The sequence below is a fragment of the Pholcus phalangioides genome, unplaced genomic scaffold (genome assembly GCF_987345545.1).
Source record: "Pholcus phalangioides strain wild (caught in Gottingen) unplaced genomic scaffold, Ppha-v1.0 ptg000011l_1, whole genome shotgun sequence".
In the NCBI taxonomy this organism is placed as follows: domain Eukaryota; kingdom Metazoa; phylum Arthropoda; class Arachnida; order Araneae; family Pholcidae; genus Pholcus; species Pholcus phalangioides.
Window position 1 is genome coordinate 44952985 of NW_028301604.1, and position 1029577 is coordinate 45982561.

Sequence of the window (1029577 nt, forward strand, 5' to 3'; positions counted from 1 at the left end):
TCGATGGAATGTTTTAGATACTTGAAAGAGTCTGATATGAGAGTGATGAGATGTGGCTTTGTAGAGGATTTTCGTCTTCTAGGGCAGAATGAAACAGCTTTTCGCATTGGAAGCGTGAAATGTTAAGCTTTCGGGAGTACAGTTTATGTAATCCATCTTTCTTTTTCATCTGTTGGGAATGGATGCCGTTTATCACCCACCACACCAAAAGTTCGAGATCCGCTTCAAAGTGATTTTTCGGTTTCTTCAGGGATGAGAAAAGGGTTATTTCATCGTGAAGCACTTCCCAAAGCTAAGGTGAAATGGAAATAACGCTTGTTGTAGGCATCGTGTATCTTCCTTTTCCTTCTCTACGGTAATGATTTTTTCAGATAATTCGTTTCTATTCGACATTTAAATTTTTATTACGAATCGCATCAAATAATTTTTTCTATGATATATTGCATATATACATAACTCTCTATTAGAATTTTAGTGATTTCGCTAAAATCAATTAACTCTTTAGCTCATTTATTTCAAGATTCAGGCGCCGCGCAAACTTTCATTCAAAGTAGTAATGGTTTTCCCTGTTGAGTTGTTAATGTTGAAAAAACTCTGCGGCGTTTAGTGATCTCACCATCAAATAGTGCCAAGAGGTAAAATATAAGAGAATCAGGGACCCTACCATCCCCCATCCCCCCCCCCCCCCTGCTTATAAAAGGATATCCGAGAGAAACTGATGTCTATCGATCGCGATTACTATAGATGTCCATTGTGAGTGGGATTGCGCATTAAAGATAAATAGATGTAGAGAATTGATATATTTGATTATACAAATGGCTAACATCAACTGTGGAGCAGTTGGCCAGACAACGACACAGAATAGTAAAAGCAACCAAACGATGGGAAAACGATGCTTGTTCAAGAAGTGGAAGGAATCACTGACTGATATTCGGTATTGCGGTATTTTACACTCGCGATAGCGTTTCGTTTGTGAAAAATTCATGTTTTTATTTATTTTTGAGAAAAATTATTATACAATACAATAACAAAAACCTCAAATACATTCATTTTACTATGCGAAAAGTAATAAAACGTGTGTAAGGCGGCTTCCCTTCACAGAAATCCCTCGCAGAAAGCGCATCGTAACCCCACACACCTCCGGAAATGTCAAAATGTTTAACCTTTTACCGGCCGAATTCAGATTTGGATTGATTTTTACAATTTTTTCGTTCTCTTTCCCCTTCGGATCCTTCAGTTTAGACATATTAATCAAAAAATTCATGAAAGAAATATTTCTCTATGTTTCTTGGACTTGCTTATGTCCATAGAAACAACACACATTAACATTAAAAACAGAAGAAATATTTTTTTTCTTTCTTAAAAATAGGTAATTGAAAAAAAATTGATAGTATATGTGTTGAAATGATTGAAATTTTTGCTTTGTAAATTGAGTTTGGAGTCTAACACGTTCATAAAAAAAAATATTTTATTTCTGATTAATAACAACAGCTCATGTAATAACAGATTTGAGTGCAAGATAATAATATATAAATAAATATAATCGTTCACAAAAAATTGAAGATGTAAGGTAAAACAGGGTAAAAAAAAGTTGCGATAAAAAAGCGGCAGAACTTGGATATCTTTTTATAAGCATTGGGGGGGGGGATGGTAGGGCCCTGGGGCTGTACTATCTGTTCATGCTTATCAGGAATCCGATCCGTATCCGCGCCGATTATGACAACATAAGAATAAAAAGGAAATTTTCGTACTATCCACGTTCCTCCTCCGAAAACAAGCATCGCTCTTCTACGAATATTCGGAGGAACATACGGATAGAGGAGACCTACTCTTTGAGCATCGGATGATCGTATTTTCTACTCGCGATGGCACCGGTTTAGTGAAAATTTATTTCTTAGACTTGGAAATTTATTACGATGACTTAAGTGGTGTTTTGCCTTGAAAGAAAACTGCAGTTTCGTTGTCTTTTTACAATTGATATGATTTAATTAGAAATGTACTTATTATTAAGTACAGTAAAACCTCACTACAACGATACTCGATATAACGATAATTCCCTCTACATCTATATTTTTTCGAGTCTTGTTTGAAAATGCTGATACTCTAACTGTTGCCTCTCAATATAAAAATATAATCTCTCTAAAACAATATATTTTTTTCTTGGTCTGCAGAGTATTGTATCGATTTTTTTTCACGGTATATTTCTCAATGATATAATTATATTATCCTAAAATAAATATATATAAAATAAATGAAGCTAAGTAATAATCATCCACGTCCATAAAAATAGGCATTAAAGGAGAACAATACATTTTTATTCAAATGTGATTTTGGTAGTTCCTTATGAAGTACGGCTTAAAGAACTTCATAAATTAATTAGAATGCTGAAATATCCTTCTGATTAATAAACTGAAGAGCCAAAAAAACTGGTCCAGGCATGCGTATGCAAATAAAGAGATATGAAACCAATCAGAGTACGGCGCTGTGGTCGGCAACCCCTATACAAAACAACATGTGTCTGGCGTAGTTGTTAGATCGGTTACTGCTGCTACAATGGCAGGTTATCGAGATTTAAGTGAGTTTGAACGTGGTGTTATAGTCGGCGCACGAGAGATGGGACATAGCATCTCCGAGGTAGCGATGAAATTTGGATTTTCACGTACGACCATTTCACGAGTGTACCGTGAATATCGGGAATCCGGTAAAAAATTGAATCTACGACATCGCTGCGGCCGGAAAAAGATCATGCAAGAACGGGACCAACGACGACTGACGAGAATCATTAAACGTGACAGACGTGCAACCCTTCCGCAAATTGCTGCAGATTTCAGTGCTGGGCCATCAACTAGTGTCAGCGTGAGAACCATTCAACGAAACATCATCGATATGGGCTTTCGGAGCCGAAGGCCCACTCGTGTACCCTTGATGACTGCACGACACAAAGCTTTACGCCTCGCCTGGGCCCGACAACACCGACATTGGACTGGAAACACGTTGCCTGGTCTGACGAGTCTCGGTTCCAATTACTTCGAGCTGATGGACGTGTACGGGTATGGAGACAACCTCATGAATACATGGACCCTACATGTCAACAGGGGACTGTTCAAGCTGGTGGAGGCTCTGTGATGGTATGGGGCGTGTGCAGTTGGCGTGATATGGGACCCCTGATACGTCTAGATACGACTCTGACAGGTGACAGGTACGTAAGCATCCTGTCTGATCACCTGCACCCATTCATGTCCATTGTGCATTCCGACGAACTTGGACAATTTCAGCAGGACAATGCGACACCCCACACGTCCAGAATTGCTACAAAGTGGCTCCAGGAACACTCTTCTGAATTTAGACACTTCCGCTGGCCATCAAAATCCCCAGACATGAACATTATTGAACATATCTGGGATGCCTTGCAACGTGCTGTTCAGAAGAGATCTCCACCCCCTCTTACTCCTACGGATTTATGGACAGCCCTACAGGATTCATGGTGTCAATTACCTCCAGCACTACTTCAGACATTAGTCGAGTCCACGCCACGTCGTGTTGCGGCACTTCTGCGGGCGCGCGTTGGCCCTACACGATATTAGGCAGATGCCAGTTTTTTTGGCTCTTCAGTATATATTTACACGCTGAAAAATATATTCTAATTATAGAAATAACTTCATGTACTTCTTTTGTTTTCCATCCTTCGTATTAAAAAAAAAATAAAAAAAAATATCTAGCCGGTAGCGTAAAGAATGTGAAAAAAAACAAATGTTCTGCACGTGCATTAAAAATGAATTGCGTTGCCACCGTCGCTGAACAAAAAAATCAGTAAATATATAGTAGTAGTTGTATATCCAAAGCTTAATTTTGATTGCTCAGTGGTCGATCGGACAAAGGAAAAAATTGCTTTTCCCTGTGTGGAAAGCGATTTCCCTTGATTTTCCCTCTTTCGTGCCACGTGACGTTAAGGAGTGACCCATAGGCGGATACACACTACATGACGTGGCGTGTTACCACACGTTAATGCGCGTGATATAAAGTTCCACCAATGAGTTTTCTGTAGGTACGTTCACACGGTGCTGACGTGACGTGGTAAAGTCTGTGATGATTTAATCTGGCATGACACGCAAAAATCCGTGTACACTACTCTGACGTGACGTGGGACCACGTAGAAATTCGTGCGATATAAATTCCACCCATGTGCCTCCTGTAGGTACGTTCACACTGTGCTGATGCTACGTGTGAATGTGTCGGATTACGAAATCCGACGTAACACGCCTTATTACGTGTCACAAAAAAATCAAATCGTTCAGATTTTCGTCAGCCGTGTGATGGCATGTGAAGACGCCATATTTGTTTTCCTCGTTTGATCATTTGCGTGTTTTGATCAATTTTGTTTTTTGTTCGCGTTTTGATTTATTTAATTTTTTTTCGTGTTTTCATTTAATTTGCTTTTTGCTCGTATGTTGATGATGGAAGAGCAACTGATCGAACACGTTCGGTCAAATTCTGTGCTCTATGACCCTACCCACTGAGAATACAGAAATCAAAATGCGCGGAGGAAGGCTTGGGACGAGATCGGTGAAAAACATGAAGTTTCCGGTCAGTAAACAAATTATTTATTTAGTCTTTGAAATTGTAAAATTTTACAAGTGTATTTGAATATGAGATAAATAAACATATACGTTACGGTAAATTTTATTTATGCGGTTATTATACATAATAACTGGTTATTATGGACTCACTAATCGTCTTGGTGAGTTTGATAAATTGCTCTAAATTTATCACTTTTACCGGTGATTATGCATAGTACCCAAGCATGATTGGTAAATTTAATAACTAATAAAAAATTTTAGCTTTTACTGGCGATTATGCATAATAACCATGCGTCGCGTCGTTGGTAAACATGATAAAACGTATTACATGATATACATAATAATTCATAAATGTATTCTATCATTATATCGGAGTACGATAGTAAAATTTATTATCATTATATCGGGGCAACTCATTTGGAATTTTTTTTTTCATATTCATAAAGGTCCCCAACTACACTAGGGAATTATTATTTTTTACATGCAAATTATCAAAAACAATATATTTTGGACAAAGGCGCCGACATGTAGAAAACATTTAGAGGAGATGAAAATCATTTTTCTTTTTGTATATATCGATCCCATACACGAAAGTGGCGAAATGGTGTATTGCATTGTACAATAATTAATTATTGAGGGAAAGTGGGGCTCACAGCCTCCTCATAAAACTTATTTGCGGAGGTCTCATATAGCTATAGTCCCCAGCTTCCAGCGTCTATGATTTTGAATTTTATTGGGGACTTGCATCTCGAAATTGACCTTCAACACAAGAGGTCGGTGATATAAAAAAGGTTGAGAAACGCTGCAATACGACCAATAAATATCATTAAATCGACTAAAACGACGACGGAAATCAGCTCCCCCTCCCTCCCCCCCCCCTCCGAAGAAATGGACAAAATTCGTCTTTGAGTGTGTTTAAAATTTCTGTTTCCCCTTTTTTTAGAGTAAAAAATGACGTCCAAAGTACGATTCTCGGCCGAAGACCACAGATTGAGGAATGCAGCCGACAGAATAGCAGAGAAGGGCCACGCTTGGAAGGCACAAACGCCTAGCGCAATAAAGTTGCACGTCATGTCAGAGACGTTGTGAATTCAGATTCGTGGAAATTCTGTGACGTGGGTATTCCACGTCACATAATTTGTACGTCACAGAATTTCCACGAATAAGATTTCACAAATTCGACATCGTAGTGTGTTTCGGTCTTAATGCATCACACGAGTGTGCACACCGTATAATGTCTGATATGATTACGCGCCTTAATCCCGGCCTTAAGCCCGGATTTTACTACAAAACTTACTATACTAATACACTATGAAAATTTTATAATAATTCTTTTAAAAATGCAACCAATAAGCTAATCGGTTGCATTTCCTCGAATGCAATCGATAAATTTATTGGTTACTTTTTTCAAGTTTTATAAAATAACTTTCATAAACCTTTTATAGTGAAATCCCATCCTCAGATTAGTCACTTCTGAAATATAAAATTTCATTTTTTCCAGTTTACAAACTGAATATCGTGTAAAATATACTTCTAGGTATCGGGGGAACCACCAAAAATATTCAAGTGCTTTGGGCCTTCAAACGTCTTAATCCGGCCCTGAGTGAACAATAACTGAGTGATAACATTGTTTAATAAAAGTATTTTTTTTAAGTTTAAAAAATTAAAAGATTAAAAATTAAAAAAAATAATAAATATTTAAAATATTTATATTTTTTAAAATAATTTTTAATATTTAAAAAGAAAAAAATTAAAATTTTTTAATTAAATTTAAAAGTTATTAAAGTATGTAGTCAATTAAATATTCGTAATAAACAGAACGGCTTATAATTTTGGTCCCGTCAGAAAAAAATTCAGTGCAAAGTAAGCTTTAAAAAGTAGCCAAAGATGCGGATGAATTCGCTCCGCATTCGCATCGTGTGAATAGCGCCGAATAAACCTATTGTCAAAACTTGTATGTGCGGATGCGGAGAGCCCGCACTTAGGTTTTGACACATGCGGGCGACGTCCGGACCCGCATGAACATTTCCTAGGTGCGGAGATATTTCGGCTCGTCTGCAAGGCTCAGTATATTCCAATTGTTAAAACTTCTTCCGGACCCGCATCCGCTCCGTGTGAAAGGCCTCTAAAACGTTATTACACGAGGAAAAAAATTCCAAAACGATAATTTAGGAATGACTCTCTGAAAGATCGCTCTCTTGATTTATTACACCCATGCTTCTGGCGCATGCGGTGGACGATATCAAGTTAGTACTTTTACAGGATGATTTGGGGTGTGAACATAGTGCGTCCGTATTTTTGATTCTGGATACCCGCGTCGTCTCCGATTGTTTGAAAACATGAATTTCAACATTTTTAGCTTGAAATTCGGGTTTTTAACCAATCGAAGACGACGCGGGTTTCCAGAATCGGAACTACGGACGCACCTGATCTCAAAATTATATATTTCTTAAAAATTTAAAACATAGTGCAGAATGATAAGTAATATGTGAATATACGGGGGGAAATGTGTCTACGTTTCATGGATAATTTTTTTTAATGGTCGATTACAAGTGTAGAATCATTTTCAAATCAAATGATTCTTTAATTAGAAATGACCCCTACTTTCTCTTATCATCATTGACTCATTATACCATTCGGCTGCGCAATACTTATCATTGAAGCTGCGACAATGGCTGCGGAAGGAGGTTATGCTGATCGGCTGCGGTGGGGCTGAACCGGACATTGCACATTCGTGATTCTGGCATGACGGAGCTGATATACAGGGTAATTCAGAGAAGATGGGAAAAACTTTAAGAGGTGATACTGCACACCAAATTGTCATTAAATAATGCATGGTATAACATGAAACGCGCGAGCGCGTCTCGAAACGGCCGCTCCGCAAACGTTAAAATGACATTCCTGCTGAAATTTATCGGGAGAAAAAGAACACCATGCATGCAAATGTAACCTGGGAAAGAAGAAAACGTATGCAAATCTGCGTCACAGTGAATAAAAGGTGCAGACTCAGTATTGCTAAAATGCACCATTATCCCGTAAGTTACAACTGTTAGAACGATTGCATGCTGGAATAATTCCACAGGGATGGTATCTATGGAAATATCACTGGCATAGAAAGTTGAGTGCTTACAAGTAGTGACTTGTTCATAGATAGCGTATATCTGACTCACGATAGCTACTTAAATTCCAGAGAACGGCTAAATATAAAGTTTATTAATTTGAAGAAACACACGGTACACATATTAAAAGAAACGAGAGTACACGGACACATAGAAAATGGCATCTTGTGTCTGCAAGAAACGAAATCCTTCTCTCTCAAACAGCGAAAGAGAAGTAAAAGAAAAGGCGTGCTCACGAAAACGATGTGTTGGCAGATTTATGATATTGCAATGATAACACCTACGCACCACCACACATCCGCGCCCTTTATTCACTATGACGCAGATTTTCATGCGGTTTCTTCTTCCCCAGGTTACATTTGTATATGAAGGATGTTATTTTTCTCCCGATACATTTCAACAGGAATGCCGTTTTAACATTTGTGGAGTGACCGTTTCGAAACGCGGTAGAACGTTTGCGTTTCATTTTAGACCATATGATGACAATTGTTTTTATTGGTGTGTACTATCACCTCTTAAAGTTTTTCCCATCTTTTCTGAATTACCCTGTATTGATTATTGTACTAGTAGAATTTGATAAAATTTCATTGTATGATGCATGGTAATTAGCTCAGCTGAATAAAGCATTCTTTAATTTTGACATATTTTTAAATAAAAATGAATTTTTTATTTGGAAATTTTTATTTTGGAAAATCTTTCACGACCCCCGGTGTGCTCACCACTGCTTTAGGCCGGGATTACACGATAAAAGTTTAATAAAAGTCCTGTCATAAAACTGAAAAAACTCGACCAATAAGATCATCTGTTGCATTTTCTAAAATGAAAGCAATAATTTTATTGGTGGCATGTTTCAAGTTTTATAGAAGTTCGTTTATAAAACTTGAAAAATGCAATCAATATGTGAATCAACTAGAATGTGACAGATGTGCTTATTGGTTAGATTTTTCAATTTTTACAAAATAATTTTTATCAAACTTCCGTAGTGTAATTCCGGCCGGTATTACACTATAAAAGTTTGATAAAAGTGCTGTTATAAAACTTGAAAAATGCAGCCAATGAGGTCAACGGTTGCATTTTGTAGAATGTAACCAATAACCTTATTTTTCAAGTTTTATAAAAGGGATTTTATCAAACTTTAAACTTTTATAAAAGTTCTTTGTCAAAGGTAATTTATAAAATAAGTTTGACCAAAAAATTTGATAGTGTAATGGGCAACTTTGATAAATAACGTTATTTATCAAAGTTTCTTTTACCAAAGTCAGCCTCCTCATCCACTATTTGAAAAAAGATTAATAATATTGATGCTTTCTATGCTGCAGTTTTAATTGCTCAAGTTTGCATGCTACACTCATTGCCATAAAAATTTGCGCACCCAGAAGAAGTCGTCAAAATGAAACGAAATTTCACACATGTAAGTACTACGTTGATATAAGTAAGTGATTAGAAAATCCAAGAAAAAGGATAATTTATTGCAGAAAAAAGTACAGATGAACAGAAGTTTTAGTACTCTGTTGGACCCCCTCTAGCGCGAATGCACGATGCGATACGAGCGGGCATTGAGGCATACAAGTTCCGTATGATGTCCTGAGGCATCTCGTTCCGCAGTTGCTGTAAATGCGCCTCTAGTTCGACCAACCTCGTAGGGTGTCCAACTTGCCGTCCCAAATGATCCCAGATATGCTCGATTGGTGACAAATCTGGGGATAGAGCAGGCCAGGGAAGGGTGGTAATGTGGCGGAGGCAGTCTTGTGACATCCTTGCTGTGTGTGGACTAGCATTGTCTTGTTGAAAAATGGCTCCTGGGAGCCCTGCCATGAGTGGCAACACATGTGGCTGAAGGATGTTATGGACGTACCGCTGGGCTGTCATTGTGCCATGGATCAATATTAGGGGTGACCGTGTATCGTAAGCAATGGCACCCCATACCATGACACCAGCTGTGGGAGCGGTGTGTCGCTGTAAAGCGAAGGCAGGATTGAAGCGTTCACCACGGGGCCTCCACACACGAACACGATTGTCATCACTGCTCAAGTTGAATCTCGATTCGTCGCTGAAGACGACCTGGTTCCATTCCGTTGCAGTCCAATCCCGTCGTGCTCGACACCACTCCAAACGGAGGCGTTGGTGGGTGGGTGTCATTGGCAGCACACGTAATGAGCGCCGCGATACCAGATGTCCTTCAACCAGGCACCTTGCGATGGTTCGGGAAGACACAGGAGCCCGTAGTGAAGCTGCTGCCTGTGTCTGGATAGCAGCCAATGAGGCAGTTGGCTCTACGCGTGCGCTTCGGATGGTGTAACGGTGTTCTCGACGACTGGTCTGTCGAGGGCGTCCTGAACCTGGTCGCCGTGTAAATGACGTCTCTTCTGTCCACTGGTCCCAACACCTCCTCACAGTAAAATCAGAACGGCCGAGCTGACCACCCAGCTTCCATCATCCCGATGATTCTTCCCCTATCGAACTCTGACAACTGCTCATATGGTCTTCGACGGGGGCGTAACGGCATGTCTACCTCAGCATTTCCTTTGCAAACGATTAAATACACTCCAGCAAGCTCTGCTTACCTGTTTTATACTCCAAGGAGAACGAAGTTCAACGCCCTCTAGTGGCATTACGCAATGCGCAATCACGCTGCATTTCTAATCATTTGCATATCTGCCCGACATGTACCTTCAAGCCAATTTTCGTTTCGATCCCACAATTATTTCTTGGTGCGCAAATTTTTATGGCAATGAGTGTATGTACTTTGCGATTTGATAAAGTAATTCAAAAATGAGTGGTAGGTATCAATTGGATATCCAAGTTTTCGTCTCGATGAACTGAATCAGTTCAAACGATTTGAACGGTATAAAAAAGTATAAAAATGATTTTAAATAAACTAAAGAAAAAAATATTTTTTTTTACTTCCATCACATACTGAAGTTAGTGGGAGCTACAAAGACCTAAATTCCCTATGTGAATAGCAGATTTGAATTTCTCTAGCTGAATGGAAAAAACAGAAACAAACGCGTTTGAATGCTTATCGGTTATAATGAATTCAATTCCGTCCTAATGAACCTGCAATACAATAATAAAATAATGTTGAAAATATCGTTATAACGAATGGGCATTTTTATATCTATGGGATATAAGGGGTCATCTTCAAGTAAAACGTCACCAATCGTGAGGGGGTTCGCATTTGCTGACTTTCAATGACAAGGTGGAGGGGGTGTTCAAATGATTGTGTGAGCAATAGAGGTAGGGAAACATGAAATTCGGGTATATGTTGGGCTGGTATATATGAAATGTTGGTATATATATTTGGTTGGTCTCAAGAGAAAAGGGGCCTCACAAAAATGAAATGCGGTTGGAATTTCCGAGAATTCACCACTTAGGCCTCAGAAAAATCATTTGGCTCGGGGCTCATGATGCTCTTAAGACGGCCCTGCTTATACTTCTGATATTTTCGCAATCAGGTAGTAGGGCCCCAGAACATCACTCGGCCTGAGGGCCTTATGATGCTCTTAAGTTTTACAGACATGGGTTATAGCAAGATCGGGGTAGGACGGGGCAGAGTCATGGTGACAATCTAGGAGTTCCCAAATTTTATGGAACGGGGGTTGTTTTCATGTTTTCCTTTGGGGAGCCACGCTGGTGGATTGATTTATTTTCATTGCATTAAGTTCCATAAAATCAAAAGTTGTATTTCAAGAAAAACCCCGAATCTCTGAAGTACTGCCGTTCTATTGCGAAAATCGGCTTCGGGTGTGTTCTGTCAACGTTATAGCTAGATGGCTATCTCTAGCTATAGATAACGCTGGTTCTATTCATTCCCAGAACCACTCGAAGAAGGACCGACATAACTACAGGTTTGTGTCAGAGGTCCTAAGTCTTTGTAAACCATGCACCACAGTGGTCATCGGCTGAAGTTGGTTTTCAACTTCGAGCCGTGAATGTGAGTTGATCTCACGTTAAAAGTCTCGCCACTGAGAGCTACAGGCCTACAACGGTTCAAATATTCAGTCTCATTACGCTTCATTCCCAATTTAAAATATTGATGTCAGCACTGCAATATCAGGCACAACACCTTATACGCACTGAGACTGTAAGGCACACACTCACAATCCCGGCACAACTCATTCGGTAGCAAATTCCCCCATGGCGATAGACCGGAGTTGTTCTCGGTTTGAAAGAATGTCTTTGTAAACGTCAGAACTATTTAAATATCGGTGACAGTTCGACGGACCACTTACATCCGTGATTTTTAAAATTTTTGCCTTCGATTTCACCGCAAAATACTTCAAGTAGCACTTCAAAGCACTGAACAAATCAATATCGACAGCTCGCCTCTGGTAAAGGTTTGTGACTACCCTAGAAGCTGCGACTCACACTTTGAGAAACACTGATTTCAGGTAAACGGGTATTAATTAAAACCCCCTACGTAAATATCTTTCAGGTTTGTGACACACATACATAAATAATTTTAATTTTCTCAAATTTTCAAGTCTGTACAAGGACCACCTGTTCCTCGTACAGACCCATCGCGAATAGGTTGAGTAGTTTTTCTCATTAAACTCTAATATTTATGGTTCATCGGTTTTCACGAATATAGGAAATGTCGAGTGTTTTCACGTTCCCGTGCGATTTGGTTATATCCGGGCTCGACTGTTTATGCATGACATCACCGGATTTGTTTGTTCATATTGATGATACATATATTTCATTATCATCTGAGATGGTTGACAGTGAGCAAATACATTACGTGAGGTGTAAAATCTTTTATCCAACATTGCCTCATCACCAATATTTGATAAAAGAGTTACGCTGATGCACATCCATTCTGCACTGTGACGTCCTGTTCTTCCTCCTCCTCCTCTCACTTGCCACTCCCTTCTGGCTCTGGGGAGAAAAAAAATTCTATCCCGGTGTGATATATCTTGGATTAAAAAAAAACTTGTGTTTTCAACAATAAATGTAATAAAAAAATCGGGAACGTAACTAGGCTGGGGCAACACATTGGGGCACTGTCCCAGGGCTCCGAGCCAAATGGGGCCCACGAAAATTTACACTAACCAGGGGTCTGTTCATCCAAAATTTGGGTCTGCTTTCCGGACCCTTCACGAAATAAAAAAATAATGAATCCATAAATTTTTGAAATTTCATTTCTTTTGTGATAGATCAACTAGATTATGTCACTTCCTACAAAATTATTCATTTCTCACAAAATTAATGACACATTTCACAAAAATAAAGAAAATTTTCAAAAAAACCGGACCCTGCAAAAAAAGTCTGGGCAGACCTCTGCTTACACCAAATAGAAGTCTGCCCCGGGCACCATAAAGGCACAATAAGGCCTAATAGGAAAATGAGTTTTGCGTCACCTGCAGCTCACTTGCCCAGTTCATGATTTTACTGCTGCTTCCCAGAATAGTTGAGCAGTGCCGTCTTAAGGCATGGGCCCACCTGGGAACGGCCCGGGGGCCTCAAGGGTAAAGGGAGCCTCACAAAAATTGGATCTGGTTGAGATTTTCGAAAATTTGCCTAGTAGGGTCTCAGAAAAATCATTTGGCCCGGGGCCCATGATGCTCTTAAGACGGCCCTGTAGTTAATTGGTGTTTTCAATAATAAAAGTACCAATTCAAGGCAAAAAGAGGCACAAAAATCAATATCTTCATCTCGCCGGGACGCCCCTAGAAGACACGCCCCACACTTTGAAAAACCCTATCATATCACATCACTGGATTTGATGGTTCAAATTAATGATACATTTATTTAATTATCATCTGAGGCAGTGGAGATTAAATTAATCTATTATATCATGAGTGGCCAACTTCTTTGTATTCGAAGGCCAATATAATGTTCAGTTGCTACATTCATTCTGATGTATATGGCACGGTTCAATGTAAAAGCTCGGAGACAATGTGAGATGGTAAAAGTCCGAAAAATGATGCAAACGTTTTTATTTGGGACTCATTAACAAGTCGAAGCCCGTTTTTATTCAGTCAATAAACCATCATTAACTTATTAGTTCTTGACGCTTATTAATTACTTAATAAATATACTAATTAAACAATTTAAAATTAAATTAATATTAATTAATTTTTATTTATTTTATTTATTCTCAACAGTAAAACCCTGTTTTGAATAAAAAAACGATAATGAACTTATTCGTTTTCCTAAATGCTGTCACCTATCCAGGTTTAGGTTCACTTGTACTCAAGGCTATTAGTTAGTGTCCCGACATCTCCAGAGGAGTGCGGGGTCATGATGCAATGCGTGGAGAGGCGGATCAAGGTCTGGACACACATATCCGCACCGTGCCCGACACGTGCGTCGGCCGAGTGTAGGTCATCACACGGTCAAAGAATAATTCTTTGCTAAGCAATGCAGCCGTTCACACATCTCCGCACCGTAGCCGAGCACCGTCACCGCACCGCGTCCGCACCGTCACCAACTAGTTTATTTTATATTTTTACGGTGACGGTGCGGTCTCGGGGGAGAGAGAGAGAGAGAGAGCGTAGATTTTTTTTATAAAAGAGGAGAGAGCTCATTTATTTTATGTCGCTTCTCAATTTTCATCAATTGCTGAATTATTAATTCCATTTATTTCTTGATTTTAATCAATTTATGCATTATTTCTTTTATTAATTCTGAATTTTCAGTGGTACTGAAATAATTTCTTTCAATTATTTTTAATCCATCGATTCTAAAGTTTTCCTTAATTTCGGAAATGGTTTCTCACATCCGTTTAAAAAATTACCTCCATTAATTTTTGTGTTAATTCACATTTGTGTAGTTATTATTTTTTTTTGTATGGGGGTATTTCTTAGCGTTCGCGTATATTCAGTATGCCGATTCTCTCTTCCCACAAAATATATGAAATCTTGTTAAAGAGAGGGGGTGTCCTAAACATTTTTCGTGCCCCGAAATTGTTTAGACGCACTTGGCCTCGCTTCTGTGGTACTAGCGTAATATGTAGAAAACATATGGATAAAAATTTTCACCACTTTGATGGGAAAACAAAGTTTAAAATTATGTTTCACATAGCATATAACGAAATTTTGCCGGGGAGATTTTTGTTAAAATAATAATGTAAACTTGGAAAACTAACTGGGTTTAATTTCCGATGCTCTATAAATGAATCATTGTTTTGGTTTTAACATAAATTATATATATAAATAGAAAACGGTTCGAAAATTTTTGGGTTTTTTCTTATGGGAAAATATAGGAGACATTTTAAATTTGGTACTCACATCAGATGCAACATGTTAAGCCATAAATGCTTAACCCATGTCCTGTGCTCCAAATGCGGCCCTCGGAAGCATTTGATGTGGCCCGTGACAACAAAAAACAAAACAAACCTCTCAAGTGGTCTCAAGCACATTTCAAAATCACTTGAGTGACTAGCGGCACACCTCCAGTTCACTTAAGTGGATCGTGATACATTTGCAGATTATCCTATTTGAGTGGTTAGTGGCACATTTCCAGATCTCTCGAGTGGCCAGCGGCACGCTTGCAGATCACTTAAGCGACACGTGCCACTTCTTTTTAGATAATTTTGGAGGATCGAGACTCATTTCTGGATAACTTAAGAAGCCCGCGAAATATTTCAAAACAATGAAGTGGCCCACACCTTCCAAAAAGTCGAGCACCTTTGTGCTAAATATCTGACAAAGGTGTTTCAGCGACTGAGACTTCGGCAATGAGTGCTTTAAATTACTATCGAATACTGGTGAGGCTTTATCATTGAATCAAGCCCCGGCAGACTAAACACCCCAATTGTTATTGATTTTAATATCCATTTGCCATCTGCAGAGGAGAAAATTTTCAGTTTAGAAGATTCCGCGGACACACACACACAGAATAAAAGATATGCTCGCTCTTTCGTACAATATGCTCCTACTGAGCTGAGATACACTTCTCCGAGGTGTTATCGGAATTTGACACCACCTGCCCCTACAGATGATTATATTTATGATGGCCGTTGACTCTGAATAAAAAAAAAACGAGTGTGTAGGTGAGGAAGAGAGAGTACCCCTCTCCCCCACAGATTGTTTTAATTTCTATATGGCTTTTTTCTTCTCTCCACTTTTATCACTCCGTAAATAATCTCCTCTCTCCAAACTATAAACAAGAATGCATATAGTCAAACTAAGCAAATGGCCGTCTTTCTATTTCCAGCTGCATTTAAAGATTCTATCCTTTTTTGCGGGTTTGTCACATACAAAAAATTTATCGGAGATCAATCCAAAATAAAAACAAAATTAAAATTTCTATAAAAAACACATGCACACACACATATACAGACAGATGAAAAATTTATATACATGTATAGATTATTTACAGAAATGTTTAGAACAATTAATTATTGTTAATTTACGCTAGGGCTATTATATCCAAATCACTCTTGATAATTAATTTACTGAATATTTTGATTACACCGAACCGGCTGCGTTAAAGACTTGAAGCAATCGACACAGCTTCGTAGTCAGCATACGGCAGCGACACGGGCAACACACGGAAAGGTGTGGTCTGAAGAGGAACGAGCCGAGCACGGCCAACTGACACCCGAGCTACGGTCCTGGCACGGTGGGGATATGTGTGTCCAGACCTTCAGTGGGTGAAGCGCACTCAGCACCCCCGTGCGTCAGCGCGCCATCATAACGAAATAAGTTTTACTGTTTTAAATACTTATTACTATTAATTCATTAATAAGTGTTATTCGCACTAGTAATTATAACTGTTGAACAATTATTAACTAATCAAGACGGGTGGGGAACTATTGAGTAAATGATGTTAAATTAATTCACATTTAAAATGTACTTTAACTGGTAGGAGTAAATTAATTAAAATTAGAAATGCTCTTGGTTCTATCCGAGTAGCGGTTGATGACTACAAAATTGTTGTCACAACCAGTGATACTCTCGACGACGGATTTCAAATCCAAGAGGAGAGGTGTCCACGGTTGGGCTTGGAGGGTCATCCTGGAAAATATATAGTTCAGTCCTGGGTCACCATAGCCTGCATGTTGACGGGGAATTGGATAACTTTTGTCACCAAACTTGAAGACGCATTCCTGACGCAGAACTGCATCGGGAGACTCCAGCGATCGTATTCGAAGCAGGCCGTTACTTTCCATCTTTTTCTAAATGAGACAACACATTCAATTTCTGTCCGCAACTCTCACAATGAATGAATGAATGAATATGAGAGAGAAACAGAGAGAGAGAGAGAGAGAGAGAGAGAGGGCTCATGCTTCAAAAGGAAACATTTACACATTGCAAGAATTTCAAAATAAAATTCTGAGAAAATTCACTGGAGCACCAAGATATTTCAAGGTGGCAGACCTTCATAAGGAATTAAAAGTGGAATCCATATACAAGTATGTGAAAAGAACATCTGAGACCTTTTACAATAGACTGGAGAATTCTAATGTTGATAATTTTCAAGAATTAGTCGCATACAACCATGAAGAAAGATTGAGACATCTAAGACCAAAAAATGATCTAATGATTCAGTATGGAAAAAAAAGAAGGGACACAGGGGAACAGAGAGACAGATACCGAGAGAAACCACACAGGTAAGTGGAAAACAGGACTTCATATTTTTTATTTGGTATTTTGGTAGCATTAATAGTGATTGCATTCTCATTTTTTAGAATAGGGAATTAAAATAATCGCTTTATTATGTTCGTTTGTAAATAATGTCTTTCAAAGTAGAAAGATAAAATTGTAGTTTTACATAATCTAGTATCAAGATTAAAACCAGCTTACTCATAAATTTAGTAAGTGCATAAATTGCTGGAATTATGTATTATATAATCGTATTTAACCACAGTCATTTAGTATTCATTTTGTATTTATTATAGATTGTAAATTCCAAAAGTAAATTGGAAAAGTTATAATTATGTTATTTCTGATAATAATCAGATAACTTTATAATTTTTATACAAAATTGCACAATAAGTTTTCGAAACTAATAAAAGGACTATATTTGTCTGATATTTCAATGATATATGAAATGAAAAAACGAAGAAGAGACAGCAAAAAAAAACAAAAAAAACAATGATATTAGAAGGGAGATATGAAGAAGATATTTTAAAAATATGTATGATAATTACCAAGCATAAAAGCAAAAGATATGGCAAACATTGCCTAACACGGATCTTACGTGCAATGACAGAGTGCGCAAGAATATAATAGTATTTGCAAATTAACTTGGTTTTCTAAAATAAAACGAGCTTTTCCTGGGAAACTGCATTTAGCAGTATTTTTTTTTTCTGAAAATTTATAAAAAAAATTTACCCATAATAATTCTAACTGATCACGCCATTAGTGGTCACCATGATGAAGGAGATGTTGACCATTTATAAAAAATGGGTCTGGCGCTCTATTTAACTGTTTCACGGTCACGGTCGGTCAGTATAGATAAGACACATGTATGAAACATCACCTCTGATTCACAACCGCTCACGATAAAAAGAAGCGTCTTCTTCAGACAATCTCTCATTTCGTTTTTTGATTTTGCCCAAGTTGAGTTTTCTCTTCTTTTTTTTTCTGACCATCGTGTCTTTTCCGTTCACGAATATCTTATTTTGTGTGTGTGTGTAGCTATGGCCACCTTTGTCCACTTCGGAATCAGTGAAGAGGAAATTAATTACTTACCTATTTATTCATAAGATCATATTAATTGTTTTATTAAGGATGAGTCGAATTTCATCCAGCAGTGTTTGAAACGTCCTGCAAGTGAAATGCGAGTGGAAGTCGAGCCAAGTGGATATGTGGAAAAGAAGAGAAAGATAAAATTGTAGTTTTACATAATCTAGTATCAAGATTAAAACCAGATTACTCATAAATTTAGTAAGTGCATAAATTGCTGGAATTATGTATTATATAATCGTATTTAACCACAGTCATTCAAAAAGGGTAGAGCTTTTTCATAGAGTAGAGCTTTTCCGACCCAAACATCTGGGAAGCTCCATCAAACCTTATAGTATTTCATGTCGAGAGTTTAATTCATTACGATTAAATTTTATTTCATGTCGCGAATTAAATTCATTTCGAACAATTTTGTTTCATGCTGCGAATAAACTTAATTTCATGTTAAATTCATTTCGAAAAATAGAATTCAAACGTATAACAGAAAAATTTTCTTCAGTTGTATATAACTACATCCGCAGACTCTTGAATCAATTTATACATTTGCGTACTGGTGAGATTAAAGGCTTTCGTAGTGGGCGCATTTCCGTTGAAATAACGTAGGTTTTATTACGATACGTCAGAAAAATATTTCCTCCCAGCGGAAGGGAGGAATTACATCTTTCAAAGTCCATTTGATTTTTATATGTTGTTGCTATAAGAGTGAATAATATAACAATCGGTATCGTGAATAAGGTGAACATTCTCATGTGTCTTATCACTTCTCTGTGGCTCTCCAATTCGTAGTTCGGTAAATCGAATGATCACATCCGTTTTCCATGTGATTCCCAGCTTTTGATCGTAGATCACGGCTGTTGTTGGCATTTCAAAGTTCTAACCGAATATGTTTCAAAAATGGGTTTTTTATATAATCTCTCGGAGCTCCGATTTCTTTAGCGCTTTCAGGAAAATCTCTTGACCCACCACGGGTGATTTTCTTAGACTGACCACGCTTAATATCAAATCGTGAATGTCGCTTCCTTTGATGAGTCTGCTCTTATAAACTAGCAAACCGTTAGAATTAATCTTTAATATGTTCGGATGCTTATTCATATGTGTGATAATTTTTTCTGAGTGTCACCTTTGCGATTTCTTGACAGAAATCAGAGCTATTGGTGATTCGTCAACTTTTTTTCTCTTCTCTTTCTCTTGTTGAGCAGATTCTGATAGAGTTTAATATTCATAGCTTCGGGCTCCTTGCTTCGCAGTATTTTCAACATCTCGTTGTCCAACTCAGAAAGCTGCTGTTTGTGATCACATGACGCGATAACAATTGTTCTGGAAGTAGACCGAATTTCTGTGCATGCTCCATTATCTCGTGAACAAATTAGCGAGGATTTGTATAGTGGCTGGGATGAAGAATACAACCACTTGTATGGTGTGCGTCTGCCTTCTCGCTGACGACAGGATCCGTAACCACTGCCACATAAACGGTGATTTTAGAGTTGTGCACATCAGAAGTGCAACCTTCTGTTCAGGTTGAGATGCCACATTCCAAAGATTTTTCACGACCTGCAAAACTACGACGCACATTTCCTAATGCAAGGAATTAAGGCGGATAAACACTACACTGACGTGGCGTGTTACCACACGTTAATGCGTGTGATATAAATTTCCACCAATGAGTCTTCTGTAGGAACGTTCACACTGTGCTGACGCAACGTGGTAAAGTCTGTGATGATGTAATCTGACATAACACGCAAAAATCCGTGCACACTACTCTGACGTGAGTAGTATAAAAAGGACAGTTCAAACACAGGGGGAGGCGCGGAGGCGCGCGCCTCATATCCGGCCCCCTCACGCGCCTCACATCCGCTCCCTCACACACCTCACATCCGCCCCCTCACGCGCCTCACATCCGCTCCCTCACACACCTCACATCCGCCCCCTCACGCGCCTCACATCCGCTCCCTCACACGCCTCATATCCGCTCCCTCAATCCTCTTATCACCCTAGCCAATGCACCGCGCCAAACAACGTAGACTTTGATTTTTGGGGAACAATTTCATGCAAACGGTAAACGCCAACTTGGCGTAACTCGTCACATATTTATTTAAACGCGCCGCTGTTGCACTGCAACCACTTCATTTTACTCAACGTTTCGCCTGTTTGAGTACTCTCAGTCTCTACACTCCACAGCTAGCATTACCTGTAAGTAAAGTATTTTCCTTTTTGAATCGTCATGTCTTGTGTGTTAGATATCGAAGGTTTTAGATTGAATTCACGTGAATTCATCGTAAAGGAATTAAGTTTTTCCAATTTGGAATCAAGTGAAACTTATCACACCGTTTATAAGCCGCCATTCGACGTACATGATTTATCAGATTGGGAATTAACCCAAGTTTCATGGGTGTATAGGAACATACATAACATAAATTGGTCTAAGGGGTTTAACCCATATGAGATGGTGACGGTTGACATTAACCGAATTAATGAGAACTTCAACACCATCTACGTGAAGGGCGAGGAAAAGGCAAATGTTTTGAAGCGGCAATTCGACCTTCACTCCTTCACGCTACTGGATTGTCCTAAATCTATTTCAAAGAGTAGGGCTTCATGCCCATATCACCCAAAGCAGAGAGGTCATTGCACTTTAGCCAAAGTTGCTGCATTCAGGGAATGGTTGAACTGCGTTCATTAGCAGGAGAAAAAAAAAAAAAATTCTTTTAAAGTAATAATAATAAAATAAAATATGTGCTAGCAACTTTTGTGGAGTGTAGAGACTGAAATCTAAAAAAAAAAAAAAAAAATTCATTCAATTAGCTAAATCCATGGACGTGAATTATCAAGAAAACATTCTGACTTCGCCTGATGACGTCTTCGAAAAGTTGGAAAGAGAAGTTGATTACCTACCTCCCGAACAGTCTCGAGTCACGGTTCAAGGAAAGGTTTACCAAATACCACGTCAGCATGCAGCGTATGGAGACCGAGGTGTTTCGTACAGCTTCAGTGGACTTACGTTAACGGCGAAAGAATGGCTTCCAGTGCTCCAAAAAGTACGAGACATTGTTCAATTAGCTACGGAGTGCAAGTTCAACTTCGTCCTCGTAAACAGGTACTCCAATGGTAAGCATCGCATCGGCAGTCATCGAGATGATGAAGACTCAACTGTTGCCACTATCTCCCTCGGTGCACAACGCAACATCGTCTTCACTCGCTCTGGATTCGAACCCGTGAACTATGTACTGCGGAACAACTCTCTTCTGGTGGTACGCCCGCCCACTAACCAATTTTGGTTCCACAGCATTCCAAGCGATCCCGAAGTTAAAGACGTTCGGATCAGCCTCACGTTTTTCAACATCAACACCAAACGCGCTCGCGATGTTGAAGTCTTCGATACCGTGAAACGTCCGCGAATTGACCCACAACAAGAGAATATTTTCCATGTGCACGACGGTGTCTACCTCTCTGTGAACATTTTCAAAAAGACTCTGCGAGTGCATCTGCGACAATACGAATACAACGAAGAGGGTTATCTAATACCCACCAAGAAAGGAGTCTCAATGAGCCCTTTCGTGTTCGAGTCACTGAGAGAATTAATTCCTACGCAACCACGAAAACGATTTTTCTTCACGGTGTGTCAGGATTTATTAGTTTGGTCTAACGGAAGTGAAGTGTCATTCCAACCCATTATGAAAAAGGACGATGGTTCCTACATAACGTGTAAGAACTTTATCTCCATCCGCAGTGAGTATCTCAATACTCTAACTGATTCAAAGTGCTCTTCTTACCTACGCCGTGTAATGTGCACCGACTTCATGCGCGAATGTATGGGGGTGAAAGAACATTTCGTGCAACTGCCTGATCCTGAAACCGAGTTCGCGAAACTGCTGTGTGATAAACTTGAACTATGTATAGGTGAAATGATCGAGTGCGATGGATGTGATATCGAAGCGGGGAGTCAACTCTCCCATGACTGCCTGCAGTTTTCTCACGAGACACGGCTTCTCAAGTATTTCGATCGGGCTTTTGTGAAGATAAATATCAAAGACGTTGCTAAGGACTTTAACGTAGATCCAAAATTTTTACATGGAATAAACGTCGACAAGTTTTTATCAGCGGTAAAGGAAATGTATGTAAAAAAAGACCCGCTGATGTCCTGGTTCACATTCTAAGATTAAATGTATTCTCTATCCTATGTTTGCTCCTCGTTTCGTTCTACGTATTGTTGTGACTTTATTTTTGGCAATGTATCGTATTGTTATCTGTGTTCAGATGACCCCAACGCGCCTCATATCCTCCCCCTCACGCACCTCAAAAATCCTCACCCTCATTCCTCAAATATACATCCCTCACCATGTTAGATAAGAGGGTTTAAATACTCGGGGTAAACCATGATAACCATCTCACTTTTAGTCGAGTCCACCTCAGTCGTTTTTTTTTTTTCGCTTCGAGTTTCTGCTTTTAACGATGTCGCAGTTTATCAACTTCGGAATTTCGGAACTGGAGTTCCATGATTTAACTGTTGATGATAGAGCATCAACCTTAACCAACTTCGGCATTTCCGAAAGGGAATTCGATTCAATATTTGAGAATTTGGACATGTCTGATGACTTTATGATACCCGAGTTGGAAGAAGATTTTTTTGAAAAAAATAATCAATTCATCTGTGTTAAAAGACCGGCAGAGGATTTGAATCCAACGGTAAAGAAGACGAAAGTCACCGTGAGTACTCTTTTTAAAAAAAAAAAAAAAAAAAAAAAAATCAGTTCGTGTAATTTTTTTTTAATAACCATAATTTCCGATAATTAAGTTGATAATATAATTCTCCCTCGTCGTGGTTAATTTTCGGTGCTCGTTTTCAGGAATGTGAAATCAATGTCGGGGCTAGTTGCTCAACTGCAGAGCAACCCGTAGGAATTGTGAGTGTTATTTTTTTTTTTAAATTTCATTTATCAAATTTTTTAATAACCGTAACGTACCCTCGCTCGCGAACATTGATAATATAATTCGCCCGAATGGTAGTTAATTTTCGGTACTCGTTTTCAGGTATGCAAAGGGGTTGATCGTGCGACCGTAGAGCAACCCCAAAGAATATGTGAGTTCTGTGCGAAGGAGTTTGCTAAACCATGCGACCTCATTCGTCACCGTAAACTCCACACAGGGGAAAAAAACTTGTCGTGTGGGGAGTGCGGCAAACACTTCTCAAGGAAAGATAACATGCGGAGACATGAACTTACGTGTTCAAGCATCCAACGGGGTGAAGGTGACAGACCCATTAATGCATCTCACCTTTGTGAGGTTTGCGGAAAAACTTTCCGAAACAAATATCACTTTAACAGGCATGTCAAGCAGCACACAGGTGAAAAGAAATTCGCGTGCAGAAAATGTGGAAGGTATTTCGCACGAGATGATAATAGGAAGAGGCATGAACTTACATGCATCCGTGAAACTCCAGTTGTAGAACAACCTCCTATAGTCGTGGAGCCCCCGCTTGCAGCAGCGGAGGTAGAACCACAACAAGAGGCGTTAAATACATTTAGCGTTTTTACGATAGAACCATCACCTGATAATCAGTTTGATTTGATAACATTTTTAAATCATACCCGGGGTCAGCTGCGGGATATTTTGATCCGAGAATTAGAAGAAAGGAAGGGTGTGAAGTTTTATATAGTGGTTAAGGTTCTATTTTCGAGACAAACCGAGTTGGGGGAGATAGAATACGCTGAACCATTTTTTAGATCGAGGGTTGAGGTTCTACTTTCAGAAGATGGGCTTGATGATAAGATAGACACCGCATGCAACAAAATCTTATCCTCATTCGACGAATACATCAATATGGGTAGCGGTTGGGTCTTCGAAAAAGTGTTGAAGTTAGACATCCATGTTGCGTCATATATACCCCTAGCGCCGGCCTCATATATTCATCTTCCTCCATCGATTGCGAAAAAGAAAGCTGTCATCAACATACAGAATGATGATAACAAGTGTTTCCTATGGAGCGTACTGGCCGCATTACATCCACAAACGGAAAACCCGCAGAGAGTGAGTAAATATAAAGATTTTGAATCACAGTTGAATATGCATGGAATAGATTATCCCGTGAAAATTCCACAGATAGAACGCTTCGAAAAACAGAATAACATCTCAGTGAATGTGTATACATTTGAAAAAGAATTGCTTCCACTGAGGGTGAGTGAGAAAAGTGGTTCTCCTCAACATGTTAATTTATTATACATGAGTAATGAAACAACAACCCATTATGCCCTGATAAAGAGCATAAGTAGGCTGCTTTCAACTCTCACAAAACACGACGGGAAGCGGTTTTACTGTCCGTATTGCCTTCACAGATTTTCGATTGAAGGATTATTAGTTGAACACAGGAAGTACTGCGAATTACACGGTCCACAACGTACGTTCATGCCACAAGGTGACGAGAAATGGTTAAGATTCACCAGTTACCAACATCAACTGAGAGTACCTTTCACGGTGTATGCAGATTTTGAGTGCGTGTTGGAAAAAATCTCTCGGTGTGCACTAGACCCAACGCACTCATCAACCATTAACACAGAGAAGCATACCCCCAGCGGCTTCTGTTACCTAATCGTTGGTCCGGAGAGTAAGCTACACAAACTTCCAGTGGTGTACAGAGGGGAGGACTGTATACCGATATTCTTACAGATGTTAATGAAGGAGAATGAAGAAATCCAACGGATTCTCAAAACTGCGAAACCCCTTCGCATGACGATAGATGACGAAAAGAAATTTGAAGAGGCAGCCGTTTGTATAGTGTGTGATAAACAACTCCGCGAAGATAAGGTTCGACATCACGATCATATATCTGGTGAGTACGTCGCAGCATTACACAACTCGTGCAACTTACAACTACGTCATTCCAGTCACGTACCGATCATTATGCATAATTTGCGTGGATACGATAGCCATATTGTTATGCAGGCAGCAGGTATGTTTAAAAGTGAAGACATCTCGGTGATACCCAACAACCTGGAAAAATACATATCTTTTTCTATCGGGGATCTACGTTTCCTAGATTCGCTCCAATTTCTTCCAGCATCGCTAGATAAATTGGTTTCTAATCTTTCCCGATCGGAGTTTCACCTAATGGATGACGTATTTCAAGAAGCAGATATGCTCGTGAGGAAGGGTGTGTATCCGTACGAGTATATGGATTCTTTTTCCAGGTTTTCAGAAATGCAGCTTCCACCCCGCGATGCTTTTTTCAGTAACCTGTCCGGCGATGCAATTAGCGAAGAAGATTATACCCACGCACAACTCATATGGGAGAAATTTCACGTAAGAAACCTTGGAGAGTATCACGACCTCTACGTCAAAAGCGATACTGTCCTTCTAGCTGATGTCTTCGAGCATTTCAGGAAATTGTGTATGACTAACTACAAGATCGACTGCTGTCATCTATACACAGGTCCAGGTCTTGCTTGGGAAAGCTGTTTAAGGATGACCAACGCGCAGTTAGAACTTCTCACCGACATCGACATGCATCTCATGTTTGAGAGGTATTAGAGGTGGTGTTTCGATGATTACGCAACGTTATGCTAAAGCAAATAGCCGATATAGCGAGCAGTACAATCCTGATGAACCAACAAAAGAAATTGTGTATTGGGATGCCAATAATTTATATGGACTCGCTATGTCTCAATATCTCCCTTATTCAGGTTTCCGATGGATGAGCGAAGAAGAAATAGCAAACATGGACTTTTCCTGCATACCCGAGGATTCACCGAAAGGATACGTTTTGGAAGTGGGCTTGGAATACCCAATTGAACTACATGATGACCACTCAGAATATCCTCTAGCTCCAGAAAACATGGAAATTACGGAAGATATGTATTCTGATCACATGAAGAGCATCTGGGAGAAAATTAACACTACGAAAAAACCGGTGAAATGTACGAAACTCACACCGAATCTATTCGACAAGGAAAATTATATAGTGCATTATAGGAATCTGCAATTTTATCTAGGTCATGGACTAAAACTGAAGTATGTGAAGAGAGTGATCGAATTTGAACAGAGGCCATGGCTTAAACCGTACATAGATTTCAACACCAAATGTCGCCAAGCAGCATCGAGCGATTTTGAAAAATCATTCTTCAAGTTGATGAACAACGCTGTATTCGGGAAAACGATGGAAAACCAAAGGAAACACGTAAATGTCAAGATTGTCTGCACTGAGAAAAAGGCTAAAAAGTTAGTTGCTTCTCCCGCCTTCGAAGCTTTCAGGATATTTAACCATGATCTAACTGCGGTTAAGATGAGAAGATTGAAGTTGAAGTTAATGCGACCCATTTATGTCGGATTTTCAGTTCTGGATATTAGCAAATTAAGGATATACAACTTTCATTACGGTTGGGTGAAGACGAAGTTTGGGAACAAGGCGCAACTTCTGTTCACTGATACAGATTCTTTGACGTACGCCATAGAAACTGATGACCTACACAGTGTTATTTTATCAAATATGGAAGAATTCGACACCTCAAATCATCCGTTGGATCACAGACTCTACAATGTTCAAAACAAGGCGGTGCTTGGAAAGATGAAAGATGAATCACCCGGAGATCCTATCCTTGAATTCCTAGGTCTAAGATCTAAGATGTACTCTTACATTACAGGAAAACAGGAAAAACATACAGCGAAAGGAGTGTGTAAAGCAGTCAATAACAAAGAGTTACGTCATCATCTCTACAGATCTTCCCTTTTCGATCAAGTGAGACATCGACATAACATGACGAAGATAACTCATTTCAAACATCAGCTCTACACATCAGTCATCAGGAAGATCACTTTATGCCCATTGGATGATAAGCGTTATATTTTAGGGGATGGGTGCTCCACGTTAGCATATGGACATTGGTTGAGTAGTTAGCTTGGGTTTTAGGTAGATGGATGGGATAGGGTCTCCCATTATTATTATTATTATTTTTTTTTTTTTTTTAAAGTAATTTTATTTTAACTTTAGATATAATTAAATTAACTTTTTTTTCAATGCTCAGATTTATTAAATTTTTAAAAATGTATAAATATATCTCATTTATAATAGCGTTGAGATTAGATTATTTTGAAATTGACTCATTTTTAACCTCATCTGATCTTTTAATTAATATACATAGGAATTTTTTTTTTTTTTTTTTTTTTTAATATTCACTGTAGGAATAAATTTTCTAATAGTCTCCTCACTTTTTTTTCTTTCTTTCTCACACTGTCACTGGCGAATAAAATTAAGTCAGAGTTTTCTTTTCTCCCTTAACCTTCAGACGTACGTAAGTTAAGTTAAATATGAAAATTGTGCAGTTAGCCACAAATCGGGAATGAGAGGTTAAAAATGGGTCAAGTTCTTTTTAAAATTTAACACATTGGACGGTTGTTCTACTTGGCGATGTCAGAGCTCGGAATGACACCGATTTTTTTTTTTAAACTATCAAGTAGTTTTATTTAAAATTCAATGTTTTTTTTTTTTTTACCCTTAATTATCCAGATCCAATTTTAGGGGAGGTTGGCGAAGGGGAGGGGGTTATACCATTAGGTTATCTTTAAAAAATTATTCTAAAGTAGATATAATTAAACATCTTTTTTTTAGTTATTTTATCTCCAATGCCGGGGTTGGGGGGGGGGGTTATACCTCTAGGCTATTTAAATTCTTCTTTCGATGTTAAGTAGTTTTATTTTTGAGCCGCAGTGACATCGACCAGGAGTGTACACAACCGGGGAACAAGACCGTCCACCGGTAGCGTCGGCCGGGAGGAGGTCCTACATCACCCCGGTTGTATCGGGGCTTAAAGATATCGATCTCATTCAGTTGTTTTAAGTAATTTTATTTTAACTTCATGTAAATGTTTTCTTTTAATTCCGCACCTGCAGTATTAGGGGGGGGGGAAAGGTTTACCTTTTAGTTATCTTTAAAAATTTACTGTTAAGTAGTTTTTATTTAAATTTCACTGCATTAATTATTAATCATCTCCCATGTTAGGGGTGCTTTGTGGAGCAGCATTGGAACCATTAAATTATTTAAATTCTCTTTCGACTTTTGCTCTTAAGTAGTTTTTATTTAAATTTAATTCGATATCACTCGGTGATAGCCCGATGGTGGTGTGAGTTATCAGCATCGACAACTAGGTGACGAGACTGTCCCAAGGATGGGAGTCTTGTGTGCGACACCTAGATAGCGTCTGCCGGAATTGCTATCAGTTACGGTTTCATCCTCAGTAAAAGGTGTCATTCGAGATTTGTAATATTAAGTAGCTTTATTTAAACTACGCTATATCTCGAATAGTGGGAGGGGGGGGGTTTATCTACAGGTTACATTTAGCTATTAAGTAGTTCTATTTAAATATCAATGTATTATTTTATTTATCCCCATTGTGTTGAGGGGGGGGAGACACCATTAAGTTATTTAAATTATTTTTTCACCATTTGCTATTAAGTAGTATTATTTTTACTCACGAGAGGATGTTATTATAGCTCGGCAGTGACGCAAGTGTAAAAGACACCCGGGTGGCAAGATGTCCAAAAAAAAAACAAAAAAAAAAACCCGGTGCGACGATAGCGTCGACCGGAAGGGACTCTTGTGTTAGGGGTGGCTGAAATGATGCCACCACGACTGGTCGTCACATCCAGATGGCGAGATGTCCAACCCGGTAGCGACGCCAAATGGGTTTGGATTCTCGTGTTACGGGTGGCTGAAATAATGCCACCACGACCGAGTCAATTAACACCTGGGTGGCAAGATGTCCAGATAACCCGGTTGCGACGACAGCGTCGACCATATGGGTTTGGGCTCTTGTGTTAGGAGTGGTGCAAATAACGTTACCGCGACCGGGTCGGTTGACATCTGGATGGCGAGATGTCCAAATACCCCGGTAGCGACGACAGCGTCGGCCGGAGGGACACTCGTGTTAGGGCGGCAGGTGCCGCAACGACTCGGTCAGCGGACACCTGTGTGTGCATGCCTTACTCTCATGCTCGTCAATGAGTGAGCGTGAGAGTGTATTTGTTTGCGTGATCGACTCTTCCCCTGTGTGGAGGTTGGATTTTACGATGGGATATTGCTCTACACCAAAGGAGAAGATGTCGTCGATGATGGTGGTTTTAAGAGCGACCCTTTTCCACCTTAAAAAAAAAAGTGGCTATGAGTTGCGAAAGGGTACGTCCGGTCGATTACTCACCCACATTCCGTGCCGTGGTTGTAGAGTGTCGATCACGGGCAACTCGGAAACGGAGGTGGCACTCCGGCTAACACCCTTGAATAACAATTCGTTTTCTTAGAAATTGAAATTATATTAAAACCAATGTTTTTTTTTTTTTTTTTTTTTTTTTTTTTTTTCAAGATAGAGCAAACCGTTGTCGTGATAAAACCGGTAGCTGTTGTGTTCCCTAGGATGAGGGTTACTCCGGAGCCATCATCAGAACCATCCGCTGATCTTTGGCCTTCCCCCACCCGCAGAAATGATGATGATGATGATGAAGGACCGCAACGCTCTTCATCAATCGACTTTTGGCCTCCTCCTCACCAGAGAGATGATGATGCACGATGGTCACCCCCTCATGATGAAGCATCAACGGAACCATTTCCAAACCACGGGGATCCCTCAAGCCCCGAATCGCCCTCAAACCCTGGATCACCTGGGGATCCCTCAACATCATCGATGCCTGAGATTGAGTATTTAGGCAGGTTGTGGTACTTGTCAGAAAGCGACGACGATTTTGAATAAATTTTTTATTCATTTCCAAATGTAGTTTATCAAGAGACGCAATTGTTTTGAATTCAATATTATCTGCGTTTTATTATTCACAAACATTCTAACATCGTATGTTGTGTTACAGTGAGTTAAAAAAACATTATCACCGAGCGGCTCGGAAACAGTACAGTTCTTTGATATCAGCACGATATGTTCAGAGACAAGTGTCACTACCGTTATCAGCGAGAGAAGAGAAGCCGCGGTTAACAGCCCTCTAAATACACGCAGCTTCACAGAGTCAACCATTTCTTCTTGAACTTCTTGTTTCTTATCAAGTGTTGCGGTAGGCGTATCTTTTGTAAACCATCTAAGAATTCTTTTTCGGCTGGAAGGCTCTTCTTTTTTTGTACACTAACAACTTTCGATATCAAATCGGAAATGTTTGAGTTTTTCATCTTCACACCTTTATATATGAGTCGACCATTCGGCGACCATCGGATGACGTCTGGAAAGTCTTTTAAATAATTCAAAATTTTTCCTGAAAAAGGACGGTGAGATTTCGGTATAGTCAGCAACGGGTCCGGCGGTTTGTCGAGATCGCGCACTTTCGGTTTTTCTTCTTCCTCTTCAATAAGCGAAGAAAGATTTAACGGTGAGTTATTCTCCAGCGTGGTGTTCCTCTTATTCAGAACTTGTTGATAAAACTTTATCTTAACATCGTCGGGTAGTTTACTGTTTATTATCTTGTCCATCTCGCGGTCAAGTTCCGAAAGCTGTGACTCTTTGACAACGTGACGATTTACTCTTTCTTCTGGGACGGTGACCACCATTTTTTTCGTGAATTCCATATCCTATTAGGTTGGATATCAACCCGATAGCCGCCGGTAATAGAACTTGTAAAAACCCACCCTTTTGTATAAGGACTTCTCTCTTTCTATACAAAGGTACCTTCTTCTCTGCTAACACTCGGAGTGTGTTCTTATATTTTCGAAGTTTCTCCTTCTCCTTGACCGATACCGGAATATTACCGTGCAGCAAGTTCAACGCACATTCACAAACTGTTTTAACATCTGATTTTGAAAGTCTTTTTAATAATGTCGCACGTTGTTTTTGAGGACATGCGCGTAACAACCTCAACACTTGTTGCTTTCTCGTAGACATGACGTTAAATAAGAAGCTCCGCTCATTGCCGCAGTCTTTTAACGTCTCGGTTGATATACGTATTGCACCTGCGTAGGTAACACGTTAGTGCGTAAACGCATTTTTTCATCGGTCTCTTGTCGGAGATCAATCAAGAGGTATGAATAAGCGGATTTCGTAGCATCTGCGTAACTTTCTTGGAAGAACTTAATTTTTGTAGGATACAGCTGTCTACCCAAATGAGTGACTTGGTTCAAATCTCTCCTATTTTTGAACAAAAATATATAATGTGAATTTAGCGTAATTTCCCGCAGCCCTTTATGAAAAAAGTTCTGAGTTATAAAAATCACTGATAAATTTCTATGATGACTGTATTTAGTGAATAGTTTAGACATCTTCTGCTCGGACGAAAGCTCAGACATAAGATCGTCAAAAATGAGCAACGCGTTATTAACCCCCTCAAAATCATAGTCGTCTCGGAATTCGACATCTTTAATTTCCGCGTGCAGTGGTTGGGATTCACCGTAGAACCATATTATTCGTTCCGGTAATGGTTTTATGAGTTTATCACGGTGTTCAAGCAACCCTTTCAGAAAATAAGTTTTTCCGCTGCCGCTTGCTCCGGCACAGACTGCCGTGAACGGGTGGTGTAATGTTAATGGTTCCATTTTGAATAATGACGAGAAGCGTACTATGTAAATCAGTTTTATTAGAAAGAAAAATATTTTCTTACAAAATTGAACACGCGCAAATCGTTGGTTACATTGAAGCGGGATACAATCGAATTCATGCTCTCTCCCAGACATTTACAGTGCACGTAATAAATAACGTAATGTCCACAAACTTGTGTATCAGCCGACTGTAGCGCCACATCGTTGTAGTTGAGTCGTTGATATCTTTTCAGGAATTTCGTTATGTTACCTTTCTGGAAATTAGAAGGCGGTCTTCCGAATGAATCGAAGAATTCTGCAGTCATGTTATCGTGGAGATAAATCGCCAACCAGTGTGTTCCGGGTTCAGTGTTAGTATCAGTGTTAACGATCAAAGCTGCTGGATACTTCTGTATTTTCAAGGGTAAAGTATTACTAGCGTAAACATCTGCAAATGTTTTCTTAGTTATCGGGTTTGTTCGAAGAGCACGTCGAATTTGATCGGAATCCATTAGCTTGAGAAATCACACAAGACACTTCTAGACTTTGTAACCTCTATTAGACTCTGAAATTCACCGTAAATGATTACCGAGATGGTTTTGGGTAATGCCTGTGCAAATTTCAGTTCCACACGTAAGTTACCCTGTCGGACTAAATGTAGGTGTCCGCAGTCACTTTGATCGGGGAGCAGCGAGAAACAAAAGAGGGTATAGCCGTTTTGGAATTCCTGTTGGCTTATATCGATGCCACGATCTTCCTCGATTCTGAATAAGTTGTTGTATGCTCTGACTGTGTTCCCGGTTTCAAAGTTGGGTTCCAGAGGTTTATGAGGCACCGGACGTCCGTCTACGTATACGGAGACAAAGGTGAGGTTGTAATGCTTGAAATCAAACGGGTTACTTGTAAAGGTACCATTGAATGCTTCGTTATCCACTAAACCAATTGTAACTCGACGCGGCATTGCACCGAGGTACACATTATCTTGCACGAATGACATGCTACCCTGAGCCACTGAATAGACTTTTGTGAGAACCCTATCGATGGGGTATTTGGCTGTGGTCTTCTCTAAAGCTTTTGCATGTCCGATGGCAACGGCGGGACTAACCCTTACTTTTCTTACGAAGAGGCTGGCATGTTCAATGATGATGTCATAATTGCTAGTTGCTGCGATTAGGAAGAACGAAGGTTTAGAACGCACTAGACGGACTTTCAAATCCACCAAATTGAGTAACAGTCTTTGTTGGAAGAATAAAGAGCAGTGAATTCTTCCCATCATATCGTAAGATCGGCTGTTTGCGATTTTTTTGGTTCTCTTCTTCATACCATCATTATTTGTTGCGTCGGCCATATGTCCCGCGGTGTCCTTGTGATAGCCTTCCATCGTGAGCGGCCCAATCTTCGCATCTCGACCGTAGTTTAATAAGGTTTCTATGTTTGCTCTATACGGATAGGTGTGAGACGAATTCGTGATGTTTCTCCCGTTTAGAGATACATCAACCTGAGAGAAGAGAGAATGTAGCGAGAGGTTAACGAGAGAGACCGGATCTTTATCCGGTAGAGGATTACCATCTTTCGTAACTTTCAACTTGATATACAGTTGTGTAGCTGATAAGTCGATGTAATCTTCAGTGCTTCCAGCAATATTAAACTCCAGCGGACCGTCTCTGATGCCTGAGAGCGGGAGAAATTCGATCCATTCACCTCCTTCAATAGCGGTTTGCGTGGGAGGTAAAGCAAACAAGTCCACTTCGCTTTTCAAGCACTCGGGTGAGTTTGTCATGATTAGAGTCATCTTTTCAATCAAAAATATCGTGTGTTGTTACTTTCCTCGCTTTCTTGCGAATGACGTTTCTCCTCGCTAAACGCTTTCTTTTATGACCTCCAAGCATTTTCTTTACCTTTGTTGACGCTTTGTCGCTCAGCGAACGACCCGCTTCTTTGGCTCTTTCCAGTGCTGCCGTTTTCGCATCTCTACCTTGCACGACATCGTTCGCAAAATCGACCCCGGATTTCAGAACCTGTCGACCTAAAACTTTTGCTCCTCTTTTCAGTAGCGGCATAGCAGATCGGAATAAGGAGCTGAAAATGGATCCAAAACCATAACCTCGTTGTAGTGGTATACCCTGATAATATCCAAGTCCTTGACCTGCCTGGTTGACGTAATAATCGGTAACGCTGGTTATACAGCAGCGGTATGGTTGATACGACATGTTTATAAATGTTTCAGTCTAAAGTGTAGTTTAACTATCACCTTCCCACGTTCAAATGACACGAGATAACCTGTATGTGTCCTTATATGAACGTGAACTGTTTCAAAACTCCTTCGGGCTAAAGGGATGTAGTGACCTCTCTCGAATGCAGCATTGACGATGTCGCCATCATGTCCTTCGGTTTTCACGATTCTTAGTAATGGGGCGAGGATGTTGCCAACAATCTGCGGTTCTACTATATCACAATAAACGTACAACAGATGAAAGTCCAGTTTCGGATCAGCCGTGAAAGGTCCTTCGGTCACCATTCCCTTATATTCACCGGGTTCAAAACCTAGGTTCTCTGCTATCCCTGTATGCAGAATTAACTTGGCACTTTTCCTCGTAAACACCTTTACTTTTTTCGTGGTTTTGTTGAAAGTCAAATCAATGTCTTCCTTTCTAAAATTTCTCGTTATCGCCTTAATGAGGTCGGTGGTAGTCTCGTAGAAACCGCAAGGAATGACACCTTTATTTAACTCACCATCTCCAGAATCAAATTCAAAGCCGTTAGACCGTTCCGTTATGTTGTGGAAAGAATGGGGAAATATCAGCTCCGAGAGAGCTACTTCCATGTTAGACTCGAGTTCCAATGCATTCGGGAGCTTTATGGTGAAGTTTGAGAGAGTATTATCGGGGAAAAAATTCATGCTAGCATCGCTGGGCAACGTGAGGTAGAAAGAAGACATGTCGATGTAATGAATCCAGATCATCGCGGAGTGGGGTATTTATAGCTCAACCCACATGTTAAATTTGTCACCGTAATGTTGAAATTTCACAAGATGTTCCGTTTTCCCATTCCGCTTTCTTTTCCTCAACACTTTTTCAATGGGGAACGTCTCATCCAATTTCACCTTCACCAACTCATCTGTATAAAAAGTCCCTTTAATTTCTTCACCCATTAAATCTTTCAACTTATATACGGGTACCTCTCTCTCGATACATTTATCCACTACGAAAATTTCATGGGAAAAATTAGACTCGTAACCTTTTTCGAATGGGTGTTTCGAGCGGGTAATGCGAACGTGGTCACCAACTTGAAATTTTTGGTAAACTTTTTTCCTATTCTTTCGCATGTATAGGTTCTCCCATACCAACTTCTCGTTTTCTTTATCTACTTCCGAAGGGGTCATCTTTATGCTGCTATGATGAGTGTTATTATAACTAAATATTAAGTCCGGTAAAACGTCGATATATCTATACGTGCTCTTCGCTGTGAAGTGCCGCCACATCTTAGATTTCAGGGTTCGGTTGAATCTCTCGACGATGGCAGATTTCACGTCATCGTTCTCAGTCGTGAAGAATTTTACGCCCTTCTCTTTCAGAAACTTCTGGAAAATCTTGTTTTTGAATTCGGCGCCTTTATCGGTCTGTAACACTTGCGGTTGTCTTTCCTGGAATATTTCCTGAAACGCTCCCACGACAGCCCTCCCCGTTTTATCTCTCAGCGGGATAGCCCAAGCATATTTTGAGAATACATCGATACAAGTCAGGATGTATCGCTGACCATCGTTGAATTTCTCTAGATTTCTCATGTCCACCAGATCGGCTTGAAACTGTTGGTCGATGGCACCTACCAAAACGGGATTCCTGGTAAATTTTTTCCTTCTCTGACGGTGAAGAGTGTAAGACTTTTCTCCTTCCAACCACTTTCTTATTTTTGCTCGTGTCACCTGTCCTTTCAACGCTCTGTACAACGCATCCACTCCACCGTAACTTCCGACGCTCCTCGGATTTTGATAAATATTCTCCATCGATTGGAGGGAGACAACGTTCAGCTGATGAGGGTTGGGTGAATGAGGTTTTGGATGAAGTTCACGGTGAGGGAGCGGATGTGAGGCGCGTGAGGGGGCGGATGTGAGGTGTGTGAGGGAGCGGATGTGAGGCGCGTGAGGGGGCGGATGTGAGGCGCGTGAGGGGGCCGGATGTGAGGTGTGTGAGGGAGCGGATGTGAGGCGCGTGAGGGGGCCGGATATGAGGCGCGCGCCTCCGCGCCTCCCCCTGTGTTTGAACTGTCCTTTTTATACTACTGACGTGACGTGCGACTACGTAGAAATGCCTGCGATATAAATTCCACCTATGAGCCTTCTGTAGATACGTTCACACTGTGCTGACGCTACGTGTGAATGTGTCGGATAATGAAATCCAAAGTAACACGCCTTATTACGTGTCACAAAAAAAATCAAATCGTTCAGATTTTCGTCAGTCGTGTGATGGCATGTGAAGACGCCATTATTGTTTTCCTCTTTTCTTTTTGCTTCGTTCGTGCCATTAATATTTGCTCTTCACCGACGTTACTCGATGTTAAACTGAATATCCTTAGAACAATAGCAGTCGATCGTGGCTACAGCAGCTCTCTCATATATATATATATTATATATTATTTTAATCAGTTTGCTGTGTAGATAATCTATATACATATAGATTATCTACACAGCAAACTGATTAAAATTATTCCAAAACCAAGCCTAAACCTGAACACAAAAACTTGATCATTTTCTCTTTCTTCCCAAAAACCAGCCAACGCATCGCTAAAATCCTTCGAAAATACAATGTTTTTGTGGTTTTCACCCCCGTCAATAAACTTCGATTCTCTAAACTAAAAGATCCCATTGACACATTCAACAACTGAGGCATCTACAGCATTTCATGCCAATGTGGATTATCATGGACAGGCCAAACTAAACGTGCCCTAATATACCGCTTAAATTAGCATAGAAGATACGTAAACAACCAAGACTTTAACCGCTCATCCATAGCCCAACACTGCTGGTTCTTTGACCATAAATTTGACTTCTCTTCTGCCAAAATCATCCAAAAATGCCCCTCACCGTCTGACTTGGATGTCTTCGAATCATTTCACATCAACAAAAACACAAACCAGTTGGTCGACGACCTATTTAGTACACCACTCTTCTCAAAAATCTGGCAACAGTTTCTACAATAATTATTCTTCTCCACCAGCATCACTATCACGTTCTCGGTTTGCGATTGGCTCCGCCATTTTTCTTTTTCCCTTCCCCCTCCTGTACTCTTTTGTAGCCGGCTCATTTTGAATTTGACTCTTGTCTACAACAGCGAGTAAAGGCGGATACACGCTACACTGACGTGGCGTGTTACCACACGTTAATGCGTGTGATATAAAGTTCCACCAATGAGTCTTCAGTAGGTACGTTCACACTGCGCTGACGTGACATGATAAAGTCTGTGATGATGAAATCGGACGTAACACGCCTTATTACGTGTCACAAAAAAATCAAATCGTTCAGATTTTCGTCAGCCGTGTGATGGCATGTGAAGACGCCATATTTGTTTTCCTCGTTTGATCATTTGCGTGTTTTGATCGATTTTGTTTTTTCTTCGCGTTTTGATTTATTTAATTTTTTTTCGTGTTTTCATTTAATTTGCTTTTTGCTCGTATGTTGATGATGGAAGAGCAACTGATCGAACACGTTCGGTCAAATTCTGTGCTCTATGACCCTACCCACTGAGAATACAGAAATCAAAATGCGCGGAGGAAGGCTTGGGACGAGATCGGTGAAAAACATGAAGTTTCCGGTCAGTAAACAAATTATTTATTTAGTCTTTGAAATTGTAAAATTTTACAAGTGTATTTGAATATGAGATAAATAAACATATACGTTACGGTAAATTTTATTTATGCGGTTATTATACATAATAACTGGTTATTATGTACTCACTAATCGTCTTGGTGAGTTTGATAAATTGCCCTAAACTTATATCACTTTTACTGGTGATTATGCATAGTACCCAAGCATCATTGGTAAATTTGATAACTAATAAAAAATTGTAGCTTTTACTGGCGATTATGCATAATAACCATGCGATAAAACATGATAAATTATACTATATGATATACATAATAATTCATACATGTATTGTATCAATATATCGGAGTACGGTAGTAAAATTTACTATCATTGTATCGTGGCACAATCGTAAAATTTGTTATCATTACATCGAGGTACGCTCGTCAAATTTGTTATTATATCGGGGTCCGACTATATTCATCAGACATAACTCATTTGGAATTTTTTTTTCATATTTATAGAATTCTCCAACTACACTGAGGAATTTTTTTTGTTGTATATGCAAATTATCAAAAACAATACATTTTGCAGGGCCGTCATTTCAACTTTTTCCAGGAGGGGGGGGGGCAAGGAACATGCACTCAATGTATTTATAATTATATATATATTGTGGTATATATACCACTTTTAGTGTATTTTCAAAAGCCAGGGAGGGGGGGGGGGTGCAACGGCCCCCCTGACGCCCCAAATGACGGGCCTGACATTTTTGACAGAGGCGCCGACATGTAGAAAACCTTGAGGGGAGATGAAAATCATTTTTCATCCTGTATGTATTTATCAACCCCATACGCGAAAGAGGCGAAATGCTGCATTGCATTGTACATGAATTAATTATTGGGGGGAGGGAAGGGGGTGGGCTCAGCCTTCTCATAAAATTTATTTGAGGAGGTCTCCTAGCTACAGTCTCCACCTTCCAGCGTCTATGATTTTGAATTTTATTGGGGCTTGCATCTTGAAATCGACGTTCAACACAAGAGGTCGGTGATATCAAAAAAGGTTCCGAAACGCTGCAATATAACGACCAATAAATATCAATAAATCGACCAAAACAAATACAAAAATGAGCTTTCTTCCCCCTCCCTCCAAAGAAATAGACAAAATTCGTCTTTGAGTGTGTGTTTAAAATTTCTCTGGTTCCCCTTTTTTTAAGAGTACAAAATGGCGTCCAAACTACGATTCTCGGCCGAACAGCACAGATTGAAGAATGCAGCCGACAGAATAGCTGAGATGGGCTACGCTTGGAAAGCACAAACGCCTAGCGCAATAAAGTTGCACGTCATGTCAAAGACGTTGTGAATTCAGATTCGTGGAAATCCTGTGACGTGGCAATTCCACGTCACATAATTTGTACGTCACAGTTTCTACGAATAAGATTTCACAAATTTGACATCGTAATGTGTTTCGGTCTTAATGCATCACACCAGTGTGCACACCATATAATGTCTGATATGATCCCACGCCATCTGAAGTCACGTGGTTACACGTCACATCATAGTAGTGTGTATCCGCCTTTAGTCTCTACCCGGATCGCAGGATCCAGGTGATCGGAAATAATATGAAGAAATTTATCTCCTTTTCTCTCGGTCGCCTGCGATTCCTCGATTCCAACCAGTTTTTGGCGGCGTCGTTGGAATATCTTGTGCAAGTGATAAACCTGGTGACTTCAACAACATGGAGAAATATTTTGGAAGCAAGAGCTATTTTCTCCTGCGGAAGGGATGTTATCCTTACGTGTACGTGGACTCGATCTAGAAGTTCGACGACCCGGTGCTGCCCCCAACGAGAGGCCCTTTACACCTCTCTGGGGGATCAGCATATAACCAGTGACGAGTACGCATACGATAGCCGGTTTGACCATCGTAGTGAATGTGTGACGTGTCCGAGCATAGATCCTGCCATCGACAGCGGAAATCTGGTGAATGCGCAGATCCAACGGGTGCTGAACAGAGCTTCGCGCCGCTAGCAAGCCTTGCGCCAGCTAGTAACGAGTAAAACTTCATATATACTGACGACGTAGAAATCTCACAGTAGACGAAGGGCAATTATAAAAGGTTTTACCCATTTTACTCGCGTGCTTGTCGCTTGGCTGCCGTATCGTGTATCGATGACTGGTGTGTTTCAGCGGCAAAAGGGTAAGTCTCGTTAAAAACACCCGCTTTATTTTGTCTCGCGTCTGTGTTAGCGTTTGATGTCGCGTGTAGTTATGGCTCCCGCACGAGTCAAGCATTGCTATATTCATACGAACATTATTCACGAAGACAGTGTTGATAGGTGAAAGGCGGTGAAGTATGTTCTCGACGAACACTTCACGAAATCCCCCGAAGACCAAATCGATGATCTTGACAACGCGTCCGCCGATTGTCTTGACATTGTGAAGACATATTGCCCCAACATTAGCAGAGCGGTAGAGCTCATTAAAGAGGATGGCGTACCGTGCGCCTTAGATGTACCGTTCCGTGAAGTGTTGGAACTAATGATAGTGGTAGAAGGGTGCACCACAGATGAGGAATTAGGCTTAAGCCAAATGGAGCTCATAGGAGCCCTTAGGTTGATGGTAGCAGAAAATTTCACCGTCTGCTGGTTTTGCCCCCACCAACGTGGCACAGCTGAAAAGCTTTCGAGGGCACTTCCCAAACAAGCAGATGGTATTTTTGCCAATTTGGCTGGTAGAACTGCCAAGAAATGCGAAGGGAATATACAACCTGGAACACCTGAACTTTCTAAAAATCAAAGTTGAGTTCTATCGCAGGCGACAGGGCGTAATCCAGTGCCACACGTGTCAGAAGTTTTGACACTTGGCGCGAAACTTTTGGAACGCGGCGCGCTGCGTGCGTTGTATTGGGGATCACCACACGAACGCGTGTGATAAAGAGAAAGGAAGCGAAGTACAGTGTGTGAATTGTCTCGGCAGACACTTGGCCTCGTACCGCGGCTGTATTTTTTGTCAGAAAATCAATAAAAACAATAGGGGTAACTCAGCGACGCACGCGGGCGAAACTGCGCGGGACGTGCCAAGCACTAGCGCGCGCTGTTGCTAACGAGGGGAAAAAAGATAAGATGATAAGAACGAGAGAGAGAGGGGGGGGGGAAGCGAAGAGGAGGGAGGCGAGAGAGTAGGCGGCAAAGAAGAAGTTAATCTAGATAACGAAGTGACGTCATGTCCCTACGAGCGGGGCTAACGAGGGCTATGGCACTCCGAGCAGAAACGACGATCACGTGACCAACTGGGTCCTAACTTTTTTTCCCTGTTCCCCCGTACATGGCTTTCTGGCAAAACATCCTCTGCAATAGCCAAGTTCTTCCAACTTTGCAGAACATTCCCTGCGATCTTTCGCAGCATATAAATACGCATTTTGTTTGCAAAATATGTTCTGCCCAAAGGAGTTTAAAGAGAAAAAATGATATAACACTCATATAACGAAATATTAAGCTTCCAAGTCTTTCTACACAAATTTGAATGTCATTTTCCCTCAAATATTGGATAGATCTATTTTCTTCTTACTAGACAATTACTGTATACAAATCTCATGGCCCCCACATCCTGGAGCAAGGCTCCTAGACGATATGGGGCCCCCAATGTCAAAGGTTGAGTCGACTGGTCTAATATATACATGCAATATATTATGCAAAAACCTGTGAATAAGAAATTTTTACCCTTAAAATTGGGATAACAAACTGCTGAAAATACACTGCACCGATTTACCCGCTTTTAATAGCTCATATGCACTTCATATAGAAATATCTCTCTAGAATATCTGGGAAAGAACCCTTCAAGTAAATTTTATCAGGTTCACTAAGTATTATATTCCAATGCATTTTCATAACCCTCAAATGACAATCTATTGGTCAAACACATACTGAAATAAAGTATATTTGCATTAGCGATTCAAGATCTATAGCTTAATTCTATGCAGTAAAATACAACTTTTTGCCCATTAAAGAAATTTTGTAAACTGCTTATTCACTGTGAAAAAATACTGAAGTATGAGAAAAAAAGGCAGATCTGTACAAAATTTTTATTTTTCAATAATTCAATGCATAATTTGTTACAAAGCTGAAGTTTCGCAGGAAATAAAAACCACCAAAGTGTTGAAGTTACCAAATACTACAAATGTAAACAACAATTTCGCAACAACCACAGTTGCTCCAATTTTCCTCCCCCCCCCTCCAAAAAAAACCACTTCTAGATTTTAAAATGATAGAATGCTGTCATTTTTGTCTTGAACATGGAGAATATTTATTTTTGTTTATTGTGTGCTGTTTTGCAACCTACTTTGAAAATTTTTCTAAACATGAGTTTGATCAAATATAATTTTTGAAAGAAAGTTTTTTCTAACTAAATTTTTCTAGAAATAAAATAATTTTGTGGGAGCATACTACCACCTTGATATCTTAAATCAGTGATTCTCAACCAGTGCTCCGCAGAAACCTTGGAGCTCCGTGTGCAATTTCTAAGGGCTCCGCAGCGACTCGAGGAAAATAAAATAAATCAGTAAATTTGATAGATGAATAAAAACAGGTCTACAGGGATCCGCCATAGAAATTATATACAGAAAAGCGAGTCACAAAAAAGGTTGAGAACCACTGTCTTAAATAATGCTCAAAGGAAAACCTATCTTAAAGCAGTTCTGTGTGTTTGGGAATTCCAAATTATTCTCTACTGAAACTACAGATTCTGCTTCATAAGCTCAAAAACCAAATAAGAGTAATAATAATCTTTCAAGTTGTTTTAATTATTGAATGAAAAATGCACACCAAAATATAGTATAATATTTTAACGTTTATAAACATGGATGAAAAATACAGAATCTTTTCCAGAAGATGGAAAACGTCAACTACCACACTTTCTTTCTGGAATAAACATTACTTACTTGAAATAAAGGGCCTTCAACTCACTTACAATAAAATGTCATCTTAAGAAAAAATAAAATGTCTTCTTAAGAAACAGTATCACAAAAAATGCAGATCACCGTAATGACATCAAGAAATTGATGTGCACGATTTGACACTCACAGGAATGAAATCACCACTCGAAACACTGGGACCAATTAGAAACGTAATACTTGGTACCACTAGAATGAATCTAAAACATCTTGCCATGCCCTAGTCGAAGATAGGGCCAGTGGGAATCTCGTCAATCAATCCATGCGCATCACTAATCAGATGACAAGGCATCAAGAGACCACAGGAGAGTCATAGTAACTCCAGCAGTTTAACCCGCACTCGATCACAGGCTCATCAGAAACATACAGCAACCCGTCAGCGAGAACAACTACATAGAAGAAACCAGCATATCTTTCTGACGAGACAAAACTATTCTCAGATGCTTCAAACCTTCAGAAAGTTCCCTAAAAAACATTAAAAATAAATTAAGCGAAATCTCCAGGATTTGTTACAGATGTTAAAACATTGTCATAAAAGATACAATACACAGCAGGAAACAAAATCAGCAGTGTTTTTCAACGGGCCCCCATGGGCCCTGTGACAATTATTTACTATTATTACACAAAGAACACATTTAATGCTGTGCAATTGTAATTTAGTACTTCAATTTTTTATATATATAAATTATTAAAAAAAACCACATTTTGGATTTCACGGGAAGGTAACATGGAATTTGCCCTTCGCTACAGGAGTCTGTGTTGTGTGTCTTGACATTCACTAAGGGGTCCACTACATCAAAAAGGTTGGGAAACACGCTCTACAGTACAAATACATACACTTTCAAAATGAACAAAGCATAAGCATATAAAATGTAGGCTAAGTTCTTAACAAAAACTATTCAAACTTATTTTACTGTTCATTAATAAATGATTACACAAATGTGTATCAATGAAATCTGCATGAATATAATACTTGAGTGTAACTTTTACAGGGCGTTCAATTGAAGCGTTGATGTAGTGCTCGCGAGCATGAAATCAGACATGAGCATTGAGCACCTTGGTTCTTCTGGGAGAAGACTGCTAATGCATAACATTTGCAAACCTGCTACACAACATTGCTGGGGCATTGTAATTTATACAGTGGATCCCGCTTATAAGGTTTTTAAAAAATCTGGCATTGAAAAATATTGTAAGTGGGAAACCGCTTTGAATGTGGGAAATCTTAGCACTTCTTACTAAGTAATTCTTATTAAGCATTATAAGCAAGAAAACATTATAAGCGGGATCGACTTTATACGGATAAACAGAAGAAAAAAAAATTTATCCAATGTTGAATTTGAAGGAAAATTGCTTACTTTTTTTACTGTGACCTCAGAGGCTCCTCGCTTGGCGAACAAATCGTTGATCACCAACTTGCCACATACATCGCTTGGGCATTGCAATGCATCTATAAACAGAAAAAATAAAAACCTATTAGCCAATATTGAATTTAAAGAAAAATTGCTTTTTTAGTTTCTTGAAATATGCAATAATAAAAAAATTATACACAATGCTAATAAAAAGTATTGTTCAAAGAAAACGATTGTACTTTCCTTAATATACCATTACATTTTAAATTGATAAACCCACTCATCTTTTAATATTCTATTTGCATTATACTAACCATAGCCATAATTTTATTTAAGTGATATGAGTGTATATGTGCATTTTATTTACATTATACTCTCATCATAGGCAAAAAATTTGCACCATACATGTGTATCAACGCTTTTCTAGATGATTTGAATAACAATTATCAGTTACGTTAGCCAAGCTGTTCATCATTTCGCAAATTTATTAAATTTGTGATTTAAGGTATAATAATTAAACTTAATTAATTATTATACCCCTACTGATTAGTTCAATCATGCAATTTCCATGCCAGAAATACGAACAGCTTCGCACGTGGTAACATACACAATTTCATTCACTTTATACAGACAAATATATTAAATTAATAATAACAAAGATGGTAAAAAATGTATTTAACACTCACCTGCATTTGGATGTTTCTCAGAAGCTAAAATTGGCAAAGATAAAATATTATAAAGCTTGAGATTATTGGATCGCATATTCGAAGCACTGAAAAAATGCCTTCCTCTCAGCTAAAGCAAGCAGCAACACGAACGAGCGACGAAAAAAAGTAGGACCCAGTTGGTCACGTGACTTTCGAGTGCCGCAGCCCTCTCTTTCTCGTTAGCCCCGCCTACGAGCGCCCTCGAAGAAGCCACCGGCCCGGTCCGAGTGTCCTACTCCTTCTCTTTTCGTCCCCTTCCTTCTCGTTCCCAGGCAACAGTTGCTATGATACAGCCTAGGGACGCGGTGAAACCGGCGAACCAATCACAGGCATCCAGGGGCTGGATTCTCCCCTTGTCCTTAGCGAGGTTTTTCTCCTTAATCCCTCTGTTTGTCCTTAATAAAGGAAAGGAGAAAAAATTCCGTATTCTCCGCTCGCTTTTCCTTAAATAAGGAAAGCTTTACTTCCTTACTCAAGGGCAAAGATGGCGCTAGTGGAGGAGTGAGGAGGCGCTCTCCTTAAGCTTGAGGACAATTACATTTCCCGTAATGGCGGCGGCGATGCGTGCTCTAATAGAAGATATATTCACATTCAAACAATTGTTTTCGTGTTTTTCGATGCTATTAATGCTTGATATATGCATTTAAGATGATGCAAGGAATTTAGGTTAACGAAAAATACAGTAAGGCGGCTATGTGAGGAGTTGCAGCGGAGATGACAAGACATGCTGATGAGCGGAGGGGTAAGTTAACGTGATGAAACCGAATATTTTTTATTCTTCGTAATATTTTTAGTCATGACATATCACTCACTTTGCATGTTAATATACATTAAATTAGTCGAAATTTTTGGGAGAAAAATCCTACTGACTCACTTCGTCATAAAATATGTGCTGGTCGCAAGATGATCTATGTGTCGTAAATAAATTCCCTTCATAAGTAGGAATAGCATGTATTATAGTAGTATATTATGTTTGACCTACCGATAATGCCGCATCTTATGTTTGTCTTATTAATGCTCATTTTCGGGCCGTCTTAATGACTGGAAACAGTTCAAGGCTCTCTAAACCCTATTATGAAAATGCCAATCGTATATTTTGGATGTAAAAGTTGAGATGCAAACGTGATACACACACTCGCTATGTGCAAAAGCGCTTAAAAATTCCTGTATAAAAATGTAATGCATCCTAAACAAACTACATACCACCCAGTCAGACCCCACTGTATATTTTGTTAAAAATTTATTCTTTAATTCAATGTAAAATGAGTGCCAAATTCTATATTTAATTCGCATACTTTCCTTAATTGCTGCAGGTTCATTATATGTATCATGATTTTGAATTTTTTTAATGGTTGCATATATAACATAGCTTATTAAGCACTTTATTAATGTATTGCATGAGTAATTAATTTTTATGAGTGAAACTTCAGTTTTAGTGGTATTAATGTTAATATTTTGTACTACAGAGCATGGAGAGTCTGGTGTATTCACATTCTAAAGGAAATGACAGGTAGATCTAGTATGATTTTTGCAAATTTCTTTAAAGGTAAGTCTAATTTTTCTACATTTGGTTTGAAATTTTTCTGTATCTAACCATTTATAATTTTGTAACATTGAACTTACATAGGAAATAGCGTTATAAAATTAAGTGTAATTTAGTTCTTGAAATAATGTGTATTTTATTTGAGGAGCATGCATTAAGGCGACTGACTACGTGTGAGGTACTTTTTCAAAAACGTCATTTTGGATGAAATGCTTGTGTTTTTAATTTGAATGTGGAATAAAACTAAGACATGTTTTTTAACATATGTAAACATAAGAAAATGTTTTTTCATTAATATTTTGAAGAAAAAAAATGTATATTTCCTCGAGTAATTATGCGTCTAATATTAGTATTTTCAGTATTTATGCAAAACATTGTGAAATACTACTACTTATATCAACTTGTTCTTCACACAGTATGTTGCTATAATATTGTTCTGTTCAATGAACTAAAAGTTTTGAAATATAAAAAAATGAAAAAAAAATTGAGATATGGTTGTTTACGTGAAAAAACTTTATTTAAAAAAACTCAATATTTTAAATTCAAAATCATGTAAATCAAAAAGTTTCAAAGATATTGCTTAGATCCTAGTTCATTGCATACTCATAGCTGTACAGAACCCCTGGAAAAAATTTATAGCTTGTAAAGTTTTGTAGGCATCAGGTTTGCAGCAGACAAGAATGATGTAAATCAGTTTCTCAGAAAATGCATTAAAAAAAAGTTTCACATACACTCCTAACATTCAGAATTCTCCACATTTGTATGACAGAACTTCCTTTGCTTCAAATATCTCTAATTTTGACTTTCTGCTTTTTTTTCCTTCTGGTAATTTTTTGCCAGTGTTGTATGATATCTCGAACATGTCACACTCGCATCGCCCAACCCAGAGTAAATAGACGCTAGTTCATCAACTAGGATTCCTAGATTTCAAGTACAGACAATATGCCTACATAGCCAGAATTAAAACGCACAACTGCAGTAGTCCCCAAAAGCATTGTTTGCAGTTCGATAAAAGTGGGATTAGAGGCAAAATTGTCCAAATCACACTGTTGTTCTGCAGCGTACCATGCAAGCACTTCGAAACAGGGATTGTGCACAAGGACTCATGTATGTTGGCTTTATTACATTTATGCTGTCATTAGAGAGGCCAGCAGGAGATTTATCAGTAATTTTATGTCATTCACATGCAGCTTTCTGATGCTTACACCAACTGTCAGGTCCTCTTGGACATTGTCCACTCATGCTCTTTATGACTGGATCAACAATGAAGAAATACAGCTGTAACTGCAGACTACTAATAAACCACACATGCACCTCGTCCATATTCCTTTGCGGATATTATGAAGAACTGGTACATGTTGGAATGTAGTTGTAGTGAAAGCTGATGTGGAGTTTGTTTCGGTGTTTATGCTTAGTGCTGCTATCTGCCCCTAGTTTTTCTAACTATGATTGAAGTGTAATGATTAAGTAATTGTATCGTTGTAGGCCTGTTGCTCTCTGTGGTGAGACTTTTTCAATGGGGAGATTGGCTCACATTTGCACCTCAAAGTTAGGAGCCACAAGAAACCAACTTCAGCCAACGACCACTGTGGCAATGGTGGGGTTCGAACCCGGGTGCTCATGATACGAGTCGTCACTATGACCACTCGACCACCATAGACACTGTAACTGCATATTTTTTAAATTTCCCACATTGCTACGAATAGCAACACCATAGTAATTTTGTAGTTTATCGGTTAATTTACCTTTACCACTTAGTCCTTTCGTGGTTTTCTTCAGTTAACTCAAATGTGCACCAACCATCTTCTGAACATGGCCAATGCATTCCAATTTAGGAATGTTAGTTTTGTGTTAAGGAAGGAAAATGTCGGATTCGTTTTCAATGACTGATTGCCACAATCATAATCACTGTCACTTTTATATATATTACTTGGTTTAATCATAATTTTCAACAATAAACATTATAATATCCACACGTCCTCCTCGCTTACAGCGAGCCTTTGAAACTACCTCCTGAGTCCACAGGAGCCACTCTCTAACTACCCAAAACACATCAAGCTTCTTTTCTCTTCACCGTTGAGGGTCTTTCTCCCCTACCCACGCTTTCTAATCCCATCATGCTCCTTCCCGATAGGGGGAAACCTTTCAGAAACTATTTATTCACTTTCCAACACACGCCAATCATGTTAAATTCCTTAGAGAAATGTGTATATGTGGTGCAGTAGTATAAGTGGGACCTTGATAACTCAACACTCTTATAGGATCGAGAAAATTGCCCACTTAAGCAGGTGTCAAGTTAGCAAGGTTTCCATTTTATCTCACCTTCAATGATTTTTAAAAACTGTTTATGTACGTCCCTGTTTATAATTATTGTGAATAGGCATCTTTAATTAGGCAGAGAAATCATATTTGGATTGTCTGAAGATATTTTATCTCTGAATGAGCAGTGCAATTGTCCAAAATAAGCAAAAACTTGCTCTTTCTCATTTAAAGTGAGTTTGGTCTAGCTTTCCCAAACATCTCCTGCTCAAAAAGTTTCAGAAATCATTCACCCTACCCAAAGATGTAGAGAATCTTTGACACATAATCAATTGTTGAATGAACATTGAAAAAAAAGTAATTGAAACACACAAGTGAGCAATTTTGTAAAATTTTTCGAACTAATCAACAAATGAACAATTTCTAGAAAGTACGCAGAAGGAAAATATAAGAGGAATGTGTGTGAAGTGCATGTATTAGTAGTGTTCCATCACTATGGATACATTGAAATATTATTTGTAACTATTTAAAATGTTTTTAGGTTTTTGACTTTGCTGAAGTGAGGGAGTTATAAAAAGGAAGAAATTACATTTTTCTGTTAACGACGTAGAACTCAGTGCTCATGAAGTGTGCTGATGGATTTAATCCATGAATTTCTCAAGTCTTCATTTTTAACTCTGTCATTTTTATGGCACACACACAAAGCTTCCAATATTCATTAATTTATCGATTTACCCACTTCCTCAATTTCAGGTGAAAATGGTGAACGAAATGACCTTTCAGTGCTGACTTGGAAGTTGATCATCATGTATATTCATACGTAGCACGATCATATATGTGCATGTGAAATGCTTTCGATGATACTGTATACAAGTGTCTAATAAATTTATTCATGAGTAGTAAATAGGTGTTTTCTGTTTTGTGATTACAATTTTTAATTCGAAAAAAATCTATGGATGTTGCTTTATTGCAGTGAATTTGACGCAAGAATCAGTTGCATAGGAAATTCACGTGTATTTTTAACAACTAGATGGAATAACATATAAAGTTAATCTATCCAAATTATAGTTACAATTTATTTTTTTATTAGATGCAGCTGAAAAAACAAAATGAACAGTTCTAAATAACCTTATTCTAATAACTCTGGTGAAAATAATAATAATAATCTCTGGTGAATACATTTCCCTGAGTGAGAGATCACACTTCTCTTGAGAATATAGTTTTTCCAACTGATCCGCTGATATTGCAAGGGCTCTAATTGTATGTAGTATTTGTTTAGGAATATGAGACGTAAATCCAAATATCTTTAACATTGACATTAAATTCATAGACTTGGAAAATGTACAACATCCCACCCCGATGATTGAACATAACTGCTGTGTCAACCTCTAAGTGGTTGCGCTATGCAGCATGCGTTACATTTTTTTAATGAATATAATTTAGGTGTCGTTGATTCCCTTGGGTTTTTACCTAAGAGGATATATACCTCCCTTATATATACCCTTACTAATTTCCTCATACTTCCTCTAAGGTTTTTATATCATAGATAAAACTCAACATTGTTAGTTTTACTTGGATTTTTCTTAAAACTCAATCTCTATAGTAAAAAAATTTCTATACAAAAAAATTGAATCTAAAAATTTAGTCACTTTCGTCGATATTTAATTTTTTTGTTGCGTAATCATTTAAGACCGGGAAATTTTTGAAAACGAATGTTTGCTAAGTATCTCACTCGCAAGGGTTAAAGGGATAAGCTGTTAAAATTTAATGGAAATAAAAAAATATACATAATTTTCAGGAAAAAACTAATATATCTAATGAAAAAACTCTGAAACTACTTATTCAAATGAAACCTAAAAATTACTACGTATGAAAGCAAATGGCAATGTAAAAAAATAAAAATTAGGGAGGGGAAAAATACACGCGAAATTAATGTAAATAAAGCAATTGTTGCCACTAATGTAGAAGAAACATTGATTTCCGATACGTATAGTAGTAGTTGTAAAATTTTTGCTTTACGTTGATTGGTCAAACGATGAGCTGAGCCGAAGAACCGAACTGAACGAACCGAAAGACTCGTTTTTTCTCCGCAACTAGTCACGTGATCCTAAGGATATTGGTTAAGGAGAAGGGGAGAATGCATCTCGGGGAATTCTCTCTGAAGCTCTCTGTTGAGCAGCTCCTTAAGTTAAGGACAAGTGCTGAGCGAGAGTTTTCTAAGGACAAGGGGAGAATCCAGCCCCAGTCCCTCCGCTGCGGTGGTCAACATGGTCCCCATGATGACGGGGGTAAACATAAACAACGACTCCGTAATCGACACTAGCGATACTACAGATGATTTCCCCATCGGGAAATTAATGGCCAGTCTCAGATTGTTTGTTAAAAATAGCTTTAGCGAAGACGAAGGAAGAAAAAATGAAAATATTCTTCAATGTTTTCATGAAAGAAATCCAGGTAATCCTTTTCAATGTTACAATTACAAGGATTAAGAACTTGACGATTGTGGCATGGAATGCAAGGGGCATTTCCAACGACATGCCTGAGGTTCGAGAAACGATAGAGCGGTTTGGCATTGATGTTTTGCTGGTAAACGAAAGATGGCTTAAGCCACACATGGTGATAAAAGTAGCTAACTGTCACATCATTAGGAAAGATAGGCTTTTTAGCCTGGGGGGCGGGGTCGCAATTATAATCAGGAGGCATCTGGCTTACCGTCTGGTCGACCTTCCCGATTCACGTGAGATGGAGGCGCTGGCTGTAGATATTCATACTGGAAGTAATAATGTAATTTGGCTCGGGGCCATTTACAAGCCCCCCCCCCCCCCCCACAATAAGCTTGACTACTCACTGCTTAATCAATTTTTCAGCTGCAGCCACCCTGTGATCCTCGTGGGTGACTTCAACCGTAAGTCAACACGGTGGAATAGCAGACGCTAGAACAAATATGGGCGTTTACTGAAATCATATTGCAGGAGCAAAAATGTTGTACCACACGGTACCATTGAGCACACCTACAATCTGGAGAACCCTAGGCTTAACTCAGACACATTAGGCATTGCATTGACGAAAAATCTCACAGCGGCTATGTCTATTGAAGTCAAGCGCATACTTTCGTCTGACCCTGATCCAATTTTGATCACTGTAGATTTCATGATTCCGGAAGGAGGTAAACCCAAGAAAATTGATGTGTCAACTGGGAATTGTTCAAGCGCCATCTAGCGTCACTTTCCTGCCCAAATCGATTGCAGTACACAGCAAGTGAAACCGAAATCAAGAACCTTGTCGACCAGATTAAAAATGTCACTGATTCTTCGACCAGGGTCGCCCCCCGAGCTGGGAATCCGCTAGCTTTGCCTGGGTGTCTCAAAGGTAAAATTAAAGATAAAACAAGCTATATATATATATATATATATATATATATATATATATACATATATATATATAAAACCCCAGGGATAGGCCTACTTACAGAGCATACGTAAGTGTGAAAAAACTAGTCTCGAAAGAGATAAGAGCCTATACCCAAGATAGATATGAGAGCTACATTAACGAAGCCAGCTGTGAGGACGGCACCTTATATAAGGTATATAAGCAATGCAAGCCAAAAAACGAAACCATGAAAGCCATTCATGGTCAGAACGGGTTGGCAGTGTCTAACGAGGACATAGCTGAGATCTTCGCTGACTCCCTGGAACAGCAATTTTGTCCAAACGACAACACGCCGGCTGCAGAAGTAAACAGAATAGACAGAAAAATAGAACGCTATTTCTCAGTTCCTAGGCTCGAGACCTACACAGCGCTCTATCCGACGGACGTTGAGGAAATCCAAAGTGCAATAAAAAGGCTTAAGAAAAATAAGGTGCCAAGCTACGACGACATCACAAACAGGGCCATCAAGGAACTTCCACCGAATGCTGTTAAAATATTAACGAGGCTTTTCAACGAGCTCCTGAAGCATCAAACTTTTCCAAAAAACTGGAAATTTGCAATAGTCAGACTTATCCCTAAATCCGGGCAAGACCTTACTTTCGCCTCTAACTGGCGCCCGATTTCGCTCCTGAGCTCCCTCGGAAAGCTATACGAAAGAATTAGAGGGGGTTAGGAGGCGTTTCCCCCCGGCTTTTGAAAATAAAATGAAAATGGTATATATATATACCAATATATATATATATATATATATATATATATATATAATTGTAAATACATTGAGTGCGTGGTCTTTGCCCCCTCCCCCGCCTAGAAAAAGTTGAAATGACAGCCCTGTGTAAAATGTATTGTTTTTGATAATTTGCATATACAACAAAAAAAATTCCTCAGTGTAGTTGGAGAATTCTATAAATATGAAAAAAAAATTCCAAATGAGTTATGTCTGATGAATATAGTCGGACCCCGATATAATAACAAATTTGACGAGCGTACCTCGATGTAATGATAACAAATTTTACGATTGTGCCACGATACAATGATAGTAAATTTTACTACCGTACTCCGATATATTGATACAATACATGTATGAATTATTATGTATATCATATAGTATAATTTATCATGTTTTATCGCATGGTTATTATGCATAATCGCCAGTAAAAGCTACAATTTTTTATTAGTTATCAAATTTACCAATGATGCTTGGGTACTATGCATAATCACCAGTAAAAGTGATATAAGTTTAGGGCAATTTATCAAACTCACCAAGACGATTAGTGAGTACATAATAACCAGTTATTATGTATAATAACCGCATAAATAAAATTTACCGTAACGTATATGTTTATTTATCTCATATTCAAATACACTTGTAAAATTTTACAATTTCAAAGACTAAATAAATAATTTGTTTACTGACCGGAAACTTACAACGTACAAATTATGTGACGTGGAATTGCCACGTCACGAAACTTCCATGTTTTTCACCGATCTCGTCCCAAGCCTTCCTCCGCGCATTTTGATTTCTGTATTCTCAGTGGGTAGGGTCATAGAGCACAGAATTTGACCGAACGTGTTCGATCAGTTGCTCTTCCATCATCAACATACGAGCAAAAAGCAAATTAAATGAAAACACGAAAAAAAATTAAATAAATCAAAACGCGAAGAAAAAACAAAATCGATCAAAACACGCAAATGATCAAACGAGGAAAACAAATATGGCGTCTTCACATGCCATCACACGGCTGACGAAAATCTGAACGATTTGATTTTTTTGTGACACGTAATAAGGCGTGTTACGTCCGATTTCATCATCACAGACTTTATCATGTCACGTCAGCGCAGTGTGAACGTACCTACTGAAGACTCATTGGTGGAACTTTATATCACACGCATTAACGTGTGGTAACACGCCACGTCAGTGTAGCGTGTATCCGCCTTTACTCGCTGTTGTAGACAAGAGTCAAATTCAAAATGAGCCGGCTACAAAAGAGTACAGGAGGGGGAAGGGAAAAAGAAAAATGGCGGAGCCAATCGCAAACCGAGAACGTGATAGTGATGCTGGTGGAGAAGAATAATTATTGTAGAAACTGTTGCCAGATTTTTGAGAAGAGTGGTGTACTAAATAGGTCGTCGACCAACTGGTTTGTGTTTTTGTTGATGTGAAATGATTCGAAGACATCCAAGTCAGACGGTGAGGGGCATTTTTGGATGATTTTGGCAGAAGAGAAGTCAAATTTATGGTCAAAGAACCAGCAGTGTTGGGCTATGGATGAGCGGTTAAAGTCTTGGTTGTTTACGTATCTTCTATGCTAATTTAAGCGGTATTTTAGGGCACGTTTAGTTTGGCCTGTCCATGATAATCCACATTGGCATGAAATGCTGTAGATGCCTCAGTTGTTGAATGTGTCAATGGGATCTTTTAGTTTAGAGAATCGAAGTTTATTGACGGGGGTGAAAACCACAAAAAAATTGTATTTTCGAAGGATTTTAGCGATGCGTTGGCTGGTTTTTGGGAAGAAAGAGAAAATGATCAAGTTTTTGTGTTCAGGTTTAGGCTTGGTTTTGGAATAATTTTAATCAGTTTGCTGTGTAGATAATCTATATATATATATATAGTAACGTCGGTGAAGAGCAAATATTAATGGCTCGCTTCACGTATGTGTAGAACGAGGCATACTTTTGTGCCGGAGGATGAGAATAGAGATTATGAGGGGTAGAGAAACAGCAAACGGTTTGCGAAAGACAGTGGTAGAGAAAGTTTGTTCGTGGCGAGTGACCAGTACGCCCAGGAATGCAATTTGGTTGTTGTTTTCTTCCTCTATATTGAAGTGAAAGCTGGGGTCAATGGAATTGAGAGTATTTAGAATATGGTCAATGTTGGCGTTACGGTCAAGAAGAACGAAGCAATCATCAACATATGTGACATAAAAAGGAAAACGTATTTCACGGAAGAGTTTTGTTTCAAAATAGTGCATGTAGATGTCACTAAGTACAGGACTGAGAGGGTTTCCCATGGCAAGGCCTTCAGTCATGCGATAGAATTGTTTGTTGAAAAAGAACGTATTTTGGTTGTGACAGACCCGAGTAAGGTTTAACAGTTCAGAGATTTCAAATTGGGAAAAATGGAATTCGTTAAGTGATGTATGAGGAGGAACACAACAACCAAATTGCATTCCTGGACGTAGTGGTCACTCGCCACGAACAAACGTTCTCTACCAATGTCTTTTGCAAACCGTTTGCTGTTTCTCTACCCCTTCACAACCTCTCTACGCATCCTCAGGCATAAAAGTATGCCTCGTTCTACACATACGTAAAGCGAGCGATTAATATTTGCTCTTCACCGACATTACTCGATGTTGAACTGAATATCCTTAGAGCAATAGCAGGGAATCGCAAGCTCAAATCAACAATAGATTATTTTCATAACATAGATCCCTCTATTTTACGTTCTTCACATGTAGAAAAATTAGTAGAGGAAGCCTTGTCAACATACTCCAACATACTTGATGTGATGAAGAAGACACGGCAAACAGTAAAATCACAACATACTTTCAGAAAACATCGCCAACAAAATCGCTGCACCCTCTTTTACTTTCCCTTTTACTTCCAAATGGTAATTTAATGACGATCCCTGAGCTTTGGAAGCTTTAATTTTCGTCATCTTAGCGTGTGCTTTAATTTTCTAGGGTGTTTGGAAATAAAAAGACGGCACTGAAAACATTTTAGGGGAAGGTTGATGTTGTTGAGACGGAATGAAACCTTTTTAGGTTCACATAAAAAAAGTTTTCCAAACGATAATTTAAGAAAGATGCCTTAAAAACTATAATTTGGGGAAAAAACTACGAACAGCAATTCAAGAAAAATCCCATACAAACGATAATTTGGGAAGATCCGTTACAAACATACCTGACGTCATCATAGTGTCATCTAGTGTCCCTTATCTTCGCCCTCCTCTTATCGCGTGGGAGCAAAAGGGAAAAGGTTGGGATTAAGTGGAGATGCGTGGAGAATAAATGGGGATGCCTATTGTGCACCAGAACCGCTAAATCTCCCCTACTACCAACGAATAAGGAAAATACAGGGGGAAAAAACATAAACTGCTAATGCATTGCGACACCAATGGGTGTCGTTTTCAGAGGAAAAGATATTCAATCACTTGTCACGCTGACCGCTTAAGATTGAATACCAAATCTTAACTCTTGGTTGCTCAGTGGAAAAAAACTACATCTGTCAACTTCAAACGTCGTGGTCAGAATGAAGCTACTACTACTACTAAACCCAGACATGCACCTCGTCCATATTCCTTTGCGAAACCTTTAACGAATTGGTACATGCGGGAATGTGCGTGTACGTGTAGTGAAACCTGATGTGAAGTTTGTTTCTGTGTAATGCTTGCTATGTGTAGTGCTGCCATCTTCTACCAGTTTTTCGAACTATGAGTGAAGTGTAATGATTGAATAATTAATCGTTGTAGGCCTGTTGCTCTCTGTTGCGAGACTTTTTAATGGGGAGATCGGCTCGCATTTGCGACTCGAAGTTGGGAACCACAGGAAACCAACTTCAGCCGACCACCACTGCGGTGACGGTGGGGTTCGAACCTGGATCCTCGCGACGCGAGTCCGTCATTATGACCACTCAACCACCGCAGCGGCTCAGAATCAAGCTGAGAGCCATCACATCAGGGCGCTGCATTAGTCTTAGTCACACGTAGGCTTTCAGCTTCATTCTCACCACGACATTTGAAGGCGTGTCAAAATGCATTAGGAGTTTGTATATTTTTCGTGTATTTGCCGTATTTGTCGGGGACTTATTAATATTCTTGGGCAAAGTTGATCTACTCTTCCACATTTTACTTAAATTATTGTCAATCATTTTCAAGTAATTTTGCATTGGCATATCGTGCATAAAGAGTATGTGTTTCTCTTTTTCCTCAGCTGGTGAAGGGGAATTCCCTCACGGATCGTGAAAATGGATGTTTGCCCATACGGCCCCCTCGGACATTCCTTAAATGGACGAGGTCCACTTTTACTCTAAAGCGGTCAGGTAGTCCAAGTTCCTGGAAACTTTCCGTTACGTAAGGCTCATTCAGCACGCTGGTGGTGGTTGTAAGTCCCGTTTCGAGAGTATTATTTTGGGGGTTTTGCTTCTCTCGAGGGGATTCTTGATAAGTAGAGCCCGGAAATTTAGGAATTGTAATGGCCGAAATAGGCAGTCAAAAAGACACTGAAAACGCCTAAAATAGGCAATAAAAAATACCATTTATTATTTTTGGAAGGAAAAAAAAATAAAAACAAACATATTAAGGGTCCAAAAAGTAGCGTGAAAAATTGGTTCCACTCTATCCGTCTATTGTTTTAATTATAGTTTATTATAACTGCATTATTATACAAGTTGGATTGATTTTAAGCCCAAAATAAAATGTTAGTAGATCTTCCGGATTAGGCCAATTCCAGGGCCACCATTACCAGAAACAAAGCCAGTAGAGAAAATGATCTGTGGGGCTCCCTCGAGTTGCGAATAATTCTAGTTGTATTATTTGAAATAGTCATTATCATATCTATAGTTGAAACATTGCCATCTTATTGTATTTTTGTAAAAATATTTAACTTCTTTTGTATTACCACATATGCGAGACTCCTTCAAGAGCGGGACCTTGTGTGGCCGCAACTGTCACACACCCTTGAAGGCGACTCTAATCAATTTAATCGGAAACCGAATATGCATGTTTAATAAATAGCCATGGCTGTTTACAGTGCATTCATGGTGCAAAAAACAAGATCAAAACAACGTGGGCCCAAGAGCCCCGTCTGCTCCTACCTCACCTTGTGTGAGACATAACTTCAACCGATGACCTCTTGGAACAGAGTCATGGGTACACTATACACATACAACGCAGTCCAATGCCTAAGCGAGACATATTATGTGATGTATGTGGAGACAGAAATTTATAATTTTCCTTTGCTTTTCTGACACGGGCTGCGTTCATGTGAAACAAATTCATTCACGTCTAATGCCATCCTGTCAAAGTTAATGCATGCAACACCAATTTCTCAGATCACTTAATTGCGTCTAAATGGGGCTTTAGGGGGGGGGGGAGGGCACGGAAGCATCCCCCCCACCGTCAAAGGTGGAGTCAACTCATCTAATGTACATGAGTATATATGAATTGGCATCATCACCATTGTGCCTCCCAGACTTCCAAGTCTATCTCCGCCTATGGGGTTTTCTGATGATAATAAATACTGAGAGTTGGAAAATTTTAATAGCAATTTAATTTTTTAGCAAGTTGTCTCAATGCACAAAATATTCAAGTTTTACAGATTATGACCTCGGAAATTCATTAATAAACTTACAACTATGTTAAAATAGGCATTTATGGCACAAACATTTCAAAAAAAGCATTTTTACCAAAAAAGTTTGAAAATAGGCAAAAAGGCATTTATGTCATTTTGCCTGAACTTCTGGACTTGATGAGTATTTCAAAGTGTGAAGATGTAAAAATTAATACTTGATCAGGACTGCAATCTCCTTTTATATTGTGGAATAATTATATAAAGACACATCGATGGCACTAGGTACACAGCAAATATGGAGTATCGTTATAATCTTAGGTTTAATTCTTTTATATATTATTATTATGTGACCATGGAGTCGAATAATCCTTTTTTCACAACGCAGATGTCCTTTTGTCATTAAGTAGTAATAAAGTTTTAAATTCTAATGGTCATAAAAAAGAAGTCTCGATTTCTTTTCTTGAAGTTTCTTTTCCATTTTTTCATGTTTTAAGTAACAAAAGTTATAACATAATCGCAAAATTATAATATAATTAAAATCGCAAAATATCACGAGTGCTTTGAGAACGTTCTTGGTCAATAAATTTTAGATTTAATTTAATTCTATGTTTTATATATACATATATAACAATTGATAATCAAACTTATTTTGTTTTTCCTAAGAAATAATTGCATGACCCCTTGAGTTAGCACTGTTCCGTCATATGTTGATTTATAACACACAAATGGGTTTTGATTTATGTTTCTGTGATTTTTCGTTTGATGATTTTATATTTTCTTCTGAGATTTATTGATTTATTATTTGAAGAGTTGTAGTTTTTCTGATATGAAGCATTTTAAATAAGAGTAGAGCAGGTTCATCGCATTTATCTTTTTTCCCATGGTACAAATAACGTGTAAACCACCAAGTTTAAATGAAACACGTCCACCACAACGGGCGCTACATAAGATCGGCGTAGCCTCAACATAATTGAAATAACACCACTCAGCTTAATTATAGTGACACTACCCTGACCTATGTAGCACCCATTGTGGTGGACATATTTCATCGAGAAACTTGGTATGTACCTTATTTGGACCATGGAAAAAAATAAATGCGATGAAACAGTGACACATTTTCACCTGGCGGTAACAAATTTAACTATTTTTTTATTGAAGCTTCCCCCCCCCCCGGTCCATATATCCAATATGCCAAGTTTTATCAAAATGCCTCTGTCAAAATAGGTGCTACATATGTCTGAGTGATGTCAGCTTATTTAAAACTACCCTGTAAAAATTGCTTAGTATTAAGAAGAATTTGTGCAAGAGTTGCGTATCTCATCCTGCCATTCAACTGATGACAAAAACTCACGGGAACAAAATTTTCCTTCAGCTAGATCCACAGTCACGTGTTATTATTGCAACAGACGGGGACACATGTCTCGAGAATGAAGATAAAGACAAAATCAGCAGAAATTCGAGCCCAAAGGCTCAGTCACCAAATCAAGGAGTTCGCCCAAATGTAAGTCAGGGAGAAAAGAGACACAAGTCAAACGAGTGACATTTGTCATGAGTAGGGGAAAAATGGGGTTTTCAGGACAATAGGCACTCCCCACCAGGGCAATAGGCACTCCCCACCAGGACAATAGGCAATCCCCACTTACGAGTGGATGTCCTCCGCTAGATGGCGCTCACATGTTTCCCCTCCCCCCTTAATTAAATAGGGGGATGTATATAAATTATCGTTTGTAATTTTTTTTTAAATGACGTCACTCATTAGAAAATTAAATAGGGATCGTACAAAAATTATCGTTTGTAATTTTTTTTAACACACTTTTACTCAAAGATGACTTTTCTAGAAAGTTTTCAACATATCCCCCCCCCCATTTTTTTTTTTCCAAGTTAGCTGTAAAGAAAAATAAACACAACGATAATAAATTACAGAGTCATTCTATATGAATCAAGTTTTCATTTATTTACATGATTAAAGATATATACATATATATATATATATATATATATATATATATATATATATATATTGAGTAATAAAAAAAATTTACAAGAAAGATAATATTTACAAGAAAAAATATTTACAAAACACTACGTCGTGGGGATCGCGTAGTGTCCATATGCATATGTATTTATACCATCACCGAGAATATATCGTTTGTCATCACGGGGGCATAGCGTCGTCTTCCTCATGACCACCGTCTGCAGCTGGTGATGTTTTGATGCAATTTTAATCATGTTATTTTTTATGGTGGCCTTGCTACTTAGGCAAGGATCAAACTTCAACATTGGATCCATACTTTCTTTTCATAAAATTATAATGAAAATCTGCCATGATGTATTTGGATAGGTCTAGAATAGTCACACCGGTATAGATTGGTCTATCCAAATGAATTTTGATTTTGTTCATCCTTACCACAGCTAGATCACCGGTGATTATACGAAAATCTTCGAACGCTGGGGATGATGTGAGCTTCCTCAAGCTCTTCTGGTTGTTGGCCAAACGGATGTCAACGTGCTTTCGCAGGTTTTCTAGGGACTTCCCATACACAGCGTTGTTGAGAAGTTTGTAAAAGTCCTTCTCAAACTCACACCGAGCTTGCTTTCGCTTCTCGGTGTTGAACGCTATGTATGGTCGAATCCACGGCTCCTGAGTAAACTCGATAGCACGTTGAACACCCGTCAGCTTCATCCCCAGCGAGGTGTATAATTTTAAACAACGGTAGTGGATGACGTATGAAGTTTTATTCATCAGATTCGGAGCGAGCTTTTTAGATGGTTTGCCACCGAGTCTCTGCACATACGGTGACAACATTTCTGGGGTTATCTCTATGTTCTCAGCTGCTAGGGGGTAACAATTGTGACTATCGTGCAGATTCACCGGGTATTCCATGCTGACCTCGAGTATGTAACCCTTGGCGGCGTTGTCGTCCACAGCTAAAAAGTCGATCTCGCTGATCTCACTCGGTGACAACCATCTAAAATCGCTCACCGGGAGAGACTCCATCATACATTTACCATATAAATTATTTACATCGAAATACATAATATAAGAAGTTGGTTCACTGGGATTATAACCGGATACGAGAGGATTATTTGCCCGCGCATATCGTTTGGAGATAACTGACACACCACCCCTCACAGCTTTCTCCAAAAAGAGGTGCATGTCCGGGTCAGTGATCAGCTCAAGCTTGGCACCGGTCATCCTCAGGCATGCATTGAAAGCCAATCCAGGGGATGTATACGTGTGCACAGGGTCTATCTTGAAGTTGCCTTCACACAGCCTCCTGAAACGCTCGAACACATCCCCGAGGAGAAGCACATCTGTCTTTACATACAGATCGTGGTAATCACCGAGATTAGCAAGCTCGAACTCTCTCCAAACGTCATGTGCGTACTCATAATCCTCATCGGAAATATGTTGATCCCCAAGAGAGGTGTAAAAGGCCTCTTTTGGGGACAGCACTGGGTCATTAAATTTACTGAACGAGTTCAAATACTCATATGGATATATACCTTTTCTTCGAAGGTAATGACTTTTACCCCCGAAGCATTTGGACAAGTTTAGAAAATCACCGGGCTCCATAGTCTTCACAAGGGATTCTAATGACGCATTGAGGAACTGGTTTGAGTCCAAGAATCGCAAGCGACCGAGAGAAAAGGAGATAAACTTCTCCATGTTCCTCCCGATCACTTCGATCCTTCGGTTTGGATATTCGCTCAAACCTTTCACCAGAAAGTGAGCATCATAGTTTTGCAGATTGTGAAAAATCACCGGTATGAATCTCCTAAGCCGCAGTTGGAGATTGCACTTCTGGTGGAGTGCGGCCCTGTACGCCCCAGTAATGTGACAGTGGTCACGAACCCTATCATCGCCCAGGGGTTGCTCACAAACCATGCAAGTGTAGGCTTCGCTGAAACTTTTTTGATCATGAGCAGTCATCCGCATAGGCACCGGGTTATCTAACTGGCTCATGACAAACCGCTCTTCATTGATGATGCACCGGAAAAATTCACTGATGCAATCCTCACCCCTATAAACTTTGGGCTCTTTCACATACAACCCATCGGGTCCCACAAGTGTATATGCAAAACCGCAGGGGCGGTGATGATGTTTCTGCGTGGTGTTGGAAAACGAGGGGTTCGGATCGCATCCTTCTACAAGTTCCAGGATTGCCTCGAAATCTGCATATATGATGTAGGGGACATGAAGTTGGAAATGGTGATTTTTGTAAAACATGATGTTATCCCCCTCACTAGGATAAGTGACGCGCTGCGGACCATGCTCGCGACAATGCGATATGTGTGCATTGTGTTTTTCACGGGTGGAGAATTTTTGAAGGCAGTAATTACAGAAATAAGAAGCACCTTTATGCTTCGTGGTGTATGATAGCAAACGAGACATATTTTTGATTAAACAATAATGGGCCGTTGTCTCGTTGCTGATGAGTAGCAGATTAATGATGGTCTGCGATGACGCCTCGCTTATCCTAAGAGGGAAAACTTCCATCCCCTCGCACCCAAAAACATTTATACGCAGAGAGTTCGACACTTCGAATTTACCAATCTGGTTTAGGGTCACCGGGTATTTGAGAGCTGTGGTATCAAGCTCGTTCTCAAACTGCGTGTATTGGTTCACCCTTTCGGGATGTACTTGCACTGGGTGTAGGGCAGCCAACACCGACCAGAGGAAGCATTTCTCGTCGTGGTTCTTGATGTTGATGATGGCTCCCCTGTTGGCTACCCCATTTGGCAATGTGATGTAACTAGCTGCACCCAGTGGTTGATACCTACTTGTGTTCAGCTCAAGCAAGAGCACCCGCTCGAGCACCCACCCACTCCCACAGCCCTCGAAATCCTCTGTCGCCTGCTTTACCTTATCGAAGGCTTCCTGCAGCTGTTCATCGATTTGCTCGATATCTAAAGTGGTGAGCATCTTGCTGCGGAGATACCCGCTGCAGAACTCGTCTTCCCCGTCACTACCCCTCCTCGAAAACACAGCAGTCGCAACTAAATTCCACTTTAATGATCTATGAGTGATCATATCTTCCCCCAAGCGCTGTGTCAATTCCCCTCTCACGCTGTCGAGGAAGGTAGTCATGTCCATCTCTGTGTCTGGTGTGGGGGTCAGTTCGTGAGTGGATAACATGCCTAAAGCACGCCTGACTTGCCTTCCTGCCCCTTGCTGCGGTGGTGCTCGGTGATGGTTCGATGCCCCAGGCTGGGCCGCTTCCCCGCCTTGCTGGGATGGTCCTCCAAGATGAGGTGGTGCTCGGTGATGGCTCGGTGCCCCTCCAAGCTGGGGTGCTCTTTGGGGGGCGTGGCCCATGTTGCGTTGGTGGCGCATGAGGTGACTATTGCGGTGAAAAGCTGCATCGCACTCCATGCACTTGTGCTGGCGTTCACCATGCGTCAACCTATGACGGTTTAGATTCCGACGCAGGGAAAACTCCTTGCCGCACGTCTCGCATAGGTGTCGCTCCTGAAAAACAAATAAAAAGGGAATGTAGGACACGTAAGTCTAACACAAGCAATGGATGAGAGATACAGAAACCCACGTCTTCCCGCTAGTTTCGGTGGCGTATCCGCCCTCAAGCGCGTGCTCAAGTCATCAAAGAAAAAAGAAATCAGAGATTGGTTGTCTGGCGAGAGAGCGTACACGTTACACAGGTCCATTAAAAAAGTGTTTCCCCGCAACAAAACAATAGTGGCCGGTCTGAGCAGTCAATTTCAAATCGATTTGGTGGACATGCGTAATCTAGCCATTCACAACGACGGTTACAACTATCTTTTAACATACATCGACGTCTTCTCCAAATATGGTTTCGTCATACCCCTCAAAAGAAAGACCGGTGACAACGTTGTCAAAGCTTTAGAAAGCATCTTTCAACAACGTCAACCAGTGGCGCTACAGAGCGATAAGGGGCGAGAGTTTATAGCCGCGCCAGTACAGCGTTATCTAAAGCGTCAGGGCATCAAGTTTTTCACTACGGAGAACGAACAGATCAAAGCCAGCGTGGTGGAGAGGTGGAACAGGTCGCTCAGAAACTGGATGTACAAGTACTTCACTGCCAAGAATACTTATCGCTACATCGACATGATCGAAGATCTCGTGTGGAGTTACAATCACAGGTATCACAGATCTATAAAAATGAGACCGGTCGACGTGAACCCCGGAAACGAGTCTGAGGTGTGGAACAATCTCTATGGGAATACATCCAAGAAACAAGAATGTAAGTTTAAAGTGGGTGATCACGTGCGCATTAGCAGATCGAAGCACACTTTCGAGAGGGGTTACGAGTCCAATTTCACCGAGGAGATATTCGTGGTGAGCGAGTGCGTTAGAAGGGAAATTCCCGTTTACCGACTCAAAGATCTGATGGGGGAAGAAATCAAGGGCACCTTCTACGCCGAAGAGATGATCGGTGTTAAGATGGGAGAGAAATTCCCGATAGAAAAAGTTTTTAAGAAGAGGAGAAGAAAGGGAATAGTCCAGTACCTCGTGAAATTTCGCGGGTATCCGAAAAAATTCAACTCGTGGGTAGTGCTATAAAAACCCGGAAACAGCGCACGCATCTGTCATTTTCGAGATGGCTTCTTTCTATCTCACTTTACCCAGCGATGCCTCCATGGACTTTTTTCCAGACAACACGCTCTCGAATTTCGTGGTTAAACTCCCAAACACCCTGGAGTTCGAATCCGAGATGGAAGTCGCACTGTCAGAGATAATTTATCCCCATTCGTTCCACAACATCACTAAAGAGACAAACACTTTCGAATTCGATGTCGGTAACAAGGTAATGAAGACCGGTCGCATAGCCCCGGGTTTCTACGAGACGACCCCTGAACTGATCAAAGCCATATCCACTCAAAATTTTCAAGACAAGATCGGTGTGACGTACAACAAAGTCACGAAAAAAGTGAAGGTGAACCTCAAGAAAGACGCCAAGCTCAGACTCAGACACGGCATAGCTGAAAACTTGGGTTTCGAGCCCGGCCTGATAGAGGGCCCGACCATCGTCGACGGCCCTTTCACAGCGGATCCTAAATTGGACTTTCATCTCTTGTACGTGTACTGCAACCTGGTTGAACCTCAGGTCGTGGGTAACACCTACGCACCGCTACTGAGAATCGTGAAAACTAGCGGTCAAGATGGGGATATAGTCAGCGTGTCTTTCGAACGCGCCCATTACATGCCGCTAGCCAGAAAGAGTTTCGACATCGTTCACATGTATTTAAGGACGCACATGGGCAAGTTTTTCACATTTCAACGTGGAAAGGTGATAGTGAAACTACACTTTAGACTGCGACATGCATTATAAGCCGTACCGGAGCTGTGCCCACAGCATCAACGATTACTATCTGACACAGGCTGGAAACGGACTCGGATATTATCAGGGTAGCGCTCTGCAAAGAGGTTATGGCCTCGGGTCCATATTCAGCTCTCTCTTCAGATCGGCCGTACCGCTGTTGAAGCGAGGTGCCAAGGCCGTGGGATCTCAACTGTTACGCTCGGGCGTAGATTTCGCCAACGACATCGTTCAAGGAAAAGACGCAAAGATAGCTGCTCGCGACCGTGCCAAGGAAGCCGGAAGGTCTCTCACGGATAGGGCGGCCAGTAAAGTCAAATCCATGCTCGGAGGAAAGAATAAAAGGAAGAGACTCGTCAAGAAAACTGTCAGTAAGAAGAGAGCTAGAAAGCTGTCGACATCCGATATATTCAGCGATGGCTTTAATCCACGAAAATTCTCATGAATGTTTGAAAAGCGAAGCCGATCTGTTCACGGTGCCACCCACGGAAACCTCTATAGAATCAGCCGAGTGGGTGCAGTACCATCCTATATCTCAAGTGCGTGATTCGGGGGGCCCCCCTCGAATTTCACGTGGCCGGTAGTGCCGAAGAATACATAGACCTTTCTGCCACTCAGCTGTATGTCAGAGTAAAGGTGACAAAACCAGAATCCGACGAAGCCGTATCGACGGCGAATAATTTCCTACACTCCCTCTTCTCCCAGATTGACGTCTCGCTAAACGGGAGAACGCTCACGAACTCATCACACACTTATCCGTATCGAGCTTACCTGGAAACACTGCTTAACTACGGATCGGATGCAAAGAGAGGACCCCTGACAGCCGAGGGGTACTACAAGGACACTGCAGGTCACATGTCTGACCTCACCAAGAACGAAGGGGCCAAGAAGAGAGCAAAACTCGCGGAAAATTCTTTTGAAATGATGGGCGTGCCTCACGTCGACATATTCTATCAACCGAAGCTGATGCTCTCTCTCGTGGACTTGAAGATGAGATTGGTTCGATCGAAACCCGAGTTCTTTCTGATCACTGCTGCTCAGGGTTGCGACGTGGTTATCGAGCAAGCGAGTATTTTTGTGCGCAAAGTAAGAATGAATCCTGCTGTGGCTGTAGCGTCAACTTTGTTTCTGTTTCTATCGATGGAAGACCCGTCCCCCACACGTCGCTACAACCAGACTTTAGGAACAGACACGTCATCAGAGCCTACAACACACTCTTCGTGGGCACCGGAAGGCCCGGAGAAGATAAAGGATGTGACGTGAGCAGAGAAGAATACGAAGCCGGCGGGTACATCCTCTTCGCTTTCAACCTGATACCCGACATGAGCGACTGCGGACACGTGCACCTACAAAAGCAGGGTAATCTGCGAGTGGAACTCAAGTTCTCCTCAGCCTTGACCAAGACCGTGTCGGTTATCATATTTGCCGAATTCGAATCGCTGGTGGAAATAACAAAGTCCAGAAGCGTCTTGTGTGACTTTGCGGGATGAACACTAAACAGATAGAGCGCGCCCTCTCGACACACCCCCACACACGAAAGGCTTTCCTAGGTGTTTTTGCGAGTGATAATTTACCCGAAAATGTGATCGCGTATCCCGCTGCACTGGTTGTGAACACGGACAGAGAGAACGAACCCGGAACGCACTGGTTGGCTATTTACATCGAAAACGAAGCGAGAGCTGATTTCTTCGACTCTTACGGGAACCCGCCCACCTATTTCAAGAAGGGACACATAAACAGATTTCTACGACGCTACTCGCGCGTCGACTATAATGACGTCATGTTACAATCAGATAAGACAACCGTGTGCGGTCACTATGTGATTTTTTTTATCTATTCTCGATGTATCGGCGAAAGTATGAATAATATTGTATCGCGTTTTAATATGCAAAACGATATGCGCGTAGCAAGCTTTGTAAAGAAAAATTTTTCTGTTAAATAAAAAATGCATTGTAATTTTTTGTCATTTACTATGGAACCTTTCAAGCTGACACATCCGAGCACCGTGCTCATTGCCGGACCTACCGGTTCGGGAAAAACATATTTTCTCAGAGAACTATTAAAACACAGAAACGAAATGTTTCGAGAACCTCACCCGAAGCGCGTTATATGGTTTTACGGCGAATATCAGGCCCTGTTCGAAGACATGGAAGACTACGTGGAATTTCGAGAGGGGAGCAATTTCGAAAGCGTGGAAGAAGACAGCTTGGTGATTTTAGATGATCTCATGAACGAGCTATCCGGCGAGAAAAAATTAGCAAACCTTTTCACAAAATACAGCCACCACAGAAAATTGACTGTGATTTTCATTGTGCAGAACGTGTTTCATCAGGGGCGGGAAATGAGAAACGTTTCTCTGAACGCACAGTATATGTTTCTATTCAAAAATAGAAGAGATGTCAGTCAAGTGACCCACCTGGGACGTCAGCTGTTTCCCAGCAAAATCAAATTTTTCAACGAGGTGTTCGAGGATAGCACGAAAAAACCGTATTCGTATTTAATGGTAGATTTACGACCCGAGACGGAGGAAGAAATGCGCCTGCGCACTAACGTGTTACCTGGGCAGACGCAATATATCTATAAACCCAGGAAATGAAACTTTCCATTTTTGAAAATGACGGCAGTGATAGAGGTCGAGGGTTTCCAGCTGTCGGATAGAACATTCATAATCAAGGAGTTGGCGTGGTGCTTCATGCATTCGAGAGAGAATTTTCACTCTGTATACAAACCGCCCAAAAAATTTTCGGAATTATCTCCTAGAGATAGACACCAATGTCTCTACGTCACCAACAACATACACGAAATATCGTGGTCGGCGGGTGATGTACCCTTTGAAATGCTGGAGCAACATTTGCAGCGATTATCAAAAGTCGTATTGTATGCGAAAGGCCACGACAAGTGCCGGATGCTACTGCAACAGTACGGGTTAAAGGTTTATAATCTCGATGCCATTCTCTGCCCCAATATTGTGGACTTGCCAGAAGTGAGCGCGAACTGTTGTCGCCACGAAAGCATGATAAAGCACTGCGCGCTGAAGAAGGCTATAGCATATAGCATATGGTTGGAATAAAAATACCGTTATTTAAAAGTATGGCATTGGAGAAGCAACAAGTGCTTCGTCTACTCTCTGCCTGTCCGAGGAATAAACGCAACGATTTGTTGAAGAAATTACCGAAATCAGCATTAAAGACAGTCTGCGAGTGCTCACTCAATATTTTGAAGGGTGTCATACCGTTATCCTCAAAACAGAAAAACAAACTGAAAAGACACAGAAATACACTTCGCAAACTCGCCTGCAAAAAGACGCCGCTATACGAGAAAAAGCGCGTGCTGATTCAGAAAGGAGGTTTTTTGTTCCAGTTAATCCCAGCCGCCATACAAACCCTCGCCACTTTGTTCACGAGATAATGGAGCACGCACAGAAATTCGCTCTGGTTCCAGAACAATTGTTATCGCGTCATGCGACCACAAAAGAGCAGCTTTCTGAGTTGGACAACGAGATGTTGAAAATACTGCGAAGCAAGGAGCCCGAAGCTATAAAAATTAAACTCTATCAGAATATGCTGAACAAGAGAATCAACGTCGCCGAGAATAATCCACCGCGGTTACCAGAACCGAAAATTCAAGAAGTAAAAAAAGAGAAGAAAAATAAAGTTGACGAATCACCAATAGCTCTGATTTCTGTCCCGAAATCGCAAAGAGGGCACTCAGAAAAAATTATCACGCATATAAATAAGCATCCGAACGTATTAAAAATTAATTCTAACGGCTCGATCGTTTATAAGAGCAGACTCATCAAAGGAAGCGACATTCGCGATTTGATATCAAGTGTGGTCGGTCGAAGAAAATCACCCGTGGTGGGTCAAGAGATTTTCTTGAAAGCACTAGAAGAAACCGGAGCTCCGAGAGATTATATAAAAAACCCATTTTTGAAACATATTTGGTTAGAGCTTTGAAATGCCAACAACAGTGGAAGCCGTGATCTACGATCAAAACAATAGAAAGCAGGGAATCGCATGGAAAACGGATGTACCGTCATTCGATTTACCGAGCTGCTGGTCCTACGAATTGGAGAGTCATGGAAAACTGATAAGACACAAGAGAATGTTCGCCATATTCACGATACTGATTGTTATATTATTTACTCTTATAGCAACAACATATAAAAATCAAATGGACTTTGAAAGATGTAATTCCTCTCTTCCGCTGGGAGGAAATATTTTTCTCACGTATTGCAATAAAACCTACGATATACGCTATTTTAGCGGAAATGCGCCCACTACGAAAGCCGTTAATCTCACCAGTTCGCAAATGTATAAATTGATTCACGAGTCTGCGGATGTACTCATATACAACTGAATAAAATATATTTTTTTCTATGTATTTGAATTCTTTTGTCGAAATAAATTTACCTCGCGACATGAAATAAAATAATGGATCGGAAAAGTTCTACCAATAAAAAAAAAAAATTAAAAGAAAACACTGACCTTTTTCTTCTTCTTCTCTGTTGGAGCATAACCACTCGGTCCAGCTTCGTCCATTATACGCTTATTCATGCTCATACATTGTTTGACGAAATTCTCCTCGTCTTCTACCAAAAATTTAAATTCACTTCCACTAATTAAATTATCGTTGAGACATTCATCAATGAAATTTTGTTCATCAGCAAACAACCTAACTAGATCTTCTTCATTAATCCCGAAATTCACGAAAGAACTCATACTTCCAATGCGAAAGAAGAAAGAAAGCTGAAATGAAGTTGACTCTATTGAGATCAAAAACGAAATGAGAGATCGTGTGAAGACGACACTTTTTATCGCGAAAGGTGATGACCAGAGCGTTATCGATGATTCATGTACAGCCGACGTTTCATCGCGGTGACACACATGCATCTGGGTACTCGTGACAATCTCACTCTACTGATTATTTTTGACTCAACTTGTGCACGCCAATACTGATTATTTTTGACTTACCAAATGTAGTACTGATTATTTTTTATACAGTCGAATGTTATACTGCGATTACTTTTTGGTGCTATCAAATCACCAAAGGGTACTGTTTATTTTTTGCGCTTGCCAATGCAATAGTACTGATTATATTTGACTCCAACATAGTATATCCACATACTCGCATATAAAAGCTGTAGGGTAGACAGATTTACTTCACTCACTCGCTTTGGATACGCTCTCTCTCCGCAAATCTCACTCGGTAAGAATTTTTTTTTTTTATAACTATGGCTTCTTGTGTACTTGATCTGGAAGGGGTAATGCTTAGAAATGGACTATATGTAGTTAAGGAAATGGCTTGCTTCAATTTAGGCACAGGGAGAGTGTATCATTCACTCTATCTGCCACCTTTTTCTAGCGATGAGCTTGCAGATGAAGATTTTAAGCAAATGGTTTGGGTTAGTAAAAATATCCATAATATTGGATGGGAAGAAGGTCTTTTCGACTATAAATTGATGAAAATTCATCTCGTAAGCGTAAATAATAAGTTTAGTCAAATTTATGTTAATTGCATGCAGAAAAAAAAATTTCTAGAGCAGCGATTTAATTTGAAAACGGTAGAAGTCTTGAACTTTCCTAAATCGCTAGCGACAAACAGCGTTTCTTGCAGCTTTCACCCTCTGCAAAAGGGTCATTGTGCTAGAGGGAAGGTCATGGCGTACGCTGAATGGTTAGATAGTTAAAATTAATTTCTAATTTTTTTTTTTTTTAATAATAGTTACAATTTTTTTTTTAAATTATTTGTTTATGCGTAACAGAAAAAAAAAATATTTCATTGGTTTGGGGAATAATTTTCATCTATTTTTTCTTATCGTGAGATTTGCGGATTGAATGTGTTGTCACTCTTCTCGTTTAGAAAAAAAAATGACAAGTCTTTGCTTTGAATACGCACAAAACGTTCTGGAACAACCCAATGCTGTGCTACGACAACTTGAAAGGGAAATCGTATACCGTCCGGCCGAGGAATGCATCTTCAAGTTCGGTGATAGGACTTATCCAATGCCCCGCCAACACGCAGCCTACGGTGACCCCGATTTATTCTACAAATTTTCTGGAATGAAGCTCCAAGCCCAACCGTGGACGCCTCTCCTATTGGATTTGAAAGCTGTGGTCGAGAGCATCACAGGTTACGACTACAACTTCGTTGTCATCAACCGATACTCTGATGGACAGAAGAGCATCTCCCCTCACTCCGATGATGAGGCGCAGCTCGTGAAAGATCATCCCATCGCTTGCCTCTCCCTGGGCGCTGAAAGAAACATCATCTTCTCTCGTCGGGAGCACAAGTCCGTGGACCGAATCCTCGAGCACAACAGCCTCTTGACAATGCTACCTCCAACTAACCAGCTGTGGCGTCACGCGATTCCAAAGGACTCGAAAGTCAAAGACGTTCGCGTTAGTCTCACGTTCCGGAAAATAGTCCAGACAAAGAGGAAAGCCGTGGCAGAATCACCACCAGCTAAGAGATCTCGCAGCAGTGGCTTCGATAAAAGCCAACTACCAACCAACATATTCCACATCGAAGAGAACTTTTATGTTAGTGTAGCGATCTTCAACGGGGAAGTGAAAGTTCACATACGCGAATACTACGAAGAAGAGGGACTCGTGAAGCCAGGCAAGAACGGTGTGACCCTTTCTCCATACGTGTGGCAATGCTTGCTAACTGAATTCTCCCGTCGCAGTATGTCTCAACGCGTCGGAAGAACATTCTTAGTGTCCGAGAATTTGATAGCGGATTACAGCGGTGATGCTGTGATCATTCAACCTATTCATCGCAACGGTGAAAAGTTTCAGTGTTTTGGAAACATCGTCAAGATGTCGTTTTGCGTAGCAGATAAACTTTTCTGGTGTGATGAAAAACAACAGCTTCATAGTGTTATCACCAAGTTCATCCAGAAAGCACTCTGCTTGGACTATCTCAAATTGTGTGTGCGCGAAATCCAGACTAAAGGGACAAACTCTTTGGATATTACAGATGTTCTCGCTAAACTGGTGAGTGAAAAACTTTCAGTTACCATTGGAAATGTTATTGATTGTCACGGATGCTCTATGGGCTATGCCAATCAGCTGGGCCATGAATGTCTGCAGGTAGATGACATGTATTACAAATATTCAGATCACGCTATAACTTTAATTGACTTTCGCGAAGTCGCAAAAATTCTTGTGGAAAATTACAATGTCGTAGAAAAATGTTTTGATGCGATTGATTTTGATGTTTTGAAATCAAAGATAGAAGAAAATTATTTGAAATAAATGAAAACTTCATTCGCATAAAATGGCTCTGTATATTATTGCTCCCTTGTTTTATTATTTTTTTTACAGCTAAGCTCATCTTGGGGATTTAATTTGTGTGGGAAGAAAACTTTTTACATTAAAAAAATTAAGAACGGTAAAAAAAGCGTTGGAAACTTCTAGGGACTTTTCTTAGCCAGACTTGGGAAAACTGACATAAAAAGTAAGAACGACTTGCATCGTAAAAAAAAAAAAACGATAATTTTTTATTTTAAAGTAATTCAAACCCTCATCAAACTTCTTTGAAAAAAAAACAATATTTTAGGATGCAATATAAGAAAGATCCCTGATGTGACATAAAATAAATTTAATTTGGGAAAGGTTCCTTGGTATCGTATTTGCTAAACTCGATAATTTTTTTTTTATTTTAAAAAAATAATTTAAGCCCTCATCAAACCTGTTTGAAAAAAAAAAGTAAGTTGGAGAAAACGATAATTTAAGAACGACCCCTAATGTGACATCATACGATATTTTAATGATGTTGTTCGTCATTAGCTTTCTTGGATGAAAAAAGTAGGACACAGTTGATCACGTGAGTGCCCCATAGCCCCCGTATACAGAGGGTGACATAAAAAATTCTAATTTAATAATGACTCCCAGGAAAGATCCCTGACGTGGCATAAAAATTTAATTTAAGAACGACCCCCAATAAAACAATTTGATTTAGGAAAAAAAAAAAAACAGTAAAGCGTCACCCCTCTTATCGAAGCATCCCTTATCGCGTGGGAGCGCCATCTAGCGGAGGACTGCGGAAAACATCCCCTCGTAAGGTGGGGATTGCCTATTGTCCTGGTGGGGAGTAAGTGGGGATTGCCTATTGTCCTGGTGGGGAGTAAGTGGGGAGTGCCGCAGTGGCGGATTACCGCACAGGCGCATGAGGCGCGCGCCTGGGGCCTCGGCAGAGCGGGGGGCCTCCAAATAGTTGTGTGCTTCATCCTACATATGAATTTACATGCGCATCAACAAATCTCTTGAACTAAGTACAGTATCTGCTCTCCCTTTTTTTTTCAACCGCAATTTTTTTTTATTTTTTATTTTTGTTATTTTTTGTATACTGTACGTATGAGTTATGGAAGAAAAACGGGAACTGAAAGAAAAGAACAATTTACAAGACGCAGCTCTCAAGGGCCAGTTCTTCCCCGACAAAGAAAGAAGAGACATTGTAAAGCGATCATTCAGGGAGGGTCATTTTCAAACAGTATTTCCCTAAGGGCACAAGCAGGAGGAGGGATGAGAACAGCAGGTCCTAATGTCTGTCCGAAATGAAAATTGTAGTGAAGGCATAAACAGATGTCTCATTCCACAGTATTAAATGCTTTCATGGGCGCCGATAATACGACAGCTTTGGTGTAAGCTTTTGTATACAGTATAATGGATGGCAAGATGGCTATCGGCAAGCGGCGACATCGACAGGAAGAGACAGTCGTACTAATTAAAATGAATGTAGTAGAGCTCTTATTGTGATTTTGTCTCCCACTTGTTTGAATGAAATACTATAAGCTGGTTCAAACAACATATACATTTGCAATCTATGACTGGAACCATACGACCATATGACAAAAGAAAAGTGGGGTTTGAAATGAATGCTGAATGACATGCATTCTGAATCACGTGATTTTTCTGTTGCTCTTTTAACAATCCCTCCCCGGCTGAAAAAAATCAAGGGGGTTTCTTTTCCTTCTTTCTAAAAAAAAGAGCTACATTTTTGGATTGGTCAAGGAGGCTTGGGAAGACAACATCTTTGTGTCAGACCGAAAAGTGTTTATTGTTAATGTAATTGTAATGTGTGTTATTGTAATGAAAAAAATTTTCATGCCGATCCTCAAGATTTCCTTTAGGATTTAGATTGCAGAATCTCCAAAAATAACGGTAAGCAAAACTAAAAATATATAAATTATCTGATAAATTTTTATTTGAGCATTTCAATTCAACTACAGTAGTCTCTCGAGAATTCGGTCGTGCTCTAATCCAGCACGTCCAGTAGTCCAGGATATTTAGGTGGTGTGGTGTCACTTTTCTCCTGATGCCCTAACCCCCTTAACACGTTCTAATATTTCTTAATTGCTGATCAAGTCCTGACTATGTCTTTGCACGAAATTTCATATATTATTTCAATGGGTTTCTTCAAAGTTAATCCAGCAATTTTGGTAAAATCTGGCACACCGTGGTGTAATACGTACCGGATTAGCGAGAGTCTACTGCAGGGGTCTTCAACCTTTGAGGCATAGCAGGCCATATTGAAACATTTTATAAAGTACGCGGGCCACAATGTTATACAGTGGCATTTTTCGTTATTAAACGAAACGGGGGGGGGGGGGCATAATATAGAAGATTTTTATTCACTCTGAATACAAATAATGCAAAGGCAAAGGCCACAACAGGCAGAGTGCCCAACGAGGTGGCTGAAAGAGAAAATAATAATAATCAATATAATAATAGTAAAAATAAAATAGAATAAACAAATAAAAATAATAATTTCTAAAAAAAATTTTTTTAATAATTTCTTTCATTGACAATAATTTTAATTCATTCTGAAATAATTTCTTCCATTAAAAATATAATTCTTATATTTACTCCGATATAATTTCTTCCCTCTATTCCCTCTATTGAAGAAATGTTTTTCTATTAAATATTATCAGTATCTTTATATCAAATCAAATATATTATATTTGAGATATTATCAAATCTTTATTAATCAGTAATATTAAATTACTAAAACTATGACGGATCTCCATTTTTGCCGTGTGGCTGAAGGCACCAGGACGGACATCTTAGATTACTAAAAATATGATGCAGAATTTTACTGTGATTTTTTTTTTTTAATGGGAGTGTGATTATTTTTCATCTAGTACCAGAGAATATCATTATATTTCCTTATCTTATTTTTGTGTTTATGGTTTTGGTGATGCAAAAATAAAAAAAAAGTTATGATTTTTGATAATATTGTTCATTTTAGTGAACCATCTCGTTCTTATTAGGGCCAAAAGGGTGCAGTGGTGGATAAACGCAAATTTGTGGGTGGGGGCGGTGGTTGTGACCATGTGTTCAATTTTTCAGGACGGTTCTGATTTCTTTTGGAAAAAATTCTGAATTTTCCCCTTTTTTTAAGCAAATTTATTTTCTTGGTTTGTTATTCAGTCAAAAACGTAGAAAACATTTTTCTTTCCATTTAATTTTTCTGATCTCGGGGGGGGGGGGGGGTGACAGCCCCTACCTTTAATCCGTCCCTGATAGGGGGGCCTCCAGATCAGGTTGCGCCTGGGGCCTCCCAAAATCATGATCCGCCACTGGAGTGCCTATTGTCCTGAAAACCCCATTTTTCCCCTACTGTCATGTTACGTATATTGATAGAGAGCACGATTATCATTACCAGTCATACAAATTTAGGTTCAGGATTCTACGTTAGCGTGTCGTATAGATACATGTGCTTTCGTGTCACTAATTTTAAAAAGATGCCGAGACCAATATGGGTTTCAAAATAACTGTGCGATTAATTAACTTTAAATAATAGACCAAATTCAGATCAAAAGTGTCTCAGGAATTCCCATTTTCATTAGTCAAAAAATAAAGTTGACGTTCGACATGGTGAATAAAACTCATACGCATAAGTTTTATGTCGTACACGAAAGCTTTTCACACATGTGTAAGGCTATACTGGGAATAGATTTTTTGGTTGCCAACAAAGGACAATTCAAATATTGTCTGAGGCTTTCATGGCCGGCGTTGAATGACTTGCAAGTCAAAGCACAATTCAGTTTTCCGATGACGGTCTCACCCTGAAATGCCCCAGAAAAATTTATACCCGTTATGCTGACAGCCAAAATGTCATCAGAATGTATATGATTTGAAAGAAACCGAACCTTGGTTCAAGTTTCCCATGTTACAAATGTATTTCACTGCCCAATTGACGAGAACATATATTCTATGAAAGTTATTAATTCCTCATGCAAAGAAGCTATTTTGAAACCAGTCACGGGTTTAGAAAAGAACCGGAGTAAATGTAAATAAAGTAATGCATGATGGCATTGTTAGTTTTGATGAAACTTTTATGTAGTTCAGTACTAGCCATTTACAAAGTAGTTTGAAAAAAAAAAAAAAAAAAAGAGAAAACTTTGCTTAAAAATTGTGAAATAAAACATTTCTCACACTCATACCCTGGAGAATTTTGAAACTTTTTTAAATTCATCTATTTTTATCGATCATAAATCGATCCTATGAATACTGAATAATGCACATTTTTATATACGCAGTGTAAGAGATCAAATTTTAATTTACTTTTATCTCACACACACACACTCTCACTCTCACACACACACACACACTCTCACTCTCTCTCACACACACACAGAGAGATTCAATAATTAACGAAATTGACGTCCTTGTTTTGTCTGAAGTATGGGCTTATACTGACGAGGTTGATCGTTACAAAATTTCAGGTTTTAACTTAATTTCTTGTTGCTGTGACTATAATGGATCTGGAGGTATTTTTGTGTATACAAATAAATCCTGCTCGTTGTTTATTCACGATTCATTAACCATTCTGACTGCCGAAATTATTGTTTTATCTCTAACTGAATTACAAACTACTATACTCTACTTATACAGATCTCACTTTTATTCAATAAACTGTTTTGTTGATGAATTAGATGCTATATTAAGAAATATTAAATACAAAACGCTATTTTTCTTGGTGACATTAATATTGATTTATTATGCTCAGATTCTAGTAATATATTATATATATTATTCGATATTACATTTATATGCTTTCTAGTCATGGTCTATCACCATTAATTAATGTTGTAACCAGACTAATATCTCAATCCTCTTTAGATCACGTTTTCATTTGTAATTTGAAAAACATTACCAACATTCATTCTTCTGTATTTACTAATGGTTAAAGTGATCACTATCCTATACTTTGCAAGTTTATATATTCATCTTCTAGATTGGCGGCTGCTTTGAATTGTACAATGAATGTGAAATTTACCGATAATACAGCCATTTCTTCCTATCTTTCTAAGCATAGTTTTCATTCTTATTCAAATGACCCGGACAAGGCATTAGATGATTATTATCTCGCTAGAAACAATTGTTAATAATCATTCCCGTTTTGTCACGTAGTCAACTCGCGTAGGATACCGAATAAATGGTTTACGAAAGGCCATCACGAACTGATCAAAATCAGGCAAAGTTGTATTTCACACAAAACCAAAAGATATCCATTAGATAATCTGATCTTATCTTCATACAAAAGTACAGTTTCTCATGTATTGAAAATCAAAATTGTCAAACAAAATTAATATTCCCAGCAATTTAACAGATGGAATTACCCAGATACGAAATGGAAATGTATTAATAAATTATGAGGTACTAATGATAAACAATCGAAATTGCTTTCTGAGCCAAACTATTCTCTACTAGCTAATAATTTTAATTCACATTTTATAAATATATCTCGTTCTAATGGTGCTGCCCCTTATGATTTCAAGTTCTTTCTTTCTTATAATCCAAACTCTATTTTTTCCTAATCCTCGTGAAATCCTTCAAATTATTCGAAAAATACCTAATTCTGCTTCCTCTGGTATTCTAAACTCCTATATTTTAAAAATTCTTCCATATTGTACAGTCGCCACTATGTCCAATCTTATCAATTCTTGTATTTCGGAAGGTGTTTTCCCATAGCTTCAAAATTGCATCAGTTATTCCAATTTATAAATCCAGTGATTCTAATAATCTCAATAACTACAGACCTATTTCTATCTTTAAATCTGCTTCCATACTATCTTAAACCATAACAAAATCTCTACTCTTCTCTCTTTCACATAAATCAAAATTTTTCTCTCTTAAACAACATGGATTTCTACCTAACAAAAACACAGAATCCGCTCTTCTAGATTTTACTTCTACTCTCTATGCTAATATTGATAAATCTCACAAAGGAGTTGCTGTATTCCTAGATATTAAGAAAGCTTTCGATAGCGTCTCTCATGAAATCTTGATTGAAAAACTTGGCTTTTGTGGTATAAGAGGTGTTCCTCTTAAACTTTTACGCCCTTATCTTTATAATAGATACCAATTTGTTTAATGTGGTGATAAATATTGCAATATTATGAAAATTATTAATGGTCCCCCCACCCCAAGACTATTCTTCGCCCCTTATTATTATTCCTCATTTTCATTATTGAATTTTGCAACCTTAAAATTGTTCGTAACATAATAACATTTGCTGATGATACAGTCATAATTTCTAGCACAAAACACTACGAAATTTTAACTAAATATAACATGATTAATCAAGATTTAAAGTGCGTAACTGGTTTTTAGCTAATAAATTAACTATTAATGTATCAAAAACTAAATTTATCTATTTTTAATTACTTAATAACCCACTACATAATATATATTAATCTTGTTTTCCATAATTCTAACTGCTCCCTTAATGATTGCCTTTGTAATCCTCTTGAACAAGTAAATTCTATCAAATATCTTGGTGTTTATGATGACTCTAACATTAAATGGAATTCTCATATCACAATACTTCACAGCTAACTCCGTTACTTATAGTACAAATTTTTTTAACTTAAATTTTGAGTTAATTCCTCTTTCCTTTTAGTTTGTATTACTCATTTTTTCACTCTCAACTACTCTATGGTTTAACCGTCTGGGGTAGTCACTACATTACTAACTTATATCCTTTGATCACTTTACACAAAAGAATAAATAGAGCGATAAATAACGGCTATAGTATTTCCTATCACTAGAACTTTCCATTCTCAAAATATTTTACCACTTCAACATTTCTTCAAATTCTTCAATATCCCTTCAAATTCTTCAATATCCCTTCAAATTCTTCAATATTCCTTCAAAAAAAATCAATACTCTCTCTTATTTTATTTAAAAAACAACACATTCTCTACCTCTGAACACCTTTCGTTCTTCTACAAGAATCAACTCCATCTATTTACTCCCTAGAATCTATAAAACGATTGGTAAAAAATATTTTTCATATCTCGTAACAAAGTTCTATAACTATAACTCTTTACCTAATCAACTCCATAAAAATAATACTTCATTACTAACCTTAAAAAATAATTAAAATTCTACTTGTTTTTCCTCCCTGAATAGTTTTTTTAGGTTAATTTTCCCTCCTATAATTTCCTTTTTTTCTCCCTTAATAATACATATGGACGTACCTAACATTAAAAATAAAATTTCCCTTTTTTTTCTACAATCGGAATATTATCACCAAATGTATGCTACATAGTGTCAATTTAGACGACGATCTTCCTGATTATATTGTGTCCTTGATATATGTTTTATAATGTGAAAAGTTATATAAAGACACATCGATGGCACTAGGTACAGAGCAAATATGGCGTATCGTTATAATTTTTGTTTTCTTTTTTTATATATTACTAGGGGGCTGGCCAACCCCCCTCCCCCTCCCTCTCCCCAACTTCTATTCACAAAATATCTTGTTTATTTCGTCCCACTTAATAAGCGTGCTATGGAAAGGGACGTGTGAAAGTACCAGCTTACTGAAGAAGCGAATTTTGCTTTAACAAAGCAACAAAAAACAAATGCGATTCATCAAGTACCCCCAGAAAACTTGCCCATGGGGTCACCAGACTCCAATTCGCTAAATTTTAGTGGGGGCCTTGACAGGATTTATCTCTGGCTACCGATGTGTTGCAAATTTTACAATGTTAAACAACAAAAATCAATGAGATTGATTTGATTGATCAAAATTCATGGGTGTGCGCAGCGGATTCATTGATTCATCATGGGTGTGCGCAGCGGATTGATTGATTCATAATGGGTGTCCCTTGAGGATTCATCAAGGGACACACAAAATGAAACCTGTCAACATTTCCATGGGGCCCCGACCTGGAGGCTTGTCGGACATCTCCCCGGTGAGGGGCCACGAAAAATTAGAATTTTATCAATTTTACAATGAATGAAATCCAGGGCCCCATCCATGAATGAATGAACGCCAGGGTCTCTGCCACCGGACTTACCCCGTTGCCGAGATCTCTTCCAGCCCAGCTTATGGCAGATTCTGGAACAAAGTGAGTGCGTACATCTAACAGTCTGAGTGTGTAGCTAGTGTTATGTATGATATTTCAGTGCTGCCATCTATACTTCAAATTGTGAGTGAAGTGTAATGATTGAATATTTGTAACGTTGTAGGCCTGTTCCTCTCTGTGGCGAGACTTTTTAACAGGGAGATCGGCTCGCATTCGCGCCTTGAAGTTGGGAACCACAGAAAACAAACTTCAGCCGACCACCACTGTGGGGTTTGAACCCGGATCCTCGCATCGCGAGTCCGTCACTATAACCACTCGACCACCACAGCGGCAGGGCCCCATCCAGTAGCGGGGACCCAATACTCAGATTTTTAGTGGAAAATCCAGACTATTTATCTCGGTATTCCGCTGTTGCAAATTCTACAATGTTAAACAAAAAAAAAAGAATCAGTTTCGTCCAGGGCCCCAAAAATGAAACCTGTAAACATGGGGCCCCGACTTGAGAGCTTGTCGGTCATCTCCCGCTGCGTGTCCCATGAAAAATTTTCATTTGTATTCGATTTACGAACAAATAAAATCCAGGGCCCCCAACCAATTATCCGGGACACCAATTCGCATAATTTTAGTGTGGCCCCAGACTGGCTTTATCTCGGGCTTCTGCTATTGCAAATTCTACAACAGAAAATAATGAGATTCTTCAAGGGCCCCCAAAATGAAACCTGTAAACCTGGGGCCCCCTACTAATACCTCGACATCGCCACCATATATAAACATATATGGAATACACTCGTGTCCCAGGCGCAAGGAAAAGTCAACAAGCCCCTCAAGAGGTTAAACAAACTGAATTCCCAAGATCTCAATCTGATCAAACTCCTCCTACGTACGCTAAAAAACCAGAGTGGATCGAACAGACCGCCTGACCAAAGGAGGACTTGCGCCCCCCAGTACCACCGCCAAAGAGACAAAGGGCCAGAATCACGAACAATGTAAAGAAACACAAACAGATGGCGAGAAACACAGTGAGACCACCACCAACCCCCTCGAAAAGACAATGAACCAAAACGACCAGCAATGCAAAGGTTCCCAAACAAAGGTCGAGGATCTCGGAGAGACCCGATTCACTCCTGTCAAAGAGACAAAAGGCCACTTAGACCAACAGCACATAGAAAAACAAACCGAGGGCGAGGAACCACGGAAAACAAAGAGAACCAACTCCCAGGATGCAGACTCTGTTAATTGCATGGAACCACCAAGGGCGGATCCCGGGTCCCTTGCAGAAGAGGGCAAGAAGACCGCGGCAAACGCAGCAGAGGACCCACTGCAGAGCTGCTGCCGCACCCCCGAGAGTGACGCAACCGCAAACGAATATGGGGCGACGAAATCAGACACTGCATCCAGGTTCTTCGTTGGAGGAGTGGAGGACCACCTTGAGGTCTCAGGAGAGGCAGAGGTAGAAGAAGTACGGGACCTCGTCAACGAACACCCGAAGAAATACTCAAAGAAAACATTCTTGGCCAAAAAAGATAACGAACACCAAGCAGTCACTAGAAACGTAGGGAAACGAAAGAAATCACCATGCAGGGAGGGAGACATGGCACAAGGGGCACTCACAGCCTCACTCTCGACCTCCCAAGAATCCACCACAGGAGCTCAGAGGCGAGATCGTACTCCGCGCTCTGCAAGAAGGAAGAGGGATATCGTGGAGGAGGAGGACCCCGACTGCTCAGACTCAGACAGAGACATTGAAATTCCTACGAACCAGGTTGATACAGACGAGACTCCAAAGAACTACATAGACGCTGACGAGGAGGATCCCGCCTACATAGAAAAAATCTTGAAAGAGCAGGAACAAATAAAGAAGCAGCACGGAGTCATTAACATTGCCGAAATAATTAGACAAGTTAGAGTCACCCTCCACCACTGTACCGGACGCAAATACGGTATACCGACCAAGAAACAACGCAGAGTGGACAAACTTCTGGACGTGATACACTTATGGGCCGAATCAATCCTAAAAGTGGCCAGAACGGCTGCATGTCAAACCGAAACATGCGAACAAACAGAGTCACTGCTACAAAATGAAACGCTAGCGAACCCTGAGGACTCATAAATCACGGTAGAACTGTTGCCTGCTGACCAGACAACTGAGGAAAGCACCCAGAACATCCAAGCAACGCAGAGGACAGACCGGATGGAACCCGAGGTTACCCTATCTAAAGGGATGGAAGTACACAAGTCAAGAAACACCCCCACCGACCAGCCAAAAGCCAGAGAAGACCAAAAAGGGCCGAACAGCCGACGCAACCCGGCTGGAAATAGCACGCAACACTCCCCCCCCCCCCATCCGGATCACCATCACCACTTCGGACGCATCCCGTCTAATAGAAGAAATTGTCCCCGATGGTACGAGAGAGGAAGGGTGGAAAACAGTCGGGCAAAAAAGCAAAAGGACCCCCATAGACCGTACACTCGAGCAATCAAGAGAATCCACCAGAAACCCGAATCAATACCGGACAATCCACCGCTACGATCAAAACCGTAAACAATCCCAGCGCAACCAACTAAACGGGAACAAACGAGGTAGCACCAGACCGAACCATCACAACCACAGGAACACATACCCAACCAGGTACAGCGGAGCAGAACGACAGCAAAGAAACACCTCAAGATGGAGGGAACCGGAAACCCGCCCCTACAGACCAAGAGATTCAAGAGCAGATTCCCATATGACAGCGAGAAGGAGACAAGCAGCATCCCGAGGTGCACCAGACTCAAGACCAATTCACAACGCCGTAAGGGGAGAAGACTACCGTCGCTACACAACCCCCGGAAGAGCTCGAATCATCCCGAACCCAGTCAGACCCGACAGATCGTTCTCCCAAGTAGTCAGTAACACTTCTAATCACACTATCCACACAGCGTTCACGGACGGATCAAACAGACACAGAACCAGGGGGGACCTGGTCGAGCAATTGTCCTATGCTGGCTTGGACAAATACGTCATCAACACCAAGGTGTCTCAGAAGGGCATCACGATAGTGTGCACGAATGCAGCGTCCACCCGCGGCATCATGCATGAAATATCCAGGAATTTTAAGCTGAAATTCCACTTGAGCGTAACCTCCACAACTCGCCACTACTGAAGACCAACTATTGATATCACAACGTTAACATGCACCATAATCCCACCAACCAACAAACAACCAAAATACTACAATTTAACTTCGACAGAAGCGAGGCTGCCATCTACTACTTAAAAAGATATGCGCAAAAACAAGCCATCGACATCATATTGCTGCAGGAACCGTGTGTGAACAAAGAGTCACTCAAAGGAATTCCCAGCGACTGGATGCAGTGGACATCCCAAAACCTCAAAGCTGCAATACTTATAGTAACAAAAGGATAACGGGAACGACTTTTTCAACAAGAACAAATAGCGTCACAATAAAAGTAGGGCTCAACCAACAGGAATATATCCTCACGTCAGCCTACTCCTCTCCATATGACCGTTTAAAAGAGACCACTGCAGAAATAAAAGACATACTCAAGAGGGCAAGAAAAACTCCAACAGTAATAGGCGCTGACCTCAATGGACAGCACACACTCCTCGGATACAAGAAAACGAGACCTAGGGGCGCCAAACTGCTCGACCTTATACGAGCAGAAAACTTAACAATTTTAAATGACGGAGAGCCAACATATGACCATGGAGGTAGAAAAGAAGGCCCTGATATTACCCTTACTAACGAATTCCTCAAGTCGGACCGCATAGAGTAGCAACTCGATGATGACATCAACCACAGCCTCCACAAGTACATCAATATCCTGATCCAAGACGGACCCGAAGACTGAGAGTGTAACAAAATATTCCAACTCCCAGAGGCGCATCAATAACTTTTTACAACTACTCAAACCTTCAACAAAAAACCTCATTAGGAAAATCAAAGCAGCCCGCAACGAGGAGGAGCTTGAGCAATCCGTGGAAGACACATTTGATGCTATCAAGAGCATCGGGGATCGCACCTTAAAGGTGGAAAAAGAAGTTCAAAAAGACCTGACACCATGGTGGACTCCAGAACTCGAAACCATGCGGAAAAAAGTCCGGGCACACAAAAGAAGGTATCAGAAATCGAAGGAAGAGGACAAGGTTAGAACCCTTGAGATATTCCGCAAGAACAGGGCCGAATATACAAAATCGCTCAAGAAAGCAAAACGTGCCAACTGGAAAATTCTGCACCGAAGCCTCGGACCCCTTTGGTGCAACGTACAAGGGGACAGTTAAAAGAAGAACACGAACACCCCAGCTTTTTATGGAGGACGGTGAGAATCACCCCATCCTTTACTCAGCATAACAACAACTGGAAAAGATGTTCCCTCTAGATGATACGCTCCCGGAGCCGGACTTCCAACAACTACTCGCATCTCACAAAGGCAAGGTAATAGAGGAGAGACCCATCACCCATTCCGAAATATCCAGAATCGTGAACAGACTCAACGATAAAAAAGCCCCTGGCCACGACAGCATTAATAATAAACTCCTAAAAGCGATTCATCGATCCTTCCCAAGTCTGCTGCTCTCAATGTTCAAAAAATGTCTAGACCTGGCCGTATTCCCGCAGCACTTCAAACTTAGTAAGGTGATTCTAATCCTAAAGAAAGATAAGGACCCGAAAAATCTGGAATCATATCGAGCCATACACCTCCTTCCCACAATAGGGAAAGTGCTGGAGAAAATAATAGTGCAACGTATAACTTACCACTCCGAAACTAACCACTGGTGGAGTGATAAGCAGTTTGGGTTCGGGCATGGCCGCTCAACGGAACATGCACTCCTCAAAATCATGGAAGAAATCGACAGGCAAAAGGAAGCCCAGCGAGACACAGTGCTCATATCACTGGACATCCGAGGAGCATTTGACGCTCTACAATATAGAACCATCATCGAAAATATACACGAAATGCCACTTTCATCTCACCTCTTCCATATAGCCTGCCACACACTTAGAGGGAGGAGAGTGGCACTACAAACGTCGGAGGGTCTTGCAATCCACAATCTTTCAAAAGGCTGCCCGCAAGGATCCTGCTCCGGGCCCAACTTTCTGGAACACGGTCCTTGACAAACTTCTAAAAACAAACTGGCCAAATAACGTGACGGTCCAGGCGTTCGCCGACGACATCGCGGTACTTGTCTCAGCACCCACGGTGAGGAAAACGAAGAATCTTGCTACTCAGGTCCTCGACAAAATCCACAACTGGATGAGCAGCCAAAATCTCAACGTGGCAATCGACAAAACCAAATTTATGTGGATCTCCCCAAAAAACCCGATCTCACTCAGGATGAATGGTTCCCTCATTCAACACGTTAAAGTGATCAAATACCTAGGGGTCCACATCGATCAAAAAAGGACGTTCATGGCGCACGTTGTCCAACAGGCAGACAAAGCCAATCGGTTGCTGGCTAGTCTCCTCAGCTGTGCGGGCAGTGGCTGGGGCATAACGAGCGACATGCGACGCACACTGTACATAACAGTCATCCAAAGAATGCTAGCATACGCAGCACCAGCATGGGGTACAAAGCTCTCTACTGATGTCAGGAAAAAACTGGACTCCGCACAGAGAGGCTTCTTGCTTTACATCACAAGGGCATACCACACAACACCGACCAACGCTCTTCAAATAATAACCAGTCTCCCTCCCCTTAGCCTCTGGGTCGAACACGAAGCAAGGGTCGGTCTATCAACAAGGCTCAAACCCCCAATCATAATAAACACGAACATCATCCACCCACCCCAAATACAGCAAAGGAGAGTAGGGTGGTCAAATCACCCGGTCGCAGAGATCCCAAGCCGCCAACTCACTCTGCAGCAGGATCGAACCGCTGCATGTTGTAACGCAATTGTTTTCATGATCGCCTCCTGCAGTGACTCGCATGTATCGCCATGTCTCCGCTCTACTCACATTTTTCAATTTTTGCATATGCGTTATATTTAATTACTTGCACATATTCATGCTTTCGTACATGTCCTGTTTTTTATCGTGTTGCATATGTTCTGTATAAATCATATTGGGCATTTTCCTGGTAAATACGCATTTACCCATATCTTTGATTTTGCACATACTCTATATATATATATATACACATATTCTTGCACATACTCATGCTTTTGTACATACCCTGTTTACACTGCCCTGCATATGTTCTGTATATATAGTACTGCGTATGCTCTGTAAATGTCTCGCTGCAGAAAATACTGCCTCGAACCTCGCAAATGCTTCACATTTTTCTGTTTCGCACATATCGCAATGTTTTTTTTATTCATGATCCCTCAGTGCTCCGAATTGCACTGCTATGTCTCCGTTCCGCACATATTTGTTCCTGCTCATGCCTGCATCTTGATTCTTGCACACATTCTCGCTTTTGCACATGCCTGTTTTTATTGTATTGCACATGATCTGTATATATTGTACTGCACATGTTCCGCACAAATTTTCTCGCACATGCTCTGTACATACTATCTTGTGCGCATCGCTCCGCTACCGCATGCATTTTTTGGTCATCCATTATATAACTGGTACTCCGCACATATTGTATATACTGTATCGCACCGTATAATTGTATCGCACTAATTGTCGTTTTGCACATGCCATGTATATATATATATTTCTTTCTCAGACATATCTGCTTTGCTCATGTTCTAAATATATTGACTAGCACTGGCTCAGTGTACTCTGCGTCCGGCATATTATTCTGCTTCGGCACATACTGACTAGCTGTTCCGTAGACAACTTGTACATCGCAACAAGTCAGCAACCTGCAGCCGCATCCTCAGCCCCTATACATTTACTGTACCCCATTCGTACATTTTTATTCCGGTACAGTGTTTTTTATAATATTTTGAAAATGTCCGCATTGTAACTGTACTGCACAAATTTTTCTCTTAACATATTGTCTGTATAATAAGTGCTGTATGATATATGCTATGTTGCTTTCAGAAATAAAACAGCCTGGAAAATCCTGGAACCGGGTGGCCGGGGCTTGTGGATGGGGGCGCCTGCGACCGAGGAGGAAAATTCAACCGACAGGTAACAGGGAACCGCCTGGAGAGGGTGAGAAACGTAGGGAGGGCAAGCAACAACACTAAGGGGGTAACTGGGTAAGGCCGAGGGGCGGGGGGGGGGGGGTTCGGGGCGAGCGCCTAGGGGATTTCGTCCCCTAGGTTCTCGCCGCGGCTCTCCCGTTCCTCTCCAGCGATACCCAACCCAATAGGGTAAAGGGCTTATATCCCTCAAGGGACAGAGCCCGGGTGTTGTCTGGACTTCAGGGGCCCCCCTACTTGGAAGGTTGTCGGGCATCCCCCGCTGCGAGTGCCTTGAAAAATTTTCATTTGTATTTGTTTTACGAACAAATAAAATCCAGGGCCCCAATCAATTATCCGGGACACCAATTCGCATAATTTTAGTGGGACCCCAGACTGGCTTTATCTCGGGCTTCCGCTGTTGCAAATTCTACAACAGAAAAGAATGAGATTCTTCCAGGGCCCCTAAAATGAATCCTGTAAACGTGGGGCCTCCGACTTGGAAGCTTGTCGGTCATCCCCCGCTGCTAGTGCCAAGAAAAATTTTCACTTTTATTCGTTTTATGAACGAATAAAATCCAGGGCCCGCAACCAATTATCCGGGAAACCAATTCGCATAGCTTTAGTGGGGCCCCAGACTGGCTTTATCTTGGGCTTCCGCTGTTGCAAATTCTACAACAGAAAAGAATGAGATTAATCAAGGGCCCCCAAAATGAAACCTGTAAACATGGGATCTCCGACCTGGAAGCTTGTCGGCCATCCCCCGCTGCTAGTGCCATGAAAAATTATCATTTGTATTCGTTTTATCAACGAATAAAATCCAGGGCCACCAACCAATTACCCGGGACACCAATTTGCATACTTCTAGTGGGGTCCCAGACAGGGTTTATCTCGGGCTTCCGCTGTTGCAAATTCTACAACAGAAAAGAATGAGATTCATCCAGGGCCCCTAAAATGAAACATGTAAACATGGGGGCCCCAACTTGGAAGCTTGTTGGTCATCCCCCGCTGCGAGTGCCTGGAAAAAGTTTCATTTGTATTTGTTTTACCAACGAATAATATCCAGGGCCAACAACCAGTTACCCGGGACACCAATTCGCATACTTTTAGTGGGATCCCAGACTGGCTTTAACTTGGGCTTCCGCTGTTGCAAATTCTACAACAGAAAAGAATGAGATTCATCTAGGGGCACCCAAAATGAAACCTGTAAACATGGGGGCTCCTACTTGGAAGGTAGTCGGGCATCCCCCACTGCGAGTGGCTTGAAAAATTTTCATTTGTATTTGTTTTACCAAAAAATAAAATCCAGGGCCCCCAACCAATTATCCGGGACACCAATTCGCATAATTTTAGTGTGGCCCCAGACTGGGTTTATCTCGGGCTTCCGCTGTTGCAAATTCTACAACAGGAAAGAATGAGATTCATCAAAGGCCCCCAAAATGAAACCTGTAAACATGGGGTCCCCGACTTGGAAGGTAGTCGGGGTACCAGTTTTTTTGGCTCTTCAGTGTACATATACATACATCTCGGCATGACACCCCCCCCCCCACAAGAGCCACAACGATTCTTATCACTTTTTGATTTTTCACACTATAAATTAGCCACAGAGGGGCCCCTGAAAAGATGGTTTGGGGGCTCGCCATCTAAATTCCAGCCTATGGGCTCTGCTGTAGTATGTGGGAGCCTCTCGGTACATGCACATAACATGGTCCCGATGGGTCAAATGGGTCCCGATATATGCTAGAGTTAAATGAATACTCGACCCAAAATCGTAACCGACTTCTTTAACACAAAAACATAACAGATTTCCGTCACTCAAAAACGTCACCCACTTCTGTAACATAAAATCGTCTCTAATTTCGGTTGCTTAGAAACAGGCCCTTTTCAAGTTTGTGATTTTATATTATAGAGTAGATTATTATGTAACCAAGGATGTACTAATTTTTTTTCACGACGCAAATGTCCTTGTCATAAAGTACAATTGTAATTATAAGTTTTTAAATTCTAATTGTAATAAAAGAAAGTTCCGATTTCTTTTCTTGAAGTTACTTTTGAATTTTTTCATATTCTAAGTCACAAGAGTGCAAACATTGTCGAAGCAAAAGCCATAAATTTTAGGATGATTGCTGACGTACACGAAAATAGCCAGTGAGCTGGCTGATTATCATTTAGAGTGGACTATTAAGGACGGCATTCACCAACATAGTTTAAACTATAGTCACAATCTTTCGATAAGAGATCAACATAGATTGGTTAAAAAACCTGAATTTATAACCAATCCATGTCGATCTCTTATCAAAACATTGTGACTATAGTTTAAAGCAGCGGTTCGGTTCTCAACCTTTTTTGACTCGCGGAGCCCTTTTTAGTAAAAAAATTCTATGGCGGAGCCCCGTAGGCCCATTTTTAATTATTCATTAAAGATACTGATTTAATTTTTACTATTTAAAAAAATTTATAATTATTTTTTTAAATTTTAATGGTTTTTTTTTTGTTTTCCTGGAGCGGCCGCGGAGCCCCTAGAGAGTGCACAAGGAGCACCGGTTGAGAACCGCTGATTTAAACCATGTTGGTGAATATGCTCATGCCCTTAATGTATTGTTAATTTCATCATTTTTATAGCACCACTGTCATTTTCTGCACACAAGGGCTAATTAGACCGGGGCCTACAATGTATTGCCGATTCCGAACGGCAGTCTTTTTTTATATCCACCGAGAGGTTGGTGTGCTAACCCCTCGGTGTGGGACTTCCTGCAGTAGCAATCTTTTTCTCTCATGTCTCGCGACATGACAATAGAAAAGACCTGTTGTACCCGTGTCAGGAAAGTTTCTGACAAGGATGAACCGGACATCGAACTCACGTCACCTCTAAACATCCTTTTGTACTTTTGGCGAGTATCTTATCGACCTGGGTTACCGCACCTAGAAAGGGAGTTTCTGGGTGGGGGGAGATAAAGGAAAGAAAGTAAAAAGTTCTTTATAGAGATATATCCAAGAAATGCGACAGGTGATAAGTAACCAACTGTTATCATTTTTAATAATTTTTTGTGTCTTTAATAATTGTATTTCGCCGATTATCTTTTATTTTTGTGCGTTACTATGTGAGACGAATGTACTTTAATTTTTTCATAATTTTTTGAGGATGATACCTTTGGACCCTTTTCTTGTCAGTTCGTTTTTTGTTATGTCTGAAATATGACATCTAAATGAAGTCCGTCTGTTAGTGTGAAATAAAATGTATGTCTTTCCTGAATCGAAACGTCACGCATACGGCAAAATGCTGAACCTGAAATGTTTTGATTAAAAGTTGTGATATTTTATCTAAGGAAAAGGGGCGCATCGCAATGGAAGTAAAATGTGCAGTTGAACACCGTCATGAACACCGGAACTAATGTTCACTCCTACCTGGTTTGTTTCCACCCACATTTTCATTCCAGGGACCTTTAGTCTACTAAAACTTTTCGAACGCTGTTTATCTTCCCATTCGAAGACAGCAGCGCTCGAAATTTCCGGAAGTCTACACGCCATGTTCCCCAGTTCCGTAACCACAGAATCCCTGATAATTACACGACTATCACTCCCACTACCTCTTCTACAACCACCACCCATTCCCCCCTCTGAATTGTCGTTGCTTCTGTGGAGATTTCTTCGTCGACGTTTGGCTCTGTTATCCCCTGAGTCTCCAACACCTCAGCTCTCTCCCGTAACGATTCGACCTGGAGATCTAACATAGCCCTTTTTAAACAACCCTCACATTTGAAGCTATCATCCACTATTCCCCTAGACCAGGAAAAAACGTCCGTCACAATCCCTACACAACACTAATCGAGGTATACTAATAATAATGCTAGTCTAGATAAGAAACTATAAAACTATACTTAAAAATAGGAGAATGAGAGAAACGTTAACTGGAAATTAAAATAACCCAAAGTCATTACAATGTAAAATATACTTAAAAGATTAATACGGGAAAATAAAGTAAAAAAAAAATATATAATAAAATGCTCAACACTTAATCACGAATAAGAAATATGTAAAAAAAATACAACACTCCCTCTTAAAATGTTTTAAGATACAAAATACAATTCATACTTATTAGTATTAGCTAATTACCTTATTTGCTAACACTAAAACAATTAGGCCACAGCAATATAACAAAAATTACTGAAAGTTCTAGACTGTCCCCTTTTAACACTAACGCCCAAAATTCTCTCTCCCCGCTTTATCCAATTTCATTCAGATGTGGGACTTGGATTGAAGCATGTAGCTATTTTTGTTGAGAACTCAGTTGTGAAGGAGATCATTGAATCATTTGATAGCAATGAAGCAGCCTCAATTAAAGTTGCACAAAGACTGCTTGCTAATCCTTATATCGCGGGTAACTTTTCCTACACGTAGTAAAATTTCGGTTTTTCATTTCGGACACAATTACTTCTTTAAAGAAATAAAGTGCTCCAAAATTTAAAAGAAAATGAAAGGTACAAAAAGTTGTTTAATAGCAGACGTACTATTAGAAAATATGTTTTTCTCTTGATGAAGTTTCTAAAGATTTTAAACCAAGTGACATATATGTTTTATCAAGTATACTCCATTTGTGTCAGTTCAAGTTCGTTTTCTCTCTTTTGTTTAAATCTTTTTTGGTAGATAATAGAAAATCGTTCTTTTGAAAATCTGCTCATGATCTTTGTTGTGCATTGAGCTCTGTGCTGATGAGATAAATTTTGTTCTACATTGAAAAAAACAAATAAGTAAAGTGTAATTTATATATTTTTTCGGTTTTATTTTTCTTGAGTGTCAGCATCAATACCAGGTACTACCTAAGTTTTTTCACATATAATTGGAGCATTCAAAAAGTGACAAGCCATTGTAAAATGATAAATCTTGAAAAACGTATTCTTAACAAACCGCGGTAAAGTAAAAACATTCCAAAAATCACAGTAGAAGCGTAAGAATTATTGTTGCTGGACAATATCTTCACCATTTTAGACATTTGGCTAACTCTGACAAGCTTTCAAAGTAGCCTATAATTTGAGTTTTTTTTTTTCTATACAGTAATTCAAAATTTGGCAGAGATCGGCTCGAAATTGTGGATTTGTATTGAGAACATGTACACACATGTACAAACACGAAATTAATTTTATACATACACTATAGATGTGTTTCAAACAAAATACTATCTAATCTATTTCTAGAATGAAATTTATAAATAAATTTGCATATTTAAAATTCAGTTATTATTTAAATAATGTTTTAGAAAGTAGAAACTTTTGGTTTGGTGCATAAACTGTAAAAGAAATAGAAAGCTATGTTATTGTTTCCGTGATACACATAGCGGTTAGTAAAATGAAGTGTTTCTGTTCATCTGTAATGATTTGAAATAGTTAAATTGTATGAACACTTTTCATTGTCATAATTATTTTGCTTAAACTAATTTTACCTGAAATAGGAAGACAAATTTTTTTAGGGCACGTTTTTCGTTTTATAGGGCATATTTAGTTTTTTAAGGGTATAAATGCATTTTCTATACAGCATTTTATAGAAGTGTTTAGGTCATAAAAATCCTAGCCCTACTGATTACCCCCTACTAGCATCATATGTTAACCCCCTTCTTGGTCGGATTTTTTTTTCGAATTTCCGATCCAAAAAAAGCATTTTTTTATTGCTGAAAACCAATACATGTTCGATCCTTAATTCGATAATGTAAAATGTTTTTGTCAGTGAGCAGTTTTTTGCTCTACCTACTGGTGGTCGTACATGTAATATCCCATTCACTGATCCCTAGTTTTTCCAGCAATGTACCCAAATTTTAAATTAAAAAAAAATATATATATTCTGATACTCTATATTTATCAAATCTATTGCTTTTTATGGGCAGGAAAAGTCCAGGCATAGGTGGTGATAGACTTGGAAGTCTGGGGGGGGGGGGGCACGATCATTATTTCTGGGGGGGGGCACGATGATGATGATGTCAATTCATATATACATATATACATTAGATCAGTCAACTTCATCTTTGACACTGGAGGGGCAATGCTCCCCCCACGCACCCCCGTATCTCCGCCCATGCTTTGAGGTATTTAAGATAAATATCTGCATAAAAATAATTATTAAAAATACGTAAATAAAGTTCCGGAAAATGATTTTAAAACCTAAAAATAATAGGACTACAGTTGCGCCATCTCTTAGCAAAAAAAATAATTCAGAAATACTTTTTTTTACAATTTTACAACTTTTCTCTTCGTCGCATCACATGCGACGCCGACCAAGAAGGGGTTAAGCGTATACTTCGATCAAGAAATCCTGGCATCAGGAATGGTCTAGGACCAAAATCTCGACGAACGTCATAGAAGTTGTACTTCAGGTAAACCTTGCAAACCTAGTATGGTAGATAGAAAAACTATCTTCACACAGAGAATACTCTACCAACTTACTTGAAGAAATTCTACATCACCAGCAGTAAGTACCGCAACTGTGGAGAAACTGGGGATCGCCTTTACTACAGTACTTCACCAGCTCTCAGTGGTGGCCACTGTTACGTATGGGAGACAGGAATGTTGCCGGCAGGGCCGTCTTAAGAGCCCCCGGGCCAAGTGATTTTTTTGAGGGCCTACTTGGCGAATTATCGAAAATTTGAACTGGTTCTCATTTTTGTGAGCCCTCTTTTCTTGAGGCCCCCGGGCCCATGCGTTAAGACGGCACTGGTTGCCGATCGGTCACGGAGTATAGTATTTCTCCGGGTCTTTGTGCAATATGCAATGCGGTAGACTAGCCCTGACAAGTGCTAGAGTCTTGTGGCTGTGTAGGAAATTTTTCGGCTGCTGAACTGGAATGTGATACTTGACGTCATGCGTTATAAGAATTCACTGTTTTTGATTACAGTAAGTGAATTAATTTTTGTTAATTCGCCATATGATTTCTATCTTACATGACACTACAAAATCTGTCACATTCAATTATGCTATTCATTCAGCTGCTGATTAAGCCAATCTTTTATATTTTTGTTTTCTGGCACGACGTGCTCTTGGGGTAACGGTAGTCAGTCCAATTACTGTATGAATTCGGAAATCTGCGTTTACTGTGAAGAATTCGGAACAAATAGAGATAGTTCCGTGGTACTAGCTGTGGAAGATGAGATCACTAAGTGTTCAGGATGGGAGACTGCCGAGAGCTACATTTGTGACTTCTGTAGTAAAAGCTAGTTATATGTTTGTTCACTATTATGCATTTTATTTTTTTAATACCATCTGATGAAATATTACATTTATTCCTATTAAAATTGGTATTTTGTCTTATTTTCCAAAATTCCATGTGATTTTAATGGGCTAAATGAGTAAAACTGCCAACCTCTACCATTCAACTCTGATTTTTTATTGAATTGTTTTTGTGAGAAAAATATACAACTGTTGTATTTTGAAATTTTGTTTTTAAAATGGTATAACTATATTATTATTTTTCTGATTCATATTGTTTCCTTAATTTCTCTTTCAATTATGTTCTCAAAATTTTTATTTTAAATAATGCGGAAAAATTTTTCTGAACTGATATAAATTTTAAGTATATCCACCCAGATATATCCATTTTTGTATTTTACATATCCACACGTGACTGTTCTCTTTCGGAAGACATGTTCTTCGCCTTGGTGAATTCTCTTTTCCCCTCTTCTCTCCAGAGCGATGAGGAAGAAGGCGGATCCGAAATAACGTAAACGGACCGAAGTTGGCAGTCACTTGATCAACCACTGCCAATGAGAGGACAGCAAAATCGCTAAGGCCGTGCACAAAGTGGGGCGACCAAGAGGTACGGGAGTATACAAGGATAACGTCACTCTCCGCTACCATACGAAGGTTTTAACAACTGGCTGTTGCGAAGATATTTCTGGTGGACACGTCAGCAGTTGTGAGCAGTGGCAGGAACGCATGCGGGTGATGTCACAGTCAACCTAAAAACAAACTGGAGAATGGTTAATGTACCTCATCCTCCTGTACTGATCCAGATTTCTCTGGAAGATGCTGTTTCACTGATCGAACCGACCATACGCACTTCTCCGAATGCATATCCATCCTGTTGAATCTGGTTTCACTCCTGACGCCACCAATATCTGGTCATAACTGACGCTAAAAGACATCCGTCCTGCTTGTATTTTTTCTCCCCGGGCCATCATCAGCACGTCGATGCTCAACAAAGTCATACTCACGGTGCACACCACCTTGGCTCTACACAAGAGGATCTCTCTCTTACACCTATAATGTCCACCCTCTATGATCCTCCATGCCACTCTCCACCTCAATGCACAGCCGTTTCCACCCTCTATAATTCCATGAACCCGAACTAATATCTCAAATTATACCGCTATTTTTGTGAGAATTTTTCTGATTATTTATTCAGTACAATGTGCTTGATACATATATTTAATTTGTTCAGAGCCCCCTTAAAATTCAGTATCATTCTAATTAAAATTGATGTTTTAGATCTATTAAATTAATTGTATGGATTGAAAATGCATTAGCTCGCTGATTCATTGTGTCTGATGTTCTTGAATTAAATATATTATGATTTTTTTGATACCTACACAGGAACCCGGGGTAATTTCGTATTCCCCCTTCAACTCATCAAGGCCAACCCTATCTTATTATCTAAACTTAGCATCATAACACAACTTTGAATAAAACCGATTAGGTTATTCGCAAAATGCGGCTGTGTGTGCCTCGTTAACTATCATGGACTTCAATAAAACAGCTTCCTAAAGTGGCCTGGGATTTTCCTTAGGTAGCCATTACCCCAGTCTGCCCTACATAGAGAAAGGGCGAGGGTGACTAGGAAAGGAATAAAGTCTTTATTACATCTCTCTCTCCTCAGGAATTTGTTTTCTCCCTGGAATCTTTTTTACCTTCATATTTTACGTATTAACAATAATGCCAATTTTTTGTCATTTACCCTTGCAAATCATCCAAATTTGTTGCTAAAAGCCCGAACTTGAAGGGTCTACACGCATATTTTCTTCCATATTTATTTGAGAAAACTATTAAAGAAAAACACAAGTAAATAAGAATTGTAATGAAAATATTCCAAAAAGATTAGACATAAAAATATTTTTGCCATTATATATGAGAATATTCACAGTTTCAATATAATTGTAACAAATTTAAACGTTTCTTTTCTCTACGCGTAATACTAGGTCGAAAAAAATCGCCTAGCATAAATCATATCAAGAAGGTGAGAATGAGTGCAAAAAGCAAATTCACTCAAATGTATATACAATGCATAAAATAGAAATCAAACTCAAATTTGCATTTCCACCAGCCTACAAAAATAAATAAATATGAATAATTCAAAAATCACAGTCACAGATGTTAAACAAAAAATCACAGCCATTTTATGTTCAAACCTAAGTGTGCTCCTTTAGACTGAAACTTTTCAGCAAATGCTCAGTGATATGATCAATAAAAAAAAATCACACATTAAATGTCATATTGCACTATCCAAATCGGCATAAATCACTGGGGGAAATAATATCTTGATTTAAGGAAGAGTTTAAGCTCCAATGACATGCAGTTTCTTCAAAAAGACAATAATGAGAGTATGTAGAAGTATAAGAAGATAAATAATAAAATTGAATGTACACGATTGAATATATTTCTGAGAGTCATTCCACAACAATAAATACGGTATCACATGCCTTCATTAATCATCATAAAAATATTTTAGACCAACTTAATCAAATTATTTGGTGAAGATGGTTCTTGTTTAATATTCTTTTGAGAGAAGGCGAGAAGAGTTTTCAAAGTGCTTTCAGTGTCATTGCTAGCTATGTCATCTTGCACTACCGAAAATGTACCACCACCAACATCGCTGTTCGATAAGCCATTTTTTTTGTTCACGCGAGCTGATCTTAAGCGATAGATCATCCCATTTCCACAATGAGTGTTGCCATTATCAATATTATCATTTGATGAGCAAACAATATGTCCATTTGGCCTCGGCACACCCAAGTTGTTACTAGATTCACTGCAATGAGTAGCTACATTTGTATTAGTCAAAATATAATCTGTATCCTCTTTAGGAGGACGATCATGATGCTTCCCTCCTTCAGGTTTTAAATGGGTTAGAGAATCATTGTCATCTTTAATTTGATTAGCTAATTCTTTGACAACACGTAGACCTTCATCAATAAGAGTTTCTTGTACAAGTTGCTTGGTAATCTGCATGTTTGGTTTTTTAACAGACCCATTTTTTGAACTACAATGTTCAGCACCTTGGAGAGAATTACATGTTTCTTGGGAAAATGAGTCACTTGTTTCTTGATTAAGGCTGGCAGATGATTCATAACTATAGACCGAAAATTGTGAATCTGAAAGTATGAATAAATATTATTTTCAGACTTTAATGATCATAAATCTAAAAGACACGAAAATAAAATTGAGCAACAAAATTTGATTGACAACAACTTCAATCTGAAAATAAAGTCAATTTACACTTACGACTCACTGTGCACTGTACTTAGCATATTTCTCACTTAGTTCGATTACATGTATTTTTTGAATCATTCTCATTAGTTGAATTACAGATATGGATTGTCCTATAAATAGGGCGCTGGGCGGATGGTAGTCAAAAACCGTAAATCTGGACATTTGTGCCATTCTCAGCTTCAGGCTACTTTCCTGTTGGTATTTGTGTTTCGAATAGTAGAGTTTTGGAAGATTAATCACTGTCTGTGTGATATTCATAATTCAAATTTCATTGAATCAAATTCATTGAAACTTCATTCAAAATAATTGAAAACAGGTAATAGATTTTTGAATGACATTGAAATTAGGAAAACATAATACAGTCAAACCTCGTTAGTGCGTCACCCGGTTAACACGTCACTCCGCTTATCGGGTCACTTTTTGCAAGTCTCAATTGTCCCAATGCAGGAATTGGCACAGCTATGACTTACTCCGTTTAACGAGTCACTCCGCTTACTAAGTCATATTTTTGCTTTCCCAAGAGTGACTCATTAACGAGGTTTGACTGTATATTGAAAATGATCACATTGATTTCTGCGCCATCTGTCAGAAATTATTATAAAACAATAATAAAGAGATACAACAGATCCCCCCCCCCCTAATTTAATCCAATACACATTCTTTGAGATAAGAAGGTGGGTGTCTGTCCCGTTGTGAACGGCGTAGTGCACCTTGACTTTGAACTGCAGGTGAATATCCCTTTGATGCCCCCTTTTACTTCTGTTCAACTTTATCGTTCGTGATATTGTAGAACCATGTTTATGGCATATTTATCTATAGCTTTGTCTTTTTTAATCAGTAGATGGCGCTGCGGCACGCGTGAGAAAGAATAAGATTAAGACAGAAGGATGGCAATAGAGTTTTCGGGGAGATGGTGCGAAACGTTACATTTTTTTATGTCTGTCAGTGTCTGTCAGTCTTTGAGCGTGAAATAAATGTTAAGAAAATTGATGTGATATGTGTTTTTTCCTCTGTGAAGAGCCCACAGAGAGAATGGGGCTTGCCTGCCGGAATTTGAATTCATCAAATTTGGATGCGATGGCGAAAATCGTCCCGATTCGAGATTTTAGTCTTTGTGTGAGTCATCCAGGATCAGAAGTTCCAGGATTGGAGGCGGCGCAGTGGTATAACTCGTCTTCCGGTATGAAGGTTTACCGTCCAGGTGTATGGGTTCGAATCCGGTCATAGAAGCATGTTCTTTACCAACCGAGCCTGGGGTAAACTATCTCTACGGTTCTTCACCGAAATCCAGCGGTTGAGCGCTGAATTGTCCTTAGCTAGCTCCCAAGTAGCACAAAGATATAGATCTATATCGTAAAATTTCAGTTTCCAATATAGATCTATATCGGGCCACGATATCGTTCTGGCTAAAAAAGGCATAGTCAGAGATAAATAGATCTATATCGTGAATGTGATATATTCAAATACTTCAAGTTTTGGACGATAGATGGCGCCCTTTCAGAAGAAATTTAAAAAAAAAAAAGTAATTTTCTGTAGGTGGGTTTGAACCCATGTACCCTCAACTCTAACTCCGGATCTTACCAACCCACCACTACAGCGTTGGCTGCAAGTTATTATAACATTAATTTCCAATATAATGGCTTTTTTAGCAAAAAATTTTACTCTCGACTTTAAATTTTCTCCAAATTTTTATTTGAAGACAATATTTTTATTTAAAGGCACACGATATGTTGATATATCAGCATATTGTGTATCTGATATATATCTTTGTCAGGTTCCCGATATAGATGTATGTCATGTTCAGAATATAGAGTTATGTCTTCTGTGATAGTTCTATATCAGGTCTATATCGAGAATCTGATATAGATCTTTGTCAGGTTCACGATATAGATCTATGTTTTTCAAACTATATTAAAATAATTTATTGTCCCAAGTTGTTGTCCTTCAAAGTAGAGATTATTTACATGGAATCAAATACATATTCAACTGAAAAATTAAAGACTCGATCAATTAATATCATAAATAATTTGCACCATATAGGACAAGATCATTCTATATCATAGTTATGAGACACCTGATATTCCTCTGACATTTCGATATATAACATTATGGTTCAGATATTGTAGTAGTGGTATTGGAACCACTTAAAGGCCAGTCGCGGTCCAGGCTCTGTCCCTGATGGGATGTAAGCCATTTACTATTGGAACCACTGGACCTTGACGGTAACCTTCATAGTGAAAGACGAGCATCGTTGCCACTCGGGCACACATTTTGATACTATCTCTGAGCTAAAGACTTTTTTTAGCTTAGGACCATAATTGAGAACTGCCGAGCACCAGTCGTTAAGCAGTAGTTCACGGCGGAAATCTTGGAAGCGAAGAAATTCCAACGATAAAATATTATTTTTTTTAAATGAATTAAACAATTTTATTCAAGAAAAATGACTGATAAAACATCGTTTGTATATTTGGTATCTTCAAAGTTGAAGACTTCATCGTTATATCCTCCTAAATCTGCTGTGGTATACATATAACTTGACATCGGCGACTGAAGCCGCGACGAAGTGCTAGCACGTTCATACTAAGGTAAGAATTATTTTGTTGCTATCGAACTTTATAGGAAGAGATTTTGAAGATATTCTTAATATTTTTTTTTTGACCGCCAAATGTGTTGGTTAAAAATATAAATGGCCATAATGTCACGCAATCGATGGGCAGTGAATCCCACTTGGTGATGCTGAAAAATATCAAATAGCTCATGTCTATTTTGGATTATATTGGACATATTTACATGGCAAATGAAATATGAATCTGCAATCATTGTGAAACTTTAATCTGATATCATATTCTGTTTGTTGTGCTATATTTAATTTTCTTTTTAATGAAAATTTGTGTCTATATAAACTGAGCATGTGTGTAAAAAAATAATTTTGAATATTACTCACATGATAAAAATTTGTACTTGGATGGCTATGCTATATAATTTGTTATAAATAAGGAAATCGCAAATTTGTGTTTTAGATTAATCCTCCTTTAATGCATAAAGTAACTGATAAGCAATAATTCATTGGTAATAAAATGTACCTAATTAATGGTGTACCTAATTGACAAAACTTTGAATTATTTTTTTGTGATAAGTAATGTTAAAATTTAAATATAGCCTGGTAATTTGTATATAGTAATGAAAGCATTAATTTTTCGGAAACTCATGCACAGAAGGATTAAAATCTTGATTTGATTATCAATCTTGAACTGTTCAATCATCTATGAACAATATTGTAAAACCTGAAAGTTTAACTTTCAGAAAACCAAATCATACAACTTCTTAAAGTAACTATATTTTGTAACTCTCTCTAAAATGAAGCATGTTTATTAAGGAATTATTATGTTGTTATATTGAGAGTGCTGTGATCTATTTCGTTAATATAGATGGCAGCATCTAACAGACTTTATTCTGTGCTTTGTTTATAATGTTCAAGTGATTTAAGATTGCTGTCTGTTCTGCTTCTGTGTCTCTCACTCTCTCGAGCATTCGCAATCATGTAGCCAACGCGTTAACATCTATTTATTTCGTGCTTCTTCCTTTATCATGCGTGTTGTGTATTAAATATAATAATTCGAAGCGTTCACTTCTTCTTCTATCGTCTGTTTACATGTAGTGTTTACCAAACTGATGCCTGAAGAGAGCTAGTATGTTTATTTCGACATTGCTTTTCCTAATCACGTTCGAGTTTCGTGGCACTTTTATCTATTTATATTGATGTTATAAAATTCTAACATGGCAACAATTGGGTCTATGCCTGAGTTCGATACCTCATGTTTGTGTGTAGCTGTAGTATTTCACATTATTCTTTTTCTCTGTATCGCCACTAGATGGCACCGCTTACACAATTATTATCTATGTTATTTTTCCCGCCTTTTGAGGCAGATGTTATTTTGTATCGGCTCGAGTCAGTCGTACCTTTGCTTCATCTCATTAATAAACGTTTTTCGTTATAATTGAAACCTTTGCGTTCTCCGTATATAACGGCGCGTTCGTCGTTCGTATACACCTCAAATTCGGGGTCCTGGGATTTATATATACAACACCTGACTTTTTTCTTGGAAGCAAATGCGATAACGCTTCCTGAAAAGAAAAGGGCTGCTCTTTTGGCTGTGTGCAGAACAAAAACGCTTGGGATTTTGCGTTCCCTTGTGTCGCCTCAGCAGTTTTCTGATGTGAGTTTTGATAATATGCTCGAACTACTGAAGAATCATTTCTGCCCAAAACCCTCTGAAATTTATTGCAGATTTCAATTTCATAAAAGAGTACAGTTAAACAATGAGTCCGTAAATTCGTATGTTACCAAGTTAAGAAAATTTGCTGAGAATTGTGGTGCTACTCTTGCTGAACGACTGCGTGATCAGTTGGTATGTAGATTACGAGATGAAGGAACTCAACGAAAGTTACTGGCAGAGCTAAAATCGAATTTTGACAATGCTGTTGCCAAGTGCCTTGCAGCTGAAACTGCGTTTTCACAATCAAAACAAATTCATTCTCAAAATTCTCAAGTTTCTAATTCAGGAACTTCTGCTTTCATTGATCAAGTGAAGAGTAAAAATAAATTTAATTCGAAACAAAAAAATGTTTCAAAGGATGATTTTTCTATTAACAGTTACGTATGTTTTGGTTGTGGTGAACGACATGACCGTTCTAATTGTCGTTTCAAATCAGCGACTTGCGGGCACTGTGGCAAGAAAGGGCATATACAAACTGTATGCCGAAACAAGGGTATTCAGAAGAATAACGCATACACACATGATACACATGAAATTAAAACCGAAAATGAATATTCGAATTCTGTAGTTAACTTTTCTGGTAGTTCAAACCACGCAGCTGTTTTCACGCAGTTCAAACAAGGTATCAAGGTTTTATTGAACAACCATGCATTAAAAATGGAGATTGAGATTCTGGATCTTATTATTCTATAATTTCTAAAGAAACTTTTGAAACTTTGTTTGGTTGCTGCAAATCTAAGATTAGAAACACTTTTGTGAGGTTGCGGGATTTTCAACGAAATTTAATTTCACTTTTAGGTTCATGCATAGTAGAAGTACAATTTGGGAATAAGAAAGACAGATTACAACTGCTAATTTCAAAATGCTTTGGGTAAATGCTAATTTCAAAATGCTTTGGGTAAATGCTAATTTCAAAATGCTTTGGGTAAATGCTAATTTCAAAATGCTTTGGGTAAATGCTAATTTCAAAATGCTTTGGGTAAATGCTAGTTTCAAAATGCTTTGGGTAAATGCTAATTTCAAAATGCTTTGGGTAAATGCTAATTTCAAAATGCTTCACAAATATTTTGGGTTTCTCATGGTTTGAGCCTTTGGGTATTTCATTGAATGGAGTTAAAAAGATTGAATCTAATCCTGTGGATTTAGTAATTCAAAAATACAGCGAGGTTTTTGATGCTGGATTGGGTACATTTGCAGGACCTGTCGTGTCTTTACCTCTTGATCCTCAATTTCCTCCCATTCGACTCAAGGCTAGGAATGTTCCACTTGCAATGAAACCAAAAATCGAGATTGTTTTGACAAAACTTCAGGATGAAGGAGTTATTGAACCCATTTCGAACCAAAAGTGGTCAACTCCTGTTGTTCCCGTTATTAAACCTTCAGGTGACGTTAGATTATGTGGGGACAATAAGGTAACTTTGAATAAGGCCATGAATGCTCACCCCTATCCAATTCCTGCTGTTAATCAGTTACTGTCAAACCTGAAGGGTGGAGGATAGAGGATATTATGCTAAAATAGATTTAGCTCAGGCTTACTTACAGCTTCGTGTAGACGAAACATCAGCCGAAGCCCAGACAATTGTAACTCACAAGGGTACTTTCAAGGTTAACAGATTACAATATGGTGTTAATGTTGCTCCTGGAATTTTCCAAAATATGATCGAAAATTTGTTTTCTAATTTGGAAGGAGTAGTTCCATATTTTGATGACGTCTGTTTTGACCAGGGCTAATTCTTTAGAGCAATTAGCATCAAGATTAGAATGCGTGCTAGACAAACTTGAAAATGTCGGATTACGTGGTAAAAGAGAAAAATGTCTTTTTGGAGTCACTGATGTTGAATTTTTAGGGTACCGTATCGATGCTGCGGGTATTCACCTTCCAATTCGAAAATTGAAGCAATACGTTCGACTCCCATTCCAAAAAACAAACAACAATTGCAGACATTTTTAGGACTGATAAATTTCTATAACAGTTTTTTTAAGGATAAGGCTACAGTTGCGGAAGTGTTGCATAGATTACTGGATCAAAATGCACCATTCAAATGGCCAAAGATTCACGATAATGCCTTCAATTCTCTGAAGGAATTGTTAAGTTCAGATTGTGCGTTAGTACCTTTCAATGAAAAAATTCCCATTGTGTTGGCATGCGATGCTGCACTTTTTGGAGTTGATGCGGTTTTGAGTCACGTACTTCCTGATGGTTCACAAGCACCAGTAGCTTATGCCTCGAGAACTCTAATTACTACAGAACGGAACTGTGCTCAAATCGACAAGGAAGCTTTGGGTATAGTATTTGGAGTAAAAAAGTTTCATCATTTTCTGTATAGTCACACATTCACTATAGTTACTGACCCCCAACCTTTCTTGGGAATTTTCAATAAAAATAAGCCCACGAAAGAGATTTTATCTCCGCGAATGCTAAGGTGGAGTTTGCTTCTAAACGCATATGATTTTTCATTAATTCATAAGCCGGGAAAGAAAATTGGTAATGCAGATGCCCTAAGCAGATTACCGAATGCAAAAACTCCCGAATCCATGGTCACTTCTCCATTAGAAGTGCTATTCATAGAAGAATTAGAAAATCCACCACTTCATGCTGTGGATATCTCAAAAATGACTATTAGAGATCCAATACTTTCTAGAGTGTTGAACTGATTACTAAAAGGTTGGCCTGTTGAGATGAAAAATTCGCAGTTCCGAACGTATTTCACAAAAAGGAATAAACTATCAGTGCATAAGAATTGCTTATTATGGGGAAATAGAGTAATTATTCCAGTGCCAGGTCGATCTTGAGTGTTAAGTGAATTGCATGTCGCGCATCCAGGCGTTGAACGCATGAAAGCTCTTGCAAGATCATTCGTATGGTGGCTGATATTGAGAATTACGTAAGAAGATGTATGAACTGTCAACGGACAAGGCATGCACCTCCCAGAGTTCCAATCCATCCGTGGGAAATAACGACAAAGCCTTGGTCCCGAGTTCACATCGATTTCGTTGGACCATTTCAAGGACAAAACTTCCTTATTCTGATTGACACTTAAGGCCCGTTTACACGAGACAAGTGCTTTAGTGGGCAACTTAATTTTAACTTACCGATTCTTTTTGAAAGTGTCCACACGTAAGTGGCAAGTAGATGCTCATTGGATAATTTTTACGGAGGCGAGCGCAGTTAACGCATTCGCGCTTCAGTCTACTCAAATCCATGGAGAGACAGACGCAACGCGCGGGAGTATAATAGTAATAATTTTTTAATAATAGTAATAATTTATCTGGCATTCACAGAGGTGCTTTTTTTAAAGCTCATAGCTTTCGTAACGATGGATGAAGATGATCAGGTAGAACTTACGAATACTATGATCACAGCCACATTATATAATATTTTTTTTAAAGAATATAAATTTATTTTATTCAATAAAAAAGGAGAAACTATATCACTTGCGCGAGAACACACTGAGCAAGAAGTAGGTCACGCAAGGGAAACAGTTCGCTTGTCCCCTTTTTTCGCCTCTGCCACCCACGCATCAGGAGGTGCACGTAAGAGGGACGAGAGATGACGCCACAGGGAAAAAAAGAATACACAACATATTATAAACTTATGTAAGTCATCGAGAAGAAATATAAGATTTCTCTATTTCTCCTGCAAGTTCTAAATATCGATTATATGATATTTTTATCGAAGTTGAAGAGATCAATTATGAATCATGTAAGCCGAAAATACGGGAGAAGATTCTTGGCATTCGTAGGAAATTCTAAGGGTTAAAAATTAAATAATAAAAATTCATTAAACAAAAATTATTTCCAAATTTTCGAAATCATTATTATTTTTTAATTTAATCTATAGAGATGACATCTTTATGTTAAATATTTGATCATGTATTTTTACAACAGATGGCAGCAAATTCGTTCTGGACGAGAGAAATATTCGAAACCCCCCTCCAGTTTTTAATATATAAATCCTCCCCACCTGATATATATTTTTGAATCTTCAAATTTTTTCAACTCCTGACATCACGTCGACAGAATATTCCATAGCTTTTTCCAACATCGAATAATTTTTAGCTTGTTTGTTAAGGTAATTTTCATTTCTATAGTTCAACAAACATTCATGGCGAAGATATTTTTCAATAAACTTGAAGGTTGTGTCCTCTGGCCACCTCACCATCCAATATTTCCGCGGAATTCCAGCGAAATTCAGGAGACGACGGAGTATGAACAGGTTCACGCTTGAGATCAAAATAAACCCCTCCGTGAGAGAGCAAAATGACCCCTCCAGCGCGGCAGGTCACGCCCACTGGCGCATGCGCATACGTCTACTTAACCGGAAAAAATAGAACCGTTCTTATCTGACTTACCAACTAAATCACTTCTGCACTTGCGCACTTGCCAACTAAAGCCGTGTAAAAGGCCCTTATCGTCTGCATACATTGTATCGTACTTGGCAACTAAAAATTAAGTTACCAACTAAAGCGCTTGCCTCGTGTAAACGGGCCTTTACTCCAAGTGGACTGAAGTACGACGAATGACATCAACTACGGCCACCGAAACCATCGATGCACTGCGCGAGATTTTCGCTACTCATAGTTTGCCGGATGTTGTAGTTTCCGATAATGGACCTCAGTTCACATCTAACAATTCTCGCCGTTTCCTAGAAAGTAATGGTATTCGTCAAGCACTGATTGCTCCTTACAGACCATGTGCAGAGAGAACTGTCCAGTTGGTGAAGGACTCTCTAAAACGCATCGTTTCAGGTTCCTGGAGAAAGCGTCTTTCCAATTTCCTACTTCATCAACACATCACGCCATCTTCAGTAACAGGGGTCAGTCCAGCTGAGCTGCTGGTGGGAAGGAGGCTGACTACTGTCTTGGACCGTCTTCATCCAGACTTGTTGGGTGATAGAAGGTGGAAACAGGAGCAAGACGCAGCTACAGAGCAAAGGCAACGAAAAGTGAGACGATTCGATGCCAAAGATGCTATCTACATCAGAAATTATAGCCAAGGTGCGTCCTGGATTCCGGCTACTGTTGTGAAACCAACCGGACCAGTGTCATACAAAGCCATCACCAATAACGAAGATGTTGTCCGACGTCACACCGACCAAATGATGAACCGTTATCCTACAGATCCTACAAGTTCAGAGATTTCCGGATCGAGTCCAATTCCTGCAGATGTGTCAACAGAGACTTGTGCAGAACCTTCAAGTTCAACGATTGCAAACGAGCAGATACCAAACGATAACGGAACTGTGGCAACAAAGACTCCGAGACCGAAACGAACAATCATTCGCCCAAAACTACTGGGAATCTACGACTTTCCTAACTAAGAAGGGAGGGGTGCTGTGATCTATTTCGTTGTGTTTCGTTGTGATCTATTTCGGTGGTGTGATCTGTAGATGGCAGCATCTAACATTCCTTATTCTGTGCTTTGTTTATAATGTTCAAGTGATTTAAGATTGCTGTCTGTTCTGCTTCTGTGTCTCTCACTCTCTCGAGCATTCGCAATCATGTAGCCAACGCGTTAACATCTATTTATTTCGTGCTTCTTCCTTCTATGCTATATAATTTGTTATAAATAAGGAAATCGCAAATTTGTGTTTTAGATTAATCCCCCTTTAATGCATAAAGTAACTGATAAGCAATAATTCATTGGTAATAAAATGTACCTAATTAATGGTGTACCTAATTGACAAAACTTTGAATTATTTTTTTGTGATAAGTAATGTTAAAATTTAAATATAGCCTAGTAATTTGTATATAGTAATGAAAGCATTAATTTTTCGGAAACTCATGCACAGAAGGATTAAAATCTTGATTTGATTATCAATCTTGAACTGTTCAATCATCTATGAACAATATTGTAAAACCTGAAAGTTTAACTTTCAGAAAACCAAATCATACAACTTCTTAAAGTAACTATATTTTGTAACTCTCTCTAAAATGAAGCATGTTTATTAAGGAATTATTATGTTGTTATATTGAGAGTGCTGTGATCTATTTCGTTAATATAGATGGCAGCATCTAACAGACTTTATTCTGTGCTTTGTTTATAATGTTCAAGTGATTTAAGATTGCTGTCTGTTCTGCTTCTGTGTCTCTCACTCTCTCGAGCATTCGCAATCATGTAGCCAACGCGTTAACATCTATTTATTTCGTGCTTCTTCCTTTATCATGCGTGTTGTGTATTAAATATAATAATTCGAAGCGTTCACTTCTTCTTCTATCGTCTTCCACTCGGACGAATGTTTCAGCGAGTACTGAAACATAAAAGAGAGATAAAAAATGAAATTCGTACAATGAGACTAAAAAACAAAGTTGGAATTTTCGGCACATTTTTTATTTTTTGCTAAAAATTGTGTTTGATTTTATGTGTATGGGCAAACACAGGGTTTACGGAAAATTAATTTTCCGTAAGGGTGAAGAACGATAACCGCTAGGAAAATTCACCGACTAACAATTCAATGACAACAGTTCGATGCGAGTCAGTAAGCGAGGGAGTGAGCGATTTAGTTACTGTCAGTGAGCGAGGGAGTGAGTGAGTGACCGAGCTACTAAATCCGTGAGTGAGAGCTACTGAGTGGCTGAGTGATCTAGTGAGTAAGTGGATGAGTTATCTTGTGATTAAGTGAGTGACCTAGTGAAAGAGTGAGTGACCTAGTGAAAGAGTGAGTGACCCAGTGAGTGAGTGAGTGACCTAGTGAGTGAGCTTAAAGATATGGTGGAAAGTTTTAATGACTTTATTAGAAGAAATTGAGATGATACGGAATAAATTGATGTTGCACAAGAGAATATATTCAATAATTCCATTAACTCTATATATTATTGAGAAACTTATAATGAAACGTTAAAAGTAATAATAACGGAAGTAAAAGATAATAAATTAAGTGGATACGCGATATATTAACCCCCTGAAATGTTTAAAATTATTTCCTGTTGTCACTGGTATCATGAAAGACATAGTTGATCATCAGTAACCAATGGATATTTTTTATGATGAACTAGCTGTTACCCGCGACTTCACTGTTGTGGATTCTGCAATCTCAAATTTACTCAGCGATGATTCCCCCTATACCACTTGAACACCTCATGATCCACATGGGTGATGAATTTTCAGAAATCCCGTCTGTAAAGTGCGTATCTACATCTATATACTGTACATAAAATAACATGCCCTGACTGATTCATCATCGCCGAGCCAAAACCGCTCAAGCTATAAATGCCAAATTTTCTGAATAGTTTTGTTTCACGACGTAAAGACTCACTAAGGAAGGGTTTCTCCACATTCGACCCCTGAGGGGGGTCATGGGGGGGGGGTTCAATAAGAGAGAGGGTCATACGCTGAAATCACGCCGTGTCGAAACCGCTGAAGCTATAAATATGGCATTAGGTCACAATATTGTAATATAGACAATATAATACAGAACAAACGGATTTTTCAATCATTTGTGGCATTACTAGGTTAAAACTAACTAATTAACTAACCAAATTGACTCACTCACATGCTCTATAGGTCACTCACTCGCTCACGAACTCAGTAGCGCGCTCACTCACGGACAGACTTACTCGCTTATTGACACTCAGTAACTCACTCACTCATTCTCTTTCTCACTGGCTCAGTAACTCGATCGCTCACTCCCTCGCACCGAACTGCTGTCGGTGAATTGTTGGTCGGTGAATTTTCCTAGCGGTAAATTTTCCGGCGGTGAATTTTCGGGACACGCCCCAATCTACCGACGATTCTCCATTTCATTTCCTCATTAATACGTTTGTGGCTACTCATTTTACCTGATAGCTCATAAAATTTACCAAACTTTTGAAAGAAACACAGCGAATGTCGCCGAGGAGTACGGGCACACGAATAGTGGAAAACGCCTCGTGTCCTTATCATCCCCTCCGTGATCACAGCTCTGCCCACACGCACGTGTACGATTACGTATTCGACACTGAAACTACTTTCTATAAATTGGGATATATCTCGATACCAAAAACTATCTGAAAAATTTATAATTGATCATAAAAATATATTAAATTAGAATAAAATATCTAAACATCAAATTCTGACAAATTTATAACAGATAACGTAGATAAATTAAATATGAAACTGGTCTCTACATATCAGAATTTATCTGAAGATGCGATTGAAAAACTTGATGGTGTGATAGATTGGGATGAAGTTTTTAAATATCAAAGAAATCTTTATTCACAATTTATAGTAGAACACATAGAAAAAATCAATGACTGTAGAGTGATGATGAAGTTACATCTTTCTGATGGAGAATTTAATAGGGTTTTTCAGACGTTGGAAATTATGGTATAGGACAAGAGAGTGTTTAAATAGCACATATGATCAAATAATATATGACTTGAAGACATTAAAAAACTAATCTTTAAAAAAAAAAAAAATTATTGAATTTTCTAATTTATTGTATCTGTTGCAAAAACAACTTTTCATAGTACCAATTTAAACTCGTTTGTTTTACAAGTTTTCTATTGATTTTCATAATTAAATCCTTCATTTTAACACTTTTAAAATTAAAGCTATTCAAAGTTCAAAATGGTCGTTATTATTGAAAAAATAGGTGATTTCCATCAAAATGGGGTGTTTTTTGGATGGTAAGAAAATTGCTGAAATATGAATAATTTTAAGAGTTTTTCAAAAATTCTTAAAACTGATGATTTTATAGTAAAAAAGTAGTACATAAAGTGCTAAAAATGCTTGAAGATCACAAAAATAATTGAAAAATTTTCATGATTGTAGGGGTGTGAAAATGCAAAAAACACACGATTTTTCAGTTTTTTTGAATGCTTTTTCGGTGTCCTCTGTTGGTATTTGATGTTTAGGGTATATAGATTCATAAAAAATAGTGGGTACTCATGCAGTAAGCTTGAGCAACTCTCAGAATTCAAGATGGCGGCCATCCCTAAATTGAATAATCAAGTTCTATGAAAATTTGTACGTATTTTGTCGTAAACATGTTTTCCTCGTATATTTATTGCTAATTTTAGTTTTAATTACCCCGAACAGACCTGAAACTAAACATTTTTGTAAGTAAAAAAATTTAACTTAGTGAAGGTAGCCATTTTGAAAGCCAAGTTTTTCTAAATTTATAAGAAATTTGCTAAAAAAGTAAAATTAGTTTTTTGTAAGTTTTTATTTTATAGTATATCGTAACATATTTCATTTAACTATTTTTGAAACATACATTCATACAAGTATTCTATTTAATAAAATATAAAATTAGTAGTTTTACATAAAAGGTGCATTCACAAGTGAAAAAAGTACTGTAGTTCAGTTACATTTTCAATAATATCTCACTGAAGACGAATGTTTGGTAATTGAAATCTAAATCAATTCCATTTGCTCATCACCATCTTATTGTGTAGCTGGTTATTTTTATTTAAATACCCGTTATATGTGCATAAACGCAAAACAATGTACAGGATGAGACTGTGTTTCACGCAACCACATTTTTGTACTACACTGTGTTTCACTATCACAGGATCATTACCAGGTTGAGCACCATTCGGAAATAATGTCAAGGTTGTGTTGGAGAGATTCTCTTGGTCGAAAACATTGGACACTGTTTTGTAGATGACATAATCATCAGCGAAGAGTCTGATACGGCAGTTTACGGCAGGCTATGGTTAATGAGGAAGGCCTCCACCTATTTTTAGTAGAAGTTTATTATGGGGTTAAATGCTTTGGAAAAATCTAGGAAAATGATATCGGATTGAAGGTTTTTGTCAATGGTGTCTGTTGAGTCATGTATGAAAAGTGTTAATTGGGTATATACATATAACGATGATCTAAATTCATGTTGGTTAGGAAAGAAAAAGTTAATCGTGTCGAGGTGGGTACGGATATTCTTAGCAATTATGTGTTCAAAGAGCTTGCAGCAAGAGAAGGTGATTGCGATAGGTCTAAAATTGAGAGAGTTTGACAGTGAACCTGTTTTATGGATGGCAATTATCTTATTAATTTTCCAGTCAGAGGATAGATTAGATGTGTTCAGTGAGATGTTGAAAATATATAATGAGGAGACAGTTGCGAATTTCATCAGCGCAGAATTTTAGGATATGATTGGGGATCCAGGGGTGGTTGGAGCTTACCTGCCGCCCGGGTGCGAAGCCCCATATGCCGCCCTTACTGGCGACGCTGACAGGCGGGTATATTTTGTATATGAAAATACACAAATACATCATAGAAATATTGTGTGGGGGAATATATACAATTAGGGATCACCCGTGAAATTTCGCTTAGCACCTTAGTCAGTGAGCAACATGAATACGACAATATGAGTACGCACGCGTGTTGTGGACATGAAATGCATGAAGAACTTGAATAGAGGAAAGAGAAATACACATATACACATTTATATACATATATATAACTGTCAGGTCGAGTCGCCTCATCCTAAACCTTTTTTGGTGAGCAATGTGGGCTTGGTTTAAATGGGGGGGGGGGGTGTTGTCTGAAGAGAGCCTTAGCTAAGGATCAGCTTAGGTCTTGTTGTTTTGGTTGATTCGCTGTGGCTGGTAATATTTATATTTAAAAAAATGAATATATATAAAATATAAACTACATGTAATGGTTATTATGAAACCATTCATGACCTCCCGCCTAGCACCCTCGCTAGAATAGCGGAATGAACAACACTTGTAGTTATCACATTTACATCATTGTAACAAGAATGTCAAAAAAATTCTTGTTCGGGTCCTATTAGTACATGCTATATCTTGTGCATGTAATGGTTATGTATTAGTAGTGGCAGTCATGTGGATATGTGATTTTTGTTGTTGTTTTTATCAATTTATGTTTTTCTCCCTCTTATTTTTGTAACATTTAAAACATTATTTTATAAATCTGGTGGACAGTTTTTTTGTTTTTCGTTGGCGTGTATATATCTGACAAGGATTGTAATCCTTGCTGCTGTGTTTTTGTTTTTGATTGTTTGAGTGAACCATTGTTTTCTATTGTTTTCGGAATATTTCTACATGTGTAGATGTTTTGTAAATTTGCACTCTGTTGCATCTCGCAGGCACATTTGTCTGCTCGGCGGCGTTTCCGTTCGTGCAGATATATAGGGAAGGGGCCATGTCCTGTTATGAAGATAGTCACCTCCCTATTCCAGTTTAGTGCGTTGTATGTGACTCGAGGGACAATTTCGTGCACTTTCTTAGCTGTTGTTCCTTGGCTGCCATTTCTAGAGGGTTGCTTGTTTAAGTTGTCGCTTCAGGAGCGTTAGTGCGAAAGGGTTATCAAGTTTATTGTCACAGTTGGTTGCAGCTTTGGCTAGAGAGTCTGCTCTCTCGTTTCCAAGATTACCTACATGGGCCTTGATCCAACCTAGGAAAATTTTTGGATTATCTAATAGATGTCGCCTCAATACCCGTACTATTGTGTTTCTATTTGTTGGATCTAGAAGTGCTTGAAGGGAGAAGCGGCTATCAGTTATTATTAAAGCTCGTTCGTCTGCTCCCGTTGCGTATTGTGCAGCTGCTTCTATCGCTAACAATTCTGCTTGGAAGTTACTATTGTTTTTATTTAGCGCTGCTTGCCACGTTTGCTTTTCTGTATTGTTTGTGGCTGCACAATAGGCTGCCCGGACGCCTTCATCGGTTTTGGAGCCATCTGTGTATATGTGGGTGTTTGCTAGTTTTATATCGTGGCCGTCAATAGAAATTTGATTGGGGATAGTTGAGTGGGGGGTGGTGGTGTCAGCCATGCTCCCGTGCTTCAAAGTTATTGGGGTCAAAGTCTAGAAGTTCTAGTTGAATGTTTTTCCTAAACCTAACTGTGTTTTTGTATAGACTGCTTCCATTTGGAGCTTTAGGTGTAGTGGGCAGTTGCCTGTGATCACCTGGAGTCCAAGCGTGGCTGTTGTGTAGGCGGCCCCGGTTATTGTTAAAAGAAATTTCCTCTGTGCGCTATATATATATATCAGCAAAGGCCTTGATATGGGCATCTTCCGGGAGGGGGATTTTTAAGGTTTGATTGGCCACAAGATTCCACAAAGCCGGCCCGCTAAACGAACCCTGTGGACAACCAATATCCTGTTTTCTAACCACCATATGTATATATATACAAAATCCCGGTTTCCCATTTTTCTATATATATATATATAAACCGAAAAATGGGAAACCGGGATTTTGTTGGGAACCGCAATTGGGTCTAATGTGAAGATTAAGTGTTTGAATATTCTTGTAGGTTCCAAGATGGTTTGGACGAGGTTAAATTTGAAAATGTGGAGAACTCTATTGTGTTGATACCATGGTTTCCCGACAGCGCTGCATTTTATGCCAATCTATACCGCGTAGATTTCAATCGCCGGCTATAATTAGAAGGTGTGAGTTATGAAATCGGTCCAGAATTGTTTCAAGTTCAATGAAGTAGTGAGGGTCCGAGGCAGTGGGTATGTAAAGAGAAAAAATTGCAACGGGAGTGCAGTTGGGATGATGCCATTCAGTACCGACAATTTCAATATTTGGTTCAAGAGGAATTTCAATTGGGGGGGGGCGGGGATAGAACTGTTGAAAACTAGGGCAGCGTTCCCTCTTCGGGTATTTCTATCTTTACAAAAGGCAGAAAAATTTCGTGGTAGAAATTCGGTGTTGCTGATATTACTATGCAACCATGTTTCTGTAACCGCTAGGAAATTGGGGTTATGAGCCAGCAGGATGGATTCGAAGGAAGAAATTTTATTGATTATGCTTCTTCTATTAAAAGTTCCAATTCTGAAGGGATTATTTCGGAGAGGAAAATGGAAAATTAAGGAGGTGTGAGTTCGTGGAGTGAGGACTTAAGGGAGAACGGGCGAAGGCAGAGGAAGGCCAGAGGGACGGGCAATACTGGGAGCGGTTTGGGAAAACGGGATAATGTCAGTAATGCTGGGATCCCAAATGTATTTCTAGAATATATATTTGTAGAATAATAAACTTGAACAAAAACCACGCTGTAACAGGCGAAAAAAAAAATTCTGGCTGATAGGTCACGAAATATTTATCGCTTATTAATTCCAATATGGTGGAAGACGCCATCTTGAATATTTTGAGTTGCCCAAGTGTACCAAAGAGGTACTCGGTATTTTTCGATTCCTCATACCCAGAACAAGCAATTTCAATAATAAAAAACTTACTGGAACAAAACCAGGTTTGGTCATGGCTGCCGGACTATGTGTGATGATCAAAAACCAAATGACCGGCATCACACTTTTCAACTACACTGTTCAAATTTCGCAAGTACTGTTGTGCAAGATCATCACATGTATGAACGTTGTCACTTATTTTCTGAACCAAAACCATGTCATCTATAAAATTATAGCTTTTCGGTTTCTTGGCAAATGAGGAATAGATTCTTCTCTCAGGGCCGTCATTTCAACTTTTTCCAGGGAGAAGGGGGAGGGGGGAAAGAAGGTACTAGAGCTTATTCTTATCATCGCAATGCAATAACGAACCATCAGTGTCAAACAATGCTCTGCATATAGTCGAGAATTCGTAGGTACCTACAGCAGCTCTTATGTCATTGTCTGTCTGGTCTTGATTTGGCAGCCATGGCCATTCTTGTAAATAAAGATCTGTACAGCTTTAATTCCAGAACGTTACGGTTATCTTCTTTGAATGGGCTACAGGTTTGCAGAACAGCTTGTAGTCTCCTTATATTATCATCATGATGTTCAGCAGCCATTTGTTGTTGTGGTGCTTTGATTTCCTGACACTGAAATAGCCGCACGTTGTTTTTGCATCTCTAGACAATCTCGAAAGCTCTCATGCAATAAGGAAATACTAAGTCAATGTCTGAGGATTTAATGTTTTGCCTCGTATGCCACCATTAACTTTCAAAGTACGATTTTTTTTGCTCCAACGCATGATCAACTTCAATACTTGTGAATGGAATGTCGCTTTTTTTTAACGCATAAATTTCCATGTTCAATTTCTTTTATACTTCTGGTTCTGTTGTTTCCAAAGAACGTATTTTAGCAAGGGACGAGCTCAGGGACAAAAAAAGCTGGACATATTTTATTCTATTTTAAGTGAAGAGAAATAGACAAAGTTCTTCAAGGGGAGCCAAATGCACAAACGCCACAATCCAAGCCGAATTCCCATTATAAACATCAGAAGATGTAAATTAATTTTCATATAATATTGGATGAATTTTAAAGTTGGAGACTTTTCAGATCTGATTCTGCAAAAGACGTTCAAATGCTTACTGAATTCACAATCCTCAAGTCTACTAATTACATTTTTATGAGATAATTGGATAATTTGGGGATCTTGAACTGGAAACGAACATTGAACTTGTTTCCCTACTTCTTGAACTTCCAGTGTAACAGCATGAGCACATTCACAGCTCTTTTCATATGCAGGAAAATATTATACCTTCCAGGATCATCTTCCAAGATATCATCTTCCAGGAAAATATTATATCTTGTGTTATCAAAAATTTAAAAATATTGGTTGAAGAAATAAACTTTGGCAGAAACTTTAAAAATTAGCCGATTGTTTTATTTAATTTTAACTCGCGACCTGGAAAATGAAACTGAAAATTTACACCAAACATTTTAAACTTCCTCTTGCCCTAAAGAGCCAATATAATCGTGGTGTAACTAATTCACAGAAATTTTTACTATATTACCTATGCCTAAAAGTCAAAATCCATAACAATTAACCAATTTGACCTTTCATTTAACCTCGTGATCTGGAAAATGTAAATTTACATTAAATATTTTCAAATTCCACTTGCCATAAAGAACCAATATCGCATGGTTGTAACAAATTTACAAAGTTTTTTACTAAATGACACATACTCTTGCACTAATGAGGGAGAAAACTACTGCCAGAGACCACTGGCAGACAAAGAGAGGAGTGGTGTCGATCGAGGTCGATGCAAGTGAAGAGATGCCACGATAACGGTGAGGGACGGCCGGGGGCGGGGCGTGGGATGTATATGCATATCCCCGACGGCTAGTTTCGTCCTTTCCCGTTTCATCCTAAAAAATCATTTCTAAAAAGGTCTTTTTCGTGTTGTCCTAAAGTCATACTTCCTTTTTTGCAGGAATTATTTCGTCCTGGACTAAAGTACTTCGTAATGTTTAGACCAGTGTTTCCCAAAGTGGGCAATATCGCCCCCTGGTGGGCGATAGAATGATCCAAGGGGGTGATAGAACCTACTGATTTAACATAGGATCCAATGGGTTTACTTGAGTTGGGGGGGCGATGAGAGGAAAGAAATTCTGATGAAGGGGGCGATGGGGAACAAAAAGTTTGGGAGAGTATGGTTTAGACCATACAGCCAGGGGTTCTATATCTATTCATATATAGTCTTGGTTGAGGGGGAGCAGAAAAGAGCTACGCGGCTCTTGTTGGCACACAAGGATTGAGCTATGGAGAGAGACTTGATTTCCTGAATATATTTACATTAGCGGAACGCAGGTGGTGTCGGGAACGGTGATGTCCCGTTTCGTCTTTTCCCGATTCATCGTTAGGTCAAAATATAGTCCCGTTTCGTCTTTTCCCGATTCATCCTTAGGTCAAAATATAGTCCCGTTTCATCGATCTCTTCTTTCCCCTCCCACTTCCCTGGATTACTGTCAATCAAGATAAAACACCCCGTGGTTTCACACTGAGAACAAAGGCCAGTGATTAAAATTCCAGCATAATGTCTGAAACAATTCATATTTGACCATATTACACAGGAATGTCCCGTATTTTTAGTGATATTCCTGTGTTTTTGGTCGTTCTCACTTTTTTGTACAATTTTCTATTTTTTTTTCTACGAAGCATATTTGAAGCGGCATTCTCTACTGAAATTATGAATGAAGATAATTTTCATCACTTGTAAATTATATTACGATAATTACGTATAAATATAAATATTCATCTAAACATATTTGTTGTGTTCTAAGTTTTTTACCCCGTGGACTACATTGCGATTTCCAGTAAATTCTTCATTGCCCTTTAATTAATAATTTATGAGGAATAACTGGTGATTTCGCTGTCTTTCAACCAAGTTTTTGGTGAAAATTGCCAATATTCCGTATTCTACAATATTTAAGCTCCAAATTCCCTGTATTTTCGGAATGAAATATGATGGGTTTATAATAAAATATACACCCACACACAAGTCACATAGTGAAATATATTCTATTGACATATATCTATTAAATTTTTTTTTTTTTTTTTAATTGCGATTTGTAGCAGCTCTTTACATCTCTGTCCTTCTGTAATTTTAGTAATAATTAGGTAATTCGTCGTAAATTGCAGTTTTATTATTACAGTTATGTCTGGTATTACGGATCGCAATTTCCCACATTTTTCTCGTTGAAATGTGTTTACCTTTAGCACAAAAATGTCTAATTTCCCATTTTAAATCACAATTCGAATATACATGGAAAATACATAAGTCAAAAACACATATAGGTTTGAAATTAAGGCAAACTGTATAATTTTCCTTTTTTTTATATATTACCCCTGTGTGGAGAGGAATTTATCTGGCGCCTAAACTTTATTTTTCGATTTGTCATTCCCGGATGTTGATGCCTTATTTCAATGAAAATTATGCTAATAGCACCATTTTACTTCCGTTTTTGTAAAAAAAAAAAAAAAGGTTTTCATTACGTTTTTCAAAGGTTGAATGACAGGGTTAAATAACTTTTGATTTAAAAAAAAGTTTATTTTTTAATTCATTTAGTACAATGTGTTTTTGACTTATGTATTTGCGATGTATATTTAAATTATGATTTAAGATGGAAATTAGAGTTTTTCGTGCTAAGGGTAAACACATCTCAACGAGAAAAATGTGCGAAATTGCGATCCGTAATACCTACATAATTGTAATAACAACACTGCAATTTACGACGAATTCCCTGATTTATTGCTAAAATTCCCGGAAGACGGAGGAGTAAGGAGCTGCTACAAATATTACCAGTTATTGCTCATAAATTACTAATTAAAGGGTAATGAAGAATTTACTGGAAATCGCAATGTAGTCCACGGGGTAAAAAATTAGAACACAACAAATATGTTTAGATGACTATTTATATTTATACGTAATTATCGTAATATAATTTACAAGTGATGAAAATTACCTTCATTCATAATTTCAGTAGAGAATGCCGCTTCAAATATGCTTCGTTGAAAAAAAATAGAAAATTGTACAAAAAAGTGAGAACGACCAAAAACACAGGAATATCACTAAAAATACAGGGCATTCCTGTGTAATATGGTCAAATATGAATTGTTTCAGACATTATGCTGGCCTTTTAATCACTGGCCTTTGTTCTCAGTGTGAAACCACGTGGTGTTTTATCTTGATTGAGAGTAATCCAGGGATGTGGGAGGGGAAAGAAGAGATCGATGAAACGGGACTATATTTTGACCTAACGATGAATCGGGAAAAGACGAAACGGGACTATATTTTGACCTAACGATGAATCGGGAAAAGACGAAACGGGACATCACCGTTCCCGACACCACCTGCGTTCCGCTAATGTAAATATGTTCAGGAAATGAAGTCTCTCTCCATAGCTCAAGCCTTGTGTGCCAACAAGAGCCGCGTAGCTCTTTTCTGCTCCCCCTCAACCAAGTCTATAACCAAGCTCCTATCCCAAAAGCAAGATTCCTTTAGTGTCCAACTCAATGGATTATCTGAACGTCTGAGTGTGGTAGAGGACAAATTTTTACCTATTGAGGATCTCCAACAACAAGTCTCCGACCTCTCCAAACTTCGTTCTTCTCTCGCCTCAAAGGTTATCGACCTAGAAGACCGCTCACGTCGGTCAAACCTAATTTTTCGCGGCATACCGGAGGAGACCTCAGACATTGAATCCACCGCGACCCTCGAATCTAAAATACTTAAGTGCTGTTCAGACCTCCTAGAACTTGAAATTTCCTCCTCCGACATCGACCGTTATCACAGAATTGGCTCTAAAAGAATCCCAGGCCCCAGACTTTCAATTATTAAATTTAATAAATTCAAAACCAAAACTGAAATCCTTAAAAATTCATTTAAATTAAAAAACACTAGCATCTCAATTTCAGAGGACTTTTCACCTGAGACACGCAGGCTCGTGGACAAATCTGGGGGGGCCTCCCAAAAATACCGTGAGTCCGGTCTGAAAGTTAAACTTTTTCATAACTTTGCTCTTATCAATAACATCAAATACATCTGGGATACCAGCCTTAATGATATTATCCCGCTTTCCCAAACCCCTCCCAGCATTACTCCTCCTTCTGACCTTTCCCTACCTTCACCTCCTCTCCCTTTAGCTCCCACTCCTCAAAACCTCACTCCTCCTTAATCTCCCATTCTCCTCTCCGAAATAATCTCTTCAGAATCGGAACAGTTAATACAAGAAGCATAATTAACAAAATATCTTCCTTCGAATCCATCCTACTAGCTCATAATCCCAACTTTCTTGCGGTTACAGAGACTTGGTTGCACAGTAATATCGGCAACACAGAATTTCTACCACCGAATTTCTCTGCCTTTCGTAAAGATAGAAACACACGTGGAGGAGGCGTTGCCCTTGTTTTGCACAGTTCTATACCCCTAATTGAAATCCCTCTTGAATCAAATATTGAAATTCTCGCTGCCGAATGGCACCATCACAACTGCACTCCCATCGCAATTTTCTCCCTTTACATACCCCCTGCCTCGGACCCTCACTACTTCATTGAACTTGAAACAATACTGGACCGATTTCATAATTCTCATCTTTTAATTTTAGCCGGTGACTGGAATCTACCCGGTATTGATTGGCATAAAATGCAGTCCCTCTCGGGAAACCATGGTATTAACAATAGAGTTCTCGACATTTTCCTAAAATTTAACCTCGTCCAAACCATCTTGGAACCCACAAGAATATCTAATCACTCAATCTCCACATTAGACCTAATTGCAGTTTCCAACAAAATTCCGGTTTCCAATTTTTCAGTTTTTGATGGCTGTTCCGATCACAAAATCCATTTTTTTAGATTTCTTCCTTCATCATACCATCCCTCCCTTTTTTCGCGCCAGAAAACTTAACTTCAACAAGGCCAACTACCCCCTCATGCAAAATATCCTTCGTACCCACTTTCCTGACTTCATCTCCTCTTCCAACGATGTTCAACGTCTCTGGAGTACATTCAAAGTTGTTATCGATAAATGTAAAGCCACTGTTCCTACCAAATGCTCTTCATCTAAAAGCTTCTTTAACCCTTGGATCAACCGTGACATTATCCATCTCAAAAGAAAAATTCGACGTGACGTCTCTAAACTCAAATTTAACGACTCCTCTACTCTCAGAAACAAAATCTCGATCTCCACCCGTAACCTCAAAGACCTTATTTCTCGCCACAAATCAAACTACTTATCCCACTCATTGCCTTCCTATCTCAAAACTAATCCCTCAAAATTTTGGAATTTTCTTCGCCCCAAATCAGCAGGTACCTCCTTGCTCAAAACGTCCAACTCGGATCTAACCTCTCCCCTCGATCTTGCCTCCGAATTTAACCGGGCCTTCTCTTCTGTTTTTTCCTCTGATCCTTCACCCCCCCCCCCCGCCAATACGTCTTTTTCGATTCACTTCATAACTCCTGTCCCATTTCCTTTTCTAAAGCCGGTCTCCTGAATCTCCTAAAAAACTTAAAACCCCACTCTACTGGCCCAGATGGGATCCCCAACCATATCCTAAAATTCTGCGCCAATGAAATTTGCAACTATCTCCTCATTATATTCAACGTCTCACTGAATACTTCTAACCTACCCAATGACTGGAAAATTAATAAAATAATTCCTATCCATAAATCTGGCTCACTCTCCCACCCTCTCAACTTTAGACCTATTGCAATCACCTCCACTTGCTGCAAGCTCTTTGAACACATAATTGCCAAGAATATCCGTACCCACCTCGATTCGATTAACTTTTTCTTCCCTAACCAACATGGTTTTCGATCATCGTTATCAGTATCTACCCAATTAACACTTTTCATACATGACTTAACAGACTCCATTGATAAAAACCTCCAATCCGACATAATTTTCCTAGATTTTTCCAAAGCATTTGACAGGGTGCCCCATAATAAACTTCTACTAAAACTTTCATACCTTGGACTAAATGTTCAACTGCTGAAATGGGTGGAGGCCTCCCTTATTAACCGTAGCCAGTTTGTCTCGTACAAGAGCCAGAACTCTCCTTTTCTTCATGGCAAATCTGGCACACCCCAGGGCTCTGTCCTCTCGCTTTTATTATTTTTAATTTACATAAATGATCTACCCGACTCCATAAACTGCCGCATTGGACTCTTCGCTGATGACTGTGTCATCTATAAAACAGTCTCCAATCTTTCTGACCAAGAATCTCTCCAACACAACCTTAATATTATTTCCAAATGGTGCTCAACCTGGGAATTACCCCTCAATTTCTCAAAAACTGTTTTTATGAAAGTGACCCGTAAAAGAATCCCTCACAAATTCCCCTATTCTATAAACGACTCTTTGATCTCTGAGGTTTCCCAATATAAATACCTGGGCATTATAATCTCTTCCGTTCTCCGCTGGAACCTTCACGTTGATTATATCTTTAATAAATGTCTCCAAAAACTGTTTTTCCTTCGCCTTAACCTAAAATACTCCACTCGTCATGTTCGTCACTTGTGCTACCAAACATATATTCTCCCTGCCCTCTCCTATGCCTGTGAAGCCTGGGACCCCCACACCCAAACCAACATGGACAAATTAGAATCTATCCAAAATAAGTCCACTCGTTTCATTTTCAACTGTTGGTCTTCACATGTCTCTATAACGGAACTCAAGCGACAACTCAATATCCAACCGCTCTCCTCTCTTCGACTTATCTCTCGTTTAACTTTTCTTTACAAACTCTCCTCCATGGGGTTTTTAATATTGACACATCCAATATTCTAATCCAACCTTCACATTTCTCTGTTAGACTCAATCATTCCAAAAAATTACAGCCCATCTTTGCCTCTTCAGATTGTCACAAATTTAGCTTTTTCCCAAGAACTATTATCGACTGGAACAACCTACCATCAAATATTGTAGATTGCCTTACGATCTCTGAATTTTCTCGTACCATCAATCGACATTTTTGCCATATATAATTCCGCATCCTCTTGTGTAGGCCTCGGCCAAACAATATTGTATAAATAAAAAAATAAATATATAAATAGGTATAGAACCCCTGTCGGTATGGTCTACTCTAAACATTACGAAGTACTTTAGTCCAGGACGAAATAATTCCTGCAAAAAAAGAAGTATGACTTTAGGACAATACGAAAAAGACCTTTTTAGAAATGATACCGAGCATTCTATTTGTTTTTTTGTTCACCGCTGGGCAATGTTCAGAAAACCTATGCCACTCGTCAATGAGAATTTACAAGTCGGTGATCCAAGTTGCATACGGGATATTAATATCATTCAACTCGTAAGTAAAACGGGGGTTGTTTGAACCAAAATAAGTAACCATGAACTTATCATCATTGAAATTTGTCCATGCTGCAATCATATTCTAGTTCGCCTAGAGCAGTGGTTCTCAACCTTTTTTTGTCCATGGCCCCCTTTCAACCATTTCTCATTCCTGTGGCACCCTTGCGAACATGAATAATTTTCTACCCCCCCCCCCCCGTTTTCCCATTAGACGATAGTTATTCAAAAATTGTCTGAAGTATAAATATTTTTGAATTTAATTTAATTAATTTTAATTTATGAAAATAACGAAAAAGCAAAATAAACATAATAGAATACAGTAAAAATAGAATAAATCCCTTGGGGTCACAAAGGGTCTCTATCGGTAATGTTACTTTTTGTGAAGTTTATTGTTTTGTGTTTTTCTCAGTTCGATTTGTATGTTTTATGTGTTGTGTCAGTCCAATTAAAAAAAAATATTTTTAATGAATGTAAACTCTGCGCTTGAAGACGGCACAATGTCATCAAGTTACTGTATTGGATGAAATTTTTATTATTTCCAAATTCGTTTTTTTTTGTGTAAAAGATTATGGTTTCATTGAGAAATGTCAGTTGTAGCTTCCAAAATATGCGTTCTTATAATGATAAAAATTGCAAAAAGTGGTAGCGCAAGCAGTTTTATTAATTTTATTCTCTTCATGCGGATAAAAGTAGTAATGAGGGAGTAGCCACGCAAAAGAATCACAACTGAAAAGTTCAACCTTTCACATCGTTTTCAACAATGATACATGTATCAAGGATATAGGTTCATGTTGTAGCCCTACTATGAATTAAAAAAAAAAAAAACTAAAATGCGTGTGAAAATTTTTTTAAATATTTGTTTGAACCATTCATTCCAGAGAAATCATGTACGTAGTGACAAAACTGTTCGTGTGAACATAATAATGATTCATTATCAGGATTTCAAGCCCATCGAAAAATATAAATAATCAGATTTTCAAATACGAAAATTATCAGTTTGTTGACTTCAATTTCGATACGGTGAAAATCTGATATTTCATTGGATGACAAGCTGCCTTCAAGTGGCTTTTTGGTTCATAATGTGACCGCTCTCTCGCAGGCGAACGAAGCAACGTGCGTGTTGGCTTAAACACAGGGCAATATTTCACATAACAGTCCGTACTATATTTAATATACAGGGTGCGTAGGTAACGGGGCATATGACATTTTACTGGCGAACCATTGGTCCTAGAGGCATACTTCCAGTTGGAAAAAGTACCCGAATAATGTGTAGTACTCAGATATTTTATTCATGTTGCCAGGGGTTACAGAGTTATTAAAATAAAAATTTTATGCGGACACCCTGTGCCCCAAAACCCAATTGGAAAGTTGTTTTCTGGTCTCCGACAAAAAAATTCAGCGTGTCTAAGTTCAAATTTTCACTGAGATATTCCAAGAAAGTTGGAAAGAAACAGCATTAAATGAGGGGAAACCATTTTACCCGTATTGAATGCTGTTTTTTCCCAAATTTCTTCAAGTTTTTGAATTCGCATATCTCGGTGAATCAATATTGCATTGAAATTATTTTAGTTGGCATCGGGAAAGACAGAGCAACAACTTCTTAATTGGGTTCTTTGGCACACGTGGACGGTATAAAGAGTTTTTTATTTTATTTTATAGCTATACAACCCCTTACAACATGAATGACATATCTGAGTTGGACACGTGATTTGGATACTTTTTCTAGTTGGGTATGTCTTTAAGATTAATTATTTACAGGCTCACCAGTAATGTGCCATACGCCGTTACCCATGCAGCCTCCAAATACACGTTAAAAAATAGCTTGAGATGAAATACAGTCAACTCTCATTGTGAAAAATGTCATTACAACGGGAAAAATATCGTTTTAACGAAAACTTTTCTAATCCCTCGGATAGGTTTACATAGGAACAATATAAAATTCTGGAATTCCTTTGTAACGAAATTTCGTTATTACGAAGTGATTTCTCGGGTCTCTTGGAGTTCCAGTCTAATGGGGTTTGACCAAAGCGTATTAATAAAGGGTCTTTAATACGCTTTGGGTTTGACTGTATTTCCCCCCCAAAAAAATCTGACAGTAAAAAATCTTTGCAGTAAAGTAATTAAACTTCGGCAATTTGATCTGAAAACAGTCCTTTTTATAATGATTGTCCTTTTTACTTTTATAAATTTAGGAAGGAAACAAAAGGAAGAAAGGGTGGGGAGAAAAAGAAAAATGGACAAGACGGGCTCGGTTGTGCGTAAATGCCTCGAAATTCCACTTGTGCGCAAGGGGATTCATGCCTCACTCTCAGTTTTATGACAAAATTTCACATTTATGAGACGTATGACTACGGGCGCGAGATTAATCTCTATATATATAGCTTTCAATATTAAAATATTCCATTTATACGAAGCACAATTTCAATTATTTTACATTTTCATTTTGATTCGAACTCCAAATCTTTGGCATTTAGACATTTCCAACTATCAAATCCAAGCAGTTTTTGCAGATTGTGAAAACGCGTCGCTGAATTGGTTTTGCATGCATATTATCAACACTAAAAACCATACATTTTAGGTTGACAGATACAAAGAGACGCATTAAGCGGGTTATGGACATTTCAAAGTGAAGACCTGCGTGAAAATTTATTTATTTTTTAGAAATCAGCAAATGCAGTGAGTCTCTAATAAACAGATTTAAATTGCTTTAAATGCAGTCATACGCCTTTTTAGAATTTTTTTTCTAATGTCCACAACATTGTTCTTGCAGGATAGGAAAATTGCATTAAAATTATTTAGGATGTGCTTCAGGCCAGTAGTAGGGCAGTTAAAAGGAAGCATTACAGTATCGATTAAAAAAACTTTAAAGATGTGGTGTCAATCTTGGAGGAAGTCCCAATACAGGGGTGGCTCGAGCTTACCTGCCGCCGGGTGCGAAGCCTCATCTGCCGCCCCTACTGGCGACCCTGCCAGGAGGCTGACAGGGATTCGGTGAAGGGCACCTGGAGATAAACCTGGTTTTTTTCCAGAAGAAAGCCGCACATAATTGTTTACCATGCAAAATGTGCGAGACCATACGTCCCGCTTTCTAAGTAGAATTTTTTTTTTTGTTCTAGAATTATTTTACCATTCTTAATAAATGCCAGATAACTTAATCCTTGAAAGGGCACTTATTTTTGCGAGCCATCATCACTTATCCTGTGAAGATGATATTTTACGGGGTAATTTTTATTAAGAAAAATTTTTCAAAGGTGTTTCTGGTGTTCCAGGGGCCGGACAAGTGAAAAACCAAATTTTCCTTTGCCTTCATTTGACTATTGTTGATCAAATTCTAAGTGAGGGTATGGGGCCACTAGGCTGGGATCTTTTGCAGGCCCTCTCATAGTCAGATTTCTCACGGCCCCTTCTATAGTTAATTTATAGCCTGAAAAAGCCAAAAAATTATGAGAATTATCCCGTGCTCTTGTGGGGGGCCATGGGTGAGGGAACCAAAATGGCCCTTGTAATAGAGTACAGGGGTGGCACTTGGCCACGCGGCCCATTGCGGCCACACGGAGCACCGCTTGCTAAGACCGGGGTGAATGGGTTAACAATAATTCAATTTGCCAAAGAAAACCAAACTGTCGGCTCTGGAGGGGCGCAAAATCGGAAATGAAGGGCCGAAAAGAAGGGGCATGACCTTCTAAGGGTAGGGTTGACAGGGCTCCAGCTTGAGGCCCGGGACTAAATCCTTATAATTTTTCTTTTTTCACTCTATAAATTAACTGTAGAAGGGGCCCCCGTGGAAAATCGGGCATGGGCCCTACGAAAGATTCCCTGACGCAGGCGGTAGAGGCTGTGGTGGGAGCAATAGGTAGGAGGTGCAAAAAATATGTCCCACACGGGTACATATTTTGTCTCGAGCCGCACAGATAGCTTACATTCTTGTTTCTGGTATTACGATCAGAGGCCTTGTCTATTTTCTCAACGTTTCCGTATTCGAGGTATAGTAGGACTCAAAAGCGTGATGTCGTGAATTTTTACTGTGTTAAATTTTGTTGTCTTAAGTAAAGTCTACGCTGCCGCCCCTTACACAGTGCGGTCTTAAGGCATGGGCCCCGTGTGCCGGGGCCTCAAGTGAAAAGGGGCTCACAAAAATGAGATCTGGTTGAAATTTTCGAGAATTTGTTTGGTAGGGCCTCTGAAAAATCAATTGGCCCGGGGGCCCATGATACTTTTAAGACGGCACTGCCCTTACAACCTGCCGCCCGGGTGCGCCACACCCCTTGCACCCTCGCTTAAGCCGTCCCTGTCCCAATACATTATCACAGCAATGTAGTTTTAAAAAATTTTAAATTTCGCGGGTATTTTTCCCCATATATGATTTGATCTCTTGGAGTTCGTTATAACTGAATTCGACTTTATTTCTTTTCAGCAGAGACAATGGATTGGCACCCCCTTTCAAAATTCATAAAAAATACCCCAGAGCAATCATTCTCTATTCGATTTTTATAAATATATTCCCCATCAGACCACTCAGTGCTGGCTGAAGATAGCTTTGTGCTAAACTAGATGGCTATCCGTCTGTAATTGCATGAAAACGATGGGTTTTTTACAAGCTTTCATTTTTCACCCATCTACTTCTTGGATTACATTTACTACCAGCACTCAAAAGAATGTCAATGAATGGTCAACAAATTTTTGCCTGTTTTCTTTATGGCAGCCCTCTTTGAATGAAAAGTCTGAACACACACAATTTTCTGTCTTTACAGTTATTCCATTTTGCTTAAACCTCTTCTATAGTTTGTGTCAGGGCCTACTGTCACCCCCAAGTCGTAAAACCACCGAGATTACATGAACCACTTTTTTTATTTCCTTCCTCATGTTAATGTTACTTGAATAGCGGAAAAATTACGAAAAATATATTCTATGCATTTTGTTTGAAATTAAATTTTTTTAGCCAGAGTGACTAAAAAATTTTAATGTCACAAATTTCTTCGTGGCCCCCGTATCAGTAGCCGTGGCTCCCCTTTTGCAAGATTTTCATCCGTGGCCCCCCTGGAATATCCTAGGGCCCCCGGTTGAGAACCACTGGCCTAGAGCATCTCCCTATCGCTTGGATTCCCGACTACCCCCATCAGCTTCACACATGTCACCTGCGAATTTGCTAACAATCCCGTTGATTCCCCAGATCGAGATTATCGGTTAAAAAGTATGAGCTCAAGGGGTTCATCAGCGTTTCTCAACTACCGGGCCCTATGATATATTCTTTTATTCAAAGCATATACTTCAAATTCAATGTTTAATAATATCCTGTTTGAATTTTGCTACTCTGCTTTGAAGGGCTGAGCGCAATTGTCGATTGAAATTTTTTTTTTTTTTTTTTTGTTTTTTTTTTAATTGATTGCATTGTCGATAGAATTTTTATTTTTGGTTCAATTGTTGACTGAATTTTTATTATGAATCATGCGTAGTTTGTAGATGTTGTCCTATACGCATAATTAAATTTTATCCTATTTCATGTATATTCACAACGCTTATGTTATATACTATACTATACAATGTTTACATCGTATCATCATGTATGTATGCTATATATCTTACGTTTCGTGGCATCGCTTTTTGTCTAGATCATTCCCAGAGCCCATCTGTTATAAAAATTCTGACATTGCACTTGGACACCTGCTTATAATCACATTATATAAACTTTCTCAACTGCTATACGAAACGCCATAATTATTGTTTTTCATCAATATATTCATGTATTCGAATGTATACCGCCTGTGAATCCACTAGTGCGCAACTGAACCTTGTATATTCAAGTGAACTTTGTACTTTCTCCGGACTTGATCTCGTCATTAGGTCTATAATATCCATATCTAAATAAGTCTCTAACTGGCAATGGAAAGTCCCCCCGGCTCCTTCAGCCTTGTGATATTATTAATACCAGCAATTGATCAATATTGATAATTCCCACTCACATATTTATAGTTCATTGGACCTGAATTTGTACATGTGTATCCCGTTTTTCATGTTCTATTTTCAGATTCGGACCTATGAAAAAAACCCTTCCAACAGAAGACAAGATGAGAGAAGTTGGTGTTGCAGATTGGCTGATGGTTGCGGGACACAGCACAGTGATGAAGGCGGATGGCTCGGAATGTTTTCGTTGGCCTCTTGCGGGCGATCCGCCCGAGCTCCATGGCGGGGGGTTTCCGGGGGGGGGGGGGTGTGATTTTTGGGGATGTGATTGCCGTGATTCGGAGGCGATGGGGGCCTCGGTGGGGTTGGGCCCTGTGGCTTACGGTGTTTTTTTTTTTTCCAGCATGGCCCAGCCGCAAGGTAGCCTGCTTATATCCCACAAGGGACAGAGCGGGGGCCATGTTTGGTGTTTGCGGTACCGGGCCCTGACATCAGTCAAATCGGGCCGTGAATAGCTCACATTCATTTTTACCCATTTATACCCCCCCCCCCCCATTAGGCATGCGTTTGACCGGGCCTTCCACTCACATAAAAGAAATCAACCGGGCCGCGGGCTTTCAAAGGTTGAGAACCACTGGTCTAGGTCAATTCGTTGCGTTCAATTTATCGCAGCGTCAATTCGTCGTGCTACAAACTCGTTGCGGTACAAATTTGTCGCAGAATCATTTCGTCGCTGTACGAAGTTGTAGCTGAGTCTTTTCGTCGCGACAAATTTGAATTGCTTTAAAATTCAAATGTTTGTTGTGATCTTATAAATAGGGTAGTTGCTTTAGGCGAAGTTGGAAATGTTCCCCTTTCCTATCTCTATTTAAATTTTTAACAAGTGAAGGAAAATATTAATTGAAGTCATCGAGGGACATTGGAACGTACATCAAGATAATAAATTGCGATTCAATAAATTTTTAAAATTTAATTTTCATCGTATAAGCCGCATTTCTGTCGGGATTTCCATTTCTCGCAGTGAGGGGCGTTAGGAGCAAACAGTGATAATAAATTGTTATCAAATAAATTTTCAAAATTTAGTTTCCATCGTATAGGCCGCACTCCTCGCTTTCTGTCGGGATTTTCAATTCTTGCAGTGAGGGGCGTCGGGGGCGCACATCAAGATAATAAATTGCGATCAATGTGGCCCCCTCACAGCACAATTTCCTTAATTCACTATTAAATATATCCATGCAGAAAATATATCTTTGAGGAATTTTTTTATCGACATTGTATCTAAGTTTTATGTGTAATAGCTGCGAAAAGTCTTATTTTCAAATTATTTTTTTCCAATGCAATGTACATTTCAAATTATTTTGTATTATCACACCGAAATAATATTGAAATACTCCAACCATAGGTGCCAGAAACTGTGGGGGCTAATGAAATTTGAGCCCCCCCCCCCCACTCCAATAACTGATGAACATACAATGCAATGCACCAATTAGCTTCCTGAGTACGGGTTTGAGTCCTTTATATACGGAATGAATGACGATTTTCAGCTCCCTCTCCTTCCTCAATGTTTCCTTCATGTCGGCACCTTTGACTGGCCTTTGAGGTGCCGGAAGTGTTTGGAACTTGTGGGTTTTTGATCTTTAAGTAGGAAATTTTGATTTCTGAATCATTTCTCCGGGTGCTCATACCCATTCTATAAAGTACCGAGGGTACCCACAGCATCCCTGTCTGTGACACCACTGCAAATGTCTATCGATTTTTTTTTTCAACTCTAAAGTAACAACTCTGAAGCAAAAAAAAGAAATCAGACTTGATTAGCCCATTCAATGTAACTTCATGTACATGACACTCATACGGCTCCAGTTAACGATTAGTAAAAATTTCTTCTTACTACACAAGCCAATTAACAGGCAATAAAGGATTATATCCAGATGTACATTTCCTGAGTGGGGAGGGGTATCCCACCCACTTTATCTCAAGAGGACAAGTTCAAGCGAAAGGGCGTAACCAAAACTGAGTAATTGGTGATCAAGAACACGAATTAGAAAGGGAGAAGGGAGGCAAGGTTTGAATAGCCCACAACAGGTGGAAAGGATATAAATCCGTCTATGATTATAGCCTACATTTATCAGGATAATTTTAATTAAAAAAAAATTCATATCGTACACATATAAACACTCCACAATATCTAAACCTTTATTTATTTTCAGTGCCTTTGAGTAACATTTTATTTAAACACTTATCTACGTGAATATCGCAATAAAAAACCGGATGATGATTAATAGAATAATAAGGGATGCTATTTTAAAAAAACTACCATAATTTTTTTTCTTTTTTTAATGATACGTAGGAGAATATTTCAATTTATCGCAATTTAAATTGAATTCAAACAATTTAATTTGAAAAGTACTACATTATTTTTTGTCATCCGTATAATCTGTATCTCTATTTTATGATACAACAAAAACTCAAATAAAGAAAATTAATAATAGGCTAATTCATTTTTTCTATTGCATTAAACGTTTTTCTAATTTCGGAACATGAATTATGGGGGAAAAACTTTTAAACACACACGCAAACCACCATATCATTTCCACGTTCGGTTTTGCAATATTCCATGTTTTGCCAACAGAAAAATGTAGACCAAGCACACCAACCTTGTACCAAAAACTTGGACGCTAATGAAAACTATGTGAAAATATTCAAACAAGCCAGCCAAAGACATGCGACTGACTATAGACATAAGACTAATGGTTATATTATATCTATGCGGCTGACCCATAGTTGTCTTTCTTATTGGTGATTATATGACCTTTGTCGGTGCTCATCCTGTGGGCATTATGAAAGCTTCATCGAATCGTCATTTATAACCACTGTACATTCTGCTTCAACTCCCTTCGCTGCGAGAAATAGAAATCCTAACAGAAAGTGTGCGGCTTATACGGTGAAAATTACATTTGCAAAATTTGTTGAATCTCAATTTATCATCTTGGTGTGCTCAACCAACACCCTTCGCTGCGAGAAACGGAAATCCTGACAGGAAGCGGGAAGTGCGGCTTATACGATGAAAATTAAATATTAATTTAATTTAATTATTAATTAAATATTTCAGGTTCTTATGGAGATACAGTAATGGAAGGGTTGGTGACTCTCGGAGGGGGGAGGGAGGAATCTCGAGTCCATGGGGCAGATAGAAGTTTAAAGTTAAAGAGAAGGTCCACTGTAATTTGGGTAATATCATACAAACCGAAATTTTTCCACATGAAATTGAAATTTTATCACAGCAAAAATCAATTATAAATCATTTCTAATTTTTATAACTGAATTTTCAAGTATAATTGAATTTTCTTATTCAGTTAAATTTTTCAATGTAATGTGTGTGGTATAATTACAATAATAAAATATCAATATCAATTGAAATTTTAATTTCGATGACCTTTCCGCAATGACAAAAAATATTTATTTTCAGTAAGCTGCGTGTACATTTTTGTCCATGTTTCTTATTAGAGACGTATAAGACAAAAACCTACATACAAGCTCGCGTGGAACATGTACAGTGAAGAACGACGATTCGACGCGCGCGAATTGACTCTGCAATAAATTGACGTCACGACAAATTGACACGACAATTTGAACCGCGATGATTGACTCTGCGACAAACTTGTATCGCGACGAGTTGCAGCTGCGACGAGTTTGTACCACGACAAACTGAGGCGTGACGAGTTGAGTGCGACAAATTGACCGGCTACGGGACTCAAGAATACTTGTTTGAGGAACTATCCTCAATTATGATGATCCACACCGACTAGTTAACGCTTTTAATACCAATTTCATAGATCGGGTGAAAAATTATGATGTAAACAATCAAGAGAGAAATTTTACACACATTGAAAATTCTAATATGTATTAATTCATTTGTTCTTCGATAAATTGATTTCACACAGCTTGACAATTTAATTAAAACGCTAAATAACAGAAAACCTGCGGGAAGTGATGGCTTAACACCCAGAATGCTAAAGATTGTCTATCGTCACCACCCATCGGCTATAATTCATCTGATTAACAATTTCTTAAGTACCGGAATTTTTTTCATTGAACTGAAAAAATCTATTGTCACACCCATATACAAAACGGGTAACAAAGAGGATTTGAACAACTTCAGGCCTATTTCCATATTACCTGCTATGTCGGAATTAATAGAAAAATGGATTAAACAACTTAATTCTTATTGAAGCTATTAGTTATTCCTCGCATTGCCAATTTGGTTTTAGAGGAAAAAATGAACAGTGAAATGGGTATGACGAAATTTATGGATTACGTAACAAATCATATAAATAATCATAAAAAGGTAGCAGCTGTGTTTATTGATATTACCATGGCATTTGATACAGTTAGTTGGGATATTTCATGAGAGAAACTAAGAAATATTGGAATAAGAGTCCTTCCCCTTGACTGGTTTAGATCACTTATTACAGATAGAAAACAGTCGGTAAGAATAAATAACAGTGTAAGTGATTTTTAAATAATAAATGCAAGTGTACCCAGGGATCGGTTTTGGGACCAATACTTTTCATAATTTATATAAATGAAACACATAATGTTGATATTTCTGGTCATTTGGCGTCATTCGCAGATGATATTGTCTTAATTTGTACTGCTGACATAACTGATAAAAATTTTATAAAAATACATTTATACTATAAATAAAATAATTAAAAGCTTTCGACTAAAGTTTAACGCAAGTAAAACCAAATGTATGCATTTTAATTTAATAAATATAAATACACACAGACAACTGAAATTAAATTTTACGAATGTGATGATTTTCATCCTGATACTATTTGTAATTGTGCTTATATATATAGAAAGAGTAATGAATTATAAATATCTTTGGATTGCTTATCTCGTCGAACTTCAAATGGAAAGATCACATTACTTTAATTTTCAATAAACTTAGAGCAATTATGAGTTTATATTTAAACTAAAATCTATTATTTTGTACAGAAGTTCGAGAGAAGTGTTCTATGCATGGGTATTTCCACAATATTATATGGATTAACTGTCTGGGAAGGAACATACAAAAATTCTGTTCTATCTAATGTATAAGTCGTTTATATGATTATTTTCGACGAGCTATTCTGCATATTAGCAATATTTTCTCGCAGGGCAATGTATTGCTAATTCATTTTAATGTACGTCAACTTCATTTATTTAAGTACTGCTGTTCATGGAAAAAATCGTGACTGGTATCCCAACACAGCAATTACACAAACAAATACTATAAGAACAGAGAATATCATATACCATTGCCAAGAAAAACAATTTACAAAAAATCTTTATGCTTTCTTGCTCCTAGGTTATGCAATGAGTTCAATGGTATCAATAGACAACAACTTTCACTTATGTTTAGAAAAACTATAATACATTGTGTATTTGAAATAACAGATATTAAACAGTCTAATTTAATTTGATAATTAACTAATAGCTGTAATTTGAGTAACAGGTGTAACATTTAAACATTTAAGTAATATTCTTAAAAAAAGAAACAAATTTGGGTATTGAGTATTATTGTTTATTGTGTTTTGGGTATTGAGTATTATTGTTTATTGTGTTTTTACTATCGAGTATTACTGTTTTTGTACAATTTGAAGGTTGCCGAGAAAATTGTCGCATATGTTTTACTGTTTATGACCCATGGAAGGATTGTATCCCTTGGGGTCAAACAGTGTTTGTTTTGTAGTTTTCTTTTTTCTTTCTGTTTTGTATGTTTTTGTCTAAGAAATAAGAAATAAATAAATAAAGTCCATTTGTCTCACCTGTCCAATCATATATATATATAAATATATATAATATACCACATCATAACCCATTGTGATTTCTCTCTCACTCCCACGATTTTATTCAATTCAACAAGTTGTTTCCAATCCAAATTTTAAGTAAATGCTTCAAGTGTTCACCATGTTGGACACGATTGAACGCCTTCTGAAAATCAAGATAAACAACATCGACGTTTTTGCCTTCTATCGAAGACTTAGTCACGTGATCATAGAAGTAAAAGAGGTTGGTTATACGTGATTTCCCCTTCCTGAACCAATGCTGATTTTCTGACAATACGTTATTTTTTTCTATCCCTTTCACCGACTGCCTTATGATAATAATTTACAACATTTTCGAGAGGGAGCTCGTCAAATTCATTGGATGATAATTCGACACAGTTTCTCTGCTGATGTTTTTAAATATTCAAACCACATTAGGAAGCTTCCAATCCCTGGGATGATACCCTTAGCAACCCTACTTCTGTAAATCTGTGCAACTGTCCCCAACAGTTCATTAGAACATTCGTTAAGGGCCCTACGATGAATATCATCTGCTCCTGGTGCTTTGCTCTTGTACATACCTTTTTTAAAAAGATTTAGGACTTCCAAATTTTCCACTTGAATATCGTTGAGGACTCTATCATCCCATGACACACCCGCAATTTCGATATCACCTTCCCTATTAAAACCGACGCGCGAAAGCACTACACTTCACTGTATTGCTCTCCTCCCTTGATTCTGCTATCGGAAGGGAGTCCCTTACATCCAGTGTTGACATACTTGAGAAATTTTGGGTCAGCGCCAGTGTCATCTGCCAAACTAGATTCAACTTAATTTGTACTTTCCATAATCACCTTCTTCAATGCCTTTCTTTTTTCAATCAAATGATGTCAGGACACCTAGTTCAGTAGTTAGTTAGATTTACGCTTGAATGAATCTAGTTATTCGTGTCAGTTAGACCTAATTTAGAAGTTTCATAAATACAAATACAACTCCCCAACAGGCAAAATGCCCAACGAGGTGGTTGAGAAAAAGATGCCCATAACAGATGGGCAAATGCTCACGCATTTATTCACTCATTTTTAGTGATGGAGACGTTTAGGGTCAACCAATTATCAAGCGTGTTGATGGTTTTAACACATTTATATTTTGAACACTATTTGCTTTTTGAAGCATCATTATTGTTGCAGCATTCAAATGCGACTGATTGGTGGAAAATAACAGGATATGCTTCATCATCAGCTGATGATTAGTGTAGCAACATATTTTTAGTAAAATACATTTGAATTTGCGGTTTTCTTTTCTCTGCCCAAGGCCAACTTTTAATCAATTTTAAAACTCTTTTTGAAAATAGGGAATACACACACACGTTGAGAGTTTCCAATCTCTCTCTCTCTCTCGTAGAGGGATTTATTTTCAACAACTTTACTGCTGTAAATATGTGCACTAGCATCAATAGTTCATTAGCATATTCCCTAAAGACCCTGGGATAAATATGATACTGCCCGGGTGCTTTGTTAGGGGAAACATTTTTTAAAGATTCAGAACTTCATTTTCTACTTGAATATCATTAAAGCACCGCACCGTCGGGTACTACAAATGTTCTGCTAGGGCTCCAGTAGAGCAGAAGTTATCTCACGACGCCCGGACTTCCTAAATTTGAGACGCTACCGATGCACTATATGACGATTAAACTTAGTGGTTTTAGACATGTTGGAATGTTCTCGAGCCGCTCCAATTTTGCATATGCGTTTTTGATGATTTTAAACTTATTTGTTATTCTCATGTCGCTATACATTATGGAAGAAATAATATTTTCGTAGTACTTCGCACCACAATTTTACATATGATGGGGACACCTATAGAACTTACTGGAACAAATTTAACGACACCTCACACCAGGACCATAACTAGGAATTCTTGAGGGGAGCAAACATGATTTTGTCACCCCACCATACTCATTTTCGTTTATTTCAACAGTGTTTTTGTTCCCAGCTAAAGTTTACTACCCCCTAAATTTGTCGTCCCAGTGCAGATGCCCCCTTTGCCCCCACCCCTAGCTCCGGCTTGCCTCACACCTCGCGCTACAGTCCCAATACAGCGCTACACTAGTTTTTGGAGGAGTGGCACCTTGATTTCAGTGCCTTGAAATAACAATATCGTTGCATCAGCTCCGATGACATCAGCACAAGAATAACTACCTATAACTAGTTTTGTTTAATATAGTATTGAACGCAATTTCATTCATTTATTTATAGTTTCATATAATTAGGTTTCTCGTATTCAACACTTTTCATGACACTCACAAGCTCATCGTGGTAAGCGGTTTCGAAAGATAACACGTATTCTATGTCAAAAGCGGAAAATTCACTGTTCCTAAATCAAAAATGAGTGGCTTCGACAACTGATTTTTTTCACAGCTAAAAAGAATAATGCTAATGTACGTTACCTGTATCATCGGTATCGACTTTTTCATTCTCCGAACAAGACGATCTCATTCCGTACCTACATTCCAAAAAATACCTAAAATAAAAGTAATAAATGTTATACGACAACAAATTTTCCATCGAAATTTTGATCGTTAAAAATAGTTCGCCATACAAACATGTAAACATTAAACAAGATACAACATGAATCAAACTGAAAGTTTATTTTTCTTTTGTTTTAGATAAAACAGAAACAATAGCTTTCCAATACACATTAACTTTCATAAAAAATGACTCAATCTCCTGCACTTTCTTCACGTTAGTGATGAATTTTTGTCAATATGATTGCATGATGCGCAGTTTTATTCCTTGTCGAAATTCTCCAATAGTAAACCTCATTCCATTTACTTTTTCTAGAAATTCGTTATAGAAGATGGAGATTTGGAGAAAAAATTGACTTTATATATTAGAATGGCTATAAAGAATTGCAGTGATTTGGAAATTTTATTCATGTTGAAGGTGTGTCATACATATTTGCACATCAAGTATATACTTATATTTCTAATAAGAAGTTTCTGTACTATCAAAAATTATTTTGAGTTCACAAATGCAATTTTTTAAGAGAATCTTCTTCAGCCACGGTAGAGTAATCTGACTCATTAAAAATTACCATCACAAAAAATGAAATGCTCCCATCACTCCATCTACACAACACAAGTCTCTAATAAATCGCAGTAAGTACATTTGATTGGGTAGTGTAGAGTTTCCACCTTTCATCATTATTGTGTCGATGACAATGGGTTCGCCCTCCGTGCGCTGGGTAGAGAAGGTATTCGAATCATTTGACTATATTTCAAACCCGAAATTGCGGGAGCCATCCCACTCTGAACGAGTGCAGTTTCACGTTATAACCGACGTTGGGCAATAATTCTGGAGTTCTTAAGCCTTTTAAATTCCCTTTCAACCAGTATTCTTGCGATGTTTAGAAATTTCCGAAAATTAGTCTTTATAAATCTTATTTCCGCTACTAGAAATCAGTTGTGTCACAATATAGCATAGTGTATTTTTGAAGTGAAACTTCTTTAACTATGTTGGAGTGAATTTGTCTGATGGAAAATATGCGTCAAAAAAAATTATAACGCTTCCACTATACGGCGTGTCCCGTAAGTCCTAATTAGGCCTTTATCTCATCAACTATTTGTCATATATGAAGGTTTAGTTCTAATATAAAAAATGCTCAAAATTTGTTCAAAAATCACTCTATCAGTTTCGAGAATGAAAATAGTGTATCATAAAATAAAAAATCTAAATTTTTATATGGTTCCCCTTGTCCTCTAATTTCTAATTAGAAAGCTGTTGTCCTGACTCTCCTGAGGCTAACAAAAAATTCACTTTTTTAAGTGCAATAATCATCGAGACATTTGAATTCTAAAAAGGGAAGAAGTTGGGAAACAATAGCAGAAACTAACGGACAACGTTTCTTTTCCTCGTTTATGCTTTTCTTTCCCATTTCTTTAACGATTTATGAATTCAAATATCTCAGCGAATTTTGCTCTTGGGAATATAGAATTTTTGTTTGCCTCAGGAAAGACAGGATAACCACTTTCTGATCAGTAGTTAGAGGATAGGGGGAACGTATAAAAATTTATATTTTGTTATTTTGCAACACACTGTATTTTGACTCTTGAGACTACTTTTACCGCACAACTCTTGAGACTGGCAGAGTGATTTTTAAACACATTTTGAGCATTTTTTAGATTAGACCATACCTCTACGATGAATAGTTGAGAAGATAAAGGCCGAATTATGACTTTTCTTAGGTACACGCTGTATACTATCCCACAAATGTCTCTCATAACAGATCGTACTAAGCATATGAGATGGTTTAATGGTAAGAGAGTCTCCATCTTCAATCTTTAACGTGCTCAATACAGTGGGTTCGAACCTAGGGCATTGAATACAAATAATATATTGTAATTATTCTGGAAGTCTTTAATATTAGTATGAATAACAATTTTTGGAAGTGAAACTTCTTTAGTCACGATAGACTGATATGTCTCATGAGAAATCAGCGTCACGACAAAGTAACGCTTCCATTATTCGACATACAACACAATTCTCAAGTATCAAGTCGCAGTAAACACAGGATATGGTGTAGTAGTAGAGTTTTCACCTTTTAAATCAGTACCAAGTCGTTGACAGTGGGATTTCACTCTGTGCGCTAGCTAGAATATCAATTAGAATCATTTCACTACTTCTGAATCCGAAATAACGAAAACCATCTGACTCTGAAGAGGTTAAATTCTAAAGTGTACATTGTAATCTGTGTAAAAAACCAGAAAACCAGTCTGGGTGATATTATTAGCCCTTGGAATTCCCGTTTAACCGTTATTTGCGTAATGTTAGGAAATTTCTGAATCATAAATCTGCATGAGTCTTATTTCAGCACTAATCAATTGTGTCATTCTCGGACTATATACATAATCAATGTAAATACATGATAGGGGAATATTTTATACTTTATTTAACTTGTATATATTGAAGTAACATTCGTCACCACGGTAAACCCCTACCCGCGTTTCTCACGCTGTTTTTGAAGAGAAATTTCTGAGGCACAGGGGCCCGTTTTGCAAAAAACATGGTCAAAATCTTTAAAATACACTGCATATACACATACTTGCCAACTACAATGGAACCTTCCCTAACGGACACCTCCCGTTAATGGACACTTTTATGATCCCCCAGTCCCGTGGAGTAGGACTTGTATTTCGTCTGCTACATTAGTCTTTGTAGACAAATGTATTTCACTCATCGATAGCGGACAGTAAAATCAGGCAAACTCTTTTTTTTTCAAACTCTGATGTATTAATTTTTGTCGTGCCGAGAAAATTCGCCGACAACAGTTTGACACGAGTGAAATTGGAGCGACATGGTGAGAGAGTGAGCTACTGAGTCCGCAGGCGGGCGAAACGGTGAATGAGGTAGTGAGTGAGCTACTGAGTCCGTGGGCGGAAGGGCGGATGAGTGAGCGAGCAGGCGAATTAGTGAGGGAGTGAGTGAGGGAGGAACCCTAAAATTATAAATATGTAAGGAATGAAAATCATGTGTTGAAAATTATTAATTAAATACTGTATGCTTTGAATGTGAAAATTACTAATTAAACATGTATGTAATGAAAACTGTGTCGAAAATTATATCTCCTTTAACATTGCCCAAAGAGAGTGATATTTTTTCATTTCGTTTTTTGAAGCTCTAGTTTCGTGAGCCAGTTTTTGATAATGTTTCTTGTCACTCAAGAGGTTTTATGTCCAAGAATTGGATGTTTAAAACGAGATAATTTCATACAGTTTTTGAACTTAAGCATATGGCTTTAAACAATAAGAGGCTAAAGGCGGATACACTACACTGATGTAGCGTGTTACCACACGTGAATGCGTGTGATATAAAGTTCCACCAATGAGCCTTCTGCAGGTACGTTCACACTGTGCTGACTCACGTGGTAAAGTCTGTGATGATGAAATCTGACGTAACACGCAAAAATCCGTGCACAATACTCAGCCGTGACGTAGGACCACGTAGAAATGCGTGCGATATTAATTCCACCTGTGATCCTTCTGTAGGTACACTGAAGAGCCAAAAAAACTGACACCTGCCTAATATCGTGTAGGGCCCCCGCGAGCCGGCAGAAGTGCCGCAACACGACGTGGCATGGACTCGACTAATGTCTGAAGTAGTGCTGGAGGTAATTGACACCATGAATCCTACAGGGCTGTCCATAAATCCGTAAGAGTAACGGGGGTGGATATCTCTTCTGAACAGCACGTATCAAGGCGTCCCAGATATGTTCAATAATGTTCATGTCTGGGGATTTTGGTGGCCAGCGGAAGTGTCTAAAGTCAGAAGAGTGTTCCTGGAGCCACTTTGTAGCAATTCTGGACGTGTGGGATGTCGTATTGTCCTGCTGAAATTGTCCAAGTCCGTCGGAATGCACAATGGACATGAATGGGTGCAGGTGATCAGACAGGATGCTTACGTACCTGTCACCTGTCAGAGTCGTATCTAGACGTATCAGGGGTCCCATATCACGCCAACTGCACACGCCCCATACCATCACAGAGCCTCCACCAGCTTGAACAGTCCCCTGTTGACATGTAGGGTCCATGTATTCATGAGGTTGTCTCCATACCCGTACACGTCCATCAGCTCGAAGTAATTGGAACCGAGACTCGTCAGACCAGGCAACGTGTTTCCAGTCCAATGTCGGTGTTGTCGGGCCCAGGCGAGGCGTAAAGCTTTGTGTCGTGCAGTCATCAAGGGTACACGAGTGGGCCTTCGGCTCCGAAAGCCCATATCGATGATGTTTCGTTGAATGGTTCGGACGCTGACACTTGTTGATGGCCCAGCATTGAAATCTGCAGCAATTTGCGGAAGGGTTGCATGTCTGTCACGTTTAATGATTCTCGTCAGTCGTCGTTGGTCCCGTTCTTGCATGATCTTTTTCTGGCCGCAGCGATGTCGTAGATTTAATTTTTTATCGGATTCCCGATATTCACGGTACACTCGTGAAATGGTCGTACGTGAAAATCCAAATTACATCGCTACCTCGGAGATGCTATGTCCTATCTCTCGTGCGACTATAACATCAAGTTCAAACTCACTTAAATCTCTATAACCTGTCATTGTAGCAGCAGTAACCGATCTAACAACGATTCCAGACACTTGTTGTGTTATATAGGCGTTGCTGACCGCAGCGCCGTACTCTGATTGATTCCATATCTCTTTATTTGCATACGCATGCCTGAACCAGTTTTTTTGGCTCTTCAGTTTATATCAACCACATACGCGAAAGAGGCGAAATGGTGCATTGCATTGTACATTAACTAATTATTGGGGGGGGAGGGAGGGGGGCTTAGCCTCCTCATAAAATTTATTTGAGGGAGTCTCATAGCTACAGTTCCCAGCTTCCAGCGTAAATTATTTTGAATTTTATTGGGGCTTGCATCTCGAAATTGACCTTTAACACAAGAGGTCGAAGATATCAAAAACGTTGGGAAACGCTGGAATATAACGACTAATACAGGGTTCATACAAAATTTACTAAATAAAAATTAAAGAGTTTTTAAGGAGTTTCAAGCAATTTTTAAAGAGTCATGGCGAACTTCATAACTTATAAGTTTTACAGCAAAAAAAGGGGGGTGGGGCACATATGGAAATTTATTTTTAATTTGCTAAACAAATTTTCCCTCTTCTCAAAAATATAGACGTGGAAGTGGTTCAGAAATTACAAGTTTTGATTTGTCCCCCAGCATCATAAGAATTCATAAAATAATCAATCTACATACATACTTTTCTGTTGTCACCAAAGTATTCTAAAACTTTCAAGTTTTGGTCAAAAATATAACTCATAACAGTATTACATAAATTATAAAAATTCTAAAAGTGATAGGGGTAATATGATTGGAGTAAATCGAGAAGCTATCCATACTTAGAATCAGACAACCATAAGCATTCTTTATGGGCATTGTACAGTATTTTATCATGTGTATATATTGATTATATTGATTATAATTTTTGTTACTTGCTTTTTTAATTGGGTTGCTATATATTTTTTTTAAATATATGACATCCATATTTTTATGTGCATCTTTTTCTCTGCTACCTCGTCGGGCATTTTGCCTGTTGTGGTGTTGTATTTGTATTCATTCCCCCTCCCCCAATTGTTCGAAATAAAAATCCACAGCTGACAAAGATTTTTCTTACAAAATTATATATTTGCAGCAACTCTTTATTCATCTCTCGCTCAAAGTGGATCAACACTTTCACAAATTATTTAAAATTAAGTTTTTCAATTTTCCTTCTTGTTTTTCCATTATACTCAGAAAGAAATTGTTGCAAAATGAGTGAAAATTTCAGGACATTCAACACGATGTTTGGCAATTTAGCATTTGTTATTTGGCGATTTAACACTCGTTATTTAGCGAAATTTACAAATTAGCTCTCATAATTCGGCGGACTAGCTCTTATTCATGAAATGAATTTTTTTTTCCCGGGTGGAAAGTCTACTATTTTTTAGAAACAGTTGGAAGGATTTTAAGGGGTTTTTAAGGGCCCTAAAAGGAAATGAAAATTAATGACTTTTTTAAGGAGTTTTTAAGCACCGTGCGAACCCTGTAATACATATCATATCATTAAACCAACCGAAACAACGGCGGAAATCAGCTTTATTCCCCCCCCCCCCGCCCAACGAAATGAACAAAATTCGTCTTTGAGTGTGTTTAACATTTCTCTGTTTCCCCTTTTTTAGTGTACAAAATAGCGGCCAAAGTACGATTCTCGGCCGAAGAGCACAGATTGAAGAATGCAGACGACAAAACAGCTGAGCGGGCCACGCTTGGAAAGCACAAACGCCTAGCGCAATGAAGTTGCACGTTCCCAACGACGCGAAATGGTCCCATGTTTACGCTGCACAAAACAGCCTGATCCTAGGAAAACCCGCTTTTACCGATTTTCGACCGCTCTTCCAAATCGTGACCAAATTGCACTATTATTTTTTATGCATGATAACTGGTCATTTATATAAAATGCTTGAGAAGTCGCCGCAAGCAGACGCAAATTTTAGAGTTCGTAGATTGTAAGAGAGAGAGAGAGAGAAGAAGGGAGTGTTTGTGGTTGTTTGACTTGGATTTTTTTATCACTTTGGGTCTCTATCAAACCTTCGACTGTAAACAAAAATATAGTAAAAAAGTAGCAGATAGCCGTCTTGTTATGTTCTGCTCACATCGAAAAAGCTGCACCATATAATTAATTTTCTAACGTGAGTTCCGCATGGGCAGGTTCAAGTAGTAGCTACGATTACACACTATAAAAGTTTGATAAAAAATACTTCACAGAACTTGAAAATATTGCATTTAAGTTTTATGAAAGAAATTTTCAAAAACTTTTATAGTGTAACCCGGCCTTTGTCAATAAATCTTCATTTTGAGAAAAATCAAAATAGTAGAAGTTATCAAAACAATAGTACGTATCACGACCAACGCACACAACGGCTACACTTCGACTGATGGTGTAAAGGCTGAAACACACTAAACTGACGTGGCGTGGTTTCACGTCATGTCGGAGACGTTGTGAACTCTGATTCGTGGAAATTATGTGACGTGGAATTCCCACGTCACAGAATTTCCATGAATGAGATTTCATAAATTCCACATCGTAGTGTGTTTTGGTCTTGATGCATCACATCAGTGTGCACACCGTATAATGTCTGATATGATCCCGCGCCATCTGAAGTCACGTGGTTACACGTCACTTCATAGTAGTGTGTATCCGCCTTAAGGCTTACTTTTACCGATTTTGCTGATGGAGAAAATTAAAAACTTATATAATATATTATATATATATATTTATTCTCTTTATTACATTACTTTTTTTCCAGCATCACTAGTAGGACATGAACTGAAGAGCCAAAAAAACTGGTAGGCATGCGCATGCAAATAAAGAGATATGGAACCAATCAGAGTACGGCGCTGCGGTCGGCGACGCCTATATGACACAACAAGTGTCTGGCATAGTTGTTAGATCGGTTACTGCTGCTACAATGGCAGGTTATCGAGATTTAAGTAAGTTTGAACGTGGTGTTATAGTCGCCGCACGAGAGATGGGACATAGCATCTCCGAGGTAGCGATGAAATTTGGATTTTCACGTACGACCATTTCACGAGTGTACCGTGAATATCGGGAATCCGGTAAAAAATTAAATCTACGACATCGGAAAAAGATCATGCAAGAACGGGACCAACGACGACTGACGAGAATCGTTAAACGTGACAGGCGTGCAACCCTTCCGCAAATTGCTGCAGATTTCAATGCTGGGCCATCAACAAGTGTCAGCGTGTGAACCATTCAACGAAACATCATCGATATGGGCTTTCAAGGCCGAAGGCCCACTCGTGTACCCTTGATGACTGCACGACACAAAGCTTTAGGCCTCGCCTGGGCCCGACAACACCGACATTGGACTGTTGAGGACTGGAAACACGTTGCCTGGTGTGACGAGTCTCGGTTCCAATTGCTTCGAGCTGATGGACGTGTATGGGTATGGAGACAACTTCATGAATCCATGGACCCTACATATCAACAAGGGACTGTTCAAGCTGGTGGAGGCTTTGTGATGGTATGGGGCGTGTGCAGTTGGCGTGATATGGGACCCCTGATACGTCTAGATACTACTCTGACAGGTGACAGGTACGTAAGCATCCTGTCTGATCACCTGCACCCATTCATGTCCATTGTGCATTCCGACGGACTTGGACAATTTCAGCAGGACAATGCGACACCCCACACGTCCAAAATTGCTACAAAGTGGCTCCAGGAACACTCTTCTGACTTTAGACACTTCTGCTGGCCTCCAAAATCTCCAGACATGAACATTATTGAACATATCTGGGACGCCTTGCAACGTGCTGTTCAGAGATCTCCACCCCCTCTTACTCCTACGGATTTATGGACAGCCCTGCAGGATTCATGGTGTCAATTACCTCCAGCACTACTTCAGACATTAGTCGAGTCCATGCCACGTCGTGTTGCGGCACTTCTGCGGGCTCGCGGGGGCCCTACACGATATTAGGCAGGTGACCAGTTTTTTTGGCTCTTCAATGTATATGTCCTATATTAAAGATATTAGAAGATTTATATTATTTAATCCTATATATAGGATTTTTGGAATTTTTGATCGTGGCAAGGAAATCTTTTGTACTGTCCCTGTAAAGTACTATATTTGACGTTGAGCATAAGCGAGCACCAAAATACCTGGAATTTTCCTAGCGGTGAACTATTTCAGTGAATTTTCCAGCGATGAATTTTCCGTAAACCAATTTATGGTCATAAGTCAAAAATTTATCACATCATATAATACGGTGATTATGTATAATCCCAAGCTCGAATCGATAGATATGATAATCCGTCAATTAATTATTTGATCAACTGAACATAACTATGGTCCGGGAAGCTGATTCCGAATGGTAATGTTGGTTTTGTTAGCACATTTTTTATTTATTTATTTTTTCGGTCATATATATTCTGCGGTGTTTTTTTATTTTTGTAGAACATCGTTGGAGTTGGCAGGTAAGTGTATTTTTTATTTTTCTCTCAATTTTTTTAATTTTCGTTGCGTATTTTCGATCGACTTACATTTTTTTTCTCGCTCTCATTTCATTTTCATTCTATTTTCGCCAGGTTTGTGTGTCTCCCGCTTCTTTGATATAAATTCGTGGGTTTTTTGGACGTTAGTGTTAGCAAACAGTGTATACTTTTTCCCGTGTATTCGAGCCACCTGTTGATGGAGAAGCAATCTACACAAACAACGACAGTTTAAAAGGCGAATGGGTGGTCGTGGATGAGGTAGAGGGGGATAGTGATAGGGGTTTAATCATCGGCGATTCTATGGTTAAGAAACTTGGGAACAGTGTGTAGGGATTTTCGGGGTTTCGAGTGCTGTTGTCTTCTTGAGAGGAAGATTAGCAACGTTCGAGACGTTTTTCATCGCCGAAAGGTGCCCTTGCGGGTGATTCTGTGGGTGGGAACGAATCAGGTAGGAGCGAATATTAGTGAGTCTCTGTCACAGAACCGGGATGTACTATTATCCGCTAGTGAGGGGGGGGGGGTTCAGATGTGGCAGTGATTCCAGTATTGCCAATGGGTAGTAGGGTGTATAGGACAAGGATTCACCAATTCAATATAGGCCTGAAGGACATTTGCGCGTCACTTGTGGGGTCACGTTCTTGGAGCTTCCCGCATTTACCGATAGGTGGCTTCGTTCGGATGGTATTACGTTTACGATAGTTTACTCAAGTTTCCCAGACCTCGTAGTTGGAAATGCGGATTAGTTAATGATAATCACAACAGTACTGACGGGGAATTACCCACCTGACTTGGATAGCTTCTCGATTGACACTAAACCACCGGGCAAATTAAAATGTGTGCTAATTAATGCCTGGACCTTGGGTAATAAGAAAGATTTTTTAGAAACTATGATGGTTGTGGAGGGGCTTGGATATTATAGCCATTACAGAATCTTGGGCAAACGATGGGATGAATCTTTCTTACACATCTCAGGATACAATGCTGTTTTGAGAAATACACTCATGTCCATAAATTGAGGATAATGCCAGCTCCGCAAATAAAGGTTCAGAAACAAAACGAACGTTACATATCCATAAAGCTTATTTATTAAACAAAAGATAAAGAACAAAAACGATGGTGTATGTATGATACCATTCATAAAAACTACGATTTTTGCTCCCTGGAGCAATTGTAAAAAATATCTTCTTTACAAAAACTTACTGTTACATGGTTGGTATGATGGTTAATACATTGTATGTCTCCCATGCGATGAAATACAGTCCGTACAACGCCTAGGAATGCTGAGTATCAAATTATCGATCTGATCTTGGGGAAGATCACTCCACTCAGCAAGCAATGCTCTCCGAAGTTCCGGTACACATGTAGGAGGTGGTTGACGGGCTGCAACTCGTCGGCCAAGCATGTCCCACACATGCTCTATCGGATTCAAGTCAGGTGAGAATGCTGGCCATTCCATACGGGTTATATCCTCAGATTCAAGGCATTCGTTTACGATGTTTGCTCGGTGAGGACGGGCGTTGTCATCCATAAACACAAATTCTGCGCCCATGGCACCCCTAAACAAACATACATGTTATTCCAGAATGATGTCCCGGTAAATTTGGGCTTTCATGGTTCCGGTTTAAACATGCAGATCTGTTCTGGAACCCAGTATAATTCCACTCCAAACGAGCAATGCTGCACCACCGTAACGGTGTCGTTCAATCATGTCGTCTTGGTGGTAACGGGTACCTGGCGTTCTCTATATGAAAGTCCAACGTGAATCAGACTGCAAGCTAAACCTGGACTCGTCGGAAAACATCACACAAGCCCACTGTGACGATGTCCACATTGCATGTTCTCTACTCCAGGCTAATCGCTGCCGACAGTGAGTTGCCGTGAGCGGAACACATCTGACAGGCCTGCGAGCATATAGACCAACATCTCCCAAACGTCTGTACACTGTTTGCCTTGAAACTGTGGTACCCGTGGCTGCAGATAGCTAACGAGACAGGTCGGATGCTGTGCTCCGTCTGCTTCTTTTGGCAGTTACTGCCGAATACCGGTCTTCATTCGGCGTTGTAACTTGGGGCGACCTGTACTGTAACGTCTACTGACATTTCCGTTATCTTGGAATCGTTGCCAAAGCCTAGAGATGACACTTTGGGCAAGTTCCTAGGATACTTCCATCTGAGTACGCCCACATTCCAGGCGGCCGATAATTCTACCACGTAAAAAATCATCCACATGTGCGTCCTCTGTGTCATAACTATGCTTATGGCACTGAACGCCTTACAGAACTCTTGTGAACAATTTCACTTCTTTGCCACCATTCCTTAATACCCCCCTCTTTCACACCTCGTCATTGTGACATACTATCGGCATCATCCGGTGGCTTCCTGAAATTTGCATATCATTCTTGCAGATGTGTGTGATAATTCTACAGGTGAAATTTTTACTTTAGATTTCGATTTCCGTGTGATTTCTGAATTATCCTTAATTTATGGACATGAGTATAGATCTGATATAGGAAAGGGGGGTGGAGTTTTGATATACGTGAAATCATGTTTGAAGGCTAAAGAATGTAACGTGAAGAGGAACCCATATTGAATATGGGATATTCTATATGGGTTGAGCTTGAAAACAAAAGACATCATAAACTTATTGTTGGGGGTTTGTCACAATCCACCGAATAGAGATTCAAACTACATCGCCAAACTTCATGATGAAATATCCTACATGTGTAAGCGTAAGAGGGTTATAATACTAGGGGATTTCAATTACCTGGGTATAGATTTGGAGAATCTTTCAGCTGGAGACCAATATGAAAGGGACTTTAAGTTGGTGCTTGATAATTTTTTGCATCAGCATGGATCAGAAGCCACTAGGGGTACTGCTATTATGGATTTGGTTCTTACTAGTTCTGAGGATCTTGTTGAACGTGTTTCGGTGGGAAATGAGTTTTCTTCCAGATCATTGATGAATTTTGTTGCACCACGTCATTTTCTGCACAGCATTGCTAATTAGACCAGGACCTACAATTTATTGCCTATTCCGAACGGCAGGCTTGTTTTTTATTCTCATCGAGAAGTTGGTGCGCTAACCCCTCGATGGGGAAATCCCCACGGTAGCAATTTTTTTGCTGCGGTCAAGTCACCGTTTTTTCTTGTACCCCTGTGTCAGGAAAGTTTTCTGACAAGGACGAACAGGGTATCAAACTCGCGACACCTCTAAACATGCTTTGGTACTTTAGGCGAGCATCTTATCGACCGGACTACCGCGCCCGTTTTCTTCCAGTCATCATCGTGTAGTTTTCTCTGTAGGTTTTCTTCGGGTGAGGTTGATAACAAAAGACTGGTTCCTTGTTTTCGGAGAAATAACTTTGATATTTTCAGAGGAAGGTTAGCGGAAGTTTTCAAAGACCGGTTGGAATCAGTGGAGGTGGTAAGTCAATGGGAAGAATTTAGTAGCTGTCTTTTTTTGAATGACATCATACCGTTTGTTCGAAAAAAGCGTGCGTAACCTTTATCTTGAAAAGAAAAGAGCATTTAGTGGTATAAAAGTGGACGAGGTGACCTATCATTGTTTACTGATAGAAGAGCGTGAAAGAAAGCTATAAGTGATAGTAAAAAGGAAGTTGAATCTAGGTTGGCAGGTAACATTGGCTCTGACTCTAAATCATTTTTAGATACATCAATAATGAATGTAAGGGGACAGTTGGCCCCCTCTCGATAGGAGGGTCTAGGTTAGACAGCAATGTAGACATGTGTAATGCTTTCAATCACTTTTTCGCGTCGGTTTTTAATGGTTTTTCTGAGCCCCTACTAGGCAAATTTTCAAAAATCTCAACAATTTTTGTGAGGGCCCCTTTTCTCTTGAGGCCGCCTGGCCGTGCCCAGGTGGGCCCATGCCTTAAGACGGCACTGCTTAACTATTCTGGGGAGCAGCAATAAAACCATGAACTGGGCAAGTGAGCTGCGGGTGACATAAAACTCATTTTCCTATAAGGCCTTATTGTGCCTTTACGGGGCCGGGGGCAGACTACTATTTGGGGTAAGCAGGGGCCTGCTTACATTTTTGACTTTTTTGCAGGGTCCTGATTTTGTAAAAATTTTCTTTATTTTTGTGAAATGTGTCATTAATTTTGTGGAAAGCGAAATAATCTAGTTGATCTATCGCAAAAGAAATTTCAAATTTATGGATTCATAATTATGTATTTCGTGAAGGGTTCGTTTTTTCTGATCCGGAATTTTGTGGAGGGTCCGGAAAACGGACCCAAATTTTGGATTGACAGGCCCCTGGTTAGTGTAAATTTTTGTGGGCCCCATTTGGCTTGGATCCCTGGGACAGAGTGCCCCAGCCTAGTTACGTTCCTAATTTTCTATCACATTTATTGTTGAAAACACAAGCTTCTTTTAATCCAAGAAATACACACCGGAAGAGAATTTTTTTTCCCCAGAGAAAGGAGTGGCAAGTGAGAAGAGAAGGTGAAAGAACAGGTTTTTGAAGAGTTAATACGTCACTGTGCAGGATGGAAGTGCATCAGCGCAACTCTTTTATCAAACATTGGTGATGAAGCAATGTTGGATAAAAGATTTTACACCTCGTGTAATGTATTGGCTCACTGTCAACCATCTCAGATGATAATGAAATAAATGTATCATCAAATGGAAGGCAAAATTTTAAAAATCACGGATGTAAGTGGTCCGTCGAACTGTTACCGATATTTCAATGAGGACCTCTGACACAAATCTGTAGTTATGTCGATCCTTCTTCGAGTGGTTCTGGGAATGAATAGAACCAGCGTTATCTATAGCTAGAGATAGTCATCTAGCTATAACGTTGACAGAACACATCTGAAGCCGATTTTCGCAATAGTACGGTAGTACTTCTGAGATTCCGGTTTTTTCTTGAAATACAACTTTTGATTTTATGGAACTTAATCATTGAAAAAAAAAATCGATCCTCCAATGTGGCCTTTTAAAGGAAAACTTGGAAACAACCCCCGCCCCCTAAAATTTGCGAACTCCTAGATTGTCACCATGACCCTGCCCCGTCCTACCCCCGAGCTTGCTATAACCCATGTCTGTAAAACTCAAGAGCATCATGAGGCCCCCAGGCCAAGTGATGTTTTGGGGCACCACTACCTGATTGCAAAAGTACCAGAAGTATAGGTAGGGCCGTCTTAAGAGCATCAGGGGCCCCGGGCCAAATGATTTTTCTGAGGCCCTACGTGGTGAATTCTTGGAAATTCCAACTGCATTTCATTTTTGTGATTCCCCTTTTCTCTTGAGGCCCCCGGGCCGGCCCATGTGGCAAGACGGCACTTCCAATATATAAGGCCTTCCAATTTACATATATGATTTCTGAAAGTACAGTATTTATCATTTCATTTATATATCAGCTAAACATACAACCCAATTTCATATTTTCCTACCTCTATAGCTCACACACAATTATCATTTGAACAACCCCCCTCCACCTTGTCATTAAAAGTCAGCAAATGCGACCCCCCCCCTCAGGATTGGTGACGTATTACTTGAAGATGTGTGACCCCTTATATCCCATAGACATAAATATGTCCATTCGTTACAACGATATTTTCAACATTAATTTATTATTGTATTAAAAAGAAGCAAAAAAATATTTTTTTCTTTAGTTTATTTAACAAAAAATCACACATATTTTTTTTTTAAACCGTTCAAATCGTATGAACTGATTCAGTTCATCGAGACGAAAACTTGGATATCCAATTGATATCTACCACTCATTTTTTAATTACTTTATCAAATCGCAAAGTATATAGTATGCAAACTTGAGCAATTGAAACTGCAGCATAGAAAGCATCAATATTAATCTTTTTTCAAATATTGGATGAGGAGGCTGACTTCGGTAAAATAAACTTTGATAAGGAGCGTTTTTTATCAAAGTTGCCCATTACACTATCAAATTGTTTTGTCAAACTTATTTTATAAATGATCTTTGACAAAGAACTTTTATAGTGTAATACCGGCCTAAGGCTGGTATAACACTATAAAACTTTGATAAAAATTCTTTTATAAAACTTGAAAAATGTAACCAATAAACACATCTGTTACATATAGAAACGTCCTCTCCACTTGTCAATACAAGATTCATCGAAAGACTGGTTACTTGTGGAGATGAAGATTACAAGGGTGAAAATTCATCACTCGAACCCCGGTCTCTCGCTTGCCGGACGAGTGCTCTACCATCTAAGCTATGGAAGCAGATAGAATATTTCAACCTTGGAGCGTATATATATGTTGAAAGGCACCGTACTTGGACGGTCTTTCGATGAATCTTGTATTGACAAGTGGAGAGGACGTTTCTATATGCATATGGCCATCTGGTTGGCCTTTGTCATACACGAGCTATTAGTTGATTGTTGACGCCGTCCATGTACGGTGCCTTTCAACATATATATACGCTCCAAGGTTGAAATATTCTATCTGCTTCCATAGCTTAGATGGTAGAGCACTCGTCCGGCAAGCGAGAGACCGGGGTTCGAGTTCCCGTGGGGGCAGTGATGAATTTTCTTGTAATCTTCATCTCCAGTAATAACCAGTCTTTCGGTGAATCTTGTACATCTGTTACATTCGAGCGAACTTAACTGATCCGCCTATTGGTTGCATTTTTTAAGTTTTATAAATGAACTTTTATAAAACTTTTATAGTGTAATCCCGGCCTAAGACAGAATTGTGATGTGAATATTTCTAAGCACAGACATTTTGAGTCTCCATCCCTTCCTTTCTACTTTCAAAGTCTTTGATATGATTTTTTCTGATTTTTTTTTTGGAACATCATTGGATGTTTTTGGAATTTTTCTTTCATATTTTTCCCCATCGACTACTTGTGAGGATCAGAATGAAGGCAGCTCTATACCCATATTCTATGGGGCTCTGGGTTACCTATGGGCACTCTGAATTAGGGATGGAGAAAAATAATTACAAAAATTGCGAAAAAATAGTTTTTATGTACGAATTTGAGTAGTGCTCGTGTGAAAGGGGCCTGAAGGCCCGTTTACACGCGGTAAGTGATTAAGTTGGTAACTAAATTTTAAGTTACCGATTGTTGAGAAAGGTGTCCACACGATAAGTAGTAAGTAGATGCTAATTGGATAATTTTTACGGAGGCGAGCGCAGTTGGCGCATGCGCGCTACATTCGACTCGAATCAACGGAGGGAGAGAGACGCACCTCGCGGGAGAATAATAGTAATGATTTTTTATATATCTGGCATTCTCAAAGAAGTGGTTTTTTTTTTCAAAGCTCATAGCTTCCGCAACAATGGATGAAGATGATCCGGTAGAACTTACGAATACTGTGTGATCAGAGCCACATTGTACGATATATTTTTTTAAGAATATAAATTTATTGGTTCACTTACACAAGAGGGCGAAAAAAAGAAAAAAATACACAACATATTATAAACTTATGTAAATCATCGAGAATATAAGATTTCTCTATTTCTCCTCTAAGATGTAAATATCGATTATATGATATTTTAATCGAAGTTAAAGAGGAGATAAATTACGAATTATGTAAGCCGAAAATATGGGAGAAGATTCTTGGCATTCGTAGGAAATTCTAAGGGTTAAAAATTCATCAAACATAAAAATTATATATTTCCAAATTTCCGAAATTAATTTTTTTAAATTTAATCTAGATGCTATCTTTATGTTAAATATTTGATTATGTATTTTTACAACAGATGGCAGCAAATTCGTTTTGGACGAGAGAAATATTCGAAACCCCCTTCCCCCATCCAGTTTTTAATATATAATAAATCCTCCACACCAGCACCCGATATGTTTTTGAATCTTCAATTTTTTTTAACTCCTGACATCACATCGACAGAATATTCCATAGCTTTTTCTAATATCGGATAATTTTTAGCTTGTTTGTTAAGGTAGTTTTCATTTCCATAGTTCAACAAATATTCATGGCGAAGATATTCTTCAACAAACTTGAAGGTTGTGTCCCTCTGGCAACTTCACCATCCTGTATTTCCGCGGAATTCTAGCGGGAATTCTAGTAGGAGATGACAGAGTATAAACAGGTTCACGCTTGAGATCAAAATAACCCCCCCCCCCGAGAGAGTGCGACAAGGCCACTCCCACTACTTCACCAAACACCAACTCTGGCCACATCGTTATATTGCAATTTACTGCCATTAGTGGGATGGGTTGGAAGTGAAGGCGCTGTCTATCGGTGGTCGCCTCGAGTTCGTTAGGGAAAATATCTTATCTATATCCTCCCTTGGGATCGAACCCGGGACTCTGACAACAACCTTCACGATTGTAGACGAGCATCTTACCACCATGCCACTCCCACTAGCGAAAGAGCGTAGGTCTACTTAACTCGAAAAAAATAGAACCGTTTTTATTTCACTTAATCACTTGTGCACTTGCCAACTAAAGCCTAAAACGTCCCTTATCGACTGCATACATTGTATCGTACTTGGCAACTTAAAATTTAGTTACCAACTTAATCTCTTACCGCGTGTAAACGGGCCTTTAGTTAGACGTTATCTTTGGGAAGGAAAAAATAATATTTTTCACACACAAAGATGGGTCAAAGCATTTTTGCCGTTGTGATTTTACGGTGGGTGTCAGAAGGATACGCTCTTCTCTCTTCAATGCTGCTCTGGAACAGAACATGTTTCCTCGCTATAGTCATAAAACAGCACATACTTCAAGAGTTTTCACTTTGCCAACATATATGTGCGTGTCTGGTTTCGAAAAGCCAGTTGAAACATCGTTTACAGCTGCGTTTTAGGTGTCTATAAGTAAGCAGCAAAAAATTTCGTTGTGGTAAACAAGATTTTTTTTTGTTCTTACCCCCGCCCTACGAAACTCGAAGGATAGGGGTGGGGGGGGGTACTTATCGTAACGAGTGCATTCGCAAAAACTTCGCAGTGCTGCTCAAACAGATCTCTTGAGTAGCACACTGTTTTACTGTTCAATGTATTTTTCCATTTTTTTTATCTTCCGTACATACGAATCGATTTTCGAAAATTAATTTTTGACTATATTTGCCGTTAAATTTTTACGTATCATTTCTGGAGTCTAATTTTAACCTTTTTCTTAATGTCGACGTAATTTTCTAAACAATTAATATGTCAGAATCTGTTCCCGGCACATCGGGCTTAAAACACCAGCAAGGTAAGCCACTGAGAAGTGCAGAAAAGATAATCATTTTGCATGTCTTTGAAGAGATCTCAAACTTCATCTGTTATATACTTGGAGAATATGACAGTAGAACTAACAGGTATCTGAAGAACCAGTGCACAGAGAACTCGGAAAGAGTTTGAAGACACCGGAACAGTTGTTACACCAGGTAAGAAAAGGAAAAAAGAAAACCCAGTGCTTGGTAAATGTGATGATTTTATGCGAAGTACAGTTCGGGTGGATGATTCACAAATATTTTAGAAGAAATGGAAAAAAAAAGAGTTACAACGTCGAATGATGACCGGTATTTGGCAGTAACTGCCAAAAGAAGCAGACGGAGCACAGCATCCGACCTACTACTACTTCACCAAACACCTACTCTGGCCATATCGCTATACTGCAATTTACTGCCATTAGTGAGATGGGTTGGAAGTGAAGGCGCTGTCTATCGGTGGTCACCTCGAGTTCGTTAGGGAAAATATCTTATCAATATCCTCCACCTTTGAGTTCGAACCCGGGACCCTGACAACAACCTTCACGATGGTAGACGAGCATCTTACCACCATGCCACTCGGGCACAGCATCCGACCTGTCTCGTCAGCTATCTGCAGCCACGGGTACCACAGTTTCAAGGCAAACCGTGTACAGAGAACATGCAATGTGGACATCGTCACAGTGGGCTTGTGTGATGTTTTCCGACGAGTCCAGGTTTAGCTTGCAGTCTGATTCACGTTGGACTTTCATATAGAGAACGCCAGGTACCCGTTACCACCAAGACGACATGATTGAACGACACCGTTACGGTGGTGCAGCATTGCTCGTTTGGAGTGGAATTATACTGGGTTCCAGAACAGATCTGCATGTTTAAACCGGAACCATGAAAGCCCAAATTTACCGGGACATCATTCTGGAATAACATGTATGTTTGTTTAGGGGTGCCATGGGCGCAGAATTTGTGTTTATGGATGACAACGCCCGTCCTCACCGAGCAAACATCGTAAACGAATGCCTTGAATCTGAGGATATAACCCGTATGGAATGGCCAGCATTCTCACCTGACTTGAATCCGATAGAGCATGTGTGGGACATGCTTGGCCGACGAGTTGCAGCCCGTCAACCACCTCCTACATGTGTACCGGAACTTCGGAGAGCATTGCTTGCTGAGTGGAGTGATCTTCCCCAAGATCAGATCGATAATTTGATACTCAGCATTCCTAGGCGTTGTACGGACTGTATTTCATCGCATGGGAGACATACAATGTATTAACCATCATACCAACCATGTAACAGTAAGTTTTTGTAAAGAAGATATTTTTTACAATTGCTCCAGGGAGCAAAAATCGTAGTTTTTATGAATGGTATCATACATACACCATCGTTTTTGTTCTTTATCTTTTGTTTAATAAATAAGCTTTATGGATATGTAACGTTCGTTTTGTTTCTGAACCTTTATTTGCCGGAGCTGGCATTATCCTCAATTTATGGACATGAGTGTATATATGAGTGTTTATATGCTTGTATATATGAGTGTCTATATGCTTGTATATATAGGTTTATATATCTTATATATGTGTGACTATAGTTCTATGTGGGCCCCCTTCGTGGCCTGCTGGCGACGTGCGTATGCACCTGCCCATGTAACCTCAACTTTTTGTCTACTTATCCGCTGGTGGTCTTTTGGTGCTTAGTGCTCCGGATATTGCACCGCTCTTCCACCATGGCCCGAACCCTCTGGGTGACCAGCTTATATCTCCTATGGGGACCGAGATGGGGCCATGGTCGGTTTCGGGTCCCCGCGATGACTACGGGAGTGGATAAGACTTTCGAATATGGGATACCAGCGACGCACCGGAAAAAAGCGAAGAAGAGGCTTGATATCCTAAACTGAAGAGCCAAAAAAACTGGTACCGGCATGCGTATGCAAATAAAGAGATATGGAACCAATCAGAGTACGGCGCGGCGGTGGGCAACGCCTATATAACAAAACAAGTGTCTGGCGTAGTTGTTAGATCGGTTACTGCTGCTACAATGACAGGTTATCGAGATTTAAGTGAGTTTGAACGTGGTGTTATAGTCGGCGCACGCGAGATGGGACATAGTATCTCCGAGGGAGGTAGCGATGAAATTTGGATATTCACGTACAACCATTTCACGAGTGTACCGTGAATATCGGGAATCCGGTAAAAAATTACATCTACGACATCGCTGCGGCCAGAAAAAGATCATGCAAAAACGGGACCAAGGACGACTGACGAGAGTCATTAAACGTGACAGACGTGCAACCCTTCCGCAAATTGCTGCAGATTTCAATGCTGGGCCATCAACAAGTGTCAGCGTGCGAACCATTCAACGAAACATCATTGATATGGGCTTTCGGAGCCGAAGGCCCACTCGTGTACCCTTGATGACTGCACGACACACACAAAGCTTTACGCCTCGCCGTAAGCTTTGGAAAGTCCCAACCACTGAAGCAAATGAATAACAAGACAAAAAAGTGGAAATGTAAGGACGGCTTAACGAATAAACAAAACAACTATCTACACACCACTGAGACTAAGGTGCCAATGCATATCACGCATAAGACAACTCCCAATAACCACACGCCAACGTCAATACAAGCATCGGACCAAAGAAGGGACACAGAAGATGATAGTGATACTAGCTCGTATGTTACCGTCGAAGAAGTGGACTATACAAGAGAAACTATGGATGAGAAGACTCATCAACATAGAACTAATATACAGCAAAGGCTGTATAACATGTCCCTGCAACAAACATCAAAAACCGGGAGAAATTTGGAAAACCATGGCAAACATACAGAAGATGATCTTGAGAGTGGTACATTAACCGAAGTACTGAACAAAAGACAAAAGCGAAAGCAACGGACCAGAACAAATGGAACCACAAGTGGTAAAACCTTCCCCCTGCTGTTGTATAGGAATGAAATTATGAAAAATTTACAAGCCACTAGTAATATAATTTCCCTTCATATTTTCAACAGCAAAATCAGTAACATCAGGAATATTAAAGGTGGAACTGCAATAGACTGTTTAAACCAGAACGATCGCCTGGAACTTAAGCGGTGATTTTAAATGACAAAATCCTCAGGCAACTTTATTTTGTCGTAATTCCAGATGATCATCTGCCACGACCTAATTCAGTGAAACAGGATCGAAGAGCGACACAACAAAATCAAGGATCCTTTGAAAGACAAGGAGGATGTCAAACCAGCAGGAAACAATCAAGAATTTGGACGTCAGCTTCTGGCCGTGGCACGATAACATTCCATTCATCGTCAGAAACTGCAGGTGGGATGATACCTAAACGTCGGCTGACAAATGGCACCACACTCTCCTATCCAAAGAGGACGGTCTCATATGCTGATGCATAGGAAAACATAAATAATTTCCCTCTGCATTTGAAATTCTTTGAAGATGATTACATCAATCGAAAAATCATCTTAAATGACTTCTTTGAACAAATGGAATATGAGCAACTATCTGAATATATATATGATATTATACCCAGGAAAAACGACATAGTAGTGAAATGCGCCCACTCATTAGCGGCTAAGGTCATCAGTGTCGCTGTTGGAAATAACTTCAAATTAAAATGTCATCTATCGGCAAAGGGTGCCGCAACTTATGTATTCTAGTCTATAACAGTACTAATGTCCACAAATCTTAAAATACTTCAGATTAACTTGAACAGGAGTGAAACTGCCACTTATACACTGGTGCATCATATTTCTGAGAAAAAAATAGATATAGCCTTAATCCAGGAACCGTGGCAGTATAGAGGAATGCTTAAGGGCCTTTCTGGTATGTGGATGAAATTTAATTCACAAAATTGTAAAGCAGCTATAATAATTCCGAATAACAGAATAATTGCATCAAATTTCTTGACATTTAGAAACAGTGTATCCGTAAAAATTTGTTTGACAAATAAAGAGCTTGTTCTGACATCAACTTACGCCTCCCCATCCCAAAAAATAGAAGACACTATCACTGAACTTAATATTATTTCCCAAACAACTGGCAAAACTTCTTAAATCATCGGTGCCGATATGAATGCTCACCATATACATTGGGGTTACAAGGACATCGACAGTAGGGGCCGCAAAATTTTAGATCTACTCAGGGCTCAACATCTTTCACTTCTCAATGATGGCAGCTGCACCTATAGTTGGGAGGATGCTTCGGGCAGCCCTGACGTCACGCTAACGAACGATGTAGAAATCTTTCGGAGAACGCACTGGAGCATTTCTGATGAAGACAGCTCGAATCCCCACTTCTATATACATCTAGCTCCGACCGAAAAAGCTAATTTACAAACCATCGCCAAGTATTCAAATTCTGAAAAAAGAGTTAGGAATTTTCTTCAAACTCTCGGTAGACAAATGCCCAATATCATTAGTGACATACATCATGCGAGAAATAGAGAAGAGCTAGACAACTCATTCGAATTCGCTTAATTTAATATCATCAATAGGCAATAGGTGGCTCAAAATAACCACAACCACCAAAGAAGCTGCACACTGGTGGTCAAAGAACTGGAGGTGTCGAGAAAAGCTCTACGGTCTAGCAAGCGAAAATTCTACGCTGCCACCGATCAGAATAGAGGTGTATTGAAAGAGATTTTCCATCGAAGAAGGGCCTTGCATAATAAGCTTATCAAAAAGACCAAACACCAAACGTGGAAACAATTTTGTGAGGCTTCTACTAATCCATTTTGCAAGGTCTTCAAGGCGGGTTCCGTTCACAATCCCGACAGACGAAATCCCGACAAGTCACAATCCCGACAGACGAAATCCCGACAGGTCAAAATCCCGACAGGGTCGAAATCCCGACAAGTCAAAATCCCGACACGGTCAGAATCCCGACAGGGTCGAGATCCCGACAGGTCAAAATCCCGACACGGTCGAATTTAAAAATTCAATTTCACCGTATAAGCCGCACTTCGCGAATTCTGTCGGGATTTGAATTTCTCGCGATGAAGGGCGTTGGGGCACCGATGAGAATGATAAATTGCGATCAAATAAATTTTTCAAATTTTAGTTTCACCGTATAAGCCGCACTTCGCGATTTCTGTCGGAATTTGAATTTCTCGCGATGAAGGGCGTTGGGGCGACGATGAGAATGATAAATTGCGATCAAATAAATTTTCATATTTTAATTTCACCGTATAAGCCGCACTTCGCGATTTCTGTCGGGATTTGAATTTTTCGCGGCGAGGGGCGTTGGGGCACCGATGAGAATGATAAATTGCGATCAAATAAATTTTCAAATTTTAATTTCAAATTTATTATGCATTGCAGTGTGCGAGAGGTGCTGTTATGTCCTGTATACAAAGCAGAGAAACAAAGTTAATTTCGAACAAGAACTCGCCTTAATGCTCAGTTTTTGGATTGAAAGATTTTGTGCTCTATTTCCATAAAGTAAGCCCATAGCTATCTCAACAGCGTCATCCCCCCCAGGTGAAACAAATTTTTCTGAGGCCCCTATCTATCTATACAGGGTGTCCTGTACGTGCTAGTGCTGCCTTTTCTTATCAACCGTCCGTCGGAGAGGTATAGTTTCAATTTAAAAAATGCTCAAAATACTTTTAAAGATTACCCTTTACAAGAGAGTGGAAATATTTTTTTTTCAACGGTTAGCCGATGCGGAGATGAATTTAGGAAAGGAAGAACAATTCAAAACTGTCTTTGCGGTGAATCGAATCCACTTTCTCTGACTTGCTGGGTGAGCGCCTTAGACTGCATTGGCAACGAATATCTCAATCTTACCTTAGAGCTTGTGTGCGCTGAACGGGACCGTACATGGACTGGTGGCAGTGTAACTGGCACCAGAGGCCTGAGTTAGGTCCAACCGTTCATCGCATTCAAGTTCCAAGGAAAAATTGATATTCTTTGCCTTTGTAGTCTAGTGGGCTCACCCAGAAAGCTCGAGAACGTGGGATCGATTCCTAGCAAGAGCACAGCTGAATTTTTCTTTCCTAACTTCATCTCGCATCAGCCAACCGTTGAAACCTTCGTATGGATAGCGGAAAGTGATATCATCCTCGGAAAATACAGTGTGTGGCTCAAAACAAAAAAATCTAAATTTTTCTTTGATTTCCTGTCCTTTAACTTCCAATTAGAAAGTTGTTGCATTCTCTCTCCTGATGCCAACAGAAAAATTGCATGTTTCTAAGTGCAATATTCGCTAAGATATTTGAATTCAAAAACTGGAGAAAAGTTATGAAAAGACAGCAAAAACTAATCGACAAAGCTCCTTCCCCACATTTATGCTGTCCTTTCCATCTTTCCTTCGAATTTTGAATTCAAATATCTCAGCGAACATTGTACTTGTCAACTTAGATTTTTTTTGTTGGTCTCAGGAGATACGGTGCAGTCACTTTATAATTAGAAGTTTTAAAAATTTATACTTTTTTTATTTTGTTACACACTGTGTTTTCACTCTCAAAACTGGTACAGGGTAATTTTTGAACGCCTTTTGAGCATTTTTTCAAACTGAAATCATCTCTACCATGGATGGGTGAGGAGACAATGGCCGTACTAACTCTTAAAGGACACCCTGTATGCAACTACACTACCACACAATTTGCATACTCTTTTCAAAATTTTAACCAGATCAAATTGTCACGAGGTCTTCCTGACACTCGAGGCTCCTCAGCAGCAGTGGCATCATAGATTGCTCGTGGTAAAATGATTATTTTCAGACCCAATTATTTTCACAGAACGACAATCATATACATTTTTTACAACGTACTTTATTACGTATTACACATACTTTCGATACAACGACCCTCTCACTATAACGTTCATTTTGAAGAGACGAGGGGGGTCGTTATATCGAGCGATGACTGCATATACGTATATATATTTATATATGTTACTGTCAAACCTTGAAGTTGGCCACTTCGCGAACTGGCCAGCCCAGTGGACCCGGCCAATGTCCGAATTACGGGCTTTCCCCAGGCCCTACATGTCGATCCCTATATATGAATCACAAAGATATCTATATTCAGATTCTTTCGACTGTTAGAGTTGCCACAGCTAACCATAATAATTACGATTAGCTATAGCTAATTATAAATGGCAATAATTGTCACAAAAAATACTTCAATTCGGCGATAACCTCGAACCATAGGCGTCGATATAGGGATACACACACACAAAAGGCTGGCCAAAGCCCGTATTTCGGACATTGGAAGGGTGAACTGGGCTAGTCAGTTTGCGAAGTGGGCAATTTCGGGCTTTGGCAGTAACATATAAACCGTTATTCTCCTCTCTGGACTGAATCCCCCCAGCTCCCACTGTGGGGCCATGGAAGCTGGGCCCCAAGAATGGGGTCCCCGCGATGCGAGTCCGTCACTATGACCACTCGACCACCACAGCGGCACTCGAGGGAACCTGTCGTATACGCCCGCCCTCTAGTGTGGAAGAGTTCCACTTAGTGGGCGAAAATGTGCACGCATCGTCTAGTCGTAGCAGTGATAGCGTTTGGATGCGATGTATATTGGGGCGTTAAAACTTCGTTATGGCTGACCTCACAGATTTCGAAAGTGGCATGATTGTTGGAGTCCGTCTTGCCGGGGCCACAGTAATGAAAACGGCCACCCTTGTTGGTATCGGGAGAAGTATTATGTCGATGGTAATGACAGCCTATAGCAAACAGGAAAAGATATCATCTACCAAGCATAACAGAGGCCAAAATTCGAAGATGGCTGATAGACCCAGAAGGGTTTTGAAGCGGTGTGTGCGTGTGCGTGCGGCAAGAAAGCACAAGACAACAGCATCTCAGATAACATCTGAGATGAACACACATCTACAGGAAGGTGTATCGACAAAAACTATCTGCCGTGAACTGCATGCAGCAAACATACACGGTAGAGCGGCTATTCCAAAACCATTGGTGACACCATGTAATGCCTTGAAACGACGAACATGGTGTCACGAACATAAGAATTGGACACAACAACAATGGGAGAATGTCATCTGGTCAGAAGAATCGTCGTTCACATTATTCCAGACTAACGGACGTGTTTACGTTTGGAGAACGCCAGCACAAGCCTATGACGTTGACGTTGATTGTCTCCTTCCTATTGTTAAGCATGAAGGGGGATCAGTGATGCTGTGGGGTGCGATGTCTCACCGTGGTCTTGGCCCACTTGTTGTCCTGGATGGGCGGGTTAATGCAGCGGTTTATGTCAGTATTCTGGCCGACCATTTTCATTCAATGGTGCAATATTTGTTCCCTGATTCTCGACCTGTGTTCCAAGAAGATAATTCACCCGTTCACACTGCTGGAATTGTCGGAGACTAACTTGATGAACACCATGATGAACTGCAACACCTCGTGTGGCCCGCTCGATCCCCTTATCTTAATATATTTGAACCTTTGTGGGGTGTTTTGCAGGTCAAAATGTGCAGTAGGTTTGCACATTCTGAATTAGTGGCCTTTTTACAGGAGGAGTGGCTACGTATCCCCATGACTGTTGTGCATGACTTGTACTTGTCCATCTCATGACGGATACAAGCTGTAATTAATGAAAAAGGAGGGCCAACAGCCTATTAATAAAGATTTTGTCTCATTTCAGAGGTGTTCATATTATTTTGTCCAACCCCTGTAATAATCTTCAACTAGCAAATTATTGAAATGCAGTAAAAAAATATTGACCCGTAAGTAAGTAATAAAGAACGGCAACAAAAAGGTAAATTATTCGTAATTTTATTTCGTAATGTATTTGATAGAATATTCAGCCCAGAAAATCATGTGTGTGAATTAGCTCGAAAATAAAATTTTAAAATTTTGATGGGGAGGGAATGAATAGAAAATAAGTAAAGGATTTCTCTTAGTATCTGCCGTAAAAACAGAGCCTCCATTAGGGGCGCACTTGGCCCCATGTTTTGAGGGGCCTCCCTGAACTTATAGTAATATCATGAATTCTTAATTTTCATCAATTCTGGAATTATTTCATTTATTCAGAATTTACATGGGGGGGGGGGGTGAGGTGGTTGCAGGAATCATCACTGTCAATTATTATTCTTATTTTTAATTCTATTCTAAATTGAAAACGTATCTCTTGGTGATACGAAACTTGGGTACTCAACTCAACTCTCTACAACCCTTATCCAAAGGAATTTCCCAATATCCTTTTAAAATACCGAGAGTATTCAAGTAAAGTGCCACTCCTGCTTTGTACCTCAACTCTTCGGAACTCTGCATTGGAAATGGGACCGCCTTACTAGCAGCGTTAAGTGTCCGATAGTCACAACAAAGTATTACAGTACCATTTTTCTTGGCCACACACAATAGGGTACACAATCTCACCTCTAGATGGTTCAATTAGACCCTATCCAACAACTCTCCAATCTGGTGTTCTACTTGAAGTTTCAATGCTTCTGAAACTCTGTAGATATGGGGGCTGTTTCCTGTTTCCTTGTTATCCCTGGTTTCAGCTCGATTGAGTGAGACCCTACTTGGGCATGTTTTATTTCCCCTTCAAACAATGTTTGAAACTTCCCGATAATTTGTTTCAGATAACTGGCCTGTTTTTCATCCAAATGGTTTAATTTGTCATCTCCGTGAGATTTTTCTAACAAAACGACGCTCTACGGGGACGTGCCGAATTTCGCCAAAGTCATCGTCTTCCTCATAGATTAAACCCACCGCCCGTATCGGCTGTTTTCATTGCGTAATTTGTTTTGGTGTAAATTCCGTACGTTTCCGTCAGGTAACCTAACAAAATATGAATAGGGACCCCTGATGTCTACGATCTCTCCAAGACAACTCCATTTCGAACAAAGCTTGTTTGTTGAATCTGGGATAAGAACTCTACCACCTCATCACCCACTTCGAATCTTTCATGCTTAGATCGAATATTATAATGATATACAGTACGCACTTTTAACCGAACGATGGCAATATCTTGGGTTCTAAAAGTTGTAGAATGCAGCGGTTTTCACCAAAAATTATGGTTTGTGATTTTCTACCCAACTATGTGCAATTCGTCTTGATGAGGGGTCATCTATATATTTATTATTGTTCAAACTTCAAAATCTTCAATGTAAACTCTTATTTTGTTCCATCTTATCTGATTTATCGCATTGCATTCACCCTAAAAATACAATTCCATTGCTGTAAGTATAAAAATGAGAGAGATATGAATGAAAATGTTTTGGGGACACTCTCAACATTGAGAAACTGAATTTGAAGGTTGATTACAGGGGGAAAAACACACCAAACAAGTTTCTAACGATAAATATTCCGTATGCTACGCGAGTGTTTGATTTAGTGCTGTTAAAAAATAGTTTTTATTTTATGGAGGTGAAAGAGAAACTTTTTTTTATTACTCTTCATTTTAGTTATTTTATATCCGTGACTGAACGAATATTTATACCATAATTATTTCAAACGATGTGTCACAAAGCAATTGTTTGTGACGACAATTTCATCAATTTAGAAAAAATATATAAAAGTTTTCCGTCAAACATTGCACTATTTTATATTATAATTTTGTTTCATTTTTTGCAATTCATTTTTTTGCAATGCTGTGGTTTTAGCAGGGTCGACTCCACCAATAGCCACTACCCTAACTTGGCGCACACTAAGATGATTTACGCTATTGGGACAACCGTTATTTATTGATTATTATCTCCATAAATATTAACATCAATATAATTCTGTGGTATTAATTTGTGAATTCTTTGCACATTATTATATTTACCATTTCAGCTCATGAATGTTGCAAAATGGATGAAACGAATTTTTGAAATAGTGAAAAGCTTCAAAATTTCGTTATTTGTTTGTTTACTCGAATACTAAAAAAGAAAAAAAAATATTTGAAAAACTGGATGGATGACTTATTTATCGTATCACCGTATACTTAAAACAATAATTTCCCATTTCAGTAAAGTTATGAGCTTCATATTTAAACATTTTCGCATCATTTTGTCACGAGAAATTTTTCAATGAGTTTCAAATTTATATCTAGTATATGGTCCCTAAAAGTAGTCATTTTCATATAATTGCTCATATCTTGTTAAATAGAGGTCAGATTAGAATGAAAATTGATTCTGTTTGGTTTTCGACTATGCTAATTCGAATGAAGTAAAAATTAATGTATATGCTTCTATTCATAAATTTATAAAATATGTTTTAATAATTCATAACTCATATTTTTTAAAAAAAAGCCAAATTCAAAATGAGTAATAAATTATGTTTGGCTCGTTAGAATCTATCATTTAAAAATAAAAAGTAATGAGATACCTATGTTATTTCAGCAATTATGCTCAAAAACAAGCTGTTTCTGTTTAACATTACGACACTCGTTTTTCAATAATTTATATTTCACCAACTGTTCGTTCAAAATTGATGAAATTTGATAATTCGGCATTTCTTGAGATACTGAAATCAAATATGGAAGAAAAAAATGGGGTTACCATTTTTAAAAGTTGGATCTAGTTTTAACATCTAGATGTGACCCCTTAAGAAAAAATGAACTTAATACACTTATGGAAGATCTTAAACGAAGAAGAATGCTGCTACCTTCTTTTTTTTTTACAATAGAACCCAAGATATCGCCATCGTTCGGTTAAAAGTTGTGCGTACTGTATATACTTTTATTATTGTTTATTAACATTTGCAGACACAAATTTTTCTGCTTCAGCTATATTTTCCCGAAGGGATTGCAAATAATTTGACACTGAACGTCCAATACCCTGTGGCAAAAGCTCATCATCTTCCCAACTAGACCTTAGTATGGCCAAAGGACCTATTTGCATATGACCATGCACTAGTAAAAATGGAGGTACTCCGGTCGTTGAATTGGGAACTTCTCGGTAGGCCACAGTAAAAACAATAATTGTTTATCCCACGCTGTTCCATGACTATGAATCTCGTGATACAGCATGTTTTCCATCGTTCCAACGAAACGCTCAACAAGCCCATTCGACCGTGAATAACCCGAAGTAGAGAACTTAGGGCAGCATCCCGGTCTATTCAACAATTCCTGTGTGAGACTCGCAGAAACATTTGTAGCATTATCCATCGCTATAGTTCTCAGTATGATAGTCCGCATGAAAACTTGGATAAAAATATCACAAGTAGTAAAGATTTAGGGGGCACAGTTTCCGGCCACCTACTGTGGTGGTCCATCATGCACAACACATAACTATGCCCTCTCGATGACTTAGGCTTCATGGGCCCTAACACATCCTCGTTGACCACATGAAATGGTAACTCTGGCCTTCTTACAGCTTCGATGGGTGCTCTATCTTTAACCTTCACTTTCCGACACATCTGACAATCATGACATGACTCACAAACATTTTAGCATCAACTAACAAGCCATCCCACCAAAATGACAAGGCTAACCGATCTCTGGTCTTCCTATAACCCAGATGACCCCCCCCCCCCCCACGAAGTTTCGTGAGCCAATTTGAGAATTTCCTTTCTCCAGGACTTCGTAATCACCAATATCTCTGGCCAGCTACGGACCCTATATGATATAATATATCAGTCTGCAAATAATATCCGTTCTTTACTCGCCTGGCTTCCTGAAACGCTCTCGTCAGGTATTCGCATCCTGCTTGTTCTTGCCTAAACATCTGAGTCTGAGATAATGGGTTATTATTACCTCCTTCTCCTCTTCCCGGGGTACCTCAACAGTTTCGCCTGCCACTGGACACACAGGAACTGCCAGCCTGACATCAGCACCTTTCCTTGTAACATCCGCTGATTCCGCCGTGACCTAACACCTTCCCGCTCCTTCAGTTCCCTAATTTCTTCAATTACTCTGTGACCACTACTTGGTCTGAAAAGAAATCGGTCTCTTCTCCAAATTACTTTATTTTTTGATCCTTTAATAATCTATACACCTCTGATGTTATCAATGCCATTTCATTCAGACTTTCAGCCACTACTACGTGAACATTCACAAAGGGACTTATTTCCCCCTCCTCCGTCCACAAACGTAAGGGCAATGTTACCAGTTTTGATTCTACTTGTGATCCAAAAGCAGGCCTCATCATAACATTACCAGCTGATTCGAGATACTCCTTGGGAACCAACATTGTCGTAACACTGAGATTTTAGCACCCTTATTCACAATGCCCTGAAAGTCTGCTATCTCGTCCATCAGTTCCATGGTACTTTTCACTAAAGCGCATGCTTTGTTCCCCCTTTTCATTGCTCTTGACTACAGATTTTGCGATCGCGTTTATTCTTGGGAAAAACTTCCGAATATGGCCTTACTGATTGCATTTGAAACACTTAATCTCTATCCTGTACTGTTTTCATGGATGAACCATGAAGATCAACAATCTTTCCAGACCTAGCATCAGACCTTCCTGGTCTACCCTTAATATAGTTCGACTACGGAGTTTTGCCTGCTAAAACCAAATTATCCAGTTCTCTAGCTAATTCATCACTCGACAACCAAGTTTCTGTTTCTTTCAAATAGATATGAGACTTCACCTTCCTTGGCAGATTATCCTTAACCCTATCTACTACCAACAGGTCCTTCAACATTTCTATTGTATCGACTTGTCTCGATTCCAAATACAGTTCTAACGCATGTCCCAATCTATTCACATACGGTGTATATGATTCGTTAATCCTTTTTTCACATCTTTCCAAGTTCTGCTTATGTTGTAAGGGGGTAATTGGGTTTTCCTTGAGCACCCAGTCTTTAATTTTTTTGTAGTTATAAAACTCACCTCCACTCAACATAGTACTCAATCTCTTTATCCTTCCATTTAGAGTGTACAACATAATCTTACCCTGATTCCAGAACTTTATGCAAATTAAACATGGTCTCTACCTGCTGAAAGAAAAATGGCCATTCCTCACCGCTCTGGTGGCTCCAGTAGGAATCCCTTGATAACCTTAAACAAATCCATAAAGTTATTGCCAGCCCTGTTCACACCGTTCCCAGACGCTGAAACCAAATTCTCTTGTCCCCTTTGAGCATTATTCTAATTGCCAAAATGTGCAATTTTTTTATCTTCACTATTAAGTCTAACTTTTTAAGGGAAGGTGTATACAGTGCGTACGTGTTTACTGCGCGATCATTATTTTACGTTGTTGTTTTAATCAGATTAAAATGTTGATCAATAAAATGGCAGTAGTTTTTTGTTTTTTTTTTTGAACTTTCATCGAAACTGTTACTTGTAAAAAGCTTCAACGAGGGATGAAAAAATGGTAGCTTGACGAAGGTGTGACTTAGTGGAAACAGTAAAATAATAACAACGATTCAATCAGAAACTTTTAATGAAACTTATTGCATTACGAATTAACGTATTCAAAATAATTTTTGGTTTTGAATTTTTCTATTGATATTCACACTATTCAACTCTGATTTTTTTCTCAAGAATAATTCAGTGGTTTTAGGGTGTTTTCGGAGCACTTATAGTTGTGGATGGCAGGAAGGAGTGACATCTTTTTATAAAAAATATATTTTATTTAAAATGTATACGGCATGACTTCAAGGTAAATTAATATCAAAACTTTCCTCCCTTGACAACAAGCTCGGCCATTCCTCAGCGCGTTCGTAAACCAACTAACTATGTCTCCTTGACGACCTTCATCCTGTGGTCGGCTTTGACCGATTCCCCTCAGGTAGTCCCCCGGCAGCGATAGCGAGAGAACTACTTGCAGGGCAAACTGAACCTGACCCGTCTCCCCGAGCGGGTGGTAATGAAAGGCTGGTCTTTTTCACTGGGAGTCTGTTGACTTTTTGAAGTTGTTGCCTGCTGATGCTTGGAAGTTGTTGTTGTTGTTTCCTGCTGATGCTTTGAAGTTGTTGTTGCGTGTTGATTGTTGGAAGGCTTGTGGGCATTGAAGGGCAGGTCATCACCACAGATGTAAGCCGGTTTGACTCTGTCTATGCTTACAGATACTGGTCGACCTTTTATTAGTATTTGGAAGACCTCTTCCGATCTTGACAGCACCTGGTAAGGTCCCTCGTACGGAGGTTCTAGGCCTTTCTTCACTCTGTCCGTGCGGAGGAAAACGTATGAGCAGGACAGCAGGTCCTTGCTGACGAAAACAGCGCGTTTTCCGTGACGAACAGTCTGTCTAGGGCTTAAATTTTCCATGTTGGTCTTTAACTGAACAACGAAGCTTGATGGATCTGGGTGATGACGACTAGGTACAAAAAACTCTCCTGGAAGTCGTATAGGTGCACCATACACCATTTCCGCAGTTGTAACTTGCAAGTTCTCCTTCAAGGCTGCTCGAAAATCCAATAAAATCGTAGGAAGTACTGTTACCCAGCGGTTAATTATATAAATCTTGATAGCAGACTTAAGGTCTCGATGGAAGCATTCTACTTGACCATTTGCTTCTGAATGGTATGATGTGGTCCTCTGGCGATTGGTTCCCAAGAACGTGGTAAGAGCCTTGAACAAAAAAGACTCAAACTGGACACCTTGATCTCAGGTGATTCTATTAGGTGCACCGAATCGAGCAACCCCTCCAGCATAGAAAACCTTGGCCACAGTGTCAGCAGAGCTATCCGGCATAGGGAAGGCTTCATGCCATTTAGAGAAGCGATCCACACAGGTGAGGCAATATTTTTAGACTTCTGATGGAGCCAAAGGGCCTACGATATCAATGTGGACGTGCTCAAACCTGGCATCAGGTGGTGAAAATTCCCCATGTGGGCTCTTTGGATGCCGACTCACTTTAGACTTCTCACAGTTAATGCATAAGGCTTCAGTGCGGGCCACACGAAACGCTCTTGAACTGGTTTCACAGAGGCCTTCACTCCAGGATGTGACAGTCCATGCAAGGCAGTGAATATGTCCCTACGCATCGAGGATGGAACCAGTGGTCGAATGCGACCTGTAGAGACGTCACAGTACAGCTGAAGCTTTGATTCATCAACAGGAAGAGAGTGGATCTTCAAGGAAGTAGATGAAGGATTGGTGAGTAGGTGCTGAATATCCTCATCTTTGAGTTGTTCCTCTGCCATTCGTTTGAAGTCGGTGGAAGATGGTGTCTCCATGGTAGATATGGATATCCGAGACAATGCATCTGCCACAACATTTTCTGCACCCTTGATGTGTCGGATGTCAGTGATAAACTGACCAATGAAATCAAGGTGTCAAAGCTGACGAGGTGAGCACTTGTCAGTAGTTTGGCTGAAGGCATATATGGGAGGCTTTTGATCCGTGTACAGGTCGAACGGATGGCCTTCAACCATATGCCTGAAGTATTTGATAGCAGAGTAAGCTGTCAACAGCTCTCGATCATAGGCACTATAATTCTTTTGTGCAGGAGATAACTTCTTGGAGTAGAACCCAAGTGGCTGCCAAGATCCTGACACACGTTGTTGCAAAGTTGCGCCCATGGCAACATTGGAAGCATCTACCACAATAGCCAAGGATGCTCCTGCCACTGGAAATGCCAAAGCTGTTGCACCTGCCAGATCCCGCTTAGACTTCAGGAATGGTTCATCGGCTTCTTTGGACCAAGAGATCGTCCTCTTATCGTTTCTCTTGGCACCTTCGAGAAATTTATGCAGGAGTGCCTGCGTCTCTGCTGCTTTTGGAACGAAGCGACGATACAAATTGAGGAGGGCATAAAATCATCGTAGCTCTTTGATTGTGGCTGGCTTTGGGTATTCTGCGATGACCGACACCTTCTCCTGAAGAGGTGCAACGCCGGTTGCAGAGATCATATGACCCAAAAATCGAACTGATGGTTGCCCCAGAACACATTTGGCAGCGTTGAGGCGAACTCCAAATTCGGAAAAGCGTTTGAATACTTGGCGCAAATGTTCCTTGTGCTCTTCAGCGTTAGTAGATGCCACGAGACAATCGTCAGAATACGGTACACAAAAGGTGAAACCCTGCAACACCATATGTATGAATCTCTGGAATGTTGCAGCTGCATTCGACAGACCGAAAGGCATGAAGAGAAATTCGAACAGCCCGAATGGTGATGTTACGGCTGTTTTCGGAATAGCCTCTTGTCTCACAGGGATTTTATGAAAATCTTTTCGACTTCTAGGCTGGAAAAAATTTGTTTCCCCTCTAGCACCTGGAGACAGTCCTGGATGTGCGGAACGGGATATCTGTCAGGGATAGTTGCAGCATTCAGTCTCCTGTAGTCGCCGCATGGTCTCCAATCTCCGTTGCACTTGGGTACCATGTGCAGTGGGCTTGCCCAGCAACTTTGAGATGGTCGGCAGACTCCTTGGGCAACTAGATGATCGAATTCCCTCTTGGCTGCACGCAGCTTGTTCGGTAGTAGCCTGCGAGGTTTTGATGCAACTGGCGGCCCTTTGGTCTCAATGCAGTGTTGGACGTCATGCTTAACAGCATTAAACGTTGCTGCAGTCTCAGTCAGTTCAGGAAACTCGGTTAGAATTCTATGAAATTCGCTATTGTCCCGGATGCATTTCACTGTTGGGGATGGTATGTCCGCACCAGCAGTCTTACAACGTGAACGAAGCTGAGTGAGTGGATCGATTAATTGACCACGCCGAACATCTATAAGCAGTCCGAAATGTCGCAGAAAGTCAGGTCCAAAGATTGGACGCGAAACGGCAGCAACGATGAATGACCAATGAAATGCACGACGAAGACGTAGATCAAGCTATAATAGTCGCTGACCGAATGTATTGATGACAGCCCCGTTGGCAGCAAACAACTGAAGCTTGTCTGGTTGACGTCGGGAATCTTCTTTGCGTAGTGGCAGTACAGATACATCGGCGCCAGTATCTATTAGAAAATGCAGGCCGGAGGAAATATCTGAGAATTGCAGTTGCTGAATATTTGATGTGCCGCGGACAGATGTGCTCTTCTGGACGAAGCTGCACGGCTTGAAGCATCTATGGGCACTGTTTCCAAAGCGTCGGTGATACCAGCACTGTCCCTCGATGAAACTGCGATTTCGTCCGCGAGATCGTGATCCGGAAAGGCGACGAGAGTTCTGTCGGTGAGGCTGGGACTGAACTTCTAAGTGGTCCAAACGCGAAGTGATTTGGTGCAGCATGTCCTTTAGCTGATGGTCAGTTGATGATACTGCTTGGACGGTGATATTGTTGTCGGATGCCGCGAGAATTCCATCGGCAATGTATGCTAGTTTGTCCAGCGTGTCATCGGAGATCGCTAATATTTGCTGGACGTGGGTTGGCAAGCGTTGCAGGAACAAAGTCTTTAGAAGGTCGTTTCCGATGTGAGCAGACGCTTTGCTCCGCATTTCGAGAAGCAGCCGAGAGGGCTTCTTGTCGCCCAACTGAATGCCGGAAATCAAGTCCTTGAGACGCTGAGCCTCGGTATCTGCGTACTGGGCACACAAACGATCTTTCAGTGCTGTGTATGGTGTCACAGCTGGAGGACTAGCAAGCATTTCACCAACCACGGCCAATTCCTCTGGTTCTAATGCAGCCACGACATGATGGAATTTTGTGATCTCCGCCGTCACTTTAGCGAGAGTGAATTGCGACTCGAGTTGCAGGAACCACACAGATGGAGTTGAACACCAAAACTGTGGGGATTTGACAGCTACTCGATTGACATTACTCGGTTCCTGATCCATAGTCAGATTTACGTAGAAAAAATATCAAAAAATATATATCGGTAGCGCACTATAAAAAATATTTGAGACTGACGACTAGATCACGTCCGCTGTAACCATTTACAGTTGTGGATGGCAGGAAGGATTGACGAAATCTTTTTATAAAAAATATATTTTATTTAAAATGTATACGGCATGACTTATACGGCGGCCATTCCTCAGCGCGTTCGAAAACCAACTAACTACGTTTCCTTGACGACCTTCATCTTGTGGTCGGCTGTGACCGATTCCCCACACACTTATTCTGAATTTGACATTGGTTTTATCAGATCTGGTCTAGTTTTTGAGTGAATGAAAGTTGAATTTCGATGGTAATACCATAAGCAAAACGCGTATCTATTTGGGGAGGGGGGGGCGAAGCAAAATGCGATAATTCATGGAATGCTCGGAACTTCTATATGATAATATTGCATTAAATCAATCCGTTGAAAATTACCTGTATCAACGTTTTTGATTAAATAACAAATTCAAGAAAACTTTGACTAAAAAATAGTAAAAACCACTACATTTTCTTAAATGTAGCCTGTACGGGGGGGGGGGGAAGAAGCCCAACCTCCTCTCCCAACAGCGAGCTCTCGATTCGCTCAGGTCATAAGCCAGCATGCAAAACATATTGGAACTGTACGCGCGTGCGCGCGTGTGTGTGAGAATCATTTATAAGCTTAATCATCATTTTATCATTTTTGTCGAACCACGGTCATTTTCTGCACAAGACGAGAGGTTGGTCGCTAACCCCTCGATGTGGGACTCCCTGCGGTAGCAATCTTTTTCTGTGGTCATGTCGCCGTTTTTGTTGTACCCCTGCGTCAGGAAAGTTTCTGGCGAGAACAAACCGGGTATCGAACTCGCGACACCTCTAAACATCCTTTGGTACTTTTAGGCGAATATCTTATCGACCTGGGCTACCGCGCCCACTAAACTTAATATCAATGCATGAAGATCATTGATGTCTGGTAATGATATAAATGTGATAATGTGTCGAATAAAATAGGAAAAAGAATAAAAATTGGAAAGAAAAATTTTTACGTAATAATTAGTGGCTGCAGACTACATTGAAATATTGATACTGTACCGAAACCATCAGCAGTTTTGAAATCAGCTAACCTAATATACCCCTAAAACCATTAAAATTCCCTTGGAAACATGAATTTTTTTTATTTTCAGGCCAAAAATTTTGATATTTTAATCACAATGTTTAATTCCCAAACGTTTAGTTTTATGGTAGTTATTAGAGCCAGTATTATTCGAAAATTTGAAGAATAATTTTATCACTCTCAACATTTTTTAAGGTCAGTTTGGTAAGAGGAAGTTTCTCTCAAACCGAACAAAACTTCGATCTATCGCTATGGCCAATTTATTACCGAGTGAGTTCTGCCGAGAATGTGAGTGTGTGTGCCTGACAGTCTGATTGAGTATCTAGCGTTGTGTCTGACGTTTCAATGCTGTCATCTATATTTCAAATTGTGAGTGAAGTGTAATGATTGAATATTTGTACCGTTTTAGGTCTGTTCCTATCTTTTGCGAGACTTTTTAACGGGAGATCAGTTCGCATTCGCACCTCGAAGTTGGGAACCACAGAAAACTAACTACAGCCGACCACCACTGTGGCGACGGTGGGATTTGAACCCGAGACCTCGTGATGCGAGTCCGTCACTATGCTCACTCAACCACCACAGTGGCTAAAAGGAAGATTTCATCTTACATTAGTAAGAACTCAAAATGTGCTCCGTCCATTGAGATACATGAAGAAGCACGGCGTGGGATGGAGAGCTGAACCCGCTCTAGCATGGACGGTCTCTGTTGTCACTGCCGCATACAAGGCGACTATGAGGTCTTCTTGCGAGTCAAGCGTATGCCTATACACATGCGCTTTAAGATGGCCCCATAAAAAAATCTAAAGGGCTTTAAGATCAGGGGATCTAGCAGGCCACTTTATTGGGCCAACGCGGCAAATCCACCGATTTGGGTATTCTTGATTTAACCACTCGCGGACATTCGATGCGTAATGGGACGTTACCCCATCTTGCTGCAGCCAAAGATTTCGCAAGATAGCCAAGGGGTCGTCAAGGAATTCTGGGAGGCAATCTCTCAAGAAAACGAGGTATTTTTCAGCAAACAGACGTTGTGGAAGCAGATATGTTCCCAGAAGATTGTTTTTTATAATGCCGCACCAAAAATTAAGTCCCTAACGAACCTGGTGAGCATTTGGACGTGTTGCATAGGGATTTGAAAAATCCCAGGTATGGCTGTTAGACATCTTTACGAGAAAATGTTGCTTCGTCAGTCCATAGAATCCTATTTAGGAAAGTGCTGTGATTGGAATGCTGTTGAAGCAGCCATTGACAGAATTCTTTCCTTCGCGGATAATATTCTGATGAAAGTACTTGTACTCGTACCCGTGTGTAATGATACGGATGCAAAAACTCATCGTGCAAAACGTTTAAGACCGTTACGTGACTTGAATTTAATTCTCGTGCGATCGCTCGACTGCTGGTCGTTGGATCCGATTCAACCAACGACAACACGTTATCTTCGAAAGCCGGTGTTCTTACGGACGATACTGGCCAAGCGTCTACGTTTGGTTGTGGTAATACACACCCTGAATCGCGCAATTGGCGGTCCAGTCGCAAAGCAAGTTTATGGTCTGGGTGCTTTCGCCCTGGATACCGTTGACTGTATAACCTTGCTGCTTGCAAGGCTGATCCGTGGCACTCACCTAAATATAAGGTGCATGTCACAATATTCTTGTGTGCTGAATTCCATAAAATTAGAAATTATAACAATAAATAATTTGACGCAGTACTTTCTGGAGAATAAAACAAAACGACTAACGAGGGCGTGGTAGCCCGGTCGATAAGGTACTCGCCTAAAGTACCAAAGGATGTTTAGAGGCGTCGCGAGTTCGATACCCGGTTCGTCCTTGTCAGAAAACTTTCCTGACACAGGTGTACAACAAAAAACGGCGACTTAACCGCAGCAAAACATTGCTACCGCAGGGAGTCCCCCATCTAGGGGGTTAGGGCACCAACCTCTCGATGAGTATAAAAAATAAGCCTGCCGTTCGGAATCGGCAATAAATTGTAGGTCCTGGTCTAATTGGCCCTTGTGTGCAGAAAATGACCGTGGTGCGACAAAATGATCAAATGATCAAAACGACTAACGCTTATCTATAACCTCTGTGAAGCTAGCTTTGTGAGATGCAAACAACCTGGTCTGACTTGTAAAAAAAGTTTTCTCTCTTTCCTGAAAAGTGTGAGGGAAAAAAACTGGTTTTTATATCTCTTTTGTTTTCTGTATAGCAGGGTTAATACATTTTTAGCATTGTCTAAAACGCCAAGTTATACATTTGGCGTACGTTTGGTAAATTTGGCCGAATTTTTAAGTGACGTCATCAATTTTTAAAGCGTTATAACTCATTAATTATGGGTCAGATCAAAAAACGGAAAACACTTTTCTATATTACACATTTTTTCACAAGGAATCACGTGTGTAATTATTGGGTGGTCGATAGTTACCACCCTATATACGCACACGTAATACTTCCGTTAAGCATGAATGCATAACAAATGGCTCAAAGAACAAAAAAGAAAGAAAGTATAGGGGTTCACTCACCCAGTGTATCATAGACTAAAGATATAAATAGACCGCGCACGCTATTCATAAAACTTGTCGAACGTGAAGAAAAGATAAGCAGTATTGTCGGGGAAAGAACAGGTTCTGCGCTATTACATTTGGCTCGTTTTCGCAGAACATAGTGATTTCGTGTTAATGCTAGGATGTTGTTGTAACGAAATTTGACTCGATCGAGTTGATGAAAACTTTCCTTCATTTGTTCAATGAATTTCATTCATTCTTTTGTAAAATATTTGGGAAGTATCAGATTTGAAAAAAAATCAATTCTATAATATAAACAAATATTGAAAAACGAAATTTTTTTATTTTCCAAAAGGGATAATTCCTAATAATTTAAGACTTTTGAGTTTTTAAATCCTATTATATATATAACCTATCTCTTATATATACCGCCTATTTAATTTATATTTTTAAATATTCTCTCCTCATTCACTTTGTCACTTTTAATTTCGAAAATTTATTTTAACTAGGGGTTATTAAAACATAAAAATTATCTTCCAAGAACATTAAAATTACTTTAATCATACATTCATTTTGAGTATATAATTATAATGCATCATATTATGTTATGTAATGTAACACATTCGCACTCATACCATATTCAGTCATGAAATATTTAAATAATAAGTAAAAGTTTCATTTCCAACATTCTTGAAAAACTTTTTATAACCTCATCACACAAAAATGTAAACGCTTACATAATATTTCAGGAATAAAATGAATTTTTCAAGAAAATTGCAAAACCACATCGTCAGTACTTTTCTAAATTATAAGAAATGAAATTTCGTGTAGCGTATATATGTAATAATTTAGAGTACGTAAATGTATGTTACATGTCACATATGTGTAACCTCTTCGCTCCAGAAGTATACATATGTGAATCTTCATTTTTTTTAGGCATTAAGTAGTTTTTAGAATGATTCTTTCATTCAGTTAACATCTGAGGTACACAAAGTGACTTCAGATCTTAACTCAGATGGTCCTAATGAAGATATTGACTGAAAATTAATTAATCAATTAATTAATTGATTTTTGTTATTTGAGGGCAATTTCACGTACAACAAAAACAAATTAATCAATAAAAAAATTTCTTTTCTGTAATAGTTTTATCTCAGGCGTGAAGAGAGGTAAAAATACTATTTTTAGAGGTAGTTACACATGCCATTGTCTAGAGGGTGCGTTTTCATTACATTCTATTTAAATAAAATATTTGACATAAATTCCTCATTCCGAAAAGCATATTTTCTTCAAGTTGAGCGAAACTCGTATAAACTCACTAGCTCGCCAAATCTCGCCAAATCTTGCAGAGACGTATATTTCAGTTAAAAGTTAATAAAACTCATTACTTCAATCATTTATTGCCAAAAATTCTATTAAAACATTTAATAATGGCTCGTGACATTTGAATTTTACCAAAACTTGGAACTTTAATTGAATTAAATCCAAAATGGAATCGTTAAAAACTGCGAATACGTCAGAAATCCATTGAATCGTCAATTTAATATTCCAATTTTTAATTTATAAGAAGGGGAATAAGCAAAAAAGTATTCCTTTGTGAAAGGATACTGGTCTCCCTTTCCAACACCGTTCAGAACATCCGAAAGCTGCGCAAGTGGGGATCATTCTAATCAAAAGTAAGACAGCATGTGGAGATCATCTTATGAACATCCATAAGGAAAGCATTGCCAGCGAGATTCCCTGACCAGCCTTTTGACCGGAGTCACGTGACTCCGATCTTTGCTTCACATTGTAACCCCTCGCGCGCTCTCTATATTATTCTAACTCTGTGCTGTGTATGAATGACCTTTGCTAGATATTGACTACTAGACATTGTTCTTTTCCTCAAGATTTGACGTAGAGAGTTATATTGTCACGTGACGGACGTTTACTCACTAATCACATCACCGACGATTGCTGACCATATACCATCCCGTTAATACAAGCACACTGGTCGGATATCATCACCGACGATCGCTGACCATCCCGTTGACGAGACCACCCTCGTCGCGCTTCAAACGACCATCAAACCTAGCGCGTCTTTCTCCCTGCAAATAGAAGCCATGAAACTGGAAACTCACTACGAAGATACAGCGTTCTCACGGAATATTTTTCCCAGATTGGTTCAAATCCATTGCGACTGCGACACTATGAACTCCTTTCTGAATCAACTACCAACCTGTCACTCATAAACTGAAGAGCCAAAAAAACTGGTACAGGCATGCGTATGCAAATAAAGAGATATGGAAGCAATCAGAGTACGGCGCTGCGGTCGGCAACGCCTATATAACACAACAAGTGTCTGGCGTAGTTGTTAGATCGGTTACTGCTGCTACAATGGCAGGTTATCGAGATTTAAGTGAGTTTGAACGTGGTGTTATAGTCGGCGCACGAGAGATGGGACATAGCATCTCCGAGGTAGCGATGAAATTTGGATTTTCACGTACGACAATTTCACGAGTGTACCGTGAATATCGGGAATCCGGTAAAAAATTAAATCTACGACATCGCTGCGGCCGGAAAAAGATCATGCAAGAACGAGACCAACGACGACTGACGAGAATCATTAAACGTGACAGGCGTGCAACCCTTCCGCAAATTGCTGCAGATTGCAATGCTGGGCCATCAACAAGTGTCATCGTGCGCACCATTCAACGAAACATCATCGATATGGGCTTTCGGAGCCGAAGGCCCACTCGTGTACCCTTGATGACTGCACGACACAAAGCTTTACGCCTCGCCTGGGCCCGACAACACCGACATTGGACTGTTGAGGACTGGAAACACGTTGCCTGGTCTGACGAGTCTCGGTTCCAATTGCTTCGAGGTGATGGACGTGTACGGGTATGGAGAAAACCTCATGAATCCATGGACCCTACATGTCAACAGGGGACTGTTCAAGCTGGTGGAGGCTCTGTGATGGTATGGGGCGTGTGCAGTTGGCGTGATATGGGACCCCTGATACGTCTAGATACGACTCTGACAGGTGACAGGTACGTAAGCATCCTGTCTGATCACCTGCACCCATTCATGTCCATTGTGCATTCCGACGGACTTGGACAATTTCAGCAGGACAATACGACATCCCACACGTCCAGAATTGCTACAAAGTGGCTCCAGGAACACTCTTCTGACTTTAGACACTTCCGCTGGCCACCAAAATCCCCAGACATGAACATTATTGAACATATCTGGGACGCCTTGAAACGTGCTGTTCAGAAGAGATCTCCACCCCCTCTTACTCCTACGGATTTATGGACAGCCCTGCAGGATTCATGGTGTCAATTACCTCCAGCACTACTTCAGACATTAGTCGAGTCCATGCCACGTCGTGTTGCGGCACTTCTGCGTGCTCGCGGGGGCCCTACACGATATTAGGCAGGTGCCAGTTTTTTTGGCTCTTCAGTGTATAAGCTCATGTTAACTCCATTCATGATTTTGACCACTAACAATATTTAATTATTCATTTCGCAAGCTGAGTAGAAAAAACGACATTCTTCCTCTCTCGAGCATACGCACACACAATAATAAGAAAAAAGAAAAACCCTCAGGCACTTCTCACCAGAGAAGCATCCTCTACGTATCTTCTTTCTCTCTTTCTCGGTGTCTCCCCCGCAGTCTCTTTTTTCCCGATCGGTTCTTTCTTGCAATTAAGGACCTTGTGTATGACAATATCAAAAGAACACGGAACTTTCAATATCTGGGAATCAATTTTGACGAAAAAATTAACTGAATCTACCACATTGATGAAAAATGTAATTAAACTCATAAAACACCCATAAAACACAGTCTTTCTATAGGTATGGGACTGCAGGCAGGGTATTGACAGGCTATTTAGAAATATCTGTTATGGAACCATCATCACATCCCCCAATTATCTTATGCGTCAAGTATTTGGTTTTCAAACCCCACCTGCCGAATGAAACGCAAGATGCTGACTGCTCAAATGCAATACTTACTTTTTGTAACGGGTGCATATAATACTACGCCAACTAATGTGTTACAACTTTCCACTGGAAATTTACCTTTCGTTCTCCAAATAGAAGTTATATCGAAAAGAAGCATATTAAGACACAATGTCATATGTAGGGTGCGGTAACCCAGGTTGATAAGATACTCGCATAAAGTACCAAAGGATGTTTAGAGGTGTCGCGAGTTCGATAGCCGGTTCGTCCTTGTCAGAAAACTTTCCTGACACAGGGGTACAACATAAACGGCGACATGAGCACAGAAAAAATTGCTACCGCAGAGAGTCCCCTATCGAGGAGTTAGTGCACCAACCTCTCGACGTGTATAAAAACAAGCCTGCCGTTCGGAATCGGCAATAAATTGTAGGTCCCGGTCTAATTAGCCCTCGTGTGCAGAAAATGGTCGTGGTGCGACAAAAATTATCAAATGTCATATGTAACGATTTCAGTCTACTAGCATCTGCATACGAAGAAAAAATAGCGTCGTGGCCTTATCATCCAGTCATAGATGTTCAAGATAATCAGCTCATCACTGAAGAAAAAGACATTCCAATTGCCATCAAAATATATACGGATGGCTCGAAAACTTCTAATGGAGTTGCTTTGGCTTTTGTCGTCTTTCACAACAACGTCATCATACACGAATGGTCACAAAAGCTCCAAAACTTCAACTCTGTTTTCCAAGCAGAATTGTATGCTATTCATTGGACCATTCTCTATATACTGCATAAGAACGAACCTATTCAGATTATATCAGTCTTTCTAGTATTTTTTCTCGCACTGAGAAATAGTTTTTCTCCCTCCTAACTTATACGAAAAATTTGAGCAAATCTAATTGACAAGCCCATCGCCTTCATCTCATGACCCATGTGGATAACCAAAGAAATGAATTATCAGATGCACTTGCTAAAACAGCTTCTTCATCAAAAAATATGAACTCTGATGTTCCTACTCCTTGGTCTCATGCCAAACACAAAATACTTTGTGCAGCGAAAGAAACTTGGCAGTCTAGATGAATTGATGATGATCAATGAGGCAGAAAAGTCTTCCAAATCATAAATAAGACCAAAATCTTCAACCAACCATGGATTAGAGAAAGGACCCCAGGGCCGTCATTTCAACTTTTTCCAGGGGGGGGGGGGGCGAAGAACATGTACTCAATGTATGCATATATATATATATACCATTTGTAGTTTATTTTCAAAAGCCAGGGGAGGGGGGCAACGGCGTCCCTGACCCCCCTCCAAAGGACAATCCTATATAATGAGCATGGCCCTGTTCAGTATTACCTAAGGAGATTTAAAATATCTAAAAATAAATTATGTGCTTGTGGGGAAATCGGTACATATTTCTCCTCAGTATATTTGGTCTTGCCATTTCACTGCATCCTACCACCAGCCCCAGATAAATCTAAATAATTTCCACGCCTGGAAACGTCAAATAATAAAAACTAAAAATCAATATCATTAAGCCGATATCATTAAGCTTATCAACTTTCTAGAGGAAAATCTGTCGTTACTGCATATCAAAACTGAAGATCTCCTCGAATCTGATGAGAGTAGTGAAGATCTCCCTGTCTTCACCATGGTGACCAGATCAACATTAAAACTCCAAATTTAATGACTACGCTGAAATTTTAATAATATAGTCACATTTTTGTTTCTCGCGGATTGTGACGTGCATTGTGCTTACCGCAGATGTTTAATTTTTGCATTGTTTTGTGTTTACCATAGTGATTTAACACTGATGTTTCCCTCCTACTCTATTTTTCATACATATTTACTTGGGTTATGACGTGCATTGTGCTTACCACAGCTGCTTAATTTCCACATTCCTTGTGTTTTCCATATTTGTATTTCTGTTGTTCCCTTTTTTATCTCGAAGTGTGACATGTATTGTGCTAAATGCACGATGCACGTCACAATCCAAGTAAATATGTATGAAAATATAGTAGGAGGGAAACATCAGTGTTAAATCACTATGGTAAACATAAAACAATGCAAAAATTAAACATCTGCGGTAAGCACAATGCACAGTCCGCGAGAAACAAAAATGTGACCATATTATTAAAATTTCAACGTAGTCATTAAATTTGGAGTTTTAATGTTGATCTGGTCATCGATCTGGTCACCATGGTGAAGACAGGGAGATCTTCACTACTCTCATCAGATTCGAGGAGATCTTCAGTTTTGATATGCAGTAACGACAGATTTTCCTCTAGAAAGTTGATAAGCTTAATGATGTCGGCCCAGTTTTTAGTTTTTATTATTTGGCGTTTCCAGGCGTGGAAATTATTTAGATCAGCGGTTCTCAACCTTTTCGGACTCGCGGAGCCCTTTTCAGTGAATAATTTCTCTGCCGGAGCCCTGTTTAACTCGAGGAGCCCTTTTTAGTATATTATTTATATGGCGGTACCCTTTAGCCCTCTTTTTTTTTTGTTTGTTTATCAAATTTATTGATTTATTTTATTACTCTCGAGTGGCCGCGGAGCCCCTGGGAAGAGCACCGGTTGAGAACCGCTGATTTAGATTTATCTGGGGCTGGTGGTAGGATGCAGTGAAATGGCAAGACCAAATATACTGAGGAAATATGCACCGATTTCCCCACAAGCACATAATTTATTTTTAGATATTGTTTTGTGTTTACTATAGTGTTATACAATTGATATATAACATATATATAACTGATGTCCCCCACCCCCTCTTTTTCATACATATAGACTTGGACTGTGATGTGCATTGTGCTTAATCTCTGCATTTCTTGTGTGTTTTCCATACTTAAATTTCTGTTGTTTTTCCCCCTTTTTCCTCTTTTTTTTTTCTCGGACTGTGACGTGCATTGTGCTTACCACAGATGTTTAATTTTTACATTATTTTGTGTTTACTATGTGTGTATTTTCATTCCTTCTCCCCACATACTTCGAAGTTTTTTCATGTTTGATCAGGTGGGATTGATAGATTGATAGGCTAAGGAGAGTGTTGCTACTTTTCCAGAAGATACCCTTTACATTAGAGGTTCCGTAGGGAATATTAACATGGGAATCTGGTATTTCAAGTCTGTCGTCAATGATGGACCTCTTACATATGTGACAAAAGATGTCGAAGATCTGGCACCGTTGACATCATCCATGTTTCTGATGGAGATGCGATCATCAAAAGTTGCTAACGTGGATGATGTGAATACTGAAAAGTTGAATAAAAGAGCCTTATACTGAGAGAAGTTGGAAAATTGTCTAAGACAAGGATTTCGTTCAGAATATCTGCGTCAGCAAACGTACCATAGACGAAAAGTCAAGTCTCTCTCGTGGTGATGTGCTTCTAGAAAATGACAGAAAACATTGATTCTGGTCCTTGGTCCGTGTGATAGATCTGATTCCAGGAAAAGATGGCCATATTAGAATTGTTCGAGTGAAAACGAACGCTGGTGAACTTCTGAGACCGATTCAGAGGATTTACCATATGGAGATTGAAAATAAACTGGAAGAACAATCGCCTATAAAGTTTTGAGAATAAGAAGCGGAAGAAAAGCGACAGCTCCTGAAGGTTTGAATTATAGTTACATTTTATTGGGTAATTTGTGATGATTTTTTTTTGTTGATTTTTTATGGTTTTTGATATTTCAGTACGCTATTCGGAATTTTTTATTTTTTGAAAGTTTATGTCATTATGTTTTCTGAAAACACTTTATCATATATTTTGTGCGGTATTTCGGTATATCTGAATATTTTTGTGAAAATTTTAGGCAATTAGTGTTCTGTTTATTTTGATCTGACAATGGTGAGTATAATTGATATAAACTCAAGGTAGGAGGATGTCGTGAATCAGTGTATGAGTGTATGTACGTAGGAAGATGTTCCTCTCATATATTTTGTACTGTCAGATTTGACCCAGACGATTCTGACGTCATTAACGATACCCGTGTTTTGTTTTTGAGAGCTTCCGCCTCGGAAGGAAGCAGTCCGTCTTTGAATGTGCTGAAGGGAATTTGTATAGTGTATCGTGTGTATTAAATAATATTTTATTTAAGTTCATCCTTCGAGTCAATAGACAACTGCGTTTGCTTCTGGGGTAGAGAGATACACAGTTGAAAGAATCTCAATGAATGAATGGACCCTCCATAACAACTACATCCAAATGATACGTTGAATATATTTTAATCACATTTTACGGGTAATTTTTTATCATATCTACTTGATGTGTTTTCTTTTTCTTTTTTTTTATTACTTCCTTTATTATTTCATCACTGGTTTCAAAATAAAACGTGGAATTAATTGTGTTATTATTATTTGTTTGTGTTGTACAATAATAATGTTAATTTTCTTCTACATCCTCGAAATTTCTGTTTATGAAATCCACATTGAATCTTTCAGCCATGTCTTAAGCACAGTGAAAAACTACGGCGATATTTTATTCTTTACATTTTTATATAAGATTTTAATTGATGCATTTTAATTGGTGGCTTTCATTTTTTTTTACAAGTGTTGAAGTTGTTCTTACTGTATTTCGGTTTCGTGGTTTTTATGAGTTCTTTTAATTCTCTGTCGTAGTTCAAGTATTCTGTTTCAAAGGATAATATATTTGGATATTTTTTGTGCATAATTTTTCTTTGTAGTTTACTCTATCTATGATTTCCTTGGTAATGCATTTTTTCTTGATTTTTTTTGAATTTTTCTAGCTGTTTTAGACAGTAGGTTCGAGTTCAATGTTATGACATCCATGAATCGTTTATACTTATTTTGAATATTACTCTATTCAATGATAATTTCTAAGTCCAAATTTGAAATAAATTTTTCAAATTTTTCATAGTTTATTATCGTTATTACTTCATTTGTTCTGTTAATTTTTAGATTATTTTCCAAAAAATTGATGTAACCTATTATTGTGTAGTGGTCACTGATTTGACTTTTATGAACTGTGAATTCTTCCTTGTATATATGTTTGTTTATTCCTATAAAAAGCATGGTCGATACATGTTTTGGTTCCATTTTCCTCCCTAGTTATGTTTTCGTATAATGGATGAAATCAATTTAACGAGATATTTAGATAGAGATATATATATTATATAGAGATATTTTGATCTTTCAAAAAATGTCTTCGCCATATAGATAAATATTTATAGCACCCCTATTATTAATGTATTACTTTTCGAATTTAACATGTATAACTCCAACACATCATTAAATTGTGTTATAGTATAACAATGTAATATATAGGTAAAATTTCTAATTCCTAATCAGGGAGAAAAATGCAAAGCTCTTCTGCTGTTTGTAAATTATAGTGGGGTTTTTTTTTTTGCATCGATCTAAATGCCCTGTTTATATACATAATTACCCCCCGCCCCCAGATCTATTATAAGTTCTACAGTTTGCTCTTGATTTGTTATTCTCAATATTCTTGACTTTTCATCTTTCCCGTGGATAATTTTTCTTTCTTTAACCCAGACAAATTTACAATCATTTGTATTTTTAAGTTGTCTTACCATAACAAAGACAGCTTTTTGTCTTCTATTGTTAGAGGTTCGTTGACGTAAATTGTTATCTTTGAAATTAGAATTGATTTTTTCTACTGTTAAACTGTTTTGTCCTCTAGCTTGCTGGATCCAGATAGTTTTTGATCTTTCACTCTGAAATCGCACAATAATTGGCTTAGGTTTTATATTGTTCTGTGTTGGTACTCGGTGTGCACTTTTTCTATTAGTTTCTTCTTGAATACCCAAATTTATTTTCTTTTTTTAAAGTATTTCATCAACACACATTTTCATTTTCCATTTCAGGAATTCCATTGATCTCGGCGTTGTTTTTTCTGCTTCTTGTTTCAATGTCATTCATTCGTTGTTTCAGTTCTTTAAGTTATGTTTTCAAATTTTTGTTCTTTAATTTTATTTCTTCGTTTTCCTCTGCACCACTATTTTTTCCATACTCCCTGAATTGAATTCGATTGCATTTATCACGTTTTGTATCTCATTCTCCAGATGTTTTTGTCTCTCAATAACTTACTTTGTTGCTTGTTGGATGGTTTTCACAGTTCTTGTCAAAATTTTTAAAGTTAACATCGAATTCCCGTTCTTGGATGGTTCTTTCATCCTCTTGATTTGCTGTGACACATTTGGAGCAAGGTTAATCAGTTTTCTTTTCTTTTGACAGTTTTTTTAATGTAGCTTCCTTAACACCTGCACGAACTGGATGTATATACAATTGACACTGTTGACAATAGAAAAATTATTTTTATCAATCACTTCATCCTCACAGGCACTACACTTTAAATCTCCCATTTTTTAAACAAGTAAAAAAATTAGCTGCTGGAGAGAAAAATTCAAAACAGAAAGTCACTATTGACACAGGTGAAGTTATTAGTTCCGAATGCGGTTAGTAGGTGGCAGCACGTGCACTACATAGATTATAATCACAATATTTTTGTGTGTTTATGTATCTTCAATATTTATTTTTTATTTCAGAAGCACGCTCCGCCATAAAAATTATACATCGAAAAGAAATCCACGAGTCAAAAAAGATTGAGAACCGCTGGTTTAGAGAATTCGAAAAAGATGAGAAGCATTTGACACGATGAGTGATTAGAAACGAAACATAAAAAAAATATACCGTACATACTCGTGTATAAGCCGAATTTTTTGTATAAAAATTCGTTCCTCAAGTGGGGGGGGGGGGTCGGCTTATAATCGGGTCAGTATTTGATGAGAAAATATCGACTCCACAATCAGTAATCATTTTTGTAGCAGTGTTCGAGAACCCCACATAACCGATAATGTCAAAGTTGAGGCGAAGAAATCGAAAACATCATTGTCTTTGATACCAGGTAGGCTAATGTCGATTGCACAGCCTTTAGATGTGAGCGTCAACAAGCCTCTCAAAGACTATTTGAGGAATTTGTGGATCGAATGGATAAGTTCCGATGATAAAGAAACTACAAAAAGTGGTGCCTTAAAGAAACCTGACATTGGCTTAGTGTGCCAATGGGCACATGAGGCGTGGAATTCTGTTTCCGCAGATCCTTCAAAAAGTGTTGCATCAGCAATGCGATGGGCGGAACTGAAGATGATAGTGACAATGGCGATGAGACAGGCCAGATGAAGATGAAAACGAAGATGCTGCACCCTATGATGATCTGATAGATTACGATGAGCTTGAAGACTCAGAAGAAACGGATTAAAAATTTTGAACCATTTCCTATGGTAAATTTACGTAAGCTATTCATTTTGCATGAAAATATAAGAATTTTTTTCTCTAAAATGCTCGGATTTTTTGGGGTGAGCTTATACACGGGATTTCAATTTATTATGTTTTGGGTGGTCCTGAAGTGGGGGGGGGGGGTCGGCTTCTACACGAGCATATACGGTAAATGAAATAAAAAATTCAATAAGTTCATTAAATTACATTTAAGGACAGTCCCGAACCATGAGAACTTTCGAGCTTATGCAAACTCGCCAACACAGTGATGAGATTCAAATACATAGTATTTATTTTTTAATATTTTATGTAATGTTTATGTAATATTTATGGGCAACACGTATGATGAACGCAGCTTTTCAATACGATTTAAGAGGAACTGCTTTCAAAAAATAGTTCTTGCCTTCTGTACTGCTCTATACAAAATCCAGGAATATTTTTATAGTGAGATCCAGAATGTTGTAGAAAACGTCTGTAATGCCACCTTCACCGAGTATTTTCTAGGCATTTGATCGTTACAACTACGATCGTTACACTTTATTGAATTGTATTGTGAAATAGTTTCTGCGTGTGTGGAAGCTTTTTGTGGCTACTACTGCCAATATCGAATGCCAGATGAAGCGTGCTGAGTAATGAAAAACTTATATATCGTTCTTTCCTTGATAAATTGTAATTGCGGCATCATTGTTCCATACAACAGTAGCTTCACTACCTTTATTGCGTCAGATAATATTAATTACTCTTCAATTTCGTCTCACCGTCTCTACTAAGCTCGTATTTTTTGGCTTTTAGCATTTGAGCCAGCTTCAGTGTAGTGAGGAAAGGTGTCGGTTGAGGCATTTCTACTCTTGTTCTCAAATGGCTTGATCAGTTGCATCATTATGTGCTCTGAAACAGAGATTCGTTGGACGCTGATACTCCCCAAGGTTTGGAAATCCATGCAAAACGTATTTGGTGCAAGCCAGCATTTTATTCCTTTTCTGTGACATCGTTTGCCTACAGAAATTTCTACACGTTTTTTTTTAGAGTTAAGCTTTTACTCTCCCAAAACCTTTATTGAGTCCCGTCAGAATTCCAGGTATTCAAGTTTACAAAGGAAAAAAAATATTTACCTCTACTTGCCATTCCTCCATTGAAAAAAAATAATCTGCTCTGATAATGAATTGGCCTTGACCTTGAAAGACCTTTATTCTTCACTATCTTCATTTACAAATAATTTTAGAAAGGGTAACCACTTCCAAGAAAATTCTACACCCTTTTTTTCCTATAGATAGTTCGTTGGGTCAAAATGACCCAAACCGCGGTTCTAGGTATAAGTGCTTATAGCTCTGAAACACGGAATGTGAAGGTGATACAATTTTCGCGAATTAATATTCATATGATATCATGAAAAGTCACGAAATTTTTTTTAACATCTGCGCCTAAGCTTTCGAGATAAATGAAAATGAAGTTTGATTTAGATCAAATCGACCCACTCTGCGATTCTAGTGTTAATAACTATAATATAATTGATTATATCTTATGTATAATATAATTCTAATACATAATATTATTATATTAGCTTTTTGCTAATGGCTTTTCGGAGCAGGTTATTTACTTCGTTAATTCGGCTATTTGTCACACTGAGTCTGTATAAAAAGTTAGTGGTTATATTTTTCATGTACACAGCCCCTCAAATTGTTATGACATTTTAAGTAACATCACATCATTTGAAAAAAATTTTGTAACTGAGAGTTAGTTTCTCTGAAGTCAGTGGTTGCAGAGATTATCTGCTGTGTGCCCTATTTGGGACATGTACAGACGTACATGCCTATATATATTATTATTTCACTATCAATGCACATGCGTGCTATTTACAAAATATATCAACTTACCTATCTAGTCGCCGTATTTGCCTGCTTAGCTCACTTTGTTCATTAATTAATTGATAATGTTGTGAAGCAAGTTGGTCAAGTTGTAATTCTATTTGTCCAATGTTTTTAGTATCTTGATTCTGTTGCAAATCTGCTTTTAAATCATGCTGTTGTCCAACTACCAATTTCAGCTGCTCTGTTACTGCTTCTAGTCGATCCTGAATCAAAGAAACCATCATTAGGCTCAACGAATCTATAAATATGCAACGATAGTGAAAAGAAAAAAAATTCAAGAATTTAAGTTTACTGATTTAAACTCAGTGTCACTACTTAGTGAGAAGGATTATTTCTATACTATGTATTCCTTCAAGAACGAAAAAAACGAATTTTTAAATACGAATATGGAGTCTTTTCCCTCTACAAGAAAGGAGTAGCGAGATTTTTTTTCATTCATACATGTGTCCTGGAAGCTTTATGAGATTGAGAATCTCACTTCAATCATTCATTTCCTCATGAACCGCTCCACTAAAGACAGACACTAATAGGATTCTGGGATTGGCGAATTTTTTTTTTAATTTTTTACACTGTAAATTAACTACATAATCAATATCTTATTGTCCAGTTCTATGGATCTTCTTCAAGATGAAGTAACAATATAATCTGCGTCTCATTCATGACGAATATCATTCTCATTTATCTTTCTGTTCAAAAATCCTCTCAAGTTATTAATGTTCGTAAGCGTATTTCTTTATAATTTAAATAAAAAGCTTTATACAATACGTTTTTCGAAAGAATACATGACTTAGTCTAATGATACCCAAAAAATCGTCAACGAATAATGCAAATACCAGGAAATACTAAAAAAATCCTGATGCATTTCGACTCACTATCGTTGTCGTGTTCAGAGGATAAGAGTATCACGCTGACCGAGTTTCCCACTTGGATCTCTATCAAATCTTCAATCTCGGTTGCTCAGCGAAACGAAACACAATACGTCTGTTCAAGTCGTTCCGCTGAGCAACCGAGATTGATGAAGATTTGATAGAGAGATCCTAGTGGGAAACTCGGTCAGCGTGATACTCTTATCCTCTGAACACGACACCCATAGCGTGTCGAAATTCATTAGGAATTTTTTCGTATTTCCCAGTATTTGCCTTATTTGTTGATGATTTTTTGAGCAAATGTTTGTTATTTGGGGGGGGGGGGGAGCAAATGATTTATTTATCCATTTATTTATTAAAAATTAGGTGCTTTTTCTGAAAATTTATGATTTAATGGAATTGTTTTTTTCATAGTCGTGGTTTCAAAGATGTAAATCATAATGAATGTCATAATATGTATCATAATGAATGTCATAATATGTATCATAATGAATGTCATAATATGTATCATAATGAATGTCATAATATGTATCATAATGAATGTCATAATATGTATCATAATGAATGTCATAATATGTATCATAATGAATGTCATAATATGTGTCATAATGAATGTCATAATATGTATCATAATGAATGTCATAATATGTATCATAATGAATGTCATAATATGTATCATAATGAATGTCATAATATGTATCATCATAAACTCAACTAAATAATTAAACTTGACTATAATAATGGCAAAATAATACTTTATTTGTGAAACAATGACCTATGGTAGAACCATGCAAGGAGATCATGCACAAATATAACATTCCAGACACATAAAGATCTTATCACAGAACATCGTGTAAATATTTCAAAAACTTTAATAAAACTTCCTTAAAAAAATCCCAAATTCGGATTCACATAAATTTGCTTTCAGAGAATAAAGTTATGTCTTGTGGGATTGCAGAAAATACACGATTCTAAACAGCACAACTGTTTGTTATAATTGAACAGTGTGCATTCAAATAATATAGACAAGGTTAACGTGAGCTATTCAGCCGAAAGAAGGAGGGGGGGGGGGGTGATAGACGAGCCCAAATGCAACATGAAACACCCTACCAACCCTGTTTTAGCCATACCGTTTTCGAGTTGTGGTGGATAATTGATTAATGAAAAGAAGTGCATCAAGTCTGAAAAAACATGAATTTGTGAAGTTCCTATGAGACCTACACGCAAACTATATAAGCACAAATTGAGAAAAAAAAATCCTATGCAGTGACACAAACTTCATTGAAATATCTGGAATTAACCCTTAACTGAATAAACGAGAGAATATTTTAATTCATGATAAAAGATACCATTCAAAATAGAATGATCAATTACATTTTTTATTGTAAATTATATTAAATTAATATTTTATAAAAATTTTTATTCGAAATTGTTTTCATCATTTTAGGGATCAGTCCATCATAGCCACTTGCTTTATTTTCATTTAGGTCCCTTATTACTTGTTTCAATTCTTCTTGATCCAACTCAGTACAATACATAGAGTTGGTCGAACTGGTTGATGTATTATTTTTTTTTGTTTGCAGTAGATGTAAAAACTATTTTGTTCAGTAGTGTCTGAATCCCTAGTAATGAAGTCGTTATTGAAGTTATTGGCCACGTAAACAGGATCCTGGCAGCGTTTCATGCCCAATGTTGTTGTTTAATATATTTTCATTAATGTATTTCCACTGTAGTCGTTTATTTTTCCCAGTTCTTTTTATAGTTATCTTTAATATATTCCTGTTTAATTGTTTTTTTATGCATTTTTTAAAATTTCTTTCATATTCTTTGTATTCTAATTTGTATCAGATAAGAGGATTTTTCGTATATTCTCTCTATAGTTTTTCTTCATATAATTTATTCTTTTTAATATGCTATTTCTTCATTAATCTAGTTTTTTTATAATTATTTTTTGGTTTTTTTTTCTCAGTGTTGGTCCATAAGTCTGAGTTCAGTGACAATTCATCAAGTGTTTATATTTGTTTTCGTCACAATTATCTACAATGTTCTTGAAATTAAACGTCGAGATAAAAGTTTCGAATATTTTATGATTAACAACTTTGTTTGCTTCTCTCACCAATACTGTTGATTTGTTTTTTGCAAAAAGTCTATGTGAATCCTAATACCGGATAGCGATCAGTAATCTTTGGTTTTGAAGAATTTTTTGATGAGAGTTTTGTTTTCATCTATAAAAAACATGATCAATAGATGTTTGCGTTGTGTTTTGTTTCTCTTGTAATTTTTTCATGTAACGGAAGTAATCCATTTGTTACCAATATATCAAGATACTGTGATGTTTTACTATTTCTGGTACATAAATCAATGCGTGTATCTCCAACTATTAATAGATTGGTCTTTAGTTTTTTTACATATAGTTCCAGTTCTTTGTTAAATTGGGTTATACTGTATGAATGAGACCGATATAACAGCAAAATATTTATATTATAATCTGGAAAGTTTGTGTGTAAATCCTCAGCGGAATTTAAATTTGCTTCTTTTTTTGTATTGATATAATATCATTCCTTATATAGATTATTACACCTCCTGATCTATATTGCATGTTCTACAATTGATCAATAATATTCATTTATAACTTCATTTGTGATTTCATAATTGAATTTTTCTTCATTTTCAATCCAAGTTTCAGTTAAGCATATCACATCAATTGGTTTGTTTAGAGTTGTACAGAATATTATAAAAAATTATCGAAATAATTTCTTAATGGTGAACTACAAGCGCTGAAAGATTGGCGAAGTTCAAAATCCAATTGTCAAAATTTTTAATCGCCGATTCCGCAAACACCTTTATAGCTACAATCGGACAAATTTACCAAAAACTTGTCCATTGCAACAGTTTCCGAAAGAGTATACAAAGAATTATATTGGTGTTACAGTACAAGATAAATTTAGCCTTTTGTTCGCAATACATAATTTGAATCAGCGATTGTCGAAGTAGATATTCAACGAAAATTCGGAACTGTCGGACACAGATTTTGGTGACGATTTGATTTTACAAAAAAATTATATAAGGTTACCTCTATCTACAGGATATTAATATTTAATGATGAGCTTCAAGCACTGAGAGGCGTAGTAAAAAATCGAATTGCCGCAAGAACCTTCTAAAGTTATTTCGGTGAATGCAGATTTCAGTGATGTATTGGAAAGACTAAATTTATCCTAAACTAGATCACCGATATGGTTTATTGTAAGCTATTTCGAAAGCGGGTACCTCCAGCCTGCCTCTCTTAATTGAAATCGCCAATTGAGATTCATGGCGTCGGATTCTTATCACTTTTCTGACTAGCAAATCCTAAATAGCAATCCTAAGACAGAGGAAAAAGAAAAAGCTTCACTTTCTAACTTGCCTGAGGTTATATTCTCCCATGCTACAGATTCGTTACCACAAATGGAACCTCGTTTACACAACGTTCAAGACGCCACGTCAAAACGTCGTATAAGCGTGAAAATCTTACAATTGAAACTTCTTTGGAAATTACCGCCCCCCCCCCCATCCCATAGACCTCACAGAAAATATCACAAAAATTCAATGGTTTCAATTGCATTTTGTTTGTTATATAATAATTCTTGAGAGAAATTATCTACAATAATAAATTTTTCAAAACAATATTATAAATTACTTAAATAACTAATTCACATTTCATCACCGTTCCTTAAATCCTGAGTATTGTTATATTGTTCTTCTGAAGATTTGAAAAACCCGTAACTTTTCACTTTTTTTGAAAAAGTTTGGTTTTGTTTTCCATATCTGAGCAAAGCAGATAATAGTTGCACATCGAGTCCAACTCTCTATAAGTTGTCTAAAATAGAAGAACCGAAATACTGAATATCAGTGTTTCTCAAAGTCTCTCAGGGGCATCGCGGCAAGCTGTCGACATTGCTGATTGATTGTTCAGTGCTTTAAAGGGATGTTTTTTTAACTATTCAGAGTAGGGCTGTAACCAGAGAGGAACTGGTGACCCGGGCGTCGGACCACAGGGGGCGAAAATTTCAGTCTTTAACTTCTCCCCCAACATTTAAAGTGGGGGGGGGGGGTCTCCTTAATGCGTGTTTGCCCCGGCTGACCAAGCATCTGGCTGTGCCAACAAAATCAGTCAATTAGTCGATCATCAAAGTTTAGGGCTTTTTAGGTGACAATATACAATGAAAACTAAGTGATACATTTTTGTAATCCACAATAATTACATCGATCAATTCAATAGAAATGATCATTCGCGGAAGAAGGTCTCCAGAAAGGCATGGACATTGACCTGCGTTTTTTTTCTTCCAATTATTATTATTTTTTTTGATGTTGAAAGAAAAGCGCAAGGGAAATTTCCCACGAGTGGCCATCATGGTATGTGGGTGAGTTCACTGAAAATGGCAATATTCCCAGCCCTAGTAATAACACATAATCGCTCTCAATGTCTAATCAGTGTTGGTCATGTAACATCAATGACAAGCAAACATTTAGCATGCTACAGGAAAACGGTCAATTGCTAAAAACTGACCGTCTTTTGACTTTCGTGTTTTTACTCAAGTTGGAATTTTTCGCTCCTCTGAGGCCACGATATCAGTTTGTGCTCTCTTTCATCACAAGGCAAGTGATACAGCGATTTGGCTGTAGTTTCGTTGTGTTCTTATTTGTTTGAATCCTCAGCTCGTCTTGATTTACTCTGTTGAAGCTTAAGAATAAATAATTTTTTTTCATATTCACTATAGCTGGTGCTGGTTTGGCACCCTGGGTAATGTTCACCCTTTCTCTTACTTTGACCACTCGTTCCACATTTCGGATGAGAATGGTGTATACAAGGATGACGTCACTCTCCGCTACCATACGAAGGTTTTTAACAACTGGCTGTTGCGAAGATATATTTCGGAAAGAGAGAAAATTCAACTGCCCCTGCGGGGAATCGAACCCACGTCCTTTCACTTTCCGGGTGAACGCCCTAGACCACTAGACTACAGAGGACGTCTGGTCTGGCCGTCCATGTACGGTCCCTTTCAGTGTACACGAGCTCCAAAGGAAAGATTGAGATATTCAGTGCCTCTGTAGTCTAGTGGTATAGGGCGTTCACCCGGAAAGTGAAAGGACGTGGGTTCGATTCCCCGCAGGGGCAGTTGAATTTTCTCTCTTTCCGAAATATATCTTCGCAACAGCCAGTTGTTAAAAACCTTCGTAGAATGGTGTATGCTAAAATTCACACTCAACCCATGACCAAGTACAGTGAGTAGAAATTTTTTCCTCTTGTTCTGTATTTTGTTATCAATATTATTTATCGTTAACGACAATTTCTTCCAGGGTAGTGACTACGATTTTTATGAGGAGGGGCAAACATGATTTTGTCACCCTCTCCCCTTAAATTCTGATGATTTTATAACGGTATTTTTGTTCTTCACTGATATTTGCCACCCCCCCCTAGGCGTCCGGGGCAGTTGCCCCCTCCCCAGTTCCGGCCTTGATTTCATCTATTTTTTTTTTACTAGTTTCTTGTTCTTTTGACAGTTTCTTGCATTTCGTGAATTTTAATGTCAATACTTAAAAGAGATATCAGTGATACTGTGACTAGTTGTCAAGATTAAAAAACCGTGGGTATTTGTGAAATACTAATTACATAGCAGTGAAATACGGTAGCCTAGGTCGATTAGATACTCGCGAACTATGCCACAAGAAGCTCAGAGATGTCATGTGTTCAATACCCTCTTTTGTCCTTTAAACTGCTTTTTATGATGATCGCCATGATGATCAAACAGCACATTGCTATTGAAGAAAGTATGCACACCAAACGTTTGTCGTTCAAACCCCTCTCGGTGAGAAACAAAAAAGCCGTTCGGGATCCGCTGTGAACTGTATAAGTAACGGTATAATTAGTTTATTGAAAATGAGAACAATGAATGTGGAGGAGAAAAAAAGATTAAATGGGCATGTTTTTTTTCGTTATCCTGAAGCTATGTGCATAACTAAGATGACCATATAAAAAAAAAACGGACATTTCCATGGATCCATAGCTCATGTCACAATAACGAATTCACGATTTAAAAATTTCAAATTGAGTTTTTTTAAATAGTTTGATAATTCAATAATTCTGCCCCGTGAAATATGGATCATATGATCACAGTATGTGTAACTCACAAATATATATATTTTTTGACACTTTTATCTACTGCAGGTGAGGATTCTTGTTTCGCTGAGCGAATGCAGACTCTTAGGACACCCTGTATATTGAAGAAATATTCAAAATTTGATAAGGGTTCCGTGGAATAGCCTCGTTACCATCAAGGATTCTCCGCGAGCTTTCACGTTGGTAAACTCTGCCCAACAGAGCCACTTTAATGATCTCTAATGTTTCACGGATCCTTCAAGTGCTCTGCAAATGTTTCCGGGACGCTTAAGTGCTCTAGAAATGTTTCCGCACATCACTCAAGTGATTCTTAATTATGCCACGGATCACTTAAGTAATCTGGGAATGTTCTGCGGGTAACTTGAGTGGTCCGTCAAAAACGAGGAAAACCTTTGGATAGATTGTGGTTGCCTGAAAACTAACATTCTTCCTAATTATAAATTCCTTACAGTGCCTCTTCAGCGATCTCTAAATGTTTCACGAATCCTTCGAGTGCTCAGGAAATGTGTCCTGGCTGCTTAAGTGCTCTGGAACTGTGCAACGTATCACTAAAGTGATCCGTAATTATGCCACGGATCACTTGAGTAATCTGGGAATGTTCCATGGGTAACTTGAGGGATGTAGAACCGCACTGTGAGGGCCGCTTAATTGCTCTAAAACTGTGCCACGTGTCAGTCAAGGGATCTCTAAATGTGCCACGGGCCACTTAAATGCTCTGGAATTGTGCCACTGGTCATTTAAGCGATTTGTAAATGTGCCGCTTAATTCGTTTTTACAAAATTAGGTTTGTGGGGAGCAAGCCAGATCAGATAACCTTCAGGACCACATTTGGTCTGCGGGTCAAGGGTTTACCATATATGGCTCAAAGGGTGGGTTGCAATGAATTTCTTAAAGAAAATTTTTGAGTTGTTAACCTTCAAATAGCATTGAAATTAACAGAAATCGATTATAATAACATATAAAGGTATTTTCTTTCGAAATTTCAATTTTCTTAAAAATATTTTTTGCATTCATTTTTTTTCCGTCTGGGAGGAGGGAGGTGCACGAGACCCCTATGCCCCTCCTCCCGCATATTCTTCTTATCCCACCAATATGCGTTAATAGGTAGGGGGCAGTGATGACGAAATTTTGCTGACAGGGGGGGGGTCAAAAATGGCTGAACATTTGCTTACGTAATACTTGAACGGCCCCAAATCTCGCTTCCAAGAAATATTTTTGACTTTTCCAGCTCTAAAACTAAGGTATAAAATACTTTGTAAAACGAAAAAATGATTTTTTTAAACCAAGATAAATTGCTGATTTTTGCCAAAAATACTTCTTAATTTTGGAAAATAATTGATAATTTTAAACCTAGAGGTTCGAATCTCAATAATGTTCCTACAGTAACATGGTACCAGTTATATTCAAATCTGTTTTCACCGAATAATAGCAATCAAGTACAACTTTTTCTTCCTATTTCGAGTCGGCTCTTGCACATAAGGATCCTATTTTGGACAACCCGTTTTCTTTGGAAGAACTTTTGTTTGCCCCCAAGAATATGAAAAGTGGAAATGCTCATGGAAGTGATCTCATAAAACCTGAATATTTGAAGAGTGAGATCTGCGAATCTTTCACGGCTTCTAAAAATCTTCAATGATATCTTTGAAAAATCATGTTTTCCAGTTTCCTGGATCGGGGTACAAGTCAATCCAATGTATAAAAAAGGTGACCCCCCACCCAAGCAGAGAACTACAGACCCATTTCATTGTTGCACTGTTTCTCCTGAGATAAACAGAAAAACGTCCATGTTCCTAAGTGCTCGGTTCCGTTCACAATCTCGACAGGGTCGAAATCCCGACAAGGTCAAATTGAAAAATTTAATTTCTCCGTATAAGCCGCACTTCGCGCTTTCTTTTCGGGATTTGCATTTTTCGAAGCGATAGAGTTTGGGGCGAACGATCATAAGTATTAAATTACGATCAAATAAATTTTCAAATTTTAATTTCGCCGTATAAGCCGCACTTCGCCCTTTCTGTCGGAATTTGTATTCCCCAGGAGCTCGGGGGTTTGAGGAGTCGATAATAATAATAAATTGCGATCAAATAAATTTTCAACGTTCGATTTCGCCATATAAGACGTACTTCGCGATTTCTGTCGGACTTTCCGTTTGTCGCCGCAAGTGGTTTGTGGCGCATACCAAGATCAATGGTGATCAATAATTTGGAAATTCATTTAATTTTCCGACTTAGCGAAAAGCAAAGTATTCTGGGTTGCCTTTTTCTGGCATTTATTGCTTTTTCTATCCGTCACAAACACTACGATGCCTTATGATTTTTTTGAGAATTTTTCGAAATTTTTCAAATAGACTTTAAATGCCAAATAATATTGCACAAAGTTAGACCGTATCATGAAGATTTTATTTTAAAATTTTAATTTATATATATATATATATATATATGTGTGTGTGTGTGTGGGGGGGGGGGTGCTAATTTTGCGAGAGTGTCATTGTTCTCACCTAAAACTGCTGCCCCCCTAAATTTTTCCGCCCGGGGCAGTTGCCTCCTCCACCCTTTGCTAATTCTGTCCCTGCGTCGGGCAAAGGGTTTTGTGGGGTCTTTTTTGGGCCCCACTTGATTAGAAACACCCAATAACCCATTTACATTCTGAATGCCGGAAATTTTGACCAGATCTCATTGTCATGAGGTTCTTCGGTATATTTTTTTCCATTATAAAATTGGCGAATTACTAATAAATGATGAAAATTCTTTCATTTTTATGATGATACACGTATCGAAAAAAATCATTTCAAAATTGACTTAAAGTGAAGAAATAATTTCAAACTAATAAAATGTCTTCAATTATTTTGGCCCTCTGATTAACCGGGTTCCCGCTGGCCCATTGTACGCCGAATTAAGCCGTTGTTTATTGCCGGAGTTGTTCGCCCGTGGGCTTTGTGGAAAGTTCTTGTTTTCCTCACAATGTTTGATAGGTTGAATACCCATGGATTAAACAGTTGAAATTTCTTTTCACATAAAACGGTAAAATTAATTTTTACAAACAGTGCAATTGGAGGATTGAGTTCAATACATTATTTATTGCTTTTTGCAAATACAGTAAAACCTGTCTTCAATGTAATCGCAAGGGACCGAGATTTTTTTCCGTTGAGCACAGGTTTCCGCTTAATAAAGGTTCAATTGCTATAACGTGTGAAATTATGTAATGATCTCGAAAGTAATTGAAATAACATAAAAATAAATTAATTGAAAATAAATAATTTAAAAATAGATGAGATATATTAGAATATATATATAGAAATATTTCTAAATGATAAAAAGCGAAAAACAAAATGGCGTACACAAAGAATTTATAACTTTACTTAGTTCCAATGAGAAGATATAAAGGTACATTGAAAATAATTTGAAAAATCAAATTTAATAGTTTGATACAGTATGATAGTACTCTAGTGTTTTGTTCTTATTCATAAAAAACTAGCGCGCATATATGCGCTTATGATGCAAATGTAAGGTTAATGCAGGTTTTTTAATGTGTATTTTGACAGTGAGAGAAATCATGGGACCACGAAATTTTTCCGTTGAAGACAGGTTTTACTGCATTTTATTTTTGCACTCATGGCGAAAAAAAAGTAAATCAGCAAGGTAAACGTGTAAGGCAGCTTAGCAATGAAAAGCGTCCATTCGGCGTAAACAAGTTGAATAGGCTTGCAGAATAACAGGACATAACGTCACCTCTCACCGACTCCACCGCTTAATACATTTGAAATTAAAGTTTGAAAATTTATTTGATCGCAATTTATTGTTCTTATTCACGCCCCAACGCCCCTCGCCTCGAGAAACGCAAATCCCGGCAGAAATCGCGTAGTGCGGCTTATACGACGAAATTAAAATTTGAAAAATTGCGATCAAATAAATTTTTAATTCTTATCGGCACCCCAACGCCCCTCGCCGCAAGAAATGCAAATCCCGACAGAAATGGCCAAGTGCGGCTTATACGGCGAAATTGAATTTTCAAATTCGACCGTGTTGGGATTTCAACGCTGTCGGGATTTTGACTTGTCGGTATTTCGTCTGTCGGAATTATGACCCGGACCCCTAAGTGCTATATTCGCTGAGATACTTGAATTCAAATAACAGTTATTTACCCCCATCTTGAATAATCGATTCGATATCTGGCTAAATGAGAAAGCCATTATTCCAAGGGATCAAACCGCATTTCGTTCTAATTTTTCAGCCACTGATCAAATTTTTATTTTGAATAACTTCATACAGAAATATATTTTTAAAGCTAGGGGTAAACTTTATGCTTATTTTATTGCTTTCAAGAAATCTTTCGATAATGCTGACCATTCCCTACTCTGGCATGTTCTGAGATCCATAGGAATCAGTGATAAACTTATCAAAATACTCTCTGACATGTATGCTAAGGCAAAAGTGAGAATCAGAACTACCGATGGGCTTGTGGCGGCGCTGCATTCCATATGCAAAGTGATGTGATCGTTTCCAGTCATCTATTGCCACTTCCTCATCCACTATATAAGAAAGCCACGCACTTCAATCATCGCTATAATATTTTACTGCAGTATATTTTAACGTTATGTTTGGTTAACTAATAATTTTTGTTCAAGTTTAGATAAATCACGAAGTTGGAAAGTTCGCATAGTTTGACGTTCTTGGATGTGCCTTGGTTGATACCTTTAAACCAAGTAAAGTTTTGACCCGGATATGATTCGAACACGTAACCTTCTGATCTGGAGTCAGAAATAAAGGATGTACTTCATCATCCGGAAAATATTTCGGTTGCATGTAATGTCTCCACAGGAAGTCAAGACCTTATGTCCCAGCAGAACTTCGACGTCAAGCATTCGATTCGGTACACGGACTGTCACATCCTGGTGTTCGCACTACGGTGAATCTGATGAAGTAGAGGGGTTCATTTGAAAATAACTCAAAAAGAACTGTGCAGAGTGGGTACTAGCGAGTATACCTTGCCAGAAAGCCAAAACTCAACGCCATACTCGTGCCCCTCTAGTAAAATTCTCTCTTGCAGACGATCGTTTCCGAGTGATACACATCGACATCGTTGAACCACTACCAACTTCTCAACGTTTTCGATACTGTCTAACTTGTGTCGACAGGTGGACTCGATGGCCCGAGGCGATTCCAGTCGCAGATCAATGAGCGGAGACTATAGCTGGTGCATACCTGGCTGGCTGGATATCAAGATTTGGTTGCCCACAAGTAATCGTATCTGACCAAGGTACTCAATTTGAAAGTGGATTGGTACGCGAATTGCCAACCTCCTTGGAATCGAAAAATTGCGTGCAACCGCCTATCATCCTGCCGCTAATGTTATGGTGGAACGATTCCATCGTGATCTAAAGGCCTCTATTTGTTGTCACGCTACAGATAAGTAGGTGGAGAAACTTCCTCTGATTCTTCTAGGATTCCGTTCCAGCTTGTGTGAAGATGTCGGATGTTCCTCAGTAGAAATGGTGTACGGAACTGTTTTTCGTTTACCAAGAGACTTCTTTCGTTTTCCGCCGAAAGATTTAACTGCACTAGACCGACACGAGTTCATATCTCACCTCCCAGAAATTATGAACAAGTTACGTGCTGTTCCAGTGCCTCATCATGCTCCTCATGGTAAAGAATCAATCTTTGTTCATAAAGAACTAAAAAAGTGCACACACGTGTTTCTGAGAACTGATTCAGTACGTCGCCCTCTTCAAACGCCATGCGAAGGACCGTAGTATAGACTGGTTCGACTCTGAACCACAATCAACATTTTCGCGTTTTGATATTCAAAAATTTCTTGATCTGACTGCAACCTCAACTACAAAAACTGGTTCTTCACTGAAAGGATGAAGACGGTTCAGACGTGATGATGTGATAGTCTGATAACAAAAAGTCGCCTACATTGCAGTCGGATGAAGAATTTATAGAATATCAAAACGCGAAATATATTTCCTTAATGTTGATTGTGGTCCAGAGTCGAACCAGCCTATACTACTGACCGTATCAGGTACTAGATGGAAAGGCAAGACCTTTTCACCTACAGATAAAGGTTAAGCCGGTCACAGTATCTGTAGACCGTGTAAAACCAACACCACATATAGAACAAGGCCTCCGCACGAAGCTTGTGACGTCAATGAAGAAGTTAATTTCTCCTATTGCCATTGGATATACTGCAGAAAAGGTAAAGACATCGGATGCGTCGGCCCCTGGATATTTTATTTCCCATGTAAACGGGGCTAGTCTTTTTTCCTGATTTTTTTAAAATAAATAACGTGATCAGCACGTTTTCCCAAGAGATCTTTTTTACGGGACTCGACCCAGACAACACCACCTATAGAACAAGGCCTCTGCACGAAGCGTGTGACGTCAATGAAGAAGTCTATTTCTCCTATTGTCATTGGATATACTGCAAAAAAAGTAGAGATATCGCATGTGCCGCCCTGCTATATCCAATGGCAATATGTGAAATGGCCTTCTTCAGTGACGTCACGAGCTCCGTGACGAGGCCTTGTTCTATAGGTGGTGTTAGTAAAACCCGCATTCTATGAAGCTTATCCTTTGCCGGAAAAGCAAGCTCCACCGGGTGACCAAAAAGTATTCACTCGATCTGGCAGACAAGTCAGATTTGTGCTCCCGCCTGCTCACTAAGGGGGGGAGTACTTAATGAACGCCAGGGGCTCTGCCAGTGGACTTATCCCGTTGCCGAGATCTCTTCCAGCCCAGCTTCGTGGCAGAGTCTGGAACAAAGTGAGTGCACCTAACAGTCTGAGTGTGTAGCTATTGTTGTGCTTGATATTTAAGTGCTGCCATCTATATTTCAAATTGTGAGTGAAGTGTAATGATTGAATATTTGTTACGTTGTAGGCCTGTTGCTCTCTGTGGCGAGACTTTTTAACGGGGAGATCTCGGCACGCATTCGCACCTTGAAGTTGAAAACCACAGAAAACCAACTTCAGCCAACCACCACTGTGGCGCCGGTGGGGTTCAAACGCCAACGGCCATACCATGCTGAAAACACCGGTTCTCGTCCGATCACCGAAGTTAAGCAGCATCGGGAGCGGTTAGTACTTGGGAGAGTGACCACCTGGGAACACCGCGTGCTGTTGGCATCACTTTTTCTCCCCAACGCGACCCAACCCACAAAAGTAAAAGGCTTATATCCCGGGAGGGACAGAGCCTGGGTCGTGACTGGTCTGTCGGTGGGGTTCGCATCCTCGCGATGAGAGTCCGTCACTATGACCACTCGACCACCACAGCGGCAAGAGGGGGAGTACTGTGAAGGTGCTGCATTCCATATGCAAAGTGATGGTGATGTGATCTTTTCCAGTCATCTATTGCCACGCTCTCATCCACTATATAAGATAGCCGCACACTTCAATCAGCGCTATAATATTTTACTGCAGTATATTTTAACATTATGTTAGGTTAACTAATAATTTTTGTTCAAGTTTAAATAAATCACGTTAAGTTGGAAAGTTCTCACAGTTTGACGTTCTTGGATTAATCGAACACAAGCGGTCAGGTTGAGACCTTTAAACCAACTAAAGGCTACTGCTGCAATAAATATTACTAACGGGGTTTTGCAGGGTGAAATTTTATCTCCCTCACTTTTCTCTATTTTTATTAAAGAACTCACAAGACCGTCTAAATTCCTTTAGTATTTCACCAGTTTTTGTAAATCAAACCATTGGTATACATGCACTTTTGTACGCGAATGATGCCGTAATTTTATCAGATTCCTCTAAAACTTGCAAAGAAAAATAGATATACTTCAGGGTTGTTATGACGATTTTTTGATTGACCTTAATACTAATAAATCTCAAGTTATTGTATTCAAAAAAATCAGGTAAATTCTCAAAATATGATCATTTGGGGGGCCCATTTTCAAGTTCCTGAAAATTTCATATGGCATACTTACATTTTCAGGCAAAGTCCAAAACAGCTATACCACCAGTAATAAAAATACTTAGAGGAGCTCATAATAACTCCTTGGTCACGGCCTTAAAACTTTTTGATTCCCTTTTGCTTTCAACAGCCTCATATGCATCTCCCATTTGGGTATTATAATTTTTATATATATATACAATCATTGCCATAAATTTTGCGCACCAAGAAATAATTGTGGGATCGAAACGAAAGTTGGCCTGAAGGTACAAGTCGGGCAGATATGCAAATGATTAGAAATGCAGCGTGATTACGCATTGCGTAATGCCACTAGAGGACGTTGAACTTCGTTCTCCTTGGAGTATAAAACAGGTAAGCAGAGCTTGCTGGAGTGTATTTAATCGTTTGCAAAGGAAATGCTGAGGTAGACATGCCGTTACGCCGCCGTCGAAGACCATATGAGCAGTTGTCAGAGTTCGATAGGGGAAGAATCATCGGGATGATGGAAGCTGGGTGGTCAGCTCGGCGAGTAGCTCGTCAACTAGGCTGTTCTGATTTTACTGTGAGGAGGTGTTGGGACCAGTGGACAGAAGAGACGTCATTTACACGGCGACCAGGTTCAGGACGCCCTCGACAGAGCAGTCGTCGAGAAGACCGTCACATCATCCGAAACGCACGCGTAGAGCCAACTGCCTCATTGGCCGCTATCCAGACACTGACAGCAGCTTCACTACGGGCCCCTGTGTCTTCCCGAACCATCGCAAGGCGCTTGGCTGAAGGACATCTGGTATCGCGGCGCCCATTACGTGTGCTGCCAATGACACCCACCCACCAACGCCTCCGTTTGGAGTGGTGTCGAGCACGACGGGATTGGACTGCAACGGAATGGAACCAGGTCGTCTTCAGCGACGAATCGAGATTCGACTTGAGCAGTGATGACAATCGTGTTCGTGTGTGGAGGCCCCGTGGTGAACGCTTCAATCCTGCCTTCGCTTTGCAGCGACACACCGCTCCCACAGCTGGTGTCATGGTATGGGGTGCCATTGCTTACGATACACGGTCACCCCTAATATTGATCCATGGCACAATGACAGCCCAGCGGTACGTCCATAACATCCTTCAGCCACTTGTGTTGCCACTCATGGCAGGGCTCCCAGGAGCCATTTTTCAACAATACAATGCTAGGCCACACACAGCAAGGATGTCACAAGACTGCCTTCGCCACATTACCACCCTTCCCTGGCCTGCTCTATCCCCAGATTTGTCACCAATCGAGCATATCTGGGATCATGTGGGACGGCAAGTTGGACACCCTACGAGGTTGGTCGAACTAGAGGCGCATTTACAGCAACTGTGGAACGAGATGTCTCAGGACATCATACAGAACTTGTATGCCTCAATGCCCGCTCGTATCGCATCGTGCATTCGCGCTAGAGGGGGTCCAACAGAGTACTAAAACTTCTGTTCATCTGTACTTTTTTCTGCAATAAATGATCCTTTTTCTTGGATTTTCTAATCACTTACTTATATCAATGTAGTACTTACATGTGTAAAATTTCGTTTCATTTTGACGACTTCTTCTGGGTGCGCAAATTTTTATGCCAATGAGTGTATATATATATTGATAGTCTCTAGAAATACCTCCGGGTACGCTGTGAGATGTGAACTTGGCCGCACAAGCCTGAGTGTTTCGTTTAAAAATATATATTTTAAAATTCTGGATACGTTTACTTGAAAGCAAACAGTCCCGTTTGATAGGAATACGTTATGACCAACTATCTCAATCTTGTAATTCGTCCACTAATAATAAAAAAAATTGAGCATTACAAGTTAAAAATATTCTTGACAGCGCTGGTTTTAGTTTTGTGTGGGTTCAACAAAATCCAAGTCTTGTAAAAGCTTATTTTCCACTGATTATCCAGAGTATAAAAAATCAGCGTATCCAAACTGATTTCTCCCGTATTGTAAATAGTAAAAATTTCTCACTATAAAGCATGGGCGGAGATACGGGGGAGGGCGTGGAGGGCATTGCTCCCCCCCCCAACGTCAAAAGTAGAGTGGACAAATCTAATGTATATATGAATTGACATCATCATCATCGTGCCCTCTCCCAGACTTCAAAGTCTATCTGCGCCTATGCTATAAAGATATAAAAACAACTTTCCTGATGGAAGAATATTTTTTCCTCTCTTTTCTATCTCACACAGTTAAGAGGGTTCTTGCCCACTCAGATTTAATCAGACATAAATTTTCGTTATAATGGTAAAACGTTTTCTATAGATACCATCAACAATTTTACTTAGTGCAACCTTTTAGTTTTTGAGGATTGGAATCATGTAATTTTTCACTGCCCTTTTTACTCCAATCCCGGATCTAAATATTTAAATCTCTCTTCAGGTCCCGTTAATATAGTTCAATTACTTTCGATCACTGATAACGTATACTCAATATATCTATTTATCTTGGGGTGTATTCGCCTACGCTCGCTCTGTTTGGACTGAATTCCATATACACTGCTGGCCACCCAAATTGCAACACCAAGAAAGACAAGAGATATCGCAACAATATTTATTTTGTAGATAACATGTTGACCAAGCATCAAATGATTAAATTTATAGACTTCTGTGAAGTGTGGTTCCTGCCAAAATCAGTAGCCAGAGTAGCCGCCATTGTTGGAGATCACCGCTGCCACACGCCTCGGCATTGATTCAAAGAGACTTTGGATGTGTTCTTGGGGTACAGTAGACCAAGCAGCTTCCACGCGTTGCCAAAGTTGATCTGGTGTGGCAGCTGGGGATGTAATCTGGGTCAATCGTTGAGCAACCATAAACCACATGTTTTCTATCGGCGAAACATCCGGAGAGCGAGCTGGCCAGGGAAGCAATTCAATCTGGCGATTGACGAAGAACCTTTGGACAATGCGTGACACGTGTGGTCGCGCATTATCCTGTTGAAATATGGCTGTGGGCAAGCCCTGAAGGTAAGGAAGGACAACTGGCTCCAACACCTCGGAGATGTAGCGCTGGCTTTTTAAAGTACCGGCAATGCGTACTAGAGGAGTGCGAGAGCGATATCCAATACCGATCCATACCATAAGGCCGAACACATACTGGGGAGTTAACAAAGAGAGCGATTTCAAAAGAGAAAATACATCGAGATCAGCATCGATGTCCCGTAACATACTGAGGAGGCAGAGGAGAGCGAAAATGACAGCAGACGTTCTGAAGGGTAAAGAAGAGAAGCCTTTGAGCGGGAAAAGTGACATCTCGCCAACTAGTAACCCTACCAGCCTGTTCATGCCAAATCAATCAGTTTGGCAATATTGGAGGACTCCAATAAACCAGCGGTTCTCAACCAGTGATCCGTAGAGCCCTTAGGGCCCCGTGTGAACTCCCAGGGGCTCCGTGGCCACTCGAGGAAAATAAATAAAAAAAACCAGTAAATTTGAAAAAAATAATTATTAATATTTTTGAATAATAAAAATAGGTCAGAAACTTTGATGAACAAATAAAAAATAGGCGTCCGGGGCGCCACCATAGAAATTACATACCGGAAAGGGCTCCGTGGGTCAAAAAAGTTTGAGAAGCGCTGCAATAAACCCATTAATCCTCAAAAGACTACAAGTCCTGATATATGTTTTAATGACTTCTTGTATCAAACCGTTGTTTCGAATATTATTGCATAATGTTATTATATTATAATATTATTGCATAATGTTATTATATTATAATATTATTGCATAATGTTATTATATTATAATATTATTGCATAATGTTATTATATTATAATATTATTGCATAAAGATTTAAATAATTATACTTCAATCAAGATAGAGAGACAACAGTATTAGTTAGACGCTGAATAGTAATGCATACCTATAATCCGCAGAAGCTAATTTCGATACTTTCTAAACAAAATATCACCGTTAATGAGATGAAGCGAGAAGTTATCCATACACCTCGATGACACAACCGTAATTTTTTTATGGCCACCGTATCATTATGAAAATGATTGTTATTAGCGATAAATGTATACGTGGTCGTTAATCACAAATTATCAGAGTGGATCCATTATTTATGACATCCCAGAATTATAGATTCCTCCTATATGCAGGGCCGTCTTAAGAGCATCATGGGCCCAAGGGCCAAATGATTTTTCTGAGGCCCTACCTACCAGGCAAATTCTCGAAAATCTCAACCACATCTCTCTTTTGTGAAGCCTTTTTTATCTTGAGGTCTCCCGGGCAGTGCCGTCTTAAGGCATGGACCCACCCGGGCACGGCCCAGGGGCCTCAAGAGAAAAGGGGCCTCACAAAAATGAGATCTGGTTGAAATTTTAAAGAATTTGCCTGGTAGGGCCTCAGAAAAATCACTTGGCCCGGGGCCCATGATGCTCTTAAGATGGCCCTGCTCCCTGGTCGTGCCCTGGTGGGCCCATGCCTTAAGACGGCACTGCTTTTGGCAGTGTTCTATACATAACCAATTTCAATGAACGCGCGGATGATGAAATAAACTGGTTTTGATTTTGTAAGAAATATAGAGATATGTATTGTGTGTGAGATGTTCATTATTTGTATCAGAAAAAAATCTCGTGTCTCTTTCATAACACACGGGATTCCAATTCAAATCCACGGAAATAACAGATATTCAGTACAATAAAATAAAAGAGAAAAAAACAGAAACAGTGTTTCGACAATGTTAGTAAGCGATGAGCAATCATCACGGTGTTTATCCGTTTTCCTAAAAAACGGGTTCTCAATCTCAAACATTTTCCACCCGCGCCGCCCATTTCTCTTATGAAGAGCCATTGGAGTACGCAAAGGGGGGATTTGGGGTTCTAACACTCCCCCCCCCCCGTTAAGCCAAGATTATAGTGTTATTTTGCCGGAAAAAACGTAAACCCCCCCAGAAGGAAAAACAAATCTGAACCCCCACCCCCCGAGAAAATTATGCGTACGTCTATGTGAAGAGCAGTTGTAAGAAAAGCATTTCTTTGAAAAACCTTTGTCAAGACCACTGCGAAGCTGCACCCCTGACAAAGGTTGGTGCGCACAGTTTGAGAACCCCTGCTAATCCATCAACGTGTTGACAAATACGGGGCCGTCATTCGAGGGAGGGGGAGGGGCTTTTGAAAATACACTAAAAATGGTATATATACATACGTATATATATATATATATATATATACTAGGGGGCTCTGCCCCCCCTGTCACCTTTGGCGACCAACCCCCCCCCTTTTCTCATCACAACATATCTTGTTTATTTTGTCCCACTTCATCAGCGTACTATGGAAAGGGGCATGTGAAAGCACCAGCTTACTGAAGAAGCGAATTTTATAATAAGAAAACAACAAAAAACAAATGTGATTCATCAAGTACCCCTAGAAAACTTGCCCATGGGGGTCCCCAGACTCCAATTCGCTGAATTTTAGTGGGGCCCAGACTGGATTTATCTCGGGCTACCGATGTGTTGCAAATTTTACATTGTTAAACAACAAAAATCAATGAGATTCATCAAGGGACACCCAAAATGAAACCTGTCAAAATTTCCATGGGGCCCCGACCTGGAGACTTGTCGGACATCTCCCGGTGAGGGGCCACGAAAATTTTAAATTTTTATCAATTTTACAACGAATGAAATCCAGGGTCCCCCATCCAGCAGCAGGGATCCAATACTCAGATTTTTAGTGGGGGACGCAGACTGAATTCTGGATTTATCTCGGGCTTCCGCTGTTGCAAATTGTACAATGTTAAACAACAGAAAAGAATGAGATTCATCCAGATTTTTGATGTGTTTGTGGGGAAGTCAGGATTTTTCCACCCCAGCGACTGCATAATGATTTATAGTGGTATATAACTTATGATTTAATAGTGGTTTTCCAGTTTCCGACAGAAATATGCCACCCTTTATATTTTGCAGCCCAGAGCAAAGGCGTGGGCATGAAAAAACATTGAGAATGCTGAAAGTTGCCAGTCGTCCCGTGACGAGCCTCGAGCTCGTATGTAGAAGGATGCAGTGCCCCGCTTTATTTATTCACTAATTGGGGAAGGGGGTTCTCAGCCCCCCAACACAAAATTTATTGGGGGGGGGGGGTTGAAACCCCCCCCCCCCCGCCATGTTTTGGTGCCTACGTCCCATGGCAGTACGTTTCTTATTAAAAGCTATTCAGAGACAATTGAAAAGATGAAATTTGAAGGATGGAATTGACGGGGGAAGATAACGGGGGGGGGGGGGGGAATTAATGCGTAAAATGCAACCACAACAATCGTCAAACTTTCAAATTAGGATAGACTGGGTTAAGCACAATGGGAATCCAAAAGAAGAGAGAGCGCCAAAAGTGAAAAAAAATCCGAAGCACTCCCTCCAAACCAAATGGGTGTGATGATGATGATCCCCCTCAGAAGTTCTCTTTTTTTTCCAAGAGAGGGAGGAGAAAAAAGAAGGGGAGAAATTGGTCAATCCCCAAATAGCGTCTGATTTTACCTCGCGATGAAAACAAACCGGCTTGAAAGAGTCGCGTACCTCTTGAGCTGCCTCTTTCTCCTTCTTGTCTCGCTGCCCGAGTATGTGAGGCGCAGAACAAAGCAGTGCATTTGTTTTCGCCGCTATTTCGTACCTCTCCGCTCACATCCCCAGTATGTGTTCGGCCTAATACCCGGTGCAGGACCAGTGTGGCGGTGCATAACGCAGCTGTTCAGCATCCTCTCTCCATGGTGTCTCCAGACTCGAATCCGACCATCGTGGTGTTGCAGACAGAAGCGTGACTCGTCAGTAAAGACAATTTTATTCCATTGTGCCGTCCACATCCTTCTTTCATCGCACCATTGGCGGCGGAGACGTCTGTGGTTCTGCGTCAAGGGTAGACGAAGCAATGGAAGTCTTGCGGACAGACCACTCTTCTGTAAACGGCGTCGAATGGTACGCGCAGACACTGGATGATGCGGTACAGACTGAATGTGCTGTGCTATGGTTCGTGATGTGGCTGAGCGATCCGTCACTGCCATACGCACAATACGCCTGTCATCACGTGAAGTGGTGCACTGAGGTGCATGCGATCGAACACGTCGGTCCGTCGTACCCTCCTGCATCCAACGATCACATATCCGCATTACAGTTGTTTGGTTTCGTCCAACACGACTATCGATTTCCCTGAAAGATAATCCACAATCTCGGTAGGCCACTATCCTTCCTCTGTCGAACTCGGATACTTGATCAAAAGATGATCGCTGTTTTCTACGAGGCATAATTGATCGTTTTTTTGAAAAAACCACAAGAAAAACACAATTGCCGTACTTCAAATCGTCGAAATCTCCAAGCCTTAAATAGCGCTTTGAAGTGGCGCCACAGGCGCGCGTGATGTGCGTCTGCGCTGAAATTCTAATCATTTGCATATCTCACCTCCGCTAATGCATGTTGTAAATTTCATATTATTTGCATGCTTCCTTCAGGGTGTTGCATTTACGGTGGCCAGCAGTGTATTTCTATTATTATTTTTTTTTCTTTTATTACTTGCTTTTTTGTCCGCTTAATATGTATGTTACCTATTACTATTATTACTATTTGTCAGTATATTATGATCTTGTTTATTCTGTGTGTTTATCATTCATTCATTTTTCTCCTTGCCTTATATTAATTGTACTGACACGAACATATATATGCTTCATTATATTCCCAATATATTGTATATTTTGCAAATATGGCTGTAGAAAGCAGCTACAACAAATTGCCATTCATTGAAGGACCTACTGGTCGAATCAATAAAAGTATTTATTATTATTATTTACATATCACTTCATAAAATATCAACCAATTAGTAATGTAACAAGGCTGTTGCATAATTCAATCAACTCTTTAACTTCTATTGACTCACTGGAAGGACTATCAGTCCCTAGGCGTCACAGAGTGTCTGTGTCATCGTAATGTTACTTTTTGTGGAGTTTTATTGTTTTGTGTTTTTCTCAGTTTGATTGTATGTTTTGTGTGTTGTGTTCAGTCCAATAAAAAAAATAAGACACGGAAGCTGGTGGATTTGCGAAGTGGTAGAAAAGCCATAGAAAGTCTATGGGTGTACAAAGCGAAGAAAAATACAGATGGTGCAGTGAAAAGATATAAGACACGTCTGGACGCTATAGGATTTGAACAGATACAGATACATGATGCGGATTACACTGAAACGTTCAGTGTTCAGTCCAATTGTTCGCTCTGATACTGTGAGAACAATGTGAATGGCGCTGCTAAGAAAAAATTCAAGATTTGCTCAGTTTGACATCAAAACATTATTTCTTCATGGAGAAAGAAGAAATCTACATGAACCAGCCAGAAGATTTCTAAAATGGTTCAAATCAGGTCTGCAAATTGATGAAGAGTACCTATGAACTGAAAAAATGCCCCCGGTGCTGGAATGAAACGTTTAGCAAATTTTAGAAGTATGGCTTAAAATCATCGAGTTCAGATCCATTTTTGTTTGTTAGTGCTGAGAAACCCTCCTTTCTTTTCCTTTACATGGATGATGCTCTGATATTTTCCAAGAACTTGGAAATGTTAAATATATTTTTTGACCAACTCAAATCTCAATTCGCAGTTGTAATACCAAGTACTTTTTGGGTTTGCAAATTGGTTATTTGGATGATGGATCGATTTTCATCCATCAGGAGTCTTATTGTAGACAAATCTTAACCCGTTTCAATATGACAGATGCAAATCCAGTAGGCACGCCTATTGAAAAGTGTTGTTTAACAGCAGAGATGTTTACTGCTCCAGTCCTTGACGTTCCTTACAGAGTTTCACATGTTTCTGGCTATGGTCACTCGACCTGATATAGCTTGCACACTTGGTGTGCTTTCTCGGGCGTTGGACAAACCTAAAGAATGTCATTGGAATGTTGTGGAAAGGACATTGAAATATCTGAAGGGTACTGTGAATTGGGGTATTTTGTACTCATCTGATTTCAAAGCTAGTGTTTTAGGATCATTCAGTGATTCAGATTATGCAGGGGATCCTGTGTCAAAGAGATCAACCTGGTGGCATGGTATTTTTGTGCAGCAGTGGCGCAATAACATGGAAAAGTCAACGTCAGTTCTCTATCTACAACTGAGGCTGAGTTTGTGGCGGCGAGTCAAGCAAAAGAAATAGTATGGCTTCATTACTTGGGATTTCAAGTAGTGTCCCTTTACTACAGGTTGACAACCAGAGTGCCATCAGACTCATAAAAATCCAGAATTTCCCTGCAGAACCATGCACATTGATGTGAGATACTAGTTCATTCGAGAACTGTACCAGAAAGAACAGCTAGATGTGCATAACTGTTCGACTCAAGAGCAAGCTGCTGACTTGTTCAGTAAGCTACTTCCTCGTGGAAGGTTTAATCATTTGAAAGAAATGATAGGGATGTGTAAATTGAAGAAGAAAAAATGATATGTTGCATTGTGTACCTTTATATTTTACCTTTTGTATCTGTGCTCATGCATCGGTTGTATTTTTTTGATCTGTTAGCATCTTTAATTTTAGGGAGAGTATTGAATATAAGAAAATTACCTGCTAACCGTTAACTGTGACATAGTTTAGTGCTGTATATGTGGCAATACATGTTTTGTTTACATTCGTTGTTTTGTGTTCGTTCAGATCGGACGGCATGTTTTGTGTTCGTTCAGATCGGACGGCATGTTTTGTGTGTCCATTAAACTTCAATTCGTTTCTCTGCTCACTTGTACTTTAATAATCTAACCACATAGAGAGTTATTTTACGTCCTATATGCCTTCAAGGGATTTAGGACCGCTTCGAAACAAAATCAATATTATGTAGTATATATGTATGTATGTGAATACATGAATGCGTAATTTACATTGAAGAAAGTAGAAATTGCACACAATCAACACACACACAGTGTGAAAAAATCAAGAGATATAAACATAGAGAATGAAGAAGTGGTTAAAATAACTTTTTAAATTTAAAAGTGCTTGTGTTACTATTCATTCCAAAAATATATACCTATGCAGTCGATTCCCGTTTTAAGTTATATTATAATACCCGTATATCGTTATAGCGAAAATCTCGTTTCGAAGAAAACTTTTCTAATCCCCCAGATAAGTTTACGTAGAAACAATGTAAACATCTGAAATTCTTCATAATGAAATTTTGTTATTACAAAGTGATTTCTCCTCTCTCTTGGAGTTTGTTATACCGGACTTGACTGTATAATAAAAGTTTAGAGAATTTTGAAGAAAAATACATGCCGCCTGGCAGTCCAGTGGTTAGCTTCTGACTATGCAGGTCTTTGTTCGAATTCCGGTTCGGGCATGGATATCTACTAACACACTACAAATTTTCTGGACAGATCGTAAATATCTCTTGGGAATACGTGATAATCACGTTAAGAAAGATAGAATGCATGTAAAATATTGAAAGTGAAACAGAACCTATCCAATGGGTCGTTCCATTAGGGGGAAACCCCCATGCATGGTTCAAAAAAGTAGGCGTTTCTGAAATTTCGAACCATGCATGGGGCTTTCTCCCAATGACGGCCCATTGCATAAGTTCTGTTTCACTCTTTCAATATTTTACATGCATTCCATCTTGTGTTTTTTGTTCAAAACTTCTCTAAACTTTTCAATTTTTTTTAGGCTGTTTCACCATAATTGATCGAAAGGTAGACAAACTCTGTGTGGTTCATTTTAAAATTCAAATGTGAACAATGATCAGATTTCAGATATAGAAATGTCTTCTCCACTTGTTAATACAAGATTCATTGTGAAAGACTGGTTATTTGTGAGATGAAGATTACAAGGAAGAAAATTAATCACTGCCCCCATAGGGACATTTCTATATGCATGTGGTGGCCTATGTCATTCACGAGCTATTAGTTGATTGCTGCCGCCATCCATGTACGGAGCCTTTCAACATATAGGGGAAAGTGACGTATAATGACATACTTTACTAATATGAGATACCCTTTATATCTTTTGTACGGTGATGACGTCTGTTGGTAGTGGCATGCTCTATTAGCCCGACGGTAGATGGAGCTGCCGACAACATAACCTAACTCATTTGTAAGCGACTCCAGCTTCAGGAGCCTATTTAACTGTGCAGCCTACACAAGAGTTTTAGAAGTTATTTTTGACGGGTTTTACAACGCACAATGTAAGTCATTTTTTAAAAATTTCGTTATTAATACATACTCAGCATTACATGTAATTTCATATTCATGTATCGATTTCACAATTGTTTTGCTTATTTCTTGATTTATTCGGTGATATATTTTAGCGATTGGTTGTGCCCATTATGAGATACAATGAAGTCCCTAATATGGGATATCTCATATTGGTACCTCATTTTGTAGACAATGCCCAAAGTACCACTTCTTCCCATTTATTTCCAGTGATCTTAAAGCAAATTAACATTTTTATTATGGCTCCTGTAAAGCGAAAGAAATAGTCCCGAGAAGCGATGGTGGAAGCAGTTAATGATGTTAAGGGAAAAGGATGGGTTACCTCAAGGATGCAAAAGAATTTGGCGTGCCAAAAGGTACAATTGAAAGGTATGTCAAAGATGCAAGATCGATCGAGGAACTCTTAGGAGTCAGCTTGGGGAGAAAGATGGCCTTGACTGCAGAGTTGGAGAAACAATTATCGCAATATTGCGTTATCATGACTGAACGCTTTTTTGGTTTACATTGTGCAGACATCAAACATATGGCCTTTCAACTAGCTGTGAGGAACGAAATTAGTCATCTATTTAACGAAGCAAAAAAATGCAGGGCAAAAATGGCTTCGTGGCTTTTTGAAACGGCACCCCAATTCGTCACTGGGATAACCTGAAGGGTTGTCCCATACTAGGGCCAAGGGGTTTAATACGGAGAGTATTAACGTCTTCTTCGACATATTTGAATCAGAAATTGAGAAACTAAATCATGCTCCACATCGTTTATTTAACGTGGATGAGAAAGGGATCACAGTGGTGTAGTAGAAGAAGAAGAACAAAGTGATAGCCGTAAAAAGTATAAAACAAATAAACACCTTGATTTCCTTGGAAAGGGGGGGGGGGAATTGATTACAATTGTGGCTTTCATGAATGCAGAGGGGTACATTCCCCCACTAATTGTGTTTCCTAGAAAAAGTATGCTCCATTCTCTAATGGAAGGAGCTCCTTCTGGCTCAGTTTCAACTTGCCACCCGTCTGGATGGATTCAAAGCGACATGTTTATGAGATGGCTCGAGCATTTTCTGAAAATGACCAAGTCCACTTCATCCGATCCTGTTGTTTTGGTTTTAGATGGTCACTACAGCCATTCAAGAAACATAGAGGTCATTGAATTAACGGAAAGAAATCATGCCTCTCTAGTTTGCCTACCACCCCATACAACGCACCGGATGCAGCCGCTGGATGTTGGTTTCATATTTCCGCTGAAAACGTACTACGCCAGGGAAATAGAAACTTACCTTAGAAACAATCCTGGACAAGTAGTTACAGTAACTATCGTTATGAGACTGTTTGCACTAGTCTACACAAAAGCCGCGGCAAAATTCAGTGAACGCCTTCAAGACCGGGCCATTTTCCGTGTGACCATCTCGTTTCTGATGCGGAGTTGGGTTCAGGCCTGGGAACAGATTTGTCAGCCATTCCAGGAGACGCAGATTCTCCATCTTCAACTTCTAATTTGGCAGCCATCCCTGGACCTTTTGGTGTGGCGGTGAAGCCGTTAGACATTAGCCCTGTCCCCTCAAGGCCTGGTACATCGTCCTCTTCACGTTCGGGTTCAGCAATATTGCAGGCCAACTCACCATACAAGAAACAGCTTGAAGAAAAATCGCGAGGCAAGCAACAAAAGGAACAAAAAAGGTACAAAGAAAACTGGGGCTAACAAGAGGAAAAGAGCAAAAGAAAGCCAAGAAAGAGTCGGCTAAAACCAAGAAGAAAAGACAAGATTCGAGTAAAGACGAAACATGCGATGGCGAAGAACCACCTCTACAGGACTCCGATGATTCAGATTTCAATTACGATGAGTTGGATCCAGAATGCATGTTCTGTTCAACCCGATTTTCAGAGGACACCCATGGAGAAAAGTGGGCAAGATGTATGTGCTGTCGATGGTCTCACGAAGATTGTGAAGAAATTAAGGAGATGGTATTTTTGTGCAATCTAGGTTATTCGTTAAAAAAAATTTAATTTGTTATACTATCTTTTCAATTTTGACGATTAGTTAAATTCAATAAATAACTTTTTTCATGCAAATGTTTCTTTCTCAGTGACAGCACAATATGAGATACTGTCTCATATTGAGCAACCTGTTCTAAAAACACCTGATTCGAACATTTTAATAAAATCATTTTTTGAGTATATTTTTTTTACACTTTATTTTTTGCACTTTGCTATATTTTTTTTCTGAAAATTCATTCAATATTTCGAATCAGATATATTTAAAGTGTACAAAATCAATTTTAGAATTACGAAATTGTTCATCAGGGAATTAGAAAAGCTATTTTAGAAAAAGTATTTCATTATAGGTTCACTTTCCCCTATATAGGCTCCAAGGTTGCATTATTCTATCTGCTTCCATAGCTTAGATGGTAGAGCACTCGTCCGGCAAGCGAGAGACCGGGGTTCCGGGCCCCGTTCGGACACATGAATTTCCTTCCTTGTAATCTTCATCTCCACAAATAACCAGTCTTTCACAATGAATCTTGTATTAACAAGTGAAGAGGACATTTCTATATGCGTAACTGAATGTATCTGTAATACTTGAACCTCCCAAAAAAAAATCATTATTGAGGGAAATACAAAAATTAAAATTTGCATACTGCCCCTATCTAAATAGAGTCAATTAGTAAATTTTGTGTTTTTTTCTCTATAAAACTCAAAGTAATTTACCCCGATAAATTTGGATTAAAATCTGCCGAGATATTACAGTTTTTCTCATCCAACGGTATTTGGGAGACTAACTAAGCGGCCGTTCAAGTATTACGTAAGCAAATGTTCAGCCATTTTTGACCCCCCACCCCCTTGTCAGCAAAATTTCGTCATCACTGCCCCCTACCTATTAACGCATATTGGTGGGATAAGAAGAATATGCGTGAGGAGGGGCATAGGGGTCTCGTGCACCTCCCTCCTCCCAGACGGAAAAAAAATGAATGCAAAAAATATTTTTAAGAAAATTGAAATTTCGAAAGAAAATACCTTTATATGTTATTATAATCGATTTCTGTTAATTTCAATGCTATTTGAAGGTTAACAACTCAAAAATTTTCTTTAAGAAATTCATTGCAACCCACCCTTTGAGCCATATATGGTAAACCCTTGACCCGCAGACCAAATGTGGTCCTGAAGGTTATCTGATCTGGCTTGCTCCCCACAAACCTAATTTTGTAAAAACGAATTAAGCGGCACATTTACAAATCGCTTAAATGACCAGTGGCACAATTCCAGAGCATTTAAGTGGCCCGTGGCACATTTAGAGATCCCTTGACTGACACGTGGCACAGTTTTAGAGCAATTAAGCGGCCCTCACAGTGCGGTTCTACATCCCTCAAGTTACCCATGGAACATTCCCAGATTACTCAAGTGATCCGTGGCATAATTACGGATCACTTTAGTGATACGTTGCACAGTTCCAGAGCACTTAAGCAGCCAGGACACATTTCCTGAGCACTCGAAGGATTCGTGAAACATTTAGAGATCATTAAAGTGGCTCTGTTGGGCAGAGTTTACCAACGTGAAAGCTCGCGCAGAATCCTTGATGGTAACGAGGCTATTCCACGGAACCCTTATCAAATTTTGAATATTTCTTCAATATACAGGGTGTCCTAAGAGTCTGCATTCGCTCAGCGAAACAAGAATCCTCACCTGCAGTAGATAAAAGTGTCAAAAAATATATATATTTGTGAGTTACACATACTGTGATCATATGATCCATATTTTACGGGGCAGAATTATTGAATTATTTTTTCATAATGTTCTGTTATTTCATGAAACAGGTGAAAGAATCGATTTCTGTTAATTTCAATGCTATTTGAAGGTTAACAACTCAAAAATTTTCTTTAAGAAATTCATTGCAACCCCCCCTTTGAGCCATATATGGTAAATCCTTGACCCGCAGACCAAATGCGGTCCTAACGGTTATCTGATCTGGCTGGCTCCCCTCAAACCTAATTTTGTAAAAACGAATTAAGCGGCACATTTACAAATCACTTAAATTACCAGTGGCACAATTCCAGAGCATTTAAGTGGCCCGTGGCACATTTTCAGATCACTGAGGCCTCAAAAATTACTTTCACATTCAAAGATCACCTAAGTAACCCGCGACACAGTTACAGAACACTTAAACGATCCGTGGCACATTTAGAGATCCCTTGAGTGACACGTGGCACAGTTTTAGAGCAATTAAGCGGCCCCCACAGTGCGGTTCTACATCACTCAAGTTACCCATGGAACATTCCCAGATTACTCAAGTGATCCGTGGCATAATTACGGATCACTTTAGTGATACGTTGCACAGTTCCAGAGCACTTAAGCAGCCAGGACACATTTCAAGAGCACTTAAGCGTCCCGGAAACATTTCCAGAGCTCTTGAAGGATGCGTGAAATATTAGAGATCATTAAAGTGGCTCTGTTGGGCAGAGTTTTCCAACGTGAAAGCTCGCGCGAAAACCTTGATGGTAACGAGGCTATTCCGCGGAACCCTTAACAAATTTTGAATATTTCTTCAATATACAGGGTGTCCTAAGAGTCTGCGAACTATTCGCTCTGCGAAACAAGAATCCTCACCTGCAGTAGATAAAAGTGTAAAAAATATATATATATGTGAGTTCCACTTACAGTGATCATATGATCCATATTTTACGGGGCAGAATTATTGAATTATTTTTTCATAATGTTCTGTTATTTCATCATAAAATTAACATTTTTAATAAAAATGTTAATTTTGTGGGAACAGGTGAAAGAAACATTGCTTCTTACTTATTGCTTAGAGCCACAACAAAAAAAGTTTAGATTTTGTTGATCGTATATTTTTTAAATGTTGGCTACATGTTACTCGTATATTCTGGAAAAGATCAATAAACAACGGAATAAATAAAAAGATGACCAAAATTCAGCCAGCAATTCTGAGAAAATTAGACATTTTGGAGGTTTAAATTATCCATAATTGAGGGAAAAGATCGAATTAAAAAGGTAATTTTTTACCATTGAATTTTATCGAAAATTCAAGGAGAACTTCTAAAATTCGAATTAATAATGCTCGAATTACTAAGGTTCACCTGTATTTGTAAGACAAAAAAAAGTTTATAATTTTTTCTATTCTTTTTGGCGTTCCAGACTATGTTACGAAGCTCGGCTGGAATAGATCTTGGCAACGGGATATGTCCGTCCAGCGGCAGAATTCCGGCATTCATTCATTCATTTATGTAAAACAAAAAAATAAATCATTTCAATGCGTTTTATCACTTTTTTGGGAACTAGAGAGAAACCATGCTTTTTGAAATACCTTATATGCTTGCTTACGCCTGAAATGTAACAAAATATGAACGATTCTATACATATTAATGTTATTTTATAAAAAAAATGCGCTCATAGTATTTAAAATTTGTGAAAAATCTGGTTAAAAAGGCAACGAAATTTGCAACTACGGTCAAAATGACCACTCGTTACTTCGAGGTTAAGTTTGAGTTATAAGTGGTGATCAAAGTTTGAAAGTGGTCAAAATGACTACTTGAGTGTTAAGCCAAGTCCACACTAATAGATAAAATCATTTGACTATCTACAGGCAAATCACGTATCATAGACCACGGGTGCATTACCTATGGCCCGTAGAAGTGGTTCCGGTAGAAATGTCAATGCACACGCCACAATAAACACCTAGGCTGATCATATTTACTTGCTAAAAGCATGGGAAATCGGAATCCATACTTGACATTCACCAATAATTGCAATAAGAATTGTTAAATGCAAGTAAAGTTGCTAATTACAGCTTAAAAATTGGCAAGGATAAGTGAAGTTGTCAACTATCGCTAAAAATACTGAAAAATTTCCAACGAAGGGCATTAGGTTACTGCAAGTTAAAACTGGTAAAATGTAATGAATGAAAAAAGGTATATGTTTGACAAATGTGTGAGATGAACAAATTTATATATGACTGTAATTAATTTGATGTCATAATTATCATAATTATAATTTATATGTCAGAAAATAATTTTTATTCTTAATTCCAAAAGTTCGAATAAGTCTCGTTGAAAATGTTGATCAAAAAACGAGGCATTTTATTAAAAAAAATCAAAATGGCTATAATTACGGAATGCCCCGTAAAATACAGGTCATTTTGTTACCTTATATACAGTGTACAAGTTTCTGACCCGCGAGCAGCAGAGACAACACATATATGGGGACGCAGACTGAAAAGGTTATGCACCCTTATCGTAGACAGTCGTGAATAACTCGCAAGACGGTCTTTCAACTTGATCACGTTCCACAACTACATTCATTCCACAGAACTCCGTGACATTCATCCAAAAGATGAGTTACCATAGACCTGCGATTTTGGCGTGTGCGGAAAATTCACCGCCAGCAATTCACCGACAACAATTCACCGCCGGAAAATTCACCGCTAGGAAAATTCACCGACAAACAATTCACCGCCATGCAATTCACCGCTAGGAAAATTCACCGACAACAGTTCAATGCGAGTCAGTTAGCGAGGGAGTGAGCGATTGAGTTACTGAGTGAGTGATTGAGTGACCGAGTGAGTGATTGAGTGACCGAGTGATTGATCCAGTGACCGAGTGATTGATCCAGTGACCGAGTGATTGATCCAGTGACCGAGTCAGTGAGTGAGTGACCCAGTGAGTGACTGAGTGAGTAAGTGATTGAGTGACCAAGTGAGTGACTGAATGACCGAGTAAGTAATTGATTGAGTGACCGAGTGAGTAAGTGATTAAGCGGGTGAGTGAGTGACCCAGTGAGTGACTGAGTGACCGAGTAAGTGATTGAGTGACCCACTGCGTGACCGAGTGAGTCAGCGATTGAGTTACTGAGTGAGTGAGTGACTGAGTGAGTCAGTGATTGAGTGACCGAGTGAGTGATCCAGTGAGTGGGGCACCCAGACACTGGATTTATCTCGGGCTTCCGCTGTTAAAAATTCTACGATGTTAAACGACAGAAAAGAATGAGATTCATCCAGTGCCCCCAAAATGAAACGAGACCCCTGACTCGGAAGCCAATCGGGCATCCCCCTGTGAGGGCCACTGCAAATATTCATTTTACCAACGAATAAAATCCAGCCCCCCCCCCCCCTCATGCAATTACCCTTGACCGAATTCGCAAATTTTATGGGGTCCCAGACTGGATATACCTTGGGCTTCCACTATCGCAAGGACCCCTGGAAATGAAACCTTTTAACTTCCCCATGAAGGTATATGAGCAATCCCCCGGGTACCCCGACCCTGTATGTTGGGAGCACTGGTGATATATGTATATTTTACGTATACATACCTCTCGGCATGACCCCCACGAGGGCAGGGCTGACAGGGGCCGGAACGTTTCTTAACGCTTTTTGATATTTTCACACTATAAATTAAGCACAGAGGGGCCCGTGAAAAAGCTGGTTTGGGGGCCCGCCATCTATTTCAGCTTAGGGGACCTGCTGTAGGATGTGGGAAACTCTGGGTACATGCACATTACTTGGTCCCGATGTGTCAAATGGGTCCCGATATATGCAAGAGTTAAATGAAAACTTGACCACAAAATCGTAACCGACTTCCGTAACACAAAAACGTAACAGATTTCCATCACTCAAAAAACGTCACCGACTCCCGTAATAAAAAAATCGTCACTAATTTCCGTTGCATAGGAAGTATATATATACGTATATAGTAAATATAGAATGAATGAATGAATTACTGATTTCATTCAGTAAATATAGAGTACATATACTAGATACGCACTAAGCGGGATTTCTGAAAGTTCATCACGTGAAATCGCGGGTAACAGCTAGTTCATCATAAAAAAAATCCATTGGTTACTGATGATCAGCGATGTTTTTTTATAACATCAAAGTGATAACAGGAGATGATTTTAAGCATTTTTAGGAAGTTAATTCATCGCGTATCCACTTACTTTATTATCTTTTAATTCTGTTATTATCCCTTTTAACATTTCATTAGAAGTTTCTGAGTAAAACCGAGTTAATGGAATTTTGTTGAATATACTATCTTGTATTGGGCAACAGCAATTTGTAATTTATACGAGGCCACAACAGGCAAAATGCCCAGCGAGGTGGCTGAGAAGAAGATGCCCACAATAAATATGGATGTCATATATTTCAAAAATACAGCAACCCGAATCCGTATCATCTGAATTTCTTCTCATAAAGTCATTATTTAAACTTTCCACCATATCTTTAGGATATGGCACTTACTCACTCAATAGATCACTCACTCACTCACGGACTGACTTACTCGCTCATTGAATCAGTAACCCACTCGCTCACTGAATTATTTACTCACTCACTCAGGAACTCAATCGCTCATTCCGTCGCTAACTGACTCGCATCGAACTGTCGTCGGTGAATTGCATGGCGGTGAATTGTTGGTCGGTGAATTTTCCTAGCGGTGAATTGTTGTCGGTGAATTTTCCGGCGGTGAATTGTTGGCGGTGAATTTTCCGTAAATCCGATTTTGGTATATGGGAAAGTTGATTTGTCGCACGATTATCAATTGACAAACAAGGAACATTGTCTATGAACACGTGTTGGGCGATTCTGTCTATGAGCATGGACATACCCTAATGAACTCACTGATACATAGCTTCTTTCAAAAAGTCAAACTAGGCGAAAGTAAAGGAAGTAAAGAAGATAATTTTTTTTTTCAAACACACATCATCTTTTTCCCTCCGTTTAAAAAATATAAAGAAAATCTGTCTCTTTCCTGGGTTTTGTGGGCACTCGTTTCTCGTAATTTCAAAGTCATGCGCCAAAGAAATGAAGTTTTCTGCAGGTCATGTGATGTTCGTCCAAAAAAGTGGGAGCCATGAGTTCATGAGCACAAGCGATACGTTCAGGGGAATAAATAAATTTTTCCTTCAAGTAATCGAAGACGTGCACTGCCTCCTTTAAACACGCAGTCAGTAATGCATCATCACCATATCTGCTCTGAATGAAAGGGTCTGAACCATGGTCCAAAAGCAGTTTCGAAACGATGCTTCTGAATCGCATAGTGTAAAGCAGTCTTGGATTGTATGTCTTGAGCATTTACAACAGCATCGTTCTTCAATGAGAAGTCACATAATGGGACGCTTTGCACAGAGTTTGTGAGACAGGTACCGCCATTATAATGGTTTCAGAATATCAGCGTTATGCTGAACAAGATAGACAACAATTTCATAAGAAACATGATAATCGCACGGGTGTAGATCCAGTGTCTGACATACTGTTCACATCAGCTCCAAGTTCGACTACACATTTCACGACACCCAATTTTCCAGCAACTGATGCACACCATAGAGGCGTCACAAAATGAATTGAACGATCGTCAGGAACTTCATACGTACCTCTCTGTTCAACACCAGCATCGCAGTAGGGTAAAAGATACTTTACTATCTCCAGTTTCTCCCTTTCTTACATGCAATGATAGGTGGAGCGTAACAGCCTTGGTGGGTTTTTTGTGCAAAATGGGAGAAAATTGAATTTCTTTTTTCCACAACCTCAAAATATGTAACTTGAACATGTAAGTACATCCTTTATGTTTACATCTTATATTATGTCTAAATATAGATTAAAACATAAATATACATGCAACGGCCCCATTTTCGTGAGTACCATTACTTTTTTTTTTTAATTAAAACGAACAAACAACAAATTACAATGTACAAATATATAATACAATATACAAATACAAACATATGTTACACGACACAAAACACACACACATATAATACATACACTATGTAGCCCCAAGGGACTGTGAAGTCCTTCCAGCAGGCTTTAATTACATGATTTATGATTTTGTCCCTCAGCAACAGCTCTTTCCTTCATTAGATGTATTTTAGTATATAATTAATATGCATTGGTGCAATAATTTATTTCAAAGTACTGCATTAATATCTGTGTTTTTGATCATAATAAAGACATTGTAATCTGTATTTTTATTACTATTTGGGTAATTACTAGAGTAGATGAAGTTCATTATTTTCAGTGCGGTGTAACAAAAACTTTTGTGAAATGATGTTTTGTTACTTTTAGGCACTTGATAGATATTTTTATATCTATTCGAGGTTCTATTTTCATTTTTTACTAACCATTCTTCGTTTTGATGATAAATTTATAAATTCTGTACATGTAGTTCTGTCTCAGTGTCAATATGTGGCACTGTATGTTTTTGTTTTCTATTGGAACATTTATTAATTCTCTTAATTTATTGTAAAGATTGTCTAGATTGCGCATGTTTTCATAATATGATCCTCCCCAGACACGTATTCCGTTATTTATATTTGAATAAACCCACGCATATAGAAGATATCTTTCAAGAAGTTATTATCAACTATGTATTTAAGTTTATAAATGACTCCTAAATACATTCTGAGTTTTTTTTTATCATTTTTTCACTATGTATGTTCCATTTTAGGTTATCTTGTAGAACTATTCCTAAGTATTCATAATTGAACACTCTACCTATTTCTTCACAATTGCATACTGATATAGTTTGAGATTGGCAGTGAGTGTGTAATTTTATGTGAATTTCTGTACTGTCATTTATATTTCTTGTTTTCGTGCACATAAATTTAGTGTTTTGTGTATTTATTTTTAATTTGTGTTTAATTAGCCAGTGATTCATTAGGTCCTTCTCTGTTCATTTAACCAAACTATCTGATTCTGTATCTTCAACATATAAAACTGTGTCATCTGCAAAAGATATAATGTTACCATTTAGATTTAGTTTACTCAGTTCATTTATGTAAATTAAAAATAGTATCGGCCCTAAACCGAGCCCTGTGGGACGCCTTTTTTAGCTTCTTGAAAATTGCTAATTTTTTTCTCTATTATAACAGCTTGTCGTCTAGTGTAGTAGTATGATTTAAACCATTCTAAGATATTTCCTCTTATACCGGCTGAATATAATTTCTCGGTTAAAATGTTTAGGTTCACATAATCAAATGCTCGTTTTAGGTCCAAAAAAACTACTATTGAATATTTATTTTTATTTATTCCATTGTTTATCAAGCCCGTTAATTTTAGAATTGCCATTTCTGTATTTTTGTTTTTTTGGAATCCATATTGATTGGCTGAAAATTTTTTTGATGATTCAGGAAATTGAGCAGTTGGTATTTCATACAGTTTTCTAGAATTTTTGGAAAAATCGGGAGAATTGAGATAGGTCTATAGTTGTTAGTATCATTGGAATCTACCGTTTTAAATATAGGATGCACGAGGGAATTTTTTAGTTCAGAATAAAATACGCTATTTGTTATTGAGGAATCCACTAAATCCTTTAATACATCTATATGGTAGTGAGAGATAATTTTCATCATTTTAGGTGTAATTCGATCGTAGCCACTTGCTTTATTTTCTTTAATTTCTGCCACAATTTGTCTCAGTATATGACTTTCAGTTTCGAGGTAGAGCATGGAATTTATTGATGTGTTTGAGGAACCTTCTTGTTCTATACAAATACAATTATCTGCGTTTTCATTTATATTTCTTGTGATAAATTCTTGATTAAATTTATTTGCAAGGTCTGTTGGATTTTCAAAATTTGGTAATATTTTTCTTTCAAATCTTTATTTAATACATTAGTACTTCTAATAAATTGCCATTGCAATCGTTTATTCTTTTCACAAGCGTTGAAGTTCCTCTGGAAGTATTCTTGTTTTACCTTTTTTATATAAATTTTCAAATTTTTATTATAACTTTTTTACTCATATAAGGCTATGTGTGGATTTTTTTTAATGTTTTTTATATAGCTTTTCCTTCAGGTTTATTCTGTCAAGTATTTCCTTAGTTATCCATTGTTTTTTATTTTTCTTAGGGTAATTTTTTGAAACTTTAGTCCAGAGATTAATATTTAATGTTATTATATCCAAGAGATGTCTGTATTTATTTTGTACTGGATTTCTTGATGAAAGCTTGTACGTGAAGTGGTCAAGGTGCTTACGCACGTAACAACAGGCATGTTCAATCTTTTTGCGCAAACGGGCTTAAGTTCCCTTTCGTCTCCACACGAAGCATCTCCACAACAGCAAGACTCTTGTTCACCTACTTGCTCATTCACTCATTTGCATAATTACTCATTTACTCATTCATTCCCTCACTCATTCTATCGACTTAGTCACTGACTTGCTCATGCACTCATTTGCATAATTACTCATTTACTCATTGATTCCCTCACTCATTCTATCGACTTAGTCACTGACTTGCTCATGCACTCACTGACTTTCTCAATTACTCAAATCGTCACTTACTTGCTCATTCAGTTACTCACTTGCTCGCTGAATTACTCATTTACTCACTCACTTTTTCAATTGCTCATTTACTCACTGACTTTTTCAATTGCTCATTTTTTCACTTATTTGCTCACTTGGTTATTCACTTGCTCACTCACTCACACACCAGCAGAGCTTACTGAAGCGTGAAGACTTATACGGGCCATACCGCATGATTAGGCTTGGGTAAACGCGGGACTTGAACGAGCATGCATTACAAAATTCGATCAAGCATGCTTGTAGAAAAAGATTACACATGCACAAGCATGCAGTTACGTGTGTAGGCACCATTATATGAAAACGAGTTTATATTCCAGTCAGCCCATGTTAATCACAACCAAAATCGCAAGTGTTATTTAACGGTACTATGAAGAAATTCAGATGTTCGCTCACTCAGATGCGTGGGTGGAGAGAACAAGTGAATTTTTTACCTTTATACGGAGCAGGGTCTTTTGGAACGCACGCTGCCGTGCTAATAGTGGCACTGCTCAAAAATGGTTGGCTATTCCTGTCATAAAGGTTGCAGTGCAGTAGCATACAGAATTTGGAATCAATAATTAGGGTAAATAATAATGAAAAAAGTTGAGAGATGTGAAAACAGAATTCTAGTACAAATTTTGAGAGGGAAGTTTTATATCAAATAATCCATGATAACAAAAAGTAATAAAAGTTTGAGAAATCCTCTCAAGTGTAAGGAGACAATTTCAAAACAAAAACACATATATAAACATTTTTGGTTATTCTATCAAGTAAAAAAACAATAAAAATAAATGGGAATTTGAATTTTTTACCTGTTTGCGCTTTCTTTCTTCTTCTATCTGATTTTGGTCTGTAAATCCAACGGGACTGCCATCAAGGCTCAATCTTTTGTTACAAGGCTCATCATCAAATGCTTTCACATAGCACTGAGACCTGAAGCGTCAAAATTCAATAATATCAATGCGAACATTGGAAAATACATGGTGTTTGTAATTAAACTGACTCTACTCATCTGGCATCGAGTAATCTGTTGCTTGATCTAACAAATGGAATAACGCAAACTTAGCAGGAAGACCAATGAAAATATGAGATGAAGTACTCAGCGCGAAAAAAAAACTACTTTGAAACAATAGGAAGAATGTTGTGGTGCTGTTGCAGAGCTTTAGTCCTGTGACCCGGGACAATTCTCATAATTTTTTGGCTTATTCATACTATAAATTAACTATGGAAAGTCCCGTGAGAAGTCTGACTTAAGGACTCACAAAAGATCCCAGCCTAGGAGCCCTGCTCCAGGAGGGGGAGTGCCATGCCCTCACCCAGAATTTGCTCCAGAATAGTCAAATGAAAGCAAAAGAAAAATTCGGCTTCTCACTTGGCTGGTTCCTGGAGTAACAGAAACACCTTTGAAAAATTTCTTAGTAAAAATAATCTCGTTACATATCATCGTTACAGGATACGTTATGATGGCTCACAAAAATAAGTTCTGTTTCAAGGATTAAGTTATCTGACATTATTAACAATGGTAAGATAATTCTAGAATAAAAGAAAGCAGAAAAAAATCCTACTTCCAAAGCGGGACGTATGGTCACGCACATTTTGCACAGTAAACAATATGATGTGCGGCTTTCTTCTGGAAAAAGAATCAGGTTTATCTTGAGGTCCCCTTCACTGAAGCCCCCTTTCAGTCTCCTGCAAGGGTCGCCATTAGGGGTGGCAGGTAAGCTCGAGTCGCCCCTGGGTTTACCTCACAAGTATACCTACGCAGCAATTGTTACCACAGCAAGTGTTATTTACGAAATTGTTTTATTTCCCTCGTTACAACGCAGCGGCAAGTGTTCGTGAGTTTAGAAACAGTTACAACCTGTTTGACAGTGCCCACTATCAAATGAGTCGGATTATATGATGTCGTGCTCTCTTTGCGCCAGTGGCCTGTGCTGCCAAGATGGATATCGTCGTGCCCTGAGTGACCAAATCCTTCTCCATTCTTTACTTGGGCAAATCGATTCTTTTGTGATGTTTTGGTAAAAAAAGTAATCTTTCGATTAAATTTCCTTTCTTCCTTTGTATTGAGCACCTTCGGTATTATCACCAATATAGGTAGAACTATAGGAATAAAAGTAGATACCGTTTATACGACCTTCTTGAACATAGTTTCCCAGGTGTACCGACAGTTCTGCACGGTGCATTTCCTCACATGGAGAATTTGGGGACAATTCCGCACAGTCCATTTCCACACTTGCGAAAACAAAGGTTGTTCTTGTCTTTCTTTTTCAGTTTTTCTTCCCGTCCCTTCCTTCTTTTCTTCCCTACCGTAAATGGACTGAAGTTATAAGGGGGCTGTATCTCCTCATGAAATTGTGCCACTGAAATCATCTTTGACATGGGTGAATATGCTAAAATATATATTCCCTTTATTTTTTACCCTAGATCAGAACAAAAAAACTCCAAATCACAACGCTTTTTTTGAGGCTTGCACAGTAGGTGCAATAAAATATCTTACGACCTTTTTCTTCTACGCAGTGTACAACATGAAATTAATTCTTCAATGAATTGTTCAATAGGCAGAAGGGTGGAGGTGAATAATTCGCCCCCACTTTCCCGTTCGAAGAGCTTGTATCCGGTTATGGCAATATCTATAGCATGCTTTCAAATTTGACACATGTACACTTTTCTCTTCAAATCGAGATGAGTTCTATTGCATGGCAGAAAACTTCAAACATTTATAAATCTGAAACATTTACTATATTAATCCGTACATGTACCTCTGAAACTGAAAATTTCACTGATATTTTAGGGGTTTTGATTTGTTTGCAAAATTTTTTGTAACAGACTCCGGCGGTGCGATAGTCCAGCCAGTCCAGTAATCCGGCGTTTTTAGGCGTGGTTTCTTCGTGCATAGATGAGGAAATCATGTCACTGCATGTCTTTGAAAAGAATTTCATTTTATTTAAATGGACTTTTCACTTAACTTCCAGTATTCGAGAGATTTCGGTAATCCGGCACACTCGGGTTAGATATGTGTTGGATTAGCGAGAGTCTACTGTATTTCAATTCGCAATATACAGGATATACAGGGAATATCTGCAAAAATTCGAACTACATCCATTAACGAAACTTGAATGGTTCGATAGTCGAAGACTTGATGCCGCGTCTCATCGAGAAATCTTGGGCTTCGGCGAGCACCATGACGCCGCTCGCGTGCAAAAGATTGAAGATGGCTGCTCTACAGTCAGTGTCGTACGCTTGTCACCATCACGTTTGCTATAGATTTATAGTATTTGCTAGTGACAAAGGCCGAAATGGTCTTCAAAGCTCCAAGAACTTTTTCGCAGATGGTACTTTTAAAAGTTGTAGTAAGCAGTTTTATCAGTTGTATACGGTTCATGCAGACATAAGTGGAATGATGAAGAAGTCATAATAGTGCCTATAGTTTTTGCTTTGCTTGAAAAAAAACCGAGTGTACTTATGGAAAGCTATTTACTGTTTTAAAATAAGCCAGGTGGAATCCTCAGTCATTGACTGTAGATTTTGAAGTTGCTTCAATAAAGGCTCTAGACAGACTCTTCCCATTAACCAAAATTTTCAGATGGAATTTACATTTCACCCTAGTGTCTATGGTAAGTGATTACAAGAGCAATGATGAAGTAAGATTACATGTGCGTATGTGTACAGCATTAGTACATCTACCATTAGAAGATGTAGATGACGGGTGTGTGAGGCTATATCCAGGAAAACTCTCCTCAACACCCAAAATTGCAAGAATTTTATGACTACTTTGTAAGAGAGTGGTTTGAAAATTCAGTGTTGAAAATCAATATTTGGAATTGTAATAAAAGAAAACGCAGAAAAAACAACGCCTTAGAAGGATGGCATAGCAGATTCAATTCCATTATGGGTATACCAAATCTAAAGATCAGAATGCTGATCCTGGGTATGAAAGAGGAATCGAAATACAGTGACTTATACATGAGTCGCTCAGAGGTTGGATTTAGAGGGCAAAAAAAGATGCGCAAGGTAAGCTAAACTAGACAGACGTATTTTACACATTCTGCTTAATTATGCAAGCACGAAAGATATCAAAAAAGACCCTAGCTTACATGGCAAAATTGGCATAAATTTTTGCAACAGAATTTTAGTATGTGTTTCAACATGTATAACCGGGAAATAAAAAATATTCAAGGAAAAATGACTGCAATACTCCATAGCTAATTAGATTTCATTAACCATGTTTCTCGTCTCCAACCGAAATATTCTTTATGCTTTTCCTTATAAGCACCGAATTATTTTAGAATTAATAAACGAAATATTTTGCAGGCAAATTTACGGTCATTATTTAATCATTATTTCTTATTTAGAGCTCTGCTTCTTTTTAATACATCATGTAAATGTGCTTTTGAAAAATTTTAAAGCGGCGTTTTTTAAAAATTTTGCATTTCACACTATTTTCAATTATAATATTTATGTTGAGGATTCAAATTCATTTTACACGCTAAATCAATAAGTGTGATAAATTTTAGGACGTACACCTCCGAACGATTTTTTCCAGAGGAAATGGGCGGAGGGACAAAACTGTTCATTTGAAGAAAGAAAAGGGTTCAAATATTTTGTAAACAATGATGATTCTTTATCAGCATAAATATTCAGATTTCAAATCGGTAAATTATTAATTTATGTTATGAGGTAATCCTGGTGTGCATTCAACATGGCTGATGTTCAGTTGGACGAAAATCTTTTTTTAATAAATAACATGATCAGCACGTATTCCCAAGAGATCGTTACGATCTGTCTAGAGAATTTGTTAGTGTTAGTAGACATCCATGCCCGAACCGGGATTCGAACGCAGATCTGCACAGTCAGAAGCTAGCTCCGTAACCACTGGACTGCCAGGTGATTTTTAAGGATGATTTGTTTTTCATGTGGCCTATCTCTCTCTCTCCTGCCAACGACTGAGGCATCGTGTGGGCTGAATCAAAGCATAGTATTTGACACGCACGGGTACAACGTAATATACCTAACATATATCTAACACAAGTTAAGGTAAAAGTGAAAAATTCGGTAATTATATACAAAGGCCACGACAGGCAAATTTGCCGGAAGAGGTGGCTAAAAAAATTATGCCCATAAAAAATATGGATGTCAAATATAACCAAAATACCCAATATAAAAGCATATGTCACCAAAAAAAATTTCAATAACATATAATAATAACATAATTATAATAACATATAGTACACTGCCTATAAAATGATTATGGTTGTCTTATCTAAGTATGAATAGCTTCTCGATTTATCCCACTATGTCTATCGTACTTCTTTTAAACGCATCAATTGTATTTAGAATTCAAAACCCACGGATGTAAGCTATTCCATTTCATTGACAACCCTATTAGAGAAAAACTCCCTGTGACAACACAACCTGGAATTTTTCCTTACTAAATGATATTGTGTCCCCTTATCGAAGCAGTTGAATAACGGTGTATTAATAACTGTAGGTCCATCCTATTCATCCCAATGAAAATTTTATAAACACTTCGATTATATATCCTGACACCAGCGTTTCTCCAATGTAAACATATTCATGAAATCAAGCCTTTCTTCATAGTTCACGCCTTGTGTACTAACAAGAGCACGGGTAGCACTTCTCTGCACCCCATCAACCAAGTTCATGTCTCTCTGTAGGTATGGTGTCCAAAACTTTGCGGCATACTCCAGTGCAAGGCGAACTAAGATTTGAAAAAGCGGAAGAATGATTTCAGGAGAACGCAGAGAGACCTTTTTGTGAATGAAAATTTTGATTTATTATGCATAACCATTTTGGTAAGTTTAATAAATTCTGTTCATATACCAAGACTTCATATTTATCGGTGATTATGTATATCTCTCAGTTCGTAAGGTCGTATTGGTAAATACAATAAAACGTCAATGAATTACTTGAATTTACCAAAAATTGTGCATTCGATCGGTAATGTTGGTTTTATTTGTACATAATTATGTGTGTGAAGAAAATCTGTCGACACTTATGTTAATTTAATTTTTATGGCAAAATAGGTGGCGTGGACATATCGCAAACTAATGAACAGGTTAAATGAAGACAACAGAAGTGACAATTTGTTTTACATTTATCAAATATACAGACTTCAACTAAGAATTATGGATAATCGCCGGTGAAAGTGATAAACACATTAAAATTCATTGAATTCGACGAGGTGATCGGTGATTATGTAAAATCACAACTGTAGCAAGTTTCCCGTAACATTTATGGGTAAAAAATAGTTTGAAGTGAAATATTCCAAAAAAATTCGACATTTTCGAGTGATAAAAATAGTTAAAGTAAATTACCAATGTGATGTGGATACAGCCCCTATACAACTCCTATCCACTTCAGGAAGGTATTAAAAGAAATTGGGGGTATAAAAAAAATATATATATTTAAGGGGCTTGATTGTGCGGAAATGTGTCCAAAATCTCCCCTATGCGGAAATGCACCGTGCGGATCTGCCGCCAAACCAGTTTTCCAAACTTTTTTTGTTCCATTCTGCAAAAATATTTTTCTCTCTTCCCACGACACAAGCAAACCCATAGGATTCTATGTCAGCCTCGTAGCTTTTATCGTCCCCCCCCCCCCGGACCATTCCATCGCACCAGGAAGCTATACTGCCACTTTGGGATAACACTGTTCTTGAATAACTCCTTCATGGGATTTTTACATTTATACGACGTATAGTGGGGTATTTTACCCGAAAACCTGGCCAAAATTACTTTTACATTTTTCGTGCACTATTTTAAGCCGAAATGTCGACTAGATTATCGTTAAAATACTAAAAGATATAGTTTTACGTCATAAATTATATAAAATATGAACATATGGAAACATATTTTGACATAAATTGTATAATTCCCTGAATGATGAGGGAAATTCCTCAATAAAGAAGAAAAAATCCAATTGATGTAAGAGAAATTCGCGTATATTGTTGGAATCTTGGACGTTGTGAAGATAAATTATTTATACTTATTGATTTTTTGATTTGATATAATTCGTTACGATTATTTATTTTTCAATATTAAAATGTGTCGATACAATTTTCTTCGTTTACATTTTCCACCATTTCTTTTGAATCTTGCATTATTCTCGAAATAGCTTGTGGTTTTTCATCTAGCAAGTTTATTTCCGCGAATACGCTATTACTGAGGAGATGTAGCACATTTTTTCTTCGATGTTTGTAAAATTTTGTTACAGGGACGAGTTTTAATTTTTTTATGAGAAGCTCTTGGATGATTTTCAGATAATGGCTTCAACAAACATCTACAAAGCTTCTAGTGGGAGTCAATGGTGTGATCTTTTGTTTTAAACTAGTTTGTTGAGTATAGATATTTCCTGTGTTATTTCGATCTTATCCGTAACTAAATCTTTCAATGATTTTGAAGCTTTATGATACAAAAGTATAACACTGGAAATAATGTCAACTCATAGTTATTAAGTTATGAAAATTATGTGTCAAAATTTTTGATGAAAATAGCAAATAAGCATTCAAGTGAACTCTGTTTAAAAAACAGAAAAGGCCGGGAATGTCCCGGGAAATACAGGACATATGGTCACCCGAATGGACATCAAAGATGCTTGGATTTGCATAAAAAAAAGAAAAAAAAGCAAGTGCAAAGGATGGATTCGAGGTTTCGAATGACGAAAGAACATGTAATTGCTGAATCCATCCCAGATCCTTCGTGTGTTCTAAATGTGGCGGAATTTGAAGTGAAAATTTTTTTATTCAGTTGTAAGAAGAGAATTCGAGAAGACCTTTCGCTCCCTGTCAGCACGATAGATGAAGAAGTTTCACAACCGTGAGGAAAAAGGCATGAGTTATAGTAATAGAAATTCCAAAATATGTAAAAAAACTTCAACATGGCAAATAGGCCCGTGATACACATGTTAGTAAATAGCAGAAAAGCATTCGACTTTCGTGCTACTTATTAGCATGTGTAGCACAGGAAATATGCGAGATGAACATTCTTATTTATATTTGTAATTATCGTATTGTAGTTTATGAGTTAGGAAGATAGTTTTAATACTTGATTTCAATGAATAATAAAAATTGAAGTTGGCTTGATTGAAAATGCGTAGAAAAAAACAGGACATTTTCCAAAAAGACGGTATGGTAAAAATTACGTTACGTGAGAATACGGGAATGTATCATCCCACATATATCAGCATAATTGAAAACTAATTTTAGTATAATACGTATGTAGAAGGCTACATGGCAAAACCATGGAAATGTCATTAAAAGTATGAATCAGCGTTTTTCAGCTTTGCACTAATTTGCAGCATATTATCACTAGGGTAAACATGTGTCCTGTATTTTACGGGATATTCTCGTACTTTCACCTAAATTTGGCCGTTCTGACTTCCTTTTATATAATTTTCCTATTTATTTCAACAACGCTAATTTAAATTTAAAATTTTTACTGAAATTGTCAATGAAGGTAATTTTCATAATTTATAAAATATTTAGATAATTATGGCTATAATTATTGAATTCTCACCGCGTGAATTTGCCATATTCAACATTTTTTCGGTTAATTAGAGTTCAATTCACTGCGATTTCTAGTATTCCCGTCAACTCGTATTTCTAGTATTTCGTCCCATCATCTCGTCATTTCTAGTATTCTCACACCTCGTTAATTTTTCAGAAATTTTAAAACAGTTGGTAATTTTGCCAACATTTTCAGTGATGCCCCGTATTTTTCTTTATAAAGTTCTAATTTTCCATATAATTCTAACGAAATATGGTCACTAAGCCATGATCAATGATTTTTTTTCCTGAAATAATTTTTTTACTGTGATTTTTAGTAGCTCAAAATGTCATTTGATCATTTTTGTCGCACCACGGTCATTTTCTGCACACGAGAGCTAATTAGACCGGGACCTACAATTTATTGCCGATTCCGCACGACAGACTCTTTTTTCATTCACGGGATTCCACAAAATTAAAATGTAGGAATGGAGGCTGGTATAGTTCCTTTTTCAAATTAGAACTTTTTTCCTGTTATTTTTTCCTTGAAATTAAAAAAAAAAAAAAACTCAGTAAGACATATTTATGTTGAGCTTTCACAAAACTGTAACGACTGTTAATTGTAATAACTGACCACTGAGTTGTTTCTATGTTATGTTATCTAAGGAAAAATGGCCTGTGGCGAAAGTGTTTGTGAAACACTGAACTAGTCATCGTCTCATCGAAATCGTCAAATCTGATCATATTATAAATATAACGGATAATAAATTTTCAACCTACTTTTCCATTCATTTTCATCAAGTTTTTATACTACCGCAACTGTCTTTGGAGGCTAGTGCAAGAACAGCTTGTCAAACGATGCGATGGGCTGATTTTTAAATATTGTGCTCTATACAGGAACGTTTTGGTGTGCGAAAATCCAAAGTTACAAAAATAATATCTGACGAAGTTAGCGGCAACCCTTTTCTGATCTATCCTAAGTATCCTAATGTGTCACGCGACACACCGTTTGAAACTACTGTCTTAATTGATATTACAGCCATACTTCGGTATAACATCCCCCCCTCGGAACCGAATAAAAATGACTTCATCAGTGGGGTGACTTAATAACAAATATAATTTTCTTACAAATTGTGCTAGCAGGACCAAAAAAAAATACTGACGCAATAGACGGGATGACGTTGAACGTGACCAACGTTATACTGAAGTCTTACTGTATAATGTTACTCTCAAAATCTGTCGTATCACCCTAAAATACAGCGGCTCCCTTTTTGAAAATCCTGTTCGTGTATTTATTATCGATTGGATATCCAAGTTTTCGTCTCGATGAACTAAATTAATTCATATGATTTGAACGGTATAAAAAATTTAAAAACGATTTCAAATAAACTAAAAAAAAATTTTTTTTTGCTTCCATCACATACTAAACGGTTACGTGCCCTGTGCAACCAAATCCTTTTCTATTGTTCACTTCCACAACAAGGGGCCACCTCCCATGTCGTGGCATTATAATTGAATTGCTATTCTATTTCTGTAATCAATCTACTATAGAGATTATACAACATATAGTTTAGTATGTGATAGAAGCAAAAAAATCTTTTTTTTTTTGGTTTATTTAAAATCGTTTTTATATTTTTTATACCGTTCAAATCGTAGGAACTAATTTAGTTCATCAAGACGAAAACCTGGATATGAATTGATAATAAATACACGAACAGGGTTTTCAAAAATGGAGCCGCTGTATTTTATTGTGATACGAAACATCTTGAGAATATCATGATCGGTAAGACTTTAGTATAACTTTGACGACGTTTAACGTCATTCCACCTATAGCGTCAGTTTCTTTTTTTTTTGGTCCTGTTAGTACAATTTGTAAAAAATTTAATTCGTTATTATGTCACCCCGCTGATGAGGTCATTCTTACTCGGTCCTGAGAGGGGCGACGTTATACCGAAGTATGGCTGTAATGTCAATTAAGACAGTAGTTTCCAACGGTGTGTGTTGCGTGTCACGTTAGGATACTTATAGATCAGAAAAGGTTGCTGCTAACTTCCTCAGATATTCTTTTCATAACTTCACATTTTCACACACAAAAAAATTCCTGTGTAGAACACAATATTTAAAATTCAGCCCATCACATCATTTGACAAGCTATTCTCGCACAAGACTTCAAAGTCAGTTGTGGTAGTATAAATACGTACTTGATATGAAACTGAGAAGAAAAAAAGGTCGAAAATTCATTATCCATTATATTTAAAATACGATCACATTTGACGATTTCGATGAGACGATGACTGTTTCACAAACACTTTCGCTACAGACCATTTTTCCTTAGATAACATAACATGGGCAAAACTCAGCCATTAGTCATTACAATTAACAGTAACACAGTTTTGCGAAAACTTAACAACTTAACATAAATTTGACAGTACATCACACCAATAGTAAGATGTCCATTCAATCGAAATTATTCAATTTTTACTTCTGTGAGCGTCGTTATTGATTTTTGTTTTTTTAATTTCAAGGGAAAAATAAAAAAAGTTCTAATTCGAAAAAGGAAAACATTCCTACATTTCAATTTTGTGGAAGCTCGTGAACAATGACCATTTGACGTGATTTTGACCATTCCGAATTTTTGGAAAAATTTTTCCATCTTTCTCTACGCATTTTTAATCAAGCCAACTTGAATTTTCATTCTTCATTGAAATCAAGTATTAAAACTATCTTCCTAACTCAAACTATAATACGATAATTACTACTATGAATAAGAACATTCATCTCGCATAGGGCGGAAACTCTCCTCCACGCCCCCCCCCCCGTATCTCCAGCCATATTGGCGTTCCACTCAGAGTCGACATAATTGAAGTTATTTGTCGTATAAATGAAAAATTTTAACATTAAAATCGACAGGGCGGAATTGTGACCTGTGTTATCAGAAGAAATAATTTCCAAGAATAATTTCACTCCTCTCCAAAATTTTAAGGAATAATTTTGTGTAGAGAGGAATATTTATTTTTCATTAAAATAAAAAATAAATTAGATATATGACTACCTTCCAATTTATTATAAGCATTTAATAACTATTTTTCCTTTAGTTTCTACAGGCTAATCGGAAGTCAAAATGTTGATTGGATATCGATTTTAAATTACTATGAAACACCCTGAAGAGACAAATATATTAATAATATGTTGTATTATTTCAAGAAACCTTTAACAGCTTATGGTAACAGCTCGACCTGGAGTATAAAAAAAAAGTCATTTAATGTTTCAAACGAAAGCACCAAAAAATAAAAACGAAGCAGTTAGGAAACCTTACAGAAAATTCACAAAACACAAAAAATAGCTTTTGCTGTATACAGGAATGACGTCACGAGCAGATAGCAAAAATAAACCTTCAAAATCATTGAAAGATTTAGTTATGGATAAGATAAAGATAGCGAAACATATTAGTACTCAACAAAGTAGTTTAAAGTAAAAAATCACACACCATTGACTCCCACTAGAAGCTTTGTAGATGTTTGTTGAAGCCATTATCTGAAAATCATCCAAGAGCTTCTCATAAAAAAATTAAAACTCGTCCCTGTAACAAAATTTTACAAACATCGAAGAAAAAATGTGCTACATCTCCTCAGTAATAGCGTATTCGCGGAAATAAACTTGCTAGATGAAAAACCACAAGCTATTTCGAGAATAATGCAAGATTCAAAAGAAATGGTGGAAAATATAAACGAAGAAAATTGTATCGACACATTTTAATATTGAAAAATAAATAATCGTAACGAATTATATCAAATCAAAAAATCAATAAGTATAAATAATTTATCTTCACAACGTTCAAGATTCCAACAATATACGCGAATTTCTCTTACATCAATTGGATTTCTTTGAGGAATTTCCCTCACCATTGAGGGAATTATATAATTTATGTCAAAATGCTCAAATTTTATTTAATTTATCCCGCAAAACTATTTCTTTTAGTATTTTAACGATAAATTAGTCGACATATCAGTTCAAAATAGTGCACTGGAAATGTAAAAATAATTCTGGCCAGGTTTTCGGGTAAAATACCCCACTATGCGTCGTATAAATGTGAAAATCCTATAAAGGAGATATTCAAGAAGGCCGTATAAACGATATCTGCTGTATTCCTATAGTTCCACCTATATTGGTGATAAGAGGGAAGTTTCAATACAAAGTAAGGAAGTAAATCTAATCGATAGATTACTCTATTCACCAAGATATTACAAAAGAAAGGATTCGCCCAAGTAAAGAATGGAGAAGGATTTGGTCGCTCAGGGCACGACGATATCCATCTTAGTCGCACAGGGCACGACACCTACTAAACTAAATGTTAAATAATCTCTGTAGTACATGGATTACAGAAGTAGAACAACAATTCAATTGTAATGCCACGACATCAGGGATGGCCCCTTGCAGAAATGAACAATAGAAAAGGATTTGGTCACGCAAGAGCACAACGATATTTAGGTATTTTGGTCGCACAGGGCACGTAACCGTTCAGATTACAGATTTGCCGGGGCTTCTCCTCCGCTCCTCCCGAAGGCTGGGTCGTGGGACTACGTTCCAATGACTAGCTCAAACACAGTCTCTCTTCTACTGCTATCAAAATTAGATCCAAGAAAGCTGGCTCCGCCCACTGGTTATTAATCGACAGGTTGGGGGGAGGGGGTGAAAAGCATGCTTAAAGAGGGAATGAACTCAGTACCTGCGCTCGTCATTGCCGAAATGAGATGGTTCTGAGTATCTTTTGATTAACCGAAATGCAAAGCATCAAGTTAGCTGAGGTATCTCGTATTTGTCGCTTAAAAGGTAAAAAAAATGGCTGCTCACCTAGAGTGTCCTTTAGAATACTGATAACCACTCTCTCTCACTACTTGTCTGGCTAAAGGAAATAACTCATCTCTTCTTGTCAGCAATGCTGGAACATGCTTACAAATCTGAGCTGCTGCCTCATTCACGGAAACCTAAAAATCATTACATTCAACAGTAATATTAAAATTTACTATAAAATTAAAACTAACAATAAAATTAAAATGATTAAACAATAAAATTAAAATGATTAAACAATAAAATTAAAATGATTAAACAATAAAATTAAAATGATTAAACAATAAAATTAAAATGATTAAACAATAAAATTAAAATAATTAAACAATAAAATTAAAATAATGAAACAATAAAATTAAAATAATGAAACAATAAAATTAAAATAATGAAACAATAAAATTAAAATAATTAAACAATAAAATAATATGATTTATCTCTATCATTGACAGTTAATGATAATTGATAAAATTACAGTCGGCCCCGGTATTCGCGGGGGTTACGCTCCGCGGATACGGAAAATCAGCAAATAACCGAAACCACAATTTGTTTCTTTGTATATCTCGTTTATTGAACATCATGAGAAAAGCGAAGTGTCGCAGAGGTAGAAGAATTGAATGTAAAAGAGGGTGCAGAGTGATTGTTGGCAATGTTTTCTAAAAACGTTGTGATCTCTGTTTGCCGTTTCTTCTTCATATCATCAAGTATGTTGGATTATCTTGACAAGGCTTCTTCTACCAATTTTTCTACATGTAAAGAACGTACCATAGAGGGATCTATGTCATGAAAATAATCTATTGCTGATTTGAACTTGCGAAGCCCTTCCATTATGTTACTCATGGCGAACTTGTCTTCTCTCTCCACTTTTTATCTTTAAATTCTTCAGGAACAGTCAGCTGCATTAATTTCTCCACGATCAATGCCTCTGAGTTGATATTAATTACCTTGACTTCTATATTCATATCATTGAACCCTTCTCCACCCACCTGTTTTGTTAACGTGACAATGTCTTTTATAATCTTTTCAGTTGGCTCTGTAGAAATGATTGCGCTCTGCAGTGCACATTATGGCCAAAGGTTAATCAAACTCGAGTTGACTTTTTTTCTCTCTTATGAGCTGCCACGGCTCTAGTGATGGCAGTAATGGAATTAGCGACAGTATAATTCTTCTATACCTTCAAGGCATTTTCTGCTTTTGCATCTTCTTCTATTGCATGCACAATTATCTCCATTGCGTGACGTGTATAGTGAGCCTTGAATGCTCTCATTACCCGCTGATCAAGGGGCTGAATAATAGATGTTGTATTAGGAGGCATATAAAGGACTTCGACATCATCAGCTTTGAACTCATTGACATCTGGGCGTCCAGGAGCATTATCCAGTATCAAAAGAACTTTGAATGGCATGTCTTCACTCTCAAGGTACCTCCTGACTTCCGGAACGAAACATAGTTTAAACCAATCCAGGAAAAGTGTTTTCGTAGTCCAAGAATTTTCATTGTTTATCCAAAATATTGTGGGAACTTTGACTTATCCCCTTCAATGTTCGTGAATTCGTAGATTTGAAAATTATAGTGGGCTTTCTCATGTACCCACATACATTTGCACAAAACAACAACATAGTAAGTCTATCTTTACTTGCTTTAAAACCGGGGGTGTGGGTCGCTTTTCTTCTTGGGCGATACATGTTCTTTGCGGCATTTTCTTCCAAAATAGTGCAGTTTCGTCAGTGTTAAACACCTGCTGAGGTGCATAACCCTTCCCTTCAATAATTTTCTACAAAGTCTTTGGACATTTTCTAGCTGTCTCTTGGTCGGCAGAAGCTTGATCGCCAGTGATTTTTACATTGCATAATCTGAATCGTTTCTTAAACCTATGAAACCTTTACTTGCATAAAGTTCTGGTAAATTAGACGTTTCACCAGCCCTTTATGGAAGAGTGAAATTTCTGTACGAGAAACACATGGATCCAGTAGGTGTTACAAAGTTTTCGCGTCCACAGGAGCAGCTACAGCCAGGGCTGATCGAATTTCAGATTCCTTTTTTCTATTCATATTTCAAAGAAGCATGAAAAGATGTATGTTAGATATCACTAGGAGAGAGAGAAAACGAATCACTTCGATAAGAAGCCATATATATCAACTCTATAATATAAAATCACAAACTCGAAAAGGGCCCGTTTCTAAGCAACTGCGAAAATTAGTGACGGAAGTGGGCGACGTTTTTTGAGTGACAAAAATCTGTTACGATTTTGGGTCAAGTTTCCATTTAACTCCTGAACACATCGGGAACCTCTTGACCTGTAGGGACCAAGTTTTGTGCAAGTACCCAGAGGTATGTATACATCACCAGTGCTCCCAACACGCAGGGTCCGGGTACCCAGGGCGGGACATTGGACAGGTAACCGTCATGGGGGAAATTGACAGGTTTCATTTTAAGTCGAGGATGAATACTTGCTTCTCATTGCGCATTGTGATGCATTGCTTATTGTCGCACTGCAAAAATAATGGTGCATTACTGATTGCGGTGCATTGCATATTATAGTGCATCGCGTGCTGTATTCCTCATTGTAATGCAGCGTTTAATGCGTATTGTGGTGCATTGCGTACTATAGTGCTTTTATTATTGCGCGATGCATCGCATACTATGCTGCATTGCTTATTTGTGGTGTACAATATTACTGATTACACATTATTGATTGTGATGCTTTACGTGTTGTAGTGCACTCAGTGCTGTATTGCTTACTGTAATGCAGTGCTTACGGCTCATTGCGTATTATGGTGCTTTGTTTAGTGCGACGCATCGCGTATTGTGCTGTATTGTGGTGCATGAAGTATTGTGCTGCATTGCTTATTGTGGTGCACTGTAAATATCGGTCAATTGCACATTGTTATGCATTACGTATTTTAGTGAATCACGTGCCATATTGCCTTTTCTAATGCAGTGCTTATGGTGTATTGTGGTTCATTGCGTATTGTGGTACACTGCATATTGTGGTACATTGCTTATTGTGCTGTATTGCCTACGGTGGCGGTGTATTTGTTATTGTGCTGTATTGCTGATGGGGAGTAAATTACGCATTGTGTTGTTTTGCTTATTGTGGTGTATTGCGTATTGTGCTTAATGTTGTGCACTGAATATAGTGGTGCATTGCTTATTGCGGTGCTTTAAATATGGTGGTGCACTAATTATTGTGCTGTATTGCCGATGGTGGTGCAATAAGCACCGTGCTGTATTGCTTAATGTGGTGCCCTGAATACAGTGGTGCATTGTTTTTTGTGGTGCCCTTAATGTAAGGCTGCACTACTTTTTCTGCTGCATTGCCTAAAATGGTGCATTGCTTACTGCACTGAATCGCCGATGGTGTGTCATTGCGTATTATGCTGTATTGCTTATTGTGGTGTATTGCAGCGCATCGCGTGATATATTGCTTACTGTAATACAGTACTTTTTGCATACATTACGTTTAATGCTGTATTGCGAGGCACTGTAAATAAATAGTGGTGCATTGCTATTTTTGGTGCATTGTAATGCATCGCGTGCTGTATTGCCTATTTTAATGCATTGCTTATTATGGTGCTTTGCTTATGTGATGCATTGTGTATTGTACTGTATTGTGTGCATATAGTTAGATAATGTGGTGCATCGCGTGCTGTATTGCTTATTGGTACGTTGCTAATTGTTATGCATTATAGTGCATCGCATGCTGTATTTCTCATTGCAATGCAGCGCTTATTGCGTATTGGGCTGTATTGCTTATTGTGGTGTACTGCAAATAGTTGTGCATCGCTGATTATAGTGCATCGATTGCTTATCGTGTTTCAGTGGTTATGGCGTATTATGGTGCTTATTGCGATGTATAGTGCTATATTGTGTATTGAGCTGTATTGCTTATTGTGGTGTGTATTGCGTGCTGTTATGCATTACATGTTGTAGTGCATCGCGTACTGTATTGCTTATTATAATGCAGTACGCACGCATTACGTATTGTGGTGTATTGCGTTTTGTGCTGCATTGCGTATTGTACGTACATCGTGTGCCGTATTGCTTATTATAATGTTGTGTCAACTGCTTATTGTGTTGCACTGCAATATGGTGAATGTGGTGTATTGCGTATTGCAGTAATGCATCAATGCAGTATGCGCATTGTATGGTGTATTGCGTATTGTGGTGCACCGCTGATTGTAGTGCATTGCATGCTGTATTGCTTATTATAATGCAGTGCTTATTCCGCATTGCGGTGCATTGCGTATTGTGCTGTATTGATTATTGTAATGCAGTGGTTATTTATATTGTTCTGTATTGCTGATTGTGGTGCACTGTGTTGCGTATTGTGCTGTATTGCTTATTGTAATGCATTGCGTATTGTAGTGTATCGCGTGTTGTATTGCTTATTGTAATGCATTGCTTATTGTAGTGCATCGCGTGTTGTATTGCTTATTGTAATGCAGTGGTTATTTCTATTGTTCTGTATTGCTGATTGTGGTGCACTGTGTTGCGTATTGTTCTGTATTGCTGATTGTGGTGCACTGTGTTGCGTATTGTGCTGTATTGCTTATTGTAATGCATTGCGTATTGTAGTGTATCGTGTGTTGTATTGCTTATTGTAATGCATTGCTTATTGTAGTGCATCGCGTGTTGTATTGCTTATTGTAATGCAGTAGGTATTGCTATTTTGCTGTATTGCTTAAGCTAATGCAGTAGGTATTGCTATTTTGCTGTATTACTTAGTGTGGTGCAACTGCAAATACAATGCTGATTTTAGTGCATCGCATTAGCATACTGTATTGCTTATTATAATGCAGTCCGATGCAGTTTGTATTGTGTATTATGGTGAATTGCTACCAGCAATGCATTGCTGGTTGTTGATTTGTACTGTTATGCAATACGTACTGTAGTGCATAACGTGTTGTATTGCTTAATGCAATGCAGTTCTTATTGCGTGTTGTGGTGCAGTGTATTATTGTGCTTTGCTTGATGCGATACGTCACGTTTGCGTATTGTGGTGGATTGCATATTATACCGTATTGCTTATTGTGGTGCACTGCAAATAGTGGTGCATTACTGATTGTAATGCATCGCGTGCTGTATTGCTTATTTTAAAATAAAAAATTATCATTTTTTTAGCCACTACGGTGAAAGTCGTTCCTAAATTAAATTTTTTACGCCACATTTTTTATAGCTCCAAGTTGTTACTCTGAAAGGGATCCTCATTGAATTATCGTTCGGAAATTATTTTATCCCCATGTTCAAATCTGACTTTCACCCAAGTGATGCGATTTTACACAAGAGGGGACTCGTTCATAAATCAGCTAGTAAAAATGCATTTAACAACACTTTGAATCTTACGCAACAAAATATTTGAATAGTAATATATAATCACCACTTTATTTTCGTATAGGTCCTTCCAAAATTATCGTTTTTACTAATACCATGACGTCACAACACACCATGATATGATTTTTTCAAAGAGGACCCCTCTTTGAAAAAATATGTATCGTTCGGAGAATTTTTTTTTTGTAAAATTTGTCACAACTCTGACGCCACATCCCTCGCTAAGGATCTATCTTTTTTTTTAATTTCATGCCCTAGACGTCAGGGGTCGTTATTCTATAAGTTTTTTTTTTCCACAGGCGTCGTTGTTGAATTATCGTTAACACTTCATTAATTTATCGTTTGGAAAACTTTTCATGCTGACGTGTTTTCACCATCCTGTTAACTTCTCTTGAAATATGAGTTCGTTTACCTAACTGAAAGAATGTTCTGAGCTGTAAAATGAAATACAAGGCCACAACAGGCAAAACGCCCAACGAGGTGGCTGAGAAAAAAATGCCCATAAGAAGTATGGATGTCATATTACTAAAATACAGCAACCAATTAATTAAAAATCTCTCCTTTAAAAAGTCTCGCCACAGAGAGCAACAGGCCTACAAACAGTACAAGTATTTCGTCCTTACACTTCACTCACTTCGCTTCTGAAATATAGATGGCAGCACTGAAAAATCAAACACTAGATACGCACTCCGACTGGTAGGTACACACACCTACACTTCCAGCACAACTCACTAGGCGCCCGATGGGCAGACTTCACGGACAAGGCAGAAATCACGGAGGATATGGTTTCGCAACCCGACGTCGACCATTGTGTCGACCTTGTGACCAGTTGTATGATCTCAGCAGCCAATGAAACAATACCCAAAGTCTCCTCGAAACTTCTTAAATTTCCTAAACCTTGGTGGAACCACGAATGTAATCTTACGATTAAAGCACAAAAGAAAGCATGGAGTAGGTTCCGGCGGTATCCTACCCATGACAACAAGTTGGCATTTTTAAAAGCAAAGGCGATAGCGAGAAGAACCAGGCGCCAGGCTCAACGCGAGTCCTGGCACAAGTTTACCACGGGAATCAATTCATCTACTTCATCTAAAGTCATTTGGGACCGGATCCGAAAAATCAATGGTCATTATCAGTCTTATCCGATCACTATTTTAAACACCAATGGCACTATCATCAGCGATGTGAGGGATATTGCGGATGCCATCGCCGCCCATTTCGCCACTGTCTCCAGTGATGCGAATTATCCCCCATCGTTTCATCCCATTAAATCATCGGCCGAACGTACATCGTACACCTTCCGGCCTTTTACACCGGAGGGGTACAATTCATTGTTCACCCTTCATGAACTGACGACGGCCTTGCAGCGAAGTCCTGACTCAGCTGTAGGGCCCGATGCCATTCATTATTCCATGATTCGGCATCTCTCACCAGAATCACTGTCACATTTACTCATATTATTTAATCGGATCTGGGTCAGTCTCTCATTTCCTGACACTTGGCGAGCAGCAATTGTTCTTGCATTCCCGAAGCCTGGCAAAAATCCTCAGCAACCTAACAGTTACCGACCTATTGCTTTGACCAATTGTCTATGTAAGCTCATGGAACGCATGGTCAACTATCGCCTTATGCACTACCTTGAGGTTAAAAATATTTTATCTAAACATCAAAGTGGCTTTAGACGGTTCAGGTCCACAACATGCAATATGCTACGCCTTGAGACATCAATAAGACAAGCATTCGTAAAGAGGGAGCATATGATAGCTATATTTTTCGATATAGAAAAGGCCTACGACCGTACTTGGAGGCACGGAATTCTTTCCGACCTCTATAATTGCGGCTTGCGGGGCAACTTGCCCATTTTCATTAAGAACTTTCTTGCTCGCCGCATCTTCCAGGTACGGATCGGAAGCACGTTATCAGCTCCCCAAATTCAAGAACAAGGTGTACCTCAAGGTAGCATTTTAAGTGTTTCACTTTTTATTTTAAGACTCAACGGGGTGTTGAACCAACTCCCGTTGTCTGTCACTGGCGCACTCTACGTGGATGATCTGTTGATATCGTATCAATCAGTGAATATGAGGTCAGCCGAGAGACAATTACAAACCGCACTCAACAAGATCAGCAAGTGGACTCATGATAACGATTTCTCTTTCTCCGCTGACAAAACCGTCGCTGTGCATTTTTGCCGGCGTCGTGAGCTTCATGATGACCCACAATTATTTTTAAATAATAGTCAAATACCTATTGTAGAGAATACAAAATTCCTCGGCATTACATTTGACAAGAAACTTACATTTAAACCTCATATTTCACAGTTGAGAACTCGTTGCATGAAGATGATGAACCTCTTGAAGGTCATCTCTTCTACATCGTGGGGAGCTGACCGTAAGTGGCTCCTTCACTTATATAAAGCTCTAATACGATCAAAGCTTGACTACGGTTCCATTGTATACGGGTCAGCACCTCGGAGCTATCTGAGTGTGCTCGACCCAATTCATCATCTCGCTCTCCGCATTTGCTCTGGAGCTTTCCGAACTTCTCCCATGGAAAGCCTCTATGTCGAATGCAACGAGCCATCACTGACATCAAGACGCCAACAACTTTCTTTGAAATATCATATCAAAATGAAGTCTTTGCCAGGTCATCCACTTCATAATGTCATTTTCAATCCGTCATTTCATAGACTTTTTGCTGCTCGACCTTCATGTGTTCCATCTTACGGTCTTCGTATGAGGGCACTTGTGGAAGAACTAGAATTAGACATCAGTCGTGTGGCCCCAGTTGCTTGGCAACTGGCACCATGGGAACAGTCTCTGCCAGATGTCTCTCTTTCATTATCATTATACCCTAGAGCCACCACAGCAGATGTCATATATCGACAGATATTCTTCAGGCACAGGGGTAGGTACAATAGGTACTTCCCCATATATACCGATGGCTCCAAGAGCCCTGGGCATGTCGGTTGTGCCTACATCTGCTGTGAGGAGACATCTTTCAAACTTCACGACACATTCTCTATTTATTCGGCAGAACTGTACGCAATCCTTCAGGCTCTACGTCATATACGACGCAAACGCCACCGACGATGCATCATTTATGGCGACTCTCTCAGCGCATTGCAAGCACCGTGTTCCTTCACTTTTCACACTCATCCACTCATTCATGCCATTTTTCATGAACTGCATCACGGTACCACAGTAAAATTTTACTGGGTACCAGGTCATGTAGGAATACCGGGCAACGAAAAAGCAGACAACGCAGCTTAAACAACAACTAACATTGATAATAGCCTTTTGGTACCTGCCAGTGACCACTTCTCAATCCTCCGGGAAGTGATGCATCGCCGCTGGCAGGATCATTGGAACAATCAAACTAATAATAAACTTCATGCCATCAAGCCTACACTTGGCCACTGGCGTTCGAGCTGCAGAACTAACCGAAAGGAGGAAGTTCTTCTTGCCCGGTTACGCATAGGACACAGTCGCATCACACAATCATATCTTTTACTACGACAGAGTCAACCGCAGTGCCGTCATTGTCAAAGTCCATTTACCATTGCCCATGCTTTTACTTGTTCGCACCATCGTCATCATTTTACGACCGCTTTTGGTCAGAATCATCTTTCACTTCGTGACATTTTATCTGACCATTGCGATGCATCTCGCATTTTTAAATTCATCAAAGCCATTGGTTTTTATGACAAATTATAGTTTTTACAATTCATGTCATTGTTTTATGTTTCATGTTGCTTTTTATCATGCACAGTTTTAGTTTTTGACATGACAAAAGGACATTTTTCTTATTTTTATATTTGTTTTGGCGCAGTTTGACCAAATTGGTCCTTGCGCCAATAAACCCAAAATCCAATCCAATCCAACTCACTAGGTAGTAAATTGTCCATGGCGATAGACCAGAGTTCTCGGTTTGACAAAAACCCAATTAAAAATTCAATTTAAAAAAATTATATATAATATATATATATATATATACATGATAAAATATTATACAATAATAAAATGTATTTATGATTGTCTTATTCTAAGTATGGATAGTTTCTCGATCTACCCCAACATGATTATCGTATTTCTTTTTAAACGTGTCAATTGTGTTAAAATTTACTAAACCCGGGGGTAAGCTATTCCATTTATCAACAACCCTATTAGAGAAAAATTCCCTGCGACACCATAACCTCGCATTGTCCCTTAACAATCGATACTGGTGTCCCCTTTTCACAGAGATCAAAAATCAAAGAATTAAATAGCATAACGTCATAATAATTTCCCTGGACATCCAGGGGGCTTACGATCACATCAATCATAATATCATCAGAGAAAAACTGCTAAATCTGTCTATACCATCTAATCCAACCAATATCCTGATAAGCATGCTCCAACACAGATCCAATACAGATCGAGACACCATTAGGAACAGTTCGACATTTAATGACAAGGGGATGCCCTCAAGGATCGTGTTCCGGGCCACTACTTTGGAACTTATTCCTTAATGATCTCCTCCTTAAGAGGTGGCCGAATGTCAGGGTTCAGGCCTACGCCGATGATATTACGGTAATGGCCTCGGGCCCTACTGTAGAAGGCACAGGTAGACTAGCCCCATATGTGCTGAATGAAATCCATCATTGGTTAGATCAACACGGACTCAGCATCGCTATGGATAAAACCAACTTTTTGTGGCTCTCTTCCAAAAGACCACCATCAGTAAAAATTGGCGACAAATTCATCAAAAAACGATCTAATATCAAGATTCTCGGGGTGACATTTGATGATCAACTCAATTGGTACAGCCATATCGCTACAATTTCGACGAAAATTAATGCCCTCATTCCACGATTATGGTGCTCTACCGGAAAGGAATGAGGCATCACCACGTCAATGCGAAGAATCCTATATATGGCAGTGGCTGAGAGGATCATCGCATATGGTGCCCCAGCCTGGAGTATCACATTTACGGAGGAACAGGGTAGACGCCATGATTCTATCCAACGTAGTTCCTTATTGTACATTCTCAAAGCTTACTCGACGTCACCAGCAAACGCCCTGCAAATCTTGGCTGGTCTGCCTCCACTAAGATATATCGTGGAGTACGAAGCTAAAATAGGGGCACTTCGGAACAAACGCAATATCCAACTACAAGATGCAACTCACATCAGTCACACTCAACTCTAAAGGAAAATCACCGGATGGACGAGACACCCGGCAGAATATCCTGATGATACACAAATATCTACAATCCCGACTGACACGAAACTATGTAAAAAATCCTATTTCGACATCTATACCGATGGTTCAAAGACGGAAGATGGAGTTGCGGTGGCTTTTACTATCATTCAGAAAGATGACATCTTCTACAGATGGTCTTGTAAATTGAATGCCAATAACACGGTATTCCAAACCGAACTTTTCGCTTTACTTATGGCTGTTAAGAACGCGGAAGAACTCCAGAAGAGAACATCTATCTTAACACAGATTCACTTTCATCACCCCATTCAATCAGGGATCCCCTGTCTCATCGCTAGGCAAATAAATCAGAGAGGTTCTGTGTGACAATCCTCAAATCAGTCTCAATTGGGTGAAAGCTCATACAGGCACATATCGGAATGAACAGGCAGACCAACTTGCCTAAGCTGCGACTGCGAGGGTGACGTCTGTCTTTTCGCTGCTTCTTCCTAAGTCATGGGCAAAGAACATCTTATCTGAGGCAATGATCCATAAGTGGCAAAATCGATGGCAGACAGAACGCAAAGTTGGTAGGAAAATTTATGACCTCCTTCCCACAGCTAAATACAAATATAGGAAATGGACCAGGGAAATGGTTATATTCTTTTCCGAACATGGTCCTTTTCTAGCATATCTGGCGAGATTTCATCGACAGAGAAAAGCAAATGCGGCGGGGACGGCATGGTCATTCACTACGCTAGAGCCTTCCCGTTGACCAAAGATTTCCATTTACAAATCCCTGTTGCTGATACACAGTCTTGGAAATTGAAGGTCTTCCAAAATCCTGGAAGTTATAATAAGATAAAAAATCTTATTTACTTTAACAATCAAGAGTTATACATTTTCCCGAGACCAATGGCACATCAAGACAGAGAAGATCCCTTGGACTCTGATTCGGACTCAGACTATGTACCTTAATTGCGACGTCTTTCCTAACCCCATATGTTATAAAATATATAGTGATATTTTGATGAAATTACCCGATCATTCGCGGTTGTCAGTGATGCCAATATTGTATTCTTTCCATGTTCATATATGATATATTATTTATCCAAAGCATATAATTCAGAGAGAGAGAGAGACATTCAATGTTTAATAATATCATGATTGAATTTTGCTACTCGGCTTTGATGGGCTGAGGGCAATTGTTAATTGAATTTTATTATTGATTGAATTGTTGACTGAATTTTTTATTGAATCATGCATAGTTTGTGGATGTTGTCTTATATATACGCATAATCAAATTTTATCTCATTTCATGTATATTTACTATGCATATGTTATATACTATACAATGTTTACATCGTATCATCATGTATGTACTCTATATATATCTTACGTTTCGTGGCATCGCTTTTGTGCAACAGAGTGCAAATTTACAAAACATCTACACATGTACGAATGTTCCGGAAGCAATAGAAAACAATGATTCACTCAAATAATCAAAAACAAAGGATTACAAGCCTTGTCAGATATATACACGCCAACGAAAAACAAAAAATCTGTCCACCAGATTTATAAAATAATGTTTTAAATGTTATAAAAATAAGAGGGAGAAAAACAGATATTGATAAAAACAACAACAAAAATCATATATCCACATGACTGCCACTACTAATACATAACCATTACATGTACAAGATATCGCATGTACTAACGGGACCCGAACAAGAATTGTTATGACATTCCCGTTACAATGATGTAAATGTGATAACCACAAGTGTCCTTCATACCGCTATTCTAGCTAGGGTGCTAGGCGGGACGACACGAATGGTTTCATAATAACCATTACATGTAGTTTATATTTTATACATATTCATTTTTTTTAAATATAAATATAACCAGCCAGAGCGAGTCAACCAAAACACCAAGACCGAAGCTGATCCTTAGCTAAGGCTCTCTCCAGACAATCCCCTATTTAAACCAAGCCACATTGCTCACCGAAATAGGGTTAGGGCGAGACGACTCGACCTGGCAGTTATATATATGTGTATATGTGTATTTCTCTTTCCTCTATTCAAGTTCTTCATGCATTTCATGTCCGCAACACACGTGCGTACTCATATTGTCGTATTCATGTTGCTCACCGAATAAGGTGCTAAGCGAGATGGCACGGGTGATCCCTAATTGTATATATTCCCCCACACAATACTTCTATTTTGTGTATTTACATTAAATCCACCGGAGAGAGTGAACTCAACCCAATAAAACTTATGCTGGCTTCTAGTTCACAAGTTATCAAACCCATTTGCTCACCAATAAGGTGTTAAGCGAGATGACTCGCTTGGATGAATATATATATATTTTATTTCGCAATAATATTCTCATTTCTTTTTCTTTTTATATCCTGTGTATATAATATGGCAAGTGTAAGATAAAAGATGAGATGGCCCCCTCCAATTGCTTTTAAAATATATCTCCATCCTAATATGTGTACATTCATCCGTCTTAACTAAACCCCGAAACTTTTCTGTAACTCCCAATCCCACATCTCGTCTGTAATCACAAAATTTGTTAATCGCGACAGTACCCAATTGTCCGGGGAAAATATGTTGTAAAAATGTTATATGTTTTTTGTTTTTTTTTGACACAAAATAAAGTGTTCCAGACTCTGCCATGAAGCTGGGCTGGAAGAGATCTCGTCAACGGGATAAGTCCAGTGGCAAAGTTCTGGCGTTCATTCATTCATTCATGGCATCGCTTTTGTCTAGATTAGGGGTCTTCATCGTTTTACGCTCGAGGGCTACATAAAAAATTTGTCGCGTTCCACGGGCCACTCATTAACGGCGGGGGAGAGGGGCTACCCCCTTCCCTTCCCTTCAAAGACGATCACAAACGAAATATATTTCAAAATATTTAAAAAAATTTAAACATTCAATTAATTTTAACAAATATTAATTTTGAATGATTTAAAAAAAAACATTCCAAATTAGTGTTGAAAAATTCTTTTTTTGCTGTATTAATACATTTCTGTTTCTTGAAAATGCTTTTGAAAATTGGTAACTCTATATTTATGTAGATTTCTTGTGCCTCCAATCAATCCCAGTGCCCCCCCCCTTCCCGGCGAAAGGTTGATCCCACGTACGCTGAGATACGACACATTAAAATGCGACGCGTACTACATATTTTATGATTCCATTATGTAGCATTTCCGTTTTAAAAATATTAAACAAAATTGGGGTAAGACCAATTATTATATTGTATTTTTTATATTGTATGAAGCTGAAGAAAATGTACGATTTTTGTTTATACATGTATATGTTGAATTAATAACGCACCAATTCAAAAAAAATCTTTGGCTAAATTTCGAATGCGGATGAATGTAATTTCTAAATTAATGCAAAATCTGACATTGTTTTTGCTTGACTAAAGCTTCAATGTTAGGTAAAATTTGTGTTGTTGCTATTCATAAAGTATCCTCCAAATGCCGATCAGTCAGACGTGTTCTAGTGTTTTTTTATTTTATATTCTTCATTCGACCAAACATCTAATATAGAAGACATGAAAATGCATGTTTGCGTATTTCTGGATACTTTTCTTTGGACACATATTTAGAAAAAAAATCAATTAATGAAGGAATTTCAAAAAACTTGCATTTAACTGCAGAGTCACATTGCATATCTGCAAATTCTAATTGCAGCACTGGTGGAACACTTTCGATATCGACTGAGAATGGTGAAGAAAACATTTTCATAGAAATTTCGTTCTCGCGGAAGTCGGAAAATCTGCTTCTGAATTCCATTCTCAGATTTGAAATGCACTGTACATAATCGTCCAGTTTCCAAGTTGTAGATCTAAAGTATTTACCAACTCCAATAATTTAGGAAAATGTATGAAGTTTTCGTTTTGCAATTGACATTCTCAAAGGACTAATCTAGTTTCGAACGCTCTCACGTAGTCATAAAGATTACGGACAAGTAGATCTTTTCCCGGTAAGCGGTAGTTTAGGTCATTCAGATGACCAGTAACATTAACAACAAATGCGGAAACTCTCTCACCAACCTTTTATCTTGGAACTCTCCAATAAGTTTTCCTTTGGATTTCATAAATTCATCAACTTCCTCCTTCAAGAAAAACAGGCGCTGAAGCATCTTTTCCCGGCTCAACCAGCGTACTTCTGTATAATAAATAACGTCGCCGTGCTCAGCTTCCAAATACTCTAAGAATTTTTTAAACTGTCTATGGTTAAGTCCTTTGGATCGAATGAATCACTTTCACTAAAACAGACATTACATGTTCAAAGTTGGAGAAAAACTTTTTGCACACGTTTTCCTGGTGTATGATGCAGTGGAAAGCCATCATCTTCGTATTTCCACATTTTTTCGGCATCTGACTTTATCAATGTGATTTCCCTTGTCGTGTGACCGGTCATAGAGGGAGCACCATCTGTAGGTATGGCAGATATGTTGTTTAAGTCCAACTCACATTTGGCCAATGTTTCTGCCAAACTTGAATATAAGTCGAAACTTCGTGTGGTATCCTCAACTGCAACGACACTAGCTAACTCAACAATTTTTAAGTTTTTGTCAATACCACGAATGAAAATGGCTGCTTGTGCGGTGTCGGTTCATCCATAGCTACTGAGTAAAACAAAAATCCCTCACATATGAATTTGAAGGTCTTGAATACATCTGTTGATAGATCCTTCACGCGTCTTGCTACTGTCACACCAGTTCGAAACAGCTTGAGCCTGTGATGGGCAAAGCACATCAGATGCAGACTCAAGACATTCTTTAACGAATTTTCCACCAACGATGGGCTTTCCACGTTTAAAAAAATTTTTGCTGTTATATAGCTAACACGAACACAATTTTCAGACTGTTCATTTCTTCCGAAGAATAATAACTGTTGACAGTTCAGCTTCGATTTCAGTTCATTGACTTTTTTCATTCGAAAATGTCCCTCTAATCAAGAATACTTCTCACTATGATTGGTATCACAATGTCTCTTAATATTGTATTCTTTAATCATGGCTACGCTCTCATTACAAATGAGACAAACTGTTTTAGCCTTCTGTTCGACGAAAAAAATATAGGAATGACCACTATTCTTAGAAAAATCTCGATTTTTCTTCAACTTTCCTTTTTTCGCTATTACACTCATTTAAAGACTAAAAGGCTTCTGACCAAAGGCTTCAAAGACTAAAAACACATGTAAGATAACTGTACCAATATTGTACAAATCCTTCTTCCAACCAATCAAGATGCACACATCCACCAGCTCGTTTCCCAACCATGCACCCGAGAAATACGATACCATGGAAATTCCGTTCATTTCTGCTTTCTCCCATTCCAGGAGGATGGAATGTACACGAAGTTACATGGTGAAGAAGTGTATGGTGCGGTTTCTTTTGCGTTTGAGGCCTTATTAAGAAGCTAAATACTGTACACTGTTCAGTCTGTCCTTATTATAAGTCTATATGAAGTTAGGTTACTTTTTTGCTGAAATCTTCGTTTTACCCTATTTTTGAATGATATTGCGTCAATCGATCGAAATGTTTTGGCGGGCCACGGGTTGAAGACCCCTAGTCTAGATCATTCTCAGAGCCCATCTGTAACAAAAACTCTGACGTTGTACCCGGACACCTTTATTTTATATCATACTTTCTCAACTGCTATACGAAACACCATAATTATTGTTATTCATCAATATATTCATGTGTACGAATGTATACCGCCGGGGAATCCACTAGTGCACAACTGAACTTTATATATTCAAGTGAACTTTGAAATCTCTCCGGACTTGATCTCATCATTTGGACTATAATATCCATACCTAAATATGTCTCTAACTGGCAATGAAAAGTCTCCCGGCTCCTTCAGTCACGCGATATTATTAATACAACCAATTGGTCAATATCGATAATTCCCACTTACACATTTATAGTTCATTGGACCTGAATTTGTACATGTATCCTGTTTTTATTTTCATGTTCTATTTTCAGATTTGGGCCTATGAAAAAACCCTTCCAACAGAGGACAAGATGAGAGGAGTTGGTGTTGCAGATCGGCTGACGGTTGGGAACAGAGTACGGTGATTAAGGCGGATGGCTCGGGATGTTTTCATTTTGCGGGCGATCCGCCCGGACTCCTTGGCGGAGGGTTTCCGGGGGGTTGTGATTGCCGCGAGTCAGAGGCGATGGGGCCCCCGGCGGGGTTGGGTATTGTGGCTCACGGGCCGGGGATGCCTGCCGGGCACGAACATCAAGAAAGTTTTTACCAGCATGATCCAGCCGCTAGATAATCTGCTTCAGAGCGTGGACCATGCTTGGGGTTAGTGTTTGTAGTCATTTGCGTGGGTCGGAGGTCCGGTGACACAATGGCAGCCGACGTTCGGCCCATGGTCTTGGTGGCTGGCAGGTCTTGTTTTTTTTCCAGCATGGCCCAGCCGCAAGGTAGCCTGCTTATATCCCACAAGGGACAGAGCGGGGGCCATGTTTGGTGCTTGCATAACTGAAGCCCACCCCGGTGGGGTTGAGTTCTGTTCATTACATGCCAGGGATGCCTGGAGGGTCTGGACATCGAGAGTGTTTTTCCAGCATGGCCCAGCAGCAAAGCAATCTGCTTTAGAGCGGGGGCCATGTTTGGTGTTAGTGTTGTGGTCCTTTGCATGGGTGGGAGGTCGGGTGACTTTCGACCTGTGGTCTTGGTGGCTGGCGGGGCTTTTTCTTTTTCCAGCATGGCTCAGCCGTAAGGTAGCCTGTTTATATCCCAAAAAGACATAGAGCTGGGGCCATGTTTAGTGTTTGCATAACTCAAGCCCCGTGTGCCAATAAGGACACGCGTGGCTCATCTTTGCACCCCTTCAATCAAGTCTATGTCCCTGTGTAGGTCTCTATAACCTTACAGCATACTTCAGTCCAGGACGAACCAAGCCTCGGAAAAACGGAAGGAGAACTTTCGGAGAACGTGAAGAGACCTTTCTGAATGGTATGGTCTCCTAAACATTACGAAATACTTCCTGTAAAAAAAAGGAAGCATGACTTTAGGACAATACGAAAAAGACCTTTTTGAAAATGAAACCGAGCATTCTATTCACTTTTCTGACCACCGCTGAACAATGTTCAGAAAACCTAAGCCGCTCGTCAATGAGAATTCCCAAATCGGTCACCCTAGTTGCATCCGGGATAGTGACACCATTCAACTCGTAAGAGAACCGTGGGTTGTTCGAACCAAAATGAGCGACCATGCACTTGTCAACGCTAAACTTCATGCTCCATTCATTTGCCCATGTTCCAATTCTGTTCAAGTGGGTCTGGAGCAACTCCCTATTACTTTGATTCACAACTTCCCCCATTAGCTTCACGTCATCTGCGATTGCTAACAATCCCAGCGATACCCTGAAGGAGTTTATCAATAAAAAGTGAAATGTATCGGGCCCAGGACACTTCCTTGAGGAACTCCACTAGTAACGTCTGTCCATTAATTACCCGTTCGCCATAATCTGTTTAGATCAATATTTCAACTAAGATTCTATCCATTTCAGCAGGTTTCCCCCAATCTCGTGTAAACGCTTCAAGAGTTTACCATGTTGGACCCGATCGGATGCCTTTTGGAAATCAAAGTAACAACATCTACATTTTTGTCATTACCCAAAGCCTTAGTCACGTGTCATAGAAGCAATGGAGGCTACTCACACATGACTTCCCCTTCCTGAACCCGTACTAATTATGTGACAATACATTATTTCTCTCCTATCCACTTCACCAACTGCCATTTGATAATAATTTCCAAAATTTTCGAGAGGGATATCGTCAAACTCACTGGACGATAACTGTGTACGCAAACTCTCTACTACCCTTTTTTAAATATCGGAACAACATTAGCAAGTTTCCAATCCCTTGGTACGATACCCTCAGCAACACTACATAGTCCTGCAAATCTGCACGACTGGCCCCAACAATTCATTAGCACATTCTCTGAGGACCCTAGGATAGATATCATCTGGTCCTGGTGCTTTGCTCGCACATACATTTTTTAGAAAATTTAGGACCTCCACATCTTCCACTTCAATATTGTTGATGATTTTATTACTCCATGCAACACCCGTACATTGAATACCGTAGGTATTGTTAAACACCGACGCGAAAAAGTCATTGAAAGCACTACACATACCTACATCGCTCTCCGCCCTAGACCCTCCTATTAAGAGAGGGACCAACTGCCCCTTACATCCATTATTGGCGTACATGAAAAATGATTTTGGTCGGAGCCAATGTTGTCTGCCAACCTAGACTCAACTTCCTTTTCACTATCCCTTATGGCTTTCTTCAACGTCTTTCTTTTATCAGTAAACAGACAGATTCTCGTCTACTTTTATACTCTCTGAATGATCTTTTCTTTTCAAGATAAAGGTTACACACACTATCTGTGAACCATAGGGGTCGCGATGTACAAACATGGTTTTTTCGAACAAAGGGAATAACGTCGTGCAAAACAGAAAATAGCTTTGTACTAAATACTTTCCATTGACTTACCCCCAGACTGGTGAATGACAACCAGTGTGAGACTATAAAAACATAGTGATAATAGAAGCAACTACAAGGAACAAGGGCCAAGAGTCTATTCCGAGTAGTGCGAAGAAATCAGGAAAAGAAAACAAGTCAGTCTCACACTAGCTGACCCCCACCTCCTCGTGGTACCCGTCGGGTAACGCTACCACCAGCTGTCACAGAAAAAGAGGAAAGGGCACAAGATGCAATATGGAGTATATAAAGGAAATTGAGGCAGTAAGAGTGGAGTTGGAGGCCCTGGGTCATCTCTACAAGATTAAGAAAGAAGAGATGTGGACTAAACTATAGGGTTTGTTGGCAGTGGCAATGGAGGCCGCAAGTGAGTGACCGAGGGCCTCGTAATGCAGAAGGACAGGGAGCATTTTGAAAGACTCCTACAGAACGCAAAGAGAAGGATCGAATGGGTAGAAGAGCAAAGAGATGACATCAAGGTCAAGTTGGACGCAATGAAAAATGAAATCGAATCCTGAAAAATAAGGACAGAGAAAATTTATGCTCAAAAAATGGACGATATGAGCAAAGCTCACGAGGAAAGTGAAATGAAACTATTTGTTAGAATGGAGGTACAGGATGACGTATTAGAAAATAATTTTAATCTCCTGGAAAAGACGAAGCAATTGCAGAGGGAGAGACTAGAATTTGAGAGTAGAGTTAGCGTTCTAGAAACTACGAGGGTGCATACTGTTGGATTCTCGGTAGAAGACTTCCCGGGGGAGATGCAAGAAGTACTACACGCAACAATAGTGGCCGATGTAGACGAGGAAGTAGGTGAAGAGACTTTGGAATTTCCAAATTTGCATCAATCGATGCGTGAGCTCCTAGATGGGTTGGAAGAAGTTGTGCATGAGAATAACTTGATAGAGAGAAAGAAGAGAGGCGGAGATGTTAACTCTTTAACGCCCAGATAGAAAACCTGGGAGGGTCGTGAAAATACCAAGTTTTTTGTGTTCGAAGTAGACTCGTCCAAATTTCGGTCACTTTTCCTCTCCCCACCCTTTCTCCATGAGTTTCTATTCATGCCGCCCTTTGCATTGACGTTCACCCCTTCAATTCAATGGATTTTCGGGAGATAATTTGTCTATATATATACTGACAACATTCCTTTCCTCACAATATTATCTCTTTGTAAAATGCATTGCGTACCCTTAGTTCATTCTCAAGGAACATTCTAGTGCATCAGTTTTTAAAATCCCATTGATAGGGCGTTGCAGTTGTCTTTCCCGTTCCCGCCTCTGACAAGACCTTTCATCTTCTTCCCCGTTGGTGACAAAAGCCCACCAAAACATACCCATACCCCCTAGCTGGGCCAACTTGAGGCGGTTATGGGCATTAACCTACTCGGCCGACTTCGGGCGATCTGGGCATTATAGAGTTAATGATAGGGCATGGGTGCTGCTATCTACGTATAGGAAAATGGAGTTGAAAATGACTCACTGGAATATAGAGACAAAGAGGAAGAGGCCGCCAGGACAAAAGGTGAGGCGGATTACTATTCAAGCAAAGGAGAAGGAAGCTTTGACAGTGGACCAGTTGAAAAAGGAAATTGATCTTGCCACATTGGGAAATAGGGTAAAAAAATTGACTGAGACTAAGAAAGGAGTGGTGGTGGAGCTCAAAGAAGAAGATGGGAAAAAACTGGTGAGTGAGATTGAGAAGAACCCAATATTGGGAGGAAAGTGCCAGATAGAAAAACCGTGTGATGTTAAACGAAGAGTTGTAGTATACAACCTAGAATCGCGTGAACAATTGCAGGGCAGATTGAAAGAACAGAATATTGTTAAGCAGTCAGTTACTCTGATTAAGGAGTTGAAAGGAAAGAGTGGCAGGAGACACGCGGTCCTAGAGTTACGAGAGGAAGGATTGTGCTCACCTCCTAGAGGATGGTGTATATTTAAACTGGAGGAGACACATGGTCAGAGAGTATGATGCACCATATCAGTGTTACAAGTGTCTGGAATACGGTCACAGAGCTAGTGTCTGTGGGAACGGTGAAAGATGTGCCAGATGTGGAGAAGAAGGCCATAGGAAGAAAGACTGCCAGGGAAACCAAAGATGTAATAATTGTAGGAAGAAGAGAAGAGGGGATGTATCCCATGGCGCAACCACTCATGCTTGCCCAATCTACAGAAAAGAAGCGGCAAGATCCAGAGAGGTTTTTAACTGTTTTAATTTTAACTTTAAAATTTTTGTCAACTTTATTTTTAACTTTAATTGTAATTTTAGCTGTTCTACATGTCTATGTTGTGTAGAAATTTTGTTTGTATTTTGCTTTTATGTTTGGTGGTGGCTCGACTTTGAGTTTGTTGTAAGCGCTGTTTGTACACAGTGTTTTTTATGAAGTAGGATCATTAAAGAAACTAGAATGCACGTTCGGTGGAAATATAGTGTCCTGACCTTCCATCCCTCCGGGCTGGACGGGGTTGGTGTCGTGTCGCCCGATCTTCATGGAGCCGTATAGACGGATGGGCTGGGTCGGCGTAGATATATATAAATCTTATCACCCCAACTGATTCCAACCGGTCTCTTTGAAAACTTCCACAAACCTTTCTCTCAAAACATCAAAGTTAGTTCTCCGAAAACAAGGAACCAGTCTTTTGTTTTATTAACCTTACCCGAAGAAAACCTACAGAAAAAACTAGACGATGATTACTGAAACAAAACTCCTCCCCCACCGAAACATGATCAACAAGATCCTCGGAACTAGTCCGTTTCATATTGATCTCTAGCTGAAAGATATCCCAATCTATACCCGGGTAATTGAAATTCCCTAGTATTAGAACCCTCTTACGCTTACATATGTAGGAAATTTCATTATGAAGTTTGGCGATGCAGTTTGGATCCTTATTCGGTGGATAAATCCCAACAATAAGTTTATGACGTCTTTTGTTTTCAAGCTCAACCCATATAGTTTCAATATCACCGTTACATTGCACGTTACATTCTCTAGCCTTCAAACACGATTTCACGTATATCAACTCTCCATCCTCTTTCATATCCGATCTATTTCTTAAACAAGTATCGTATCCTGAGATGTGTAATAAAGATTCATCCCCATCGTTTGCCCAAGATTCTGTAACGGTTATAAGATCCAGGCCCTCCAACACTATAATAGTTTCTAAAAGATCTTTCTTATTACCCAAGCTCCTGGCATTTATTAGCACACATTTTAATTTGCTGTGATTTATTGTCAATCGAAAAGCCATCCAAGTCAGAGGGGGGTAATACCCCGTCAGTACTGCTGTGATCATAATTAACTAACCCGCATTCCCGACTACGTGGTATGGGAGTAAAAAATTCTGACCTAAGCCTATCGTAAACCTCCCAGGCCCCCCTCCTATTTAGATGGATCCCATCCCAACGAAGCCATCTATCGGTAAATGCGGGAAGCTCCGAGAACGTGACCCCAAGTGAGGAGCAAAGGTCCTTCAGGCCTAAATTGAATTGGTGGATCCTACTCCTATACCCCCACTACCCCTTGGCAGTACTGGAATCACTGCCACATCCTAACCCCCCTCCCTTGCGGATAATAGTAAATCCCGGTACTCTGGGAGAGACTCACTAATATTTGCTCTTACCTTATTCGTTCCCACCCACACGATTACCCGCAAGGGCAACTTTCGGCGATGAAAAAGGTCTCGAACGTTGCTAATCTTCCCCTCCTTAGGAAGACAACAGCGCTCGAAACCCCGAAATTCCCTACACACTCTGTTCCAGCGATAGAATCGTCGTTAATCAAACCCCGATCACTATCCCCTTCTACCTCATCCACGACCACCCATTCACCCTCTAAACTGTCGCTGTTCGTGAAGATTGCTTCTTCATCGACAGGTGGCTTCACGACAGGTGGCCCAGTAATAACCGGGCCCTCTAAAACTCTAACTCGCTCCGCTCTCGTAACGCTTTGACCTCGAGTTCAAACCTTGCCCAATCCAAACACCCCTTACAGTTGAAACTATCAGCTACTATCCTCCTAGATCAGGGAAACCTCCCGTCACAAGCCCTACACAGCACTAATCGAGGTCGAGGCATTCTAACACTATTGCTGAAAACTAGATAACACTTAAGAAATAGGAAAATGAGAAACTTTAATAGGAAATTAAAATAACGCAAATTACATTACAATGCAAAATATACGTAAAAGATTGAAAGAAAAATTAAGTAAAATAAAATACTCAACACTAAATCACGATGAAGAAATATATATGTATATAAATAATGGAAGACACCCCTAAAAAAGTATTAAGATACAAAGTAAAATTTATACTTATTAGAATTAGCTAATAATCTATTCACTAACACTAAAAAATAGGACCCAAACTGAAAAAAAATATTACTGAGAATATCCGAGAAAAAGTATACACTGTTCGCTAACACTAATACCCAAAGAACTCACAAAATTATATCAAATGAAACGGGGAAAACACGAAAAATGGCGAAAAAACTGATTATCGACACAAACGGAACGGTCACAAACCTGGCGAAAGCACACTGAAAATGAAATGAGAGCGATAAAATAAAATTTAAATCGACCGAAAATACCAACGAAAATGAAAAAGTTGAGAGCAATAAGAAAAAACTTTTATCTTGCAAATTCAGCAATGGAAGTCCAAAAAACTCAGTGACAAAATTAAACTATACAGAATAAACTCACTATCTAGAATAATAAAGAAAACACCGCAGTGTTTGATCCAAAAAATAAACATGCTAAATAAAACTCACGAGAACGAAGAAAAACAGAAAATGCACACCGACGCCTCAGATTATCCTTCGGCAACGGTTTCGGATATAACTACCACTATTGGTCGGCTAGCGGAGCGCGATAAGAACGCGTCCACTCCATAGCACGGCCAAGACGAGGAGCTACTGCAAATGAATTACAAAGTCTTTTCTACAAATAAAGTTTTCATTTATTCAATTTTTTAAATACTTTTCTTCAAACAAAGCATTTCAAATTTTCGTAATTAATCAAACAATTTTCCGCGACGTTACGATTTTCCACTAGAATTTTAGCGATGTCATGAAAGCCAATTCAAGTCAAGGCATGATCGTAATAGATGTAATATGTTAAGTAATCATGCAACTGCAGGCAGTCGTGGCCCAGATGATAACCCATTGTGCATCTATGACTACTAAATATTTTTTCCCTACGAAATCATAACTTCTTTTAACTTCCGACTGCAGCATCGATAATGTAGAACTCGTGTCCATCACTTTAACTTTTTTTTTTTTCTTTTTACGCTAATTTCTATTATCTTTTCCAATGACATCCTCTCTAATAATCTGGTTACAGTAACATAACGTTGGTTTTTGCTAGAAACACTCTATAAATTATGAAAGGAGGGAAAGCTCCAATGCTTCTTCCATCTACTCTAAACCAAGATATCACTCTTAGTTCGACTTCTCTTTAACCTATTCTCCTACTATATAAAAACTATTGATAGTTCATTCTTTCTTAACAGTCAATGAGCGGACAGATTTTCTAGCTTTCATACAAAATAGCAATTTTTTTCGCATGCATTTGTTAATCTTAAAGAAGCCCCACGACGTGTTAGTGATCTCACAGTCAAGATAAGTAGATAAGACAAATATTTTATCCGAATTTATATGATTTCATGAAGTAACAAAAAATTAAAGGTTATCTTTCAACGAATAGTAGAGAATCACTTACCAAGGTGGATGCTAATTCATCGTTTATTGAGACTATGCAAAAAAAAGTTAGCTTACATCGTTTAGTACTAACTTCATCCTTTTTCCTGTAAATTTAGGCATTTATCATCATCGGGGAAAAGATAACAGCCAAGAAGAAGATGCTATAGAAACAATAAAATCAAAAATATAGTAGTATACCAAAAGGCTTTGAAATACTTTTAACATATATTTATTTTTATTGATTATTCTAGATAATTTCTTTTAATCGTATCATCTTCCACCCAACTCAGCATCACAATCATCATCATCACCGTGATTCATTTGTGGATCCCCATTGGATTTAGCCACAAGTTTCCATCCCACTCATTATCCTCATCCGTAAGAAGCTCTGGGTACAGCTGTGAATCTGATAATAATTGGGTTGTCGCCTCTGATGGTGAACTTGAGAATGTCGATTGAAAGGACTTCATTGGCTGATTCACGATTATTCGCTCAATCTCGAACACGTTGTTGAGTCTAAAAATGAAACATTTAAAAAAAAAAAACTTTAATTTTAAAAATAGATAAAAATAACAAAATTATTCTTTTTAGAGTTTTCCTACAAAAAATTTCAATTTTAGTAATGAGGCTTATATGGACAACCGAAGCAAAGAACTTTATTTATTTTTTGTTTCCCTATGATCACAAAACAGTTTGTGAAACTACGACGGCGAAATTGAATAAACCATGCTGATCAATAGACGTGTCACACTTCGATAGTATGTTTGAAATGTTGATACTAATAGGAAAACAACATATATTTAGCCTCGATTTTATTTCTCCATTGAGCATAAAAATAGTTTAAACCAAATTATTGAAGAATTAAGTGTCAGGAATGTTATGTTTATTACAAATGACTACGTTCAAGATATTTTGAAAATTAGACCAGTTTATACAAAACGTATGGTTTTAACGATAACTCAAAGATATTTTTGAGCTGTCACACATTATTTCCTCGAAATTAGCTTATTTTTATACTTACGCCGAACATTTTACAGTGAAAAACGAATGTATATAATCATTTTTATACACTACATGACTATAGCAGTTGTTAATGCAATGAACTAGATGTTCTAAGATATGCTAAACTTTTTCTGAAATATGTTAATTTTTATGAAACAATACATGAACTTTGAGAGAAAAAAGTTCAATATTTTATATTTAAACAGTTGTAAAATACAACTGAACATATAGCCAGCTCATCGCACAGTCGGTATCAGCTAATAAATGAAAGATGCACTTAATGCACTCCTTATTCTTACCTTTAAAACCGAAAACTATCCAAACTCTCTTGAATAATTTTAACCGCTTGATGGGTGTATATCATTCTTCACGCGTATTTAAAACGCAAGTTGAACACACCGATAAAGCCGACACCACCGATAATTTTTTTTTTTATACTCTTCTAAATTTTCAAGGCAAGAAAGAACTGAATTTTTTATAATCAGAGACTAATTCAACCTCAAGAGTCACAACAGGCAAAATGACCAAGACAGTCAAAATTAACAGGAAAACAATATAAAATTTTTTTTTGATTTCACAATAAGTATCGATAAAACGAAATAAATTGAAAACTACTTACAACAATTTTCCTCTTTTTTCGTTTACGAATTCCCTTCCTCAGATCTTTTTTGTAGATGACCGGGCATTCCCTTCCAGGGCATTACATATCTTATGTAAGGATTCTATGCTCATTTCAAACTAAGCGAAGCCATTGAGTAAATCACACTGTTGCTGCATATTGTAGAAAAGCCTAGAAAAATTCAGCTGAAATGTGATAAAAATCGTTGTCACAGTGAGGTGAGTATCTCGACGAGCCCTTGGTATTTAAACTCTCTTATCAATCAATGGCGCATCATGACAAGTAACGTGGATAAAAGAATGAATACGGAAAGCCGTGACGTGGAATACAACATAATTTCAATTAGCAACTTCTTATCAAAAATATACTTCGAATCAATTTCGCTGTCTTTTGAAAATGTCACTATCTTCAAAAATCCATAATTGAAGCACACAATTCAACCTCTCATAAGAAAGTCGCAAGCAGACATGAAAGAAAGTTCTTTCGACTCCATTCTTGAATTAGCATATGAAGTAGCTTGCATATCACACGACACCTGCGAGAACACCATGTATCAATCACATATTAACAGACATAGGCGTAAACTTGTATCCGGCCTATGGGCCCGAGCCCCCCCCCCCCAACATTTTTGAAAGCTCAGAAAAAACATTTTGACAAAAAATTTCTCTAAACAATAGAAATCATCTGCTCGAAATTTTATTTTTCTTTAGAATCTCAATGCACTTGTTCTGTGACAATAGTAGTCTTATCTCGCAATCACCCCGGCATCCATCCATCCTAAATTGCATCCTCCCAGAGTACTGCCTGAAGGCACCTCTGGAGATAACTTAAGGGAATCCTTTCTCTTGCTTGTACTGTCGGTAAACTCAAGAGCATCTCTTCTTCTTTTGTTGAGTGTGACCCTTGGGGATGGAGACATGAGACAACAGAAAAAAAGAAAAAAGTGGGAGGTGGTAAAGTGAACAACGATTAAGCTTATTAACAAGATCGAAGGCCTGAAACATTTTTCGAGCCTTCATAACAGAGGCGCCGACATAAAGAAATTAACATTGGGTCGGGAGAGAGCGCTGAAAGTTGCTGGCCGTCCCGTATATACGGGGCTGAAGCTCATACGCAGGAAACAGAGGGCGCACCGCATTCCTTTTCTAAAAATTATTGGGGGAGTCTCAGCCCCCTTACAAAATTTATTGGTGGGGGATCAAATATCCTCCACTCCTAGGTTCCGGTGCCTTTGATGAGGAATGAAATAAATAAGTAACATAAAATTAACATAAAAAAAGAAAATAAGAAATGAATGAAAAATTTCAAAGCCCCTGAGCCGGGTATCATTGCATTGTAATACTAGGAATATGAAATTTCTTCCTTACAAATCAGGGATTCCCAAACTATTTACGTTAGCATCACTCTTAGAAATTTTAAATATTTCAAGAAATGTTGAAGGGAGGTTAAAGGATGAAATTTTTGACCCCACTGGTCCGGCACCATGGACATTTGACAGTTGCAGCCCTGTTTCCAGTACCCCACCACTTAGGTAGCCAGGGCCGGAACTAGAGAAGAATGCAGTTTTCACAGGCGGTAATCTTGAGGTGGCTGCTAATTCTGCTCAGGAGCAGTCCCTTTCCAAGGGCGTAGCGACGGGACGGGACTTGGGAGTCTGGTCCTCCCCGAAATGTGAGAAAATGAAGGAAAAAAGATGGCCGAATCTATTGTTTCATCACTTTGGTTCCCCCCCTCCCGAAATGAATGTGGGCCCCCGAACGAAATTTCTGGCTACGCCCGTCCCATTCGCTTTGGTAACAATGCATGAAATGATTGTCATAATTAGACCCCGAATTTTCCGTTTAAAAATGGCAAAATATGAACTAAAACTGAGAAAATATATGTTAAGGAACAAATAACCACGCAAAAAACGCAAATACGTTTTTAAATTCATCTTTCCTATTTGTCTCGGGTGCATATTCATTTGCAAAAACATATTCTCATGCAAATGACTTCTACATGTATTTTATTTAGGAATTTCTAGTTACTAGTACTGTATCTTCTCTCTAATAGAAGAAAAAGTTGCTCGAAAAAGAAGCAAACTACACGTGCACACAAATAATAAAACATGAATAATGCCAAAAATGGGCGGATTTTTCTCCTGAGAGATATTATTTTTTACTTGAAAAAAAGAAATGACAAGCAAATAAAGCACCCAGGCTTCAGTTATGGTCCATTGTTGACAGATCCATATATCCATGGAAGTGAGCGTGATGTAATAGTTCAGACTTTTAATTGTTCAGTTGGTCGTCTAAACCGCTTTGATGATATGAAATTCTATAAAAAAACGTCTTATACTTTTAAAGAATCAACTGCTTTGAGATCAAAAATGAAATTCCATGACTAGAGTTCTGTTCATTCGCTAAGATTAGAACGAAATGATCTCAAAGACGTTCCAATGCAGATAAAACAGCAATTTTCAATAATTTTATGCCCTTACAGACTAAAAAGGGAAAATTCATTTATAATGAGAAGTACGTTGCAACGCAAATTTTTCTCGTGGTTGTAAGTTGCCGTTATAACAAACTTTTATTGTATTATAAGCAATATTAATCTGAAAAACTATAAAAATTTAATTAATTTTCAGCACAACCGAATTTTCAGAATAAGTGCATATTTTCTTCAATTACATACATTTATAAACACATTAATGATAAAAAGAGTTCAAAATATGTAAATGAAAAAAACAGGACTAATAAAAAATTTATTAATATAGTGCAAAAAAAATGAAAAATAAAAAGGTAAATTTCCCGTCCTCCGCTGGGTGACCTTTCATTAAATTAAGTTGTATAATTACCAAGAATGGCCACTAAAGCAGTGTTTTCCAAAGTGTGAAATATCGCCCCTGGGGGAAGGGGTCGATGCAATAGTCCAGAGGGTCGGTAGAAGTTATGGGTTTAGAATAGGATCCTATGAATGACCTTGAGTTGGGAGAGATGAGAAAGACAGTTTTTTTTAAAAGAAGGGCTATAGAACAAAAAATTTGGGAAACGTTTCACTGAAGAAGCGATTCTCGACCGGTGCTCCGTGTGCAATTCCCGGGGGCCCCGCAGCCACGTTTGGCTTCAGTTGCTATACATTCCTATACATTATCCCTGTATACAGGGCCTAATTTCTGCATGGGCAAATGAAGCCTTTATAATTTTGAGCCACCGAAATTCAAACAACATACATTCACTGACCTATTACCATCTTTGACTCTTGCAGCAAGAGCCTCTTAATTCCTGCTTTACCAACACACACACAGGACCCTGCCTGTATACTCTTCAGTTAATCAACGTTTTCACTTCGATTCGAACTCCCAAGTCTTTGGAAAACACCATTTCTATCAATCGAAGCACATAATTTTTTAATTGGTAAAAACGTGTCACTGAAATAGTGTTTCTCGGTTTTCAAAAACACATCATGAAGAAACGTTGTAAGCGGGAAAACTAAGCGAGATCGACTGTAGTTTCTCATGCATATTTTTTTTTACTGAAAAAGCCATAAAATTTAAGATGTTTGACGGGTTCAATGGCTTTTGACAGGTACTGAAATAATTATTGAACGGGCTGTGGTATGCTGATAGCCAGGGCCGTAACTAGGATTTTTGCCGACTGGGGCAAATATGATTTTGCCGCCCCCATATTCGATAATTTTGTGACGGTGTTCTCTGTTCCCACCTAAAACTGCCGTCCCCCTAAATTTTTTCAGCCCGGGGCAGTTGCCTCCTCAGCCCCCCTCTCTCTAGTTCCGGCCCTGCTGATAGCAAACATGTACACTATTAGTTCTTTCTTTAAGAGAAAAATCTTTCAACAACGGAACTCAATACTTCATCTACTTTTTGCTTAGATATAGAAACCAAAAGCAAAACAAACAAGTATAGGACGTTTTACGTAAGGTTTAAATAAATTTTTTTTCTGTTAAATCTTGAAATGAATACCGTAAAATTGCTTGAGACTTTAGCGACAGTAATGTTACGATAGTATAGATATTTCTTCTCAAGCATAAGGTTTTGAATCAAAACGACAGATTTTTGCAAAAAATTTTTGGAATGCGTCTGTAAAAAAAGGAGGGGGGGGGGGTAATTTTCGAAAAAAATTCCAGTTATACGGTTTTCGTATTTATACGACTCTTCGTATAAACGAGGTTCCATTATTTGGGCCTGCCCCCCCCCCCCCCAACATTTTCAATACGTTTACGCCTATGTTAAGAGACACTCGCGAAGAATGGTAATGAAAATTTTCACAACTTTGAATTTCAGCGTTAAGAAAATTCCTCTTCCATGCGTCACTCAGATCACTGTATAGATTTTTTTCTTCACATCTCTGTCTCTACACTCCATAAGCCAATATAGCACTTTTTTTAATTAATTATTTTCCGTTTTAAACTTTTTTCAATTTTTTAATATTTTAAAAATGGATAAAATGGCAATATGGACATGAAACCAGACTTTTCGAAACATTCATCGGGAGAATCTAATAGTATATAGGATCGAAGACCAATTTGCCGTTGCAAAATTTTTGCTTTTTCTTCGCCCTTCAAGAAAGTCGTATGATAATTTTCCGGGCAACGTCTCTGCTACAACCATCTCGTACGGGTTAAAACCAAAATACCACCCAATGTCGTGTATGCTTCCATAACATCCATGAAACCTGGGAAAATTCTCCATCACTCAAATCGTGAACACTAAATGGCTCCTTATAAATGCTATGATATGTCTCATCTGTTTCCAAGTTAGAAAAACTTAATTTCTTTAACAAGAAATTCTCGCAAACTTAACCAATAATCCTCAACATCTAACACGCATGCCATAGCAAACAGGAAGAAATTTACTTACTCGTAGAGTGTAGAGACAGAGATGGAAAATCCAAATACACTAGCTGTAATCAAACGGAAGAAATAAGGTGATTACAGTTTATCAGACACCCGTTCAAATATACTTAGATTAGGCCAAGTTGACGATTTCTGTTCGTATAGAATTATTCTAAAATATCAAAGTTCAACTAATTTTGGGGTAGGGAATGTGTTAAGCCGCGATTGTAGCCATAGTTAACATGGCAACCTGACTGACTCAGAATTAGTGCGTCAGTAACGTGAGTGTGTTTGAACATCCTCAAGTCTCTTTCTTGATTCATATATAAATGTGTATGATTTAATAAAGTTTAACCAACAGCTCCATAATATGCAACCCGGATACGGGTTCATGAAGTGAGTGGGTGCTAAACTGAGATAGTTGTAAATAGTCAAATTGGGTGATGGGAGGATCCAATTGTAAGAGTGAGTGGTTCATCTTACGGTTATCTCGAACGTACTCATGCAACCTTCTCCTCAGATTCCAACACACATGATGTGTATGTGATTACTAATGAGCTCTTTGCGAAAAACCGAGAGGGCATGATGAATAGTGCGTATAGAATCCTTACATGAGATGTGTGATGCCCTGGAGAAGGGAATGCCCGGTCATCTACAAAAAAGGTCTGAGGAAGGGAATTCGTCAACGAAAAAAAAAGGGAAATTGATGTAAGTAGTTTTCAATTTATTTAGTTTTATCGATACTTATTGTGAAATCAAACAATTATTTTATATTGTTTTCCTGTTAATTTTGACTGCCTTGGTCATTTTGCCTGTTGTGACTCTTGAGGTCACAAAGGTCGAAAGGTAAGAATAAGGAGTGCATGATGTGCATCTTTCATTTATTAGCTGATACCGACTGTGCAATGAACTGGCTATATGTTCAGTTGTATTTTGCTGTTTAATATAAAGTAACTGTTTAAATATAAAATATTGAACTCTTTTCTTTCAAAGTTCATGTATTGTTTCATAAAAATTAACATATTTCAGAAAAAATTTAGCATATCTTAGAACATCTAGTTCATTGCATTAACAACTGCTATAGTCATGTAGTGTATAAAAATGATTATATACATTCGTTTTTCACTGTAAAATGTTCGGCGTAAGTATAAAAATAAGCTAATTTCGAGGAAATAATGTGTGACAGCTCAAAAATATCTTTGAGTTATCGTTAAAACCATACGTTTTGTATAAACTGGTCTAATTTTCAAAATATCTTGAACGTAGTCATTTGTAATAAACATAACATTCCTGACACTTAATTCTTCAATAATTTGGTTTAAACTATTTTTATGCTCAATGGAGAAATAAAATCGAGGCTAAATATATGTTGTTTTCCTATTAGTATCAACATTTCGAACATACTATCGAAGTGTGACACGTCTATTGATCAGCATGGTTTATTCAATTTCGCCGTCGTAGTTTCACAAACTGTTTTGTGATCATAGGGAAACAAAAAATAAATAAAGTTCTTTGCTTCGGTTGTCCATATAAGCCTCATTACTAAAATTGAAATTTTTTGTAGGAAAACTCTAAAAAGAATAATTTTGTTATTTTTATCTATTTTTAAAATTAAAGTTTTTTTTTTTTAAATGTTTCATTTTTAGACTCAACAACGTGTTCGAGATTGAGCGAATAATCGTGAATCAGCCAATGAAGTCCTTTCAATCGACATTCTCAAGTTCACCATCAGAGGCGACAACCCAATTATTATCAGATTCACAGCTGTACCCAGAGCTTCTTACGGATGAGGATAATGTGTGGGATGGAAACTTGTGGCTAAATCCAATAGGGATCCACAAATGAATCACGGTGATGATGATGATTGTGATGCTGAGTTGGGTGGAAGATGATACGATTAAAAGAAATTATCTAGAATAATCAATAAAAATAAATATATGTTAAAAGTATTTCAAAGCCTTTTGGTATACTACTATATTTTTGATTTTATTGTTTCTATAGCATCTTCTTCTTGGCTGTTATCTTTTCCCCGATGACGACAAATGCTTAAGTTTACAGGAAAAAGGATGAAGTTAGTACTAAACGATGTACGCTAACATTTTTTGCATAGTCTCTCATGGTATCAACTTTAATAAGGCCAACTTTCACTTTAGCAAAATATCTTCCCACACATTTCCCTGATTTCGTTTCATCATTCGTTTCATTCTTCCTCAAATGATGTTCATATTCTCTTTAGTAAATTCAAAGCTGTTATCGAAAAATGCAAAACCTCTGTTCCCATGAAAAATACCTCTTCAAAATGTATCTTTAACCCCTGGATCAATCGTGATATTGTCCACTTAAAAAGGAGAATTCCCCGAAATGTCTCTAAACTTAAATTCAATAACCCCCTTTTTCTCATAAATAAGATCTCAGTCTGTACACGCACGTGACCTTAAAGATCTCATCCTTTACCAAAAAGCAAATTACGTAATTAACTCTTTACCTCAATACCTTAAAACTAACTCCTCAGAATTTTGGAATTTTCTTCACCCTTTAATTCTTCAACGTCTCATTAAACTCACCTAGCTTGCTATTTGACTGGAAAATTAATAACATTGTCCCAATTCCATAAATCAGGATCTCTCTCAAACCTCTTAATTTCAGACCAGTCACTATCACCTCTACTTGCTGCAAGCTTTTTGAGCGCAGAGTTGCCAAGGAAATCCACTCACACCTTGATTAAATAAACTTCTTTTTCCTCAAATCAACGCGGCTTTCGATCATCTTTATCAGTAACTACGCAATTAGCTCTTTTCATACACGATTTATCAAGCAGTACGACAAAAACATCCAAACTGATATAATTTTCTGGAATTTCTCTAAAGCTTTTGACAAGGTGCCCCACAATAAACTCCTATTTAAGCTCCAAAACCTTGGCCTATGTGTTCAACTGCTTGAATGGGTGGAAGCCTTCCTCAACAACCGCAGTCAGTTTGTCTCCTTCAAGGGCCAGATCTCCCCATTTCTTCAGGTTCAGTCTGCCACTCCTCACGGTTCGGTCCCTCGCCATTATTATTTTTGATTTATATAAACGATCTTCCTCATTCCATCAATTGTCATATATCAGACTCTTTCCAGATGATTGCATCATCTACCAAACAGTGCACAACGAATCCGACCAAGCATCTCTCCAAAATAAACTCAACATTGTATCGGAATGGTGCTCGTTCTGGCAATCACTCCTTTATTCTTCAAAAACAGCTATTATGAAAATTACTCGCAGAAGACTTGCCCTCGATTCTTCATGAAATTATTAATTTCAATTTTATTAATATGATAGATGAATGATAACAATACATTAGGTTAGTGATAACCACCAAGGAGACACCAAGGTTCCATACTGGTTGTTACAATGAAGTTAATTCAATAACATTTCAGTTATCATACAGTGTAAAATAAAGAGTCACTATGTAGTGATTTTTGAGATTGAAAACAAAAAATTATGAAAAAACATCAAAATAGAAAGGATGTTGGGGGGGAATGCGATTACACAAACACATATAATACATAAAATACAAATATATATATAAATAATGCAACGGTCACAGGGGGGTGCTTTAGTGATTATAAAGAAAACTATAAATCAACATACGATTATGTATTAATTGGACTGGCAGAGCAGTTGGCAGCAAGGGTATTTTAATAAATAATTCGACCGCGGGAGAGAGAGGGGTGAAAAGACAGTAACACACACACAACAGGGAGTGATTGAGAATCTGAGGATAAAATCAGAAATAATTTTCAATATTAAAAATTTTTAGCAAGTGTTTTTTGAGGTTTTTTCTGAAAACTGAAAATAAGGGGGACTGTACGAGATCATTTGGAAGGCTATTAAAAAAATTAGGAATGAGAAAGCTAAAATGTTTTTTGAGGATAGTTTTATGAACTAAAGGCATTGCGTAAATAAAATTGTGTCTATTAGATGTTCTTGTCGAGTTCAGAGGTAAAGAGAATTGGTTTTTTTTAATTATAAGTATGGATCGGTAAGAGTATAAAGTTGATACTTAAAGGAAGGATGTTTAATTGAAGAAAAAGTTCATTTATTGGAGTGATGTAATTGCTTGCCAAAATTCTAATAATTTTTTTTTGTAAATAAATAATGGGTGCAATATTGGTGACATAATCACCTCCCCAGAGTGGCAGACCATAAAGTAAGTGTGAATGAAACATTGAATAATAATAGGTTAACAAGAAAGATCGGTTTACATATGGTTTCAGGTTGAAGAATTTGTATAAAATGAAACGAAGTTTTGATTTTAAATAATTACAATGATATATCCATTTTAGATTTTGATCAATATAAATACCTAGGTATTTTACAGAAGATATTTGTTCTATACGTTGACAATCACGCGAATTATGTCATAGTGAATACGTGGAAAATTGTGTAAGGAAAAGTTGATAAATTTACTTTTGGAAATATTGATATGGAGATAATTAGCAATAAACCAATTACGAACTGTTAACAGATCGGTATTTGTATTGTTGATAAGTGTTGGGTAGTCATCTCCTGAATAAAAAATTACAGTATCATCTGCAAACATGATGATTTTACCATTGATATTTAAATTACAGAGATCATTGATAAAAATTATAAATAATAATGGTCCTAAATTAGATCCTTGTGCGACTTCTTTGATTATCTTCATGGCCTTATTTAAACAATTATTGCATTTAACTTTTTGAGTTCTATTAGTGAGATAAGAATGAATAAAATTAAAAGTATTTCCTCTAACTCCACAGGAATACAATTTTGAGAGCAAGATTTCATTCAAGATTTCAAATGCTTTTCTTATGTCTAGAAAGATACCTACTGTTTTTCTAGATTGGTCAATATTCTTGTAGACATATTCAGAAAAGTTTAAAAGAGCAGATTCAGTATTTCTATTCGGTAGAAAACCATGTTGATTATTAGAGAAGAAATTATTGTTATTTAAAAAAGAATAAATCTAAGTTTTAATAAGTGTTTCAATAATTTTCGAGGTAGGTGACAATATTGAGATTGGCCTATAGTTGCTGAGGTTATTCTGATTACCATTTTTAAAAATAGGAACAACTATAGCTGATTTGAGTGATTCAGGAAATTCACCCCTTTCAATGCAATTATTAATTAGGTCAGCCATTAGTTGATACATGCATTCAGGAAAGCTCTTTAGAATTTTAGTAGTTAAAGTATCATAACAAGATGCAGTGTCTTTAAGAGATTTTGCTATTTTGTAGACTTCAATTTGATCTGTGGGGGGCCAGAAAAATTGATTTGTCACTGCGAGGAATATACTGCTCAAAATTTCCATATTCATGGGTTTGTTGTGTAATATTTATGAAATGGTTATTAAAATCATTAGTCAGTGCATGCAAATTAGTTTCCGAAGGCAGAGTGTAGTTTTTTTTATCATATCCAAGTATTTTGTTAATTAGTTTCCAACGTTCGGATGATGTAGAGCAATTGGAAAAACAAGTTGAGTAATAATTTTTTTTTTGTCGCTCTAATTTATTTTTTGAGATATGTTGCGACGTTTTTGTAAGCATTTTTGACTATTTTGTCAAATGGGTATTTTTTTGTTTTCAAAAAAGTTTTTGTTTGATCTTGGTTAAGAGTACTATTGGCTAAGAGTACAACTATTTCAGAGGTAATCCAAGGTAATTATTTTTTTATTTTTCGATTTGATCTGTAAGTATGATGTATGATTGTTAATTATGGTTTCAAGTTTAAACATGAATTCATCAAAAACCAATCCTGGAATTTCGTTTGTAAAAACAAAGTTATAATGTTGAAGATAGGTTGAGATTCCAGATAACTCAATTTTTTTAAAGCGTTTCCTGTCAGTATTATCAGTTCTTGGATTATTCAATGAAAACTTGAGTTTACAAGAAATTGGATAATGATCGGTCAAATCTGTAGTAAATATAGATGAAGAAATTTCCTTGATTCTAGATGAGTTACGAATAAAAATATGATCAATACAGGAGTTAGAGTGAGGTTTTGTTATTTTGAAAATTAAAGGGGCAAATTCATGACTGGATAACATGTCCTGATAATCTGAGTGGGTACCAGAACCAGCTTTAAGGATGTCAATATTTATATCACCAATTAGTAAAACATCTCTATATATGATATTTTTAAAAAGTGAATCCAGTTCTTCAATACATTATTGAATTTATGGGAATGAATGTGATCTATACAAGCTGAAGATGGTAAATATTAATGTAGGCTCTTGAATAACTATCAATTTTCCTGTTTGCATTACTATAGAATCAAGTTCGAAAAACTGAAGGGACTTTTTTGTATAAACGAAAATTCCGCCTGAACTATTATAATCTCTGCGTCTCGTAAATACACTCATGTCCATTAATTAAGGATAATTCAGAATCACGCGGAAATCGAAATCTAAAGTAAAAATTTCACCTGTAGAATTATCACACACATCTGCAAGAATGATATGCAAATTTTAGGAAGTCACCAGATGATGCTGATAGTACGTCACAATGACGAGAGTGTAAGAGGGGGTATATAAGGAATGGTGGCAAAGAAGTAAAATTGTTCACAAGAGTTCTGTAAGGCGCTCAGTGCCATAAGCGAATAGTTATGACACAGAGGACGCATGTGGATGATTTTTTACGTGGTAGAATTATCGGCCGCCTGGAATGTGGGGGTACTCAGATGGAAGTATCCGAGGAACTTGAACAAAGTGCCCAAAAAAATCTCTAGGCTTTGGCAACGATTCCAAGATAACGGAAATGTCAGTAGACGTTACAGTACAGGTCGCCCCCGAGTTACAACGCCGAATGAAGACCGGTATTTGGCAGTAACCGCCAAAAGAAGCAGACGGAGTACAGCATCCGACCTGTCTCGTCAGCTATCTGCAGCCACGGGTACCACAGTTTCAAGGCAAACCGTGTACAGACGTTTGGGAGATGTTGGTCTATATGCTCGCAGGCCTGTCAGATGTGTTCCGCTCACGGCAACTCACTGTCGGCAGCGATTAGCCTGGAGTAGAGAACATGCAATGTGGACATCGTCACAGTGGGCTTGTGTGATGTTTTCCGACGAGTCCAGGTTTAGCTTGCAGTCTGATTCACGTCGGACTTTCATATGGAGAACGCCAGGTACCCGTTACCACCAAGACAACATCATTGAACGACACCGTTACGGTGGTGCTGCATTGCTCGTTTGGGGTGGAAATATACTGGGTTCCAGAACAGATCTGCATGTTCAAACCGGAACCACGAAAGCCCAAATTTATCGGGACATCATTCTGGAACAACATGTCCGTTTGTTTAGGGGTGCCGTGGGCGCAGAATTTGTGTTTATGGATGACAACGCCCGTCCTCACCGAGCAAACATCGTAAACGAATGCCTTGAATCTGAGGATATAACCCGTATGGAATGGCCAGCATTCTCACCTGACTTGAATCCGATAGAGCATGTGTGGGACATGCTTGGCCGACGAGTTGCAGCCCGTCAACCACCTCCTACATGTGTACCGGAACTTCGGAGAGCATTGCTTGCTGAGTGGAGTGATCTTCCCCAAGATCAGATCGATAATTTGATACTCAGCATTCCTAGGCATTGTACGGACTGTATTTCATCGCATGGGAGACATACAATGTATTAACCATCATACCAACCATGTAATAGTAAGTTTTTATAAAGGAGATATTTTTTACAATTGCTCCAGGGAGCAAAAATCGTAGTTTTTATGAATGGTATCATACATACACCATCGTTTTTGTTCTTTATCTTTTGTTTAATAAATGGGCTCTATGAATAAGTAACGTTTGTTTTGTTCCTGAACCTTTATTTGCCGGAGCTGGCATTTATCCTTAATTTATGGACATGAATGCAAATTATAATTTGGCAATCTATAGTGATCAACCTCATCCTCAAAAATCCTAACCTCAGACAAAACAAGAATATCAATATAATCAATAAATTCATTCAATAGGACCATCAGTTGGTCAAAATTTGCTCTTATGCTACGAATGTTGAAGTGCACAATGTTAATAACATAAAATTTATCATAATCATGCATATTTTGGGTATGAAGAAAATTAATGAACTCCTCCAGAGTGCCAAGATCAAAGAATTTTATGCTAGATATTCCAAGAAAATGTAGATTTATATATAATAATTACCAGCACCCCGGAGGAAACATCAATTTTTACACCCAATTTAAAAATTAAAATGTTATCGTGCAGAAAAACGTATCACAAGTGTACAATTTTAATTGGAAATTTAACTAACTTAAAGTTAGAAAATGTAATATTCAGATAATGTACTAGCAAAAAATTGTATACGATTGAGTATATTTCAGAAATTTGTCTATGAATTTTCCAAATTGTTATTTTTTTTAATAGAATGTAAATAAAATCGGGAAGACCCCAGAGTGCACATTTCAGTTGGAGTTCATACATGCTAAATAATGTGATTTAAATCATCAATATGATTGATTTTGTACACTCCGGTGTTCTCCGATTTTCTCAAGTATATTTTTCCATTTCGTGAATAGCAAAATTTGAAATCATTTTCCGTTTTGAATTTTTAGCAAAATACAGTACCTGTTTCGCATAAGGTGCAAGATGCTCATTAAAATAAACATTGCTGGGTCTGAGGTGTTCATTAAGTTGTGATGCACACAATTTCAGTTTGCCGGTGGCGTTAAATAATATATCACGTTTTTCCTTATATTTGAAGTGTACGATAATGGGCTTGATCTTATCCTTTCTTGTCGTTGGAACACGGGGGATGGTATTGATATCAGGCTCAGTAAATTGTGGATTTGATGCTATGTATGTCCTCATTCTCTGATTCAGGGAGGCCAAGAATCTAAATGTTAGTTCGTCGTGAATATTGTTGTAGATCAGCGATGTCTACCTGGAGATGGCGGATATATGATCTCATTTTGTGGCATTCTCAGTCTCTAAAAATGATTGGTTATCTTGATATTTGATTATTTCAGATTGTTGTTGCTCCACAATTTCCCTCAGTAAGATCAATTCTTGTGATTGTGCTGTTATTGTCTGCGACATTAGGCTCGTGATTGACTTTGCGTGATTCTCGAAGATTGTGGATATACACGGAACAATTTTTGCCGATTCAGGTTATAGAGAGCCAACAATTTCGCTCACTGAGTCTGGGATATTGATATTGCAGTATTGTAGATCTAGGCTATTATCAGCTGCCACATTGGGGGTACCTGCAGCTACTGACACATTTCCAGTAGTTTGTTCATTCGTCTCAGGTTCTGGAGTCGAAGGTGTTGTCAATGAGTTCGCATTCTGTCGAAGTGAAACACATTTAAAACACATTCAATTGTCTCTACGCGTTTTAGCAAACCTACGAAAACCCTTTTCACTATATCCGGCACAGAAAAAATAGAAGCATTCCTCAGAATTACAACATGCTAACTTATCCTTGTTTTTAATCGGTTCGTTACAACGAAAGCATTTCGGACAGTCACTTGCAGAGTTCATGTTGATTATCTTAAATGATTAAGCACCTTTTTTACTTATTAGATACTTATAATTATATTTTCATATAATTTTTATTTTTAAGTCGTGAAAAAAACCCAATAAATCAATACACTATCAGTAACTCTTCAATTACCGAAGTTTCTAATTATAAAATAAGTATCTGTATTTATTATTATTAAATATCTGTAATTGTTTCTGTCGACCTCCGTTGGAATCTCCATATTGATTACGTCTTTTATATATAAGTGTCTCCAAAAACTCTTTTTTTCTTCGTCGAATCCTCAAAAACTCCAACCATCACCTCTACTTCCAAACCTACATCCTTCCTGTACTCTCTGCCTGTGAAATCCGGGACCCCAGACTCCCTTAAGACATAGAGAAATAGAATCTATTCAAAATAAATCCGCCCGCTTCATTCTTAAGTGTTGGTCGTCCTCCGCCTCCGTCACTGAACTCAAGCACCAACTCAATATTCAACCGCTTTTCACCCGTAGATATATTTCTCGATTAACTTTCCTTTTAAAAATCCTTCATGGCCATTTTCATATTGACACGTCCAATTTTTTAACTCCACAGCTTCAAACTTACCAAAAAAAATCAACAATTTAGTTTCTTTTCTCGAACAATAACCGATTGGAACAACCTCCAGTCAAACATAATTGATTGTACTACAGTTTCTGATTTCCTTTGTAACATCAATCGTCTCTGTCAAACTTCACCGCATTTCCTTGTATAGGCCTCGGCCAAGCAATATTGTATAAATAAATAAATGAACCAATATATCAAATGGTCGAGGAGAGAATCATGTAGATTTAAACAAAAAACAAGGAGGATTGCCTCGAGAAAAAAAATAGAAATCATGTAATGACCGAGACCGACCTGGGACAGCCGGGGGAATTAATTGTGGGTTTCGATGAACGTGATTATTTTCATAATACTGTATATTCAATATAGTACTGAATTTCGAGCCGAAACCACTGGAGCTATATTTATGAAATTTGGTCAGTGGTTTTACTTCATGACGTGAAGACTTTCTAAGAAATGGTTCTCCAAATTCGACCCCTAAGGGGGGGGGGGGTGATAATGGGGTTCAAATGCTATATAGACAAATCAAGCCGAGTCAAAACAGCTGGAGTTATATTTATGAAATTTGATAAGTAGTTTTATTTTATAACGTAAATACTTACTACAATAATAAGGGTTTTTCCAAAATTCCAAACCTAAAATGGTCATAAGGGGGTTCAAATGCTATATATAGAAAAATCAAGCCGAGTCTAAGCCTCATGAGCTATATTTATGAAATTTGGTCAGTTATATTCCATGACGTAAAGACTCACTAAGAAGGGGTTTTCAAAAATTTGAAACCTAACGGGGGTGATAATGAGTTTTGCTAAGGTGACGGTAATGCATCTGACTCCGTATTGATGAGGCATGATCTGAGATTCATGATATTTAATTATGAAACTATATTGAAGATATTTACAAGTATATATATTTCCATGAGATATTAAGAGAGAAAGACGACGTGGATGTTTATGAGAGATCTCGTGTGAGAGCTGGATCTGACGTTCTCCCACACATCGAAGGGGCATCCGGTCACGTGATCATCTTGTGCTTCAATACAGAATGTACTGAGATTCTTTCACGTGACTAGAGCGTGCTTGGTAAGAGAGCCAATGTACAAAGCAGTTATACATATTGGAATATATTGAGGCTCTATAGTACCCCCTCCCCAGTGTCAACGTTAGTGCCCGAGTGGCATGGTGGTAAGATGCTCGTCTACCATCCTGAAGGTTGTTGTCAGGGTCCCGGGTTCGAACCCAAGGGAGGATATCGATAAGATATTTTCCCTAACGAACTCGAGGCGACCACCGATAGACAACGCCTTCACTTCTAACCCATCTCACTAATGGCAGTAAATTGCGATATGGCCAGAGTTGGTGTTTGGTGAAGTAGTGTCAATGTTGGACACGATAAAAAGCCGTGAACCGGAATCAACGTCCAGATCGTGTGGTCACTGGTGGTTTCAGTTTCGTAGATGAGTTCTCTGACGTCGAGTCGTTAGCTTGCGCTTGCATCACCAGCAGCGTTGTATCTTTCGAGAGGGAGAATGATGGTTTTAAGCGGTCGATGGAAACCGAAGCTGTTTGCCGTTGATGTAAAGTTTGAACAATTTTTCGTTTTTGTCGACGACACGAAATGGACCACATGATATGGTCTCTTGAGGGGTCGACGGACGCTATCATGACGTAGTAATACACGAGTAGCATTCATTAGTTCTGGACACACAAATGTGGCATGTTTTCTGGGGGTTGGACGTAGCTGCTGCATGTGGCCGCGTAACTTATTTACGTAGTCACAAGGATCAATGTTGACATTCGTTAAGTCGAAAAATTGGCCAGGAAGACGAAAGGGTGCACCAAACACGAGTTTGGCTAACTGCAGGTCGGCTTTGAGCGCGGCTCGGAGCCCAGAAGTATCGTTGGTAATAGTTCGGTGCAAGGTTCGGTGTTACGGCATTTAATGGCCGTTTTAGTAGTCGATGAAATTCCTCAATCAAACCATTCTCTTGAAGATGGAAAGCGGCAGTTCTAGCTCTTTCAGTGCCGAGAAGCTGTAGGAGAGAGCGGAAAAGGTGGGACTGTCAAATTGTCAACCTTGGTCAGACTGATGGAGCACCATAACGGGATACCCGTTCTTGTCACTGTCTCTGTGTTACCACTTCTTCCTGAAGGTATCATTCTATGTCGCCAAACACCTTCTTGTGCGCCAATCGACATCCTCTTGTGCACCAAACAGCGTAGTGTTCCCACATTATCACTTGCGGTTACGGTTGAATTGAGCAGGGAAATTATCACAAATTATTTCTACTTATCATACCTCCCCCCTTTGTAAAACTTGCCACCGAGAAATTTTCAACTAAATTTACCAGTTCATTGTCATTGTTTCGTAATGTCCCATTCTGTCCACCGCTTTGCATGCTGGCGTGTGTCTGGTGACACTTGGCCTCGTCGACAATGCCTCAATGCAGCCTGGTCGACGATTCCTCGATGAAGCCTGCAAGGGTGCTGCGATGGTGACTTGATGACAATACCTCGATGATGGTGCTGCGATGGTGACTTGATGATAATACCTCGATGATGGTGCTGCGATGGTGTCTTGCCCCTGACAAACCATGAATGGCATGGTCATGATGCAGCTCATCGTTGCTCCGTGCGCCAACCGACACCCTCTTGTGCGCCAAACAGCGTAGTGTTCCCACATTATCACTTGCGGTTACGGTTGAATTGAGCAGGGAAATTATGACAAATTATTTCTACTTATCAGATAATATAAGACAATATGGAGACATTAATTTTCATTTTCGTGCTTGAGAAGATATAAATAAAAAGCTGAAATTAATGTTATTGCATGAATATCCACCTCAAAAGTGGGTCTGCCTCATTATTTTATATTTAATTTTCTGGGCTTTGCATCTCTAAGCGAACTCAATATTTAAAAAATCGAGAATTTAATACAATTTTTAAAATTATTGATGTGGCGAAAAACGCGACTAAATTTCCGCATTTCTATGCTAAAATCGGCAATTTTAACATTACAAAAATCTCTTAGGCTAACTGCACACTACGGTTCGGCTGGTGCGGTTGATTTTATCAGCAACCGTGGAATTTCGCGTGAAACACACACTGCTGTTAGCAACCGGGTTTTTTTATATTTTAATGTCACGTGACATCTCGGGATTGGCTAAATTATTTTCGCCAAGCTGAAGTTGGCTACGATTATCATGTAAATTCGTGCTCATAAGTTGCGTTGCAGTAAAACCCCTCTTAACGGACACCCTTCAGATGCGGTTAACCCCCCCCCCTCTTTTACGGCCAAATAATAATTTACAGTTGTATAATATATAAAAGTATGTATTTCAAACCCCTGATTAACGGTCACCCCTCTTTCACGGACGAATTTTAGTCCTGTCAGTGTACGCAAAAGAATGAAGCTGGGCTGGAAGAGATCTCGGCAACGGGATAAGTCCGGTGGCAGAGACCCTGGCGTTCATTCATACAGTGTCCGCAAAAAAGAGGTTTTACTGTATACACTAATAAACATTTTCAGGTAATTAAATTATTTAATTTCCTGTAACAATATTTGCCGTTTGAAATTAATTCGGAGTTGAAGACAACCCAAAAGTTGACCCATTTTTGACCACTTACAATTCGTGCCTAAATCGCACAATTTTTTTTGTATGTGATGACTGGCTATTTAAATAACATATTTTTGAAGTTTTAAAAAATTGGACATGAATTTAGCACGTTTTTCTTTGTAATTAAAGTAATTTTCCAATTAACTAAATTTCTAATTAATGGAAATTAATCATAATAATTATAATTTTGGGAAACCCCATGTGACGAAAAAAAAAATTAAGGAAGAAATTATTTCTGTTGGTCAGGAAAAAAATTTTTGCCGCCCCTCCGAACTTGCTATCCCGGCCCGCTCAACACCCTGTACATAGGACATCAAGGCTGCAACTAGGGAGAAGCAGGCGGGACTGATGCCAGGGTCGTCTTAAGAGTATCATGGGCCCCCGGGCCAAGTGGTTTTCCAGAGTCCCAACCTGGTAAATCCTAGAAAATTTCAATCGGATCTCGTTTTTGTGAGGCCTCACTTCTCTTGAGGCCCCGGGCCGTGCCCGAGTGAGCCCATGCGTTAAGACGACACTGACTGATGCCCCGAACTCCGAGCCAGAGGGGTGCGCAAATGTTATCCTTTCACCTCTCCTTCAATATTAAAATGGGGTACCAAAATGCGTGCTTGCCCCGGCTGACCACGCATGTCGTTGGGACCCTGTACATCAATATGTATGTTGCAAGGTTTAAGGTACATGCAGGGCCGCAGCTGGATACTTTTTCAACTGGAGCTAGCAAGCTTTTGGCGTCCCCGGGTAAGGAAAGGTTAGAAGGAGTGGTTAAAGGGGTAATTCGGTGCCCCTCTAGTTCAGCACCCTGTACAATGGACCCGCTCTCCCTAGTTGCGGCTTTGTGTGTGTATGTAAATCAAAAACTGCTTGAAAAAAACGGTAGGTGTGAAAATATTCTTAGTGCAACTCTTTTTTCTAGTGCGCGCCTTTTCAATAGATGATGGCGGCTTTCCGGTTACCCCAACCGTCTAAAAAAATGTGTATTTTCTCGGTTGAAAAAACCGCCGTCAGCGATTGCGGTTGCATCTGTGCGTTGACAGAATAAAAGTATAGATGATACATCCCCCCCCCAACCTGAACCGCCTGCAACCGTGCCGTAGTCAGGTCCCGGCCTTACATTTGACTGGTCGATGTGCACTGTGGAGGACTTTGTTGTGATGAATAGATGCTTCAAGTGTTTGGGTTACAATCATAAATCTAGTAAATGTAGAGGTGTTCTTACATGTTTTAGCTGTGCTGGTCAACACAAAAGTGTTGATTGTGGCAAGAAAAATCAAAATGTTTGTGCCAACTGCATTCCTTTTAACGCAAAAACCAAAAATTCATAAAAGCGTGTGGCAGTAAATCATAAACCATATGACAGCTGCCTTCCGACTGACAATTTTATGAGAAATCTTACCCTTTCTCGAATCCATTATGAATAATAATTTGAATTCAGGATTATGTCTACGAGTAGTTAAAATTAATTTGCATAAATGTAAGAGAGCTACGCAGCAACTTATTTTAAACATGGAATCTGATGACATTGATATAGCTCTTATTCAAGAGCCGTATTTTTTCGCAGGCAGTCTTCCGGGGTTTCTTCCCTCTTACACAGTTCATTTTCATCGGTCAGCGGACGTGGTGAAGGTAGCCATCGTCATCCGATCTAAGAAAATCTTTTCTTTTCTGGATGTTCGTAACACTGACTTCAACATGGTTACTGTACATATTTCAATTGAAGGCATGGATTTCTCTCTTCTCTCTTATTATTTTGAACCAGCTAAAAACATTGATTCGGATTTCGGTAAATTCTCTTCAACTCTCTCGAACATGAATGTTACTCGACTTATTTGGGGGATGGATGCCAATAGTAAATCAGATCTGTGGCATAGATCTAATACTGATTCTCGAGGACTCAAACTCACAAACTTCTTTTGCACAGGGCATCTTGTTGTTGTAAATGAGAACTTTGGCCCAACTTTTGTTGGTAATCAAGGGAGTAGTTATATCGATGTCACCGTTGTCGGTCAAGAAATTCTTAGACAAATCATAGATTGGAACATTCTAGATATAGATTCAATGTCTGATCACAGAATGATTGCTTTTGAAATACTTCTCTCAAACAGAAGAAATCCTCTACCTCCTTTGATGACGAAACTCTTTGACACCAAGAGAGCAAAGTGGAGCCGTTTCAAAACCTTTTGCTCACATTTTGAAAAGGATTTCGTTCGAAGTTTACAAGAATGTTCTGATCCTGAACTGTTGGAGGTTCTAGTCGAGAGACTACAAGACTTAATCATCAGTGCAGCAAATGCTTCTCTCCCGTTTAAGAGAATAAAAGAACACATATTGTTTCTTGGAGGACAGCTGAAATTTCTTGCTTTAGAAAGCAGCTTAATGCCAATAGACGAAGATTTCAAAGAGAGAAATCTCTGCTTATAAAGATATCTACAAGAGAAAATATCTTGAAACCAGATATAATTATAATTGCAAATTAAAGGAAGCAAAACTAACCTCCTTGTTTAGGGATCGACAAAGCGGAACCCGTCCGGGTCGATCTAAAATTTAATTTAAAATCATGTTTCTACCAAATAAAAATTAAAAACTTACCCCTCTCGCATTATGAATAAAATGATAAATAAAATAAAACTGGGCAAGAATTAAACAACACTTAGTCGAAAAACAAAACCATTATAATATTTTCTTTTCTTAAATCAGAGTGACAGAAGACGTTCTGTCCTTCTTTTCTCCTCAATTACATGATGTGAACTACTGAAAAATACTCACACAAAAAAAAGGAAAAGAAATAATAATAATAATACAGCTCGTACATATAGTACCTCTGTCTCCCTCTGTTGGGAAGCAGTGGGAGTCGCAACATCCTCCCACCATTGGAATTGCAGTGCGCCTAAACAAAATTCCAATTATACAAAATATTGTTCCGAAATAAACATTACTGTGCATAGAATCAAAAAATAGCTATATATATACACATGCAACTACAAAAGTTGAAAAATACATATGCTCTGCATAATAACCCATAATAAAAGTTAAATATTCAAAATTTGAGTATATCAAACATGTATAAAAATGCATGACATTCATAAAATAAATACATATTATGTAGTGCGACACATATTGTTGATTTTGTTTGCACACACGACTGTTGAGTGTCACAATATAAGTCTGTCCGGTATTTTCAGCTCTCGACCGAATCTAGACCTTCTCTGTTCACTGAATTTAATGACCGGATCTTGTGAGTCACTCAATTCTAACGGGTAAAGTCTTTGTACAGGTCGAACTAGAGTTCCAGATCTCGTTTGGAGTCTTACCACGCGCGTGCTACCGTCTCTGCTGGGAAGAACTTCTGTTATTCTGGCCATGGGCCACAACACTCTTTTCTTGTCTTCCAGTCCCACCAAGACCACATCGCCGACTTGGAAGTTCCTTCCTAGTTCACTTGACCGTTGAATCAGCTGACCCAAATACTCCTTTCGGAAACGGCTTCTCAATTCATCTCGGAGCTTCTGACGGTACTTGAGCCTAGCGCTGGAGCTCTTATGATCAATCACGTCAAGATCCGGAACTCCTGATGTTGGGATTTCTTGGAGAAAGGATGCTGGAAAAAGCGCCACCAGGTCGTCAGAATTCTCTGATACGAATGTGAGAGGTCTGCGGTTCACTGTAGCCTCAACGTCGCAAATGATCGTATAGAGTTCTTCAAAATGCAGAGATGATCGGCCTAGGACCCGCACTAAGAGTTCTTTGACTGATCTTATCAGTCTCTCCCACCATCCTCCCCACCAGGCTGCAGTAGGAGGGATGAATTTCCACTTGGTTGGAGATAAACGCTTATCGTTGGTAACTTTCATCGAATCAATTAGTTTTAGCGCATTGCAAGTTCCCACAAAATTAGTTCCATTGTGGTCTTCCACAACGGTCAGACCCTTGAAGCGATTTTCCTTGACGGGAAATGGTTCTCTTTGCACCGACAACCAGAGGAGATTTTCTGCGTTCTCCTTCTCCTTCGGATCCTCTAGATTCTCTTTTGGGATGACTTTTTTCTGTGCTCTCAAGATGAATCGTCTCACCCAGCAAAAGATACGCACAATGCGAGAGAAGTTAGAGAAATTTTTATACCAACTAAAATTTTCATTATTATCATTAACGCTTAAATTTACAGTGGACGATTTCTTTCTTTCTACAGTTACTAGACGCTCATCTGTATGCACTTCTAGACTAGGCCAGGTATCTCTATTTCCTTTCAACCATAACGGTCCCTTTACCAGGCAATCATCGAGTGATGGATTACTACCACTTTTACAAGAAGCATCAAACACAGGTCGGATTTTGGTGGTCAAACTATCTGGTTTTATGACAGGATGATGGGGCAAATAGTGGCATTTTCGGTCTAACTCATTGTCGGGTACCTTTTCTATTACTCCTTCCTGTTCCCATTCATTAAATACTCTTCCATAATCATCATAAGTAGAGGTTCTTTTCAGCTTGTGAGTAACGCTATACAACCTTTTCTCGGCTATGTGTCGATTGGAAGGAATACCTTGACGTCCGTCCAACCATGGTAATCCTACACAGTATCTACCATCTTGTTTCCTATCCAGTGATCCACAAAATTGTTCTTGAGCGTGCTCTTCCTCCTCTGCTTTAGTCATATGACTCCTGTTTTCGCCAATGCCAATTGTTTCCAAGCTCCATAATTCTGGAAATTTTAACTCCCTTATTGATAGATTTGTCACTGTCATAGTGCTAGCGGAGCGGTCAATTGGACATTTGTTATCATTCTTCTCCCCACATACTGTCCATCCCCACTTTGTTTCGATGGCGGTTAGACCACTTTGCAACTGTTTCACTCGTCCGGTCAAAATCTTACCATATATGTCTGCGCCTATCAGTACCTCAACTTCTGGGCAATTAGTTCCTATATCGGTTAACCATATTTTATTAATTTTGAGCTCTTCTAGTAGCTTACTATCAAGGGCTAACCGTGGGATGCTTCCGCAAATCACTTCCTGACTCAAAAATTCGAATTCTAACTGTGTTTTTTTATATCTATCAGTTTCCCCCAGAGTTGCACGAAATTTCTTATGGGGTTTAGCACTGATTGTTGAACCCCCGAATAAGGTATGCGATATGGTTTCCAATGTGACGCATTCGAGGCCCAATTCTTCGACTGTGGACCGTTTAATATATGACTTTTGCGATCCACAATCTAAAAGCACACGGACTTGCTTTGAGAACTTCCCCGTAACCTTAAGCTCTAATGTCATTAATGCCACAGATGAAGTACATTTCTCCTGAACAGATGTGCTTTGCACAGTGCTTGAATCTGAAGAAAGATTTTTATTATCCTCTATCGTACGTTTATCTTCTGCCTTTCTCAAAGGTGTTTCAGGACATAGTAACGTGAGATGATTCTTATTACAAATATGACAACGGACGAGGGTACGGCAAAATTTTGCAATGTGATTTCTTTTAATGCATTTCATGCAGCATTTTTTTTCTTTAATTTTTTCTAATTTTGCATTCAGTGAAAGAGACATAGCCTCAAAACAATCTTTACTCTCATGTGAGGGACGATCACAAAAAATACAGTTCAACTTAACGTTCCCAGCATGTAGGTTTATTGCTGTGGGAAGGGGAAAATCTCCTTTTTTCTGTTTTTCTCGCGGTCGTTGATCCCTTCCTCCCTCGAATCCCTTTCTTGCCAACAACACCCTTTCCTCATTTTCTACTTCATGGTGCAGAAAAGACATGAGTCTCGTTAACCTTGAACTTGGTTGTCGTTGAGGGGGAAATTCTTCCTTGGGAATGGAGTGCACATCTGTAGAATTATCTAAAGCGGGGGAGGAAGAATACGAATAGCGTTGCCAGGCCCTTAGAATTTCTTCTGACAAACAACTTTCTACTAAGGGATATAGCCAAGCTCCATTGCTTTCGAAATCAACACCCATAGATTCTAAGGCCCGTAACTGAGCTTCTATGCTATCTACCAATTTACCCAAGGGCAGCTTATTTTTGTTATGGCCTGAATTATCAATTATCAACTTTAATAATTCTCTTACATAGACCTCAATCAATAATTCGGTTTTACCAAACCTCTGTTTTAAAGCATTAATTGCCTTTTCATAATTTTCCGTTGTGACAGGATATGCATTGATAAATTCTTTGGCTTTGGTTCCAGATTGCATAGCCTGGCACAAATAATGAAATTTATCAATTTCGCTCAATTCATCATTATCATGAATTTGTTTGAATTGAGCCCAAAATGGTAAATAATTGATTAACTCCCCATCAAACTTCTTAAGCTCAATTTCTGGCAATTTATACTGAGTACGTCTATTCGAACTAATGACAGATTCTGCCTTACTGCCCTGTTCTGGACTGGCATTTTGTAATGCCTCATGTACCAAACGTTTAATGGTAATAAACACATCTCTATACTCTTCCGTGGTATCATGTTCTTTTGAGACATTATCATCACTGACATCTTTCAAGTCTAGAAGTGCATCTAGAACCAAACTGTCTAGATTTTCTAATTTTTCTTTTAACTCTTCAAGCTTGGTAAATTTATCTAGAATTTCACTCTGATTCACTGGTTCATTACCTAATTCCTCTTTAAGAGAGTTTACCGTTTTTGTGAATGAACTTCTAATTGGCTTTCGTTGTCTAACTAACTTTTCCATGATGGAAATTCTTCAAATAATATACCTTCGATTAAAATCTAAACTTATTTCACTTGGAAAATCCAAAAATTGTTTTTCAACTAAATCTAAAATTATTTAATTTAAAAACTCTTAAAATCAGAAATTCTTAATCCTGGCTGGCTCGCCACTTGTTTAGGGATCGACAAAGCGGAACCCGTCCGGGTCGATCTAAAATTTAATTTAAAATCATGTTTCTACCAAATAAAAATTAAAAACTTACCCCTCTCGCATTATGAATAAAATGATAAATAAAATAAAACTGGGCAAGAATTAAACAACACTTAGTCGAAAAACAAAACCATTATAATATTTTCTTTTCTTAAATCAGAGTGACAGAAGACGTTCTGTCCTTCTTTTCTCCTCAATTACATGATGTGAACTACTGAAAAATACTCACACAAAAAAAAGGAAAAGAAATAATAATAATAATACAGCTCGTACATATAGTACCTCTGCCTCCCTCTGTTGGGAAGCAGTGGGAGTCGCAACACTCCTGGAAGACATTTCTATCTGATATTGATACTCACAATGTTTGGAGAAAATTTACAAATCAATCGAAAACAATTTTTTGAGGACCGTTGAAGTATCTGGTTATTGACATTTCTCCAGGAGTTTTTACGGCAACGTATGGCGAGTCCATCAGCGCAATCATTGATAAGTCTTTTCCTCCAGACGAGAGAAATGACGATGATGATACTCACAGAGCCATCCGGTCCAATGCTGCACTTCCATTCGAAACAGCTGATGATGTACCTTTTACGCTTGATGAGGTGAATGGTGTAGTTAAGAAATTGATACTTGGGAAGTCTCCGGGTCTAGATGGAATCGACAATGACATTATTAAGCATTTTCACCAATCTTTCCCTACGCTATTGCATCTCTTATTCAACAAATGTTTACAACTCGGCGTATTTCCTCTGTCGTGGAAAAGAGCGAGGGTGGTACCTATACCGAAAAACAGAGCATCTAAAACTGAAATCAATAATATCAGATGCATCAGTCTTCTGTCTTGCCTGTGAAAATGCCTGGAGAAATTATTCACTGTGCGTCTATAAGATGGCATTTTTCGAAGACAGGTCAACTGAGTGATGACCAGTTTAGATTCACTCCTCAGCGCTCAACGGAGGACGCCATTGTGCGTTTGTGTGATGTCGTAAAGAAGGGAAAGATGAAAATGAAAAGATACAATTTTATGTTTCTTAGACTTCAAGGGAGCTTTTGATAACGCATGGTGGCCTGGGAGCTTGCATCTGCTGAGGAAAGGTGGAACTCCAAAGAACATTTACTTGCTGGTCAAAAGTTTTTTGAAAAATCGTTCAGCAGAAATTTCTCTCGGCAATGCTTCTCGAGTCTTTTACCCGAAAAAAGGATGTCCGCAGGGATCGGTATCTGGATCCTTTCTGTGGAACTTAATAATAAATGACCTCTTGAGTGTGCTTTCAAATTACGAATACTGCTCAACGATTGCTTTTGCTGATGGTCTGCTTGTGATTGTTCAACGGAAGAAATTTACTGATACTTGTGCGAAATTTATCAGGTAATTCTTGATCTGGTTACTTCTTGGGCCAAATCTTACAAAATGGAATTCAATCCTGAAAAAATTAAAGTTATGACGGTGCATAAAAAATGTCCGGATGAAGGTGGAGTCTGTAATTCCGGATGGAGTGGCAGTTGAAGAAATGAAATATCTAGGAATCATTGTCGACAAAAAATTCCAGTGGAAAAATCACATCACATACCTCTCTAGGAAATGTGAAAGCGTTTTGAATGGCCTTTTGAGAGTCTCTCAAAATACGTTTGGATTGAAATCTGATGTCTTGTGTTTGATATGCAGTCAGGCCATCGTTCTTATTTTTACATATGCTTGCAGAGTTTGGGGCGATTCCATGAGAAAGAAAATCAATCGTAAGAATATTCTGAAAGTTCAGCGGAGATTTCTTTTGTGAGAATTGTTAGAGGATATCGTTCAATTAGCTACGAGACACTATTTGCTATTTCTGGGCAAACACCTATTGACATCCTTATTCTCTATAATAACGAAGCCAAGAACATGGTTTCAAGAAATTGTGATAATAATTCCCTCTTTCGGGTACAGTTCCTTTTCCATCTCTTCCGCACCCAGCGAGACACGAGCTGCTATTGCACCCGTAATTTACAATGAAAAGTCTTTTCCTAAGTACGATCTCATCTGTTACACTGATGGCAAAGTGGGTCTCGCTTACGTTGTTTATAAGCAAGGGGATGAGCTCCTTTTTCGTCAATTCAGATTAGAAAATAACTGTTTTGTCTTTCAAGCCGAGCTCCTCTGCTTGAATCTTGCCACCAAGTGGATTTCATTTTGTGTTCGAAACAATAATAGCGCGCTGATCTGTTCAGATTCTCTCTCTTTGCAAAGTCTACAAAATATAAATTCAACAGAAAAACTTGTGGTGGAGACACAATGTCATAAATGATCTTAAAAATAAAAAATATATAATCGATTTCACACATGTTCGAAGCCACTGTGGCACCACTGGGAATGAGAGGGCAGATGATCCCGCACGGTCTGCTGCACTTCTTAATGTTATAGAAAATGTGAAAGTTCCAAAATCTCACTATAAATATATTTATCGACACAAATCAATCCATCAGTGGAACACAGAATATGTCAGTTCCAAAAATGCCAGGCCGGTGAAGAAATTCTTCCCTTCGATTCTGGCGAGAATGAAATGTTACCATTTCTCCACAAATTTCCACTTGACCCAATTTATTACTGGGCATGGGAATTTTCAAAGTTATCTCGCCAGAATGAAACTTACCAGTAGTTCGCTGTGTACATGTGAAACCGATGAAGAAGATCCTACGCATGTTCTTCTGTCATGCAAAAATCTGATGAAGGAGAGGATTCATTTCAGAAAAGAACTTAAGAAACTGTCTATTTCTTGGCCGTCTGCATTGTCCGATTTGGTCAGATCAAAGGAAGTCCTTCGCATTCTAAAAATATGTGTACAAAATATCTTTGCGAAAAAATAATTGGTTTCTAATTTATTTTTTGTATATCCAGTGTGTACTATTGTACATTCTCATTTTCTTTGCAAGTGCTGTTTTTGATTTTTGAATAATTAATCAAATTTTCATTTAATTACTAATTTCTTTTATTTTTAATTTTTTCTTTTCTCACTATTTTCATGTATATATATTTTTGTGTGGTCGTATATTTTCTATTCATGTATGTATTGTAATTTTTTATTTTTACATGACACCATATGGCATTCACTGGTGCTATATTGCGCTTTCGAATTGCATCCGTATGTTGTTATTGTACATATTGATCTGATTTATCCTTTCTTTTTGTATCACGCTGTATTGCAAATTTGAGTTTCTTGAATCGTATATGTTTTTTGTTGTTACTTACGCTTGTAAGCCTCGTGGCATACTCTGTGGAACACGGGGAGTTGTTTCTGAAGGACCCAAATAAAAAAAAGGGGGGTTATGTTCTGGTTCAAATGTTAAATATGGAATTCATGGAGAGACGACACCGCCGAAGCTCTGTTTATGAAACTTGGTCAGTAGTTTTCTTTCAAGACGTAAAGACTTACTAAGAAGTTGGTTTTCCAAAATTTGGCATTCAAGGAGGTGATAAGGTGTTCAAATATTATAGAATGTATATAGAAATCATGCCGAGCCAAAACCGATGGAGCTATATTTATGAAATTTGGTCAGTAGTTTTACTTCATAACACGAAGTCTTCCAAAATTCAACCTCGAAAGGTCTGGACACACACATCCACACCGCACCAGTACCGTAGCTCGGGCACCAGTTGGCCGTGACTCGGCTCCTCTCCCTTCAGAATATTTATCTCCAAGTAACAACTTTAAAATGTCTCCCATATTTTCATACAAGAGAGAAAAAAGATTTTGAACCGTTTTTTATTTAGGATATGTTCAAAGCAAAACAATGAGTCATTTATAGAACATTGGATATCAAACACAATTAGTTTTACAAGTTTACAGCATTATTTTAACAAAAAATCTTCCCGGAAAAATTTTGTTATATGCTATATGTGAAACATTTAAACTTTATTTTTCCATCCAAGTTGGGAAAATGTTTATCTCTATGTGTTATCTTAAAATTCCACCAGGGACACAGGGGGGGGGGGCAGGTGCTTCTAAACAATTTTGGGGCATAAAAAATGTTTAGGACAACCTCCCTCGCCCTTAACAAGACTTCATATATTTTGTGGGGATGGGGGAATCGGCATACAAAATATACACGATCGATGAGAAATATCCATACAAAAAAATTAAACGCGCAATTAAATTGAAATTAACACAAAATTTGATGGAGTTAGTTTTAAACTAATGTGAGAAACCGTTTCAAAAAAGTCATAAAAAATTTAGAATTGAGGAATCAAAATTAATTGAAAGAAATAATTCCAGTACCAATGAAAATTCAGAATTAGCAAAAGAAATAATTTCGGAATTTATTAAAATTTTGAATTAACGGGAGAAATAATTCCAGAATTATTGAAAATTTAGAATTAATGAAAATCAAGAAATAAATGGATCTAATAATTCCGCGATTACAGAAAATTGAGAAGCGAAATATAATGTGCTCTCGTCTTTTGTAAATATATATATATACTCTCTCTGTCTCGAGATCGCACCGTCAATGTAAAAATATAAACTAAACTAATCACTGACGGTGCGGACTCGTTGCGGTGACGGTGCGGAGATGTGTGAACGGCTGCATTGCTTAGCTTTGTTCAATTCATTTACCGAGTGATGACCTACACTCGGCTGACATACGTGTAGGGCATGGTGCGGATATTAGTGTCCAGACCTTAGGGGGGGGGGGTGATAAAAGGGTTCAAATCTTATACAAAGAAATCACATCGATCCGAAACAGCTGGAGCTATATTTATAAAATTTAGTCAGTGGTTTTATCTTATGACGTAAAGACTCACCAAGAAAGGTTTTCCAAAATTTGACCACTAAAGGTGGTGATAATGAGGTTCAAATGTTATATAGAGAAATCATGCCGAGCAAGATATAGAGAAAACAGCTGGAGCTGTATTTATGAAATTTGGTCAGTGGTTTTATTTGATGACGTAAAACCTTACTAAGAAGGGGTTTCCCAAAATTTGACCCCTAACGGGTGTATACGAACGACGAACACGCCGTTATATACGGAGAACGCAAAGGTTTCAATTATAACGAAAAACGTTTATTAATGAGATGAAGCAAAGGTACGACTGACTCGAGCCGATACAAAAGAACATCTGCCTCAAAAGGCGGGAAAAATAACATAGATAATAATTGTGTAAGCGTTGCCATCTAGTGGCGATACAGAGAAAAAGAATAATATGAAATACTACAGCTACACACAAACATACTCCCACCCTATCAAGAATATATACATAATGTCATATTATTCTTGATACATAAGTAGAACACATATCTTAGCATCTGATTAACAAATTAAACATTTCTTTTAAAAATACCCCTAGTAGTTCGAATGGCGACTACTCAACATAGCATTTCTACTTAGATGAATTTCATGATCATTATCAATATAAATATGTTTAGTAGCACCTGCAGGTGAACAAAATCGTTGAAGAGCTGCAATAAATGCACTGGGTGTAAGATCGATAAACTTCGATATGAACAGCCTTCGGACAAATAATACAAAAACAGCGGTATATCCTTTTGCCGGAAGTCATTCGCGACCTCTGTGTTGTTGTATGTTGACAGGTCCTGCAAAGTCAACTAAACAAGCTGAAAGAGAACGATTCGAAGAGGAATGTCGAAAACGTCCTCCCACCCGTAAGATACCATCACCACACCTTTCAACGGATGCATTTTCAGAAGAGACATCCCAAGAAAAAATATAATCAATTGATTCCAATGAATTAGAACGCCACTTTCTCAAATGAAAACCATGCTCTCTGAAAACACCGATAAGCTGCGGCGGCGAACAAATGTTTATAGCACTTGTCAAATCTTCACAACCGGATACTATATCGTCAACATACGTGTTGTTCTTAATGACGTCAGCAACAGCTGATAAGCTCTCCTCACAGTTCAAGGCCACCTGATGCAATAATCTAGTAGTGGGGAAGGGGGCCGATGATGTTCCGTAAGTTACCGTGCACAGTTGATAATTCTCTTGGAAATGCCTCTCACAAAATTCCTCTTCAGGGGAGAGGCAGATTTCATGGGACACTGTAGGAATTCTAGTGTTTCATCGATATCCAATTCAGAATGAAGACATATCAAATTAGTATTAGACTGACAGTTATTATTAGCTCCATTACATTTTTTAGGAATCTTTCCTGACAGTACCCAACCAAACAATGTATTTTGGGCGATGAGTGCACTATCGTTATCCCGTATTTGCCCTGGGCGTATCAAATAGAAAAAATGCTCAGCTCCAATAATAATGTCAATGTTTTTACACTTATCAAAGTAAACATCAGCTAATTTAAGCGAATCAGCATAAGCATTCAGTTCATCCGAAAGGACAAACTCATTAGGCAATGGAGTCGTTAACTTTCTCAAGATATACGAATCAATGTCAATATAATGATTATCATCATAGGTAGAATACAATTTTAAGTTCACTAACCCTCTAGTGGTACCGGCATCCACAGCTGCTACTCCTTTCACAGTAAAGCGCACATTTTTGCGGAGAATACTCAATGCTTGGACACGTGCCTCACTGATAAAGGAACACTGAGCGCTCGAGTCGAGAAGTGCACGGATAACGTGTTGATTACCTGATGTATCCAAGACGCACACTTGAGCCGTGGGCAATAGCGTACAGAAAGAAACATTAGCAGAAATATTTGATTGCAACACTGTGGAATCATGCACCTTATACCCGGTAGATACAGGCATATCCGATAACGCAGCGGTAACACTGGTGGACACAACTTCGTGCAAAGTTGAATGATGCCTCTGATCACATCGCGAACACCTGAACGACGACGAGCATTCATAAACCTTGTGAGAGCTGGAGAAACAGTTGAAACATAACTGTTTCTTGCGAACGAAGTTTTTTCTGTCTGTCACTGACCAAGACTTGAAAATGTGACACTTACGTAGTCCGTGGTGTCCGTGACATGATGGACAGCTCTTGACGATACCGCTAGGTGACAATGTTGATTTCTGTGGCACCTTGATTCCGCTTGCTGACCTTTCAGGATTGAAGATCTCGAGGGCAGCGCATCTTGAATTGAAAAACTCGAGGAGGTTTCCGAACTTTGGAAAATCTTGTTCTGCCATCTTTTGAGCCCAAAGCTGTCGCGTTTCTGGATCAACTTTTCCAGCAAGATTTCAATCAACCAAGGGTCCAGAGTAACAGCTTCATCGGCAGTGGCACGCGAACTTCGAATAATCTCATCCGAAGTATCGGCAATGTGTCTGAGTTTCGCTTCATCAGGAGTAGAAACCGGTTGCTGTTCGAGGAACGTCTTTATCAGGGACGAAATTATGACCACCTTCCTATCAAAACGAAGCAATAATTTTTCCCATTTCATGTATGTGGCTTCTGACACTGGTATGTGTTTTGATCAGTGCCGCTGCATTACCCTCCAAGAGGCCCTTCAAGTAGCTGAATTTCTGGACGTTCGTCAAATGCTCGTTTTTGTGAATCATCGATTCGTACAGGTCCTTGAAACTGTTCCAGTTTATATAAGACCCCGCGAATGACGGAATGTTTATGCGAGGCAAATAACTGTCTTTTACCGCAGTAGTAGTAGACGGTGAACGCGTCATCAACTGCGAAAGCACTCGTTGTTGTTCCGCCAGCTGCAGCAGAATTCTTTCAGTACGGGTGTCCGCGTCGGAAAGCTCAACCGTCGTCGTGTGCACCTCCGTCACGGCAGCCAGAGCTCGTCTCAATTTCGATTTCGTTGAAAGATACTGCTCTTCCACCTGAGCAATTTCTGATAAATCCTCATCCAAGCATTCGTCATGGCGAACGAATTCCTCGAAGACATTCTCGAGCCTTTCCAATCTGGTCGTGATGTCCTCGTGGTCGAACTCGGTTGCGCTTTCGATGAAATGCTGGATTCTTGTGATCGAAGCCTTAGCTCTTCCTCGATGAGCGACGATGTCCTTAGTTGACATGATATCAGGACTACTTTATGCAGTGAGTCCCTGTTCGGGCGCCAAAAAATGTATACGAACGACGAACGCGCCATTATATACGGAGAACGCAAAGGTTTCAATTATAACGAAAAAAACGTTTATTAATGAGATGAAGCAAAGGTACGACTGACTAGAGCCGATACAAAAGCACATCTGCCTCAAAACGCGGGAAAAATAACATAGATAATAATTGTGTAAGCGGTGCCATCTAGTGGCGATACAGAGAAAAAGAATAATATGAAATACTACAGCTACACACAAACAAGGGGGTTATGAGCTGGTTCAAATGTCAAATAGAGAAGTCATGCCGAGCCGACACCGCTGGAACTCTATTTATGAAACTTGGTCAGTTTTTCTATTTGATGTCACAAACACTCACTAAGAGAAGAGATTTGAAAAACTTAAAACCTAAGGGGGAGAGAGAGAGAGAAAGATAAAGACGTTCAAATGTTATACTGTATATAGATTTATAGAAATCATCGCGAGTCGAAACCACTGCAGCAATATTAATGAAATTTGGTTAGCAGTTTTATGACGTTCTCACTAAGAAGGGGGGTTTTCGAAATTCGGCCCCTAAAATGGTCATGAGGGGACTCAAAATAGCCGCATATATATGCGGCAATCATCGCTGAGCCAAAATCGCTGAAGCTACAGATATGAAGTTCGCTCGGTAGTTTTATTTTGTGATTTAAAAATTCATTAACGAGAAATTTTTCCAAAATTCAAACTTTAAGGGGATCATAAGTGGAGGGGGGGTCAAAAGTTATATGGGACAATCATCGCTGGGCTCTGGTATCTATAAATATGAAATTCATTCAATATTACATTTTTAATATAGAGACTCGCCAAGGAGGGATTTTTGGAAATGCAACCCCCAAGGGGGTCATTAGAGATTCAAATATTACTGGAGGGAAATCATCGTCTAACAATTTTCAGATTACCAAATCCACGTGAGCGAAGCTTGGATAACAGCTAGTACGATATACATACATGGACTGTGTGATCTGTTATGGGGAACTCTTATGAGAAAACTGCTTTTGAAATATTGATTTGCATTTGCCATAATGAGCACCAGTCCGAGATAATGTTATTATCATCTACACCATCTGGGAGTTTTAATACAAATACGAACACAAATGCCACAACAGGCAAAATGCCGTACGAGGTGACTGAAGAAAGATGCCCATAAAAACATGAATGTGTTTCAAATATAACCAAAACACAGCAGCCCAATATAAAAGCATGCATTACGAAAGAAAAACTAATAATTAATACTATATAATATACTGCCCATAAAGAAAAGGTTTTGGTTGTTTTATCTAATTATGGAGGATAGCTTCTCGTTTTGTCCCACTATATTTTCCGTAATTCTTTTTAAATTTATCAATCGTGTTATCGTTTAAAACTCCCGGAGTTATGCTATTGGGCCGAATTAATAAAAAGAAGGAAATGCTCGCGAGCAAAAGAGTCGAAGTAGAAGCATTGCAGTAAAAGCAAATGCTGAAAGCGCACACACACACAAATCCTTCAATCTGTATTAATAATGTTTACCTCTTACTCTCAAGGAAATCCTTCTCATCGATGAGTAAAAGGTGAACAGGAGCCAATCACGTTGTCCCCTGGAAACCAGCTGTTTTGCCCTTTAACTTCCTTCTCTGCAGGGGGCTCTTTAATCTGAATCTCGAACTGATTGCGAGCTTACAAGTTTTCATAAATGTTATAAATTTGAGTTGAAACAAATATTTTATTCGGGATAATTGTCTCTATTACCTTACCTAATTTTTTTCTCACCACTTTTCCTTAACGTCGAAGGCGATTTCTATTCCCATCATAATCCAAATCTGCGGTATCTTCATCTTCTTGAGGGTCCCCTTCATATGGTTCAAAGTTAGAGTCTCCCAAAGATTTGGCTATATTATGCAAAGCAACACATGCCATCACAATTTTCGGGATATTTTCCAGTTTTACATGACAAACATATTGCAGGATAGAAAATCTCCGCTTCAGCTGTCGGAAACACCTTTCTATGATAATTGTTTCTTTTTTCAGAAGGGCATTGAATTTCTTTTTTGCACTCTCGGCTGCATTTGAGAATAGAGTCATCAGGCAAGGTTCTAGTCCATAGCCGTCATCAGCCACTAGAACCGTGTCCTACATTTTATGCATGGCTTTTCTGACCTCAGAATTTCCCCAGATTCAGGGGTCGTGAACAAATCCAGGCCAACATCAACACTCGTGAAATTTATCTGCCATCACCAGTTGCATGAATATTTAGAGTTGATTTCCCTTTACGGTTATGTACTCATCGCCATGGATTTTAAGTTTCATTATCCCTACATGGGCATAATCGATCACACCAATAGCTGTTGGAAAGCGATATTTTCTTGCCATAATTCTTTCCTCTAGTATTTCATCTTGCATAGTAGAGAATTTCATCCAGGTATCGGCCTGCGCTATTACACGGTCTACGACAGCTCGTACAGTCAGCGATACTATTGCTTGCGAAACTCCAAGTTCTTCGCCAATTCCATTTTGATAACCAGGATCAGCGAAATACCGCAAACATTTTCATTTTTTGCGATGATGAAAGCGCACCGCCTCTACATTCGACTTTTTCATCTATTAAGTAATTTGTAAGCCATTCCATTTTTTTCTTCAAAACGAAATAACCTGTTAAAATCAGAGGTATGTGGGTTTCGACGAGACTTGTAATTTTTCACTTTTCTCACGTTCACTAACTTAGCCATAGCGGAATGAAAACGCAGAGCAACCTTTCCCTTCAAGGATGAGTCTGCTACTGACCAGCCTCATCATTTCTGAAGGATTTGCTCTTGCAAGTAAGTAAAAGGTGCTTTTTACTAATAACCACTTACTTCAGTCTCCAGTAAAAGGTCAACTGAAGGAGGATTTGCTTTTACTGATAAAATTTTATTAGTATGACATCAAGGATTTACTTCATTTTTTACAGGTAAAGGGTTTTCCTTCTTTTTTTCAATTCGGCCCATTCTAGTTATGAACAACCCTGTTAGAAGAAACTCCCTGCGATACCACAACCTGGAATTGTCCTTAACTAAACGATGTACTGGTTTCCTCTTTCCGAAGCAGTTGATTGACGGTGTACGAGGTATTAATAACCCATGGTCCATCCTATCTGTCCCGTTGAACTTTTTAAACACTTCGATCACATATCCTCGACACTTGCATTCCTCCAACGTAAAAATATTCAAGAGATCGAGTTTTCTTCATAGCTCAAGCCTTGTGTGCCAACAAGAGGGCCTCACTGGCCGATAATTCGACACGGTTTCTCTACTACTCTTTTTAAATATCAGAACCACATTTGCAAGTTTCTAATCCCCTTGGACAATACCCTTATCAACACTACTTCTCTAAATCTGTGCAACTGGCCCCAACAGTTTATCAGCACATTCCCTAAGGACTGTAGGATAAAATATCATCTGGTCCTGGTGTTTTGCTTGCGCATAATTTTTTTTATAAGTTTTAATATCGTATAAAACCTTGTAAAAAAATCAAAGAATGTCATACTTCATGTAGAGTTAGTGGCTTTTCAGGTTTTCTCTTGCAGTCAAAACGCCCGTAAATGGCAGCATACTTTCGAATTTCTTCCATTCTTCTAGGGTCGTCTTGAGGCATTTTCATTACATTCTAAGAAAGAATAAGAACAAAAAATGTAAGATAGTATATATTGATTGGTACAATGCTTTTGATAACTTGCAACCGTTTCATCACCGAAGACAGGAGTTACGAATGGAATATTCATTATGGAAAGCTTAATGCAACTCTCACGAAAATAACAAAAGATAAAGTCAAATGAAAAATCGGGAATTCCTAACACGTTAGACACACGGTGCTGTTTTCAGAAGATAAATATAACCACTGTCACGCTCGCAGGGGATCCCACTAAGGATGGCTAGAAAATCTTAATCTGGTTGCACACAAAGTTACGCCAAAAAAATCTGTAAACCGTGTACCATAAGAAGCTAGGTATGATTTGTAACATAAAAAAATGATTTACTTGCTATGTGCAATGTTTCTATGCATTTACCAGATGTTTCTTTCCTTAAAAATTAATATTTTCTTTCATTTTTTTTCAGCCATAAAAAATTGCACAGTTTTCAAATCAAATCTCGCAAAACTTGCAGGAAATTTCATAACGTACAGGGAAAAAATTAGTTGAACTTGAAGTAAAAACATTCAATTTGCGATCTGATATATCCACTTGAATGAACTAGAGGCCCCTTTATACGTACGCTTTTGCGCGCGCGATAGCTGTAAACAAATTCAGAACCGCCTTCAAGAGTGCGCGTGTAAAGGTAAATAAAGTGTACGGTGTTAGGAGTGCGCACTGGAACTGGTCATTCCAGCGTTCAATCGCGGACTCAACATCGTACGTCCAAACGCAAACCAACCCTACACGCAAAAACGGGGCGAATTCCTCGTCTCCTACACATAGGGGGAGATAGACTTGGAAGTCTGGGGGGCCACGGTCATTATTGCTGGGGCGCAAGATGATGATGATGTCAATTCATATATACATTAGATCAGTAGACTCCACCTTTGACACTGTGTGCTGTGTGAGGGGGGGGGGGGGTAATGCCTCCACGCCCCCCCCCCCCCGCCGTATCTCCGCCCATGCTGCTACATCGTATACTTTCTTCTAAAAAAATAGATTTATACAATATAAATAATTTTTTCAGCGACAATATTTTTTCGAATTCTATTGATGATTTTTCTTCCTTTTTCCGACGAAATGTTATTTTAAAGAAATGATAAATTAGTTTCAAGTACCGTAATTACATTTATTAGGTTACTGTAATAATTTACGAACTTTGATTTGGCTCCTTTAAGCACTGACATTATTATTAGATTTATAGATATGTTAGATTACTATTATTATTTTGATAACTTCGCAAGCTTTCATTTACGCTCAGGGTGTGGAAAAATTTAAAATAGTTTAAGTTGGGGGCTGTTAACCCCTATAAGCATATTTTTGAAATTGGAAATAGATCCGGGGAACACAAAGTTGATGTTTTTTAAGTCACGACTAAAAAGGTTTAGAACATCTGATCTAAACTTGACACTTGTATATATAAGTTTAACCTCGACACACTAAAAAAAAATTTTAAACGGGATTGAGGGTTGTGGAAAAAACTTCCATTATCTGAATGTCTGAAGGTTAACAATGATGCTGTTTAAAAAGAAGCACCTTATTCATTAGATCCAGTCAAGTCTGTATTCATAGCTTCACGAAGTATTCAACTCACAGCAGGTGTTTAGTGGATAATGTGCTGTACTTTTCCATGATAAAATCACAAAAGATGTCCAAGGTCAAGCACTGTTCAAAATACAAACTAAAAGGGACGTTTCGTATTATAAGATTATCACGGACTTCATTTAAATGGTCCCATACATACCTCTTAACAAGGGAAAAAGTTAAATTTAAAAAAAGTTATATATTAAAACTACTATTTAACCGTTTATTTATTTGAAATTTTTTCACATATTTCTGATTAAATATGCTATCCTATGCTAGTATAAAGTTTTACTTATCTTTAATACTTAATTTTTTAAAAATTTAAAAAACTGCATTAAAAACAGCTTGCGCGCATGATAAAATGACATGACCTCAATATAACCATACAATATTAAAATTAAAATAAAAAAATGGTTCATTTCATAAAATGAACTAAAAGATTGAAATTGCATTGACTCAGTCTCATTTAAAATTTAATTTAAAATTTAAATTTTCAAAAATTAAAAAAATAATAAAATAAATTTCTTTTTTTTATAAATCAAATATTTTTGAATGGATACGAAATCTTTTGATTCATTTTATGTGTGAAAAATGAACCGTTTTCTTTATTTTAATTTCAATATTATATGAGTATATTCATGTCACGCCATTTTATCATACGCGCAAGCTGTTATTAATGATTTTTTTTTTTTAATGTTTAAGAAATTAAGTATTAGAGATATGTAAAATTTTATACCTACCGCATAGGATAGCGTATTTAATCAAGAATATGTGAAAACAATTTCTAATAAATCAATGGTTAAATAGTACTTTTAATGATATTTTAACTTTTTCCCATGTTAAGACGTATGTTGACCCCTTGTGGGGATCCGGTGTATTATTGCTAAAAAGCATAGAGTTTTCATACGAAGCCATGTGGATGACACGGCCAGCGGCAGCTCACTCGTATGTTCTCGATGTATAATTACCCTTTTCTGTCTTCGTCGTAATAATTGTTCAAATAAATATTTTATTATGTTCGCGGAGAGATTTCAATATATTTGTCAACATCATCGCGACCCCCTTTTCTCTCTACCGCGACATTGGTAACCCATAGTTCCAGTAACATCGCTACCTTCAAGATGTCTCGCCGCCTCATGGTCGACGATGGTCATTCCTGACTCTTTCGCGCCGTTGGATTATCATCTACGGTGATCCTTTTAATTCGTCCACTTGCTCGGTGACAGATTCTTCGCTGAACATTTTTCAGCGCTCATCGAGTCTCCCGTTCAAGGGGTAAGTTGCGTTTTTCTTGGCCGCCGCTTAGTTTACTTTTCGCTCTGTCAACTGAAACTCTGGCAAATTCAACTATGGCAATGCCGCCTCAACCTAAACTTGCTCGTATCGCATTGCGCGCACCTCCCTTTTGGAAAAATAATGCCGAACTATGGTTTATTCAAGTCGAATCTCAATTTCTGGTTTCCGGCATCACTGACGACAAAACGAAATTTCACAACGTCGTCGTAGTATTGGATAACGATGTATTGCTTTCCGTTAGTGACATTGTTCGCAACCCTCCAGACGAAGATGCTTACGAAACGTTGAAAGGTCGTATAATCAACCAATATGCCGGATCCGAAAATGCGAGATTACGCTCTCTCCTTCAGGTGATAAGAAACCTTCTCGGCTCTTGTGGCAAATGAAGGATCTAGCTTAAGATCACGTTTCCGATGACGTTTTGAGATCATTGTTTCTACAACGACTACCGATCAACATGCAGCAAATCTTGTCGGTCAGCAAGGATCAACTGACAGAGTTGGCGTTAGTGGCTGAAAAAATCGCCGAAGTCACTGATGTTTCACCGATTATCACCGCTGCTTCTAGCAACACGGTCATTCAAAACCTCGAAAAGAAACTGGAAGCTCTCACCAAACAAATTGAGTTCTTGGTGTGAGGGCGTTCACCGACAAAAAAATTTTCAACACCGAAGACCATCATACTCAAGAAATAGAAACAATTCGCGAAACAGTGTTTCCACCGAATCTCTCTGTTGGTATCACAGGTGCTTTGCTGCAAAGGCTCGCAAATGCATCAGCCCCTGTAATTTTTCGGGAAACGTGCAGGCTCATCAGAACTAGCGGAATCTGATGTTAGCCGCCTCAATTGCCGCTTATTCATTCCGGATCGCAATACTGGGTTGCGTTTTCTGATCGATTCAGGCGCGGCATGTTCCGTCTCCCCGTGAATCACATACGTGACCGCAAACCAGCTGTCGACGAAAACTTTATTTTATACGCTGCCAATGTAACCGCTATTAAAACATATGGCAATAAGCATTTAGTACTCGACTTGGGTTTATGCAGAGACTTTACTTGGTCATTTTTCATTGCCGATGTCTCTAGCCCCATCTTGGGAGCTGATTTTATGCAAAGGTTTGAATTATTACTTGATATCAAGAACCGTCGACTCTTTGATCAATTGACATCTCTTAACGCACAAGGCAATGTCTTGCCTGGGCAGCCTCCTTGTTTGAAGACCATTTTCGGTACTTCTTGCTATCACTAGCTGCCATTACGCAAACTGCTCTCAATCAGATGTCTGTTGATCACTCCACATCACACTTCATTCTCACCGATGGTTCACTTGTTGCTTCTAAAGCTAGACGTCTTAGCCCAGAAAAGTTAGACGCAGTTCGACAAGAATTCAAAATGCTCTCAGCTCAGGGTATTGTTCGCCCATCTTCAAGTCCTTGGGCGAGTCCCATTCATCTCGTGAAGAAAAAAAGGTGGGTCCTGGCGTGTCTGTGGCGACTTCCATAGACTCAATGCTGTTACAATACCGGACCGTTACCCGCTGCCACACATCCAAGATTTTGACATGGAGCTCAGCGGAAAAAAAACTTTCTCCAAACTGGACCTTCTGAGAGCGTACAATTGAATTCCTGTCAACGAAAAGGATGTTAAAAAAAACGGCTGTCATCACCCCATTAGGACTCTTCGAATATACTCGCATGGCCTTCGGTTTAAGAAATGCAAGCCAGACTTTCCAACGATTTATAGATGAAATTGTTCGTGGTCTCAATTGCTACGTTTACCTTGACGACATTCTAGTGGCTAGCGAAGACGAAACCACGCATCTGCAGGACTTGCGCAAAATTTTTGAACGTTTTAACAAGTATCGCGTCGTTCTCAACGTCAGTAAATGTATGTTTGGCCAAACCTAATTGCCGTTACTTGGTTACCTCATATCTTCGAGAGGTATATCACCATTACCTGACAAGGTCAGCGCTATCACCGAGTATCCGAAGCCTACCACCGTGTACGATTCGATGCGCTTCTTTTCTCTCATAAACTTTTACCATAGGTTTTTGGACCAAGCAGCCGAAAAGCAACCTGCACTCCACGACCTGGTGAAAAGTAAGAAGCAAAAGGACGAGACTCATATTACTTGAACTCCTGCAACTGAAAAGGCTTTTCAGACTTGTAAGGACATGATTGCTAATGTTGCAATGTTGGTTCACCCTAAGCAAGACGCTGAACTGGTTCTTATGACCGATGCCTCAAGCACAAGTCTTGGAGCGGTACTGAATCAAAAGCACTCCACTTCAGTTGAGCCCACTGCTTTCTTTTCTCGCAAGCTTACCGCAACGGAAAAGAACTACAGTCTTTACGACCGAGAATTGCTGGGAATCTATTATGCTGTTCGACACTTCCGTCGTTTCTTTGAGGACAGGCAGTTCACCATATTCTGTGACCATAAGCCTCTGCCTTCTGTCAGAAGACAGACAAGAGCTCTCCCAAGCAGCTACGACAACTCGAATACATATCCTAATTTTCCACTAATATAAAGCACGTTTCTGGTAAGCAAAACACTGTTGCCGATGCGTTTTCTCGCATGGCTGACATAGAAATGCCCAGCAATATTGACTATCACCTGATGGCACAGGAACAGTTGCATTCCTTACAGCCTGACAGTTCCGGACTTGACGTGAAACCGTTTGCTCTTTCTTCTGATGGTTCTGATCTTCAACGTGACGTCTCAACTGGTGTTATTCGACCTCTTGTACCAGAAAGCTTACGAAAAGCCGTTTTCGACTCTATGCACTCGCTGTCACACCCAAGTGGTCGTGCTACAACAAAGTTGGTGAAAAGCAGATTCATATGGCCATCTTTGGAAAAAGACTGCATGCATTTTGCTAAATGTGGCATGACTTGTCAGAAGAGCAATGTCAGCAGACATGTCAAGTCACCACTCGGACAGTTCCCATTACCCAAATCTCGGTTCAGGAACGTCCACATTGACATCGTTGGCTCTTTGCCATCTTCACAAGGCTACACGTACTGTCTCACACGCGTGGACAGATTTACTCGGTGGCCCGAGGTGTTTCCCATGGTTAACCCTATCGACGGCTCAGGGTCGAACACAAAACCTCTTCAAAAAAGTTACTTATTTTCACAAAATCGTTTCAAAATGACCACAGTGTCACGTGATTCTAGAATGCTTTCCCCCCAATATGTGACAATGGGTAATTGGCATGTATGATAATCCGTCGAGAGGGGGCTGAACCGAAGTGACAGGCTGGTAACGCCCGGTGATTGACCCTTTCTTCCCCGAAATGTACTTTCTCCTTTCATTTTCTCCAAAGTTTTTCTATTTTCCGAACTAAATAAAAAACACATAAAGGCGGTATATACCCAAAATTTTGAACGAAATGATTGTAGTGTGTTTATAGATGCTCAGCATTCTATGGTAAATAACTCTATCAATATAGATTAGCTTTAACAGGCAATAAAATTTACTTGCTTTCGCTTGTGAAATATTGATATGATTAACTTGGTAAGGGGCCGTTCAAGTATTACGTAAGCAAATTTTTAGCCATTTTTGACCCCCCCCCCCTTGTCAGCAAAATTTCGTCATCAGCTCTGCCCCCTCAGATTCCTAACTCATATTTTCATAAATGGTGGTTGATGACGTAAGCATTATCCAAACTCCCCACTTGTCATCAAAAGTCAACAAACCGGAAACCCCCTCCCCCACCCCACCCATCGATGTAATACTTGAACGGCCCCTAACGGAATGTCAGAACGTATACTAAGAAGAAATTACTAATCCATCCACCAGGTATTTAAAATGTCCCAATATTTTCAAGTTGAACACTCTAAATATTCTGAATCTCGAAAAGCATTCCATGCCCCTTAATATTTTAATTGTATTTTTTAAATTTGATAGTGTTGAAGTATGTTCTCGCGATTTTGAGGTTCACCTAAAATGTAAATTTTTTTTGAAAATCGAAAAGCTTTTTCGTAAATAATGTGCGTTGATTAAATCAGTGTTGTTGGAATTACTACTATTTGAGGCAAGGCATTGTAACAACTGATATTTATCAGTTGTTACAAATCTATTTGAGCAAAACTACAGCTACTTCCCAACCGAGGAATATCATTAAATAATTAATATATCAAAACTTTCGGGTATAAAACTGCTTCTCATTGCTTTACTCACATTGTTTTTGAATATTCATTTATTTTTTTCATGATATCTTATGATCGTGGAGTTAATTTCGAAAATGAGCGTAGGTTTAGTGAGATTGAATACGCATATTAGATATACAGTCATTTGCATCGGAATATAATAAAATAATTCTCTCTGAAATATATAAATTTCGTGCATTAAATCATCTTACAAAAAAAAAAAAAAAATACATGAAAGCAAGTAACTTACTGAAAAAAATTTTAAATACACAAATACTCGAAGTAAATAAAGTCGCTGGAATTCAAAACGTGAAAGAAAGTTGTAAGTAGAGCCCGGATTAGACGCTAAAACATGCACTAAAAATAAAGATGAATCTGCATTTTTAAAAATGTCGAAATACACCATGAAATAAAAATACCCGGTCTTTTTCAAAAAAATTAGAACACCCTAGAAATTTACGAGAGCAGTTCATGAAGATCTCAAGTTGGAAAGCTCAAATTAAGGGTACTGTTGTAATTTACATTTTCATCTTTCCACCTATGTGAATTGTTGCAGCAATTAAGTAATAGCTTCTAAGAAAGAGTTAAAATCATGATCTTATTTACAATAACCCCAGAAGGCATGAAATGCACTTATACTGGAAGAAAAAAAAATAATAGTCAGTACGGGAAGCACTTCGCATACGGAGCCAGGTCGAAATCCCCAATAGTGGAAGCAAATCTTGCGTAGGAGGCACATACAAGTTCTGATGGAAGACTGTTCCATATTCTTGCCACACGGCATCTATATCCTTGGAAAAAACAATCCCTTCTAGCCATTGGTATTCTTATTTGGAAGCGATGCCTACGTAGGTTAACTTGCCTGTCTATGATCTCAAAGAAAGGCTCTCTCGATGGTAGATAAACAATTTGGTGGACTAGTTTGTAGCACATCTTCAGATCTGCAGCGATTCTACGCCATTCCAGTGAGTGTAAACCCAGAAATTTAAGTCTCTGGCAATAAGATAGACCGCTCATGCCAGGTATTCGTTTAGTAAACGACCTCTGTGGCTTTTCGAGGAGCTGTATGTCCTTGATTTTGTAAGGGCTCCATACTTGAGAACAGAACTCCAGAGTCGGGCGAACGTACACACAGAAAGCATATGACAACGTATGATGGAAAATGCAATTTATTTCTCCATACCATACGTCTTCAACTTCTTCGTTTGAAGATGAAAAACGCAGATAGTATCAAGAATTCGCCAATGTGTATCAAACCTCATCGATATTTCGATGGTTTCGTGATATCTGATGATTGTACCCGCTACTAATCGTATCAAGAGATTGCGGACTCGAGCAAAAATAAATAAATAAATAAAAACCGATCAATTGCAAATCGCTATCGGCTCCCCGATAGCGAAGATGGGATTTATGGCTGAGGCTCGATTCGGGTCTGCGTCGGACACTCATAAATTCAATGTCTTGATGCATAAAATCCATGGCCAAGACCAAAGATGGCCACAGTACAATGTATTCATACAATATCAGCACGCGCCTCCCCCCCCCCCCACTGTCCTAGCAAATACATGCGTATTTTCTGCGTTTTTCAGAAATTTCACGTTTTTCTACCCGTATTGCGAAGATTGAATGATTGTAGGTTTCCATACATAACGAGGATAGACATGAAACTTATTCAATGAAGTTGACGTAAATTTGCATGAAAATATTCATGTAATAGAGTAATAGGTTTTAAGCCAAATGTTCTAATTTTCTCAAACAGCTTTCGGAGTGTTCTAATTTTTTAAAACAAAAAGGAAAAAATTAATTTGGTATTTTACAACGCGTTTAATCTACTTTGTGCAAATTTTTTGCCACCGATATGCTCAAGATATGAAAGCTCATATATGCTCATGATAGAGAAGGAAAATGCAAATTATACAAATGTACTTGCGCTACAACCTTGAATTGCGCTTTCCAACTTGAATATTTCATGAACTGCTCTCGTAAATTTCTGGGTGTTCTAATTTTTTGGAAAGGTTGTATATATGCGAAAAATTGAAACCATTGTCGAATTATCCCAAATTATGGCATCAAAAATGAAAAATGCACGCAAAATTGAAAAAAAAATTATATATGCATTTGCAAGAGATAAAAAATGAAAAACTATGCTTTGGAATGTTCAAGCAAATCAAAAAAAGAAGCAAAAATACTCATACTATAATGCCGAAATATGCATGAAATATAAAAATATGTGCCTTAAAAATGCGTTAATATGCCCTAAAGGCTCAGAATATGTAGGAGTATTGAAAAATATACGCATAATTAATATATATATATATTTATTTATTTATATATGTATTTAAAGTGCGGAAATTTCCCTAGAGAGAAAATACACAGAGAAAAAAAAGAAGAAAAAATCGTTCATTTCGGAATTCAGAAATAAGTCAGAAATGAAAAATATGATAAAAAAAAGAAAACGCATTTATATTGCAAAAATATCCAGAAATATGCCTCAAAATGAACAATAGTCAATGTTGAAATACTTTATTTAAAAAGAATTATTGAGTTATCTGATTATTGAGCGAGAAACTGAATGAGGGAAGTCATTTTATTCGAGAATCATGGTTTCGTATTTTTTAATTTTTGTGCAAAATGGCATGGAATCCAAGGAAATGACTGAATTCCAGGGCCGTCATTTCAACTTTTTTCAGGGGATGGGGGCAAAGCAAATGTACTCAATGTATGTATATATACATATATATACCATTTTTAGTGTATTTTCAAAAGCTAGGGGGCCGGCCTCCCTTCCCCCCCCCCCCAAATGACGGGCCTGCTGAATTCGAATTTAAAAAACAGCAGATCACATGGGCGGACATACGGGGGGTGGCATGGGCATTGCGCCCCCCAACGTCAAAGGTGAAGTCCACTAGTATAATGTATATGAGTATATATGAATTGATATCATCATCACCTTGCCCCCACAGCAATAATGACCGTGCCCCTCAGACTTCCAAGTTTATCTCCGCCTAAGGCAGATAATCTTATCACAAGAGAGATTTCTGCACATTTTCTAGGAAGTTTACACTCCTCAACCTTTTTTTGGGGATCGCGAATCTTTACAAAGAAAACTATTAGTGACATCACAAAGGAGAAAAAACAGGACATTCCATCTTTGCATCAACCATTTTGACAAAAAAAAAGGGGTTTGCCAACTTGGCTCGGCATTTATTTGATACAATACAAGTTCCTTTTCTGAGAAAAAGCGTTCACTAGTTCTCTCTCTCTCTTTCATTTTGGATTTATTTTTGTTGCACCATGGTCATTTTGTGCACACTTATCTGTTGTACCTACTGTGGGCACTAGAAAAATAGCCAGTTTTAAGAAGTCCGGTAAAACAGCTGTTGTATTGGCACACAATAGACAATTGAAAGTACAACAGAGATGAGATTTTTTTAAACTCAAGCACCTGTATTTACGAGTCTGGATTTACTGGTTCGCAAGTAAAATGACATGCACCTTGTATAAGAATATACCATTACTACGGGGGGGGGGGGGGAGCTCTGCCCCTCTGCCGCCTTTGGCATCCAACCCCCATCCTTTTCCTCTTCAGAACATATCCTGTTTATTTCGTCCCACTTCATCAAAGTGCTATGGAAAGGGACACGTGAAAGCACCAGCTTACTGAGGAAGCGAATTTTACAATAATAAAGCAACAAAAAACAAATGTGATTCATCAAGTAACCCCAGAAAACTTCTCCATGAGGGTCCCCAGACTCCAATTCGCTGAATTTTAGTGAGGGACCCAGACTGGATTGATCTCGGGCTTCCGCTGTTGCAAAATTTCACAGAAAATAAAGATATTCATTCATAGCCCCCAAAATTAATACTGTCAATTTCCACATGGGGCCCCCGACCTGAAAGCTTGTCGGTCATCCCCCACTGCGAGTGCTATGAAATATTTTCATTTGTACTCCTTTTACCAACGAATAAACTGCGAAATTAATCAAACTGCTGAATCTGTTTCTGAAGTTTTCTTTGCAGGATGGATTTCAAGATTCGGTGTCGCAGAGGTTGTTACTACTGACCGTGGTGCGCAATTCGAATCTGAGTTGTTTCGTTCTTTCACTCGTCTACTGGGCACTGAGAGAACAAGAAACACTGCATACCATACCATCCAGCTGCTAACGGGATGGTTGAGCTATTCCACAGACAGCTAAAGGCTTCCATCATGTGTCTTCAGACCAGTAGCTGGACACAAGCATTGCCATCCGTCTTACTTGGAATCCGCTGCAGCCTCGGGGAAGATGTTGGAGCAAGTCCCGCAGAACTTGTCTATGGTGAGACGCTATGTATACCAGAGGAATTCTTGCACTCTTCCAAGTTTTCTCCACGAGCTGACCAATTCTTGGTTCATCTCCGAGAACACATGCAGAGCCTCAAACCTGTTGCAGCAAGTCATCATGGTCGACACAACATCTTCGTTCATAAGACGTTATCAAAAGCTACCCATGTCTTCGTTCGAGTTGACGCTGTTCACCGACTTCTTCAGGCACCTTACAACGGACTCTTCAAGGTTCTTGCACGTAGTGACAAGTTCTATACCTTGGACGTCAATGGCAAATATCAAAATGTGTCGATCGACCGTCTCAAGCAAGCCTTCGTCCTCGCTACTCCAGAAGAACTTACAAGAGAGACAGACTGTTCCACGTCGGACAAAACAAAAACTGATCCTTCAAGAACTGTGACAACTTGTTCTGGTCGAACTGTAAGATTTCTATTTCCTCCAGCTTAACCGGCTTACGGTCTGAAGGGGAGTATGGTGTAAAAAGCATGTTTCAGCCCAGAGAGCCTAATGACCTGTATAATAGAGCTAGAGAGTTTTCATACGAAGCCATGTGGCTGACACGGCCAGCGGCAGCTCACTCGTATGTTCTCGATGTGTATCAGGGGTTACCGTTACATCGTGGGGCAGCAGTTTAACATTAGAATATAGACATTTTCAAACAAGATTTGAAAAATATCGTTGTAGGATTTATCGTTTTATCGAGTATCGTTGTAGCGAGGTTGCACTGTAATAATTTTGTAATGCTTTTCCTCTATATTTCTGCTGGTAGTATTAAAAAAACATCGGCTACACACCTTGTTAATAATTGATGAAAGAAAAAAAAATCTGATTTTTCTGTTTCGGTAAAATTATAATTTTAGGTATAACCGATTGAATTCAGATGATGTAGTTAAGAGCTAATTACAGCAATTGAAGCCGAACGAACAAATGAAAGCCAAACTGAAACAATAATAAAAATTCGGAATTAACGATCAAAGAAATTTTATTTCTCAATTTCCTATCAAATGCATACAAAATTACCATAAATTAGTAACAGTAATTTCAATTAATAATTATTGAAATTATTTTTAAAAATGAATAATCCACGTAGTAGTAATTGAGCTTTCGAAATCTATATTTTTCCGCGTAAACGTCAGCCGAATTCGATCTGCCAACAGGGAAAAACTTTGGCCAGGAACGTAGAGTGTTGTGCTTCCTCGAAACCACACACTCCACGCAAAAGCGTATGAATTTCGCCACACGCTTCCCTTAAAGCCGAGTTTTCCCAGGAGTAGAATTTCTGCACCGTATGCAGCGTGAAAATGCTGATTGGTTAAAAACTTGAAATTCAGGTTTTTTTTGACCAATCAGAGTTTTCATGCTGCACGCACTGTAGAAACCTGCTTCTAGGAAAACCTGGCTTTACACACAATTCAGAACGGGGCGTTCTTTCGTGCAGGAAAGAGCGCGCGCAAGAATATCTCTTTTTAACACTCTCTCAAAAGCCACGCTCCTAACCGTCCCGCTCCAGGCGTGCGGGGAAGATTGTACGTGTAAAGAATAAAGTGCGTGAATAATAAAGGATTTCCCTCAAATTGTAATTTTTTACCATACATTACAGAATTCCTTGATTTTCGGTTTGCTACATGGGTTGAGATTCAAAACCAAAAGCATAAACTTATTGTAGGAGTTTGTTACAACTCGCTGAATAGTGATCCAAACGAAGTCTCCAAGCTTCATGAAGAAATTCCCTTACATGTTTAATCATAAGAGGTGGTGATACCAGGGGCTTCAATTATCCGGACATCAATTGAGAGAACATTGGCTATAGATCGATATTAGAGAGATTTTCTTTTAGTTGTTGCTCGATAATTTTTGTATCGGCTAGGTACCAGAAACTACTGGGGCACTTCCATTTTGGATTTGATTATCACTAGTTTCGAGTACCTTGTTGAATATTTTTCGTTTGGAGGAACAACTTTTTTTTTTGTAGTGACCAGTTGGTTATTAGCAGTTTCATTGTGGGTGAAGCTGAAAACAAAAGAATGTTTCCTTGTGCTCAAAGAACCAACTTTGGGTATTTCAGATAAAAATAGCGGTAATTTTCGAAGACCGTTTGGAATCGGTATATAAAGTCGACGGGAAGAATTCAAAACAATATCTCCTCTATGAAGAGATGGTATTTTTTTGGCCTGAAATATACTGAGAATTGAATTTTCCGGATGTTATGCCGAAACTGATATTTGGAAAAAAAAGTGATTTGTCTCCTAAGGGAATCGAACCCGGGTCCCCTTGCATACCGGGCAAGTGCGCTAACCAATACACCAGAGACACACTTTTCAATTCCTTATAACAAGCATTAGTAGCGTTTGCTGTAGTTAAGGAGGTTGCTATGACCACTCAGCGCTTCACGCTACTAATGCGTGTTATAAGGAATTGAAAAGTGTGTCTCTAGTGTTTTGGGTTAGCGCACTTGCCCGGTAAGCAAGAGGATTCGGGTTCCCGGAGGAGACAAATCACTTTTCTTTCCAAATATTAGTTTCGGCACAACATCCAGAAAATTCAGTTCTCAGAATATTTCCTCTATTTCTGTTTTGCATGATACAATACTCTTTATTAGATGAAACTAGGGTCACTTGAACCCCAGGCTGATTTATCCGCCATCTTTTAGCGATGTACGACGTCAGTATTATCGCTACAGCATAATCGCTGTTTCCCATCTTGCTTTTTTCAACGATTAGACGTCACGTTGAACAAAAAAAATATATTTTAGCGCTCCAAGGTGGAGAACGAACTCCAGCCTCTCTAGACGCGTTATTTATTTATCAACATCCTCAAAAATCTGGTTGCACTTACATTGCGGGAAAGAAAGAAAAAACACAATAGAACAAAAGAAGAGAAGCATATGTTAACATATTCATTCTGTACATACAGGGCCGGACCTAGACATTTTTCAAGTATAAGCGAATAATATTTTGGCTTCCCACCAATGATAATAAAAGTGTAGGTAATTGTTAATGGACAAATTATTTAGCAAAGAATCATAACAATTTCTTTCAATATCCGTAGGTTCTCCAAGAATATTAACGGCCGATGGCAAAACTATAACTATTGTTGAATATAGAACGAAGTTCTAATGTTAATAATTATGTGAGAAATTTTTATTAAATGCTCACCACTAACAAAAAAGGTCTCCTATTAAAAGTCAAAACTTGTTTCTGTTGTTACTCCAACATTCATGTTATATAAAGAGACTTTTCTGGCATTCAGTTGGGAAAATTCCTTCATAATGCATCCGTATCTATTTCGTTGAGAATGTCATTTTTAATGGACATCAAAGCTCTTGACTTTGACATTAGACATTCACTCGTTCTTGACTTAATTCATTATTAATTTTAAATTTCAAACACTACGTTCGCCACTGGCCACTGACATTGGAAGAGTGAGGCAGTATACTTAAGCTTAGAGAAACGTTCGGAAATGAATCCACATAGCCATTTTTTGTGATGAAAGATAAGGCTTTGGCTGGAAAAGTACCGGAGGTTAACATATAGTTACAAATATTAGGAGTTCGTTGAAGGGAGCCATTTCTATCAATGACGCGTTCCTCTTTATCACTCAACACAATTTCAATATTTGAACATGCTTTCTTCAAATCCTCTTTATCCCATGTTCGCAGATTGTCTATTTGATATAGAAATTCGAAGCTTTTGCTGTAGTTTTCCTATAAGCTGGAACCTTTCTTCCAGTGATTGGCTTTGTCAAGCACAACATAAAAAAAGTTTACTTTGAAAATTCTTTTCCCAGCCCCAAATATGTTCATCCTCACTTTTATAAGAGAATTGCTTTATGTTCCTTGGGTGCACTTCTTTGTCTGCAAGCACTATTGCTTCTGTAATAACACCATTGACTCCATCATCAGACCTCATAGTTTCAAAAACATTTAGACACATTTGATGAGATTCATTGAACTTTGTAGATCACAGATGACTTTCTGTAACTTTATATATATATATAAATTTATGCATGTTCATCTCATATTTTTGTCGTGCATAACAAATACTGTACGTACATTTTTAACATTTACAGGCTGAATTCAGATTGGGTGGTTTCATTATTTTTACCCTTCTGAACCCCTTCTTTAGAGATGATATCATCCGAGAAATTCATAAGGAAAAAACATTTCCTGTATGTTTTTTTGGATTCGCCTTTGTCCATGAAACAAAATTAGAATAAAAATTAGATCGTTTTTTCCATCCGAAAAAAATTGATAATAATTAATTAAATCTAAAAACAGTGTGTGGCTTGGCATGTGAATATATCAAAAAATGTCATTTCAATATATATATATATATATTAAATATAACTAAGTATCTAAACTAAAAGGACAAGAAAAAAGAAACAAACAAGTACACTATATATATATTGCATGGAAGAACTACAGGATGGCTACCAAACTACGGCGGGAGGAAAAACTCGAATAAAAATTGTAGCGAAGCACTAAATACAAATACAAATACAACGCCACAACAGGCAAAATGCCCAACGAGGTGGCTGATAAAAAGATGCCCATAAAAATATGGATGTCATATGTTTCAAAAATACAGCAACCCAATTAAAAATGCAATTAACACAAATTACAAACAATATATACACATGATAAAATATTATACAATGCCCATAAAGAATACTTATGGTTGTCTTATTCTAAGAATGGATAGCTTCTCGATTTACCCCAACATGTTTATCGTATTTCTTTTTAAACGTGTCAATTGTGTTACAATTTACTACCTCCGGGGGTAAGCTATTCCATTTATTAACAACCCTATTGGAGGAAAATTCCCTGCGACACCATAACCTTGCATTGTCCCTCACCAATCGATACTGGTGTCCCCTTGTAAAAGCAGTCGATTGGCGGTTTACTAAAAGTCCATGGTCCATCCTATCCAATCCATTGAAAATTTTGAACACTTCGATCATACCTCCTCGACACCTGCGTTCATCCAATGTAAACATATTCAAAAAATGAAGTCTTTCTTCATAACTCAAGCCCTGTGTGCCAATAAGGACACGCGTAGCTCTTCTCTGCACCCCTTCAACCAAGTCTATGTCCCTCTGTAGGTATGGTCTCCAAAACCTTACAGCATACTCCAGTCCAGGACGAACTAAGCCTCGAAAAAGCGGAAGAATGACTTTAGGAGAACGCGAAGAGACCTTTTTGAAAATGAGACCAAGCATTCTATTCGCTTTTTTGACAACCGCTGAACAATGTTCAGAAAACCTAAGCCGCTCGTCAATGAGAATTCCCAAATCGGTGACTCTAGTTGCATCCGGGATAGTGACACCATTCAACTCGTAAGAGAACCGTGGGTTGTTCGAACCAAAATGAGCGACCATGCACTTATCTACGCTAAACGTCATGCTCCATTCATTTGCCCATGCTGCAATCTTGTTTAAGTTGGTCTGGAGCAACTCCCTATCGCTTTCATTTCCGCTTACCCCCATTAGCTTCACATCATCTGCGAATTTGCTAGTAATTCCATCGATACCCTGATCGAGTTTGTCGATAAAAAGTGAAAAAAGTATGGGGCCAAGGACACTTCCCTGAGGAACTCCACTTGTGACGTCTGTCCAACCAGAGAATTCCCCGTTCACCATAACTCGTTGCGACCTATCTCTTAACCACGATTCTATCCAATTCAGCAAGTTGCCCCCTATTCCAATCTCGTGTAAACGCTTCAAGAGTTTGCCATGTTGGACCCGATCGAATGCCTTCTGGAAATCAAGGTAAACAACGTCGACATTTTTGCTCTTACCCAAAGCCTTAGTCACGTAATCATAGAAGCAAAGGAGGTTAGTTACACATGACTTCCCCTTCCTGAACCCATGCTGATTATCCGACAATACATTATTCTCGTCTATCCACTTCACAAACTGCCTTTTGATGATAATTTCCAAAATTTTCAAGAGGGAGCTCGTCAAACTCACTGGACGATAATTAGACACCACTTCTCTACTACCCTTCTTAAATATCGGAACAACGTTAGCCAGTTTCCAATCTCTCGGGACGATACCCTCAGCAACACTACTCCTGTATATCTGTGCGACTGGTCCCAACAATTCATTAGCACCTTCCCTGAGAACCCTGGGATAGATATCATCTGGTCCTGGTGCTTTGCTTGCACATACATTTCTTAGAAGATTTAGGACCTCCACGTCTTCCACTTGAATATCGTTGAGCGTTTTATTACCCCATGCAACACCCGTATATCGAATATCATTATCTCCATTAAAAACCGACGCGAAAAAGTCATTGAAAGCACTACACATGCCTACATTGCTCTCTACTTTTGAGCCTCCTATCGAGAGGGGGCCAACTGTCCCCTTACATCCATTATTGACGTATCGAAAAAATGATTTTGGGTCAGAGCCAATGTTATCTGCCAACCTAGATTCAACTTGCTTTTTACTATCCCTTATCGCTTTCTTCAACAGTCTTCTTTTATCAGTAAACAATGATAGGTCACCTCGTCCACTTTTATACTCTCTGAATGCTCTTTTCTTTTCAAGATAAAGGTTCCGCACGCTATCCGTGAACCATAGAGGGTGTGATGTACAAACACGCTTTTTTCGAACAAAAGGTATGACGTCGTGCAAAACAGAGGACAGCGTCGTACTAAATTCTTCCCATTGACTTACCACCCCTACTGATTCCAACCGGTCTTTGAAAACTTCCGCTAACCTTCTTCGCAAAACATCAAAGTTAGTTCTCCGAAAACAAGGAACCAGTCTTTTGTTATCAACCTTACCCGAGGAAAAGTTACAGTGAAATTACGATACGATGATCACTGGAAGAAAACTCTTCCCCCACCGAAACATGTTCAACTAGATCCTCAGAACTAGTAAGAACTAAATCCAAAATAGCAGTACCCCTAGTGGCTTCTGATACATGCTGATACAAAAAATTTTCGAGCACCAACTTAAGAAAGTCTCTTTCATACTGATTTCCAGATGAAAGGTTCTCCCAATCAATACCCGGGTAATTGAAATCCCCTAGTATGAGAACCCTCTTTCGCTTACACATGTAGGAAATTTCATCATGCATTTTGGCGATGTAGTTTTGATCCCTATTCGGTGGATTGTAACAAACCCCAACAATAAGCTTATGACGTCTTTTGTTCTCAAGTTCAACCCATATGGTTTCAATATCACTTCTCTGCACGTTACACTCTCTAGCCTTCAAACATGATTTCACGTATATCAACACTCCACCCCCTTTCCTATCAGATCTATTTCTCAAAAAAGTATCGTATCCTGAGATGTGTAAGAAAGATTCATCCCCATCGTTTGCCCAAGATTCTGTAATGGCTACAAGATCCAAGCCCTCCACAATTATCATAGTTTCTAAAAAATCTCTCTTATTACCCAAGCTCCTGGCATTTATTAACACACATTTTAATTTGCCCGGTGGTTTGTTGTCAATCGAGAAGCCATCCAAGTCAGAGGTGGGTAATTCCCCGTCAATACTGTTGTGATTATCATTAACTAACCCGCATTCCCGACTACGTGGTCTGGGAGTAAAAAACCTGACCTCAGACTATCGTAAACCTCCCAGACCCCTCTCTTATTTAGATGGATCCCATCCGAACGAAGCCACCTATCGGTAAATGCGGGAAGCTCCAAGAACGTGACCCCAAGTGAGGAGCAAATGTCCTTCAGGCCTATATTGAATTGGTGGATCCTACTCCTATATCCCCTACTACCCCTTGGCAGCACTGGAATCACTGCCACATCTGAACTCCCCTCCCTAGCGGATAATAGTAAATCCCGGTATTCTGACAGAGACTCACTAATATTCGCTCCTACCTGATTTGTTCCCACCCACAGAATCACCCGCAAGGGCAACTTTCGGCGATGAAAAACGTCTCGAACGTTGCCAATCTTCCCCCCAGGAAGACAACAGCGCTCGAAACCCCGAAAATCCCTACACACTCGGTTCCCAAGTTCCCTAACCATAGAATCGCCGATGATTAAACCCCTATCACTATCCCCCTCTACCTCATCCACGACCACCCATTCGCCCTCTAAAATGTTGTTGTTCGTGGAGATTGCTTCTTCATCAACAGGTGGCTCGACGACCAGAGGGTCCGTTATAACCGGGCCCTCTAGCACCCTAACTTTTTCCCGTAAAGCTTCGACCTCGAGTTCCAGCCTTTTTCTATCCAAGCACCCTTTACAATTGAAACTATCAGCTACTATACCCCTAGACCAGGGAAACCTCCCGTCGCAAGCTCTACACAACACTAGTCGAGGTCGAGGCATACTAACCTTATTGCTAAAGCTAGATAATAATAATAATACTTAACAATAGGAAAATGAGAAACGTTAACTGGAATTTAAAATAATGTAAAATACATTACTATGCAAAATATACGTAAGAGACTATACGAAAAAATTACGTAAAGTAGAATGCTCAGCACTAAATCACGAAGAATAAAATAAATATGTATATAAAGAATACAACACCCTCTAAAAAAAGTATTAAGCTACGAAGTACAATTTATACTTATTAGAATTAGCTAACTATCTCAAAACCCTAACACTACAACAATAGGCCCAAATGGAAGGAAAACAATGTTATTGAGAGTACCCGGGAAAAAGTATACACTGTTTGCTAACACTAACGTCCAAAAACCTACGAACTTATATCAAAGAAGCGAGCGAACCTGGCGAAAAAACAACGAAAATGAAATGCGAACGAGAAAAATAAATATAAGTCGATCGAAAATACACAACGAAAATTAAAAAAAATGAGAGCAATATAATAAAAAAAAACCACTTATCTCACAATCCAACGTGCGCTAAAAAAAAAGAAAATCACCGCAGAATATGACCCAAAAATAAACAACACGCTAAGTAAAACTCACGAGCAAATACTAGCTATCTACCTGGGGGAGGGATGTCTTAACAAAGAAAAATGGCGCTAGGAATAATACACAAAAACGTGGGGGCGAAAAACGGCAAGAAATAAACAAATAAAATGTATATATGCGTAGCAAGCAAGAGGATTAAAAATAAAATTCGAATCAAATAATGACCCCTATCGAAATGGCATCGAAACGTTAAAGTTTTGGCTAAGCGATACACAGTATATATAATATAAACACTAACCTGGATATATATATTTCATGGCCTGAAGTACTTCTACATTGATTAATTTAAAAAAAAACTAACACACAGAATAATTATTCACTAAAATTTTTCGGTATCGTGTAGTTCTAGCCCTGTGATGCTGTTGAGAACTTCTGGCGTCTTGTTCACTCCGATCGGCTGGACACTGTTACCTCGGTCTGCTTGCTTCAAGTTAGCGGGGGCACGGATGGAGAACACTTGAATCGGCAATCCCACAGCTGCTAATTAATGCATGGTTAAGTAATTGTTTATGCAAGCGATTCGTGATGCCAATGGAAATATCAAAATGGCACCGGCTACGACGCTGCGCTACCACCATAAAAGTTTTATTAACCCATTTGCATCATTCGGAAAAGTAAAAAATTGGCCCATATCAATAAAATTTTTTTACTGTATAAAGTTAAAAATATTTCAAAATGAAAAAAGTGAAAAACAAAATGACGTACACAAAGAATTTATAATGTTACTTAGTTCAATGAATATACATTGAAAATAATTTGAAAAATTAAATTTAATAGTTTTATACAGTATGGTAGTATTCTAGTGTTTTTTTTGTTCTTATGCATAAGAACTAGCACGCATATCTGCGCTCTGGTGATAATGGCCACGAAAATTCCGTGCATATATGCGCTTATGATGAAAATGGGTCAATGCAGGCTTTTTAATGTGTATTTTGGCAGTGAGAGAAATAATGGGACCACGAAATTTTTCCGTTGAAGACTCATGGAGAAAAAAGTAAATCAGCAAGGTAAACGTGTAAAGCAGCTTAGCAATGAAAAGCGTCCATTCGGCATAAACAAGTTGAATAGGCTTGCAGAATAATAGGACATAAGTACTCTAGTGTTTTGTTCTTATTCATAAAAAACTAGCGCGCATATATGCGCTTATGATGCAAATGTAAGGTTAATGCAGGTTTTTTAATGTGTATTTTGACAGTGAGAGAAATCATGGGACCACGAAATTTTTCCGTTGAAGACAGGTTTTACTGCATTTTATTTTTGCACTCATGGCGAAAAAAAAGTAAATCAGCAAGGTAAACGTGTAAGGCAGCTTAGCAATGAAAAGCGTCCATTCGGCGTAAACAAGTTGAATAGGCTTGCAGAATAACAGGACATAACGTCACCTCTCACCGACTCCACTGCATAATACATTTGAAATTAAAGTTTGAAAATTTATTTGATCGCAATTTATTGTTCTTATCCACGCCCCTCGCCGCGAGAATCGCAAATTCCGGCAGAAAACTCATATATGCGGTTTGGGGATTAATGGCCAGGAAAATTCCGCACATAATTGCGCTTATAATGCAAATGGGTTAACGTAAAAAGGGGAATTTTTTCCCAAGGGGTGTAGCAAATACTCGCCGCTTGCGCTGCCACGGTTTGCGCGTCAATTGGAGCTAAATGTCACGTGGCCTTCCTCCACGGAGATCAACAGAAAAGTATCATAAGTGCTATAATAAATATACAATTTTTTTTTTTCAAAATTAACAGTGAATTTATATATCCACACAGCACTGAACCAACGCCACTGTCGATATATGTAAAAACCTTTTTCTCCGGTCTTCGGCAAATTTTGAACAATTTCAACTATACTTGGCAATCTTGCAAACATTTGGCATTGTTTTTTGGTGACAATATAGGTAATATCCAAAATTTCCCCGTATTTCCAATCCTGAGAGGAATTTTTTGGTTGCTTTTTTTTTCTAGCCTGAACACTACCTTCTTTCCAAATTTCATGTTTCTAGGGCTGCTAGAAATACCTGAGAGTTTTGATGATCGTGAGTCAGTCATTCAGTGTGAAAACAATGAAACTTTGAGTTCAAATTTCTCATGAACTACGAATGATAAAAAGTCAAATTCAGAAGTTTGATTGAATTTGTAAAATAATCTAGATATGCCATGTTTCAAGTCTCTGAGCAACTCAGTGCGAAGATATGGAGGTCTCAAAAGTGCCTAAGTTATTTCCAGAAAAGGATGTTAAAACTGTCCCACGAGAGCTTGCTTGGGGACGCTGATTAAGATAATTAAAGTAAAACGTAATAAAAGTCTTTGTCAGGATCCGATGTCGCCTCGGGGAAGCAATAATTTTTATGGCTTTCAATACAAAGGCCACGGAACGAGTGTCTTTCTTTGAAATGACCGAACAAGTACGGATTACTTCACGCTGGCTGTGGTTTTTGCGGTTCATGTCCAACAAAGACTTTTATTGGTTTTCTAACCAACTTCAGTGGTGGTCGGCTGAAGTTGGTTTTCTGTGGTTCCCAACTTCGAGGTGCAAATGCGAGCCGATCTCCCCGTTAAAAAGTCTCGCCACAGAGAGCAACAGGCCTACAAACAGTACAAATATTCAGTCACTACACATCACTCACTTAGGTATAGATGGCAGCACTGAAGATACGCACATATACAACACTAGATACGCACTCAGACTGTTAGGTACACACATAATTCCGGCACAACTCACTAGGCGGGCGAAACACCCGCATCTTTAGTTTGAAATTCGTGCATAAAAACTATTTTTTCGCAAATTTTGTAATTATTTTTCTCCTTCACCCCTGATTCAGTGCCCATAGGCAGCCTAGATGCATTCTTTGGTGGTTTAGTCTAGAGCCCCATAGAATATGGGTCTAAAGATGTCTTCATTCCGATCCTCACAAGTAGTCGATGGGAGAAAATGCCTTAAAATATTTTCAAAAGATTTTGAAAAAAAAATCTGTCTTTTTGGAAAAATATGGAAGAAAAATTCTCCAAAAACATCCAATGTTCAAAAAATCCAATCCAAAAAACATTCGATGTTCCAAAGAAAAAAAATTCAGGATATATCAAAATATTTGCAAGTAGAAAAAAAGGGGAAGAGGTGGAAACTTTCAAAATGTCTGTGCTTAGAAATATTCACATCACAATTCTGTCTTAGGCCGGGATTACACTATAAAAGTTTTATAAAAGTTCATTTATAAAACTTAAAAAATGCAACCAATAGGCGGATCAGTTAAGTTCGCTCGAATGTAACAGATGTACAAGATTCACCGAAAGACTGGTTATTTGTGGAGATGAAGATTACAAGGAAGAAAATTCATCACTGCCCCCCACGGGGACTCGAACCCTGGTCTCTCGCTTACCGGACGAGTGCTCTACCATCTAAGCTATGGGAACAGAAAGAATATTTCAACCTTGGAGCGTATATATATGTTGAAAGGCGCCGTACATGGACGGCGTCAACAATCAACTAATAGCTCGTGTATGACAAAGGCCAACCAGATGGCCATATGCATATAGAAACGTCCTCTCCACTTGTCAATACAAGATCCATCGAAAGACCGTCCATGTACGGTGCCTTTCAACATATATATATACGCTCCAAGATTGAAATATTCTATCTGCTTCCATAGCTTAGATGGTAGAGCACTCGTCCGGCAAGCGAGAGACCGGGGTTCGAGTGATGAATTTTCACCCTTGTAATCTTCATCTCCACAAGTAACCAGTCTTTCGATGAATCTTGTATTGACAAGTGGAGAGGACGTTTCTATATGTAACAGATGTGTTTATTGGTTGAATTTTTCAAGTTTTATAAAAGGGATTTTATCAAACTTTTATAGTGTAATACATTAGGCCGGGATTACATTATAAAAGTTTCGTAAAAGCTTTTTGATAAAACGTGAAAAATTCAACCAATAAAATCACCGCTTGAATGCAACCGATGCGCCTATTGGTTGAATTTTTCAACTTTTATAAAAGTTATTTTATAAAACTTTATAGTATAATCCCGGCCTTAAGTCCGGGTTACACTATAAAAATTTTATAATTTTTTTAAAAAAAGCAACTAATAAATTTATTGGTTGCATTCGAGCAAAGGCAACCGACAAATTTATTAGTTGCTTTTTTCAAGTTTTATAAAATAACTTTCATAAACCTTTTATAGTGAAACCCCATCCTTATATTAGTCACTTCTGAAATATAAAATTTCATTTGTTCCAGTTTATAGACTGAATATCGAGTAAAATATACTTGTAGGTATCGGGGGAACCACTAAAAATATTCAAGCGCTTAGGGCCTTCAAACGTCTTAATCCAGCCCTGAGTGAACACCGTACGTGGATAACATTGTTTAATAAAAGTATTTTTTTAAAGTTTAAAAAAATCAAAAGATTAAAAATTAAAAAAAAATAAATATTTAAAATAATATTTCAAATATTTATAGTTTTTAAATAATTTTGAAAATTTGAAAAGAAAAAAAAAAGTTATAATTTTGTTTCAAGAATATTGTCTTTTTTTATCACGATTTATGAATTTTATTATTTTTTTTATCATGAATTATTTTCATCTGGGTTAGTAATTAAAAATAATTAAAACTTTATTTTTTAAACTCCCAATTCACGTATGCCGCAATAAGTTCAACCGGAGCTTCAAGTGCGCCGCGGGGCAAGAAAAGTTCAACAACACTGACATAGCCACTTCTTCAATACACACCAACTCCAGCCACATCGCTGTACTGCAATTTACTTCCGTTAAGGAGTTTGGTTGGAAATGAAGGGGCCATCTGTCGAGGGTTGCCTCAAGTTTGTCAAGGGAAAATATCTTAACTGTATTCTTTCCTCCGGTTCGAACCTGGGACCTGACGGCAACCTTCACGGTGGTAGATGAGCATCTTATCACCAAGCCACTTGGGCACGGAATCATAGTGTTCGTAGAAAAGTTTTACAAGTAAAGCACGCTCTTGTAAACTCGATGAAAAATGACAGTTGAAATGATTCTGTTGGAGAGAAACATGTAAACACATTCGGTAGTAGGGGAAAGGTTTTTTTCTGCTCTTAATTTCTTTCAAAACTTTTTATTTACCCTCTGGTACCTTGTATATTTGAATTTACAGTAAAACCTGTTATAACGATACTGTAGGGACCTACAAAAATTATTGTTATAGACATTTATTAAATTATCGTTGTAGACAGTTTGAATATTTTCACTGTTCCGTATTGAATAGGAATTCCGCTGAGACCAAAGAAAATATAGTTATATCGTTATAGACATCACTAACAGGTTTCGCTGAACATGGCAAATACATGGTTCAAAAGAAGAAGAAAAACACACACACACATTGTACCAATTTATTTTTTCAATTTTTTTTTTAGTATTGCGGCGGCTGACCAGACTGTCATCAACAGTCGCTAAACACGAAGACTGCGCCAAAAACCCGATGAATTGTACGTTATCGAACACGATAAATTTAGCCTCAACTGCCGGAGCAGAATGCTTAATCAATCTGTTTTGTATAATTTGAAATGTATATTATAAATGAAAAAAAGTAATACATTTAATAATAGCATATAAATCGCTTGGACACATCATTAATGTTTCATTAATGATGTGTCCAAGGAGTTTTGCAGCAGTAAAATACAACTTTCTGTGCCATTTCAGTTCAAAATAAAGTTATAAAAGTACAATATTTTTTTATCTAGAAAGAGTTGATTGCTTTTTGGTGTCCTTTGGAGAGCTGCTAAAATTTTACATGCTCAAAGATTTATACAATCGCACCAAATTGAATGAAGGAATGAATGAATTGGAAGTGAAATTCAAGGTAAAAATCATTTAACTTTACTAAGCAAGATTTCATCTGTTTATAGGTGACAATAAAATCAAGGCAAACTATGTATTTTGCCCAAATTAACCATTTTTTAGCTAATTAAAAAATCCACTCTATATAATTAAATTGCTGTGTTTATATATTGTTTCAATTAAAAATATTCCAAGAGAGCAAACCAACGTCAGTTTTTTTTTTAATTCAATACTTTTTGTAGAGCTGAAGCAGAGGGTTAAAACGATCCCAAAGTTTCATAGCTTTCGAATAGGTGGTTAAAGCTTTATACCGCGGCACCCCTTTCCCTATTCAACGCTCATCCGCGGATTTCCAGAGCAGTGTAACAAAGGATCGCTTCGAAAAGCATTTGCCAGAGCCACCACTCTGCGGCACCTCTGACAAAGGTTGGAATCGCACAGTTTGAGAAACCCTGCTTTATTCCAAGTATGACCAATTTTTTTTCTAGCCATGTCCCAATTAATTCCATTTTCACAATGCTCGTGCCACTTTAAAAATTTTAAAGTGGCAACGTAGCGTAATTTTCTCAACTATGATATGAACTTTTTTAGTACCTGGTTATCAGTGATTAAGCTGCAACTCAATATTTCTAAATCAGTTTGTATACTTTTCAGACCTTATCAAAAGCCGTTGGACACTGTGTCATTGCCAATAAAATTCAATTGTCGACTCCATTAAATATTTCGGAGTTTTAATTCATGAGCATCTTTCATGGTCCATACAGGGTGGTAACTATCGACCGCCCAATAATTACACACGTGATTCCTTGTGAAAAACTAATATGGAAAAGTGTTTTCCATTTTTCGATCGGACGAATATTAAGTGAGTTATAAGCTTTTAAAATTTTCTGACGTCATTTTTCTAACGGTCAGTTATATGCCAAACACCGAACCAAAGTGCATTTCTCCACCAGCAGTGGGTTGTCACTTCTTAAAAATGAACTGAAATATTCAATGCCATTAGAAGCCAAGTTCGGCCTTCCTTCACGATTGACGCTTTTACTCTCAATGCAGTGTTATAGTATAACCTTGTTGTTACGTGTAAGTACGTATTAGTTTCATCCACTAAATTGGCAAATTCATCACAGATTTTTAAAGTGGTAGCCAAATCAGATCTACTTGAAATTTTTTGTAACCAAATCAATACTTTTTGCCAAAATGTGGTAATTTGTTCTCTTTATCTATCATATCAATATTTTTGGGGAAGGTGCATACAGTGCGTTCTGTTTACTACGCGATCGTTTTTATACGCTGTCGTTTTAATCAGATTACATATTGATCAATAAAACAGGACAATATTTTTTGAGTTATTTTAAAATCTCATCGAAACACAGTGATGTGTAATAAACTTCAAAGAAGATTGCAAAAATGGTAGCTTGACGAAGGTGATTTGTGACCACCCTAAAACACTAAAATAATAACGCTTCGATCAGAAACTTTCGATCAAACTAGTCATTTTATGAATTGGCATATTCAAAATAATTAGAGGTATCTCGGATATTTCCTGTTGATTATTCATCCACTCACATTTTCATACCGATTTCTGCATGTTGCAATGACTGTTTTTCATTTCCTTTTGACTGCAATTGATTTTTATCGCGATGAAATGTTAATAAATTTTTACTTTATCTTTTCACAAGAAAGATTTGGACCACTTTGACATTTTTATTTCAGCCTACATGATTTGCGCAGAACTTGGTCATTTTTTTAAAATGAAGGTTTATTCAGGGGCGTATTTATTCGATTGGACTTTGATTTTTGTAGAGCAAGAACCAATTTGGTCAAACTGCGCCAAAACAAATCACCAATTGAAAATAATTGTGCTTGTCATGTCAAGAAAGGAGGCAATTGCCCTGGGACCCATCTTAAGAGAGACGGACTTTGCCGTCCCGTTGCCCTTATATGTGTATTTCGTTTCTTAATTTTTTTTCCGAAAAATCACGATTACCCTTCCTCTTGGTTCTCAATTTTTGAAATTTGTGAATTTTTTATCACCACGTCTTTACTGTCTATTGCTCCAAATATGATTTTAAGTAGAGCCTACTGTTTCATAGCATAAATGAGATGCCGTAAAAATTTAAACTGTAATTGTTAAACTGTAATCGTGACAATCTTTGTAACTGTGATCGATGTCATTCATCGTGTTTGTTGTGTTACTCAGTTAATTGTGTTGCAGAATTTCAATTAAAAGCTGTGATGCAACATGTAAATCTTTCAGAACTTCTGAATTGAAACTGGTAAAAAAAATTTCATCTTAATTGTTGGAGATGATTTATTCATTTAAGGGGTTTCATGACCCCTGAAGTCGAATTTTCAAACATGACTTTAAAAAAATATTTCATTCAATCGTGAAAATCAGATGCAAAATATTTCTTGTCAATCGGGTTAATTTTTTTTTCAAAATAAAACTAAAAATTAATGAATCACAGTGTAAAAATGTAAATAAGAAAAAGCTCATTCGTTTAAGATTTGAAAGAACCCTATATATATATATACTACACCAAAAATTATGAAATTTTGCAGAAATATTTATATGGCATTTTTTAGTGAGATGAATCTCGAACTTAGATATTTGATCATCAGTTAGAATTTTACGAATTTTAAAGTTTGAAAATATTCAATATTTGTTTTAAAAAATACTAGGGTTAACTTCGAAATCCGAAGTTCATTTTACTAAACATGGCGAGTAACACATATGAGCAAAATTTCAGAATTTTCGGGGTGGCAGTAGCTTTTTCTTAATCTTATGGATGAACTCAAAAGCATCTGCAACCTTATAAAATCGTAATATATATAATTAACACCCACTTAAAAATTTGAAAAGTGTGCACACAGCAACAAAAGATGGGAAAGAAACTGGTTTACTTTCTCGATTGAATAGGATTATAAATACCTCGTATCATTGTGCAGTTTAAAAAAACGTGTGTAAGTTTGGTGAATTTGGCCGGATTTTTAAGTGACGTCATCAATTTTTAAATCGTTATAACTCATTAATTATGAGATCAGATGCTTTATCTTCAGGTTCTCGTGTGATGAGCGATACTACACTACTCGGCAGAACTGTGATGAGGTGGGGTACCCAAAATTCTTTAGGGACCTTCGTCAATTTGAATTGCTTTTCAGCGAGAGATAGAAGCAATGATATGTCGTCCTTTTGAACGTCGAAACTCGGGAGCAGTTTTGGGGTTCAAATTTAAGTTCCGGGTACGTTGACACAGAGCTGGCACCGTTATGATCTACTTCGTTTTGAATCTTAAACTTTTCAAGTGCGAACTGCATCTCCAACTTTCGGACTTCAATTTCCTTTTCCGCTTGAAGCGTTGCTTGTTTCCTTTGATCTTGGCGCTTAGAGTCCGAAATTGTCTAATCGATGACTGTTAGCAGGGATTCTTTCATAAAGTCCTCATCGTAATCGTCGTGGTTGAATATTGCAGATTTTAACTCAGCGACTGTCATGTCGGTTGACACTGCTAGTCCCAATGCTTGAACTAGAACGAGGTCTTGCTTCTTTCCTTTTGCCAAGTAAGCCATATTACACTATATATAAACAAACGTTTCAATAAAAAAATATATATAACACTTTTGAGACGCGCGGAGCGACATAAAAAAAAAAACCGAACATTAGACAATAATTTTCACACTCGACGAACACTTTCGCGAATTTCGAAATAACCAATGCGATAAACTTGTTTCAGGTTGAAAAAGAACATCGGACGAATATTTGCGACGGAAGTTTCACTTGCCAATTGGTAGGTACGTTCAGTCTGAACGCTGACGATCCCCCTCGAGTTGAAAAAATGTCATCTTTCACGTTAGGCGCCAGATTGTAGCCACACGCTGTTTGGAACGTAATTTATTTGAGGAAAACACAAATTACATCGGAGAGATAACAGCGCCTACAATACAAACAGCACGGCGTGTACGCCTTGCCAACAACTTCATCGATCGAACAACTCTCGAACAGCACTGCCACGAGAGCGGATCTCGGGCGCGCCACCTACATTCATGGATACGGCCGGTCTTGACCATCACAAGCTTGAATTGAATATAATTAAAACAAAATACCAATGTATATAAACAAGAAGAGTGAATCCCGATACTAAAATTCATATCAAAATCCATAGCTGTCACAAGATAATTGTAATTGTGATGATCTGAAATAGAGCGCTAAAAAAAAACTAGTCAACTAAGATTTCACACAGCAGTCCCATATAAATTAAAGCACCTAATAGAAGCAGATTTTTTTAAAGATATTTTCTTTGCTTTGCTATTTCCCATAATAACCTATGGCTTATGTGCTAGGGAGCGTGTCCGCAAAATTCACCGACAACAATTCACCGCCGGAAAATTCACCGCTAAAAAAATTCACCGACTAACAATCACCGACAACAGTTCGATGCGAGTCAGCGAGAGAGTGAACAATTGAGTTACTGAGTCAGTGAGAGAGGAGTGATGAGTGACCTAGTGAGTATGTGAGCGAAAGAGTGAGTATGTGAGCGAAAGAGTGAATTAGTTAGTTATTTTTAACCTAGTAGTGTCACAAATGATTAAAAAATCCGATTGTACCGATCTATATTATATTGTCTATATTACAATATTGACCTAATGGCATATTTATAGCTTCAGCGGTTTCGGCTCGGCGTGATTCAAACTCATGACCACCTCCATTATTGAACCCCCTTATGGTCCCCTTAGGCGTCGAATATGGAAAAACCTTTCTTAGTGAGTCTTCACGTCATGAAACAAAACTATTCACAAAATTTGATATTTATAGCTTCAGCGGTTTTGGCTCGGCGATGATGAATCAGTCAGGACATGTTATTTTATATATAGTAATATAGATGTAAATACGCTCTAAAAGACGAGATTTCTAGAAGTTCATCACCCATGGGGATCATGAGGTGTTCAAAAGGTATAGGAAAAAATAATCCATTGCTTACTGATGATCAACAATGTTTTTATAACATCAAAGGGATAACAGGAGATGATTTTGAACATTTTAGGGGGTTAATATATCGCGTATCTACTTACTTTATTATCTTTTACTTCTGTTATTTTATTCCTTTTAACGTTTCATTAGAAGTTTCTGAGTAAAACATAGAGTTAATGGAATTATTGAATATACTTTCTTGTATTGTGCAACAGCAATTTGTAATTTCTTCCGTATCATCTAAATTTCTTCTAATAAAGTCATTATTAAAACTTTCCACCATATTTTTAGGATCACTCACTGGGTCACTCACTCACTGGGTCACTCACTCACTAGATTATTCACTCACTCACTGGGTCACTCACTCACTAGATTATTCACTCACTCACTCACTAGATTATTCACTCACTCACTCACTAGATTATTCACTCACTCACTCACTTTCTAGATTATTCACTCACTCACTAGATCATTCATTCACTCACTATATCATTCATTCACTCACTATATCATTCATTCACTCACTAGACCATTCATTCACTCACTATATCATCACTCACTATATCATTCACTCACTATATCATTCACTCACTTACTCACTCACTAGATCATTCATTCACTCACTTTATCATTCACTCACTCACTTACTCACTCACTAGATAACTCATTCATTCACTAGATCATGGACTCAGTAGCTCGCTCAGTCACTCACTCCCTCGCTTTCTGACTCTCATCGAACTGTTGTCGGTGAATTTTCCTAGCTGTGAATTTTTCGGCTGTTAATTTTCCTGCGGTAAATTTTCCTAGCGGTGAATTGCATGGCGGTGAACTTTCCTAGTAGTGAATTGCATGGCGGTGAATTTTCCTAGCGATGAATTGCGTGGTGGTGAATTTTCCGTAAACCCTTAATACAAATACAAATACAAATACAACGCCACAACAGGCAAAATGCCCAACGAGGTGGCTGATAAAAAGATGCCCATAAAAATATGGTTGTCATATGTTTCAAAAATACAGCAACCCAATTAAAAATGCAATTAACACAAATTACAAACAATATATACACATGATAAAATATTATACGATGCCCATAAAGATTACTTATGGTTGTCTTATTCTAAGAATGGATAGCTTCTCGATTTACCCCAACATGTTTATCGTATTTCTTTTTAAACGTGTCAATTGTGTTACAATTTACTACCTCCGGGGGTAAGCTATTCCATTTATTAACAACCCTATTGGAGAAAAATTCCCTGCGACACCATAACCTTGCATTGTCCCTCACCAATCGATACTGGTGTCCCCTTGTAAAAGCAGTCGATTGGCGGTGTACTAAAAGTTCATGGTCCATCCTATCCATCCCATTGAAAATTTTGAACACTTCGATCATATCTCCTCGACACCTGCGTTCATCCAATGTAAACATATTCAAAAAATGAAGTCTTTCTTCATAACTCAAGCCCTGTGTGCCAATAAGGACACGCGTAGCTCTTCTCTGCACCCCTTCAACCAAGTCTATGTCCCTCTGTAGGTATGGTCTCCAAAACCTTACAGCATACTCCAGTCCAGGACGAACTAAGCCTCGAAAAAGCGGAAGAATGACTTTAGGAGAACGCGAAGAGACCTTTTTGAAAATGAGACCAAGCATTCTATTCGATTTTTTGACAACCGCTGAACAATGTTCAGAAAACTTAAGTCGCTCGTCAATGAGAATTCCCAAATCGGTGACTCTAGTTGCATCCGGGATAGTGACACCATTCAACTCGTAAGAGAACCGTGGGTTGTTCGAACCAAAATGAGCGACCATGCACTTATCTACGCTAAACGTCATGCTCCATTCATTTGCCCATGCTGCAATCTTGTTTAAGTTGGTCTGGAGCAACTCCCTATCGCTTTCATTCCCGATTACCCCCATTAGCTTCACATCATCTGCGAATTTGCTAGTAATTCCATCGATACCCTGATCGAGTTTATCGATAAAAAGTGAAAAAAGTATGGGGCCAAGGACACTTCCCTGAGGAACTCCACTTGTGACGTCTGTCCAACCAGAGAATTCCCCGTTCACCATAACTCGTTGCGACCTATCTCTTAACCACGATTCTATCCAATTCAGCAAGTTGCCCCCTATTCCAATCTCGTGTAAACGCTTCAAGAGTTTGCCATGTTGGACCCGATCGAATGCCTTCTGGAAATCAAGGTAAACAACGTCGACATTTTTGCTCTTACCCAAAGCCTTAGTCACGTAATCATAGAAGCAAAGGAGGTTAGTTACACATGACTTCCCCTTCCTGAACCCATGCTGATTATCCGACAATACATTATTCTCGTCTATCCACTTCACAAACTGCCTTTTGATGATAATTTCCAAAATTTTCGAGAGGGAGCTCGTCAAACTCACTGGACGATAATTAGACACCACTTCTCTACTACCCTTCTTAAATATCGGAACAACGTTAGCCAGTTTCCAATCTCTCGGGACGATACCCTCAGCAACACTACTCCTGTATATCTGTGCGACTGGCCCCAACAATTCATTAGCACCTTCCCTGAGAACCCTGGGATAGATATCATCTGGTCCTGGTGCTTTGCTTGCACATACATTTCTTAGAAGATTTAGGACCTCCACGTCTTCCACTTGAATATCGTTGAGCGTTTTATTACCCCATGCAACACCCGTATATCGAATATCATTATCTCCATTAAAAACCGACGCGAAAAAGTCATTGAAAGCACTACACATGCCTACATTGCTCTCTACTTTTGAGCCTCCTATCGAGAGGGGGCCAACTGTCCCCTTACATCCATTATTGACGTATCGAAAAAATGATTTTGGGTCAGAGCCAATGTTATCTGCCAACCTAGATTCAACTTGCTTTTTACTATCCCTTATCGCTTTCTTCAACAGTCTTCTTTTATCAGTAAACAATGATAGGTCACCTCGTCCACTTTTATACTCTCTGAATGCTCTTTTCTTTTCAAGATAAAGGTTCCGCACGCTATCCGTGAACCATAGAGGGTGTGATGTACAAACACGCTTTTTTCGAACAAAGGGTATGACGTCGTGCAAAACAGAGGACAGCTTCGTACTAAATTCTTCCCATTGACTTACCACCCCTACTGATTCCAACCGGTCTTTGAAAACTTCCGCTAACCTTCTTCGCAAAACATCAAAGTTAGTTCTCCGAAAACAAGGAACCAATCTTTTGTTATCAACCTTACCCGAGGAAAAGTTACAGTGAAATCTGACGATACGATGATCACTGGAAGAAAACTCTTCCCCCACCGAAACATGTTCAACTAGATCCTCAGAACTAGTAAGAACTAAATCCAAAATAGCAGTACCCCTAGTGGCTTCTGATACATGCTGATACAAAAAATTTTCGAGCACCAACTTAAGAAAGTCTCTTTCATACTGATTTCCAGATGAAAGGTTCTCCCAATCAATACCCGGGTAATTGAAATCCCCTAGTATGAGAACCCTCTTTCGCTTACACATGTAGGAAATTTCATCGTGCATTTTGGCGATGTAGTTTTGATCCCTATTCGGTGGATTGTAACAAACCCCAACAATAAGCTTATGACGTCTTTTGTTCTCAAGTTCAACCCATATGGTTTCAATATCACTTCTATGTACGTTACACTCTCTAGCCTTCAAACATGATTTCACGTATATCAACACTCCACCCCCTTTCCTATCAGATCTATTTCTCAAAAAAGTATCGTATCCGGAGATGTGTAAGAAAGATTCATCCCCATCGTTTGCCCAAGATTCTGTAATGGCTATAAGATCCAAGTCCTCCACAACTATCATAGTTTCTAAAAAATCTTTCTTGTTACCCAAGCTCCTGGCATTTATTAACACACATTTTAATTTGCCCGGTGGTTTGTTGTCAATCGAGAAGCCATCCAAGTCAGAGGTGGGTAATTCCCCGTCAGTACTGTTGTGATTATCATTAACTAACCCGCATTCCCGACTACGTGGTCTGGGAGTAAAAAACCTGACCTAAGACTATCGTAAACCTCCCAGACCCCTCTCTTATTTAGATGGATCCCATCCGAACGAAGCCACCTATCGGTAAATGCGGGAAGCTCCAAGAACGTGACCCCAAGTGAGGAGCAAATGTCCTTCAGGCCTATATTGAATTGGTGGATCCTACTCCTATATCCCCTACTACCCCTTGGCAGCACTGGAATCACTGCCACATCTGAACTCCCCTCCCTAGCGGATAATAGTAAATCCCGGTATTCTGACAGAGACTCACTAATATTCGCTCCTACCTGATTTGTTCCCACCCACAGAATCACCCGCAAGGGCAACTTTCGGCGATGAAAAACGTCTCGAACGTTGCCAATCTTCCCCCCAGGAAGACAACAGCGCTCGAAACCCCGAAAATCCCTACACACTCGGTTCCCAAGTTCCCTAACCATAGAATCGCCGATGATTAAACCCCTATCACTATCCCCCTCTACCTCATCCACGACCACCCATTCGCCCTCTAAAATGTCGTTGTTCGTGGAGATTGCTTCTTCATCAACAGGTGGCTCGACGACCAGAGGGTCCGTTATAACCGGACCCTCTAGCACCCTAACTTTTTCCCGTAAAGCTTCGACCTCGTGTTCCAGCCTTTTTCTATCCAAGCACCCCTTACAATTGAAACTATCAGCTACTATACCCCTAGACCAGGGAAACCTCCCGTCGCAAGCTCTACACAACACTAGTCGAGGTCGAGGCATACTAACACTATTGCTAAAGCTAGATAATAATAATAATACTTAACAATACGAAAATGAGAAACGTTAACTGGAAATTAAAATAATGTAAAATACATTACTATGCAAAATATACGTAAGAGATTATACGAAAAAATTACGTAAAGTAGAATGCTCAGCACTAAATCACGAAGAATAAAATAAATATGTATATAAAGAATACAACACCCTCTAAAAAAAGTATTAAGCTACGAAGTACAATTTATACTTATTAGAATTACAACTCTAACTAACTATCGACTCTAACTAACTAACAACTTAGCTAACTATCTCAAAACACTAACACTACAACAATAGGCCCAAATGGAAGGAAAACAACGTTATTGAGAGTACCCGGGAAAAAGTATACACTGTTTGCTAACACTAACGTCCAAAACCTACGAACTTATATCAAAGAAGCGAGCGAACCTGGCGAAAAAACAACGAAAATGAAATGCGAACGAGAAAAATAAATATAAGTCGATCGAAAATACACAACGAAAATTTAAAAAAAAATGAGAGCAATATAAAAAAAAAAACCACTTATCTCACAATCCAACGTGCGCTAAAAAAAAAAGAAAATCACCGCAGAATATGACCCAAAAATAAACAACACGCTAAGTAAAACTCACGAGAACGAAGAAAAACACAAAGAAAGACACAAAATGGCGCACTGGCGTGTCGGTGAGCGGAGCGCGATAATAGCACGTCCGTTCCCAACGACGGTGAAGACGATGGTCTTGAGGACCATGGTCTTAGGGAGGGACATACCAAACTAACATTGAAAAACTAAATATATACAATAAGACTTATGACAATGGACACATATCTCCAAAACAATACTGAAATAAACCAGCACACCTAACTAAAATAAAAACACCTAAAAAAAAACACCATACTTTAAACATCAGGAAGCTATCTGTTTATAGAATGATTAACTTCTTAACAAAAACAACGAATTGTTACAGAGAAAAACAACTAGAGCTGCGATAAAATTCAAACGCGAATATCAAATACCAAAAAAAAACAAAAAAAAAACATCTTTTCCAGAAAAAAGTTTCTCTTTCAATACACCTAAAATAATGAATTATTTTCAGAGTATCAAACAACTACCAATATTAACAAAAAGTATGAAATATATCAATATGTAAAAATGTGAAATAATGAAAATATTTTCTTGGTATGATGAAACAATGCAATTGCTATATTTCATTTTCTTGCCTAGTCAATAAAATATACCTAGACACTAATAAATAAATTATATCCTCTACACTAAATCACGTACAATATATAAATTTTGAATTTTTTCTTTGTGAAATTTAAAAAAAAATTTAAATCACAATTGGCTATTTTAACTCTATAATGCCCAGATCGCCCCAAGTCGGCCGAGTAAGTTAATGCCCATAACCGCCTCAAGTCGGCCCAGCTAGGGGGTATGGGTATGTTTTGGTGGGCTTTTGTCACCAACGGGGAAGAAGATGAAAACTCTTGTCAGAGGCGGGAACGGAAAAGACAATTGCAACGCCCTATCAATGGGATTTTAAAAGCTGATGTACTAGAATGTTCCTTGAGAATGGACTAAGGGTACTCAATGCATTTTACAAAGAAATAATACTGTGATGAAAGGGGTGTTTTCAGTATATATATATATATATATAGACAAATTATCTCCCGAAAATCCATTGAAATGAAAGGGTGAACGTCAGTGCAAAGGGTGGCATGAATAGAAACTCATGGAGAAAGGGTGGGGAGAGGGAAAGTGGCCGAAATTTGGACGAGTCCACTTCGAACACAAAAAACTTGGTATTTTCATGACCCTCCCAGGTTTTCTATCTGGGCGTTAAAGAGTTAAATTTATTAACCAATTTTATTTCACCACTTATTACTTAAAGACTAATTCACTATCTTAGGGTCGAATAAAAGAGAACAATGAAAATTCCTAAATAACTTTATAAGTAATACGAAAAATATCACTTTACCAAATCATGATAAACCACACCCACTAGCTAACTCTTTTAATACCAATTTCATTGATCGGGTGAAAAATGATGATATAAACAATCAAGAGGAGAGCAATTTTACTCATATTGAAAATTCTAATATTAATTCATTTGTTCTTCGAGAAATTGATTTCACACAACTTGATAAAATTTACTTAAATCACTAAATAATAGGAAACTTGCGGGAAGTGATGTCTTAACATCCAGAATGCTCAAGATTATCTATCGTCACCACCCATCGATTATAATTGATCTGATCAACGAATCTCTAAGTACCGGAATTTTTTTTACTGAACTCAAAAAAACTATTCTCACACCCATATACAAAACGGGTAACAAAGAGGATTTGAACAACTACAGACCTATTTCAATATTACCTGTTATGTCGAAATTAATAGAAAAATGGATTTAACAACAACTTAATTCTTATTTAAAAGCTATTTAATTATTATTCGCATTGTCAATTTGCTTATAGAGAAAAAATCAACACTGAAATGGCTACGACTAAATTTTTGGATTACATAACAAATCGTATAAATAATCATAAAAAGGTAGCAGCTGTGTTTATAGATATTAGCAAGGCATTTGATTCAGTCAATTGGGATATTTTATTAGAAAAACTTAAAAATATTGGAATAAGAGGCCTTCCCCTTGACTGGTTTAGATCTTTTATTATAAATAGGAAACAGTCGGTAAGAATTAATAACAGTGTAAGTGATTTGAAATAATAAATACAGGGGATGTACCACCTTCTGATTCTTAACAAGAATCCGCTTCTTAACTATGGATTTGATCTTTAGTTAAGAATCGAGAGAGAACTTTGCTACCACATTCTTAACTAAGAATCGTTTTTGTTCCATAGTTAAGAATCCAGTTAAGAACCAAGGCTACCCACTTCTTAGCTTGATTCTTAGTAAACATTTTTTTTTCTTCTATGCGAGATAACTTAAATTCTTTCTTTATTAGAAGTTTTTTATAATTCATATTTTAAAAAATGGAAAAAAAATTAGCAATACATTTTTATTTCCAAATAAGGAATTCTCAGACTTTTTAAGTTATCGAAAAGTTACCTGAAGGTTGTGTGGGAGAGTTGGAAACAGTGTTAGAGTCTATATACCGCATATATATGTTGATAATAGTGATAAAATATCGGATTATTTCAATACAGTTTAATAAATTTTGCTACATTTATCACATTTACCAGTGATTATGCATAATTCTCAAATTTTCAATCCATAAATATCATGAGCGATGAGTCGTAAATACAATTTCTTTCATATTATGGGAACTTGTAGATTTGCAATTTTTTATTAGTTTAAAACTTGAGAGAAAATTGAATTTCGCCCACAAAATATGTGAGATAAAGCTTTTATCGGCCGAAATATAATTATACATAAATTAAAAATCATTATTAACCTGGGGCAAACGATGGGGATGAATCTTTCTTACACATCTCCGGATACGATACTTTTTTGAGAAATAGATCTGATAGGAAAGGGGGTGGAGTGTTGATATACGTGAAATCATGTTTGAAGGCTAGAGAGTGTAACGTGCAGAGAAGTGATATTGAAACCATATGGGTTGAACTTGAGAACAAAAGACGTCATAAGCTTATTGTTGGGGTTTGTTACAATCCACCGAATAGGGATCAAAATTATATCGCCAAAATGCATGATGAAATTTCCTACATGTGTAAGCGAAAGAGGGTTCTCATACTAGGGGATTTCAATTACCCGGGTATTGATTGGGAGAACCTTTCATCTGGAAATCAGTATGAAAGAGACTTTCTTAAGTTGGTGCTCGAAAATTTTTTGTATCAGCATGTATCAGAAGCCACTAGGGGTACTGCTATTTTGGATTTAGTTCTTACTAGTTCTGAGGATCTAGTTGAACATGTTTCGGTGGGGGAAGAGTTTTCTTCCAGTGATCATCGTATCGTCAGATTTCTCTGTAACTTTTCCTCGGGTAAGGTTGATAACAAAAGACTGGTTCCTTGTTTTCGGAGAACTAACTTTGATGTTTTGCGAAGAAGGTTAGCGGAAGTTTTCAAAGACCGGTTGGAATCAGTAGGGGTGGTAAGTCAATGGGAAGAATTTAGTACGAAGCTGTCCTCTGTTTTGCACGACGTCATACCCTTTGTTCGAAAAAAGCGTGTTTGTACATCACACCCTCTATGGTTCACGGATAGCGTGCGGAACCTTTATCTTGAAAAGAAAAGAGCATTCAGAGAGTATAAAAGTGGACGAGGTGACCTATCATTGTTTACTGATAAAAGAAGACTGTTGAAGAAAGCGATAAGGGATAGTAAAAAGCAAGTTGAATCTAGGTTGGCAGATAACATTGGCTCTGACCCAAAATCATTTTTTCGATACGTCAATAATGGATGTAAGGGGACAGTTGGCCCCCTCTCGATAGGAGGCTCAAAAGTAGAGAGCAATGTAGGCATGTGTAGTGCTTTCAATGACTTTTTCGCGTCGGTTTTTAATGGAGATAATGATATTCGATATACGGGTGTTGCATGGGGTAATAAAACGCTCAACGATATTCAAGTGGAAGACGTGGAGGTCCTAAATCTTCTAAGAAATGTATGTGCAAGCAAAGCACCAGGACCAGATGATATCTATCCCAGGGTTCTCAGGGAAGGTGCTAATGAATTGTTGGGACCAGTCGCACAGATATACAGGAGTAGTGTTGCTGAGGGTATCGTCCCGAGAGATTGGAAACTGGCTAACGTTGTTCCGATATTTAAGAAGGGTAGTAGAGAAGTGGTGTCTAATTATCGTCCAGTGAGTTTGACGAGCTCCCTCTTGAAAATTTTGGAAATTATCATCAAAAGGCAGTTTGTGAAGTGGATAGACGAGAATAATGTATTGTCGGATAATCAGCATGGGTTCAGGAAGGGGAAGTCATGTGTAACTAACCTCCTTTGCTTCTATGATTACGTGACTAAGGCTTTGGGTAAGAGCAAAAATGTCGACGTGGTTTACCTTGATTTCCAGAAGGCATTCGATCGGGTCCAACATGGCAAACTCTTGAAGCGTTTACACGAGATTGGAATAGGGGGCAACTTGCTGAATTGGATAGAATCGTGGTTAAGAGATAGGTCACAACGAGTTATGGTGAACGGGGAATTCTCTGGTTGGACAGACGTCACAAGTGGAGTTCCTCAGGGAAGTGTCCTTGGCCCCATACTTTTTTCACTTTTTATCGATAAACTCGATCAGGGTATCGATGGAATTACTAGCAAATTCGCAGATGATGTGAAGCTAATGGGGGTAATCGGGAATGAAAGCGATAGGGAGTTGCTCCAGACCAACTTAAACAAGATTGCAGCATGGGCAAATGAATGGAGCATGACGTTTAGCGTAGATAAGTGCATGGTCGCTCATTTTGGTTCGAACAACCCACGGTTCTCTTACGAGTTGAATGGTGTCACTATCCCGGATGCAACTAGAGTCACCGATTTGGGAATTCTCATTGACGAGCGACTTAAGTTTTCTGAACATTGTTCAGCGGTTGTCAAAAAATCGAATAGAATGCTTGGTCTCATTTTCAAAAAGGTCTCTTCGCGTTCTCCTAAAGTCATTCTTCCGCTTTTTCGAGGCTTAGTTCGTCCTGGACTGGAGTATGCTGTAAGGTTTTGGAGACCATACCTACAGAGGGACATAGACTTGGTTGAAGGGGTGCAGAGAAGAGCTACGCGTGTCCTTATTGGCACACAGGGCTTGAGTTATGAAGAAAGACTTCATTTTTTGAATATGTTTACATTGGATGAACGCAGGTGTCGAGGAGATATGATCGAAGTGTTCAAAATTTTCAATGGGATGGATAGGATGGACCATGAACTTTTAGTACACCGCCAATCGACTGCTTTTACAAGGGGACACCAGTATCGATTGGTGAGGGACAATGCAAGGTTATGGTGTCGCAGGGAATTTTTCTCCAATAGGGTTGTTAATAAATGGAATAGCTTACCCCCGGAGGTAGTAAATTGTAACACAATTGACACGTTTAAAAAGAAATACGATAAACATGTTGGGGTAAATCGGGAAGCTATCCATTCTTAGAATAAGACAACCATAAGTATTCTTTATGGGCATTGTATAATATTTTATCATGTGTATATATTGTTTGTAATTTGTGTTAATTGCATTTTTAATTGGGTTGCTGTATTTTTGAAACATATGACAACCATATTTTTATGGGCATCTTTTTATCAGCCACCTCGTTGGGCATTTTGCCTGTTGTGGTGTTGTATTTGTATTTGTATTTGTATTTGCTGCTGCGTTTGTTTTTTTCAGTGTACGTGAAAAAGCCAACATTACAGAAGCGATGACCATTTTTAATATTGATGATCACTATATATTATTGTTATTTCACCACGAAGCAGCTATGCAATACATGTACATCACCACGTTCAATTCACCATGACAATTAATTTAAAGAAACATGAAGCATATTATAAAAATTATTGTTAGTCTTGTAATGTTAGCTTCACTTACATACATAATGTAAACACAACTATGATTCATTTATCGCATTAACCATGGTTTGACAATTATGCATAATGACCTACAAATTGATAGATTCACGGTATATGAGCAAAATTTATCAAACTTATCGAAATGGCCGGTGATTATTTATATAATAACAGTTCTTTATCACTTTCACCATAACATATATAGCATAGCCCCTCTTCATGGAGGGTGGCAGGGATCCATCCCAGTGAACGTGGGATGAATCTTTGATTTGAATCATATCGGATGATTAAGTATGGATATGTTTGTTTTTTACTGCAACATGTTAAAAAAATATAATGTATTTATCATTTCTTCAAAACCGTATTCACATTTGCTGAAATAATCTCCGCCATTTTTTCAGGCTAGCGTCGCTCTAAAATTTCTTTTCCTCTCCATCTTGTCAACAACAAGTTGTTAATTTTTAGCTGGGCGCTGATTGGCCAATGGCGAAATTCCCCAAAAGGGAAATTTATCGGCCTGTCCATCGTCACGTTACCTTAAGTATAACTTTTAACAATCCCACCGTGGTTGCATTCGGAGCTCGATTCTTAACGTGATTCTTACGAACCGATTCTTGCGTATGGATGATTGGTTATTAAGAATCAGAAGGTGGTACACCCCCAGGTGTACCTTAACGATCGGTTTTGGGACCAATACTTTTCTTAATTTATATACACTCATGTCCATAAATTGAGGATAATGCCATCTCCGGCAAATAAAGGTTCAGAAACAAAACAAACGTTACTTATTCATAAAGCCCATTTATTACACAAAAGATAAAGAACAAAAACGATGGTGTATATATGATACCATTCATAAAAACTACAATTTTTGCTCCCTGGAGCAATTGTAAAGAATATCGCCTTTACAAAAACTTACTATTACATGGTTGGTATGATGGTTAATACATTGTATGTCTCCCATGCGATGAAATACAGTCCGTACAATGCCTAGGCATGCTGAGTATCAAATTATCGATCTGATCTTGAGGAAGCTCACTCCACTCAGCAAGCAATGCTCTCCGAAGTTCCGGTACACATGTAGGAGGTGGTGGACGGGCTGCAACTCGTCGGCCAAGCAGGTCCCACACATGCTCTATCGGATTCAAGTCAGGTGAGAATGCTGGCCATTCCATACGGGTTATATCCTCAGATTCAAGGCATTCGTTTACGATGTTTGCTCGTTGAGGACGGGCGTTGTCATCCATAAACACAAATTCTGCGCCCATGGCACCCCTAAACAGACGTACATGTTGTTCCAGAATGATGTCCCGATAAATTTGGGCTTTCATGGTTCCGGTTTGAACATGCAGATCTGTTCTGGAACCCAGTATAATTCCACCCCAAACGAGCAATGCTGCACCACCGTAACGGTGTCGTTCAATGATGCTGTCTTGGTGGTAACGGGTACCTGGCGTTCTCCATATGAAAGTCCGACGTGAATCAGACTGCAAGCTAAACCTGGACTCGTCGGAAAACATCACACAAGCCCACTGTGACGATGTCCACATTGCATGTTCTCTACTCCAGGCTAATCGCTGCCGACAGTGAGTTGCCGTGAGCGGAACACATCTGACAGGCCTGCGAGCATATAGACCAATATCTCCCAAACGTCTGTACACGGTTTGCCTTGAAACTGTGGTACCCGTGGCTGCAGATAGCTGACGAGACAAGTCGGATTCTGTGCTCCGTCTGCTTCTTTTGGCAGTTACTGCCAAATACCGGTCTTCATTCGGCGTTGTAACTCGGGGGCGACCTGTACTGTAACGTCTACTGACATTTCCGTTATCTTGGAATCGTTGCCAAAGCCTAGAGATGACAATTTGGGCAAGTTCCTCGGATACTTCCATCTGAGTACTCCCACATTCCAGGCGGCCGATAATTCTACCACGTAAAAAATCATCCACATGCGTCCTCTGTGTCATAACTATTCGCTTATGGCACTGAGCGCCTTACAGAACTCTTGTGAACAATTTTACTTCTTTGCCACCACTCCTTATATACCTCCTCTTACACTCTCGTCATTGTGACGTACTATCGGCATCATCTGGTGGCTTCCTAAAACTTGCATATCATTCTTGCAGATGTGTGTGATAATTCTACAGGTTAAATTTTTACTTTAGATTTCGATTTCCGCGTGATTCTGAATTATCCTTAATTAATGGACATGAGTGTATTAACGAGACGCAGAGATTATAATAGTTCAGGCGGAATTTTTGTTTATACAAAAAATTCCCTTCAGTTTTTCGAACTTGATTCTATAGTAATGCAAACAGGAAAATTGATAGTTATTCAAGAGCCTACATTAATATTTACCATCTTCAGCTTGTATAGATAACATTCATTCCCATAAACCTTCAAAGCTAACGGTTAGCTTTGAAACCGTTAGCTTCGAAGGTTATTCGGTAAAAGAGTTTCAAAGAGCCATACGACCGCGCCTGGAAAACAACAACAATAGTAACGAAGGAAATCGGGAACCCAGAGCCAAAGCCTATTTACCTTACATCCGGAAAGTCACCGATCGAATAGGTAAAGTTTTGGAAAAGTTCAATATCAAGCCCATTTTCAAACCCACCAGAAACTTAGCACAATCGCTACGCTCGGCAAAAGATCCGAGAGACCCGCTGTGCATGGCAGGTGTCTACAGGATTCCATGCTCGTGTGAAAAAGTATAGTTAGGAACAACAAAAAGAAGTACTGCTACAAGAATAAAGGAACACCAGAGGAGCTGCCGCCTGGTTAAACGGAAAGTTCAGCCGTTGCAGAACATATGTGGGAAACCGGCCTCAAAATTAAATTTGAAAACACCGAGGTAGTATCGTCGGAGGTGCACTACCATGCTCGTCTTCATAGAGAAGCCATTGAAATATTCAAGCACCACAACATGAATCGAAAGGAGGAGACGATGAAGGTACATCCCACTTGGGTCCCGGTACTTCAGCGGCGCAGAGAGTCAAGATGTGCCCCCGATGAATGTCAGAGAGAAAATGACTTCGACAGCCAATCGTCGCCAGACACCACTTTCAGCCAATCGGCGCACAACACCTCCACACGCCGCGGAGCAATAAATCAACACAAAATCAAGCAGTAGCGCCCCAGATTCCGTAGGGGACGGTCGCAAAACTTCTTTGCTCCCAATGTTACCCAAAACTTAACTTCACGGCCCGTACTCAGTCGGAGCCCATATCTCAAAAAATTAATTAATTAATGTTTTCTTGATTAATGACAATTTCCAGGATGTCTGCCCGAAATAGCATCGAAGAGGTTCCAGTCTGTTTCTTCCACGAAAGAGTGGCAAAGCCCAACAACTGTGGCTGGCAGAAACTAACCGAGGAATTCCTGAGATAATCTATTACGGAGGAACATGTCAACAGCATGCAGGAATTCTTCACCACCATTGAAGAACCATACGACAGCCTTCTACGCGCCGACAACAAGGCAGCGAAACCCTGTAAGAATGGCTTCACGTTCCAGACTGCATACTCTGACTTCCGGAAAATCACGGATAGAAACGAGATACAACGCATCCAGAGCCTGGCCGACGGTGCGATAAAATATCTCATAAATTATCCCTACCCGTGCTACTTTGAGGACTACCCGGGACTCGCCCACATGAGACGGAGGGAAGTCCAGAAAAATATGGAAGAAATCGGGATGCCAAAACCATCGCCGACAAAAGATGAAGCCGCGGTCTCACCCATCCGGGATCGTCAAGCCGATGCAAGGTTCACGAAAAAAGTTGCACCACCGGCAATCAGCTTTGATCTCCCGTCTTGCCCCCTGAACCCTCCGACGTCTCCGGAAAAATCCTTTACGGACGAATCTTCTGTGTTCTCCCCGATCCCATCAGGGAATCAGTCAGGAAGAACGTCGTTTTCCCCGCCCATCCTTGCCAAACCGACCAATCGGAACACAGGTACCCTGACCAAGCACCGCCCACTTCGGTGACTGACACTTTGCCTAGCACGGCGACAACACAGTCTCGCTATGCCGTTTCCTTCTTCGGCGACGGCCGCTGGTTGCAAATTGCTAATCCCATCAGGAACTTGTGCAAGGAGAAATTCGAAGTAAAGTTCACGAAGGACCACTACCGCATTCTCTTCGCAAATGCAAGTGATCAACAAAATGCTCTCACTTTCCTTCGTGAAAATAACTTCACCATTGAACATTCTTCTGTTCAAACTCAAGAATCATTTCGCTTCGTTCTCAAGGGGCCTGACCATTTGACCCCCACAAGCGAAATTATAAACGAACTTTGCAATCTCGGATTCGAAATTATCGACATCTCCCAACTTTCATCAACCAGAAACCGACGGAAAAAGCGAAAACTTCCGCTCTGGAAGGTTGGGCTCCCCCCGCACCGAGAAATCGCGAAATCTTCTTTTTCTTCGCGAAATCAAGTATCTGGCAGTTAAGGTCGACTTCTACATACCCCAGCCGCAAGTCCCCGAAGCGGTGCACAAAATGCCAGCGCTGGTCTCATCTCGCCGCGGAATGCAACTTCGAGGAGCGCTGCATCAAGTGTACAAATTCCCACAAAACCGAAGACCATGCTCCAAGATAAAAGGGAAAGACACTCCAGAATGCGTCAACTGTTTAAAAAACCACCCCGCTAGCTCCAGGAACTGTAGTGTATATAGAGCCGAACTAATGATGCTCAAATCCGGCACCCCACCGCAGGAAAAAACGGGACAAGGTAATAACTCAGTTTCGCAAAGTGCTGAAAATACCAAGAAACCAGCAAAAGTGACCTTTCTCCCTCACAGCGTTCAACTTAATCGCTCTCCTTCAAAAAAAATCTGTGTCGACATCTCCCCTAAAGGAAATTTTCCCGCTTCGACTCCAGGAAAAATTTCGCCCACGCTCAGTCCCGTCGACAAACTTTCAAAAAGGCCCGAAAAAATTTTGAAGTCCAACGGCCAGTCGAAAGCCAATAGTAACGCAAGTTTAATTACTACGGACTTCGCTACGAGCGCCCGCTCTACGGACTTGCAGAAAAACTCAAAGCCAGAATTCCTCGAACAGCCGAGTAACCGAGACCGCTCCGAAAAAAGCCGAACCTCCCACGGCAGCACCGGTCCACACCCGAGCCGAGTACATCAGTGACACATCCGACGCTGAATCGGACTGCCCGAACTCTACTCTTTACATGTTCGAGTATGCCAAGCTCTGTTTCGAGGAAATTTTAAAATTCAAATCGAAGAAAGATAAACGTGCTGTCTTCGACAAGTTCATCTCTGAAGCAGGCAGCATCATCGTCAAACCTTAAGCCTTTTTCGCAATTTGAAAATTTCATCGAATTTTCCTTATTTAATCGTATTTCTCTTTCTTTCTTCTTTCCTCTTTACCCATCTTTTCTCAAAAAAAAAAAAAATCCCTTCAAAAAAACTTAACTAACACTATCTCTCTTTTTTTCCCATTTCTTGCCGCTAACAACTTTGTGCATTTCATGTTTCATTCCCACAGGTTCCAGCCAATACGGAATCGAGGAAGCGCCTAAACCAATCACAGACGCGCAGGTCAACATCGAAGCGTTGCCCGACCGGGCTTCTTCACAAGCGAAGCATAATCATAATGACAACACAAGACACACACGCCCAGCCATCGAACGGGACGGTCATGCGAAAAATCGCTCCGATGCCAAAGCCTATCGGACTTAGAAATTTTTAACAGCCAACCCTAAATTAATTTTCAGTTAAAATTTGAAACACAATCCGTACTCAGTCGGATACCTAAATACATAAGAAATGACTTGTAATAGAACTCAGTTTAATTGTTACTTCCACGATATTTTTCTGGGCCCCCAAAACTGGAGATGGTCTGACTTGGAAAAGCTATGCTGGGACAAGGAAGCCAAAGCTGACGACATAGCCGCAGCAGCCGAACAGCTGATACATGTAGCTGAACACGACTTCCAAGCCTTCTATAGATTACTGCAGGCCAGCAAGAACAAATTCAAGCCATGCTCCAGCGACAATATCCTGGACAAGCTCATATGGTTAACCAAAGAGATCCCCAACCAAGATAAGAGGGACCAACATAACCAAAAGATTTGGAGCACTGTCAAGGATCTTTCGGTCCATGGAAAATGTAAACTAGCTGAGACGCCATCACTGTTCAACCGACTTGACATCTTGCTATGCCAAAGATTCGCGAACTCACTTGAGAAAAACCCGGACAAGATTCCCGGAAAAAAACGGAAAAAGGGAAGCCCAAGAGACAGCCATGAAAAGTCTCCTCAAGGCTCCGCCCTTGCATAATACTAATAACGTAAGGCAGTGGCGGCATTTCACCGACGTTAAATTTTAAATTCTAAATTTTTAATTCGACAGACCATTAAGTGACCATGAATTTTTTAAAAGAGGATTTATTCCCAAACCTTCCCTTCTCATACATGCACTTACACAACTTCACATACATTACTCACTTGTCCTTCTCTTCACCGGGGTCCCCAAGGAGCCCCAGCCATTTTGTAGGCTAATGGCCCGCTTTAAGGGCCCGTCACCTTCGAAAAATTTTGAGTCTGGTCTGGTCAGTGCCGCGGAGCACACCGGACGCCCCAACCCTCAGCGTGGTCTTACGAGGGCTTGATTCAACAATGCCCGTTGATGATATCAAAATAGAACTCAGTGACGAAGGGTTCACACCGATTTCACTAACGCAAATACGCTCCCGCAGTAAAAAAATAAGAGGCAAGATTTTACCTCCCTGGAAAATCGACCTGCCGGCCAGTGAAGAATCGAAACGAATTTTCGATTTACGAAAACTTTTCTTGATCGACATCTCGATCGAAAGGTACCGGAGAAACCCCAGCCGACCGATACTAAGCATCTGCTACCGATGCCAGGAATGGGGCCACAGCGGAGATACGTGCGAGCGCCCTCAAAAATGTATGGTTTGTACGGGCCCGCACGAAGTAAAGCAATGCGGCAACGTCAAAGGAGTTGATACTCCGACCTCCTGTAATTGCCAGAAAGACCGCACCAGCATTTACCGCGGTTGTGAAATATATAAGAAAGAACTTTCCAAACTTCGAAATTCTAGGAATTTTCCACCAACACCGGAACAAGTGCAAGAAAAAATCCTACCAATCGAATACAGAAAATCTCGCAAAAAATATTCCAACTTTTCTTTTATTCCCAGAAGTGTCTGGAAGCAATTTTACGATCGAAAGAAACGAATCTCGCTTGAAAGTGTAAAATCAGCTAAAACAAACGCGATTGGACAATCCAGAACTACGGACTTCCCTACGAAACAACGTGAACAGCCGAAGAAATCCAAGCCTACGGATTTCGAGCACCCGACAGAACCGAAGGGACACTTGGGGAAAAAGTGCAGCGAAGCAAATAAGCAGACCCGAGCGACCAAGGGTCAGTCAAGGCACATGCTCAACCCCGAACGAACCGTAGGAGCCCCCGTAGAAGCAGCTGCCCGAGCTACGACTGGGATCGCCAAGAAGCCCGAGTCACGACCGCGCGACGAAACGGTCGAGGATACGGGATCCGACGGATCTGCCGATAGCTCCGACACAGCAGCTGAACTTTATTCAATTGCAAAAATTTATATGAAAAATATCATGAAAGCCACCTCTCGGAAAGACAAGCGAATACTCCTGCAAGAATTCCAGAAGGAGGCTGGGCAATTTCTTGCTCACTAAAAATCTTCAGAACAGCTTGCGAAATGAAGCAAGCATTTTTAATGGGCATTAAAAGCTCATAATTAGCCGAAATTTAAAATTCGGCAATTTTTTCTATCTTTTTCTCCATTTCCTTTACCCCTCTATCCAGGAACATTTCCTACAAAATACAATAAAAAAGAAAAAATATATGAGGCATTCCTGATAATTATCAGAAATGGCTCTAAAAAATAAAATAAAAATATTTCTCCCTCTATTTTCCTTGCTTTTTAAAAATACTGACACTATTCCCCTTTTTTCTTCCCCTAAAAACTAATATTTTATTAATAAATTGTATTTTGTATCATGTGACTATTTTCAGCCAACCAAAAACAGACACGCAACCAGCGAATCAGGTGCGACTATGACGAAGAGTAACCGACGTCACGAAGCAGATCACTTTTCCTGCCCAAAATATTAACAAGTAATATGACTAACAATTTCGCCCAGACATGTTGAGTTTTAAAAATTCCTGGTTAATTAATATTTTTAATTAACAGTGGGTTCCCCACTTAGACAGTGCTCCCAATTTCTAACTTACACGCATTTTTCACATACACACAAATTGCTTCCTTGCCTTTCCTTCACATTGGCCCCCCGCGGGCCTGTTATGAGGGCAGCTAATGTCGAAAACGACAGGTACTGCCATAAATCCCACGTTCGTTCGTTCGTGCCGCGGAGACTTACGTCCAAATAACCTCAGATGATGCCTGCCACAGACGTGGGCGAAACGTGAGGAAGAAAATCTCCTGGACCATGGCCTAATAACCCGGAAACCGTTTGCAAGTCATTTAACGCCGGCCATGAAAGCCTCAGACAATATATAGTGTTTGTTTTGTATTTTTCTTTTTGTCTTTCTGTCTTGTTTTTGACTTTGTCTTGTCTAAAAAAAAATAAATTGTTATATACTTGATTCAAATTGGTGGCTAAACTAATATTCAAAGAATTTTTTTTTCTTTTTTTGCTTGTGTGAATACAAAACATGAGCCTTGAAGGCTACCTGGAAGGACAAATGTGACTTGGAGCTACCTAAATGTCATTTTTATGTGTGCGCTCAATTTTCATTATCTATGTTCCTTTTTGGATTGTCTTTGTGTAATTGTCTCATTATGTTTTCTATTTGAAAACTTGCACGCGTATGTGTGTGCAATAAAAAAAAAAGTTATAAATATAAAAATATTGGTTTCCTTAATTTTTTCACCAATTTTGAGTTTTCGTATATTCTGACTTCTAAAATTAATGAATGAATTGATTTAATATATAATTTATTAAAACAATATAATTATTTATTAAATATAATTTATGAACTAATGAAGAACATAACTTCACACATCGAAACTTGAAATGTACAGAACTCAGGAGCCATCTGATTTCCAGTATGAAGGGGGAGGGGGAGTTGAAAGTTATACAGTGTGATGAATGTGAATTTGTGAAATTTTCCCAACGCACGTTGTTCAACCGTTCACGCGATATTTAGAAAGTTTAATTTTTTATACTTCACACACTATAGCTGTTACCCGCGGCTACGCCTCTTATGATCCCTTTAAAGCACCGTTCACATGTTCAATGATAATTACCGGCATGACAACTTTAAAAGGTGGGAGAGAAGCTCATCAAGAAAAAAGCCCATCTTTCTTGGGAGGGATTGGTGGTCGACACCGAACTTCTCTCCCATAATCCTTTGAGCCGCGAAAACTACTGTAAGCTCCTTCGTCAGCCATCTTGAATCAACCACTTCCGTTCAACCCACGTAACCAGTGACAACTTCCGGAAAGAAGAGGGGGAATTACCGGCAGAAACTAAACGTCATATGAATGGTTTGTAGCGAAAATCCCCGTTACCGGGAACTTCCCGGGATGTTTTATTGCACATGTGAACGGGGCTTAAGTGATGAATTTTGAAAAATTCCTTTTTACGTAGTCTTTGCATCATAAAATAAAACTACTGACCAAATTTCTTTTAATTATAGTTTCAGTATTTTTCCATAAAATCTTTGAACCCCTTTATGACCCTGTTAGGGGTTGAACTTTGAAAAATTCCTTGTCTTCCCTTCAGTCTACATTACAAAATAAAGATACTGACAAAATTTCATATTTATAGCTTAACTGGTTTCGGCTCGGCATGATTTCTCTGGTTTGGTGACAGATCCGCACGTTACATTTCCGCAGGGGAGGAATTCGGACATATTTCCGCACAATCAAGCTTCTTAAATATCTTCTTTTGTCTTCTTTCCACCCCTAATTTCTTTTACTCCCTTGCTGAAGTGGATAGCAGTTATATAGGGGCTATATTCACATCACATTGTTAAAGTTCAACTACTTTTTATCAGTAGAATGCCGAATTTTTTTTCAACATTTCACTCCAAACTATTTTTTATCCATAAATGTTACGGAAAGTTGCTAAAATTATGATTATGCAAAATCACCGATCGCCTCGATGAATTTTAATGTGTATCAATTTCACCAGTGATTATCCATAATTCCTAATTGAGGACGGTAAATTTGGTAAATATAAAAGGAAATTATCAACTCTGTTCTCTTCATTTGATGAGTTTATTAGTTTGCGATACGTCCACGACACGTTAAATGAAATTAAAATAAGTGTAAAATTACATTAAAATAAGTGTCAGCCATATTGAATGCACATTTTAGTACGTAAGAATTAACTCATAAAATAAAGCAATAATTTACTGATTTGAAATCTGAATATTTATGCTGATAAGAAGTCTCATTGTTTACTAAATATATAAACCCTTTCTTTTCTTCAAATGAACAGTTTTGTCACTCCATCCATTTCCTCTGGAATAAATCGTTTGAAGGTTTACATGCAAAATTTATCGTACTTATTGATTTAGCGTATAACATGAATTTGCATCCTTAACATAAATATTATAATTGAAAATAGTGTGAAATGCGAAATTTTTACTTCCTGTTCTGAAAAAATCCTTGCTTCAAAATTTTTCAAAACCACATTTATACGATGCAGAGAAAAACAGAGCTCCAAATAAGAAATAACGGTTAAATAATAATCAAAAATTTCCCTGCAAAAAATTTAGTTTATTAATTCGGTGCTATAATGAAGAAGTGTAAAGAATATTTCGGTTTTTAAAAAAAAAATAGAAACATTATCAATAAAATCTAATTTACAATGAAGTATTGTAATCATTTTTCAATGAATAATTTTATATTTCCCGGTTGTACATGTTCAAACACACATTAAAATACCGTTGCAAAAGTTTACTCTAATTTTGCAATATAAGCTAAGGATTCTGAAAATTTTTAAATATCTTTCGCCCTTTCATAATCAAGCAGAATGTTTAATGTTTGACCAGTTTTGCGTATATTTTGCATCTTTTTATTTTGCCCTCGAGCAGTACCTCTGCTCCACTCATGAAGAAGTCACTGTATTTATATTCCTGTTCCAAATCCAGGATAAGCAGTCTGATCTTTACGTTTGGTTTATCAGCATGAAAGATAATTTCAGTGACACAATTTCATGTGGATACAGCAAGCTTATGGCTAAAGTTCATTTATGGTAGAGAAGAAAAATAGAAAAAGAAAGACAAGGAGGGCCTTTGTTTTAAGTGCGGGAATAGACTATGCGTGTTTGTCCCCAAATTCCCCATGTGCGGAAATGCACCGCGCGGCATTATCTATACACAAGTTCTCTAAATAACATTTGAACCTCCCTTATAGGTCGAATTATTCCACCGGAGGTCGGATTTCGGGGAAAAAAAAACTTTTTTAGTAGACCTTCCCATCATATAGTGGAAGTATTGAGCAAATTTGATAGTTGTGGCGTTTTTGACAAATGTGGTGACAAATTTCATAGTGTCTTCAACTTTCGACTCGGCGATGATGAATCAGCCAGGATATGTTATTTTGTATGTATAGATTTCAGATAGCACAAATTAACTTTTTCATTCGTTTTTACTTCATGAAATTTAATGGAAATATTCTAATAAAATATTAAATATTTTATTATTACGTACTGTTTTTAAATCTCTCGAAATCTTGCTTGCCATTTACCCAAGTTGCAGTTCTTTCAACGAACACGTTTGTTTCTGCCATAAAAGCATTAGCATTTGCTATGTTTTATAGGAGAGAGGGGCGAGATGGTAAGGCGCTTTGAATACACCGAGCGAACGCGTCGCCTTCTATATCAAGGGTATGGACATAGTGCAGGCGTTTCCAATCCAGGTAGTGAACGTAGTTTACGCAAGCCGGGAGAATGCACATAATGTGAGCCGGTTTGCGGCTTCGCTGCACTTTATATCCGTATATATATTTTTTTTTTTACTCGTCACACCCGCTCAAGGAAAAAATGCTGACGTAAAGAAAAAATAAGCAGTTTCAATTTCAGAGTTGCCAATAAAGTATCTAGAAAACAGGGTTACCATAAAGCAGGGGTGGCCAACTTCTTTCTGTTGAAAATCCAACATAACGGTCAGCTGCAACATCATTCATTAGCCGCACCAGTAAAATGAGTCCCGGAAAAATTAACACATTTGTACACGCCATAAGTGCTTATAATATGGCAAAACACGGGCAATTGAGTAGCTAAACTTTTACACTATAGGCATTGCGTTCCCCTTCATCATCATAAACATATTCACTGTTTATTTGATTGCGTTCCAGACAGATGTAATGCATCAAAAATTATAGTTTCTTCAGCAAATTATTCATAGTTTGTTTTTCCCTCACAAACGAAACATTTGTTTAAATTTTTTTAAATTATTATTTGTGCAAAATAGCCAATTTTCCAAACGAGGTAGCAGAAAAGAATAGGAAAACAAATTGCCCATGTGCCAAGTTCTATGAGCAATGTGTGTGTTTGAAAAAGAGTATGGTGATAACCTGTATCCGGGTGTTGATGGCATTTGCATTTTTATGCTTTTTTCACTGTTAGGGCTTTGGTTGTAGTTTTGAGGCATTTGGTCACATTTTCCTGATTTTTTTGACTTTTCAAATTCTTTGACAACGAAAAAGATTGAGAAAATTATATGAACACTGATTGTGAACATTGTGAGAACTTATGAAAAAATATGCTTGAATTCCTTGGAAAATAAAACAGAAGATGCTTTTTGGAACCATAGAAATGTATTACAGGAGTTCCTCTGAGGCGGGGGTTCATTTTTAATTTTTTACTGGGAAAACTATTTTCTTCTCCACCAGTAGGCCAGTCATGGCTCCCACATCGAGTAACAGGGCCCTCCGATCAGATTCTTCACGGGACTCTCAAAACTGAATTTCTTGTGAAGAAACAAAAAATGATGAGATTCGTCTCAGGTTCCGAAATTGGAGCCCTGTCAGCCCCACCCTTGCGGGGGGAAATAACGCCAGTGATCCTAACTCATTCATGAATTATAACTGGTTTGTTAGAAAAATTGTTATTTTTGATGAAATCTAAACGAGAGAAAAATAATTACATACGATTTTGATGTCAAAACTTTTCCTTTCGACCTTTGAACATTTTATAAAGATAACTTTGTTTCATCATTTTGATGGAAGGTTTTTCCAATTTTTATGGCATTTTTTAGTCATTTTTCAATTTTTAGAGCAACAATATCCGGTCCTTGGTGATAACAGTAAATTGTTTCCGTCACTAACAATAAATGAATGTAGTTTACCGCTGTTGAAACGAGAATAGCTCGAATAATGATCACAAATTGGATTTTACACTTCGTAAAATTCATTGATTTTCTAATTAAATTCATTAAATTTTATTAGAAAATTTAGTTTCACCTTGTCGGGGGCCCACGGGTTAGCACTTGGCCTCCTCTGCCATAAAGTATGAAAAAGGGACAGAAAGAGATATCTCGAAAAAATTTATTATTTCTCCCATCTACTCTGGGCTCAGGAAACTCGCATCGGGAAGAGGTTCCGTTAAATAAATAGCAATTAAATTGATATCATTTGTCGTATGAACCAATGGCTTTGATTAGTTTAAAAATACGATCAGATAAAATGTCACGTGGAAGATGACTGTGACCAAAAGCACTCGTACAATGATGACGATGATTTGAACAAGTTTTAGTTTTAATCATTTCATTTTTGTTTGGGTTGGTTTATTTTAGACACATATGACATCATAGGCGTAAACTTGTATCCAGCCCATGGACTCGAGCCCCCAAAATTTTTGAAGAGCCGGCTCGGCCCCCCGAAAAATTCGAGTGGATGTGTTTCGCACACTTGGCTCGGAAAAAACTTTTTGACAAAAAATTTCTCTAAATAGTAAAAATCATCTGCTCGAAATTTCATTTTTGTTTAGAATCTCAATGCACTTGTTCTGTGACAATAGTAGTATTATCTCGCAACCACACCGGCATCCATCAATCCTAAATTGCATCCTCCCAGAGTGCTGCCTGAAGGCACCTCTGGAGATAACTTAAGGGAATCCGTTTTCTTGCAAACTCAAGAGCAACTCTTCTTCTTTTGTTGAGTGTGACCCTTGGAGATGGAGACATGAGACAACAGAAAAAAAGAAAAAAAGTGGGAGGAGGTAAAGTGAACAACGATTAAGTTTATTAACAAGTTCGAAGGCCTGTAACATTTTTCGAGCTTTCATAACAGAGGCACCGACATAAAGAAATTAACATTGGGTCGGGAGAGAGCGCTGAAAGTTGTTAGCCGTCCCGTAAATACGAGGCTGAAGCTCATACGCAGGAAACAGAGGGCGCACTGCATTGTTTTTCTAAAAATTATTGGGGGGAGGCTCAGTCCCCTTATAGAATTTATTGGCGGTGGGGGATCGAATAACCTCCACTCCGAGGTTCCGGTGCCTTTGATGAGGAATGAAATAAATAAGTAAAATAAAATTAACATAAAAAAAGAAAATAAGAAATGAATGAAAAATTTCAAAACCCCTGAGCCGGGTATTATTGCACTCTAATACTAGGAACATGAAATTTCTTCATTACAAATCAAGGAATTCCCAAACTATTTACGTTAGCATCACTCTTAGAAATTTTAAATATTTCAAGAAATGTTGAAGGGAGGTTAAAGGGTGAAATTTGCGAACCCCCTGGTCCGGCACAGTGGACATTTGACAGTTGCAGCCCTGCTTCCAGTACCCCACCACTTAGGTAGCCAGGGCAGGAAATAGGGAAGAAGGCAGTTTTCAAAGGTGGTAATCTTGAGGGGGTAACGAAAAATACCGTTTCGATCGATTTTTTCAGTGGAAAGGGTGAAAAAATTACATATTTTACCCTCCATGACTAAAATGATCCTGTCTCCGGTGAACCGGGATTTTGGACCGAGATCTTTCGCGAGAACCCCAATTTTTCACAGGGAAGCGCTTGGAACCTGTCATAGGCGTAAACTTGTATTGGGCTAATGGGATCGAGCCCCCCCCCTTATTAATTTTGAAGAGCTGGATCAACCGCTCCCCACCCCCCCCCCCCCCCAAAAAAAAAGAAATCGCACGGATACGTTTTCCACACCTAAGCTCGGAATAATCACGTCACGTCGGTACAGTGTGTTTCGGAATTTATACGAACCTGTGACATGTAAAAAGTGGCGAATTTTTTCACAAAAACTTTTATCCGGCCATTTTTCAGGATGCAACTTATCCATTGGAAATTACTGTAATTTAAGTTTAGTAAATTAAATTGGGGAATTTCTAAAAAGTATTTCTTACTAGCCGCTGTGGTGGTCGAGTGGTCATAGTGACGGACTCGCATCGCGGGGACCCGGGTTCGAGCCCCACCGTCACCACAGTTGTGGTCGGCTAAAGTTGGTTTTCTGTGGTTTCCAACTTCGAGGAGCAAATGCGAGCCGATCTCCCCGTTAAAAAGTCTCGCCACAGAGAGCAACAGTCCTACAAACAGTACAAATATTCAGTCACTACACATCACTCACTTCACTTCTGAGATATAGATAGCAGCACTGAAAAATCATACACAACACTAGATACGCACTGAAAACTGTTAGGTACACGCACTTACACTTCCGGCACAACTCACTAGGTAGTAAATTGCCTATGGCAATAGACCTGAGTTGTGCTCGGTTTAAAAAAAAAAAAGAAGTATTTCTTACTAATGTTATTCAAAATTGTGTTTGTTTCAAAATGAAGAATTATTCTCAAGGTTCTAACAGGGTTCCTCTTCTCACGGTCACTTCTTTTTTACGGACGAATTTCTTTTTGTCCCGCCGGTGACCGCAAAGAGGGGGTTTTACATATCCTGTTTACGTTCGCAGCACTCTTAGAAATTTTAAATATCTTGCTGCATCTCAGTCGATCTCGAGGAGTTATTTCGATGCTTCCCCCCGACAATAAAATGATATTCACTCCTAGTTTCCTAGTTACAGCCCGTCCTTGGCATCTAGAGGCGTGTTTACCGGGGGGTGGCACTCAGCGGCCATAGAGTCCCACATACTGGAGAAGGGCTTCTAGTCTGGGATCTTTGGCCAAACTTTTCACAGGTAATGAATTCACTATAATAGATTCAGAACATGAAAAACAAAAAAATGATGGTAATTGTCCTAGGCTGGGCAATCGGGATAATGCTCCAGGAACCTGGGCCAAATGAGTGACGCCCAACAAAAAAAAAATTCACTTATTTTGCACATTTCTTAAAATCTTTGACAGTTTCTTATTCTGCAAAATGAGAAGAGAAGAGGAGAGACGAACCCCCCCTCCTTTTTTGAGTATAACCCCCATAAAAAACTCAGCACCGGGGCCCCGAGAAGGCCCGGTACGGCCGTGGGCCCCAGGGCTGGAGCCCTGTCAGTTCTACCCTTGGGGGCATACGGAGGGCCGAAATGTTTGGGAGAAAGAAGACAGGAAGAGAGAAGAAAAAAAAATCAGTTCCCGAAATTCTTCCAAACATTTGAAAAAATTTTTATTTCATGTGTTTGAGTTTTTTTTTTCTTTTCATGCTAAAGGGGGTCGCACCTTCCGCAGCTGACAAAGAGCATTTCAATAGCATTCAGTTTCGGCTGCTTCAATGCAGGTTTTCTGAATACAAGCACCGTTTCCTAATTAGAAGGACGGGGAGTGTATGGCGTGTCGCCTAAGTGGGGAATATGTCACCTGGAGGCATCCGTTCATATGGGGGCTCCTGCTGTCTCTGAAAATGAAAACTACATTCTTTTTGACGCTGCCGGCGCCGGTCAGGGCTTTGGTAAAAGCTTTTGCGCTTAATGGATGGACATCAGTGAAACAGGGACGCCGAAAGAAGCAGTTCCATAGGTAATCCTAATTGGAATATAAAGAAATTATGGTGGTAAAGAAATCGGCTATAGACGGGGTTTGTGATTCTGCAGAATAGCTTTGTTTGGAGCCCCTTGAAGTAAACTCCTTGATTTTCCCTGAAAAAACCCCACAAATATTGAGATAGGCAGTTCCACAGTATTTTATGGTTTGTGTGGACCACATTCGGTTGTGCATGTACACTAAACTTCTGTTAGTAGAATATGTCGCATTGCAAGAAAACGGAAAAGTTCAAATTCCCCGTGATTCCGCACAGAAAGAGTAAGCAATATATTAAATATAGTTACACATTTTTGATAAATTCATACATTTTGCATTTTAAGCTTTGTCTTCAATGATAATTTATTCAGAATCTTCAAAAAAAATCTAGATACAGTATTTTGCAGCCCTCTCATACTTATAATCAATAAAGCGTAGTAAAAGAATTTTGTTTTCTGTTAGACATATCAATAAATTAATATCACTTACGGCGTGTTTTATTTTTTCAATCATATTTAAAATTTATTTAAGAAAAATGTAAACTCCATTTGGCTTGCGTACTTGGGAAAGTGACAATATTTAAATCGAGTTTTTATCAAGAAATTTATGCAACTAAACAAAATTTTTTTTCTAATTTAAAACCTGATATATGACTCAATATATGAGAGTAAAATAGATCTTAAATAAGTGACATGTAATTTGATTTTGAGGGAAATATACACTGTATCATAAAATATAAATAAATACAGGGCTTGACAAAAATCAGAAAAAAAAATTAAAGCGCCAGCCAAATTCCGTAGGAGTCAAGCATGGTTTTTTCATGAGAGAAAAGTGTCTTAAATAATCTTTTTCGACCTTTGTGGGAATTGATGACCCCTTCCCAGGGCCGTAATAGATACTTTGTCACCTGGGGCAAGCCGGAAATTTGGCACCCCTTAGTAGAAGAAGCAGTTAAAGGGTGAATTCGACTCCCATTCTGGTCCAGCGTCCGGAGCACCAGACTCGCCTGCTCTCTCTAGTTGCGATTCTGCTCCTTTCCATGTTGGAAGATAGTTAAATATAGAATCAGAAAATTTTGAGCCATCCCTAGATTCTGATTTAGCAATCACATATACAAAAAAATATATAAAAAAGTTCCCATAATAGTGTTTTCTATATTTTTCTTAAAATTCTTTCCGATTGTTCTGCAATAGCACTGATTGTTCTACTTCGCAGACTTCGGCATATTCTGCTTTGAGGGACTCTTGTCGCAAGAGCCTCCTAATTCCTGCTTTACCCAGGGCCCTGCCTGTATATTCTTCAGTTAATCAACGTTTTCACTTCGATTCGAACTCCCAAGTCTTTGGAAAACACCATTTCTATCAATCGAAGCACATAATTTTTTAATTGGTAAAAACGTGTCACTGAAATAGTGTTTCTCGGTTTTCAAAAACACATCATGAAGAAACGTTGTAAGCGGGAAAACTAAGCGAGATCGACTGTAGTTTCTCATGCATATTTTTTTTTACTGAAAAAGCCATAAAATTTAAGATGTTTGACGGGTTCAATGGCTTTTGACAGGTACTGGAATAATTATTGAACGGGCTGTGGTATGCTGATAGCCAGGGCCGTAACTAGGATTTTTGCCGACTGGGGCAAATATGATTTTGCCGCCCCCATATTCGATAATTTTGTGACGGTGTTCTCTGTTCCCACCTAAAACTGCCGTCCCCCTAAATTTTTTCAGCCCGGGGCAGTTGCCTCCTCAGCCCCCCTCTCTCTAGTTCCGGCCCTGCTGATAGCAAACATGTACACTATTAGTTCTTTCTTTAAGAGAAAAATCTTTCAACAACGGAACTCAATACTTCATCTACTTTTTGCTTAGATATAGAAACCAAAAGCAAAACAAACAAGTATAGGACGTTTTACGTAAGGTTTAAATAAATTTTTTTTCTGTTAAATCTTGAAATGAATACCGTAAAATTGCTTGAGACTTTAGCAACAGTAATGTTACGATAGTATAGATATTTCTTCTCAAGCATAAGGTTTTGAATCAAAACGACAGATTTTTGCAAAAAATTTTTGGAATGCGTCTGTAAAAAAAGGAGGGGGGGGGGTAATTTTCGAAAAAAATTCCAGTTATACGGTTTTCGTATTTATACGACTCTTCGTATAAACGAGGTTCCATTATTTGGGCCTGCCCCCCCCCCCAACATTTTCAATACGTTTACGCCTATGTTAAGAGACACTCGCGAAGAATGGTAATGAAAATTTTCACAACTTTGAATTTCAGCGTTAAGAAAATTCCTCTTCCATGCGTCACTCAGATCACTGTATAGATTTTTTTCTTCACATCTCTGTCTCTACACTCCATAAGCCAATATAGCACTTTTTTTAATTAATTATTTTCCGTTTTAAACTTTTTTCAATTTTTTAATATTTTAAAAATGGATAAAATGGCAATATGGACATGAAACCAGACTTTTCGAAACATTCATCGGGAGAATCTAATAGTATATAGGATCGAAGACCAATTTGCCGTTGCAAAATTTTTGCTTTTTCTTCGCCCTTCAAGAAAGTCGTATGATAATTTTCCGGGCAACGTCTCTGCTACAACCATCTCGTACGGGTTAAAACCAAAATACCACCCAATGTCGTGTATGCTTCCATAACATCCATGAAACCTGGAAAAATTCTCCATCACTCAAATCGTGAACACTAAATGGCTCCTTATAAATGCTATGATATGTCTCATCTGTTTCCAAGTTAGAAAAACTTAATTTCTTTAACAAGAAATTCTCGCAAACTTAACCAATAATCCTCAACATCTAACACGCATGCCATAGCAAACAGGAAGAAATTTACTTACTCGTAGAGTGTAGAGACAGAGATGGAAAATCCAAATACACTAGCTGTAATCAAACGGAAGAAATAAGGTGATTACAGTTTATCAGACACCCGTTCAAATATACTTAGATTAGGCCAAGTTGACGATTTCTGCTCGTATAGAATTATTCTAAAATATCAAAGTTCAACTAATTTTGGGGTAGGGAATGTGTTAAGCCGCGATTGTAGCCATAGTTAACATGGCAACCTGACTGACTCAGAATTAGTGCGTCAGTAACGTGAGTGTGTTTGAACATCCTCAAGTCTCTTTCTTGATTCATATATAAATGTGTATGATTTAATAAAGTTTAACCAACAGCTCCATAATATGCAACCCCTGATACGGTGACTCCCCTGAGGGGTGGTATGGTATTTACCATTGACGGGTTTTTATCGCCTTTGGAAAAACCAATTATAGGCCTGATATAAGTAGTTTATAATTACAAAAAATATTTTGATTAAGTTCTCCTTATCCAAAAAAAGCATATGTGGTTGAATGTCGTCATCTTTTCTAACTACTAAGAGATATTTGTACGATTCTCTCAATATTTTCAAATTTACCAGAGTACCAAATGTCAGTTTAAAAAAAAAAAATTGATAAATATGAATTTATGTTAATCAATAAATCAGTACCTTCTCTATCGCTACAATCTCTTTCAAATTCGACACGCGGGGAAACTATTATCGGAAAGGACTTTCCATGGAATTTTCTGCTTCTCACAACCGGTTCGTACAAAGCGGCGACACTATGCAAATGAACGGAGCGTTTCCCCATTCCTATTGGTCTGATCGTCACCAATTGCCGGAATCGGAAACACCAAAGAATTTCTCCCGTTAGTCGTTCGAAACCTGATGAGTAAAAATGTTGAAATTCAGGTTTTCAACTAATCAAAGATAATGCGGATTTTCGGAATCGGAAACATGCTTGCACTATGTCCATATCCTCAAGTGGCAAAACCAGTAGTCTGTTCAAAATGAGGTATAATTGTTAAAAATAAAATTGAATGAAATAAATAGGAGCATATAAGGAGCAGCTATTGGCTGTAGCGATAGCATTAACGTCACACGTTTGCACATAAATGGTGGAGACGTCAGCCTGGTGTATCCAGTGGCTCTAGCCAGTGGCAGTATAAGGAAATTACCCATCACCAGATAGTGCGTTTGTTTCCAAGTGACGTTCGCGGGAACTCTAAAAATTATCTAAACAAAACTTTTCGCTAAAAAACGAATAAAAATTAATGAAAAATGTAAACTAATTAATAACTTCGCAGAACCACTAATGATTTTACCTGAATAAAAGTGATAATTCTAAATATATATAAAAAATTCAAAATTTATGAAAAAATTAAAGCTAAAATGAGGAAATAAAACACAGTTGAAAATTATTCAGAGAAATAGTTCCAGAATTAATGAAAATTCAGAAATATTAGAGAAATAATTTTCAAAATTAATGAAAGATTTTTAAATAACCCTCCTCCCGGTGTTCGGTTCGGGGTCCTAGGCCAGACACAGCAATCCCAACAGTTGCATCACATCAGAGATGGGGTACAGTGATGGGTTACAATATGATGTTAGCACCCGTATTTCTAGCAATAAAATTTTCAAAACCTCTTGATCCCTATGACTTTGGTGACGTCAAAATTATGCTTAGAATAACATCATTTCACAACTTGGATTTCGTGACATTTCCAAGCGCTCAAACCAGCACTAGAGATAAGAAGGCCTCCGCACGGATTGCCAAGTTCATCTGTAACGTCATTAAGACTACCTAGCAACTTTGCCATTTCGAACCACAGCATCCTATTTCGTTTCTTCTTATTTTAGCGTAGAATCTTCCTGGTTGATTCACAAATGCCGCATGATGATTGAATGTGGGGCATACAAATCGCCAATTCTGAGCCCGATTTTCTATGAATATTCTAAGGGAAAATGGACTACTTGCTGAAGTCACGAGCAACGTGCGGAAGCCTTCTACTTCTAGGAGGTGCTGGTCAAACGCAGGGCTATACAGTGAAGGTAGTTTGATCCCTTTGAAGTTGCGCTTGCCACCCTGGCTCAATCGGCGTGGTCTCAGAGCTACTGTGTGACGTCACTGTTCAAACACTTTTTTTACAGACGATACCCCACACGAAACGTGCCGAGTTGAAGTGACTTTTCTACATTTTAGTTGCTTATTTCACTGTTTTAAGTGAGTGATCTCTTGTTTATGCTGGTTTTTTTTTTTTTTTTTTTTTTTTTTTTTTGGTGTCAAGGATATGCGTGTGCGGTATTTTTTATGGCATTTTCATAATTTGTGAGCAAAGAAATTAATTAAATCCAAGAAATAGTTGGTAAGTTTATGTCTTTTGATATTAACATTCATAATGATAATAATTAGTGCTCGGGTTTGTATCACCTAAAGAGGAAAAAAACGTTGCTGATCGTTTAAAATCTTGAAATTGAAGTTTGCTAACCTATCAGCAACGTCGTTCCATCTTCAAGCATTATATTAATAGGATTTTTTTATATTTGCATCCCATGTTTTTATGTTGCAGCGGTATTAGTAATAACGCAGTCCAAGGCGTCTAATAGCTACACCTAAAAATGGAAACAAAAGTATAATAAAAAAATTATTAGAAAGGTCAAAGGATAATTGAAACTATCCGTCTCGTGTTGGCGTTCAATCAACCCAATAAAAGTTAACCAACGTGCGTGATTCAACTGAAAAAAAAAATGGACCCTAAAATAATATTCTTAGAGGAAGTTACAATTTAAGCAAATGCAAAATTTCTTATTTTAAATGTTTAAATGGTTGAACGAAGCAAGCCAATAAATATGCAGATACTAATGACAATAATCGAAATGATAATTTTGGAAAGAGTTCAGTGGCGCACTTGGTTCTGTTTGACCAATGACATCATGCACGACGTCAGCTTGTTCTATCTTCGGTGCGTCATGAAACCGATCTTATCATATTCAAAAGTCCGTTCAACCCGTTTCACGCAATACTCGGAAAATTAAAAGTTTTTTATGCAATTTCAGCTGGCGTAAAACCCACTAGTGTTGTATGTAGTTAGATGTCAGACATAACAATCTGGAAGTTTCATGAGTTTTATATGTACTCAGAATTCATATGATCTTTATACGTCTTCGACACATTCAACTATGGTCATTTCATTCCTACCTTAAGGTCAATCTGAACATTATTGGTACACGTCACAAAAATATCTCTAGGAAGAATCGTCATAATCGGCACCCCACGATAATCATCTTATCTTCCTGCGTTATCATGAACTTTCAGAGCCATCTATCACACATTATTTCTCTCAGTCATCTGAACCTGTGGTGTGCGATACCCCATGTATTTTCATCCTGAGCATTTGTGTATCATCCAATACAATTTTCTCTTTGAGCAATCATCGTGAAGCGGTAGTATGCGATCATCAATCATTACAAGGAATTTCTTCCGGATTCGGTGACCGTTAACCCTTTAAGCTGTTTCTAAAATTTTCGTGATCCGCATTATAACCGCCACATTTGAGAGAAATTGCGGAACCTTCCTAAATCGCCCCGTATTTTAAGAATATTTTTTTTTTTCCGATTGAGAGCAGATAACTGCTTTTCGCCCCAATAGGAAAATTTACTCTGCCCATCAATTCTATTTCTCCTGACTATGATACAAAAATACCTGTCATGTGTTGTGGCTTTCTAGGAAGAGAAATACTTTTTTTGGGAGAAAAACATCTTTTTGCATTCTTCATACTGAGCGTATAATTCTATCTCTATTTTTCCCGCTCCTTCTTACCTAACGTTGAACAAGAGCTGACTGGCAGTTGATTGGTTAGAGGAGGGGGATGGAAAAATTGGTTTATATAGTAAAGAAACAGCTTCATTGCGTTTTTAGAAGACGAAATATCTCGGATTGACAAAAATAAAGCAGATAAAGTTTGACAAAATATCTCAGGGTGACAGAAATAAAGCAAATCAAGTTTGACTAAATATTTCGGGATTGCGACTGAAAGGGAAAATATATAAGTACTTCGTTTTTTTTTTCTCTTTTGTAGCGCTCCATTTCTCTCAGTTGTTATTTTTGATTCCCACTTAAATTCTATCATATCGAATATTTTTTTTCAAACCTTAAGAGCAGAAAGCCATTATAACCCTTCAGCCATCCCAATTCCTTCTCGCAATGAATTTTTTTTTGTGTCGTCATATACTGAATTTGCATTCAAGCACTCTGTTATGTGTAATCCAGTTTTGTTATTAATTCGCCTAATAAATGTAATATTTAAATGCAGTGACACCTTTTGTTTCGGCTGAAACATTTCTAAATTAATAGAACTAAAAATAACAACGGAAGTGTCAACCCAAAATTTGAAAAAAAAAAAAAACATTTTGGGAAGAACTTCACATTTTGGGTTTACTCAAGTTGTTATTCTTATTTCTATTATCTCACCCAAAACATAACTTATTTCCATTTTTTCATTATTTTTCTATCTCATCGTCATCTCACCTTTTCTCCCTTTGCAGAAGTTCAATCACCTAGGTAAAATGCTGGCGTGTCATCTATACAGTAGACACTCGGTGAATTCTATTAAATACAATACTAATTCTCAATCATTTTAATTCGGGTTGTTTTATAACAGAATCAAAACATGTAAGAAAAATTTAACTGTGAAAAACAATCAAGTACGGTATATTTGTTTTTCTTTCCGAAGAGAAAACAAAAATTATTCTACACTATTCAGTTTATTCTGCAATTGTTCGGCTATTTCCTGTGAGTGCGTAGGAAGCGACGTATCACATCTAGAGCTTTTAATGCATCATGTCGAGATGGTGCAGATACTTCTTTTTCATCTGAACTTTCTGTGTGTGTGTGATTCTATTTCTTCAAAACATGAAGCGATTCTTGATTGCTTCTAGAATATCGTCGTCTTCTAAAATTCCTGAAGTTACAAGATCAGAGTCAATGCTGACAAATTCATCTTCGATACAATCACCCGTAGTGCTATTTATGCTTTCTCTACACTTAATATGAGAGGAATATTCGGAGACAGGGACGGAACTACAGGGGGAGAGCAGGGAAGCAACTGCCCCGGGCAGAAACATTTTGGGAGTGGCAATTTTAGGTGGGAACAAAGAACATCGTTATAAAATTATCGAATTTTAAAGTTGTGGGTGTGGCAAAATAATGTTTGCCCCAAGTGGCAAAAAACCTTGTTACGGCCCTGTTCGGAAAACCAATCGTTTTCCAAAGTATCTAAACAAAAACCAACACGACGGAAGCAGTTCCGAATCGTGGCACTCGTGACTGACTTCCATGCACGCAGAATCAATCATTTCAACAGCATTACAACAAATTTTTGCGTCCATTCCAACATCCACAAATTCAAATTTTTTGGTCTAACTTTCTGTAAAAAATTCTCATATTTTGAATAATTCCTTGATCCAGTGGTTGCGAAATCGCTGTTGAAATACGTAGTAAAAAGCATAATTTGATTGCTGAAAGATCCGTTATTTTTGGAAGAGCGCTGCAATTTATCCAAAATAAATAACTTTTCTCTTCTCGCTTGAATACTTTCTACCTAGCTTCCTCCACCATTGTTTGAAAATCTCTGATGTTATTCATGTCTTTCTGTTGCCATCATATATAGTCCACAGGAAGAGTTTTAACATTATAAAGCACTGCGGGTTTTTTTAATTTTCCGATAACTAATGGTTTCAGTTTTTCAGAAACGTCTGTGTTTGCTGCCAAAAGAACTGTCAAAAGATCTGTGTTTTTTAACATCCTTCACATTTTTCTCCTTTGAATCCAAGAGCTTGGTTATTGTAAAGGCCGAAAAAATAAACCTGCCTCATCACAAATAAACACATCTGCATCTTAGACACCATTCTATCATTGGTTGTCATAAGAATATCATTCTTCCAATTTTCAACAGTTTCTTGAGATACAGGTACGCTCTCTCCATGAACTTTCCTAAAAAGAATGCTATGGCGATCTTTGAATCGGGTCAACCATCCAATGCTCGCAGTGAAATCACCTTGATTAAGACTTTTTGTGAAATCTTTTGCTTTCTCTTGAATTATTGGTCCTGATAGTGGGATTGAGTGAGATCGAGCGGATTTAAACAACAAAAGAGTTGCTGCAAGATTCATTGAAAGACTGGTTATTTGTGAATATGAAGATTAGAAGGAAGAAAATTCATCACTCGCCGAAGTCTGGTTTCTAATGCGTTTCTTGCTTGGTTAACAAGAAGATTCAAATGATGACAAAATTTCTCCCTTTATTTTTTAGCAAATGTTGAAATGCTGTTCCGTGCAGCTCCATATTTTTTGGGAAGTTTACTCTGAGTTTTTCTCGATTCCAGTTTTTCCAAAATTTAAACTTTTGATTTTAAAGTTGTAGTATGAAGTTCGCGTGGGGCCATTGCATTCATGGCCATCGATACTCACGATGAAAACCAAATGACATATTCAGCTTCTAATCAGGCTTTAGCTCTTCCTCTTTTACTCCTTTTCCAAGAAATAGTAAATATGAGTTAAACCAAAAACAGTCTCTGTAACAGATAATATCAAAACTCCCCAATGGATAAGTCTTTTATCCCTATTGGATGTGGACAATATCCGTAAGGTTATTTGACCATGAAAAAAATGAAAGACCTCCTTGGAAACACCATGAAAATGATAAGACGGCCAAGATGTTTCAAACATTCATTCTTCACATGCACGCCCCCCCCCCCCTCCCAAAGCATAAATGAGACCCCTCGTAAAGAACAAGGGATTGTTGAAATACCCACGAACAATGTCGCAAAATTCTTAGAACTAGTAACACACGGGGAATTGTGAGAACCAGTCATGGTAAAAACTCATACTGGCTGAGATCCCACCAAAGTTTTTCACCGCGAGATAAGGAATATCGTGGCGAACACCCATCGCTTTTTTTTGCCACCTTTTTTTTTTGTAAAGTGTAACGTGATATCCAGGGTTTGGCTAAATTATTTAGCGTTAAATCGAAGTTGTGCCTGATTAGCGGGCTAATTATTTTTCGCAAAGTGTTAGATAATACCAAAAATTTTAAAGAGGTAAAATGATTTCAATTCTTGATGCAATATTTGCGTTTCAAATTAGTTCAAAATTAAGGAAAATCATCGAAATTAAAAAAAAAAAAATCCTTATGCAAATGAAAACAAATAATATGCGGTAATTGCTCCCTTGGTTATATAGGACAGACAAAGAGACCCATAAAAGCAAAATTAAGTGAACACGCTCGCTGTGTTAAGAATCAGGAATGTGAAAAATCGACCATCGCCGCTCACTGTTGGCAAGGCGGCCATAAATTCAAATTTCAAGAAGCGAGAGTTTTTCACAAAGTCAACTCCACAGTTGATTTAGATTTCTACGAAGGCACATATATTCGGGCCTTCAAAAATATACTAGTGAACGATAATAAATCTACACCCCCGAACGCAACACCATGGCTTAAATTCATTTCGAGCGGGAATTACAAGAATGGACCAATCGGATAGCACTATTCCGCAAATGTCCAATCAGGACGCTGCATTAGTATCTCACGCAGGCTCACAGCTTCATTCTGACCACGACGTTTGAAGTAAACAGACGTACTTCTTCCGCTAAGCAACCGAGCGTGAAGATTTGGTATTCAACCCAAGTGAGAAACTCGGTCAGCGAGATTAGTGGTTAAATTTTCCCTCTGAAGACGGCACCCATTGGTGTTGAAATGCATTAGGACTTTTATTATTTTTTTGTGTATTTGCCTTAGGCTGCCGGCACACTACGGTTTGGCTGGTGCGGTTGAGCTTATCAGCAACCGTGGAATTTCGCGTGAAACACACACTGCTGCTAGCAACCGGGGTTTTTTATTTTTTAATGTCACGTGACATCTCGTGATTGGCTAAATTATTTTCGCCAGGCTGAAGTTGCCTCCAGTTAGCATGCGAATTCGTGCTCATAAGCTGCATTGCAGTAAAACCCCTTTTAACGGATACTCCCTCTTTTACGGACAAATAATAATTTACAGTTGTATAATATATAAAAGTATGAATTTCAAACCTCCTTTTAACGGTCACCGATTTTACATGGATTCAATTTTTTTTGTTCTGTCCGTGTTCACAAAAAAAAGAGGGGTTTTACTGTATATACTAATAAAAATATTCATGTAATGAAATTTAATTTTCTGTAACAATAGTAGGGGAGAATTAGCTGTTCTGGGACACAATAGGCCTGCCCACGAGAACAATGGGTGCTGCCCACCTGCTGCCACGCGATAAGGGAGGCTGCTGCCCCGCGATAATAGGATAAAGGACACTAGATGGCGTTTTACTGTTTTCTTTCCTAAATTAAATTTTTTATTGGGGGTATTATTAAATTAAAATTTTTATGTCACGTCAGGGATCTTTCCTAAATTAAATTTTTTATTGGGGTCGTTCATGAATTAAATTTTTTTTATGTCACACAACACTCCATCTTTCTTAAATTAAACTTTTTTATGTCAGTTTTTTCAATCTCAACAATGACGTCACCCTGTGTATACCGAAGCTAACGAGAAAGAGAGGGCTATGGCACTCGAAAGTCACGTGATCAACTGGGTTCTACTTTTTTCCCAATCATCCTAGAAAATTAAAGCTAATGACGAAAATTAAAGTTTCCAACATCATTAAATTATCGCATGACGTCACATTTTCTAAGAGGGATCGTTCTTAAATTATCGTTTTCTCTAACTTACTTTTTTTTTCAAACAGGTTTGATGAGGGCTTAAATTATGTTTTAAAATAAAAAAAATTATCGTGTTTAGCAAATACGATACCAAGGAACCTTTCCCAAATTAAATTTATTTTATGTCACATTTTCTGAGGTAGTTATTCTAAAAGGGATCGTCATTAGATTGTCGTTTGGAATTTTCTTTTCTATCCCAAGTGATGAGATTCTGTTCAAAGTGGGATCATTCCTAAATCATAGTTTGGATTTTTTTTTTCCTATCCCCATATTCAAATCTGACGTGATGCGATTTTCCACAAGCTCGTTTATAAATCAGATAGTAAAAATGCATGTATAACAAGTTCTTAAGGAACAATTTATTTGAATATAGCACCACTTTATTTTCGTATACGTCCTTCCAAAATTATCGTTTTCACTAATGCACTCCGTAATGGGATATTTTTTTCAAAGAGGGATTGTATCGCTCGGAAAACTTTTTTTTTTTTTTGTGAAATTTGTCACAACTCTGACGTCACATCCAATCAATTTCATGTCCATGACGTCAGGTTTTCACAAGGGTCGTTCTTGAATTATCGTTTACACGTCATTAAATTATCGTTCGGGTAAAATTTTCATGCTCTGACATGTTTTTACCATCCTGTAACTTTTCTTGAAATATGAGTTCTTTTACCTAACTGAGAGAATTTTCCGAGCTGAAAAATAAAAGAGCTACCGCGCAAATGAATTACAAAGTCTTTTCTACAAATCAAGTTTTCATTTATTCAATATTTTAAATAATTTTCTTCAATCATGCATTTCAAATTTTCGTAATTAATCAAGCAATTTTCCGCGACGTTATGATTTTCCACTAGAATTTCAGCGATGTCATGAAAGTCAAGGCATGATCGTAATATTTGCAATAATGTTAAGTTATCAAGCAACTGTAGCCATTCGTGCCCAGCTGATAGCCCATAGCGCATCCACGACAACTAAATATTTTTTCCCCTACGAAATCATATCTTCTTTTTAACTTCAGACTATAGCATCGATAATGTAGAACTTGTGTTCATCACTTTAGCTTGATTTTTTCTTTTACGGTAACTCTTCTACTATTTTTTCCAATGACATCCTCTCTTATGTGTTCTGGTTACAGTAACATAAAGTTAGTTTTCGTTGGAAAAACTATAAATTGCGAAGGAAGGAGGGAAAGCTCCAATGCAATTCTTCCATCTACCGAGATATCACACTTAGTACGAGAAGAGGTTAAATAAATGTCTAACTAGCATAAAAAACTCTTGATCAGTATAGGTCATTCTTAATAGTCAACCAGCAGGCAGACTTTCTAGCTTTCATACAAAATAGTAATTTTTTTCAGCATGCATTTGTTAATCTTAAAGAAACCCTTCTTCTTATGAGAAAATTCTTCTTCTTTTCTAACAATATTTGCCGTTTGAAATTAATTCAGAGTTGAAGAAAGACAGCCTACAATTTGACCAATTTTTGAAGCTTTTACGATTCGCACAAATTTTTTTATGTATCATGACTGGAATCATCATAATTTATTTAAATAACATATTTTTGTCATATAAAGCCGGTCTTTTTTCAACTGCGCTTATGATTTTTTCGGAATAACTATCGCTAGCCATTAACGAATCAGAATCTGCTGAAGACATGGTGGCACAAAAAAATTTCGTTGACACAGCTGACTAATGGAACTGGTAAATAAGAAATGAGATGGATAAAATATGATTAGTAATGTACTGCAACACTGTGCAAGCGCCATCACGCGTTCTAATAATAATCGTAGCTGCGGCTTCAGATTGGCTTACTGATACCAAAACCTGTCTGAAGTGGACACCTCTACGGTTCCATTACAATTAAATTAAGCCGTTCGGTATTGCCGACATTCTGTGTTGTAGGATTATGACGGTGCCTTTCAAAGTTGCCCCATGTATTCGATGTCCGAGTTGATAGGTTCCACGAAATTTGTTTTATGTTTCACGAAGTCCCTTTTTTTAAAAGACCATTCGTTTTCCCAAGGGCGTGCATGGAAGGCTAGTCAATTGGGCTTAAATGGAAGTACAGTATCTAAATTTTATGACTTTTCCCAACAGGTCTTTTGCCCTTAAAATAGATAATGGTTTTTCTTGTAATTCTCAGAAATCCGGATGAGGGCAAACAAACTGAAAAACGGTTACCGACTGGTATACCCGTTTGGAAGACCTTGGCAAGGATTCTTGAAACTTTAGCCACTCGCGGCTTCTTCGGCCTGCTCGTAAGAATAGCAAGAGCCATTCCAAAGCACTGCAGGGGTTCACGGCAATGCAAAGTCGTCGTGACGTCCTTCCGAGCGATAATGCCGAACATTCCCAGAAAAAGCGACCCACACCTCGAGAACTTCTGTTTTGGGTTTGGGGTGTACATCAGAAAGAAGGGGGGGGGGGGGAAGGGACTACTTTGCGAACTCAGCAAAGCTGCTCGTGGGACCAAGGCCATCTTAAAGCCACCCATATTCGCGTGACCCTGGGCTTCTTGTTCACATAGGGCCTACATGACCAGATGTAGTATAATGGTTTAGAGCAGGCATCTTCAACCTGTTGCTCGTGAGCACCACGGTGCTACCTGAAGCAACTGGAGTTCTCGAAGCTCCTGTCCAATAATTGCTTGCTAGAATTCGATCGACGTTTCAATCAAATTATCTCGTTCAAATTGCATTCGAGGATTAAAATCATCCTAATTTTTCATGCATACGTATGGTCAAACTTGTAAGGGTGCTCTCCTTTCGATGATGGGTACAGCCAGTGCTCACAACTAGAAAAAGGTTGAGGACCTCCGGTTTAGAGTGTAAATAATTACAATTACATAATGGGTGATTACAGTTTAAGTTCTCGTACTTCGAGTAGTTTTTCCACAAAAACTGCTTAACCGAGTACATCCAAATTTTCAGGATATCTCAATGAAACCATGGGGAGATTTATGAAGTAAAACAAATACAGTCTAACCCCGTTTTAATGAATACCGTTACAGTGAAAATCTCGTTCTAACGAAAACTTTTCTAAACGGCAACAACCTGGAATTCCTTTACAACGAAATTTCGTTGTAACGAAGTGATTTCTCCGGTCTCTTGGAAGTTTGCTATAATGGGATTAAGCTGCAGTTCAATTTTCGACCAACAAGTGAAAAAGTGCGCCCCCCCCCTCCCACTCGGGATAGAAGGTCCTGGGGAAAGATGGGGGGGGGGCCAGCACGAGAAGGAAAAACGGTACAAAGGGCCATTCGCTCACAAAAATTGGCAACCACTGGAACATATATTTTCGTTTAATGTAATTTTTTTTTTAATTTATTCAATCACACATGATACAGTATAACGCTGTATAATAATACTAAGAACATCCATCAACGGAGGATTAGTAAATCCGTTGTGATGAACACGAAGAACAGTGGTAACGAAAAACTTCATAAAAACTTCTTCGTTTATTATTTCTCCCGATCAGTTATCAGATGATTTTTTCCAGATGATGCGATGACACAAAGGGAACGTAATGTCCTTATACGAAATTATTTACATGCTTCACACTAAATCCGTTTCCAGGCACAGATTTATGGCTTCGCCACGTGCTGGCTATTCGAATTGCTCTGCCCCCCCTATTCACGTTATAATTTAAAGTTCTTGACCACGAATTATTCAAATTTGCCGCCCCTCTGAACTTGCTACCCCGGCCCGCTTAACACCCTGTACATACGGCATCAGGGCCGCAACTAGAGAGGAGCAGGTGGAACTGGTGCCAGGGTCGTCTTAAGAGTATTATTGGCCCCCCGGGCCAAGTGGTTTTTAGGAGGCCCTACATGGTAAATCCTTGAAAATTTCAATCGTATCTCGTTTTTGGGAGGCCCCTCTTCTCTTGAGGCACCCGGGCCATGCTCGGGTGGGCCCATGCGTTAAGACGGCACTGACTGATGCCCCCGAACTCCGAGCCAGACAGGAGCGCAAATGTTAACCCTTCATCTCTCCTTCAATATTAAAAGGGGGCGCCAAAATGCGTGCTTGCCCCGGCTGACCACGCATGTCGTTGTGGCCCTGTTCATCAGTATGTATGTTGCAAGGTTTAAGGTACATACAGGGCCGCAGCTGGATACTTTTTTTTACTGGAGCTAGCAACCTTCTGTCGTCCCCGTGTAAGGAAAAATTAGAAGGAGTGGTGTTAAAGGGGCAATTCGGCGCCCCCCTAGTTCAGCACTCGATACAATGGACCCGCTCTCCCTAGTTGCGGCTTTGTGTGTGTATGTAAATCAAAAACTGCTTGAAAAGAACGGTAGGTGTGAAAATTGTCTTGGTGCACTCTTCGATATTACCCGCATACAACGTTTTGTCTAAATCAGCGGTTCTCAATCTTTTTTGACCCACGGAGCCCTTTCCAGTATATAATTTCTAAGGCGAAGCCCCTTAGGCCTATTTTTTATTTATTCATCAAAGTTACTGATTTATTTTTATTCAAAAATATTAATAATTATTTTTTTCATATTTGCTGGTTCTTTTTTCATTTTCCTCGATGGCCGCAGAGCTCTTGGGAATTCACACGGAGCACCGGTTGAAAACCACTGGCCCAGATGGTTTTTTTTCATTGCAAAAACAGCAGATAGACAGCCACATTCATATACTCATATACGATACAAAAATAAATAACAAAAAGACAATAATGAAAGCAAAACACACGCAATGCAGCTCTTAGGGACATATTTCATCCCCGGTTCATACTTAGGCTTTTAATAAATGTTTCAAAAGTTTGATATGGAGAATTTGCAAATATAAAAATATATTCCTTCAGATGTCTGATTATTTTTACTTCTAATTTTTTATGAATTTATTATAAATGGTTGGGCCCCGTGGTAATTTGTACTCTTTTGGAAGAGGTAACCAATTGGTTTTTTGCTAACACGTTATAATCGGGATCCAATGCATTTCATTCAAATGTTCTAAAATATACATCTCGGTTTTAGCGTAATCACGTTAGTTTATGAATGTCATTATAACCGAGTTTTAATATATGCTCATGTAGGAAAGCAAAAAAATTTCACTAGTTAGAAAAATTTAATTTTTTCTTCATTGGTTTTTTTTATTGTTATCAGTGCAAAAGCGCCAAACAAAGAATTAGCTTCTGTGGAATAGAACTTCACCATACAGTTCTTCGAATTTGTCTTTTCCCCTCATTTTTATGGCAACCTGAGAAGGAGAGCAATTTCTTTGTCCAGTGCATCCGAAATCCCATCACCCTCCTTGTCAAACCACTTAATAGACAATGGAAGAGAGCAACCGCAGGTCCAGCCGAACCGTCATCAGGGTGTTCAAACCTTTGCAATACATGATGGTAGCTTTCCGGTTACCCCAACCGTCCAAAAAAATGTGGATTTTCTCGGTTGAAAAAACCGCGCTCAAAGGTTGCAGTTGTATCTGTGCGTTGACAGAATAAAACTATAGATGATGCCTTCCCCCCCCCCCAAACTCAACCGCGCCGAAAGTCTGGTCCCGGTCTTATTCGTTGGTGTCTTCTCAATTGACTCTACATGTATGCATGAAAGAAAACGCACTCGTATATTTGCAGTTAAGTCATCCCACTCCCCCCCCCCAAGGAAGCTAACAGGGCAATTCTTCATTTTTCTGTCACCATTGCTGTCTTAATGCATGGGCCTACGGGGACACGACCCAGGGGCCTCACAAAAATGAGAACCAGCTGAAATTTTCAAGAATTTGCTGTTTAGAGCGTCAGTAAAATAACTTGGTGGAGGCCCCATGACGCTCTTAAAACGACCCTTCTTTCCTCATTACAAATTCATTTGTGAGAGCCCGTAAAAAATCTGGCCTGGTGCCCGGTTCAGGGAGCAAGGGTCCATGGCAAGACTTGGGGTCTGCCCCCCCCCCCGAAATGCGAGAAAATGACCGAAAAAGATAAAGAACAAGAAAATTTTCGCCAGTAATAATCATAATTATGTAGATGAGTTTGCTTCGGAAATAAATTGATATTTTTCCGCTTAAAAAAATCTATGTAGTTTGAAAATACAGTAATAAAACGCCAAGTTCAGTGTCTTGGTTTTGCCTTCCAGCCCTTCTTTTTCTTGTAACCTTGGACGAAGAGCAATTCCTTTGAAGGAGACAATCACCCACAATGAGTTGGGGGAACACACAATAGACCTTTCAATAGGTTTCCAGACCACTTTCATTTCGGCGGGGGGGGGGGCAAAGTGAGAGAACGATAGATTTGGCCATCTTTTTCCCTTTTTTCCGTCATTTTCTCACATTTCGGGGGGACCAGACGGTAGCGAGCGAGTCAAAATCGGACGGGACATATGCGGACAACATGGAAATAGGGTCAAAATCCACAAATTTTGCCGCGCCCTCGATGTTGGCGCTGTATCTGCCATTTGTTTCTCCAACCTGTTAAATGGCGACAAAATGGATACAACAAGAAACCGGGTCAAAATCGGACAAATTTTGCCGAGCCGGCGATGTTGGCGGTTTATCCCTAATTTTTCCACCAAGCTGCTAAGTGGCGATTTTCTCTTTGATGGACATTATAAAGACATGCAGAGAAACTTTTGATGAAATTTGAACAATGAAAGACGTGAGTCGTCTACCAGTCGCCAGAACAAGTTAAAAAAACCTGTCCTCTCTTTGAACCACTGACAAGTGATGGATTGCTACACGTAAAAAAAAAACGCCGACATAACCAACACTATAATAATAAATATATAGCTTCAGTAGAACTATTATTATTATTATCGGGCTCGGCGCGGAGGTGATCATAAGTCCTTATCCCGAGGGATTTCTATTCTAGGAAGGGTCTCTACAACTAATGTCGCATGAGTATTATCAGCACAGTGCGTGGACTACGGCATTGTCAAACCAAAGGAAGTTGATTGTTTCATAAGAGGGAAAATTAGTAAAATCATACATAAATTAATGAGCACTTATACGATCATATACATAAACGATATCGATTGATCGTACATGCAAGATATATCGTGGGAAAAGAAAAATAACTACATCAACTGAACTAAATTTAATCAATAAAAATCACGGCAACTCACAGATGTCACACGTGGATAGAAATATGATAATATAGAAAACATGTGAACTAGTTCGACAGAAACATTAAAAAAAGAGTTTATTCTAATGAAGTGATCTAAAACTGTGTACACACACACACACTTATTCCGATTACAGTCAATCCCGTTTTTAACGTTCCCGCTTAGTACGACTTATTTCTGTGGTCTCAACTCTAAATACAGTGGATCCCGCTTATAACCTTTTTTTTCAAAAAACCTGTCGCAAAAACATTGTAAGCGGGGAAATGCTTTAAATGGAAAATCTTAGAGCGAATTAGTGAGTTGGAAACACCAGAATAAGTCGTACTAAGCGGGAAAACTATATAAGCAGGATCGACTGTAATTCTCATTAAGATTTCCCATTTAAAGCGGTTCTCGCTTACAACGTTTTCCATGACAGTTTTTTGGAAAACGTTATAAGCGGGATCCACTGTATTATTTAATATTTATGCAAAAACTATTAAAAAATCCGGTGGTCTATTAAAAAATCTTTGAGTTGAGCATAATGAATCGAAATGATAGATATCAAGTAGATACATGCGATCTTCATGCTTAATTGATTCAGAATTGAAATTCTATTACTGTCTTATTAAGGATGGGACGAATAGTGATTTGAGCGAATAACCGAATACTCGGCGGCCGAATATGTATTTTCTTAAAATTCAGCACAATCATAAATAAAATTGGTGTTTTTAATTGAAAATAAAATTATTTGTAATTTCAAATGATTGACATTGAATTTTAGTTATACTATACGTCCCACGTTTAAATAAACTTACCCGTTTTGTGGTCCAGGATTTTTTTATTGTTCTTGATTATGCTTGACAACTTGATCCACATTGCAGCTCTTATTGATGAACCATCATTAGTTACACTTGTCCGAAAATGGGTAAAGAGCACGAATAACTACATTTACTACGAAATTTATTTCAAATGCTCCAGAGGAGTATGGACTGGAGGAGGAGGCCGGACACCCTGTGCTTATATTCAATCGTTCGAGAAAAATTACTGGGGTCACTGGTCGAAAATCTGGGGTGAATGGCACCGAGACTACCTCAAATTACCAAGGACTAAGATCAGAAGTTTCGGAAGTGTTTCGAATCAGTAGGTACTCATCTTTGTTTTAAACAAATAAATTTGCTTTCTGATTGATTCTGCAGGTGTCGGATGCATGCCAAAAATTACCATGGGTGCACAGCACCGACTCGGATTATCCGAAAAGCGATAGAAAACGACTCTCGAGAGGGGGGGGGGGCTATATTGATTTAAGGGTAAGTATAATAAAAAATGTTAAGAAAATACTAGGTTTATCCTGGGTCACAAAGCTGGAGCCCCATCCACGTTCTACTTGTGTAGCGGCATTTGAAACATGAGCATTCAACGGCCATAAGGAACTTTCTTCCATTTGATGACATACTATATAATAATTACATTAAAACAATAATTTTTCTGGTTTCTCTTCTTTGGACCTGCCTATTCAGACACAATCTCCCCTGCTTTGTTATTAATTCAATAACTTAATTCGTTACAGATTAGGACTGCGAAGACCCATGACATCTTTATAAGGGAGACTGACATGGTTTCCAAATATATGAATGCTATAGTTTTTTGTTTGATGACACAGTAAATTAACTATGAAGACACTTGTGAAAAATTTTAGCTAATCATTATAGGTACACGGAAGACCCCAGTTCAAGAGAAGACTCCTTCTGTCCCAGTCCGGTTCAAACGGGAACTGTAAGTACATTGTGTGTGCAGTGAATTCCATTCAGTAGTGTACGGAAGCTTTTCTCATGAGTGCGGGGGGGAAGGTAAACTTTTTTTTTTCGTCGAAGGAGAATGGTAGAATGATAGTTAACCTACTAAATAGGGTGGATAGATCTGTTGGTTTTACATGACAGTCTCGGTTTTTGTCCAATTCGGATCCCGCTTATAACGTTTTTGAAAAAAAGTCATAAAGAACTTTGAATAAATTGAAAACGAATTCCCTCAGAGAGACAGTCAGACTGGCCAGAGACAGGGAATGTCTAATTTCGTTAGAAGTGTTAAAATTTCGAAATTTCATTTCATCAAAACCAACACCAGTTTTGGAATCAGCAGCCCACTAAAACCTAAAACCTTTACCCTAAAACCGTTGAAGTTTCTTCGGTAAACCGATTTTTTTTTGTTTTGAGCACTCTATAACAGTGCTCAAAAAATTAGAAAATTTTATTTTTGCGAAGTTTTATGCGCAAAATTTACGTATATCACATCATCAGACATTCGTTATTTGTCATGATCTTGAGCTGATGAACCTCTTACTGGGACAACAAAGAAAGTATTTTTAGAGAGCCAGTGGTTCATAAACAAAATACATCTCCCAACACTTCATATAAAACTCGGCTTAGTGAAGCAATTCAATAAATAAAGTGGCGAGTGCTTCCAATTAATTTGTAAAACGTTTCCTGGACTGAACAATGAAAAGCTGTGAGCAGGGATTTTTGATGGTTCTCAAATTCATAAATTTCTTAAAGATTCGAAATTTTCAGCATTTTTGACGGATATTATCAATGTCCTTCCAATCCGGTCGATCTTCAGTTTGATCATGTTTCGTATCGGTTGTTGAGAATTTTTGACAAAGCAGAGAACGATGAAGAATTGCAGTAAAATACGATTAATTTGTAATTTGAATTTAAAAATTTTCAAACATTTGAAAAATAGACTGTTAATATGAGCACAAAGGCGCATTTTCTTCTTAGTTACTTGGTCCAATTTCACAGACAATCTGAGTCATTTTAATGACGAGAGGCGGTTTCATCAAAATATGAAGGTAATGGAACAGAAGTATCAAGGCAAGCTCGAGCCTCGCGTATGATGGCTGATTACTCTATCGAAGCCTCCTATGAAAGACATTCAAAACCCATAACAGAAAATCATAAAAGTGCTTCTCCTTGAATTAATTTTATATCATTTTGTGTTCATTTTAGTGGACAAAATGCAACATTATAGAGCATATCATTACTGCATTGATCTATTCTGATATCCTAAATATATTCCTTTATTTTCATTCCATATATTATACGATATATAAATGTATACACGATACATGTATAATATACATTATACATATATTGTTTTACTTTTATTCTGAACATAAATATACCACAAATTTCGTGTGACGTGCATTGCCTGCATATTGAAATCTGATAATTGAGTGGAGTGTTTTTAAAGATGTGCATTTATTGATTTACAAATACGCATTATTTTATTATCAAGGACGGGCTTAAGCATTTTTTGGCCCTCGAAAACGGAGCTTCCTAATCCCTGAGTAATCATGAACACCCTGGAGCACGCCAGGTTTACATAGGCAGAATGAACATCAAACTACTATTTCATGGTAATAGAAAAAAATTATTCGACAATAAATTTAAACGATATTGCCCGCTGCTTCCAGACATTTAAAGGTTGGAGAGCTGTCGGGGAAATTGAACCGATTACCTACCCAGGACCTCAACTTCATACTCTTTCAGCCGGGCGAGTATGTCTGCCTCGTGTAATTTTTTAAATTTTAAAAGAGGAATTTAGCAACCCATCGTCCGAGCACTAGATCCACCTCCATGCTTTACTTGACTTGGAGAAAGGGGTTCTGTGAAAACCCTAGGCAAGAGGAATAGGGTTCGATGTCTGAATTTAAAAGGTTTTAGACAAAATTTTAAGCTACAGCGAAACTTCGATACAACGACTCAGCAGACCAAGAAAAAATGTCGTTGTAGATTATGTAGGGATTATATATCGTTATGTCGAGAGGTAACAGTTTAACATTAGAGTATAGGCATTTTCAAACAAGGTATGAAAAAATATCGTTGTAGAGTAATTTATCGTTATATTGAGTATCGTTGTAGCGAGGTTTAAATGCATTCGCTTTGTTGAAAACGAAGTTTTAAAATTAAAATGCAATAAAAGTATTTTCTTTCATCACGTTTTTGCGGCCCCTAACATTTAACGCCCCGGTTGCGGCCAACCTTCACACTTGCCTAAGTCCGGCCCGTCAGTATTGACTTAGCTTCCGATTTATGTATTGATTACTTTTCACAATTAAATTGATTCATTCCATTGATTCAATCTCTCTAGTGATGTAAACTCCGCTCGCAGATTTAAATGCGATTTGTGTGCTGCTTATGTAGTACTACTGAAATTTAGTTTTCACTTTATGTTAAAAATTAGAGCGTTTGAAAAAAAATAATGCCAGATTCACACACAGAATCAGCACTCAAAATTACCCTGAAATCACTAAAAAGTTTTTGGCAATAAAATTAGTGTTGAGCAGTCTACGTGTGAAAGCACTCCAAATTTCTGCCTGAAAAGCACACTGGCTACAATGCGTCCCAAACGGAATTCATGGTTCTGTAAGTCTAGAGCCGCCCTTAGAGGTGTGGGCAGGTGCGGTTGCGCCGGGCCTCGCACTCACGGTAACTTCCATCAATTCTTAAATTATTTCTTGCATTAATTCCGAATTTTCTCATCAATTCTAGAATTTTTTCTTCTGTTTATTCTAAAAAAAAATCAATTCTGTTATTATTTTTCTAATTAATTCTGAATTTTCATTGGTGTTGGATCCATTTCTTAGTTATTTTTAATTCCTCAATTCTAAAATTTTCATTAGTTTCTGGAATATTGTTTCCTCTCATTACTCTAAAATTACCTTTAAGTACTGAATTATCATTAATTTTTTTATTTACATTTTATTGCGTATTTAAAATTTTTTTATTAGGATATTTCTCAGCATTCCTGCATATTCTGAAATAATGGCTGATGGCCCCCACCCCACAAAATATATAAAATCGGGGCTAAGGGTGCCTACACATTTTTGATGCCTCGAAATTTTTGAGATGCACTTGGCCCCGTGTTTGATAACGGCGCCCCTGTGTAAGTCACTTGTTGCCAAGCTTCATGAATAAAAATTATGAGGAATGTAGTGTATTAAATTATGTTTGCAGAAGTCAGCGATTGTTAATTCTGAGGCAGAGATTATTGCTTAAAAGTCCTTCCAAAAGTCCTTTGATTTAAACCTTCTCTCAAAGTTTTAAAATTACTTTTTTATCCATGGGCTGGATAAGAGTCGTATTTGGAGGTACGGACGGCAATGTTAGAAAATGGCGTTTCTCAGACGAAAACAAGGCGACAATTGACTCTAATCCTCCCAGCTCTCAGTCAATTCATTCTTCTTCATAGTACAATCTTCCATGGGGTCGGCAGCCGACATACATTGATTCTTCTTCAAACTTTCCAGGAACTTATTATCTCCCCCCCCCCCCCATACAACACATTTAGACAATGTAGCTCGAAAAATCGCCAGAATCATTCGCGAATAAGTGTTAAATTATCGGTAAACATGAAATGTCCGATTTTGACCCGATCGCGACCGGAGAACGTACCTTAAAAATCGCCAGAATTTCTCGCCAGTAACGTTTGATTATTGGTAAACATAAAATGTCCGCATATCCCGATTTCCAACATGTCCGCATATGTCTCGTCCGCTTTTAACCCCTAATCGGACCAGACCCCTCAAATCCCCCGTCGCTACTGCCTTGGCCCCTAGGCATGGGCTCTTGCATCCTTAACCAAGGGCCAGGCCAGATTTTTCACGGGCTCAAACAAATGAATTTGTAGCGTGGAAAGGAGGGCCGTCTTAAGAGCGTCATGGGGGCCTCCGCCAAGTTATTTTTCTGACGCTCTAAACAGAAAATTCTTGAAAATTTCAGCCGGTTCTCATTTTTGTGAGGCCCCGGGCTGTGCCCACGTAGGCCCATGCATTAAGACAGCAATGGTGAAAAGAAAAAGTAATTGCCCTGTTAGCTTCCTTGGCGGGGGGGGGCGGCGGGATGACTTAACTGCAAATATACGAGTGCGTTTTCTTTCATGCATACATGTAGAGTCAAACCTGATTATGACAGCCTTCATGAAATTACGTTGTTGTTTCGCTCGTTGAAACTGAGATAAAAGCAGGGTCGTCTCAATACATGAGCCGAGACCCAAATAAGGGAGTTTCGTGTTATACAGAAGTGAAAAAAAAATGAAAATCGGGGCCGCAACTAGAGGGGAGCAAGCGGGTCCGGTGCTTCGGGCGCTGGACGTGAAGGGGCACCGAATTCGCCCTTTCACAGCTTCATAACGTGCACCACCCAAGCTCTATCGCCCATTATCAATTTCAGCCATTGCCCCGGATGAGAGAGCTAGGTGTGTCAGGTGCTTTATTGTGCATATATAAATAATACATGAACATAAAACACATATATTAAAAAAAAAGACAAACAAAAAGTGTATACAGATTTGAAAAAATTATGAAGAAAAATTCCTATTGTACAAAATTTACATCATCTTTTTGTAGCTCTAGTGAGCCCTTTTGTCGTCTTCAGTGGCCAGGTGCTGGACCACGTCTTCTCTTCTAGGCTTGATGGCTTGGGTTAGTCCTCTACCGCAGTGGTTCTCAACCGGGGGCCCATATGGCCCCCTAGTGGTACTGGGGTACTTCAAGGGGCCACAGAAGAAAATGTAGAAAGGGACCATGACAGGTGGTTTGGAGGGCTGCAGAGAGCTGAGAAGAAAAATTAAGGTGTGAAGAAATGAAGCTTTTGTATTAGTGACTATTCACTTTTACAGAATCCAAAAAAGCACCCGTAAAACAAGGGCCGTCTTAGGGCATGGACCCACCCGAGCCTCACCACCTAAATTTTGCAGCAGGTTCCCTAGAGTGGGGTTTTTCGCAGGCCCCCCGGCTACATTTTTCAGACCTCTCCACTATACTAAATATAGTGTGAAAAACAAAAATGAGATGAAAACCATATCACGCCCCGGGGTGCAGCTCTGTCAGTCCCACTCTTGTCAGGGGTCATGCCCGGGGGTCTCATGTTCATACGTGACCCTCACCTTATAGTTTGTATAGTGCAATAAATTTTGAAAATAAGTAGGAAATATATAGGCTGTTTATTTCCCGCTAAATATGGGACTACCATAGCATCACTTTGCCTAAGGCGCCCATGATGTTGAGACGGCCCTGACTAAACTCGGACTAGCGGGAAGCTCAAATTCTAGGCCAGTGACCTGGAGGCCAATCATACTTGCAAAATTTTCGTTCGGTATACATTCACTGAAAAAATCAATTCAATACGAATAAAGGCTCCTAGATGAGGGTCGAAAACTCTGGGTAAGACAGGCGAGCCACGAGAAAAAAATATGGTTCAAAGGAGGCCACGAGCAAAAAAAAGTTAAGAAACACTGCTCTACCGTATAAGTGTCTAATTGAGGTTGCTGAGGAATTTGGGAAGGGGAAAATTCAAGGAACGGAACGGTGAAAGTGAACGACATTTGGCACAAAATAATTCTTTGATTGGCTCGCTCGAACTGATAACAGTAAAAAAAGTATTATATTTTGTAATATAGAGACTCACCAAGACGGGATTTCTGGAAATGCAACCCCCAAGGGGCTTATTAGGGGATTCAAATGTTCATCGTCGAACAATTTTCGGATTACCAAATCCACGCGGGCGAGGCCGCGGCTAAAAACTGGTATCTACGTATATAAAATAACTATTCTGACTGACTGATTCATCATCGCTGAGCCGAAGCCGCTGAGGATCGAAAAAAGGAAATTTTGTCAGTAGTTTATTTTTATGATGCAAAGACTCGCCAAGAAGAGATTTTTCGAAATTCAACCATTAAGGGGTCCAAATGTTACATGGAGAAATCACGCTGAAGGTAAGAAGGATTTTGTTTTTAGCTCTAAGGGGGGAGTCATAAGGTGGTTCAAAGGTTAAATGGGATAATTAGGACTAAGCCGAAACCGCTGAAGCTATAAATATGAAATTTGGTCAGCAGTTTTATTTCATGACGTAAACACTCACTAAGAAGGGGTTTTTGAAATCCGACCCATACCATGGGTCACAAGGGGGTTCAAAGGTCACAGAGAGAGAAATCACACCGATCCGAAACCGCTGAATCTATGAATATGAAATTTGGTCAGTATTATATTTTATAATATAGATATCCACTAAGATGGGATTTATGAAAACTCAACCCCCAAGGGGGTAATGAGGCTTTTAAATGTTACATGGGGGAATCGTGGCAAAATAATTTTTTTACCAAATCCACGCGATTGAACCCGCGGGTAACAGCTGGTTTGATATATAAAGGGATTTGGAATTTGCAAACATCAATTTTGTTCAATTTTTTGATTAGGTTTTCGGGATTTTATTCGTTAACCCTAGAATCCAAAAAAAATCTATGCTTAATGGTACCTATACGAACTACGTCTATTAGGCCGGTATTACACTATAAAAGTTTGATAAAAGTCCTATTATAAAACTTGAAAAATGCAGCCAATAAGGTCAACGGTTACATTTTCCAGAATGTAATCAATAACCTTATTGGTTAGATTTTTCAAGTTTTATCAAAGGGATTTTATCAAAAACTTTTATAGTGCAATACCGGCCTTAGACGTATAAGTACGATTTATGTTTGAACTTTCCACCTCAATGAGCTCTTGTGGCACTCGTTATCTGTATAAATGTAAACTTCTTACCTCTAGATCTTTACAAATTTTCTTTTTACTGTTTTGAGGTTTTGGGTCAAATGATGGTAACGTTTTGACTAGAATGTCAGCTGCATCTGCTAAACGTTGTATCTGACTGTCCACTAGAACTGGAGTTAAACACGACGGGGATCCTAAAGACTGTGCAAATTCTCCAAGTGCCTGTAAAATAATTTAAAAACTGAAATATTTATTTGCATCATTATGTATATTGAAGTTTGAAATTTGAGGCTACAAGGACGAACGACAAATGTTCTGGGCAAATATAGATCAAATAAAGAAGTAAATTAACAGAATCAGGTGGCAATCTTATCTGTGTAAGTGAGCAATAAACATGTGAATGTAAATCCTTCTGTAATGTTTTTAAAATATTGTATTTTTTTTAAAACAATGAGGAAATATTAACTCCTTTCCCCTCAGAGAAAATCCTACGTGCGCTTATATAAAATACAGTGATTTCAGTAAATGAGTTCATTTGATTACCAGTTATTAGGCGCAATACTGGTACGATATTGCAACCCTGCCATCACTCTCATTACCTTTTAGCTTTTACTTTATTTTACATATATTTTTTTATAGAGTTGAATTAGAAAAAGAAGGAAAGGAAAAAAAATAGAGATTGAACTTTCTTTTTCTCTCTCGTTTCGGAAATGTAACAAAGGGTTCCACACTCGGCGACTTTTTTCAGCCGATAAACGAGTTTTATACTTCATTCAGCGAAGGATGGACTGAGATCTCAGTGCCCCGCTTGCGATGTGTTGAATTCACCGACTAATATAATCGGCCCATCAGAATCCAACACCGTGTTATTTGTGATCAGTAGGGCACGGATTTTCATAACCTAAAAATCTATAAAACATGCAAGCACTTATGGACCTAAAAATATGACCTTATAGTTCTCCCGTTATTTCATCAATTCTTTTTAAGTTTTTTTTTTTTACTTTATTTAAAAAATAAACAAAAAATTCATCACACACAAAAGTTACGTTTATAATTAAAATTCTCACTAGATTCAAATGAAAACCAAGCCTACCTTATGCACAATAACACAGTATAGTGGAAGTACAGTAGATTTCGCTTTTCACCCTCATCCTACGTGTTCTCTTTCGCTCTTACATATGTATATTGCAGAAAGATACATTGCCCGTGGGTGAAATCATTAACAGGAGTATAGAAAGAACGGGGAGGAAAAAAAACAACTTTTCGATTCAGAGGCATACAACAAAGCTTCGGTAGGATGAAGATGGGGGAAAATAACACAGAGAACTGGATTGAATATATTCCACTGACGAAACATTTTGCCCGTGATCTTAAAATGTTTAAAAAAACTGTTATTGTTTAGTTTCTTCTAAGAAATATTTTAGAAAAAAACTTTGCAAAGGTTGTTTTTTTTTAAATTTCGATAAAAATATTGCTCCAGATGGAGCAATTGTTTGATCAAAATTACGAGGAAGGGATGCGAAAATGGGCACTTGCCCCACGTGATAGTGTCAATTCTTGTTTTTGCTTGCGGCCACGGTTGTAGGATCTGTTGCGAGACTTTTCAACGGGCAGATCGACTCGTTTGCGTCTGAAGCTAGAAAACAACAGAAAGTCAACTGCCAACCACAACTGCGCTTCTTGTGGGATCCGAACCCAGGTCCTAGCGATGCGGATCGCTTACGATACCCACACAACGGCTACCAGCGGTGCTAAAATGTTCTCCCCGAAAGTACACAAAAAAATTACTTAATTTTTCACTCTGAACTCCCAAATTTAGGCAGCGTTAGAATTTAAGAAAGTGACAAAAAGGCACAACTACAATTACCAAACTTGAGAAAGTGATAATTTTAGAGGGTGGAATATTGGAAAAAAAATATTTTTACTTCAAAACATAATACAAAAAACATTGTTATAGAGCTTTTGGAGTTTTACAGTGACGGCCTGCTGGTGGCAAAACCAAATCTACCCCTCCTGAAAAAACTCCCTGCGTTAAGGCATGATGAAAACTCATTGAACGCGAAGATTTCAAGCGTCCGAATAAATAACATCTTTCGCAAGTGCGTGGCGTGCCATTCAGAAACATTTCAATAGGATCTTCAGAGAACAAAAAAGTGGCTACTAGGAAAGCCAAAGGGTTTTTTTCCGAAAAAGAAAAGAGAATTCAATTTTAATGCATACTATATCTCTGAAGAGATAAAGATAAAAAATTTTGTTATTAGATAAAAAAACGACCAAAAAAATTATATATTTATGTAGAAATGTCCTCTCCATTTGTTAGTACAAGATTCCTCGAAAGACTGGTTATATTTTTGAAGATAACTACTACGACGAAAATTCATCTCTGCCCTCACGGGGACCAACAGCTTCTAGAGCAGAAACTGAGCCCAAGATTCGTGACGTCATCGAGATCCGTCCTCGAAACCCATCTTCCCTGTAAGGCTGGGATTACACTATAAAGTTTTCTAAAAGGTTGCATTTGCTCGAATGTAACCTATAAGGTTTATTGGCTGGATTTTTCGAGTTTTATAAAAGGGATTTTATCAAACTTTTATAGTGTAATCCCGGCCTAAGATCGCTTTCCAGCAGCACCACACACTGTAACGCCGATGTATTATATATTTGGCCCACGTTGCTATATTTTTTCTTAATGTTATAAAAAAAGAGGCCAAATTAGTAAAGAATTGAACACCCGAATAGACAAGTTTATACTTATAATTCATTATTTTGAAGTATCAATTAGGGCCAGTTTTAATAAAAACTTAATATTTGAAAAAATTACTCTGACCTCAAAACTTCCCCAAGAGCATTAAATTTTAGAACTTCATTTCTGTTGATTATAACCAAAAAAATATCCATTGAATACCAAAAGAAAATCTCTCGAGACCAATTCAACTATATAATATCCTTTATTTTTCATTTAAGAAAAACATGCAATATTCACTATATATTTTCAGTCATTTATAAAAAAAAATAAATATGTAACAGGAACTTTTCATGTAATGTGTATCTTATTAAAGGGAAGAAAAAACAGTGAATGAATAAACAAATCTACTTTGCTTTGCTCCTTCCACTATGGATTGGGATGATTGCAAGATTCTCATTCATACACAGATGCGAAACATTCTATGCTAAGATGTGATTCAAGTATTAAAAATCTATTTCAAAATTAGTGCTTTTTTTTTGAAAATGTCACCAGCTTCCTTTTTGCATAAAATGTTTTAACTATAATTTTTCTTTAAAAGTGCATTTTTATTCGATGGTTCTTTAGAAATACGTTAGAAAGAAATCCACAGAATTCCCCCATCCCACATTCTAAAACTTACCTCAAAGAAATATTATTAGTACCTGTCTATATTTCCCAAACCTGGCTTTTGAATAAGTATTTGTATATATTTTCCAGTTAAGGCATGGAAATCCAATTCTTCAACACATTATTTTGTAATTTCTAAAGAGCCCAAAGTTGTTTATCATAACGCATTGCGAGTCTATTTCGAAAATGCACCTTCTGTACCCATCATTGACAAACGTAGATTAATTTTGAGAATTATATTATGAAACAACGTGTGATCTATGTTGAAGAAGGGCAAAACATGAACCTCACGAAATTTATAGGCAGGGGCAAAATTATATTTGGGATAAAACAACATTTTTTTTAATACAGCCAGATTTTCTGATAATTTTAATCAGATGCACTATCAAGAAAAAAATGGTCTGGCCCTATTGAAGGGAGAGGAGGGACATGGAATATATATATATATATATATATATGGGGACTAATAGACAAACCCACTATTTTTTGTTATTAATGCAATTATCAGTCACGATGGCTACAGCAATAAAGCCAATAACATCCAAACGTGAATCAATTTTGAGGATTACGTTATAAAGCAACGAGCCATCTATGTTTAAGACAGGCAAAATATGTATCTAACCAAATTTATACACATGGGGTAAAATTCTATTTAATACTCAATGATTGTACACTATTCCCGCGTTGATATCAACAATATAATAATCACTTGAATATTTTAAGTGGTTTTATGTGAAGAATTTACGTACAGTTGAAATCTTGCCTTTTGTGAAGTGTTTCCAATACATTAATAAAGTCATAGAAATTTGTTAATTTATATGGAAAAATAAATTAACATTTTTTAACATAATACAGTTGAGCCCCGTTATAACACTACCATCCGTCCGAAATTTTTGAAAAATTGTATTAGTTGTTTTGATTTTGTTAAGTTTTTTTGAATTTGTCATTTATTCAAAAACATATATAGGCCTACAAGTAATTTTCAACGGATTGATTGAAAAAAAAATTCATTATCATATAAAAGTTCCGAAAATATCATGAATTATCGCGTTTTGCTTCGGGTTGGGGTGATCGGTATGATCACCGCCCCCCCCCCCCCCCATAGATCCGCACCTGGCTTATGGTATTACCATTGAAATTCAACTTTGTCTTCATCCCAAAAAATAGAGCCGATCTGATAAAACCAATGTGAGATTTGGAATCAAGTGCCCCAAAAGCACTGAATTTATTTTTTTTATAACAAAATCAGTATTGAGAAAATATCCGAAATAAAAAATTATTTTGACTAGTTCAATTCACAACATATAAGTTTGATTAAAAGTTTCCGATTGAATTGTTGTTATTATTTAAATGTTTCCACCAATTTCACACATTCGTCAAGCTATAATTTTTACATCCTTCATTGACGCCTTTTACTCATAACAGTTTCGATGAAAGCTAAAAAAAAACCAAAAAAATATTGCCGTTTTGTTAATATACATGAATTTGATTAAAACGACAACGTATAATAACGATCGCGCAGTAAACACGTGCGCACTGTATGCACATTCCCTCAAAAAATTTGACTTGATATTGAAGGTAAACAAATTGCCATATTTTGGCAAAAAAGTGTTGATTTGGCTATAAACAGTTTCAAACCGATCTCATTTTTCTAACACTTTACAAATCTGGTGATAAATTTGCCAACATAGGGGACAAAGATAATACGTAAGTTATACGTAATAACAAGTTCATATTATCACACTACATGGAGAGAAGAAACCCCAATCGTGAAGGAAGAAGGCAGAACTTGGCTTCAAATGGGATTGAATATTTCACTTCATTTTCAAGAAGTGACAACCCGCTGCTGGTGAGGAAATGTACTTTCGTTCATAGTTTGGCACATAACGTCGAGACCGTTAGAAAAATGACACGTCACAAAATTTCAATACGTTATAACTCACTTAATATTCGTTCGATCCAAAAACGGAAAAAACACTTTTCTATATTAGTTTTTCACAAGGAATCACGTGTGTTATTATTAAGCGGTCGATAGTTACCACCCTGCATATGCTGAAATGCTCTGTACATGGACAGCGGCAGCAATCAACTAATATCTCGTGAATGACATAGGCCACCAGAACATATTTCAATATATATATGCCCGATCTTTCAAAAACCCAGATCTTTCTACCCTTTAACATGGGGAAAAGTTAAAATATCCATAAAAATACTATTTAACCATTCATTTAATGCAATTTTTTCCACATTTTTGATCAAATGCGCTATCCTATGCCAATATAAAATTTTATATATCTCTGAACTTAATGTTTTAGAAATTTTCAAAACAACTACATTAAAAACAGCTTGCGCGCATGATACAAGGACATCAATGTAACCATACAATATCGAGATTAAAATGAACAAAACGGTTGATATCAAAAAATGAGCTAAACGATTGAAATTTCATTGACTCATTCTTATTCAAAATTTAATTTAGAATTTAAATTTTAAAAATTAAAAAAATGAATTTGTCATAAATCAAATATTTATGTATGGATCTGAAATCTTTTAGTTCATTTTAGGAAATGAACCGTTTTCTTTGTTTTAATTTGAATATTGTATGATTACATTGATGTCATGCCATTTTATTACGCGCTCAAGCTGTTTTTAATGTAGTTTTTTGAAAATTTTCAAAGAATTATGTATTAGAGATATGTAATCAAAAATATGTAAAACAAATTTTAATAAATCAATGTTAAAATATATCATTAAAAATATTATTTTAACTTTTTTTTATGTTAAAGGATATGTGACTCCTTAAAATATGACCAATAGCTGGCAAATGCCAAAAATATGACATACATAAAAATCTGATCCCAAGGGAAATTAAAGTGATCTCTCATGTTTGCCGAAAAAATGCTCTTACAATGAAATTACAACTTTGAATGGGAAATCTTCCTCTTTTTTCATCTGTATGGCAAATGTCAGCCACCAATCAGCGAGGTACACAGAAAATACTGTATTCCGGACATAAAGTTTAATCAGACATCGAAGCAGTCTGAGCCTGGTTCTCAGAATTGTGGTATCGTTTTCTTTTTTCTTCGAAAACAAATTGGTGCTATATTACTTTTTATTTGTTGGAGTATGCAATTTTTTTTTAATTTGTAAATAATTGTGCAAATTTCAATTTCATCATGAATAAGAGGCAAGGGTTCAATTTTGGAGTTAAAAATCCCGTATCGAAAGTGAAACTAGATATACTGATTTCCCCGACTTAGCCAGCAGGACGACCATCTTCAGTTTCAGGACGTGCATAACGAGAAAAAAATAGTGTCACTCAGAAAAAAAAGCTTTTGTCCGTAAATGCAATGACGATTATTTGAAATGTGGTCTCGTTCTTTGCCCTGACACCGACCAATTGCCAAGACCTAAATGTGTCATATGTGCTACTGTTTTGGCAAACGAAGCAATGAAGCCATCGCGTCTCATCATACGTCTCAGAACGAAACAAACCTATTGAGTTCTTCATTCAAAAAAAGGTGCTCTTCAAGTAGAAAAGTAAATTATTTTCCGAACTTCAACAACTGACGATTCACATCATCATATTTAATATCGTTACAAATAGCCAAATGCAAAAAACTATAATATTGGCGAAGAACTCATCAAGACTTCTTTGATTACTGCTTGCCGAGAAGTGTTAGGCCAGTCTGCGGTAAATACTAGAATGAAAGGCATTCCATTGTCAAATGACACCATAGAAAGGTGCATATCCGACATGGCACTAGACACCGAAATGCAACTCGTAGAAAAAATTAAGATGTCAAAATTGTTTGCGAAACAACTGGAAGAATCCACTCATGTCAAAATCATAGCATTTTGCTCACGTATGTTCGTTTTATCGATCACGGTGATAATAACGTGAAGGAAGACATTTGAGTGTTTCGGAATTAGCTACTAACACAACCGGCAACGAAATTTTCAAAGTTTTGGATATATTTATGAAAGATAAAGGCCTGGATTGGCGTTGGAGTTGCACTGACGGTGCTGCTAACCTTACGGGTAGGCATTCAGATTTGGTCGCTAGAATCAAAGATATTGTGAGTGACAATAACTTAATATCAACGCATTGTTTCATTCACAGGCAAAACCTGGCTTCTAAAAAAATTATTCCTGAACTTGAAGTCCTGTTCAATCGACTAAAATAGTTAATTTCATAAAAAACAGCGCTTTGAATACTAGATTGTTGAGATTATTGTGCAATGAAATGGACACCGATCACAAAGATCTACTTTTTGATTTTGAAGTTCGTTGGCTGTCCGGAGGTGAAGTTCTGAAGAGGATATATGAACTTCGAAAGGAAGTTGAATTGTTTCTTACTGGTAAAAAAAGTGATGTGTCCCACTTCTTTCAAGATAAGAAGTGGGTTGATATACACTGAAGAGCCAAAGAAACTGGTACACCTGCGTAATATCATGTAGGGCCCCCTCGAGCACGCAGAAGTGACGCAAAACGACGTGGCATGGACTCGACTAATGTCTGAAGTAGTGCTGGAGGTAATTGACACCATGAATCCTGCAGGGCTGTCCATAAATCCGTAGGAGTAAGAGGGGGGGTGGAGATCTCTTCTGCACAGCACGTTGCAAGGCATCCCAGATATGTTCAATAATGTTCATCTCTGGTGATTTTGGTGGCCAGTGGAAGTGTCTAAAGTCAGAAGAGTGTTCCTGGAGCCACTTTGTAGAAATTCTGGACGTGTGGGGTGTCGCATTGTCCTGCTGAAATTGTCCAAGTCCGTCGGAATGCACAATGGACATGAATGGGTGCAGGTGATCAGACAGGATGCTTACGTACCTGTCACCAGTCAGAGTCGTATCTAGACGTATCAGGGGTCCCATATCACGCCAACTGCACACGCCCCATACCATCACAGAGCCTCCACCAGCTTGAACAGTCCCCTGTTGACATGTAGGGTACATGGATTCATGAGGTTGTCTCCATACCCGTACACGTCCATCAGCTCGAAGCAATTGGAACCGGGACTCGTCAGACCAGGCAACGTGTTTCCAGTCCTCAACAGTCCAATGTCGGTGTTGTCGGGCCCAGGCGAGGCGTAAAGCTTTGTGTCGTGCAGTCATCAAGGGTACACGAGAGGGCCTTCGGCTCTGAAAGCCCATATCGATGATGTTTCGTTGAATGGTTCGCACGCTGACACTTGTTGATGGCCCAGGGGATGTACCACCTTCTGATTCTTAATAAGAATCCGCTTCTTAACTATGGATTTGATCTTTAGTTAAGAATCGAGAGAGAACTTTTCTACCACATTCTTTACTAAGAATCATTTTTGTTCCATAGTTAAGAATCGAGTTAAGAACCAAGGCTACCCACTTCTTAGCTTGATTCTTAGTAAACAATTTTTTTCTTCTATGCGAGATAACTTAAATTCTTTCTTTAATAGAAGTTTTCTATGATTCATATTTTAAAAAATGGAAAAAAAAATTAATGCATTTTTATTTCAAAATAGGAATTCGTCAGACTTTTTAAGTTATCGAAAAGTTATCTGAAGGTTGTAGCTTGTGTGGGAGAGTTAAAAACAGTGTTAGAGTCTATATACAACACATATATGTTGATAATAGTGATAAAATATCGGATTATTTCAATAAAGTTTGATAAATTTTGCTACATTTATCACATTTACCCGTGATTATGCATAATTCTCAAATTTTCAATCAATAAATATCATGATCGATGAGTCGTAAACACAATTTTTTTCATGTTATGGGAACTTAATATAACTCATATTATGGAATTATTAAATTCAAATCATATATGATTTGAAATTTTTTATTAGTTTAAAACTTGAGAGAAAATTGAATTTCGCCCACAAAATATGTGAGATAAAGCTTCAATCGGCCGAAATATAATTGTACATAAATTAAAAATCATTATTAACCTGCTGCAGCGTTTGTTTTTTTCACATACTTCGATGTACGTGAAAAAGCCAACATTACAGAAGCGATGACCATTTTTAATATTGGTGTATCATCTGATCACTATATATTATTTTTATTTGGCCACGAAGCAGCTATGCAATACATGTACAGTACCACGTTCATTTCGCCATGACAATTAATTTAAAGAAACATGAAGCATATTATAAAAATTATTGTTACTCTTGTAATGTTAGCTTCACTTACATACATAATGTAAACACAACGATGATTCATTTATCGCATTAACCATGGTTTGACAATTATGCATAATGACCTACAAATGTGATAGATTCACGGTTATATGAGCAAAATTTATCAAACTTACCGAAATGGCCGGTGATTATTTATATAATAACCGCAGCTCTTTATCACTTTCACCATAAAATATATAGCATAGCCCTTCTTCATGGAGGGTGGCAGGGATCCATCCCAGTGAACGTGGGATGGATCTTTGATTCGAATCATATCGGATGATTAAGTATGGATATGTTTGTTTTTTACTGTAACATGTTAAAAAATATTATGTATTTATCATTTCTTCAAAACCGTATCCACATTTGCTGAAATAATCTCCGCCATTTTTTCAGGCTAGCGTCGCTCTAAAATTTCTTTTCCTCCTTATCTTGTCAACAGCAAGCTGTTGTTAATTTTTAGCTGGGCGCTGATTGGCCAATGGCGAAATTCCCCAAAAGGGAAATTTATCGGCCTGTCCATCGTCACGTGACCTTAAGAATAACTTTTAACAATCACATCGTGGTTGCATTCGGAGCTCGATTCTTAACGTGATTCTTACGAACCCATTCTTACGTATGGATGATTGGTTATTAAGAATCAGAAGGTGGTACACCCCCAGGATTGAAATCTGCAGTAATTTGCGGAAGGGTTGCACGTCTGTCACGTTTAATGATTCTCGTCAGTCGTCGTTGGTCCCGTTCTTGCATGATCTTTTTCCGGCCACAGCGATGTCGTAGATTTAATTTTTTACCGGATTCCCGATATTCACGGTACACTCGTGAAATGGTCGTACGTGAAAATCCAAATTTCATCCCTACCTCGGAGATGCTATGTCCCATCTTTCGTGCGCCGACTATAACACCACGTTCAAACTCACTTAAATCTCGATAATCTGCCATTGTAGCAGCAGTAACCGATCTAACAACTATGCCAGACACTTGTTGTGTTATATAGGCGTTGCCGACCGCAGCGCCGTACTCTGATTGGTTCCATATCTTTTTATTTGCATACGCATGCCTGGACCAGTTTTTTTGGCTCTTCAGTTTACCTCAGCGACATATTTTCTTTTATAAATGAGTTGAATTTGAAACTTCAAGGATCAAAAACAACGAATTTTCATTCTTGGAATAAAGTTGAATCATTTGAAAAAAATATGAAATGATTGGTGAAAATAATTACGAAATGTTTCAGTCATACTCGGGTTATCGGATTATGTTATGGAAGATGACTTGCATTCAAGAACCCTTATTCCACATGTTATTGAATCGCATTTAAAAATGCTATTGCCGTTTGAAAAATATTATCCGTAACACGAGGATCCAAGGGAAAAATACATGTGGATCGTGAACCCTTTTCTTGAATACAAAACGACAGCAGCCCTTTCTGACCAAGAAACCCTTAAACTAATTGAATTGTCATCGGATAAAGACCTGGAAAATGCTTATAATTCTACTAGCCACGAAAAATTCTGGAATAGAAAAAAAAAAAAAAAACGAATATCGAAATTTGCATGAGGTGGTGATGAGAGGCTTATTCTTTGTTTTTCTACTACGTATCTTTGTGAAACGGCCTTTTCTACTATGAATGTGCTCAAAACAAAACAGAGTATATGTATATGTTTGGCTGTTACCTCAATTTAGCCCAGGATTAGAGATAAAATCCAGCCCAGGATTTCTCTGAATCTATTGATGATCTGCGCAGTGTCAGGGCTGAAATTAAGCGTAAAATACGTCTTCAGTGTAATGATTATATTTCTTCATTTGAAAATGATATTAATCACAACCCTCGTAAATTTTGGTCTTTCTGCCGAAATTTAAGATCCCGCCATTTATTTCCCAGTGTCGTGTATTATTGTGACAGATTATCTGATATTCCTGTTACTGCTGAATTTTTTAAAGATTTTTTTAGTTCAGTTTTTCGTAGCTCCAACCACTTGTCTGCGACTGAACTACCAAGTTATGATTTTGGTAATTCGGTAATTTTCTTCAATTCTGCTAATTTTGCAATCGGACCACTGTACACAACATTTTTGAGGTAACCCCAACGCCAGAAGTCAAGGATTTACATGCTACGTTGTTAAACAAGTGTAATGTGCGATGCGCATGCCTTTTTTTTAATTTGCGTATTAAGACTACTACAGCGCCATCTATCGAGGTCACATGATAGTAGCGGCCAGGCTGTTCGAAATGATAAAATGATAATTCTGGCATTTCCAAAATTGGTTTTTTGCAGCTGCTTCACTCATCTTCCAATGAGATTAGGAGCGCGCCACCTTGTATAAAAATTATGCTATATGGCGATGCAGGTAACAGTACCCACAGGACCAGTCTCCCCGAAAAAGAATGGTCTAACAATAAACACTGCCGTAAACCCGCACCACACAATAACCTTTGTAGAATGAAGAAGCAAGAAGAGTTGCTCTCTGCGAACGGATTAGCCGTTTCCTATATTCTGCAATTTTGAGTATTAACAGAACCTTCGAGATGGAAATGGGCTCCGTCTGCCCACAAAATGTTCCATGGCCATGCATTGTTCAATTCCATCCGAGCAAAAAATTGTAGAACGAAAATTTGTCGTCTTGGTAGGTCATCAGGAAGCAACTCCTGAACGTGCGTAATTTTTAACAAGGGACACTGCAGAAGGTTTCGCAAAATTTTACGAACCGTGCTGACAGGCATGTCTAAAGATGGGGCTATTCCCCGTGCACTGCACGTTCTCACACCACTGCTCGTTTCTTTCTCCAATGCTACAGCCCATGGGCGGAGATACGGAGAGCACAGCGTCAAAGGTGGAGCCTACTGATCTAATGTATATGCGTATATATGAATTGACATCATCATCATCATGCCCCCCAGCAATCATAATCGTGACCCCCTCCCCCAGACTTTAACGTCTATCTCCGCCTATGCTACAGCCACATCTTCTACTGACATCGAAGCATTGCTTTCCTCCCTCTGCTAGATTTCACGTCAAATGAACTGGTCTCGTCGAATCATCTGTAACAGACATCGGACCAATCTTTCCTTATACCCATTAATGTTCAGAATTCATACGAAACAATTCACGCACATGCACCATTCTTGTAAAACAAGCTTCACAAACAAAGATTGATCCTTCATTAACAGAGTCAAGACGATTGTCTTAAGGACTAAACACACTACACTCACGTGACGTGATAATCACATCACTTCAGAGACTTTGCGGATAAAAGATTCGTGGAAATTTTGTGACGTAGAAATTATATGACGTCAATTCCCGCGTCACAGAATTTCCACAAATCAAAATTCACGACGTCTGCGCGGTGCGCATATCACGTTTTTTTTAATTTGCGTATTAAGACGAGTAGAGCACCATCTACTGATATATAGTATCTCGAACTATTTATTTATATATTTTTTCAGACAAATTCCCATTATTTTACGTATGTTCAGGTCAAATTTTACGTCATTCTGACAAGTGGTTCTTTCTTTACAGCGTTTTGAAATCAGGACTTTTTTTATTTAGCGGTCCACCGACAAGGCTTGAAGTATAATACGCTTGAGCAATTTGTGAGGAGATTGCATATATGCGGAATGAAAAACGTGAATAGCCGCCAAATCCAGAGCAATGTAAAATACGTAAGAGACGGTTTTCGATGCTGATTGCATTGTGCACTGAATGAATTCATTTTTTCAAAAAAATTAATGACTCATTAGTAATACATTTCATACTTTTGTAATAAAATTTCATAATTTCTGGCAGAAATTCCCATTGTCCGGGATTTCAATTTCGTGGGTGCATGGTACTCAAACCTAGATTTCCTCTGCTTAACAACCGTAGGGTTTTTTTTTTTTTTGCTCAGGCAAAAGCATGATATGTGTCAAATAATTGCTCCTTCCCATCATCCAGCTGAGCCCCCTAGGTTGGGATCTTTGGTTTAGCCCCCGAGGCCTCTGTATAGTGATTTTATGTGAAGAAACAAAAAATAAGAATCGTCTCGGCTCCCAGACTGGAGCCCTGTCCGTGGGAGAAATCGTGAAAAATGGAATTTCTTTCGTCGTGCAACATTGTAAAAGCGCAAAGATCCGTAGAAAAGCTAGATGAATTGAATAACGAACGGTGACGCGCTTTTCTAAAAGTATACTTTTGAATGGTACAAAATTGGTACTGGAGAAAAGCAAACACTATCATAGAACATTTGTTCTCTCCATATCAATGTCCGCATAAGAAGACTTTTCACAGCATGTTTTGCAATCGTATTATTAATTAAATATCTCTATAGTAGTCAAACAATGACCGCTACTGAGGGCGAGGTTGGTGCTTCGATTCCCCACATAGCAATGCGACTTTTCTTTAAAATTATCTTCGCTTTGTATCCAGTCATCTGCACTACGTGTAACACTGTTCAGCAGTGAAAATTTTACGAAGTCAAAATATCCGTCTTTAATAGATTTCGGGTCGCTGAAAACGAAAATTACGCTCAAAATTGCCTCCTGGCTCAGGATTCTGAGTAATTTGACTGTTTACATTTTACATACAACGATATGGGAATACAATAGCGCAAATAACAGTTACCAAACTTTCCTTTTTATACTCCCCGTTTTTTTGCCTGTAGCTTATGGCGAACGTCCGGAGCATCTCTCTGGATCACACACACACACACATCCAGCAGAAATCTACTAACATTGAAACTGACCATGTTCCTTTGTAATGCTTTTCCATTGCAGAAATTTCCTGATGGAATCGCTCGCCATGTTGGTCATTGATAGCGATACAATTCACTGGGAAGACATCAATATGTAAATGCAGGCAGTGCATTTTTAGTGTTATGTCATCCAATTTTCTCGTAGGCACATATATATGTTCTTCCATTAGGTCTATCTCAGTGCAGCTATCTCACTGCCATATATAGCAACAGTACTTTTTGTGTACCCGTCTTGTAGACCGAGCACAATTGCTATCACTTTGAAATCACCACTTATGTTGATTGCAATTTATAAGATCTAGAAGCGTCGACACATGAGATAACTTTCCTTACGTAGGGCTGCATAAGCAACAGGGATTGTGTGATGATGATATTGCATTACTATCATGCAATAGCACAGCCTTCAGGCTTGTTTTTCAGGCATCCAATTGTGTGCTTTTGTACGGAATGTCCAGTTTTAGCATCAAACCTTCAACATCATTGAAAAATGCCAAGTTGTTGTCACTGCGAAAAATAATGACAGTTGTGATGATCACGACGAGTAAATACGCTAACTGTATCAGCCAGGAGGTTCTACTGCTGCAATCTGGATGGCAAGAGTTCGGCTTTATTCTTTGGCAGTTCTAAATCCCTAATCACGTCATGAAGAAATTCCCATTGTGTCATTCGGTGTTCGTTACAGGAGGTACTTGTCGACTGAAATGTTGGATCTGCATCACTGGTGCTTGGAACACTTTCTAACACATCAAGTTCACTTCGATCAATCCTCCATATCACTGTCTGTCGGAATGTTAGTGAGAGTGGGGTCGGGATCGAGGACTGTGACAATCCTTTTTCATGTATTACTGGGCGAATGGAAGATGGTCTCACAGCGTATTCAATCTTCTTCGAATTAATTACTTTCTTCAAGCACTGTACCGTGCAGAAATAGCAATCGGTGTTATGGTTTGTTGGTTCACGCCAAACGGCGGCTACACCAAAACGCATGGGAAGTTTTTCCCAAGCATCCAAGCATGCAGGGTGGATGAACAAAATGTACAACAAACGTGGGGAACCCACGATTTATCGCGTTGGAAACAAGGATAAATCGTGGGTTCAGTGGACCACGAAATTTATGTAAAATGTTAATATGCACAAAGTCACTAATGCAGTAAGCCATTCATTTAAACAAATCAGTAAAAAAAATCTGCGTGAGAATCTCGAAAGGTAGAAGTGAAATTTCTAGGTTTGACACATGCCTAGATTGACCTCAATTGAATTTAATTTTAATTATTCAAAATTGAATTTAAAAATTTTTTATTTAATTAAATGCCGTAATACCATAGTAAATCCCATGTGTACCAGATATGTTAACTAAACATTTCTGGTGATAATCGTGGTTGGCCCTAAATCAGAGGGTTTTTTTTTATCGGGGCTACAGTCTAGTACAGGAGTGAAAAAGAATAAAAAGAAAAAATTAAAGATGGAAAAAGGCAAAAAAAATTGTAACACATGTGAGGAGCCGAAATCAAACCCGTAACCTCTGGATTGTGAGTCCTACGCTCTATGGGACCATTCAAGTATTACGTCAGCAGATTCTCAGCCAATTTTGACCCCCTCCCCTACTTGTCAGCAAATGCAGAAATCTGACAAGCCTGGCCAGTTTTCTTGTCAGTTCCGGTCTTTTTAATACATTGGCCATCCATTTTGCTTCCATGACTTCCAAGGGAGCTCTTAAGTGTAATTCCTTGGTATGTCGACAAGATTTGGCGTAGTGAAATTTTGATTCACGTTCACCGCAGCGAGAGACTTTTGGGAATGGAATGCGTGGTCCTTCCCAAAGCCTCCGGGTCATCCCCAGGCTATTTCCAATTCATCATCAAATCACCCCTATAGCCTGGCTTGCGCAGCGGATGCCGGCAAACGGATATCGTTTGTCATGCTGCCATTCTTTGTGGCCTCCTCATTGCCCCACAAACACCCATGCACCTTCATCCATGATATCTTGATGTTCGGCTGTCTGTGGAGCAATATTCTTATTTTCCGGGCTGTCTGGCACATTGTGTATTCTGGATGTCCATGATTCAGGAGAGATTGTCCGTTATTATGTGAGCATGTTCTTTCCGTCTCGCTGCTTCCTTAGCCGCTGCTAAGATGGCATATAGCTCTGTTTGAAACACTGAGTTTTTAGGCTGGAGCTTCGACTCCAATGTGTCTATGACCTCTTAGTTCTGGGTCCTTACGTAACCTGCCCCTGTTGCATCTTCAAGCTTAGAGCCGTCGGTGTAGTGGATAGTGAGTTCTGCTATCTTTTCTCTGGCTGAGTGGGTTGTGTGTTGGCCGTAGATAACTGGTGGGGTGTGTTGTCCAGCCTGTAAGCTTTTCTTCGTATTTCTCTGGCTGGAGAGTTTCATCTCCGACTGTTAAGTATTTTCTTTTGTTGTAGGAGCCTGGGGCTCTACCATCCCCTATGATAATAAAAGGATATCCGAGAGAAACTGACGTGTCTAGCGCTCGCGATTACTATAGGTGTTCATTCTGAGAGCGCATGCGCATTAGAGACAAATAGATGTTCGAAAATTGATATATTTAATTACAAACTGCTAGCAACAACTGTTTAGCAGTTGGTACAACGACTACATAAAATCGAAAGCAACTGCAAGGTGCATGGTTCGAGTCCCGCCCGAAGCTCTTACTTTACTTATTCGGATGATTCTTTAGGTTTTCCTCCGAATATACAAAGGGAAAACGATGCTTGTTCAAGAAGTGGAGGGAACCACTGACTGAGATTCGGATTACGCTATTTTACACTCACGATTGCGTTGCGTTTGTGAGAAATTCATTTTTTTTAAATAGTTACAATACAATCTCGAAACCTCAAATACTTTCATTTTGCTATGCGAAAAGTAATAAAACTGGGGCAGCTATCTGATAGGCAACCCCCCGCAGCAAGCGCATCGATACCCACACAACTCCGGGAATGTCGGGACGTTTAATAACAGCTTTAAGTGCGAGTGAAAAAAAATATATATAAGTAAATAAATATATCATCATTCAAAAAATTGAAGATGTAAGGTAAAAGAGGAAAAAAATAGTTTTAAGGAGGGAATTCGAACCACGAACCTTCCGGTTGTCTTCGATTTAACGTTGTCGTCGTACCAACAGCTCAACAGTTGCTGCTAGTCGTTCGTAATTAATTATATCAAATCTCGAACATTCTATTTGTCTCTAATGCGCATGCGCTCTCAGAATGGACACCTATAGTAATCGCGAGCGCTAGACGTCTGTTTCTCTCGGATTTTTTTTTTTTTTTTAAGCATGGGAGCATGGTACAGGGCTCCTGGTTTTTCTTGCTTCGTACAACGAATTTCTCGTTTCAAGCTGAGTGGAGGGTATGCCTAGAATCACTTGTAGAGTATTCGTCAGTGTGATGATATCTTTTGAATCGAGTCGAGTTTGTTCTTTAGCGCCACTTTAGGTCGGTCATGCCAAGCTGATGCTCCGTAAGGTATGATTCGTTCTGCCACGGTTATGTATAATTTTCTCCGAAGATCTTGAGGTAGTCCCCATTTTACGCCGGCATGTTCCTGAAGTTTTTTAGGCCTTCGGTCATCTTGTCTTTCTTCTCCGTGATGTGAGCCTCCCAAAATTCAGGTTCTCGTCAATATAGATGCCTAGATAATGCAGTACCATTGTTCGTTTTATGGGAGTCCCTTCGATTTTGATAGTTTGTGGTGTCTTCGAGGAGATCCATAAAAACCTGGTTTACTGATGCGATAATGTTAGATGAAGTCTCTATAGCAAAGTATTCAGCTGGGAAAGTGACGCTTTTGCGGAGTCGCAGTTTTTCGTGTCCCAGGCGTGCACGATAATTCTCTTTTGGCAGAAGTTTGAGAAATTTTTAAATATAAGCATTCATAAGATATAGGTCGTATTCTTCTAGTCACGTTTGCAATATTTTTTATGTGAATTTCATCAATTCGGAATTTTTATTAACTTTTATATAAATCCTGAATTTTTATCGCAAATTTTCATTCATTCTGGGATTGTTATAATTAATTCTGGATTTACATTTTTTGTCATTATTTTTCTTTAACTTGGAATAATTTTCCTTTAATTATGAATTTTCATTAATTTTGATATTTCATTAATCAAACAATTTTTTTTTCATTAATTTTGATATTTCATTAATCTAACAATTTTTCTTCATTAATTTTGATATTTTATTAATCAAACAATTTTTTTCATTAATTTTGATATTTCATTAATCAAACAATTTTTTTCATTAATTTTGATATTTCATTAATCAAACAATTTTTTTCATTAATTTTGATATTTCATTAATCAAACAATTTTTTTCATTAATTTTGATATTTCATTAATCAAACAATTTTTTTCATTAATTTTGAATTTCCATTAGTTTTGGAATTATTCATTGATTTCTTTATTGTTGGTATAGATAAGTTTTGTAAGTTTTAACATTCCGGTACATTCAATTTCATTGTAAAGTGTTTACGCTCATGTCTCCGCCAGAGGCCGAGTCCACTAAATAAACTGCGTGCAAGATGCTCATCCCATCGCTACTCCTAGGCTAAGCACGTGCACTGAAATTTTATCTGAGAAAAATAATTTCTTATAATTATAATAAATACATAAGTGTCTGAAAATGACATAATTAAAAACATTCAAAAGAATTGAATGAGTAACAGTTAAATGGAGTCTTGTTGTGCGATTGGTTACGAGAGATTATACAGTGTATACAATATAATGTCTTAATAATTTAAAGTATATACAGTAGAGGTATACCCCTTAAACCCCAAGACACCATCCACCCCGTAGAGTTCTAACAACATTGGCGTCATATGGAATCATAATTGAATCCGCCGTAAATCCCATGTCAGGCGGATTTGTTCACTACAAATTTCTGTCGATAAGCGTGGTAGGCTCTGAATCGGGGGGGGGGGGTGCTTTTATCAGGAATGAAGAGTAAGAAAAAGTGAAGTGCTATGGATGTACAGCGTTATGACAGCGATCCAATTAGGAGCTATCACTGTAACGTTACTAAACTTCCATTCGCGTCCGAAATATACTAATATGTTAATATGTAGCACCAATAGGTCACGAGAGAGAGTAGCTTGCTCCGAGCATGCGTTTTAGGGTATTCATTGTTTCGTGTCCCGATCCATAGCCACTACTACCCCCCCCCCCCCACCCAACTTTATTTTCATACACAGATAGGTCCCGAGAAAGAGTAGCTTGCTCCGCAAATGCGCTTCAGGACATTCATTGCTCCGTGTCCCAATTATATAGCCACTACTACCCCCCCCCAGTCAACTTTATTTTCATACACGAACGAATGTATATACATTGACATCCTCCCCACCACCACCACCCATCCGCTTCATCATACAATCCGTTATTCTACGGAACGGGTTTTGAGGAAAAGAAAGGGTTTCACTTTTTTTGTGATGATTTTTCTCCCTCACAGAAATTCACTCTTATATCACTCTTTCACTTATGTCATTATAGAAGTTTCGCTTCAATTATAACATTAATATTGGTCCCCAGGAATATGAGAGTTCTCGTCAGCCTCCCTTATAGAGAGGCCATCTCGGTCTTGGAAAATTTATTCTAAATAAACTAAACCCAGTTATTCTCAAAGTGTGTGTCGCCAACCTCTGTCAGGGGCATTGCGAGGAGTTTGTGTATTGCAAGGATCTTCAACCGCTAATCACATTTGATGCGTTAACTAGGCCCGTTGGTCACTAAGTTATACTACACATATTTTATGAAAGAGCTAGTTGGGATACAAGTATTCCATGAGAGAGCCATGTGTTTAAGAGCCTGGTGTAGTGATTGATTCCTGCTAAGTGCTTTGAAGTGATTTTTATAGACTATTTTGGGAAGCGGGAATAAACGGTGATAAGACACGGATGGAAAATGTTTGAGAACCATTGAATTAAGAATGAAATAGGTGAGAGTAGGTACGAATACATAAGTCTGCTCCCCCTCAAAGGTGGTTCCTTTGGATAATCCGAGTTGGCCTCGGTTACCTCGAATTGTCGAGACTCTACTGTAGTTCTTACACTACTACTACTTTACAGCACACCAACTCCGGTTATATATCGCCATACGGCAATTTCTGACCAGAGGAGTTGAGGGGGAAAATGAAAGCTCCATCCATCGGTGGTCGCCTCAGGCTCGGTAGGTAAAGAACTTGCTTCTAACGTCCTATGCCCGGATTCGAACCATGAACCTTAATGGCAACCTTCATAGTGGAAGACGAGCATCTTACCACGGCGCCACTCGGGCCTGTTGTTCGCACACTGTCAAATTGATGCTACATACTTGATGTAGTTATTGTTCACATTGAAACAATTTGTAGACATAATACAATAAATTACACTACTCGACACTGATTTTGTTCTCAAAGATATCAGTTATTTTAGGATATATTGGGGATGCCGATTTGGAATCTGGCATTTTTTTTATCAGGTTGACTATAGTTTTTAGATAAAGTGAAAATTATATTTCAATGGCATCATACAAGAAGCATACAAGTCACATTGAAACCGTGCGTCATAAATAAATACAGTAAATCATTGGCAAAGATCAGTCATTTAGAGAGTTCACAATTATTTTAGAGTGCTGATTTCGAATCCAACATTGGTTCTGCTGAATCGGCTCTAGTTTTTGAATTATTGCATACTCTCAACAATGTGATTTGTATTCTGCTTATGTATTATCATTGGAATTTAATTTTTTATTTATGACAAAAACTAGCACTAATCTGACAAAATCAATACAGATTCAGAATCAGCAGCCCAAATATACTCTGAAACCTATAATATATCCTTAATAACATGAAAAAAAAGGTGAGCAGTGTGATAGTTACATTACCTGGTGGAAACTGACATTAACTGAGGTATTATGCTGAGGAGAACAAGCTTCTTTAGATGCGGATGAAGGTGAAGATTGGCTATTGCTATTGCTTAATGAAGCAGGTATCGGTGAGCTTCGATGATGAAGAGGGAGGACGGTCGAAGGACGTGAAAGACAACTCACCACTCCTGATGGACCAACTGGACTCACATACGACGAATTGCTACCACTGGTATTTTGTGGCAAACTGGATAGCAGGGGTGATTGAAATACAGCTAAACGATGATATAAAAACAAAAGCTTATCAATATAAAATCTGGCATAGTGGAAATAACAGTGAAAATCCATTGACCATTTATCCTTTGACATCTCATACATATATATAGGATGCATAGCAAACGGGGGTATGACATTTTACTGGCGGGCCGTTGATCCTAGAGGTATACTTCCCAATTAGAAAAAGTTTCCAAATAGCGTTTAGTACTCAGAAATGTCATTCATGCTTCAAGGGGTTGTGCAGTTATTAAAATAAATTAACTTTTTATACCGTCCTCTTGTGTTTTCCAAAAACCATCTAGAAAGTTTTTGCCCTGTCTCTCCTGATGCCAACAAAAAAAAAATTCCATGTTTCTAACTGCAATACGCACTGAGATATTCGATCGATCGTTTGATCGTTTTTGTCGCACCACAGTTATTTTCTGCACACGAGGGCTAATTAGACCAGGACATACAATTTATTGCCGATTCCGAATGGCAGGCTGGTTTTTTATACTCATCGAGAGGTTGGTGCGCCAATCCCTCCATGGGGGACTCCCTGCGGTAGCAAGTTTTCTGGGATATTCGAATTCCAAAAATTAAGGAAATTTGGGAAAAAAAGCTCAAGTGTGGAAGGCCCATTTTACCCGCATTTAACGCTGTTTTCCCCCATATTTCCTTTGTTTTTCGAATTCGAATATTTCAGTGAATATTGCACTTAAAAATATGGAATATTTTTGCTGGCATGAAGAGAGATAGGGCAACAACTTTCTAATTCGGTGTTGGGTCACATGGGGACTGTATAAAAAGTTATTTTTTAATTTTAATAACTAGAGCCTGGAAGTTCAGGCAATAATATGCCATAAATGCCTTTTTTTGCCTATTTTCAAACTTTTTGGTAAAAAACGCCTTTTTTTCGGACTTTTTTCTACCATGAATGCCCATTTTAACATAGTTCATTAGTAAATTTCAGAGGCCATGATCTGCAAAACTAGGATATTTTGAGCATTGGAACAAAAGAATTGCTTGTTTTAAAATTTATTTTCTAACTCAAGGGGCCTCCCGCCCCTTTCAGTCTTAAACTCGAATAAGTGATTTGACAGATAAGGAATTTGGTGTTGCCATGCATTAAATTTGCTTTGACCGGATGTTGTTAAATGTGAATGATTTTGTTTCAGATTAAAGCAGCCAATGTTATAAAAAAGCAGAGGAAAATTAAAAATTTATTTGTCCACATGAGGCCCCTTTCACACGGAGCGGATGCGGATGCGGGTCCGCATACCCTTTCAAACGAGCGCTGAAGATGCGGACGAATCGCCCGCATCTTTAGTTCGAAATTCGTGCATATAAACTGTTTTTTCGCAATTTTTGTAATTATTTTTCTCCTTCACCCCTGATTCAGTACACATAGGCAGCCTAGAGGCATTCTTTGGTGGTTTAATCTAGAGCCACATAGAATATGGGAATAAAGATGTCTTCATTCCGATCCTCACAAGTAGTCGATGGGAGAAAATGTCTTCAAAAATTTTCAAAATATTTTGAAAAAAAAAATCCGTCTTTTCGGAAAAATATGGAAGAAAAATTCCAAAAACATCCAATGTTCGAAAAATCAAATCTAAAAACATCCAAAACATTCGATGTTCCAAAAAAAAGAAAAAAAAATTCAGGAGATATCAAAGAATTTGCAAGTAGTAAAATAGGGGAGGGGTAGAGACTTTCAAAATGCCTGTGCTTAGAAATATGCACATCACAATTCTGTCTTAGGCCGGGATTACACTATAAAAGTTATTTTATAAAACTTGAAAAATGCAACCAATAGGCGGATCAGTTAAGTTCTCTCCAATGTAACAGATGTGTTTATTGGTTACATTTTTCAAGTTTTATAAAATAACTTTCATAAACCTTTTAGAGTGAAATCCCATCCTTAGATTAGTCTCACTTCTGAAATATAAAATTTCATTTTTTCAGTTTATAGACTGAATATCGAGTAAAATAAACTTGTAGGTATCGGGGAACCACCAAAAATATTCAAGTGCTAGGATCTTCAAACGTCTTAATCCGGCCACCGTACGTGGATAATACTGTAATAATAATAAAAATAATTAATTATAGTAATAATTAATAATAATATTAATAATTAATTATAGTAATAATTAATAAAAGTATTTTTTTTAAAGTTTAAAAAAATTAAGCTAAAAAATTTGAAGAAATAACAAATATTTAAAATAATATTTCAGATATTTATATTTTTAAATAATTTTAGAAATTTAAAAAGAAAAAATTAAAATTTTTAAATTAAATTTAAAAGTTAATAAATTATGTAGCTAATTAAATATTCGTAATGAACAGAACGGCTTATAATTTTGGTCCCGTCAGTGGCCGTTGTTGGCAGGTTTCATTGTATAAAATTGTGAAATATGGACAAAAGGCAGTTAAAGATGTTATATCTCCATCTCAGAAGGAAACGGAGGGATAGACGTATGTAGGTACATTATATTAATGAGCAGGGACCATCATATGGTGTTTTTAAGGGTATTCATGGCAAATAATTAAAAAAATTCCGTGAAAAATCACCTTCAAAAAGTAGCCAAAGATGCGAACGAATTCGCTCCGCATCCGCATCGTCTGAATAGCTCCGAATAAACCTATTGTCAAAACTTCTATGTGCGGATGCGGAGCCCGCACTTAGGTTTTGACACATGCGGACGACGTCCGGACCCGCATGAACATTTCCTAGCTGCGGAGATTTTTCGGCTCGTCTGAAAGGCGCAGTATATTCCAATTGTTAAAACTTCTTCCGGACCCGCATCCGCATCCGCTCCGTGTGAAAGGGTCCTGACACGTCTCGCTTAGGCATCGGACTGCACGGTATATGTATAGCTGACGTCGTGGCTCACACAAGGCGGTGTAGGAGCGGACAGGGCTCTGGGGCCTCGTGTTGTTTTGGTTTTGTTTTTCACACCATAAATGCATGGCAAACAGCCATGACTGTTTATTTCACAAACATATGTAGTATTCGATTAAATTGATCAGAGTCGCTCACAGGTGCTGCCACGGAGGGTCTCGCGCTTGAAGGAATCCCGCATATGTGGTGTATATATATATATACATATATATATATATATATATATATAATATATAAAAAAGTTTATAATTTTTTTTACAACAATAGAACAAGGCAGCTATGTTTCAACTAAAAATGAATGATAATTGTTATTCCACAAATAATGCAAAAACTAAATGAGTATTCCCAACTAGGAGCTCCAAAGATCATTTTCTCTTCAGGCGCTGTGTCTGGTAATGTTGGCCCTGGAATTCATCTAATCCTGATGGTCTACTAACATTTTATTTTAGGCTTGAAATCAATATTACTTGTATAATAATGTAGTTATTGTAAACTATAATTAAAATAGATTGATAAATCAACCAATTTTTCAGCTGGTTTTTTACCCTTACTATCTTAGTTTCCAGTTATATTTCCAACCTTCCATAAATTATAAATGCTTCTATATATATATATATATATATATATATATATATATATATATATATATATATATATATATATATATATATTAGGTTTTTCAGTGCCTTTTCGCCTGCCTATTTTGACCATTTTTATCGCCTAAACTTCCGGGTTCTATGAATTACTATGCAACCCCTTGAAGCATGAATGACATATCTGAGTACTACACGTTATTTGGAAACTTTTTCTAATTGGAAGTATACCTCTAGGATCAACGGTTCACCAATAAAATTTCATATCCCGTTAGCTTTGCACCCTGTGCATACATAAACCTAGTCTGTCTCAAAAATTTAGACACGACAGATTTTTTACTGCGCCATGGATACCGTTTGAAATTATGATTTTTTTTTTATAACAATGCAAAAAACCTACTTTCAACTCTGGTCACTGTCCAGGAAAATAAATTTTGGATTTTTTAAATTCAAAATTTTGATTTTGAGAAATAACTGTTTCAAAAGTTCAGAAAAACTTCGGATTATATGCATGTTTCGAAGATTACGTTTATATGGCGTATCACAGACGTGTAGTATAAAAGTGGAAAGCTATCTATCGGATTGGTTTTTAGGGACACAGGACTTTTGAACGATCAAAAAATCGAATTTTTTTTATTATTTTCAAAAACTTTTCAGATCTTCCTGAACATTTTGATACCCCACTTTTTGTTCGACGATGAGCAGTAGAAATCGAGATAGATGGGAATTATATGTGACACGAAATTGAAATTTCACACGTTTAAAGGGACTTCGAGCCACGTGCCTCCATGTTTAACTCATATGTTTCGCGTTTATATTTGTTATAGACTTTTTTTTCTGCTCCTACTACATTAAAAATATCTCATGAGTCTTTTTTCCTTTTTCTTCATTGAGTTGAAGAAAACAACTGTTACTCACACTTTTTTTTGTTTACATATGCTCTTCGTGCACGTGCCTCAGCGAGTCTATCCATCGAGCTTATATTACTGGAAGGACTATGACGTCAGCGGTCTCCGCCTCGGCAGTACTGAGAACGGTGTCCCCCAACATCTTTCGCCGGAAGATCACGTGACTCGGTGCAAACAAACACGATTCCCCCATAGAGATCAATGTTAAAATTGCCGATTTTAGCATAGAAATGCGGAAATTTAGTAAGGTTTTCCGCCGCATTAATAATTGAATTTTTTATTTTCGAAATATTGAGTTCGCTTAGAAGTACTTCTTAAGTCCAGAAAATTGAATATAAAATAATGAGCCAGACCCACTTTTGAGGTGGATATCCATCCAAGAACATTGATTTCAACTTTTTATTTATATGTTTTCGAGCACGAAAATGAAAATTAATGTCTCCGTATTGTCTTATATTATCCACTTGCATGAATCCGTATAGTTTGGGATGTTTTGAAATTAATTATGGGGCCCATATAAATTAAATTCCGCAGCTTTAATCAAGCATTTTTTGAAGCAGAAACACACAGATCGATTCATTTCTATCTCTCTTCAATTTAGATGTGTTCCTTTCATCAGAGTAATTAAAGATAATTCCAGAATTAATGAAAGAGATACTTTCAGCATTGACGAAATTGATAATTTCAAAATTAATGAAAGTAATAGTTCCGAAATTAATGAAAGTAATAGTTCCGAAATTAATGAAAGATTATTGCAAAATAAATGAAAGAAAAAAAATTCTAGTTTTAATGAAACAGATAATTTTAGTTCCAAAATAAATGAAAGAAAAAAAAATTCTAGTTTTAATGAAACAGATAATTTTAGTTCCAAAATAAATGAAAGCGATAATTTCAGCATTAATGAAAGAAAAACTAGTTTTGATGAAACAGATAATTTCAGTTCCAAAATAAATGAAAGCGATAATTTAAGCATTAATGAAAGAAATAATTTCAGAATTAAGTAAAAGGGATAATTCCAAAATTAATGAAAGAAAAATTCTAGCATTCATTAAAGAGATAATTCCAAATCAATGAAAGAAAAATTATAGAATTAATGGAAGAGATCATTCCAAAATCGATGAAAGAGGTAATTTTAGCATTAATGAAGTGATAATTCCAAAATAATTGAAAGCGATAATTCTGATCTAGTATTAATGAAAGATAATTTCAGATTGATGAAAGTGATAATTCCAAAATTAATAAAAGAAAAAATTCTAGAATTAATGAAAGGAAAAATTCTAGAATTAATGAAAGGAAAAATTCTAGAATTAATGAAAGGAAAAATTCTAGAATTAATGAAAGGAAAAATTCTAGAATTAATGAAAGGAAAAATTCTAGAATTAATGAAAGGAAAAATTCTAGAATTAATGAAAGGAAAAATTCTAGAATTAATGAAAGAAATAATTTCAGCATTGATGAAATAAGTGATAATTCCAGAATTAATGAAAGAGATAATTCCAGAATTAATGAAAGAGATAATTCCAGAATTAATGAAAGAGATAATTCCAGAATTAATGAAAGAGATAATTCCAGAATTAATGAAAGATAATTCCAGAATTAATAAGAAATAATTCCAAAATTAATGAGATATAATTTCAGAATGAATGAAAGAAATAATTTTAGCATGAATGAAAGAAATAATTTTAGCATTAATGGAAAAGTGATAATTCCAGAATTAATAAGAGATAATTCCATAATTAATAAGAGATAATTCCAAAATTAATGAGATATAATTTCAGAATGAATGAAAGAAATAATTTCAGCATTAATGAAAGAAATAATTTCAGCATTAATGAAAGAAATAATTTCAGCATTAATGAAAAAAATAATTTCAGCATTAATGAAAAAAATAATTTCAGCATTAATGAAAAAAATAATTTCAGCATTAATGAAAAAAATAATTTCAGCATTAATGAAAGAAACAAATCCAGAATTGATGAGAGCAATTACTCCAGAAGTAATGAAAGAAATAATAATGAAGGAAATAATTTCAGAATTAATGAAGGAAATAATTTCAGAATTAATGAAGGAAATAATTTCAGAATTAATGAAGGAAATAATTTCAGAATTAATGAAGGAAATAATTTCAGAATTAATGAAAGAAATAATAATTTCAGAATTAATGAAAGAAATAATAATGAAGGAAATAATTTCAGAATTAATGAAAGAAATAATAATGAAGGAAATAATTTCAGAATTAATGAAAGAAATAATTCCATAATTAATGAAAGAAATAATAATGAAGGAAATAATTTCAGAATTAATGAAAGAAATAATTCCATAATTAATGAAAGAAATAATTCCAGAATAAATGAAAGAAAATATTCCAGAATTAATGAAAGAAATAATTCCAGAATTAATGAAATGCTTTGTGTTCACCGAGTCACGTGGTTTCCTAACATCAGATGTAGACGACGTCGCAGCGGCTGGATGCTCCCTCCAGTAATATAAGCTCGATGAGTCTATCATGTTTTGTGTTACACTACAATTTAGTTTATAATTGTTTCACAATTTTTTTCATGAGCGGTTATTTGTTAGTGTAATTATTGTTTAGTGAAATTACCCATTAATTAGTCATATTGGGAACATATATAAGTTACATGGACCTAGATTGTGTGCTGTGTGGTGGTGAAGGAAAAATATCAAAGATGTGAAATTGTGTATTGAACATACTAAAAGATTTAGATCAAGTTATGTGCAACAGCAGTTCATATCTTCAGTGAATATTTTCACTGTGATTACAATCTCAACAATGAATATAAAACCATTTTCACATGAATTGGGGAAAAAATTCCATTGAAATATCACTGAAAACAATAGAGGCAATGTAAAATTCATATTCACGTGTAGTGTTGTAGTGTGTAATTTGTTATGAATTCCTGTGTTGTGGTGTTGGGCATCAGAAATAAGTTTACACCTAGTGTGTGAATGAGAAAAAAAAAACAGATTTTCAAAATATTTTTCTTCCAATCATAATAATGTGTTACGCACTTGCATGTCTATGCAATGAGATTTGTTGTTGATGGTTGTCGACAACTTTCACGTATACTTAAATTTTTGCAGACTTTGGACACAGTGCTTATTTTCCAAAAGAAATTGTAATCATGTTTTTTGTATCACCCCACAAAATATATTCATGCTAATGCCTCTACTTGCCATAAAAATGAGAAAAAAAAACAGCATTGACAATTTTTTTTTACAACAAAATCAAAAATCAATGAGTCCTCGATCATTATGTAAACTAATCTTTTTTGTCAGTTTTCTAGGGTTTGTTGTTTTAATTCATCTCAAATATTACTCACAAAACACACTATTAATGCAGACAGCAAAATAAATTTAAGTAAATTTTTGCCTCATTAGTTCTTCAATCTGTGGCATTTTGCAACTTTCTGTGTGTCGAGGGTTTGAAGCGGCAGGAAACTCAGAGCATTAAAATGGCATGTTAAAGTATGAAAACATGATGGCAATGCTAAAAACTGATTATATTATTGAACATTGAGGTTATTCTCATGAATCTGTATGTGGTACTGTGTTTGAGAAAAACAATTTCATAAAAATTCATACTTCGCAATTTTGAACGCGTTTTTCTCAAAACATCAATTTTTGTCGTTGCGCGCATGATATCTCATGAACTATGTTTTCTATTTCCATGAAATTTGTCTGGTATGTGTTCCTCACCTAGGCGCATAAAATGAACTAGAATGGTAGACATCCATCAAAATTTAATTTTTTTATTAAAATTTAAATTTTAAAAATTTCATAAAATTTGAAATTTTTGAATTTCTGAATTTTTTTAAATACTTCCACTTTATATATTCTAAAGATCCTAGTTCATTGCATTAAACAAACATTTTAGGATGCAAAACAATTTTTTTTATGCAGAAATTCAAATTTAGGCAGATGAAATTGCACGCGCAGTGGTGGTGTGTATGTTAATTTTTTTTAAAAATTTCAACTTTTGCTTGTAAACAAAAACATATTTTACAAATTTGATGCATGCACATCAAATTACGCATACTTTAAATGTGACCCTCAAAAAATTTGAAGAAATTGGACAAATCACGAATTTTTAATGAATTTTTAAATATCTTACATTTTTCTGCATATTTCTCGACTTTCACTGGTCCCGTGTCCCCTTAAAAATAGAATGCCTAAAGGTCTGGACACACATATCCGCACCGTGCCCGACACGTGCGTCGGCCGAGTGTAGGTCATCACACGGTCAAAGAATAATTCTTTGCTAAGTAATGCAGCCGTCAACACATATCCGCACCGTAGCCGAGCACCGTCACCAACTAGTTTATTTTATATTTTTACGGTGACGGTGCGGTCTCGTGAGAGAGAGAGAGAGCAGATTTTTTTTATAAAAGAGGAGAGAGAGCTCATTTATTTCATGTCGCTTCTCAATTTTCATCGATTGCTGAATTATTAATTCCATTTATTTCTTGATTTTAATCAATTTCTGCATTATTACTTTTATTAATTCTGAATTTTCAATAGTTCTGGAATTATTTCTTCCGTTAATTCTAAATTTTAATCTATTCCGAAATTATTTCTTTCATTAATTCTGAATTTTCATTGGTACTGAAATAATTTCTTTCAATTATTTTTAGTCCATCGATTCTAAAGTTTTCCTTAATTTTTGTGTTAATTCACATTTGTAGAGTTATTATTTTTTTTTGTATGGGGGTATTTCTTAGCGTTCGTGTATATTCAGTATGCCGATTCCCTCTTCCCACAAAATATATGAAATCTTGTTAAAGAGAGGGGGTGTCCTAAACATTTTTCGTGCCCCGAAATTGTTTAGACGCACCTGGCCTCGCTTCTGTGGTACTAGCGTAATATGTAGAAAACATATGGATAAACATTTTCACAACTTTGATGGGAAAACAAAGTTTAAAATTATGTGTCACATAGCATATAACGAAATTTTGCCGGGGAGATTTTTGTTAAAATAATAATGTAAACTTGGAAAACTAACTGGGTTTAATTTCCGATGCTCTATAAATCAATCATTGTTTTGGTTTTAACATAAATTATATATATAAATAGAAAACGGTTCGAAAATTTTTGGGGTTTTTCTTATGGGAAAATATAGGAGACATTTTAAATTTGGTACTCGCATCAGATGCAACATGTTAAGCCATAAATGCTTAACCCATGTCCTGTGCTCCAAATGCGGCCCTCGGAAGCATTCGATATGGCCCGTGACAACAAAAAACAAAACAAGGCTTTCGAGTGGTCTCAAGCACATTTCAAAATCACTTGAGCGACTAACGGCACACCTCCAGTTCACTTAAGTGGATCATGATACATTTGCAGATTATCCTATTTGAGTGGTTAGTGGCACATTTCCAGATCTCTCGAGTGGCCCGCGCACGCGCTCTCGAGTGGTTACGCTTGCAGATCACTTAAGCGGCACGTGCCACTTCTTTTTAGATAATTTTGGAGGATCGAGACTCATTTCTGGATAACTTAAGAAGCCCGCGAAATATTTCAAAACAATGAAGTGGCCCACACCTTCCAAAAAGTCGAGCACCTTTGTGCTAAATATCTGACAAAGGTGTTTCAGCGACTGGGCCTTTGGCAATGAGTGCTTTAAATTACTATCGAATACTGGTGAGGCTTTATCATTGAATCAAGCCCCGGCAAACTAAACACCCCAATTGTTATTGATTTTAATATCCACTTGCCATCTGCAGAGCAGCCAATTTTCAGTTTAGAAGATTCCGCGAACACACACACACACAGAGAGTAAAAGATATGCTCGCTCTTTCGTACAATATGCTCCTACTGAGCTGAGATACACTTCTCCGAGGTGTTATCGGAATTTGACACCACCTGCCCCTACAGATGATTATATTTATGATGGCCGTTGACTCTGAATAAAAAAAACGAGTGTGTAGGTGAGGAAGAGAGTACCGTTCTCCCCCACAGATTGTTTTAATTTCTATATGACTCTTTTTTTCTCTCTCCCCTTTTATCACTCCGTAAATAATCTCCTCTCTCCAAACTATAAACAAGAATGCATATAGTCAAACTAAGCAAATGGCCGTCTTTTTATTTTCAGCTGCATTAAATAGATCCTATCCTTTTTTGCGGGTTTGTCACATACAAAAAATCTATCGGAGATCAATCCAAAATAAAAAAATTATATACATGTATAGATTATTTACAGAAATGTTTAGAACAATTAATTATTGTTAATTTACGCTAGGGTTATTATATCCAAATCACTCTTGTTAATTAATTTACTGAACATTTTGATTACACCGAACCGGCTGCGTTAAAGACTTGAAGCAATCGACACAGCTTCGTAGTCAGCATACGGCAGCGACACGGGCAACACACGGAAAGGTGTGGTCTGAAGAGGAACGAGCCGAGCCACGGCCAACTGACGCCCGAGCTACGGTCCTGGCACGGTGCGGATATGTGTGTCCAGACCTGTAGTCGTCGCATATTTTGTACAATGAAATCCTTCCACTACTTCATTTGATCATTAGAACCTTTCAGCTAGAGATCAATATGAAAGGGACTTTCTTAAGTTGGTGCTCGATAATTTTTTGTATCGGCATGCATCACAAGTCACTAGGAGTGGTGTGTACTACTATTTTGTATTTAGTTCTCACTAGCTCCGAGGATCTTGTTTAACATGTTTCGGTGGGGGACGAGTTTTGTTTCAGGAATCATCGTGTAGTTTTCTTCAAATAAGGTTGATTTACAAAAGACTGGTTCCTTGTTTTCGGAGAACTGACTAATGTTTTCAGAGAAAGTTAGCAGAAGTTTTCCAAGATCGGTTAAAATTAGTTGGGGTGGTAAGTCAATGGGAAGAATTTAGTACGAGGCTATTTCTGTTTTTCACAATGTTATTCCCTTTGTTCGAATAAAGCAAGTTTGTACATCGCGCCCCCTATGGTTCAGGGACAACCTACGTAACCTTTATCTTGAAAAGAAAACAGCATTCAGAGAATATAAAAGTAGACAAGGTGACCTGTCATTGTTTACTGATAAAAGAAGGGCGTTGAAGAAAGCGACAAGGGATAGTAAAAATGAAGTTGAATCTAGGTTGTCAGATAACATTGGCTCCGACCCAAAATCATTTTTAGGTACGCCAATAATGGATGTAAGGAGACAGTTGCCCCCCTTCCCTCTCGATAGGAGGATCGAGGGTAGAGAGCAATGTAGGTGTGTGTAGTGCTTTCAATGACTTTTTCGCGCCGGTTTTTAACAGAGAATGCGATATTCAATATACTGGTTAGGGTGAATCGAAATGTTTATAAAAGAATCGGGTTGGGGTGCAAAAGTTGTCTTTTAAGCATACTAGCATGAATGCAAAATTTCTTCCGGTGCCCCAAGACATTTAAATATTTGCCAAAAATTAATTTTTATGCAAATTTTGAATAAAAAATAAAAAATGAGTAAAATACTCGATTTCACGGGGAAAATAGTATAGGCAGAGAATGAAAAATCATTTATTGTTTATTAAATTATTATTGTATAAAATTATTTAGTATAGTAAAAGTTGGAAGCCATGTTAAAAGTTGGAAGGAAGGGTGAAAATCTTCATGCCATACCCAAGCAGTTGAAAGATGCATTCGCCTAGTGTCTGAGGCGTCGGAAAGTGCGTGTAGAGAAAGAAGAGACATGACTTCATATTGAATGGGATAAAATCAATAAGCCATATCAAAACATTTTAATATCAAAAAGCATTACAACATTTAGAAATATGTAAATCTTCAAATTGATACAACTAAAAAAGCCATTATATGAGTTCAACTTTTATAAGTTTTATGATTTATTGCTTTTAATTTTTAAATTTTTATTTCATGTATTATATTATAAAATTATTATTATTTATAAGTTTATACTTTAATACCTGAATACTCTGCAAAATTCATAAACATTTTTGATTAATTTACAATTTTTAATACATTTTCATAAAAGTGTGAATTTTTAACTATTTCTGGGGCGCTTGACCAGAAGATATGAATGGATTTCAATAAAAAAAAAGTATGCAGACTAATATGCCTATGACAGAACTTTCCCACCTCACGTCAAAAGTAATTTCAAAATGCTTTTTTTTTTATAAATTTTGATAAAAATGTAAATTTTTAACTAGTTTTGGGACACTTGGGCATCAGAAGATATGAGTGGATTTCAATAAAAAAAATTATGCAACATATATATATATATATCCAACACAACTTTCACACCCCACGCCATAAGTAATTTCGAAAAAATTCTTTTTTTATGAATTTTTATCATAATGTCAGTTTTTAACTATTTTTGGAGCACCGGAAGATATGAATTGATTTCATTAAAAAAAATTATGCAAACTAATACACCCAAGACACAACTTTCCCACCCCAAGCCAAAAGTAATTTCGAAAAAAAAAATTTCCTATACTTTTCGACCCACCCGAATACGGGTGTTGCATGGATTAATAAAATCCTCAACGATATTCAAGTGGAAGATGTGGAGGTCATAAATCTTCTAAAAAATGTATGTGTGAGCATAGCACCAGGACAAGATCATATCTATCCTGGGGTCTTCAAAGAATGTGCTAATGAATTGATGGGGCCAGTCGCGCAGATTTACAGGAGTAGTGTTGCTGATGGTATCGTCCCAAGGGATTGGAAGTTTGCTAATGTTGTTTCGATATTTAAAAAGGGCAGTAGAGAGGTTGTGTCCAATTATCGTGCAGTGAGTATGACGAGCTCCCACTCGAAAACTTTGGAAATTATTGTCAAAAAGCAATTGGTGAAGTGGCTAGATGAAAACAGTGTATTGTTGGATAATAAGCATGGGTTCAAGAAAGGGAAGTCATGTGTAACTAACCTGCTTTGCTTCTATGATCAAGTGACTGAGGCTTTGGGCAAGGGCAAAAATGTTAATGTTGCTTACCTTGATTTCCAGAAGGCATTCGATTAGGCACAACACGGCAAACAGTATAAGCGTTTACATGAGATTGGGATTGAGGGCAACTTGCTGAATTGGATAGAATCATGGTTAAGAAATTGGTTCACAACGGGTTATGGTAGACGGGGAACTCTGATTGCAGAGGCGTCAGAAGTGGAGTTCCTGAAGAAAGTGTCCTTGGCCCTATACTTTTTACACTTTTGATAAACTCAATCAGGGTATCGATGGGATTGCTAGCAAATTCGCAGATGACGGGAAGCTAATGGGGGTAGTTGGTAATCAAAGCGTTAATGAGTTGCTACGAAGCTATTTTCTGTTTTTGCACGACGTTATTCCCTTTGTTTGAAAAAAAAAACGTGTTTGTATATCGCGCCCCCTATGATTCACGGATAGCGTACGTAACGGATTGGAGGCAATTTGCTAAATTAGATAGAATCGGGGTTCAGACATAGATCACTACGGGTTATGGTTAACGGGAAATTCTCTGATTGGACAGATGTCACTAGTGGAGTTCCTCAAGGAAGTGTCCTTGGTCCCATACTTTTTTCACTTTTATCGATAAACTCGTTAGGATTATTAGCAAATTCGCAGATGACGTGAGGCTGATAGGGGGTAGTTGGGAAACAAAGCGATCGGGAGTTGTTGCAGACCCACTTCAACAGGATTGGAACATGGGCAAATGAATAGAGCATGATGTATAGCGTTGACAAGTGCATGGTCGCTCATTTTGGTTCGAACAAGCCACGTTTCTCTTATGAGTTGAATGGTGTCGCTATCCCGGATGCAACTAGGGTCACCAATTTGGGAATTCTTATTTACGAGCGGCTTTGGTTTTCTCAACAATGTTCAGCGGTGGTAAAAAAAAACGAATAGAATGCTCGGTTTTATTTTCAAAAAGTGTCTTCGCGTTCTTCCCCTAAAGTCATTCTGCTTTTCCAAGGCTTAGTTCGTCCTGGACTGGACTGTGCTGTGAGGTTTTGGAGACCATACCTATGGAGGAACATAGACTTGGTTGAAGGGGTGCAGAGAAGACTCTTTGGCACATGCTGCTTGAGTCATGAAGAGAGACTTCATTTTTTCAATATGTTTACATTGGACGAACGCACATGACGGGGAGATATGATCGAAGTGTTCAAAAAATTTTCAACACGATGGATGGGATGAACTATGAATTATTAGTACACCGTCAATCGACGGCTTTTACAAAGGGACGCCAGTATCGATTGGCAAGAGACAATTCTAAGTTATGGTGTCACAGGGAATTTTGTCTAATAAGGCTGTTAATAAATGGAATGGCTTACCCCCGGAGGTAGTAAATTCTAACACAATTGACACGTTTAAAAAGAAATACGTTAATTATGTTGGGGTATATTGAGAAGCTATCCATACTTAAAATAAGACAACCATAAATACATTTTATGGGCATTGTATAATATTTTATCATGTATATATACAGGGTGGTAACTATCGACCGCCCAATGATTACACACGTGATTCCTTGTGAAAAACTAATATAGAAAGGTGTTTTCCGTTTTTTGATCTGATCCATAATTAGAGTTATAACGCTTTAAAAATTAATGACGTCACTTAAAAATCCGGCCGAATTCACCAAATATATAAATTGGCGTTTTAGACAATGCTAAAAATGTATTAACCCTGCTATACAGAAAACGAAAGATATATAAATACCAGTTTTTTTTCCCTCGCACTTTTCAGCAGAGAGAAAAAAATTTCACAAGTCAGAACAGGTTGTTTGCATCTCACAAAGTTAGTTTCACAGAGGTTATAGATAAGCCTTAGTCGTTTTATTTTATTCTCCAGAAAGTACTGCGTCTAATTATTTATTGTTATAATTTCTAATTTGATGGCATTCAGCACACAAGGATATTGTGACATGCACCTTATATTAGGTGAGTGCCACGGATCAGCCTTGCAAGCAGCAAGGTTATACAGTCAACGGTATCCAGGGCGAAAGCACCCAGACCATAAACTTGCTTTGCGACTGGACCGCCAATTGCGCGATTCAGGGTGTGTATTACCACAACCAAACGTAGACGCTTGGCCAGTATCGTCCGTAAGAACACCGGCTTTCGAAGATAACGTGTTGTCGTTGGTTGAATCGGATCCAACGACCAGCAGTCGAGCGATCGCACGAGAATTAAATTCAAGTCACGTAACGGTCTTAAACATTTTGCACGATGAGTTTTTGCATCCGTATCATTACACACGGGTGCAAGCACTTTAATCAGAAGATTATCCACGAAGGAAAGAATTTTGTCAATGGCTGCTCCAACAGCATTTCAATGACAGCACTTTCCTAAATTGGATTCTATGGAATGACGAAGCAACATTTACTCGTGCAGGTTTCTTTAACAGCCATAACAGCCATATCTGGGAATTTTCAAATCCCTATGCAACACGTCCAAATGCTCGCCAGGTTCGTTGGGGAATTAATGTTTGGTGCGGCATTATAAACAACAATCTTCTGGGACCATATCTGCTTCCACAACGTCAGATTGCTGAAAACTACCTCGTTTTCTTGAGAGATCGCTTCCCAGATTTCCTTGACAACCTTCCCTTGGCTATCTTGCAAAATCTTTGGCTGCAGCATGATGGGGCACCTGCCCGTTACGTATCGAATGTCCGTGAGTGGGCAAATCAAGAATACCCAAATTGGTGGATTGGCCGCGGTGGCCCAATACAGTGGCCTGCTAGATCCCCTGACCTAAACCCTTTCGATTTTTTTATGGGGCCATCTTAAAGTACATGTGTATAAGCATACGCTTGACTCGCAAGAAGACCTCGTAGCTGCCTTACATGCGACAGTGACACCGTCCATGCTGGAGCGGGTTCAGCTCTCCATCCCACGCCGTGCTTCTTCATGTATCTCAATGGATGGAGCACATTTCGAGCACTTACTAATGTAAGATGCAATCTTCCTTTTAGCCACTGTGGTGGTTGAGTGATCATAGTGACGGACTCGCATCACGAAGTCCCGGGTTCAAACCCCACCGTCGCCACAGTGGTGGTCGGCTGTAGTAAGTTTTCTGTGGTTCCCAACTTCGAGGTGCGAATACGAGCTGATCTCCCGTTAAAAAGTCTCGCAAAAGATAGCAACAGACCTAAAATTGTACAAATATTCAATCATTACACAGAATTGAAACGTCAGACACAACACGCTAGATACTCAATCAGACTGTCAGGCACACATACTCACATTCCCGGCAGAACTCACACTCGGTAGTAAATTGGCCATAGCGATAGATCGAAGTTTTGTTCGGTTTGAGAGAAACTTCCTCTTACCAAATTGACCTTAAAAAATGTTGAGAGTGATAAAATTATTCTTCAAATTTTCGAATAATACTGGCTCTAATAACTACCATAAAACTAAACGTTTGGGAATTAAACGTTGTGATTAAAATATCAAAATTTTAGGCCCGAAAATAAAACATTTTCATGTTTCCAAGGGAATTTGAGTGGTTTTAGGTTATATTAGGGCGGCTGATTTCAAAAGTGCTGATCGTTTCGGTATGTTACAGACTCTGCCATGAAGCTGGTCTGGAAGAGACCTCGGCCACGGGATAGGTCCAGTTTCAAAGTTCTGGCGTTCATTCATTGATGGTTTCGGGACAGTATCAATATTTCAACGTAGTCTGCAGCCACTAATGTTTACGTAGAAATTTTTCTTTCCAATTTTTATTCCCTTTCCTATTTTATTCAACACATTATCACATTTATATCATCACCAGACATCAGTGATCCTTACGTATTGATATTAAGTTTAGTGGGCGTGGTAGCCCAGGTCAATAAGATACTCGCCTAAAAGTACCAAAGGATATTTAGAGGTGTCGCGAGTTCGATATTCGGTTCGTTCTCGTCAGAAACTTTCCTGACGCAGGGATACAAGCGAAACGGTGACATGACCACAGAAAAAGATTGCTACCGCAGGGAGTCCCACATCGAGGGTTTGGCGCACCAACCTCTAGGTGATTATAAAACAAAGGCTACCGTTCGGAATCGGCAATAACTTGCCCGGTCTAATTAGTCCTCGTATGAAAAATATGACCGTGGTGCGACAAAAATGATAAAATGATGATTAAGTTTATAAATGATTCGCACATATAGTACAGTTCCAATGTGACTTGCATGCTGGCTTATGGCCTGAGTGGATCGAGAGCTCGCTGTTGGGAGAGGGGGATTTAAAAATAAGATAATGTTATCTTATGATATAAAAAATATAAATAAAATGAACTAGTCACTGTGAATAGGGTGACCATACCTCCTTCATTTTGTCCCGTATTTTCCGGAATAGTCTCGTTATTTCTTTTTTTTTCTCCGTCCCGAACTTTCTTTTTAAATATGTAGTGGTTTTTCCTATTTTTTAGTCAGTTTTCTTGAATTTGTCAATGGATTTTGATTGAATGCAATATTATCATATAGAAGTTCTGAACATTTCATGAATTATCACATTTTGCTTCGCCCCCCCCCCCCCTATAGATACGCGTTTTGCTTATGGTATTACCATCGAAATTCAACTTTCATTCACTCAAAAACTAGAGCCGATCTGGTAAAACCAATGTCAGATTCAGAATCAGTGCTCCAAACACACCCTAAAATCACTGAAATATCCTTGAGAAAAAGAATCAGAGTTTAATAGTGTGAATCAACAGAAGAATTCGAAACCAAAAATTAATTTTGAATACGTCAATTCGTAACGTAATAAGTTTGATTAAAGTTTCTGATTGAATCGTTATTATTTTACTGTTTCCACTAAGTCATACCTTCGTCAAGCTATCATTTTTACAACCCTAGTTGAAGCTTTTTACAAGTAACAGTTTCAATGAAAGTTCAAAAAAAACCAAAAAAAAAAAACTTCCGTTTTATTTATCAACATTGTAATCTGATTAAAACAACGACGTAAAATAATGATCGCGCAGTAAACACGTACGCACTGTATACACCTTCCCTCAGAAAATTAGATTTCATAGTTAAGGTGAAAAAATTTCACATTTTGGCAAAAAAGTGTTGATTTGGCTAAAAAAATTTTCAAACAGATCTCATTTGGCTAACATGGTAAAAATCGTGGGATAAAATTGCCAATATAGAAAACGAAGCTGACACGTAAGCGATACGTAATAGCAAGGTTATAGTATCACACTACATGGAGAGAAAAAGTGCCAATCGTGAAGGAAGAAGGCCGAACTTGGCTTCTAATGCAATTGAATATTTCAGTTCATTTTTGAGAAGTGACAACCCGCTGCTGGCGGAGAAATGCACTTTGGTTCGGTGTTTGGTATATAACTGACCGTTAGAAAAATGACACGTCACAAAATTTTAAAAGCTTATAATTCATTTAATATTCGTCCCATCGAAAAACGGAAAAAAAAAACACTTTTCAATATTAGTTTTTCACAAGGAATCACGTGTGTAATTATTGGGCGGTCGATAGTTACCACCCTGTATATATTGTTTGTAATTTTTGCGATTTCATTTTTAATTGGGTAGCTCTCTGTTTTAGTAATATATAACATCCATACTTGTTATGGGTATCATTTTCTCAGCCATCTTATATTAGAAAGCAAAAATAATGGATTATACTGGGTTTTTTTGTCTGATAGGGTTTTCAACCTGCTTAACCCTTACAGCGGTAATCCCGAGATATCCCATCAAACTTGATCTGCTTTATTTCGGTCACCTCGAAATATCTCGGGTTCTTAACACCCTTTCATTTCGATTGTAGCAGTTATAATGCGGATCAGGAAAATTTTAAAAACAGCTCAAAGGATTAATGAAATAATATATATATAATTTCATATGTATATATATAAGTTACATTTTCTTTCTGATTTAATCCAAATGCGGTTAAGCTTCATCAATTTGACAATTATAACTGCTCGCGAAGCGAAACCCTGCTGATTCACAAATAATCCAATACATTCGCATTGCGGTAAGCCGCTACATTTCTTATTAACTTTTTTATTTATATTTATAAAGGGGCTAAGGGATCATGACAAAGTAAAAGCGAAATCATATCTATGATACATCATATCTGTAGCAATTTTACTTTTTAAAATTAAAGAAACCTACGTTTCTAAGTGCAATATTCACTGAGATATTCGGATTCGAAAAACAAAGGAAAGTTTAGAAAACTGCTCTATATCCAGAAAAAAACGTTTTACCTGCATTTAACGGTCTGTACAGACTATTAATGGGGGTAACGGTACCTCCATGTCGGGGTCTGTATAAAATGTTTCTTTTAAACCGAAAAATAAAAATTTAGAGACATTAATGTTTGACGAAAGTAGGGCCGGGCTTAGGAATTTCGTGGCATGTGCGAAAAATATTTTTGCGGCCCCTCCAAAAACGTTTTATACAGTCGCTCCCCAACATTTTTTTTTTTACAACAACAAATTTTCCGACTTACGCACATAAATCTTGAAAGAGAAAAAATTATTAAGAAGAGAGAACTCATTTTATTACTATTTTTTTCATTATTTCAGGAGCGCGTTGATAGTTGAGATCATAATCCATATAGCCTGGAAGTTTAGGCACTAAAAATGGCCAAAATAGGTACTAAAAAAAAAGACATTTATAACTAACTTATGGAAGGAAGGAAAAATAACTAAAAACTAAGGTATTAAGGGTCCAAAAACTAGCTGAAAAATTGGTTGCACTCAATCTGTCAACTATTTCAATTACAGTTTATGATAACTGCATCATTATCCAAGTTAAATTGATTTCAAGCTCAAAATAAAGTATTTGAGATCCCTCAGGTCAATTCCAGGGCCATTAACAGACGCAGAGCCCGAAGAGAAATGATCTGTGAAGCTCTTTTGAATTGCAATTAATTCCCGTTTATTTGATACATTATTTGGAATAATCACTATCGTTTCTATAGTTAAAACATAACTACCTTGTTCTATTGTTGCAAACAAAATTTTTTTTTTATTCCCACATATGCAGGCGAATCCTGAAGGCGATTCTGGTCATTTTAATCGAATACCAAAAATATGTACGTAAAATAAACAGCCATGGTTGTTTGCAGTGCATTTATGGTGTAAAAACAAATTCAAATCCAGAGGCGGCTCGAGTTCATCGGCCGCCTGAGTGCAAAGCTTCATGTGCCGCCTAAAAATGCTCTAGACTAGGGTACTCTGGGATATACCTGATATTTGTTATTCGTCCAAAACCACAAACAATCTTTACCCAACAAAATACCATTGACCATACGTCCCACTTTTAAAGAAATTATTATTTTCTTTTCGGCCCAGAATCATTTTATTTCATCGTTCCATTATTGGAGATAACTTTTCCCACATTGCATCTCGTATATTAATAAGCTGTCATATTCGTCTTCCTTTTAAGGTAGAATTTCTCTATTAATCGAAAATCTTCAACATCATAGAATTGAACTTCGTTATCGTCAAAATACCTACTCTGAAAATTTCATGGCAGAAACTAGGGAAGTGAGAGGGATTTCTGGTTTTCCAGGCCCTGTACAAATGAGAATCCGAATTATTTCGTTGCTTTTACTTGACCGCTCCCGAAAAATTATTGGGTGAGGGCACCAAAATGCGTACTTGCCCTGTGTGAATCCGTGTCTATCCGTGTTTCTGATGTTACGGCCCTAGGCCAATATACCTCCTACATAGCTTATACTTAATATATCGGAGTCCAGGCACTGCCAGTTTTCCTCAGCATCTTCGTTGTCAAGGTATGGCTCAAAAAAGAGTGACAGTGCGTGGTATTTTGTAAATTTTATCATAACGAAAATTTAAAAACTTATGTGTCTAAACAAAAGTCCAACCCTTACAACGGGCCGTCCGGGGTGCACTGCATCCGTTGCACCAGCCGCATCTGATCAAAACAACATGCTTCCCCCCCCCCCAGAGCTCTATCTTCTCCTACTCTGCCTTAGTTGAGTCATGACGGCAACTGATGAGGGGTCATTCAAGTATTATGTCAGCATCGATGGGGGGAGGGAATTTCCGATTTGCTGACTTTTGATAAGAGGGGGAGGGGGTTTAGATAATGCTTACGTCATCAACCACCCTTTATGAAACTATGAAATATTTTTAATGGCATCTTACTCGGTGCGCCGAAAACGAGAAAAACCATTCAATAGTTTGTGGGCACTTGGAGTAACATCCCCCCCCCCTATTGATAAGTGACCTACAGAGTCACTTTAGTGATCTCTTATCGTTTAATCTAATCGGATATCTCTAATCATTTAATCTAATCGGATATCTCTAATCGTTTAATCTAATCGGATCCAAGTAATCTGGAAATGTGTCCAGGCTGCTTAAGTGCTCTGGAACTGTGCCACGCATCACTCAAGTGATCCGTAATTATATGCCGTGATCACTTAAATAATGTGAGAATGTGCCGCGGGTAATTTGAGTGATGGTAATTTGAGTTGACTGGGGGCCACTTAAGAGCTCTAAAACAACGTCACGTCACTTAAGGGATCTCTAAATGTGTCACGGATCGTTTAAGTGTTCTGGAACTGTGTCACGGGTTACTCAAGTGATCTTTGAATGTGAAAGTGATCTTTGAGGCCTACTTCAGTGATCTGAAAATGTGCCGAGGGCCGCTTAAATGCTATGGAATTGTACCACGGGACACTTAAGCGATCTGTAAATGTGCCGCTTAGTTCATTTTTACAAAATTAGGTTTGAGGAGGGCAGGCCGCATCAATTAACCCCCAGGGCCATATTTGGTCCACGGGCCAAGGGCCTTTATGTGATTTATCATTATATGGCTTAGAAGGTGGGATAAATTTTGAGTTCATAGCCATCAAATAACATTGAAATGAACAGAAATTGATTATAATAACATATAAAGGTATTTTCTTCCGAAATTTCAATTAAAACTAAATACATTTTTGATCATCGGAGGGGGGGGATATGAGCCTTCCTATGCCCCCCCCCCCCACTGTGTACGTCTCTGATCCCACCAATATGCGTTAGGATTCAGAGGAGCAGACCTAATGACGAAATTGGCTGACAAGGGGGAGGGGGTCAAAAATGGCTAAAAAGTTGCTATACTTCTACTTGAACGGCCCCTGACCTCTTGGAAGTCAGCTATATACACTGATGAAATAAATTAAGAGAATTTGCATATTTTATCGAATTTCATGAAAAGAACTGAACTGAATGTAAAACCACCGCTTCTAGACAAAAATGCAAATCTTGTACGTCAAATACGTAAGCGTACACGTGTGTGTAGGCGGAGCCAGTAGAGAAACAGGCTTTATAAGCGCGCGTAAGTTAAGACGCATTTCGTTCGCTAGCACACCTCGGCGAATTTCTTGGTGTTATTTTGCAGCAATCGGTTAATTTCAAATTGTAACAGTAAAAATGAGTAACCACCAACGTTTAGATGATGGAATGAGTTGGCGAATTGTGGGGAGGCTAGAAGCAGGCCAATCTCAAGTACAGATTTGTAGAGAGTTCAATTTAACGCCCAGCGTCGTGTGTAACTTATGGAAACAGTTCCAGGATACCGGATCCATCGAGAGGAAGTCTGGGCAAGGTCGTCCAAGAGCCACGACGGCCAGAGAAGATCGCCATTTGTCGATTATAGCTAGGCGTAACAAGAGTGCTACAGCTTCTCAGCTCTCTCGTGACTTGTATGCAGCCACAGGAACCCGTGTATCAAGGGTGACTGTTTCCAAAAGACTTCATGAGAGAGGGTTGTTTGCAAGAAGACCTGCTGTTTGCGTCCCGCTCACTTCTACGGACAGGAGAATCCGTTTATCATGGTGCAGAGAGCATAGAGATTGGAGTATGGATCAATGGGCGACCGTTCTCTTCACTGATGAGTCCCGGTTCAGCCTAAGCACCGATTCTCGCCGTACGTTCATATGGAGAGAACCAGGAACCGTTGAATTGTACCTACCCTCCAATGTCCGCGAAATCGGCCATTGTGGCGGAGGAGGTTTATTGGTCTAGGCAGGCATCATGTTGGATGGCCGCACACCTATCCATGTCTTTGAAAGAGGCACTGTGACTGGTGTGAGGTATAGGGATGAGGTCTTGGAGCCCTATGTTCGCCTTTTCAGGGGTGCAGTTGGCCCTGAGTTCATTTTAATGGACGATAACGAGAGGCCACATAGAGCTCTTCTGCTCAACGATTTTCTGGAGAGTGAGGATATTCGCCGGATGGATTGGCCAGCCAGATCTCCAGACCTTAACCCTATAGAGCATGTCTGGGACGCTATGGGGAGGGCAATTGCAACTCGCAACCCCCCTCCGGGAACCATCCAGGGAATGAAAACAGCGTTTCTGAACGAGTGGGATCAATTGCCACAGGAAATGATAAACTGCCTTATTTCAAGTATGAAATCACGCTGCGAGACCTGTATATCTGTAAGAGGGCACCATACCCCCTATTAACCCATTTTTTTTTTGTTTATTCTGCAACCGCTGTTTCATACCTTCCGTCTCCAACGAGTGTTACGCACGATCATGCGTGTGTATTAAAATTATTGAATGGTTATTTATTTTGTATTGTATCAATGTATGTACAAATTAAATTTCATCACGAAAATGAGAAACTTTGCCTGGTTTTAATTTATACAAAAATTGCCGCGTTTTCAAGACAAATAAATTCAATTGGTCGAATGGTCGACGCGTCATCAGGACCTCGTGGTCAGAAACCTCGTGGTGGTTTGACGGCTCTCCATTGAAGAGCCGTCAAACCACCACGAGGTCCTGATGACGCGTCGACCATTCGACCAATTGAATTTATTTGTCTTGAAAACGTGGCAATTTTTGTATAAATTAAAACCAGGCAAAGTTTCTCATTTTTGTGATGAAATTTGATTTGTACATACATTGATACAAAACAAATAACCATTCAATAATTTTAATACACACGCATGATCGTGCGTAACACTCGTTGGAGTCGGAAGGTATGAAACAGCGGTTGCAGAATAAAAAAAAAAAAGGGGTTAATAGGGGGTATGGTCCCCTCTTACAGATATACAGGTCTCGCAGCGTGATTTCATACTTGAAATGAGGCAATTTATCATTTCCTGTGGCAATTGGTCCCATCTCGTTCAGCAACGCTGTTTTCATTCCCTGGATGGTTCCCGGAGGGGGGGTTGCGAGTTGCAATTGCCCTCCCCAGAGCGTCCCAGACATGCTCTATAGGGTTAAGGTCTGGAGATGTGGCTGGCCAATTCATCCGGCGAATATCCTCACTCTCTAGAAAATCGTCGAGCAGAAGAGCTCTATGTGGCCTCGCGTTATCGTCCATTAAAATGAACTCAGGGCCAACTGCACCCCTGAAAAGGCGAACATAGGGCTCCAAGACCTCATCCCTATACCTCACACCAGTCACAGTGCCTCTTTCAAAGACATGGAGAGGTGTGCGGCCATCCAACATGATGCCTGCCCAGACCATTAAACCTCCTCCGCCACAATGGTCGATTTCGCGGACATTGGAGGGTAGGTTGCGGTTCCTGGTTCTCTCCATATGAACGTACGGCGAGAATCGGTGCTTAGGCTGAACCGGGACTCATCAGTGAAGAGAACGGTCGCATGTGGCGGACATGATAACACCATCTGTAAAAATAAATGCGTCAAAGTAAAATTATCTCATGGCAACTCCAAGTTCCCTATCTTTAAGATTACGTTATTTGCGTTTAAATGGAGCTGGAAGGGGTAGAATTTTCTGATGAAAATTAATACTGAGAGTTTGAAGCAATTTTAAAAAAGCATTTTTTTTTTTTTTTTTTCGATGCTCAAAATATCCAAGTTTTGCATATTATGTCCTCTGAAATGCACCAATAAACTTAGAACTATGTCAAAATATACATTTATGGCAGAAAAAGGCATTTTTACAGAAAAGCTTGAAAATTGGCATTTATTGCACTTTGCTTGAAATTCCGGGATCTGGTAATCAAACACGAATATATTGGGAGGGAATTGCATTTTAATTAATTTGACAAAATTTATAAATGATTAATATTAATTAGCGTGGTCCACCTACATACACTTCATTGTGACTCGAATCATATTGAACAGACATACATTTAACACTTTTATAGTGTTTCATCATCTTTATCAAATATCTGTCGCAGTTCGATAACTTTGATTATTTTTTGAATCTTTTCTTGCTGTTTTTGTTTAATTGATGTAAATAAAAGAATAAAATACTGGGATTCCTAAAAATTAAAGAAAAACATTCTGAAACTAGAACTGCATTTGAAAATGTAGATTTATTTAAAATTACTACAGTATATTCTGCTTATAACGTTCCCACTTATAAAGTTTTCCCGCTTAGTACGACTTATTTTCGTAATCCTAACTTTTACTAACACTTATCAAAACTTCACTTTACTTTTAAAGCGTTTACCCGCCTACAACGTTTTTTATGATGAGTTTTTTGGAGACGAAGAGTTTCTTGCCACATTTAAAATACAAGATTGCAATCTCAATATTTGAATATTCAAATATGAAATTCAAAAAGACGACCTGGTATAGGTTGTCGATTATCAACACTAGCTGCAATCAACTTAAACCTCAGATATAATTTATTTAATAGTAGGTATACACATTGCCTTATCAGAGAACGAATTATCGGGACTGCAAGCAAAACGTAGCATATATCCTAAATTTTCGGACCTTTGTGCTCTTAAATGCATGAACTCTTTCTTCATGAAACAAATGTCTCTAATGTCGGTACTGTACTAAATGAGTAATTAGATTGAGGAAAAAAAATCAGAGAACGTCTTAACCGTTCTAGGCACGACCAAAACGCCAAGTTGTACCTTTGGTGTACGATTGATGAATTTTGCAGGATTTTGAAGTGACGTCATCAATTTTTAAAGCGTTATAACTCATTAATTATGGGTCAGATCAAAAAAATGGAAACACTTTTCCATATTAGTTTTTCTCAAGCAATCGCGTGTGTAATTATTGGGCGATCAATAGTTACCACCCTATATGTATATGTTATGTATTATCTCGCTTTTTTTTCTTGCATTTTAAACGTACCACCAGAGTATTTTTATACATGATCGATCGAGATATGATCGAACATTTTTTGCCTCTTTGCGGACACTTTTGAATTTATATTAGGTTATTTATACGATTTACAAAATGTATTTACGTTCCCCCATGAAGCAAGTATACAAGCTACAATGTTATAATAACGAAAGAAGGCAACTGCAACTATTGCACGATAAAATGCACCATACTCGTTGCAGAGTGTTGTTTCTATAAATAATACTTAAAAAATACTTTTTGTGAAACCAAAACTGACTAAATGGCTGCAGTTATGTTCAACTTACCTGGGTTATTAACCCATTCTTGAAGAGCTTTTTGCAGTCTCCTAACATGAAGGGGTTTGCTAGCCATGCCGACTAAAGCCATTATTTCTAAGAATTCTTCTTCACCAGCTTCACAAAGCTGCTGTACATCATCTCCACCTGTATCATGCAAACACAAAAGAAGAAGGAAAGAGGAGAAAAAAAAAACACTTCTGCTTACCTGAAAGAGTTTGTACAAAAAATATGCAAATATCAAAAGATGAAAGTTAAACTGCATACCACTTTTTCTCAGTCGTAATGCTGCGACTACCAAACTGGGAATGCATACATGCAGTGAATATCATGAACATGTATAAAATACGAACCAAATTGATTTCAGTAAAAGTTTCATTTTGAAGAACTTGGAAATTTCTGTTCGAAGGGTAGCTGAATGTAAATCGCGTAGCCCAAAATTTTTTCCGCTATTAAACATCGTATACCTACCCAGCAAGAATACCTTCATCGTTACGATTTGCTATTACCAGTGTTTCAGGCGTACTGAAAAATTCCAAGCTATCACAAATCATAATAATTCTTAAAAACGTACCACACAGAAATGTTATGAAAATTCTGAAAATGGATGTTTCAAATTCCACATTTCAGACAGAATTGAACGAATTGTTATCTGTCTGGTGAATTGATTCTCGAATGTGCAGTCAAACTCGATTATAACGACATTCAAAAGATTAAGAAATTACGCCGTTAAATTCAAGTTATTGTAAAAACCGAGGTTGAGATGTGTGCTGAAATAAAATATAAATAAATATTTTATTGTTCTCAAGTCATCCTTTTAACTTCCAATTCGAAAGTTGTTGCTGTATCTCTTTCTTTTCTAAGTGCAATATTAACTGAGATATTCAAATTCGAAAACAGTTGAAAATGAAATAAGAGCGTATATTGAGGGACAAACTTGTACTATGCTGTTCCTATAAGCTTATATGCTTTTCTTTGTGTCACTTTTAGCGAGTTTTGAATTCGAATATCACAGCTAATATTTCATTTAAAAATATGTAATTTTTTGTTACCCTCAAGAGAGACAGGCCAGCAACTTTCTAATTGAGTTTTTGAGCACAGTGTGTTCATATAAAAAGTTAATTTATTTTATTTTATTTTAATGACTATACCACCCCTCGCAATATGAATGACTTATCTGAAGTCAACACGTTAGGGGCCTTACACACGGAGCGGTGCGGATGTGGACCCGCGTCCGCATTCGCATGCCTTTTCATAAGAGCACATATTTGCGGGCGTTTCGCCCTCATCGTTAGACTCATTTTGTTTTCACCCAGTGAACGCTGTACGTGTGAATAGCGCGTTGTTTTTATATAGTATTTAATTTTTTTCAAGTTTTATTTTATTATTTAAGAATAAAATTGTGAAGTATGGACAAAAAGAAGGTTCTAGCTGTGCTAAAAATATTCTAAAAATATTTAAATATAAACTGCTGGCAGGCATTACACATGCTAATGTTTTTCACTAAAATGCTTTTTTCATCAAAACTAAGTTTTTGTTAGATAAGAAACATTTTGTCAAACATGACTCATTCAAATGTCTTGATACCCTGTGTGTCTCAACACATACATACTGTTACTGAGGTGTAAACTGGGGTGACTTAGTGCCAAGGTTCCGTCTATGTGCCATTCACGGATTTTTGGACGCAAGCTCTTCCTGGGAGGGTATGGATGAACTATCAGTTTCAAATTTTTTCATGCCGATTCAAGAGCTGCAGGTGACTTACCGACAGAATATATTGCACCATTTGCTGTCAGCTGTTGTCTAGAGAATGTTTTAGGTTATACTCTGATTTACACAAAATTTTTCAAGTTCGTGTAAATCTCTCCTGGTGCAGACAGTGTGTGTTTCGTGGACACTAGGTAATTTAATATTTCTATGTAGAAGTTACTTACGATAAGAAATACGTATTTGAATTGTAAAAATACTGCATTTTGGCAGAAATATGACGCACATAAACAAAAAAATGGGGATTCAGTTGCTGACTTTGTGCCACCTGTTTTTTCAGGGTTTTTGCCCTTTTTCATAAGTTTGTTATTGTCCCAGCAATGGTTCGCAAGTAGGTGTGGAAGCTGGGTAGTCGACCCTACCGCAACTACTCAAATGAAACACTTGAACAGGCTCTTAGTGTGATAAGAAACAAACAGATGCTCACCATTTTTGATCATGTTGGGGAGGCGTGTGTAACCATCACCACCTAGAGATCTGAACCTTCGCACTCTGCTTGTGACGTGAAGTAAGTAGTCCATTTTCCCTCAGAATATTCAGGAAAATAAAAATTCCCTGCTCGTGCCAGTATCATCGTTGCGAGGAAAAGAAATGATCGGGCTCAGAATTGGCGATTTCTATGCCCCACATCCAATCACTATGCGGTATTTGTGAGTCAATCAGGTATATTCTACGCCAAAATAAGAAGAAACGAAATAGGATGCTGTGTTTTAAAATGTGGCAAACTTGCTAGGTAGTCTGAATGACGTTTATGACAAACAGTGCACAAGCCTTCTATCTCTAGGTGGTGATGGTGTAGTGGCCATGAAGAGAATTGACAAATTTTACTCATGGCCTGACCCAGCTGACGAAATTTGGTATTCGAGGTGCCGAATTATAATGAAAATCAAGAAACCTTGATATATTAGCAGGGACAACAACTTTGTAGTGGATTCGAAGAAATGAATGTTATATTCATAGTGTTATTTTTTAAGAGCCCTATATTTTTGAGTTTTCAGTCTTCTTTATTTTTGTTAATGTTTCAGGGAATTAAAATTTTCTGAAAAAAGTAAAAATGAATGCTTTCTTTACTTAAAAATGTTAATAAACTGTTTTTTTTAGGTTTCAGAGATTATTTTATTTTAAAAATTCAAAAACGATCTAATTTTGGGCAGAAATAATTTTTCCAAATTGTTCCAAGTAAAGTTAACAACCGGAATTGAATAAAAATGGGTGTGACAGGCGAGAAAAAGTGATGGCACCCTCCCAGGGGGTGACTATGTGCCACGCGAAAAAAATTCGCTGTCCTTTCTTTATCATATATTTTTTAACCAGAAATCGAAAGCTGAGATGTGAGGCTACCTTTAGTAAAACTCCCAGTAGCCTAGGCAAAGCATAAGGGACGATATGAAGAAAAAGCCTCAAAAAGTGGCACAAAGTCATCCCAGCATACTGTACTTTAACACGAGCTTTCAGGATTTAAATTGGTGGTTATTTTTTATTGAATTTTAACTTTAACAACATGCAGGTTTTTCAAAAATCACCAAAATTTACCCATACTTTGTGTCATAATTTTTTTTTTAAATTTTAATTAAAAAATCCTCGTGTTATCGTATGTGACACGTAGGCAGTTAAAGTTGCTGTATCTCCTTCATCTCAGAAAAAAAAACGGATGAATAGAGTACGTGGGTACATCCTATTAAGGAACAGGCACCTTCATATGGTGTTTTTAAGGGTATTTACGGCAAATATAATTTAAAAAATTCCATGGTAAATCATCTCTAAAAGTAGCCAATGATCCGGGCAAATTCCATACGGACCCGCGTCTCGTGTGTATAGCTCCATATAACCTAATGTACAAAACCTATATGTGTGGATGCGGAGCCCGCACTTAGGTTTTGACACATGCGGACGCCATCCGTACCCGCACGAACGCTTCCAAGTTGCGGGCGCATTCCGCATCGTCTAAAAGGCTCCGTATGTACCAATAGTTGAAACTTCTTCTGGACCCGCGTCCGCATCCGCATCCGCTTCGTGTGAAAGGCCCCTTTTTTGGATCCTTTTTTGAAATTATAAGTATGCCTTTGTAGATCAACGGTTCGCCAGTAATTTGCGGTTCGTGCTGTTAGCTATGCACCCTGTATTATGTATATTTATACTATACAGAGTATCTCTAAACTCATAGTGCATACGTTTGGGGTGATAAAACACAACCCATGCAGAGAGCTCGAGTGGTCAAACGCTGAAGGGCGCTTTCCAGTGAACGCAATAAATACGGGTATACGAATCGGGAGATAGCCGATATGCATTCCATTTATGTAGCTGTGGATGGAAATGCAAGGGAAACCCAAAGATTCTACCAAGACGGTAAAAAGCTTGCATCACTGTTTGCGGCTGCAATTTCGAGCAGTTGCTGGGTAACGTCTCTGTGTAATTGGAAGAGTTAATGTGTAAAACATTCCCCCCCCCCCCTAAATTCATTGGTATCTTTGCACTCTGTTCTTGTCCGCCTTGTTTCTCATTATTTCATGACACAGCACGTAACGGACTCTAGCGCTGAACCACTTGATTCCAAGAATGGGTTACATGGTGAGTTGTGCTCGTATATAGTTTTGTTCTATCACTCCTATTGTATGCATCATTAGTTTTGTGACACGCTGTGTAGTGTCCCCAGTAGCACAACGATATCATACCAATACCGGTCCGACTACGGAATGTCGAATGAATATCGAACGTCGGAAAGAAGTCGGAAATTTTTACGTGTCCGATATCGAACGATATAGTAAAAATGTAAAATATATAAACGTCAAAATATCTTATTTTTTTCTCTAAAATAGTTTTACTTTCATTTTTACAGCATTTCGTTAAGAAGGAGAATATCTTATACGATAATTAGTCTCTTTTGAAATAATCCAAATTTTCGCACATCATAAGGTCGCAATTGTTATTTAGAACGACGAAAAACGACGTTCATTTGCATGGCCGTATTTATGTTTTTGCCGCCTGTGGGCTATACAAATTTTGCCGCCCCCTCCTATTTCTGTCTGACTTTTTTACCCCTGGCATGCCATTACTAATAAATCATACGCAAACAAAAGTAAAAACAGTGGTACTGTATATAGTTGCGCCTAAATTTTACTTTTCTGTCCTGATTCGTATCCTATTCCGATCCATAATGATTTCCATATATTACGGAGGGGGGGGGATATTTCTGCACAACCTACGGCTCGCAGTCTTCTGCACATCGATGAAAAACACTGATAAATTTTATTCGAATGTATGGTACATGCTTCCTGCGTACTTGGTTAGAGTCTAGCAACAAAATCAATAATACATTACATAATATCTATACATAATATCTTTAACCGCACGTCCTAAAGTGTATTTTGAAATAATGAAATACTTTTTCAAAATTGTTTCGTGGACCGATTAAAATTCTATACGGGGCCTGCCAGTGGTTTGTGCACTCGTGTGATTTGAATGTGCTAGCATTACTTGAATATACAGAGTGTTCCACAATCGCCTGACAGTTTTCAAAATGCGAATAGCAAGGAAACGGTGACAGATATTAAAGTCATTCTTGCGGAATGTCAATGTGCGAAGTCAGGAATTTCAGCAAAGTTATTTATGTTTCAAGGGATTATATAGTTATTGAAACAAAATTAACTTTTTATATGGACAACCTGCGCCCAAGAACCGAATTAAAAAGTTGTTGCCCTGTCTCTTCTGATGCCAACGAAGAAAAATTTCAATGTTTTAAGTGCAATATTCGCAGAGATATCTGAATTCAAAAATCGGAGAAAAGTTGGAAAAGAAGCGTTGTCCATTAGTTTTTGCTGCTTTTTTCCCTAACTTTCCTCCTTTTCGAATTGAAATATCTCAGTAAATACTTAGAAACAAGGAAATTTTTATTAATTAAGCTGCTTTTGTTCTTTTCCTTGTGCTACTTTTATATTGAAAGCCACATAATAAAAAATATAATAATACATAAAAAGATTATGTAAAAAAATTCATTGAAAAGTTAATTTAGTATTTAAAGATTTTTATAGATTTTCTCCTGTTATACCGAAACCAATTTTTGTGGAAAATTTGTACATGATATTCAAAAATGAGAGACGTTTAAAATCAGTGAAAAAAATGCATCGCGAAACTTCATGATTTCCAAAACTTGGTTTGTTCATCAGTTTCCAGACAATTTTCCAAAATTTCAATTCTACAGGTATGAATAATCAAACTTATTATATTAATTTGATTCTAAATGCGAATTAATTTGGGGATTTATTGAGTGGTAATTAATTTTTTTTAGAATTAAATACGAAATGAGCAATAACTAATATATATTTTATTGTGGTCTTTTCTTTCTATATTTCATTGCGTATATTTCTTTATTGCGGTACATGTAGTTTAATACAGTACCACATTTCTTGGAATAATCACCGCATAAACGTATGTGTCGCTGTATCGGAAAAAAAGTACCATCAATATATGAATGACATTTATGAACATAAAGCTCCGCATCTACCGCACATTTCTGATACAAAATTTATTAAATTTATTAAAACTTATTTTTAATTTCGGAAATGCTTGCTATATATAAATGCTCAGTAATGCTTGTCAAATGATTGCCAATTTTAAAAATGCTACTCGGTTAATTGAGAGTTGAATATCATGTGATTCAATAGGCCAATCTCTTGAAAATAGTGTTTTTTGAAACAAAAATGAACACACATACGCGTCGCATCTCTCTCAGTGTAAAGCTGGGTTTTCCTAGGAGCAGGTTTCTACAGTGCACGCAGCGTAAAAACGCTGATTGGTAAAAAAAAACTTGAATTTCCGGTTTTTAACCAATCAGCGTTTTCACGCTGCATACGGCGCAGAAATTCTACTCCTAGGAAAACCCGGCTTAAGCACCACCAGTCTCTAAATTCACATTTTTAAAAACCTAGACAACCCGATGCTCGTTCTATGAAATAAAGGGATTATTATAACATAACAATTAAAATACCGTGTATATGTAAAAAGCACTATGTACATTTTCGTCAATATTGAGATAACTCTATTAATTTGCTGTATTTTCATTACACTATACACATAGGTATAGAACATCAAGTCCTATTTCAATAAATAACAGATATATATATATATATATTCACTTTAAAAACACTTTAAACGGCTTTCTTGTAGAATTTCTCTTTTGGCACATGCTGTCAATTATCTCCGATATACAGAAATAGTTCAAACTGCGAATATAAAATGTAAACTGTTCACTTGTGTTTGTTACACGATACTTTGTTAATATAAATATTTTAGAAAAAACACGATTTATTTAATTGTTATTGCTGTAATAAGACCAGGATGTGAGTCAACTTCATGCGATTTTTTTTTTTTTTTTTTTTAAATAATAACGTGATACTCACGTATTCCATTGCAACCAAAATAAAACTAAAATGCAATAAATATTCCTTTTTTACTTTAATTTCTTAAACGAGCACTAGATCAAACTTTTTTCAATTTATCGATGTATCGTATAAAAAAATATGAGTCTTACGACTTATTGAATACAAGTATCACAGAGGATTAAAAATTACCTAAGATTGATTTGTAGCGATTGTTCATAAATTATCATTAAAGAAAACTCTCACAAAATACAAAACGTATGAACTTATCAGAAATGAATAGCTATATTTCATATTTACTTACTTTGTTTTCGTCAGGAAAGTGTGAAATGAAGAGCTTTTTTCCGTTTTGTTGGTAATCCTGCGTTTATAACTGAACGTAGAGATTTGTAATACTGTATACAATGCATAAAAATGTGGACTCCACCCGCGATGAAGGCACTTTCGTCTAATTCTGTCAAGCTCCACATTTGACCCTCTTTTTTTCAGGAAAACCTCACATGAGGAGAGCTGTTCGCCTACCATTCTGCACCATGGTTTCTTTATATTCCAATTGGAAACTGCAAACGGGTGTTGTTCTGGAATGACCAGCTTCATCCCATTTCAGTTCTCAAACAAGTTTTAAAAAATCATATTGTAATCGAATACATCCATTCGATTATAGCCACAGTCAGTTCTCGGCCTTATTAGGCTAACTAAACACTGTTTCTATCCCCTCACATGGTCATCCATAGCCACTCTCAAGGGACTCTCACCAAAGCCCCGACCGGCGCAAATAAAAACATCTTTGTTGCTGAAGATTCTATCTCATATGGCGGGCATCGTTAAAATCAGTAGAATGTACTTTTTATTTTTAAAGAGAGCCGAAATTGAGCTATTGAAATGTTCTTTGCGGTCAGCTGGGAAGGGTGCAGCAACCTCCAGTCACGAAAAGAATCCGCTTTCTGTTTTTCTTCCTGACCACTGTACCAACACCCTCCATAGATAGCCCTCCAAAGAAGATAACACCCCGTCCTTTAGGGGATGTCGGCTGAACTCGTGTCTTTTTTCCAACACCTTCAGTAATCTGAAATGAGTGATGGACGCCTACTCACCCTCCCACCTTTACTTGTGGCAATACTATTTGGGAAGGCGGTACACTGCAAATAGGAAGGTTAGACAATCATACATTTTTTTATTTCAACGGTAGTCTGTGTGAAAAAAACACAAAAAATAAACAATAAACAATATGGTTTAATAATTATATGTTATTTACCATAGAAATAACACATGGCACTTCCACACGTTGACGAAACGTGAATTTAGAAAAACATTTTTTTTCTCTCCTCTTTCTATACTCCAAAATTCGCCGCCCCTCCGAATTGGCCACCCTGGGCTATAGCCCGCTTACCCGCTCCCCCTGTAAATACACTACTGTTCATTTCCCTCCCTCTCTCTCCGTCCTTCCCCAATCAGTAAGGGTCAACAATGAAGACCACCATTTTAAAAGAAGGAAGTGCGTGGCGTGCATGGCGTCCTTACAAGCCGCGAACGCGCACAATTTCGATGTTGTTTTAGAACGAAATGTAGCATTTAAAATATTGAAATGAAAAGAAGTGCGAGCTCTGAAACAAAATCGTTGACACTGAAGACACCGTTTATAAAAAAAGGTAAACATTATTTTATTGCGGAAGAGTGGATGACTTTGCCTGATAATACTCAAAAAATCGTCAACGAATAAGGCAAATACCAGAAAATACTAAAAAATTCCTAATGCATTTCGACACACTAGGGGTGTCGTCTTCAAAGGATAAGAGTACCACGCTGACCGAGTTACCCACTTGTATTGAGTACCAAATCTTCGAAGGTTTCTAACAGCTGGCTGATTCGAAGATATATTTTTGGAAAGAGAGAAAATTCACCTGCCGCTGCGGGGAATCGAACCCAGGTCCTTTCACTTTCCGGGTGAACGCACTAGATTACAGAGGCAGAGGCAATGGATATCTCAATTTCTCCTTGGAGCTCGTGTGCACTGAACGCGACCATGCATGAACGGTCGGACCTAACTCAGCTCACAATTGTTGACAATGCCACCAGATGGCGAGTTATCCGAGGATAATGTCACTCTCCGCTATCCATGCGAAGGTTTTTAACACAGCTGGCTGATGCGGAGATATATTTTTGAAAGAGAGAAAAAATTCAACTGCCCCTGGGGGGAATCGAAGCCAGGTCCTTTCACTTTCCGGTTGAAAGCCCTAGACTACTAGACAAGGGCAGTGAAATGACGTGGGTTCGATTCGACGCAGTGGCAGTTGAAATTTCTCTCTTTCCAAAAACATGTCTTCGCATCAACCAGCTGTTAAAACCTTTGTATGGATAGCGGAGAGTGATATCATTCCTCGGATAAATATGTTACACTGAAAAAGAAGAGCAATTGTGCACCTTAAAAAAAACACTTTATTGTTGACCAAGCCAACCCTTAAAAATATATTTCAATTGCTCGCTTATTACTCTTTTCACGTCCTATTATCTCTTAAAAAATTTGAGCATTCAAGGTATTAAAAAAAAATTATAACACCTACATTTTTGGAGTCAAAAACGTTTGCGACCGAAACCACAGGGGGCATTAGAGACGATGATGGGGATCTAGGTCCTCTCATCCATAGCCTACTAAACAATTATGAATGTCTAGTCGGCCGTGTCTCATCTCTTTCCGTTCTCAGGCGTTTTCGTGTTGACCTTTGACCTATGGCCATCTGCGAATTTCCCTTTTCAGCAAGAACAGGAAATGAAGAAGACTGAATCCCAATACGTGCAAAAGTGCCCAAGTTAAAAATTTTGCATTTCAAATCAGTTTAAAAATTCATTTAAAAAAGTGCAAAGGGAACTTTGCTTGGAAAGAGGCTCGAGATAAACATGCTAAAAAAATAATTTAAAAAAAAAACCTATCTTGATTTTTTACTGCATATTTTACACTTCTCGTGTAATCTATAGCTTTTTTCCCCTGATTCAATTGGATGTTTTCGAAAATTGACAAGGAAAAATAAATTTTTAAACATATATAGATGGCGCATAAATTCAAGTTGAAAAATAGATTTTTTAACAAGAATGTAGCCCATAACTCCTTCAAAAAAATAATCTTTAATTATTGGTGCATAAAACTTGAAAATGCCGATTAGGAAATAGTATAATCTTTACTCAAAGTAGTGAAATTCGCATGTCCGTATTATTATACGCTGGGAATTACGGTATCTCACAAAGAAAAGTCCATTTCTTCTCTGAAGCACTTCTTCATAACTTTTATTCGAAGAAAATCTTTTGAATCAGACACGATTTTACCAAAATCCTTTGAAAAACGGCAGGGCCTCTTGAGGTAAGACGATGCCTTCCCCCAGTTGTCTACAGTAGGGTGCCGGATTTTCACTGATAGGATTCCTCCCACCGCAACAATAAGGCCAAAGGTATGAATAGGTCTTTTTTAAGTTGACGATATAGCCTTACTGAGTGTAAAAGGTCCATGAAATTCGGGAAATAACCTCTCTGTCAGTGAAAATCGTTATTCCCACCTGTTTTTTTTTTTTTTTTTTTTGACTTCACACAAAATTATTCCCATTTATACTGATTATAAAAATTACAGTAATATCATTGCATCAAAATCTACTATAATGTGATATTCACATAACATTCGATTAAAAATAATTTAATCACGTATCACTGTATGGATACATATATAAAACTGATACGAATTCGTATACAAAAATTTATAAACAATAGCTATAATTTTCCGTAATAGAGCGGCGTCACATTTAACTTTTACAGTCAATTTTTAGCTCCAATTAGCGGCCAATTCTAGGTCTCACGGCCTGTCCGACACTTTTTTTTAGTACTATATCTTCGATGATTCTAATGAAATTTTATGAAAATTTTTACACCCCAGAATATGGATTAGTGTTCAATCGGTAATGTTATGAAATTTCTAAAGAAACCAGAAGCATGGTCTCACAAGGGTGGAGCTGACACGGCTCCAACCTTGGGGTCCCTTATGATTCTCATCACTTTTTTTTTGTTTTTTCATGCCATAAATTCACTTTGAAAAGGGTCACTGAGCGCAGGGCAGTGCTGTCTTAACTCATGAGCCCACCCAGGCACGACCCTGAGGCCTGGAGTGCAGACGGGGGGCCCTGAAAATAAAATCAGGTTAAAATTTTCGAAAGTAAACACGGAGAGGGCCCTAGAAAGATCACTTTCCTCGAGGGCCCACGATGCTCTTAAGGTGATCATGCCTAGGGGCCTTTCTTCAGGATAGGGGGATATGACCGGAAGTTAAGTTAGTTTTTTATAATTGAGCTTTATTCATTTTTTCCACCTCAGTAGGCTGATACGAAGCTTCTGTGTGTTGGGTGCGGTGTTTATACGAAAACTTTTTTCTCTGGTGATTTTTCTAGACTGCTTACACATTAAAGTGGTTTCTTCACCGTGAACCACGTCAATTGAATTGAATATTTACGAGATTATGTTCTAGATAAATTACAATACATTTTACTGAAGTTTAAATCAAGATCGCAATATGTAGCAGATGATTTTTTTTTTTTCCATTCAAATCATTATTTTCGAGAATGAAGTGAAATACAGTATATATATTTTTCATTTGCATAGAGAAATTCAAATACATAAACAGAAATAAAAAAAAAATCAATATGATATGTGATATGCAATGGACTTTGTGGAAATACTCCTCAAAGTGTGCGTCGCGACGAGATGGAAGTATCGATATGTGAGCCTATTAATGCTTCGAAGTGATTTTTTTATGAATGCACATTATCTACTAAAATATTCCGGGGAGCCACCGATGAACCATGAGTTGGGCAAGAGAATTGCGAGTGACAAAAGATTGAGTCTGCTTTATGATATTGATCTTTATGGTAAGTGTTGGTTATTCCTGAAAATCATCGCTGAATTACCAATTGTAAAATAAGGTTTTTTAGTCAACAAAAGTGCAAATTTTCTGACCATTAACACTTCATATTAAAGATCTGGTTAAATAGTATAAGTTTAGTATAGTTAAGCTATATTTTTAAATCAAAATGTAGCTTAATTACTATTAATTACTTAATTACTATTAGTAATTAAACACAAGGCCGTAGCGAAGGGGGAGGACTTGGGGGGGTCTGGTCCTCCCCAAGGACCAGACCCCCTTGAGCCAAAACTGGCTATTAAAAAATTGATTTTTGTTTATTGTTTGTCAAAATGTCCCTTACAAAAATTCTTTTTTTTTTAAATCTAATTAATTAATTGGGGTGGATATCCTTACTAGGACCATTAGAGTTGGATACACATGTGTACCTCAGGTCTTCACTTGAATCATTACAAACCAATTAAAACAGAGAGAACTCTTAAAACTCTGAAGCGAAAAGGTAAAATTATTGAACTAATTGATTAGAGATAACATGTGTGATGTTATACCCTAGTGTGTATGTTACGGTAACATATATATTGTATATAGGTTTCAATGTTTCAGGGTTGGGTTTCGGCCAGTCACAAAAACGAGTAAAAATGGCAAGAAAGAAAGTTAAATAATTTATAACATCACACAATGATCAAATATTGGTGTCATATTCCGGTTAGTTATGATTTCCATCATTCCTTTGGATATCTTACCGCAAAATATATTGTTGAGGAGGAAACTTGCAAGTGCTTTTTCGAATGAGTTGCTTGTATCATGGACATATGCAGTTGAATACACCGTTGTAACGAACTCCAAGAGACCGGAGAAATCACTTTGTTATAACGGAATTTTTTTATAAAGGAATTCCATGTTTTTGCATTGTTCCCATGTAAACTTATCTCGGGAGGGCGGATTAAAAAAGTGTTCGTTAAAACGAGATTTTCATTATATCGTATTCGTTAAAACGGGATTCGACTGTATAGCAATTCTGACGTAGTATTTCTAAGAACCTTATTTTCCACAACAGAAAATTTAACATCTCAAGAAAAGAACTTTGTAATTGTGTCATATATTTTTCCTTTTCCATTCACAAAATTGTCTTTTTTACATACTTATCTGAACATTTATGAGCCACTTTAACAATAAAACGACGGAAGCGTTCGTTTTGACCGGAAAGCTATTTTAACATGCGAATACACTAAGATTGGTCATCCATTTGATGTTTTTGAATTCCTAGAATACAAATGTTCTGGGTTTCTTAGTCAGACGAAGCTCTACCTGTAACAACGGTAGAGGTGAAAATGACCGCTATAGAGATTATGTACTAATATGATTACAAAAAAAATCTAAGTTAAACAGTCTTCATAAGCGAACATTCAAATAATACTGAAAGAATAGATATTATATCATCGTGTGCATTTTTCCAGTGCCCATTTCTTGCTATTTAAAGGTGCACTTTTGAAGAAGCTAATTGTCGTACGCTATTCTATTTATTCAGCGTTTCTATGTATCTTGACGCTTTTACTACATTAGTATGTAGTAAAAGCTAATTAATGTGCTAGAACTATTAAAGAGAAATATTAAAGCTACTTTTAATATTTCTCTAACATGCAGGGCGTGCCGTAAAGTCCACTCAAGTTTTGTGGTTCAAGAATCCTCACTCACAGCAAAGAGAAAACTTTCGAAAAACAATCCTTTTTTTACGACTTATTCAAATTCAAGTTTATTCGTCTGCGTCATAAACATGCCTATTCATACAAAAAAGGGTAAATTAAACATTCAAGTCATTGAAAATGCCCATAAAGACGAGTTATATGATCACGCTGTTGCATTATTTCCAGATAAACTCGAAATATCGCCTATTATGCGTCTCACCGTCTCATGGAGTTGGAACCAGCATCTGGTTTTAAAATTCAATATAAAAAAAATCCAATAGATTCAAACATTGAATTAAAGAAGGGTTTGAAGAAAAAAAATTGCAGAGCAATGTCATTCTTGAATTCTCTCCATGATTAAAATGTCCACGGTTTTTGAACGACGAGCTACTGGAATTACTGTTTCTCAGTAAGTTGTTCAGTCATCCAAATGTTTTATTCACATGACACTATTTCATCAAAATTCAAAATAAATAACCGCTATAACATCGGTAACTAAAGAAAATGTTTTTATTTATAAGCTCTTATATCCCGGAGTTCAGGAATTTTTTAGGGTTTCCGTGACGTTTGATTCCGCGGTACACAATAAAAGCTCTCGCGGAACCCCAGTTGGCAATTCATGCCGTAGAGCAGGGATTTCCAACGTAAAAGCTTTCGCAGAACCCTTGATGGGAATGAAACTTTTCCGTGGAATCATTGATGGCACGGTTTCTCAAAGTGTGCATCGCCAAACTTTCTTAGAAGCATCACAGCAAGCTGAGGATATTATGTCTCTTCCTCTGCCGTCCCCTAGTTGCGGTTCTGTCCATGCTACCCTCGGACAGAGTTCAATAAGCTTTCTTGTGGTGGGGATTTTATGCATGGCTGTTTCAACATTAAAGATGACCCATCATGGGATTCCTGGGCAAGGAGATGTTCTGTGGCCCCATAGCTAGAAGTAACAGCTTATTTGCACACTTACACTCGAAAATCTACCTGGGTCTTGGGAGATAAAACTACTATTACCATTTCCACTGTTGTTTGGTCATCTGAATTTGTTAAAATATGTGCCACATTTTCGTCAAAGTGCGAAATAAAGAACAGCATCTGTAACAAGAACTTCTTTTTTTTTATTTGGAACCTCACCGGGTTCCAAAATGTTTTAAGGATCCAGTTGAAAATCCATGCCGTAAAGTGTCACGATATTGTTTGGGGAGCAAAAACATATTTCAGGGATAAAATTACATTTATGAAATAAAGTAAGACTCCAGTTATCCGGATCGCTTCGACTGCACTGAAGCAAGTGAAGGCAGCAAAACAACTGACTGAACCGATATGTTCAGGAAATGATACATTTTAATACAGTACGTAAGTGCAAAATGTAAACAAATTGTTTTAATAGTCATCAAGTTACATTACATACTAAAGCAAAATTCGTTTTTCACTAAGAAATAACATTCATTTCGTGAATTATCCAATTTCATCCGGATGGGGTCCCGTCGCAATTGATTCGGATAATTTAGTGCTACTGTATTGATATACTGCAATTCCCAACCATTGTTCCAGGGCATTTTCGAATACTTCCTCCCTCGAGATTGGACAGGAACACTTTGAGATACTTAAGAGTTCTGATCTCATTCTCTAGGATGCTGTGAATGCCATAAGTTCGCTAATCTCAACAGCCTGATGATAATATGAAGCAGTTTTCAAAGTTACGGATCTTTCTGACGAAGTCGGTTACTATTAGTACTTAACAGTACATACAGCTCGTACACATTCCTCTGCGGAATTTATAATAAATCGGTACGTGCTAGAACGCGAGGCCAGAGTGTGAAGGCTGAAATAACTACTCTGACGTGACATGGCAACACACGTTAATGCGTGTGATATAAAATTCCACCAATAAGTCTTCTATAGATACGTTCACACAGTGCTGACGTGACGTGGGAATGTGCCGAATTACGAAGTTTTACGTAACACGCCTTATTACGTATCAGAAAAAAATCAAACCTTTCAGATATTCGTCAGTCGTGTGACGGCATGTGAAGACGCCATATTTGTTTTTCTCGTTCTTTTTGCTTCGTTCGTGTTTTGATCAATTTTGTTTTTTGTTTGTGTTTTTATTCATTTGGGGTTTTTTCGTGTTTTCATTTATTTTGCTTTTTGTTCGCGTTTCGACGATGAAAGAGGAACTAATCGAACACGTTCGGTCAAATTCTCTGCTGCATCACCGTACCATCACCGTCTATAGCAGAAAGCCTCCACGCGAAGCTCAAGACGTCACTGAAGTCGTCCATTTCACCTATATTCATTGAATACACTGCAGAAAAAGGTAAAGATTTCGCATACGTTGGCCTGCTATATTCAATTTCTACAGGTGAAATGGATGACTTCAGTGACGTCAAAACTTCGCGCGGAGGCTTTCTGCTATAGAAGGAGTCGGCTCGCCCCACACACACGCACACACATCTACTACTACTACCTACTACTGAACCACACAAGCACCTCGTCTATATTCCTCTGCGGAATTTCTAACGAATTGGTACATGTTAGAATGTGTGTGTATGTGTAGTGAATCTGACGTGAAGTTTGTTTCTGTGTAATGTTTGTTGTGTGTAGTGCTTTCATCTGCCATCAATTTTTCTAACTATGAGTGAGGTGTAATGATTGAATAATTGCATTGGTGCAGGCTTGTTGGCGAGACTTTTTAACCGGGAGATCGGCTCGCATACGCGCCTCGAAGTTGGGAACCACAGAAAACCAACTTCAGCTGACCACCATTATGGCGATGGTGGTGTCAGACACCCCCTCCCCATTCCATGCTGGAGCTGTTGATCTGCGTTTATGGAAATCAGAACCACCCTTAAGAGTGTGGGACAGGTGCGGTCGCACCGGGCTCTGAGTTTTGGGGGTCCCGCATTTACAGTAGCAATAATTTCCTTCATAAATTTTAAAAATTTAATTTTCATTTAGAAAGAAATAGTTCTCAATTTCCACCATATATGGAATTTTTTCTAATAATTTCAGAATTTTCCATCAATTCTGGAATTACAGTGAAACCTCGACATATCTTGAAGCCTTGAAAGACTCGTTTGAACATAATTTTCCTACAGCTCTAGAGAAGGTGCTCGATGACTTAAAATGGGTATTGGATGTGTTTGTTCAGCGTGAACAAAAGACCACCCAGCCTAAACTCAGAAAAATACGAGGTCTTGATAGATTTGACATTACACAGCAATTTAAAAATCGCATTCCAAAACCAAAGCCTACTCGAATTTCGGCGGAAATTACAAAATGAATTTAAAATCTTGTCTGAGATGCAATTATCATGTGTTCTAATCTACTGAAACCAATGTTAAACTACCATGATGCAAACGTGGTTAACACTAGAAGGGTCTGACTATATATTATACCTAAAAGAGCAGTTGGCAGTCATTTTGACTGCTGCTTCTTTTTAGTCCAATGTATTCAATTACACTAAATGTTTACAATAAAAAATAACAAGCATTATTCCACATGGGTAATTCGTTAATTTTGAAGAAATTTGCATTTTCTTAAGCACACTGGGTGTCCATAAAATGACTTTTCAACTATAAATATGAAAAATTAGAGGGCAACTTTGGACAAGATTTACGATGAAAAAAGATAGATAAACATTGCATTTACATCACATCGTACATTGATCCATTTTGATGATGTACACCTTTTTATATGTATATCACTGTCTTTCTTATTCACTTTATTTAGTTGTTCGCGCACGCTATGGATCACATACTATTATGCCCGTGTAAATTTGCACTGTGGAGGAAAAACTACGACAATATTAAAATTTCATACTACAAATTAACTTGAAGAACATACAATTAAAAAAAATAAATCTTTGTCTTTCTGTTCGTCAGTATTATCTGATTCAGACCAGTCACTTCAGGAATCACTACTTCCTCTTGCGGGTAGATATAGCAGAAAATAATGATTTTCGTTGTCAGAGTTTGCACCGTAAGTCTCCTCAGCCTCAGATTTATTGTCCGAAATATCATTCAGCACTGATAAAAGTAGACTATTTTGTTCTAATCCTTTTTGTTAGAGCCATTTCTACACACTATGAATGAACCTCTGTTTCCTAGGAAGCTTTTAAAGCAGGTTGTGGCTTATAACTGTTTTGACTTTTTGAAAAATAGGTTTTTTTTTCAACACCCATGGATGTGAGGCGTGTTTTAGAGGACCTTGATGAAGAAGAGGAACAAATTACTGCATTAATCGTTGAAAAGGCATGTCTGAGGGTACGGAACAGTAAAATGGTGTGTAAGCACGCTCCGCTATTTTCCCGAGATTTTTAAAGTTATCGAGATCTGTCATCTCAAATAATATTACTACGAGTGAGGCGAATGCATTGTGTTTGTTTCAGTGTATTACTTTTTGAGATTTCGTCCATCGGTTGATGAGCTATGAGTGTTATAAAGCTGCGAGAAAGATAACCTTCGTTATTTCTTCGTAATGGCGGTCTCAGAATAATTTACTGTTATTTAAAAATTGAAACAAGAGAATCGGACTAAAACACCCAAAATCGTTGCAAATTTAAGAAAAATTTACATTCGAGGGCCCCAAAGCATTGTCAATGCTATAAAAGTAACTATATGCAATATTAATTGAACTAATTACTTTTCATCTTACATCTGTATCTGATTAAATTGTCATGCTGATATGTCATACACTCAAAGTTGTTTCAGCTCAGTGCCATTATTAGTTTCAAAATATAATTTTAATTAGTTGAAAGGTAATAAGTAACAATAAAGCAATTCTAATCAATATTTATGCAATCTGATCACATGATTAGGGAGGTATATTATTTGTCTATTGGTAATTCCCAATCGCTGCAATCTCTTGTGTGGGCTTCTCAATTAATATATATGATTGCTATAACAACCGTAGTTAAAATGTCACAATTTTTTGGCCCAAATTTTTATTTCTTGAATAACTATTGATTCATTCATCATATCATTCTTCATATCATATATATTCTTCATATTTGTATCTATGAATGTGTAATTAATTAATTTCGAGATAAAAGTGATTAAGTGCTCTAATTAAATTAGCAAAAATGAGAACGGTGAAAAATCAATACAACCTATAAGCAAACGGGGCACAAAAAGCTGGAAAATCACTTCATCTGTCTTGGAGGAAATGGGAAAGAAAACACTGGAGCAGAAAATCTACGAGAAAAAAAAAGGAATAAACTTGGATTTTCAATTCGGATTTGCAATCGTAGATTTAGAATTGAAAACCCCAACAATCCAAGCAAAAATGGATAAAACCAAGACTGGACACAAGAAAAACGGAAAGACAAAGGGAAAAAGTGAGCAGCAAACACAAGCAGAAAAATGGATAAGGGTGAAAAGAAAACGTGAAACTTGCTGTTCAACGGAAAAAACACACTCTAAAAGCAACGTCAAGAGGAGCAAGTCCAAAAACAATCAAAAGAAATGACTGGAAAATTTTTGACGGATATAGATATGGGAAAAACTAATGATACCAAGAATACAGTACAAGAGAAAGACTGTTATCGATGTTGCTATAGTATCATTAAAAACAGAAACTGCAGTAAGAGAAATCTTATATACAGATAATAATAACGAGAAAAAGACAGGAGAGACTGAGCTAAAATAGAGGAGAAAGAGACAGAGACTGAGCTAATAGAGATGACAGAAAACAGAAAAGGATCTCAAGAATAGCAACAAAGAAAGGATAAATTCAACAATAAAGAGGATGAACTGGTATAAATGGAAACATCGTATATTCCGAGACAGCAACAAGTTCTGAAAGAGAGATCTACTTTTTTAGTCCTGATTCAAATGAATCCACAGAGGAAGAAGCTACATCAAGAATAAAAGAAAATCAAATAAAGACGAACTTTGGAATGGGAATACAAGAGCAGCAGAGCAAGTTTCCTAACGAAAAGAAAAAGGAAGGTAAAACACGAAGTAATAGTGGAAAAGATGTACCTAAGCCAGCGGTTCTCAACCTTTGACTCGCGGAGCCTTTTTTAGTAAAAAAATTCTATAGCGGAGCCCCGTAGGCCCATTTTTAATTATTCATTAAAGTTACTAATTTATTTTTACTATTTAAAAATATTTATATAATTTTTTTTAATTTTAATGTTTTTTATTTTATTTTCCTAGAGCGGCCGCGGAGCCCTGGAGAGTGCACAAGGAGCCCCAACGGCTCCGCGAAGCACCGGTTGAAACCGCTGATCTAAGCACTCAAAGAATATGGAAAATAATGGAACAAATCAACAAGGAGGATTAACAAAAAATTATAATCTTCTAGATACAGAAAATCACAGTACTTCAGTTACAGAAATGGAAGGTACTAATGAATGTGTGTGTATCTGTAGTCAATGCAAAAAATGTGTCTCGAAGATACATGAAGATAAAGGAGAAATGACTACGAAGAATCTCTAACAAACTGAAGGAAATAATATGGAACAAAGGAGAAAAACTGTTAGGATCCAGGATTTCCCTCCCCCCCCCCCTTTCCACAGAGAAAGGAAAAAAGGAAAATTGTTTTTAAAAAACTTCCCCCTCAACCTCCACAAGAAAAGACGAATGTCGAGGATATATCCACAAAAACTAATTCAGAAAATATTATTCTTCCACCACCATTAGAATTTTCACAAGACAAGGTACCCACACAAGAGGAAATCGAACAATTCGAAGTGGTGGATGAAATAAACATTAATAAAGAAAAACTATCATCACATGGAGAATTTAAGGAAGTAAAGTGGAAAAAGGAAGGCGAACAAAAGGGAAATACAAGAGAAAAATGGACACTATTTTACTCGTTAAGAATAACAGATCAGTCAACAGAGATATATATAATGAATTTCAAAAAGTAATGAGAGAGAAGAAATTTCACAAAAAAATATGTCAAACTCGAAAAATCAGCAAGGAATATGCAGTGGACTGCTATAGAAACGATACATGCGAAAATATTAAAGCAGTTATACTATCTAGAAAAGTAGTCAGGGATAATATTTATGCCATATTAACAGAAACGTCAAACTGGGGAAAAGGAGCTGAACGAAAATCAATCGAAAGAGAGATAATTAAAAGACCAGATATCTCCGAAACACAATCTCGGGTTCGTGAAACAGGAACGGTATTAATCTATAGAAACAGAGAAGCTACAGGTAACAAGAGAATTGGTCTCGTCGAATTCCTGGATGGATTTGATTCGGAAATATTGTTGACTCGTTCAATAAAGAACGGATGTGCTGTGAAGTGTAAAACAATAAAAGCCTGCTGCATTATTAAAAAATAGCTTCGTAGATTTTTTTTGGTAGAAATGAGACACATCAGTACAAGAAACTCTGGAATAACAAAAAAAAAATCTTTAAGAGCAAATAAAATATGCTGGACTGCACCATCTAGTGCAAAAGCCTTACAGTTATCAAGGTGACTTAACAGTAGAATGCACCTCACTATATGGTCAAGTGGAAATCAGATGAGAGATCTCAAAAATCTATAAAAATAACAAACCAAACATCAATAAGAATCATCTAGTAGCGAATAATACAAAATACAACAATGTCCATAGAAGAAACAGCAAACATAAGAATAGTTCAAATTAATTTAAACAGAGGTTCAGCAGCGGTCTACCAGTTAATACAGTATATCAAACAGCTTAAAATAGATATAGTACTAATTCAAGAACCTTGGATGTCAGTAAAGGAAAGGAAATTACTAGAGTTTCCTAGTAACTGGGTGAAATGGAAATCTAAAAATAGTAAAACAGCTGTTGTTATACGTAACTCAGAACTGAAAGGCACGATTATCAATGAGAAAGAAAACCTGGCTGCAATCAGACAACCAACAGATAAAGGAATAAGAGTGGTAGCCAGAGCGTATTCTCTTCCCGATATGATAATATACTGAAAACAATATCAGACATCAGATCATTATATAGAAAGTTGGAAATATGTCAACGTATCTAGCAGCGGACTTAAATGGACACTCAGCAGTGCGGGGAGATGAACAGGACGATACGAGAGGAAGGAGAGTGTTGAACATGGTAACGGAACTTGATCTGGAAATCTAAAATGGAGATAATATAGTACCAACATTTGCACAAAGAGACGCAAAAGGATGGCTAGATCTGACTTTCTCTAATGCACAAAGCACAGAACATTTTTGGGAGGCCCCTCTTCTCTTGAAGCACCCGGGCCGTGCTCGGGTGGGCCCATGCGTTAAGACGACACTGACTGATGCCCCGAACTCCGAGCCAGACAGGAGCGCAAATGTTAACCTTTCATCTCTCCTTCAATATTAAAAAGGGGCGCCAAAATGCGTGCTTGCCCCGGCTGACCACGCATGTCGTTGTGGCCCTGTACATACAGGGTTTTAAGGTACATACAGGGCCGCAGCTGGATACTTTTTTAACTGGAGCTAGCAAGCTTTTGGCGTCCCCGTGTAAGGAAAGGTTAGGAAGAGTGGTGTTAAAGGGGCAATTCGGCACCCCCTCTAGTTCAGCACTCGATACAGTGGACCCGCTCTCCCTAGTTGCGGCTTTGTATGTGTATGTAAATCAAAAACTGCTTGAAAAGAACGGTAGGTGTGAAAATTGTCTTAGTGCACTCTTCGATATTACCCGCATACAACGTTTTGTCTAGATCAGCGGTTCTCAATATTTTTTGACCCACGGAGCCCTTTCCAGTATATAATTTCTATGGCGGAACCCCGTAGGCCTATTTTTTATTTGTTCATCAAAGTTACTGATTTATTTTTATTCAAAAATATTAATAATTATTTTTTTCAAATTTACTGGGTTTTTTTTTATTTTCCTCGAGGGCCGCGGAGCCCTTCGGAGTTCACACGGAGCACCAGTTGAGAACCGCTGGCCTAGATGGTTTTTTTTAATTGCAAAAACAACAGATAGACAGCCACATTCATATACGATACAAAAATAAATACCAAAAAGACAGAATAATGAAAGCAAAACACACGCAATGCAGCGCTTAGGGACATATTTCATCCCCGGTTCATACTTAGGCTTTTAATAAATGTTTCAAAAGTTTGATACGGAAAATTTGCAAACATAAAAATTTATTCCTTCAGATGTCTAATTATTTTTATTTCTGATAATTTTTTATGAATTTATTAGAAATGGTTGGGCCTCCTGGCAATTTGTACTTTTTTGTATGAGGTAACTAATTGGTTTTTTTGCTAAAAAGTTATAATTGGGATCCAATGCATTTCATCCAAGTATTCTAAAATATACATCTCGGTTTTAGCGTAATCACGTTAGTTTATGAATGTCATTATAACCGAGTTTTTATGTGTGCTCATGTAGAGCAAAATAATTTCACTAGTTAGAAAACTTTTTTTTCTTCATTGGTTTTTTTTATTGTTATCAGTGCAAAAGCGCCAAACAAAGAATTAGCTTCTGTCGAATAGAACTTCACCGTACAGTTCCTCGAATTTGTCTTTTCCCCTCATTTTTATGGCAGCCTGAGAAGAAGAGCAATTCCTTTGTCCAGTGCATCCGAAATCCCATCACCCTCCTTGTCAAACCACTTAATAGACAATGGAAGAAAGCAACCGCGAGTCCAGCCGAACCGTCATCAGGGTGTTCAAGCCTTTTCAATACATTATGGCAGCTTCCCGGTTACCCCAACCGTCCCAAAAAATGTGGATTTTCTCGGTTGAAAAAACCGCGCTTAGCGGTTGCAGTTGTATCTGTGCGTTGACAGAATAAAACTATAGATGATGCCTTCCCCCCCCCCCCAACCTCAACCGCCTGCAACCGCGCCGTAATCAGGTCCCAGCCTAAGAGAGAAGAAAACACTACGAGCATATATAAAGAAGGACAATGAAGGAAGACAATCTGGCGCCAACGACCCCCCCCCCACTCAATCTGTGAGGAAGGGAAAGGAAATCGTCCACACAAACTCGTCCCAGGCCATCCAAGGGGTCTCTCTTCTTTTCCCTCGCGTAAATACGATTCCTGCATACACATCCTCTTCACCCCCATCGCTTTTCTGGACTGCAAAATTTTTCCTTGTGAATTGCTGCTACTATTTTTTTGCATCTCGCAAAAAGAAAGTGGAGTTATATGGAAACAATGAAGAGATCCCTGCTTATATGGACACCGGATACCTCTGAGGAAAGAATTATGCTGGAAATGTCGGGCCGTCCTAATTCAACCCCCCGAAATGGCAGCATAGAGGGGGCCAGCCTGCTGCAGGAGGGCTTTAATGCCGATCTCCACTCTGAGGAATGGATAACCAGCGACACAGAAGTGGAGACACAAAACAGTGCCAATTGTAGTTTTCTCGCAACCCCTGAAAACAAGGGACAAATATCGACTCCCTGGCCTAAACGTGCAAAGCGAATGACCATAAGGCTAAAAAAAAAGAAAACAAACAAACTTGCGTCCCCTCCCCCTGATCAAGAGCACACTGAACAGTCAGCATGTGGGGGCGCACTCAGGCCGGTGCTCACACCCTCTAAACGCAAGTGTAAGGTTACAAAATTCCTAAAAAAAGAGCATCTTGAGGTAAAAGCGGCACAGCAACTGTGGACTCTGCTAACCTCCCCAAGGAAAGGGGATAAGAAAGAGCGCCCTTTGGTGCCGAAAGGGAGGCAACGCGAGGCATTCAACCTCCTGCGAGAAATAATAGATCAAGCCAGGATTAGCCATGCCCCCAACGCTACAATCGATACATTCAGGATGGCAGACGGCCAAATATTTCCCACGGATGACCCGAATGGGAGCAAATTACTACAGTTGTAATTGGCGAATGAAATTGACCCACTGGCCTACGATACGCCCCAAGATGAGTCGGATCATCACAAATTTCAGCGGACACAGCCACCAGCAAGTAGAGGGGGGCAACACAGATTCAACGATTTGGAAGGGTCGAAACCGGGAGAAGAGGAACCCGCGGGAAATAAAATACAAAAAACTCATACATCAGTAGGGACACAAACAGAGAAGGTAGCCAGCCCGACAGCGTGCAACGAGAGTACTAAGACACCGGATCGAGTGACGGGATCGGGAGCGTAAAGCGTAAAGGCAGAAGTTGCGGAGCAGAAAGTTCCTTCGGAAGTACCCACCTCAATCAGTGAGGATCTCACGGCTGGAGAAACAGAAGTGGGCCAGAACGTACCTCAGAATATCACACAAAAGAGCTGCCAGGAGAGACTATTGGCGATGGCAGGATACCCCGGGAAAAGGTGGCGAGCACAACATCCCCATATTGAAACGCATCCAGGCGTCCCGCGGAATCAAGACATAGGAGCAAATAAGAGCGTGGTAACTTCAAGGCCCACAGCAACGCACCAAAAGATGCCACAACTAATGACCACTAACTCACATGGACAGGAGAAGAGCCATGACAACCGCGGCCAACACAAACCTGTCCACAACTTGCAAGAAAATGACAAGGGAAGTCAAATCATCTCGCCCCTTCAACAAGTAGCAATGCCACATACAATCTCAACAAAAAAACGGTAAGCAGACCCCAAGCTAAAGATGGCAAAGGAAGAGAAGAGCAGGGATCGGAATAGTAGTGACGGGGGGAATAGAAAACAATATGAAAAAAAGAACTGCGACAAACAACACCAAACCCAAGAGGGTTGAGACAAGGATAAACAGAGGCAACTGAGAAGAAAGCAGCCTTGTCAATCCCAACAAGAACTTAAGAGAGGCGTGGAGGAATACTGGCTCACGCCAGCTGTACTCACAGGCTTTGCTGCGCAATACGGTGCACACAGGTTTGATCTACCCTCGCCTGGAAGGGGAAGATACGATTATTCCATATTTATTAGAAGATCACTTCAGCTCCTGTGATAATGAGATCAAAATCAAAGCCATCAGAAAAATATCCCGAGGCTTTGCTGTTGACTGTTTCAGTGAGGGGGATAGTGTGACTATTCGACAAGCGATACTTAACGTTGAGCACCTGAGAGAAACCCTAGATACAAAGCTTCCAGGCAAAGAAAAACACCATATTATGGTGAGGGAGGTTAGACGTACATCGACCTCAGAGAAGACACATTCTGCGCTAAATGCGCAGACAGACACAATACCCGGGACTGCCAGATGAACAAACTGCACTGCATAAACTGTCTGTGGTCAAACCAGGCAAAGGGCACCCGATTCAGGTCAGATCATATGGCTTCAAGTCTGAACTGCCCCTGCTTCAAAGCATATAACGGGGCGCAGCGCAGTGCGGCACAGGTGGAGAGACACTCAAACCAATAATCAAACGTCATAAAAGACAGGGAAAGAGAAGAGCATCGGCGACTGACTTGGTATGTCCAAACTATCAACCAATAAACTGCTTCCTTCCCACGTGGGAGTAAATCCATCACCCGACAGCAAAGTCAGAATTTTACAGATTAACATGGACCATGCTTGGAAGGCCACAAACCAACTGATGCAAACAGTGGCAGAACTCCGGGTGGACATAATCCTCGTTCAAGAGCCATGGGTTGCAAACGGGAAATTAAAGGGGATCCCGATGGCTTGGCAAAAAATGTCCTCTGCTAACCTAAAGGCTGCCATATTTATTCCTAATCGAAATATTAGAGGAGCAACGCTGGCGCTGCACGACCACACGGTTGCAATAAAAATCGGCCTGATGGGGAAAGAGCATATCCTCATCAGCAGCTACTGCTCTCCAATTCAAGACATCACGCCAGCATTGGAGGAAATTTCAACAATATATAGAAATGCAGGCTCTACACCTACGCATACTGCAATGGACCTGAACGGTAAAAATAGTTATTGGAATTATAAACGGGAGGACGATAGGGGACAAGCCATCTTGGATATGGTCATAGAGCGAGATCTGTATATCCTCAACGGGGATAACATCAGACCGACATATCAGCTCGGAGACTCAGAAGGATGGCCAAATCTCTCACTAACGAATACGAGACAGGAAAGCCCAACTAATTGGCAGGTATGGGAAGAGGTTACAGAGAGCAGCCACAAGTATCTCCACTGGTGGCTCAATGACGTCCCTCTGGTGGAACACAGAGTAAAGTTTAGTTCCTCCCAGAGAAGACTGAAAATATTTGGTAACAAGTTCGGGAAGCAAGCCACAGACTGGCTAGACAAAATATCAAATTGCAACAACATCGAGTAACTGGAGCTCCACCTCTCTCATGCAGACGTTGAAGTTAATTGGCGAAAGAACACTCCAATCCCAACACAGACTGGCTAATAGAGAGATGAAGTGGTGGTCACCTAAGCTGGCAGAAGAGAGAAGAAAACTAAGGGCTCTGCACAAAAGATGGGAGAAATCAGCCGATGCGAACAAGGCAGAAGCCCTAACCAAATATAAGAAGCAGAAGGCCATTTACACCAAACAATTGACAGCAGCAAAAACGGACGCATGGCGCGCATTCTGTCATAGTGCAGTCAACCCATTTGGCGCTGTCTACAAGGCTACGGTGAGAAAGTCCACGTTCCCCTCACAAGTGCTACTCGTAGGTGATGGGAAAAAAACGATCCTCGAAGCAGTAGAGGCCCAACTACACACACTATACCCAATAGATGATAGCGCAGATCTGGCTGAATATATATCTAACGAAGATGAAAATGTTTCTCACATCGCAACCAATGACAATCCGGAACCTAGAATTACTAAAAACGAAATCGGGAGAACACTAGAACAGGCAAAAAAAGGCGCCAGGGCCTGACAAAATAACGATCCCCCATGCTGACTATTATACACGAAAAATTTCCAGATATCCTCGATCCCCTATACAACAAATGCATCAGACTGAATTCAGTGCCAGCGGCTTTTAAAACGGGACAAGTGTTAATGTTCCTTAAGAATGGCAGAGTCCCCCGACAACTTGGACTCGTTCCGGCACATCACATTGCTGCCACACATGGGCAAGATTCTGGAGCGAATTCTGGTGCAACGTCTCACGTATCACCTCGACAAAGTGAACTTTTTTCACCAGCACCAATATGGCTTTCGCATGGGCCTTTAGACAGAAGAGGCACTCTGTGACCTGCTGGACGCCATCGATGCGGCAAAAAGAAGCAACCGCTATGTGGTACTTGTGTCCCTGGACATAAAAGGAGCATTTAATTCACTGAGACTCCCCATTCTCCGAAAGCTCCTAAAATCAATTCCGGTGCCACGTGAAATAACAGCAACTCTGGAGAATCTCCTGTTGGACAGAGTTATAGGCATGGAGACACAAGGACAGTTCGTCTGTCATCACCAGACCAGAGGCTGCCCGCAGAGGTCATGCTCGGGCCCCATGCTATGGAACCTGGTGGCAGATCAACTGCTCAAACGCAATTGGCCGGAAGGAGTGAGAATACAAGCGTATGCAGATGACGTCCTGCTCCTTTTATCGGCCCCGAAAATTAATGGCGTGACGGCTCAAGGGGCGACTGCGATGAAGATAGTCAGTGATTGGTTAACAGAGTACGACTTGGAAATTGCTGCAGACAAGTGCCGGTACATTTGGTTTAGTGAGAAATCCCGTCCCACTATCAAACTGAATGGGGATCCAATTAGACATACAGCTACCCTCAAGTGTCTAGGCCTAACCATAGATGGCAAACTAAATTTTTTAGCACACATGAAGAAGCAAAAGGCAAAGGCAATGAGGACCCTACAGCGAATGCGGAATGCAGCGGGACCGCAGTGGGGCCTCAAAACAAAATACCGAAGGATTCTCTATACCCAAAAGTTGCAGTTAAGATAATTGCATATAGAGCAGCCGAATGGGGGTCTTCTATGACGGGTAGAACGCAGCGCATGCTGAATTCTGCACAAAGAGGATTTCTCCTGTACATGACCAGATGTTACCGCACGACGTCTACCATGGCAATGCAGGTGCTGGCATGTACGCCTCCGTTGGCCTTGATCACGCAATTCCTTGCAAAATCAGCCAGACTCACCAGGCTGGGAAGAAACATCACGTCAGCAGGAATACATCTTGACTCAACCAATTATGAAAGAAATGGGATAGGATGGACCCAACACCCTGCCAGTGAGCCCATCGATGCCCAGATAACAACTGATGAGCAACTCGTGGACCCCAAATGCAAAGCAATCTACACAGACGGCTCCCAAACAGCGGACGGCTCGGCAGCAGCCCTTATATGGCTGACTGATGGAATCACTACCAATCAATGGCCCGCGAGGCTGCAGGACGGTTGCAGTGTCTTCCAAGCGGAGCTGTGGGCCCTCAAAATGGGCAAGCCATAAAAACAGAGGACAGAATAAGGATTTACACGGATAGCAGAGCTAGCCTGGAAGCAATAAGAGACCCGCTCACACGACACTACAATGCCAGACAGATCCGCAACTGCCTGACCACCAACAGAAATGTCAGTCTGCACTGGGTGCGAGGTCATTCTGGTATCCATGGCAACGAGTTGATGGATAATCTCGCCAAGAAAACCACCAAATCTGCTCAGAGCGCAATGTTAATTAAGCTTCCCCCTTCCCATGTCAAAAGACTTCTGAAAAGTCACTTATTAAAAATGTGGCAGGAGGACTGGGACGAACCTGAACACCCAGGCTGATTCACGATATCCTGCCTCGAGTTGGATGGAGGGCTGTGGGATGGTCCCGACAGAAAGCCATTTTCTTTACTGGTCATGGAGCATTCCCCCAGCTACCTCGAGAGATTCAAAATATCTAACAACAACAAATGTATGTGCGGAGAAGTCGGCACACCACTCCACTATGCCACCAGCTGCCCTTACACAAAAGACTTCCACCTGATCAAACCAAGGCAAGAGCTGGTGAAGGAGTGGTTTAGGAGGATGAGCCGGCTCGAAAAAGAATCACGAACCCTTGAGAATCTCGTGCGCTACCTCGAAAAAGAGGGCATTGAAAAACTACACAGGAGGAGAATAGACATAGGCAACCACACAACTTGACCAGAGCAGCCTACGAGAAGATCCAGAAGACTGGCAGCACAGGCAGCAACAGGCACATTGAACAATAAGTGAGCGACCAAGTCACGACCCAAGAGACCCCCGGGACAAACTGTGAATGGCTGTGCATAAAAAAAAAAATGTAGATTTACATAGCGTCATGAGATCTTTATGTATATATCATGTGCATATAATTATATTAATATATAATTATATTAATATATATAATTTCTATTAAAAAAACTTGAATTGTCTCTAAAACAAATTTATATGTCCAGTAAGAAAATTATTAAAATATCTTATAAGAAAGTTATTAAAATTAAGAGGAAACTTGCGCAATGCCAATGTAAAATTTCTATTTGTAAAAAAAAGAAAAATCATTACGCGAAATTAAAGTAAATAAAGCAATCGTTGCCACAAATGTTTAAGAAATATTTATTTTTAATACGTAGTAGTAGTTGTAAACTTTTTGCTTTACCTTGATTGGTTGAATAGTGAGCTGAACCGTAGAAAAGAACGAATGAACCGAAAGACCGGGTTTTCCTCCGCAACTCGTCACGTGATCTTAAGGACAATGCTCAACGCAAAGGGGAGAGTGCCGCTTAAGGAAATTTCCTTAGCACGTTCCTTATCTAACGACAAGCGCAGAACGGGCGTTATAATAAGGAAAGTAGGATTGCTCACCCCCAGGCTACTGCAGTGGAATACATGAGGTGTTTACAACCATGTAGAGCGCTGTTGGATAGTGCATCGCAGTCAAGCTTTGTCACTACTGAATGCGCAAAGGGACTGAAAAGAAATAAAACTTTCGTCACTGTGTCTTGGTTGAGCGGCTTACCAGTAAACATAGACCAGAAACATGTGGTAATTTCACCTTCAGATGACAAGTTTAGGCGCTCATTGGAGTTGCTAATAGTTCCGGAAGTGACGGGTTTCAGTCCTTCCAGATACATCAGCAAATCTGAAGTTTCCCCTTTCAGAGAATGTACGGCTAGCATATCCTGCCTTTAATGTTTCGAATAGAATCCACATTTTATTGGGTGGTGAAATATTCTTTGAGATTTTACGCGAACACATCGGATTACCACATCTAAAATATCGTTGCAAGAAACTGTTTTTGGTTGGATAGTTTGCGGTGCTGTGCAGAACCAAACCGAAAATAATGTGCGATATTGTCACTTATCGAAGGAATTAGAACATTTAGATAACACCTTGAGAAGATTCTGGGACTTGGAATCCGTAAATGAAAACAAGCTTATTGAAAGTACTGAGGCATTTCTTTGTGAAAAGCATTTTTGTGAAACTCATTCAAGAAATGAGGCAGGTAGATATGTAGTGCAACTACACCTTTTAAATCAGATCAAACGCAATTGGGAGATTCTTTGGCCATGGCTAGTAGAAGATTGAACACAGTGTGTAAACGACTAGACAAGGATGGAGATATGAAAAAGCTTTACGTGTACTTCATGAAGGAGTATGAGGATTTGGGACACATGGAAGAACTCACTTCTGTTGCAGTTGATCACAACACCTATTATATGCCACATCATGCCGAGTACAAAACTACGCGTTGTTTTTGCTGCATCCTCCCTCTCTTCTTCAGGAGTGTCTTTTAACCATTTGCTCATGAATGGTGGAACTATTCAACAGGATTTATTCTCAATTATGATGAGATTTCGTCAACATAGATATGCTTTCACCGCCGACATTGTAAAAATGTATCGGCAAATTGTGATACATTTGTGAATCCCGCCATTGTGATTTGCAGAGAATCGTGTGAAAGAAAATCTAAATGATCCTGTTAAGTTGTTTAGATTATTGACTGTCACCTACGGTAAAGCTTTTGCTCCGTATTTAGCTACACGTGTGCTGAAACAGCTTGAGCTATACGAACAATCTTGGTTTCCTTATGCGTCCAAGATTGCACTCTCGAATGGATACAGTTTTGATGCTAAGAACAATGTCACTGTGAAAACGTTGGGCTTGGCTTGGAATCCCCAAAAGGACTATTTCACGTTCAGGGTAAGCTCAAACCTATCTTCCGATTACACCAAACGCACCGTTCTCACGGATATAGCGAGATTGTTTGACCCTTTGGATGTGCTAGGCCCTACCATAGTTAAGGCCAAAATATACATGCAGCGTTTGTGGCTGTTGAAATTGGACTAGAATAATACGCTTCCAAAAACGGAAGCAAGAGAATGGTGCAAGTTTATTACTGCCCTGCATGTGTGTGTTGTTAATGATGATAACAACACACACATTGATCGTTATTGCTTACTTAGTGAAGGTCGATCAACTGAAATACATGGATTCGCCGATGCTTCTTCTGAGGCTTATGGCGCAGCAGTTTACGTGTGGTGTTTTTCTGAAAAAAATGTGTACAGTGTTAAGCTTTTGTGTAGTAAGTCAAGAGTGGCTCCACTCAAGGTGCAGCAGTGTTGCTGTCCAAGTTGATCGGTAAAGTCGTAGAATCTCTAAAATTAGACCTTAAGAAAATTCTTTTGTGGTCAGATTCAAAAATTGTTCTAGCATGGATTAACACCTCACCTCATTTGTTGAAAACTTTTGTAGCCAATAGAGTGGCAGTTATTCAGAAAATAACTAGTGGGTATAAGTGGTTCCATGTTAGATCGGAAGACAATCCAGCAGATCTGGTGTCTTGTGGCTTGTCTCCTGACAAATTAATTCACAATGAATTGTGGTGGAGCGGTCCTGATTATTTGGGATCAGAACTTAGTTTTGATTTTGATCCACCTACGTTCGCAGCTAAGGATGAGACATTTGCTAGTGAATTCAAGAAATCCGTTGAACAGTCATTGGTAGCAAGTGTTTATGATGTTATAACACCCATAATAACGAAGGCCAGCAGATACACAACCACCATTAAAATAGTTGCTTACGTTCTTAGATTTTGTTCCGATGTGGGATCTAAGATAAAAAATCAGGTCCACTCACTGCCCAAGAACTTGGCGTGGTTCAGATAGTTCAAAGAGGATTCGGTGAGGAATTGAGGAGCTTAGAAGCAAAGCGCTCAAGTCTCCAGTAAAGGCAAATTGAAAAATCTTAATCCTTTCATCGATCAGAAAGGATTGCTTCGCGTTGGTGGTCGCATAAATGAAGCAGACATTTCGTACTATCAAAAAGACCAGATAATTCTACCAGTCAAACACCGACTAACGAAACTGATTTTCGAATACTATCACCGTAAACACCTGCATGTAAGTTTCTCAAACCTTACTGCATCTCGTTCGCCAAACGTTTTGGGTTGTTGGTGAAAGAAACCTTGCAAGAAAAATAGTTCATGAGTGTGTGACATGCTTTCATGCACAACCGATCACTCTTGAGCAAATAATGGGCAACTTGCCTAAGGAAAGAGTAAACAGAACTTTTCCATTCAACGTTTGTGGAGTATATTTTTGCGGCACATTCTACGTAAAATTCAAGGGTCAGAGAAAGGGCCAATTGCATACAATCTATGTTGTTTTATTTGTGTGTTTCGTAACTAAAGCAATCCACCTAGAATCCGTATCAGATTTGACAACAGACGCATTTATTGCATGTCTGAAGAGGTTTTTTGCTAGACGTGGGAAATGCTCATCAATATTCAGCGACAATGGCACTAATTTCGTCGGTGCCAACACAGAGTTGAAACGTCTTTATCAGATGGTTGTGAACCTGATGAATCTGTGGCAAATTTTTTCGCCTTCGAGGAAATCACATGGAATTTCCTACCATCGAAACTGGTGTCGAGTCCTTCAAGCACCATTTCAAAAGAACTGTTGGGTCTTCCAAACTCACGTTGGAAGAGTTCCGGACTTTTATGACCCAAATTGAAGGCATATTGAACTCCAGACCACTTACACCTCTATCGCCAGACATCAATGACTTTGAGGTTCAAACACCAGTTCACTTTTTGATTGGACGATCACTTAACACCATTATTGAGCCTGACCTGTGCCACCTTGGTGATAACAGACTATCTCGATGGCACCTCACAACACGATTTGTTCTGGCCATTTGGAAGTGTTGGAAGATGGACTACCTAAGTTCTATCCAGCAACGAAATAAGTGGCATTTCTCAAAATCTAATGTGCAACCAGGTGCCACGGTGATTGCCAAGGATGATAACGTGCCGCCGTGTAACTGGTTACTTAAAAAAATCGAAGAAATCATTCCAGGTCCAGATCACAAGGTTCGTGTTGTGACTGTTCGAACTAAAGAGAAATGAAGTGATTGGGTAATTTAATTGGGTAATTCTTGTAATTTTATATCTAGTGTTTGTGTTTATCATATTTAATCGGACATATCTTAGTATCTTCATTTGTGCATTTTAGCTGCATAATTTCATTGCATATGATAATGATGTTTTTGTTTTTTTAAGCTTTTCAGAATGGATATTAATTTGAATTGACAGTACTTATGTTTGTTGCATTTTGAATTAATTGCAACGCGTGTTTGATTACATCAGTAATGTGCTTAGATGTATTTTTCAGTTTCTTTCGATGCCTAAGATAGAATATGTCTACACAAGTAAGATACATTTATCTTGCAAATGTAATATTATTACTATTATAGTTATATGCGTGAACTGTGGATGAGAGGGAATTATACATGTTATGCTATTCATTCATTGCGCAGTTATATGCTCATGATTCTTCAAAATTACTTTTACAATATGTGTTGCGTACAAGTTTTCATTTCAAGCATTTTTTTAATTTCTTTTGCATTATGTTGAATTGATATTGATTGTAATTAGCATTACAACACCGGGCGGGATGGAAACGCCTAACTTTTTATCTCTTGCTCCCAACACATGATGGAGTTGATGTCAACACTCGCTTTTCTTTTCTAGTGTATTTCTTATTATGTCTCTCTCTGGAGCAATGTGTGTGAGTGTATGTTGACAACGCTCAATGTGAGAGCGTGTGTTAATTTTCCCCTGCGTTTCCTTGACGCATTATTGAATCACCCTTCTTACAGAATTAAATGTTGTTGAGTTTAAAAACACAGGTGTGTGTTTGAATTCATGGTATTGACCATTTAGATTTCACTGAATTTCCATAAATTAAGCCCAGAGACGTCTTCAACAGCATCATTCCCTCCCCCCTTCCCGGGAAAAACAAAGTTTTCTGAGGCCCCTTGCCTAGCTATAAATACCCTGCCCTACCAATTCACATACTTACTCTTTCCGAAATTTTAACCATATCAAATTGTCATGAGGCTTCCCCGGCATTTGAGGCTCCCGGGCCGTGGCATCATAGGTCTCTCGAGTGAAATGTTTTTCTGAACACCCTCCCCCTCACTTAAAAAAACCTGCTTACCAATTTACATACTTATTCTTGAAAATTGTAAACAGATCTAATTGCCTTGAGGTCTCGTTAACGTTAAAATTAAATGACGGGAACGGGAGGCACCAAAAATGCTTGAGTGCTTAGGGCCTTCGTATGGGTTGATCCGGCTCTGTGTGGGCCCCATGCGAACAAGAGGCCTTGGGCCACGCCAATATGGGTTGAGATGGCCTTGGTTCCATGGACGGCTTTGCTAGCTTCTGAAATTAGTCCCTTTTTTCCCAACGTAGTGTAATTGAAAGCTACATTTGTAGAAAAAAAATGTATTTAAGTAGCCAGTCATCAAAAAAAAATTGTGCGATTTGGCCATGAATTAATTGTAAGAGCGGTCAAAAATGGGTAAACATTTAGGCCTTTCTTTAGCTCCGAAAGAATTTCAAACGGCAAATATTGCAACAAAAAAATAAATAATTTCATTACTTGAAAATTTTTATCATTTGCAATTTATGAACGCGAATTAGAACACTAACCGTAACAAACTTCAGCTTGGCGTAAAATAATTTGGCCAAGCCGCATGTCACGTGACATAAAAAAGCAAACGCGGGTGCTAAACCATCACCTTCTAAAGCAGCTAAAGATGGCGCTGGCTAAACACTGTGTGTATTTCACTCGAAATTCTGCGGGTGCTGATAAGATCAATCGCACCCGCCTAACCGCATTCAGTTCCCGGCTGAACTGACTGCGAGGCGGTTGCGATTGGGGGGGGGGGCAGCGGCCATCTATAGGTTTATTACCCGTCGAAAATCGATATTTTTTGTGGCGGGTGGCGGCGGTTGCAAAAATCTTCGGTTATCTATTGAAAAAGTTTAAGCGCCCAGATCAGCTAGGTGGGTGGACGCGGGTTTGCTGTCTCCCATTGTCTATTAAGTTGTTTGACGAGTAGGGTGATCGCATTTGGGATGCACTGGACAAAGAAAAACTAATTAAAACTAAAATAAAATTAATTAAAAAACTAAAATAAAATTAATTAAAAACTAAAATAAAATTAATTAAAAAACTAAAATAAAATTAATTAAAAAACTAAAATAAAATTAATTAAAAAACTAAACTAAAACTAATTAAAACTAAACAACCAATAAAAAAAAAACTAAATTTTTCTAACTTTTTTTTTTGCTTCCTTGCATGAGCATACACTAAAACTCGGTTATAATGACATTCATAAAATAATGTGATTACGCCCTAAAAACCAAGATATATATATTTGCAAATACATTAATGAAATGCATTGGATCCCGCTTATAACGGGATACAACCATTCGTAATAAATTCATAAAAATTATCAGACGCAAAAATAAATAGACATCTCAAGGAAGAAGTTTTTATACTTGCAAATTCCATATTAAATTTTTGAAAAATTCATTAAAACAATGCGTATGAACGGGAAGGAAATACAGCCAAATTCCGGATTAACGAATTCGTTATAACGAAAATCTCTCGTTTTAGCGACAACTTTTTCAATCCCCAGAAAAGTATACATAGGAACAATGCAAGGATCCTGGAAGTCCTTTATAACGAAATTTCGTTATAACGAAGTAATTTCTCCGCTCGCTTGGAGGCTGGCCATACTTTGATTACGAAAGCATGTAAATGTTTCTTTCTAAATACGTTTGCAGACACAGATTTACGGTCTTGCCGCCTTCGGGCTTTCAAATTGCTCTTCCTTTTCACGTTATAATTTAAAGTTCTTGACCACAAATTACTGAAATTTGCCGCCCCCACCTAACTTCCTACTCTGACTTGGCCCCTTATACATACGGCACCAGGGCGTCCCCGTATAAGGAGCGGCTAGAAGGAGTGGTTAAAGAATGAATTCGGCAACCCTCTACTTCAGCGCCCGGGACAATAGGCCCGATCTCCCTAATTGCGGATCTTTGTCTATATAAATCAAGAACTGCTTAAAAAACGGTAGGTGTGAAAATTTAATGTACAAATCTGAATGTCTGAAATTGTTTTCGATCATACCCACATTTAGCGTTTTGTCGAGACGGTTTATTTTTCATTGTAAAAACACATAAAGGGGCACATTCACACACGATGTAAAAATAAATACAAAAAAGACAGAGTAATTAAAGCAAAACAAGCACAATGCAGCTTTTAGGGACATACAGTCGAATCTGGTTACATAGGGAACTCCAAGAGACAGTAGAAATCACTTCGTTGTAACGGATTTTCGTAATAAAGAAATTCCAGGTTTTTTGATTGTTCCTATGTTAATTTATCTGAGAAATTAGGAAAGTGTTCGTTAAAACGAGATTTTTACTACAACGGTATTCGTTAAAGCGGGATTCGGCTGTATTTCCTTCACGTTCATACGTATTATTTTAATGAATTTTTAAAAAATTTAATATGGAATTTGCAAGTATAAAAACTTCTTCCTTGAGATGTCTGTTTATTTTTACATCTGATAATTTTTTTATGAATTTATTACAAATGGTTAGCTCCTGGTAACATACTTTTTTGGGTGAGGTATTTATTACTTTTTTTGCTAAAACGTTATGTATATATATATATATAAGCGGGATCCAACGCATTTCATTCAAATATTTTCATATTAGATTATGCGTTCTTTGATGACAATTGTTTGTAATGGTGTGTAGCCTACTATCACCTCTTAACGTTTTTCCCATCTTTTCTGAATCACTCAGTAATCATCCAAAAAGACCTCGGCTGGGAATCACACATCAATGAACGCCAACTAAAAGCGACTCTCGCTTCCATTTTAAACTAACTAAAATAGCAGGAAAATCCTGGGGCATCTCACAAAGAATAAGGAACACCATCTACAAGACTGTAGTCGAGAGATTCTTAGCCAATGGCGTCTCAGCTTGGTATAAGCATCCAACCAAAAAATACTACAACCCTTAGATAGCGCACAGAGTAAATTTCTTTTAACAATAACCGGAGCCTATGACACAACAGCTACGCTCGGACTCCAGGTGATCACAGGCAACTGCCCACTACACCTAAAGCTTCAAATGGAAGCAGTCTACACAAACGCAGTTAGGTCTAGGAAAAACATTCAACCAGAACTTCTAGACTTTGACCCCAATAACTTTGAAGCACGGGAGCATTGCTGGCACCACCACCCCTCCTGCTCAACTATCCCTAATCAAATTTCGATTGACGGCCACGATATAAAACTAGGAAACACCCACATATACACAGATGGCTCCAAAACCGATGAAGGCGTCGGGGCAGCCTATTGTGTATACACAAACAATACAGAAAAGCAAACGTGGCAAGCAGCGCTAGATAAAAACAATAGTAACTTCCAAGCAGAATTGTTAGCGATAGAAGCAGCTGCACAATACGCAACGGGAGCAGAAGAACGAGTTTTAATAATAACTGATAGCCGCTCCTCCCTTCAAGCACTTCTAGATCCAACAAATACAAACACAATAGTACGTGCATTGAGGCGGCATCTATTAAATAATCCAAAAATTTTCCTAGGTTGTGGACCAAGGCCCATGTAGGTAATCTTGGAAACGAGAGAGCAGACTCTCTAGCCAAAGCTGCAATCAACTGTGACAATAAACTTGATAACTCTTTCCCACTAACGCTCCTGAAGCGACAACTTAAACAAGCAACCCTTCAGAAATGGCAGGAAATTTGGGATCAAGGTACAACAGCTAAGAAAGTGCACGAAATTGTCCCTCGAGTCACATACAACACACTAAACTGGAATACGGAGGTGACTATCTTCATTACAGGACATGGCCCATTCCTTATATCATTCATTCCCCATTCCCCCTCTACACGAACGGAAACGCTGCCGAACAGACAAATGTGCCTGCGGTATGGTGGGTACTCCTGTTCACTATGCAACAGAGTGCAAATTTACAAAACATCTACACATGTAGAAATATTCCGAAAACAATAGAAAACAATGGTTCACTCAAATAATCAAAAACAATGGTTCACTCAAATAATCAAAAACAATGGTTCACTCAAATAATCAAAAACAATGGTTCACTCAAATAATCAAAAACAATGGTTCACTCAAATAATCAAAAACAATGGTTCACTCAAATAATCAAAAACAAAAACACAGCAGCAAGGATTACAATCCTTGTCAGATATATACACGCCAACGAAAAACAAAAAATCTGTCCACCAGATTTATAAAATAATGTTTTAAATGTTACAAAAATAAGAGGGAGAAAAAGAGAAATTGATAAAAACAACAACAAAAATCACATATCCACATGACTGCTACTACTAATACATAACCATTACATGTACAAGATATCGCATGTACTAACGGGACCCGATTAAGAATTGTTATGACATTCCCGTTACAATGATGTAAATGTGATAACCACAAGTGTCCTTCATACCGCTATTCTAGCTAGGGTGCTAGGCGGGACGACACGAATGGTTTCATAATAACCATTACATGTAGTTTATATTTTATACATATTCATTTTTTTTAAATATAAATATAACCAGCCAGAGCGAGTCAACCAAAACACCAAGACCGAAGCTGATCCTTAGCTAAGGCTCTCTCCAGACAATCCCCTATTTAAACCAAGCCACATTGCTCACCGAAATAGGGTTAGGGCGAGACGACTCGACCTGGCAGTTATATATATGTGTATATGTGTATTTCTCTTTCCTCTATTCAAGTTCTTCATGCATTTCATGTCCGCAACACACGTGCGTTACTCATATTGTCGTATTCATGTTGCTCACCGAATAAGGTGCTAAGCGAGATGGCACGGGTGATCCCTAATTGTATATATTCCCCCACACAATACTTCTATTTTGTGTATTTACATTAAATCCACCGGAGAGAGTGAACTCAACCCAATAAAACTTATGCTGGCTTCTAGTTCACAAGTTATCAAACCCATTTGCTCACCAATAAGGTGTTAAGCGAGATGACTCGCTTGGATGGATATATATATATATATATATATATTTTATTTCACAATAATATTGTCATTTCTTTTTCTTTTTGTATACTGTGTATACAATATGGCAAGTGTAAGATAACAGATGAGATGGCATTGGGGGGGGGGGGGGGGCTCAATTGCTTTTAAAACATACCTCCATCCTAATATGTGTACATTCATCTTAAATAAACCCCGTAACTTCTCCATCCCATCCCGTCTGTAATCACCACAAAATTTGTTAATCGCGACAGTACCCAATTGTCCGGGGAAAATATATTGTAAAAATTTTGTATGTTTTGTATGTTCCAGACTCTGCCACGAAGCTGGGCTGGAAGAGATCTCGGCAACGGGATAAGTCCAGTGGCAAAGTTCTTGCGTTCATTCATTCATGAATCACGAAGTATATCTGCATGCCGGTATTGTAAGGGCACTATTTCCTTTTCCGTCAATGTTGGGAAAATATTATTAATTCGCTGTATTTCCGTTACACTATGCATGGGTAAAGGACACCAAGCCCTTTCTCAATAAATAACAGACATTCACATTATAAAACAAGCGAGCTCTATAGAAAGACGTACTGAAAGAAAAAATCTGTAAAAACTGCTCTCCTATAAAATTTATATTTGTATACGATACCTTTCTCTGGCATACACATCTCAGGCTTGTCATTTCAACTTTTTCCGGGTGGAGAGGGACAGAGAACATATACTCAATATATATATATTTCACGCTGTTTCTCCATTTCTATTGTATTTTTTAAATCCGCGGGCGATGCCCCCCGAGCCCCCGAATGACGGGGCCTGATACATATATAAAGTTCATGTATTGAAATTTGAAATTTTAAACTCGGAGTGTGTGATTGTGCAGCTGGTTGCTAAGGGTTGACATGAAAGAAACACATTGCTGAGTTGTGGCTCACATGATCACTTTCTAAGTTACTCTTTCAGATATTTACTCTGTCACGTTTCCCCCGTTTTCCATGTCACTCCGATCATTGCATCATCTCTCAATGTAACTCCTTTTGCCGCTCATTGACTCGATTCCTTGCGCTCTATTTCACTCTTTGCTTTCCTATTTTTTTGCCTCTCGACCTGGTTCATTGCGCTTAAAGTCACTCTTTTGGTCACTCATCGCTCTCTTTATGACAATATTTTAATAATTCACATACTTGCACACTCTCTAGGTCAGTGATTCCCAACGTGGGCGTAAACGCCCCCTGGGGGCGGTGGAAGCTACGGGTATAACACAGGATCCTATAGGTTAGATTGCGTTGGAGGGGGGGGGCGATGGGAGAAAAATATTTTTTAAGAAGTGGGCAATGGGACAAAAAAGGTTGGGAAACTATGCTCTCGGTCATCATTCATCCCTCGCTCACTATGTCACTCACTGACATGGTCCCTTGTTTTTTAAGTCACTCCCATGCTTACACACCCTCTAGATCAATCGTTCCCTCACTCGCGTGTATGCACACTGTTTTACTGTTACTCACGTGAGTTTATAACTTCTATACGTTCCTGCTATATTATAAATAAGGTACATATATAAATAAGTACAGCAAAAATGTGTTTCTTTTTTAGGTTACAGTATTTTCTGCTTCAACTTCGCTTACGTTTTCGAAAACATGATTGCGGATACTTGCTGAGCAAAAATAGTGGAGCTTCTACATTAATTTTTATTTTTTAAAAAACCATGTTTTGCAAAATTTAAAATGAATATTAATTATTAAAGGACATTTTTTAGTATAGACCAGCGGTTCTCAATCGGTGCTCCGAGGAGCCCTTGGGGCTCAGTGTGCACTTCCCAGGGGCTCTGCGGCTAATAAAGGAAAACAAAATAAATCAGTAAATTTGATAGATAAATAAAAGAAAGAGGCCAACGGGGTTCCGCCATAAAAGTTTTACACAAAACAGTGCTCCGCAATAGAAATTATGTATTGAAAAAGCTCCGCGGGTGAAAAAAGGTTGAGAACTGCTGGTATAGACAATTCCTACAAACTGAAAGTTAATTTATCAAATGAACAAAGTATTGCTTTAAATCTTGACCTAGTGTAGAAGTCAAGCTGAATACTATATGCTGGTATGCACCACATAGTTTTCATAATTTCTTTACTATATTTTGCTTTTTAAAATAAAAAAAAACTGAATTCTCTCGTTCTGTAGAAAAGAATTCAGTGAATTTCTGTCACTGTTTAGAAAGTTCAAATCAATTGAAAATCTGATTTTTGTAACATGAAGCTCAAGACGTATGGAATTTGCAAGTATAAAAACATCTTCCTTGAGATGTCTATTCATTTTAATGTCTAATAATTTTTAACGAATTTATTACAAATGGTCGGGCCCCTGGTAATTTATACTTTTCGATGCGGTATTTATTAGTTTTTTGCTAAAACATTTTAAGCGGTGTCCAATGCATACCATTCAAGTATTTTCAAATACATATCTTGGTTTTTACGGCGTAATCACGTTATTTCATGAATGTCATTATAAATTATAACCTAGTTTTACTGTATGCTCATGTAGGAAAGAAAAAAAATCTGATGGCACAGACGCATTTTGATGGAGTTCGTATTATCTTATGAAAATTTCATAACAAATTATTTATAACAATAATTAATATTGTTTAATATCAATATTATTTACATATAAATACGGTATTATCAATTATTTCTTTAATTAATTCCTGAATTATTTTATTTCTTTCAGAATTTTTATTAAATATTATTTTTCTTTCATTAGTTTTGATTTTTCATTAGCTCTAAATTTTCATTTATTATGGAATTATTTTAATTTCGGAATTCATTATGGGACTCATTACTTTCGGAATTCATTATGGGACTCATTAATTTCGGAATTCATTATGGGACTCATTAATTTCGGAATTCATTATGGGACTCATTAATTTCGGAATTCATTATGGGACTCATTAATTTCGGAATTCATTATGGGATTCATTAATTTCTGAATTTTTACTGATATACCGAATTTCCACTAATTCTGTGATTGTTTGCAAATTTTGAATTGTCATTATTTGTTATCCATCCAGAATTTTCATTAAGTTTTAAAGAAAAAAATCTACTTTTATTCTTTTAATTAGCCTACGAAATAATTTTCATTAAATTTCTGAATATTCATTAATTTTAATGTTTCATAGATCGACGGAGGAATTATTTTTCGGAATCTTGAATTTTAATAATTAAAATTAAATCTGAGAATTAATTTCACTAATTCTGGTGTTTCATTAATCTACTTATTTTTCGTTAAATATGAATTTTCAGCAGTTTTGGAATTGTTTATTTATTTTAAATTGTGTTCAATACTTTCATTTGTTTTGACTTTTCACAAGTTCCTAATTTTCATTTATTATGGGATAATTTGCCATTAATTTCGGAATTTTCATTCATTCCAATTTCTATTAATTATATAATAAAATATACAATAATCTTTAATTTTATTAATGTGTGATTCATTCTAAATTTTGAATTTTCGTAAAGTCTAAATTTTCATAAATTTTTGTAAATCCAGCATTTTTATTAATTTTCGTAAATCTTGGATTTTCATTAATATTAATAAATCCTGAATTTTCAACAATTTTTATCCATCTTCAATTTTCATTAAATTATGTAAATCCACCTATAGTTCTTTTAAATTACGGAATAATTTTCCTATACTTCTGAATTTTTATTAATTATGATATTTATTAATCAAGGAATAATTTATCAGAAAAACCTGAATTTTCAGTAGTTTTTTAATTATTCATTATAATTTCGTATTCTCATCAATCCTGATTTTTTATTATTTTTTTGTGTTCACGTTTTAATATACGGTATTTTAATAGACATTTTTCTTCATTAACGAAATCGTTTCCTTCCGAAAACGCTCGTCAACTGGCTTGCATCCAGATTTCATAAATAACTACGTTCCAATATGCGAATCCCCTCGCTAAGCGTGGAGTGTGATGACGTCATCGCGCTCGGGTCCCGCCCGCTCTCGACGCTGCACGCGACTCAATTTGCTCTTAGCCTAACCTATGAACCCCTTCCCCCCCCCATGACCCCCCTTAGGAGTCGAATTTCAGAAAAAAACCTTCTTGGTGAGTTTTTACACCATTAAGTAAAAATACTGACCGGATTTCATATTCATATCTTCAGCGGTTTCGGCTCGGTGATGATGAATCGGTCAATCAGTGAGGACATGTTATTATATATGTTTAGATTATAGAGTAAACAATGTACATGGATCATTTATTTTATCTATTTTTAAATTATTTACGTTAAGAGAGGCTACTATAAAGCCCACTTCAGCGCCTCACACCATAGTGCGTGAAATAAGAAAGACCGGTCATGTTTCCAGTGGTGTAGATGCTAGCATGCTTTCCCGGTTTGCAAGTCGAGTCCCTGTGGAGACTAGCTGACTTTTCTTTCCGAGTTCTTCTCGGCTTAACACCCATAAAATATCTGTTTCCTTTAAATATTACGTCAATCGGAACTTTATTGAACGGAAACCTGTGTTTAACTGAAAAAAATCTTAGTCCCTTGCGATTCCGGTATATATAAAGACAGGTTTTACTGTATTTTTCGCTCATATTCGGATTATTTTACTAATTTTGAAACATGAAATTAGAACAAACTCAAAAAATAATGAAATTTTTCTACATATGGAATTTATCATTTTTATATCTAATATACTTGGAATAATATCATGAAAAATACATTCATTGAAATAAAAAATGCATATTTACCTTGGCAGATGAATGTATCGTAATACGACAGAAGGTTAGCTCGCTGTAACACTCGATACAACTGGAGCTCAGATTCGTTACTTGGTTGTGAAGTCATTACTACTAGATGGAGAATTTTGAATTAAAAAAATCATCAAGATGGTGTCATAATGTTGTGTGAACAAAATGTTTTTTTTAATCTAAAACCAAAATATATTATACGTAGTTATATTCAGTAAATGATACATGTTTTGAAATTGCACTTTTTTTGGAGGATTGGTTCATAGTGAAATGTTGATTTCTGATCTTGTTGATTTATTTGATTCTTGGTTGGACGGATTTACCTACGCGAGTTGAAATTGATCAAGGTAATGATAGTTTCTGGAAAGTTCGTGGCGGAAGACCCCCAAGGTTGAGCACGTTGATCGACTTGGTCCCAAAACTGGTTGATTTGGTTCAACCAGTTTTGGGACTGGCGAATTTTGGGATCATTTCGACTGTATCTTCCAATAATTTTTGGACATTTCAGGGAGACATGACATGTCGCATTACCATTCTGGAAGATTCTTTATGCTCCTGGGATGATAATCATTTTGTTATTCATGCACAGAATCTGCAATTATTAATTCATAGTCACAATGGTTGAAAGCCACTTCCAGAAGTGCTGTATAAGTAAGCTAGGCAATGCCTCTCTCACACCGTATTCATGGATAGAGTTTAACTTCAATCGCAGGTTAAAGGACTAGAGATCGGCAGGGAGTGGTGAAAATGTCGAATTTAACCAATCCGTTTTGATCTCTAATCCTTTAACCTGCAATTGCTATTAAACTTCATCGGTGAATATGGCCGTCAATGATCTATCCCAACAACTACTATCGCCAGTGTTGAAGCCCGTGCGTATAAGCATCCATGTATTTGTGATTCGCCGTAGGGAGGCGCTTTGGGAGAGGGGGGGGGATCGACCGCTCTGGGGAGGGTCGGTCTTTTCTTCTCTCTCTTACAGCACGCTCCTCAATAAGTCAAGTTTGGGTTTTCTCCTTGAGAGACACGCACGTACTTTACGGGGCCTCCGTTCGCCCATCTTAATTATTGTTTCTAAGCTGTTTTTAAGCAATTAAATAGTTATTATTGTTACTCCATAGTGGTGCGAACTTATATGACTCGATCCTCTGTCTCTGGTGAGAACTAGTTAGCTATTGAAAACAAACATACAGTCCACGAAAATACATTGGTCCATCGGAGCACCGGAAGTGGAGGAGCAGTATATATTCTAGAAACCTTGATTCAAACCACTATGGAGCGCATCACCGTTCTAAATAGGAAAAGAGGGACTATCAATGCGAAAGAAAAGCGTATTATGACGAAAGTCTCGCGTCTTGAAGGACAGCTAACTGATGATGCTGAACTGATGGACATCGTTCAAATTCGCAACAAATTGAGTAGTGACGCTGAAATCGCGGCTGACACCAGAAATCTACGAAACGACTTCTTTGAAGTGCTCAAGGACGAGGAGGTAGAAAAAGAGGAAGAACAACTCCTTCGTCTTGAGGACAGGATAGAAGGAATCAAGGTTCAACTAGATAGACTTCTCTTAGATGAGAAGTGAGCATAGGCTCAGAAACAATCATCTGAGAAGGCTCAAGGCAGGCGAGGGCTACAAATGAAACTCCCTGAGCTCCAGTTAGCCAAATTTTCTTGTTCATTCGAAGAGTGGAACACATTCAAGTGCCACTTTACTGCGGTCATCGGCAACAACGGGGGACTTTCGGATAGACAGAAACTGCTTTACCTACGATCATCGCTAGAAGGAGAGGCAAAACATGTTGAAACGCCAGATGAAGGCCTTGGAAATGAGATACGAAAACAAGCGATTCATAGTGAACAGCCACATCAATGCCATTATGTGTTTCTAGAGGCTAGAAAGAGAATCCTCGAGAGATCTCAGAAAGCTAGTGGATGAACTTTGCAAACATCTTAGAGCACTCAAGCTCGTCGGATTGGGGACCGACAAGCTCTCAGAGTCACTTCTGATAAACATCGTGCTTCAAAGGGTTGACAATGAAACAAGAAAGAGTTACGAAATGTCCTTATCTTCCAATGAAGTGCCTGAGTGGAAGGACTTTCTAGAAGTTGTCGCAACAAATAAATCGTTTGGAAAATAGTAAATCTCGTCACATCAAGGGGTGTTTGAAAGCCCTTAATCCGTTTATTGATGACAAAAACCTTCTTCGCGTCGGAGGGCGACTCCTCAATTCAAATCATTCTTCCAGCGAAGAATAAGTTAACTGTTCTAATTTTTGAATTTTTCCATAAAAAGTACCATCACATCGGGCCGCAAACATTGCTGTATTATGTGAGACAAAGATTTTGGCCGATTAATGGAAGGAATTTGGCCAGAAAGGTCGTTCACAATTGTGTTGCGTGTGTAAAACAGAAACCAGTGGTGGTAGAGCAGTTGATGGGAAACCCTCCACCGGAAAGGGTTAATATGAGCCCACCATTCACCAACACCGGCGTAGATTTCTGTGGTCCTTTCTTAGTTAAGTATAGGTTTCAGAGAAAAGGTGCTCTTCATAAGGTTTATGTGGCAATATTTGTGTGCATGGCCACCAAGGCTGTTCATATTGAGATGGTTTGTGATCTAACATCAGAAGCATTTGTGTCAACTCTAAAGAGATTCTTTGCCCGACGTGGCAAATGCAAAACACTATTTTCGGACAATGCCACAAATTTCGTCGGCGCCCAACGGAAAATAACGAGACTTCACAACCTGGTGAAGCTCCCAGACGACACGTTGGGAAATTTTCTCGTCTCAGATGGAATACGTTGGAGATTCCTCCCACCCAGGGCCCCACATTTCGGTGAGTTATGGGAGGCTGGAGTCAAATCATTCAAATATCATTTGAGGAGGGCAGTGAGAAACTCTCATTTCACCTATGAGGAATTCACGACAGTTATTACCGAAATTGAAGTTATCCTCAACTCTCGTCCCCACCCCAATTTCATCGGATATCAATGATTTTGAAGCCTTGATTCCTGGGCATTTCCTAATTGGGCGCCCTATAAATGCTATGCCAGAACCTGAGCTTATCGGTGTTCCCGAGAATAGACTTTCTAGGTGGCAAAGAGTGGAAGGGTTACTCAGTTGATCTGGAAAAGGTGGAGATCTGACTACCTAAGTCATTTCCAGCAACGCAACAAGTGGCAATTTGTGAAGGACAATGTCAAGCCAGGAATGATGGTCATCTTGAAGGAGGACAACCTTCCCAAGTGCAATTGGATCCTTGGGAGAATACTAGATGTAATCCCTGGACGCGATGGCTGCATCAGAGTAGCTAACGTGCGTACGGCCCAAGGCACAGTCAAAAGACTTGTTTCTAAACTGTGCATTCTTCCAACACCCCCTAAGAAAGAGGGGTAGTTGGGAGCTCTTCTTTAGGGGGTGTTGATTCTTCCTGTATTTATCAGCACCAATTGTTAGACAGTGACCAATTGGAATTACTTGTGTACATATTGCAAACATTTATTTACTTTATTGTGTACTTCGCATTGATTCGTATTTACCTTTAAATTGCATATGCCATATGCTTACATAATTTGAATTCATCTGCAACTTATGTCGTTTGTAAATTGTTAGTATGTTTAGTATGACAATCGTTAGTATGTTTAGTATGATAAATCATTAGTTTGTTCAGTAGGATAAATCGTTAGTGTGTTGTACAGTTCAAGTTAGAGATACGTAACTTGTGTGAATATTTTAAAATATTGCAATATTTCAAGGCCGGGCGGAATGTTAAAGCCCGTGCGTATAAGCATCCATGTATTTGTGATTCGCCGTAGGGGGGGGGGGCACTGTGGGAGAGAGTGAGGGGATCGACCTCCCCGGGGAGAGTCGGTCTTTTCTTCTCTCTCAGCGCGCTCCTCAATAAGTCAAGTTTGGGTTCTCTTCTTGAGAGACACGCACGTACTTTACGGGGCCTCCGTTCGCCCATCTTAATGATTGTTTCTAAGCTGTTTTTAAGCAATTAAATAGTTATTATTGTTACTCCATAGTGGTGCGAACTTATATGATTCGATTCTCTGTCTCTGGTGAGAACTAGTTAGCTATTGAAAACAAGCATACGGAAACAAGTCCACGAAAATACAGCCAGCAAGTTCTTCCAGTAATGATCACAAAGTCTGGTTCTCGCAGATTTTTCGCAGGTATAGTATTTGTCAACAGCAGCCACCAATTTCATGTGTTATAAAATTGTGTGCAGTGATCATGCAGCCCCCCCCCCCTTCCACTTGGAACCACATTATAAAACAACGCTCATTCTCAGCCGACGTTTAAGATTTCTCATAAATTTTCGCTTGGTGGTACGATGTTTTAGTTTCGGTTATAAGCAGTGGAGTTATTTGATCTAGTTTGGGCACACCTCAACGGCAACAGCACATGGTCATCTCACAAAGTGCCCAATGTCAGAGATACCGTGATCTGATACAGGGAATCTCCAACAACCAACTTTTTTTACGTAGTACTAATTTTGGTATAGTTTTGATCATAATTCATTAATATCTATATGTAGTTGAATACAAAATTTTAACCCGACTTACGCGAATTGTACTTATGCGGGCATAGTCAATTCCCACTTAACCAAAAAATAATAGCGAATGGGCCATCCATCTTTTAGCAAAAATCAAGATTACCGCTAAGTGATGTCTTGGAAAAAGCCAGGATAAGGGACAACAATTGAGAATATAGTGATTATTCTGACAGCACACTTCTGCTCAAATATGGTGGATGAATCAGAATAGGGTCTCGAGGAGTTACAACCCCACCTCTCGCGTAACTTTGAAGTCTACATTGCCGTACTTATTCATATATCTCATGATGCCGAAAAAGATTACCAATATTATACAATCCAGTCTGTGAATTAGATGGCACTTTCAATAATTACAAATTTGTGAAATTGAATTCTTATTAAAGGAAGAGTGTGCTGTAGGTAAACTCATTCATGTCAAATTCATTTTCTCTGAAAACAGATTGTGTATTTTCGAATGATTCTTGCAAAAATTTTTTATAATTTATAAAATATTCATCATGACGTCATATCTGAATACTTTTTTGATGTAAAATACGTCTAAAGCCGGTATTACACTGTAAAATTTTGATAAAAATCCTTTCAAAGAACATGAAAAATTCAGCCAATAAGCTTATCGGTTGCATTTGCTCGAATGTAACCTATGAGTTTTATTAGTTTGATTTTTTAAGAGGGATTTATAATAAGTATCATGTCAAGTTTGATAAGTATAAGTTTTACAAGAGGGATTTTATAAAACTTTTATAATGTAATACCGGCCTGAAGCCGGGATTGCACTATAAAAGTTTGATAAAAGTTATTTTATAAAACTTTAAAAATGCAGCCAATAAGACTATCGGTTGCATTTGCGCGAATATAACCGGTACTATTATAGGTTGAATCTTTCAAGTTTCATAAAATAACTTTTATCAAACTTTTATAAAACTGGAAAAATGCAACCAAGGCCGGTATTACACTATAAAAGTTCTTTGTCAAAGATAATTTATAAAATAAGTTTGACAAAAACATTTGATAGTGTAATGGGCAACTTCGATAAAAAACGCTCTTTATCAAAGTTTCTTTTACCAAAGTCAGCCTCCTCATCCAATATTTGAAAAAAGATTAATGTTGTTGCTTTCTATGCTGCAGTTTCAATTGCTCAAGTTTATATACTATGTACTTTGCGATTTGATAAAGTAATTCAAAAATGAGTGGTAGGTATCAATTGGATATCCAAGTTTTCGTCTCGATGAACTGAATCAGTTCAAACGATTTGAACGGTATAAAAAAGTATAAAAATGATTTTAAATAAACTAAAGAAAAAAATATTTTTTTTTACTTCCATCACATACTGAAGTTAGTGGGAGCTACAAAGACCTAAATTCCCTATGTGAATAGCAGATTTGAATTTCTCTAGCTGAATGGAAAAAACAGAAACAAACGCGTTTGAATGCTTATCGGTTGTAACGAATTTAATTCCGTCCTAATGAACCTGCAATACAATAATAAAATAATGTTGAAAATATCGTTATAACGAATGGGCATATTTATATCTATGGGATATAAGGGGTCATCTTCAAGTAAAACGTCACCAATCGTGAGGGGGTTCGCATTTGCTGACTTTCAATGACAAGGTGGAGGGGGTGTTCAAATGATTGTGTGAGCAATAGAGGTAGGGAAACATGAAATTGGGTATATGTTGGGCTGGTATATATGAAATTTTGGTATATATATTTGTTTGGTAGATATATGAAGTGATAAATACTGTACTTTCGGAAATCATATATGTAAATTGGAAGGCCTTTTATTCATTGCCATCTTACCACATGGGCCCACCCGGACACGGCCCGGGGCCTCACAGAAATGGAATGTGGTTGAATTTCCGAGAATTGACCACGTAGGGCCTCAAAAAAATAATTTGGCCCGGGCGCCCATGATGCTCTTAAGACGGCCCTGCTTATACTTCTGGTATATTTGTAATCAGGTAATGGTGCCCCAGAACACCACTCGGCCTGGGGGCCTGCCTCACGATGCTCTTAAGTTTTACAGACATGGGTTATAGCTAGGACGGGGCAGGGTCATGGAGTCCGCAAATTTTAGGGGGCGAGGTTGTTTCCAAGGTTTTCTTTGGGAAGCCACACACTGGTGGATCGATTTTTGTTTCAATGGATTAAGTTCCATAAAATCAAAAGTTGTATTTCAAGAAAAAAGGCCGAACCTGAAATACTACCGTACTATTGCGAAAATCGGCTTCAGGTGTACAAAACATCATACGCCCGACCCATCCATTAGGATATACGGTCACTGTAGATCAGACGTCGAGAGAGCAATCCTTAGCGGATTAACTGAGCGAATGGAATCAATAAAATTCCCTTTTTTTTTTTTCTTTTTCTTTTTTTTCGGCTCCCAAATTGGTAAAACGTGTTAGTGCGGGGTGATATTCCCCAGGCGCCAAGCCACCAATCAGCCAATACTGGTGCTTAATCGCCTATAAACAGCATATCTCAATAGGCAATAAATAAACATCGTCCCAGAGAACCAACTCATCAGTGGGACTATGTTAAAACAGTGATACAATCATTTTCACTATCAAAAATTATAATTGGTTCCAAGTTGATAAAATTCCCTGTTAATTCTAGGTCAGACTTATGTAACCCATAAAATCGTTACTATTTATGATCAACAATTGGAATCTAACCTGGTTGGCAATGTTCTATTATCATGTATTATTATGTCTCTCCAAACAATTAAGAACAAGGTGTTACAAACTATCCAACACAACCACACATTCTCAGACAAGTTGCGGGACGGTTAATTATACTAAGGATCTCCACATACCAGATATATGATCGATCTATCAAAGACCTTGCATCAGTTTGTAGGGTCAGAATAGGGCAAAAACCCATTTTCTTTCCCAAAGACTACCCATAAGGGGCAACAAGGTATTAGTGGTTATTTATACCATTTCACCAGCGATCCTTTCAAAGGTCTTTACATGTTATAAACATATCCTGTGTTATACATATTTGCATATTATATCATAGATCATACAGACACAATTCTCAAAGACAATGATGACATGGTCGCAACAAATCCATTCAGTATTCAAATATGTAGTCGCAATAGTTGTTTTACAACCATTGCTATCTAAACATTCTTTTGTTAGATGTTAAAAGCACAAATATTATTTACCTTATATAGTTCACACATTAAATTTATAAATACAATCATCCGTTAGTTTCTATCTGTGTGCATTAAAAATATCCATTAATCATCTTCCGACATTCATCTACTGGCGGTTCTACCATTCCTTGTTACCTTAGTAATCTTTTACCAATCAATCATGTTTCTTACCAAAGAAATACAAGTTATTGTCAATGCTCACAAAATGTTTTACATATATTACATCCTTCAAAACACACATATTTTCTTTCCCAGAAAGTCGTTACCACAATACCTAAGTCATTTAAATAACGATTCCATCAGTTCAATTATCATTTTACAGTAATTACTGCTAAATATTATTATTATTCAAATTATTGAAATTATAAAATTCTACAAAATTACAAAATGTAAAAAAATTATTATCGAGAGAACAATTGTCAATCACATTACTATTCACAGACATTTGTCACAGAGCAAACAGACATCTTGATCCTCTATATATACCATCCATACTGTCCCACCCCTCTCCCTCTTCCTTACTCGAGCTGCTCCTGAATCTTCCATGATCGTGTCCAGTCACTTTTATTATTTGCGAATCGATCACACAAGTGATCATTGATTCTTTAATGATTCTGGTCAGTAATTCTTTTATTCTTCTGTTTTTCAACAAAATTTTCAGTTCCAGGTCTCTCATGTTTCTAGGAATTGTCTTCTCTCTCTCCTCTTTCCAGTATTGACACTCGTAAATATAGTGTCTTCTTCGTGTATTTGTGTCTCCACAAAATACACATAAGCTACTTCTCCCATGGTGCCAACCTTGGTAATAACCAAGTGCACCATGTTCTGTTAAGAGTTGATTAATGTAAAAGTCGCCCAGTGTTCTTTTCGTTCCAACCCCTGGATAAATTGCATATACAGAGCGTCCTTTTGTTGTTGTGTCCCATTTCCTTTGCCATTCCCTGATGTTTTCCTTCTTCAGTTTAGTCTTGATCTGTGCTTTACTATATTTGGTTGCAAGATCAATTTGGCCATGTAGTGTTCCAGATTTTGCCAATTTGTCCACATATTCGTTATGTTTGTTACCCGTGTGGGCCTTGACCTAATGCAAATTTATTACCCTTTGGAGACATATCTCTTTAATTATTTTAGTTTCTTCTTCATACCTGTCTGGTCTTTTTAACGTATTCAGACACGACATGGAGTCGGTATAAAGGTCTACTTCTTCGATTCTCATCGATTCTATTCTTTCCAAAGCCATTTTAATTGCTAATAATTCAGCTCTATACACCGTGGTGTTATCTGATAGTCGTTTTACTTCTTCCTCAAATATTATACAATCTTTAAGGATTACAAAAGCGCAAGCAGTTCTCTCCTCCATTCTCGAGCCATCCGTGAATACTTCCCATCCTTGTTCTCTATTAATCTTACTATCCCATGTTAAGCTTCGCATTTTCCATGGCTCTTCAAAGTCAATTGGCCCGTGATAAATGTCATTAGGGGATATTTCTTCTCCATGTACCCGAATATTTTCTCGTCGCGTATACAACAAAAAAAATTTCTTATTACTTTGTGCTATTAAATACAATGGTATACATCCTGCTAGTACTTCTAAAGCATCGTCCGATACGGATTTATAGCACTTTGTAATTGCCAATAGTGGTTTTCTTTGTATTTGGGTTAGTTTAGTTTTCAGGTATAGCGGATCTCGATACCAGATTTCGCAACCATATAATATGGTTTTTTGAATACAAGTTAGATATATTTCCTTCATAATCTTTGGGGATATACCCCAATCATTTGAGATTATTCTTCTAATTTTGTATGTCATTCCAATGACCTTTTTGTGTACCTCCCTTAGGTGACCAGTGAAGTTCATGTTATAATCAAGTCTTATTCCGAGGTATCTGATGTTATTGCTATATTGCAGTCTACGTCCATGCATATAAATTGGTGGCTTTCTCTCCACCTCTTTACCATATTTGAATATGCAATAGTTACTCTTTTCATAATTTATTTCGAGTTGGTATTTTATTGTCCATCGATATATCCTTTCAAGAATATCCTCACTGTATCGCTGAAAAGAGCTATAATTTTTTGAAGTTATTGTTACCACTAGGTCATCTGCAAAAGCCTGAATTGTTTCTTGTTCGTTCAGTTCCATTTGTAATAGTTCATTTATATATAGTGACCACAATATCGGTCCCATGGACGATCCCTGTGGGACCCCCATATTGTAGTGATGTATAGTTCCATTGGTCTCATTTAATATACTTCTGTTACTCAAGAAGTCCATTATTACACCTCTTGAGTATTTATCAAGACCCATATTCGTAAGTATATATCCAGTTTGTTCTGTCGAGACACTGTTGAAGGCATTTTTCATATCTAGTCCAATGACACAAGTGTAATTCGGTTTACCTTTTTGTTCAATGTTGGTCATTATGGTTCCTACCAATTGATCTAGTGCCAAGAGCGCGTTCCTTCCTCTTCTGAATCCAAATTGTTTCTCTGAAGTTAAACCATGTTTTTCTAAAAAGCAGATCAATCTATTCGTTATAATTTTATCATATAGTTTCCCCCAAACTGGAAGCAAGCATATAGGTCTATATGATCCCGGTAATCTGCTATCTTTGTCTTCCTTGGGTATAAATGCTACTCTTGCCCTTTTCCAGACTGTTGGGAAGGACCCCTCCTCAAGACACTTATTATATATGTCTTTAAACCATGTTTCATTCGATATGAACAGTTCTTCCACTATTCCGGCTGTGATCCCATCCGGACCTGGAGCCTTGCCTTTTCCAGTTTGCTGCAAGGCCAGCTTGATCTCTTCAAGCGTAATCTCATGAAACTCTTCTTCATTGTTTGCTTCATTTAAAGAAGTTCCCATATTATATTCCATGTTCTCTACGATTCTAAAGTGATGTCTAATTAAGGTTGTAACTGTATCTTCATAGTTGTTAGTCAGGCCCCCATCAGGTTTAAATATTCCTCTCCTGGCGGTGTTTCTCTCCAGTTTGTTATGGATTATTCTATCTTTTACTCCATGAGAGTCTTTTTCCGTTAGCCTTCCCAGATATCCTCGAAAGTTCTCTATTTTTTCCTTACGTAGCATGCTCCTATACCTACTCCTCTCAATGATAAACCTCTGTTTTTTCAACCGCCGTAATTCATCATCTCTTTCCTTTTGGTGTAGTCTCCGAAGAGCCCTTACATAACTTCTCTGCACCTGCAGTCTATCATTCCACCACGGTGCGTCCTTCTTTATCCTTGTCCATTTTTTCCTACAAGTCCTAGCCAATCCATAGATTTCCCCCTGCAGTCGCTCAATCAATACGTTCATGTCTATATTATTACTTGGCTTATTCTCATCTTTTCTAGTTAATTCGTAGAGACCCGATCGCAGTTTTAATAAATCGAGTTCTCCAATTTTTAAATTTTTCTTTATGTAATTTCTAGTCAGGCCCGTTGTAATTTCATAGGGTGATAATCATGTGGTCACTCAGGGTTACCTGGTCCAACACCTTCCATTCCACGATTTTTTTTCCATTCATGTTCTTTATTATTGTCAGATCTATCCAACTTTCACCTCTGGTACTTCGGAAAGTCGGCAGACTGTTTTGGTCATTAAAAACTATGAGTCCTAACTGGTTTATCAATTCTTCCACCGCTTCCCCTCTAGGGTCTGTTGGTCTTGGGCTCCACATAGGGGATTTTGCATTAAAATCGCCATTTATGATGATCTCTGATTGATCATAGTTATATATAATTGTTCTAATGACATTTAGGTAAATATGTATGTCCGTGGTGGGGTCACAGTAGACAGAGATAAAAACAAGTGATCTCATGTTATCCCTCATCTCTATAGCCACCAGATTTGCATCACTCCTCACCACGAAAACATTTTCTGTCAAGTTGTACAATAAAATTCCCGCTCTAGGAGTTGAGCTTGCGCTCACAATTTCTATTTCTTCATCGAAGCCATTTATTTTATTGTCGAGTATATATGGGTCATTTATGCTCACTAATTTCAATCCTTGTGAGATTATGTCTCTATTAAGTTGGTCTGTTGCTGCAATACAGTGATTCAAGTTCAAGTGACCACACTTTATCTTCATTTCCGGTGTGTTAGGCATAGTCTATGCGTTCTCTTAATCTCTGGGTCTCTTTAATATATGTTGGACAATTCCTATCTCTTACTGGGTGATTACTATCGATCTTTGTACCTAATTTGTCGTTCTGTCTTTTGCAGTTGCAGCAGGTTTCTTCTGTTGTACATTTGTCTCTTTTATGGTCTGTTCCACCACAGTTGTCACACCTTTCTAGTCCTCGACAGTACTTGCTTATGTGTCCAAACGCTAAACAGCGAAAGCAGTGTTGTATTCTCAAGTATTCCCTGCATGTCACTGAGGTCCATCCCAGGAAAACCCTATTCATATTAGTTAGGGTTCGAAAATTTCCCGGATCCATTTCTACTATCCAATTAGATGTACCGTCTCTGTTTCTGTTTGGATAACTATATTTAACGTTGATCACTGCATCCTCCTTTAAGTCATTTTGTGTTTTAATACACTGTGTTATATTCGATTCATTAATGGTGTTGTCCACCCCATAAATTATCAGTTGGGGTTTCTTACGCTGGGGTTTCGTACACGTATATTTTTCTGTAAGTACATCCTGTCTGGAGAAGTGGTCTATTAATCTATCAATATCATTGTCTTTTGTTAACTCCACAAACATGCCTCCTTTCTTAGTCGTCCATGTCTGTTTTATAGGCATCTTTAGGTCCTGAAGTTTGAGATTTTCTCTTATAACGTTTCTCGTAAATTCTGGTGTCACATCCTCTTTTGGTGAGAGGTTTATCAGGTGTCTAGTTGTAGTTGTGGGTTTGCTTTTGGTTCCTATATTTTTTACTTTCTGAATGCCCTTTTCTGCGTCTCCGTCCTTAACCTTATCTGCGTAAGTTTTCCCAAACTGGCTTTGAACATTCCTCTTTAATTCGTCAAAGTCTTTTCTCAATCTATTTGTTTCAACACTTTGTTAGCATATTGTTGATTCTAGTCTCATTTCTCTAAGCCAAGAGCTGAGCATTTCCTGTTGCCTTTCCACCAGGTCGTTGACCAATTTGAGTTGTGCCGCTGTTTTGCTGGCTCCACCCTGCCTTGATTTCTCAATTTTTGTAATTAGGTTACTCAGTATATCCTTTACCCTAAGTTGGCATGTTTCCATTTTCCTACCAATGGTGTCTGTCGCCTCAATTTCATCGGTTTGACACTGACTGTCGTTCATTTTAACGTTTTGCCCCTATCTCTGAACAATGTCCCGTATTTTGTCCTGCTTAAATTTTTTTTTTTGTCAGATATGGTCAAACGTAATTGTGTTCTCTGGGACCTAAGCTCTCATATAAGCGCATGTCTCGATATTTCAATTTTAGAATATGGTCAACAATTTTCTCTGTCACTATATCGATATTCCTCGACCAAGTGTTTGTTTACAAACAATGGATGTAAACAAAGGGACATCAATTCTTACTAATATCAATAATTCAGTTCCATATGCTTAACAATAGATATTAATCGATTCCTTGACTCACCGGTCTGCGCTTGACACCTGGCGCTTCTGTGGACCCCTGAACTAGGGGGTAAGCCCGATGGTATGGCTTTCCACGTCACACAACACACTTCTTCACGAGGTCTACGCCCCGTTGCACTAATTTCCAATTATCCTAAATATGGATGGTTTTCATTCGCTGAAACTCTCACGTATCACTCTTGTGCTGTTCACGAACACTAATAATTCATAATCCTGAATAATTACCAGTATTTTCACAAAAAAAACAACTATCCTCAGGAGCTCAGAAATCACGTACGCATTATATATGACATGATATATATGTTTCAGGCTTCAGGTGTGTTCTGTCAACGTTATAGCTGGATGGCTATCTCTAGCTTTAGATATAACGCTGGTTCTGTTCATTCCCAGAACCATTCGAAGAAGGATCGACATAACTACAGGTTTGTGTCAAAGGTTCTCAGTCTTTGTAATCCCTGCACCACAGTGGTCATCGGCTGAAGTTGGTTTTCAACTTCGAGGCGTGAATGTGAGTCGAGCTCACATTAAAAGTCTCGCCACTGAGAGCAACAGGCCTACAACGGTTCAAATATTCAGTCTCATTACGGTTCACTCCCAATTTAAAATATTGATGTCAGCACTGCAATATCGGGCACAACACCTTATACGCACTGAGACTGTAAGGCACACACTCACAATCCCGGTACAACTCATTCGGTAGCAAATTCCCCCATGGCGATAGACCGGAGTTGTTCTCGGTTTGAAAGAAAGTCTTTGTAAACGTCAGAACTATTGAAATATCGGTGACAGTTCGACGGACCACTAACATCCGTGATTTTTAAAATTTTTGCCTTCCATTTCACCGCAGAATACTTCAAGTAGCACTTCAAAGCACTGAACAAATCAATATAGACAGCTCGCCTCTGGTAAAGGTTTGTGAATACCCTAGAAGCTGCGACTAACATTTTGAGAAACACTGATTTGCAGTGAACGGGTATTAATTCAAACCCCCTGCGTGAATATCTTTAAGGTTTGTCACGTACATAAATAATTTTAATTTTCTTAAATTTTCAAGTAATTAATTAACAGGTGGTCCTCGTACAGACCCATCGCGAATAGGTCGAGTAGTTTTTCTCATTAAACTCGAATAATTATGGTGTATCGGTTTTCACGAATATCGGAAAAGTCGAATGTTTTCACGACTTGGGAATATTCGGGCTCGACTGTTTACGCATGACATCACTGGATTTGTTGGTTATACATATTGATGATACATTTATTTCATTATCATCCGAGATGGTTGAAAGCGAACCAATACATAACGTGAGGTGTAAAATCTTTTATCAAACATTGCTTCATCACCAATGTTTGATAAAAGAGTTGCGCTGATGCACTTCCATCCTGCACAGTGACGTATTAACTCTTCAAAAACCTGTTCTTTCTCCTTCTCTTCTCACTTGCCACTCCCTTCTCTCTCTGGGGAGAAAAAAAGATTCTCTTTTCCACGCGGTGTGTATATCTTGGATTGAACATTAAATCATCAACATTAAATGTGATAGAAAATCGGGAACGTTACTAGCCTGGGACAACTGGGGCACTGTGTCTCAGGGCTCCGAGCTAAATACAGCCCACAAATATTTACACTAACCAGGGGTCTGTTCATCCAAAATTTGGGTCCGTTTTCCGGACCCTTCACAAAATTCCGGATCAGAAAAACGAACCCTTCACGAAATAAAAAAAATAATGAATCCATAAATTTGAAATTTCATTTCTTTTGCGATAGATCAACTAAACTGCTCAAAACAATTAGGGGAGCACATGGTTTTAACAAAATTACGCAAAGATGTATACCGATAAGTAACATAAAATGAATCATCCATAATTTAAAGCCTAGCAGGAAACGGAAGAAGAAAACTTCATATGCAAATCAAAGTTCATGCCGTCAGAAACCAGAAAAAGGAAATAAGGGCAGAAATCGGGATGTTCCAGAAACGTCTGTTTTACTGCCGTAACTGTGAAATTCGATTGCGCAGTATTTTTTTTTGAGACAAGGTGACTTGAGGATGTCTCAACAACGTGATTTACCGGAATCCATGGCATGGCGTGTTATAGGCAGACTGGAATCCGGGCAAACACAACGTAGTGTCGCGGACGCTGTTGGAGTCGCCAGAAGTGTTGTTGCAAGGCTGTGGAATCGATTCCAAGAAACAGGAAATGTTAGACGTCGATCAGGACAAGGTCGGCCACGCGCAACTACAGCAACTGATGACCGGTATATACGGTTAACAGCCCGTCGAAACAGAACAGAGAATGCTACGCAGCTGCAAAGACGGTTGCTCTTGGCAACAGGACGAAGGGTGTCCAGCCAAACAGTGCGTAATCGGCTTCATGAGGGAGGGCTCTATGCACGTAGGCCAATGGTCTGCATTCCGTTGACCCCACGCCACCGTGCGGCCCGAAGAAGATGGGCTGCTGAACATCGAGATTGGGAGCAACATGATTGGAGCCAAGTGCTGTTTACAGACGAGTCCCGATTCAGTCTGGAGTGTGACACCCGACGTGTTCTGGTATGGAGGGACAGGGGCACTCGAAATAACCCCGCATTCGTTCGTGAAAGGTCACAATACAGACGAGCTGGTTGGATGGTATGGGGTGGAATCAGCATAGGCGGACGTACGGACCTGCATATCATTCGGAATGGCACTTTGAGGGCCCGAAGGTATGCAGACGAGATACTGCGACCTCATGTCATCCCTTACGCTGGAGCCATTGGAGATTCCTTTGTTTTCCAGGATGATAATGCCCGACCGCGTAGAGCTCGTCTGGTGGAGAACATGCTTGAAGCTGAAACAATACAGCGTATGGAATGGCCAGCGTGCTCTCCTGACCTGAATAGAATCGAGCAACATGCTCGGACGACGCATTGCTGCGCGACCAAGGCCGCCTGTTACTGTCCGAGACTTACAGATTGCACTTCTTGAGGAGTGGAACAGTATTCCCCAAAGTCTGATCGATAACCTCATCGCATCCATGGCAAACAGGTGTGCAGCAGTCTTAGCTGTTCGAGGAGACCACACGCCCTATTAAAACTCATGCATCATGTCTAAACAGTACTTTTTTTTTATCGTTTACATGTAACCAAATTGTTGCCCTAAATCATCTTTTCATGTTTTTTCCATATTTCCAAAGCATTAAAGCTTAATTCCAAATTTTTTTACGTCTTTTTTCTGTATTGCGCATTGATACGCGTGAACTATCCATTGTATGCCAATACGTGGCTGTCTCGCACGATTTTCTTCACTTTTTTGCTTGCTCCCCTACTTGTTTTGAGCAGTGTAGATTATTTCGCTTCCTGCAAAATTACTCATTTCTCACAAAATTTATGACACATTTCACACAAAATTTATGACACATTTCACACAAAATTTATGACACATTTCACACAAAATTTATGACACATTTCACACAAAATTTATGACACATTTCACAAAAATAAAGAAAATTTTCACAAACAGGATCCTGCAATAAAGTCTGAGTAGACCCATGCTTACCCGTAAATAGAAGTCGGCCCCGTGAAGGCCCAATAAGGCCTTATAGGAAAATGAGTTTTATGTCACCCGCAGCTCACTTGCCCAGTTCATGGTTTTACTGCTGCTCCCCAGAATAGTTAAGCAGTACCGTCTTAAGACATGGACCCACCTGGGCACGGCCCAGGGGGCCTCACAAATGGGATCTGGTTGAGATTTTCGAAAGTTTGCCTAGTAGGGCCTCAGAAAAATCATTTGGCCCGGGGCCCACGATGCTCTTAAGACGGCCCTGTAGTTAATTGGGGTTTTCAATTATAAAAGCACCAATTCAAAGCAAAAGAGGCACACAAATCAATATCTTCATCTCCCCAGAACGCCCCTAGAAGCCACGGCGCGCACTTAGAAAACCCTATCATATCACATCACTGGATTTGATGGTTCAAATTAATGATACATTTATTTAATTATCATCTGACGTTGTGGAGATTAAATTAATCTATTATATCATGGGTGGCCAACTTCTTTCCATTTGAGGGCCAATATAATGTTCAGTTGCTACATCCATTCTGATGTATATGCCACGGTCCATGGTAAAAGCTCGGAGACAAGGTGAGATGGTAAAAGTCCGAAAAATGATGCGAACGTTTTTATTTGGGGCTCATAACCAAGTCAAAGCCCGTTTTTATTCAGTCAATAAACCATCATTAATTTATTAGTTCTTGACGCTTATTAATTAATTAATTAATATACTAATTAAACATTTTAAAATTAAATTAATATCAATTAATTTTTATTTATTTTATTTATTCTCAACAGTAAAAACCCGTTTTGAAGAATAAAAAAAACGATAATGAACTTATTAATTTTCCTAAATTCTGCCACTTATCCAGGTGTAGGTTCACTTGTACTAATTAGTTAGTGTCCCAACATCTCCAGAGGGGTCCGGGGTCATGATGCAATGCGTGGAGAGGCAGATCAGTGTGCGAAGCGCACTTAGCACCCCCTGCCCGTCAGCGCGAGAAGCGAGCCATCTCATAACGAAATAAGTTTTACTTAAATACTTATTACTATTAATTCAATTAATAAGTGTTATTCTCACTAGTAATTATATAACTATTAAACAATTATTAATTAATCAAGACGGGTGGGGCACTATTAAATTAATGATGTTAAATTAATTCATTTAAAACGGGCTTTAACTGGTAGGAGTAAATTAATTATGAGCATAAATAGGAGTAAAACCTCATCATGGTGGTTATTTCGTTTAATTCATTATTTGTTTATAATTATTAAATTATTATTCATAAACTAATAAGCATCAGAAACTAATAAGTTCATGGTGATTAATTGATTCATTTAAAACGGACTTTGACTTGGTAAAAATCCAAAATGAAAACGTTTACAAGCGTTTTTTGGACTTTCACCGACTCACCTTGACAAAATCCGAGTCTCTGGGATTCTACCGTGACATATGAGCCGCAATAAGTAATATCAAGAAACATGGACAATTTTTAGTCGCTAAACATTCACTCTGGGCGTTATGTGTATTCCTCAACTTCTTCATAAACTGACATATTCATTAAGTTGCGTTCCCAGCTAGATGTAATGCATCAAAATAATTAGCTTCTTCCGCAAATTATTTCATCCAATACGATCATCCACACAGTGGCGTCGGAGCAGGGGTGCTCAAGAATCCACAGTAATTTGTGGCATGGATCCGAGCACTCCCAGAATTGATGCAGAAATTAAAATTTTTCAGATATAAGACGATCACCCACAGTTTAGAAACACTTCCGACGCCTCTGCATCCACATAAGCTCCATGTTTCTAAAACCGAAGCCATTACAGAGGTTGCAAATGATAAATTTCCCCCCATAGCAAATGGTAAAAAAAATTTCTTCATCCATAACTACTACCAGCAACAGCACAACACTGACGAAATGACAAACTGACGAAAACTTTTGCAAAAACAATTTTATATGAATCTTTTATAGTGTAATGTGGTCCATTTCCTTTATAAAATAAATTTTATAAAAAAAAATTTGAATATAAAATTTATAAAAGATTTTTGTCAAATTTTATAAAAGAAATTTTATCAAGCTTTTATAGTGTATTATACCGGCCTAAGATCGCAGTTGCATTTGTTGAAGCAGCGAGTTTGGTTGAAGTTTTCCAGAATTGGTTGGATTTTTCAAGTTTTATCAAAGAGCTTTTACAAAACTTAAAACATCTAACTAATAAAGATCATAAGTTACATTCGAGCAAATGCAACCAATACTGGTTGAATTTTTCAAGTTTAATAAAAGGACTTTTAGAAAACTTTTATTGTGCAATACCGGCCTATATACACTATAAAAGTTTGATACACACTATAAAACTTGAAAAATGCTACCAATAAGATCACCGGTTGCACTTGCTCGAATGTAACCGATGCGCTTATTGGGTGCATTTTTCAAGTTTGATAAAAGAACTTTTATCAAAATTTTACATTGTAATACCGGCCTTATAAAAGTTTTCATATTTTATAAAAGAACTTTTAGAAAAGTTCAACCAGTAAAATTATGGGTTGCATTTGCTCGAATGCACCCTATGAGTTTTATTGGCTGAATATTTCAAGTTTTATAAAAGGGATTTAATCAAACTTTTATAGTGTAATCCCGGTCTTAGGCCGGTATTACACTGTAAAAGTTCGATAAAAGTATATTTATAAAACTTGAAAAATCCAACCAATAAGCATATTGGTTGCATTTGCTCTAATGTCACCAATGTGCTTATTGGTTCGATTTTTCAAGTTTTGTAAAAGCGCTTTGATAAAACTTGAAAACAATAAGCTTATCGGTTACATTCGAGTGCCACCGATAAGCGTATTGGTTGCATTTTCAAGTTTTATAAATGTTTTCTAAAAGTTCTTTTATAAAATTTGAAAAATTCAAACAATAAGATTATTGGTTGCATTTGATAAATGTAACCTATGAGCTTTATTAGTTGGATTTTTCAAGTTTTATAAAAGGGATTTTATCAAACTTTTATAGTGTAATCCCGGCCTAACCGTTCGTAACAGGGCGTTATGAATAATCAAAACTGAACTTGAAAATTAATTTCTATCAGGTTTCATCCTCTACCCGAAGCCAATTTGTTGTTGCAATTCAGTCACAAAAATGAAAAGACGAGGTCACGTCCAAAATATGCGACAGAAACTTTTATTCACAACAGCCACATTCTCCTACAAGACTGCTACTCGTACTCACAAGAAGCAGCAAGAGAGCTTCCTCTTCCTTCTGTAACCAAAACTAAATTCCCCCACGCAGTGGGGGCCCGAAATGGGTTCTGCGTTCCAGACAACATACTCACACATGTACATAAATATACAATATTTCCAATACTGCCGCAATGTTTCATGTAAGACATATTTACTATGAAATAAATGTAAAGTATATACACAGAATATCCAGATTAAAAATAATAAATTACACAAATAATACAATTTGATTAAAAATGAAATAAAATCACACACAGCAGAACCCCTGTCGCCATCTAGCGACAGTCAAACACGTCACCAATTCACACAGATCTCCTAACATCTCCTCCTCACCTTTTTGAGTCATTTTGACTCAAAAACATATATATCATTATTAAACAAATCAAGATGAGCTGGCACCTTCACTAGTCGGCCAGAAGATGTACATTGCTTAGTTTGTTCATTTAACCGTACTTCCAAAGGATATATTCGCTGAACAGGTCTTAGAAACGTCCCTGATTGTGTTTTAACCTTTACAGTGCGGACCTTCCCGTCACGCCCCTTAATCAACTCCACAACTCTTGCCAAAGGTAAATACAACCGTTTCTTCGAATCATCTAACAAAACGATTTCTCCTATAATTTCAGTTCACGTAAATTCTTAGATTCAACATGTTTTTGTACCAATAAACTAAGGCGTTCTTTTATATAAATCGTTGTCTTAAATCATTAAATAATTTTACTCGATATCTTATTCGCCTCTGCAAGTTCTTGGAATCGATCAAGTCTATGTCTGTTACATCAGAATTTCTATTTTCGATCAAAAACAGAGGGCGTGAGGGGAATCAAATCATCTCGGAAGTCTCAGAAACGTATGTGAGGGCCTGTGAATTAATGACAGATTCACAATCGCAAAAACGTAGCGAGCTTTTCATACGAAAGTACTGATTTTCCTAATGTACGTCTAAGTAGCTCTTTTATGACACGTACTAATTTTTCCCACCAAGCGGCTCTGTTGGTGGATTGAATTTCCAAAATATTCTTGTTTTGGTTTCCTTTAGAATCGTATCCCAATCCAACCGCGAGAATTCATTATTGGCACCCCTGAAATTAGTGCCGTTATCCGAATATATGGTTTTCGGTTTTCCACGTCTTGCAATAAAACGCCTCACAGCTAATTAAAAAGTTTCAGAGGATAATGAGGCAACAAACTCAAGGTGAATTGCACGATATACAGCACATGTGAATAATGCTATCCACATTTTATCACCACTTTTCATGTACATTGGTTCTGCTAAATCAACCCCTTCAATTTCAAATACAGCAACGTCAGACACTCAATCTGCCGGTAATGGACAAGGCTCAGGAGCCATAGGCCCTCCCTTAAAAAGTTTACATTTCATACAATTATCAATAACACTTTTCCCAGTTTTACATGACCTTAGTATAAAGAATTTTTCTCGCAATATACACTGCTCAAAACAATTAGGGGAGCAAGCAAAAAAGTGAGGAAAACCGTGCGAGACAGCCACGTATTGGCATACAATGGATAGTACACGCGCATCAATGCGCAATACAGAAAAAAGACGTAAAAAATTTGGAATTAAGCTTTAATTCTTTGAAAATATGGAAAAAACATGAAAAGATGATTTAGGGCAACAATTTGGTTACATGTAAACGATAAAAAAAAGTACTGTTTAGACATTTATGCATGAGTTTTAATAGGGCGTGTGGTCTCCTCGAACAGCTAAGACTGCTGCACACCTGTTTGCCATGACAGACGGCCTTGGCCGAGCAGCAATGCGTCGTCCGAGCATGTTGCTCGATTGGATTCAGGTCAGGAGAGCACGCTGGCCATTCCATACGCTGTATTGTTTCAGCTTCAAGCATGTTCTCCACCAGACGAGCTCTACGCGGTCGGGCATTATCATCCTGGAAAACAAAGGAATCTCCAATGGCTCCAGCGTAAGGGATGACATGAGGTCGCAGTATCTCGTCTGCATACCTTCGGGCCGTCAAAGTGCCATTCCGAATGATATGCAGGTCCGTACGTCCGCCTATGCTGATTCCACCCCATACCATCCAACCAGCTCGTCTGTATTGTGACCTTTCACGAACGAATGCGGGGTTATTTCGAGTGCCCCTGTCCTTCCATACCAGAACACGTCGGGTGTCACACTCCAGACTGAATCGGGACTCGTCTGTAAACAGCACTTGGCTCCAATCATGTTGCTCCCAATCTCGATGTTCAGTAGCCCATCTTCTTCGGGCCGCACGGTGGCGTGGGGTCAACGGCGCGGGGTTTGGCTGGACACCCTTCGTCCTGTTGCCAAGAGCAACCGTCTTTGCATCTGCGTAGCATTCTCTGTTCTGTTTCGACGGGCTGTTAACCGTATATACCGGTCATCAGTTGCTGTAGTGGCGCGTGGCCGACCTTGTCCTGGTCGACGTCTAACATTTCCTGTTTCTTGGAATCGATTCCACAGCCTTGCAACAACACTTCTGGCGACTCCAACAGCGTCCGCGACACTACGTTGTGTTTGCCCGGATTCCAGTCTGCCTATAACACGCCATGCCATGGATTCCGGTAAATCACGTTGTTGAGACATCCTCAAGTCACCTTGTCTCAAAAAAAAAATACTGCGCAATCGAATTTTACAGTTACGGCAGTAAAACAGACGTTTCTGGAACATCCCGATTTCTGCCCTTATCTCCTTTTTCTGGTTTCTGACGTCATGAACTTTGATTTGCATATGAAGTTTTCTTCTTCCGTTTCCTGCTAGGCTTTAAATTATGGATGATTCATTTTATGTTACTTATCGGTATACATCTTTGCGTAATTTTGTTAAAACCATGTGCTCCCCTAATTGTTTTCAGCAGTGTACATAACATCATCTGAGTTCCAGGATGCCAATTTTTCTTATGCAGAGATTCTATCAACAATTTAGTGAACATGCAATTTCCAGGTAAGAGAATAAGAGCAAGAAAATATGGATTATCTTTGAGTTCTCGGTTATACACTGTTGTAAGAAATTAAGAGAATTTGCAGACTTGGTCGATTATCCCTAGAACTTTTAATGAAATTTGATATGTACATACATTGATACAATACAAAACAAATAACCATTCAATAATTGTAATACACACGCATGATCGTGCGTAACACTCGTTGGAGTCGGAAGGTATGAAACAGCGGTTGCAGAATAAACAAAAAAAATGGGTTAATAGGGGGTATGGTCCCCTCTTACAGATATACAGGTCTCGCAGCGTGATTTCATACTTGAAATGAGGCAATTTATCATTTCCTGTGGCAATTGGTCCCATCTCGTTCAGCAACGCTGTTTTCATTCCCTGGATGGTTCCCGGAGGGAGGTTGCGAGTTGCAATTGCCCTCCCCAGAGCGTCCCAGACATGCTCTATAGGGTTAAGGTCTGGAGATGTGGCTGGCCAATTCATCCGGCGAATATCCTCACTCTCTAGAAAATCGTCGAGCAGAAGAGCTCTATGTGGCCTCGCGTTATCGTCCATTAAAATGAACTCAGGGCCAACTGCACCCCTGAAAAGGCGAACATAGGGCTCCAAGACCTCATCCCTATACCTCACACCAGTCACAGTGCCTCTTTCAAAGACATGGAGAGGTGTGCGGCCATCCAACATGATGCCTGCCCAGACCATTAAACCTCCTCCGCCACAATGGTCGATTTCGCGGACATTGGAGGGTAGGTAGCGGTTCCTGGTTCTCTCCATATGAACGTACGGCGAGAATCGGTGCTTAGGCTGAACCGGGACTCATCAGTGAAGAGAACGGACGCCCATTGATCCATACTCCAATCTCTATGCTCTCTGCACCATGATAAACGGATTCGCCTGTCCGTAGAAGTGAGCGGGACGCAAATAGCAGGTCTTCTTGCAAACAACCCTCTCTCATGAAGTCTTTTGGAAACAGTCACCCTTGATACACGGGTTCCTGTGGCTGCATACAAGTCACGAGAGAGCTGAGAAGCTGTAGCACTCTTGTTACGCCTCGCTATAATCGACAAATGGCGATCTTCTCTGGCCGTCGTGGCTGTTGGACGACCTTGCCCAGGCTTTCTCTCGATGGATCCGGTATCCTGAAACTGTTTCCATAAGTTACACACGACGCTGGGAGTTAATTTGAACTCTCTACAAATCTGGACTTGAGATTGGCCTGCTTCTAGCCACCTCATTCCATCATCTAAACGTTGGTGGTTACTCATTTTTACTGTTACAATTTGAAATTAACCGATTGCTGCAAAATAACACCAAGAAATTCGCCGAGGTGTGCTAGCGAACGAAATGCGTCTTAACTTACGCGCGCTTATAAAGCCTGTTTCTCTACTGGCTCCGCCTACACACACGTGTACGCTTACGTATTTGACGTACAAGATTTGCATTTTTGTCTAGAAGCAGTGGTTTTACATTCAGTTTAGTTCTTTTCATGAAATTCGATAAAATATGCAAATTCTCTTCATTTATTTCACCAGTGTACGTGTTTTGACTCTCAAAATGAGATCTTCATCGTAAAATACATCAACTAATTTAATAAAATTAATACCAGGAAAATACAATCTTTGTACACAACGAATCAACGATTTTTCTGAATTTTCAATTTCTGTGAGTGTAAGATCAGAATCTTTACATGCACAGAAATTTCTCTTGCAGTTATTAACAAAACGTAGAACCCAGCCGGTAACGCGGATTATTTTGTCATACACGAGGGTTATTTTGAGCTACTCTCTGTGTACCATGGTGGAGAGCTTTTGATTAAGTTCGTATTAACTATTTCGACTTTCGAGTCTCTATATTAACTTCATCTGGTTGATCAAATGCCTCACTTATAGGCCAAAATTCAGGGCTGTCTTTCATCCACGAGAAGGGCCATTCCACCATTCTGTTTTTATCAATTCTTTGGGAGAACAACCTTTAGATAATAAACCTGCTGGTTTCATATTTCCTTCCAGTTTTGATAGTGCGTCAACCGTCTAATTTTCTTCACCCTGTTGGACACAAAAACCGACCATTCTCCATGCTCTTTTATCCACTACAGAGCCACTGAGTCCAATACGTGACTTTCATATCAGGAATATCAAGAGCACCTAGAATATTAAAAGCCAATCTAGCTCCGATGCAACAGGCCATGAGCTCCAAAAGAGGAATGCTCAATTTTCTCAAGGGTGCAACCCTAGATTTGCTCGTAGCAGTGTCACTTTTACACCTATTGGAGTTTCTGTTCTCACGAAAACGCATGCCGCGTAAGCAGTTTTACTGGCATCGACAAAAACGTGAAACTGAATTTTCTTTGATCTTTGTATACCGAGGTATTTCGATACCTCTCAAGCAATCAAGCCCATTAGACCATTCAGAAAATGTCGTCTCAATGTGGTCTGGCAAGGGATCGTCCCAGTTCAATTTTATTTTCCAAGTTTCTTGCAATAAAATTTTGGGTCTTATCGTGGTAGGACACAGAATACCAATCGGGTCGAAAATCTTTTGTATCAATGCCAGTATGCTACGTTTCGTTTGCTTTTCACTTGCAAGAGCATTTATGTTGCACTTCAATGTGTCTTTATCTAGGTCCCACAAAATACCCAGAATCAAAGTAATTCCTGTACACTTAGATACCAATTTATTGGGAACGTTACTCTCCCATCCTCTCAAATTGACAGCATTTCGACATAACATTTTCACTCATTTCTATAAAGCGTTCTTGTTCTTCGACATTAAATACACCAGTAATACAATTATCTCCATAAAAGGAATGACGTAACCTTTGTACAATATCAGTAAATTCTAACGAAGAATTATACAAATGGTGTTCAATAGACGCACTGAGCATATATGAGCTGCACGAGACACCAAAGACTAAGCGACAATGTCTATACACTATTTCCTCATCCTCACAAGGATAAAGAAAACGAAGATAATCTGTCTTTTTGTACAATTCCCAACTGTAGGAATGCCTTTCTCTATACCGGCACTTAATCCAATAGGATACCACCTAAACCTATCAATGATATCTGGTATCATTTCTATCAAGTTGGGTCCCTTAATCAAACATTGATTCAAAGAGGGTTTTCCCTTTCCATGAGCGGATGCATCAATTACTGGTCTAACTTTAATCGTTTCACTACTCTTCTTGAGGACTGGTCGATGAGGTAAATAATGACGCTTCACATAGGGATCTAAAAGATTATTCTCTTTCAACCTTTTCATTGTTCCTCTATGCCGGGCTAAAGCAAGGGCTTTATTGTCCGACAAAATCTCAGAGGTACTCTTCCATGGCAACTCCAGTTCATATCTACCATTGGAATCTATTGTCATGCTATCTTCAAAATTGATGTATTCACTACATAAATCTTTCTTATTTAATTGTTCAATGGGGTGACGAATCCCTAGACTCTCCAATTCCCACATTTGGGCCAATGTATCATTGAAAACTTTCAACGTCAGGACAGTGGCGGATCATGATTTTGGGAGGCCCCAGGCGCAACCTGATCTGGAGGCCCCCCCTATCAGGGGCGGATTAAAGGTAGGGGCTGTCACCCCCCCCCCCCGAGAGCAGAAAAATTAAATGGAAAAAAAAAAAGATTTTCTACGTTTTTGACTGAATAACAAACCAAGAAAATAAATTTGCTTAAAAAATGGGGAAAGATTTTCCAAAAAAAATCAGAACCGTCCTGAAAAATTGAACACATTGTCACAACCACCGCCCCCACCCACAAATTTGCGTTTATCCACCACTGCACCCTTTTGGCCCTAATAAGAACGAGATGGTTCACTAAAATGAACAATATTATGAAAACCATAACTTTTTTTTTATTTTTGCATCACCAAAACCATAAACACAAAAATAAGATAAGGAAATATAATGATATTCTCTGGTACTAGATCAAAAATAATCACACTCCCATTAAAAAAAAAAATCACAGTAAAATTCTGCATCATATTTTTAGTAATCTAAGATGTCCGTCCTGGTGCCTTCAGCCACACGGCAAAAATGGAGATCCGTCATAGTTTTAGTAATTTAATATTACTGATTAATAAAGATTTGATAATATCTCAAATATAATATATTTGATTTGATATAAAGATACTGATAATATTTAATAGAAAAACATTTCTTCAATAGAGGGAATAGAAGGAAGAAATTATATCAGAGTAAATATAAGAATTATATTTTTAATGGAAGAAATTAGTTCAGAATGAATTAAAATTATTGTCAATGAAAGAAATTATTTAAAAAATTTTTTTTAGAAATTATTATTTTTTATTTGTTTATTCTATTTTATTTTTACTATTATTATATTAATTATTATTTTCTCTTTAAGCCACCTCGTTGGGCACTCTGCCTGTTGTGGCCTTTGCCTTTGTATTATTTGTATTCAGAGTGAATAAAAATCTTCTATATTATGCCCCCCCCCCGTTTCGTTTAATAACGAAAAATGCCACAGTATAACATTGTGGCCCGCGTATTTTATAAAATGTTTCAATATGGCCTGCTATGCCTCAAAGGTTGAAGACCCCTGCAGTAGACTCTCGCTAATCCGGTACGCAGGGGCGTAGCCAGAAATTTCGTTCGGGGGGGACCACTTTCATTTCGGGGGGGAGACCAAAGTGACAGAACAATGGATTTGACCATCTTTTTCCCTTTTTTCGGTCATTTTCTCACATTTCGGGGGGGGGGGGAAACCAGACCCCCCCAAGTCCCCCCCCCCGGGGCTACGCCCTTGCCGGTACGTATTAGACCACGGTGTGCCAGATTTTACCGAAATTGCTGGATTAACTTTGAAGAAACCCATTGAAATAATATATGAAATTTCGTGCAAAGACATAGTCAGGACTTGATCAGCAATTAAGAAATATTAGAACGTGTTAAGGGGTTAGGGCATCAGGAGAAAAGTGACACCACACCACCTAAATATCCTGGACTACTGGACGTGCTGGATTAGAGCACGACCGAATTCTCGAGAGACTACTGTAGTTGAATTGAAATGCTCAAATAAAAATTTATCAGATAATTTATATATTTTTAGTTTTGCTTACCGTTACTTTTGGAGATTCTGCAATCTAAATCCTAAAGGAAATCTTGAGGATCGGCATGAAAATTTTTTTCATTACAATAACACACATTACAAATTACATTAACAATAAACACTTTTCGGTCTGACACAAAGATGTTGTATACCCAAGCCTCCTTGACCAATCCAAAAATGTAGCTCTTTTTTTTTTAGAAAGAAGGAAAAGAAACCCCCTTGATTTTTTTCAGCCGGGGAGGGGGTGTTAAAAGAGAAACAGAAAAATCACGTGATTCAGAATGCATATCATTCAGCATTCATTTCAAACCCCACTTTTTTTTTGTCATATGGTCGTATGGTTCCAGTCATAGATTGCAAATGTATATGTTGTTTGAACCAGCTTATAGTATTTCATTCAAACAAGTGGGAGACAAAATCACAATAAGAGCTCTACTACATTCATTTTAATTAGTACGAGTGTCTCTTCCTGTCGATGTCGCCGCTTGCCGATAGCCATCTTGTCATCCATTATACTGTATACAAAAGCTTACACCAAAGCTGTCGTATTATCGGCGCCCAAGCATTTAATACTGTGGAATGAGACATCTGTTTATGCCTTCACTCCAATTTTCATTTCGGACAGACATTAGGACCTGCTGTTCTCACCCCTCCTCCTGCTTGTGCCCTTAGGGAAATACTGTTTGAAAATGACCCTCCCTGAATGATCGCTTTACAATGTCTCTTCTTTCTTTGTCGGGGAAGAACTGGCCCTTGAGAGCTGTGTCTTGTAAATTGTTCTTTTCTTTCAGTTCCCGTTTTTCTTCCATAACTCTTATACGTACAGTATACATAAAAAAAAAAAAAAAAATTGCGGTTAAAAAAAAAAAAGGGAGAGCAGATACTGTACTTAGTTCAAGAGATTTGTTGATGCGCATGTAAATTCATATGTAGGATGAAGCACACAACTATTTGGAGGCCCCCCCGCTCTGCCGAGGCCCTAGGCGCGCGCCTCATGCGCCTGTGCGGTAATCCGCCACTGCGTCAGGAGTGTCATAATATCTTCTCTGTCCCCCTTCTTGTTTACCCAAGAACCTCCAGCCTAGTTTTGTTTTTACCGCCACACAGAACCTGTTAAACACGGGTCTCTAATTTTTTTTTTTCTGTCTTTTCACCTGTCAGTAATTTTCCTAAAACATCAGCTCCAATCAAAAGATCTATTTCCCTACTCCGGAAATCACTTACTTCAATATTTTTCTTCATAAGCGAATCTAAAATTTTTAATCACCGACATGGGGCACAAAACCACAAATTTTCTTGTCTGAAAAAACCTCAAAACTACATTTAAAGGTCCCCTTTACATCACTGACTTGAATCACATAAACCCCATGAAGCTCCGGTTCTGTTTCTTTTCCCCGAAGAGACCGTGAACTACTTTCGGTGTCGTCTTGTTTGCGACCGAAGAGAAAAACGTAGTGTTTGCGACCGAAACCACAGGGGGCAGCTAAGGGACGATGATGAGGATCTATAGTCTGTTTCAGGTTAACTTTGCAGTGAAGAGAAAGGTAGAGAGTGTATTCCTTCGCCGCAAAATATAGTTCTCGTATATCGGAGGTTTAAGATGAACCTTTATACAGAATATTTCAATTTTTTATATGATTTTGAAAAAATACTGAAAAAACATCGTTTTGAACCGATGTTTACTTGTTTAAAATTTTTAAATTATAAAAAAATATTGGTTACCATTATCAAAAATCCATAGCAACGGCGACGACACTCTGGCGCGATATCCTAAAAATTTTCCCCGCCAATATCACTCGTGTTTTTTCCATTACACAATTGTATACTGTATATATGTATTTTTTTCGTTATTTGGTTTAATTTTCCATAACGATTCAATTTTTCATTCAGTTTTACATGCAGTTATACGCTTACATAAAAACGAATATTCAATCAGTTTTCCCAAAAATGAGTTCAGATATTCACTCATAGATTACAAGAAGTGTTTCAGTGTTTCTCTTCTACAAGAGCACCGATATTGTTATGAGAGGCCCTCTATGGGTACAGAAGTTTTGGTTTTATGTCCTCCTTTTTTTTAATTATTTATTTTTTGCCATGTTTATGGGATAGTTTTAGTTTCCGATCACGGAGAGTGTTGACAGAGTCGCGACTTCCACTCACACGAACGGACGCCATCTTCCACCCAACTGTTTCAACTGTTTCTCTCGATGCCCCTTGCCTTTAGTGTCTCTTCAGATAAAATAAATGAGAGAGGGGGGGGGGCCACAGTGGTTTGGGCTTTCATCTTTTATTTGACAATTGTGTCTTTATTTTCACCAGAGATAGCCACGCACCACATCAACCGTAACAAAAGACTAAAGCTGTCGTGAAAACAAGTGGCATCGACGTATACCGTTCGGGGAAGGGGGGGAGGTCGAGCGACGAAAATTTCGGCAGGAAAAGTGAGTAGAAAAATTCTAAACTTTTCCGTATCATCATCATTATTATTTGGTGCTATTCCTGCATTTACACGTGAAAACAGAGTTAATCTGCTTCTTCTTATTTTTTTTTTTTTTGATTGGCTTCAAAAATTTTATTTAACATTAATTTGTTCCATATAAATTGAAGAAAAAATTAAAAATCCCCAAGTTTTTGAGAGCCATGGTTAATATACGGTATTTTAACTATAGTCGTTGCTTTCATAATATTGTTTGGATTTTTTTTTGTAAATAAATTTCAGCTGAGGTAATGAAAATATTACAGAAACACATGACTGTTTTTTTACATTTTTAGTGTTACTTACGGCACATCAATGAAGAGTAAGTGACACGATGATAGAAGATAATTATTTTTTTCTAAATTTTAAAACACTTTCTAATCAAAAAACAAAACAAATGATTTCAAAAACCTCACTTTAATTTATGCAAGTATTGGCAATGGTTTTCTTTTAATTATATAATTATTACTAATTTAACTGTGCAATTACGTTACACGTAAAAAATATTTTTCTCAGTGAGATTGGCGAGAATCGGCCATACCTTACAGAGGCTGCGCATCGATACATTGGTTAAGAGGCTTTCGTTCCCATAGCAACGAGTGATGCGGTTCCCTCGTAGCTTCCCCTTCACTGCAAAGTTAACCTGAAACGGACTATAGGTCCCCTCATCTCTTTCCGTTCTCAGGCATTTTCGTGTTGACCTTTGGCCTATGGCCATCTGCGAATTTCCCTTTTCAGCAAGAACAGGAAATGAAGAAGATTGAATCACAGTACGTGCAACAGTGCCCAAGTTAACAATTTTGCATTTCAAATCAGTTTAAAAATTCATTCAAAAAAAGTGCAAAAGGAAGTTTGCTTGGAAAGAAGGATGGGCTCGAGATAGACATGCTAAAAATAAATGTAAAAAACCTATCTTGATCTTTACTGCAGATTTTACACTTCTCGTGTAATCCATAGCTTTTTTTCCGGATTTAATTGGATATTTCAAAGATTGACTAGTAAAAATAAATTTTCAAACATATGTATATAGATGGCGCATAAATTCAAGTTGAAAATTCAACTTTTATTTTTTTTAACAAGAATGTGACCCATAACACCTTCAAATAATTAATATTTCGTTATTGGTGCATAAAACTTGCAAATGGGGTTTAGGAAGTGCTATAATCTTCTCTCAAAGTAGTGAAATTCGCATCTACGTATTATAATACGCTGGAAAATACGGTACATTTATCTCATAAGGAAAAGTCAATTTCTTCTCTAAAGCACTTCTTCATAACTTTTATTTGTATTTTTATTCATGTAAACTGAAGAAAAAAATCCAAGTTCATGTGTGACTTGATTTATTCAAAAATTTTATCACTCTTTCCTTCCATTCATTTTGTTTTTTGAGAGTAACATTGAATTTCCATTGAAGTCCATTCAGCAACTATGCCAGTCAAGTTAACCTCTTCACCCGTGAGCCAAAACTGGCTATTAAAAACATTGATTTTTGTTTATTGCATGTCAAAATGCCCCTTAAAAAGTATATTTTCTTTAAAAAATCTAATTAATTAATTGGGGTCGATATCCTTACTAGGACCATTGGAGTTGGGTACACACATATGTGTACCTCAGGTCTTCACTTGAAAAAGAATCATTACAAACTAATTAAAACAGAGAACTCTTAAAACTCTTGGAGCGAAAAGGTCGAATTATTGAACTAATTAACTTGAAATAATATGAGTGATGTTCTATCCTAGTGTATAGACTCTAGATGGGTTTCAATGTTTCAAGGTTGGGTTTCTGCCAGTGGCAAAAAGGGGTAAAAATGGCAAGAATGAAAGTTAAATAATATCTAAATGATCAAATATTGGTGTCATATTCTGGTTAGTTACGATTTCCATCATTCCTTTGGTTATCTTACCACAAATATATTGTTGAGGAGGTAACTTGCAAGTGCTTGTATCATGGACACATATACCAATCCTAACGAAGTATTTTTAAGAACCTTATTTTCCAGAACAGAAAAATTAATTTAACATCTCAAGAAAAAACTTTGTAATTGTGTCATATATTTTTCTTTTTCTATTCGCAATTGTCTTTTTCACACACTTATCTGAACATTTATGAGCCACTTTAACCCTAAAACAACGGAAGCGGTCGTTTTGACCGGAAAGCTATGCGACCATGTGAATACACTAAGATTGGTCTTCTATTTGAGGTTTTTGAATACCTAGAATACAAATGCTCTGTGTTCCTTGGTTGGACGAAGCGCTACCTATAACAACGGTAGCGGTGAAAATGACCGCTATAGAGATTGTGTACTAATATGATTACAAAAAAAATCGGAATTAAACAGTCTTCATAAGAGAACACTGGACTAATGTTGAAAGAATAGATGTTATATCATAGTGTTTGCACTTTTTTCCAGTGCCCATTTCGTACTATTCAGAGATGGACTTTTGAAGAAGGTCATTCTTGTACACTAGTCGATTCATTCAGCGTTTCTATGTATCTTGACGCTTTTACTACATTAGTATGCAGTAAAAGCTAATTAATGTGCTAGAACTATTAAATAGAAATATTAAAGCTACTTTTAATATTTCTCTAACATGCAGGGTGTGCCGTAAAGTTCACTCAAGTTTTGTGGTTCAAGAATCCTCACTCCTAGCAAAGAGAAAATTTTCCAAAAAAAAAAAACAATCCTTTTTGCGACTTATTCAAATTCAAGTTCATTCACTTACGTCATAAACATGCATATTCATACAGAAAAGGGTAAATTAAACATTCAAATCATTAAAAATGCCCATAAAGACGAGTTATGCGGTCAGCCTGTTGATTTCCAGATAAAATCGGAATATCGCCTGTCATGACGTATTACCGTCTCATGGAATTAAACCAGCATCTGGTTTTAAAATTCAGTATTAAAAAAAAAAATCCAACAAATTTAAACATTGAAGAAGGGTTTAAAGGAAAAAAATTGCAGAGCAATGCCATTCTTGAATTCTCTTCATGATTAAAATGTTCAGTTTTTGACCGAAGAGAACTACTGGAATTACTGTTTCCAGTAACTGTAGTATTGGGAGTTATTGAGGTGCAAAAACATATGGCAGGAATAAAATTACATTTATTGAAGGTACAGAGGCTGCAGTTATCCGGAACGCTTCGACTCTACTGAAATAAGTTAAGGCAGCGAAACAACTAACTGAACCGATATGTTCAGGCAATGAAACATTTTAATACAGTAGGCCTACGCAAGTACAAAATATGAACAAAATTGTTTTAATAGTCCTCAAGTTACATTACATACTAAATCAAAATTCGTTTTTCACTAAAAAATAAAATTCATTTCGTGAATTATCCAATCATCCGGATGGGAACTGGCCCCAAATCATTCGGATAATTGAATGCTTCTGTATTAATATGCTGTGATTTCAATCATTGCTCCAGGGAATTTTCGAGTACTTCCACAATCCCTCGAGATCGAATAGGAACACTTTGAGATACGACAGTTCTGATCTCATTTCCAAGGATGGGCATATACATAAATTCGCTAATCTCTACAGCCTGATGATAATGTGAAGAATTGTTTGAAAAAGTGACGGATCTTTCTGACGAAGTCGGTTAATGCTAGTACTTAACTGTACATGCACCTCGTATACATTCCTCTGCGGAATTTATAACGAATCGGTATATCCTGGAACACGAGGCCAAAGTGTAAGTGTGGCCCCTGACGTATTTATGTTAGAGTTGTGATGAAATTTGCTACTGCCATACGTAAGCATTAATGGGAAATTAATATTTGTAGCCTTCCACACAAGACGCATTCTTCTATTGATAAAAAAAACTCTCTGACGTGTCCAATAAGGCCCATTACTTAAAAAAATTTTACCTTTTTCATTTTTCCTGGGAAATGTGGTAAAAATTTCTGGATGAATTTTAGGTGCATTCAAAAACACGAATAAATAAACCGTCCGGCTGCTGGTATATATCTAGTAAATTCACCGACAAAAAAATTATGATACAAAATTCCCTGACTTGCATCACGCGTATGAGTTCGACAGCATGTGTTTTAGTCGGTAAGTAGTGTTAATATTCAATAATAGTAATGTACGTACATTTGACATCAATAATATTTCGACGTGTGCATAATAATTTGTCTCCTTAAACTACTAACAGTCGATAAATTGTTGTCGGTTAGTGTTTCGTGAACCAGTTACCGGTCTATCATCATAACAGGAACACATCATGGGTACTTCTGAAATTTTAATTAATCTGTTAATAATTTTTTCTCTTCGTTTGTATGCTCAATGAAATTCTATTTTTGTTATGGACATTATTTTTCTTTCCCTTTTTTTCAGTCATCTTTTTGTTTAATTCACTTATAAGACTTTTGAATTTTATTTCCACACTGCATTTCAAACATTTATTCAAGTTTCTTGAAATGTTTATACGAAACAGATCGTAACAAGTATCACACTTCGTTTTAAGAATTTGTCAAACTAGTGTAACCTTTTCTCTTTACGTATACTTGACGTGTAAATTACATTTACGTTTTAATTTAGTGATAGGTATATTGTTATCTACCTCAAGTTTATCTGAAATATTACACTGTCGAATTGATTTCCCCCAATAAGACACAACATTGCCCGATTTAACGGACCCAACTTCGGATTGTATCCGGATATAATGCAGAATAAATAAACTTTCCAATTTTTGACTATTTGAACGTAATAACGCAAAAATATTGATTATGGAGATTCCACCAGAAATTAACAAAAAATTCACGATAAAGATCTATCCATCAAAAATAGTCTAAATATTCTATTCCGTTACTATCGATGATATTCATGAAGTTATAGTAAAACATTACAGCTATTTAGTCTCAGAAGAAAAATTGGATTTAACGAGAAACCATACGCTGCTAGTCCATTGAACTGAGTGTGCAATCTTTTCCCTGAGATACTTCTGACACGTTGAGTGCTGTAAATCACCCCTCTTGCTACATCTTCCTTCAACTTACCCTCCCTTTGATGCCCCCCCCCCCCCCGTGGATTCGGTCGCAAACACTACGGTTTTTGTTTCAGTCGCAAATGTCCCGGTCGCAAATAAGACGGCTTCCTACTTTCTCCCGAAGCCGTCTTATTTGCGACTGAAACAAAAACCGTAGTATTTGCGACCGAACCCACGGGGGATCATCAAAGGGAGGGTAAGTTGAAGGAAGATGTAGCAAGAGGAGTGATTTACAGCACTCATCGTGTCAGAAGTATCTCGGGGAAAGGATTGCACACTCAGTTCAACGGACTAGCAGCGTATGGTTTCTCGATAGTAACGGAATAGAATATTTACACTATTTTTGATGTAAAGATATTTTCTATCGTAAATTTTTTTGTTTATTTCTGGTGGAATCTCCTTAATTAATATTTTTGCGTTATTACGATCAGGTAGTAAAAAATTGGAAAGTTTATTTATTCTGCATATATACCCCTTTACAATCTATTCAATCCGAAGTTGGGTCCATTAAATCCGGGTTTGTTGTGTCTTATTGGGGGAAATCAATTCGACAGTGTAATATTTCAGATAAACTTGAGGTAGATAACAATACACCTATCACTAAATTAAAACGTAAATGTAATTTACACGTTAAGTATACGTGAAGAGAAAAGGTTATACTGGTTTGACAAATTCTTACAACGAAGTGTGATACTTGTTACAGTCTCTTTCATATAAACATTTCAAGAAACTGAATGTTATTTCTTAGTGAAAAACGAATTTTGCCTTAGTATGTAATTTAACTTGATGACTATTAAAACAATTTTGTTCACATTTTGTACTTGCGTAGGCCTACTGTATTAAAATGTTTCATTGCCTGAACATATCGGTTCAGTCAGTTGTTTCATTGCCTGAACATATCGGTTCAGTCAGTTGTTTCATTGCCTGAACATATCGGTTCAGTCAGTTGTTTCATTGCCTGAACATATCGGTTCAGTCAGTTGTTTCATTGCCTGAACATATCGGTTCAGTCAGTTGTTTCGCTGCCTTCACTTGTTTCAGTGGAGCCGAAGTGATCCGGATAACTGCAGTCACTGTACTTTCAATAAATGTAATTTTATCCCTGAAATATGTTTTGCACCCCAAACAATACCGTGACACTCTACGGCATGGATTTCCATGGAACCCTGGGGTTCCATGAGAAATTTGTTGGGTTTCCGCGAAATCAAACGTCAAGGAAACCCTAAAGAAATTCCGGAATTCCGGGATATAACAGCTTATAAATAAAATCACTTTTTTTTTAGTTACTGATGTTACAGCGGTTATTTATTTTGAATTTTGATGGAATAGTGTCATGTGAACAAACCATTTGGATGACCTATTGGATGAACTGAGAAGCAGTAATTCCAGTAGCTCTCGTCGGTCAAAAACTGCGAATATTTTAATCATGAAGAGAATTCAAGAATGACATTGCTCTGCAAATTTTTTCTTCAAACCCTTCTTTTGTTCAATGTTTAAATCTGTTGGATTTTTTTTAAATATTGAATTTTAAAACCAGATGCTGGTTCCAACTCCATGAAACGGTAAAACGCCATAATAGGTAGGCTGTATTCCGAGTTTATCTGGAAATCAACAGGCTGGCCACATAACTCGTCTTTATGGGCATTTTCAGTGATTTGAATGTTAATTTGTCTTTTTTCCGTACGAATATGCATGTTTATGACGTATATGTACATACTAATGTACTCAAAGCGTCAAGATACATAAAAACGCTGAATGAATTGAATAGCGTACGACAACGGTCTTCAAAAGTGCACCTTTGAATGGTACGAAATGGGCACTGGAAAAAAGTGCAAACACTATGATATAACATCTATTCTTTCAACATTAGTCCAGTGTTCTCTTATGAAGACTGTTTAATTCCGATTTTTTTTGTAATCATATTAGTACACAATCTCTATAGCGGTCATTTTCACCGCTACCGTTGTTATAGGTAGCGCTTCGTCCAACCAAGGAACACAGAGCATTTGTATTCTAGGTATTCAAAAACCTCAAATAGAAGACCAATCTTAGTGTATTCACATGGTCGCATAGCTTTCCGGTCAAAACGACCGCTTCCGTTGTTTTAGGGTTAAAGTGGCTCATAAATGTTCAGATAAGTGTGTGAAAAAGACAATTGCGAATAGAAAAAGAAAAATATATGACACAATTACAAAGTTTTTTCTTGAGATGTTAAATTAATTTTTCTGTTCTGGAAAATAAGGTTCTTAAAAATACTTCGTTAGGATTGGTATATGTGTCCATGATACAAGCACTTGCAAGTTACCTCCTCAACAATATATTTGTGGTAAGATAACCAAAGGAATGATGGAAATCGTAACTAACCAGAATATGACACCAATATTTGATCATTTAGATATTATTTAACTTTCATTCTTGCCATTTTTACCCCTTTTTGCCACTGGCAGAAACCCAACCTTGAAACATTGAAACCCATCTAGAGTCTATACACTAGGATAGAACATCACTCATATTATTTCAAGTTAATTAGTTCAATAATTCGACCTTTTCGCTCCAAGAGTTTTAAGAGTTCTCTGTTTTAATTAGTTTGTAATGATTCTTTTTCAAGTGAAGACCTGAGGTACACATATGTGTGTACCCAACTCCAATGGTCCTAGTAAAGATATCGACCCCAATTAATTAATTAGGTTTTTTAAAGAAAAGAGACTTTTTTAAGGGGCATTTTGACATACAATACACAAAAATCAATTTTTTTTTAATAGCCAGTTTTGGCTCACGGGTGAAGAGGTTAACTTGACTGGCGTAGTTGCTAAATGTGCTTCAATGGAAATTCAATGCTACTCTCGAAAAAAAAAGGAATGGAACTTGGATTTTTTTCCCTTCAGTTTACATGAATAAAAAAATATTAAATAAATATTATGAGAAGTGCTTTAGAGAAGAAATGAACTTGTGAGATAAATGTACCGTATTTCCGTATTTTCCGGCGTACTATAATACGCACATGCGAATTTCACTACTTTGAGAAAAGATTATAGTATTTCTTAATCCACATTTGCAAGTTTTATGCACGAATAATGAAATATTAATTTTTTGAAGGTGTTATGGGTCACATTCTTCTTTAAAAAAGTCGATTTTCAACTTGAATTTATGTGGCATCTATATATGTTTGAAAATTTATTTTTACTAGTCAATTATTGAAAATATCCAATTAAATCATGGGGAAAAAGAGCTATAGATTACACGAGAATTATAAAATCTGCAATAAACGATAAAGATAGGTTTTATTTTAAATTTATTTTTCAGCATGTGTATCTCGAGCCCATCCCTCTTTCCAAGCAAACTTCCTTTTGCACTTTTTATAAATGAATTTTTAAATTGGATTGAAATAACAAAATTTTGATCTTGGGTGCTGTAACACACGTACTGTGATTCACCCTTCTTCATTTTCTGTTCTTGCTGAAAAAGGAAATTCACAGATGGCCATGGCTAACACGAAAATGCCTGAGAACGGAAAGAGATGAGAGGACCTAGATCCCCATCATCGTCCCTTAGCTGCCCCCTGCGGTTTCGGTCGCAAACACTACGTTTTTCGATTCGGTCGCAAACAAGACGACACGGTAATTTATATATTCTATTGTATAAGTAGGACTAGGAAGACCTCGAAAAGGTCTCAGGTGTTCAGACCACGTGTAGCTCCCTCTAAAAAGCTCCCTCTTTGTACTCTTATCAAATGTCGCATATTATAATAGGAGTATATATATGAGGAATTACCGACGCTTGCCGGCCAAATAAAGATAATCTGGCCTAACAATGATTTAGATAAGGGTTTACCTGCAATTCTTAGAAATCGGGGGTGAGCGTAATCGACTTATTTCTTATCAAAAACGGTTCATCTTGGGTGAAATCGACCTACATCCACTTAGCTGAGGCAACTTAGGTGGTGCAACAGCCAATGACCCCCACATTCTGGGGCAGGTTCCGTAGGCCAAGATCTTTAGCGGGCAGGAAAGCTAGAATTTTCACAGATCCTTCTCTATAGTAAATTTATAGCATGAAAAGCAAAAAACGAATGGCATTTGTTTGTGTATACTTCTTGTGGAGGCCATGCCCTAGGCCTCCGAGCTGAATTGGGGCCGTTATAACTCAAGAAAGAAGTTAAGACTGCAAGAAAAGTCTGCCCCGAGAAAACACGCTACGACCCTGGGGGAGGGATTGTTTTTTCTCTTTGTAGATTATTTTTTTAACCTCGGGGATTTCGGCCGTTTGAAGTTTGGGCTGAACATCCCTGAGGTTAAGAAAAAAAATATCTAAAGTGAAAAGAAGCAACCCGCATGTTCGTACATACAGTGCCTAACAGAATTATGCATAATCGCCGGTAAAAGTGTCAATCTTGCGAAATTTGTCAAACTTACTGATACGATTGGTGCCTTATCGATATGCTTTACCGATTCAACACATTTACCGTAACATACATTGAATTCTATATTTCACCAGCTTCAAAAAACCTCATTTCAAATATACATCTCCAAAATTTCTCTTATTCAAAATGGATTTGCCGCCGCTCCCCTATTTGTTTTTTGGATATGTGAGGTACTACTTTGTTCCCATGGAAATCCCAATTAACCTACCCTATTCTGCTGCGTATAATCTGTGGCAAAAAAATTACGTTGAAATAAAATCAAAACCTTGGAAATGAGTTTCTTAGTGTGGATCAAAGCAGCACATGAACAGTTATAACTTTGACGTGGCTTTAGTCAACACCACCTATAGAACAAGGCCTCCGTACGAAGCTCGTGACGTCAACGAAGAAGTCCATTTCTCCTATTGCCATTGGATATACTGCAAAAAAAATAAAGATATCGCATGCGTCGACCTGCTATATCCAATGGTTATAGGGGAAACGGCCTTCTTCAGTGAAGAGGCCTTGTTCAATAGGTGGTGTTGCTTTAGTGTGGATAAACCACCACGTCTTATCTACAGCTTTTTTTTTCTGAGAGAGGTTTGAGATTAGTTATAATCGTGTTAAAAATAATTTGAAATTTATTACACACACACATATTACAACATATAATACAGACGCAATATGCAAAAAAAAAACAATATATATTACCATTTATATATTAGCCCAAGGGATTACATAATCCGTCCAGGGCATATTGATAGTGTAGTATATATTGGGGTTGACAACAGACCAATGGTGTATATAATTAAGATATAATATTGTCCTCGCATTACATTCGTAAAGAGAGAAAAAAAGATGCATGTATATGGGATTATTATTCAATTGTGTTGATTTTGTTTATGAGTAGTTTTTGAATTTGTGTAGTGATTTTTCCGCTTTTATTTCGTTATTCAATCTATTATATTCTTTAGCTGCTATGTATATGAATTGTTTTTGTATTATGGTTTTGTTTGGTTTAATTATGGCGTATTGAATTCCATGTTGTCTTGTTTGTCTCTGCTGGTGTTTAATTCTGAGCCAATCGGGATTTTTCTGAATAAAGAATAATATTTTGTAAAGATAGAGTTTATTGATGTTAAATCTATAATCATTGTGACAGTCTTGGATTATATTTATTTTTTCAGATATATTATTCACATCTTTTCTCAGAATGTTTCTTATTATACACTGCTGGCCACCGTAAATGCAACACCCTGAAGGAAGCATGCAAATAATATGAAATTTACAACATGCATTAGCGGAGGTGAGATATGAAAATGATTAGACTTTCAGAGCAGACGCACATCACGCGCGCCTGTGGCGCCACTTCAAAGCGCTATTTAAGGCTTGGAGATTTTGACGATTCGAAGTATGGCAATTGTATTTTTCTTGTGGTTTTTTCAAAAAAACGATCAATTATGCCTCGTAGAAAACAGCGATCATCTTTTGATCAAGTATCCGAGTTCGACAGAGGAAGGATAGTGGCCTACCGAGATTGTGGATTAACTTTCAGGGAAATCGGTAGTCGTGTTGGACGAAACCAAACAACTGTAATGCGGATATGTGATCGTTGGATGCAGGAGGGTACGACGGACCGACGTGTTCGATCGTATCCACCTCAGTGCACCACTTCACGTGATGACAGGCATATTTTGCGTATGGCAGTGACGGATCGCTCAGCCACATCAGGAACCATAGCACAGCACATTCAGTCTGTACCGCATCATCCAGTGTCTGCGCGTACCATTCGACGCCGTTTACAGCAGATTGGTCTGTCCGCAAGACGTTCATTGCTTCGTCTACCCTTGACGCGTCTCCGCCGCCAATGGTGCGATGAAAGAAGGATGTGGACGGCACAATGGAATGAAATTGTCTTTACTGACGAGTCACGCTTCTGTCTGCAACACCACGATGGTCGGATTCGAGTCTGAAGACACCGTGGAGAGAGGATGCTGAACAGCTGCGTTATGCACCGCCACACTGGTCCTTCACCGGGTATTATGGTATGGGGCGGTATTGCATATCACTCTCGCACTCCTCTAGTACGCATTGCCGGTACTTTAAAAAGCCAGCGCTACATCTCCGAGGTGTTGGAGCCAGTTGTCCTTCGTTACCTTCAGGGCTTGCCCACAGCCATATTTCAACAGGATAATGCGCGACCACACGTGGCACGCATTGTCCAAAGGTTCTTCGTCAATCGCCAGATTGAATTGCTTCCCTGGCCAGCTCGCTCTCCGGATGTTTCGCCGATAGAAAACATGTGGTCCATGGTTGCTCAACGATTGACCCAGATTACATCCCCAGCTGCCACACCAGATCAACTTTGACAACGCGTGGAAGCTGCTTGGTCTGCTGTACCCCAAGAACACATCCAAAGTCTCTTTGAATCAATGCCGAGGCGTGTGGTAGCGGTGATCTCCAACAATGGCGGCTACTCTGGCTACTGATTTTGGCAGGAACCACACTTCACAGAAGTCTATAAATTTAATCATTTGATGCTTGGTCAACATGTTATCTACAAAATAAATATTGTTGCGATATCTCTTGTCTTTCTTGATGTTGCAATTTGGGTGGCCAGCAGTGTATTTATATTTGAGTCATAATCACCGCCCCATACCGATATACCATATTGTATGACTGGTAAAATCCATGCGAAGTAAATAGTACGAAGAAATTTAGGGGATATAATATTTTTCAAGCAGTAAATCCTGGTATTGATGTATTTTAGTTTATTGCTTACTGTCACCGCTTGAGTCTTCCATTTAAGGTTTTTATTAAAAACGATTCCTAGATAGTTTATTTCATCGGACTCCCTAATTTCAGTACAGCGACACTCATTGCGTGAGCAATGACCTACATGATATTGTATTGTTATTGGTTCTATATTTCTGTTATTATATAATTGAAAATGCATAAATTATTTTTATTTAAATTAAGGGTCAATTTATTATATTTTAGCCATTGTGAAATTATTGTCATATCATTTTCAGCTTTATATTTAAGGTTTAGGTTATCATTATCGGAAATGAAGAGCACTGTGTCATCTGCGTAACTAATAATATTTCCATTCATTTGTAGGTGTTGTATATCATTTACATAAATCAAAAAGAGTATCGCTCCGAGTACCGATCCCTGTGGGACACCGCTTACTATTTGCTTAAAAGATCCTATTTCATTTTTAATTTTAATTGCCTGTTTCCTGTTCGTTAAGTAGCTTTTAAACCAGTCGTGTATTTTTCCTCTTATACCAGCCTTATTAATTTTGTCCAGAAGTATTTTATGGTCAACGCTGTCAAATGCTTTACGTAAATCCAAAAAAACAGCAAGGGTTTTTTTATTGTTATTGACATTCTTGTAAATGTATTCAGTGAGTTTTAGAACTGCCATTTCTGTGTTTTTATTTTCAAGAAATCCAAATTGGTTTTTTTTAATTTAACTACATGCTGCATCTAGTCGTTTTTCCTTTCATTCCAACATCTAAAAAAAATTATATTTTTAGTTGCAGCATGTAGAACTGTTTTTTAAATTGCACTCCTCTGTTGCCATTAACTTTTATTTTAATTTGAATAATTTTGATTTTTTTTTTTTTAGTTGACTATTCTGTTTTCCATACTAATCTTTACTAGCATTTACCAGAATGGGTCATTTTTTGATTGACTCCTTGGTAAATTTTTTCTTTTTGTACTGTTATATGATAACAATAAATTTGATTTATATATATATATAAAAAAAAAATAAATAAAATAAAATAAAAAATAGTTAGAGTTGAGGAAATCCATAATTTTCATTTTCATAACCCGTTCTATGACTTTAGACATAATTGGAAGTATCGATATTGGGCGATAATTATTATAATTATTAATATTTCCAGTTTTGTGAATAGGTCTAACAATGGCATATTTAAGTTTTTTAATAAAAGTACCTTCAGTAATTGAAGTATTGATTATATGTGTTATGAACCGCAGATGATGTTTACAGACTATTTTTAGCATTCTACATTAATGCCATCGTATCCAATTGCTTTGTTATTATTTGATTTCATAACTATATATTTAACATATTTTTCTTCTACTGGAGTAAAAACCATAGAATTAATTTGGTTATAAGACATTTGAATTGGACAATGATCGTTATCAGTATCTGTCTCATTTGATTCATTGCTGACTGCATTAATAAAATAGTCATTCATTTTTTCTACCACAATACCGAGATCTTCATCAGTGGGTATCTTTATTATTTTCTCATTTTTATTTATTAGGTTGTTAATGATTTTCCATTGCTTTTTTGTATCGTTTCCACAAGCATTAAATTTATTGTAAAAATATTCCTCTTTGGTACATCTAATCTTTTTTTTCAGCATTTTTTCATAATTCTTGTATTCTAACCTGGCTTCTTGATTATGGCATTTCGCTTGAATTTTTTATATAATTTCTCTTTAATATCAATCATTTTTTTTAGTTCAACCGTTATCCATTCATTTTTCTTTCCATTTTTATTATTTTTAATACTTTTCATCCAGAAACAACGGTGTTTGTAGATGATATCAATAAATATTTCGTATAATATATTCACATTTTTCTCCGAGAAAACATTTTCATTCACTTTATAATTTTTTATGCAGGTCTCAAAGTTTAAATAATCAACTCTATCAATGTTGTTCTGCTCATGAGTTTCAGATTTTAAAATTTTTGTTTTTTCAGCATTATAATCATTTAAAAGTAATGGCAAGTGATCAGTTATATGAATTTTGGGTATTGCAGTTGCATACTGCCAGTTTAATTTTGCATTTCTTATACACTGCTGGCCACCCAAATTGCAACACCAAGAAAGACAAGAGATATCGCAACAATATTTATTTTGTAGATAACATGTTGACCAAGCATCAAATGATTAAATTTATAGACTTCTGTGAAGTGTGGTTCCTGCCAAAATCAGTAGCCAGAGTAGCTCGGCATTGATTCAAAGAGACTTTGGATGTGTTCTTGGGGTACAGCAGACCAAGCAGCTTCCACGCGTTGTCAAAGTTGATCTGGTGTGGCAGCTGGGGATGTAATCTGGGTCAATCGTTGAGCAACCATGGACCACATGTTTTCTATAGGCGAAACATCCGGAGAGCGAGCTGGCCAGGGAAGCAATTCAATCTGGCGATTGACGAAGAACCTTTGGACAATGCGTGCCACGTGTGGTCGCGCATTATCCTGTTGAAATATGGCTGTGGGCAAGCCCTGAAGGTAACGAAGGAAAACTGGCTCCAACACCTCGGAGATGTAGCGCTGGCTTTTTAAGTACCGGCAATGCGTACTAGAGGAGTGCAGAGTGATATGCAATACCGCCCCATACCATAATACCCGGTGAAGGACCAGTATGGCGGTGCATAACGCAGCTGTTCAGCATCCTCTCTCCACGGTGTCTTCAGACTCGAATCCGACCATCGTGGTGTTGCAGACAGAAGCGTGACTCGTCAGTAAAGACCATTTCATTCCATTGTGCCGTCCACATCCTTCTTTCATCGCACCATTGGCGGCGGAGACGTCTGTGGTTCTGCGTCAAGGGTAGACGAAGCAATGGACGTCTTGCGGACAGACCACTCTGCTGTAAACGGCGTCGAATGGTACGCGCAGACACTGGATGATGCGGTACAGACTGAATGTGCTGTGCTATGGTTCCTGATGTGGCTGAGCGATCCGTCACTGCCATACGCAAAATATGCCTGTCATCACGTGAAGTGGTGCACTGAGGTGGATACGATCGAACACGTCGGTCCGTCGTACCCTCCTGCATCCAACGATCACATATCCGCATTACAGTTGTTTGGTTTCGTCCAACACGACCACCGATTTCCCTGAAAGATAATCCACAATCTCGGTAGGCCACTATCCTTGCTCTGGCGAACTCGGATACTTGATCAAAAGACGATCGCTGTTTTCTACGAGGCATAATTGATCGTTTTTTTGAAAAAACCACAAGAAAAACACAATTGCCGTACTTCAAATCGTCGAAATCTCCAAGCCTTAAATAGCGCTTTGAAGTGGCGCCACAGGCGCGCGTGATGTGCGTCTGCTCTGAAATTCTAATCATTTTCATATCTCACCTCCGCTAATGCATGTTGTAAATTTCATATTATTTGCATGCTTCCTTCAGGGTGTTGCATTTACGGTGGCCAACAGTGTATATATATGATCGATGCACGATGTTGATCGGGTAGGCGTATTAGTATAAGACAAAAATCCATTTTTCGCCATCATGCCTGTTAATTCCTCCGTTTCATAGTTTATTTTTAAGATATCAATATTGAAATCTCCCATACAAATTACATTTTGATATTTTATATTGCTAATAATGGATTCAAATTCGATTACGAATTGCATTGGTTGGAAATCATGTGCTCTATAAATCAGTATTATACACAACTCGAGATTAGAATCATATGAACAAGTTATTTCTGCTGTAGTCATATGCAAATCGATTTTTTGTACAGCATGAGCATTTTTTATGTATGCTATTACTCCTCCGGATTTATTCCTAGTTCTTGTCTCACAAATAATATAATACCCGGGTATTTGATATAAATCTATTTCATCATTTTTTATCCAAATTTCACTTAATAAGATATATTTAAAAAAAATAAATTACTCATTCTACTATATCATCAATTGATTGAAATTTCCACGCATACTTCTGACATTTACATGTATAATATTAATTTTACTTTCATTTGAAAATTCATTTATAATATCAATTGAGTCAAGATAAGGTGACGTCGGACCTACCTCGTATTCATTCACTTGATGATTCACTGCTTTTAATGTTTATTTTGTCCAGATCTTTGATATTTCTAATGTGATGTACTCTATCACCGTCACCTTTTCGCAATAGTATTTTCCCATTCCTAATCCAAGCGTAGTTGTATGAATTGGCTCTTTTAAATTGTCTCACTTGATAAAACAGATTCTTTAAGTTTTTTGTAAGATGTTCGTTCACAAACAGCGTAGTCGAAGGGTACTTATCGTCTAGTTCACTAGCCAACAAACCCTTACGAATTTTCGCGGCTTGAATCCATTTATCTCTGATCGAAGAGTCACGAAATTTCACAATGACAGGACGAGCTTTATTCTTGTTGACCGAATTTACACGATGCATCTTAACGATTTCTTCACAGTGATATACCTCTAGTAGGGACCCGATTTTAGTAACTAAATTTTGGAGGTTCTCCCCCTTGTCTTCTGGCATTCCCTGTATTTCGATGTTCGATGACTTCGATCGTAATTCCATGTCATCCAGCATTGTGTAAGCATTCTCAACTTTTTGTGTCAACGATTGATTTTCCTTTTGCAGTCTGTAGGTGACATTTTTTATTTCCTTCAGCTCATCTTTCATCTCCTCCAATTCGGTTTTCAAATCCCTTATTGCATTGTCGTTAAATTCCAATGATTTTTTTAGCTCGGAAATCTCAGCTTTAAGTTCTTTACATTCGGATGTTAGTTTCATTGTGATCTCGGATGTCATTTTTTTCATCTCGGATCTGATCATCTCTATGATTTTTTGTTCTTGATTTCCCAATGACTCTTTGCATGATTCACAATTCCAGCTTTGTTTGTCCTTCCTTTTTCTGAAGTTCGCTTCAGAGACACCAACACACATCGGGTGGTATAGATTTTCACACTCACAGCACCTGAAAACTTCCACGAGGTCGAAAATTTGTCCTTTACAAATCTTGCAGTATATATCCATATCGTCGTCAAATCAGTGCAGTTTCGTCGATTTCAATTGCTGTACATCACCATACACAAATTAAAAATAAATAAATATTTCTTATAATTTAACTCTCCTTGTTTCTCATAATTACATTTCCCTTTTTTGTAGTTTAATATTAATGAAGTTTAAAATACGTATTCATGGCCTAGTTAAATCGAAAAATCAACAATAGCTTCAGAACCAAACAAGTACTTAAACGAAAAAAAAAAAAATCAAAAACAAAAAAATCAGAGCTACTAAGAAACGTGTGTGCGCTTCATTCCGTGGCTGTTGCCACCCCGGTGATCAGTTAATATAACTAATCATCAATATAAATATAACTAACATGCTATAATTGTATGTTTTACAAAAACATATATTTTTAAAATATTTATAGATGGGATAGATGCCAGTACAAAAATTGACATTTTCAAAACCGTGTTAAACAATCCCTCCTCTCCTTGAGAGAGATTGATAAATGAAATTCTCTCATACAGGTTATATATTGCTGCGGACTATATCGTGCCCTTCTTTCTGAAACTAGAGAAGTTTGCATCTGGGGATTATAAGCTGGAAAATTCGATAGGTTTTGTTTAATTCTTATTGAAGATTCACATCGAGGGCAAAGAAATGTCTTACCTTCATAATTATTTTTTTAAGATGAATAAAATTCATAATCCGTAATATATCTTAAATTCAAGAATTAATCACTGTACGTACAACTGTGAATAATTAGAGCTGTGGTGCTCATTGAGAACAGTTCTGTCCAACGAAAGAAGCAAGAAAAATAAATAAAAAATTAAATAAAAATGAATGGACTAAAAAAAAAAATTGTTTAGAAGATCAGAGATGAAAATGTCTCGAAGTTGAAAATAAGCTTTCAAAACGAAGATGGAACATGGTGCAAATGTCAAGCATAAGACGCTTGAGTTTGCCTAAGTCTTAACACGGTTGAATTTAAATTAATTGTTCTCACTGTGAATTTGGATCAACTTCTTCTGCCGACTTTATTTATCAGCGGATAAAGACGTGAACAGACGTGCCAACTTTTGGAATCCAGAAACCGGAGATTCTACCGAGTGGGATACTCCCCGGCACTCATAGACTCATAGACTAAAGATATAATAGACCGCGCACGCTATTCATAAAACTTGTCGAACGTGAAGAAAAGATGAACAGTATTGTCGGGGAAAGAACAGGTTCTGCGCTATTACATTTGGCTCGTTTTCGCAGAACCTAGTGATTTCGTGTTAATGCTAGGATGTTGTTGTAACGAAATTTGACTCGATCGAGTTGATGAAAACTTTCCTTCATTTCTTCAATGAATTTCATTCATTCTTTTGTAAAATATTTGGGAAGTATCAGATTTGAAAAAAAATCAATTCTATAATATAAACAAATATTGAAAAACGAATTTTTTTTATTTTCCAAAAGGGATAATTCCTAATAATTTAAGACTTTTGAGTTTTTAAATCCTATTATATATATAACCTATCTCTTATATATACAGCCTATTTAATTTATTTTATACAAAAATTGCCACGTTTTTAAGACAAATAAATTACACTGGTCGAATGGTCGACGCGTTTCGGCTCTTCAATGGAGAGCCGTCATCAGGACCTCGTGGTCAGAACTCACACGAATGAAGAGTGATGTTTACGTCTGGTCGTCCGAAGAGTTCGCCTTTGTATTTGCTGCGTCCGAGTGGTCTTTGGATGCGAATTGGGGAGCCATCTGTTGTAAAGTGTTGAAAGTTTTTTCACGACTGAGGTTAATAAAGCCTGTCCAAGCTGACGAAATAGGTGGTGTGTTTCTTCCATCATTAACGAGGAAATTCTGGCATGTTCTGATGAAGTATCCCTCGAGAAAATTCAATTCCGAATTGTGTGTTGCTTTTTTAAAAACAAATGCTTTGTCAAAATCAAAATGATGTGAATGTTGCCAGCAGTGTTGGGCAATAGCCGAATTATGCGTCCGTCCCTTCTCAACATGCTTTCGGTGTTCGAGAACTCGAATATTTAGATTTCTTCTAGTTTGGCCAATATATCCATTTTCACAATTCTTGCATGGGATGAAGTAGATACCAGATTCTTTGGAGGGTGAGATAGGATCTTTCAGATGGGAAAAGGTGAGTATATTTGTTGGCTGGAATATTGTATGGAAGTCAAATTTCTTGAAGATAGAAGAGATCATGAAACTTGAAGAAACGAATGGAAGAACAACGGTATTAGAAAACTGTTTTGAGTCAGCTGAGAGCAGGTTCGTGGTGCATGTCTGGGTCATTTTTCTGAGGAAATTTTTCTGAGAATTTTTCTTATCATCAGAACATGCCAGAATTTCCTCGTTAATGATGGAAGAAACACACCACCTATTTCGTCAGCTTGGACAGGCTTTATTAACCTCAGTCGTGAAAAAACTTTCAACACTTTACAACAGATGGCTCCCCAATTCGCATCCAAAGACCACTCGGACGCAGCAAATACAAAGGCGAACTCTTCGGACGACCAGACGTAAACATCACTCTTCATTCGTGTGAGTTCTGACCACGAGGTCCTGATGACGGCTCTCCATTGAAGAGCCGAAACGCGTCGACCATTCGACCAGTGTAATTTATTTGTCTTAAAAACGTGGCAATTTTTGTATAAATTAAAACCAGGCAAAGTTACTCATTTTTTTGTGATAATATTTAATTTATATTTTTAAATATTCTCTCCTCATTCACTTTGTCACTTTTAATTTCGAAAATTTATTTTAACTAGGGGTTATTAAAACATAAAAATTATCTTCCAAGAACATTAAAATTACTTTAATCATACATTCATTTTGAGTATATAATTATAATGCATCATATTATGTTATGTAATGTAACACATTCGCACTCATACCATATTCAGTCATGAAATATTTAAATAATAAGTAAAAGTTTCATTTCCAACATTCTTGAAAAACTTTTTATAACCTCATCACACAAAAATGTAAACACTTACATAATATTTCAGGAATAAAATGAATTTTTCAAGAAAATTGCAAAACCACATCGTCAGTACTTTTCTAAATTATAAGAAATGAAATTTCGTGTAGCGTATATATGTAATAATTTAGAGTACGTAAATGTATGTTACATGTCACATATGTGTAACCTCTTCGATCCAGAAGTATACATATGTGAATCTTCATTTTTTTTAGGCATTAAGTAGTTTTTAGAATGACTCTTTCATTCAGTTAACATCTGAGGTACACAAAGTGACTTCAGATCTTAACTCAGATGGTCCTAATGAAGATATTGACTGAAAATTAATTAATCAATTAATTAATTGATTTTTGTTATTTGAGGGCAATTTCACGTACAACAAAAACAAATTAATCAATAAAAAAATTTCTTTTCTGTAATAGTTTTATCTCAGGCGTGAAGAGAGGTAAAAATACTATTTTTAGAGGTAGTTACACATGCCATTGTCTAGAGGGTGCGTTTTCATTACATTCTATTTAAATAAAATATTTGACATAAATTCCTCATTCCGAAAAGCATATTTTCTTCAAGTTGAGCGAAACTCGTATAAACTCACTAGCTCGCCAAATCTCGCCAAATCTTGCAGAGACGTATATTTCAGTTAAAAGTTAATAAAACTCATTACTTCAATCATTTATTGCCAAAAATTCTATTAAAACATTTAATAATGGCTCATGACATTTGAATTTTACCAAAACTTGGAACTTTAATTGAATTAAATCCAAAATGGAATCGTTAAAAACTGAGACTACGTCAGAAATCCATTGAATCGTCAGTTTAATATTCCAATTTTTAATTTATAAGAAAGGGAATAAGCAAAAAAGTATTCCCTTGTGAAAGGATACTGGTCCCCCTTTCCTAAACCATTCAGAACATCCGAAAGCTGCGCAAGTGTTGGCCATTCTAATCAAAAATAAGACAGCGCGTGTAGATCGTCATACGAATAGCCATAAGGAGAGCATTGAAAGCGAGATTCCCTGACCAACCTTTTGACCGGAGTCACGTGACTCCGGATCTTTGTTTCGCATTGTAATCCCTCGCGCGCTCTCTATATTATTCTTACTCTGTGCATAGACTCGATCGAATCGAAAAAGAATCGACTTTTTTTTTTTAAATCAATAAAGAAAAAGTTCCATTATTCCCCCTCCCCCCAAGGCAGGTTCTGCATTGCCCCTGAGCAGAATATAATTTCATGTCAGTCTTTCCATGCAGAATAGAGAAATCACATCTACAAACTGTTCAGAAAACATAAGTGTTTCATTTCGTGGATGCTATCAGTGATCGATAATCTATGATTATGAACTCGTAAAAGCTTTATATTGCTTAAAGTTTTATATTTTCTTTCTGAAGACATATTTAATCAGAGGAAACAATTAGAAAACTTCGAAATACAAAGCTGCTGACGAAAAAACTTGTGTTTACCGCACGGCTGTTAATGGAATACAATAACGATTATACAGAAATTCCGGCAACCATGGTCATGCCCCTGATAAATGATTGCCGATGAACGCTACATAAACAAAGTCTCGTCTTTGCCAGTTGCTTAAATGCGATCATCAAGACTTTTTTTACGGCTGACCACAGCTGTAAATGGTATGGGTGTTTCCCTAACGACGACGGCAGTCATTGACGTCACGACAACGTGAAAGCTCACGTGAAATCTGATTTTCTGCCAAAATCCGGAGAGCAGGAGGAAGGATGAAAAATCCGGAGTCTCCCGCCTAAATCCGGAGAGTTGGCAGGTCTGCGTGTACCTTAAAAATTTTTTCAGATTTTTGATTGAAAATATAATGTTTTTGTGCAATTTTCTGAATATTATCTTGATATAGGTATTTTCTGTAAACATAAACTTTACAATAAATGAAAAAAAAAATTGTTCTAAACGAGATAGTTATGAACAGTATTTCATTAAATAATAATATAATTTTTATACAATTGTTCAAATTTGATCACGGCTACACATTTCAGTATCGGCAAATGGCGATTTAAAAATTTCAGTTGGTAAAAATATTTGCATAGTTAAAAAACAAAAGAGAAATTAATGCTCAATTAATGTAATGAATAAAATTATCACTTTTTGTTTGTAATTAAAAGCTGCACCTCTCAAGTATTGCCTCCTTGATATTTCTTTTCGGTCATAGTGCTGTTTGAGAAGATTTTTAATAAATACTTTCCACTTCTTATATTTTTGATTAAACCTCTTGCTAATTTTCCCACCGTTTTCCAAAACATGAATTTCTATATGAGGAATATCTGTAATAACCTTAAGAAAAACAGAATATACTTGGATTGAGATGGGGAAAAAACCTCATTATACCGTGAATGCAACGATTGTTTTATTGGTGGTGTGTTCTGAAGTCGCACGGGAGTTGCCCTTAATGCTAGTGAAAATTTAGTGAGTCCTCTGCTATGTAATCGTCCGCCGTATAGTCTGCAAATTTCTCAATATTTCTTTCCTGTGGGTTGGTCCGACATAAGGTCTGCGAACGCGTCAGAAACACCGTCTTTCGAAAAGGGCAAGCCGAAACACAAGTGAAGCTATTGAGATTTTTCACAATTAGTATCTTTATAACCCCCACTGAGGCCATATTCTTGAATTTTTCGGTACCAATGCTTGGATCAGATGGAACTGACAACCAGTGATGCTACAGTTGGGCCATACTTCCTTCGCAGCTTTGTGTGTAGAAGTTTCGAAGTCAGCAACAACTTCGAGGGGCATGAAATCTTTTCTGCATTACTCAGTTATCAGCCATTCACATAAGTTTGACTCATTTTATCTGGAAGCAGAAAAAATACTAATGGGACATAACGGTTATATTCTCAACAACATGGACAGTGAATAGCTGACTAGAAAACTTTGGACAATAAGCAAAAGTATTGTCGACAAAAATTTTACTTTGTTTGCTAAAATAGTTCAAACTTGAATTCGCGGCAAGGCAAACAATGTGACGATCTCGGTCATTGAACTACAGCTAAGTTTCGCCTCGAAATGATGTTACGTCAAGATTTTCTAATGCAGCATGCACTTCATCTAAGCTTTTCTACAACGTGGGTAGATTTTTTTCGCCTTCTTCTCTCGATATACATATATTTTTTCAATTATATAATATACTCAATCTTTCACGTTGATTTTTTCCGAAGGGTGAGAAGCACTAATTTCTTCTTTGATGATTCGTAATGGTTTTTCAAAGAGATTTTCCTCCACTTTTCTTTTGACCGCATTCGATATTATTTACCTCTGAAGATGATTTTCTTGTTCAAGTTGTGAGCCAATTCCGAGTTGAAAACTATTGTACCATTTTCATCGCGTACAGCTTTGCAGTGCACTTCTTATTTGTACATCTCCATTTGATGCCTTCATTCGTTTTCTGACCTTTATAAAAGTTTGAATAGAAAATCATTTTTTCCCTTGTTTGCTGGAAATGAACTTCATATATCCACTAAAAGAGCAGTAAAATCCCAAAGAAATTACATACACCTATGGCAGTGTTTCTCAACCTTTCTGAAGACAAGGACCAGTAAAATGCCTGAAACAATTTGACGGACTACTTTTGACTCGTATTACGGGATATTCCTGTAATTTTCGTTGTTAAGATTATTTTATGCATTTGTCCCGTTTTCTCAACGATAGTTATTTCAGTTTTCAATATTTTAAAATCGTGAATGCACACACTACATTTTCATAATATAAATTATATTATGGTAATTATGGCATAAGTTATAAACTTCACCTCACATATTTGTCAGGTTTAACGTTTCCGACGCAATTTTTTTTGGAATTTTAATTACGATTGTGCCTACTTCTGATACTGTTTTTGATGATAATTGGTGATGTCATGTACTATAAGGATTTTTATTTAACATCCTAGTTTTTGCTGTATTTTTCTCAATGAAATATGGTTATCAGACCATTTGAATATTTTTTTTTACGTCAAACACATTTTTGTTGTCTGCGATTTGTAGCAGCCCTTCGTTTGCACACCCTTCAGAAATTTAAGTAGTACTTATAGCAAATTGCATTTAAAACAATAAATTGCGATTTTTGGCAAAATTTAATAACAACCCGTATTTAAGATCGTAATTTCCTGCATTTTCCTCGATGATGTATGGTGAACCTAGGTATAAATGCATAATTTTATTTGAAAACCCATATAGATATTACTAATATCATTTGCAACGGGTAGATAATTGCAAGTCTGCCTGCTATCGTCGTTGACCATAAGTTGAGAATCGCTGTTCTATGGTATAAGTAAAACTCCTAGAAAGACTTGGAAAGGTCTCAGGTGTTCAGCTCCCACTTGTGCAGGTCAGATGCACCTTACCCTTTGTACCCTTATCAAATGTCACATATTATAATAAGAGAATGAGGAATTAACGACACCCGTGTCCAAATAAAGATAATCTGACCTAACAATGATTTAGATAAAGGGTTTACCTGTAATTCTTAGAAGTTCGGGGGTGAGTGCAATCGACCTGACGTTTGAAAATTGGGGTGGTGACCTATTTCTTATCTCAAACGGTTCATCGTGAGCGTAATCGACCTACACCCGTAATTTGGTATAGATGAGGGATGTCAAAATCATCCATTAACCCTTCGACAGTTACGCATATTCAGATAAATCCTTCGAAAATGGGCAGAGCCTGTTCAGGAAAGACGATGCTTTCCCCCATTCTCACCAGCAGGTAGCCGGATTTCCGGTAATTGGGGATCCTCCCATCGCAACAATACCTCAACAACATGAATAGACCTATTGTAGGTTAGCCACAATGGCCTCACTGAGTGTTAAAATGTTTATGAAACCTAGGAAATCATTTTTCCCCGATTTCTTGGAGAAAAATGAGAAATTTTCATTTTCCCCAATTTCTTTCTATTTTTTGGATTCATGCAAAAAGATCATTATTTTAATTGAAAGATAATCATAAATAATTATTATTACATGAAAATCTCGAGCGTCAACTTTTTTTCATTTACAACAGAGTATTCGATTGAAAATAATGAAAACTTCGAGAATTCCAATAAATTCTATAAATTTTCACTTCTGAAAAACGCTCAATGTTTACTAATTTATTTTTTTTAATCAAGTAATGGTAAACAAAATTAATAAAGAAATCAAAGAACGTAAGTGGAAACGTACGAAGAATTTTAATCATTTTTTTTAAAATTCTGTGACGAAAATTATGTGCGTCTTACTTGAGGCTTCGACGACAATATTTTTCCACGAAAACTTTTCTTTTTTCCTTTCTAGATGTGGCTTATACATCCTTACCGGAATTTACGGGGATTGAATCGAAAGTTTCGTGAATACTCAATATAAAATCAATTTCTATTGTGTGACACACATTGTGGACATTCAATGTTTACTGGATAAATGTCAGTCTATTAATTTATCTGTTGGTATTCAGTATGCGATGATACGAATATTCATATATGTACGCTATATTTAAACTTCCGTAAAATGTCTTGAAAAAAAAATATTAATAATTAACAGTTGATTAGTTACCATACAAATGAAATAATTTTGTCTTCGACAAAGTTTCGTGAAATGTTTGTCTTAAGCTGCCCCAATTATTTTCAATATACAAGTTAGTTTTCATCAACTCTTTATACTAGGTGTCCTGTAAGCAGGACCGGAACTAGACGGGTGGGGGAGTGAACTGCCCGGGCGGCAAAATTTAGGGGGAGGTAGTTTTAGGTGGTAACAAGAGCACCTTTAAAAAAAGTATATCGAATTTTAAAGTTGTGGCGGTGGCAAAATAATGTTGGCTCCGGGCGGCAAAAATTCTAGTTACGGTCCTGTCTGTTAGTACTAGCTCTGCCCTTATCTCATCAACCGTCCGTCGTAGAGGTATGATTTCAATTTAAAAAACGCTCAGCAGGCGTTCAAAAATTCCCCTGTACTAGTTTTGAGAATGAAAATACAGTGTGTAGCAAAATAAAATTTTTATACCGTCCTCCGTGCTTTCAATTAGAAAGTTGTTGTCCTGTCTGTCCCGATGCCCAACAAAAAAATTCCATGGTTTCTAAATGCTATATTCACAGAGGTATTCGAATTCGAAAAACGGAGGAGATTTCGGAAAAGAACAGCGTTAAATGCGGGAAAACAGTTTTACACGCTTTTAACTCTGTTCTTTCCCAAATTGCCTCCACTTTTCGAATTTGAATATCTCTGTGAATATAGCACTTGGAAACTTGGAATTTTTTTGGGGATTGTTCGTGTCGCACGAACATGCTTTGATTTTGGTGCCACATTATTTTGTTGAATATATTCTGCAGCAAAGTCATTGATCTACGTTACTATGTTTTCAATAACTGGTTCATAAAAAAAAAAAAGGTTTAACTAGTTGAATGAATTTGAAACGTTGTATAGTGGGACCTATATGCCTGGGTTCCCACTAAAATGGCGTACTCGAGGTGGTGGTGGAATTTTCAATACAACACGACTGCACTAGTCTCTTACACTCTGGAGTTCATCCTAAGATTCGGATGAAACTGATGAAAACGAGCAATCGTTCTCCGAACTTGATATTAACTTCTCTCATCGAATTCATCTTCACTCAATAGAGCCAGTAGTATTGTACTTATGGGGGGGTTTGCTTTTACTCGCCTGTCAAATAGTATGAATGTTATACAGAATCATCAAAAACCATTGTGAAACACACATGGCTCAAAAAGTAGAAAAGAAGAGCGAGAAGAAAGGAAATAGGTGGGAAAGTAGGAATGTGTGAGATCACGAGACAAGCATTGTTTGAAACAACCAAATGCTTATTTGTGTTTACCTCTGGTGTTGGCTATAACAAGCCACGATGATAAGAGGCTTATACTAATGGGCGGATACAGATAACTTCACGGGTACCAAATGAGAAATTCTTGTCTTTTTCTTGAAATTCTTCCTCTTCCTAGAATTTAGTTCTGCCTCGTTCAGTTATGATCAGCTCTGGTCAATACAACCAATTTATTTTGAATGAACTGCTTGCTTTCTTCCATGGGCGTCCGCAAAACCTACTTTTGGGGAGGGGGTAAAAAGAGAGACTGGTGGGATTGAAAAGAAGGAGTGTCCACAGAGTCTCTTCCAAAAAAATTGAGTTAACTCCCTAATCCAGACTGATCCGTGGTCCCGTCACATTTGTCAAGCTGTTTTTTCTTTCAAACTTAGGCCGTAAGAGTTGAAGAAAAAAAACCAAGTTTTTCTTCGTTTTATTTGAATGCATTAACACCTTATATAGTTCTCTTTGTATAACCTTATAATCTTCGGACATCAGTATAAATACCTTTCCAGCTCAATCGAATTTCCTATTCAGTTGTGACATTATCAGGTTAAAAAAAATTGTAAATAAGATGACAAAAGCTAATGCTATACAATTGATCCTAGCTGATAAGACAGTTAAAAAATTTTCGCCCATGGCCCAGGATAAATACGACAGATCACCAATGATCTTTACTGAATAGAAACAGGACGTGAAAGTTTTTGCTCTTTGTGGGAGCTTTCTTTACTTTTTAGCACGCAGACATATAGTATAAAAACAGTGAGAGAATAAAATAATGCGAGGAAAGAACGAACACAAGGCTTTTCCTTTTCATTGAGTGTAGCACTCACTACGAGGAAAAAACAGATCTCTGATAATACAGATTCAAGAATTGATCGGATAATCTGGTATTCAATGCTTTGCCCAAAGTATATGCACCTGTTTCTTGGGCATTGTAAAATATATTGAGCATGAGATTTTTTCTTTAGTGACAATGAAATCCGAAATTTTGACACACCACACGCTTTCCACCTTATTCTTCTTTCTACCATCGCCCAACTTCTATTCGGTGATCAACTTCACAAACGGTCTTTTTTTTCGGAATACCGAACGGCCGTTTCATAAAAGTTTCATCGTACTTTCAAAATGTTATTATTTTGAGAGCGACGGAATTTTCCAATGAACTGCATCGTATATCACAACCCATGTAAGTGGGCATTCTGTGATCCACGCAGTTTCGCTACAAGAGCACTTTTCTGAACACAATATTGACATTTATCAATCACAGAAATAACAGACAAGACTACGCCAAAGAGGTGAATGTGATCATGGGCGTAGGCAGGATTTTCTCAGAGGGAGAGAGGTGCGTTTCACAATTTAATATTTCCTTGGGGGGGGGGGGGGTTACGTTTTTTCCTGCAAAATAACACTATTATACTGGCTCATCGGGGTGGTTAGACCTTCCCTTTTGCGTTAACTCAGGAATGTGATAAGTTAGGATTGGAAGATTGTGCAGGCTTGGGAAAGTGTCACTTCAAAAACTTCACAGAACTGAGTGCAATGTACGACCTAAAGTTCCAGAAGTTTAAAATAATTATGGTAATATTCAAGTTCGATGTTCGCAAAGAACGTGAAAGATGTGTAATGGATACTAAAATTTCTATGTTTTTGGAATACATCAGCAGTGTAATAAACTCGATTTATAGACTGTGAGGTTATTGAGGAAATGATATGCATAGATAATAACGAGAGATTGTAGTTGAAAAAATAAAGAAATGCTGAAATTGCGAAATTCCTTACATTTACTCATACAATATTGTTTGTCGAGACCGATACAAAAGAATGTGTTTGATTGTGACAGACTGTGATCAATGATAGTTGAGGGGAGAGAGTTTTTCCATTCGACTATAGATAGTCAGAAGATGCAGAAATAGGATTTAATTTTTGGGGACGGTTTATATTATGTTAGAGATATAGGATGGATGGCTTAGTTACAGTATCATAGTTGACCACGGATAATTTTATATAGCATAGTTTAGCGGAAAATAAGTCAGTTTATGATGAGAGGGTGAAGGAGTGGGGGGGGGGGTCCTTTCTTTACTACGAAAAAAAATTCAGCTCAAGAGGTGTTAGTTTAACGTTCATAGTTATTTTGAAACATAAATTCTGTATCATATCAATTTCTAAACTAATCATCACCCGAAAGTTTCAAAAATAAAAAAAAAATCAAATATAGAAGAAATAACTGAGTGAAAGGGAAAAAAAGCGATACTCTATTTTTGGACTGAAAAAAAAAAATACTTCAGACCACAGAAACATCTTCAAGAATTCTCTTTCCCTACAACCCTTTGCACCTCAAGATAGCAATTACAATGCAAGGGATAATAGCATTGTTACCGTGTGCTTTCTGTATTGTGTAGCTGTATAGAGCGTCCTACAATGTCATGATCTCTTCTGAATACTGGAGGAGGAGCTCGTCAACTGCAGGGGCGACAGATTTACACAAAGAAAGTAGGGGAAGGCAACTGATCAGGTCGGCCGGATATATACGGCGCTGCCCAGATTCACCACAACATTTTTGAGCGGATATATACGGCGCTGCCCATCGAAGGGTTAATGAAAATGGAAATAAATTTATGAAGTAACTCTCCAGAACACTTATTGAAAGTGATAATTCGACATTTATTATAGGTTCGAAATTGATGAAAAATTATAGCAAAATTAAGGCAATAAAATAACGCAGTAACAATTACAAATTTGCACTATTTCGCAACTTTTTCAAAAGTTCGAGAGTTTTCCAAACAGAGGAAAAGGTTTTTCATCGATTTTGCTGGACGAGAGCTTCTCTACTAAACTTTTTAAATATTGGAACTACATTAGCAAGCAATGTAGAGACTGCATTTTTCAATGTAGAGAATCATCAAGACGGAATTTTTCAAAATTCAACAAGTAAACTTATCATTTCATGATGGGTAGTTAAGGTATCCGACTAGGTTCAAAACGCCATTTTGAAAGGAAATATCAATTTATATATACAGAGTGATTCAAAACTCAATGTACAAACTTTTAGAGGAGGTAGAAAACACAAAAACAAAACAGAATCACATAGGAATGTATGACCAAAAAACTCAACCTCATTTGCTGGAGGATAAACGAAGATGAAGGAATGACAAGCCAATAACGGGTGGAAAAACTATTTAAGGAAACTATTTATTCGAGGACAGTACGTGTACACGTAAAGTTTGACCACAAGTGCTCAAAGTTCTTACCATCCAGTTATGCACAAAAAAAAAAAAATTTTTTTTTTTTTTGGTTTCCAGTCATAGATTCTTGCGATTCTCCTTTGTTTTGGAGCAGTAACAACTCCTTTGTTTGTTTGTTTTTTGTACCTCCCCTAAAAGTTTGTACGTTGCGTTTTGAATCACCCTGCATATATATGAGAAACTCTTCTACAGATTTCTGACAATAAAGGGGTAGAAATATAGTTGAAAAATGACAGTCAAGCCTTACTATCCTGAGCAAATTTATGATGCTGCGTATGAAACCTCCCAAGATAAAAAAAAATTGACACTTTTGGCAGAAACACTGCTTTGGGAATTGCTCGAAAACTGCAGTTTCAAGCTGCATTGCTGTTTAGTCACCTGGCATGAGATACTGTTTAAAATAAACACGGTTAGCAAAATGTTACAAAAAGTCATCTGTGATCTACAAAGATGATTAGTGGTGTTATATTGCAGACGCACCAGTGCTTGCAGACAAAGAAGTGCGCCCAAGGACCATAAAAAATAAATTCTCTTATGAAAGTGAGGACGAACAGATTTTGGGAATGGGAAAAGATTTTTCAAAGAGTAAACTTTTTTTACGTTGTGCTTGACAAAACGATCATATCACTGAAAGCAAGGTTCCAGCTTATGGAAAACCACAGCAAAAGCTTCGAATTTCTATATCGAATAGACAATCCGCGAACATGGGATAAAGAGGATTTGAAGCATGACGTATCTTGGAATTGTGTTAAGCTATACAGAGGATCATGGCATTGATGGTAATGACTCCCACCAAGGAACTCCAAGTATTTGTAAATATATGTAGACCTCCGGTAACTCTCCAGCCAAACCCTTATCTTTCATCACAAAAAATAACTATGTAGAGTCATTTCCGAACTTCTTGTAAGCTTAAGAATACTGCTCACTCTTCCGATGTCAGTGACCAGTGGCGAACGTAGTTTTTCAAATTTAAAATTAATAAAGACTTATTTAGGATCAACTATATAAGTCAAGAACGATTGAGTGGATTAGCTTTGATGTCCATTAAAAATGTCATTTTCAACGAAATAGATACGAATGCAATAATAAGGGATTTTGCCAAACTGAAAGCCAAAAAGTCTATAACATGAATGTTGGAGTAATAGGAACATGAATGAATGAACGCCAGGGTCTCTGCCACCGGACTTATCCCGTTGCCGAGATCTCTTCCAGCCCAGCTTCGTGGCAGAGTCTGGAACAAAGTGAGTGTGTACACCTGACAGTCTGAGTGTGTAGCTAGTGTTGTGTATGATATTTCAGTGCTGCCATCTATACTTCAAATTGTGAGTGAAGTGTAATGATTGAATATTTGTAACGTTGTAGGCCTGTTGCTCTCTGTGGCGAGACTTTTTACCGGGGAGATCGGCTCGCATTCGCGCCTTGAAGTTGGGAACCACAGAAAACCAACTTCAGCCGACCACCACTGTGAGGTTCGAACCCAGATCCTCGCATCGCGAGTCCGTCACTAGAACCACTCGACCACCACAGCGGCGGAGTAATAGGAACAAGAAGTTTTGTCTTATGTTTCAGCTGTAATTATCAAAATAAAATGTTTGATATACCTTACTTATTTGATATACATTCACCTTATTAATTTCCATTAAATTCAGCGGATGACAGTCAGGAGACTTTCCTTGTTAGTGGTGTGTATTTAATAAAAATTGCTCACATAATTATTAACATTAGAACTTCGTTCTATATTCATCAGTAATTATAGTTTTGCCATTGGCCGTTAATATTCTTAGGGAGCCTACGGATATTGAAAGAAATTGTAAATGATTCTTTGCAAAATATTTGTCCATTAACAATTACCTACACTTTTATTATCATTGAGGGGGGGGGGAGGAAGGGCGCCAAAATATCATTCGTTTAAACTTGCAAAATGTCTAGATCCGGCCCTGGTTTTAATTGATAATATTAACATCCATATGCGTTTTATTAAAAATTGTGCCCCCATACTTAGATTCATCATACCTCATTGCGGAAAACTGCGATCCTAAATTCAGAATTTTTCATTGATTGTAGCATAAAGGTATAATTTATGACAAATTTGCTAATTACTGCAAAAATGGTTGAAGTGTGAGGAAATTGATTGATGCTACGAATCACAGTAAACAAAAATGTGTTTGATGAAAAGAAAACATTAAAAAATAAATAGATGATCATATTTCATTGAGAAAAATAAGGGAAACTGGGATCTTAAGTACGGTAAAATGCGGAAAGTCTACAATTGTCATGAAACACGTTGCCATAGTCTCTAATTGTAGTTAAAATCGCTGAAAAATTGAGGATAAAAAAACGTTGAACCTGACAAATTCGTATGATGAATATTCGTATTTATAACTGTAATTATATTAATTATTGTGAAATCACTGTTTGTTCACCACTTTAGTAAACATTAAAAATTTAAATAACTATCGCTGGAAAATATTGAACAAATGTATACGGAACAAACAATACGGAGCAACTGAAAATACTGAAATGTCTTGTAATACAGCACACAATCAATGGTCTGTGGAGTTGTTTCGAACATTTTACTCGTCCTTGGGTTTAAAAAGGCTAGAGCTACACTTTTTTTGCCCTTGCTAGAAAAGTGAAAGAACCACGTTTTTCCCCACCCCTTATAACCATTTTTTATGTTCCACTCCCTGTTCAAAAGCGTCCTTGTCTTTTGTCCTGTATAACGTGCTACCCATACAACTAGTGTTTCCTAACTTCCTTTCTTCACTTAATATCACCACTCTATATTATTATATGCAACAGCTGCTGCTACTTTGGATAGTTTCCCTCGCTTCTTTTCACCAAGGAGCATCGAACTTGGTATTTTTAACCCCAAGGGTTCAAATAGGATGAGAATCAAGATAGGAAGAGAAATGCAGTGCTTCTTCTTGAAATTCTGAACTTAACTTGAATGATTTTTTTTTACTCGATTCGTTTTCTACTTTGCTACTAAATTTATGAGTAAAAATACAAACTTTATCAATGAGCCCCCGTTAAAATTTGTATTATTAGCATAGGTGGGAGGGTGGAAATGGAAAATCCGCTTTCGCCCTCCCCCTCATTCGAATAGCTTTTTTTATTTGTATGAATACTTGATTTCATATTTTTTTTACACAAGAAACGTAATTATTGACACACAAAAACCCAGCATAACAAACATTCGGTACGCTTCCAGTAAGGAAATATTGACGGTACACAGAAAATAAACAAATAAATGAAACTTGCTAATTTTTCCACCGAAACAAACATACATGTTTTTTTTTTAATTCAGACTATTCAAATACATTTTCCTGCACACGGTTCATGATAAATTAGCTTGAAACTCAAAATATAAATAGTTTTCGGTTTGGTTAAGCACGTACACATGAAAAAGTCCCAAAGGATATTTATGAAAATTATTCATTACTTGCTGTTTTCATTTGATCGTCCACAATATTTTGAAGTAAGTTGAGAACTAAACATCAACGATTCTGGTGTTATTTTTTACCGCACTACGGTTTTTTTACACCGAAAACAAGCCCTTCGACGACCATCTTGAAACGGCACACAAGCGAGCAATAGGTACCATCAACCTCCGATTTTTTAAGAGTTTACGAACACCCTGTATATGGTTCACGGAACCTTTGCCCCCGATATTTCGCCTCCGACATTTCGTCCCCGACATCTCGCCCCTGGCACGTTTCGTCCCCCGGAAATTTCGCCCCTGACATCTCACCCCGGTACATTTAGCCCCGGACATGTCACACCGGGAATTTCGCCCTGACCTTTCGCCTGCCCTGGCCATATCAGTGACCCAATGAGTGACCATATGAGTGACTCAGGGAGTGACCATATGAGTGACTCAGTAAGTAATCAAGTAAATCGGAAATTTATCTCTGATATTTCGCCAGCCCTTATCGTACGCGTGACTGTATGAGTGAACATATGAATGATGGTACAAGTGACCAAGTGAGTGACCACATGAGTGATCAAGTGAGTTGGACATTTACTCGTGACATTTTGCTTCCCCTGATCGCATGAGTGACCAAGTGAATGAATACATGAGTGATCGAGTGAATTGAAAATTTATCCCCGGACATTTCGCCTGCCCTGACCATATGAGTGACCCAGTGAGTGATCATATGAGTTACTCAGTGAGTAATCAAGTGAATCGGAAATTGACCCCCTGTCATTTTGCCTACCTTGACCGTACGCGTGACCGTATGAGTGAATATATGAATGATAGTGTGAGTGACCACACCGGTGTGAGTCGTAAATTTGGGAAAAATATTTTATGCTTAAACTGAAAATTCCAAATTCTTAGAATCCATTAAAGTGTGAGTCACTTGGTCACTCAGTGCTACGTAACCACCTATAAAAAGGGAGGGGATGAGGAGGATCATCTTTGCAGACACTCCACCCTCGCACTTTGCCAATCACTCAATCGCTCACTCTGTCAATCACTCAGTCGCTCACTGGGTCAATCATACGGTCATTCACTTTATCAATCTTTCGGTCACTCATGCAGTCATTCACTTTATCAATCTTTCGGTCACTCTTGCAGTCACTCACTTGGTCACACATTCACTTATGCGTTCCACCACTCAGTAACTCCCTTGGTCACTCACACGGTCAGTCCCTTGATCACTCACTTGAACACTCGTACCGTCACTCACCTGGTCACATATACAGTCACTCACCTGGTCACATATACAGTCACTCACTTGGTCACTCATGCAGTTAACCACTCGGTCACTCATGCGGTCAGTCACTCGGTCACTCATACGGTTAATCACTCAGTCTCTCCCTTGATCACTCATATGCTCAATCACTCAGTCACTCGCAAATTTATTCAAGCATTCACTCTGTCTTTCATTCCGTCAGCCACTCGGTCACTCATACGCTCAATCATTCACTAGGAAACTTACACCAGTATTTAATTAGCCACTCACTTGGTCACTCATTCGGTCAGTCACTTATTCACTCAAACGTTCCATCGCTCAATTCCCCCCTTTGTCACTGACACGGGCAATCCCACTATCACTCACTTGATCACTCATACAGTTAATCACTTGGTCGCTCATGCGGTCATTCATTTGCTCACTCATACGGCCATTCGGTCAGTCACGTTGTCACTCATACGGTCATTCACAAATAAAGTCAATTGCACACTAGCTGATACGGTCACTCACGTGGTGAGTCATTCTGCCACTCGCTCAGTCATTTGTACGGTCACTAACGCACTCCTACAGTTCATTTCACACTCACTTGGTCACTCATACGGTCACTCGATCACTCATACAGTGAATCACTCATACGGTCACTCGATCACTCATACGGTCACTCGATCACTCATACAGTGAATCACTCATACGGTCACTCGATCACTCATACGGTCACTCATACAGTCAATCACTCATATGGTCACTCGATCACTCACACGGTCACTCATACAGTCAATCACTCATACGGTCACTCATACGTTTAGGGCAGGTGAAATGTCAGGTGTGAATTTTTCGGGGGCCAAACGCACCAGGGGCAAAATGTACCGGGGCGAAATTTCCGGGGGCCAAATGTAACGGGGACGAAACGTTCCAGGGGCGAGATGTCGGGGACAAAATTTCGGGGACGAAATGTCGGGGGTGAAAGTTCCGGATCCCGTATATACAGGCTGATACATGTTTTGAGAAAAATTTATAAGATTTTGACTAGTTCATTGGTGTATCATTTAGAAAGTAATAATCATATTAGTCCTGAATGGTTTGGTTCCAGACGCAAGAGATGCGCATGCGATCAACGCCACCTATAATTATATTAAAGTAGCATATCTGCCAACATGAAAAAGGGCACTATGCCCTGAAAAAGTCAAAAGAAGCATTATTTTGGACCTTTCTCCCTGGATAAAATTTTTTTAGTGCCTAGATATTTTTCGCGATTTGTCCAGCCCTGGTACATATAATTATTAACATACTTATGACAAGATTTGTTTAGTATATGTTATCAAAAGAGAGATTTTTCATGACACAAATCCTGGAAATATGCAAGCGTTTTATGACCTAAGAAAACATAAAAACAAGACCTAAAAGTATGAAAATATGACTATATTATTTCATATTTCCCCTATCTAATTTATTGCTCCTTAATTTATTAAATTAAAATACAAACTGCATGATTACTTTTTTTAGATGAAATTTGGTTAGAATCAATTTTTAAAAAAACCATGTGAATAGAATAACAACCAAGGAAATCAAAGATCCCATACTGGTTATAACAATGAAAAGAATTTTAAATCATCAATAATAAATTTTTGATAGATACATTTTAAATACAAATACAAGGACACAACAGGCAAAATGCCCAACGAGGTGGCTGAGAAAAAGACGCCCATAACAAATATGGATGTCATATATTTCTAAAATACAGCAACACAATTAAAAATGCAATTAAAAAAACTAGAAACAATATATATACATGATAAAATATTATACAATGCCCATAAAATATATTTATGATTGTCTTATCTAAGAATTAATAGCTTCTTGATTTACCCCCAACATGTTTATTGCATTTCTTTTTAAACGTATCAATTGTGTTAGAATTTACTGTCCCCCGGGAGTAAGCTATTTCATTTATTAACAACCCCATTAGAGAAAAATTCCCTGCGACACGGCAACCTAGAATTGTCCCTTACCAATCGATACTGGTGTCTTGTAAAAGCAGTTGATTGACGGTGTATTAATAATACATGGTTAATCCTATCCATCCCCTTGAAACTTTTGAACACTTCAATCATAATTAACCAACACCTGCGTAAATCCAATGTAAAAATATTCAAAAAATGAAACCCTTCTCTGCACCCCTTCAACCAAGTCTATGTCCCTCTGTAGGTATGGTCTCCAAAACCTTACAGCATACTCCAGTCCAGGACGAACTAAGCGGAAGAATGACTTTAGGAGAACGCGAAGAGATCTTTTTCAAAAAAAACCGAACATTCTATTCGCTTTTTTTACCACCGCTGAACAATGTTCAGAAAACCGTCAATGAATAGTGATACCATTCAACTCGTAAGAGAACCGTTGGTTGTTCGAACCAAAATGAGCGGCCATGCACTTGTAAACGCTAAACTTCATGCTCGATTCATTTGCCCATGTTCCAATCCTGATCAAATGGGTCTGGAGCAACTCATTAATGCTGATTCCCGACTACCTTCCTCCCAACTTCACGTCATCTGAGAATTTGCTAGCAATCTCATCGATACCCTGATCGAGTTTATCTATAAAAAGTGAAAAAATAATGGGTCCAAGGACACTTCCTTGAGGTACTGTACTTGTGACGCCTGTCCAACCAGAGAATTCCATATTCACCATAACTCGTTGTTACCTATCTCCGAACCACGTTTCTATCCAATTCAGCAAGTCCCCCTCCCCCAATCCCAATCTCATGAAAACGCTCAAAGTGTTTACCGTGTTGTGCCCAATCGAATGCCTTCTGGAAATGAAGGTAAACAACATTAACATTTTTGCCCTTACCCAAAGCCTTACTCACGTGATCATACAAGCAAAGGAGATTAGTTACACATGACATCCCCTTCCTGAACCCATGCTGATTATTCGACAATACATTATATATATTCTCGTCTATCCACTTCACCAATTGCCTTTCGATAATAATATCAAATTTCCGAGAGGGAGCTCGTGAAACTCACTGGACGATACTTGGACACAGCTTCTCTACTATCCATCTTAAATATCGAAATCACATTAGCAAGCTTTCAATCCCTTGGGACGATACCCTCAACAACACCACTCCTGCAAATCTGTGCGACTGGCCCCATCAATAGGGTGTAACGAAAAAAAAAAAAATTCGAAATTGTCATTGTAATAAAATTTATATATGCCTTTATGTGAAGAAATGCCATTCCTAATTTTTTTCCACAAAATTCAAACTTCTTGAGGTACCTCATCGCCCCTAAAGTTTTACGCACGTGTGGAATTCTGTAACATGACACCGCAGAGGAGTCTTTCCTATTCCCCTGAATACGTGATTCATTCAGTGACCTCGATGTTTTTCCCTTGTTTTCAGTATTCATTTGCAATCTTACCCCTTAACTGAGAGGGCATATAGCAGTCAAAATAATGACCAGAAGCTTTTATTGTTGTGACATTTTAGGAAATCCTAAAGAGTGGGATTCTCGGGTCTCGCCCACCTATGGTGATGTTAAGCTTAGTTATTTGCTGACTCAACGCAATATGAAGGCACAACAATCAAGAAAATATCCAGCTATTGCAGACATTCTTGAAATTATCGTGCCAAGATAGAAAATATTTGGAAAACTACTTCAATTCCTACGGTTTCTCACCAATGGATACGCAAAAATTTAAAAGATTGCAGCATCCAGCATGCAAATGTGATTTTGAAGACTTTAAGCGTGACAAGTTGAGAAAGGTCCCAAATTTAGAGCAAGATTTCTTGCAAGATCAAAGAAGTACATGCAAGATGGCCATTAGTCGAGTAGATGTCCTAACAACGAAGAAATTTAAAAACAATGAACAAAGGAAAATGAAAATTTTATCCCATTTGAAGTCATCTTAAGAAGAAACTGCGGAAACTAGTTCATCAACCACTGAAAACTCATCTATATCCAACGTTCCTGAGGAAAGTGATCTATATGAGCCAAAACACAGTTTGCCGTTGAAGTTAGCATTTCCATCTACCAGTTCCTGAAACTGGTCCGCCAATCAGTGCCGAAGCAGGTACTTCATTTGGTTTTGAAGTTCTACCATCATCCTCACAGATGAGAACTAAATTATCAAATGTTCCTCTTGCTTGTGGTAGAACTGGTGTGTCTGATCGATCAGCTGCTATTATTGCGAATGCTGTGTTGGAAGATGTTGGGTTATTGACGAAAGAGAAGCCAAATATGACAATAGACAGGATGAAAATGAGGCGTGAAAGAGCATCACAGAGAGTTCTTTTGCAAGATAAAATTCCTAGAACAAAATGTGCGAGGAATATATTTTGATGGTCGAAAAGACAAAACCTTAGCTAATGTCAAAGAAGGTGATTCTTTCCATAGAAGAATCATATCTGAAGAACACATAGCTATATTGCAGGAACCCGAGTCTATTAATCTCGGTCACACAACTCCAAGAAGCAGTAGAGCAAGGGATATAAAGTCATCAATCCTAGAATTTTTGAAACAAGATTTTGAAACAAAGGAATTGATGGCGATCGTATGCGACAGGACTGTTACCAATACTGGTTATAAAAATAGTGTTATCAAATTAATAAAGAAAGAAATAGGCCATCCCTTGCAATGTCTTATTTGTCATTTTCACTTTGATGAGTTACCTCTAAGGCATCTTGTGAAGCATCTAGATCAGTGATTCCCAACGTGGGAGTTAACGCCCCCTGGGGGGGGCGGTAGAAGCTACGGGTACAACATGGGATCCTATGGGTTAGATTGTGTTGGGGGCGATGGGAGAAAAAACTTCTACGCCCACCCACACACACACAGAATTTATTGCTCTCATTACTCTCAGATGAGAATCTCATTTACAAAAAACTGGGAATCAAGAGAATTCTAAAAATTAGAAATGAAGGATTATCAGAAGCAGAAATCAGTACATTCCATGTTCCGAAAATAAACTTTTCTGCTAAGCACTACTCGGAACTATGTACATGGAATTAAGTGCGAGTAACTGAACCACCTATTGTAAAAAATCAGGAAATGGACCCACAAAAATGATCCGAACCTGCTTTTCCATCTATACCGAATTTTCCGTGTCACACACAAGCAGTTTAACGGTAAGTACGACTCGTAACTGAAGCATCTCTTGCTGTATCAACAACCGTGACATCAGCAGTCGTGAAGGCTTCATTCAAGCCATAATATAATCAAGGAGTACTCTTCCATCGTTTGAAAAAAAAGCGGATTATTTTGCAAAAAAGTGAAATGTAATAACAGTGTGATAACAGAGGAAGCAATGGAGGCATTCTCCTGACGCTATATCGTTAGACTATGTTTGTTTGTTTTTTTAATTTGGAACATGGTTATAGTTTTGTCCACACCCCCCCCCCCCCAAAAAAAAAGGGTTTATTTTCATCTCCCTCTATCAATCACTATATTCGGAGAACTTGAAAAATTCTCCTTTCAACTGCAATGACAGCTGCAAATGAGCAAATATGCTTATCAGTTGTAACTTATATATGGAACTCTTAAATTGTGAGTATTTTTTTCTGGGTTATATATATATATAACCCAGAGAAGTGTGATATGAAGTGTTTTTCTTTTTTAGAGAATGCTTTTTTTAAATATCATCAACTTCGTTTATGTTTAAAAAGGTTTTTATAATGTGTACTTAAAAAAGTATTTTTGCTCGACCTTTAGGGTCAGTGAGGAACCTCAAGATGTTAAAATATTTTCCTAGATTTTGGTATAACTTCTTAAAACCTAGAAAGGCATCTTTTAGATACTAAGGCAACATAGTAACCTAGAGAGTTTGCAAGCACGTGAGTGAGCGAAGTTGTTTCTCAGAGCGAGAGTAAGCCTGTGAACGACCAAACGATTGGCTTACAGAGGGAAAGACTAGTTCAGTGAGTGGCCTGGAGTCAACCGTCTTAAGCACATCCTGGGTCCTCCACCCGGCGAGACATATTTACTTTCGAAAATTTTTAACTAGATATCATTTTCAGGAGCCCCCCCCCCCCCATACCCGCACTTGATGTCTCTGCCCGTGGAGAGGGGCATGCGTTAATATAGAGTTGCCTAGAGCGTGTGCATGTGACCAAACACTGACCAAAACAGTGTCAAACACCTGAGTGACCAAACCAGTGTGCAAGCATGTGAATGAGTAAAAAAAAGAGTGACTTCAACGCATGTGTACTTGCAGGAGTGGGGGATAGGCAAGCGGGTTATAGCACGGGTGGTGAAGTCGAGGAAAGAGTAGTCAAGAAAATTAGACTAGAATGGAGGAAGGGCAGCAAAATTTGTTTAGCTGACGGGCGGCAAAACCGTAAATGCGCTTCTGACTGAAGAACAAAATTACTCTCAATCTTCAAACATAAATTTCTTGTTTGTGAAAATAAAAAACTCATAAAGGATGAAAACTTTAATTTGGAATCACCTTAGCACGAGTTTCGGAATAACTAATCAGGAAATACAAAACATTGAATACATAAATACACAAAATACTGAATGGTAAATCGGGCTTGTTCGTGTAGAAAGTCAAGATAAAATATGAAAATATTTCATAAGTATTAAAACATATCATTGAAAAGTTATAGAAATAAGTATAAGCTGTTTTCGATAACAAGAAATTATTAGCGCATATTTCAATAAAATATAGGAGTACTAATTAGTGGGAGTAATTAACAAAAATTTAAGATAAAAAAAACTTCCTAGTGAAATTCTAATTATACAATTAAAAATAACAAATTTCTCATTCAATTTTGTGCAGACTATGGTTGCCAAAAACCTATTCAAATACATGTATTTCCTTCACAGATACGTTAAATAATTAAAGCCTACTTTCATGCAAAATGAAATGATTTGTATTTTCAAATAAAAGTTTATTATGATTATCAAGTGTGCAATATTAATTTTTAGAGTTTTTATCTGAAAAGATTCTTCTCGTGGTTAAATTTAATTCCCGCAGATCATCCTACAGCTCCTAAGCAATTTTATATAGTGGATTCTGCTTATAACGTTCCTCAGGGCCGAAACTTCAGAGGCGAAGCGGGTTTGGTGACCGGACTCTGAACCGGAGAAGGGCGTGAATGTCATCCTTTTACCTGCCCTTCATCATTACAAGCGACACCAGGATGCTGACCAAGCATTTTGTAGCGTTACTGCTCCTAGAACCTTTTCCCGCTTAGTACGATTCCTTTTCTTGATCCCATCTTTTACTAATATTCATTGATATTTTCCGTATAAAGCGTTTTTCCGCTTACGTTTTTTTTTGACGGTTTTTGGAGAAATGTTATTAGCGGGATCCACTTCATCCAATCAGAGGTACTTATTTATTCCCACATGAAATATTTCAAATTATTGGATGAGACCGAGGCCTATATTTTCAGATAATATGGAGAGGCTATGTTCAAAAGCCCACCTTCTGAAACAGGGCTATTTTATGGGGGGAGGGGCTTTGCTCAGATTTTTCATAGTTTTAGGCCCCACTATAGTGAATTTGTAGACTTAAAAACAAAAAAAATCATGAGAATCATCTTGAGCCTTGTTAGCCTCACCCTGTGAGGGCACCTGCAGTGGCGTATTTATAAGGGGGCTTGGCGGGCCATAGCCCAGGGTGTCGAATTCGAATTAGTTCAGAAGGGCGTCGAATTCGAAGAATGATTGGTCAAGAAAATTGGTAAAAGGGCTGCAAAATTTGTATAAACCTCGGTGAATCTGCCTCTGCTTAGATACCTAGAGGCTAGGTCGGTGAATGACCAAAAAGTAATCTAGAGAATTTGCAAACTCGAGAGTGAGCAAAAGAGTTATCTAGAGTGCGAGCAAGCATGTGAATGGCCAAAAGCGGGACCAAGAGAGTGTGGAAGCATGACGATGACCAAAACAGTGATTTAGAGCATGTGCAAACCTGTGAATGACCAAAATAGTGACCAGGAGTTTGCCCAAGCATGTGAATGATCAAAAGAATGACCTACAGAGCGAAGGACCAAGCCAGTGAGTGACCTAGAGAGTGTGAAAGCATGTCAATGACCAAAAGAGTGATCTGGAGCGTGTGTAAGCTTGTGAATTGACCATAAGAATAGCCTAGAGCATGTGTAAATTATTAAAAGTGTAACTCAACAAGGAGCCATGTCAGTGAGCAATGAAAAAAGTGACCAGAGCGTGTGCAAGTATGTGAGTGACCAGAGCGTGTGCAAGTATGTGAGTGACCAGAGCGTGTGCAAGTATGTGAGTGACCAGACCAGTGTACAAGAATGTGAGTGACCAGACCAGTGTACAAGAATGTGAATGACTAAATGAGTGACTTAAAGAGTGTGTGAGCATGGGAGTGACCAAAAGAGTGACTTAGAATCACAGCTGTAATTACAGGAGTGGAAGGAGGCCAAACGGGTTATTGCACAGGGTGGCGAATTCGAGAAAAGATTAATCAAGTAAATTAGACCAGAATTGGGGAACGCGGCAAAATTTGTGTAGCCCGCATGCGGACAAATCATAAATGCTCCTCTGGGCTGCTGTTAATGTCATTATCAGTGTATCCGCAAGCGAATGCAGCTTCATTAACTGGGAAAACCTCAGATGTACTTCAAATTTTGTAGGATTTATTTTCTTCACCCAACTTCTTTTAAAACTGAATTTTTCACTAACCGAAAATAGTTTTTTTTCTCTAACATCTGGCCATTTTTTGGTCCACGTCAAGCTTGCATGTTTAAGGACTGCAGCCAAAAAAAATGGGGGAGAAGAATGACTAGAAAAGGATGATTCATCTTATTCGATGGCTTATGCTTCATTGTGCGTTACGAAGAAAACCGAAGGGTGTACAAATTTGACCCTCTCACTCGCAAACAATTACACATGTGCCCTTAGGCACTAGGGCAGTGGTTCCGAACCTTTCTCATGCCATCCCCAATTCATCATCATCTGAAAAATCATCTCTGAAATCCTGATGTCCACCCATACTTTTTTTCGGGGGGAGGGTACCCTTCCCCTTCGATGAGAAAACTCATAGTTCCATAACAATTTTTTTTTATGTGAGAACCATTCTTTTTTGATTTGCATCCATAAAATTTAAAGCGTGGATGTCTTTGCCTCCATTCCTTTTCTGTCTACTTTTACTTAGTCAAAAGCAGCAATTCTGAATCGGTGGTCCTGGGGGAGACTTCGATTTGTCCTTGAGCTTGGATGAGAACACAATTAGATAATAAGGACTTATCGGGCTGTTAGTTGGTGGTCTGCCAATACGTTTCGCCCGCAGCTGTGATGAGCATCTTCAAAGGTGAGTCTGGTACTACCGAGTGCAACGATGAAAATCTATAGCAAGTGAAGCCGAAGAGATTTATAAGAAGGGCATCTCATCGGCACTTGGTAGTGCTAGACTAACCTCTGAAAACGCCCACCACAGCTGCGGGTGAACCATCAGAAAAAAATTGCAGACTACGGCCTAAAAGCCTGGAAACTCCTTATTCTGAATTAACTCATTGCTTGTGCATTGCTATACACAGAAAATTATTTTGTAAAGGAGTTCGTGGCTTTCATTTTATGGGAATAGGGAGGATTGATTTCACTGGCACAAATTTTCTATGGGAACACAAAACATTAATTAAGAACCCTTAGTCACACCTCCTCCACTAAAAGGGAAAAATAAAAGAAAGAAGTCGTAAAGAAACAATTTAAAAATTAAAAATTTGAAATGATACAAAAAATCATTGGAGTTTGGAAAATTCCAAGCCTTCATAGAAAAACTCAAGTTGCCCTCCTTAAAAATCATATTGCCCCTTGTGGGACGTGGGCCCCACGTTGGGAATTCCCGCGCTAGGGGTATGTATGGGTGAGTTGCACCAGAAAGGCAGTGCGACGATGGAATCACATGAAATCCCTACAGAACATAGGCTAGCTTTGGCGGGAATACAACTGACCCTCCTTCGTCTATGGTTTCTTTTATTCTCTTCAGATCTTACCACAAGAAGAAAGCTCAAGGTCACACTTCCTAGGGTGCACAAATTTCATCGAAAAGAAATATGAGGGAAACAAAAAGAACATTTTAAAGATTAATAAGGAAAAAAAATTAGGTAACCGGAATTACGTTTGCTTGAAGGCTCTTGGGAGGGGTGATCGCCCCTATCACCCCTGCCTGGATCCGCCACTAAACAAGATCTTCGGAACTAGTGAAAACTAGATAGCAGTATATTAGCAGTACTAGTGGCTTCTGATACATGATGATACAAAAAATTTCAATCAAGTTCTGTCTGCAGTTTTCTGTTTTTACTGATTTTGCGTGAAGACTTTTCTTTAGCTTTTAACAAAAGATATTCTTTATTTTTTTATGACAGTAATGTTTTTATAAAAAGTATTTAATGCAGTGTAATCACGAGATACTTAATAATATTTTCTGATTTGTGACCATCAGGGCATTCACTATTTAACATAAACACGTTTTATATGAAAACATCCATGGTTAAATCACAGAGAAGATGTCTCTGATTGGTCACGCAGTAAAACATTGCTTTTAAATTGTTTGAAATGAGCTTCTTCCCCTCAGTAAAAGTAGGAATACTAACGTTAAACACATCTGGGTGAGGATATATTTATGATAATTCACTTATATCCATCAAGCAGTTTTCTGGTTTGTCAACATCACATGAATTTTTTTTAAATACATGAATTTATAGGCTAGAGAGTGTGACGCGGAAGTGATAATGAAATTATATATGAGTTGAGCTTGAAAAAAAAAAGGTGTCATGAGCTTATTTTACGAGTTTGTTACAATCCACCGAATAGGAATCCTAACTACATTGCCAATCTTCATCATTAAATTTCCTACATGTGTAAGCATAAGAGGGTTGTCATATTAGGAGTTTTCAATTACTCCGGTACCGATTTGGAGAACCTTTCAGCTAGAGATCAATATGAAAGAGACTTTCTTAAGTTTGTGCTCGATACTTTTTTGTATCAGATTGTATCAGAGACCACTAGCTACTGCTATTTTGGATTTAGTTCTCACTAGTTCCGCTACTATAATTTTTATATTTCAAGCATATATTTGGCGTCTGCGGACACTAGGTTGAGCCTCACCGATCGAAACCTCTACTGTAAAAAATTAGTCCCCCCCCCCAACACATCGCCCTGGATCCGCGCCTAATCTTGTTGAACATGTTTCTTTGGGGGACGAGTTTTCTTCCAGTGATCATCGTGTCCTTAGCTTTATCTGTAACTTTTCTTCGAGCAATGTTGGTAACAAACGACTGGTTCCTTGTTTTCGGAGAACTAATTTTGATGTTTTGAGAGGAAGGTTAGCGAAAGTTTTCAAAGACCAGTTGGAATCAGTCGGGATGGTAAGTCAATGGGAAGAATTTAGTACGAAGCTATCTTCTGTTTTGCACGACGTTATTCACTTTGTTCGAAAAAAGCGTGTATCTACATCGCATCCCCTATGGTTCACGGATAGCGGGCGTAACTTTTATCTTAAAAAGAAAAAAATCATTCAGAGAGTATAAAAGTGGGCAAGGTGACCTGTCGTTGTTTACTGGTAAAAGAAGGGCGTTGAAGAAAGCGATAAGGGATAATAAAAAAGAAAGTTGAATCTAGGTAAGCAGGTAACATTGGTTCTGACCCAAAATCATTAGACGATTTTTAGACACGTCAATAATGGATGTAAGGTGACAGTTGGCCCACTCTCTGTAGGAGGTTCTAGGGTATCGAACAATCTAGGCATGTGTAATTACTTTTCGCGCCAGTTTTTTAAAGAGAAAATAATATTCAATTTATGGGTGTTGCAGGAGTAATAAAATCATCAACGATATTCAAGCGGAAGATGTGGAGCTCCTAAATCTTGTAAAAAATGTATGTGCAAGCAGAGCACCAGGAACAGATGATATCTATCCTAGGGTCCTCAGGGAATGTTGTAATGAATTGATGCGGCCAGTCGCTCAGATTTGCAGGAGTAGTGTTGTTGAGAATATCGTCCCAAGGAATTAGAAGCTTTTATATGTGATTTCGATATTTAAGATGGGTAGTACAGAAGATGTGTCCAATTATCGTCCAGTGAGTTTGACGAGCTCCTTCTCGAAAATTTTTGAAATTATTATGAAAAGGCAATTGGGGAAGTGGAGAATAGACGAGAATATATATAATGTATTGTCGGATAATCAAGCATGGGTTCAGGAAGGGAAGTCATGTGTAACTAACGTCCTTTGCTTCTATGATCACGTGACTAAGTCTTTGGGTAAGGGCAAAAATGTATATGTTGTTTACCTTGATTTCCAGAAGACGTTCGGTCAGGTCCAACATTGTAAAGTCTTTAAGCGTTTTACACGAGATTGGAATTGGGGGAAACTTGCTGAATTGGATAGAAATGTGGTTCACAGATAGGTCACAACGAGTTCTGGTGAATATGGAATTCTCTGGTTAGACAGGCGTCATAAGTACAGTACCTCAAGGAAGTGTCCTTGGACCGCGCACGCGATTATTTTTTCACTTTTTATAGATAAACTCGATCAGGGTATCGATGGGATTGCTATTAAATTCGCAGATGACGTGAAGCTAATGGGGTAGTCAGGAGTCAACGTGATAAGGAGTTGCTGCAGACTATCTTAAACAGTATTGCAGCATGGGCAAATAAATGGAGCATGACGTTTAGCGTTAACAAGTGCATGGTCGCTCATTTTGGTTCGAACAATCCACGTTTTTCTTACGAGTTGAATGGTGGCGCTATCTTGGATGCAACTATGTTCACCGATTTGTGAATTCTCATTGACGAGCGGCTTAGGTTTTCTGAGCATTGTTCAGCGGTGGTCAAAAAAGCGAATAGAATGCTTGGTTTCATTTTCAAAGAGGTCTCTTCGCGTTCTCCGAAAGTCATTCTTCCGCTTTTCCGAGGATTGGGTCGTCCTGGACTGGACTATGCAATAAAGTTTTGGAGACCATGCCTACAGAGGGATATAGACTTGGTTGAAGGGGTGCAGAAAAGAGCTACGCATGTCCTTATTGGCACACGGGGCTTGAGTTATGCAGGGAGACTTCATTTTTGAATATTGTTCCGGATAATTTCTCACAAGTCTTTGAAATAAGCAGAGGATGGAAACACTTTGCAGGACATTACAAATTTATTCACAGAACAGCAATTTTTACATGTATTTACAAGCAGAGATACACGCTAACCAGATCAGAGTTCTCTAAGGGGTCATTCAAGTATAACATCATCATTGATGCGGGAGGTTTGCGATTTGCCGACTTTTGATGACAGGGGGGAAGGGGGGGTTTGGATGAAGCTTACGTCATTAACCACCCTTTATGAAAATATGAAATATTCTTAATGACATCTTACTCGGTGCTCCAAAAACGAGAAAAATCTTTCGCTAGTTTGTGGGCACCTGAACTAACATTCTTTCTAATGATAAGTCCCTTACAGAGCCACTTCAGCGATCTCTAAATGTTTCACGTATCCTTCAAGTTTTCTCAGAAAATGTGTCCGGACCTCTTAAGTGCTCTGGAACTGTGCAACGCATCACTCAAGTGATCCGTAATTATGACACGGATCACTTAAATAATCTGGAAATGTTCCGCGGGTAACTTGACTCATGTAGAACTGCACTGGGGGTCGCTTAAGTGCTCTAAAATTGTGCCACATGTCACTCAAGGGATCTCTAAATGTGTACTTTCTTTCGCAATTTTAATTAAAAAAAAGACTATTCCAGAAAACTTCGTTTTACAGTTTCGTTAAGTTGGTGCCGCCACCGGACGGCCGGAAAATCAATGTTTCAGAAAAATCTGGATGTTTTGCGCCGTACCTTTACATTTTTCGTTTGGCAACAGGACATTGGCAAGTTTCAGGGGATCTTAACAAATTATGCTACGATATTTTTCGTAATATTGCCCACCCCCCCCCCTTTTAGAATTGCTCGTCTCGACAATTCAATACTCAATCCGGTGGGTCGTACTTTGTCACCCACTGTGGTATAGAGCCAGTCTGTTGAGGTGGACCACCTTGCATTTTGACGATGGACTTCTTTGAGAATTCGGATTACCACATCGTTCAGTTTCTTTCCGACTCTGTAGGGTCCGTCCCGAAATGTCTGGAGTTTCGGACAAAGTCCTTTCCCGCGCTTCGGTTTCCAGAGCCAGACGAGGTCTTTTTCTTTGAAGTCGTGAGACGTGGGCTTCGCATCGTAGCGGTTCTTCATGTTTTCGGAACCGATGTTGATCCTGTCTGGCGATTCGATGCACATCCTCGAGGCGCTCCCGGAGTACCTTGACGTATTCTTACGGTGGAAGATGAGCATCTGGCGGTCGCTCAAACAACAGTTCACCTGGCAGCCGAAGATCTCGTCCCATGGGCATCTGTGCTGGGGAAAATCGGGTACTCTCGTGGACATCAGTTAGGTAGGCCAGTAGGAAAGGCGGTAACTTTGCATCCAATCTTGTTGGTTCTGCGACACGAAGAGCGAGAGGTAGTTCAGGATGGTTCTGTTGAATCTTTCGACCATCCGATCATATTCCGGATGAAGCGGTGTAGTTTGAGTCCTTTCCATTCCTAGAAGCTTGCTCATGCCACTGAAAACTGCTGAAGTGAAGTTTCTTCCCTGGTCGGAATGGATCAACATGGGGACTCCGAATCGTGACACTCAATTTCACACCAAAACCTCAGCCAGCGTCCCTGCTTCTTGATCAGGAACGGGATACGCTTCTGGCCACTTGGTAAAATAGTCCATCACCATAAGTATATACTTGTAGCCATTGTGGGCTCTGGGTAATGGTCCGAGGATGTCCAGAGCGATTCTCTCGAACGGAGCGCCAACGTTGTAGCGTTGAAGGCGGGCCCGGGTGCGTTTCGAAGGACCTTTGCCAGCGGCGCAGGCGTCGCAACTCTTGCACCATTTTTCTACATCGGTCCTGGGCTTGTCCCAATGGAATCGTTCACGGAACTTCTGGAGAGTCTTGGTTATGCCCAAATGTTCACCGGTCGGGCTTCCGTGCAACTCATCCAAAACTTCTTTCACACGACCTCTTGGTAAGATCAGTTGACATCGGAACGTCTTCCCGTCCTCCGATTCCCATTTGCGGAACAGCACGCCATCTCTCATCTCCAAGGAGTCCCATAGCACCCAGTATCTTTCGGTCGTCGGACTGTAAGAGGCGACGTCTTTCCATGCTAGTTTATTCCCGGTGGATTTCTTCAAGTCCATTATTGGTCGTATGTCGGGATCTTCAGTTAGGCGTTTCGGGTGTTTTCGTCGCTCCACGGATCGTCACTTGAGACTTGTGATGTTATCTGTCTCACAGTAGGATTCACGGGCCCGTACTTTTCTTCTGCCTTGAGGCAATGGCGACAGTTCTGTGGACGCGGTTTTCTCGATAGGGCGTTGCAATTGCCGTGCGATGATGTTGGATATCCATGTCGTACTCCTGCAGCCGTTGTATCTATCGAGCTACTTGACCCTCGGGGTTCTTGAAATTTAACAGCCAGCTCAATGAGGCGTGGTCCGTGTGAAGGAGAAATTCCCGACCGTAGAGTTAGTGATGGAAATGTTCTACGACGATTGCGAGCAGCTCCTTCCAAGAGACGCAATAATTCCTCTCGGGCTTGGGGAGGCTTTTGCTGAAGTAGCCAATGACGTGTTCTTTGCCGTCCCCTTCTTGTGATAGAACAGCTCCGATCCCGTTGTTACTTGCGTCCGTGTCGAGGATGAATTCCTTCTCTGCTCGTGCAAACACCAATATTTGAGCCAATGTGAGGGCTTGTTTTGATTAGGTGAAGACCCCTTCGCACTCATCAGTCCACAATAATTGTTGTTTGGCTTCAGTGAGACGGTGGAGGGGTCTCTCTATCTTGGAGAAGCCTTGGACGAATATGTACCAAGTCCCGGAAAGCTCTTAAGCTCGTGCATGTTCTCTGGTCGCTTCCAGTCTTCCACGACTTTGGTCTTCTCAGGATCTGTCCTTATTCCCTCTCAAGAGATGATGTGACCCAAGTACGGGACTTCGTGTCTGAACAGATGACACTTTGTCAAGCTCAATTTCAAATTGGCATCTCTCAGCTTCTCAAGGACTTTGCTCAAATTTTCTAGATGTTCCGAGAATGTGTTCTTCCAAACATTATTATATCGTCCAAGTACATCAGACACGATTCGTAAGACAGTCCATGTGAAACGGTCTCAATCAGCCTTTCGAAGGTAGCCGGAGAATTACACAAGCCGAATGGCATCACCTTAAACTGCCACAGTCCTTGTCCGGTGGTGAAGGCCATCTTTTCTCGATCGTCCGGGTGGATTTCCACTTTCCAATATCCACTCTATAGGTCCAGGTTAGAAAACCACTGATGTTTGGAAAGCGTGTCAAGAGTGTCGTCGATTCTTGGCAGCTGATAACTGTCTTTCTTGGTGGTGTCGTTCAATCTTCTGTAATCGACACAGAATTGGGTGGGATCGTCCTTCTTTCGTTTTTCGTTTTTCTTCGTTCTCGTGAGTTTTACTTAGCGTGTTGTTTATTTTTGGGTCATATTCTGCTGTGTTTTCTTTTTTTATCTAGCACACGTTGGATTGCGGGATAAGTTGTTTTTTTATTATATTGCTCTCAATTTTTTTAATTTTCGTTGTGTATTTTTGATAGACTTAAATTGTTTTTCCTCGTTCGTTCGCATTTCATTTTCAATGTATTTTCGCCAGGTTTGTGTTTTCTCGCTTCTTTGATATAAATTCGTAGGTTTTTTGGACTTTAGTGTTAGCAAACAGTGTATACTTTTTCCTGGGTTCTCTCAATAACTTCGTTTTTTCTTCCACTTGGGCCTATTGTTGTAGTGTTAGTGATTTCAGATAGTTAGCTAATTCTAATAAGTATAAATTGTACTTTGTAGCTTAATACTTTTTTTAGAGTGTGTTGTATTCTTTATATACATATATTTTCTTCTTCGTGATTTAGTGTTTAGCATTCTATTTTACGTAATTTTTTTTTCGTACAATCTCTTACATATATTTCGCATAGTAATGTATTTTACATTATTTTAATTTCCTTTAACGTTTCACATTTCCCTATTTTTAATTATTATTATTATTATCTAGCTTTAGCAATGGTGTTAGTATGCCTCGACCTCGACTAATGTTGTGTAGAGCTTGCGACGGGAGGTTTCCCCGATCTAGGGGTATAGTAGCTGATAGTTTCAATTGTAAAGGGTACTTGGATAGGGCAAGGCTGGAATTCGAGGTCGAAGCTTTATGGGAAAAAGTTAGGGTGCTAGAGGACCCGGTTATAACTGAGCCAATGGTCGTCGAGCCACCTGTTGATGAAGAAGCAATCTCCACAAACAACGCGCGACAGTTTAGAAGGCGAATGGGTTTTCGTGGATGAGGTAGAGGGGGATAGTGATAGGGGTATACTCATCGGCGATTCTATGCTTAGGGAACTTGGGAACACAGTGTGTAGGGATTTTCGGGGTTTCGAGAGTCGTTGTCTTCCTGGGGGGAAGATTTGCAACGTTCGAGTCGTTTTACATCACCGAAAGTTGCGCCTGCGGGTGATTCTGTGGGTGGGAACGAATCAGGTAGGAGCGAATATCAGTGAGTCTCTGTCAGAGTACCGGGATTTACTATTATCCGCTAGGGAGGGAGGTTCAGATGTTTCAGTGATTCCAGTGCTGCCAAGGGGTAGTAAGGGGTGTAGGAGTAAGATCCACCAATTCAATATAGGACTGAAGGACATTTGCTCGTACCTTGGGGTCACGTTCTTGTAGCTTCCCGCATTAACAGATAGGCATACTCTACACAGTTTGAGTATACACTAAAACTTCAGTATACAGTAAAGCTACAACGACACTCGATGATGAATACCTCTACAATTATATTTTTTGAAATCTTGTTAGGAATAACCTTGTATAATGTTAAACATTCGATACAGCGCTATGCTTTTGATGCATCCCCCGTCCAACCCCTAAGGATATCCCGGTTAATAATTGTAGATTCAACGTCACCATCCTGCTTAGTACAGGTGCGGAAGTGCGAGACCCGAGCTTCCCGCATTTAACGATAAGCGGCTTGGTTGGGATGGATTCATCTGAATAGGAGTGGGGTCTGGGAGGTTTACGGTAGGCTTAGGTCAGGTTTTTTACTCCTAGACCACGTAGACGGGAACGCGGGTTAGTTAATGTTAATAACAACAGTATAGACGGGGAATTACCTACCCTGACTTGGATAGCTTCTCGATTGCCAGTAAATCACAGGGCAAATTAAAATGTGTGCTAATAAATGCCATGAGCTTGGGTAATAAGAAAGATGTTTTAGAAACTACGATAGCTGTGAAGGGCCAGGATCATATAGCCATTACAGAATCTTGAGCAAACGATGGGGATGAATCTATCTCACACATTTCAGGATAAGATACTTTTTTTCAGAAATAGATCTGATAGAAAAGGGGATGGATTTTCTCTTGATATACGTGAAATCATGTTTGAAGGCTAGAGAGTGTAACGTGCGGAGAAGTGATAATGAAATTATATGAGTTGAGCTTGAAAACAAAAGGTGTAATGAGCTTGTTTTACGAGTTTGTTACAATACATCGAATAAGGATCCTAACTACATTGCCAACCTTCATGATTAAATTTCCTACATGTGTAAGCATAAGAGGGTTGTCATATAAGGAGATTTCAATTACTCGGGTACCGATTTGGAGAACCTTTCAGCTAGAGATCAATATGAAAGAGACTTTCTTAAGTTTGTGCTCGATACTTTTTTGTATCAGATACCACTAGGGGTACTGCTATTTTGAATTTATTTCTTACAAATTCTGAGGATCTTGTTGAACATGTTTCGGTGGGGAAATAGTTTTTTTTCTAGTGATCATCGTATAGTCAGATTTCACTGTAACTTTTACTCGGGTAAGGTTGATAACAAAAGACTGGTTCCTTGTTTTAGAAGAACTAATTTTGATGTTTTGAGAGGAAGGTTAGCGGAAATATGCAAAGACCGGTTGGAATCAGTAGGGGTGGTAAGTCAATGGGAAGAATTTAGTACGAAACTGTCGTCTGTTTTGCACGACATCATACCCTTTATTCCAAAAAAGCGTATTTGTACATCGCACCCTCTATGGTTCACGGATAGCGTGCGTTACCTTTATCTTAAAAAGAAAAGAGCATTCAGAGAGTATAAAAGTGGACGAGATGACCTATCATTGTTTCCTGATAAAAGAAGAGTGTTGAAGAGAGCGATAAGGAATAGTAATAAGGAAGTTCAATCTAGGTTGGCAAATTACATTATCTCTGAACCAAAATCATTTTTTCGATACGTCAATAATGAATGTAAGGGGACAGTTATCCCCTTCTCGATAGGAGGCTCTAGGTTAGAGAGCAATGTAGGCATGTGTAGTGCTTTCAATGACTTTTTCGCGTCGGTTTTTAATGGTATACGGGTGTTGCATGGGGGTAATAAAACCCTCAACGATATTCAAGTAGAAGACGTGGAGGTCCTAAATTTTCTAAGAAATGTATGTGCAAGCAAAGCCCCAGGACCACATGATATCTATTCCAGGGTCCTCAGGGAATGTGCTAATGAATTGTTGGGGCGAGTCGCACAGATATACAGGAGTGGTGTTGCTGAGGGTATCGTCGCAAGGGATTGGAAACTTGCTAATGTTGTTCCGATGTTTAAGAAGGGTAGTAGAGAAGCTGTGTCCAATTATCGTCCAGTGAGTTTGACGAGCTCCATCTCGAAAAATTTGGAAATTATCATCAAAAGGCAGTTTGTGAAGTGGATAGACAAGAATAATGTATTGTCGGATAATCAGCATGGGTTCAGGAACGGGAAGTCATGTGTAACTCACTTCCTTTGCTTCTATGATCATGTTCAGCGAACAGAATGCTCGGTTTCTTTTTCAAAAAGGTCTCTTCGCGTTCTCCTAAAGTCATTCTTCCGCTTTTTCGAGGCTTAGTTAGAGGGACATAGACTTGGTTGAAGGGGTGCAGAGAAGAGCTACGCGTGTCCTTATGGCACACGGCGCTTGAGTTATGAATGGAAGCTTCATTTTTGGAATAAGTTTACATTGAATGAATGCAGGGGTCGAGGAGATATGATCGGAGTGTAAAAAATTTTCAATGGATTGGATAGGATGGACCATGGACTTTTAGTAAACCGCCAATCGACTGCTTTTACAAGGGGACACCAGTATCGATTGGTGAGGGACAATGCAAGGTTATGGTGTCGCAGGAAATTTTTCTCTAATAGGGTTGCTAATATATGGAATGGCTTACTCCCGGAGGTAGTAAATTGTAACACAACTGACACGTTTAAAAAGAAATACGATAAACATGTTGGGGTAAATCGAGAAGCTATCCATACTTAGAATAAGACAACCATAAGTATTCTTTATGGGCGTTGTATAATATTTTATCATGTGTATATATTGTTTATAATTTTTGTTAATTGCATTTTTAATTGGGTTGTTGTATTTTTGAATTATTTGACATCCATATTTTTATTGTCATCTTTTTCTCAGCCACCTCGTTGGGCATTTTGCCTGTTGTGGCGTTGTATTTGTATTTCTAACCAACACGATCGGTGACGCCCATGGACTCGTTGATTTCTCGATGATGTTGTTGACTCGCATTTCCTGTAGCAGTTTCTCAACTTCTTCTTGCTTGGCAAACGGAACTCTTCTAGGATGTTGTTTAATTGGTGAATAGCCCCACGTGTCGATGTGATGTTGCGTCAAGCTGTTTCGGCCAACATCAACTGATGACGTGGAGAAAACATCTCGGAATTTCTAGATAGTTGAATAAGCGTGTCTTATCTGGTCATGATCCTGTTGGGCATCTGCTATCAGATTCTGGAACAAACTTACGGAATCTTCTGGTTGGCTTCCAGACGAATCACGAACCACACATGTGACGGGAGCACAAGTACCGATCTCTTCAACCTTTCGAACCTCCTTCGGCTTGTCGCTGATATTTACTGATCTGACAGGGACGAGGTCCTTCGATGAATCCACCAGAGCGGTGGCAATCAGCAGGCCATTCTTGTTTTCGCTAGGAAAACCCACCAGTCTGAGCTGAAAATCCTTGGCCGTCTCAGCTGTGCCATGGATGATGGTCTCCGTTTTTGGCGGAATCGTGAAGTCCCGGGCAGCCAATATCTTTCGGGGAAGGATCACTTCGATGTCACATCCGAATAAAACGACGTGCTCTTTTGGCGTACGCAGATAGTTATTTTTCAAATCCAGGGAGACCCCGTATTTTCTCAGAAAATCCAATCCGATAAGGCATGTGTCTTGAATGCCTGCCACGAAGACGGTGTGGTGGTAGGGGACCGTAGCGAATTTCACCGAAGCTTCTATCTTCCCGTGTACAGTCATCTTATCCTCGGTAACGCCGGGATGTAGCGTCCGTGAAGGTGCCACGTAAAAGAATCGTTGTCGGAATTTTTGCCCCAAATCGGTCCGGACAATGCTCACATTGTCTCCGGTATCGATGACCATCCGACAAGGAAATCCGTCAATTTCACACCTTGCACGTACATTCCATGGTCGCCGCTCAGCTGTGAGATATGGTGATACTTGATGGGGCATCTCCTCCTTGCAGCGACCTCCGCCCCGTGAGTTGGCCGCATTTCAGTTTAACGGGTCCGAGCCTCGAGGAGTGTCCCCTCTCTTTGGAACCATCATCGGGCAAGATCTTCGTAGGTGGCCTTACTCATGGCACTTCCAGCAGATCAGGGGCATGTTTTTTCGATTTTCACGGTCGTCCCTGGCACTTTTCAGAAGTTCTTTCAAGCTCTCTGATGATGTCCGCCGTCGCATCCTCCACAACAGCACCGTGGACAACTCGTCGTTCTCTCCTTGAAGCTTGGTGGGCTGCTTCGAACTTCATAGCGTAGACCAGGGCACCCTTTGCATCCTGGTATTCTCCCAGACGCAACGCCTATTCGATGTCGGGGTCCTTGACGAAGTCGACGAAGCATTGCAGAGTCAATCCATCTCTTATGTCCGACGGGCAATCGCAGTACGCCAATTGCGAGAGCCTTTTGATGTCCATGGCAAGTTCTTGTAATGTCTCTCCCGCTTTCTGCTGCCTGGTCTTCAGTTGCAGCCAGTGGAAGTGCTTGAGATAATTCTCTCTGAACCTGAGCTCCAGTGTGTTCGTCAGAGCTTCATAGTTGGATCGATCCTCCGCGGCGAGCGTCTGAAGCACTTCGGCAGCTTCCCCTCGGAGAGCGGTGGCTAGGTGTAAGGCCTTGAGAACACAGTCCCATCCCTTTGCAGAGGCGATTATCTCGAACTGGGTCCTGAAGATCGACCACGATGTCTTATCGTCGTATGTAGAGGGCTTGATGTTTGGCCGGCTAACGTCAACTATGGCTTGCCAGACCTGGAGAGTGTCAGGGGAAAACATAGGTTCCTGAATTCTTCTCGAGTTCTAGTATTCTTTTTAAGAGGTTATCACTCTGCTTTCAACGACAGCGATGTCTCCCTTCACTCCGACAATCGATGAGGCGATTTCCTCTTTCATTCCGGATATTGTTGCATTGACATCTAAGCTCGTCGACTCGATCTTATCATTCATGGCAGCAACGTCTCCCTTGACTTCAGCGATAGAGTTGGTGACATCATATTTTACTTCAGCGATGAAGGTAATGACATCTCACGGCAGCGATGGAAGTGGTGACATCTTCTCTCATGGTTGAGCTCGTTGACTGGATCTTGTCCTCGATGCCTCACTTCATCTGGCCCATCACAGACATCAGCTGACTCAGCTGTTCTCTCATCTCGTCCATGTTCATGCCTCTCATCTTTACCATTCAAGTCCTTGAATTATCCCACCTTTGACACTAAATTTCCTTGAAATAAGCAGAGGATGGAAACACTTTGCAGAACGTTACAAATTTATTCACAGAACAGCAATTTTTACACGTATTTACAAGCAGAGATACACGCTAACCAGGTCAGCGTTCTCTTATGGAGCATGAAGTCCAATAACTCTCCCTCTCTTGTGATCGCCTCACTATCTACAGGCACGGTCAAATCTTCGAGAAAAACGAATATTCCATGAATTCTAAGTGTAAAAATATTGCTATATGATTTTAAATACGAGTTTCAGCCGAGTTTTAGAACCTCTTCGAGAGGTAAGTATATTAGTGGGTAGCTACTGGCTATTAGAAAAATTCTCTGTCATACTCTGTGTTACATAGAGAAAAGTGTTTTATTACCATTGATATCAAGGGTATTGAAATGAAGTGTTTTGTTAATTTTGCATATTTCAGTCCAAATTATTTTGATCAAGTGTTAAATAATATTAATGATTTCATAGAGTTATCGCATGAGAAGTTTTTTATCATGGCAGACTGTAATGCTAGAATAGGAAGTATTAATCTATGTGCATTCTACTAGAATACACATGAATTGTGCCACCCAAATAAACTCTCGTGAGGAAACCATCAACTCTAATGGCAATAAACTGATCAAATTTTTTGAATATAATAATTTGGTTATCCTTAATGGTCTAGACGTTAGTGATTCTGGTGGAAATTCAACATACATTCGGGGAAATTTCGCATCAGTAATAGGTCATGGTATTAGCCACGCTGATCTCCGTGCATCAGTGAAATATTTCAAATTTTTAGACAACCACGATTCTGATCATATTTCCCTATCTCTCTCTCTCTTGAGCTTTTAAAAAAATTCAACAGTTCTGTAACCCGAACTAAACATAAGAGACTTTATTGGAATGAACAAGGAAGGACTGAATATGGCAATCTTGTTACAGATTCAATACATATGTGTGGGGATCGGGATACTAATTTGCAGATCTTGAAAGAAATAATTGTTCACGAGGCGAATGAAACAGGCATGACTTATTCTAGCAAAAATGTATTCGGTTGGTTTGACGAAGAATGCTTGGGAGCTATTAAAAATCGGAATGATATTCTAAGCCAAATCCGCAAAACTAATTCAGAGAGGGTCTTGTTTCCATTTATAAAAAATATAAAAATTTCGCTAGAAAGCTTTGTAGAAATAAGAAGAGAAATTTTATTCGTTTAAGTAATTACTGCAGGTAAAACGAATAGTAAAATGTTTTGGAAATTGGTGGGGCAGTCCTGATTGAAACAAAATATTTCCGCTCCTTCGGCGTTACCTTGGACTGATTATTTTACTAGGCTTTTCGAGAGAAAAACAGATTATTTGGAGCTTAAGACTTTCAACTTCTGCCATAACTGGTATGACCAGGACCTGGATAAAAAAATTAATACATCTGAGGTGTAGAAAGCCATGAAAAGAGTTATTGGGAAATCCCCTGGAATTTCTAGCGAATTATTAAAAGAAGTACAATTTTTTGCCCTTTTTCACACCGCTATTTAATCGTTTTTTTAACGGTGAAAAAATTCCTCCGCAATGGAAAACAAATCTGATTTTTCTGTTATTCAAAAAAGTATCTAGATCTGAGATAATCAATCATAGACCCCTGTCCCTCAGCCCATCTTATTACAAAATTTATACACCAATCCTTCATAATCGATTAATCGATTGGTTCAGCGAAAGAGATGTTATCTCCGAATACCAGGCCGGCTTCCAGAGAGGACGTTCAACACTTCACAACATTTTGATACAGTGGTTGAAGTCTTAAAACAAAAACGACGAAAATTATTTTTTTCGTCGATTACAAATCCACTTTCGATACGATTAATCGAGAGTTGTTATGGAAAAAACTCCTTATATAGCCGGTATAAGTTAAGAATTCGTATGCCTTAACATCTTTGTACCATAAAGTGCGCGGTAATGTTATCTCTAACTCGGGTCTCTTACCCCCAGTTTCCTATTGATATATATATAATAGTGTAAAACAAGGTAATATTTTAAGTCCCGTACTCGTAATTCCATACCGTACATAGGATTTTTTAACATGGGATGTGCCTCATTGGCTAAGATCACTGTTACGTCACTAAATCGTCACACCCGATCGTGACTTCGGAACTTCGGGCCTCGATGTAATGCGCATGCGCGACATAGTTATTGGCGCGCGTTTTTCCGGTGACTGTAGGTTAGCGCCAATATATTTCCTGGCAACGTTTAATGATAGATATACCTAATTTTACCTGCGATCGGCATGTGCTAGTCGGTTTTACCATGTAATACGCTCATTGGCGCAGATCACAATTACGTCATTAAAGATTGAGGGAAATTCCAACTCCGAACCCATCTCGTGACGTAGTAGCCGAAGAGCCGGACACACTGTAAGGAAAGTTTACTTAAAGCTCAGTGGCTGGACATTACCGATTCGGAAATACGGCTGTTACGTTTGGCAACTTAGCGCCAAACACCAGGATTCACATTAACGATATCGCTTTTATTTCGTCATGACTGCTCGCGCGATAATATTACAAGGATCTAAAATTTTATAGTATTATAATATAATATAATATCACAACGCAAAAAAAAGTTTCCGATTACTTTATTAGTAAATGCCCCTGTAGGCCGAAATTCGTTCAGCACATGCCTGCGGCCGTCAAACGGCTTCGCCTCCGCTGATTAGGGGTTAAAAGCGGACGAGACATATGCGGACATGTCGGAAATCGGGACATATGCGGACATTTTATGCTTACCAATAATCAAACGTTACTGGCGAGTAATTCTGGCGATTTTTAAGGTACGTTCTCTGGTAGCGATCGGGTCAAAATCGGACATTTTATGTTAACCGATAATTTAGCACTTATTGGCGAATGATTCTCGCGATTTTTCGAGCTACATTTTCTAAATGTGTTGAATGAAGGGGGGGGGGGGGGAAGAATAAGTTCCTGGAAAGTTTGAAGAAGAAGCAATATATGTCGGCTGCCGACCCCATGGGAGATTGTACTATGAAGAAGAATGAATTGACTGAGAGCTGGGAGAATTAGAGTCAATTGTCGCCTTGTTTTCTTCTGAGAAACGTCGTTTTCTAACATTGCCGTCCGTACCTCCAAATACGACTCTTAGCCAGCCCATGGATAAAAAAGTAATTTTAAAACTTTGAGAAGGTTCAAATCAAAGGACTTTTAAGAAGGAGTTTTGCAATAATCTCTGCCTCAGAATTAACAATCGCTGACTTCTGCAAACATAATTTAATACACTAATACACTACATTCCCCTTAATTTTTATTCATGAAGCTTTGCAAAAAGTGACTTACACAGGGACGCCGTTATCAGACACGGGGCCATCTCAAAAATTTCGAGGCATCAAAAATGTTTAGGACACCCTTAGCCCCGATTTTATATATTTTGTGGGAGGGGGGGGGGAGATCATCAGCTATTATTTCAGAATATGTAGGAATAACAAAAAATTTTAAATACGCAATAAAATGTAAATAAAAAAATTAATGATAATTCAGTACTTCAAGGTAGTTTCAAAGTAATGAGAGGAAACAATATTCCAGAAACTGATGAAAATTTCAGAATTGAGGAATTAAAAATAACTAAAAATGGATCCAGCACCAATGAAAATTCAGAATTAATTAGAAAAATAATAGAATTGATTTTTTTTAGAATGAACGGAAGAAAAATTCTAGAATTGTTGAAAATTCGGAATTAATGCAAGAAATAATTTAAGAATTGATGGAAGCCTCCAATAAGTTACCGTGAGTGCGGGCACCTGCCGCACACCTATAAGGGCGGCTCTAGACTTACAGAACCATAAATTCCGTTTGGGACGCATTATAGCCAGATTGCTTTTCAGGCAGAAATTTCGAGTGCTTTGACACGTAGACTGCTCAACACTAATTTTATTGCCAAAATTTTTTTAGTGATTTCAGGGTAATTTTGAGTGCTGATTCTGTGTGTGAATCTGGCATTATTTTTTTTCAAACGCTGTAATTTTTAACATAAAGTGAAAACTACATTTCAGTAGTACTACATATATATAAGCAGCACACAAATCGCATTTAAATCTGCGAGCAGAGTTTACATCACTAGAAAGCTTGAATCAATGGAATAAATCAATTTAATTATGAAAAGTAAGCAATTTAATCATGAAAATCAATACATAAATCGAAAGATAAGTCAATACTGATGATACTTAGGGCCGGACTTGGGTAAGTGTGAAGTTTAAATATGTAACGCGTTAAATGTTAGGGGCCGCAAAAACGTGATGAAAGAAAATACTTTGATTGCATTTTAATTTAAAAACTTCGTTTTCAACAAAGCGAATGAATTTAAACCTCGCTACAACGATACTCAATATAACGATAAATTACTCTACAACGATATTTTTTCATACCTTGTTTGAAAATGCCTATACTCTAATGTTAAACTGTTACCTCTCGACATAACGATATATAATCCCTACATAATCTACAACGACATTTTTTCTTGGTCTGCAGAGTCGTTGTATCGAGGTTTGGCTGTAGCTTAAAATTTTGTCTAAAACCTTTAAAATTCAGACATCGAACCCTATTCCTCTTGCCTAGGGTTTTCACAGAATCCCTTCCTCCAAGTCAAGTAAAGGATGGAGGTGGATCTAGAGTGCTCCGGACGATGGATTGCTAAATTCTTCTTTTAAAATTTAAAAAATTTCACAAGGCATACATAATGCATACTTGCCCGGCTCAAAGAGTATGAAGTTAAGGTCCTGGGTAGGTAATCGATTCAATGGGCCCGACAGCTCTCCAACCTTTAAATGTCTGGAAGCAGCGGGCAATATCGTTCAAATTTATTTTCGAATGATTTTTTTATATGACCATGAAATAGTAGTTTGATGTTCATTCTGCCTATGTAAACCTGGCGTGCTCCAGGGTGTTCATGGTTACTCAGGGATTAGGAAACTCCGTTTTCGAGGGCCACAAAATGCTTAAGCCCGTCCTTGATAATAAAATAATGCGTATTTGTAAATCAATAAATGCACATCTTTAAAAACACTCCACTCAATTATCAGATTTCAATATGCAGGCAATGCACGTCACACGAAATTTGTGGTACATTTACGTTCAGAATAAAAGTAAAACAATATATATGTATAATATACATTATACATATCGTGTATACATTTATATATCGTATAATATATGGAATGAAAATAAGGGAATATATTTAGGATATCAGAATAGATCAATGCAGTAATGATATGCTCTATAATGTTGCATTTTGTCCACTAAAATGAACACAAAATGATATTAAATTAATTCAAGGAGAAGCACTTGCATGATTTTCTGTTATGGGTTTTGAATGTCTTTCATAGGAGGCTTCGATAGAGTAATCAGCCATCATACGCGAGGCTCGAGCATGCCTTGATACTTCTGTTCCATTACTTTCATATCTTGATGAAACCACCTCTCTTGTCATTAAAATGACTCAGATTGTCTGTGAAATTGGACCAAGTAACTAAGAAGAAAATGCGCCTTTGTGCTCATATTAACAGTCTATTTTTCAAACGTTTGAAAATTTTTAAATTCAAATTACAAATCAATCGTATTTTACTGCAATTCTTCATCGTTCTCTGCTTGGTCAAAAAATTCTCAAGAACCGATACGAAACATGATCAAACTGAAGATTGACCGGATTGGACAGATATTGAATAATATCCGTCAAAAATGCTGAAAATTTCGAATCTTTAAGAAATTTATGAATTTGAGAACCATCAAAAATCCCTGCTCACAGCTTTTCATTGTTCAGTCCAGGAAACGTTTTACAAATTAATTGGAAGCACTCGCCACTTTATTTATTGAGCACCTTTATCGAATTGCTTCACTAAGCCGAGTTTTATGAAGTGTTGGGAGATGTATTTTGTTTATGAACCACTGGCTCTCTAAAAATACTTTCTTTGTTGTCCCAGTAAGAGGTTCATCAGCTCAAGATCATGACAAATAACGAATGTCTGATGATTTATACGTAAATTTTGCGCATAAAATTTCGAAATTTCGCAAAAATAAATTTTTCTAAATCAGAGATTTTGCATTTATTCGCAAAAATGAACAAAACTACCGATACATTTTTCCTTCAGGTTTCATTTTGAAGCGAAGTAATAAAGTACTTAATTAAAAGCTAATATTTCAGTAGTCTCTCCATATCTCCTTCAATAGTACTTCCCTCTGTGAGTAGTAACGGCGTTGTAGGTACATAATACAGTCGACCCTCGGTTTACGAAGTTAATTCGTTCCTGAGGTAGGTTGGCAAACCGAAACACATTTGCTCATAGGAATTAATGTAAAAATAGATTCATTCGTTTCTAAGACCCCGAAGATTCCTACAGTGCCAATTTTTACTTTTTCACGCTCAAGTGAATAACTCGAAACCTATTGAAATAATCATACTGACACTAAAAACACTTTTTTTTCCAGAGAAAATCCAGAATTTACGAGAAAACGGGCATATATGCTATACATGGGCAGAGCTGTACCCATGTCTAGTCTGATTAATTTCATCTATTAATCTCAATGTCAAAGCTCTCGAAATTTCTGCCTGCAAAGCAATCTGGCTACAATGCGTTCCAAACCGAATTCATGGTTTTATAAGTCACTTGCTGCCAAACTTCATCAATAAGTTCTATGAGCAATGTGGGACATTAAAATGATGTTTCTAGAAATCAGATAGTAGTAATTATATATGTGTCAGAGGTTATTGCAAAACGTGTTTCAAAAATTTCTTTGATGTAAACCGTCCCAAAATTTGAAATGACAAGCTGATCTATGAGCTGTATAAAAGGTGTCGAATTCGGAGGAATGCATTTGAAAAAATCGAAATGCGGCCGTAGACACTTCAATTTCTCCATTATCATTTCGAATTTAGTCAAATATTTTCCTTCTTGCGTGTTCGTAAACCGAATCAATTTTTGTTGTTGGTAAACCGAATTTTACGCAAACCGAGACTATCGTAAACCGAAGGTTGACTGTGTCAGCATTCTTGCTATTAGCGGGACTACGAAGACTTTGAATAACTGCCTTTGCAAATTAGGTAGTAGAATTTCATGTGCATGGCCATCAACAGAAGTATTTTAGATGACTACTGACAGTAGTATGATTCTATTTATCAATGACTTCATACCATGCCATAACGTTGCAAAAAATATTATCTTGGAGAAGCTTTCCAAAGTACAAAATTTGGGTGCAAAGTTGATGTAAGTGTTGTCACGGCGTCAAATAGGCCCAGCATAAAACCACTGTATATGCTGCAGAGGTTAATTTGTCGCGTCGAATATCGTGTAAAAAATAAATGTATTTAAACTCTTCTGCTGCTGTCAAACTTTTTTCTGTCTTTTCGAAAAAAATGGCTGACTTTTGCGTTCATGAGAAAATTAACTTGATGCGCAAAACGTGCGCGAATGGATATAGTTTGGTCCTTCTATAAATAGTCAATAAGATCCATAATTTTCGGATAGAACTCAGAAACGGAAGGCAACTGAACTCTTAATTCCCGAGTTAGAATTCAAAAGCATTTTGCTCAGCATAATCACAACCTATTTTCGCTTAAAATTGTAAAATCTCGAAAGTTTGAGGAAAAGTTATAAAAATCAAAATTTTCGTATTTATTCATCTGCATCGGCTAATTTCACTTTTATCGCATTTATTCCGTAAATATGAAAATTGCGCTTCCTTAATGATATGAATGCAATAATATTGAGAATAAGTTAGGAAAATAAATAAAAAAACACAAAAGTAAAAATTTGCCGCAAAAAATAGTGATTACAGACTGCATTGGAATGTTGAGAATATGTACTATCTCAAAACTAGTCATTTCGTCAAAACCAACACCAGTTTTGGAATCAGCAGCCCACTAAAACCTTTACCCTAAAACCGTTGAAGTTTCTTTGGTAAACCGATTTTTGTTTTGTTTTGAGCAGTGTTATAGAGGATATTTTAACACTTCTAACGAAATTAGACATTCCCTGTGTCTGCCCCAGTCTGGCTGTCTCTCTCTGAGGGAATTCGCGCGTTTTTTGTTTATTCAAAGTTCTTTATGACTTTTTTTCAAAAACGCTATAAGCGGGATCCGAATTGGACAAAAACCGAGAGTGTCATGTAAAACCAACAGATCTATCCACCCTATTTTGTAGGTTAACTATCATTCTCCTTCGACGAAGAAAAAGTTTACCCTCCCCCCCCCCCGCACTCATGAGAAAATCTTCCGTACACTACTGAATGGAATTCACTGCACACACAATGTACTTACAGTTCCCGTTTGAACTAGACTGGGACAGAAGGAGTGTTCTCCTGAACTGGGGTCTTCGGTGTACCTATACTGATTAGCTAAAATTTTTCACAAGCATCTTCATAGTTAATTTACTGTGCAATCAAACAAAAACTATACCATTCATATATCTGCAAACCATGTCAGTCTCCCTTATAAAGATTTCATGGGTCTTCGCAGTCCTAATCTGTAACGAATTAAGTTATTGAATTAATAACAAAGCAGGGGAGATTGTGTCTGAATAGGCAGGTCGAAAGAAGAGAAACTAGAAAAATTATTGTTTTAATGTAATTATTATACAATATGTCATCAAATGGAAGTAAGTTCCTTATGGCCGTTGAATGCTCATGTTTCAAATGCCGCTACACAAGTAGAACGCGGATGGGGCTCCAGCTTTGTGACCCAGAATAAACCTAGTATTTTCTTAACATTTTTTATTATACTTACCCTTAAATCAATATAGCCCCCCCCCCCTCTCGAGAGTCGTTTTCTATCGCTTTTCGGATAATCCGAGTCGGTGCTGTGCACCCATGGTAATTTTTGGCATGCATCCGACACCTGCAGAATCGATCAGAAAGCAAATTTATTTGTTTAAAACAAAGATGAGTACCTACTGGTTCGAAACACTTCCGAAACTTCTGATCTTAGTCCTTGGTAATTTGAGGTAGTCTCGGCGCCATTCACCCCAGATTTTCGACCAGTGACCCCAGTAATTTTTCTCGAACGATTGAATATAAGCACAGGGTGTCCGGCCTCCTTCTCCAGTCCATACTCCTCTGGAGCATTTGAAATAAATTTCTTAGTAAATGTAGTTATTCGTGCTCTTTACCCATTTTCGGACAAGTGTAACTAATGATGGTTCATCAATAAGAGCTGCAATGTGGATCAAGTTATCAAGCATAATCAAGAACAATAAAAAAATCCTGGACCACAAAACGGGTAAGTTTATTTAAACGTGGGACGTATAGTATAACTAAAATTCAATGTCAATCATTTGAAATTACAAATAATTTTATTTTCAATTAAAAACACCAATTTTATTTATGATTGTGCTGAATTTTAAGAAAATACATATTCGGCCGCCGAGTATTCGGTTATTCGCTCAAATCACTATTCGTCCCATCCTTAATAAGACAGTAATAGAATTTCAATTCTGAATCAATTAAGCATGAAGATCGCATGTATCTACTTGATATCTATCATTTCGATTCATTATGCTCAACTCGAAGATTTTTTAATAGACCACCTATTATATGCAAATGCATAAATATTATATAATACAGTGGATCCCGCTTATAACGTTTTCCAAAAAACTGTCATGGAAAACGTTGTAAGCGAGAACCGCTTTAAATGGGAAATCTTAATGAGAATTACAGTCGATCCTGCTTATATAGTTTTCCCGCTTAGTACGACTTATTCTGGTGTTTCCAACTCACTAATTCGCTCTAAGATTTTCCATTTAAAGCATTTCCCCGCTTACAATGTTTTTGCGACAGGTTTTTTGAAAAAAAAGGTTATAAGCGGGATCCACTGTATTTAGAGTTGAGACCACAGAAATAAGTCGTACTAAGCGGGAACGTTAAAAACGGGATTGACTGTAATCGGAATAAGTGTGTGTGTGTGTACACAGTTTTAGATCACTTCATTAGAATAAACTCTTTTTTTAATGTTTCTGTCGAACTAGTTCACATGTTTTCTATATTATCATATTTCTATCCACGTGTGACATCTGTGAGTTGCCGTGATTTTTATTGATTAAATTTAGTTCAGTTGATGTAGTTATTTTTCTTTTCCCACGATATATCTTGCATGTACGATCAATCGATATCGTTTATGTATATGATCGTATAAGTGCTCATTAATTTATGTATGATTTTACTAATTTTCCCTCTTATGAAACAATCAACTTCCTTTGGTTTGACAATGCCGTAGTCCACGCACTGTGCTGATAATACTCATGCGACATTAGTTGTAGAGACCCTTCCTAGAATAGAAATCCCTCGGGATAAGGACTTATGATCACCTCCGCGCCGAGCCCGATAATAATAATAATAGTTCTACTGAAGCTATATATTTATTATTATAGTGTTGGTTATGTCGGCGTTTTTTTTTTACGTGTAGCAATCCATCACTTGTCAGTGGTTCAAAGAGAGGACAGGTTTTTTTAACTTGTTCTGGCGACTGGTAGACGACTCACGTCTTTCATTGTTCAAATTTCATCAAAAGTTTCTCTGCATGTCTTTATAATGTCCATCAAAGAGAAAATCGCCACTTAGCAGCTTGGTGGAAAAATTAGGGATAAACCGCCAACATCGCCGGCTCGGCAAAATTTGTCCGATTTTGACCCGGTTTCTTGTTGTATCCATTTTGTCGCCATTTAACAGGTTGGAGAAACAAATGGGAGATACAGCGCCAACATCGAGGGCGCGGCAAAATTTGTCCGATTTTGACCTTATTTCCATGTTGTCCGCATATGTCCCGTCCGATTTTGACTCGCTACCCCTCCGCTCCTTCGGCCGTTCAAAAGGCCCTTGCCCCGGACTGAAAATATCAACTCTGTTCTCACCACAACCGGAAATATGGCAAAACTGATAAGTTGAAACAAGATGTTCCAAAAACCGACCGCAGGTAACACTATTAAAAAAAATTCGAAGGAGTTTTTGATGGATTCGAACCCACAACCTTTTATTATTATATTTGCTTTCATCTATGAATAACACAGTTTTCCAAAAAGCGAAATCCTTTAGATGATACTGTTTAGCGCGAAATCGAGTCCTTTTTTCTGATTTACGGTGGAGATTAGAGGTTTTCTTCTTGGAACTCGCCCATGAAATCCTTTCGACCGGAGAATTCGTCTGACAGTTTCAGGATGCACAGTGTTGTTGGTCGTTGATGCAATATGCTGAGTCAATTTGGGAGTGAATAATTTCGGATTCGACTTCACTTTATTAACATTCGATCGTACATCTCTATTACTGAAAACTTTCGGACAACCACTGCGAGGATTATTAAACACATTTCCGGTTGATTCGTAATTTCTGACCTTCGTAATTCTGACAATTGTTTGGACACTGGAACGTCTTTTTCCCAATAATTTTCGAAATCTCACCGTAAAATTTTTTTATGGAATAAATATATATATATATATATATATATATATATATTTCTTCCTTCCCTTTCAAATATTACCAACAATTTTACGTGACGCAACAGAAATGTGCTTGCTGTATGTAGATTTTTGCGATGGGGTTTTCTATCAAATTTGCATGTTGTGAATTTATTCCATATTTGTCATTTAGAGTAATAAAATTTTATTACACTTTCGATACATGAAGTTGTGAAAATAATAGGTTATCCCTAAAATTTATGATTCCTCCAAAAGTACCATTTTCAAGGGTGTATGCAGACTTTTGTGACTACAATTGCCGGAATCGGGGTAGCGGGACAAAATCGGACGGCACATAAGCGGACAAACAGGGAAATAGGGTCAAAATCGGACTAATTTTGCCGCGTCCTGTTGTTGGCGCTGTATCTCCCATTTGTTTTCCCAACCTGTTAAATGGCGCCAAAATCGATACAACAAGAAACCGAGTCAAAATGGGACAAATTTTGCAGAGCTGGCGATGTTGGCGGTTTATCCCTAACCAAGCTGCTAAGTGGTGATTTTCGCTTTGATCGACATGATAAAGACACGCAGAGACACTTTTGATGAAATTTGAACAATGAAAGACGTGAGTCGTCTACCAGTCGCCAGAACAAGTTAAAAAAACCTGTCCTCTCTTTGAACCACTGACAAGTGATGGATTGCTACACGTAAAAAAAAGCCGACATAACCAACACTATAATAATATATAGCTTCAGTAGAACTATTGTTATTATTATTACCGGGCTCGGCGCGGAGGTGATCATAAGTCCTTACCCCGAGGGATTTCTATCCTATAAAGACAGAGTCTCTACAACTAATCTCGCCTGAGTAATATCAGCCCATTGCGTGGACGTGGACCCAACTACGGCATTGCCAAACGAAACGGAGTTGATTGTTTTATAAGAGAAAAAATTAGTATAATTTCATACATAAATTAATGAGCACTTATACGATCATATACATAAACGATATGGATTGATCGTACATACAAGATATATCGTGGGAAGAGAAAAATAACTACATCAACTGAACTAAATTAAATCAATAAAAATCATGGCAACTCACAGATGCCACACACATGGACAGAAATATAATAAAATAGAAAACATGTGAACCAGTTCAACAGAAACATTTAAAAAAAATTTAATTCCAATGAAGTGATCTAAAACTATGCACTTATTCCAAATACTGTCAATCCCGTCTATAGCATTCCGTTTATAGTGTTCCCGCTTAGTACGACTTATTTCTGTGGTCTCAACTCTAAGTACAGTGGATCCCGCTTATAAGGTTTTTTTTCAAAAAATCTGTCATAAAAACTTTGTAAGCGGGGAAATTCTTTAAATGGGAAGTCTTAGTGCAAATTAGTGAGTTGGGAACACCAGAATAAGTCGTACTAAGCGGGATCGACTGTATATATATATATAATTCTCATTAAGATTTCCCATTTAAAGCGGTTCTCGCTTACAACGTTTTCCATGACTGTTTTTTGGAAAACGTTATAATTTTAGTCATACAATTTATTATTTAAATAAATATTGAAAAACTAGTAATTGAAAGATTTTTATTGCCGAGATACTGACAATCAAATTGACGTATTGTAGTTACACTTGTCCGACATTGTGGGTAAAAGGCAAGAATAACTACATTTACTAAGAAATTTATTTCAAAGGCGTTGTGCTCCAGAGGAGTATGGACCGAAGGAGACCGGACAAGTGAGAAGCCGTATTTCTCCTTTGCTTTTATTCAATCGTTCGAGAGAAATTACTGGAGCACCAGAATGCACACTTGCCTCTTGTCACACAGCATGTTCTTGTTTCTGGACCCTGCCTGTCCGTCCCTCATCTTCGTCGTTAAGACAGGGCTCAAAAGCGTAATTTCTTGTGGGTGGGAATTTTACTTTTGAAAATTTTTGAAAAATTTGGTGTCTAACAACAGCCTAAGATGCCGCCCCTTATCACTTGCCGCCCGGGTGTACCACAACACTTGCATCGTCGCTTAAGCTGCCCTGTTTGAGGGTTAATATTAGACTATAGGCATTTCCAATTAAAACTTGAAAAAAGCGTCGTTGTAGCGAGGTTTCACGGTATATTCAACATCATCAAACAAAAGATTCAAAATAATTATGTGAGTTACGCAGTTGTGTTATAAGAAATGAAAAAAAAATTGTGGTCCCACACAAAAGGGAATAGAATAAGAAATTCATGTTAAATTTGCTTGCGCAAATGCAAATATGTCTGAAAACCGCTTGGACTTGACATAATTGCATATCACATTGTACAAACGGCCATAGGCGTACGCAGAATTTTCTCAAGGGGGGTGGTTTAAACTTTTTTTCTTCGCAGGGGGGGGGGGGGTTACGTTTTTCCCGGAAAAATAACACTATAATCTTGGCTTGAGGGAGAGGTCAGAACCCCAACCCCCCTTGCGTACGACAATGCAAACGACCCTCTATTGGCAGAACCAGCTCTTGTAGCAATGCCGGTACTAATGAACGAACCACGAACCTTGTATTACCACCTTTAAGTCATTCACTGTGGAGCACTGCATCTCAAGTTTTCGATAAAGTTGGGATTCAGACGCCATGATGGCCAATCAATTACAATCATGTCTCTCTTCTGGAGACATGTACGAGAAAACCTTCTCGTACCGTGTATATTATGAAAATATTTCAAATCTGTTTGATTTGAGTGCCTCATACAGGAATGAGACTAGTGCGGCCTCACGAGGCAACGCTATGAAGGAGTCGCTAAATGAGGAAAACATAAGAAAAAAAGTTATTGAAGAAAAATATTAAATCAGTAAAATTTCAACTATCAATATATTTGATGGAGTAATTTCCATAGGAAACCATGATTTTTTATGTGAACGTATGGCGTATCTTCGAGTTTTCTGGGTTATTTCAATTATGCGGCTTATATATAAAAGGATGTTCCGCATAGGTAAGAAATCGGTTTCACGCCACCCCTGGCCACATAGTGTTATGAGGAACAGCCTCATAACCATCAAGGGTTCCGTGAGAGCTTTTATACTGGAGACCTCTGCAGCAGAGTCGAAAATTCGGCGTGAATAGCACCGAGACTACCTTAAATTACCGAGGACTAAGATCAAGAGCTCGGAAGCGTTTCGAACCCGTGGGTACTCATCTTTGTTTTAAACAAACAAATTTGCTTTCTGAATCGATTCTGCAGGTGTCGGATGCATGCCAAGAAATACCAGGGGTGCTAAGCACCCACAGCAACCCCGGCTCCGACGCCACTGCCTCGGATTATCCGAAAAATGTTAGAACACGACTCTCGAGGGGGGGGGGGGAAGCTATATTGATTTTATGGTAAATATAATAAAAAATATTTAAAAAATACATACTAGGTTCAATCTGGGCCACCAAGCTGGATCTCCATCCACGTCCAACTTATGTAGCGGCATTTGAAACATGAGCAGTCTAAATGAAGTTAACGGCCAAAAGGAACTTTTTCCATTTGATGACATACTATATAATAATTACATTAAAACAATTATTGTTCTAGTTTCTTTTCTTTGGACCTGCCTATTCAGACCTAATCTCCCCTGCTTTGTCATTAATTCAATAACTTAATTCGTTACAGATTACGACTGCCAAGACCCATGATATCTTTATAAGGGAGACTGACGTGGGTTCCAGATCTGTCCACCCTATTTTGTAGGCTAACAATCATTCTACCATTCTCGTAAAGAACGAACTCCTTCCCTTCCGCGAAGAAAAAGTTTAACCCCCCCCCCCTCCGCACTTATGAGAAAATCCTCCGTACAATACTGAATGCAATTCACTGCACACACAATGTACTTACAGTTCCCGTTTGAACTGGACTGGGACAGAAGGAGTCTTCTCCTGAACTGGGGTCTTCCGCGTACCTATAATGATTAGTAGTATCTTTATAGTTAATTTACAGTGCAATCAAACAAAAACTATAACATTCATAGATCTGTCGGTTTTACATGACAGTCTCGGTTATTGTCTAATTCGGATACCACTTATAACGTTTTTGAAAAAAGTCATAAAGAACTTTGAATAAACTGAAAACGATTTCCCATAGGCCGAGATTACACTATAAAAGTTTGGTAAAAGTTATTTTATAAAACATGAAAAATGCAACCAATAAGATCATCGGTTGCATTTTCTCGAATGTAACCCATATGCTTATTAGATGGTTTTATAAAAGAGCTTTTATCAAACTTTTATAGTGTAATCCCGGCTTTAGAGACAGTCAGCCTGGGGCAGAGACGGGCAATGTCTAATTTCGTTAGAAGTGTCAAAATATCATCTATAATACTGCTAAAAAAAATCGATTTACCAAAGAAGCTTTAACTGGTTTATGGTATAGTGGGCTGCTGATTCCAAAACTGGTGTTGGTTTTGACGAAATGACACTAGTTTTTAGATAATAAATATTCTCAACATTCTAATGCAGTCTGTAGTCACTATTTTTTGCGGGGGATTTTTACTTTTATATTTTTTTTATTTTTTTTTTTTAACTTATTCTCAATATTATTACATTCATATCACCATTATGGAAGCATAATTTTCATATTTACGGAATAAATGCGATAAAAGTGAAATTAGCCAATGTAAATGAATAAATACGAAAATTTTCATTTTTACAACTTTTCCACAAAATTTCAAAGATTTACAATTTTAAGCGAAAATAGGTTGTGATTTTGCTGAGCAAAATTATTTTGAATTCCAACTCGTGAATAAAAGTTCATTTGCCTTCCGTTTCCGAGTTCTGTCCGAAAATTATGGACCTTATTGACTATTTAGAAGGACCAAACTATATATCCATTCGCGTACATTTTGTGCAGTAAGTTAATTTTCTCATGAAAGCAAAAGTCAGAGCCATTTTTTGCGAAAAGACAAAAAGTTTAACAGCAGCAGAAGAGTTTAAATACATTTATTTTACACGACATTCGACGCAACAAATTAACCCCTGCAGCATATGCAGTGGCACACAAAATAAAGTGTTCCAGACTCTGCCACGAAGTTGGGCTGGAAGAGATCTCGGCAACGGGGTAAGTCCAGTGGCAAAGTTCTGGCGTTCATTCATTCATTCAGCATATGCAGTGGTTTTAGGCTGGGGTTTATCTGACGACACGACAACGCTTACATCAACTTTGCACCCAAATTTTGTACTTTGGAAAGCTTCTCCAACATAATATTTTTTGCTACGGTCTGCCATGATATGAAGTCATTTGATAGAATCATACTGGTACTTTCAGTAGTCATCTAAAAGACTTCTGTTGATGGTCATGCACATTTTAAATGCAATCAAATTCTACTACCTACTTGAACTTTGCAAAGGCAGTTATTCAAAGCCTTCGTAGTCCCGCTAATAGCAAGAATGCTGACACAGTCAACCCTCGGTTTACGAACGTTTCGGTTTGCGTACAATTCGGCTTAACAACAACAAACATTTATTCGGTTTACAAACACGCAAACCGGAAAATGTTTGAAAAATTCGAAATGATATGGAGAAATTAAGATGTCTGCTGCCGCATTTAGATTTTTTTAAGTACTTTCCACCGAATTTGACTCCTTTTATCCATCTCATGGACCAGCTTGTCATTTTAAACTTTGAGAGGGTTTTCATCAAAGAAATTTTTGAAACATGTTTTGCAATAATCTCTGACACGTAATTACCACTCTCTGATTTCTAGAAACATCATTTTAATGTCCTACATTGTTCATAGTGCTTATTGATGAAGCTTGGCAGCAAGTGACCTATAAAACCATGAATTTGGTTTGGAACGCATTGTAGCCAGATTGCTTTGTAGGCAGAACTTTCGAGGGCTTTGACACAAAGATTAATAGATGAAATTAATCAGAATAGACATGGGTTCGGCTCTGCCCTAGGTATACCATATATGCCCGTTTTCTCGTAGGGTCGGGATTTTCTCTGGAAAAAAATATTTTTAGTGTCAGTATGATTATTTCAATTGGTTACGAGTTATTCACTTGAGCGTGAAAAAGTGTAAACATGGCACTGTAGAAATCTTCGGGGTCTTAGAAACGAATGAATCTATTTTTACATTGATTCCTATGGGGAAAGTGTTTCGGTTTGCGAACGGACCTCAGGAACGAATTAATTTCGTAAACCGAGGGTCGACTGCATTATGTACCTACAGCACCGTTACTACTCACAGAGGGAAGTACTATTAAAGGAGATATGGAGAGACTACTGAAATATTAGCTTTTAATTAAGTACTTTATTACTTCGTTTCAAAATGAAACCTGAAGGAAAAATGTATTGTTAGTTTTGTTCATTTTTGTGAATAATTGCAAAATCTCCGATTTAGAAAATTTTATTTTTGCGAAATTTCGAAATTTTATGCGCAAAATTCACGTATCTCTTATCATCAGACATCCGTTATTTGTTATGATCTTGAGCAGATGAACCTCTCTTACTGGGACAACAAAGAAAATATTATCAAAGAGCCAGCGGTTCTCATAGACAAAATACATCTCCCAACACTTCATATAAAACTCGGCTTAGGGAAGCAATTCGATAAGGCACTCAATAAATAAAGTGGCGAGTGCTTCCAATTAATTTGCAAAACGTTTCCTGGACTGAACAACGTAAAGCTGTGAGCAGTGATTTTTGTGTGATGGTTCTCAAATTCATAAATTTCTTAAACATTCGAAATTTTCAGCATTTTTGACGGATATTAAATCCAGTTTGATCATGTTTCATATCGGTTATTGAGAATTTTTTGAAATTTAAAAATTTTCAGCAATTTTAAAAATTTTCAAACGTTTGAAAAATAGGCTGTTAATATGAGCACAAAGACGCATTATCTTCTTAGTTACTTGGTCAAATTGCACAGACAATCTGCATCAGTTTAATGACAGGAGAGGCGGTTTCAAGGTATGAAAGTAATGGAACAGAAGTATCAAGACAAGCGAGCCTCGCGTATGATGGCTGATTACGCTGCTGGAGCCTCCTATGCAAGACATTCAAAACCCATAACAGAAAATCATGCAAGTGTTTCTCCTTGAATTAATTTAATATCATTTTGTGTTCATTTTAGTGGACAAAATGCAACATTTTAGAGTATATCATTACTGCATTGATCTATTCTAAGATATCCTAAATATATTTCTTTATTTTCATTCCATATATTATGCGATATATACAAGTATATACGATATCTACTCTATAATATAAAATCACAAACTCGAAATGGGCCCGTTTCTACGCAACTGCGAAAATTAGTGACGGAATTGGGCGACGTTTTTTGAGTGACGGAAATCGGTTACGATTTTTGGTCAAGTTTCCATTTAACTCCTGAACACATCGGAAACCGCTTGACCTGTAGGGACCAAGTTTTGTGCAAGTACCCAGAGGTATGTATACATCATCAGTGCTCCCAATACACAGGGTCCGGGTACCCAGGGCGGGACATTGGACAGGTAACCGTCATGGGGGAAATTGACAGGTTTCATTTTAAGTCGAGGATGAATACTTGCTTCTCATTGCGCATTGTGCTGCATTGCTTATTGTGGCACTGCAAAAATAATGGTGCATTACTGATTGCGGTGCATTGCATATTATAGTGCATCGCGTGCTGTATTGCTCATTGTAATGCAGCGTTTAATGCGTATTGTGGTGCATTGCGTACTATAGTGCTTTTCATAGTGCTTTGCTTATTACGATGCATCGCATACTATGCTGCATTGCTTATTTGTGGTGTACAATATTACTGATTACACATTATTGATTGTGATGCCTTACGTGTTGTAGTGCACTCAGTGCTGTATTGCTTATTGTAATGCAGTGCTTACGGCTCATTGCGTATTATGGTGCTTTGTTTAGTGCGACGCATCGCGTAGTGTGCTGTATTGCAGTGTATGAGGTATTCTGCTGCATTGCTTATTGTGATGTACTGTAAATATCGGTCAATTGCACATTGTTATGCATTACGTATTTTAGTGAATCACGTGCCATATTATTTATTCTAATGCAGTGCTTATGGTGTATTGTGGTTCATTGCGTATTGTGGTGCATTGCTTATTGTGCTGTATTGCCTACGGTGGCGGTGTATTTGTTATTGTGCTGTATTGCTGATGGGGGGTAAATTACGCATTGTGTTGTTTTGCTTATTGTGGTGTATTGCGTATTGTACTTAATGTTGTGCACTGAATATAGTGGTGCATTTCTTATTGCGGTGCTTTAAATATGGTGGCGCACTAATTATTGTGCTGTATTGCCGATGGTGGTGCAATAAGCACCGTGCTGTATTGCTATTGGGGGATGCATTTAATATTATGCTGTATTGCTATTGGGGGTGCATTTAATATTGTGCTGTATTGCTTAATGTGGTGCCCTGAATACAGTGGTGCATTATTTTTTGTAGTGCCCTTAATGTAATGCTGCACTACTTATTCTGCTGCATTGCCTAAAATGGTGCATTGCTTACTGCACTGAATCGCCGATGGTGTGGCATTGCGTATTATGCTGTATTGCCTATTGTGGTGCATTGCAGCGCATCGCGTGATATATTGCTTACTGTAATACAGTACTTTTTGCATATATTATGGTGCTTCGCTTATTGCGATGTATTATGTTTAATGCTGTATTGCGAGGCACTGTAAATAAATAGTGGTACATTGCTATTTTTGGTGCATTGCGTATTGTAATGCATCGCGTGCTGTATTGCCTATTTTAATGCATTGCTTATTATGGTGCTTTGCTTATGTGATGCATTGTGTATTGTACTGTATTGTGTGCATATAGTTAGATATTGTGGTACATCGCGTGCTGTATTGCTTATTGGTGCGTTGCTAATTGTTATGCATTATACTGCGTTGCTAATTGTTATGCATTATAGTGCATCGCATGCTGTATTTCTCATTGCAATGCAGCGCTTATTGCGTATTGGGTTGTATTGCTTATTGTGGTGTACTGCAAATAGTTGTGCATCCCTGATTATAGTGCATCGATTGCTTATCGTGTTTCAGTGGTTATGGCGTATTGTGGTGCTTATTGCGATATATAGTGCTGTATTGCGTATTGAGCTGTATTGCTTATTGTGGTGTGTATTGCGTGCTGTTATGCATTACATGTTGTAGTGCATCACGTACTGTATTGCTTATTATAATGCAGTACGCGCATTGCGTATTGTGGTGTATTGCGTTTTGTGCTGCATTACGTATTGTGGTGTATTGCGTTTTGTGCTGCATTACGTATTGTGGTGCATTGCGTTTTGTGCTGCATTGCGTATTGTACGTACATCGTGTGCCGTATTGCTTATTATAATGTTGTGTCAACTGCTTATTGTGTTGCACTGCAATATGGTGAATGTGGTGTATTGCGTATTGCAGTAATGCATCAATGTAGTATGCGCATTGTATGGTGTATTGCGTATTGTGGTGCACCGCTGATTGTAGTGCATTACGTAGTGCATCGTGTTCCGTATTGCTTACTATAATGCCGTGCCTACTGCTTATTGCGCTGTAGGCTTTATTGTGGTGCATTGCTGATTGTGGTGCATTGCGAATTGTTGTAGTCATTGTAGTGCATTGCATGCTGTATTGCTTATTATAATGCAGTGCTTATTCTGCATTGCGTATTGTGCTGTATTGATTATTGTATTGCAGTGGTTATTTCTATTGTGCTGAATTGCTGATTGTGGTGCACTGTGTTGCGTATTGTGCTGTATTTCTTATTGTAATGCATTGCGTATTGTAGTGTATCGCGGGTTGTATTGCTTATTGTAATGCATTGCGTATTGTAGTGTATCGCGTGTTGTATTGCTTATTGTAATGCATTGCTTATTGTAGTGCATCGCGTGCTGTATTGCTTAAGCTAATGCAGTAGTATTGCTATTTTGCTGTATTGCTTAAGCTAATGCAGTAGGTATTGCTATTTTGTTGTATTACTTATTGTGGTGCAACTGCAAATACAATGCTGATTTTAGTGCATCGCATTAGCATACTGTATCGCTTATTATGATGCAGTCTGTATTGTGTATTGTGGTGAATTGCTTATTGCGATGCTTCGCTGACAGCAATGCATTGCTGGTTGTTGATTTGTACTGTTATGCATTACGTACTGTAGTGCATAACGTGATGTATTGCTTAATGCAATGCAGTTCTTATTGCGTATTGTGGTGCAGTGTATTATTGTGCTTTGCTTGACGCGATACGTCACGTTTGCGTATTGTGGTGGATTGCATATTATACCGTATTGCTTATTGTGGTGCACTGCAAATAGTGGTGCATTACTGATTGTAATGCATTGCGTATTGTAGTGCATCGCGTGCTGTATTGCTTATTTTAATGAGTGCTTATTGCGTATTGGGGGGTGTATTGCTCATTGCGGCGTACTGCAAAGAGTGGTGCATTCCATATTGTAGTGCCTCGCGCGCTGTATTGCTTATTGCAAAGCAGTGCTTATTGCGTATTGTGGTGCGTTGCGTATTATTGTGTTTTGCTTAATGCGATACATTGCGTACTGTGGTGCATTGCATATTGTGTTGTATTGCTTATTGTAATGCAGTGCTTACAATGTATGGTACTTTGCCTATTGCGATGCATCGCGTATTATGCTGTATTACGTATTGTGGTGCATTCCTTATCGTGGTGCACTACTTATTTTCCTGATGTTGGTGCATTGCATATTTATTGCTTATTTAATTTATATAAGTGCATTACTTATTGCTGAATTGCCGATGGTGGTCTATTGCGTTTTGTGCTATATTTCTTATTGTGGTGCACTGCATATAGTGGTGGATTGAGTATTGTGCTTTATTGCCGATGGTGGTGCTTTGCGTGTTGTGATACACCGTATATAGTGAATCACTACTTAATTCGCTGTATTGCTGATATGGTAGTGCATTGCATATAGTGGGTGCATTACTTATTGTGCTGTATTGCCTATCGTGGTGTATCACGTATGTATTGCGGTGCATCGAGTATTCTGTTGTATTTATGATGGGTGCATTGCTTATCAAAATCAGAGTGGCAATTGAATGCCTATTTTGCAGGCATTCGCAGTGCCTGAGGAATATTTTGCTTTATAATTAAAGAAGATGTGACGAGTAGTTAGCTCCACATTGGATGAGTTGGGGGGGGGGGGTTGGACGCCGTAGGCGTCAGGGGGGCTTTGCCCCCCTAGTATATATATAATGTATATTATCGTATGCATTAAAAGATTAACTGACAGAAACCTGATTTCAATGAAAAATTTGAAAAGTCAGAGTATAGCGCCAAAAAAGGCTGCTTTATACACATAACTCGAAATTATAAATTAGAGATATTATGAGAAGACGAAAAATTAGAAGAAATTGAAAAATTGGAAAAATTATGGATCAATGAAGAGTTCGTTCTCAAGGGGGAACCCCCCACATTACTCCAAACTGCAAAAATGTTTCTAATGATGGTAAGCCTAATAGGCATAAAATTACCATCAGTTTCCCCCGGCATTTTTGCGATAAACAATCTTTGGAAGTCAAGAGTCAAATATAAGAGAAAACATAATAATATCCAAAAACATGAAAATAAGAGTAGAAAAGTTATTTACACAAAGTGTGTTTAAAAATTGAAATTAAAAAAATGAAAATATAAAATTGAAGAATGAAGAAAACTCATACCAAGAATTTGACATTTTAAGACATCAAATTCTTGGTATGCGTTCAATCTTCAATTTCATATTTTCATTTTTTTTTTATTTCAATTTTTAAACACACTTTGTGTAAATATCTTTTTATACTGTGCTACTCATGCGATTTTCATGTTTTTGGATATTATTATGTTTTCTCTCATATTTGCCTCTTGACTTCCAAAGATTGTTTATGTCGCAAAAATGTCGGGAAACTGATGGTAATTTTATGCCTATTAGGCTTACCATCATTAGAAACATTTTTGCAGTTTGGAGCAATGTGGGGGGTTCCCCCTTGAGAACGAACTCCTCATTGATCCATAATTTTTCCAATTTTTCAATTTCTTGTAATTTTTCGTCTTCTCATAATATCTCTAATGTATATTATATATACATATATTGTTTTACTTTTATTCTAAACATAAATGTACCACAAATTTCGTGTGACGTGTGAGGCGGACACTGTTTACCGCAAAACGAAGAACATCTTCGGTCTGGCTTTGAGAATGGAACTAAAACTAAACTTCCCCCCCCCCCTCAACTCTTGACGAAGATCCTTCTTATATTGTATCACTCGCTGATTCACACACAGAAGCATGTTCAGTTTGTCTGATTCTTAGGTGTGTCTTATATTCGTGTCTTGTGCTAAAATGTTTAATAAATTTGTGTTATGTGTACGCCAAGGCTTCAAAGTGCATTGCCTGCATATTTAAATCTGATCATTGAGTGGTGTGTTTTTAAAGATGTGCATTTATTGATTTACAAATACGCATTACTTAGTATCATCACGGACGGGAATAAGCAATTTGTGGTCCGGTGCAGAAATAGCTTTGCGGCCCTCGAAAACGGAGTTTCTCAATCCCAGAGTAGCCATGGAGCACGCCAGGTTTACATGGGCAGAACGAACATCAAACTACTATTTCATGGTCATATAAAAAAATCATTCGACAATAAATTTGGACGATATTGCCCGCTGCTCCCTAATATTTAAAGGTTGGAGAGCTGTCGGGGCCATTGGACCGATTACCTACCCAGGACCGCAACTGGATACTCTTTCAGCCGGGAAAGCATGCATTATGTCTTGTGTAATTTTTTCATTTTAAAAGAAGAATTAAGCACCCCATCGTCCGGAGCACTAGATCCACCTCCATTCTTTACTTGAGTTGGGGAAGGGGTTCCGTGAAAACCCTAGCAGGCCTTTTTTTAACATGTTAACTGGGGGGGATTTTGCCCCACTAGCCTTTCTATTTGCCCCACCAGTGAAGATAAGAAATGACCACTGGTGGGGCAGAGCCCTTTTCTTGCTTTCTTGAAGCAGCTTCAGCTTCAAACGAATATGAAGGGAGTCAAAGAAAAAAACTTGCACAAAAAAAGATTCCGTCATTTGTGAGATCGATGTTTTATGACTGGTCTTTTCTTTTTTTTCAAAAAGGAGAAGGAAAGTTCAACTGAAAAGATAAGTTTTCCAGGGACCGACTTCTGTGGAATAGGTCTTTTGCTCTTTTGCTGTCATAAAAAGTCAGACAAAGAACAGACGGAGGATGGCCGAGACGAAGGATATGACCATTGACTGATTTTTTTTTTTTTGACGTTCATTAAAGTGAAACGATTTAGTTATATAACCCTGGAAGTAGAAAGGATCTAAAGTTACCGGGTTGTCATCTGATGCCGGGGTTAAAACATTCTATTTTAGAGAGCAATATAGATAGATAAACATCAGTGTAGTAGCACAAGACCAGTCAAATTCGGACATTGGGTGGTCTCCAGATCTTGAGAGAGGGGGAATGAAGAAAAGAGAAAATAAATACAGTGGAGAGAGAGAGAGAGAGAATCCCTTTTATACGACTTTTGAGAGACCGAATCACGGCATAGTTTTTATTTAGCCGTAAAACTCTCCCAAATTCTCAGAAATTAATTTTTATTTAACTTTCGGATTATGCTTAAAAGTTATCTGAATATGAAGCAAACAAAGAAAGGTCATGAGATTGCGATTTTTTGATAAATTTAATCCAATATGACTTTGCCTATATTTAATCTCTCTCTCTCTCTCTCTCTCTCTCTTCAGGATTCTTACGATTATTTTACAAATGACAAAAAAGAAGAAAATTAAAAACAAATTTGTAAGATTTTCTGCGAACAATACTGTTTATATTTAGATTTATTTATATTATATTTTTTTTTTGCAACCGTCTCCAAAAGTAATTCGGCATATTTAATTTCTTCACGAGCATTCTTTCTTACATCCAAATTTTTTGTCGAAATTATGTTTCTCACCAACAGACCAGTTGCAAATGCTCCAGGAATAACGCTGAGAAACGAAGCACTAACACAATGGAAAAAACTCGGAAGGAAAATGTAGTATATGCGAAGAAGAAGTATGGTCTGTACATCTAATATATATATATGTAGTTGCATTTCGAAAAATATAAATTATTTATTTTTTTATGGCTCGCCGCGTTTCCAGAGTTCTCAAAAACTTACAATAAACAAACCATTTTAGAGCCCACTTTAAAGGACTCATCAGCTTGCTGAATTTTTATGTATCCATTTTTTTTTTGCAATCATACTAAAAATTACTGCTTTTTCCGGCGATAATATTCGTAAAAATATTAATTTCAGTCATTAATTAAGTCTTTTGCTGCTTACAAAAAAATTCAAATCCTATTGACAAAAATGAAGTTTTTACGGAGCTTCGGGATTCAAGTCGAAATGAAAACACCGTGTAATTGATGTTGTGCGTCTAATGAATTATATATTTTAACATTAAAATGTATAGGAATGAACTGCGACCGAAGCCAAACGTGTATAAATGAATGAGTAAAAGTATGAATCAGAGTCGTATAAACGAGTGTTCCACTGTACTGTGGTTTTATCAGTATTTCTGTGTATACTGAACCCCACTATGTGAATATACAATACTTGTAAGTATTGTATTGAGTGTTGAATCTCCAATGGAGAAAATGGCATGGGTCTGTCTTTCACTCTCAAGCGGGCCATACAGTAATAACAAACCATAAAAAAATACCAATCAAGACCTGGGTGTATCATATGTCAACGCCTTTTTAGGAGGATCTGTGTTACGTAAGATAAAATTGGAAATGATTATAACCGGGAATTTCATGTTGAGAATTTATTATATTTCAGCCTGCCAGGGCCTTTTGTAAGCCGCTGTTATCGCCCTGAGGGCAGGACTCGGCACAAAATTCCTTGCATTCCGCATAATTTATTATTCGCAAATGCGGACTCGTGTAAAATTACTTTTTGTTTAAATTTTTTTTTTAAATTGAGTATTTGTTTTACATCTCTCGTGTTCTGTGCTTTTTGTATTGTTTTCTTGTTATGGAAAAAGGATAGGAATCAACAACTACATTTTGACATCGGAAAAAAGGTAAAATATTTTCTTGTTTTTATTTTCCATTCTAAATTTTAAGTGTTTGATGCGTTTCTGTAGTTCTACCTCAAGCTAGAACAGTGTTGACAACTTAGTAATTTTCCAACTAGATCTGGCCTTTTTGTTGGCCATTTGGATGTAAAAAAACCCATCTAGCTGCTAGTTTTGTTTGTCTAGTCCATTTCAAAAAACTTCCTGTGCACTAGTAGCCTATTATTAAATCACGTGAAAATACAGGAATGTTCCGGGAAATACGAGACGTATGTAGAGGCGGATTTAACGGCGGACGCACTGAGCGCGCACCCGGGGCCCCGACTTCTAAAGCACCTCGAAAAACCCAAACTTCACACTTTTTGTAATTTAAGGGGGCTCAATATTTCCTTTTGCACCTGGAGCCGACTTTTATCTGTCACTGGACGTATGGTCATCCAAATAATAATTAAAATTAAGTCCGGTTTCTAGTTGTTTTCGATGAAGATCATTTGATTTTATTATTTAAAATTATTTGCACTATTTCAGCAATAATCCAGTGATTATTCTTGAATTTCAGAAATGAACATTTTTCACTGAAAATCGCATAACTCCAAAACTGTGCAACTAGTGGTAGCAACGGCGTAGCAAAAGGGGGGGGGAAGACTTGGGGGTCTGGTCCCCTCCGAAATGTGGGAAAGTGACCGAAAAAAGGGAAAAAGATGGCCAAATCTATTGTCGTATAACTTCCCCCCTTCCGCCCGAAATGAAAGTGGTCCCCCGAACGAAATTTCTGGTTACGCCCCTGAGTGGTAGTGTAAGTCTGGGTATTACTGTGCGGTGGAACCTCATTGTAACGATGCCCGATATAACAATAAATCCTTCTACAACAATATTTTTTTCTTGATTCACAGAGCATCATTATATCAAAATTTCACTGTATCAGGGTTGGCAAGTTTATGCCATAGATGAGAAAAACTTCGGTAAAAACTGTCAGGAAAAATAGATTCTTTTCCCCATGTATGCATCCAAGGCATTGCTATGCATTTATTTTTCTATTATGAAAATGACAGTTTGAACTCAAATTTTGGTTTAACAATCATTTTGAGGGTTGGTAAGTTTTTGCCATAGCAGGAAAAACTAGAGTAAAAAAGTCCTGATAAAAATAGGTTTTTGCGATGCATAAAACAAATCGATACTTCCCACATTTATATATTCATGTCTAGGATCATTAAAAAAAATCAATGCAAAAGAATTGTATATTGTTATAACGACCATGATCATCCCGGACGGGTCCTTCTATAATTTATTTATTGTGTAAAAAAGCAAAAAAATGATGAGAATTGCCCGGCCCCAGGGCTGGGGTGTGGGGACTTTTCCTAGGTCATTGTAATGGAATGATCACTATATTGTGGGTGTGGGTCATTATAACGAGCACCGACTGTATCTCTATTTATTTGAGAACTATTTTATATGTATTTTCCATCAGATTATAAAATTGATTGTTGTGATTTCTATGTCTCATTTACATATAATACACATTGAGTCAAAAAAATTTTTTCCATGAAACCAATTTTTGCTAGTTTTGCCCTGGTTTTTACCAGTTTTCGCCACTGTCCCGGCGAAAATACCTCTTTCATCCTTCTTTCAGCCCCTTTGGAACAATATTTTCCTCTCGTCCTTCTCGTCTTATCGGGGCCTCCCAACCCTCATCCAATAGTGAGAGAGCTAGACAGTTTGCACTAATTGAATTGAATTAAATAAAAACTAAATTAATAATGAACAAAAATTTTATAGATAAGATAGATCTCCGGAACTTTGGGCCAGGCATGGTTCCAGAAGGTGGGTAACCATCCCTTCCCCAAGAACCGAATTGTATCGGAAAATTAGGTCTGTGAAAAACTGGGCGATGCAACGAACTCACAAACTGCTGTGGTGGTCGAGTGGTCATAGTGACGGACTCGCATCGTGAGGAACCGGGTTCAAACCCCACCGTCGCAGCAGTGGTGGTCGGCTGAAGTTGGTTTCTTGTGGTTCCCAACTTCGAGGCGCAAATGCGAGCCGATCCCCCCATTAAAAAGTCTCTCCACGGAGAGCAACAGGCCTACAACGATAAATTATTCAATTATTACACTTCACTCACAGTTAGAATAACTGGTGGCAGATGGCAGCACACTACACATAACAAGCATTACACAGAAACAAACTTCACGTCAGGTTTCACTACACGTACACTCACATTCCCGCATGTACAAATTCGTTAGAGGTTCCGTAGAGGAATATGGACGAGGTGCATGTGTGGTTTAGTAGTAGTAGTATCGAACTTACAAGCTAAACCGATCTTCCCGACGCATCACCCTGAGTCCCCGCCTACCTTGGGTTAGAGTTCAGTAAGCTTCATTTTTTTGGGGGTGGGGGATTATGCATGACCGTCTCACCATCGGGCAAAGTGATGTTTTGGGGTACTTAGTTGGAAATTACAGCTCACTTATATTTACATACTCACATTTAAAAATCATAGTACCCCCAGATCTCATTGTGTACGGATCTCACTACTAACTGATATGAAACCCCGGGTCATGCTCACATATGCCCATAGGTTAAGATGGGGCTGTGTTGCATTTTGAAAACAGTTACATTTCCCCTCCCCCATATTTTACTTGAAAGGTTTAATTCTTCAGAGCTCTGTGTGTGTGTGTGTGGGACGGGGGGCACTTTTGCCACTCGTCATGGGCAGAGGCACTGACGTGAAGAAAAGATTGGGTCGGGGGTTGAAAGTTGATGGTTGTCCCGCATACACGACACTCAATCGCGTACGCAAAAGGGGGTATGCATTGCATTGTTTTTTCCTAAATTATTGGGTGGGGGGACAGCAGTAGCCCCCTAACAATATCTATTGTGCCTCAAATGTCTTCAGCCACTAGTTTCCCTGATCAAAATAAATATTTTGTCAAACGTGTTTTTATTCTGGAAATTATCTTACGACCCCCCCCCCCCCCCAGAGATCCCAACACATACTTTGAACCCCTGATATACTGTATTCGTAGTTTCTTATGCTCTCTTGGTAAGTCCCACTGTTCTCTCCCCGACAAGGCGCAATACCATCCATCGTATGGAGTGTATATACGCAGGTCATAACATTCCGGGGGCATATGTAAATGTTATAAACTTGCAATATATGAACAAAACTTATCAAACTTACCAAAAGGGTCTGTGATTATGCATATTTAATGGATTTATCATATTTATCGTAACATATACATAGAACAGGGATGTGCACAAATAGAGAGCAGTGGTTGAGAGTGGGCCGCAACTAAATACCGTATATACTCGTGTATAAGCCGAGTTTTTTTGTGGAAAAATTCGTTCCACAAGTGTGGGGGGGGGGGTCGGCTTATACTCGGGTCAGTTTTTGATGAGAAAATATCTACTTCCGCAATCAGTAGTTATTTTCGTAGCAGTGTTCAAGAAACCGGCATTATTGGTATGGGATATGTTCAAACCCCACAGAACTGATGATGTTAAAGCAGAGGCAAAGAAATCTAAAATATCATTGGTTGGTGGTGGCTAACGTTGATTGTACAGCCTTTAGATGTTAGCATCAACAAGCCTCTCAAAGACTATTTGAGGGATTTGTGGATCGAATGGATGGGGAGCGTGGAATTCTGTTTCCACCGAAATTATCATCCGATCCTTCAAAAAGTGTTGCATCAGCAATACGATGGACGGAACTGAAGATGATATCCTCTTTGAAAGTGACAATGGCGATGACAGCCCATATGAAGATAAAAACGAAGATGCCGCACCCTCTATGATGATCTGATGGATTACGATGAGCTTGGAGGCTCAGAAGAAACGGATTTAATGTTTGAATCATTTTCTATTGTAAATTTCCGTAAGCTATTCATTTTGCGTGAAAATATACGATTTTTTTTCTCTGAAATGCATAGATTTTTTGGGGGTCGGCTTATCCACGGGTTTTCAATTTATTGCGGTTTTGGTGGTTCTGAAGTGGGGAGGTCGGCTTATATACGAGTCGGCTTATACACGAGTATATACGGTACTTTGTAAGCTGGGGGAAAACAATTTTGGCACTTCCCCCCTCGTGTATTGTAAAAAAGAGTAGTTAAAGGGTGAATTTCGTGTCCTCTCAAGTCCAGTGACTGGAGCGCTAGACCCGAATGTTCCCCCTTAATTGTGACACAGGTTGAGGGAGAATAAATTAAAATAGTATAATAATCACTTAATTTTAATAATTACAACTGTCACATTCGGCAAAATGTTATCAAAAAGGATTTTTCTCTGTATATCTAATAATATCAACAAAGAAAGAAGTAAACGGAAAAACTAAGATTGTTTAGACTTTAGAGTACCCGTTACCGTGTTATCAACAGCTTGAGAATGGTTTTACTCCCATTTTTTACTCCGATTTTTTTTTTCATTCGTTGAAAAAAAGTAGTTTCACAACTCTGCAACATGACCATTGTTATAATTTATTTAACACGCCAATTCCAGGCGATTATGTAACCATATAAGCCTCTCCATAGGCGTAAACTTGTATCCGGCCCATGGGCCCGAGCCCCCCCCCCCCGATAGTTTTGAAGAGCCGGCTAGGCACCCCCCCCCCCCAAAATTCGTGTGAATGGTTTCCTCATTTTGCTATGACCAAAAAAAAAATATTTAACCAAAAATTTTCCTAATTATGAATTAGATAATGGAAACAATCTGCTCAAAATTTTATTTCTTTTAAATACTCCCGATGGCCTTTGGCTTTCTTGTTCATGCCAAAATAACTCTCTCTCATTTCTTTCTTGCCGCTCAGTTCCCCCAGTTTCACTCCCCCTTTTACCATAGCCCACTAAACAATGAATGTCTAGTCGGAAGGCGCATTGCATTGTTTTTTCGGAAATTATTAGGGGGGGGGGGCTCAGCCCCCCTTACAAAATTTATTGTGGGGGGGGCCTCAAATGTCCTCATCCCATAGGTTCCAGCGCCTATGTGTGGTAGTGGTGAGAATCGGAAGGTAAATAATATTGAAACCAAAATAAGAAAAAATTACACTCTGTACAGGATAGGCCCCGGAATCTAGGGGCTAACGCCATTTAAGCCTCCGCAAGAAATTTTGTAAGGGGACCGAGTGCGCCCAACAATAATTTCTGAAAAAGCAATGCAATGCACCTTCCTTCTCCTTCGTACGCGCTTGAGTCCCGTTTATATGTTACGGTAAAAACCCGAAAAGTGGTAAAACCTAGGTTTTAGTCGAGTTGGTAAAAGCTGACATTTCGTAACTTTCATGAAAATTAGTAAAAATATGAATTTTCTAATTTTTATAAATTTGAAAGCTTGTAATTTAGAAATCACAACGATCCAGATGCTAATTAAAATATTAATTAATTAACTAATTAGTCGTTCAAATTCGTCAAAATTAGTAAAATTGCGAATTTTCTGATTTTTATAAATTTGAAAGCTTGTAATTTTGTAATCACAATGATCCAGATGCTAATTAAAATATTAATTAATTAACTAATTAGTGATTAAAATTCGTAAAAATGAGTAAAATTGTGAATTTTTTTATTTTTATAAATTTGAGAGCTTGTCATTTATTAATCACAACGATCCCGATGCTAATTAAAATCTTAATTAATTAACTAATTAGTCGTTCAAATTCATCAAAATTAGTTAAATTGCGAATTTTTTAATTTTCATAAATTTGAAAGCTTGTAACTTATCAATCGCAACGATCCTGGTGCTAATAAAGATCATAATTAATTAACTAATTAGTCATTCAAGTTCATGAAGTTTTCTAATTTTCTCAACGCCATCGAGTGCACACGTTCCGGATATTTTAATGATCAGGCAGTAAACAGTAATTATACAGCTCATTTCGGGATTTTTCATCTCGGGAACAACCAAAACCAATCGGCAAATTTTTGAAAAAGTATGTTATTATATAGTGTTGTGATATATTCAATCGTAATAACTGTAATTTACAAATTCTGAAAATGATTGATTACGATTGTTTTATGTGTTAGCTAATGTGTTTTTCGAATAGCCAAAAATCTTATTCCTATTAATTATCTTTAAACGAATTTCCAATCAAAGTTGGTTTAAAGAAATGTTCTCTAAATCATTGTCATTGCTTAGGCAGCGTGGGTTCCAAGCGCAGTGAGTAGGAGTTGTTCCATTTTATTTTCTACAATTTTTGGAACTGCTAGAAATCTTGTGTGAGAAAAAAAAGCCAGCCATATTCAAAACCACTTGTCTGAACTATCCTGTATCGATAACTTTTTACTCTTTTTTTCACAACAAAATTGCTAAATTTTGTCGGACAGTTATCTACTCTACGGGAAGTTTTGAAGCTCTTTTAAAGTGTGCTTTACAATGGATATTTTGAAAGGCCTCACGCGTGAGGCATTATCTTATTAGCACTGTCCCCCTCCCAGGGGCGGTTCGAGCTTATCCACCGTCTGGGACCGTCGTGAGACAGTTTAGTTTTTCCGAAGATGATGTGTCACTCTCCGCTATCTATACGAAGGTTTTTTTTTAACAGCTGGCTGATGCTAAGATAAATCTAGAAAAGAAAATTCAACTGGCCTTGCGGGGAATTGAACCCACTTCCTCTCACTTGCCGGGTGAGCACACTGAACTACAAAGTAAACGAATCCTCTTTCCTTGCAGCTCGCGTGCTCTGAACGGGACCGTACATAGACAGCCAGACTGCTGTCAAAACTTTCGCAGCAGAGAGTGACATCATTTTCGGATAAATTACCATCTCGTGGCAATGTCAGAAATTGCGAGCTTCGGCCTGAGTTAGGTCTGGCTGTCCATGTACGGCTCCATTCAGCGCACACAAGCTCCAAGCAAAGAGGATTCGTTGGTTTTGTGGTCTAGTACGCTCACCCGGCAAGTGAGAGGACGTGGGTCCGCACAAGGGCGCTTAAATGTTCTTTCCTGGATTTATCTTCCAGCAGTCAAAACCTTCGTAGTAATAGCGGCGAGAGACATCGTCATCGGATATTATCAAAGCCTTTGTTAGTAGGAAAAGAAAAGCGTTAGCGAAAAGGGGGAACACCTTCAATGCCCGTGCTTAGAAATATTCACACTATAATTCTGCCTCAGATTAATTACTTCGGAAGTATAAAATTTCATTTATTTATTTATAGATTCAATATCGAGTAAAATATACTTGTAAGGACCGGGTGGTGGGGGACACCAAAACCATTCAAGTGCTCAGGCCTCCAAACATCTTAATCCGGCCCTGTTAAAAGACAGCTAGATGCTGTCTTTTTAATCTCCCTTTTCCTCCTAGAATGTGCCAATCTCAAATGGCTGGACTTGAATCACATTCAAGGTGGCATTCTTTCGAAGGGCTCGAACACTTTTCAAACGAGCAATAATACAAACCAAATCCAGCTCCTGGAATAGGCTCTGCACGCAAGCTGCTACGGAATATGGTATGCCCTATAAGGCAGTATTTCGACCCAGGCGAACGCAGATGCAACTTCCAATGCAGTCCATCTCCACACCAAAAGCTATAACAGAGAAACATCTGGCAAGCCTTTTCCCAGAGTTGTGTACATCAATACCGATCCAAAACAACCATCTGAACAGCCCTCTTGCATAGCCACCATTTGAAGGACATGAGGTCTTACGAATAATACAAGGTGATTCAGAAAAGATGGGAGAAACTTTAAGAAGTGATAGTTCACCCAATACAAACAATTGTCATCAAAGAATGCATGATCTAACATCAAACGTAAACGCGCTAGTGCCTTTCGAAACGGCCGCTTCGCAAACGTTAAAACGGCATTCCCGTTGAAATTTATCGGAATAAAAATAACACCATGCACGCATGCAAATGTAACCTGGGGAAGAAAAAGAAACCGTATGCAGATCTGCGTCACAGTGAATAAAAGGCGTGGACTCAGTATTACTAAAGTGCGTTATTATCCAGTACGTTACAACTGTTAGAACGGTTGCACGCTGGCATAAATTTACAAGGCTGAAGTCCGCGCCTTTTATTCACTGTTACGCAGATTTGAGTACTGTTTCTTCTTTTTTCCCAGGTTACATTTGCATGCACACACATGGTGTTCTTTATCTCCAGATAATTTTCAACAGGAATGCCGTCTTAAGGTTTGCGGAGCAGCCGTTTCGAAACGCGCTCCCGCGTTTTCGTTTCATGTTAGACCATGCATTCTTTGATGACAATTGTTTGTGTTGGTGTGTACTATCGCCTCTTGAAGTTTTTCCATCATTTCTGAATCACCCTGAAGATGGACAGAAGAAAGGTGCTCGAAAAACTTTTTATACAAAGATTCTCCTACTATGTTGACCAGGACGGCCTCCTTCATCTTTTTAATTTGGTTTTTGCATGGCTCACTCAACACATGATGCCCTTCATTTAATGGAACAGATTGAGAATAGGAGGAAGGAACATCTACTCACATCGTTATCTCCCTCGACATTAAGAGAGCTTTTAATTGTGTGCTTCATGAGGTAATAACTAATAGCCTTCGAATTATGTCTACTCCTCTTCAGCTAAGAAAAATTTTGGAGGACATTTTCTCGGGACGCACCCGATCACTCTTAATATAAGTACAGCACCAGCATCCAAAACGTTGGTTTGAGGTTGCCCCCAGGGCTTATGTGGCGGACCCGCTTTCTAGGAATACTACATTCGATTCATTACTTCTACTCCAGTGGGCCACGAGGATCACAGCATAAGCCTTTGCCGATGACTTCCTTCTCTTGATGTCTGCTAAGGAACCCACTGAAATTACAGCCTCTGTCAACGCTGCGTTGACACAGATCTCCAAATGTTTACAACAAAATGATCTGCAAGTGGAACCATCCAAGTCATCATTTCTCTGGCAAAACAAGAGGAAAAAGAGTCCCACTATGAAAACTAACGGGGAACAAATTAAGTTTGCCGAAAAAGGTCTCAAAATTTTAGTAATATGGTTCGTCAACAAGCTAATATTTTTTACACACTCACATTACTTACTTAGAAAAGTTATCAATACAGACGATTATTGGGTGCAGGGTGGGGATACCATCTGAGGAACACCCTCTACAGAACTGTACTGTATCGACAGATTGCCCTTGGGGCTCCCATCTGGTTCTCTTCCCCCTCTGCTCGGCGCCTGGCAAAGATGGACGTGATTCAAAGACAAGCTCTAATTTATATCACGCGAGCGTATCGAACCATGGCCACCATTTGTTTTACAGATTGCAACTGGTAACCCCCTCCCCCCGGGACTAGCTATAAAATCTTTTGAGATATATGAAAATTGGAAAATTTGCAATTATACGGATTTGCACGAATTTGAATGACTAATTAGTTAATAAATTATGATCTTAATTAGCATCAATATCATTATCATTAATAAATTACAAGCTTTCAAATTTATAAAAATTCGAAATTTTACTAACTTACTTACTGACGAATTTGAAGCACTAATTAGTTGATTAATTATGATTTTAATTAGCATCGGGATCATTGTGATTATTAAATTACAAGTTTTCAAATTTATGAAAATTAAGAAATTCGCAATTTTACTAATTTTTACGAATTTTAATCACTAATTAGTTAATTAATTAATATTTTAATTAGCATCAGGATCGTTGTGATTGTTAAATGACAAGCTTTCAAATTTATGAAAATTAAAAAATTCGCAATTTTATTAATTTTCACAAATTTTAAACACTAATTAGTTAATTAATTAATATTTTAATTAGCATCAGGATCGTTGTGATTGTTAAATGACAAGCTTTCAAATTTATGAAAATTAAAAAATTCGCAATTTTATTAATTTTCACAAATTTTAAACACTAATTAGTTAATTAATTAATATTTTAATCAGCATCTGGATCGTTGTGATTACTAAATTACAAGCTTTCAAATTTATAAAAATCAGAAAATTCGTAATTTTACTAATTTTGACGAATTTGAACGACTAATTAGTTAATTAATTAAGATTTTAATTAGAATCGGGAACCGTTGTGATTAATAAATGACAAGCTTTCAAATTTATAAAAATTAAAAAAATTCACATTTTTACTAATTTTCATGAAAGTTACGAAATATCAGCTTTTACCGAAGTGCTTGGTAAAAGCCCGAAATGTATACGTTTTCAAGCGTATTTCGGGCTTTTACCAACTCGACTTGGTAAAACCTAGGTTTTACCACTCTTCGGGCTTTTACCGTAACATATATACGGGAAAACCAGCAACTTTCAGCACCCCCCCCCCCCCATCCTGCCAATGTTTTCTTGAAAAATATTGGGGGAAAAACAGCACATTCTAAATGTCCATTCACAACAGAGAACCGAACGGCCGATACCAAAACATTTTTCTAGCCTCGTTGCAACAAAATTTTACTTGGGGGGGGGGGGAATAAAATAAAAACGAGTTAATTACAATATTGATTTACAAAACATGTGTGAAATAAAAAATAAATAAACAATTTTCAAAGGTTCAAGAGCCCCTCGGGCAGGACCTTTATAAAATTATCGAATTTGAAAGTTGTGGGGGCGACGAAATAATGTTTGCCCCAGGCTGCAAAGATCATAGTTACGTCTCCCCCCACCCCCTCCTCCCAAGTTTTCTTCAAGTTTTTTCTTCAAGTTTTCTTCCCGTCTGGTAGGGTGTTTCGAAGATGAGAAACGAAACTAAAATTGAATAAAAAGCTGGTGCGGGGGGGGGGGGTGTATAAGTTGGTTACAAGACTCATAAGAAAAATATCGCTCACAAATTAAAAATAATTTCTTCAACTGAAAAAGTAAAAATTACCTAAGGACCTTCAATTACCTAAGGAAGCAGGTTGGCCACCCCGTCATAAACAGTGAAATGCATGCACAATATGGGTATACATAAGTGACGTAAAACGTATCTGCCTATTTAGAATTCACATAAATAGTAAGTCCTCGGTATAACGTCACTAAGGAACCACATAAAAATGACCATAAGGGGTGATAACTTGATAATGAGTAATCCCGATTCACTTATTATGCTCGCAGGCACTAAAAAAAGGGACGATAATAGGCACCCCCAATACTGCAGCAGGGTCTCGGGCTGGGTTCTTTGGTGGGCCATAGCTCACGGGCCACTCTATAGTGAATTTCTTGTGTGAAAAAAATAATAGAGAGGAATCGTCCCGGTCCCCCGAGTGGTGAGGGGCATGTTTATAGTGTAATGCAGCGGTTCTCAACCTTTTTTGACTCGCGGAGCCCTATCCAGTATATAATTTTTATGGCGGAGCCCTGTTTGACTCGAGGAGCCTTTTTTTGTACATAATTTTTATGGCAGAGAGAACCTGGGGGCCTCTTTTATATTTATTTATCTATCAAATTTACTGATTTATATTATTTTCCTCGAGTTGTCACGGAGCCCTTGGGGCTTCGCGGAGCACCGGTTGAGAACCCCTGGTGTAATGTATGCTTGATGACGTTAACTAGTGTTGACGTTACAACGAGGTCTTTATTGTACTTTGTCAAGCCTCTCTCGCTGTCATCCTTATATAAGATTTTAAATTTAAAATTAATTTTTAAAAAAAATTATGTATTGATAGATTATCTTTCCATGTTTAGCGTGACCTTTTTCTTCTATGAACACAGGGTCGTAGCGTGCCTTCTCGGGGCCCCAGGGCAATGCCTCGATTGCCTCAGCCTAGTTACGAGCCTGTATGAACATATAGTAGTTTATTCCAGACAACCTGCTTTCCCGGGTAGTTAGAACAAGGCAAAGCGCTTGGACAACGGCTATCGTGCGGAGTGATCAAAGAAAAGGCGTTGGGTCCCAACAGGCAGGATTTAACCATTTTGAGGAAAACAAAGCACATGCTTAGGGCATCAGAAAAGGTCCATCACAAAAAATATCGAATTTTTTTCTTTGCTGATTGTAGATCGACTGCGACAGGAGAAGAAAATGTCATCAATGAATAATAAATCCTCTTGAACGCTCTGTGCTATTAAGCAAGGTTTCTAGAATATATTAAGGCTGTGGCAGATACCTATATTATAACGATAGACTCGTTGACCAGTTCCTACCCCCCACCATTTAACAAGTGAAGAGGGGGGGGGGGTTCAGCGATTCTGTTGAACAGTGTACTCCTTTCTTTTTTTGGTGTTGCCCGGAAAAAGGTGGAGTATACACAAACACATATATATATATATGTGTGTGTTTGAGAACCCCTGGTATTTATATATATATATATATATATATATATATATATGCTAATTCCGAAAAGAAATAGCCATGCGCCAATTTGTGTGAAGAACACAAACACGCACACGAATGGGCAGCCAGATGTATTGGAAATGTTTCCTTGAGAAGGGGCGCGAGAACTTTCTTGAAATTTTGTCATAGATACCGTCCTCCAAGGCGTAGCGGAAGGGGGGAAACTACGAAAGGTGGAACTATGAAAAGAGAGCCGAGCATGAAATTATTGCTCAGACAACTCAAGTAGTTGGGGTAATATTTATTCGGTGATGGTGATTAGAAGAATGGGAACAGAATATTATTATTGAAGTTATTATTATGAATATAATAATGATCAGTTAGATCAGTGTTTCCCAAAGTGATCAATATCGCCCCTTGGGGGGCGATGAGAGAAAAATTTTTTCAGAAGGTGGGGATGGAACAAAAAGTTAGGGAAACTGGAGTGTTACCAACCTCCTTCTCATGTCGAAAGGCACACTGCAGTGAAATAGGAAATTCTTTTTGTCATCCTGTGATTTTCCAATCTAGCAATCACATGCAGAGAATGTTTTGTGCCAATATCGATTTTCTAGTCGCCATGATGGCCTGGAGTCTGGGATTTGTCAAGCTTTGGCGTATAGGGACAGAGTTCGTATCCCCCTAGAAAATCCTTGGGAAAAAGTTTATTTTCAAGTCTTTAAAAGTCCTTAAAAAATCGTAGCAGTCTTTGAAAACATTATAATCATTTTCAAGTGCTTTTAAGAGTGCTTGAATTTTATTTTACGTGAATTTCTTCCACAATTTTTGTCTTACCCTCCCCCTAAACTATATTCTGCTGAGATGAAAACGAGTGGAACAATAATTATGAATTACGGCAGTGTTTCCTCAAAGTGTGCGCTTTGGCTCCTGGGGCGTAGCTATTTTGTCAGCTCAGGGGCAAGGCTGTAACTAGGATTTTTGCCGCCCCCACCATTTTAAAATTCGATAATGTTTAAATAGTGTTTTTGTTTCGACCTGAAATTTCCCACCCCTTAAATTTTGCCGCCCGGGGCAGTTGTCCCCTCTGTTCCCCCCCCCCCCCTCCAGTTCCGTCCTTGGTCAGGGGCGTCGCGACAAGTTGGAGATATTGATTTGTATGCTTATTTTTTATTTTTTGAAGTGGTTCTTTTATAAGTAAAAGTTTCTACCAAACTATTCTTGGGAGCTGCAAATGAACCATGAATTGGGCAAGACTGGGCCGCTGGTAACAAAATGCGGAGAACCACTGAGTTACAGGACAATGTTCAAAACAAAATATCATTTGATAATTTTTGTCGCACCACGGTCATTTTCTGCACACGAGGGCTAATTAGATCGGGGCCTACAATTTATTGCCGATTTTGAACAGCAGGCTTGTTTTTTATACTAATCGAGAGGTTGGTGCGCTAACCCCTCGATGGGGGACTCCCTGTGGTAGCAATTTTTTCTGCTGTCATGTCACCATTTTTGTTGTACCCCTGTGTCAGGAAAGTTTTCTGATAAGGACGAACCGGGTATCGAACTCGCGACACCTGTAAACATCCTTTGGTGCTTCAGGCAGTCCCGTCTTAACGCATGGACCCACCCGGGCACTGCCCGGGGACCCCAAGAGGAGAGGGGCCTTGCAAACATGAGAAGTGGTTGAAATTTTCGAGAATTTTCCAGATAGGGCCTCAAAAACATCACTTGGCCCGGGGGCCCATGATGCTCTTGAGACGGCCCTGGCTTCAGGCGAGTATCTTATCGACCTGGGCTAACGCGCCCCTGAAAACAGAATATATGATCACGCATACCTGAGGTATTTCTCAACTTTGAAAGGTGTTGCTAAAATCCGACAGAAAAACACTGCACTTAAGGTCTTGCTGCGGAATTTTTTCAAACTTAAATTTATGAATGACAGTTTCATACAGGGCCGCAACTAGATGCATTGTCGGCCGGGACAAGCACAGGCACTTTTACGCCCCCTTTTTAATGTTGAAGGAGAGATTAAAGGGTGAAATTGGCGCACCCTCTAGTCCAGCGCTACTAGACCCCACTGCTCTCCACTAGTTGCGGCCCTGCTAAAATTTTCTACATTTTTCTTAAAACTCTTCTAGATTGTTCTGCAGTAGTACTAATTCTTCTGCGCGTACGTCGCAGATTTCGGCATATTCTACTTTGGGGATTGTATAAGAAACATTAGAATTAAGTATCATTGTAAATAATTGTCGAAAATTTATTTTATTGTAGTAATATACTAGGGAAGCAACGATAACTATACCCAAAATGAGAAGCGAACAACAGCTAGACGCGTTTTGGAACTGTATAAAGTTCCTTCAGTTGCAAAGAAAAATATAAATATTTAGGATAAACATCATTTTTCGACTCTGTCTTGAACAGCGTGTAACTCCCGCTATAAGGAGTGTTTATCTTTTAATTTTTCTTTGCTACTGAAAGAAGGACCTTCATACGCGTCTAGCTGTTGTTCGCTTCTCATTTTGGGTATAGTTACGTTGTTTCCCTAGTAACCTTTTAGTGTCTCACTTAAAAGGTGTTTCATTTCTATTTACTTTAGTATTTTCGAAAGAATTCATAGTTATTGTAAGTAACATCAGAATTCAGTATTATCTATATACAGGGTGTCCTGTAAGTGCTAATACGGCCTTCATCTCATCAACCATCCATCGTAGAGGAACGATTCTAATTCGAAAAATGCTCGAAAGGCGTTCAAAAATTACCCTCTACCAGTTTTGAGAGTTAAAATACAGTGTGTCACAAAATAAATAATCTGAATTTTTGTACTATCCCCTGTCCTATAACTTCCAATTAGAAAGTTGTTGCCCTGTCTCTCCTGATGCCAAAAACAAATTCCATGTTTTCTTAGTGCAATATTCACAGAGATATTCAAATTCAAAACTCGGAGGAAACTTTGGGAAGAACAGCGTTAAATGCGGAAAAACCATTTTACCCGCATTTAACGTTCTTTCTGAAAAAAAATGATTTTTTTCAAAAGAGCTGAGCTCAATGCTTTGTTGACTTTTTGCTTTTATATAGAAACCGAACAACAAAACACATTTTTTTTATTTTAAATCTTTATCAAAACTGGGTAATTTCGAACGAACTGCCTATTTTCAAATCTTTATTCAAAACTGATCAAAAACATCATAAGAGTGTTTGGGATTTAAGAAACAGTAATGCATATCAATCTTAGCACGGTGTTTTAAGTAATTTTTTTGTAATAAAATTTTTCTTGATTTTAAATTACAAGTTTTGCATAGTTTTTAGTTTTTGATTTCGAGATTTCTGTAGGGGTATTTTTACGGAAGGGGAGGGGTTTCATTTTCAATAAGGTTTCAGTTATACGATTTTTGCATTTATACGACGCTTTGTCCCGCTGTTCCGGCGGCATGATTGAAACCTCGTTTATACGACGCGTCGTATAAATGAGGTTTTGTTGTATAGGACCTAAGCCCCCCCCCCCCCAACATTTTCAATAACTTTTCGCCTATGAGCCTCTCTTGATAATATAAATCTCACCACACACACAACACATTATTTCGGGCTTTTTGAAATAAAACACATAATTTCATTTCACAGGATTAAAGAATGGTAGCTCTATGACTTTAGAATAGTGCCATCATCCGAACGATATCAAAAAAAGCTATCTGCAGATTTTGTAGACTGTGCTTCCAAATGCCGAAAAATTTCATCTTTTTTCGAAAATAAATCTACGTCATCAGAACAAAATCTACAGAACCAATCAACCAACACGGTTGTTTCAATTGTATCGACCCCTGTTATTTCTAGTTGTCTTCAAACTGTATCGCAGGAGCTGCAAAAATCAGATGGAGATGAGTGGTGCCGAGGAATGAAAATAGATCTGAAATGGCTACGAAGAAACAATACATGTTTGATCGAATTGAAAAAAACGGGAAATAAACGAAATCGTATTTACGTTGTGTGTAACATATGCCACTAATACGAGTATATAGCCAAAAAACACTATCAAAATGGTGTGGTACCCATAGCTGAAAGAATTCGAGCGGATTCTAAAGAAAAATTGAAACTGGTAGTTAAACATCTTCAGTCAGAGATCCACAACAAAGTCACAGAACATCATGAACTGGAGAAAGAATGGAAGAAAGGTTCCACAAAACATCCATGTATGAAACAATTCCAAAAACATTCGGCAAAAGTATTAGGAGAGTTTTACTCTTTCAGTTTCTCTCTGATCAGGCCACGCACCCTTGTGGACACCATATGTAGTTGCCGGAGGTGATAATGACATTTAAATTGAAGTAGCTATTTATCCATAGTTAAATTTTATTTGACTCCACTAAGACTGTTCAATTCTAGATACGGTTAAATATACGGTTTATTAATTAGAAGAAACACACGGCACGTTAACACATATATACGAAATAATAATACACGGACACACAGTCAAAAGACATCTCTACTCTGCAAGAAACCAAAGCCTTCTCTGCCAAAAAGCGGAAGAGAGGCTAAGAAAAGGCGCGCGCACATAACGAGGTGTTGGCAGATTTATGCTATCCGAAACCAACACCTACACACTCTTGCCGACAGCATCGCCACAGTACTCCCCCACGAGTCCGAAGGACGTTAAGCTTGATAAGGTGTTACAAAACGGACTTTCCGTCCGGACCTCGTGACGAAGCCCTGTGGCGAGGCTGGGGCATTACATATAGATGATTTGCGAACATTAGATTCTTTGCATTCGAGAGAATTAAACAAAAATGCAGGTTTTAAACGATCAATAGAAATACACTTAGATTCATTATTGATACGCAAAGTAAAAAATTTATCAGTCCTATTCAAAACTTCATAAGGTCCTTGGTAAGGCTGCTGTAGCGAACGCCTTACAGTGTCAACCCTCACAAAAACGTGTGTGGATCTGGCCAAGTCCTTGTGCACAAAAATGTTTTTTGAGGAATGATTGGACAAAGGCGAAGGACGAAGCTTTGACATAGTCATACGCAAGTTCGTGACATAATCAGATTTTGAGGTGTGCTTACCGGAATCTTTGAAGAAGTCTCCTGGTAACCTCAGAGATGTTCCGTAGACCATGTCCGCCGGCGTAGCACCAAAATCAGGTTTGAAACTTGAGCGTATCCCGAGTAGAATGGTAGGAAGAACGTCAACCCATCTTTCAGTGGCGTGACACATGATGGCAGCTTTCAAGTCCCTGTGGAATCTCTCGATGGCTCCATTGCTTTGTGGGTGGTAAGCGGTAGTACGCACCCTGTCCACACCCAGCAACTTCGCAAGAGATCGGAAGAGTTCAGATTCAAACTGAGAACCCCTGTCCGTAGTAATGCGTTCTGGAACGCCAAAACGGGAGATCCAATTCGACAGGAAAGCGAATGCCACAGTTTCAGCAGTCTGATCGGGTACAGGAATAGCTTCCGGCCATCTGATGAATCGGTCACTGCAAGTCACAACGTAGCGATTTCCTTTACTTGGTGGAAGTGGACCCACGATGTCAATATGGACATGCGAGAACCTTGCGGAAGGTAATCCGAATGCACCAATAGGAGAATGTGTGTGACGACCAACTTTGGATCGCTGGCAATGGATGCAAGTTTTGCACCATTCTTTGCAGTCCCTTTCTAAAAATTTCCAGATGAATCGTCTGCGAACCATTTCAGTAGTAGCTTTGGCACCAGGGTGGGAGAGGTTGTGCACTGCATCAAAAATAGCGCGGCGAAACGTTGACGGTACGTAAGGTCTAATTGAACCAGTGGAAACATCACACTGTAGAGTGACTTCAGGAGAACCGAAAGTCATTGGTTTTAACTCGAGACCTGAGTCCATTTCACGAAGTAATCGCAATTCTTCCTCATCCTGAGCGCGAGCCATCTCGGCGAAATCGATACTAGGAGGTATTTCAATTTCCGATATTCTTGAAAATGCATCGGCTACTGCATTTCGATCGCCTGAAATGTGCTTGATACGGGTTGAAAATTGACTAATGAATTCTAGATGACGAATCTGCCTAGGTGAACATTTTTCACTTTTTTGGGAAAATGCATAGACCAATGGTTTGTGGTCTGTGAGAATTTCGAAGTCAGATCCCTCCAGCATATGTCGAAAATATTTAATTGCTGAATATATCGCTAGCAATTCTCGATCGTACGCACTGTATCTGCGTTCAGCTGAAGTTAGCTTACGCGAGAAGAATCCTAATGGCTGAGTTTGATCATTAACTGCTTGATTCAAAACTCCGCCAATCGCGAAATCAGACGCGTCGACAGCTAGAAGGAGATGCGCACTTGAAATAGGATGAGCCAATAGAGCAGCATTGGAAATCATTTCCTTGCATGACTCGAATGCAGATTTTGCTTCCTCAGACCAGACGATTTTTGTTTTATCCCGTTTTTGTTTGCCTTTAACTAGATCATGTAAACATGCTTGCGTAGAGGCAGCGTTTTTCATGAAACGATGATAAAAATTTATTAGTGCCAGAAAACGTCGCAGCTCATCGATTGTGTTGGGCAATGGATAGTCCAAAAGTGCGGTAACACGATCCGGCAACGGGGAAATGCCCTTTTCTGACACAAGATGACCTAAAAACTGAATTTCTTTGAGTCCAAATTGGCATTTGTCAGGATTGAGAACTAAACCGTATTCGCTTAGTCTCTTGAACAACACATCGAGATCTTGTTCATGCGACTTCTCATCAGCTGACGCAACAAGAATGTCGTCTGTATTTTCGTGGACTGTATGTTTGTTTTCAGTAGCTAACTAGTTCTCACCAGAGACAGAGAATCGAGTCACATAAGTTCGCAACACTATGGAGTAACAATAATAACTAATTTAATTGCTTAAAAACAGCTTAGAAACAATCATTAAGATGGGCGAACGGAGGCCCCGTAAAGTACGTGCGTGTCTCTCAAGTAGAGAACCCAAACTTAAACTTATTGAGGAGCGCGCTGTAAGAGAGAGAGAAGAAAAGACCGACCCTCCCCGGAGAGGTCGATCCCCCTACTCTCTCCCAAAGCGCCTCCCTACGGCGAATCACAAATACATGGATACGCACGGGCTTTAACATACCGCCCGGCCTTGAAATATTTATATTTCAACACATTCAAATTACGTATCACATTACTCTACACTTGAACTGTACAACATACTAACGATTTATCCTACTAAACAAACTAATGATTTATCATACTAAACATACTAATGATTATCATACTAAAAATACTAACATAATGATTTGCACTCTATACATACTAATGATTTGCATACTATACAGAAGTTGCAGATGAATTCAAATTATGTAAACATATGACATGTGCAATTTAAAGGTAAATACGAATCAATGCGAAGTGCACAATGAATTAAATAAAATGTTTGCAATATTTACACTAGTAATTCCAATTGGTCACTGTCTAACAATTGGTGCTGATAACTACGGGAAGAATGCACAGTTTAGAAACAGGTCTTTTGACTGTGCCTTGGGCCGTACGCACGTTAGCTACTCTGATGCAGCCATCGCGTCCAGGGATTACATCTAGTATTCTTCCAAGGATCCAATTGCACTTGGGAAGGTTGTCCTCCTTTAAGATGACCATCATTCCTGGCTTGACATTGTCCTTCAGAAATTGCCACTTGTTACGTTGCTGGAAATGACTTAGGTAGTCAGAACTCCACCTTTTCCAGATCAACTGAGTTACCCTTTCCACTCTTTGCCACCTAGAAAGTCTATTCTCGGGAACACCGATAAGCTCAGGTTCGGGAATAGCATTTATTGGGCGCCCGATTAGGAAATGCCCAGGAGTCAAGGCTTCAAAATCATTGATATCCGATGAAATTGGGGTGAGGGGACGAGAGTTGAGGATACCTTCAATTTCGGTAATAACTGTCGTGAATTCCTCATAGGTGAAATGAGAGTTGCTCACTGCCCTCCTCAAATGATGTTTGAATGATTTGACTCCAGCCTCCCATAACCCACCGAAATGTGGGGCCCTGGGTGGGAGGAATCTCCAACGTATTCCATCTGAGACGAGAAAATTTCCCAACTTGTCGTCTGGGTGCTTCACCAGGTTGTGAAGTCTCGTTATTTCCCGTTGGGCGCCGACAAAATTTGTGGCATTGTCCGAAAATAGTGTTTCGCATTTGCCACGTCGGGCAAAGAATCTCTTTAGAGTTGACACAAATGCTTCTGATGTTAGATCACAAACCATCTCAATATGAACAGCCTTGGTGGCCATGCACACAAATATTGCCACATAAACCTTATGAAGAGCACCTTTTCTCTGAAACCTATACTTAACGAAGAAAGGACCACAGAAATCTACGCCGGTGTTGGTGAATGGTGAGCTCATATTAACCCTTTCCGGTGGAGGATTTCCCATCAACTGCTCTACCACCACTGGTTTCTGTTTTACACACGCAACACAATTGTGAGCGACCTTTCTGGCCAAATTCCTTCCATTAATCGGCCAAAATCTTTGTCTAACATAATACAGCAATGTTTGCGGCCCGATGTGATGGTACTTCTTATGGAAAAATTCAAAAATTAGAACAGTCAACTTATTCTTCGCTGGAAGAATGATTTGATGCCTTTGATCGAAATCTAATGAAGAATGGAGGAGTCGCCCTCCTACGCGAAGAAGGTTTTTGTCATCAATAAACGGATTAAGGGATTTCAAACACCCCTTGAGGTGACGAGATTTACTATTTTTCAAACGATTTATTTCTTGCGAGAACTCCTTAAGCTGAATCCAGCGCAACAGTGTAGTTTCTGCTCCTTCATATTCATTACTTGAAATGGGCCCGCTTCGATAAGAACCATTGTTTCTGCAATTGTGTACAAATCTGAGAATGTATCCAACAATTCTCACAAGCTTGCAATAGTTATTCGACATATTCAGGACATAATCTAACAATTTTTCGTCGTTGACAATGGTCAGTGTGGTGCCCGCAATCGGTTTTAGTTCCTTCAAGTACGAAGCATCTGTAACACTATCTTCACAATCATGGAGAGGAACATCAATGCGTTGCATCAAAAATTCAGGTCCATTCCACCACAGTGAATTATCAAGCAATTCTTTAGGGTTTGCGCCTCGAGATACAAGATCTGCAGGATTCTGGGACGAAGAGACATGACCCCAATGATATTCCTTGGTCAGCTCCTGTATGCTTGATACTCGATTCGCAACGAAGTTCTTCAGCTGGTGTGCGGAAGTGCCGATCCAGGCCAAAGCAATAGTGGAATCTGACCACAACATAACTCTTCCGAAGGACGTTCGTAATGCTACTGTAGATTTACGAATCAATTGGGACAATCGCAGTGCTGCGCATAGCTCTAATCTTGGTATTGTAAGCGATTTCAGGGGTGCAACCCTAGACTTACTACACAACAGCCTGACGGTTATGTCACCTGAACGAGAAATGCATCTGATGTAAACAGCTGCGCCATAAGCGTTTTGAGATGCATCTGCGATCCCATGCCACTCAACCGTATTTTCAGGATTTATGCCAACGAATCTGGAAATTCGAGAGGTCTCTATTTCGTGCAACTCCGAAACGAATTTATGCCACTCTCTAGCATGGGGGCGAGGCAAATGCTCATTCCAATCAAGTTTAAGTAGCCATAGTTTTTGCATGAATATTTTTCCCTTAGCAACGACCGGGCCGATAAGGCCAAGTGGGTCAATTATAGTAGCAGCTATTCCTGATAATACAGCCCGCCTTGTGTACTGAGAAGATTTAGGGGTTACCTTGAATGAGAAGTAGTCCTCGGTGGTGTTCCAACAGAGTCCCAAGGTCTTCACAGTAGACGCGGCTCCATCTGGCACTGGATAAACCTGGGCAGTGGGTTTTGATGATGCCGGCATCAAGTCTTTCACATTCATACACCACTTGCGCAAGTTCATTTGTGCACACTGGGGTAGTTCTATCAGCTCCGATTGTAATCTTTTTAGATTTGGAACTTTTTCCAAGCGTCTCCAACGGGAGTCTAGACTTCTCTCTACTGTCATCTTTGAATGACCAAGATGTGGATGCTGGTCTACCTTCAGCGGCATCTTGACAATGCTTCCACCATCGTCGTTGCGGGCGCAAAAATGCAAGAAGTCTTCCTCGCATTGGATGGCTTCGGGACTAAGGCGAGGGGAGAGGCCATTTACCTCTTCTATTTCCCAGAATTTCTTTAAGTTTTCCTCTAAGGATTCTGTCAGTAAGTGACACGTAGAAATATGATTCCCATCTTGTGGGACTCTGCCAGTGGCGATCCAGCCGAAAACCGTCTCTTGAAGTAACAGCCCGGAATTTAAATTTATTCTTCCCTCCTTTAGCCATTGGAAGAAGTTTTCCGCTCCGAGCAATACATCAATCTTGCCAGGAGAGTGAAAATTGGCATCCGCATACTTGATGTGGTTTGGAAGACGGAGGGAGGCAACGTTGACGGGCTTCATTGGAGTTAAACCAGTGATCTTTGGAACCAAGAGAAGCTCCATCTCCTTAGCAATGGTTCTCTCCTCGTTAACAATCGTAGCTCGTATTTTCCTGCTGATGATGTTTGTTGCTCCGTTCAACCCGGACACAGATATATGTGTTCTTTCTTCTTTCAGCCCCAGCGATCTTGCACATGAGATGGTAATAAAATTCGATTGTGAGGCAGAATCGAGAAGTGCTCTGCAGGGTCTCCTTTCCCCGTTGATATCCATGATGCTTATCACCACCGTGGACAATAGCGTTTGCTTGCAGCTATCCGAAACAAAACACCCCGATGTTGAACTTGGAGGGTCGAGCTCAGCTGAAGGGGTCATCTTTTTCTCTTCGCTGTCCTGTTTCTCCTCCCGACCTCTTTCACTTTCTTTTTTCCCTTTTGACGTATTGTCGCTTACTTCTTGCCTATGGAGAAGGGTGTGATGTTTTCTGTCACACCGGCTGCAACTTCTTGCTTGGCAACCGGCTATGCGATGTGAATTCGAGAGGCAATTGAAACATAGACCTTTCCCTCTCACTAAATGAAAGCGTTCCCCCGTTGGCATGTTCAGAAATTTCCGGCATTTGTAAATTGCATGCTTTCCGGAGCAAACTGGGCAAGATTCGCGCTCTTTTGTCTCCAACACCAAATTTTTTACTCCTCCGGCATATTTTGGTGCTTTCACTCTTACCGAAGAAGAATCGATGTTTGATCTTTCGATGTTCTCTAGCACAGCGCAACGTTTTTGGAGAAATTCTAGAAAGTCCTTCCACTCAGGCACTTCATTGGAAGATAAGGACATTTCGTAACTCTTTCTTGTTTCCTTGTCAACCCTTTGAAGCACGATGTTTATCAGAAGCGACTCTGAGAGCTTGTCGGTCCCCAATCCGACGAGCTTCAGTGCTCTAAGATGTTTGCAAAGTTCATCCACTAGCTTTCTGAGATCCCTCGAGGATTCTCTTTCTAGCCTCTGGAAACATATAATGGCATTGATGTGGCTGTTCACTATGAATCGCTTGTTTTCATATCTCATTTCCAAGGCCTTCATCAGTGATGCGTAGGTATCATCTGGCGTTTCCACATGTTTTGCCTCTCCTTCTAGCGATGATCGTAGGTAAAGCAGTTTCTGTCCATCCGAAAGTCCACCGTTGTTGCCGATGACCGCAGTAAAGTGGCACTTGAATGTATTCCACTCTTCGAATGAACCAGCAAATTTGGCTAACTGCAGCTCAGGGAGTTTCATTTGTAGACCTCGCCTGCCTTGAGCCTTCCCAGATGATTCTGTTTCTGAGCCTATGCTCACTTCATCTAAGAGAAGTCTATCTAGTCGAACCTTGATTCCTTCTATCCTGTCCTCAAGACAAAGGAGTTCTTCTTCCTCTTTTTCTACCTCCTCGTCTTTGAGCACTTCAAAGAAGTCGTTTCGTAGATTTCTGGTGTCAGCCGCGATTTCAACGACACTGCTCAATTTGTTGCGAATTTGAACGATGTCCATCAGTTCAGCATCATCAGTTAGCTGTCCTTCAAGACGCGAGACTTTCGCCTTGATAGTCCCTCTTTTCCTATTTAGGACGGTGATGCGCTCCATAGTGGTTTGAATGGCGTCTTTCCTCTACCTCCGGTGCTCCGACGGACCAATGTATTTTCGTGGACTGTATGTTTGTTTTCAGTAGCTAACTAGTTCTCACCAGAGACAGAGAATCGAGTCACATAAGTTCGCAACACTATGGAGTAACAATAATAACTAATTTAATTGCTTAAAAACAGCTTAGAAACAATCATTAAGATGGGCGAACGGAGGCCCCGTAAAGTACGTGCGTGTCTCTCAAGTAGAGAACCCAAACTTAAACTTATTGAGGAGCGCGCTGTAAGAGAGAGAGAAGAAAAGACCGACCCTCCCCGGAGAGGTCGATCCCCCTACTCTCTCCCAAAGCGCCTCCCTACGGCGAATCACAAATACATGGATACGCACGGGCTTTAACATCGTCTAAGTAAACATAGCAGAAGTCGAGATCCGAGAGGATGCTGTCAACGAATCGTTGAAATGTTTGTGCGGCGTTCCTGAGCCCAAAGGTCATGAAAACATACTCAAAGAGACCGTGCGGTGTAATCACAGCCGTCTTGGGAATATCACTTTCTTTCACAGGAATCTGGTGGTATGCCTTTACAAGATCGAGTTTAGAAAATATTCTTTTTCCAGCCAGACCAAAAGAAAAGTCTTGAATATTGGGAATAGGATAACGATCAGGAGTAGTTACGGCATTCAACCGACGAAAATCACCACATATGCGCCAACCACCTGTCTTTTTTGGGACTAGGTGGATAGGACTAGCCCAAGGGCTTTTGCTAGGACGAATGATGCCTTGCTTCAAAAGCAAGTTAAATTCTTTCTTGACGGCAAAAAGTTTTTCAGGAGAAAGACGTCTAGCCTTTGCGAAGACGGGAGGCCCTGATGTTTCGATGAAGTGGATAATGGCATGTGGTTTGGGTTGAGAATTTAAGACCGAACCAGTGAGATTTGGGAACTTGGTCAAAATTTTATGGTATGTAGTGGCACCAGAAACTGTAGTTAGACCGAGAGAAGGACCAGTGGTAACGACACCAAGAGAGTATAGAGTTGTCAAATTATCAACCAACCGGCGATTCTTGACATCAACAAGTAAACCGAATCTCTCCAAGAAATCGGCACCCAAAATAGGACTTGTGACGTCGGCCACTAAGAAATTGAATGAGAATATTCTCCTCAGTCCGAGATCAAGTTCAAAATGCTTAGTTCCATATGTGTGAATTTTAGTGCCATTAGCCGCATATAACGAAAGGTCGTCAGGCTTGGAAACTTTGGCAAGTGATTTAGGAAAACAGCTCACAGCTGCACCACTGTCAACAAGAAAACGAATTTTCGATTTTCTATCACAAATGAATAAGCGACTTTGAAAGTGGCAATCTCCGGCCGCCGCTGTAACAGGATTGCCCACTAGTTTTCCGAGTGTTGGCAAGGTGAAATGCAACGATGTGCTTTTTCACCATATCGAGCATGATACCAGCACAATTTGCGTCGATCGGAGCGATCTGAAGATTTTTTCCGCTCACGAGTTTTCGAATTGTTTCGCGACCGACCTCTGTATTGGTTTCGAGAACGAGAGAGCTCTTCGACTCGTGTAGCGAGCGATGCAATTTCTTTTTTAAGCTCATGCAACTCTGAAGAAGGCAGAGGAGGTTGAGACACCTGAGAAACGACAGCGTTGAAACTCGAAGCTTCTAATATGCGATCAGCTATCTGAGCTAAAGAGTCAAGAGGATCCCGACAAATCGACAAAATTTGTTGAACACTGACGGGTAATCTTTGCTGCCATAATGTGCTCAAAACATCATCACTGATTGTGTTATTCGACAAGTTTCGCATCTCACAAAGTAGCTGGGACGGTTTTTTGTCGCCTAGCTCGCACTCATGAAAAAGAGATTTCAAGCGAGCAGTTTCAGATTGAGCAAATCGGGAAAGAATACGTTTCTTTAGAGTCTCATATAAATCGTGTGAGGGAGGATTACGTACTAAATCACTCACGTAAGACAAGATATTTGTGTCGAGAACGGAAATCACCGAATGAAACTTCGTCTTATCCGCGGTAATGCCTGCCGTGATAAACTGGGATTCCACTTGAAGGAACCATAAATCAACGTCGGCTTCCCAAAATGGAGGCGCACGGAATGAAACACGTGAGACTTCGGTTCCCGAAAGGGAAAGTTCAGTCTGACTAGCAGTTGCTTGCGGATTTGCCATAGCGAAAGAATGAAGACGGCAATAGTCCTACGAAAGAGAGAAATATTCACTCACCACGAAACTGAAATTAAAATCCACATTGCAGAGAGGTATTCATGATTCGTTGTAACGAATCCGATAGTCCTGAGTCACCAGTTTGTGGACACCATATGTAGTTGCCGGAGGTGATAATGACATTTAAATTGAAGTAGCTATTTATCCATAGTTAAATTTTATTTGACTCCACTAAGACTGTTCAATTCTAGATACGGTTAAATATACGGTTTATTAATTAGAAGAAACACACGGCACGTTAACACATATATACGAAATAATAATACACGGACACACAGTCAAAAGACATCTCTACTCTGCAAGAAACCAAAGCCTTCTCTGCCAAAAAGCGGAAGAGAGGCTAAGAAAAGGCGCGCGCACATAACGAGGTGTTGGCAGATTTATGCTATCCGAAACCAACACCTACACACTCTTGCCGACAGCATCGCCACACCCTTTTGTTTTTTACCTGTTTAATGTGTTTTTTGCGTATCTTCGTGTATATATTTTTGCAAATGGTTCTGCGCATACAATTTCCTACCTCGCATATGTTTTTTTAATATTGTTTTGAATCAATGCCAGCACAATGTGTCATTATCCCCATTTTGCATAATTTTTGATTACAGCACGCCCTGTGAACTTCTGTTAGATTTCTTGCTATGATTTTTTTTTTAAGTTTTAAATCTCCGCCCTCCCTGTTTTGCACATGTTATGCAATGTTTGTTCCATTTTCTTCTCTATGATATCATAACATTAATATTCAAGTCAATGGGACTTATAACTCGGCCACACACTCCTTGTGGCATGGAGCTTATATAGCCGTGGTGACTGAACCTAGTTTTTGTTCTGTTCTACTTGCTAGCGATGGTGAATCATGAAAATAGTTTTTTTGTTACTTTGGATATCGGTATGAAATAAATGTAATAATTCCGATTAATTAATATTAATAGAGTATTAATTTTAGAAAATTGAATCATTAGCAAAATTTACAGTTATAATTAATTAATGAGTTCATTAATTAATAACTTTATTAGTCAATATTTAGTAATAACTCAGTAATTAATTAATAATTAATAAATACCTAATAATTAATTGATAATTGATAAATAATTAATAATTAATCAATAATCAATTGATAATTGATAAATAATTAATAATTAATTGATAATTGATAAATAATTAATAATTAATTAATACCTAATAATTAATTGATAAATAATTAATAAATATTTTATTAATAAATATTTTATTAATAAATATTTTATTAATATTTTTATTAAAATTTGAAATTTTCGCCTGCTATATCATTTGTACGAACACACTGGAACTTTTTCCACTTCGAGTGCCCTTTTTTCCTAGTGCCCCATCAGCCTAAATTTCTTATAAAATGGCCTGAACCCTAGGCAAGAGGAATAAGGTTCGATGTCTGAATTTTGGAGGTTTTAAACAAAATTTTAAGCTACAGTGAAACCTCGATACAACGACTCTGCGAAGCAAGAAAAAAATGTCGTTGTAGATTATGTAGGGATTATCGTTACGACGAGAGGTAACAGTTTAACATTAGAGTATAGGCATTTTCAAACAAGACTTGAAAAAAATATCGTTGTAGAATAATTTATCGTTATATCGAGTATCGTTGTAGCGAGGTTTAAATGTATTAGCTTCGTTAAAAACAAAGTTTTTGAGTTAAAATGTAATCAAAGTATTTTCTTTCATCCCGTTTTTGCGGCCTTTAACATTTAACGCCCAAGTCCGGCCCTAAGTATCATCAGTATTGATTTATCTTCCGATTTATGCATTGATTACTTTTCATGATTAAATTGATTCAAGCTTGCTAGTGATGTAAACTCCGCTTGCAGATTTAAATGCGATTTGTGTGCTGCTTATGTAGTACTACTGAAATTTAGTTTTCACTTCATGTTAAAAATTAGAGCGTTTGAAAAAAAAACAACGCGAGAATCCAGCACTTAGTTACCCTGAAATCACTAAAAAGTTTTTGGCAATAAAATTAGTGTTGAGCAGTCTACGTGCCAAAGCACTTGAAATTTCTGCCTGAAAAGCAATCTGGCTATACAATGCGTCCGAAACCGGATTCATGGTTCTGTAAGTCTAGAGTCGCCCTTGGAGGCGTGCGGCAGGTGCGGTTGCACCGGGCCCAGCACTCACGGTACCTTATTGGAGGTTTCCATCAATTCTTAAATTATTTCTTGCATTAATTCCGAATTTTCATCAATTCTGGAATTTTTCCTTCCGTTCATTCTAACAAAAATCAATTCTGTTATTATTTTTCTAATTAATTCTGAATTATCATTAATTTTCTTTATATTTACATTTTATTGTGTATTTAAACATTTTTGTTAGGATATTTCTCAGCATTACTGCATATATATATGCATATATATATATATATATATATATATATATATATATATATATACAGGGTGATTATAAAAAAACTATCCCGACATATGGGCTCCTAACTATCATACCATTCACAGAAACTGAATGAAATTTTGGCATAAGGTATTTTGAGGTATGCGCTCAAGAATGATATGGAAAACAACAGTGTCACTCTAACAGTTACGGTTACAGTGAGAAAATTTCGAAAATATCAAATGGCAACACCAAGTTTTTTGTATTGGAATGTGATCTTCATTGTGAAAAACCCTAAATAGCGTTCGAACGGCAACTGTAGCATGAAAATCACCGGCGGTAGATAGGCTAAATAGTGAGGACAACCAATAAGGACAGAGAAGCAGCATAAAATAAAACATTTTATTGTGTTTCACAAATTTTCAAGCTGAAGTTCAATTTTCGACCAACAAGTGAAACAGTGCCCTCCCCCCCACCCGGGGTAGAAGGTCCTGGGGAAAGATGGGGCGGGGCAGCACGAGAAGGAAATACGGTACAAAGGGCCATTCGCTCACAAAAATTGGCAACCACTGGAACATATATTTTCGTTTAATGTAATTTTTTTTTAAATTTATTCAATCACACATGATACAGTATAACGCTATATAATAATACTAAGAACATCCCTCAAGGGAGGATTAGTAAATTCGTTCTGATGAACACGAAGAACCGTGGTAACGAAAAACGTCATAAAAACTTCTTCGTTTATTATTTCTCCCGATCAGTTATCAGATGATTTTTTCCAGATGATGCGATGACACGAAGGGAACGTAATGTCCTTATACGAAATTATTTACATGCTTCACACTAAATCCGTTTCCAGACACAGATTTATGGCTTCGCCACGTGCTGGCTATTCGAATTGCTCTGCCCCCATTCACGTTATAATTTAAAGTTCTTGACCACGAATTACTCAAATATGCCGCCCCTCTGAACTTGCTACCCCGGCCCGCTTAACACCCTGTACATACGGCATCAGGGCCGCAACTAGAGAGGAGCAGGTGGGACTGGTGCCAGGATCGTCTTAAGAGTATTATGGGCCCCCCCGGGCCAAGTGGTTTTTAGGAGGCCCTACATGGTAAATCCTTGAAAATTTCAATCGTATCTCATTTTTGGGAGGCCCCTCTTCTCTTGAGGCACCCGGGCCGTGCTCGGGTGGGCCCATGCGTTAAGACGGCACTGACTGATGCCCCCGAACTCCGAGCCAGACAGGAGCGCAAATGTTAACCCTTCATCTCTCCTTCAATATTAAAAGGGGGCGCCAAAATGCGTGCTTGCCCCGGCTGACCACGCATGTCGTTGTGGCCCTGTTCATCAGTATGTATGTTGCAAGGTTTAAGGTACATACAGGGCCGCAGTTGGATACTTTTTTAACTGGAGCTAGCAAGCTTTTGGCGTCCCCGTATAAGGAAAGGTTAGAAGGAGTGGTGTTAAAGGGGCAATTCGGCGCCCCCTCTAGTTCAGCACTCGATACAGTGGACCTGCTCTCCCTATTTGCGACTTTGTGTGTGTATGTAAATTAAAAACTGCTTGAAAAGAACGGTAGGTGTGAAAATTGTTTTAGTGCACTCTTCGATATTACCCGCATACAACGTTTTGCCTAAATCAGCGGTTCTCAATCTTTTTTGACCCACGGAGCCCTTTCCAGTATATAATTTCTATGGCGGAGCCCCGTAGGCCTATTTTTTATTTATTCATCAAAGTTACTGATTTATTTTTATTCAAAAATATTAATAATTATTTTTTTCAAATTTACTGGTTCTTTTTTTATTTTCCTCGAGGGCCGCGGAGCCCTTGGGAGTTCACACGGAGCACCGGTTGAGAACCGCTGGCCTAGATGGTTTTTTTTTATTGCAAAAACAACAGATAGACAGCCACATTCATATACGATACAAAAATAAATACCAAAAAGACAGAATAATGAAAGCAAAACACACACACAATGCAGCTCTTAGGGACATATTTCATCCCCGGTTCATACTTAGGCTTTTAATAAATGTTTCAAAAGTTTGATATCGAGAATTTGCAAGTATATAAACATATTCCTTCAGATGTCTGATTATTTTTACTTCTGATTTTTTATGAATTTATTATAAATGGTTGGGCCCCGTGGTAATTTGTACTCTTTTGGAAGAGGTAACTAATTGGTTGTTTGCTAAAACGTTATAATCGGGATCCAATGCATTTCATTCAAGTGTTCTAAAATATACATCTCGGTTTTAGCGTAATCACGTTAGTTTATGAATGTCATTATAACCGAGTTTCAATGTATGCTCATGTAGGAAAGCAAAAAAATTTCACTAGTTAGAAAAATTTAATTTTTTCTTCATTGGTTTTTTTTATTGTTATCAGTGCAAAAGCGCCAAACAAAGAATTAGTTTCCGTCGCATGGAACTTCACCATACAGTTCCTCGAATTTGTCTTCTCCTCTCATTTTTTTATGGCAGCCTGAGAAGGAGAGCAATTCCTTTGTCCAGTGCATCCGAAATCCCATCACCCTCCTTGTCAAACCACTTAATAGACAATGGAAGAGAGCAACCGCAGGTCCAGCCGAACCGTCATCAGGGAGCTCAAGCCTTTGCAATACATGATGGCAGCTTTCCGGTTACCCCAACCGTCCCAAAAAATGTGGATTTTCTCGGTTGAAAAAACCGCGCTCAGCGGTTGCAGTTGTATCTGTGCGTTGACAGAACAAAACTATAGATGATGCCTTCCCCCCCAACCTCAACCGCGTGCAACCGCGCCGTAGTCAGGTCCCAGCCTAACGCATGGGCCCACCCGAACACGGCCCGGGGCCTCAAGAGCAGTGAGGCCTCACAAAAATGAGATCCGGTTGAAATTTTCTAGTATTTACCAGGTTGGGACTCCGGAAAACTACTTGGCCCGGGGGCCCATGATATTCTTAAGACGGCCCTGGCATCAGTCCCACCTGCTTCTCCCTAGTTGCGGCCGTGGTGCCGTATGTACATGATGTTAAGCGGCAAAATTTTTTTCCTGACCGTCAACAGAAATATCTTTTTCTTCATTTTTTTTTGGCACATGGGGTTTCCCAAAATTATAATTATTATGATTAATTTTTTTCCATAAATTAGAAACTTAGTTAATTGGAAATTTACTTTAATTACAAAGAAAAAAGTGCTAAATTCATGTCCAATTTTTTGAAACTTCAAAAATATGTTAAATGAATAGCCAGTCATCATACATAAAAAAAATTGTGCGATTTGGGCACGAATTGTAAGAGTGGTCAGAAATGGATCAACTCTCTTTTGGGTTGTCTTACTCCAAGTCCGAATCAATTTCAAACGGCAAATATTGTTACAGAAAATTAAATAATTTAATTACCTGAAAATTTTTATTAGTATAAACAGTAAAACCCCTCTTTTGCGGACACCGACAGGACTAAAAAATTCGTCCGTGAAAGAGGGGTGATCGTTAATCAGGGGTTTGAAATACATACTTTTATATATTATACAACTGTAAATTATTATTTGGCCGTAAAAGAGGGGGGGGGGGTGACCGCATCTGAGGGGTGTCTATTAAGAGGGGTTTTACTGCAATGCAACTTATGAGCACGAATTTGCATGATAATCGTAGCCAACTTCAGCTTGGCGAAAATAATTTTGCCAATCCCGAGATGTCACGTGACATTAAAATATAAAAAAAAACTCCGGTTGCTAACAGCAGTGTGTGTTTCACGTGAAATTCCACGGTTGCTGATAAAATCAACCGCACCAGCCGAACCGTTGTGTGCAATTAGCCTAATCCTCCCAGCTCTCAATCAATTTATTTTTCTTCTTAGTACAATATGGGGTCAGCAGCAGATTGATTATATTGATTCATTTTCAAGCTTTTTTCATGAACGTATTCTCTCTTCCTCCCCCCCCCCCCCCAACACATTTAGAAAATGTAGCTCGAAAAATCGCAAGAATCATTCGCCAATAAGTGTCCAATTATCGGTAAACATAAAATGTCTGGTTTTCACACGATCGCCTATGTCATCGTGAGCAGAGAACGTTCCTTAAAAATCGCCAGTAAACGTTTGAGTATTAGTAAACATAAAATGTCCGCATCTGTCCAGATTTCCGACATGTCCGCATGTATCTCGTCCGCTTTTAACTACTGATCGGAATCGGAAACCCCAAGAAATTTTTCCCGTTAATCGAAAATAAAAATGGAAACTTGAAACTTGAAAAATGGACTTTCAATTTTTAATCAGCTGAGTGAAGAAAACTGTTTTTTATCTACATATACACATAATATGAAATAGCCTGTCAATATTAAAAGTTTACCAGAACTTAAAAGTAGTAATAAAAAATAATGGGTTTATTATAAAGTTAATTTTTGACAATTTTAAACAATGGGCAAAAATAGCTTGCGTTTACGGTATCATTAATCATACTATTTATAGCCATTGGCTTATTTAATATATTTTTACACAAATTTTTATTGTGTAAACTATCCTATGCTAGTATAAAGTTTTATATGTATTTAATACTTATTTGTTTTATCGTAACTTCCTTCTTTTTCTGGCTACTTTCTGCTCAGAGAAACCTGAAATGCATTTCGTTTACAAAAATTGATAGAATTCGTGACATGCGACGGGTTAATATAATCACAGACACATATAAATAAAGGAAATGTAGTAGTTGTATGTAGACTTTTGTGTCTGATGGTTGTTTTTGAAGAATTTGCACATACTCGCGAATCCATAAAATTATAAAAAAAGAGGCATAAGATAGAGTTTCACTCTTGAAATGGAATTTCGTTAAAACATTTTATCCTTACGTCATCAATAATGACATTTCAGAAATTTTTACTGCATAAACACCGGGAAACCTTGTTATTTTATTTATTTATTTTTTATTTTAAATTTCAAATTTATTTTAGAATTTATGTGAATACATGTGATATGATACTATTGGCAACCAAGGAGACGAAATGTCCCATACTGGTTGTTACAATGAATAGGTAATTATGAAACGGAAGTAAGTAGAAAGGCTTGCCCATTCATATTATGAATAATTTTTCAGCTCGTCCACGTGAAATTCGCTATAAGCTCAGAAAGATTTTATCGTACTTGAAAACAACAGAAAATGTTACGAGAGCCTTCATTATCAGGGTACGACACTGATATACACAGTTGCAGTCGCTCAACAAATCGAAAACTTTAAAGAGCTTTTTTTCTCGTCAGTTTTTAATAGAAAAACGATATTCAATGTACGGTGTTGCATGGGGCAATAAAGTCCTTAACAATATTCAAGTGAAAGATGTAGAGGTCTTAAATCTTCTAAAGAATGTATGTGCAAGCATACAGGAACAGATGATATTTATTCGAGGGTCCTTAGGGAATAGGCTAATGAATTATTTGACCAGTCGCATTGATTTACATCAGCAGCATTGCTAAGGGTATCGTCCCAAGAGACGTAGTTACGATATTTAAAAAGGGTAGTAGAGAGAGAGAGAGAGAGAAGCCGTGTCCAATTTTCGTCCAGTGAGCTTGACGTGCTTCCTCCCGAAAATTTTGGAAATTATATTCAAAAGGCGATTGGTGAAGTGGATACACGAGAATAATGTATTGTCGGATAATCAGCATTGGTTCAGGAAGGGTAAGTCGTGTGTAACCAACCTCCTTTGCTTCTATGATCACGTGACTAAGGCTTTGGGTAAGGGCAAAAATGCCGATGTTGTATATCTTGATTTCCAGAAGGCATTCGATCGGGTCCAACATGGTAAAATCTTGAAGTATTTACACGAGATTAGAATTGGGAGCAACTTGCTGAATCGGATAGAATCATGGTTAACAGATAGGTCACAGCGGGTTATGGTGAACGGGGAATTCTCTGATCGGACAGGTGTCACAAAGAAGTGTCCTTGGCCCCCATACATTTTTAATTTTTTTATTGATAAATTCGACCATAGTATCAACGGGACCGTTAAAAAATTTTGCGGATGACGTGAAGCTAATGAAGGTAGTCCAGAATCAAAGCGATAGGGAGTTGCTCCAGGCAAACCCAAACAGTATTGCAGAGTAGGCAAATGAATGCGCATGCCTTTTAGCATTGAGAAGTGCATGGTCACTCATTTTGGTTTAACCCACGTTTCACTTACGAGCTGAATGGTTTTATTATATACTAGCTGTTACCCGCGGCTTCGCTCGCGTGGATTTTGTAATCTGAAAATTATTCGACGATGATTCCTTCCAATAACATTTGAATTCCCTAATGACTCCTTGGGGGCTGCATTTCTAGAAATCCCGTTTTGGTGAGTCTCTATATTACAAAATATTATACTGAACAAATTTCATATCACCGCTGAGCTCCAATCAGCTTCCATCGATTTGGGCTCAGCGATGATTGCTACATATACCTTTTGACACCCCCTCCTGACCCCCCCCCCCCCTACAGCATGAACTTTGAAAAATTCCTCGCTAGTACGTTTTTAACATTACAAAATAAAACTACCGATCAAACTTCATATTTATAACTTCAGTGGTTTCGGCTCAGCAACGATTGTCCCATATAACTTTTGAGCTCCCTCATGGCCATTTTAGGGGTCGAATTTCGGAAAACCCCTTCTTAGTCAGTCTTTACGTCGTGAACTAAAACTACTGACCAAATTTCATAAATATAGCTCCAGCCGTTTTGGTTCGGCGATGATGAATCAATCAGTCAGGAAATGGTAGTATATGTATATTAGATATATTCGGATCACCGATCTGGGTAATCTTATTGACGAGCGGCTTGGGTTTTCGGAAAACTGTTCAGCGGTTTTTGGTTAACAAAACGAACAGAATGCTCGGTTTCATTCTAAGACGGTGTCTTCGCGTTCGCCTTGAAGCCTTGTTTACGTGAGAAATAAAAAAAGGCGGGGTTAAAACCCGCTTCAAGAGAGAATTTTCGCCAATAACTGCTCTCCATTTCCTTACTTAAGAAGGAAAAAAGTCGTCAAGCGTGTGCTAGAACTCCCAATGCTACCGCAATATTGCACATGTAAACGAACCTTTTATGTTATCACAAAAATTCGAACTTTGTCTGGTTTTTAATTTATACAAAAATTGACAGGTTTTTAAGACAAATAAAATTTAATTGGTCGAATGGTCGACGCATTTCGGCTCTACAATGGAGAGCCGTCATCAGGACCTATTCGTCAGAATTCACACAAATGAGTCGTGGAGGGGTGATGTTTGTGTCTGGTCGTCCGGAGAGTTCGCCTTTGTATTTGCTGCGTCCGAGTGGTCTTTGGATGCGAATTGGGGAGCCATCTGTTGCAAAGTGTTGAAAATTCTGTCTCGACTGAGGTTAATAAAGCCTGTCCAAGCTGACGAAATAGGTGGCGTGTTCCTTCCATCATTAACGGGAAAATTCTGACATGTTCTGATGAAGTATCCCTCGAGAAAATTCAGTTCGGAATTATGTGTTGCTTTTTTTAAAAACAGACGCTTTATCAAAATCAAAATTATGGGAAAGTTGCCAACAGTGTTGGGCAATAGCCGAACTATTTGTCAGTCCCTTCTCAACACGCTTTTGGTGTTCGAGAACTCGAACCTTTTATGATTCTTTCACTTTTAAGGGCTTATTTCGTCCTGGACTGGAGTATACCGTAAGGATTAGGACTTGTCTACAGAGGGATGTAAAATTGGTGGAGGGGGTGCACAGTAGAGCTACGCGTGCTCGTGTTGGTATACAAGGCTCGAGCTATGAAGAGAGACTTGATTTCTTGAATATGCTTACATTGGAGGTACGCAGACGTCGGTAACATGATTGAAGTGTTTAAAATATTTGAGTGGGATGGATAATATACAATGAATTATTAATACGCCGTCACTCGACTGTTTTGACTCGTGGACACCAGTATCGATTGGTAAGGAACAATTCTAGGTTGTGGTGTCGTGGAATGTTTTGTAATAAGGTGGAATAGTTTCCCTTCGAGGGTAGTGAATTCCAACACCATTTGCACGTTTAAAAATAAATATAAAAGAGAGAAGAACAGGTGATTTTTCTATCGCTCTCTCTTTAAAAAAGAGAGCTTGATAACAACAGCATTGCCATACGTTCAAAAAGTGACCATAAAAGCCTTATGTACCAAAACGGAACAGCGAAAGTGATGAAAGTTACACTGAAGAATTTTACGTGCCGACTAAAAAAAGTACAAAAGTTCTGAAAACTTTAGGTACTGTTCGAACCGTACCCTTTAAGCGGCTTATAAAATTTTTCTGAACCACTGAACAGCATTATAACTGTCACATTGAAAATGTGAGCAGATAAAGCAGATCAAGTTTGACGAGATATCTCGGGATTGCAGCTGAAAGGGTTAAACACAAAAGCGTACGCAGAATTTTCTCGAGGAGAGGGTTTTCAGATTTTTTTTCCCTACTGAGGGGTGTTACGTTTTTTCATGCGAAATAACACTATAATCTTATCTTGGCTCCAGAGTGGCAGGGACTGTCCTCCCCCCCCCCCCCCCCCTGCGTACGCCAATCGTTAAACTTTGTTGTATTTCCAAGTTGAGTCTGCTTTGCTCTGCCCGGGACAACCCTTCAAGCTAAAATTGGCCCCCGTGTTCGAGTTTACCTTGTATTTGTATCATGAATATGTGTACGTGGGTGTATTTATCATAGAAAGTAAAATACTAAATGCTCAAAAAAGTAAAAATTCCGTTTTATTTTTTGTCATTTATAAATTTTGTTAATATCGTACTTTTAGTTGATTATTTTCATAAACTTCAAATTTTCCTTTAAAAATCTACGATTTCACAATATCGCACATTGAAATAGGCGGCACTTCGCGTGTCAGTCATAATTTTCCGATAATGTGAGCGATGACTTAACGAGGTTTTACTACTTCACCAAACACCAACTCTGGCCATATCGCTGTATTGCAATTTACTGCCATTAGTGAGATGGGTTGGAAGTGAAGGCGATATCTATCGGTGGTCGCCTCGAGTTCGTTAAGGAAAATATCTTATCTATATCCTCCCGTGGGTTCGAACCCGGGACCCTAACAACAACCTTCACGATGGTAGACGAGCATCTTACCACCATGCCACTCGGGTACGTTTAACTGTAACTGGAATGAACGTTGTCTGAGTCAATAGGATGGCCATATAACTCTTATTTCCAGGAAAAAATTCCAATATTTTTTCCGTAATTTCGCTCATCGTGATTGGTCGAAGTTAGTGATAAACTATTACGTCACACTCATAGTGAAACACTTGGCAAAATTCAAATTTGGGGAAGTTGAGTGATGGTTTTTTTTCTCTATCGTTTTATTTTCGCACGTGGTTTTAGGCGGTTTTTTCGATTCTTCAAATTCCACTGTTATATTTTATTAATTTCAAAAAAGCTTAAATTTTATTATTTAAGATTAATTATATTATTATTTTCACAATTATTTTATTGAGTTTTGTAGCGTCAATTAAAAAGCGCCTAGCGAATTATTTGGCGAAATTTGGTTTCGCCAAAAGCTCCGCCCCTCGTGACGTCTTGCTCGTAGTAACCAATAACGCAGGTGATTGGTTACTACGAGCACCTTCGCCTTCTTGTGTTGCTAAGAGTGTAGGAATTGTAAATACGCGTCCCGGACGGCAAAATTTGGGGGTAGAAAATTTTATGTGGAAACAAAAAAATTCGCAAAAACTATCAAAAATGATGGGGACAGCAATACAACTTAAAATCATAGTTCCAGCCTGATTATTACTGTAGCAAAGCTGCCTTTATTTTACCGGTAGAACGAAGATAGTCCTGATCCATGGGCGGAGATACCGGGGGGAGGGGCATGAATGGGCAGTGCCCCCAGCGTCAAAGGTGGAATCGACTGATCTAATGTATATGTGTATATATGAATTGACATCATCATCATCATCATCGTGCGCGCGCCCCCCCCCCCCCATCAGTAATGACCGAGGAACCCCCAGACTTTCTAGTCTATCTCCGTCTATGCCCTGATCCGCTCCACAGCCAAGTATGAGCAGGCAAGAGTGGTGACCGCTCTTCAACCAGTGAAGAATGAGGGAGGGTTGCGCAAAATTAATGCTTTGTCCGGCGGCCCAAGAACTGTATGTAGATGCGATCCAAGCCGATGCACCTGACTGCGTGAAAATTACTGGAACAGTAATTGCCAGAACTCTTTTTTCGTTGCACCTAAGGAGTTAAGAATATGTTGCGGAACTACTTCCGAAAAATTCTCGAGACACTTCGGAGGCCCTTAAATAACTGTGCACACTGGCTGAGAAGCATAGCCATATAAATACGTTTAAAATGTGGTGATCTTTTAAATATCTCGTTTCACCACTGACTGATCTCATGGCACACTAGTGTCGATTACAATATCAAAATTTGGTAAAGGATCTTTTACAAAACTTGAACAAAACAACCAATAAGCCAACCAATAGTTGGTTACTTTCGCTCAAATGTAACGATATACTTAGTGGCTGCATTCCTCAAGTTTTATAAATTCTATTGTGTGTAATACCGGCCTTATTTAATAATTTCAGTGAATCCTTATGATATATGCCTATTGGACAACATGTCCTTATACCGTAGTCAGAACTTTTAATATCCTTCTCCTTATATATAATCGGAATTCCGGTAAATCCCCAGATCCCTTAATTGGTGGACACGAGGGTGTCAATCACACATGAGTTCTGGCATTCAATTCGTATCTCGCCATTACAAGCAGAACAATACCGAATTCTCAAGTTCTGAAGGTCTATAATTGGCCTTTCATAAATTATTTAAAATTATTTTATACGTACTTAAAGGCGGATTTCGTTCATTTCTCTGGAAAAAAGAGGCAGAGGGCAAACTGAGTTTGGACCAAGTTCACCCATGGACAGAGTTTATGACAGGTCTTTTGCTATAATAAAAAGCAATCATAGTCGTGCCATCAGTGTAAGACAGACTCCGCAGCAGGATAGTACGTTTATACAAATACAACGCCACAACAGGCAAATTGCCCAACGAGGTGGCTGACTTAAGAACATCATGGATCCCCGAGCCATTTTTTGGAGGCCCTACCTACTACACCACACATGCATCCCGCGGAACCCCCAACGAATCGGTACATGCGGGAATGTGCGTGCACATGTAGTGAAACCTGACGAAGTTTTTTGTGTTTCTCTGTAATACTTATGTGTAGTGCTGCCATCTGCCACCAGTTTTTCAAACTATGCGTGAAGTGTTATGATTGAATGATTTATCGTTGTAGGACTGTTGCTCTCTGCGGCGAGACTTTTTAACGGGGAGATCGGCTCGCATTTGCGCCTTGAAGTTGGGAACCACAGAAAACCAACTTCAACCGACCACCACTGTGGGGTTCGAACCCGGATCCTCGCATCGCGAGTCCGTCACTATAACCACTCGACCACCACAGCGGCAAAAAAGAAAGGTGGGTGGGTTTGAACCCATGTACCCTGAACTCTTCCCATCTCTAATTCCGTATCTTACCAACACGTTGTCTGCCTGTCAGGGCTACAGGATTTAAAAAAAAATTGTTTCCTTGAAAGAAACGGGACATCTTCGTGTAACCGGTACATATGGTAAGATATAAATTTGGATGGACGTCTCGGGCAGCACTAAACATTTCTGACTTCTGGCATCTTTGGTCTGATTCTCCTCCCCCCGAGCATTTTTAATAGCTTTACGCCTATGTATGCATGCCAAATGTTTGTGCCAAACGAGAAAAAACGATACATGGCACCAGAGACGTTTATTTGTATAGGTCCATCTGGACACGGCCCGAAGGACCTCAAGAGAAAACTGGGCCTCAGGAAAACGAGTAGTAATCGTAATTTTTGGAAAAGTTTCCAGGTACACAGCCTCAGAAATAAAATAAAAATCTAAGATTCTAGAGGAAAGTCAATCATATACAATGGTTTTTAACAGCCGGCTGATGCGAAGATATATTTTGGAAAGAGAGAAATTCAAGTGCCCCAGCGGGGAATCGAACCCACATCCATTTACTTTCCGGGTGGACGCCCTAGACCACTAGACTACAGAAGCAACGAATATCTCTCTGAGAGTGAGATCATCCTCGGATAAGTCGTCATCTGGTGGCATTGTCAGCAATTGTGAGCTTTCGCCTGAGTTAGGTCTGACTGTCCATGTACGATCCCGTTCAGTGCGCATGAGCTCCAAGGAAAGATTGAGATATTCGTTACCTCTGTAGTCTAGTGCGTTCACCTGGACAGTGAATGGACGTGGGTTCGTATCCCCGCAGGGGCAGTTGAATTTTGTCTTTCCAAAATATATCTTCGCATCAGCCAGCTGTTTAAAACCTTTGTATGGATAGCGGAAAGTGACATCATCCTTGCAGGAAGTCAATCATTCCACTATCCGTCAACTTTTTGACAAAAGCATGAATGTTTGGTAGCCGAATGGTTCGACTATTTTTCATCACTAGAATGTCGAATTTTTTGTAATATTTCACTCCAAACTATTTTTTACACATAAATGTTACGGGAAAGTTGCTTAAGTTGTGATTATGCATTATCTTTGATCGCCTCGGTAAATTTAACGAATTTTAATGTGTTTATCATTTTTACCGGCGATTATCCATAATTTTTAATTCAAGTCTGTATATTTGATAAATATAAAAAAAAATGTATCACTTCTGTTCTTTTCATTTAACCTCTTTATTAGTTTGCCATACGTTCACGACACGTATATATATTTCGCTATAAAAATTAAAATAAGTGTTGAAAGATTTTTTTCACACACATAATTCACCTAATTTTTCACTTTCCCGTGTATGAATATTAGATATACGTTTCTACATGTGTGTGTCAAATATTATGCTTTGTTTGATTCAGCCCACACGATGGCTCAGTTGTTGGCAGAAGAGAGAGACCACATGAAAAAAAAACTCCCTAAATTAGCGTGTCGTCCAACTAAACATTAACCATGTTGAACGTACATTTAGCACATCAAAATTGAGGCGTTCTATTCCAAAACCCACTCATCGACATTTTTTTTAGAATTCGTATTATTGGTACCTCTCGTTTCTAAGGAAAGAGCTGCAAAGTTTTCAAGGGGTTTAATCCTTTCCAAAACACTTCCTCTTTCCTAGTTTAAGAGAGAGAGAGAGTTAATGTTAAATATTAGGACACATGAATGGGAACGTTTTATTGAGTTCCTGTAAAATTGACCAAAACACGATGAGTGAGTTTTGGAATAGGAACGTCTCAATTAACTCATAAAATAAACCAATAATTTAGAGATATGAAATCTGAATGTATATGCTGATAAGGAGTCATCATTGTTCAAAAAATATTTAAACTCTTTTTTTTCCCTTCAAATGAACAGTTTTGTCACTCCACCCATTTTCTCTGGGATAAATCTTTTGTGAAGGGGTTCGTCCTAAAAGTTATCACACTTATTGATTTAGCGTGTGACATGAATTTGCATCCTCAACATAAATATTATAATTGAAAATAGCGTGAAATGCAAAATTTTTACTTTCCCTTCTGAAAAAAAAACTTTGCTTTAAAATTTTTGAAAATTACATTTATATGATGCAGGGAAAAAAAATTAGAGTAGAGCTCCAAAAAAAAAAAAAAGAAATAACGATAAATAATAACCGAAAATTTGCCTGCAAAATATTTGTTTATTAATTCGAAAATATTTCGGTGCTAAAATGAAAAAGCATAAAGAATATTTCGGTTGAAAAAGAGAAACATTGGTAAATACATAACAAATAAACAACAACAAATTGTAATAATTTTTTATTTCAGAATTATACATGGTCAAACACATACTAAAATTCTATTGCAAAAGTTTGCTCTAATTTAGCTATATATAATAATCTAGAGCAGCGGTTCTCAACCTTTTTTGACTCGCGGAGACCTTTTAAGTAAAAAATTATATGGCGGAGCCCCATAGGCCAATTTTTTAATTATTCATCAAAGTTACTGATTTATTTTTACTATTTAAAAATATTTATAAATATTTTTTTTTCTATTTTTTTTATTTTCCTCCAACGACCGCGGAGCCCCTGGAGAGTGCACAAGGAGCCCCAAGGGCTCCGCGGAGCACCGGTTGAGAACCGCTGATCTAGAGACTCCAAAATTTTTTAATACCTTTCGCGCTTTCATAATTAAGCAGGATGTTTGAAATACGTTTGTGCAGTTTAGCGTACCTTTTGCATCCTTTTTTGGTCTCCAAATCCGCCTCTGCTTGACTCATGAAGAAGTCACAATATTTAGATTCCTCTTCGAAACCCAGGATAAGCATTCTGATCTCTGGATTTGGTTTACTCATTATGCAATGCATGAAAGATAATTTCAGTGACACAATTTCATGTGGATAAAGCCCCCTTATAACTTCGGTCCATTTATGGTAGACAAAAAACGAAGGAAGAGACAGGAAGAAAAACAAAAAAATAAAGACAAGAAGGGCCTTTGTGTTTCTCCGCAAGTGTGGGAATAGACTGTGCGTATTTGTCTCCTAATTGCCCGTGTGCGGAAATGCACAGTGCAGAACTGTCTATACATCTGGGACACATGGTCACCCTATGTAGGGGTCATCGCCGATAAAATTCTTGTGAAAAGGGGGGTCGCGCTTGAAAAAGTTTATGAAGTGGTGCACAGACTGTGGGTCGCGGAACTAGTGGGATTGCGAGGGATTCTCCAAAATAAAAATTTCAAAATAAGTTCATTTTTATTTAAAAATATGTCAAAACTAAAGAAGGCCTTTATTCAGCTGAGCCAATTACTATGTATCAGATACTGTAATTTTAACAAATTCCACTTGTACAATAAACAATGTTATCGGCTGGTGATAACATTGGATGAGATGGGAAATGACGTTTGAATGTTTACTCTACCCATGTTACTCTATGCAAGTTATTTTCCTAAAATGTTTTGTAACGTGTGTTACATTCGCGTTTCAGGCACAACTTAGATAGCAAAACAATATATCCAAATAGCTGATAAAAAGAAAGGGAAATTTGTACATTCGTGATTCTGGCGGCGAACGATATCAAGTTAGTTATAGACGTTAGCATTATTACTGTTTTAGGGTGACAGGATTTCAAAATTGTATATTTCTTAAAAATTAAAAACACAGAATACAATGATAAGTGATATGTGAATATACGGAGGGGGGAGGAGGAGGATGTGTCTACGTTTTAAAATCGGATGATTCTTTTTTAATCCCCCTGTATACGAAATTCAAGGACCATACACCTTCGCTACAATTCCACCTTGCATAAGGAACATCAAGTACATCAAAAAACAAAATAAATATTTATATGATATTTAAGAAAACTGAATATCATTGGAAGTCAATATGGCCTAATTAAAATCGAAACAAGCTTTTCGAAAAGGGCTTTCGAGATAGCAGGTTTACTGGCAAAAATTGGGACCCAGGACATATGGTCAGCCTATGTAGGGGTTGCCAATAAATTTTTTTTTTCAAAAGGGGGGGTCGCGCTTCAAAAAGTTTGCACACCACTGCTGTAGCGTCACAATTTTCATCGGCTTTAGCCACGCATCGGCCTGAAAAACGGAACTGAATTAATTTAAATATTTATGTTCACCCTAACTACTCAACTTAGCACTGGCTTAGCAATTCTGTTAATCTATAGGTATGTCCTATTAAAAATAAGCATTTTACACTTTACAAAACACAATTAAACAATCATCGTAACTGCCGTCAGGGTGGGGCCTTGACTCTTCGGCCGTTCAATCCAGATGCTCAAAACAAAAATGTATATTTTTAGCATTGCTAGCCGTTCTTTTGGGATAGAAGAAAAACATCTCGAGGATTCACAACATGGAAAAAAAACTAATCTTATGTATACACACTTCAAGTTCAATTGAAACGATTGACGATTTTGGACAACCCAATAACTGTAACTTGTCAGACGTGAACTATGAATATTTTTCGGTTCCACCGATTTATCTTTTTTTGTCATATGGTTCCAATCATAGATTGCAAATGGATGTTGTTCTGAATAGACCAACTTAACATCATTTAAACTAATTAGAAAGAAAATCATAAATAGAAATCTTAACTAGATTTATTCCAATTAGGCCCAGATCCCACTGCGTCGCGGCAGCACTCGAGGGAGAATCGAAAATATACAGGTTTATACTGTACGCGCACTAATACGGCGCCTTCGCCGCTGGCGGCGGAAAATTCATTTTTGTGAGGCCCTCGGGCCGTGCCCGCGTTGGTCCATGAATAGAGTCAGCAATGGTGAAAAGACAAAAAGTAAGAATTGCCCTGTTAGCTTATGGGGGGGGGGGGGTGACTTAACTGCAAATTTACGAGTGCGTTTTCTTTCATGCATGCGTGTAGAGTAAAACCTAATTATGACAGCCTTCATGAAATTACGTTATTGTTTCGCTCGTTGAAACTGAGATAAAAGCAGGGTCGTCTTAATACATGAGCCGGGCCCCAAATAAGGGAGTCTCGTGTTACACAAATGTGAAAAAAACTATAAGATTCGGAATCGGGGCCGCAACTGAGGGGAGCAGGCAGGTCTAGTGCTCCGAGCGCTGGAAGTGAAGGGGCGCTGGATCACCCTTTAACTGCTTCATACCGTGCACCACCCAAGCTCTATCAACCATTGTAAATTTCTGCCATCATTGCCCCGGATGAGGGGGCTAGGCGGTGTCGAGTGTTTTATTGTGCATATATAAATAATACATGGATATATAAAACACATATTTAAAAAAAAGACAAACAAAAAGCACATACAGATTTGAAAAAAAATGATGAAAAATTCCTAGATTGTACAAAATGTACGTCCATGACTTTGTAGTTGTAGTGAGCCCTTTGTCTCGTCTTCTGTGGCCAGGCGCCAAGTCCTGGACCACGTCTTCTCTTTTAGGCTTGATGGCTTGGGTTAGTCCTCTAACCGCAGCGGTTCTCAACCTTTTTTGACTCGTGGAGTTTTAAGTAAAAAAATTCTATGGCACGTAGAAAATTTTTTTAATTATTCATCAAAGTAGCTGATTAATTTTTACTATTTAAAAATATTTATAATAATTTTTTTTTTAATTTTACTGTTTTATTTTATTTTCCTCGAGCGGCCGTGGAGACCCTGGAGAGTGCACAAGAAGCCCTAACTGCTCCACGGAGCACTGGTTGAGAACCGCTGCTCTACCGTATAAGTTTCTAATAGAGGTTTCTGAGGAATTTGGCAAGGGGGAAAATTCAAGGAACGGAACGATAAAAGTGAACGTCATTTGGCACAAAATAATTCTTTGATTGGCTCGCTCGAACTGATAACACACAGTAAAAAATATCGATAAAAAAATATTAATTTTTTTCTGCTCATAAAATTTGTTCATATTCTTTAATTTCCATAAGGAATTTTTTTTTCAATTTCGATGCCTTTCCTTAATTCTGAACTAATTTCAAACGTCAAATATTCTATCAAAAATTTAAATCATTTTACCACTTGAAAATTTTTTGTATTATCTAACACTTTGGGAAAACTAATTAGCCCGCTAATCAGACACAACTTCGATTTGGCGCTAAATAATTTAGCCAACCTCGGGATGTCACGTGACACTTTACGAAAAAAAAAGGAGGGGGGAAAAAAAGCGATGGGTGTTCGCCACGAAATTCCTTATCTCGCGGCAAATCGACGAATGCGAAAAACTTTGGTGGGATCTCAGCCTTATAGTGTATACTCGTACCATTTTTTTTTTCCTCTCCCTATTTCTGTTCTGCCGATCAATGTATGGTATACTAAGGCCGGGAACTGACTACGGTTCGGCGGGTGCGATTGATCTTATCAGCACCCGCAATTTCGTGTGAAACGGACACAGCGTCTAGCACCCTCGCGTGTTTTTTTTATGTCACGTGACATGCGAGCTTGGCTAAATTATTTTACGCCAAGCTGAAGTTTGCTGCGGTTAGCGTTTTAATTCGCGTTCATAAATTGCATTACATAATAAAAATTTTCAAATAATGAAATTATTGAAACAGAGGGCAAACTCAGAGGGACCTGAAATATACAGGGACAGAGGAAAGGGAGCAGAAAGAAAAGAAAATGAAGTCGAATTTGTACAAGTAGCACCTGTGCTGAAAGAGGAAGTCTACAAGGCTATAAGATGTATGAAAAAAGGCAAATGCCCAGCTGAAGATGAGATTTCTATAGACATTATTAAAGAAGCAGGAGAAGAATTTGCCAGTATGCTAGCTGCCTTGTTCACAAATTGTCTCGCAAAATCGCATGTTCCTGAAGATTGAAGATACAGAAAGGGTGAAAAAAAGGATATCAAGAACTATCGACCAATCAGTCTCCTATCAGTAATTTATAAAATCTTCACCAAAGTGCTGATATATAGGCTTGAATCCAAATTGGACGAAGCTCAACCAAAAGAACAGGCAGGATTTCGAAGTGCTATGTACAATGGATCACATCCAAACAATCAGGGAACTTATAGAGAGACATAAGGAATACGAATTACCATTGTGTATGGCCTTCATTGAGTTTGAGAAAGCGTTTGACTCTGTCTTCACATCTGCTGTTGTTAAAGTTCTAAATGTAATTGGGGTAGAGAAGACTTACATCAATATCATCAAGAAAATATATGACAAAACAACTGCAACGATTCGTTTGGATAAAGGAAAAGCAAAGATTAAACTTGGAAAAGGAGTCAGACAGAGTGATACTATCTCATCAAAATTCTTTACCGCTGTTTTAGAAGAAGTTTTCAGAAAGTTGGATTGAGCTGAGAAGGGAATTGAAATAAATGGAGAATTTCTCAACCATTTGTGTTTTGCAGAAGACATTTTTGTAATCAGCAGTAATCCAGACGAACTAGAAGAAATGATACAAGAACTGGCGAAGGCAATTATTCAGGTGGGCTCGGAAATGAATCTCCAAAAGACTAAAGTTATGTTCAACCCGTTTGCGTTGAAGAGGACAATCTTGCTACACAGAGATAGAAGAAGTAGAAAGCTATGTATACCTGGGACAAGAAATCACCATGGACAACGGAATCATTAATGAAATAAACAGAAGGATCAGGATTGGATGGAGCAGGAGCATTTTTGGCAAAAACTGCGTAATTCTGAAGAGTCACATGCCATTATGTCTGAAAAGAAACGTTTTTAACCAGTGTGTGCTACCAGCACACTTATGGAGCCGAAACATGGACACTCACAAGCAAGACGATACAAACGCTACAGACAACGCAAAGGAGCATGGAAAGATGTATGTTAGGCATCACAAGAAGAGACAGAAAACGAATCACTTGGATAAGGAATCACACAAAGGTATATGATACACTGCTCAAAACAATTAGGGGAGCAAGCAAAAAAGTGAAGAAAACCGTACGAGACAGCCACGTATTGGCATACAATGGATAGTACACGCGTATCAATGCGCAATACAGAAAAAAGACGTAAAAAAATTTGGAATTAAGCTTTAATTCTTTGAAAATATGGAAAAAACATGAAAAGATGATTTAGGGTAACAGTTTGGTTACATGTAAACGATAAAAAAAAGTACTGTTTAGATATGATGCATGAGTTTTAATAGGGCGTGTGGTCTCCTCGAACAGCTAAGACTGCTGCACACCTGTTTGCCATGGATGCGATGAGGTTATCGATCAGACTTTGGGGAATACTGTTCCACTCCTCAAGAAGTGCAATCTGCAAGTCTCGGACAGTAACAGGCGGCCTTGGTCGCGCAGTAATGCGTCGTCCGAGCATGTTTGGGACATGCTCGATTGGATTCAGGTTAGGAGAACACGCTGGCCATTCCATACGCTGTATTGTTTCAGCTTCAAGCATGCTCTCCACCAGACGAGCTCTATGCGGTCGGACATTATCATCCTGGAAAACAAAGGAATCTCCAGTGGCTCCAGCGTAAGGGATGACATGAGGTCGCAGTATCTCGTCTGCATACCTTCGGGCCGTCAAAGTGCCATTCCGAATGATATGCAGGTCCGTACGTCCGCCTATGCTGATTCCACCCCATAGCATCCAACCAGCTCGTCTGTATTGTGACCTTTCACGAACGAATGCGGGGTTATTTCGAGTGCCCCTGTCCCTCCATACCAGAACACGTAGGGTGTCACACTCCAGACTGAATCGGGACTCGTCTGTAAACAGCACTTGGCTCCAATCATGTTGCTCCCAATCTCGATGTTCAGCAGCCCATCTTCTTCGGGCCGCACGGTGGTGTGGGGTCAACGGAATGCAGACCATTGGCCTACGTGCATAGAGCCCTCCCTCATGAAGCCGATTACGTACTGTTTGGCTGGACACCCTTCGTCCTGTTGCCAAGAGCAACCGTCTTTGCAGCTGCGTAGCATTCTCTGTTCTGTTTCGACGGGCTGTTAACCGTATATACCGGTCATCAGTTACTGTAGTGGCGCGTGGCTGACCTTGCCCTGGTCGACGTCTAACATTTCCTGTTTCTTGGAATCGATTCCACAGCCTTGCAACAACACTTCTGGCGACTCCAACAGCGTCCGCGACACTACGTTGTGTTTGCCCGGATTCCAGTCTGCCTATAACACGCCATGCCATGGATTCCGGTAAATCACGTTGTTGAGACATCCTCAAGTCACCTTGTCTCAAAAAAAAGTACTGCGCTATCGAATTTCACAGTTACGGCAGTAAAACAGACGTTTCTGCAACATCCCGATTTCTGCCCTTATCTCCTTTTTCTGGTTTTTGACGTCATGAACTTTGATTTGCATATGAATTTTTCTTCTTCCGTTTCCTGCTAGACTTTAAATTATGGATGATTCATTTTATGTTACTTATCGGTATACAACTTTGCGTAATTTTGTTAAAACCATGTGCTCCCCTAATTGTTTTGAGCATTGTATAATGGAAAGAATCAAACGTGTGAAATGGAAATGGGCTGGACATATTGCAAGAAGACAGGACAACAGATGGACCACAAGTGTTCTAGAGTGGTACCCCGTGGTGTTAAACGTCCAAGAAGGCGTCCCCACGCAAGATGAATTGACGAGACCAGGAAAGTGGCAGGAGTCAACTGGATCGCTAAAGCATCAGACAGAGCAGAATGGAAAAATATAGAGGAGATCTTCATCCAGCAGTGGATTGAAAATGGTTGTTGATGATGGTCATGATGGAACCGAGTTTTTCTGTAGCTCATGTAGGAAATAAAAAAAAAAATTAGAAAAATTTAGTTTTTTCTTTATCGGTTTCTTTTAAATTGGTTATCCGTGCAAGAGCGCCAAAGAATTAGTTTGTTAAATGGAACCTCCTTATTAATATCCTCGAATTTCGCTCTCCTCATTTTTCTGGCCATGTGAGCAGTTCCTTTGTCCAGTGCATCCCAAATGCGACCACCCTACTCGTCAAACAACTTAATAGACAATAGGAGACAGCAAACCCGCGTCCACCCACCTCGCTGATCTGGGCGCTCAAAATTTGCAACCGCCACCAAAAATGTGGATTTTGGACGGGTGGTGGCGGTTACAAAAATCGCTACCACCCGATAGCGGGTTGTCTGTGCGCTTACAGAATAAACCTACAGATGGTCGCTTCCCACCATAGAAACTGCCAGTAACCGCCTCGCAGTCAGTTCTGGACCTAAGGCTGGGACCTGACTACGGCGCGGTTGCACGCGGTTGAGGTTGAGGGGGGGGGAAGGCATCATCTATAGTTTTATTCTGTCAACGCACAGATACAACTGCAACCGCTGAGCGCGGTTTTTTCAACCGAGAAAATCCACATTTTTTTTGGGACGGTTGGGGTAACCGGAAAGCTGCCATCATGTATTGCAAAGCCTTGAGCTCCCTGATGACGGTTCGGCTGGACCTGCGGTTGCTCTCTTCCATTGTCTATTAAGTGGTTTGACAAGGAGGGTGATGGGATTTCGGATGCACTGGACAAAGAAATTGCTCTCCTTTTCAGGCTGCCATAAAAAAATGAGAGGAGAAGACAAATTCGAGGAACTGTATGGTGAAGTTCCATGCGACGGAAACTAATTCTTTGTTTGGCGCTTTTGCACTGATAACAATAAAAAAAACCAATGAAGAAAAAATTAAATTTTTCTAACTAGTGAAATTTTTTTGCTTTCCTACATGAGCATACATTGAAACTCGGTTATAATGACATTCATAAACTAACGTGATTACGCTAAAACCGAGATGTATATTTTAGAACACTTGAATGAAATGCATTGGATCCCGATTATAACGTTTTAGCAAAAAACCAATTAGTTACCTCTTCCAAAAGAGTACAAATTACCACGGGGCCCAACCATTTATAATAAATTCATAAAAAATCAGAAGTAAAAATAATCAGACATCTGAAGGAATATGTTTATATACTTGCAAATTCTCGATATCAAACTTTTGAAACATTCATTAAAAGCCTAAGTATGAACCGGGGATGAAATATGTCCCTAAGAGCTGCATTGTGTGTTTTGCTTTCATTATTCTGTCTTTTTGGTATTTATTTTTGTATCGTATATGAATGTGGCTGTCTATCTGCTGTTTTTGCAATGAAAAAAAAACCATCTAGGCCAGCGGTTCTCAACCGGTGCTCCGTGTGAACTCCCAAGGGCTCCGCGGCACTCGAGGAAAATAAAAAAAGAACCAGTAAATTTGAAAAAAATAATTATTAATATTTTTGAATAAAAATAAATCAGTAACTTTTATGAATAAATAAAAAATAGGCCTATGGGGCTCCGCCATAGAAATTATATACTGGAAGGGGCTCCGTGGGTCAAAAAAGATTGAGAACCGCTGATTTAGACAAAACGTTGTATGCGGGTAATATCGAAGAGTGCACTAAAACAATTTTCACACCTACCGTTCTTTTCAAGCAGTTTTTAATTTACATACACACAAAAAGTCGCAACTAGGGAGAGCGGGTCCACTGTATCGAGTGCTGAACTAGAGGGGGCGCCGACAGGGGCGTAGCCAGAAATTTCGATCGGGGGGGGACCACTTTCATTTCGTGGGGGGACCAAAGTGACAGAACAATGGATTTGGCCATCTTTTTCCCTTTTTTCGGTAATTTTCTCACATTTCGGGGGGGGGACCAGATCCCCAAGTTCCCGCCCCCCCCCGCTACGCCCTTGGGCGCCGAATTGCCCCTTTAACACCACTCCTTCTAACCTTTCCTTATACGGGGACGCCAAAAGCTTGTTAGCTCCAGTTAAAAAAGTATCCGGCTGCGGCCCTGTATGTACCTTAAACCTTGCAACATACATACTGATGAATAGGGCCACAACGACATGCGTGGTTAGCCGGGGCAAGCACGCATTTTGGCGCCCCCTTTTAATATTGAAGGAGAGATGAAGGGTTAACATTTGCGCTCCTGTCTGGCTCGGAGTTCGAGGGCATCAGTCAGTGCCGTCTTAACGCATGGGCCCACCCGAGCACGGCCCGGGTGCCTCAAGAGAAGAGGGGCCTCCCAAAAATGAGATACGATTGAAATTTTCAAGGATTTACCATGTAGGGCCTCCTAAAAACCACTTGGCCGGGGGGCCCATAATACTCTTAAGACGACCCTGGCACCAGTCCCACCTGCTCCTCTCTAGTTGCGGCGCTGATGCCGTATGTACAGGGTGTTAAGCGGGCCGGGGTAGCAAGTTCAGAGGGGCGGCAAATTTGAGTAATTCGTGGTCAAGAACTTTAAATTATAACGTGAATAGGGGGGGCAGAGCAATTCGAATAGCCAGCACGTGGCGAAGCCATAAATCTGTGTCTGGAAACGGATTTAGTGTGAAGCATGTAAATAATTTCGTATAAGGACATTACGTTCCCTTCGTGTCATCGCATCATCTGGAAAAAATCATCTGATAACTGATCGGGAGAAATAATAAACGAAGAAGTTTTTATGACGTTTTTCGTTACGACGGTTCTTCGTGTTCATCAGAACGAATTTACTAATCCTCCCTTGAGGGATGTTCTTAGTATTATTATATAGCGTTATACTGTATCATGTGTGATTGAATAAATTAAAAAAAAAATTACATTAAACGAAAATATCATATGTTCCAGTGGTTGCCAATTTTTTTGTGAGTTAATGGCCCTTTGTACCGTATTTCCTTCTCGTGCTGCCCCCCCCCATCTTTCCCCAGGACCTTCTACCCCGGGTGGGGCACTGTTTCAATTTTTGGTCGAAAATTGAACTGCAGCTTAATCCCATTATAGCAAACTTCCAAGAGACCGGAGAAATCACTTCGTTACAACGAAATTTCCTTGTAAAGGAATTCCAGGTTGTTGCCGTTGTGCCTATGTAAACTGTTGTGGGAGGTTAGAAAAGAGGTTGAAAAAAGACCAGCTTTATATGACAAAAATATGTTATTTAAATAGTTTTTTTGTAATATATGTTATTTAAATAAATTATGATGATTCCAGTCATTATATATGAAAAAATTTGTGCGATTTGGTCACGAATCGTAAAAGCATCAAAAATCGGTCAACTTGTAGGCTGTCTTTCTTCAACTCTGAATTAATTTCAAACGGCAAATATTGTTACAGAAAATTAAATTCCATTACATGAATATTTTTATTAGTATATACAGTAAAACCCCTCCTTCTTGTGAACACGGACAGGACAAAAAAATTAAATCCATGTAAAATGGGTGACCGTTAAAAAGAGGTTTGAAATTCATAAATATTGTAATTTCATTTTTATATTCAACTGTAAATTATTATTTGTCCGTAAAAGAGGGAGTATCCGTTAAGAGGGGGTTTGGCAAAATTATTTTCGCCAAGCTGAAGTTGCTACGATTGCATTGCAGTAAAATCCCTCTTAACGGACACCCCCTCAGATGCGGTCACCCCCTCTTTTACGGCCAAATAATAATTTACAGTTGTATAATATATAAAAGTACGTATTTCAAACCCCTGATTAACGGTCATCCCCTCTTTCACGGACGAATTTTTTAGTCCTGTTGGTGTCCGCAAAAGAGAGGTTTTACTAATATACCAATAAAAGTTTTCAGGTAATTAAATCATTTAATTTTTTGTAACAATATTTGCCGTTTGAAATTAATTTGGAGTTGAAGTAAGACAACCAAAAAGAGAGTTGACCCATTTCTGACCACTCTTACAATTCGTGCCCAAATCGCACAATTTGTTTTATGTATGATGACTGGCTATTCATTTAACATATTTTTGAAGTTTCAAAAAATTGGACATGAATTTATCACGTTTTTCTTTGTAATTAAAGTAAATTTCCCATTAACTAAATTTCTAATTAATGGAAATTAATCATGATAATTATGATTTTGGGAACCCCATGTGACAAAAAAAATTATTTCTGTTGATGATCGGGAAAAAAATTCAAATAGAAATTCGGAATGACATTTGAGAATTTCATGTTTCAAAAACTCTAAAAAATCAAATTTCATTGTAAACAAATTTAAAAAAAACACTGATAAAACACTCATTAAACCTTTTAGTTCATTTCATGAAAATATTTATGTGAAAAATATCTGAAAAAAATATTAAATAAAGCATCGCACACAAACGCAACAACGTTAGTCAAAAATGGGATAAAAAGAAAACTTCATGAAAATAATTGATGATTGCAACGTCTCATATATATTATACACAGACGTACTGTTCCGAGACAATTCGGTGTTAGCGAGGGATCGATCCCCCTTCCTTTTGGATCCACACCTGTCCCGGGGAGTTCCAGCGGCCAACATTTTTTAATAGATATTTGTGCAATAAATTTCTCTTTGGCTAAATTCAATTCAATAAGGAGAAAGGGTCTCGCTCTTGGATGAGGGTAGAAGGTCCTGGTGAAAAGTGGGGGGAGGGGGCAGCAAATATGGTGCAAAGGGCCATTGGGCAAAAAAAAAAATTTGGCAACCACTGGACCATATGATATTTTATTTTAATTTAATTTATTCAATCATGATATAACGCTGTATAATTATACTAAGAACATCCATCAATGGATCATTAGCGGATTCGTTCTGATGAACACAAAGAACGTAATAACGAAAAACTTCATAAAAACTTCTTCGTTTACTATTTTTCCCGATCAGTTATCAGATGATGATTTTCCTCCAGATGGTGCGATGACACGAAGGGAACGTAGTGTCCTTCTTACGAAATCATTTAAAAGCTTCTTATATACTAAATCCGTTTGCAAACACAGATTTATCTCTTTGCCACATGCTGGCTATTCGAATTGCTCTGCCATTTTCACGATAAAGTTCCTGACAACGAATTACTAAACTTTGCCGCCCTCCGAACTTGCTATCCAGGTCCGCTTAACACCCTGTACATACGACATCAAGGCTGCAACTAGGGAAAAGCAGGCGGGACTGATGCCAGGGTCGTCTTAAGAGTATCATGGGCCCCCGGACCAAGTGGTTTTCCGGAGTCCCAACCTGGTAAATCCTAGAAAATTTCAACCGGATCTCATTTTCCTGAGGACTTTCTTCTCTTGAGTCGGCCCATGCGTTAAGACGGCACTGACTGATTCTCCGAACTCCGAGCCAGAGGGATACACAAATGTTATCCTTTCATCTCTTTCTCCATATTAAAAGGGGGCGCCAAAATGCGTGCTTGTCCCGGCTAACCACGCATGTCGTTGTGGTCCTGTACATCTGTACATCAGTATGTATGTTGCAAGGTTTAAGGTACATACAGGGCCGCAGCTGGATACATTTTTAACTGGAGCTAGCAAGCTTTTGGCGTCCCCGTGTAAGGAAAGGTTAGGAAGAGTGGTGTTAAAGGGGTAATTCGGCGCCCCCTCTAGTTCAGCACTCGGTACAGTGGACCCGTTCTCCCTAGTTGTGGCTTTGTGTGTGTATGTAAATCAAAAACTGCTTGAAAGAACGGCAGGTGTGAAAATTGTCTTAGTGCACTCTTCGATATTACCCGCATACAACGTTTTGTCTAGATCAGCGGTTCTCAATCTTTTTTGACCCACGGAACCCTTTCCAGTATATAATTTCCCTGCATTACATCACTCATAGTGCAATTTTTGTTGGTGACGTTTAATAATGTACACTCATTGCCATAAAAATTTGCGCACCAAGAAATAATTGTGGGATCGAAACGAAAGTTGGCCTGAAGGTACATGTCGGGCAGATATGCAAATGATTAGAAATGCAGCGTGATTGTGCATTGCGTAATGCCACTAGAGGGCGTTGAACTTCGTTCTCCTTGGAGTATAAAACAGGTAAGCAGAGCTTGCTGGAGTGTATTTAATCGTTTGCAAAGGAAATGCTGAGGTAGACATGCCGTTACGCCGCCGTCGAAGACCATATGAGCAGTTGTCAGAGTTCGATAGGGGAAGAATCATCGGGATGATGGAAGCTGGGTGGTCAGCTTGGCGAGTAGCTCGTCAACTAGGCCGTTCTGATTTTACTGTGAGGAGGTGTTGGGACCAGTGGACAGAAGAGACGTCATTTACACGGCGACCAGGTTCAGGACCCCCTCGACAGAGCAGTCGTCGAGAAGACCGTCACATCATCCGAAACGCACGCGTAGAGCCAACTGCCTCATTGGCCGCTATCCAGACACAGGCAGCAGCTTCACTACGGGCCCCTGTGTCTTCCCGAACCATCGCAAGGCGCCTGGCTGAAGGACATCTGGTATCGCGGTGCCCATTACGTGTGCTGCCAATGACACCCACCCACCAACGCCTCCGTTTGGAGTGGTGTCGAGCACGACGGGATTGGACTGCAACGGAATGGAACCAGGTCGTCTTCAGCGACGAATCGAGATTCAACTTGAGCAGTGATGACAATCGTGTTCGTGTGTGGAGGCCCCGTGGTGAACGCTTCAATCCTGCCTTCGCTTTGCAGCGACACACCGCTCCCACAGCTGGTGTCATGGTATGGGGTGCCATTGCTTACGATACACGGTCACCCCTAATATTGATCCATGGCACAATGACAGCCCAGCGGTACGTCCATAACATCCTTCAGCCACTTGTGTTGCCACTCATGGCAGGGCTCCCAGGAGCCATTTTTCAACAATACAATGCTAGGCCACACACAGCAAGGATGTCACAAGACTGCCTTCGCCACATTACCACCCTTCCCTGGCCTGCTCTATCCCCAGATTTGTCACCAATCGAGCATATCTGGGATCATGTGGGACGGCAAGTTGGACACCCTACGAGGTTGGTCGAACTAGAGGCGCATTTACAGCAACTGTGGAACGAGATGTCTCAGGACATCATACAGAACTTGTATGCCTCAATGCCCGCTCGTATCGCATCGTGCATTTGCGCTAGAGGGGGTCCAACAGAGTACTAAAACTTCTGTTCATCTGTACTTTTTTCTGCAATAAATGATCCTTGGATTTTCTAATCACTTACTTATATCAACGTAGTACTTACATGTGTAAAATTTCGTTTCATTTTCACGACTTCTTCTGGGTGCGCAAATTTTTATGGCAATGAGTGTATATACTTAATTGTACGTGAATCTGACACCTGAATTTGGAGCAATGGTTAGAGTATTGGACACACGTACTAAAGGTTGTGTTCAATTCCCTCTTTATCCTATCCGATAATTTTTGTTTCCATCCAAATTTTTGTTCCAGCCAGGTGAATGCCCAGCACTGTCAAATGAAGCTCTGTTTGATTACTCCCGTCGCTGTGGAGGCTCTGTGGGTTTTCTGTGTGTGTAAATTGCATATTCCGTAAAAGGAAAGGGAAACAAAACTGCCCAGCACTGAACAGAAGCTTTGTTTCCCGTCACAGTGGAGGCGCTGTACATATATTTTGTACACATTGTGCGTTCAGACCCTTCTCAAATCTCTCCCACTTCAACATGCCAACTTCTTCTTCTACTTCTTACTTGCCCACAAATCTTTTCCACACTTCTTTTGAATTCCCAGGCTGCGTTCTCTGGCCCTTATGTGCCACTGGGCTCACGTGAAATTTTTCCCCCCTAGTCATTGGGTTCAGCTATCCATTTTAGTCAAATGACTTGTACGTTGCATCGAGTTGATGGCTATCTTCATAGGGAGAACGATGGGAGTGATTCGATACTTGGAAGCAAGGGCCAAGGGGAGCCACCACTATAAATCTTTGTTAACTTTTCCGACACAACTCTGCCTCTTTAGAGGTAACGGAAGTAATGTGCTTTGCATCAGTGAGGGGTTGTGATCGGTTCTATTTATGTATCTATCTACTTGTGGCTATTTGGGAAGGCGGTGAATAACACTGTAAATAGGAAGGTTAGACAATCGTATAGTTTTACTTCAACGGTAGTCTGTGTGGAAAAACAAAAATAAACAATATGGTTTAATAATTACATATTACTTACGATAAAAATGACACATGACACTTTCGCACGTTTACGAAACGTGAATTTAATAAAAAAATGTTTTTCTCTCCCCTCCTTTTATACTCAAAAATTCGCCACCCCTCCGAATTTGCCTCCCTGGGCTATAGCCCGCTTAGCCCCCATGTAAATACACTACTCATGGGACACCTATTTATGCCTTCCCTCCAATTTTCATTTCAGCCAGACAACTAGAAAGAGCAGGTCACCACCCTATGCTGGTGTTCTTTTAGGGCAATTCTGGTTGTCGGCAGCCTTCATAGAACAATCATCTCAATGTCTTTTCCTTTCTTCGTCAAGAAGAGACTGGCACCAGAGAGCTGCTGCCTTGTGTATTGTAGAAAAAAATATTGCAAAAACCAAATGCTTAGTTCAAGAGATCCGCTGATAGGTATACAAATTCATAAGATTTATATTAAAATGTTCGTATCTTTTCCTGAAGATTGGACATATCTGAAAAAAAAATGAGAAAGGCCAAGCCACGGGCTACCCCGACTCCCGGGCCCCAGAGCTGGAGGCCCTCATGTGGGAGCCATGATGACATCAAACTTCAGTATGAAGTTGAGTGAATAAATACATTTTCGTTGTAAGTATTTGTATATTTTCGTTTTCAGATTGCATTAACCCATTCAAGTAAAGAAAATTTTATTGGTAATTTTTGATGGGAGTGTAATGTTGAGAGGGATGTGTGTGGGGAAAAAACGAAAGAAAAAAACCGATTTTGTTTTTCTTGAAATATTTTCCTTAGATTTTTGAACATAACTGGTTTTTAAGAACTTCGTATTGTTATTCTGATGAATTGTTTGTGATTTTTAGGAAATTCGTTTCGAGTTTTCGGTGCATTTTTTTGAATTTTCAGGGCAATTTTTATGGCCATTTTTTAGAATTTTTTAGGTCAACAACATCTGGGCCTTGATCATAATATAATTTATATTATGGAAACGCTCAGTATCAAGACTTTAGTAATTATTGCAAATTCCAACTAGTATCGTTGAAAAAATGGGACAAAATGCATAAAAAAATTGGAAGAACAAAACGTACATATATGTCCCGTAATACAGGACACAAATGGTCTGTCAAATTGCTTCAGACATTTCACTGGTCCTTGTTTTCAGAAAAGTTGAGAAACACTGATTTACTGCAAAAGACTGTCTGCTCAGTAACGGACAGCAAAATCGGGGTTGTCACCAAAAAATATATGTATCTCTCCATCCCTTAGGTAAAACGAGGGAATCCTTGACACAAGCAAAAATTGTGAGAAGTGGAGGGAGCTCCTTTTTCGGCGCTCTAAGGCTGGTCTCAATTATTTGGCAACATAGGCTCCAGCGAGATTCAAGGTCCATAGGGAGGAAACATGCACAGTTTTTCCTTTCGTCACTAAATTTATATAGGAGATTTCTATCAATTCTGTTGGTGCTCTGCTCCGTGATGCAAAACAATGTGGGTGTTCAGAACCCTTGGCTCGGACGTCACTGCAGTAATCTGAAGCAATCCCAAGTAAATTCGTATGTTAAAAGAATCATTACATTATAAAAGTTTGATAAAAGATCCTTCACGAAACTTGAAAACAAAACAACCAATAAGCCTATTGGTTGTATCTGTATTAGTTGTAACCGATACGCTTATTGGTTGTATTTTCAAGTTTTGTAAAATAATTTCTATGAAACTTTTGTAGTGTAATACCAGCCTTACTCACAAAACAATTATTTTTTTATCCATTTGTTGAAGTTTTTTCCAACACATCTACTAACCTAGCCAAAGAAAAATATTATTTATATTACACAGGACATAAATAATATTGTCCATGCCCAGTATAAAAAAGAGAGATTTTAAAATAAATTTCATTCCCTCAGAAATAGATGTACTGGCTGAGACCAGGTGCATCTTGAAGCAAGGCAACTGCAAACCAAGTGTTTTGGTGCAGTGGTCTCCCTCAACCATGAGGATGGATTCACATCTACAGACGCTCACCGGCAAACTTTCTTTAACATAAAGCCAATGAACATTTTCACATCTACCGTATCGTGCGTAGGCGCAGACAGACATTTTTATGTTAAAGAATGTATGCTGTATCCCACACGACGAGGTGCATATTTCAGCATTTTCGATTTAAATAGGCTTTCTTCTTCTTCTAGCCATCTTAATTTCTTACTGAAATACTCGAGATTCAAATAAAAAGTGGATGGATTTTGATCTCCACGGTGTCTGTAAATCAATCTTATTGATATTACCGATTCTTAAACATCTTTCATCGAGCTAGAGGTACAATGCTCTGAAGTGGACTTCTTGCAAGTCAGTTCTGCACTGAAGATTATCTGGTGGGCTCTCAAGGTTCTCTCTCACTGCCTTTCTCTTAATAATAATGTGGTGACAATAATTTGATTCCTCATCTAATCGATTTTGGGCAGGTCACATGAATATCCTCAATCTTCTCCCATCCTTCGCTGTTGTCGGACAAGGCCATAGCCAGTTTGAGGGGGGGGTGGGGGAAGGGGGTCTATTTCTTAGCGCCCCCCCCCCCGAATTACAAACTGATTCTGCGATACTACCACATGTGCGGATCTAGGTTCGAACCCCGTTGGCGTCACGGTTTTGGTCGACTGATATTAATTCTCTGCGGTTTTTTCAACTTCGAGGTACCGGTCTCCCATTTGAAAAAGTCTCTCCGCAGAGAGCAGGTGAACCCTCAACATGATCCTTACATAACATAAAAAATCAAGCATTTACCATCTTCACTTCGAAATATGGAAAGTAGATGGCAACACCAACAAGAACATGAAACAAGGACAACTCTGACAGCATAAATATGTTAGAGCCATGCATATGCATATACGCGCAAAACTTTCCGACATGAACCAATTCTTTTGAAATTTTGCAGAGGAATGTGTGTACGAGGTGAATGCACGGTAAAGTAGTAGTAGTAGTTAGTGAACAGAAGAATTTCTGCCCAATTAACAACTTATTTTTTAAAAAGCTTCAATTGCATTAAAATTCCTAGTTCTCACATTATTTTGCTGAAATCAATGTTGCCAGTAAAAAAAAAAGAAAAGTTTGAAAGAGCTATTAGATCCCATCATTAAGATTTTTAAACCAAAAAAATTTCATGGATTTTCTTTACAACAATTTTTATCAATAACAAGCGGAATACTAAAAACAATGACCGTAAATTATTTGTATTCAGGAAGAAAATGCTGATATTCTTTATGATCATCTCTTACATTTATTGCATCAATTGTCGTTCCCTTTTTGAGCTCAAATTCTGAAAACTCTTTATTACTATTCTATCAATCAAATAAATAATAGATGTTTTTTGTCATTTCATTCCATATGAATGTTACTTAAAAGCGTGGCAAAAATAAATACACTCTGCGATTTGTATTAGATTAATGCGAAATTAAATGTGCATCGTTGTATATATATTCTAAAATACAGAATGAATATCAATTTTAGTGAAGACAAACCACTCAATACTAAAGATATATATTAGTATTTTGCCGCCTGGCAGTCGAGTGGTTAGGGAACTAGCTTCTCACTGTGCAGGTCTGGGTTCGGGCATTGATGTTTACTTACACTAACAAATTTCCTGGACGGATCATGCTGATCCCTTGGGAATACGTGAGGATCACGTTATTATTAAACATTTTTGCACTTATAATCTACTTTAACTTTTTAAGTGGCATTGACGAGATATCTCGCCTCTTTAAAAGCCTTCTAATTTAGCATTCACGTACGTGTGTGTGTGTGTGTGTGTGTGTGTGAGAGAGAGAGAGAGAGAGAGAGACACTTTTCCCTAAAACCCTTACTTTGCACTAATAGAAATCGGAAGAGAAAGCCTACTTCATCAAAATATATACGACATTTGGAGGGTGTTTAGTGATTTCTACCGTGCCGCAGAAAGGGTTAACAGCAATCTACATTGGTGTGCCGTTGATGATCAAGATTTATGCCGTTAAAAATGCAAAGTATACGTTATCATCATTACTATTATTCTTGTTCATTTATTGGTGTTATTATTGCATTTAAAATGAATTAGAAACGTGTAAATGTATGAATCGATTAATATACTAAAATAAATTCCATATATTTTCATAGGTGTAAATTTGTGTTGCCCATGTGGTCCTGATCACTCCACCCCCCCCCCCCCCGCCGTCCCTTCTTAATATTTCGTATAGGCCTATCTTAACGCCTATGCATATTTTCAAAAAGAAAACCAAATATTTGAAAAAAATAATCCGAAACAGGCTTATACATTTTATATAGAGTAACACATTATTAATAATGACAGTTCGCTTAATATCAACTATTAAAAATATTTGGTTATATAGTTTTTTTTTTTTTTTGCTAAGGCTTCTAGTTACATCAAACATATTTTAGTTTGAATGAAGTTGCTTTAATATAACAATTTTCCAAAGCATGATTATCGCGTAGGACGAAACTAATAATTCCATCATTTGACAAAACAATAAGAGTGATTTAATTTTAATTTTACTTTAGGTACCTTCTTTACTATCAAGACAAAGTTCATATTCTGCTTCCATCTATAACTGCTCCCCTCCTCTTACCTCTTTTAAATTTCCAAATGCAGGACAAAAACGCATTGTTTTTTCTTTGTAACAGGCAAAATAAAAAATGAATATCGTCATCTGCCCATTTCTTATGATTCAGCCAACATTTTTCATAAACATGAAAAAAGTTTTGTTATGCTATGTATCTCAAAAAAAAGCAAGATAAGTTAAGAAATTCAGAGAGAAATTACGCTCAAAAATTATCCTCTTTTCCCCAGAATCTTTTCTTAAAAACTTGAATGATTATCACAAAAAATGAAATGAGAAAGAAAAACTGATATAAAAAACTCACCTAATTTCATGTGCTTTCTCTTGCAATAGAATGCATTCTGTGATGTGGTAAATTTGAATAAGGTCACCAGATGTCTGGTAAGAGAAATTAATTGATAAAATAGTTTTTTTCAAACGAAGTCTCAATCAAATATATCTTCAATGGCCAGTTTTCGATGTCTCTCAGGTATAAATACATTTATATCTCATGCATACTTTTCCGGATCTTATCACACCGAATTATATTTTTGAACTTGGAAAATGATGCAATGATTCATAGTTTCATGGGCCTTTATAATATTATTTTCGTCACGAGAGAGAATGAAGAAAAATTTAGTCAAAAAAAATTTCATTGCAAGTGAATAATTGTGATTCAAACTTAAGTCAAGAATCAAGAGAGATTGGAAGTACTGACAAGAAAATCTCAGTGAATAGTCAAACGATAGAACAACTATTAGAATGACGTTATCAACTCATTAAACGACAACAATGCAATGTGTAGTATTGACCTACTACAAAGCTTATACTAACATAACGACTATCTCACAAAAAAACTACGCATATATAATTAAGATAACTGTATCATCATGTGTATTATGTATCATCATTATTTCTAAACATTGTGACGTATTTAAATAACGGATCATAAAAAACGATATGTACATATGTATCGGTTGCTTGTTGAAAATACTGCTTAAAGAAATAGAGACGGGATCGGAAAAATCAGTAAAGCCATGAATAGGCTTAGCAGATTGGAAAATAAATACACGTTTTTACGCCCTCATACAATAACTCAAATATTTTATAATTTGCTTTATCTCAACGCATTTTACATGCAGAAAGTTGTTACCATTATTTTCCAGACCATCAATTTGCCTACTTACCAACAAAGAAATATACACTGGTGACCTAGTAATATTAAAACAGAAACATGAGATTCCATGAACAGCGAGCAGGTCACAACAACTGCATAAAAGAGGTAGATGAACATGAAGCTCTCTGCTGTTTTGTGCACCTCGTTTAACCCATCCCCTGGATAGAGGCACTGAAGGGTTGCAAAAAAAAAGGGTAGGGGTAAATAGGCAGTGGGGGGGCTCCATAGGTGGTGATCGTGTTTTTAGATGTCTATATGGGAATTTTAAAGTGGAAATAAAAGGGTGAAAGAGGAAAGACAGATGCGTCATAAGGGTTATTCCACCCTGATTGGCTAGCGCATCGAATGTGTTGGGTGTTCCCTCTGGGTCCAGTGGCTAATGATGACGTAGAGTACGGCCCGAAGGGCGTGTGTAAAAGAAATGCATTCGTTGCATACTTTTAGCTTTAAAAAATCGCTGAAAGAGGCAGATCATTTTTTTTTTCGTTCATTGAAAAAAATACTTAGATGTGTTGCGTGCGCCTTGAATTCGTCGGAAGCGCAGGTTGTTATATAGTCTTTTTCCTCTCACTACCATTCAAGATCAACGTAATGTAACACAAATTGAATATATATCAATCATACACTTTAGAAGTTGCTTCATATAGTTTAGAGTAAACTTCTGAATCTGTTTTTTCACATTTTGGTAGTTCAGAGCATGATTATCCTTAATTGCTTTCAGTTTACCAGCTTAAAGTTACGAAGTTAGAAAGTGACGAATCTTATATTTGTTTCTCACATCGTATGATCGTTTTTTTTTCAATTATATTGCTCATATAATACGTAAGCATAAATACTTAAATTCAAGTTTTAAGTTGATGCTAAACTGGAGCCCTTCAAATTATTTTTCTTATTTATTGTTAAATGTTTTGCAGAGTGAAATTTTCAGACGCATATAACATTAAAACCAGATAAAAATTGCCCCAATTGTAATAAATAATTTAATTAAATATTTGATAATTTTTATAAGATTCCTGAAATAGTCATTATTCGATTCAGAATAACCGACATTTCGGATTTCTCGCTTTATAGCAACGCTTATAGATTAAGTTTTTTTTTTGTTGTTTTTTTCACGTCACAAATTTATCTAAATAGCAAATTAGAAATATTTACTTTTTGTGCAAACCAAAGAAGTTCCAATTTATTGAAATTCCCAAGTATATACGACTCGCATTGTTTTCTTTTTCTCTCTCATTGCATTTGTTTTCATCAATATTTGCATTTATTTTTTTTATTTATCTTAGGCGTTCATGGCCGGCTTTCGACTAATACATATACGTGCAGTTTCCGGGTTGTTGGAAAATGGTCGAAAAAAAATAACTTGCTGGCGTTCCGCTCACAAATCTGTGGTAGGCATCTTTTCTCTTTTTAATTTTTTTTTGAACAAACAGCATAATAGACAACAAAACTACCGATGAATTATAAATTAACACTTCTTGACCCAAAGGGATATATCCTTCCATTGGGCGTACTAATGAATTATGTACAAAATTTCTTGGCAACATACGAAGTTATATTCCACAATACTTGCCCGCAAGTCACACCAAATATATTGCGTTCATGCGTTACACTAGACACTGATGTACTATATATGATACAATGCAGATAGTTTCCTTATCCCAAATATATATACACATTTTTCTCCTTTAAATTTGCAAATTCATTAATCATCGAATAAAACGATATATCTCAATGAAACGATATTCTCAATATCTGTTATTTTTCCAGTATGTATTTCATATCCTACTTAAACATATAAAATGATTGCTGCTGTCCAATAATGACGTAAGTTCTCTACAAATTCTCGGAGCAAGAAAACAATATTTTGCAAATTGTTTTTTTTTAGGAAATGGTATATGATATATTGTAATGTCATAGTGCTTCTTTGTGTATTCACTCTGCGGTACCATTCAGGATTCTTATTACATGAATGGTAAAACTTTGTACAAATATAGTAGACGTATAATAAAGTGGATTAAAAATACTCTATTTTGTGAAGAACTATTGGTTCGTAGAACATAACGTCGAAAACAGTCATAAAGAGAATTTATAGTGTAGATTTAATTTTTATATGTCCCCCCCTCCCCAAACTGTTAATCCATCCATATACAACATGTGGGAACACCAAAGCATAAAACACTTCTCTTAAACTTTGGTGTGATGATAGTCTTCAATTTAAACATTATTGCTTTTAATTTATTGACAATTTGATCAGTATGATCTTTCCATTTTAGGTTAGCAGAAATAATAATTCCAAGATGTTTATATTGATTTACTCTTTCAATGTACGAACAGTTACATACAGTATTAGAGGGAAAGTCATTACATTTATGAAATTTCACTATATCTGTTTGTTTGTTAAGTTAAAAAGAAGCCATTTAATTTTGTTAGAATTTAGCCTAAGTCGAGGATTTCGAATACTTTTATTTATTGTATAAATATCTTTTTCCAAATTTCCGACTCTTCAGTTGTTTCAGCAGAGGAAATCAGAACTGTATCATTTGCGAATGAGGCAAGTTGACCGGAAATATTGATATTATGAATTCCATTAATGTATATAGAAAAAAGGATTGGGTACAGAACCGATCCCTGATGTTTTAGATAGAGGGCAACCTACTTATCTGATTACCTATTTTAACGGACTGTCCTCTATTTGTTATAAGAGATCTGAACCAATCGCGCGGGACCCTTCTTACTCCGATATATTCAGTCTTTCTAAAAAGATATCACAGTTTACGGTATCAAACGCTTGACTAATATCTATAAATGCAGTTGCTACTTTTTTGTTTTTATTTATTTTATTTTGCATGCAATCCATTAATTTAATCTCTCTCATAGCCATTTCAGTTTTTTTTTTTCCCCTGAAGCCGAATTGATGATGTGAGTAGCAAGCAATATAGTATAAATAACTGTTAAGTTGTTATTTTACCCATTTCTAAAACATTTATGACATAATAGGTAAAATCGAAATTGGTTTGTAATTGTTCATATCATTTTTTTTTTTTTTTACCTTTCTTGTATACAGGCGTAACAATTGAGTTTTTCAGTTAATTATAAAATATTTCAGTATCTAAGGAAGGGCGCGGTAGCCCGGTCGATAAGATGCTCGCCTGAAGTACCAAAGGATGTTTAGAGGTGTCGCGAGTTCGATACCCGGTTCGTCCTTGTCAGAAAACTTTCCTGACACAGGGGTACAACAAAAAACGGCGACTTGATCGCAGCAAAAAATTGCTACCACAGGGAGTCCTCCATCGAGGGGTAAGCGTACCAACCTCTCGATGAGTATAAAAAACAAGCCTGCCGTTCGGAATCGGCAATAAATTGTAGGTCCCGGTCTAATTAGCCCTCGTGTGCAGAAAATGACCGTGGTGCGACAAAAATGATCAGTATCTAAGGAGTTATTAACCCGTTTACGATCAGAGACGTGCTATTGCGTCCAAACGACAGTGGAATAAATTCATTCTAGTTGACTTTCTTCAACCTCTTCTTTCCTCATGGCGATGGTTTATTGTAACAATATGAAACAAAGTTGTTGTGCGTGCGTGTCCCCCCCTGTTCTCCCACCGTCATCGTCATATCTCAACGAGATAACGATAAACTGATAACAAGCAAATGAGATAACGATGGTAGTTCTCCTCAGCTTTGTCTCGCCTGTTCTTCGCTTCATCATCCCCACACACACATATAATATGTATCTTTCTCAGAACTAATCCTTCTATTATACATATACTGTACATAGAAGTGAGAAAGAGAACAAGTCAAAAGAAGTTTCTAGGTGAGGGTTACAAGGCTACCACATGTATCGTCTAATACAGATCATTCAAATTTATCGTCAACAGCTTGAACATGAAGCGGTTGAACGGATAATAAAATAGGTTATCAGTGTTAGGTGATAACGATAGATTACGAATAATCTTAATCATTCTTGCTGTCAAGCCATCACTTCCTGCCGGCTTATTAATATTTTATATACAGGGTGAATTCGATCTATTCTGCCAAACAAAAGGGGGTAATAGACGAGCCCAAGTGGATCTTTAAACACCCCACCAAGAATGTCCTATCTCAAACCGTTTGAGAGTTATGGTGGATCATCGATTATGGAGAAAATATGCATTTCTGAAGTTTCTGAGAGACCTACACGCAAACTACGCACATATTTGGAAAGAACGAAAAATATCCTATGAAATGACATCGTTTTCATCGAAATAACAGAATTTATTGGTGAGCTACAAGTGCTGAAAGATAAACAAAGAGTTCAAAATCGAATTGTCGAAAAAATTTTTCATCGCCAATTATGCAAATACCCTTCTGGCTACAATCAGTCAAATTTACCAAAAACTTGTCCATTGCATCAGCTATCCATAAAGAGTCTACAAAAGCCATATCGGAGTTCTGATTGAGACGAAATTTAGCCCGTTGTTCGCAATACATCACTGAAATCAACGTTTCTCGAAGTGAGTATTCGACGAAAATTCTGAATTGGCGGTTACAGATTTTGGTGACAATTTGATTTTGCAGAAAAAATCACATGATGTGATGATATTACAAGATCATCGACATCAGTATTTAATGGCGAGCTTCAATCGCTGAGAGATTGGTGAAGTGAAAAATCTAATAGTTGCGAAAACCTACTAAAATTTAACAAACGCCTAAATTTCTGCTTAACCAGAATACTGATGATTTATTGTAGGCTCTTTTGAAAGCTGGTAGAATGGACAAGTTTTTGATAAATTTGACTGATTGTAGCCAGAAAAGTATTTGCGTAATTGGCGATGAAAACTTTTGGTCACAATTTCATTTTAAACTCTCTTTTCCAATCTTTCAGCGCTTGTAACTTGCCAATAAATTCATATATTTCGATAAAAAATGATGTGTGACATCTTATAGGATTTTTTTCGTTCTTCTCAAATTTACTCGTGTGCAAAATTAAGAGAGTTAGCACATTATGTCGAATTTCTGAAAAACTAGTGGACAGATTTTAATGAAATTTGGTATGAATACACAGTTATAACACAGAAAGAGGTGTGCCATACAAGTCATAGTACGCACGCGTGATTGTTAGTAAATTGCAGTCTCGTCATTGCAAGAATATCCAAAATCCACGTTGTGAGATCGAACCGAAAATGAGTCTAATATAGGGTATGGTCCCCTCTCACAGTTAGACAGATCGCACAGCGCGACGGCATAGTGAACACGAGGCAGTTGAGGAGTACCTGTGGCAATCGGTCGCGCTCCTGCAGCAACGCAATTTTCAGTTCCGGGATGGTTCTCGGAGGGGGGTGGCGAGATGCAATTACTGCGTCCCAGACATGTTCTACAGGATTTAGATCAGGAGATCTGGCTGGCCAATCCATACGCCGAATATCCTCACTGTCCAGATAATCGTTGACCAGGTGAGCCCGATGTGGGCTAGCGTTGTCGTCCATGAACAGGAACCGAGGGCCAACTGCGCCCCTGAAAAGTCGAATAGGGCTCTAAGATCTCCTTTCTATACCTCCTGGCAGTCACGGGCCCCTCTGCCAAACACATGGAGGGGTCTGTGGCCGTCCAACATGATGCTTGCCCAGACCATGACAACTCCACCACCATAGTGATCCATTTCCCTTAGACAGGAACAAAGAGGAAACTGGGATTACAGGGAAAGGGGACAGCAGCACAACACCAAAGCTCTTTCAAGAAAGTCATATCAACAACAAGTACAGCGAGATACATATATAATTACCGCAACTACAACAACACTCACGGGATAATATATCAATATATCAGAATGAGGTGGTCGAATGGCAGGATCAGTTACCCAAGACGTCAGACATGGAAAAGACGCAATAAAGTCTGGGAAGGACAAACGTGGATATGGTCAAAGATAAGGCAAAATAGATCAAATGATGAACGGAGTAGAATGAATAACATTAGGTATATATCAGTCAGCAACAACACACGGAGAGGAGAATGGATGCAGCAAGGAAGGAAAAATGATTTTGAAGAAGATAAGAAACAAACGACACACAGATCCAAGGTGCAGAAGAGCATTTTCAAGTACAAGAAGAGAGGGAGCACAGCAGGAACAACTCTGAACCGTAACAGAGAGGTTACCGAAAAAGAAGACAGAGGAATAATTGTTACAAGGATCTTTCGAAACACAACGCGACAAAATTAAGAGGGATTGCTTAGGACAATCGCAATTAATACAACACTAAAGACAACACAGCGAGCTTCAATTAAATAAAATAATTGAAATATCGATACAATGGGGATAATAAAATTTGCGCAGATAAATCTCCATAACTCTTACGATGCTACGATACAGCTCAGATCAGACGCAGTCAACGAAAAAATAGATGTAATTGGAATCAGTGAACCATATCTTTTAGGAGGTGAGATCTGCGGATTTCTACGAAATAGTAGACTAAAAATGCTTCACAAGAGCCAAGAGCATTGATATGGATAACAAATTCAGAAATAAAAGTAATGGAATTGTATAAAACTAGAAATGTAGCAGCCGCACACTGATTAAAATAAATAATGACCAGATTATATTCATCTCGGCCTACGGCTCCCCAAGAGAAGACTTAGAAGAACACTCACAAAAATAACTGGGGACTTCAATGCAAAAAATAGAGTATGCGGGCCAAGACCATCTTGTGCAAGAGGAACGAAATTAATGGAATTCATAAATAGGAATGAAATTATTTGTGCCAACAAACCCCATGACATTGCTACATTTTTTTCAACAAGAGGGGAATCGTGGATCGATTTCACACTTGTCAAAGGCCAACACGAACTCATTCAAAACTGGAGAGTCAGCGACAAGTGTACGCTCTCAGTGACCACAGACTACTACTCTTTGAATACCAACAACAGACTCCAAAAAGTACTTCAGTAAAAAGAATATTAATAATCAAGTCTTCATGCAAAAAATCGAACATATGTGGGAGCAACACATAGGAGTGGGAGATGATGCTGATCTTGAACAATATGTACAAAACATACATACAGCAATTATTAAAACATGTCAATCATCTACAATAAAAAGAATGAACAAGAATAAACAAACTCCATGGTGGAGCAGCAATTTGCAAATACAAAGAAGTACGAGCCCTGCGTAGAAGATATCAAAAGATTAAAAACATGGAAGAGAGAAACCGACTTATGCTTATCTATAAAGCAGAATACAACAAATACTAGAAACTGATCGAAGAAACTAAAAATAATTCTTTCAAAAAATGCATCGGAAATATAACCAAAAATAATCTGTATTCTCAAGGATATGGAATACTGATTAACAAGAAACCGTTACCTAGGATATAAAAGGCGGCCGTGCTATGTACGGGAATATCAGTTGACAGCATAGAGGATCTTATTGACGAGCTGAATTCCCATTACTTCATAAACGAAACGGAAGATCAGAAAGAAAATCCACAGACTGATTCTGTACAAGACTCTGAACAGTTTAAACCCATCGGAGTGCAAGAAATCGATATAATCTTCGACGATATAGGAAACGACACAGCACCAGGTCCAGACGGCATTACCAAATCAATATGGAAATTATTATATAGGAAAAACCTGATCTCATTATTTCATTATTTAACAATATCGTACAGAAAGGAATATTCCCACAACTATGTAATGAAAGAAAAGCTGTATATATCCCAAAGATAAACACAGGCCAGGAAAAAGTTTTTAATTTTAGGCCTAATGCCTCTTAGCAGATATCGGCAAGATATTTGAGAAATGTATAGGTAACCGGTTAGAATTTTATATACAGAAGAACGGAATATTTCAGCAGAATCATTATGGGTTCCGAAAAGGAAAAGGAGCTATTGACGCCCTCCAAAATGTCAAAGATATAGTCAAAAGCAACTTCAGACGAGATCAAATCGTTTGTCTAATATCACTTGATATAATAAATATATTCAATGCATTGAAGATAACTCCTCTTAAACACATTATATCAAGGATTGACATTCCAGCATACACCAAAAGAATTCTCTATAGTTATCTGACGGACAGATCTATCGTTAATGATAATGGGAAAATACATAAATACAACACTGGAGTGCCTCAGGGGTCGGTCCTACGGCCGACATTAGGGAATTTGGCTATCAACGAACTCTTAAAAATCAACCCGGGAAAAGATGTCAACATACATGCCTTTGCCGATGACATTTTGATAATGGTGTCTGCGGCCGTGTCCGGAAAATTCACTGACACCGATTCTCCGCCAGAAAGTTCACCGCTAAGAAAATTCACCTCCATGCAATTCACCACTAGAAAATCCATCGCCGGAAAATTCACCGCTAGGAAAATAAAATTCACCGCTAGGAAAATAAAATTCACCACTAGGAAAATTCACCGACTAACAATTCATCGACAACAGTTCGATGCGAGTCAGCGAGGGAATGAGCGATTGAGTTACTGAATCAGTGAGAGAGGAGTGAGTGAGTATGTGAGTGAGTGACCTAATGAGTTAGTTTTAAACTAGCAGTGCCACAAATGATTAAAAAATCCGATTGTTCTATATTATGTTATCTATATTACAATATAGACATAATGGCATATTTATATGTAGCTTCAGCGGTTTCGGCTAGGCGTGATTCCAAGGTATGACCCCCTCCAATACTGAAACCCCCTTATGACCCCCCCCCCCCCCAGGAGTCGAATATGGAAAAACCTTTCTTAGTCAATCTTCACGTCGTGAAACAAAACTATTCACAAAATTTGATATTTATAGCTTCATCTGTTTTGGCTCTTCGATGATGAATCAGTCAGGGGACATGTTATTTTATATACAGTATATAGATGTAGATACACACTAAGACGGGATTTCGGAAAGTTCATCACTATTGGAGGTGTTCAAGTGGTAAGGTTGGAATCATAGCTGAGTATATTTGAGATTGCAGAATCCACACCAGTGAAGTCGCTGGTAACAGCTAGTTCATCATAAAAAAAATAATCCATTGCTTACTGATGATCAACAATTTTTTTATATCATCAAAGTGATAAAAAGAGATGATTTTAAACATTTTACATCTCGTATCCACTTACTTTATTATCTTTTACTTCTGTTATTATTCCTTTTTTTAACGTTTCGTTAGAAGATTCTGAGTAAAATATAGAGTTAATGGAATTATTGAATATATTCTCTTGTGCAACAGCAATTTGTAATTTCTTCCGTATCATCTCAATTTCTTCTAATAAAGTCATTATTAAAACTTTTCGCCTTATCTTTAGGGTCACTCACTTACTCAGTAGATCATTCACTCACTTACTTACTCATTAGATCATTCACTCACTTACTTACTCACTAGGTCACTCACTCACTTACTCACTAGATCACTCATCCACTCAGTAGCTCGGTCACTCACTCCCTCCCGCTCGCTCACTCAATCGCTCACTCCCGCTTTCTGACTCGCATCGAACTGTTGTCGGTGAATTTTCCTAGCTGTGAATTTTCCGTAAACCTTTGCGGCAGTGTCCAAACACTTTACAAAAGAGACAAGACATATACTCATGAAAACTCAAGAATGGGCTGACATCTTTAAACTGAAATTCAACAAAGAAAATTGCGTGTTTTCGATTTGTGTAAAGAAAAGGGGAAAATTAAAAGCTTCCTATCAATCAGATTGGCCAATTTTCCCATTGTATAAAAACCAGCTTTAAATACATGGGAGTAATACTGAATCAGAATTTCACATGGAGTGATCATCTGCACTATATCAAAGAAAAACATCTACATCACATCACGAATTGAAAAGAAACTCGCGGGCAAAATGGGGTACAAAGCCAGAAGTTTTAAAGAAGATTTATTTGGAGGCCATAGAAAAAATAATATATGGTTTGAAGACAAAACAACACATAATAACAAACTTCTTCAAATACAAAGGCAATTCTTGTTAGACATAACGAAATGTTATTCGACGGTTTCGTACGAGGCCTTGTTCACACTAGTAGGAATACCTCCAATCAACATTACTCTGAAAAATCGAATATGATGGTATAACATCAGTAAATTGAAAGAGTCTGCACGATTTGAATAACAAACTATAATGCACTCTCAAATACAAGAGCCAGACTGCTCTAATATTCCACCACGGAATAGAATCAAGATTGAATGGGACGATAATGCTAAGGACAATAACGCACATTCCTTTTATACAGATGGCTCCAAAATGTTAAGAAGAGTGGGCTGTGAGTACACGTACTATCATGAAACAAAAGAACATTTGAAAAAATGTACAGATTGTCAGACAATAGTACCGTCTTTTTGGCAGAATTATTAGCAATATACAATGTGCCGAAACATATCCTTGGAAATAAAATATATGATGCCCACATCTATAGATTCAATATCAACTTTACGTGCAATCGGTAATCCGAATTACAAAAAACAACAGAGTGCTCATAATGCAGATCTTTAAAAAATTTAATACAAACTACATTGGGTTAAAGCACAAACATTAAAAATGACTATACTTATGCAAAAGCAAAGCAAGCCACGGAAAAGGATGAGGTAGACATCAACAAAAAATTTACAAAATCATATTTACGACAAGTTATCAAGAAAGACATCCTCAAAGAGTGGCAAGAATATTGGGATGATAGCAACAAAGGAAGGATCGCACATATGCTATCTTCCCTAAGATTAGTACCACAAGAATTCAAGGCGACTTTTATATAAATCAATTACTCACACATGGTGCCACAGGAATTGCTCAAGCTGGGTTTCATGGAAAGTCCCCGATGTGCATTTTCTGCAACAAAGATAGTGGCACCACCCAACATCTTATATATCAATGCGAATATTGGGAAAGCCACAGAAAGAAGATAAACTTCACAAACACTAACATTGTACTGATTAAAAACCAAAAAACAAGAACCCTTCTTTCTGGTATAATGGACGTGGCAGTGCAAAGGTACTTAGGAACAGAGTGAAATGTTCTCGAGAGAAACAAATAGATTGAAAAGTGGTAAATAATAAATATTTATAAAAGTATGTACTATACCCAAATGAAGATATATACACTGGTGAAATAAATTAAGAGAATTTGCATATTTTATCGAATTTCATGAAAAGAACTGAACTGAATGTAAAACCACTGCTTCTAGACAAAAATGCAAATCTTGTACGTCAAATACGTAAGCGTACACGTGTGTGTAGGCGGAGCCAATAGAGAAACAGGCTTTATAAGCTCACGTAAGTTAAGACGCATTTCGTTCGCTAGCACACCTCGGCGAATTTCTTAGTGTTATTATGCAACAATCGGTTAATTTCTGATTGTAACAGTAAAAATGAGTAACCACCAACGTTTAGATGATGGAATGAGGTGGCGAATTGTGGGGAGGCTAGAAGCAGGCCAAATTTGTAGAGAGTTCAATTTTACGCCCAGCGTCGTGTGTAACTTATGGAAACAGTTCCAGGATACCGGATCCATCGAGAGGGGCAAGGTCGTCCAAGAGCCACGACGGCCAGAGAAGATCGCCATTTGTCGATTATAGCGATGCGTAACAGGAGTGCTACAGCTTCTCAGCTCTCTCGTGACTTGTATGAACCCGTGTATCAAGGGTGACTGTTTCCAAAAGACTTCATGAGAGAGGGTTGTTTGCAAGAAGACCTGCTGTTTACGTCCCGCTCACTTCTACGGACAGGAGAATCCGTTTATCATGGTGCAGAGAGCATAGAGATTGGAGTATGGATCAATGGGCGACCGTTCTCTTCACTGATGAGTCCCGGTTCAGCCTAAGCACCAATTCTCGCCGTACGTTCATATGGAGAGAACCAGGGACCCGCTACCTACCCTCCAATGTCCGCGAAATCGACCATTATGGCGGAGGAGGTTTAATGGTGTGGGCAGGCATCATGTTGGATGGCCGTACACCTATCCATGTCTTTGAAAGAGGCACTGTGACTGGTGTGAGGTATAGGGATGAGGTCTTGGAGCCCTATGTTCGCCTTTTCAGGGGTGCAGTTGGCCCTGAGTTCATTTTAATGGACGATAACGAGAGGCCGCATAGACCCCTTCTGCTCGACGATTTTCTAGAGTGAGGATATTCGCCGGATGGATTGGCCAGCCAGATCTCCAGACCTTAACCCTATAGAACATGCCTGGGAAGCTCTGGGGAGGGCAATCGCAACTCGCAACCCCCCTCCGGAAACCATCCAGGGAATGAAAACAGCGTTGCTGAACGAGTGGGACCAATTGCCACAGGAAATGCTAAACTGCCTTATGTCAAGTATGAAATCACGCTGCGAGACCTGTGTATCTGTAAGAGGGGACCATACCCACTAATAACACATCTATTAACCCATTTTTTTGTTTATTCTGCAACTGCTGTTTCATACCTTCCGACTCCAACGAGTGTTACGCACGATCATGCGTGTGTATTACAATTATTGAATGGTTATTTGTTTTGTATTGTATCAATGTATGTACATATCAAATTTCATTAAAATCGGTACAGTAGTTCTAGAGATAATCGACCAAGTCTGCAAATTCTCTTAATTTCTTACACCAGTGTATATATACGGGGTGATTATAAAAAAACTATCCCGACATATGGGCCCCTAACTATCATACCATTCACAGAAACTGAATGAAATTTTGGCATAAGGTATTTTGAGGTATGCGCTCAAGAATGATATGGAAAACAACAGTGTCACTCTAACAGTTACGGTTACAGTGAGAAAATTTCGAAAATATCAAATGGCAACACCAAGTGTTTTGTATTGGAATGCGATCTCCATAAAGAAAAACACTAAATAGCGTTGGAATGGCACGAAAATCCCCGGAGCTAGGCAAGGAAAATGTAAAAGGGACTTTGCCGTGCACCAGAGCATTAATGTTCGTTTCATGCGTCACACCGTTTCTTCGGCTGAGATCCCAGCCTGATTAGTCCTCCACAAGGCCATGTGGAAAATTTGTGAAACACAATAAAAGGCTTTATTTTATGCTGCTTCTCTGTCCTTATTGGTTGTCCTCACTTTTAGCCTATCTACCGCCGGTGATTTTCATGCTACAGTTGCCGTTCGAACGCTATTTAGGGTTTTTCACAATGGAGATCACATTCCAATACAAAAAACTTGGTGTTGCCATTTGATATTTTCGAAATTTTCTCACTGTAACCGTAACTGTTAGAGTGACACTGTTGTTTTCCATATCATTCTTGAGCGCATACATCAAAATACCTTATGCCAAAATTTCATTCAGTTTCTGTGAATGGTATGATAGTTAGGGGCCTATATGTCGGGATAGTTTTTTTATAATCACCTGTATATACGGCTCAGATAACGTCTAAATATTATCATATATGAATATAACAATTTGCGTATAGGAAGTGTTGTGTGAATAGTGACAAGTAACATGTTAAAATTTTGTTCATTTTCATTTTAATATTTGAATATATTCATGTTATTATAGGAATTTTATTTATTCATGACATATTATTTGAATAAATTTATATTATTTCGAACTGGTTTGCGTCAGTATGTTCCAGTCGATGTTAGATAATATAACTGGATCATATATTCAACATTTGGGAGACTGATAAAACGCATGTATATTAATGTATATTTATTAAAGCAATAATAAAGTCTTTATATAACCTCGGGAGCATCAAATTACTGCTCACGTGATGTTAATGGTGCTGCCCGAGGTATAATGTAAGCTGTAATAGTAGCAGTAATCTTTTGTTCTGTTATTTTAATTGTAATGCAATGTAAATTGTTTTGCAAGGTGAATTGTTAACCTCGGGGGTCAATGGTGCTCCCAGGGATAGAATTTATATATAGTATAGTATAGTATAGAACCGAGCACGCCGAGGCTCTGTCGCTTTTGCGATATAAGCTCATTGATCGTGAGATCGTGGGCGTGCCGGAAGAATGTATATATATTTTAACATATGTAATTTTATTTTTTTTAAATTGAGAAAATAACTGCTTCCTCCGGGGAACCCCCGTATGACGAATCACATTCACCGGGTCGGGGTAAGTAACTCATAATGATTGTGTACTTGTTATAGCTAAAATCTCACGGACGCAAGCGGTCCTCCTACCGTCCATGATAAGGATTTTATGCGAGTCTCTCTAATAAGGCCACTAAAGCCCTGAAAGTCGTTATGGTCAGTGTCGACACCGGTTCAAATAAGACTAGATACGACTCTCATACAAGGCTCGCCCTGAGGAATAGTTGGCATCCAGTCTTACCGTCAAACAGCAAGCTTGCGTCAACAAGAATTAGGTACGTTTGCGACAATAGGTCTGCGACAAAGTATGACTGTGTGACGTTCGAGATGGCTCGAGGACAGGTAAGCCTTTTTTTTTTCTCTTTTAAACTTTTTTTTGGGGCCCCTTCAATCAGCTAAACTAAATGTAATGTGTTCATATTTAATAATACTGATTAACTTTGATTGGTAACGATGTGAAAAATCTGTCATAATATGCAACATGTGAAATTTGTTAAAAAAGAAAAAAAGACATTTGCAACAAGAGCAACAAGAACGATTAAAAATTAAATTTTCCTTTTTTTTGTCTTCATGGCACTGACTCACTGAAAAGACTTCTACACTGAAAAAAACTCAATGTGTTTGAGTTTTTTTTCATTTAACCCCTTCGCTTACAAGTGAATTGGAAAGAAATTTATACAAATACAACGCCACAACAGGCAAATTGTCCAACGAGGTGGCTGACTTAAGAACATCATGGATCCCCCGAGCCATTTTTGGAGGCCCTACCTACTACTGCTACACCACACATGCACCCCGCCCACACAACACCCCGCGGAACCCCCAACGAATCGGTACATGCGGGAATGTGCGTGTACGTGTAGTGAAACCTGACGTGAAGTTTTTTTGTTTCTCTGTAATGCTTATGTGTAGTGCTGCCATCTGCCACCAGTTTTTATAACTATGAGTGAAGTGTTATGATTGAATGATTTATCGTTGTAGGACTGTTGCTCTCTGTGGCGAGACTTTTTAACGGGGAGATCGGCTCGCATTTGCGCCTTGAAGTTGCGAACCACAGAAAACCAACTTCAGCCGACCACCACTGTGGGGTTCGAACCCGGATCCTCGCATCGCGAGTCCGTCACTATAACCACTCGACCACCACAGCGGCATGCACTCGCTCTATGGATGCTCGCTCTGGATGCATGGATGCACTCGCTCTATTTGACGAATCGGCAATAAATATAGTAACCTCGTGTCCTAACATAACACACATTAGAAAAAGGGAATAAAAAATAACGACAAATAAAAGAGTAAGACATAATATATATATAAAAGATAAGGTGATAAAAGAATTTAGGTACAGAGATGGATTTTTTTTCACCCTCACACACACACACACACCCTACCTGTTCTCTTCACTCCGGCCGGCACCTGACTGCGGCGCGGTTGTAGGCGGTTGAGGTTCGGGGGAATGCATCATCTATAGTTTTAGGCTGAGACCTGACTACGGCGCGGTTGAGGTTGGGGGGGGGGAAGGCATCATCTATAGTTTTATTCTGTCAACGCACAGATACAACTGCAACCGCTGAGCGCGGTTTTTTCAACCGAGAAAATCCACATTTTTTGGGACGGTTGGGGTAACCGGAAAGCTGCCATCATGTATTGCAAAGGCTTGAGCTCCCTGATGACGGTTCGGCTGGACCTGCGGTTGCTGTCTCCCATTGTCTATTAAGTGGTTTGACAAGGAGGGTGATGGGATTTCGGATGCACTGGACAAAGGAATTGCTCTCCTTCTCAGGCTGCCATAAAAAAATGAGCGGAGAAGACAAATTCGAAGAACTGTATGGTGAAGTTCTATTCGACAGAAGCTAATTCTTTGTTTGGCGCTTTTGCACTGATAACAATAAAAAAAACCAATGAAGAAAAAACATTTTTCTAACTAGTGAAATTTTTTTGCTCTACATGAGCATACATTAAAACTCTGTTATTCATAAACTAACGTGATTACGCTAAAACCGAGATGTATATTTTAGAACACTTGAATGAAATGCATTGGATCCCAATTATAACGTTTTAGCAAAACACCAATTAGTTACCTCATCCAAAAGAGTACAAATTACCACGGGGGCCCAACCATTTATAATAAATTCATAAAAAATTAGGAGTAAAAATAATCAGACATCTGAAGGAATATATTTTTATATTTGCAAATTCTCCATATCAAACTTTTGAAACATTTATTAAAAGCCTAAGTATGAACCGGGGAGGAAATACGTCCCTAAGAGCTGCATTGCGTGTATTTTGCTTTCATTATTCTGTCTTCTTGGTATTTATTTTTGTATCGTATATGAATGTGGCTGTCTATCTGTGTTTTTGCAATGAAAAAAAACCATCTAGGCCAGCGGTTCTCAACCGGTGCTCCGTGTGAACTCCCAAGGGCTCCGCGGCACTCGAGGAAAATAAAAAAAGAACCAGTAAATTTGAAAAAAATAATTATTAATATTTTTGAATAAAAATAAATCAGTAACTTTGATTAATAAATAAAAAATAGGCGTACGGGGCTCCGCCATAGAAATTATATACTGGAAAGGGCTCCGTGGGTCAAAAAAGATTGAGAACCGCTGATTTAGACAAAACGTTGTATGCGGGTAATATCGAAGAGTGCACTAAAACAATTTTCACACCTACCGTTCTTTTCAAGCAGTTTTTAATTTTCATACACACAAAAAGTCGCAACTAGGGAGAGCGGGTCCACTGTATCGAGTGCTGAACTAGAGGGGGCTCCGAATTGCCCCTTTAACACCACTCCTTCTAACCTTTCCTTATACGGGGACGCCAAAAGCTTGCTAGCTCCAGTTAAAAAAGTATCCAGCTGCGGCCCTGTATGTACCTTAAACCCTGCAACATACATACTGATGTACACGGCCACAACGACATGCGTGGTCAGCCGAGGCAAGCACGCATTTTGGCGCCCCCTTTTAATTTTGAAGGAGAGATGAAAGGTTAACATTTGCGCTCCTGTCTGGCTCGGAGTTCGGGGCATCAGTCAGTGCCGTCTTAACGCATGGGCCCACCCGAGCACGGCCCGGGTGCCTCAAGGGAAGAGGGGCCTCCCAAAAATGAGATCCGATTGAAATTTTAAAGGATTTACCATGTAGGGTCTCCTAAAAACTTTTGAAACATTTATTAAAAATAGAAGTATGAACCGGGGAGGAAATACGTCCCTATGAGCTGCATTGTGTGTCTTTTACTTTCATTATTCTGTCTTTTTGGTATTTATTTTTGTATCGTATATGAATGTGGCTGTCTATCTGTTGTTTTTTCAATGAAAAAAAAACCATCTAGACCAGCCGCTCTGATGTACAGGGCCACAACGACATGAGTGGACTGCCGGGGCAATCACGCATTTTGGCGGCCCCATTTAATATTGAAGGAGAGATGAAAGGATAAAATTTGAGCAACCGTCTGTCTCGGAGTTCGGGGCATCAGTCACTGCCGTCTTAACGCATGGGCCCACTCGGGCATGGCCCGGGGGCCTCAAGATAAGAGAGGCCTCACAAAAATGAGATCCGATTGAAATTTTCAAGGATTTACCATGTAGGGCCTCCTAAAAACCACTTGGTCCGGGGGGCCCATGATATTCTTAAGACGGTCCCGCCTGCTTCTCCCTAGTTGCGGTGCTGGTGCCGTATGTACAGGGTGTTAAGCGGGCCGGGAAAGCAAGTTCGGAAGGGCGGCAAATTTTAGTAATTCGTGGTCAGGAACTTTACAACGTGAGAAAGGCAGAGCAATTCGAATAGCCAGCACGCGGCAAAGCCATAAATCTGTGTCTGCAAACGGATTCAATAAGAAGCATTTAAAGTATTTAAATGATTTCGTAAGAAGGGAACATTACGTTCCCTTCGTGTCATCGCACTATCTGGAAAAAATCACCTGATAACTGATCGGGAAAAATGATAAACGAAGAAGCTTTTATGAAGTTCTTTCGTTACCACGGGTCTTTGGGTTCATCAGAACGAATTCACCAATGATCCATTGATGGGTGTTCTGAGTATTGTTATACAGCGTTATATCATGATTGAATAAATTAAAAAATCTTTTTGAATTAAAAGAAAATGTATGGTCCAGTGGTTTTCAAATTTTTTGTTAGCCGATGGCCCTGTGCACCATATTTTCTTCTCGTGATGCCCCCCCCCCATCTTTCCCCAGGACTTTCTACCCTCATCCAAGAGCGAGACCCTTTCTCCTTATTCAATTGAATTTAGTCAAAGCGAAATTCATTGCACAAATATATGTATAAAAATGTCGGTCGCTGGAACTCCCCGGGACAGGTGCGAATCCAAAAGGAAGTGGGATCGATCCCTCGCGAACACCGAATTGTCTCGGAACAGTACGTCTGCGTATAATAAACGTATATATGAGACGTTGCAATATCATCAATATTTTCATGAGGTTTTCTTTTCATCCCATTTTTGACTGACGTTGCGTTTGTGCGATGCTTTGTTTAATAGTTTTTTCAAATATTTTTCTCATCAATGTTTTCATGAAATGAACATTTTTGAAAATTAAAGGTTCTAGTAAGTATCACAGTGTTTCTTAAAATTTGTTCACAATGAAATTTGATTTTTTAGTGTTTTCAAATTTCATTCCGATTTTCTATCTGAATTTTTTTCCATACCATCAACAGAAATAATTTTTTCCTTAATTTTTTTTGTCACATGGGGTTTCCCAAAATTATAATTGTGATTAATTTCCATTAATTAGAAATTTAGTTAATTGGAAATTTACTTTAATTACAAAGAAAAACGGGCTAAATTCATGTCCAAATTTTTTGAAACTTCAAAAATGTTATTTGAATAGCGAGTCATCATATATAAAAACAATTGTGCGATTTGGTCTCAAATTGTAAGAGTGGTCAAAAATGGGTTAACTTGTATAGCCAGTCTTTTTTCAACTCCGAATTAATTTCAGACGGCAAATATTGTTACAAAATATTAAATAATTTCATTACCTGAAAATTTTTATTGGTATATAGAGTAAAACCCCTCTTTTGCGGACACTGACAGGACTAAAACATTCGTCCGTGAAAGAGGGGTGGCCGTTAATCAGGGGTTTGAAATACATACTTTTATATATTATACAACTGTAAATTATTATTTGGCCGTAAAAGAGGGGGTGACCGCATCTGAGGGGTGTCCGTTAAGAGGGGTTTTTACTGCAATGCAGCTTATGAGCACGAATTCGCATGATAATCGTAGCCAACTTCAGCTTGGCGAAAATAATTTCGCCAATCCCGAGAGAGAGAGATGTCACGTGACATTAAAAAATAAAAAAAAACCGGGTTGCTAAGGGGTCAATCAAGTATTACGTCAGCATCGAGGGGGGAGGGGGTTTCGGATTTGCTGACGTTTGATGACAAGGGGGGAGGGGGGTTTGAGGGTTGCTTACGTCATCAACCACCCTTTTTGAAGATATGAAATATTCTAAGCTGTTAACGAAATTTTGCTGGCAAAGGGGGGGGGGTCAAAAATGGCTAAAAATCTGCTTACGTAATACTTAAATGACCCCTAACAGCAGTATGTGTTAAACGCGAAATTCCACGGTTGCTGATAAGATCAACTGTACAAGCCGAACTGTAGTGCGCAGTTAGCCTTAGCCATAGTCCCTGAGTTATAAAGAAAGTGGAGTGCGGACTATGCGAGCCGTCCCTACACGACCGCATCACAACCTTTTGGAGTGAAGTAGGCAAAGCATTCCCTGAACGTTTTGATGGGGGGGGGGGCATTCATGGCCCCCTCATCCTGGAGCAGGGCCCTAGGATGGGACTTTTGGCGGGCCCCTTTATAGTGAATTTGCGGCGTGAAAAAACAAAAAAATGAAAATTGTTCCGGGCCCCAAGGCTGGAGCCCTGTCAGCCTCCCCCTTGTGGGGGCCGTGGCCATTTCATATATACCAACCATGGCCCCCACATGGGGGGGGGGCTGAGAGGGCTCCAGACCTGGGGCCCGGGAGTCAGGGGGGCCCGTGGAAAGACCTTTTTGATTTTATTTTCTTTCAGATATGTCCCATAGAAAAATAGACAGGACTCTTTAATATCAATCATATCAATTTGTACTCGTATGGACGGATATCTTGAACTACGTACCTTCTATTCTCATTGAAATGTTTTTAACTATACACATGTACAAGTAAACGAAACCCCCCTCCCCCCGGAAACGAAGAAAAGAACATTGTACAAGGCCCCCCCCCCCGGCTCTCATGGCAGTCGTTCTCCTAGGAAGGAAGAAAAGACATTGTGATTGTCATGGCTACTGAGACGTCAAGGACACCAGCATTTTGTGTGTCCTCAGGGCTATAGCCACTAGAATAAGGGAGGCCACTAGAATAATCCTTATCTAGTCGTCTAACGTGTGTAGGGACCTACTGGGCTACCGCGCTGCAGGGCGACCCTGCTGTTTCAGTTCGTAGAAGGCCATAATGTCTCGATAGAATGAAAATTGGAGTAAACAGACGTCGTATTCCACATTGAAATTGCCTCTGGGTGCCGATAAAGCACATGAACCCCTCCCCCAACATCCTGGAATAGGGGCCCGTAGGCTGCGCTCTTCAGCGGACCCCCTCTATAGTGAACTAATAGTGTGGAAAAAAGACAAAAAATGACAAGAACGGGCCAGGCCCCAGGCCTGAAGCTTCGCCAGCCCCACTCTCGTGGGAGGGTTACGATACTGAGACAGCTTTGCTGCAAGCTTTTGTATACAGTGGATCCCGCATTACTTTTTCCTCCTTGGGTCCTGCGACTCTCTGGTGCCAACTCGTATTACTGATACTCATCGAGATTTCTCGTTTAAAGCGTTTTCCCGCAAAAAGTATTGTACGAAATGGCTGTAATGACGTGTGTACTGAATCACGTGATTTCGCTCACGGCCATTCTAGTAACCCCCTTCCTCTCCCAGTCCGAACAAATCAAGGGGTTTTTTCCTTGCTTCTGAAAAAAAAGGCTACATTCCGCATCGGGCTTTTTTATTCGCTGTACTGTCTTGAGGACACATCTCTCCTCAAAACGATTAGACGATATTGTTGAATCGGTGAATATAATTCACAGACGATATTGTTGGATCGGTTGAACAGAAAAATATTTACGGTTCGCGTCTGCAAAAATACAGTTGTTCGAAATCTTTTACTAAGTTAGTTGAACGAGTTTGCGTACATAAAGGATTGATTTTTTTCCCACGTGGATGAATCCTACGGTTCTAGCCCAAAAGAACGGTAAGCAAAGCTAAAAATTTGAATTTTTATTTTGAGCATTAAAAGTTAACTATAATAAATCTATGGCAGAAAAGTTTGGCCCTGCATCGAGGCCAGTTGCGATGTTTGTTGAATTGTGTTTCATAAAGTTTAAAAACGATTATTTTTAATAGGGCATATCTACAAATTACAGAGTAACCTCGTTCATACGTCACTCAGTTACACAACTTTCATGTTTATACGACGTTTAACTTGGGTAGCAATTGGTAACAATACATTTCAAACACCAATACAACAAATACATTTTAATGTTAAAATATTTCATTCATTTATTTAACGTAAAACCTCAATTATTCGACGTTTTCACTTCGACTAAAACTCGGAAACTTTTGAAAAAAGAAAAACGTAATTTATATCCATCAAATGCGCACAAAATTTTTGTATGCAGTGAAAAATCGTTGCTGCAACCGTTCTAGCATATTGTCACCGCAAAAGACCTAAATGTTAGGGTGATTGCTGACGTATACGAAAATTGCCAGTGAGATGGCTGATGACCATTTAGAGTGGACACTTAGGTGATTTGTTTATTGCCTCTTTCTGAGAATATGCAGATGTAGAGAGTCCCGAAGAAACGGGTTTCAATTGTTTTGACGGCCATATGACCTTTCAGAATTTTTTCTCTCCCTATGTTTTCAACGTTATCCTGAGAGGGTGAGAAAGTCTACTGTAAGCATTTGGGGGGGGGGGGTACAGGTCTGCCGAAAATAGGTACACATGCGCAGTAAGTTTTTTCGATCATTTCCTGAAGAAATTTCTTTCGATGGGGTGCTTTGCTTGCTGACAGGGCCGTCTTAAGAGCATCATGGGCCTCCGGGCCAATTGATTTTCCTGAGGCCCAACCTAGAGAATTCTCGAAAATTTCAATTACTTCCCATTTTTGTGAGGCCCCCTCTTTTCTTGAGGCCCCCTCTTTTCTTGAGGCCCCCTCTTTTCTTGAGGCCCCCTCTTTTCTTGAGGCCCCCTCTTCTCTTGAGGCCCCCGGGCCGTGCTCGGGTGGGTCCATGCGTTCAGACGGCACTGCTTGCTGACTGTGTCAAATTCGTCGTTCGTAATGTCGGAAAAACAAAAAACGCTCTCTCTAAAAAACTAGAAATTTTGGAATAATTCAAAAAAGAATTTTAAATTGTAACGAAAGTTCATCACAAGCCCGTCATTTATGTGCTTTTATGTATTTATTCGTTACAAAAAATTGTAATTGATTAGTTTATTCATAAAATTCACTTAGATGTGTATTGTCCCTGTAAAGAAGTTTACCACATAGCGCTTTTGTGTCGTACACATAGTGCAGCAATACAAATAACGTTAGCTTTCGGTGATCATTTAGTGCAAAATATTCATGTCATCAGACGTCTACAAAAGAACGAGAACAAGTGGCGAAGTCAAAATTAAATTCAAAACGATTTTGAACAAAATATAAAAAATATTGTTGTAGCGATTTCAAAATTCTCCTAAAAATATCGTTTTATAGAGACGTTTAGCATAGTAGATGATGTCGTTGTACTGTGAGTTTAACATTAAGCCGGGCAATTCCAAACAAGATTTGAAAAAAATATCATTGTACATATATTTATATTATCGATTATCGTTGTAGCGATGTTTTGCTGCATATACAAATGCCGTATCGTATGCAGGATTTTTTCATGGGGGAGGGGGGCATTATTCAACATTTTTTCTTCCCGAAAGGGTTTTTTTTTTTACTGAAAAAATACACCATAATCTTTTCTCAAGGGAGGTGCGCAAAATTTTTTCGGGGGGGGGGGAAGGGGGTTAGGGGGCCCGCGAAAAATCCTGGCCTGGGGGCCCGGCACTAGCATGTGGGGGCCATGGAAATGGTCTATGATTTCCGAAAGTAAAGTATTTATGTAAATTACGCCTTATACTTCTGGTACTTTCAACCAGGTAGTGGGGGCCCTAGAACATCACTCGGCCTGGGGCCTCATGATGCTCTCAAGTTTTACAGACGTAGGATATACAATTGAAAATTCTTGTTGAATTCTTCCAAAATTAGCTTTTGAAAATGAATTGTTGAATTCTTCCCTGGCTTTTGAAAATACACTAAAAAGGGTATATATATATAAAAGTTCCCCCCCCCCGCCCTGGAAAAAGTTGAAATGACGGCCCTGCTTACAAACCAGTTGAATATGTTCGTTTCAACTGTTTGAAACGATTATAAAGTAGAGAAACAACCAAAGAGCAAGCTCCTGATTGAAAATCATCTACTGCCAAAAAAAAAAGTCCAAGATGGGGAAATTTTTGCAAGTCGAGAAGATTTTGTTGCCATTTTGTACTCAATGTCGTGTCCTAAAGGTAATGTTGTGCCAAATTTTATTTCTTTTAATGATTTGAAATGCGATTTAATTTTCTCTCAAGTATGAAATATTTTTTTAGAACAGAATTGGAATGCAATTAAACACATAAAATTTTATAACATTTTATAGGTATAGGGGGGGGGTAATTTTTTAAAAGGCTAAAGGCTATTATTCACTTCGACTTATACATAAAACGTTTTGACTTGGCCTCTTGAACGTCGTATAAACGACTGTAACAGAATTGTCAAGTTGCTCAGTTGAATAGATGAAGAGAACATAAATATTTAAATTATTTCAGTTCAATTTTTCAGGCCGGTGCTTCAACCAAGGCCAATGAAAATAGTTTTCAGTATTATTACTTTAACTCTTTAATTCACTAAATTTATTTATTCTTTTTGCACGCCTGTAGTGAATCGCCTGGCATAACGGAATCGCTTCGTTTTATCAAAAAAATCATTGCATGGAATAACTTCACGTTAGAGCAGGGCGTCTCCAACTTTTTCCACCTGAGGTGCCCTTTTCCCCTATTCAATGCTTATCCGTGAGCTCCACCGGCTCTCCAGAGCTGTTTAACAAAGAATATTTTCGAAAACTTCACACCATGACAAAGGTTGGAAGCGCACAGTTTGAGAACCCGTGAGTTATAGGAATAATCTTTGATGTTCTAAATGGAAGTTAAACGTTTGGATAAAAATTTTGTTTTGTGTAAAACACATTCCAAACTGGTTCGTCATGTGTAGAGATTCTACAGTAGTTTCATTTGGTGTAGTATGAGTATACTTGCTTGCTTGGTGAACAACGAAACTACAGAGATGCGGTGGATATCTTATCTGAGAGAAACTAAGGATAATTTTGATACTGTGCATATACAAGTATATCTATATATAATTGATTTTCTGTCTGTGTGTATGTTCTCTATACAAATCCACAATTTTAGAACGATCGTCGCCAAAGTTTGGATATATACTAAACGGGGCCCGGATTGAACGATAGGCTACTTTAAAAGTTCGTCAGAGAAGGGCAGATACCCAAAATGAACGAAAAATCGTCGGGCAACAATGATTTCTGGGCCTCAACAATCACTTTCGGAATGTTTACTTTGGTTACCGTGGTTCCCTAGTAATGCGTTTTACACGTGCCTTTACAATGGCTTGTCACTTCTTTAATCCTGCCAGTGTTATATATTTATTCCTTTGTAATGGTTTGTCACTTTTCCAATCTTCCCAATAAATGAAGAAAACACGGGCAGCGCCGGGTATTGTAGCTAGTATTATGCATGATAAAACTGCAGTGAAATCTCGATATTACGATATTCTGCGGACGAAGAAAAATACCATAATAGAGGTATTATCGTTAATCGAGAGACTTTGACATTGAACACTAGCAATCAGGGCCGCAACTAAATGCTTCATCAGCTGAGGTAAGCACATATTTTGACATCCCCGCCCCCTGTAATTTTGAAGAAGAGGCTATAAAAGGTGAATTTTGCGCACTCTTCTGGTCCTGGGCAAGATACCAGCTTGCCCCCCCCCCCCCCAGTTGCGGCCCTGCCGACCATGGATCACGATCATTCGCATTGGATCACCATTGGCGTATGCAAAGGGGGTTTAGGGTTCTAACCCCCCCCCCCCCCAGTGCCGAGATTATAGGGAAAATTATTATAAAATTATTGCAGGAAAAAAGAACGTAACCCCCCACCCTCGTGAAAATGGCAATACGCCTATAGCAATCACAAGTTTCTATGGGAAAACCATATCGCCTAACCAATTCGTTCTCTTAACTGGCCCATAGGGGAGCTCTATTGTATTGAGTAAAATTGTATACAAATCACATAATCATATCTCGAAATGTGATAATATTTATCACACACACACAATTATATTTTATTATTTAGTTTAAATATACAGTGAAACCTCGATATAACAATATTCTACGGACCAAAAAATATTGTATTAGGGAGATTAAAGAGGTAACATTATCCTCACGTGTGATCAAATTTATGCTATTGTCATTTTTTCTATATCGGCATTGTTAATGTCATCCGAAAATGTGCTTTTATGTATTTATTCGTTACAAAAAATTGTAATTGATTAGTTTATTCATAAAATTCACTTAGATGTGTATTGTCCCTGTAAAGAAGTTTACCACATAGCGCTTTTGTGTCGTACACATAGTGCAGCAATACAAATAACGTTAGCTTTCGGTGATCATTTAGTGCAAAATATTCATGTCATCAGACGTCTACAAAAGAACGAGAACAAGTGGCGAAGTCAAAATTAAATTCAAAACGATTTTGAACAAAATATAAAAAATATTGTTGTAGCGATTTCAAAATTCTCCTAAAAATATCGTTTTATAGAGACGTTTAGCATAGTAGATGATGTCGTTGTACTGTGAGTTTAACATTAAGCCGGGCAATTCCAAACAAGATTTGAAAAAAATATCATTGTACATATATTTATATTATCGATTATCGTTGTAGCGATGTTTTGCTGCATATACAAATGCCGTATCGTATGCAGGATTTTTTCATGGGGGAGGGGGGCATTATTCAACATTTTTTCTTCCCGAAAGGGTTTTTTTTTTTACTGAAAAAATACACCATAATCTTTTCTCAAGGGAGGTGCGCAAAATTTTTTCGGGGGGGGGGGAAGGGGGTTAGGGGGCCCGCGAAAAATCCTGGCCTGGGGGCCCGGCACTAGCATGTGGGGGCCATGGAAATGGTCTATGATTTCCGAAAGTAAAGTATTTATGTAAATTACGCCTTATACTTCTGGTACTTTCAACCAGGTAGTGGGGCCCTAGAACATCACTCGGCCTGGGGCCTCATGATGCTCTCAAGTTTTACAGACGTAGGATATAGCAAGATTGAGGTTGGATAGGGCAATGAAGGTTACATGTCGTGGGTGACAATCTACGAGTACGCAAATTTTAGGGGGCGGGGTTGTTTCCAACTTTTTCTTTGGGGAGCCACACTGTTGGATCGATTTTTTTTCAATGGATTAAGTTCCATAAAAACAAAAGTTGTATTTTCAAGAAAAAAGCCCGAATCTCTGAAGTACTACCGTACCAGCTTCGGGTGTGTTCTGTCAACGCGATAGCTAGATGGCGATCTCTAGCTTTAGATAACGCTCTGGTTCTGTTCATTCCCATATAACCACTCGATGAAGGATAGACATAACTACAGTTTTGTGTCAGAGTTCCTGTGTCTTAGTAAAAATGCGCCACACTGCTTGTCGGCTGGAGTTGGTTTTCATCCAGGGCCGTCATTTAAACTTTTTCCGGGGGGAGGGGGGGGGAAGTACATGTTCTCAATGTATGTACACTGAAGAGCCAAAAAAACTGGTACACCTGCTTAATATCGTGTAGGACCCCCGCGAGCACGCAGAAGTGCCGCAACACGACGTGGCGTGGACTCGACTAATGTCTGAAGTAGTGCTGGAGGAAATTGACACCATGAATCCTGCAGGGCTGTCCATAAATCCGTAGGAGTAAGAGGGGGTGGAGATCTCTTCTGAACAGCACGTTTCAAGGCGTCCCAGATATGTTCAATAATGTTCATGTCTGGGGATTTTGGTGGCCAGCGGAAGTGTCTACATTCAGAAGAGTGTTCCTTGAGCCACTTTGTAGCAATTCTGGACGTGTGGGGTGTCGCATTGTCCTGCTGAAATTGTCCAAGTCCGTCAGAATGCACAATGGACATGAATGGGTGCAGGTGATCAGACAGGATGCTTACGTACCTGTCGCCTGTCAGAGTCGTATCTACACGTATCAGGGGTCCCATATCACGCCAACTGCACACGCCCCATACCATCACAGAGCCTCCACCAGCTTGAACAGTCCCCTGTTGACATGTAGGGTTCATGGATTCATGGTCATGGATAGGGTTCATGAGGTTGTCTCCATACCCGTACACGTCCATCAGCTCGAAGCAATTGGAACCGAGACTCGTCAGACCAGGCAACGTGTTTCTTGTCCTCAACAGTCCAATGTCGGTGTTGTCGGGCCTAGGCGAGGCGTAAAGCTTTGTGTCGTGCAGTCATCAAGGGTACACGAGTGGGCCTTTGGCTCCGAAAGCCCATATCGATGATGTTTCGTTGAATGGTTCGCACGCTGACACTTGTTAATGGCCCAGCATTGAAATCTGCAGCAATTTGCGGAAGGGTTGCACGTCTGTCACGTTTAATGATTCTCGTCAGTCCCGTTCTTGCATGATCTTTTTCCGGCCGCAACGATGTCCTAGATTTAATTTTTTACCGGATTCCCGATATTCACGGTACACTCGTGAAATGGTCGTAAGTGAAAATCCAAATTTTATCGCTACCTTGGAGATGCTATGTCCCATCTCTCGTGCGCCGACTATAACACCACGTTCAAACTCACTTAAATCTCGATAACCTGCCATTGTAGCAGCAGTAACCGATCTAACAACTATGCCAGACACTTGTTGTGTTATACAGGCGTTGTCGATCGCACCGCCGTACTCTGATTGGTTCCATATCTCTTTATTTGCATACGCATGCCTGTACCAGTTTTTTTGGCTCTTCGGTTTATATATATATTTGTATGTATATATATATATATATACCATTTTTAGTGTATTTTCAATAGCCTGCACCCCCCCTAAATGACGGACCTGTTTTCATCTTCGCTCCCTGAATGCGAGTCGATCTCACGTTAAAAAGTCTCGCCACTGAGAGCAACAGGCATGTAACGGTACAAATATTCAATCGTTACGCTTCACACACAATTTAAAATATTGATAGCAGCACTGGAAAATCAGACACAAAACCAGATAGTCACTCATACTATTAGGTACACATCCACATTTCCGGCGCAACTCATACGGTAGTAACTTGCCCATGACGATAGACCGGAGTTGTGCTGGGTTTGAAAGAAAGCCTTTGTAAATGTTAGAACCATTGAAATATCGATATAAAAATTCAATGGACCACTTACAGCCATGATTTTTAAAATTTTTCCTTTCAAAATTTTATTTTGATCAGTGGACGAAGCACACTCGCACCCCCGTGCGTCAGCGCGAGCAGCGGGCCATCATGACGAAATAAGCGCTTTACTTAAATACTTATTACTATAAATTCATTAATACGCGTCATTCATTAGGTATTAAGCGTCATTCACACTAGTAATTATAATTATTAATCAATCAAGACGAGTGAGGAACTATTAAGTTAATGATGGTTAATTAATTCATTTAAAACGAACTCACCCACCAGTACGTCTGGTAGGAGTAAATTAATTATGAGCATCAATAACTTGTGTGTGTGTGTGAATAGCGTCAAAACCTCAACATGGTTATTTTGTTTGTTAATTTATTACTTGTTTATAATTACTAAATTATTATTAATCAATACGATTAATTGATTCATTTAAAACGGACTTTGACTTGGTAAAAATCCGAAATGAAAACGTTTACAAACGTTTTTTTTTCTTTCACCAAATCACCTTGGTAAAATCCGAGTTTGCGATTTTACCGTGACATATATACAGGGTGATCAGCGAATAATCCTTTATTTCAAAATTAAATATCTCTACAACAAAGATCAATAGAATTATGCGGTAAACGGTACGTTTATTAGCAAAACTGTAAAAATATTGTACAGAAATTTCGAAAATTTAGTTTTTTTTTTTAATTTTTTAAAATTAAAAAAAAAAAAAAACTGGAGATTTTGGGGTTCCGAAAATCCTCATTTGTGTGAAGAGAAACCACTGCATTCGCCTAAAGTTACTGCATGGGCTGCGGTATGCGCCAGAGGCATTATCGGCCCCTTCTTCGTGCGAGAAACGATTACTACTGAACGTTACGTTACAATTTTGGAACAATTTGTCAGCACACATGGCGCATACCGCAGCCCATGCAGTAACTTTAGGCGAATGCAGTGGTTTCTCTTCACACAAATGAGGATTTTCGGAACCCCAAAATCTCCAGTTTTGTTTTTTTTTTAAATTTTAAAAATTAAAAAAAAAAACTAAATTTTCGAAATTTCTGTACAGCATTCTTACAGTTTTGCTAATAAACGTACCGTTTACCGCATAATTCTATTGATCTTTGTTGTAGAGATATTTAATTTTGAAATAAGGCCTTATTCGCTGATCACCCTATATATAAGCCGTAATATAATATGGTGAAACGCGGGCAATTTAGTCACTAAACTTTCTCTCTGGGCTTTGTATTCCTCAACTTCTTCACATTGAGAATTTTTTGTATCAGCATGTGTCAAAAGCCACTTGGGGTACTGTTATTTTGGATTTAGTTCTCACTAGTTGTGAGGATCTTGTTGAACATGTTTCGGTGGGGAACGAGTTTTCTTCCAGTGATCATCGTGTCGTCAGTTTTCTCTTCGGGTAAGGTTGATAACAAAAGACGGGTTCCTTGTTTTTGGAGAACTAACTTGTGGATGGTTTGAGAGAAAGGTTAGCGGAAGTTTTCAAAGAGACCGGTTGGAATCAGTCGGAGTGATAAATCAATGGGAGAATTTAGTACGAAGGTTTTTAATGGAGATAATGATATTCAATATACGCACGGGTGTTGCATGGGGTAATAAAATTTTCAAAGATGTTCAAGTGGAAGACGTGGAGGTCCTAAATCTTCTAAAAAATGTATGTGCAAGCAAAGCACCTGGACCAGATAATATCTATCTCAGGGTCCTCAGAGAATGTGCTAGTGAATTATTGGGGCCAGAGTCGCACAGATATACAGGAGTAGTGTTGCTGAGGGTATCGTCCGAAGGGATTGGAAACTCGCTATTGTTGATATTTAAGGAAGGTAGTAGGGAAGCTGTGTCCAACTATCGTCCTATGAGTTTGACGAGCTCCCTCTCGAAAATTTCGAAAATCATTATAAAAAGGCAGTTTGTGACGTGGATAGACAAGAATAATATATTTTCGGATAATCAACATGGATACAGGAAGGGAAAATCATGTGTGGCTAACCTCTTTTGCTTCTATGATCACGTGACGAAGGCACGTGATTTTGTGATTTTTGTGTAACGGCAAAATGTAGATGTTGTTTACCTGGATTTCCAGAAGGCATTCGATCGGGTCCAACATGGTAAACTCTTGAAGCGTTTACACAAGATTGGGGATAACTAGCTGAATTGGATAGAATCGTGGTTGCGAGATAGATCACAACGGGTTATGGTGAATGGGGAATTTTCTGATTGGACAGGCGTCACTAATGAAGTTCCTGGAAGTGTCCTGGGCCTCATACTTTTTTCACTTTTTTACGATTAACTCGATTAGGGTATCAGTGGGATTGCTAGCAAATTCGCAGATGAAGTGAAGCTAATGAGGGTAATCGGGAATCAAAGCGATAGGGAGTTTCTGCAGACCAACTTAAACAGGATTGCAGCATGGGCAAATGAATAGAGCATGACGTTTAGCGTTGACAAGTGCATGATCGCTCATTTTGGTTCGAACAACCAACGGTTCTCTTACGAGTTGAATGGTACCACTATCCTGGATGCAACTAGGGTCACCGCTTTGGGAATTAGCGAGTGGCTTAGGTTTTCTGAACATTGTTCAGCGGTGGTCAAAAAAGCGAATAGAATGCTTGGTCTCATTTTCAAAAAGGTCTCTTGGCGTTCTTCTAAAGTCATTCTTCCGCTTTTTCTAGGTTTAGTTCGTCATGGACTGGAGTATGCTGTGAGATTTTGGAGACCATACCTACAGAGGGACATAGACTTGGTTGAAGGGATGCAGAGAAGAGCTACGCGTGATCTTATTGGCACACGGGGCTTGAGTTTTGAAGAGAAATTTCATTTTTTTGATGATGTTCACATTGGATGAACGTAGGTGCCGGGGAGATATGATCGAAGTGTTCAAAATTTTCAACAGGACGGATGGGATGGACCATGAATTATCAGTACTTCGTCAATCGACTGCTTTTACAAGGGGACACCAGTATAGGTTGGTAAGGGACAATACGAGGTTATGGTGTCGCAGAGAATTTTTCTCTAATACGGTTGTTAATAAATGGAATAGCTTATACCCTCGGAAGTAGTAAATTCTAACACAATTGACACGTTTAAAAAGAAATACGATTAACATGTTGGGGTAAATAGAGAATGAAACAACCATAAGTATTTTTCAGGGGGGCATTGTATAACATTTGATCATTCCTATATATATGCATTGTTTGTAATTGCATTTTTAATTGGAGGTTGCTGTATTTTTGAAATATATTACATCCATATTTGTTATGGGAATCTATTTCTCAGCTACCTCGTTGGGCATTTTGCCTGTTGTGGCGTTGTATTTGTATTTAAAAACCGAGCCACAAAAATAGGAGGGGTTTTCTTGTACAAGGATAGTATTATAGATATATCTTTTCAAGCTTTAGCGCGTAAAACATTGACTTTTAAATTTATTTGTAGTGCAGTACTATGGTATGAAATATTAATGAAAATAAAAATAGCGTCAAACTTTTACAAAGCCCCAATACCGTTATACCAGAATGCATTAAGGTTGTAGAATCTATAAATATTTTTCTCAACGAGTTTCGTATTGACGCTTTCAGCAAAATATAGCTACAGAGGGACATAGACTTGGTTGAAGGGGTGCAGAGCAGAGCTACACGTGTCCTTATTGGAACACGGGGCTTGAGTTATGAAGAGAGACTTCATTTTTTGAATATGTTTACAATGGATGAACGGAGGTGTCGAGGAGATATGATCGAAGTGTTCAGGATTTTCAATGGGATGGACCATGAACTTTTTGTAAACCGCCAATCGATTGCTTTTACAAGGGGACACCAGTATCGCTTGGTAGGGGACAATGCAAGTATATGATGTCGCAGGGGGGGGGGGGAATTTTTCTCTAATAGAGTTGTCAATAAATGGAATAGCTTACCCCCGGAGGTAGTAAATTGTAACCCAATTGACACGTTTAAAAAGAAATACGATAAACATGTTGGGGCAAATCGAGAAGCTATTCGTACTTAGAATAAGACAACCATAAGTATTCTTTATGGACATTGTATAATATTTTATCATGTGTATATATTGTTTATAATGTTTCTAATTACATTTTTAATTGGGTTGCTTTATTTTTGAAATATATGACATCCATATTTGTTATGGGCATCTTTTTCTCAGCCACCTCGCTGGGCATTTTGTCTGTTGTGGTGCTGTATATATATAAGTTTATTGGTAACGAAAAATAATAAATGATAATGCTATGGTGTAATTTTTTTCTCAATATTTTACCGAAAAAAAAAGAAATGTTGGAAGAAATTAATGTGTGTGATGACAAAACAGTTGATTTTGTTTCAAAATGAACGTCATTTATGTAATCTTATAAAACGTAGGCAATGAACGAAAGCGAGTTTAACTTTCAAAGTTTCTCACGTTTTTTCAAGAAATTCAAGGTGAAAAAACATTTTTATTTCGGTAAATGGTGCATTGAACGTACGCTGTTGCATAAGGTCAATAACCAATCTTTGAACACAATACCAGCACAATGATCTTCGATACTATTCAGTTTTTTTTTCTTTTCATCGTGACCCTTCATCCACCGAGTGCCTTGCACTAGGTTAGTGCTTCAAATACTTCATAAACTTTTACTGAATCTTCTGAACCCATTTTATGATAGGATATTTTCCTATATTTGCTCTCTTTCCGTAATTTTCACCCCATTCTGCAGCTGCTCTACAACGAGGCCCTTGATTTTTGTGGGGTAACAACACAATACGGTGCACCCTTGTTCAGTAAACAAAGTAAATCTTTCGCGTAACAAGTGAGCTTGTACTGCTGAAAGAAAAGGGGAAGGAACTGTAAAAGGGTAGTTTCCTTTGAGGCAATTTTTGGGTTGTCTGTAAACTTTTTGACTATATTTGATGGGGTTTTTTTCCAGACAGATTCCGTTAGATTCCCATAAAAATTCGAAAAAAATCTTATATTCCCATATGTAAGTCATGAATCAGAGGACATTCCCCTCCATTCCCAGGCGTGATTCCCTCCAGAAACCGGATGTATATTAATTCTCTTTGCTTGCACTATACTCTTTTCCTGTACGAATAGTAGTCAGTTCACTAACCTTATGTTTCGAGTGCGTTCGGGTAATGCACAGCGAATAAGAACGTGGATGGATAAGTGAATTTTAAGTGATCCATGATTCTTTCGTTCTTTCATGCACTGGGGAAAGTGCATGTTTCTTGTGTAATAATTATTTGGTCACAATTTAAGCGTGCTAAACATCAGGGGTTTCTACAAATTTTTGATACTTTATCTCTTGGAATTCCTCAGCGAGATTAATATGTTTTATCATTTAAGAATTTTAAAACAAAAAACGCTTCTAGGTAAGGTACCCTAAGGTAAGTGGGACTACTTTTTTCTATAGTGCAAATTCAACCTAGCACCTACGTTAGAGAAGCCAACGAAACTTCTTAAATGTTTGGCAGTATGTTTTTTTGAATCAGGTTTTTTTTACGGCAAATGTTTTAAATGTATCTTCTGCAGCGTACCCTTTTCAAGATTAATTTTTCTTTTTAGTGGGTAGTTGGTCCCATTTGCCTTTTTGAGGGGAAAATGGAACTCAAGGCTAATTATGCTTTGAAATCATTCATAACACATTTCGTAATTGAAAGAAATGTTAACAAAGTGAGAAAAAACCTCATTTGAACCATAAAAAACACAAATTTCATTATTCTGGTAAGAAAAGCTTAACAACCTTAGTATGTAGAAAACTCACGATGTTAATTAACCACTTTTGTATGTAGAAAGTTCATAATTTAGTAATAAACCCCCCCCCCCCATCCCCATATATATGCTAACCGGCATTGTATGAAGCAAATGAGAAGGGCAATTTAAATTTTTCCAGACTATTAAACTTGAGAGGGGAAGGAAATGATAGAACTTTATCACCTTTTAATCATACTTTTTTCATGAATGTTGGGCTATTTAAAGGCAGAGATGTTATACCGATTCTTCTTCAAATATTACTTCCCAACGAGTCTTAACTTCGGTTGCCCAACGAGCATCTTTACCGACTTTTTATGTGTGAGGTGTAAGGTTCACAAGAATTGAGTCACCAATCTTTGCATTTGGAATGGTTTTTAACACTATATCTATGAAGTTTCATTGTTTTTCTATTTCTCGACACATCTTTCAGGTCTATAGAAGCAGCTAGTGCTGGCTCAGGAGATTCATCCCTTTTTTCAGTTTCGTACGACAGTTGATAAAGCAAATGCAAATAGGTACGAGCTTATTGCATATTCATTGGTTTCACTTGCCTCAACACAGGAAAAACGAAAAAAGTGTAACTTTTTTAATTTCTACCCTAAAAGATTATCATAATTATATCGAAAGTAGATGCCACCCGCGGTTTCGCTCACATGGATTTGGAAATTGTTCGACGATGATTCCCTCCAATAACATTTGAATCGCTCATGACCCCCCCTTGGGGGATTGCATTTCCAGAAATCCCGTCTTGGCGAGTCTATATTACAAAATATAATACTGAACGAATTTAATACTTATAGCTTCCAGTGCTTTGGGCTCAGCGATGATTGCCCCATATAATCCCCTTATGACCCCCTTACAGTATGCATTTTGAAAAAATCCCTCGTTAGTGAGATTTTACATTACAAAAGAAAACTACCGAACAAATTTCATATTTAGAGCTAAAGCAATTTCGGCTCAACGATGATTGCCCCATATAACTTTTGAGGCCCCCCCCTGACGACCATTTTAGGGGGGTCAAATTTCGAAAATCCCCTTCTTAGTGAGTCTTTACGTCATGAAATAAAACTACTGATCAAATTTTATAAATGTAGCTCCAGATATTTCGGCTCGGCATGATTTGTCTATATAACCTTTGAACCCCCTTATGACCCTCTTAGGGGGTTGAATTTTGGGAAAACTCCTGCTTAGTGGATCTTTATGTCAAGAAATAAAACTACTGACGAAATTTCATCAATATATTGCTCCAGAGGTTTCGGCTCCGCATGATTTCTTTTTATAACCTTTGAAACCCTTTATGACCCCTTTGAGGGTCGAATTTTGGAAACCCCTTCTCAGTAAGTCTTTGCGTCATGAAGTAAAACTACCATTGGCGTACGCAAAAGCCGAAATTATAGTATTATTTTGCAGGAAAAAACGTAACCCCCCCCCCACCCCTTGAAAAGAAAAAAAATTGAATATCCCCCCCCCCCTAGAAAATTCTGCGTAAGCCTATGAAAAGTACTGACCAAATTTCATTAATATAGCTGCAGCCATTTTGGCTCGGCGATGATGAATCAGTCAGTGAGTCAATTAGTCAGGACATGTTATTGTGTATATATAGATGACAGGTTAAATACTTAGAGAAGAAATAAGAAAGGGAACCCTATTTTTTCTCCGCAAACATTGTGTCACGTGACTGCCGTCCTTCCCTGTGCTGGTAAATTTCATTCTACGACCATTTTCTATGCTAAGCAGGACGATGTGTGTGAATTAGTTTGAAATCTTCGTGAAAAATGGTAACTGCGTGTTGTTCTTACGGCTGTTCCGAAAAACAAGTCAAAGGAGGACTCCACTTTTCACAGATGTGTATTATTAAATATTTTGAATGTTTTTGAATAAATATAAGGTATTAAAGCTCGCGCGTGTGAAGAAAGTTCATCAAAGCACGTGTTTTCTAGAGTGATACGTCTTAAGATCTTGCATATTTTTCGACAATATTTGTCTTAACTTATGAGGCTATTAATGATTAATCGAATAATTACTCATTTTTGAAATTATATCTGAAATTAGTTGCAATTTGATCCTTTTATTTGGAATGCTGTCCGAGTATGCTTACATGTTTCTCTCTCTCTCTCTTGGCGACCGCACTTTTTCACCAAATGAGATTCGTGTTTTGGTGACTGAAACAGAAATTTTTGTATGAAATTAACATCTTTGGAAATTAAAAAGTCTAATGAGTGCCACAGTATTTTTAAACATTTGTTTACAAAGAAATCTAGTTTTTTTATGATTTTTTAGAAGTTAAATTTTTGGAAATTTATCCTCATTTTCGATTTGTAATTTTTTTTTCCATGAACAGAAATAATTTTTAAAAAAAACAGAAAAAATTGGGTTTTTTTCGTAAATTTCTTTTGCCACGTGAAACATGAGGGGTTTCCTAAAATCATCATTACTAATTAATTTAATTAAATGAAGTTAATTTATTCTGATTTAAAAAGATAATTTGAAATTTACACTAATCACAAAGAAAAATATGCTAAATTAATATCCAATTTTTTTTTTAAATTCTCAAATATACTACCAGTTATCATATTTAAAAATGAATATATATAAAATAAATTAGGGGACTGATTTAATTGACTGATCTAATACATATGCATATAAATCATGCCCCTCCCCTTCCCCCACAGCCTTTCAAGACTATCTCCGCCAATGATAAAGAGTTGATATAACTTTTGCAGAAGTTTATAACAATTTATAAAAAAAAATTTCAAGAAATACTTTTTTTTTTTGCAAGCATTTCTTTTTTCAAAGTTGATCGTCTGATGAACAAAAACCAGTATGTACTAAAAAACACAAGAAATGTAAATTTCTAAGATAGAAAGGGGAAATAAAGCTTGTATTTTTTATTTTACATTCACTGAATTTCTCAAAGGCCTCCAACTTCAAACTCGTTAAATTCAAATTGTGATTTGAAAAAAATAATGAATTTTTCGGAGGTTTACCGCGGAGCTCCTCTTAGAAAACTTTAAAAGCCATCGAACTGAAAAGAGTAGAAGGAAGAAAATAACACGCGTCGCAAAAATTAGAGATAGTAGCCAACCACTGCAACTCCACCAACGGCAGTCGCGTGGTGTTATGTTGGCGGGCGGTGCATTAAAGGAATGAATTTAAATATAGACTCGCTTTCTCTATATTATTTCTTCTTAAATTTTTCGTTTAAAATTCTTAAATTTTATTCAAACTCGTTGAATAATAAGAAAGTATGAAATTGACACCGAAAAATGAACATCAGATCGATTCGAACCTTCAAAACTAGTTGAAATGTAAAACACACAACAGGTAGCACACGGTCACATACGTAACTTTTCCGTATGAAAGCTCCTTGTAACATCGTATGAGAAGCTATCGTAAAAATTATATTTTTATTTAAAAATAGTGTAAGCACGAAAGAAAAAATTCCGCAATAGATAGTTCCCAGAAGCTAAATGACTTTCACAAGTCGCGTGTGGTTCTACTTACCCGCAAGTTCAATTTACCTAGGTGTTCCTTAATCTTTCTTTTTAATCTTGTGTTTCATACATAATTTTAAAATTATTCCTAGTTTAAATTTTTCTTCAATTTTCCGAAAATATGAATTGAATATCCACGTGAATGCTAAAAAAAATATATGATTTTTATCGCTTATCGGTGATATCTCAGTAGACAGTCGCTCACAAAGTTTTCATCAGTTAAAAATACATACAAAATTAGATGTCGAATCAAACTCTTTGAAAAAATGAGCGCAATTTTACTTTTTGCATTTTTTTTCTGCCTGGTAAAGTCAAATAGTTGTTTTAATTATGCATCCAATTATTTGTTATTATGGATGGGAGTCGGTCAAAATATTTATTTCGTTCGTCAAAAAACTTTTCAATTGGTTATCTTCAAATGCTATAATTATCATTTATAATAAGCCTATTATTGATAACTGTAGCATTAATTGACGCTATTAGAAATGTCTTTTATTCATATACAAATACAAGGCCACAACAGGCAAAATTCCTAACCAGGTGGCTGAGAACAAATATGGAAGAAATATCACATCTATTCGCAAAACTTTAACAATTTCCGGAAGAAGAGGTTAAAATTAACGCCATAATCTGTCAAATCCTGGAATCTCACCGCTTGAATCTTTTCGTTTTTTTAAAAAAATCCATTATTTTTAGGTTGGTCACTGATTTTGAAACTAATTTCTATGTTTCTACTGCCACTTGCTCCAAACAATGGAAACTGTAGGCAAATATCTTGGAGGGTGTTTCGCTCTTATTTATTTATTAACGGCTCAACAGGCAAGTATTGCCCAATTACAGAGATGGACAAGAGAAGAAAAATACAAAAACGCAAATACAATAAACTACAAAAAAAACAATAACGAGTGGAACAATAGAAATATATACGGAAAAGCATATAATAACATGAATATTCAATACTCACACATAACTTTTAAGAAATTCTCTTATAGTTGAATTGAACATATCGGGTTTCACTTCGCACTGATTATATATATTGCACATCTCAAAAATAGGGGACCATCGTAAAATATGTGTTCGGGGTTTAGGGAGGTGAAAAGTTCGCCGAACAGGCCTATTTCCACTTGGCTCAGAAAAATCAACAAGTTGAAGAAGGTAGCAGTCATCAATTATATTATTGACAATTTTATACAAAAAGCGAAGGTAACTTCTGCTTCTTCGGCATTCCAATGATTGGAAATGGAAAAAACGTCGCAGTTCAGTTGTACTTACGTCATTGATGTACAGGTGAAATTGCTGTAAAACATGTAACGTAGAAATCTGTTCTGGATTCTTTCTAGTATCAGTGAGTCTAGATTGTTGTGAGGACTCCATATAATAGCGCAGTACTCTAGTTTCGGGAGCACATAAGTCCTGAAAAGTGTCGCGATTGTTGCGATTGATTTGAAATTATTGCTGCTCCTCACAACAAATCCTAGCAGTTTTAGCATTTATTCGTAAGATCATATATATGATCGGTAAATGCAAGCTTGGAGTCAAAGAAAACACCAAGGTCTTTGATTACGGAAACACGACTGATCGAGACAGCATCAATGGTGTAGTCAAATTCGGTTGATGACAATTTTCTTGCATAGCTGATGACGTGGCATTTTTGAACATTGAGCTGGAAAAAATTAGCCCCGCACCAATCATGGAGAGACTGTAGGTCTCTTTGTAGAGCCATGCAATCTTCCAGACTTCCAACTTCACGATAAATTTTCACGCCATCAGCATACATCAGACACTTTGATGCACTGAAGCACCGAGGAAGGTCATTCACGAAGATTAAGAAAAGCAATGGTCCAAGATTCGAATCCTGGGGAACACCTGATCCACTGACATACTTTGTTGAAATTGCGTTATGAAATAAAACTTGGGATGTTCTCAAATTTAAGTAGCTGGTGAACCACATGATAGAGTTCTCGGACACATTGAAAGAACGGAGTTTGTAAAGTAGTGTCTGGTGATTTATTTTGTCGAAAGCCTTAGAGAAATCCGCGTAAATGACATCTGTTTGCTTGTTGGCGTCGATTGACTTAGCAAGATCGTGAGTGAGATGAACAATATTTGTTTCAATAGAGCGATTCGGCAAAAACTCATGTTGAGATGGAGATAATTTTCTAGACGAATATGGTTGTACAATTTGCAATATACGATGTGCTCGAAGAGTTTAGAGACGGCGGATAGAAAAAATAGATAAAATAGAAATGGGTCTATAGTTGGTGACTTCGGATACTAGACCACTTTTTAAAAACGGAATGACATTTGCGAGCTTCCAAGAAGATGGGAAAACATTTTTACGCACGGAGAGATTAAAGAGAATTACGAAAGGTTCTGAAAAAATATTTCCACATGCTTTGATTATGTAGGCTGGAATACCATCTGGGCTTATGGATTTGACAGATTTCATATGCCGTATAGCGCCGATAACATCACTTTCAGTTATTTCACCAATGTCAAAAATATAGGGTCTATTAGCTATCTGATGTCTTCCGAAGATGTACTCTTAAATGGTACTGAGGAATACTGATGGATAGTGTACCAAAAATATTGTTCAAAGTGGAGAAGTTTCGGTCTTGTCTTTTAAAACTCCCATTGAACTCAATTAAAAACCGAAATCATCACTGATTTTCTCTGAATCGGCTTGTATTTTTCTATGACAAAAAATTCAATCGATTTCAAGAATGCATATTTGTCTAGTATAAGATCCCGAGAATTGGACCACCAACCATCTTTGCTGACTAATATAATGCAAAAGATATATACCGTAGGTATAGCACATACGCACGCGCCTGTTTATGCGTCACCATCTAGGATATACCCCGCTGACTCTACTATTTGAACTAATCATCATTATTTATATTTAGCTCAGAAGCATGTCCCGGATTTTGATGAAATTTAGCAATTTTTCTGCATTTTTTCACTTTCAGCCCTTGAATGCGCATTTTTTTTAAATGTTGATTAATCTTTGAATTTAAAGTTTAAAAGAGGAACTTCAAATATTTTTTTTGTAATATTAAAGTATATAAGTTTGTAAATGGTGTGCCCATACTATTCCTTTTTTATGCCATTCTTGTTAAAACAAATATGTATTAAGTTATAAATTCATGTGTGTCATTTCAGCCATTCGGTTTTAAAAAAATGTTATGCACATATGCAAATCTACGAATTTCAGGATAAATGCATTTATACATTTTTTCGGAATTTTAAGGGTACTTTTTCACTTTTAAATTTTTTTTTTTTTTTGATTAAAAGTGGCTAAGAAATTGTGAGTATGCTGATTTCATGGGGTAATTATGAAAAGCTATGCCAGAAATTTCTCATATTTTTTTACCCCGACAGAAGTTATTTCTGTCCGGATTCCCACGCTACCAATAAAAATGTGCAACACTGATTTTGGTGCGGAGTTTTTCTATGACATTGTGTATTTCATGTGCTGAAAACTAATATGACATTAGTTTTCACCCATTAGCTCTTGTTTGTGAGATGTGAAAATAGAGAGTTATTCACGTTAACACATTAAATTAGACTTAGGGTATAGGCGTTAAATTAAAAAAGATTGCTTAGTTAATTTTTATCATTTCAATTGATTGTAAAAAACACAGCAATACTCCTGTAAATCTAAATAGCTTAATTAAAAATCATAAATCAAAAGAATCAGATAAAAAATAACAAGTTATTCTTTTCCACTCCGAATGCTTTCCCCTCTTGTTTGAAATTCTTCAGTGAATTCTGTTTACTGTTGGAATCTGCAGAGACCGTGTAGTCTGCCATCATATGAGTATCCCATCTGCTCTGGTATTGGTCGTTCATCGCTATGCAAGTAATGAACCTTTATGCTCATATTACAACCAACGTCTCAAGTTATTGAGCATGCTGTTAACTAGTTCAACATAGTTCTCAGCCTGGTGGTTGCCAAGAAATTTCTTCACAACAAGAACAAATGAGATCCACTCTGTCTCATTCATGGAATCTACGAAATGAGCTGTCTGATTTGAGGACCATCAAAAATTCCAGCTTCAGATTTTTCTGTACTTATTCCATGCATTTTTTTTTCCAAAGCAAGGGCTGCGCTGATCAAGATCTTTCATGAACTGTTTCATTAACCCTAGCTTTATATATAGCGGAGACAAGATGATTCCGTCTCGTCTGGCTAAGGGTTCACGAACGACATTTCTTTCTCCAACAACCATGTTCTCTCTCGTAGGCCACTCTTTTCGTATCCAGTGGTATTGTTTGGCTCTGCTATCGTATAGGCACAAGAAGCAAGGCTATTTCGTGTAGCCCCCTTGCTGACCAAGGAGAAAATTAACCATTTTCAAGTTCACACAAATTACGCATTGATTTTCGTGAAACTTAATATTCTCCATAACAGAAGCGGTGTATCGTATCTCTCTTTCATTTTGGTTGATGAGCAATGTGTATTGACTCCTTTAGACCCCTTCTCTCCCCATTAGTCCACTGTCTAGATGTTCTGTACAAGTTTTACACACTATATATGTGGAGTCCAAACTTTATCTTGGTCACCAAGCCTAACGCCAAAGTACCCAAAGTAAGCACTTTTAACAAAATCAGAAATGGCTTTTCCATTTCCTTTTAGGGTGTACTCGCCACGTATGTAGCAAAATATATCAGGATGATTATTACAACTTCTTTGACTGGATGTCAGATAATGCGGAATGAAAATCCTTTAACAGATTAAAAGCACCACTTAAAACTTTTAGATCCGGATTGTTCCACAACAATGCTTTACGACAGCTGGACAACATACACGTAACTTGGGCACACGGAGCAACAAGATCCGAATAGAAAATAAAATATAAAAGAGAGAACGAACACACACACTGACTACCATGTACGGACACCCTCTCAACTATAAACAGTAGTTACATCATATGTAAACACTAGGTTATGTCAATAAATACGGCTTCATACAATCAGCTGATAGCATTATAGAGAAGAAGGGAGAAAAAAAAGAGGAAAACAAATCCACATATAAGCTACTTAACTACTACTACTACTCAATATTGAAATATTGCACGATTCCGCTACGCCGAATCTCAAAAAGAGAGCTGATAGAGAAAAACTGTTTTCATATTTGTAACCAGCACACCAATAAGCACAACTATTGCGTGATTGTACAATTTTTTTCAACGAAAAGCTTCATTTAGCCAATCACACCTCTTCTTGGTTTGCGATAATTACCCTAACCGTAATATGTTACGATCTTTTCTTGTAACGTAGCGTTGTTATAACTACTGCAATGGAGTCCTAAAGGTACGTCCACAGTCATATACAAGTTGAACAACAAGTTGCCGAACAACGTGTTGCTCAACTTTGTATATGAGTGTGGACGGGTTCTGCAACTTTGAAAAGTTGAGCAACAATTCGCAGAACACGTCCACACTCATACCCGAAGTCCGGCAACACGTATTGTGCAACAATCGCAGAACGTCGCCAAAAGTTGCCCTTGCGGGTGATTCTGTGGGTGGGAACAAATCAGGTAGGAGCGAATATTAGTGAGTCTCTGTCAGAGTACCGGGATTTACTATTATCCGCTAGGGAGGGGGGATCAGATGTGGCAGTGATTCCAGTGCTGCCAAGGGGTAGTAAGGGATATAGGAGTAGGATCCACCAATTCAATATAGGCCTGAAGGACATTTGCTCCTCACTTGGGGTCACGTTCTTGGAGCTTCCCGCGTTTACCGATAGGTGGCTTCGTTCGGATGAGATCCACCTAAATAAGAGGGGGTTCTGGGAGGTTTACGATAGTCTTAGGTCAGGTTTTTTACTCCCAGACCACGTAGTCGGGAATGCGGGTTAGTTAATGATAATCAAAACAGTACTGACGGGGAATTACCCACCTCTGACTTGGATGGCTTCTCGATTGACACTAAACCACCGGGCAAATTAAAATGTGTGTTAATAAATGCCAGAAGCTTGGGTAATAAGAAAGATTTTTTAGAAACTATGATAGTAGTGCAGGGCTTGGATCTTATAGCCATTACAGAATCTTGGGCAAACGATGGGGATGAATATTTCTTACACATCTCAGGATACGATACTTTTTTGAGAAATAGATCTGATAGGAAAGGGGGTGGAGTTTTGATATACGTGAAATCCTGTTTGAAGGCTAGAGAGTGTAACGTGCAGAGAAGTGATATTGAAACCATATGGGTTGTACTTGAGAACAAAAGACGTCATAAACTTATTGTTGGGGTTTGTTACAATCCACCGAATAGGGATCAAAACTGCATCGCTAAATTGCATGATGAAATTTCCTACATGTGTAAGCGAAAGAGGGTTCTCATACTAGGGGATTTCAATTACCCAGGTATTGATTGGGAGAACCTTTCATCTGGAAATCAGTATGAAAGAGACTTTCTTAAGTTGGTGCTTGAAAATTTTTTGTATCAGCATGTATCAGAAGCCACTAGGGGTATTGCTATTTTGGATTTAGTTCTTAATAGTTCTGAGGATCTAGTTGAACATGTTTCGGTGGGGGAAGAGTTTTCTTCCAGTGATCATCGTATCGTCAGATTTCACTGTAACTTTTCCTCGGGTAAGGTTGATAACAAAAGACTGGTTCCTTGTTTTCGGAGAACTTTGATGTTTTGAGAAGAAGGTTAGCGGAAGTTTTCAAAGACCGGTTGGAATCAGTAGGGGTGGTAAGTCAATGGGAAGAATTTAGTACGAAGCTGTCCTCTGTTTTGCACGACGTCATACCCTTTGTTCGAAAAAAGCGTGTTTGTACATCGTACCCTCTATGGTTCACGGATAGCGTGCGGAACCTTTATCTTGAAAAGAAAAGAGCATTCAGAGATTATAAAAGTGGACGAGGGGACCTATCATTGCTAACTGATAAAAGAAGACTGTTGAAGAAAGCGATAAGGGATAGTAAAAAGGAAGTTGAATCTAGGTTGGCAGATAACATTGGCTCTGACCCAAAATCATTTTTTCGGTACGTCAATAATGGATGTAAGGGGACAGTTGGCCCCCTCTCGATAGGAGGCTCCAAGGTAGAGAGCAATGTAGGCATGTGTAGTGCTTTCAATGACTTTTTCGCGTCGGCTTTTAATGGAGATAATGATATTCGATATACGGGTGTTGCATGGGGTAATAAAACCCTCAACGATATTCAAGTAGAAGATGTGGATGTCCTAAATCTTCTAAGAAATGTATGTGCAAGCAAAGCACCAGGACCAGATTATATCTATCTCAGGGTTCTCAGGGAATGTGCTAATGAATTGGTGGGGCCAGTCGCACAGATATACAGGAGTAGTGTTGCTGAGAGTATCGTCCCGAGAGATTGGAAACTGGCTAACGTTGTTCCGATATTGCGGAAAAATTATGACGTCGCACTTCGCAATTTTCTGGTGCGAATATTTGTTGCCTAGCAACACGAGTTGCGATAAAAAATCGAATGTTTTTCCCTTCTATACAGAAGGGTAGTAGAGAAGCGGTGTCAAATTATCGTCCAGTGAGTTCGACGAGCTCCCTCTCGAAAATTTTGGAAATTATCATCAAAAGGCAGTTTGTGAAGTGGATAGACAAGAATAATATATTTTCGGATAATCAGCATGGATTCAGGAAGGGAAAATCATGTGTAACTAACCCCCTTTGCTTCTATGATTACGTGACTAAGGCTTTCGGTAAGAGTAAAAATGTGGACGTTGTTTACCTTGATTTCCAGAAGGCATTCGATCGGGTCCAACATGGCAAACTCTTGAAGCGTTTACACGAGATTGGAATAGGGGGCAACTTGCTGAATTGGATAGAATCGTGGTTAAGAGATAGGTCGCAACGAGTTATGGTGAACGGGGAATTCTCTGGTTGGACAGACGTCACAAGTGGAGTTCCTCAGGGAAGTGTCCTTGGCCCCATACTTTTTTCACTTTTTATCGACAACCTCGATCAGGGTATCGATGGGATTACTAGCAAATTTGCAGATGATGTGAAGCTAATGGGGGTAATCGGGAATGAAAGCGATAGGGAGTTGCTCCAGACCAACTTAAACAGGATTGCAGCATGGGCAAATGCATGGAGCATGACGTTTAGCGTAGATAAGTGCATGGTCGCTCATTTTGGTTTGAACAACAAACGGTTCTCTTACGAGTTGAATGGTGTCACTATACCGGATGGAACTAGAGTCACCGATTTGGGAATTATCATTGACGACCGACCTAGGTTTTCTGAACATTGTGCAGCGGTGGTCAAAAAAGCGAATAGAATGCTTGGTCTCATTTTCAAAAAGGTCTCTTGGCGTTCTCCTAAAGTCATTCTTCCACGTTTTCGTGGTTTAGGCACCCAGTTTAGGGACCGATGCACGGCACCGGTGTGTAGGCACCTATCTGTAGGACCGGTTGTTGAGCTCCATTATTAAATATAATAACAATCAGAAGGTTTTATGTAATACATGTTTAATTTGGTACGGACACATAAAAAAGAAAGACATCACATGACAATGGTTGCTTGCCGACTGCGAAGAAAAACATTCGATTTTTTATCGCAACTCGTGTTGCTAGGCAACAAATATTCGCACCAGAAAATTGCGAAGTGCGACGTCATAATTTTTCCGCAATCGGTGAAAATTCAAGTAGAGGTCGCTACACACTCCCCCCCTAGTGTCAACGAAATGTCGTGGTCGAGTATCTGTCGGGGAAGTGGACATGACGACCGGAACGAGTCACAGTTGCTGGTACTGTACTTGGATGGACGGGTGACGTCGAAGGCACTTGGGTATGCTGGTCACTTAAGAAAGCTGGGATCAACCGATCGATGGAGATTCTCCTGGATGTCCCGTTGAAGTCGATGTCGAAGAATTTATCTCGTCGATCTTTGACCAGAAATGGGCCTTGATACGTTGGTTGCAAGGCAGAGTGTGGTGCATCGTTACGCAGGAAGACATGAGATGCGGATTGTAGACATGTAGGAACATATGTTGGCGTAGATCCGTGAGTTGTTGTAGGTATGGGTTTCATTGAACGCATTAGTTTTTGAAGTTGATGGACGAAATCGGATTGTTTGATGTCTGGTATTGCGGAGAAGTACTCGCCAGGCAGTTGCAATGGTGATCCGTAGAGGATTTCGGCGGAGGAGCATCCTAAATCTTCTTTCACTGCGGATCTCAGGCCTAGTAGTGCTAATGGAAGAGCGTCAACCCAAGCTGCATGGGATTGGATTCGGCATCTTAGGGCAGCTTTCAGAGATCGGTGTTGTCTCTCGATGAGTCCATTCGCCTGAGGATGATATGCGTTCGTCTTGTGATGTTGGAATCCGAGGTATCTGCTTAAGGTTTGGAAAAGATGACTCTCAAACTGTCTTCCTTGGTCTGTGGTAATCTTCTGTGGTATGCCAAATCTGGCAAACCAGGTCGCAATTAGGGCTTTGGCGACTGTTTCGGCAGTTTGGTCTGGCATAGGTGCGGCTTCGATCCATCTGGAATATCTGTCTATTATCGTTAGGAGGTACCGTGAGCCTTGGCATAATGGCAATGGGCCAACTATGTCGAGATTGATGTGTTGAAATCTATTGTTTGGTACTTTGAATTCGGCCAGAGCGGAACGAGTGTGTCGGTGAACTTTAGAACGTTGGCATGCAATGCATGCTCTAGTCCACGCCTGACAATCTTTTTTGATGTTGCGCCAGATGAAGCGTTGAGAAACCAACTTGGTAGTAGCTTTGATACCTGAATGAGAAAGCGTATGGAGTGATTCAAAAGCTTGTCTTCTGTGTGATTCTGGAATATAAGGACGGATGTGTCCCGTAGAAATGTCACAAAACAAGTGCTTCGTTATATTACTGTCCGGCAAACGCAGTTTGACGATTTTCAATGATGAGCTTTGTTGGAGTTCACGTAATTCATCGTCACATTGAGAGTCGGCAATCGCATCGTAGTCGATTGGTGATGGAGAAGCAATAGTTGCGATGCGTGACAAAGTGTCAGCAACTACATTGTTTGGTCCGGGAATATACCTGATATCAGTAGTAAATTCTGCGATATAATTTAATTGCCGTAGTTGTCGAGGCGAAGCTTTGTTCGGGTCTTGTTTGAGGGCATACATCAATGGACGATGGTCACTATAAATGGTAAAATGACGTCCTTCTAGCTGGCATTTGAAATGTTTAACTGCGCTATAAATAGCTAGAAGTTCTCTGTCATACGCACTGTATTTTACTTGAGACTGGGAGAGTGTGCGAGAGAAAAAACTGAGGGGTTGGATCACACCGTCATGCTCTTGCTGTAACACTGCACCGATGGCATTGTCCGATGCATCTGCTACGAGAGAAATGTGCGCGTTTGGCTTTGGATGAACGAGCAAAGTGGCGTTGCATAGCGCTTCCTTGACATCGGCGAAGGCTTGTGAAGCTTGTTGAGTCCAATTGAGTGGTTTCCGGCTGTTTTTCGCATGACCTGCTAACATAGCGGTGAGTGGTCGCTGCAGGTCCGCACACTTAGGTATGAACCGGTGGTAAAAATTCAACATGCCCAGAAATCGGCGCAAGGAAGTGGCGGAAGTGGGTTGCATAAAGTTCTTGATGACATCTACTTTGGCGGATAACGGTTTGAGTCCATTCTTGCTAATTTCATATCCCAAGAATTTGATGGTCGGGACGCCAAATATGCATTTTGGCACATTTATGCACAGTCCGTATTCGTCAAGTCGACTGAATACTTCACGTAAGTGTTGGAGATGAGTTTGCTCGTCTGGAGAAGCTACCAGGATATCGTCTAAATAACAGAATACGAATTCCAATCCTTGTAGGATCGTATTCATGAATCTCTGGAAGGTCTGCGCTGCATTGCGTAATCCAAAGGTCATATACGGAAATTCGAAGAGTCCAAACGGTGTAGTAATTGCTGTTTTTGGAATATCCGGCTCGTGCACTGGAATTTGTTGATACGCTCTAATCAGGTCGATTGAGGAATATATTGTCGTTTCGTGGAGAATGTGCGAGCAATCTGTGAGGAAAGGAATCGGGTAACGATCAGGAACTGTGATTTTGTTTAGTGCTCTATAGTCTCCACACGGTCTCCAGTCGCCAGATTTCTTTGGCACTAGATGGAGTGGACTAGACCAACTGCTCTTCGAAGGCTGACAAAGTCCTTGTTGCATCATGAACTCGAACTCTTTTCGCGCAACTTTCAACTTTTCCGTGGAAAGCCGTCGAGGTCGGGCAAAAACTGGTGGACCTGTAGTCTCAATGAAGTGCTTGATATTGTGCTCTTTAATTTTCTTATTTTGGATGTGTGGACGGAGAATATCAGGAAACTCTTTGACTATATCCCGATATGGCGATGATAATAGATCGATACCGTTCAAGCAAAAAGATGGAGCTGCGATGTTTCTTGCAATGGAACAAGTGGCAGATAGCAAGGTCGTTCCATCGATGAGGCGATGATGTTTGCTATCGACTAACAGGTTGAAATGCGATAGAAAATCTACACCAATAATTGGTCGGGTTACGTCGGCTATGATGAATGGCCAAGCAAATGTCCTTCGGAGGTTCAAATTCAATGTTAGAAGTTTGGTACCGTAAGTTGAGATAGAGGAACCATTGGCGGCTGTAAGAATCAACTTCTCGGGTTTCTTGTGGGTATTGACGACAGTTCGCGGGACGACTGACACATCAGCGCCCGTGTCGATCAGAAAAGTCCAGTTGGTGGAAGGATCGGCCAGTATGACTCTGTCGACGAATTGGCAGCCGTGGCCTTGGCCGGTGGACGACTGCCTTATTAGTTTCCCGGTGAGGTTTTGAAGGAGCAGGGCTGTTGACATTTCTTAGTCTGAGCTCCGAAACTGGTGTGATAGAAGCAGAAGCCATTTTCAGCTTGTTTGTATTGGGCTCGGCTGTGGGATCGCGAGCGAGAATACCGTTCTCGATGACGGAATCGAGGTCTAGGCTGTCGCTGTGAAGTGTGAATAGCGGCCTTCAGCTCACTCAACTCTTTGGTCAGAGCTGCGACTTGTTGCTCCAGTGATTGGCTGATTGCGTTCTCAGGTCGACCGGATGCTGAACAGATATTTGGAATGGCCAACTCAGCGATTTTATCTGCCATCGAAGCGAGTTGTGGAAGCCCTTCGCTCGAAGCAGCTAGTATAGCTTGGACGTTAGCGGGGAGTCGCGCTAACCACAACGATTTCAGCAAGTCATCACTAAAGTTACGTCCGGCAAGCACAAGCTCACGCATTCGGGCAAGCAGATGCGATGGTTTTTTGATCTCCTAGTTCTAAACCTTGCAGTAGCGTACGGATTTTCGATGATTCGCTCTCCGCGTAAACCTGAATCAATCGTGTCTTCAGCGCGTCGTATTTATTCTGCTGGGGAGGTTCTAGAACTAAATCTTGGACTGTCGATAAAATATCGGCATCGATACCAGCGATAGTATGGTTGAACTTCGTAGCATCGGCAGTTATCGCTGCGATCGAGAATTGTGCTTCTAGTTGGATAAACCACAAGTTTGGATTGTTTCTCCAAAATGGAGGCGGCTTTATAGCGACGCGATCGGCATTCGGCGGATTGTCCATTTGGAACGGAGGAAACGATTACTCGCTTACCTTGAGAAGCTTGCTGTTCGAAATCATGGCGCTGTTCGAAATCACGTCCGGCGTCGCCAGTTTAGGCACCCAGTTTAGGGACCGATGCACGGCACCGGTGTGTAGGCACCTATCTGTAGGACCGGTTGTTGAGCTCCATTATTAAATATAATAACAATCAGAAGGTTTTATGTAATACATGTTTAATTTGGTACGGACACATAAAAAAGAAAGACATCACATGACAATGGTTGCTTGCCGACTGCGAAGAAAAACATTCGATTTTTTATCGCAACTCGTGTTGCTAGGCAACAAATATTCGCACCAGAAAATTGCGAAGTGCGACGTCATAATTTTTCCGCAATCGGTGAAAGTTCAAGTAGAGGTCGCTACAGTGGCTTAGTTCGTCCTGCACTGGAGTATGCTGTAAGGTTTTGGAGACCATACCTACAGAGAGACATAGACTTGGTTGAAGGGGTGCAGAGAAGAGCTACGCGTGTCTTTATTGGCACACAGGGCTTGAGTTATGAAGAGAAACTTCATTTTTTTAATAGGTGTACATTGGATGAACGCAGGTGTCGAGGAGATATGATCGAAGTGTTCAAAATTTTCAATGGGATGGATAGGATGGACCATGAACTTTTAGTACACCGCCAATCGACTGCTTTTACAAGGGGACACCAGTATCGATTGGTGAGGGACAATGCAAGGCTGTGTTGTCGCAGGGAATTTTTCTCTAATAGGGTTGTTAATAAATGGAATTGCTTACCCCCGGAGGTAGTAAATTGTAACACAACTGACACGTTTAAAAAGAAATACGATAAACATGTTGGGGTAAATCGAGAAGCTATCCATACTTAGAATAAGACAGCCATAAGTATTCTTTATGGGCGTTGTATAATATTTTATCATGTGTGTATATATTGTTTATAATTTGTGTTAATTGCATTTTTAATTGGGTTGCTGTATTTTTGAGGTATATGACAGGCATATTTTTATGGGCATCTTTTTATCAGCCACCTCGTTGGGCATTTTGTCTGTTGTGGCGTTGTATTTGTATTTGTTGTATTAACAATTCTGCAACAATTCGGTGTTGCGCAACAAAATAACCGGTTTTTTTATAATCCATCTCGGATGGAAAACTTGCAACAAGTTGCACAAAATTTCGTGGAGTTGGCGTGGCATAGACGGGGATGGGATGGGTTAGATAGGGCTTTAAATGAGGGCCCAAGATAAAGCCTTTTTTTTTTCATGTAAAAATGTACAATAGAACTGCCCGGAAACACGCAAAAGATTTCAGCCTAATGTTCCAGCCATAGTCGTACGCAGGATTTTCTCGGAGGGGGAGTGTTGGAATCTATTTATGTAGTGTAGAGAAGTCCTGTTTGATCCCCCCCCCCCCCTTCTCATTCATTTTCCTGGAGTTGCCGTGAACCACAGGTTATGAACTGCACTATATAGTACAGCGGTTCATAACCGGGGGTACGCGAGGGGCCGTTAGGGAGTACGGGAAAAGAAAATGGTAATGACGGCCATCCATCTAAAAAAAAGAACAAAATAATTAATAAACATTAAAAAAAAAATTTTAAGTAGGTAGAGGTTTTTTTTTTACTAATATATATATATATTATCAGCTGTACTATATAGATATATATTATTGACTATTTCCCTATCAATAAAATCTTCTATGACAGAGAGCGGTTGCGTCCGCTGGAAGGTTCGGCCTTCCCTTGTCCCGCCCTCGCCCAACGATCGTGAACTCCTTCCTCTCATTTTTCTTCGGTGTTTTAGATTTGATTGTTGACGCATTGCCGGACTGTGCATAAAAGCGCAGATTAATTCGTGTTGTGTTTAACTTTTGTTGTGGGCGTTTGTATTCAGGCGTGTGCGTGTTAATCCACCACCTCCTAGAGATAGAAGGCCTCTGCAGTGTTTGTCATAAACGTCATTCAGACTACCTAGCAAGTTTGCCACACAGCATCGTATTTGGTTTCTTCTTATTTTGGCGTCGAATCTTCCTGCTTGCCTCACAAAAGTCGCATAGTGATTGGATGTGGGGCATAGAAATCGCCAATTCTGAGGTCGATCATTTCTTTTCCTCACAACATTGATACTGGCACGAGAAGGGAAGTTTTTTCCCTGAATATTCTGAGGGAAAATAGACTACTTACTGACGTCACAGGCAGAGTGCGGAGGCCTTCTAGGTGATGGTTAATCCCACAATTTTCTACGTTAACGTTTCTACCAAGCAGCTACTACTCACGTGATGACTACGAAGCGGACTGAAACACCAAAATGAAATACCGTGCACCTGTAAACGTGAAAACATATTTTGAATCTTTCAAAAGTGTCCTGCCAAAGCTACCGAAATCTAATACTATATTAGCTATCTTATTGCGAGACGAAGAAAAAAACACTATTAGTGAAAATATGCAGTCAGATGCATGTTTGCAGAGTAAAGTTCTCTTATAATGAGTTTAATATCTCTGTCAAATAATACGGTGTCTCGAAGAATGCAGGACGTGTCAGACGATGTTGAGAGCACAGTCATAAGTCACGTCAAAGGTTGTGAATTTTTTTTCTATCCAAGTCGACGAAAGTACCGACGTTTTGCGCAATATTCTGCGCTACTTGTAATTAAGTACTTGAAAGAGAATTCGAAGTAAATATTTTTATTTGTGACCCATTGAAGGGGGGGGGGGAGGGTACGACTGTTAAAGACTTATTTGAAGCAATTGATCATTATTTCGTTGAAAAAGGAGTTCAATGGTCAAAATGCATTGGGCTCACAACAGATGGAGGAAAATCCATGGAATGTTGCTACTCAGGCCGTCGTGCACGCGTGGCAGAAGTCGCTCCCAAAATGAAATGGACTCGCTGCTATATTCACAGACACATCCCTGCATCGAAACTGTCGCCTCCAAATTTGTGAAACGTTCTTGATGAAACGGTTCAGGTTGTCAACTTTGTCAAGGTGAATCCTACCAACTACAGATCGTTTAAATTGTCGCGTGAAGACATGGACATGTTCGAACTTCGGCACGAGGAAGCCCTTTTTTTTAGGAAGTGTTTGCAACACTTCACGATTTCTTGTCACAAGCCGAAAAAAATTTAACAGTCGGCCACTTGGAAGGATTAAAATCCTCATTTGAAAAATATTTTTCAGAGCCGGGAATGGGTGCTCGGTGGATACCTAATCCTTACAAAGAAGAGTATCTCGAACCGGTTTCATTGTTAATTCCAGAAAAAGGAGAAATTGCTAGAGCTCGCATCTAGATACCCCCTCTGAAGATCCTCTTCAATGATGGAATGGTGAAACTAATCAGTTTTTGAGCTTGCCGCGGTGACGAATACGTTGAACTTTCTAGAAAAGCCATAATGTTTTTGTTGCCGTTTGTTAGCACGGAGCTTGTTGAACGAGCGCTTTCTTCGTATACTTACATAAAAAATTAATATAGAAACAGATTGAATGCAGCTCTGGATTTGAGTTCATATTTATCCTCTTTTGAGCTTAATTTTTCAAAACTTTGTGATTCAATACAGTCGCAAACATCACATTAATTTCTTTCACAATCTTTGTGTTAATTTGTTTGCTTACTTGAAGAATAAAAAGCTAAATAATGAAAAAATAGACCATTTAATTTAATTCAGCATGTATATATTTTCTGAAGTTTTTCGAAAACTAAAAATTTTTCAGTTGAATATTTTCTTTTCCATATTAATTTTTACTAGCATTTACCAGAATGGGTTTTTTTATTTGATTGACTCCTTGTTAAGTTTTTCTTTTTTTTGTACTTTTATATGTTAACAATAAATTTGATTTGATTTGAAAAAAAAGGGGAAAAAAGAAAAAGATAAAAAATATTTATGATTTTCAAGAAATTCTGTTTAATTTTTCGATCCAGAAATTCTCTCCAATTTTTGATCTTTTTCTTATGAAAAAAAATTCATAATTCATATTCGATCTTTTTCTTATGTCTTGAGAACTACCAAACCCATATTACGGTAGTAGTATGGGCCCCCCTTGCGTGGCAAGAGTGCCCCCCCTCCCTCCCGGTTGTTGGTCGAGGGTTTTGTTCGCCGTTAGGGGGCGCTACAGGTGCCATAGGCCTCCTCCCCCCCCCCTTGTTGGTCAGGAGCTTTGTTCACCGTTCATGGCGGAGAAAACTCCCCCCCTTGTTGGTCAGGAGCTTTGTTCACCGTTCATGGCGGAGAAAACTCCCTCCCTATTGTTGGTCCAGGTTTTTTTTTACCTCGATGGTGGGGGGGGGGTTGTTCCACCCACTTTTTTTTCTCCTTGGGCTTTTATATATGTATATTTTTTTGTTATAGACTTTCAGTTATATACTGATAGAGATATGGCGGGAAAACTTTTCTCACTCTACCCTTTTCTTCTCCTAGTGGTTTTTATATTATTATTTTTGTTATGGACGTTGCTGCTTCGGCGCTTTTTTTTTTCTCCCACATTTCGTTCTTTCTCACGAACTGTTAAATAAAACCCTCTGTTGCGACTAGCACGACAATAAGAAAATGTTGTGAATACGATGACCACAAATGGCGCGTTTTGCTAAGTGTGGTTTTTTTTCTTATTATACAAATGTGGCGGGAGAATTCATCCTTCGTTGACCATACAAGAGTTCTCTCCGTCCCTTTTTGTCAAAATATTTATTGCGACGAAAAATCTTCTCAGGCATCACGTCCATTATGGCGCGTACGATAAATTTTATCATATACGACATTTCTTCCTATTATTATATTTACGGGGAGCATAAGATTTTATCCCGCATAAGAAAGCTCGCTCTTCTTAGAACATCGATAACTATTGATGAAAAAAGGGGAATGGTTCACAATAGCCGTTTCAGAGGGACGCGATCTTCCATATTTCTCCCCTTTTAGGTTATGTTGGATGACAAAAGAGCATTTCCATTCATGAATACGATACCATTACATTTCACGTCCAGACGGTGAAAATTATATTCTCTGTTATGTTCGGATATTTTTCAAAATTTCTTTCTCACCTATAACTACTTCGATTATGGCCGAGTACTGTATTTTTAACCCCAACAATAATCTTGACCACACCATTTCCGCTTTTATTGTAAGCGGTCCTTACATATTTCTACCTCACCTGTTCGAGAGTTTTGTTGCGCAGCGTTTTTTGTCCTGCCTTGTGTCCAGGTTTTCAATTCCAACTCATTGCTGTACGACCACCGGGTTGCTGCTCGGAAACGAATTCATGTATGAACATGAACCAACGACGTGTGAGGGCGATAGTTCGAGTTTTAAAAAACTTTAACGGATTTCCACCTATCGACCAATCATGAAGCTTGAAAGGGGCTCACCTTGCTTTCACTTGGTGAACCCGTGCACAGATACGCCAGAAAACACCACTGCATCAGCGAAACATTCTCATTCTTCTGAGAACGACGATAACAAGAACATGTCAGCTTTCAACGACGACGCTGTGTTTAGCAGTAACCCTCTGCCGGATAACATAGATTGGGATCTAGAAGAACAGGTAATTTCTTATTTTGTCTCTGTTAATCGCAATATACTGTATTTTATTTATTATCAATGTATTTTATCAATGTGTTTACGAATATCATTTTATTTACAGAATGCTATATTATTTGGATCTGACTTTGCGATAGATGAAGCGGACTTTATTATTGCTGAAAATCCGTTTTCACAGGAAATAAACTGGACACAGGTTGAGAAGGTGCCCACTTATTTTTAAAATAACATTTGATTATTAACAATTTCAATATTATTTATTATATGTTTCTTTTCCGATAGGATGCCATGGAACAGATAGGCGGAGAAGATTGTGATCCTGGCGAGGGAACGTCGAATTCCGTAAGCTTTATTTAATTTATGTTTCATTGATTTATCATTTTATTTTTTCAATTCTCAATATATATTTTTTCTTCAATAGACCTGACGCCCATACGTTCTGCAAGAAAAGTCACCGAAGAAAAATGCTCGTTTTAATGCCGAACAGATAACTTTCTCACCGGATACGTACGGAGGCTCTTCTGGACCCAACCACCCGATTGATATCTGCCATAGCTTTTCTGCGATCGTTGTTGAGGCAATTGATAGAAGAAACGACGAGAGGTCTACACCCAGAGGATCGGATTCGGTATGGATCATAGATTAATTTTGAATATAATGGATTTTTAATAATACATTTTTAATAATACATTTTTAATAATAGATTTTTAATAATAGATTTTTAATAATACATTTTTAATAATACATTTTTAATAATACATTTTTAATAATACATTTTTAATAATACATTTTTAATAATACATTTTTAATAATACATTTTTAATAATACATTTTTAATAATACATTTTGAGTAATAGATTTTTAATAATACATTTTGAATAATAGATTTAAATAATAGATTTGATTTTTTTTTTATTTTCAGTGTGGTCATGACCTCCGAAAATTTTGAAAAGCCCGTGAGTACAGCACTTGTTGAAGTGAGCTCGCTCACCATCGAATCACTGCTGGCAGTGATAATGAAGGTATTGCAGAGCAAGAATTCTATACCTCTCAACGACCCGTCTTTATGCTTCGAAGTCATTACCGTCAGGCTGCCACGAGCAGGGGGCCGTCGTAAACTAATCAACATCTCTACTGACCGGCTGTCAAAGAGGTCAATCAGAACCATTCCTGAGGATGGACTTTGCTGTGCCAGAGCCATAGTCGTCGGTAAAGCCATCTTGGATAATCATCCGAAACTCTCCCTGGTAAAAGAAGGACGCAGAAATTTGCAGAAAGAAATGGCCTTGGACCTGTATCGAATGGCTGTAGTACACGAGGGCCCCTGTGGTTTTGACGCTATCAATAAGTTTGCCACAGTTCTAGATGTACAGATATTTGTCAAGGCGTCGGAAGAGTTTTATCAGGTAATGACTGAATAGTTTATATTGACGGTTTTTTCACTTTATATTATCAAAATATTTTACACCTTACATTATCGATATTCCCTTACATGAACAAAATTCACTTATGTTTTTAAATTATGTTTTAGGTGGTGTTCAAGACACCTAAGAAGGACAAAAAAATATTTTTGTTGCTTCATAATGAACATTACGACCTGATCACTTCTCCCAAGGGGTTCCACGGCTCCAAATTTTATTGTTCGGACTGTGACAAAGCCTACAACCATATCCAGAAACATAAATGCAGTGTCAGCTGCAATACATGTTTCGAAGAATCATGTACTGTTGGGGTGTCTCAAACATGCAAGGACTGCCATAGACTATGTCGGTAGGATGACTGTTTTACAAGACACAAGAGTCTTGGAGGAAAAAACAACAGCTACTGTCAACAATTCTACGAGTGCCCGATATGCAAAAAATTTCTGGTGACCAAGGAACGACCCCGAGACAAACACGTCTGCGGTGAAAAATATTGCAGCAACTGTAAAAAATTTCACCGCGACGAGCATCATCTCTGCACCATCAAGAAGATAGCCCCGAAGATCCTTCGGAAAAACTCATCTTCTTTGATTTTGAATCTGACCAGTCGTCGGGCGAACACATCGTGAACTATGCCGTAGTGCAATACGCCGACGGTCAGGAGACTGTATTCAAGGGGTACAACACCATCAATGACTTCTGCACATGGTTATTTCGCAAAGAACATAAAGGATTTACAGCCATCGCACACAACATGAAAGGATATGATGGCCAGTTTCTGCTCAAGTAAGTTTATTTTTTATTATTATTACATTTGAAAAAAATCATTTTATGTTTCGCTAATTATTATTTGATTTTTTCAGAATGTTTTAGGTTACAATTTTCTTCACATGTATAAACAATTTCAAAATATTGAAAAAACATTTTTATGTTTCATTATTTATGGTTTTATCAAAATTATAAAAACATGGGTCTGTTAATAATTACGTTATTATTATTTTATTTATAGATACCTCCTAGAGCAAGGTATCAAACCTTCTGTTGTGCCGTGCGGCTCAAAGATCACGACTTTGAGTCTGGATACGCTCAAAATCCGCATCATCGATAGTTTGAACTTATTGCCCATGGCTCTTTCCAAACTACCGAAGAGGTTTGGGTTGGACGAATTGAAGAAAGGTTTCTTCCCCCACCTCTTCAATCGCCCAGAAAATCAAGATTATGACGGACCCCTTCCATCCAAGAATTTCTATAATGCAGAATCATTCTCCATTGATATGAAAGCAAAATTTGAAAACTGGTACGAGCAGAGGAAAGCTGAAAAATTCGTCTTCCAAAAAGAGATGTACGAATACTGCAAGTAAGTTGTTGGACTAAATGGATAAACCCATAACTTGATTTTTTGATGATTTCATACAGTAGAGTAATTATTTGCATTTTGTTTTTTCTCAGGTCAGACATTGATATACTTCGACGTTGCTGCTTGCAGTTTCGAAACGAATTTTTGGCACTCGCTGACGTCGACCCCTACCAATACCTGACCATTGCTTCTGCCTGTATGGCAACGTACCGGTCGAAATCCCTCGACGAAGGTTCTATTGGAATGGTGCACGTCAATGGATATGTCAACCAAACAAACAGCAGCCGGCTCTGCGCGGAATGGTTATCATATCTGGCCTTAAAGAACAACCAAAATATACAACATGCACGAAACGGGGTAGGCGAGAAACGTGTGCTTGACCTCAGTGTCGACCGGTTTTGTGAGGAAACAAACACCGTGTTTTTGTTTCGTGGTAAGTGTCATCGATTATTATTATTTTAAATTCGTTTTATTATTTTTGTGTGTGTGTGTGTGTCAATGATTAAATTTTTTATTTCTTTCCAGGATGTTATTGACACGGGTGTCCACAGTGCTTCGATAAAGGCATGGTGAACCCCAGCACTCAGACACGCATGTATGAACTCTATAAAAAAAACATCTGAGCAAGAACAAAAGTTTCGTCAGGCCGGATACAGGCTTGAAGTCATCTGGGAACACGACTTTAATGCTATGAAGAAAACGGATGCCAATTTGACAAACTTTTTGGCAGACTTTCACTATGTCGACCGTCTAGAACCCAGAGACGCTTTCTACGGTGGAAGGACCAATGCCACCAAGCTCTTTTATAAAGGCACTGCTAAATACATCGACTTCACGTCTCTATATCCGTGGGTCAATAAATATTGCAAGTGAGTAATCATTTAGTGTTTATGCGTACCAAGTTTTTCCCATGTTATTCTCGTATTTATTGTTTTTTAATATTGCAGATATCCGATCGGGCATCCAAAAATTATCACGGAAAATTTCGATGACCCGTCAGCATATTTTGGCGTGATGAAATGCAAGATTTTACCACCCCGAGGATTATATTTGCCCGTCCTCCCGTACCGATAAATAGAACGTCATTTAACAGTTAATATTTCATTTCATAAAAGTGTTTATCCATTTAAGATACTCGATTTTCTTCTCTAAATATCGATTTTTTTTCCAGATCTGGTGGAAAGCTAACCTTTCCGTTATGTCGAACATGTGTGGGAACAAAGGCTAAAGAATGTCACCATGATGACGAAGAGAGGAGTCTCACGGGGACTTGGGTTACTGCAGAGATTCAGAAGGCAATTGAGAAAGACTATGTTGTAAAGGAAATATACGAGGTAAATTTTTTTTCAGACTCGTGAAATAACACTAACGCTTTTTTTTTTACTTTAACATTTTTTAATCTATAAATAACTTTCAACTCATATGTTTTTCTAGGTTTATCACTTTGAGCAATCTCGGGAAGGTCTTTTTGCTCCTTATATAAACGCCTTCCTAAAAATCTAACAAGAATCCTCTGGTTGGCCATCAAATTGTGTGACGGATGAGGAGAAAAGCTCGTACATTAAGAAATACAAGCAAGTTGAAAACATACAGCTGGATCCTGAAAATATCCAAATTAACCCAGGTCGACGCTAAGTGGCCAAACTGTGTTTGAATAGGTAAGAGAGAGAAACAATTGAAAATTTTTTAAAACGTGCAAATCGTTGAAAATTATGCATCAAGTCCGTAACCAGAGTATTATTTTTTTTTAGTTTTTGGGGACGTTGGGGTATGAAAGAAAATAAAACGCAGTTGTCATACGTGACCAAGGCTTCAGAATTCTATAAGATGATGAATGATCCTGCAATAGAGGTACATATACTTTATAAAATTTTCTGAAATATTTAAATTATTTTCATCACAGTTTTTTATTTATATTTCATTTCATCATTTGCAGGTCGTAGACTTGTATTTACCGAATGATAACATTGCGGCTATCCAATGGCATCACAAGGCCTACTTTATTCCTCAAAGGGATCGTACGAATATATTCCTCGCTGCGTTCACAACAACATGGGCCCGTTTAAAGTTATATTCCGAGATGGAAAAGCTAGGAGATGCTTTGCTGTATTTCGACACCGATTCGTAAGTTTTTTTTCATTAAAAATAATCAAGTGTCAAATCGTTTCTTTTTTCAGAATCAAACATTTCTTAAATTTCAGAATCATATATGCCAGCAACGGGACCAACGACCCACCCTTAGGAGATTTTCTTGGAGAATTTACAGATGAGCTTGATGGTTGCGTGATTACAGAATACGTATCTGGTACGTTTGTCATTATTCTTATTAAAAACTATTATTTGTGAACATTTATTTTCGTTTGAATGACATTAACAGGGAAAAAACTTATGTGCCGATTAATCTCATTAATTTTTATAGGTGGAGCCAAGAACTACGCGTATAGGAGGTCTGATGGGAAAACATGTTGTAAGATACAGCATACATAAGGGGGTTCACGCTCAACTATCAGAATTCTCAGTCCCTCAACTACAATAGAATGAAAGCTCTGGTTCAGTCCGTGGACTTCACTGCAAAAGTCGTCATTAGAGACAATTACAAAATTACCAGGGAAGCGAAAAGAAGACGAATTCTTACTACAGTGGAAGAGAAGAAGTATGGCATCATCTATGATAAGCGAGTATTATTGCCTGATTTCTCGACGTTGCCATTCGGGTATTAAAATGCAATACTTTTTTAGTCATACAAATTTACGCAATATAAATTCACTCCCCGATATGCAATATAATCCCTTTATCCTTAATAAATTATTTTTGTTATTGATTTGTTTCTCTCGTTCTTGAGTATTCTTTTGTTCAGGTATTTAATGTCATGTCAACACAGATATCTATCATTCGCGATGGAAGAGCTGAAGCTGAAACATCCTTTTGGATGTATAGTGTCTGGACCGACTTCTTCGGGTAAAACTAGATTTGTTCATAGACTCATAGCTGAAGAAATGATACATCCGTTTCCTTCAGAAATAGTCTGGTTCTATGGAGTTTATCAACCATTTTATGATCAGATTTCAGGAGTTAAATTCGTTGAAGGATTACCATCGGATTACGAGTCTTATATTGGATCAAAATCTCTTTTTATTATTGACGACTTGATGACCGAACTTGGCAATGACAAACGCTTAACTAATTTGTTTATTCGTGGAAGTCACCACAGAAACCTTTCTGTGATATTCATAGTTCAAAATTTCTTTCATAAAGGCAGTCAGATGCGGGAAATATCTTTGAATGCGCATTACTTGGTATTGTTTAAAAATCCGAGAGATAGAAGCCAAGTTCAACATTTAGCTAGACAGATGTATCCTGGTAAACAAGCATTTTTTCAAGAGGTTTTTAATGATGCCTGTAAGCCAGCTTATGGATACCTAATGATAGACTTGAAACCGAATACAGATGAACAATTGCGACTGAGAACCGGTTTTTTCCATGATGATACTTATTACGCTTACCAGCCTAGATAGTTCATTCCGTGTCAAACAGTGGAAGCAGTCACACGTCATGGAGGGTGGTCTCGTTCTAGACTTTGAAGGGTTCCAATGTGAGAGAAACGGTTTTATAGTTAAAGAATTGGCCTACTTTTCGCTAGACGGCAGTAGTTACGGTACATATACATTTAAACCACCATGTGACAGGTCTGAACTGAGCAGTAAAGCAAAATCGTCAGCTGTTTGGGTGATATCAAATTTGCATCGCATTTCTTGGACTGGTGGGGATTTACCTTATGAAAAATGCTCAGAAATTCTTTCATTGTTGTCGGACTCGTATACTGGTATTTACTGCAAAGGTCTTGAAAAATGCAAATTCATTGAACGGATAACGGGAAAACCATGCCATGATCTCATTGCATGTCCTCACTCCCCATCTCTACGTAATCCAAAAGTCATCTGTTTTAAACACGGCAATTTTCCCCACTGCGCACTGGTCAAAGCCGTCAAATATGGTATTTATATTCGTGAAAGAGGTTTCGACTGTCAGTAACGTTCGAGATGTATACAGAAAAATTTAGAGACTCTTAAACAGCTAACCTGTTGTAGAGGCAGAAAACGCACTGCTCTGATAAAGAGAAGTAGCAACGGTGTCATAAAAGCTCTATGCGAAGTTTGTCTGAACGTGTTAAAAGGTAATGTTCCTATCACGAAAACTCAGAAAGCCAAACTCACTAGACACAAGAGGAGTCTGAGAACTTTGTCCAAGAAGAATCTACCGTTATATAAAAAACGACGTATTTTAGTCCAGAGAGGTAACGGCTTTCTCAGCCTGCTTTTACCAGCCGCAATATCCGTTATCTCTTCTCTCGTAAATGGAACACGCTAAAAAATACGTCATCGTTTCGGTAGATAGACACCTTAATGCTGTTGAACAACAATTAAGCAAGTTAGATGATGATATCAACAGTGTCCTCAAGAAGAAAGGGCTGAGAGATGATGAAAAAGCAAAACATTATCTACAGGTATTGCAAAAATACCTAGCAGTTGCAGAAAATAAAGTTGTTGAAATTTTAGGGGAAAAGAAGAAGATGCGAGACCCAGTATCGAGAACATGATCATTCGAAAAACCGCTCCGAAACAAAAGGAAAAAGCTAAAGAACTGGTTGATACCATGAAAGTGTATAATAGACAATTGTTCTGGAATGCGGATGGCGAGCTTATGCAAGATGGTGTTGTGGTCCCGGGATCGAATATCGTGGAACTCGTTAGACATAATTTACGACAAAAGGTTACTGGAAAATCACCTAGGGGAAACGAAGTATTTAAAAATTCTGTTGAACGTATATTGTCATCTGAATGGTTGAACTTGTAACTACAGTTTTTTATACAATAAAAGAAAAGTAAAACTTGAAAAATCTTGTGTTGTTTCGTTTATTAAAAAACTTCGGTTTTTTTTCTGGTATTTAATCACACGCGATATATTAACATCATTTGCTAATGAACAGTAGTAAGAAACGGGTGTGTTTTAGTGATAACGTAGCAACATTCATAGTTGGGTGCGAAGATAGAAGAGGATTTTGGGTTGAAGATGTAATAAGATTCAGGAAAAGAATATCAGATTTTGAAAAAATATGGATAAATACACAAATCCCTCCGAACCAGCCAGTTTCGGAGGAATCAATGCGTTTCACAAGAGTCTGAAAGAAAACGATATCAATGTGACTTTGAAAGACGTCAAAGAATTATTACAGGGTAATGAGGCATATACCTTGCACAAACCTTCGAGAAAAAATTTTAGGAGGAATCGAGTGATAGCGGGAGGTATAAACGAACAATTTCAAGCTGATTTGGTAGACATGCAGGCGTTCAAGAAGGAGAACAAAGGCGTCAAATACATACTTACATGCACTGATATTTTATCAAAATTCGGTTGGGCCATACCCTTGAAAGATAAGACCGGAAAAGAAGTAACCAAGGCGTTCAGAAAAATTTTCAAGGATCGTGTATGCAATTATTTACAGACGGATGCGGGTAAAGAGTTCAAAAATAAAACTCTGCAATCATATCTAAAATCCATGGGTGTCATACATTTTTCAACAGAGAGCGAGAAAAAAGCCTCTGTCGTCGAGAGATTTAACAGAACATTGAAACAGAAAATGTTCAAATATTTCACACACAGAAATACACATAGATATGTAGACGTGTTAAGCAAATTAATGCATAGCTATAACAACACATGGCATCGTAGTATCAAAACCAAACCCATCCTCGTAACTGATAAGAATCAATCGATTGTTTGGAATGAATTGTATAAGGACATCTTGAAACCCGTGAAAACAAAGTTCAAGTTTGACATTGGAGATACGGTTCGCATAAGCCGCGCCAAAATGATTTTCGAGAAAGCATCAGAGCATAATTGGACACGTGAAATTTTCACTATTAAAGAGAGACTCGAACGAGTCCCTCCAGTGTACAGGATAGCCGACTTTAACGGTGAAGTTATTCAAGGTACTTTTTACGAATCTGAGTTACCAAAAGTGAAACCGAGCGAATATTATCAAGTAGAAAATTTTTTAAAAAGACGTAAAATAAGAGGTAGAATGGAGTATTACGTTAAATTTAAAGGCTACGACAACCGTTTCAATGCGTGGGTGTCTCATCTCAAGCGCATATAAATGACGGTGATCACGTATTTATCAGTCATTCAACAAGATGTCGTTCTATGTAACACTTCCCAGCGACAGTTCAGTGTCATACTATCCTCAAAACACTACATCCCATTTTGTCACAAGACTATCGCTTCCCATAAGTTTGACTGGTGAATGGGAATGTGCCCTATCAGAAATTGTTTATTCCCATACGTGGTTTAATATAACGAAGAAAAATAATCGCTAAATAAAATAATAAATAATAGCTACAAGGAAGAAACGTACCAGTTGGATATTACGAGACAGTTCCAGATCTCTTGAGCAGTCTGAAGATACCTGCTTTAAGAAACAAAATATTGTTCAATTACGATGAAAGCACCCGGAAAGTGAAAATTACAATAAAAGGTGGTGCAAAACTTTTTAAAATCCGGTATTGCTGAGCTTCTGGGATTCGAACCCATGCTGGTCGAAGAAACGATTGAAAGTCTTTACGTTGCTGACACTAACGTGTTTTTTCCCGTTTTGTACGTCTATTCAGATATCATACAACCTCAGGTTGTTGGCGACGTCCAGGCTCCTCTACTAAGAGTCGTTCGCGTGCAAGGAAAAGATAACGATGTTATAAGTTCACATTATGGCAGGCCTCACTATCTTCCCATAGCCCGAAAAGATTTCCAGACTATAGAGATCGAAATTCGGGACAGTTCGGGAGATTATATACCTTTCAGTAGAGGAAAATCGATTCTTATTCTTCATTTCCGCACGCGACAGCTCTTATAAAAACACTGGTCTTATCGATCGATTGTCATTTACGGATTAGATACGAAAGATGAAGGTTCCTTACCATTGTTGCACTAAACAGTTTGAGGACTACTATGTCCAACAAGCCGGACAAGGCCTGCCGTATTATTCGGGCGTGGCGATTCAGAGAGGTTATGGTCTAGGGAGCATATTCGGAAGTCTTTTTAGAGTAGCCATGCCTTTCCTGAAAACAGGAGGTAAAACTGTAGGCAAACAGATTTTACGCTCTGGTGCTGATATTGTTGATGATGTAATGAAAGGTGAAAACGTCAAAATCGCTGCGAAGAGAAGAATGGGTGAAGCTGGTAAGATACTGACGGGTAAAGCAGTGGCCAAGACTCGGTCCATGTTCGGAGCGGGACATAAAAGGAAACGCAAGAAGATGAAACGCATCATTTTAGCCAAACGATCCAACGTGAACACACACGATATTTTTGATCCGTGATGGCTTTTCTCTTGAAGGATTCACCTCAAATCCGAACTCAATCTATTCGCTCTACCCGGGACGCAGACCACCATAGAAAGTGGAAAATGGATCACCTATTATCCGCTTTCAAACGCCTCCGATGGAGGCCCTCTGGAATTTAACATTGGCGGAAGCGGTGACGAGTATCTAGATCTCTCTCAAACATTAATTCACGTGAAAGCTAAGGTCGTGAAAGGAGATGGGACTTTTCTTAGTAAAGAGAGTAAAGTTGCACCTGTGAACCTGTTCTGGCAATCCCTGTTTTCCCAAGTTGATGTTTCTCTGAATGATCGTCTCATATCGTCTTCCAGTAACACATACCCCTACAGGGCTATGATAGAAAAACTTTTGAATCACGGTAACGAAAGTAAAACCTGTCAGCTGACTACAGAACTATTTTATAAAGACACTGCCGGAAGAATGGATGTTGTGGATACCACGTCAGCGACTCCCAACGAAGGTCTAAAACAACGCGCAGCGTTCATCGAAGAGAGTAAGACCGTCGACATGATAGGTTCGGTTCACGGAGACATATTCTGTCAACAGCGACTCTTACTGAATCTTGTTTCTCTAAGAATAAAGATGATTCGTAGCAAGCCGGAATTCTGTTTGCTATCACCAGACATAGGTGCAAACTTCAAAGTTATCCTACGTGACGCTTGTTTATACATAAGACATGTGAAAGTGTCACCTGGTGTGCTTGTAGGACATGCAAAGGCTCTAAGTCATACGTCAGCCAAGTATCCGATAGACAGAGTAATATGTAAAGTCTATTCGATACATCAGGGAAGCATGTCGTGGGTTCAAGACAGTGTCGTAGTTGGTCAATTACCCAAAAGAGTGGTGGTCGGACTAGTAGACAACGACGCTTTTTCGGTATCGTATAACAAATCACCATTCCATTTTAAACATTACGATCTTAACTTCATAGCAGCGTATACTGACGGACAACCTGTACCTTTTAAGCCTCTAGAACCCCAATATGATCAAGGTTTATGTGCCAGAGCGTACCACAGTTTGTTTTTAGGAACTGAAAAAGCATGTCAAGACAGAGGTATAGACATCTCTAGAAACGAATTCCCTTTGGGATATGCTATCTATGCCTTTGATCTGAGTGCCGATCTCTGCCAAGGCGATCATTTCAATTTGATCAGACATGGTAATCTACGACTAGAAACAAAGATTAAAGCTCCTCTTATCCAGCCAGTTTCAATCATTGTCTATCTAGAGTTCGATAACGTCATAGAGATAAACCAAGCACGAAACATCCTCTACGATTTCAGCAGCTAAAGATGTATTCGTCTCAAATAAAAACAATCTTAGAACGGGAAACGCCGTATTTCATAGGTGTGTTTCCATGTGACAAACTACCAGCGTATATAAAAACCTATCCATCGTCTTTGGTTGTGAACACGGATAAGCATACGGAGCCTGGTTCTCACTGGATGGCAATCAACATTCCTGACAAGAACACCTTGGAATTTTTAGATTCTTATGGACAGAAACCAGAGACTTATGGAAAAGAAATTGAATCGTTTACAAGAAGATATAAAAACATTTTATGGAACTCGACTCCTTTACAGTCGCCTACATCCAATGTTTGTGGACAATACGCCATGTTCTTTGTTGTACAGAGAAGTAGAAATGTAACTTTAGAAAACATTGTTGAGAAACTAAACAGAAAAGGAAATGATTTTGGTGTTTATCAATATGTAAAGAAAAATTTTGCTGTACGTTTAATATTCCAGAAATAAAGTATTTAGTCTAAAAAAAAAATTGTCTTGTTGGTTATTTAAAAAAACAATACGCAAATGAAACACGCCCAATTGAAAATAAGAAAACATTTATTAATATGATTGGTAAAAAAGGTTATACAATGAATATGATCGATACAAGGCTAATAAGGATTATACATGAGCGAATACGGTGTAAGGACAAATCGTCGTTCAGCCTCCTTAATCAAATCTTACAAGTAATCATTACAAGTAATCTCCGATCAACTATTTCCGAACGATCACTCAACACGGAGTTGAAAAATATGTTTAGCACAATGAGAAAAAAGTTTTAAAAAAAAATTCAAGTTGATTTTCAAGGCAGTCCCCTTTCCCCCCCACCACCAAAATTATATGAAAAGAAAGACTGTGCGAGTATGCTTTCTATTCCTGGGTATAAATGCTAGATAGGTGTTGAAGGCAGTGGAGAGGGGAAAAAATCTTTCAGATTAGAGGGGGACAACATAAGACATGCTGTCAACAGTAATACACAAGCTGTCCAATTACTAGAAAATATTTGTTTATGGGGCACTCCCTATTTCAAGGCATGGTTCAATACAAAAAATGTACCTTGCAAATAACAAATGAATAGAAATGTACAGGGCATAAATTTTTTGGGAGGGATGCGTCAATCTGCTTTTCACAAGAACGTCTTCAGCTATCGGACTGAACATAAAAATGCTCTGGAAAGAAGGCTTAATTTATTTTGGATGGTCCTGTTAGTGGTCGCTGTTAAGAGGTTTTACTATAACTTTCCATTATAGTTTGCAAATAAAGTTTTCTACTTTTTACGCGAAAAACAGAAATTGCCAAGATTTTGAAAATTATATATATATATATATATATATATATATATTATTATATATATATTTTTTTTTTTGCAATATAAAAGCTGTGTACTATGGTGCACAATGGCAAGTTGACTGTTCGCCGCATAATTGAATACACTGGTTAATCAAATATTATGGGCCAGAACTGTTGATAATTATTTAAGTGGGGCCGATCGTACTTAAAATTTGAAACCACTTAAACAAGGAAAAAAATAACTTGATATCTTACCAGTGGAGGGCGTTTAATAAGTGATCAGCGTCGCTTCTGCAAAGGTTGAGGGTGATATGGAAAATTGAATATAGTAGGAACAGCATTTTCTTTCAAATAGCGTTGAGAGGAAGAGTTATAGCTGTCAACTGCGAAATTCTCAGCACAAATAACAAATGTTTTAGCAGGATGTCAAGACCTTCCTTTCACAGCTTCCATCCATTGTTTAAGAACTTCTGGGTTTCGAAGAGGGAAACCTTTATTTAAAAAAAAAAAGTATATTCATTACCAGGCTTCAAGAAAGCAATAGAAGCGATCAATCATTGTTCGTAATAGTACCTTAACAATGATTGTTCGATAATTATAATACATTAATAATATAATTAGATATTATGAACATAATTGTAACACTTTGATGATTATGATACATTTATGATTTTGCATATTTCGCTTTTCATATTTAGCAAAAACTGATGATGTAAATAGTATTAATTCCATTTTACTACTCCTCATTCTCACATTATTTCCTCAAAATTATTTTTACCAGAAATAGAAAAGTTTAGGTCCTTTGTTTCTTTTATATTTACACGGGATAATTTCAGTTCTTTAAGGCATTATCAGTTTTTTTCGGACATAAATGCAATTTTTAATGAAGCATATTTCGTCAGTATTTCTGTAATAAAAATTATAACTCCAACAGTAATAAGCAATTTCTACACGATTTCAAAAAATATTTTTGAAGTTTAAAATTCATGTGATATTAATTTATTTTGAATTATGCTCATTAAACAGAAATTGAACGTGAAATGAAAACTACATGCGTTTAATTTTACAATTGTAGTATAAAAATGAATGCATCTTTTAACATAAAACCACGTACACTTATGAAACTGAAGTTTATTTCCATTTTCCTTCAATTTCATCATCGGTTGGAGCAATTATAGGCAGAACAGTATCACCATTTGTGTATGTGCAGATGGACAATTATATTAATGAAATAATATGAAAACAACTGAAAAAAACACTCGAGATGGAAGTTTCCCCCATTGTTCCCCCATGCTGAAATAGCAATGATTTGCCCATCTCGCTCCGTCACGCCCACTTCTGTATTCCTCCGCGTCGGCTCGCGCACATCTGTGTTATTGTATAGGGAGAGAGTCTTCACTCCAGTTTACTTATAGCTCAGTGCAGAGAGCAGGCGGGTCTGGTGCCTGCTGGTCGGTGCACTGCAGGGGGTGCCAAATTCACCCTCTAACTGGAACTCCTACACTACACGAAGGCGCCAAATCGAAAGTATGGGGGGGGGGCACGATGACTATTGCTGTGGGGGATGATGATGATCTTAGTTCATATATACGCATATATATTCGATCAGTCGGCTTCACCTTTGACGCTAGCGGGAGAGGTGGTATATCCACCAATGGTTGTTTAAGATTTATTAGTAACGGCAAGGGAGGTGTGGAAAAGGGGAATAAAAAAAACTGGACTAAAATGGGAGGAGGAGGACGGCAAAATTTGCTTAGCCCACAGGTGACCCAAATATAAATACGGCGCTTAATAGAGAGCTCAAAAGTTATAAGCTTTCAGTAATTCTGAAATTACGCGTTTCATAAATTCCGAGTTTTCATCGATTCTGGAACAATTTCTCTCATTAATGTTTTTATCTAGTTGTTTTATTCGTGAATTTTCAATTATTTTAATCCCTAATTTTTGTTAAAATTTTCATCCATTTTGAATTTATAATAAGTACCGTATTAACCATTTCTCTAAAAATTATCAATAGTTCTGAAATAACATCTTAAATTAATCTCCGTTTTTCATTATTTTTTAGACACTTTTCACAATTCCTGTAAATGTGGGAACAGATGCGCCACCCGTTGACGACTAATTTCATTGTATTGCTAGCTATAATCTGTGTGTGTATTTAAGGTCGGTATCACACTATAAAAGTTTGATAAAATCCATTTTATAAAACTTGAAAAATCTAACCAATTGGTTATTCTAGAAAATGCAATCGTTCACCTTATTGGCTGCATTTTTCAAGTTTTATAATAGGACTTTTATCAAACTTTTATAGTGTAATACCGGCCTAACACAGAAACCCCTCCCTCACTCATGGCAGAAAAAAAATATTAACAAAAAATACGATAAAATGGAAAAAGCTGAAGAGGACCGCCATCATCGTTATCTCGTTGAGATATCACGACGGTGGTGAGAGAACAGAGGGGAAAACACACACAACTCTCTCTTTCTCTGTTTCATACACAGAGTAATAATACTTTATTTAATCTTAAGTCTATGGTTTCATATGGTTATAGTAGCCCTTCGGAATCAGGAAAAAAGAGGTTGAAGAAATAGATGAATTGAATTTATTCCACTGGCGTTTGGGCGTAATATTACGTCCCTGATCGTAAAGAGGTTAATAAGGTTCGGGCGCGGTAGCCAAGGTCGATAAGATACTCGCCTAAAGTACCAAAGGATGTTTAGAGGTGTCGCGAGTTCGATACTCGGTTCGCCCTTGTCAGAAAACTTTCCTGACACAGGGGTACAACAGAGACGGTCATGTGACCGCAGAAAAAATTGCTACCACAGGGAGTCCCCATCGAGGGGTTAGCGCACCAAACTCTCGATGAGTATAAAAAAAACAGGCCTGCCGTTCGGAATCGGCATTAAATTGTAGGTCCCGGTCTAATTAGCCCACGTATGCAGAAAGTTACCGTGGTGCCGTGGTGTGATAAAAATGATCAATAATCAAATGTTAATAAGGTTCAACTGTATTTAAAAAAATTAGAAGAATTGAAAAAGTCAATCCTAAAAGGAAGGGAAATGTAAGGATTCATCAACAAGAGCTGAATGTGGAAAAAGTTATCGTTTTAAAGACCGTTTCTTTAAAAGCATATTTTTGGTTAAACATTAGTGTGCGGCTTGACGGATGAAAAATCAGGTGTATCTCGGAGTCCCCTTGTGTTATATCGAACCACTGGAAGAATATATGTGTGAGTATATATATATATGTATATGTAATTATCTAGATTAACCCAGGTTCCTAGTGGTCCAATATACATTTAGAATAAAACGATGACTCATGAAAAGAAAGAATCAGTTAAATTTCAGTAGCATTTAATATTTAATCAAATGATCATATGAAAAGAACGAGTTATATTTACACAAAATAAAAGTCAATTAAAAAAATCCATTTCCACGATATCAAATTCTGCATAATACATAGACAAAATACTATATGTTCAATTATAATAATTTTAACTTGATGTTGGAATAACTCTCTTTTAATCACTCTTTATGCCTAATTTCGCCATCTGCCCCCCCCCCTGTTAATTCCTCCTAATTTTGGTTTTAACTAAACGTCTATAATTTACTAAAAATGTGGTAAGAATTTCTTTCCTACCTTTCCTCCATCCCTTTCATCACGGATGATCGCCGCTCCTGATGCTAATCGTTGCAATGTGTAAAAACAAAAATCTAACATCTTTTTTCAACTTGATTTCTAGCTTGCACTAATCAATCTGCTTTAATTTTTCAAAAAGATTCCAAAAAGTAAAGTTTTGAGGGGTACCAACCCCCCCCCCCCTATTTCTAATTGGTAGTCCGGCTTCAAAGAAAGATCCTTCCATTGGGTGATGAGGATTACGTACGTACAAATTAGTATTAATATTGACATATTGACATCATTGGTCAAGGTTCACCCCCTACGATCTTTCGAAGCATATGGGAGGAAGACGTTTTCTGTGGGTGGGGGGGGAGTTGTACAAGAAAAAAGAGAAGGAAAAGAAAAGTAGAGAGGAAGCAAGAAAGTCAGAAATAAAGTCAATTGCCTGCAGGTGACAATACAATGGTCAAGAGGCTTCAATATATAGGGGAGAGAGAGAGAAAAGAAGAATACGGAGCGGCTATTACGCAAACTTTGAAGGGGCCCTTTAAGTAAGTGGCCATAAAATCAAGGAGTGTTGATGGAGGCGAAAGAGCATGTTTTGTACATTTAAATGGCTCAAGTCCCCTTTTCCCTTTTCTCTTATTATTATATTATATTGGGCTGGAAATTGGAACTCTCCCGCTTCATCTGATAGCGATGGCTATTGACGCCATAGCACTTGGCTAAAGCCCTTTCAGCCTTCCACAACGGATGTCTTCAGGGGCGGCACATGAGGTTTTGCTCCCGAGCGGAAGGTGAGCTAGAGCCGCCCCTATTGAGTGGGCTCAAACTCATGGACTCAATATAAGTTCACGCCTACGGTAATTCGGAATTATATGGCTCGGTAGAATTTTATTTGGTATTATACAGTTAATTGTTCATTATTACACCCAATACAAGATTAAGTTTTGTTAAGATGTTACACTTGCGAATTAATTTCTCATTTTGTATTTCTCTTATTTGAAACATCGTCATTTGGGAAGACTGCCCACTGTTAAAAAAAAATTTAACAGGTTTGCTTAACTGATCGTTTGATATGCTGCAGTAGTCAAGACATTTGTTTTACATACAGATGAGAAGACCTGAGGTTTGAGGGCGTTTCCTCGCAAGTGACATCGCGAATGAACTGTTTTTTCGACGAGATTCGATATCAAGGAAAATTTAAAGACCTCAGGTTTCATTTGAGCAGCCTTTGTTAACGAAGCGAGTCCATCAATTATTATTAGCGAAGATGTAATAAAGATCGTAAAGCATTTGGAATTTTGGTTTTGCACCTTACAGGTAAGTTTTCTTATTTTAGTGAGAATTTTCACCTCAGTTTCCAAAGAAAATTTTATGCCAGTTTGCCCATTTTCTGCTTTTTATTTTTTATCAACTACCAACTTTTTCTGAATTTTTCATGGGAGAGACGGCAAGAATAAGAAGATCTAAGCACCCAGGGGCTGTACTATCTCTTCGTGCTTATCGGGAATCCGATCCGTATCCGCGCCGATTATGACAATATAAGCATGAAATGGAAATTTCCGTATTAGCTTCATTAGCTCCCTCCGAAAACAAGAAAAATGAAAAATTTATTTCTTGGAATTCGAAATTTATTACGATGACTTAAGTGTTGTTTTTCCTTAAAAGAAAACTATGCAATTTCGTCGGCTTTTACAATTGATTGGACGGATTCAATTAGAAATCCAAGTGTAGTATGCAGTGAAACCTCACTATAACGATACTCGATATAACGATAATTCCCTCTACAGCTATATTTTTTCGCGTCTTTTCGAGATTTTTTTTCACGGTGTATTTCTCGATGATAAAATTATATCATCATAAAATTATATACATACCAAGGGGGGGGGGGCTCCGCCCCCCTTCCGCCTTTGGTGGCCAAACCCCCCCCCCCACTTCTCTTCACAACATATCTTGTTTATTTCGTCCCACTTCATCAGCGTGCTATGGAAAGAGACTTGTGAAAGCACCAGCTTACTGAAGAAGCGAATTTTAATAAAAATAATGATAAAGCAACAAAAAACAAATGATATTCATCAAGCACCCCCAGAAACTGGAGCCCCAGATACAATTCGCTGAATTTTAGTGGGGCCCACACTGGATATATTTCGGGATACCGATGTGTTGCAAATTTTACAATGTTAAACAACAAAAATCAATGAGATACATCCAGGGGCCCCGAATTAGAACCTGTCAACATTCCCATGGAGCACTGACCTGGAAGCTTGTCGGACACACCCCTGTAAGGGGCCACGAAAATTTTTCATTTTTTTCAATTTTGCAACGAATAAAATCCAGGGCCCCACATCCAGTCGCGGGAACACAATACGCAGATTTTTAGTGGGAAATCCAGACTGGATTTATCTCGGTCTTTCGCTGTTGCAAATTGTATAATGTTAAAAAACAAAAAGAATCAGATTCATCCAGAGCCCCAAAATGAAACCTGTAAACATGGGGGCCCCGACTTGGAAGCTTGTCGGTCATCCCCCGCTGCGATTGCCGTGAAACATTTTCATTTGTATTCGTTTTACCAACGAATAAAATCCAGGGCCCCCTACCAATTATCCGGGACACCAATTCGCATACTTTTAGTGGGGCCCCAGACTGGCTTGATCTCGGGCATCCGCTGTTGCAAATTCTACAACAGAAAAGAAAGATTCATCCAGGGCCCCCAAAATGAAACCTGTAAACATGGGGCTGGCGACTTGGAAGCTTGTCGGTCATATCTCGCTGCGAGGGCCATGAAACATTTTCATTTGTTTTACCAACGAATAAAATCCAGGACCACCCACGCAACTACCCGTGACCGAATTCGCAAATTTTTTGGAGCCCCCAGACTGGATATATCTTGTGCTTCCACTATCGCAAATTTTTCAACGTTAAAGCAGCAAGAAAACAATGAGATCCATGAAGGGCCCCTGGAAATGAAAACTTTTAACTTTCCCATGAAGGTATACGTGAAATCCCCCCCGGGTACCCCGACCCTGTGTGTTGGGAGCACTGTTGTTATATGCATATTATACATATACATACCTCTCGGCATGACCCCCCCCCCCAAAAGGGCAGGGCTGACAGGACCAGAACGATTCTTATCACTTTTTGATTTTTCACACTATAAATTTACCGCAGAAGGGCCCTGAAAAGCTGGTTTGGGGCTCGCCATCTAAATTCCAGCCTAAGGGCCCTGCTGTAGGATATGGGAGCCTCTCGGTACATGCACATAACATGGTCCCGATGGGTCAAATTGGTCCCAATATGTGCTAGACTTAAATTAATACTTGACCCAAAATCGTAACCGACTTCCGTAACACAAAAACGTAACAGATTTCCGTCACTCAAAAACTTCACCCACTTTCGTCACTCGGTTGCTTAGCAACAGGCCCTTTTCGAGTTTGTGTTTTTATATTATAGAGTAGATATATATATATAAAATAAATGAAGCAAAGTAATAATCACTCACGTCCATCAAAATAGGCAATGGAGGACAACAATACATTTTTATTCCAATGTGATTTTCGTAGTTTCTTATGAAATACGGCTTAAAGAACTTCAACAAATTAATTAAAATGTTGAAATATCCTTCTGAATAATATTTACACGCTGTAAAATATATTTTAATTGTATAGAAATAACTCTTCACACACTCCTTTTATTTTCCATCCTCCCCATTAAAAAAAATAAAAAGAAGTATCTAGCCGATTGCCCGCTAACACCTTCCATTTTTGACGTTAAAGAATGTGGAAAAAAAACAACAACAAATGTTCTGCACGTGCATTAAAACTGAATTGCGTTGCCACCGTCGCTGAACAAAAAATTCAGTAAATGTATAGTAGTAGTTGTATATCCCAAGCTTAATTTTGATTGGTTAGTGGTCGATCGGCCAAAGGGAAAAATCGCTTTTCCCTGTGTAGAAAGCGATTTCTTTGATTTTCCCTCTTTCACGTCACGTGACGTTAAGGAGTGAGCCCAAGAATAATTCTTTGGTATCGTTTTTCGGATTATTCTTAACGTCATGCTTATGCGTTCGGATCGGATGAGAATAAGCATGAGCAGGTAGTACAGCCCCAGGAGGAAGATGACATTTATTGAATGACTCCCTGAGTCTTCACACGACTGAATATGATGAAGAAACACGAGATCTTGAGTCAAAAATAACACTCAGTCGTACCCGCAGAATTCCGAAGCTAGCAATTTAATGATGGTAAGACTTTCGGGGGGAAAATTCTAAACAAGTGTGACGATGAAGATTTGGAAGTTTCTTTCGTAAGAACAAGTGATAAAGGGGAATCTTTCACTTTGCCTCAGGTGCCTGGTAAAGCGAGTGTTTCTCCCAATGGCATTGTGCTGAAGCCAACTTCCCCCCCAACCCCCCAAAGAAAGAGAACATGTCTTCCAGTTCAACAGACCACTAGATGCAGTACCGTCGTAAGAGCATGAGGGATCCCCGGGCAAAGGGATTTTTATGAGGCTCTAATAGGCAAATTTTCGAAAATCTTAACCAGTTCTCATTTTTATTAGGTCCTCTCTTCTCTTAAGCTTCACCGCCCGAACAGTGCCCCCCGCTTCAAGGCGGCACTGTCTATTACTGTAGATTTTTTTTCCAACTAACAATATATCGTATTATGTAGGTTAGTTTTTTGTTTGGTCCCTCTGCAATTTGAATGATTCTAGAGAGTGAGTTTTTTTTTTCCATTAAATCATATTTTTCCCCAATTGACTGTTTTTAGGAAACACAATAATTAATACCATTTCAATTGATAGAAAAGCAGTTGTAGCATGCAAAGAAAAGAGGGAAAGATCGCTTTAACGATTACTTTTGCTCTTCCGGGTCTAGGTCAATTCGTCGCGTTCAATTTGTCGCAACGTCGATTCATCGTGCTACATACTCGTCGCGGTACAAATTTGTCGCAGTCTCATTTCGTCAAGCCACAAATTTTTCGCAGACTCATTTCGTTGCTGTACAAATTTTCGCAGAATAATTTCGTCGCAGTACAAAGTTGTAGTGGAGTCATTTCGTCTCGACAAATTTGAATTGCTTTAAAATTCAAATGTTTGTTGTGATCTCATAACAGTAGTGTATTTGCAGGGGGCTAAGCGGGCTATAGTCCAGGGTGACAAATTCGGAGGGGTGGCAATATTTTGGAGTATAGAAAGAAAGGAGAGGAAATTTTTTTTTTTAAATTCACGTTTTTCGTAAACGTGTGCAAGTGCCATGTATCATTTCTATCGTAAATAATAGGTATCGTAATGTAATTATTAACCTATATTGTTTATTTCCATTTATTTTTTGTGTTTTTTCCACACAAACTGCCGTTGAAGTAAAAAAAAAATGATTGTCTAATCTTCCTATTTTTACAGTATTATTCGCCGCGCTTCCCAGCTGACCACAAAAAACATTTCAATAGCTCAATTTCGGTTCTCTTTGGAAGTAAAAAAATAGAACATTCTACAACGTAGGTTTTCTGAATACGAGGGGGGGGGGGGAAATATCCTCTAATTTTAACGATGCCTGCCATATGAGAAGGAAACGTCTGCAACAATGATGCTTTTATTGGCGCTTTGGTCTGGGCTATGGTTGACCATCTGGGGGAATTGAAACAGTGTGAAGCAGATATAAATTGAATAGACCCCCTGTCCTTAAGACCAGGGGGTCTATTACGCTCACGTCGTTATACAACGAGGTCGTTAGTGACGTCACGCCCTTAACGCAAATTCTCAACGAGCCTCATAACGCAAATCTCAGCGACCATCGTCAAAAACTTGATTTTTCTCAGCAACCCGCGGCATGTCGTTATCTATTTTACGAAAAACTCCCTGGTCCGAGAGTTGCGTTAGCTCCGAAAGGGATGGACCAATCGGATAATTTTCTCCGCTGCTGATAATCATCATCACTATCAACGAGTGCTGCAGCACGTGCGTTATTATTATTTTATTTATTTGTGCGCGTTAGTGTGTGTTGGTTGTCCCTAATTTTCTAAGTTGCATTTTTTTTTAATTCATCCGGATTCTTTTTATTTTCATCAAATATTTGAGAAAAAGGTAGGCTATGCACGCACATGATACTGGCGCGGGGAAATTTTCTAAATTACTACATTTAAAAAATGATTTTCTATTGAAGTTCAATAATGTTATGAATTTCCAAAACGACTATCAAAAATATCATATATTACCATGTTTTTAACACATTTATCTACCGTCTTGATATTAAGTCAAGAACAAGAAACCTTTTATTTACATCATTAATTAGAAAATTGGTTTCCTTGTTTCACACATGAAAATGAAGTACCACCAAATTTACACTGTTGTTGACATCTTTTTTATACTCCGATCAGAAAATGCACTCAAGGATTAGAAAAAATTTATTTGTTGATTAATAAAATTTACTTTGATTTTTTATAGTGTGCGCAGAGTATAGTGTGTGTGTGTGTAATGGTGTTTACTGCAGTACACAGAAGTGTAATGCAGAAAGTAGCAATACTTAATTGATATTACAAAATATTAATGTTATTAAACGAATTAAGAAGGGAAAATCTGGAGACGTTTAAATATATACTGACGTCGATTTTGAACGAGATGTAAAAAAAATATTGAGCAAATTTCAAATTGTCTTGAAAACATCGCGATAGAGAGATTTACCAGTTAAATAATATTCTTATATTGAGATGAGTTTAAGATTAGAATAAAGACATTTCCATGCAAGATTAAAAAAAAAAATAACGTTGTGTAGTGATTTATCTTTGTACCGAGTATAATAATTTGTAACGATTTACCACAATGACTAATTTTTTCCAATCAGTATGTGTACAGATAACATTTTAAACGATAATGCTGTCTCTGAATCATGTTACTAAATTAAGGAACGTAATTCAGAGAATTATTATTCATTATAATGAACAACTTGATAAATTAATAATGAATGAATAATTTCCAATTCTAACTAATTTGTCTCCGTTGCTCTCACCATCGAAAAATGTACGCGCGAGCGGCCATGTTTATTTCCGTAACGCGAACATAACGAGTGGTCTCCGGTTCTCGTTAGTTAACGTTTCGATGTCGATAACGAAAATCGCTAGTAACGATGTGAGAAAAATCAACCTTTAGCGATGGTGACGTAAATCTATCCCACAATGCACCGCAAACACGTTTGAAACGCGGGCATAACGACATGAGCGTAATAGACCCTCAGCTCTCCTCATGTGACGTTTCCCTGAAAAAAAGGGGGGGGGGTACAAATGTGGAGCTTGGCAGAGCTCACATTTTTATGAATTGTGTATGTATATATATACATACATACATATATATATATATATATATATATATGCACATACATACATATATATATGCACATACATACATATATATATACACATACATACAGGGTGATCAGCGAATAATCCTTTATTTCAAAATTAAATATCTCTACAACAAAGATCAATAGAATTATGCGGTAAACGGTACGTTCATTAGCAAAACTGTAAGAATGTTGTAGAGAAATTTCGAAAATTTAGTTTTTTTTTTAATTTTTTAAAATTAAAAAAAAAAAAAAAAACTGGAGATTTTTGGGGTTCCGAAAATCCTCATTTGTGTGAAGAGAAACCACTGCATTCGCCTAAAGTTACTGCATGGGCTGCGGTATGCGCCAGAGGCATTATCGGCCCCTTCTTCGTGCGAGAAACGATTACTACTGAACGTTACGTTACAATTTTGGAACAATTTGTCAGTACACATGGCGCATACCGCAGCCCATGCAGTAACTTTAGGCGAAGCAGTGGTTTCTCTTCACACAAATGAGGATTTTCGGAACCCCAAAAATCTCCAGTTTTGTTTTTTTTTTTTAATTTTAAAAAATTAAAAAAAAAACTAAATTTTCGAAATTTCTGTACAACATTCTTACAGTTTTGCTAATAAACGTACCGTTTACCGCATAATTCTATTGATCTTTGTTGTAGAGATATTTAATTTTGAAATAAGGGCTTATTCGCTGATCACCCTGACCACAGTTGCTGATAAGATCAACCGCACCAGCCGAACCGTACGTGGAATTTCGCGTGGAACACACACTGCTGTTAGTAACCGGGGTTTTTTCTTTTTTAATGTCACGTGACATCTCGGGATTGGCTAAATTATTTTCGCCAAGCTGAAGTTGGCTACGATTATCATGTAAATTCATGCTCATAAGTTGCATGCATAAAAACCCCCCTTAACGGACACTCCTCAGATGCGGTCACCCCCCCCCCTCTTTTACGGCCAAATAATAATTTACAGTTGCATAATATATAAAAGTATGTATTTCAAACCCCTGATTAACGATCACCCCTCTTTTACGGACGAATTTTTTAGTCCTGTCAGTGTCATAGGCGAAGATAGACTTGGAAGTCTGGGGGGGGGGGCAAGATGATGACGTCGATTCATCTATACATATATGCATTAGATCTGTCGACTTCACCTTTGATGCTGGAAGGGGGGCAATGCCCCCCCACGCCCCCTGTATCTCCGCCCATGGTCGGTGTCCGCAAAAGAGGGGTTTTACTGTATATATACTAATAAAAATTTTCAGGTAATTAAATTATTTAATTTTCTGTAACAATATTTGCCGTTTGAAATTAATTCGGAGTTGAAGAAAGACAACCCAAAAGAGAGTTGACCCATTTCTGACCACTCTTACAAGTCGTTACCAAATCGCACAATTTTTTTTGTATATGATGACTGGCTATTCAAATTACATATTTTTGAAGTTTCAAAAAATTGGACATGAATTTAGCACGTTTCTTTTTGTAATTAAAATAAATTTCCAATTAACTAAGTTTCTAATTTATGGAAAAAAATTAATCATAATAATTATAATTTTGGGAAACCCTTATGTGCCAAAAAAAAATTACGGAAAAAATTATTTCTGTTGATGGTCAGGAAAAAAATTTTGCCGCCCCTCCGAACTTGCTATCCCGGCCCGCTTAACACCATGTACATACGGCACCAGGGCCGCAACTAGGGAGAAGCAGGCGGGACTGATGCCAGGGCCGTCTTAAGAGTATCATGGGGGCCCCCAGGGCAAGTGGTTTTCCGGAGTCCCAACCTGGTAAATCCTAGAAAATTTCAACCGGATCTCATTTTTGTGAGACCTCACTTCTCTTGAGGTGCCCGGGTGGGTCCATGCGTTAAGACGGCACTGACTGATGCCCCGAACTCCAAGCCAGAGAGGTGCGCAAATGTTTACCTTTCATCTCTCCTTCAATATTAAAAGGGGGCGCCAAAATGCGTGCTTGCCCCGGCTGACCACGCATGTCGTTGTGGCCCAGTACATCAATATGTATGTTGCAAGGTTTAAGGTACATACAGGGCCGCAGCTGGATACTTTTTTAACTGGAGCTGGCATGCTTTTGGCGTCGCCGTGTAAGGAAAGGTTAGAAAGAGTGGTTTAAGGGGTAATTCGGTGCCCTCTCTCTAGTTTAGCACCCTGTACAGTGGACCCGCTCTCCCTAGTTGCGACTTTGTGTATGTAAATTAAAAACTGCTTGAAAAGAACGGTAGTTGTGAAAATTCTCTTAGCGCAACTCTTCGATATTACCCGCATGCAACGTTTTATCTAGATGTTTTTTTCATTGCAAAAACAACAGATAGACAGCCACATTCATATACGATACAAAAATAAATACCAAAAAGACAGAATAATGAAAGCAAAACACACACACAATGCAGCTCTTAGGGACATATTTCCTCCCCGATTCATAAATACTTCTGATAATTTTTTATGAATGTATTAGCAATGCTTGGGCCCCCGGTAGTTTGTAATTTTTGGATGAGATACTAATTTTTTTTTTTTTTTGCTAAAACGTTATAATCGGGATCCAATGCATTCATTCAAGTATTTTAAAATATATATCTCGGTTTTAACGGCGTTATCACGTTACTTTATGAATGTCATTATAACCGAGTTTTAATGTATGCCCATGTAGGAAAGCAAAAAAAAAATTTCACTAGTTAGAAAAATTTAATTTTTTCTTCATTGGTTTTTTTTTTATTGTTATCAGTGCAAAAGCGCCAAACAAAGAATTAGTTTCTGTCGAATAGAACTTCACCATACAGTTCCTCGAATTTGTCTTTTCCCCTCATGTTTATGGCAGCCTGAGAAGAAGGGATTTCGGATGCATTGGACAAAGGAATCGCTCATCACCCTCCTTGTCAAACTACTTAATAAACAATGGAAGACAGCAACCGCGGGTCCAGCCGAACCGTCATCAGGGTGTTTAAGCCTTTTCAATACATGATGGCAGCTTCACGGTTACCCCAACCGTCCAGAAAAATGTGGATTTTCTCGGTTGAAAAAACTGCCCTCAGCGGTTGAGTTGTATCTGTGCGTTGACAGAATAAAACTATAGATGATGCCTTCCCCCCAACGTCAATCGCCTGCAACCGCGCCGTGGTCAGGTCCCGGCATAAAGAAGAAAAGCCTTTAAGCGGGAAACGTGACATCTCGCCAACTACCTCAATCAAGATGATGGACTCTGAATAAAAATGCATGCCTATAATTCGCAGAAGCTAATTTCGATACTTTCTAAAGAAAATATCACCGTTAATGAGATGAAGCGAGAAGTTATCCATACACCTCGATGACGCAACCGTAATTTCTTTTGTGGGCACTGTACATTATTTTATAATTTTTTTTTTCACGTGGTCATCGCTCTCCATATGAGGTTACTGCATAGCAGATATACTAACATCCATACTTTTTTACGGGCATCCTGTTTCAGCCCCATCGTTGGGTATTTTGCCTGTTATTGCCTCTGAATATGTATCTATAAATCCGTGAAAAATTATGTTATTGCAAATTAATTTTTGGAACATTATTTCCATTTCAAATTCTTGGAGGAAAAAAAACTGTATATAGTACTCATCCCTATGCACGGCATCCTAGGGTAGAGGCGTACGCAAGAGAAGGGCGTAGGGGGTTCATGCATTGCTCCCTAAGCTAACCAAGAATTATGAACAATTTCAATGTATCGGTGAAAGAAAATACCTTTTATATACTATTTGAATCTATTTCTGTTAATTTAAATGCTTTTTGAATGTTGATTACTCAAACTGCTCGGGAAGAAAATTTTTTTGGCCTCTTCCAAAGGTCAATTATGCGTATGCCCCTGCCCTGGAATGGAGTGCTGCGGCATGGTCGGGAATAGGATTTTGGCCCCCCCCCCCGACTTTAAAATTCGATAATTTTAGAAAGGTGTTCTTTGTTCCCAGCTAAAACTCCCACCCCAAAATGTTACTGCCCGGCGCGATTAGGGGTTAAAAGCGGACGAGACATATGCGGACATGTCGGAAATCGGGACATATGCGGACATTTTATGTTTACCAATAATCAAACGTTACTGGCGAGTAATTCTGGCGATTTTTAAGGTACGTTCTCTGGTCGCGATCGGGTCAAAATCGGACATTTTATGTTAACCGATAATTTAACACTTATTGGCGAATGATTCTGGCGATTTTTCGAGCTACATTTTCTAAATGTGTTGAATGGAGGGGGGGAAGAATAAGTTCCTGGAAAGTTTGAAGAAGAATCAATGTATGTCGGCTGCCGACCCCATGGGAGATTTTACTATGAAGAAGAATGAATTGACTGAGAGCTGGGAGGATTAGAGTCAGTTGTCGCCTTGTTTTCTTCTGAGAAACGTCGTTTTCTAACATTGCCGTCCGTACCTCCAAATAAGACTCTTATCCAGCCCATGGATAAAAATGTAATTTTAAAACTTTGAGAAGGTTCAAATCAAAGGACTTTTAAGAAGGTGTTTTGCAATAATCTCTGCCTCAGAATTAACAATCGCTGACTTCTGCAAACATAATTTAATACACTAATACACTACATTCCTCATAATTTTTATTCATGAAGCTTGGCAAAAAGTGACTTACACAGGGACGCCGTTATCAGACACGGGGCCATCTCAAAAATTTCGAGGCATCAAAAATGTTTAGGACACCCTTAGCCCCGATTTTATATATTTTGTGGGGGGTGGGGGGGAGGGATATCATCAGCTATTATTTCAGAATATGCAGGAATGCTGAGAAATATCCTAACAAAAAATTTTAAATACGCAATAAAATGTAAATAAAAAAATTAATGATAATTCAGTACTTAAAGGTAATTTCAAAGTAATGAGAGGAAACAATATTCCAGAAACTGATGAAAATTTCAGAATTAAAAATAACTAAAAATGGATCCAACACCAATGAAAATTCAGAATTAATTAGAAAAATAGAGAAATTTAGAAAATTAGAAAATGAACGGAAGAAAAATTTCTAGAATTGATGAAAATTCGGAATTAATGCGAGAAATAATTTAAGAATTGCAGGGTAATTTTGAGTGCTGATTCTGTGTGTGAATCTGACATTTTTTTTCAAACGCTCTAATTTTTAACATAAAGTGAAAACTAAATTTCAGTAGTACTACATAAGCAGCAAACAAATCGCATTTAAATCTGCGAGCAGAGTTTACATCACTAGAAAGCTTGAATCAATGGAATAAATCAATTTAATTATGAAAAGTAAGCAATTTAATCATGAAAATCAATACATAAATCGGAATATAAGTCAATACTGATGATACTTAGGGCCGGACTTGGGTAAGTGTGAAGGTTGGCCGCAACCGGGGCGTTAAATGTTAGGGGCCGCAAAAACATGATGAAAGAAAATACTTTGATTGCATTTTAATTTAAAAACTTCGTTTTCAACAAAGCGAATGCATTTAAACCTCGCTACAACGATACTCAATATAACGATAAATTACTCTATAACGATATTTTTTCAAGTCTTGTTTGAAAATGCCTATACTCTAATGTTAAACTGTTACCTCTCGACATAACGATATATAATCCCTACATAATCTACAACGAAATTTTTTCTTGGTCTGCAGAGTCGTTGTATCGAGGTTTCGCTGTAGCTTAAAATTTTGTCTAAAACCTTTAGACATCGAACCCTATTCCTCTTGCCTAGGGTTTTCACAGAACCCCTTCCTCCAAGTCAAGTAAAGGATGGAGGTGGATCTAGTGCTCCGGACGATGGGTTGCTAAATTGTTCTTTTAAAATTTAAAAAATTACACAAGGCATACATAATGCATACTTGCCCGGCTGAAAGAGTATGAAGTTGAGGTCCTGGATAGGTAATCGATTCAATGGCCCCAACAGCTCTCCAACCTTTAAATGTCTGGGAGCAGCGTGCAATACCGTTTAAATTTATTGTCGAATAATTTTTTTCTATTACCATGAAATAGTAGTTTGATGTTCATTCTGCCTATGTAAACCTGGCGTGCTCCAGGGTGTTCATGGTTACTCAGGGATTAGGAAACTCCGTTTTCGAGGGCCACAAAATGCTTAAGCCCGTCCTTGATAATAAAATAATGCGTATTTGTAAATCAATAAATGCACATCTTTAAAAACACTCCACTCAATTATCAGATTTCAATATGCAGGCAATGCACGTCACACGAAATTTGTGGTACATTTATGTTCAGAATAAAAGTAAAACAATATATGTATGTATAATATACATTATACATATCGTGTATACATTTATATATCGTATAATATATGGAATGAAAACAAAGGAATATATTTAGGATATCTCAGAATAGATCAATGCAGTAATGATATGCTCTATAATGTTGCATTTTGTCCACTAAAATGAACACAAAATGATATTAAATTAATTCTAGGAGAAGCACTTGCATGATTTTCTGTTATGGGTTTTAAATGTCTTTCATAGGAGGCTTCGGTAGAGTAATCAGCCATCATACGCGAGGCTCGAGCTTGCCTTGATACTTTTGTTCCATTACTTTCATATCTTGATTAAACCGCCTCTCTTGTCATTAAAATGACTCAGATTGTCTGTGAAATTGGACCAAGTAACTAAGAAGAAAATGCGCCTTTGTGCTCATATTAACAGTCTATTTTTCAAACGTTTGAAAATTTTTAAATTCAAATTACAAATTAATCGTATTTTACTGCAATTCTTCATCGTTCTCTGCTTTGTCAAAAATTCTCAACAACCGATACGAAACATGATCAAACTGAAGATCGACCGGATTGGAAGGACATTGATAATATCCGTCAAAAATGCTGAAAATTTCGAATCTTTAAGAAATTTATGAATTTGAGAACCATCAAAAATCCCTGCTCACAGCTTTTCATTGTTCAGTCCAGGAAACGTTTTACAAATTAATTGGAAGCACTCGCCACTTTATTTATTGAGTACCTTTATCGGATTGTTTACTAAGCCGAGTTTTATATGAAGTGTTGGGAGATGTATTTTGTCTATGAACCACTGGCTCTCTAAAAATATTTTCTTTGTTGTCCCAGTAAGAGGTTCATCAGCTCAAGATCATGACAAATAACGAATGTCTGATGATGTGATATACGTAAATTTTGCGCATAAAATTTCGAAATTTCGCAAAAATAAAATTTTCTAAATCGGAGATTTCGCATGTATTCGCAAAAATTAACAAAACTAACGATACATTTTTCCTTCAGGTTTCATTTTGAAGCGAAGTAATAAAGTACTTAATTAAAAGCTAATATTTCAGTAGTCTCTCCATATCTCCTTCAATAGTACTTCCCTCTGTGAGTAGTAATGGCGTTGTAGGTACGTAATACAGTCGACTCTCGGTTTACGAAGTTAATTCGTTCCTGAGGTAGGTTGGCAAACCGAAACACATTTGCCCATAGGAATTAATGTAAAAATAGATTCATTCGTTTCTAAGACCCAGAAGATTCCTACAGTGTCAATTTTTACACTTTTTCACGCTCAAGTGAATAACTCGAAACCTATTGAAATAATCATACTGACCCTAAAAACACTTTTTTCCAGAGAAAATCCAGACTTTTCGAAAAGACTTTTCGTCAGCATTCTTGCTATTAGCGGGACTACGAAGACTTTGAATAACTGCCTTTGCAAATTAGGTAGTAGAATTTCATGTGCATGGCCATCAACAGAAGTATTTTAGATGACTACTGACAGTAGTATGATTCTATTTATCAATGACTTCATACCATGCCATAACGTTGCAAAAAATATTATCTTGGAGAAGCTTTCCAAAGTACAAAATTTGGGTGCAAAGTTGATGTAAGTGTTGTCACGGCGTCAAATAGGCCCAGCATAAAACCACTGTATATGCTGCAGAGGTTAATTTGTCGCGTCGAATATCGTGTAAAAAATAAATGTATTTAAACTCTTCTGCTGCTGTCAAACTTTTTTCTGTCTTTTCGAAAAAAATGGCTGACTTTTGCGTTCATGAGAAAATTAACTTGATGCGCAAAACGTGCGCGAATGGATATAGTTTGGTCCTTCTATAAATAGTCAATAAGATCCATAATTTTCGGATAGAACTCAGAAACGGAAGGCAACTGAACTCTTAATTCCCGAGTTAGAATTCAAAAGCATTTTGCTCAGCATAATCACAACCTATTTTCGCTTAAAATTGTAAAATCTCGAAAGTTTGAGGAAAAGTTATAAAAATCAAAATTTTCGTATTTATTCATCTGCATCGGCTAATTTCACTTTTATCGCATTTATTCCGTAAATATGAAAATTGCGCTTCCTTAATGATATGAATGCAATAATATTGAGAATAAGTTAGGAAAATAAATAAAAAAACACAAAAGTAAAAATTTGCCGCAAAAAATAGTGATTACAGACTGCATTGGAATGTTGAGAATATGTACTATCTCAAAACTAGTCATTTCGTCAAAACCAACACCAGTTTTGGAATCAGCAGCCCACTAAAACCTTTACCCTAAAACCGTTGAAGTTTCTTTGGTAAACCGATTTTTGTTTTGTTTTGAGCAGTGTTATAGAGGATATTTTAACACTTCTAACGAAATTAGACATTCCCTGTGTCTGCCCCAGTCTGGCTGTCTCTCTCTGAGGGAATTCGCGCGTTTTTTGTTTATTCAAAGTTCTTTATGACTTTTTTTCAAAAACGCTATAAGCGGGATCCGAATTGGACAAAAACCGAGAGTGTCATGTAAAACCAACAGATCTATCCACCCTATTTTGTAGGTTAACTATCATTCTCCTTCGACGAAGAAAAAGTTTACCCTCCCCCCCCCCCGCACTCATGAGAAAATCTTCCGTACACTACTGAATGGAATTCACTGCACACACAATGTACTTACAGTTCCCGTTTGAACTAGACTGGGACAGAAGGAGTCTTCTCCTGAACTGGGGTCTTCGGTGTACCTATACTGATTAGCTAAAATTTTTCACAAGCATCTTCATAGTTAATTTACTGTGCAATCAAACAAAAACTATAGCATTCATATATCTGCAAACCATGTCAGTCTCCCTTATAAAGATTTCATGGGTCTTCGCAGTCCTAATCTGTAACGAATTAAGTTATTGAATTAATAACAAAGCAGGGGAGATTGTGTCTGAATAGGCAGGTCGAAAGAAGAGAAACTAAAAAATTATTGTTTTAATGTAATTATTATACAATATGTCATCAAATGGAAGTAAGTTCCTTATGACCGTTAACTGTTCATGTTTCAAATGCCGCTACACAAGTAGAACGTGGATGGGGCTCCAGCTTTGTGACCCAGGATAAACGTAGTATTTTCTTAACATTTTTTATTATATTTACCTTTAAATCAATGTAGCCCCCCCCCCTCGAGAGTCGTTTTCTATCGTTTTTCGGTAATCCGAGTCAGTGCTGTGGGTTCTGAGCACCCATGGTAATTTTTGGCATGCATCCGATACCTGCAGAATCGATCAAAAAGCAAATTTATTTGTTTAAAACAAAGATGAGTACCTATTGGTTCGAAACACTTCCGAAACTTCTGATCTCAGTCCTTGGTAATTTGAGGTAGTCTCGGCGCCATTCACCCCAGATTTTCGACCAGTGACCCCAGTAATTTTTCTCGAACGATTGAATATAAGCAAAGGGTGTCCGGCCTCCTCCTCCGGTCCATACTGCTCTGGAGCATTTGAAATAAATTTCTTAGTAAATGTAGTTATTCGTGCTCTTTACCCATTTTCGGACAAGTGTAACTAATGATGGTTCATCAATAAGAGCTGCAATGTGGATCAAGTTATCAAGCATAATCAAGAACAATAAAAAAATCCTGGACCACAAAACGGGTAAGTTTATTTAAACGGGGGACGTATAGTATAACTAAAATTCAATGTCAATCATTTGAAATTACAAATAATTTTATTTTCAATTAAAAACACCAATTTTATTTATGATTGTGCTGAATTTTAAGAAAATACATATTCGGCCGCCGAGTATTCGGTTATTCGCTCAAATCACTATTCGTCCCATCCTTAATAAGACAGTAATAGAATTTCAATTCTGAATCAATTAAGCATGAAGATCGCATGTATCTACTTGATATCTATCATTTCGATTCATTATGCTCAACTCGAAGATTTTTTAATAGACCACCTATTATATGCAAATGCATAAATATTATATAATACAGTGAATCCCGCTTATAACGTTTTCCAAAAAACTGTCATGGAAAACGTTGTAAGCGAGAACCGCTTTAAATGGGAAATCTTAATGAGAATTACAGTCGATCCTGCTTATATAGTTTTCCCGCTTAGTACGACTTATTCTGGTGTTTCCAACTCACTAATTCGCTCTAAGATTTTCCATTTAAAGCATTTCCCCGCTTACAATGTTTTTGTGACAGGTTTTCTGAAAAATGTTATAAGCGGGATCCACTGTACTTAGAGTTGAGACCACAGAAATAAGTCGTACTAAGCGGGAACGTTAAAAACGGGATTGACTGTAATCGGAATAAGTGTGTGTGTGCATAGTTTTAGATCACTTCATTAGAATAAAATCTTTTTTTAATGTTTCTGTCGAACTAGTTCACATGTTTTCTATATTATCATATTTCTATGCACGAGTGACATCTGTGAGTTGCCGTGATTTTTATTGATTAAATTTAGTTCAGTTGATGTAGTTATTTTTCTTTTCCCACGATATATCTTGCATGTACGATCAATCGATATCGTTTATGTATATGATCGTATAAGTGCTCATTAATTTATGTATGATTTTACTAATTTTCCCTCTTATGAAACAATCAACTTCCTTTGGTTTGACAATGCCGTAGTCCACGAACTGTGCTGATAATACTCAGGCGACATTAGTTGTAGAGACTCTTCCTAGGATAGAAATCCCTCGGGATAAGAACTTATGATCACCTCCGCGCCGAGCCCAGTAATAATAATGACAATAGTTCTACTGAAGCTATATATTATTATAGTGTTGGTTATGTCGGCGTTTTTGTTTTTTTTTCGTGTAGCAATCCATCACTTGTCAGTGGTTCAAAGAGAGGACAGGTTTTTTTAACTTGTTCTGGCGACTGGTAGACGACTCACGTCTTTCATTGTTCAAATTTCATCAAAAGTTTCTCTGTATGTCTTTTTAATGTCCATCAAAGCGAAAATCGCCACTTAGCAGCTTGGTGGAAAAATTAGGGATAAACCGCCAACATCGCCGGCTCGGCAAAATTTGTCCGATTTTGACCCGGTTTCTTGTTGTATCCATTTTGTCGCCATTTAACAGGTTGGAGAAACAAATGGGAGATACAGCGCCAACATCGAGGGCGCGGCAAAATTTGTCCGATTTTGACCCTATTTCCATGTTGTCCGCATATGTCCCGTCCGATTTTGACTCGCTACCCCCGGCGCAGTTGCACCTTCTCGTCCCCCTCTAGTTCCGGGTCCTTTGTTGCGGAGCCACCTTTTTTTTGTAATCATTTTTTAAATGAACGTAACAAATTTTGATGAATTCACAATAAAAATTTCAAAATTAGACTTTCCTGAAAGTATGGTCAAACTTCTTGGTAAATTGGAATCTATTCCAAATTGTAAAATTTTGGTTCCAAAGAGATGCTTCCATGGTTGGAAAAATTCCCATTAAAAAAAACGATGAACACGCAATGTTTGTGCAATGAAATGCTGCAACGAAGGCGTTATTGCAGCGCAGCAGACGTGTTACATTCTGTGGCACCTGAGCGCCGGACGGTACCGTCCAGATACAGATGTGTTAATGAAGTGTTAAGTTCACAAAGGGCCCCGATGGGTTCCCTATGGTAAAAAATTCTTTCGTGCGGCAAAAAGACTTCACAAAAGGGTAAAAAGAGTTGATTTTTCTTTCATTATTAGTAGAGAAATAGTAGTTGCTCTTTCAAAAAAAGTAGAGTGTCGGTAATATCAGTGTAAAAAACATGTTTATTGTTGCACTGGAAAAACAAGAATCAAATCAAAAGTTTTCCTACAACAGTATATTCCTTCAGCTTTTCCCTCAAATAAACAACGTAAGAACCTTTACTGGATTCCGATCATTTGACATTTGTAAGAGAAGACAATGAAATGCTCATTATTCTTAATACTCACCTGTATTTAATAATTTTAGAATAGTTTCTCTCACACACAACACAAATGATACAAATACATATGCCACAACACACAAATTGCCCAACAAGGTGAATGGCTGAAAACGATTGTTATTAGCCATAAATGTATACGTGGTTGTTAATCACAAATTATCAGAGTGGATCCATTATTTATGACATCCCAGAATAATAGATTCCTCCTATATGCAGGGCCGTCTTAAGAGCATTATGGGCCCCAATGATTTTTCTGAAGCCCTACCAGGCAAATTCTCGAAAATCTCAACCAGATCTCATTTTTGTGAGGCCCCTTTTTTTTTCTTGAGGTCCCCGGGCCATGCCCGAGTGGGCCCATGTTAAGATGGCGCTGGCTATATCCGGCATGTTCTGTGCATAACAAATTTCAATTAAAGCACGGATGATGAAATGAACTGGTTTCGATTTTGTAAGAAATACAGATATATATTGTGTGTGAGATGTTCATATGTCATCAGGAAAAAAAATCTGGTGTCTCTTTCATAACAAACGGCATTCAAATTCACAGAAATAACAGATATTCAGAACAATAAAATACAAGCAAAAAAAAAACAAAAACCATGTTTCGATAATGGTAGTAAGCGATGGGCAATCGTCACGGTGTTTATACGTTTCCTTAAAACCCAGGAGGTTCTCAAACATTTTCCACCCGCGCCACCCCTTTCCCTTACGAAGAGTAGTTATGAGCAAAACATTTCTTCGAAATACCTTTGTCAGGACCACTGCGCCGCTGCTCCCCTGACAAAGGTCGGCGCGCACAGTTTGAGAACCCCTGCTAATCCATCAACGTGTTGACAAATCACTACAAATCTGTTGAAATTCTAAGAACATGTTCAGTATTGAGTAGAAAATGAGTGTCGACCAGCAATTCTTAATCTTTTCTGACTCGCAGGAGCCCTTTTTAGTATATAATTTCTACGACGAAGCCCTTACGCTTCGTTTTGTTTTTTTTCATTTGGTTATAAAATTTATTGATTCGCTTTACTTTAATCGAAAGGGCCCGGAGCTCCTGGGAAGTGCACATGGAGCACTGGTTGAGAACCGCTGGTATAGACAGTACACAGCTATATAGATAAAGTTTTCTTTCTACAAGATTTCGATGTGTTTGTAGGGAGATATTATATTTCAGTCTCAAGACCGCATAATGATTTTATAGCGGTTTATCAGTTTCCGCCAGAAAAAAAGTTGCCGCCCTGTACATTTTGCGGCCCAGGGCAAAGGCGTGAGCATGAAATAAACATTGAGAGGGCTGAAAGTTGCCAGTCGTCTCGTGACGAGCCTTGAGCCCGTAAGTAGGAGGATGCAGTGCCCCGCGTTATTTATTTATTAATTGGGGAAGGGGGTTCTCAGCTCCTAACAAAATTTATGGGGGGGGGTTGTCTGAAATAGCCCCCACCCGGTTCTGGTGCCTATGTCCCATTGCAGTACGTTTCTTATTAGAAGCTATTGAGGCAAAATTGAAAGGATATAATTTGCCATAATTTCTGATACTACCGGGAGTAGTATCAGAAGAAAATTTTTCTACTCTAAAATTTGCAAACTTAAGTGCTCAAGGTTTTGCAATTTATTAAGTTACACAATTTAACATAAGCCTCTATCGTGAATATACTGAAACAAGCGTTTCGCCCAAAATGTAACAATTTCCTGCATTTCAGCTGACTTTTTTTTTATGGCGAGTTACAATACACACCATTTTTTTTATATCATTACCGTCTTTCTAGCTAAGATTAAATGCAAAATTCGATCGCAAAATATATTTTACACTAAATTATTTACAGGGTGATCAGCGAATAATCCCTTATTTCAAAATTAAATATCTCTACAACAAAGATCAATAGAATTATGCGGTAAACGGTACGTTTATTAGCAAAACTGTAAGAATGTTGTACAGAAATTTCGAAAATTTAGTTTTTTTTTAATTTTTTAAAATTTAAAAAAAAAAACAAAGCTGGAGATTTTGGGGTTCCGAAAATCCTCATTTGTGTGAAGAGAAACCACTGCATTTGCCTAAAGTTACTGCATGGGCTGCGGTATGCGCCAGAGGCATTATCGGCCCCTTCTTCGTGCGAGAAACGATTACTACTGAACGTTACGTTACAATTTTGGAACAATTTGTCAGCACATATGGCGCATACCGCAGGGACCGATAATGCCTCTGGCGCATACCGCAGCCCATGCAGTAACTTTAGGCGAATGCAGTGGTTTCTCTTCACACAAATGAGGATTTTCGGAACCCCAAAATCTCCAGCTTTGTTTTTTTTTTTAAATTTTAAAAAATTAAAAAAAAACTAAATTTTCGAAATTTCTGTACAACATTCTTACAGTTTTGCTAATAAACGTACCGTTTACCGCATAATTCTATTGATCTTTGTTGTAGAGATATTTAATTTTGAAATAAGGGCTTATTCGCTGATCACCCTGTAAGAAGTGCTAATTAATAAGTGTTGCGTTATGTCAGCACAAATAAATTTAATTGCCCGCTGTGAATGAAAACTTCGTATTTTGAAAGCTTCGTATCACGCAAACTATGTGAAATTATTCTATAAAATTGAATATTAAGAAGTTTCGATTAATTTGCGATCAATTGCATTTTCTGATGAGGCAGAGGCGCCGAAATGAGAAAACATTGCAGGGGCTGAAAGTTTCCATTTGTCTCGTATATACGGGCTCAAGCCCTTAGAGGAGAGGGAGTGGTGCGTTGCAATGTATATTAATTAATTACTTGGGGGCTCAGCCCCCTTGTAAAATTTATTGGGGCGCTCAAACAGCCTCAGTACTCAAGTTCCGGCGCCTATGCAATGAGAAAGTTTACTGCAGTTGCTGATGAAACGCTTCGTTTATGTTTTGACTTCTGCACTTATTAATATTGTACCAAAAAGGAAAAAAAAAATTCACATACGTCCGTCAGATAAATAATGGATTCAATCCATTAAAATAATTTTAATTAAAAGGGTTTAAATTATTTAAATAATTTAAGCTATTTTAATTGACTAAGAGATTAATTAAAAATTCTTTATGGTTTAATTAATCACTAAGGGCTTTTAAATAATTAGCTCATAATTAAAAGGTAGTTGGTTATTTTGCAATTATTTATCTTATGAACGAGTAAACTATTCCACACCGGGCCGTAGACTCATAGAAATTTGATTCACCGGGCCGCGGTTCCGAAAAGGTTGAGAACCACTGGGTTAGGTTAATCACTATGGGAATTGAAAAGAAGAGGAAGCGCCAAAAGTGAAAAAAAAATCCGAAACACCCCCTCCAAACCAAATGGGTGGTGATGATGATGATCCCCCCTCAGAAGTTCTCTTTTTTCTCCAAGAGAGTGAGGAGAAAAAAAAGGGGAGAAAACTGACCAATCCCCAAATAGCGTCTGATTTTACCTCGCGATGAAAACAAACCGGCTTGAAAGAGTCGCGTACCTCTTGAGCCGCCTCTTTCTCCTCCTCGTCTCGCTGCCCGAGTATGTGAGGCGCAGAACAAAACAGTACATTTGTTTTCGCCGCTATTTCGTACCTCTCCGCTCACATCTCGGCCTATTGACTGGTGGTGCTGAGAGAGAGAAAAATGCGACGCGTATGTTAATTTTCGTTTCAAAAAACCCAATTTCGAAGAGATTGGTCTTTTTTTAATCACATGATATTCAACTGTCAATTAACCGAGTAGCATTTTTAAAATTGGCAAGCATTTGACAAGCATTTCCGAAATTAAAAATAAGCATTGAATAAATTTTATACCAGAAATGCGCGGCGGATGTGGGATCTTATGTGAAGTTCATAAAGAAAATGTCATATATATTCATGGTTCTTTTTTTTTCCGATGCAGCGAAGCATACGTTCGCGTGGTGATTATTCCAAGAAATACGGTACTGAATTAAACTACACGTACCATAATAAAAAAATATATGCAATGAAATATAGAAACAAAAGACCACAATAAAATATATATTAGCTCATTTCATTTTTAATTCTGATAAAAAAAATTTTACCACTCAGTAAATCCCATATTAAATCGTATTTAGAATCAATTTAATATACTAAATTTGATTATTCAGACATGTATAATTGAAATTTTGGAAAATTGTCTGGAAACTTATGAAAATCGCACATCGAGATAATAAGTCACGATCAATGTGGCCCCCTCCCAGCAAAATTTCCGTAATTCACTGTTAAATATATCATACAGAGAATATATCTTTGAGGAATTTTTTATAGACAATGTATCTAAGTTTTATGTGTAACAGCTGCGAAAAGTCGTTTTTTCAAATTATTTTTTTTGCAAAGCAATTTACACTTCAAATCACTTTGTATTATCACACCGCGAAATAATATTGAAACACTCCGACTATAGGTGCCAGAAACTGGGGGCTGATGAAATTTGAGCCGCCCCCCCCCCACTCCAATATTTCATGAATATACAATGCAATACACCATTCAGCCTCCTGAGTATGGATTTGAGTCCCTTATATACAGAATGAATGGCGATTTTCAGCTCCCTCCTTTCTCAATGTTTTCTTCATGTCGGCACCTTTGACTGGCCAAGGGTGCCGGAAGTGTTTGGAAGTTGTGGGTTCTTGTCTTGATCTTGAAGTAGGAAATTTTGATTTCTGAATCATTTCTCTGGGTGCTCATACCTATTCCATAAAGTACCGCGGGCATTCACAGCATCCCTGTCTCTGACACCACTGCAAATGTCAATCGGTTTTTGATTGTTTTTTTTTCAACTTTAAAGTATCAACTCTCAAGTAAAAGTAATCAGACTTTTAATTAGCCCATTGTATGTAACTTCATGTACATGACACTCATACGGCTCCACTCAACCAGTAGTAAAAATTTCTTCTCTCAACACAAGTGAACTAACATTAACAGGCAATATAACATTATATTCAGAGGTATATTTCCCGGGTGGGGAATGGGTATGAGGGCTTTATCTCAAGAGGACAAGTTCAAGTGAAAGGGCGTAACCAAAATTGAGTAATTGGTGAACACGAATTAGAAAGGGAGAAGGGAGGCAAGGTTTGAATAGCCCACAGGTGGGAAAACTATAAATCCGCCTCTGATTATAGCCTACATTTATCAGGATAATTTTAATTTTAAAAACAATTCGTATCGTACATATAAACACTCCACAATATCTAAACCTTTATTTATCTTCAGTGCCTTTGAGTAACATTTTATTTAAACACTTATATAACGTGAATATCGCAATAAAAAACCGGATGATGATTAATAGAATAATAAGGGATGCTATTTTAAAAAAACTACCATAATTTTTTTCTTTTTCTTAACGATACGTAGGACAAGATTTCAATTTATCGCAATTTAAATTGAATTCAAACAATTTAATTTGAAAAGTACTACATTATTTTTTGTCATCCGTATAATCTGTATCTCTATTTTATGATACAACAAAAACTCAAATAAAGAAAATTAATAATAGGCTAATTCATTTTCAATTGCATTAAAAGTTTTTCTAATTTGGGAACATGAATTATGGGGGGGGAAACTTTTCAACACACACGCAAATCAACATATCATTTCCACGTTCGGTTTTGCAATATTCCATGTTTTCGCCAACGGAAAAATGTACACCAAGTAAACCAACCATGTACCAAAAGCTTAGACGCTAATGAAAACTATGTGAAAATATTCAAACAAGCCAGCCAAAGACATGCGACTGACCATAGACATAAGATAAATGGTTATATTATATCTATGCGACTGACACCATAGTCGTCTTTCTTATTGGTGATTATATGGCCTTTGTCGGTGCTCATCCTGTGGGCATTATGAAAGCTTCATCGAATCGTCATTTATAACTACTGTACATTTCTACCCTTGATCTGCGCGCAACTCCCTTCGCTGCGAGAAATAGAAATCCCAACACAAAGTGGGAAGTGCGGCTTATACGGCGAAAATTAAATATTCAAAATTTATTTAATCCCAATTTATCATCTTGGTGTGCTCCCCCAACATCCTTCGCTGCGAGAAATGGAAACCCTGACAGAAAGTGGGAAGTGCGGCTTATACGGTGAAAATTAAATATTAATTTAATTGAATTATTAGTTAATTAAATATTTCAGGTTCTTATGGAGATACTGTAGTGGTAAATGTTGGTGACTCTTGGAAGAGGGGGGGGGGGGAGAAACTCTACACTCCGATAGAAGTTTACAGTTAAAGAGAGGCTCCACTGTAATTAGGGGAATATCATACAAACCGAAATTTTTCCGCATGGTATTGAAATTTTATCACAGCAAAAATCAATTAACATTTAACATTTCTGAATTCAACTGAATTTTCAAACATAATTAAATTTTCATATGCAGTTAAATTTTTAATGGTAATTGATACGGTAATATTAAAATAATAAAATATTAATATCAGTTGAAATTTTAATTTTGATGACCTTTCCGCAATGAAAAAATATAATTATTTTCAGTAAACTGCGTGTACACTAGGGTGGGTCGAAAAAAATGAAATTTTTATTTTCAAATCGCTATAGTGCGGAAAAGTTGCTTCCTTTAATAATAAGAAAAACGACGTAAAAAATTTTAAAATCGGTTGATATCTTTCGGTCGCTCATCGAACTTGAAGTTTATGGAAATTGATGAAATCGAACATTTTTCTTAAATTTTTTAATATTACATAAAATTCTATGATCGACACGCAAAAGTTTGTTACGCTTATTTTATGGTTCAATAAAGTAAAATAAATTAAAACATCATTAATATTTTAATGTTTATTGGTCGCGCAACGTGTTCGAAAAACAGGAATTTACCAAATTTTTGCTGGTTTCATTGTGCAACTTTTCGTCCGTTTTATCAGAATAAAACGACCCAGAATTCATCACAAGGAGGTGGCTGCACGTCGAGTTCCACCCACACGCAGCCCAATCAACCATCCAAAATAGGCGTGTGCGTATAATTTACATTATATATCTCAGAACTAGTCATCGAAATCAACACGTTCAAAATATGACTTTTTGGAGAAATCAGTCATAACTGATCTTGATAATAGCGTAGATCTGATGCACATTTAAGCTTCTCATGTCTATATACTTTAGTTCAGGCTTCAGTAACAAGTTCGATGCATCTCTCGACTGTCTGAGTCCGTCGGATAAACCTTTCGATGCCTCTGATGTGGTTAGTGTCAGAATTGATGAATGATATAATATCATCACGTACTTCCCGTAGCATTGGGGGAAGGATAGAAGGATACAAGAGGCAAGTATTCCGGTTAATAATTCCAGTGTATTCGATAGCTTTAAAGTTTTTCTTACGTAGCACGAAGTGTCTAATGGTTTTTCCTTTAGGGGCGGATTGTCTTGCTTTTACCCTTTATATCCGACATTGAAAAAATAGAATAAAAGGAAAATTATAATATATTAAAATAAAAGCATAAATGTGATGGCAATAACAAATAGTAATCATGTAAATTATTTGGTAGGTCATTTTAGTTCTAATTAAAGAGAAACTAAAAAAAACATATAAACAATGTTTTTGAAACAATTAGTTAATTCGAAACAAATTTATTTACCCTGGTACTTTAAAGTACCGTCTGGGTATAAAAAGGGTTAAAGTTCTTCTATATTCAAGTTCTCTCGAATGTCATCAACAATCATAGCCAACAGTAAATTTTCAGGCTCTCCAAAGAACGCATTGGGTTCAACTACTGGATCAACAACTTTAAGTAAGTCTCTCTCTCATCAAATAAATACCACAATTTTTGAACTGCTGGAAAAACATGTTTAGCTCATCATTGAAATACTTGTTCTTTTTCATGTGGAATCACAGAGGCACGTACGATTTCAAGATGAAGAGAACTTCTGGTTCTCAAAAGGATTTGGCTAACTTAAGTATTCCTATAACCTTAGCACTCTATTGGCCACATTTAGCCATCCAGAATGTGACAGACAACCAGGATCTCGAATTGACAAATTCCCTGGAAAATTTCCTGGCTTTATTGTTTTGGATATGCCTAATAAATACAGTACTACTCGTCTTTTATCAGCATCTCTGTCTACTTCTAGAAACCAACAATCTACAGATTCATACTCCGACACAGAGAGCTTTCACATCCAGTAAGCTGTTATCAAACGGGCTCAGAAAAAGATTTTGGCCATGTAGATGCACCATCTATATCTGTGGTTCCCGACTTCGAGGCGCGAATGCGAGCCGATTCCCCTGTTAAAAAATCTTTCCATAGAGAGCAACAGGCCTACAACGGTACAAATATTCGATCATTTCACTTCGTCATAATTTCAAATTTAGATGACAGCACTAAACATTCCCGCATAACAATAAATACGGCTCAGATTGTCAGGTGCACATATTTTGATCCAGACTCCGTAACGAAGCTGGGCTGGAAGAGATCTCGGCAGCAGGATAAGTCGGATGGCAGACTCCTTACGTTCATTGATTCATTGCACCATCTATATGCGGAAAAAATATGACGGAGAGGAATTTCGTTGAAATGGAGTAGATCCACGATTCACTGTAGTGGTCTTTCCATGTGCAGTTCACACGTGATCCAGTCAGACTCAGACAGTTGAGGGATATGCCTAAATTGTTACCGAGGCCTCAACTTAAGGTTGTGACATGGAGATAGAGATAGCTACATCACAGATCTACGCTATTATCAAAATCAGTCATGCTTGATTTCTTCCAAAGGTCAGACCACCGAATTCTAGTCAATTGTAATAACTATTTTTCAAATATAGTGTGAATTGCACACGCCTAGTTTAGATGGTTGATTGGGCTGCGTGTGGGTGGAACTCGACGTGCAGCCACCTCCTTGTGATGAATTCTGGGTCGTTTTATTCTGATAAAACGGACGAAAAGCTGCACAATGAAACCAGCAAAAATTTGGTAAATTCCTGTTTTTCGAACACGTTGCGCGACCAATAAACATTAAAATATTAATGATGTTTTAATTTATTTTACTTTATTGAACCATAAAATAAGCGTAACAAACTTTTGCGTGTCGATCATAGAATTTTATCTAATATTAAAAAATTTAAGAAAAATGCTCGATTTCGTCAATTTCCATAAACTTCAAGTTGTGACCGGAAGATATCAACCGATTTTGAAATTTTTTACGTCGTTTTTCTTCTTATTAAAGAAAGCAACTTTTCCGCACTAAAGCGATTTGAAAATAAAAATTTCATTTTTTTCGACCCACCCTAGTGTTTTGTTCATGTTTCTTATTTCACGTATAAGACAAACCCTACATACAAGCTCGCGTGGAACATGCACAGTGAAGAATCGACGGATTGACGCGAATTGATTCTGCGATAAATTGACATCACGACGAATTGACACGGCGACAAACTTCTATTGCGACGAGTTGAGCGCGACAAATTGACCGGCTACGGAGAATGACTCAAAAAATACACGTAATCGAACCAATTGAGAAATATGCCAAGTACAGTGCACAGTGCTTCGTAAGTGTAAATTGACTTTATTGGCAGATTGAAGTTGTTGTTGTCAATCAGATTCTGTTGCTCAATTTTATTTTCGTGTATTTTAGATTTATGATCATTAAAGTCTGAAAATAATATTTATTCATACTTTCAGATTCACAATTTTCGGTCTATAGTTATGAATCATCTGCCAGCCTTAATCAAGAAACAAATGACTCATTTTCCCAAGAAACATGTAATTCTCTCCAAGGTGCTGAACATTGTAGTTCAAAAAATGGGTCTGTTAAAAAACTGTAGAGCCTCAATATATATTCTTATATGTATTATTATTATTACTTTACTTTGTACATTGGCTCTCTCTTAACAAGCACGCTCTGGTCACGTGAAAGAATCTCAGTACACGAGATGATCACGTGACCGGATGCCCCTTCGGACTCTCCGAAGGGCCATGTGTGTGAGAACATCAGTTCAGCTCCGGCTCTCACACGAGATGCACTACGTCGTCTTTCTCTCTCTTAATATATGTACCACGTAAATAATATCTTCTATATAGCATCATAATTAAAGGTAATGTATCTACAAGTACGTCTCATTCATATGGAGTCAGATGCAATTGCGCTACCGTCACCACTTAGCATTAAATCCAGCATTGGTGACCACGGACGTTTCAACGCAAATAATGATGCCTTCGGAATATTCTTCAAAAGACGCCATTACGGTGAGAGCAGCAGCAAAGGATTTTTCTCCCAGCAACAGTGGACAACGTAGCATCCTCCCTTGTAAGGGTAAGTCCATAGTGAACCGCTTCTCGCTACTCGCTTCATCGCGGCTGAAAAAAGATCGTGAAAAGTCATTGGGGCGGCCATAGTGCGCCCGCCTACCTGCTTTTACCGGCTCAAACTGCTTTTACCCGCTTTAACCGGAATGAATTATTATTTCTTTTTCTCGCTTGACCGGCTCACCGCTTGCAGTTTAAAACGGATACTTTCCTCTAAAACTTGAGTAGTTCGTTTTATAGTGGAATAGTAAATCGACGGAGTTTTTGTAACGACAATTATCGTTATTACTAATTATTGATTAATTATGACATAATAAAAACGAAATAATTAAGTAATTAAGGAAAATTTAAAATTACACTAAATCCAATTGGAGTTTTTGTGACGATTAATTATTGTTAATACTAATCGTTAACTAGTTATGGCATAATATAAGCGAAATCGGTTATTAATTAAGGATCATTAATGGTCATACTGAATCCAACGGAGTTTTTATGACGAATAATTATTAATACTAATCGTTAACTTGATATAACATAATAAAAGCGATATCGTTGATTAATCATTAATTAAGGTTAATTAACGATTATACTGAATCCAACGGAGTTTTTGTGATGGGTAATTGTTGCTAATACTAATCGTTAATTAGTTATGACATAATAATAAGCAAAATAGTTAATTAATCGTTAATTAATTATCATTAATGATCATACTAAATCCAACGGTGTTTTCATGACGCCTAATTATTGTTAATACTAATCGTTAATTACTTATAGTTGACATAATAAAAACGATATCGTTAATTAATCAAAATACCGTTAGATTTCGTTTTATCGTTAATTAACGAATTAATTAACTAATTTTCGATTAGAAAAACTAAAATTAATCGTTGCAAAATTCCGTTTGATTTAGTTTTGGCGATAATAGTTAATTAACTATTATAATAATCATGATCGATAATTAGTTAATTAACTAATTAACGATAAACTAAATCAAACGGAATTTTGTAACAATTAATTTTCGGTTTTCTAATCGAAAATTTATAGTGGCACTAAAAGCGAAATCGCTGATTTATTATCAATTAATTAATTAACTATAATTAGCGATTATACTAAACCCATTGCAGCTTCAAGGCGAGTCCTATTCATTTCATGTACATTCGTCATTCTTTCATATTTAAATTTTATGATAAATATTTTTTGTTGTCAACAAAAACACACACAATAGATCCCCACGTGATAGCTCCATGATGCCAACTGCTCATGCAGGCAGACGCTCCCGCGAGCGGTGCACTATAACCACCACCGGCTAGAATCGCGCGGGATCATCTCGCCTTCCACAACTGCCGCGGTTTAAGCAATAAATCGAGAAGCGGGAAGCGGTGCACTATGGACGTACCCTAAGGTCACTTCCGCTTGACCTCTTGGTTCTCTTCTCTCTCAAGCAACAGGATGATGGCAGCACAAGTGGAGAATACCGTTCCCCAAGTTTCCAGTGTCGCTCTCCGCCTTCCCCCATTTTGGAAGACAAACGTTTTTCTCTGGGTGAAGCAATGCGAGCAAGCTTTCCTCCTCAGCCGCATTACAAGTGATGATACCAAATTCGCCGCTCTCGTCGCTAATATCGACTCAGAAACATTACATGCGGTTGCCGATATTGTCGTCAATCCTCCCGAGACCGGGAAATTCCAGGCTCTTTCGGACCGGCTGATACAGGAGTTTGCCGAAACTGAATCTGCCAAAATCAAGCAGTTGCTCACAGAAATTCAACTCGGAGATGATAAACCATCACAGCTGCAACGAAAAATGCGCCAACTCCAATGCGGATCTCGACTAACCGATGATTTCTTAAAGATATTGTGGCTGCAACGTCTTCCCACTCAAATCCAAACTGTCCTCTCAATATCGAGTGATGGACTGGATAAACTCGCGGAACTGGCTGACAAAATCGCTGAAATAAGCCAAAATACATCCGTTTGTGCTGTTTCTCCACCGCCGGATCAAAATGACTTGCGTGCACAAATCGCAATGCTCACCAAAAAACTGAATGAACTTTCCTCTCAACAACGTGGACGTTCACCACATCGCGGGCGAAACAACTTCTTCAAGAGGCATTCGAGTTCCAGAAACAGAAAAAACTCCGGAATGTGCTACTACCATCATCGCTTCGGTAAAAATGCTCGGCGCTGTACTACACCGTGCAACTTCAGCGCACCAAAAAACGAAGGAGCTCCGTCATAACTGGCATGGCGAACATGAGCTCAGAGACCAGCAGGTTGTTCATCCATGATCGTAAAACGGGAATAAAATATCTCGTTGACACGGGCAGTGAAATTAGTGTCGTTCCGCCGTCAGCGATTGCTTCCACCACTCCCTGCTCCACATTTCGTCTCTACGCAGCAAACCAGACGTCAATAACGGCCTACGGTACCAAAAATATTGTCCTAGATCTGGGTTTGCGACAAAATTTTCCATGGACATTCGTCGTCGCCAAGGTTTCGTGCCCTATCATCGGAGCAGATTTTCTGCGCAATTTCAATCTCATGGTAGATTTGAAAAAGCGTCGTCTCATTAGCTCTAGCACATCACTTCATTCCCTGGGATCAGTGCATCAAACGGCTCATGTCTCAATTTCCACAGTGGGCCCATCTCAGTACGAGAAAATTCTTTCTGAATTCCCAGACATCACAAATCCGTGCTTAATAGGCGAACCTGCATCGCACGACACAGTTCACCACATAGTGACTAAAGGCCCTCCAATATGTTCTCGACCGAGACGGCTTCACCCTCAACACTTTGAGAAGGTGAAAACGGAATTCGATTTTTTGTTACAACAAGGAATAATTCGTCCTTCAAAAAGTTCATGGTCTTCACCATTGCATATTGTTCCGAAGTCGGAAACATCTATACGACCAGTGGGAGATTATCGAAAATTAAATTCTGTCACAGAATTCGATTCCTATCCCATCCCATACCTAAGTGATTTCAGCAATGCACTTCATGGTAAGTCAATTTTTTCAAAATTAGATATTTTCAAAGCGTACCATCAGATCCCTATTTTTGAACCTGATATTCCTAAAACAGCGGTGACAACACCATGGGGTCTGTTCGAATATATAAGGCTTTATTTTGGCTTAGTAAATGCGCCTCAAACATTTATGCGTTTCATGCACGAGGTGTTAAGAGGTTTATCTTTCTGTTATGCATATTTAGATGATATCCTCGTATATTCATCATCTGTTGAAGAGCACGAAAATCACCTGAGGCTAATATTTGAGCGTTTACACAAGTATGGCTTGAAACTTAATATTTCTAAATGTGTATTAGGTGTAGATAATTTGGAATTTTTAGGTCATTGATGGCCGTATTCACCGACGGCTGTTAACATGCAAGCGCCTGCTAAAACGATGGTTATTTGGAAAACGGTATTCTTCGCGCTTCACAGACCGGTTAGCCGTCGGTTTTTTCGTGAAAATGTAGCCACTGCTATTTGGGCTGTTAAAAAATGACAGGCATGTTAACGCATGCGCGATTAGTGTGTTTTCGGACTTCACTTTTCTTTAATGTTTATTTCGTGGACTTCGATTTTTTTGGAGTATTTTTCGAAAATTCAAATTTTATTCGCGCTCTGAAGTTTCGTTTTTTCTTTCTTTCTCTTGGTAATTCAAAGTCCGTTTTGCGGACTAAAAAAATTTTTTTTCAATATTTTTGACAATTCTAATGCAGTCGAATCCCGTTTTAACGAATACCGTTATAGCGAAAATCTCGTTTTAATGAACACTTTTCTCATCCCCCAGCTAAGTTTACGTAGGAGCAATGCTAAAACCTGTAATAACTTCATAACGAAATTTCGTTATAACGAAGTGATTTCTCCGGTATCTTGGAGTTCGTTATAACGGAATTCGACTGTACAATTTCATACTTGAAATTTTTTTTTTGGTAATTTCTTTTGCGGAATTCAAATTCCTTTCTTTCGGCTTCTTTCTTGGGTACTTCATAGTTTCATGAACTCTGAAATGGATATCGCGCTTTTGGGCAAGTCAAAGTTAAATTTCACGGACGTTGAATTACCAAATATATATTTATACAGTTGGATCCGCCTATATAACATTTTTCATAAACCATAATGGGAAAACGCTTTAAACGGAAAATCTTATTGTTGAGAATGATTGGGACCGTGGCCCCCACACATAGGCGGAAATAGACTTGGAAGTCTGGGAGGGACACGATGATATCAATTCATATATACATTAGACCTTTGACGTTGGGGGGGGGGGAGAAGGAATGCCTCCCCGCCCATGTTTCCACAAGGGCGGGGCTGACAAGGCTCCTGTCCCGGGACAATTACTATAATTTTTTTCACGCTATAAATGCACTATAGAAGGGCCAGCCAGATCCCAGCCTAGGGGCCCTGCTGCAGGATGTGGGGACATGAAAATAATTAGTCTTAATAATCGAGAAAACGTTGTGGGGATGTTATAAGCGTATCGGCTGTATATGTAATATTAATAATAATGAAGACATTCAAATTTCATTTTCTGGACTTTGAATGTATTTTGTATATGTATATACATATATTAGAAACGAATTCTATTTCATTGTCTCTGCATTCAATTTTTTCTGTTCATTTGGTAATTTAAAAAAATATACTTTAAACCATCGATTCTCAACCCCCTTTTTTGACTCGCGGAGCCCTGTGGGAAAATTTAATTACTGATCAAAGTTACTTGATTTATTTTTACTATTTAAAAATATTTATAATCATTTTTTTAAATTTTACTGTTTATTATTATTTTCCTCGAGCCGCGGAGCACCGGTTGACAACCGCTGCTTTAAACTATTGAAAGAAAAATAATTTATCACTAATTTTTTTCCTGTATTTTTGATGATTCGAAGTTCATACACTGATTAAAATTTCTAGGTGTTTTTTTCAGAGCCACATTATAAATTTCATATGGCACATAACTTCTCATGTTTTTCAAATTTTTTGTTCTGTTGCTAATGTTATGATGGAGCAGTGTACTGTAGTTATACTGTGCAATTTCATTATGTATTTGAATATTACACAGCACAGTATATATTTTGCATAACTGCAAAATGTGGGTAACTATATAAATTATGTACTTCTGGATGCTCAATATGAGTGTGCATTCATATAGCATTTTTCGAGCATAACTCCTGATATAATTTTTTTTTTGTCAAACTCAGCTTCTCATTGCAAAGATAAATGGTGCTTCTTGATACAATCTGTTCGTAGTCCAATGTTATTAGCAATCTAATGCACAGATGAGAAAATATATTTCCATATTTTGTCATTTCCAAGATTTTTTCAGCACACAAATCTCATACGAGGCGGCATGTTTTCGAATACCTTGAACATAGAGACGTTTAAATTTTTCCTGCAAAATGGTGAACATATAAAACATGTTTTTGTAGTGTAAAGACACTGTACTCTGAAATAATATTTAAAAATCAATTGAAAAAAAAATTGACAATTTCGAAAAAAAAGTCAATCAAACTTTCAAAACTATAATTGCTATTTATTGTACTCATAAATGTATTGATAGAATAATTAAAATGCAGAAAAAAAATTTGCATGAGTCCGTCTTGCTGTATGATCATCTCAGACAAATTGTCGAATTATCTTTTGTGAAAAGAAGTGCAGAACCCCAAGAGTGTTGCCTGTAGACTGCTTGCTTAGGAGTTGAGAGGTTTACTTGATTTGATCAAATTCTGTAATAAAGTACAGTAGCCAGAAATTAATGTGTGTCAACTTTTGAAGTATCAACTATATTTCATACTACTTCAGAAATTTTACTTTACACATGAAACAATGACAGTGAAATAATAATGTAGATTACAATTTTTATAGCTTATTTAAAACTCAAAACCAATGAAAATAACTACAAATAAGAAATAATCTAATACTCATAAACTCTTAACCTATTTTTCTGTTTGCACAACACTTATTTACGTTAAACTCTTTCTAAACATATTTTTTTATTCCATATAATTTTATTAGAGATGTGAGGTGAGAATATATCTTTTAAATAATTTAAATTTTTTTACTAATTTCGTGTATATTGTGAAATATAAGTTGCCTGAAACATTACAACAAAACAATTTTTGGTATAATCACCCCCCTATTAATCCTGGTCATGATGAGAGGTTTTAAAAGTTTGGTCATAGAGATTTTAGAAACCTTTAGATTAAAACCTTATATAAACAATTATTTTAAAATTAGATAAATTTTCAGAAATAAGTTCACAACAAAATAAATTAAACCAAAGTTTATTGATAAAGGAAGCTATTCTTATATAGTAACCTTCATTCTAAGATACAGAACTGTTTTCTTCAATGCACATACACTTAAATATTCTGTATCACTCACTTTTCTTTAAAAGTTGTGCAATTCAGCCCCATGTAAAAATCATAAATTGAAACAAAAATCATTCACGAAAATTAAAGTATTTGTGTGCTCGACACCAGGTCATAAAATAAAGGGTGGGATTAATCAAATGATTTTATAATTGCTTTGAATTAACCATGCCATCAATAAGTTGCACAAATTTTTCTCGGAATGCAATTTTTTCTACATTTTTAATAGTAATTATACACTTGAAAATGATGTTTCACAATTTAATAGCATATTCTCTTCCCATCCCCATTGGCACTGTTTACAAACAATGCAGAGTATTGTTTACAAACTGGCATTTATTTGATGGCTCAATCGAATACACATACATAAACCTCTGCTTTTGAATAGGAAAGTATTTGTAATTTTATATGGAAAAAATAGAAATCCACTTTTTTTTCAGCATTTGTAATATTAAACTAGTACTATACTACTGTAATAGTGCACTAGTCGTCACATGGGAAAATGAGGTGGGGATGTTGACAGAGCTTCAGCTCTGGGATGGGCTGATCGTAATTTTTTGTTTTTACATTCCAAATTTACATCAAAGGGCCCACAAAAAATCCTGGCATGGGGGCCCGGCTTCAGGATGTGGGGGACCTTGGTTGAGGGATAATCAGAGACCACTCAGCAACATTATATATCACACTTTGGATACTTCAATTTGTTTATATAATAATTTTATAAAAGGAAATATAAATAACTGTTAAATAAAGCTTTACACATACATCAGATTCAGATCATAATCATAATCAGATTCCTCCATCTCCCAGAAATGCGATCGAGCATGTTTCTTGTGACGAGGTCGAAACGTACCAACGTCCTAAACATCTGTTTCTTGAAATTTCTCTAATTCGTTACTTTATTCAATAAAATAAAACTACCAATAACAAAAATAAATAACATCTTGCGGCGATAGCCAGCGCGATCGTCCTCCATCTTGTTTTCAAAAACACTCGCAGCAGCAGAGGAAAAAAGAATAAACACGTGATCGATATTGACGAATCAGCATCAAGATCATCATCATCACTTGTTAAACGCCGTGGCCTTGTCACAGCCGCTCACTGGTTAGCCGAGAATACCGATTTTTTCTAACATACGCGATAGCATTCATCCGCATGTTATTCGACCGGCCGTTTAACAGTCGCTCCGTGAATACGGCCATTAATCACTCCTCTTGGCATTAAACCATTACCTAGCAAAGTGCAAGTAATATTAGATTTCAAGAGACCTGACACAATTTCTCAGTTGAGAAAATTTCTTGGTCTCATAAATTTTTATAGAAGGTTCATAAAACACGCTGCTGAGTCGCAAATACTCTTACACGATTTTCTAAAGGGCTCACGCCGTAAAAAAGATAATCGTAAAATTGAATGGACCGATTCTGCACTCGCAGCATTCAATCAATGCAAAGAGCAACTAGCTAATGTCACTCTATTAGCTCATCCTTCCACATCTGCAAAACTTGCACTTCACGTTGATGCATCTGATTTTTCAATTGGTGGTGCATTACACCAGGTAGTGGACAATTCTTTGCAACCGCTAGGATTTTTCTCTCGCAGACTCACTCCAGCGGAAACACGCTATAGCGCATATGACAGAGAACTATTGGCTGCATATTCCTCTATCAAATATTTTCGACACATGCTCGAAGCACGTCAGTTCACTCTATTTACAGATCAAAAACCTTTGGTCTATGCTTTTCGGCAGAAGCATGACAAATGCTCGCCTCGCCAAACCAGACATTTGGATTTCATTTCCCAATTCACGAGTGATATTTGTCATATTCCTGGCTCAGAAAACATAGCAGCCGATATAATGTCCCGCATATGTGCTATTCCAATGCCAAGCCCAATTAATTACAATGAAATCGCTGAAGCTCAAGCAACAGATGATGAATTATTAAAATTGATGGGTGATTCAAATTTTGGCTTACAATTGAAAAAAATTAAACTTCCCGAATCTGACATAGATTTAATTTGTGATATCTCCACTGGAAGTGCGCGTCCTTACATTCCTGTGCAGTATAGGAAAACGGTGTTTGATCACGTTCATAACTTAGCGCACCCAGGCATCAGAAGAACGATCCACCAAATCCGTTCTCGCTTTGTTGGCCTGGTATCAATAAGGAAATAACAAAATGGGCAAAAACTTGCATGGCTTGTCAAAAAAGTAAAATTCACAGACATGTCAAATCTCCTTTGAAAGAATTTCCTATGCCATCTGCAAGATTTGACCACATTCATCTGGACATAGTGGGTCCATTAACTCCATCAAATGGTTATTCTTACTGTTTGACCATGATCGATCGTTTTTCCCGCTGGCCAGAAGCACAACCGATAAAAGACATCACAGCTCCAACTGTAGCGGAAGCCTTTTATAACTGTTGGGTATCCCGTTATGGTACTCCATCAGTTATAACAACTGATCAAGGTCGACAATTTGAGTCCCACCTTTTCCGATCTCTCCTACAACTTCTAGGCACCGAACGAGCTAGAACTACCGCTTTCCATCCTCAAGCGAATGGTTTGATTGAGGAATTTCATCGACCACTAAAAACGGCCATTAAATGCCATAACACCGAACGTTGGACCGAAGTATTACCAACTATACTTCTGGGCTACCGAGCCGCTCTAAAAGCCGACCTGCAGTGTACGCCAGCCGAACTCGTGTTTGGTGCACCCTTGCGTCTTCCCGGCCAATTTTTCGACTCAACGAATGTCAATATTGACCCTTGTGACTACGTAAATAAGTTACGGGGCCACATGCAGCAGCTCCGTCCAACGCCAACAAAACATCATGGAAAACGTGCTACATTTGTGTATCCAGAACTGATGAATGCTACTCGCGTATTACTACGTCGTGATAGTGTCCGTCGACCCCTCCAGAGACCATATGATGGTCCCTTTCCTGTCATTAACAAAAATGAAAAAGTGTTCAAACTTGACATCAATGGCAAAACAGTTTCGGTTTCCATCGACCGCTTAAAACCAGCATTCTCCCTCTCGGAAGATACAACGCCACTGGTGGCGAAAACGCAAACTAACGACTCTACGTCAGAGAACTCGACCACGAAATCGAAACCACCAGTGACCACACGATCTGGACGTCGAGTCCGGTTCACGGATTTTTATCGTGTCCAACATTGACAATGGGGAGGGGGTACTGTAGAGCCTCAATATATATTCTTATATGTAGTATTATTATTACTTTACTTTGTACATTGGCTCTCTCTTAACAAGCACGCTCTGGTCACGTGAAAGAATCTCAGTACATTCTGTACTGAAACACGAGATGATCACGTGACCGGATGCCCCTTCGGAGAGTCCGAAGGGCCATGTGTGTGAGAACATGAGTTCAGCTCCGGCTCTCACACGAGATGCACCACGTCGTCTTTCTCTCTCTTAATATATGTACCATGTAAATAATATCTTCTATATAGCATCATAATTAAAGATAATGTATCTACAAGTACGTCTCATTCATATGGAGTCAGATGCAATTGCGCTACCGTCACCACTTAGCATTAAATCCAGCAAAACCAAACATGCAGATTACCAAGCAACATGTACAAGAAACTCTTATTGATGAAGGTCTACGTGTAGTCAAAGAATTAGCTATTCAAATTAAAGATGACAATGATTCTCTACCCCATTTAAAACCTGAAGGAGAGAAGCATCATGATCGTCCTCCTAAAGAGGATACAGATTATATTTTGACTAATACAAATGTAGCTACTCATTGCAGTGAATCTAGTAACAACTTGGGTGTGCCGAGGCCAAATGGACATATTGTTTGCTCATCAAATGATAATATTGATAATGGCAACACTCATTGTGGAAATGGCATGATCTATCGCTTAAGATCAGCTCGCGTGAACAAAAAAAATGGCTTATTGAACAGCGATGTTGGTGGTGGTACATTTTCGGTAGTGCAAGATGACATAGCTAGCAAATGAATCTGAAAGCACTTTGAAAAAAACACTTTTTCTCGCATTCTCTCAAAAGAATATTAACCCTTGATTCATAAACATTAGTTTCTCAGACGAACATATTATATTGATGATTTTTGTTTTATAGAATACAAGGAGCAATAAAACACTTTAAATCTGAGAGGTTGTTTATTAATCATTAATTTTCTGAAATGAAAATGACACAATAGTTATCTGAACAATCGACACAATCGCAGTGATCCATACACATGAATTTTTTACATTGGGTACAACAGAACCTTGTCATTCGACGTTTTTTTATAATCGCAGAAGGCACAAATTTCATAGAAATACACAGGATTGTGTTTGATCAGCGGAAGAAGTTTCACCAAGAACTTCTGCAATTTTCCCCCGTTTCTGCATTGTGCACCCGTTCTTCAATCGCAACACTATTCATAAACATTCGTCTGTGGGACGGCCTAAAGGCGGATACACACTACACTGACGTGGCGTGTTACCACACGTTAATGCGCGTGATATAAAGTTCCACCAATGAGTCTTCTGTAGGTACGTTCACACTGTGCTGACGCAACGTGGGAATGTGTCGGATGATGAAATCCGACGTAACACGCCTTATTACGTGTCACAAAAAAATCAAATCGTTCAGATTTTCGTCAGCCGTGTGATGGCATGTGAAGACGCCATATTTGTTTTCCTCGTTTGATCATTTGCGTGTTTTGATCGATTTTGTTTTTTCTTCGCGTTTTGATTTATTTAATTTTTTTTTCGTGTTTTCATTTAATTTGCTTTTTGCTCGTATGTTGATGATGGAAGAGCAGCTGATCGAACACGTTCGGTCAAATTCTATGCTCTATGACCCTACCCACTGAGAATACAGAAATCAAAATGCGCGGAGGAAGGCTTGGGACGAGATCGGTGAAAAACATGAAGTTTCCGGTCAGTAAACAAATTATTTATTTAGTCTTTGAAATTGTAAAATTTAACAAGTGTATTTGAATATGAGATAAATAAACATATAGGCTACGTTACGGTAAATTTGATATATGCGGTTATTATACATAACTGATTATTATGTACTTACTAATCGTCTTGGTGAGTTTGATAAATTGTCCTAAATTTAGATCACTTTTACCGGCGATTATGCATAGTACCCAAGTATCATTGGTAAATTTAATAACTGATAAAAAATTGTAGCTTTTACTGGCGATTATGCATAATAACCATGCGATAAAACATGATAAAACGTACTATATGATATACATAATAATTCATACACGTATTGTATCAATATATCGGAATACGATAGTAAAATTTATTATCATTATATCGGGGCACGATCGTCAAATTTGTTATTATATCGGGGTCCGACTATATTCATCAGACATAACTCATTTGGAATTTTTTTTCATATTTATAAAATTTCCCAACTACACTAGGGAATTATTTTTTTCATATGCAAATTATCAAAAACAATACATTTTGCAGGGCCGTCATTTCAACTTTTTCCAGGGAGGGGCAAAATTTTTTCGGGGGGGGGGGAGCAAGGAACATGCACTCAATGTATTTATAATTATATATACATTTGTATATATATATATATATATACCATTTTTAGTGTATTTTCAAAAGCCGGGGGGGGGGGCAACGGCCCCCCTGACCCCCAAATGACGGGTCTGACATTGTGGACAGAGACGCTGACATGTAGAAAACATTGAGGAGAGATGAAAATCATTTTTATTCCTGTATGTATATACCCCATACGCGAAAGAGGCGAAATGCTGCATTGCATTGCACATTAATTAATTATTTGAGAGGGGGGTGGGAAAGGGAGGCTCAGCCTCCTCATGAAATTTATATTTGAGGAGGTCTCATAGCTACAGTCCCCAGTGTCTATGATTTTGAATTTTATTGGGGCTTGCATCTCGAAATTGACCTTCAACACGAGCGGTCGGTGATATCAAAAAGGTTGAGAAACGCTGCAATATACCGACCAATAAATATCATTAAATCGACCAAAACAAGGACGGAAATCAGTTTCCTCCCGTCCTCCCAAAGAAATTGACAAAATTCGTCTTTGAGTGTGTTTAAAATTTCTGTTTCCCCTTTTTTTAGAGTACAAAATGGCAGCCAAAGTACGATTCTCGGCGGAAGAGCACAGATTGTAGAATGCGGCCGACAGAATAGCTGAGATGGGCCACGCTTGGAAAGCACAAAAGCTTAGCGCAATAAAGTTGCACGTCATGTCAGAGACGTTGTGAATTCAGATTCGTGGGAATTCCACGTCATATAATTTGTATGTCACAGAATTTCCACGAATAAGATTTCACGAAGTCGGCATCGTAGTGTGTTTCGGTCTTAATGCATCATACCAGTGCGCACACCGCATAATGTCTGATATGATACCGCGCAATCTGACGTCACGTAGTTACACGTCACGTCATAGTAGTGTGTATTCGCCTTAAGGCCGGTATTACACTATAAAAGTTTGATAAAAGTCCTATTATAAAACTTGAAAAATGCAGCCAATAAGGTCAACGATTGCATTTTCTAGAATGTAACCAGTAACCTTATTGGTTAGATTTTTCAAGTTTTATAAAATGGATTTTATCAAACTTTTATAGTGTAATACCGGCCTAAGACGCCTTCATATACGAGCGGAACCGTCAGCCATTTTGGTCCTGCAGGGTTGCTGCACTTAATCGTCGCTTCGCAAATGACCGCCAAGGAGATTAAAAGAAAAGGATCGCGTCGGAGACTTGGCATAGCAACCTAACAAAATTCCCCGCGCTGAAAATGCGTATGAAAAATTAGATTTAAGGGAGAAATTTAAATTTCTGTGATCGAATTTTCTGTGCGAAATAGAATACATTGTTACTAATAATTTAATTCGTGCGTGATTACGATGTAAAATTCAATTACACTCTAATAATTTATAGCAATAATATTCATATTTACTTTTGAACCTAATTTTTTTTTTCTGTTTTAGCAAAAATGATACATACGGAAATATTTAAAGTGGAAAAAAACGGGGCGTGAAATTCCCCCCGATCCTTAATTTTAGGGTCGGCATCGAAAAAGAGTAACACATATTTATAGAAATGACAAGATTACGTAAAGGAAATTAGTGATTATTCCAAGGATCCCAAACCTCATAAAAACATTTTATGCAGAAGTTTCATTTATCTAGCCCCTAAAAAAAATATATAATAGTTTACCAGTAAATCTACAAAGAACTCAAAATGAGTATACTTTTAAAAAATCGTTGAAAAAGTTTGTGCTCTCAATATCTGATATAGAAAATTGCTACTGAACCAGGGAATTCATTCACTACCTTCTATGCATACGTACCAAGAAAACTTATGTATGATTTTTCTTTTCCCTCCCTTTCTTTCTTTGCATGCATGTGTGTGTGTATATATATAACTATATATGTGTGTATGTATACATATATGTACGTATATATGTGTGTATGTATACATATATGTACGTATATATGTGTGTATGTATACATATATGTACGTATATATGTGTGTATGTATACATATATGTACGTATATATGTGCGTGTAAAGATACTCGCCTAAAGTACCAAAGAATGTGCAGAAGTGTCGCGAGTTCGATATTCGGTTCGTCCTTGTCAGAAAACTTTCCTGACACAGGGGTACAACAGAGACGGTCATACGACCGCAGAAAAAATTGCTACCACAGGGAGTCCCCATCGAGGGGTTAGCGGACCAACTCTCGATGAGTATAAAAAATAAGCCTGCCGTTCGGAATCGGCAATAAATTGTAGGTCCCGGTCTAATTAGCCCTCGTGTGCAGAAAATGACCGTGGTGCGACAAAAATGATCAAATATATATGTGTGTGTGTGTGTGTATTCATGTACTGTACATGTACACTGGTGTAAGAAATTAAGAGAATTTGCAGACTTGGTCGATTATCTCTAGAACTACTGTACCGATTTTAATGAAATGTGATATGTACATACATTGATACAATACAAAACAAATAACCATTCAATAATTTTAATACACACGCATGATCGTGCGTAACACTCGTTGGAGTCGGAAGGTATGAAACAGCATTTGCAGAATAAACAAAAAAAATGGGTTAAACGATGGGTTAATAGGGGGTATGGTCCCCTCTTAGAGATATGCAGGTCTCGCAGCGTGATTTCATACTTGAAATAAGGCAGTTTATCATTTCCTGTGGCAATTGGTCCCACTCGTTCAGCAACGCTGTTTTCATTCCCTGGATGGTTCCCGGAGGGGCGGTTGCGAGTTGCAATTGCCCTCCCCAGAGCGTCCCAGCCATACTCTATAGGGTTAAGGTCTGGAGATCTGGCTAGCCAATCCATCCGGCGAATATCCTCACTCTCTAGAAAATCGTCGAGCAGAAGAGCTCTATGTGGCCTCTCGTTATCGTCCATTAAAATGAACTCAGGGCCAACTGCACCCCTGAAAAGGCGAACATAGGGCTCCAAGACCTCACACCAGTCACAGTGCCTCTTTCAAAGACATGGATAGGTGTACGGCCATCCAACATGATGCCTGCCCACACCATTAAACCTCCTCCGCCATAATGGTCGATTTCGCGGAGGGTAGGTAGCAGGTCCCTGAACGTATGGCGAGAATCGGTGCTTAGGCTGAACCGGGACTCAGTGAAGAGAACGGTCGCCCATTGATCCATACTCCAATCTCTATGCTTTCTGCACCGTGATAAACGGATTCTCCTGTCCGTAGAAGTGAGCGGGACGCAAACAGCAGGTCTTCTTGCAAACAATCCTCTCTCATGAAGTCTTTTGGAAACAGTCACCCTTGATACACGGGTTCCTGTGGCTGCATACAAGTCACGAGAGAGCTGAGAAGCTGTAGCACTCTTGTTACGCCTCGCTATAATCGACAAATGGCGATCTTCTCTGACCGTCTTGGACGACCTTGCCCAGGCTTTCTCTCGATGGATCCGGTATCCTGGAACTGTTTCCATAAGTTACACACGACGCTGGGCGTTAAATTGCACTCTCTACAAATCTGGACTTGAGATTGGCCTGCTTCTAGCCTCCCCACAATTCGCCACCTCATTCCATCATCTAAACGTTGGTGGTTACTCATTTTTACTGTTACAATTTGAAATTAACCGATTGCTGCAAAATAACACCAAGAAATTCGCCGAGGTGTGCTAGCGAACGAAATGCGTGTTGACTTACGCGCGCTTATAAAGCCTGTTTCTCTACTGGCTCCGCCTACACACACGTGTACGCTTACGTATTTGACGTACAAGATTTGCATTTTTGTCTAGAAGCAGTGGTTTTACATTCAGTTCAGTTCATGAAATTCGATAAAATATGCAAATTCTCTTAATTTATTTCACCAGTGTAAGATGAAATGTCACTATAATCAACAGTTTTGCATTTTTTGTTAGAAAGATTGGGGGATGGCTTATTAGAGTTATTCACATTGTAAGAAAGTTTACATAAGATAGGATAATGATCAGTAATATCAGTTAAAAAAAACAGATGAATGAATATTAGTTAGGCAGTTAGAGTTGCACAGAAAAATGTGATCGATACAAGTATTAGATGAAGGTCTTGTTATATGAGAGATTAAGAAATCATGGATTTTTACCTCTAGAGTGCCAATATATTCGGAATTAGTATTATGTGTTGGCGCTAATAGGTCAATATTAATATCTCCAATGAATAAGATATCTTTATATCTAAATTTATGTAAAAATTGATTTAATTCAGTGACAAAATAGTGGACTGTGAATGAATGAGATCTATAGAGACAAATTATATTTAAATTTAATGAAAGATGTAAAACAATTACCTCGCCTGACAGGAAGGATCCATAATTTAGTCTTGTAAATGAATGTGATTTATGAGTATATACCACACCACCACCAGAGTTATATTCTCTACAACATGCAAATAAAATAAAATCCATCTAGATTATACACTATCTACCAATAAGTATTTGGACACCTGTGATAGAAAAGAAAAACTAACTTTATTCAAAATCAATAGTTTGTAGAGCCTCCACGAGAGGCAATTACAGCGTGAACCCTCCGGGGCATACTTTCCACAAGTCCTTGTGTGGGTGTATTGACAGTTCCGCACGGTGCATTTCCGCGCATGGGGAATTTGGGGACGGTTCCGCACAGCCCATTCCCGCACTCGCGAAAACAAAGGTCCTTCTTGTCTTTTTTTTTTTCTGTTTTTATTCCTGTCTCTTCCCTACCATAAATGGCCTGAAGTTATAAGGGGGTTGTATCCTCATGAAATTGTGCCACTGAAATAATCTGAAGAACTCCAAATCACAACGTTTCCTTCTGAGGCGTGCACAGTAGGCGCAGTAAAATATCTTACCTTTTTTCCTACGCAATGTACTACATGAAATTGATTCTTCAATAAATTCTTCAGTAGGCAAAAGGGTGTAGGTGAATAATCGCCCGCCCCCCTGTTCACTATATAATCCCCCCTTTCCCGTTCGAAGAGCCTTTATTCGCTTACCGCAATATCCATAGCATGTTTTCAAATTTGACACATGGACACATTTCTCTTCAAATCGAGATGAGTTCTATTTGAACCTCTGAAACTGAAAATTTCACTGATATTTTAGGGGTTTTGATTTGTTTGCAAAATTTTTACAACAGACTCCGGCGGTACGCTAGTCCAGCCGGTCCAGTAACCCGGCGTTTTTAGGAGTGGTTTCTTCGTGCACAGATGAGGAAATCATGTCACTGCATGTCTTTGCAAAGAATTTTATATTATTTAAAAATGGATTTTTTTTCAATTAACTTTCGGTATTCGGGCGATTTCGGTAATCCTGCACACTCCGGATTGATATGTGTCGGATTAGCAAGAGTATTGTATTTTGTCCACAACTGTATTTCAATCCACAATATACAGTCAATACAGGAAATATCTGCAAAAGTTTGAAATACATCCATTAACGAAACTTGAAAGGTTCGATAGTCGAAGACTTGATGCCGCGAGCACAAAGGATCGAGAACTCTTGAGCACCATGACGCTCGCGTGCAAAAGATTGTAGATAGCTTCAGTACAGACAGTGTCGCACGCTTGTGACCATCACGTTTGTTGTAGATTTATAGTATTTGCTAGTGACAAATCCCGAAATGGTCTTCAAAGCTTCAAGAACTTTTTCGCAGATGGGACTTTTAAAAGTTGTAGTAAGCAGTTTTATCAGTTGTATACGATTCATGCAGTCATAAGTAGGAATGATGAAGAAGTCACAATAGTTCCTATAGTTTTTGCTTTGCTTGAAAAAAAAAAAAAAACCCGGAGGATTCTTATGCAAAGCTATTTACTGTTTTAAAAGAAGCCAGATGAAATCCTCAGTCAGTGACTGTAGATTTTGAAATTGCATCAATAAAGGCTCTAGAAAGACTCTTCCCACTAACCAAAATTTTCGGATGCAATTTACATTTCAACCAATGTCTATGGCGGCATGTACAGTCCTTAGGGCTGGTAAATTATTACAAGAGCAATCATGAAGTAAGATCACATGTGCGTATGTGTGCAGCATTAAAACATCTACCATTGGAAGATGTAGATAACGGGTGTCTATCCATCCAGGATAACTCTCCTACAAACCCGAAATTGCAAGAATTTTATGATTACTTTGTAAAAGAGTGGTTCGAAAATTTGGAGTTGAAAACAATATTTGCAATTGTAATAAAAGAAAACACAGAACAAACAAGCCTTAGAAGGATGGCATAAGAGATTCAATTCCATTATGGGTAAACAAAATCCAAAGATCAAAATGATGATTCTGGGTATGAAAGAGGAATCTAAATACAGTGACTTCTACATGAGTCGAGCAAAAGTGAATTTAGAGGGCAAAAAAGATGCGCAAGGTACGCTAAACTGGACAGACGTATTTCACACATTCTGCTTAATTATGCAAGCACGAAAGATATCAAAAAGTGTTTGGAGTCTCTAGCTTATATTGCAAAATTGGAGTAAACTTTTGCAGCAGAAGTTTAGTATGTGTTTTAACATGTATAACCGGGAAATAAAAAAAATATTCAAAGAAAAAATGATCGCAATACTTCATAGCTAATTAGATTTTATTAACCATGTTTCTCTTTTTCAACCGAAATATTCTTCATGCTTTTTCATTATAGCACAGAATTATTTTTGAATTAATAAATGAAATTTTTTGTGTATATAAATTTTTTTTCTTAATTATAAAATATAAAATAATTATAAAAATAAAAATTATTTTTATTTCTACAATAAAAAAACAATATATATATATATTGTGTTTTTTTCCCTCTTTCTTTCGTAATAAACTATATTTCGTACATAAAAAAAATATTTTGCAGGCAAATTCACGCGCGCGCGCGTGGTTATTATTTAATAATTATTTCTGATTTGGAGCTCCGCTTTTTTTTTCCTGCATCATGCAAATGTGCTTTTGAAAAATTTTAAAACAAGGTTTTTTCACACAAGAAAGTAAAAATTTTGCATTTCACACTATTTCCAATTATAATATTTATGTTGAGGATTCAAATTCATTTTACACGCTAAATCAATAAGTGTGATAAATTTTAGGACGTACACCTCCGAACGATTTTTTCCGGAGGAAATGGGCGGAGGGACAAAACTTCATTTGAAGAAAGAAAAGGGTTCAAATATTTTGTAAACAGTGATTATTCTTTATCAGCATAAATATTCAGATTTCAAATCGGTAAATTATTGATTTATTTTATGAGTTAATTAATCCTGATGTCCTAAAATGTGTATTCAACGTGACTGATGTCCAGTTAGACGACAAGCTATTTTAGGAAGATTTGTTTTTCATGTGGCCTATCTCTCTCTCTCTCCTGCCAACGACTGAGGAATCGTGTGGGCTGGATCAAAGAAAGCATAATAATTAACACACACGTGTACAACGTATTATATCTAATATTCATACACAGGTTAAGGTAAAAGTGAAAAATTCGGTAATTATATAAACATACAAAGGCCACGACAGGCAAATTGCCCGAAGAGATGGCTGAAAACATTATGCCCATAAAATATATGGATGTCAAATATAACTAAAATACCCAATATAAAAGCATATGTCACCAAAAAAAATTAATAATACTGTATATAATATACTGCCCACATAAAAAGATTATGGTTGTCTTATTTAAGTATGAATAGCTTCTCGATCTATCCCACTATGTCTATCGTATTTCCTTTGTGTTAGAATTCACAACCCCGGAGGTAAGCTATTCCATTGACAACCCTACTAGAGAAAAACTCCCTGTGTCACCACTCAATCTGGAATTTTTCCTTAATAAACGATATTGCGTCCCCTTGTCGAAGCAGTTGATTGACGGTGTATTAATAACTCAAAATCCATCCTATCCATCCCAATGAAAATTTTATATAAACACTTTGATTATATACTCCCATCACAACTGCGTTTCTCCAACGTAAACATATTCAAGAAATTAAGTCTTTTTTTCATAGCTCAAGCCTTGTGTGCCAACAAGAGCACGCACAGTACTTCTCTGCACTCCATCAACCAAGTCCGTCTCTCTGTAGGTATAGTGTCCAAAACCTTACGGCATACTCCAGTGCAGGACGAAATAAGACTAAGAAAAGCGGAAGAATGACTCTAGGAGAACGCGAAGAGACCTTTTTGTAAATGCAAATTCTGATTCATTATGCTTAACCATTTTGGTTAGTTTAATAGATTCTGTTCATATAACAAGACTTCATCACATTTATCGGTGATTATGTATATTCCACAGTTCGTAAGGTCGTATTGGTAAATACAATAAATCGTCAACGAATTAATTGAATTTATCAAAAATTATGCATTCGATCGGTAATGCTGGTTTTATTTGTACATAATTATGTGTGTGAAGAAAATCTGTCGGCACTTATTTTAATTTAATTTTTATGGAAAAACACGTGTCGTGGACATATAGCAAACTAATAAACAGGTTGAATAAAAAAAAAAGAAGTGATGATTTTTTTTACATTTATCAAATATACAGACTTCAATCAGGAATTATGGATAATCGCCGGTAAAATGATACACACATTAAAATTCATTCAATTTACTGAGGCGATCATTGATTATGCATAATCACAACTTTAGCAACTTCCCGTAACATTTATGGGTAGAAAATAGTTTGGAGTGAAATATTCCAAAAAAATTCGACAAAATCGAGTGATAAAAAAAAATAGTTGAAGTAAATTACACCAATGTAATGTGGATACAGGCCCTATACAACTCTTGTCCACTTCAGGAAAGCAATAAAAGAAAGTAGGGGTTAGAAAGAAAAAAAAGAAGATACTTGGGAAGGGGATTGATTGTGCGGAAATGTGTATAAAATCTCCCCTATGCGGAAATGCACCGTGCGGATCTGCCGCCAGACCCTTGTGTGACGGCTAGTGGTATTTTCTTCCACTCGGCTTGGAGAAGACATGTCAGTTCCTTCACAGATTTTGGACGGGTAGGGCACCCCTTAATTCGGCGATCCAACTCGTCCCAGAGGATCTCGATAGGGTTCAGGTCTGGGCTCTGGGCAGGCCAGTCCATTCGATGAACCCCCATACCAAGCCTTGGTTAACCTCGCAGTATGACAGCTGGCATTGTCGTCCTGGAAGTAACAGGGGTCCACCCCGTAAAACTGCCACAACGTAGGAAGCACATTGTCATCCAAAATAGTGCAGTAGGCATCGGCGTTGAGCTTACCATGAATGGGGACCAAGGGTCCCAGTCCATACCAGGAGAAAACACCCACAAACCATAATTTCACCTCCGCCGAACTTGACTGTTGGCACAATGCATTCTGGCAGGAGACGTTCTCCAGGCAGACGCCAGACCCAGACCCTGCCATCCGAACGGTAGAGGGTGAACCTTGATTCGTCGCTCCAAAGAACCCGTTTCCACTGATCTACGGTCCAATTTCGATGTGCTTTGCACCACATTAACCGAGCAACGCGGTTGGACTTTGTGATCAAAGGCTTATGGGCAGCAGCACGACCATGAAAACCAATCAGATGTGCTTCCTTACGGATGGTATTCATTGAAACAATACTCCCGGATGCCTGTTGAAACTCCTCGCGGATGAGGGCCATCGGTTAGGTGCGGTTCTTCCGAATTTCTCTGGACAGCACCCGTCGGTCTCTATCTCCCAGTTTCGTTGGTCTGCAGACTCGGGGCAAATTCCGACAATCACATTGGGTGCTTCAGCTCGCTAGATATGTCCCTTAAGGATCGGTCGTTTTTGTGATACCTGATAATTATACCTTTCTCGAAATCAGAGAGCTCCGAACTGCGCGGCATCTTGCATGCGACTAATGCCGATGTTGTTTCCTACACGATATATACCGGCGGAGGGCGTGACGTATCTCAGGACCGCAGATATCGTCATTTGCATAGGTGTCCAAATACTTATTCGTAGATAATGTATATATAAACCTCTTCACTGAAAATCCAAACCTCGGACAGCACAAGTACATCTATAGATGTTAAATTTTCGTGTAAATATGTCATTAATAAATCAAAATTTTTTCTGATACTTCTGATATTAAAATGTACAACATTAATATCAGTGGTGGATTGAGAATCGTTGTTCTGAGAATGGTTTAAGAAGGTACCGAACTCCTCCAAGGTACTAAGATAGTTGAAGTTTGTTTTAATCTCGAATGAGATAATAAAAAAATGTAATACAGAATAAGTACCCCGGACGGAAGCCCAGCAGTAGACAATGGATGCTCAATAGCACTACAAATCTGATAATGAATTACAATTAAAAGTATGGATACAGGTTTTCTGTTTATTTCAATTTCGCGATTTAGGAAAAAATTTTAGCTATCAAGTAGGCCTATTAAGTCATTACCATTTATAGTACTATGAGTAGTTTGATAGTTCATTCTCGAACAACAACAATAACCATTCTTGCATTCAGCAGGAAAGGATAAAGAATATGATCCACAAATATGAAATGGTAAAAAATTGTAACATGACTGAAATTGTACATTGTATAACTTGTAGCATAACATATCAGTCACACTTTTGAAAATAGAGTGTTGGATTTGAAACGAAAAAATAATTAAACCTAAACGTGGAAAAAAAGAATAAATCACAATTACTCTGACGAGAAAATCTAACCATGAAATAGCTACAGGTATTGAATATGTACACCAAAATAAATAAATGATAAAGCTAGTAGTTGTATAACAGTACAATAATTCGGATATTGATAAGTAGTTAATGATGTAAAATAGATTTTGCATTTGTATGCAAATTGGGATAAACCATCAAATTCAAATTATCAAAAACCATTAAGCCATCAATACTTGTAAATTTGAAAGTAATGAGATATTTCATATTCAGGTAAACGATATATTTAAGCTTAACATAGAATGGGACATATTTATCAACATCAAGTGAAAATGAAATAAAATATAAGTGAAATTTTAATATGCATAAACAATAGTATAACAAATTAGCCACATGTTTGAGAATAAAGTATTGGAAATTAAATGAGAGGAGCAAAGTTAAACATGAAACTGAAAAATATAAACCAATTATAAAATAAATATTTTTATGTGATGAAAATTTTTTTGAATAGTTAAAATTGGAGTTAATTACTAAGTTTATAGTTAATATTGTTATACAAGCAAAATCAGTTAGAACGATAGTGGCAAAATCGTAAAGGAATTTATTAAATACCAGGGCGATCAGTATGATATGCATTAGTGTCAAATTAATCATCTATATTATAGATTCTGATCGCCCTGGTATTTTCAGCTTTGCGTAAATAAATTCTGCCGTTTTTGCACCAACAAAATTTGTATAATCATTTTCACTCTTAAATTTTTTAGCAAAATATAATACCTGTTTCAAATACGGAGGCAGGTGTTCATGCAGATGTACAAGATTAGGGCGTAAGCGTAGGTTGATCTCAGAGGAACAAAGTTTTTTGTTACGTGCAGCTTTTCTAGACACATATCACGATTTTTTTTATTATTGAATTGCACTACGATTGGTTTTATTCCATCTGTTCGTGTTGTTGGGACTCGATGTATGATCGTGACCGATTCATTCGGTTGATCGATTTCCAAATGATGAAATAGAGAGGATTTTATCTCATCCAAATCCTCGTTTTCACTTTCCGGTAGGCCAAATATCTCAATGTTACACCTACGTGAGTAGTACTGTAAGTCGACAAGTTCTGATTTAAATTGTTTCAAGTCCTATTTCAGAATCCGGTTTTCGGTGACTGCTCGAGAGAGGTTTTCTTGGCAAGTTTCAAGATCTGATCTATACTGATCAATGATAGACATCATAGAATCCACTTTTGTGTTATAGTCATCAAATTGTTGCTTAATAGTAGTAGAAATAACTTCCACATGCTTCTCGAACATAGATGAAATACACATAATTAATTTTTTGGATTCTGGTGCTAGCTCACTAATGAATTCACTTACATTATTGAGGACGTCGAGTCTAGGAAACAATGGAATTTCCATATTAGGTGAAATACAGTAAAACCTCGTTAAGTCGTCACTCCGGTTGTCATTTTTCTTCAGACCCTTCCAGCTCTCATAGACCACAATGTTATTAATCCCTCGTTTACTCGTCGCTAATTTCGGTTAAGTCGTCACTACGAAAAAGTTTGAGAAAGAGGAACAGACTATTTTTATGGCTCCCATTAAAAAAAGAGCTAGTTAACAGCATTGCCATATGCTTAAAAGTCACCATAAAATCCTATATACCCAGACGGAACAGTTCAAGTAACGAAAGTTACGTTGGGGACTTGATTTTTTTGCCGACTAAGGTTTTTGGAACGTTGGGGACTGTTCAAGCTAGATCTCATTTCTGCCTGGGCTCCATTGGAGAAACTGGACAAACCGCGAGACATCCAAGCTCTGTTGCTAGAAGCAACGTAAGCACTTCGCCTCCCCCCCGGGGGGGGGGGCAGGGCATCTCCGGCAAAACCAAAATTTATTGATATGCCAAAGATTACATATAGTGCAAGGAAATCAAAAATTATGTAAATCGAAGAATCAAATAAATCAAGTTAAAGTCAAAGTGCAACGAACACGGATAATAAATAATAATAGGAAGCATGGGCTCTACTAATTTAGGGCTTGAAATTTAAACAAAATATCTGTTGAAAAAAATGAGACATTCTTTCCCAAGTTGAGGTCTTCTGTTTACTTTTCCCTGCCCAGGGCCCCTCTACAAAGTCAAAAGTGTTCGAGATTACTTTGTAGTTGTATCATGAACTACTGATGAAGAATTCAAACACTAAAATTAAATTTGATGTATACGTAAAATTAATGTGCAATAGAAAGTTCTGTTATGAAGAAAAGCTACTTATTTCAAACAGTTGCTTTTTAGTTTAAATTAAAAATTACTAGTATAAATCAAAGTGTACCAGTACATTTCACCACAATAACTTAAGTAATAAGAGATAAAAAAGATAAAAAATTGCTATTATATTTTTTCTTTCGCAATCTATAAATTTTATTATTTTTTGTTACTTTGATTCATACTTTAATAAATGTCATATTACTTTAAATTCATACGATTTTCACAACATTGCACATTAAAACTGACGGAACTCGGCTTAAGCCGTCATAATTTTTCGATTACTTGAGGTGACGACTTATCGAGGTTTTACTGTATTTTAATTCCTTTTCTCTAATTTTTGGTTAGCTTGGGGAAGGAGGCACGAGCCTCTGATGACACTCCTCCCCCCCTCCTTCACGTACGCCTCTGGGTCAGTGCGCCAAATACGCCAGATTTTTCACGAGACCCTGTTTTGTGATTTTAGGTGAGAAAACCAAAAAAAAAGGAAAATATGAATTGTTCAGGCGTTCCGAACTGGAGCCCTGAGGGCCATGGTCACATCAAGAAAAAAGTTTGTATGAGCCACTACTATGAATTCGCCATAGTAGCAGAAAATTTAATTTCCTTTTTTACATTCCATGCCCAGAATATACACATCTAACAAACTGTCAAAATCTCGCCAACTTTGCAAACCAAACATATTTCTCATTCGAAGACAGAATTAGCAATTTTAAATAATGTTAATCGTAATATATTCGTTTTAAATCAATATACAATGACAATACACATTCTTATTTATCTAAATAATGTACTTTAACGCATATTCAAGCAAAAAAGCTTCATCGGAAACGAAATTGTGCACCAATTCTCCACCGGTAGGACGCTTAGTGGAATAAAGTATTCAATTAACAAATGGACGGCTTTTATATAAAAGGAATCAAGCGCCATTAAATAAAAACATAGAATTAAGCTATTTAAAGTTTCTTTATTCGATTCAGTTATCTCTTCAGTTTGGTAGTTGGTTCAAGTGCATACAGACGGCAGCACAGCCTATATGCGGCACCTCCTAGAGATAGAAGGCCCCTGCACAGTTTGCCATAAACGTCATTCAGACTACCTAGCAAGTTTGTCACATTTTGAAACACAGCATCGTATTTAGTTTATTCTTATTTTGGCGTGGAATCTTCCTGATTGGCTCACAAATACCGCATAGTGATTGGATGTGGGGTATAGAAATCGCCAATTCTGAGCCCGATCATTTCTTTTCCTCACAACTTTGATACTGGCAGGAGCAGGGAATTTTTTTCCTGAATATTCTGAGGGGCAAAATGGACTACATACTGACGTCACAATCAGAGTGCGGAGGCCTTTTATCTCTAGGAGGTGCTGCTATATGCCTCTCAGTTCTATTTATACAAAAAATCCCACCTCTTTCAATAGTTCAGATGTCGGTATATCTCAAAAATGTTAAAAATGGCGCTTGGTTCCTTTTATATAAAAGCCGTCCAAATACACTCATGTCCATAAATTAAGGATAATTCAGAATAACACGGAAATCGAAATCTAAAGTAAAAATTTCACCCGTAGAATTATCACACACATCTGCAAGATATGCAAATTTCAGGGATGCCGATAGTACGTCACAATGACGAGAGTGTAAGAGGGGGGTATGTAAGGAATGGTGGCAAAGAAGTAAAATTGTTCACAAGAGTTCTGTAAGGCGCTCAGTGCCATAAGCGAATAGTTATGACACAGAGGACGCATGTGGATGATTTTTTACGTGGTAGAATTATCGGCCGCCTGGAATGTGGGCGTACTCAGGTGGAAGAATCCGAGGAACTTGGAATTGCCCAAAGTGTCATCTCTAGGCTTTGGCAACGATTCCAAGATAACGGAAATGTCAGTAGACGTTACACTACAGGTCGCCCCCGAGTTACAACGCCGAATGAAGACCGGTATTTGGCAGTAACTGCCAAAAGAAGCAGACGGAGCACAGCATCCGACCTGTCTCGTCAGCTATCTGCAGCCACGGGTACCACAGTTTCAAGGCAAACCGTGTACAGTTGTTTCGGAGATATTGGTCTATATGCTCGCAGGCCTGTCAGATGTGTTCCGCTCACGGCAACTCACTGACTGGATTAGACTGGAGTAGAGAACATGCAATGTGGATATCGTCGCAGTGGGCTTGTGTGATGTTTTCCGATGAGTCCAGGTTTAGCTTGCAGTCCGATTCACGTCGGACTTTCATATGGAGAACGCCAGGTACCCGTTACCACCAAGACAACATCATTGAACGACACCGTTACGATGGTGCAGCATTGCTCGTTTGGGGTGGAATTATACTGGGTTCCAGAACAGATCTGCATGTTCAAACCGGAACCATGAAAGCCCAAATTTATCGGGACATCATTCTGGAACAACATGTACGTTTGTTTAGGGGTGCCGTGGGCGCAGAATTTGTGTTTATGGATGACAACGCCCGTCCTCACCGAGCAAACATCGTAAACGAATGCCTTGAATCTGAGGATATAACCCGTATGGAATGGCCAGCATTCTCACCTGACTTGAATCCGATAGAGCATGCGTGGGACATGCTTGGCCGACGAGTTGCAGCCCGTCAACCACCTCCTACATGTATACCGGAACTTCGGAGAGCATTGCTTGCTGAGTGGAGTGATCTTCCCCAAGATCAGATCGATAATTTGATACTCAGCATGCCTAGGCGTTGTACGGACTGTATTTCATCGCATGGGAGACATACAATGTATTAACCATCATACCAACCATGTAACAGTAAGTTTTTGTACAAATACAAATACAAATACAAATACAACGCCACAACAGGCAAAATGCCCAACGAGGTGGCTGATAAAAAGATGCCCATAAAAATATGGTTGTCATATGTTTCAAAAATACAGCAACCCAATTAAAAATGCAATTAACACAAATTACAAACAATATATACACATGATAAAATATTATACAATGCCCATAAAGAATACTTATGGTTGTCTTATTCTAAGAATGGATAGCTTCTCGATTTACCCCAACATGTTTATCGTATTTCTTTTTAAACGTGTCAATTGTGTTACAATTTACTACCTCCGGGGGTAAGCTATTCCATTTATTAACAACCCTATTGGAGAAAAATTCCCTGCGACACCATAACCTTGCATTGTCCCTCACCAATCGATACTGGTGTCCCCTTGTAAAAGCAGTCGATTGGCGGTGTACTAAAAGTTCATGGTCCATCCTATCCATCCCATTGAAAATTTTGAACACTTCGATCATATCTCCTCGACACCTGCGTTCATCCAGTGTAAACATATTCAAAAAATGAAGTCTCTCTTCATACCTCAAGCCCCGTGTGCCAATAAGGACACGCGTAGCTCTTCTCTGCACCCCTTCAACCAAGTCTATGTCCCTCTGTAGGTATGGTCTCCAAAACCTTACAGCATACTCCAGTCCAGGACGAACTAAGCCTCGAAAAAGCGGAAGAATGACTTTAGGAGAACGCGAAGAGACCTTTTTGAAAATGAGACCAAGCATTCTATTCGATTTTTTGACAACCGCTGAACAATGTTCAGAAAACTTAAGTCGCTCGTCAATGAGAATTCCCAAATCGGTGACTCTAGTTGCATCCGGGATAGTGACACCATTCAACTCGTAAGAGAACCGTGGGTTGTTCGAACCAAAATGAGCGACCATGCACTTATCTACGCTAAACGTCATGCTCCATTCATTTGCCCATGCTGCAATCTTGTTTAAGTTGGTCTGGAGCAACTCCCTATCGCTTTCATTTCCGATTACCCCCATTAGCTTTGTAAAGGAGATATTTTTTACAATTGCTCCAGGGAGCAAAAATCGTACTTTTTATGAATGGTATCATACATACACCATCGTTTTTGTTCTTTATCTTTTGTTTAATAAATGGGCTTTATGAATAAGTAACGTTCGTTTTGTTTCTGAACCTTTATTTGCCGGAGCTGGCTGGCATTATCCTTAATTTATGGACATGAGTGTATTAACACTTAAACGACTGCTCACGAGATTTCTCGTGTTTCAATGCTGAGACTTAGAAGACCGGCAACGAGATTTCTCGATTTTTTATTTCCTATATGTATTTGTTTTTCATTTCCAAACGAGAAAATCGCCGGTCTTAGAGTAAGCCTAAGACAAATAATGTGCAGTCATTTAAGTGTTAATACAAAAAGGAAAAGGAAATTTAACTCACCTGTAAAAAGTGATCTTGCCACCTTTCGCAGGATTTCGGGATAAAGTGGTTGAACTTTAACAATTTGATGTGAAAACATTCCTTTTTATAACTTTAGGAAGGAAATGAAAGAAAGGGTGCGAAAAAAAAGAAGAATGCTCAAGAGGGGTCCGGTTGTGCGTAAATGCCCCCAAATTTCACTTGCGTGCAAGGGAATCCGTGCCTCGATGAGACCCCCATTCATAAGTCTCTCAGTTACGTGACTTTCATATTTATGAGACGTTTGACTTCGGTCACGATTCATCCGTATATCTTTCAACGTAAAAATACGGTGTGATTATAAAAAAACTATCCCGACATATGGGCCCCTAACTATCATACCATTCACAGAAACTGAATGAAATTTTGGCATAAGGTATTTTGAGGTATGCGCTCAAGAATGATATGGAAAACAACAGTGTCACTCTAACAGTTACGGTTACAGTGAGAAAATTTCGAAAATATCAAATGGCAACACCAAGTGTTTTGTATTGGAATGCGATCTCCATACTGAAAAACACTAAATAGCGTTGGAATGGCACCTGTAGCACGAAAATCCCCGGAGCTAGGCAAGGAAAAAGGACTTTGCCGTGCACCAGAGCATTAATGTTCGTTTCATTCGTCACACCGTTTCTTCGGCGGAGATCCCAGCCTGATCCACAAGGTCATGTGGAAAATTTGTGAAACACAATAAAATGCTTTATTTTATGCTGCTTCTCTGTCCTTATTGGTTGTCCTCACTTTTAGCCTATCTACCGCCGGTGATTTTCATGCTACAGTTGCCGTTCGAACGCTATTTAGGGTTTTTCACAATGGAGATCACATTCCAATACAAAAAACTTGGTGTTGCCATTTGATATTTTCGAAATTTTCTCACTGTAACCGTTACTGTTAGAATGACACTGTTGTTTTCCATATCATTCTTGAGCGCATACATCAAAATACCTTATGCCAAAATTTCATTCAGTTTCTGTGAATGGTATGATAGTTAGGGGCCCATATGTCGGGATAGTTTTTTTATAATCACCCTGTGTTTCATTTATGCGACGCACAATTTCAGTTATTGGACATTTTCACTTCGAGAACTCCAAATCTTTAGAATCTGGGGACATCATTTTCCAACTTCTAAATCCACGCAATTTTCGCAGATTGTGAAAACACGTCACTGAACTAGTTTTTCACGAATATTATCAATGCAAATGTCGTAAAATTTAGATTGACAAATACGAAGAGACGCATTGCGCTGATTATGGACATTTCAAAGTGAACATTTGTTACACTTTTCTGAGAAATCAGCATAATCATTTAGTCTCAAATGAACAGATTCAAATGGTTTGAAATTTGGCCATAAGCCCTTTAAGAATTTTTTTTCTTCTAATATCCATAGAAATGTTCTCGCTGGGTAGGAAAACTGCATTGAAATTATTTGGGATGTTGCAAGCCTGTTAATAAGAGTTAAGTACAATATCAGTTGAAAAACCTTTAAAGAGCTGCTGGTTGCACGGGCGGGTGGCAACTGCCCTGGGCTGCAAAATTTAAAGGGTGGCAAATTTTAGGTGGCAACAAAAAACACCATTATAAAATTATCAATTTTGGAAATGGTGGGACGGCGGAATCATGTTTGGGGGCAAAATAACACAAACATCCTAGGTATGACCCTGGCTGGCTTTGTCAGTCTTAGGAGTAAGTCTCAATCCACTATCTGCTTTGATTAGAAGAAGAAACCAATCAGCAAACCAAACGATGATATGACCTTCTTAAATATGGTTAAAATTACTTTTTCCTGTTAAATTGAAAGGAATACTTGAGATTGAAACAACAGTAATTTCAATTTATTTTATTAAACAACAGTTACCGCTAACATATATATACATAAATTCAAACACACAAATAATCATAAATACAAAATCAAGTTAATTAGTAGTACAAGTATTTTGAAATTAATTAGTAAATATTTATAATGCGTTCATTATGTTGAAGTAAAAAAGAAAAGGGGGGGGGAAGAAATGTATATACATGTGCATATTGTGGCTGGCTTTCGGAGTGCTACTTCAATTAGACATTAAAAGGGATTAATAAGATTTGCAGTTATGGAACTATGTGAAAATAAATTTCAATATCATTTATTGAGTGAAGATATTCTTTAAGCTTTCTTTTGAAATGAGGCAGATTTGTAATTGTTTGCATTTCATAAGGTATTGAATTGAAGAACTTTGGCGCTATGAAAATGAAGTGTTTTTGCAAAATATCTTTGTGTGCATGTGGAATAGAAAAAATACCATTTGGTCTACGTGGATTTACTGTAGTGCGCATGGGCAAATGGTATTGTTTTTTGTACAGAGTAATTGCAACTTTTGGCAAGTACAGCTGACGAACGGTTAAGACGTCAGCATTACGGAAAAGAATATTAGACTGGGTGTTATAGTCATTAAATATTAGTCGAATTACTTTTTTTTGTAGATTACAATAGTAATATTCGTCCTATAATTAATCTCCACCATATATGCAAAGACCGTAACATATGTGTGATTGAAACCACGAAAAATACAAATTTCTGATGAACACTTTATTAACCTGACTTCTGAGATGAAAAAAACTTGAAAATCATGTACCTCAATTTATTATGTAGAAAGTTTGTGTGATTTCCATTTTAAATTATTATCGAAATAGAGGCCGAGATATTTAATACTCTTGACAGCTTTAAGACAGTTACATGAACATGAAGTGAGATTACATTGGTTAGTATGGTATATCAATTGAATAGGGTCAGGAGAATTATCTCGTAGAGAAAATTTCATGTATTTGCTCTTTTCAATATTAATTTCCAGATCATTAATAAAAAACCAATTCCGAATTTTTAAAAGATCTTCATTTATTTTTGGTTCAATACCTCTAGTGGATCATTACTTGCATACATGACCACCGTATCATCAGCGAAGCAGATAATTTTACCAAAAATATCAATGTCGCAAAAGTCATTTATGAATATTTGAAACAAAAAGTGACCTAAAACTGAGCCCTGCTGGACTCCCCTTTTAATTAGTAAAGGACAACTGTAGAAACTTGAACATCTGACTCTTTGGATTCTATTTTTCAAGTATGATTTCATCAAATCGGGTGTGCCACGCCTGATGCCTATTGAATACATTTTCGAAAGGAGAATATCGTGATTTATTGAATCAAAAGCTTTTCTTATATCCAAGAATATTGCTATTACTTTGTGGGATTTATCAACGTTTTCATAGACAAATTGAGTAAAAGTTAATAATGCTGTTTCAGTATTTTTTTTAGGTAGAAACCCATGCTGATTATCAGAAAATAATTTTGTTTTGTTGAGGAAGTCAAATACTCGGATTTTTATGATGGTCTCAAACACTTTCGAAAATGTTGGAAGAACAGATATTGCTCTATAGTTGTTAAAAACATTCACATCTCCTGATTTGTAAACTGGAGTAACATTTGCAATTTTTAAAACATCAGGAAAAATAGAGTATTTAATGCAATCATTAAAAAGTTGGGTCATATAAGAAACCACATTATTTGGAAGCACTCTTAGTATCTTTGAATTAATAATATTAGAACAATTTTTACCTCGAGATATATCAAATATAATATTCGAGACCTCAGTATAACTTATTTCAGAAAAAAACATTGATTGAGAGTTATTGTTAATTGAATAGGCAGGAACGTAATTTTGATATGAAGAGTTATTTCCACCCGACATCGTAATGAAATGGGTATTAATATTATTTAAAGTTAAAATTGGATCCCTTCCCATAGGCAAAGATTTTTTTGGCCCATCGGTACCTAATATTTTATTTACAAATTTCCATTGTTGTTGCGATGTATGGCATTTATTAAATTCATGTAGAAAAAATTTATTTTTTGCTTCAGTAACTTTCATTTTAACACAAGAAGTAACCGATTTATAGGCAATGTTCACCAAGACATCAAATGGAAATTTTTTACATTTCAAATAGAGACTTTGTTTCAGTTTTACAAGATCCAAAACCTCCTTTGTAACCCAACCATTTTTTGTTTTTTTTGTTTTTCGGTTTATTAAAGCACTTAGTATGATTCATAGTGATATTTTCAAGAGTTTTGAGAAAAGAATCAAATGAAATATTGGGATCACTTTCTACATATGCAAATTCATAATTGCTTAAGTAATCAGTAATATTTTGGTAATCAACAGAGATAAATTTCTTTCTCAATTTATTGGAATTGTAAGTATTGTTAATAAAATTTAATTTACAACCAATTGCATAATGATCAGTTAAACTATATTGGAAGATAAATGAATTAACACATTCCATGTTTCTGCTCATTCTGATGAAAACGTGGTCAATACATGATCCACTGCCTTTAGAATATGATCTGGTCATGTTATTGATGAAACATTGGAAACCAATACCATAGAGTAAATCAAGATAATCAATGACAACGTTATCATTAACGTTCAATAAATCTATATTTATATCACCAATCAGAACAACATTCCGATATTTAAGTGTTTGTAAAATCGGACTAATTTCAGATACAAAACAGTCAGAGGAAAACGCATGAGATCTATATACACTAAAAACCAACAATTTTAAAAGATCGCTATAAATTACAACATGTTCAGCGGTTTGCATTGTTACAAGGGTTATTTGATTGAAATTGAGTGATTTTTTTACAAAAACCATAACCCCTCCAGATCTATTTTCATTACGACACTGAAAAAATTTTGAAAAATTGGGGATATTGTACAATGCAATTTCATTTTCATAAACCCATATTTCACTTAAAACCAAGACATCTATATATTTCAACACAGGTGTTAAAGTTAAAATTAATTCGTCAAAATTTGTTCGTAGGCTACGTATATTGTAATTGATTATGTTAAATTGTAGTTTTGGGCAAGATAAATCACATTTCGGGTATAAAAAATTTCGGAGATCATCCAGAGTGCACAGTACAAGACAATCTAGTTCTCTATCAATGAACGATATTATTTAAATCCTCAATAGTACTTATCCGGAACCCTCCGATTGACGTAAAAATATCTTACCTCCTTTTGCCCAACAAAACTTGTAATCATGCTCCGTTTTAAATTGTTTAGCGTGATACAATACTTGTTTTAAATAAGGAGCTAAATGTTCATTGAAATAAACAGTATTCGGTCTCAGCCTAGAATCAATTTTCGAAGCGCATAATTTCAGTTCACGAGCCGCAGCTAAACACATATCACGGGGGTTTTTTTTAGTCAAATTGGATTATGATAGGCTTAATCTTGTCCTTTCTTGAAGTTGGCACTCTATGGACGGCTGTAACTCTCTCAGCTATATCTAATTTTAGGTGTTGGAACGAAGCTGTCTTGATCGTTTCTATGTTTTCATCAGCTGTCTCTGGCAGACCCAAAACCTCAACATTACACCTCCTAGAATATTGTTGAAGTTCAACAACTTCGGAATGCAATCATTTTATTTCATTTTTTAAGCTTGAATTTTCCTCTGTCAAGAGAAGCTGTTTTTCTTTGCATTCCTTCAGTTCATTACAATTTTGTTCAAGCAACAATTTCAATGAATCTACAGGTTATGAATACGTTGTAAATTGGCTGGTGATATAGACCATCAGAGATTGAAACTGCTTTTCGAATATTGCGATAACGTTTTTTATGACACTGGTAGATTCCGGTGATGAGTCGGTTATAGTTTCACCAATTTCTTTAGCGAGATTTTCATTTATACGCGGCACCAATTCAGCTACACTTGTTGATTCTGTATTTATAGTCACATCACTTGCCACCGATTTTACCGTCGAAACACCAGAAGTTGTAGGAGCACCATAAACACTCCTGCCACATTTCCATGCCGATTTACGCGACACTGTTAATTTTCTGAAATTTTTTCTGCAAGTCCAGCACAGTAAAAGTGAAACATTGCCTTACAATTCGAACACACAATTTTGTCTTCATCAGATTGAATAGATGTACTGCATGGTAAACACATCTGAATGTTGTTGTACGCCATGATTTGTGTAGCAACCCCCGACAAGCTTTACTAATTATAGTATATTGACTAGAAATTAATTGGTTGAATATATAATTTTAACTTTTTGTTATTGTTTTAATTTAGTTTTAATTTTCCTCTGTCAAGAGAAGCTGTTTTTCTTTGCATTCCTTCAGTTCATTACAATTTTGTTCAAGCAACAATTTCAATGAATCTACAGGTTATGAATACGTTGTAAATTGGCTGGTGATATAGACCATCAGAGATTGAAACTGCTTTTCGAATATTGCGATAACGGAATGCGTATGACTCCGTGCCGTTGCCACCGCTGTTTTGTTATGGCACCGTAATGTTATGGCAATTACAGTTTCTTTAGTTATACAGCAATGCAGTTTCTAAAAATTAAATGAGGTATTAAAAAAAGTTATACTAAATGGTTCGTGGGTACTTTTTCTCACGTATGGTTTTTATATCACAAAGTTTAACATGCAGTTAAAAGAATTGAATTTTTGTGATATTTTCATTGAGAGACAGTTGAATCCTACTTATAACATTTTTCTAAAAACCATTGTGAAAAAAACGTTGCAGGCGGGAAAACGCTTCAAACGGGAAATCTTAATGATAATTAGTTGGAGTTGGGACAACAAAAATAAGTCGTACTATGCCGGAAAATGTTCCAAGTGAGAGCCTTATAAACGAGATCCACTGTATATGGGGAGAGGGCTAATTTTCAAATAAGTTTCGGTTGTGCAATTTTTGCATTTATATTAAGTTTTGACGCGTTCTCTTGAACGGCATATAAACGAAGAAGTTCACTGTATTAAGTAATAGTTTACTAACAAGCAACTACCAAGTGTGTTCAAATATTGAATGATACATACGTATAATGAAATGAAGATTGTCACAACAAAGACCATCGAGTATTTTAGGGGTTTCCAAGTTTATGTTTGGAATTTTGATGATATACGTACTTTGCGTATAAGTATAGAGATGAATAGAGTCCCCGAATAATTATCAAGCTGTACATCCCACTCTAACTCGTTCAGGCTCTGAACAAACACATACACACATACTAATAATTTATCGTTGCAATTCACACAAAAACAAAGGGTGCACCTTTTTTTTCCAATAGGTTTTCGACTTATTTCTGTTAAAGTCCTCATTTGATATTTTGAATTAAAATTGAGAAAAAAGCAATGCAAAAAAATCTTACTTTCTTAAGATTGCAAAATAGGATGTCAGATTCAAAAAATTATATATTTAGCTGTATATATATATATATTCGTCTGGAAATCTTATAATTTTTATAATGATTAGAGCCCGGAAGTTCAGGCAAAATGCCATATATAAATGCCTTTTTTTTGCCTATTTTTCACACTTTTTTTGGTAAAAATGCCTTTTTTGAAATTTTCGTGCCATAAATGTGCCTATTTTAACAGTTTTAAGTTTATTAGTGAATTCCATAGGCCGTAATCTGTAAAACTTGGATATTTTTAGCATTGAGAACTTTTGAACAACTCTCAGTATTAGTTTATCATCAGAAATCTCCCTTCCAACCCCATTTAGACGCAAATACATGATCTAAGAGATTGGTGTTGCCACGCATTAACTTTGCTTTGACCGGATGGCGTTAGACGTCAATGATTTTGTTTCAGATCCGTGTTAGAAAAGCGAAGGAAAATTATAAATTTTTGTTTCTTCACATGTTTCGCATAATGTCTCGCTCAGGCATCGGACTGCGTTTAAATATGTATAGCTGACCGATGACTGTCCCAAGAGATCCTGAATTTACGTCATGGCTCACTCAAAGCGGGGGTAGGAGTAGACCGTGCTCTGGAGCACATGTTGTTTTGATTTTATTTTTTTCCACCATAAATGCACTACAAACAACCATGGCTATTTATTAAACATACATGTTTAGTATTCGATTAAATTGACCAGAGTCGCTCTGAGAGGTGTGCGGCAGATGCGGCCACACAGGGCCCCGCGCTTGAAGGAGTCCTGCATACGTGGTAATATATTAAAAAAAAAGTTAATTTTTGTTTTACAAAAATAGAACAAGATAGCCATGTTTCAACTACAGAAATAGATAATGATTATTCCAAATAATACAACAAATAAACGAGAATTATTCGCCACTCGGAGGAGCCCTACAGGTCATTTTATCTATCGTCTCCACATCTGGTAATGGTGGTTTAGGAATTGGCCTAATCCTCAGAGTCTAATAACATTTAATTTTGGGCTTGAAATCAATTTAACGTGAATAAATATAATGCAGTTATTATAAACTATAATTAAAAAAATAGACGGATTAAGTGCAACTCTCTCTAATTTTTCGGCTAGTTTTTGGACCCTTAATACCTTTTTTTTTTTATTGCCTATTTTAGGCATTTTTAGTGTCTTTCTGCTTGCGTATTTCGAACATTTTTAGTCCTTAAACTTTCGGGCTTTAATAATGATGTAACACGAGCTTATGACGAATTGGATACACACACAAAAAAAAAACTCTTGTTTTCGTGAAACTTTTAAAATTTCTGATACTTCAGAACCAGAATTTTAATGCCAGAAGCGCTAAATTTCATCTTTTGACTACTCAAATCCTATGGTAGGCGATGAAATATCCTGCCAACCAATCAAAGGTGTAAATCAATTTTTTTTCGTTAATTTGTATTTATGACCTGTCTTAAGGACCATATTGACTAGCCTCAGTATGGAGTGGGGGGAAGGGTTGTTAACAGATATCCTAAAATACTGGTGGTGTCATTCTCCCTTTTATTTTTCTAGCAGGATTGGCATCCCTCTCAAAAGTCATAAAAAATACCGCTCAGCAATCATTTTTTATTCGATTTTTTGCTGTGGAGAATTGAACCCCCAACAGACCCAGTGTCCGGCCGAGGATAGCTTTGTGCTACGCTACATGGCTATCTGTCTGTAGTTGCTTGAAAACTATTTTATTTTTTTGAAAAACATTTCACTCCTCTACTTCTAGGATTACATTTACTACTACCAGCACTCAAAAGAATGTCAATGAATGGTCAACGAATCTTTGTCTGCGTTTTTGATGGTAGCCTCTCTGTATGAAAAGTCTTGGAACTTAAAACACACACAATTTCCTGTCTTTAGAGTTGCTCCATTTTGCTAAATCCTCTTCTATAGTTTGTGACATGGCCTACTGTCAGTCCCACAACTATTATGTCATAAAACCACCCAGATTTTACCTGCAACACTTTTCTTTTACCCCTTCCCTCATGTTAATGTTATTTAAATAAAGGAAAAATTGCAGGAAAAAAATGTTCTATATGCCTTTTGTTTGAAATTAAATTTTTTTGGTCACTCTTTTTACAAACTTTTTCGTGGCCCCCCTTATCAGCAGCAGTGGCTCCCATTTTGCGATATTTTTATCCGTGACCCCTCTGGAATATCCAAGGGCCCTCAGTTGAGAACCACTGGTTTAAACCACAAAACATAACAATAGCTTTGAAAACAAATCCAGGCGATCAAAGTTTTATTACTGTCGTCTATCCACATATAATATTTTTTTTAAGGAACTGAGTCATGCTGTATACTGAACTGCTGTGTACTCACATTACATTGCTGGTTTCAACTGAACTTTTCGGTAATTGTTTCAAGATTATTCCCAATTGCAGAAAATGTTAAATGTATGAATGTGCAATAATTTTTTTTTAGTTTGAGCTTCAGAATTCCGGGTGAATGAACGATTTTTTTTTTTGAAAAGATCTTCCGCAAGTATCGATCGATCGTTGAACTTCCCTTGGTTATGGAAAATGTGCTGTCGCCCAGCTGCATCCAACCCTCGTAAAGGGAAAGCAGCTGCTGCCTGTGGGTCGACAGTCAGCCTGTGAAAAGAAAGGGATGGATGTGGTTAAGGAAGAAGCACAACACGCGATTCCGTGGTGAAGGATGAGAAATAACGGGTTAGCATCTTTGTATTTACCCTTTCCTTTAGTGCATCTGGTGTTAGTGAGTTCTTTGACCTCTCCGTCTAGATTGAAAAAATTTCGTTTTCATTCAAACATTTGTTGGGTTCACAGACCTTTCTTTCCATAAAGTTTATTTTCTCTCCCAAAATACATACAGTCTTTTAAACATTTGCTCGCGTATTAGCCGTCACTCATAAATTCCACGAAAAGTAAAAACAAAAATTGACCCGTAACGTCATGAAATTTGGAAAAAGTCTGATCGTGATAAATAAATCATTAACCAATTATGCGCGAAATTATTTTGCGGTTGATCTGCAATACATGATGACTTGTATCATCTAAATCCCGTGCACTATTTTATACTTTATCGGTTAAAGCAATGTTTTCCAAACGTTTTTAGATCGTGAACCGCCAAAGCATATCTGAAACCCATATGTCCCATGGAAATTTCAGCTCTCTTACAACGTTCTAAAATGTTTTTCTGTGTCCCTGTAGAGCCAAATATCAATCAGGAAGGACATATTACAGATGAAAAAAGTGACAAAAGAATCCGCAGACTAGAATCTACGCAAAAGATGACTGCGCGTCAAATTAGAAGCTCATCTGTACTCTCAGCGTCAACGGATGCGATTCATGTATGTATACGAGAAACCGGTAATATATACACACACACACAGCATTTCAAAACATTTGTGAAAAAATCAGCTTTAAAACCTGAGCACAAACCATAGAGCAGCGGTTCTCAACCAGTGCGGCGACTCGAGGAAAATAAAATAAATCAGTAAATTTGATAGATGATTAAAGAAAAGAGGCCTACATAGTTCCACCATAAAAAATTTAGACAAAAAGGGACTCCTCGAGTCAAACAGGGCTCCGCGATAGAAATAATATACTGAGAACCGCTGCCATAGAGTATTAATAATTATAGAGGAAGCGCGAGGTTCTACGAGAAAGGAGGACCAGAGAGAGTTACATGAATCCGGTCGAAAGACTGCTCAGAGAATCTTGCTCGCAATGCTTTCCTTATGGATGTTCGCATGACGATCTCCACGTGTTGTCATATTTTTGATCAGAATGGTCATCAGTTTCACAGCTGTCGGATGTTTTGAACGGTTTAAGAAAGGAAGACCAGAATAATTTCACATTGAGTACTTTTTGCTTATTTTCCTTCTTAGAAATTAAAAATTACAATATTAATTTGATGATTCAGTGAACTTTTGTCGTAGTCTCAGTTTTTAATGATTCTATTTCGGATTACATTCGGTTTAAGTTCCCAGTTTTGGTGAAATTCAAATGTCTTGAGTCATAATAAGACGTTTTGTTATAGTTTTCTGCAATAAATGATTCAAGTAATGAGTTTTATAAAGTTTCAACCGAAATGTACGTCTCTGCAATATTTGGCGAGCTAGTGGGTTTATTTGAGTTTCGCACAACTTGGAGATAATATGTTTTTTAAAATAAGGAATTTATGGCGAACTACGTTACCCGCGGTTTCGCTCGCGTGGATTTGGTAATCTGAAAATTATTCAGAGATGATGCCCATATAGCGGTTGAACATATCATGATCCCCTTGTGGGTTGCATTTTCAGAAATCCCATCTCAGTGGGTGTCTACATTATGAAATATAATACTAACTAAATTTCATATTTATAGCTTCAGCGCGGTTTCAGCTCGGCGGAATAATTGCCCTATGTAACCTATACAGAATGCATAGCAAACAGGAGTATGACATTTTACTGGTGAACTGTTGCTCCTGGAGGTATACTTCCGATTACAAAAAGTTTTTAAACAACGTGTAGTACTTAGATATGCCATTCATGCTTCAAGGGATTCACGGAGATGATAATCACAATTTTCTGCTTTATTACAGAGTAGCTCCGTACGGCTGAATGCCCGTAGCGTGTGAAAGCATGAATTTAGTCAAGTAGGCCACTGCGTTGTTGGAAACGCCACGGCAGCCGTGTGTTGTAGTGGCAGCGGACAACAGCACGACGACGACTTCTCCGTACGGCGACTCTTCCATATCATGTGAAAGCTACCATCCAGTTGCTCGCGCCACTAATGGAATGCCTCCGTATGTCCGATCCTCCGTACGGACGAATCCGTAGCGTGTGAAAAGAGCGTATAGAATTTCCTCAGCAAAATCAAATGTTCACAGAATCTGTAATTGCCAATTCCGAACTTCGCCAAACTTTCAGCACTTGTAGCTCGGCATAGAAACATGAATGTCATATATATATATAAAATTGTGTCATATATACATATATATGAATGTCATCATAACATATATATATATATATAATAGTTTTTTTCTTTTTTTTCCAAATATGTGGCTTGTTTGCGTGTTCATTTCCCAAATTCATGTTTTTCCAGACTTGACACATTTTTTTTCCATAATCGATTATCCACCGTAACTCGGAAACGATTTGAGAAATGGCAGGGTTGCTGGAGAGTTCCACTTAAGCTCGTCTATCAGCACCTTTCGTTTGGCAGAATAGGTCGGATTCCCTCTGTATATAGATATTTGATTTAAATAATGTGTAATGAGATCACTCACCACTCCCCCTCCCACACAGACAATCGCAGTTTTGCATAATATATACCATTGCCTCTAAAAATAGTAGTGTATATCGCCAAAACTAGCTGTCGAAAAAAAATTCTATTGATTTGTGTTAGTTGCATGTCAAAATGCCCTTTTAAAAGAAAATTAATTGATTAGTTAATTAATTTTATTTATTTAATTTTTAAGTTTAACTTGGAAAAAGAACCATTATAAAAACCATTCAATGCCTCAAAAAATGAAAGTAAATGTATGTGTACCTCTGGAGCAAAGAGGTTACACACGTCGCATGATTTCTTCTATATTTATCAAACATACCAAAACAATTGATAATTATGCGCAATTATCAATTTTTTATAACTTTTGCTGTACATACATTATATATTTGTTACATATTATTTTGTTTCCTGTGTGTGTACATATTTAGAAAACTATTAAATACGTCATAAGCACTGCATTACAATAAGCAATACAGCACTCGATGCACTACAATAAGTAATGCGTAACAACTCACAATCTACGAAAATCAGCAGTGCACCACAATCAGCGAAGCACCACAATAACCAATACAGCACAATACGCAACGCACCATAATGCGCAATACAGCACAATACGCGCGAAGCATCGCAATAAGCACCACAATACGCCGTAACCACTGTATTACAATAAGCAATACAGCATGTGATTCACTACAGTCAGCAATGCACAACTATTTGCAGTGCACAACAATATGCAATAAGCACTGCCTTACAATAAGCAATACAGCACGCGATGCAGTACAATACGTAACGCACCGCAATGAACAATACAGCACAATATACAATGCACCAAAATGCACAATAAGCAATGCACCAAAATGCACAATAAGCAATGCACCAAAATGCACAATAAGCAATGCACCAAAATGCACAATAAGCAATGCACCAAAATGCACAATAAGCAATGCACCAAAATGCACAATAAGCAATGCACCAAAATGCACAATAAGCAATGCACCAAAATGCACAATAAGCAATGCACCAAAATACACAATAAGCAATGCACCAAAATGCACAATAAGCACAGCATTAAAAAATAAGCATTACAGCACAATTCGCAATAAGCACAATACAATAAGCAATAAGTAGTTTAATAATCAATACAGCAAGCGATACACTACAATTCATGATGCATAACAATACGCAGTGTACCAAAATCAGAAATACACCACAATCAATGATGCACCACAATAAGCAATACAGCACAATACGTTATACGCACTGCATTACGATAAGCAATACAGCACGAGATGCACTTCAAGCAGCAACGCCGACGAAGAAATTTGTAAAAAGAGTGACCAAAAAAATTTAATTTCAAACAAAAGGCATATAGAACATTTTTTCCTTTATTTAAGTAATATTAACATGAGGGAAGGAGTAAAAGAAAAGTGTTGCAGGTAAAATCTGGGTGGTTTTATGACATAATAGTTGTGGGACTGACAGTAGGCCATGTCACAAACTATAGAAGAGGAAGTAAGCCATGAACGAAGAGATGAAATGCCTGATTAAGAAGGACGTATGGACTCTGGAGGAAATTGCTAGAGTAAAGTAAGCAATCTTATGCAAGTGGGTCTGCAGAAAGAAACTTCTCGGTTACAACAAGACATATTCACCAGTCATCGATATCTCGGCTTTGCGACTTATACTTGTGGTCATACTTCAAAAGAATATGCAAGTGTTTGTGTCAGATGTGAAAACCGTGTTCTTGAAAGGCGACTTACATGAATTAATCTACATGGACCAACCTCAGGGATACGATGACGACAGTGGCTGGAAGTGCAAACTGAAGAAAAGTCTCTACGGATTGAAACAGAGCTCACGCCAATGGTATCAGAAATTTGTCAACTTTGTCGTCAAAGTAGGTTTCATTCAATGTATTTCTGAACCGTGTATTTATCCGAAATTTTAATGATACTAAGAAAATTATCATTGCTTTTTGTATGTAGATGATTTGTTAATTGCTGGCTCAGATGAAAAGGAGCTTAAAATCTATATTTATATGTTGTCCAAAGAGCTTGAAATGTCGAAAGTGAATTTTAGTATCAGATTTCTCAGGTGTTCATATAGAGTTCTCTTCTGATTGTTTATATCTTGATCAGAAATCATATATTTTGAGATTGTTACAAAATTTTAATATGAATGAATGCAAACCTAGTGCTGTTCCAATGGAACCGAAATCAACACCTGCTAATTTCATGAGTGGGAATTTGTTCGAAGGACCGTACAGGGAGCTCATAGGTTCCCTGTTGTACCTGGCTCACGTCACTCAACCCGATATTCTGTTTGCTGTCAATTGTTTGAGTCAGCTCCAAGAGCATTCAACTGACGTTGCCTTTAGTGCTCAGGTATTTGAAGGGAAAGGTTAACATATGAAAACTAAATATAAAAAAGAAAGGATACCCCTATTTTTAAATTTTCAGTGTATGTCGATGCAGATTGGGGAGCAAATCCCAATGACGGAAAATTAGTCTCAAGTAATGTTAGACAAAAACAGAATACCCAAGGTGGAACTTTAGGATGTCTTTGACACTGAATAAAGACGAAGAGTAGAGTCCTTATCCAAGCACGTAACAGTCGAACGCAAAACTAAATCGTCAGGTTTAAGAACGGTATGAAGACTAAGAGGCAAAATTACTTTTTTGTACTCCAAACCAACGGTTCTCAATCAGTGTTCCGCGAAGCTTTTCAAGCTGCCTGTGTTTTTTCTAGTGGCTCCGTGGCCACAAGGGCTTGACGTTTCTCGGGTTTTCCTCAATCCTGAGATAAAAGGAATTGTGACGATCTAATCGCGGGATTCAGTTTTTTAAAACAAAAAAGCAGAAAGCAAGGAAATAAGTAATATATATATTATGCATATAGTAATTCCTAGTTAATAGTTAATAACTCGATAAATTTACGTGATATATCAATGATTGCAAATATAAGGAACGAAAAATTGTTATTTTAATTATAAATGTAACATACATTGTATTTGCTTAAAATAAAAAAATAATATCATGAGCAAGATAAATATTTTAAAGATGCCAACAACAACATAAAATATAAGATATAAGGGTAGCCCCCCCCCCCTACACAACGATGCTTTTTATTGGTTTGCAAAATTTGTTTATATCGAGGTTTTCACTGTAATATATTTCTGTATATATATAATGTATATAAGATTAGAGCTAAAATGAGGAGACGTAAAATAAAAATAAATTAGAAGAGATTGGAAAATCGGTGTGTAAAATAATTTCATTGAGTGCAGAATTACAGTGTACATATCTCGTCACAATTGTATTAGTGAAATGCATATTCACCACTGTCACTCAAAAATGTTAAACCGCATCTTAGTCGGTAGAATGTGCGAACAAAGAAAGAGAAAATTAAGTGTTTATAATGTGGGAAGTTTGTGTTGAATTCATTATACAGTTATAATCTTTATGGTTAATCACACGTTATAATGTGATTAAAAATAGAAGAAATGGTACGCTTAATTTCGGTAATATAGATAGGGACCATACATAAGGAGAGTCATATTCGGTTAAAATACGTTTTACTTGTGATACCCAATTAAAAAAGTATTGCTATTTTTCTGATTATTAAGGGCAATAAAACATTTCTTAGTCAGCTTGTTATCATCAAGATTAAGAATGCGGACCCATGAATTTAAAATTAACTTAATTACTGATCCCTTTAGAGAGTTGCTTGTCCAGTTTCATATAGTATTACGTAGCCCGGTGTATTAAATGTCAGTCGAAAGATCCTGTTTAAGAAAGTGAAATGAACCTTTCCAATTTCATCAAGACACCCGCAACTTCAAACGCTAACACTGTACAATAACACTGAAGTTACGAGTGAATTAAATCATTTTAAATGGGTTATAAGATTATTACATTTGGTTTTGATTAGTATGGGTATCAAGGAGTAAATGGCAACTTTTTTCAAATTCACCGCCGGAAAATTCACTGACAACAATTCACCGCTAGGAAAATTCACTGATCAGCAATTCACCGCCAGCAAAATTCATTGCCAGGAAAATTCACCGACCAGCAATTCATCGACGGAAAATTCACCGACCAATAGTTCGTCATGAAGCTACTGAGTCTGTGAGAGAGTGAGTGCGCGAAATATTGAGTGTCGGAGTGAGTGGGTGAGCTACTGAGACCGTCAGCGAGTGGATAAGTGAGCGAGTGACTTGGTGAGTGAGTGAGTTTGTGGGCGAATGAGTGGAGGAGCGAGCAACTGAGTCCGTGGGGGTGAGTGAGTGGTCGATTGGGCGGGGCGAGCGAGCTACCCAGTCCGTGAGCGAGGGAGCGAAGTAGTGAGAGAATGAGTGAGCGAGGAACCCTTTAATTATAAATATGTAAGCAATGAAAATTATATCGAAAATTATGCCCACTCGACCACTCACTCACCCGCTCACGGACTCAGTAGCTTGCTGTCCCACTCATTCGCTCACGAACTCAGTAGCTCACTCGCCCGCTCACTCACCCGCTCAACCATTCGCTCACTTGCCCGCTCGCGGACTCAGTAGCTCCCTCGCTCAACCATTCGCTCACTCACCCGCTCGCGGACTCGGTAGATCACTCATTCACTATTTCACTCGCTCACGGACACTACATTATTAATATATAGGGAAAAAGTTTAAGGCTTAAGATTTCTCCCTGCAATACAACTGGGGCCCTACCATCCCCCATGCTTATAAAAAGATATCCGAGAGAAACTGATGTCTATAGCTCTAACGATTACTATAGGTGTCCACTCTGAGAGAGCATGCGCATTAGAGACAAATAGATGTTCGAGAACTGATGTACACTGCTGGCCACCCAAATTGCAACACCAAGAAAGACAAGAGATATCGCAACAATATTTATTTTGTAGATAACATGTTGACCAAGCATCAAATGATTAAATTTATAGACTTCTGTGAAGTGTGGTTCCTGCCAAAATAAGTAGCCAGAGTAGCCGCCATTATTAGAGATCACCGCTGCCACACGCCTCGGCATTGATTCAAAGAGACTTTGGATGTGTTCTTGGGGTACAGCAGACAAAGCAGCTTCCACGCGTTGCCAAAGTTGATCTGGTGTGGCAGCTGGGATGTAATCTGGGTCAATCGTTGAGCAACCATGGACCACATGTTTTCTATCGGCGAAAGATCCGGAGAGCGAGCTGGCCAGGGAAGCAATTCAATCTGGCGATTGACGAAGAACCTTTGGACAATGCGTGCCACGTGTGGTCGCGCATTATCCTGTTGAAATATGGCTGTGGGAAAGCCCTGAAGGTAAGGAAGGACAACTGGCTCCAACACCTCGGAGATGTAGCGCTGGCTTTTTAAAGTACCGGCAATGCGTACTAGAGGAGTGCGAGAGTGATATCCAATACCGCCCCATACCATAATACCCGGTGCAGGACTAGTGTGGCGGTGCATAACGCAGCTGTTCAGCATCATCTCTCCACGGTGTCTCCAGACTCGAATCCGACCATCGTGGTGTTGCAGACAGAAGCGTGACTCGTCAGTAAAGACCATTTCATTCCATTGTGCCGTCCACATCCTTCTTTCATCGCACCATTGGCGGCGGAGACGTCTGTGGTTCTGCGTCAAGGGTAGACGAAGCAATGGACGTCTTGCGGACAGACCACTCTGCTGTAAACGGCGTCGAATGGTACGCGCAGACACTGGATGATGCGGTATAGACTGAATGTGCTGTGCTATGGTTCGTGATGTGGCTGAGCGATCCGTCACTGCCATACGCACAATACGCCTGTCATCACGTGAAGTGGTGCACTGAGGTGGATGCGATCGAACACGTCGGTCCGTCGTACCCTCCTGCATCCAACGATCACATATCCGCATTACAGTTGTTTGGTTTCGTCCAACACGACTACCGATTTCCCTGAAAGATATTCCACAATCTCGGTAGGCCACTATCCTTCCTCTGTCGAACTCAGATACTTTATCAAAAGATGATCGTTTTTTTGAAAAAACCACAAGAAAAACACAATTGCCGTACTTCAAATCGTCGAAATCTCCAAGCCTTAAATAGCGCTTTGAAGTGGCGCCACAGGCGCGCGTGATGTGCGTCTGCGCTGAAATTCTAATCATTTGCATATCTCACCTCCGCTAATGCATGTTGTAAATTTCATATTATTTGCATGCTTCCTTCAGGGTGTTGCATTTACGGTGGCCAGCATTGTATTTTATTGAGTTCGGGACAGCTAGCAGCAACTGTCGATCAGTTGGTACGACGACGACTTGGAATCAAAGGTAACCGAAAGGTTCATGCTTCGAATCACACCCATTACGTCATTTTTCTCCTGTTTACCTTACATCCTCAATTTTTTTGAATGATTATATTTATTTATTTTTTTAATTTTCACTTTCACTCAAAGCTGTTATTAAACGTCTCGACATTCCCGGAGTTGTGTGCGGTCACGATGCGCTTGCTGCGGGGGATTTATTTATCAGCCAGCACCCCATGCACGTTTTATTACTTTTCGAAGAGTAAAATGAAAGTATTTGAGGTTTTGTAATTGTATTGTAATTATTTTTCTCAAAAATGAATAAAAAAATGAATTTTTCACAAACGCAACGCTATCGCGAGTGTAAAATACCGTAATACCGAATATCAGTCAGTGGTTCCCTCCACTTCTTGAATAAGCATCGTTTTCCTTCCGTGTGTATTCGGAGGAAAACCCGAAGAATCATCCGAAGAAATAAAGTGGGAGAAATAGGGTTTCTCGAAAACCACGAACTTTTCGTTTGCGCCGTCGTTGTACCAACTGCTCAACAGTTGCTCTCTCTCTCTCTCTCTCTCTGCTAATCGTTCATGATTAAATATACCAATTTTCGAACATCTATTTCTCTCTAATGCTCATGCGCTCTCAGAATGACACCTATAGCAGGGTTTTCAAACCGGTGTTCCGTGGAACCCTAGGATTCCGTGATAGTTATTTTGGGGTTCCGCGGAATCAAAAGGGACGAAACCCCAAAAATCCCCAAAGATTCGGAAGTACTAAATTGTTTCTTTGCATTCTGTGCTCCCCCCCCCCCCCTCTTCCTTGGAATCGCCAATTGAGGGGCCTTTCACACGGAGCGGATGCGGACGCGGGTCCGCATACCCTTTCAAACGAGCGCTGAAGATGCGGACGAATCGCCCGCATCTTTAGTTCGAAATTCGTGCATAAAAACTGTTTTTTCGCAATTTTTGTAATTATTTTTCTCCTTCACCCCTGATTCAGTGCCCATAGGCAGCCTAGAGGCATTCTTTGGTGGTTTTTATCATTGAGCCTAAAGATGCCTCCATTCCGATCCTCACAAGTAGTCGATGGAAGAAAATATCTTAAAATATTTTCAAAAAATTTTGAAAAAAAATCTATCTTTTCGGAAAAATATGAAAGAAAATTCCAAAAACACATCCAAAACATTCGATGTTCCAAAAAAAAAAAAAATTCAGCAAATATCAAAGAATTTGCAAGTATAAAAAAAGGGAGGGGTTGGAACTTTCAAAATGTCTGTGCTTGGAAATATTCACATTACAATTCTGTCTTAGGCCGGGATTACACTATAAAAGTTTTGTAAAAGCTCTTTGATAAAACGTGAAAAATTCAACCATTAAGATCACCGGTTGCATTTGCTTGAATGCAACCGATGCGCCTATTGGTTGAATTTTTCAACTTTTATAAAAGATCTTTTACAAAACTTTATAGTATAATCCCGGCCTCAAGTACGGATTACACTATAAAAATTTTATAATAATTCTTTTAAAAAAGCAACTAATAAATTTATCGGTTGCACTTGCAATTTATTAGTTGCTTTTTTCAAGTTTTATAAAATAACTTTCATAAACCTTTTAGAGTGAAATCCCATCCTTAGATTAGTCACTTCTGAAATATAAAATTTCATTTTTTTAAGTTTATAGACTAAATATTGAGTAAAATATACTTGTAGGTATCGAGGGAACCACCAAAAATATCCAAGCGCTAGGGTCTTCAAACGACTTAATCCGGCCCTGAGTGAACACCGTACGTGGATAACGTTGTTTAATAAAAGTATTTTTTTTAAAGTTTAAAAAAATTAACAGATTAAAAATTTTAAAAAATAACAAATATTTAAAATAATATTTCAGATATTTATATTTTTAAATAATTTTAAAAATTTAAAAAGAAAAAAATTAAAATTTTTAAATTTAATTTAAAAGTTATTAAAGTATGTAGTCAATTAAATATTCGTAATGAACAGAACGGCTTATAATTTTGGCCCCGTCAGTGGCCGTTGTTGGCAGGTTTTATTGTATAAAAATGTGAAATATGGACAAAAGGCAGTTAAAGTTGCTATATCTCCATCTCAGAAGGAAACGAAGGGATACACGTATGTAGGTACATTATATTAATGAGCAGGGACCATCATATGGTGTTTTTAAGGGTGTTTATGGCAAATAATTAACAAAATTCCGTGAAAAATTACCTTCAAAAAGTAGCCAAAGATGCGGACGAATTCGCTCCGCATCCGCATCGTCTGAATAGCTCCGAATAAACCTATTGTCAAAACTTCTATGTGCGGATGCGGAGCCCGCACTTAGGTTTTGACACATGCGGACGACGTCCGGACCCGCATGAACATTTCCTAGGTGCGGAGATTTTTCGGCTCGTCTGAAAGGCGCAGTATATTCCAATTGTTAAAACTTCTTCCGCATTCGCTCCGTGTGAAAGTGCCCTGAGATTCATGGTGTCGGATTCTTATCACTTTTCTGACTAGCGAATCCTAAATAGCAATGCTAAGACAGAGAAAAAGGGGAAGCTTTAGTTTCTAACTTGCCTGGGGTTATATTTCTCCCATTTTACAGATTCGTTACCACAAATGGAACCTCGTAACACAACGTTCAAGAGGCCACGTCGGAGCATCGTATAAGGGTGAAAATCGTACAAATGAAACTTTTTTGAAAATGACCCCCCCCCCCCCCCCCCGACATCACAGAAAGTATCACAAAAAATTCAATGATTTCAATGGCAATTTGTTTGTTACATAATAATAATTCTTGAGAAAAATTAGCCACAACATTACATTTTTCAAAAAAATATTATAAATTACTTAAATAACTAATTCGCCTTTCATCAGCGTTGCTTAAATCCTGAGTATTCTTATATTTTTCTCCTGAAGATTTGAAAAAAAAAACGTAACTTTCACTTTTTTTAAAAAGGTTTTTTTTTGTTTTATTTTGTTTTCCATATCTAAGCAAAGCAGATAATAGTTGGACATCCAATCCATCTCTCTAAAAGTTATCTAAAAGAAAAGAACCGAAATACTGAATATCAGTGTTTCTCAAAGTCTCTCAGGGGCATCGCCAACCTTTGTCAAGGGCGTCGCGGCAAGATGTCAATATTGCTGTTAGCATGTTTAATGCTTTAAAGCAGCGCCGTCTTAACGTATGGGCCCACCTGGGCACGGCCCGGGGGCCTCAAGAGAAGAGGGCCCTCACAAAAATGAGATGCGGTTGAAATTTTCTAGAATTTACCAGGTAGGGCCTCCGAAAAACCACTTGGCCCGGGGCCCATGATGCTGCGGAGTCACTACACAGAGCCACAGCTTCGGAATAAACATTTATTACGACGACACATAATGATTATCTTGGTTAATGAAAAAATAAGACAGGCATAGAAATTTTCGAACCTCACGCTTTCGTGTGCAGTGACTCTCTGCCCTGTGGTTTTCCAGACGGTCGTCTCCAGTACCCGGGATCACGTGACACACTCGAGGTCGTTGACCCGACTCTTGGGGGGTCGTCTGCGTGAGACACCACACACTCCCTCCCCAGTGATCACGAGTAATAAGAGGTGATCGCGAGCACTGTAGACGATCTGGAAAGTGGACAGTACGTCCAGAACGAGTGGTTCTGACTGGTTTCACAGCAGAATCAGCTGCGAGTCTGTCAGACGTAACTGCAGTTGGTACGTTTGGAGATACAGGTTCCGGTTCCACCGTCGGATTCACGAGAAATGCAGGTTTAAGCCGATCGACTGACACTGACACTGATTTTCCTCTTATTTCCACGTTGAACACTTTGTCGGTCCGGCTGATCACTCTGTATGGTCCTTCAAATGGCTGTTCCAGAGGACGTTTCACCCTATCAGTTCTCACGAAAACGTGAGAAGTAGTTTTCAAATCATGGTGAACAAATGTAGGATGTCCTCCATGCCGTTTGATTGGTCGTGGCTGGAAAGTTTGGACGTGAGTTCTCAGCATTTGTAGAAACTCGGAAGCGTCAGTTGAGATGGAATTAGCTCGTGCTTGGAAAAATTCACCAGGTAATCGTAAAGTTTCTCCGTACAGTAGTTCTGCAGGTGTGCACCCCAAATCTTGTTTCAGAGAGCACCGAAGACCGAGTAGAACTGTAGGTAATACTTCAGTCCATTTATGGGTTTGATCGCATTTTAACGCGGCTTTGAGAGGGCGATGCCACTCTTCCAACATACCGTTTGCTTGTGGATGGTATCCAGTTGTTCTAACCCGTTTTGCTCCGATGAATATGGACAGCTCTCGGAATAGCTGCGATTCGAATTGGCGACCTTGATCAGTTGTTACTGTCAAAGGTGTGCCGTATCGAGAAATCCAGGTAGAAAGAAAAGCTGCAGCTACCGTGGTTGCTGTGATGTCGCGGATAGGTACTGCTTCTGGCCATCGTGAAAACCGGTCTATCATTGTTAGGCAATAAGAATATCCATCGGAAATGGGCAGTGGGCCAATGATATCCAAATGAATATGTTGAAATCGTTGGGAAGGTTCCACAAACGATTGTAGTGTGGATCTCGTGTGCTTGTGCACTTTGGATCTTTGGCATGGTATGCACACTTTTGTCCATTTAGCACAGTCTTTAGCTAGACATGGCCAAATGAATCGCTTTCTGACCAAATCAATAGTGCGTCTAATTCCTGGATGTGAGAGTTTGTGCATATTCCAAAACACATCATATCGAAATTTTTCTGGAATATAAGGTCGAACAGCACCTGTTGATAAATCGCAGTAGAGCGCTTTAGCTGCGTCTGGAAGAAATACTTTCTTCAGTTGCAAAGCTGATTTGCTCTTTAGAAGTTCCTCTAGTTCTTTATCCCCCTCTTGTTGCTCAGCGATGGCAGTAAAATCAAGAGGTCCAGGAACTGAAATTGCTGTTACGCGTGATAAGATATCAGCGGAAATATTTTGCGATCCAGGAATATGGCAAATGTTCGTTGTGAACTGCGATATATAATCTAAATGCCTTAGCTGTCTAGGTGAACATTTTTCACTTTTTTGTCGAAACGCATAGCACAGTGATTTATGGTCACTGAAAAGTATAAACTCACGAGCTTCAAGCATATATCTGAAAAATTTTATGGAAGAATATGCGGCAAGAAGTTCTCGATCGTATGCACTATACCGTGTTTCGGTGGGTGAAAGTTTACGTGAGAAAAAACCTAGCGGTTGAAGACCATTGTCCGTCACCTGGTGCAGTGCACCACCTATAACATAGTCGGAAGCATCTACGTGTAGAGCTAATTGGGCAGACGGGGATGGATGTGCCAACAATGCGGCATTAGCTAGTAGCTTTTTGCAATCTTCAAATGCTTTCAAAGTTGATGTAGACCACACAACTTTTGTTTTGTCTTTTCTTTTTTTCGTAGAACCTTTCAATAGATCATGCAGTGGCGCTTGTGTCTCAGCTGCATGAGGTAGGAAACGGCGATAAAAATTTATGAGACCTAAAAATTTACGCAATTGCTCAATTGTTTCTGGTTGCTTGAAATCGAGTACAGCTTGTACTTTGTCTGGGCGAGGTGTGATACCAGATGGCTTGATCACATGTCCCAGAAATTCGAGCTCAGAAACACCAAATATGCATTTTGACACATTTAAAACTAACCCATACTGTTGAAGACGTTGAAATATTTGTTTTAAATGAATTTTGTGTTCTTCGGCATTTTCAGAAAAGCATAGAATGTCATCAAGATATACATAGCAGAATGGTAAACCTCGTAATACTTCATGCATGAACCGCATAAAAGTTTGAGCGGCATTTACGAGACCGAAGCTCAATCTTGTATACTCGAATAAACCCCAAGGGGTTGTGATTGCGGTTTTTGGTATATCTTCTTCGGCAATGCTAATTTGATGATATGCCTTGAAGATGTCTAGTCTAGAAAAAATAGACTTACCGTGCAATTCTTGAGAAAAGTCTTGAATATGGGGTATCGGGTAAGAATCAAATTCCGTAACACTATTTAGACGACGATAATCACCGACAGGACGTACAGTACCATCTGCTTTGGGCACGATATGTAACGGAGAGCTCCAAGGGCTTTTGGAGGGCCGGATAATCCCTTGTTCCAAAAGGAATTCAAACTCGGTTTTCACCTGCTGTTGAATTTTTGGATTGAGACGTCGAGGCTTCGAAGCCACCGGAGGTCCTCGAGTGATGATATGGTGTCGCGTCACATGTTTCACTGTTTTACCGATCTGTGAAGGGTTGAAGACATCTGGGAATTCTTGAAATATAGCACTGTATTCAGAATCTCCAATGGTAGTGACGGAAGGTTGTGTTGTGGGCTGGATCGATCCGAGTACCCGTAATGATGTTTGCGAATCGATGAGTCGTCGGTTTCGCACATCAACGATTAGGTTGAAGTTGCTGAGAAAATCAGCTCCAAGTATTGGTGAAGTGACGTCAGCTACGAGAAATGTCCAGGAAAAAGGTTTCCGGAGACCTAAATCTAGTTTCTTGACCGTGGAACCATAAGCAAGAATCTTATTGTTGTTAGCGGCGAACAAATGGAAACTTGGATGTAGTGCTGACGAATTTTTTTTAGGTGGGATAACAGAAACTTCACTGCCAGAGTCAACAAGGAAACGATCACCCGTAACTCTGTCAATCACGAAGAGCCTGCTGGATTTGCTGCCCGATTCCATCATACCAGCGATGATGGAAGGTCGTCGTTTTTTTTCTGGAATTTACATGGCTGATGGCAGTAGCGGGCTTTCTCACCGAACTTGTTGTGATAGAAGCAGATATCCCGTGCTCGACTTGAACGAGATGTTGAACGCCTAGCTCGTCGCTGTTGGGAGTTACTACGATATCTCCCTCTAGAGAGTCGATTCACCGTAGCCGTTAGCTCTGCCACTTGTTTGGTGAGCGTTTCGATGGCTGATGTCGAATCGGTTCGATCTGGAGTCGACTGCATTTGAGATGACGACGATGGCTGGATTCGACATACGTAATTTTGGGTAGTGACTTCAGCCACTTTGTCGGCTAGGACAGCAAGTTGATCTAATGGCTCACTGGAAACCGATAACACTGCTTGAATATTTTGCGGTAAGCGTTGCATCCGCAAGGTGCGCAAGAACTCGTCAGTGACTTTGTTGCCGGAGAGTTCTTTCATCTTTCGCAGCAGTTGACTTGGCTTTTGATCACCCAGCTGTAGCTCGTTCAAAAGTTCCTTGACTTTTTGATGTTCCGTCGCGGCGAACTCCTTTATGAGGCGATCCGACAAGGCTTGATAGCGGCTGATTGCCGGAGGATTTAATATCAGACCCGAGACGAAAGACAAGCATTCTCCGTCCAAGGAAGAGACCAAGGCTGCATACTTCGTGTAATCGTTAGTGATTCCACTGAGTTTAAAAGCACTGTTGCACTGTTGAATCCATAGTTGGACATTGGATTTCCAAAACGGAGGTAATCGAAGTCCAATCCTCGAAACTTGAGCATTTTCTTCCGCCATCGCTCAGCTCCAACGGGAGAGAGAGAAAAAAAGAAGAGAAGACGAGAGAGAGGAGGAGGAGGTCACACACCAGAAGAGAAGAAGAGCAGATGATGATGCGTGGGCGAGAGGGGTCTGTTCTTCAGGGGCCTGTTTGAGGGAAGAATCGAGTCGTCGTAACCAAGGTTTCTAGAATATATAACCACTAGAATATATAATATCGTAACCACAGACATAATGGAGGCTCGGAAAGAAGAAAATTTCCGAAAATGCATGAGATTAAATCTTCAATGAAGATGGACTTTTTTTGATGGTTAATGTTCCTAAACGTCGCTGGTCACCACTGCGGAGTCACTACACAGAGCCACAGCTTTGGAATAAACATTTATTACGACGACACATAATGATTATCTTGGTTAATGAAAAATAAGACAGGCATAGAAATTTTCGAACCTCACGCTCTCGTGTGCAGTGACTCTCTGCCCTGCTGTTTTCCAGACGGTCGTCTCCAGTACCCGGGATCACGTGACACACTCGAGGTCGTTGACCCGACTCTTGGGAGGTCGTCTGCGTGAGACACCACAATGCTCTTAAGACGGTCCTGCTTTAAAGGGGTGTTTTTAACTATTTTTAGCCTTTTTAAACTATTCTGAGCCTTGCTGTAACTAGGGAGGAACTTGGGAGTCCTGGTGATTCGGGCGTCGGACCACAGGGGGAAAAATTTACTCTTTAACTTCTCCCTCAGCATCAAAAAGGGGGCCTCCTTAACTCTAATAAAAACCAATCCAGCTGGAGACGGCTCTACATGCAAACAGCCAAACCGCCCGTAGCCGGCCAAGATGGGGGCTATGGGTATATAAGACATTTTTGTGAAAGGGCAGGGAGGGATTATTGACGACTGTCGTCAGAGGCGGGAACGAGAAAGACAATCTTACACGCCCCATCAATTGAATTTCGGAAGCTCCACTTCGATAATGTTGACTGTTGTTTCCAACAATACAACAAAACGAGAGGTTACACTATCATGTTATCCACGACGTTGGCGCAATAATTTTGAGAAAAGAATTTAAAAATTATCAAGATGTTAAATATTTTATTGCTTATATAATAGATTATACTGTTTAGATATTTAGAATTTATGGTATCTTGTACTTTTGTGATTGTTGCGTTTTCCTGGAACTTGACTTACAACTAGAGCCAGCTTATGTGCAAAAAAAAAAGGGCACGCAGCATCAAATAATTTTGTTTTATTAGTTGTATACCAACACAATTCATTGAGCCTGTCATAACAGGTGCTCTATCTGAACGAGATTCTGGCACTTTATTTATTGGAACATTGCTAGATTTCCAAAAATTCGGTGTCGTTTGTGTAATGTTATCTGTACTGAACTTCTGAAAGCTTCCATCTTCCGAAATTTTCACAAAATTTTTTATTCTTTTTTATTACAATTATGTCGATACTCTCATGAAAAGAACTGTCTCCTTTACCCAAAATTCGGAGAAGTATTTTTACTCCCCCAATAATATTTTTATAAGTGAAAATAAATTAATGCACTTTTGTAACAATGATTGTTATGGGGACGATGCCCCTCTTATCGAATGAAAAGATTCTCTACATAAGCTGAAATGAAATTTTAGTAGGAAACTGGGAACAGTCCTGCTTGAAAACGTTCACAATCTTGAGACTATCCGTTCCTAACGGCCATATGCTTGGCAAGTTCTGTTACTTTCTCTAATGGTCATATATTTGGCTCATGCGTTAGGGAGGGGGGCAGCTGTCCCATTCGGCAAATTTGAGGCGGGGGGGTGGCAATTTTAGTGGCAAAAATGTATAAAAGCACTTTGTTGAGTGTGATTCTGAAGGGTTGGAAAATCAAGCCCCTCCCCTGGAAAGTTCAGTAAAATTCGAAGGCCGCAACTAGACTGGGGCAACCAGGGAACTGCCTCCGGCCCCGAGCCGAATAGGGAGCCCCCAAAAAATTTACACTTATTTTCCCGAGAAAAAGTCTGCTCCGGGGCCCCAAAAAGGCATATTGCAGCCCTGGTCCCGCTCTTGCTGCTGCGAGAAAACCGGTGCTACAGTGTCATCAACAGGGCCGCAAATAGATGCTTGGTCAGCCGGGGCGAGCACACATTTTGGCGCTCCCTTGTAATGTTGAAGGAGAGGTTAAAGGATGAAATTTTCACCCCTTCCGGTTCGGGGTACCAGACCCACCTGCTCCCCCCTAGTTGCAGCCCTGGTCATTAATACGCATATTTTCAGTTCACACAAAGAAAACTTATGTTTGGATAAACATGAATAATCGCAGACCGATATTGTTTACTAGAAATGTAAAAGCAATAAAGAAAAATTTTATGGCACGCAAAAAAATTACGGAATTTTTTTTCGCGTAAAAAACATAAGGGCATGTTGCAAAGGGACATTAACATGCAAATGAATTGAACCCGTGATATAGAGTGATATGACTTTATATATAGAGTATAATCTAGAAGAAAAAGGTGAAAGATGATTATATGGTGAAACGAAACGAAAAAGAATATGTATATACGTAATTAGACATGTCAAAAACGTAATAATACTAAGTATATCTCATTTTGTGCACAATTTTGCAAGCGATGTTTGCAGTACTTCTGTAGAGTATTACTAAGGTTTTTGATTGTTAGTTGAGAGGTGAGTACACAAACCTCTAGCAATACGATTTGATTTCCTTGTGGGACATGGCTGCCTCTAGGATTTGGCACCAGACTGCATAGGTTCAGTTATTCTAATTTTTGTGCACATAAAATGATCGTGCAAGGATAAAAAAAACCACCCAAATAAAGAATGTTAGGGGAAAACGCATTGTTATACAGGGAGCTTAGCGAACTATAGCAAAGGGCGGCAGGATCAGTGAGTGACCTAAAGCAGGGCTTGACAAATCAAAAAATAAGTGCCAACCAAATTTCTTAGGAGCCAAGCATTTTTTTTTTCTTGAAAAATAATGGCTTATTTTCAATTTATCTAGGACTCAGGAACCCTTTTCCATGTTGGTAGACACACTGTCATGATTACCAAAAAATTTGTCACCCTAACACTCCAAAATTTAGCAATCAAACATATAACATTTTAAACGCCAATGACTAATTTCTATATTCGTCATAGTGACCTGGCGCCTGGGAATTGTCAAGCCCTGATTTAGAGCGTCTGCAAGCACGTGGATGACCAAAAGAGAAAGCGACTGACCCCAGGACGGTGAGCGATCAAAAGCGTGACCTAAAATGGGTGCAAGCATGTTAATGACCAAGCAAAGGACTACAGAGCGAGGGGGACCTGGTCAATGAGTGATCTAGAGCAGTGGTTCTCAACCGGGGGCCCTAGGATATTCCAGGGGGCCACGGATGAAAATATGGCAAAAGGGGAGCCACGGCTACTGATACGGGGGCCACGAAGAAATATGTGACATTAAATTTTTTTAGTCAGTGACTAAAAAAATTTAATTTCAAACAAAATGCATAGAATATCTTTTTCGTAATTTTTCCCCATTCAAGTAACATTAACATGAGGAAGAAGGAAATAAAAAAAGTGGTTCATGTAATCTCGGTGGTTTTACGTCTTGGGGGTGATAGTAGGCCCTGACACAAACTATAGAAGAGGTTTAAGCAAAATGGAATAACTGTAAAGACAGAAAATTGTGTGTGTTCAGAATTTTCATTCAAAGAGGGCTGCCATAAAGAAAACAGACAAAGATTTGTTGACCATTCATTGACATTCTTTTGAGTGCTGGTAGTAAATGTAATCCAAGAAGTAGAAAAATGAAAGCTTGTAAAAAACCCATCGTTTTCATGCAATTACAGACGGATAGCCATTTAGTTTAGCACAAAGCTATCTTCAGCCAGCACTGAATGGTCTGATGGGGGAATAAAATCTGATGGGGATAAAATTAATCTGGCAACAGTGGGTGCGATCTCGCAAAGTCTGCGTTTTTATTATTATTATTATTTAATTTATTAAAAAAAAAACTCCCCATATAATGTAAAATTTTAATCACACCTATATTTTTTATGTAACTTTTTTAATGTGCAGTCCTGACTCTACTACAATTTAATTACTTTTAATTGGAGCCATCAAGTAATCTCTCTGAAAACGTGCTCTATCATGACTGATTCCAAGTGTTTCTTGTGCTCAGAAGTTCTAATCTCAATGGAGGATGGTATGAACTGCTCGATTTGTGGAAATATTATTCACTTTTACTGTGCTGGCATTAGTGAGCGATCATTCTGATTACAAAAACGTAATGGTCTGCAAACGTGGAAATGTAACAAGTGTCGTGCTGTTGCCGAGCAAAACTCTATATCGGCGACTTTGATTGTAACTTCCGCACCATCAATAACTACATCTTCAATACCTACAGTATCATCAGATTCCTTGATTCCCACAGCTTCGTCACCCACTATCGGATCGATACCTGTAACAAATACTATGAATTTTCCATCGCCTCAACATCAAGCCCCCCAATTTTCATCTCCAGCCATTAATCTCCAACATTGTATGAAGGATTTACCCACCGATCTCAAACAAATAATTTCTGCTATCAATGAATCATTTGAATCGCAATTTCAAAACTTTCAATCATACATTACAGCAGAATTTTCTAAAATCTCCGATCAAAATCGTCAGTATCAACTCGAAATAACCGATCTTCGAAACAAACAACAACATCTTGCATCTAAAATTCCATATTGAAATCCGAACTCAAAACACTGCAAAGTGAAGTAGAACTTCAACAATATTCCCGCCGCTGCAACATCGAAATCCAGGGACTTCCCGAGTCATCGGACGAAGATATAGAATCTCTCAAATCAAGCATAATATCTAAAGTTGTTCCTGAAATGATTGATACAGCCTTTCACCGTGTACCTACCAAAATTAAGGATAAAATAAAGCCTATTGTGATGCAGTTTGACAATAAATCAAACAGAGACAGCTTTCTCAAGGCTGCAAGATCGAAGAAACTACAAGCATCTCATATAGACAATAGACTTAGACCCACATCTATTTATTTCAATGCTCATTTATGCCCATATATGAAAAAGGTTTTTTCCCATTGCAAACAATTTAAAGAACAGAATAATTTCAAGCATTGCTGGATCAGAGATGGTAAGATTTTCTTAAGACAATATGATGACTCCAGGGTGTTCAGAATCACTCATATTGATGATTTGAATGATGTCTATTAATTTTAATTCTAACTACACTGAACTGAGCACCCTGGACGAATTAAATAAATTCCTCTCTCCCAGCAATAATAATCTTCAATACTCTTCATTAAATATATTTCACACCAACATTCGTAGTGTTAGAGCAAATTTTGATCAATTATTGTCTACTTTGGGCGACAACATTGAAAATATAAATATCATTGTTTTATACAAAAATTGCCACGTTTTTAAGACAAATAAATTACACTGGTCGAATGGTCGACGCGTTTCGGCTCTTCAATGGCGAGCCGTCATCAGGACCTCGTGGTCAGAACTCACACGAATGAAGAGTAATGTTTACGTCTGGTCGTCCGAAGAGTTCGCCTTTGTATTTGCTGCGTCCGAGTGGTCTTTGGATGCGAATTGGGGAGCCATCTGTTGTAAAGTGTTGAAAGTTTTTTCACGACTGAGGTTAATAAAGCCTGTCCAAGCTGACGAAATAGGTGGTGTGTTTCTTCCATCATTAACGAGGAAATTCTGGCATGTTCTGATGAAGTATCCCTCGAGAAAATTCAATTCCGAACATTACATGGCAACATTCACATCATTTTGATTTTGACAAAGCATTTGTTTTTAAAAAAGCAACACACAATTCGGAATTGAATTTTCTCGAGGGATACTTCATCAGAACATGCCAGAATTTCCTCGTTAATGATGGAAGAAACACACCACCTATTTCGTCAGCTTGGACAGGCTTTATTAACCTCAGTCGTGAAAAAACTTTCAACACTTTACAACAGATGGCTCCCCAATTCGCATCCAAAGACCACTCGGACGCAGCAAATACAAAGGCGAACTCTTCGGACGACCAGACGTAAACATCACTCTTCATTCGTGTGAGTTCTGACCACGAGGTCCTGATGACGGCTCTCCATTGAAGAGCCGAAACGCGTCGACCATTCGACCAGTGTAATTTATCTTAAAAACGTGGCAATTTTTGTATAAATTAAAACCAGGCAAAGTTACTCATTTTTTTTTTTTTTTTGTGATAATATCATTGTTTTGTCTGAGGTTTGGATCTTTGATTATGAAACCAAATTTTTTAATATTCCTGGATTTGAACTCTTTTCATGTTGTCGCCAATATAATAGTTCAGGAGGTATATTGGTATACATAAACGAATTCCTCAATTTTAATCAAATATCTTCTATAACTATGCATACTGCTGAAATAATAGCCCTAGTTGAACCATCTTTAAACATGACCATTTTTTCTATCTACAGATCCCACTTATTCCCAGTAACAGAATTTTTCAATGAATTGAAACTTATTTTAAATAATACCAAATGTAAAAATATCATGATCATTGGTGATATCAATATTGACCTCTTGAATACCGAATCGAATAAGAGTATTGAATATATGGATTATCTATGTAGTTTGGGTTTTCAACCTTTGATTCAAAATATAACCAGACCTCAGTCGGGAACATGACTCGATCATATTTTCTTGCGTCATTCCCCAATAATTACTAATATTTATTCATCTATATTTTCCACTGATATCACAGATCATAACCCTATACTTTGTAAATTGTTTTTCAGTAATATTAATGTAATTAGTAATAGTCGCAAACTAAAATGTTCTGCTAAAATAATTGACTACAACAAGCTAATTAGGTATTTGCAAAACTATACATTTTCATCGAATGCTACTGACCCCTGTGACTTGTTCGAAGAATTCGTATCCAAACTTCAAACGATTGTCCAAAACCATACTAGAAACTCCGAACAACTATTACTCCGAACAATTTTCGAAATGTAACACATCTAATAAACGCTGGAAGTTATTGGATGAAATAATATTCAAAGATAATAATCAAAATTCATTACCAACAAACTGTGACAACAACACCCTCGCCCAAAATTTCAATGACCACTTCGTTAACATTTCACCACTCAATATTAATATAAATGATGATTATAAACACTATATCCAGTCACACATAGTCAACTCAATATACCTCACTCCAACTTTTCCGAAAGAAATTTCAAAAATTATTAAGACTTTACCTGCTACCGGGTCTTCCTCAGATACGTTGAACTCGAAAGTTCTAAAAATACTTCCTAATAACATCTTATACGTACTCTCCGACTTAATAAATAATTGTATTACAAATGGCGAATTTCCCGAATCATTAAAATTAGCAGTTGTAACCCCAATTCCTAAAAATGGTGATCCGAATGATCTCAACAACTTTAGACCGATTTCAGTTTTGTCGTCACTTTCAAAGCTTTTTGAAATTATCATTAAGAATAGAATGTTTTCTTTCCTCTCGCATGTAATTTTTTTTTCTATCAATCAATATGGTTTTCTTCCAAACAGAAACACAGAGACTGCCCTTTTAACATTCACTAAGTATATTGTAGAAAAAATTGATACATTCAAAAAGACTATTGCCATTTTCCTGGACATAAAAAAAGCATTTGAGAGTGTTGACCGTCGTATCTTACTCAATAAATTACATATTTTTGGTATCAGAGGTAATGCACATAAATTAATTGCTTCTTATCTTAGTCATAGATCTCAAATAGTTAAAGTTGGATATAATCTATTAATCCATTAGAAACAATGAAAGGCGTACCTCAGGGCTCTGTTCTGGGACCATTATTATTTAACATATTCATAAATGATCTTTGCAACAATGAATTAACTGGTAAAATCATAACATTTGCAGATGACACAGTATTGCTTTATTCAACTGATGACGACCATTCACTTGCAAATTCGATAAACGCCGATTTATTAATAATTCGTAATTGGTTTATCAGTAACGACTTACAAATAAATGTAACAAAAACAAAGTTTATGTACTTCTCTTCTATGACTAATATAAACTTCAACCATAATCTGATATTCCACAATAATAATTGCCAAAACATTTCAACTTGTAACTGCCAGAGTCTCGAACAGGTTTCCACGATTAAATACTTAGGTATTCATATTGATCATAACCTCAGATGGAAAACTCATGTAAAATATCTGCAAAGTAAACTTCGCTATGTAATTTACAAACTATATTACCTAAAACCATATATAGATCACTCGTTCATGTTAACACTTTATTACTCATTATTTCACTCCCTTCTGTTATATGGTTTAGCTATCTGGGGTGGCGACTTCATTTCAAATCTTACACCAATAATAAAACTCCAAAAAAGAGCAATAAGACTTATCACAAGTGACTATTTGACTCCTTCAAAACAACTTTTTCACAGTCTTGGAATCCTTCCCCTACGTCAGCTTTATTTCTACAAATCTACTATAATTATTTTTAAACGACAATTGGCTTTACCTCTGAACAGTTCCCGTTTCTCAAATAGATTGAACAATATACTCTCTACCACTTATCCACAAAACTCTTCTGAAGAAGCATTTTACTTACCTCATCCCAAAATTTTGCAACTCTTTACCACCTGCTATCCTTAACATTACTAACTTATTACCTTTCAAAAGACACATGAAGCAATATCTTTTTTCAATCAGTGACATCGAGAGTTTCTTTTGATTTGCCTATGCTCCTCAATCAGTTAAATTATGAATCTATTTGATCTTAAGCATTGCAACATTATATTGATTTATATTTCCATATACTTACCTGAAAATCATGCAATGCGTATTTCATAAAATTGCACTCCTTGCTGTTGCCAAAAATAATACAAATTATGTGAAAGTTTTGTTTTGACATTTGATTTATTTTATTTATTTATTTTCTTTTTTTTTGAAACCCCCTCCCCATTTTGTGTGTGCGTGTGTATGTGTTTTTCTAATATTTAGTTTTTCCGTTTTAGTTTGTTGATGTTGTTTACTAATAAGTAACTGTGTTCCTTATTATTCATTATAAATTTGCAATGTATCATCCAGTATGGGTCTCTAGACCCCTTTGCTGATTTTTTTGTTTCATCTTGTATTTATGCAAAAAAATTAAAACAATAATCAATAAAAAAAAATATATATATTTATAAAAATCGAATAGAGAATGATTGCTCTGGGGTATTTTTTTATGAATTTTGAAAGGGGGTGCCAATCCATTGCCTCTGCTGAAAAGAAATAAAGTCGAATTCAGTTATAACGAACTCCAAGAGATCAAATCATATATGGGGGAAAAATACCAACGAAATTAAAAAATTTTTAAAACTACATTGCTGTGTGATAATGTATTGGGACAGGGGCGGCTTAAGCGAGGGTGCAAGGGGTGCGGCACCGGGGCGGCAGCTTAGACTTTATTTAAGACAACAAAATTTAACACAGTAAAAATTCACGACATCACGCTTTTGAGTCCTACTATACCTCGAATACGGAAACGTTGAGAAAATAGACAAGGCCTCTGATCGTAATACCAGAAACAAGAATGTAAGCTATCTGGGCAGCTCGAGACAAAATCTGTACCCGTGTGGGACTTATTTTTTGCACCTCCTACCTATTGCTCCCTCCATAGCCCCTACCTCCTTCGTCAGGGAATCTTTCGTGGGGCCCATGAACGATTTTCCACGGGGACCCTTCTGCAGTTAATTTATAGAGTGTGAAAAAGAAAAGTTATAAGGATTTAGTCCCGGGCCTCGAGCTGCAGTCCTGTCAGCCCTACCCTTAGAAGGTCATGCCCTCCTTCGCAATTTTTCCAAACAATTTCTAACAAACATTTTTTCGACCCTTCATTTCCGATTTTGCGCCACTCCAGAGCCGACAGTTTGGTTTTTTTGGCAAATTCAATTTTTTTTATCCATTCACCCCGGATTTAGCATCCTCTTAAGCGGTGCCCCGTGTGGCCACAATGGGTCGCGTGGCCAAGCGCCACCCCTGTAGTCTATTACAAGGGAAATTTTGGTTCGCTCACCCATGGCCCCCACAAGAGCCCGAAATAATTCTCATAATTTTTTGGCTTTTTCAGGCTATAAATTAACTATAGAAGGGGCCGTGAGAAATCTGACTGGGAGGGGGCCTGCGAAAGATCCCAGCCTAGGGGCCCATACCCTCACTCAGAATTTGATCCACAATAGTCAAATGAAGGCAAAGGAAAATTTTGGTTTTTCACTTGTCCGGCCCTGGAATACCAGAAACACCTTTGAAAAAATTTTCTTAATAAAAATTACCCCGTTAAATATCATCTTCACAGGATAAGTGATGATGGCTCGCAAAAATAAGTGCTCTTTCAAGGATTAAGTTATCTGGCATTTATTAAGAATGGTAAAATAATTCTAAAACAAAAAAATTTTCTACTTCAAAAGCGGAACGTATGGTCACGCACATTTTGCACGATAAACAATGATGTGCGGCTTTCTTCTGAAAAAAAAAATCGGGTTTATCTCCAGGTGCCCTTCACCGAATCCCTATCAGCCTCCTGGCAGGGTCACCAGTAGGGGCGGCACATGAGGCTTCGCACGCGGGCGGCAGGTAAGCTCGAGCCGCCCCTGTATTGGGACTTCCTCCAAGATTGACAACACATCTTGGTGTCACAACGTTTTTTTAATCCATACTGTAATGCTTCCTCTTAACTGCCCTACTACTGGCCTGCAGCATCCTAAATAATTTCAATGCAATTTTCCTATCCTGCAAGAACAATGATGTGGACATTAGAAAAAAAATTCTAAAAATGCGTATGACTACATTTAAAGCAATTTAAATCCGTTTATTAGAGACTCACTGCATCTGCTGATGTGCAATAAATTCTCACATAAGTCTTCACTTTGAAAAGTCCATAAACCACTCAATGCGCCTCTTTGTATCTGTCAACCTAAAATTTATGGTTTTTAGTGTTGATAATACGCATGCAAAATCAATGCAGCGACGAGTTTTCACAATCTGCAAAAACTGCTTCGATTTGATAGTTGTAAATGTCTAAATGTTAAAGATTTGGAGTTCGAATCAAAATGAAAATGTCAAATAATTGAAATTGCGCTTCGTATAAATGAAATATTTTAATATTGAAAGCTATATATATATATATATATAGAGAGAGAGAGAGAGAGAGATTAATCTCGTGCCCGTAGTCATACGTCTCATAAATGTGAAATTTTGTCATAAAACGGAGAATGGGGCGCGAATCCCCTTACGCACAAGTGGAATTTCGAGGCATTTAGGCACAACGTCTTGCCCATTTTTCTTTTTCTCCCCACCCTTTCTTCCTTTTGTTTCCTTTCTAAATTTATAAAAGTAAAAAGGACATAATCATTATAAAAAGGACTGTTTTCAGATCAAATTGCCGAAGTTCCATTACTTTACTGCAAAAATGTCAAATTTTTTTTGGGGGAAATACAGTCAAACCCAAAGCGTATTAAAGACCCTTTATTAATACGCTTTGGTCAAACCCCATTAGACCGGAACTCCAAGAGACCCGAGAAATCACTTCGTAATAACGAAATTTCGTTACAGAGGAATTCCAGATTTTTATATCGTTCCTATGTAAACCTATCCGAGGAATTAGAAAAGTTTTCGTTAAAACGATATTTTTCCCGTTGTAATGGTATTCGTTACAATGAGAGTTGACTGTATTTCGTCTCAAGCTATTTTTTTACGTGTATTTGTAGGCTGCATGGGTAACAGGGCGTATGGCACTTTACTGGTGAGCCATTAATCTTAGAGACATACCCAACTAGAAAAAGTATCCAAATCACATGTCCAACTCAGATATGTCATTCATGTTGTAAGGGGTTGTATAGCTATAAAATAAAATAAAAACAACTCTTTATACCGTCTCCGTGTGCCAAAGAACCCAATTAAGAAGTTGTTCCTCTGTCTTTCCCGATGCCAACTGAAATAATTTCACGTTTCTAAGTGCAATATTCACCGAGATATGCGAATTCAAAAACTTGAAGAAATTTGGGAAAAAACATCATTCAATGCGGGTAAAATGGTTTCCCCTCATTTAATGCTGTTTTTTTCCAACTTTCTTGGAATATCTCAGTGAAAATTTGAACTTAGACACGTTGAATTTTTTTGTCGGAGACCAGGAAAAATAACTTTCCAATTGAGTTTTGGGGCACAGGGTGTCCACATAAAAAGTTAACATTTTTATTTTAATAACTCTATAACCCCTGGCAACATGAATCAAATATCTGAGTACTGCACATTATTCGGGTACTTTTTCCAACTGGAAGTATGCTTATAGGACCAATGGTTCGCCAGTAAAATGCCATATGCCTTGTTACCTATGTGCCCTGTATGTTAAATATTGTACGGACTGTTATGTGAAATATTGTGTTGTGTTTAAGCCAACACGTATGTTGCTTCGTTCGCCTGCGAGAGAGCGGTCACATTATGAACCAAAAAGCCACTCGAAGGTAGCTTGTCATCCAACGAAATATCAGATTTTCACCGTATCGAAATTGAAGTCAACAAACTGATAATTTTCTTATTTGAAAATCTGATTATTTATATTTTCCGATGGGCTTGAAATCCTGTTAATGAATCATTATTATGTTCACACGAACAGTTTTGTCACTGCGTATATGATTTCTCTTCAATGAATGGTTCAAACAAATATTTAAAAAATTTTTCACACGCATTTTAGTTTTTTTTTTTAATTCATAGTAGGGCCACAACATGAACCTATATCCTTGATACATGTATTATTGTTGAAAACGATGTGGAAGGTTGAACTTTTCAATTGTGATTCATTTGTGTGGCTACTCCCTCATTACTACTTTTATCCGCACGAAGAGAATAAAATTAACAAAACTGCTTGCTACAACTTTTTGCGATTTTTATCATTAAAAGAATGCGTATTTTGGAAGCTACAACTGATATTTCTCAATAAAACCATAATCTTTTACACAAAAAAAAAACTAATTTGGAAATAATAAAAATTTCATCCAGTAAGAGTAATTTGATGACATTGTGCCGTCTTCAAGCGCAGAGTTTACATTGATTAAAAATATATATTTTTTTAATTGGACTCACACAACACATAAAACATACAAATCAAACTGAGAAAAACACAAAACAATGAACTTCACAAAAAGTAACATTACGATGATACAGACCCTTTGTGGCCCCAAGGGATTTATTCTATTTTTACTGTATTCTATTATGTTTATTTTGCTTTTTCGTTATTTTCATAAATTAAAAATTAATTAAATTAAATTCAAAAATATTTCTACTTCAAGCAATTTTTGAATAACTATCTTCTAATAGGAAAACGGGGGTGGGGGAGAAAGGAAGGGGGAGTAGAAAATTATTCATGTTCGCAAGGGAGCCACAGGAATGAGAAATGGTTGAAAGGGGGCCATGGACAAAAAAAAGTTGAGAACCACTGATCTAGAGCACATTTATGAGACGTTTGACTACGGTCACGATTAATCTCTATATATATAGCTTTCAATATTAAAATATTTCATTTATATACGAAGCACGATTTCAATTATTTGACATTTTCATTTTCACTCGAACTCCAAATCTTTCGCATTTAGACATCATTTCCAGCTATCAAATCCAAACAGTTTTTCCAGATTGTGAAAACGCGTCGCTGAATTGGTTTTGCACGCGTATTATCAACACTAAAAACCATAAATTTTAGGTTGACAGATACAAAGAGCGCAGGGCCGTCATTTCAACTTTTTCCAGGGGGGGGGGGGGCAAAGCACTTGTACTCAATGTATGTATATATATATACCATTTCTAGTGTATTTTCGAAAGCCAGGAGGGGGCAACGGCCCCCCCTGCCCCCCTCCCCTTATAAATGACGGGCCTGACAAAGAGACGCATTGAGCCGTTATGGATATTTCAAAGTGAAGACTTAAGTGAGAATTTATTACACTTTTCTGAGAAATCAGCTGACGCAGAGAGTCTCAAATAAACGGATTTAAATTGCTTTAAATGTGGTCATACGCCCTTTTAGATTTTTTTTTTAATGTCCACAAATTGTTCTTGCAGGATAGGAAAATTGCATTGAAATTATTTGGGATGTTGTTGGGCAGCAGTAGGCCAGTAGCAGGCTTAAGTAGTAAGGCAGTTAATAGGAAGCATTACAGTATCGATTTAAAAAACTTTAAAGATGTGGTGTCAATCGCAGAGTAAGTCCCAATACATTATTTGCTTGGATTACATATAAAAACCAATCAGCAAACCAAATGACGTTAAGACCGTCTTAAATATGTTTAAAATTACATTTTTCCTGTTAAATTGAAAGGAATGGAATATGAGCACTTGCGATTGAAACAACAGTAATTTTATGCAATTACAGTTTCTTAAGCAATGTAGCAATGTTTCTTACACAGCAATGTAGTTTTAAAAAATTAAATTTCGCCTCATGTATGATTTTGTCTCTCAGAGTTCGTTATAACTGGATTCGACTTTATTTCTTTTCATCAGAGGCAATGAATTGGCACCCCCCTCAAAATTCATAAAAAAATACCCCAGAACAATCATTTTTCATTCGATTTTTATATACATATACCCCATCAGACCACTCAGTGCCGGCTGGAGATAGCTTTGTGCTAAACTACACTGCTCAAAACAATTAGGGGAACAAGCAAAAAAGTGAAGAAAACCGTGCGAGACAGCCACGTATTGGCATACAATGGATAGTGCACGCGTATCAATGCGCAGTACAGAAAAAAGACGTAAAAAAAATTTGGAATTAAGCTTTAATTCTTTGAAAATATGGAAAAAACATGAAAAGATGATTTAGGGCAACAATTTGGTTACATGAAAACGATAAAAAAAAGTACTGTTTAGACATGATGCATGAGTTTTAATAGGGCGTGTGGTCTCCTCGAACAGCTAAGACTGCTGCACACCTGTTTGCCATGGATGCGATGAGGTTATCGATCAGACTTTGGGGAATACTGTTCCACTCCTCAAGAAGTGCAATTTGCAAGTCTCGGACAGTAACAGGCGGCCTTGGTCGCACAGCAATGCGTCGTCTTCGATTGGATTCAGGTCAGGAGAGCACGCTAGCCATTCCATACGCTGTATTGTTTCAGCTTCAAGCATGTTCTCCACCAGACGAGCTCTATGCGGTCGGGCATTATCATCCTGGAAAACAAAGGAATCTCCAATGGCTCCAGCGTAAGGGATGACATGAGGTCGCAGTATCTCGTCTGCATACCTTCGGCCCGTCAAAGTGCCATTCCGAATGATATGCAGGTCCGTACGTCCGCCTATGCTGATTCCACCCCATACCATCCAACCAGCTCGTCTGTATTGTGACCTTTCACGAACGAATGCGGGGTTATTTCGCCTGTCCCTCCATACCAGAACACGTAGGGTGTCACACTCCAGACTGAATCGGGACTCGTCTGTAAACAGCACTTGGCTCCAATCATGTTGCTCACAATCTCGATGTTCAGCAGCCCATCTTCTTCGGGCCGCACGGTGGCGTGGGGTCAACGGAATGCAGACCATTGGCCTACGTGCATAGAGCCCTCCCTCATGAAGCCGATTACGTACTGTTTGGCTGGACACCCTTCGTCCTGTTGCCAAGAGCAACCGTCTTTGCAGCTGCGTAGCATTCTCTGTTCTGTTTCGACGGGCTGTTAACCGTATATAACGGTCATCAGTTGCTGTAGTGGCGCGTGGCCGACCTTGCCCTGGTCGACGTCTAACATTTCCTGTTTCTTGGAATTGATTCCACAGCCTTGCAAAAACACTTATGGCGACTCCAACAGCGTCCGCGCCACTACGTTGTGTTTGCCCGGATTCCAGTCTGTCCATAACACGCCATGCCATGGATTCCGGTAAATCACGTTGTTGAGACATCCTCAAGTCACCTTGTCTCAAAAAAAAAATACTGCGCAATCGAATTTCACAGTTACGGCAGTAAAACAGACGTTTCTGCAACATCCCGATTTCTGCCCTTATCTCCTTTTTCTGGTTTTTGACGTCATGAACTTTGATTCGCATATGAAGTTTCCTTCTTCCGTTTCCTGCTAGGCTTTAAATTATGAATGATTCATTTTATGTTACTTATCGGTATACATCTTTGAGTAATTTTGTTAAAACCATGTGCTCCCCTAATTGTTTTGAGCAGTGTAGATAGCTATCCGTTTGTAATTACATGCAAACGATGGGGTTTTTTTATCAGCTTTCATTTTTCACCCATCAGTAGTATAGGCTGGTTCGACTCTGGACCACAATCAACATTAGGGAAATATATTCCGCGTTTTGATATTCTATAAATTCTTCATCCGACTCCAATGTCGGTGACTTTTTGTTTTCGAGTGAAGAGACTATCACATCAACACATCTGAGTCGGCTTCATCCTTTCAGTGAAGAACCAGTTTTTGTAATTGAGGTTTACAAAGGAGATTACTTTGTTTTTCTTTCCTCAGTTACGACTTCGACCATATTAAGTTTCGCAATTAGTATAATATTTTCGCGCGATGTCCATAACTAACGTGAAAATTGATGATGTAAAATTTAAACACCCATCTACAGTTATTCTTTGCGGCTGTTCACAATCGGGTAAAACAACTGATCGGGTAAAAAAATGATAAAAACATTGATGTTGGATGAAGAATTTATAGGATATCAAAACGCGAAATATATTTCCCTAATGTTGATTGTGGTCCAGAGTCGAACCAGCCTATACTACTCGCATCTACTTCTTGGATTACATTTACTACCAGCACTCAAAAGAATTTCAATGAATGGTCAACAAATCTTTGTCTGCTTTCTTTATGGCAGCCCTCTTTGAATGAAAAGTCGTCGAACACACATAATTTTCTGTCTTTATACAGTTACTCCATTTTGCTTAAACCTCTTCTATAGTTTGTGTCAGGGCCTACTATCACCCCCAAGTCGTAAAACCACCGAGATTACATGAATCACTTTTTTTATTTCCTTCCTCATGTTAATGTTACTTGAATAGGGGAAAAATTGCAAAAAAGATATTCTATGCATTTTGTTTGAAATTAAATTTTTTTAGAGTGACTGAAAAAAATTTAATTTCACAAACTTCTTCGTGGCCCCCATATCAGTAGCCGTGGCTCCTCTTTTGCCAGATTTTCATCCGTGGCTCCCGGTTCAGAACCACTGATCTAGAGCGTTTGCAAGCATGTGAATGTACAAAAGAGTAACCTAGAGAGTGAAGAACCACGTCAATGAGCGATCAAAAGCGTGACCTAGATCTGGTGCAAGCATTGGGATGAACAAAAAAGTAACCTAGAGAGCGACTAACCAGGTCAGTGAGCGATCAAAATCGTGGCATAGAGCGTATGCTATCATGTGAGAGACCAAAAGGGAGGAACGTAGAGATTGTGTGAGCACGTGAATGATCAAAACAGTATGCCAGCATGCGAGTGACCCAAAGATTGATTTACTGATTTACAGGCGACAGGCATTTTCACAGGAGGGTGAGTCCAAGCCGGATATTTCCCAGGGTAGTGAATTCTAGGAATAAGTGGTCAAGAATATTAGAATTATATTAGGGAAAACAGTAGATACGCCTCTGATTGTTTCCCGATTGTGGTAGTATCTGAGCATGAGACTTCCTCATTTTCTACGGATCTAGCGTTTTGATCTGGGTTTACTGCCAATTGGGGTTAGAATTATTGATAAGAAGACAGTCAACGTGAGTAAAAAAGGCACGGCTGTAGTTTGTTCAGAGAATTTGTGTCCTTTCATTGTCAAGTTTGAAAAACTCATTTTCGCAAAAGTGACACTTCCACACAGTGATTTCACCTCTTTTTTTTATGAAGCAGATAATACCTTGTAAGTGGGCTGTTTCTATGGTTGTTTAAAATGTGCCAAATAAAGTACATTTGGCACCGGATTAGTACGTGAATACATACAACAAAATCGATTGTTAAGTTTTCGTATTGCTCCCAAACCGAGTTTTCTATTGCTTCCAGGTAGTGCATTCAGAAAATGGCCACCCCTCTCTTCCCCATAGATACGATCTTATCCAAAGGTTAACGTTGGTTTACTAATAGATATTTCTCTTCAAAACTCACATTCCATTTCTATCCAAACGTGAATATAGGTTGATCTTTTTCCTACTCTTGAGAAATTTTAATATTTACCATTTCTATATGTTTAAGTTGTCAATTCTCGATTTGAGGTATCACTTTCGATTTGAGAAATGCTCAAAGAAAGTCTTGTGGACGAAGAAATTCGTCGTATTTTGTTTGATGAGGATTCAGGTGATTCCGATTCTCCGATTGAAAGTTCCGACAGCGAGTATATAGTCACGAACAAGAGACCACAAGTACACGTATATCATAACTATAAGGGGATAGGATAGTGGATAATATATGGTCATAAGCAGAGGCGTAAGCAGGGAGGTGCACAGAAAGTCCGTATCCGCCCCCCCCCCCTGCAAGCCAACCAAAAATTAGAAAAAATAAATAAATATTTCGGTTTAAAAAAAGTGCTATATCGAAAATATAAATACCTTTTATATGCTATTTTAACCAATAAGAGAGGACTCTGATTATTTTTGATCACAAGCACGGACGGAGATCATTGGCGTACGCAAGTGGGGAGTTGGGTTCTAACCCCTCCCCTCAAGCCGAGATTATAGTGTTATTTTGCAGGAAAAAACGTATACCCCCCCCCCCCAGAAGGAAAAAGATTTTAACCCCCTCGAGAAAATTCTGCGGATGCCTATGACAGAAATACACAGAAAATGCAAGAGGGCCACAGTTAAGAGGAGGGGGGGGGGTTAGAGTGACAATTGAATGATTGTCCGTATATTTGTGAATATCATGTCGCTTTTGTATACATGGGTAAACATTATGCCCTTCCGTATCACACCCCATGATCACAAGAAGAGTTGAAGGAAGTTCAATATGGCTAGAACTATAGGCACAGTAGCAGGGTAAAATTTTTCAAGGAGACAAAATACTGCGCAAAAGCTCTTTTTGCAACTTTGAAAGCAGAAAATTCAAGTTTATCCCCCCACCTCCAATACGTTCCGATCATGTTCCTAGTTGCACGCCTGTAAGTTTCAACGTATCATCAGCAACAAGCATGCGAAAATATTACGTTAAATCTTTACTTTTTATTTTCTAACGTAGAGGGAGGACGTCAGAGTTATTCTTAATTTCTCTGACAGAACCAAAAATAAATTAGATTCCGCTTTTGTCGGCAGAATTTCGCCAATATTTTCACTCCTCAATCCTTGTCAAAAGTCAGCATAGCACAGACACCCCACTCAAAAAAATGACATCAGGCTGGACTTAATTTCATGTTTTTTTACAAGCTTCGTGCTGTCACCCTTCTCGTAATCAAAAATCAACTAAGGCACCCCCTCCCTCTCCTCATGCTAACGTAAAACTGGAATGGGGCCTGATTTTTTATTGATAAAGCTTAGTTGTTTTCATATCGAGATATACGAAAGTTTATATCCAGGAGCACTTTTCTGATCTTTGATGTTGTCTTTTGAATTAAAAATTGATATTTTAATAGTTCACTTCTACAAAATAAAAAAATCGAGAAAAGGAAAAAAAATTGGGGAAGTTGGCGAGAAAGGGTGATATACCGCCGCTCACGAATGAATAACTAACCGGCCGCGTACAGGGAAAAGGTTAACTCGTATGTATATATACATGTCTTTCATGAAGAAAAAACAAGTTGGGTGCCTATCCTTTTTTTATATATACATTGCTCAAAACAATTAGGGGAGCACATGGTTTTAACAAAATTACGCAAAGATGTATACCGATAAGTAACATAAAATGAATCATCCATAATTTAAAGCCTAGCAGGAAACGGAAGAAGAGAACTTCATATGCAAATCAAAGTTCATGACGTCAAAAAGGAGATAAGGGCAGAAATCGGGATGTTGCAGAAACGTCTGTTTTACTGCCGTAACTGTGAAATTCGATTGCGCAGTATTTTTTTTTTGAGACAAGGTGACTTGAGGATGTCTCAACAACGTGATTTACCGGAATCCATGGCATGGCGTGTTATGGACAGACTGGAATCCGGGCAAACACAACGTAGTGTCGCGGACGCTGTTGGAGTCGCCAGAAGTGTTGTTGCAAGGCTGTGGAATCGATTCCAAGAAACAGGAAATGTTAGACGTCGACCAGGACAAGGTCGGCCACGCGCCACTACAGCAACTGATGACCGTTATATACAGTTAACAGCCCGTCGAAACAGAACAGAGAATGCTAAGCAGCTGCAAAGACGGTTGCTCTTGGCAACAGGACGAAGGGTGTCCAGCCAAACAGTACGTAATCGGCTTCATGAGGGAGGGCTCTATGCACGTAGGCCACTGGTCTGCATTCCGTTGACCCCACGCCACCGTGCGGTCCGAAGAAGATGGGCTGCTGAACATCGAGATTGGGAGCAACATGATTGGAGCCAAGTGCTGTTTACAGACGAGTCCCGATTCAGTCTGGAGTGTGACACCCGACGTGTTCTGGTATGGAGGGACAGGGGCACTCGAAATAACCCCGTAAGCCCCGTTCACATGTGCAAATGTTGCGGTAGCATTGGGAGTGCTAGCACCCGCTTGACGACTTTTATCCTTCGTAAGGAAAGAAATGGAGAGCAGCCATTGGTGAAAATTCTTGAAGCGGGTTTTAAACCCACTTTTTCTATTTACCATGTGAACGGGGCTGTATTCGTTCGTGAAAGGTCACAATACAGACGAGCTGGTTGGATGGTATGGGGTGGAATCAGCATAGGCGGACGTACGGACCTGCATATCATTCGGAATGACACTTTGACGGCCCGAAGGTATGAAGACGAGATACTGCGACCTCATGTCATCCCTTACGCTGGAGCCATTAGAGATTCCTTTGTTTTCCAGGATGATAATGCCCGACCGCATAGAGCTCGTCTGGTGGAGAACATGCTTGAAGCTGAAACAATACAGCGTATGGAATGGCTAGCGTGCTCTCCTGACCTGAATCCAATCGAAGACAACGCATTGCTGTGCGACCAAGGCCGCCTGTTACTGTCCGAGACTTGCAAATTGCACTTCTTGAGAAGTGGAACAGTATTCCCCAAAGTCTGATCGATAACCTCATCGCATCCATGGCAAACAGGTGTGCAGCAGTCTTAGCTGTTCGAGGAGACCACACGCCCTATTAAAACTCATGCATCATGTCTAAACAGTACTTTTTTTTATCGTTTTCATGTAACCAAATTGTTGCCCTAAATCATCTTTTCATGTTTTTTCCATATTTTCAAAGAATTAAAGCTTAATTCCAAATTTTTTTACGTCTTTTTTCTGTACTGCGCATTGATACGCGTGCACTATCCATTGTATGCCAATACGTGGCTGTCTCGCACGGTTTTCTTCACTTTTTTGCTTGTTCCCCTAATTGTTTTGAGCAGTGTACATAAAACAAAAATGCTATATAAAGAAGAGAGTGATTTCATTTTAAATTTCTCTCCGAAGGTGGTATCTTTAAATGAACAACGGCACGTAACCAAAAATGGTTAAGTGCCCTATGCGACTAAATCCCTTTCTATTGTTCAGCTCCAAAACAAGTAGGCCATCCCTCATGTCGTGGCATTATAATTGAATTGCTATTCTATTTCTGTAATCCATCTACTATAGAGATTATGTAACATTTCATTTAGTATGTGATGGAGGCAAAAAATCTTTTTTTCAGGTTATTTAAAATCGTTTTTATATTTTTTTATACAGTTCAACTCGTATGAACTAATTTAACTCATCGAGACGAAAACTTGGATATCCAATTGATAATAAATACACTAATAGTGTTTTCAAAAAAGAGCCTCTCTGTAGTTTAGGGTGATACGAAACATCTTGAGAGTAACATTATACAGTAAGACTTCAGTATAACGTTGACCACGTTTACCGTCATCCCGCCTATAACGTCAGGTTTTTTTTTGTCCTGCTAGTACAATTTGTAAAAAATTTTATTCCTTATTACGTCAACCCGCTGATGAAGTTCGTTATACCGAAGTGTGGCTGTAATATCAATTAAGACAGTAGTTTCGAACGGTGTGTCGCGTATCACGTTAGGGTACTAAGCATAGGCGTAAACTTGTATCCGATTCACCGGCACAAGCCTCTCCAATAATTTTGAAGAACTGGCTCAGCGCATCTCCCCCCCCCCCAAAAAAAAAAATTCTCGTGGATACGTTTCCCATATTTGGCTCGGAAAAACAATTTTTATGATTAAAAAAATTGCCCCCCAAAAAAAAGTTTAGTAAAAAAAATCTCAAAATTTTATTTCAATACTTTTTTAAAATCGCAATCGACTTGTACTTAGCTTTTTTTTAACAATTTGTTGTATTTTTCTCACCGCCGCGACGTCGTCTACATCTAATGTAAGGATACCACGTGACTCGGTGCAAAGAAACACGATCCTCCATAGAGATCAATGTTGAAATTGCCGATTTTATCATATCATAGAAATGCGGAAATTTAGTAGGGTTTTCCGCCACATCAATAATTTTAAAAATTGTATTAAATTCTCGATTTTTGAAATATTGAGTTCTCTTAGAGATACGAAGCCCAGAAAATTAAATATAAAATAATGAGGCAGACCCACTTTTGAGGTGGATATCCATGCAATAACATTAATTTCAGCTTATTATTTTTATCTTCTCAAGCACGAAAATGAAAATCAATGTCTCTGTATTGTCTTATATTATCCAATTGCATCTCAATCCGTTTTGAAATTAATTCTGGAATTATTTCTTTATTAATTATTATTTCTATCATTATTTCTAGAGTAATTGCTTTAATCAATTCTGGATCTGTTTCTTTCATTAATGCTGATATTATTTCTTTTACAAATGCTGGAATTATTTCTTTCATTAATGCTGGAATTATCTCTTTCATTAATGCTGGAATTATCTCTTTCATTAATGCTGGAATTATTTCTTTCATTAATGCTGGAATTATCTCTTTCATTAATGCTGGAATTATTTCTTTCATTAATGCTGGAATTATTTCTTTCATTAATGCTGGAATTATTTCTTTCATTAATGCTGAAATTACTTCTTTCATCGATTTTGGAATTATATCTTCCATTAATTCCATAATTTTTTCTTTAATTTTGGAGAATTTCTGGAATTATCTTTCATTAGTTATGGAATTATCTTTCATTAATTATGGAATTATCACTTTCATTAATTTTCGAATTATCTGTCATTAATTATGGAATTATCACTTTCATTAATTTTGGAATTATCACTTTCATTAATTCTAGAATTATCACTTCCATTAATGCTGGAATTATCACTTTCATTAATGCTGGAATTATCACTTTCATTAATGCTGGAATTATCAGTTTCATTAATGTGCGTGTGTGCTGGAATTATCACTTTCACTAATTCCAATTATCACTTTCATTAATGCTGGAATTAACACTTTCATTAATGCTGGAATTAACACTTTCATTTATTTTGGAACTGAAATTATCTCTTTCATTAATTTTCGAACTGAAATTATCTCTTTCATTAATTTTTTAATTATCTTTCATTAATTTTTTTAATTATCTTTCATTAATTTTTTAATTATCTTTCATTAATTCTGGAATTATCACTTTCATTAATTTTAGAATTATCACTTTCATTAATTTTGGAATTATCTTTCATTAATTTTGGAATTATCACTTTCATTAATTTTGGAATTATCACTTTCATTAATTTTGGAATTATCACTTTCATTAATTCTGGAATTGTCACTTTCATTAATGCTGAAATTATCACTTTCATTTATTTTGGAACTGAAATTATCTCTTTCATTAATTTTGGAATTATATTTCCTTAATTCTGGAATTATCATTTTCATTTATTTTGGAACTGAAATTATCTCTTTCATTAATTTTGGAATTATATTTCCTTAATTCTGGAATTATCATTTTCATTTATTTTGGAACTGCAATTATCTCTTTCATTTATTTTGGAATTATCACTTTCATTAATTTTGGAATTATCACTGTCATTAATTTTGGAATTATCACTTTCATTAATTCTGGAATTATCACTTTCATTAATTTTAGAATTATCACTTTCATTAATTTTGGAATTATCACTGTCATTAATTTTGGAATTATCACTTTCATTAATTCTGGAATTATCACTTTCATTAATTTTAGAATTATCTTTCATTAATTTTAGAATTATCACTTTCATTAATGTGTGTGTGTGCTGGAATTATCACTTTCATTAATTCCAATTATCACTTTCATTAATGTGTGTGTGTGCTGGAATTATCACTTTCATTAATGCTGGAATTATCACTTTAATTTATTTTGGAAGTGAAATTATCTCTTTCATTAATTCTGGTATTATCATTTTCATTAATGCTGGAATTATCACTTTCATTAATGCTGGAATTATCACTTTCATTTATTTTGGAACTGCAATTATCTCTTTCATTTATTTTGGAACTGAAATGATCTCTTTCATTAATTTTGGAATTATCACTTTCATTAATTTTGGAATTATCACTTTCATTAATTTTGGAATCATCACTTTCATTAATTCTGGAATTATCACTTTCATTAATTTTGGAATTATCACTTTTATCAATTCTGGAATTATCACTTCCATTAATTTTAGAATTATTACTTTCATTAATTTTTGAATTATCTTTCATTAGTTCTGGAATTATCACTTTTATTATTTCTGGAATTATCACTTTCATTAATTCCAATTATCACTTTCATTAATTCCAATTATCACTTTCATCAATTTTGGAATTATCTTTCATTAATTTTGGAATTATCATTTTCATTTATTTTGGAACTGAAATTATCTCTTTCATTAATTTTGGAATTATCTTCCATTAATTTTGGAATTATCTTCCATTAATTTTGGAATTATCACCTTCATTAATTTTTTAATTATCTTTCATTAAGTCTGGAATTATCACTTTCATTAATTTTAGAATTATCACTTTCATTAATTTTAGAATTATCACTTTCATTAATTTAGAATTATCACTTTCATTAATTTTATAATTATCACTTTCATTAATTTTAGAATTATCACTTTCATTAATTTTAGAATTATCTTTCATTAAGTCTGGAATTATCACTTTCATTAATTCTGGAAGTATCACTTTCATTAATTTTAGAATTATCAGTTTCATGAATTTTTTGAATTATCTTTCATTAGTTCTGGAATTATCACTTTCATTAATTCTGGAATTATCACTTTCATTAATTTTGGAACTGAAATCATCTCTTTCATTAATTTTGGAACTGAAATTATCTCTTTCATTTATTTTGGATCTGAAATTATCTCTTTCATTAATTTTGGAATTATCTTTCATTAATTTCGCAATTATCACTTTCATTAATTTTGGAATTATCACTTTCATTAATTTTGGAATTATCACCTTCATTAATTTTTGAATTATGTTTCATTAAGTCTGGAATTATCACTTTCATTAAGTCTGGAATTATCACTTTCATTGATTTTATAATTATCACTTTCATTAATTTTATAATTATCACTTTCATTAATTCCGGAAGTATCACTTTCATTAATTTTTGAATTATCTTTCATTAAGTCTGGAATTATCAGTTTCATTAATTCTGGACGTATCACTTTCATTAATTTTAGAATTATCACTTTCATTAATTCTGGAATTATCACTTTCATTAATTTTGGAATTATCACTTTCATTAATTTTGAAATTATCTCTTTCATTAGTTTTGGAATTATCACTTCCATTAATGCTGGAATTATAACTTTCATTAATGCTGGAATTATAACTTTCATTAATTTTTGGAATTATCTTTCATTAATTCTGGAATTATCACTTTTATTTATTTTGGAATTATCTTTCATTAATTTTGGAATTATCTCTCATTAGTTTTGGAATTATCTCTCATTAGTTTTGAAATTATCTTGCATTAATTATGGAATTATCTCTCATTAGTTTTGGAATTATCTCTCATTAGTTTTGAAATTATCCCTTTCATTAATTTTGGAATTATTACTTCTTTAATTTTTGAGTTCTGGAATTATCGCTGACGATTTATTGTATTTACCAATACGACCTTACGAACTGTGGAATATACATAATCACCGATAAATGTGATGAAGTCTTGTTATATGAACAGAATCTATTAAACTAACCAAAATGGTTAAGCATAATGAATCAGAATTTGCATTTACAAAAAGGTCTCTTCGCGTTCTCCTAGAGTCATTCTTCCGCTTTTCTTAGTCTTATTTCGTCCTGCACTGGAGTATGCCGTAAGGTTTTGGACACTATACCTACAGAGAGACGGACTTGGTTGATGGAGTGCAGAGAAGTACTGTGCGTGCTCTTGTTGGCACACAAGGCTTGAGCTATGAAAAAAAGACTTAATTTCTTGAATATGTTTACGTTGGAGAAACGCAGTTGTGATGGGAGTATATAATCAAAGTGTTTATATAAAATTTTCATTGGGATGGATAGGATGGATTTTGAGTTATTAATACACCGTCAATCAACTGCTTCGACAAGGGGACGCAATATCGTTTATTAAGGAAAAATTCCAGATTGAGTGGTGACACAGGGAGTTTTTCTCTAGTAGGGTTGTCAATGGAATAGCTTACCTCCGGGGTTGTGAATTCTAACACAAAGGAAATACGATAGACATAGTGGGATAGATCGAGAAGCTATTCATACTTAAATAAGACAACCATAATCTTTTTATGTGGGCAGTATATTATATACAGTATTATTAATTTTTTTTGGTGACATATGCTTTTATATTGGGTATTTTAGTTATATTTGACATCCATATATTTTATGGGCATAATGTTTTCAGCCATCTCTTCGGGCAATTTGCCTGTCGTGGCCTTTGTATGTTTATATAATTACCGAATTTTTCACTTTTACCTTAACCTGTGTATGAATATTAGATATAATACGTTGTACACGTGTGTGTTAATTATTATGCTTTCTTTGATCCAGCCCACACGATTCCTCAGTCGTTGGCAGGAGAGAGAGAGAGATAGGCCACATGAAAAACAAATCTTCCTAAAATAGCTTGTCGTCTAACTGGACATCAGTCACGTTGAATACACATTTTAGGACATCAGGATTAATTAACTCATAAAATAAATCAATAATTTACCGATTTGAAATCTGAATATTTATGCTGATAAAGAATAATCACTGTTTACAAAATATTTGAACCCTTTTCTTTCTTCAAATGAAGTTTTGTCCCTCCGCCCATTTCCTCCGGAAAAAATCGTTCGGAGGTGTACGTCCTAAAATTTATCACACTTATTGATTTAGCGTGTAAAATGAATTTGAATCCTCAACATAAATATTATAATTGGAAATAGTGTGAAATGCAAAATTTTTACTTTCTTGTGTGAAAAAACCTTGTTTTAAAATTTTTCAAAAGCACATTTGCATGATGCAGGAAAAAAAAAGCGGAGCTCCAAATCAGAAATAATTATTAAATAATAACCACGCGCGCGCGCGTGAATTTGCCTGCAAAATATTTTTTTTATGTACGAAATATAGTTTATTACGAAAGAAAGAGGGAAAAAAACACAATATATATATATATTGTTTTTTTATTGTAGAAATAAAAATAATTTTTATTTTTATAATTATTTTATATTTTATAATTAAGAAAAAAAATTTATATACACAAAAAATTTCATTTATTAATTCAAAAATAATTCTGTGCTATAATGAAAAAGCATGAAGAATATTTCGGTTGAAAAAGAGAAACATGGTTAATAAAATCTAATTAGCTATGAAGTATTGCGATCATTTTTTCTTTGAATATTTTTTTTATTTCCCGGTTATACATGTTAAAACACATACTAAACTTCTGCTGCAAAAGTTTACTCCAATTTTGCAATATAAGCTAGAGACTCCAAACACTTTTTGATATCTTTCGTGCTTGCATAATTAAGCAGAATGTGTGAAATACGTCTGTCCAGTTTAGCGTACCTTGCGCATCTTTTTTGCCCTCTAAATTCACTTTTGCTCGACTCATGTAGAAGTCACTGTATTTAGATTCCTCTTTCATACCCAGAATCATCATTTTGATCTTTGGATTTTGTTTACCCATAATGGAATTGAATCTCTTATGCCATCCTTCTAAGGCTTGTTTGTTCTGTGTTTTCTTTTATTACAATTGCAAATATTGTTTTCAACTCCAAATTTTCGAACCACTCTTTTACAAAGTAATCATAAAATTCTTGCAATTTCGGGTTTGTAGGAGAGTTATCCTGGATGGATAGACACCCGTTATCTACATCTTCCAATGGTAGATGTTTTAATGCTGCACACATACGCACATGTGATCTTACTTCGGCCATTTCGGCCATTGTCACTAGCAAATACTATAAATCTACAACAAACGTGATGGTGACAAGCGTGCGACACTGTCTGTACTGAAGCTATCTACAATCTTTTGCACGCGAGCGTCATGGTGCTCAAGAGTTCTCGATCCTTTGTGCTCGCGGCATCAAGTCTTCGACTATCAAACCTTTCAAGTTTCGTTAATGGATGTATTTCCAAATTTTTGCAGATATTCCCTGTATTGTGGATTGAAATACAGTACTCTTGCTAATCCGACACATATCAAACCGGATTGTGCAGGATTACCGAAATCGCCCGAATACCGAAAGTTAATTGAAAAAAAATCCATTTTTAAATAATATAAAATTCTTTGCAAAGACATGCAGTAACATGATTTCCTCATCTGTGCACGAAGAAACCACTCCTAAAAATGCCGGATTACTGGACCGGCTGGACTAGCGCACCGCCGGAGTCTATTGTAAAAATTTTGCAAACAAATCAAAACTCCTAAAATGTCAGTGAAATTTTCAGTTTCAGAGGTTCAAATAGAACTCATCTCGATTTGAAGAGAAATGTGTTCATGTGTCAAATTTGAAAACATGCTATGGATATTGCGGTAAGCGAATAAAGACTCTTCGAACGGGAAAGGGGCGGGGGCGATTATTCACCTACACCCTTTTGCCTACTGAAGAATTTATTGAAGAATCAATTTCATGTAGTAAATTGCGTAGGAAAAAAGGTAAGATATTTTACTGCGCCTACTGTGCAAGCCTCAGAAGGAAACGTTGTGATTTGGAGTTTTTTCTGTTTTTCTGATCTGCGGTTAAAAATAAAGTGAATATATATTTTAACATATACAATTATGATGTATTCACCTATTAAAGGTTGTTTTCTTTTATTTATATATATATATATTTATTTATTTAAATTATGAGAAATTAGTTGAAAAAGCACGAGTCAAAGATTATTTCATAACTTTTCATAACCCTTATAACTTCAGGCCATTTATGGTAGGGAATAAAAGAGGAAGAGACAGGAATAAAAACAGAAAAAGAGAGACAAGAAGGACCTTTGTTTTCGCAAGTGCGGGAATGGGCTGTGCGGAATCGTCCCCAAATTCCCCATGCGCGGAAATGCACCGTGCGGAACTGTCGATACACCGTTGGGGGACACCGTTTTCAGCACTGCCAAGGCGGAGACCGCTGACGTCGTGCTCCCTCCAGTTATATAATATAAGCTCGATGGGTGGGGGTGCTTTGGTCTTTTCTTGTTCCCGCTGTCGGAAAACTCAGAAGCATCTCTTCTTCTTTTGTTTGAACGTGACCCTTGGGGAAAGAAGCTTCCAGACGATGCAGCAGGAGGAAAAGAAAGGTTAAAAAATAGACTGATAATGATTGAAACCGAAACAAGTACACTCCGAGAGTCATATTTTACTTATCGAATTCGAGAGCCCGGGCAGAAACATTTTTGACAAAATACTGTATGACTAATAACACCGAGACAAATAAACAATAGCTAAATGAAATGCAGTGAAACCTTGATATAACGACTGCGGACAAAGAAAAAATATCGTTGTAGAGGGATTACTGTTATATCGAGAAGCAACATTATCATGACATGCCCTGAAATTTCTGTTGCTGTTGGCATCTTTTCTGAATCGCGTTGTTAGTACCATCAAACAAATGCGCTGTCTTAATAAAATTCATTTGGATGTATTGCCCCCATAAAGAGCTTAATCGCAATACACAGTGGCATGGCCCTCACATCCTGTTGCAGGGGGGATCACTGGGATCTTTGGCGGGCCCCTAGCCAGACTGATTCTCATGTGGCCCCTACATAGTAAATTTACAGCGCGAAAGTAAAAAAAATGACAAGAATCATCCCGGGCTCCCGGGCTGGAGTCCTGTCAGCTTCACAAATGTGGGGGGGGGGGCATGCAGAGGCACCCACACGAAGAAAACATTGAAGGGGGCTGAAAGTTGCTGGTCGTCCCGAATATACGGGACTCAAGCGCGTACTCAGGTGAGAAAGGGTACCATGGCCCCACATCTTGGTGCAGGGCACCCACTGGAATATTTGTTTTGTCCCCCGAACCAGATTTTTCACGACCCTTCTATAGTGAATTTATAGCATGAAAAATAAAAAATGATAATTATCCAAGGGCCCTAGAGCTGGAGCCCTGCCAGCCCTATGTGAGACACCATGTCAACCTATGTGGGAGCCATGGAGATTGCATTGTTTTTCAGAAATTATTGGGGAGGGGGCTCAGTTCCCTCATAAAATTTATTGGCTCCGTCGGCCCACGGAACAGGAAAAATAAATTTCAAAGAAATTAAGTTTTATTTGAATATCAGTATATTTCATCAGTCATTGCAGAAAAATAACGTGCGGTGTGTAAAACACTGTGATGTTTCCACAAAAACTTTTGGTCGTGGGCCGCAATTTTGAGAGGACGGCAAATTTTAGGGGAAAGGAAAACTATCTTTCAAAGTTATCGATTTTTACACTGTGGAGGTGATGTAAAACTAAATTTGTTTCAGCCCCCACAACTCGGCAGCAATAATCTACACTCTTAGTTATGACCCTGTCCGCAGCATTCAGAAAGTGCTGCAACAAACAGATTGGGAATCACAGCCCTATAAAACTATATATACTGTATACTTATATAATACTGTACATTCAATATAATTCATCTGCTAAGTATCTCTCAGCAATGGGCCCCCATATCATCGAACAAGGCTTCTGGATTGAGATGTTTTGTGGGTATCAGGGCAGGATTTCCCAATCCCCCCACCTATTGTGAATTTATATGGTAAAAAACTGGAAAAAAAACTTCAGCCAGGAGCTCTATGGGACCTTCCTTCATGGATGGCTCTCCCTCTGAAAATCATTGATATGCAGTAAGACCTCGGTATAACTTCAACCACTCTTGTTGTCAAGTGCGCGTATAATGTCAGTTTCTTAAAGTCCTGCTAGCTTAACTGGCAAAACGTTTACTCGTTAGTGAATCACCCCGTTAATGAAGTCATATTTATTCGGTCCTGAGATGTGACGTTATACCGAGGTCTGACTGATGATAAAATGGTGTCAGATTCGGAAAAGTGGTTTGTTGCAAGGAGCGGAGCACCCCCAGATTCAGAAATAAAAATTTGTTATAAGCATAAATTTGATTGCAAATTTATTGAACACACATGGCCCTCACATCCTAGAGCAGGGCCCCTAGGCTGGGATCTTTTGCGGGCCCATTATGGGGAATTTATAGCGTAAAAAAACAAAAAATGATGCGAATCGTCCCAGGCCCCAGGGCTGGAGTCCTGTCAGCCCCACGCTTGTGAGGGCCACGATTTAATGATGGGAGAATGAAAAATTCGCGTTGGCCGTCTGTGCGTTTTGAATCCCCCCCCCCCCTGCTACTACTGCCTCCCTGAAACTACTGTTTGTCTTTAGCCGCCAATAAAAAGAGGCATTTCTCAAACCACCTCTCTTTGGCTCAAATCCCACCAAAGTTTTTCGCCGCTCGTCGATCTGCCGCGAGATAAGGGATTTCGTGGCGAACACCCATCGCTGTTTTTTGCCGCCTGTTTTATCACGTGACATCCCGGTATTGGCTGAATTATTTAGCGCCAAATCGAAGCTGTGTCTGGTTAGCGGGCTAATTAGTTTTCCCAAAGTGTTAGATAATACAAAAAATTTTCAAGTGGTAAAATGATTTAAATTTTTGATAAAGTATTTGACGTCTGAAATTAGTTCAAAATTAAGAAAAGACATCAAAATTTAAAAAAAAAATTCCTTATGCAAAATGAAAGCAAATGAACAAATTTTATAAGCAGAATTTTTTTTTTATCGATATTTTTTACTGTTATCAGTTCGGAACTTCACCGTTCCGTTCCTTGAATTTTCCCCTTGCCAAATTCCTCAGCGACTTCAATTAGAAACTTATACGGTAGAGGACTAACCCAAGCTACCAAGCCTAGAAGAGAAGACGTTGTCCAGGACCTGGCGCCAGGCCACAGAAGACGACAAAGGGCTCACTAGAGTTACAAAGCCATGGACGTAAATTTTGTACAATAGGAATTTTTCATCATAATTTTTTTTTAATCTGTATGGCACTTTTTGTTCGTCTTTTTTTTATATGTGTGTTTTATATTCATGCAATATTTATATATGCATAATAAAGCACCCAACACCGCCCAGCCCACTCATCCGGGACAATGGCTGAAATTTACAATGGTCGATAGAGCTCGGGTGGTGCATGGTATGAAGCAGTTAAAGGGTGAATTCCGCGCCCCTTCACGTCCAGCGATCGGGACATCAGACACGCCTGCTCCCCTCTAGTTGCGACCCTGGTTCCGAATCTTATTTATAGTTGTTTTTTTCACTTCTGTATAACATGAACTCCATTATGCATTTGGGGCCCGGCTCATGTATTAAGACGACCCTGCTTTTATCTCAGTTTCAACGAGCGAAAAACTAACGTAATTTCACCCTAAGTCACCCTCCCCCCACAAGGAAGCTAACAGGGCTGCACCCTGGAGCTCCAGGGCAATTCTTACTTTTTGTCTTTTCACCATTGCTGTTTTAATGCATGGGGCCCACGCGGGCCTCACAAAAATAAGAGCCGGTTGAAATTTTCAAGAATTTGCTATGTGGTCTCAGAAAAATCACTTGGCCGGAGACCCCATGACGTTATTAAGACGCCCCTGCTTTCCACACTCTAAATTCATTTGTGAGAGCCCTTGAAAAATATGGCCTGAGGCCCGACACAGATCTGGGATGGCCCCCGCTTTAGGATGCAAGGGTCCATTCCTAGGGGGCTCTGCAGAAGACTGTAGTGGGGAGCAATAGTAAGAAAATCCAACAAGTTTAGACATTTTGAAATTCGCATAAAAAAACCAAAGATGAAGCGAAACTTAAAGAACAAGAAAATTTTTACTAGTAATTTATTTTAATTATATAGCTCAGTTTGTTTCGGAAATAGATGATACTTTTTCGCCGAAAAAAAATATCCGACATCTAATTTGAAAATGCAGTAATAAAGCGCAAACTTCAGTGGCTTGATCTTCCCTTCCAGCCCTTCTTTTTCTTGCAACCTTGGAAGAAGAGCAATTCCTTTGAAGTAGACAATGAGACACAATGCGTTGGGGGAACGCACAATAGACGTCTCAATAGGTTACAAAAGCTTTCGCCGCGAACAAAATGTAAATTTTCGCGACAGAAAAACCGTCGTGTCCGACAGACGCGACTTATTGGTGCACGTACAGTATAAACCTATTTCGTTTAAACCTATATACCTATATCTTTTCGATCCCCCCCTCGAGTGTTGTCGCGTCTGCCGCGACGCCGTGGGATCTGGGCGCTCTAATTCTCTAAGGCTACCGGCACGCTACGGTTCGGCTGGTGCGGTTGATCTTATCAGCAACCGTGGAATTTTGTGTGGAACACACACTGTTGTTAGCAACCGGGGTTTTTTATTTTTTAATGTCACGTGGCATCTCGAAATTGGCTAAATTATTTTCGCCAAGCTGAAGTTGGCTACGATTATCATGCAAATTCGTGCTCATAAGTTGCGTTGCAGTAAAATCCCTCTTAACGGACACCCCCTCAGATGCGATCACCCCCTCTTTTACGGCCAAATAATAATTTACAGTTGTATAATATATAAAAGTATGTATTTCTAACCCCTGATTAACGGTCACGGACGAATTTTTTAGTCTTGTCGGTATCCGCAAAAGAGAGGTTTTACTGTATATACCAATAAAAATTTTCAGGTAATTAAATTATTTAATTTTCTGTAACAATATTTGCCGTTTGAAATTAATTCGGAGTTGAAGAAAGACAACCCAAAAGAGAGTTGACCCATTTCTGACCACTCTTACAATTCGTGACCAAATCGCACAATTTTTTTTATACACACTGAAGAGCCAAAAAAACTGGTTCACCTGCCTAATATCGTGTAGGGCCTCCGCGAGCCCGCAGAAGTGTCGCAACACGACGTAGCATGGACTCGACTAATGTCTGAAGTAGTGCTGGAGGTAATTGACACCATGAATCCTACAGGGCTGTCCATAAATCCGTAGGAGTAAGAGGGGGTGGAGATCTCTTTTGAACAGCACGTTGCAAGGCATCCCAGATATGTTCAATAATGTTCATGTCTGGGGATTTTGGTGGCCAGCGGAAGTGTCTAAAGTCAGAAGAGTGTTCCTGGAGTCACTTTGTAGCAGTTCTGGACGTGTGGGGTGTCGCATTGTCCTGCTGAAATTGTCCAAGTCCGTCAGAATGCACAATGGACATGAATGGGTGCAGGTGATCAGACAGGATGCTTACGTACCTGTCACCTGTCAGAGTCGTATCTAGACGTATCAGGTGTCCCATATCACGCCAACTGCACTCGCCCCATACCATCACAGAGCCTCCACGAGCTTGAACAGTCCCCTGTTGACATGTAGTGTCAATGGATACATGAGGTTGTCTCCATACCCGTACACGTCCATCAGCTCGAAGCAATTGGAACCGAGACTCGTCAGACCAGGCAACGTGTTTCCAGTCCCCAACAGTCCAATGTCAGTGTTGTCGGGCCCAGGCGAGGCATAAAGCTTTGTGTCGTGCAGTCATCAAGGGTAGAGTCCAAACCGATAGCTCAAGCTGGCAAGACGTACAGTGGCTGGCTTCCAGCACCGAGAATAGTTATTGTTGTGTTTATGTGCTTGTTGTGTGTCCACCTGCGTGTGTTTTGTGAAGAGGAAGGGCACCATGTATAGCCCTGACTCTTGTTTGTCTCATACTGAATTTTTCTAGTGAAACAGTGATTGTTGTGATTTTTGACTTTATGATCGGGTTAACACGGGCACCGGAATATGTGAGTACTTTTAGATTTCAGGATCTATAACTTTAATTTTTCAATGATGATCCCACATTTTTTCACTGAATTGTTGTCGGCCAGACTTTTCTGTGTATTTTAAACTTCTTTTTGTGAAAATCCGTTAACTATTTCCGAAGTTATTAACTTTTTTCTGGAAAATATGTGACTTCCGTGGGTTCCAAGCATTGGAAAGAAAATAGTTATTGTCTTATAATAATTATAATAGTGGACTTTTTTTTTTTTTTTTTTTTTTTTTGTAGAATTGCATATGACTTTCATGTTCACTGTGTATATATATATGTTTTTTCGAAGTTGTCTGGAGTCAATATCTCTCTCCGTTCAGGAAATAATCCTTAATTGCCCAAAAGTAAACAGGAGTAATTAAGGAGTAATTTTATATATATAATCATATTTACCGCATATTCATAACCGTCACTTTTTTCTCCATACATTGGTTGTCGCAAATCACTGTTTACCTCGTTTGTTTGTGACTTTATCAACTGGTTTTGTATACAATTAATTCATCATTTTGACAATTTGTTTTGTTTTTAAATTAATTGTTCCGATGAATTTTTCATTTTGTATTATAACTCAAAATTTTCTTTGTGAGGATACCTTCAAGTTGCTGCCAAGCTTTTCATTATATCCCTGCCAGTTCTTGAGATATTTACTAATTGGTGGATAGTTAATCAACGATAATTAAGAAGAACCACTTATCAGACTTTCACAATCTTTGAGATTTGTCACCTTATGGTCAATAGTATGTTCTGACACCATAAGTGTGTTCCTAATTACTATATATTCTGGTTTTATTTATTTTTTTTTTTTTTGACTGATTATACTTATTTTAATATTTGTATTGTGAAAGGTAGAGGAACTTAATTTGTGAAAATCTACCAAATTAGCTGTTTATGTTGCAACTTCTACCTCATTTTTGTCTTTGGCACGGCACATACTTAACCAATGCATATAATATTTTTTCCGGGTCTGTTTCAGTATTTGAATTAATTGCATTATACATTTTTTTTTTGATTATTTTTTAGTATTGTCAAACGTTATATTTTTGTGATTTTATCGTGGTCTGATAATTGCGCCAAGGTTCAATTAAAAAATAATTTTCTAATTAAGTCTGCGACGCTCTTGCCGACTATATAATTTGTTTTTCAAAGTTCTCTTTCACCAACGGTTTCCTGTGATCCACATTTTATATAGTTATCCTAATACATAGACAGGAAGATATAGAAATACGTGTTGTATATATCTTCTCATGTTTTGGCGGGACAATAAAGTGTAACCGTTTTCTGCTTTTGAGCTGTCACCACAGATCTCATAAATAGTGAACCCCTCTTTCGTTTCTTCTGCGTTTGCTTCGTCAAAAGTTCAACCTCATAAATAGTGAACGTATTTTTTGCATCTTTGTGAGTGTTAATAATAATAACGGTTCAATGTGAGCCGCTTCTTGTCTATCTACACTGCTGGCCACCGTAAATGCAACACCCTGAAGGAAGCATGCAAATAATATGAAATTTACAACATGCATTAGCGGAGGTGAGATATGCAAATGATTAGAATTTCAGCGCAGACGCACATCACGCGTGCCTGTGGCGCCACTTCAAAGCGCTATTTAAGGCTTGGAGATTTCGACGATTTGAAGTACGGCAATTGTGTTTTTCTTGTGGTTTTTTCAAAAAAAACGATCAATTATGCCTCGTAGAAAACAGCGATCATCTTTTGATCAAGTATCCGAGTTCGACAGAGGAAGGATAGTGGCCTACCGAGATTGTGGATTATCTTTCAGGGAAATCGGTAGTCGTGTTGGACGAAACCAAACAACTGTAATGCGGATATGTGATCGTTGCATGCAGGAGGGTACGACGGACCGACGTGTTCGATCGCATCCACCTCAGTGCACCACTTCACGTGATGACAGGCGTATTGTGCGTATGGCAGTGACGGATCGCTCAGCCACATCACGAACCATAGCACAGCACATTCAGTCTGTACCGCATGTGTGTCTGCGCGTACCATTCGACGCCGTTTACAGCAGAGTGGTCTGTCCGCAAGACGTCCATTGCTTCATCTACCCTTGACGCAGAACCACAGACGCCTCCGCCGCCAATGGTGCGATGAAAGAAGGATGTGGACGGCACAATGGAATGAAATTGCCTTTACTGACGAGTCACGCTTCTGTCTGCAACACCACGATGGTCGGATTCGAGTCTGGAGACACCGTGGAGAGAGGATGCTGAACAGCTGCGTTATGCACCGCCACACTGGTCCTTCACCGGGTATTATGGCATGGGGCGGTATTGGATATCACTCTCGCACTCCTCTAGTACTCATTGCCGGTACTTTAAAAAGCCAGCGCTACATCTCCGAGGTGTTGGAGCCAGTTGTCCTTCCTTACCTTCAGGGCTTGCCCACAGCCATATTTCAACAGGATATGCGCGACCACACGTGGCACGCATTGTCCAAAGGTTCTTCGTCAATCGCCAGATTGAATTGCTTCCCTGGCCAGCTCGCTCTCCGGATCTTTCGCCGATAGAAAACATGTGGTCCATGGTTGCTCAACGATTGACCCAGATTACATCCCCAGCTGCCACACCAGATCAACTTTGGCAACGCGTGGAAGCTGCTTGGTCTGCTGTACCCCAAGAACACATCCAAAGTCTCTTTGAATCAATGCCGAGGCGTGTGGCAGCGGTGATCTCCAACAATGGCGGCTACTCTGGCTACTGATTTTGGCAGGAACCACACTTCACAGAAGTCTATAAATTTAATCATTTGATGCTTGGTCAACATGTTATCTACAAAATAAATATTGTTGCGATATCTTTTGTCTTTCTTGGTGTTGCAATTTGGGTGGCCAGCAGTGTATTTATTAATCCCATGGGCTGTTGCATTCAATGTTTTATTTATCAAAATCGGCCTTATTGAATTACTATGATGTTACATATATATACAGTATATGCTCATGCTTGCTATTTCTACGTAGGGGATAGTTCCAATTCCAATGCAAATTTAACTGTTTAAGATATTGGAAAATTTCGACGATTTTTTGAAAATATTAATATCTGGTACTTTTTTGACTATAAATTATTAATATTGTGTTCATATATTGGTTATATTGTTCCTCCCATTTTGTTTTGCATTTGAAATTTTCTGATTAATTTCTAATGAGTGAGGAGCAATTAAGCTCCATAATTGTTGTATAGATTTTTTATTGGTACCAAATAATAGAGATTGTTTTTCTATACTCCTTGACACTAAACACAACCATGTTACTCCGCTTATTTCCGGAGCAATTTAACTAACTTGTGGAGCCAATCAATATTCAATTAGCGTTTTTCTCCAGTGTTTACAGTCAGATTGGTTCGAAATTTTGTATATATATTCAGTTAATTATTCTGCATTGATTAAGATTATTTTCGAAGTTCTAATGTAAGTTACTAATCAATTATATAATTATAGAATATACTCCCTTCTCTTGAATACTGTTCTATATTTTTCACCTAGAACTTAGAAATTTTTGACGATTTCAATCTTTTGTCAAAGAGTGATTTATTGATCACAGAACAGCATAACTAAACTTTCATCCAGTGATTACTCGTTCGTGACTAGTTCACTATCCTTCCTTCCTACCGACGATTGAGGAAGTTTCCAAGATAATAGAAACGAATCGAGAACCGTAAACAATAATTATGGATACGGTATCTAAAGAAAAGACAATTTTCAAGGGTGCCAATATTGACAGACCTGATTACTACAAATGTACGGGATCAACAACGCAGCTGGACATCTTGGATGCAAGTATGATGAAGGATCAACCTTTACAGAAAGAAAAGACGAGGGAAAAGAAGGATATTCATCCCATTCCCAGTAAAAGATCTGGGAAAAAAGTATCAGACATAAATAACATTGGAGACAGAAAGAAAGAAGCCTTGGAGTTTCAACTGGGATTCACAATTGGAGTCATCGGGATGATGAAATCTCCAACCCTCCAGGATGGGACTCATATTTATAGTGCTAAAAAGAAAGATATAAGTGTTAAAAATAATGGTAAACAGATAAAACAGACAGAAGACAAGGCAAAAAACAAGAAGAAAAGACAAACTGATGGTTCAATCGGGAAAACACACGTAAAAAGCACCCGATTAAGAAAGAGGTTTTTTATAAATCAAGATAGGCCGAATCATAGTCTTAGAACGGAGTCCATTAAGGAAAGTTATCATATTTCAACAGATGCACTTCAAAATGTAAATTATGAAGACATATCTTTTTCCACAAACCGTATCAATCATGTTCTGGATGAATCATTTGAAGCAGACGAGGTCAACACAGAACAGCGTATCAAGGAGCCAGTGGAGATCATCAAACAGCCTAATGAAACCACAAATGAACAACAAAAACAGGACGCATCAGGACATTTGAGTCAAGATAATAAAACCGAGGACAAACTTGAGTATATGGGAACACCTCATATACCACAAACGGAAAAAGAGGTCAACAAAAAATCTCTATACTTCAGGAGCACTGACTCAAGTGATTCTTCACAAGAGGACGATACTGTAAGGGGTAAATACTTGTAAGGGGTGCTTGGATAGAAAGAGGCTGGAACACGAGGTCGAAGCTTTACGGGAAAAAGTTAGGGTGCTAGAGGGTCCGGTTATAACGGACCCTCTGGTCGTCGAGCCACCTGTTGATGAAGAAGCAATCTCCACGAACAACGACATTTTAGAGGGCGAATGGGTGGTCGTGGATGAGGTAGAGGGGGATAGTGATAGGGGTTTAATCATCGGCGATTCTATGGTTAGGGAACTTGGGAACCGAGTGTGTAGGGATTTTCGGGGTTTCGAGCGCTGTTGTCTTCCTGGGGGGAAGATTGGCAACGTTCGAGACGTTTTTCATCGCCGAAAGTTGCCCTTGCGGGTGATTCTGTGGGTGGGAACAAATCAGGTAGGAGCGAATATTAGTGAGTCTCTGTCAGAGTACCGGGATTTACTATTATCCGCTAGGGAGGGGGGTTCAGATGTGGCAGTGATTCCAGTGCTGCCAAGGGGTAGTAGGGGATATAGGAGTAGGATCCACCAATTCAATATAGGCCTGAAGGACATTTGCTCCTCACTTGGGGTCACGTTCTTGGAGCTTCCCGCATTTACCGATAGGTGGCTTCGTTCGGATGGGATCCATCTAAATAAGAGAGGGGTCTGGGAGGTTTACGATAGTCTTAGGTCAGGTTTTTTACTCCCAGACCACGTAGTCGGGAATGCGGGTTAGTTAATGATAATCACAACAGTACTGACGGGGAATTACCCACCTCTGACTTGGATGGCTTCTCGATTGACAACAAACCACCGGGCAAATTAAAATGTGTGTTAATAAATGCCAGGAGCTTGGGTAACAAGAAAGATTTTTTAGAAACTATGATAGTTGTGGAGGACTTTGATCTTATAGCCATTACAGAATCTTGGGCAAACGATGGGGATGAATCTTTCTTACACATCTCCGGATACGATACTTTTTTGAGAAATAGATCTGATAGGAAAGGGGGTGGAGTGTTGATATACGTGAAATCATGTTTGAAGGCTAGAGAGTGTAACGTGCAGAGAAGTGATATTGAAACCATATGGGTTGAACTTGAGAACAAAAGACGTCATAAGCTTATTGTTGGGGTTTGTTACAATCCACCGAATAGGGATCAAAATTATATCGCCAAAATGCACGATGAAATTTCCTACATGTGTAAGCGAAAGAGGGTTCTCATACTAGGGGATTTCAATTACCCGGGTATTGATTGGGAGAACCTTTCATCTGGAAATCAGTATGAAAGAGACTTTCTTAAGTTGGTGCTCGAAAATTTTTTGTATCAGCATGTATCAGAAGCCACTAGGGGTACTGCTATTTTGGATTTAGTTCTTACTAGTTCTGAGGATCTAGTTGAACATGTTTCGGTGGGGGAAGAGTTTTCTTCCAGTGATCATCGTATCGTCAGATTTCACTGTAACTTTTCCTCGGGTAAGGTTGATAACAAAAGATTGGTTCCTTGTTTTCGGAGAACTAACTTTGATGTTTTGCGAAGAAGGTTAGCGGAAGTTTTCAAAGACCGGTTGGAATCAGTAGGGGTGGTAAGTCAATGGGAAGAATTTAGTACGAAGCTGTCCTCTGTTTTGCACGACGTCATACCCTTTGTTCGAAAAAAGCGTGTTTGTACATCACACCCTCTATGGTTCACGGATAGCGTGCGGAACCTTTATCTTGAAAAGAAAAGAGCATTCAGAGAGTATAAAAGTGGACGAGGTGACCTATCATTGTTTACTGATAAAAGAAGACTGTTGAAGAAAGCGATAAGGGATAGTAAAAAGCAAGTTGAATCTAGGTTGGCAGATAACATTGGCTCTGACCCAAAATCATTTTTTCGATACGTCAATAATGGATGTAAGGGGACAGTTGGCCCCCTCTCGATAGGAGGCTCAAAAGTAGAGAGCAATGTAGGCATGTGTAGTGCTTTCAATGACTTTTTCGCGTCGGTTTTTAATGGAGATAATGATATTCGATATACGGGTGTTGCATGGGGTAATAAAACGCTCAACGATATTCAAGTGGAAGACGTGGAGGTCCTAAATCTTCTAAGAAATGTATGTGCAAGCAAAGCACCAGGACCAGATGATATCTATCCCAGGGTTCTCAGGGAAGGTGCTAATGAATTGTTGGGGCCAGTCGCACAGATATACAGGAGTAGTGTTGCTGAGGGTATCGTCCCGAGAGATTGGAAACTGGCTAACGTTGTTCCGATATTTAAGAAGGGTAGTAGAGAAGTGGTGTCTAATTATCGTCCAGTGAGTTTGACGAGCTCCCTCTCGAAAATTTTGGAAATTATCATCAAAAGGCAGTTTGTGAAGTGGATAGACGAGAATAATGTATTGTCGGATAATCAGCATGGGTTCAGGAAGGGGAAGTCATGTGTGACTAACCTCCTTTGCTTCTATGATTACGTGACTAAGGCTTTGGGTAAGAGCAAAAATGTCGACGTTGTTTACCTTGATTTCCAGAAGGCATTCGATCGGGTCCAACATGGCAAACTCTTGAAGCGTTTACACGAGATTGGAATAGGGGGCAACTTGCTGAATTGGATAGAATCGTGGTTAAGAGATAGGTCGCAACGAGTTATGGTGAACGGGGAATTCTCTGGTTGGACAGACGTCACAAGTGGAGTTCCTCAGGGAAGTGTCCTTGGCCCCATACTTTTTTCACTTTTTATCGATAAACTCGATCAGGGTATCGATGGAATTACTAGCAAATTCGCAGATGATGTGAAGCTAATGGGGGTAATCGGAAATGAAAGCGATAGGGAGTTGCTCCAGACCAACTTAAACAAGATTGCAGCATGGGCAAATGAATGGAGCATGACGTTTAGCGTAGATAAGTGCATGGTCGCTCATTTTGGTTCGAACAACCCACGGTTCTCTTACGAGTTGAATGGTGTCACTATCCCGGATGCAACTAGAGTCACCGATTTGGGAATTCTCATTGACGAGCGACTTAAGTTTTCTGAACATTGTTCAGCGGTTGTCAAAAAATCGAATAGAATGCTTGGTCTCATTTTCAAAAAGGTCTCTTCGCGTTCTCCTAAAGTCATTCTTCCTCTTTTTCGAGGCTTAGTTCGTCCTGGACTGGAGTATGCTGTAAGGTTTTGGAGACCATACCTACAGAGGGACATAGACTTGGTTGAAGGGGTGCAGAGAAGAGCTACGCGTGTCCTTATTGGCACACAGGGCTTGAGTTATGAAGAAAGACTTCATTTTTTGAATATGTTTACATTGGATGAACGCAGGTGTCGAGGAGATATGATCGAAGTGTTCAAAATTTTCAATGGGATGGATAGGATGGACCATGAACTTTTAGTACACCGCCAATCGACTGCTTTTACAAGGGGACACCAGTATCGATTGGTGAGGGACAATGCAAGGTTATGGTGTCGCAGGGAATTTTTCTCCAATAGGGTTGTTAATAAATGGAATAGCTTACCCCCGGAGGTAGTAAATTGTAACACAATTGACACGTTTAAAAAGAAATACGATAAACATGTTGGGGTAAATCGAGAAGCTATCCATTCTTAGAATAAGACAACCATAAGTAATCTTTATGGGCATCGTATAATATTTTATCATGTGTATATATTGTTTGTAATTTGTGTTAATTGCATTTTTAATTGGGTTGCTGTATTTTTGAAACATATGACAACCATATTTTTATGGGCATCTTTTTATCAGCCACCTCGTTGGGCATTTTGCCTGTTGTGGCGTTGTATTTGTATTTGTATTTGTATTTGTACTGCTTTGATGGACGAGGTGAATACAAGAAGAAAAAGTTTCAAGAAAACAAAAAAACATCAAAGCCTATCTTCAACTAAGAAGGGAAAAAAACATGATGTTCGGAATATCAGGGATAAGAATACACCCAACAATCGTCGAGATGAAAAAAGTATAGAAACAAATCAATTAAATTGTATTACGGAAGAATTTAATCTCCTGGACAGTAATCCACAAAATATTACAGACTCGGACGTTGAGAAGGGTATCGAACCAGTTTGTGGACACTGTAAGGCATCTTTTAGAGATTTAGCGACTAAAAAACTATTGGAGAGACTAGAAGGTCTATATTGTACTGAAGAAAACAGTAATTTGGAGGAGTACTATGAAAACAGAGTCCGAGAAGCGGAAGACTTGGCGTTCCGACTTCAGCCTGATCGCAAAAATATTCAATTCAAGGAATATGGACGATTTGATAAATGCACAAATATTCTGCAAATGATGACCTGTATCACGGACATTGTACATTCTTCTACAACTGTAGAGAACAAGATTAGACACAACATCCCTCGAGCCGCCCGCAAAAGAGCAGATAAATTAATCAAACTCGTGGAAGACTGGATAGAAGAAAGTTGTAGAGAAAATGAGAAATTGTCCAAAACAGCACAAGAGAAACAGGCAATTGGAGGAAATACAATTTTGAAAAATCCTTCAGTTGTAGAGGACGGTGCAAAGATAACGAAGGGAAATTCTACTAAAATTCTCGGGCCTCCTCCCCCACTTCCGCAGAGGAAGAAAAAGGTGAAGAAAGTGAGTTTCAAAAATCCTTCTTCTTCACAGACCCAGGAAAACAATACGGTGGATAAAGAGAAGACCGAGATTGATAATCTAATTATCCCGCCTCCAATAGAATTTGTTTCTGAAATAGCAACGGCGTCAGAAGAATCGGAACAGTTTGAGATTGTAGAAGAGCTGATCTTAGAACAGGAAGACAAAACAATACAAGAACAATTTCAAGAGGTGCGTAAGAGAAAGAAAAAGAATAAGCGAAAGGTACAGGAAGGATGAATCTCACAGGAACGAAGAAATCCAGATGATTTTTTTACAATTCTTCTTTTGAAAAACAATAACTCTAGGAAAAAATATATTTTTAATGAGTTTCGAATAATTTTTAACCAATTTCATAATGGCATAGGAAGAATCAGGAAAATAAGCAGAGGATATGCACTCGATTGCTACCAAAATAAAACATGCCAAGAAATAAAAGCAGCTGTCCTCTCCAGAAAAATGACAAGAGACAATATCTATGCCATCCCCACGAACAACTCCCAAATGGGGGATAGAAATAGCCAACAATCGTCAAAAATTCATCGAGTTCTTGGGAATACATTATCATCTAGTAAAAATACTGAATCCCGATCAAATATTTACCCAGAGCGAGATAAGGCACTACAGACAGGGGCGGTTTTAATTTACAGGAGAAGAGAGTCAACAGGTCAAGAAACAATCAGCCTCATTGAATTTCTTGATGAATTCGACTCAGAAATTATTCGTACTCGTCCAGTTAGAAATGGGCTAGCTGTTCAATGTAAATCCATGGAAATTTGCTACAATATTAAGGGTTTCCTGGAGAATAATGACTATCTAAATCATCATGCTATTGCTTTTATCAAATCTCGAATACCTAGTGAAAAGAGTGACCGATGGAACCAAACACAATCTTCGAACTCCTCCGATAACAGGCAATATCAGGAACGGGAGAAATTTTCAATTCGCATAACCTACTGTAGCAGTAGAAATCCAACTCTTACAAGGAAAAACCTGGAGGAACAGCTCAAATATGCCGGATTCCAACATCTAGTTCGGCGTATTTCTCAAGGCCCGAATGGTCTTTTTATAGATTGCTCATCCTTGTATGGACAAGCAACGATCAGGAGAGAGATCAATAACAATTTTAAACTCAAACTTCACCTACGCGTCATCTAATCCTCAGGCTTATCGTGAGATCAAAAGACTTTTCTTCTTCTCGCGGTTCTAAATTTTTGTGTAACATCCCTTAAGAGAACACCTTATTTGTCATTATATGGGATTGTGCCTTCTCCTGATAACTTATCTTCTCACTCATCTAATCCCAATCTCCAACGTTTAGTGTCTGCTCCAACATCTCCCACAAATGGCATCAAAATATTACAATTTAATGCCAACAAATGCAGAAATGCAACTGCGCTTCTTCCGTTGCAAGCCACCAAAAACTCTTGGGGTATATTGATGTTACAAGAACCTTTGATCGGTAAAGGTAAACTACTCGAACTTCCAGCGTTTTGGCGAAATGGACCTCTCTAAATAAAAAAGCAGCGATAGTCCTTGCTAGTCAACATCTCTCCGGTGCCACTTTTTCCATCATGACAAATTGTGTGGCAATTAAAATTTGCACCATTGCTGGAGAAATAATTTTAGTCTCGGCATATTCATCCCCATACCAGAAAATTGAAAATACCATTCAAGAACTGAACCTTATTTGTGGGAAAGCTGGTAACTCTCCAATTTTAATATCTGCAGATATGAACGCCCACCACCAAAGCTGGGGATATAAGGATAACAACAACAGAGGATGGTCGCTTCTAGATTTCGCTAATGCCAATCATCTGATATTTCACAATGATGGCTCGAACACATACGAATACTTCGGGGCCACAGGTGCTCCAGACGTTACATTGTCAAATTTTGTTCCACCGCTTGATAACCTAACTTGGAAGGTCAGGCAACTCGATGTTACACATAGCCCGCATTCACATATAGAAATTTCTATGTCTGATCAACCATCAATGATTAAGACGGTCAAATTCTCCAACTCGAGACGCCGAATTGAGAAGTTCACGAGATCATTGGTTGATCAATTACCTCTACATGTACAAAATATCAACTTAGCTACATCCACTGAAAAATTGGAAGAATGCACGAATGATCTCTTCAATCTCTTGAAAACGCAGGGTAACAAGTATCTCCTTATATCAAAGCAAAAGACACGATATTTCGACGGGTGGTGGAACAAAGATTTAGAGGTCGCTAGACGGAAATGCAGGGCGAGTAAGAAAAGGTATCTAGCGGCAAATCCAGATAATAAGGAGGTTTTGAGAATCATTTTCCACCGTAACAGGGCCTTTTATTCAAAATTAATCAGGAAGACAAAAAGAAACTCCTGGAGGGAATTGTGTAACTCAGCTACAAATCCGTACGGTATATTTTACAAAGCAACGGTGAAACAATCTTCTCGGTCCCCACAACTTTTTTTCCAAACTGATACAAACGAGAATTTGACTGTCCTAGAACAAGCCCAAAAGCAACTTCAAGAATTTTTCCCTGAGGCTAACTATCCAACCAATCATCAAATAAACTTTTCAACAACTAGTTTGGTGTCTCATGAGCCGGATAATAAGAAAATCTCAAGCCAAGAACTGTGGCACATTGCAAGTCATTTAAATAAGAAAAAAGCTCCTGGCGAAAACGCAATTAATAATGTAACCCTTCAAGCTCTACCTCTACTACGAAGCTTTCCCGAGGTGTTCTCCGTATTATTTAATAAATGCCTTCAACTTGAACATTTCCCACGACATTTCAAGATTAGCAATGTCCTCTTCTTCCTCAAAAAAGACAAAGATCCAACATCAACTAAATCATATAGACCCATTCATTTGTTATCAACATTGGGTAAATTGTTCAAAAAAGTCATTTGCCAGAGTTATCTTCTTCTTGGAAAAATCTAATGTCATCAGCCCCCTTCAATATGGATTTCGCCATGGGAGTTCGGCAGAACAAGCTCTCATGGACATTGTCACAGAAATCAAAAATCAAAGAATTAAAAAACATAACGTCATAATAATTACCTTGGACATCCAGGGGGCTTTCGATCACATTAGTCATAATATTATCAGGGAAAAATTGCTTAATCTGCCTATACCATCTAATCTAGCCAATATCCTGATAAGCATGCTCCAACACAGGATAGTACAGATCCAGACACCATTAGGAACAGCTCGACATAGAATGACAAGGGGATGCCCTCAAGGATCGTGTTCTGGGCCACTACTTTGGAACTTATTTCTTAATGATCTCCTCGTTAAGAGGTGGCCGAAGAATGTCAGAGTCCAGGCCTACGCCGATGACATTACGGTAATGGCCTCGGGCCCTACGGTAGAAGGCACAGGTAGACTAGCCACATATGTGCTGAATGAAATCCATCATTGGTTAGACCAACATGGACTCAGCATTGCTATGGATAAAACCAACTTTTTGTGGCTCTCTTCCAAAAGACCACCATCGATAAAAATTGGCGACAATTTCATCAAGAAACGATCTAATATCAAGATTCTCGGGGTGACATTTGATGACAAACTCAATTGGTATAGCCATATAGGTACAATTTCGACGAAAATTAATGCCCTCATGCCAAGATTATGGTGCTCTACCGGAAAGGAATGGGGCATCACCACATCAATGCGAAGAATTCTATATATGACAGTGGCTGAGAGGATCATCGCATATCGTGCCCCAGCCAAACAGTGATAGACAAATATCTACAGACCCGACTGACACGGAACTGTTTAAAAAATCCTATTTCGACATCTATACCGATGGTTCAAAGACGGAAAATGGAGTTGCAGCGGCGTTTACTATCCTTCAGAAAGATGACATCTTCTACAGATGGTCTTGTAAATTGAATACCGATAACACGGTATTCCAAGCCGAACTCTTTGCTTTACTTATGGCTATTAAGAAAGCGGAAGAATTCCAGAAGAGAACATCCATCTTCACAGACTCACTTTCATCACTCAATTCAATCAGGGATCCCCTGTCTCAACACCTCATCGCTAGGCAAATCAGAAAGGTTCTGTGTGCCAATCCTCAAATCAGTCTCAATTGGGTGAAAGCTCATGCAGGAACATATGGGAATGAACAGGCAGACCAACTTGCAAAAGCTGCGACTGCAAGAGTGACGTCTGACTTTTCGCTGCTCTTCCCTACGTCGTGGGCAAAAAACATATTATCTGAGGAAATGATGCAGAAGTGGCAAAATCGATGGCAGACAGAACGCAAAGTGGGCAGGAAAATATATGCCCTCCTCCCCACAGCTAGATACAAATATGGGAAATGGACCAGAGAAATGGTTATATTCTTTTCTGAACATGGTCCTTTCCCAGCATATCTGGCGAGGTTTCATCGACAGACTGAGAAATGCAAATGTGGCGGGGAGGGCACGGTCATCCACTACGCTACAGCCTGCCCGTTGACCAAAGACTTCCACTTACAAATCCCTGTTGCTGATACACAGTCTTGGAAGTTGAAGGTCTTCCAAAATCCTGGTACTTATCATAAGATTAAAAATCTTATCAACTTTATGGAAAATAATCAAGAGTTATACATCTTCCTGAGACCTATTGCATATGAAGACAGAAGATCCCTTGGACTCTGATTCGGACTCAGACTATGTACCATAACTGCGACGTCTTTCCTAACCCCATGTGCTATATAAAATATATATAGTAATATTTTGATGAAATTTATCATTCTCATTGTCAGTGATGCCAGTATGTATTCGTTCCATGTTCATATATGATATATTCTTTTATCCAAAGCATATACTTCAGATTCAATGTTTAATAATATCCTGTTTGAATTTTGCTACTCTGCTTTGAAGGGCTGAGCGCAATTGTCGATTGAATTTTTTTTTATTGATTGCATTGTCGATAGAATGTTTATTTTTGGTTCAATTGTTGACTGAATTTTTATTATGAATCATGCGTAGTTTGTAGATGTTGTCCTATACGCATAATTAAATTTTATCCTATTTCATGTATATTCACTACGCTTATGTTATATACTATACAATGTTTACATCGTATCATCATGTATGTACGCTATATATCTTACGTTTCGTGGCATCGCTTTTTGTCTAGATCATTCCCAGAGCCCATCTGTTATAAAAATTCTGACGTTGCACTTGGACACCTGCTTATAATCACATTATATATACTTTCTCAACTGCTATACGAAACGCCATAATTATTGTTTTTCATCAATATATTCATGTATTCGAATGTATACCGCCGGTGAATCCACTAGTGCGCAACTGAACCTTGTATATTCAAGTGAACTTTGTACTTTCTCCGGACTTGATCTCGTCATTAGGTCTATAATATCCATATCTAAATAAGTCTCTAACTGGCAATGGAAAGTCCCCCCGGCTCCTTCAGCCTTGTGATATTATTAATACCAGCAATTGATCAATATTGATAATTCCCACTCACATATTTATAGTTCATTGGACCTGAATTTGTACATGTGTATCCCGTTTTTCATGTTCTATTTTCAGATTCGGACCCATGAAAAAACCCTTCCAACAGAAGACAAGATGAGAGAAGTTGGTGTTGCAGATTGGCTGATGGTTGGGGACACAGCACAGTGATGAAGGCGGATGGCTTGGAATGTTTTCGTTGGCCTCTTGCGGGCGATCCGCCCGAGCTCCATGGCGGGGGTTTCCGGGGGGGGGGTGATTTTTGGGGATGTGATTGCCGTGATTCGGAGGCGATGGGGGCCTCGGCGGGGTTGGGCCCTGTGGCTTACGGTGTTTTTTTTTTTTCCAGCATGGCCTAGCCGCAAGGTAGCCTGCTTATATCCCACAAGGGACAGAGCGGGGGCCATGTTTGGTGTTTGCAGTCATCAAGGGTACACGAGTGGGCCTTTGGCTCAGAAAGCCCAAGTCAATGATGTTTCGTTGAATGGTTCGCACGCTGACACTTGTTGATGGCCCAGCATTGAAATCTGCAGCAATTTGCGGAAGGGTTGCACGTCTGTCACGTTTAATGATTCTCGTCAGTCGTCCCGTTCTTGCATGATCTTTTTCCGATGTCGCAGATTTAATTTTTTACCGGATTCCCGATATTCACGGTACACTCGTGAAATGGTCGTACGTGAAAATCCAAATTTCATCGCTACCTCGGAGATGCTATGTCCCATCTCTCGTGCGCCGACTATAACACCACGTTCAAACTCACTTAAATCTCGATAACCTGTCATTGTAGCTGCAGTAACCGATCTAACAACTATGCCAGACACTTGTTGAGTTATATAGGCATTGCCGACCGCAGCGCCGTACTCTGATTGGTTCCATATCTCTTTATTTGCATGCGCATACCTGTACCAGTTTTTTTGGCTCTTCAGTTTATGATGACTGGCTATTCATTTAACATATTTTTGAAGTTTGAAAAAATTGGACATGAATTTATCACGTTTTTCTTTGCAATTAAAGTAAATTTGCAATTAACTAAATTTCTAATTAATGGAAATTAATCATGATAATTATAATTTTGGGAACCCCATGTGACAAAACAAATTATTTCTGTTGATGATCAGGAAAAAAATTCAGATAGAAAATCGGAATGAAATTTGAGAATTTCATGTTTCAAAAACTCTAAAAAATCAAATTTCATTGTAAACAAATTTAAAAAAAAAACACTGATAAAACACTCATTAAACCTTTTAGTTCATTTCATGAAAATATTTATGTGAAAAATATCTGAAAAAAATATTAAATAAAGCATCGCACACAAACGCAACAACGTTAGTCAAAAATGGGATAAAAAGAAAACTTCATGAAAATAATTGATGATTGCAACGTCTCATATATATTATACATAGACGTACTGTTCCGAGACAATTCGGTGTTAGCGAGGGATCGATCCCCCTTCTTTTTGGATCCACACCTGTCCCGGGGAGTTCCAGCGGCCAACATTTTTTAATAGATATTTGTGCAATAAAAAAAAATAAAAAAATTAAAGGAACTTTAAATTATATCGTGAAAAAGGCAGAGCAATTCGAATAGCCAGCACGTGGCAAAGCCATAAATCTGTGTCTGCAAACGGATTTAGTATATAAGAAGCATTTAAATGATTTCGTAAGAAGGACATTACGTTCCCTTCGTGTCATCGCACCATCTGGAGAAAATCATCATTTGATAACTGATCGGGAGAAATGATAAACGAAGAAGTTTTTATGAAGTTTTTCGTTATTACGTTCTTTGTGTTCATCAGAACGAATCTGCTAATGATCCATTGATGGATGTTCTTAGTATAATTATACAGCGTTACATCATTATTGAATAAATTAAAAAAATTAAAATAAAATAAAATGTCATATGGTCCAGTGGGTGTCAATTTTTTTTTTTTTTTTTTGCACAATGGCCCTTTGCACCATATTTGCTGCCCCCCCCCCACTTTTCTCCAAGACCTTCTACCCTCATGCCTGCTCATCTCACTACTTTCTTGGGATGGATGCCATGCCTGCCCCTTTCCCCCAAGGGTGGTGTTGACAGGGCTCCAGCTCAAGGCAATAACAATTACTCCATGCGTGGCCCACTATTTAGAGGGCTAAGAAGTGTGAAAGGGGTACGAATTTTATCATTGTGTTTCATTTTTTACATTATAAAATTTATTAAACGGGGGGAGGAAAATTTTTTAATCTAGAAACCCACCAAACATCCCAGCTTGTGAGTCGCCAACTTTTAAATTTTTTCGCTGATTTAAAATGATGATTGACCACAAATCAGTGCTGTCTTAACGCATGCGCCCAATGCACGGCCCGGGAGCCTTAACAGAACAGGGGCCTCACAAAAATGACAACTGTTTGATATTTTCGGAATTTACCAGGTAGGGCCTCAAAACAATCACTTGGCCCGGGGGCTCACGATGCTCTTAAGACGGCCCTGCCACAGATATGGATATAAAGTGGAACTAACAAGCAATGCGTCTAAACACGTGAACCGAAGGTTTAAAATCAACTGTTCTTAATTAGGGATCCTTGGAGATCAGTGGAGCTTTAGTGAGAAAACAGTTAACTCATTTTTCTTATACAGTAAAACCCCTCATAACGGACACCTCTCAGATGCTGTTACCCGCTCTTTTACGGCCAAATAAAAATTTACCCTTGTATAATAAAAGTATGCATTTCAAACCCCTGATTAATGGTCACCCCTCTTTTACGGAAGAATTTTTTTGTTCCACTGGTGTCCGCAAAAGATAGGTTTTACTGCATTATACACTCAGTGGCCAAATTACTTGACAGTTTTAAGCAAATGAACTATGGCGCCATACTGTTGCCGCTAGAGGGATAGGTTGTCAAAAAAGGAAAGCTTAGTGAGTACAGAGCCGCAACTACAGGGGAGCAGGTGGGTCTGCTGACACGGGCGCCGGGCCAGAGGAGGAGCAAATTTCCTCTTTTTACCTATAATTCAACATTACAAGGGGATGCCAAAATGCGTGCTTGCCCCGTGCTGACAAGTACCTATCTAGTTGCGGCATTCGTAGTTATAGGTCAGCCGCTCTAATCATTTGGAAGCCCGTGGCCTGGTAAATCTCTTTGGTGTAAGTGAAAGGCCCGGCTTCGCAATGCAAATATAAGCCAATGATAGGCATTTTTAAGACAAATCTAATGGTACCAGGGCCACAACTAGGGAAAGCAGGCTGGTCTGGTGCGCCAGGCCAGAGGGGGCACAAATTTTACCATCTAACCTCTTCTTCAGCATTATAAAGGGGCGTCAAAATATCCGGGGAGCGTGCTTGCCCCGGCTGACCAAGCGTCTATTTGCTGCCCTGGGTACTACTCTGGTTTAAATAGCTTTCCCGGTCTGGACAGGGGTCATTCAAGTATTACGTCAGCATCGAGGGGGGTGGGGAGGGGGTTTCAGATTTTCTGACAAGGGGGGGGGGTTGAAGGTTGCTTACGGCATCGACCCCCCCCCCCTTTTTGAAGATATGAAATATTCTAAGCTGCTGCTAACGAAATTTTGTTGACAGAGGGGGGGGGGCGTCAGTATTTTGCTGACTTTTGCTGACAAAGTGGGGGGAGGGAGTCAAAAATAGCTGAAAATCTGTTTACGTAATACTTGAATGGCCCCATACCAGGCTCGCGTCCCGCTTTCGTAGCGAAATTATTTTGTGCTTTATCTCGAAAAGTCTGCAACGTAAATAGACGATATTGGTACCGTCTATTAGCTATTTCAAAGACAAATCCGATGATACCAATATCATTATGTCAGTAGTGACAATGCTGTGTATTGTTTATATAAGTTTTCTCCGACACGGTTCCTCCCCTTCACAGGGGCAATGGCTAAAATTGGCTCATAAAATATGATCATATTTTAAATATAAACGGATAATAAATTTTCGACCTACTTTTTTACTCATTTTCATCAAGTTTTTATTCTACCGCAACTGTCTTTGGAGTCTAGTGAGAAAACAGCTTGTCAAATGATGTGATGGGCTGAATTTTAAATATTATGTTCTCCACAGGAACTTTTTGGTGTGCGAAAACCCTAAGTTATGAAAATAATATCTGAAGAAGTCAGCGGGCTACTCTTTCTGATCTCTTAGTACCCTAACGTGGCACGCGACACAAAGTTGGAAATAACTGTCTTAATTGATATTACAGCCATACGCCGGTATAACGTCCCGCCTCGGGGCCGAATAAAAATGACTTCATAAGCGGGGTGACATAATAACGAATAAAAGTTTTTACAAAATGTACCAACAGACTGACTAACTGACTCTATAGGCGGGATGACGTTAAACGTGGTCAACGTTATACTGAATTCTTACTGTATAATGTTACTCTCAAGATGGATATTCAAGTTTTCGTCTCGATGAACTAAATTAATTCATACGATTTGAACGGTATAAAAAAATATAAAAACGATTTTAAATAAATTAAAAAAAAGATTTTTTGCTTTCCATCACATACTCAACTAAATATTACATAATCTCTATAGTAGATGGATTACAGAAATAGAATAGCAATTCAATTATAATGCCACGACATGAGGGATGGCCCCTTGTGGAAGTGAACAATAGAAAGGGATTTAGTCGCACAGGGCACGATTTTTCCTTGGCCGCACAGAGCACGGTCGCACAGGGCACGTAACCAATTTCAACGCGTCCATTCCAGAAAGCAAAAATAGATTGAGAAATTGAATTTTCTGGATGTTATGCCGAAACTGATATTTGGAAAGAAAAGTGATTTGCCTCCTCCGGGAATCGAACCCGACTCCCCTTGCATACCGGGCAAGAGTGCACTAACCAATACACCAGAGACACACTTGTTAGGCCGATACATCAAATTATGTGAGTTGGCGGCTATTTTGTACGCCAATTGTAGCGAGCGTTTTTCTGTGACTGTATTACGAAATAAGTCATTAACCAGGAAAGGAGACAAGCAGTAGGCTCTCCCTTTAAAAATAAAGTTAGTACTATAGGAGTACGTGTTTAATTCAATTGTGTGATTGAATCTCATTAATGCACAGTAGTAGCATTTTTAGGTTACATTTTTAACTGAGCTATTGAATATTTTGGTCCGTCTATAGCCACAGGATAATTGAAAATGAATGCTAAATATAATCGTCAAAAAGGAACTGTAAAATCTAAAGTTACTCAACTAGAAAATTTTGCTAAGGACTTTGAGCCATCAGTGGATTCAAAACAATTACTTGATGTGAAATTGAACAATATCGCCGACATCAAAAAAAATGTTGAAGCGTTGAGGAAAATATTATACGCTCAACCAGAGACTATAGACATTAGCGTGTTCGACGAAGAGCTGCTGCACATAGATGAGAGACTAGAAACTCTGGAGGTAAGATTTCTTTTCTACCAAGAGTCGATGAAAAGTCATCATAAAGTTAATGTTGATGAGCGTAAAGAAATCTCTTGTATAAAATTGCCAGACATTCCTCTACCAGAATTTTCTGGCAAGTATGAGGAATTTAGTCAGTTCAAAAATCAATTTAAGTGTTTAATTGAAGGCAACGAACAATTAACCGACGTACAAAAGCTGTATTATTTGCGAGCATCATTAAAAGGGGATGCAAAAAAGCTTGAAACAGCTGACGAAAGCTATGCTTCTTTGTTTGAGGCGTTAACAACTCGTTATGAAAACAAAAGAATAGTTGTTGACATTCATATTCAAGCTTTAATAAATTGCGCTAAAGTTCAACATGAGTCAGCTAAGGAATTGCGCAATCTAATTGACAATTTAAATAGAAATTTAAGAGAGTTGAAATCATTAAAATTTGAAAGAAATGATTTATCAGACACCATGTTACTGAATGTATTACTTCAGAAAATAGATAAAGAATCCAGAAAGGAATATGAGTTAACATTAACAACTACCGAGGTTCCTAAACTAGACAATTTTGTGGAATTTATTGAAAAAAGAAGTATAATGCTTGAAAGTGTCGGCAAAATAAATAGTCGTCAGCAGCAGCCTGACTGCAGAATACAACCGAAAGCAAAAACTTTCATGGTATATGATAGGGATAATATCAAAGAATATACAAGATCTTGTGTCTCTTGCAAAGGTTTTCATGCATTATATAAATGTGTAAAATTTCAAAGAATGAGTGTTCCGCAAAGATATGAATTTGTGCGAAAGCATAATTTATGCTATTGTTGCTTAAAAATTGGCCATATTACGTCTCAGTGCTTATCAAAGGTCATTTGCTCTATTTGCAATTTGAGACACAACACTCTCTTACATCGGGGAGAAACGGCGTCTCCAAAAAGCAATAAAGATGTCATCCAACGAAAAAGCGAAAGCGCTTCCCCCGTACCCTCAGAGGGAGGAGCAGTAGGGGGCCAACAGTCAGATGTTCTTCATAGTCTGAGCAATGTGATAAACACTAATTCATCAGCACTTCTCAGTACTGTGAATGTTTACGTCTGCGATTCCCAAGGAAAAGAGACTCGAGTTAGGGCCATACTCGATAATGGTAGTTAAGTGAGAACATGATGACAACAAGCTGCGCCCTCGGGTTGAAGAAAGAAAAAGTTTATGCCCCCGTTTGTGGCATTAATGGCTTGTCACATACCGTGAAAAACAAAACTACCGGGGTAGTCGCAAATAAAAGCGGCGAGTTCATGAAAGAATTGGATTTTTTGATTGTATCCAAAATAACAGATTTCACCCCATCGTCTCCTCTTGATTTATCTGGCTTGAAGTTTCCCGAAGGAGTTGAACTTGCTGACCCACATTTTTCCAAGCCAGGTAAAATACAACTTTTGATCGGAGCAAAAATATTTTTTGAGGCATTGAAGAGCGGACAGCTGTATCTCAGCAACGAAGTGTTGCTTCAGAATTCTGTATTTGGGTACATAGTCTCCGGGACAATTTCTCACTCGTCATCTCAGCAATGCTGTTTTCTCTCTAGAGAAGTTGATGTGTTAGATCAATCCATTAGGAAGTTTTGGGAAATTGAATCTGTTGAGAAGCTACCCCTGAAAAGCAAAGAAGAACTTTTTTGCGAGGATCATTTTGTAAAAACTCATCGTAGAAATAAAAGAGGGGAATATATAGTTGATCTTCCGATGAAGGAAAATGTTGAACCTGGGGAATCCATGCAATTAGCTGAGCAAAGGCTGAATTGGCTGTGGAAAAAATTGGATAAAAATCCCCAAATGTCTGTTCTTTACAAACATTTTATGGCCGAGTATGAGGACTTGGGTCACATGCAGGAGATGATGGAGGGACATGAGGATATAAAATATGTTATGCCTCACCATGGAGTCTACAAACCTGATAGCAGTACCACTAAATTAAGAGTAGTTTTCGAAGCATCAGCCCCTTCTACCAATGGATTATCACTTAACAACTGCTTGTTAAATGGGGGTGTGGTCCAAGAAGACATCTTTTCGATACTGCTAAGATTTAGAAGACATAAAATCGCTTTCACTGCCGATGTGAAAAAGATGTACAGGCAGATCTGGGTCAATCCTGATCATTGCAACTTACAATGCATCTTATGGAAAGAAAGTCCGTTAGATGAACCCAAACTGTATAAGTTACTAACAGTAACATATGGAACAAAATGTGCACCATATTTAGCCACTAGGGTGTTAAGGCAGTTAGCTTATGACGAACAGAAGAAATATCCTCTTGCTGCTGCCGCAACTCATACTGATTTTTATGTTGATGATATTCTAACTGGTTCTAACGATATAACAAGTGCCATTGAATTGCAGCAACAGCTGATTTCTATGTTAAAATGTGGAGGCATGGATTTACACAAGTGGTACTCCAACGAAAATGCATTGTTGAACAATGTTCCTGTTCATGAACGAGAATATTGCTTTCAGGACCCTGAAAATGACACGGTGAAAACTTTGGGTTTAAGATGGAACCCTAAAGAAGATTTTTTTGGTTTCACTGTTGCTCCTGGTAACAACATACCTACCAAGCGTGCTGTGTTGACAGATATCGCAAAATTATTTGATCCGTTAGGCTTGCTTGGTCCTGTTCTAGTACAAGCAAAGATTTACTTGCAGAAGCTCTGGCTGTTGAAAATCGACTGGGACGATGAACTGCCGTCTCAACAATCGAAAAACTGGAGAAAATTCCGAGAAGGACTTACAAAGCTGACAAATCTCCAGATTGATCGTTTCGTCTTATCAGACTCTGCTGAAAAATTAGAAATTCATGCATTTTCAGACGCGTCAAAGGATGCATACGGGGCTGTTGTATATGTGCGTTCTATTACTGCCGTGGGGAACGTGAAGGTGGTGCTTCTTTGTAGCAAATCCAGAGTTGCACCTCTCAAAGTAGTAACCATACCACGTCTTGAACTTTGTGCTGCAGAACTGCTCTCGAATCTTGTTGAGAAGGTGCTATCTTTTCTGCGTGTAGAAGTGAACAAGGTGTGTCTGTATACCGACTCAACAATAGTGTTGGGTTGGATCAACGCTTCACCTCATCAATCGAAGGTATTTGTTGCGAATAGGACCTCCAGAATCAAAGAAATCACGAAGAACTTCCATTGGCATCATGTGAAATCCGAAGATAATCCTGCAGACTTAATTTCAAGAGGAGTTAGCCCTGATCAAATCATCGATCAGACTTTATGGTGGAATGGACCAGGGTTTCTTCATGAGAGAACTATCGACTCTACAGATGGAGCTTATCCTATTACATCCGATGCAGATTATCTCCGGGAGTTCAAGAAATATGCTGATGTAACTTTGACTCTAAATCTGAACGAAGTTTTCATGGATTCTTTATTTTGCATTAAAAATAATTATGCTAAATTAATTCGCATTCTTAGTTTTGTTTTCAGGTTCATCCATAATTCGAGAAATCCACTTAATAAGCGAAAGAGTCCTTTGTCACATCAGGAACTTCAAGGTAGTACGCAATATCTAGTTCGTTGCGCACAAGAAATAGAGTTTAAAGGTGACATATCCAATCTTAGAAAAGGGAAATTGGCAACAGACAAGATAAAAAACTTACTTCCATACTTAGACGAAAAGGATATTTTGCGAGTAGGTGGTCGTTTAAGGCACGGTCAAGTAAGTGATATCCAAAAACATCCGATCATATTACCATCAAAACATAAGCTCACTAGAATGATCATTGAGCATCATCATAAAAAATATTTACACATTGGTCCACAAAATTTATTGTATTCTTTGAGGAGAGAATTTTGGCCATTACGTGGCAGAGATATGTGTCGTAAGGTTGTACATGACTGTATCACTTGTTTCAAGATAAAACCTGTAACAGTAGAACAACTCATGGGGGATTTACCTAAAGAAAGTGTCACTGTGAACTATCCCTTTAACTGCTCTGGTGTCGACTTTTGTGGACCGTTTCTGATAAAATATAAGGGCCAGAGAAAGGGGATCTACCACAAGGTGTATATTTGCATTTTTGTATGCATGGCCACGAATGAAAAATTGGTATGCCGATATTGTGCAGAGTAATAACAATCTCGTCAACTATTTATCAGCAGAGGGTATTCAGTGGCAGTTTATACCTCCCAGAGCACCCAACTTTGGTGGTTTGTGGGAGGCCGGGGTAAAATCCTTTAAGCACCATTTGAAACGTGTAGTTGGGAATTCGAAACTAACATACGAAGAACTGTTAACTATTGTCAATCAAGTAGAGGGAATTTTAAATTCACGTCCGTTAACACCACTATCTAGTGATATAGATGATTTCGATATTCTTACGCCTGGTCATTTCCTCATTGGTCGCCCAGTCACTGCCATTGTAGAGCCATCACACTGACTGATGTTAAGGAAAACAGATTGAATTTATGGCAACGTACATCTAAGTTGGTGCAAACAATCTGGAAGCATTGGCAAAACAATTATTTGAGCACTTTGCAACAACGAAATAAATGGAAAGGTTCCAAGCCCAACATCAATGTTGGAGATGTGGTTGTCATGAAAGAAGAAAACCTCCCAAGTTGTAAATGGATTTTGGGAAGAGTCGTGGAGGTTTTCCAGGGTAGGGATAATAAAGTGAGAATTGCAAATGTAAAAACAATGAATGGGATCTTTAAAAGATCAATATGTAAAATCGCGTTGTTGCCGTTAGAAGGGTCTCGATAGAAAAAAAAAATCATTGGGTTTCCGCCTTGAAATTATAATTGTATAATATAGTACATTTGTGTATGTATATAGTGCATTTGTATTTTATATAATTAATTTTTGTTTCGCAAATATGATATCTGTACTGCATCGAATTTTTGTTATATGTGAATTTCGTTTATGTATTCAAGTTTTATATTGTCGTATTTATTGAAATTAATATTTCAATGCCTGGCGGCATGTTAGGCCGATACATCAAATTATGTGAGTTGGCGGCTATTTTGTACGCCAATTGTAGCGAGCGTTTTTCTGTGACTGTATTACGAAATAAGTCGTTAACCAGGAAAGGAGACGAGCAGTAGGCTCTCCCTTTAAAAATAAAGTTAGTACTATAGGAGTACGTGTTTAATTCAATTGTGTGATTGAATCTCATTAATGCACGAAAAATGGAAAATTAACCATCATAGTATGTGGGTGAGTTCACCGAAAATGTCAATATTCCCACTCCTAGTAATAGCACATAATCGTTCTCAATGTCCAATCAGTGTTGGTCATGTAACATCACATGACAAGCAAACATTTAGCATGCTCCAGGAAAACAAAAATCTACATGGTCAATTGGTAAAAACTGACTGACCTTTCACTTTCGTGTTTTTTGCTCAAGGTGGAATTTTTCGCTCCTCTGAGGCCACGATATCAGTTTGTGCTCTCTTTCATCACAAGGCAAGTGATACAGCGATTTGGCAGTAGTTTCGTTGTGTTCTTATTTGTTTGAAGCCTCAGCTCGTCTTGTTTTACTCTGTAGAAGCTTAAGAATAAATAGTTTTTGTTCATATTCACTATAGCTGGTTTGGCACCCTGGGCAAGGGGGGGGGGGGTAATATTCACCCTTTCTCTTACTTTGACCACTCGTTCCACATTTCGGATGAGAATGGTGTATGCCAAAAAATTCACACTCAACCCATAACCAAGTACAGTGAGTAGATTTATTAAATATTATCATTAAATATTAAACATTACTAATTGTTCTGTATTTTGTTATCAATATTATTTATCGTTAAAGACAATTTCATCCAGGATCGTAACTACGATTTTTATGAGGAGGGGCAAACATGATTTGCCACCCTCTCCACTTAAATTCTGGTGATTTTATAACGGTATTTTTGTTCTTCCCTGATATTTGCCACCCCCTAAAGTTTAGCGCCCGGGACAGTTCCAGCCTTGATTTCATCGATAATTTTTTTTTACTATTTTCTTGTTCTTTTGACAGCTTCTTGCATTTCGTGAATTATAATGTAAATATACTTAAACGAGAAATCAGTGATACTGTGTACCAATTTTCTAGATTAAAAAACCGTGGGTATTTGTGGAATACTAATTACATAGCAGTGAAATATGGTAGTCCAGGTCGATAAGATACTCGTGAACTGTGCCGCAATATGCTCGGAGATGTCGTGTGTTCAATACCCTCTGTTGTCCTTTCCAGTGCCTTTTCTGATACAAGGAACTGTTGCGAAAACAGTGGATTGATGACCAAACAGCACATTGCTATTGAAGAAAGTTTGCACACCAAACGTTTGGCATTCAAACCCTTCTCGGTGTGAAACATAAAAAAGCCGTTCGGAATCGCTGTGAACTGTATAAGTAATGGTCTAATTAATTCTACTGCTCAGAAAAAGAATGGAGGAGATAAAAAAAGATTATTGAGCTGAAAGATTAAATGTTTTTCGTTATCCTGAAGCTATGTGTATAACTAGATTTATGGCTTCATTGATTATTAATTATAGTTCATGTTAAAATAACGAATTCACGATTTAAAAATTTCAAAGTGAGTTTTTTCTAGCAAGCTTGACAAAATTAACATTTTTATTAAAACGATGAAATAACCGAATATTAGAGAGATATAGATGGCTTTTTTCTCAGCCAGAGATATCAAGGAAACAGTTATTTTCCGGATGTTATGCTGAGGTGAGCTCGGAAAGAAAAGTCATCACGTCTCCGCCGGGACTCGAACCCAGGCCCTCTTGCATACCGGGCAAGCATGCTACCATCTACACCACTGGAGACACATGAATCTGCCTTCCAAATTTCACGCACTGTGTCGTGAGGCGCTGAAGGACTTTTCTTTCCGAGCTCACCTCAGCATAATATCCGGAAAATAACTGTTTCCTTGATAGCCGAATATTGTCAAAAAATAATACTGTCCCGTAAAATATGGATCATATGGTCACACTATGTGTAACTCACAAATATATATATATTTTGACACTTTCATCTACTGCAAGTGAGGATTCTTCTTTCGCAGAGCGAATGCGGACTTTTAGGACACCCTGTATATTGAAGAAATATTCAAAATTTGTTAAGGGTTCGGCGAAATAGCCTCGTTACCATCAAGGATTCCGCGCGAGCTTTCACGTTGGAAAACCCTGACCTATAGAAATCGCGAGCACTTAGACACACACAACACGTCAGTTTCTCTTGGATATCCTTTTATAAGCATGGGGGATGGTAGGGCCCCAAATTTTATAGGGAAACTTGGTGAAATTTCTTCATTAAAAATTGCACGTGCCTTTGTTTTGTTTCTGATACAAGTTTTTTATAGTTGAGATGAACCCGAGACCAATTCCATAATAAGATAATTTTTCCCGTAACATGTTATAACTCACAGAATCGAAAGCAGGACTGAGATCAACGAAAGCGGTATAAAGTTTACGTTTCTTTTTGGAAAATTGCAAACGAATTAGAGAATTCAGCGTAAAAACATAATCAAAGCAGCTAAAACCCTCACTAAATCCCGCTTGATAATCACTAATAACGTTATTTTCACTTAGCCAGACGTTAAGTCGCTGGTTTAGAATGGAGGTGAAGATTTTACACGTACAGCAAACTAGAGAAATTGCACGATAATTTGATACGAGTTGAGCATCACCCTATTTAAAGATGGGGTTGAGAATTAATTTTGACCATGCGTCGGGGGGAATGTATTAGTTGATAATATTTTATTATAATAGAACTGAAGCATTTTCTGTTAAATGGATTAAAAATTCATTCCTGATATTATCATGTCCTGGTGCTTTATTTTGCTTAAGTTTTTTTAAGACAGTATAATTCAGTTCGACCATGAGAATGTCGCGGTCTATAAAATCGGATCCTTATAGGAAATTATTAGATCTCTCGCAGGTGTATTTGAATTTACCGCGGGCATAAGAGTGGAAAAATAAGTGTACCAATTTTCAATAGAGACGTCTGGAACGACTCTGCCATTTCTTTTAAATTTATTTATTATGCACCAGAATTCCCTTGACTTTCTTGATTCATTAGATTTGTATTAAGATCTAAAAAATAATGTTTATTCCGTCTCAGAGCACTTTTATAACTTTTCTTACAAGTATAGTATATAGTATATAGTATAGTATCTTACAAGTATCTTGTATAATTTAATTTATTATAGAGAGAGATAGATTACTTTTTCCAGCCCAAGATATCAAGGAAACAGTTACTTTCCGGATATACTGCCTTCCTTACAGTCACAGTGCGTGAAATAAGGAAGGTAGGGTCATGTCTCCAGTGGTGTAGATGGTAGCATGCTTGCCCGGTATGCAAGAGAGCCTGGGTTCGAGTCCCGGCGGAGACGTGATAACTTTTCTTTCCAACTTCACCTCAACATAATATCCGGAAAGTAATCGTTTCCTTAATCTATTATCTTCTGAATAAGGAAACCTAAATTTTTTAAGGCTCGTTTACATAATGTCAACGCTTTTCTTATTAAATCAAATTTGTAATCATTTTATTCGAGCTATTCTCGTTCAAAAGCGGAAAACTACTTACATTCATTATTGTTAGTGACGAAAATAATTAACTATGTTATCACTAAGGCATGGATGTTGTTGCTCTAAAAATCTTGAAAAATGACTAAAAAATGCCATCAAAATAATAAAACTAAGTTCTCTTGAGAAAGCGAGTATGTTTCGAATGTCGAAAGAAAAAGTTTTGACACCATCAAAAAATCATGTGTAAATTTTTTCTCGTTTTTTTTCTCTCTCATTTAGATTTCATCAAAAATAACAATTTTTCTCATATTCATGAATCGGTTAGGAACCCTGGCGTCAAGGCTCCCACAAGGGTGGGGTTGACAGGGCTCCGAATAATATCAAATCAAAATCAAATCAGATGTAACAGTTGTAAAAGAACTGATATGAGTATTCGATAGTCAATCGATCGAAGACATATTAAAATCACCAAAAATTAAAATATTACATTTAGAATTAGATAAATATCTACTGTGTTATGAAATTCATTATACAATGAATAAGTAGACGATGGTGGGGAAATAAATAACACATATAGCATAGCACTCAAAGTATTATTAAAGGTTTTCAAAAAGCTGAATTTCACATCCGTAATCGGAGAGTCAGGAATACCCACTAGGGTGGAACGAAAAAAACATTTTTCGAAATTGCCATTGTACTAGAATTTAAAATATGCCTTTTTATGTGAAGAAATGTCATTCCTAATTTTTTTTTCCCCAAAATTCAAACTTCTTGAGGTTCCTCATCGCCTCTGAAGTTTTACGCACGTGTGGAATTCTGTAGCATGACAATGCAGAGGTGGCTTTTCTATTCCCCTGAACACGTGATTCATTCAGTGACCTCGATGTTTTCCCCTTGTTTTCAGTATTCATTTGCAATCTTACCCCTTAACTGAGAGGGTGTATAACAGTCAAAATGATGACCAGAAGCTTTTATTGTTGTGACATTTTAGGAAATCCTAAAGAGTGGGATTCTCGGGTCTCGCCCACCTATGGCGATGTTAAGCTTTGTTATTTGCAAGGGCATATGAAGGAACAACAATCAAGAAAAGATCCAGCTATTGCAGACATTCTTGAAATTATTGTGCCAAAGATAGAAAATATTTGTAAAACTACTTCAATTCCTACGGTTTTTCACCAACGGATATGCAAAATTTTCAAAGTCTCTTACTGTAGATACAAGAATCTTCAGAAAAATATGAAAGCAAGGAAAGGTTTTCAAACTTTCAAGTTGAACTTGCAATCTTTTCAGTGCAAAGCACGGAAATTGTTCGACATTGCAGCATGCAAATGGGATTTTGAAGACTTTAAGTGTGACAAGTTGAGAAAGGTCCCAAATTTAGAGCGAGGTTTCTTGCAAAGAGGTACGCGTAAGATGGCCATTGGTCGAGTAGATTTCCTAACAACGAAGAAATTGAAAAACAATGAACAAAGTAAAATGAAAATTTTATCCCATTTGAAGTCATCTTAAGAAGAAACGGCGGAAACTAGCCGAAACAAGAAACGGCGGCATCAACCATTGAAAATTCATCTATATCCAACGATTCTGAGGAAAGTGATCTATATGAGCCAAAACACAGTTTGCCGTTTCCATCTACCAGAACCTGAAGTTGGTCCGCCGATCAGTGCCGAAGCAGGTACTTCATTTGGTTTTGAAGTTCTACCATCATCCTCACAAATGAGAACTAAATTATCAAATGTTGCTCTTTCTTGTGATAAAACTGGTGTGTCTGATCGATCAGCCGCAATTATTGCGAATGCTGTGCTGGAAGATGTTGGGTTATTGACGAAAGAGAAGCCAAATATGACAATAGACAGGATGAAAATGAGGCGTGAAAGAGCATCACAGAGAGTTCTTTTGCAAGATAAAAATCCTAGAACAAAATGTGCGAGGAATATATTTTGACTGTCGAAAAGACAAAACCTTAGCTAATGTCAAAGAAGGTGATTCTTTCCATAGAAGAACCATATCTGAAGAACATATAACTATATTGCAGGAACCCGAGTCAATTTATCTCGGTCACACAACTCCAAGAAGCAGTAGAGCAAGGGATATAAAGTCATCAATCCTAGACTTTTCGAAACAAGATTTTGATACGAAGGAATTGATGGCGATCGTATGCGACGGGACTGTTACCAATACTGGTTATAAAAATGGTGTTATCAAATTAATAAAGAAATAGGCCATCGCTTGCAATGTCTTATTTGTCTTTTTCACTTTAATGAGTTACCTCTAAGGCATCTTGTGAAGCATCTAGATCAGTGATTCCCAACGTGGTCGTTAACGCCCCCTGGGGTGGGGGTGGGGGCGAGGGAATGTTCCAGGGACCTTTAGGGTCTGTGAGGAACCTCAAGATATTAAAATACTTTCCTAGATTTTGGTATAACTTCTTAAAACCTTGAAAGGCATCTTTTGAATACTAAGGCAACATCAATTTCTAAAAAAAGTGAAAAAACACCCTTTTTCGTTCCACCCTAATGCCCACCTCATTTGGTGCTGGCATCAAATTAAACTATATACTTTATAGACAACATAATTGCAAAATAGCACATAAACAATTGACGGAGAAGTTTAGACAATGTCAAATTTTCAGCAAGATAAAAAGTATCTGAAATCTGGTTGGATGCCCCTTTTACTTAACAGTTAGTTTATGCAGGTTTCCATCAAAGAAATTACGTCTTGCATTATCTGCGGCTCAAAATTACGCCAAAAACTCTAAATGGAAGCTCCAAGATCTTTTATAGACGAATGCAATCACTACAGCACAATACGCAATAAGCACAATACAATAACTAATACAGCACAATACGCAATAAGCACAATACAATAAGTAATACAGCACAATACGCAATAAGCACAATACAATAAGTAATACAGCACAATACGCAATAAGTAATACAGCACAATACGCAATAAGCGCAATACGCAATAAAGCGCAATACGCAATAAGCACAATACAATAAGCAATAAAGCGCAATACGCAATAAGCACAATACAATAAGCAATAAGTAGTTCAATTGGCAATACACTACACAGCACGTGATACAGTACAACGTGTAGTGCATAACAATACGCAACACACCTCAATCGATGGTGAACCACCATAAGCAATACAGCACACTACGCGTGATGTATTGCAACAAACAACACAATACGTCATACTGCATTAATAAGCAATACAGCACGCGGTGCACTGCAATCAGCCAGGGGCGTCGGAAGTATTTTCAACCCGTGGGTGCTCACACCGGTGTACGTGAGGCCCCCCCCCCCCCCGCAGGATATAAAAAATTGAAAATATATTGGTTAAAAAAAGTATTTTTTATTTTATCTCTGTAGAAATAATGTATAACAACGGTTCTCAACCAGTGCTCAGCTAACACCCTCTAGAGATTAAATCTTATCTATGGGGGTGTTGGCTCAGCCGAGTCCTTGGGGCTCCGCGGTTGCAGCAGGGCAATAAAATAAATCAGTGAATCTGATCAAGAGGCTTGTGTGCGGGGCTCTGCCATAGAAATAATGTACTAAAAAGAGCTCCGCAAAACAAAAAAAAAAAGTTGAGAACCGTTGTTGTATATTATGGGATTGCTGTATATATGAGGCGCATCAGTAAAGCGAAAAATTCGCAAATGTATTATTCCCAGCTAGATAAAATGTATCATTGATCGTTTTTGTGTCGCACCACGGTCATTTTCTGCGCACGAAGGCTAATTATACCGAGACCAACAATTTATTGCCGATTCCGAACGGCAACCTTTTTTTTAATAATCACCCAGAGGCTGGTGAGCTAACTCCTCGGTGTGGACTCACCCAGTAGCAATCTTTTTCTGCGGCCATGTAGTCGTATCTGTTGTTCCCCTGTGTCGGGAAAGTTTCTGACAAGAACGAATCGGGTATCGAACCCGTGACACCTCTAAATAACCATCCTTTGGTATTTTAGGTAACTTACCGCGCCCAATGTATCAAAAATTTGTTTTTTCTCCGAGAATCATCAATCGAATATAGTTTGAGTTTCACAGTCGAAACATTTTTTTCTAAAAATTCAAAAGAGGTCTGGGAGACTTGCCTTGGGTAGGTAATTTTTCTTTTTGGTTTTTTTGTTTAGTTATAACGAGCACTAACATTCGTCTGTCAGTGACATTTTCAGGTTTTGTTTGGTATGCTGGCAAGTTCCGCCAAATAAAAGACAGCCATGAACAGATAATAGTGGGACGGGAAACTAGCGGCTAAAAATCCGACATTCCCTAGTGAACTCGACCAATCACAGAGGAGCGGGAATGAGTTACTCTCGAACCGTAAATTTAGCGGCGTAAACACTGTAAGAGAGGTGTAAACAGCAGATTGAAACCTTCCGAGCGGGAGAAAAGTTAAAATAGTTCCAAAAGAAAGTGGTTGGGCCGTAACTATAGACCGTTCAAGTATTACTTAAGCAAAATTATGGATTTTTTTACCCCTCACCAACCCCACTTGTCAGCAGAATCAAGTAAACTGGACCAAAACCTTCTAGATCAGTGGTTCTCAACCTTTGCGAGCCCGCGGCCTGGTTTCATTCATTTTTGTGAGTTGAAAGCTCAGTCAAACACACGAACAACGGAAAATGAATGAGGAAAAAAAAGAAACTGCTAATCACTCGCAACCGGTATGAATGATGTCAGGGCCCGGCGGTTGAGGAAACACTGTTCTAGATTAGTACCGTTATTAACCAAGGGGGCTTCGGCTGCCCTCCCCATTCTCGAGAGATATACGGGTGGGGGATATAATATATTGTATAATGTACACCTCCCTCGTGACCTCCAAGAGTTAAAAATTGAATTTAAAAATTTAAATTCAAATAATTTTTTTTTAAAAATGAAATATCGTAGAAAAATATCTGTGTACTGTTTTGATTAATTTCTGTAAATTTAAAATGTTTTCTGAAAGCTTGTGATGAAAGGAAATATTTTACCCTGTGCCCCCCCTTTAAAGGTAGGTCCTGTGTAAGCCCCCTGGCCCTCTTCTCTTGTTGATCTGAAGCAACCTAGGAGAATAGATCGGGATTTCTGGACATTGCACTACTGAGGTGAGCACCTCTATGAATCAACAAAACAACCATCAATTGCCATTGTGCTTTATAATATTTTACTATCATCTTGCCACAGCAAAACTAAAAATATAACTTTTTGATTCCTTAATAGTGCATGCCCAGAAAAGATCAAGATCATCTTCATCGATCAAGTTGGTTTCAAAACCCCTTTCATCTAATCAATAATCTTCAACGCATGGTTTGCTGAGCTGTTTACTAATATGTGTAGCATATCTTAGTGCCCTATAATTAAAATGTCAAATGTGTGTGGCTATCACCTTGATCTGGTCCAAGTACTGACGCATCATTTTCCAAATAACATATCAATGATTTTTGATTAAAAGGGTGAAGAATTATTCTATTAAAAATCTGTATCAGTGCGATGAATGCTCAATTAATAGGAAATTTTTGATAATTAGTTCTAGTTGTATGAGATACTGTATTAGATTTGGTTGGAAATGAGGACAGGGCTGCAACTGGGGGGCAGGCGGGTCTGGCGCCCCGGTTGCTGAACCAGAAGGGGCGCTGAATTCCCCCTTAACTGCTTCCTCTGCATGCAAGGGGTGCCAAAATTCCGGCTTGCCCTGGGTGACAAAGTATCTAGTTGCGGCTCTGAATGAGGATACAGTACTGTGTGAAGAAATTTGCTCCAGAATCACTTTTGTTTGTTAAAACACGATTTCCCATAAGTTTCTGTGGAATATTGTTTAATTTATTCCAGGTATGGCTCAAAATTTAAAGATAAGTTTTTTTTTAAATACCAAGGAATGTTATAAAGACGATAAAAACTGACCAAACGCTAAAATGAATAGCTTTGAAATCGGAATGAATGAGAATTTATAGGAGTATGAGATATAGAAGATCTTTTATTTTAAACTATGTACACAATAAACACCAGCTTTATTCTGCTTAAGCCAGTGTTAACACAGTCGAGTGTGTAGGTGTCCAACATCCGTTTGTGTTTTGGTACATCTGGAGAAAAGATTACAAAACGGGGATGTGAGTAAATCAAAGCTCGAGTGACATTCTGACAATGATTAGCTTAAATTCAGCTCGTGATGCAGCTGATTTGTCATTGCTTGCATTTGTATCAAAAAAAATGTTCATTAATCGCATCCGTTAGCCAGGGCAGAAAAAAAATTTTTTGCAGAAAAATTCATCAACAGAGGCATTTAGCCAAGGTACTGTAGTTATATGTTCTCAATAAACTAATGATATATTCAATTTTCTTCACACCCGATTTGAATAAAACCATGCCAATATGTTCTCATCCAACTGCTTAGATAATCTTCATTCCAATCCCTCCCTTCCTAGCAATTAAAAACAAATATAAAACCCTATTTTTCCCTATTGGTGCTTACGTAATATTTGAACGGTTGTGAGAATAATATAGAAACGTACAAATAATTATACACAGTGAGAGGGAAAAAATTTTTTGAACACAAAATTTTTTATTAAGTCATGTTATTGAATGACGTTTAACATAAATAAACAAAGTTGCACACACTATGTCATAGTCCCAAAGGCAATTAGAAATAAACATGATTTTATATATTTTGAAATTGAAATTTTTTGAAATTGCTGCTTGTATTTCCATAGGTTGAAATGCTATTTTTCATAGTATTCTGTAATACTGTGCAGATGTACATGGTGTTTTGAATTTTTATACATTATAGAGAATAAGCTTGATATAGCAGAGAGGATCAGACCATCAAAATCAATATGAGATCACAGACATTGAAGATAAACATATATATACAGTAGATAAACAGATATAAACTAGAATAAACAATTATTCTAACAGCCGAGAGAGGATAAGGCTATCAATAAGACATTGCAGACACGATTCTACAATATTAAATATAAACATGATCATGCATTAAATTTTTAATATTATAGACCATGTTGCTCTGCCCAAAGAGACCTTTTTTACCCTTTCAGCGGCAATCCTGAGATATCTTGTGAAACCTAATCTGCTTCATTTCTGTCACCCGAAATATTTTGACTTCTATAAAAATGCAGTGAAACTGTTTTTACAATAAAACATGTTTTCCATTCCCCTCCAACCAATCAACTGTCAGTGGGCGGAGTTAGCCATTGTTCTAGGTTAGATAAGAAGAAGCGTGAAAAAAAGAAATATATGCTCAGTATAAATAATACAAAAAGGTTTCTCTTCATAGAAAGCCACACACGTAATGGCAAGGTTTTGCAATTTCAAATGTGGCAATTACAATGCTGATCAGGAAAATTTCAAAAACCACTTAAAGGCTTAAACCAACTTGAGCTGACCATCCCAAACAGTGAAGCTAAAACAACTTTTAATACTATTAATCACATGATTTAATTTAATCACATGAGCTAATCCCAAAATATCGGTCTGAGGAGGTACTTGTATCCATAGTACCAAGTCAAGAAAAACCTTAAGGGTTGTGGAAATGATTAGTTTTCTAAATTCAAAAGTCATAAGCTTGTCACAAAAGTTCAGCGATACAAGCAGGAATTGTAGTAAACCACTTTGAAAGTGCGAATGTTAATGCATTTAGACGGCTTTTTTTTTTTGGTTCGTTCCTACATTGAATAAATCATGGAAATGGCATGAGCGAAGAGACATTACACATTGTAAATTCTATTTTATTTCATCCCAAAAATTTATTTAATTCTATTGATTCATATTTAAAAGGGGTTGACAGAAATTAAACAAATAGTTAATTACAGGAAAGCATAGGCGTACGTAGAATGTTCTCGAGGAGGGAGGTTTCAGATTTTTCATCCTTCTTTGCAGGAAAGTGTACTTACTGTAGAAAATATAATTACAAGAAAATGTACTTAATATGCAGGAAAAATAAAAACAGAAAAGAGTACACGTAATGCAGGAAAAGTAATTACGGGAAAGTACACAATGTAGGAAAAGTAATTACAGGAAAATACACAATGTAGGAAAAGTAATTACAGGAAAATACACAATGTAGGAAAAGTAATTACAGGAAAATACACAATGTAGGAAAAGTAATTAGTGGAAAATACACAATGTAGGAAATGTAATTACGGGAAAATACACAATGTAGAAAAAGTAATTACAGGAAAATACACAATGTAGGAAAAGTAATTACAGGAAAATACGCAATGTAGGAAAAGTAATTAGAGGAAAATACACAATGTAGGAAAAGTAATTAGAGGAAAATACACAATGTAGGAAAAGTAATTAGAGGAAAATACACAATGTAGGAAAAGTAATTACAGGAAAATACACAATGTAGGAAAAGTAATTAGTGGAAAATACACAATGTAGGAAAAGTAATTACAGGAAAATACACAATGTAGGAAAAGTAATTAGAGGAAAATACACAATGTAGGAAAAGTAATTACAGGAAAATACACAATGTAGGAAAAGTAATTACGGGAAAATACACAATGTAGGAAAAGTAATTAGAGGAAAATACACAATGTAGGAAAAGTAATTACAGGAAAATACACAATGTAGGAAAAGTAATTACAGGAAAATACACAATGTAGGAAAAGTAATTACAGGAAAATACACAATGTAGGAAAAGTAATTACAGGAAAATACACAATGTAGGAAAAGTAATTACAGGAAAATACACAATGTAGGAAAAGTAATTAGAGGAAAATACACAATGTAGGAAATGTAATTACGGGAAAATACACAATGTAGAAAAAGTAATTACAGGAAAATACACAATGTAGGAAAAGTAATTACAGGAAAATACACAATGTAGGAAAAGTAATTAGAGGAAAATACACAATGTAGGAAAAGTAATTAGAGGAAAATACACAATGTAGGAAAAGTAATTAGAGGAAAATACACAATGTAGGAAAAGTAATTACGGGAAAATACACAATGTAGGAAAAGTAATTGTGAAAAAAAAATCAATTAACCTCAAATACATAAACACAAACCAACAGGAAATTGATGAAAAAAAGAGAAACTATATAGAAAATATTGATGGAAAAAAAATAAAGATGAGCCAGAAAAAAATGAAAAAAGAGCGCAGAATATTATAACATGTTGGTTTTCATGTTTTTGCTCGATCAAATTCCATATTGAGTGGATATGCAAATGTAAGTACCGCGTCGGATGACGTAGTGAGATTGTATAAAAAAGATTATGTGAACTCCGATCAGATGGTGGTGATGAAGACGGAGACCGATACGAGTATGTCGATTGATAAGGTTTTTGAGCTTAAGGATTTGAAATAAATAGATGTGTTAGTATGAAAAAATTCGTGTCTTTATTTGAATTGAATTTTTTTTTTAACATAACATTACGAGAACGCGCTTGCGCATTGTAAGTTCCGAACAGTTTCTGAAGTCTTCCACACGAAGTAACGACCGGTTCGAGATTAACTCACTCCCGCTCCTCTGTTATTGGTCAAGTTCACCAGGGAATGTCGGAATTTTAGGCGCTAGTGACAGGAAGAAGCAGTGGGAAAATAGCTAAAGGCTCTATTACATTGAGCGAGTTTACTAGCTACTCGCCTGATGGCCCATACACACGCTCAGTTATACCTACGCAGGCATAACTGTACAGTTATACCGAATCGAAAAACCATTCCCTTCAGGTTGCCTGTGCAGGTCAACTGACGGCCCTACACACGCTCAGTTATGCCTGCACAGTTGGCCTGTACAGGCATAACTGAGCGTGTGTAGGCACGACCTCCTATATAACCTAGGTTATCTAGGTGGTCGTGGTGTAGGGCCCTTAAGATTTTAATCGCTGCTACTGAACTCGCTCTGTGCAATAATACACTCGCCGCTCGCTCCGCTAGAGCAAGTAAAGTTGAGGGTCGGTCTATTTATCGCTGCTAGCTGGCGTTTTTGCTATCTGGCTTGTAAACTCGCCGTGTGCAATACACCCAATCGCTACTTTTTGCTACTGGCTATAATATATACATATATATCTTTCTTGAATTGGTAGATTCACCTCGTTTTCGAGAAAATGTCTAGCGAAGTCGTTCGTGCAGGAGTCGTGGTCGTTGAACTTGCGATTCGTAAGAAATTGGTGGAAAAAAAAGGAAACAACGAAAAATGTGGGTAAAAGACTGGGTCGGGAGACGCGAAAAATATGGAGCTTCCAGCGTTTAGCTGAAGGTGTTGAAAGATGAAGACACCCGATAGCCTACCGGAATATTTTGCGATAATTTTTTTCTTCGGCGTCCAACCCCCAACTACTCCAATGGACCTAACTACTCGTCACATCTTTTTTAATTATAAAGCGAAATATTCCTGAGGTACTGCAAATGCCTGCAAAATAGTCAAATAAGTTCCAGTTTCCCACTCTGATTTCGATAAGCCATCCATCTGTATTTTCCACTGCCATCATAAATACAGCATAATACTCGATACACTACAATACATATGTGATACATCACAATAAGGAATGCACCCCTATATGCAGTGCATCACAATAAGGAATGCACCACTATATGCAGTGCATCACAATAAGGAATGCACCACTATATGCAGTGCATCACAATAAGGAATGCACCACTATATGCAGTGCATCACAGTAAGGAAAGCACCACTATATGCAGTGCACCACAATGAGAAATACAGTACAAAACGCAATGCACCACCATCAGCAATGCAGCATAATAAGTGGTGCACCAGGATAAGGAATGCATCACAATACGCAATGCATCACAATAGACAAAGTACCATAATATGCAATGCAGTACAATGCACCGTAAGCACTGCATTACAATAAGCAATACAGCACAATATGCAATGCACCACAGTACGCAATGTATCGCATTAAGCAAAGCACAATAATACGCAATACACCCCAATACGCAATAAGCGATGCAGTACGCGATGCACTGCAATATGGAATGCACCACTATTTGCAGTGCACCACAATGAGCAATACAGTACAATATGCAATCCACCACAATACACGATATATCGCATCAAGCAAAGCCCAATAATATGCAATGCACAACAATATGCAATAAGCACTACAGCACGTTATGCACTACAGTACGTAATGCATAACAATACAGCAATGTACCACTATTTGCAGTGCGCCACAATAAGCAATGTACCACTATTTGCAGTGCGCCACAATAAGCAATATAGCACAGTAGCTGTAACCACTGCATTAGATTAAGCAATACAGCACGCGATGCACTACAATACGCAATGTATTACAATAAGCAATACAGCACGCGATGCATTACAATACGCAATGCATTACAATACGCAATACAACACAATACGCAATACAACACAATACGCAATACAACACAATACGCAATGCATTACAATAAGCAATACAACACAATACGCAATGCATTACAATGAGAAATACAACACAATACGCAATGAATTACAATAAACAATACAGCACAATAAGCGCTGCATTGCAATGAGAAATACAACACGCGATGCACTATAATGCATAACAATCAGCAATGCACCACAATACATAACAATATACAGTACAGTACAATACGAGATGCATCACAATAAGCAAAGCACCATAATAAGCATTACAGCCCGCGATGCACTACAATACACAATGCACCAAAAATAGCAGTGTTACCGCAATACAGCATAAAACGTAATGCGCCACAATACGTGATGTACCGCTATAAGCGAAGCACCGTAATATAAGTTGAAAGCATGTAATGTAGGTAGTATGATGTATTGAAACTACCTATGTATAGCTGCATGATGCAGTGGAATGATTTGCGCTGTGAAATTCCCACCCAGCAACATTTGTCACCGTGGACTTGTGTCCTGTACATATGGAAAGAATGGTGGTTCTCAGCCCCTTTCCATGTTTTCTTCATTTCGACGCCACTTCTTCAACCATGTTCCTATAGACACGTAATACATTTATGTTTGTAATGTAATCCTATGATAATATTTGTAACATTAATTATGCGCAGAATGTGAAAACCAAATATTGGCTACTTATTAAATGCATGAACCATTACTTACAAATCTATGAGACATTTCATACCAATGAGCCTCGGCGTTCTACTACCTTTTAGTACCTGCCAGTGACAGTCTCGATTCCTCGAGAAATGATGCATCGCAGCTGGGAGGACCATTGGAATAAACAAACAAATTATAAATTTCTTGCTATTAACGCCCACCCTGCTCACTGGCATTCAAGCTGCCGGACAAAGAGGAGGTACTGTATGCCCAGTTGCGTGTTGGACATCCATTATATTCTATCATTTTTGCCATAAAACGGTCATTTTTTGCTCACGACTGGCTAATTAGACCGGGACCTGCAATTTATTGTTGATTCTGAATGGCAGCCTTTTTTTAATACTCACTGAGAGGTTGGTGCGGTATTCCTTCAATGTGGGACTCCCTGCGGTAGCAATCTTTTTCTGTGGTCATGTCGCCGTCTCTGTTGTACCCCTATGGCAGGAAAGTTTCTGACAAGGACAAACTGGGTATCAAACTCGGGACACCTGTAAACATCCTTTGGTAAAACCAAACCAAACCACGTCTAAGCTTCCTAGAGAAATCACGCCAAGCCGAAACCGCTGGAGCAATATTTATGAAATTTGGTCAGTAGTTTTTATTTTATGACGTAAAGGTTATATGGGACAATTGTTAACGGGCGGTGTCATTGATAAAGGGGAGGGGTGTGCCCCTATTCATACATTGTTTCATTTTTTCATTTTCACTAACATACAAATGTCTTGGTTTATTTACTGCAACATTAAATCTAATCATCCCTCTGATGAAATCTTCCCAAATGCCGTGATCGAATTAATTCATAAATTTACGAATTTTTATGCTCCATAAATTCACCTTGCGCTGTGAACGAAAGTCAATAACCACAGGCCCGTGTGAATGATAAGTCCAAGGAAACGAAGATAAAATAGTTAATTAATCTTTAATAATTAGGCTACTCTAAAATTATGACAACATATATGAATGTACATTAAAAGTTAAGATACTGCATTACATTATACGAGTAACATGGAGAGTGAATGTTAAATATTTGGTTTATATTTCGGAAGAGTGACTTACCCCAATTCCGGTGAAGATCAACTTCACTCTTTAGTGAGTGCCTATCTCACACCTATCTTGTGGACTTTGAGAAACTATCCTGAATCACTCTACACACTTTCTCACTCTCTCAGTCTCTGCGTTGTTCTCCTTTTCCTATACTCTTCGAAATCACACTCATCTCTCACTTCATATACATATTTTTCTTTATCTATCCGCCTACTCCTACCTATATTCCATAAACTTCATCTCCTTCGCTAATTCCGATTTTCTTTCCTAAATTTTCTTTACCAAACTTCTCTTCACTTTACATTGTTGGATAACATTTTCGTATGGGCATGCGTTTCATTGGCTACTGCTATCCCTTTGGTTCGGTTGACGTTCCTGTGGGAACTATTCCCGGAATTCACAAATCTCCTTTCACCTAATACCATCTGCTCTAACCCCGGACTTTCTCACGCTTTTACGTGTATACAAAATTCTGACCAGCTCCAAATATTATTGAAATATGAGCGCGGCCGCTGAATTTTATTACCATATTCTTCTTATACAACTTATACCGATTTCTTTCATAATGTCCTGCACCCTTTATACGATTCATTTCAGTCCCCATATTTATAGATCTGTTTATCGCTACTTTTTATACTGCTTCTTCGATTCTGTATTCCTTACGTGTTACGCGCCAAATTTATAGGTTTCTTTCATGATCCATATTCTTTGGGACACACAATAATTAATTCTTCTAACACCTGGATTACACCTGGCTGGTATGGCTTTGAAATACATAACTTCAAAGTCCATCCTTTCATACCATTATCCCTCGAACGATACTATTATTTAACTTTGCTAATTCCTTTACAGTATAACATTCCTCCCCCTGACGCTAAAATTTGCATACAGCAAATTTTAAAGCTTCAATCAACTTATGAGAATAAGTTGAATAGGTTGTAAAGAGGACTATAGTTACTCACTGTACTACACTATTACTTAGGCTCTGCCAAAAACTGTTGGGGTAAGTCACCACTTCTTGTACACAGTGCCGTCTTAAGGCATGGGCCCACCCGGGCACGGTCCGGGGGCCTCAAGAGAAAAGGGAGCCTCAAAAAATGGGATCTGTTTGAGATTTTTGAAAATTTGCCTAGTAGGGCCTCGGAAAAATCATTTGGTCCGGGGGCCCATGATGCTCTTAAGACGGCCCTGCTTGTACAATATATTGAAACACGAAGAAATATGAATAGTTATTGAACATAAACATTGTATAAACATTTCCTATATATAATAAACATGAACTCAAGCAATGATATCAATTTCACCATCAACTTAATAGAAGATGAAGTATGGCACATGGCATAAAATCTCCTATGCATTAGTGCCACTCTATGACAGTCAAACCGCAAACACGATACTTATTCAGCTGCAAATAGAACTTTTGAAAGTGTAGAAAAAATTGACAATCTCATATAAACAGAATAATTGAGAAATATTTCTCCATCACCTGCATAAAATAGGATTATAGGGACATATAGACATTTTTTTTTCTCATCTGAAAAATCATATGGCGAAAATATCTGCATTCTCCTGAAATATATAAATATAAAATATAGCACATGTTTGTTTCCATGAGTATAACCATATCATTGTTTACAAAATGATAACATAGTGGAACAAGTGAATACAAATAGGAAGATAGTTAACATAATGAGTAATAGGAATCGCATCCCTTGCGATATAAAAGATGCAGTAATATTTGTCCATGGTGCAAACCAATGACTCGGCGATACATGGTTCGCATAAAAGGCCAATAAGTCCATACTTCATAAGTCCTTAAATGATCAGGGACTAATAAGGCTCTATAAAACAAACAACCTTGGGAGTCAATGATTGTGCATGTCGAGGAACCCGAATCCATCGCTATACATCTATTTATTCCTGGGTATTGTTTAGACTCAGTCGTTTCCGCAACAAAACTTTTAGCTGGAACACAATGCTCACCCCATCCACACATAGCGTTTTGCGGACACGCTACTTGGGCGACGGTTTTCAGTTCGGTAGGAAACGTGAAGTACTGTCTCTGGATATTCCAATTACATCTGACCTTGTTCAATTTTATACTTAGAGAAAATATATTATTTTTGTTTTCATCTTGGAACCACAAACACTGGGTGAATTTCAAATTCTCGAGGGTAATCGTGGCGTGTGTGGTAAGTTTACAAGTGTCTTTGTCATGCACATTTTCACATTCGGTAATAGTTGAAGTCACTATTAAATGGTTATTGTATGTGGTGTCTAGCGAGCATACTACCGATAATAAAGCGAACAGCACCAACAGGGTCGTGGTTTGGTTAGGCATTCCAATTCCGTTTAAAAATTGTTGCGTTTTATCAACGGAGTGACGCAACCGGTGACCGACATGGACCCCTCCAATCATTGTTAATCTCGCTGTACCTCTAATTATGCGATAGGTGTGGTACACCACACTGAAAACCGATTTGATAATTATGAGAACAGTCGTCAATGCTGTTTTGAGATATATGACCATAATAGAAGTCAATACTATACACAGTGCATACACAGTATATTGTATGGTTGGTGGCAAACATCGTAAATTTTAAAAGGCAGCTACACAGAAAGGACATGGTAATTTCCGGCAAATGGTTCTACCATTGATACGTAATTCCTCTCTCATCGTTAATCCGCCCTGTTCAGCTACGAATATAAATTGAAGAAGTCCCGGAAATCTGAGGAAATTCTCGGGCACCACTGCTTGTTTAACAGAATTATTGAAATGAACAATTTCTTCTAATCCTTCCTTCCTTACTATTAAAACACCCGATGTAGAAACTCTGACAACAGGGTACTTTCTAGATTTTGTTTTGAAATGAATGAAAACCACTGAAAATCCCCCCCCCCAAAATCCACGAACACTTCTCTGATCTTTACCCCTCCCCCCTAATTCTTTTCCCGCAAAACTCAATAACAACAAACGAAAATAATAACAAACATTTATATATATTTTTGTAATTTTTTTTATTATTATCACAGATTATATACAGATATTCTTGTCAATTTTAACAGTATATTTACTGAGAGAGAAAATACTCCTCCTCCACTACGACATAATACATTTTATAACGTATAGGGTTGTCACGGGAAATTATTTTTTTTTTCAACTGGGTAATGTACCTAATAAGGTTTTATCATTCAAGAAATTCGCCAATGTCCATACGCTAGTGTGCTCACCCCATCATCTAAAATATATCGCTTATCGTCCAACGGGCACAAGCTAATTTTTCGTGATATCGTCGTGTGCACTATGTGACGTCTACTTTCTATTTTTACCATCCCGTGTCTGAATTTTTATGTCACATTTTCTAAGGTTCCACGTTGTTATTCTAAAAGGGATTAAAATTAAATTACGTCATATTAAATTATCCTTTTGGAATTTTTTTCCCATCTCAAGTGATGAGATTTTTTTTTCAAAGAGGGCCATTCCTAAATTATCGTTTGGAAATTTTTTTTATCCCCATGTTCAAATCTGACTTTCACCCAAGTAATGCAATTTTTTACAAGAGGGGACTCGTTCATAAATCAGCTGGTAAAAATGCATGTAACAAGACTTTAAATCTTACGCAACAAAATATTTGAATAGTAATAATCGCCACTTTATTTCCGTATACGCCCTTCAAAATTATTGTTTTCACTAATACCATGACGTCACAACACTCCGTGATGGGATTTTTTCAAAGAGGGGTTGTATCGTTTGGAAAACTTTTTTTTTGTGAGATTTGTTACAACTTTTTTTTTTAATTTGACATGCCCATGACGTCAGGTCTTTACAGGGGTCGTTCTTGAATTATCGTTCACACGTCATTAAATTATCGTTTGGGAAAACTTTTCATGCTCTGATATGTTTTTACCATCCTGTAACTTCTCTTGAAATATGAGTTCTTTTACCTAACTGAGAGAATTTTCCGAGCTGTAAAATAAAAGAGCTACCGCAAATGAATTGGTCTTTTTCTACAAATCAAGTTTTCATTTATTCATTTTTTTAAATAATTTTCTTCAATCAAGCATTTCATAATTAATCAAACAATTTTCCGCGACGTTATGGTTTCCCACTAGAATTTTAGCGATGTCATGAAAGTCAATCAAAGTCAAGGCATGATCGTAATAGATGTAATATGTTAAGTTATCATGTGCAACTGTAGGCATTCGTGCCCAGCTGATAACCCATAGCGCATCCATGACAACTAAATATTTTTTTTCCCTACGAAATCATAACTTTTTTTAACTTCCGACTATAGCATCGATAATGTAGAACTAGTGTTCATCACTTTAGCTAGATTTTTTTCTTTTACGCTAACTTCTATCATTTTTTCCAATGACATCCTCTCTAATGTTCTGGTTACAGTAACATTAAGTTAGTTTTTGTTGGGAAAACTATAAATTGTGAAAGAAGGAGGGGAAAGCTCCAATGCAATTCTTCCATCTACTCTAAACTGAGATATCGCATTTAGTACGAAAAGAGGTTAAAGAGAAGTCGAACTAGCATAACAACTCTTGATCGCTATAGTTCATTCTTTCTTAACAGTCAACCAGCAGGCAGACTTTCTAGCTTTCATACAAAATAGTAATTTTTTTTCGCATGCAACTGTTAATCTTAAAAGAAATTCCACAACGTGTTTTAGTGATCTCACAGTTAAATAGTGTGATAAGACAAAATATTTTATCCGAATTTATATGATTTCACGAAGTAACAAAAAAATTAAAGGTCATCTTTCACCGAAGAGTCGAGAATCACTTACCAAGGTGGATGCTCATTCATCGTTTATTGAGACTATGCAAAAAAGTTAACTTACAGCGTTTAGTACTAACTTCAACCTTTCACCTGCAAACTTGCACATTTGTCAACATCGGGGGAAAAAATAACAGTGAGGAAGAACTTTAAGATGCTATAGAAACAATAAAATCAAAAAGATGATAATACCAAAAGGCTATTAAATACTATTAACATATATTTATTTTTATTGATTACTATCTATAATACCCGGCGTTGCCCGGGTTTTCTTCAATGAGGCTTTTTTGGATCACGTGATATCTCCCTCTTTCTTTGAGGGACATGCACGTCCAAGTTCACCAATATGGCGACTCATAAAAGAAACAAATCTAGATTTAAAGAAACGTAAAAATCAATATATATATTTTTCTTTTTTTAAAGGGTGCTAGGTATTTCGATCCCCCCTTTGAACACACACTTCAAGTTATCTATCTGCCTGTTTCTGCTTCAAAAAATGCTTAATTAAAGCTGTGGAATTTTTCGATGTATTTTTTACGGGGCCCATAATTAATTTTAAAGCAACCTAAACTATATGAATTTATGCAGTTGAATATTAAAAGAAAATACGGAGACATTAATTTTTATGCTTGAGAAGATATAAATAAAAAGTTGAAATCAATGTTATTGCATGGATATCCAACTCAAAAGTAGGTCCGGCTAATTGCTTCATATTTAATTTTCTGGGCTTCGTATATCTCTAAGCGAACTCAATATTTCAAAAAAAATCGAGAATATTCAATACAATTTTTAAAATTATCAATGTGGCGAAAAATCACGCTAAATTTCTGCATTTCTACATTCAATAAATTGTCCGTTATGATTGAAAATGGCTTCTTCTTGATGTAACAAAGCGCGGCGATGACGCTTGTGCGTACTATCATGAACCACGCGTTTATCACAAAACTTTAAAGAAATAATACGCGGATCTTCGATAACGTTGAATCCATCCACTGTATGTGAAAAATAGTGAATTTGCCGTGTTTGATTTCACAAAAACACGTTGCCGGGTTTTTACATGTCATTTCTTGGCAATATTCGATCGCACCATTGCATGGTGTGCTAGTGGAGCACCCGCATGGAAAACCGTCTCTTGTGCACTCGAAAGTTTTTGTAGTTCCCGGAACAGTAAGATTCTGCTTCATTATGAGTTGACGGGGTTGTATCAGTTTTTGTGTTGTGTGCGGAGACCATACGTAGCTCTTCCAAACTCGTTCACAATTTTGACATCGTTTGTTCACTGCACAACTAGTTGCGGGCAAGTGCGCATGCTGTGCCTTGGATAACACGTGACTGGTATGGCTTTGAAATACATAATTTCAAAGTTCATCCTTTCATACCATTATCCCTCAAACGATACTATTATTTAACTTTGCTAATTCCTTTACAGTATAACACAATCATCACTGAAGCTATAAATATGAAATTTGGTCAGTAATTTTATTTTGTAATGTGAAAACTCACTAACAATAGATTTTTCAAAATTCATACCGTAAGGCGGATATAAAGCGGGGTTCAAAGTCATATGGGGCAATTATCGCTGAGCTCAAACCACTGGAAGTTGTTAATATGAAATTAGGTCAGTATTATATTTTATACCATAGAGACTCACCAAGACAGGATTTCTAGAAATGAAACACCCGATGGGGTGATGATGGATTCAAAAGTTATTGGAAGGAATCATCGCCAAGCAATTTTCAGATTACCAAATCCATGCGAGCGAATGCCCGGGTAACAGCTGGTATTCCATAAAGGTCTTGCTGTTAGGTTTCATTAAGGTTTGGCCTAGTGCGAATGCGTCATTCCCAATGAAGACAGAATTTCATGCGTATATGATATAAAATTCTGTTTATAATTACTGTATATAAATATTCAAGAATGGGTGTGTGTTATTCACACCACGTGTTATTCCTCACTTCAACTCGTTATTCTATGAAACGACTAAATTCTAAACTTTAACTGCAGCATTTATAATTATACAATGTATTGTATATAATTATATCATGTGTCTATATATTACATATCAGTATAGAATTTGCGTGTATAAAATAGAGGAAAATTCACCGCCGGAAAATTCACCGACAACAGTTCGATGAGAGTAAGAAAGCGAGGGAGTGAGCGATTGAGTTACTCAGGCAGAGAGCAAGGGATTGAGCGAGTGAGTGCTTGAGTGAGCGAGCGAGCTACTGAGTGAGTGACCGAGCTACTGAATCCGTGAGTGAGTGAGTGGATGAGTGACCCAGTGAGTAAGTGAGTGAGTGAGCTACTGAGTGGATGAGTGACCCAGTGAATAAGTGAGTGAGTAACCCAGTGAGTGATCCTAAATGATATGGCGGGAAGTTTTAATAATGACTTTATTAGAAGAAATTGAGATGATACGGAAGAAATTACAAATTGCTGTTGCACAAGAGAATATATTCAATAATTCCATTAACTCTATATTTTACTCAGAATCATCTGACGAAACGTTAATAGGAATAATAACACAGAATTATAAGATAATAATGTAAGTGGAGACGCGATGATAATAATTAATGTTAATTATTATTAATGTTAATTTCATAATTAACTTCCTAAAATGCTTAAAATCATTTCTTGTTATCAGTTTGATATTATAAAAAACATTGTTGATCATCAGTAAGCAATGGTTTATTTTTTCATGATGAACTAGCTGTTACCAGTGACTTCATTGGTGTGGATTCTGCAATCTCAGATTTACTCAGCAATGATTCCCCCTTGAACACCTCATAATCCCCATGGGTGATGAACTTTTAGAAATCCCGTTTTAGTGCGTATCTACATCTATATACTGCATATAAAATAACATGTCCTGAGACTCATTCATCATCGCCGAGCCAATACCGCTGAAGCTATAAATATGCCATTAGGTCGATATTGTAATATATACAATATAACATTGAACAATCAGATTTTTTAATCATTTGTGACACTACTAGGTTAAAACTAATTCACTCACTTACTCACTAGGTCACTCGCTCAATCACTTAATCACTCGCTCAATCACTTAATCACTCACATACTCATTAGGTCACTCACTCACTCCTCGCTCACTGACTCAGTAACTCAATCGCTCCCTTCCACTCTAACTGACTCGCACTGTTGTCGGTGAATTTTCCTAGCCGTGAATTTTCCGGCGGTGAATATTCCTAGCGGCGAATTGCATGGCGTTGAATTTTCCGGCGGTGAATTTTCCTAGCGGTGAATTGTTGGTCGGTGAATTTTCCTAGTGGTGAATTTTCCGGCGGTGAATTGTTGGCGGTGAATTTTCCGGACACGCTACATCTCATTATCATAGATTTTTGCCCGGGTCAAATTTTTTTGTCTTATTCTTTACGCATTGTTCCCTGGCTTCATCCTTTTTTTTATTTTCGTGAATTTTATGAACGTCAAATATCCCTGTGCACACCAGCACCATTCCTAAAATTCCGTGATGTACTAATTGATAATTACAGTCCTATTATCGCATTAAATATGTTTCTATCAGAGGGCAGCTCGTCATAAAGGAGGTAAGGAACCCCCCTCCCTTTCTTCGAGCCATCAGTTTAATGCCCTGAAACATCTAAATGATAATTTAATGTATTCGAGTGTGGGTGGCATAAAACATGGCAAAAAATTTAAAAACACGCAAAAAATTTAGTTTTACTGCAGCGTATGAACAGTCAATCTTTCATTTGTTCGTAAAACTGTTTCCTGCATTACATTTGTGTTCCAGGAAAATATTAAAAATACTGTATATATATATAACATTCAGATGACTAAAAATAGACTTGATTTTCAGCGTCAAGTTTTATGTGGATCTAGATGTGATGTAGCAATAACTTTTCGTCACACGCAAATTATCTAATAAATTAATTAGAACAAGTACATAATTAAAGAAACTAATTAAAAAAGTCATATTTTTGATAATTGACCATCTGTATCTAACAATGAGTATTTGATTTGGCAATCCCCCCCATCCTGAAAAAAATTTCCTGCCACTGAATTCTACCTCAGAATTCTACTCACGGCACACTTCTTCAAGAATCACTGCTATACTCGCCACTGTTCGATTTCGAAACTTGAAAATATCGCTTGAAATGAAACCGTGGCTCCAGAAGCGTACGCAATGAAGGGAAAAAAAAGAACAAAGACCTCCCCCCCCCCCCCAGTGTACATGCTCCCGTATATACGGGACTATCGGCAACTTTCAATCCCCTCAACGTTTTCTTCACCCGAGCCGCCCCTGCCTAGCATGGAACCTTTTGCTATTTATTAATATAACGAAGTTATTTTTCATAAATAATTTTAGATATCAGTGGTTCTGAAAGTGTGCATCGAGGTTCCTAGGGGTGTCGCTGTGAGTTCGAAACATTGATGGGTGTCAGTTCATTGATCTAAAAAAATTGTTTTTCTTTTCCCCCCCATAATTCATGTTCCCAAATTAGAAAAACTTTTAATGCAATTGAAAATGAATTAGCCTATTATTAATTTTCTTTATTTGAGTTTTTGTTGTATCATAAAATAGAGATACAGATTATACGGATGACAAAAAATAATGTAGTACTTTTCAAATTAAATTGTTTGAATTCAATTTAAATTGCGATAAATTGAAATCTTGTCCTACGTATCGTTAAGAAAAAGAAAAAAATTATGGTAGTTTTTTTAAAATAGCATCCCTTATTATTCTATTAATCATCATCCGGTTTTTTATTGCGATATTCACGTTATATAAGTGTTTAAATAAAATGTTACTCAAAGGCACTGAAGATAAATAAAGGTTTAGATATTGTGGAGTGTTTATATGTACGATACGAATTGTTTTTAAAATTAAAATTATCCTGATAAATGTAGGCTATAATCAGAGGCGGATTTATAGTTTTCCCACCTGTGGGCTATTCAAACCTTGCCTCCCTTCTCCCTTTCTAATTCGTGTTCACCAATTACTCAATTTTGGTTACGCCCTTTCACTTGAACTTGTCCTCTTGAGATAAAGCCCTCATACCCATTCCCCACCCGGGAAATATACCTCTGAATATAATGTTATATTGCCTGTTAATGTTAGTTCACTTGTGTTGTGAGAAGAAATTTTTACTACTCGTTGACTGGAGCCGTATGAGTGTCATGTACATGAAGTTACATACAATGAGCTAATTAAAAGTCTGATTTCATTATTTTTACTTGAGAGTTGTTACTTTAAAGTTGAAAAAAAAACAATCAAAAATCGATTGACATTTTCAGTTGTGTCAGAGACAGGGATGCTGTGGGTGCCCAGGGTACTTTATGGAACAAGACAAGAACCCACAAGTTCCAAACACTTCCGGCACCCTTGGCCAGTCAAAGGTTCCGACATGAAGGAAACATTGAGGAAGGAGGGGGCTGAAAATCGCCATTCATTCCGTATATAAGGGACTCAAATCCATACTCAGGAAGCGAAATGGTGCATTGTATTGTATATTCATGAGTTATTGGAATGGGGGGGGGGGGGCTCAAATGGTACCAGCAACCAGTTTCTGGCGCCTATCGTCGGAGTGTTTGAATATCATTTCGTTGTGATAATACAATGTGATTTGAAATGTACATTGCACTGCAAAAACATAATTTGAAAATAAGACTTTTCGCAGTTGTTACACATGAAACTCAGATACATTGCCGATAAAAATTCCTCAAAGATATATTCTCTGCATGGATACATTTAATAGTGAATTACGGAAATTGTGCTGGGGGGGGGGGGTACATTGATCGCAATTTATTATCTCGATGTGCACCCCCGACGCTCCTCGCTGCAAGAAATGGAAATCCCGACAGAAATGCGGCTTATATATTGAAAATTAAATTTTTTTAATTTATTGAATCGCAATTTATTATCTTGGTGTACGTTCCAATGTCCCTCGATGACTTCAATGAATACTTTCCTTTATTTGTTAAAAATTAAAACAGAGATGGGAAGGAAGAACATTTCCAAGCAAATAAGAAAAAAATTAGTTCCATTTTTTACGCCTAAAGAAACTACTCTGTTTATAAGATCACAACAAACATTTGAATTATGACTTCGCTACAACTTTGTAAATCGACGAAATGAGTCTGCGACAAATTTGTACCGCGACGAGTTTGTAGCATGACGAATTGTCACGCGACGAATTGACCTAGACCCCTACAAAAATACCCTTCGTAGGTGCTAGACCGTGCAAATAAGACAAGTACAGGGTGAAAAAAAAAAAAATTTTCGTTAGTTTTTTTACGAAAGCAATCAGTAAATGGTTCCATAACGTGGGTGCTCAAGCAGCCACAGCACCCCCGATGCCACTGCTAAAATATATGGTGTATGAATACCCTCCCTCCATTACGCAAAAACCGGGAATCTTTTACACAAGCAAACATTGTGAGAAAAAAGGGTGGGGCCCTCCTTTATCGGTGCTTAAAGGCTATATCAATTGTTTCGAAACCAGAGGCTCGAGCAAGATTCAAGACACCTAGGGGGGAAACAGGCAGTTCTTTTTTGTATTCAATTTTTTTTTTCATGTTCGATATTTGCGAAAAAAAGTAGAAATCGATGTATAAGATTTTAATTTCTGAATCAATTCTGTGGATGCTCCGCCCCTTTCTACAACACACTGTGGGTGCTCAAGCACCCCCGGCTTCGACGTCCCGACTTACGACCACACAATGAGCAATACAGCACATTACGTAATAAGCACTGCATTACGATAATCAATACAGCCCGCGATGCACCACAATCAGTAATGTAGCCCAATACCCAATACATTATAATAAATACAGCACGCGATGCACTGCAATACGTAATGCATAACAGTATGAAATGCACCTATAACAGCACAATACAGCACAATACTCAATGCACAACAATACGGAATACAGTTCAATACGCCATAAGCATTGCTTTACAATAAGCAATATAGCACCGCGATGCACAACAATACGTAATGCATAACAATACTCAATGCACCAAAATCAGCAATGCACCACTATTTACAGTGCACCGCAATACAGCAGAAAACCCAATACACCACAATACGCAATACAGCGCAATAAGAAATACGCCATTATATGCAGTGCATTACAATAAGCAATACATCCCTATACACCAATAAGCAATACAGCACAATACGCAATGCACCACCATCGGCAATACAGCACAATGAGTGGTGCACTACTATGTTTAGGGCACTACAATAAGAAATACAGAACAATACGTAATGCACCACAATAAGAAATACATAACAACACATAAAGCACTACCATCGGCAATGCAGCACAATAAGCAATGAATCACTATGTCCAGGGCATCACGCTAAGCAACACAGCACAATAAGCAATGAACCACTATATTCAGGGCATCACACTAAGCAATACAGCACAATACGCATTGCGTCACCATTGACAATGCATCACAATATTCAGGGCACTACAATAAGCAATAATGCACAATGCACCCACCATCATCCGCAATACAGCACAAATAGAAATACATCACAACCATAGGCAATACAGCACAATAAACACCACAGCATGTGGTGCACCACAATACGCAATACAGCACCCAATGCACCACAACACGCGATGCATCGCAATAAGCAAAGCACTATAGTACGCAATGCACCACAATACGCTATAATCACTGCATAGGCGAAGATAGACTTGGAAGTCTGGGGGGGGGGGGCACGATGATGATGTCAATTCATATATGCATATATATGTTACCTAGGCATTGTATAGAATGCCTGGTCGTTTCAGGCAAAGTATGAAATACCGGTTTTATTCTATACTTTGCCTAGGCACAATCCAGGCAAAGTATGAAATATCTTCTTCCAACAAATCTCTTTAGGGGCGGTATAAAATATTACATAAAATTAAAATTTCACAAAATTTTCTTTTTTTTTTCAAAAACGTTTCCCTTTCGCTCGCGTGAAAAAGGATCTGTTGGGGGACTGTATAAAATATTATAATTTCATAGAATTGAAATTTCACAAAATTTTCGCCATTTTTTCCCGGAAACGTTTCCCTTTCGCTCTCGTGAAAAAGGATCTGTTGAGGGACGGTATAAAATATTACAATTTCATAGAATTGAAATTTCACAAAATTTTCTTCATTTTTTCCCGGAAACGTTTCCCTTTCGCTCTCGTGAAAAAGGATCTGTTGAGGGGCGGTATAAAATATTACAATTTCTTAGAATTAAAATTTCACAGAATTTTCGCCATTTTTTCACGGAAACGTTTCCCTTTCGCTCGCGTGAAAAAGGATCTGTTGGGGGACTGTATAAAATATTATAATTTCATCGAATTAAAATTTCACAGAATTTTCGCCATTTTTCCCGGAAACGTTTCCCTTTCGCTCTCGTGAAAAAGGATCTGTTGAGGGGCGGTATAAAATATTACAATTTCATCGAATTAAAATTTCACAGAATTTTCGCCATTTTTTCCCGGAAACGTTTCCCTTTCGCTCTCGTGAAAAAGGATCTGTTGAGGGACGGTATAAAATATTGCAATTTCATAGAATTGAAATTTCACAGAATTTTCTTCATTTTTTCCCGGAAACGTTTCCCTTTCGCTCTCGTGAAAAAGGATCTGTTGAGGGACGGTATAAAATATTACAATTTCATAGAATTGAAATTTCACAAAATTTTCTTCATTTTTTCCCGGAAACGTTTCCCTTTCGCTCTCGTGAAAAAGGATCTGTTGAGGGACGGTATAAAATATTGCAATTTCATAGAATTGAAATTTCACAGAATTTTCTTCATTTTTTCCCGGAAACGTTTCCCTTTCGCTCTCGTGAAAAAGGATCTGTTGAGGGACGGTATAAAATATTGCAATTTCATAGAATTGAAATTTCACAAAATTTTCTTCATTTTTTCCCGGAAACGTTTCCCTTTCGCTCTCGTGAAAAAGGATCTGTTGAGGGACGGTATAAAATATTACAATTTCATAGAATTGAAATTTCACAAAATTTTCTTCATTTTTTCCCGGAAACGTTTCCCTTTCGCTCTCGTGAAAAAGGATCTGTTGAGGGACGGTATAAAATATTACAATTTCATAGAATTGAAATTTCACAAAATTTTCTTCATTTTTTTCCCGGAAACGTTTCCCTTTCGCTCTCGTGAAAAAGGATCTGTTGAGGGACGGTATAAAATATTGCAATTTCATAGAATTGAAATTTCACAGAATTTTCTTCATTTTTTCACGGAAACGTTTCCCTTTCGCTCTCGTGAAAAAGGATCTGTTGAGGGACGGTATAAAATATTGCAATTTCATAGAATTGAAATTTCACAGAATTTTCTTCATTTTTTCACGGAAACGTTTCCCTTTCGCTCTCGTGAAAAAGGATCTGTTGAGGGACGGTATAAAATATTGCAATTTCATAGAATTGAAATTTCACAGAATTTTCGCCATTTTTTCCCGGAAACGTTTCCCTTTCGCTCTCGTGAAAAAGGATCTGTTGAGGGACGGTATAAAATATTGCAATTTCATAGAATTGAAATTTCACAGAATTTTCTTCATTTTTTCCCGGAAACGTTTCCCTTTCGCTCTCGTGAAAAAGGATCTGTTGAGGGACGGTATAAAATATTGCAATTTCATAGAATTGAAATTTCACAGAATTTTCTTCATTTTTTCACGGAAACGTTTCCCTTTCGCTCTCGTGAAAAAGGATCTGTTGAGGGACGGTATAAAATACTACAATTTCATAGAATTAAAATTTCACAGAATTTTCTTCATTTTTTCCCGGAAACGTTTCCCTTTCGCTCTCGTGAAAAAGGATATGTTGAGGGGCGGTATCAAATATTACAATTTCATAGAATTGAAATTTCACAGAATTTTCTTCATTTTTTCACGGAAACGTTTCCCTTTCGCTCTCGTGAAAAAGGATCCGTTGAGGTTCGTAATTTTTTACGAAAACATGCATTGGCCAGCGACGACTTCCATTCTTATTGGTGTATAATCGCACCATTTGATCCACGATGTCGACTCCATATTTAATTTCGTTATTGTAGGCAACTGTTTCTGGGGTCTTTTTCACGTTTTCGTTGATAGTTCTGAGTTACATCAGTATGAAGTGAACTCAGAACTAGAACATTTTTAATCTTTTTTTTCTGATAAGATGTCAGCTTGATATCAGTTCCAGTTTTGAATACTATCGACGAGTATAGATGTGTGTTCCTGTTTTTGCAGTTGGAGGTACCTCACGACGGTCTTTTTGAAGGGTCCCAACCAAGCTTGTCGATTTCAAAAATGCACATAATCTCAGTGATGTAAAATAATCATCTGTTGTTTTGTTTCGACGTTCTCCTAGATAAGGTTCGACTAATCGAATTACATATTCATAGACAAGTTGATTTGCTGCTCTGGTGTTATCTGCCCCAGTGTAATCGAAACTGATTTTCTGTCCATTCAGAATATATTTGGAATCAACGCAGGCAAGAGGCCAGAATTTTATCCCAAATTTATCTGGCTTACTTGGGATATACTGTGTAAATGGACATCTTGCTTTTGAGGGTAGAAGTTGTTCGTCCAGTTAGATTGGGCCCTGGTTTGTAGCAAGTCGCACTGTATCCTATGAATGAAATCCATAGTGAACTTGCAAGAGCAAATTGGTCAGTTTTTAATATTTCAGACCTTTCAAATTTCAGATCGAATCGCATGAATTTCAAAATTTCTTTGAAACGATGTCTTGTTATTGTTTGGGGAAAAAATAGGGGACCTCAAATCTGGACGACCACAATGAATTCAGTAGGAAGTTTTTTTGCACCTCTTGCATACATAATGGATATCGTTGCATCCAGTTCAAGCAAAGGAATTGACCAAGAAGTTTCATTCAGACGACGATGGGCTTCAGCTTCTGTATATGTCGAATCATTTTGTCGCAGAAAATAAGGAAGGTATTGAGGAAGGTTCTATGATTTTCTATATGCTCCCATCAGCTGCAGTTTCTTGGATCGTTTCTGTGGCTTCAACGAGTTATAATGAGTCACACCACGGTCATTTTCTGCACACGAGAGCTAATTAGACTGGGACCTGCAATTTATTGCCGATTCCGAACGGCAAGCTTGTTTCTATGCTCATCGAGATGTTGGTGCACTAACTCCTCAATGGGGGACTTCCTGCGGTAGCAATTTTTTTTGCGGTCAAGTCGCCGTGTTTGTTGTACCCCTGTGTCAGGAAAGTTTTCTGACAAAGACGAACCGGGTATCGAACTCGCGACACCTCTAAACATCCTTTGGTACTTTAGGCGAGTATCTTATCGACCTGATCTACCGCGCCCGAGAAATAGTTTTATATTGATTTAAATCTTCGTCATCAGAACCGCTACTTTCTTCACTACAGTTCGACATAGGGTAGATCTATGCTCTTCTGCACTTTCATCATAACTACTTCCAGAGTTTCTTTCATCTAATCTGTGCATCTCCTGGAGATGCTATGCTGGAAGCTATGTTCTAAACTAACTGTTTGAAAAGATCACATGCACTCAAATTTTCTACGTCCCAGAATAAACAATTTAACGGATAATATGACAAGAATGCTTGACAAAAACCAAAAAGGACACACCTGCTGACGACACTTGCAGATAAGAATGAGAGGAAAAGAAAGGTCACACACAAGGTCAAATGCAAAAAAGACTTTCAGAAAGATTATAACCTACTTAGAAATCAATTGTGACGACGATAGTAGTATTTACCGCATAATGTGCTAGAATATAAGGAAGGGTCACTATGACCCCCTTCGGTCTTTCTAGGTATATCCGTTCGTAGCTTCGTTGTTAAAAAAGATAACGAAAGGAATCTTTGGTATACAATAACAACATGCTAATTCAGGAACAGTCCAGAAATTCCAGGTGGTTTGGTTTATTCTTAGCAGAGGTATGTAAGCTTAAACAGCGTGCAGGGTGAAAAAGACCACCCCTCCCCCCCGTTCCGTCTTTCTACTGTTAATATTTCATCACTGATAAATGGAACTTGCAAATGCGGATTATGCGATATCATTTTGTCTTGAAGTAACCGAGATTTTTATCTACGGATTTATGAACAAAACATATAATGTAAATATAATGTATAAAGCGCCAGTTAACTCATCTATTCGAGGGAAAGTGACCGTGGTATGTCGGTCACGGAAAACAAATTGGTATACGTAGGTTTACCATATTTTATTGGTGGAAATACGGGAGATAGAGATCCTAAGTAAAGAATTGCTTATTGTTAGGTCGACCATATTTGCTAGAGAAAAATACGTGAAATTGGGATTCGAAATACGGGAAAATGCGGGACAATGTCAATTATCGCTAAATGATGCCAAAAGTAAGCGAAGTCGTTGACTCGTGCTAAAATCACAGAAAATTCACCAACCGCGAGAAATAAAGCGCCACTTCAAATTGCAGTGAATTTAAAAAAAACAGGACAAATGTGTGAGATGAATATTCTTGTTTGCAGTCTCTTACGGCCGTATTCACCAACACAGTTTCAACTGCAAGCGCAGGTTAAACGATCAGCGATCGACACGGATTGGTTAGAATCCTTAATTTAACCAATCCGTTTCGATCTTCAATCCTTTCACCTGCAATTGCAGTTGAAACTGTGTTGGTGAATACGGCCGTTAATGAGGCTTTTTGAATCACGTGATATTTCCCTTTTTCTGGAGGGACATACTACATGGTAACCAATATGGCGACTTCCTGCGCAACTCACGAAAGACATAAATCAAAATTAAAGAAACGTAGAAATGAATTGGTTTTTTTTTCTTTTTGATGGGTGCTAGATATTTCGAAAATTTTCTTGAAGCTCAAGTTATGGATTTGCCTGCTTTTGCTTCAAAAAATGCTTGATTAAAGCTGCGGAATTTCTTCAGTGTAATTTATGGGCCCATAATTAATTTCAAAACATCCTAAACTATATGGATTGATGATATTGGATATTATAGAACAATACGGAGATATTAATTCTAATTTTTGTGATATAAATCAATGTTATTGCATGAATATTTAACTCAAAAGTAGGTCCGGCTAATTATTTTATATTTAATTTTCTGTGCTTCGCATTTTTAACCGAACTAAATTTTTCGAAAATCGAGAATTCGGTTCAATTTTTAAAATTATTGATGATGCGGAAAACTCTACTAAATTTCCACATTTCTACGGTAAATTCGGCAATTTTAATTGATTTCCATGGGGAAAACATGCTGTGCTTGTCCCTCCAAGTGATACTGATGATCATAGGCGTACACAGAATTTTCTCGAGGGGGGTTTGAGATTTTTTTACCTTCTGAGGGGGTTTTACCTTTTTTCCTGTAAAATAACACTATAATCTTGGCTCGGGGGGGGGGGGTGGTGGTTAGAACCCCAAAACCTCCTTTGAGTACGCCAATGCTGATGATGATTATGATGTCAATTCCAAAAGCCTCATTATCGTGATGTAATTTCTAAGCTGGAAAAATAATTTTAATCGTTGATTTGAAGAATAAAAAGTCAAGTTGACTTCGTTGAAAATATTTGAAAACTCGGGACATTTCTGCAAAAAAGTCGGGACACCAAAAAAACAGAAAAATACCCGGACTGTCCCGAGAAATACGGGATGTATGGTCACCCTGCTTATTGCTATTCTATCGCTCAAAAAATTGTCAAATGTTGAAAAATTGCTAATTATGGTTAAAATTGATGGGAAAGAAATGCTGATGGGTATGTACGTGGAAGGACTACAATAAATTGCAGTAAATAAAAATGTATTTCACGAAATAAATATTATGTTATTGATATTTTTTTTAAAATGTCTTGGTTTTGTTATGTAAAAAAGAAATGTTTACAATCATAATTAATCGTACCGTGATTTGTAAGAAATTAAAATTATCTTCCTCCACGTTTTCAGTCAAGATTGAGCGAGTTTCAGTGAGTCAAGTGAGTTTAGTCGAAAATACGGGACGTTTTGAAAAACAAATTCGGGACAGTGAAAATAAAAGATAAATAGCAAAATATAGGCCTACTTAGCAAACGTTTTGAGGTGACCTTATGCATATGACACATATGTCACGCATTTCCCGGTACATTACCGTATTTTCACTTTATTTTGGATGTCCCGACTTTTTTGCAAGAATGCCGTGGTTTGTCGCGAATGTTCTACATTGTAGAATCTACAAAACCTACTTTTAGATGCTTATAGTTTTATACTTTATTAAAATCAACTATTGAAATTATTTTTCAACGCATAAATTATATCACTATAATTACAACTATGAATAAGAATATTCACCTCACATACGTCATGGTTGTTTTACTTTCTTGATAAAGTGATCCTCAAATATGTATGTTCAGGAGATCCTGTATGATCTGTCCAGGGAATTTGTTAATGTTAATAAACATCCATGCACGAGTGAATCGGGTTTGGAACCAACACTTCCACAGTAAAACGCTAGCTCCCAAACTACTCCACTGCAAGACGGCAAATACTAAACGTTGATTTAATTGTTTGCCCCTTCAAACGTTTTATTTCGTTATTTTACAATGTACTTCGTGGAATCCATTTTTGTTCACTGCAATTCTCTCAGAGTAATGCTTTGCTTCCTGCCATTGGCGTTTCTTTAGTGATTTCTGAAAAAGTTGGCAACTTTGCTTACATTCGGCGTCATTTATGGCGATGATTGGCGATGTTCCGTATTTTACCCGTATTTGAAATCCTGAGTTCCGGTATTTTTCTCAAAGAAATTTGGTTAGCCTAAATGTGCAATAAAACTTAGCGACACGGTTTTTACAATCTACCAAAATTACGTGAATTCTTTGGATAGCAATGAAATCATTTACCTCAGCTTTGGGAGCTTACGTCAGTGGTGAAATAATTGACGTTATGTGTCTCATCAGACGCATAGCCAGAAATTTCATTCGAAGAGGGATCACTTTCATTTCGTGGGGAGGGACCAAAGTGATGAAAAACTGGTTCCAAAATTTTTTACGTTGCGGGGCACTTTTCAGAATTGTTATCATTGAGCAGTAATTTTTACAACACTTACAGGTTGGTGCCATGTATAAAATATAGTAACTGTGATAAATCTGGTGATTATGCATAATCACCGGTTATTATGCACAATAATTTCATCCGTTTTGATCGGTGATTATGCGTAATTACAGATTTATCCCGTTTTGTTTACAGTAACATATAAAAGGTATTCCACGAAAAACGTCCGAAAGCGATAAAATGTTGTTGTCCGTATCCGATTTGAAATTCCAAAAAGAAATTACCCGCATAAATTCAGTTGTGATTTTGACGAATGAATTTTAATTTGACGAAAATGTGACATTTTATATCGTCCATCCACAGATCCCTTGTCAAGAAAGCCAAAGGAAAAGTTTAAAGAAAAAAATTAAGAAAAATTACAATAATTGTAATAGTATAAATTGAATACTTTATACCGCCCCTAAACAGATACCTTCTCCAGAGAGCCAGACGTTAAGGTTTCCCGGAAAAATCGAAGAAAACTGTGTGAAAATATAATTTGACGACACCGCCCCCCCAAGGGATTCCTTCTCAAGAGAGCTAAAGGAAAGCGTTTGAAATTGAAAACTGTGTGAAATTTTAATTTGACGACACCGCCCCTCAAGGGATCCCTACTCAAGAGAGCGAAAGGGAAACGTTTCTGGGAAAAAATGACGAAAATTCTGTGAAATTTCAATTCTATGAAATTGTAATATTTTATACCGCCCCTCAACAGATCCTTTTTCACGAGAGCGAAAGGGAAACGTTTCCGTGAAAAAATGGCGAAAATTCTATGAAATTTTAATTCTATGAAATTGTAATATTTTATACCGCCCCTCAACAGATCCTTTTTCACGAGAGCGAAAGGGAAACGTTCCCGTGAAAAAATGGCGAAAATTCTGTGAAATTTTAATTCGATGAAATTGTAATATTTTATACCGTCCCTCAACAGATCCTTTTTCACGAGAGCGAAAGGGAAACGTTTCCGTGAAAAAATGGCGAAAATTCTGTGAAATTTTAATTCTATGAAATTGTAGTATTTTATACCGTCCCTCAACAGATCCTATTTCACGAGAGCGAAAGGGAAACGTTTCCGTGAAAAAATGGCGAAAATTCTGTGAAATTTCAATTCTATGAAATTGTAATATTTTATACCGCCCCTCAACAGATCCTATTTCACGAGAGCGAAAGGGAAACGTTTCCGTGAAAAAATGGCGAAAATTCTGTGAAATTTTAATTCTATGAAATTGTAATATTTTATACCGTCCCTCAACAGATCCTATTTCACGAGAGCGAAAGGGAAACGTTTCCGTGAAAAAATGGCGAACATTCTGTGAAATTTTAATTCGATGAAATTGTAATATTTTATACCGCCCCTCAACAGATCCTATTTCACGAGAGCGAAAGGGAAACGTTTCCGGGAAAAAATGCCGAAAATTCTGTGAAATTTTAATTCGATGAAATTGTAATATTTTATACCGTCCCCCAACAGATCCTTTTTCACGAGAGCGAAAGGGAAACGTTCCCGTGAAAAAATGGCGAAAATTCTGTGAAATTTTAATTCTATGAAATTGTAATATTTTATACCGTCCCTCAACAGATCCTATTTCACGAGAGCGAAAGGGAAACGTTTCCGTGAAAAAATGGCGAACATTCTGTGAAATTTTAATTCTATGAAATTGTAATATTTTATACCGCCCCTCAACAGATCCTTTTTCACGAGAGCGAAAGGGAAACGTTTCCGTGAAAAAATGGCGAAAATTCTGTGAAATTTTAATTCTATGAAATTGTAATATTTTATACCGCCCCTCAACAGATCCTATTTCACGAGAGCGAAAGGGAAACGTTTCCGGGAAAAAATGCCGAAAATTCTGTGAAATTTTAATTCGATGAAATTGTAATATTTTATACCGTCCCCCAACAGATCCTTTTTCACGAGAGCGAAAGGGAAACGTTCCCGTGAAAAAATGGCGAAAATTCTGTGAAATTTTAATTCGATGAAATTGTAATATTTTATACCGTCCCCCAACAGATCCTTTTTCACGAGAGCGAAAGGGAAACGTTCCCGTGAAAAAATGGCGAAAATTCTGTGAAATTTTAATTCGATGAAATTGTAATATTTTTAACCGTCCCTCAACAGATCCTTTTTCACGAGAGCGAAAGGGAAACGTTTCCGTGAAAAAATGGCGAAAATTCTGTGAAATTTTAATTCTATGAAATTGTAATATTTTATACCGTCCCTCAACAGATCCTATTTCACGAGAGCGAAAGGGAAACGTTTCCGTGAAAAAATGGCGAAAATTCTGTGAAATTTTAATTCTATGAAATTGTAATATTTTATACCGTCCCTCAACAGATCCTATTTCACGAGAGCGAAAGGGAAACGTTTCCGTGAAAAAATCTCGAAAATTCTGTGAAATTTCAATTCTATGAAATTGTAATATTTTATACCGCCCCTCAACAGATCCTATTTCACGAGAGCGAAAGGGAAACGTTTCCGGGAAAAAATGGCGAAAATTCTGTGAAATTTTAATTCTATGAAATTGTAATATTTTATACCGTCCCTCAACAGATCCTATTTCACGAGAGCGAAAGGGAAACGTTTCCGTGAAAAAATGGCGAAAATTCTGTGAAATTTTAATTCTATGAAATTGTAATATTTTATACCGTCCCTCAACAGATCCTATTTCACGAGAGCGAAAGGGAAACGTTTCCGTGAAAAAATCTCGAAAATTCTGTGAAATTTCAATTCTATGAAATTGTAATATTTTATACCGCCCCTCAACAGATCCTATTTCACGAGAGCGAAAGGGAAACGTTTCCGGGAAAAAATGGCGAAAATTCTGTGAAATTTTAATTCGATGAAATTGTAATATTTTATACCGCCCCTCAACAGATCCTTTTTCACGAGAGCGAAAGGGAAACGTTTCCGTGAAAAAATGGCGAAAATTCTGTGAAATTTTAATTCTATGAAATTGTAATATTTTATACCGTCTCTCAACAGATCCTATTTCACGAGAGCGAAAGGGAAACGTTTCCGTGAAAAAATGGCGAAAATTCTGTGAAATTTTAATTCGATGAAATTGTAATATTTTATACCGTCCCTGAACAGATCCTTTTTCACGAGACCGAAAGAGAAGCGTTTCCGGGAAAAAATGACGAAAATTCTGTTAAAATTAATTCGACGAAATTGTAATATTTTATACCGTCCCTCAACAGATCCTATTTCACGAGAGCGAAAGGGAAACGTTTCCGTGAAAAATGGCGAAAATTCTGTGAAATTTTAATTCGATGAAATTGTAATATTTTATACCGCCCCTCAACAGATCCTTTTTCACGAGAGCGAAAGGGAAGCGTTTCCGGGAAAAAATGACGAAAATTCTGTTAAATTTTAATTCGACGAAGTTGTAATATTTTATACCGTCCCTCAACAGATCCTATTTCACGAGAGCGAAAGGGAAACGTTTCCGTGAAAAAATGGCGAACATTCTGTGAAATTTTAATTCGATGAAATTGTAATATTTTATACCGCCCCTCAACAGATCCTTTTTCACGAGAGCGAAAGGGAAACGTTTCCGTGAAAAAATGGCGAAAATTCTGTGAAATTTTAATTCTATGAAATTGTAATATTTTATACCGCCCCTCAACAGATCCTATTTCACGAGAGCAAAAGGGAAACGTTTCCGGGAAAAAATGCCGAAAATTCTGTGAAATTTTAATTCGATGAAATTGTAATATTTTATACCGTCCCCCAACAGATCCTTTTTCACGAGAGCGAAAGGGAAACGTTCCCGTGAAAAAATGGCGAAAATTCTGTGAAATTTTAATTCGATGAAATTGTAATATTTTATACCGTCCCCCAACAGATCCTTTTTCACGAGAGCGAAAGGGAAACGTTCCCGTGAAAAAATGGCGAAAATTCTGTGAAATTTTAATTCGATGAAATTGTAATATTTTTAACCGTCCCTCAACAGATCCTTTTTCACGAGAGCGAAAGGGAAACGTTTCCGTGAAAAAATGGCGAAAATTCTGTGAAATTTTAATTCTATGAAATTGTAATATTTTATACCGTCCCTCAACAGATCCTATTTCACGAGAGCGAAAGGGAAACGTTTCCGTGAAAAAATGGCGAAAATTCTGTGAAATTTTAATTCTATGAAATTGTAATATTTTATACCGTCCCTCAACAGATCCTATTTCACGAGAGCGAAAGGGAAACGTTTCCGTGAAAAAATCTCGAAAATTCTGTGAAATTTCAATTCTATGAAATTGTAATATTTTATACCGCCCCTCAACAGATCCTATTTCACGAGAGCGAAAGGGAAACGTTTCCGGGAAAAAATGGCGAAAATTCTGTGAAATTTTAATTCGATGAAATTGTAATATTTTATACCGTCTCTCAACAGATCATATTTCACGAGAGCGAAAGGGAAACGTTTCCGGGAAAAATGGCGAAAATTCTGTGAAATTTTAATTCGATGAAATTGTAATATTTTATACCGCCCCTCAACAAATCATTTTTCACGAGAGAGAAAGGGAAACGTTTCCGTGAAAAAATGGCGAAAATTCTGTGAAATTTTAATTCTATGAAATTGTAATATTTTATACCGCCCCCCAACAGATCCTTTTTCACGAGAGCGAAAGGGAAACGTTCCCGTGAAAAAATGGCGAAAATTCTGTGAAATTTTAATTCGATGAAATTGTAATATTTTATACCGCCCCTCAACAGATCCTTTTTCACGAGAGCGAAAGGGAAACGTTTCCGTGAAAAAATGGCGAAAATTCTGTGAAATTTTAATTCTATGAAATTGTAATATTTTATACCGTCTCTCAACAGATCCTATTTCACGAGAGCGAAAGGGAAACGTTTCCGTGAAAAAATGGCGAAAATTCTGTGAAATTTTAATTCGATGAAATTGTAATATTTTATACCGTCCCTCAACAGATCCTTTTTCACGAGACCGAAAGGGAAGCGTTTCCGGGAAAAAATGACGAAAATTCTGTTAAAATTAATTCGACGAAATTGTAATATTTTATACCGTCCCTCAACAGATATTTTTTCACGAGAGAGAAAGGGAAACGTTTCCGGGAAAAATGGCGAAAATTCTGTGAAATTTTAATTCGATGAAATTGTAATATTTTATACAGTCCCCCAACAGATCCTTTTTCACGCGAGCGAAAGGGAAACGTTTCCGTGAAAAAATGGCGAAAATTCTGTGAAATTTTAATTCTATGAAATTGTAATATTTTATACCGCCCCTCAACAGATCCTTTTTCACGAGAGCGAAAGGGAAACGTTTCCGGGAAAAATGGCGAAAATTCTGTGAAATTTTAATTCGATGAAATTGTAATATTTTATACAGTCCCCCAACAGATCCTTTTTCACGCGAGCGAAAGGGAAACGTTTCCGTGAAAAAATGGCGAAAATTCTGTGAAATTTTAATTCTATGAAATTGTAATGTTTTATACCGTCTCTCAACAGATCCTATTTCACGAGAGCGAAAGGGAAACGTTTCCGTGAAAAAATGGCGAAAATTCTGTGTAATTTTAATTCGATGAAATTGTAATATTTTATACCGTCCCTCAACAGATCCTTTTTCACGAGAGCGAAAGGGAAACGTTTCCGTGAAAAAATGGCGAAAATTCTGTGAAATTTTAATTCTATGAAATTGTAATATTTTATACCGTCCCTCAACAGATCCTTTTTCACGAGAGCAAAAGGGAAACGTTACCGGGAAAAATGGCGAAAATTCTGTGAAATTTTAATTCTATGAAATTGTAATATTTTATACCGCCCCTCAACAGATCCTTTTTCACGAGAGCGAAAGGGAAACGTTTCCGTGAAAAAATGGCGAAAATTCTGTGAAATTTTAATTCTATGAAATTGTAATATTTTATACCGCCCCTCAACAGATCCTATTTCACGAGAGCGAAAGGGAAACGTTTCCGGGAAAAAATGCCGAAAATTCTGTGAAATTTTAATTCGATGAAATTGTAATATTTTATACCGTCCCCCAACAGATCCTTTTTCACGAGAGCGAAAGGGAAACGTTCCCGTGAAAAAATGGCGAAAATTCTGTGAAATTTTAATTCGATGAAATTGTAATATTTTATACCGTCCCCCAACAGATCCTTTTTCACGAGAGCGAAAGGGAAACGTTCCCGTGAAAAAATGGCGAAAATTCTGTGAAATTTTAATTCGATGAAATTGTAATATTTTTAACCGTCCCTCAACAGATCCTTTTTCACGAGAGCGAAAGGGAAACGTTTCCGTGAAAAAATGGCGAAAATTCTGTGAAATTTTAATTCTATGAAATTGTAATATTTTATACCGTCCCTCAACAGATCCTATTTCACGAGAGCGAAAGGGAAACGTTTCCGTGAAAAAATGGCGAAAATTCTGTGAAATTTTAATTCTATGAAATTGTAATATTTTATACCGTCCCTCAACAGATCCTATTTCACGAGAGCGAAAGGGAAACGTTTCCGTGAAAAAATCTCGAAAATTCTGTGAAATTTCAATTCTATGAAATTGTAATATTTTATACCGCCCCTCAACAGATCCTATTTCACGAGAGCGAAAGGGAAACGTTTCCGGGAAAAAATGGCGAAAATTCTGTGAAATTTTAATTCGATGAAATTGTAATATTTTATACCGTTTCTCAACAGATCATATTTCACGAGAGCGAAAGGGAAACGTTTCCGGGAAAAATGGCGAAAATTCTGTGAAATTTTAATTCGATGAAATTGTAATATTTTATACCGCCCCTCAACAAATCATTTTTCACGAGAGAGAAAGGGAAACGTTCCCGTGAAAAAATGGCGAAAATTCTGTGAAATTTTAATTCTATGAAATTGTAATATTTTATACCGCCCCCCAACAGATCCTTTTTCACGAGAGCGAAAGGGAAACGTTTCCGTGAAAAAATGGCGAAAATTCTGTGAAATTTTAATTCTATGAAATTGTAATATTTTATACCGTCTCTCAACAGATCCTATTTCACGAGAGCGAAAGGGAAACGTTTCCGTGAAAAAATGGCGAAAATTCTGTGAAATTTTAATTCGATGAAATTGTAATATTTTATACCGTCCCTCAACAGATCCTTTTTCACGAGACCGAAAGGGAAGCGTTTCCGGGAAAAAATGACGAAAATTCTGTTAAAATTAATTCGACGAAATTGTAATATTTTATACCGTCCCTCAACAGATCCTATTTCACCAGAGCGAAAGGGAAACGTTTCCGTGAAAAATGGCGAAAATTCTGTGAAATTTTAATTCGATGAAATTGTAATATTTTATACCGCCCCTCAACAGATCCTTTTTCACGAGAGCGAAAGGGAAGCGTTTCCGGGAAAAAATGACGAAAATTCTGTTAAATTTTAATTCGACGAAGTTGTAATATTTTATACCGTCCCTCAACAGATCCTATTTCACGAGAGCGAAAGGGAAACGTTTCCGTGAAAAAATGGCGAACATTCTGTGAAATTTTAATTCGATGAAATTGTAATATTTTATACCGCCCCTCAACAGATCCTTTTTCACGAGAGCGAAAGGGAAACGTTTCCGTGAAAAAATGGCGAAAATTCTGTGAAATTTTAATTCTATGAAATTGTAATATTTTATACCGCCCCTCAACAGATCCTATTTCACGAGAGCGAAAGGGAAACGTTTCCGGAAAAAAATGCCGAAAATTCTGTGAAATTTTAATTCGATGAAATTGTAATATTTTATACCGTCCCCCAACAGATCCTTTTTCACGAGAGCGAAAGGGAAACGTTTCCGTGAAAAAATGGCGAAAATTCTGTGAAATTTTAATTCTATGAAATTGTAATATTTTATACCGTCCCCCAACAGATCCTTTTTCACGAGAGCGAAAGGGAAACGTTCCCGTGAAAAAATGGCGAAAATTCTGTGAAATTTTAATTCTATGAAATTGTAATATTTTATACCGTCCCTCAACAGATCCTATTTCACGAGAGCGAAAGGGAAACGTTTCCGTGAAAAAATCTCGAAAATTCTGTGAAATTTCAATTCTATGAAATTGTAATATTTTATACCGCCCCTCAACAGATCCTATTTCACGAGAGCGAAAGGGAAACGTTTCCGGGAAAAAATGGCGAAAATTCTGTGAAATTTTAATTCGATGAAATTGTAATATTTTATACCGTCTCTCAACAGATCATATTTCACGAGAGCGAAAGGGAAACGTTTCCGGGAAAAATGGCGAAAATTCTGTGAAATTTTAATTCGATGAAATTGTAATATTTTATACCGCCCCTCAACAAATCATTTTTCACGAGAGAGAAAGGGAAACGTTTCCGTGAAAAAATGGCGAAAATTCTGTGAAATTTTAATTCTATGAAATTGTAATATTTTATACCGCCCCCCAACAGATCCTTTTTCAAGAGAGCGAAAGGGAAACGTTCCCGTGAAAAAATGGCGAAAATTCTGTGAAATTTTAATTCGATGAAATTGTAATATTTTATACCGCCCCTCAACAGATCCTTTTTCACGAGAGCGAAAGGGAAACGTTTCCGTGAAAAAATGGCGAAAATTCTGTGAAATTTTAATTCTATGAAATTGTAATATTTTATACCGTCTCTCAACAGATCCTATTTCACGAGAGCGAAAGGGAAACGTTTCCGTGAAAAAATGGCGAAAATTCTGTGAAATTTTAATTCGATGAAATTGTAATATTTTATACCGTCCCTCAACAGATCCTTTTTCACGAGACCGAAAGGGAAGCGTTTCCGGGAAAAAATGACGAAAATTCTGTTAAAATTAATTCGACGAAATTGTAATATTTTATACCGTCCCTCAACAGATATTTTTTCACGAGAGAGAAAGGGAAACGTTTCCGGGAAAAATGGCGAAAATTCTGTGAAATTTTAATTCGATGAAATTGTAATATTTTATACAGTCCCCCAACAGATCCTTTTTCACGCGAGCGAAAGGGAAACGTTTCCGTGAAAAAATGGCGAAAATTCTGTGAAATTTTAATTCTATGAAATTGTAATATTTTATACCGCCCCTCAACAGATCCTTTTTCACGAGAGCGAAAGGGAAACGTTTCCGGGAAAAATGGCGAAAATTCTGTGAAATTTTAATTCGATGAAATTGTAATATTTTATACAGTCCCCCAACAGATCCTTTTTCACGCGAGCGAAAGGGAAACGTTTCCGTGAAAAAATGGCGAAAATTCTGTGAAATTTTAATTCTATGAAATTGTAATGTTTTATACCGTCTCTCAACAGATCCTATTTCACGAGAGCGAAAGGGAAACGTTTCCGTGAAAAAATGGCGAAAATTCTGTGAAATTTTAATTCGATGAAATTGTAATATTTTATACCGTCCCTCAACAGATCCTTTTTCACGAGAGCGAAAGGGAAACGTTTCCGTGAAAAAATGGCGAAAATTCTGTGAAATTTTAATTCTATGAAATTGTAATATTTTATACCGTCCCTCAACAGATCCTTTTTCACGAGAGCAAAAGGGAAACGTTACCGGGAAAAATGGCGAAAATTCTGTGAAATTTTAATTCTATGAAATTGTAATATTTTATACCGCCCCTCAACAGATCCTTTTTCACGAGAGCGAAAGGGAAACGTTTCCGTGAAAAATGGCGAAAATTCTGTGAAATTTTAATTCTATGAAATTGTAATATTTTATACCGCCCCTCAACAGATCCTATTTCACGAGAGCGAAAGGGAAACGTTTCCGGGAAAAAATGCCGAAAATTCTGTGAAATTTTAATTCGATGAAATTGTAATATTTTATACCGTCCCCCAACAGATCCTTTTTCACGAGAGCGAAAGGGAAACGTTCCCGTGAAAAAATGGCGAAAATTCTGTGAAATTTTAATTCGATGAAATTGTAATATTTTATACCGTCCCTCAACAGATCCTATTTCACGAGAGCGAAAGGGAAACGTTTCCGGGAAAAATGGCGAAAATTCTGTGAAATTTTAATTCGATGAAATTGTAATATTTTATACAGTCCCCCAACAGATCCTTTTTCACGCGAGCGAAAGGGAAACGTTTCCGTGAAAAAATGGCGAAAATTCTGTGAAATTTTAATTCTATGAAATTGTAATGTTTTATACCGTCTCTCAACAGATCCTATTTCACGAGAGCGAAAAGGAAACGTTTCCGTGAAAAAATGGCGAAAATTCTGTGAAATTTTAATTCGATGAAATTGTAATATTTTATACCGTCCCTCAACAGATCCTTTTTCACGAGAGCGAAAGGGAAACGTTTCCGTGAAAAAATGGCGAAAATTCTGTGAAATTTTAATTCTATGAAATTGTAATATTTTATACCGTCCCTCAACAGATCCTTTTTCACGAGAGCAAAAGGGAAACGTTACCGGGAAAAATGGCGAAAATTCTGTGAAATTTTAATTCTATGAAATTGTAATATTTTATACCGCCCCTCAACAGATCCTTTTTCACGAGAGCGAAAGGGAAACGTTTCCGTGAAAAAATGGCGAAAATTCTGTGAAATTTTAATTCGATGAAATTGTAATATTTTATACCGTCCCCCAACAGATCCTTTTTCACGAGAGCGAAAGGGAAACGTTCCCGTGAAAAAATGGCGAAAATTCTGTGAAATTTTAATTCGATGAAATTGTAATATTTTATACCGTCCCCCAACAGATCCTTTTTCACGAGAGCGAAAGGGAAACGTTCCCGTGAAAAAATGGCGAAAATTCTGTGAAATTTTAATTCGATGAAATTGTAATATTTTTAACCGTCCCTCAACAGATCCTTTTTCACGAGAGCGAAAGGGAAACGTTTCCGTGAAAAAATGGCGAAAATTCTGTGAAATTTTAATTCTATGAAATTGTAATATTTTATACCGTCCCTCAACAGATCCTATTTCACGAGAGCGAAAGGGAAACGTTTCCGTGAAAAAATGGCGAAAATTCTGTGAAATTTTAATTCTATGAAATTGTAATATTTTATACCGTCCCTCAACAGATCCTATTTCACGAGAGCGAAAGGGAAACGTTTCCGTGAAAAAATGGCGAAAATTCTGTGAAATTTTAATTCTATGAAATTGTAATATTTTATACCGTCCCTCAACAGATCCTATTTCACGAGAGCGAAAGGGAAACGTTTCCGTGAAAAAATCTCGAAAATTCTGTGAAATTTCAATTCTATGAAATTGTAATATTTTATACCGCCCCTCAACAGATCCTATTTCACGAGAGCGAAAGGGAAACGTTTCCGGGAAAAAATGGCGAAAATTCTGTGAAATTTTAATTCGATGAAATTGTAATATTTTATACCGTTTCTCAACAGATCATATTTCACGAGAGCGAAAGGGAAACGTTTCCGGGAAAAATGGCGAAAATTCTGTGAAATTTTAATTCGATGAAATTGTAATATTTTATATCGCCCCTCAACAAATCATTTTTCACGAGAGAGAAAGGGAAACGTTTCCGTGAAAAAATGGCGAAAATTCTGTGAAATTTTAATTCTATGAAATTGTAATATTTTATACCGCCCCCCAACAGATCCTTTTTCACGAGAGCGAAAGGGAAACGTTCCCGTGAAAAAATGGCGAAAATTCTGTGAAATTTTAATTCGATGAAATTGTAATATTTTATACCGTCCCTCAACAGATCCTTTTTCACGAGACCGAAAGGGAAGCGTTTCCGGGAAAAAATGACGAAAATTCTGTTAAAATTAATTCGACGAAATTGTAATATTTTATACCGTCCCTCAACAGATCCTATTTCACGAGAGCGAAAGGGAAACGTTTCCGTGAAAAAATGGCGAAAATTCTGTGAAATTTTAATTCGATGAAATTGTAATATTTTATACCGCCCCTCAACAAATCATTTTTCACGATAGCGAAAGGGAAACGTTTCCGGGAAAAATGGCGAAAATTCTGTGAAATTTTAATTCGATGAAATTGTAATATTTTATACCGTCCCTCAACAGATCCTATTTCACGAGAGCGAAAGGGAAACGTTTCCGTGAAAAAATGGCGAAAATTATATGATATTTTAATTCGATGAAATTGTAATATTTTATACCGCCTCTCAACAGATCCTTTTTCACGAGAGCGAAAGGGAAAAGTTTCCGGGAAAAATGGCGAAAATTCTGTGAAATTTTAATTCGATGAAATTGTAATATTTTATACAGTCCCCCAACAGATCCTTTTTCACGCGAGCGAAAGGGAAACGTTTCCGTGAAAAAATGGCGAAAATTCTGTGAAATTTTAATTCGATGAAATTGTAATATTTTATACCGCCCCTCAACAAATCATTTTTCACGATAGCGAAAGGGAAACGTTTCCGGGAAAAATGGCGAAAATTCTGTGAAATTTTAATTCGATGAAATTGTAATATTTTATACCGTCCCTCAACAGATCCTATTTCACGAGAGCGAAAGGGAAACGTTTCCGTGAAAAAATGGCGAAAATTATATGAAATTTTAATTCGATGAAATTGTAATATTTTATACCGCCCCTCAACAGATCCTTTTTCACGAGAGAGAAAGGGAAACGTTTCCGGGAAAAATGGCGAAAATTCTGTGAAATTTTAATTCGATGAAATTGTAATATTTTATACAGTCCCCCAACAGATCCTTTTTCACGCGAGCGAAAAGGAAACGTTTCCGTGAAAAAATGGCGAAAATTCTGTGAAATTTTAATTCTATGAAATTGTAATATTTTATACCGCCCCTCAACAGATCCTTTTTCACGAGAGCGAAAGGGAAAAGTTTCCGGGAAAAATGGCGAAAATTCCGTGAAATTTTAATTCGATGAAATTGTATTATTTTATACCGCCCCTCAACAGATATTTTTTCACGAGAGAGAAAGGGAAACGTTTCCTGGAAAAATGGCGAAAATTCTGTGAAATTTTAATTCGATGAAATTGTAATATTTTATACAGTCCCCCAACAGATCCTTTTTCACGCGAGCGAAAGGGAAACGTTTCCGTGAAAAAATGGCGAAAATTCTGTGAAATTTTAATTCTATGAAATTGTAATATTTTATACCGCCCCTCAACAGATCCTTTTTCACGAGAGCGAAAGGGAAACGTTTCCGGGAAAAATGGCGAAAATTCTGTGAAATTTTAATTCGATGAAATTGTAATATTTTATACCGCCCCTCAACAGATCCTTTTTCACGAGAGCGAAAGGGAAACGTTTCCTGGAAAAATGGCGAAAATTCTGTGAAATTTTAATTCGATGAAATTGTAATATTTTATACAGTCCCCCAACAGATCCTTTTTCACGCGAGCGAAAGGGAAACGTTTCCGTGAAAAAATGGCGAAAATTCTGTGAAATTTTAATTCTATGAAATTGTAATGTTTTATACCGTCTCTCAACAGATCCTATTTCACGAGAGCGAAAGGGAAACGTTTCCGTGAAAAAATGGCGAAAATTCTGTGAAATTTTAATTCGATGAAATTGTAATATTTTATACCGTCCCTCAACAGATCCTTTTTCACGAGAGCGAAAGGGAAACGTTTCCGTGAAAAAATGGCGAAAATTCTGTGAAATTTTAATTCTATGAAATTGTAATATTTTATACCGTCCCTCAACAGATCATTTTTCACGAGAGCGAAAGGGAAGCGTTTCCGGGAAAAAATGACGAAAATTCTGTTAAATTTTAATTCGACGAAGTTGTAATATTTTATACCGTCCCTCAACAGATCCTATTTCACGAGAGCGAAAGGGAAACGTTTCCGTGAAAAAATGGCGAACATTCTGTGAAATTTTAATTCGATGAAATTGTAATATTTTATACCGCCCCTCAACAGATCCTTTTTCACGAGAGCGAAAGGGAAACGTTTCCGGGAAAAATGGCGAAAATTCCGTGAAATTTTAATTCGATGAAATTGTAATATTTTATACCGCCCCTCAACAGATCCTTTTTCACGATAGCGAAAGGGAAACGTTTCCGGGAAAAATGGCGAAAATTCTGTGAAATTTTAATTCGATGAAATTGTAATATTTTATACCGTCCCTCAACAGATCCTATTTCACGAGAGCGAAAGGGAAACGTTTCCGTGAAAAAATGGCGAACATTCTGTGAAATTTTAATTCGATGAAATTGTAATATTTTATACAGTCCCCCAACAGATCCTTTTTCACGCGAGCGAAAGGGAAACGTTTCCGTGAAAAAATGGCGAAAATTCTGTGAAATTTTAATTCTATGAAATTGTAATATTTTATACCGTCCCTCAACAGATCCTATTTCACGAGAGCGAAAGGGAAACGTTTCCGTGAAAAAATGGCGAAAATTCTGTGAAATTTTAATTCTATGAAATTGTAATATTTTATACCGCCCCTCAACAGATCCTTTTTCACGAAAGCGAAAGGGAAACGTTTCCGGGAAAAATGGCGAAAATTCTGTGAAATTTTAATTCGATGAAATTGTAATATTTTATACAGTCCCCCAACAGATCCTTTTTCACGCGAGCGAAAGGGAAACGTTTCCGTGAAAAAATGGCGAAAATTCTGTGAAATTTTAATTCTATGAAATTGTAATATTTTATACCGCCCCTCAACAGATCCTTTTTCACGAGAGCGAAAGGGAAACGTTTCCGGGAAAAATGGCGAAAATTCTGTGAAATTTTAATTCGATGGAATTGTAATATTTTATACCGCCCCTCAACAGATCCTTTTTCACGAGAGCGAAAGGGAAACGTTTCCGGGAAAAATGGCGAAAATTCTGTGAAATTTTAATTCGATGAAATTGTAATATTTTATACAGTCCCCCAACAGATCCTTTTTCACGCGAGCGAAAGGGAAACGTTTCCGTGAAAAAATGGCGAAAATTCTGTGAAATTTTAATTCTATGAAATTGTAATATTTTATACCGCCCCTCAACAGATCCTTTTTCACGAGAGCGAAAGGGAAACGTTTCCGGGAAAAATGGCGAAAATTCTGTGAAATTTTAATTCGATGAAATTGTAATATTTTATACAGTCCCCCAACAGATCCTTTTTCACGCGAGCGAAAGGGAAACGTTTCCGTGAAAAAATGGCAAAAAATCTGTGAAATTTTAATTCTATGAAATTGTAATATTTTATACCGCCCCTCAACAGATCCTTTTTCACGAGAGCGAAAGGGAAACGTTTCCGTGAAAAAATGGCGAAAATTCTGTGAAATTTTAATTCTATGAAATTGTAATATTTTATACCGCCCCTCAACAGATCCTTTTTCACGAGAGCGAAAGGGAAACGTTTCCGGGAAAAATGGCGAAAATTCTGTGAAATTTTAATTCGATGAAATTGTAATATTTTATACAGTCCCCCAACAGATCCTTTTTCACGCGAGCGAAAGGGAAACGTTTCCGTGAAAAAATGGCGAAAATTCTGTGAAATTTTAATTCTATGAAATTGTAATATTTTATACCGCCCCTCAACAGATCCTTTTTCACGAGAGCGAAAGGGAAACGTTTCCGGGAAAAATGGCGAAAATTCTGTGAAATTTTAATTCGATGGAATTGTAATATTTTATACCGCCCCTCAACAGATCCTTTTTCACGAGAGCGAAAGGGAAACGTTTCCGGGAAAAATGGCGAAAATTCTGTGAAATTTTAATTCGATGAAATTGTAATATTTTATACAGTCCCCCAACAGATCCTTTTTCACGCGAGCGAAAGGGAAACGTTTCCGTGAAAAAATGGCGAAAATTCTGTGAAATTTTAATTCTATGAAATTGTAATATTTTATACCGCCCCTCAACAGATCCTTTTTCACGAGAGCGAAAGGGAAACGTTTCCGGGAAAAATGGCGAAAATTCTGTGAAATTTTAATTCGATGAAATTGTAATATTTTATACAGTCCCCCAACAGATCCTTTTTCACGCGAGCGAAAGGGAAACGTTTCCGTGAAAAAATGGCAAAAAATCTGTGAAATTTTAATTCTATGAAATTGTAATATTTTATACCGCCCCTCAACAGATCCTTTTTCACGAGAGCGAAAGGGAAACGTTTCCGTGAAAAAATGGCGAAAATTCTGTGAAATTTTAATTCTATGAAATTGTAATATTTTATACCGCCCCTCAACAGATCCTTTTTCACGCGAGCGAAAGGGAAGCGTTTCCGGGAAAAAATGACGAAAATTCTGTTAAATTTCAATTCTATGAAATTGCAATATTTTATACCGTCCCTCAACATATCCTTTTTCACGAGAGCGAAAGGGAAACGTTTTTGAAAAAAAAAAGAAAATTCTGTGAAATTTTAATTTTATGTAATATTTTATACCGCCCCTAAAGAGATTTGTTGGTAGAAGATATTTCATTCTTTGCCTGGATTGTGTTTAGGCATTCTATAGAATGACTAGTCATTCTATAGAATGCCTAGGCAAAGTATAGAATAAAACCGGTATTTCATACTTTGCCTGAAACGACCAGGGATTCTATACAATGCCTAGGCATTCTATAGAATGGATTTCATACTTTGCCGGTAACATATACATTAGATCAGTCAACTTCACCTTTCACGCCCCCCCCCCCCGTATCTTCGCCCATGAATCACTGCATTACAATAAGAAATACAGCACGCGATGCACTATCACAATCAGCTATGCACCACTATTTGCAGAACACCACAATCATATTTGAATTGGCAATCTCTACTGAAATTATGAATGAAGATAATTTTCATCACTTGTAAATTATATTATGATAATTACGTATAAATATAAATATTCACCTAAACACACATATTTGTTGTGTTCTCTCCAAATTTCCTGTATTTTCTGAATGAAACATGTTGGGTGTATAATAAAATATACACCCAAAAGTCACATGTTGAAATATATTCTATTGAAATGTGTGCATTAAAATTATTTTTTAATTGCGATTTGTAGCAGCTCTGTCCTTCGAGAATTTCAGCAATAATTAGGAAATTCGCCGTGAATTGCAGTTTTGTTATTAAATTGTCTCGTATTACGGATGAGTACCTGTGACATAGGTTTGAAATTAAGGCAAACTGTATAATTTTTCCTTAATTACCCCCGTGTGGGGGTAACTAATTATATTTAATATGTCAATTCACGAAATAATTAGATCATTCGAAACAATTTGTTATTTCTGATCAAATCGTGATTTTTTTGCTGTTTCCGCAAGTCACCTTCGTCAAGCTATTCGTCGAATGCAATCTTCGCCGAAGTTTTTTACACGTAACGTTTCGATGAAAATTTAAAATAACTCAAAAAATATTGCCGTTTCATTGATAAACATGCAATTTGATTAAAATGACAGAGTAGAAAAACGATCACGTAGTAAACACTACGCCCTGTATGCGGCTTCCCTCAAAAAAATCTGACTTCACAGTTGAAGAGAACAAATTACCACATTTTGGCAAAAAACTATTGATTTCGTTAAAAAAAATTTCACGTCTATTTCATTTGGCTAACACTTCACAAATCTGGTGATAAATTTGCCAATACAGTGGATCAAACTAACACTTAATTACACGTAAGCTACACATAGCAACAAGGTTATAATATCACACCACATAGAGAGAAAAGGCGCCAATCATGAAAGAAGAAGTCCAAACTTGGCTTCTAATGAGATGAAAATTTCAGTTCATTTTCAAGAAGTGGTAACTTACTGCTGACGGAAAAATTTACTTTCGTTGGATGTTTGGCACGTTACTGCCCGTTACGAAAATGGCACGTCACAAAAATTCAAAGCATCCTAACTCATTAAATATTCGTCGGATCCTAAAACGGAAAAAACACTTTTCCATATAAGTTTTCCACAAGGAATCACGTGTGTAATTATTAGGCGGTCGATAGTTACCACCCTATATATATATATATATACTTGGTGCATAGCAAACAGTGGGTATGGCATTTCACTAGGGAACCGTTGATCCTTGAGGTATACTTCTAATTAGAAGTTTTCAAATAGCGTGTAGTACTGATATACGGGGGGTGGTTATAAACTGACACTACTCAGACATATATAGCGCCAATTCTAATGGACGTATTTTGATGAAACTTGGTATATACGATATATGGACCATGAGGAAAAGAACGATTCAATAAAAAAATTAATTTTTTTACCACCCAGTAAAAAAATGGCGCTGTTTCATCGCAGTTATGCTTTTCCCATGGTCGAAATGACGTGCATACCAAGTTTCGATGAAATACTTCAAACCAACGGGTGCTACATAGGTCGGAGAAGTGTCAGTTCAATTATATTGACACTACTCTTGATCTATGTAGGCTCACATTCGTGCCTCGAAGCCGTAAAACCGCATATATGAGTACTACACGTTATTTGAAAACTTCTAATTGGAAGTATACCTTTTAGGATTAACGGTTCGCCTATAAAATGCCGTATCCCCATTTAAGCACCCAGTACATTTTACTTTGTTTTTCCTATATTGTTGTTTTATATAAACCTTGTTTATATACCTTGTTTTTCCCTTGTGTTTCTATTATATTTTTTAAAGCCAGGGACCCCGGACACCCCCTCCCACCAATAACTGACCTGGCCCATACGTTAATATGGCCCTGACCGTATGCCCCGTTTTAGAGAATGAGTTTAAAAAATTATATATACATATACATTTCTCTTTTCTTTCTTTTTTTTAATCCTGAAAAGAATAGCAGGAGAGAGCTTGAGATTTAAGCAACGGTAACATTATGTCAACTGTAGTTGAACAAAATTTAAAACTAAGTTGAAAATGAAATTAAACCGTTGAAATTGTGACATTTTCTTCGAGATCAATTGAGGAGAGTCATTTTCTAATAAGTTTCAGTTGCGACTTGTTTGTATTTATACGACGTTTTGATATCGGTTCTTGAACAGCATATAAAGAGTTCAACTATAAGGTTTTTTAACTAATCCATAACGGTGTAGACTTGCAGAATCGGAAACCAGTGTGCACTGTGTTCGCACCCTAAGGGTGAATTCACATCTGCAGACACTCATCGTGTCATGTTGGACACGGCAAAAATACTTCAACATAAAAATATCTGTCTGCGCCTGCGCAGCCACGGTACGACAAATATGAATGTGTTCACTGGTTCTATGTTAAATAATGTTTGCCCTGCCTGACACGACACAGTTAGTGTCTGTAGACGTGAATCCACCCTTTAACGGGAATGTGTGCCTTGATTAGCAAGGATAGCTGATGGTCAACTTCTTTCGTTTTCACGTGCCTTTCTATCTCTAGTCTCATTTCAGATAAATTCGTACTCTTGAATATGTTCGATTAAATTTTTCGTCACTTTGAAATACATATCGATTAAAATAAAACTGGTGGTGATTCAGGTCTCAAATCTACTTTGCTTATTTTGGTGGGTGTTCAAAAGACCAAAATTCCTCGTCTACGCCGCAACAGCACTGAACAGCAATTTTCGTACTAGGGAAGCATTAGCTTCTCCTTGTACCATTTGAGAGCGAAATACCCTCTAAAAGATTTCAATGAAATTTTCAAGAAAACAAAGTAACAGTATGAAGATTGTATCTGGATTCGAAATCTCTTGAACAGCCTAAAAATAACCACTTCTCTAAAAAATAACTCATTCGATAGTAAATTGGACGTGGTAATAGACCAGAGTTGAAGGGAAAAACCTGACCTCGGTTGGGAAGGAAAAAAATAAGCTTACTGTATTTTCCTGTAGTTGTCATGGTGTCTCTAGCAAGCGCACGCATAGCACAGGGTGGGAGCCTACCTACCAAGGTTCAGATTCTTGACTAAACATTCGTCCTACTTGGACAAATTATATTCCTGGTACGTCTAAGGCCGGGATTACACTATAAAAGTTTTCTAAATGTTCTTTATAAAATTTGAAAAATTCAACCAATAAGATTATGGGTTGTATTTGCTCGAATGTAACCTATGAGCTTTATTGGCTGGAATATTCAAGTTTTATAAAGGGATTTTAACAAACTTTTACAGTGTAGTCTCTGCCTAAGGCCGGGATTGCACTATAAAAGTTTTGTAAAAGTGCTTGTATAAAACTTGAAAAATACAACAAATAAGCTGATTGGTTACATTCGAGCTAATGCATCCGATCAGTTTATTGGTTGTATCTTTCAAGTTTTATAAAAGCACTTTTAAAAAACTTTTACAGCCGGGATTACACCATAAATGTTTGATAAAAGTACTTTTATAAAACTTGAAAGATTTCACCAATAAGATTATTGGTTACATTCTAGAAAATACAACCGACGATCTTATTGGCAGCATTTTTCAAGTTTTATAAAAGGACTTTTATCAAACTTTTATAGAGTAATCCTGGCCTAAAGTGTAAAACTTGATCCCTGGTTATTAAACCAGTTAAATAATTGAGCCCGTCTTTCACATCCCGTAAGGTTCCCGATTTCAACCAATTTTTTCATGTATCTTGGTTTTTTTTCTTGGCCAGTGAGAAAGAAAACGTTTTTAATAACTACGGTAAGCTGTTGGGGGGCCTACTGTACTAATAAATTTGTAAAAACGCATTCTTTTGAAGGAAACAAACTTCAGCAGTTTAAAAATAAAATGACTAACTTGAAGGTTTTACGTAGGATGTATTTCTAAACTACAGTTTTATAGCGTACCGAATTTTCTAACTGTAAATCCTATTCGTGCTCAGATATATTGGTCATTTTGTTTTAAAAAAATAATTTAAAAAATAATTTCTTTCACCCCTTTCCGGAAACCCTCAATTTTTTATCATTAATTATGAATAGCATGGTTTTGTTCAACTTCTCAGTTCCCAGTTTTTTCTCCTTCTAAATATATGAATAGAGAATTTTTTTCTTTTGATTTTTTCATTGTGCATCTTTTGAATTAGCTCCACCCATCACGGATACGCCCTTGAGAACGTTGATGAATAGCTGGAACATCTCGATAAAAAAAAAGGTGAGAGGTGGAGTAATGTTAAATAGGTTTACGCCCCACATATTATGACCAAAATCCCTGGGAAGGGAACTAGAAGAATAAAAAAAAAGCTCATTGCACACACAACTCTTTTATTATTTACTGATGCGGATGTTGCAACGCGCAGAACTTTCAAGTGTCTCTCCCCCCCCCCCCATATTATCTACACGAGGACGCTTTAGAGAGAGAGGTAAAAAATTTATTCGAAGAATTATCATTCAACGAAGAACACAAGCAGTCCAACCACGAATTTTTTGCGAATGATCTTAGTTCATACTCTACATTAATAGAAGAAACTAATAGAAGAATTTAGAAACTAGTAATCGTTTACTCTAATTTATATTGAAAATTTCAAAGATTATAAATTGTTTTTTTTAAAGAACAGAGAGCAGGAGCGTAACAAGACTTTTGTGACGGGAGGGGGGGGGAAACATCATATTCCCGCCCCAACCACTGTAAAATTAGATGATTTTATCATGGCCAGAGATACAGTTGAGGAGGGGGGGAGGGCATGAGGTCCCCAAGCGTCAATGACGGAGTCGACTGATCTAATGTTTATATTCATATAGGCAGTCAAACAGAACATATTCGATCCTTAAAATGACTACAAATTGCAACTTAATCACCAATATTCACATAGGGTTAATAAATCTTAGTTGCTACATTATTGGAATCAGCATCACTACACTCAAAGCCTGATTTACGAAAACAGTTATGAATCATCAGTTATGAAACTGTTTTCCAAATTTCGCTAATCGTTTGCATGGTACTGTATTAGGGAAATATATTTTCATTACATTCATTTGTTAGAAGAAACTGGTGTGATTAAATCTGTTTCTAGACGTTGAAAAACACTTTTCGTATCAAGTAGTATACGATTTTGATGCATTCCGGCTGAACAATGTTAAAATACACATTAAATTATCAAAAAAAAACCCCTCAAAAATTTACAAATTGGTATTTTGAACTCTTTTAATAAGGACAATCGTCTCTGAAATTGCTCACTAACTTGTCATCTAAACCTTTTTGGCGGATTTTTATCGAACTGAGTCGCTAGACCAGTGGTTCTCAACCTTTTTTTACTCGCTGTGCAATTTTCAAAATATAATTTATATGGTGGAGCCCCGTAGGCCTCTTTTAGTTATTTATTTATCAAACTTACTGATTTATTTTATTTTTCTCGAGGGTTCACGGAGCCCCTGGGAAGTGCATTCTGTTAAGAGAACCGCTGTACTAGACGACAAGTCCAACGCAAAGAGAAAATGAAATTCTGACATACATTTTGACATACAAAGAGAAGTTTTCAAAGGGAGAAGTGTTTATTTTTTATTACAAGTAGTCATAAAACCTGGGGTAGGGAGGCCAGGTGTCCCAATTTTCCCGAATAAAATTGAATGTCCCAAAAAAGGCTTTCGGTACGCCTGTTTGTCTCGTGTTGTTGTGTGTTGTTGTTGTTGTTTTTTGTTTTTGTTTTTTTGCGAAATCAAAGATCTAATAAAACAGAATAGTTTTCAATATTTATTAGGCAGAACTATTTCATTCTTCAGTTTCGAACTGTATGAGTGCTTTTTAATTTACCTATTGTGTCCCTATCACATGCAGAAACAAGATGGTTGTCTTTGTTCACTGCTGTAAAGGGCATCATTAAATTTGTATGATGGACAAAAATAAATATCCTCTTTGAAGAAAAATAGTAGTAATGTTCGATCGATTTTTTTTTTTCGAAGCGGTTCGTGCAATTAGTATTCAACAGGAATGAAAAAAAATTGGGAGACTATAAATCCTGTCAAGAGAAATGGACCTATTTTTCTGAACAATGTGAATTTACCGATCAACATTCGGAGTTATTAATTCTGTGTAATGTTTCGCGTTCCAGGACAACGCAAACGTGGAAAGTCAGCATTTTTCCCTTATGAACCCATATGGAGTACAGAGGAACAAAATCGGTGACAAGTGCCAACAGTTAATGCAGTAATTAAATATGGATTCAATTATCCCGAATGCGTGATATTCCGAATATTATACCTATGTCATTTAGAGGAAAGAACTTCTCTCCAAGGTTTTGAAATTGGATAAGTATGATTACGAATGCAGAAGCGGCAGAAGTACGAAGAAGCACAGAAAAGGTAGTCTAGAACAAGATTCTAAAAGTAAACGATAGTATGATGATGAATAAAATAACTATTTCTGTAAAAAAATATTTTTTTTTTAAGTCTGATGTTCTGCACGTGTCCAATTATTTTTGCCGAAGTTTTTCCTATTTGAAATAAATTGTTTGTTCCACGGTATAACCTTTTTAACTATATACCTTTTTTTTAAATATATATCGAACAAACAGCACAATGGAAACAGACAAAAAAATTATAAACAAACACTTTTCGACCCAAAGGGATATGAAAACCTTCCATGGGGTACTATTAATAAATTACATAGAAAATTTCTGGGCAACATACATATTTTATACATAGTATATTTATTACATATATTATATTTTACTACAATTGCTACAGGCAAGTCACTCCAAATATATTGCTTTCAAATACGATTCGATTGGTGAGGGACAATGCAAGGTTATGGTGTCGCAGGAAATTTTTCTCTAATAGGGTTGTTAATAAATGGAACAGCTTACCCCCGGAGGTAGTAAATTGTAATACAATTGACACGTTTAAAAAGAAATACGATAAACATGTTAATGTAAATCGAGAAGCTATCCATACTTAACGTATACATACATACTAACTACGTATAAGACAACTATAAGTATTCTTTATGGATGTTGGGAATGGTACGAGCTTACGTTTGTAATCCCTCTTGTCACCTCCAGATGGCGAAACTGATCCGTTACGTGACTTTTCGCTTGTGTCTTCTTTTCCCTTGTATGTAGATGTTCATTCGACGCCTACGCGTACGCATGTCTCGCTTATATTACGTAAAATAAAGTCGTTTCTTCTACGCATTTGCTCTCCCATAACGTAAGCTATTTCGGCCTCGACATATTTTGGTGCACGAAACCCGCCGGAACGAATAATTTGATGAACGAAACCCGTTGGATGAACATTTTGACCAACGAAACTCGTCTTAATATGGATCAGGAAAAATTAACGACTCTCCATCGGAAACGGACAACGGTGCGCGCCAAGGTGACTAGATTCGTTTCAACGTTGGACAGTGCCGGGAAGGAAACCGACGGCTCGGAAATCAACTTCATGGTTTCTCGTTTGACGGAGGAATTGGACGAATTACTTCGCCTTGACGACGGTATTCACGCTCTACTATCGGACGAGGACTACGCGATCGATATCGAAAAATGCGAGGAATACGCCGAGAAAGCAAAACGTGCCTTGTTCGATGCTTCCCTCGTGCTACGAAAACGCAACAAGTCTCCAACGACGGTGCCTCCTCTGGTTGCTACTTCGCTTCCCGCTTCAGCTCAACCTACATCGACTTCATCACCATGTGCTCTCAAGCTGCCTACAATACGCCTAGAGCCCTTCCACGGTTGTGTTGAAGACTGGCCGACATTCTGGCAACAATTCACCTCTTCGATCGACGAGAATCCTCAACTGTCAACCATTGACAAACACGTCTTTTTACGGGGGTATCTACAAAACGAACCCAAGAAGCTCGTCGAGGGAATCGGCGTCACATCGGAAGCCTACGAGACGGTGAAGAAGATGCTGATCGACAGGTACGGCAACAAGGATACCATCATACAGACCCACATCGATTTCTTTGACAGCCTGCGCCCATCGACAGCTTCATCGCCCGAGTTTCTCAACGACACCTACTTGGAAATTAACGCCCATATTCAAGCTCTCCGATCACTCGGCGAAGATGTCGATAACTACAGTCGGATTTTGACACCGAAGATCCTTCAAACATTTCCTACGGACATTCGTCAACGGTGGATTATCCACTCTAATGGCCGTATTCACGGAGCGACTGTCAAACGGCGAATCAAATAACATGCGGGTGATGGCGAAAGTGCATGTTAGAAGAAATCGGTATTCTCGGCAAACTAGCAAGGAGTTGTTACCAGACCACGGCGTTTAATGAGTGATGGTGAGGAGCTTCATGCTGATTCGTCAAACGAAGGTCATGTGATAAAATTTTTCTTTACCGCTTTTTGAGATCAGCCCCGCCGCGATCATAACCACGTGCGTTTCTCTCCACGTTTGTTTTCTTTCGAATTTTGTGTTGTCCTTGTGTTTTCAATGGAGTCGAGCAGAAAAAATTTTACAATGTTCGAGAAGGAAGTGCTGGTCGGGCTGGTGGCGGAGGATGCAGCAGTCCTTGAAAACAAAAAAACGAACGCATTCCTCAACAGGCAAAAGCAGCTGGGGTGGGAAAAACTAACATCAAAATATAACAGCTTTCCCGGGGTGACGAACCCCAGAACCACCACACAATTAATAAATGCGTATCGGTCTCTGAAGAAAAGCACGCAAATGAAAGTTGCTGAGGAGAAGATGCAGCGGATGAAGACTGGCGGGGGTGCGTCTGCGGCTCCGATAGTTACACCACTGGAAGAAAGAGTGTACGCTATCGGAGCTTGCAAAGCTGCAATGCCCAATGCGATGGACTCCGGAGGAGTATGAGATGCAGCAGGTTGAAGGTAAGAAGTTATTCTTTTACATAAATATCGTTTCCCGTTTGAATTTAGCTATGCATGACCTGTATTATTTATCAGCATTTTTGTAGTATAGTAGTCGTGAACCCCCTCAAGACTAGCTAGGGCTCCAGCCTTGGGCAATTACCATCTTTTTTCGTTTTTCATGCTATAAATTAACTATTGAAAGGCCCATGATATATCCCACTCTTGGGGCCCTGCTCCAGGATGTGGGGATCATGATAGTATTACAGAACTAGTAGAATGATTCATAAATTTATTATTTCATAAATTTCACATTATTTTTTTCAGTATCTTTTGCCGAATCCGAAGAGGGGGCATACCACCTGAAAGCAGAAGAGGTATGATGAAATATATATTAAAGTCAAGTTATATGAAATTATTTTTCGCATGCCATGTTACTATTACGCAGGGCTGCAGTGCCCCAGCCCAGTTACGATGAAAGGGAAATAAAAATTACAATGTGCATTCAAATCTAACAATTCACTCTTTTTCATGGCATTTCAGCTTATGTTATGCTCATGTAGTGAAAATGGTATATAATAATACTCACTTATCATTGGCATATATTTTGCTGTAGGCAGTTATAGGGCATTACTCGCTGAAATGCATAAACTTATGAAATTTTGATATGTGCGCATATTTTGCAATGTAATATAGTCTGTCCTTACATTTCGTTGTCTGTATATTTCATTCTAATATTCAATAGCGTCACTTCTGTGTTTTGCGGGTGGACATGTACAGGAACAAATTTCTGCACAGGTTATAGCTATGTTTCCTTTTCAATAGTGTGCGTGCTGTGTGATGTCTGACCTAGAATTAATTTTAACGCTGTATGTAAAGCATATATTACCGCTTCATAATGCTAATGAATATGTAACGGCAGGTTTACTTTTTGAGACAAAAAAAAGATGTCCTGTTGATCGATATGGGTTATTCTTAAAAAAAGGGCATGTTACAGGTACGATTATCAAAAATGCTACAGGTATTATTACAGTGTAGGCAGACAGGCCCTGAGTGTAAGTAGACAGGTACAAGTTTTTCATTATCCTCGTGATCATGTCGGGTTTTCATTACCCTGTTATTAAGATATGATTTCTCTTATATGTTATCTAGATAACCACCCACCCACGTTAGTGCATAACATTTAAACATATCTAAAGATCAAAATACTGAATTGTAGGACTAAAATGCCATTTAATTTGGCAATGCTAGCTTGTACATGATGCTTAAGAAACTCCTGTAACTTATCCTTAGATAAACTTATTTTTACTTTTGCACTACCATATGGTATATTTACTAGAATTTATAATGCAATGGTTTTCCAAGTGAAGCTGTATTCAAACATGGAAAAAAAATGCTTTATGTATCAAGTTCTATCAGCTCTGCTTTGGTTGAGAATACTCTTTAGAACTCTGCGAATTTACACCGAGCTAACAAATTTTTAAGAGAAAATAAATGAGTAATGTATTTACAGATGCTGTGCATGAGAATTTTTATATGGAATAAAAGTTTGGGCGGATCAGAAAATTTAAAAAAGTTTTTGACAGTTTTAACACCAACCTAACCCTGATGCCCTATCATACATATTTGGGGTCATTCAAGTATTATGTCAGCATCGAGGGGAGGGGGGGGGTTTGAAGGTTACTTACGCCACAAACTTCATATCTACAAAACACCCTTTTTGAAGATATGAAATATTCTTAGCTGCTGACGAAATTTTGCTGGGAGGAGGGTAAAAATGACTAAAAATCTGCTTACGCAATACTAGAATGGCTGCTTTTGAATAAACAGCTCTACTCCGGCAAATTGAGCACAAGTATTGATAAAGTTAGATAAATAAACCATAAAACTATATGTCCGACTCTTATGTTGAAAAAGTTTTAAATTGCAAAATTAACATTTTGTTTTAATCAGTGGCGTCGGAGCCGGGGGTGCTGTGGGTGCTCGAGCACCCACGGAAGTTTGTAGAACTGGTCCGAGCACCCACAGAATTGATTCAAAAATCGAAATTTCCTACATGAATCTCAAGACCGGCACCCACAGGTTCAAAACACTTCCGACGCGCCTGGTTTTAATTATTGTAATTAATGTTTGAAAATAAAACATTGTATAATATGCAAAAAAGTTTTTCGTCATGTTATATACCTATTGTGTTCAAAACATTATCAAGGCATTCATTTAGGTTTCAGACAGTTTTTGACACTTGTCATGTCACAACCCCAACCCTGGTTACTTGATTTCAATGATCGCACATATTTTTTGGTTGTATGTGTTGTCTCAGTATTTGTCAAGGACTATATGTACATACAGTTATGCACCTCAGATGCTGTTACCCCCTCTTTCACAGGTGAATGACGGAAGTGCACATTTGAAAGCCCTGATGTAATGGTCACACCCATCAGTTATGGACTATTTTTTTTGTCCAGCCAGTGTGCACCCAATAAGAGGGGTTTTGCTGGGGGTCTGTCCACACAGATTCCCTCAAAACATACGACGAACCTGGGTAGTTTGCCCTGCATAAAAGAAATGTGTGGTTATTTATGTGCACATATCTTGCCTCAAAATAAACAAATGTCAAGATATCTTCTTAACGTTCTATTGCAGGATGTTTGCAACTCAGAGATGCCCTCCACCTCTGGACTGGAGAATGGATGTATGATAGAGCAGCCATCCACCTCTGCATTGATTCCAGTATCCTCCTCTGCAAGCACTCCCCAAAGGTCTGTGGGTCAGGTGCGCCCTCCCCTGAGCATACCGAGCCGGAAAAAAAAAAGGTGCCTGCCAGGGTCAGCCACTGCAGCAGAGACATTGGTGGAGTCAACCCGTACAAAGATGGAGAAACGAAAGGCTGAGCGGGAACAGCGGATGGACCATTCCCGTAAAGAACATTTGCAACGGATGGACCATGCAGAAAAAGAACACGAACTTAACATGGTTATAAAAAAAAATAAGATTGCCATTCAAGAAAAAAAAAAGGCTCTACTGGACTTGCATTTGCAGGCCCAGAGAAAAATGATGGAAGACCTTTGATTGAATAAAAATGACACTTCCAATTGACATATTTCATATTCATTTATTTTCATAAATATTATGTAACTAACAATTTCAGCCTATAACTTATCCATGATATTAAAACGCTGAAAACAATCAAGAATTTTGAACATCATTCAAGTCTTGTTTATGATGACACATTAATGGGTATGGATGTTTTATCAAACAATGATATTAAGGAAAGGTATTTCATTAATCTTAGCACTGCCGAGCAAATACTGTCAATAATAGTAGATGATTCACTAACAAGTGATATCCCAGAGATTAATGTCTGGGTCATACGCATGAAATTACAGAAGATAAATTATCAATTGGACTAAAAGATCTTGCATAATTTAAACTGATTTTGTGAGTGTTACCCATGTACAATCAGACAAAATGAGCCAAAATTGTGTTCCTCTTAGCTCTTCCAGAAACACATGGTCTCTCTCTCTCCCATGCACTGTCTGGCATTTCCACAATACCGTTGTTAAAGGCATCATGCCTATGATCAACGGGATCGACATCTTCCCCGTCCATATCGCCCATGGAGCGAGCGATGTTATGCAGCACTGCGGTTGCAACAATATGGGCCATTGCGTTCTCCATGGAGCAGCGCAAACCCATTGACATGCACGGAAACCTTCGCTTCCACACTCCATATGACCTCTCTACAGCATTTCTTGCTCTGGAAAGAGCGAAGTTGTACCTGCGAAAAAAAGAAAAATTGTTCACTATTTCATTTCTGCCAAAACAACAAAAAATATGATGAAAATTACATCAACAGAAAGAAACCACAAGTGTAACTCCTCAAGATATACACGTCCATATAGAGTGGCGTATACACGGTTGCCCCTAGGGCAATAGCAATGTTGTTTTTTTAATTGAGGGGACGTACATTTCTGTCCTTCCTCCCAATTTTCTTTCAGGGTAGAACAGCAATCTATCACCATGGGATATTTACTACCGGATGAATTGTGCCAGAAGTGTGCATATGCACCAAAACAGAATATTTAGCACTGTTCTGTGACGAAACCTTGGCTAACTGGAAATGTTATGCAATAAACATCCCCATTCATGTAATAGTGTTTTTTGCCCTTTTCTTAAAATTCTTCCAAATTGCTCTGCAGTAGCGGTAATTGTTTTTGAGTTTGGCACATTCTGCTTAGGGGTGCATATCTAATGTCAAGCATGAATTTATAGTGACATCATATACTTTTTTAAAACTGTAATAGCGTCAAAGGTAGAGCCGACTGATCTGATGTGTACATATGAATAGGCATCATGCCTTCCTTTTAGACTTGAATGCCTATCGTTACAGAGGGTGTGGTTATTGTGAATGTTGACAGTATAACAAAGAAACATAGACATTCAAACATTTCAATTTCTCCAGGCTGAGAATTTGCTTGAACAAATAACATGAAAATAATTACAAGATCAACTAAAACTTGTCATGGCAGTTTTGTAGTGTGTTCTACAAGCCTTGGTTTAGCATCATTACTTAGGCCTTTTCATAGCATGAATGACGTGTAAAGATTTCGGGTCCTATATTTGATAAGCATATCGACAGGCTGATTCACGACAGCAACAACTTAAAAAATTAATCATTGAATTATGCACACCATGAAAATGATGAAAAATAACTCTTAATAGACCCAGACTCTGCTTATACGCTGCGTTCAAATTAAATGTAAGTGAACTCCCATAGAGTTACATACAAAGTTAACCTACCTTCGCAATGCGCTGATAGACCTATCTCAAACAAATGGACTTTTGAGTTGCTGTCTTGAACCAGGCTGTGGGTAATATTTTAAATTAACTACTCTTGTCACATTTATAGAAGCAGCAGAAGAAGGATGTTAGAACTTACCTTCGCTCAACTCTTGCAGTTGGACTGATGAACGGTGTGAGCAAGAAGGTTCGACATGCGTAGCCGCTATCCCCGATAAGGTGATATTCTGGAGGCATGAGATTATTTTCGCAGAGATGTCAGAGTGTGGAATTTGCAAAGATTGTGCTGTCGTGGGTGCTGCCAGGCCAGCGAGCAACGATGTTCCGCACATATAAATCTGCATCGCTGACAGTTTGGACATTGATGGAGAAATAACCTTTCCGGTTGCGGAAAACCTCAGCCTGATCTCCACCAGGGCTGGACACCTTGATATGGGTGCAATCAATGGCACCGTATACTCCTGGGAATTTGCTTTCAGCATAAAATTTTTGAGCAATCTAAATGAATACAAAAATTATGTGCCCTTTAGAAACAATCTCATTTCAAGGTATGCATGCTGCACAAATGAACATGAGTAAATCAGAACATAAACAACATCACATCATACAAGTTGTATTTCACACCTATGACCTTTGTATCAATATGAAATTTTTTTTCTGATATGGCTAGAGCAATGCGTATGTACTAATAATGGCAGTATATTTTGTGTATTATAATATTTCTATATATCTATATGCAGATGTCACTGCGCTGTAATTTAGGCAGGCCCCAGGCTATTGGCTGAATCTGTGTCCTTTTTGAGTTAAAAGAAGTCCCCCACCATCAATCATTGGTATCACAGTGCATCAAATAATTCATTTCTAAAAATATGTTTAATCCAAAGGTGCATTGAAGAAAGATTAATTTATCAGCTTCTAACTAGGTTTGTTCACTTCCAATGTCCACTGCTAAGGATTGAATCCCATGGAACACTGGAACTATGCTTCCTTTTCCAAAATTAAAGATATACGTGCTCTCTCTGTAGCGTGTTAGCGACATTTCTTTATATATAATTTTCTACACACAAATCTACAATTTCAGACTGATCTCTGCCAATTTAACATATAGGCTACTAAACAGGACCCAACTGGAATGATACGCTAATTTGAAAGATTATCAGATCAGGGCAACAATGATTCGTGCGCCTCAATCCCCAAATCAGAATGTTTTGCATTGTTCTGCAACAAGTCAGCTGAATGAAAATGCTCTGCGGTTAAAATTTAACTGAAATGTTTTCCATGTAAAACAACCCTCTTTTCTTAAAATTCTTCCTGAGATTGTTCTGCAGTAGCACTGATTATTCTGTAAAAGATGTACGTAGCTGATTATTAGCATATTCTGGTTTGGGGGCCTCAACAATACCATTCAGAATGTTTGGTTACTGGGGCTCCCCAGCACTGCATCTAGGAAATATTTATTCTTTCGCAATGGTTTGTCACTTCTTCAATGCTTTCAGCTTATCGAGTTAACTAGGCAGCGCAGGGTATTATACCTACTAGTTATTTACATAATATACAGCGCTGCCCGGGTTATCCTCAATTACTGGGAAAATTGAAAAAGTGACAAACCATTATAAAAGCATATGTAAACTATCATACATACTACTAGTAGCATTAAGGAAGTGACAAACCATTGTAAAGGCATATGCATGTCTGAAATGCATTGCTAGGGAACCACGGGCTGAGCAGTAGGCGTAAATTAATAGGAAATGTTTGGGAGAGCTAAAATTTATTGTGGGACGTAGCTCCTACCCAATATCTCTATACTGGAGGTAATGGGCCCATCCACAGATACAAGTTTACCGTGTGAGATGAGCCCATTTTGCCCTTGGCGGAGATACGGGGGGGGGGGGGGGAATAAGAGAAATGTTCCATATGTAGGAGGTTAGCACTTTATTTTTTTCAGGGCCGCAACTAGATGCTTAGTCACCCGGGGCAAGCGTGTATTTCGACGCCCACTTGCAATGTTGAAGGATAGGTTTCAGAATGAAATTTACGCCCCCTCGGGTCCAGCGCCCGGGGCACGAGACCCACCTTCTCCCCCCCCCCCCTAGTTCCGGCCTTGATTTTTTTGTACACAAGAAACATGAAAATTTCATGCAACAAATACATTAAAATAGGCTTACCTCCCGTGTCTCTTCCTCTCCTCGAGGCAATCTAATGAATCGCCTAGCCAGTCCGGCCACACATCAAGAAACTTGGTTGATGGCTCGACAACTGGAGGGTTGGCTGACGAGAGCAAGATCTCCCACAGTTAGCTGAAAATTTCCCGTTGCATAAAAGCGTAATGCTACGCATAATTTCTCCGCATTGGAAAGGCAATTGTTTATATTATTACTTGTTGGCAAATCGTCTGCTATCATTGACAGTATTTGTTCCGCAGTGCTTAGATTAATGCGATACCTCTCTTTAAAATCATCGTTTGATAAAACATCCATATCCGCTAATCTGTCATCATAAATAAGTCTTGAACGACGTTCGAAATTCTCGATTGTTTCCAGCGTTCTAAGATCATACAGAAGTTCGTATTGATCCTCCATCTTGTTTAAGGTAAATAACACTTACCGCGCATGCGTTAACATGCCTGCCATTTTTTAACAGCCCAAATAGCAGTGGCTACATTTGCACGAAAAAACCGGCTGCTAACCTGTCTGTGAAGCGCGGAGAATACCGTTTTCCAAATAACCATCGTTTTAGCAGGCGCTTGCATGTTAACAGCCGTCGGTGAATACGGCCATAAACGGCAAGATATCTCGGACATGAATATATCCAAGCTGATGCAGTTCCTCGGTGAAGAAATCGATGGACTTCGATTTTCAAGCAAAGGGCAAGGTGAGTTTCCTTTGCCACCTTCGAATTTCCGCCCGACTACGGAAGCATTTCATGTTCGCATTCGACGTAACGAGAAAAATCCGTCTCCTTTCTGCCCATTTTGTGAATCGTATGATGATTGGCCCCAAAATTGCTCGGTGATAACTGATGTTCAATTACGACTTCAGAAGCTAAAAGAAACTCGTCGTTGTTTTTTGTGTACTAACCGTTCGCATAACGCTAAAACTTGCCCACGCCGTGCTAGAGCTTTCTGTTCTAACTGTAAAAAGAAACATCACGTATCAATTTGTCCTTCACTTCATGCTTCTACTGCTGTTGGTAAAATTGATGTATCGTCCCGTTTTACGTATTTGCAAACCACACGTATTTGGGTGTTCGGTCCCAACGGAATTTGCAAATTGTCTCGATGTGTGTTAGACGCCGGAAGTCAAACCTCCTTCATTCACTGCAGTTTAGTGAATGAACTGCAATTGCATGTGCTGCAATCGGTCAACTTGTCTATCAGTGCATTCGAAGCTGCACCAAAACAATTGATATATTGACGTCAAGTGCAATTTTTCGTAGCTAGCATTTGGGATAACAGATCGATTCCTATAGTTGCTTTCGAAAGCAATAATTCCTACGCCTCACATCCTACGGCTCCGGTAGACATTGGTGCATTTGCTACATCGCGCAGAATTCAGCTTGCGGACCTTCACTCGTCTGACGACATCCCGATTCAAATTCTCATCGGTAGCGATCATTACTGGAAAATAGTGAAAACTGATTCGCCGGTCAAGTTGTCAGACACTTTCGTTCTTGTTCCATCTCATCTCGGACATATCTTGAGTGGTACCCGTTCCAACGTTCTTGTCCAACACACTCCTGCTTCGAACAACACTACTGTTCATTGTACGGCTACTACTTGTGCTGAAGAAATAAATGACTCGTTCAAACGCTTCTGGGAACTCGAGGCCATGGGAATCACTGATGTAAACGAAAAATCACTCTCGACTGCTGAAGCAAAAATATTGCAGGATTTCCACGAATCTTACAGCCTGGAAAACCATCGTCGTGTCGTTTCACTACCGTGGAAAGAAAACGTATGCCTCACGTCGGACAATCGACCTGTTGCCTCACGCCGCTTTGACATTCTTCGTAGACGTTTGGATAAGGATCGCCCTTTTCGGGAAATGTACATTCAGCAAATGGAGCGTTACCTCCAGAACGACCACGTCGAAATCGCGCCAGAATCGTCAAGTCTTAGAATTTATTATCTCCCTCACCACGCAGTGAAGAAGACCATTCTTGAGTCGCAAAAGTGTCGTATCGTATTCGATGCATCGTCTCATGTCAACGGACACCCATCTCTGAATGATGCTCTTGAGACTGGTCCAAATCTACCTTTGACAGAAATTCGTCAGACTGTGAAAAGTTCAATGTTGTTATCTACGTCTCTCCCAGTGATTGATATTTCTCGTTTCAGTTCTTACGCGAAACTTATTCGGGTTACCTCGTGGATTCAACGATTCATATACAACTGTCGCACGTCTTGCAAACTTCATAGCGAATTAACAGCAAAAGAACTCGAAAACGCGAAGTGTTATCGGATTCGTCAAGTTCAAATAGATTGTTTTCCGTCTGACTATGATGCTCTTCGACATGGTAAACAACTTCCAAAAGACTCGAAAATTGCACAATTCTATCCATTTCTTAGTGACAATCTGATACGAGTTGATGGTCGCTTGCAGTTTGCATCACTTCCAGCTGCTTCAAAGCATCCTTTAGTGCTCGATGGTTCACACCCATTTGTCAAATTGCTCATTCGTCATGTGCATATTCGTCTCCATCATCTGAGCACGAGAGTGGTACTATCAGATTTATAGTGTAAGAATTCACTATATTGTACATGTTGATTTAAAATACTTCATTATATAAATTTATTACTATTAAAATTACTATTGGTTAAACTTTACTATTTCGAGTACAAACACATCCGGACATTTCGAAGTCTCGACTCTCTCTGTTCGTAGTACACATATACATATATAAGTACACACTCGCAGCATTCACAGCGACAATCATGGATGACTAACGCCATCTGCTGGACTATTGGTTGCTATACAATAGTATCGCTACAGAGTATCCCCCCAGTGAGTAGGGCGAACGATACATGAAATTACTGCGAAATATATACGCATATGAGAGTAACATGAAATACAGTATTTTTTTTTTTTTTTGGATTGATGATTTGCATTATTTGAAGCTAAAAAATATATATATATACATATTCTAAGAATTACATATATAAAAAAAATAAAGATAGGACAAAAAAATTTTGTTGTATGCATAATAAAAAATTGATACACATAGATTGATTATATATAATTGCCATTGATTACTGCAAATGTGGCAACATATCTTTTAGGAAAATGAACTTTTCGTCCATATCGAGTTGTACTTTTTGCAACTGATTGTCCAGACTGTTCTGCTACTGCAGGTTCAGACTGTACTGATGGTGTTGCAGGTTCAGAATGTTTTGTTGTTGTGTCTGAATTTTTCTTTTCCACAAATGCAGGTTTTACGCGATCAATTGACACTTTGACTGTTCGGTTCGGAAGTTCGATAGCCACTGTCTTGTCATCTCTGGTGATCACTTTGTGTGGTCCCGTGTAAGGCTGCGATAGTGGTGGACGCACAGTATCTACTCGCAAGAATACGTGTGTGCATTCTTTCAGAGATGGATGGTCATACATCGCCGTTTGACCATGTGCTGATGTAGGCACAGGCTTTAATCTACGCATCTTTTCTTTGAGTTCCGTTACGAAATTCGGAGAATATGTTGTTAATGGCTTTGAAGAGTCTGTGAGAATATCAGCTGGTAAACGTAATGAAGTACCGTACACAAGTTCTGATGCACTAGCTCCGATGTCTGGTTTTATTGCTGTTCTGATACCTAATAGCACTATGGGTAGTGTATTAGTCCAGTTGTGATTCTCGTGAGCTTTGATTGCCGATTTTAAATGACGGTGGAATCTCTCAATCAGTCCATTGGATCTTGGGTGAAAAGCTGTAGAGCGAATTCGATTTGTGCCAAGAAAATGATTGAGTTCCTTGAATAGATTTGACTCAAATTGCCTTCCTTGGTCCGTAGTGATAGTAGAAGGACAACCAAATCTGCTAATCCACCCCGTAAATAGTGCTTTGCACACTGTTTCGGCGTTGATGTTGGGAATTGGGACAACTTCAGGCCATCGACTGTATCTGTCTATGATGGTGAGACAATATTGCATTCCTTGTGACATAGGAAGGGGTCCTATGATATCGATATGCAGGTGTGAGAAACGTGTATCTGGAGTTGCAAAGGTTCCTAGTTGTGCTCTTGTGTGGCGTTGGATTTTGGACCTTTGGCATTGTGTACACTGTTGCACTAATAGCTTAATCGATTTCTGCATATGGGGCCATATATATCGGGCAGATATCAGTTTACTTGTGGCTGAAGCTCCTGGATGGGAAAGGTTATGAAAATGCTTAAAAATTGTTTCGCGTTGAGATTCAGGTACGAATGGTCTAGCTATACCTGTTGACATGTCGCAATAAATATTTGTATTAGTTAGAGGAAATGGTATAATTTTTAATTTTAGTGAAGTGTTTCCTTTTAGGTAATTTTGGATTTCAGGATCAGTTGATTGAATTTTAGCAAATTCTTTGAAATCGAAATCTGGTGCTGATGAAACTGAATCTATCTCAATGCGACTTAATGCATCAGCTACAACATTGTCGGTTCCCTTTTTATATCTTATATCAGTTGAAAACTGAGATATAAAATCAAGTTGGCGAAACTGTCTTGGAGAGCATTTTTCTGGTTTTTGTTTGAAAGCAAAAATTAATGGCTTTTGATCTGTAAAAATTGAAAAATTTCTGCCTTCTAACATGTAACGAAATTTTCTTATGGTAGTATAAAAAAATTGGAAATAATTCTCTATCATAGGTTGACCATTTCTTTTGGGTGTCTGATAATTTTTGAGAAAGAAATGCTATTGGTACCCATGCATGGTCAGTATATTGCATTAATGTGCCACCAACAGCGTTATCAGAGGCGTCAACTGTGATACAAAGTTGTGCACCTGGCTTTGGATGCTGTAGCAAAGTGGCTTGAGCCAATGCTTGTTTTGCATCGTGAAAAGCAGTTTCAGCCTCAGGGTTCCACTGTAGTTTATCGGCTTGATTGCATGATTTTGTTAGTTTTGATTTCTTTTTATTTTGTCGACCTTGAAGAAATTTAACTAATGGAGATAATATTTCCGCTGCTTTGGGCACGAATCTCCTATAGAAATTAAATAGGCCTAAAAATCTGCGTAATTGTGTTACAGTTTCTGGACGAGGAAAATCTTGTATTACTTTAACGCGATCGGAAAGGGGTGTAATTCCCTTCTCTGAAACGTTACAGCCTAAGAAATTAATGTTAGAAACACCGAAGATGCATTTCGATGGTTTAAGACTCGAACCATAATGATTTAGCTATCGAAAAGTTCGCGCAGGTGTTTGAGATGTTCTTCCTCTGATTCCGAAGCAATCAGAATATCATCCAGAAATGCATAGGCAAAAGGCAAACCACGAATAACTTCATCAATGAATCGTTGAAATGTTGCGGCTACATTGCATAGCCCAAATTGCATTCTTGTACTTTCGTACAGGCCAAAAGGACTAGTTATGGCAGTTTTATGAATATCATCTGAATGAATGGGTATTTGATGATATGTTTTAATCAAGTCAACATGCGAAAATATTTTTTTTCCATGCAGTTCTGCAGTGAAATCCATAATATTAGGCACACTATAGCTGTCTTTCACTGTTTGCGCATTTAGTGCACGATAATCGCCGATGGTCTCCAGTCTGTGCAATCTTTTTTTGGTACAAGATGTAGTGGAGAAGCGTAAGGACTTTTTGAAGGGCGCATATAGCCTAAATTAATCATTTGCTGTAATTCATCATTTGCGGCACGTAAACGATCTGGTGCAAGTCGTCGTGGTTTTGCAAACACCGGTTGACCGATTGTTTCGATATGGTGCACAATGTTATGCTTTATTTCTACATTTGCACGTGGTGGTTTTGTTATCTCAGGAAATTCTTTAAGTAACTGATGATATTGAGTGTCGCCTGTAATCAGCTTGATTGAGTGAATTGATGCTGATTGAATTTTTGCTATAGATGATAAATTGGTTACCGAATCAAATATTTTTCTTAATTTTATATCAGGAGTAAGACCGAAATTGAAAAGAAAATCTGCGCCTATTATTGGCGTGGACACATTTGCTACTAAAAATGGCCATTGGAATTTTCTTCGTAAATTCAAATCGATTGTGAGAAGTTTTTGTCGATATACATTAATGTTAGATGCATTTGCCGCATGTAAAGTGAATAACACTGGTTTCATGCGATCGACAGAGTTCGCCGGAATAAGCGAAACGTCAGATCCTGTATCTATAAGAAAATTTATGTTCGTCTTTTTATCTGTTACAAAAAGGCGACGGGATTTTGTGGGCAAAGTGAATGCCGCCTCAACACTTTGCTTTCCGCGTTTCCCGAATTATTGTAAGTACACGGTTGTTCACATTTTCGGGCATTTTGGCCAAATTTTCTGTGATAGAAACAAAACTGATTGTTTTCCCGACTGCGACTTCTACTTCTATACCGAAAATTACGTCTGCCTCTGTATCGAAAATTAGGCCTTCGGCCTAGAGCTTCAATACCATCTGATAACTTCCTAATTTCGGCAATTAAAAAATTTTCCGAGGAACTTACCGTTTGAGAGGATGCAGAGGGAGTTCTACTGGCTATTGGTGCAACATTGTACTGATTCACTTCCATCACACGATCGGCTACTTCAGCTCGTTCATCCAAGGAGAGTGGCACAACGGCAGCCAAGATGGATTGTACGTGCGAAGGAAGGCGTTGCACAAACAATGGATCGAGAAGTTCATCTGGAACTTTGTGTGGCTCCACAAGGCGTTTCATGGAGCGGAGTAACTCAGATGGTCGTCTGTCACCTAGTTCCTCACCAGCCAGTAATTTCCTGATTTCTTGTGTTGAACTGTCGCTTGTTCTTTTTATCAGTTCGGATTTCAGATGTTCAAATGGATCTTCGTCGTTTGGATTGAGAATGACATCGCGAACGAGTCCTGCAATTTCTGGTGGCAGAGTGGAAAGAACGTAATTATATTTGCTTAAGGAATTGTCAATTTCCTTCGGCACACCCAGTTTGAAACTCGCCTCCACCATATGAAACCAAAGGATGGGATCATTACTGTTATAGGCCGGGATCTTTACAGCTGTAGCTTCCATGGTTTTTCTTCTTTTTCTTTTCCGTGAGAGAGGAGAGAGGTCAGGGGAAGTTCTTCTTCTTTTCGTGGGTGGCTCGTCCCTTTCGTCTTTTTTTTTTTCATTACATCTGTTTGGATGGAGGTATCAGGTTCCGTTCCGGTTAGCAATGGAAGACTTTAAGTATAGAAGACTCCATGAAGAATATTTTCTTTGTGCGTTTTCAAACACGGGTCACCATAAATATAGTGTAAGAATTCACTATATTGTACATGTTGATTTAAAATACTTTATTATATAAATTTATTACTATTAAAATTACTATTGGTTAAACTTTACTATTTACATCGCAGTCGAGTACAAACACATCCGGACATTTCGAAGTCTTGACTCTCTCTGTTCGTAATACACATATACATATATAAGTACACACTCGCAGCATTCACAGCGACAATCATGGATGACTAACGCCATCTGCTGGACTATTGGTTGCTGTATAATAGTATCGCTACAGATTATTAAAAGTGTCCTACGCCAGTGTCTTCCCTGTAAAATTTTTAGAAACACGCCACCGGCTCAAATTGAAGCACCACTTCCATCGGATAGAGTCACACAGTCGAAACCATTCAGTGTCGTGGGGATAGACTTCGCTGGCCCACTGTACGTTCGTGAAAGCTCCATCTCAGTGAAAGTATATATCTTGTTGTTTACATGTGCTGTCACTCGAGCGATTCATCTCGAGCTTGTCACGGATTGCTCTACAGATAAGTTTTTGTTGGCATTTTTACGTTTGGTTGCTCGTCGAGGTGTTCCCAACACTGTATATTCGGATAATGCGCAGACTTTTCACGCCGCTAATCGTGAACTCTCTGCCTTATGGGGTGCCATGACTTCACCTTCTGCTTACCAGTACTACGCCTCCCACGGAATTACTTGGAAATTCATCACTTGGAAAGAATACTCGAGCGGCTTGGTGGGGAGGATGGTGGGAAAGCATGATTGGTGATGTCAAACGTTGTTTACGGAAAACATTAGGTCGTGCATCTCTCGATGACGAACAACTGACAACTACGTTAGTTGGAATTGAAGCCGCAGTCAACAGTCGACCATTGACGGCAGATATCGAGTTAGATGATAGCTTCGAAGAACCTCTCACGCCTGCCCACTTCCTGGTTGGACAACGACTGACAACCCTTCCTTCTCACGAAAAGGTTCCTGCAGCTACCGACCTCAAGAAATCGTGGTCACTGCAGCGAGATTCACTGAATGACTTTTGGAGCCGATGGAGGAAAGAATACCTATTAGAGCTGAAGATATTCCCCCAAGTAAAAAATAAAGACCAAGGTGTTCAGCTACGAGTTGGAGATGTCGTCCTCCTACAGGAAGATGCAAGACCTCCACACATGTGGACGAAAGCACGCATATCATCCCTCGTCAAAGGTCGTGACGGCAACATTCGTTCGTGTATTCTACGTACAGCCAGTGGAACAGAAATTCGACGACCAATTCAATTGGTAATTCCTCTGGAGGTTGACCAGGGTGGGGAGGATGATGGGAATGGTACGAGCTTACGTTTGTAATCCCTCTGGTCACCTCCAGATGGCGAAACTGATCCGTTACGTGACTTTTCGCTTGTGTCTTCTTTTCCCTTGTATGTAGATGTTCATTCGACGCCTACGCGTACGCATGTCTCGCTTATATTACGTAAAATAAAGTCGTTTCTTCTACGCATTTGCTCTCCCATAACGTAAGCTATTTCGGCCTTGACATATTTTGGTGAACGAAACCCGCCGGAACGAATAATTTGATGAACGAAACCCGTTGGATGAACATTTTGGCAAAAATTTTGGAGTATAGAAAAAGAGGAGAGAAAAAACTTTTTTTTTAATTCACGTTTCGTAAACGTGTGGAAGTCATGTGTCATGAACGTGTCATGAATCACAAACCATGTGTCATTTCTATCGTAAATAATATGTAATTATTAAACCATATTGTTTATTTTTATTTATTTTTTGTGTTTTTTCCACACAGACTGTCGTTGAAGTAAAAAATATGATTGTCCAACCTTCTCTCTCCTACTTACAATGTTATTCACTGAGTTTCTCCCAGCTGACGACAAAGAACATTTCAATAGCGCAATTTCGGCTCTCTTTGAAAGTGAAAAGAGAACATTCTACAGGCAGGTTTTCTGAATACGCACACGACGGGGAAAAATATCCTTTAATTTTAACGACACCTGCCATATGAGAAAGAATCTTTTGCAACGAAGGAGTATTTGTACTGTTTGCTACCGATGAAGGAACTTCATATAGTTTCGAAACGCGTATAGCCATGGCTCTTTTTTGAAATTTTGGGTCAACATACGTCAGTCGTTCCCTTGTAATATCTAACCCAAAAGGTAATTCATTTCTAGGTTTTATTGTATTTGCAAAAAGCAGTCAAGAATGTATTGAACTCAATCATCGAATTGCATTGTTTGTAAAAATAAATTTTACTTTTTTTTTTATGTGGAAATAAATTTCATTTGTACCTATTCATTTCAACCTATCAAACATTGTGAGGAGTGACAACAACTCTGGCAATTAACAACGGCTTAATTCGGTGTACAATGGGTCAACGGGAACTCGGTTAATCAGAGGGCCAAAATAATTGAAGACATTTAATTAGTTTGAAATTATTTCTTCAGTTTAAGTCAATTTTGAAATGATTTTTTTCGGTACTTAAATCATCACAAAAATTAGAGAATTTTCATCATTTATTTTTCACCAATTTTATAATGCAAAAAAACATAGATTCAACACGAGGCCACAAGGCTGTTGCAATATTAGCCTTCTCATGTAAGGACTATGCATGTAGTCAGGGCCGGTGCCGTCTTAACGCATGGCTCCACTAGAACATGACCCGGGGATCTCAAGTGCAGAAAGGGCCTCATGACAACGAGATCTGGTTGAAATTTTCGACATTCAGAATGTAAATTGGTTATCGGGTGTTGACAATCAAGTGGGGCCCAAAAAAGACCCCACAAAACCCCTTTGCCCGGAGCAGGGCCAGAATTAGAGAAGGGGACAACTGCCCCGTGCGGAACGCTCTCGCAAAATTATTGAATTTCAATGTGGGGGGGGGGCGTCAAAATCATGTTTGCCCCGGGTTGCTAAAATCCTAGTTACGGCCCTGTCCCGGGGTGGGGGTGATATCACGCTGTTGAGACAGTTCTGGTCAGAGCTACCTTCAATGAATAGGCTAGCCAGGACAATGCGTACGACCTCGAATATTTTGGAGTGAGCATGGCCACGACCTCCTATATAACCGGCCTTTGCGTAGCGTTGTGACGTCACTGGAAGTAGTGCTAAACCTCCACCTCCTTAAGCCTAACGATCTGATCAGATACGGCGACGATATTTTTTGAAGTTTTTTTTCTCCCTGAAGAATTTGAATCACGTAACCAGTCGGGAAATTTTCTTAAAAGACATCGATATTTTTTTCAACTACACTGCTGGCCACCCAAATTGCAACACCAAGAAAGACAAGAGATATCGCAACAATATTTATTTTGTAGATAACATGTTGACCAAGCATCAAATGATTAAATTTATAGACTTCTGTGCAGTGTGGTTCCTGCCAAAATCAGTAGCCAGAGTAGCCGCCATTGTTGGAGATCACCGCTGCCACACGCCTCGGCAATGATTCAAAGAGACTTTGGATGTGTTCTTGGGGTACAGCAGACCAAGCAGCTTCCACGCGTTGCCAAAGTTGATCTGGTGTGGCAGCTGGGGATGTAATCTGGGTCAATCGTTGAGCAACCATGGACCACATGTTTTCTATCGACGAAAGATCCGGAGAGCGAGCTGGCCAGGGAAGCAATTCAATCTGGCGATTGACGAAGAACCTTTGGACAATGCCTGCCACGTGTGGTCGCGCATTATCCTGTTGAAATATGGCTGTGGGCAAGCCCTGAAGGTAAGGAAGGACAACTGGCTCCAACACCTCGGAGATGTAGCGCTGGCTTTCTAAAGTACCGGCAATGCGTACTAGAGGAGTGCGAGAGTGATATCCAATACCGCCCAATACCATAATACCCGGTGCAGGACCAGTGTGGCGGTGCATAACGCAGCTGTTCAGCATCCTCTCTCCACGGTGTCTACAGACTTGAATCCGACCATCGTGGTGTTGCAGACAGAAGCGTGACTCGTCAGTAAAGACAATTTCATTCCATTGTGCCGTCCACATCCTTCTTTCATCGCACCATTGGTGGCGGAGACGTCTGTGGTTCTACGTCAAGGGTAGAAGAAGCAATGGACGTCTTGCGGACAGACCACTCTGCTGTAAACGGCGTCGAATGGTACGCGCAGACACTGGATTATGCGGTACAGACTGAATGTGCTGTGCTATGGTTCGTGATGTGGCTGAGCGATCCGTCACTTCCATACGCACAATACGCCTGTCATCACGTGAAGTGGTGCACTGAGGTGGATGCGATCGAACACGTCGGTTCGTCGTACCCTCCTGCATCCAACGATCACATATCCGCATTACAGTTGTTTGGTTTCGTCCAGCACGACTACCGATTTCCCTGAAAGATAATCCACGATCTCGGTAGGCCACTATCCCTCCTTTGTCGAACTCGGATACTTGATCAAAAGATGATCGCTGTTTTCTACGAGGCATAATTGATCGTTTTTTTGAAAAAACCACAAGAAAAACACAATTGCCGTACTTCAAATCGTCGAAATCTCCAAGCCTTAAATAGCGCTTTGAAGTGGCGCCACAGGCGCGCGTGATGTACGTCTGCGCTGAAATTCTAATCATTTGCATATCTCACCTCCGCTAATGCATGTTGTAAATTTCATATTATTTGCATGCTTCCTTCAGGGTGTTGCATTTACGGTGGCCAGCAGTGTATATACACAAACATTAATGACCCATTAAAAAAAATTCTTTTGCCCTTTCCCATTAGTTATGCACTGCACTATTCACTTTTTTTAAAATTAAATAATGATTTCATAGATCTCTCTCATTTTAGAGAGAGAGTCATCTTAATTTTTTTTTCTATTTGAAAAAAAAAACCAATCATTCTGTACAGTATTATTTCTATAAAGATGAGACTTTTTTTTTAAAAATCGGGTGTTCCTAAAATTAAACCTTTGCAGAAATATCTTGAAACTTCTGATTTTTGAACTGATGAATGAGAAAAAAAAAGCCTTGTATCTTTTTTACTCCTAAATATTATTTGATAGCAATAAAAGACACCATAATAATGTCAAATTGGAAAAGTTTATTTACATGTTTCAAAAAATATTGACGCAACTTTATTTTACATGAATATAACATCCTTTCATTGATGTAGGAAAAACAAATCTGTCCACACATGTAATAAATTGAAAAATACACATTTGATAAATGATTTCAATAATTTGATTTTTCAATTATTTTCAGTAATTTCAAATATATTTTGATTTCAAAAATACACGCAAATTTGATTTTAATGTACGTTGGTGGTTACGAGTAAACAGTACAGTCAAAAATAAATATATTTTTTGTGATCATCTGTGGCGTGTACCAAGTAAGACACTATGGAACCCCGAACTTGAAACCCAAAGACTATCGAAAAATAATTATGTTGACTTAAGCAGATGTCAAGTTAGCGAATTTTATTTCATTTTGCTTCAATTTTTTAAAAAATTTTATGTATGTAATATTGTTGAACACACACATAATTCTAGATATCATTCACAAATTCATAAAAAAATTTTCATATCTGCAATTTCCTACGAAAAGTTTTTGTATTGGGAATACTCTCAAAAAAATTTTAGGTGGAAGGGGCATATATTTTAATTGTTGGAAGATGTTATTTGTGAATGAGCGTTGCAATTGACCAAACAGATAAATTTCCTCCCCTCATTTAAAACATATCAATTTAGCTTTCTCGTGTCTTCTCTCACACTCAAAAATCATTCACACCTGTGGCTGTCATATCAAACGGGTTGAGTTTTCAGGTTCCAAACAGAGAAATAACGGGAAGTAACCCTACCGAAAGGAGTGGAGAGAATTTGACGAATATTAATAAACAAATAGCAGAAACAATGAAAAATAAAATTTCCCACATACGAGAGTAATGACGCAAAATTTTTTGAACTGATCAACGCATGGGTGATTTCTGAGTACAAGTTATGGTAATGCAGTTTAAATCGTAGTCGACTTAAGTGGGATATGGTTCTCATGTATCAAATTGAAATATTTTCCCCAATGAATCGAATATAGTGGCAACCATATAAATAATAAACAGCGAGTTATCAAAGTTGCACTGTACTAAATTTAACGCTTTAAAATAATCATGTTGCGATACAAAAAAAACAAGTTAGTGAATAAAATTGGAGGTTGATGTCTCCTTTCCAAATCACAGTAATGTTATATGAAGACATGTTTGCATTTAACGATTATTTTTTAAAATCATTTTAATCATAACAGACTGTTCCGAATTATATCTGCACCATATTTAAAAAAACCCTACTTGGATAGTATGAACAAGTAATAATCCTTTGCCTGATAGGCATAATTGAAAAGAAACCAACGATAAAGGCAAAGGTATGATTCAAGCGAAAGTGTGGAACAGTGAAACGCGAGAGTCCCAGTGTACAAAAACACATGGAAGAACCATCTGAATTGACCATAGTAAAAAAATTTGTGACCTGACTCGATGGTTATGAAAGAGCAACTCCCTGGCAACCTATCAATTACGAACATACTCCTACCCTGTAATAATTGTTGTAATTATTACGTACAGAGTTACAAGAGAAACGCAATTATCTTAAGTCTGTTTCTAAAGGCTCTTGAAAGTCTTCACAGCGTGACTACACAACTATCTCTGGCAAATTGGCAGTAAAATTCGAGCAAACTGTCAGAGTATTACACTTGATCTTTGAAAGGCATCACCGATGGTCGAAGTGATTCAACAGTGGTACATCATTGAGACCTTACTGTATCCGTAGATTTGCCGATCAGGAAGCTTGTTGAATTGGTTGATGGAGGATAGATAATGTTGTCATGACCGTGTTTGGTGCTGAGCAGATAATGAAATCAGGAACGCTTCCTCAAGGTTCATAATAGCTTGTTGAGAATCTGGCTTGAAATGTGGTTTACATACCTGTACGATGAGAGAGAAGAGCCCTTATAAAAATTTAAGAAAAATAAAATTTGATATAATTTTATTTTATGATTACAATTTTTTTTCTCTCTACTATCAAAAGATTTCCTACTTGTAGGTACATCTTGAGACAATAAGTTTTCTAAAAAATATTTTTGAAAATATCTAAGCATAAAAAAAGTAAAACTGTTTCATAATATTCACAATGTTGAAAGTATATGACAAATTTTCATAATGATTAAGTTCTTTAAAAAAAATTAGAAATTAAGAAAGGAAAAAAAAATTCCCAAGGTGAACAATTCTACGTTATTAATGCATGCCTAATTTTCATCGAGTTCATTGCCAGTAAGAAATTGAACTAATGTTAACTTTTTAAAATTATGAAAAGATAAAATAAGAAAAATTGTTCAAATGGACAAAAAATTAAGTGATATGATCTAAACACAAATACTGTACCTCATCTGTTCAATTTTGAACAATGATCAGTTTTTAATTATTGGAGTTAGATTAACAAAACAGCAACAGAAAAAAAAAAAGTTAAACTTTCATTTGTATCTAAGTTTGTTTATGCGGAAAAAAAATATATACCATATTGATATATTATATCAAAAAAATCAGCGATTTGCACTTCATGATTAAATTTCGACATGGAATAGCCTTCAACATTATCATAAAACTAGTGGACTAATGCTCTTATAACCAGAAAAATTCAAGAAAATTTCAATAAATAATACAAGAACGTTCTTACCTTACTATTGCTGGTAATTTCGAAAACCTTTCGATGGCATGTTATTTCTCGGCATCTGAGCACGGCGACTTTTGGATCATTTCGTCAATTTAATTTATAATTCGGCACGACTATCGTGAACAGCATGAGAAATATATAAAAATACAAATTCAAAAAAACTGAGAGTTAAAATAAAATTATAAAAACACGTGCGAAGCAGAGATGAAGAACAAAGAAACGCGTTCAATCGTGCTTCGCTGAGTAGGGTCATGGAGGAACGATAGCACTACTCTTGCTGACGTCACAGCATTCCTGATCACGTGTGCAGAGGCCGGTTATCTAGGTGGTCGTGGCATGGCTCCCACAAGGGATCCAGCCTGTGCCTTGGGCTCGGGACGACTGAGCTTAATTTTTTTTCTTCATATTTTATAATGAAAAAGGGAGGGGGGCAAAGATATCAGCCTGACTGGAAGGGGGCCATGGTTGCGCTACGGCTTTTAATTGTAATTCTGCAATACACACACACAAATTGTCTCAATTTTAAATCGAACAATTACAGTTAAATAAAACATTTTACAGCATCTCCATTTATGTCATGAGTGTGTGTATGAAGCAATGCTCAAAACCGTATTTAAAAGACCAAATACTAAAACGTCTTTCATTTTGAAAATTTACAGCTGTGGGGAAAGACATGATTTCTCGAGAAAAAAATTAAAGAAACGAAACATAATAGCATTTCATAGGAGCGGCAGAATCAGAAGTGCCTAGAACGGCGAGAGCCTGAGGTCCGTCTCTGCTGAGAGAGGCTCAGGGAAACTGCCCCCTTATAAATACGCAGATGCATGAAACTTCATCTAAAAAATGCCCAAGTTCTGCTCGATTCGCATGTAGGTTCATCAGCATCGAAATCTAGAGGCTGAGGCCATTTGAGCCCCTTCTTCCCAATAAATCTGTATTATTCATCAACGTGTGATCTGATTAAAATGACAGTTTAAAAGAACTCACAATAAACATTATGCACTGTATGCCCCTTCCCTCGAAAAATTTGACTTAATAGTGAAGGCGAGAAAATACCACATTTTGGCAAATAAGTCTTGATTTTGGGAAAAAACAATTTTTCAAAAAAAACGTCACTCGGCAAACACTTTACAAATCTGGTGATCAATTTGCCTATATAGTGATCGAATTTTTATTACGTGATAACAAGATTATAACATTAATCTTCGCCAAGAGGAAAAAGTGTCATTCGTGAAAGAAGACAATCGAACTTGGCTTCTAACGTGATTGTATAGTTCAGTTCATTTTCAAAAAGCCTGCCAAACTCTGCTGGGGAAGAATTTGACTTTCGGTGGTTGTTTGGCCCGTAACTAGCCGTTACAAAAATGACATGTCACAAAATTTCAAATTTTTATAATGCATTCAATTTTCTAACGATCCTAAAACGGAAAACTTTTCTACATTAGTTTTTTACAAGAAATGACGTGTAATTATCGGACAGTTGATATAGTTACCACTCTGTGTGTGTATATATATATATATATATATATATATATATATAAGGTATACTAGCTGATACCCGGCGACGTTGCCCGCCCTGTAAAAAATTTACATATATATCGCTTATTAATTATTTCTCAATCAAAAAAATTTCTGCATCAAGTAAGAAAAAATTACTTTTATTTTTAAATATTTTAATTAAAAACTTGAGGCAATCGCTCGTGGATACACAATATTTTTTTGTTTTCCCATCTGGTGTGTAGATGTACAAATTTTTGGGGTTACCAACACGCGAACAGGCGACGAAAAGCAGTCCGTGTGAAAAACAGGGCTCAAGCAATACCGTCTAGAGCAGGCTCTAGAAGGTATTGGCTCAAGTAGGTTGATACCTGCTACTGCTAACGACTGACCTTGCGCTTTGTTTATTGTCATGGCAAAAGCTAAACGAATCGGGAACTGTAATCGCTTGAAAGTAAATGGCATTTCTTCGGTGATAATTGGGATACGTGGAATGAAGACGTCTTCTTTGGCACATCCAGTTAGAATCGTTACTTCAATGATGCAATTGTGCAATTTCTTCACGCAGAGTGTAGTGCCATTGCAGAGTCTCGTTCTCTCCACATTTCTTAAAAACATTATAGGTGCTCCGACTTTGAGGGTCAAATTGTGTGGTGGCACACCCGGAATATCCAAAGAGTTCAGAAATTCTGCAGCATACAGAACTGTCTGCTCTGTGTCAACCGATTTGTAAGATGTGGAGTCTCCCGGAATAATTTTTAGGATTTTTTAGTTCATCTTGTTCACACTGTCATTTTTCGATGCCAGAATCGCTCTCTCACAAAGCCACTCATGGTTTCGGTGATTTTGTTCGATGTTTGGGAAACTTTATCTGCAAGTTCTTGAACTGAGTTTAACAACTGGCAAAATCCATTTGGGAACGTAATGAGTCCAGTGCTTGGGTCTCTACGGGAATTCCTCCATTGCCAAGTTTGATCAACTGACGTGAAAATGATAGCAGTGCTGAGTCATCTTTCAGTTGAACTCGCATTTGGTGTATAATGATAATTTTTTAACTTCGTGCCAGAGTGTTAATGATTTGAGGCAAGCATTGCGTTCATCAGCTGGCGTTGAACATGTTTATTCTTAGTTTTGTCGTCGTAGTTGTTGTTCTCTGTTGTTAGTGGCGTCATACGTCCAGCTTGTGCAGCGAGTATTATTCAAACGCCTTTAAGCATTTTTTAAATTGAAACTATACCTCTACGATTGATGAGATAAAGGCCGCATTAGCACTTAAACAGGACACCCTGTATACAGGCAAGCAAAAATACCCGGCGCTTCCAGGGTTTTCTTCAATTACTGGGAGGATTGGAAAAGTGACAAACCATTATAAAGGAATAAACTGTTATAATGGCAGCATTGAAGATGTGGCAAGCCATTGTAAAGGCATATATACACGTCTGAAACGCATTGTTGGGAACCACGGTAACCAAAGTAAACGTTTCGAAAGTGATTGTTGAGACCCCAAAAACCATTGTTGCCCGATAGTTTTTTGCCCATTTCGGGCATTTGCCCAGCTCTGACGAACTTTTAAATTACCCTACGGTTCAATCCCGGTCCTGTTTGGTATAAATGCAAAATCCGGCGACGATCGGTCTAAAACTGTAGATTTGTATGAAGAACATACATACGTACTTTCACATTTATATATAAGATATATATATATATATATGTATATATGTACAAAATGAATATTATGAAAATTTAATTTCTGTCGAAACCCCCCAATACCAGCGCCATAGACAGCTGTAATATGCAGTGTAGTGAAAAAACATTGTTAAAATATCAATTTTTTATATGAAAACAGAAAAAATAATAATTATGTGAACTGGAAAGTAAAAATATAAACAATGAAAATTCCAAAAAGAAATCAATCGAAGAATTCAAAAATGAAAAAAGCCATTGTCAATGTCTAGGGCTCTCATCAGGGGGGAACACCCTGACATTGGCTTGGCTTAACACAGAACGTTTCTGAGAGTATTTCCTGGCCTTCATAGCTTAAATAGATGCTCGTTCCCCCGACGTTCTGCTGTAGTACCATTGAATTCAAAAATCAGTAAATAAAGCTAAACATGTTTTTTGTTAAGTTGAAGTTGCAGTCAATATAAAAATATATAAAATGTATTAAATAGATGCAGAAGGTGCAAGTACATACCATGTGCTAGTCCTAGTTATGGGGGTAAAATTCAAAGTCAACAGTTAAAGTTATTGGTATGAGGAGGAAGTAAGTCCAAGGTGTATGGAGGAATAAGGAGGAATATGCAACAGGTTTTCAAGGATAATTATAAATATTGTCATAAATTGTCACAAAACATTGGCCATAATTGTCACAAAAAAAGACACTCCAACGCCGGCGATAACCTCGAATCATAAGGATCGATATACAGAGGCTGGCCAAAGCTCGAGAAAAGGCAATATTTCGGACATTGGAAGTGTTAACAAACAGTTCGCAAAGTGGCTAATTTTGGGCTTTGACTACTGTCATATAACAGTAACATGTACACCTTTATCCTCCTCTCAAGGATAAATCCCTCCCCCCCCCCCCAGCTCTCACTGTGGGGCCATGGGAGCTAAACCATAAGGAACCACAGTGTTTGTGCCGAATAGAAAAATACAAATACAACACCACAAAAGGCAAAATGCCCAGCGAGGTGGCTGAGAAAAAGATGCCCATAACAAATATGGATGTCATATATTTCAAAAATAAAGCAACCCAATTAAAAATGCAATTAGAAACATTATAAACAATATATACACATGATAAAATATCATACAATGCCCACAAAGAATACTTATGGTTGTCTTATTCTAAGTGTGAATAGTTTCTCGATTTACCCCAACATGTACCCAACAAAATCAATGAATGACAGAAAAAGCAACCCTGAATCCTTTGCTTTTTTGCAAATCGGAAAATTAAATGAATTTCCGAGTTATTGATCGCCATTTATTATCTTGGTATGTGCCCCAAACCGCTTGCGTCGACAAACGGAAATCCCTGCAGAAATCGCAAAGTGCGGCTTATACGGTAAAATTAAAATTTTAAAATTTGTTTGATCCCAATTTATTATTCTTATCGGTGCCCCAACGCTCCTCGCCGCGAGAAACGCAAAACGCAAATCCCAACAGAAAGCACGAAATGCGGTTTATACGGCGAATTTAAAATTTTAAAATTTATTCAATTGCAATTTATTATTCTTATCGGCGCCCCAAAGCCCCTAGTCACGAGAAATTCAAATTCCGACAAAAAGTGCGAAGTATGTCTTATTCGGCGAAATTAAATTTTTCAATCTGACCGTGTCGGGATTATGAACGGAACCGGTACTGTACGTATGTAGGTGCACTGCCCATCGATTCTTTTCTTTTCGAAAAATAACCGTAATATTATATACACTGAAATCTTAAATTTTTTTTCTCATCTCGGTCATTTTTCATGTATATTTGATGCAGTTATTTTTTTAAATACGTACCTTAAATATTGTTTCTAGTAATGTATATCTAACGTGTTTCGGCGCCTCTTATTATTTGGCGCCCTGTGCAATTGCACCAGTCGCACTGCCCTAAGACAACTTCTGCGTCCAGCAGACAACATTTTCCAATGGCTTACGACTAAAAAAAAAGACTGGGTACAGCAATTTTATACTTTAAACTTTTTGCGATCAGACTTATTCGAATACTCTAATCCCTACTTTCGAATCCCAATATCTCAGTGAATATTGTACCTAGAAACATGGATTTTTTTGTGGACATCAGAAGAGACAGGGCAACAACTTTCTAACTGGGATTTTAGTCACACGGGGACTGTACAACAAGTTTTTATTTCTTATTTAGTTGAAGTATAATTTTTTTATTTTAATAACTATACAATCCCTTGCAACATGAATGATCAATTCGAGTACTACACTAGTGCGACTCTAGGATCAATGGTTCGCCAGTAAAATGGCATATTATTTATGCAACCTGTATATAGATTCAGGGGAGCCGCGACTAAACGTTGACCGAAGCAAGGGAGCCGTTGGTGACAGGAAGTTAAAGAACCATTCCTATAATTGGTCTGTAGAATCGCGACAGACATTTTAATGATCCTGTGGTTTATGCAAAAACTGAGAAACGCTGACATAAACGAAACTATGTTTATGCCAATCCCTATTAATTTGACTGGTTCTGGGAATTAACACAACCATAGCTATCTATAGCTAAAGACGTCATCTAGCTAAAGATGGCATTGACAGGACATACTCATAGCCTTTCTCTGAATAGTGTGGTAGTATTTTAAAATCTAATTTTGTTTATGAAAATAATTCCCGATTTTATGGAAAAATATTCCATTTTTCCCAAAAACTTCGTTATATCCGATATTCATAAATATGGCAAATCGCTATAAGCGATATTTTAACACTATTTGGTATTGCACGTTCAATATTACAGAAAATAAAATTGAATTTTCTGGTTGTTATGCCGAAACTAATATTTGGAAAGAAAAGTGATTTGTCTCCTCCGGGAATCGAACCCGGATCCCCTTGCATACCGGGAAAGTGCGCTAACCAAAACAACACAGACACACTTTCAATTCCTTATAACACGCATTAGTAGCGTGAAGCGCTGAGTGGAGACGTGGCAGCTTCCCTTAACTACAACAATTTTCGCTCCAGTTAGCGTTTCTGTATTAAGAGATGGTATTTTTTTCGGCCAAAATAAAAATAAAAAAACATTTTTTAACACTGAAAAAAATTCGTTTTAACCGATACTTCATAATATCCGAATTCGTTATAAGCGGGCTCGACTATAATTCAAAATTTCTATGGAAGAAATTCCTCTTATACTCCATTTCTTCCGTCCGAAAGTGTACCGCTGTCCCTCCTCCACCTTCTAAAAGTTGGTCTTGCGTACGCACTCCTAGTTAACGCAAGATAAGGTACTTTTGTTTGCTAAGAGCAGATATCTACTGAATGAAATATATCTTTATATATACTGTATATACAGGATGGGCACTATCGACCGCCCAACAATTGCACGCGATTCCTTGTGAAAAACAAATTTGGAAAAGTGTGTTAAATTTTTCGATTTGATCAATGATTATGGAGTTATAACGAATTAAAAATTTATGACGTCACTTGCGAATTCTGCCAAATTCACCAAACGTTCACCAAACGTATGGCGTTTTAAAAACCGGTAGCACAATCCTATTTCTCTGAGAATTATGAAGAAAGCTAAAGCTGTACAAACAAGTTTTTTTTCTTGCCCTTTCCGTCAAAAAATTTAGCATAACAGTGAAAGAAAGAAAATTACCACATTTTTGTAAAAAAAGCATTGATTTTGGGAAAATATTTTTTTTTCCAATAGATCTCGCGTGTTACTAGCGTTTTACAAATCTAGTGATGAATTTGCAGGTAACACGTAATAACAAGGTTAACATCACTCTAAACCAAGAGGAAAACGCGCCAATCCTGAAAGAAAATAACTGAACTTGGCTTCTAACGAGGTTGAATATTCCAGTTCATCTTCAATTAGTGTCCACCTGCTGCATGGGGGAAAGATGCTTTCTCACTGGGTGTTCTTCGCGTAACCGACTGTTAGCAAACTGACATGTCACAAAATTTCAAAACGTTGTAACACTTTCTAACGTTGTAACACTTTCTAACGTTGTAACACTTTCAACATGGAAAACATTTTTCTATATACAATAGAACCTCTCGATAACGGATACCCATGGGACCAAAACGTTGGGAGTGTCCGCTATTAGGGAGGTACGATATGCAATATAACCTCGTTTATACGACTTTCACATTTATACGACGCGAAGTTTGGATTAGGTCGGAATTGGTTCCTATATGTAAAAGTGATACACCGGTAGTTATGCATAATCATCAATCGTCTCGATAAAGAAAGTTTGATTCAATTTTGCTACATTTATATTACTTTTACCGGCAATTATGCATAATTCCCAAATAAAGTTGGAAAGTCGGATGTGATAAGTATAGAAAAATTTATAACCTTTCTTCTCTTCATTAAACCAATTTAATTATTTTTACCCGTACATGATACTTGCACTGCACATACTTTGCAATAAAAATTAAATTAAATTAAGTGTGAACAGGAAATAAACGTTCAAAACAACATTATCAGTAATGTTGGCTCTCTTCACACGTATCAACATGTGCAAACAAAACCCCCATTACCATTCGAAATTAGCATCCTGAATAATAGTTATGTTCAGCTAATCAAGTAATTAATTGACGGATTACCATATTTACCAATACGAGCTTGGAATTATACATATATAATTACCTTTGAATATGATAAATTCTCGATTTATGAACAAAATTCATGATAAAATTCACAAATTAGTGTTTGGAAAAAAACAATTAGAGTTTGGCTGATTTTACTGTCCGCTATGGAGAGTGTTCGCTAACAAGGTGTGAAACACATTAAAGTCCTATTCCACGGGACCGGCGATCGGTGTCTGTTAACAGGAGGGAGTGTTCCGTTAATTGGGAGTGTTCGTTAAGGGAGGTTCCACTGTATTAGTTTTTCACAAGAATTCAATTAATGGCTAATTCAAGAATTCTAATTTAAGAATTCAATTCAGGCTAATTATTTTGCGGTCGATAATACCACCCTGTATATTCTTTAAACTTTTATTTCATGTACTGCAAAGTTCGAAAACATGGAGTTGCCTCGCTCTTGCACCGGAGTCTTGATCTTTCGAGCTCCGCTTGTAACGATCGAATATTTAGAACTCTCCACTTTTCCCGTAGCAACGCATCGATTCGAAAACAAAACCGATAAACATAGAGGACGCTTTTGTATATATATATATATATTTTGTTAGAGATTCTAGTATATCCCAAGTTTTTATCTGAGTGATACTCATAGATAATCTAGGAATGCTGAGACTTTTTTTAATTTTCAAATGATAAATTTAAGGAGTATATAACATCAATATGGTTGATTCAAATACCTCGGAAACTATAAGAGTACGGGTTGTTGTAGTTTTCAACAGTACTTCAGATGAAGAAAGTGATTTTGAAATACATTGGATAGAGCCTGTAATAATATCAATTATGTTTTTAACAGGAGCAACCTTCAATTTTTTTTTAATTGTGGCCATATTTTCTAGTCGCAATGTGAGAAGCGTTCCCTTTAACACGATTTTAGGAACTCTATCATTTGCCTGCTTGGGAGAATGTTTCTTCAACATGCTAATAGCTGTACATTATTCCATAGTAATTTGCTGGAAAATGAAGCCGGTTGTGTGTTCTTTAAATGCATTTTTTGTTCAACTAGTGACATTGGAAATCACTTTATCGATCAGTGTTATGTGCATAGAAATATGTGTGTCACTTTATAGACCAACTTTTTTTCAGAAACACTTGAAACAACCAGTCATTATCGGTATTTTTTGGATTGCTGGTGGATTATTAAGTTTCCCGATATTGACCGGATTAGTTGTTGCCAGACCCTTTCCAAAGCAATATGGGTGTGCTCTCACAGGTATGTAATGTGATGGAATAATACGATTTGATATGATTGTGAAATAACTTAAACCTAATCTCCTTATGCAAGAACTTCGATTTGTATTGTAAAAAAATATTGAATCCAAATATAACGTCATTTGTTTTTTCAGTATTACTATAAATTAAAAAATTCGGTAAAATATTTATCCTAAATTTGAAAGAAAATGATGTTTTACTAACCGCAACAAATTGCAAACACAATTTATATAGAAATGATTTAAATCATATGCGTTTTAATTCCATTGAGAAACTAGTCATTCACTTTCACTGAAAATGCCTCGAGTATAACAAAATAGATATGAAAGAATTATTATGCAATATTCCATTGAAACACTGCATCAATGGCCGAAATTTTAATTATTCTGTAATAAAAAAAAAGCGGAAGAATTCCATGTGATAGAAGTGAAACATGATCCTGTAAATGCCTAGGGGCCGTTCAAGTATTACGGTAACCAAATTTTTAGCCATTTTGACATCCCTTCCCCCCCCCCTTGTCAGCCAAAATTTCGTCATCAGCTCTGTCGCTCTGAATTCTAACGCATATTGGTGGGATCAGAGACGTACACGGGGGAAAGGGGGGGGGGGTTGCATAGGGGGCTCGTGACCCCCCCCCCCCCGACTATCAAAAATTTATTTTTTAATGCAAAAAATATTCTTTTCAATTGAAATTTCCTTCAAAATACCTTTATGTGTTATAATCAATTTCTGTTAGTTTCAATGTTATTATGAACTCAAAATTTATCTTTAATAAATTCAGACTCACCCTCTATAAGCCATATAATGATAAATCGCATAAAGGCTCTTGGCCCGCGGACCAAATATGGCCCTGGGGGTTATCTGATGCGACCTGTCTCCCCAAGCCTAATTTTGTAAAAATTAACTAAGCGGCACATTTCCAGATCACTTAAATGACCCTGGACACAGTTCCAGAACACTTAAGCGATCCGTGGCACATTCAGAGATCCCTTGAGTGACATGAGACGTAGTTTTAGAGCACTTAAGTAGCCCCCAGTGCGGTTCTACATCACTCAAGTTACCCGCGGCACATTCTCAGATTATTTAAGTGATCCGCGGCATATAATTACGGATCACTTGAGTGATGCGTGGCACAGTTCCAGAGCACTTAAGCGGCCCGGACACATTTCCAGATCAATTGGATCCGCGAAACATTTAGAGATCACTAAAGTGACTCTGTAGGGCACTTATCAATAGGGGGGGGGGATGTTACTTCAAGTGCCCACAAACTATCGAAGGTTTTCTCGTTTTTGGCGCACCGAGTAAGATTCATATATTTCATATTTTCATTAAGGGTGGTTGATGACGTAAGCATTATCCAAACCCCCCCCCCCTTGTCATCAAAAGTCAGCAAATCGGAAACCCCCCATCGATGAGGACGTAATACTCGAACGACCCCTTATGCGGCCTTTATCTCATCAACCGTTCGTCGTAGAGGTATGATTCCAGTTGCAAAAAGGTTCAAAATGCGTTCGAAAATTACCCTGTACCAGTTTTGAGAGTGAAAACACAGTGTGTCACAAAATAAAAAACATAATTTTTTTTTAACGGTCCATTTTTCTTTAACTTCCAATTAGAAAGTTGTCGCCCTCTCTCTCCTGAGGCCAACAGAAAAAGTTTCACGTTTCTAAGTGCAATATTCGCTGAGATATTTGAATTCAAAAATTGGAAAAAGGTTATGAAAGAACAGAAAAAACAAATAGACAACATTCCTTTCCCTCATTTATGTTTCCCTTTGCTTACTTTTCTCAGAGTTTTAAATTCAACAATCTCAGTGAATACTGCACTTGGAAAGTTTTTTGAAAAAGGAATTTTTTTGTTGGCCTCAGAAGAGACAGGGCAACAACTTTCTAATTAGAAGTTGGAAGACAGGGGGCCATATAAAAATTCAGACCGTGTAAACTATCAGTGTGTAACAAAGTAAAAATCATTTTTATTTTGTTACACACTGTATTTCCACTCTCAAAAGTGGTACACGTTAATTTTTGAACGCCTTTTGAGCATTTTTGAAATTGAAACTATACCTCTACGACGGACGATTGATGATATAAAGGCCGCATTAGCACTAACAGGACGCCCTGTATAACATTTAATTATAAGTTGCATAATATTTTTAATATTGATTCGTATAGTCTAGGAATGATGCAATTGCAATTACTGACTTGAAAATAAAATTGATAATATAAATCGAAGTCCTGATAACTATAAACGATTTTTTCACGTTATGATATTGGTCCGTTTCGTACTTTGCAAAAGTGCTAATGAAAACAATACTTGAATGATAACATTATCCGCGATTCCAATAAGCAGCGTCTACTGTATTACCATTCTTCGAATATCTGCAGTTATATTTTCGGGTTAGTATAAAATATCAAAACACATTTGAAATAACTTCAATGAAGCCAATTTGCCCCGACACCTGCAATACGTTTACCCTTCTCAATATCGTTTACTCACTCACTTCTCTTCACAATATTTACTAGAAAAGTCCCGGCGTCGGCGATTTCCTCTGAAGTCAGCAATCCACTCCTGTTATCACCGAGTTTTTGATAGTCCATATGAACCTGAAATATAACTATATATTCGAAGAATTTTAGTACAGTAGGCATCCCTTATTGGAGTCACGGGTAATGTTGCCATTCGAGCATTGTTATCATTATCACTTTAAAAAAATTGTTAAAAGTTATCGTGACTTCGGTTTATGTTATTAATCTTTTTTATACAAACTTTTTTTTTTCGAGCATTTAGTAGTTATAAGCATGGTCCCCACACATCGGGTCTAGATCAATTCGTCGCGCTCAACTCATTCCGTCGCGGTACAAATTTGTCACAGATTCATTTCGTCGCAGTACAAAGTTGTAGCGAAGTAATTTCGTCGTAATGTCATTTCGTCGCGACAAATTTGAATTGCTTTAAAATTCAAATGTTTGTTGTGATCTTATAAAAAGGGTAATTGCTTTAGGCGTAAAAAATGGAACTAATTTTTTTTCTCATTTTTATTGGAAATATATATACATATGTTCCCCCTTCATATCTCTATTTTAATTTTTAACAAATGAGCACACCAAGATAATAAATTGTTATCAAATAAATTTTTAAAATTTAATTTCCATTCTTTTAGCCGCATTTCCCGCTTTCTGTCGGGATTTCCATTTCTTGTAGCGAAGGGCGGGGCGGGTGGCACATCGAGATAATAAATTGCGATCATTTGCCCCCCTCCCAGCACAATTTCCGTAATTCACTATTGAATATATCCATGCAGAGAATATATCTTTGAGGAATGTTTTATCGACAATGTTAACGCGCTAAAGCTCGAAAGCCGGTAATCTGCGCATTACCTAGCTAATCTGCAGATTAACTGATTTGATACCTAGATAATCTGTAGAATAACACATATCTAAGTTTTATCTGCAACATATCTAAGTTTTATCTGTAACATATCTAAGTTTTATCTGTAACATATCTAAGTTTTATGCATAATAGCTGCCAAAAAGTCTTACTTTTTAATTATTTTTTTGCAATGCAATGTACATTTCAAATCACTTTGTATTATCACACTGAAAAAATATTCAAACACTCCGACCATAGGCGCCAGAACCTGGGGGCTGATTTCATTTCAGCCCCTCCCCCGACTCCAATAACTCATGAATATACAATGCAATGCACCATTCTTTTGCATTCTTCTTTGCATTCTTTTCAATGCAAACATCAGACTTTTAATTATAGTCCGTTTCAGGTTAACTTTACAGTGCAGAGAAAGGTAGAGAGTGTATTCCTTCTCCGCAAAATATAGTTCCCATATATCGGAGGCTTACGATGATCATTTATGCAGAATATTTAAATTTTTTGAATGATTGAAAGAAAATACTGAAAATATATTGCTCTGAATCGATCTTTATTCGTTTAAGAATTTTAAATTAGGTCACCATTATACGTAAAAAAAAAGATTTTTCTCAGTGAGATTGGCGAGAATTGTAACAAGCTACTCGCTAACTTGTTACATTAATTTGTAGTTAAATTTTAATGAAGCCTTTTAGAATATAATTTTATTTACGACGCCAGACAGTCTGGGAACTGGGTTGGACTTTTATTCAGATATCGTGTATAGAAATAGGTGAGGCACCTATTGCACAGGTGTTACCTCCAACGCCTTTTACAGATTCTCAGAATTGACCCTGCCTTTTGGGCAGTGGTACCTTGAGAAGGAGTGGCAGAGGGATTTATCATTGGTATGTAGACATCGGGGCAGCAGCGAGATTCCAGTAAGGGATTCTAGTCTGGGACCCAAAGGGGAGGGGGTGTGACGTTTAGGAGACGGAACCAATGAGAGGGAAACAGGAGGAAGAAGAACGAGAGAAGGTGGTTGAAAGAGACAGAACGAACTAGGTCTTGATGAGAGGTGGTTGTCCGGGGTTTTTGGAGGAAAGTATAAGGAGCGGAAGATGACGAAAGTCTGGGGTAAGTCTTGACCTATTGCTTTCTCCATTCCTCTCTCGCTCAAGGAGTAGTAGCATAAAACATATGTACTGATTTATAAGTATGTAATTTAAATACATCCTCATATATACATTATTTGTTATAGCTGTAAATAAATAATAATTTACTCCGACCTGAGGACAAGGGTTGAATAATTGAGTGATATTAATTGATATCTCGAGTATCAGCCCCAGACGCTGAGAGCAGCTCTGGGACAGAATCAGGTATAACTTACCATGATCGCGCATCGATACATTGGTTGAAAGGCTTTCGGTGTCATAGCAACGTGTGATGTGGTTCCCTCGTAGCTTCCCTTTCACTGAAAGTTAACTTGAAACGAACTGTAGTTTGTTACGTATGTTATATTAACGTATGTAACTGCATGTACATGACACTCATACGGCTGCAGTCAACGAGTAGTAAAAATTTCTTCTCACAACACAAGTGAACTAACATTAACAGGCAATATAAGATTATATTCAGAGGTATATTTCCCGGGTGGGGAATGGGTATGAGGGCTTTATCTCAAGAGGACAAGTTCAAGTGAAAGGGCGTAACCAAAATTGAGTAATTGGTGAACACGAATTAGAAAGGGAGAAGGGAGGCAAGGTTTGAATAGCCCACAGGTGGGAAAACTATAAATCCGCCTCTGATTATAGCCTACATTTATCAGGATAATTTTAATTTTAAAAACAATTCGTATCGTACATATAAACACTCCACAATATCTAAACCTTTATTTATTTTCAGTGCATTTGAGTAACATTTTATTTAAACACTTATATAACGTGAATATCGCAATAAAAAACCGGATGATGATTAATAGAATAATAAGGGATGCTATTTTAAACAACCATCAATTTTTTTCTTTTTTTAACGATACCTAGAAGATTTAAATTTATTGCAATTTAAATTGAATTCCAACAATTTAATTTGAAAAGTACTACATTATTTTTTGTCATCCGTATAATCTGTATCTCTATTTTATGATACAACAAAAACTCAAATAAAGAAAATTAATAATAGGCTAATTCATTTTCAATTGCATTAAAAGTTTTTCTAATTTGGGAACATGAATTATGGGGGGGAAACTTTTCAACACACACGCAAATCAACATATCATTTCCACGTTCGGTTTTGCAATATTCCATGTTTTCGCCAACGGAAAAATGTACACCAAGTAAACCAACCATGTACCAAAAGCTTAGACGCTAATGAAAACTATGTGAAAATATTCAAACAAGCCAGCCAAAGACATGCGACTGACCATAGACATAAGATTAATGGTTATATTATATCTATGCGACTGACACCATAGTCGTCTTTCTTATTGGTGATTATATGGCCTTTGTCGGTGCTCATCCTGTGGGCATTATGAAAGCTTCATCGAATCGTCATTTATAACTACTGTACATTTCTACCCTTGATCTGCGCGCAACTCCCTTCGCTGCGAGAAATAGAAATCCTAACAGAAAGTGGTAAGTGCGGCTCTCTCTCTTATACGCTGGAAATTAAATATTACTTTAATTGAATTATTAGTTAATTAAATATTTCAGGTTCTTATGGAGATACTGTAGTGGTAAATGTTGGTGACTCTCGGAAGAGGGGGCGGGGAGAAACTCTACACTCCGATAGGCGTTTACAGTTAAAGAGAGGCTCCACTGTAATTAGGGGAATATCATACAAACCGAAATTTTTCCACATGGTATTTTTTAAAAGTTTTATGACAGCAAAAATCAATTATTGAACATTTTCAATATTTAATAACTGAATTTTCAAACATAATTAAATTTTGATACACAGTTAAATGTTCAAATGTACTTGATATGGTAATTGCAATAATAAAATATTAATATCAATTAAAATTTTAATTTCGATGACCTTTCCGCAATGAGAAAAAATTATTTTTAGTGAACTGCGTGTACACATTTGTTCAAACTTCGTATTTCACGTATAAGACAAAACCTACATACAAGCTCGCGTGGAACATGTACAGTGAAGAATCGACGGTTCGACGAATTGATTCTGCGCTGTAATATATGAATTGACTTCACGACGAATTGACACGGCGGCAAACTTGCACAGCTACGAATTGAAGCTGCGACAAATTCGTACCGCAATGAATTGACACTGCGACAAATTTGTACCGCGACGAATGGGTCTCCGACAAATTTGCACCGCAATGAATTGACACTGCAACGAATTTGTACCACGACGAATTGAGGCGCGACGAGTTGAGCGCGACAAGTTGATTGCGACAAATTGACCGGCTACGCTCCACATCTTGCAGCAGGGCCCCTAGGCTAGGATCTTTTGCGGGCCCCTTTATGATAAATTAATAGATTGAAAAAACACAAAATTATGAGAATTGTCCCGGACCGCAGGGCTGAAGCCCTATCAGCCTCTCACCCTTATGGGACCATGGTCCTAAGATTGAATCAGACGTATTTTTCCCCTATAAGTTATTCAGGAGCGGTCTTAGGGCGGTGCGACCGGTGCAATTGCACAGGGCGCCAAAACACGTTAGATATACGTTACTAGAAAAATATCTTTAAGGTTCGTATTTAAAAAAAAATAACTGTATAAAATGTACATGAAGAATCACCGATATGAGAAAAAAAGATTTCAGTGTGTATATATAGTACTACGGTTATTTTTCGAAAAGAAAAGAATCGATGGGCAGTGAAAGTATAAACGTACAGTACATAGCGATTTTTATCACATAAAAATGCACACGTACTTCAACTCTTTTCTTTTCCCCTGCAAAAGATTTTAGAAGGAAGACAGCCTTTCTTTTTTGTTGTGCTGTAAAAGATAAAAATACAAATACAAATACAAATACAAATACAAATACAACACCACAACAGGCAAAATGCCCAACGAGGTGGCTGATAACCTCGTTGGGCATCGAATTGTGTGTGCGTGTGAGAGAGAGAGAGAGAGCGCCTCGGTCACCAAATTTTTCTAACGAGTGCAATAGTGTTTTCCTGTGTTGTGGGGAGTATTACAGAAATTGAATGTGTTTTTTTATGTAGGGAAAGATTTTGAGCCAGTGGTGTTCATGTGCCTTTTCCCCGACTTGTATTACTTATATTAAAAACGCAGAATCGAATCGCCAACGCAGTGCAGTATTTCAAAAAAAAATATTAAATAAATATAGAAAAAATTGGGACCCTGCACTTGGGCCTCGTTTCTACCTTTCACACGAGGGGAAACAAAAATGTTCTTTTTCTCTCTCTCTCTTATACGAGAAAACCCGAGCACTTTGGCGCCCCCGATCACTGGTCCGTCTCCCAACTTGCCAGACTTTCCTGGTGGTGCAAGCATAGGGAGCTCGGTCGAACTGGGTGTGCTCTAAAAGGGCGTCAAATCCGAAGTGAAAGGGTGGAAAAAAATAGGAAAAATTATTTGTGCCCCCGCTGTATGAGGGGCGCCAAATCTGAGGTAGGAAGGGCGAAAAAAAGTTAGGAGGGAATTTTATTTCTGCCCCCTTCTAGTCGGAGCTCCAAGGGCGAAAGAAATTACAGAAAATTATTTCTGCCCACTTTAGGAGGGGCGTCATATCCGAAGTGGAAAAGCGAAAAAAAAATTAGGAAAACTTATTTGTGTCCGAGGTAAAAGAGTGAAAAGAATTTGACATGATATGTTATGACATAAAATATCACTGTTATTTTGAACATATCAAAACGAAGCGATTGAGACAAAAGTGTTTTTTTAATTGGGGGAAGTCAGAGGCATAAAAATAGGTCTCGCTTGGGTAGAGATTTCGTCTCAAGTCGCCCCTGAGTGCAACGTTATGAGTGTTGACTTAAAAATTGAAACAAACTATATATACACAACTGAACATCTTTTCGGAGTTTCATGGATCTTGTTCCAGATACCAGGTGAGTAATGGTAAAGCATCCTATGAGGCTCCTAGACAATATCTCTATCTAGGAGGCCTTGGTAAGGAGGCCGTGGTGTGGCCACCACGGGAGTCAAAGAAGACATCTTTTCCCTTTCAAGAAACTAATGAGGAACTTATGTTCAAAATTCAATTTGATTTTTTTTAAACGGCGTAGTAAACCAGATTCCACAATCATGACCCCCACCCCCAATTCTGTGTTTGAAACTAAGAAAACGTTTGAGGAGCAAAATATATATTGCTTTATTCCATTAGGATTGTTGTCCCTATATGCTTCACGACATTGTTTTGCACCTTGGTAAGGTACTTTCTTTTCTTTCAAACCGAGCACAACTCAGGTCTATCACCATTTATGGGCGATTTACTACCTAGTGAGTTGTGCCTGAAGTGTAACTGTATTTGTACCTAACAGTCTGAGTGCGTATGTAGTGTTGCGTTTGATTTTTCAGTGCTGCCATCTATATTTCAGAAATGAAGTGAGTGATGTATTATGATTGAATTACCTTTGTACTGCTTTTAGGTCTTTTGCTCTCTGTGGCGAGACTTTTTAAAGGGGAGAACGGCTCGCATTCGCGCTTTGAAGTTGGGAACCACAGAAAACCAACTTCATTCAACCACCACTGCGACGACGGTGGGGTTCGAACCCGGGACCTCGCAACGCGAGTCCGTCACGATTTGGTAAGGTACTAGGTGGAAGAGCGATAATACGTCTCACCAAATAGATTTATTAATTAAATAGCGTGCCAGTTTATCAACACATGTAATTTTTCCACTACGTTATATATTATTTGGGAATACGAATCATTGTGTGAACTTGATCAATCTAGCTGCCTGCAACTGTAAGGTAGCCTTATGTATTATGATTTGAGGCACAGTGGAAAACATTTGGATACACAGAGGGCACCGCGAACCAAAAGAAAAAGTTCGGGAACTAGAGTGATTTTTATGCCCATGTTTTAGGAAATGAAAAGATAACATCTGAAAGAGAGAAATGCGAGATTTTCCAGGAGCAGTTTGGTGCCATTAAAAGTAGATGTAGAACAGTTGGAAACATAGGCGTACGCAGAATTTTCTCAGGGGGGGTTTCAATTTTTTTTTTCTTCTCGGGGGGAATGTAACATTTTTTCCTGCAAAATAACACTATAATCTCGGCTTGAGGGGGAGGTTAGAACCCCAAACCAGGGTCGTAACTAGATGCTTGGTCACCCGGGGCAAGCGCGCACTTTGACGCCTCCTTGTTGAAGGAGAGATTTCAGAATGAAATTTGCTCCCCCTCGGGTCTAGCTCCCGGGGCACGAGACCCGCCTGCTCCCCGTAGTTGCGGCCCTGCCCCAAACTTCCCCCTTTGAGTACGCCAATGGTTGGAAGGTACTATTAGCTGAGATTTACATGGCTATAGAACGAACTCCCTTTTCAGGAAAGTGCTCTGTACAAGTGGAGAAGTCGAAAAAAAAGGTTTTTCTTTCAAGTGAAGGAGGTTTGATAATCATCGATTCAGAACAAATACTATAGGAAGCTGGGCACAGCTATGTCTATCGAGTCAGAATATAGAAATGTAAAACGATTGTTATTTTCCCTTTTTTTTATGACTTTTTCAAGTGGGGTTGGGACATTGATTGCTGTCCAAATCTAAAAAACAATAGTGTGTACATGCGTATCGCGAGATACTGTTGACAATTCAGATTCGTAAATGGGGGATGGTGGGGGGGTGTTGATAGCACTTTCCATGTCGTCTTATTTGCGACCGGGACGTTTGCGACCGAATCGAAAAACGTAGTGTTTGCGACTGAAACCACAACGTGCGTCTGGAGCACCAATGGAAAAGCAGCATTTTATGACGTCAGTAAATCGGGAGTGGAAAAGAGGTTCTTTCTCTCATCTTCACTAGAGCTTGTTCGCATGATAGGGTTTTAATCAAAGCGCTTTCACACACACACACGGGAGAGAATTTCGGACGCGAGCGAAAGTTTTGTGAGGTCACAGTGCCAGTTCCTTATTGGTGTCTGTCATAAGCGCCTTACGCCCATTACGACATTACTACGACAGGCAGACGCTGCCCCTTCGCGAAGGAGCCAGCCCAGTTGACCTGGCCAATGTCCGAAATTTGAGCTTTCACTGGCCCCTATATATTGATCCTTATATATCCCTATATCGATTCCTATGATTCGGGGTCATCGACGCGTTGGCGTGTTTTTTCTGATAATTATGGCTATTTATTAGTTTGTTTTAATTGATTTATTTAGTTTGTTGAAATTAATACGCACACAATCAGTTAATTTTAATTTTAAAAATATGATTTTTTCATACCGTGGCCCGGATTATATGCAAATGCACATGTGCATATACATTTGCATATTTTGGCCTTTTCAGCATTAATGCATATAAATGCATAAAATCAAAGAATTTTCAGAATAAGTGCATGTTTTTAAAAGTTTATTTAAGCTCAATCACACTTTTTTTTAATAATGTTTCAAGTAAATATTGCTCGTAATATTTTCATAAAAAATTTTTTCGGAGGTGGGATTTAGTGAATTAATAGAGATGCTTGTAATACACTATTTTCCAAATATCGATCATTTTATTGAAACGCTATTTCTAGAGAGATATGTCATAAATGTTTAATTTTTTTTAGAAATAGCGTCGAAATTATTTTGTTACTGGAGCAGTTTTTTAAAGGATATTTTCTCATTTTTGGTTCATATTTCGGAATTTTTCGTTTTTCAGGGTATTTTAGTGCATATTTTGGGTTTTAATGATTATCTTGGCATTTTCAAGTGCATATTTGCATATTTCGCCACTTTTTAGTGCATATAATCCGGGCTCTACTGATGAGTCTGAATTTGAAGGTTTTTGATTGAACTGTAAATAATGCTATTGTTTCGTAAATAAACAATAGCCTTGTTTACAGTGATTTTATTACAGTGCGACAATTAATTAGCGTATCAATGGACTGATTATTGAAACACAAGTTTTTATTCTTATTTTTTTATATCCTGTGGATAATACGCTGCCGCGAATTATATTTTTTAATATTATATATTATATAGGCCTACGTGGGTTTTTTTTCTTCAAATTTCGCATGCGGATTATGCACCACCGCGGATTATACGCAGGAACATACGGTACAATAAAACGGTTGATATTTTGAAAATACTGTATTGCAAACATCTCTATTAATTCATTAAATCCTACCTCAAGAAAAAAAACCCTGAAAATTCTCTCATTTTATGCATTTATATGTATTAAAAACGGCCAAAATATGCAAGTGCATATGCATATAATCCAGGCTCTAGTTATAATAATCAACTCGCTATCCAAATGCTCCATTTCTGGCAAAAAGAGGAAAAAAAATGGAGGGGATAAAAGAAAAAGAACCGCAGCGTGATAAAATTCTCGTGTATCCACCGAACTGACGAAAAACACGCGAAAAAAATGGAACCAGTTGCGTTTTTGTGCGTTCGACCTTGAGAACGCGTCTTTTGTGCGGGGAACGCGTGTTGTGTGTGACCGGTCCCGTACAATTCTCTATTGTCCATTTTTCTGCAGTTTTTCCCCCTCTCCCGATTCACGCCCGTGTGTCCGTAGCTTCAAGCGCTTTGGTCTTGGTTATTTCACGCGACTGTTGATTGGCGCCAACATATCTTCTGGCGATGTTTAATGATGGATATACTTAATTTTACGCGTGTAATATCCGCAGTTATTTTAATGGTTTGAGCGTGAGACACGCATTGCGAATATTGTGGGTTCGAATCCCTGTAACTCAACTAAGGTTTTTTCTTTTCCTCCTCATCACTATTTTCATTTTTTTAATGTATGGTTAAACGTGATTCATTCATATCACTTGTATCCAATCAAAATAAATATGCTTTTGTAAATAAATGTTATATTAACATTATTATGTCTGACATGATAGAATCAAAACAGGATGAATCTGACTTTTTTTTCAAATTAAATATTGAGTTATTGTAAATAGTACACAGCCCAAGAAATTTTAAGGGTCAAACTCTTGTTCAAGCAAAAAAATACAAATAGAAAAAACACAAAACTTAGTTGTTTCAAATATTTAAATTGCAAAGGTGATTAATAAACTAAAAAAGTAAGGGTTCTGACGCAGATTTCCCATGATATGTAATATGAAATGATTTATACAATTTCTTTTTTTCTGTTTCATAGATTTCTTTTAATTATAAAAAAAAAATCCATGTTTTTAATTTTTTAAAGGAAAACTCATTTGTTCTTGATGTATTATATCCTCACTAACAGAATGCACTTCTTTCTTTCAAATGTTCTTCGTAATCACTTAATGTTCTAAACTTTGCAGAACACTTCTCTTCAACGCAAGAAATGGAACCTTCACATAAAATTTTGTGGACATTTCACGTGTTTCCTTAATATGAATTTATTTTTGAAATCCTTTTTACAGACGCCACAAATTTCTCTTCCCATTATGACATACAAGTCACCAAAGCAGGACAAGTCGCTGTTAGAAAAGCAGATGGTACATACCGTTTGTGCTGTGATATGAGAAAATTGAATTTGAAAACAGTTCCTGATTCCTATCCACTACCATGCATGACCGAAATGATAGATAATTTGTCAGGCTCTTATTATTTTTCTTGTCTGGATCTTTGTAGTGGGTTTTTCCAAATGAAAATGCACCCAGATGACACGTACAAAACTGCATTCATTACTCATAATGGCCTGTACGAGTGGACTCATGTTCCGTTTGGGATGCGAAACTCCCCTAATAGTTTCCAAAGGCATGGACATTATACTGTATTATCAGGCCTCAAACCATTGCAAATCGCTACTTACATAGATGACATAGTAGTTCTAGTAAAACAGTAGAAGAGAATTTGGAAAAATTGAAGATTGTTTTTGATAGATTAAGACAACACAATCTGAAGTTGAAGCCACAAAAGTGCAAATTTTTACAGACTTCTGTGACATATTTGGATTTTGTGGTATCCCAGGGCAAGGTTACTTCCGATCCCCGTAAAGTAGAAGTAGTGCGAAATGCCAAAGTGCCCGTAAACAGAAAATAAGACTAGGGCTTTTCTCGGCCTGACCGGCTTTTATAGGCGTTTTATTCCAAATTATGTCAATATAGCTTTGCCATTAATAAACTTGACAAAAGCTACTAATGAATTTGTGTGGTCAGAAGAGGCTCAAAAGTCTTTCGAAGTGCTCATTAGGGCTATTGTTTCCAAACCTTGTTTGAATCTACCGAACCTTCATAGGCCATGGTATTTGTATACTGATGCGTCTAATTATGCACTTGGACCTGTATTAGCTCAAGATGATGACCAAAATATTCGTCATCCTATAGCTTTTGCCTCTCGAAAGTTAAAATCCCAAGAGACAAAGTATAGTACTGTAGAGAAAGAACTTCTAGCTCTAGTATATGCCATAAATCATTTTAAGCAGTATTTATATGGTCAAAAGTTTACTTTATATTGTGACCAAGCATCATTGTCAAATGTATTGAAATTGAAAGATCCACATTCTCGTATAGCCAGGTGGGTCATGCACCTACAACAATTTGATTTTGTAGTAATACATAAACCAGGTTCAACAAATATCACTGCAGATTATTTGTCGCGACATGTTCTGCCTGTTACTTATGTGCAAGTGCAGTCTGTGCCTAATTATTCGTCGGCAGAAATTGCTGACGCTCAAAAGAAAGATCCTTTCTGTTGTAAAGTGTTTGAATATTTAAATTCTAAGTGTGAAAATGGTAGCATTCCTAAGCGTTATAAAACTCTTAAATTTTTTGTGCATGGTTCTATATTATATGTGTGCTCGACTCAGTCGGAGCAAATAAACAAAAAATGGAAATTAGTTGTACCAGAGTCCTTGATTCCAGAGGTGTTAACCCTTGCCCATGATGTACCATCATCCGCACATCAAGGAGTATCTAGAACTTTGTCGAGAGTAAAGATGTCATATTGGTTTCCCCGAGTATCGTTTCTCACCAAACGTTTTGTCAGGTCGTGTATTTCGTGTATGCAAAAGAGAGCACATTGTAAACAGCCGAAGAGTCCCTGTGACTGAACGTCCAGATCAAAGAATCGCTATGGACTGCATAGGTCCATTACCTGAAACCACTGCAGGAAATGTTTATATTGTGGTTATATCGGACTATTTCACGAGATGGCCCGAGGCATACGCAGTTCCTCATATCCGGGCAGAAGTAATCTCCCAAATGCTCGTAAAATACATCTCTCAACACGGTATCCCAGAGCAAGTGATTACAGATCGTGGGTCGAACTTTGTTTCAAAACTCATGACAGAATTGTATAATACGTTAGGGATAAAGAAGATAACCACTCATTCGTACCACCCTCAAGGAGACGGTATGTTGGAGCGCCTGAATGCAACAATAATCCAATCACTCAGCCATTTGGTCTCCGAAACGCATGTTGACTGGGATTTACATTTGCCGTGGGCCCTATTAGCCACCAGTCAGCGATTCACGCAGCAACGGGTTATTCTCCGGCATTCCCCCAGTATGGTCGTGAATTGGTCATTCCTATAAACATGCTCGGACCACTCCCACGAACAAAGTTTGACTCCCATCACGTTTTTGTGAAAGAACTGGAACGTACTTTGGAAAGAACATTCCGGATTGTGAATTCGAACTTACTGAAATCAGCTGAAATGCAAGAACAGCGGAGAGCTCTGGTGTCAAAAGATAAGAATATTCAGATCAATGATTTGGTGTTTCTATTTGTGCCAGCGATTAAGCCGCATCTGTCGAGGAAATTGTCAAAACAAAATATTGGTCCTTACAAAATCATATCTAAATTATCTCCGGTCAGTTATAAAATAACTAGCGTAAGCAACCCTGCTGACACCCAAATCGTGCATATCGACAGACTATCTAAGTACCAGCCACGGGATGACTTGTTGATAAACAGGCAAGATTCCGAAACCTTACATCCGAACAAATTGGAGACACGAAATACGTCTGAGCAAGTGAATATTCCTTGTGAACTTCAGATGCCATTCCCCTTGGTTTATTATCCGTCCGCCCCAGCACCGGATCGAAGTTCCTCTAGATATAATCTCAGACCTACCATACGTCAGCCTGTCAGATTTGTGCCATAAGGTACGAATCGAATCGAACTGGGCTGTATTGCCAATAAACTTTGTACCTGTGTGTGTGTAGTGTAACATAATGTAAAAACTTTTATATATATATCCGGATGGTAGTGCATCACCACAGCTACTACTCAAGTGAACATTGGTTTCGTTTTTGATAAAAATGTTTGTTTCGTGATGTAAAATTATCTAAATTTTGATTGCTAAGGTTGTTACCCAGCTTTAGATTTTTTTTTTAATGTGTCTTTTTGAATATCACATTATGTTAGCACACGCAATTTGTGCACTTTTGCTAGTAGATACTCTAATGTAATGTTTTAAAATGTGAGAGAATGTGGCTCTTTCGTTAATTAATGACAGAACATTGCCAAATTACCATTTGTACATAAATTTTATAATTTTCATATTTAGCTACTCATAATATAAAATGTAGATACCCAGTGCCGAAGTGTGTCGTAGTTTCGTTTTTTAAGTTTAGACGTCTGATTGTCTCAGCTTGTTTCCTCAGTCATGAAAAAAAAAACCGCTCAATTTTTTCTCCTGGTTGCTTTGGTACTATTATTTTGTTTATTTCATATGTCATATTGCATACACAACACATTCTAGTTACGGCAATAATTTTTGGATTTCAGCTTAGTCCGAAAAAGTAACGTGTGTGTGCTTTCCTTTTTTTTTCTTCCTCCCTATCGACACATTCTCTTCCCCTATCAACATATGTCTTCATTATTGCATGGATACATTCGTAATTTTGCAACAGCTTGTATGATTTACGATTACAGCTATGATACTTGTGCATAATGCGCTATGTGGTCATTCATAGGATCAATTTTATAATCTTCTAACAATAGAATGAGTAGTATGATGTGTTGGAGGTGAGACGAAGTTAAAATATGAAAATATGGTTCAGTTCTGTGTTATAAGTATGGGGTTTGTTTGTTTTGATATGCATATTATGGTTTCGATTGATTATTATGTCATGATTGATTACGCTATGAAGTAAAACATATACTAGTATCCTTTACATGTAGGAAAGATGTTAGAGAAATTATGTAGTTGGTAACACGAACAGATAATTGAAATTTTTAGGGGCATCGGAACGTTTTGATGAACGACTGTGGAATACCGTCATCCTGAGCGAGAAATTCATTTGCTTGTATTCGATTTCACAAGAATTACATTACTGCGATTTCTTTTTGTTGAAGGAGAGTCGTTGATTTGCCTATGTGTCATGTATGATCAGTATTACAATTATTTTTGCCAACAAGAAACATAGATAGACAGACTTGCTATAAGAGTATAGTATTTTCGACTGTTCTGTATACATGCATTTGAATCTTTTTTTATACACTTCGCATAACAAAAAAAAAAATTGTACTACCCCCTTCCCGTAGGTAATATGTTATGATCGAAGTCATAACACATACTTTATGTAAATTATATTATTGTTTTAGATGGCTATATATTGTACATAAAGTGTAGGTGCTTTTCTTTTTCTTCTCGGCTGGTGAAGGGAAATTTTCTCACGGATCGTGGGAACGGAAGTTTGACCACATGGCCCCCTCGGACATTCCTTAGATGGACGAGGTCCACTTTCACTTGGAAAGGGGTCGGATGGTCTGAGTTCCTGGAAACTTTCCGTGAGATCTCATCGAGCACGCTGATTGGCTCAAAGTCCCACTCCAGGAGCACTATCATTTAAGTTTCGCTTCTCTCGGGGCGATTCTTGATGAGTATGTCGAGGTGTTAAGATGTAGTAAATTAATACTTGAGCACGACTTCGATTTCCGTGCTTGTGGTCTGTGTGAATAGTAATGAAGTATTGAAAGGCACTCCGAAAAAATGGGTATCGTTGTAATCTAATGTTATTTATATTATATATACATATATATTTTGTGATTATGTAACCAAGGAGTCATGTAATTCTTTTTTTTCTCACAACGCAAATGTCCTATTCATGAAGTAAATGTAAAACTTTAAAAATTCTAATCGACTCGAATCCTTTCTTGAAGTTTTGTTTAAGTCTTTTGATATTTTTAGTATCGAGCGAATATAACACACTTTCGGTAACGTCATAAAATGCTGCTTTTTCATTGGTTGCTGGTTTTGGGTCTACCGCAGGCTGTAGACGCACATTAGTCATACTCATTCTCCATCTTTGAGCAAAAGTGTGACGTCAGTATTATCTCTGTTCCCTACCCTGCAATAGAACCCCTTTATATACAGGCCAACGCATCCGCCATTTTGGTCCTCTGTAGCGCTGCTCAATGTTATCCTACCGTAGGATCCTCAGGACCTCTTCCTTTTTATATTATTATTAGTGTTTGTGAATCATTTTTGTCAATTTTTTTCGAAATTACTGCAAAAATTTCGTGATATTCGGCTCCGGAATGTTAAAATTCGGATAAAAAAGGATTTCCAGAGTGTTAAAGACCAATGCAAGAAATGAATCGTGAACTGCGCATTACAGTGCCAAGTTCCTCACAGGGAAGAGGAGCTTGCCTGCGTGAAGTAAGTAAAATTGAATTATTTTTTGAATTAAATTTTTTTATAATCATATTTGTGATAATGTTGTTAAATTAGAAAAAAAATCAGTGGGAAATAGCAGACGATATTTGGTGCCATAATTTTGTGTTGTGTGTATCATAAGAGTGACTGTTATTTTAAAATGCGCAAATCATTTTCACTTTTTCTATTCCATTTGATTTTTTTTTAGAGAAATGATGCATTAGTAGATGATTTTTAACGAAAAGAAATAGTTGAATTTTGAATTTATCGTAAGTTTAATCCTCCAACATTTCTGATTGCTCGGTGTCGGCCTTGTGCGACCGTGCCCTGTGCGACCCGTGCCCTGAGCGACCAAATCCTTCTCCATTCTTTACTTGGACAAATCCTTTCCTTTATGATATCTTGGTGAATAGAGTAATCTTCCGATTAGATTTCCTTTCTTCCTTTGTATTGAAACTTCCCTCATATCACCAATATAAGTGGAACTATAGGAATACAGTAGGTACTGTCTATACGACCTTTTTTTTTTTTTTTTTTTTTTATTAATTGAACAATACACAAATATACATATGAAATTGAGCGCTAAGCGCGCACACAAACAATAAAGACATCTGTGTGGCCCCAAGGGACAATTGTCCTTCCAGGAAGCCTATAAGAATTATGTCTTATCCGTTTACACAAGCAAAATAAGAGATTAAAAAAAAAAAAAAAAATTAAATTAAATAAAAAAGAAAAAGAAAAATAATAATTATAAAAGTAATACAATGAGTGATACATATACACACACATATATACATATATATATACACATATATATATCTTTTTCTCTTTTCCTTTGAATATTTCTATTTGTTTAGCCGCCAATTTGAACCAAAGTACATTACAATGTTATTAGGTTTTCTATTTGCATGAAGACATAAAGCAATGGGATAAAATTTATCACAGAAAAAAATATAAAATAGACGATTGTAACTTCACAATTGTGAAGGTTCCGCAAAAATTCGAGAATTATATATATTGTAGGTGATTCAGTGTGCAAGACATAATTTATGTAATAGTGTCTAGATATGCTATTGGCAGGACATGTGAAAATAAAATAGAGCAATCAAGAACATTTCATAATGCTAGGAAAATATCATTTTCGTTATTTCAGACGTTTTTACATATTGATATATTTCGTACTTTTTGTTAGTGTTGTTAGTTGTTTGGTACTCCGATTGGAAAAAATTCATTATTTTAGGTGCATTGAAAGAGAAACTTTTCTGGAAGAGATGTTTTTTAGTTTTTGGTATTTGATATTCGTTTTTAAGTCTTACCGAGGTTCTATTTGTTTTTCTCTGTAACCATTCGTTGTTTCTTGTTAAGAAGTTAATCATTCTGTAAATATATAGCTGTCTGATGCTAAAAATATAGCTATTTATATTATTACTGTTTTCACGATATGTGTCCATTATCATACTTCTTATTTTATTATATATGTTGCTTAGTTTCTCAATGTTGGTTTGGTATGCACCTCCCCAAGCACATAAGCCATAGGTTATTATCGAGAAAACCCAAGCATAGAAAATATCTTTTAGAAAGTCTGCATCTATTACGTACTTTAATCTATATATCAGGACTGTGTGTAATCTAAGTTTTTTGACAAGTTTGTTGCAATGAGCACTCCATTTTAGGTCATCTTGAATGATTATTCCTAGATATTCATACTCGTATACTCTTTCTATGAGTTCGCAATTACAGTTATGTTGTTCCTGTGGGTGACAGCTATGGATTTTAACGTGAATTTCAGTGTCGTGATGAATACTTCGTGTTTTTATGCATTGATATTTTGTTTTACTAATGTTTAGTTTAAGTTTATTTTTTGTCATCCACTGATTGATATTTCTAAGGTCATTTTCAGTTTTTATTAAAAGATTTGTTATATCGTCATCTTCTATATATAATGCTGTATCGTCTGCAAATGAGATTAGCTGTCCGTTCAGGTACATTTTGCAAAAGTTATTTATATAAATTAAGAATAATGTGGGACCCAACACTGATCCCTGGGGAACACCTTTTTTGGTTTCGTGGTAATCACTAATTTCCTTATTTATAGTAACAGCTTGGTGTCTATGTAAATAATAAGTTTTGAACCATTCAAGTACATGTCCCCTGACTCCAGCCTTATGTAATTTTATTGTTAATATATTTAAGTCTACGTTATCAAATGCTTGCTTTAAATCCAGATAGACTATTATGCAATATTTGTTATTATTGTAACCATTATTTAGATAATTACAGACTTTTAGTATAGCCATTTCAGTATTTTTGTTTTGCTGGAATCCATACTGATTGCATGCAATATAGTTGTTATGGTTTAAGAAGCTAATTAGTTGTCCATTCATATGTTTTTCAATAACTTTTGAAAATATTGGAAGAACTGAGATTGGTCTGTAGTTAGCCATATTGTTAGGATCTCCTTTTTTGTAGATTGGATGTACAAGGGAGAACTTAAGTTGATCGTAAAAATGACTTTTACTTACTGAAGAATCAATTAGGTTTTTTAAGATATCAATGTGGTATAGTGCAATAATTTTCAACATTTTTGGTGTTAGCCCATCATATCCATTTGATTTATGTTCATTTAAATCATTTATTAATTTTTTTAAAGTGGGTATTTCTATTTCCATGCTCACCATTGAATTTGAAACACAGTCATTTTCATCCTCATACATGTGTTCATTATCTTCTCTATCCAGGTTTCTTGTAATAAAGTCTATGTTAAGTTGATTTGCCAATGTTATTGAGTCTTGGTGATTTGGAAGAATTTTATTTGAATTATTTTTGTTGAGTACAAAGTTGTTAATATATTTCCATTGTTTTCTTTTGTCTTTATGACATTCAAAAAATTTGTTTTTTTGATATTCACATTTGGCTTGCTTAATTTGGTTTTTCAGTGTCTTATCATAGTTTTTGTATTCCATTTCATATGTAATTATGCCTGGATACTTTTTGTATTTTTTATATAATTTTTCTTTGACGTTTATTTTTTTTATGAGCTCTTTTGTAATCCATTTATTTTTACCTGTTGATCTTTTTGCTTTTTTTTTTAGTCCACAGGTTTGAGTTAAGTGTTATAATATCTAGAAAGCGTTTATATTTTTGATGGACCAACTCCTCATCACAGACGTTTTTAAAAGAGATATTTGATATAAAGTTTTCAAATTTACTATAATCAATTATGGTTTTTGTACATTCAATATTATTCGTTACTTTTCCTATATCTTGAAAATCAATGTATCCTAATATTGGATAATGGTCTGTTAGTTGAGTTTTGAACACATTAAATTTTTGTGTAGTATTCTTCTTCGTTCTATAAAAAGCATGATCAATACATGTGCCTCCTACTTCAGTTTCTCTAGTAATAGACTCCTGTAAGGACACAAAGCCACCAACAGCCATTATATCTAAGTAATTAGAGATTTCGTTATTGTTATCAAGTATATTTATATTTATATCACCAACAATTAGCATATTTTGTCTTGTACTTTGAATAAGTATCTTAAGCTCATCATTAAATTGGGATATGGTGAAAAAATGTGATCTATAGAGTAATAACACTTCAACATCATAATCTGGGAAGTTTATCCATACGCTTTCTGCAGTTTTGAATTTGCTAGATTTTTTAGTACTTCTAAGGGCTTTATTTACATACATAATGACTCCACCTGATTTGTTGTATGTTCTACAGTCAGAATATGAATAGTAATCAGTAATGCATTCATAATTAATAATGTTATAGTTGAACAGTTCATCCTCCTTCACCCATATTTCTGAAAGACATATTATATCTATTTGAACTTGTAGAGATCTCAAGAATACAAGGAAAGTATCAAAGTTAGATTTTAAACTTTGTATATTTACAATTAGGAAATTTATATGCTGGTTAGAATTTTGAGAGTAATTAAAAAACTTATCTACATCAGTCAATTCCTCCAGAAAACCTTCGTCCTGCTCCAGTTCAATATAATTTATATATTCATTGTTCGTCATTTCTGTTTAACTTCCTGAGGTCTTCCTCATCTCTAATTCTCCATACATGGCTGTTTTCAGTTTTCCGGAGGAAAATTTTCCCCTCTTTTGTCCAAGCATAATTATAATCATAGGTCTTTTTAAACTCTCTGACCAGGTAAAATAGATGCTTGCTCTCTTGGGAAAGATGCTCATTTACATATACCCTGTGAGGTTTGAAGTTGGGATCAATTTTGTCAGCTTTAACTTGATTCTCTTTTGCCTTCTGTATCCACAGTCTTTTGGAATCTTCATTCACGAATCTCACAATTATGGGCTTGCTTTTGGCTGAATTTCTAGTAGGCACTCTGTGTAAGTTTTTTATTGGTGTGTCTTCCTCTATGCCAATCTCCTGTTTTAGAGCATTGACAATTTCTATAACACTTTCTTGGGCTGTTTCAGGAACACCGTTGATCTCAATATTATTTTTCCTGCTCCTATTTTCCAAGTCGTTTACTCTTATTTTCAGCTCCTTCATTTCATCCTTCAAGTTTTTATTTTCCAGTTTTATCTCCTTATTTTCTTTGTCAATTCGCTCTATATATATTTTCATGTCATTAATTTTTTTTCCAAGTTCTTCCATGCATTCTGAGTTGTAGGTTATTTCTTTTACTAGTCCACTCGTTTCTTTGCTTGCCTCTTCATATTTTTCCTTTAGATCTTTGATGGATTTATTAAATGAAGCTTTCATTTCCTGTCGAAGATTTTTTGTATTTTATCCAAAGAGGGGCCGGAATCAGCACTATCCGGGTTGGTCTCCTTCACACACTCAAAACACAGAAACGCCTCCTTTTTTGTCCTCGATATTTTTCTAAAGGCCCCCTCAGTTGTTCCCGCACAGACAGGATGTATAAATCGCGAACATTTTTTACATTTGAAAAATTCTGATTCATCTACAACGAAATCCCGGCATTTCATACATCATTCCTTCATCATTCCTTCTTTATCTCCTTTGGAATTTTCCCATTTATACGACGCATAGTGGGATATTTTACCCGAAAACCTGGTTAAATTATTTTTACATTTTCAGTGCACTATTTTGAGCTGATATGTCGACTAATTTATCGTTAAAATACTGAAAGAATTTTGCGGGATAAATTATAAAATATGAACATATGGAAATATATTTTGACATAAATTATATAATTCCCCCAATGATGAGGGAAATTCCTCAATAAAAAAGAAAATCTAATTGATGTAAATAATTGATGTAAATAATTGACGTAAAATTGTTATAAAATGCTAATAATAAATTGAGTGAAATTATTCTTGAAAATTATTTTTTCCGATAACACTGGTCACAATTCCTCCCTGTAGATTTTCATGTTAAAATTTTTCATTTATACGACAAATAACTTCAATTATGTTGACTCTGACTGCAATGCCAACATGGCTGGAGGTACGGGGGGGAGGGGGGAAAGGCGTGGAAATGTTTCAATTCCTTGAGCTACATTAATAATTTAGCGTAGTTTGATTCCTCAACTTCGTGAGGAAAAGTAACAAATTACTAAAAATTCGGGTATGCTTTCGTGGACGCATCCACAAATTTACATGTAAAAGAATCTATTTTAAGTCTTGATTATGTGCAAAGATTATTCGTCATTGTTTGAATCCATCACTATTAACCGAGCAACTGCGTAACCAGTTCTCTGCTGTGTTTAAATTGCATTCGAGATAAAATGAAAAATTTTCACTTAAAATTCTGAATGTCACTGCTGGAGAAGTTCCACAATTTTCATAGATTTCAAGACAGTGTATTTATCAGTAAAATACAGTGGATTGAAATAAATTCTTCAAGAAAAACTACGGGGAAATAGGCCCGTGATACACATGTTACAAAAGTAGCATGTATATCACGGGCCATATACGAGATGAATATTCTTATTTATAGTCGTAATTATCGTATTATATTTTATGAGTTAGGAAGATAGTTTTAATACTTGATTTCAATGAAGAATAAAAATTCAAGTTGGCTTGATTGAAAAAATCCAGAGAAAAAAACGGGCCATTTTTTTTCCCCAAGAAGTCGGGATGGTAAAAATTACGTGAAAATACGGGGATATTCCAAGAAATATAGGACGTATAGTCATCCCACATACATCAGCATAATTGAAAAATAATTTTATTGTAATAAGTGTAGAATGCTACATGACAACCATAGAAATAGTATTAAAAGTATAATTCGCGTTTTTCAACTTTACACTAATTTATACCATATTATCAGTAGGGTAACCCCGTGTCCCTTATTTTACGGGACATTCTCGTACTTTCACGTAAATTTGGCCGTTCCGACTTTCTTAATACAATTTTCCTATATATTTCCAACAATGCTATAATTTGAATTAAAAATTTCTACTGAAATTGTGGATGAAGGTAATTTTCATAATTTATAAAATATTTAGATAATTATTAAAATCTCATCTCGTGTATTTTCCATACTAAACATTTTTTCAGTTAATTAGAGTTCAATTCGCTGCGATTTCTATTATCCCGTCATTGCTCAACCCTCGTTAATTTTTCAGAAATTTTAAAACAGTTCGTAGTTTTGCCAACATCTTCAGTGATGTCCCGTATTTTCTTCATAAAATTCTAATTTTCCATACTTTTCTAACGAAATATGATATGAATTTTTTTCTACAGTAATTTGTAGAAGCTCAAAATGTCATTTGATCATTTTTGTCGAACCACGGTAATTTTCTGCACACGAGTACTAATTAGACCAGGAGCTACAATTTATTGCCGATTCCGAGAACGACAGACTTTTTTTTCATACTCACCGAATAGTTGATGCACTAACCAATCGATGTGGGACTCTGCTGCAGCAATCTTTTTCGGTGGTCATGTTGCCATTTCTGTTGTAGTACCCCCGTGTCAGGAAAGTTTCTGACATGGACGAAATGGATATCGAACTCGCGACACCTCTAAACATTAGTTATAAACCGGTACTGTCCATGAAAACGGGACGTTTGGTCACCTTTTATGAATCTGTAACAAAACTTCTATTTTGCACTAGATCAGTTTCCCAACCTTTTTTTGTCCCATCCAATTCTTCAGAAAATCTTTTCACACTTGTTAAGTTTTCACAAAACTGTAACGACTGTTAATTGTAATGACTGAGTTTTTCCTATGTTATGTTATCGAATGGCATGTAGCTAAAGTGCTTGTGAAATACTGAACTAGTCATGGTCTCATCGAAATCGTCAAATATGATCCTATTTTAAATATAAACGGATAATAAATTTTCGACCTACTTTTTTACTCATTTTCATCAAGTTTTTATTCTACCGCAACTGTCTTTGGAGTCTAGTGAGAAAACAGCTTGTCAAATGATGTGATGGGCTGAATTTTAAATATTATGTTCTCCACAGGAACCTTTTGGTGTGCGAAAACCCAGTTATAAAAAAAGTTATGAAAATAATATCTGAAGAAGTTAGAACGTCCCGCTTCGGGGCCGAATAAAAATGACTTCATAAGCGGGGTGACATAATAACGAGTAAAATTTTTTACAAATTGTACTAACAGGACCAAAAAAAACTGACTCTATAGGCGGGATGACGTGAAACGTGGTCAACGTTATACTGAAGTCTTACTGTATAATGTTACTCTCAAGATGGATATTCAAGTTTTCGTCTCGATGAACTAAATTAGTTCATACGATTTGAACGGTATAAAAAAATATAAAAACGATTTTAAATAAATTAAAAAATAGATTTTTTGCTTTCCATCACATACTCAACTAAATATTACATAATCTCTATAGTAGATTGATTACAGAAATAGAATAGCAATTCAATTATAATGCCAACACATGAGGGATGACCCCCTTGTTGTGGAGGTGAACAATAGAAAAGGATTTGGTCGCACAGGGCACGACGATATTTATCTTGGTCGCACAGGGCACGATTTTTCTTTGGTCACACAGAGCACGGTCGCACAGGGCACGTAACCGATTGCTCACGTTTTCGGTTCCTATTGTGGCGAGTTATCGCTACTTAGTAACGACTTATCGCTGTTTCAGAGAACAGCCCCGCAATCTTGCTTGATCACTCTAGTGAGCTTTTCGGATTTGGCGACTTATCGCTTGTACATCGAGAGTATTCCGTGGGATTAAAAGTAAATGTAATAAACGTAGTTCTCTTCAATTTGTTTTTATTTCCGTCTCTATTATTTTTTTAAAATAAGTAACAAAATTACGCGTGTTTATTAGTAACCGTTAATTAGTGCTACAGTACTAGTCAAATTTAAGGGACCAATCATCAAGATATTTGTTCAAAGGGCTCTAGCCAAATTAAGTACAGTGGAACCTCAATATGAGACATGATTTTTCAGTTCAATGTTATCAGTCGTAATCTCCTCACCATAGCCCAGAAAATGAATTAAAAAGACACCTTCTATCTAACAGATGGGGGGGGGGGGGTTGTACATCCAACATTGTGATGTCCACCAAAACTTTATTTTAAAGTTCCTATTCACATATTTTTTAGAAATGCACAAAATGTTGCAAAGTTCATTCATTCTACTCTTAATCTTCACATCGAGAGACAATGCCATAATTTGGGAAGGGTAAAAATTTATACTTTTTTTTCTTCTTCTTCTCGTGGTAATGGAGCAAAGGTGCTTATATCGCTTGTTAGATTACAGGTAAATATATGCTGTTTAGTGTATATGTATTTAATGTATATCTGCTGTTAGTGTTCAATTGGAATCCAAATGCTTTATTCTGGAACAGCTTTAGACAACTTCTTATCGCTTTTTACTGAAAATAATCATTTGAAAATAACTATTAAAACTTGTATGAGTGTCCATTGTTCAGAGGGAAATTACTGAATTTCTTATTCCAAAGAACTTTAGCAGAGATATTTTTGCTCTTAAAAGAGGCGTTTCTTAAAAGGGGAGGTTTGATTGTATTTCAGTTAATAAAGATCTATACAATATGAATCAATTAGAAATATATATCATAGAATTTACCATATAGTCTATTGTATATTTATTCGTACATGTTAAGCGATATGAACTTTTTTTGTCTGACATTGTTTTGAATCAAGATTAAAAGAATGACTGTGAGCTATTTTTTCAAATCAGGTACATTTCGAAGAAAGCCAATTTTGAGCTGAAAAGGCAAGATGGCTGGAAGAAGTTGAAGCAAACTGTGCTTCATAGTTCCAGTTTCCCAATCCTCCAAAACCTCGCACTCCTCAATGGAAAAAGAATATATGCCTTCCAAAACTTCTGAGCACACAGAAAGACATGACCGCTGACCGCCCAGAGAGACCATCTTAGGATGGTTTGCGCTCTTTAACGAGGGGAAAAGTCCTGAGCAATGATTTTGTATATAATATGTTTTCGAATAACCTTATTTTCTCTATTCTTTTTTTCTTATTTTCTCTATTCTAAAGCCAGAAAATGAACAATTAACCGTTTCGTATAGTGCGGTTCATATCCTCAAGGGGACATAGGATTTCCTGCAAGGCATATGCAGTGATTACTCTGCAAAATTAATTACAAAGAATTAGTTTAATGATAATATTTTAAAATTCATCATATGTTTAGATTATATCATTATCTTGCATGGAAAATGCTTTTAAATTTTTCATTCACACTATGAGTTTTGAAGCAAAAAACTCACACGTTAAATTTTGCCTCTGCATAAACAGGTGTTTCGCACGCATAATTATATGAGTAATTTTTACTTTACTAATGGCTTGTGCTTCCTTCTCAAGGATAAAATGTGAAATTTCAATGAACTATGGGTTCTAAGAAATTATGAAGAAAAGTATTTTTTTATTTTGAATTTAAAATTTTCAAATTTTTCACTTTTTTCAACACCTATAAACATAGTGAATCAGTCTGCATTCCTGGTGGTAAAATAATTGGTGCTGAAGCGATTCTGTAGTAACATTTATGGAAGCTCAACATTGTGTCATGTATAGAATGTTCTTGTGTTGCACATAATCCAAACCCCCATGAACACTGTGGATTCTTACCAGAAATAATTGCTTGATCTGAATAATTTTTATTTTTTTATTTTTTTACAGATGCATTGCTGTTGGGTAACACAGTTTGGAATAAAGATCTACATATCATTTATATTTATTTCAGTAACTTGTCTGCAATAAAGTGGTCCAATAAAATTCCAAATTTCCTGATCTGGTATTAAAGATTTTTCTGTAATACAAAATTTACTGGCTAAATGATCTAAAGTAGGATAGTAGTTGATTATATAGTGTAGAAACGTGTGGTAAAGTCTTGCTTTCAAAAGTGATGTACGTACATCTAAAAATACATAATCACTGTCGCTGTCAAGATAATAGTGATTGCGATTGCCAAGAAATAGAAAAAGTTGATGAGTATAATTATCTGAGTATAAAACAATACAACATGACCATAAATGGAACTCGCACTGTGATATTTTAATATAAAAAAACAGAATGTATGCAATACATTAGATTAGATTATATTTATTAATTGTATTAGGACCGTCGGCCTATTAGAATAGGTGATACAATAACAAACAAATACACATTTCTTTGTTACCCGGGCCGTGTCCGGGTGGGCCCATGCGTTAAGACGGCACTGACTAATGCCCCGAACTCCGAGCCAGATTGGGTTTTTTTGCTAAAACGTTATAATCGGGATCAATGAATTTCATTCAAGTATTTCAAAATATATATCTCGGTTTTAACTTTATGAATGGTTAGAAAAATTTAATTTTTTCTTCATCGGTTTTTTTTATTGTTATCAATGCACAAGAGCGACAAACAAAAAATTAGTTTTAGTCGCTTCACCATTCAGTTCCTTGAATTTTTCTTTTCCCCTCATTTTTATGGCAACCTGAGAAGAAGAGCAATTCCTTTGTCCAGTGCATTCGAAATCCCATCACCCTCCTTGTCAAACCACTTAATAGACGATGGAAGACAGCAACCGCGAGTTCAGTCCAACCGTAATCAGGGTGTTCAAACCTTTTCAATAGATGGTGGCAGCTTCACGGTTACCCCCAACCGTCCAAAAAAATGTGGATTTTCTCGGTTGCAAAAACCGCCACCAGTGGTTGCGGTTGTATCTGTGCGCTGACAGAATAAAACTATAGATGATGCCTTCCCCCCTCCCCAACCTCAACCGCCTGCAACCGCGCCGTAGTCAGTTCTCGGCCTTATTTTCAAAAGCGGACGTCCCAACTCTGCCCTAATGACGTAACCAAGCACATTTCTAGGCAGGTTATAAATTCTTTTGAAGAAAATTTATTGAATTTTTTCAGTGCTGTTTAAATCAAAAATACTTTTTAGGGACCGCGTAAAAAGATACAGACGTAGCCAGTGATTGATAAAGCTTACAATGTATATTTAAATTATTACATTTCATCTCTGCGAGAATTGGTATTAAATGATTGCTAGCTGACCCCCTTCCCGACAAGCGTTTGTTAGCTTTCGTGAAGAGGCCCGAGGAGGAGAAAGGTACGCCAAGATATCTGTATTCCGGTACTATACCGATCGTTGTGTTCTCCCATGACCAATTGTCATGTGAAGATAGTTTATCTCCTCTTCAAAAAACCATGACTTTTGTTTTATTAAAGTTCATTGTTAGCTTTAAACGCTTAAATCTATCAAAAATTAAATTTATTTTTCTTTGAAGATTGCATTTTGTATTCACGAGCAACACCATGTCATCGGCATAAAGTAAAATATGTATTTCTGTTCGATCATCAATGTTTATGCCAGGAATTTCTGCGTTTTGTAAAATATCTTAACTTCATTTATATAAATTGAAAAGAGATTTGGACTAAGTATTTCTCCTTGAAGAACACCAGTATTTATGCTAAATGACTGTGAATAGTCACTACCAATACGTATTTGAGCAGTCACACCGTCATATAAATCTTTAATCAGAGATACAAATCGGTAACTAAGACCATAGTTCTTTAATTTCTCCCAAAGTATATCACATGGGACAGAATCGAATGCCCTACTTAGGTCGATGAAAGCACCATAGACTTTTCTTCTTAAGAACTTATGTTAGAAACAGAAAATGCAGAAAGAACATAATGTTATTGAAAATTTTCACCAAGAGTGTGAGCGTGTGTCGGGGAGAAAGCCCTGATATATTCGTCTAAAATATTATCTAATCCCGGTGACTTTTAATTTTTTAATTTAAGTATAACTGAATTAATTTCTTCATATTCCATCTAAAATAGGATCTGCATGAAAAAAGAGATAATTTAAATTACAAATGGGTCGCATCTTTGAAAGTTGGGAAGAAAAATAATCAAGCCACATTTGCAACGGTATATATGGCATAGGGCTGTTTCTCCGTCGCGTGTACTTGTTGACTATATCCCAAAATTCAACAGAGGTTTTCACGGACACAAGTTTAAACATCGTATTCTGTAAATGCTCGAACTTTTTCATCTTAATTGTTTTCGAATACAGAGTTTTAGTGTGAAGGTATTCATTGAGATCTCGTTCAGTATTAGTGTTCCGAAAATTTCTTAGCAATTTTCTTAAACTCTTTCTGAGTGACTGACAGTCGTGATCAAGCCACGGATTTTTAATCTTACTTTTTATACCACCGCTCACCTTAAGAAGACCACAGTGGTGTGCTGAGGTCATCACAGCATCATTGAAAATATTAACGACATTGTCAAAGTCATGTGAGTTGAAGTACTCATCCAATTTTGAGGTGATTTCTCTGAGATTTTCATCTAACTTATCCGAGAATATCTCGTGACACTCTTCCCTCCAAGTCGAGCAAAAAAATTTTCGGGATGAATTTAAAGAGAAATTATTCGATTGATTTATAAAAAAAAGTTATGAGGGTCGGAAAATGATCAGAATCGGGATAATCCAAAATTTCCAGCCGAATAATATTAGTAAGTTAATACGGTGATACTGCTACATAATCTATTACGCTGTTCCCTTGCTGTTTCGCAAATGTAAAATGACATTCAAGGTCGCCCGTTATTCTACCATCAAGAATACTAAGGGAACATTCCTGCAAAAAATTCAGAAAAAGTCTCCCACTATTATTTTTAACACGATCACGTGAACAGTGCCTGACTTTGAGCTTTTCAGCAGCAAATCCACTCAAGCATTTGGGGGAAAAAATTACCATCTTTCCCTGCCCTTGAGAGTTAAAGTCACCACATAAAAATACCTGATTTCCTTTCTCAATCAAATCAAAAATAAGTAATCAGTAATCTTTATCACCCTCGCCTTCCGTTTACAAACTGCGACGATAATACCCCCCGAATATCGGCCAAAGTTATGGGATCTTGATGCCGGACTCTGGAAAACTTGAAAATTATGTGGAATTAAATTATTAGTATAAATAGTTGGTACCCATGTTTCGATCAAAATGAATACATCAATATCAGATATCTGGTATAGTAAATCTGTAATTTTTTAGTAAACCGTTAATGTTCCAAGAAAAGATTTGAACTGGTACACCATGATTATTATTTCGTATACACTGGTGATCTACAGATTTAGGTTGAGAGTAAAAGACATTACTGTTTATCACTGAATGGTCATAAGAAATGTTTGACAGAGGACGACCATTTACTCCAAATTTTGAGAATCGGATAACAACTGATTATTGAATTCGGTTGACGTCTGTGTTGATCACGATCACCCACGATTTCAACAATGCAATCAGAGCGACTATCAGACATAAATATGCGATCACCACAGTACATTTTGTTATAATTCAAACGAATATTAGTCTCACCTTTGTATTTGAGATCAAAGCCGGCACCGATGACCGCAGGCACCACGGGGAAATGGGAATTGCAAACGGATATAGCCTCTTTTTTCCTCGGAACCAAATATTTCTATAGGGAGAGGAAAAAATCGTTTTGCACACCCATTCAACACATGCGTTCAATTAACAATATTTTAGCTGTCGGTCTTTTTTCTACTCAGCGAAAAAAGAGCCGCTGATATCATACAATTAGTGTGCAGCCTGGCTGTTTTCCCTGGCTGTTCCTTGAATAAAAATATCTCCGCCCATGCTCTATATCCATTACTTTTTCATTACTTTATACTCATTTACTTTACTGCTGAAAATCATAAGGAATCTTATTGCTATTATGCCGTGTAAAAGGGATAAAAACCATCAATCAATCGTCTCATCAATGTAGTTAAACAATACAAAAAAGTCGCCGAGAAAATAAAACTTTAATTTGTGAAGAAAAAATACATAAATGACTTCAAATATATATATAAAAAGAAAAGATACACAACGTTTTAATTATCACCATGAAGTTATCGTCGAAAACACCAGAAAATCTGTCCGCTACTACTTCCAGAACGCATGTGAATAATCATTTTAGCATTTTATATTTACAGAAGGCAAATCTCAACGATGATTCTTGTGCATGAAAGAAGAGATGATTCGATAAACGAGATCAAACACTGATTGCATGCACCATGAAAATTGAGACAAAAATGTCTCGTGCACCTCTTTTGTGGACATACACGCATACACAAATTATACATAATGTTGTACAATGGAAAAGTGAAGGAAATTTTTTTAAGTAATTAAAAAAGTGTTTTAATTAAATCACTATATTTATTTTAATTTGCGTTTTTTTTTCATTACTTTTCCGCACTGCCAACGGTAAAAGCCACCATCCACCCCCCCCCCCCCCCTTACCCACGGAGAACCTATGAACTCATAGAACCAGAATCAGAATTTTAAGGTGATGTCTGGCCCTATTTCGAGTAATAGGTCACCAAAGAATTCATGTTTGAGAAGTCTGCACACTTTTCCAGACGTCTGGCTTGCTCATTATCCCCTAGGGTTGACAAAACAGAATTTTGCTTAAAAAAGGACACCATTAACCAAATGTCGTTGTCATTTTCTTCCCACTATTGTGATTTGCGTTGTGGTGTTCAAAATCAAAACCGGCACCACGGGAAAAGGGAATTGCAAACGGATATAGCTTCTTTTTTCCTCGGAATCAAATATTTCTATGTGGGGGAGGGAGGCATAGATATATTTGCGCCCCAGCGTTAAAGGTGGAGTCAACTAATCTAATGTATGTATTTATATAGGAATTGACATCATCATCATCATCGTGCCCCCAGCAATAATGACCGTGCCCCCCCCCCAGACTTCAAAGTCTATCTTCGCCTATGGTATAGAGCAGCTTTTTCAAAGTGTGCGTCGCTGCTTCTAGGGGCATCGCCAACCTTTATGTGAAGTGCCGTGGCGAGCTTGAGATATTGATTTGTGCACCTAGTTATGCTTTGAAGAAGTTACGGGAAAATATCTATTAATCTATCCTGAAGAGCCGCTGATAAATCATGAATTAGGCAAGGGAGCAGTGGTCGACAAAAGTTTGTGAATCATTGGTATAGGGAAAAGTGTTCCACTGAGAGAGGGGTTAACTTTACTAAATATTTGGGCTTGCCAATGCTAAAATAAGGCGAGATATCTCGTCAATGCCACTCAAAGGGTTGAGATCCGTCTGAAATCAGCGATGAAACGTAATGTCTCAAGTCTATTGCTGTGACTACCGTTGTGGTATTGAAATTCTATGATGTTCATTTTATTCTCATGCTTAATGGATACACAGGGTTTATGGGAAAGTCCCTTGGACGTGAAATGACTAGCAAACAAAAAGAGCTACAGCTATGCAACTCCTCACAAGGAAAGGGTATTTCTTCAAAAATTTTAATTAAAAAAATCGCTTTCAGTGCAATATTTGAGCTATGTTCAAATGATGATTAGTATTCCATTCAAATGATTGGTATTGCTTTAGCAACACGAGCAGATATGTTCCGGCGTCCCTGGATTCTGTATTACACCCATAGCTTCTACCATCCCAACCTCTTTAAATCATGATATTGCGCACTTCGGGAAAAAAACACTCCTATGGGTTTCTTAATCTTAAAAGTGTTTTGTGTTACTTCCCCGACTCCCTGTCTATTTCTAATCGAACTTCTGCAGTAGTTAAAAAGGGCATCGACGCATAATAGATTGAAACCTTTTTAAATCATAATTCAAAAATTACGAGCTTATTAAAAAAAAAACTGATTTTTTTTAAATTCGTAGGGTGGTCGTGTTGAGCTCATTCGTTTGCAAATACACTCATTGCTTTTTCTCTGTTTTTTTTTCTTTGCTTTTTTTTTAAAAATAAAACTACGGAAATGGTGTACTCGCTATGAAATCTCACTTTCTGATTTCGTTATTTCAGGTGAGGAAGGAATTCAGTATGGAATGTTGATGCTGATAATTTGGTGTTTATCATTGATGATGGTCTTATCTTGCTGCCTACGTTTAACTTTTTGGAAATTCCAAAACATTTTTGAAGCACGAAATGTAGAAATGAGTAACAAAATACAAATGTTCTCAAAACACGATTTTCACGCAAAATTAAGAGGTGAGCGGAATAATATGAAAGTTGCTTTGACGTGTACTTTCCTATATTTAATGTTTGAGTTACCATCCATCGTTATTCATCAGTTAAGTGCTCTTAAACGATTTTCGTGTTTACAAACAAATGAAAATTTGACGTGTTTTGTTAAAAATTTTCATAACTATGAAAAATCCCTGACTTTGCTTCGCTATGCTTTTCCTGTAGTTTACCCATTCTTAACCTTTTACATTAGAAAAGATATCCGAAGAAAACTTGATGTTCTTTTATGCTACTGGTACAATTACAGGTCGACTTTTCATCAATCAAAGCCTCATACATGTGGAAGTTTCAAACATAGAAAAAATGAACAAAAAACAAATGTGCTATCCGTAAGTTCATCAACACCAGTACTATATATTTCGAAAGAAGGTTTATACATGCGACAACTTGATCACGATGGAAACTTACTGAACATGACATCAATGCCAGAAAAAAATGTGAATTTCAATGGGCCAAGAAAATTTCGGTTCACCAGTCAATTATGTGACGTATTAGGTTTCTTTCCGTTAGGAAACAACAACGAAACTGGTCTTACTGAAGTCATAGAGAATCACAAGAGGTCTTCCGATACATGCTTTTGTACAATTCAACCAACAACACAAAATAATCTTAGTAATCGAGAAGATCATGGAGAATTATTGATTCCTTCACGTCAAAATATAGACGTTAAAATTGAACGAAAAACGCAGATTGCCACATCTTCCTTGAAGAAAGTTGTAAGATTTTCCGAGACCCTTACGATCTATAATCAGTGTGTCAAAAAAGAAGATTCAATGTAATAAGTAAAACAATATTTTTTCTACATGAAGCATCATTGATATCTTATATGCCCCGGATGTTTAATAACTCGGGCTTTTTTCAAATAAAATTGCACTCCATGAAGATTGCATTTTGTATTCACGAGCAACACCATGTCATCGGCATAAAGTAAAATATGTATTTCTGTTCGATCATCAATGTTTATGCCAGGAATTTCTGCGTTTTGTAAAATATCTTAACTTCATTTATATAAATTGAAAAGAGATTTGGACTAAGTATTTCTCCTTGAAGAACACCAGTATTTATGCTAAATGACTGTGAATAGTCACTACCAATACGTATTTGAGCAGTCACACCGTCATATAAATCTTTAATCAGAGATACAAATCGGTAACTAAGACCATAGTTCTTTAATTTCTCCCAAAGTATATCACATGGGACAGAATCGAATGCCCTGCTTAGGTCGATGAAAGCACCATAGACTTTTCTTCTTAAAAACTTATGTTAGAAACAGAAAATGCAGAAAGAACATAATGTTATTGAAAATTTTCACCAAGAGTGTGAGCGTGTGTCGGGGAGAAAGCCCTGATATATTCGTCTAAAATATTATCTAATCCCGGTGACTTTTAATTTTTTAATTTAAGTATAACTGAATTAATTTCTTCATATTCCATCTAAAATAGGATCTGCATGAAAAAAGAGATAATTTAAATTACAAATGGGTCGCATCTTTGAAAGTTGGGAAGAAAAATAATCAAGCCACATTTGCAACGGTATATATGGCATAGGGCTGTTTCTCCGTCGCGTGTACTTGTTGACTATATCCCAAAATTCAACAGAGGTTTTCACGGACACAAGTTTAAACATCGTATTCTGTAAATGCTCGAACTTTTTCATCTTAATTGTTTTCGAATACAGAGTTTTAGTGTGAAGGTATTCATTGAGATCTCGTTCAGTATTAGTGTTCCGAAAATTTCTTAGCAATTTTCTTAAACTCTTTCTGAGTGACTGACAGTCGTGATCAAGCCACGGATTTTTAATCTTACTTTTTATACCACCGCTCACCTTAAGAAGACCACAGTGGTGTGCTGAGGTCATCACAGCATCATTGAAAATATTAACGACATTGTCAAAGTCATGTGAGTTGAAGTACTCATCCAATTTTGAGGTGATTTCTCTGAGATTTTCATCTAACTTATCCGAGAATATCTCGTGACACTCTTCCCTCCAAGTCGAGCAAAAAAATTTTCGGGATGAATTTAAAGAGAAATTATTCGATTGATTTATAAAAAAAAGTTATGAGGGTCGGAAAATGATCAGAATCGGGATAATCCAAAATTTCCAGCCGAGTAATATTAGTAAGTTAATACGGTGATACTGCTACATAATCTATTACGCTGTTCCCTTGCTGTTTCGCAAATGTAAAATGACATTCAAGGTCGCCCGTTATTCTACCATCAAGAATACTAAGGGAACATTCCTGCAAAAAATTCAGAAAAAGTCTCCCACTATTATTTTTAACACGATCACGTGAACAGTGCCTGACTTTGAGCTTTTCAGCAGCAAATCCACTCAAGCATTTGGGGGAAAAAATTACCATCATAAATCAGGGGTGCAGTTGGCCCTGAGTTCATTTTAATGGACGATAACGCGAGGCCACATAGAGCTCTTCTGCTCGACGATTTTCTAGAGAGTGAGGATATTCGCCGGATGGATTGGCCAGCCAGATCTCCAGACCTTAACCCTATAGGGCATGTCTGGGACGCTCTGGGGAGGGCAATTGCAAATCGCAACCCCCCTCCGGGAACCATCCAGGGAATGAAAACAGCGTTGCTGAACGAGTGGAACCAATTGCCACAGGAAATGATAAACTGTCTTATTTCAAGTATGAAATCACGCTGCGAGACCTCTATATCTGTAAGAGGGGACCATACCCCCTATTAACCCATCTATTAACCCATTTTCTTGTTTATTCTGCAACCGCTGTTTCATACCTTCCGACTCCAACGAGTGTTACACACGATCATGCGTGTGTATTATAATTATTGAATGGTTATTTGTTTTGTATTGTATCAATGTATGTACATATCAAATTTCATTAAAATCGGTACAGTAGTTCTAGAGATAATCGACCAAGACTGCAAATTCTCTTAATTTCTTACACCAGTGTACAAACATGTGTTACACGAATACAAGTATGTAGTACACAAATCTAGACATGTGTTACACAAATACAAACATATAATACACAAAAAAATGGATGCACACATATTACAAACAAACTCTTCGTAACCTCAAGGGACTGAAAAGTCCTTCCAGCAGGCCTAAAGGAATAAGCTATAGAATATTTTTTCTTTCCCCTGCAACAGCATTATGATTATGCAACAGTGTTATGATTAATATGATCAAATGCTCCCTGTATGTCGAGTGTGATGATGACAACGTCGTGTTTTTTCTCTCTTTGTTGTTGGGTCTCACCCTTCATTGCCAATAAAGCATGTTCCGTTGACTTTCCGTGGCGGAAGCCATATTGATGTGGGCTCATGACATTTGGTCGGTCCCGAAAAAAGGTGATACGTTGACAGATCAATTTTTTGAGGAGTTTGCCAAATGTAGAAAGAAGATGAATAGGTCGGTACGAGTTGGGCAATGAAGGGTCTTTATTTTTCTTAAGAAAAAAAGAGAACATTACTTATTTTGAACATTTAATGAAGAGCCTTGCGAATAAATCCGGGAAATGTTTTAGTATGGCTAGCATGAGGACATTATTTATTGCGTCTAATCCTGGTGCTTTCTTTTTATTCAGAAATGATGTTATTCGCCAAAGTTCTGAAAAAGTAATCTGTTTGTCATCCAAGCTGGGATGGAAATTCGTCGTGAAAGAAGATTAGAGATATTAAAAGTATTGTTTGGCAGGTTCTGTTCTTCTGGGAAGAAAGGTTGCAGTTGCTTTCTTGCCTGTTCCCGGATTTGTAGATTTTCATCTTGGTTTGTTTATACAAATATTTGCTGCGAGGTAGATGAAGCTTGCTTAACTGTGGCCTTGTAGAACCGTCCATATGGGTCTGTAGCTAATGTACAGAATTCTCTCCAAGATTCTTTTTTTGTTTTACGGATGAGTTTCGAATATAGGGCTCTATTCCTGTAGAATGTGATCCGAAGGGTTCCTCTGTTATTGTCGTTTGCCTTAAGGAATTTTCTCTTACTCGCTCTTGCTTTCTTTCTTGCAACCTCCAATTCTTTGCACCACCAGTTGTCATAGAAGATTTTTCTCGGGCGGGAGACAAGAAGGTATTTATTACCATGATGTTGAATTGTTTTAAATAACTTGTCTGTCGCCTGATCAAGCTGATCAACGTTCGAAGCTGCCTGGATATCCTGCATGTTGATATAGATATCATTTTCCATAGCATCAAGGAACTTCTGAATGCGACGTTGTGAATTTGAGAATTTATTTGAGAAACAAAGTGTAGGGGGTTCCTGGAGAGTTATTTTGCTGTAGAAATGAGCTATACATCATGTTGTAACACCCTCCACGAGATTTTATCCAAAGGGGGAAACACAGTTGGACATAGTGACATCTGGGGCTCCCGTAGCTCCACAATGTTCATATGTTATCGATTTGTTGTTATGTATGATCAGGTGATTAGCTGGTGAGAAGTTAAGCATTGTCCAGCCTCTACAATTATCATCACTGTAACCCCAGCTCTGATGATGAGCGTTTAGGTCTGCCGAAATCAAAATCGGAGATTCTTTGGCAATTCCGCAGATGTAATTAAGTTCTTGAATGATATCTTCTAATTTTTGAGCTGGGGATGAATAAGCAGAGACCAAGATGACTTCTCCTTTGAGAGTATTGATTTTGGTGGCCACACAGTTATCCAAAATTGTGAATGTAGCGCCGATTATGTTCTTGTTTGTGAAAACTATTCTCATTTTTTGACACCCATTTTTGCCAGTATGGTGGAATTTCACGCAATTTACCATTTCTAACAAGTGGTTCCTGAAAAAGCAGAACGTCCCATGAATTCTTTGCCGCTTCGAGAGGGATGAGTGCCATAGCGTTCTTACATTTGTTAGCGTTAAATTGTAAAATCTTTAGCATGTTGACCAGATGTAAGAAAACTTGAATTTTGAATTTTAGATGAAAGGGGGAAATTAGTTAAAGTCTTTGTTAAGAGTATCAACTGAAGACCAGGCAGCAGAAAGCTGGCGAGACATTACAAGAGCTGACTATGGACATCGAAAGGCTCTCGCAGTTGGCGTACCCGGATTGCCCGCCGGACATCAGGGAGGGGTTGACCCTACAATGCTTCGTTGATGCCGTCAAGGATCCGGACATCCAGCAGACGTTGCGTCTGTGGAATACAAGGACGTCAGGATTGCCCTCATCTACGCCATGAAGTTTGAAGCAGCCCATCAAGCTTCGAGAAGAGAGCGACGAGTGATCCGCGGTGCTGTTGTAGAGGATGCTACGTCGGACATTATCAGCGAGCTGAAAGAACTCCTGGAAAGTGCCAAGAACGACCGAGAAAATCGGAAAGACAAGACCCTTGCCTGCTGGAGGCGCCATGAGGAAGATCGCCAATGAAGGTCCTGCCCAATGACAGTCCCCAAGAGCGGGGACACCTCCCGAAGCTCCGAGCCGTTAAACTGAAACGCGGCCATCTCGCGTTAAGTGATCTCTCCACTTAAGTGATCTAAAATGTGCCGCGGATCACTTAAATGATATGGAAATGTGTAGGGTCCGCTCAAGTGTTCTAGAACCATGCCGCAGGTCACTAAAGTGATCTGTGTTTTTGTCGCGGGTCACTTGAGTGATGTTAAACTCTGCCAAGAGCCATTTAAGTGCTCTGTAAATGTGCCACAGGCCGTTTACGTGTGCTCTGGAACTGTGCGGTGCCGGCGGTCACTCAAGTGATCTGAAAATTTTTAAAAATTAAGTTTGAGGTCGCAGGCCACATCAGATAAGTCCGAGGGCCACAATTAGCCATGGGTTGAGCATGTATGCAACAACAGCACAGTGGTATTGAATGCAACCAATATCTCAAAACGAGTTTTTTTTTTCTCTCTCTCTCTCTCTTTGGAATTTTATATTTTGTTTTCTCTGTGCATTTTGGTTAGAATTTCCAAGTGTGACTTTCCCCCATCCCGATCATGTAAGGTTTGTGCAAATTCTACCATCTTTAATGTAAATTTTGCTTTCATGTATTCACATTACGTGTATGTACTCACATATTTACATGTATATTACATAATGTAAATTTTTGTTTTAAAGCGATCCTAAAGCCCTTATAGGTATAAAGGACGTAAAATAAAATGTCATGTCACGTCAGCTCAAAACGAGGCATTTCATGGATGTGAAATTTTCACATTAGAATTAAAAATTCACGATTCGAAAAAAACTTTTTTGTCTCGACGACGAAAATCCACAAAATGCGTATTTTTACTAGAAATGACGTGATAACGGGGCAAATTTTGAAATTTTCTCAGAGTTCTATGTAATTTTGCCCCGTAAAATACAGATTACATGGTCATAAGGTTTCCCGACAGAGTTCTGTTTTGAAAGATAGCAACATAAGGTCATCTTGGCGACTTGTTTCTAAGATGAAAAAGTATGATTTCTTGCCAAATATGATAAACTGATGAAACCACATTAGTACGTTTATGCTGACGTCACTCCTTCATCAGTCAATCATATCACTGAGCCTTTTGGGTTTCAACCATCGAGAAGAAATACTGTATTAAGACGCCATCATATACGAGCGGAACCGTCAGCCATTTTGGTCCTCGCTGAGGTCCTACAGGGTTGCTGCACTTAATCGTCGCTTCGGAAGTGACCGCCAAGCAGATTAAAAAAAAAACGCGTCGGAGACTTGGCATGTATTAAAGCCAGGTTTTCCTAGGAGCAGGTTTCCTGTGTCGCGCAACGTGAATCGCCCAGCGTGACACGCCGTCCACTCACCAATAAGAAAAGCAGCATGACTGTTTTCCTACAGAGCCCAATACGGCTCACGACAGCGCTTTAAGTCGGACGTGATTGGCCGACTGCTTCTGGAGGAGTCAAATGCGTCGTGCGCCGCGGTTTTGCCGATATTCTCTTCACTCTTGTGTGTTTTCTTTTCCTTCCCTTCAAACCGGACCATGCAGACGACAGAGTAGCTGATGCCAAAGCCATATACTTTATATAGCCGCCCTGATCTGATGCGCCATGCTAGGAAAACACAAACGCGTAGCGTAATTATGTAACACGTTTCTGCCGGCGCGAAATGGTCTAATTCGGTTCACGCGGCGCAAGAAACCTATTCCTAGGAAAACCCGGCTTTAGGAGTTCTATACTGTATAAGCTGCCGTGGTTTGACGACGCGTGACGTAGTGATTAGAGATGGGCAAGACGGTTCTTTTCTGTGAACGGCTCTGAACCGCTCGCTCATCGAAATGAACCGCAGCTCTTTCACTCTTTTGAAGAGTTGGTCAAAACCGCCATCTAGCGAGGGTTTTTGTAAACTGTTGGGGTTTATCCACCTCCTCCTCCCCTCCACAAACAAAATCTAGATTTTCTTTCCAAATTACATACCATTAGCAGAGCACTGCGTTTACGATTTTGTTGATGGACACACGTTACGTTTCAATTAAAAAATCAACTAGATATATATGCAAAAATCAAGCTTTTCATTCCAAAAATAATAATAATAAACTTTTTTCTTATAGAAGATGGATCGCGTACACAGACACGCAAGAAGATGAGATGAAAAAAAATCTTTCCATAATACTATATTTGCATGACCACCCATGTTTTCGCGCGCTCAGTTACGTAACAATCGATAAACGATTTGTATTCATCTTCTGTGTCATCTTATTTCAGCAATATGCCGGACAGCTTTTATGATGTAGTTTTCCAAGACATCTCACAAAAAATAAACAATAACCGTTTTTTTTCTCTCGCATAACAGCCGTTCTTTTCGTCCGTGAAAGGTTCCCGTACGGAATATAGCTACCGTACAGACCTAGGTATCTAGAATATAAAGGTGTAGACTACGACATTAGGAAAAATGGCTACGGAAGTGCGGGTTGGGTTCCCAGGGGGTTAAGTTGATAAACTTGAGGGGTAACAAGACCCCACCTCCAGTTCACAAAAAAGACCTGTGTATTGGTGGGATCCGGAACTTTCGCCCCTGACATTTCACCCCGGTGCATTTAGCCCCTGGTGCGTTTGGCCCCCGAAAAATTGACACCTGACATTTCACCTGCCCTGAACGTATGAGTGATTGACTGTATAAGTGACCGTGTGAGTGATCGAGTGACCAAGTGAGTGTGAAATGGACTGTAGGAATGCGTTAGTGACCGTACAAATGACTAAGCGAGTGGCAGAATGACTCACCACGTGAGTGACCGTATCAACTAGTGTGCAATTGACTTTATGAGTGACGACGAGTGACCACGTGTCTGACCGAATGGCCGTATGAGTGATCAAATGAATGACCGCATGAGTGATCAAATGAATGACCGCATGAGCGACCAAGTGATTAACTGTATGAGCGATCAAGTGAGTGTTCGAGGGATTGACCGTGTGAGTGACCAAGTGAGTTACTGAGCGATGAAACGTTTGAGTGAATAAGTGACTGACCGAATGAGTGACCAAGTGAGTGACTAATTAAATACTTGTGTAAGTTTCCTAGTGAGTGATTAAGCGTATGAGTGACCAAGGGAAATACTGAATGATTGAGCGTATGAGTGACCAAGGGAAATACTGAATGATTGAGCGTATGAGTGACCAAGGGAAATACTGAATGATTGAGCGTATGAGTGACCGAGTGACTGACGGAATGAAAGACCGAGTACTTGAATAAATTTCCGAGTGACTGAGAGTGATTGAGCATATGAGTGATCAAGGGAGATACTGAGTGATTAACCGTATGAGTGACCGAGTGACTGACCGAATGGCAGTATAAGTGACCAAGTGAATTATCGCATGAGGGACCGAGTGACTGACCGAATGGCAGTATAAGTGACCAAGTGAATTATCGCATGAGGGACCGAGTGACTGACCGAATGGCAGTATAAGTGACCAAGTGAATTATCGCATGAGGGACCGAGTGATTAACTGCATGAGTGACCGAGTGGCTGACACGGAATGAAAGACCAAGTGAATGCTTGAATAAATTTCCGAGTGACTTGAGTGATTGAGCATATGAGTGATCAAGGGAGAGACTGAGTGATTAACCGTATGAGTGACCGAGGGACTGACCGAATCGCAGTATCAGTGACCAAGTGAATGACCGCATGAGCGACAGAGTGGTTAACTGCATGAGTGACCAAGTGAGTGACTGTATATTTGACTAGGTGAGTGACTGTATATTTGACCAGGTGAGTGACTGTATATTTGACCAGGTGAGTGACTGTATATTTGACCAGGTGAGTGACGGTACGAGTGTCCAAGTGAGTGATCAAGGAACTGATCGTATGAGTGACCAAGGGAGTTACTGAGTGATGGAACGCATAAGTGAATGTGTGACCAATTGAGTGGCTGCATGAGTGACCGAAAGATTGATAAAGTGAATGACCGTATGATTGACCCAGTGAGCGATTGATTGATTGACAAAATGAGCGATTGAGTGATTGACAAAGTGCGAGGGTGGAGTGTCTGCAAAGATGATCCTCCTCATCCCCTCCCTTTTTATAGGTGGTTACGTAGCACTGAGTGATCAAGTGAATGACCGCTTTCACTTGGTCACTCAGTGCTGCATAACTGAGAGACCAAGTGACTCACAATTTAATGGATCCTAAGAATTTGGAATTTTCAGTTGAAGCATAAAATATTTTTCCCAAATTTACGTTGCTGCGAAATTTTTCAATATAAGAAGAGGTATTACCATCCTGAACAAAAAACATCCCTTAAAGGTACCTTTTCCCTCCCCTCACGCTTCCTAGATATCCAGATTGGTTTAAATAAAAACTTTCATACTTAGGTTCACCATGTATCATCGAGGAGAATGCAGGAAATTGCAATGCTGAATACGGCTTATCACTAAATTTTTCCAAAAATTGCAATTTATTGCACTTATATGATCACCCGCTGGGTCAGGGAAGGTGAAATGTCCGGGGGGTAAATTTTCATTTCTTAACTCGATCACTCATATATTCACTCACTTGATCACTCATGTGGTCACTCACTTGCTCACTTGTACCATCATTCATGCGGTCACTAACTTGCTCACTTGTACCATCATTCATATGGTCACGCGCACGGTCAAGGTAGGCAAAATGACTGGGGGGGGTTCAATTTATGATTCACTTGATTACTCACTGAGTAACTTATATGATCACTCACTGGGTCACTCATATGGTCAGGGCAGGTGAAATGTCCGGGGGTAAATTTTCAATTCACTCGATCACTCATGTATTCACTCACTTGGTCACTCATGCAGTCAGGGGAAGCAAAATGTCACGAATAAATGTCCAACTCACTCGATCACTCATGTGGTCACTCACTTGGTCACTTGTACCATCATTCATATGTTCACTCACTTGGTCACTTGTACCATCATTCATATGTTCACTCACTTGGTCACTTGTACCATCATTCATATGTTCACTCACTTGGTCACTTGTACCATCATTCATATGTTCACTCACTTGGTCACTTGTACCATCATTCATATGTTCACTCATATGGTCACGCGTACGATCAGGGCAGGCGAAATGTCAGGGGATAAATTTCCGATTCACTTCATTACTGACTGGGTCACTCATATGGTCATTCACTTGGTCACTCGTACCATCATTCATATGTTCACTCATACGGTCACGCGTATGGTCAGAGCAGGTGAAATATCCGGGGGTAAATTTCAATTCACTCTATCACTCATATATTCACTCACTTGGTCACTCATGCGATCAGGGAAAGCAAAATACCACGAGTAAATGTCCAACTCACTCGATCACTCATGTGGTCACTCACTTGGTCACTTGTACCATCATTCATATGTTCACTCATACAGCCACGCGTACGATCAGGGCAGGCGAAATATCAGAGATAAATTTCCGATTTACTTGATTACTTACTGAGTCACTCATATGGTCACTCAATTGGTCACTGATATGGTCAGGGCAGGCGAAATGCTAGGGCGAAATTCCCGTGGAGAAATGTCCGGGGCGAAATTTCCAGGGGCCAAATGTACCGGGGTGAGATGTCAGGGACGAAATTTCCGGGGGCCAAATGTACCGGGGACGAAACGTGCCAAGGGCGAGATGTCGGGGACGAAATGTCGGAGGCGAAATATCGGGGACAAAGGTTCCGTGAACCGTATTGGTATAGGCCATAGTTTCCCAACCGCCCCTCCCACCTTAACATTACATCGCCCATACTGGGAATCACTGGAATAGGCGTAAAGGGAGAGGCAGACAATCGCCCCCCCCCCTTTCTTTCATTCACTAATAAAGACTGAAATTACTGAAAACTGAATAATGTGAAAAAAAACCTTGCAAAAGGGGGAGAAAAAGAAAGCGTGGCCAACGCCTTCTTAGAAGGGAGGGTGGGGACTTGGGAAGAAACTAGTTGTAGAGAGTTGTAGAAGAGACTAGTTCAGCGAATCTGAATCTGACCTGAGAATAGCGTATCAACGGTGGTCCCATGGCCTCAGATGCCACGATGCCACTCCGAGTGGGCCATGCCAAGAATAGAAGAACAGCGAAGCGGCTCACGGAGGCTTTTTAACAGGACACGGCTCACTTGAATTTATGCAGATAGCGGCTCGTCACCGTTCATTTGTAGCCACTAGGAGAAGGCAACATGGGCGAAAAATGGAAGCGGTTCACTGCTCATTTCCGACCAACTACAGGAGGCGTTTTAACGGGAAACGGTTCACTTTCATTTCTGCTGCTCACGGCTCTTCACGGTTCATTTGTAGCCAATAGGAGCGGGCAACACGGCGAAAAAATCTAAGCGGTTCACGGTTCATTTCCGACCAATTACAAGAGCCATTTCAACAGGAAACGGTCACTTCAATTTCTGCGGCTCACGGCTCGTCACGGTATGTTTGTAGCCGAAAGGAGCCTCCAATATCTGCGAAAAGTTCGTATTCCGCTCATGAGCAGTCACACATCAGTTTAACAAATACCTAAAATCACAGCGATGCTCACCCACTTCTCGTGGACAAAATAAGCTTATGCAGTACCTAATTGAAATATTTTGTAGTATGAATATAAGTAGTATGCGCAGTGCTATACCACCGGAAATGGCGTCACACTTCCGGTAGTGAGATATAGTACGAGGTGTTATCGCACTTCCGGTGTCTTATCTCTTTTCCGGTGTTAAGTGGCAGCTGTTGTTTATTAAATGACTTCCGGTGATGAGATATAGTACGAGGTGTCTTATCGCACTTCCGGTGTTTATTAAGTGACCTCTGTTGTTCATTAAACGACTTCCGGTGTCTTATCTTTACAGAATCACGACATCCGGTTGTAAAGTGACATCTGTTGTTTATTAAATGACTTCCGGTGTCTTATCTCTACAGAATGCCGGCATTCGGTCATTAAGTGACATCTGTTGTTTATTAAGCGACTTCCGGTGTTTATTAAGTGACATCTGTTGTTCATTAAATTAATTCCGTTGTCTTATCTCCATTTGCTGCTGCTGACTTATTGCTATAAACTTCCGGTGTTTATCTCTACAAAACCCAGAATTCCGACATCCGTTGTCTTTATTTAAGTATGGTTAAGTAAGTTTATGTATAGTATGGTACAGTGATATCAAGGAATAAATCTGCAAGAATATAATCAGCAAAAATCTTTCTTCAAATCGGTAATACAGGGAAAATTGAATGTTTGTAAGGTGGTGATGAAACTCTTTATGAAGTTTCCGCTGAAGAATTCAATAATGTTATATTGAAATCGTTGTATGCAGCAAGAGTGCTTGGTGAGAAACACATTCGAATGCTTTTAAATTTAGTAAGAATATATATTCAAACAACCATCTCATAGTTAATTATTTTGATCTGTTTTATTTTTTCAGTTGTTAATACATCTATTTATGTTAGTATTTTATTTATTTCATAGTATTATTATTTTTTATTTTCATTTGCTTTTGCCTCATTTTATTAATCATTTAATATTTTAATTTTATTGTTATTCTTACTATCGCTATGTTAATTTTATTGATAGTTTTTGCATTTATTTATTCAATTTTTTTCATGTCTTTATCTTATCTATTGGATTTTTGTCTTTGTTATTTTATTTGTATTATCATTTTATTTTATTTTATTTATTTTTTTTAATTATTCAAATTTTAACATTAGTTTTATTCGTTCTTTTGTTATTTTTTTTATTCTTTATTTCATTTACTCATCGTAATTATTTTATCTATTTGATTTTTATTATCTTTGTGTAATCATTTTATTTTCATTGTTAGTTTTTTTCACTCCTTTATTTTTTTTTCATCGTTACTGTTTCATGTTTCATTTTTTCATTACTTTTGTTATTTTATTTATATTAGATTATCATTTTTAGTCGTTCAAAACTATTTATTTCTGTAATTATATCTTATTTTTATTGTTTTGGAGACTTATTTCGATTAATTTTTTTGTATAAAACGTCATTTTTATTTTACTTTTATAAAATTTGTTTTAAATCGTTTTTAATTCTCAATTTTTCTACAATGTTTCTTATTTTAAAACGATTCAGCGTTAACGGCAATACAGTAGATCGACAGCGAATTAGAAAAAAATTGTATGGTGAGAAGCAAGTTGGAAAAAAAAAAGTTATAACGATTGACGACGCACAAACTATTTACTGAGACAAGTCTGAGATAAATAGAAGTTTGTTTTGTAAATAAATTTGAGATTGTTAACTAGATATTTTTCTTTTTTCTAAATACATTGTTTTAGAGTACGTTTGAAATCATGATACAATCAATTTGGAATAAAAGAACTGCTAAAATTTTCGAATCCTTTCTTTGCACGGATGCCTTCTATATGGTTGAACACTGTCAACTAGAGGGATAAGTAAGAGAACATAAATACATCAGCGAATAACAGTGATAACAGGGGCGTAAAGACATGCTTTAAAGTCGTAACATAACGTCGTCAAAACACATATCATTGGGGAAGGAAAGAGACGGGAAGTGCCGAGACAAGGTGAGAATCCTGGCAAAAACCGGAAATTAGGACAAAAGCCCCCTCTCAGATGGTGGAAACACTCTGGAGTGAAATGTCCCGTTTTTTCAAAATATAGTCACTCGATACTCGATGAGTCTAGAAGCTTGTCAAAAATATTTACAGCGTCCGTAGTCTTCAATGATCCGTAGTCAGTATAATTATCAACAGAAATAAGTCAACACAGAAGTCAAAAACTATAGCGATAAGACACTGGAAGTCGGGACTTGACCGGAAACGTGAAAACTGGAAGTCGAAACTCAAGGTTCTATAGAGATAAACATTGGAACCTTCTTAAATAAAGACAACGGATGTCGGAATTCTGGGTTTTGTAGAGATAAACACCGGAAGTTTATAGCAATAAGTCAGCAGCAGCAAATGGAGATAAGACAACGGAATTAATTTAATGAACAACAGATGTCACTTAATAAACACCGGAAGTCGCTTAATAAACAACAGATGTCACTTAATGACCGAATGCAGGCATTCTGTAGAGATAAGACACCGGAAGTCATTTAATAAACAACAGATGTCACTTTACAACCGGATGTCGTCATTCTGTACAGATAAGACACCGGAAGTCGTTTAATGAACAACAGATGTCACTTAATAAACACCGGTTGACTGCATTCCATACAGATAAACAACGTAGGTCACCTAATAGACAACAGAGGTCACTTAATAAACACCGGAAGTGCGATAAGACACCTCGTACATCACCTCTCATCACCGGAAGTCATTTAATAAACAACAGCTGCCACTTAACACCGGAAAAGAGATAAGACACCGGAAGTGTGAAATTCACACCCTGATGGTTATGAATTTCATATACATGTCACACATACCAACACACTTGCATTAGCAGAGCTTTTCAAGTGACCGAGTTTATTTGCAACAATTGTTCTTCCATCATCGTCAGCAATAACACAAAGTAATAAAAACAAGTAAAAATTCAATAATTCGAAAAGCATAGAGATAGACGAAACAGTTAAGACAGTATTTTATTAAATATAAAAAAATTTTATTACTAAAATAGTTACATTTTTCCTCGAAAGATGGCGTTAAGCTTAAAAAATTATTTATTGCCATCTGTCGATGAGAAATGTAACTATTCTGGCAATGTTAATTTATTAAAAAAAATGTAGGCCTTTTTGTGAGAAAACGTCAAGATATCACCACAAGAACAAATGAATAAAAATATAAACTCCTACTAAAGATATCACCCAAATAAATGTACAAAACAGTCTGTTTTTTCACTATTTTTCTGGAGTTTTTTTGGCAGTATGTTATACAGTCGGATCCCTTTATAACGAACGCCAAGAGACTGGAGGAATCACTTCGTTAAAACTAAATTTCGTTTTTAGGAATTTCAGGTTAACTAGCATTGTTCCTATGTAAATTTATTTGGGGGATTAGAAAAGTGTTTGTTAAAACGAGATTTTCGCTATAACGGTATTCGTTAAAACGGGATTCGACTATATCCGGATTATTTTCTTGATTAAGACCATTCTTTTGGTTTGTTATATCCACAGTGTATTTTTAAGCAGGGTATGTTATAACAGAGGTAAAAATATATAGACTGAATAGGCCATTGAGTTCCCACGACGTATCCTAAACCTATGGATGTATGTATTAGATGTCACCTGGACAATGAACTAAAAAAAAGAAATTTGTGTTATATACATATTTACCATCTCAGTACTCTGTTGAAGTATGGTAACCAACATTTATTTGAATATATAATCGCATTTAATCACATGTATACTCATGTTAACCTCATATATTCGCAGATATTCTCATTTATTCCTCTTCGCAAACTTATAAGACACAACACTTACTTTTATTTAATGGACATTTGAGGATTGTGATCAAAGTTGTATATTGCAATTATTATAATTTTGTTATTTTTGGAAATTACACTCAGTTTTTGATATTCATTATATTAACGGCATTAGTCTTGCTTGTATAGTTATGAATGTATACGTAAAATATTGCAAGGTCTCTAATTTAGTAACAACAATAATAAGGTTGACTACTGAGATGTGTTCTCAGACAGTGCAACAATGAAAAGTATTTAATGAATGAATGAATGATATTAAAAAAAAAAATTACTCATGCTCTGTAAACATAAATCTCTGATTAGCATCTCTCAATTATGTCACATTATTCATGGGGGACTTTTTGGGTAACACAACATTAGCTAATCTTTCCCTTCCCCCCCCCCCCCAATGACAAATGTTCCTTCAGAATATAGTAAATATTTAACGTGATAAGTACTCTGAATTCAAAGATCTGTAAATAACCCCCTTGGATTGACATTAAAATTTATTTCTCTAAACATACACTCTACACTCACTACACTACTTACACGCAAGTACAACTTGTCTTTTACTTCATCCTAGGTCGAAAGGCAGCCTGCAAAGTCTAGGAACCGACGAAAGCGTGCAATTCTGGTCTAGTCTGGTATGAATGGGTGAATGGGGCCAAATTCTAAGGATTGCACAATCTATGTTATATCCACGATTTATGCTATATGCGGGTTATGTTATAAGTGTACTGGACTGTATATGCAACTTTTTAGAATTGCGAAAAAAGATAATAAAAACATTTAAAAAATAAAGTTAAATTAGGGGAAAAGTAAAGATATTACAGTCGAATACCATTTTGACGAATTCTGTTACAGCGAAAATCTCGTTTTGACGAACACTTTTCTAATCCCCCCAAATAACTTTACGTAGGGACAATGCAAAAACCTGGAATTCCTTTATAACGAAATTTCGTTATAGCGAAGAGATTTCTCCGCTCTCTGGAAGTTCGTCATAACGGGATTTGACAATGTTAACACTAGAACCGCGGAGTGGGTCAATTTGACCCAAATCAAGCTTCGTTTTCATTTATCTCAAAAACACGCAGATGTTAATAAAATTTCGTGACTTTTCATGATATCATATGAATATTAATTCACGAAAATTTTATTATCTTCACATTTCGTGTTTCACAGTTATATGTACTTATACCTAGAACCGCGGTTTGGGTCATTTTGACCCAACGTACTATCTATAGGAAAAAAAGGGTGTAGAATTTTCTTGGAAGTGGTTACCCTTTCTAAAATTTTTTGTAAATGAAGATAGTGAAGGATAAAGGTCTTTCAAGGTCAAAGCCAATTCATTGTCAGAGCAGATTATTTTTTTTCAATGGGGTAATGGCACAAGTAGAGCTAAATATTTTTTTCCTTTGTAAACTTGAATACCTTGAATTCTGACGGGACTCAATGAAGATTTTGGGAGAGTAAAAGCTTATCTCTAGAAAAAACGTGTAGTTGAAATTTCTGTAGGCAAACGATGTCACAGAAAAAGAGTAAGCTTCTCGCTTGCACCAAATATGTTTTGCACGGATTTCGAAACCTTGGAAAGTATCAGCGTCCAACGATTTCTCTTTTAGAGCACATAGTGATGCAACTGATCAAGCCATTTGAGAACAAGGGCAGAAATGCCTCATCCGACACCTCTTTTCACTACACTGAAGCTGGCCAAATGCTAAAAGCCAAGAAATACGAGCTTAGTAGAGACGATGAGACGAAATCCAAGAGCAATATTATCTCACAAAATAAAGATAGTGAAACAACAGTTGTATGGAACAATGATGCCACAATGGCAATTTATCAAGGAAAGAACGCGATATAAGTTTTTCATTACTCAGCGCGCTTCATCTGGCCGTCGATATTGGAAGTAGTTAGCCTCAAAATTCTTCCTCACACACACACACAGAAACTATTTCACACTACAATTCAACAAAGTGTAACGATCGTAGTTGTAGCGATCAAATGACCAGAAAATATTCGGCATCATAGACGTTTTCTATAACATCCTGGATCTCACTATAAAAATATTCCTGTATTTTGTATAGAGCAGTACAGGCCAGAACCATTTTTTGAAAGCAGTTCCTCTAAAATCTTATTGAAGAGCTGTGTTCATCATGCGTGTTGCCCTTGCGCAAAAGGAAACGTTTGTGCGCTCTTGATCATGTATCTGTTCGTGAGCGATCAAAATAATAATAACAATAGTAATAAATAAAAATTAACGAAAAAATAATAATAAACGAGTCAGGTAACATAAAAATGTGAAAACAAAACTGTTAATTTTTGCATGGTTTGTGCAACTTCAACATGCGATGAATGTGCAAGACTATTGAAAAAAAAAATTGCTCAACTGCTCATCATAAATTCCACTATCAGTAAGAAATCAATACTTATATGACAGAATTATATTATAGACATTTTCATGCTCAATTTGACACGCTTATTTTACATCTTTGTCATATTATGGGATTACTGAAAAATCTTTTTTGGACTGAATAAAGTAAATAATGTATACTAAATCTTAGTTTTACTGAATTACATAATTTTTTTAGCTAATTTTGAAGCCCATTTGATATTCATAAACAAATATAATTTTCCATTATGAATACGCAATTTAGCAACAATGATTAAGAGTAGGGAGAAACCCAGAAACTAAAAATAAATATCCTGTTTTCACTATGAAACACTGTTTTTTCAAAGTTTGGGTCAATTTGACCCAGTCCGCGGTTCTAGGTATACCGAAAGTGTCGCGGTTCTAGTGTTAAATTTCAATCAAGTACTTTAACACTTTCTAGTAATATGTCCGGTTTTTTTTTTAATGCGAAATTTTTGATTTGAACTGTTTTATTGATTCGAGTGTTTTTTTTTTTTTTTGTGAACGAATGTGAAATTTTTCCATTTGGAATTCCTTATTGCGAATAAATGCGAAATTTCTGATTAAAAAAAATTTTTTTTTTTGTTGCGAAATTTACGTATCTCTAAATATAACAAATATTAAATAATATAATTTAAGCCTTTTGGAAATTAATAAAATGAAACAATAAAATTTGAGGAATCGAAAAAAAACCGCTTGAATCTACGCGTGAAAATAAAACGATAGAGAAAAAAAACACCGCTCAACTTTGCCAAATTTGATTTCGCCAAGTATTTCACTATGAGTTAACTTGGGCCAATCACGATGCGCAAAATTTATATAATGTTGCTAGAAGAGTAGGATTTGTTTATACGCGTCCCGGCTCTATCGGGCTAAAAATTCCCGCCTACCACTTTAAAATCTTACTTTTGCAAATTTTATTATCTCATTCTCACGAGGCCTCCTCTGCACCTGAGATCCCCCAGGGATCCCCCTATGTGGCAATAAGACTGCACTGGTAAAGTCGAAATAACAATAATAATAAGGAAAATAATTCTGTCCCCTTTCCAAAGAGGTGCACCCAGTTGGAGGTGAAAGAGCAAAAAAGGAAAGCGTAAAAATAAAAATGTAAGAAGCTAAAAAGCAAAAGGGGGGAGAAAGAGGGGCCAACGTGTTCTTACTTCTTAGAAGGGAAGGTGTGGGACTTCGAGAGAGACCATGAGTCGTGAGTTCCAACAATTACAGAAGGCCTTTTAACAGGACACGGCTCACTTGAATTTAAGGCCCGTTTACACGAGGCAAGCGCTTTAGTGGGCAACTTAATTTTAACTTACCGATTCTTCTTGAAACTGTCCACACGATGAATGGCAAGTAGGCGCTCATTGGATAATTTTTACGGAGGTGAGCGCAGTTAGCGCATGCGCTTCAGTCTACTCAAATCCACGGAGAGAGACAGACGCAACGCGCGGGAGTATAATAGCAATAATTTTTTATTTATCTGGCATTCAGAGAGGTGCTTTTTTTAAAACTCATAGCTTTCGTAACGATGGATGAAGATGATCAGGTAGAACTTAAGAATACTGTGATCAGAGCCACATTATATGATATTTTTTTTAAAGAATATAAATTTATTCACTTAAATAAATTTATTCAATAAAAAAGGGGAAACTTTTTTCTCACTTGCACGAGAGCAACACACTGAGCAAGAAGTAGGTCACGCAAGGGAAACAGTTCGCTTGTCCCCTTTTTTCGCATCTGCACCCACGTAAGGGGGCGAGAGATGACGCCACAGGGGAAAAAAGAATACACAACATATTATAAACTTATGTAAGTCATCGAGAAGAAATATAAGATTTCTTTATTTCTCCTCTAAGTTGTAAATATCGATTATATGATATTTTAATCGAAGTTGAAGAGGAGATAAATTATGAATTATGGAAGCCGAAAATACTGGAGAAGATTCTTGGCATTCGTAGGAAATTCTAAGGGTTAAAAATTAAATAATAAAAATTCATTAAACAAAAATTATTTCCAAATTTTCGAAATCATTATTATTTTTTAATTTAATCTATAGAGATGACATCTTTATGTTAAATATTTGATCATGTATTTTTACAACAGATGACAGCAAATTCGTTCTGGACGAGAGAAATATTCGAAACCCCCCCCCCCTCCAGTTTTTAATATATAAATCCTCCCCACCCGATATATATTTTTGAATCTTCAATTTTTTTCCACTCCTGACATCACGTCGACAGAATATTCCATAGCTTTTTCCAACATCGAATAATTTTTAGCTTGTTTGTTAAGGTAATTTTCATTTCAATAGTTCAACAAACATTCATGGCGAAGATATTTTTCAACAAACTTGAAGGTTGTGTCCTCTGGCCACCTCACCATCCAATATTTCCGCGGAATTCTAGCGAAACTTCAGGAGACGACGGAGTATGAACAGGTTCACGCTTGAGATCAAAATAAACCCCACCGTGAGAGAGCAAAATGACCCCTCCAGCGCGGCAGGTCACGCCCACTGGCGCATGCGCATACGTCTACTTAACTGGAAAAAATAGAACCGTTCTTATCTGACTCACCAACTAAATCCGTGTAAAC

General features: G+C 38.1%; 13 protein-coding genes, 2 non-coding genes and 1 pseudogene across 19 annotated transcripts; 10 read left to right on the forward strand and 6 right to left on the reverse strand.

Moving 5' to 3' along the window:
* Nucleotides 1-32327: 32327 nt before the first annotated feature.
* On the reverse strand, nucleotides 32328-33608 carry LOC149080462 (uncharacterized protein F54H12.2-like). The gene has a single exon (XM_089238752.1). The coding sequence runs from the start codon at nucleotides 33606-33608 to the stop codon at nucleotides 32328-32330; it is 1281 nt and encodes a 426-aa protein (XP_089094878.1).
* Nucleotides 33609-60175: 26567 nt separating this feature from the next.
* LOC149080463 (uncharacterized) lies at nucleotides 60176-70226 on the reverse strand. Its single transcript, XM_089239573.1, has 2 exons — nucleotides 69928-70226; nucleotides 60176-63612 (listed from the first exon to the last, which is right to left on the reverse strand). The coding sequence occupies exons 1-2, from the start codon at nucleotides 70159-70161 to the stop codon at nucleotides 60406-60408; spliced, it is 3441 nt and encodes a 1146-aa protein (XP_089095699.1). The 5' UTR covers nucleotides 70162-70226; the 3' UTR covers nucleotides 60176-60405.
* Nucleotides 70227-96844: 26618 nt separating this feature from the next.
* On the reverse strand, nucleotides 96845-664433 carry LOC149080464 (NGFI-A-binding protein 1-like). 4 transcript variants are annotated; one of them, XM_089239575.1, is made up of 12 exons: nucleotides 664309-664433; nucleotides 663447-663520; nucleotides 485780-485878; nucleotides 441188-441325; nucleotides 414287-414543; nucleotides 393217-393387; nucleotides 306674-306793; nucleotides 243407-243540; nucleotides 230862-230982; nucleotides 191702-191898; nucleotides 138171-138244; nucleotides 96845-98192 (listed from the first exon to the last, which is right to left on the reverse strand). In XM_089239575.1, the coding sequence occupies exons 2-12, from the start codon at nucleotides 663454-663456 to the stop codon at nucleotides 97546-97548; spliced, it is 1968 nt and encodes a 655-aa protein (XP_089095701.1). In that variant the 5' UTR covers nucleotides 663457-663520; nucleotides 664309-664433; the 3' UTR covers nucleotides 96845-97545. The 4 variants fall into 4 exon arrangements, with proteins under 4 accessions (XP_089095701.1, XP_089095700.1, XP_089095703.1 ...); XM_089239574.1 differs by having other exon boundaries at nucleotides 96889-98192; nucleotides 485780-485881; nucleotides 664309-664425; XM_089239577.1 differs by lacking the exon at nucleotides 441188-441325 and having other exon boundaries at nucleotides 97455-98192; nucleotides 485780-485881; nucleotides 664309-664393.
* TRNAS-GGA (transfer RNA serine (anticodon GGA)) lies at nucleotides 197643-197716 on the forward strand. The gene has a single exon. It is a non-coding gene; the product is annotated as a tRNA-Ser (tRNA).
* LOC149080466 (5S ribosomal RNA) lies at nucleotides 205720-205838 on the forward strand. The gene has a single exon (XR_016193625.1). It is a non-coding gene; the product is annotated as a 5S ribosomal RNA (ribosomal RNA).
* Nucleotides 664434-719038: 54605 nt separating the features above from the next.
* LOC149080467 (uncharacterized) lies at nucleotides 719039-720692 on the forward strand. The gene is made up of 4 exons (XM_089238658.1): nucleotides 719039-720185; nucleotides 720285-720386; nucleotides 720464-720523; nucleotides 720603-720692. Exons 1-4 carry the CDS (start codon nucleotides 719988-719990, stop codon nucleotides 720606-720608), a joined length of 366 nt encoding a protein of 121 aa, XP_089094784.1. The 5' UTR covers nucleotides 719039-719987; the 3' UTR covers nucleotides 720609-720692.
* Nucleotides 720693-720739: 47 nt separating this feature from the next.
* LOC149080468 (uncharacterized) lies at nucleotides 720740-721955 on the forward strand. Its single transcript, XM_089238656.1, has 3 exons — nucleotides 720740-720809; nucleotides 721104-721587; nucleotides 721713-721955. The coding sequence occupies exons 2-3, from the start codon at nucleotides 721111-721113 to the stop codon at nucleotides 721953-721955; spliced, it is 720 nt and encodes a 239-aa protein (XP_089094782.1). The 5' UTR covers nucleotides 720740-720809; nucleotides 721104-721110.
* Nucleotides 721956-722304: 349 nt separating this feature from the next.
* LOC149080469 (uncharacterized) lies at nucleotides 722305-723577 on the forward strand. Its single transcript, XM_089238655.1, has 4 exons — nucleotides 722305-722388; nucleotides 722612-722959; nucleotides 723052-723392; nucleotides 723485-723577. Exons 1-4 carry the CDS (start codon nucleotides 722357-722359, stop codon nucleotides 723493-723495), a joined length of 732 nt encoding a protein of 243 aa, XP_089094781.1. The 5' UTR covers nucleotides 722305-722356; the 3' UTR covers nucleotides 723496-723577.
* Nucleotides 723578-724457: 880 nt separating this feature from the next.
* Nucleotides 724458-725733, forward strand: LOC149080470 (uncharacterized; annotated as a pseudogene). The gene is made up of 5 exons (XR_016193508.1): nucleotides 724458-724617; nucleotides 724711-724810; nucleotides 724896-725083; nucleotides 725161-725264; nucleotides 725379-725733. The product of XR_016193508.1 is annotated as an uncharacterized LOC149080470 (transcript).
* Nucleotides 725734-729918: 4185 nt separating this feature from the next.
* On the forward strand, nucleotides 729919-731646 carry LOC149080471 (uncharacterized protein F54H12.2-like). Its single transcript, XM_089238754.1, has 2 exons — nucleotides 729919-730232; nucleotides 730353-731646. Exons 1-2 carry the CDS (start codon nucleotides 729919-729921, stop codon nucleotides 731644-731646), a joined length of 1608 nt encoding a protein of 535 aa, XP_089094880.1.
* A 36028-nt stretch (nucleotides 731647-767674) lies between these two features.
* On the forward strand, nucleotides 767675-768460 carry LOC149080472 (uncharacterized). Its single transcript, XM_089238755.1, has one exon. It carries the CDS (start codon nucleotides 767675-767677, stop codon nucleotides 768458-768460), a length of 786 nt encoding a protein of 261 aa, XP_089094881.1.
* A 52164-nt stretch (nucleotides 768461-820624) lies between these two features.
* Nucleotides 820625-821434, reverse strand: LOC149080473 (uncharacterized). Its single transcript, XM_089238757.1, has one exon. The coding sequence runs from the start codon at nucleotides 821432-821434 to the stop codon at nucleotides 820625-820627; it is 810 nt and encodes a 269-aa protein (XP_089094883.1).
* A 56355-nt stretch (nucleotides 821435-877789) lies between these two features.
* Nucleotides 877790-890415, forward strand: LOC149080474 (uncharacterized). Its single transcript, XM_089238758.1, has 4 exons — nucleotides 877790-880342; nucleotides 886429-886540; nucleotides 886778-886955; nucleotides 890349-890415. The coding sequence occupies exons 1-4, from the start codon at nucleotides 877790-877792 to the stop codon at nucleotides 890413-890415; spliced, it is 2910 nt and encodes a 969-aa protein (XP_089094884.1).
* A 63083-nt stretch (nucleotides 890416-953498) lies between these two features.
* Nucleotides 953499-954413, reverse strand: LOC149080475 (uncharacterized). The gene has a single exon (XM_089238759.1). It carries the CDS (start codon nucleotides 954411-954413, stop codon nucleotides 953499-953501), a length of 915 nt encoding a protein of 304 aa, XP_089094885.1.
* Nucleotides 954414-954601: 188 nt separating this feature from the next.
* LOC149080476 (uncharacterized) lies at nucleotides 954602-957465 on the reverse strand. The gene is made up of 2 exons (XM_089238760.1): nucleotides 956926-957465; nucleotides 954602-954625 (listed from the first exon to the last, which is right to left on the reverse strand). The coding sequence occupies exons 1-2, from the start codon at nucleotides 957463-957465 to the stop codon at nucleotides 954602-954604; spliced, it is 564 nt and encodes a 187-aa protein (XP_089094886.1).
* Nucleotides 957466-958436: 971 nt separating this feature from the next.
* Nucleotides 958437-959021, forward strand: LOC149080477 (uncharacterized). Its single transcript, XM_089238761.1, has one exon. The coding sequence runs from the start codon at nucleotides 958437-958439 to the stop codon at nucleotides 959019-959021; it is 585 nt and encodes a 194-aa protein (XP_089094887.1).
* The last annotated feature ends 70556 nt before the right edge of the window (nucleotides 959022-1029577 follow it).

Excerpts from the sequence above, each read along its gene's own strand:
- LOC149080476 (XM_089238760.1), bottom strand. The coding sequence starts at position 957,465 with ATGGAAGCTACAGCTGTAAAGATCCCGGCCTATAACAGTAATGATCCC. Across the intron at positions 954,626-956,925 it reads CCTCTGCATCCTCTCAAACG|GAGCTTCAGCCACAAGTAAA; the intron begins GTAAGTTCCTCG and ends TTTCCCATCCAG.
- LOC149080464 (XM_089239574.1), bottom strand. Across the intron at positions 393,388-414,286 it reads TTAATGTCAGTTTCCACCAG|GCACTTGGAGAATTTGCACA; the intron begins GTAATGTAACTA and ends ATTATTTTACAG. Across the intron at positions 230,983-243,406 it reads TATTCTAAAGGACACTCTAG|GTCTCAGTGCTATGTGAAAG; the intron begins GTGAGCAGCCAT and ends TTGACGCTTCAG.
- LOC149080462 (XM_089238752.1), bottom strand. The coding sequence starts at position 33,608 with ATGACTCTAATCATGACAAACTCACCCGAGTGCTTGAAAAGCGAAGTG.
- LOC149080473 (XM_089238757.1), bottom strand. The coding sequence starts at position 821,434 with ATGGCGGAAGAAAATGCTCAAGTTTCGAGGATTGGACTTCGATTACCT.
- LOC149080475 (XM_089238759.1), bottom strand. The coding sequence starts at position 954,413 with ATGCAATATTGTCTCACCATCATAGACAGATACAGTCGATGGCCTGAA.
- LOC149080468 (XM_089238656.1), top strand. The coding sequence starts at position 721,111 with ATGACCTCCGAAAATTTTGAAAAGCCCGTGAGTACAGCACTTGTTGAA. Across the intron at positions 721,588-721,712 it reads CGTCGGAAGAGTTTTATCAG|GTGGTGTTCAAGACACCTAA; the intron begins GTAATGACTGAA and ends ATTATGTTTTAG.
- LOC149080477 (XM_089238761.1), top strand. The coding sequence starts at position 958,437 with ATGATTGGTGATGTCAAACGTTGTTTACGGAAAACATTAGGTCGTGCA.
- LOC149080474 (XM_089238758.1), top strand. The coding sequence starts at position 877,790 with ATGATGACAACAAGCTGCGCCCTCGGGTTGAAGAAAGAAAAAGTTTAT. Across the intron at positions 886,541-886,777 it reads GCGAGGTTTCTTGCAAAGAG|AACCTGAAGTTGGTCCGCCG; the intron begins GTACGCGTAAGA and ends TCCATCTACCAG. Across the intron at positions 886,956-890,348 it reads GCTGTGCTGGAAGATGTTGG|TGCATGCCCAGAAAAGATCA; the intron begins GTTATTGACGAA and ends ATTCCTTAATAG.
- LOC149080467 (XM_089238658.1), top strand. The coding sequence starts at position 719,988 with ATGAAGCTTGAAAGGGGCTCACCTTGCTTTCACTTGGTGAACCCGTGC. Across the intron at positions 720,186-720,284 it reads ATTGGGATCTAGAAGAACAG|AATGCTATATTATTTGGATC; the intron begins GTAATTTCTTAT and ends TTTTATTTACAG. Across the intron at positions 720,387-720,463 it reads ACTGGACACAGGTTGAGAAG|GATGCCATGGAACAGATAGG; the intron begins GTGCCCACTTAT and ends CTTTTCCGATAG.
- LOC149080469 (XM_089238655.1), top strand. The coding sequence starts at position 722,357 with ATGAAAGGATATGATGGCCAGTTTCTGCTCAA. Across the intron at positions 722,389-722,611 it reads GATGGCCAGTTTCTGCTCAA|ATACCTCCTAGAGCAAGGTA; the intron begins GTAAGTTTATTT and ends TTTTATTTATAG. Across the intron at positions 722,960-723,051 it reads GAGATGTACGAATACTGCAA|GTCAGACATTGATATACTTC; the intron begins GTAAGTTGTTGG and ends GTTTTTTCTCAG.
- LOC149080471 (XM_089238754.1), top strand. The coding sequence starts at position 729,919 with ATGAAGGTTCCTTACCATTGTTGCACTAAACAGTTTGAGGACTACTAT. Across the intron at positions 730,233-730,352 it reads AAAGCAGTGGCCAAGACTCG|GATTCACCTCAAATCCGAAC; the intron begins GTCCATGTTCGG and ends TTTCTCTTGAAG.
- LOC149080472 (XM_089238755.1), top strand. The coding sequence starts at position 767,675 with ATGGCAGCACAAGTGGAGAATACCGTTCCCCAAGTTTCCAGTGTCGCT.
- LOC149080463 (XM_089239573.1), bottom strand. The coding sequence starts at position 70,161 with ATGAGTTCTTTCGTGAATTTCGGGATTAATGAAGAAGATCTAGTTAGG. Across the intron at positions 63,613-69,927 it reads CAGAGAAGAAGAAGAAAAAG|GAGCGACACCTATGCGAGAC; the intron begins GTCAGTGTTTTC and ends TTTGTTTTTCAG.